The sequence below is a fragment of the Diabrotica virgifera genome, chromosome 10, assembly GCF_917563875.1.
Source record: "Diabrotica virgifera virgifera chromosome 10, PGI_DIABVI_V3a".
Classification (NCBI taxonomy): Eukaryota; Metazoa; Arthropoda; class Insecta; order Coleoptera; family Chrysomelidae; genus Diabrotica; species Diabrotica virgifera.
This window is the reverse complement of record NC_065452.1, coordinates 28,551,475-29,704,907: the sequence shown is the minus strand read 5'-3', so window position 1 is coordinate 29,704,907 and position 1,153,433 is coordinate 28,551,475. Positions and strand designations below refer to the sequence as shown.

At 33.7% G+C, this 1,153,433-nt stretch overlaps 6 protein-coding genes and 1 pseudogene across 8 annotated transcripts; 3 read left to right on the top strand and 4 right to left on the bottom strand.

The window, feature by feature from the left end:
- Positions 1 to 31,593: 31,593 nt before the first annotated feature.
- Positions 31,594 to 188,072, bottom strand: LOC126893170 (multiple epidermal growth factor-like domains protein 10). Its single transcript, XM_050663121.1, has 11 exons — positions 187,910 to 188,072; positions 170,843 to 170,968; positions 158,342 to 158,632; positions 129,451 to 129,630; positions 113,614 to 113,733; positions 94,315 to 94,590; positions 90,481 to 90,633; positions 82,455 to 82,568; positions 72,315 to 72,431; positions 50,868 to 51,011; positions 31,594 to 31,966 (listed from the first exon to the last, which is right to left on the bottom strand). Exons 1-11 carry the CDS (start codon positions 187,962 to 187,964, stop codon positions 31,773 to 31,775), a joined length of 1,770 nt encoding a protein of 589 aa, XP_050519078.1. The 5' UTR covers positions 187,965 to 188,072; the 3' UTR covers positions 31,594 to 31,772.
- LOC126893175 (uncharacterized) lies at positions 166,385 to 167,762 on the top strand. The gene is made up of 2 exons (XM_050663130.1): positions 166,385 to 167,213; positions 167,416 to 167,762. The coding sequence occupies exons 1-2, from the start codon at positions 166,449 to 166,451 to the stop codon at positions 167,434 to 167,436; spliced, it is 786 nt and encodes a 261-aa protein (XP_050519087.1). The 5' UTR covers positions 166,385 to 166,448; the 3' UTR covers positions 167,437 to 167,762.
- Positions 188,073 to 219,980: 31,908 nt separating the features above from the next.
- Positions 219,981 to 254,195, bottom strand: LOC126893169 (tax1-binding protein 3 homolog). Of its 2 annotated transcripts, XR_007701080.1 has the most exons (4): positions 254,019 to 254,195; positions 253,845 to 253,958; positions 222,254 to 225,571; positions 219,981 to 221,292 (listed from the first exon to the last, which is right to left on the bottom strand). XR_007701080.1 is itself a non-coding variant. In XM_050663120.1 (3 exons), exons 1-3 carry the CDS (start codon positions 254,073 to 254,075, stop codon positions 225,383 to 225,385), a joined length of 360 nt encoding a protein of 119 aa, XP_050519077.1. In that variant the 5' UTR covers positions 254,076 to 254,195; the 3' UTR covers positions 219,981 to 225,382. The 2 variants fall into 2 exon arrangements, 1 of the variants encoding a protein (XP_050519077.1); XM_050663120.1 differs by having other exon boundaries at positions 219,981 to 225,571.
- A 7,330-nt stretch (positions 254,196 to 261,525) lies between these two features.
- Positions 261,526 to 310,268, top strand: LOC126893167 (protein disulfide-isomerase A3). Its single transcript, XM_050663119.1, has 9 exons — positions 261,526 to 261,833; positions 268,269 to 268,480; positions 274,154 to 274,382; positions 274,594 to 274,710; positions 287,732 to 287,864; positions 288,531 to 288,691; positions 288,768 to 288,996; positions 298,326 to 298,460; positions 310,043 to 310,268. The coding sequence occupies exons 1-9, from the start codon at positions 261,685 to 261,687 to the stop codon at positions 310,151 to 310,153; spliced, it is 1,476 nt and encodes a 491-aa protein (XP_050519076.1). The 5' UTR covers positions 261,526 to 261,684; the 3' UTR covers positions 310,154 to 310,268.
- A 3,672-nt stretch (positions 310,269 to 313,940) lies between these two features.
- Positions 313,941 to 397,002, bottom strand: LOC126893007 (procathepsin L). Its single transcript, XM_050662944.1, has 6 exons — positions 396,991 to 397,002; positions 380,939 to 381,088; positions 364,449 to 364,696; positions 354,654 to 354,789; positions 333,651 to 333,811; positions 313,941 to 314,136 (listed from the first exon to the last, which is right to left on the bottom strand). Exons 1-6 carry the CDS (start codon positions 397,000 to 397,002, stop codon positions 313,941 to 313,943), a joined length of 903 nt encoding a protein of 300 aa, XP_050518901.1.
- A 16,102-nt stretch (positions 397,003 to 413,104) lies between these two features.
- On the top strand, positions 413,105 to 1,011,842 carry LOC114337466 (transcription factor EC). Of its 2 annotated transcripts, none has more exons than XM_050663117.1 (6): positions 413,105 to 413,559; positions 529,121 to 529,715; positions 944,791 to 944,971; positions 966,103 to 966,365; positions 985,416 to 985,577; positions 1,002,864 to 1,011,842. In XM_050663117.1, the coding sequence occupies exons 1-6, from the start codon at positions 413,402 to 413,404 to the stop codon at positions 1,003,143 to 1,003,145; spliced, it is 1,641 nt and encodes a 546-aa protein (XP_050519074.1). In that variant the 5' UTR covers positions 413,105 to 413,401; the 3' UTR covers positions 1,003,146 to 1,011,842. The 2 variants fall into 2 exon arrangements, with proteins under 2 accessions (XP_050519074.1, XP_050519075.1); XM_050663118.1 differs by lacking the exon at positions 413,105 to 413,559 and adding an exon at positions 415,352 to 415,495.
- On the bottom strand, positions 793,720 to 796,643 carry LOC126893166 (uncharacterized; annotated as a pseudogene).
- Positions 1,011,843 to 1,153,433: the final 141,591 nt, after the last annotated feature.

The following is a 1,153,433-nucleotide window of genomic DNA, read 5'->3' as shown; positions in this document are numbered from 1 at the left end:
AGGACAAGGACAGAGTATTTGCAATGTTCATTTAAAGATGGAGTTACTACAAATAACATGGTATCTTTGGATGGTGAACTGATTGTAAAAAGCAAAAGTTTTAAGTACCTGGGATCGGTATTACAGAGTAATGGAGAAATAGATGGAGATGCATGCAGTAGAATTAGGGCTGGATGGATGAAGTGGAAGGAAGCGAGTGGTGTGCTGTGTGACAGGAAAATTCCAATGAAGTTGAAGGGAAAATTCTATAAAACAGCCATAAGACCGGCTATGATGTACGGAACTGAATGTTGGGCAGTGAAAAAGAAAGAGGAACAACGAATGCATGTGGCTGAAATGAGAGTGCTTAGATGGATGAGTGGAGTGACAAAAAAGAATAAAATTAAAAATGAGTATATTAGGGGAAGTCTAGGTGTGGCACCAATTGATGCCAAAATGAGAGAGCATAGGTTGAGATGGTTTGGTCATGTTCAACGTCGAGACGCTAATCATCCAATACGAAGAATTGCCGAAGTGCAGATTCCTGGAATAAGTAGGAGAGGAAGACCAAAGAAGACGTGGGGGGAGACGATTAGGCAGGACATGTTGGTAAAGGGAATTAATATTGATATGACTCAAGATAGAATTGTATGGAGAAATGCAATTAGGGAAGCCGACCCCGCATAGGAATAAGGCAAAGAGAATGATGGAGATGAATGGAAGTATTCTGCACAGAGTTGAGTAACTTCAAGACAAACTTTGACGCAGACATGTATCTAAATGAAACTACCGTAGTCCAGTTTAGAGCGAATTAAAGCTCTATAGACATTGAGTAAGATACTTTTGTCTGCACCCCAAGTAATATGTGACAGTGCCTTGATTATATTAAGCCTCCTCATGGCATTTCCCTTTAGTTGGTTAATATACTGCTTCCAAGTTAGTCTACTATCAAAAGTTAAACCAAGTAGGAACTTACCTATAAAATTTTTATTAAAAAACTTTCAAAAATTCATCCAAATGGATTATATAAAAACATCAGAATGTTTTCAATCTAGTCAGATCATCTTCAGTGACATTCTGTGTAGTAATTGAAACTAGCCCACTAGTTGATACATACCTATTTGAACAGGGAGTACCTATACCTATATTGATTGAAGTCTCTTGTTTTTAGTTTAGTTATTTTGGGTATTTTCTGTTCTTTAAAATATAAGACAGTTTTCCGAATGATGCCCAGGCTAATCTTATTCTTCTCTTTATTTCTTCAGTCTGATTTTCTTTATTTAATCTAGTGATTTGTCCTAGATATACAGGGTGTTGTAACGTTACAAACGTCACATCTTTGATATTTTATTTTTAAATAATTATTTTACCTTATTTCCTTTAATATTTCATTAATCATTATCTTCTTCTATTTGGTTTACCCATTTCCCCTTTAAAAATCGGTTGGCGCCCGTTCTATAATAGGCAACCCTATTTACATTGTATCATCTCTTGTGTTCCATGTTCGTTATTTCAAATTTCGGTCCAAGGTTCGTTGTCATGTCATTTTAATGACAGTGACAACCCCCGTATCTCATTCTCCAAAATAGTGGTGGTAATGTTTTAAAAGGCAGAGCAGCTTCAAAAATAAATCATTTTGATCCATCAAATCATTCCTCTTGGGGTAAGAATAATATTATATTGTAATTATATTTCTCCGTCTAACAGTTTTTCTAATTTTTTTATATCTAACCTAACTTCCAATGTCAGACCATGTGTTCTGATATTTTAGTTTCAAATATAATTATCTTTTTAATTTACATGTATGCACGTTTAGTAATCAGAATTTTAACTATTCTCATCTAAATTCCATGTAATTTAACCTTGCCATTTACTATTTCTGAATACTATTTGGCAAAGGTACAATTTGGTTTTCTTCTTGATGATTGATATGTGTCTTTTATAGTTTTTGGGAATAAAGATCACAGTCCTCCCTCCGGGAGCTTCAAGCCATCCACACCGGTGATGGAACTAGGGCTATACCACAACAATGGGCCATGCAATCTAGGCTGCAACACTGAACATCTTTTGCTGCACTGACCTAGGGCCTTAACATCTGCCCAGGTCAAGAGAAGTCCACAGCAGTAGCATTCGACATCAAGAAGCTACCATCAGCTACCAAAAACCATAAGTATAATCCAGAATTGTTACGTTTTTGGCAAGAAATTAAATACATTTTTTAATGCAATTTACTAAGTCATATTTTTATTATATCTTTATGAACAATAAACATGATTGGTTAAAATTATGTTTTGTTTGCTTCCATTCCAATTTTCATAGTTCATATCTAAGGTTAGGACAAGACGAACACACACCTGAGTGACTGAGCTAAGCTAAGGGTGTGACGATGGCTATCTTGGTTGATTGAGGTAATATTTTCGAATATTATTTCAATTAGCTGGGGTAGTCCATCGCTTACTCGTTTCAGTGTAACAAAAATACAGGTCTTAAATTAAATTACATATTCTGGGACCAAAAATAGTTCGAATGAACCTAACTTACCTTAGTACAAATATGCACATAAAAAAGTTACAGCCCTTTGAAGTTACAAAATGAAAATCGATTTTCTCGAATATATCGAAAACTATTAGAGATTTTTTATTGAAAATAGGCATGTGGCATTCTTATGGCAGGAACATCTTAAAGAAAAATTATAGTGAAATTTGAGCACCCTCTAAAAATTTTATGGGGTTTTGTTCCCTTAAACCCCCCCCCCAAACGTTTGTGTACGTGCCAATTAATTTATTATTGTGGTACCATTAGTTAAATTCAATATTTTCAAAACATTTTTGCCTCTTAGTATTTTTTCGATAAGGCAGTTTTTATCGAGATGCGGCTTCTTTTTTAATACGTTTACATACAAAATTTATGGGGGTTTTGGGTTTTGTGCCTTTAAACCCCCCAAATGTTTGTGTACGTTCCAATTAAACTATTACTGCGGTACCATTAGTTAAACACAATCTTTTTAAAACTTTCTTGCCTCTTTGCATTTTTTAGATACGGCACCTTTTATCGAGATGCGGCGTCTTTTTTAATATGGTTCAAAATATACCTAAAAATGTAAATCATAAATAAATTTTCATATTATGTATTACCAAGTGTCCATAATCGTACTTCATAACCATATACAAATAAGTGGTGGATTTGACAAATATTCAAAATATCTCGTTAAAAACTGATTTTTTGAAAAAGTACTAAAAGGCAAAAAAGTTTTTAAAACATTATGTTTAACTAATGGTACTATAATAATAATTAAATTGGAACGTATACAAAAGTTTGGGGGGTTTAAAGGAACAAAACCCCCATAAAATTTTTGAGGGGTTTCCAAATTCCACTATAATTTTTTCTTAAGATACCACTGCCATAATAATGCCACATGTCCATTTTCAATAAAAAAGATCTAATAGTTTTCGATATATTCGAAAAATCGATTTTCATTTTGTAACTTCAAAGGGCTCCGGCTGTAACTTTTTTTATGTGCACATTTGTACTAAGGTAAGTTAGGTTCAATCGAACTATTTTTGGTCCCAGAATATGTGAATAAATTTATGACCTGTATTTTTGTTACACCCTATATATAGGTACTCTTTTACTTGTTCTAAGTAGATACTCTTGTTTGTGCCAGTGTAATTATTAGTTCTTCTTGTTGATTGGTCATGGTTTTTGTTTTACTGTAATTCATCTTCAGTCCTATCTTTGTCGATTCTCTATGTCTATCTAGTTCTTCCATGAATCTTTAAGATATTTGGTTATCTACTCATTTGGGATTTTATTTTTTTGTTCGATTTTTTTCGGTAATTAAGATATTTAATATAGAAGGCTTTTAATTACTTCATAAAAATGTATGACTGATTTGTCATAACATTAAACTGTTTTCATTTGTATAAAGGTATTTTTTTATATCCCCAAAACAAAATGGTATTTCATAATTGGCGACTTTCCTATATGTATATCCTTTAAGTATATATAGGTATCTATGTACTTATATTAAGTATGTAGGTATAGCATGTCATGTACATGTAGACATAATAAAAGAACTTGCTTCGGTCGAGGGATTGTCTTCGGTCTTGTATTTGATTTGCCTGCAGCTTATTGTGTAAGCTGGATTTTGGTTTCTGTTATTATTTCCCCTCAGGTTTTATAATGATATTAAGATAGTATTTCCTGGGTGGTTCTACTGACACACCTGTAATACGCTCATCCAATGAAAACGATGTACTTGGCGTGACTTGGCCAATTGAATGGCCAATAAAACCTGTCTTATCTTCCTACCTTGCTCGACCGGTTTGATATCGTGTTTCTAGTGGACGTGCCAACCGGCTATTTAGTCCAGGACGCATCTGTTTTGAGATGGACGTTGAGAGGTGACTTATATTTTTTTGCAGAAATTGCTTGAAAATAACCCAAATAATAATATTTGAGATATCCTCCCACTCAAAATGGTCCGGAACGTTGTTTAAATAATCAAAATGTCAAAAAATGAAGGAAAAATTCGATTTTTTTCTTCGTTTTTTGATTATAACTTTAAAAGTATTCACTTCAGAGAAAAGTTGCACTGACATGAAAGTTGCGCAATCAAATTTCCTACAATATATGATCGGTTAAAAATTTTAAAAATTGTCACCCTTGTTACAATATAGCAATAATTTCGAAAAAACCATAAAAAACAAATATTCGCATTTGACATGTTTCAATCATTTATGCTACACTTAGCACCTTCATATTTTTTCCAGAAAAACTTTATGATATAGTAAAACAATGCTGTAAATTTGATTAAGATCGGTTCAACAGATTTTGCAAAATAAATTTTGCAATACAGCTCCCGCAAAAAAAAATTATTTTTTAAAAATGTTGCAGGACTGAAAATAAAGCAGATAGCAAGTTGAATTTTTTTTACTTATAGAAGAATACTGTACCTTTCATTTGCAATTGGCAAAATTGAAATTGGTTAACTAACACGGCGTCAGGAATTTTTTTAAATAAACATTAATTTTTGGTGCTACGCGCAGGACAGCGGTGTTTGATTCACACAAGTTGATTTCCACCAAAATTTCTTCCAATATTTATCTAATAAGTATATTATTTTCTTAATCTATATTTTGTTGTATTTTAATATTTTAATTCCACAATAATCAAACTAATTTGATTATTGTTTGTGAAATATTGTTTAACAACTGCATATGTTTTTGCTAAAAAAGTTTAATTTCAGAGGACAGAGTATGTGTTTTCATTTTGCAATAAACAAATTTATTTATTTATATCGTAATGTAGGCTAAAAATTAAAATTTATTTATCATTATCAAAGGTCACTTGAATGCTCAATCAGAGCAAACGTATCCGCTGTCCTGCGCGTAGCACCAAAAACTAATGTTTATTTAAAAAAATTCCTGACGCCGTGGTAGTTAACCGATGTTAATTTTGCAAATTGCAAATGAAAGGTACAGTATTCTTCTATATGTTAAAAAAATTCCACTTGCTGTCTGCTTTATTTTCAGTCCTGCAACATTTTGAAAAAATGAATCTTTTTTGCGAAACCTGGATTGCAAAGTTTATTTTGCAAAATCTGAGCTTAATGAAATTTATAGTATCTATTGTTTTACAATATACCTATATTAAAATTTTTCTGGGTGAAATATGAAGGTCCTAAATGTAGCATAAATGGTTGAAAAACGTAAAATGCGAATACTTGTTTTTTTTATACTTTTTTCGCAATTATTGCTATTTTGCAACAAGGGTACAATTTTTAAAATTTTTAACTAATCCTATATTGTAGGAAATTTAGTTACGAACTTTTATGTCAGTGCAACTTTTCTCGGAAATGAATACTTTTAAAGTTATAATCAAAAAACGAAGAAAAAAATCGAATTTTTTCCTTCATTTTTTGACATTTTGATTATTTAAACAATGTTCCGGACCTTTTTGAGTGGGAGGATAACTCAAATATTATTATATGAGTTATTTTCAAGCAATTTCTGCAAAAAATATTAGTCACCTCTCAACATCCAAATGTACTAATATTTTTACAGATGCGCCCTGGTCTAATAATTGTAATACAAGTTTCAGGTAGCTCAGGTATGGATTCTCTTCCCTCACTCTTTTTACCTTTTACTTTTTAGAAACATACAGTGGCGTAGCTAGTCCCGCGCAGGGGCCCCGTATTAAACTTTGTCGCGGGGCCCTTTTCCACGACTGATATGGGATAGTGCTAAAAGATGTTAGACAAAAGAAACAATAACGCTTGTATTGAACAAAATGTTTATTAAATACAGTTATAGAGTATAAAAATAATCAAGCCAATCATATATTACTCAAATAATTTAAAAATGAACTTTTCTCGCCATTTATTGTTCGGTAAACTTATTTATACGAATACGCCTTTAAAATGCTAAAGTGGGAAAATAGAGGAATAAAAATAGATGGAGAAATGCTCAATCATCTGCGTTTTGCCGACGATATAGTACTTATTACCGAAGATCTGGGTGAAGCACAACAAATGCTACTAGAATTAGAAACCGTATCTTCAACAATAGGTCTAAAAATGAACATCAGCAAGACCAAATTTATAACAAATTTAGTTCCCAGCGAACACCTAACCATCCAAAATCAAGTGGTAGAATTGACAGAAAAGTAATAGATACATACTTATATCTCGGTCATGAAATCCAGAGGCGTGACAGAGGTTGCTTGCATTGGTTGCTTTTACTTGAGGGGTGAAAGTTTCTACAATCTCGAGGGTGAAAAACATACGTTTCAAATAAGTCCGGAAATGGATAAAAATTACTAAAAGGGCTTTTCATCGATTGCCATTTGTTTCGAGCTTCTGTCATATGTTGTAGGTATAATATTAATTAGGTATAATGTACCTATAATATTAATATACACGGATTATACGACATATGACAAAAGCTCGAAACAAATGACTGTGAATGAAAAGCCCTAATATAAGCAACTTTTGTTCGATAGAGTTTTATCTAAGTCAATACTGTTCAAGTTATTTGCGAGTGAAAATGTTGATTTTTCAACAAAAAAAAGACACCTTTTCAATCTATTTTTTGCAAATAACTCAAATAAATAAATATTTTATCGAATTAAATATTATCGAAAATATTTTTAGCAAAAATGTAGCATATTATAAAAAATTGTGTATTCATGAAGTTTATCCACACAGTAAAAGTAAAAGTTGTAGCTCATGAAAAATTGTTCTTATGCATCCAATTCCAAATTGAATATTTCAACGTGAAATGAAGCATTTTTCGGAGACAATTTTTTTTACCAAAAAATGAGTTTAACTGTATTTTGAGCGTAACTCGCTTAGTTTTGACGCTAAAAACTTTTATAAAAAACAAAAATAAAAATAAAGCTTTTTTAAACACTTTAAAAAAGTTTCAATGAGTTTTCCTCGAAAAGTGCTTCATTTTTTGGTTATTTCACGTTGAAATATTTGATCTGCAATTTGACGAATAAGAACACCATTTCATGAGCTATGACTTTGCTTTTACTGGGTCGATAGACCCATTTGTTCATTTTCTTATGAGCTACATTTTTGCTAACAATATTTTTTTTCATCAAATACTTACTTTTTGAGTTATTAGCGCAAAATCGCTTGAAAACGTGTTTTTTTTTTGTTGAACAATAAACATTGTCACTCGTAACTAACTCGAAAAGTAGGTATTGAGTTGACCACTTCGGTGGTGACACTGAAGATTACACGGTATCGCCGTATTTTACATTTATTTACTGGGCTATAACACATATAGGTTTTTGTTACACATGTCGCATTTAGTAATTTTTTAAAGGGGGCCCCATTTAAAATTCTGCGGGTGGGCCCCGACGGAGTTTGTTACGCCACTGATGAAATCAGAATAGGCAAGGACAATCAGACTTGCGAATTTCAACGACGAATAACACTTGCTTGGGCGGGGTATGGTTCACTAGGTTCACTAAGAGACATCTTTAAGAGCAACATCCCGACAGCTATGAAACGGAAGACATTTGACCAATGCGTTCTTCCATAGCCACCTTTACTTTACAAGCCATGAAGAGAAAAAGGCAACGTCGCAATTGATGACGTTGGTAGTCTGACTTTCGGACTACCGCTTTCGAAACTACGATTTTAAAGACAAGTACAAATTCTGGTAAAATTTATAGTATTTTTTGAGTTGAACAAGAAAATGTTATTAATTAGAAGTTTGTACGAAATAATATTAAAAGTAATTCCTTGTAAGTAACGTTTATTATACAAAAAAAACCAGTAACAAGAATATAAACGGGATTCATTTTTTTCGAATCCTAAGAAAACAAGTATTTTTCAAAAATTTAAACGCAGAGTGAAAGATTACGTTAGGACCGAGGGCTTAAAGTCCCTGAAAACTTCTATGTTTATTTCAATAAGTTACATGGGTAAAAAACTAAGAAAATTGAGTGTGATTTTTAGTTTCAAATATGTCATTAAAAAAACGTTTTATCATTCTAAGGGACTTTCGGCCCTCGGTAATAAAGTAATCTTTTATTCTGCGTTTAAATTTTTCAAAAATACTTATTAGTTTTCTCAGAATTCGAAAAAAATTATTACATTTAAAATACAGGCGTCAAAATTTTGCATTTTATTCTTTTCCCCTTAAAGTTTATCGCACTTATTTAAAAACACCCTGAATTGATAAAGAACAAATCTAGTTGTTAAACATAAGCGAATTAATCAAAAAAACGGAATGTTAAGAAAACCGGAGTCTATAGTTGGGTTTTAATTTCAGTATTTTATAAATGCCCTGTACACCATAAAAAATTAAACTGGTTAGCAACAATATTATTACAGCGGTATTGTTAAAGAATTAGGCTATAACATATTAAAAAAATCACTTAAATCTGCCAACAGGTTTAGGAAATATAAGACATTAAAAATGACAAAATTTTTAAGTGGACGGATTTCTACATGCACGCAAGTTTATATAAAAATATATTATATTGAACTAAAATCATCTTAATAACATACCTTTTAATGTTTTTTATAATTTGGAGCACGAAATATTGTAAAATATTTCAGTTTCTCTGTAAATACAGTGAAAATTATTTAAAAACAAATGAGAACTGTCAGAATTAATCGGTCTACTAATAGATGTTGCCAAGTTTCAACTTCATCATGGCTTGTTAAGTAAAGGTGGCTATGGTTCTTCCTATTATGACGTGCGGAGCAGAAACTCTCACGCTCACAAAAACAACAGCACTAAAAATGCGAGTGGCACAAAGGCGTATGGAAAGATCGATTCTCGGCGTGACAAAAAAACACAAAATAAGGAACCAAGACCTAAGGAAAAGAACAGGTATCACTGATGTCGTTGAACGTATAGCCAAGCTGAATTGAAATTGGGCAGGTCACATAGTGCGACTGAAAGACTCAAGATGGACCAGAAAACTAATTGACTGGCGCCCAAGAGAAGACAAACGCAGCATAGGACGACCACCAACACGCTGGATGGACGACATTAACCGAATATCCAAGAAATGGCAACAAGAAGCACAGAACCGTGAAGAGTGGCGAAGAATGGGGGAGACCTATGTCCAGCAGTGGACAGAAGAGGTTGCATGATGATGATGATGATGAAACTTATTTATTAAAGCATCCATAGCTGAAGAAGATTAAAATTTCTCCAGATATTCGGTTTCTATAGACAGCAACGATAAGTCTGACCGGAAGGGTTAAAAACAGAAAACATGCTATTCTGAAAACTGGAGTGGAAAAGGTTATTATATTTTACCATTATTAATTCTGTAAGTTCTTTAACAGATTGAATTTTCTGAATTGTAGTTTGTACCTAAGCAGATTTTTAAAGCAAGAAACTGTGCATAAAGGTCCAATGAAATGTTTATCGTATTTAGTAGTCAGTCTTTCTACTTGCTCTTTTATAATTTCATTTGGAAATGATATAAGTTCCTCGGCTTGTACCTAATATTCAAATGTATTACTCAAGTCACAGAGCCTTTGAAACCTTTGTTTAGTTTGAGAAAGCAACATATTCAAACAGATATAATAATATTGACCCTGAGGTACGAGGTACGATTCCGGGTCTGAAATAGGTACTCGCATCTTCTGATAACTCATCAAAAAATCGTTACTTTTCGTCTTTTATTTTTAAAAATAGTTGTTAACCCCCCACTTTTTTGCTAGGTTTTTAGAGTCATTTATCAAATCGTCAAATGAATTTTGATTTCTTTGATTTTTCAGTTTATCAAATTATGAAATGAATTTTGGTGTCTGTAAATCATTGTTTTCATTCTTTAGAACTTTAGAATAGAAACAGGGTTGATTATTTCAAAGAATGATGGAAAAAAAGACAAGTAGGTATGTACTATAAAATCGTAATTTTCCAAAACAGTACCTATAATTATATTTTTACATGCATCACCTTCGTCTCTTTTAGTGGAAATTAAATTTATTTCAAATAGGTACAAAGTTTTCATTATCAGTAGTAGTGTTGCCCAAATGCAAGACCAAGACGAGACTTCGAGAGTCTTGGTCTTGGTCTTGCGACAGTACACCTGGTCTTGGTATTGGTCTTGGTATTGCACTCCGGGTCTTGGTCTTGGTCTTGCAGCAAGAGTTTTGAAAGTCTCGCAGCTGCTCATTAGCCTATTACATATCTTAGAACAACGTAACAGAGTAGGTCAATTTTAAGCTTTAATATCACAACCATAGTAAAGACCAACCAAATTAATAAATATCTAAACAACTGACACCGGGTGGGGTTTGAACCTACGATCTAAGCGATCCGTGTCTATGTTCCAACTAACCAAAGTTTATTAGGAACTTACGTATTTTTTCGAGTATTTGCCATTGACAATGTGTGATTTAAAAAGCATTCAATTCGGTGACATGTGTACAATATGAAGGGTCAGAGGGAAAAAGGATGAATGTCAATTTTTGGTCATTTTGAGATTTTTGTGCAATCTGTTAGCTTAGAAAGAGTACTATCAACTTGTGAATGGACAAGGGGAAATAAATATGATAATCGTCTTAAAATCACGTCACAAGATTGGACGCAAGGGGTAAAAACAATGAATATGTAACTTTGTTTCTCATTTTACCGAAAATGCTTGCAGATAGACATTCATCGTTTTTTCCCCTGGCCCTTCATATGTTAATGCCAGTTCTCATTTTGGTACCGAATACCAAACCGAGAATTATACACTTCTCCAAGAAATTAAGGCACCTCTTTAAAAATGGTTCATTTTTGTTGTATCGAATTTCCTAAACATGTCTGATTTAAGTGATTTTTTAATACCGGGTGTCCACTTATATTTTCCCCCATTTTAACTGCCTATAACTTCTAAACGGCTCAAGATAGAAATATGCAGTTTTCGCTGAAATGTTTTATTTTAGTAAAAGTTTTGTCTATATGGATTGAATTTTTTATATCGCTTTCAAATAAGAAAATAAAAATGGCGGATTTTTGAAAAAAACGTTGTTGACTTTTTTTTAATGGAACACCCAGTATATTTTTTTGTAAATTGAAAGAAATGTCATTCACCTGTCCAGCGATATAAAGTTCTTCAAAATCGGTTGTCAAATGAATGAGTAATTAATTTTTAAAATGAGAGGTGCAACGTGGATATCACCTACCTAAATACCATAACGAAGCAAATTGATATTATGTTATGCGATTTCCACATTGCATCTTTAATTTTAAAAATTAATTACTCATTTTACAACTGATTTTAAAAATTATTATATCGCTGGATAGGTAAATGACCGTTTTTCAAGTTTTTAGGTAAATGGCCATTTTTTATATCGCTATAAATTGAAAAATGGCGGATTTAAAAAAACGTTGTTGACTTTTTTTTTATTAAAACACCCAGTATATTTCTTTGTAACTTGAAAAAGAAACGGTCATTTACCTATCCAGCGATATAAAATTTTTTAAAATCGGTTGTCAAATGACTGAGCAATTAATTTTTAAAATGAGAGATGCAATGTGGAAATCACATAACATAATATCAATTTGCTTCGTTATGGTATTTAAGTATTATATTATCCACGTGGATATCACAAATATGTGATATCCACGTTGCACCTCTCATTTTAAAAATTAATTACTCAGTGATTTGACAACCGATTTTGAAAAACTTTATATTGCTGGATAGGTGAATGACATTTCTTTCAATTTACAAAAAATATACTGGGTGTTCCATTAAAAAAAGTCAACAACGTTTTTTTCAAAAATCCGCCATTTTAATTTTCGTATTTAAAAGCGTTATAAAAAATTCAATCCATTCAGACAAAACTTTTACTAAAATAAAATATTTCAGCGAAAACCGCATATTTTTGTCTTGAGCCGTTTAGAAGTTATAGGCAGTTAAAATGAGGGAAAATACAAGTGGACACCCGGTATTATATAGCCTTATTCGATAGCAATATCGCTGTAATAATATTGTTGCTAGAACTAGAAATTAAATTGTCGTTGTATAGGTACCCGATAACTTATCGGTACTAATGAGTGTACCAATCAAACTGTGTTTTTTTCTCAAGTTAGTATCATCCTGTGTAATATTCTAGCATTTATAAAATACTGAAATTAAAACCCAACTACAGTCTGATATTTTTTTAACATTTTGTTTTTTTATTCGCGTATGTTGGATAACAGTAAAGTTAGGTATTTTAACAACTAGCCATGTTTTTCATCAATATAGAGTGTTTTTAAACAAGTATGGCAAATTTTAAGGGGTAATTCTAAACAAACGGGTCATGTTACCCGTATGCGCGCCAATGGTGAATATTAAATTCCTAATTGTATGTCAAAAATGCGTAATAACTACATCTTAAAACCCACCAAATTTCATTTGCACATCTCAACCGGTTTTAGAGCAATAACTAAATCGTCAGTTTGTAAGAAAAATTTTAACATCCCCCATTTCGGAAACGAAGCATTTGCGAACATACATTTATAAAGCAAACTGTCAAATTATTTTTCGTGCAGAATTACCCCTTAAAGTTTTCCATACTTATTTAAAAACACCCTGTATTGATGAAAAACATGGCTAGTTAAAAAAGTACCTAACTTTTTATTATCCAACATAAGCGAATGAATCATATAACAAAATGCTAAGAAAATATGAGGCTATAGTTGGGTTTTAATTTCAATATTTTATAAATGCTAGAATATTCCACAGGGTGATGCGAACTTTGAGAAAAAAGTACAGTTTGATTGGTACACCCGGTCTACAATGACAATTTACCTGTCTAGAAACAATATTATTACAGCGATATTTATACAGAATAAGGCTATAAGTATTATTATCAAACATTAAAATCAAATAAATAAAAAATCAAATTATCAACCACTTAAATCGAACAAGTTTAGGAAAATCGAGACACCAAAAATGACCCGTTTAAGTTGGTGCGTTAATTTCTTGGAGTAGTGTATATCAACCAAAGAGTAACAAAAGAACAGTAGATTGATAAAACAAATGACCAATTTAATTTAACTACCTACAGAAAAAACAGCTTATAAATGTCCTTTTGTTTTCCATGTATTTCACTATAAATATTTCTTTGTTGAATGCCTTGATATCCTTACTAAATATTTGGGTATTTGGTTACACGGTATAGCCGGCTCGGCATTATCTGTTATTAGTCTGTCTCGTTATCCTAGTCACTAGTCACAATCAGCAGAAAAAATATACATAGAGGAAAGTAACCAAACATGGAATAGTGCCCTAATATGGAATTCCTTGATTTCTCCGAAAATATAAATTGGAAGCGCACTACAAGACTATCCTCTATTTCAATCGTTCTCTTTATTATCATATTCACACCTCTGTGTCAGATGCGCGAACGATACGTGTCTGACAGGCGCGTTTTAATTTATCGTCTCGCAGAAAATTTCAAAGGAAAATATATTCAACGAGTATTATTGGTTATTATGCATGAATACAGACTTGTTATGCTATTGAGTATATCAATAGTACCTTTATTTTGATATTTTATGACCTTCTGTAATTAAAACATTACGACTTGAAAAAATGTTGATACTAGTTTGAACTAATGTACAAATCCAAATATGGACAGTCGTTGGTGCCTAATTATGGAATAGTGGATTAAGTGTAAGTGGGCTCATTATGATTGTGCTGGTCCAGAGTTTCATACATGGATTTGTGATGTCTGCAAGTGAATTAAGCTGCTTCTTTCATTTTTCACAATTTTCTTATTTAAATTTATTTGATCTCAGATGTTTATGTCTATTTCTGTTATTGATATATTGGTTTATGCCTATATTCCATATATGGGTACCTATTCCATATTTGGTTACTTATTTGGAATTTTGTTCTTTTGTTCGATTTTTTTTTTGTTAATTAAGATATTTAATAGAAGGCTTTTAATTACTACATAAAAATGTATGACTGATGTGTCATAACATTAAATTGTCTTCATTTCCATAAAGGTATTATTTTATATCCCCAAAACAAAATGCTATTCCATAATTGGCGACTTTCCTCTAATAGTCTTATTATTCTATATATCGATATGATTTTTGTGGCGTTTAAATTCCTAGAAAACTAATTAAGGAAAAAAATGAACCACTTATTAGGTAGGTATATTTTTTATCAGCATATGACATATTTTTAAAAAGTTTCGATACATTAATTTATGAATAGAGAATAGAGGGCGACTATTCTCAAAACCTGGACAATTAATTTCAGAGCGAAGAATGTATGTTTGTTTATGGTATTGTTCGTAAGGCGCATAAGTCCAATTTTACAAATTTTTTGCTTCTCATAGAGTACCTACGAATAGAGCACCTAAGAATATACCCAAACTAATATACTTCATAAAACGACCCTCAGTTCTATTGCAAGACGCAAGAGTCTTGTAGGCTTAGTCTTGTTCTTGCTCAAATCTTGCACGGTAAGCCTTAGTCTTGGTCTTGCTCAAATTAGGCGGCCTTGGTCTTGCAAAAACGCAAGAACAAGACCAAGACTGCAAGACCAAGACTGATTTTGGTCAACACTAATCAGTAGGTACCCTCTTCATTTAGATAAATCAATTCCATATTGTCACTCTATTCAAAATAAGAATTTTAAGTCCTTCTGCACTGCAATCTACTACTGCTACTGATATGAACCCCAAAAAGCAGTTGCGGATCTACGAGGAGGAAAAAAGGGGAAATTTCCCCCCTAACAAGGTTCAAAATTAAAGAAAAATATTGTTGAAACGTAAAAACATATTAGCTGACATGAAAGTTCAACCACCGACAGACTTTAATCTAATAAACACGATAGTTAGGAAAATTAGGGAAACTTAATGCATATATAAGCTATTATTTATGTCTTTTATGTAGTTTGAGTTTATCTTTTTTATATCTTTTGGTTGGTGTTTCATTGGAAGTTCTCCCTAAGGTAAATTTCCCCTTCCTAGGCAAATGTCTAGATCCGCCACGGCACAAAAGATTCACAGGTTTTGACATACTCATTGTTTTCAACTATTTATTGACACGTATCGAAAAACTACAGAAGGTTGGTCAGTTTTTGACAGGTCTTGAGTTGTATCCAAAATAATCGCCATAAATGAAGCTGTTTCATTTTTGAGACAATTGTTTGAATTGCGGGGTTAAATAATTTATCTCACTTTTCAGCTTTAAAATAAGTTCTTTTAAAATAGAATCATAATTTGATATTAAACAAAAGATAAATAGATATACCTACATAAATAGGTATAATTTATAGACAAAGAATAGATTACACGTTATTGCCGATGAAATTCAAAAGTAAAGCGATTACAAAAATTGCAATTTTGCATTAGATATACAGAGACTCACACACAGTCAAAGGTGAATGAACAAAGAAAATTAGTTTAAACAAAGAAACTCTGTTCTTATGGTATAGCCGGCGGCGGCTAAAAGATATAGGTACGTATTACATAAATACCTAAAATTTATATATAGGGTGAGGCAGATAAAGGACCTATTAGAAATATCTCGAGAACTAAAGGTAGGAGAATTATAAAAATTGGAATACAGGGGTTTTGGTGTGTGAACTATTTAATGAAAATATTTTGGTATCTTTGCTACTTCGGGTTATACCGGAAGTTGATTGTAACTTCGTTTTTTTAATGCGACACCCTGTATATTTTTACATTTTTGGATTCTCCTAGATGTTTTTTTTCTTAAAATATGAGGTTTTGTAGATAATATTATACAAGGAAGTTTAACAGAAAATTACGGTTTTTATAAATTTTGTAGCAAACTTCACGCCCTGTAGCCCTGTAGAATTGTACTGATTTGATATCAAAAACTCAATTTATGTTCAAGTGATTTTTAATATAGTCTACTATTACTAAGAATTATTAATAGGTATAGTGAAATGCTTAATTTTATTATATATCTCCAGGATTGGTCGATAGTCGGAATGGGTATTTTCCAGTGGCGGCTCGTGATTTTTACAATAGGGGAGGCTATACCTAACTGTAAAATATCTAGACAAATTTGCACTAGCAAAAAATACGCCAAAAAATGTAATTTAAGGCCTTATTTTTTGACCATTTTTTAATTACATTTCATAATATCACCATAATTCATAATTTCATGATATCATATCATTTTAAAAATAGTTAGTCTAATTGTAAAAGTTTAATACCAAAGTTTGTGTCGTTTATTTGTTACCAATTCCATCTCTGTAAATAGATACCTATGCATATCAAAATAAATACAGATTTGAAGTTTTGCCGTCCATACATAATGAAGCTTCACATTTTTTAAGATACTCAACTGAATTTTTTTAATTCTAAACGCGGCCTACTGCGAATTCAAAAACACGATAAATTACCGATATTTTGCTTTGAGTTACAGATGTCGGAAAAAGTTATTTGAACAAGTTGTTCCAAATATTATTCTAACCCCACATACCAAATTTCATAACAAAATTCGCACTTCTAGATTTTTCATTATTTTTAGTCAGGACCCTAAAATTCGTTGTCCCGAGACGCACGCAACCACGCAACGGAGCCGAGAAGCTACTTTGCCTCCCTTGGTATATCTCCGGGCAGCGTGTGATGGCACTGTAGATGCCACTGTTAGGAGACTGGGTCTCCTTAAATGCGCTGCGCGGTGCATCAACTTCTCGGCTCCGTTCATGCATCTTGGGATAACCCAGAGTCCTGCCTACAATAATAATAAAACTGATACGCGACCATGCGTTCTAATGCTAATGCTCCGTGCGTATTGATATTTAGTGATAATATGGAATTTACACGTTGTATAATAGTGAGAGTGCTTGTTATTTTCGATATTCATGATAAACAAAACAGTGTAGCGTGTGTAAAAAATTTATGGGGAGGCTAAGCCTCCCTTGCCTCCTCTGACGAGCCGCCACTGGTATTTTCTAAGTTTTCTTAAATAGAACCCCTTGTATTTTAGTATTGTAATGAAAAAATGAAATGTTATTTTATGGTACTTTCTTATTTCTTAAGCATTCCCTATACCTAACTGCTTTAATTTTTGAGTTATTCGTGACTCTTTAAGCCAAACATTAATTGCAACAAAAATTACGTGAAATTTTATTAGATTGGCTATGAAAATATTCAATCAAAAATAATTTTTTGAAAATAAATAGAAAGCTATTAATCTAGAATGATCCTTAATTTATTAATATTGGATGAGATACCAAAATGCCTATACGTTGTTAAGACTGTTTGTACATAAAATATTAATAAAAACATACCATATACCATATTCTACCTAGTTGGCGATGACTTTGACACTAAACTTGCTTAAACATTAGACATTATTCTATTTTTATAGTTTAAGTTGCTTTGTTACCATTACTAATATAAATTTTTCTAATGGGGAACTGATTAGTATGGTTTTTGTTCTAGGAGAGTATTGAGTATAATAAAAATGTGGGTACATACTACTAGCAATAAGAATTTATCATCTGCAATTCCCTGATATACAGGCCCGCCGAGAGGGGGTACAGCCGGTATATGTATTGTACCGGGGCCCGGCGATTTAAGGGGCCCGGCGTCCACCAGACCAAAGACGTAATTTTTCCCGTTTCTTTGCTCTTCACTTTATATGCATAATACGTTTAATTAGCAGGTACCTATAATACTCGGCTTCGGCTATACTTAATATGACCTTTAACTCTATTTTCAAATAGGGGAATACGGGGCGGAATGGACCGGCGGGGCAGAATGAGATTTGTATTTTTTGAAGTGTGTATTATGCTGCCATCTACGATATTTGGTAGTAAGCTACGCTCCGATGAGTAGTTCTGTATCTGGTAGTCGCCATTGTTCCCTGCGAAGCGAAGGTGGTATTTATAACGTATTTGTGAATTTCAGTTGTTTTGTTGCATATTTTGTCCATTTCAGACTTGAAGGTAGGTGGTTAAATTTTTCTTATTGCTTATTCAGCATTATGTACTATTCAAATAGACATTTTAGCTTGCTGTAAACCCCCATAGTTCTTTAAAATATTGCTAAATAACCTCATAAAACTTTGAAATTCAAAATAACGAACTTCGGGGCAGAACGGTACGGGGCAGAATGAGACATATCTCATTCCGCCCCGCTTTATCTTTTGTTACTTAAGAAAAAACTACCTTCAAGTTTTCTTGTTACAGATGGTGCGAAACTATGTTAGAAAAACAGAGAGACAAAGTTGGCCTGTAGATTCTATGGACCAGGCAATATCCGCAGCAATTGACGGTAATACAAGTTTAGACAAAGCCTCGTCTCAATATGGTGTACCAAAATCAACATTGGCTCGATATGTGAAGAAAAAGCGGGATAGTCCGGAATTTCACATTAGCAAACAGTCAGGAAAATTTACGTGTATTTTCAATAAACAGCAGGAGTTAGAACTTGCTAATTATGTTAAAAACATGGAAAAAAGATTGTTTGGATTATCCATGAAAGATTTACGCAGGCTAGCGTATCAGTTAGCACACCGCAATGGAATCGTTCATAATTTTAACCAAATTAATCAAACAGCAGGACAAGACTGGATTAATGGCTTTTTGAAGAGACATCCCGATTTAAGTATAAGAAAACCTGAGGCAACCTCTGGAGCTCGTGCGATGGGCTTTAATCGGGTAGCTGTAGCACAATTCCAATCTCTTCTAAAAGAATGCATTGATAAATATAAACTGAATTCTGATCGTATCTTTAATTGTGATGAGACCGGCATTAGCGTGAATCCAAAAGGACATTCGAAAATCATAGCAACGAAAGGGAGACGGCAGGTAGGCACGCTAACATCATCTGAGAGAGGTGAAACTGTGACTGTGGAGTTGTGTTTTTCTGCCAGTGGATCTTACATGGCCCCGATGTTAATTTTCACCAGGAGACGGAAGCAGCAAGATTTCGAGTTGGGTTTGCCACCTGGAGGTTGGGCAGAAGTCTCCGACTCGGGATGGATTACAACCGAAACGTTTGTCAGTTGGTTTAAAAAATTTATATATTTTTCTAAGGCCACAAAAGATGCTCCTGTTTTGCTTCTGTTCGACGGAAATTCGACACATACGAAGAACATTGAACTCATTGATCTTGCTCGATATAACGGAGTTATATTGCTCTGCTTTCCTCCCCACTGTTCGCACCGTCTTCAGCCTTTAGATGTTTCACTGATGAGGCCTATTAGTATTTATTATGAAGAGGAAGTGCGAAGATGGTTAAGATCAAACCCTGGAAAAGTAGTGACTTTATTTCAGATTGCATCGTTGTTTGGAACTGCATTTATTAATGCAGCTACAATGAAAACAGCACTGGACGGCTTCAAGAAAACAGCAATTTGGCCTCTAGATGTTAATGCATTTACTGAAGACGATTTCCTTCCATCTGCACCAACAGATATTCAAATAGAAATAGATGATAATTTGGAGCCCAGAAATGCCAGTGATTTGTCAACGGCAAATGAAGTAGCCGAGGAGGAACAAATTAGTCAAAATGATGCCACCACTGAACTATCGGAACAAACTCTAAAACACCAGCATCTAACGGTGAACACCTACCCGTTCTTCCTCAGTGTTCATGGATGCCAGATCCTGTTCAAATTCCTTCAGCTACAAGTAACCTAACGTCATTTCCGACTGCTTCTCCTCAACATGTTCTACCGATACCGAAAGTGGAACAGAATAAGAAAAGAACTTCTCGAAAAAAAGGAAAAACAGCAATTCTGACTTTATCGCCATATTTCGAAGAGTTGAAAAAGGCCAAGGAAGAAACAAAAACTAAGGCGGCTAAAAAAGTAGAGTGAGTAAAAAGAAAAGTCAGCTTCAGTAAAGGCGGAAGTAAAGCCACTAAAGAGAAAGTGGTTAAAAAGAAGAGGGTGTTGTTAAATAAAGGTCTGAAAGACAAGACAAGAGACTCTGATTCCAGTGACACTGAAGATGATGCCGAGTGTTTATACTGCCAAGACTTCTATTCAACTTCCAATGAAGGATGGGTAGCATGCTCATCGTGCTACAGTTGGGCACATAATTCTTGTGCAGGCGTAGATAGTGAGGATGATGAATCAATTTTCATCTGTGAATTATGTGTAAATTAAAAATTGTGTTAGGCGTAATATTAATAAAAGTAATTTCCCACTAATTATACTTTTTTCCATGCTTTTCTTATGACTATATTCATTAAAACCTATTAAAAAAAATTAAATCCCGTTCTGCCCCGCATACGGGGCGGAACGGGAAAAGTGAACTACTTTTCGTATCAAGTAAAATTGTCAACTATCTTTATTTTTTCTAAAGTTTTATTCTATTTATTATCTTTAAGAATAATTGATTAATTAATTTCTGCACTTTGTTTTCATTTTCAATAAAAACTTGTTGACTAGCCAAGGCATCTACATTAGACGTGCCATTCCGCCCCGTGTTCCCCTACTTATAGGGCCTAGTATTGAGGCAAATGGTAAGTTTGAGCCCGGCGCAATATTTCGCTGTGAAATATTTAATATTGTGATAGATTATATAATAAGCAACTTAATCAGAAGATTTAATGCGGCAATTGAAACTCATTCGCTATTAAACCTTTCATGGACATTTCGAGATGAAGACAACGACAATATTAAGAAAAAAATTGATAAATTGTGCGAGTTTTATAACGGAGACGAGAAAGCGATATAAGTACGAGGATAATATTTGGGAATCTCAACTTTCTCCAATAGAGTTACCTAAGTACCTACCTACTTAATAAAATTAAACGTCCCAAATTGAAATCATTATTTCCTAACGTCGTTATAGCGTCAAGAATATTTTGCATAATAGTCGCAAAAGGAAAAATATCCTTTAGTTTTCTTTCTCGCATAAAAAAGGCTATGCGATTTACAATGAAACAGGATCGGCGTTAACTGACCTAGCGACTTTGTGCATTGAGAAAGATTTGGTAAAACCATGCGATTTTTCAAAAATAATTATAGACATCTTTTTTCGCTCTTCACTTTTTACCCCCTTCCCGGGAGTCCGCTCTTCACTTCTTACCTGGGCCCGCTCATCCCTTTCGGCGGCCCTGCTGATAGACGACAACCAAGAAGAGAAACTTTTCAAAGTTTAAGCGTGTTTAAGAGAATATTTTGTTCAATTTTTTTAAATGAAATTTTTGTTTGGACAATTCCGCGTCAGGGCCTCGGCATGTCGGGGGCCCCGTATAATTGATACGGCGGTAACTAAGCCTCTGTAATTATATCTATTTTTATTGCGTGCGCACTATAAAGTGTCGTGAACAGCCAATCAACTAGAGTTAAGCTCTGAGGAGGAGCTTGGTTAAAAATAAACTCAGGGGCAAAACATTTAACTGTTGTTGCTTTTAAATATGTATTATTATTATTATTATTATTATTATTATACAATAATATCGAGCCAAAGCAGAGCTTATATGGCTCAAAGTACAAAAATAATTGTAGGTCTTAAACTAAATAATATAACATAAAACAAATTCTTACAAAATAAAAATTAAATTAAAGTAAATATTCAAAAGAATTGGTTTTCGTAAAAGTTGTTACAACAATAGCAAATTAAAAAAGATACAAAAATTAGAAAGTAAGTATACCTAAAAATTACAATTTTTTTTCTCATAAAAAAAACATAAAATATATCCTTATATTTTACAACAACTATTTTAACAAAAATTTGCTAACATTACACATACAATGTCCAGTTAGTTCTCATCAAACCTGTTTTGAAACTATTTAAGCTAATAGCCCCTACGATGTCATCACTTAAACTGTTCCATTTATCAAAAACACGATTTACCAAAAAGTTTTGCCTTACAGTAGTTTTAAAAGGTTCCTTTTTCAATTTATAGTGATGACCTCGTAGTCTAGCATCTTCGCTGATATTAAAAAAATTCGATGTTCCCCAAAATTCTCCCCTAAGAATTCTGTAAGTAGATATTAAATCACCTCTCTCTCTCTTCTATGAGTCAATGGAGACAACTTAAGCTTTCTTAATCGAGTTTCATAGCTTAATCTTGCATAATTAAAAGGTAGCTTAGTAGCTCTTCGTTGTACTCCTTCTAATAAATTAATATCTCTTTGTAAATGAGGTGACCAAACAGATACCGCAAATTCCAGGTGAAGTCTGACATAACTTTTATACAGTTTCAAAAACAAGTCTGGAGACATTCTAGGAAAAGCTTTTGATATGAGGTATAAAGCAGAGTTAGCTTTACCAACTACTTTTGCTGTTTGAGTAGACCAACTTAACGTTTGGTTGACCGTAACGCCCAAATCATTAACTTCCTGTACTGATTTCAGAGGAACTCCATCCAAAAAATATGTTATATGTGGATTATTATATCCACATTGAACAACACAACACTTACGCGAATTTAACGGAATAGCCCATTTCATGCTCCATTCTGATAGCTGATTAAGGTCACTCTGAAGAGTATTAACAATATCGGGACAGTAATATAACTTTAAATCGTCGGCATATGAAACTGATTTTGACTGCCATCATCCGCACGTTAAATCAGATACGTACAACAAAAACAGAATAGGCCCTAATATTGATCCCTGAGGGACACCACTGGCTACCGCACGTGGAACACTGCAGTCATTTTCCACTTTGACCGAAAAAGTTCTTTCAGAGAGGAAGTTTTCTAACCACAATAGCAACTCACCACGCACGCCGTAATGTTCTAGCTTCAGCATTAATTTTTGTATGGGTACCTTATCAAATGCACGGGAAAAATCTATATAAATAATGTCAATCGGTTCATATCGGTCCAAAGATGAAGTCCATTCATTAAGAGAGTGAAGAAGGTTGCTAGTTACAGAACGGTTCGGCAGAAATCCGTGTTGAGAGACTGGAATAACATTATGCTCTAACCAAAAGGATATTAATTTATTAGCTAATAATTTTTCCATTATTTTAACTGATGTTGGTGGAACTGTTACTGGGCGATAATTAGACGAAAGGAGTTTATTTCCACTTTTATATATCGGTGTTACTATACCAGATTTCCATGAAGCTGGTATTGAATTTGTTTGCAAAGATTTGGCCAATAAAGCTGCCATTGGAGCCGCTAAACTATCTGCACAATTATGATATAACAATGGTGAAATATTTTCCGATCCAGGAGACGCAGTAGTCTTTAAAGAACATAATACCTCTCTAACCAATTCAGTAGAGATGTCAGTTGTTGATAAACTCTCCATTATTCTATCAGTAGTGGGCAAACCTGAAAACGCAGCATCCGTGTCAACTGTAAAAGCAGTGGAAAAAGTCTCAGCAAATAACTCACAAACCTCTTCTTTTAAACATATTTCGCCATTAGATTTTTCTAATAACGGAATACCAGTTTTTGTACAGAATTTTGATCTAACGTATTTGTAAAAAGATTTGGGACCTCTGGAGCTAACTCTGTTTTCATAATCACTTCTCGATAATCTCAACTCCTTTGTCAATCTATTGGAAAATTGTCTTATGTATAAGTATGTTTTCTTCCGATGGATTTTTTCTTACCCTTTTCCATAAAATGTTTTTTCTTTAGTCATTGCGATCAGTCGGTTATCGATCCAAGGGCTTCTGGGATTAGTCCTAATAGTGTACTTTGAAGAACATTTATCAATACCTTTATATATAATTTCTTTATATTTATTCCAAGAATCATTACATGAACAATTATCTAAATCCGGCCAAATTACTTCTCTAAAATAGTAATTTAATTTAACATAATCTATTTTACTAAACTCTTTAACTATTTTTTCATTAATTGCTCCAGTAATGTCCAATTGAGCTTGTGTCTGAAGAACTACATGGTCCGAAATACCTATTGGTGAAAGATAATGAATTTCACTGATAAGTTCTTCCTCATTAGTGATTATCAAATCTAAAATCGAAGGTGTATTACCTTGACGATATCTAGTAGGTTCTTTTACCAATTGGTTTAGATTGGTTTGAAAAAATAAATTGTAAAATGGAACACTCGGATTATCTCCAATAAGCGGAGTTTGAACTGGCCATTTTAAATCCTTAAAATTGAAATCTCCACAAATGATTAAATTTTCTTTTTCTCTACTACATTTTTCAATAAATTCACACATTGATTTGGTAAGAGTAAAAGAAATGTTTGGTTTATAGATAACAAGGAGGTGCAAAACAACTTTATTAGGAAAGATAATTTTAAACATAAGAGATTCTATACCTTCCAGATTATGACTTACAGTACTTATCTTAGATTTTTTAAAGAAGGTCTCCTGAAAGTAGACACATACTCCGCCACCTACACGATCAATGCGATCTTTACGATAAATTGAATAGCCATTAAGTTTTACAAAAGAATTAGGTATTCTGGGACTTAACCAGGATTCTGTTACAGCAAAAATATGAATATCGGGATTAGAAGATGAAAATGACAAAACATCAGCGAACTTAGCATGTAAAGAAGCAATATTAGTATAAAAAATATTTATTGTTGTCAACTTTATTCGTTTTTTGCGGTGGGTTGTTGGTTAGTACTACCAATGGTTGGAATCTTATTAATATACCTTATCGTTAGATCCTTATCTAGTATTTTTCGTTTTTCCAGTTCCTCTCGCACTGTATGTAAATAGTTAATCTGATATTTAGTTAAATCATCCTTTAAAACAACTCTAGAAAATTGGGTACCTAGCAACCTCCTCTTATTTCGTAACATAAACAAAGGACTATCATTATCGAAAAATTTAACTTTTACTGGCCTAGGCTTATTATTGCTAACTTTTCCAATTCTAAAAACGGACGCAAATGAAGGATTTCGCGGTTTTATTGTATCTATAATCGTGGAAACTGTGGATACATCCTCCGCCTCCTTATCATCACCTTCTGGTTCTGGTAGATTATACAGAATTAGGTTAAACGATTTCTGATGACGAGCAATTGATTCCTGAACACAGTCCTCGAACTCCATTGGGCTAGTTCTCGAAGACTGTTCCAAAACCTCAAGACGCTCCTCAATCGATGCAAATCTGTCTGACAACTTAGAAATTAGATCAGTCAATTTATTGAACTTATCTTCGAATGTACAGCAACCGTTACAGACGATTCTTAGTGACTTTGATTTTGCCCTAGTTATTCTTATAACCTCTTCCTGTGCAATATCTAGACATTGAATATGAATCGGTAAATTGCACGACATACAATTAAGCGTATTCTTATTGTCAACAATCGACAACTTACAATTTGGACATTTGTTCATCTTTATTGGGATTCTGAAACTTGACTGGCCTAATATGTGCTTACTGGTAATGACTTCTAAAATTCCGGTTCTATAAGGTACAGGTACAAGTACGACTATAGCAGATAATTATTGTTTTTATAATAATATCACTTGATACTTATATGTACAGTCGTAAATAATTGAAGAAACCACAATAAATATACTTGGGATGAACTCACCCTTTTACTGTAATATGCGTTTCTTATCACTTATTACTTTTGATTACTCCAATATTAATTTTAATTGAAAAAACCACTCTTTTTACGAGAATTATACACAGCGATATAAATACGTTCAATCGCTTTAACGACCTTTTCAAAAAATGTATATAATGATGTATACAATATCGATCTACATGAGGGCGCGGTATGTTGTACTGCATGCGCAATGTACCGTACGAAGTACGCAATATGGCTACAAGCCGCCAATCCAATCATGCTAGGACATACTTTCAAGGCGGGCCAGTCAAGGCCACCGCAACAGGGCGTGCAACGAGTGCGACGCAGGCGGGCTCCACTCCAAAGGGGAGCCAAACTGAAGAGTTGGGCGCCATAAATAAGGAAAAATAAGAAATATTTATTTTAACGAAATATTTATTTTTTATACAATTTTAATTTTCAATTTTTCATGAACAAACTCATAATGACATAACAAAATAATAAAATACCGGAAAAATGGAGAACGAGCAAACTAACTCTACTATTAAAAAAGGAGATAAAAAGCAGCCATAAAACTACAGAGGTATCAAATTGTTAAATACTACCCTAAAACTTACAACTAAAATTTTACAAGATACTTATAATGAATCAGAGGATATGCTAGCAGATGAACAACAGAATTTTTGTACTGGAAGATCGTGTACAGATGCAATATTCGTCATAAAGGAAATAGTGCGAAATCACTAGAGCAGGGGTCACCAATTAGTTTTCCTGAGGGTCCGTTTCGAAAACCTATGACACTTCCAGGGTCCGGATTTATGCTGCCTGTGTCTGACTGTTCTGATTCCGTTTCTTTGTGGATTCTTGTTAAAAAATATCCCCCATAAACAAATCAGAAGGGTGCCGGACGAAATTTTTGGGCATAAATTGTTTAATATTTTTTTAACAAATTCAAAACATCACCTTTTTGCCCACGAAAATATGTTTTTAGCATTTTTGGGTCAACTTAGATAAAAAAGATCTGTCATTTTATTAAAACTTAAGAGTTTTCAAGCATCGCAAATGCATATTTTCGCATTTTTCAGATTTTAAATCGCTTATAACTAGAAAACTATCAACTTTTCAGAAAAGAAAATTACCCAAGAAACCTAAAAATACATTTTCCGAGGAAAAAAGTAATTTTGAATTTGCTTAAAAAATTGATTCACCCGGCATCCTTCTGATTTGTAAAGGGGACGCTTTTGAACAGGAATCCGCAAAGAAATCGAGTCAGAAACATTTTTCATATGAAAGTGACCTCACACATGGATTAATATGAAAAGGAAAACTAATAATATCTGATTGTTTTTTGGTTACTGTATATACTTTTCTGTAAGTTTTCCTGGTACAATAAATAAAATATAAATTCATTGTGTATTGTTTTGATGTTATTATCAGTATATTTTGAAGACAGCAGTGTTGTAAATTGTTACTGAATATTTTAAATATTAGGAATTTATATTTTGAATGCTAATGAAGTTTTTAGACATCTTCAATTTTGTAGAAAGGAAACTGAGGAAATTAAAATAAATAATAATAGTACAAAATGCTAATTAACATAACATGCTATCTTTTCTACATTAGTTTCAATGCAAGGTGTTTGTTGCAAACTTATTAAATCTGAAAATTATTTTAATTAAATGCACATCTGAAAAGTACTCCTCCTTAAAACATATAGTGAAGAGAAAATGAATATAAAAAATGCACATGACAATTTTATATTACAGCTTACTTAATTTCAAAATTAATGAATAGTAAGTATAACAATAAGGGGGAAAACTCTTTACAAAATTAAATTATCAGAGATAAAAATGACATTTTTTTATGTATAACCTGTCTGAAGTTTGGAGTGAGTTTAGTGCAACTGAGTCTCCTTAGGGAGTCGAGATATTCATCTGTTAAGTGGGATCTCTACCGATTTTTAATAAAGTTCATTCTTGATAAAGCGGCTTAGCACACATAAGTTGAGCCAAACATAGTACACAATTTCATGGCCAAACATTTTCAAAATTGAAAAAACATTGGGTATATTCTGAATTTATTGAGGGTCCGCACAAAACTAGCTCACGGTCCGGATGCGGACCGCGGTCCGCTAATTGGTGACCACTGCACTAGAGTATAATAAACCAACAAGTCTATGTATGATTGACTTGAAGAAAGCATTTGACAGAGTAAGACTTAAAGATGGAATCCATCTTCTGTAGGTATAATAGAGAAGCCCCCTAGATATCATAAAAACTATTGAAAACATCTACCAAAACAACAACATGGAAGTCAGAATAGATAGACAACTTACAGAACCTATAGATATAGGCAGCAAAATAAGACAGGGAGACTCATTCAGTCCTATGCTCTTCAATTTAATCATGGATGAAATCATCAAAAAATCATTCAAAAAATCGTCAGACCGTCTTTCAGATCTCCTGGCGAACACATTGTAGTATACAACCATGGAAACAAACAAAAAGCGAGTCTTTTCAGAATCATCTGACAATTGGACCAACAATCCGAGTAGGTACTTACGTCAAACAAATAGGCAAGCGGGAAAGACAACTTTTCAACACAGTGAAAGTTAGAAAAACATCAGACCTAGGCCACATACTGAGAAATAATGAGTACCAATATGCTCAACTTATAGTGAAAGGAAAGATCGAGGGTAAGAGGGGACTAGGAAGGAAAAGACTATCGTGGCTCAGAAACATCCGGCAATGGACAGGGCTAAATTTTGAATAGCTAATAAGAACAGCTGAAGACAGAGAAGAGTTTGCAATTGTAGTAGCCAACCTCCATTGAGGAGAGGGCACTTTAAGAAGAAGAAGATAAGCTTATTGCCCTTCAGGCAGATTGTGGAATGCATAATGGGTTATAAAAAAAAAGGATGTTTTTACGTACTATTTCAATCATATGACTGTAATCTCAATTTTCTATAAAGTATAGGTACCAAAATATCTGATTGTTGAAAAAAGGAGTAGCTACTCTTGGCTGTAAGTATGTACATGTTTATTACGTGACAGAAACTATAAACATCATCAACACCACCAACAACATCATCAACAACACTATCATTTAAATTTGTAGGAATTTGTATACATAAAAATTTTTGGTTTACCTGAAAAATATTCTATTAAGCGGTAGATACTATTTTACTAAAACGTATTCCTATAAAGGGATACATTTATTAAGGAGTAAATGGAAAAGTTTCTGGACTTCAAATTTCTATTCCTTAAACCGGGATATTCCTATTAGACCGGTCTAGTTAGACTCAAAAATAGGAGTGAGGCTACAATAATTACCATCAAGCTGAAAATTGGCAGGATTGTTCAAAATGCCATCATAAATGAAATCTAAAAAGTCCTCAGAAATCCGACCCGAGCTAAAAAATTTACGCGGGGTCAAAGGTCGCCAAATATGGTTTTTAGCTATGTTTAGCGAAACGGTAAGTTTTATCATAAAATTAGTTCTAACAAAAAATATAGATTAGATAATTATCTATAAAATATATCTTAATACTTTTTTTTTCTAAGAGGCACCGTTTTTGAGATACAATGATTCAAAGAGTTGAAAGACTTCTAATCGTCATAATATAATATTATGTATTAGTACACCAGGTATATTATACATCACTGAAGCTTTAATACAAGTAAACATAATATTCTATCGGTCAACTTAACTTATATTACACATAATAATATAAGATTATAAATATGATAATGTTTCCTATTTATTATTTAACAGCTTGCGGTCTACCGAGGGATACAATGTATAAGCTGTATTATATTACAGTGCCAACAAAAAAATCTTTACAAAGTGAATTTAACGCGAAAATAATAAGAATTATTTGAATTTTACGGCTAATCCCAACAAAAATAGTAAATTGATATGACAAAGTATTAACTTATAATAATTATTATTTTTATTTATGCGCCTTAATTCAATTTGTAAAGATGGGTTTTGTCGGAATAAACACGTTCGTCGGCTAATCTAATAATCCTACCTATTCTTTTCTCAGAAGGGTTTGAATATAATAATGAAAGACAACTTTCTAGGCAAAATGTTTATTGCTTAATACTAATCAATATTTCATTATACAATAAACTTTATGCAAGTTTAGTTTGTTTACTATTATACAAATTACACCTTTATCTTCCTGGGTGGCGAAATCCTTCAGGTAGATGACACCCTCGATCCCTCGAGGTATTAATTAGTCTTAATTACTACTCCTGAGTGAATATACGTGTTAAACCTAATTTTACTTAAACGTGCTGAAGTTTTTAAAAAAACTAATTCAACTCCAGAAGAAGTTATTTCCAACGGAATTAGCTTTCTTCTCTCTGTGTATAGAGCGCCTAAAAAAACTACGTGCTTAGGTAAGTTTCGATATGCATGTTTCTTTAAAAGTACTCGAAATAAAAAACAAGTGCAATTATCTTGTTTTCCTCCAACCTCAGCGGCTGCTCATCAACATCTTTTTCAAGTATATTACCAAGTTCAAGTGTAGCTTGGTTATCAGCTAGATCCAAAAGACTGGGGATGAAAATTAGTCGACAGTTCATTAGAACCAATTCAAACTTTACTTCCACATGCGCCTGAAAAACTCGTGAACACAATTTTTTGCAATTGTATAAAGGGATGTAGCGCTAAATGTGGTTGCAAAAAAGTTGGACTGTTTTGTTCGGTAGCACGCACTAATTGTCAAAACCGGTCGTGCTCCAATGTTGAATCAGCAACAATTGATGATTCATTTGATTCTATCGAGAAGCCATGCAATATGTCATTATTGGAGCAATTTACTTGCACCCAGGATGAACAAGAAGAAGAAGAAGAAGAAGAAGAAGAAGAAGAAGAAGAAGAACTAGAAGGTGAAGAAGAGGAAGAAGAACAAGGAGAAGAAGAACAAGGGAAGCAGAAGTATTAGAAAATTATGAACCAGTTTGATAAATTTCCCTTTTTTTTTAATTTATACCGCTTTTTATAGCTTTTATCATTTTTAATCCTTGCCAATATCAATTATTCAATAGCTTCAAATTAAACAGAATCATAAGAGATCCGTGGAATAGGCCTACTGGGGAAACGACGTTAAAAAACGCGCTAAGTACACTACCTCAAAGGTGGTGTGGAAACGTGTGCGCATATTATGACGATTACAACTTTTTGAATCGTTATATCTCAAAAACGGTGGCTCTCAGGAAAAAAGTAATAAGGCATTTTTTATAGATAATTATCTAATCTACATTTTTTGTTAGAACTAATTTTATGATAAAACTTACCGTTTCGCTGAAAATCGCTAAAAACTATATTTGGTGACCTTTGACCCCGCGTAAATTTTTTAGCTCGGGTAGGATTTATGAGGACTTTTTAGATTTCATTTATGATGGTATTTTGAACAATCCTGCCAAATTTCAGCTTGATGGTAATTTTTATAGCCTCGGATGTGTAAGTTGACCGGAGTATATAACCGGTACTCTAATAAGCGGGTTCGACTGTGTTTCCTGAATCTTTCAAGGTATGTTGTATCGGCGCACATGGATTCGCTCCCAACCCCTATAAAACCACTTTTATTGTACACGAGTTGGCTCCGAAACTCATACCCGAAAGTTAAGTTATGACCGAAGGGTTAGGTCTTCCTACCTGAACCCGGGAGCGAATCCATGTGCAGCCTGTTGTATACCTATACAAGGAGACGAATAAACATAATGAAGTTGTTCATCCTTTAACTTTATTTAACATTCCACAAAAGTATTTGAACAATACATTTGTACAAAATTAAAACACATAAATATGTAAGTATAGATATAAAAATTTAAAATCGTACAAAAATGTACAAAAAAGCTATTCAAATTACCTATGGTGTCCTTAATGTATCTATTCAATTTTTAAACTATAATTCCTATGAGATATAAACTTGATATTGTACATAAGGACAACATGGTGCTGGAGAAAGTGAGTACTGGAGAGCCACTGTCCACATCTTGTCCAATTGGAAAAAGACATTTGTTATTCCTACATTGATAAGAATCGTCTAGTACCACTGTACATTGCTCGCTCGTCATGCAGGGATCACCATGATCTAAAAAACAGATAAAATGCAAGATAAAATATACAGGGTATTTCATTACGAAAGTTCAATCTCTGAGTTGTATATTTTAGAACTTAAAATAAAATATTTAATTCATAAGATGCATTGAAAAATTGTACTGGTATCAAACGGCACTATTGAAAATAGACAATTATATTATATTATTTCGATATTATAAATTTATCAAAAGTGTATTCGAATAAGTATGTCAAATGTACCCATTATTGGACACCCCCAGTTTCTGGACATATTCAGTTTATATTGATAGAAAAAATTCAATTAAATATCGAAATAATATAAAAATAATATTTTACTAACATACAATTAATTAATATGTTCTTTTTATCATCCGTAACTCATATTGATCTCAAAAAGTATTGATTTATTTTAATAACATGATATAACAAATTTTACTTAAAATTTGTCCCTCTATCGATTTGTGGGGTTATTTTTAATAAAATTGTTTTCACCGGCGGGAAGGGGTGGTATTCACCACCAGGGTTGGGAAAGTGCAAGTTGGCACCAAATTATATATGCTCTAACTAGTAAGCAATTTTCATACAAATCGATGGAGGTTTAACAAAATAGGAGGTGAAAACCTTTAATGATTGCACTTTTCCTCTTTCATCCCTTATTGCTACTTCCTGTATCCACTGAGGTGTCAGCCTGAAAGGGGTCATAATTGTCAATATACAATGGACACATTTCACAGGAAAAACTCCATATTACTTATTACGATGATTGTTCGGCTCTAGCTCTCCGTCTAATAAGGCAATGAACAGGGGGCATCCATAAACTACGTCGTTGAAAAGGGGGAGGGGGGACTTTGCTTATTACGACGGTATACGACAGGGGGAGGGGGCCAGAAGTGCACATCCGACGTCGTTTGAAGTTTACGAATATAAAAAATATACCCTATTTTAGAGTGAAAAGGAATTTGTATATTACTTTTATCGCATACTTTTCATTTCGTTTTTATCACTCACAGCCTTAATAATATCGCTAGCAGTTTTATACAGAATAACAAACAATAAAACATTGTCCTATGTCTTTAAACAAACGCTTCTTTTCAGAACAACGTCTGGAAGCAATAAATATTAAACTGTTCACTTATTTACTGAATACTCTGTGTGAAAAAATTCTAAAAGAATGAATAGAAATAAAATATTCTATTCTATTTAGTTTAGTACAATGTTTCTATTTATACTTAATAAAAGAAATGGCATTGAAATCAAAACAAAATAAGTATCAAGATTTATATGAGTTTATATCCAGTTAAGAAAGCATAGGAACTCCGATAAAAGTGTTGTCTTTTGTCCCTATAAAGCTAATTATTAGTTGTACAGTGAATTGAGAGAGTGCGCGGATATTAATGAGCTACATATTAATACTGATTTGGATACATTCGTAAATAAACTTTGAGAGCTAACTTTTAAAAATCTAGGAATAACATGGAATTTAAAAAAATCACTAAAAAGGCTGGTCATGAGTTGCAATTGCGACGTCGATATGAGGGGGGGGGCAACTGCAAACGACGCTTTACGACGGAAGGGGGGAGGGTATTAAAAACTCCAAAATTTTTACGACGTAGTTTATGGATGTTCCCACAGGGATTAACGACATACAATCTCTGATGCACATTGCAAGAAACAAAAAGTTAATGGAAAATGTGATCGCTAACATCCATTAGTGGATTTGTATCTGAATCTGAAGAAGAAGAAGAAGTAACGAAAACATAACATTCGTTCTTAGAGGGATAATGTATTGCTCATTATCAACATACAAAAAAAATGAGACTTAAATATAACGAAATAAGGCGTTACTTGATTCATTCACAACAATAATATTCTTCTTAGGTACTATTTAAATAGTTCTGCTGCATCAAGCAGATTCATCGCTCGATTTTTATAGTAAAAGTATAACAACGTAAGACAAAACTATTCATAACTGTTCTGGAATATGCCTTTAAGATGCTCAACTGAGACAATAAAGGGATCACAATAGATGGAGAAAAGTTAAATCATCTTCGTTTTGCAGATGACATAGTCCTTATAACTGATGATGATGACCTAGGAGAAGTAAAGAAAATGCTAAATGAGTTAGACGCTATCTGCTGGAAAATAGGATGAAAATTAACTTTTCTAAAACTAAATTAATGACTAATCTGATTCCTAGCGGACAGCTGATTATACGTGAACAAGATGTAGTGGAAAAGTACTTTTACTTGGGTCATGAAATTAGAATTGGCAGAGATAACCAAACGTGCGAAATAAAAAGAAGATTAACTCTTGCTTGGGCAGCTTACGGAGCTCTGCCAAGTGTTTGATTAATGTGTGCTGCCGGTAATGACACACTGACTCTAACCAAGGCAACAGCGTCGAAAATGCGGGTTGCTCAAAGGCGTATGGAAACATCTATGCTGGGTGTAACCCTACGGGATAAAATAAGAAATGAAGATCTCAGACAAAGAATCGGTATCGCAGATAGATAGAACGTATCACCAGGCTCAAATGGAAGTGGGCAGGACTAGTGTTGGAAAATTCTCGAGAATAAAAAATCAGAGAATATTCTCAAGAATATTCTCGAGAATATTCTCGATACCGAGAATTTTCTGAGAATGAACCCTACGACGCACTTAGGGATATTGTTGAAGAGAAAATAGGGTATTAAAAATCATGAAAGCATATACAAAATTATGAGACTAAACAACAGTGTTCTTTATATGTATATAAACAAAATACAAAAACAAAAAAAACACAAAATTTATTTGATAAAAAAATGAAAGTTTCTTCTTAACAACAAATAATGCAAGTAATGGATGTGGCGATTTAATCAGAAAAACATGAGGTCTCAGGTTCAGAATATATTTCTATCATTAGCGCATCCTGGTCATATACATTCTGCATTTCAATGTACTGATGAGAAGTTGTGGGATTTTATTTTTCACGAGTCGTCAGGTCAGTCATGGATTGGTCTACGTCAAAAGGGGCATTTAGACGGGCTAGTTTTTGAAGCAATATGTTGCCAAAAATATAATATATTTGGTATGTTTCTGGCAACATTACAGCCATCTAATGAAAATATCGCCGTTTGGCTGAGCCAGGTGGCAGAAATTTTACTGGTATTTGAACACTATTGCCAGGCCCGGCCCCAGGGGTGGGCGAACTGGGCGGCTGCCCAGGGCAGCAAATTTTTGAAAAGCCAATTTTTGAAATTAAAGAAATAATAAATTATGTTTTTAATATTATAAAAAATCAACATTATAAACAAGAGCGGCAAAAATGCCTCTGTAAAAACAAGAATTAAAAAGTGAAACAATAATAATTCATTCGACCGGAAATCGACAACGCCGCCTTCTTCTTCATCGTATAAGAGTAGTGGGATCAAAACTACTCGCTAAGCCAGATCACGCTAAGTCTCCAGCTCATCTACAGTCACAGCGACAGTGGGTAGAACTAGCAATTTTATTAGACTATAATCGGGAAAATCCATAGACGAAGAAACACAAAAAGCTCTAAAATGTAATATGACGACTTGCATCAATAATAAAGTTTTTAGCACAACAGTGTCTTCCATTGAGGGGCGATTCTGATAAACTTTTTAATCACAACCATGGTAATTTTTAAAGCTTGTTGAGCTCTTTGGAAAATTTGATTCTGTTTTAAAAGAGCACATTAGGAGAACAACGAATGGTAGTAACAAGCAGCATCACTACTTGGGAAAACGTATCCAAAACGTAATTATTCAGCTTCTCCATGAACAAATCAAAAAAAAAATTAAACTTTTTGAACTCAGGAAAGTAATACACGATGGACAGATGATATCAGGTGGATTAGTAAAAACTGGCAACAATCAGCACAAAACCGTGAAGTGTGGAAACAATTGGGGGAGACCTATCTGGAAACAATTGGGTCCAACAGTGGACGTGAATTGGTTGGAGGATGATGATGATGATGAAAGTATTATAGCATAATTTTAGATTATACACCTAATATTGCTGGAGTGAAAAAGATAACTACTGTTATACATTTTGTAGATTTAGATTTATTCACAAAGTGTTAAAATTAAAGCACATTTTCTTGGATTTGTGCCTGTTCTGAAAACCACTGGCTTGGGACTTAGGGACTTACAGAAGTTATTTTGAAAAAGCTGAATTAACTGTGAATACCTTTGGAAGATATAAGAGGACAAGGGTATGTTGTATGATAATGGGGCATACATGAAAGGAAAGAACTTGGGAGTTCAAAACAGAATTTTGAAAATGCTATGTTCTAGCCATTCACTCAACTTAGTCATAAATGATGCTGCTAGAGCTTCACAGATTTCAGTTGCTCTCTTTTCTTTACTGACAAAAATTTACAACTTTTCATCAGCATCTATTCATCGTGGGGCTATACTGAAAAATCATATTTCTAACCTTTGTTCGAAACTAGATGGGAAAGTAGAATTGATGCAATTACTCCCATTAGATACAAAATTGGAGAAATCTACAATGCTCTTGTAGAAATCACTGTCAATAAAAAGAACGATAAAATGGTTGCTCATGAGGCAAGCTGTTTGGCAAATAAAATCCGTGATTTTACTCTTCTTTGCTCTGTGGTAATATGGCATGACATTTAACTTCACATCAACGTAGTCAGCATTGCACAATCACTGCAGAGTATTGATATGCGAGTGTATCAAGCTGTAAGTTTATTTAAAAAAGGAAAATCCATTTTAAGTCTCTCAGAAGTGATTTAAAATTCTAGGGCTATTTGACAGCCGCAAAACCGCAAAAAAGCCAGTATCAAAGTTATAAATTATTGAGAATATGAAAATCGGAGGCACAGCAATTGCAAGAAAGACGAAAGTGAAAAGACAATTTGGCTACAAGGCTGAAGATGAAAGTATAGACGTACATAGATATAGAGACACGATATAAAGTTTACTTCTATTTAAAAATTATAGACACAACCTTTAACGCATTAAGTGATAGATTTCAGAAAACGAAGAGCGATGGTGAAATTTTTGTTTTTGGCTCTACCAAGGGAAGTGGGGGCGGCAGTTGCTGATCTTGCCCAGGGCGGAAAAATTCCTAGGGCCGGGCCTGACTATTGCAGTGTCTGATGCGTTGCCGATAAAATCGAACTGCTGTGGAAAATTTTGCATGTTGCTCTGTATTTCCTCTTTATTTCCTGTACTCTGTTGAAATTTAATTTGGTTTTGTCAAAACGTACAAAGAAAAGATGAATATGTGGTCAAATGAAATCACAATAAGGTTTATTAATGCAGTACATTTACGTCCAGAGTTGTGGAACTTGGCATACTTCTGGAACTATGAGACAAATGGAAGAGTAATGCACCCTGAATAAATACATTAAACTAAAACTGTTAGTATATATAAATAACAATTGCTAATCTTGTTGATATTTGTATTGCATTTCTCATGTTTGATATTTCTTCTCTATTCTTGGCCCTATCATTATTTAGATATTAATACTTAGTTCGAAATCACTTTTTGACATTCTTGTAAAATTCTTAACCAAATAATAATTGTCTAGTATTATTTCCATAGTTAAATTACTCAGTGTTTCGCGTTTACTTAGAAAAGCCTTATCCACATTTTCCGTTTTTCATTTTTCTTTTTTATGTATCGTCTTAGCACGATTAAGGAAGCAGCAACTCTCAAGAGAATATTCTCGAGAACGAGAATATTCTCTTGAGAATATTCTCTCCTTACATAACTAGGCAGGACACGTCTCCAGGTTGAAAGATGTAAGATGGGACACGAAAGCTGATGGAATGGAGATTAAGAGAAGATAAACGCAGTAGAGGAAGGGCGGCTACACGATGGACAGATGATATCAGGCGGATTAGTAAAAACTGGCAACAATCAGCACAAAACCGTGAAGTGTGGAAACAATTGGGGGAGTCTTGCAATGTTTGGCCATGAAATCGTGTAGGTACTAGGTTTATCTCAATTTTATATGTGCGAAGCCGCTTTTTCAAGAATGAACGTTATTAAAAATCAGTACAGATCTCAGCTAACACATTAGTCTCAACTTCCTAATGAAAATCAGTTGCACTAAACTCATTCCAGACTTTAGACAGGTACATTTTTTTACATAGGAAACAATTTCTTTTTAAATAAATTCATAATTATATTTTTGCCCCGAAAAAGGTATATTTAGATTTTTGGGTGATTTTAAACAAAAAAGGTCTCTGGTCATTTTTCTCAAAAGTTGACTGTTTTCGAGTTATAAGCGATTTAAAACGTGAAAAATGCGAAAAATCACATATGCATTTTCGAAGCTTGAAAACTCAATGTAAATTATTAGGGTTCCGGTTGACGACAAGTGCCTAAATTGAAGCTTATACATTAAATTTCAAGGTTCTAACGAGTAATTGGGGCTTAGTTCAATATAGACCGTTTTTTTAATTGTTAATCGTCGGGCGTCGCACTTTATAATGCGTCTCTGTCGCATGTATACATTATTATACGTACTTATGCGAAAAATTCCTAACAAACAATTGACATTAAAATTTTAGAATTTTATAACAAAGTTTTTTTAACAAAGTTTATTCAAATACTTTATTTATTTAATAAATCAATTATTGCCAATGTGCTAATTAAATACGCCAATCATATAGTGCGATACGCATTAATGGTAGAGAGGACGCGCATAATTAACAATTAAAAATCATTATCTTTGCCTTATCCCTATGCGGGGTCGGCTTCCCTAATTGCATTTCTCCACCCAATTCTATCCTGGGCCATATCAATATTAATCCCCTTTACCAACATGTCCTGCCTAATCGTCTCCCCCCACGTCTTCTTTGGTCTTCCTCTCCTACTCCTTCCAGGAATCTGCACTTCAGCTACTCTTCGTATTGGATGACTAACGTCACGACGTTGAACATGACCAAACCATCTCAACCTATGCTCTCTCATTTTGGCATCAATTGGTGCTACACCTAGCCTAATATATTCATTTTTAATTTTATCCTTTCTTGTCACTCCACTCATCCATCTAAGCATTCTCATCTCCGCCACATGCATTCGTTGTTCCTCTTTCTTTTTCACTGCCCAACATTCAGTTCCGTACATCATAGCCGGTCTTATGGCTGTTTTATAGAATTTTCCTTTCAGCTTCATTGGAACTTTTCTGTCACACAACACACCACTCGCTTCCTTCCACTTCATCCATCCTGCCCTAATTCTGCATGCATCTCCATATATTTCTCCATTACTCTGTAATACCGATCCCAGGTACTTAAAACTATTGCTTTTTACAATCAGTTCACCATCCAAACATACCATTTTATTTGTAGTAACTCCATCTTTAAATGAACATTCCAAATACTCTGTTTTTGTCCTACTAAGTTTTAAACCTTTTTCCTCCAGAGCTCGTGTCCACTGTTCAAGTTTTTGTTCTTAGTCTCTTTCACTATTTCCTACTAACACGACATCATCAGCATACATTGAGCACCATGGAATGTTACCCTGTAGTTTCGCTGTTATCTGGTCCAAAACTAATGAGAATAAATACGGACTAAGCACCGAGCCTTGGTGCAATCCTACTTTCACATGAAATTTATCAGTCTCTCCCACACCTGTCCTAACACTAGTCGTTACTCCCTCATACATATCCCTCACAATCTTTACATATGCACCAGGGACTCCTTTCTTATTGAGTGCCCACCAGAGAATCTCTCGAGGAACTCTATCATATGCTTTCTCAAGATCAATGAATACCATATGAGCATTTGTTTCTTTACTCCTGTATTTTTCCATCAACTGCCTTATAATGAAAATTGCGTCTGTTGTTGATCTGCCCTGCATAAAGCCAAATTGATTCTCGGATATGTCGGTCTCTTCACGTATCCGTCTATATCAATTACTCTCTCCCATATTTTCATGGTGTGGCTAAGCAGTTTTATAGCCCTGTAGTTTGTACACTGCTGTATATCTCCCTTGTTTTTGTAGACAGGTACTAATATACTGCTTCTCCATTCGTCTGGCATTTGTCCAACTTCCATAATTCTATTAAATAAACCTGCTAGCCACCTTGTTCCTGTCTCTCCCAATGCTTTCCATACTTCTCCAGGAATATCATCTGGTCCTACCGCTTTTCCTTTCTTTATTTTTTGAAGCGCTTGAGCCACTTCCTCGTTTGTTATTTTGGTGACCATTGCTGCTACTGTCTCCGTTGACTCCACAGGCTGTCTGTCAAATTCTCGTTTAATAAGCTGTCAAAGTACTTTCTCCATCTCTTTTTTTGACATCCTTTTCGTGAACTAGTATTTTATTATTTTCATCTCGGATACATCTAATCTGATTAAAATCTTTTGCTTTCTTTGCTCTCTGTTTGGCTATTTTATATATCTTCGTTTCGCCTTCCCTGGTATCAAGTTGATCGTATAGGTTTGAATACGCTTCTGCTTTAGCTTTTGATACTGCTACTTTTGCTTCCTTTTTCGCGGCCATATAGTTTTGAAGATCTGTGTTGGATCTGGTTTCTTGCCACTTTTTATATAATTTTCCCTTCTCTTTTATTTTTCCTTGAACTTCGTTTGACCACCACCAAGTCTCTTTTTCCTCAAACTTTTTTCTTGGCGTTTTCCCCAGTATTTCAATAGCAGTCTCTCTAATACTACTGGCCATTTTCCTCCAAATTGTAGTAGGGCTTCCTTTCATGTTCCAACATATTTTCTCTACTATTCTTTCCCTGAATAGACCTTCTTTCTCATCTTTTAGCATCCACCACTTGATTTTTTGTGGTCCTCTCCGATATTTTGATTTAGTTTCACTTTTTATTTCGATATCCAGAACAAGCAGCTTATGTTGTTGGCTTACTGTCTCACTAACTATTACCTTGCAGTCTTTGCATTCACGTATGTCTTCTTTCCTTATCATGAAATAGTCTATTTGGGATTGATGTTGTCCACTTTTATACGTAATAAGTTGAGTTTCTCTCTTTTTAAAGAATGTGTTAACAATCGCCGTATCTAGTGCTGTTGCTAATTCAAGCATTCTCCATCTTCATTTGTAGTTCCAAAGCCTAATTCACCATGTATTGCTTCGTATCCTGCCTTGGTTTGGCCCACATGTGCATTGAAATCACCTCCTATTATAACTTTCTCCTCTGACGGAATATCACTCAGGACGTCTCCTAATTGGTCATAGAAAGCTCTTCTTTCATTCTCACCCAGACCTGTTTGAGGAGCATACACACACACAACATTCAATACCTCTTTATCAATTACAAATTTCACTGACATCATTCTATCACTCGTTCTTACAACTTACACTACGTTATCTTTCATTTCATTATCAGCAATTATACCAACTCCATTTCTAGTGTTACTACTCCCTGCATACCACAATTTGTATCCTTCACCTAGTTCTTTTGCCCTTTGTCCTTTCCACCTAGTTTCTTGAATGCAAGCAATTTGAACTCTCCTTCGTTTGAGCGCATCCACTAACTCCAGACTCTTACCTGTAAGACTACCAAGATTCCACTACCCTATCCTGATTTTTCTAACCTGCAATGGTGTTCCCCCTGAGATAGTCCTCACCCGGAAATCCGAACGGAGGCTCATTTTACTTCCGGCACATTTTACCTCAGGAGATGCCATCATTTCAGTATAAGTTTTTTTTTATATCAGCATAATTAACAATTAAAAATAACGTTCTAAATTGAAATATGCCATTATTACTCATCGAATCTTGAAATTGAAAATTGAATCTTTCTTGAATGTTTCTTGAAATACAATTTAGATACTTGACAACCTCATAAATAACAATTTACACATGAGTTTTCAAGTTATGAAAATGCTTATTTTCGAATTTTTCAGATTTTAAATTCGAAATTTATCAACTTTTGAGAAAAAAGATCTTTTTTGTTTAAGATGGCTCAGAAAATGCTAAAAACATATTTTGGGGGGCAAAAAACGCAACGTTTTGAATTTGTTAAAAAAAGTGTTAAACAATTTCTGCCTAAAAATTTCGCCCGGCACCCTTTTCATTTGTTATTATGATGGGGATCATATTTTTTAAACAAGGATCTGCAAAGAAACCGAATCAGAACAAGCGGACAATTAAGTCCGGACCCCGGATAGGTTTTCGAAACGGACCCTCAGGGAACATACTTAATTGGTGACCCCTGCCCTAGATATCATAAAAACTATTGAAAACATTTACCAAACAACAAAATGGAACTCAGAATAGATGGACAATTCATAGAACTATAGACATATGTAGCAGAATAAGACAGTCTCCCTGTCCCTTCAATTGCTCTTCAATTTAATCATTGATGAAATCATCAAAAGTGTCAACAAAGGAAGATGATGCAGAATAGGAGATAAAGAAGTAAAAATACTCTGTTACGCAGACCACGCAATATTGATAGCCCAAGGTGACTTAGAGAAAAAAGAAAACCTTGGATGAGAGCATAAATTCTCGAGTTTATGGAAAAACGAAGAAAACTTAAAGTAAGAGACCTGAGTAAATGCAAATAAATTCAGGGAAACATCAGAAGTAAAATTCGAGAGGCAAAAAATGTGGCTCTTCGACAGATGCAAGATCTGGATAAAAATTATTTTTAATTTACAAAAAAACAGTAGCCGTATCTCCGTAGTCCTATCCAAGTGTGGTAGGAAACAGTGGCGTAGCTAGGGTGGGGCGTACGCCCCGGGTGTCATCCGTTCGGGGGTGACACCAGAGAGACCCGATCACAAAATAATGAATCGTTAATTTGTAACTTTAATCAGTTTACAATCAAAATATAATTCAATATTATTTTGTGAACACACGAAACCGAGAAATGTTGAGGCATTTCTTGGATTTTTACGTTAAAAGCAAACAAGCAGTTGATCTAAGTAACGAAGTTGTCAAGAAGCTTGATATTGATGATTTAGATGTTATGAAGTACCGTTCACAGGGATACGATAATGCAGCTGTTATGTATATGGAGGAATACAAGCTATTATTAAAGCAAAAACAAAAAGATTATTATCGTTAGATGAACTCTAGAGGAAATTTTTAATTTTTCTTCTGCTTCCACTAGCTGCTGGAAAGTGTTTATTAAACATAGTAAAGCATCTGCTAAGCGACTATCCACAATGCATTGGAGTGCTCACTATGCTGCAGTTAAAGTATTGGCACAACTTGTTGATAGTGTTGTTGCTGCAATTGAGAAATTATGTCATCAACAAAAAAATTTAGACACCAGAGGTGTTGCACATAACCTTATGCCCCTTGAATGTAATTTCACATTATTTCTTTGTTTCCTTTTCTCTTGGAATGATGTATTAAGAGAAATCAATTTTTGGTATAACCATTGATCAATCACCTACCAAAATAGGAGCACTTTATCTTTATATTGAAAAAAACCGTAGTTATATTATAGAATATAGATGAAGTAATAGATTTTGCCACTAAAAGATATGAGGACTAAGACATTCCCACCGAAAAACGAATTCGACATCAAAAACGAATGGATGGTGAGTTAGGTACCGATACAGGGACTCACACTTCAAGCCGAACTTCAAAAGGATGTGTTGGAATGTTTTGATCTATCCAATGTTGAACTAGAAACCAGATCAAAGTCCATTCAAAATGTGGCTTCATAGTTCGAGGTTGTGCAGACACACACTTTGCTTTTCCTGAACAGTGAACAGTTGAAATTAATTGTTTAAACATTTGGCAATTTTTGCTATGAAGAAGTATTAGAAGCAGACCTCCTACTAGAAATACCAAAGTTCAGAAGACATTTACAAGCGGCCAGTATTACAGCCCCTAAATGGTTACCTGTAGACTTTTTAAAATTCATTGTGGAATGGGATTTCATGGAATCCCTCCCAAACTAATTGGTCGCATTAAAATTGTTTATGACCATTTGTGTATCGGTTGCTTCATGTGAGAGAAGTTTTAGTAAACTAAAATAAATCAAGGATTACTTGCGAGCAACAATAACGCAAACAAAGCTAAATATCCTCGGTGCAATTCATTAACTATAATTCTTATTTTTTTTTTCATTATTCAAAACATACGTTTATCGGATTTTCATTTGTTTTAACAACTTTTAATTTTAGTATTCCATCGATTACCGCCCCGGGCGTCACCTATGGTAGCTACGCCACTGGTAGGAAATAAATACTTTATACTGCGAGGCATAAGTTAGAGCTATAGAAAATTATGCTCAATTTCAAAGTTGATTTTTTCGTGAACATATCAACGGATTCCGCTAATTTTTTTTATTATTTTAGATTATTCTGTGGTGTTTACACAGTTGGGCAAAGGTTTACTCAAACTCAGTGGCGTGCGGTGACATTTTCGGAAGGGGAATGTATTCGGAAAGGGGAAGGGGATTCATTAAGAGTATAAAATTATTTTCTTACGGGGGTCGAGATCAAAATATATACTATGTGATACTACTTAATAGGTAAATAGTAGGTATATACCTAATATTATACTACTTGTTAACTTTAAAGCATTCATTTTCAAGATCTTTGAAATACGCATTTTACCTATTTTTAAAATTAGAATATAATAAAAACTTGCTGAGAAACGTTAATTTGTTTATAACTTTTTTTTTAACATTTAAAGATTATTCAAAAAAATTAAAAATTAATATTTTGTCGACAAAATATTAAATAGGCATCTCATCTTTATAAGATTTCAAAGTTTGATCACTGTATCATAATTATTTTGGTTATTATTGCTACCGTAAATTATTAATTAACAATTGAATTGTTGCTAAAATATTCGTTTAATTTTCACCGGCTTCTGGAACTATAATCTAAACCAAGAAAGCTTTTATGTCACCGAGTTATTTAATTATTGGTAGATAATTACTTATCTAAAACTTTATTTGAAATTTAAAGATTTTGTTGGGAAACACCAACATTTTCCGAGGAAAATTTTCGTCGGAGCAGATCAGGAAACACATTTCTTTATGCAGAATTTAGTTTCGGTGAATTTTTATTAGGGTGTTTTTGGTGTAAAGTTAAAATGTTCGGAGCTATGGAGCAAAAATTGAAAAAAACACGTTTTGTAGGCGCCATTTTGTTAATAAAAAAAGTAGCACACTATCTGCGGACTTTGCATACCTATATTATTAATATATATGTTATGGACAAAGTGATTATGTTAGCCATTATGTATAATGCCCGGTCATTATTAATAATGACTAACTTCAGCGGGCAATTTGATAACTTTTTACAATTTATCATATTGTCTGGTCATTATGAAAAATGCTATACTATGGCCGGGCAATGTGATAAATCGGCGTTCTTAGTAAATCATGCGATCTTCAGCAGCCAATCAACGCGCTGTATCCAAGGTTACAGTCACCGAAGCGCGTCGGCCATTATTTATAAATCATATTGCAGTTGAATGTTAGTAATGGTATATACGACAAGTGGTTTGTTTGTGACATTTCTTTGTTAATTTTTTGTTTATAAAGTATTGCATAGTGAACTATGGAAAAAGAAGAACCATTAAGTGATATGAAAAATCGATTTAACAATCGGTTAACTGAATTAGTTTCAGTAAAAAGTCAAAATTCACAAATTTTCACAAAAACAGCCTACATGGAAATGATACAGAAGGTAAAAAACTCTAAAAGTAAACAGACAAATAAAACGCCGAGTGATTATCAGCGCTTACGAAGATTCGACGTTATGACGATTAGAGAAGTAGAAAAATTGATTGTTTCTGTGAAAGAAGATAACGTAATTAAATACTACGTCCATACAGAAGAAATATTTGATACATTGCGCGATCTTCATATTACTATCGGGCATGGTGGTAGAAACCGAATGGAGAAGGAAGTACATTCTAAATTTAAAAATATTACAAGGGAGATGATTGTTATCTATTTAAATTTATGCATGACCTGTCAGAAAAAACATAATGTTCCAAAGAAAGGCTTGGTGGTGAAACCAATATTGAGCAAGTCCAACTTCGACCTCCTACAAGTAAAAGAGCAGAAGAAGTATCGCATGTACTTTTGGATATTTTCACAATATTTGGGGCGCCGAGTGTGCTTCATAGTGATAATGGCAGAGAATTCGCTAACCATATTATCAAAGAGCTGTGTAGCATGTGGTCCGAGTTAAAAATGGTACATGGCAAACCCAGGCATTCTCAGAGTCAAGGATCTATAGAAAGGGCCAATCAAGACGTAGAGAATATGCTTAGTTCGTGGTTAGAAGACAACAATACAAACAAATGGTCTGAAGGCTTACGTTTTGTTCAACTAATGAAAAATAGAGCTCATCACACTGGTATAGGTTGTAGTCCATATGAAGCCATGTTCGGCACAAAGTTGAAAGTTGGTTTAAAAAGCTCTCTACCCCAAGAAGTTCTGACTGATGTTAATTCGGAGGAAGACTTAGAGGTCCTGTTTAAAAATCAAGAGGCTGGGCTATCTACAGAACCGGATATAATACAAAATAATAATATAAATGTGGACTCTTCAATAATGTTGCCCGAATCAAGTTCATCTCATGTTCAAAATTCATCTCGTGAATCTAGTCAAGTTCCAGAATTTTTAACAAATGCGGTAGAAACGGCTATTGTAGTTAATTTAGAAAATAATGAAAATCTGGATTCCAATATAGATATTAGAATAAACGATGTAAGGAAGAAAAGAAAATTGGCTTTGACGAATCTAGAAAAACAAGCCGAGAAGATGTTAAAATTTTCCAATTCCAAATATCCATCGGCTAAACTAGGTAACACAGTTAGGATACGAGTGCCAGATGTGGACCGAGCTCGTAGTGATCAAAGAAATCTGCTAGCTATCGTGACAGAGATAACTGAAAAAAAGCTTTACAAACTAGGCACAAAATATGGCATACTAAATCAGTTATATTCAAGAAACCAGTTTACCGTTTGTAAAGAAAAGTTTATCTCCATAGAAGAGATTCCAGACACTGAGATATCTCTTAGAGAATGCGCAAGAAAATCTTCTAACTGTGGGGGACAAGGATACAGTAGGTGCGGTTGTAAAGGTGGGTGTAAATCTGATAAGTGTAAGTGTCGCAAAGAAAAAAAAATATGTAACTCCAAGTGTCACCATAGTGGAACATGTTTCAACAAATAGTTATGTATTGTAAATCATTCATACAAAATAAATTTCGATGATGATAAATTTCGATTGATTTAGAAGAAAAACGATTTAATTTCTCACTGGCCGCTTTGTGTGTTACCATCGATTTCGGTCATTAGAAAAAAATGCAAATAAAAACACAGAATTCTTTTTTTGGTTTCCTCAATTACCGTTAATACGTATTATATTTTTTATGTATACATACTTATTCATTAAATGTACTCATGTGCCATTTCACAGAAGACTGCAAGACTGTTTTCATTAGTATATAAGAAATATTTTAGTTTTTACTACATACTTGATTGTATCAAAATAAATATATTTCATATTTAATAAAAATAAAAGTAGTTTTAATCATCCTGTCTAGTAGATGCCAAGCATTATACATAATGCCCGGGCAATGTGATGAATTTAATAGTATTTATTATATTGACCGACAGTATTGGGCATTTTTTATATAGCCCGGGCATTATAAAAAATGACCAATTAATCATATGGTCCATAACATATACAATCATAAGCTTCGATTCCAGCAATAAAATTGCTGGTAAATAACTTTTCCCAAAAATGGCCTATTCTCCGATAATCAGCCCAGACTAAATGTGTTTTTTCGCTTGTATTAAAAAGAATACAGGGCCAACAAAATAATTTTGATACAATTTTGCAGCCAGTTAACCATTCATATTTTTCATAAAAACCTACATGGAAATGTCTGGTAAATTTCTTTGCCGATTTTTCCACTTTTGTCTCCAAATTTATGGGCTCCTTTGACCTACCAGACTTAATAATGTCCACTTTCTCTTGATAACTTCGACTTGAAAATCCTTTTTTTAATAAACTACACACAATACAAATACAAACACAGTTTTCTATATTGTTCATAAATCCACAGGACGGTCCACTCGCTCCTTCCATTGCAGAAAAAGATAAACGACAGCACAAAATTTACAATTTAAAAAAACGTCGCCTCGTAACCCTACGAATTTCGACTGACTTAAGTAAATGCTGGCCGTAGAGAAGGCGACCAGAGAATCGCTTCCAGGGTAAAAAAATTCGCGCGAACTCAAGATGACTTTGTGGGTGCGGTCATTAAACCCTGACTACCCTTGGCCAACATTTGGATGGATCAACTGCGCTGATTTTGAAAAGAGCTTCCATACATGCACGGACTCTAGGTATAGGATGCGTTAAATTGTGTGTATATTATTATTTGAGTTCGTTTATGCGATAAATTTTTAATATTTTCGATCCTATTGCCTACATAATAGATTACTTAGATTAGGGAAAATTTGTTGATAATTAAATATTAATTAATAATATATTTTCTTATATCGAAGTATAGGGAAGCGGTGCATCCCCCGCTTCCTTGGACCGCACGCCTCTGCTCAAACTTCTTTGTTGTTACTTATACCGGGTGGAAGAAAAGAAATGTTTTTCTTATGTTACGTTTGAGACACACTGTAGGGAGGACAAGGCACAAAAAAGTGAGTATACATCGGAATCGTATTGTAGTCTTATATTTTGTGAACATTTTTTTTTTGTCCCTGATATCTTTTGAAACAAAGAAAATATACGGTTTTATTCTTTAACATGTGATTTAACTGAAACAAAAGTTTAAGACCTCCTGTAGGGAGGAAAAGGTACAAAGGTACAAATACATCGAAATTATCTTTTAGTCTCATATTTTGTGAACATTTTTTTAAATTTCTCTAAAACTAAACGGTTTAACTGCTCTATTCTACCTATCGGAGTCGTATTGTAGTCTTATATTTGTGAACATTTTTTTTAATGTCCCTGATATCTTTTGAAACAAAGAAAATATACGGTTTTATTCTTTAACATGTAATTTAACTGAAACAAAAGTTTAAGACCTCCTGTAGGGAGGAAAAGGTACCGAGGTGGGTATACATCGAAATTATCTTTTAGTCTCATATTTTGTGAACATTTTTTTTAAATTTCTCTAAAACTAAACGGTTTTAATGTTCTACCTACCTATGTATGTGTTTTTACTGACGACATGCCATACGTGAGGATGCCATGCCTTATCATACCATTACGATTAAATTATTTCTTGTATAGGTATAGTGCCAAAGGGTGTGTTCAAAGAAAAAAATCTGTGTAATCCCTTGTTGCGCTGTGCATACTGCTTGCTGTGCTTTCTGTGTTTAATGTTTTGTTAACTGGTATTTTTAATTGTTAATTTAGTTTTGTTTCAGTTAAAACACATGTTAAAGGGTAAAACCACCTATTTTCTTTGTTTCTAAAGTTATCAGAAACATTCAAAAAGCAAACTGTTCAGAAAACATAAGACTACAATACGATTTCGATATATACTCACACTTATACCTTGTCCTCCCTACAGGGTGTCACAAACTTAACATAAGAGAAACATTTCTTTTCTTCCACCCGGAATACGTTCAAAGACAAAAGTTTCAGTAATCCTTTGTCCAACCGTGTAAATACCAAAGAAACATCTAAAATAATAAAAAAAATAGCGGAATCCGTTAATCTGTTCACGAAGAAATCAACTATGAAAATGAGTATAATTTTCTATATCCCTAACTTATGACTCGTAGTGTATATTTTATATATAAAAAAGAATGTGTGTGTACTTTGTACGCACGTAAGAAGTTATACTTCTAAATATGATTTCAATGAAATAAATATACTTTCGGACAGTTTATTCGTATTTTATTTAAAGATTAAATTAATTTTTACTTACTGCTTTCCAAACATTTTTATTAAAACAATACCAAAAATTAAAAAAAGATTAGAAAACACCAGGATTCGAACCGGTGTCCACTTGATCTCCAGTCCAACGCTCTATCACTGAGCTATACCCTTTTGATTATCCGGGCTACAAGATTTCTCAGACATAGTGACAAACACACGAAGTGATTTATAAAATACTTTAAATATTACTTATTATCTTATTCCCGAGGTAGACAAGTCCAAATACACAAAAATTATAATAATAGTTATTTATGATATAAATGTTAAAAGTACAATTTTAAGGCACGTACCTATGTGAAAGTTTCGTGTGAAAGATTCGCTTCGCTCATTCTGCAATTCACATGAGTGCCTTAAAAATGTACTTTTTAACACGTACCTATATCATACAATATTTTTTCTACAAACGTCTTATATATCAACAATTATAATTTATCCATTCTCAATTACAGGACAATACCTACAAAAACTTTTACTTGAACTTGACTGACATTCCATTTTTATATTTTTCTTGACATTACATCAAAACTGCCTATACTGTCAATACGTAAATCAGAATAACATCTACTTTTATTTTTGTATAGGTATTCTAACAAATTTTAATAGTTTTTTTCTACAAACGTGTTAAAAATGCAATACAGTTTAAATTAAATTTTAAAAAACCTTTTCAACCACCTTTTTCAAATTGCGCAAGTTGTATTATTAATATCTATTAATGTTAATAAATGAAATATAAATATTTTGACGTTTCACAATTTGACAATTCACTTTTAACTGCAGTGCCTTAAAATTTTTAAAGCACCGGTGCTTTAAAGTAGCATTTTTAACGCTCCTATGGAGTGCTATAAATTGCATTTTTAACACGTTTGTAGAAAAATATATTTAAAAACACTAATATATTCTTTCCACACCCTTTTTGGACTGATAAATACATAAATTAAAACATTTAGTAACGAACTCCATACTGCCTGTGTGGGCATGCGCGCAGATTAATAAAATTTTACCCTCAATGAAATCGCGCCTAAAGAAGTATAACTTCAAAAAGAACGGACATCTTTACTTACTTTTCTCCTCCCAGCATTTGTCATCCGATTTGAGCACGTACTTTTTCTTACATGCGCATTTCTGTCTTTTTGATGAGCACTCTGAGAACTTAAACTCTCTACACTGAGCTGTAACGGTACAATTGTCATCCCAATTGTTGGCAACTAAAAGAAAAATGATCATTGATACATTATATTTTATGTGAAAAGATTATTAAAACGCTAACCAGTGAAAGAACTCCACCGATGAACCCCAAGAGGCAGACCAGAACCTATTCGAAGACGATAGGAGTTACCTCCGGATATTACTAACTGCGACGGACCCCCTAATAACACGATCTGAGGTAATAAAAGCCATACAATCATGAAAAGCATGAAAAGCGACAGGTTCTGATGAAATTCCAACTGAAATATAAGTACAAGCTTAATAGCAATGTTTTAGAGACTATAACTTCGTTTTTCAACACCAGTTATGGTTGGTCCAATTGTTCATAGCTCTACCTAGGAAGACAATAGCGAAAACCTGTTCTGATTTTAGAACCAGTTTGTTAAGTCTATTGAAAATTTTTCTGAAGGTAATCGTATCTACAATAAATGCGAGGAATACCTAAGTGACACACAGTTTGGTTTCCGTAACGGGTTTGGAACCAGAGAGGCATTGTTTGGGATGAATTTACCTGCTCAAAGATATCGTGATATATCTGTAGACATGTACTGTTGTTTTGACTTCCAAATGGCATTTGATCGTGTTAAGCACTCAATATTAGTCGAAGTTATAAAAGAGATTTGCTTGAATGGCAGAGACGTTCGCATAATTGCAAATTTGTATTGGAATCAAACAACTTCAGTTTTAGTAGACGGTTTGGAATCACAGGCTCTTAATATTAAAAGAGAGCACGATGACAAGAGGCACTGATGCCTCCTGTGGCCCCTGCTTTTCAACGTTTACTCCGAAAGAATTTTCAGAAATGCACTTTCTAAATAACAAGAAGGAAAAATTGTGAACGGTGAAGTCATCAATAATTTGCGATATGCGGACGACACAGTACTCCGAGCTTCTACTCAAGATTCAAGAAGATCTGCAAACATTACTTGATACTGTCGTTGAGAGTTGTAAGGAAGCAGGTCTGGATCTGAACTAGTGTTGCCCAAAATCAGTCTTGGTCTTGCAGTCTTGGTCTTGTTCTTGCGTTTTTGCAAGACCAAGACCGCCTAATTTGAGCAAGACCAAGACCAAGACTTACCGTGCAAGATTTGGAAGAAAACTGAGGGTGGTTTTATGAAGTATATTAGTTTGGGTATATTCTTAGGTGCTCTATTCTGTACTCGTAGGTACTCTATGAGAAGCAAAAAAAATTGTAAAATTGGACTTATGCGCTTTACGAACAATACCATAAACAAACATACATTCTTCGCTCTGAAATTAATTGTCCAGGTTTTGAGAATAGCCGCCCTCTATTCTCTATTCATAAATTAATGTATCGAAACTTTTTAAAAATATGTCATATGCTGATAAAAAATATACCTACCTAATAAGTAGTTCATTTTTTTTCTTAATTAGTTTTCTAGGAATTTAAACACCACAAAAATCATATCGATATATAGAATAATAAGACTATTATGTATATTTTTTCTGCTGAGTGTGACTACGATAACGAGACAGACTAATAACAGATAATGCCGAGCCGGCTATACCGTGTAACCAACTAACCCAAATATTTAGTATAGTCGAGGCATTGAAGCACAAAAAAATGCCTTACTGTCGATTTTTGGCGCAGTAAGACGGATTTTAATGCAGTTTGGTGCGTTGGATTCGTGAGAATGTCAGGAAATTTTGTGAACTAATGTAATGAATAAGAAATCTCAAATTGCGTTTGTGCATAAGAAAAATGCATTTCAAAAATGCATTTCGCTAAATAGTGGGAAAAATTGACTCAATTTTCTTACTCGGGGGTTTTTGGGGTCGCTGAAAACGAATATGAGGTCGGCGAGAGTGTGCAAACTACCTGGTGCCTGCAGCGGGAGTAATAAACGTCTTCCTCTGGAGTATTGTGGTAATTTATCATATAATTGACTTAAACTCATTACTCGGGGGGTTTTTGGGGTCGCTGAAAATGAATATGAGGTCAGCGAGAGTGTGCAAACTACCTGGTGCCTGCCGCGGTTGTAATAAACGTCTTCCTCTGGAGTATTATGGTAATTTGTTAAATAATTGGCCCAAAATTGTAACTCGGGGGGTTTTTGGGGTCGCTGAAAATGAATATGAGGTCGGCGAGAGTGTGCAAACTAGCTGGTGCCAGTGGTGCCTGCGGCGGGTGTAATAAACGTCTTACTCTGGAGTATTGTGGTAATTTGTTAAATAATTGGCCCAAACTTGTTACTCGGAGGTCTTTGGGGTCACTGAAAATAAATATCGCAACGACTAAATTCTAATTTCATATCATTTAAAGCAGTTTGAATTAAGGCGCAAGTGGATGATGTGAGGGAAAATTACTAGATACAGAATGTACTTTATGGCTATTGCCAAAAATAAAAAGATTGTCATTGGAAAAATTCTTTCGTCTGTTGATGCATTTACCCAGCATTTAAAAAGGGTATATTTACAAACACAAATTTGGCTGCATGGAGAGGACAGAAACATGAACCCAACCGATTGGGGATGGGAATTACAAAATAATGTATTAATTCCAGTTAGAATGACTCAGCCACCTGGTCCTCCAAACATTTTAAATTTAATATTTTGTAGTTGTAAGTCAGACTGCGGCAACTCATGCGGGTGCAGGAAGCATGGGTTGGTTTGTAATTTAGCCTGCAAAAATTGTGCAGGCTCTGATTGCACAAATATTGCATTGGACTCGAGAGAGGAAGGCAATAATGACGAAGAAGATGATAATGATGAAGAAAATAAATGTTAAAGATAAATTACGATAAATTTTGTATAATGAACTTTTTTTAACCATAAATATATAATAATAAAAATTTATGTTTATTTATAATAAAAATACCACCCTTTTCGATCACTATATTTACATCGAAGAAAATAGATTACCCTAAAAGCCCCCGAGTAACGAGTTTAAACTAATTATATGATAAATTACCATGATACTCCAGAGGAAGACGTTTATAACGTTTATTACTGCAGGCACCAGGTACTTTGCGCACTCTCGCCGACCTCATATTCATTTTCAGCGACCCCAAAAACCCCCGAGTAGGAAAATTGAGTCAATTTTTCCCACTATTTACCGAAATGCATTTTTGAAATGCATTTTTCTTATGCACAAATGCAATTTGAGATTTCTTATTCATTACATTAGTTCACAAAATTTCCTGACATTCTCACGAATCCAACGTACCAATCCGCATTAAAATCCGTCTTACTGCAAAAAAAGAATGTGTGTGTACTTTGTACGCACGTAAGAAGTTATACTTCTATTATATGATTTAAACGAAATTAATATACTTTTTATTTATATTTTGTTTAAATATTAAACTAATTTATACTTACTACTTCTCAAACATTTTTATTAGAACAGTGCCAAAAATTAAAATAATAAAAGAATAAAACACACACAAACACATTAAACAAGCCACAAATGATGTCTGAACATTAATTGTCGAAAATTTTTTTAACTAAATACGTATTTTCTGAAAATACAATTATATAATAAATATACTTACAGTCATAAAATGTATTAAAAAAAAAACAAAAAAGAAAGTTTCTATTGGGACTCGAACCAGCGCTGATAAGAGCGGTTGGTATTGGAATTCATTCGCCTTCTCCGCTTAGCCACGGACACTATGTGTCATTATTTACGAAGATCGACTAACTAAACGGATTAAACTTGTGATATTTTGATATTTTGAAAATTGATCAAATTATTTTAATTTTGAATTGAAATGATTTAGAATTGAAAAAATACAACAAAACATAGAGTAAAAAAAACAATATATTAGGTGAATATTGATAGAAATTTTGATGGTAATCAAATTATATAAATAAAAGTATTACATACTATGTATTTTGGCAGATCAAATAGGTAGGTTTATACCCATGATACAATAACAATTATTACGTACCTGTTGCTTTTAAAAACTATTTAAAAGTCACTACAATATTATAAACTTTTTTGTTTCTGTCCTCACAACAATAAAACTAATATATTATACATTTGTTTACCTTTACCTTTACCTCCAAACCACAGCTGCCATATCGGATAATTTTTGACATGTCATTTGAACATCCAATCAGAACAAAGTTATAATGCGCATGCGCCGGGCTGATAGGTTTTAACATATAAAAAAATCACCCTCTATCGCCGGTAAAGAAGTATAACTTCAAAAATCGACACTTCAATCCTTCAATGCCTCGACTAGTAAGGATATCGAGGCATTCAACAAAGAAATATTTATAGTGAAATACATGGAAAACAAAAGGACATTTATAAGCTGTTTTTTGTTACTCTTTGGTTGATATACACTACTCCAAGAAATTAACGCACCACCTTAAACGGGTCATTTTTGGTGTCTCGAATTTCCTAAACTTGTTCGATTTAAGTGGTTGATATTTTGATTTTTTATTTATTTGATTTTAATGTTTGATAATAATATAGCCTTATTCTGTACAAATATCGCTGTAATAATATTGTTTCTAGACAGGTAAATTGTTATTGTAGACCGGGTGTACAAATCAAACTGTATTTTTTTTCTCAAAGTTCGCATCACCCTGTGGAATATTCTAGCATTTATAAAATATTGAAATTAAAACTCAACTATAGCCTCATATTTTCTTAACATTTTCTTTTTTGATTCATTCGCTTATGTTGGATAATAAAAAGTTAGGAACTTTTTTAACTGGCCATGTTTTTCATCAATGCAGGGTGTTTTTAAATAAGTATGGCAAACTTTAAGGGGTAATTCTGCACGAAAAATAATTTGACAGTTTGCTTTATAAATGTGTGTTCGCAAATGCTTCGTTTCCGAAATAGGGGGTGTTAAAATTATTCTTACAAACTGACGATTTAGTTATTGCTCTAAAACCGGTTGAGATATGCAAATGAAATTTGGTGGGTTTTAAGAGGTAGTTATTACGCATTTTTGACATACAATTAAGAATTTAATATTCACCATTGGCGAGCATACGGGTAACATGACCCGTTTGTTTAGAATTACCCCTTAAAATTTGCCATACTGTAGCAGATGGATTTCTACTACAATGTTTTATAAAAAATATCCATTGGTTTTAATCCTATCCCAAGAATAATATCTATTTTTCTAAAATATTTGGTGAGTTAATATATCATTAAAAATTCGGAAGCCGTGATTTTTTTAGCATTGTGGAGTGAGTGCAAAGACATACATAAGATTTTTTTTGTGTTTCCACCTTCCAATTGCCGTTCCCATTACCTAGACATTATCCGTTTATTTTAATTAAATTCCAAGTGGATTAATTTGGTAAAGGTTTTACATATTTTAATAATTTGTTTTCAACATGGATTCACGGAAATTTTTACGTAAAGTAAATATAAAACCCGTGTTGAGCTGGCCCCCCCCCACTTGCAAAAATTAAAAAACAAATAGCCCTGATTTATGAGCTATTTATGAGCTTTCATATTCCGCAAACTAAAAATTTTGAGCTCGTTCCACTGAGCAGGAATTTAATACTTTAGTGGGGGGGCTGAGTCAGCCCCCCCCCACTACTTAAAAATAGGAATATTGAATAGGTTTTTTCGGCAGAATTACGAGCTATTTATGAGCTCTTGAAATTACATAGTTTCGATTTTTGAGCTCATCCCCTTCACCCCCAAACAACCCTTTAATTGATTTAACCTAAGAGAAAATGCTGAGAAAACTTAAAATATATCGTATTGCGGATATAATTCCTATAGCGTATATACTCTAAGAATAAACTATTAAATCACGTGTATTTCGATTATTGAGCTACAACCCCTTCGCAAGAAAACCACCCTATCTTCCCGGCTTAAGAGAAAGTTGTACTTAAAATGCATTAAACTAATTATTTGGCGACTACATATCATTGAATAATTTATAAGCTTCCAAATTACGCGCATTTACATCAGTAAATTACAATTTATTTTGTTTAGTGCAGTCACTGAAGGTAAAAATCAACGATTACTTTCAATTTCGGTGAACCTTCATCGATTTTCACGAAAATTGCTCAGTGGTTAGAGGATACGTCAAGAAACAAAGGTGACATGGTACCACCTTGCGCCTTTACCCTGAGGGTGGATACCGCCCATTCTCGGGGGTGAAAATTATTTTATTAAAAATAACTACACAAATCAATAAAAGAACAAATTAAAAGCAAAATTTATTATATAAAGTTAATAAAATAAGTCAATACTTTGTAAGTTATTAAAGATCAAAGATTTTAATTATTCGTGAAAAAAGTGCATGTTATGAAGCGGTTTTTCGTAAATCACTGAAAAACTGTAAGTTTTTACAAAAAAGTTAATAGTAGTTTAATTCGTATAGCTTATATTCTAAGAATAAACTCTTAAATCACGCCCCTTTCGATTATTGAGCTACAACCCCTTCGCAAGAAAACCATCCCATATTTCCGGCTTAAGAAAGGGTTGTACTTAAAATAATTTAAATTAATTATTTGGCGACTAGATATCGTTTAATAATTTATGAGTTCGCAAAATATACGCATCTCAATTATTGAATTGCCATTTTTTTTCTATAGTGCAGTCACTGAAGGTAAAAATCAACTATGACCTTCGATTTCGGTAAATCTCCATTCATTTTCACGAAAATTGGTGAGCGGATTTTGATGCTATCAACTTTTTCTGGAGCTAATTTTTGATAGGTATTTCTAAGTACTTTGACAAGTATTTAGTACCTAAGTGTTATAAAATGAATCTCTTTCCCGTTATTTAAGCTTGAATCCATAGATTTGAACAGTCGCAGAAAAAAATATACCTACATTTAATTACCAATAACTTACATTAAATTAACATTAAAGGGTTTTTCAAGTAAGCAATTTATTATATTTTTTATTAGCTTTACTTTTAGTGATGATCACTTTTTTGTAAAAACTTACAGTTTTTGAGTTATTTATGAAAAATCGCTTTAAAGCATGCATTTTCTTTCAGAAAAATTAAAATATTTGATCTTTAATAACTCAAAAAGTATTGATTTATTTTAATCACATTATATAACAAATTTTGCTTACAATTTGTCCCTCTCTCGATTTGTGGGGTTATTTTTAATAAAGTAATTTTCACCCCCGAGAAGGGGTGACATATTCCCCAGGTTAAAAACCCAAGTTGTTATTGTTATTTCGTGAAAATTAATGGAGATTTAACGAAATCGAAGGTCATAGTTGATTTTTACCTTCATTGACTGCACTATAGAAAGAAAATGGCAATTCAATAATTGAGATGCGTATATTTTGCCAGCTCATAAATTATTAGACGATATGTAGTCGCCAAATAATTAATTTAAATTATTTTAAGTACAACTCTCTCTTAAGCCGGGAATATGGGATGGTTTTCTTGCGAAGGGGTTGTAGATCTATAATCGAAAGGCGCGTGATTTAAGAGTTTATTCTTAGAATATAAGCTATACGAATTAAACTACTATTAACTTTTTTGTAAAAACTTACAGTTTTTCAGTGATTTACGAAAAACCGCTTCATAAGATGCATTTTTTTCACGAATAATTAAAATCTTTGATCTTTAATAACTTAAAAAGTATTGACTTATTTTATTAACTTTATATAATAAATTTTGCTTTTATATTGTTCTTTTGTTGATTTGTGTAGTTATTTTTAATAAAATAATTTTCACCCCCGAGAAGGGGCGGTATCCACCCTCAGGGTAAAGGCGCAAGGTGGTACCATGTCACCTTTGTTTCTTGACGTATCCTCTAACCACTGACCAATTTTCGTGAAAATCGATGAAGGTTCACCGACATTGAAGGTAATCGTTGATTTTTACCTTCAGTGACTGCACTATACAAAATAAATTGTAATTTACTGATGTAAATGAGCGTAATTTGGAAGCTTATAAATTATTCAATGATATGTAGTCGCCAAATAATTAGTTTAATGCATTTTAAGTACAACTTTCTCTTAAGCCGGGAAGATAGGGTGGTTTTCTTGCGAAGGGGTTGTAGCTCAATAATCGAAATGCACGTGATTTAATAATTTATTCTTAGAGTATATAAGCTATAGGAATTATATCCGCAACACGATATATTTTAAGTTTTCTCAGCATTTTTCACTAAAAATCTTAAGTTAAATCAACTAAGGGTTGTTTGGGGGTGAAGGGGATGAGCTCAAAAATCGAAACTATATAATTTCAAGAGCTCATAAATAGCTCGTAATTCTGCCGCAAAAACCGATTCAATATTCCTATTTTTAAGTAGTGGGGGGGGGGGCTGACTCAGCCCCCCCACTAATGTATCAAATTCCTGCTCAGTGGAACGAGCTCAAAATTTTTAGTTTGCGGAATATGAGAGCTCATATATAGCTCATAAATCAGGGCTATTTGTTTTTTGGTTTTTGCAAGTGGGGGGGGGGCAGCTCAACACGGGTAAATATAAAATGGCAGTGACTTTTGACAGCCATGTCAAATTTTTGTTTTGGTACACTGCTAAAAATAAGGTTAAGAATTGTAAAACCATATATTTGTTTTTATTATTCATTTCTTGTTTGAGAATGTGTTTATTCTCAAAGTAATAATAATAAGGTATAAAGGTTTAAATAAACATTATAAAATGTACACATTTTTATTTTTGTAACCTCTTTCTTTAAAAAAAAATTATTAACCAGATAACTAATACAAGCAAATTAAGTTTTAGAATAGAAGAAAATGTAATGGCATAGAAGCCAATAAAGGTAAATGATATCCCAGTATAACCCCAACGAGGAATCTACGATGAATGTCCCCCCAGTTGGTTTCCAGTAAGTACTCGATATGAGAATTTGAGGATTTTTCAAACGGCGTCCCAATTTGTTTAAATAGTAGGAAAGTCCTCAAGTCTGTGTAAGTATCCTTTGCTTATTTGGTTATGTAGTTAGTCTTCTTTGAATCCTCCTACCCCTCCCAACGAATCTACGACCCGCCACCGCACAAAAAATGAGCTGTCGTTCGCATGAAGGTTTGCGTGTCTGTTCCTTCTACTAGCCCCATTTCGACCCCCCAGTATCTTAGTAGATAGTCTTTCCTTGATCTCATTAGAACAGACAGGTAAAACGCTTCAACTTATTTAAAAATACTCTGTATTGATGAAAAACATGGCTAGTTGTTAAAATACCTAACTTTACTGTTATCCAACATAAGCGAATAAAAAAACAAAATGTTAAAAAATATCAGACTGTAGTTGGGTTTTAATTTCAGTCTTTTATAAATGCTAGAATATTCCACAGGATGATACTAACTTTGAGAAAAAAACACAGTTTGATTGGTACACTCATTAGTACCGATAAGTTGTCGGGTACCTATACAACGACTATTTAATTTCTAGTTCTAGCAACAATATTATTACAGCGATATTGTTAACGAATAAGGCTATATTAATATTAAAAATCACTTAAATCAGACAACAAGTTTATAAAATTCGAGACATCAAAAATTACCCATTTTTAAGGAGGTGCCTTAATTTCTTGGAGAAGTGTATAATTCTCGGTTTGGTATTCGGTACCAAAATGAGAACTGGCATTAACATATGAAGGGCCAGGGGAAAAAACGATGAATGTCTATCTGCAAGCATTTTCGGTAAAATGAGAAACAAAGTTACATATTCATTGTTTTTACCACTTGCGTCCAATCTTGTGACGTGATTTTAAGACGATTATCATACTTATTTATTTCCCCTTGTCCATCCACAGGTTGATAGTACTCTTTCTAAGCTAACAGATTGCACAAAAATCTCAAAATGACCAAAAATTGACATTCATCCTTTTTCCCTCTGACCCTTCATATTGTACACATCTTTCACCGAATTGAATGCTTTTTAAATCACACATTGTCAATGGCAAATACTCGAAAAAATACGTAAGTTCCTAATAAGCTTTGGTTAGTTGGAACATAGACACGGATCGCTTAGATCGTAGGTTCAAACCCCACCCGGTGTCAGTTGTTTAGATATTTATTAATTTGGTTGGTCTTTACTATGGCTGTGATATTAAAGCTTAAAATTGACCTACTCTGTTACGTTGTTCTAAAATATGTAATAGGCTAATGAGCAACTGCGAGACTTACAAGACTCTTGCTGCAAGACCAAGACCAAGACCAAGACCTGGAGCGCAATACCAAGCAAGACCAATACCAAGACCAGGTGTACTGTCTCAAGACCAAGACCAATACTCTCTAAGTCTCGTCTTGGTCTTGCATTTGGGCAACACTAACATACGGAAAACTAAAATACTCGTAATAAGTAAATATATAACAGAAAGAAAACCGTCTATATAATATAAGTAAATAATTATACCAAACTTGAGCAAGTTGATCAAATTATTTACCTTGGATATAATTAAATTGTAATGCAGAGACTCACGGCAAAATTAGATCTAGGACAGAGCAGGCCAGAGCCGCTTTTAGAAGGATGTCCAAGGTATTATGTAACCGAGACCTAAAATTGACATTGAGGATCAGCCTACTTCGCTGCTACGTGTTCTCGGTCTTACTTTATGGTGTCGAGTCCTGGACTGTGAATAAAATTGATCTAAATCGCCTTGAGGCTTTATAAGAATTTTAAAAGTCTCTTGGATGGAGAAGATTCGAAACTCCACAATACTAGAACGTCTCAGCAAGACTATTGCGATTATAAAAAGCATCAAGAAGAGAAAGCTGAAGTATTTCGGACATTTAATCAGAGGTCCCAAATATAGGTTACTACACAATGTTATGCAAGGGAAAATAGCAGACAAACGCAGTCCAGGACGAAGAAGAACAGCATGGTTGAAGAACTTACGAGATTGGTATGGGTTTGATGGTATGCAGTGGCGCACCCAGAGGGAGGTTTGAAGGTAAAACCCCTCCCAGAGCATGTAAAAAATATACAAAGAATAGTAGGAAAATGTAATTTCCTGTAAATGTAACAGTAGGAAATAGCTATTTTTATAACAAGGGAGGAAAGTGCTACTTTTGCTCCCGAGAATGAAGTTTACTGCCCGACGCGTAGCGGAGGGCAGTAATCATTCAAGGGAGGAAAAGGCACTTTACTCCCATGTTATACATATGGTTTTTCCACCTTCCTCAAATTAATAACAAGTCATTTTTCATTTTTACTTAATTTATTTATGTAACTAACCAACAAAATTTATTAAAACTAAAACTAACAAGTAGGTACAATATAACTGTCAACTGTCAAATATTAGTCAAATTATTAATGTAAACATTGTTAAATCAAAATAACAATTTACTGTTTTTTACCATTCTGCAAAATACTGGGTGTTTTATAAATAAACGTTAAAATGTATAGATACTTACGTAATAGAAAATAGATATTGTACAGGGCGTCAACAAGTTATATTTATGAATTACGTCACTTTTACTTTTCCTCCCCAGGGAGGAAAAATATTTTCCTCCCTAGGGAGGAAAAGTACAACTTTGCTCCCTACAATCAGGTCCGGAAAAGTATACTTTCGGTAGAGGTAGGTGGAAAACAAAATTTCGGTGCCTAAGACAAACCCCCCCCCCCCACCAGAGATTATTTTGGGTGCGCCACTGATGGTATGGTATGACAAGCATGCTATTTAGGGTGGCAGTGAATAAAATTAAGATAGCTATGATGGTAACCAACGTTCTGAAAGGACATGTTACATGAAGAAGGAGCAGCCAGTAGTAAAGGAAGTTAGTGTAAAATTATACAGGGTGTTTCATTGGGAAACGGAAATACTTTAATGGTGAATAGAGGTCACCAAGCCGGTTCAAGATTTACTACAATTTTTGCCCTACCGACTTTTATAACCGAGTTACAGGGTGTTTTATCGAGTTTGCCCATTTTTTTCCTAAGCCATAACTTTGGAACCACCCTGTATATTTTTTTGATATTTGGTACACATATGCCTCATTCAAACCCCAAATGACCGACATACTAACCATAAGAAAAATCCAGGTCCGGATTAACAAAAAATTATAAAGTAATTGTGACCTTAAAACAACACCCTGTATATTTAAATTTTGAAAATCTGTTTGCATATTTGAAAAGAGCACAAAAAAAGTAAATTTAATGGTTGACTTAAATTTTTCGGCCAGGCAATTTTATGACTTTAATTTTGTAATTATATTGAATTTTTTAAGAACTTTGACATTAAAAAGCTGGTATTATTAACTTTTAGTTATAAATTATTAAAGTTAATGAATAAATACTAATTTTAAAAATAATCATTACTTATTTACCACATTGGAACGATCCAATTAATCGATAAAACACCCTGTAACTCGGTTATACAAGTCAGTAGGGCAAAAAAAATGTAGTACAACTAGAACCGCCTCGGTGACCTCTATTCACCATTAAAGTATTTCCGTTTGCCAATGAAACACCCGTATACTTTCAACAAAACATTTTACACATTTCTGGCTATTTGTCTATAACCACCCATTTGGTCATGGTCATGGTAGATCAGGGAAGATACTTGAATTTTTTGTGAGAGTAAATGGCATCTAAGATAACAACCAAAAAATATATACTCTCCTAGAAGAAGAGTTTAAATGGAACAGATGGCCACGTTTATTTGTCCCTTGAAAATAAAGTAGTCATTGTCAGGCCCAGTAGCGGATAAATAATTGGGGGGTCATGGATCTTGAGGATGATTTACTTACTTTCCTCTGATGCAAGGTCAATAGGATAAGTGGAGTTCAATTATTTTTTGGATGGGCCTAAATTTTTTTTAATTGATGGATTCGACCGTTACTTGATGGAAGTTCATTTTATCTCAAAATAAAACACTGAAAAACGTTTGTTTTTTATACTTCCACAAAATTTATTACAACTATGTTATTACTACAGCTGTTTCGGCAAAGTGCCTTTCTTAAGTGATATATTTTACAATGGGTTTGCCTTTTTAAGTCTTTAATTGAAGAGGTTGAGGAGTGGGGAGCTGTTTGTCTCGAGTTGGTCATTCAGAATTATATCTGTATTTTTCAATTTATTAATTTCCATTGATTCTAAAAGTGATAGCTTAAGGCCTTTATTTTGAATATGTAGAATTTGAAACTCTTCATTGAAAGAATGATTATGATCTAGAAGGTGAAGTGCGTATGTAGAGGTGTCTGTTTTTCTATTGTTGAAAGCCCTTTTGTGTTCTGCTATCCTTTTGTCAAAAGTTCTGCCAGTTTGATCGATGTAAGAAGCTATCACTTTTAGAATCAATGGAAATTAATAAATTGAAAAATACAGATATAATTCTGAATGACCAACTTGAGACAAACAGCTCCCCACTCCTCAACCTCTTCAATTAAAGACTTAAAAAGGCAAACCCATTGTAAAATATATCACTTGAGAAAGGCACTTTGCCGAAACAGCTGTAGTAATAACATAGTTGTAATAAATTTTGTGGAAGTATAAAAAACAAACGTTTTTCAGTGTTTTATTTTGAGATAAATTTTTTTTGTTTGACAGGTCTCGGTTTTTATTTTTTTTTAGGATTATTGAATTGATACATATTTATTTTCGTTTAATGGGGTCATGACCCCGTGACCCCCCTTTGGATCCGCCACTGGTCAGGCCACATGCACCAACTCAAAGGTGCACAAAATCCTGTGCTGAAACGTTGCAGGGCAGTACCCTTCTATAAGGTCTATATTCTTTGATACAATGATCCATACAAAAAGGCCTCAACGCAGAAACTATGTGGCTTCAAATAATCATTAAAACCAGAAGAATCCTCCAATAACATATGGATAAAAGTAAAATCGATATTACATAATGCCGCGAAAAACATTAAGAGTGATAGAGAAGAAAGAAGAAAACAACAGACCACACATGGACTAAAATACAAGGGAGGAAAGGCTTAAAACACAGGACTTCTCTCAAATAAAACATCTCCGCAAAAGAGATAAGAACATACCAGTGGTGTACCCGGATGATTTTGGGGGTAAAAACCCCTCCCAGAGCATATAAAAATATATATAAGGAATAGTAGAAAAATTTAGCTTGTTCTTCACAAACAATATAAAAAAATCTAGTAGGCTAGTAGAACTGATTTGGAAGCAGGTAAACTACCAGAAGACTGAAACGTAGGGTAGGTATGGTATAATATAATTGTGCCTATTGACAAGAAAGGAGACCAAACAGTTTGTGATAACTACAGAGGCATTACCCTGCTAAACGTGACCTACAAAATATTGGCCTACATCCTTTACGATCGATTCTCGGGATATTGTGAAAGCATAATAGGCAAATAACTGTGGGTTTCGCAAAGGAAAGGGTACTTACCCATCAAATATTCTTTCTAAGACAAACTTTGGAAAAAAAACATATGAGTATGGAATTAATACTCACCATTTGTTTGTGGATTTTATATGTGCATATGACAGTGTAGACAAAAACGCATTATACAAACCCATGGTAAAATTTAATATCCCAATACACTTAGTGAGGTTGGTGAAAGCAACCGTCTCAACAGTCGAGTGTAAGGTTGGAATGCAGAATGAAATATCCAGAATTTTCCAGACACAAACAGGACTTCGACAGGTAGATAGCCTATCGTGTCTTCTATTCAACATTCCCCTAGAGAAAGCTATTAGAGAATCTGGAATTACAACCAGAGGGACCATTATTAATAGAAGTGTACAAATACTAGCGTATGCAGATGACATTGATATCATAGCAAGAAGAAATGCGGAACTGGGCAATCGTTCACGGCAATAGAAGCAGCAGCAAAAATAATGGGGCTACATGTTAACACTAATAAAACTAAGTACATAAAGGTCACAAATAATAATCAAGTAGCAAAACCTAAATATCCAACGGTTTGAACATATTGTAACAAAAACGAGCGTTCGGGTATTTATTTACGACTTTATTATTTATTTATACAAGTTTACTTTACAAACTTTAGCTTAAGACTAAACTCTATTTACAAATATGCCGTATTTATATATGCTATAAAGTTATAATGGAACATTCCAGAAATATCCGCGCCCATCTCGATATCTCCCATCTCTATACCAGTCGATCCATTTGTCTGACAGCACGCCCACGTGATTTACCTTCCAGAATTCTCGGGATTCTCGCCGCGAAGATTAGATTACGTCATTCTCTTGTTGTTTACTATTACCCCGAAGGTGCACTTCAATAAATTTCATTGTTTAGCTGTCAGACAGATTCTGTGACCTTGCGCCATTTTATCGGTCCAAGTGGTCAGATCCGGCTTTGCTTAAATAGATGTTGCAGCACCGGTGTTGATTTTTCAAATAAGTGTATCAAATAAAATTTATTTACTTTAAACTTATTTAACATATAATTGTAATTAAAAAATATATCGTGACCTAATAGCGATCTAATAAGAGCTTCTTTGTATTCTATGTATTTTATCTCTATTTCTGTAATTTTTTGTACAAAAAATAGGAGTTCCAAGCTCTACAATAACAAAGTATGTATAAGTACGTTTTCAACAATATTTTATATACAGGGTGTCCAAAAACTCTACCGACAAACGAAGACAGGAGATTCCTCAGATAAATTTAAGACATTTTAACCTAATTCTTCTAGTCCGAAAATGCTTCCTAAGAGGGCTAGAGCTCTTTAAATATGGCGTCTTGTGATTAGTTTTTCTTAAATAACGCCAGAACGCTCTCATTTAGAAACATGAGAATTGGTACGCATATTTATCTTTCAGAGATAAATCGATTACATTTATTGTGGACTTTTAGTACCGGTCATAGGCGTCCGTTTTGGGTAGAGCAACGGTTATTTTATCGGATAACTTTTATGTCTTTAACTTGTAAGCATTTTTGACACTGGATTATTAAATTATGAGGTATCCTAGTACTAAAAGGTACTCTTCCTTTAAGTCGGTAGAACACACGGTTTTCTAAAAAAATCGATTTCAAAATTTTTCGTTTCTTGAATTTCCAAAAAAAAAAATTAAAAAAAAAACAGTTAGAAAAACGAAAATTGGTACGTTTATTTATATTCCAGAGATGAATCGATTTCATTAATTGCGAATTTGTAGTACCGGTCATATGCGTCCGTTTTGGGTAGGTCAAGAGTTATTTTATCGCATAACTTTTTTGCCTATAATTTTTAAGAATTTGTGACTTTAGATTATTAAATTATGAGCTATTCTAGTACTAAAAGTTGCTCTTGGTATAAGGTAGTAAAATACACTGTTTTTTTTTGAAAACTTTTTTGCAGTTTTTTTTTTATTTAAAAGACGAAAAATTTTCAAATCGATTTTTCTAGAAAACGGCGTGTCCTACGGTCTTAAATCAAGAGCACCTTTTAGTACTAGAATATCTCACAGTATAATAATCCAATATCAAAAATGCTTAAAAGTTAAAGATAAAAAAGTTATGCGATAAAATAACCGTTGCCCTACCCATAACGGACGCCTATGACCGGTACTAGAAATTCACGATGAATGAAATCGATGCATCTTTGGAAGATAAATGTGTGTACCAATTTTTGTTTTTCTAAATACAAGGGTTCTGGAGGTATCTAAGAAAAACTAATTACAAGACGCCATCTTCAAAGAGCTCTAGCTCCCTTAGGAAGCATTTTCAGACTAGATGAATTGGGTTTAAATGTCTTAAAATTATATGAGGAGCCTCCTGTCTTCGTTTGTCGGTAGAGTTTCTGGACATCCTGTATACATAATATAGGTAAAGTTTTGTTCTGAAGCTATTTCCTTGTGGCATTTTTATAATCAACTATTTTCAATGATTGAATACAAGAATTATTTTGTATTTTGACAATAACACCTGACTTGGGCGTCGAAACGTTAATAAAATCATTTTTTTTGGTAAAATTGTGGCTTATTTCCATTGAAAATAATTGATTAGGTAAAGTTTCATAGTTAACACCAAATTTTCAAGTACCTACCCATTTAAGTACATACACATTTATAAAAACATTGTGAATTTAAAAATGCTTACCTTGATTCGTCTTTTGGAAAACGGAAAAAAACTATAGCTGAAATTTGATACCGTGTTTTTACAGTTGATCGCTGCACAGATTAAATTCGTACTGCCTTTCTTTTTGTCCATATCCATAATTATTATTGCACAATGCACAAAAACAAAATCACCGAACAGAACAACACAAAATCAAAGTAACCCCGAAACAAGCGTGATCTGACAACAACAATCACAAATTGATCGTGTCAGCAGCGGACCTGTGGACCGAAAAAATGGCCGCCAGCCGTGCGCAAACCAGATGCGCGAACTTTTCCCGCCGAGTCGACTGTGCCTTCGGGTGCTATTACGGGCGCCGATCAAGAGTTTTCTTTCGTTACAATATACTTTCGAAGGAGTAAAAGAGTTCGTGTATCTAGGCTCACAAAATCAACCAAAGTAATACAGTTATAACGGTCCGAAATTCGTTGTATTTTTGCTCCATCCTGAATACCAAAGTTATTTGAGGTTTCGATCTAGTTTACATTTGTAGCACTTTCGCTACGCCCTGTACATTGAATTTATCTCTGTTCCAAAAAAATACGTGAGATTTTGTAGTTTATCCGTCTGGTTAAAAGAAAGACGTTATGTTATTTTGTAGACATATCTACATTCGGTTTTCAATGTTTATATTATCGCTCGAAAATAGAACTTAGAACAGTCAGTTTGCAATGTAGAAAAGAGTTACATATTATAATGGCCTTTGGCGCCGAGTTTTTGGAGTTTGGATACACAAAACGTGCTCATATCAATATCAAAGAGCGCAGGTGTAGGATCGCTAACTCAACAATATTTTTCCTTGGAACTGTGGAACTGGGAGAGGTTTGCTGACTTTGCAAACTGATATTTGATGGTTTCCTTCTGAGTAGGTTGGGTTTAAAACATGTTTTGTTTTTTTCTATTGGTCGATAAAAAGTGTAAGAAGCTGAGTTATTTTTTTTATTAGTCAATGATGAAAGAAGGAAGGATTAAACTTTTTCCTTATTGGTTCAGATTGAATTATGAGTGTTTTGAATTTGTAATTGGTCGATGGGATGGATCCTGTGATGATTTTAAGAGCGCGTTGATTTTGAGAGATGTTAGTTTAGAGAGTTCGATCGAGGAGTTCAGTGGTAGAAGTTATCGAGCGGTTGCCTCGGACCGCGAGATGTGGTTACCGGCAAATAGTTAGCACCTGAAAGGTGGAAGTTCCAGTTTAGTTTGAGTATTATTGTGCAATTTTATTGCAGAAGTCTTAGTATTGGAGTAAAGTGTTCGTTCCAGTATGGTCTAGCAAAGCGTAGACTACCGCGTTCTCGCTGTTTTCAAGCGAATCGCCGATATGATTTCATACCACCTTTGGTATTAAATATTTTTTTTATGCAGTCAGATCCGGAAGTAGGAGTTACAAGTTTCATTTTGCATTACTAAGTTTAACATTACAGTCAAATCATGAAGTATATTAATGTATTTCATTTTGATCCCGTTTAATATTCAAAAGGACTACTGAGTTCTAAAATATTTTTGTTCGAGTAGAAAGCTGAATTTTTCTATAAAAACTTTTTTTTATAGACTATGGATAAACCTTATGTACTGTTGCTGTACCTGTAAATATTGTGAAGTGATTTTCGCGTAGTGAAATAGCGTCTGGGACTTACAAACCAATCAACAACCAGAAGAAAATAGGACAGTGATACGTAAAGGTATTATATTTATGCTTGTAGAACTTTTTGTTTCATTTTTTTTTGATTTGATAATCTGGATCTCAATCTGTAACACCGAGAGATCAGAAATTCATTTTCTTTATTTTTTTTAATAAATAATGTTTGATTTGCAAAATACAAATCTTATTATTCCCTTTCCTTCTCTTGCATCGTAAGAACAATAAAGAAATTGGCTAAGCATAAAATATTGAGTATAGAGTATTGAGTATAAAATATTAAGTATAAAATATTGAGTATAGAGTAAATAAGGCAAGTTACATTATAATATATTGTATATTATGTATTTTTTTCTGTGAGACTATTTATTTCGATTTAGCTATCTTTCTTTCCTTTATTTCTATTTTTTTTGTATAAAATTTGGTTCCTTAAGGTAACCAGTGGCGCCCAATATTTTTTTAATTTCTATTTTACATCCTTATTTAGATTTTTTTATCTTTTTAATTTTTCTAAGCTAATAAGAGTATATCATAACACCTTTTAAGAATCCACCCCTTAAAAGCTCTGAGACAGTAGCGACCGTGGCAATGTTCTTCATTATGTAACATCCCCCTATATGACATATCAACATCTTGTCAAATTTCAATTCCCCATTTCATGTTATGCAAATAACACCCTCTTTTTGGGGCACGTTACACAGTAACTGCAGAAATTAACAGACGTATTGTTATGCTCTGTATTTTCTCTCTGTTATGAGATTGATCAGCATATTCTTATTTTGATTCATTAATTAATTATTTTAATTACTACTTATGGAAAACAAAACCAAAATTAAATTAAAACTTTCTAATAAAATTTATTCTCAGGGCTAATTTATTTTAATGCATTACCTTTGGTTTGTGGCTTCTAGTATCTCTAGTTGCTTACTTCATCCAGGACAAAACAGGTCAATTAAACACACTCAATGTCATATAAATTCTATAAATATTATTTATTTATCCAATATACCATAAATATAAGATTTAAATGTATGCTAAAACTCATTTTTGTTGCAACTATTTCTTATCTAATAAATTAAGCTTTAATTCTGCTATCTCCTTTTTAACAAAATTTTTATTTAAATAATTCGTTAGACTGTTCTTAAGTTTATTTACTATTATAAATAAAAAAATATGAAAAGAAAGTTTTTAAGAAACGCTTTTCTTTAGTTATGAGTGACTAAAATTTAAATTATTATAAAAAAATCAACCAAAAAGCAAAAAATAAAAAAATCAAACTCGAAGGATTATTCGAAAAAAACGTTCGTTAAAAAATGCAAAAATCTAACACATTCGTTAAAGAAAAGCGTTGGTTTTCTTTAACGAATGTGTTAGATTTTTTCATTTTTTAACGAACGTTTTTTTCGAATAATCCTTCGAGTTCGATTTTTTTATTTTTTGCTTTTTAGTTGATTTTTTCATAATATTTTAAATTTTAGTCACTCATAACTAAAGAACTTCTTAAAAACTTTTTTTTCATATTTTTTAATTTTTTAATTTTTAATCTTACACTTTTCAAAGATTAAAATATATCGTCATGTTTAAAAAAGGATGTAAGTATATGACAGATACATTGTTTGCATTTATTTCAACTTTTGATACATACATTGTACATTTTCTGTAATTTCTTCATACATTTCTTAAATCAAAATCATTATTTGCACCTATTACAGTTTTCGCAGTATTTCCATCTCTTCTAATACTTTTACTATTGCACGGTGTAGACCCTGTTAATTTCTCGCACTGCAGTTCTTCGATGCGCAAGCCGTCTAAAGGTACGTATCCATACAAGGGTAAACCTCGCTCGGTGTAGTAGCTCCACATAGTGGATACGTCGGTGATCGCCGCTTGGCGGTTACCCTCTTCGATTCACCCGGTTTGCAGTTTATATGTAGGGGAGCGCATGCCGTATCCATTTGGGCAGCTACACCGAGCTGGGTTCACCCTTCAATGGATACGTACCTCAATGATCGCACTCAGCTCAATGCAACGTCAGTTTTGCAGGGTCAATACAGGCTTTTAAGCCTGTCCTTACGCAAACACTTTCGGGCCCAAGTTCACGACAGCGTAGTCAACAGTCGAACCTTACGTTTTATGGACAGTCGAAGCCTACGACCATACTAAGCGCAGCATTCGTCTCTCTGCGATGCCATAACTTTTTTTCACTGAAAACTAGATAGAAATCGGACAGAAACTGGATAAATTTGAAACTTTATTGTTATTTATGAAGTATAACGTAAAAAATTAACGTAAAAAGTGAAAATATGGATAGTTCTTATAATTAGCTACAATCTGTAAAAGTTTTAAGTTTCTACATTGTAAAAACAAATGAATTTAAGCATTTTCCATTAAAATTGTTTTTTTATTTAAACAATTCATAAACACAAAAAAGAATTTTTGATCGACTATTCGTGTATTGTTCCCGCGAATGCATATGTCTGCAAAATTTCATTCATTTGCATTGAAGAAAAGGCAGTCAAATTAACGTCTAAAGATTTGACGCAAACGATTGAACTAAATAAAAGCGTTTAAAAAAAACAAAATTTACTTTTCTCCTTTTGAATTGATTACTTATGTCTCCTTTGAATTTTGGAATGACTAAATTATGCTATATAGAGCTCTGTTTAAATTCAAGAGACGAAGAAAAAGTCTAAAGGAAGAACGGTATGAGTGAATTATATAAATAAATGAAGTACTTACTTTTAAGACACGTACTCCCGTAACCTATATAGTCTGAAATACAATTACAAACACCTCCCATGCATTCCATAACATCTTCGAAGCAATTGTTGAATGTGTCGCATGATCCTTCAAGAGCTGAAACAAACATCAAGAATAAAGAATACGATTAGAGATTTTTTCCAAAAGTGTTTGAAAAAATGCTTAACCCTACTGGAAAGGCCTCATTTTAGCACACAAACGGAGACATGCCGTCTGACAGACTACCGTTTTTTTAAAGAGATTAAAACCGCGGCAGTGGCGTGCGGTGACTTTTTCGAAAGGGGAAGCGATTCAATAAGGATATAAAAATACTTTCTTAAGGGTCGAGGGTCGAGCCACTTCCCACCTGATAACACTCTGATGCGCTATAGGGGCTCTTTATCAGCAAAGTGCCTATGTGAGACGTCCTGGGTACAAGGACTCACACACTAAATCCGACCCCGATCAATGCGTGAGGCACTCTATTCCCGCTATTTCTAGTGACTATGTAGTGACCTATCATTGATCTGTATTGTCTTCTCGTGCTTTGAGTCCTCGCTCCGGGCTTTTGTTTCCTAAAGAAATTTTTTTTTATATTCCGAGGCATTTTCCACAACACAAAACTTTCAACAATATGACACTTATTTATACTTGAGGTCTATCCTCCTATCAACTTCTGATAATTAATAAAAAACTGCAGACCTATTATAGGGCTAACTTCAAAAGTCTGTCTTCGCTTGTTGAATTGCTTGTAAAACTTTTGCTGAATTTCAATACTAAAAAGCTTCGTTCAACCGTTAATTGAACAACGGTTCAACTGATGCACTTGTGGCTGGAATAGTTAGTACTAATTCACACAACTTGACTACTTCACACAGTGACTTGTTTAAACCAGTAGTTATAAAGAAATACCCAGATTTCTGGGTATTTCTTTATCACTAATGTCAGTTGTTTCATAAACGACACTTAGCTGAGAATGCAAAGTTGGATATCAAAAAAATTTCAAAAATGAATAACCATTTACAATTTCGTTGCAACACGAAACTACAGCCGCATCATTATTCCAGTTCAATCAGAGAGTGCAGCAAGCACCTCTACCGGTTTCGAAACTTATTAGTCTCTCATCAGGAGGCACATATGCTGCTCTCTCTGACCCAACTAGGACAAACCCCGGCGTGCAGTCACGGATTGCAACGAACGAAATGGCAGGGATGCCCTAGCGGCAACTGCTATAAAAAAAACTAAGTTTTCAATCTAATAGCACATAAAACAACATCCAAAAATGTTATTCTACATCCGACCAGACTGAAAACAATGGGAACCTTCTATGGCAGGGGTTCCCAAACTTTTTTGTACCACGCCCCCTTTTGTTGAAATGAAAGCTTCTCGCGCCCCCCCCCTTTACAATAAATTGTATGGGCCTAAATAGGAACAAAACAAAAACAAATAAGTATTAGCTTGAAAACAAAACACTTATTTATTCTGCCATAAGATACAACAATATCAAAAAGACCAAGTTTTCACTCTAATGGCATATAAAACAACATAATGCTATTCTACACCCCACCAGAGTAAAAACAATGGGAGCCTTCTCTGGTTACACCTCCAAGGCTTCTACAATTTGCAAGCAAGGGTTTTGTTTTGGTTGGATCAGGGAGAGCAGCATATGTGCCTCCTGATGAGAGACTAATAAGTTTCGAAACCGGTAGAGGTGCTTGCAGCACTCTCTGATTGGACTAGAATATGGTTCGGCTGTATTTTCGTTTTGCAACGAAATTGAAAATGGTTATTCATTTTTGATTTACATTTACTCTGTGTGAAGTATGAAGGGAACCATTCTCGTTGGAACTTTACCGCGCTGAGCAGATGGGACGTGAATTGTAAATTGTAAAATTCCCTCATCTTCCTTAGTCTCAGCATCCGTATGGCTTGCAAATTGTAGAAGCCTCGGAGGTGTAACCAGAGAAGGCTCCCATTGTTTTTATTCTGGTGGGGTGTAGAATAGCATTATGTTGTTTTATATGCCATTAGAGTGAAAACTTGGTCTTTTTGGTAGTAGTTGCCGCTAGGGCATCTATGCCATTTCGTTCGTTGCAATCCGGGACTGCACGCTGGGGTTTTGTTTTGGTTGGATCAGGGAGAGCAGCATATGTGCCTCCTGATGAGAGACTAATAAGTTTCGAAACCGGTAGAGGTGCTTGCAGCACTCTCTGATTGGACTAGAATATGGTTCGGCTGTATTTTCGTTTTGCAACGAAATTGAAAATGGTTATTCATTTTTGATTTACAACAATATCAGTTTCCATAAAATACAAAAATTATTAATAAAAGAAAAATATATTAGGTTGGTTAGTGAGAAGGATGTGCTTGCATTTTATTTACTATAGTATGCCTATTCGTGGCCGAGTTTTAGTAAGTGCACAGCATAAGTCATTAGCAACATCAAGTTCATTCCGATACTTTGTTTTTTTTTGCCACAAGTGTTGAAAATCGCACAAATAGTTACTTGAAAAAGGCAAATATAAATGAAGAGCTTCACGTGATACACTAAGATACACTTTGAAATATTTTAACCAAAATGAAGGTTTGTCCATTATAATTATTAATTATAACAAAGTATTTGGCAGACGAATCATGCAAAAAATCATTTGGATTTATTTGCAAAGCATCTTCTTGAAGTGATTCAGGCAGGGAGTCTATGTTGACATGGAATGGATCAGTTGACATTCTGTAAATAAAATTGTCACAAGTGTTTGGGAAGTATTTCTGGAACTCTTCAATTAAGCTCTCCAAATGGTTTGATATTTGGATTTTCAAACTTGATCCTTCACAAATGTCCTTGAAGCGTGTTTCTTCTGAGATTGGCTCTACTTTAGAGAAATTTGAATAATTTCAGAGGAGTTTGCTGATATTTTACGCCTCCAAAGTTGAGTAACTAAGCCTTCATCACAATGAGTAACTACTATATTTGAGTCTCCACCCTGCAGCTTTAGGTTGAGGCTGTTCAACGAGTCAAAGATATCTGACAAATAAGCCATTACCCAATTACTTGGGTACAATGTTTTTTGAAAGCCATGTTTAGCTCATATTGCTTTTGATGTTCCAAGGTAATTACTTCATCTCAAAGGTCAAATAATCTTGCCAACATGTTTACTTTTGAGAGCCATCGTACTTCTGTATGAAGTAGCAGTGTTTTGTGATCACTTTCTAAATCTTCACAAAGAGTTTTAAACAGTCGAGTATTCAACGCACTGTTTTTTATGTACTTCACTACTTTAATACACAACTTTAAGACAGCCATAAGTTCATTTGGAAGGGTTTTTGCTGCCAAAGCTTGTCGATGTATAAAACAATGTATCCCAATCACATCAGCATTTTTCTCTATTACTAATTGCAAATAGCCTGAACGAAAACCAAGCATTGAAGGTGCTCCATCTGTACATAAACTGATCAGTTTTTGCCAAGAGAGTTCATGTTTGTCAAAAAACTCTCAAACTGCTTTCATATCTAACATTAATAGCTTTTGTCGTGGTCTCCAGTCTCCAACTCTGAAGAAAAGAGTAGCTCGTCTTTCATTCTTTCGTTTTGAATATACCAAACATAAACAATTAACTGATAACGTTGTGCTATGTCAGTACTCTCGTCTAGCTGAATATCAAAAAATGGCGATTATTTTACTGCATAAACTACCTGGTTTTGTATGTCTTCGGTCATATCATCAATGCGGCGTTTCACAGTGTTGTCAAAAAGAGGTATTTGAGATAACTTTTGCTTACTCTGCGTTACCAGACACAATTTAACAAGAGGATAACTAAATTTAATTTAATGTTCAACTTGTCTCGCGCCCCCCTGATATGTCCTCACGCCCCCCAGGGGGGCGCGCCCCACAGTTTGGGAACCCCTGTTCTATGGTAACACCTCCGAGGCTTCTACAATTTGCAAGCCATAACGGATGCTGAGACTAAGGAAGATGAGGGAATTTTACAATTTATAATTCACGTCCCATCTGCTCAGCGCGGTAAAGTTCCAACGAGAATGGTTCCCTTCGTACTCCAGTAGGAGTAAACATGTAAATCAATAATGAATAACCATTTTCAATTTCGTTGCAACACGAATATTTTTTTTTTCAAAAAAATTTCATTATTTAATCGTAGTGAAATAAATTCCTTTGTGGGAAATTTTGATGAATAATTATAATTAGAAATATTAAGATTATGTATAATTCTACAAATTTTAATTCGTTAAAACTTTGAAAGCGAGAATTCATTTGTTGTAGAATATTATCAAAATATTTTTCTGTTGCCGACATTATCAATCTTCGTTATTTTTCTTTCATGTTCAAACCCCATATTTTCAGTTTTATCCCAAATATTTTAAACTGCTCTCGTTTTTTAATTATCGTATTAATAAAGTCATCAATTTGTCTTATACAAAATCCAATGTCATTTGACGTCACCTGTAGAATGTCAAATAAAAGATCAGTAAAAGGCAAAATCTCTGCAAAAAATTTAAATCGAAATATTCTTTAAGCGAATGTATATGTACCTAAGCACTCCTTAGCAACAGTCAGAGCATCCCACTTTCGGAAGGCGCAAGGACGATCGCTTCCAGGGTACCAAAATTCGCGCGACTATTGGGTGCCGTCATTGAACCCTGACCAATTTTTAAACGGGACAACAAGCGGCGATTTTGAGATGCGCTTCTGTCAGGAGTGGACCGAATAGTTGAATTGTGTGCATATTGAGTTCGTTCGTATGCGATTAATTTTTAATACTTTTCAATGCCTATTGCTTACGTAATAATATGTAGATTATGTACTTGGATTAGGAAAAAAATTTGATAATTAAATATTAATTAATTATATATTTTATCCACTAATCCACTCCTTCTCATATTATGTATAAGTTTTTAGTTTGTGAAAACTGTCATAGATAGCAGTGCGTGAAGGATTTAAAGTGTGCGTGAAGTAACAATGTATGTATTTTAAATTGGATTTAATTTTTCGCACTGTTTTTGACACACTTTCATATAATCAAATATCCTTAACTTTTGCGTTGTCATGGTGATGACAATATATTACAACAAAACTTTTGACAGTTTTGTGGTTTGAATAGAAGTTAGAATTTTTAAATGTCAAAGGTCTAAAAATTGTAGAATAGAAATGAATTCCAGTGACGAAAAGTTACAGTTTTTTTATTTGTTTATCGTAGATAAAATATTGTATGAAACTGTGCGTGAAGTACTTTTTGCGAACTTACGCGATGTATAGCACTCGCCCCGCTGTCGCTCGTGCTCTAAACACGCGTGCGTTCGCAAAAAGCATACTTCACGAACTGCTTTATTCATAAATAACTATTCATATATCGAAGTATAGGAAAGCGGTGCTTCCCCCGCCTCCATGGACCGCACGTCTCTAAACCGCGGTAATCAATTTTTTTATTTTTTTTTATGAATATACTACCGTATACCTACAATACCTTCATATTTTGATTATAAGCTACAGTAAATTAATTATATAGACAGAACTCATATAAGCACTTAAAATGCATAGCTTTTCATTTATTGTTACAGAAGAAAGGAACTACTTTAAGTATGTATTTTTTTAGGTGATAACGCTAGAAAATAGTGCAATATAAACAGAAATGAAGAAAACAACTTAAACTGATATTATAAAAAATGTACTGTACACGCACTTAACATAATCAACTTAGTGACACGAGCTGACAGAGACTTAGCCTGACAGACTAAGTAAAAAAAAACTGAATTTTTATGATAGCTTTGCAAGGAGTGAATATTTCTCTTTACATATTTAGTTTTATAGTTTTATTAAACAGTGCAATAAAACCGTTTTTATTATTTTTTTTTTGAGTTGTGACACTGTTTGAGCGAAGGTGCGATATACAGGGTGTCTGCGTAACTTGGAACCATATGGGAAACTTTTTAATATCAATTTTACGAAAAAAAGTCATTCTTTATAAAGTGCTCTGCATAGTCTAAAACCTAAGATGCAATCATCAGATATCAAATTTTGTCAACAGTATACGAGGTATGTCAAAAAATATGAATTTCGCTCAAGAGCAAACTACCTTTATATTTCAAAATATCAAAAAATTTTATTATGAAAAGTTATTTTTAATTAAAAACTATATTATTCAAATATACAATAACAGCCTTCTACTTGAAAAAACAATTTCTGAAATTTTCCTAAATTACCGGTTCCGAACATCATTTTTATTTATTAGACATGTAATAACTCTTTTATTAATAATTTTAGGAAAAAAAGTTATTCTCCAGAAAAATCTGTGCATGGTCTAAATCTCAAGATGCAACCATCAGTTATCCAAGTTTGTTAACTTTATACGAGGTGTGTCAAATAATATGAATTTAGAAAGAATTTAGAAAGAATTTAGAAAGAATTTAGAAAGAACCAGGGCACGGGCCCCACAGGGGCCCGCTCTAGCGCGCTATTTGCTTTTTTTCTAATTTTATAGGGACATTTTGCACTACACAAGTACACAATAGAAAATGTAACTTCTTAATAAATTTTTATTTTTGTGTAGTTATTTATAAATAAAAACGAATAATACCTATTTATCAAAAAATTTGAAAATAAAATTAATAATAGACACAAGGAAAACTAACTTTTGGAAGGTTTTGTACTTGTTTTACCTACTAAAAGAAAGTGACTAAAAAGCAAGTTCTGGTTTCAACACATGTAAAGAATTACCGCCTGTAGGTACCATTTTACTGAAAAACTTATATTTATATCTGCACGTTTCATGGATTAGTTGTAAACTAGAAAGTTGTAAAATTTTGCAAATTGACACAGTCATTGCAAGTTTTAAGTATACTTTTGGCAGGGTTATAAAAATGCCTAATCCCAAGACAATAAACTCGATGAAAGATGCTTCTTTCGTTTGTATTTATAGCATCATCATTCTTTAGCTTTTACTTTTAAGTAATAATTCTTGATAACTGAAATAAATATTAATAGTCTAGGGCGTATCTGTTTTGAGATGGACGTTGAGAAGTGACTCAAATTTTTTGCAGAAATTGCTTGAAAATAACTCAAATAATAATATTTGAGTTATCCTCCCACTTAAAAAGGTCCGGAACATTGTTTAAATAATCAAAATGTCAAAAAATTAAGGAAAAATTCGATTTTTTTCTTCGTTTGTTGATTATAACTTTAATAAAAGTATTCATTTCCGAAAAAAGTTGCACTAACATAAAAGTTGCGTAATTAAATTTCCTACAACATAGGATTGGTTAAAAATTTTAAAAATTGTCACTCTTGTTGCAAAATAGCAATAAATGGCGAAAAAACATAAAAAACAAGTATTCGCATTTTACGTTTTCAACCATTCATGCTACACTTAGGACCTTCATATTTTATCCAGAAAAACTGTATAATATAATAAAATTTCTCTTCTTCTTCTTCTTTTTATATAGACATTACTCTGTCTGTTTTTCAATGTGCCTCCAGTAAGTTGTCATTCCACCTTTTTCCTGGTCTTCCCACTGATCGTCTTCCTATTGTGGAACCGTCTCTCGCCGTCCTTACTACTCTATTTGCTGTCATTCAGCTTATGTGGTCGTTCCATTCTACTCTTCTGCTTTTCACCCAGTTATTAATGTTGTCCACCTTGCATCTCCTTCGTATATCTGCACTTCTAGCTCTATCCCACAGCGTCTTACCATCGATTTTTCGCAATGTTTTCATCTTATATAATAAAACAAGACTGTAAATTTCGTTAAGATCGATTCAATAGGTTTTGAAAAATAAATTTTTCAATCCAGCTTTCGAAAAAAAAAATCATTTTTTCAAAATGTCGCAGGACTAAAAATAAAGGAGATAACAAATTGAAATTTTTTTTGCGTATAGAAGAGTACTTTACCTTTCATTTGCAATTTGCAAAATTAAAATCGATTAACTACCACGGCGTCGGGAATTTCTTTAAATAAACATTAATTTTTGGTGCTACGCGCAGGACAGCGGTGTTCGATTCACACAAGTTGATTTCCACCAAAATTTCTTCCTTCTTATTTTTTCTTCCTCTATATTTTGTTTCTCTATAGTTTGTTGTATTTTAATATTTTAATTCCACAAAAATCAAACTAATTTGATTATTGTTTGTGAAATATTATCTAAACAATTGCATATGTTGAAAAATAATAAACTTTTATTCTCTAAGTTAAAATATATGATCAAAGAAAAAAAGCTAAAAAATTGCTTAAAAAAGTGTTATGTATTTCAAAAGACAGAGTATGTGTTTTTATTTTGCAATAAACAAATTTATTTATTTATATCGAAATGTACTAAAAATTAAAATGTATCAATAATTATCAAAGGTCATTGGAATGCCCAATCAGAGCAAACTATCCGCTATCCTGCGCGTAGCACCAAAAACTATTGTTTATTTAAAAAAATTTCTGACGCCGTGGTAGTTACCCGATTTTAATTTTGCAAATTGCAGATGAAAGGTAAAGTGTTGTTCTATAAGTAGTAAAAAATTAAACTTGCTGTTTGCTTTATTTTCGGTCCTGTAACATTTTGAAAAAATAAATTTTTTTTGCGAAAGCTGGATTGCAAAATTTATTTTGCAAAATCTATTGACCCGGTCTTACTGAAATTCACAGTATTAATTTATTATATCATGAAGTTTTTTACGTAAAATATGAAGGTCTTAAGTGTAGCATAATATGGTTGAAAAACGTGAAATGCAAATACAGTAGACTCGCGATTATCCGAGTCTCGGTCATCCGAGCCCCTCGGTTAACCGAGGCAAAAGTAATAACAGGTGAGTTACAATTTTCGACCTTGACGCAACATCGCCGATTCAAAATCAAAAAGAGGAATAAAGCTTATGCAAAATCAGACTTTTTTGACAAACAGTAATATTGATAAGGTAAATGTTTTTATCTTTTATAAACAGTACTGTATTAATTTTGTCATTAAAATATCCACAGTTATGATTATTTACGTGTTTCTCTATCAATATAACCAATCTCAGTGTTAACCGAGTTTTTCCGTATCCGAGGTAGTCACTTAGGAGTTACTAGGAGTACTCCGAGGTAGTTACCTCGGATAATCGCGAGTCTACTGTACTTGTTTTTTTTTTATGGTTTTTTCGCTATTATTGCTATTTTGCAACAAGGGTGACAAATTTTAAAATTTTTAACCAATCCTATATTGTAGTAAATTTAATTACGCAACTTTTAGGTCAGTACAACTTTTCTCGGAAATGAATATGTTTAAAGTTATAATCAAAAAATGAAGAAAAAATAGAATTTTTCCTTCATTTTTTGACATTTTGATTATTTAAACAATGTTCCGGACCTTTTTGAGTGGGAGGATAACTCAAATATTATTTGAGCTACTTTCAAGCAATTTCTGCAAAAAAATTTGAGTCACCTCTCACTTCCAAATGTACCTACTAATATTTTTACAGATGCGCCCTGGTCTAAAACAAAAGTAAGGACAACTGAACCACAGACCACAATATATAGAGGTTTCCTCTTTATACTGTGACTGAACTAACAGGTACGTATCAGAACGTCCGTTGGTATGAAAAACGATAGGATTAATATTAATTTACTGTTTTAAATTAGCTTTTTATAAAAAAACGAGTTTTTATAAAAAATATATGATGATTTATATTTAATGTTTATTAAAAACTTTTAATATACAATGTGTGTTTTTATTGGGCGAGGGGCTCGCATAATTGGGGGAGGGGCTCGCATAATTGGGGGAGGGGCGCATTATTGGGCGGGGGCCCGCATCATAACTGGAACCGGGGCCCGCGGATCTATCAGTACGCTACTGAGGCAGACCACCAACACGCTGGACAGACGACATAAAAAGAATAGATGGTAGATGGATGCAATTAGCACAAGATCGAACTTCCTGGAGACGTGCTGAGGAAGCTTACGTCCTGCAGTGGACAAGAGAAGAAGCTAAATCATGATGATGATGAATTTTCGTGTAATTAAAAGTTATTTTCTATTATTCTTTATGAACCTAGAAATATTTGCGAATCTAAAGATACTCGTGGACATCCCACATGTAACATGTAATACAGTTAAATAATACCTTGAACTTTGAACTAGTAGATAATTTGAAAAAATGATCTTACTTACCAGGAAAGCATTTCTTTTCATTTCCTTCTTTGGTCATAAAATGCTCCAGACAGGTACAGTTGTTGTCCACGCATCTTTGGTTAATAGCACAATCATAGTCTCTCAAGCACTCAACTAAAAATTGAGAAAATAATACAACTACCAAGAAATTTGATTCATTATCAGATATATTGTCCTATTAGTATTTTCATTTTGTGATTTTCACCACAAACATATATGCAACTGAAAATTGTATGCAACAATATAAATTGAACAAAAATAAAAGTGAAAGACAGTTTGTTTCCTTTCGTGTCAGAGACGGTTCAGCATCCCTGGGCTATTTCTGTCCCTGGACTTCTTCAGTGGGGCTACCTGAGACCTGAACACCTCTAAAGCGAAAAGAAACCAAACTGCATATACGCAGAATTATAAAAATAATACTTACAATCAACTTTTAGGACGCTCTAGCGACGTCTCTTAAAGAAAATATGAAAGATCCAGATGCAAAATTTATTAAAATAATATAATAATTTAAATCTGAACCTTTCGTGGAACTGCTTTCTGGTAACATCCTAAATCTCCGACTTTTACTATTTATAAGACAAGAGACGACGAATAAAGACAAAAAAGGACTTTACAATATGCAGTCACATTTCGCTTCATCCGTCTAGGAAACGATCCGAAAGTTAGTTCCTAGTACTCAAAAATCTGAGTAAAGATAAAAGTGAAAGACATTTATGTTTCAGAGGCGGCTCAGCATCCCAGAAGCTGTTTCTGTTCCTAGACTTCTTTAGTGGGGCTACCTGAACACCTCTGCAGCGAAAAGAAACCAAACTGTGTATATACGCAGAACAATAAAAATAATAGAAAATAATCGTTTTCGTTTTGATTCAATTCGAGTCTCTTGCCATCCTCTGACACCGTGTTTCGGGGTCTACCCTTTTTCAAAGAAACTTTGCAAGGAGACTGAATTGAACCATAACGAAACGAAGAAGAACTGCATATATTAAAATATTTGCAGCGGAGTGTGGTTAGACTGTCCTCTAACGGGGAATGACGAAATGAGTGAAAATAATTTCGATCACGAGTCAGTATTCTGTTAACCGAGATACAATAGTACCAAGGCCGCTAGGAGAACAATTCAATAATGCATCTCAAATTACTTTAATGAAACGTGGTCATTTTGTACTCTAAACCGAGTAAGGTATGAAAAGAAAATAATCGCTTTCGTTTTGATTCAATTCGAGTCTCTTGCCATCCTCTGACACCGTGTTTCGGTGATCTACCCTTTTTCAAAGCGGCTTTGCAAGGAGACTGATGAACCATAACGAAACGAAGAAGAACTGCATATATTAAAATTTGCAGCGGAGTGTGGTTAGACTGTCCTCTAACGGGGAATGACGAAATGAGTGAAAATAATTTCGACCACGAGTCAGTATTCTGTTAACTGAGATACAATAGTACCAAGGCCGCTAGGAGAACACTCCAATAATGCGTCTCAAATTACTTTAATGAAACGTGGTCATTTTGTACTCTAAACCGAGTAGAAAAACCGAAAAGAAAAAAATCGTTTTCGTTTTGATTCAATTCGAGTCTCTTGCCATCCTCTGACACCGTGTTTCGGGGTCTACCCTTTTTCAAAGAAACTTTGCAAGGAGACTGAATTGAACCATAACGAAACGAAGAAGAACTGCATATATTAAAATATTTGCAGCGGGGTGTGGTTAGACTGTCCTCTAACGGGGAATGACGAAATGAGTGAAAATAATTTCGATCACGAGTCAGTATTCTGTTAACCGAGATACAATAGTACCAAGCGGCGCCGCTAGGAGAACACTCCAAAAATGCGTCTCAGATTACTTATGAAACGTGGTCATTTTGTACTCTAAACCGAGTAAGGTATGAAAAAAAAAAGAAATTTTTTTTCACACCTTACTCGGTTTAGAGTACAAAATGACCACGTTTCATTAAAGTAATCTGAGATGCATTATTGGAGTGTTCTCCTAGCGGCGCCGCTTGGCACTATTGTATCTCGGTTAACAGAATACCACAGATTAACCCAACACAGATGCGAAACCCTGGCGATAACTCTGGTACCGAGTTTTGGTAAACTCCTCCCACTTTGAGTTACCAAAAGGGTAGTCGCTTAGTAGCTCGCTTAGTATGTAGGCTTAAGCTTATTGTCAGTTCCTGAATAACCTCGACAGTACATGCGCTTATTGTAGTGTTAAATTGACGGGCTGATTATTGGGAATTTTTTCTATTTATCAAGTGTGTTTAAATAGTTTTGTTATATTTTAAAAAATGCTTGGATATACGTGTATTTGTGAAGGGTGTTCATCTAAGACGGGTCAAGGAATATCATTTTTTAGATTGCCAAAGGATGAAGTAAGGTATGTAGTGTCAATAATAAATTGATTTACTTTCTAGATACTGATTAAGCGGCATATTACTTATATCATATTAATTATATTAATCACGAAACTTACATAAAATGGTTACTCAAGCTATGTGTGTTAGAAATAGTTCCAATAGTATTTTTCCAAGAAATATTTTGAAAAAAATCCTGTCTTGAAAACGTACTTTAGTTACTAGTAAGAATGAATAACGCCCTGTTATTGAAGATAGTCAAAATAATCTTAAAAAATAAAGGAGATATTAACAAGACATTAAATTTTTATTAAAAAACATCTTATGTTATAGGAGTGAGCTATGGTTAAAAGCTACTAAAAGACAAGATTTGTTAGAGGAGGATTTAACTAGATACAGAATTTGCGAAAAGCGTTTGGAAAATAAATTTTTATGCACATCTTCACGAGGACTTGTATGACAATGCTTTGCCGTCAATTTTTTCCGAATCTAAAGATATCTGCGCGAATACGTCTGAGGAGTCGCCGAAAATATCAATAATTTCAATAATAAAAAGATATGATTGTTCAGATAATAGAATAACGCCTGCGGCGGAAAATTTACAGGTAATATCCTTCTATCAGCCCCAGTAAGGAAAAAGATGAACACATTTCTACAAGAATTACAAAAGATGTTTCCCAGTTATCACCTTCAGTATCATTTACAAACACCAGCATCATTTATGTATAACTTGCCACGTGAATCTAAACTGAAATGTAAAATCAGGCTTTTAAAAAGAAAACTTTTAAATAGAAAAATATGTAAAAAACAAAACGGTACAAAACAAGAGTTAGAGCAGTTTAAAAAATTATGTGACAAATTTATTAATAAATTATTGGCCGAAATTGTAAAAACTCAGGCACTGTTGCAGAAAAAAGTCCTAAAGGCCAGAAGATATTCTCAGGAATACAAACAATTCGTTCTCACATTATACTTTTTTGGACCCAAAACTTATCACTTTTTGAAAAAAATCTTTATTTACCAACTAAACGTTGTTTGGAAGAAATGACTGGAAAAATTGTTTGTAAACCTGGATTGTCTCAGACCTCTATATTTAATGCGGTCCAGTTAAAAGTTAAGACTATGTCAGAATTGGATACAAATTGTATTATATGCATTGATGATGCTTAAGTCAAATCTTTATTTTCATTTGGGTCGTGATGAAATTGTTGGATTTCAAGATATAGGGAAAGAAAAAAATAAATCTTTAGTTGCAAAAAACGTTGCGGTTATTATGGCAAGAGGGCTGTTTCAGAATTGGAAACAGCCAATTGCTTATTTTTTTTTAAATACAACCTTTGATGCCAATGACTTAACTGAAGTTCTCACTGAATGTGTTAGCAAATTATCAGAATCTGGGTTACATGTTCAAGCTCTTCTAACTGATTTAGGGTCAAACTTTATAAAGCTTTCCAGAAACTTAACCCGGCACCTGCCACGTGGGGTGCTAGCAGCACCCCATAACACATTTTCATCAAATATTTGGTATTTCAAGTTTGTTAACCGTGCTGTGCGTCATAGTAGCTTTCTATAATATTATATAGATATAGCGTATATCTGTTTGCATTTTAATTGGTTATTTAGTGTCATTCTGAACTTGTAGCTCTAATGTTGAATCGGGGTGTCATCAACTGGCAGTTTAAGTTTTAATTATTTTTGTGTTTTTGATAAACAGGTCACATTTACATTTTTTATTGTAATAACTTATTTAAATTATTAATATAGTCTCTATACTCAATAAATCTTAATTTTTTATATTTTTTTATAACACCTATTTAATTTTATTTTTTAACTTTGATAATATATTAGTAGCTAATAAGTTAATAAAACACATTTTTTATAGACTTGTGTAACTCAATACATTATTTTGTTTACAAACAAGTAGATCACAGAAAATGTTTAAGGGGTGCTGTGAGCATTCCACGTGGCAATTGACGCCTTGCAAAGCCACGTAGCAGGTGCCGGGTTAAATATCACTGTCGAAAACCCTGAATTTGAGTTGGGAGGTCATAAGCTTATATATTTTTTCGATCCTCCACATTTACAAAAAGCAACTAGAAACAACTTAATTAACAATTTGTTCCATTTTGATAATAAAAAAACTTCTTGGGTGTTTGTGGAGCATTTTTATAGGGAAGATAAAAAACAGCCTTATAGATGTGCACCTAAACTTACCGACGCGTATATTCGACCAACAAACTTTTAAAAAATGAAAGTGAAGTTAGCGACTGAAGTTTTAAGTGGAACAGTTGCAAGCGGTATGCAGACTTACATGACATTAGGAGCCCTACCCCTTGATGCTGCAGGTACTATTGTTGGGTTAATCTGTGAGAATACTGACTCGTGGTCGAAATTATTTTCAATCATTTCGTCATTCCCCGTTAGAGGACAGTCTAACCACACTCCGCTGCAAATATTTTAATATATGCAGTTCTTCTTCGTTTCGTTATGGTTCAATTAGGTCTCCTTGCAAAGCCTCTTTGAAAAAGGGTAGACCCCGAAACACGGTGTCAGAGGATGGCAACAGACACGAATTGAATCAAAACGAAAACAATTATTTTCTTTTCTTTTCATACCTTACTCGGTTTAGAGTACAAAATGACCACGTTTCATTAAAGTAAGGGAGCGTTCAAGTATTACGTAACGCAGTTTGGGGGGAGGGGGGTCTTGTAAAACGTTACGGCGCGTTACATGGGGGGAGGGAGGTTCGAACAGCGCGTTACGTAACATTCTTTTTTAAAAAATTAGTTAATCCTTTATAAAATATAAAGTATTTACTATTTTTTGTATTACATGGTATACAGCCAACTACAGGAAAACTTTTTCTTTGTGGATTCTTTTTTAACTTAAATGAAAAAAAACTACGGAATTTCATTTATGATTTACATAGACCCCTGAATTGTATTATGTTGCACTCTCACGCTCCGCTCATGTTCCGACAACAGGACAATAAATAGTACCTAATCAAGTGAAAAAATCTTAAAATTTGTAGCACAGATGAAGCACAGTAACACGTGTTTCCAATAATTAGATGGACCTGTCTCCACAACAAAAGATTAAAAGATACAGATGTTATTTAAGAGGTTGCAGAAGGGAACTACATGTTCATAAATCATGTTTGTTTTCTGAAATCGTTTTCTGCAGTAGGTATTTATTAATGTTTTAAATACGCAAATTTTCAAATTATTTAAAAATGTCTTTAAATAAAATGCATTAAATACAAAACCCACTATATTGATACTTAGTTTAGAAAATTGAAAGATATTTAAAAAAAAAATAGTACCCTCATTTAAAGTGTGATTTCAAAATTTCAAAAATTTCAAGTGAATTTCAACATTTCACCTTGCGTTATTCATAATAGACCCTACATAATACACATTTTTGAGATGAGGTTGTTAAGCAGCTTCTAAAAACAAAATTATACAGGGTGTTTAATTAAAATTAAAGATAATGGACTATGCTAGACTTGAGTGAATCACCCTGTATAATGTATATTCAAATTTATGTTTAAATAGTCCATAGTTGAATTTAAAAGTTGACGTATCCTATAGAGTTTTTATAAGTTTCTAAAAGAATGACACACGACAAAAACAATTTTATTCCATAAGTGGTTTCCATACATTATAATTTTAAATGATCACCCTGTATTATTCATAAAGACCATAAATTCAGATTGTTAAGCAGCTTTTAAACATATAAAAATATACAGGGTGTTAAAAAATAAAGCTTATGGACTACGGTAGTCTTGCATGAATCACCCTGTACATATAAATTTATGTTTAAAAAGCACACATTTTTATATATGAAAATCTACGGGTCTCAGCGTTTTTTAAAATTGATTAAAACAAGGACAGAAATAATTTTATTCCATAAGTGCCTTCTTATATATACAGAGTGTTTCAGAAAAAGGTAACACGATCTCTAAGATAGGTGAAAAACTGAAAAATAATTGGGATTTGCTTAGTATAAAATTTTTGTAACGGCATGCGTTTTCACGATACAGGGCGTTGAAGAACAAAAAGTTTTACACATTTTTTTCACTATTTTTCCGAAACTACTGGCAACATCGTATATTATTTGTTATACAAAAATTTTTACTAAGCAAAATAAAATATTGAAATAAAAAATATGTTATTTTATTTTAAGTTTTTATTAAAAAATATCAAATAGAAGAATGCATGAGAATAACAATAAAGGATGAAGCCAAAAATATATGTAAGGATGGGGCCCAGGGAAAATGTAAATGTAAATGTAAAATTAGTAATAAAAGATTATTATTCTAAGTTCTGGACATATTTCATGTCATGGGACATGAAATTACGATTGGCAGGGATAACCAGACACATGAACTAAAAAGAAGAATAGTTCTTGGGTGGGCAGCATTTGGAAAACTGAGAGAAACTTTTAAGAGTGAGTTGCCCATATGCCTAAAGAGAAAGGTATTTGATCAGTGCGTCCTCCCAGTCTTGAATGGAGCGGTCAATGTTAGGAAGAACTCTGCGGGACAAAATCAGAAACGAAGAAATCAGGAGAAGAACAAAAGTGACTGACGTCATCAAAAGGATAGCTAACTTGAAGTGGAGATGGGCAGGACACATAGCGAGAATGACACATGGTCGATGGACAAAAAGGTTATTGGAATGGAGGCCAAGAGAAGACAAGAGAAGCGCCGGTTGACCGCCTACAAGATGGACAGACGGCGTCAGAAAGCTAAATAAAAACTGGATGAGAGCGGCGCAGGATAGACGTGGTTGGAAACGAGGGGAGGAGACCTATGTACAGCAGTGGACTTTTGAGGCTGGATGATAATTGTAAGTTTTTATTATTACCTCAAATGCGATTAAAATAATAACAAAGTTCTTTTACCGGGCTTCCGGTACTTTTCGCAACCTACTTTCCCATTTAGGTTCAAATGGTGACTTGGGTGTTACGTAACGTTTAGGTAGGGGGAGGGGGGGTACATAAAAACGTTACGGTGCGTTACATGGGGGGAGGGGGGGTCAAAAATCTTTAAAAATTGCGTTACGTAATACTTGAACGCTCCCTAATCTGAGACGCATTATTGGAGTGTTCTCCTAGCGGCGCCGCTTGGCACTATTGTATCTCGGTTAACAGAATACTGACTCGTGGTCGAAATTATTTTCACTCATTTAATAAAAATAATATTTACAATCAACTTTTAGGACGCTATAGCGACATCTCTTAAAAAAAGATGAAAGATCCAGATGCAAAATTTATTAAAATAATAAATAATAATTTAAATATTATATACACATTTTGGTTTCTTTTCGCTTCAGCGGTGTTCAGGTAGCCCCACTAAAGGAGTCTAGGAACAGAAACAGCTTCTGGGATGCTGAGCCGCCTCTGAAACGAAAGGAAACATAAATATCTTTCACTTTTATCTTTACTCAGATTTTTGAGTACTAGGAACTAACAACTAACTTTCGGATCTTTTCCTATACGGATGAATCGAAATGTGACTGCATATTGTAGAGTCCTTTTCGTCTTCTTTATTCGTCGTCTCTTGTCTTATAAGTAGTTGCACGAAAGGTTCAGCTTTAAATTATTATTTATTGTTTTAATAAATTTCGCATCTGGATCTTTCATCTTTCCTGAACAAAAATAGTAAGTACGTTACCATCAAAGGCTGGGGCATTGCAGTAAAAGTTCTCTTCGTCAAAATCTTGGGGATTACTACATTGGCACAAATTACTGGAGTTGCAGTACGAGTATGGACCCATTGCATTACACCAGTCGTTCGTTAAACAACTGTAGGTCTGCTGCAGCGTTGCTAAAACAAGGAATGCAAGTTTGTATGCAGCTATGTCAATACTATGTTAAGTAAAATCTTAATAACAAACAAATTAATTCATAATTATCAATGGAGAACAATAATCATCATACAATATATATATATATATATATATATATATATATATATATATATATATATATATATATATATATATATATATATATATATATATATATAAACTGTCGTAGTCCTGTTTGTGTTTGGAAAATTCTGCGCTCTAACCTTACACTCGACTGTTGAGAAGGTTGCTTTCACCTTTCACCAACCTCACTAAGTGTATTGCTGTATTGGCATATTAACACTGAAATGAAGTCAAGAATTTGAAAAGCCAGTGTAAGAGCAATAATGACATACGCATCAGAAACAAGACCCGATACAGCCACAACATAAAGACTACTGGAAACTGCAGAGATGAGAGTACCGAGAGGGATTACAGCAAATACGCTCAGAGATCGAAAGACGAGTGAAGGCATTAGAAGAAAATGTATAGTACAGTGTATAAACGAATCCATAGAGGAATTTCTCTAGTCTTTCTCTAATTTGTTTCCAGTTTTAATGTTTACCGTCATATTTTTGTAAAGCTATTGTACTGCTTGTATATATTTTTTGCTTATTCCTTGTTTTTTCCGTTGCTACCCAGAGCATATGGTGGACTTTATGGGTGGAAAGGTTGTAGGCTAATCTTTTATCAATAACCTGCTTTAGCGAAAATATGCTGTCCATACAGGATCTGTCTGCACGAAAGTCATTTTGTTCTTCTACATCTGTCATCTCTTTTTCGATTTTATTTTTTATTATTTTTTCATAGAGTCATGAGAGTGAGTTTATGCCACTAAGCCCCTTACAGTTTGAACAATTATCTCTATCTCCTTTTTTATATATGTTGTTAATATGCGCTTTTGTCCAATCCGATGGTAAGTCATGACCTTTATTGGATTTTATGTATCGAGAAATAGTCGACCATCGACTGGCAGATATACAAAGTGGGTTTAGACCATCACACAGCGTACAAGACCAATATATTCACACTACAAATCACTGAAAAACACTGTTAAAAAACAATACACTGTACCTGGCAGTTCTTAGATATGAAAAATACGTTTGACGTGGCCAATAGAGAAGGGATATGGCAAAGCCTGATAAACAAGGAAGTAGATGAAGAACTCGTAAGTGCAATAAAGAGTTTGTATGTCAACACAAAAAACCAGGTCAGGACAAGTAACTTAATCTCAGGCGAATTTTCTAATAATGACGAGGTTAGACAAGGTGGAGTGCTGAGCTCACTGTTATTTATTTCTGTTATGGATGAAGTGATTAAAAATTGTTGGAAAAAACTAAAAAATGCGCTATAGGGTATAGAAATCAGCAACAAATAAAAATTGAAACCTGTGCATTTGCTGATGACATTGTTTTAGTTGTAAGAACTGAAAAGGCTCTTGCAGATAATATAAAGGCGCATTTAAATCAAAGCGAACACGAACGAACGAACGAAGGAACGAATTCGTAGGTGTTCGCTTGGTCATTCGTTCGCTACAAAGTAGGGCCATTTACATTGAAGCGAACGTTCGCATTCGTTGATGATCGGGAGTGCATATTGCCCGCAGAGGTTTTTAAGATGGGCCAGTGGCAGTCACACATTGTGTTTAAGTTTATTTTCGTGTTTCTTGCTGGGTAAATTTTAATACAATAATAGCTTACAAAAATAGCAGGTAGCAGGTATTATACGCTGTTTGAGGGAGCTTAGAAAATAACATAATAAAAAACCAGCTTTCTTAAAATTCTTCCTCGAAAAAGTTACTTGCTCTTGATATTATGACTATATTATGTTTAAATAATAAATTGTAAAATTGGTGTATCAAAATAAATTTGCTTTTAATTAATTTTAGCAATTAATTTGATTTGGTTACCTCATTAGTGTTTCTGGGTTGAAATTTATCCAATAAAAACATTAGTCTTTTAAAAGCAAACCACTTCGAACCCTCTTTTTGTCTTTCTCGTCTAAATGATGCCAGAAGCTAATTCATTTTTTTAGTTCAGAGACATCACAACCCATTCCTATAGAAATGTTAAAACAAACATCAGTTTTTCTGTTTATTATTTTATATAGCTTCGATTTTGGGTTTCATAGGCATATTCCATATTGCAAAATTATGTATTCAGAACTACACAATAAACAACCCTCTCAAACTAATGTTTGTAAATAAAATAAATCAGTACTTCTAAACGAATTCGTTCGCTACCGTCTATCCACTGTCCACATTGAACAACGATTTCCTTTGATGATTCGCTCACTTACCGACATCAGTTGGAACATGTGCGAATGCGAACGAATTCGTTCGGTCGTGCTCGATTCGCTGTACAAATACAATAAAGTTAACGAACGAATTCGTTCGTTCGTTCGTGTTCGCTTTGATTTAAATGCGCCTTAAGAATCTGGGCAGAGGAACTAAAAAGCTACAACTTGGTAATTAATATGGTGAAAACGAAAGTAATGCCAACAGACACCAAAGAAGCAAATGTAAATATTGAAATCGGAGAGGAAACAATTGAGCAAGTAGACCTCTTTTGAAGTATTTGGGAACAATGTTAAACAACAAGGATACACAAGAAGAAGAAATTAAAAACAGAATAAAATTGGCAACGAGAACTTATTATTCACTGTATACAAATTTCCTAAACAAAAATGAAATATCGAGTAAAACCAAAATGACAGTCTATAAAACCGTATAAATGCCAATTACAATATATGTGGCAGAAAACTGGGTACTGAATGACAGACAAAGAAAAAGATTACAAGCTACAGAAACAAAATATTTAAGTAAAGTGGTGCAAGAAAATTAGACAAAAGAAGAAACGAAGATATAAGACATGAACTGCAGGTAAGATCGCTCAACGAAAAAGTTGAAGAAAAGAAGTTAAAATGGGCTGGACAGATGATAAGAATGAGTGGTGATAGACAAGTGAAAATGGTATAGGAGGCCAAAGCAGTGGGTAAAAGTACGAGGGGCAGACCAAGGAAAAGCTGGAACACTAGTGTAAACGAAATAATTAAGAAAAGAGGAACATCGTGGCAAGAAGCAAAAGCTTTAGCAGCAGATAGGAAGAAGTGGCATACATTTACAGAGAGTAGCATATAAAGGAAGAAACCTCGCCACCTATGGGTATAAGAGGCAATCGATTATGTATGTATGTATCAAGATAAATACTTGGCATATACATAAGTTCTAGTGCAACATTATTAAAATACCTATGATTTTTTTAAATAATAAAACTCAATGCATCCATGTAAAAGCTGTTGAATATTGCATTGTCATCGATTTCTGAGCTATTCTGAAAATCACTAGTTAATTGGGAAGTATGTTTAAAATCGACTACAAGATTTTTAGGACAAATTGACAAAGAGTCAGACAAAGAACAAGTGAAATATATAAAAACGTTTTAATAAAGAATATGTCTCGAGTAGCTCTTAAGTGGAAAAAGTTCCATGGAACTGACGGACAAAACGAGATCATAAGGAAAAGGACGAAACACAACATAATATCTTAATGTTGTTCTGAAGCTATTTTCTTGTGGCATTTTTATGTATTTTTATAATTAACTATTTAGATGGGAAATAAGCCACAATTCAATTGAAAAAATAATTGTGTAATAACTTACTTTTAATACAATTTCTATTGCTTCTATCTCCAAACCAATAGTCTTTGCAATAACAGGCACCATCGAATACTTTTCCTGGTCGAATTTTACAGTCAGTATCCTTCTGTAAATCAGGATCTGGTACGCCAAGTTCAGGAACACACTGTTTTTTGTAAAAGAAATATCCTGGCTTACAGATACAAACGCCTTGGGTTCCATTCAAACTTTTCCCAAAGCAATAGCTATTTTTTTGATCATTTGCACAGATATCGTTCTGCGTATCACAAGCGCTGAATCCTTAAAGCAAAAAAAATTAATAATATTTTAGATAAAAACAGATTAGATCTTTTAAAGATCTTTTAGATTATTATTAGTTTACTTTTAACACACATAAAAAAATTAAAAAAAAGCAGCACGAAATCAACCAATACATCTCCTCGACGTGGACAAAAAAAGCTTGTGATAGTGTACCACAATAAACACACTTGTTTTTTTTTAATTGTCCATCAAATGTCCACTCTTGTCCAGTAAAAATTTTTTTTTGGCCCACCTTTTGTTTACGAGATACTAAAAAACGTGAAATAGGGCCCAACACCCCGAAGTCATAAAAACGTCGTAAAAACTAATACGTTTGATTGTCCAACTGTTGTCCACACTTGTTCAGGCATTTTTTTTAATTGTCCACCTTTTATTTATTTAAATTAGCAATAATTATCGTTTGTTAGTAAAAATGCCAAAAAATGAGAATTTTTGGAAATTTTTTTTCACGTTTGATTGTCCATCGAATGTCCACCCTTGTCCAGCAAAAATTTTTTTTTGTACACCTTTTGTTTACGAGATACTAAAAAAACGTAAAATAAGGCCCAACACCCCGAAGTCAAAAAAACGTCGTAAAAACTGATACGTTTGATTGTCCAACTGTTGTCCACACTTGTCCAGGCATTTGTTTTAATTGTCCACCTTTTATTTATTTAAATTAGCAATAATTATCGTTTGTTAAGTAGTAAAAATGCCAAAAAATGAGAATTTTTGGAAATTTTTTTTCACGTTTGATTGTCCATCGAATGTCCACCCTTGTCCAGCAAAAAATTTTTTTTTGTCCACCTTTTGTTTACGTGATACTAAATAAACGTGAAATAAGGCCCAACACCCCGAAGTCAAAAAAACGTCGTAAAAACTGATACGTTTGATTGTCCAACTGTTATCCACACTTGTCCAGGCATTTTTTTTAATTGTCCAACTTTTGTTTATCTAAATTAGCAATAATTATTGTTTGTTAGTAAAAATGCCAAAAATTGAGAATTTTTGGAAATTTTTTTTCACGTTTGATTGTCCGTCGAATATCCACCCTTGTCCAACAAAAAGTTTTTTTGTCCACCTTTTTTGAAAAAAATAGTTGAAACAAATTTTTTGGACAGGGAAGGAGTACAAGTTTCCGAATTCGAGAAAAAGTTGTCAGGACTAACAGCTTTGGATTGTCCAAAAGTTGTCCATTCGTGTTCAGACATTTTCATTACTTGTGAAACATTGGTTTTTTCTCAGCAATATTTTTTAATTTGGTAGCAACAATGGATCATGAATGCGAATTCCAAAAAATGATATTTTTATTCAACGCCGTGTAGGAAAGGTTACTTTTCCACACGCTCGAGCGATGCAATATTTGCATTTTCACACATTGTTGAATAAAATATCGTTTTTAACTAGTGTGGAACAGTTTTTTTAACTCATTTGATTACAATGCTCGCCTTCGGCTCGCATTGCAACCCTCAGATTCGTTTAAAAAAACTTTTCCACACTGGTGAAGAAATATATTATTGTTTGTTTGATGTTTTTAACTTTTATTATTGCTTAGCAAGAAAATTTTCGTTGTCCATTTTTAGCCTAAGAGATAATTAGAAAATGATACATAATATATTTTATCCATAATAAGGCCAAGCACCTGGACTTTGAAAAAAGGTCATAAAAACTAATAGATTTTACTGTCCAACTGATGTTTAGACATATTTTGGCATTTTTTTTATTTGTACACTTTCTATTTTACTTTTTTTTTGTTGATCGCAACGCAATTATTTATAATTTGATAATAACATATTAGAAAATTCCTCGGAAGTATGATTCATTTGATGCGTTAAATGCTGACAATTTTCTGTAAATTTGAAGGCGAGGATGAAAATTTCTTGATGATCAACATTTTTGAGAATAGTATGTCATACTATTATGTATGACTGAATAGTATGAATAGTAACTTTTCACATGGGTTACTTACTATTTAAAAAGAACTCATTTTAATATGCAGTAGGTACTTGTCATATATTTTAATAGTTGATTGTGAATGAAAAGTAAGGCACAAGTTAAATTGTAAAATTCGAAGAAACTATGCTCAAGTTATGTTGATTGGATAACCGAAAAATAATATATGTTTACATTTTTGAAAAAAAAATGCATGATAGGTTTGAGAATCACGGAGAAATAGACAATTAGACGACTAACAATTAATAAGTGAGTTTATTGATATACTTCTGTAGGATTTTTGTAAACATTCAACATTTCATTTTTCTATAAGTTTATAGAAAATAGTAAAAGTGTCGGTGATAAATGTTTTAATAAACGAAAAATGTAAACTGCAAGTTTTAATCAAATTCCTGGTGCAAGCAATATTTCCCATCTTAAGGGGACACAGAGGCTGCTGCAGTGCGAGTGAGACGCATAGAACAGAAAGCGAATGAGTGGAAGGAGGAAACGGAGAAAACGGCCTCTGTCCCGCTTTAACTAATGACGAAATAATTTTTCCCGATCGATATTCTTTGACGCGGCATCTACCAATCACAGAAGACGAAATGAGAAATTCTCATTTTTTGGCATTTTTACTAACAAACAATAATTATTGCTAATTTAAATAAACAAAAGGTGGACAATTAAAAAAATACCTGGACAAGTGTGGACAACAGTTGGACAATCAAACGTATTAGTTTTTACGGCGTTTTTTTGACTTCGGGGTGTTGGGCCTTATTTCACGTTTTTTTAGTATCTCGTAAACAAAAGGTGGACAAAAAAAATTTTTGCTGGACAAGGGTGGACATTCGATGGACAATCAAACGTGAAAAAAAATTTCCAAAAATTCTCATTTTTTGGCATTTTTACTACTTAACAAACGATGATTATTGCTAATTTAAATAAATAAAAGGTGGACAATTAAAAAATGCCTGGACAAGTGTGGACAACAGTTGGACAATCAAACGTATCAGTTTTTATGACGTTTTTTTGACTTCGGGGTGTTGGGCCTTATTTCACGTTTTTTTAGTATCTCGTAAACAAAAGGTGGACAAAAAAAAATTTTTGCTGGACAAGGGTGGACATTCGATGGACAATCAAACGTAAAAAAAAATTTCCAAAAATTCTCATTTTTTGGCATTTTTCCTACTTAAAAAACGATAATTATTGCTAATTTAAATAAATAAAAGGTGGACAATTAAAAAAAATGCCTGGACAAGTGTGGACAACAGTTGGACAATCAAACGTATCAGTTTTTACGACGTTTTTTTTGACTTCGGGGTGTTGGGCCTTATTTCACGTTTTTTTAATATCTCGTAAACGAAAGGTGGACAAAAAAAATTTTTACTGGACAAGAGTGGACATTTGATGGACAATTAAAAAAAAGAAAAATTTTTGAAAAAATCGTATTTAGAGGTGCCAACTTCACAGGGCTTCTGAGTAGCTCTAGAGAAAACAAATATTTGTATAACCTTAATCAAGGCTGCTCAAGACCTCTACAAGGAAAACACAAGTAAAATAAAAAAAGGTCAGGGGGTATTAAAGGGTTTCACTATCAGCAGAGGACTGAAACCAGGATGCTACGTGTCTCCTACTTTGTTGAAGATCTACTCGGAGCAAGCGCTGAAGACGTGGAAAAGAAAATGCAGAAACATGGGAATCTTTCTAAACGACGCAATATTGTACACGGGTCGCCCTCAAAATCTATACACGCCTAACTTCAAGCGCTACTTTGATACGAAAATTATAAAAAAATATGAATTGAAATCGAGATTTCGTAATTTTTTGAGCATTATAAAGTGAGTAAAAAGACATACAAAATTTTTGTTTTGTAATTCCACCTTCAATTTACCCTGCACTTTCCGTAGACTATTATTGATAAGGTAGAGTTGTCATTATTTTGTGTCGCGCCCATTGTACACATTGAGTTCTGCAGACGACCAGATAGTGATGACCCAACACTATGAAGACCTCGAATAGATGGCCCGTAAACTTATCGAAGAAGGGGGTTAGAAGTAAATATCAAGAAAACTGAAAACTGAATACATGTGTATTGGGGGAATTCAATAAAATATAATCTTGGAAGAAATACAGCGAGAAATAAATCACTGTAAAAAATAAAAATATTTAGACATGCAAATAACCAACGATGGCAAATTAGACGAAGAAATTAAATATATAAAAATAATCAGGGAAGACAAGCCATTAGATTAAGATTAGACAATTAAAGAGTGTACTGTGGGACAAAACAATCTCCAAAGAAAACAAACACAAAATCTATAACAGCATTATAAAGAGCATCTTTACATATGGTATGGAAGTGAGGCATGGCCACTGAAAGGAAAAAACTTAAAAGCATTAGAAGCAACAGAAATGGACTGCCGGAGAAGAGCGGCTGGAAAATCAAGATTAGACAGAGTTAGAATTGTTAGAAACGAAAGAATACGAGAAATTATGGGTGTTATATAACAAAGGACTTCAGAATAAACCTACTAAGATGGTAAGGACACGTCCAAAAATGGATGAACAAAGAATATCAAAGAAAGTATTGAACTGGACACCTCATGGAAGAAGAAAGCAAGGTAGACCGAGATTAAGTTGGAGTTGAAGGAATCGATAAAGACGTAAGGGAGAGAGGAGTTGAAGAAAACCTTTGGAACGACCGAGATAAATGAAGACTGGAAATCAGAAGACGGCGTAGAACGTTATAAACTGATTGATATACAGGGTGAGTCACCACTAACGCGACGGAAGATTACATCGAAATGGTAAAAGATTTGAAAAAAATTTAAATTGAATAGTTTGTAAGTTGACAAAAGCTACATTTTAAAATTATTTTGAAATATACAGGGAGTCCCAATAAATGGCGGCGTATCAAAGTTATATTTTTTCTTATGGCACACCCTGTATTTTATTGAATTTTTTAATTGTCCGTAAAAAATAAGGTACAGTTTGATAAGGCTTCCCTATACCTATGTACAGAGCAGTGGCGCACCCAGGGGGGGATTTTGGGGGTTAAAACCCCTCCCAGGGCATATAAAAGATAGTAAGAAAATGTAACTTATCTTTAACAAACCATAGAAAAAAATTCTGCACCCAAGCCAACCCCCCAGAAGAAAATTCTAGGTGCGCCACTGGTACAGAGTGTTCTGAGTTATGTTGACTTTTCTTAAAATGTAAAGTTTTAAAAGAAGGCTTATTCTCAAGTTATTTACGAAATTATAAAAACATTACTTTTACATCTAAATAGTTGGATATTGGTTGAATGTGATTAATTATTACACATTTGTCTACAGGGTGTTCAAAATTTACAGTTTCATTAGTGGAGTATTCAATGTGTCATATGATGCTTATTTTAAATGTATAATAATAAATAATTATACTAAACAAATTTACCTCTTTCGAATGGTATATGGATGTCCTATACCTAGGTGTCATAATTTTTGCGTAATTTACAATTATTTAAATTCTTAATCTGTAAATCGATTTTAAAACAAAAGGTGTAGTTAATTAATGTCATTGTATGACATTGTCATTTTATGACAATACGGTCTGGTAACTATCTTATAATTAATGCATTCCATGCTTGATTATTACACATTTATTTACAGGGTGTTCAAAATTTACAGTTCCATTATTGGATTTTTCAATGTAGCATAATATGATGGTAATTTTATTAGAACACCATATATATTAATCAAGGATTATACTAAACACAGGTTGTTCCTCTTTCGAATGGTATATGGTATATGTTCTATAACTAGGAGTCATAGTTTTTGCGTAATTTACAATTTTCTTAAACGGTACATCGATATTAAAAATATTTATAGTCACTCTCGATTTTTAAACCCATCATCTTGGCATAGTTGTTATAGAGTGTAGTTGTAAATAAATATGTAGATATATTTTTATTTACTGATTTGTAAAATAAATTTTTTCGATATTAAGTAATAATATTAAGAAAATAACTCAATACAAAATGAACCACAACTTACTATAAGTAAAAAATTATCAGTTATGTAATACATGTTCAAAATGTTTATACAACAAGTGATTTTAAATGATTCGTTTACATTATTTAACATAGCTGGTGTTATAGACGCAAAAGCGTTCGAAATTCTTAATTTCATAAAAATGTCATCTGAAGTAGTAGGGTAGGAAGTGTAGCATTTACAATATTTTTAATATAACCCCATTTAAAAAAATTCATCTTGGTCAATCCTGGTGACCTAGGTGGCCAAATATATGGACCGAATCTATCTATCCATTTATTTCTAAATTTTATGTTGAGGTTGTTCTTAACATCACAGGAGCTCCGTCCAATTGGAGCCACATGTTTGTTCGCACGCTAAGTGGAAGGTTTTAAGAAGGATCCAAAAAACTTGTTTTAAGAAATTTAAAAAAGCTGCTCTATTCAGATTTTCGTCAAAAAAATATGGATCGATAACGTACTCGCTCAGAATACTGCCCCAAACATTAACACTTCATCGGTGTTGGTGATCAACAGTAAAATGTTTGTTTACTGTATCATGTATCATAATAAAATGAAAGCTATGTCTATTAACTAGACGATTATTATGAAAAGTAGGTAGATTCGTCTGTACACAATACATTCTTAAAAGAATCAGGATCTTCTCCAAATTCTTAAGTCTATAAACGAAAAGTTAAACGTTCCTGTTCTGTCTAATGCTGGTGTAGTTGAGTTTTATACTGATGATAGTGGTTTTTCTTATGTATTCTACATACACTCGTTTGACTGATTTCCAATTGACTCGAAATTTTTCACGTACTAGTATATGGGTTTTCCGTAACAGAAAGCAGGACATCAAGTTCGTTGACGTCATTAAAAATAAATTGTTTATTTTTACCTTTCGTACCTATGCAACATTACCAGTAGCACGGAATCTATCGAGAAATCTCTCAAAAACGTCCTTTTTTGGGTGTCTTCTATCAGGATCCCTTTAAGCGTAAACTTTAGAAGCTAAGAGACAATTTTAAAAATATTCCTCAATGAAAAGTAGCATGTCTACTCTATCATAGATATCGTGATTATTCATTTTTAGGAACAATTAAATTTGAATGTAATTTGCTCTGCCAAAGCCATTTTTAAGTAAAAAAAAATTTGAATATCATACACCGATGTTTATATTTTTGATAATTACCAGACCGTACTGTTATAAACTGACAATGTCATACAATGACATTAATTAACTACATCTTTTGTTTTAAAATCGATTTACAGATTAAGAATTTAAATAATTGTAAATTACGCAAAAACTATGACACCTAGGTATAGGACATCCATATACCATTCGAAAGAGGTAAATTTGTTTAGTATAATTATTTATTAATATACATGGTATTCTATTTAAAATAAGCATCATATGACACATTGAACACTCCACTAATAAAACTGTAAATTTTGAACACCCTGTAGACAAATGTGTAATAATTAATCATGGAATACATTCAACCAATATTCAACTATTTAGATGTAAAAGTAATGTTTTTATAATTTCGTAAATAACTTGAGAATAAGCCTTCTTTTAAAACTTTACATTTTAAGATAAGTCAACATAACTCAGAACACTCTGTACATAGGTATAGGGAAGCCTTATGAAACTATACCTTATTTTTTGCGGACAATTAAAAAATTCAATAAAATACAGGGTGTTCCATAAGAAAAAATATAACTTTGATACGTCGCCATTTATTGGGACACCCTGTATATTTCAAAATAATTTTAAAATGTAGCGTTTATCAACTTACAAATTATTCAATTTAAATTTTTTTAAAATCTTTTACTATTTCGCTCTAATCTTCCGTCGCGTTAGTGGTGACTCACCCTGTATATGGAAAAAAATTAAAGAATTAACTCACAACAACAGAGCGGGAATACTAAAGGAAACAAATGGGAAACTTCTGTTGAATACTAACGAAAAATTAAAGAGATGTAAAGAGATACAAAAATGAATTGTTCAGAGACAATAGAACAGAGCAGATGGCAGATGGAAGTAGAAGTAAAAGATGCAGTGCCGGTTTATCCACTGGGCGCTTGGGGCGGGCGCCCAGGGGCCCGGGCCCCGGAAGGGGCTCGAAGGGGGCCAGAAGGGACCCGTCGCTTTTATTAATAAAAAAAAGTTTGCTAAATAATCTAGGTACATATTTTCCGAAAAATAGAAAAAGACGACGAAATACTTGTGATTTCAAAATAGTCTGATTTTAACACTGCATGATGACTTTATAAGAACTGTGATAACTTTTAATCCAAAAATTAATTCCTTAGAAAATTGGAAAAAAATTGAAAAAAATCCATGAAGCTGGAGATAAAGCTTATTATAGAAGATGATATAGAACTAAATGAAAGCAACTTTTATAGAATAAAACCCAATGAAGGTAAAGAGAAGAGAGATTGGCCGATATACGACGCAAGTGTTAAAGCTGTTTATTGTTAACGATGCAAATTATTTTGTATTGAAAAAAAAATAGTTTAACTGATTTTGGATGTATCCACTGGCAACATTTAAATAGATTGCTCAAATCTCACGAAGAAAGTAAATTTCATCTGAACTCTATGGTTTTATTAATAACAATAAATATCATCATTAATTGGAGTTATAGACGCTGGCACAGTATAAAGAGGGAACCTCTATATACTGTGACGCTGGCTTGAAAGAGAAAATAGAACGCGAAGCTGACTATTGGGTAAAGGTCCTAAGAAGAGTTGTTGTCACCATTAAAATATTTGCTTTTCAAGGACAAGCTCCCATGAGGATTTAACGAGTCGTCATAAAGGAAATTACTTAAGTTTTCTTGTATACTTGGCCTTTGACATCTTCTTATCTTAGCATTTACAGCGGAATGCGATTAAAGGAAAAGATTCAGTTAGCTGTCTGACCAAATTTGCAATGAATTCCAGTTAAGCAATAATAAAGACAAAAAATTAGCACTTAAAATTGAAGCCAAGGCAGTGCAGAATAAAATGGATACTTTTGAGACAGTTCTATTGACACTGATTTGGGCAAGAATTTTAAAACGAGTGAATGCAACAAGTAATACGTTAAAAACTGTGGACTAGAACGTGTCAACTGGAGTAGAATTAATGGCATCTGTTTTGAGCTTTGTTGGAGACGTAGTAAGAAATAAGTTAAGTAAAATTGAAGTAGAAGCCAAAAATATTTTGGCGAGGATATCTCAAACATATCCTTTAGAATAATTAACCTTCAGAGAACAAAGAAAAGAGAAACATTTTTCGATGAAGCAGATGAAAGTGAAACAATTTTAAAGGGGCAAGTGAGATTCAGAATTGAAGTATTTAATGTTATATGCGACAATATTACTCAAGATCTTTTAAAGAGAAATGAATGATACAAAGGTGTTACATCAGCTGTTAGATGTTTTTTAAGCTAAATAAGTAAAGAAGAAGTCAATAAAGACGTCAATTGATTCTTTATGCGAGAAATATAAAAAAGATGTTGATAAAACCAAAGAGAACTTGCATAATGAAATTACTCATTTTATAACGTTATGCCAAAATTTAAATAAACATTTGAAACATTTGGTGTCATACAGGATGTAAACTCAATTTTTCCCTATATTTTAACTTTATTGCAAGTTTATTTTACAATACCAATTTCTAATGCATTAGGCGAGCAGTCTTTTTCGGCCCTAAAATGAATAAAAATATATTTAAGGTCAAATTTGGGTCAAGAAAACTTAGACGCATTATCAGTATGGTATTATAGAAGATGAAGAACTGGAGCAACTGAACGTTGCTATTTAGTAGTATATAGCAGTTGGATAATTATTCAGTCATGAAAACATTGACGGTAAAATTGACATTGACATGAAAACAGTATCATTGGATAAGTCATGAAAAAAAGTGATCTAATTTTTATCTTATGTATTTTTTAGAATATTATGTTTGTTTGTTTGTCATGTGCTGTTTTGTGGAACTTTCTGTTTTTATATATTTTTAAATGATTTTTTGCAATATTTTTTTGCTTTTATTTATGTTTGTTTTACAAAATTTATTGTATAGATTTTACAATAAACATTTATAGTTAATGCATGTGTTTTCTTGTTAAAAACTGATAACGAATAGCAATGAAGGGGGCCCCTAAATATCCAGCGCCCAGGGCCCGAAGTTAGGTTAAACCGGCACTGAAAAGATGATATGGTTTTGAAGATATTAAAGGAGGAAATTAACACGGTATTAAAACATCAAAAATTGTAAAGCAGTAGGTCTAGATCAAATCCCAGTAGAAAGCTTAAAATGCATAAATGATGAAACCTATAGCAGACTTGCTTAATACCTACAATATACAAAAAAGTACATATAGCGTAACAATGGTTACTTTCCACCTTTTGCGCTATCCGTATAAATACCAACGCCAGAGATTGCAGTGAATACAGAAAACTAGCATTAATAAGTTATGTAATTCTCAAATTATTTTTGAAAATAATACATGATCGTATAAGAAGGAATAGATGATAGTCGGTTTGGATTCAGAACTGGATTAGGAACCAGAGAGGCGTTATTTGCTTTTAATATGTGATAGCTCAAAAATGCATGGATATGAATGTGGATGTGCACGTTTGTTTTGTTACGTTGATTTTGAAAAGACATTTGAGAAACTAAGACATGAAAAATTAGTCCAAATTCTAAAGACAAAAAACATAGATAAAAGGGAATTAAGAATAATAACAAAGCTTTAGAAATGAAACACTGTGATGAATATAAGTACCTGGGCATGAAGATAACTCAAGATGGAACACTCGATGCTGCTATATAAGACAGAAACATACAGGTTAGAAAAACCATATCCATGATGAACGGCTTTCCTATTGTACCAAACAATATCTAAAACGAACAAACAGCTCATATACTTAAATATATATAGCCATACTTAAAAGTGTAATCTCATATGGCAGTGAAGTTTGGCCACCGAAACAAAGAACAGAGAATATGTTACTAGTAACAGAAATGGACTTCTGTTACTGTAGAAATACGAGAAATGATGAGAGCCACGAGCCACACATACAATATAATCGATGACATAAAAACACAACAACTAATATGGTACGGCCATGTACAGAGAATGCCGGATGATAGTACCCCTAAACAGATTTTGGCGTGGACACCACCAGGGGGAAGGAAAAGAGGAATGCCAAGAAGAAGCTGGAGCGAGGGAATTGGAGAAGAACTAAAGGAAAGAGAAATCCCTCCAGGTCTATGGTTAAACAGAGAAGAATGGCAGTTAGGAGTCGGAGAACGCTGTAAACCGATAGTAATAGTAGTAGTAGTAGTAGATAGTAGCTTTATTGGAATCAAAGAGCATAGAAATTGTAATAGATATCGAACCCAGTTCACAAATTGAAATCAGAAGAGGTGTTAGGCAGACATGTATTATGTCTCCATTACTACTTACTTACTTAAGCCGTCCTCTTGTACCTTACGGTGTCGAGGTAAGTGGAGAAATGAGACGTCTCCATGCCTTTCGGTCGGTAGCTAGTCTTTCTGCTTCTCTCCACCCAATATTTCTTTTTCCGCAAGCCTTTCCAATATTTGCATTCCACGTTCTTGCTGGCCTGCCTCTTCGTCGTTTGTTGTCAGATGCCGCTTTCCATACCCTCTTTACAGTTCTACCTTCACTCATTCTCGCCATATGTCCGAACCACGAGAACTGTTTCGTTTCAAGTCTGTCTAAGGTCCTTCCAACACCGCACCTTTCACGTATGTCTTCATTTCTTATACGATCACGTCTGGTCACCCCGGATACCGCACGTAAATATCGCATTTCGCATGCTTGAATTTTACTACGGATGTTGTCGTTCACTGTCCACGTTTCACTAGCGTAGAGTAGCACCGGCTCGTATACGGTTTGAAATACTTTCATTTTTGTTTTCAGGCTTACTTCTTTCTTCCTAATAAAACTTTTATTTAGTGCATAGTATAATTTTGTTGCACTCATTACCCTGCTGTTTATTTCTGGTTCTATATTTCCTTGTCCATTCATTGTTGATCCTAGATACTTAAAGTCCTCAACTTGTGTAATGGTCTCATTATTCAACTTAACATTTATATTTTCTTGTGTATTCGATATTACTAAAGCTTCTGTTTTTTCAATATTTATTTTCATCCCAAATTTCTTAAAGGCTTCATTCCAAACATTCACATTCACTTGCAAGTATTTTTCTGATTTTGCCACAATTACCAGGTCATCGGCATATATCAACTCTGACACGTAAACTTGTTGAAGTTTATACACCCCAACCCTAGTTCTTTTTACCTTTCCCCTGCATTCTTTTGCAATTTCGTCCATTAGAGTGATGAATAACAAAGGACTCAGAACACCACCTTGTCTTACACCTGTCCTTGTGTAGAATTCTAGAGATGAGCAATTGTTCGTTCTTACATTATTACGTGTACATTTATATATACTCTTTATTGCTTGGATTAACTTCGGTTTCACATTTCTACGGTTTAATATTTCCCAGATCTTGTTACGTGGTGCCCGATCAAATGCTTTTTCCAAGTCCACAAAACAGAGATACAACTTACTGTTATGCTCTAGGGCTTTTTCTGATAACTGTCTCACCGTGAATATGAGATCGGTTGTACCTCGCCCTGGCCTAAAGCCGCATTGGCTGTAATCCAGTGTGGCCTCGATATTTTCTCGCAGCTTTTTCTCTAGTATTATTTCGTAGATTTTACTAGCAACTACCAACAATGATGTTTCCATTACTATTTAATTTATTTTATAGTGAAGCCATTTTTGAGAAAGCATTTTTTTTGGCCCTTGGGAGCTATGCCCATTTAGCCAGCACCAAATCCTAAACTAAAAACTATCTAATCCTAACAAGCAGCGAGATTATGACGAAACCAAAACGAGCAAGGATGGAAAAAGGAAAAACACTTTTCACACCCAGGGATCGATCAGGGTGAGAAAGCATTACGATCCCAAATTGAAGGAATAATAATTAACGGAAGATATATTAACAACATAAGATATGCGAATGACACCGTGATTATGGCTAGCTCTGCTGAAAAACTCTAATTACTACTACTAAACAAAACAAACAGTGAAGAATATGGACTAAGACTAAAAGACCAAATACATGATAATAACTATGAAAACAAATGTACAAACAAGTATACATTTGGCAAATGTAACCAATAAAAAGGGTTGATAAATACAAATACCTAGTAACCTGGATTTCAGACAATAATTATAATGATGAACTTGTGGCTCGTATGAGCACATTGTGTAAATGTTAGGATATAACGAGTCTAATGCTCATAATCTTATTGAGGTTTTATTTACAACAGTTTGCGGGCGACCGGTTTCGGCGTTTACAATTTATATGCGTCATCAGGCCCTTCAGAAACTGAACAAAGTATCAGTACAAGAAATATACAGTGTACAATGTGGTGTTAGATTGACACAGGGCTCAATGTTACAATCTAACACCACATTGTACACTGTATATTTCTTGTACTGATATCTGGTTCAGTTTCTCAAGGGCCTGATGATGGCGTATAAATTGTAAACGTCGAAACCGGTCGCCCGCAAACTGTTGTAAATAAAACCTTCAATAAGATTATGAGCATTAGACTCTTTATATCCTAACATTTAAATAATTATTATAATTATCAAACAACAGAAAATAAGGGCCAGGATAGAAATAGCAAGAAATGTGTTTGTAAAAATGAAAACAATTCTCTGCAATAAAGACCTTAGAACATGGGCGCCCATATAAAAATTCTTAGGGGAGGGGCAGACGTAAAGATGTTGCACATTATATTTTGTATACTTTGGATGACAATGTATAGTTAAAACGACCGAAAAACCAGGGGGGCCACGCCCCACCCCTGCCCATAGATATGGGCGCGGGCGGATGTAATTTCGGCCGGAAAAAGGGCAGGTACTAAAAGCCGGTAGGTAAATTCGGCCGGAGGTTTTAAGTTGCTTCTTAATTACTTCTTATTCGTTTTGAACCGAAATTTTGCTAATTTTAAAAAATTAATATATTATATTATATATTACACAGTACAATTTTCAAAGGAGGAAGACCTAACGCTTCGTCAAAACCTAACTTTCGGGTATTAGAGTGTAGAGTACCCCAGGAGTGTAATTACCAATATTTTAATCTCATCGTAAACATCAACCCCTCGGCCGAAATTACCCCTGTCATAAATGGTACCCCTTGATTTATGCAGGTAGGCCAAGGGATTACCGGCCGAAATTACGCCCGCCGATGGGCGCCATGCCTTAGAATAGAACTGAGAGTAAGAACTTTGAGATGCTACGTGTTTTCGATACTGCAATATGGACTTGTGAAAGCTATAGACTCAATGTCTATGGCAAGAACACATAAATAATCTAGTCATTTGAAATGTGGTGTTAAAGAAGGATGCTTAGAATGGCATGGACACGGAAGAAAACGAACACGGAAATATTGCGATAAATGAGCAAAAAATACGAAATAATAAACACAATAAAAATAAGAAAGTTACAATAAGTATCTGGGACACGTAATGAGGAGACAGCGATATGAAATGATAAGACTGATAATAGAGAGAAAGATAACAGGAGGAAGAAGACAGGAGGAGAAAGAATAGTAGAAAAAATATGTTGGAACATGAAAGAAAGCCCTAACACAATTTGGAGAAAAATGGCCAACATTATTAGAGAGACTGCTATTGAAATACTGGGGAAAACGTCAGGAAAAAAGTTTGAGGATAAAGAGACTTGGTGGTGGTCAAACGAAGTACAAGAAAAATAAAAGAGAAGCGAACATTATATAAAAAGTGGAAAGAAACCAGATCCGACACAGATCTTCAAAACTATATGGTGGCGAAAAAGGAAGCGAAAGTAGCAGTAGCAAAAGCCAAGGCAGAAGCGTATTCAAGCCTATACGATCAACTTGATACCAGGGAAGGCGAAACGAAGATATATAAAATAGGCAAACAGAGAGCAAAGAAAGCAAAAGATTTTAATCAGATTAGATGTACCCGAGATGAAAATAATAAAATACTAGTTCACGAAAAGGATGTCAAAAAGAGATGGAGAAAGTACTTTGACAGCTTATTAAATGAAGAATTTGACAGACAGCCTGTAGAGTCAACGGAGACAGTAGCAGCAATGGTCACCAAAATAACAAACGAGGAAGTAGCTCAAGCGCTTCAAAAAATAAAGAAAGGAAAAGCGGTAGGACCAGATGATATTCCTGGGGAAGTATGGAGAGCATAGAGCATTGGGAGAGACAGGAACAAGGTGGCTTATTTAATAGAATTATGGAAGTTGGACAAATGCCAGACGAATGGAGAAGCAGTATACTAATACCTGTCTACAAAAACAAGGGAGATATATAACAATGTACAAACTACAGGGCTATAAAACTGCTTAGCCACACCATGAAAATATGGGAAAGAGTAATTGATAAACGGATACGTGAAGAGACCGAAATATCCGAGACTCAATTTGGCTTTATGCAGGGCAGATCAACATTTTCATTATAAGGCAGTTGATGGAAAAATACAGGAGTAAAGAAACAAACGCTCATATGGTATTCATTGATCTTGAGAAAGCATATGATAGAGTTCCTCGAGAGATTCTGTGGTGGGAACTCAATAAGAAAGGAGTCCCTGGTGAATATGTAAAGATTGTGAGGGATATGTATGAGGGAGTAACGACTAGTGTTAGGACAGGTGTGGGAGAGACTGACAAATTTCATGTGAAAGTAGGATTCCACCAGGGCTCGGTGCTTAGTCCCAGTGCCGGATTTAGGGTACTAGCGACCCTAGGCCAAATCACCCCGAGCGGCCCTCGAGAACTTCACGAGTATGTAATTAAAGCATAAAGCACATTTCGTATTAATACATAACGTTTATTTTAAGTTTACTTTTTAAAATTGGTTCAACATGCAAAGCATAACATAAATGAATATAAATTCCACTAATGTTCTATTTGAATACGGTAGGTACATAAAATGGTTATATTATTCACTAATTAAATAATCTTGGTTTACAAATTTGGCTAAAACCCCAAAACAGCTCAAACAACAATTTCTATATTTATAGAAATTTCTAAAAAGAAAATGTATAGAAATATTTCTATATTTATAGAAGCCTTTGAGATGTGGGTTTTTCGTAGGATGCTGAAGATCTCTTGGACATAGCATGTGACCAACAACGAGGTCGAGGTGCAGAGAAGAATGGGGACTGAGAGAGAACTCCTAAATATTGTAAAAAAACAGAAAATCGAGTTATCTAGGACATATTTACAGAGGGGAAAGATATAACCTTTTACGACTCATAATGGAAGGGAAAGTGGAAGGAAGAAGAGGTCCAGGAAGAAAAAAATGCTCCTGGCTGAAGAACGTAAGAGACTGGACAGGCATGGATACACATTCGATACTAAGAACCGTTCAAGATAGAGAGAAATTTGCTGTAGTTTTAGCCAACATTCAGTAATGGAGAATGCAACTTAAGACGAAGATAGAAAATATATGTATAATTCAAAATGTTAGCAAACAGCAGTTATTTGTATAATTATTAATATTGCTAAAATTATTATATTATACTTAAATTAGTATTGCAGTTAATTGTTAAAATTAAACACCATTTGTTTCATTCGGAGGGAAAAGTACAGATGACAACAAAAGACTAAAAAAAGCCGAGTTGAAAAGACATTATAAGTAAGAGAACAAGCAAAATAATATGAACTGTACTAATAATAGGCTACGGTACTGAAAAATAAAAATATTAAGAATACAACAAATGAACTTCTAGATCGTTCAATTCCCACATTATTCTCTTACACTGTCATGTTCTTAATTTGGATAAAGTTGGATTAGTGATTAACATTAACACTCACTCCACTCCATACTCATAATAAATCTCATATCTAAACTCAGACACTCACTTTTCTACCTTTTTTGGCTGCAAAATCTTTAATCAAATCGTTAAAGTCTAAAGGCTTGAAAAATCTCAGCATTTGAAACAAAACGAGCTGAACTAGACAATCTAGAATCTTCGTCAGAAGTCGAGTTCCTCAAGTAGTTTTTGATTCTTTTCAACATGCTGAATGATCTTTCTCCAGATGCATTAGATGTCATCATGCATGGTTTATCACGGCGCAAAGCCGTGTCCATATTCGGAAATAATGTTGTTACCTAACTGTTTTTCATGAATGAGTTTCAGATACTCCAAAAGTGTATTCCTCGGAGGCTTGGTCATCTTGTTATCATGAGGTTCCTTTTCTTCATCAAATATACCTTCAACAAAGCCTTTGAACTGTACACACTCTTCTCCAAAGACACCATATATGTCGATTCGATACTTTTTAGCCAAAATAGAAACTTTTCCCCTGATTTCTTCATTGTAAATTGACGATAAGTTGTTTAAAAATCCAAATTCTTTATTAAGACTGAAATAAACTTCGGAACCTTCATTCAATTCTGAATAAAGCCTGTCAATTACAACATTGAATATATTAATCTTGAATGGCAAAGTCTTCTTTGCCATTAAAGTGGGGTTCAGTGGGTTCATCTTCTTTGTCTTCGCCAGGGAGAGCTTTTCTTTTCGGGCGTCTTTTTATTTCAAGAATAAGTATAGGTTTCATTTTAAGACAACTCTTTTCTTCTTTTTTCATAGGAATCAAAGTTGTCTCTCAGACTCAATGCGTACTCCTTTAGAGATTTGTATGTTAAAAGTCACATTCAAGTCTGTAGCAGTTTTTTCAAATGTTTTGCTACTCTTGTCAAAACGTTGTAAAAAATATCATACCACGTGTTTAGTAGAATAGCATTCTCTAATTTGAAAAATTGTTTACTGATTTCAATTCAATTAGTAAAAATTCTTTTACCAAAAAGTTTTTTTTACAAAACGCTGCGGCCCCCTTTTGCTTGAGGCCCTAGGCCGAGGCCTAGTCGGCCTAGTGGTAAATCCGGTACTGCTTAGTCAGTATTTATTCTCATTAGTTTTGGACCAGATAACAGCGAAACTACAGGGTAACATTCCATGGTGCTTAATGTATGCTGATGATGTCGTGTTAGTAGGAAATAGTGAAAGAGACTTAGAACAAAAACTGGAACAGTGGAGACAAGCTCTGGAGGAAAAAGGTTTAAAGCTTAGTAGGACAAAGACAGAGTATTTGCTATGTTCATTTAAAGATGGAGTTACTAAAAATAACATGGTATCTTTGGATGGTGAACTGATTGTAAAAAGCAATAGTTTTAAGTACCTGGATTCGGTATTACAGAGTAATGGAGCAATAGATGGAGATGCATGAAGTAGAATTAGGGCAGGATGGATGAAGTGGAAGGAAGCGAGTGGTGTACTGTGTGACAGGAAAATTCCAATGAAGTTGAAGGGAAAATTCTATAAAACAGCCATAAGACCGGCTATGATGTACGGAACTGAATGTTGGGCAGTGAAAAAGAAAGAGGAACAACGAATGCATGTGGCGGAAATGAGAATGCTTAGATGGATGAGTGGAGTGACAAAAAAGGATAAAATTAAAAATAAGTACATTAGGGGAAGTCTAGGTGTGGCACCAATTGATGCCAAAATGAGAGAGCGTAGGTTGAGATGGTTTGGTCATGTTCAACGTCGAGACACTAATCACCCAATAAGTACGAAGAATTGCTGAAGTGCAGATTTCTGGAAGGAGTAGGAGAGAAAGACCAAAGAAGACGTGGGGGGAGACGATTAGGCAGGACATGTTGGTAAAGGGGATTAATATTGATATGACTCAAGATAGAATTGTATGGAGAAATGCAATTAGGGAAGCCGACCCCGCATAGGGATAAGGCAAAGAGAATGATGATGATGATAACAGGAGGAAGAAGGAGAGTGTCATGGTTGAAGAATTTAAGGGAATAGTTTAAGTGCAGTTCTATAGAAATCTTCAGAACAGCGGTGTATAGAGTAAAGATAGTGATGATAATATCCAACCTCCGATTGGGAGACGGCACTTGAAGAAGAGGAAGAAAATTTTTTAGATCCAAGGCTTAAAAGTAAAGTTTAATAATATACATTACCTGGTAAACAGTTGCCTTCAAAAGTAAAGTAATTCCCATTTTTGCAACGGCAGTTTTTTGTTGTACCATCACATATAGAATTTGCCATGTAACTGCAATCTAAATCCCTTTCACATTCATCTAAAAATCAGAACATTAAGTATGTTGTATTTTCACTATGTCTATTAATACAATAATAATTGTAAAATAATTATTTTATTTATATGTTCAGATTATTCATATAATAAGTAATCTAAGCCTAATTCCTATACCTAATTCCCTTTTCAAAGTCATGTGAGACTGACTAATGAGAGTACAGAGTACTGAGGACTGAGGTATTGGTATTACTGCGACTGCGATTGCGAATTGCGATATGTAGTGTAGTAGCGTAGTAGTGCGTAGAAAATAATACATTGCATACTGAGTGTGCCTAGTGTCTAGTGTGTGTCATAGCATGGTGTGAGTTTGTGAGTAAGAGTTGTCGGAGTTACTTAATCCGCACCGCGCCAAGGATTATAACCGAACCGACTGCGACTGTGCAAGCAAAAGCCGAGTACGCATGCATAAGCGGTACGAATGGATTATTATGAGTTTATGGATATGTACTTAAAACATATGATTTCACCTAAAATACGTAAAATGTTAATTCTATATAAAATAGGTAGGTAGATACATTAAAGCAAGGATCATATTATCATGCCCGCACCGTTCCGGCACGTAGCGTAATCTCCGAAAAACCTGATTTTACAAAGAGTTGTCTGATACTATACGCTCCGGAAAGTATGATTTGTTCATATTTAAATCCATTAAAATCAATATTTTTCGGAAACGAAACGCTACGTGCCGGAACGGATAATATGATTCTTGCTTAACTCCTTCAGTCATAATCGTCGCAGATCTTTATATAAATTTATTATGAAACTTCGTAAAAAGTCATGTTAATAGAATGGGATCTTTACCATTTATAAAAACAACTTATTATTTGCATGAAATATTGATTAATACTGACAGCTAACATTAAATTTGTAACTAACATTGTAACAAAAACTTTTAAATAGAAAGTTGCAGTAAATTAAAAAAGCCACAATTTGAGCTATAGTAAGTTTAATTTCGTTAATTTGTTGATGCAAAACAGCCCGCGAAAGTCTAAAATGGCCGTTTTTGCAATTTCATTATTTATTGTAAAAATAATGTGGCTGTTTTAATTTATTACAACTTTTTATTTAAAAGTTTTTCTCTAAAATGGATGAATGAATATTTTTATAAATGTTAGTTATCAGTATTAATCAATATTTCATGTAAATTAAAGCAACCCAAAGAACATATTCCACCGATAAGGAAACCTGATGGAAGTTGGCAAAAACAAATAAAGAGAAAGCAGAAATGTTCGCTACACATTTTGAAACAGTTTTCAAACCTCTCTTAACAAGAGAAGATACAGATGACGAAATTATAGCGTTTCTTGATGCACAAATACCACCAGATGAGCAAATACAAGATATTACACCAAATGAGGTACGGTGCATTATAAAAACAGATCTAGACCCTAAAAAAGCTCCAGGACATGACCTAATCACTGGAAAAATTATGAAAGAACTACCGCGAAAAGGAATACTTATGTTAACCTACCTTACTAACGCCGTCATAAGACTCAAATATTTTCCTGCGCAATGAAAAGTAGCGCAAATAATAGTAATCCCTAAACCTGGTAAACCTCAACACGAAACAACTTCATACCGACCAATAAGTATACTGCCTGTCATGTCGAAAATTATGGAAAAATTACTAGCTAAGAGACTAATGAAAATTATTGCAGAAAAAGAACTTCTACCGATACACCAATTTGGATTTAGAGTCAAACATTCAACAATTGGACAGATACATTGACTAGTAGAATTAATCCAAGACTCTTTTGAAAGTAAGCAATATTTTGACAAGGTGTGGCATCAGGGACTACTACATAAACTAAAAAGGGACCTACACCAGAACATGTATGACATACTATACTCATACCTAAAAGAAAGATATTTCCAGGTAAAATATGAAAACGAGATAACCGGTCTACATCTCTTAAAGGCAGGCGTTCCTCAAGATAGCGTTTTTGGGCCGATCCTGTATCTACTATTAACCTCCGATTTGCTTACGGACATTAAAGTACATACAGCCACATTTGCAGACGATACCGCAATAATGGCGGTACATTCAGATCCCGTTGTTGCAGCAGAACAACTCCAAGAAAACTTAAATAAAGTCCAGAAATGGACTAAGAAATGGAAGATAAAACTTAAGGAATCCAAATCAAGCCACATAGTATTCATTAGATGCCATGGCGATTCTCCTCAAATATCACTCAACAATGCTCCCCTTCCAACGGTAGATACTGTAAAGTACTTAGGCCTACATATGGACAAGAGACTCACTTGGAAAACTCATACATGGAAAAAAAGAAAACATCTTGACACCATATATAGAAAATACTATTGGTTGCTCGGAAGAAAATCACAGTTGTCGTTGAGAAATAAATTACTAGCGTACAATGCCATACTCAAGCCAATTTGGACGGAATACAGTTGTGGGGCACTGCTTCAAAATCCAATCTATCTAGCAATCATGGACCGATTTCAAAACAAGGTGTTACGAGCAATAACTGATGCGCCCTGGTTTGTAAGCAACAAAGACATCCTACAAGACCTTCATTCAGGTGCAAACTGTGAGTGAAGTGATAGTGTCACTTGGTGTCACACAGTGATAAATATTTACAGCGACTAGAAACCCACCCAAATGTGTTAGCGCTAAATTTATTGGACAATAGTCAACAAATTAGACGCCTTTATAGTCCAGGGTAATAAGGTTTTTTCCATGACACTTGAACAGCCAGGGTACTGAAGCGTTTTTTCGACAGGTAATACTTATAAGAGCATATTGTAACTATTTCCTGCGTAGGATCTGTCATTAATTAGCTGTCACAAAATGGCATTTTCCCTTTTTTTTTTTAAATCAACGGAAAACAGTTAAATTGTGGAATGGTTCTAACGTCATTTTTTTCTGACTTATGTTATTGCAAAAAAAAATGCTCTCTGGGATAAACAATTTCAATAAAATTTAAACAATTGAATGAATCGCTTTGAAATTTTTATCACATATTAAGCACCAAAGAACCCGCATTTGACAAAAACTTCAAAGCTGTACACTAATTTTTACAACAGTTATTGAGAAAATAATTTTTTTTGCAATTCCGAACTTTTTTCGCAATTATGTTAACAATAAATGAGTATATCAAACTTTGTAATACGTCATTTTAAAGCTTTTTCCATAATCTCGAAGATATTAAATTTTGTACTAAAAAAATCATAAATTTAACTGTTTTCCGTTGATTTGAAAAAAAAGGGAAAATGCCATTTTTTGACAGCTAATTGTTTATAAATAAAAATGGCCGCCAGATCCTACGCAGGAAATAAGTAGAACGTCGATAATGCGGACGTCAAAAATCCGGACCGTCAATAATCCGGATTTGTATCTAGCAAAAATAAAACATCATATATACCAAGTGCCCTTTCACTATGCTCTTTAGCGTCAGGCGGGCGATAGCCTGTGGCCACGGAACAGTCACTATAAGTGACATTAAATCAAAAAGAGTTCAACTGGAACAAATTGAAGCAAAACTCGATTCTGAAGGGGGTACGCTTCAAAGAAATACTGCACGTCCAGCAACCAACAAAGCGTTAGAAGATGCATATCTGGTTCACTCAAAGGAGAAACGTAGGAGAGCCAATTTCAGGCCCATTGATTTGTGGAAAAGCCTTACAATTTAATGAACATAGCTTAATGGATCGAAAGATTTTAAAGCTAGTTCAGGCTGGCTTGGGACTTTGGGACCATCTACTGTATAAGACAAAATATAAAATTTTAAAATGTTTGTTGTACTTATATGTGTATACTGGCCTTTTTTAAGGTAATTTCGATAATCCGGATATATTGATATCATCATTCTCTTTGCCTTATCCCTATGCGGGGTCGGCTTCCCTAATTGCATTTCTCCACACAATTCTATCTTGGGTCATATCAATGTTAATCCCCTTTACCAACATGTCCTGCCTTATGGTCTCCCCCAGGTCTTCTTTGGTCTTCCTCTCCTACTCCTTCCAGGAATCTGCACTTCAGCTATTCTTCGTATTGGGTGATTAACGTCTCGACGTTGAACATGACCAAACCATCTTAACCTATGCTCTCTCATTTTGGCATCAATTGGTGCCACACCTAGACTTCCCCTAATATATTCATTTCTAATTTTATCCTTCTTTGTCACTCCACTCATCCATCTAAGCATTCTCATTTCCGCCACATGCATTCGTTGTTCCTCTTTCTTTTTCACTGCCCAACATTCAGTTCCGTGCATCATAGCCGGTCTTATGGCTGTTTTATAGAATTTTCCCTTCAGCTTCATTGGAATTTTTCTGTCACACAACACACCACTCGCTTCTTTCCACTTCATCCATCCAGCCCTAATTCTACTGCATGCATCTCCATCTATTTCTCCATTACTCTGTAATACCGATCTTAGGTACTTAAAACTATTGCTTTTCACAATCATTTCACCATCCAAAGATACCATTTTATTTGTAGTAACTCCATCTTTAAATTAACATTCCAAATACTCTGTTTTTGTCCTACTAAGTTTTAAACCTTTTTCCTCCAGAGCTTGTCTCCACTGTTCCAGTTTTTGTTCTAAGTCTCTTTCACTATTTCCTATTAACACTACATCATCAGCATACATTAGGCACCATGGAATACTACCCTGTAGTTTCGCTGTTATCTGGTCCAAAACTAATGAGAATAAATAAGGACTAAGCACCGAGCCTTGGTGCAATCCTACTTTCACCTGAAATTTATCAGTCTCTCCCACACCTGTTCTAACACTAGTCGTTACTCCCTCATACATATCTCTCACAATCTTTACATATTCGCCAGGGACTCCTTTCTTATTGAGTGCCCACCACAGAATCTCTCGAGGAACTCTATCATATGCTTTCTCAAGATCAATGAATACCATATGAGCGTTGGTCTCTTTATTCCTGTATTTTTCCATCAGTTGCCTTACAATGAAAATTGCATCTGTTGTTGATCTGTCCTGCATAAAGCCAAACTGATTCTCGGATATTTCGGTCTCTTCACATATTCGTCTATCAATTACTCTTTCCCATATTTTCATGGTGTGGCTAAGCAGTTTTATAGCCCTGTAGTTTGTACATTGTTGTATATCTCCTTTGTTTTTGTAGACAGGTATTAGTATACTGCTTCTCCATTCGTCTGGCATTTGTCCAACTTCCATAATTCTATTAAATAGACCTGCTAGCCAACTTATTCCTGTCTCTCCCAATGCTCTCCATACTTCCCCAGGAATATCATCTGGTCCGACTGCTTTTCCTTTCTTTATTTTTTGAAGCGCTTGAACCACTTCCTCGTTTGTTATTCTGGTAACCATTGCTGTTACTGTCTCCGTTAACTCCACAGGCTGTCTGTCAAATTCTTCATTTAATAAACTGTCAAAATACTTTCCATCTCTTTTTGACATCCTTTTCGTGAATTAGTATTTTATTATTTTCATCTCGGATACATCTAATCTGATTAAAATCTCTTGCTTTCTTTGCTCTCTGTTTGGCTATTTTATATATCTTTGCTTCGCCTTCCCTGGTATCAAGTTGATCGTATAGGTTTGAATACGCTTCTGCTTTAGCTTTTGCTACTGCTACTTTCGCTTCCTTTTTGGCGACCATATAGTTTTGAAGATCTGTATCCGATCTGGTTTCCTGCCACTTTTTATATAATTTTCTCTTCTCTTTTATTTTTCCTTGTACTTCATTTGACCACCACCAAGTCTCTTTATCCTCAAACTTCTTTCCTGACGTTTTCCCAAGTATTTCAATAGCCGTCTCTCTAATAATATTGGCCATTTTTCTCCAAATTGTGTTAGAGCTTCCTTTCATGTTCCAACATATTTTTTCTACTATTCTTTCCCTGAATAGACATTCCTTCTCATCTTTTAGCTTCCACCACTTGATTTTTTGTGGTCCTCTCCGATATTTTTGTTTAGTTTCGCTTTTTACTTCGATGTCCAGAACAAGCAGCTTATATTGTTGGCTTACTGTCTCACTAACTATTACCTTGCAGTCCTTGCATTCACGTATGTCTTCTTTCCTTATCATGAAGTAGTCTATTTGGGATTGATGTTGTCCACTTTTGTAGGTAATAAGTTGAGTTTCTCTCTTTTTAAAGAATGTGTTAACAATCGCCATATCCAATGCTGTTGCTAATTCTAGCATGTCATCTCCAGCTTCATTTCTAGTTCCAAAGCCTAATCCCCCATGTATTGTTTCATATCCTGTCTTGGCTTGGCCCACATGTGCATTGAAATCACCTCCTATTATAACTTTCTCCTCTTCTGGAATATCACTCAGTACGTCTACTAATTGGTCATAGAAAGCTCTTCTTTCATTCTCACCCAGACCTATTTGAGGAGCATACACACACACACACAACATTCAATACCTCTTTATCAATTACAAATTTCACTGACATCATTCTATCACTCGTTCTTACAACTTCTACTACGTTATCTTTCATTTCACTATCAGCAATTATACCAACTCCATTTCTAGTGTTACTACTCCCTACATACCACAATTTATATCCATCACCTAGTTCTTTCGCCCTTTGTCCTCTCCACCTAGTTTCTTGAATACAAGCAATTTGAACTCTTCTTCGTTTGAGTGCATCCACTAACTCCAGACTCTTACCTGTAAGACTACCAAGATTCCAAGACCCTATCCTGATTTTTTTAACCTGCAATGGTGTTCCCCCTGAGATAGTCCTCACCCGGAGATCCGAATGGAGGCTCATTTTACTTCCGGAACATTTTACCTCAGGAGATGCCATCATTTCAGTATAAGTTTTTATTGCGTTTGGAGAAGGTCTTTTCATTATTATGGCCTGAAAAGATTTTTGGATATTTGATGCCTGAATGCCTTTTCTATCAGCACCATACCCTGCCCTGCACGTTTAGCCAATACACCACCAATACAACCAAAGTGCAGTATTACCCCACACCCGCCTGCATTTTTCTGTATAGGCCAGGATCCCTACTGTAAGGACTGCCCTATAAGCCAATGTACTGTTGCCCGTATCCCGCCACTAGGAGGCACATACTTCATTCGGGATACAATCCGGATATATTGATAATCCGGATATATTGATAATCCGGATGGGGTCCGGTCCCAATTAATCCGGATTATTGACGTTCTACTGTAGTTATAATTTGTTCCTATAGGTATTACCTGTCGAAAAAACGCTTCAGTACCCTGGCTGCTGAAGTGTCACGAACAGGGTATATTTGTCTTATTACCCTGGCCTATTAGCAAAAATTACCATTAGATTTGCTATTCTTAAGTTAAGAAACTCTAATTGTAATATTAATATTCATGTAGAGTAAATATTTATTGAAATATTTCTCTTCGCGTCATTGTAAATTTCAACAAATGTGTTTGATTGTATGGTCTGTTTTTTTGACTGATTGCACAGTAAACAAACAATAAAAAAATATTTCATGTAAATAATAAGTTGTTTTTATAAATGGTAAAGATTCCAATCTATTAACATGACTTTTTACGAAGTTTCTTATAATTAGATATGTAAAGATCTGCGACGATTGTGACTGAAGGAGTTACATACCTACATATATTATATAAAATTATTAAAATATTGATCTATTTTAGGTGAAATTATATGTTTTAAATAGGTACATATCCATAAACTTATAATAATCCATTCGTACCGCGTATACGTAGAAAGCTAGGATCTGCAATCAGCTCGTGCTTGTAGTCGATTCGGTTATAATCCTTGGCGCGGTGCGGACATGTAAGTATACTGCGTTCAGCATACTCATCAGTTTTTGTCCACTTTTGTCGATCTCAGTGATATAAGTTAAGATGTGCTGGAATAGTTCGCAAGATCGCCAGCGAAGTTTCGTAGATGGCGCTTAAGTAGCGAGCGTATACATAATAGTCCAGGGAAATATGGTTTTTCTCAGGACACTGAATTATCCAGGAATTGATGGACAATTAATTGGATAGAGATGCTCCACAAGATTTTAAATACAGAAGATTACCCTTTATTGAAAATCTCACGAACAAAATTACGGCTCTCTTTAAACCACATTCTAATATCAGAATTGGTAAGTACAGCTGTATTAATAACAAAAGTTTATTCTCTCGTGTAAAAGATCATACACCAACTATGTACACAACCAATACGATCTATAAACTACCGTGTTTAGGCTGCGACGGTTGCTATATTGGACAAACAAGCCAATGGCTGAAACAACGTATTACTCAACACAAAAGTGACTGCCAGAAATATAAAAATACATGCGCTGTAGTCGATCACTGCATCAACACAGGTCATCAGTTTGACTATACCAATGTTGAAATACTACAAACAGTACAACACTATAAAAACAGGCTATTTCTCGAAATGTGTTACATCACAAAAACAAAAAATGTAATTAATTATAAGGCTGACACCAACCAACTCAGCAATATATACTGCAATATTCTGCAATCTATTTAATTAGATTATTGATACAACATTTACCAATTATACTTATTTTATCTATACACATAAACTAGTCATTAGTGTACATTTTTTATCATTTTATCTATATTTAATTTGTTTCATTTCAAAAATGTTAGTCTAATTGTAAGAGTGTGTGACCAATGTTTGTTTTGTTCATTTGTCAACAATTCCACATTGTAAGTAGTGTTTTATGTAATTTTTCTTATGTTGCTTATACCTTTGTTTCTTGTAAATTTGTAGTGCACTTCTGATGAAGTCAACAATCAGTTGACGAAATATTAAGTGACAAAAAAATAGAATTGTTTTAATTCCTGACCGACAGAACCCGAAAAAATACCGAAATTTTGTTATATATATATATATATATATATATATATATATATATATATATATATATATATATATATATTTTTTAATTTGGGTTTCTTGGGCTTAGGTTCACAAAGAAAAAGAGATGGCTATGATGTTATGTCATATCATTTAATCGACGTTTCGACAGGAATATCCTTGCCTTTTTCAAGATCATTACGTGACTAAAAAACATTTCGTCAAAGATACAATACCAAAATTTAAGAAAACATTTTGACTTACCCTGCATGTAAAGTTGGCAGTGAACAATAACAATAATAGACGTCACAAAATAAAACAATGTTAAAAACATAGGGACAGACCCACTAGTAGATACGTTTAAAATTTAGGTACTGTGTCGAATTATTGTGATGTTATATCGATGTTTCAAATATCAATCAATTAAATACCTAGTTGCTTCCGCATCATAGGCGTGCTGAAATTTCTTTTGTATTATATTTTAAATTAGATTATAATATAATTTGTTCAGATGTTTGATGTCCCTTTTGTCATTAATAGCATGGTTGTTCTTTTTTATTTCTATAGACTCTAGGAGCTCCCTCTTTTTCTTGTTGTGTTCAGTTTTTAAGATTTTGGTGTTGTCAAAATCGAATTTATGTTTTTTCTCGTTTTCATGTTTTGTGAGGGCCGTTGAGTTTTTTTTATCATATTTGTGAGAACGTATTCTTGAGTTGAGTAGCTGGCTGGTTTGTCCAATGTATACCCCATCGCAATCTGAGCAAGGGATTTCATATACTACATGCGATTTTTTTGATTGAGGAGTTTTTGTTTTTAGTTGTGTGAAATTCCTTTTCAATAGATTGTACCCTTTATGAGCAACTGTGATGTTGTGTTTAGATAGGAGATTTGCAAGCTGTTCTGATAACCCTTTTATATACGGAAGAGACATATAATTCTTCTTTATCTTGTTAGTTTTATTGTTATTCTGGTTGTTGTAGAAAGTATGTAGTCGCGACTTAAAAGTGTTTTCAATGAGATGATGGGGGTAAGAATTAAGCGTCAATGCTGTTTTTGCCTTTTTTATGGCCTGAGGTCTGTTTGTGGGGTCGGACAATCTGATGGATCTATCAGCTAGGCCAATAACTACTGATTTCTTTTGGGACAGAGGATGATGTGAGTTGAAATTCAGATATCTCGATGACCAGGTTTTTTTAGTGTACCATGAAGTGGTTATGATACTATTTTCTCTATGTAAAGTCAGGTCCAGAAAGTTGATTTGACAATTTTTTTTCTATTTCTAATGTAAATTTGAGTTTTGGGTGGAAGTTATTAAATTCGTTTAATAAAATATCCAGTTTATCCTCTGGTGCTGCAGTCAAACAGTCATCTATATAACGATAGAAAAAAGGAATATCGAAATCTATTTTATTTAGGACAATTTCTTCTAGGTGCTCTAAAACTAGTTGAGCGATAGCACTAGATATGCTAGCACCCATAGCACATCCATCTGTTTGTTGGAAGAACTTGTTTTTATATATAAAGTATGTTGAGTTTAATGTTGTTTCAACTGCTAAAAGAAATTCTTCTAGTGGAATGTCCGTAAATATTTTGATTTCATTCCATTTTTGCTTAATAATATCTTTCGCCAAAGCTATTGGAATATTGGTTGAAACAACATTAAACTCAACATACTTTATATATAAAAACAAGTTCTTCCAACAAACAGATGGATGTGCTATGGGTGCTAGCATATCTAGTGCTATCGCTCAACTAGTTTTAGAGCACCTAGAAGAAATTGTCCTAAATAAAATAGATTTCGATATTCCTTTTTTCTATCGTTATATAGATGACTGTTTGACTGCAGCACCAGAGGATAAACTGGATATTTTATTAAACGAATTTAATAACTTCCACCCAAAACTCAAATTTACATTAGAAATAGAAAAAAATTGTCAAATCAACTTTCTGGACCTGACTTTACATAGAGAAAATAGTATCATAACCACTTCATGGTACACTAAAAAAACCTGGTCATCGAGATATCTGAATTTCAACTCACATCATCCTCTGTCCCAAAAGAAATCAGTAGTTATTGGCCTAGCTGATAGATCCATCAGATTGTCCGACCCCACAAACAGACCTCAGGCCATAAAAAAGGCAAAAACAGCATTGACGCTTAATTCTTACCCCCATCATCTCATTGAAAACACTTTTAAGTCGCGACTACATACTTTCTACAACAACCAGAATAACAATAAAACTAACAAGATAAAGAAGAATTATATGTCTCTTCCGTATATAAAAGGGTTATCAGAACAGCTTGCAAATCTCCTATCTAAACACAACATCACAGTTGCTCATAAAGGGTACAATCTATTGAAAAGGAATTTCACACAACTAAAAACAAAAACTCCTCAATCAAAAAAATCGCATGTAGTATATGAAATCCCTTGCTCAGATTGCGATGGGGTATACATTGGACAAACCAGCCAGCTACTCAACTCAAGAATACGTTCTCACAAATATGATAAAAAAAACTCAACGGCCCTCACAAAACATGAAAACGAGAAAAAACATAAATTCGATTTTGACAACACCAAAATCTTAAAAACTGAACACAACAAGAAAAAGAGGGAGCTCCTAGAGTCTATAGAAATAAAAAAGAACAACCATGCTATTAATGACAAAAGGGACATCAAACATCTGAACAAATTATATTATAATCTAATTTAAAATATAATACAAAAGAAATTTCAGCACGCCTATGATGCGGAAGCAACTAGGTATTTAATTGATTGATATTTGAAACATCGATATAACATCACAATAATTCGACACAGTACCTAAATTTTAAACGTATCTACTAGTGGGTCTGTCCCTATGTTTTTAACATTGTTTTATTTTGTGACGTCTATTATTGTTATTGTTCACTGCCAACTTTACATGCAGGGTAAGTCAAAATGTTTTCTTAAATTTTGGTATTGTATCTTTGACGAAATGTTTTTTAGTCACGTAATGATCTTGAAAAAGGCAAGGATATTCCTGTCGAAACGTCGATTAAATGATATGACATAACATCATAGCCATCTCTTTTTCTTTGTGAACCTAAGCCCAAGAAACCCAAATTAAAAAATATATTAAGGTTCAAGAATCATATTCAAACTATATATATATATATATATATATATATATATATATATATATATATATATATATATATATATATATATATATATATAGCTATATCATACTGATGACGACTAATAAGTCAGAAACACGTGTCTATGGTTGCATTCCATCTTGTGCATATTTTGTTTTTATATATATATATATATATATATATATATATATATATCAATTTACAAATTATTGGGTTAACAGCTGAAATGGAAGACTCAGTGTACTCTTTTCTACGATTCCAATATTTCGTTAACAGTCGTTAACATCATCAGGGACGCTGAAATAATATTAAAGGTATAATAGTGAAACTGGGTATTAAAAAATAACTCACCAGTTTGAGATTTTAGTCAACGATGTTATAAATGTGTAAAAAAGCGGCATTAACAAAAAGAATTGCAGTGAATGTTATTAAAAATTAAAAATATAACAATAAAAAAATATAAAAAATGGAACTATAATATAAATAACTATGCTAAAAACCACTAATTATTAAAATCTTTTAAACTCGTCGCACAGAAAGGTATTAGAGACAATTATGTCAATATACTGTCAATTATGACAGAAATAGGTAGTATATTATGAACTAGAATCTAAACTAAAATCTTTATTGACATTTAAGTTTTTATCAAGTTCAAGAAGGAATTTAAAAGATTTTAATAATTAGTGGTTTTTAGCATAGTTATTTATATTATAGTTCCATTTTTTATATTTTTTTATTGTTATATTTTTAATTTTTAATAACATTCACTGCAATTCTTTTTGTTAATGCCGCTTTTTTACACATTTATAACATCGTTGACTAAAATCTCAAACTGGTGAGTTATTTTTTAATACCCAGTTTCACTATTATACCTTTAATATTATTTCAGCGTCCCTGATGATGTTAACGACTGTTAACGAAATATTGGAATCGTAGAAAAGAGTACACTGAGTCTTCCATTTCAGCTGTTAACCCAATAATTTGTAAATTGATAATTACTAATCAGCTGTGATCATTTCTAGTTATATATATATATATATATATATATATATATATATATATATATATATATATATATATATATATATATATATATGCCAAAAAGTCCTAATTTAAAAACAAAAATCGACCTGTCTAAGGATTTCTCTTCAAATTTGCCCATTCTCGAGATATTGAATTTATGCAAACTCAAACGTCCTCACTTATACTACAGTGTCGCGCCCGCTTGATTAGCAATTAAAAAACAAAGGAGTTTTCGATATTGTATTGCAAAAAACTCTTCGCCGATCTTCGCAAAAAATGGCCCATTTCGCAATTTTTAAATTTTTAATCGAGTATATGTCAAAAACTATTAACCTAAGAGAAAAGTCACTAAAGACCTTTTCCGTTTGGAATGATTCAAAAAACCTAAAAAAATTTGTTCGATGCAAAAAAAAAATAATTTTAGGAAAAACCCCTAATCTTTCCCCTCGCCTGGCAAGGTCTTGTGCTGTTCATAATCGCCTGTCATTGTACACATTTCTTCTAAATGACCTACTCAAACACATACTTAAATTTAATCCTTATAGGAAAAAGTTTTTTTTTACCCCTAAACTATGCACTTTTCGATTCACCTGGTAGATACACGTGCAGGGCTGATGCCTGCCAGGAGTGCCAGGTCATGGTTTTTAGCCTTGGTGTGCTATGAATTATCACTATACAAATTTTCTAACCTTACAGGAAGATCTTTAGTCGGAGGGTTCACCAGCTCTTAGACTATATACGGATATAGCGTTCGCATACAGCTCGGCTCGCATATGTGTACCGAGTTTTAAACTTCGCACAAGTTGGTTCGTCGCTTTCCATGGATCGTAATGAGTTCGCTGTAAATATATTTTCAACGAACTGTACGCGAGCAGTTCGCAAACAGTTCGGCTCGCATATGTGTACACAGCATAAAGGTATAATCTGCTATCTTTAATGGGAATGTGAATTAATCAAAATTTCAGCTGAACTTACATAAGTACTTTGTACTTTGAAAATACAAAAATATTTTGTATTCTTAAAATGATAAAAGTAATTGATTAATAAAATTAAAATAAGGTTTCAGAACAATATAAAAGTAATTTAGCCAGTCAATATCTGGAACAATAATAGGTATACGAGTCTATACTAAAATTACAATTAAGATGCACTAGGAATAAACAAACCAAGACACGTCGAATGTTACGAGGAGCACACCCGAATCATACAATGTATAAACTTTGTAAATCATGAATTGGGATTTACAATGTATATATTATGTAGGGGAACAATGGGCTTGTTATAACAGGAATAAGTAGTAACACGGCTTTTTCATAGGTTATTTGACCGTTTTTAACTAATTTAGCTGACTCAATTTGATTCTCTTATCGCCCTGCAAATGACACCGTCTAGCCAGCCATCCTCCGATGGTTGCAAATAGTAGTTCTGTACACGTGCTTCATTTGAATGAGGTAGGTAATTTAAAATTTGACTCTCATAAAATTTTGGTTATTGCTATTGTTTTAAACGGAAATGAAACTTTCGGTGTTCATTTCTTTTTCTAAATTTAGTTATACTTTAATGCTGCTTAACGATTTTACGATTAGCAAGGTATTTTTACAGTTATTTTAATAAATATAAATATACAAAAGTGTGCTACGGGGTATGTTGTAACAAATCGTTGGGGCTTGTTGTAACATGTTACAAATTGCGCTGAATCTTACTATATTTATGATCTACAATATAAAAACGTATTATTTAGTTAAGTAATAGTCCAGAATGAGACAACATAAAAGAAAATCAGAAAGGGCAACTCAAAGCCAGTAAGTGAAGTCTATGAGTAGGTTCAGCGGAAATTTTAGATAATCAATAATCAATGTATGTAGCATAAAGCAAGCAAGTAAAACAGCACGGACTGTGTCATGTATCTTTATACCGATATAGAAAAAAAGAAAAACATTAAGAAGTGGGCTGTACTAAACCAGGGAATAGGTTTTACAGCCGAAGAAGAAAGTAAAATGGCTTCGTATATTCTGAAGTGCACCGAAATATATTTTGGACTAATTCCCATGAAGTTGCGAAAACTGCTTTACCAATGTGCTGTGAAACTCAGTGCTAAGCAACTTCCTTCTTCTTGGTATCAAAATTATATAGTTGGTCCAGATTGGGTCCAAAATTTTATGCGTAGAAATCTACATTTATATTTAAGAACACCGGAAGCCACGTTATTAAGTCGAGCAACATCTTTCAACAGGACCAACGTTGGTATCTTCTTCGAAATATTCCAAAAAATTCGAATTTTCGTAATGTTACGATCTGCCCCAATAGATGTTACAACTAGCCCCAAGCGCGGGGTGAGTTGTAACAATGCACTTTTTTGGTAAAATGCTAGTTGATTAAAAAATACCAGTCTTTTTAACTTTTCTTCAGTTCAATTTTATTCAGAAAGAGTTAAACTAACGTTTAGTGTTTAATTAGTGATAATTGGGAAAATAGCTGTCAAGATATATTTGATTTTATGAAAATTGTTACAACTAGCCCCCTGCTTCCCTACATTGTAAATTATTATTAGGGAGTGCTCCTCGTAACATTCAACGTGTCTTGGTTTGTTTATTTCTAGTGCATCTTTATTGTGATTGTAGTATAGATAGATATAGATGTTACATAAGAAGAATTTCAGAACATGTTTTGAAAAAGAAGATTGCGAAAAAGAAAATAGAAGTAGATAAGGATTACGTAGATTAATTTTAAAAACTTACCAGTTCTTTTATCATTGTTCTGGATCAACAATTGTTCGAGAGGTCCAAATTCGTCGTAACTTTCTTCGTCTGTCATCAGCATTGTATCGTCTCCTAATTTGTTTGGGTTCGTACAAATACCCAGATGACAAATTAGTCCATGTTGTTGAGTGGGATCGCAGTCTCTGTTTATTGCGCATGCTGTAAAAATTAATCATAAAATATAAAAATACGAAGATTCCATGGTTTACGGAAAGAGAATGGTGGACTTCTGCACATTAAGGGCCAATTTCTCATATAGAGTTCAACTCCAGTTTAACCTGAACTTCTAGTAAACGTCAGTTTAAAGTCAAAATTGTCTTTCTCAATTCACGTTCAACCGATAGCAGTTTAAACTTGAACGATGCTTGAAGGCTTGAACTGTGGAATTTGGCCGTTCAAAGATTTCAAAACTCAGTTCAGATGATTTCCCAGGCAACCAAGTGACGTCAATAACGTCGAGGAAACGTCAGTGTTTGGTTGAATATATACAGGTGTTTGAACATTACGTCATGTAAACATCTTTTGTAGGTGATTTTAAATACGTAAGATTAATGACGTTAAAATACCTTTAAAAACACGTTTTCACTTCAGACAGCCTAAGTCTGACGTCACGAAATTGGGAGGAGCTTACTTGTCAAAAGCGTCAAAAGTTACAAAACAAAGGTTATGTTGTTATGTTTGAGTTTGTATTTGCATTTTGTATTTTTGTATCATCGTTTCACTTTTGTTTGTCATTTGTGAACTTAATAAGCTTACCACAATGCAAAGTGATTATTTAATGAAATTATTATTGGAACCTCCAGATGTTGGAGAAAGTGAGAAAGGTAGGCGAAACAATTTTTATTTACTGTTCATTTTTCCCTAATATTTATCAATAATGATGAATTTTGCAAGCAATAACATTATTTCTTTTATTGTTTTAGATATTCATTGAAGCTGAAAATAATTGGACATTTAGATATTCCACCAATTACTATTATAATGCTATTATAGATATTTATACATATCTGGTGGACTCTCAGTTACACTACTTTAAACAGCAGATGAAAGCCTACAAAAGCCTTCAGGCACATAAGAGCCTTTACAACTGGATTTGTTTTGAAAGTTGGAGTAAAAATTGTTAATGATTTCTATATTATTTTTGGAAAGGTATGGCTTTATTTTATTTATTCACCATTAAGAAATATATGGATAACAGTATTAGTGTCTTTTGGATAAATTGGTTTTAAATATTAGATTTATTTACGTTTATATATCTGTATGAAACCAGACATAGAGTCTAAAAAATGAAAGAATAGGGCTTTTCATTCACAGTCATTTGTTTCGAGCTTCTGTCATGTGTCACATAATATTAATATATCTACGTCATACGTTATTGGTATTTTACATGATACAAACCAAAGACGTATGACGTAGATATATTAATATTATGTGACACATGACAGAAGCTCGAAACAAATGGCAATCGATGAAAAGCCCTATACCCATGAAACGTCACATCAATCACATATTTTGTATTTGCTGTTTTTTTCCATAAATAACAAACGAGAGAGGTAGATTATTAATAATCTGAATAATATGTGACTGATGTGATCGTTCATGGGTATTCTTTCATTTTTCCGACTGTATTGTCGTCCTAATTTGTAAACTCCATATTTCTGTGAAAATTAGTTATTACTGCCATTTATTTAAAAAAATCCCTACTCGTTTAAAAAAGGATGCACATGCAAATTTTTACCAGTAGAGTAAATAGTGACATCTTCGTATACACCGTATCTTCCTTGCGGCAAATTTAGTACGAAAAATATGTAACTCCTCAGTTTCTCATACCACACGACTGACCTCACTGTTTAGAAAGTGATATTTTCAAGAAAAAGTTGGTGGTAAATAATATTGAATAAAGTCGGAAAAATGAAAGAATACCCATGAACGAACATATAAAACACGCTGTATTTTCCTGTCACCGTATCACAAAGGAAATTGTCCAGTGCAAGTACATGTAACAATAATTATTACATGTACTTTCGCTGGCCAATTTTTTGTGTGACACGGTGACAGGAAAATACAGCGTGTTTTATATGTTTATTCATGGGTATTCTTTTATTTTTCCGACTGTACTCATTAAACAATATACAAATGTTAGTGATATGTGTATCTATAAAATATTCCATTTTAGCATCCTATTTTTTAAAATGGGAGATATGTAGTATTCACATTGGGCATATTTAGAGAAATAGTTTTTTGTGATTTTTGTAGTTTTTTGAAAATTGGGATAAATGGAGTTACGCAGTTTACAGATTAGGTCGACGACATGTAATTGCTATGATAGAAAAGAGAATAATAAACAGTCATGATTGTTTGTCCTAAAATTATATTATATTATATTGTATTATATTATTGTAAAGAACGCAAATACTCAAATAAAAATAAATTTTTATAGTTGAAGTATTCCCACAAAGATAAAATATTTTTTTAGGTGAAGCATTCACAAAAAGCTAACGCTAAACCACTAGATGCTTGGGTGATAGCCAGTTCCAATGGCATAACAAATGCACATTGTATGTGTATGGCCGGTAATAGTGAAGTTTGCAGCCATATTGCAGCAATCTTATTTGCAGCTGAGTATGCCCACAGCAAGACAAAAGACGAAGAACCCAATGCATGTACAGATGTTACAGTTATGTACATGGTTTGGAGATAGCAACATATGCATTCTCTGATGAAAAACTAATGAATTTTGAAACTGTTGGGTCAGAGTGCTTGTTGCACTCTCTAAACGAACTGAAATATAAGACGGCTTTGGCTTCATGTTGCAGAGATATGAAAATGGTTATTCATTTTTAATTATAATGTACTTCTTCATCATGAGTATTTATGTATTAGTCTTTTAAGTGTGTATTATCAGATATCACATGTAAATTGTCTCTATCATTTTAATTTGGTCACTGTAGATTTGGTGTCTGTAGATCTTTTTGTATGCAAAAATATGTAATAATTATTTGGAATCAATTTGAGGATTATAAGAGTATGAAAATTTATGTGAGAACACAGACTATTATAGTTTTGTCTTATTTTTTATCATTCAATCGTTTTCCTTAAAATTTATGAATATAAAGCAGATAGTTTTCATTGAATTTCAATATATTGGGTCTTATTTGTATGTATTCATTTCTGACTAAAGGTACGATTCTGACAACGACTGCAGACATCAACTGTAAACATCAGTTGAAGTTGTTAGCATTACGGACGTTACTACTTTGCACTATTTATTTGTACGAGACTGATTCCGACATCTGACTGCAACTGCTGTCCGGCAGAACGTCAGTTGCTAATAATTATGCAAATTAATAGTGCAAAATAATGACGTCTGTCATGGTGACAACTGTAACTGCCATCTGCAGTCGTTGTCGGAATCGTACCTTTAAAGTGTGTGGTATAAATATAATAATTATATATATTACATAACTTTTTTTATAATGCTTTGGCTTAGCCAATTAGCCAGACTATTTGTTTTTGTATGGTATTACAATAACAATTAATTTAATCATCTAAGCCGACTTATAATCTAAATTTACAGTGTGTTATAATATTCATGGATACATTTTACAATTTTGTGTGATATGTTTACAATTATTTTTAATTTTATTACCTAAGCCTATTTAAAATTTAAATTTACAGGACGTTACATATTTGTAAAGACATTTTAACGTCTGCTGATTATTTGAAAAAATAATTTCATTTAAATTAATAGGTAAAGGGCAATTTAGATCAACTAACTCTTCATACATTATTTTAATATTTTGTCTGTACTGTCCACACTCCAATATGAGGTGCTGTAGATCTCCAATTCCACCACAGGCGCAATATGGGTTATCACTGATACCTATGCTGTGTTTGTATGCTGGGTTATATATTATATTATTCGTATATAACTATTATATAACTTAAACGGTTTAAACTGAAGTTTGTTATTAAATTGTGACTTAATTGTTTAATTTGTTAATAAATGATTTATTAGTTTATACATGTTGTTTTGTTTCAGTTTTGACACAGTAAATATAATATAAAAAGTGAAAATTCTATGTACGTTATATATTATGTTGCATTGAGGATATTGTAATTCTATGCATTTTAACGAGCCTTCCATTTGGTTTTACTTAAATGGAAAAATTGAAATACTAACAATGCCCATACAAATAATTGAATGGATCTACCGAATAACGTTGTAAGCGCCACATGGTTTGTTTTTGAGAAGTCAAAGAAACAGTTTTAATATTGTGATAATGGTGAGTTTATACATTTTAAGGGTTAGTAATACAGTTTTTAAATACAAAATACATACTGTATTACTCACCTTTAAAATATATAAACTCACCATTATCACAATATTACAACTTTTTCTTGGACTTCTCAAAAACAAACCATGTGGCGCTTACAACGTTATTCGGCGGATCCATTCAATTATTGTGTATTTCTAAAACCATAAAATGAAAAATAAATCTAAAAAACGAAGCAAAATCGACGTAAAAACTACGTTTTTCATATCACGTATTTAAAACGTGGATTATGGTGGAACAAATCGACGTAAAAACTACGTTTTTCATATTACGTATTTAAAACGTGATAAAAATTACGTGAGTTATGGTGGGACATATTCACGTGATTTTCGACGTCGAAAAAACGTGATAAACTGACGTCGTTTGGTGATAATTATGACGTTTTTACAACGTTTTGTAAACGTTATTTGGTTGCCTGGGTTCATGGACTACGCATGCGTTGTATTAACACGAAACGCTGTCATAATATAAATATATCCTATTTTATTATATTAAGCCTAACGATAAACGATAACATTATTTTTGTTTTTATAATATTTATTTATAATTATTAAAATGACTATTTGACTATAAATACTTAAATTTAACTTTATTCAAAAACAGCATAAAAAAGGTACTTCAAAATGGCGACAGTTTTTTACCTTTTGCCATCTATTGGCATTTCTCGAAAGCTGTAGAACGAGCACTGACATGAACGTGCAGTGAGAAATGCATTCCAAACAAAACCGAAGATCACCGGTGAACCTGGTTCAAATGAACCATAGATTACCGCAGGTATGAGAAATCGACCCTAAACGAACAGAGGATAACCAACACATTTTTATTATTAAATTCAACACAAATACATGTTTAAAAATACAAGAGGACATATTATCAATGATAGATTATGTGGTCACAAACAGAAATATTCACCATAAACAGATAGTGAATGTGAGTAGTTTGACGTCACCCAATGTGGAAAGCGATCACTATTTGGTACTTGCTTAAATCGTTGATTGATGTATGTGGGTTATTAATATTTCATATTAATATTTCAATTAAAGGTTAAATTAAATTCAATGAAAGATGGAAAGAGAAGATTAAATAAACGAATTCAGAGGAAATAATAAAAATAAAAAATTTAAGACATGACTCCATAAAATCTTTATATCAAAAAAGGCTAGAACAGAAAATAAAAATGGAGAATATCGAAAACGAACGCAATGTAGAAACTAACTGGAGAAAACTTAAGAAAAATATTCTGGACGCTGCCCGAGAAGCCTTTGGAACGAAAATAATAAATAAAAACGAAAAGTGGTCAACGAAAACAACATGTATTACACTAGAAGTTAAACAAAAATGTTACCAAAAAAGAAAACTTTCCTTAAATGTAAGTCAGAAAAAACGAATGAATCATATTAAGAATATAAAAGAATAAGAACTGAAACTTAGCAATTGGTAAGAAAAACAAAAACAGATTACTGGGAAAGATTCAAAAAAGGACTAGAGATGGATTTGTACGGACAACAGAAACAAGGCTGGCGCTTCATAAGACAACAAAGAAGCGAAATGAAAGAACTAGTTGAAATAGAACACACAAAAGAGGATACATGGGTCATGGGTGGCCTTCCTGACAAAAATGTTTAAAAAAGGAAACGAAAAATTTTTACCAAAAACGCCAAATATAATAACTGATGATAAGACCGAAATCTCCCAAAAAGATGTGAAACAAGGAATAAACAAATTAAAAATAGAAAGTCACCAGGAGAAGATCAAATACCCAATGAACTCTTAAAATATGGAGGTAATTACCAACAACTGCAACTTCAGTGAAGCGACAGTGGCGGAACTAATAACTGCACTAGATGAAGGGTGGGAAGCGATTTTTCAGGAAACAATCAGAAACTTGATAAGGTCCTTAAGATCTAGCATAGAAAGTGTAATACAACGCAAAGAGGAAATATTTAATATTATTTTTGATTTTTTATGTTCATTTACTGTTATATTCATTACATACTTTCATTCATAACAAATTTTCCCACATACAATATTAAGTTATCTTTGTTATATTCTTTATGCTTTAGTTACGAATATGGGAAAAGTGAAAGTGATATCATCGTTTAAAGGTGGGGAAGCGCGGAGAGACGCATGAAGATCCAGTGGCATACATTCACTTTTATTTCAACGTTAATTGTAGGTATTATATTTTTTAAATATTATTTGTTAGAAATTGGTCATAATATATTTTTATTTACAGGTTTTTACTGGCGTTTCGATCTCTATATCCAAACACCGTTTTCAAAGATATAAATGATATCTAATAATAAAACACTGAAAACTTTTGTTTTCGTTACTTCCACAAAATTTATTTTTAAACTATGCGACTACAGCTGTTTCGGCAAAGTGCCTTTCTCAAGTGCTTTATTTTACGATGTTTTTGCATTTTAAAGTCTCTAACTGAATAGGTTGAGGAGTGGGGAGCTATTTGTCTCAAGTTGGCCATTCAGAATTATATCTGTATTTTTCATTTTATTAATTTCCGTAGATTCTAATATAGATAGCTTAAGGCCTTTATTTTGAATATGAAGAATTTGAAACTGTTCATTAAAAGGATGATTAAGATCTAGAAGGTGAAGTGCGTATGTAGAAGTATCTGTTTTTTCATTGTTGAAAGCCCTTTTATGTTTTGCTATTTGTTTGTCAAAGGTTCTGCCAGTTTGACTGATGTAAGTTTTTGGACAGTCACCACATGCCAGTTTGTAAACACCACTCTGTAATTGCTTTCTCTTTCTGCTTTTATTGCTCTTAATGTATTTGCCCAAGTTGTTGACGTTCTTGTTAGATCTGAAAGCTGGTGTTATTCCTTTCTTTTTTATGTATCTGGCTATTTTTGTGGATATCTGGCCTGTATATGTGATAGAGCAGAATGTACTGGGTTTTTTCTGTGATGGTGGATAGACTAATTTCATTATACAGGGTGAGTCATGAGGAACTGTACATACTCTTACCTCGTATAGAGGCCCCTATGGGGAATAACAAATGACCATTAAAAAGTGTCTGCTCCCATTGTTTAATAATATACAGGGCGAGATTCGCATTTTGACAGAAATTTGTATTCGTCTTAATTTTTGAACGGTCAGATCGATTTGTCTCTTATTTTGGTCAATCGTTACACTATTACCACTTAATCAACTGATTTATTCAAACTAGAAAAAAATCAGGTCCGGCTTTAAAAAATTAGTTTGTTTGGGTCTTAGAAAAAATTTCACCCTGTATACGCTTTTTAAAAACTCTAATATGAATTTTAGAAATTAGACAAATAGGCAATTAAAATGGCATATTTATTTTTCTCCCCACACGATTACTTAATTTTTTATAAAAAAATCAAATTTGACTATGAATTAAAAGTTTGGTAAAGTGAACTATATGTAGATTTAAAAAAATTAACTTTTATTACGAAAATTAATTTTTTTAAACAAATATTAAATTTATGTTACCACCCAATCAACTGATTTATTCAAACTAGAAAAAAATCAGGTCCGGCTTTAAATAATTAGTTCGTTTGGGTCTTAGAAAAAATTTCACTATACGCTTTTTGTAAACTCTAATATGAATTTTACAAATTAGACAAATAGGCAATTAAAATGGCATATTATTTATTTTTTTCCCCACACGATTACTTAATGTTTTATTAAAAAATCAAATGTGTCAAAATCGCAATTTTACCCTAAAAATAAAAAAAATTAAACAACGTTTTTTTTCAAATTAAAAGTTTCACAATTTTTGTTCTATAACACGTCTAGATCTAAAACTCCCCATAACACTTCTTTTTGGACTCTATAGTTTAACATAGACGTGATCAAATAGATAAATTTAAAATTTTTTTACTTAATTTTTGCGATTTATCTTTGGAATTCGCGAATCTTCACCTTTTATTTTTAAAAATTCATAACTTTTACGAGAAGAAGACTGAAAGTCTACAACAATTTTCATAGTCTTCATAATGGTAAGAGATATGTGCTGCAAAAATTTAAGAAAAAAAGTATTAAAATGGAACAGAGTTGTAGTGAGTTAAACCGTGATTTAATTTTTTTTTCATTTTTAGGTTAAAATTCCGATTTTGACAAATTTGATTCTTTAATGAAAAATTAGGTAATCGTGTGGGGAAAAAATAAATATGCCATTTTAATTGCCTATTTGTCTAATTTGTCAAATTCATATTAGAGTTTTTAAAAAGCGTATAAAGGGTGAAATTTTTTCTAAGACCTAAGAAACTAATTTTTTAAAGCCGGACCTGATTTTTTTCTAGTTTGAGTAAATCAGTTGATTTGGTGGTAACATAAATTAAATATTTGTTTAAAAAAATTTATTTTTGTAATAAAAGTTATTTTTTTTAATCTATAGTTCACTTTACCAAACTTTTAATTCATAGTCAAATTTGATTTTTTTATAAAAAATTAAGTAATCGTGTGGGGAAAAAAATAAATATGCTATTTTAATTGCCCATTCGTCCAATTTCTAAAATTCATATTAGAGTTTTCAAAAAGCATATACAGGGTGAAATTTTTTCTAAGACCCAAACGGACTAATTTTTTTGAAGCCGGACCTGCTTTTTTTCTAGTTTGAATAAATCAGTTTATTAGGTGGTAATATTGTAACGATTGACCAAAATAAGAGACACATCAATCTGACCGTTCAAAAATTATGACGAATACAAATTTCTGTCAAAATGCGAAACTCGCCCTGTATATTATTAAACAATGGGAGCAGACACTTTTTAATGGTCATTTGTTATTCCCCATAGGAGCCTCTATACGAGGCAGGAGTATGTACAGTTCCTCATGACTCACCCTGTATAAATGATAGTTATATTTATTTTATTTGTTTATTATATACAGGGTGTCCAGAAACTCTACCGACAAACGAAGACAGGAGATTCTTCAGATAATTTTAAGATAATTTAACCCAATTCACTTAGTCCGAAAATGCTTCCTAAGGGAGCTAGAGCTCTTTGAAGATGGCGTCTTGTAATTAGTTTTTCTTAAATACCTCCAGAACGCTTCAATTTAGAAAAACAAAAATTGGTACGCGTATTTATCTACAAGATGTAAATCTAATCCATTCATTGCATATTTCTAGTACCGATCATAGGCGTCCGGTTTGGGTAGGGCAACGGTTATTTTATCGCATAACTTTTTTATCTTTAACTTTAATGCATTTCTGACACTGGATTATGAAATTTTGAAGTATTCTAGTACTAAAAGATATTCTTGTTTTAAATCGGTAGGACACACCGTTTTCTAGAAAAATCGATTTAAAAAATTTTTCGCTTTTTAAATAAAAAAAAAATTTTTCAAAAAAAACTGTTTAGAAAGACGAAAACTGGTACATTTATTTATATTCCAGAGATAAATTGATTTCATTAATTGCGAATTTCTAGTACTGGTCATAGGCGTCCGTTTTGGGTAGGTCAACAGTTATTTTATAGCATAACTTTTTTGTCTTGAATTTTTGAGCATTCTTGACACTAGATTATTAAATTATGAGGTATTCGAGTACTAAAAGTTACTCTTACTTTATGTTGGTAAAATACTTCGTTTTTTGTAGAAAAGTTATTTCAATTTTTTTTCAAATTCCAAAAACGAAAAACTTTCAAATCGATTTTTCTAGAAAACGGTGTGTCCTACCGACTTAAAACAAGAGTATCTTTTAGTACTAGAATACCTCACAATTTAATAATCCGGTGTCAAAAATGCATAAAAGTTAAGGACAAAAAAGTTATGCGATAAAATACCCGTTGCTCTACCCAAAGGGGACGCCTATGACCGGTACTAGAAATTTGCAATAGATGGAATCGATTCATCTCTGAAAAGTAAATAAGCATACCAATTTTCGTTTTTCTAAATAGAAGCGTTCTGGAGGTATTTAAGAAAAACTAATTTCATGGCGCCATCTTCAAGGAGCTCTAGCTCCCTTAAGAAGCATTTTCGGACTAGGTGAATTGGGTTAAATTGTCTTAAAATTATCTGAGGAATCTCCTGTCTTCGTTTGTCGGTAGAGTTTCTGGACACCCTGTATTTATATAATCTTATTTATTTTCTATTTTTTTAACTTTGAAAGCTTTCTCTAGAGTAGATATCGAAACGTCAGTAAATGAAACATATGAATAAATATTGTGTGGCTTATTCCTTACATTCACCTAAAAATACAGAATGCCACAAGCAAAAAGCTATAGAAAAACAAGTAAATTTGCAGAAAGCTTATTGATGCTACCAAGCTAGTTACGGGTTACGGAAGTTACGCTAAAACGTATATTGACGTGACCCGTCCTTAAACAATTAATTTGTTTTAAACAGATTTTAAGACAATTTCCACACCACCCAAGAGCTATGTCTGTTGGTGCGTTCCTTTTTTTTAATGGGTGTTCGTCAAGAGCCAGATTGCCAGGGTGTTGTAAATAAAATGAACAAAAAACTTCAAAACAATATAAAACAAAATAAAACCCTATAAAAACAAAATGAAAATCATTTCTTATGTAACAAAACATTCTAGTATTCTAATTATTTAAACACAAACAATAAATTTATACGGAAATAAAAGGCAGATAACGAGCTCTGAGTTTTATTAAATCTTGCCCAAATATACTTTCGCTCTTAGAGTATCTTCAGAGGCATTTCGTCAGAAATGGAATGTATCCTCGGATGTCATTAACATTTGTCTGAATTATGGCGGGAACTTAACATATAACCATATAACATATACTTAACATCCACTAGACGTTTGTCTAGACATACACTAGATCTGTTTGTCATCCATCTAGTGCAGTGGTCGGCAAATTTTTTAGCCAAAGAGCCAAATATGAACATTACAACAATTTAAAAAAAATGGGAGCCAAATCTGCTTGGTAAGCAAACTTTTGTTACACTAAATAAAACTAAAGGGTCTAGCCGGTTAAGATAGTGAAAAATGCCCCCAGCGATATTCCAAAAATAAAAAACCGTATGTTCTACATCAAAAAGTATTAGACCAAAACAAATTTTAAACCCCTAGCCCCATCCGTACCCCTCAAAAAATTAAAACGTGTTTTTTCGTTTTTTGGCGATATCTTCGTTTCTAATCATCGTAGAAAATTCTATTTTCTTTCGTTTTGTAAGGTTTTTAAATACAAACACTGTATTTTTCACAAAACTTTTGGCACAAACTCTATTTTTTTTTAAATGTTGATACGTAGAACCGAAAAGGGAAAGAACACCCGTGTTGAGCTGCCCCCCCCCCCCCCCCACTTGCAAAAATCAAAAAACAAATAGCCCTGATTTATGAGCTATTTATGAGCTCTCATATTCCGCAAACTAAAAATTTTGAGCTCGTTCCACTGAGCAGGAATTTGATACTTTAGTGGGGGGGGGCTGAGTCAGCCCCCCCCACTACTTAAAAATAGGAATATTGAATCGGTTTTTACGGCAGAATTACGAGCTATTTATGAGCTCCTGAAATTATATAGTTTCGATTTTTGAGCTCATCCCCTTCACCTCCAAACAACCCTTTAATTGATTTAACGTAAGAGAAAAATGCTGAGAAAACTTAAAATATATCGTATTGCGGATATAATTCCTATAGCTTATATACTCTAAGAATAAACTATTAAATCACGTGCATTTCGATTATTGAGCTACAACCCCTTCGCAAGAAAACCACCCTATCTTCCCGGCTTAAGAGAAAGTTGTACTTAAAATGCATTAAACTAATTATTTGGCGACTACATATCATTGAATAATTTATAAGCTTCCAAATTACGCGCATTTAGATCAGTAAATTGCAATTTATTTTGTATAGTGCAGTCACTGAAGGTAAAAATCAACGATTACCTTCAATTTCGGTGAACCTTCATCGATTTTCACGAAAATTGGTCAGTGGTTAAAGGATACGTCAAGAAACAAAGGTGACATGGTACCACCTTGCGCCTTTACCCTGAGGGTGGATACCGCCCCTTCACGGGGATGAAAATTATTTTATTAAAAATAACTGCACAAATCAATAAAAGAACAAATTAAAAGCAAAATTTATTATATAAATTTAATAAAATATTGGGATTTTCCCATTGACTTTAATAAAATAAGTCAATACTTTTTAAGTTATTAAAGATCAAAGATTTTATTTATTCGTGAAAAAAATGCATGTTATGAAGCGGTTTTTCGTAAATCACTGAAAAACTGTAAGTTTTTACAAAAAAGTTAATAGTAGTTTAATTCGTATAGCTTATATTCTAAGAATAAACTCTTAAATCACGCGCCTTTCGACTATAGAGCTACAACCCCTTCGCAAGAAAACGACCCTATCTTCCCGGCTTAAGAGAGAGTTGTACTTAAAATAATTTAAATTAATTATTTGGCGACTACATATTGTTTAATAATTTATGAGCTCGCAAAATATATGCATTTCAATTATTGAATTGCCATTTTCTTTCTATAGTGCAGTCACTGAAGGTAAAAATCAACTATGACCTTCGATTTCGGTAAATCTCCATTCATTTTCACGAATTGACAATAACAACTTGTTTTAGCCTGGGGTATATGTCACCCCTTCTCGGGGGTGAAAATTACTTTATTAAAAATAACCCCACAAATCGAGAGAGGGACAAATTGTAAGCAAAATTTGTTATATAATGTTATTAATAAATCAATACTTTTTGAGTTATTAAAGATCAAATACTTTAATTTTTGTGAAAGAAAATGCATGCTTTAAAGCGATTTTTCATAAATAACTCAAAAACTGTAAGTTTTTACAAAAAAGTTTTCATCACTAAAATTGAAGCTAATAAAAAATATAATAAATTGCTTACTTGAAAAACCCTTTAATGGTAATTTAAAGTAAGTTATTGGTAATTAAATGTATATTTTTTCTGCGACTGTTCAAATCTAAGGATTCAAGCTTAAATAACGGGAAAGAGATGCATTTTATAACACTTAGGTACTAAATACTTGTCAAAGTACTTAGAAATACCTATAAAAATGAGCTCCAGAAAAAGTTGATAGCATCAAAATCCGCTCACCAATTTTCGTGAAAATGAATGGAGATTTACCGAAATCTAAGGTCATAGTTGATTTTTACCTTCAGTGACTGCACTATAGAAAGAAAATGACAATTCAATAATTGAGATGCGTATATTTTGCGAGCTCATAAATTATTAAACGATATCTAGTCGCCAAATAATTTATTTAAATTATTTAAGTACAACTTACAGTTTTTCAGTGATTTACGAAAAACCGCTTCAAAACATGCATTTTTTTCACGAATAATTAAAATTTTTGATCTTTAATAACTTAAAAAGTATTGACTTATTTTAATAACTTTATATAATAAATTTTGCTAATAATTTGTTCTTTTATAGATTTATGCAGTTATTTTTTATAAAATAATTTCCACCCCCGAGAAGGGGCGGTATCCACCCTCAGGGTAAAGGCGCAAGGTAGTACCATGTCACCTTTGTTTCTTGAGGTATCCTCTAACCACTGACCAATTTTCGTGAAAATCGATGAAGGTTCACCGAAATTGAAGGTAATCGTTGATTTTTACTTTCAGTGACTGCACTATACAAAATAAATTACAATTTACTAATTTAAATGCGCGTAATTTGGAACCTTATAAATTATTAAATGATATGTAGTCACCAAATAATTAATTTAATGCATTTAAAGTACAACTTTCTCTTAAGCCAGGAAGATAGGGTGGTTTTCTATCGAAGGGGTTGTAGCTCAATAATCGAAATGCACGTGATTTAATAGTTTATTCTTAGAGTATATACGCTATAGGAATTATATCCGCAATACGATATATTTTAAGTTTTCTCAGCATTTTCTCTTAAGTTAAATCAATTAAAGGGTTGTTTGGGGGTGAAGGGGATGAGCTCAAAAATTGAAACTATGTAATTTCAAGAACTCATAAATAGCTCGTAATTTTGCCGCAAAAACCGATTCAATATTCCTATTTTTAAGTAGTGGGGGGGCTGACTCAGCCCCCCCCCCCCCCACTAAAGTATTAAATTCCTGCTCAGTGGAACGAGCTCAAAATTTTTAGTTTGCGGAATATGAAAGCTCATAAATAGCTCATAAATCAGGCCTATTTGTTTTTTAATTTTTGCAAGTGGGGGGGGGGGGCAGCTCAACACGGGTGGAAAGAACAACAAACGTGAACTTTTTCAGCTCATCATAAGAATTAGGAATACTATTCCAAGCGTTGAAAATGATCATGTCTTCCTTCTCCAGTTGACTCAAAGCAGACTAATTGTGTTGTGAACATTTTTTCTTCTCCAATATTTCCAATTCAACACAAAGACGTTCGAATTTAGAGCGCCATACCTCCTTGTTCTTAAATGCAGAAATTGTATTACAAAGCTATTAATGCTAATTTCAAAAGGAGAAAATTTCAACTCGGTTATTGTAGCAAGAGGATTTTTGACAAATGCTAAAGTTTGTTTTGATAAAAGCTAATTTATCAGAATAAGATGTAGGTAATGTTTTTCCTACCAAGTTTTTTTAATGAAAATATTACGCTTTCCGTGGATATTTGTGCCAGAGATGCACCTAAGGAGCCAAAGAGCCACATGTAGCTCCGGAGCCGCACTTTGCCGACCACTGATCTAGTGTATGTTAAGTATGTATATGTTATAAGATGCCACCATAATTCAAACAAATGTTAATAACATTCGAGGATACCTTGCTTTTTTAAAGAAATGCCCCTGAAGATGCTCTAGGAGCGAAAGTATACTTGGGCAAGATTTAATAAAACTCAGTGCTCGATATCTACCTTTTATTTCCGTAAATTTAATATATTCGAGCATTCGACCACTTCCTATTTTACAAACACTAAACACTACAAACTTACTAAATATTAAAAAATATTAATCGCTGCCTAAATCTGAAGAGCCGAAGCAGTGCTGCTATCGCTGTCATTATCTATTCGATATGGTTCTATTAAATCTTCGATATGAGTGTCAACATGAGTGCCACATACGATGTTCTTCTTTTAGTATATGGCAAATAAATTTAGCCAATTTCTCTGGAGTTACATTGTATTTTAATAATCAGAGAATATAATTAAAAATTCATTATAAATAATTAGAAAATGAAACTCCCGGAGAACCGCCTATGAAAATGAACGTGTATTGAAAAAAAAGAATGTGTGTACTTTGTACGCACGTAAGAAGTTATACTTCTATTATATGATTTCAACGAAATCAATATACTTTAAACAGTTTCTCTACTACTTTCCAAAAATTTTTATTAAAACAATACCAAAAATTAAAAAAAAAGAATAAAACACACACAAACACATTGAAAAATGCCACAAATGATTTCTGAACAATAATTGTTGCCAAAAATTTTAATTAAATACGTATTTTCTGAAAAAAATTATATAATAATATACTTACAATCATAAAATCTATAAAGAAAACTAAACAAAAAAAAATAACAACTTGCTTGGGGCTTGAACCCACTTCACGTCTATCGCGCCGTTGCCGTACGAAAGTCGAAGCGATTTTCTACTGCACCACCTTCGCGTATACGTCGTGTGGGAATATACACAAACTAAACGTTTACATCATAAACTTTTTGACATTTTGTTTATTTATATGAATTTAATCAAATTATTAGTTTGATTTTTGTCGAATTAAAATAGAACAAAATATAGAGTAAGAAAACGATATATTAGAAGAAGATTTGTAGAAAGTTTGTTCGTAATCAGATTATGTAAATTAAAGCATTGCCTACTAATAGGTAACTTTATTTTTTTACATTTTCCAAATAGATAGATATGAAGATAATTTTTTATTGGAATACAACTGAAACATTTAGAATTACGTACCTGCGGCTTTTCAAAACTATTTAAACAGTCACTATAATTATATAAATTTGATTTTATTTCTGTCCTCACAACAATAAAAACTAATATATACAATATTTCTGTTTACCGATATCCTCCATATTGAACAATTATTGACAGATCATTTCAACACTCAATCAGAGCCCGCATAACGACTAATACCATACTGTCGGTGTGCGCATGCGCGCAGATTAATAAAATTTCGCCCTCAATGAAATTGGGCCTAAAGAAGTATAACTTAAAAAGAACATGTTTTTTGGTATTTTTATGACGGCAACAATCCCTTCGCCGAAAAATAGAAATAGAATAGAATAGAAATATGCTTTATTGTCACTGAAAATTTTTACAATTTTATGGACAAAGCTTACATACAGTCAAAAGAAAACATAATATCAATAACAAATAAAAACTACAATTTACTAAAATTAGATAAATCGTCAATATATGTACAGTAAAATATAAGATATAAAAGCCAAGACAAAAACAATTTATTGCAAAATTTATATAAATTGCAAATTGAACATATACTTACAACAAATAAAATAAAATACATAAGGAACTGACAATTTATGCTACTGCGTATGAAACCCAATTTTCTAACTCACTGGATGGAATCGGTAAATAAAATAAATGTCAAAGATTGAATTTCTGGTGGAGTAAAGATGATTGGGCCTTGCTGGAAAGACATGAAGGTGTTTACGAATTAAACCAACCGTTTCTAGAATATATACCTAAAGATGGAAGTGTTAAAATTCTGTGATCTCTGAAGTAACTTCTGTAATGTGTAGATCTTCTGAGGCCAAACAGATATCTTATTGCTCTTTTTTGCAATTTAAAAATAACATCAAATTGAGCAGCTGTACTAGAACCCCAAAAAGGAAGACCGTATCGAAGATGAGACCCGAACAACGAAAAATATGTTATTTTAAAAGATGCTAAATTGAGTTCCCTTGAGACAGATATTGCATAGCAAGCTGAAGCTAAGGCGAGTTTCTTACTTAAAGAATCGATATGAAGGGACCATTTGAGGTTGATGTCTAAAAAAATACCAAGAAATTTTACAGAATCAACGGTACTGATCTGGCTGTTATTAAGAGGCAAAGGTTGAAGAGCTCCTTTATAGGATAATGCTACTGTTTTATTTACGTTAAAAGAGAGTAAATTAGAATCAGACCAGGTCTTTATCATCAGTAGATCCGAAGTTATAGTTTCATGAAGAGATGCATTAGCGATGTGAAATTACGTGTAATTTCAGAAATTGTAAGTTACACGTGTAAAATTACCCAAAAATTACAAACCAGATGTAATTTATGTAACTTATGTAATTTATGTTCATTGTATTAAAAAATCAATTGTTTGCATTCATATTGAATATAATAAACACAAAGTAACTACATACTTATGAAATAAAGAAAAGTGGATAAGAAATACATACAAATAATAAAGAAATGAAAACATAGGTTCTTTAGTTTTGTTTTAAGCGGCTTTTATAAATCACAACTTCCTTTTTCGCAGACAACTGGAGACCTTCTTGTTATAAAACGTCGAAGTTTCAATTGTTTGCTCTTCCAATGAGCCTTGTGTAATTTTTTTTATCTCCGGCAAATCCAGAACTGCATCCTGAAATTAAATAGGAAAGTGTAAACATAGAGAGTAAAAATAATGGGTTTATAATATAATATATACAGATCTAACTACCTTGTTTTCGGCATCTGAAGTATCCTTCTCGACTTCCGTTTTTTTTTGGGGTTGTTCTGTGCCTTTACCCTGAAATTGATAATTTTGGAATATAAACAATAAATATGTATGTGTTTACACTAATTTACCGATTTCATTAAGACGTTTTCTAAAATGTTCACTTTGCTTTGTCTCAAAATGCGTGCTGGTCTCTGTTCCCTAGTTTCCATTCTTTGATCAATTTCATCATCGGTCATTGCAAAGTCAGCAAAATTAAAATCATCGTCGGAATTTCCATTTCCTGTTGTATTTGAATGCCATGATGATATTGTCTGAAAACATAAGATTTATAATTTTTTATTCGAAAACGGTGGAATGCATTGGAAAATCGGAAAAGAAGCAAACTGCATATATCACATGCACATATCACATATCTAAAAAATGCCTAAATTTAAAATTACCTCGTCTAATTCTTCCTCTTCGGAAATATGGTTTTCAATTACTTCTATCTCCTTCTGTAAGTTTCTACCTTCTATCGAAACGTTGTTCTGTACAGTCTCTTCTATAGGATATTGACTTTGTATGTGATGTTGTCGTGAACGTTTCAGCAATTTTGAATTATATTGTATATAATTTAAATTTGCTGCCCTTTGAGTTGTTAGGCGATTTCTTCTCTTCGTATGAATGCTGCTCTGGGAGCTAAAGCTTCTCTCTGTTGCCGCAGAAGTGCACGGCATTGTCAATATCCTGACTGCAACTTTGGAGAGGCATGAATGTCCACAAAATCCTTTCCACCATGTAACCAAAGAGACATTATCGAGTATGTTCCATAAAAATGTTTCGCCAAAAAAGTCTGTTTTAGCTAAATAGTTTCCTAAATCCTCAGTAATCTTTGACACTCCTTCATCACCAATCTCTATCGTGGTCGTGGTTGACATAGTAGTAATGTATTTCATCGCTTCAATCCTTTCGGCTGATGATAAATTTGCACCAACAGACCGAGGGTTTAGTAAGTCTGCGGCAAAATGGATCGGTTGAAGGGCGTATTCCTTCCTTGATATAAATTTATCCATCGCTTCTGTTTTTTCGCAATCCGTTAGTTTCACGCATTCTAAATGAGTAGATATGTTACTACCGATTTTCGCGAAAGTTTCACAAACCAAATGAATTGACGAAGAATCTCCTTCAAGACGTGTTATTGCTTCAGTAATTGGCTTAAGCAATTCAACAAGAGCGCTAGAATTTATCCAGAATCCTTCATCAAGTAAATTTGCTTTTGCGCTGCGTATTCTATCTTGAATTGTTTTATCTGGAGATATTGCTAGACGTTGTAGGACGGACTTGCATTTAGTCAGATCTTGAAGACATTTTACATGTGAACCCCATCTTGTTTTTACAGGTAGGCTAAGAGACACTCCACACTTCATCTCATTTCTTATTTCTGTGAATTGAGCTCTCAGTACTTGACACTGGTTAATAGTTTTAACGATATGTATAATATGTGACAAATGTGTCTCTATTGAAGATAATTTCAAAATATCGCTGCACAATAAATGTAATGTGTGCGCTAAACAGCCGTATGATACAAGATGGGGATACATCTCTTCACATTGTCTCACAGCCTTCCTCATATTCTTTGCGTTATCAGTCACAATAGCGAAAAATTTTTTAGGTCCATACTCCTCCAGAACTTCAACCATTAATTTTGTTATATATTCTGCGGTATGCTTCTCTGCTTTTGTTAGTACTGATTTGACAAATAACGGTTCGGGTGTTGTAACAATGAAATTAATTACACTTTCATTTCGCAAGTTGGACCAACCATCGCATTGCAATGATAAATTGTCAGCTTGCTTAATTTTATCATTAACTTGAACTTCAACTCGCTCGTACTCTTCGGTCAGGAGACGATTTGATAACATATATCTCGATGGTAAGGTGTATGAAGGTCTAATTTTTTTAAAAAACAATTTCCAATCTTCATTCTCGGTAATTGAATGTGGTGCTGAACTGGTGTAAATAGCTCTAGCAAGCAAAATATTCAATTCGTTATTTTGTTCGTGTGTCATTCGATCACAAAATGATTGTATTCTGTTGATTTTTGTGCAAACAGGTGTTTCCACATGAATGTTATCAGAAGCAGATGTTGATGCTGTGGAAACCGTTGATGATGTACAAGCAGCATCAGTGTTATCGTTATCCAATTTTGCCGATGTGATCTTTTTCATGGATGTTTCAAATGGAAATTTAGAGTGATTCCCCTTTGACTTTGGAGTTAAAATATTGAATTTAAGTTTTATCATATGCGGCACATAAGTGCATTGTTGAAGATGAGATTTCATTCTTGTAGCATTTTTTGCATGTACACTCTTGCAAAATTTACACCTCACATTTATGGTCTTTTGATTAGAAGAACCCGCAGGTAACACTTCAAAATAAAGCCAGATATCTGTCTTACGTTTCACCATGTTTTATGACCTAAAAAAAATATTCAGGTAGACTTAAACATTAAGAAGGGAAAAAACATTATTTTTCAAAGTATTTGATGGGCACGAGGGCATAAAAAATTGTTAGGCATCCTTAAATAGAAGAAAGATTAAAATTGAATCTGTGTAACAATTTAATGAAATTCGAATAAGCAGAATACTGGATCGGACAACTACATTATTTTGCCCTCAACGTTATCAAAATTTTTTATTTAGTAAGTTATGTCAGTGTAATTCAATTACACATGCTACATGCACAAGTACCCCGTTGCTCCTATCATTCTTATAGTTATTGTACAGTAAACTAATCTAAAAAATCGAATAAAACTTGGTAAACCGAATTCAGAATTAAGTACTGTAGCCACATATAAAATGACGCGCGTTAGATTTAACGTACAGTCGATATGCGATAGGCCCGCCCCTGTGTTTCCCAATCTAAGGTTGCTATGGACATCACCGGCACGTGTTTTGCTGTTTGTAGAAATAATATATTTCTTACCTTATAGTTTCTGTGCTTCCTTATAAATAAATGTAAAGTAACCAACGCTGCGTGAATGAATAGAGAAAGAACAGTCGAAAACTAACTTATACATACACATTACACATACAATAACAGAAATGTAAACATAACCTGCCTGACTCAGACTAAGGAACGACTAACGAGCGACGAGCGTAATAGCACCCACTGGTTCGCGCGCGCCGGCACCGGCGCACCGCACTTACGACAATTGCGCGCGCATAAGTTGCCATAATATATGTAATTTTACCAGTAATTACATAAATTACGGTAATTTATGTAAATTTATCATAAGTTACGTTAAATTTCATAAATTACGTAAATTCCAAAAATTACATAAATTACATTAAGTTACGGGTATCATGTAATATTACCGTAAGTTACGTGTAATTTATGTAACGTAAGTTATGTAATTTTACAACTCACATCACTAGATGCAATAGTTGAGTTGCTCCAAGTGATACTAGTATCATCAGCAAAAAGAAAAATTTTCCCATCGATTTTTAAATTAGTGATGTCATTTATAAAGATAAGGAACAGAAGAGGACCCAATACTGAACCTTATGGTACTCCCCATACAATGTTTTTGAGACTAGAGTCAGTATCATTTGCTTTAACTAGTTGTTTCCTATTATTCAAGTAGGATTGGAACCAATTTAAAGAAATACCTCGAATTCCATAGAAATTTAGTTTTGTAATCAATATGTCGTGATTTACACAAACAAAAGCTTTGGCATAGTCGCAGAAAACAGTGGCAGTATAAAGATTATTTTTTAGTGCTTGGTAAACCTCATGTAGTACAGAAAACATGGCATCAGTGGTACAATTATTTGTTAAAAAGCCGAACTGATTTTGTGATAAAATGTTGTTATCAACGATAAAGGACATAAGTCGAGTTTTAATGAGTCTCTCAATAATTTTGGACAGTACCGGTAGTAAGGTAATAGGTCTATAGTTGCAGGCATCAGATTTTTCACCACCCTTATGAAGAGAAATAATAATGGCTGTCTTTAGGCACTCTGGAAATTTAACTTTTTCGAAGGAATCATTAATTAGAGAGACGAGGATTTCCAACACATTTTCTGTGAGATTAGAGAAAATTTTTATAGATAGTCCATCAGTACTGCAAGATGATTTGCTTTTGATACTATTGATTGTTTGGATCAGTTCAAAGTTATCGACTGGTCTTAAAAAGAATGAATTCGAGACCTTTCTTGAGTTAGAGAGATAGGAAATGGGATCTTGTTGCGGCAAAATAGTTGATGTTATATTTTTACACACATTAACGAAGTAGTCGTTTAGACTTTCAGGATTTGGAAGGGAAAATGATTGAGCTGTGTGAGTTTTATTTCGAAGATCGTTTATTATAGACCAAGTTTCTTTTGCAACACTTTTAGAGCTTCCCAGACGATTTTGATAATAGACTTTTTTAGCTAATTTGATAAGTTTTAGATATGTTGTCCTGTACTTCGTGATATATTCAGTGACAGAAACATTGGTAGTCAATTTCTTGATGTAAAGTAGTGAACGCATATTCTTGGCTGATATGAGAATACCTTTCGTAACCCAAGGTTTCCGATGTTTTGGCTTAATAGGGATTAAAGGAAATGCCTTATTGAAGATGCGGAGAAGCTTATCTAGAAAAACACTGAAATTATAGTCCACGTCTATAGAAGGAAAGTGCCACTCAGAAGTTAAGCATAAATTAAATACAGTCGGAAAAATGAAAGAATACCCATGAACGAACATATAAAACACGCTGTATTTTCCTGTCACCGTGTCACAAAGAAAATTGTCCAGTGCAAGTACATGTAACAATAATTATTACATGTACTTGCGCTGGCCAATTTTTTGTGTGACACGGTGACAGGAAAATACAGCGTGTTTTATATGTTCGTTCATGGGTATTCTTTCATTTTTCCTACTGTACACGTTTTTTATGGCCATAGCAAACCGATTCTGCTATAGAGAAACACAAATAAATGTAGTAATTATACATTCCGTGATTTCTTATGAGAAAACGCAAATTAAGCAGGTAGTTTTCGTGGGCCGCAGGGGCCGCTGTGTACATTTAAATTTGAGGTGATTCCGCCTTTAAACGATGATATCAGATATCAGTCTTCTCATTTGAGGAATTATAGTTCATAGTTACTAACTTCATAAATATTGGTGTAATTGCAATAAAAATTACTTCTGTGAAAGGCAATTTATGTTTTATTTCGATTCAGAGGCAAGGCATAATCTGCAGACACTGCAGACAGCGCTATTCGTCGTCAGTACAGATGCTTGCTCGCCTCTGAATTAACACAAAACCAAATTGCCTAATTAAGGGAAATTTCAAAGATATATTGAAATCCCCTTTGAGGACGCTGCAGCGACATCTATTAAAGAAAATATAAAATAGGAAGATCTCAGATACAGAATACATTATTAAAAATAATAATATACACTAATTTAAATCTAGAAACGTCCTTATTAGACCCATTCTTTGTTAACATCCTGCATCGCTGCCTTCTACCATTTACAAGACAAAGAGACGATTAAATAGAAAACGGAAAGGATTCTATAATATTCAATCACATTTTCTTTCCTTGTACCTTTTCCTATATGAATGAAAACGGCACGTGATTGAATTTTGTAGAATCCTTTCAGTTTTCTATTTTGTCGTTAACAAAGAAAGGTTCTAATAAGGAAGGTTTCTAGATTTAAATTAGTGGATATTATAATTTTTAATAATGCAGGGCAGGGTATGGTGCTGATAGAAAAGGCATTCAGGCATCAAATATCCAAAAAAAATCTTTTCAGGCCATAAAAATGAAAAGACCTTCTCCAACGCAATAAAAACTTATACTGAAATGATGGCATCTCCTGAGGTAAAATATTCCGGAAGTAAAATGAGCCTCCGTTCGGATCTCCGGGTGAGGACTATCTCAGGGAGAACATCATTACAGGTTAGACAAATCAGGATAGGGTCTTGGAATCTTGGTAGTCTTACAGGTAAGAGTCTGGAGTTAGTGGATGCGCTCAAACGAAGAAGAGTTCAAATTGCTTGTATTCAAGAAACTAGGTGGAAAGGACAAAGGGCGAAAGAACTAGGTGAAGGATACAAATTGTGGTATGTAGGGAGTAGTAACACTAGAAATGGAGTTGGTATAATTGCTGAAAGAGAAATGAAAGATAACGTAGTAGAAGTTGTAAGAACAGCGATAGAATGATGTCAGTGAAATTTGTAATTGATAAAGAGGTATTGAATGTTGTGTGTGTGTGTATGCTCCTAAAACAGGTCTGGGTGAGAATGAAAGAAGAGCTTTCTATGACCAATTAGGAGACGTACTGAGTGATATTCCAGCAGAGGAGAAAATTATAATAGGAGGTGATTTCAATGCACATGTGGGCCAAGCCAAGACATGATATGAAACAATACATGGGGGATTAGGCTTTGGAACTAGAAATGAAGCTGGTGATGACATGCTTGAATTAGTAACAGCATTGGATATGGCGATTGTTAACACATTCTTTAAAAAGAGAGAAACTCACCTTATTACCTACAAAAGTGGACAACATCAATCCCAAATAGACTACTTCATGATAAGGAAAGAAAACATAGGTACGTGAATGCAAGAACTGCAAGGTAATAGTTAGTGAGACAGTCAGCCAACAACATAAGCTGCTTGTTCTGGACATCGCAGTAAAAAGCGAAACTAAACAAAAATATCGGAGAGGACCACAAAAAATCAAGTGGTGGATGCTAAAAGATGAGAAAGAAGGTCTATTCAGGGAAAGAATAGTAGACAAAATATGTTGGAACATGAAAGGAAGCCCTAACACAATTTGGAGAAAAATGGCCAACATTATTAGAGAGACTGCTATTGAAATACTTAAGAAAACGTCAGGAAAAAAGTTTGAGGATAAAGAGACTTGGTGGTGGTCAAACGAAGTTCAAGGAAAAATAAAACAGAAGCGAACATTATATAAAAAGTGGCAAGAAACCAGATCCGACACAGATCTTTAAAACTATATGGTGGCGAAAAAGGAAGCGAAAGTAGCAGTAGCAAAAGCCAAAGCAGAAACGTATTCAAGCCTATACGATCAACTAGATACCAGGGAAGGCGAAACTAAAATATAAAAAATAGCCAAACAGAGAGCAAAGAAAGCAAAAGATTTTAATCAGATTAGATGTATCCGAGATGAAAATAATAAAATACTAGTTCACGAAAAGGATGTCAAAAAGAGATGGAGAAAGTACTTTGACAGCTTATTAAATGAAGAATTTGACAGACAGCCTGTAGAGTCAACGGAGACAGTAGCAGCAATGGTCACCAAAATAACAAACGTGAAAGTGGCTCAAGCGCTTCAAAAAATAAAGAAAAGAAAAGCGGTAGGACCAGATGATATTCCTGGGGAAGTATGGAGAGCATTGGGAGAGACAGGAACAAGGTGGCTAGCAGGTTTATTTAATAGAATTATGGAAGTTAGACAAATGCCAGATGAATGGAGAAGCAGTATACTAGTACCTGTCTACAAAAACAAGGGAGATATACAACAATGTACAAGCTACAGGGCTATAAAACTGCTTAGCCACACCATGAAAATAAGGGAAAGAGTAATTGATAGACGGATACGTGAAGAGACCGAAATATCCGAGAATCAGTTTGGCTTTATGCAGGGTAGATCAACAACAGATGCAATTTTCATTATAAGGCAGTTGATAGAAAAATACAGGAGTAAAGAAACAAACGCTCATATGGTATTCATTGATCTTGAGAAAGCATATGATAGAGTCCTCGAAAGATTCTGTGGTGGGCACTCAATAAGAAAGGAGTCCCTGGTGAATATGTAAAGATTGTGAGGGATATGTATGAGGGAGTAACGACTAGTGTTAGGACAGGTATGGGAGAAATTTCATGTGAAAGTAGGATTGCACCAGGGCTCGGTGCTTAGTCCGTATTTATTCTCATTAGTTTTGGACCAGATAACAGCGAAACTACAGGGTAACATTCCATGGTGCTTAATGTATGCTGATGATGTGTTAGTAGGAAATAGTGAAAGAGACTTAGAACAAAAACTGGAACAGTTCAGACAAGCTCTAGAGGAAAAAGGTTTAAAGCTTAGTAGGACAAAGACATAGTATTTGCAATGTTCATTTAAAGATGGAGTTACTAAAAATAACATGGTATCTTTGGATGGTGAACTGATTGTACAAAGCAATAGTTTTAAGTACCTGGGATCGGTATTACAGAGTAATGGAGAAATAGTTGGAGATGCATGCAGTAGAATTAGGGCTGGATGGATGAAGTGGAAGGAAGCGAGTGGTGTGCTGTGTGACAGGAAAATTCCAATGAAGTTGAAGGGAAAATTCTATAAAACAGCCATAAGACCGGCTATGATGTACGGAACTGAATGTTGGGCAGTGAGAAAGAAAGAGGAACAACGAATGCATGTGTCGGAAATAAGAATGCTTAGATGGATGAGTGGAGTGACAAAAAAGGATAAAGTTAAAAATGAGTATATTAGGGGAAGTCTAGGTGTGGCACCAATTGATGCCAAAATGAAAGAGCATAGGTTGAGATGGTTTGGTCATGTTCAACATCGAGACGCTAATCACCCAATACGAAGAATTGCTGAAGTGCAGATTCCTGGTATGGAGTAGGAGAGGAAGACCAAAGAAGACGTGGGGGGAGACGATTAGGCAGGACATGTTGGTAAAGGGGATTAGGATTGATATGACTCAAGATAGAATTGTATGGAGAAATGCAATTAGGGAAGCCGACCCCGCATAGGGATAAGGCAAAGAGAATGATGATGATTATTTTTAATAATGTATTCTGCATCTGAAACCTTCCTATTTTCTATTTTCAAAATTACTTCTGTTCAGTGGCGGCTCGTGATTTTTACAATAGCTCGTAATATACCTAACTGTAAAATCTCTAGAAAAATTTGCATTACCAAAAAAATGCGCCAAAAAATGTAATTTGAGGCACCATTTTTTGACCATTTTTTATTTACATTTCATAATATCATCATAATTCATAATTTCATAATATCATAACAATTTATAAATAGTTAGTCTAATTGTAAAAGTTTAATACCAACGTTTGTGTCGTTTACCTATTTGTTAACAATTCCATCTTTGTAAGTATCTAGATATGCATATCAAAATAAATACAGATTTGAAGTTTTGCAGTCCATATAGGTTGAATGTTCTCATTTTTTAAGATAGTCAACTGAATTTTTTAATTCTAAACGCGGACTACTGCGAATCCAAAAACACGATAAATTACCGATATTTTGCTTTGTGTTACAGATATCGGAAAAAGTTATTTGAACAAGTTGTTCCAAATATTATTCTAACCCCACATACCAAATTTCATAACAAAATTCGCACTTTTAGTTTTTTCATTATTTTTAGTCAGGACCCTAAAATTCGTTGTCCCGAGATGCACGCAACGGAGCCGAGAAGCTAGTTAGCCTCCGTTGGTAAATCTCCAGGCAGCGTATGATGGCACCGTAGATGCCACTGTTAGGCAGGCCGCACATCAAAGAAACATGAAACGTAAATCACGTTTCATGGAAATAAAACACTGTTAAATAAATAAACGTCCGGCCATTTATGAAACTCTCCGAAAATAAAAATGTTTTATGAGCATGAATCACACTCGTTTCATTGGTAGGCGGACTTCAAGATTTGTTTAGCCGTGTTTTATTTTCATGAAACGTGTTTTACGTTTCATGTTTCATGTTTTACGTTTCATGTTTCGTTGGTGTGCGGCTTACCTGAGGAGACCGGGTCTCCTTCAACGCCTGCTGGGCTGCGCGGAGCATTAGCAAAGGAAGATGGTCGGCTTCTTGGCTCTGTTCATGCATCTCGGAATAACCCAGGGTCCTACCTACAATAATAATAAAAAACTGAGACGCAATCATGTGTTCTAATGCTAATGCTCCGTGCGTATGGACATTTAGTGATAATATGGAATTTAGACGTTGTATAATAGTGAGTGTGAGAGTGTGCTTGTTGTTTTTCGCGATTCAAGATAAACAAAATTAACGTTTAATTTAAAGTATTTGAACTAAGTTTCTATGCATATGGAAACTACCTCAAATACTTTGTAAGCGTTAAGATGCTTTATTTTTTTGTATAAAAACGGCGCCTCGTATGAAAAAAGGCAAGAAAGATTTTATTGTAAATTGAATAAGGAATTCAAAAACAATTTTTAGTTTGACATATCTCAGTGGCATACTATTTTTTTCTTAAAAAAATTCATACCATTACCCGTACGCGCGCCAATGATGAATATACAATTCTTCTGTTACCTGTAAAGGAGATCATTTAAACATTTTTTGCAGCTTTGCACCTAGTTGAAATCTTATTAGTAATATTTTCTGTGATTGTTCTAGTTTAGTATTATTATATTGGATAGTTCTTGATGATGTATTAAGAAATGAAAAATAGGCGCCAAGATGTTTTATTTTTTTACATAAAAACCGTGCATAATAGAAAAAAGGCAAGAAAAGTTTTTATCAAAAATTAAACGTGGAATTTAAAAATAATTTTTAATTTGAAATATCTCAGTGGAGTACTATTTTTTTCTTTAAAAAATTCAGACTATTACCCTTATGCGCGCCAATGATGAAGACAAAATTCTTAGTTGTATGTCACAAAATGCACAATGACTACCTCCTAAAACTCATCAAATTTTATTTTCATAGCTCAACTGGTCTTAGAGCAATAAATAAATTGGCAGTTTGAAATAAAAATTTCAACACCCCGTATCTCGCAAACGAAGCATTTGCGGCCATATGTTTATAGAGCAAACCGGCAATATTTTTTCATGTAGAATTAGCTTTTAAAATTTTTCATACATATTTACTAACACCCTGTATGTGGATAGGCACTTGCCAAACCGCTTAATCAACAAATATAACTTATTTTACTTTTGAGTTGATTTTTTTTGCTCGCAGTAAGAAAAACGCAATAAGACTGTTAGATCTCTTACCTTTGTGTTCATCTGATTTTATCCTACAGTCAGATCCTCGGTCATAATAATTATCACTGCAGACACATTTATTATTGTCGCACGTTAACGCCAAAGGATCCATTCCATCAAAACAGGCAGAGGATGAACCACATGCTTCACCTTTACCAACGAAGTGTTCACATTTTCCTCGATACCATCTATACCCTGGTTCGCAAGTACAGACATAACTCGTATTGAAGCAAACTGAATTATCTCCTAACCATTCGCATTGCTTTGTTTCTTGGCAGTATCCATTATATTCGGTTGCATCTATAAATATAAAAATACAAACATTTTAAATAATGACCAGATTTTTATTTTTTATGCATTATTAAAAGATCATGTCCGGACAGCTACAGAGGAATAACTCTCTTATAAATATACACACGGAATAATAAATACGACAATGAGGTTATTCACAGAATTCTTAAGGATAAATTGGAATCACAGATAAAGAACAGAGAAGAACAGCAAGGATTCAGAAAAAACAGGTCGACGACGGACGCAATATTTGTCATGAAACAAGTGAAAGAGAAGTCGATAGAATATAACAAACCTGCATATATTTGCTTCGTAGACCTAACGAAAGCATTTGATAGAGTCAGACTTAGCGGTATATTAAAGAAAATGAAACAAAAAAGGATACCGGCAAGCATTATCGAAGTCATGAAGCAAATGAGCAATAACAGCACGACAAAAATTAAAACAAACGACACCACTACGGCCAACATATCAACACCAGGGGAAATCAGGCAGGGAGACAGCCTCAGCCTATTTCTATTCAATATGCTACTGGATGAAATAATAGAAGATGTGGAATCGCTACAACTAGGATACAGACTCGGTCACAGTAGAATCAGTATAGTGTGCTATGCGGATGATGCAGCCCTGATTGCAGAGGATGAGGATGACCTACAAAGATAACTTTATCGATTCTATCAAGCATGTCGACGACTCAACATGAACATATCCACTATTCACGCAGAAAACAATATGCATTACCATTGTGAAAGATCCAATTAGATGCAAGCTCGTGGTAGAGGAGAACAGCTAAACCAGTATCTAGGTGTAGACTTATCAAGTTATCATGACCCAGCCAGAGACTTAAAAGTACAAATTAACAAGGCCGCAGTCATGTCCGGATGTTTGAGAGATGTGGTCTGGAATAACCCATATATGAGAATGGTCAGCAAAGTTTTTTTTTTTTGGCTTTAAGGTAAAACCCACACAGCCAGATACAAATTTTGTAAAAGAGAGGGCAAGGATTTGACACAAGGATTACACTCTTCTCGCCCAGGGGCCGATCAGGGCATTTTATAAACGATCAAAGGTAGGCCTCGGATAGATAAGGTATATATACATTAAGGAAAGACATAAGGTAGCAGCAAAAGGTATTATTAAATTTGTATTTTTGTTATTCTGACGAAATATAACAGACAATCGTAAATTTCTTTTCTGTTTAAAGCAAGAAGATGCATTATGTTATATGGGCTTTCAATGTTCAATTTTAGAAGTTTTCTGAACAGCTCATTGGATTGAGCCCTATATTTTTGGCAATCAAAAAATATGTGGTCCAGGTCACCGATTTTATTACAAAATTCACAAAGATCACTCTCAAGTATTTTGATTTTATGTAAGTGTGCTGGATAACACGCATGACCAAGCTTCATTCTACTAATAGTGGTTATGCTTTTGCGATTGTAATCGAACTTATTGTACCAAGGTTTTTTCCTCAATTTGGTTTCTATTCTGGTGTAACGTGTTGGATTTGTAAATGTGTATTCTTGCCACAAGTAGGACCATTTTCTCATCATTTTATGTTTTGATATGTTTATTTGTTCATCCGTAGTTAATTGGCAATTTATCTGTTCCCCCATTTCTATGCTTTCTTTGGCAATTTTGTCTGCAATTTCATTGTTTGTTATTCCTACGTGTGCTTTAACCCAGAAGAATTTTATAAATTTATTTTGATCTTGTAATTTTTTAATAATTGTTTGAATGTTAAAGATAATATCATTTGTTGTGTTTGAGTTGGATTTTAGAATTTTAAGAACTGAAAGTGAATCGGAGAAGATAAATGGCATTCTGTTCCTCTTCCTGTTGTACATATTCTAGTGCTTTTAGAATTGCTATTGCCTCGGCTGTGTAGATAGATGTATTTTTATGTAGCTTATAGTGTTTTTGTATACGTTTAGGTATTACGAAGGCACAACCTGTGCCGTCAGTGTTTTTTGATCCATCAGTGTATATTGTGACATAGTTTGGATGTTGGTCTAAAATTTGATTAATAACTATGTTATTAGATGATGCTAATTCAGAGTAATGGGGTATATTCACATCACATACAACAAAATGAACAAAGTAATCGACCTCTACCTTTGTTTGTGGTTGTAGGGTCACGTTTCTTAATGCTTCACAAATAGGAGGAGAGTTCTTATGTATCCAAAAAGGCTTAGTTAAGTCGTATTCGTTTAACTTGTATATGCTACTAATGAATGGTGAATTTTTCTTTAGTGATTTAATAATCATTTTTTCAGCTAAAAATGATCTTCTCAGTTCTAATGGAGGTTCGATTGCTTCAGCTCTTAATGGTTCAACTGGTGTAGATTTCAGTGCTCCCAGACATATTCTAAGTGCTTTGTTTTGTATTATGTCCAGCTTACGTAGATTGGTTTTATTGGCCGTTCCATAAAGTGTACAACCATAATCAATTATTGATCTTATGTAAGCTCTATAGAAAATTAGTGCTGTTTGAGGTTCTGCTCCCCACCAAGTTCGCATGATGGATTTTAGGAAGTTTAGTCCTTTGTTACATTTTATCTCTATTTGTTCAATGTGTGGTTTCCAGGTCAGTTTTCTGTCTAATATAACTCCTAAGTATTTAACATTGGTATCCACTGGAAATTCTATTTTATTTATTTTAATTTTCTGCATTGGTTTCACATTATGCCTGGTGAAGATAACGACTTTGGATTTTTCAGCGGAGATTTGTAGTCCTAAATCATTTATGGATCTTAAAAAGAGTTCTGTGCTGGAGTTTAAACGATTGATGCATTCATCGAGGTGTTTGCTACGTGTATAAACAACAAAATCATCGGCATATTGTATCATAGTTGCTGTAGATATGGAGGAGTGTAAATTAGTGGTATATATATTGAAGAGTAGTGGTGCAAGAACAGATCCTTGTGGCAACCCTAAATTTGCAGTTTGGTATTTCACTTGACAGCCATCACATCCTCTGAGTCCTACTTGCCTGTTTATATACAATTTGCATATGGTGTTAGCAACTTCTTGAGGTATTTGTAATTGTATCATTTTTTCCCGTAGAATGAACCAGTTGACATTGTCATATGCACCTTTAACATCTAGAAACATCGTGCTATTGTAATCATTTTCAGTTAAACATATTTGTATGTCTGTAACTAAGTGTGTCACCGCATCAATGGTGCCAAACCCTTTTTTAAAACCGTATTGTGTGGTTGGCAGAGAGCCAGTTGTATTTAACCACCATTCCAGTCGGTTTTTAATTATTCTTTCAAAAATTTTGAGTATACATGGCATAAGTGCAATAGGTCTATATGAATCGCATAAGTGGGGGTTTTTGTTTGGTTTGTGTATGGGTGTTACAATAGTCTTTTTCCATTCTTCTATACATTCCCCATTAATCCAGATGTCATTTAGGATTTTGATTAGAAACATCTTGGCATTGTTTGGTAGTTGGTATATCATAGGATATCTAATATCATCATAACCAGGTGATGTATTCTTTCTATTTTTTATGTTATAGTTTAATTCTGGCAGACTGATAGGTTCACAGAAGATTTTATGATTGGTATTATTTTGTTCTTGTTTTGTGAAAATGTGTGATGTATCATTCAAGGCATTAGCTGGCGAAATTTTAGAGCAAAGTTAGAATTTATAAAACTTGCATCAGACCTGTTATGATCTATGGCATTGAATCAAGAGAAAACACCAATAAAACCAAAAGCATGCTACGAACAGCCGAAATGAAGACACTAAGAGCAATAACAGGGAAGACAAGAAGGGATAGAATACGAAACAACATCATCAGCAGGCACGTAGCCAGGAAATGTTCTTGAGGGGGGTCCAAATACAAGTCAAATCTTTTGTTAGGTTAGACGGTAAGGTATTGAAAAAATATTCAGAATAAATTTTAGATCCATATGCAACATTTGAAAAAACTATTTTAATATTTTAAAAATTGCAATAACAAGTGTTTACTACTTTACTAAGATATAACATCTACATGACGACAATCTCATTCTAGTAAAGTAAGTTGTTTTTAATAGCTAATTTCACAATTGTATGTTTAATATCATTTTATCTTCCCTGATGTTAGTGACTACTAACGAAATATAGAATTCCGTAGAAAAGTGTACACCTGGTCTTCTATTCAGCTGTCTACTCAATAATTTTGGGTTATTTGATATATCATCATCATCCAGCCTTCTGCATTCAAAGTTGAACATAGGCCTCCCCTAATTTCTTTCAGTCCTGTCGATCTTGGGCTTCCAGCAACCCTTTTGATGTTGTCTGTTCATCGTGTAGGTGGTCTACCCCTACTTCTTCTGTCCGTTCGTGGTCTCCACACTGTATATTTTTGGGTCCACCACCATTCTCCATTCTGGCTACATGACCCGCCCAATTCCACCTCAGCTATGCTATTCGCTCTATGACATCTGTGATGATGATTTGATACCTATATTTCTGGCTTTCGACGTTCCAATGAACGGAACAAAGAGCCAATAAACTGAGTCTTTCGTTTCCCTCTTGTTTCTGAGTAAAGTTTTTACTCGCTTCATTGTTGAGAACGGAGGTTCTACAATGGCCGTTGTGACAGGTATAGTTGCCAAAATTGTAAGGAATTTGTCAATGTTTAGCGAACAAATCTTTATTACAATGTTTCATTACGTGGAGAACTTCGGTATTTTGTTGAAAAGATGATATTATATTACAGTTACACCATAACATATACATATTCAACTTTAATTGCTGCAAGAGAAGTGTTGCGGGAGTAATAGGCAGCCGAATTTTCTAGCAATTTTGCTTTTTCTGTAGAGGTAAATGCAGGTAAAAGAATTTGAAATGCTGATAGAATATTTTCGTTTTTACTAAATCTGATTTTTAAATTGGATGTAAGTTGATCCGTACACTGAATAAAAACAGAAATAATCCTAGTAAAAAATAATAATAATTACGTTCACTTTTTCAAAAATGTTAATAATAACTTGGGGATACCAAAGCAGAGGTAGTTTTGGGAGGGGTCCGGACCCCATGGACCACTCCCTTGGCTACGTGCCTGATCATCAGGGAACAATGTGGCGTGCAAAATGTAGTTAGATAAGGTAGGCAAAGACGAAGAGAATGGTTCAGTCAGTCATGTAAAAATAATGGAGGAGCACAGACTACCAAGAATTGCTCTAGAAGGAAAACCAGCAGGAAAGCGTCCATCGGGGAGACCACCAAAAAGATAGAAAGATAGCTGGCAGTCTACCTCTCAAAAAATACTTCAACGTCGGAATTAACAGATCGACAGATCTACAACAATTATAAGAAGAAGAAGAAATCTATTAAAATTGTAAATTTTAAATTTTAAATAATGACCTTAATTTCATTTTTTATACATTTTTTTATTACATTAATCTCGACCTGGATAGTGACTCAACTGATGAAGGTTATAATAAAAGGAGAAGAAATGACGATGGAAAAGAAAGAGAGCTTTTCGAAATTAGCAATAGAACACCAGTCAAATATAAAAAAGATGAAAGGATCATTAAACTATTGGAGTTGATAAATGAGATGAGAAAAGAAACGCGAGAGATGAGGAGTGCTACAAAAGAAATGCGAAGAAAGCAGAAAGAAATGAGACATAAAATTAGTCAAATAAGTCAAGAACACCAATTCATAAAAAAAGAATGTGAAAGAGTAAAGAAAGAGATGATGAAACAAGAAGTAAGCAGCTTGGTGCAAAATGTAAAGAGAATATAAAAAGAAAAGAAAAAAATAGTGTGGTGATAACCGGCCTCCAAATACAGACAGGTGATTCAAAAACATTAAAAAGTACTATGACCAATTTTATTGCAGAAAAATAACAAGTATTTACATAAAAGTTCAGGTAAAAGCAGCGAGAAAGATGGGAGACAGAGTATGCTGGAGTTTGATAATGCTCAAGACAAAGAAAAGGTAACGAACATGGCAATGGATAAGGATACAAGTAGGTACTTACAATAAATCATAATGGACAGGAAAGAGAAGTGCAAAAAGAAAATATGAAAGAAACAAGGAGAATAGAAAAGAAATATGGAAACTGGAATCTGGAATATTAGAAGTATACAAGGCAAAGAAAAAGTACTGGAGATAAACTTTGAAGAAACAGGACTAGATATACTTAAATAAAAGAGCATATAACTGTTTTTTGGAGATGGCTGTAGGTCTATTTTTTTATTTTGTGTATTTTATCAAACACTATATTTCTAATTTTTTTCAGATTTTTTCCGCACGGTTCGCATCTTCAAAAATCCGAAAAACTGTTTTTTAGGGACTTTTTGGGAGTTTATTGGAAATGTTCTCCCATTTTTGAATGTTCTAAAGGACCCACTTACTTCAATTTACATAAAACCTATAAACAACCTTGATTTGATCTATTTTAAAGTCTATAAAATAGGGAAAATCCCCAAAAACCCTAAAAACAGTTTTTTTTTTATTTTTCAACGTGACGAACTTTACGGAAAAATTCGAACGCTTTTTCCAAAAAAGAAAATAAAATTTTTTTTTGAGGTTATGTTCACTCAACCTACGGATCTGCAAAAAAAAATGACGTGTTTGGTAAAAGTCTCAACTATGCGTGTGAATTTTTTGAAATTTTAAAATTGATTGCATTCCACCTAAAAAAAAATAAAAACGAAGAATGACGTTTTTATTGGCGGTGTAGAGGGAGAGAGGGAGGGTTAAAATTGCACTGAGTTTTATTTTTTAATCGCATAGAGCAATAGAACAGCAAAAAGAAAAAAAAAATTGAATTATGGGAGTTAGGGAAGATACTCTTTAAGTGACTACAGCTGTTTCGGCAGAGTGCCTTTCTCAAGTAAACTCTGCCGAAACTTGAGAAAGGCACTCTGCCGAAACAGCTGTAGTCACATAGGTAGTTGTAATAAATTTTGTGAAAGTATAGAAAGCAAACGTTTTCAGTGTTTTATTGTTATACAACTTTATATTTTGTTTTTTCTTAAAATTTATCATTTGAATACTAGGTACTCTCCTTGTTGGTTCTTTCTTTACATTACTGTATACATCAATTGATGTTTACACTCAAAAGGAAGCCACCTAGGACTCGATAACACGGAAAAAGTCCCAACAGAGCTCAATCTTTTTGATACCGTTGGTATTTGGGATGAGTGAATTTTCCCCTTAGGGGGAGTGCGAGCTATATGGCTAAATCTGGATGTCTAGCTGTAAGGTTATAACATGATAAAAAAATCAATTAAACTTAAATGGGACAACAGAACAGGTTTAGGAAATTCGAGACATTAAAAATGACCAATTTTTAAAGTGGTGCGTTAATTTCTTGGAGAAGTGTATTATAGTTTCGGTACTTATTTTTTAGTATTTTCTTATACATTTAGCCAATACTTTTATGGTATACGTTTAACATTGATACGTCCATAAAATTCTAACTCTGCGTTTTGATTCCCCTTTTATGTATTAGAGATAGTTATCTATCTACCAATCTCAATTCTCACCTTTATTAAATCTTTATGCAATTTTTGGTTTCTCCTTAGTTTATTGTTGTGTATTTAATTGTGAGTTCTGAGTTGCTTGGCAACGTTGCGTTGGGCTGTCAACGACGACAGATAACAGGTAACCAGAAACTGGAGGGAAGCTCTTCTCATCTCTGTATTAGATAATATATTTGATAATAAAGTAATCAAAGTACAATTTAGTATCTGTATCACGGGCTCAAACGTAACATTTTGGCGACGGGATAAAAAAAAATAAAAGTGAAGTTCCTATTTACGATAGGGTTTATACAGAGAGGTGTTTTATATTAGTTATTGTAGTCAGCAACATGGCGTTGATAGGTAATATTGAAGCTTTTACCGGTGTTCCAGAAGAATTTGAATCCTACATAGAAAGATTAGAACATTTGTTTACTGTTAATAAGGTTGAAGAAAATATGAAGGTTTCAATGTTAATCACACTAGGAGGTACGAGTCTTTTTCAGGTGTTGAAAAACTTAGTGGCCCCAAAGAAACCAACCGAATTTACGTTCCAAGAAGTGAAAGGGAAATTGATTAAACATTTTTCTCCACCTGTGTCCGAAATCTACGAACGTTTTGTTTTCAATCGGTGTGAACAAAAAGCTGATCAATCTATCTCTGATTACAGTGTAGAGCTAAGGAAGTTGGCAAATTCTTGTAATTTTGGACAGTTTCTAGAAGAGGCTCTAAGGGATAGGTTTGTTTGTGGGATTAGAGACGAAGGAACACAAAAGAAGTTGTTGGGTGATGTAGATTTAACATTTCAAAGTGCTTGTCAGTTAGCTTTGGCCTCAGAAGTAGCACAGAAACAAGTTAAGTTATTATCTGAGGGAGGTAATATAAATGTATTAAACAGAGGCAAGCATAGAAATCCAAAGTTTAGATCAACTCTCAGTGCAGATCAAAGTTGTAAAAATTGTGGCAGAAGTCATCATAGAGGTAAATGCCCAGCTGAAAAATGGAGATGTTTTTTTTGTGCAAAGTTTGGTCATGTCAAGAATTTCTGTCCAGATATTCGACCACAACCTGTGAATGTAGTACAAGAGGAGGAATATAACATTGATAGTGACGAGGTAAATAATGACATATTTAATCTTCATACAGTGAGTGATGTGTCAAATTCTGCATATCATGTAACCCTAAAGATAAACAATAAAAATGTAACCTTTGAAGTAGATACTGGTGCATGTAGAACAGTAATGTCTGTATCCAAATTTAAAAATGTACTAAATCTAGCTTTAGCACCTGTAAATTACAAACTTACTGCTGTTTCAGGTCAACCTATTAAAGCTGTAGGTGAATGTACAGTGAATGTACATTATGGGAGTAAAACATGTGAGTTGCCATTGGCAGTTATAGAGTCAGGTAAGGAATTCACGCCACTGCTTGGAAGGAATTGGCTCAATATCTTGTTTCCTGACTGGAAAGCTATATTTTGTATGGATGGGCAAATAGGTCATATAAATGAACGAGATGATCTAATTGAGTCTATTAAAAATAAATATAAATTATTATTTGATGGCAATATGTGTAGTCCAATCAAACATTTTGAAGTAAAATTTAACATAAAAGATAATGTGATTCCTATTTTTAAAAAGGCATACTCAATGCCATATGCTATTAAGCCACTAGTTGAAAGAAAATTGGATCAGATGGTTCAAGTCGGTATTTTAAAACCTGTCAAACATAGTGAATGGGCTTCACCCATTGTAGTTGTAGCTAAGAAAAACACTGAGGATATTAGAATTTGCACTGATTTTCAAGTTACGGTAAATAAAGTTTTAAGTGTAGAGCAATACCCATTACCACTACCTGAGGATATTTTTGCAAGTTTAGCTGGAGGTAAAATATTTTGTTGTATAGATTTATCAGGTGCCTATCAACAGCTTAAAGTAAATGAGACCTTCCAAAAATATTTAACTATAAATACACATATTGGCTTATTTAGGTTTACTAGGTTAACATATGGTATAGCAAGTGCACCAGCAATTTTTCAATCGGTAATGGATTAGATCTTGGCAGGTATACCAAATGTTCATTGCTATTTAGATGATATCCTTATTTCGGGTACTTCAATAGAACATGTAAGTAGATTACTGGAAATAGTTTTTAACAGATTAAGTAGTTATAATATCAAGGTAAATGCTCAGAAATGTTCATTTTTTAAAGATCAGGTTGAATATCTTGGTCACCGTATAGACAAAGATGGTATTCATCCTACTAGTGATAAATTAAGAGCTATTAAAGAGGCACCTGAACCTAAAGATATAACACAACTCCGATCTTACTTAGGATTAATTAATTACTATAGTAAATTTATCCCTATGTTATCGGGCCGCTTAAAACCGTTATATAAATTATTGGAAAAGAATGTAAAATTTAATTTTAATGCAGAATGTAAAGCTGCTTTTTGCTTAAGTAAGGAGTTAATTGAGGCAAATCAAGTTCTGGCACATTATGATCCTAATAAGCAAATTGTGGTTGCATGTGATGCTAGTTCGTATGGAGTGGGAGGTGTTCTTAGTCATCGGTACTCTGATGGTAGAGAAAAGCCTATACATTTTGTATCTGGAACTCTTAGTAAGGCTGAGCAGAATTATTCCCAAATTGAACGTGAAGCGCTAGCCATTATATTTTGTATTAAAAAGTTTCATAAATATTTATATGGTAGACAGTTTATTTTAGTGTCAGATCATAAACCACTTAAAGTGATCTTTAATCCAGATCGTAATATTTCAGTTATGTCAGCATCTAGAATAATACGCTGGAATGTTATATTATCAGCCTATGATTATAAGGTAGAGTATCGAAAAGGGTCACAAATGTATGAAGCAGATATGTTATCAAGGTTACCACTAAGTGATCTCACGGAGGTTGATGGTTACATAAATTCGTTTAATTTAACAGAGGAACTACCCCTCACCTTTGAGGATGTGGCTAAAGTAACAAAGACAGATACGGTTTTAGTTAAGGTATTAGATTTTGTAAAGACAGGATGGCCTAGTAAAATCACTGATCCAGTTATGAAGCCATATTTTTTAAAACGACATGAGATGTCTGTAGAAGAAAACTGTCTACTTGTGGGTTCAAAAGTAATAGTCCCTACTGTTTTGAGAAACAAAATTCTAGAATTAATTCATGAGAACCACACTGGTATGGTAAGATCCAAAATGCTTGCTAGGTCAATAGTTTGGTGGCCAGGTCTACAACAGGATATTGAGCAAATGATCTCCAGTTGTGAAATATGTCAATTATCACAAAACAATAGTGAAAAATCTTTAATGCCCTGGCCTAGAACTGCTAATGTTTTTGAACGTGTTCATATTGATTTCTTTTTTTTTAATAATGTCTCTTATCTGTTATTAGTGGACAGTAAATCTAAGTGGATTGATGTACATGTCATGGTAAGAGGTACTAATGTAACAAATACTATAGAAAAATTGAAACTAACATTTTCTATAATGGGCCTACCAGACATCATTGTTAGTGACAATGGCCCACCATTTAATTCTAACTGTTTTTTGAAATTTTGTGAAATAAATGGTATCAAGGTAGTAAAGTCTCCTCCATATCACCCCCAGTCCAATGGTACTGCTGAGAGACACGTACAAACAGTAAAGGTTGCGTTCAAGAAATTTCTTTTAGAAAAGTCAACATTAACAGTAGAACAAAGGTTAGTCAACTTTCTTTTTACCTATAGAAATACTCCCTGTGCAAATACAGGTGTAAGTCCTAATGAGTATATTTTTAAAGTTAAACCAAAAGCAGTCATTGATTTGATTAAACCTAAAAAGGGTAATTATTGCAGTTACAATAAAGCATTAGATTTCAAACAAATTGAATGCTTTTTAGTAGGGGAGAAAGTATTAGTAGGAAGACTAGGTCCTTATATAACAGATAAGTGGCAGGAGGGTAGTATAATAAAACGGGTAAGTCCAGTGACATATTTGGTTCAAGTAAATGATAGAGTTTTGTACAAACATGTAAACAGTATTAGGAAATTTTCAGCTACTACAAACATAGAACAACCAAGTACTTCACTGACTACAAACCATGGGTTAAGACCTGCAGTAGTTCAAGAAAATTGTAATTCCGAAATTGTCGACCCTCTAAGTCACCAAATGACTTCTGTCAAAATTAAGGAAACTAGTCCTGATTCAGAAGGGGGTCTACAGTTTGGAAGTCCTGTTAAAACAACAGATCATTCAATACCTTTAGAAACTATTAATCCAACAGGTATTGAATTGAGACGTAGTAATCGTGTACGTCATCAACCACAGAGGTTGGACTTATAAACTTTTAATTATAGGTAAGGAGGGAAATGTTGTGTATTTAATTGTGAGTTCTGAGTTGCTTGGCAACGTTGCGTTGGGCTGTCAACGACGACAGATGACAGGTAACCAGAAACTGGAGGGAAGCTCTTCTCATCTCTGTATTAGATAATATATTTGATAATAAAGTAATCAAAGTACAATTTAGTATCTGTATCACGGGCTCAAACGTAACATTTATATTAGATAATATGTGTACAGTTCTAAAAGAATATAAGTTTAAAGTCTCAAGATTCGTTATACAAAATTTTACTCGTTTCCATGGGTTTGATATAATGAAATGAATTTTATAGAATACACATTTTTGATACTTTTAAAACGATGAAACTGCTGAAGACATTTTTTAATAAAAACAAAAAAGTATCACTTACATTGCAAGCAATTCTTTGGGTTATCTTCTTTGGAATAAGATAAAATATCACATTGACAAGTACCATTGACACAAATCTGAGTTTCCGCACAATTCAAATTTTCTGTACAATTGTCTGCATGGACTCCTGTAAATTAAAAATATTATTTTATGCATTTCGAACTTGCAAGAATGTAAAATAGTCCAGAGAAATAAGGTTTTTGTCCGGACACTTGAGCAGCCAGGTTGCAAATGAGTTTTTGGGTACTATATATCTACCTAATACATTAAAAATACAGAAATGCCCGTCACAGTTTGGACGAGAATTTTAGTTATTAAAGACGATTAGTTTGGACGAGAATTTTAAATAAGCGTCAACAATTGCAGTTCTTTCGTTTAAATTGCTACAGGTAAAAATAAGGTAACTAAATATCTTATTTAGAGTATTCATCTTTTAGTAGATGAGCAAAGGTTCAAAATGGTAGTTTTTGAATTTTGGTCCGATCATTTGTTGCTTCGCTAATTGTAAATAAGACTAAAATTTCGAAAATAAAAAATTTGCTATAACTTTTGCGAAAATTAACTTAAGACTTTGATATTGCATGAACAGTTGAGACAACCCGTATATATCATGCACAAAAAATTTCAAGACGATTCGTCAATTAGTTTAAATTTTGTTCAATTTGTTTATCCAAAAGAGCTTTTTTGCAATGTTATTGTCCAGAAAATAATAATGATGCAGCAAGTCTATTAAAAGCACATGAAAGAAGAACACTTATATTTTCTTAGCATTTACAAAAATCTATAAAAAGTCATTTTTATCATTCCGAAAACATTTTACTAAAGTAGAGTCATTTTTGGCTTAAAAACAATTTGAAAAGCTTTGTTAATATTGACTGTAGAGTGAATCTACTTTGGGATTTCAAAAGCTGGTATTTTTACACGAATTTTCAAAAAAAAACTTTTTGCCTAGGTTAATTGCGGTCTTATTTCGGCTGTGGTAGGCAGTCAGCGAGGGGAGGTGCACCAACAACACAGATGCAATCAAAATCAAAACGGTCTTTATCAAGGCCATTTTTGATGACGACCTCAATTAATATTGAAGGACTATCAGCAGATAAAGAAGACCTATTGTCTAATATGTGCAGAGAACATGGTGTCGATGTTCTACTGGTTCAAGAAACCCATAGAGGTACTGCAAGCCGCAGACCAAGGATTCGGGGTATGAAGCTCATACTGGAGAGACCACACGACCAATATGGTAGCGCAGTCTTCGTCAGACCAGATATCGACGTAGCATCCACATCTCTAACAGATCAAAATGACATCGAGATCCTCACAGTGGAGATAAACTCCTGTACAGTAACGTCAATGTACAAACCACCAAACGCTGACTTTGCTTTTGAGGAACCGAATAACTTTCAATCACAGCAAATCAAATTCGTACTGGGTGACTTCAACTGTCACAGTGTCGCGTGGGGTTACAACGAAACAGATTCCAATGGCGAAGAACTAGAAAAATGGGCTGAAAGCATGAACCTAAAACTTATTCACGATCCAAAGCAGCCTGCGTCGTTCAACAGCGGAAGATGGCGCAGAGGTTACAACCCAGACAATATATTTGTCAGCGACAGAATTGGAGACCAGGTGACAAAAATCGTTGGAAGCGCTCTCCCAAAGACACAGCACAGACCAATAATTTGTCTTTCCAACGCGGCAATCAGATACGAAATTGTTCCTTTCAAGAGAAGGTTCAACTTTACTAAAGCAAAATGGGAAAAATTCTCTGAAACATTGGATCAAGAAGTTTCCCAGCTAGAACCTTGCCCTGATTCATACGATAAATTTGTAGAAATCGTAAAGCAAGTATCACGGAAATTTATCCCTAGAGGTTGTCGAACTGAGTACATAGCGGGGCTCAATGAAGAATCTAAACCCCTACTTAAAAGATACGAACAGCTATATGAAGAAGACCCTTTCTCGGAAGCGACAATACAGGCTGGGGAGGAAATGTTACATGCGATATCCGCCAACAGAACGGAAAGGTGGTGCAAGCTGGTCACGAGTCTGGACATGAAACAAAACAGCAGACGTGCCTGGAAGCTGATTCGGAATCTTGGCAACGATCCCGCTGCTCCGGCAGTCAACATGACAGAAGTCACACCCGATCAGATAGCCCATCATCTTCTAATGAACGGTAAGACGACATCAAGAAAGAACAAGGTGAGAGCTCAACGGAATATCGACGAAGAAAGAGATGTTCTAGGTACCTCTTTTTGTCTAGAGGAGATGAGAGGCGCGATCCATCAAATGAAAGATAATAAAGCGGCTGGCCTGGACGACATACGAACAGAGCAAATAAAGAACTTTGGACTAAAAACCGTAGAGTGGCTCGTAAAAATGATGAATTGCTGCATCCGTACATTACAAATCCCCAAAATCTGGAGAAAAGCTAGAGTGGTAGCCCTCTTAAAACCAGGGAAGGATCCGGCGGATACAAAGAGTTTTAGACCTGTATCTCTCTTGTGCCACCTTTTCAAGGCCTTTGAAAGAATGATACTGAACCGGATCGCAGAATATGTGGAGACTAAAATTATTCCAGAACAAGCAGGATTCAGACCCGGAAAGTGCTGCTGCAGTCAAATTCTTAATCTCACCCAACATATTGAAGATGGTTTTGAACGGAAGGAAATAACAGGAGTAGCGTTCATAGACCTAACTGCCGCCTATGATACAGTTAACCATCAACGGCTACTCGCAAAACTCTACGAAACTACAAAGGACTTCCGACTAACAAGGTTAGTGAAATGTCTCCTCCAGAATAGACGCTTCTACGTAACGCTCCAGTCCAAGAACAGTCGGTGGAGGGACCAAAAAAATGGGCTACCACAGGGAAGTGTCCTCGCGCCGTTTCTATACAACATATACACCAACGACCAACCCATACACCAACAAACAAGGCAATTTATTTACGCTGATGATACAGCGGTGGCAGCTCAGGGAAGAACCTTCAATGAAGTCGAAGTGAAGCTGACAGATGCCCTGGGAGACTTAGCTCTATACTATGATAAAAACCATCTGAAACCCAATCCCACAAAAACCCAGGTATGTGCTTTCCACCTGAGAAACAAGCATGCCCGAAGGTCGCTGGAGGTGGAATGGCGTGGTCAGATGCTGGAACACAACAAGACGCCAAAATACCTTGGCGTCCGTCTGGATAGAACTCTGTCTTACCGATACCACTGTCAAGATGTTAAGAAGAAAGTAAGTGCCAGAAATAATATCATCCGCAAGCTAACTAATACAAAATGGGGAGCACAACCACACACTCTCCGCACTTCTGCCTTGGCATTATGTTTTTCGGCCGCGGAGTTTGGAGCACCAGTATGGGCAAACTCTGCTCACGCAAAGAACGTCGACGTGGCTCTAAATGAAACGGTCCGTATAATATCGGGTTGCCTGAAACCGACACCTATCGAAGAGGTATACCCCATTGCTGGAATTGCTCCACCACCAATCAGGAGAAAGGTCACGTCAGAGGTAGAACGGAAAAAGCAGGAGACGGACCGAAGACACCCCTTATATGACCACCAAACTCAGCCAAGCAGACTAAGATCTCGGAAAAGCTTCCTGAAAACATCAAGATCCATCCCCGAAGCGCCAGAGACGCGCCGAATACACCTATGGCAAGCGTCAACTACTGCGACACATTTTCCTCCCTCGGAGGAAATGGCTGCTGGACACAATTTACCGTATCCGACTTGGAAAGCGCTAAACAGACTAAGAACCGGCGTTTCACGTTGTGCTAGTAACCTGAAAAAATGGGGATACCAGGAGGACGATACCTGCGACTGTGGCGCGGTTCAGACCAGCCGGCATCTACTATCATGCACAGAGATGAGAGAGACCTGCACAGAACAAGACTTAATTATAGCAAATGACAGGGCCATCTATGTGGCCAACCATTGGAAATACAGAATTTAAAGTTGTTGGTGTTCCGGACACGGAAAGTAAGTAAGTAGCGAGGGGAGGACCTTTTACACCCAAACCACGCTGACTGCCTTTTTATTTTTATTTTTATTTTATTTTATTTTTTATTTTATTTTAATTTGAATTATTTTTATTTATTTTTATAATTTATCGCGTACTTATTTATTTAATTTTATGTATTAAATGTAGTGCACGCTTAGGACATAATCAGTAGGAGACCATGTGCTTTGTGTATTGTCTCCGTTATGTTATATTCGTGTTTATTTTGTAAATACTTTGTTCGCTACGTCCTGGTGTAGTTGGCGGGGGAGGACTTTTTACATCCAATCCTGCCAACTGCCCCTTTTTTTTCCTTTTTTTTCCTTTTTTTTCTTTCTTTTCTTTTTTAACTAAAACTAAGTGGATACGAGAGTGTGTATGAATTGATGAGAGTAGGAATGATTGGCGTTACTCGTAATTACCAACTGGTTCTGTTTTGCTAGTTCCATCGTGGGGGGGGGGCACCCCGGTCGTCTCGCCCGCGCATGGGTTGCGCCGGACGGTCGCTTCACCGACCGGTCTAGTGCAATGCTCGTGCGGGTGGGGAGGGCTGGGTGGCCGCCCAACCCGTGGAATGCACGCGGATAGTGCCGGAGGGGAGTTAAGAGTAAGGTCGGCGGGTCAGACATGCACGCTAAGTGCGGTTCCAGACTCGTCGGCTGGAGAAAGAGGGGATGAGTTTAGTCGGTAGGCGGCCTCGGCACGCGGTGAAGCGTGCCGGACTGAATCCGACACACCTGGGACACCTTCCCAGACGGTCTTTTAAAGATTCTCACCCCCCCCCAAAAAAAAGGTTAATTGCGGTCAAAGTTAGCCACTTTTATTATTTAATTCACAGTTACTTCCATATACATAAAATTCTCCTGTAACAGTGTTAGTTACCATACTCCTCCGAAACGGCTTGACCGATTTTTATAAAATTTTACACGTATATCCTATAGGATATAACATTTTTTTTGTTTTTTTTGGACAAAATTGTCTACCTTAATTTTGTATGGTATAGAATTAAAAAATACATACAACCCTTAATTTTCACTCTTGTATCAGTGTATCACCCACCCCTATTTTTTAATAGCCATCTATATATTTGCATCTATAAAATTCTCCTGTCACACTGTTAGTTGCCATACTTCCCTGAGACCGCTTGACCGGTTGTTATGAAATTATATATGTATATTCGGTAGGTCTTAGAATCGGTCGTAACCTATTTTTCATATTCCTGAGTGAGAAAAGGTGGGTTTCCCCTAACATTTTGTCATGTTATACATGTAGAGTACGTTATGTGTACATAACGTACTCTACAAGACTACAAGTGCATACAAATTACAAAAATTTAGATCAAAATCCATCAACAAGCTCCGGAGATATTAATTACAGCATATGTTTGAAGAATCAATTTATTTTTTTGAGTGCACGGATTTTAATAATTATTCCCCTCCACCGACCACGAATCGATTTCGTTAGGACGTAATTTTTAAAGCTTTATTAACCACTTTATTGAAGTTCAAAGTTTAGTCATACTTTACAAATAAACTATATACATTGAACTTCAAAATGGCGCTAGTTAGGTTGCTTAATTTTTATAAACAAAGTAGCTGTGAATTAAATAAAAAAAGTGGCTAACTTTGACCCTGATTAACCTAGGCGAGAAGGTTTTTCTTGAAAATTCGTTTAAAAATACCAGCTTTTCAAATCCCAAAGTAGTTTTAGTCTAGGTCTAGAGTCAATATTAAGAAAGTTATTCAAATTAATTATAAGCCAAAAATGACCCTACTTTAGAAAAATGTTTTCGGAATGATAAAAATGACTTTTTAATGATTTTCTTAAATGCGTTGAAAACATAACTATTCTTCTTTCACGTGGTTTTCACAGAATTGCAGTATCATTATTTTCTGAACAATAACATTACAAAAGAAAAGCTCTTTCTGGATAATATTTGGGGATAAACAATTTTGGGATAAACAAATTGAATAATATTTAAACTAATTGACGAATCGTCTTAAAAATTTTTGTGCATTATATGGACTGTTTGACTCAACTTTTCATGCAATATGAAAGTCTTAAAGTCATTTTCGCAAAAGTTATAGAAATTTTTTTATTTTCGAAATTTTAATTTTATGTTGAAATTTCCGAAGCAACAAAGGATCGGATTAAAATTCAAAAACTGCCATTTTAAACCTTTTCTCATCTACTAAAAGAAGGATACTATAATAAGATGTTTAGTTACCCTATTTTTACCTGTAGCGATTTAAACGAAAAAACTGCCATCGTTGACGCTTATTTGTTAATAACTAAAACTCTCGTCCGAACTGTGAAGGGAATTTTTGTATTTATAATGTATTAGGTATATAGTACCCAAAAAACCTATTTGCAACCTGGCTGCTCAAGTGTCCCGAACATGGTATATTTTTGTTTTTGTCTTATTTCCCTGGCGTAAAAAGCGTATAGTCGCGGTAACATAATTGTAGACGCTTTAAATATGGCGACATTTGATTTCCTCTCATGTTACAACCGAACGGATGCCTGTGCGTTTTAGTTAGGAAGCAGTTCTTTAGTATAGAGTGTAGAGTGTTGTTTGCTGAAATTTAATTATTTTGAGTAGTGATGTAGTAATTCGTTTGGCAATTTAAAATATGTTTAGATAGCGTTTAAAATGTTAATTGAAGATAGAAAACTTTTTATGTTTGACATATTGCACTGTAGACCTAAAATATCACTTAGTTTGTTGGGTATATTGTACAATATTCGCTTTGGCGTTAATACTGGACATTTCTCTAATATATGTTTGATTGTTAACTTTTCTTCACAGTTGTCGCATCTTGGTTCTTGTTTGTTGGAAAACACATCGCTAATTGTTAATCGCGTATGACCCAGTCGCCCTCGAGTTAATATTACCTTGTCTCTCCGACTTGTTGGTAATGTTGGCCAGCATTTGATCAATTTTTAACTTTCCCGTAGCTTGGCCGATGACACTTTCCACTTTTCTTCCCACCTATACCGCACTTTACATTTGACCGCCGCTTTCACGTACCACTGGCAAATGTTTCAGTACACTTCGCACTATCACTAGTTGCAGCGTTGTCTGCCTCTTCATTTCCTTGAATTTCAAGATGGGATGGTATCCAGAAGAATATAATATTTTTTTCACTCAGTTGAGCAGCATGAACCTCCTGTTTTATCTTGCTGACCAAATGATTAGTTGGGTAGACATTATTGGATTGACTGTGCGGAACTTAGAGAGTCTGTGAGTATAATATAATTGGTAGAGGAAAGTCGCCAATTATGGAATACCATTTTGTTTTGGGGATATAAAATAATACCTTTATAGAAATGAAAGCAATTCAATGTTATGACACATCAGTCATACATTTTTATGTAGTAATTAAAGGCCTTCTATTAAATATCTTAATTAACAAAAAAATCGAACAAAAAAACAAAATCCCAAATGAGTAACCAAGTATGGAATAGGTACCCATATATGGAATATAGGCATAAAACAACATATCAATAACAACAATAGACATAAACATCTGAGATCAAATAAATTTACATAAGAAAATTGTGAAAAATGAAAGAAGTAGCTTAATTCACTCGCAGACATCACAGATCCATGTATAAAACTCTGGACCAGCACAATCATATTGAGCTCACTTACACTTAATCCACTATTCCATAATTAGGCACCAACCACTGTCCATATTTGGATTTGTACATTAGTTCAAACTAGTATCAACATTTTTTCAGATCGTAATGTTTTAATTACAGGTCATAAAATATCAAAATAAAGGTACTAATGATATATGCAATAGCATAACAAGTCTGTATTCATGCATAATAACCAACAATACTCGTTGAATATATTTACCTTTGAAATTTTCTGCGAGACGATAAAACAAAACGCGCCTGTCAGACACATATCGTTCGCGTATCTGACACAGAGGTGTGAATACGATAATAAACAGAGCGACTGAAATAGAGGATGGTCTTAAGGCGGGTATACATATGCGCTCTGCTCGGTGTGCGAGCCGCTCGCGAGCAGCATATTTGTTAGATTAGTACGTGTTTTCAAGTGGCACACAAACGGCTCGCACACGGCACACCACGATCTAACTTCTGTCGGCTTTTCAACAAATGCTTTGATGGTTCGCAATACGTATTTGGACGGGTTTGCTAGTGGTTTGTTGGTTTTGGGGCGCCTGAGTTGAATATTTGTTAGTAATGGAGTGGTCGGAAGGAAATATTAAACTTATTAATGTTTACCGTGGAAAATCATTATTGTGGGATCCTCAACAAAGGACCATTTAAAAAAACAACTTAAAGCCGATATCTGAAGGGAAATAGAAGCTGAAATAGAAAATATATATGCGGACCAATGTAAAAAAAGGTCATTTCATTGTTGTCTTCTTATCGGCGTGAGAACTACAAAATTAGATTTACTATTTTATTTGGGCATAAGCCACAATTCGAGTTTGAAATCAAGCTTACGTGACGTTTCGACTTTCACTTTGGAAATCGTTATCAATATAAGAAAAACATTCATAAATTAAAAATTTAACTTTGTTTCTAGTGAAGCAACGCAGTTGGAACAAGCAGATATATTATAATATTATAATTGTGTCTCCGGAAAGCGAAAAAGGTAGTCCCTAAAATTTTCAGGACTGAAACAATCCCTTAAAATTCGAGAATTTTTACGATTTTGACAAGGTAAACATTTGGTCTTAGGCCGCACCTACATTGGATCCGTTATTCTCCGATCAGATCCGATCCGATCCGTTAGGCGGCACCTACATAGGGCTTTTCATTCACAGTCATTTTTTTCGAGCTTCTGTCATATGTCGTATAATCCGTGAATATTAATATTATACACAGATTATACAACATATATGACAGAAGCTCGAAACAAATGACAATCGATGAAAAGCCCTATTGGATCAGTATTTCTCCGATCAGATCAGATCCGATATAGACCGATTTTCCGGCGAGGGTGCCTACATTGGTTCCGTTAACTTCCGACCACCGACCACCGACAATGAGTTCCGATGAAGATGTGTTAAGGAGATGATGACATTGAATATATGTATTTAAACATGTTAGCTTGCAACCCCCAACTTGCAACCAACTTGCAACCAGCTTGTAACCAACTTACAACCAACTTTCAACTAACTTGCAACCAACTTGCAACTCAACTTGCAACCAATCGGAATGAAACCAAACACTTCTCGATGAGAATAGGAGAAGCTACTCCCGACGTCGGCCGATATCGGATTTGATCTGATCGGAGAAAAACGGATCCAATGTAGGCACCCACATTTAATACTAATTATCTACAATTACTAAATGTTCGTAAGTTTCCTCTGGATCGCGGAAGGTTCGTCAAAATGAAAAATTTTAACAAACATTAACCGCGCCACGAACGCGCGGCGCTTACACGGCGCGGAGTTCGCGGCGCGGATATGTATCTCCGCCTTTATAGTGCGCTACCAACTTATATTTTCGGAGAAATCAAGGAATTCCATATTAGGGCACTATCAGTGGTGTCATGGCAAAATTAGCAGTGCGGGAACGCAGTGCCGGAACGCACTGCTAATTTTTGTTTACACAACCTAAATTCTCTATTATTTTTTTTTCTTTTCTTAACCAGTGCGGGAACGGCGTTCCCACACGATGACGCCACTGGGCACTATTCCATATTTGGTTGCTTTCCTCTATTATTGGATGCGTTAACAGCAAGGGTGGCCTGGTATAGAGCGTATAGTTCAGCAGAGTAAATCGAGTACTCTGAAGGGAGTTTGTATTTATTTGTCGAAGTTGGGGTTATGACTGGCAGCACCTGTACCTTCATTTGATTTAGATGCATCTGTGTACAGGGTGTCCCGAAAAGATAGGTCATAAATTATACCACAGATTCTGGGGTCAAAAATAGGTTGATTGAACCTCACTTACCTATATACAATAGTGCACACAAAAAAAGTTACAGCTCTTTGAAGTTACAAAATGAAAATTGATTTTTTTTCATATATCGAAAACTCTCAGAGGTTTTTGATTGTAAATAGACATGGAGCATTTTTATGGCAGCAACATCTTAAAAAAATTTTAAGTAAAATTTGTGCCCCCCATAAAAATTTTATGGGGATTTTGTTCCCTTAAACCCCCCCAAACTTGTGTGTACGTTCCAATTAAATTATTATTGTGGCACCATTAGTTAAACACATTATTTCTAAAACTTTTTTGCCTCTTTTTACTTTTTCAATAAGCCAGTGTTTTTTATAAGAGATATTTTGAATATTTGTCAAATCCACCACATATTTGTATATGGTTAAGTACGATTTGTAGAGACCTGTTAATAATCTGAAATTTTATTTATAATTTACATTTTTAGGTATATTTTGAAAAAGAAGCTACATCTCGATAAAAGGTGACTTATGAAAAAAAGACTAGAGGCATAAGTTTTAAAAACACTGTGTTTAACTAATGGTACCACAATAATAGTTTAATTGGAACGTACACAAACATTGGGGGGGTTTAAAGGAACAAAACCCCCATAAAATGTTTACGTAAATATATTGAAAAAGAAGCCGCATCTCAATAAAAACTGGCTTATCGAAAAAATACTAAGAGGCAAAAAAGTTTTAAAAACGTTGTGTTTAACTAACGGTAGCACAAAAATGGATTACTTGGAACGTACACAAAAGTTTGGGGGGGTTTAAAAGAACAAAATCCCCATAAATTTTTTATGGGGAGGACAAATTTCACTATAATTTTGTTTTAAGATTTTCATGCCATAGGAATGACACATGCCCATTTTCAATAAAAAATCTCTAATAGTTTTCGATATATTGGAAAAAATCGATTTTCATTTTGTAACTTCAAAGGGCTGTAACTTTTTTTATGAGCACATTTGTACTAAGATAAGTTAGGTTCAATCGAACTATTTTTGACCCCAAAATGTGTGGTATAATTTATGACCAATCTTTTCGGGACACCCTGTATATACGTGTATACTCCTTGTAGTTGTGAAACATATCATTGAAGGCGGATTTGATTAACTGTGGGTTTGTTGAAGTGTGAAATGTGGTGTTACAGAAGAATATTGAAAATTCAGTGGGTTCAAAGGATTACCAATGTTGATCAATGCTTACAAAGACCTGCAGTTGCCTCTCAGATTGAGATTGGCTCAAAGATGCTACATATTTTCTATACTACTAGACGGAATGGAAGACTGGACATTGAAGAGACAACACATAAGAAAAATAGAAGCGTTCGAACTCTGGTGTTACAGAAGAATATTGAAAATTCAGTGGGTTCAAAGGATTACCAATGTTGAAGTGCTGCGATTTTTAAATAAGGAGTTAGACATTATGAACAGTATAAAAACAAAAAAACTGGAATATTTGAGTCACATTACCAGAGGAGAAAAATATGAGTTGCTGAGAATTATTATGCAAAGAAGGATCCAAGGAAAAAGAAGCATAGGAAGAAGACGCATCTTCTGGCTGAGGAACCTTAGAGAATGGTTTAACTGTAGTTCATTACAACTGTTCAGAGCAGCAGCTAACAAAGTGACCATAGCCATTATGATATCCAACCTCCGATAGGAGATGGAACTTTAAGAAAAAGAAGGGTTTGTTAAATGTTTGTCGAAAGAAATGAGGCGTGTTAGGCACTAAGGGTTCTTTAATTGTCATGGAGGAATTAAGGACGACTGAGAGGGATAGCATTCTGGGAGCGTGTAGTTTAATTGTTTTAAGTAGCTTCTAATCTTGAGTAGAAGGGTTTGACCATTCTTGGCTTATTTATGAAGATTTGGGAAATGTTCTGTAAAACAATTTTTGAATAGTAGGGTTTTTAGAGTTAGACCTGACTTTTGCGGCTACATTTGCGTATACTACACTTAAATAAAGTATTCTGTCTTCTAGGGACGGTTCACCATCTTCACAATAAAGACTTTCGATTGGTGTTGTGCGAAAAGCTCCAGATATTATACGTAAAGAGAAATTCTGAAGACTGTGAAGCTTTTTTAGCAGTGTCTTAGTGGCTGTAGAATACACAATTGATCCATAATCTAATTTTGATCTGATTAATGTTCTGTATGACATCAAAAGTGTTTGGCGATCCGCACCCCATTCTTTATTGGCCTGAGTTTTTTTAAAAGATTTAATCGCTTATGACAGGATGCGATCAAATTTGTTATATGGAGTTTCCAACTTAGAGTTTCTTCGAATGTCCTGCCCAAGAACTTTATTTTATATCTCAACTGGAAATTTGTGCAAAATTCTAACTGAAGAAAAATTTTAGACCCCTTAATTATCGAAATACCCTCGTAACACTGATTTCTGTAGTTCTCAGAGACAGCAACGGCGAAACATAGATGGAGCTGCAAGTAGCGATCATGTTTAAAATAATATGTGTGTATTCAACAGAGAAGATGAATAGACAACAAGGATATCAAATTAACCATTTTTTTTTCAGAATTTTTATTTTAACTTAACCAAGTAGTTAAATAACAACAACATTGATACTGTCAAATCTCAAAGCAAATTTAAATATGATTGCTACTTACAGCTCCCTCTATGATTCTTCAATGGTAATTTAAACATAAATATAGCAGTCGTAACCCCCAATTAGTTTTGATGACTTCAGTTAGGTCTCTCTCCCGTAGGTAGCAGCACTAAAGCGGTGGTAGTCATTGCTCCAAGTTTTTTTGTATTTAATAAAATATGAATGTTGCTGATAGATTTTGTTTTTCCGTTTTTCGTGTTTGGTGTATTGTATCGTGAAAATGAAATACATAATTGCTAGCTAAGTAGGTACGATCAGGTCTGACTGCAGCGCACAATAATTATTATACTTAGTCCTTGGGCCCACTATCACCATTTAAAAAAATTGTTGACTTGAGGCTTGAAAACTCATTATGTAAATTATTTTTGAGGTTACCAAGTGCTTAAATTGAAGTTTAAACATTTTGTTTAAAAATTCTGAAGAGTAATCGGGGTTTATTTCAATTTAGACCGTTGTTTTTAATTCTTATTTGGGGGCGTTCACTCGACTTTTCCCACTAGTCTCGAGTCCCACTATATGATGCGTCTCTGTCGCACTATATAGGATGTGTCTTTGTCGCACTATATGATTGGCGTATTTAATTAGCACAATGGCAATAATTAATTGAATAAATAAATTACTTAAAAAAATTATGTTATTAAAAATTTATAAAATTTTAAGAAATATCAAGTATTAGTTGGGAACTTTTCTTATACGTACGTATAATGCCTCCTCTACACATCGGCAGACGCGTCTACGGATGCATCTGCCGATGTATCATCACGAGCTGACCACACATCTGTAGGTACACATCTGTAAATCGTTCTCTCTCTCTCCTGTCGTTTCCCCATTACTGAGGATCGTGATTTCTTCCAATATTCCTAACAATGTTTCTCCATTGGTCTCTATCTTCAGCTGCTCTAAGAGCTTCGCAAAATGAGTTTCCAGCTGAATGCTTTATTTGGTCAGACCATCTAGTTGGTGATCGTCCTCTTGATCTTCTCCCCGAGACGTTTCCAGAAACAATTAATCTCTCCAAACTGTCGTCACCTCTGCGAACCACGTGACCAAAGAATTGCAGAATTCGTTGCAGACATATTGTGGACAGCCTTTTTTTAATATTGAGTTGGTTTAGAATGAAAATGTTTGTCCTGTGAACTGTCCAAGGTATGTGCAGCATTCTTCTCCAGCACTACATCTCAAAGGCATCAATTTTTTGGCGCTCGCATGCGCGAAGAATCCAATAAGTCTCTGCTCCGTATAGAAATATTGAGAATACAAGGGCATTCACCAGTCTCATCTTGATATTTTGAGAGATAGATCTATCTTTCCAAACTTTAGTTAGGCGACTCATCGCATTTCGTAATCGTTCAGGCGTAAATCGTTCAGTCTGTGTTAATTCTCGGGTGACGCAATGTTTACTTTAAATTCACTTCGAAAACTAATGCGTTGTAGAGGTTAGAGGTCAGATGTGTGGAGAGGCATAGGGCGTTCGCACCGAAACCCTTTGATCTGTGCTAGGAAAACCGACAACAATCGGATATTTCACAGACGCGTCCGCCGACGTGATATATAAACAAACGATCAAATTACTCCATCTACAAATCTGCGGATGCATACGCAGATGCCGACAGCGGACGCGTCTGCTGATGTGTAGAGGAGGCATAATAAGTGCGACGGAGACACATCATATAGTGCGACGCGCGACGGCTTAAAAGTCGGGGCTTAGAACCTTGAAACTAAATGTTTAAAGTTCTATTTAGACACTTGGCAACCTCAAAAATAATTTACGTATGAGTTTTCAAGCCTCGAAAACGCATATTTTTGCCTTTTTAGATTTTAAATCCCTTATAACTCGAAAATTGTCAACTTTTGAGAAAAATGATAAGAAACAACAAAACATAACAAAAAAATAACAGTAAAATGTGTACACCCCATGAAAATTTTATGGAATTTTGTTCCCTTAAACCCCCCCCCCCCCCAAACTTTTGTGTACGTTCCAATTAAATTATTATTGTGGTACCATTAGTTAAACACGATGTTTTTTATGATACACGATGCCTCTTAATATTTTTTCGATAAGCCCATTTTGATCGAAATGCGGCTTCTTTTTTAATATGTTAAGATACATAAAAAAATTATGGGGGTTTTGTTCATCCCTCTATTTCAGTCCTTCTCCATCCTTCTACTTTTTCTTAATGTCAATAAATGTAAAGTAGTAAGATATTCTATAGGAAGGAAAATAAGGTTGATTTTAATTATGTAATTCAGGGGTCAGAACTGGAAAAATGTAATAGCATTAAAGACTTAGGGGTTATATTTGATTCAAAATTAACCTTTAATGACCATATTGAGCAGAAAGTATCTGATGCTATGAAAATGTACGGTTTTATCATCAGAAACTGTAGAAATTTTAGCGATATAAGACCGATTAAACTGCTGTATGTATCGTTAGTGCGAACAAAACTAGAATATTGTAGCTTAATTTGGTATCCTATTTATAGATGTTATATGCAATAAATCGAAAAGGTACAACGGAAACTTTTAAAATATTTAGCATTTAAGGTTAATGGAGTATATCCTGCTCATTTATGATTACGATTTGTTATGTAATAGGTTTGATATTGTAAGTTTAGAGTTAAGAAGAGTTATATTTTCGGTTTCATTTTTATTTAAGTTATTACACAGCTGTATTGACTGCAGCGATATATTAGACCAAATTAGATTTAATGTGCCATGAATATCTTCCAGGTCAACTATCGTGTTTACTTGTCCACGCGCGAGAACAAACATGTTACTAAAGTCACCGATTTATGTTATGTGTGATAACTATAACAAAATATGCAACCATTGTGATATTTTTTCATGCTCAATTAATCATCTAGTTGATACCGCATTGGTTTATGGAGTACCTTAAATTGTTAATTTTTTTATTTATTTTTTTTATTTCTTATTTACATAGTTATTTGTTTAATTAAATTCTGATTGTATGCTAACTAAAAATTGTTCAAATTTTTACCCTAGAAATGGGAAACTGTTGGGTAATAAAGCTATTATTTATTTATTTATTTATTTATTTATTTATTTAAAAAGACCATCCTCTATTTTAGTCCTTCTCTTTGTTATCATATTCACACCTCTGTGTCAGATGCGCGAACGATACGTGTCTGACAGGCGCGTTTTGTTTTATCGTCTCGCAGAAAATTTCAAAGGTAAATATATTCAACGAGTATTATTGGTTATTATGCATGAATACAGACTTGTTATGCTATTGCTATTGCATATATCATTAGTACCTTTATTTTGATATTTTATGACCTGTAATTAAAACATTACGACCTGAAAAAATGTTGATACTAGTTTGAGAACTAATGTACAAATCCAAATATGGACAGTCGTTGGTGCCTAATTATGGAATAGTGGATTAAGTGTAAGTGGGCTCATTATGATTGTGCTGGTCCAGAGTTTCATACATGGATCTGTGATGTCTGCAAGTGAATTAAGCTACTTCTTTCATTTTTCACAATTTTCTTATTTAATTTTATTTGATCTCAGATGTTTATGTCTATTTTTCTTATTGATATGTTGGTTTATGCCTATATTCCATATATGGGTACCTATTCCATATTTGGTTACTCATTTGGGATTTTGTTTTTTTGTTCGATTTTTTTTGTTAATTAAGATAAATAGAAGGCTTTTAATTACTACATAAAAATGTATGACTGATGTGTCATAACATTAAATTGTTTTCATTTCTATAAAGGTATTATTTTATATCCCCAAAACAAAATGGTATTCCATAATTGGCGACTTTCCTCTAGTTAAACACGTGTTTTTAAAACTTTTTTGCCTGTTAGTATTTTTTCGATAAGGCACCTTTTTTCCAGATGTGGTTTCATTTTTAATATGGTTCAAAATAGACCTAAAAAATGAAAATTATAAATTTTCATATTATTACCAGGTCTCTACATATAATCGTACCTACTTAACCTTATACAAAACCCCAATACAATTTTTATGTGGTGCACAAATTTCACTATAATTTTTTTAAAGTGTTCCTGCCATGAGAATGCCACATGTGCATTTTCAATAAAAAATCTCTAATAGTTTTCGATATACATATTGGAAAAAATCGATTTTCATTTTGTAACTTCAAAGGGCTGTAACTTTTTTATGTGCACATTTTTTGTACTAAGGTAAGTTAGGTTCAATCGAACTATTTTTGGTCCCAGAATATGTGATTTAATTTATTACCCGTATTTTTGTTACACCCTGTATATTGATTGTTCGTTTCTTGATATGTCGTTTCTCGTGTTTCCATTCTCTTCAAAAATCCGGGTTGAGGATCTATTTGTCGAATGACAAATTTTTATTTATTTTAATTTTTCTGTATAGTGTTATTGTTTTTTAATGGTTTTGTTAGATACTATTCGTGGACTATATAGATTTTGTTTGAACCAACGGTAAAAATGACATGAAAACTAAAAAAATTAAGAAATAATATACAATCGGCATATCTTACCTATCGAGCATAGTAGAAAAAATAAAAATGTACACTTAAATATACACATCATCATTAAATCTCGATAACTTGGTAACTAATCAATACAAATTACAAATCATTCGATTGAGAATAGAGATTTTATCAAAATTAAGATAAAGTCATATCTTTGTTACTTTGTATGAAGAACAGGATATGATTCATTAGAATGTCTAGTAAAACTTCTAAAAAGTAGATATAGGTGCCTACACTAATTACAAAAAGTATCCCATAATTTTTGAAACAGAAAAAAAGTTTAAAAATAATTTTTAATTTTTAGCAGAATGTTATATTTATTTTGCTCAACAGGCCATGTAGGCCCTGGGCGTGAAAAACACAATTACATTTTTTTTTACTATACATATCTACAATATACAATATTAATTTGTCTATTTAAAAAATACATCATATAAATATATACACATAGATAGCTCTCATTTTACAATCCATGGCACATTCTTCTGTTACAATTTCTCTTGCGCTCTTCTTTCCACTCCTCTCCATTCTTTTGTGTCTAATACCTTGTTTCTCCAGTTATCTATTTTTAATTCTCGTAAATCTGCTTGGACGCTGTCAAACCATCTTTTACGGGGTCTTCCTTTCCTTTTTTCCCTACTGGTTTCCTGTTCAATATCATCCTGGTCATTCTATGGTTTTCCAATCTTTGCACATGTCCCAGCCATCTTATTCTATGCGCCTTTATTATTGCGGTGATTTTTGGTTCAGTATACAGCTCTTCCAACTCTTTATTTGTCCTTCTTCTCCATCCCATTTGTGTATTTATGCCGCCGTAAATTGATCGGAGAATTTTCCTCTCCCATCTTTCTAACTTTCTTCATCTGCCTTTCTTAAAACCAGCTTAAGCTTTCTTAAAATTCAGCTCCATATACAACCGTAGCTCTAATCACTGTCTTATAAATTCTTTCTTTTGTTTTTCTTGAAACAAACTTCGACTTCATTAAGGATCTCAGCATTCCGTATTTCTGGTTGCCTTTTGTAATTCTGGATTCTATTTCTTTAGCTTCATGTCCATTTTCCTTTACTTTCACACCAAGGTAAGTAAACTCTTCCACTCTGTCAAAACTGTATATGTAATCTTTCTCCCCTTGTATTTTTATAAACTCTTCATTGTCTTGCTGTGTATCACCCATTATCATGTATTTAGTTTTCTTTTCATTTATCTTGAGACCAAACCTATTTGCTTCTTTTTCTATCTTTTTCACAATTATTTTCAATTCTTTCATTGATTTTGCTAATATTGTTAGATCATCCGCAAAAGCAATACATTGATGTTCGTTTTTAAATATGGTTTCTTCCATTTTTATGCTGCAATTCCTCATTATTACTTCAAGAACAAGATTGAACAACGTGGTTGACATCGGGTCACCCTGCCTGAGTCCTTGTTTGATTTCGAAGTCCTCTGAGATTTCTTTCCACACTACTTCGCTTTTCGTTTTTGCCAACGTCATTTCAATCAAGCTAATCAATTTTTTGGGGATTTATAGTTGTTTCAGAGCACGGTACATTTCTTTTCTATTTATACGATCATATGCCTGTTTGAAATCTACGAACAGCGCATACAAGGTCATTTTGTACTCATAGCAATTTGCTTGTAATTCTTTTAGCGTGAAAATCTGGTCTGTTACCGAACAGTTGGATCGAAAGCCTGCCTGGTACTCTCCCACAGTATCCTCCATGTATTCGTTCAGTCTTCCACGTATGCATTGTGCTATTATCTTATACCCTGTCTCTAGGAGTGCTATTCCCCTATAATTTTCACATGTTTGTTTATCTCCTTTTTTATGTATGGGGCAGATTCTAGCCAGCATCCAGTCATTTGGCATTTTTTCCTCTTCCCATATCTTTTTCACCAGCCAATATAGTTGCTCATACAGTTGTTCTCCTCCTGCCTTTAACATTTCAGCTGTTATTTCTGTCGCTCCTGGGCTTTTGTTGTTTTTAAGTTGGCTGATTATATTCATTACCTCTTGTTTTGTTTGGCTTCCCCACTATCGTATCGTTTTCTTTCATGTTCTGTGTTATGTCCAACTTGTCCTCTTCAACATTATTTAATAGCTCTTCGAAATAATTTTTCCACCTTTCTAGCACCTGCGCTGTTTCACTTATTAGTAATCCTTCTTCATTCTTAATATAAATGCTTCGGCTCTGATATCCTTTGTCCATTCTTTTAACCTCTTGGTAAAATGACCTTATTTCTTTAGTTTGAAATTTTTCTTCAATTTCCTTTAGCTTATCTTCTTTGGATATTCTCTTCTTTCTCCTACATTGTCTTTTCATTTCCCTTCTTGCGTCCCTATACACATTTCTGTTATTCTCATTTTCTTTTAAAATCATTATTTGTCTAGCTCTCCTAACTGCTTTAGCTGCTTTTTCACATTCTTCATCATACCAGTCATTTACTTTTCCTTTTCTCACTGTACTGTTTAGAACTGCCTCATTTGCCTTCATTATTTATGTTTTTACTTTCTCCCATCTTTCTTCGATTTCCATTTCTTGTGCGCATGTTGCCAGTTCTATTTCTATTTTCTCTTTATATTTATCTTTTACTTCTTCACTTTTCAATAGGGTCGAATTGTATTTTCTCTTACCTTCCGTTCTTTTCCTTTTTCCCTTCCCGGTCGCACCCCAGTTTCTCATGCATGTCACTCTTACTAGGTAGTGGTCTGAATTGCATTCTGCTCCTCTCATGCTTTTTATTTTTGATATAAAATTCATGTCCATTTTTTCTATTACTACATGATCTATTTGGTTAACTGTTTTTCCGTCGGGCGACTTCCATGTCCCTTTGTGGATTTCCTTCCGGCGGAGTTGTGTACTTCTTATTACCATATTTCTCTCCATTGCAAAACATAGGTACTGCTCGGTGCCCGTTATTATTTGTTATATCATGTTTGCTATGTTCCCCTACTATGTTCTCATATATATTTTCTTTTCCAATCTTTGAGTTGAAATCGCCCATTATTATTTTCATATCGTATTTCGGTGTTTTTTCGTATTCCTCCTCTAGAATGTTATACATACCTAATACTCATACATCGTCTCTTTAAGTGTCTACAAAAACCATAACATTTCAAGTTGAAGCGTATTTTTGCCGAAAAAAAAAACGTTGTTAAAGGAGAATATTTATTGTGGACGTTTGTGTTTGAGAATTTGATCTGTGCACTATGTCTGCTGTCTGCTTGAGTTTTCAATGAGGAGGTACGTTCTTACAAAAAATGAGTAATATAACGCCAGAACAAGCAGCCCAAATTGTAGCTTTAATTGGAGATGGACGAGCGCAGCAATATCTTGCTGATGTTATGGGAATTCACCAATCCAGCGTTTTAAGTGCTTTAGAAGGTATAGAGAAAATGGAGGATACACAAGAAGACCATTTCCAGGACGTCCCAGGTGCACGAATGCTGCAGATGAACGTTATTTGCATCTGCAGACTTTTCGTACACATCATGTTACAGCTTGAGAACTTCGAAAGGACCTTTCCACAGTCCGTAATGTTCTAATAAGTGCCAATTCAGTTAGAAACAGATGAAAGAAATTTGGAACCAGAGCCAGAATGCCTGATACTGCCCCACTGTTAACGTGAGCACACCGTATGACACGTTTAAGTTTTGCACTAGAACAGGCCGATTGGGATATTAACGACCGGGCTAATATATTGACTCATCAGTAAACAGAATATTAGTCCAGTGGTTAATGTTAATATCCCAATCGACAGGTTCTGGTGCAAAACTTAAACGTAGGGGAGAGTCGGCTAATGGGGCGCGTCGGGTAATTCTGCGCATCAATGTTTCTAATCTCCTATTTAATAAAATTACAAAATCCTTTATTTATTTATCATTTTAAACACTGATATAGTTAGTTTTGCACGATTATTTTTTGTTTTTATCAAATTTTGTGTTATGTGGTAAAGTATAACGTCGTATATTGGTGCGCGTTGCGCACCATTAGCCGGCAAGGCATATAAAGGCATTTTTACGTTTTGTGACTGCGTCATAGACCGTAAACAAGCGTTAAACAACCGTCAAAGTAGAGAAAGGGGCAAAGAGAAAACCACGAAATTGAAAAAAGGTACAAAATTGAAAATTTTTGAACACAACAGCTCCGAAGTTATTTCAGAAAGTGAACTGTGCCATGATGATGAGTTGGACGATCTCGTGTCAGATCAAAATGACTTTTGTGGATTGTGGTGATAATAGCAAAAAAATCGAGGTATGGTGCAAGTGTTCGATATGTTGTCAATGGTCTCATGCCATGTATATACAGCAGGGGTGGTGGGTAAAAGCTGGCCCGCGGGACGGATGCGGCCCTTCTGCTTACTTTATCCTTCTTCTTCTTCTTCATGTGCCGTGCTCGATTATCGAACGTTGGCTATCAAATTGGCTATAGCAACTTTGTTAACGGCAGCTCGGAAAAGGGATGCAGAGGATCTGTTATACCATTCTCTCAGGTTTTTAAGCCACGACGTTCTTCTTCGACCTGGCCCTCTTCTTCCGTCTACCTTGCCTTGTATTATTAAATGGAGTATATTATATCTCTCTGGGTGTCGCATAACATGGCCAAAATATTCAAGTTTTCGATTTTTAACTGTTCTGACGACTTCTGTGACTTTTCCCATCCGGTGCAAAACAACTTCGTTACGAACTCTATCCACCCAACTTATTCGTAGGATTCTTCGGTATACCCAAATTTCAAAGGCTTCCAATTTCTTGAGAAGAGTATCTGTTAAAGTCCAACCTTCGACACCGTACAAAAGAGTAGAGAACACATAACATCTCACTAATCTAATTTTAAGATTCAAAGTAATGTTGTTTCCACATAGAAGTTTCTTTATCTTAAAGAATGCAGCTCTGGCCTTCTCTATACGTATTCTAATTTCTTTGCTCATGTCCCAGTTCTCATTTAGATTACAACCAAGGTAGGTGATACTGTTAGTTCTCTCTAATTGTTCACCATAAGCTGTTACTACTTCCGGTTGTATTGGCGTCTTACTGACAACCATCACCTTGGTCTTTGCGGTGTTTAGCTTGAGTCCATATTCATCACACGTTGTGGTAATCCTATTAATCAGATGTTGAAGTTCTTCATAATTGCTCGCAATTAACACCGTGTCATCCGCATATCTCAAATTATTAATATTGACGCCATTCATTTTGATACCACATTGAGCATTATCGCACTGCTTTATTGAAAACAAACTCAGAATAGATGTTAAATATTAGTGGGGACAAAATGCAGCCCTGCCTTACTCTTCTTCGTATCTGAAGTTCTTCAGACGTGTCCCAGCCAATCCTGATGTTTGCACGTTGATGCCAGTAAAGATTTTTGATAATGCGTAGGTCTTTATCATCAATACCCACTTTCTGAAGAATAGCAATCATTTCCGTATGTTTTACCCGATCAAAGGCCTTCTCAAAGTCAATGAAACACATATAAACCGGATGTCCGACATCTCTGCATCTCTGTACCATAACCTGAATACTAAACAGTGCTTCTCTGGTCCCAAGGTTATTGCGGAATCCAAACTGTGTATCACCAAGCTGTTCTTCTATTTTTTGGTACATCCTAGAGTGCAAAATTCGTAGAAATATCTTTAAAACATGACTCATCAAGCTAATGGTTCGGTAGAACCATTAGCTTGATGAGTCATGTTACCATGGTAGAACCATTGGTAAAATACTTTATCCGGCCCGTTTAAAAATCCCGCAAGCAATTTTTGTAATCTCTTTTATGCGGTTTTGTTAAAATCACCAGTGTGCGTAGTGTTCACATCAATAATGAGTATTACGCTCGACACACACTATAAGAATTTTGAACATACGATGGTTGAAATCTACATAGTGGCTCGAGTAATCATATGGAATCTTTCTCCTTTCACCCAACGTTTCAAGCGGTGAAGGGAGAAAGATTTCATATGCTTGCTCGAGCCACTATGTAGATTTCAACCATCGTATGTTCAAAATTCTTAGTGTGTGAAACAAGCGTTATAATATCGAACAGATAGGAGTATTTATTTAATAAAACCGGACAAAAGTCGAAATCGGCAACTTAAATAAAACCCTGGCTAAACCTCATTTTCCCTTACGTAAGTAACCGACCCATCTAATGGTAGGTATAAATCCAACCTCCTGGTGTGCACCTCTCAGCTAGGTTAGTTGGAACTTAGTTCTTGGCGAAATCGATTGCTTTTGATCTCGGCGTTTTTAGTTTCTGTGAATTTTAAATTTAATACTGTGTTTTTGTGTAGAGGAGTTTAGTAGAAAAACTTTGTGAATATGGAAGAAGAAGATATGTACTCTATTTTAAAATTACAATTAAATGAATAATTAATTCTTTTTCATATTTAATAGTCATATAATAAAAGTAATTATTTTGGTATATATTTTTACTTAAATTTAACAAACAGCAGTGTTTTTGTTAATGTGTCAGGTCTTGTCGGGCTACAATTTATGCATAGTAGTCAGTGGTGTCATGGCAAAATTAGCAGTGCCGGAACGCACTGCTAATTTTTGTTTGCAAAACCTAAATTCTCTATTTATTTTTTTTCTTTTCTTAACCAGTGTGGGAACGGCGTTCCCACGCGTTCCCACACCATGACACCACTGATAGTAGTATTAATAAACTTGTTGGCTAACAAACAACGTTGTTAAATCATCCGCCTACTTCCGCCATTTTGTTTACTCCAACTACATCTCATGAAGAGGATACCGACGATAATACAGATCAGGAAGAAAATGAAAGTGAAGAAGAAGACGATTAATATTAGCTAAAAATATTTAAAATGTAGTATAATGTATGCAAAGTCTAAATACACTTTAATTATGACTATTTGTTGTGTTACAGTCTTATTAGACTTATTTCAGTAACTCGCTCTTAGTAACACTTAATCCCTAGAATGCATTATGCTATCAACACTTAATCCGATTATTTGCATAAACAATTAAATAAGTTCCAAATTCAAAGCATATTAAACAGGTCATATATAAAGTATTTACCTGACCCAAACCCAGTAATTAGTCTAAATGTACGAAATGGCAGGTAGAATAAATTAAATATAAGTTATTATAGTTTTGTCCGGTTTTGTTACCCAAATACTCCTATGTGAGCCGTAACGATATCTTCTGCTTTTCGTAAAAGCGTTTGTGTGTTTTTAACCCGGTCCAGTCGCGAATGTTCTTCAGCCAGGTTATTTTTGTCATCTACCAGGACCCCTTTTCCCTTTGATTTTACCTTTCATAATCAGCTGCAACAACTCGTACCTACTTATCATTTCTAATGATGTGCCTCGTATGTGCCCAATATGTGCAACACCATTTCGTTCGTAATATGATCTGTCCATGGTATGTATTTTCAAAATTCTCCTAAAAAGCCACATCTCAAAAGCTTTCTCATTAAGTCAACATTAACAATCCAAGCTTCGACAGCATAAAGAAGAGTAGAGTGGATAAAGATTTTACTATCCGATATCGGATTTGCAGGTTGAGTCTTTGGTTACTCAGAAATTACTTATCTTCAAAACGGCTGCTCTCGATTGCTCTATTCTTAATCGGATTTAGATCTTCCGTAATCCAGAATCCTAAGTATTTTATCCACTTATCTTAATTTTTTTACTGGATCCGTGTTATGACTTAATATAATTGACCATATTTGTTTAAAAATTACTGGGCGTGACATATTTTACTGGGCGCAAATTGTTCCCATATACACCCAAGTATTAACAGTTAAATTTCTTTGTCGAAATGCTTTAAATTTTAAAATGATACTTATAGTATATTTCCCAAAAAAATTTCTTGTGTAGGGAAAAAAGTACACTAAAAACATTCGCGTGTGCACAGAGTAAGTACGCGGTATAGTAATCCGGCCCGGGAGACATTTTGAAAATTTCATTTTGGCCCACGCTTAAAAGTATTTGCCCACCCCTGGTATACAGTATACGACAGGATAGTCCAGAAGGATATATTTGTGACTTCTGCAATACTTAGATTTTTTTTTTAAATATTTGTAAGTTGGTTTCTTATCTTTTCCGTATATTTGTTTGTTCCTTTAATATTTATGTTCAATAATTTACATTTTCGAAGGTCATTTTTAAGTTCTATTATTGCGCACAGTTATCCGACATATGCGCACCATTAGCCGAATAGGTCGGGCAATTTTACGCATTACACTAATTGGAAATTTCGCCTCTCACTCTTCTACTGTTCAACCATTCATTAAATGCGGTTCCTACCAATATACCTAAGCCTTTGAAGTATATCTTCAAAAAATTTGGAAACTGAAATGTTTCAAGTTTGTGAAATATCCTGAATTTGCCCTAGGTGCGCACCAATAGCCGACTCTCCCCTACTATACAGTGTGCACTCGTTAACAGTGGAGCAGTAGCAGGCATTCTGGCTCTGATTCCAAATTCTGTTTATAACCGAATCGGTACTTTATGAACCGAACATTATGGGCCACGGGCTGTGGAAAGATCATTTCGCAGTTGTCTAGCTGTAACATGATGTGTTACGCAAAGTCTGCAGATGTAAATAACATTCATCTGCAGTGTTCGCGTACCTAGGAATTCCTGGCTTCTCTGGACTTCTTGCGTATTCTCCACTTTCTCTATACCTTCTGAAATCTTTGAAAACGCTGGATTGATGGATTCCCATAACATCAACAAGATATTGCTATGACCGTACAGCCCCAATTAAAGCTACAATTTGGCACTGGCGAAGCTTCCATGTAACCACTGTTACCATTGGTAACAGTTAAAAATTTTGCAAATAAATATTTTATGACGATGAATAATTCCATTTACCAATATTTTTACCAATAGAAATATATTATTATATTATGTGGTAATAGTACCTAACTCAGTAAATAGCCAACTGCTCGTAGACACACGAAAATATTGGCGAGTTTATGTGACTCAGTTGCACTTTATTATACTCTGTTACCAGTCTCATTTGTGGTTACAATGCTTATACCCGCGCTGCCGCTCGGGACCGGCTAGTGTCTGAAAATTTTGAAGAAGCGACAGCGTAACAGCGCTGTGTATATCAGTAGCCCTGTTACCAGATTTAAAATTGGTTACAGTACCTATAAAAAGTGTGCGTACAGTTAACCATGGATTATGGATGAGTGTCGCTGCGTAATCGGTCATCTACTTGAAAAGTAATTCTCCTTGTATAATTTTGAAGAAAAAATGAGATTATTGAAACTGTGTGTGTGTGTGTGTGTGTGTGTGTGTGTAGAGGAAAGGGATGGCCTTAGACGCAGTCTATTAGCCACAGAATTTATTTTTATTCATACGCATATTTATATTAGATGTATATAAGATTAAATATCGATATTAGCTTCTTTAACGAAATTTATTATAGCATCGAAGACGAGTTTATTATTGCTAGATAACAGGGAACCGATGTTGAGAGGGAGAGGTGTGTTGTGTTCTATTAAGGAATTATATAGTTTAAAAATAGCTGTGCTATTCTTTTGACACTCCAGGAACATGTGGTTAATGTCACCTATGGACATGTTGTCACAGTCACATAACGGGGAGTTAAGTATCCCTAATTTATGAAGGTGCGCCGGAAAACGGCCGTGATTCAATTTTAAGCGAGTTATAACTGAAGTATGTCTTTTGATATAATCAAAAGTCGTATGCGGTATTTTATTTGGAAGTTGTGGATAAAGCTGAAAATAAAGATTTTTCGATGTCTTGCTAAAATTATTGTAAGATTCTGTCCATCTGTCTTTAATAGATTTTTTTAATTTAGTACTTAAGTCGGTATGTGAAAATATTTTTACGAATTTATCTGATTTACAAGCTTCTTTCGCTTCATAATCAACCCTTTCGTTACCGATAATACCGCTGTGACCTTTTACCCATATGAGAATTATTTTTTTATTTTGCTGATTTAATTGGTACAATAAGTTTTTTATTTCACAAATTAATTCTTGATTATATATATTTATTGGAGGTCCTTCAATAGCTTGCAAAACGGACTTAGAATCTGACATAATACAAACAGTTTGAACTGGATTTAGCGTGCACCATAATAGGCTTTTTTAATCGCCAAGGACTCGGCGCTGTAAATAGAGAATATATCCGCTAGTTTAAATTTTTCGACATGATTGATGTGTGAAACAAAAAATGCTGCACCTATTCCAACCTCACTTTTGGACCCATCTGTAAATATTTTAGTTACATCCTTTCCAAAAGCATTCAATGTGGTGGTGAGTATTAGGTTATTTAAATTAGGGATTTCTGAATATTCAGGGTATATAATTGTTGGCCGAAATATGATACTTTGATAACTATATTGAAATATTGGATATTTGGGACTATTTAATATAAAAATTTCATAATGGTTGGTATTAACAAAGCCATCTGCCAAGGGAGGGGAATTTTTTATCCTCCAATAAGGTGTTGTAAGATTACAAGTGTTAATAAAAGCTATTTTTCGGATCATACTCGTATTAAATGTTCTGTATTTAATTATTTGTTTTTCAGCTAAGTACTGTCTACGTATATTTAATGGGGGTTCTTGTATTTCTGCAAGGACTGCTTGGTTAGGCGATGACATCATTAGACCCATACAAATTTTTAAAGCCTTATATTGTATACGATCAATAGTGATTAGATTCGTTTTGGATGACGCCCCGTATAATGTACAACCATAGTCCAATATGGAACGAATATATGCTTTGTAGAATGTATACGATACAGTAACATCTGCTCCCCATTTTTTTTTGGAAACCACTTTTAGTAGATTTATGCCGTGTTCGGATCTTTTTTTAATATATTTTATGTGGTTAGTCCAAAGCAGTTTTTTATCTAGTACTATACCTAGGTACTTATATTCGTCGACGAATGGAATCGTGAACTCGTCTAGACAAGCAGCTCTAGCAGTTCTAACTCGGTGACGAGTAAAACATACCAAGGCAGTCTTATCCTGAGAAACACTGAATCCCATGTCATTAAACCAACCTGTTATCAAATGCATACATTCATTTAAGTCATCTAAACATTTCTCATATGAACCATGGCTGAAGTAAAAACATAAATCATCCGCGTATTGTATCATGCTGAATTTATCACCTACTAACGTATGCAGATCTGCAGTGTATATATTAAATAAAATAGGGCTCAATACAGACCCCTGAGGTAAACCGTTACATACTGTGTGTGGACCATGTAATACGTTATTATGATCACGTAAAAATATTTTTCTATTATGAAAGATACTTAAGATATTGGTACATACAGTTTTATTAATTCCAATTTTTTCCATCTTTTTTGATAAAATATTTAGGTCAACTACATCATAGGCCCCTGTTAGATCTATGAATAAACATAATGTATATAGGTTTCTGGAAAAACTTATTTGTATATCTGAAACTAAGTGACTCACCGCATCTATTGTTCCCCGTCCTCTGCGAAAACCATATTGAATGCTTGGTAAAAGGGATCTATATTCCACAAAATGTTCTAATCTAAACTTAATTAATCTTTCGAATGTTTTGGTCACGCATGATATTAACGAGATTGGGCGGTATGATGATGGAATTTCTGGATCTTTATAAGGTTTAAGTAACAGACAAATTATAATATTTTTAAAGCAGTCATAATATTTTTGTTTCCTCCACCAGTCATTAAATAATTGCAAAAGAAAATTTTTAGCAGAATATGGTAAGTTATAAATTATTTTATAAGTAAAGCCATCTAACCCGGGAGCTGTGTTCCGACTATTTTTGATCGCTAAATCCAATTCGTCCATTGTGAAAGAAGTAGACAATTCATCTTCATGATTAAATGGGAATTTGTTAACTGATTTAACCACAAAATTAGAAGCAGAAGGAGGACCTATTTTGTTTAGTATTTCCTCTATTAATTTTTTTGAAAGAGGTTTTTTGGGACAATGAAAATTTTTATTATTTACAGCTTTAACGAACTTCCAAATTTCAGTTAGTGGTGTATTTTTATTAAGTTTATTTAGGAAGTTAATCCAGCTACAACGTTGTTTGTTTTTAAATAAACGTTTAGCTTGGGCAGCTACGTTTTTATAAACTAAATAATTATTATGATTGGACAGAATTCTATAATTTTTTAAGGCCGTTTTCCGTTTTTCTACCATCTTACTACATTCCTGATCTCACCAAATTGGTCTTGGGGAAATGGGAGTAAAAGATTTTTTAACAGGCATAGACCGAGTCGCTGCATTGGAAATCATTTCGAAAAATGTTGATGCATTACTTGTGTTATTTTCAGTAAGTAACTGAGTAACATCTTTTTCCAAGAGTGTTTGGAATAATTCCCAGTCTGCGCATGTGTCATTCCACTTAGTGGATGGGTTTATTGAAAAATTTGAAGGCTTAATTTGGATGTCGATAGCTATTGGGTAGTGGTCCGATCCCATAGTGTCATCTAAAACCGTCCAAGTTAATTTATCAACTAAAAAATGAGAGGTTAATGTTATGTCAACAGCTGAATGATTTCCACTAGAGTTAATTCTAGTGGGAGTACCATCGTTTAATACCACAAGGTCTAGATGATCTATTGCATCTACTAAAATTTTACCATGTCGATCATCAGGTATCGGTCCCCACCTATCATGGTGCGCATTAAAGTCTCCGCAAAAAAGAGTATGGGACTTGAACTGCTGAAATAATTGTAGCCAGTCGGTAAAATTGACAATCACGTCAGGTGGTCGGTAAATAGACACTATTGATAAGTTTATAGAAGGTAAAGTAATTGCGCACACTTCTAAATCTATGTTTAACGGCTGGATGATATTAACCTCTTTAAAACCGAGCCCTTGCGCTACAAAAATACCAACGCCACCATAACCATCAACTCTACATTTTTTAACTAAATTGAACCCTTTCAAAAAAAAGTTTTCGTCAGGCTTAAGCCATAGTTCTGATATAACAATGATGTCAATAGTTTTACTGTTAACAAAATTAATTAAACTTGCTTTATTTGATTTTAAAGATCTGCAGTTCCACTGCAAAATATATAGTTTGTCTTTTTTAATATTATGGTCAGGAATCGGGAAGGTTAATAATATTCGTATTCAGATCCACTAATATTAATGTCCATTCCATCTGTGTGATTGTCGGTATCAAACATATTATTAACAAATTCTCTTATATCTGATTCTGCAAAAGAAACTGGGCTAGACGGAAAACTTTTTTGAAGTTGTTTAACGAATGTAGATAGTATAAGTACTGACTTTTCTTTATAGTTCATATATTCGTCCCTATAAGGATTAGGAAGAACAGTATTAGCATTTGATTTTAATTGGGGGGTTTTTTTTATTGGTGACATTTCTGTAGTGGGAGATAGTGGGGAAGGTTTTCGTTTTTTGGAAGTAGGAATATTTGTTTTGATAAAGGGTTTCCTTAATACGGCTGAAGAACTCTGAGAAGATGTTTGCCTTACTTCAGGCAATGGTGGAAAGTTGTTAATATTATTTAACACCGAGAACCTGTTATTCGTAATAATTTTGGCATAGGAAGGATTTACATACATATTTTCAGCTTCTTTAAAGGAAATGTTTTCCTGAGCCATAATATGTTTAATTTGTTTTTGTTTTGTGAAAATAGGGCATTTACGGGAGATTGAAGTGTGTTCATTGTTTTTACAGTAAATACAAACATTTTCTGATTGACACTCATCTTCCAGATGATCCAAACCTGTGCATTTTTTGCATCTGCTTTCTTTAGATTTGCACTGTCTGGCCGAATGGCCATAACGCAAACATTTAAAGCATTGGACAACCGGTTGTACATAAGGTTCTACTTGAAAGTTACAAAGATTAATTTGTATGTTTTGTGGGATTTCATTGCCCAGAAATTGTACTATAATCATTTGTCTGTTAACTAAACTGGAATTTCCGTCTGAGTCTATAATTTTTCTTTTCATTCTTTGAACGCTTACAATTTGTTTATTGGAAATGATGGCTTTTAGTAGATACTCCTCGGAGAAAGTCGTATCAACCATTCTGACGATGCCTTTTTTATGGGTGTAAAATTTAGGGATATATGCTACTAAGTTATTTTGATTTATAACATAATGATTTACTAGCGAATTAGCGGATTCCATAGTTTTAAATATGACTTTTACGCGGTTTATTCCTACCGATTTTATATCCTCCACTTGTTTACTTAATTTCTCCTCCGGGAGTATATAGTGACCAATTTTAATTGGGAAAAGCCTTCCAATATGTTTTTCTTTACTTTCCACGAAAACAAAATAAGGACCTTTATCGCCTGGTCTATAACGATTTTCTAAATCAATAATATTATTATAACTAGAATCAATATTTTCTTTTTCAGTATTGTTCGGACAATTATTTAAATTTAAATCGGGCGGTTTCCCGCCCGTATTTTCCCCCATGGTTTATAAAATATTAGAAATGTTTTTAAATAATATTTGTAAATAAAATATATAAATCGTAAAATCAAAACCAAACTCTTAAATATAAATAGGAAACAATAGTTGAAATACTAGGTATTTCAATTAAAATATAATTAGCAGGTAATATACTTATCTCAGCAAAAAGTAAAAATACCAGCACACGAATTTATGTCCGCACTATTAGACTGATGAATTCGAACTGATTATTGAAACTGAAAGACCTATTTTAAACAGTTTAAAAAAGGAATCAAAAAAAAAAAAGTAGTTCGATATTTTAAATTTAGTTGGTACAGTGAAAATCTTTGGTTATGTGGTTGCACGAAAAATAGACTGTATTGTTGGCCATGTCTTCTGGTTTCTACAGAAAAATGGGTGGGCCAGGTTCACGATTTAAAGAGTGTTAGAGTTTTAAAAAAAAAGGAGACATGAAATTTCTCCGTTACCTACATGTAAGATATGTATACCCAATTTGATTCAGTTTGGGAAAACAAGAATCGAAAGTTCTCTTAACCAAGCTTTTAAAGCAAATATTGCTAAACATAATGAGTTTGTTAAAAAAAAATAGATAGGTACAGTGTGTCTGCGTAACTTGGAACCATATGGAAAACTTTTTTATTATAAATTTTACGAAATGAAGTTATTCTTCATAAAGTGCTCAGCATGGTATAAAACCTAAGATTTAATCATTAGATATCAAATTTTATTAACAGTATACGAGGTATGTCAAAAAATAAAATTTGGCTCAAGAGGAAAGTACCTTTATATTTCACAATATCGAAAATTTTTATTAAGAAAAGTTATTTGGAATTAAAAATTATGTTATAATATGCAATTATACTCTTCTAATTGAAAAAAAATTTAATGAAAAAATTTTTTTTTCAAATTACGGATACCCAACATTATTTTTATTGCGATAACTCAGTTATTAGTAGTTTTACGAAAAAAAGTTATTCTTTATAAAAAGGTCTACGTAGTGTAAAGACTAAGATGCAATTATAATATATCAAATTTTATCAATTTTATACGAGGTATGTCAAACAATATGAATTTCGCTCAGGAGTAAAGTACTTTTATTTTTCACAATATTGAAAATTGTTAATATAAAAAGTTGTTCGTAACTTAAAACTATGTTTTAATATGCAATTACGTCCATCTACTTGAAAAATAAAGGTTTTTACTCTTAGCGAAATTCATATCTTTTTACATACCTCGTATAAAATTGATACAATTTGATATCTTATAATTGCATCTTAGTTGTCAGACTATTTACACCTTTTTATAAAGAATATCTTTTTTCTGTAAAATTAATAATAACGGAGTTATCGTAATAAAAATGATGTTGGGTATCCGTAATTTGAAAAAAAAAATCAATTTTGTTTTTCAATTAGAAGAATGTAATTGCATATTATAACATAATTTTTAATTCCAAACAACTTTTCTAATACAAATTTTCGATTTTGCGAAAAAGGTACCTATACTTTCCTCTTGAGCGAAATTCATATTATTTGACACACCTCGTATACTGTTGATAAAATTTGATATCTTATGATTGAATCTTAGGTTTTAGACCATGCAGAGTACTTTATGTAGAATAACTTTTTTTCGTAAAATTGATAATAAAAAAGTTTCCCATATGGCTCCAAGTTACGCAGACACACTGTATATCCTTAGCACACTTATAATAGGTACCGTATGTTTTTTGGCCAAACAAGAACTAGCGTTTCGTGGTCATTTTGAGGGCGACGACTCTGACAATCGAGGCAATTACAGGGAATTGTTAACATTAATTGCCAAAAAAGATCAAAAATTTTGCCAACAATTAGAAACATCTGTTTTTTCGAGAGTTTCAAGTAAAATACAAAATGATATTATTGAAGCTATATATACATTTAGCCATATCTTCATTTTCTAAATAAGATTTTTTGCATCTGGTTTTGTTAACGCTTCAGAAAAAGTCACGCGTCGCCACTGCAATTTGGGCTGCTTGTTCTGACGTTATTTTACCTACTCATTTTTTGTAGGAACTCACCACCTCATTGAAAACTCAAGCAGAGCTAGTAGACCAGGGCGCATCTGTAAAAATAGTACATTTGGACGTTGAGAGGTGACTCAAATATTTTTGCAAAAATTGCTTGAAAATAGCTAAAATAATAATATTTGAGTTATCCTCCCTCTCAAAAAGGTCCGGAACATTGTTTAAATAATCAAAATGTCAAAAAATGAAGGAAAAATTCGATTTTTTTCTTCGTTTTTTTCATTATAGCTTTAAAAGTATTCATTTTCGAGAAAAGTTGTACTGACATAAAAGTTGCATAATTAAATTTCCTACAATATAGAATTGATTACAATTTTAAAAAAATAGTCACCCTTGTTGCAAAATAGCAATACTTGCGAAAAAAACATACAAAAACAAGTATTCACATTTTACGTTTTTCAACAATTTATGCTACACTTAGGACCTTCATATTTCACACAGAAAAACTTTATGATACAGTTAAACAATACTGTAAATCTCATTAAGATCGGTTTAATAGATTTTGCAAAATAAATTTTGCAATCCAGCTTTCGCAAAAAAATTCATTTTTTCAAAATGTTACAGGACAGAAAATAAAGGAGATAGCAAGTTGATTCTTTTTGCGTATAGAAGTGTACTGTACCTTTCATTTGAAATTTGCAAAATTAAAATCGATTAACTACCACGGCGTCAGGAATTTTTTGAAATAAACATTAATTATTGGTGCTACGCGCAGGACAGCGGATAGTTTGCTCTGATTGGGCATTACAATGACCTTTGATAATGATTGATATATTTTAATTTGTATTACATTTCGAAATAAATAAATAAATTTGTTTATTGCAAAATAAAAACACATACTCTATCCTTTGAAATAACACTTTTTTAGACAAAAATTTTCTTTGTTCAAATATATTAACTTAGAGAATAAAAGTTTATTATTTTTAAACATATGCAATTGTTTTAACAATATTTCACAAACAATAATAAAATTAGTTTGATTTTTGTGGAATTAAAATATTAAAATACAACAAAATATAGAGTAAGAAAATAATATATTAGATAAAGATTTGAAAAAATTTTGGTGGAAATCAACTTGTGTGAATCGAACACCGCTGTCCTGCGCATAGCACCAAAAATTCATGTTTATTTAAAAAATTTCCTGATGCCGTGGTAATTAATCAATTTTTATTTTGCAAATTGCAAATGAAAGATACAGTACACTTCTATAAGCAAAAAAAATCAACTTGCTTTCTGCTTTATTTTTGAGTCCTGCAACATTTAAAATAAATGATTTTTTTTGCGAAAGCTGGATTGCAAAATTTATCTTGCAAAACCTATTAAACCGATCTTAATGAAATTTACAGTGTTGTTTTACTATATCATAAAGTTTTTCTGGGTAAAATATGAAGGTCCTAAGTGTAGCATAAATGGTTGAAAAACGTAAAATGCGAATACTTGTTTTTGTATGTTTTTTTTTTCGCAATTATTGCTATTTTGCAACAAGGGTGACTATTTTTTAAATTTTTAACCAATTCTATAATGTAGGAAATTTAATTGCGCAACTTTTATGTCAGTACAACTCTTCTCAGAAATGAATAGTTTTAAAGTTATAATCAAAAAATCAATAAAAAAATCGAATTTTTCCTTCATATTTTGACATTTTGATTATTTAAACAATGTTCCGGACCATTTTGAGTGGGAGGATTACTCAAATTTTATTATTTGAGTTATTTTCAAGCAATTTCTGCAAAAAAATTTGAGTCACCTCTCAACGTCCATCTCAAAACAGATGCGTCCTGGACTATAGTGCACAGATCAAATTTTCGAATACCAATGTCCAAAATAAATATTCTGTTTTAACAAAGTTTTGTTTACCGTTTTTTTTTCTGCAAAAACACACTTCAACTTGAAATGTTATGGGTTTGTAGACACCTAAAGAAGACGGTAGACGAGTATCTATTATTCTGCTAAAAATTAAAAATTATTTTTTAATTTTTTTCTGTTTCAAAAATTATGCGATACTTTTTGTGATTAGTGTATTAATCACCTTTCTCAACTATTGGCAATAATTATTATCTTTTGTTTAACCACCTGTTTGATACACTGTCACAAAGTGGCAGATGATAACACGCATGTATTTTTGTTTTCCAAAGGAATAGTGAACTATAAACATGTGATTTTGAAATTCTCGGAACAAATAATCATTTGTTTACGTAAACACTTCAGTCTCCTGGGGGTATTGAAATTAAAATTTTATCTCTTATCAACAAAGATACTTTAGATATCTCGCAGTAAAAATAGCTAATTTAAATCATAAAAGTGATCAAACTTAAACCTCCTTCCCACGGTCTGCGATTATACGGATCATCACGCACAGCCGACGACCACTGACGGCAACGCACCGCAGACAGAGCTCTTCCCATGGTCCGTGACGTGATAGTATGTGTAGGTCCGTCTGTGTAGTGTTTGATTTAACCATTTAACTCCCTTTTTCTTTAAACTCTTTAATCCAAGCAGTACTATCCTTTAATTGATTCTTTATACGGTTCCATGCATCGTATATATCGTTCCTGTTCTTATGCTCTGGAGCTGTAGAATTCATGAAGTTCCATAAGGTTCATTTTGATACAGATTTAAAAAAATCAAATATAAGTTGGTTCGTCCATTCCATGCTTTTAGCCAAAAACTTCTAAACGTAACTGCAATAAACTTTAGCAACACCACGGACAACTACTCGTATCAGCGAATGAACAACTTCTGACTCTTAGTGGTGAACTGAGCATGGTTCCGCGGAACCAGGGCCAGGGCCCCGCAGGGGCCCTCTCAAACACGCTTTTTGTTTCTTTTTTTTTTCTAATTTGATGGGGATATTTTGAACTACACAAGTAAAAAAGAATGTGTGTGTAATTTGTACGCACGTAAGAAGTTGTACTTCTATCATATGATTTCAACGAAATAAATATACTTTCAACAGGTTATTTGTATTTTATTTAAAGATTGAACCAATTTTTACTTACTACTTTCCAAAAATTTTTATTAAAACAATAAGAAAAATAAAAAAAAAATAGAAAACACACGGATTCGAACCGGGGACCTCTCGATCTCCGGTCACACGCTCTACCACTGAACTATACTCCCTTTGCTTTAACAGGCTACAAGATTTCTCATACGTACTGACAAATTTAATAGACCAAGTGAAGTATACAAAAATACTTTAAATATACTTACTTACTATTATTATAAAATATTTTATTCCCGAGGAAGACAAATCCAAAGACACAAAAATTATAATAAATATATTTACTAAAAACACTAATAATATATTCTTTTCACTTTTCACGCACACCTTATTTGCGCTACATGCGCTACGTGCCCTATCAAGTCCCCTTGACGTTGGCAATTAACATGGCGAAACTATCTCTGTCTCGAGCTATTCTAAATAGGTGTTCTGCTTTCTTTATTCCTGTCCACTCCCGGATATTCTTCAACCAAGAGGCCTGCTTTCTACCAATTCCTCTGCGTCCTTCGATTTTACCCATCATAATAAGTTGAAGAATATTATACCGGTCTCCCCTTACTACGTGTCCAAAATAGGCCATCTTTCTATATTTGATGTTATCAAGCAGCTCGCGGGTAGCATTTGCTCTCTTAAGGACTGCCACATTTGTCAGCATAGCCGTCCATGGTATTTTCAGAATACGTCTGTGCAGCCACATTTCAAAGGCCTCCAAACGGTTAATGGTGGATATTTTTAATGTCCATGCTTCGACACCATACAAGAGGACTGACCAAATGTAGCATTTAATCATGCGCTTTCGAAGTTGAAGTTGCAAGGTATCATTACAGAAGAATGACCTCATTTTTAAAAATGTCGTGCGGGCTATCTTGATTCTACATTTTATCTCTTTATCTGGATCTAGTTGTTCAGTAATATGGCAACCAAGATATTTAAAACTGGGTACTCTTTGAATTATATGACCATCAACATATAAACGTGAATCTTGATGGGCCAAACGGCTAAATACCATGTATTTTGTTTTTGAACAGTTTATATTTAGGCCAAAGTCTCTTCCCACTGTGTCAATGGCATTTAAAAGGTGTTGTAATCCATTCATATCATCACTTAAAATAACTGTATCGTCTGCATATCTGATTGTATTTATCAGAATTCCATTAACCTTCACACCCCATTCCAAATTATGCAGCGCTTCCTTAAATATTCTATCTGAATACAAATTGAACAACAGTGGGGACAGTATACAACCCTGTCTGACACCTCTTTGTATTTTGCATATTTCTGTTGATTTTCCATTTATGCAAGCTGTCGCTGTTTGACGCCAGTATAATTTTTCTATGATTCGCACATCTTGACTATCAACTCCTTTCTACTATCAACTACATAAACATATAGCGACTAATACCATACTGTCGGTGTACGCATGCGCCACGGAATGTAAAAATTCACCCTCGTGCCTAAAGAAGTATAACTTCAAAAACTAGGAAATATAACTGCTTAATAATTTTTTATTTTTGTGTAGTTACTTATAAATAGAGCCTGGATTATATGTAAAATGCATGTCTGTGCGTAAACATGCAGCATGTGGGTTTCTTTATAAATGCATATGCTATTCATATTTATTTGATTAAGGACATATTGCAGCACGTTTTGATGTACTTATTAGAAAATATTGCATAAATAAAATAATTTCCTATATACAGGGTGTCTGCGTAACTTTGCACCATATGGGAAACTTTTTTAATATCAATTTTACGAAAAAAAAGTCATTCTTTATAAAGTGCTCTGCATAGTCTAAAACCTAAGGTGCAATCATCAGATATCAAATTTTGTCAACAGTATACGAGGTATGTCAAAAAATATTAATTTCGCTCAAGAGCAAACTACCTTTATATTTCAAAATATCAAAAAAATTTATTATGAAAAGTTATTTGTAATTAAAATCCATATTCAAATATGCAATAACAGCCATCTACGAAAAAAAAATTTCTGAGATTTTCCTAAATTACTGATTCCGAACATCATTTTTATTTATTAGACCTGTAATAACTCTTTTATTAATAATTTTAGGAAAAGAGATGTTCTTCATAAAAATCTGTGCATGGTCTAAACCTCAAGATGCAACCATCAGTTATCCAAGTTTGTTAATTTTATACGAGGTGTATCAAATAATATGAATTTACAAAGAATTCTTTCTATATTCTTTCTAAATTCATATTATTTGACACACCTCGTATAAAATTAACAAACTTGGAAAACTGATGGTTCTATCTTGAGGTTTAGACCATGCACAGATTTTTATGAAGAATAAGTTTTTTTCCTAAAATTATTAATAAAAGAGTTATTACATGTCTAATAAATAAAAATGATGTTCGGAATCGGTAATTTAGGAAAATCTCAGAATTTTTTTTTTCACGTAGAAAGCTGTTATTGCATATTTGAATATGGTTTTTAATTACAAATAACTTTTCATAATAAAATTTCTTGATATTTTGAAGTATAAAGGTAGTTTGCTCTTGAGCGAAATTAATATTTTTTGACATACCTCGTATACTGTTGACAAAATTTGATATCTGATGATTGCATCTTAGGTTTTAGACTATGCAGAGCACTTTATAAAGAATGACTTTTTTTCGTAAAATTGATATTAAAAAAGTTTCCCATATGGTGCAAAGTTACGCAGACACCCTGTATATTTAGATAATACTTTCTTGAAATTATTCATAGCAGGTATATTCTGGCAAGAATATGAATGTTAATGGCACGTTAATGGCAAGAAGCTACACCACCTCAGATTCGCTGACGACATTGTGACTATAGCGAGCTCATTCGAGGAACTGCAAATTATGATGGAGGAACTCGCAGGCAGCTTCCAATACGTCGGCCTGAAAATGAACATGAAGAAAACAAAAATAATCATAAACAAAGATGACCCCAGGCCCAGACGTATAACTATGAATGGCAGTGAGATAAAAAAAGTCCAGGAATATATCTACCTAGGCCTAGGCCAAATCCTGAAACTTGACAAAGAAAACCAAAGTGCGGAAATTATTAATAGAGCAAGACTAGCATGGGCAGGATTTGGAAAACTTGGTTGGATACTTAAGAACCGCAAAATACCTCAATATTTGAAGACCAAAGTGTTCAACCAGTGCATCCTTCTTATCATGACATATGGATGTCAAACCTGGACCCTAACCAAGGCAAATATGAATAAACTAGTCACAACAGAAAGAGTTATGGAAAGATAAAAAGAGAAACGACTGGGTAAGATCAAAAACAAAAGTCGAGGACATAACAACAAAAGTTGCCAAACTTAAATGTAGCTTCGCAGGCCACGCTGCTAGACAAAAAGACCAACGTTGGAATGCAACGATAAAACATTGGAGACCTTACCAAAGTAAACGACCGAGAGGAAGACCACAGATGAGGTGGGTTGATGATATTAAAAGAGTATCCGGAACAAATTGGAAATATGTTGCTCAGGATAGAGACCGATGGAAGGAGTTTGGGAGAGGCCTATGTCCAAATGTGGACGACAGAAGGCTAAGAAGAAGAAGAAGAAGAAGAAGACGGTATATTCTTGGGGTATCTACTAAATAACTTTATTACTTTATTCCAAGTATGTATCTACCAAATGTCTTTATTACAAGTTTTATTGTTTGAGAATATCCCATCTGGAACTATTTATCCGTAGAATAGGGCCAACAGGTAGCTAGGTAAGTATAGTAAATTCGTTTTAAATCCCGGCAAAATGTCCTTTAAATGTCAACAAATTTTTAGTGAGAATTCTGTTCAGAATGAACTGTCCTATATAAAATCGAATTTTGACATAATTGTAAATTCTATTACAAAACTAAAGAGTCAAAGATACAAAGATAGAAGGAGAACCTCAGAGATAGCATTTGCAAATAATAATATCAAAGACATCAAAGAAAGAATAATAAATCTTGCAGGGACAATTGGAAAAAAATTAAAGATAAATTTAGTGACGTTTTAAACAGAAGCTGTTTGATTAAATTTCACCATTATTAATAGGTAATACTAATAATTTTTTTAATTGGGCTCTGATTTTCAAAATGGATTTGGATGAAATGGAACATTGGATTTTTGCTAAGCATCCCTTCATAAACGACTATTTTTTTCAAAAATTTTACTTCTTTGTTTTCCTCAAAGGTGATTTTTACCGTGTCTTTCATAAAATGTGGTCCAAGATTTATAACTTCTGCAAATTGAAAGAAACACAAGGTGGGTGGTTAATTATTTTGTTGGTGAGTGAAATATTTCAACGACTTCTGCAATACAATATCTCATACTTTTATCCATAGCTGGTTAGTATCTTCTTCTACATTTCCTGTCATTATTTTATCTCATATTTGCTCTTTATATACATTTGCTGTTTTATCTATTAAGTAATATTGTATGACTAAATGTATAAAAAGAAACTTTCTAGTCTTTCAGATATTATTGAAATCACTATATATATATATATATATATATATATATATATATATATATATATATATATATATATATATATATATATATATATATAGGTGATTATGAATAGACAGAAGTTTTATATATTATTTTTACATTCTTCTTCTTTATGTGAATAGTCTTCTGAATAGTTTGACTGATGTGAGCCCGAACCACTTCCGCAGATTCTGGAGCCACGAATGTCTTCTCCTGCCTAGCCCTCGCTTACTGTCTATTTTCCCCTGGACAATCAATTGCAGTAGAGGGTACTTATCGTGGCCTAGATATTCAATTTTTTTTCTTTAATTGTGCCCACGATTTCCTTCTCTTTTCCGATTTTGTGGATTACCTCTATGTTGGTGACATGTTCGGTCCAGGGTAGGGTGGTTCAAGATCTTATGTGAAAAACTCAAGTCGAATGTAAAAGCCAAGGGACCCCCCCCCCCCAATTCTTTTCTAATTGATAAAAGAAGTAAGGAGTCAAAATATGAAAGCCATAAGGCACTGGGAAGGCAGTGCTCAATACTATTTAAATAATGAAAACGGGAATATTTTTATCGATTTTTGAAAACATTACAAGACATGTTAGGATACAAAAACTTAATTTAGGTAGGGGAGAGTTGGATTAAACGGGATAGTCGGATAAAACGGGATACCTAGCCTAGAGACCCAACTAGTGCTGCTATCAATCGGACAACGACGAAAACTTGTTCTCAGTCGTCATTTTAACATTCTCAGTTCGTTTTACCTCGATGCCATTATTTGATGAAAAGTTGTGTTTAGAATTGTTTGACTCTATTTTTTTGGTACTTTGTACTTTTAAGTGCGTTGTTTTCTACATTATATTGCCTACATATCTAAACATATAATTCCGGTGACTATTACATTTAATTAAGCATTCATTAACGAATATTCTCATGTGTAGTCTATCTAATTTTACTTTCACGTTTAGGCAGGAGCCATATTTGTTTTGAAAAATGTCTGAGTTGGACAAAACGGGACACTTATAAGTTGGATAAAATGGGATACAGTTTTTATCTCCCGTTTTATCCACCTATTTATTTGTTGGCCTATTAATTTTTTAAATAGCCATAAAGCGTGTTCTCATAGTACAGAAAAGAACAACATATTTTTATGTGACTTTTGTTCCGATATACGTACCTAGTCCTAAATAAAATGTCTTCTTTCCCATTTTGCAATAAAACATAAAAAAGGCCTATTTTTAAGTTTCTGACTACTGAAGATATTGTTTTTTCAAAGGTAAATTTTGCTTTGCAGTGTTATATCTACTAAAATTATACTTTTTAGATAATTTTATATGCAAAAAATAAAATATTGTGAACCTATCCCGTTTTATCCAACCGTGGTATGCTAAAACGGGATGTGCAAGACTTTAATAAATATTTTTTTACTATTTTCCAGTCTTTAAAAATAGCTAAAAATATGTTTTTTGTGTGCTTCAATAAATGTATAACGTTATACCTATAAAAAATAATATTATGATAATTTCTTTAACATTTTTTCCGTTAAAAAATAAACAAGAATGGTATCCCGTTTTGTCCAACTCTCCCCTATTTGTTTATTTTACATTGGAACCCATGTTTAAAATAAGTACATTTTATAGTGAAGATCATAATAAAAATGAACTCTTTAAATTTTGTCTTTGGAAGTGAATGGTTTCTGTAGGCTTTCTAGAACGGTCTTCTTTGTTGGCTCAGTCGGGACTTGTTTTTCGATTAGCCTCTACAATCTGCAGTAACAGCTGCTTTTCGTCCTCATCATTTGTTGAGTTTGTGAAAATCTTGAAATAGTTTTACACCTCTTTCTGCGATGTCATTGACCACTTTGATTTTATTTACTGTATTTTTTTGGCTCTTTAAACTCTGGGTCCTGTTCCCATTCACTTGGGTGCTTGTTTAAAAAGCTTTGCATAATTTTTAGCTTAGTAAACAACAACATTGTTGTACTATTAGCAAAATCTGCCAATTCACATTCATCACTTAGGAAATTGGTATTTCCTCTAATCATCATTGGCGGTGCCGGGACAGACATCTTATCTTATTCACTATTCTCACTTTGTTTTCAAGGCTCACTTTATTGGAAAAAAGTGATAACCTGACCATTTCGTCAGATAGGCACCACAAATGTGGCTGCAAGGCTTTTTTGATAGTTTTAGCTATACAGTAGAACGTCAATAATCCGGATTAATTGGGACCGGACCCCATCCGGATTATCAAATTATCCGGATTATCGAAATTACCTCAAAAAAGGCCAGTATACACATTAAAGTACAACAAACGTTTTAAAATTTTATGTTTTCTCTTGTACAGTAAAGTGTGTAGAGGGTGAAATTAATCAAAATATTTTTTTATATTTAAACACTGTATTGTAATTAATTTATAAAAGCACCATGTGTACAGTAAAAACATCAGACACTATTTGGGCTTTTAAAAAAAATGTGTAAAATATTTTTGAACTGCGGTAGAGGTTTGTTTTTCGCAGCGAAGTTCTTAATTTATTTTAAAAGAAAGATATTTTTGCTAGATACAAATCCGGATTATTGACGGTCCGGATTTTTGACGTCCGGATTATCGACGTTCTACTGTATCTTCATCAATGACGCTGTACTTCCCAGCCTCTTTCCAAAAAAATTAGGTCGTTGAAAGCTGCATTGGCGCTGATTGGAGCCTCAACCCAATTTTTCACATACAAGAGTGCACCGAAACGGATAAATCTGTTAAGTTTTCGTTCTCCTTGTTTGTGAGATGGTAAACTCCTTGACCTAGGAAAAGGTACAACTTATATGCATAAATAAGCTTAGCCATCCACCGAGCGTGGTTTATAGGCCCAGGTGCTCCCCAGTAAATTTTTTCTATTGGTTGTCCCAACAACAGCGTCATTTCAGTAAGTTCGAGGTAGTCATCTCGAGGCTGGTCTTTCTTACTAAGATGATGTAGCGCAAGGACTCGATGGCACTGTTTTTTAACTCAGCTTCTCCAGGGGGAAAAATTAATGGTGTGTAATCTGATCGATCACCTGCATTCCATGATTACTTCAACCTTTTAAATATGGTAATTTCAGGAGAGCTTGAAAGTCCCAAATACAATGCAAATACTTTACTCAAAATGATTTCCATTATGTGATGGCGACACGGCAACCATGGAAGTTCTTTATTCAGCTTATTTTCAAGGAAAATGCATGCACCACTCTTAAGACCAGTATTGACGGCTGTTGTGCCAAAGCCTATACCAATGACTTTATCATCGAGATCCCATGTTTTAAGAGTTTTAAGTACTGCATCTCCAGTGTTCAAACCTGTTCCACTAGCCAATTTTGGCACCCCCAGTAATTTTTCATTTCCACTAGCATAGGAAACTAGCACTGGTAGTCTATCTACCTTTTGTGAACCTAAAATGTCGGGCAGGATTTTGCTGTCCCAATGAACAACAATTGGTTCTTTGATGTCTAAGTTTGCTTTAATCTGTTGAAAAATTCTGTCTTCCTGCTTCTCGTTTCTTTTTTACAGAACTTCTTGAAAGCGGTAATTCCGCAGGATCATGTCCAAGTGCGGCAGCAATAGAAATGATAAGCCATACAGCTTCACGATCGGAAACTTTATTTCTGTCTAAAGCCGCTGCCACATTCATGCCAAAAAGGCTCTTCTTAGCCTTTAGTTCAGAAACGTCTTGGCTTTTGCCGTCTAAAACTTTGTCTAACTTTTTTTTGAACGAAGGTTGATATAATTCATCATCAGAACTGCTTTTGGCACTTGAACTATCATTTTAATACATCATCAGGTGGATTAATAGAGGAAGACGTGGATTTTTCACAAGAAACAGCTTTTTCTCTTCTCCCCTTTTCTTTTTCAAATCTTTCTAGTGCCCTTTCTTGCTTTTTAACATACTCTTTGTCTTGAGATGAAATGATCATGCTTCTCTCAGTTCTTTGGCCAATTAAAAATATTTGTCTTGTTTGATTGTCATGAGAATTAGAGCATCCGAATGGGCAATGTCGAAAAGCTTTTCGACATTGTCTACATATGATTGCCCGTTTGTTCTTTGTTTTTCCGTGTTTCTTCCTTTATTTTTCTTTAAAAGTAACCACTGTGAGTGCACATACTATGAGTACCCGAAAGTAACAAATACATATTTGATGTTTTATAACTCCTTCCACTTCAGTACTCTCATGTTGAAAATGTTTAATATATATATAATAAGCGAGTCTTCTACAGCTGTCGCCGCTTCTCGCATCCTAATTTCCAGCGATTTCTGTCGAAGCAATCTTCAGTTTTTAAGTCTCTGGCGGTCATTGCATCTTCGACATCTTCTCTCCAGGATCGTCTTGGTCTACCTCGTTTTCTTCTTGTGGGTGAAGTCCATTTTTCTATTTTTTTCGGCCATCTATTTTCAGGCATTCTCTGAAGGTGTCCATACCAGTTAAGTCTTTTGGCTTCGATTGTGTCTATTATATCTAGATCGATTTCCATTTGTCTCCTAATATCTTCGTTTCTCACCCTATCAAGTCTAGTGAGTCGGCAACATCGTCTCCAATAGTTCATTTCCATCGCCTTGATTTTTGACTTGTTTCTTTGGTTGATTTCCCAGAGTTCAGCGCCGTACAACCCAATACTTTCTATTATTGTTTTATACATTCTTCTTTTATTTTCTTTTGTTATTTTATTACTCCACAATAGTCCGTGTAGCTGTCTGGTGGCTGATCTTGCTTGGCCAATCCTGGAATGTATTTCGTCGTTACTCCCTGCTTTTGAAGATATTTGGACTCCTAAGTATTTGAAGACTTCTGTTGGATTTATAGTTCCCATTTCAATTTGTAGGCGTTCTGGTGTTTCTCCTACAACTAAGTACTCGGTTTTTTGTATATTAATTGTAAGGCCCCACTTAGTGTACTCCTCTTCCAGTTTTCTGAGCATATAGTATATATCACTCTCGTCTTCAGCTAGAATGGCTTGGTCGTCAGCGAAGTGTATTGTGTACAATCTATCGTCATCGATTGGGATGCCCATATTGCAGCACTTTCTTCTCCACAGTGAGAGTGCCTCATTTAAATATATTTTAAAGAGTGTAGGTGCTATGCAGCAGCCTTGCTTTAGGCCCTTACTAATAGGAATTTCTCTCGTTAATTTGTTTCCAGTTTTAATGTTTACCGTCATATTTTTGTAAAGCTGTTGTACTGCTTGTATATTTTTTTTGCTTATTCCTTGTTTTTCCATTGCTATCCAGAGCATTGAAAGTGGTACACTATCGTATGCCTTTGTCAGATCAATAAAAACTATATGGGTGGAAAGGTTGTGGGCTAATCTTTTCTCAATAACTTGCTTTATAGAAAATATGCTGTAAATGTTTAATTTAACTGTAATAAAGAGATCAACAGCTTTGTTAACTTCTGAAGCCTGAAAAACAAACAAACAAACATTTTCTAAACTTAAGTGTTTTACGGAAATGTATGAAAACTAAATGTTGTTGAGCACTGCCTTCCATATATGTTCTAGAGCGTTAAGATTTGGCATAGATTATTCTTTTATTAGATATATCAAAATGGGAGGGTCCCTCTAGGTCTCTAAAAAAAAAACTTAAGTTTTTTGGACCACCCTAGTCTAGGGTATACGAAGAATGTGTCGGTACACCCACATTTCGATGCTTCTAGTTTTTTCGTGTGCGTCTCTGTCAGCGTCCAGGCCTCCACACCATATAGTAAGATCGGAAAAATGTAGCATTTAGCTAGACGTAGTCTCAGTGGCGGCTCGTACCACTTTAAGAAGGTAGTGCCAGAACTCGGGCAGCCGCCAAAATTTTTAGTGACGGATTCACGATATTGTCAAAAAAGGTATGCTGACAACAAAAACTAAAAAAAAATATGCGCGGATACTTTTATCTTATGTATCTTAAGTTTATTGATCTGAGGTGCCAAGCAATTGTCCAACATTGATCAAAACAGTTTCGTAAATTAATTAATAATAAAAACCTCTTAACCTACCACCAGCACTTACTGCTGATAGTGCTTGAAAATTGTTATTACGATTTAGTCTCTATTTACCAATTTATAAAAATAATACTATTTCATTATTCACACACATGCACAAATTTTTGTAATGTCACTTTTAAAGTTTACGATATATAAAGTTCATTCTTCTATTTTTTGGTTGCAAAGTTTTCAATGACTTTATAATTAAAATTATCAATACAATTTACAAAATGCTTTTCTGCAGATAGCATACCTAAAGCACTATGTTTTAACATCGAAAAACAGCGCAGCGTTCTGCTTCAGATGTTGATATAGGAATGGTAACTAATAGGTCTGGATCCCGCGTATGAGAAAAAAGTTGATTAATAGCAAGCTGAAAATTTGTTAATAACTTAAGCGTGTCTAGTCGGATAAACTTTGATATATGGGAACACTGGAACAGGGGCAGTTTTAATTGTGGAACAGGTTAAAAAACTGGAACGGTCACAGCACGAAAACGGCACATTTATTTTGTCCGATAGAACAGACTTAAACTCTCCGAACAGAGATTAAACTCTCATGCAAAAATCAGACTGCTATTTATCACCTGTCATAATTCCTGTCATTTGACATATTCTACATGTTCCACTCATTAAAACGCCCATTTGGTGATAAATAGCAGTCTGCTTTTTGCATGAGAGTTTAATCTCTGTTCGAAGAGTTTAAGTCTGTTCTGTCGGACAAAATACATGTGCCGTTTTCGTGGTCTGACCGTTCCAAATTTTTAACCTGTTCCACAATTAAAACTGCCCCTGTTACAGTGTTCCCATATATCAAAGTTTATCCGACTAGACACCCTTAAGCTATTAACAAATTTTCAGCTTGCTATTAATCAACTTTTTTTTCATACGCGGGATCCAGACCTATAACATACTTAAAAGTTTAATAGTTTCTTCAAATGTGCTTTTTAAACCTTCCCTCTACAATAAAACCGATAGCGAAACAGCCCCAGAGGTAGTACTTAATTCGTCTCGCTAATACAGTACCTACTTCTAATTCAGTTTTAAACCGAGTTTTGTTTAAAAATTAAAATTGCCTCCATGTTTCATTAAGAAATGATTCGGAGAACTGATGCTTATAAGCAGAAAACTTCACCGACATAAATAAATTAGAAGCAACTAAATGTCCGGAGAAGGTAGACCTTTGAAAGATCTGGTACTTTGAATAATATGAACCTGTAAGTCGTTGTCTAATTCGGCGCTAACATTGACCAGCTCCTTAAATATGCCTCTATTTTCTGAATTTTCTTTTTCGTCGTGACCTCTTAAAGCTAACTCGAAAGCTCCACAACACCTTATAACATTTGTAGTTTTTTTTTTCTAGCGAAAAACCACCAAAAAGTTTTTTTAAGATACTAATCTTCATTGTCAATTAATCAATTAAACTTAAGAAATAATCAAAATATTATCAAAATACCCACGATCATGATGCACTAAAAGTTTAGTTATAAATACAAAAACTTTTTAACAGAAAATATACATAATAAAAGCGACAAACCAGCACGTAAAGAAATTCAAAATAAATAGACCTGGCATCATATCCTCGTGCCTGGCACAGAGATTCTAATTTTAAGGTATACTAATAGTCCAATATAGCTCTTTCTCTGTCACTTACATAGAATGCTCGTAAAATCTTTCTCTCTAGTCGTGCCCGTACTGACTTCAGCACGAAGGAGATTCTCCTGTCGAATACTCTCCGCTGTCGGCAGGGATTGTATTACGCCCATAGTTGCCATATTTTATATAATTTATGAAGATCAAAAGAAATACACACAAAAAAATTAACAGGAATTAAAAAGTTTTGAAGTTAAAAAATATGTTTCTGCATAGTTAGCAAGGTAGTGCCATGGCTCTATAGCACTACCTCACGGGCCGCCACTGCGTAGTCTTAGGGAAAGAGATAAACCTTTGCTTATGAGGAGCTTTTTCATATTGTTAAATGCTGTTCTAGCTCGTTCTATCCTCGCCTTAATTTTTGTGCCCTGTTCTCATTTTGCATTTAGTTGATGCCAAGATTTAGTTAAGATTCTACATGGTCAATTTTTACATTACAATATTGAATTAGAAACCTAAATTAAATCTAAAACGTAAGAATAAAAATCTAATAACCAAACTTCGTTTATTAATGAAGAAAACTTACAAATTTCACAATAAAAAATGGCTCTTAAGGTATAATAATAACTAGTAATAAACACAATAGAATATTGTCTATATAGAACAAAATATCTACAAAATGTCCACACACTTTCATTATGTAGTTCTTGGTAACTGATTACAACACCCGCACAAGCATTGGTACACATTTACCAATAGATACAACATTCTCAACAAAGCATATTCTCGTTCCACTCAACTTAGGCACACGAACACACACAGCCATAAAATAACTTTCCATCGCAATACTTCCACAATTCAGACTATAGCGCACACAATATGCTACAAACTTAATAGGCACTTAAGGTCGATTCTCACTATACATTCAGTTTACATTACATACCCGCAAAAGCAGCTTCAAGGCAGTTTTACATTATTGTATTTTCATGCTAGGCAAGAGCCATGCAAGACAGATCATGCCACTGCGCATGCCCACGCGCTATTTCCAAGCAATTCTGGTGCTAGACGAAAAATTAAAACATGTTCTATTTTTCATGCTATTTTCATGAAAGTTGTCAAATTTCATGTTGCCAATATAACAAAATTTACAGTTTAGAATAAAACTTAACCTTATTGTGTACATTTAAATGTTATTTATTGGAAATAATAATAATTTGTGATTTATACTTGAATATATTTAATGTTACACTGAAATTCCCAAATGAAATATCTAAAGTTAATGTTTTGGTATATTTCTTTTGTTGGCAACAATGAAAGTGGTATCAAAAATTGCACAGAAATAGCTCAGATGTAAAAAAGGTCAGGCTAGGCCAGAGATATGCCATGCAAGTCTCATGCTGTGCAAGTCCGTCTTGCATGGCATATCTCTTGCATAGCCTGACATTTTTACATCTGAGCTATTTCTGTGCAATTTTTGATACCACTTTCATTGCTGCCAACAAAAGAAATATACCAAAACATTAACTTTAGCTATTTCACTTGAAAATTTCAGTCCAACATTAAATATATTCAAGTATAAATCACAAATTATTATTACTTCCAATAAATAACATTTAAATTTACACAATAAGGTTAAGTTTTATTCTAAACTATAAATTTTGTTATGTTAGTAATATGAAATTTGACAACAACTTGCATCAAATAGCGTGAAAAATAGAAAACGTTTTAATTTTTCGTCTAGCACAGGAATTGCATGGAAATAGCGCGTGGGCATGCGCAGTTGCCTAATCTGTCTTGCATGGCTCTTGCCGTCTTGCCTAGCATGGAAACAGCATAATGTGAAACCTTCTTTACATACACCTCCCCAGTGGCGACGCGTGACTTTTTCTAAAGTGTTACCAAACCCAGATGTAAAAAATCTTATTTAAAAGAACCTCGCAAATATAAGTTTTTGTTTATTTTATCTGCAAAAATGTTAATAACAGAATCGTAGAAAGAGGGTTCTGTCATTAATCATTTTAAAAAGCGTTACTCAATGGAAATGAAAGAAAATGACGACATTCGATCTTGCAATTAGGTATTTCTTTGGCATGTTTTAATCCGTTTTATTGCTGAAAAACTTCTTTCAACGGATGCACTTGTAGCCGGCATTATTAAAAATAGGTTTGCCAATTTAAAAAGTTCCTGAAATCCATTATCAACTTCTGAAGACGTTAAATATTGATACAATTGTTGTACATTTTTTAAAAGATAATCTGGATCATTATAAAAACTTCTGTTTTTAACTTTACTGTGTCAAATTTTTGTCCATATAGCTGTACAAATTGATGAGAGGCCCTATCTGAAAATTTTTGGCTTTAAATTACAAAACCTATTTTTAAGTTGGATAGTCATAGTGTCAAAAATTTCAAAAATAAAGTCGTCCATGTTTAATTGAACGCACACTGTAATAGGTAAGTAACCATTGTAACCATTCCAAAAAGTGGTAACAAGCCTACTAATATCCACAGCGCTCCCACGCCTTTGGCTTTCAAAATTTTCAGACACGAGCCGTCTCCGACCATGCGATCGATAGCCGATGGACCATCATGGTGTATCCACATTTAAAAGTGGTAACAATGTAACCTGCAACCGAGTCGCATAAATTTGCCGATATTTTCGTGCGTCTAGTTGGCTTTTTAGTGAATTAGTATTAACTCATATTTCTATTAGAAAAAAAATAAAATGAAATTATTTTACAGTAGTCATAAAATATTTATTTGCAAGATTTTTAACTGTTACCAATGGTAACAGTGGTTACATGGACGTTTCGCCAGTGCACCTCCCGTTATGTTAACCACCATTCTCATTAGTACATGTTGCGTTTCCGTCTCCGTTTAATATTGTACATACATATTTTGTTCCAGTTTGGTGACATTTTATCCTAAGTTTTTGACAGGAATACGCGTGTTTTTTTTCTGGCTTGATAAAATGTGTAATGAAGAAAATTTAAAACAGCTATTATATTGAATAAAGAAAATAATTTAATTCCTTGGCAACAGCCGACCAAATATTGTCTTTAAATGTATTATTACTGTATTTTTTATTTTCAAAATCATATAAGTTATTACACCAGACAAGTTTATTTATTTATTGGATACTTGAAAGACTGATAAATTTTGTACACACTTGACTGAATAAAGGAAGCGAAAAAATTGTATATTGAAGTGTGTAAAATTATAATATTTCATTAGCTAAGCGCTTTCTTGTGCAACCCCGGAACAGGAAAAAAACATGAAAAACATCCACTTAAACGTTACAAACACATTAAAACTTTGTTTTTCACCCAACCATTACGGCTGACGAGGAATAGTTGACTCATATGGTACAACCATTTACAATGAAATAAAAAAAATAGTAAAAAGTAAAGATTATGTACAATAAACATCAAAACAACAACGAAAACGAGACAATTAAACAATTTAAAATTTGTAGGTACATTAAAACAATATATCAAATCACAAAATGTAAAAAGATATCACATATTTAGATCATTAAACTTCTAAGTTGCCTTTTGAAAACATTAATGTTTGGACAGAATGGATACAGTAACAGGTCATTGCAAAAGCTGAGCATTCTAGGCAAGGGAAAATGACGAGCCTAATCAGTCCTATGAAAAGTAATATAAAAAGTGCAGTGTGTTGAGAGTTCTACAGTGTGTCAATTTCAAAAGTTGCCACCCCCTATAATTTGGTCCCAATAGAAAATCTAAAAATATGCAAAAACACGTCAGATTTATTTGTGAGAGGGACATTTTGTAGACCAGTTTTCAACTAAATTACATCAACCCTATAGTGGGGGCGGACACAACCCCAAAATCTTTAATGGAAAGAGGGGTTGAGTGATACCTCATTTTGAAAGTCATTAAATTACCTTTTCAAAAATACCACATGCCTTATATTTCTTTTCTGTACTTTTGGAAAAATCTTGGACTTAATACTCTAAAAAATTTTGGAGTTCTGAACTCGATACTTAATATCTTTACGGTTTTACTTGATTTTTCCAAAAATACTTCAAAAAAACACTCTAAATACTTCAACACCCCGAAAAAAATTCAATTTGGAGTTCAATACTCCAAAAAAATTTTTGGAGTTCTGAACTCGATACAGTGGAACCTGCTTAATTCGAAATCTTCTTTAATTCGAATTTTTATTCTGGTCCTTATTTCCTATTTAAGTAATGGTAAAAAGTCGTGAATAATTCGAATTATATTTTGGATAATTCGAACTTTTCTGCTATCTTTTCTGGATATCTTAGAATCTTTTGTCATTACTGAGAAGCTAAATTCTAAAAATCAGCTAAAATTTTCGGATCTCTTTGGAAAAAAAATGAAGTCGGTCTTTTTTATAGCTTTCAAATGTTTTAATTGGTATTTTTGGCCGAATTTTTTAGCCCATTTTTTTAGGTTGACAAAATTCGTGCAAGAATAGGAACAAAAACATCTCCAAGCAATAAAAATGATCAACTGCTGTTTTTTTGCTGATCAACTACTGATATTTATCATTTGCAGATGTTTTTGTAGGCAATCCTTGTTTTTGTTGATTTATTTTTTAATTCGAATTTTTGGATAATTCGAATTTTTTTAACGGTCCCCTGAGATTCGAATTATCCAAGTTTCACTGTATTTAATATCTTTACAGTTTCACTTGATTTTTCCAAAATTATTGAAGAGAAATATAATGTATGTGGTATTTTTGAAAAGGTAATCGAACGACCTTTAAAATGAGGTATCACTCAACCCCCCTTTCCATTAAATATTTTGGGGGTTGTGTCCGCCCCCGCTAGAGGGTTAGTGTAATTTAGTTCTATAGGTCTACAAAATGTCCCCCTTATAAATAAATTTGACGTGTTTTTGTATATTTTTAGATTTTCTATAGGGACCAAATTATAGGGGGTGGCAACTTTTCAAGTGTCTAAGTACACATTTGTCTAATAACGAGGGACAATTAATAGAGTTGTTTAGAATTTTAAACAGAAATAATATATCAGTTCCCAACCTGATGAAATGGAGGCCAAACAACACAGCAGTATTCAAGACCTGAGTGTACCAGAGAGCCGTACAATAATTCTAATACTGTAGATGAGAGATCATGACTGTTACGATAAATAAAACCAAAATTACGACATCCTGTTTTCTTAATTTTAAGAAAATGGCTTCTAAATGTCAATGCACAATCCAATAATACACCAAAATCTCTAATCTCAGTAACTGAATCCAAGAGTACATCATTAAAAACATATCTATTAGATAAGATTAAAATATTTATAAGACCAAATGAAATACAAGAACATTTAGTTGGATTTCAGCTTAAACCATTATGTTTCGACCATAAACATATATTATTTACACCGTCTTGCAAGATATCTCTACAAAACAAGTTAAAAACACGGGACTACAATGAGACCCTTGTGGGACACCAGAACAACAATGGAATTATTTTGAAATATAATTGTTAAAACGAACTTGTGTACATCCCATCAAAAAACTTTTAATCCAATTAACAATGCCGGATGCAAGAAGTTTGTGAACCAACAGGTTATGATTAACCCTGTAAAAGGCATTTGACAAATCAGTATAAATGCTCTCGACCTGAATCTTATTCTCAAAGCTCTATCAATTTTTCATCGTTCATATTTTGTCTCAACAACTTCAACTAAACCGCGAGGGTTAAAAATATTCACACTATCTATAGCATACCTGTCACATCACGACTTGTTACCAAAGGCTTCGGGAATGGTAGAAAAGGAACGGAAAGTGGGCATATACTATGTGATTTGTATTTAATAATATTGTACGTAAACGGAAAGCCACGGATATGGAAAGTAAACGGAACGTATAGTGAGAATCGACCTTTATACACACATACATTCAACTATAATATAATACATACAAATTTAAATAACAATTGTTTTATGTTGATGTGACACCTTTTCTTGCCACAAGAAGGTTTAGAACGGGATGTTTCTTGATATAACTCACAGCTTTTTTATGAGTCACCATCGTGAAGTCATAACCATTGCATTGTAGTATTTTATCATGAATCCGAAGTCCTGCCTTAGACGCTGGACTATGATCATGTACTTCTGTTACATAAATGCCCTAAAAGTAACACAAATAATATTAATTTTGAGCTGTTTAGTTTATTAACTTGTCGGCAGCTATAATTCGCGAACTCAAGCGAGGGTGCTGCCGCTTATTTGGAACTAGAGGAATTGGGATGAAAATATAAACAAATCATCCGTTAACGTATGTATCAACGTCGTTTGAATGCTTGTCGGATTTGTTCATTTAATGAATGATTTATTTATATTAATTAATTACATCAATAAAGATATTAATTATATCAAAATACGTTATTCCAATAGACGGCCGGAGTGTGACGTCACGGCCAACTGCGGCTATATTCAGTGTTATTATTACTTTCCAAAAAAAGATTGTAAACACGTTGAAAAGATAGAGTTTACCGAATCTCAAGACTTTTTAATTAGTGTAAAGTTAAAATTTTGCTTCCTGTGCTATTTTTTATGTTTAATTATAGTGTTTTTTTTTAATTTCACTATCTTAATTCGGTCTCATAGCCTTACTTCACCCATACATACATTTTATTGCTATTTATATAAAACATCATGCTTTATTATTTACACAACCTTGTAAAATTGTTATAGTAACTATAACAATACATACTTACATATTGCAAAAAACGGAAATATTCTCTGTAAAAACTGAAAAAACAATAAAAAAAATACAAATTTGCCACACTAAACAACGTTTGTTTGGAAAGGTTTGGAAAAATATATGTCAATAAAAATTGACACTTCTACGTCATCACCCCGGCCGTCTATTACATCGGCCATTTTCATGCAACTGCACTGCCACCTACAGTCGATTGAGTTCGCGAATAGGCATAGATACGAGCTACTCCAATGCATTTTGTAAGGTAAAATTGAAGCAAAAAGGGCCCCAGTGCGCTTATTCTTGAATCGAGAGAAAATTTTATTCCCCACTAAGCTAACTCACTTTTCTACTACTTCATAATTTCTCTCGATTTTAAAAAGCTGTATTCTTGAACAGAGGGAGTAGAAAGGGATGAGAGAAACTGCGAACAGTGTTGCCGGATTGTTGTTGAAAATTTCAACCAATCACAAAAGTGAATTATTGGCAAATGACATGATACCGTCAACTGTCAACCTGATCATTTGTTTTTGTTTACAATTACATTTTACATTATTTTTCAACAAATAAAACAGACATAGTTTTTTTGTAGAGTATAGAGTCTCTGTGTATTTTCCTAAATAGATCTCTTGGCTAGTTGTTTTGATTGTGGCTTTCAATTTCTTTGCATATACATGTTGTGATAGTAGTATTGTTTATCAGCTTTGTACCTTTGTTTTATTTCTTTGCTGAGGTTTCTTAAACTCAACATTAAACCGAAGAATACTCCATCCAATGGATGGAATATTTCTTTGATTAAACTGTGCTTAAACTAGCCTTTATTTTCTCTTTCTGTATGTACACAACGTTGACAAAGAGTTCTCGTGTTCTCACTAATTTTACATGTTTTGTTTGTTATTTAGTGTCAAAAATACAATTATTTTTGTGAAATACAATTATTTTTATACTGACAGCTTTTGACATAGTTCCTCATCGTTCCATGAATATATTAAACCAAAATATTTTTCATACCGTCGAAAAGTTTTCATGAAGGTAATACCTTTGGAATGAGGTAGAATGGGACTCGTTAATGAGTGATACATTTTCTGCATGCCTTTAGACCTGGTGTATATCCTTTTTAGTTTGAATATTGATCTTAAATTTAGTTTTCTTTTACTTATAAAGCACCATTTATATTCTGTGGAAAGTCATATATCAGGTAGCTGTTATAATATTGTTTAATATAGATACATAAACGAAGTGTTGTAAGGAACACCCAAATACATAGAAAATATAGAGACAAGTGGACGTGTATTTTGTCAAACAGAAAATTTATAAACCATATTGGCCATTTTGTAATAGAATGTTTTAAAAATATTTTAGCGAACAACCACCTATTTTGTTAATACCCCTATGAGCTACCCTTCGTGCTATAAAAAGCATTACAATAGAGTCTCGGTTATCCGCCCTTCGCTTATCCGCCGTTCCGTTTGATCCGCCGCACCATTTAAGCAAAATTTTTTTTTTCAAATTTATATAACTTTGAAAATATTAAATAATGAGTACACATTTTTTAAGATGAGATAAAATACGCCGAGCAACAAGAAGCCAGAGCTGTTGATATTATGATGCTACAAGATGACGAGTATTGGCAGCAACAAAACGAGATACATCGACAAGGCAGATGAAAATCACTAGTTTTTTTTTTGTTCATCCTAAATCATTCTATCTACAATGTCCAATGTCAGTCAAAATTAAACTGATTCTCTTCTTCTTCTTGTGCCACTTCTATCGGAAACTGGAAATCATCAAGGCCTAAACTTGTGTTTCATTTAACGCTCCCTATTATCCGCCATTTTTGCTTATCCGCCCTTCCGTCGGCCCGTTTATGGCGGATAACCGAGACTCTACTGTATCTTTGTTTATTATGTATATCGTAAATTGTGTAATTTTAACAGGCAAGCCCTCTTTTATAAAAAAAATCACTTCTGTCTCCGTTTGGAACAACCTGAACTGCTGGTAAGTTAAAACAACATACTACAGTTGGCGAAGAAGACAGTTTTAAATCGTTTTCTTTTTCTAATTGACTTTGGTTCTTTTTATTAATGTGAGGATCAAAGATTTCCTGTTTTTCAGCTTCTCTTCATTGGATAGATTTTTAAAATATTCACAGAAAAAACATGCATCTTTTTTGGCTGAAAAAAATTTAAATATTGTACTCAGTATTGAAAGAAAATATTTCCATATAAATGCTTTTTAATAGACTGATAATTATTTTCTGTGCACTGCTTTAGACACAACTAATACATTTCAGATAAGTTCAAGTCCCCCTTTAAATATATTCTCTGTGTGCGAGTGTGTGAGCTCAGCAGTAATAAGATTCCATTACAGGAAAATAATCTAATATGCCTTCTTGCGAAAATATTTCTTTCATCATCCATCCTTGGACATCCAGTCTTTGAAAATTTGTTTAACGTTCAAAGCCAACTCTGAAGTGAAAAATTTAGAAATCTAACTGTTTACGACTGAGAAAATAAAACGCTTAAGAAAAAAGTCAGTTACAAAATGAAACGACTCGAATTGTTACACTTTGGAACTAAAATAATTACCATTTTATGACAAAATACATGTGTGACATCTTCACTGAACGTTATTATAGAGTTCTGCAGCTATTTCTTTGTGGCATTTTTGTAATTAACCATTCTAATTGGAAAATAAGCCACAATTTAATTGAAAAAATAATTTTGTTAACGTTTCAACTTCCAATTCGGATGTTGTCAAAATACAAAATATTAATATTTAACGAAACGTTAATAAAATTATTTTTTCAATTAAATTGTAGCTTATTTCCTAATTAGAATAGTTAATTATAGAATTGTTACCATTTGTAATTAGTAAATATTGGTTATTGAAGCACTTCCCAATATTTAGCACGAAACCCCTAAAATTCAAACTTTTTACTTATTGGAATATCTATATATAGATATGTAATATACATTATTCTATAGATATGTAGATATAGATTATCCATAAATCTGCATATAGAAGTTTGTGGATTGAAGGATAAGTTTCTGTGTAAAACAACAAGATCTAGCTATGACATTAGGAAACCTCTCAATAAAAAAACATCTCTAAATTGTAATTAAAACCAGAGGCTAAGAGTTAGATAAAATCTGATTAGCTAAAATATTTCAGACAGAAAAGATTATATTATGTGACAGAGACATACACAGAAGACTTAATATTGCAAAAACAGCTATGAATATGATGAAACTGGTATATAACAATTTGGAAAAATTTAACCATAACAATGCAAACAAAGTTAAAGCTGGTAAGAGCTCTAATTTTTCCATGGCCACATATGCATGGGAAACATGGATATTGAAGAAAGCAGATATAAATAAAATAGACGGTTTTGAGACCTCTCCGCTTTTTTAGGGGTATGTATTGTTATTTTCACTCCCATTTTCAATTTCTCTTACATACTATCAATAGAAAATGTTATTCCCTTGGGGAGTGACATTTCTCTCAAAAATTAAGAGAATTTGTTTCAAGAATACATCATTTTCGGTTTTAGTTAGACACGCCTACTTTTACGTCACTTTCTCTTACCATTTCTACTCCCCGAAATTCAAGAATAAGGGCCCAGGACGAAGAAGAATATCCTGGCTTGCTGACCTGGTATAGAAAGACCTGAACACAACTATTCCGTATAGCAACCAACAAAATCATCATAGCCAGAATGATCATCAACATTCGGAATGGACAGGCACCCTAACAAGAAGATAGTAGGCAGAAAAAAATGTACTGTCCAATTGCTATCTTCACAGATAGCCAGGCAGAGCTTAAGATATGTACTCAATTCAGTAGTTAGAAGTCAATTCTAAGCTAGTATGGGATTGCGTGGGTGGCCTAAATAAACTGTAGCAAGGTTACAGTAACATGGGTACCAGTGCACGAGGGCATAAGGGCAATAAAAAAGCACATGAAATGTGCAAACAAGGCTCATTAATGCTATTTATTGGATCAGAACCCTTTTGTGGCGTTACAATAAAGTGGGTAGTTAACAAATCTCTGGAATAGTGGAGAAATTGACTAGGACAAACACAGACAGAACAGTTCATTATAGAACATTCACCAAAATTGACTGTAAATCTAATATGCAAAGACAGGAAAACAGTCAAAGCCATAGTAGGTCTGCTAAAAGGGTACTGATATTCTAGGCGACTACCAATGAGAATTCAACAGAGATGTACACAAAATTTTCGTAGATTTCCAGCAAGCATACGATTCAATACAAAGAAGCAGACTATGGCTAGCAATACTAGAAATGGGAATACCCAGAAAATTAGTGGAGCGCACTCAAATGTAGCATGTTAATTTTCCCAAAAAATACAAAATGTATGGTTATAATAGCAAATCTACTAAGATGTAAATTGGAACTGGGGGGTCAGATAATAGAACAAGTGATGCAGTTTAAGTATCTAGACATGACACTATCTAGCTATGGAAAACTCGAAACAGAAGTGAAAGATCAATTGAATAAAGCACACAGAGTTGCAGGTGCCTGAATGAAACAATATAGGGAAATAAAAATATCGGAAAAGAAATGAAAGGCAGAATTAACAAAACAAACATCAGATATACACTACAGAATTACGACCTGATACAGAGAGGACAAAAAGAATACTAGAAACAGCAGAGATGAAGAACAATGTTAATAACTGGGTAAAAAACAGAAGACTAGAATGGAACAACCAACAAGAGAAGACAAAATACATGCTTGTAACCAAAAATCCAATAGCTACCAAGAGTTAGGCAGAACATAATTATTACCACGTTGTGTGCGGCTGTAATGAGTTAAGACTTACACTCCGAACTAAAATTAATTTTCATCTTAGAAGTTCATATATCCAATGGCATATCTACATGCGAGCTGTCTGCACATTAGTGGAGGCACTATGTGGCTCACATATATGCCATCCGCACATAAAGTGTTAATGACCACAACTTTGAAGTAGTAAAAGAGTTTAAATATCTGGGAGCAGTAATTACAGGTAACCACCACATAGAAAAAGAGGTCTCAGCAAGGATAGCTGCGGTGAATAGAGCATTATCTATTATTCAGCATTGATAAATAAATAAATTATAATTAACTAGTTTTGATGGGAAATAAGCCACAATAGTACTAAAAAATGATTTTGTTAACGTTTCGATGCCCAAATCGGGTGTCGTTGTCAAAATACAAAAAATATTATACTCCCTATCAGCATTATTAAGATTTAGGCTGCTAAAAAGAAAATATGAATTAAAACTGTACATGTCAATTATTCGCCCAGTTGTTATTATATGGAAGCGAAACATGCACTCTAAGTAGATAGATAACGTTACTTCTGGCGCATTCAATTCTTCTTCTGTCAACGTTCAATATTAACTGTCAATTCTTCTTCTTTTCCGTATAGTGCCTAACAGAACGTGACATTTGACGTATGACGTGACATTTATGTGTGACGTGGCAAAGCGCTGACATTCGACGCAGAACGTGACATTTGACGTAGATATGTGACATTGTTCAGTTTTCCGTCCGACATTTGACGCAGAACGTGGCATTTATGAGACATTGTGACACTGAACATGTTCAGTATTGATATGAATCCCACCGAGTACATACATAGGGTTATGGAATTTCAAACTAAACTTAATCAGTTAAATAAAGATATTAAATCATATGAGGATATAAAACAAATTAAAAGACATTTCGATAGTCTGCATATTGAGGACAAAACGTGGAAGCCTGAAGAGTTGAATTTACAGCAGCAGCAGCAAGGTCTTTACGCTTTTAGAAAACTACCACAAGCTACATATCCATTGAGACGTATTCAGCCTACACCATGGGTGCCAGCAACAACACCAGCGAGTATGTGAAAAGTGAAATAGACAATGTCTTTGCAATGTCTTGTGTAATATTAGCATCTATATTTATCTTAATTTTAAAAATTATGTTTGAAATTGTAAAGAGAAAATTTGAATCTTCATGTAATATAAGACTTGATCAGTAAATAAGGTGTTTAAATAAAAAAGCAAAAACCTCTCTCTAAAAATATTTATTTATACATAGAAAAATTACAATGGTAATATTGTATAAGAAAACCAGTGACGTAGACGATCCACATTTCTTTCTGTACACTAAAATAGTCCAACGGCGTGACAGGGGTTTGTAGCAGGACCAACGTTTCCAGTAGCAAGAGGCGTGCCATCAAACTTGCAAACATCAATAATAAGGGGAAAAACTCCAAAAATGTGACATTTCTTGCTTAAAAATTCTGCTTTTTGTTCTCCTCGAACGTATATGTAATCGGCTGCATACAACAACTTGGTTGCTAGTATTTCACTTATTTTGGACAATTCTACTGCTCCATCAGAATATCGAATGCCAAGCAGTTTTTTCTCCACGTATGATGCTGTCTTCTTATCATCATTACTTAGCGCATTGAATGGTTTCGGAGGTAAAAAGATGTAATGACTTCGTTTAAAACCTATTTCGATGGTAAGTTCTTTGGGAACAAACCACCCGTCCACAGCGAATCCCTGAATATCTACGAATGCTACTCTCATGATGACTGCTCTTGTACTACTGACACTTTATGCGTCTAATTTAGACTTTTTACAATTTCGGTAAGTGGGTAGTACTCCATTACGCAGTCGTGAATTATAATGCAGTAGGCCTTGGTATTTTCGGGAAAACCATTATGTGCTTCAATATCGAGTTTTACGTTGTTGTTTTGAACAGTCGATGACGAACAATGCACGATTCTTGAAAGCTGAGAAATCGAGTAGAGGTCGCTTTTGTTGGGAATGTATGTAGCTGGGATAAAATTCGGTATAGTTGAAATAGGCCTCGTTGTAGTCAGTTTTGCTGAAATCCAACTGCATTCTCTCGTTTGGCCAATATTCTCCATTTAAGGATAATCTAATACTTTGGATGCTAACATTGTCAAATAAGGTAGGATCAGCTGTAATCGTGTTACGTTTGCCTGTTTGAAAGAAAACAATGACATAACGTGGTCTTTCAACTGATGTGCTAGTTTTAACGGCCCAAACTTCACGCCTAGCACCTTTGGTAATGGTAGGCAATTCGTGCAATTCCCACTTTCTAAATGGAATAACTATAGGTTGATCTTGTTGAATGGACTTCATTAGTTCTAGTTTAATTTCGTCATTTGGAAATATGTGCTTCACTCTGAGTTCAATGTTGGTGATGTTAATCTTTGCTTTTGTAGTTTCATCAGTAATAATTAAACAATCGTTGTCGTTTCGAGCTCGAACTAGTCTTATTGTTTGACGACCACACGTAATCATTGGATAATCGTTGAAAATGTTAAAAATATGCTTAAGAGGTATCTGTATGTTGAATGAATTACCTGCATCGTGTAGAATGGGATCATTAGGGTAATTCCAACCCGCCATAACCATATAATGGGAATCTTCTTGATTGTAACACGTCATGGCACGTACAGCACTTACGATACCGGGATCCCGCACTGTTTCCATCTCCCGTGCGCTTTCGCTGTACGTACACGAATCGAAAAGAAAAGCACCCACATTGTTGGCTAGTTTGACTACGCCAGATCCTTCTTTATCGACGAGTGATCCTTTAATGCACAACAAGGTTTCGCTCATTGCAAAAAACGAGTCAACTTGATTAATGCTAAATTCTACAATATCATTGCAGTTGAATGATTTGATGAATGGTGCATATGTTCGGTATTCGGCCTTTCGAATCGACTCATCAAACATTGGCTTACGATAAATATCGAATATTGGAGGCATTACGATGTTGTCTGAACATTCTTGTTTTTCATACATTGTTGTCAAGTTTTAGTTTAAAACCAAGTGATTGTAAAAACAATTTTTTTGCGAACGTAAGAGGTTTCCGCTTCGACACAACTAATGGTGTTCTTTTAATACGATATTGTAGCTTGGACGGTTGCACAACTAATGGTGTTCTTTTAATATGATGTTGTCGCTTGGACGGCTGCACAACTAATGGTGTCCTTTGAGCAGTAGATGACCTTATTACTAGTCCCATTTCCCTCTTGATCTAAGTTCCAGCACCAATGTGCTCTCTTCTACTCTGAAGTTAACAGGTCATCCTTCTTGCTCGAGAGCCAAGACAGTGATATTGGTAAGTTCACGCTGCGACACAACGGGTAAATACAACAAATTGTGAGGAGTTTCGTCAATTGCGTACCCAGTATTTGATTGTATGCCAAATTCGTAGATCGTATGAGCAGGTCTGTTACCGTCGAAGGCTCCAGTACTAATGTTACATTCAAAGCGTATGCTAGATACTTTAATAATCCTAACAGGTAGATTCGAAGAATGTATCCGTCCAGGATTGAGTATTGCCGGAGAAAATCCCAATACTGTACCAAGGCTATCAGGTTGCTTAAACGAAATCCTATATTTGCTAAATATTTGACACTGCAACGTGTTGTGGTTAGGTTTTAGACTAAATATCGATTCTGGTTTAAGCTCATTGTCAGCACCCAGTTTCTTTTGTATGTATTCTTCAATATCGGCAATTTCATAACATCCATCGGGAAAAGCAAAGTTTTGCCATTTGTTTTTGTCATTGCAGTAATAAAACTTGTTATTTTCAATGTTTGGTATACTGTTGTAGGAATGGAAGGCACGAAGAGCTATTTCGTAATCTTTTTTCGGATCCAACACGATTGGTGTGGGTGGTTGAAATGAAAATGTATAAGTGGTACTAACTACTCTCAACAACTGCGACATGATGACTGATTCAAGTCGATAGATTAATAGGTTTATATATAGTTGAATAAACACCAATTTTTTCACATATTTTTTATTTGTTCTAAAGCAAGTTTACATAAATGACAAGATGCTTGAGAATCGGGTGGTCCATCCCAGTGAGTCCTCCAATCTGGTCTGTTGTAATGTACGAAGCACGGAAGTAGTATCTGCAAGTTAAATTCTCCTCGATATTCCCCAGGCAATTTATGCCATATACTTAACAATTCTGAAGGTCTAACAGTTCGTAGAATATACTCTAGCGGTATGTGTTTTAGTTCTTCTTCACTATATTCTGTAAAACATTTTTCGCGAAACATATGGGACATAAGTAATCTAACACTGTCCATTATATAAAAACTTTAAGCATAAATGCCCACAAATGATTTGATTGTAAGTTTGATACTGGTGATTATTGTAGAAAATTCTGGCACGAGCACCCAGATATTTCACCAGTTCTTTGGTCGGCTTCAAATTACCAAATGAATCGAAATATTCCACGTCGTTGTTTATCTTTCTATATGCTACCCAATGTGTTCCGTTATGCGCGGACACATCCAAGTTAACTATTGCACATTCTCGTTGTCGAGGACCGTCTCTAGGCAGAGCGTCATTCATGAAAACTCCTCGAAAATGTGGTATGTTAAGTATTTTCGCGTAATGTGCAATGTCCAAGTCGTACAGCGGACGATTGGGCAGCTTTATTGGAAGTTTTTTTTCAAATACAAGCCGAATCCGCCTCTGGGTTTCTTACGTAGGTACAGGCCTGAACCGATATGTTCCATTGCCTTATTATGACGTATATCCTCTTCCAATTTCTTTTGGGCATTTTTTGCGTCGACCACAGTTTTTGCCACCCCCGCAGCACCACCCGTTAAAGCCCCCAATGCCGAAAGACCAGCAAAGAGAGGTATGAGTGGTAGGAAACCTCCAGATTTTAGTGGTAATACGCGAGGAACATCAATTTCTTTTCGACCGCCAAGTCTTTTGATTATGGATTTTGCAATTCGTACAGCAGTCAAAGCAGTATTGTGTAACGATGCTCCTCTCTTCATGGACTTTGCAATTTTTGAGACAACATCGCGATTGAAAGAAAAACGCCCCTTTCTTCCACGACGTAACTGACATCCCATTCCCAATTTTCTTTTCGTCTTCATTCCACCGGTTACAAGTAAGGCAGCAGTTTTTTCACCAAAGCTAGCGTCTTTCGACTTGAATCGCTCCCAGGCTCAATTTTCCAATTCTTTATCAGCCTTGTGACGTTCTTCGAGAGATGAATGCTGCGAGTAAGCGATATCGTGTTGTTTACAAGCTGCGTCTAATGGATTAATACCTGGATCTCCACGTGCAAGACGTTTTTGTAGTTGTGTTCCAGCTATAAAGAACGTATTTTTTTTTTTACTTATAAAACACAACAAAATTGTCGCAAAGTTACTTACGTCCACAGAACTGATAACCGCCACGAATATGTAGCTCAAATGGCAGTTTATTAATTAAAGAGTTCACGAGACCTCCTCCTTCGACGACCAACATTGGACTGATGCCATGCAAGTGATGACATCTATAATATATTGCCGTACTTATGTACTACACTTGCCACACGATGAAGATCGTTCAACAAGAGCAGACGTTGTTGCCAATTGATAATCTGGACATTGTCCAGAAAGTGACAGTCAGTAAACATGGTAAATTGCTACCAAACTCATTTAGAGCCATTATTTGCGGTCCAAGTGGGTGCGGAAAAACGAATGTCATGCTATCACTTTTATTTAATCCGAATGGCGCCAAATTCAAAAATGTCTATGTTTATTCGAAATCCCTCTTTCAACCGAAATACCAACTACTGCAAGATGTAATAGCTCAAGTCAAAGGTGTTGGGTACTTTCCATTCAAAGACAATGAAGGAATTATCAGTCCAGATGAAGCACAACCAAACTCAATTTTTTTATTTGATGATGTTGCATGTGATGGCCAACAGAAGATTCGCGAGTATTATTCCATGTGCAGACATAAAGATGTTGATGCCGCTTATTTATGTCAAACATATTCAAAAATACCGAAGCAGCTAATAAGAGACAATTGTAAAATGATTGTATTATTCAAGCAGGACGAGATAAATTTGAAGCATATATTTGATGAACACGTATCGCCAGACATGTCGTTTGATGAATTTAAAAAACTCTGTTCAGAATGTTGGACGACAGACCGCTATGGTACTTTGGTCATTATGAAAGATTTTCCCCTTAACAATGGCCGATACCGCAAAGGATTTGATAAATATATAAAATTGTAAGTTGATGTATTGTTAGTCGTCAACAAGATGTCTTATGATGCGGTCGCCATTGCCATGCGCAAGAAGAAAATTGCCGAATTGGCTAGATCAATTCGCAAAAAATATTTGGCATTGAAATTAGGCAAGACAGAACAAGATGAGTCACTAAATAAACTTTTTAAACCAATCTCGAAACCTCTCAAGGATATTGCGCAATCATCAAAAACGTTGCATCATGCTATCGATAACAAGTTTAGACAAGTTAAAAAAGAAGATGTGAAAAAGGAAGAAGTAGGACTAAAAAAAGAGCCGAATATAGCAGAAAATCGTACACCAACACCACCAGTATCATTTATTAGTGATGGAGATGTGTTTGAAAACAACGATGAAGAAGATGAAGAATATGAAGATAGCATAGAAACACACCAATCGCAAGATAACGAAACCGAACAAGTAATATTTGATCCTGATAATATTTCTGAAGATGCTTTCAACGAATATATGGAGCAATATCCTCCGATGAGTCATGAGTATATAAAAGAATTTTGGATGAAGTCTGATAAAATCGATAAAAACTATGGACCTATTTACAATTATTTGTTGGGCTGGACGTGGGGTAAACGACGAATAAAGTTTAACAAAGACGGTGCCATAGAGGTTATGGATGACGCCAAAAATGGTCAAGGAGGATCGGTGCAGGAGACGCCTGGACTATATCACCTTATTTTCTATGATAATCCTGATCCTGAATACTACAATGAAGAAGATAAAAATTTATACAAAACGTTATTAGAGAAAACCGAAGTTCATCTGAATTCAATAGGCCGCCTTAAAGGTTCAAGTGGAGACAAATATCATTATATTATTAAGCCATTGTTTAGACCTGCATCTACATCAACGGTAGCAAAGAAACCGTCACAGTCTACATCAACGATAGTTCAGAATCTGTCACAGTCTACATTAACGGTATCACAGAATCCGTCACAGATAAATACTCGATCTACTACATCATCAGCACTAAAGCAACCACCACATAGTCGTTTACCAACTCGTTCAACATCATCTCAATCAGCGTCTCCACAGCTACCTTCGCCAGCTGCATCCTCCAAAGGATCAGGGCTTATCGATGACTCGTTTGATTTACAGTGAAACACCTAGGGAATATATTTACTGGGATGATCCAAATGAATTGGTGGAGCGTCTTCAACTCTTGGTGGCTTCGAAAGACGCCGGCAACACATCTCTCGACAACGAAATTGTAGCCATCATCAATGAACTAAAAGAAGCTAATATAATAGAGTAACTGGGAATGACAATATCATTTCCATTATGAGTGTCGACAAATTCGGTCATCATTCTCGTGGTGGTGGTGGTAGCGCTCAAAAGGTGACGCGAGTTACATTTCCACATACTTCTGACGGAAATATTAATGCTGAAAATGTGAAAATTTGCAATGTCAAGGATCCATCAGAAAATGGTGATGCTGCAACGAAAAAATACGTCGATGCACAAATAAATGAGTTGCGTAACATACAGTCACCATTAATTCAAACACATGGTGAGTTGTTGATGAAAAAAACTGGGGAGATAGAAGGTTTAGCCATCGGACTAAATGAAGTAAGAGAAGAGCTTCATAAAACTACAGTTCCACTTCTCGAGCAGAAGTTGCAGAAAATAATGAAAAATGATTTGAATACACTAAAAAAGGATACGGAGAATAATGTAAATAAGTTGCTGCAGCAAAAAACTAATGATATAAAGAAGTTAACCATGGAACTAAATGAAGTAAGAAAAGAGCTTCATAAAACCACAGTTCCACTTCTCGAGCAAAAGTTGCAAAAAATATTCAAAGATGATTTGAATACACTAAAAAAGGATACCGATAAGAATATACAATCTGCTGCAGAAACCATTGCACATCATGCGATATACGATATGAAGATGGAAAAGAAGATAAAAGAAATGAACGCGGCATTACAGGATGTAGTAGACAACCTTCATTCGATGAATATAGATACCCGCCTAACAGCAATTGAAAGTCGTTTATAAAAATGTCTAAAGAAAAGGAACAGGTGGTGTATGAGTTGCATAAACCAGCACGAAAAAACTATCCTCGTCGACGAACAATAATCAAAGGAATCGATGACTTGTGGCAGATGGATTTGGCTGAAATGCGTCCTTATGCGCACCAAAATAAAAATTACAAACTAATACTAGTTGTAATTGATTGTTTTTCAAAATTTGTTTGGACACGTCCTCTAAAGTCCAAAACAGGTGAGGAAATTACTCGGGCATTTTCGGATATTCTCGCCCATACTCAACGAGTTCCGAAAAACCTACAATCTGATCAGGGAACCGAATTTTACAACAGAAAATTTCAAAATTTAATGAAAAAACACGAAATTAATCATTACAGCACCTACACGGTTAAGAAGGCTGCCATTTGTGAAAGAGTTATTAGAACGTTGAAAGCAAAGTTGTACAAGTATTTCAGTTTACATGGATCATACAAATGGCTAGATGCACTACCTACAGTCACTGAGGAATACAACAATACAAAGCACAGTAAAACAGGATACAAGCCATCTCATGTCAACAAATCCAACGAAAAAGCCATTTTAAACAAAAGTTATAGTCATTTAAAGATTGCTGGTCCACGAAGATTTAAAGTTGGCGACATTGTACGTATATCAAAGGCAAAACATTTCTTTGAAAAGGCCTACACGCCCAATTGGACTAAAGAATTATTTAGAATTGTATAAGTTAAGATAACGAATCCTATAACGTATTTGCTCGAAGACATGCAAGGTACACTGATTAGCGGCGGGTTTTACGAAGAAGAATTACAGAAAACAAAAAATCCCGACATTTACTTGGTTGAAAAAGTACTTAGACGAAAAGGCAATAAGATGTATGTTAAATGGTTAGGATTGGATAGCAAACACAACAGCTGGATTACTAGTTCAGATGTAGTTTAAGGATCTATATTTCGATACGCCGCGTAGACATACATTTTTTAGAAAATGCTGACAATTACACGCAAAGAGTGGGGGATTGAAAAAGTATAAATTCTCTCAGCAACCATCCGTCACATTCAGTTTGAGTTTCTCCAACCGACTTGTGTATTCAGTTGCAACAGCAGTAATATGGCTTCTCCAGATAGCGGATACGAAAGTGAAGAGACAATTATCTACGACGCTGAATTAGATCGAGTACTGGAAAAATATGAAGAAGCTGCCAAAGATGAGCCATATTATCTATTGGAAACTACCTATCCAATAGGATGTTTTCACATAAAAATTGGTCTATCTCCAGCTCGACAGTTTTCTCCATCCATTATTCTGTACCAACATGGTAAATGTACAAGAATCAGTTTAAACACATTCGAGTGGACTACCCTAATTGAGATGTTTATACAAATTATGGAAGAATTTTTCATACCACCTTTGCCCACCTGTTCCGATGAGTATGATCCAATCGAATTTGAGTGTGGTGATTTCTGCAAACTAAGACAATTGGTAATGGAAAATGTAAAGTTCCTGACTATCGAGAAACATGGAATCGAATATTATTTATGTGAAGATGATGTAAGCCAGATCCTGAGAGCAAACATTGATTTAGTGTCTCAACGAGTGTCGTTATTGGACAAATTACAGTATTTACAGTTTTTTCGTATTATAGAAATGTTGTATACTTTATTCAGCAAAATTGTCATAAGAGTAACAGTTTATATAGTCGACTTCACGCTTTAACTGCGTTTTGTGGAATTTTTCCAGATACTTTGTTAAGTCAAGCTTTGAATGAATATGTATGGTATTATAGCAATAAAGTTGTAAATGATTTGGATAATTGTTAATAAATAATATTAATAAAATATGTTGTCTTTTATTTTTTGACTTTAGAGAGTGTAACAGAGGTTATCAGAGGTCAGCAGAGGGTAGCAGAGCGCAGCAGAGGGTAGCAGAGCGCAGCAGAGGGTAGCAGAGCGCAGCAGAGGGTAGCAGAGGATAGCAGAGGATAACAGAGGCTAGCAGAGGGTACCAGAGACGTACAGACGTCATCAGAGACAAGCTAACAGAAGGCACAGACGATCAGAGAGCGGTATAATGGGTCAGCAGAGTGTAGCAGAGCGGAGCAGAAGGTAATAGAGATTAGCAGACGGTAGCAGAGCGCAGCAGAGGATAGCAAGTCGAATGTCACGTCATTCACGTTCAAATGTCACGTTCTGCTTCGAATTTCACGTCATTCACGTCACGTCATTTACGTCCTACGTCACATGTCACGTCATTCACGTTCAAATGTCACGTTCTGCGTCGAATTTCACGTCATTCACGTCCTACGTCGAATGTCACATATCTACGTCAAATGTCACGTTCTGCGTCGAATTTCACGTCATTCACGTCATATTTCACGCCAAATGCCACGTTCTGCGTCAAATGTCGGACGGAAAACTGAACAATGTCATATAAATGTCACGTCATACGTCAAATGTCACGTTCTGTTAGGCACTATACGGAAAAGAAGAAGAATTGACAGTTAATATTGAACGTTGACAGAAGAAGAATTGACAGTTGGCTTCTGTGTCGTTACCGCTTTCATTTGACACCCCATACGTCAAAATCGGACCAATGACAACAAAGATGTCGAATGTCACGTTCTGTTAGGCACTATACGGAAAAGAAGAAGAATTGACAAACGAAAAGAAGAAGAAGACTTGACAGTTGGCTTCTGTGTTGCCACCGCTTTCATTTGACACCCCATACGTCAAAATCGGACCAATAGCAACAAAGATATGTTGTAATGCCGTTTTGGCACTGCCGCCATCTTTGTTTTTGTCTCAACTTATTCGTTACCCCCTCCCCGTTCCGACGAGCCCTCTTACGTCAAAATCGGACCAATAGAAATGAAGATATGACGTAATGCCCTTTTGGCATATTCCGATGCGCACGCCACATACTGCGTTCAACCCCCTTTTTCATCCCCTTTCCAACGATACGTCACACGTCATCCTACGTTAAGCCGTTTGGCATTTATTAATATTTAAGGGTTGCGATTTAGGGGATGCGCCAGAAGTAACGTTGTCTATCTACTACTCTACATCAGTGAGAAATAAATAACCTGCTGATATTTGAAAGGAAGGTTCTCACAACTCACAATTATGTTTAACCCTCAAAGAAATGAAGTAACAGGAGAGTGGAGAAGGAGCCGTAATCTTGTCTGCAAAGGTAAAATAGTATAATATGTGAAAAAAGTGAGTTTTGAGATAAATGACTTTTTGTTCTTTTATTGTGCCATTTTGTCATTTATAAAGATAGACAAGTGAAATTTGAAATATAAAAAAATATGTTATTATAATAATTATTACAACAGCAAATAGGTATAGTTTTTTCAAATGTGCTTCTAAAATGACATATACTGTTTTACCATTTGTCCAGTATATCCAAAGAGTATATAAAAGACTTTATACGTATATACCGTCGGGGGAGATAAAAATTCCCATTGGTCATACTATGGTAAAAGAGTATATGAAATGTTTATACTATTTTACCATTTGAATTGGAACACCGTTTTTATGAAATATGTTACCATATAACAGCATATACCACATATTATATCCTGTTTTACCAGTAGAGTTTCAAAAAATAGATATAACATAATACCAGGGATAAGCAGTGTATGACAATGTATAACTATTCTGCCTTTGTAGAGTTTGTCGAATATACTGTTTTACCATAGCAAAGACGCAAGTACACGTACTCATATACTGTTTTACCAGTGTCACATTTTGAAAACTAAATGAGATAGAAATAAACTAAAAATTGCATAAGAAAGAGTGGAAAAAATAACCCAGTTTCGACAACAAATTCAAAAATCGATTTTTTTCACATATACCTACTGTTTTACCTTTGCAGGCAAGTAATGCTGAATTGGCGACTCTGTATAGTACTGAAGACATTGTCAGACATATAAAAGCTAACGGGATAAGATGTGCAGGTCATGTGGTCAAGATCAGAGAAAGACAGAGTGTTAAAGACAGTATTTTTTGAGAGACCAGACAGTAGAAGATCAGTAGGCTGTTCCAGAAAAAGATGGAATGATGAGTTTTAAGGTGATTTATCTAGAATAATTGGAGTACAACAATGGTAAATGGAAGCGTAAGATCGTAGAAGATGGATTGCTATAGCGGATGCAGCGAAGATTCATCCCAAGTTGTAAAGCCAGTCGAGAAGAAGAATAAATCTGGAAAGGTTGCAGGGGAGTAGACCAAAAGCCACCTCATCGAATCTATCTGTCTATTTATATTACTTACTAAATTAGTAATAACATAAATATAATAAATGGATATCTAACAGTAAGTTATGGAAAATGAAGAATCTGAAAAATTACTTTCAAATTGTACAAAAAAAAAACTAAAATATAGCAAGTTGAGCTAAGATGTAAAATTATTAAATTAGCAAACACATATCTCCGCATATTGATTTCTTTATGAACAACTTAACTGCGTTTTCCACACAATTACATTTATATTTAAATTAATGTTTTAATTTCAGGACTAATTTGTCAATTACTGTTATTGTCTTAGATATTTAGATTTTATTACTTTGTGTTATAGGACTAGCTCTCAATTGTTAAATGAGAGCAAGTAATTTTATTATTGTTTATGTATTTACCAATTTTGTACTAGGTTATTTTGAATTGTTTTTTTAGTTTGTGTGACATTTTAATTGTTTTATGTACTAATGGACTTCGGTCCGTCAATAAATAATAAATAAAATATGCATATAGACGGGGGCATCTAGCACAAAAAATACCAGAATAAATCGATTTTTAAATACAGCACCTAGAGAGTTACAACTTTTTGCATTGTGTTGAGGATGACTTCAGGGAAAAAGTCTACAATGGAAAAGTGGGTGGAAATGTATTTTTGTATTTTAAAGTGCATAACATGCATTCAAAAGTGCATAAACATGTCAAAATTAGTATATTAAGGGCCCATTCAGGGGATTTTTTGGGTCATTAACACGAATATCTGGCACATCATTTCTGGGGAGTTTCGACACAAAATTGATACAAACCGATTACTCAGGGTTTTTGAGGTTGCTGAACACGAATATGACATCAGAATTGATCCTTAGAGCACCTAGTGTCCAGACTGACTGATATGCACGCTATCTTCTGGAAGTTCCGAGAGTGTTTTCAGAATTTGGTTCTGATGGCGTATTCGTGTTCAGCAACCTGAAGAACCCACCTAATAATCTATTTACATCAATTTAGTGTCAGAATGCCTCGAAATTCCAAAAGATGATGTGCATTTTAGTTACTCTTAGGTGCTCCAAAGGTCAGTGCGATGCAATATTTATGTTCAGCTAGCCCAAAGGCAACCAAGTAATCTGTTTGTATCAACTTAGTGCCAAAACCCCTCTAAACTCCAGAAGATTTATTTATTTATTCACGGGCAAGCCCTATTCAGATATAAATGTTACAGTGTTCTAAATTATCATAATATAACATAAATTATCATAATATAACATAACCAAGTGGTTTGAGAAAAAATAATCATATGAGTAGTACAGTTACAAAAAAGAAAAAAAAAATAAGATAACATATAGGTCAGTACAATTACAAACAAAAGATAACACATAAATCAATTCAGAAATGTTCCAAGGTATAACGGTTTTGAGTTATCTAATACATACAGGTCATGTAACACTAATCACAATACGAAAGCTCTGGTCGAAAGTATTAAAAAGTTAGGGAAGAAATATGATTTTTAAAGCGGGAAACTGATATATTAAAAATTTCGAGGTTATTTAATAAGTTAGCTAATCGAAGAGTTCTAGGAATAAATGTGTTGTAAGAATAATTGAATGTATGAAAAGAAACATAAAAGGTTTGCACCTGCCTAGTCGAAAGACTGGGGACAAATAGAGATATTTTGGAAAGAAGCTTGTTGCAGTTACACAGCCCGTTGATAATTTTAAATAAAATTATTAAGTCTCTGTTTTCTGCGCACCTCAAGAGGAGGTAAGTTCAGTATGCGCTCTAATGCAGAATATTCGTAGTATACATGCATCTTGGTGGCAGTATATCTCAGAAAATTGTGTTGGACAGCCTCAAGTTTCAGTTTATGAGTAAAGTAATAAGGGGACCAAATTGTGGAACAGTAATCAAAATGAGATCTAACCAGGGAGAAATAAAGGGATTTAATAGCTGCGGTGTTAGTAAAGTCTCTGGTGATTCTCTTTATAAAGCCAAGCATCTTCATAGACTTCTGTATTGTACTGGAAATGTGTGATTTATAGCTAAGGGCGGAGTCAAGGATCACACCTAGATCCTTAGTTTCAGAGGCAGAATGTAAGGTCAGATTATTTATACTATATTCGAAGATGATTGGATGATGAGTTCAATAAAAACGAAGAATATGGCATTTGGATGCATTCAAACACATACCATTTTGCATACACCAGTTAGATAGGCGATCACTATCACCTTGTAGACTAAGTGAATCAGCCTCACATGTATTATTTTAAAACATTTTAAATCATCAGCGAATAACAAAGTTTCACTTAGTTGGAAACAGGGTATTAGATCATTGATAAATATATTAAACAACAGAGGTCTCAAGTGTGATCCTTGTGGTACACCTGAGGTAACAGAGATGGTATGAGAATAGTAATGATTAACCCTGACAATTTGCGATCTTTGCGTAAGATAGCTCTTGAGCCACTTCAATATAAGGCCATCAACTCCGTATAAATAAAGTTTATGAATCGAGAGCTCATGATTAACTTTGTCGAAAGCTTTGTAAAAGTCAGTATACACAGAGTCAACTTGTAAACCCCTCTCAAGAGCATCTGTCAAAAAATCAACATATGTTATGAGACCCAATTCTGCTGATTTGGGCCCCTATAATTGGCGAGCAGTCATAACTTAAATAATCGGAAATAATGCTCTCAAAAACTTTAGGAATGGCACTAAGAATAGAAATGGAACGATAGTTATCTATATCCGATTTTCGACCTGATTTATATATTGGAGTGACATAAGAGTTTTTCCAGTAGTCTGGAAGAAGATGATGTGCCTCAGTAGTGACCCTGGGCACCAGGTGCTCTAAGGGTCAGTTTTGATTACTTATTTGTGTTCATCAATCCCAAAATCCTCTGACTAATTTGTTTGCATCAATTAAGTGCCAAAAGACCTCGAAACTCCAGATGACGTGCCTTAGCAGTAACTCTGGACACCAGTTGCTTCGGGGTTGATTCTGATTGCTTATTTGTGTTCAGTGACCCTAAAAACCCCTGAATAATAAAATCTGGTGCTTAACCTTCCGATGACCAACCTTTTTTTGTTACACGGATGACCAAGGGAGGGGGGAAAAATGACCCCAGGTCAAAAATGTCGAAAATGACAATTAACAAAAAAATTAAGTTTTTTTATTTATTTATTTATTTTTTTATGGCATGGACTTTATGTCATTCAGCCAGTCACAACATGAGTATTAGTGTCATGTGTAGTGTGTATGTTGAGTAAGTGTCTTGTTACTTTGAAAAGTCGACGTCATTAGAGTAAAACTACTTGGAATTACACATAATAGACAGTATTTTACTAAACATCAACTTCAGAATATATTTTTTATTCGTAAAATATAGGGATTTTTTTTTATTTCAAAATATGAGGATATCTAGAATGATATTAAAGTCAAATAAAAAAATAATGAGTTAAAAATTGAAAATACTTTTGAATTTATTAAAGAAAAACATACGCTGGGGTCACAATTTCCCCCGCTTGGTCATCGAAGGTTAATATATTGATTTTGACATGCCTATGCACTTTTGGATGCATGTTATGCACTTTATAATGCAATTACTCATTTCCACCCATTTTTCTATTGTAAACTTTTTTCTTGGTGTCATCCTGAACACAATTAAAAAAATTGCAAGTCTCTAGGTGCTGTATTTAACCCTTAAGTACTAACATCATAACTCAATGACGTAAACACTAACTAACCGCCTAACAGACGGGTTTAACATTTTAGTGGTAATTTTTGTTTTTGTTAAATATTTTAATGCAAAAAAATATCTCGATGACTTACTGAAAGTATTGATTATCTAAAAAACATAGTAATTAATCTAGTTTTTCTGTATTTATTAAAATAAAAAACATTATCTATCACTAGAATTGAAGGATTGTTTGTGTACCTTTTTACTCTTGAAAAAGTGTGATAAAAATTAAAAAAAAAAATTAAAGAATCTTAATAAAAATTTATAATCGAGTTAACCTTTCCGTGGCCGTGCGGGGCATCTTAGGTACCCCAGATGCGGTTTTGTCTTTATAACTTTTCAAAATATTTTTATTTTTTTTATCCCTCCAGGTAATCTTAGAAAATATATTACTAAATCGTTTTTTTATAAAAATTATCAAATATAATTTAAATTTTATACTAAAATTGAAATTAACTCCTCGGGGCACACAGTGCCAGAAACCCCTGCCAGAGACATTCAACAATTAGACCAGGGCGCATCTGTAAAAATATTAGTACATTTGGACGTTGAGAGGTGACTCAAATTTTTTTGCAGAAATTGCTTGAAAATAAATCAAATAATAATATTTGAGTTAACCTCCCTCTCAAAAAGGTCCGGAACATTGTTTAAATAATCAAAATGTCAAAAAATTAAGGAAAAATTCGATTTTTTTCATGGTTTTTTGATTATAACTTTAAAAGTATTCATTTCCGAGAAAAGTTGTATTGACATAAAAGTTGCGTAATTAAATTTCCTACAATGTAGAATTGGTTAAAAATTTAAAAAATAGTCACCCTTGTTGCAAAATAGCAATAATTGTGAAAAAAACATACAAAAACAAGTACAGTAAAACCTGCCATATCCGGATCAATGTGGCGACAGACCGATCCGGATATGAAAAAATCCGAATATCAAGACCACTACTTCTTTTATAGTCTCTGAAACGTTTTCTCCTTCATACATTCCAGTAATCAACGCCGTCAATAACTTTCGTCGATAGACACGTTTTATAGTTTCTATAATACATTATTTCGCCATCTTTTAGTTCTTCTTTTAGTGCGTTGTCCAACAACAGGACTGCCTTTCTCGGTAGATTTCGGTAGATCTGGAGGGCGCAGAACCGTCCGGATATGGGGAGGTCCGGATATGACAGGTCCGGATATGGCAGGTTGTACTGTATTCGCATTTTACGTTTTTCAACCATTTATGCTACACTTAGGACCTTCACATTTCATCCTGAAAAACTTTATGATACAGTAAAACAATACTGTAAAGTTCATTAAGATCGGTTTAATAGATTTTGCAAAATAAATTTTGCAATCCAGCTTTCGTAAAAAAAATTCATTTTTTTCAAAATGTTACAGGACTGAAAATACAGTAGATAGCAAGTTGAAAATTTTTTTGCTTATACCTTTCATTTGCAATTTTGCAAAATTGAAATCGATTAACACCACGGCGTCAGGAATTTTTTAAAATAAACATTAATTATTGGTGCTACGCGCAGGACAGCGGATAGTTTGCTCTGATTGGGCATTCCAATGACCTTTGATAATGATTGAAAAATTTAAATTTTTATTACATTTCGATATAAATAAATAAATTTGTTTATTGCAAAATAAAAACACATACTCTATCCTTTGAAATAACACTTTTATTAGCAAAAACTTTCTTTGTTCATATATTTTAACTTAAATAATAAAAGTTTATTATATATGCAATTGTTTAAACAATATTTCACAAACAATAATAAAATTAGTTTGATTTTTGTGGAATTAAAATATTAAAATACAACAAAATATAGAGTAAGAAAATAATATATTAGATAAAGATTGGAAGAAATTTTGGTGGAAATCAACTTGTGTGAATGGAACACCGCTGTCCTGCGCGTAGCACCAAAAATTATTGTTTATTTCAAAAAATTTTTGACGCCGTGGTAATTAATCGATTTTAATTTTGAAAATTGCAAATGAAAGGTACAGTACACTTCTATAAGCAAAAAAAATTTCAACTTGCTATCTGCTTTATTTTCAGTCCTGTAACATTTTGAAAAAATTATTTTTTTTGCGAAAGCTGGATTGCAAAATTTATTTTGCAAAATCTACTGAACCGATCTTAATGAAATTTACAGTATTGTTTTACTGTATCATAAAGTTTTTCTGGGTGAAATATGAAGGTCCTAAGTGTAGCATAAATGCTTGAAAAACTTAAAATGCGAATACTTGTTTTTGTATGGTTTTTTCGCAATTTTTGCTATTTTGCAACTAGGGTGACTATTTTTTAAATTATTAACCAATTCTATATCGTAGAAAATTTAATTACGCAACTTTTATGTCAGTACAACTTTTCTCGAAAATGAATAGTTTTAAAGTTATAATCAAAAAACGAAGAAAAAAATCGAATTTTTCCTTCCATTTTTGACATTTTGATTATTTAAACAATGTTCCGGACCTTTTTGAGAGGGAGGATAACTCAAATATTATTATCTGATTCATTTTCAAACAATTTCTGCAAAAAAATTTGAGTCACCTCTCAACGTCCATCTCAAAACAGATCCGCCCTGGACTAAATATACAAGTCGAAGATGCAGCTTTTGTGTCAGGGCACGTGACAGAAAGACTGAAATATCATGTGGTACATGCAGAAAACCCATTTGCACCATACGTCGAGAAGAAAGTAAAACATTTTTATACCTTGACTGTAAAAATGATGAATTAGATCAAATTGTAATTACAAGTAAAAATAAAAAAACGTAAATCTTTTTAATAATAAAAACAAATTATTTCAGTTACTAGTGCTTGATTATATAACTTTCCAAACAATAATGTAAAATTTAAATGAATTATTAAAGTATTTTAGTCGGGTACCATAGTTGCCTCACGCGGCCTGCAGCATAAGTTTTTATAGCACGGTTCCAGAAAGGTTAAACAAAGAGTAAGAAAAATGAAAATAAAAAGGTTTTTAAAAAATGTTAAAACAAAAAAAACTGACAGGTACTATAGTTAGTACAGTGTAGCAATGGTAGTCAGTGGCAATATTTTCATCACAAATTGATTCCACTTCGCTTATGTCGTCTTTTACCTCATCAAACCATTTCAAAAGAGTTTTTCAGGGTCTTTATTCCCTTATTTGATGTTTTTTGATGAACTGGGGCACATTATGTGTAATGACGAACTGGGCACAAACACTAACATCCCTCTATTAGACGGAAATCACACTTTGAGCCTAAATATCTTTCAAATAACAACCTGCCGCAAATTGCCGAATTCAATACTACTAAAGAATAGGGATGGCAACGATGTATCGATAAATTAAATTTATCGATATATTTTAAAATTTTATCGATATTTTTATATCGATATTCAACTTTCGATTTATCGGAAAATATATCGATATTTGAGATTCAATATATCGCCCACACAAGATTAATATGCCATATTGGCAAGATATAAAATTATAATAAAATCTTATAATCATATCCTTATTTTTTTGAGACGCTTAGTATATTATAGGTACTAAAGAAATATTCTACTACACTATAGAAATATCATAATCAAGATTTTCGACCAGTATTATTTTATTTGAATGTCATATACCCACCCTTGCCCTTAACTTGTTGTCCAAGTTGCAGGTAGTACCATATTTTTTTAACTTTTAACAATGTTTTTTAAGAGGACAGGCTATGTAAACCCTAAAAATGATCTCAAATTTACCATTTGTCGCGTTCACCTGTTCACCTTTAGTACGTTCTATAAAGTTTTAAAATAATTGTATTGTATTGACAAAAACCCTAAAACTCAAGATGTCAATATTATTGGTGTTGGAAGGAGCAACTGCTACCAAAACAAGGAACCGCTTAGCAGGCAAACGGTTGTCAAAATTAATATTTTTGAATTCACTGCCACAAGAATTAAATTTATTTTGAATAGGTATATATATTCATAAATACATACATAAGACATAATAGTTATTTATGATATAAGTGTTAAAAGTACACTTTTAAGGCACACATGTGAAAGTTTGCAGAATGAGCGATAATGAGTTCTGCAATTCACATGAGTGCCTTAAAAATGTACTTTTTAACACACATATCATACAATATTTCTTCTACAAACGTAATTACAGGACAATATCTACAAAAACTTTTACTTGAACTTGACTGACACTGACATTCCATTTTTATATTTTTTTGGCAGTACATCAACATTGCCTATACGGTCAATACGAACTGCAGTGCCTTAAAAATATTTTAAAACACTAGTGCCTTAACCCTTAAACGCCCAAGGGTGGGTAAAAAATGTCCACCTAATGCGTATTCCCTTGTAACATATTTGTTACGTGTTTAAAAATTTTTCAAAAATTATTTATTGTTAAAAATACAGCCCTTTATCGAATGTTAATTTGGTTTTACCGATATTTTTGAAAATAAAAGTAATATCTTGAGTTAAATATGGGTGGACATAAAAAGTACACCCTTGGTAAAACTTGTTACTAAAGGTTTCTCTATAATTTCTCGTTGGTAGGAACATAATCCATATAATTATCGACATATAATTACATTATCGACATAATTATCCGCCAATGAGGAGGCTGAAAGGAAAAATGTGGAGAAAATTGACAAATCTGAATTAATGGCTTTTACTGGTATGTTAATTTTGCTGTACATTGTAATTTTGTTGTAAGGTTTGTAAATTGTTTATATTAACATTTTAGAAGATGCTATGTTTATTAAGCATAAGATTCTTAAATTTAATCCATTTTCAACAACTCTCAATAAATATATTAGCTATTTTCGAGGTGGACATTTTTTACCCACCCTTGGGCATACATGGAACCTAAAAAAGGTTGGGCGTTTAAGGGTTAAATGCCCAAGGGTGGGTAAAAAATGTCCACCTAATGCGTATTCCCTTGTAACGTATTTATTACGTGTTTAAAAATTTTTCAAAAATTATTTATTGTTAAAAATGCAGCCCTTTATCGAATGTTAATTGGGTTTTACCGATATTTTTGAAAATAAAAGTAATATCCTGAGTTAAATATGGGTGGGCATAAAAAGTACACCCTTGGTAAAACTTGTTACTAAAGGTTTCTCTATAATTTCTCGTTGGTAGGAACATAATCCATATAATTATTAACATATAATTACATTATCGACATAATTATCCGCCAATGAGGAGGCTGATAGGAAGAATGTGGAGAAAATCGACAAATCTGAATTAATGGCTTTTACTGGTATGTTAATTTTGATGTAGATTGTAATTTTGTTGTAAGGTTTGTAAATTGTTTATACAGTAGAACGTCAATAATCCGGATTAATTGGGACCGGACCCCATCCGGATTATCAAATTATCCGGATTATCGAAATTACCTCAAAAAAAGGCCAGTATACACATTAAAGTACAACAAAGGTTTTAAAATTTTATGTTTTCTCTTGTACAGTAAAGTATCTAGAGGAGAAATTAATCAAAACATTTTTTTATGTTTAAACACTGTATTGTAATTAATTTATAATAGCACCATGTGTACAGTAAAAACATCAGACACTATTTGGGCTTTTAAAAAAATGTGTAAAATATTTTTGAACTGCAGTAGAGGTTCGTTTTTCACAGCGAAGTTCTTAATTTATTTTAAAAGAATCAGATATTTTTGCTAGATACAAATCCGGATTATTGACGGTCCGGATTTTTGACGTCCGGATTATCGACGTTCTACTGTATTAATATTTTAGAAGATGCTGTATTTATTAAGCATGAGATTCTTAAGTTTAATCCATTTCCAACAACTCTCAATAAATATATTAGCTATTTTCGAGGTGGACATTTTTTACCCACCCTTGGGCGTACATGGAACCTAAAAAAGGTTGGGCGTTTAAGGGTTAAAGTAGCATTTTTAATGCTCGTATGGAGTGCTAAAAATTGCATTTTTAACAGGTTGTAGAAAAATTTATATAAACATACATATAATTATAATTTAAGTAATTTTTAATATAATAGTTTTAAAAATTCTGTATTGATACTGTATGTATTTCTTTACTGATACTCTGTATGTATTAAAAATATTAAAGGATTTTATACGTAACTGCACCTTTACTTTTAAATTTTGAAGAAAACCTCATCCTTTTGTTTATTATTTTGTATAATTTACTTTTTTAGTAGTTTATTTTAGTAGTTCTTTTATTTTATTTAATTATATAAGAATATATCGATATATCGCACCTGTCGATATTTTTTCTCTGATATATATCGTATATGAATATCTTCATTCGATGTATTATATGATACAATATATCGATGTACAATTTGTTTTTGCCATCCCTACTAAAGAACAACCCAACTTGAAAAGTCATAAACGGGTGACCTTCAAAATTTTCTAGGAAGGGAAATATCCCACTTTCAACAAGCGATGCCTCTGAGAGACGAGACGGGTGTTAGTACTTAAGGTTTAAAATTTGATTTATTATTTCCCAAATGCCCTGGTCTACGAAGGGAAAGAGTGACTAAGAATGAGTCAGTCAACTGGTTTTATCACTAATTATAATTATATGGCTTGTCAATTTTCCTATATAATGTATAATCCCTAAAAACAGTAGGTTGATATCAAAAGCAAATCTTACATTATCTGTATATCCTTGAGGACTTTTATGGAAATCTTGGTCTATTCCTCCTCCGATTTTAAATCCACAACGGAGAGTATCGCCATCAACCTCTTTATGAAGAGTTATTGGAATCTGCAAAGTAAACAATTAGTTGTGATAACATGTTTATTATTAGTTTTAACCGGAACTTACACTTAAACACTCCATAGCCGTACCGGCTTGGTGTTGAAATGCCATTTTTGCACACATCTTGAATAATTCTAATATGAATATGTGATATTCTTAAAATACTGTTTTTTTTATTATATTTGTAATCGATAAATTCAGAATGGGGTGATACAGATGACTAAGTCTATGTTGACACAAGGTTGACAGTGACAGTAGCTTGTTTACAGTGTTGCCAACTTTCAGGCAAGCTTTTTTATAACTTCCCCAGAAATATTAAGCCCAATTCCAACGACGCGTTGAAGCCCGTGTTGAAGCGGTTTACTAATTTAAATGTCGGCAACGACAGATAAAAATATAAATTAGTGAAAAGGAAAGAGATCACCGTTTGCACTCCCACAGTAGTGTAAAATAATTAAATATTACTTTTATGATAAAATCAGACCATTATGTCCCCAAGAACATCAAGGCCGCGTCCCACCATCAAATAATTTGATCAAACTGGTTTGAGCAAACTGAAAGTGACAGTTAGTGACGTCACATCCTGAGTGTTCATTGTGGATAATAATGGAAAATTTTAATTAAAATAAAGTACAAACAAGTTAGACAACTCAATACAAAAAATTTGATGAAACTAGACTGATAGTGAGAGCACAGATTTTTAGAGTTTCAAAAAACTGCAATTGTGACGTCACTTTGACGTACTTCCGGAGTTTGCTCAAACTGTTTGATCAAATTATTTGATGGTGGGACGCGGTCTTCAAGGCGAGATGCCACTGTCGGCGGTAAAATTTTTATTGAATTGGTTAATAAAAATCTTAACACGACGAAGTTAGACCACTATAAAGTAAAATTACCGTGGTACTGATTGTATTAGCTTCCTAGCTCAGCCGAATGGGGGCGCTTTAGCGAACTGTGTTATTTTATCGACAATTCATACGAAAAAGTTCCACGGTCCTCAGCAGGGCCCCCGTAACCGGGCGTGCAACGCGTGCGGCGCACGCGAGCGTAACCCCCAAAGGGGCGCCAAACCGAAGGTTTGGTAATTAAGAAATATTTATTTTAAATGAGAATCATTTTTTATATAAAATTTTAATTATTGCATGAACAGCTAGAGAAATCTCAAAAATAAAATATTGTGTTTTTACTGAAAAAATAATTATTCCCGTCCTGAAATGCTAAACTTACTTCATCAAAAATATATTACATTTTGTTGTTCCTTCCTAATTTTTTTCTTTGAAGTAGATTGAATTACGCTTGGCATACCATCCAATCTATTTTATGTTGTATACTAAAGCGACACTCAAAATAGTCAAATAAACATCAAATCACACTCATTGACGAGTAGAAACATAAATTAACACCCATAACTCAACTTAGCAGTTTTACTCGTACAAAAACACTGCTGGACCTGGATCAACCAGTTTTACTCGTATAAAGTGAACCTTTTACTCGAATTTATGTAATTACCCTTAAGTAAACGAATACTCTATGAATTATGATTATGTATTTGACTTGAGTATCTTTTCCCTTCTCGTCTATGCGTTTATTAGGCACAAACATTATTATTTACTGTTACTGGTGAACGGGTAGTTTCCTGCAGTGAAAGGTTTAAAATTTTATTTTATATTGGTGTTAATAATTACCTACGACTATTATTGCAATATCCGTTGGGTTTGTTCTGCCCTGATTTTAAACTTTTGTTTTCGTGTAAAAAATATTGGACAATCTTTTTTATTTTTTGTGGATATTTTAAGTGGTGTGGAAATTAAATTAATTGTGAAAATGGTAAGTATCATAATCATTGCATAGAATAATAATAATTCATTTTAAATAGTTATAATCGGGTTTCCCTAATAAAATCCACAATTTACAGTTTATTTTGAAAAAAAAAAGGAGAATAATTAAGATATTGTGTCTGCCTAACTTGGAACCATATGGGAAACTTTTTTATTATTAATTTTACGGAAAAAATTCATTCTTCATAAAATGCTTTGCATAGTCGAAAAACTAAAATGCAAACAAATATAAAATTGTGTCAATCTTATGAGTATCAAAAATATGAATTTCGATCAAGTAATATTTCACAATATCGAAAATTATTACATATTATGAAAAGTTTTTTGGAATTAATTAAAAACTATGTTTTAATATGCAATTACATCCTTTTAATTGAAATTTTTTGTTCTCAAATTACAGATACCCAACGCCCTTTTCATTTATTACGAATAATGCGATAACTCTTTTATTGTTATTGATTAATTAATTAATTATGGCAGTGAAGTTTGGCCACTGAAAAAAAGAACGGAGAAAATGTTACTAGTAACAGAAATGGACTTCTGGAGAAGAGCAGCAGGCAAATCAAGAAGAGATCGGATACCAAATGAGAAAATACGAGAAATGATGGAAGTCAGACATACAATAATTGATGACATAAAAACAAAACAACTAGTATGGTACCGCCATGTACAGAAAATGCCAGATGACAGACTCCCTAAGCAGATTTTGGCATGGACACCACAAGGAAGAAGAAAAAGAGGAAGGCCGAAAAGAAGTTGGAGGGAGGGAATTAAAAAAGAACTAGAGGAAAGAGAAATCCCTCCAGGTCTATGGTTAAAGAGAGAAGAATGGCGGTTAGGAGTCGGAAGGCGTCGGAGAACGCTGTAAACCGATAGTAGTAGTAGCGTTATCACATTATATGTAATAACTGAAAAGGGCTAATTATTAATAATAAAAGACTTATCACATTATTTCTAATAAATGAAAAGGGCGTTGTTGAAAAGTGCAATTAATGTACGATAAAAAGTTCTTTCTAAAAAGCTTTGCATGGTCTAAAGTCTAAGATGCAACCATCAAATCCTATCAATTTTTTTCAATTTTATATGAGATATATGTAAAAAACTATGAGATTCGATCAAAAGTAGCCTTTTTAGATCACAATATATTTCAATTAGAAGGATGTAATTGCATATACGCTGTGAGCTCGTACGTAGAGGGGATATTTACAAATTCGTGAGCGCCAGTAGTGACAAGTCTGTAAACCGTTACCGGAAATTTGACATAAATGTCAAAGTTATTAATTTAAAATTAAAATTAAAACATTAATTATAAAAAATATTATTTGGTTAAAGATGTGGTATATATTTTTACGTTAAATATACTTACGTTTTAAATACTGAATTTAAGTTTTTTTAATGTTCTATTAATCTATTAATCTATTAACCTTAGCGACATCTACACGATAATTGTGAAAGTATCCCAAGTAAGAAATTCATATTTTGTCAATTGAACGTCAAAATGATTAGCAAAATCTTAAAAAAATCGATTACAATTTAATTACTTTTTTGCGTTGTAAATATTAAGCAATAACAATTAAATAATAAATTTAAAAATTACCGGTGAAAGTTGAATTAGTAGTCCGCTAGGAGCGACACCAGCGAAGCTCACAGCGTATAGAAACATAGTTTTTAATGCTGAACAACTTTTCATAATAACTTTTCAATATTGTGAAAACTAAACATACTTTGCTCTTGACCGAAATTCATATTTTTTGACATACCTCGTATATGAGTCATAAAATTTGATATTTGATGGTTGCATTCTGAGTTCTAGACAATGCAGAACTTTTTATGAAGAATATCTTTTTCTCGTAAAATTAATAATGAAACAGTTTCCCATATGGTTCCTAGTTATGTAGACACCCTGTATAAAATTTGTTTGAAAACTTTGAAATAACAAAATATTATTGTTTATTTACTTAAATGTATATTTTTAATTTAATATGCAGGGTGCTTCATTAATGTTGCAAAAAATTTAAGGGGAAAGGTGCAAAATGTCACACCTAATAAAATTAATAAAATTTTCAATGTGTTTTAAATGTATTAATTTTTTTCGAATCCTGAGAAAACTAATAAATATTTTAAAAAAATTTAAACGCAGAATGAAAGATAACGTTATTGCCGAGGGCCGACAGTCCCTTAAAATAAATAAAAAGTTTCTTTTCAATTAAATATTTGCAATTATTAAAAATCACACTAAATTTTCTCTTTTATTTTCACCCCTGTAACTTATTAAAATAAACATTATAGAAGTTTTCAGGGACTTTCGGCCTCAGTAATAATGTAGTCTTTCATTCTAGGTTTATTTTTTCAAAAATATTTATTAGTTTTATAGTAGATTTAAAGGGCGCTAAAATAAGTCCCGCACGCTGGCGCCAATCAGCCTTGCGGGGGCCCTGGTCCTCAGGACAATAAAAATAGGGTACAGAAGCAATAAATTAGGGTTTGGTATTAGCTTAAGGACCACAAATAACAAATTTTGAGAAAAATTCGCTACTTCACGTTGCATTGAATCTATTTAACGTTGCGTTGAATCCAGTCGTCAGTTTTTATCTTTTTCTGTTACATTTCTCTATTTCACTCGGCCTGCCGTGCCAACATTTCGTGGGATTTCTTTTTAAAAAATAATTCAGACGGCGCGTGTAGAAATGTAACAGAAAGAGATAAAAACTGAAGACGGGATTCAGCGAAACGTAAAATAAGAAAATTTCGCTCAAATTTTGTTATTATGATCCTTAAGCTAATACCCAACCCTAATTTATGGCCTCTGAAGAGCGTCGCGTTTTTTCCCTAGAGTTGTCGGTAAAATGACACGGTTCAAAGAAATTTAACATAAAGGTACTAGGGCGTCCACCCTAGGTGGGCTGATGCGATCAATGCCGTGGTAATTTTACTATGTAGTAGTCTAACCACGTTGTGTTAAGATTTGTATCATTGTATGAATTAACCAACTTGTACGTGTACCATGAATTTCTTGGGGAAATTGTGGTCAGACTGATTTTGTAAAAGTAAATATGTATTAATCTCACAGTACTTTGGGGCGCCAACTGTGCTCTCTTTCCTTTTCACTATTATATATTTTGTATATCCCTTTGCCGGTGTTTAAATTACTAGTAAACCCGTAAAGCAGCCTCCTAGTCGCGTATGGTTGGTCCTAACCTTAAGGATGTGTATATTTTCAGAACCATATTTATTAGTTGACATTTTTAATAATTTACGTGTTTACATACTTATTACATAATATCGTCGTTGCCAAGTCAAAAGCTGCTAAGTGGGACTTTTTCACAAAAGGAGATATCTGTACCATTTAACAGATTTTTACGTTGGTCACCGTCCTGTAAATACAGTTATATGGTAATTCATATAATTGCTGTAATATCCAAGTTTGAAAAATATGTTATGTCAGCGGGTATCGCAAAACATGCTATGTGGATTCCTCATCCACGTAGAAGAAAAATATTTACATAACGCGCGCCCGTCATACACTGCTATGTGGATTTCTTCATGCACATAGCAGAAATAATTAACGACCTTGAATTGAACGTTTAGGTTTTATCTGTCTCCTGTAAAATTCTATAAAACCCACATAGCAGCTTTTGACTTGGCAACAACGATATTTTATATTATTTCTGTAGCTACTACCTAGTAGCTAAGAACAAAAGTGTATTAAGTCACAAAATGTAAATTTTACAGAAGAGCGAAAATAAAAATTATTTTTACTGTTTTGTAAATGTGAATTCTTATAAATGTGAATAATGATCATTCTTCTTTTTATCACTAAAAGGAAAATTTCTTGAAAATTACTGTTTTTGGAAAAATTTCCTTAACACATTTTCGCTCTGAAGAATAAATCTTTGACTGTGACTTAATATTAATTTTGCTACCTATCCTATGGCAAAGACGCCATTACGAGCTTTATTACGAAAAATATCATACCTATTTTACAAAATTAAGGAAATGTGTGGATATAAAGAACTAAAAATATTATACGGACATATTTGTAACAAAACAATACGAGAACTAAAAAAACTACTTAAAAAGTCGAATTAAAAAAAAACAGAAATGGCTGTAACGCAACTGGATTTTTATCTAAAACAACTAAAAAAATTAACAATAACTTTTTAAAGTACATAAAAAATAATTAGAAACTTAACAAATGCAGGGTTACTGCCGCTATATCAGTAATTTGAATTGTGTCTTTATGCATTAGAGTCTGAAAAAAATTGTGAATCCTCGCTGGAACCCACTTTAGCGGAAGATCATTGAATTTTTAGTACTTATCGGATTTAAGGTATCTCTCAACAAAATAGAGAATCTTCTACATATTGATGATTTCTTCTACCAACTCTTCGGTTAAGTCTAAATGCACTATTAAATTCCAAATCGAAGATATTACTTTGAAATACATGGTGATTCCATATAAGTTTGGGTGTGTGTACATCTTATGTCAACTTAATGAAGCCACAGTTACCTCGCGAAGTATACAACTTGTCAAACTGTGGAAAATGTTGTTCTGCAATACTCAGCACAGGATTCCTATATTTTTGGTGATTACAATCTTCCCAATGCATCATGGGAGAATTATGAGTTTGGTGTGATGGTGCATTGTCCTGCAGGTGATCCAGCTGTGGATATTGCTCAAGCCTTTGGTTTTTTAAAATTGTATCAATGTAATAATATTCCCAATAATCATCGTGATTTAATCAATGTAGTTAAAACCGAAAAATAAACTTAAAACCATAAAAATTTCCAAAAATGTACCGCAAATTTAATGAGATTTGCGATGCAATGACATAAATATGAGAACTTGCACAATTATTATGGTTTCAAGTTTATTTTTCGGGTCTAACTACAATGATATTATGCATAAATTATGTTGCACTGCAGAATTAATATATGCGTTTATCTCGAAAACAGTTGAACTTAGCGAGATGAATGGAGTATACCCTTTTAGTAAGTAAAAATATTAAAAGAATAAAATTTTTGATTCAAAAAGTATACAGAGTGAAGGATAAAAAAATGAACGTATTAAATGAGCGCTGAAAGACGTACGTGGCGCCCTCTGGGAAATACATCATTTTTAAATAAATAAACAAAGTTCGATCAGTTTGATATTTCAACTGCTACTAGAGAGCATCTTTTCATCATTGCTTATATTGCAAATGAAATAATCTTTTGAACTTTTTTAATATGTCACAATTGTTAAAACTTCCCGCAAAAAGGGAAATTTTCCACCGACTGGCAACACTGTGAAATTTCAAGGTTTTAAGAGCTTAGAACATGAAATAAACATAAAATAAACATGTTCTAGGTTTTAAGAATGACAGAATGCCGATACCTAAAAAACAAGAATAAACAGCTACAAATGTACCAATGGAATATCCACTTCGATTTTTTTAAAAAATGCCAAGAATATTTTATACGAAAACAAATCCATTTTAAAATTAAAATCATGTAAATTTTCATATATAATGGTTACAAATTTCTATTATTACGTTAAAAAGAAATTATCAATAGGCGCATTTTTCTGTCTACGTTTAAAAAATAATTTCCAACAAGAATTTTAATTTTAGACGAAAATCTACTTGTCATAATTTGTTTTTTATCATATTTCTGTTTAAAATATGTCCTTCAACTCTACCAATAGGAATACCCAAATCCTTCATTTTAACCAATAAACAGTGGACAGCACGGTGTCTTGCGCATTTTCAAAGCCACGTATTACATGTATATTTAGGAACACCGGTTTGTTTGTGGCACATTTTGAGTGGTCAAGTGTAACACAACCACATCCCAACTCGGTTTCGTTTTGGAGTATAACTTTTTCGGGTTTAGGCTATCACAAAACTCCTGTAATGATGATTTTATTTAAAGTACTCACTATTTCCATGTTTTTCCTTCTTGGATCAGCCAAAGAAGAAGATGTTCTAGATCTGGGTGACAGTGATTTCGCATCAAGAATTGCCGAACATGAGACCGCTCTTGTTATGTTTTATGCCCCTTGGTAAGTTTTTTTTTCTAGTAAACTTATAGCTGTACTTGTATAGTAATCTTTTAGCGATACTTGAGGGTCTAGTTTGTGTAATTCACTTACAAAAGAAGTATTTACAAAAAACTGGATCCTTATGTTTTTAGTAAAATGTCTTGACTCAGTGAGTTAAGTACTTTGTTAGTATCATATACCAATACTTTTGTGACTTTTACAGTGCTTTAATGGCCTAAGAGTTCATACTATTTGGTCATTTCAGTCTAGACACATTTTTTATGAACAATGTAAACATGGTTAGCTCCAAATGTATAAGTAGATTTTCTACAATTCTTCTTAAAGTGCCCTCTCCTCGGTGGAGGATGGCTACTACAATTGCAAACTCTTGTCTGTTTAGCATTGTCCATTGTCGGATGTTTATGATGTGGCTATCCCTGTCGGATTGCCACATAGTCTGTTCCTTCATAGTCTGCTCTTTCCCTCGATTGTTCCTTTTACTATTAGTTGAGCATATTGGTACTTACTATTTCTCAGTATGTGACCTAGCTATGATGTTTTTCTAACTCTTACTGTGTTGAAAAGTTCTCGTTTTTTGCCTATTCTTTGTAATTTTGAGGATTCTCTTGTAGATCCACATTTCAAAGGCCTCGAAATTATCTACTGTTGATGTTTCAAAGGTCCACGTTTCAAGTTGAAGAGTCTACCAGATGTAGCATTTTGATAAACGCAGTTGAATTTTGAGTTTTATTTGAGAATGACATAGCAGTCTTTTAATTTTTTGAATGATTTTCTGACATTCTATTCTCCATCTTATTTCTAGATCAGGATTTAGGCTGCCATCATTCAAACACCCTAGGTACTTAAATTTATTGACCTGTTCTAAAATCTTCCATTTATTGTGCAAGGTTGAGATACATTCTGGTTTTTTCAGGTTGACATCACTTTGATTCTTGTAATGTTTATTTTCATGTGGAATTGTTCACATACTGAGTTGTTCCTGTCAATGAGTTATTGTGTGACCATATATTTTTTAGAGGATCTACCAACAACCAGGTCAAAAATCTACTAAAAACTACTACATGATACTGCGCATGCGCTATTGCAAAGAATGGTTGACGTGAGAACTCATATTAGCGTCTCCTATTAAAAATGCGCGGTTTAAATGTTAAATTGGTATTATAGATCATAGATGTCGTGAATGTTTATTAATTATTTTCCGTTTTTTTCATATTATTTTTACTAAGAAACCAGGAATTTTGACAAATTCCTTTGAAATCTAATCTGGAATTTACTCGTAGATGTCTCTGTCTCTAAAACTACTAGAATCTACTAAAGATTTTTTCCCTACTAAAAATTGTTAATTTACATCGAAAATCTACTAAAAAAGTAGTTTTCTACTAAATATGGTCACACTGAGTAGACTCGTCAAAATAAAAAAAAAAAAACAGAATCAGCAATCAATACTGTCAGTGTATCTGGTGCTGTTGATGTTTATGCCATTCACCTTGACTCCATCCTTCGAATCCCCCCAGTGCCCCATTAAATGTAACTCGGAATAAAGATCAAATAGCAGGGGTGACAAATCACATCCTTGTCTAACTCCCCTCCCAATTTCTACTTCTACTGATGTGGCACCTTCAATGAAATGTGATGTGGCAACAATGAAATCCTTGTGATATTGCCTTTGAGTAGATTTTCCATGTTTTTAGCTCCGTCCCTTTGAGTTGCCTATTTTAATTAGTATGGTTTTGTTTTACCCAGTGCTATTCAGTACTTTTTGTTCATTTGTAAGGACTCCTTGCCCGACATGTTCTATAAAGACTTATACTTTTGACTAAGTTTTCAATCTAATAGCACATAAAACAACACCAAAAAATGTTGTTCCACATCCTACCAGACTGAAAACAATGGGAACCTTCTCTGGTAACACCTCCGAGGCTTCTACAATTTGCAAGCTATAACGGAATTTTACAATTTATAATTCACGTCCCATCTGCTCAGCGTGGTAAAGATCCAACGAGAATGGTTCCTTTCGTACTCCAATCAGAGTAAACATGTAAATCAAAAATGAATAACCATTTTCAGTTTCGTTGCAACACGAAACCACAGCTGCATCATTATTCCAGATCAATCAGAGAGTGCAGCAAGCACCTCTACCAGTTTTGAAACTTATTAGTCTCTCATCAGGAGGCACACATGCTGATCTCTCTGACCCAACTAGGATAAAGCCCGGCGTGTAGTCATGGATTGCAATGAATGAAATGGCAGGGATGCCTTAGCGGCAACTGCTAGCAAAAGACTAAGTTTTCAATCTAATAGCACATAAAACAACACCAAAAAATGTTGTTCCACATCCTACCAGACTGAAAACAATGGGAACCTTCTCTGGTAACACCTCCGAGGCTTCTACAATTTGCAAGTTATAACGGATGCTGAGACTAAGCGAAATTGAAAATGGTTATTCATTTTTGATTTACATGTTTACTCTGATTGGACTACGAAAGGAACCATTCTCGTTGGAACTTTACGCGCCGAGCAGATGGGACGTGAATTATAAATAGTAAAATTCCCTCATCTTCCTTAGTCTCATCATCCGTTATAGCTTGCAAATTGTAGAAGCCTCGGAGGTGTTACCAGAGAAGGTTCCCATTGTTTTCAGTCTGGTAGGATGTGGAACAACATTTTTTGGTGTTGTTTTATGTGCTATTAGATTGAAAACTTAGTCTTTTGCTAGCAGTTGCTGCTAGGGTTTCCCTGCCATTTCGTTCGTTGCAATCCGTGACTGCACGCCAGGGTTTGTCCTAGTTGGGTCAGAGAGATCAGCATATGTGCCTCCTGATGAGAGACTAATAAGTTTCGAAACCGGTAGAGGTGCTTGCTGCACTCTCTGATTTAACTGGAATAATGATGCGGCTGTGGTTTTGTGTTGCAACGAAATTGAAAATGGTTATTCATTTTTTACTTATACTTTCTGTTTGTTATATCCCAAGTATTCTTTGTATACTTATCTATTGTTGTTTAGGTCTCTCATATCCATCTCTATTATTCTAGTTCTAGTATATACATCTCTATTGTTTGAAAACTGAGAAACAGTGTGCCTCTATTGTAGTTGTGTAATCTAAGGAGTTAAATTACAATAAGATTACAATTAAGAAAAAAAATGGGGAGCTTACAAAAGGAAACAATCAAAGGATGTGGATAAATATATTCTCTTCCTTATGATCTTTTCTTCTTTTGCTTTACTGTTATAGCCTTTTCAGGAACTTGTTCTCATAAGTTGTGATGATGTTGAATTCAACCAGGTCATTATACAGTAAGCGCCACACTACTAGATACTTGGTAGGTATGGTTTGTTCAACAGTAAATGGTTTGAGTTCAATTAGTGCGGTCATAAATATTATTAAATTTATCTGACCTGGCCCATTGTTAAGACCCACCCGGAGCGATAAGCCACCGAGGTAGACAGAGTTGGTATTTTGCAATTAACACTGACTAGACGGTACTCCCATAATAAAGCCTAAAATAAATTTTACCTGAAACCGGGCCTTTTATACTATTATCGGTTAATCCGGGCTGTTTATAGTGGTAACTAATTGAACTTAACCATTTACTGTTTAACATACCATACCTAATTTCTATGCTTATGGGCTACTCTGGTCCGTTCTCACATGTGACTTCATCCCTGTCATATTACTGTCAAAAACCTATTCAAAATAATTGTTTTTCCTTTCAAAAAATACATTGATTAATAGTATTGTTACTCTGCTTTAAAATAACTATTCAAATACCAAGAATATTACAATACTTTAAAACTTACAACTTTAACAAAATGACAACTTTAAACATCAAATACAGCTGATCTATTATTTAATTATTTGTCAACTTTCTATGTTAATATTCAGTTCTACACATTTTTTGACGTTCTAGACGTCACTAGACATACAAATAAACATTGCAACAAGTGAAAGGTCCAGGACTGTAATAGCTCAATGTTCCTATGTATCTAGTAGAACGGCAGTTACTGTATAGGGTGAGGCAGATAACTGGCCTATTAGAAATATCTCGGGAACTAAAGGCAACAGAATCATGAAAATTGGAATAAAGGGGTTTTGAGGGATGATCTATTAAATGAAAATATTTTCATCTCTTTGCAACTTCCGGTTATACCGGAAGTTGCTTATAACTTGGTTTTTTTTAAATGGGACACCCTGTATATTTTTACATTTTTGGATTCTCTTCGATGTATTCCTTCTTAAAATACGAGATTTTGTAATATTATACAGGGTATTTTAAAAGATATTTACGTTTTTTTATTAATTTCGTAGCAACATTCACACCCTGTAAAATTGTAATAGTTTAACATAAAAAATTCTGCTTACGTTCAAGTGATTTTTAATATAGTCTATTATCGTTAAGAATCATTAGTATAGCTAATTTTGAAATTTTAGTATACAGGGTTGGTCGAAACTCGGAATGAATATTTTCTGAGTTTTCTTAAATAGAACACCCTGTATTTTAGTATTGTAATGAAATGATATTTCATAGTACTTTATTCTTTTATAAGTATTCCCTATACCTAACTGATTTAATTTGTGAGTTATTGGTGATTCAAGCGAAACATTAATTGCAACAAAAAATACGTAAAATTTTATTAGGTTGGCTGTGAAAATATTCAATCACAAATAATTTTTCAGAAATAAATACATATTAATCCAGACTGATCCTTAAAATTACCAATAATGGTTTAGCTATCAAAATACCTACGTAGTTAAGATTGTTGGTGCGATTAACAATTAAGCACAAATTAAGGCAGTTAGGTATAGGGAATGCTTAAGAAATAAAAAAGTACCATAAAATATCATTTCATTACAATACTAAAATACAGGGTGTTCCATTTAAGGAAACTCAGAAAATACTCATTCCGAGTTTCGACCAACCCTGTATACTACAATTAAAAATTTAGCTATACTAATGGTTCTTAACAATAGTAGACTACATTAAAAATCATTTGAACGTAAGTAGAGTTTTAGTTGTCAAACTACCACAATTCTACAGGGTATGAATATTACTACGAGTAATTATCTTTTAAAATACCCTGTATAACATTACAAATTCTCATATTTTATGAAAGAAGACATCGAAGAGAATCCAAAAATGTAAAAATATACAGGGTGTCCCATTAAAAAAACGAAGTTATAATAAACTTCCGGTAAAACCGGAAGTTGCAAAGAGATGAAAATATTTTCATTTAATAGATCATCCTTCAAAACCGCTGTATTCCAATTTTCATGATCCTGTTGCCTTTAGTTCTCGAGATATTTGTAAAAGGCCAGTTATCTGCCTCACCCTGTATATTCATTATCCAGGAAAGTATTTCTTATGATCTTGTCTGCTTTTGCTTCCCTGCTCTACCCTTTTCAGGAACTTGTTCTCCTAGTGACTGATCCATTGGTACCAGCCATTTGCTTGATGTCATCAGTCCATGTGGTTTGAGGTCTGCCTCTACTTCTTTCATTTGCTTTTGGTCTCCATTTAACAATCCACTCCTTGTTCATCATTGATGATGGATCATCTTCTTCTTCTATGGCACTACAATCCAAATTGAGCCTTGGCCTCATCTATTTTTTGCCTCCACCCTTGCTTGTCTGTGGCTGTTCTTCTCCATATACGGACTCCTAAAAGGGCTTGTGCGTCGCTGTTTACTGTGTCTACCCAGTGCTTTCTTGGCTTTCCAACCAGTCTCTTTCCCTGCATTCTAGCATTCAGTGTTTTTTTTGGTAGCCTATCCTCTCCCATTCTTATCACATGCAATGCAATTTTTGCCCATTGCAATCTTTTGTATTCTAATGAAGACTGACAGGGGTGTTTCCTTATAAAGTTGATAAAGCTCGTTGTTGTATTGACTTCTGGAAAATTCCATTTTCCCTTACAGGTCCTAGTATTCTCCTCAGTACTTTCCTTTCGAATGTGTTGAGTTTGTTTTCGGATGTTTCTTTCAGGACCCATGCTTCACTGCCATAGCATGCTATTGGTCGAATTAAGTTGTATGCATGCTTTGTATTTTGGTGGACATTTTTAGACCGAAATATATGGGAGAGGACAAAATAAGCTCTGTTTGCCTGCGTTATTCTCTTTCGTATTTCTCCATCTTCTGATCTGTCGGCATATAGTTCTACTCCCAGGTATGTAAACTTTCCAACCCCTTCAATGTCATCTTGATGTATAATGTTTTGTGGGACTATTTCTTCTCGTCTGTATCATTATTTTTGTTTTTTCTGTGTTAACTTCCAGACCTAGCCTTTTTGTTTGCGTTTGTTAACTCTGCGTATGTTTCCTGTGCTCCTATTGATGTTCTACTCATAATATTAATGATGATGGATCATAGATTAATCAAAAATCAATAAATTCATCATAATAATATATCGATTGATGTCTAATTGACTTTTTTTTAAGGTGTGGACACTGCAAAAGATTGAAACCAGAGTATGCTAAAGCTGCTGAAGATTTACTAAGAAATGATCCTCCTATTGCTTTGGTGAAAGTAGACTGTACAGAGGCTGGTAAAGAAACTTGTGATAAAAACAGTGTAAGTGGTTACCCCACATTGAAAATCTTCAGAAATGGTGAGGTATCTCAAGACTACAATGGTCCTAGAGATGCATCAGGTAAGCCAACATATGTACATTGTATATATTGTTATGATCTGCTTTCTATTACTTTTATATTAATTAGTATTTATTTGATTAATTATTTAATTAACGCAAATCATACATAAAAAATTAAGAAAAAATCTCAGGGTGCCTTTTGTCATAAAAAATTTAATTAAATTCTCTTAGGTTATACTTATCCTTTCTCGTGGCTTCAGTATCTCTTAGTTGATCCTTATCGGGATAAAATAGGAAAAGGAAATAAATAGAAAAATCATAAATAAGCACATACAATTACCTTTATTATCAAAAGCAATGTTCTGTAAATTTATCAATTAAATTCTGTGGGCATAACTGTCCAAAAGAAACTTTTACCATATAAATTAATCTAATTCAAACAAATATTTATCGCTTTGTTCTTGATACCATTAATAAACCCAGCTAAACAAACAAATTTGGTATTCGCAAAATTACTTATACTTCCTATTAAATTTTTGAAATGTTGGAATCTTAAATTCATATGCTTTTACATAAAAAAATGTAACTTCTGATTATAAAGAAAATCTATCACATAGGTTATAGGTTATTGACTGACCTTTTTGATTCACACACAATGATGTCTCCTCTTGACCCAAACAGCTCCTCCTTGTTGATTATGTTAGGCTACCAATCAAAGCCCTCTCCGTTCTCAGCAAAAATCCAGCAGCAAACCAGCAACTATTTCTCCCAAAACACAAGCCAGGCTCCTTTTAACCAGTACTCGTTCAATAAACTCCAAATCTCTCTCCTCTCTTTCTCTCAACAATAATCTCCTTAGACCCAAGTATCTTTTTTACTTGGTGTCACAAATAATTTTAATAATGATAATTCTTGTAACTTACTCTCTTGGACTTTACAGAATCAAAGAGGTATTTCTTCTCGATTTGATTTGTACCACTTACCATTTCTCTCGTACCACTTTCTCGTACTCACGAAAACTTTTGACTGCTTCTTTCGGATGCCAGTAACACAATGAATTCCTCTTTCCAAAACTATCTCAACATTCAAACAAAACTTTCCCCATTCCAAATTTCCAAGCCAATCAGAAACATTTCTCTCTCCCCATTCTTTTTTTCATTCGAAAACCCACTCATACTTTCAAAATTATTTCTACCATCATACTAATTACTTTTGGGAAATTCTACAAAATTTACTTGGGGTTAAACACAAAGCTTAAAATTCCAAACTTTCTTTACCTTAATTTTCTAAGAACTAATTACCTATGGCTTCTCTTTCCCGTAATAAACAATCGGTTTAAAATACTAATCCTAAATAACTTTCACTTCACTTTTATTTACAAAAATGTTTTTAATACTCTTCATGGAAAAATTCATTAAGGAGAAACCACTTTGCGTTGAAAGCTAACTTCTAATGAATATTTACAAATCAATATACAGGGTGTATCAAATTTATGTGCCCGCGTTATATTAAAAAAAAAATTAAAATTTTTATTCTATCTTTGATAAATTGAAACACAATAATATGTATATATATTTTATAGGTATTATATAGAATCTATCAATAAAAATAAATTAGAAGTTTATACACATTCCTGAGCATACCAGTTAGGTTGCTTGTTTTCTAAAAAATACTTCTCTATGATTATTATTTTCACTAAGAGATTTTTACCCTTAAGTTTTTGTGCCTGATTACGATTCTTTGATTCATCAAGTTTCTGGATATATTCCATGCATTCTCTAGTCTTTAATAAAACAATAAATTTAGTACTTTCTTCCATTTCATCCTTCCTCCTCAAGAGAAAAGACATACTATGAGAAGAAGAACTGTGAACCTCAAAATAAAATAAATTCTTAAGACTTGCTCCAAGTCTTAATAACTATGACTAGGGTCGAAGACTCTAGAACTTTTCTTTTAGGATTTGCACTTTGAAAACAAAAAAGGATGGAGAATACGGAAAGAAGATTACCTATTCGTAAGGGGCTATCCTAGTGTAAAAGTACGAGATTCATATACTTTTGTGGGAATTTCTATAATAAAAAGTACTGCACCAATTGTTTTAAAAATTTGCATGAGCATTTACTATAAAAAGAAGTACATGTAAAACAATTTTCATAAAAAAATATTGAAAATTAAACGATTTATGCGCCATCTACTGGCACCGTGAAAATAAAATCATTGCTCCAGTGCTGCAGTGATTGGGACTAAAATAGATCGTGAAACATAAAATTTCAAAGTTATTATTGAAATATAAGTTATTTTCTATACCATCAACTAGGGGTTTTTTGATCGGATATAAAATGTCAATTTGGCGGTTTTTGAAACTGAAAATGTTTTAGCTGATTTTAAAAATTTGTTTCAACACTTCATTTATCCAAATTTTAATATTTTTCAAAAATCCTAGTTGATGGTATAGGAAATAACTTATATTTCAATATTAACTTTGGAATTTTATGTTTCAGTATCTCTATTAGTCCCAATCACTGCAGCACTGGAGCAATGATTTTATTTTCACGGTGCCAGTAGATGGCGCATAAATCGTTTAATTTTCAATATTTTTTTATGAAAATAGTTTCACATGTACTTCTTTTTATAATAAATGTTCATGCAAATTTTCAAAACAATTGGTATAGTACTTTTTATTTTAGAAATTCCCAAAAAAGTATATGAATTTCGTACTTTTACACTAGGATAGCCCCTTAAAATCGAATAGAGTTCTCCCCTATTATACCAATAGGAACCTATGTACCAAGTTGATGATTCTAAGCTTTTTCCTTAAAAAATATCTTAACAATTTGATAGAAGAATACAACTGGGCTCCAATTAATTTCCAACACACTAAGGGGAATATAGGTATATGGCCAAAGTTTCAGGCCCTAAAATTCGATGGATTCTATCAACTTAAAGCAAGACCTGTTAGCACTAGAATACCGCACAATTTAATAATCCAGTGCCAAAAATGCTTAAAAGGTTAAGTAAAAAAGTTCTACAATAAAATAACCTGTGCCCTACCCAAAACGGATGCCAATGACTGGTACTACAAATTTGCAAAGTTATGGAATCGATTTATCTCTGAAAGATAAATAGGCGTACCAGTTTTCGTTTTCTAAATAGAAGCGTTCTGGAGGTATTTAAAAAAGTAATTACAAGATGCCATCTTCAAAGAGCTCTAACTCCCTTAGGAAGGACTAGTGTGATTTGGGTTACACAGGGTTTTGAGCCCAGGAATCTACAATTACAATATTTCCAATTATTAATGTAATACCCTGTATATTGTTGATGTATGTTGAATACATGATTATTTGTTATCCACAGTTGTCTTTGTATATGATGAAGGGTAGTGATAATTAGTGATGTAAAATTTCCGGGAAGATTCGAACGCCGGAAAGTTTCCGGAAACTTTCCAGGAATATTGGAAACTTTCGGAAACTTATGGAAATATTGCATTTTTATTAAAATTATTATAATAAATTATACAAATCACTAGTTAGCTTTACTTATTGTTGTGGTATTACGACTACAGAAAAAATCTGTTAAAAATTAAATGTCCAAAAATACTTTTAAAATTTATTTAACTTAATTAAAAAAATACTCTGAATATTTGTTATTAGTCATTAAAAGTTATTTTATTTAAAAGAATATTAAAACATACAGTAAACAAACCAAAATTGATTATATAGGAACTTACTTCAGGTAATCTGTATCTATTCCTATAGACTATAGAGTATTAAAGCAGAAACTTTTTCTTAACTAATAATAACAAAAGAAACCACAAAATTCTTAGGAATTATAATTTTAAAATATATATAAATAAGTAAGAGTCTTTTCTTGTGAGACATTTTCTTCACACAAGCTGGACTCTGTATTATGAAGAGAATATAATGAAGAGTCTCTCTCCGTCTCGCTTAATCTTTCATTTTCTGATTTGGATTTAGAGTGTTTCTCGTTCCAACAGATGAGTTATAGAAAGACTCTCATCACATACCATTTTCCATGTTTATGATCTCTTACTGATACCTATCTATAGTCAGTCTATTTCTTCTTTTATTATGTATGAAAGAGTATGGTGCTATAACTACGCTCAGTTTCAGCGTAGTAATCTGGTATCCCCAGTATTGTAATTGCCAAAAAGAAGTTTTGGTACACATTCCTTGTCACCAGCTTATACAATCTACTGATCGTGTTGAAAGCCAAATAAAATCCATTGACCAAAGGTCTGCTTTTGCACAGAACTTTCTTAATTCTGTAAAAATGTTTTCTTTTTTATCAATAAACTTGGGACGATTGATTAATATCTTGTCTATACACTGCATAGCTAATATATGCTCTTCACCAGTGAGGCTTTGTCCTGTTAAAGAAGAATCAAGTAAGTTTGCAGCATAGTGCACAGGCTTCACTGCCATTTTTTTCTTTTTTCTGATTAGATAAGCATTCCTTTTCCTCAGTCTTACTGATTGGAAGTAATGGAATATTCTCGGTAAAAATATTTTTTGTATCCTTAAATGCCTCGACAACCTGGGATATTTTAAACATATTACCTTCCAATCAAGTACCTAATCCACACACAATTGGTGTTAGAACAACTGCTACTTTTTGCAATTTATCCAAAATATTGCATCATCCAGACAGTTCTGTTTAACATTCCGTGAACATTTTAAATTTTCTCCCTCTATGACCATAAGCATCGTTAAAGCACTTTTAGACTCAATAAGGTTATTTATACAATTAAGGATTGAACCCCACCTAGTTTTTACAGGAAGTTTTGTGTTATAACTTTATTGTAGTTTTGATTTTTTTCTTTTAATTTATTATTTCTTTTTGAAATATTCCTATGCATTATACCTATACTACAATCATAATAAAGATGCACTAGAAATAAACAAACCAAGACACATTGAATATTCGAGGAGCACTCCCAAATCATGATTTACAATGTTTACAGTAGGAAAAATGAAAGAATACCCATGAACGAACATGTAAAACACACTGTATTTTCCTGTCACCGTGTCATACAAAAAATTGGCCAGCGCAAGTACATTAATAATTATTATTACATGTACTGTACTTGCGCTGGGCAATTTTCTTTGTGACACGGTGACAGGAAAATACAGCGTGGTTTATAATATGTTCGTTCATGGGTATTCTTTCATTTTTCCGACTGTATACATTGTAAATCCAAAATCATGATTTGCAAAGTTTATACATTGTAATTCATGATTCGGGAGTACTCCTCGTAACATTCAACGTGTCTTGGTTTGTTTATTTATAGTACGTCTTTATTGTGATTTTAGTAAACTTTAAGCATTTTTAGTATAAAAATAATGAAGGTAATGTTAAAAACAATGTTCCTTTTGTATTTGGAGGTGGTATAGGTTCGCCGGCCGTGTGAATTAAATAGCGCTACTTCCATGTAAATTCAAATAACGTCAATGACTCATGTCCAAAAGGCTCTTGGATATATTCTCGAAAATTTTCCATTGAAAGTTTCCGGGAATATTCGCGGTCAGGAGAATATTTCCATTTTTTATATGCGAATATTATCGGAAATTTTCCAATGTTCGCGAATATTCGCTTGGAAATATTCTCGACTAACATCACTAGTGATAATACAATATATCATCTTAACAACTACAATTATTGTTACTAAGTTTCTAGTTTATTGTAACCAGTATTATCACTATATTATTGTTTAAGGTATTGTAAAATACATGCAATCCAAGGTTGGTCCCAGCTCAAGAGAACTGAAAACATCTGAATGCTTGAAAAACTTCCTAGAAACCCAAAAAGAATCAGTAGTCGTGGGTTTCTTCGAAAAAGAATCAGACCTTAAAGCTGCATTCCTTAAAACCGCTGATAAGCTTAGAGAAAAAGTTAAATTTGCCCACACTTCATTCAAGGAACTTTTAGATGCCCAGAAAGTGAAGTAAGTCTTACTAATTAATGTACATCAATTTATGTATTTATACAGAAATTTTAAGTACAGTCAAACCTGTTTATTTGAATTTCCTTGGTGCCAAGCAAAAGTATTCATATAACCGGGATATTCCTATAACCGGTATTCTAATAAGCAGGTTCAACTGCATATTTATTGGTGTTGCCGTTTGTACAAATTTGATTTTTGTGTATTTTAATAGAGATGGTTTGGTCTTGTTCCGTCCAGTTCATCTGCAAAACAAATTCGAAGATAGCAAAGTTCAATACAGTGGATCTGCTGATGCAGGAAGCATCCAAACATTTATCACCAAAAACTTGTGAGTATTTTTGAAATTTTTTATTTTATCAATATTTGATTGATTAAATGTATGTAACACTTTTACTTTACACATACTCTGCACATACTTTACACATAATACACGTTTACATCTTCTTCTTAACTCAGGCGAGACTCATTAGTCTCTTGACACTTGGTCATAAGACCTTTGTACTATACATTGTTTTTCTCCTTAAACTCTAATAAATTATGTGGCCTCAACGAAGGCCAACAGTTTTCTTATTGGTAGGTTTAGGATCTCTTCTGGTTCAAACCTCATTTGACCAGTGAAGTCCTGCCTTACATCACCTAGCACACTGCAATGGCATAGTATATGTGTATGGCAGTTTCTTCTTCCATTTCGCACTTTCTGCACCATGGTTCATTCACCTTACCTAGTTTGTATAGGCGATTTCTTAAACCGCAATGTCCAGTCACCATTTCAGTGACTGTTTTGATCTCTCGTTTATTGAGGTTCATGAAACGGTTCTAGAGTTTCTTATCAATATTCTTGATGATTCTTTATCAGCCATTTCTGAACCTCGTTTTTCGTAGCATCTGTAGTGATGCCACAGAAAGGTTCTGGGCCTTCAAAAGTTTCTCTCGAGCCTTGTTTCTCTAATAGCCCGGCTACACGCACCGCCTTGCCTGTGCAGTCCAAAACTGTGCAGGCATGACGGAACAAAATAACTGTACACCGTACGTTGTCCACACGTGCAGGCCACGTAAAAAATTGGACTGTGCAAACTTCAGTCTTTCAGAGAATTCTACACGATGAGCAGCACGGAAGAGGTTTTTCTAATGTAAGCGTTATTGTATTGTTTATTAATAAAAAAGCAACAAACAAACAAGCAACGACGCCGTAGAAGTAAAGGGAGTAAAAAGTGGCTCTTGCGGAGAAATATACATTCACATGTTAACTTAATCGAAGTTTTGAGAGATGATTTTACGCTATCCCTCTTCAGATGACAGACGTAACTTTATTTTTTTAAATAGGAAAGTACATCATGCGACACCTTATTTAAAAGCTTTTGAAATACTGATTACAAAAATGTATATTACTTTAATGCCTTTTGAGAGCGTATGCGCAAAATTTCGGTGGAATTATTTTAAAATGCATTCATTTTTTTTTTTCGAATCCTGAGAAAACTAACAAGTATTTTTGAAAAAGGACATCGCACACATCTTATGGAAAATATAATGTCACTCAAATTCAATAAAATTTATACGAATAGATTCGTTTTAAATTAACGGTCAAATCTTATCATTGCGCCAACTCTATATTTTCAAAAATAAGAGCAGAAATTGATATAAATAAATCTGAAATCAAATGGGTACGTACATTAGTTAGAGAGAGAAAAAATATTTTAAAATACCCAAATTGTCGGTACTCCATAAATCAGCGGATTAGTTTCACTAATCCGCTTAGGCCCAGCGGGGTTTAAGCTCTTTTGAATAGCACCCAGAGCAATAGTGATTGTAACTGACACTTTTACTGACTCCAAAAATGTGATTTCAATAAACTTTAATTGCAATTTGCGCCGTAATTAATCATAATTAAGAGTTGGCGCAATGATAAGATTTGACCGTTAATTTAAAACGAATCTATTCGTATAAATTTTATTGAATTTGAGTGACATTATATTTTCCATAAGATGTGTGCGATGTCCTTTAAACGCAGAATGAAATACTACAGTATTATGGATGGTAAAAAGTCCCTGAGAAATTCTATAATGTCGTATTTTAATAAGTTACAGGGGTGAAAAACTAAGAGAAAATTTAGTCTGATTTTTCATTTAAAATATATCATTCAAAAGATACTTTTTGTTTATTCTAAGGGACTTCATGAAATCTATCATTTTGCGTTTAAATTAAAAAAAAAATACTTATTAGTTTTCTCAGGATTCGAAAAAAAATAAATGCGTTTAGAAAGAATTCGACCGAAATTTTGCGCCTACGCTCTCAAAAAGGATTAAATTATTATACATTTTTATAATAAGTATTTCAAAATCTTTTAAATGAGGTGTCACATGATGTACTTTCCCATTAAAAAAAAGTTATGCCTGTCACCTGAGGAGGCATCGCGTAAAGTTCAACATTGATGCTATGATATACCTACTATGATTATTTTAAAAATCGACTTGTCCGAGCGTTTTTCTTATGTGCTAAAAATAAATAAGTTAATAGGGGGCTGTAACTAGCGTTACCAGGTGTCCCGATTTGCGCGGGACGTCCCGATTTTCAGGGGTCTGGGGACGCGTACCGATTTGTACCTGATCGGGACACTAAATGTCCCGATTTTCACCCACGAAAACCAATTTCAGGAGGACTTGCAGTGAATTTTATAACTATGTTATAAAAACAAGGCACTCCTAAAAGCGGCAAAATCGAATAAAAAATATAATTTTAATAAAAGATAAATATGTAATTTACTTAATCTACAATTTTTTTGTAAGTTCGTCTGATTATTATTATTTAGGATTAAATACAATACGCCGATACCGTGTATTTTCAGGATCATCCCCGGATTGCATGAAAATTTGGACGGCTTGTGCCGTTGGTTGCTTTTACTCGGGGGGTGACAGTCAACCCTAGTTCGGGGTGAAACACCTCGCGTTTAAAATAAGTCCGGAGATGGGTAAATTGGCTAATTCTAAACAATTTTAGTTCTATAAAATTTTAACTTAGTTAATACTTTTCGAGTTATTTACGATTGAAAATGTTTATTATTCGACAAAAAAAATCACGTTTTCAGACGATTTTCACAAATAACTCAAAAAGTAAGTATTTGATCGAAAAAATATGCTTAGCAAAAATGTAGCATAATATAAAAAAAAAAAAAAAGAAAAAAATTGTGAACTCGTAAAGTCTATAGACCCAGCAAAAGCAGTAGCTCATGAAAAATAAGTTCTTATTCGTCAAATTCCAAATCAAATATTTCAACGTGAAATAACCAAGAAATGAAGCACTTTTCGGGAAAAACCAATTAAAACTGTTTTAATAAAGCTTTATTTTTGTTTTAAAAATTTTTTAACGTAAAAACTAAGCGGGTTATGCTCAAAATCAAGTTGACTCCTTTCTTTTGGTAAAAAAATCGTGAAAACATCCCCCTACTTAGCACCCTAAATTAAATTAATCGTTAACGCTTTACAAACAATTTACTTTACTTATGTATTTTTTACATGATTTAAATGGAATGAACGAGTCACTAATCACGAGTATATGCAAAATATGAACATGAACAGTCCCGTATTTTAACCAATTTTTGTCTTACAGAAAAACAAAATGAATCTATCATATTTATAAAAGCAAAACCTACCTACTTTTTACTCCTTGAGATTTTTAGTATCCCTAATAATTTTTAAGTTATTTTGAAAAAAGGGCATTTTCCAATATTTTGGAATTTTTTTTTTACTATAAAACCAATTTTTTTTAAACTAAACACTTCCAACCGGTAAGCCTTACAAATCGTATAAATAATACACATGTAAAATAAATGGTCAAGCGGTAACGATTAATTTATTTTTACGGTGTTAATAGGGGGAGATTTTCACGATTTTTTTACCAAAAAAAAGGGTCCAACTTTATTTTGAGCGTAACTCGCTTAGTTTTAATGCTAGAGACTTTTATATAAAACAAAATTAAAGATTTTTTTAAACACTTAAAATTTTAATAGGTATTGCCCGAAAATTGCTTAATTTTTTGGTTATTTCTAATTGAAAAATTCGATTTGGAATTTGACGAATAAGAACGTATTTTTGATGAGCTAAAACTTTGCTTTTACTGGTTTTATAGATTTTCTGAACATACAATTTTTCTTGCTTTTTTAAAAGCTACATTTTTGCTAAGAATATTTTTTTCGATAAAATTACTCGAAAAGTATTGACTTAGTTTAAAAATTATATAGAACAAAAGTTGATACATTTTGAAACATACTTTAAACGCGCGTTTTTTACCCAAATACGGGTAACTAACTGTCACCCCCAAAGTAAAAGCAACCAACGGTACAAGTTCAACTTTGAAGTAGACAGTAAGTAGAACCTAAAACCAGATTTTCATGCAATTCTGAGTTGACTCTGAAAATTACACTCCAAAACGGTCATTTACTGGGCTATTGTTTATTTGTCCCGATCAGCAACCCTAAATCCCGATTTGTTTTTGCTTATGTACCGATTAAAAACAAATCGGACCTGGCAACACTAGCTGTAACAGTTATTCCAGAGCACTGTATAAACTGTTTTCAATAATAGTATACCAATATTGGAAAAAATAATAGTTAATCTTTATTAAATACCAAACGGTACAAATTATTTGATTTTAAAGTATGCCCTATTTTAGAACCAATTAAAAAATAAAAAAATAAAATCACTAAAAAAATAAAAAATATTACCTCTTTTATTTTTCTGCCATTAAAGCGTAGGCTTCGTTTTTCTTATTTCTGTCGGAATATTCTTTACACTTTACTTTCCATAACGCCGGCAAAGATTTGTATAACTCTATAAATTCAGTTAACTGTTTCGTAACACTTCTTATGTCGCTCATCTTGGTCTAGCCACCGCGAAAACTTCTGCGGGACTGAAGAACGGACTGAACTACCGTCCACACGTGCAAGTAAAACTGTAGAACCAAAAACTGCACAGGTAAAATCTTCAGCATGTTGAGGAGGATACAGTCCGCGCTTGGAGGCCTGTGCGCGATACAGTCTTGCCGTCCATACGCACGCTCTTACCTGCACAAACCAGACTGTGCAGGCATGCTCTCAGGCAAGGCGGTGCGTGTAGCCGGGCTGCGTATTTCCGTTTGCGTGTTCATTTCAAGACATTGCGGTTTTGAAACGGACACCGAAACGGTGATACATAATCTAGTTCCAAAAAGGTGTTGATTTGAAAGCGCCAACCCCCGAAATGTACACGGGTTTGTACCGAAACATGTGGCGTTGGAATTCTACAAACAAGTGCATAGAACTAATAGGTCTATTATTCGTTGCACGTGCTGTTTATCAACTTAGCTTTGAGGGTAGTGTTGTTGTGTATTTAAGTCAATTATTTAAGGTGCATTCGTAACTCGTTGGATCCATGGTATTTTCAAAATTCTTCTATTGCACCATACCTCAAATGCTTCCAACTTCTTTATGTTGTCTACTTTCAGTGTCCATCTTTCCATTCCATACAAAAAAGTCGAGAACAGGTAGCATGTTAAGGCTCTTATTCTCAGTTCCAGAGAAATGTCTCGATTAACACATTTTTGTCATTTTTTTAAATGCTTTTCTTGCAATTTCGATTCGTGTCCTGATTTCTCCACCTTGGTCGTTGTTTTCTGTTAACCAGATTCCCAGATATTTGTAGTTATTCACTCTTTCTACTTGTTTTCCCTCGATATCTAGCCTTCCTATTGTATGTTGCTTAGAATTAATCATGAACTTGGTTTTCTTAACGTTCATTCGTAGTCCATATTTTATACTGACTTGATGTAATCTATTTAGGTACTACTCGTTGCAGTGCTTCTAAACTGTCTGCAAAAATAGCGGTGTCGTCTGCGAATCTTATGTTTTTCAAGAATTTTCCGTCTATTGATATACCCTGTTCTTCCTCTGATATTGCTTCCTTAAAAATAGCTTTAAAAATAGCTAAAAATATGTTTGCTGAACAATAATTGTTTAGCTGAAACTAAAATATGTTTTTAATATATGTAACACTTTTAGTACTTATATATATTGTTGTGCATTACTACAAAATGTATACGTAGGTATCGTACTAGTTTATTTTAACAGGATATTTTGGCACTACTTTGAGTTTTTTGAAAAATTATAAAGAAAAAAAGAAGGTAACTTTGGTAACAAAATTGTTTTATTTCCACAGATCCAATGAATAATAATTTGTTATTCTGCAGATAGGAGCTATTTGTGATAAACAGTTCAAATAAAATAAAATAATGTTACAACTTAACACGTATTTGTGATAATTTTACGCGCGAAGTTGTTTTACAAACCAGTGCGCATTTCCAAATTAAACGTCTTGAAATGCACACGTGTTTGAAAGCAGATATGCTCCGCCGTTTACGTGCCGATTACAAAACTACCCGGTCTTGAAATGAACACTGAAACGTAAATACGCAGCCGGGCTATAACGTATATTATTTGCTCGTTCGTTCCCATGCACCCCTTTGTAACGCGGTCGTTGCGTTTGTTGCTCCAGGTAACAAAAATTCAGCCGAAGACAGAAGGTTCGCTTTTTAAGACATTTATTTAGAATCAAAATATACAAATGATAAGATAATTAGCCTTAATTACAACTCGTTAATTTCGTTAATAAAATATATTTATAACCTACGTATCGAACATTAGGTTCTGGCCGATGTGACGATATCTGGTACATGAATGAATACTACGACCATCGCGTGGATTAGAAATTACATTTATTAATATGAAACGGACATATAAGGAAAGGAAATCTCGCTCAGCTCGCCAGCGGAAAAGACATGTTGATTGGGAAATACGATCACCGCTCGTATAAGGATAGGTATAAGGAAAAACCGTCGAAATTCGTTCAACACACCAAAGACGACGGGGGAAAATATTCGGGCCAACTCACCTGTTATATCTCGTTGTTGTTTATTATTCTTCGATCAGCGCTCCAAGAATAATAATCAATTAGGCTTTTCGTTCTGACTTTTATATCGTACGAGACTGTACAAAAACACGTTTTACTTAATTCATTGGCGTACTCTAGACCAGCGGTTCTCAAACTTTTTGAATCATGTACCACCTACAGTTCTTTTTTATTATTCTTGGTACCACCTACATTTTTAGATTGTATTACCAAGACTAATAAATACTACTTTTTTTGATTTTTTGTTGTGTTTTGTGTACCACCGCAAATAATAATATGTACCACCAGTGGTACATGTACCACAGATTGAGAATCGCTGCTCTAGACGATAAAATTATATTATCGTCACACCTTCATGAACCGGCACCCATATTAAAGACACTTTATTGTCTTTTGCCAGGTTGTTGAGGAGATCTTTGCAGTTTCTCACCAGTTTTAATTTGGTGAGTGGGTTCATTACAGCCAGAATAGCTGATTGGCTATCTGTGTAAATGTTGATTCTACTAGCTTTAGAGTCTTCATAAATGATTTCATCAATGCAGGCCACCAAAGCAAAAACTTCAGCCTGGAACAGTTGTATGTTGACCTAGGCTGTAAGATTTATTATAGTTACATGTTTGCCCAAAGACTCCTGATCCAGTACCATGGACAGTTTTAGATCCATCAGTGAACCATATTAAGTCCCCATTAATATTTGAGACTTTTTATTCACTAGATGGTATAATTGTGTTAATATTTTCAGTGAAGATTAGTTCTGGTGTCATCATATCTTAGTTCATCATAAAGATGGATTCGTCATGTATGGTCTCAGTAGTGTTTGTGTGGCTATTCAATACATAATTCGGTCTCCAAGTATTGTTTGGTTTGAGTCTCAGGATGGTCATAAAGGCTACCACCGAAATATAAAATATAATTCCAGCGGAGGGAGACCTGTGATAGCCTGTAATGAAGCTGTTCCTGTACTATTCAAGGCTCCTGTTATATTTAGAAGTGCTTGTCTTTGTAAGGTAGTGAGAGAGATCACACAAGATTGCGAAGCCGTCTTTCTCCACCAGAGTACTGAACCATAAGTGACTGTCAGTCGTATCACTGATGTGTATAACCAACAGATTACCTTTGGTTTCAATCCTCACGTTTTACCTACAACTCGTCTCCAGTTCCAGAAGAGTCGCTTAGCCCTATTGGTTATATTGTTAATATGAGTATTCCAATTGAGTTTCGAATCCAGGGTTACCCCTAGATATTTAACCTCATTGGTTCTTTCCAGTACCTCTTCAAATAATTTCAGCTCACTCGGTACAGTAAGCTTCATCTTATAGTCTAAGAGCTAGTGAACCCTCCGACTAACGGTCGTCCTGTAAGGCTAGAAATTTTTCTAGTGATACATAGCACACCAAGGCTAAAAACCATGACCTGGCAGGCATCAGCGGTGCACGTGTATCTACCAAGTGAATCGAAAAGTGCAAATTTAGGGGTAAAATAAACTTTCTCCTGTAAGGTTTAAATTTAAGTACAGTGAAACTTCGATAACTCGGATTAATCGGGACCGCGGCCGATCCGGGTTATCGAAAATCCGGGTTAGCCGGAGAATATGGTAAAAACTAATAAAAGACGTTATACTTACAGATAAACTCCGTTATAATTGAAATACAGTCGGAAAAATGAAAGAATACCCATGAACGATCACATCAATCACTTATTTTGTGTTTGCTGTCTTTTTCTATAAATAACAAACGTTTGTTATAGAAAAAGACAGCAAATATAAAATAAGCGAATAACATGATCGTTCATGGGTATTCTTTCATTTTTCCGATTGTGTACATATGCACAGTATCTACATATCTAAATTATTAAAAACACGCAAACACAAACCTAAGCAAACGGAAGCAAACAATACAAGACTGTACTACACACAATACAGTCACAATCTGAACGATATTATGAACAGTGAAAATTAAGACCATTGTTTAAAAAATAATGTTTTAAATAGTCTTTTAGTCTTTTTTAAACAATGCTAAGACAGTTTGAAATAAATAAAGGAATAACAGGTGCCTGTTGTTTCCGATAAATCCGAGACAATGACCGTCGCTCTGCCGCCGCCGCAGTGTGCCATGAGTCATTTTTACTATCGTATACATAGTTCAAATTACACAAATACACATTATCTCTCAAATATTATATTACATACTATCCATTGCAAGATAATTCGGATGGAATTCCCCAGATTAAGAGACTGGGCCGATATCAAGTACAAAATAATCTGAGGAATTCCATCCGAATTATCTTGCAACGGATGGTACATTTTTATTGTTGAAATGTTTGTCTGATGAAAATCGGTCCGGGTTAGCCGGACTTCCGGGTTATCGGGGGCCGACTTATCGGGGTTTCACCGTATGTGTTTGAGTAAGTCATTTAGAAGAAATGTGTAAAATGACAGGCGATTCTGAAGAGCATAAGACCTTGCCAGGCGAGGGGAAAGATTAGGGGTTTTTCCTAAAATTATTCTTTTTGCATCGAACAATTTTTTTTAGGTTTTTTGAATCATTCCAAACAGAAAAGGTCTTTAGTGATTTTTCTCTTAAGTTAATAGTTTTTGTTATATAAGCGATTGAAAATTGCGAAATCGGCCATTTTTAACCCTAAATCGGGCATTTATCTAAAAATTTCAATATTGCCAAGGTACGTAGATATTCTTTAAACATTGATTGATGAAATCCCGAAGAGTTTTTTGCAATAAAATATCGAAAACCCCTTTGTTTTTTTAATTGCTAATCAAGCGGGCGCGACACTGTAGTATAAGTGAGGACGTTTGAGTTTGCATAAATTCATTATCTCGAGAATGGGCAAATCTCAAGAGAAATCCTCAGACAGGTCGATTTTTATTTTTGAATTAGGACTTTTTGGCATATAATACTAGTGACGTCATCCATCTGGGTGTGATGACGTAATCGATGATTTTTTTAATTAAGAGTAGGGGTTGTTTGATAGGTAGCTCATTTGAAAGGTTATTTAATTCTCTATTCACTAATATAAACAATAACATAATTATTTATACAGGGTGTATAAAAAAAGTTTTCTTCTATTTGTCAAATTTAATCAAAGTTAATTTAATAAAAAAAATTTTTTTGTACACCCTGTATAAATAATTATATTAGTGTTTATATTAGTGGATAGAGAATTAAATAACCTTTCAAATGAGCTATCACACAACCCCTACTCTCATTTAAAAAAATCATCGATTACGTCATCACGCTCAGATGGATGACGTCACTAGTATTATATACAGGGTGTTTCATTAATAATTGTCCATATAGTAAGTGGAGAAACCTTAGCACAAAATACGAAGATTTAACCTAAAACACTTAAATAAAATGTGGTTCCTTACTGAGTTACAGGGTGTTTTATCTAAAAATTTAAAAATTATTTTTGCTCAGCATTTTAAAACTAATCGACGTATCCTTTTCATACTGGGTAGAAAGTATAGATACTGTACAAACTACTAAATTATGTTAAACAAACGTTTCTGTCTATTTCCAGAGGCGTACGACAGGGGAAAGTGAATGGTTGACCCTTTCCAAATTCTACGCCACTGGCGGAATTGCTATTTTAGTTAAATTTTTGGATTCTCCAATATTTTCTATGAAAATAATATACTCTTCATTCGTAATGATAAAGTCATTAGTTTTCGAGATCTTTGAAGTTAAAAATTAAACGACACGATTATTTTGATTAATGTATTGTGTCGCTTCATTTTTAATTTAAAATATCTCAAAAACTAATCATTTTATCATTACGAATGAAGAGTATATTATTTACATGAAAAGTATTGAAAAATCAAAAAATTACACTAAAATAGCAATTTCGTCAGTGGCGTAGAATTTGGGAAGGGTCAACCAGCCACTATCCCCTGTCGTACGCCTGTGGTAGTAGCTAGAAACGTTTGTTTATCTTAATTTAGTAGGGTGTACAGTATTTACACTTTCTGCCAAGTATGATAAGGATACGCCAAATAGTTTTAAAGTACTGGGTACAAATAATTTTTAAATTTTTAATCATATGAATCATATTATAAATTAATCAAAATAACTGTGCCGATTCATCTTTAACTTCAAATATCTCGAAAACTAATGACTTTATCGTTACCAATGAGAAGTATATTATTTGCGTAGAAAGTGTTGGAGAATCTAAAAATGGCACTAAAATAGTAATTCCTCCAGTGGCGTAGAATTTGAGAAGGGTCAACCATTCACTATCCCCTGTCGTACGCCTCTGGTAGTAGCTAGAAACGTTTGTTTATCATAATTTAGTAGGGTATATAGTAGTCGCACTTTCTGCCAAGCATGAAAAGGATACGTCGAATAGTTTTAAAATGCTGAGCAAAAATAATTTTTAAATTTTTAGATAAAACACCCTGTAACTCAGTAAGGAACTACATTTTATTTAAGTGTTTTAGGTTGAATCTTCGTATTTTGTGCTAAGGTTTCTCCAGTTACTATATGGACAATTAATAATGAAACACCCTGTATATGCCAAAAAGTCCTAATTTAAAAATAAAAATCGACCTGTCTGAGGATTTCTCTGGAAATTTGCCCATTCTCGAGATAATGAATTTATCCTCACTTATACCGGGTGTCCACTTATATTTTCCCCCATTTTAACCGCCTATAACTTCTAAACGGCTCAAGATAAAAATATGCGGTTTTCACTGAAATGTTTTATTTTAGTAAAAGTTTTGTTTGAATGAATTGAATTTTTTATATCGCTTTCAAATACGAAATAAAATATGGCGGATTTTTGAAAAAAACGTTGTTGACTTTTTAATGGAACACCCAGTATATTCTTTTGTAAATTGAAAGAAAGGTCATTCACCTATCTAGCGATATAAAGTTTTTCAAAATCGCTGAGTAATTAATTATTAAAATGAGAGGTGCAACGTGGATATCACATACCTAAATAACATAACTAAGTTATGTGATTTCCACATTGCATCTCTCATTTTAAAAATTAATTGCTGTCATTTGACAACCGATTTAAAAAAATTTTATATCGCTGGATAGATAAATGACCGTTTTTCAAGTTTTTAGGTAAGTGACCATTTTTTATATCGCTTTTAAATAAAAACTGGCGGATTTTTGAAAAAAAAAACGTTGTTGACTTTTTTTATTAAAACACCCAGTATATTTTTTGTATCTTGAAAAAACGGTCATTTACCTATCCAGCGATATAAAATTTTTTAAAATCGGTTGCCAAATGACAGCAATTAATTTTTGAAATGAGAGAATGTGGAAGTCACATAACATAATATCATTTTGCTCAGTTATGTTATTTAGGTATGTGATATCCACGTTGCATCCCTCATTTTAAAAATTAATTACTCAGTGATTTGACAACCGATTTTGAAAAACTTTATATCGCTGGATAGGTGAATGACCTTTCTTTCAATTTACAAAAAGATATACTGGGTGTTCCATTAAAAAAAAGTCAACAACGTTTTTTTCAAAAAATTTTTTGCCGCCATTTTTTTTCTTATTTGAAAGCGATATAAAAAATTCAATCCGTTCAGACAAAACTTTTACGAAAATAAAACATTTCGGCGAAAACCGCATATTTCTATCTTGAGCCGTTTAGAAGTTATAGGCAGTTAAAATGGGGGAAAATATAAGTGGACACCCGGTACTACAGTGTCGCGCCCGCTTGATTAGCAATTAAAAAACAAAGGCGTTTCCGATATTGTATTGCAAAAAACTCTTTGGGATTTCATCAATCAATGTTTAAAGAATATCTACCTACCTTGGCAACTTTGAAATTTTTAGATAAATGTTCGATTTAGGGTTAAAAATGGCCGATTTCGCAATTTTCAAAATTTTCAATCGCTTATATAACAAAAACTATTAACTTAAGAGAAAAATCACTAAAGACCTTTTCTGTTTGGAATGATTCAAAAAACCTAAAAAAAATTGTTTGATGCAAAAAGAATAATTTTAGGAAAAACCCCTAATATTTCCCCTCGCCTGGCAAGGTCTTATGCTCTTCAGAATCGCCTGTCATTGTACACATTTCTTCTAAATGACTTACTCAAACACATACTTAAATTTAAACCTTACAGGAGAAAGTTTATTTTACCCCCTAAATTTGCACTTTTCGATTCACCTGGTAGATACACGTGCACCGCTGATGCCTGCCAGGTCATGGTTTTTAGCCTTGGTGTGCTATGAATTATCACTAGAAAAATTTCTAGCCTTACAGGACGACCGTTAGTCGGAGGGTTCACTAGCTCTTAGACTATTATTTGTAAAGGCTACCAGTTTAGTTTTAGAAGGGTTCACAGAGAGACACATTTACCTATTTTACACGTTTTTTAAAATATTTTTATCAATTTTTTCTATGCTAATTCCAAATTTATTATTCTGTTAGACATGGCCTAGTAGGACACCGCAAACCTGATAACAAACAAGAATTCGAAAACCCCTTGTTCGTTGCTTACTTCTCTGTTGATTACGCCAAAAATCCCAAAGGTACCAACTACTGGCGTAACAGAATATTGAAGGTAATTAACCCTATTAATATAAATTTAATATAAAAATAGAATATACAGGGTGTCTCCGAAAATAGTGCGTTCCTTAAAGGTATAGGTAGAAGGTACAGTGATGAGCAAAAAAGTTATAACATTTTTTTCTAAATTGATCCGTTTGAGCAAAAAACGAAAATACATTTTGATATGCAAATTGAAGTCTGGCAACAACGCGCAACTCAAAAATCTAAAGATTAAAAAAGTAAGTTTGTAGGCTAGTTGCATCTGGTAGGTAAAATAATGTAAATATCAACAAAACCCATATCCATTATTTTGCAGGTAGGTACCTACGATGTCAACACCCCAAAAATCACACCTCAAAGTAAATAAACAAGGGGTTATTAGGTTAAATTTCCACAGTCACAACAAGTTCTTTTAGGCTACGTTGCCATGTCATTCAAATTTATGAAAATAAAAATTCACTTATATGGAGAACAATGTAATTTTTTCTTGGAAACGGTTAACTTTAGAAAAAAATGTTATAGGACTTTTTTGTTCTAAATTGTGTATTATATCCATACCTTAAAGGAACACACTATTTTCGGGGGCACCCAGTATAGTATACTTCAGCGTCCCTTGCATGCATGAAATAGTATTGTACAAACGATAAAATTTATTGATTTAGTAATATGACATTTCCAGGTTGCCAAAGAATTCCAAGAAAGGGCTAACTTTGCTATCAGCTCAAACGATGAATTCCAACATGAATTAAATGAATTTGGATTGGACTATGTGAAAGGAGACAAACCAGTTGTTGGTGCTAGAGATGCTAAAAACCAAAAATTCGTCCTCAAAGAATTCTCGTAAGTATTGTTTTGTCTGTTAAGTGGTTATTTGGATTTCTGGTTGTGAAAACAAAGTTTTCTGTTTATTTTACAGCCTCGAAGCCTTCGAAGTGTTCGTAAGCGATGTTCTAGATGGTGCTCTCGAGCCATACCTTAAATCTGAGCCAATTCCAGAAGACGCAGACGCACCATTGAAAACTTTAGTTGCCAAGAACTTCGATCAAGTGATTGATAACTCAAAAGATGCTTTGATTGAATTCTATGCTCCTTGGTGTGGACACTGTAAAAAACTTGCACCCATTTATGAAGAGCTAGCCGAAAAGGTAAGACTTCCTACTTATTTCACATTAATCTCGCCTACATAAGAAAATGTATGATTTTTGTTGTTTTTCTCATTTATTTTTTTATAGTCTTGTCGTTGGTACATAAGGATGGATCATCACCCTGTAGTCCAGGGCGGATCTGTTTTGAGATGGACGTTGAGAGTTGACTCTATTTTTTTTTGCAGAAATTGCTTGGAATTAACCCATATAATAATAATTGAGTTATCCTCCCACTCAAAAAGGCCCGGAACATTGTTTAAAAAGTTTAAATAATCAAAATGTCAAAAAATGAAGGAAAAATTTGATTTTTTTCTTCGTTTTTTGATTATAACTTTAAAAGTATTAATTTCCGAGAAAAGTTGCACTAAAATAAAAGTTGCGTAATTAAATTTCCTACCATATAAGATTCGTTAAAATTTTTTAAAATTGTTACCCTTGTTGCAAAATAGCAATAATTGCGAAAAAAATATAAAAAACAAGTATTCGCATTTTACGTTTTTCAACCATTTCTGCTACACTGAGGACCTTCACATTTCACCCAGAAAAATTTTATGATATAAAACAATACTGTAAATTTAGTTAAGATCGGTTTAATAGATTTTGCAAAATAAATTTTGCAATCCAGCTTTCGCAAAAATAATTCATTTTTTCAAAATGTTGCAGGACTGAAAATAAATCAGATAGCAAGTTAAAATTTTTTTTACAAATAGAATACTGTGCCTCTCATTTGCAATTTGCAAAATTAAAATCGGTTAACTACCACGACGTCAGGAATTTTTTTTAAATAAACATTGATTTTTGGTGCTACGCACGATTCACACAAACTGATTTCCACCAAAATTTTTTCCAATCTTTATCTAATATATTATTTTCTTACTCTATATTTTGTTGTATGTTCATATTTTAATTCCACAAAAATCAAACTATTTTGATTATTGTTTGTGAGAAATTGTTTAAAACAATTGCATATGTTTAAAAATAATACATTTTTATTTTCTAAGTTAAATTATATGAACAAAGAAAGTTTTTGCTAAAAAAGTGTTATTTCAAAGACAGAGTATGTGTTTTTATTTTGCAATAAACAAATTTATCTATTTATTTCGTAATGCACTAAAAATTCAAATTTATCAATCATTATCAAAGGTCATTGTAATGTCCAATCAGAGCGAACGTATCCGCTGTCCTGCGCGTAGCACCAAAAATTAATGTTTATTTAAAAAAATTCCTGACGCCGTGGTAGTTAACTGATTTTAATTTTGCGAATTGCAAATAAAAGGTACAGCATTCTTTTATATGTAAAAAAAAATTAACTTGCTGTCTGCTTTATTTTCAGTGCTGCAACATTTTGAAAAAATGAATTTTTTTGCAAATGCTGGATTGCAAAATCTATTAAACCGATCTTAATGAAATTTACAGTATTGTTTTATCATATCATAAAGTTTTTCTGGGTGAAATATGAAGGTCCTAAGTGTAGCATAAATGGTTGAAAAACGTAAAATACGAATACTTGTTTTTTTATGGTTTTTTCGAAATGATTGCTATTTTGCAACAAGGGTGAAAATTTTTAAAATTTTTAACCAATGCTATATTGTAGGAAATTTAATTATGCAACTTTTATGTCGGTGCAACTTTTCTCGAAAATGAATACTTTTAAAGTTATAATCAAAAAACCAAGAAAAAAATCGAATTTTTCCTTCATTTTTTGACATTTTGATTATTTAAACAATGTTCCGGACCTTTTTGAGTGGGAGGATACCTCAAATATTATTATAGTGAGTTATTTTCAAGCAATTTCTGCAAAAAATTTGATTCACCTCTCAACATCCAAATGTATTAATATTTTTACAAATGCGCCCTGGTCTACTGTTCTAGTTATGAGATCACAGAAAAGAAGTTTTAGTATAAGTATAGGATTTCCATGTTTTGTCCCTAATCATTATTTCGACAAAACGCGTTCAGAATTGGTCGGCAGCTATAGGAGGTTTTAAGCTAGAATATATAGGTACTATTTATCGGCGTATAGATAGTCTCGAAGCTGTTCAATTCCTAGTTTTCATTCTATTTGGTTGTTCCAATCATCTTCTCTTAGGTCTTTTCTCTTCCAGCTCCCTTGAGAAATCCAATCCAAAGTTTCTCTTGTCAACCTGTCAGTGTCCATTTTTTTAAACTGCCCATACCGGCCATACCAGATTAGTTGATATCTTTTTATATCCTCAAAATGTTGGAACCTTCTATCCCCATTATTCTTTTTTAGTTCCTCTTCCAGACCTGGCTTTTTCTCTTCAGAAAAAATTGTTTTTTCTATTAAATCTTCTTAACGGAAGATTGTAATAGTGTAAAATTACATTTTTGATATTTTTGTTTAATAGGTAGTCATTTGACAGAATGTCCATTGTAATGGACATTTGGACTGTAATGACTATAATAAGAATTTAGCAAAATAGTCATATACAATATTTTTATTAAATATTTATATCAAGCAAATGTTAATTAAATTGAATGAACATTTTTAAAACAATTTTTGTTCTTTATAAAACATTAATGTACATTACATTTTTCACAAAAAACATGAGTTTTCCCTTTACACCCAACATTTTTGCATCTGAATGCTTCCTTTTTTGTTATCGTAATCTGGTAGATGATCTATTTTATTTATGCGTATTTCCTTCAATAGTCTAATTTCAACTCTGGGTCTTTTGTAGTGTGGGGATAATTCTCCGTTGATATTTTGGCTTTCCCACTTCAATTAGATTGATCTCTGAGTAATTTTCAATTTGAGACAGCACATTATCAGCTAATTGTTCTAATTCATCATCATCATATGAAAAGAACATTAAAATTGCTTGGTCTTTTGGATTATCCAGATTTTTTTTTATTAATGGCTTTGACAGAGCCAATTAGCCAGATTATCCAGATTAAAACCTGAAACAAAAATATCAATATAGATCTGTAGTCCATTGCAATGGACATCATATTTTAATGTCTGTTATCAACCAAAAACAACAATAAATTATCTACATCGAAAAAGTAGTATATAAACTGATATGTCTTCTATTGTATAAAATAATATTTGGTTACATATAATAAATTTACAATGTGAAGAAACATAATATTTACTTACGCTTTCTGAGATACATATCCTGAATTCTTCGTCATGCCATGTCAATATGATTCAAAACTGAATCATACTTCTAAACTGATAATTGTTATGTCTATTAGTAGTAACTGAGATATGCAAAATAAAAAATATTAGTTGTCAGCAATTTACAGGAGTTTAATTTTGTTGTATGGCTCATAGGTTAGCCATTGTCCATAGTCCATTGCAATGGACACCGGGTCTGAAAGGGTTACTTATTTTCAGGGCACAAAATATCCATGATATTTATATAAATATCAAAATATCGGATATATTATGATATATCCAAAATGTGATATTAAATTGACCAAAATAAGACTCTAAATGTAGAATGTAACAGTACAAAAGATATATTTTAACTTAAATGAAAAATACAAAAAAATTTTGTCAAAAATATAAACGTACGTATGGTAGTATGTTACACAAACATAAAACAAAATGATACGAGTATCCAAGTAACAACTAAATTAACTAAAAATATTGAAAACATTAACTTAAACATATAGGTATTTCTATTTTTCCAAAATAACTTAAAATTCTGAACATTTAAAAAACAAAATCAAAATTTAGAAAATTATTATTATTAGTTACAACCCCTAACTTTATTTTTTTTTAAATAGCACCCTGTAAGTTAGGGATGAATATTTAGGGGATAATTTTTTTCCTACACCATATTAAAGTGTATTACAAGTGTAATAGATCATTTCTTGTCCCATTCGAAAATCTCTATTCGTTTAAGAAATATAGCCTGGATAAATTAGTCTGGGACACATAATAATTAACAAAACTAAACTGATATTTTCTTGATTATTTACGAACCGATTTTATTTTCAAAAAATGTGTTGAATAGACGATAGAAGACCAGATCCAAAACTATAAAAAATATACAGGGTGCTATTAAAAATATTAAAGTTAGGGGTTGTAACTAAGGGATAAATATTTAGGAGATGATTTTTTTGTACTCCACATTAAAGTGTATTACAAGTAGAATATATCACTTTTTCTCCCATTCGAAAATCTCTATTCGTTTAAGAGATATAGCGTGGCTAAATTAGTCTGGGACACCCTGGATATCATATAAATATCATGATATACAGAGTCGGTATTTTCTTATCGATGGTATGCGCTTTTAATAAGAGCAACAAAGAGACATGCATTTATTATACATTTAAAACGGGTTAGAAGATATTGGGCGGCCGAAGTAGGAAGGGTCACCAAAACATTTCGCGTTGTAGGTATGGCTTTGTCAGACAGCGTTGCCGAATTTGGAAATTATCAAAAGAAAATATTAAAGTAGAAAAAATAATATAGTTAACTTTTTGTAAACAGATATAATAAACAAATTATTTAAAAATAACAAAATATTGTTTTCACCCATTTTAAAAAAATGTGAAAACGTTGAATTATAATTCAACGTTTATTTTTTTACTTATATTTTTCTTTTAAATAATTTGTTTAGTAGATGTACTTATTTGTTCACAAAAAATAATATAGGTACAGTAATGAGTGCGCTATTAAGAACCGGCAAAATAACGCAAAAGATGGAAAGCATAATACGTTGTGAAATAAAAAGAGATGAAACTAATAGAGATGTAAAATTATCGATAGGAACCTATAAATTTACATAACATTACATAGTTTCGCACCTTTAGACATATCTGAGGAGTATAACAAATCTAACCGTGACAGGAGAATTTTATAAAATTCTAAATGTTTTCTGTCACAGACGTCTAAAGTAGGGAAACTATGTACCTGATGTAATGCAAACTTATAGGTTCCTATCGATAATTTTACACATCTACTAGTTTAATCTCTTTTTATTTCACAACGTATTAAGTTTTCCATCTTTTGCGTTATTTTGCTGGTTATTAGCGCGCTCATCACTATATTATTTTTTTTTCTACTTTGATGGATAATTACGCATGTCTGTCTCTCTCAGAGACTTTGTCATTAGATAAGACAGGACAAATGAGCTGTCAAATGAAAGCTCATTACCCAACGATCTTATTAAGGTGAGAAATTTGACCTTGCACTTAAAGTTTTAGAGTTGAGACTTGAAGTAATATTTTAAAGTCGCCCAATAAATATTATAAACGACTTATTATTGGACGCGCTTTAGCAAGACGAAAACCATTATATTTTTCCGGCTTTGTGCAAGTCTGTCCGTCCGTCTGTCTATCGAATATAACTCCTACTTTATTAAAACACTCAACTCCGGTAGCGAGATAATATAGCAGGAGACCTGAAAGCTACGAGCATGGAGAACTGGACAGAGATTGTCTAAGACAGAGAAGAGTGAAGGCATGCTGTCGAGTGGGCTAAAACCCACGAATGGTTGTAACGCCACGTAGTAAGTATGAGGCGTCGAATTAAGGATGGTATTAAAGCTGAGAAATTGGACTTCACCCTTCCGGTTGCAGAGTTGAAACTGGAAGTAGTGTTTTAAAGCCTCCGAAATAGTACAAGCGACATATTCGATGCGCTTTAGCAATACGAAGACAAGGTATCAAATTAGATCTTATAACCCAAAGATGGTATCAGTTGCAACCGGAAGTACTGTTTTAAAATCACCGAAATAGTACAATACATTTGTTTTCGTCTTGCTAAAGCGTGTTAAATAATACATTGCTTGTATTAATTCGGCGTCATTAAAACCGTACTCCCGGTTGTAACTCTATAAACAGAAGTCCGAGGTCAAATTTCTTACTTCTAATGCCATCTTTGGGTTATAAGCTCTCATTCGACACATCATTTGTCATTCTATTTTTTTGTCGGACGGACCGACTTGAATAATACCGGAAACATCTTGCTACGGCGCGTCGAATAATATGTCGCTTGTACTATTTCGGCGACTTTAAAATAGTACTTCCAATTTTAACGCTCAAACCGGAAGTGCGATCAAGTTTCTCACTTTAACTTAAGAGGTTAAGAGCTTTCACTCTTACACCTCATTTGTTCTTCTGTCTGATCTTATGACGGAAAAGTTGTGTTTAAAAAGTCTCTGGGACAGAAAAACTTACATAATTAAAGTAGAAAACATATTATATTAATTTTTGTTAACAAATAGTGTAGGTACTAACCAAATTATTTAAAAGAAAAAACTAATAAAAAAATAAACGTTGAAATATTTATAATTCAACGTTTTCACATTTTTTAAAATTGGCGAAAACAATATTTTTTTACTTAAGTTTTTTTCTTTTAAATAATTTGTTTATTATATCTGTTTACAAAAAGTTAAATATATTATTTTTTCTATTTTAATATTTTCTTTTGATAATTTCCAACTTTGGCAACACTGTCTGACAAAGCCATTACCTACGACCCGAAATTTTTTGGTGACCCTTCCTAGTTCCGCCACGTTCGGCCGTCCCACATCTTCTAACCCGTTTTAAATGTATAATAAATACATGTCTCTTTGTTGCTCTTATTAAAGGCGCATGCCATCGATAAGAAAATACCGACTCTGTATATCCTCGCGCCCTGCTTATTTTGTTATTCTATTGCTTTGTGGTATATGTGCCGACGCGCAGGTCCATCTCGATTGTCATTGTCCAGTTTAAAATCCCTATAATATATTACTCTTCATCATCATCATCAGTGGCATCACAACTCGTTATGAGCTAAAACCTTCTTCAGATCAATTCTCTATTCATCTCTGTCTCTGGCAACTCTTCTCCATGCTCTAATTTCAATAGATTTTAAATCATCCTCTAAGTTGTCTTGATACCTAAGTTTCGGTCTTTCTCTTCAGTCAAAAATTTGCCAGGCTGTTGCACTTTTCTCTCACCTGATTACATGTCTTATCCATCTAGAACGTGCTACCTTAATGAATTTTACAACGTCAGGTTCACCCAAACTGTATGCAACTCGAAAGTTGCAACACCTGCGTTACAAACCCTGCTCTTTTATTCCTTGATAAATTCTTCTTAGGATTTTTCGCTTAAAACGTTTAAGAAGTTTTTGAAACTTCTGTGTAAGTGACCACGTTATTGCTCCAAATGTTAGCACTGGTCTTATTAGTGTTTTATAGAGGGTCACTTTAATTTTCCTGTGCAGTTTTGAGACCATCTGCCTTCTCAAGCCATAGCACTAGTAACACTTATTGCACTATTCTTTTAATTTCTTCGCTAACGTTATCTTTAGTTAACAGAGAGCCTAAGTATATGAAGGTATCCACAATCCACGTCTTCTATCTGAAAGCCGCACTGATATCCTCCTACTATTCGTTCGGCTAGGGAAGCATTCTTTTGTACACTACGTTGGACAGATTACTCTCATTGATTAGAAAATTTGTTTGTTCTCCCCTTTTCCAATTTTTATTCATTTTTCAATCATAACAATAAATTTTATTGAAATTTACACCTCAATATTTGTATTCTCCACATACGATGATTTCTTCTTGTTAATTTATTTGAATGTTTTTTGTTCTTCAGTGATTTAATAAATACGAAGAAACTATGATCTGTATTTATTATGGATCATAACACATATTTGATAACTCAAATTTGAACCCGTGATAGGAGTAGTAGCTACTTACTGTCACTTGCTGTTGCGTTTAGTAAATTTCAATTTCCGACTTATCATCGACTTACTTCGTATGCTTTAAATGATGACGCACAGGTAAAAAAACCTGGACTCAACTGTATGCCGTCATAAGACTCAAATATTTTCCTGCGCAATGGAAGGTAGCACAAATAATACTAATCTCTAAACCTGGTAAACCTCAACACGAAAAAACTTCATACCGACCAATAAGTCTACTGCCTGTCATGTCGAAAATTATGGGAAAATTACTAGCTAAGAGACTAATGAAAATCATTGCAGAAAAAGAACTTTTACCGATACATCAATTTGGATTTAGAGTCAAACATTCAACAATTGAACAGATCCATCGACTGCTAGAATTAATCCAAGACTCTTTTGGAAGTAAGCAATATTGCTCAACTGCATTCATCGATGTCAGTCAAGCTTTTGACAAGGTGTGGCATCAGGGACTACTATATAAACTAAATGACCTACACCAGAACATGTATGACATACGTTACTCATACCCAAAAGAAAGATATTTCCAGATAAAATATGAAGACGAGATAACCGGTCTACATCTCATAAAGGCAAGCTTTCCTCAAGGTAGCGTTCTTGGGTCGATCTTGTATCTACTATTTACCTCCGATTTGCCTACGGACAATAAAGTACATACAGCCACATTTGCAGACGATACCGCAATAATGGCGGTACATTCAGATCCCGTTGTTGCAGCAGAACAACTCCAAGAAAACTTAAATAAAGTCCAGAAATGGACTAAGAAATGGAAGATGAACCAATGATTAATGAATCCAAATCAAGCCACACAGTTTTCACTAAATGCCATGGCGATTCTCTTCAAATATCACTCAACAATGCTCCCTTTCCAACGGTAGATACTATAAAGTACTTAGGCCTACATATGGACAAGAGACCCACTTGGAGAACTCATATTACATGGAAAAAAGAAAACATGTTGACACCATATATAGAAAATACTATTGGTTGCTCGGAAGAAAATCCAAGTTGTCGTTGAGAAATAAATTACTAGCGTACAATGCCATACTCAAGCCAATTTGGACGTACGAAATACAGTTGTGGGGCATTGCTTCAAAATCCAATCTAGCAATCATGGACCGATTTCCAAACAAGGTGTTACGAGCAATAACTGATGCGCCGTGGTTTGTAAGCAACAAAGATATCCTACAAGACCTTCAAGTGCCAACTGTGAGTTGGCACTCAGTGATAGTGTCACACAGTGATAAATATTTACATTGACTAGAAAACCACCCAAATGTGTTAGCGCTAAATTTATTGGACAATAGTCGCTAAATTTATTGGACAATAGTCAACAAATTAGACGCCTTAAGCAAAAATTACCATTCTTAAGTTAAGAAACACTAATTGTTAACGTAATTGTAATATTCATGTAGAGTAAATATTTATTGAAATATTTTTCTTCTCGCCATTGTAAATTTCAACAAATGTGTTTATGGTCTGTTTTTTTGACTGACTGCACAGTAAACCAACAATAAAAAAACTGTATTTGCCGAAATCTCACTACCTATTTCTTCCTTTTCAGTTATTTGATTTTACTGTTTTATACTAGTGCTTTAAATTACATGTTTAAAATTAGTTATTTATTTAATGTTGCTTTGTTTTATTTTAGCTCAAAGACGAAGATGTAGTCATCGCTAAGATGGATGCTACAGCCAATGATGTTCCATCAAACTTCGAAGTACGAGGTTTCCCAACAATCTTCTGGGTTCCCAAAAATTCCAAAGACTCTCCTGTCACCTACGAGGTAAGTGCATTTCTTATGCAATTAATAAATAAAATAAGAAAATCTACGGTTTCGTTTTGATTTAAATCTGTCTCCCTCCATCCCCCGACAGTACTATTTCTAGGTCTACCTGTTGTCAAGGAGGCTCTGATGAAGACAAATTTACACCATCACGACCATAGTTTCTCGATATAAATTAAAACAGTTTATATCGCAGTATGGTTAGAACGTCCTCTAACGGGGAATAAGTGAAATGAATTTCGACTCGATTCAAGTTCTCTGTTTAACCCAGGTATGACAATATCAAAAGGCACCGTTAGGAAAACATTCCAATTTTCGGTTCAGAGAACCCGTATGAATCGAGTCTGTGTACTCTCAATACCTAATACAGAGTATGGCATTAGTAAAATATTACATAAATTAATACATAGTTAGTGAAAGACGCTTAAGATTCAATTCTGCTTCAGAGACCGCCACCATCTGTTTACGTACGTTACCTTCTCGTGGATTCGTCAGAACGTGCTCGTGGTGTGCTCTGAATCAAAACCAAATCCAACTGTCTAGTAAGCAAATTAATATGAAATAATTTGATAGTGGACGCCATAGCGACATCTATTAGAAAAAACTAGTAATCTAAAGAATAGAAGAACTAAAGACTTCTTAAGTTGGAAAACAAAATTCTGATAACAACCTGAATCCGAGCCTTTTACAATTTACAAGGCATATGAGACGATAAATGAATAGCTATGGGGAATAGAATGAAATACAATAAACAGAGAAATTACCACCTTAAAAATGGGACATTTTTGATGTCTCGTACTTCCTAAACCTGTTGTCCAATTTTAGTGATTTTTTTAGTATATTATAGCTTTATTCTTCAAGACTATCGATGTAATAATATTATTGCTAAACAAGTAAGTATCATTGTATACCGGGTGTAACAATGATAGTGTGTTTTTTCCTCAAAGTTTGGAACACCCTGTGGAATATTCTAGCGTATGTAAAATATTGAAATTAAAACTTAACTGTATTTTTAGGCTTTCTTAACATTTTCCTTTTTGATTCGTTCGCTTATGTGGGATAATAACAAAGTTAGGTACTTTAACAACTAACCATATTATTCATCAATATAGGGTATTTCTAAATAAACGCGACAAATTTTAAGGGGTAATTTGCATGAACAAATAATGGCCGTTTGCTTAATAAACATATGTCCACAAATGCTTCGTTTCCGAGATACGGGATGTTGATTTTTTTCTTACGAAGTGACGATTTATTTATTGCACTAAAAGTGGTTGAGATATGCAAATGAAATTTAGTAGGTTTAATGAGGTAGTTTATTGCGCATTTTTTGACATACAACGTAGAATTTTATATTCACCATTATCTAAAATGTTTATACCCGTATGCACGCCAATGGTGAATATAAAATTCTTAATTGTATGTCAAAAATTGAGCAATAACTACCTCTTAAAACCTACCAAATTTCATTTGCATATCTCAACCGCTTTTAGAGCAATAAATAAATCGTCAGTTTGTAAGAAAAAATTCAACATACCGTATCCCGGACACGAAGCATTTGTGGACATAATATGTGTATTAAGCGAAAGGTCATTATTTTGTAATTGCCCCTTAAGGAGGGGGTATGGTTTGAAATATTTAATTTTTTTTATTATTTCAAATAAAAGTGCATACTTCCAAGAATACTCTCTGAAAATTTCAAAATAATCTGAGTAAAATTACCAGAGATACAGGGTGTTGAATATCCCTACCTTCGACTCGCTTTGCCGCGACTTCGCGCCAGCACGCTTGAGCGTAGTGAGAAACGTTCAACAACTGTTCGCCTTCTCTTTTGTAGATTATTCCTCGATTCAAAAAACATATTCCAATGTGCATCACTTTACGATTTGGCAGACAAATAAGAAGATGAAGATGCAGTTGTCAAAACTTTAAACGCATTTTTCTCAAAACTGCTTTTTCAAATGCGGTGGACATTGTAACTGAAAAACTACTAGGCCGATCTACCTGATATTTTGCACAGATTTTCTTTAGCCATTTCATGAGGTAACAACGTCGAGATATTTTTCTTTTTTTGCTTATTTTTTGTTCAACAATAATAAATCTGTTGATTTTCACAAAATTTTTACCAAAAATTTAATTTTTTTGATTTCTTGATACCAAAAATTCAAAAATCATTAAAAATAAAAAAACTCGACGTTGTGACCTCGTGAAACTCATAAGCTAATAAAATCTTTCTGAATTTTTTGTTTCGTATGATCGAGTGTCGAGTTCTGATGTCCTCCGCAAAATCCATTTTTTTGTGAGCTGCCTGTCAAAATTTGTCACCAATGGATTATTTTTCAATATTTTGGATTGAATTTTTTTCTAACATATTCTTTGAATTGTACTTAATATGCTTATTTAATTTAAAAATAAAATAATTCTACCATAGCTTCGAAAAAAATTCACAAAAATTTGCTTGATATGTTGATTTCAAACCATACCCCCTCCTTAAACTTTGTCGCATTTATTTAGAAACACCCTGTATTGATAACATGGTTAGTTGTAAAAGTACCTAACTTTTTTATTATCCAACATAAGCAAATGAAACAAAAATCAAAATGTTAAGAAAGGCTAAGGCTACAGTTGAGTTTTAATTTCAATATTTTATATACGCTACAATATTCCACACGGTGGAGGAAAACACACTATCATTGTTACATCCGGTATACAATGACACTTACCTCTTTAGCAATAATATTATTACATTGATATTCTTGAAAAATATTGCTGTAATATACTAAAAAAATCACTCAAATCGGACAACAGTTTTAGGAAATACGAGACATCAATATTTCCCGTTTTTAAGGTGGTGCGTTAATTTTGATGCTTAGTGTATGATACTAGTGGAGTGTTCGTCGTTGTTTCGTTTGTGTATGTCGTTTTGTATAGAATGTTAAATTTATTTTTAATAATCTAAAACATCCCTAAGAAAAAGTTAATTTTTAGTTACAGTTCGTAAAAGTGAAGTACCGTAGTATTGTTTTTTGTAGTTATTGTAGAAAAATTATTGGAATTTATCTTTATTAATGGAAGAAAAATTTTCGAGCATGTTTGCTAATGTGTTATTTCTTATTATGTTTTTTGAAGAAAAATTATATATGTATTTGCAAATGTATGTAAGCGGCCTTGATATGGTTTAGAACCAGATTACATAACGGTCGCCAACAAATTATGCTGGCGAATCGCCTCCTAGCGAAGCCATTAAAAAAACAGAAGAAGAAGAAGATGATACTAGTGACGTCATCCATCTGCGCGTGATGATGTAATCTATGATTTTTTAAATAAAAATAGGGGTCGTGTAATAGCTCATTTGAAAGGTTATTCAATTCTCTATTGAGTAATATCAACAATAACGTAATTATTTATACAGTGTGTTAAAAAAAATATTTTAAATTAAATTAATTGACACAAAAGAAGAATGTATGTAATTTATTTAATTTAAAATACCTTTTACTGCTGTCAGAAAATACAATAAATGTTTGTTTGACAAATAAACATTGCTTTTCGCCTAAATTAAATGTTCAAATTGCCACCCACCTGTCTCTTGGCCGTTTGAACGTTTAATTTAAGCGAAAAGCAATGTATATTTGTCGTATAAATATTTTTTCTGTTTTCTGACAGCAGTAAAATGTATTTCGATTTAAATAAATTATATGCATTTTTCTTTTGTTTGAATTAACTTAATTCAAAAATATTTTTTTTGGTCACCCTGTATAAAAAATTATGGTAATTTTTATATTATTAAAAAAAAGAATTAAATTACCTTTTTAATGAACTATTACACAACCCCTATTCCCATTTGAAAATTCATCGATACGCCGAGGTGGATGACGTCACTAGCATGATATACAGTGTGTTTGGTAAAGAATGGGCCATAGCTTAACCTTAGATTCCTGAGGTTAAATTAGGTCGATTTAAGCGAACTTACCTTAGCACAAAAGTTGATAACAACCGAAATACAGGGTGTCAAAGTTAAACTTTTATTTTATTTATTCTTGAATATTTCCTGACAGCCATGGAATAACAATACGAAATTTGGTAATTGGTGCTGGTACTGTACACCCTACTAAATTATGTTAAACAAACGTTTCTGGCAACTACCAGAGGCGTACGACGGGGGAACGTGAATGGTTGACACTTCCCAAATTCTACGCCACTGGCGAAATTTCTATTTTAGTGCAATTTTTTGATTCTCCAATACTTTCTATGTAAATAACATACTCTTCATTCCTAACGATCAAGCCATTAGTTTTCGAGATATTTGAAGCTAAAAACGAAGGAGCATAATACATTAATCAAAATAAGTGTGCCTTTTCATTTTTAACTTCTAATATGTATCTCGAAAACTAATGACTTATCGTTGTGAATGAAGAGAATATTATTTGCATAGAAAGTATTGGAGAATCTAAAAATTATGCTAAAGTAGCAGTTTCATCAGTGGCGTAGAATTTGGGAAGGGTCAACCATTCACTTTCCCCTGTCGTCATCCTCTGGTAGTAGCCAGAAGCGATTATTTACCATAAGATAGTAGGGTGTACAGTGCCTACACTTTCTGCCAAGTATGACACGGATATGTAAATTATTTTAAAGTATTCTTTTTTTATTTAATTTTTTCTTTATTTAAATCTTTATGAACTATGTGTACCCGGTACTATAAAACTATTTGACATATCCTTATGATACTTGGCAGAAAGTGTAGGTACTGCACATCCTACTAAATTATGTTAAATAATCGTTTCTGGTTAATACCAGAGGCACACGACAGGGGAAAGTGAATGGTTTGACCCTTTCCAAATTCTACGCCACTGTTGAAACTGCTATTTTAGCATACTTTTTAGATTCTCCAATACTTTCTATGCAAATATTATACTCTTCATTCGTAACGATAAAGTCATTAGTTTTCGAGATATGTATAATCCTAGGGCTCAGTGGAGGCTGTTGTTCAGATAAGGGAAACACCAATAGCGACAAAAGAATTTATAAAACCGACACTAGGGTAATTACCCCGGGAGAACTTTGAATACTGACTTGTTACAGGTACACGTTTAGTTGAAGACTCTTTCTCTAGTTGAGACATCTTAGTTTTATAGAAGCTTAAATTGGGTCATCCTTGACACGATGCCCGCGTGATTTGTATATCTAATTAAGGTAAATAATTCTACTTTCGTCAGCACTTTCGTATCATTTCCAAATTATATTGTTGATAATTGACCAATTTGTATCTAAACTAATAATCCACATGTGTGAATATAACAACAAATAAATTCGTGCGATCTACTGGGTGATATAATTATACTGTTCAATATCGAATATAAATTCTGAATATTTGTTATTGGACAAGATATTTTAAGTTAAAAATGAAAAGGCACACTTACTTTGATTAATGTATTATGCTCATTCGTTTTTAGCTTCAAATATTTCGAAAACTAATGGCTTTATCGTTACGAATGAAGAGTATGTTATTTACATAGAAAGTACTGGAGAATCAAAAAATTGCACTAAAATAGCAATTCCGCCAGTGGCGTAGAATTTGGGAAGGGTCAACCATTCACGTTCCCCCGTCGTACGCCTCTGCTAGTTGCCAGAAACGTTTGTTTAACATAATTTAGTAGGGTGTACAGTACGAGCACTACTTACCAAATTTCGTGTTGTTGTCCCATGCCTGTCAGGAAATATTCAAAAATAAATAAAATAAAAGTTTAACTTTGACACCCTGTATTTCGGTTATTATCAACTTTTGTACTAAGGTAAGTTAGCTTAAATCGACCTATTTTAACCTCGGGAAGCTAAGGTTAAGCTATGGCCCGTTCTTTGCTAAACACCCTGTATATGTAAAAAATCATAATTTACAAACAAAAATCGATCTGGTTCGGGAATGCACTCCATCTCCCATTCTCGAAAAAATGAATTTATTCCATAATTTTGCCCCTCACTAGTATAAGTATTCCACACCCCGTCAATTTATTTAGGTAAAAATGTAACGAGTTTTGATTCCTAATACTTACAACGGGCTCCACACTCTCGGCGAAGTTACTTCGCCAAAGTTGACCGAAGTCCGAAGTGCCTCTCTACACACTCGTTCTACTTCGCGAGGAACACTTTCAAGCGGTGCGATACCGACAAAGATCCCTTTGACTCGGACGCGCCAGACCGACAGATTTCGGAAGTAGAACGAAGTTAGACAAAGTTACAGAAGGTGGCCGTCTACACTCTCGTACTTGTTGAACCTCGATCGACTTCGACGAGAGTGAAGTGCGGTCATAAAAGTTAGTTTTACTCACATTTTGAGTACTAGAATTCAAAATTCGTAGGATTTTTATCGAGATAAATTGCGGGTTTGGGAAGCTATTTCCAGCATAAGAAGTCTTTAGTTCTTCTCTTCTTTAGATTTCTCGTTATTTCTAATAGATGTCGCTAATGCAGTTGACTTTAAGGCAATAAGATGTAAATTGGAGCTGGAAGGTGATAATAAAACAAGTGATGGAGTTTAAATACCTAGGCATCACACTATCTAGCTACGGGAGGCTCGAAACAGAAGTGGAAGATCAAGTGAGTAGAGCAAACAGAGCCGCAGGTTGCCTGAATGACACAATATGGAGAAATAAAAATATCGGAAAAGAAATGAAACGCAGAATTTACAAAACAGCCATCAGACCAATAATGACATACGCGGCAGAAACACGACCCGACACAGAGAGGACAAAAAGATTGCTCGAAACCGCGGAGATGAAAACCCTTCGAAAAATCGATGGTAAGACTCTATGGGACAGAGCTAGAAGTACATATATACGACGGAGATGCAAGGTGAATAACATTAATAACTGGGTAAGAAACAGAAGAGTAGAACGGAATAGCCACATAAGCCGAATGACAACAAATAGAGTAGTAAGACCACGAAAACGATGGAACGACAACTTACTAGAGGCACATTGAAAAAACAGACAGTCATGTCTATAGAAAAAGAAGAAGCAGAGAAGACATTTTTCATCAAGATGGTTCTGAAACTATTTCTTTGTGACATACTGTTATCTACTATATCGAATAGGAATTAACCACACTTTCAGCTGAATATTCGTTTCTTTTGACGTTTCGATTTCCATTTCGGTCAAAATAAATATATTTTCAATTCAAATTAAGGTTAATTCCAATTAAATATAGTAAATGTTTCATTAACAAGCAATTCATCTTCCTTCTGACTTCTGCTGTACTTAAATTTGTTTAATTAATCCCTAGACCACAAAAATAAAGGTTGATTATCTTTCGTTTCTTTACTACACTTTTGTAGACAAAGCAACATACTCATCTCTTCTAACACTCTTGCCAAATTATCATTCTTATTGCAAGTAAATAAACTCATGCAATAATTTAAAGTTAAGTCGTTATGTCTTTATCTACTAAGTATTATTGGAGGAACGTGCGAACTGTCTATTTTGCTTTAAATACTATTGCAAAAGTTGTTAGCGGACGCGATTATGCAAACAAAATAATTATCTAATGCACTGGAATTGATAGTTCCATGTTTATTGATGTTAGGAACGTTTTTATTGCCAACATGATTAGCAGGAACTACCAGTTTGTTAATCAGATACATAAATACTTCTATTTCGTTTGTTATATTATTTGTCATTTTGTTAACTTAACATTTGCAGTCTAGTTTTAATGTTCTATATCAAGGTCATCCAGATTATCAGGTTTTTTTGTACACAATGGTTTTGAAATATCGTTTTAGAAAATAGTCTATTAATGATAAATTGGGAGCACTTACTGATCACTCATTTGGAACCCTGTTTCCTATATAGAGCTGCACAACTGTATTCAAATTGTCTAAGAGATTTTTATCAATATTCTTGATTATTTTCTTAGTCTGGATTTGCCCTTAGTGGTTCTCCATTTCTATTGATGATTCCTTATCAGCCATTTGTGAACTACGTATTTTGTAGTATCTTTAGTGATGTCACATAATGGTTCTGGGCCTACAAAGGTTTCTCTCGAGCCTTTTTTTGCCAACAAATCTGCTCGTTCATTCCAATGCACTCCTTCATGGCCCGGCACCCATATTAAAGACACTTTATTATCGTTTGCTTGGTTGTTGAGGAGATCTTTGCAGCTGCTCAACAGTTTTGATTTGGTGAGTTGATTCTTTACTGCCAGCAATAGCCGCTTGGCTATCTGTATAAACGTTGATTCTATTTGCTTTGGGGTCTCCATCAATAGTTTAGTGGCCTGCATCGATGCGGGCACCAAAGCAAAACTTGAGTCTGGAACACTAGACTGTAAGATTTATTATAATTACATGTTTGGCTAAAGACTCCTGATCCAGTATCATGGGCAGTTGTAGATAAATCAGTGAACTGTATTAGCCCCCAATAATATTTGGGGCTTTTTGTTCTCTAAATAGTATAATTGTGTTAATCTTCTCAGTGAAGATTAGTTCTGGTGTCATCATTTATCTGGATTCAGATAAAGATAGATTCCTCAAGTATAGTCACAGTAGTATTTGTGTGGCTATTAAATACATTATTCAGATTTCAAGTATTGTTTGTTTTAAATCTCAGGATGGTCATAAAGGCTACCGCCGAAGTATATAATTCCAGCGGAGTGAGATCTGTGATAGCCTCTAAAGATACCGTTCCTGTACTATTGAAGGCTCCTGTTATATTTAGAAGTCCTTGTCTTTGTAGGGTGGTGAGAGAGGTCGTACAAGATTACAAAGCCTTTTACTATAGTACTGAACCATAAGGACCTGTCAGTCATATCACAGACGTGTATGTGTATAATCAACAGATTACCTATGGTTTCAACTCCCAGGTTTTACCTACAACTCGTCTGCGATTCCAGAAGAGTGGCTTAGCCATGTTGGTTGTATTGTTTATATGAGTGCTCCAGTTGAGTTTGGAATTCAGAGTTACCCAAAGATATTTGACCTTATTGTTTCTTTCTAGTACCTACCTCTCCAAATAATTTCAGCTCACTCGGTCCAGTAAGCTTCCTCTTTAATTTAGTTTCTTAGAGTGGTTCTCTTTCAGACATCAAATCTCAATGTAATGAAGGGTATATCGCATCTGATCCGCAACAGTACTGGGAAATTTTTCCCTGGTAAATATTACAATGTCTGCCAAACCCTGGATCCAGAGTCAGAATCCATGAATCATGCCATCAACGACTATATTCCATAATGTTGGTGACAATACATCCCTTAGTTGCGCCCCAGGTTGATAGCACCTTCATACATGTGTGTGGTTATTATTCTGCTTTGAAGCATCTGAAAAATCTAATTGCATATTGTGTTGTTGATTTTTTTCATCACCAGTGCACTGTGTATTGACTCGATGCACCTTCTATGTCTAAAAATGTAACAAGGGTGACTTTTTTCAGGTGTAAACTCCTTTCGAGTTCTGACACCACATTGTGTTGGCTTCTTTTGATTTCTCTGCTTGATACGCCCATTGGTGCTGGTGCAGTTGTTGTTTTTATTGATGTTTTCATTCCATATTTTTTCATGATTTTCAACATGGTTCTACAAGTTTTGGAAATGTATCCCAGAACATGGGCTAGCTCTAAATATTGCAACCAGTGGATCCATAATTATTTCCAGCCTTCTTGGAGTATCCCTGGAAATATGTCATCCGGTCTGGCAGTTTTGTATGGTTCAAAAGTAGCTGGTGATGTCTGTTACACCACAGTAAACCAGGCAGTGTTAGCCCCAATAAATGTATATGGATTTTTCTCCCTATTTATTATGTATTGACAGTATACATCCTTGTCTGACATGTTACTACCTGTATTATATTGATGATTAACGCATAGTTTTGTTGTTTGGCACAAACAACCAAACAGGCCAGTATAAGTTCCCTAATACTTTTAGGTCTTTCGAATCGGTTACTATTTTTGTACCCATTCTAAGAGCTTGTGGTGTTTTAAGTTGTTAAAGTATCATCATTAAAAACTGATCGACATCTATATTGTCGGCAAAAACATTCAAATTTGATTTCTTAACAGATCTAAACAGTTTTGCTCCAAATTGCCCTAAGACTGCTAGTTTTCCCATATCAACAATTGGGGTTCAAGGTTCCCTTTAACATAAGATTGGTTATATCTATTTTCGTTAAGGTTTTAGAAAATTTACACGTTAAAATCATACTTTAGTGCAATTTTCCGAATGGATTCCCAAGAATGTTTTACAAATATTTGAATAACATTCAAGGATTTTTTATAATTATTAATTGCTGTGGCAACAGCTGATGTAAATATACACGTTATAGTCCAGGAAAATAAAGTTTTTCTCAGGACACTGAATTATCCAGGTAGCTGATAACTTTTTTAGTTATTGTAAACCTATAGGAAGAAAACCTATCTGCTTCCTGCTTAGAGTTCGGAGCCGTTTTTTAATTATTAACAATTTAGTGCAAAAAGTCGTGCAGAAAGTCTTCTACTTTCCCTTGGCATCCACATAATTGCCCTATCTTCATTATTTTCTGTCTTATGTTATTGCAAAAAATAGGTCTCTGGGATAAACAAATATAATAACTTTTAAACTAATTAATGGATCGGTCTCAAATTTTTAGTGTTAAGTACTCTAATACACAACTTTGGGTGAAACACCAAAGTTCTACGTTATTTTTAATTAACATTATTAACAAATAACAATTTTTACTTATTTTGCAATTTCCGAAGCAACAAATTGACTTTTTAACTTTCAAAAAGCGGAACTTTGAAGCTTTTTCAATGGTCTAAAAAATAAAATTTTGCAATTTTTTGTCAACTTTATGTCAACTTTTTGCAATTTTATGTCATCTATTTAGCTTTTTACTGGGGTGCAAAGAATCGAAAAAATCATGTTTTTTGCACTAAATATTGTACTAATAATGCTCCGAACTCTAGACAGGAAATCGGTAGGTTTTCTTCCTTTAGGTCTATAATAACTAAAAAAGTTATCAGCTAACTGGATAATTTAGTTTTCCCGAACATGGTCTATTTTTTGTTTATTTCCCTGGAGTATTCGCAATTTTTGATGAATCTAATATGAAAGGAAAAAGACAGTTTATGCTTCCTTTCCATTAAGAGGGATGCACAATCCCTAGACAACTGTTTCTGTCCTACCAGACTTCAGTAGAGCTAGCTTGCACACCTCTGAAGCAAAACGAAGCCAAACCATCTATTTATGTGGAATTTCAAAGATCGTTTAAAATCCACTTTAGGACGCCATCAGCGACATCTCTTAAATAAAACGAAAAGTCTCAGATACAAAATCCACCATTATAACAAAAATTAAAATGGCAAATAATTATTTAAATCTGAAAACTTTTCGTGTTGGAGACTCTTTCTGGTATATCCTTAATCTGTGACTTTTACAATTTGTAAGACAGCAGACGACGAATATAGAAAACGAAAAGGACTCTACGATATGCAGTCACATTCCGTTTTCATTCGTCTAGGAAAAGGTCAGAAAGAAACTTTCTAGTACTCAAATTTGAGTAAAAATAGAAAAGAAAAAGACAGTATGATCTTTATGATTTTCTAATATGATTTTTTACTTGCAGGGTGGTCGAGATGTAGACGACTTCGTTAAATATGTAGCCAAACACGCTACCAACGAACTTAAGGGTTACGATAGGAGTGGATCTCCTAAGGAAGGCAAGACTGAGTTGTAATGTGTTGTAATAAATTTAAAATATGTGATTTTTAAAAATAATTTTTGAGATGTTCTCATACTTTTTAAACGAATTCCATGTAGTGATTAATTTTCTAATAAAGTGGTTTTCTCTATTTTTTTTTATGTTAATACACAAAATAATCACTGTTAATACTCCATACAAATATGTATACACTGACCAAAAAATATATGTCATGTATTGTGCACCAGCTTTTTGTGTTGGTATGGCACGTGTGGTTTGTAAATAGTTTTATACATTTTTTTTTAGACTGAGCTTCGGACGATTAGTTAATCTACGGTATGCGGCAAAATAAACAGTACTAGAATGTAGTGATGTTGATTATAGTTACTTTCGAGTATTCGTTACAAATCGTTACTTTTGTATAAAGTAATCATTTACAGTATTCGTTACTTTGATTACTACGATTACTTTTGTATTTGAGTACCGGTAATCATATCGAGAATCGTATTTCTCAGTAGATAGGTCTGTATAGGTATTCCAATATAACAACGATCTTCACCAATCTCTTTAAGAGATAAAAATGATTTGATTACTATGATTACTTTTGTATTTGAGTACCGGTAATCATATCGAGAATCGTATTTCTCAGTAGGTAGGTATTTTGTATAGGTATTCCGATATAATAACGACCTTCACGAAGTACGAAGTAATCAGAATAATCAAAGTAACCAGAATAATCAAAGTAGATCCAATAGTCGTTACTCGCTCTGATACGATTGGTACGAAGTAACGAAGTAATAATCAAAGTAACGATTTGCCTCTCTGTATAGTATTCGTTACTTTCGGTATTCGTAAGTAACGAGTACTTTGTAACGAATAGTTACTTTTTCAACATCACTACTGGAATGCATGCGTCAAATTTGTATGTGTCATGCGCCGGAACGTACCGAGTGTTTTCCGAACGTCGTTATAACATTATGTCAATGTCGTGTTAATGTTAAATGCTTCATGATGGTTTTCAGTGCGACAAAAAAAAATTATAGTGGAGTACTATTTACGGTTATACGGAAAAGGTCGCGAAAACGATCCAAGCTTAAAATCAGCTGCCAACGCATTTAGGCTTAATAAGCACGCAAACATTGATATTGAAAGTGGAGTTACGCAAGGTGATGCCTTATCAACAACACTTTTTAATCTAACTTTGGAAGCTGTTGTTAGAAAATTAGATATGAACGGCTGTATTAATACAAGATCTATGCGCATATGCATGTGATGTCATAAAAAGAGCCGCAACAAGAGGATATTAAACAAAAAAGCTATAGAGCTGAAACGGGAAGCTGCTACGTTTGGTCTATATATAAATTAAAATAAAACAAAATATATGGAATGAAAAGTCGAATCAACATGAGAATTTGAAGGTAGACAACCATACCTACGAATATGCCTTCACTTTTCCCTATCTAGTCTCAATAATAAATGACAACAATGTACAGGATTTATGTTAGCATCAAAAGAAATAAGAGTAATCCATATCGATTTAATTTTTAAAGGTCTTACACAAACATTATCTACAAGTATTGTCTATAGTAAATAATTGCATGACATTGATTTCGTTTCAAGAACACCCAAGTCAGCGATTTTGATATTATGAGTATTTCACGGTCACAACGGTGTCGTCAATCATAACAAGAAAATTACGAGTTTATTTATAGATACGGAGAAAGTAAAGCAGATTATTCATCATTCATTATTTAGACATCAATGTAGTTAGAATATAGACTTTGTCCACCAACTCGTTACTAGCATATTTAGTGATTAAATAAACATAGTATGAGTAGTGTATTCCTGATATCCAACCCCTAGCAGAGGGACGTTCATCCTTTATAATAAGCCTATTTTATTATAACAACAACAACAGTCAAGAAATACAAGCACGGATTTTTAGCGGCAATAAGTGCTTTGTACGCTTATGCATACAAAGACTTAATGAAAAGTAAGTTACTGAATCGTGAGTCTAAGCTTAGCATCTACAAAATAGTAATTGGACCGGTGGTCACATATGGATGTGAAACGTGGACCCCCTCAACCACTGATGAAAATCAACTGAGAATATTTGAGTGCAAAATACTAAGGAAGATATTTGGCGGGCCAACCTATTGCAGCGATGGTTCGTGGAAAATTAAAATGAACTACGTTGTATGAACTAATGCAGAGCGCAGATATTGTTAGATTTGTAAAGTCACAAAGACTAAACTGGCTTGGTCACTTAGAAAGGACGTCAGATAATCGAGCTGTAAAAGTAATCCAGAGATAGAAGCCCCAAGGAAATAGAATAAGAGGAAGGGTCCCGTAAAAGATGGATAGACGACGTAGAGGAAGGTCTTAAAACCATGAACATCAAGCAGTGGCGAAGGAAAGTATTCGACAAGGCAGAATGGAAGAACATTGTTAAGCAGGCCAAGACAAAGGGTTGTAGGGCGATTCGAAGAAGAAGCACGCAAGCAATAATTAACAAAACGGTTTCTTGGATTCGAACGTCTTGACGTAATAGTCAAACACTCCTTTCACAGTGACCGTGTTACCATTTGGTGTGCTGTATCCGTACATGGGATATTGGGCCCGTATTTCACTGAATCAAACGATGGAACGCCGTTAACGATTAATCAGGAGTGCTACAGAGAACAGATTATCATTCCATTTCTACGTGATCTTCATCGATTTTGTCGTGCCAGGAACCAACCACTTAATCAACAATGGTTTCAGCAGGATGGGGAAACCTGTCAAACGACCAGGGAGTCTCTTCGAATGCTGCGCAATCATTTTGGGATCGTCTTATTTCTCGCGCCAGTGTATTCGTCATTATTTTTGTTTCATCTTAAGACCTACTTTTTCCGAAGCTTGAAATAGTTACTTCATCATGGTCTGTAATTCTTCGAAACTTGTAGCGAATATTACAATGTCGTCAGCATATCCCAAATGACTCAGTTTTCTTCCATTATCATGTATTCCTTTATCTCCCCAGTTAATGTCCCCAGTCCCAGTGTGAATAGCTTTGGTGGGATAACGAATTCCCCTAACGCTCTTCCTGCCAAATTCCTGTGTTGGTTGGTATAGCTTTGGTTTTTTCATCTATTTGTATATTCATTGTAGCTTTCTTGTACATATTATGTGTGAGCATTCTGTATCGGAAATCTATTCTGCAGTTGTTCATAGCTCTCGCTATTGCCCAAATTTTATAAAGTCGAATGCCTTTTCATAATCAATTAACGAAGCCAGTGGCTGAGTTCAAGTGATATTCATTGGCTTTCGCTATTAGCGGACTGGTACACCAAAGCAATATCGTACAGAATTACATATAACATACATTGCGGAAAGATATGCACTGAGTTTCACATCTGGTTTTTGGTGGACGATCCTTATCCCCGCTGAGTCGGTGAACGAAGTTCTAGGAATCCTAGGTAGTTTTAAGTGCGTTCAAGGGACACATTAACAGTGATATGAGATGCTGAGTGTTTCATGTTGCATTTGGATATTGCTTTGGTGTACGAGTTCGCTTAGCGTTCTTCTGACTGTGAAGATGATCCGCTGTACTGTAACTCTTTCGGAATCCTGCCTGTTCTACCGGTTGATAGCTATCAAGCTTCGACGTTAACCTATTATTACTCATATACTGTTTGTACATTTGAGACAGCAGGGAGATTGGTCTATGTTGGCCTATGGTTATTTATACTTTTTTTTAAAATTCAGTATTTTAGTTAAAAGAAAATATAGGAATTACACAAAGATTTAAATAAAACAAGTGATATTTTTTGTTAAACATTGTTCAAACCAAAGCATAAGCTGCATAATTTGATATACCACACCGATTTTTATGTCTCCGTAGTCGCATGTATCCATTTTCTCCCCAATGTTTGCCCCACCAATTCTTCAAAATCCACGCGTCTTTGGTGTAGCCTACTACCAGCATAGCATGGTTGACGTGATCTGAAGAACACGAGGAATCGTCATATATTCCATGGCTAAAAATGTTTTATTATATATTCAGTGACATTAGAAGTGTTACACCTAGAAGGAATAATTTCTTGAACTTAATTTTTGGGCAACATGGTAGATTTACATCAATAGTGAGGATGGTGCAAAGTGGACAGTTTCTTTCCCATCATATCTCACACATTCTCGAAAGGATTTAAATCAGGTGAACGGGGTGGCCACGACAAAACATTAACGCCAGCTTGTCTTGCTAAAAAAGGACGTGCCGACGGCCGTCTAGATAAGGCAGTAAAGTGGTTTGGAAGATGCCATTAACATAACGCGCGGCTGTCATACGTCCTCGAATAAACACAAGTGGTGATCGGCTATCACAAGCAATAGTCCCCCAGACTATTACTCCAACTGTCCTGAGTACATGCATCTCAAAAGCAAACTCGATATCTTGTCGCTCTCCACGGCGGCGTCTTACCAACCTACGACCATTATGCATTCCTAAACAAAATCGACAAAGGATTACATATCACATATCCATTCTATCTGTGTCGCTGTTTGGAATTCAGGAAAATGGCCATCTGATTAGTGTACCTCAATTTATATCCCTCTACACAAAAAAGGAACTACTACCAGATATGAAAACTACCGCACACTGTCAAGCCTTGGTTTCCTCGAAAGCGGCACCGACAAACTGCGATGAATGACGTCAGATTACGGTGAAAAATTCAAAGTTCTTCACTGCGGCAATGAAATGTGTAAACTCGGTAAGCGGTGGATTCCAACGCATGCTTGGAAACCACTGCTATTATTTTGCGTGGTACAGTTTTTATGACGTAATTCATCGAAGTGTTACTGTCGCAGTTTGTCGGTGCCGCTTTCGAGGAAACCCAGGCTTCACTAATAACACATGCTAGTAAAATCTTGTTACACATCATCAAAAACAGATTAAAAACCTATCTACATTACCAAATACCTCAGGAACAAGGGGGGTTTGTAAAGGATAAAGGTACAAGGGAACAAATCCTGAACCTGAGAAAACTCATTGAAAAGTCTAGAGAATTTCAAGTACCTATGATTATATGCTTCGTTGACTACCAAAAGGCATTTGATTGTGTAAGGTGGATAGATCTGTGGTCAATTTTAATAGAAATGGGCGCACCAATGCACCTGGTGACACTTATTAAAAATCTGTACCAGTCCAATATAGCGACGGTACGACTAGATCATAAGTTCTCAAATCAATTCAAGACCGAGAGAGGTGTTAGACAAAGATGCTTGTTGTGACCTGACTTATTTAACATTTATTATGGTGAACATGTCATGAGGATGGTTTTAGAAGGATGGGCCGGTGGAGTAACAGTAGCTGGTAGGAAAATCTCCAATTTAAGATTTGCTGATGACACTACACTTATAGCAGCAAATGAGCAAGAAATGTTTGATCTCCTGCGAAGAGTTGAGTACGAAAGCAATAAAGTTGGTCTAAAAATCAATAAAGCTAAGACAAAAATAATGGTGGTCGATAGATTCGACACTATTCAACTGACTAACATGTTACAAGAATACCAGATAGTAAAGACCTTTGTCTCTCTCGGGTCTAGTATAACTAACGATGGTAACAAGCAGAAGTTCGGAGACGTATTGGTATGGCAAAAAATGCGATGAGTCGCCTAACTAAAGTTTGGAAAGACAGATCTATCTCTCAAAATATCAAGATGAGACTGGTGAATGCCCTTGTATTCTCAATATTTCTATACGGAGCAGAGACTTGGACTCTTCGCGCATGCGAGCGCCAAAAAATTGATGCCTTTGAGATGTGGTGCTGGAGAAGAATGCTGCGCATACCTTGGACAGCTCATAATACAAACGTTTCCATTCTAAACGAACTCAAGATTAAAAAAAGGCTGTCCACAATATGTCTGCAACGAATACTGCAATTCTTTGCTCACGTGGTTCGCAGAGGTAACGACAGTTTGGAAAGATTAATTGTTTCTGGAAACGTTCCGAGGAGAAGATCAAGAGGACGATCACCAACTAGATGGCCCGACCAAATAAAGAATTCAGCTGGAAACTCATTCTGCGAAGCTCTTAGAGCAGCTGAAGATAGAGACCAATGGAGAAACATTGTTAGGAATATTGGAAGAAATCACGATCCTCAGTAATGGGGAAATGACAAGAAAGAGAGAGAGAAACAAAATCGGGATTCATCGCTGAATGCTACATTATGCCATTCTGCCACCCAATGCTGCCGTTCTCTGCAAACTTTGATGGCAGTGGTCTGCAGTCAAGCACTAGTCGTGGGCGGAATGAAACCAGTCCAAAGACTCGAATGCGTCGATATAGTGTACGCATAGTAACAGGTCTACCTTCTACTCCAAACCATTGGTCAGCAATTTGACACGTAGTAGCAAAACGATCTCGCAGAGTCAAGACCGCGTCTCACCATCAAATAATTTGAGCAAACTCCGGAAGTACGTCAAAGTGACGTCACAATTGCAGTTTTTTTGAAATTCTAAAAATCTGTGCTCTCACTATCAGTCTAGTTTGATCAAATTCTTTGTATTGAATTGTCTAACTTGTTTGTACTTTATTTAAAATTAAAATTTTTCATTATTACCCACAATGAACACTCAGGATATGACGTCACTAACTGTCACTTTGTGTCACTAACTGTCAAGTTTGATCAAATTATTTGATGGTGGGACGCGGCCTTCAGTAATCTAAAGCCCCATCTTGATGCTCTGTGGTACGCCTCGGTTGTAAAGATAAAATCCAGTTGACTCTCACCGTTCTCAATGGGAAGACACATAATTTTTACTTAACAACCCACGTGCTTAGTCATATAATGCCTTAGGGTAGATCCTTAGAGATTTTATCCATCCTTTGGACTTAATATTTAACATTCCAATGTGAGACATTTAGTCGATATTTAAACGGTTGTAACCAATGTATTTTTGGTGGCTTAGCATGTAAAGCCTGTAAGAACACTGATGATGCTCTTTTTAGAGAGCGAAACCGTTCTGTTGGATTTGTAGCCCTTTTTAGGGTTTTAAATAAATATACCTTTTATAAAGAAAGTTTTTCATCAATTTTTTTAAAGATAAAACTTTATTTTTACAAAAAGTGTAAAAGATCAAACATTGATATTGTTATCATAGCATGCTTTAAATGTAGTCATTCTCTTACCAAAAAATTCAGTTCAAGAAATTATTCCTTCTGGGTGTACCACTTCTAATGTCACTGAGTATATAAATTAAAAATGAATTAACAATTGAAAATGGTAGGAGTATACAGAATGGTTTAACATAACTCCATGTCTTATACCTAGTATTAAAAAAACGTAGATCGAAAGAAGCGACAGTTTTTTTCAACAATTTCTCAATAAGTGTGTTTTATTTTAAAATCCAGAACCAAATACCCAACAATTCCATTAACATCGACATTTTGTCGCATTACTTTCAAAATCTTTAAACTTTAAAATGTAATTTCAACAAATACTATTTTGTGATGCAACACTGTAAGCAACTACTATTAAGTTCACTGATGATTAAACCGTTTGGACTATTAGTCTAGTCGCAACATAGGGGGTCCCGTGGAAAATTCTAGCTCGCCGTGATTTGATGGTGGTATTATAGGTTTTTTGGGCCGCTGAAACCAATGAAAGTTGTCTGGAAGCCCAAATATGATGCGTTTAATTGTTATTAACAAATTATGGTAAAATTAGGTATTTTTCAGGTATTATTATATTCAGGTATAAGCCCTGTAAAGAAATTGATAGTGTTATGGTCTTCTCTGTTGTATTTTTGGTCACTGCATCAAATGCGACTAGTCGGTGTTAATAGTGTTTCACCCCTTTTCGGGGGTGAAAAAAAAACCTTTAAAATAAGTCCGATAAACTGATGAATTGTAAGCAACTTTTGTTTTATTCGCACCGTGCGTCTCCCCTCTATTTACAGTCACGTGACACACTGTCAAATTTTGTAAGGACGTTTTAACATGGATTCTTATGGGATGATTCTTATGGGATTATTTTGTTAAACTTGAATATTTTATTTTGTAGTGATAATAACCGAATACAATTATTGTTAGAATTCATTAGTTATTAATTTATAGTGTAATTTACAGTGCAACAAAAATATTTTCATTTTCGTTAATAAAGATTTATTGACATAAACTGCGATAGTGAGGTTATGTATAAATACATATTAAAACCATAGATATATAATACTCTAGATTGCGCCCTGCGATCTTAAAATGGGTGACGGTTGCGACAGAGATAAATGAGCCTATTTGGTCGGTAGTCTCTTTTTAATTTAAGGGGAATATCGACGACGTGACTATCCCACTTTATCGAGTAATATGTGTTGACAGTTGGACCGGGTGGTGACGAGAAATGGTCTTTGGTCTTCGGACATGGATAATCGTGGTTCGAATCCCATTCCAACTTTACCTTTTTTATTTTTATTTAATCAATATTGCGTTTATTAGATATTTTTACATCTGAAAAATGGACCTAAGTAAATCTAGCAGATAATAAATGTACCTATGTATAGTAAGTTAATATTGGAATACATAATTTGTGAACTGCATAGTAAAATAAAAGTCATTCGTTATTAATATAAATTCGTCCTTATTCGAATGATGTGAATAATATTTGTTTTGCTTCTACTTTTTTAAAAAATTGGAACAATAGTTTCATAAATAAAAATGTCTAATTACTTATAATTGAATCGGTCATTTCAAAAACAGCAAAGTCCACAATTTTGAGAAACTAACTTTTTGAGAGGAATAGACTCCTTTAAGATAAACGTTGTGTGCAAAAACGACACCAGTCCAGTAAAAACATTAGGAACAAAACTACAATATAACTCTGAATTTTGATGTCATCCATTTCATCCATCTTTCGACTATAGTTAAGTTTTCTTTGCTCTTCTGTAAAATTAGGAATATGTGACTCGTGTTGTTTTTGAAATGCCCGATTCAATTAATAAATCGATGGTACATTATGTTGATATTAATTATTGGTAATTTTTTACGAATATTTTTAATTGCTTTATACTATTCTACCATTAATTTATTAAAAAAAATAACATTGGCTTTTATATTTTTAAAAATCTATAGGTACCTACACAGTTTTTCTTATTTGTTATATATTTCTTTGCATAGATTTATTTTAGAGATGTAATAATATCTAATAAACGCAATATTGATTAAATAAAAAATAAAAAAAGTAAGATTGGTATGGGATTCGAACCAGGATTATCCACGTCCGAAGACAAACGACCAGTTCTCGTCGCCATGCGCTCGAACTGTCAAACCATCTAAAATACTCGACGACAGAGTAGGATAGTGACGTCGTCGATACTCCCCTTGAATTAGAAAGAGACTACCGACCAAATAGGCTCATTTATCTCTGTCGCAACCGTCACCCATTTTAAGATCGTAAGGCGCAATCTAGAGTATTATAAATCTATGATTAAAACTGATAATCAATAATGCAAAGTGAAGAATTTATATCAGATTAAGTTCGTTTTTATTTTCTGTTTATATTAATACATAATATCACTAGCGTGACACGGCATTTTTTGAAATATCCCATTTAAACATACACAAAGCGTCCTTACAAACTTTCAAAAAACCGCCATCATGAGCAGGTCGGTCGATTTTGCTTTGACACTATGTTAACGCTCGGAGCGAATACAGTTTTTTGACTAAGTCAATACTTTTCGAGTTATTTGCGAGTGAATATATTAATTTTTCAACAAAAAAAACCACGCTTTTGGTGGTTTTATAAGCACTTTCGAACTGATGAAACTTACAGATCATATAAATACAACATAAGTAAAGCAACTTGTGAAGCGATAATGATTCATTTCATTTGAGATGCTAATTAGGGGGTGATTTACCCGTTTTTTTTACCAAAAAAAAAGGGAACAACCTTATTTTAAGAGTAACTTGCTTATTTTTGATACTAGATACTTTTTCAAAAAATAAGAATAAAGTTTTTTTAAAGCTATAAAAAGTTTTCCTTAAAAAGTGCTTCATTTTTTTGTTATTTTATGTTGAAATATTCGATTTGGAATTTGACGAATATGTTGTTCATTAGCTACACTTCGCTTCTTCTGGGTCCGCTGCTGCTCACACATACACCATTTTTGTCACTTTTTTATAGTCTATATTTTTGCTAAGGAAATACTTTTTTGAAAAAATACTTAATTTTTCAGTTAGGTATTTGCGAAAAGCCGTCTAAAAACGTGGGTTTTTTGTTGAAAAATGAACATATTCACTCGCAAATAACTCGAAAAGTATTGACGTAGTGAAAAAACTGTATAGAACAAAAGTTGTTTAGAATTAATCAGTTTATCCACTTCCGGACTTGTTTTAAATGTTTCTTTTTCACCCCCAAAAAGGGGTGAAACTCACCCCCAGGGTAAAAGCACACATCGGCACAATATCACTTGTTTTGTTTGACAATATTAGCTACGTGTATGCCAAATTTCATATCAATCCAAGTGGTTTTTTAAAATTTAGAGCAATAAACCGGTATTATTGCAATAATTTATTAATAACAAAGTCGAAACGTGGTTTAAGCTATCACGACTAGTGGCAATCGATCTAGCGTATAAAAATACTATGAAAAAGACTACACACTTGCTGTAGATAGTGCATTATTTCGAGCTTTTCTGCGAATAAACAATTATTTTGTTATTAACAAAATAAGACCATATTTTGAGTAATCGCGACTAGTCGAATTCGATTCAGCGACCAAAAATACACCAGAGAAGACCTTAACACTATCAATTTATTTACAGAGCTTCTAATAATTCCTGAAAAACACCTAATTTTACCATAATTTGTTAATAACAATTAAACGCACCATATTTGGGCTTCCAGACCACTTTCATTGGATTTAGCGACTCAAAAAACCTATAATACCACCATCAAATCACGGTGAGCTAGAATTTCCCACGGGAGCCCCTATGTAGCGACTAGACTATATTGTAATCCGTTTGGATTTTTCTATTTTAATGTGTTTTTTAAACAAAGTACCAATTACGTTAGAAGTTTTTTACTTCATTGTAAAGTTTTTTATTGTTTCTTATTCTGTGGTGTATTGTGTGCCCAAAACTTGTCAAATAGGGTAGGTGGGGGCAAAGGTACGCACTTACATTTTTCAGTAACTTCTTATATGTTGGCTACAACATCTTGTGGCATATGTTTGTACTACTCAGTAGCATTGGATGAGAAACTTTGGCGTAATCAGGGCGAATACAACAAAAATGAGGTAAAAATTATTTTTGTACCTTTTGATCTAATTATTCTTAAAAATTGATTGATTCTAATTCTTAATCTTTCAAACTCAGATTATATTATTGGTTAGGCATGTTGAAAGTTTATTGTTAGAAGACTTCTTCTACATGACAGTTTGAAGTTCACATGTGCATAGTTTCATATTGAGGTTAGACATATTATTGGTTGCCGGATGGGGCAAAAGTACTCGCACAAATGGGGCAAAAGTACTCACACAAATGAGGCAAACGTTTGCAGTGCGTACCTTTGACCCCAGTGAGGGAGACTTGACAAATGCATGTTTCAAGTCAATCTTCAAAGTGAATATCAAGTTGAGCTTGATATTCTATCAGCTAATTTTGTCTCAATTGTAAAATGTCTCAAATCTGCAAAAGTACGCACAGGCGTACTTTTGCCCCATTGGGTGGGGCAAAGGTACGCATTTACAATTTTTTTTTTCAAAAAGTTATCAACACTACAAAAATAATCTTGAAGAATTTCCATTTACCTTATATGGTTACAAAATGTATCAATTTCACTTTCATTTATACTCTGTGCCAATTCAAGCATTAGGAGATTCACCAGAGATAAAAATTTAGAAAATGCGTACCTTTGCCTCCACCTACCCTATATATTATATTATATTAATATTTTTCCTGTTCTTGTTAAATCTGTCAGTACTCCTTGTTAGTTGTATGTGGCGTTCAATATCTTTTTTAAGATCCCTGAATGCACATTTCCAATGCTTAAGATCCATTCATTCCCGATAATTTTAGTATCCAAGCTTGTGTTCCATTTAATAACATAAACCTTACATAGATTTAATGGTAATTAAACAAATAAAGTGTTCGGGTTAATTTCAACAGTATGTATTAGTAGAGGATACGATATAAGGTCGAACTGCACCGATCTGTTTAATGGAAAAAAATTATTTTATATGTAAATTAGTATGTTAAACATTATAAAAAACAAGGGGTGCCTGATATAATCCTGTTATGACTATAATTAATTAATAATTAAAAAATGATTTTTTTTCATAAACTTGACTGACGTGTTTAACAAAAAAAATTAATACTATCTGTAAGTGCAAAGCCTATAGGATATGTAAACATAGGGGTGTCTATTTTTATCCTGTCAAAACGATTGGACTGCCAGGTTTAAACAGGTGTCTTTTCATAGGTATTTGCACCTAATTGTTTAATCTATCAACCAAACACAAAAATAAGCACTGTTTAATTGCAAATACGATGATATAGGGTTGCCCGTAAAAAGCATGTTCTAAATGAGGGTTGCCTAATTTTTAAAATTTTACAGCACCTACTTATGAATAATTGAACATAATATGTAAAACTTTGTTATCTTACTAATTTTACGAAAAAAAGTTATTCTTTATAAAAATTTCTGCATGATGTAAATTCTATGATTCAACCATCAGATGTCAAATTTTGTCAATTTTATATGAGTTATGTCAAAAAAATGTTAATTTCGGTCAAGAGGGACTTCGGCCTTTATTTTTCACAAATCGAAAATTGTTATTATGAAAAGGTATTAATAATCGAAAAATATGTTTTAGTGCGCAATTAAATCATTATAATTGGAAAAACAAATTGCAATTTTTTCTGAAATTAGATTCCAAACTTCATTTTTATTTCTTATAAGTATTATATCAATTGTTCATCAAGAGCTTTGAATTGTCTACAACCTAAGGTGCAGCCATCATCAATTTTATACATTTTATACGAGGTATGTAAAAAAATATGAATTTCGCTCCGGAGTAAAGTTATGCAGCAGTAAAAATATGTTGCAATATAGAATTATATCCTTATAATTGGAATATTCTGAAATATAAAGGTATAAAAAAACTCTTAAGTGAAATTCATTGGCAAAATTGGCAAAAAAAAGGAAAATCACTGGCAAAAACTTGCAATATTTGTATATATTGTAAGTATATTGCAACTATTACAAGTATAATAGGTACCATGAAATATCCAATAATTTGGAAATTTATTTATATTAGATTAATTTTAAAAAACTGTAAACATTAAATATTTAAATATATTATAATATATTATTCAATATAAATGCAGCATTTAAATGTCGTTATAAATTGCAACCAGAAAGCAACACATAGTTACTTGAAACTTTTATGTTTTTTCAAGAATGTAAATAAAAATGAACAAAGTGAGTCTTCGAAAATTTTGAAATAAAAAATAAAAAACCATTAGGTTAGGTATTTTTCCGAAAATCGGTCAGAAATTTAGACATTTTTGACAACTTTTTTTAAAGAAACGTTCGATATTTTTTCATACTTATCTGGAAACGAAATCTTGATGTTGTCTGGAAACGAAAAATATCTGGATGGAAATATTATTTCCTTACTATAAGGAATAGTATATTGTACAACAAGTGAGAAAAACATATTTCTCACGAGCGCAGAAATTTGTTGGCACAAGCCGAGGGCCGCAAATCAAGCGAGGGAGAAATATATCATTTCCTCATGTATTGTACACTGTACTTTTTCTATGGATGCGGCTTTGTCAAGAGTTCAAACTTCAAAATTAAATAATTTAGTTGCTTTTAGGTATATTATATGCATAAATTGAAATAAAATATACTGTAGCGTGATTAGTGTAATTACTTCTAATTACAATAAAACTAGCGGTTCGTAATTTATATACGACTTTATTTATATAAGTTACAGACGAATTTATCCTATACACTAAACTTATTCACAAAATATGCCCGTATTTATACCCAGTTGTTATTCTGGAACAATCGACTCCCATCTCGAGTTATCGGCTTGTTCCGCCTACGTGACGTACCTTCCAGAATTCTCCGGCGAGGCCTAGCACATCCGATTACGTCATTCTCGAGGTGTTTACTGTTATACGGGGATCGGCCAAGATTTCTCTTCCGCTACACTGCTCCCCTCTTAAGATCTGAGCGTCTCGATCAGCAACTCTAAATGAAGGCCCAGGATGGCGGAATCTACACGACTCTCCAGCTCTGCATACACCCTTCAAGAAGAAATAACAGTCTACTGTCTTTGAAGGGTACGACATCTTCGGGTTCATGCAACACACAGTGATTTGTACACCAGTTCCTCTGAAGACCACTTCAAGCATGCTTCTCACAATCTTCCAATCCAGATTTTCTACTGCATGGCCTATTTTTGGTAAAGCCAAATTTTTGATGTCATAATTACACACGATTTTCTTCAAATTAGTTAGAGCACGCCATATGTTCTCGTAGCTTGGCGTGTCCGTATAAGACTTTCTGGTCACCATATACAGCAAAGATCGAGGACCATCTTCCAATCGCAGTACTCTTCCAATTTTAGGCTGCTGATTTCTTAACTCGTCCAGGCGGCCGAACTTTCTATTGAATACGGACGATATTCCTTTAGTCATCTCGAGGTCTTGGGCAACACAGTGGGCCAGAGAGACGTTTTCTGGAACACCAAACAGATCTTGCTGAACTTCTGTGGTCACGCCGAATCTAGCACTCTTTCTCGCTGCGTAATTTGACATAAATTGATTAAAACTTGGCTGTGCGACATCTTTCATCTCCTGTTGGAGGACTCGTGCTTCTTCTGTTTCATTTGAGCCAGCATATGGTGCAAGACGATTTATGTGAATAACTTTTGGTTTACCGTTTGGCAACTTCTTAATTCTATATATTACGTCATTTATTTTCTTCTTAACTTCATATGGACCTTCCCATTGTCTTTGCAGTTTAGGACATAAGCCTCGACGACGTTGCGGATTATAAAGCCAGACAAGATCACCTACTTCGAAGCTTTCATTCTTGCATCGAGAATCATATTGATCTTTCATTCTGTCACTGGCTATCTGGATGTGTTGTCGGGCAAGTTCATGAATGTTGTTCATTCGTAATTTCAGGCGGTCAACGTAGTCTTCGCCTGCAACATGTTCCTCGGAAGGTCCGCAGCCAAACTCTAGGTCGCAGGGCAACCGAACTTCACGACCCAACATCAGGCAGGTTGGTGTTTGACCTGTAGTTTCATTTACGGCCGAGCGGTAGGCCATCAGGAATAAATGAATGTGTTGGTCCCAATCTCGCTGATGTTCAGATACAACTTTGGACAAGTGTTTACCCATCGTTCGGTTCATCCTCTCGACCATCCCATCTGATTGAGGATGCAGGGGTGTTGTTCTGGTCTTATTGGCACCAATCAATTTACAAACGTTTTGGAAAAGAGCTGACTCAAAGTTTCGCCCTTGGTCGGAGTGGATCTCCAAGGGAACACCAAATCGGCTAAAGAATTCTTTAACAAGTACCTCTGCAACGGTAGCAGCTTCTTGATTTGGTAATGCATAGGCCTCAGTCCATTTTGTAAAATAATCCATGGCTACCAGGATGTATTTATTTCCAGCATCGGTTTCTGGAAATGGACCTGCAATGTCGATAGCTACTCTTTCCATAGGACTTCCAACATTGTACTGTCTCATGGGTGCTCTCTTTTTACCAACCGGACCATTACCGGATGCACACAGTTCACATTTTCGGCACCATCTTCTTACATCATCTTTACAGTTCACCCAATAGAACCGTTCTCGAACCTTTTGCAGAGTCTTCGTAATACCAAAGTGTCCACCTGATGTACCGTCATGCAACTGACGCAATACTTCTGACACTTTACTTTTAGGTACAATCAACTGAAGCTTAGATTCTGTACCATCATCGTTCTCAAAGGTTCTGTACAGAAGATCATCTTTTAGTATCAGGCAATTCCATTGGCTCCAGTAGGCCTTGACTTCCGGACTACATGCACTAATGTTTTGCCAACTAGGTCTCTCACCTCGACGCATCCAATCCAATACTCTTTTTATACACGGATCGTCTTCTTGGGCTTCTTGTAACTGTTGTGGCTGCCATTGCTCATTAACGACGGTAGTTCGTCTCACAGGGCAAAGCTGTTCATCTACTTTAAGCCGGTGATTACAACTTTCACTGCATGGCCGTATCGAGGAAGCATCTGTATTTGAACCAACTCTTCCAGCCCTCTTCATGCGTCTCTTCGGCATCGTGTCACGAATCACCCTCCGTACCATTTCCACCAAACGTTCATCTTTTCTCTTATCGCCTTTTTCCACGGTTATTACTCGATTGTTTCGTGAAGCTTGGCTAGCTGCTTCGTGTTCTAAGGCAATAGCAAGTGCTTCATCTAAAACTTTCGGTCTTGCTAGTCGTAAAGCTTTCTGTAGTTCACTATCTTTCAGCCCATTGACAAAGGTATCTACCGCAATTTCTTCTAAAACGCTGTCTGGCACCTCCGGATAAGCCAACCGCACCACACGAGCCACATCTGCTTCAAATTCTTGCAGATTCTCACTTGCTCGTTGACTTCTATTTCTCAGTTGTGCTTTGTATACTTGTTGTAGATGGGCATCTCCATAGCGTTTTTCTAGACGAGTGAACAAGGTCTGGTAACATTTTTCTTGACCCTTAGGAATTGATCTTAATATATCTGCAGCATCACCTCGCAAAGCAGCAGTCAAGGAAACAGCCTTTTCCTGTTCGGTCCAATGATTGGCGGTCGCAATAGCTTCAAATTGTCTAAGATATATGGACCAAGAGGACTTTCCATCGAATGGTGGTAATTTGAATCTCATATTATGCGACGTTTCGTCTCTCGGTAGTTCATCTTTCACTACAGGATCTAAAGCTACTGCATTAACTGACGGTTGCACTTTTGTATCGGTTATCATGCTCTCTAATTCTTTGATCTTCTCTTCTACGGCCAAAAATACTGCATTAACTGAAGGTAGAACTTTCGTATTGGTTACCATAGTCTCTAGTTGTTTGATCTTCTCTTCTAACATTTCTTTATTGTCGTCTACACTTTTCTGTATCTTATCGAATGTTCTAGAAACTTCTTCAAATTTCTCATTGTTCTGTTTACAAACTTCTTCAAGTTTTTCGTTGTTTTGCCTACAGACCTCTTTAAAAGTTTCTTCAATCTTTTGAGAAGTCTCGTCGAATCTTTTAGCAATGTTTTCGAATTTCTCGTCGCTTTTTCTACTAACTTCTTCAAGTTTCTCGTTGTTCTGTCTACTAACTTCTTTAATTACTTGAGAAACACTTTCAAATTTCGATAAGATCGCTTGTTCTGCTGTCTGGAAGTGGAACGTCTTTGGGTCCTCTCCATTCTTCTTGAGGACCTCGTCGAGTCGTGCTTTCAGGACTTTCTTGGACCCACTGGCATCTTGCTCGTACTCTTCTAATTGTTCACGGAGCTGTTTTAGCGAGAGTTCTTCTAGCAACATCTTTAGTCGGCACACACGTACTTTTCACAATGTCTTTTAAGTCTTTCCGAATACCGAACAATCAACGCACTCCGGTTATTCCCGACGAATAAAGTTCAAAAGTCTTTTAAAGTCTCTCTGTAATTCACTTATTTATATCGCACTAAGTTTACCGAACACCGACACCAACTGTAGCGTGATTAGTGTAATTACTTCTAATTACAATAAAACTAGCGGTTCGTAATTTATATACGACTTTATTTATATAAGTTACAGACGAATTTATCTTATACACTAAACTTATTCACAAAATATGCCCGTATTTATACCCAGTTGTTATTCTGGAACAATCGACTCCCATCTCGAGTTATCGGCTTGTTCCGCCTACGTGACGTACCTTCCAGAATTCTCCGGCGAGGCCTAGCACATCCGATTACGTCATTCTCGAGGTGTTTACTGTTATACGGGGATCGGCCAAGATTTCTCTTCCGCTACAATACATACATGAGGTATTTAATATTGTTTAAAATTTCTATACGTTATTTATTTGAAATTCTAATTAAGTTATTTTTAAGCAGTTTTGAAAGGTGATTCCTGGTAAGTTTTGCTTCAACACATTTTGTTTGACAACATTAATTGTGTTTGTATTGTACATGTTACCATGGAAACGGCGATCATATGTGTGTAAACCGTAGGAGAACCCCTAAGAAAAAATATTTCTCACTGCAATGGCCGACTTTTCTCACTGTATGAGAAATTGTTCGTTTTGAACGTATGTAAGTAGTGAGAAGTTGCACATTGTATAGCATCCATACAAAAATACTTTTTCCTTACAGCAGATTCGAAATACTGTCAAAAATAAGCAAATGCGTCAAAGACGCATATTTTTGTTTCTATAGTTACAAAACCTGTATTTTGTGGCATCACGAATATTTGAGTCAAAATAATAATACTTATGTCTATTTAAAATGTTCGATTTTCGGAAAAATAGTATGTATACCTTGTATGAAAAGCCACATTCCCGGACTCTGTATTGCCTTGTTTCGGCTTGCGCCTCGACGGCAATATTTACATCGTCCGGGAATGTTAAGCTTTTCTACTAGGTATACAATGTACTATTATTCAGTACAAAGATTTTATTATTCTAAACTATAAGTATAAATATTACATTTGTAAAACATTGGTTCCAGTGATTTTTACTCTACATCAGATTCATTGGAACTAAAATTTTCAATATTGCCTTCGCTACATTCACCATTATAAAAATCCACAAGGAAGAATGTCCTGTAGCTGGCTGTATACCAATAATTACAAGTAAAATTTTTTATTAAATTTTACTTATTCACCATTATCTTCCGTCATTTCCAGAATATCCTGCACTTTCAAAGGCGTTTGGTCCCCCATAAATCCTGTTGGTTTTAAATAATCATCTAGATGCCAACCACAGTTTTCAGGCTAGAGTTTTGTATATTCCGACTCAGTTGCATTAAGCCACATTATGGAATTAACAAAAATCTTTCGTAACATTTTTTGTTCTAAAGATTTCCAGCATGGTGGTATAGTGTTGAAGTCAAAACTTTTAATTTTTTTCAAAAACTGTTTACTGTCTTCTTTAGCAGTATCAGTTTTCATAAAAATACGATTTCTTGCATCATTTACTTTGTTGCAGTTATTCACGGCATACATTTTAGCGGTAAACTCTAAAAAACCTAAAAAATGTGTTGCTTTCTGGTTGCAATTTATAACGACATTTAAATGCTGTATTTATATTGAATAATATATTATAATATATTTAAATATTTAATGTTTACAGTTTTTTAAAATTAATCTAATATAAATAAATTTCCAAATTATTGGATATTTCATAGTACCTATCAGTGGCGACGCGTGACTTTTTCTGAAGTGTTACCAAAACCAGATACAAAAAATATTATTTAAAAAAATGAAGATATGGCTAAATGTATATATACACTCACCGGCACAAAATTCCGCCACCCAAAATTTTTGATTAAGTTTGACAATCTATAACTTTATTATTTGCACTTCGATTTTCAAGATTCTTGCACGAGTTTGTAGGTACATGTATTGATTTAACTTTAAAACATTCTGTGGAAAAATTGGAGGGCTGATTTTGTTTTATACTCCTTTTGTATTATCCTGGAGGTATCACTAAGGTCATGTTTTTTGAATTATCTGAATTAGTGATGTAACGAATATTCGTATTCGCATTCGCATTCGCGAATATCCGCATCTTTTGGCATATTCGCATTCGCGTTCGCATTCGCAAAATGTGTGCGAATGTTTTGCGAATATGAATATCAGAGAAAAACTAATTTGAAAATAACGTTAGATTAATAAAATCAAAATCTATTCTCTTTCTCATCTTTTTTTATTAAAAAAAAGGTAACTTAACCTCGTATAATCAGATTATCAGGCTTCACGTTGTTTTATTATTTGGTATAATGTAATAAAGCTTAAGATTCAGATTGATTTACACTAAATATTAATTAACTTCTCATTAAAAATTTAGAAAACATTTCAAAAATAGAAACAAATTAAAAAAACTGAATATTCGCATTCGCATCCGCATTCGCGAATGTCGTTATTAGATATTCGCATTCGCATTCGTATTCGCGAATGTTCAAAAAACGACATTCGTTACATCACTAATCTGAATATCTCTGTTATTGTAAGAGCTGTAATTAAAAACACTGCTTTGAAGGTTTATTTAATTAAAAATGTCAAACGCACTAAAATTAACAAAACAAAACAAATTTAAGAACAAAACAAAACAATTCAATAGCGGTTATGTCCACCTCTTGCAGCAACGACTGCTCGCAATCTGTTTAGCATCTAATAAAGATGTGTTTTCCTTGCCTGGGGAATAGCCCGATATTCCTCTACCAGGGCCATAACTGTACCACATTTTCTGGAGGCCTAGGATGACGGCAAATAGCTTTTTTATTCATCCTATAAATGCTCAATATGATTGAGATCTGGGCTGCATGCGGGCCATTCTAATCTTATCAATCCAACCTCAATTGTATGAGTCAATCAGTGTTTTTATTTACAAAAAATGGTACAGCTCTTACAAGAAAAAATATATTCGGAGAATCCAAAAAACAAATGTTGGTGATGTCTCCGGGAAAATATGACAGGACTATGAAACAAAATCAGCTATTCCATTTTTCCACAGAATTTTTTAAAATTAGGAGAAAATACAACGCTTCCTTTCACCCCTGTACAATGACATGTAAGCAAAATTTTTTGTTACCGGAATAATACCAAACAATATGAATACATGTACCTACAAACTGGTGTAAGAATCTTGAAAATCGGAGCACAAATAATAAAGTTATAAATTGTCAAACTTAGTCAAAAATTTTGGGTGGCGGAATTTTGTGCCGGTGAGTGTAGCTTCAATAATAACATTTTGTATATCACTTGAAACTCTCGAAAAAACAGATGTTTCTAGATGTTGACAAAATATTTGGTCTTTTTTGGCAATTAATGTTAACAATTCCCTGTAATTGCCTCGATTGTCAGAGTCGTCGCCCTCAAAATGACCACGAAACGCTAATTCTTGTTTGACCAAAAAACATATAGTATGTATTTATAAGTGTGCTAAGGATATACCTATCTATTTTTTTTAACAAACTCATTATGTTTAGCAATATTTGCTTTAAAAGCTTGGTTAAGAGAACTTTTGATTTTTGTATTGCCAAACTGAATCAAATTGGGTATACATCTTACATGTAGGTAACGGAGAAATTTCATGTCTCCTTTTTAAAAATCTAACACTACTTATTTAAATCGTGAACCTGGTCCACCCATTTTTTGTAGAAACCAGAAGACATGGCCAACAATACAGTATATTTTTTTTGCAACCATAATATAAACAAGGATTTTCACTGTACCGACTAAGTTTAAAATATCGAACTACTTTTGTTGATTCCTTTTTTAAATTATTTAAAATAGGTCTTTCATTTCTAATCTCATTTTTTTCTTCAAAATTATACAAGGAGAATTACTTTTCAAGTAGTTGATCGATTAAGAAGCGACACTCATCCATGGTTAACTGCACGCATACTTTCTATAGGTACTGTCACCAATTTTAAATCTGGTAACAGCGCTACTGATACACAGCGCGCTTATGCCGTCGCTTCTTCAAAATTTTCAGTCACTAGCCGGCCCGAGCGCCAGCGTGGGTATATAAGCATTGTAACCAGAAATGAGTCTGGTAACAGAGTATAATAGAGTGCAACTGAGTCACATACACTCGCCAATATTTTCGTGTCTACGAGTAGTTGGCTATTTACTGAGTTAGGTACTATTACCACATAATATAATAATATATTTCTATTGGTAAAAATATTGGTAAATAGAATTATTCATCGTCATAAAATATTTATTTGCAAGATTTTTAACTGTTACCAATGGTATGATAACGGTGGTTACATGGACGCTTCGCCAGTGGTACCTATATTGGATTCGGTTGTAGATTTCAGCATTGGCTCTAATGCACAACGTAAATAAAAAAAATGGAAGAATACGCTGCGCTGTTGCGAGTTCGTCGTCTGACTTACCGTGGCAGAGCCGACTTCAGATGCGCGTAAAACGATACAGGAGTATCGGCAACCTTGCTTGTCATAAGAAGTGCACTGAAATTTACTCGTGAATCCGAGTATACAGTCGAACTCGCTTATTGGAATAGCCTTCGTGCCAAGCAAAAGTATTCCTATAACCAGGATATTCAAATAACCGGTCATAGGTGGCTAGTGGAAACGTTTCGGGACTTCAAAATTCTATTCCTTAAAGCGGGATATTCGCCCTATAACAGGGATTCTAATAAGCGGGTTTGACTGTATATACATATATTGCGAGTCTTTGCCAGTGATTTTCCTTTTTTGCCAATTTTGTCATTGAATTTCGCTCAAGAGTTTTTTATACCTTTATATTTCAGAATATTCCAATTACAAGGATATAATTCTATATTACAACATATTTTTAATGCTGAATAAATTTTCTCCGGAGCGAAATTCATATTTTCTGACATAACTCGTATAAAATTTATAAAATTGATGATGGCTGCACCTTAGGTTTTAGACAATTCAAAGCTCTTTATGAACAATTGTTTTTTTTCGCAAAATTAATAGGTAATAAAAGAGTTATCCTACTTGTAAGAAATAAAAATGAAGTTTGTAATCTAATTTCAGAAAAATTTTCAAATTTTTTTCCCAATTATAATGATGTAATTGCGCTCTAAAACATATTTTTTGATTATTAATACCTTTTCATAATAACAATTTTCTATTTGTGAAAAATAAAGGCCGAAGTCACTATTGACCGAAATTAACATTTTTTGACATAACTCGTATAAGATTGACAAAATTTGACATCTGATGGTTGAATCATAGGATTTACATCATGCAAAATTTTTATAAAGAATAAATTTTTTTCGTAAAATTAGTAATATCCAAGTTTTACATATGTTCAATTATCCATAAGTAGACGCTGTAAAATTTAAAAAATTAGGCAACCTTCATTTGGAACAGGCTTTTTACGGGCAACCCTATATCATCGTATTTGCAATTAAACAGTGTTTATTTTTGTGTTTGGTTGATAGATTAAACAAGTAGGTGCAAATGTCTATGAACAAGACACCTGTTTCAACCTGGCAAGCCAATCGTTTTGACAGGATAAAAATAGGCACCCCTATGTTTACATATCCTATAGGATTTGCACTTACCGATAGTGTTAATTTTTTTTTGTTAAACACGTCAGTCAAATTTATGAAAAAAAATCATTTTTTAATTATTAATGAATTATAGTCAGAACAGGATTATATCAGGCACCCCTTGTTTTTTATAACGTTTAACATACTAATTTACATATAAAATAATTTTTTTCCATTAAACAGATCAGTGCAGTTCGACCTTATATCGGATCTTAGACTATATAGTTAGAAGAAAAATACTATTCGTTGTACTTACTGATAAAGTTGAAATGTGCGAGGACTGGCGTTGATAGAAGCAGCCACTGGACCAACTTTAGCCAGAGCAACTTCCAAGGCTTGTTCATCACGTGCTGGTAACACAGCCCAAGAAGTAATGTTTACTAAGGCTTTGTTCTTATCGTACACGCATCTTTGTTTCTAAAATGTATAGTATCTATTTTAGTGTTGTTTTTATTACGAGCGAGTGATGTGTTGTGTTACAGAAAAATTATAATTAACTTAAAAAGGCTTCACATTGTTTCTTTGAGCAGTATTAGTTTTTACGATTGGTAGGTTGCTAACCTTGCCAATCACTCTCCACATTTTCTCCGGGCTTGGGACCGGCTTTATCGAAACCCAACCTGATACAAAAAGGACAAAAAGAATGCTAGAAACGGCAGAGATAAAAAAGCTTCGAAAAATCGATGGTAAGACACTATGCATGGGATAGAGCTAGAAGTGAACATATACGACGGAGATGCAAGGTGGACAACATTAATCACTGGGTAAAAAAACAAGAGTAGAATGGAACGACCACATAAGCCAAATGACAACAAATAAAGTAGTAAGGACGGCGAAAGATGGTTTCCCAATAGGAAGACGATCAGTGGGAAGACCAAGAAAACTATGGAATGACAACTTACTGGAGGCACATTGAAAAAGCAGACATAGTGATGTCTACACAAGAAGAAGAAGAAGAACTTGAAAAGAAAATAAAACTAAATGATGCATAGAACTGAATGTTGGGGAGGTAAAAAAAGAACAAAAATGCATATGGCACAAATGAGAATAATACGTAGAGCGATGAATTGAGTGATAATAAAGCATAAAAGTAGTAATAAATATATATGTATATTAAAAGTCTAATTAATGGTCTAACACGATGATCGGACCAAATAAAGGACATCACTGGTTACTCATTCTCCGAAGCAAACAACACGCAGAGGAGAGAGCTAATTCGACAGAAATAGTCAAACAAATCACATGATGCCACTATATCCTTACGAAGGTGAAAAGATAGAGGAGGAGAATATTGAGATAAGTCTAATAAGCACATAGTTATATGTATACTACAAAGGTGGAAAGAACACTTCGAAGAAATATACTCCAAACACGAGACAACACCAGGATATAGACGAAGAAAATGAAATACGCCAGTTAAACGTTAGCTCAGTACTTCTTTTTCTTCATGCGACTAGGAGTACAGTGGAACCTCGATAACTCGGATTAATCGGGACCGCGGCCGATCCGGGTTATCGAAAATCCGAGATAGCCGGAGAATATGGTAAAAATTAATAAAATACGGTATACTTACAGATAAACTCCGTTAGAATTGAATTAACATGAAATATATTTATAAATATGCACAGTACCTACTCATTAAAATTACTAAAAAAAACACCAAACACAAACGTAAGCAAACGGAAGCGAACAATACAAGACACACAATACAGTCACAACGATGTAATGTTATTTAAGAACAGTGAAAACTAAAGACCATTGTTTATAAAAGAATTTTTTAAATAGTCTTTCCTAAACAATGCTGACAGTTTGAAATAAAAAGGAATAAGTACTACAGACAGGTGGCTGCTGTTTCTGCGGCGTGTGCTATGAGTCATTTTTAATATCGTATAGTTCAAATTACACACATACCTACACATTATCTCTCAAATATTATATTACATACATTTTTATTATTGAAAGGTTTGTCTGATAATTAACTATTTTGATGGGAAATTACCACAATTAAATTGAAAAATACAAAATATTGAAAATCAAAATGTTTATCTGATGAAAATCGGTCAGGGTTATCGGGGGCCGACTTATCGGGGTTCCACTGTACTTCTGTTTGTCTGCCTCTTATTCTATTTCAGTTGTTGTTGACTGTACATTGTCTTTCTACCTCTTCGGCGGTCTTCCAACGGGTCTTCTGCTATACGGCTTGTTGTTTTTACAGATGTTTGCTAATCTATCTGGTTCCATTTTGTTTACATGTTCATTCCAGTTTTTTTCTTGTTTTTATCCACCTGTTAATATTTTGAATTTTGTATTGTTCACGTATACTTCTGTTGCTTTGTCTGTCTCTTAATGATATGCCCGCCATTGATCTTAATACTTTCATTTCGATATCGTTGATTTGTTTGTTTGTCTCCGCTGCACAGTGGCGTACTGAGCATGGTTCCGCGGGCCGCGGCTCGGTCCCCGCAGGGGCCTGCTTTCACGTGCTTTTTTGCTTCTTTTGTTTCTAATTTGTTTGAGACATTTTGAACTACACAAGTACACACTACGAAATGTAACTGCTTAATAAATTTTAACTTTTGTGTAGGTATTTATAAATAAAAACAAAAAATACCTATTCATCCAAAAATTTGAAAACCAAATTTATTAAGTAACATAGAGAAGGTTTTTTAGGTATTGTAAGGTTCCTTCATTTTACCTACTAAACAAAGCACTTGTCTCAACACTTGTTTAAAGAATAACCGCCGTTGCTTGCCTAAATACGTGTTAACACAAACACTTTTGTATTTTTTATTATTAGCACGAAGTTGCAAAACTGCAAAGTTGCAAATTAGGAAACATATATTCAATGCAAGTTTTATACCGTCATAAAAATAATCCCAAGACGCTCGATACTCCTTTTTTTGTATTATAGCACTCTCATAACACTGCATAAATATAGACAATTATAGTGGTATTTAAGTGGTAAGGATAATAAGAATAAAATATAGACACTAATTTATTTTTAAGAAGATCTCTTCGTTTGATTGATATCAACCTCACCGATCCAAGGTTTGTTTTTTAATATTTTGCTTGTTTAAGGGTTTTATCTCCCTAGAGATTTGTATGTAATTATTTAACTTATTAATAAATGTATCATAATATACAATTTGGAAATCTATTTGGTTGATATAAATTTCATTCCAATGTTCATTTTTTAAAAGCTGTAGTAGTTTTCCGATATTGGTTTTTAAATTATTATGACTGGAGATTTAGATGTAGAAAATTTTTGAATTTTAATATTTATAAAAACGGCTGGCGTAAAGTGATCAGTCATGTCAGTATGAAAAACGATAGGATTAATATTAATTTACTGCTTTAATAGTCCATTCACTCACGGTAAAATATTGCAAAACCTTCAACCAAAAAAATTTAAAGAACGGCTTGGATAGATATGAAATTTGGCATGCACATAGCTAATAATGTCAAAGAAAAAACGGGACATTGTGCCGATGTGTGCTTTTGTCCAGGGGATGACTTTCGCCCCTTCTCGGAGTGAAACAATATACGTTTAAAATAAGTCCTGAATCGGATGAACTAACTAATTCTAAGCAACATTTTTTCTATATTGTTTTTTCACTAAGTCAATAGTTTTCGAGTTAATTGCGAGTGCAAATGTTTATTTTTCTACAAAAAACCACATTTTCAGGCGCTTTTTTGCAAATAATTCAAGAAGTATTTTATTAAAAAAATACTATTAGCAAAAACGGCGGGTGTAATTTCCTCACCAAAATAACCTTTTGCCTGCGGTTGGAAAGGTATGTCATAATCCCACAGGTATTTTCCTCACCAAAATCGAAGTGGTTATTTCAGGTAGATTTTACTAAAAGGCATGCAAGGAAATTATTTATCATACTATAAAATTATAGTACAATTACAGTAGGTACCTATAATAATTAATTAATTAATTATAATATTTTATTTTTAGTCACAATTGGAATTTTGACAAAATGACATGTTTAATAGAAAGTAATCGCGATAAACCTTTACTGGTATTTGGAAATTTTATTTTGTGAAAGTGAAAGTTTTAAAAAGTGAAGTGTTCTCAAGGTGTAGTAAAACAACTTGTAGTGCGAAATTGTTTACTATTGGAGCAAATTTTACAATATCTAGAAGTAGCCTACAACATAATCATAAACAAGATCGTCAGAAGACAAATCGGGAAATTGTTTCTAACTCTTGTAAACGTAAAGCCGAAGAGAATATTACTGAAAAGCCAGCAAAAATTATAAGCCAAAAGCTTGCAGCTAATTTTCCTGAAACAATTCTACGATTGATGTCAGTTACATAAGAAAAAATATAATATAATTATCGACGAAAAATGATGTCTGGTCGACTTCCTTCCAATATTGATAATGTTCAAGAATTTGTGAAGAGGTGTGCTTAAAAAACAACCAAGGGGGAAAATTCTCTCTTTATAAACTGTGCCAAAAGTAAGATAATTGTGAAACAAAAAATATAAGACATTTAGCCGCCACATTGAGTTTTATACAGTGCATTCATAAAGTGTGGAAACGGTCTATTATCTCATACCTAAATTATTTTCAGAGTTAAAGCTCTGACAGGTCGATTTTTATTTTTAAATTATGATTGTTTGACGTATATATCATAATAGTGTCGTCATCGATTTGGGCGTGATGGGAATAGGGGTCGTGTGGTAGCTCATTTAAAAGTTATTTAAAATCTCTATTCAGTAGGTAATATCAACACTAACATCATTATTTATACAGGGTGGCCAAAAGAATAATTTCTGAATTAAATTAATTGCAGCAAAAAAGAATGTATGTAATTCATTTAACTCAAAATACATTTTACTGCTACCAGAAAAGAGAAAAAAATGTTTATTTCACAAATAAACATTGCTTTTTGCTTAAATTAAATGTTCAAACTGCTAAGAGGCAGGTGGGTGGCTGTTTGACATTTAATTTAAGCGAAAAGCAATGTTTATTTATGAAATAAACATTTTTTTATATTCTCTGGCACAAGTAAAATGTATTTTAAGTTAAATAAATTACATACATTCTTATTTTTGCGTCAATTAATTTAGTTCAAAATTGATTTATTGGCCACCCTGTATAAGTAATGATTTTAGTGTTTATATTACTAAATAGAGAATTAAATCACCTTTCAAATGAGCTGCCACACGACCCCTATTCTAATTTAAAAAAATCATCGATGACGTAATCACGCCCAAATCGATGACGTCACTATTATGGGATATACGTCAAAAAATCAAAATTTAAAGATAAAAACGACCTGTTAGAGCTTTAACTCTGAAAATAATTAAGTCATGAGATAATAAACCGTTTCCACACTTTATGAATGCACTGTATATTATATGGTACATTTTCTTACTGTACCAGATATTATTTGCATTTATTCACTATTCATGGGCTAATTAATGGGCATTATATTTCTTTATTATACTGTTTACTGCCAAACAAAAAAAAAACAGAAACTAGCAACAATCTTTTTTATTTGTTAAAATCAGAAATTCTTAAAGCTCTCAAAATTGAGTTTAATCCTACTAAAATTTTTGTAGATTTTGAAAAAGCTATACATAATGCAATCATTCAAATATGTCCGAACACTGAAATATAATATGGTTGTAGATTTCACCTACACCAAGCTTGTAGTATGTGGTATAGAAAAATTCAGTCTCTTGATTTAACATCAGAATGATTCTGAAGTAGGCAAGTGGCTCAAACATACTTTTGGCCTTACATATAAAACCAGAAGACGTATCAGATTGTCTTGTGTTTGATTTAAGTCATGCAAACCAGAAAATGAAATTTTAGATAGATATGTTGATTATTTAGTTGAAACTTATACAGACGAAAATGCCATATTTGTGGACAGAGGCAAGTTCTTCTGTTATTCGTACTACGAATGCTTGCGAATCTTTTCATTCACATTTCAATTCCTCGTTTTAAAATTTGCATATTGCAAAACCTATCAAAGATAAAAAACTAAAATTGAAATTGAAAAATGTAGAAAATTTAATAATACGATATCAATCTAATCAAATGACTAGAATGGATTTTGTAAAGTGTGTCTCTTATTATAAGTAGTAAATATTAAATAATAATTTATACGTTTTGCATATTATCTATATTATAAACTATTATTATAATGTAAGGAAATTAATGTCTTGTATTCGGATTTCGGATGCTTTCATAATAAACATTCTACTTATCTACATCTATATTTTTATTTTATTATACATATACCTCAGTGAGTTGGTGAGGAAAATACCTACTGGATTAATACAAACCCTTAAATTTGGTGAGGAAAATACCTGTCGGATTATATGGTTTTACTGGTCGGTGAGGAATTTACCTCCGCCCAGCAAAAATATAGCTGATAAAAGTGATAAAAATGGAGTATACCTATGTATATAAAGTCTGTAGACCCGTATAGCAGCAGTGCTATATAGCAGCAGTGCTATAGATAATAAAAGGTAAGTTATAAAATACTAATATAAAATACTAATAAATACTAATTTGGTAAATAAAACGTTGTTTAATTTTTTTTATTTTTATGGTAAAATTGCGATTTTGACAAATTTTATTTTTTGATAAAAAATTAAGTAATCGTGTGGGGAAAAAATGTCATTTTAATTTCCTATTTGTCTAATTTGTAAAATTCATATTAGAGTTTTCAAAAAGCGTATACAGGGTGAAATTTTTTCTAAGACCCAAACGAACTAATTTTTTAAAGCCGGACCTGATTTTTTTCTAGTTTGAATAAATCAGTTGATTGGGTGGTAACATAAATCAAATATCTGTTTAAAAAAATTAGTTTTTATAATAAAAGTTAATTTTTTTTAAATCTATGGTTCACTTACCAAATTTTTAATTTATAGTCAAATTTGATTTTTTTTATAAAAAATTAAGTAATCGTGTGGGGAAAAATAAATATGTCATTTTAATGGCCTATTTGTCTTATTTGTAAAATTAATATTAAAGTTTTTAAAAAGCGTATACAGGGTGAATTTTTTCTAAGACCCAAATGAACTAATTTTTTAAAGCCGGACCTGATTTTTTTCTAGTTTGAATAAATCAGTTGATTAGGTGGTAGTAGTGTAACGATTAACCAAAATAAGAGACACATCGATCTGACCGTTCAAAAATTATGACGAATATAAATTTCTGTCAAAATTCGAAACTCGCCCTGTATATTATTAAACAAGGGGAGCAGACACTTTTTAATGGTCATTTGTTAATGGTTATTTTAATGGTCATTAGTACTAAAGTTATAAAATACTAATTTACCAAAATAAGTTACCAAATAACCAAAAAATCAAGCAATTTTCGCGGGAAGACTGATTTGAATTTTTTTTAAATTATTTAAAAAAACTTTGTTTTTCTTTTTTAAAAAAGTTTCTAACATGAAAAATAAGTAAGTTACGATCAAAATAATGTTGGTCGAAAAATTAAAAAATGCGATATGAAATTAATCGTTACCGCTTCACAAATTACTTTACTTATGTATTTTTTATAAGATCTGTAAAATTCATTGATTCATAGTTCTTATTTTTGAAAAGGCTGTAGTTAAATGGGCTAAATGAGTCACTAATCACGAGTGCATACAAATTTTGAATAGTCATCTTAACCAATTTTTGTCTTCAGGAAAACAAAAAGTCCAAAATATTTACAATAGCATATTTTTTACTACTTGAGATTTTTGGTATCACCAATAATTTTTAAGTTATTTAAAAAAATTTCATAATAAAAAAACAATTTTCACTTAATCAATTTTTTTCAAAAATGAGAACTTTGAACCAATAAAACTTACAGGTTATATAAACAATACATAGTTAAGTCAAGTAAGTTGTGAAGCGGTAACGATTAGTTTCATTTAATATGCTAATTAGGTGGTGATTTTTACGATTTTTTTTTACCAAGAAAAGGGACCAACTTTGTTTTGAGCGTACCTACCTTGTTTACTTTTGATGCTAGAAACTTTTAAAGAAAAACAGAAATTCAGCTTAACACTTTAAAAAAGGTGTGATGAGTTAAAATATTCGATTTGGAATTTGACGAATAAGAACCTACATTTCATTACCTACGACTCTGCTCCTACTGGGTCTACAGAGGACTTTTTGAGATATTTCCGAAAAACTCTCTAGAAACGTACCTAGTTTTTTTTTGTTGAAAAATGAACATATTCACTCGCAAATAACTCAAAAAGTATTGACTTAGTTAAAACAACCTATGGAACTAAAGTTGCTTTGAATTAGTTTATCCATTTCCGGACTTATCTTGAACGTGTGTTTTTTCACCCCCGAGAAGGGAAGAAACTCACCTCTCGGACAAAATCACACATCGGCACAATATCACCTTTTTTATTTGACATGTTAGCTATGTTTTGTCAAATTTCATGTCAATCCAAACGGTTCTTTAAAATTTGGAGCAACAACCGTGAGTAAAATGAACTAGGTATGTATATAAATTAGCTTTTTAGTTTTTTTTTTTAAATGTATGATACAATTTATGATATATGATGATTTATATTCAATGTTTATTAAAAACTTTTGATATACAATGCGTGGTTTTATTGGGCAGGCAGGCCCGCATCCCAACTGGAACCAGGGCCCGCTGATCTGTCAGTACGCCACTGCCGCTGCATATGTTAGGATTGGTCTTACTGTTGTCTTGTATACTTTCATTTTGCTTTCCGTGGTCAGATATTTGTTTCTCCATATGGTTTCTCGGAGGCAACCGCTTACTCTCGCTGCTTTTACTGCTTGCCTTATGGTCTCTGTTCTTATATTCTTATCACTAATGATCTCTACCCCTAGCAGTGGCGTACCGATAGATCAGCGGGCCCTGGTTCCAGTTGGGATGAGGGCCCGCCCGCCTAATAAAAATACACATTGTATATCAAAAGTTTTTAATAAACATTAAATATAGATCATCATATATCGTAAAATATATCATATATTTTGTCAAAATCAAAATCTTGTTAGTAAAAATATCGCTTATAAAAAAGTGAAAAAATGTTGTATATATACGAAGTCTGTAGACCCAGGAGGAGCAGAGTTGTAGGTAATAAAAAGTAGGTTCTGATTCGTCAAATTCCAAATCGAATATTTCAACGTGAAATAATCAAAAAATGAAGCACTTTTGTTTTAAAAACAAATATTTTTGTTTTTCTTTGGTCTCTAGCATCAATATTAAGTATGCAACGCTCAAAATAAAGTTGGTCCCTTTTTTTGGTAAAAAAATCGTAAAAATCACCCCCTAATTAGCATCCCAAATGAAATTAATCGTTATCGCTTCACAAGTTACTTGACTTTTGTTTATATGATCTATTAGTTTTATCGGTTCAAAATGCTCATTTTTGAAAAAAATTTGGTTTTAAATTAAAAAGTTTTTTTTTTGATTTTGAAATTTTTTTTTTTCAAAATAACTTAAAAATTATTGGTGATACCAAAAATCTGAACTATTAAAAAAATATAGGTTTCACCATTGTGAATATTTTAGATTTTTTGTTTTTCTGAAGACAAAAATTGGTTATAGAAGATATGGCTGTTCAAAATTTGCATACACTCGTGATTAGTGACTCGTTTAAGCCCATTTAACTACAGCCTTTTCAAAAATAAGCACTTTGAACCAACGAATCTTACATATGTTATAAACAATACAAACCTAAATAAAGTAGGTAATTTGTGCATCGGTAACGATTAATTTCATTTCCGATGCTAATTAGATGGTGATTTTCACTATTTTTTACCAACCAAAAAAAGATACCAACATTATTTTGATGTTACAAACTTTACGCCACACAAAAATTAAAATTTATTAAGTAGTTACATTTCCTAGTGTATACTTGTATAGTTCAAAATGCCTTTATCAAATTAGAGACAAAAGAAGCAAAAAACGCGTCAGAGCGGGCCCCTGCGGTGCCCGCGCCCTGGTTCCGCGGAACCATGCTCAGTACGCCACAGACTCCTAGGTAATTAAATTTCATTACTCGTTCTACAATTTTGCCGTTTATTTCTAGTTTGCATCTACGCGGCTCTTTACTGATCACTATACATTTAGTTTTTTCTGCTGATATTCTCATATTAAGTTTGTTTGCTGTGATCTTGAGGGTATGGAGCTGCCTTTGTAGGTAATCCTCATTATCAGTAATTAGTACTGCATCGGCATAGCTATCGTGATTTTATGCGCTCCCATGTGGTATCCATGTCTTTTTCTTACTTCGTGAATTATTTTATTCATCACCATATTGAATAACAATGGGCTGAGTGAGTCTCGTAGGTGGATTCCTACTTTTAGTTCTATGTATTATGTTTCTCCTGTTGACATTATAATTCTGGTCTTGTTGTTCTTGTTAATTTCTGTTAATTTCTTTAGTTGTTCTTGTTAAGGCCAGTACGAAAGAAGAAATACAAAACATACAGAAACAACTAAAAAGTGGCACAGCCGTTGGAAGTGATGACGTACTGATAAACAAAGACGACCAAACTAATCGGTAGAAATGTTACACAAACTCTTAGACAAGATATAGTCCGACGAGGAGCTACCAAATCAATGAAACGAGGGTATAATCATTAAAATACCAAACAAGGGCGATCTAAATAGTTGCAAGGATTGAAACTAGATAATAAACTAAGAAACAACCAAGGAGGCTTTCACGCTAAACGTTCCAGTATCCACCATTGTACTCTAAGAATTATCTTGGAACAAGCTAGCGAACGGCAAAGTAATATAAATATAATATTTACTAATTTCGAAAAGGCCTTCGAGAGCAAGTGTGAAAGATTCTGAAACTATATGGACTACCGATGAAATACATCAACCTGATCAGATTATTCTACAAGGTATACAGAGCTAGAGTGGAACATGCGGAAGAAATATAGCCACACAAAACGGAGTTAAACAAGGATGCGTACTGTCTCCGACACTATTCCTAATAATAAAGAATTGGATCATGGAGAAAGTAAGCGATAAAAAACAGGTATTAGGTGGAACTTGCACAACTAGTTGCAGACTTATCAGTTCTCAGACGAAATTGAGATGGGTCTTAAGATAAATACAGACAAACCCAAACTCTTAAAAGAAGAACAGTAAAAAAACTAAAATTAAAATAGATGAGAGACAAATAAAGTAAGTATAAATAACTTTAAATATCTGGGATCAATCATGGAAAAAAGAATAGGAAAGGCACAACGTGCATTTAACTCCTTAAAAAAATCTCGAACGCACGCGATATATCAGAATTGGGTCTACCCCAAAATCCCGACAGCCAAAATCCCGTCAGCCACAATCCCGACGGCCAAAATCCCGACACGCCAGAATCCCGACAGGCCAAAATCCCGACAGGCCAGAATCCCGACAGGTTTGATAAGTTTCTTTTTAACATATAATTACATTTATTTCTTGTTTTTTGTTTATGGCCATCTGTTTTTATTTTGTGTTACTAAACAAAAGTAGTTACCATTTAATATGAACTAATTTTCTACATAAAATTTCTAACATGGGTATATGAATTTATTTTTTTTGCCAATATATAGTGCAATAATATATGTATGATCAAATCCTGAATTCAAGTTTACTTTCATATAATAGATATTATCATGTCACTTACAACCTTCCATTTCAGTAAGTATAGCTTTTATATTATAAAATGAAGTGTTTAAATAATTTTTTCTTTTAAAATACATAATAATTAGTACCCGTACTTATTAGTAAGTAATAATTTTTCAATTTCAATACTCTATAGTATGATTTGGTATTGCATTTGAAAAGAAAACAATAAATATTCAAAATGTAGTGGTCGGAATTTTTACTCATGCGAGGATTGTTGCATGTCGGGATTCTGGCGTGTCGGTGTTTTGGCCGTCGGGATTTTGGCTGTCGGGATTTTGGGCGCCACCGATCAGAATTAACCAAAATCAAGATATTTAACAGCAGTATTAAGATTATATTATTGCATGAAGCAACTTGGAGACAGGAAGAAACAACTACCAAACCTTTATAAATAAATGGTTGAGAAAAATCCTAAAAATATTCTGGCCTGATAAAAAATAAACGCAAAGCAATGGAGAAGAGAAAAAGAAGAGAAAATAACAGTCACAATTAAAAGGACGAAATGGAAATTGGTAGGACATACACTAAGAAAAGATCAAAATAATATAACCAGACAGGCACTCGAATACCAGCCAGACGGAAGAAGAAGAGGAATAACGGATAATATCTGTAAAAGAACTGTAACAAGATTTTATGGAAGAATTGGCCTGAGCTGGAAAGAGTCTAATATTTCTAGTCAAGAAACCTGAGAAGAGCTTGTTAAGGTACGTATCCATTACGTTGGTGCTCCGTGCTCCGTGTAGCAGCTCCAATGGATACGGCATTCGCTCCTCTACATATAAACCGAACGGACTGCCGAGCGTATCCACTATGTGGAGCTGCTACACGGAGCACCAACCTAATGGATACGTACTTTTACGTTTACCGTCATAGTTTAATGCGTTGTTGTCAGGAGACCCTATGATCATCTTGCTTTCAATATGTTAAGGCACGTATCCACTATGTTCTCGAACCTCTTGCGCTCCACGCTCCCTGCAACTGCTTCAATGGATACGGCATGCGCTCCTCTACATATAAACCGTCACCGATTGGAGCGCCGAGGCGGAGCGCGCACTGTTGCTCGGCTCGGAAGCGCCAACGTAGGAGCAGTTGCGTGAGCGAGGAGCGCGAACATAGTGGATACGTGCCTATAGACAATTCAGCGGTACCCAGGGTGCACCACCATGAGGAGGAATGTCAACTTTTACACTCCATGATCTTGAGAAAATGAATTACTGACAACGGATAGCACTGTAAAAACCAAATCCAAAACCAAATGTATGACAACATCTAAATACCCACTACGATGTAAAATCGAAATTTATGGGAAAATAATAAAGCAGGAAGCAAGGTGTAGATATCTGGGAATAGATACAGGGTGAGTCATGAGGAACTGTACATACTCCTACCTCGTATAGAGGCCCCTATGGGGAATAACAAATGACCATTAAAAGTGTCTGCTTCCATTGTTTAATAATACGAGTATACAGGCGAGTTTCGCATTTTGACAGAAATTTATATTCGTCATAATTTTTGAACTGTCAGATCGATGTGTCTCTTATTTTGGTCAATCGTTACACTGTTACCACCTAATCAACTGATTTATTCAAACTAGAAAAAAATCAGGTCCGGCTTTAAAAAATTAGTTCGTTTGGGTCTTAGAAAATATTTCACCCTGTATACGCTTTTTGAAAACTCTAATATTAATTTTACAAATAAGACAAATAGGCAATTAAAATTACATATTTATTTTTTTCCCCACACGATTACTTAATTTTTTATAAAAAAATCAAATTTGACTATGAATTAAAAATTTGGTAAAGTGAACTATAGATTTAAAAAAAATTAACTTTTATTACAAAAATTCATTTTTTTAAACAAATATTTAATTTATGTTACCATCCAATCAACTGATTTATTCAAACTAGAAAAAAATCAGGTCCGGCGTTAAAAAATTAGTTCGTTTGGGTCTTAGAAAAAATTTCACCCTGTATACGCTTTTTGAAAACTCTAATATGAATTTTACAAATTAGACAAATAGGCAATTAAAATAGCATATTTATTTTTTTCCCCACACGATTACTTAATTTTTTATTGTCAAAATCGCAATTTTACCACAAAAATAAAAAAAAATTAAACAACGTTTTTCTTACAATTAAAAGTTTCACCATTTTTTTCTATAACACGTCTAGATCTAAAACTCCCCATAACACTTCTCTTTGGACTCTATAGTTTAACATAGACGTGATCAAATAGATAAATTTTAGATTTTTTCACTTAATTTTTGCGATTTAACTTTGCAATTCACGAATCTGCACCTTTTATTTTTAAAAATTCATAACTTTTACGAGAAGAAGACTGAAAGTCTACAACAATTGTCATAGTCTTCACAATCGTAAGAGATATGTGCTGTAAAAATTTCAGAAAAAAAAATTAAATGAAACGTTGTAGCGAGTTAAACCGTGATTTCATCTTTTTTTTCATTTTTAGGTTAAAATTCCGATTTAGACAAATTTGTTTTTTTAAATAAAAAATTAAGTAATCGTGTGGGGAAAAAAATAAATACGCCATTTTAATTGCCTATTTGTCTAATTTGTAAAATTCATATTAGAGTTTTCAAAAAGCGTATACAGGGTGAAATTTTTTCCAAGACCAAAACGAAATAATTTTTTAAATCCGGGCCTGATTTTTTTCTAGTTTGAATAAATCAGTTGATTGGGTGGTAACATAAATTAAATATTTGTTCAAATAAAATTAATTTTTGTAATAAAAGTAAATTTATTTGAAATCTATGGTTCACTTTACCAAACTTTTAATTATCATTCATAGTCAACTTTCATTTTTTTTCATAAAAAATTAAGTAATCATGTGGGGAAAAAATAAATATGCCATTTTAATTGCCTCTTTGTCTAATTTGTAAAATTCATATTAGAGTTTTCAAAAAGCGTATACAGGGTGGAATTTTTTCCAAGACCCAAACGAACTAATTTTTTAAAGCCGGACCTGATTTATTTCTAGTTTGAATAAATAAGTTGATTAGGTGGTAATATAAATCAAATATTTGTTAAAAAAAAATTAATTTTTGTAATAAAAGTATATTTTTTTAAATCTATGGTTTACTTTACCAAACTTTTAATTCATAGTCAAATTTGATTTTTTTATAAAAAATTAAGTAATCGTGTGGGGAAAAAAATAAATACGCCATTTTAATTGCCTCTTTGTCTAATTTGTAAAATTTATATTAGAGTTTTCAAAAAGCGTATACAGAGTGAAATTTTTTCTAAGACCCAAACGAACTAATTTTTTAAAGCCGGACCTGACTTTTTCTAGTTTGAATAAATAAGTTGATTAGGTGGTAATAGTGTAACGACTGACCAAATAAGAGACACATCGATCTGACCGTTCAAAAATTATGACGAATAAAAATTTCTGTCAAAATGCGAAACTCGCCCTGTATAGTATTAAACAAGGGGAGCAGACACTTTTTAATGGTCATTTGTTATTCCCCATAGGAGCCTCTATACGAGGTAGGAGTATGTACAGTTCCTCATGACTCACCCTGTATAACCAGTTACGGAGATGTTGACATTCTCGATCCGGTCGTCGAAGAGTAAGGTCACTGCTAGCACACCCCACTCTTACCGACGAACAGCGAGAAGCCTGAGAGCACCAAGTGCTGAAGAAGCGGCGCACGGTTAGCCCTAAGCGATTAGTTTGGACTCAGTGTGAAAAACCAACGACGCTTGGCCGTGTAAACCAAAAAGGTAGACGGATTGCGGGGTTTCAGAGGAATACTCTGGCCCTGGGCTCGAGCGAGTTCGCTCGCCTCGAACTCTACCTAGTGTTCACATACGGCTCCAAGAACAAGTGCGAGTAAGGGGGCCAAACTAACCGCGAAAAAGGCTTACAACGAGGGACCCACCAGCAGCAGGGTAAACTGCACCCATCAGGTAGATATAGTCACTGTCTAACGCCGGAAAAGCACGGAGGGGTGGACAAGCCACCTTTATCCCTGGGGTTTACCCCCCAGAACACCTTGAGGCTGAGGTGCCCTCCGATCGCTAGACTTGCATCCTCCCAATTGTCATGCCTTCATCAGTAAGGTCCGTCAGTTCCACCCGGTCGCTTCGTCCTCGGACGACGACCTCGACAAACGTTGCCACCACTACTACCACCACTACAGCCACCAATACAGCCACCACTACAGCCAACCAGTTCGCTTCCTTGCAACAGGAAGGCACTGTACCACCACCCAGAGGCTACAACCGTGTCACGGCGGAGCTGGACCTCGAGACGCTTAGCGCGGAGATGCAAATCGTCCGCGATAAGTATCGCGAGGCCTACCTCCGCATCGAGCGGGACGACGCCTCCAACCCCCTTCTGCAGCGATACGCACACGATTTTCCGCCTTTAACACCAGCACAGGCTGGTCCTCAGCGTCAGAGCGCTCGGAAGAGGCAGGGTGCTATACCAAAAATTCCAACCCAACCGTCTAAACAAGCACCCCAACAATCTCAACAACAACCCACGCAACAGCAACCCTCTCAACAACAAGCATCCATCAGCGCTTCCAACAATCCTGAACCCAACGATTTCGTCTTCCAAAGAAGACAACTAAGACAAATGTCTTATGCCAATGCCGCAGCCAATCCACGCCCCAAAACTCAAGCCAGAAACCAAAATGTCATAAACGCCATAAACGATCCTACACTGTCCGAATATCTTATCAAAGATCTCCCAAAAGATCTGTGTAACAAACGCACCTTCTTTCGGCAAATAAATGCCACCACTCTCTTAGCCAACAAAATCCATTCTTGTAAAGTACTCTCTCATGGCATTGCACACCTTCGACTTTTCAATCCGATAAATGCAGGGGAGATAGAAAAAGCTATCCACACAGCAACTGGCCAAACCATGGTTACGGTTCACAGCCGTAGCAGAAATGCAAATACTTCCACTAAAGAGCCCACATACCTCCTCTGCATTACTGGTATCGATGTGGATTATTCTGAGCAGGAGGTCACCGACTTGCTCACCGAACAACAATTCCCAGTCGAAAGACTGTGGAGAGTCAAAGCCTACAAAACAGGCAAAGACTCTAAGGTGATCAAGGTGGTGACCAAATCCTTGGAGAAATTCACATCTGCTTTGAGCCGAGGCATAACACTCGACGGCGAAATCTACAATGCCGAACTTCCACATGGCTCCGACCCTACAATCCCCACCCCAAAATACTGCAGCAAATGCTGCATTAACGGACACTCTATCGACGAATGCCCTCAAAAAGCATTCGTCTGCCCCCACTGCGGCGGCAACCACAAATCCAGCGCCTGCACCAAACAGCAGGAACCCAAATGCCCGAATTGCGGCGGCGACCACCCCGCATACTCCAACAAGTGTCCACAAAGACACACTATCCCCTCCGCCCAACACGAAATACAGCCACTAACGATCGAAAGATCATTCCCTCCATTCGAACTCCCAACGGAAACGAAAAACATCCTGTCAATTCAGACTGCTCTGCTACTGAACCTGTTGCCCGAACTTCGCGAACATATCGCTGCAATCACGGCTAATCTAATTAGCCAAGTCTACGACCACTCGACAGTGGTCCACGGGTACGGGAGCAATGTCACGGTGACATTCCGCTCCAACCACTAAAACCCTCCCTTTATGGATTTCACCCTAGGCACAGTCAACTGTCAGGGTCTCTCCAAAAAGAGACCCCTCATCAAGAATATCCTGTCGAAGCACAACATCCAGATCCTCGCACTCACAGATACTCTGTCGAAAAGCGATCCACACTTCGCAGGATATTCGATCATCCATCGAAGCCGCTGTCAGGTTTCACGTGGGAATGGTATTCTCGTGAAACACGGAATACCGCACACCACACACACATTCCCACAAAATTTTCGTCCACCTGATGTGGACTTCCTGGCAATTGACGTGCATATCCCCAATAACGAAACCCTCACGATAGTCTCTTACTACAAACACCCGGGTCAGCCACTCAGCAGGCACTTGCTTGAGTATTTTTCAACGCTTAGCAAGGCCGTGCTGATGGGTGACCTAAATTGTAGACACACTCAGTTTGGTGATCACCGTTTAAACCCAGAAGGCATCCGCCTCACGGATTATCTACTAGACCTTCCCATTTCAAGAATCACCAACACTGAATTCACGTTTTTGAACGCCAATGGGGCCTCTATTGTCGACCACATCCTAGTTACTAGTAACATTCTGGATCGGTTCGGGGATAGATGCCACATAGGCGATTCAATAACGTCAGACCACTTACCTCTTCTTGTCGACACCGACATACTAATTCCAAAACAACCAAACCCTCCAAGATCTATAAGAGACTATCGTCACGCTAACTGGACTGAATTCCAAAACTTCATCACACAAAATCTCCCTATGTTAGGCGAACTCGACACTAACGATAGTATCGACACCAGTGCAACCGAAATCGAGAACCTCATCACTGAGGCGATCACGCACGCAATTCCACTCAAACAAATAACCTATACATCACCGGCACTTCCACAATACATCATTGCCAAAATCCAACAAAAACGACGTCTTCTACGTCAATACAAGGCCAACAGAAACCCACTAATCAAAACAGAGTACAACCGGATCTGTGCCAGGATAAAGAGGGAGATATCTGTCCTAACGGCTCGCCGGTGGGAAGATACTACCTCAAAACTGGACTACAGAGACGGAGGTAAATTCTGGCAAAAATTCAAAGTCCTAACAAAACAAAAACTATCTCAACCATCCCATCTGTTGGTCAACAATCACATAGTCAATTCCCCAGAAGGGAAAGCCGAAGCATTCAGAAATTCGCTTCAAAACAATTTTCAAACTCCAGATAACCCGAACTTTGATCGCATATTTAAATTCAACACAGAATACATTGTAAATGTTACTCTCAACCACTACATTCCAGTCTATGATCCTATCATGGACCCCCTCACAAACAGGGAAACGGAGAGCTTTTGCCAAATCGGCAAAAACAGCGCTCCCGGACCTGGTGGCATCAACCGAAGGTGCCTCAAAAAACTTCCAGAGAGTATCATTCCTCTTCTAACTAAAATATTCAATGCATGTCTCAAAAACAGCCACTTTCCTACTCCTTGGAAGGTGGCCAACACCATCATGCTTTTGAAAAAAGGCAAACCCCCAACCGACGTGGAATCCTATAGACCAATTTCATTAATCAATACTCTGGGTAAAGTTCTTGAGCTAATCCTAAAAGAGAGGCTCAATGACTTTCTCGAAAACCACAATATCATACCAAAATTCCAATACGGATTCCAGTCAGGTAAATCTACTAAACATGCATTAATAGATTTCACTACCAAAGTTACTCAAACCATCAACGATGGCTCATTCGCCATAGCCACATTTCTGGATGTGCAGAAGGCTTTCGACCAGGTCTGGCACGACGGGCTTGTTCGGAAACTTCTGGACATCGGGCTACCATTGCAATTTACCAAAATTGTACACTCCTACCTCCACAACCGTACTGTCAGAGTTAAAATAGGCGATCAAAAGTCCACCCCCTTCACTCCACAAGCTGGAGTTCCCCAGGGTTCAGTCCTAGCACCGCTGTTGTACATCATCTACAACAGCGACATCACTAACCAAAATATCCCAGGTACTCGGCTGTTTCTCTATGCAGACGACACGACTCTGCTCTCAACAACCTCTCGATACAACCCAAGACTCCTCTTCAGAAGAGCCCAGGCTCTGTTGGACGGCGTCGGCGAATGGTGTTGTAAGTGGAGAGTCACGCTGAACGCGAACAAAACAACAACAATTGTGTTTCGCGCCCCTTCTGTGTCAAATAGAATCATAGCCAATGAAGACGACCAATATCCACTGAGACTGTTGGGAGAAAGGCTTGTTGTTAGCCCGACTGCGAACTATTTGGGAGTACTGTTCACCAGGACTCTCAACTGGGACGCAGATCTAAAGGCAACTTTAGATAGGGTAAGGAACAGGGCCAGACTTCTCAACGTTCTCTCGGGAAAAATTGGCAAGACACACAAGAAGACTCTCATTCACACTTACAAGACCTTTATTCGACCCGTCATGGAGTACAAATCATGTATCTACTCTCTTTGTTCAAGACAAAAACAAGAGAGGTTGTTGAGGACAGAACGTAGAATCTTGCGTAGATGCAACTATGAGCACTGGCGATATCCCTCAAACGAAATCCATAACATCTCGAACACCCCCAAAATCACCGAGAGAATAAACTCTCTGAACAGGAACTTCACAATCAAAGTAATCAACGGCCCCCCTTCCGACACACAAGAATCTCTCAAATGTTTCTGTTCATCTTCCGGCCACGTACTCCACCGAAAGCCCAAACGCAAAAAGATTCATGTACCGTCCGCTCTAATGCAAACATGCATTGACGAACTCCCGGTGGAGTACGAAAACATCCTTGAGGCTACCCCGTTAGCCTACCGTACCCACCTCTAACATTTCCTCTTCCCTACCCCGAACAGGGAGAAGTTGGTTTTTTGCGGTTTCCCAACTTCATTGCACAATTATACCTGTTCGTCCCAAGAAAATAGCCGCAACTATTTTCTCCACTCGAACGCACACTGTCCACGCTGCGCTCAAAGCCACCTCCTGACCGCCGACGAGGGACGCAGGTTCGCCTGTCGTTGTACAATGGTTTCTAGGGAGACTGGTCGAGAGCAAAGCACGGACAGTACACGTAAATGTCTATGGAACCAACAACAATCCATCAAACTTTCTTCTCTGTTGACTTCTCAGCCTTCTGGACACCACCGTCCGGCATAACCCAGGATCCAAGAACACCAGGACACGGCGCTTGCCCCAGTGTGTTTTTCGGACTGTTTGCTTTTGCTGCCAACACTACACATTCACTACAAACCCTGAAGAGGACAAAATCCTAAACGGGGAAGCACATTGAACGCATTTCTTCTAAGCATTTTCTAGACAAGCAAATCAAACAATGTGATGATGAGATGTTGAAGAGGAAGTACGACAACAAAGCTTAAAAGCAAGTAAAGCGGCGGGATCTCTTAATGACACAATCTGGAAGAACAAACACCTAAGACAAGACACAAAAGCAAGAATCTATAAAACAGCAATTAAGCCTATATTGACATACACGGCGGAGACAAGACCTGACTTATCTAAAACGAGACGACTACTAGAAACAACAGAGATGAAAATACTTCGACGAATATCAGGGAAACATTTGTTGGATAGGGAGAGAAGCGAAAACATAAGAAGAGCATGCAATGTAGAAGACATAAATGGAAGTGTCACAAAACAGAAACAGGAGTGGAAAGAACACATTAGTAGAATGGCAGAGGATAGGATAGTACGAATAGCACGAGAAAAGTCACCAAATGGACGAAGAAGTATTGGCAGACCAAGAAAAAGATGATGCAATAACTTAAACAATTTAGGAGGCTAATATTAAAGAAGAAACAGGCTTAAAGCCTACATACCAGAAGGAAGAAGAAGAAGAAGGATAGCGCTGAACGGCGAAGAAGACTTCGGGATGATTATAGGATCAGTGATGTTCATGGTTATTTTTATACAAAAGTAACTTAAACTCTATGAAAAAGAACAGGTTCTATACTCACCCTTGACTTATACGGGTAGTCCTTATATGCCATGAGGCCTCCAACTTTTTCAAGATATCTTAACGTGTTTCTCAACGATCCACCAGCACATCCATAGTTACCGAAAGGTAAACTACAGTCCACGATTTGTTGTTCGCTGAAATATACATTGTTTGTTATATAGTTAACACAGACTAAATGCCAAAAATAAAATTGCTTCTTGAAATAAACCAAGATGGTCTAAAATAATCTTAAGCAATCATAAAGACCAATGGTAACACATCAAGGCTAATTGAAATACAACGAGGTATCAGACAGGGTTTCGTGTTATCACCGATACTGTTTAACGTCTACTCTGAGGTAATATTTGCGAACGCTTTATCGCACTCTTCAGAAGGAATCGGGATAAACGGTCAAAGAGTAAATAACATCCGCTATGCAGATGACACTGTTTTAATGACTGATTCGGACCATAGTCTCCAGATACTGTTAAATAGGGTTACTAAGAGTTGTGAAAAAATGGGGATGAAGATCAATACTACGAAAACCAAAGTTATGAAAATATCAAGGAACAAAAATTTACCTCTTCCAATATATATGAACCACTAACAGCTTGAATACGTAAACCAATACAAATATCTTGGCTGCTGGTTCAACAATCAGCTTGAGTATAAACATGAAGTAAGAGCAAGAGTAGAGGTAGCCCGACAAGGCTTTATCAAAATGAAAAGCTTATTTTGTAACAGTAGCATTAATATCAGCCTTAGATGCCTTTTTTTGCATTGCTATGTATGGTCAATACTTTTGTAACTTTTGTATGGAACGGAGGTCTGGACACTCAACATCCTCCTCCTCAGTCGTTTCCTCATTGCTGAGTGTCGTGATTCCCTATAATACGAGCAACTATCTCTTTCCATCGGCTTCTGTCCTGAGCTTCCCTCATGGATTCAGAGAATGTTTTTCCACTGGCTTTCTGTACTTGATCCGTCCATCGAGTAGGTGAGCGACCTCTACTTCTGCGCCCTTCAACGTTTTCCGAAATTATAAGTCTCTCAAGATTATCATCACTTCTTCTTGCAATATGGCCGAAAAATTTTAAGACAGTGGAGAGGCCAATAGAGGAAAGTCGAGTCTGAATATTAAGCTCTTGGAGGATTGAGTGATTGGTTCTGTGTTCCGTCCATGAGATCCGAAGCATTCTTCTCCAGCACCACATTTCAAAGGCGTCAATCCTTTTTCTGTCGTCCGATTTCATTGTCCATGTTTCGGATCCGTAATTAAATATGGGAAAAATTAAGACACGTACTAATCTTATTTTGGTGTTCTTCGACAAGAAGCGATCTTTCCAGATTTTCGATAATCGACTCATAGCGTTTTTGGCCATGCCTATTCTCCTACGTATTTCTGTTTCACAAGATCCTGTATTACTGATGTAGGATCCTAGACAATTGAACTCGTTAACCACTTCAAACTGGTCTAAGGTTCCTGTTGTCTGAAGTGAATTTGAATAATCTACTATCATAATTTTTGTTTTTTGTTTATTGATCTTGAGACCACATCTATTGCTTTTAGCTTCCACTAGCTGCAGCAGGCTGGACATTTCTTCTTCGGATGCAGTTATTAATGTTGTATCATCTGCATATCTGAGATTTGAGATCTTCTATCCTGCGATAGAAATACCGGACAATATGCTCTGCGGACAATAGGTACAGATAGGGAGCTGCTAAAGATTATCAAAGTTAGAAAAGTTAGCTGGGGCACATAATGAGAATTGAAAAGTACCACCTCCCGCAACTGATCATCCAGGGTAAGATTGAAGGAAAAGGAGGCCCCGGTAGGCACCAGATTTCATGGCTTAGAAACATCAGAGACTGGACCGGCCTTGATTCAACATTTTTGTTTAGAGCAGCATTGGACAGAAACAGCTTTGCCAGTGTTATCGCTAACCTCCACTAAAGGAGACAGCAGCACAAAAAGAGGAGGTCTTAAATAAAACTGAAATAAATCAATTAAAGAACAGAAAAGAAGAGTGGAATCAACACATAAGCTGGATGTCTGAATCAAGGATACCTAGTAAGAATAGCCAGGGACAAGTCACCGTTAGGCAGAAGAAGTATAGGACGCTCAAGGAAAAGATGGAATGACAATTTAGGGGCAGAATGAAAGGCACCGTTGAAGAAAAACAGGCAGTACTGCCTATATAAAAGAAGAAGAAGAAGAAGAAGAAGAAGAAGAAGAAGAAGAAGAATTTTGTTACTGAGCATTGAAATTATTTAATGCCAAGGCATGGCTTAGGAGAAACTTAAAATTTTGACTTCTATACAAGTGCAATAATATGCAAATTAGTGCCATCCCGAATGACGGGACCTCTAAACGGCTATAGAGCATTTCACGTTAAGAATAGAACATTGCGGAGATAGCCCCATGTATTTCTTACGGACGATAGAAGCGCGCCGATGCCACGCCGTACTGACTAGAATGAATCGTATATCGGCAGTCGAGTATCCAGCCGTGCGCGATAGATTTGGCAACACTGATCTCCGTAAGCGTAATGTTTTATTCTTGACGTGAAACAAAGTATAGGTATCGTTTATACATACAGAGTGAGTTTTATGTATGGAAACCCTCAATTATCTCGGAAACGCCTTGCACGATTTTTATATGTTTTGGTGTCTAAGGGTTTTCTAATGCGGCCGATCTTACAGTGGTAATTACATTGTTGTCAGATCTTCCGTTTTTCCTGAAATCTAACGAACTTTCTTATTTCAAATGGGACACCCTATATATTTTTTGGGTTTTAAAGTCCATAAGAAATACTGATTATTTTCTATGTTACATTCCCTATACCTAGATACCATATTTTCGGAGTTATTGCTACATTTATTTAAAAAGAAAGTTTTAAACAAATTATAAATATCAATTTTTTAGGCCCGGGTAGACATTATTTTAGGATCCTTGGATCATTGGGAACAAAAAAGGTCTTTGTAATTTTTCTCTAAAGTTATTCGTTTTCGAGTTATAAACAATTTAAAAATGAAAAAACCGAAAAATCACGATTTTGAATGTTCAAAAACACAAGTAAAAAAAAATACTTTTTGAAACTACGAAATATCTAAATTCAAGCTCGAACCTTCTTCTATCAGTTCGACGTAAGAATTTTTGGCACATTTTATTTTAAAATATTGTTTTTTAATTGAAGACCTTGGGACCAGTAGGGGACATGCCACAAAAGATTATTTTGGAGAAAACACCATTTTAAACTTCTTTTCAGATCCTGAAATCCAATTTTTCCATTGTTCTCGGAAGTAAGGTCCACAATCGTTTGGAAATATATTATTAAATACACAATTAAAGTAACACAAATTATTATTTAACGGTTTTTGAGTTTTTGAACATTTTTTGAAAAAATATGAGGCCTATCCCCTTTTGTATAAATAAAATTATATTCTAAAAAATGAACTGTAGTCTTTGTCATCTTCGCTTTTATTTAAAAATGGATTTTGGTCACTTTGTTTCAGAATCAAACTCATCAAAGTCTATTTTCCGTTTACATGCACCGGAATGTTCCGCCGCCATGTTGATTACTACTGTGGATTGTCTCCTTCTGTTACAATATAAAGTAATGGTGGCTCAACGGGACTTACTACAGCGGCGCCATCTATGAGAAAAAAGCTGAAATTTACTGTTTGGGACATTAATATGGTCTTAGAGTGTGAGATTTCTACTTTAACTCATTTTTGACGAAATTGTGGCTTGTCCCCTTCTGGCCCCAAGGTCTTCAATTGTTAATGAAGCGTATATGAGGGGACTGGCGATCGGGGTGCATTAACAACTAAAAAACAATATTTTAAAATGAAATAAGCCCATACAACTTATCGGTAGCTGATAAAATAAGGTTTGATCTTGAATTTAGGCACTTCGAAGTTTCAAAATTATTATCTTTTATTTGTGTTTTTGAACCTTGAAAATGGTCATATTTTTCAATTTTTTCAGTTTTAAATTGTTTAAACTCGGAAACGATTAACTTTAGAGAAAAAATACAAAAGACCTTTTTTGTTCTTAATGATCCAAAGAACCTAAAATAATGTCTACCCGGGCCGAAAAAATTGATTTTTATAATTTGTTGAAAATTTTTTTTGTAATAAATTTAGCAATAACTCCCAAAAACTCTATACTATAACTATACTATAATATGAAAAATAATCAGTATTTCTTAAGGACTTTAACACGCAAAAAATATACAGGGTGGTCCATTTGAAATAAGAAAGTTCATTAGATTTCCAGAAAAACGGAAGATCTGACAACAATGTAATTACCACTATAATATCGGCCGCATTATAAAACCCTTACCCACCAAAATTTATAAAATTTGTGCAAACTGTTTCCGAGATAATTGAGTATTTCCATATATAAAACTCGCTCTGTATACATAGTTGTTACTCTCTGCGGCTAACTAATAATTTTGACACTGTCTGATTTGACTGCTACATTGTGAATGAGATAATGAATGCTTCATCGTTAGTGAATGAATGAATACTCTTATCCTTATTAGCCCAATAAAATAAAATAAAATCAAAATGTAATTCCGTACAGGTTGGAATAAATTTTTTATCAAAGTTTAGGTCTAAACAAAAGATATTTTCAAGAAAGTATATGATTCATGTGAGGGGATCATTGTTTAAATAATTAAAAATGGGTAATTTTTGCACAAAATTTACATTTTTATCTGCTGCGGTAATTCATGTTTTTATAAAGGTTTTTAAAAAAATTTTCTGCAAAGCTGAAGAAAAAAATCTTTTATATAGGACTTACTAAATTAAATTTGACCCATAATTTATTTAAATATTTGTAAATCAAAATTGAAAAACAAATTTCCAAAAAAAAAATTATTTGCATTATAAATAAGCAATATGAAACATTTTGTTTTACAGAAAAAGTTGCACTATGGTACCAGTATAAATCCAAAAACAATTGGTTGACAAATATTAAGCAGTTTATGAGATATTTAATTTGTTTATAAAAAATTCCCATTTTTTTAATTGCAAAAACGCGGTTGTGGCCGATAGAGTATAAAAGTTTTTAAGATCTCATTTTTTTTGCCTTTATATATATTTTAGACAAATGTGTTGACAAATCAAAATTTCAATTAAACGCCCCTCCAAAATGGTGTTTGGAAATGGGTGTAATTTGTTTAAAACTTGTTTTTTTAATAACATCGCCGGGATTCAAAATTTTTAAATTATTTTTCGATATTCGTGTTCCTGGTAGTTTCTGATATACTTACAAAATAAAAAAAAATCTAGATCCATTTTTTGCCTAGATAGCCTTTCAAAGTTTAAAAATTCATAATTTGTCTATTTATCAATACTAACATTTTAAAATGCATAAGTACATCTATATATCAACCCTACTACTCAACAATGTCATTTATACATCATTTATACATATTGTAGAGTTAAAATTTTAGAATATCTTAAAAAAGAATGATTTTCGTAGCGACCTTAAACGAAAACTATCTGCATGAAGAGTGGTGCAGTGGTAATTTGCAATATCTTCGTTAATAATTGACCAATTTCACGGTTTTTCTTTTAGTTTAGGGTAGCATATATAAATAATACTAACATCTGAATGACACTTTTTACAATAAATATTCGTCAATTTGTTATAAACAATTTTTTTTCTCTAGATGTGATAAATAAAAATTGACACAAAAGATTTTTTATAAAAAAAATTGACCAAATAATACTGAATAACATTAAAAATTTCTTAAATACTTTTTTCTTTATACAATATTAAAATATATTATACAGTGCGTCCTTAAAGTAATACATAAATTCATTATTCCGTAAACTGACGACTTTAAGGAAAAATCCCGAAACAGGTCGATTTTTATTTTTAAATTACAAGTTTTTGCCATATATATCATAATAGTGACGTCATCCATCTGGGCTTGATGACGTAATCGATGTTTTTCTTTAATAAGAATAGTGGTCCTGTGATAGCTTATTTGACAGGGTATTCAATTTTCTATTTACTAATATAAAAATTAACATAATTTTTTATACAAATTGTTAAATTATTTGAGACAAACAGAAGAATGTATGGAATTTATTTAATTCAAAATACGTTGTACTGTTGTCAAAAAATGGAAAAAAACATGTTTATTTGACGAATAAATATCGCTTTTCGCTTAAATTCAATGTTTAAGCTGCCACCCAGTTGCCTCTTGACAATTTGAACATTTCGTTGAACTGAAAATCAATGTTTATTTTTTAAATAAAATATTTTTATGTTTTCTGACAGCAGTAAAATGTATTTAGAATTAAACAAATTACATACTTTCATCTTTTTGTGTCAATTAATTTAATTAAAAAAAAAGTTTTGTACACCCTGTATAAATAATTATGTTAATGTTTATTTTGGCGAAAAGAGAATTAAATACCCTTTCAAATGTCACCTATTCTCATTTAAAAAATCATCGATTACGTCATCACGCCAAGATGGATGATGTCACTAGTATGATATGTATGCCAAAAAAATCGTAATTGAAAAATAAAAATCGACCTGTTTACGAAATAATGAATTTATGCGTTACTTTATGGACGCACTGTATGTATGCTACATTTAATTTTATAATCTTTATAACGGGTAGTACACTAAAAATTGTGTATATATTTAATTTACATTGGTTAATTTAATTTGTTATTAACTTTTATACATATATTTATATAGAGGTTGTCTTCCATTTTTTTATATATTTTCTTTTGTATTCACATTAACTTTGCGAGATTTTACCAATTATTTCTACAAAGAAAAAAGTTTTTATGTTTCTTTAACAAAATTTTACTATTTTGTTAAAATTTTAAAATAAAAATTTGTTTTAATACTGTTTTGTGGTTGGTTATCTTAGGTGCCAACTTTTATTTATCACAATATAAGAGAAAAAAAAATTCGAAAAAAATATTGTTTAAGTATAACAAATTATTGAATATTTATTGCAAAAGGGGTCATGCAGATGTTATTACTTTTATATGCTACCCCAAATTAAAAATAACATTGAAACTGGTCCATTATTAACGGAGATATTACAAACTACTTCTCCGCCAATTTTCAGGCAATAAGTTTTGATTTAAGGTGCTATGAAAATCATTATTTTTCAAAATATTCTACAATTTTCATTATGTGTATAAACGGCATTGTTAAGTAGTAGGGTTAATGGATCTATTCACGCACTTTTAAATGTTAATATTGATAAATAAACAAATTATGAATTTTTAAACTTGGAAAAGCTATCTCGGCAAAAAATGGTTTTAAATTTTTTTTTCCTTTTGTGAATGTATCAAAAACTACCAGGAACGCGAATATCGAAAAATAATTTCAAAATTTTTAATCTCGGCGATGTTATTAAAAAAACAAATTTTAAACAAATTACACCAATTTTAAAACGCCATTTTGGAGGAGTTATTAAATGAAATTTTGATTGGTTATTACATTTGTCTAAAATATATATAAAAGCAAAAATAATGAGATCTTAAAGACTTGTATACTCTATCGGCAACAACCCCGTTTTTGCAGTTGAAAAAATGGTAATATTTTATAAACAAATTAAATATCTCATAAACTGCTTAATATTTGTCAACCAATTTTTTTTCTATTTATACTGGTACCATAGTGCAACTTTTTCTGCAAAAAAAATGTTTCATATTGCTTATTTATAATGCAAATAATATTTTTTTGGAAAATCGTTTTTCAATTTTGATTTACAATTATTTAAATGAATTAAGGGTCTAATTTAATTTAGTAAGTCTTATTTAAAAGCTTGTTTTTTCAGCTTTGCAGAAAAAAATTGTAAAAACCTTAATCAAAACAGGAATTACCGCAGCAGTGAAAAAAGTAAATTTTGACCAAAAATTACCAATGTTTAACTATTTAAACAATGATCCCCTCATATGAATCATATACTTTCTTGAAAATATCTTTTGCTTGGACCTAAACTTTGATAAAAAATTTATTCCAACCTGTACGGAATTACATTTGGATTTACATGTATTGTAATTTTATTTGATCGGTCTATATCGGCTAAATGGTTTTATAAAAAGAGTGTCTAGGTCACGTTCCACGTTCTAGCTAATTACAGATATAAAAGAACAAAGGATTGCCAAATTTTAACATCAGCAATCATCTCCAATAATTGAATCAATTGTAGGCCACACATGCCAGCGTACAATAATAATATTTCGTTAATATAATCATCTTCTTCAAGTGCCATCTCCGCGATGGAGTTCGGCAATCATCATAGCTATTCGGAGTTTCGAGACGGCTGTTGTGAAAAGTTCATTTGCTGGACATCCTTACCGTTCACTCAGGTTGCGCAGCCACGATATTCTGCGTCTCTCTATGCTTCTTTTCCTTGAATCTTTCCCTGCATAATCAATTGGAGCAAGCTGTATCTCTCTCCACGTGTAATATGTCCGAGATATTCCAATTTTCTTATTTTGATGGTATTTAAGATTTAGATTTCTTTATTCATCTTTCTCAGAACCTTTTTGTTTGTGACTTGTTCTGTTCCAAGGTCCAAGCTTCCATTCTATAAAATAGAATTGAGAAAACGTAGCACCTAGCCAACCTAACTCTTAGCTCCAACAAATCTCTTGTGCAGAGCACTTTTCTCATTTTGTTAAAATTTGCTCTAGTCTTTTCTATTCTGATTTTGATTTCCTAGAAGTAATCACCTGTGGAGTTAATTATTTCCAAGATATGCATATTGGTCTACTCGTTCGACATTGGTTCGTTTATGAAGAGATTCTCGTTATTTCTTTGAGTTTTCGATATCCTCATAAATTTTGTCTTCTTGATGTTCATTGCTAGACCGTATTCTTGTCCAAACTCCCCTATTCTGGTCACCAGCCTCTGAAGATCCTCAATATTTTCGGCTAAGATAATACTGTCATCCGCATATCTAATGTTGTTAATGGGAGCTCAATTTACCTTTATTACAGCTGTTTCACCCTCAAGAGCTTCTTTTAAGATCTTTTCCGAGTAGGCATTAAAAGAATTGACGACAACACGCATCCCTGTCTCACCCCACCTCTGATTTTAATTTCCTTCGACAGCTGTTCGTTAACACGTACTACTGTTGCTCGTTGCTTATAGTATAAATTCGATATAATCGTGAGGTCATTGTAGTCTATCTTCTTTGCTTTCTGGACATGCATTAATTTGTTCATGTCGCACTCTGTCGAATGCTTTATTATAGTCAATAAAACAGATATATATCTTGATTGACGTCCAGGCACCTTTATATTAGTATATTAAGTGAAAAAAGAGCTTCACGCGTTCCTAGGCCTTTGCGAAATCCGAACCTCATTAACGTCTAAGTCCAGTTTATGATATATATTCGGTTATGGATGACTTTCAGTAGCAACTTTAGCAAATAGGCGATCAAGCTAATAGTGCGGTAGTTACCGCATTCCCTTACGTTTTTCTTTTTAGGGAGACAAATAAATATCGACATTAACCATTCTTTGGGTAATACGCCTGAGCTATAAATTTTGTTCAAGAGTACCTATCACTAAAACATCAATATGCTGCTCATCTATAATTTTTAGTAGTTCGATATGAAGCATTTCAGATCCGGGGCTTTTTCCGGTCTTCACTGTTTTTAATGCGTATATTATTTCTTCGTTTGTAATGTATCATACCGGGCGAAAAATCTATTGTTTAATATTTGAATATGAAAACTGGAATATTTGAAATTAAACAGAAACCACTGAAACCCCTGGAACGAAGAAGAAGAGTAAAGCAACCAGTTCTTACCTTAATGGGACTAATTGATGAGTCTGCTTGAACACTTGCGCTTGAATTGCACCAGCAATACTAAATGCGTAACATGCACCACAGTCTTTTTGATTATAAGAGGGAGTTTTAAACCCTTTCTCTATCCAGTTAACTTCTGAGGGTAGATTCATGAATTTTTCAAACACATTTCTCTCTTTATCTGCGTCGACTTTACGATGTCTGCTTTTAGTAAGCTTTACCATGTTTTGTAGATATTGGCGATTGGACTAAAAAACAAAATTAAATATTATTAACAATTCAATTCAAAGTTTTATTTTAATAAAATTAAAACTAATATTAAAAATAAAACTTTTATTGAGACCAAGTTTCTGGTAACGCCTTCGTGGTTTCTATTATTTACAAACCAACCGAATCATGAAATCAAAGAAGGCCCGGGGAGATCTATAATTTGCATCCCACCTCCTGCCTGTTCAGTTAGGAGTAAGACTAAGGCCCGGCGCAAATTGAACCTCAGCGAGACACAACCTGCGCCGCACAGTGTTCAAAATTGAAGGAAACGTGATCGTGAGCACAAAAAATAAATAAATCTGAGAATGCCGAAATTAAGGGGTTTGTTTGTACTACTCATGATGCAACTTCTCAGCAAAAATTGATTTTTTATTTTGTTAGGGCCAGATGTATTAATGATCAAAAGTACAAAATTCAATATAATTTTATACATCAAATTTAAATCCTCAGAGGCTGCCTTTTACTTTGATTATTACTTCATTTATGTAGATAGCTAATATAAAAGTAATTATTTGAGATAAAATAACATACTTTAAAGATTAAAATAGCATAGTTAGCTTCACGGAATGGTGATTTTAATTTAGATATAATCGGCTGTCTAAAAACCTATACAATTTTTGATAAAATTAATGTTTGACAGCGTATTACGTTTATTGTGCCATCTTGTGCCACATTAAATCCTTCACTAAATGAAAGATTACAATGTAAGGAATAAAAAAATATATAAGAAAAACTGCGCAAAGTTGCGCAACTGAGTACATTGCGCATAAGTTTGCATCGAGCGCCGCGCGCATTTGGTCTGAATTAATAATTGCAATCGTACGTATTGTTTACATGTTTGTCAAACACATGTTATTTGTTAGGGTTACGAAAACAGATTTTAGTTTTGATGAAGTAGTGCTATTCCTCAATAGAGAATATACTCTCTATGTAAATAACATACTCCTCACTCCTAACGATAAAATCATTAGTTTTCGAGATATTTAAACTTAAACAAGTAGGTAACGGCACAGATATTTTGATTAATGTATTGCGCTGCTGAATTTTTAATTTCAAATATCTCGAAAACTTATGATTTTATCATTATGAATGAATAATATACTCTTCAGTCTTAACGATAAAATCATTGATTTTAGAGATATTTGAAGTTTAAAATTAAGCGGCACAATACATTAACCTTTAACTACACGCGCTGGCGTACTTTGTACGCCAGATATAAGAATTCTACTGGAAATATATTTAAAAATTTAATTTTTGACCTTGCTTATTTTTCTAACCTATCACTGGAATGTGCTTTACAATTTGGTTTTAGTTTCGTTATAATCGGCGTTCTGGAAAGATCGTAATTTACATTTTATTATTTGTTGTTTCCGGTGGTGGACAATATACCCCAGGATTATATTACTATAAGTCGTAATATAAGTACATATTTTAATTGTTTTTTAGTCATTATGGCAAAAAATATATTTTTTTTTTGTAAACAATACTTTTTCTCCTGTAAAAAATCACATTTAAAAAATTTTTATTAGTAATTTTATTTATCATGGAATCCAGTTATTCCATGATTCCAGTTATAAATCCCAATTGGCTTACTGAAAAGGAACTCCAAGTATTCACTGATGCCGAATAAGGTTTGTAACAAACAACTAAGTGTATTTTTTCAAAAAAAATTAAACAAATCCGCTGTTTTTAAGTGTATTTTCTTGTGGCGTACAAAGTACGCCACGCGTGTAGTTATGTTATAACTTGATGCGCGGGTAGTTAAAGGTTAATCAAATATCTGTGCCGTTACATGTTTAACTTCAAATATCTCGAAAACTAATGACTTTATCGTTGCGAATGAAGTGTACGTTATTTACATAGAGAGTATTGGAGAATAGAAAAATTGCGCTAAAATGGCATTTCCACCAGTGGCGTAGAATTTGGGAAGGGTCAACCATTCACTGTCCCCTGTAGTACGCCTCTGGTAATAGCCAGAAACGTTTGTTTGACATAATTTTATAGGGTGTATAGTACCTACACTTTGTGCGAAGTATGAAAAGGATACGTCGAAAAGTTTTGAACCACTGAGCAAAAATAGTTTTTAAATTTTTAAATAAAACACCCTGTAACTCTGTAAGGAGCCACATTTTATTTAAGTGATTTGGGTTAAATCATAATATTGTAATAAACGAGCGTTCGGGTATTTATATACGACTTTATTATTTATTTATACAAGTTTACTTTACAAACTTTAGCTTAAGACTAAACTTTATTTACAAATATGCCCGTATTTATACCCAGTTGTTATTCTGGAACAATCGACGCCCATCTCTAGCTATCAGCGTGTTCCGCCTACGGGTCGTACGTTCGAGAAGTTCCTCCTCCTTTCCGCCGAGGCCTAGATCATTCGATGACGTCATTCTCGAGGTGTTTACTGTTATACGGCGGTCGGCCAAGATTTCTCTTTTGTTACAATATTTTAAGGTCTAGAATCTACAACTCAAATATTGGACATTCTTAATGAAACACCCTGTATAACGATATTTTTTAAGTAATTCACCCCCTAATGAAGGGATGAAAACTAAAAAAACGACTCCTATTATATATACCTCGTCCAATTTACTTACCGTTGCACGTCATCCGCGCCATAGCCTGTGACACGATACCAACACGAAATATTTAGGCGGTGGGTGTGTTCTTTTTTAGAATCAAAATGATTCTAAAGGGGAACACACCTACCGCCTAGATATTTCGTGTTGGTATCGTGTCACAGGCTATGGCGCGGATGACGTGCAACAATAAGTAAATTGGACGAGGTATATATATGCTCGTTATACGGTATAATACCTCAAATATTATAAGTTTTCAGCGAGATAACTTTTACAGTTTAAACAAATTTAGTTTCGATCACGTTTTGACCAATTTTGAACATTGCGCGCCGGCGGGACGGGTGATCCGTGCAGTTATTTTTCTAGCGCACCACATATTAAACCCAACCCGACCCAACCGTTGGATGACGCTGTGACGAATAGAGACGGGCAAAATCAGTGCGGAGCTGTAACGGTTACTTTTGATACCGGTTCTTAGTGGTACTGAGTACAAATACTGCTTACAAAATACTGATGTATCTGATCCTTATACTGAATTGAGTAGGCAACTTTAAATCGGTATTTCCATACTTGTAACTCGTAACGTTTTAAAAATATCTTACAGGTCCCTAGTAGTCGTAGCGGTATGACTTTCGAAAACATCGAATTTGATCATAAGCGGTGCACAAAAAATATCTTATACTGAGTATTTTATTTCTGCACATAATACCTACATAATATTTAAAATAATGTCAGAGTTATTTAATAATCCCTCCGCTACTGATCGGTCATAAAAAATAACACTATCTGCATATTTCGTTTTTAATTTTTAAGCATAAACAAAAATGTAATATGCCGACAAGTTGAATTTGAGGGAAATACGATATTTTTATCGATCACGGTTTCGAGTAACATGAATCATTTTTCACCTTATTTTTCTAATAATGTGTTATTGTGAGGGCATAACTTTGATTATTAATTTCGTATCGCCGCTTATTTAGTCTACCAAAAGTTATCAGAATTTAATGACAAAGACAAAGCAGTTTTCACTCGGGGTTTTGACTATGATAATATTTTTATTTATCACAATAAATTGTACTTAGGTACCATCCGTATTCATTTCGGATACGTCCATCTCGCAAACAAAAACAAGTAAAAATAAACAACTGGCAGTGAGTCACGCGTCCCACGACCTAAGAAAACTGTACGCTGATGACAAACGTTCCCAAGCGAGACCTGCGAACGCATGCACTGATCGTAGGATGGGTTCAATTTGCGGTCTCCCGCTTATAAGCGTGCTTCACAAAACTGTCCACGCAGTTCGCCGGTGCAGGTTGTGTCTCACTTAGGATCAATTTGCGCCGGGGCTAAAGGCCGTTCGCACATGGGGCGACGCTCGAACTACTCGACTCGATTTCAGTTGCGTAGGTCTCTCCCCGCCAGTCAAGTTCCTTCGTTCTGGCATTGAGCTCCGTAAACGGAGCGTTTAGGATTGCAAATCTCCTCGTCTTGTACGACTTTCGTCGCTTGCGATTCGTAGCGCACGAGAAAGTTTGATTGAGACCTACGTTTCCAGTCATATATGTAGTTTATTTTATTGGTTTCCTTGGTTTTTTGTTGTTTTTTGCGCTTAATTAAATTTTAGTTTTATTTAAAGATCGGTGCATGTTATGTTCGTTGATTGTAGTACTACCTATAGTTTGTTCAACAGTAAATGGTTGAGTTCAATTAGTGTGGTCGTAAATATTATTAAATTTATCTGACCTGGCCCATTGTTAAGACCCACCCGGAGCGATAAGCAACCGAGGTAGACAGAGTTGGTCTTTTGACAATTAACACTGACTAAACGGTACTCCCATAATAAAGCAAAGAAATTTTACCAGAAAACATATTTAAATTTTACCTGAAACCGGGCCTTTTATACTATTATCGGTTAATCCAGGATGTTTATAGTGGTAACTAATTAAACTCAACCATTTACTGTTAAACATACCATACTAGCTTTGTGGAAATATATTGTTTGTAATATAAAATTCCGAAAACATTGAACTTCTGTTTCTAGGTGTTTAATATAAAATTCGTTGGGGAAGTAGAAAAATGCCCTCAGTATATTGCTCATTGTATTTAAATTATACTAAAAATGCAACAATACCGTACTTAACACAGATCAAAATAGTCGTTTTGGTTGATATATAAAAAATGCGTTCTTACTGGTTGGAAGATGTGAGCAAACTGAATCAACTAGTGTGCGGAGAACAATCGCTCGTGCCGCAAGGTTCGTACAAGACGAGCATGACGCGCGAACTTCGATCGACCCATGTGCGGACGGCCTAATAGAAAATAATAATTTCGCTGCAAAACGAAATCGTAAGATGTCTCTTGATATCGTTTTACAGCGAAATTATTATTTTCAAATATTATTAATTAATCTTCTGTACCCATTTGTATTTTTTACTGGAACATTGTTTCAGCTTGTAGAGTAGAGTGGTTCAAAATAAATCGATCGTACAGGCAGGGCCGCCGAGAGGGATGAGCGGGCCCCGGTAAAAAGTGAAGGGCGGGCCCCCGGCAAAAAGTGGAGAGCGAAAAAATTGTTTAATTTTTATAGAAATAAAATTATAAATAATAAATAATAAGAAACAATTCAAATACATATAAATTCTATTAAATTTTGATTATACAAAATTTTATTAAATTTATAAGAGTGAAAATATTTATGATACAAGTGCTTTTCGAGTTTTCTGATTTGGCAAAAATCGCATGGTTTTATCAAATCATTTTCAATTCACAAAGTTTAAAGGCAACTAACCGATCCTGTTTCATTCATTACCTCATAGAATTTTTTATGTGAAAAAGAAAACTAAAGGATCTTTCTGCTTTTGCGACTGTCACCGGTAATGTGCAAAATATTCTTAACCCAATATCGATTCAAATTTGAGATGTTTAATTTTAATAAGCAAATCTATTGGAGAAAGTTGAGATTCACCAATATTATCCTTGTATATCGCTCTCAAATGAAAAATTTCATTTCTCATTTCTTCACTGATGTCTTCTTTATAAAACTGTCGCAATACAATCAATTTTCTTCTTAATATTGTCGTCATCTTCATCTCGGAATATCCATAAAATGTTAAATAGCGAATTAATTTTATTTTCCGCATTAAATCTTCTGGTTAAATTGCTTATTATATAACAATATTAAATATTTTCCAGCGAAATATTGCGTCGGGCTCAAAATTATCAGTTGCATCACTACTAGGCCCAGGCAAATAATCAAAAAATCTCACAGGCTTTTGCGCCGTTTTCCTTTACTTGATGTAAATTCTGGATTTATTCCATAATTGCTGGTAACTAATTTAGATTCTTCAACATAGATTCTTCTGATTTTTTGTAAATTTTCTAGAAGCAACGATATATTTTTAATCTCCATAAATATCCATACCATAGTTTTATCTGACTGCACTGTATCATTTGACTCATGTGAATTATTGTTATTAAAATTTTAAACCAAATCAACCGAATTATGGACATAATAGAGCAATAAAAAACGGGAAAAATTACGTCTTTGGTCTGGTCGACGCCGGGCCCCTTACATCGCCGGGCCCCGGTAAAATGTACCGGCTGTACCGCCCTCTCGGCGGCCCTGCGTACAGGTTTAGTGATTGAGTATCATATATTTTTGAAGTCACTTGGATCTCCAAAAAGTGTTTGCTGCCTGTGATCTAATGCCTCGCAGTCATGCAAGATGTGGTTGCCAATTTCAGATACTTTGCTACAGAGTACACAGTTTAAGTATTCACGATACAGTACCATTGAATTATGGTGTACCTTTACTGGCACATATCCAGTAAGGAAATCTGTTATGCTTCTGAGCTAGTTACTGCTTGTTTTCTGTAGTACTTTATCCCTATTAACCTTTGTTCATGTTTTCCCTTCTTTCTTCAATACCAAGTACTCTGCCAAATGCAGGGCCGCGTTTAGGTCAATTGACGCTCTAGGCAATTCTCTAGTAGCCGCCCTTCAAACATGTACCATTTTTGCGAAAAAAAATTGCAGAAATTTTTATTTAAATAAGAATACACTAAAAATGGATTTAAACTACGATGTTTATATACCTACAATAGAAAAAATTGCCATTCCAGTTCGATCACATCAGAGACTTCTTTTCAAAAAAGGACTTTTCAAAAAAAAATTTTGTTCTTGACAAAATCGACAAATTGTCAACACGATATTGCGTCATACTTAATGGGAAATCATTTTTAATTCTTGACATTGTCGAAAATTACTTTTCAGCGGACACTTTGGCAACTGGGAAGCACGAATAAATAATGTGCAAAGCAATGTCAAAATTAGGGAATAGCTATTTGTATAACAAGGGAGGAAAGTGCTACTTTTCCTCCCGAGTAATCATTCAAGGGAGGAAAAGGCACTTTACTCCCATGTTATACATATGGTTTTTCCACCTTCCTCAAATAACAAGTCATTTTTTCATTTTTAAATAATTTATTTATGTAACTAACCAACAAAATTTATTAGAACTAAAACTAACAAGTAGGTACAATATAACTGTCAACTGTCAAATATAAGTCAAATTATTAATGTAAACATTGTTAAATCAGAATAACAATTTACTGTTTTTTACCATTCTGCAAAATACAGAGTGTTTTTAAATAAACGTTAAAATGTATAGATATGTACTTAATAGAAAATAGATATTGTACAGGGCGTCAATAAGTTATATTTCATGAATGAAATACCATGACGTCACTTTTACTTTTCCTCCCTAGGGAGGAAAAGTACAACTTTGCTCCCTACAATCAGGTCCGGAAAAGTATACTTTCGGTAGAGGTAGGTGGAAATAGCTATTTGTATAACAAGGGAGGAAAGTGCTACTTTTCCTCCCGAGAATGAAGTTTACTGCCCGACGCGTAGCGGAGGGCAGTAATCATTCAAGGGAGGAAAAGGCACTTTACTCCCATGTTATACATATGGTTTTTCCACCTTCCTCAAATAACAAGTCATTTTTTCATTTTTACTTAATTTATTTATGTAACTAACCAACAAAATTTATTAGAACTAAACCTAACGAGTAGGTACAATATAACTGTCAACTGTCAAGTATAGGTCAAATTATTAATGTAAACATTGTTAAAGCAGAATAACAATTTACTGTTTTTACCATTCTGCAAAATACAGAGTGTTTTTAAATAAACGTTAAAATGTATAGATATTTACGTAATAGAAAATAGATATTGTACAGGGCGTCAATAAGTTATATTTCATGAATGAAATACCATGACGTCACTTTTACTTTTCCTCCCTAGGGAGGAAAAATATTTTCCTCCCTAGGGAGGAAAAGTACAACTTTGCTCCCTACAATCAGGTCCGGAAAAGTATACTTTCGGTAGAGGTAGGTGGAAAAATATATTTCAATCCACTTAGTGCAGTCACTGAATGTTTTCACCTCCGATTTTGTTGAACCTCCATCGATTTTCATGAAAATTGGTGAGTAGTTAGAGGATACCTCAAGGAACAAAGGTGACATGATGCCAACTTGTGCTTTTACCGTGGTGGTGAAAACTACCACTTTACGTGGGGATGAAAAAAATAATACCATAAATCGATAGAGAGACAAAGTCTAAGCAAAATTTGTTATATAAAGTTATTAATATAAATAAATACTTTTTGAGTTATTAAAGATCAAAGATTTTATTTTTTTCGTAAAAAAATGCATGTTTTAAAGCTGTTTTTCACGTATAACTCGAAAACTGTAAGCTTTTACAAAAAAGTTATTATTACCAAAATTGAAGTTAATAAAAAGCTGAATACACTCCTTACTTAAAGAACTAAACTAATGTTAATTCAAAGTAAGTTATGGGTAATTGAATGTATATTTTTTCGACGAGTACTCAAATCTAAGTATTCAAGCTTAAAGAACGGGAAAACGATGCATTTTATAAAATATACCTGCTAAACACTTGTCAAAGTACTTCGGAGTACCTATCAAATGAGCTCCAGTAGAAGTTAATAGCATCACAATTAAGCAGGTTATGATGAAAATAAGAGAACCATTTAGAACTTTTTAGAAAAATTAACTATTTAGATGGGAAATAAGTCACAATTAAATTGAAAAAAATCATATTATTATTTATTTCAGTAGTATTTTGTATTTTGACAACGACACCCGATTTGGGCGTCGAAACGTTAATAAAATTATATTTTTCAATTTAATTGTGGCTTATTTCCCATCTAAATAGTTAATTATAAAAATGCCACAAGAAAATAGCTTCAGAACAACATTTTTAGAAAAAGTGAAAAATAAAACATACGCCATTTCCACAAATATCAAAATTTATAGTAATCCTTAGAAGAATTTTTTATATTAGCATAAGTAATGATTTAAACAATTTTGACCGGTTTAGAATGCATATTTAAAAAAAGGCGTAATTTAAAGAAATCAGAATTTTTAAAATTATCGTAATTTTCATTTTCTTTTGATAATAACTCCAAAAATACTCAATATACGTAAAAAGTGATATATGTATAACCAAATTTTAGTTTTTTCTGTATCAAATATTTTACCTTTTTACTATTTCTGTAGGATAAAAAATAACCGAGATAGAAACGTTTAAAGCTTAAATTTTGCTACGAGAACCATGTAACCGAGGCCATTTAACCTTTTATTTTTAAAAAAGTAAGGGGTTTAAGAGATTAAATTCAACGTGGTTTAATAGCCATTAAAATTAACTTTCAAATGGTTGGTAGGCAAACCTGATATCGTAAAAATTAATGGAGTTATAAAAAAAAAACAATAAATTATTTGGAAAAAATTTTAAAACATAAATTTTGAAAAATATTTGGTGCATAAATTTTAATGCTATCAACTTGTTCGGAGGCTCATTTGATAGATATTTCTTTATAAGTATTTTGACAAATGTTTAATAAGGTTATGTTATAAAATGCATGATTTTCCCGTTATTTAAGCTTGAATACTTAGATTTGGGTACTCGCCGAAAAAGATATACCATCACTTACCTATAGTTTATATACCAGTTTATTTCGTTTTCTATTAGCTTTAATTTTGGTAATAATAACTTTTTTGTAAAATCTTATAGTTTTTGAGTTATTTATGATAAACCGGTAAAAACATGCACTTCTCTCACGAAAAATTAAAATCTTTGATCATTAATAACTCAAAAAGTATTAATTTATTTTAATAACTTTATGTAACAAATTTTGCTTAGAATTTGTCCCTCTATCGAATTCTTGGGAAATTTCTAATAAAATAATTTTCAGCCTCGAAAAGGGGTGGCATTCACCCCCAGGGTAAAAGCGCAAGTTGACACCATGTCACCTTTGTTCCTAGAGATATCCTCTAACCACTCACCAATTTTCATGCAAATCGATGGAGGTTCAACGAAATCGGAGGTAATAGCTCATATCCACCTTCAGTGACTGCACTAACTCTTCTTTAAATATTAAGATATTATGTCAATTGGTGATTTTATTGTGGTATTCAAATGACCCTTTAAGTGAATGCATTCATAATTCATGTATGAATGATGTATCTTGGTCGTCCTTATTTTGTATCAGATTTTCAGCTTTTTTAATAATTTCTTCATTGCTTAATTTTGGAAAATCTGTTAATAACACGAAAACGTTGATAAATAAGTCGATAAGATTCTAAACGTCTATTCAGGTCTCTTATCAGAATGTCGATTATAACATAGAATATGTGGATTTTCATCTCATCACTAGCTGAAAAGTTAAGTTCATTATCGGCCCCCTCGTCAAATTGAATTTCTCTTTCGTACTTCTTTATATGTTTTATTTGGGCACAATTTTTTGGCTTCCTTGCGGTAAAGTAACTTGAAAGAGCTTCATACTCTTTAATGACAGAAGCTAGATCCATAATTTTTATATAAAAATATTTTTTGTACCTACAGTACTTTTGCCGTCCTCTCATAATGTGCCGCCCTAGGCAACTGCCTATATTGCCTAATGGATAAAGTGACCCTGGCCAAATGTTTATCATGATCTTCCCTTTATTTCTGTTGCTTTTACTTGTCATATTTTTTCACTGATTTTGTATTTTCCATTATTTCTGAGTGAGTCCACCGACATAATGTATGCTTAGAGATTATTGAATCTGTAGACCTTTATTACTTTTATTCTTACTCTATTATTATTTCTTACTTCAAAGACAAGGTCTTTGAACCATATATTATCTATTATTTAATGTATAACAGACTCCCACTAGATTCAAGGGAATTGTTGACGTAAAGTAATTGATATATGCAAGCCCTTCTCCACTGGGCACACTGGGCACGTGCCCAGGGCCCCGCGATCGATTGGGGCCCCCTAGTCTCGACTTAGTTACTAAATGATAACCGGATTGGTTATCTAAGCACCGAAAAAATGTATTATACTAACAGTAATTTGGAGCTCTATATTAGGAAGAATAGATAAAACAAGCAATTATCTTCAAAAAGAAACAAAAACGGTGGACGTTGCAGTTAATTTGTTTACTGCACCCGATGATTATATAATTAGCCTCAGGGCTATTTATAAATTTGATTACTTCGAATCGTCCGCCAAAGAAAAATAACCGGAATCTGATTATAAAGATCTATCTCAAAGAACCAGACGTAGAAGCTCACGCCAGATTCAGAGTCGGAACCTTTATCCACATAGATAATTGATATAACCTGGACGTTCATCTAAAACAGCAGAAACCAAGAGGATACTGAGGACATCAGAAATGAGAACGTTGAGGTCAATAACTGGGAAAACACTGAGAAACAGAATACCGAACGACAGAATAAGAGATCTCTGTAACATACCAGACACAGTACGGTGGAGAAGATAGAGAAGACGAAAGTGGAATCAGCATGTGAGAAAATGGACAGCGAGAGAATAGCCCGTATAGCCAGAGATTTGAAGCCAACAGACAAGAGACCATAGGAACGCCCTTTAAAAGGTAGCGAGATAGCTGGCAGTCAACATCACAGCTACGAATACAAGCTCAAAATCGGTTAAGAACAGGCCAAGAGGCCTAATGTCAGAAGAAGAAGAAGAAGAAGAAAAAGAAGAAGTTCATCTAAAACAGTGATAAGTTCGTATAAGAACATTAGTCAACGCTTTGGATTATTTTTTTCGCTTGAAAATTCTGAATTCCGAAGAGTTGAGACTAAGTTGCAAAGAATTTGCTGAAATCTATTATGAAGACGTAAACGAAAAAAGTTAGAAATAGAATGTCTGCATTTAACAGAATATGTACTTGAAAATTAATCAAAGTAGAAATGAAGGATCTAATAGTCAGAGGCGTAACAGAGGGCCCCGCAGCATGAAGCTTGCGGGGAGGCCCCAATCGCTTAAGGGCCCCATCTTGTCATCTGATATTATGTAAAAATCTGTTATTCTTATATTATTTTTACGTTGTCTGTTTAAATTTAAAAACGTAAAAATGTCTAACTATGTAGACGTATTTGCCAAGTGAATCATCTCATAATATCTAGAAACTTAATCCCTTCCGGCCTACCGAAATTTTATGGCAGCAACAATAAACTATATAATGCTTTGTACGTGACTATTGAAGGATATTAGAATTGCAATTTGCCAAATTTAAGAACAATATTTTTAAATCTAAAAATGGGTTTTCTTTCTCTCTGTTCTTTACCTACTTTTAGTATTTCGATACAATATTATCGCCAGTAATTTCATATTGGTTGTTTGCATTGAATGTTATTTATGTTTGTGTTGTTTTACGGTTATAGTTGCATCAGTTTGGTACGCAGTTATTTAACAATTATTGACGACTTTTCTTGTGTAATCATTGGACAATCTCAACAGATAAACGTTAAGATAAGGAAATTATAACACTTACGCTTTAGAGGAGTCAATGTAGAAAAACTTGCATAGTTTCGGTTTCGGAAAAAATCAAACAAGCTTATATTTTTCTAAAATATTTTTTGTTAGTTTATATATCTTATCTTAAAATGAAAAGTTCTACTCACAGATGCCTCTAATTGTTTATTAATTCTTTAAACAATAAAACTGTTTTATATTAAATAATTTTAAAAGATATCGGTGAACTCATCATTTTACTTTGTTCAAAAATGTTTCTATTAGCCTTTTGATTATGCTGAATTCGAGTATGTTATTAAATCAGGGCCATAAGTACGATGTTGGGGGCCCCGGGGCAAACGTGATCTGGTGGCCCCCTACCGGGGGGTCTGGGGTTAATCACCCAGCAGAATGAGTCCGGGAAAATTGATATTTAACCACTTGAAAACGTATTTTAATGTACTCCATGACTGAAGTTTCCTGTACCTACCTACATACTGCTATTTTAGTTGACCAACACAAAAAAAAAAATTGAAATCACATTATTTTAAGCTAAATATTTACCATCAATATAACATCTTTTCTGTTTTCATAAAAAATATACTACATATAATGTTACTTACATTTTTCGGCTATAATGTAGGTTTTTAATCGCGTTATATTGCCTATAGGCAGTATAACGCGATTAAAATAGAAGGGCCCCCGTCGCCGGGGGCCCCGAGGCACTGCCCCGGTTGCCCCAATGGTAGTTACGGCCCTGTCAGACATTACAATTTGAAAATTCAAAATAAATTTTTTTGAGCACTTATACAGTATGTCTGCGTGGCTTCGAACCATATGGGAAACATTTTTATTATCAATTTTACGAAAAAAGTTATTCTTCATGAAATGCCCTGAATGGTCTTAAATCTGAGATACAAAATAAGCCAGATAAACCATCAGATATCAAAGCTTATCAATTGTATACGAGGTAAGTCAAAAAATAGGAATTTAACTCAAGGATAAAGTACTTTTACATTTTACAATATACGATTTTAATTTTAATATGTAATTACATCCTTGTAAATAAAAAATTAATTTTTCCAAATATTTCTCAAATTACCGATAACCAACATATCATTTTATTACAATTATAATAACTAATAATAAAATAGTTTATAATAAAATACTATAAATAAAATAGTAATTAATAATAAAATAATTTTTTAATTTTACGAAAAAATTCTTTATAAAATTCTTATCAGGTTCTTTATAAAAAGCTCTGCATTATCTCAAAACGAAGATTCAATCGTAATATATCACATTTACCAACTTTATACGAGGTATGTCGAAAAATATGAATTTCTCTCTAAGAGTTAAGTACCTTTATAATTCACAATATTTCAACTGGAATGATATAATTGCATATTTAAACATAGTTTTTAATTGCGAACAACTTTTTATAATAAAATTTTTCAATATTGTAAAATATAAAGGTGTATAGGTACTATTGAGCAAAATTAATATTTTTTGATATACCTCGTATAAAATCAATAAAATTTAATATCTGATTATTGCAACTTAGGTTTTATACCATACAGAGCATTTTATGAAGAATAACTTTTTTTCGTAATATAGATATTGTAACGAAAGAGTTTCGAATCGGCGCAATAAACAGTCCCCGGCTTGGGAGAATTCCAACCGTCGGAATAACAGTAGCCGTGACGTCACAGAAGCGACGGCGCTGTGAGTGAAGATCTCCAGAATATTCAATAGGTCCTGTTCTCGAAATGTCTACATATCCCTCGGCCTAATGAATATTCTGGAGATCTTCACTCACAGCGCCGTCGCTTCTGTGACGTCACGGCTACTGTTATTCCGACGGTTGGAATTCTCCCAAGCCGGGGACTGTTTATTGCGCCGATTCGAAACTCTTTCGTTACAATATGTAATAAAAAATTTTCCCATAGGTTCCAAGCTACGCAAACACACTGTATAAGAAATCAAGAAAGAATTGTTTTAACATTTACTATTTTTAAAGCTGGTTATTAAATGTATTGTAGGTAAGTTGTACAGAAAACAACAAAAGAAGTTGTTTATTTGGAATGGGTCTGTATATGTATACCAATAAAGATGAGAAATGTAAGTTGTTATGAACAGTGAATGATAACGCTAACACAAAAAAGTTTTTGTTAAATAAGTCGTATTTAGTAATAGGTCTGGATCCCGCGTATGAAAAAAAAGTTGATTAATAGCAAGCTGAAAATTTGTTAATAGCTTAAGGGTGTCTAGTCAGACAAACTTTGATATATGGGAACATTGGAACAGGGGAAGTTTTAATTGTGGAACAGGTTAAAAATTTGGAACGGTCATACCACGAAAACGGCACATGTATTTTGTCCGACACAACAGACTTAAACTCTCCGAACAGAGATTAAACTCTCATGCAAAAATCAGACTGCTATTTATCACCAAATGGGCGTTTTAATGAGTGTAACATGTAGAATATGTCCAATGACAGGAATTATGACACGTGATAAATAGCACTCGGATATTTGCATGAGAGTTTAATCTCTGTTCGGAGAGTGTAAGTCTGTTCTGTCGGACAAAATAAATGTGCCGTTTTCGTGGTCTGACCGTTCCAAATTTTTAACCTGTTCCACAATTAAAACTGCCCCTGTTACAGTGTTCCCATATATCAAAGTTTATCCGACTAGACACCCTTAAGCTATTAACAAATTTTCAGCTTGCTATTAATCAACTTTTTTTCATACGCGGGATCCAGACCTATAATTGTTTAACGCGGGAGCAGTCGCGCTCACTTCTGTCACGTAAGCAGTCGCGCGTAGAACAAAATCTAACAATACGAATTTAAAACAAATTTCAATTTTATAATATTTTTGTTTGCTTGTTATGTTAAAAATATCTATTTCTAACAATTTTAAAACTAATTGGTTCCCACCAAAGCCATAAATTCTACAAAAAAAAAAATAAAAATGAAATTAAAAAATCTACGCATTACTACAATCTTCTTCGAGGCACTTACAAGTGGAAAGTTATGTTGCAAAATTTTTCATTAAGTTTTCACGGAAAATGATAAAAAGTTGGATTTTTTCTAACGGCGCGACTGCTCCCGGGTTAAAAGGGGCCCCATTTCAAATTCTGCGGGGGGCCCCGACGGAGTTTGTTACGCCACTGCTAATAGTGTTCTGAATATAATATATCATCTTTTAAAAGAGTACAAAATTGAAGACATCTTTAGACTGTACTCTACTGTAGAAATGGCACTGAGAATCTTAAGCATGATGGTAACAAACTGCAATGGGGAACGCTCTTTCTCCAAATTAAAAAAAGAATTAAAAACGAATTAAGAAGTACAATGCCTCAAGCGAGATTAAACAGTTTTCCGCTAATGTCGATATAATGTTATATGCTCAAAAACACAGATTTTGAAGATGTGATTAAGGATTTTGCTCAACTCAAATCTAGAAGGTTGCCTCTCAATCAGCATAGATAGGTAGGTACTTATAAGGACTAATCGTGGATGCTAATTACTTTGTGTGTATTACATTATTTTAATTATCTATTCATAATACAACATAATAGGTATCTAATGTAAAGGAATAAAAATAAAGCAAAAACTTTGTATATCTATCAATGTTCTTTTTCTATTCTAACAAAATAGTGCTTTATTACAGGCCAGGGGCCTGTAATACTAATGTGCCCAACGCCTCTAATAGTTGAAAGACGGCCCTGGATAAATGTAGTAACTTGTTACACAGTCTTCAAAGTATAACGTAGAGATTACTGTCAAAAAATACTTACCATGTCTGTCAAATGGTTTTCTTTAATAAAATAAGAATGCTTTCCTTGTACAGCTTCTTGATTATGTTTCTTGATGATTCCCAAGTTTTCCTCCCATGCCTTTCGCCTCGAAGAATCATGATAATTTGAGTAGCACTTATTGTACTTTTGCTAAAAATTTGTTTGATTTTAATAAACGCCACTGACTATACAGGGTGTTTCATTAATAATTGTCCATATAGTAACTGGAGAAACCTGAGCACAAAATACGAAGATTTAACCTAAAACACTTAAATAAAATGTGGTTCCTTACTGAGTTACAGGGTGTTTTATCTAAAAATTTACAAACTATTTTTGCTTAGGATTTTAAAACTATTCGACGTATCCTTTTCATACTTGGCAGGAAGTATAGGTACTGTATAAGCTACAAAATTATGTCAAACAAACTTTTTTGGCTATTACCAGAGACGTACGATGGGGGAAAGTGAATGGTTGACCCTCTCCAAATTCTACGCCACTGGCGGCATTGCTATTTTAGTTCAATTTTTGGATTATCCAATATTTTTTATAAAAATAATGTACTCTTCATTCGTAACGATAAAGTCATTAGTTTTCGAGATATTTGAAGTTAAAAATGAAACGACACGGTTATTTTGATTAATGTATTGTGTCGCTTCATTTTTAATTTCAAATATCTCGAAAACTAATCATTTTATCGTTACGAATGAAGAGAATATTATTTACATAAAAAGTATTGGTAAATCAAAAAATTACACTAAAATAGCAATTTCGTCAGTGGCGTAGAATTTGGGAAGGGTCAACCAGCCACTATCCCCTGTCGTACGCCTCTGGTAGTAGCTAGAAACGTTTGTTTGTCTTAATTTGGTAAGGTGTACAGTTCCTACACTTTCTGCCAAGTATGATAGGGATACGCCAAATAGTTTTAAAGTACTGGGTACAAATAATTTTTATATTTTAATCATATGAATCATATCATAAATTAATCAAAATAACTGTGCCGTTTGATATTTAACTTCAGATATCTCGAAAACTAATGACTTTGTCGTTACCAATGAAGGATATATCATTTACGTAGGAAGTATTGGAGAATCTAAAAATGGCACTAAAATAGTAATTCCTCCAGTGGCGTAGAATTTGAGAAGGATCAACCATTCACTATCCCCTGTCGTACGCCTCTGGTAGTAGCTAGAAACGTTTGTTTATCATAATTTAGTAGGGTGTATTTTAGTCGCACTTTCTGCTAAGTATGAAAAGGATACGTCGAACAGCTTTAAAATGCTAAGCAAAAATAATTTTTAAATTTTTAGATAAAACACCCTGTAACTTAGTAAGGAACCACATTTTATTTAAGTGTCTTAGGTTAAATCTTCGTATTTTGTGCTAAGGTTTCTCCAGTTACTATATGGACACTTATTAAAGAAACACCCTGTATACAGTATGTCCCTGTAAGTTGTATCCATATGGAAAACTTTTTTATTATTAATTTTACGAAAAAAAGTTATTCTTTATAAAAACTTCTGCATGGTCCAAAACCCAAGATTCAACCATCAGATATCAAATTTTATGAATGTTATACGAGGTATGTCAAAAAGTTTGAATTTCACTCAAGAGTAAAGTAGCTTTATTTTTCACAATATTGAAAATTGCTATTATGAAAAGTTGTTTGGAATTAAAAACTGTATTCTAATATGCAATTACATCCTTCTAATTGAAAAAAAAATTGTTTTTGAAAATTATGGATAACTAACATTATTTTCAGTTAGGTATTTCAATTCTGATAACTCTTTTATTATTAATTTTATGAAAAAAAGTGAAAATTATGGATAACTAATATTATTTTCAGTTAGGTATTTCAATTCTGATAACTGTTTTATTATTAATTTTATGAAAAAAGAGTGATTCTTAATAGAAAGTTCTGGGTGGTCTAAAACCTAAAATACAACCATCTTATATCAAATTTTATCAATTTTATACTTACGAGGTATGTCAAAAAAGATAAATTTAGATCAAAAGTAAAGTACCCTTATAGTTCAGAATATTTCATTTAGAAGGATGTAATTACATACTGAAACATAGTTTTTAATTCTAAATAACTTTTCATAATAACAATTTTCGATATTGTGAAAAATAAACGAATATTACTCTTGAGCGAAATTCATATTTTTTGACATACCTCGTATAAAATTGATAATATTTGACATAAGATGGTTGTATTTTAGGTTTTAGACCATGCAGAACTTTTTATTAAGAATCACTTTTTTCGTAAAATTAATAATAATAAAGTTATCTGAATTGAAATAACTGAAAATAATGTTAGTTATCCTAAATTTATCAAAAAAAAAATTTTCAATTAGAAGGATGTAATTGCATACTAGAATATAGTTTTTAATTCCAAACAACTTTTCATAATAGCAATTTTCAATATTGTGAAAAATAAAGCTACTTTACTCTTGAGTGAAATTCAAACTTTTTGACATACCTCGTATAATATTCAAAAAATTTGATATTTGATGGTTAAATCGTAGGTTCTGAACCATGCAGAGCTTTTTATGAAGAATAACTTTTTGTCGTAAAATTAATAATAAAAAAGTTTTCCATATGGATACAACTTACAGAGACATCCTGTACTAAGTTGATTATAAACAATACAGACTTTCATTTAAACATATTGTGTAAATGGAATGAACTAAAAACTCCTCTGATAATTGTGATTTTTAATCTTGTGTTAGAAATTTAGAAAAAGAAGGAAGAAAACAAAAGGAACATTAGTAAAAATATCAGTTTGTTGCTTTCTCTGAAAATTTGACAGTAGTAGCAAACGGTGTAAGTTACTTGGATCCTGGTATGTCAAAACCCTTCCTAAACCTGAACCTTTCCCTTTCTGGTGAAAGTTTCTTATCTGGCGCGCACTGTGGCATTATGAAGATATTTAGGGCGCCAAGCAGGAATTAATAAAGTAACTTTCTGTTATACAAAACCTGTGGAAATAAATAAAGGAGAAATTGAAGTAGGGGGGCAAAATACAATTATTAAGCACAATAGTCTAGTCGCAATATAAGGGGTCCCGTGGGAAATTCTAGCTCACCGTGATTTGATGGTGGTAATATGGATTTTTTGGGTCGCTGAATCCAACGGAAGTGGTCTGGCAGCCCAAATATTACCCGTTTAATTGTTATTAACAAATTTGGTAAAATTGGGTATTTTACAGGTATTATTAGAAGCCCTGTAAACAGGGCGTAACTACGATTTTAGGGGCCCCGGGGCAAAGGTGATCTGGGGGCCCCCGGCGGGAGGCGGGGTCCGGAAAAATGTCGGCTATTTAACCCATTCAAAACGCATTTTAATGGATTCTATGACTGAAGTTTCTTGAACCTACATATTGCTATTTTAGTTGACCAATACAAAAAATTTTGAAATCACCTTATTTTTTATTCGCTTTAAAAAATTTAAAAGAAAAACAACAAAATGAACAGATAGTAAAACAAAATGAGATAATATTAGTCCATATGGTGAGACCGCTCCCCTCCTACCGAAAATATCCCCTTTAAACAAATCTGAAGGGTGCCGGGCATAATTTTTGGGCAGAAATTGTTTAAACAATTTTTTTAAACAAATACAAAAGATTACGTTTTTTTGCTCTGCAACATATATTTTTAGGTTTTTTGGGTCATTTTAAACAAGAAAGGTATCCGGTAATTCTTCTTAAAAATTGATATTTTTCGAGTTATACGCGATTAAAAATCTGAGAAATGCGAAAATACGCATTTTCGAGGCCTAAAAACTCATATTTAAATTAGTATTTTTGAGGTTGACAGATACTTAAATTGAAGAATAAACATTCAGCTTCAAGATTCTGAAGAGTGGTTGCGTCTAACCTTAACTTATACCGTTGTATTTTTTTGCCGGTGCGGCGAGCCCTATTTCAAAAATCTCCTATTTTCCCCCGAAAAATATTTTTTCTAGATTCTCTGAAATATTCTAAATAAAATAAGTTTCTTGACATTTTCTCAAAAATTAATAGTTTTAAAGTTATAAGCGATTTAAAATCCGAAAAATGCCAAAAAACGCATTTTTGGATTTTAATCGCTTATAACTTTAAAACTGTTAACTTTTGAGAAAAATGTCAAGAAACTTATTTTATTTAGAATATTCCAAAGAAATGAGAACAAATATTTTTCGGAGGAAAATAGGAGATTTTTGAAATATAGCTCGCCGCACCGGCAAAAAAATCGGATAAACACGCATATTTAACAATTAAAAAACAACGGTATAAATTAAGGTTACACACAATCACTCTTCAGAATCTTGAAGCTGAATGTCTAAACTTCAATTTAAGTATCTGGTAACCTCAAAAAAACTAATTTAAATATGAGTTTTTAGGCCTCGAAAATGCGTATTTTCGCATTTTTCAGATTTTGAATCGCCTATAACTCGAAAACTATCAATTCTTGAGAAAATTTACAAGATACCTTTCTTGTTTAGAATTGCCCACAAAACTTAAAAATATATGTTCTGGAGCAAAAAAACGTGATATTTTGTATTTGTTTAAAAAAAAATTTTAAACAATTTCTGCCCAAAAATTCCGCCCGGCACCCTTCAGATTTGTTTAAAGAGGACATTTTTGAATAGGATTCCGCAAAGAAACCGAATCAGAAATTTTTCCAGACGGGAGCGGTCTCACCACATGGACTATATAATGAAAAAATAAAAAGAAAATTTCTTGAAACTTCAAAACCGAATGGAAAAATATGAAGATATGAAGGTTTATTTAGAGAAAATGCAGGAAGAGGTAAATCAGATTGCTTAGGAGATACAGCAAATTGAAAAGGTGGAAGAAAAATTCAAGAATGCGGTAAAATGCGATATGTAAAAAGTGGAAGAAAAATTGACGGAGATAGGAAAATGTCAAAAAGGAGGAGACCGTCGGGAAGTAATTGTATACAGAATCCTATTTGACGAGGATATTAGAAAACGATATCCGGTACCTTCAGCAGTGACACTTTCGAAGGCGAGTACCGTCACTGCTGTTTTATTATGCTGTGGTACTGGTAGGGCTGATTCCAATGTGCTCATTCCATCTTACCCTTACCTTTCTTTTCAATATGTGGTACCATGTGGTTCCATTCACGTACCAAGATGTGGTCTGGGTAGATTGGTTAAGACAAAGTAGCTGGGACCGGGGGCCGCTATTCCGGTTGCATTTTAGTTTTTATTTCACCAAAATAACTAATTTCCTCAGTAACAATTTATATCTTTACGAAAAGTCTCGGGGGCCCCAGCTTAGCCCGGGCCCCTCTTCCAATGGCATTTTAGGTTTTATTACGCCGAAATAACTAATTCCCTGAGTATTAATTTAAATTTTTATGTTAAGGTCTTGTGAGCCACAGCTCAGCTCAGGCCTCAGGGGCCCCTTCTCAGGGTTCTGTTCCAATTGCATTTTAGTCGAAAATACTAATTTCTCCAGTGAAAAATTAAAACTTTATGTTGGTATTAAAAATATTTCGTTGGGATCGGCTTTTAAAATACATATTTTTATTTTCCTCGTTAAACTCTATGCACGGTCAAAAAAGGGGCACCTGCGGGGCCCTCCTTGGCCGGGGGCCCCGGGGCACTGCCCCGGTTGCCCCAATGGTAGTTACGGCCCTGCCTGTAAAGAAATTGATAGTGTTAAGGTCTTTTCTGGTGTATTTTTGGTCGCTGAATCGAATGCGACTAGTCGCGATTACTCAAAATATATTCTTATTTTTTTAATAACAAAATAATTGTTTATTCGCAGAAAAGGTCGAAATAATGCGCTATCTACAGCAAGTTGGTAGTCTTTTTCGTAGTATTTTTATACGCTAAATCGATTGCCACTAGCCGTAGCTTAAACCACGTTCCAACTTCGTTATTAATAAATTATTGTAAAAATTACTTTTTATAGTACGTGTACTCACGGTTTTTGCTCTAAGTTTAAAAAGACCGCTTGGATTGACATGAAATTTGGAATACACATAGCTAACATGTCAAAGAAATAAGGTGATATTATGCTAAAGTGTACTTTTACCCTAGGGGCAGTTTCACCCACCCCTTCTCGAGGGTGAAAAAAGATATCTTTAAAATAAGTCCGGAAATGGATAAATTGACTAATTCTAAGCAACTTTTGTTCTATAGAGTTATTTCACCAAGTCAATACTTTTCGAGTTATTTGCGAATGAACATGTTCATTTTTCAACAAAAACACCTCCATTTTAAACGGTTTTTCGCAAATAACTCAAAAAGTAAGTAAAAAATTCATAACAAAAATATAGCAAATAAAAAAATGAAAAAAAAATGGTCTATGTATGAGGTCTTTAGACCCAGTACAAGCTGAGTTATAGCTAATAAAAAATAGGTTCATATTCGTCAAATTCCCAATCGAATATTTCAACGTGAAATAACCAAAAAATGAAACAATTTTTGGGGAAAACTCATTAGAACTGTTTTAAAAAAGCTTTATTTTTGTTTTATAAAAAAGTTTCTAGCATCAAAAGTAAGCAAGTTACGCTCAAAATAAAATTGGTCCCTTTTTGTGATAAAAAAATCAGGAAAATCACCCCCTAATAAGCATCTCAATTGAAATTAATCATTACCGCTTCACAGGTTACTTTATTCTTGTATGTATTGTTTATATTATCTGTAAGTTTCATCGGTTCAAAGTGCTTATTTTTGAAAGAGCCGTAGTTGAAACGTCTTGAACGAGTCACTATTCACGAGTGTATGCAAATTTAGAAACACCAAATCTTTATTAATTTTTGTCTAACAGAAAAACAAAAAATTCAGAGTATTCAGAAAAGCAAAGCCTACATTTTTTACTCTTTGAGTTTTTCGTTATCTCTAACAATTTTTAAGTTATTTGAAAAAAAGCATTTTTTTCAAAATTAAAAATTAAAATAATTTTACTTTAAAACCAAAGTTTTTCAAAAATAAGCACTTTGAACCGATGAAACTCACAGATCATATAAACACAACATAAGTAAAGCAACTTGTGAAGCTATGACCAACTTTAATTTGAGCGTAACTTGCTTATTTTTGATACTAGAGACTTTTTTAAAAATAAAAAAAGCTTTATTCAAAAGCTTTAAAAAAGTTGTAATAATATTTCCTCAAAACGTGCTTATTTTTTGGTTATTTTATGTTGAAATACTAGATTTGGAATTTGACGAATATGAACCTGTTGTTCATTAGCTACAACTCCGCTTCTAATGGGCCTAGAGAACTCACACATACAACATTTTTTTCACTTTTTTATAGTCTATCTTTTTGCTTAGAAATTTTTTTGAAAAATACTTACTTTTTGAATTATGTGCAAACAGCAGTTTAAAAAGGTGTTTTTTTAAATTAATATATTTACTCGCAAATAACTCGAAAAATATTGGATTAGTGAAGAAACTCTACAAAACAAAAGTTACTTAGAATTAATTAATAGTGTATGCACTTCCAGTTATTTGAAAGGTATCTTTTTCCACCCCCGAGAAGGGGTGAAAGATTAAACTCACCCTCAGGGTAAAAGCACACATCGGCACAATATCACTCTTTTTATTTGACATGTTAGCTATGTGTATGTAAAATTTCATGTCAATCCAAGTGTTTTTTTTTTAAATTTTGAGCAAAAACCGTGAGTACACGTACTATAAACAGTTATTTTTGCAATAATTTATTAATAACAAAGTCGGAACGTGGTTTAAGCTATCATGACTATTGGTAATCAATTTAGCCTATAAAAATACTACTAAAAAGACTACAAACTTGCTGTAGATAGCGCATTATTTCGATCTTTTCTGCGAATAAACAATTATTTTGTTATTAACAAAATACAAACATATTTTGAGTAATCGCGACTAGTCGCATTCGATTCAGCGACCAAAAATACACCAGAGAAGACCTTAACACTATCAATATCTTTACAGCGCTTCTAATAATACCTGGAAAATACCTAATTTTACCATAATTTGTTAATAACAATTAAACGGGTAATATTTGGGCTGCCAGACCACTTCCGTTGGATTCAGCGACCCAAAAAATCCATATTACCACCATCAAATCACGGCGAGCTAGAATTTCTCACGGGACCCCTTATGTTGCGACTATTATATTAGGCAAGCCGCACATCAAAGAAACATGAAACGTAAATTACGTTTCATGGAAGTAAAACACTGCTAAACAAACATACCTCCGGCCATTTATGAAACTCTCCGAAAATAAAAATGTGAACATGAATCACACTCGTTTCATTGGGAGGCGGACTTTGAGATTTGTTAAGCAGTGTTTTATTTTCCTGAAACATGTTTCACGTTTCACGTTTCATGTTTCATGTTTTTCGTTTCATGTTTCTTTGGTGTGCGGCTTGCCTTAGACTACAAGAAGAACCGTAGAAATTTGGTCGAATGAACAACAAAGCGAGGAAAAGGTTTAAATAGTTGTTAAAACAGATCCTCGATCCAGAAGAGGCTCTACTGTGTTCGTTGTTCTCTGGTAGAGCAAAAAACTTATCAATCAGCGCCGTAAACATAGATGTAGTTTACTGCCAGTAGGTACAGTTTACTTTTGGGAGAAATGGAGGCCGTAAAAGATGGTATAAAAGCACTAAAAATAATAGAATGGAAACAGAACATTAGCAAAACGAGTAGTGCAGTCATTGATAGGGATGGCGGTTTTTGACAAACACCGGTTTTCGGTTATACCGGTTTTATTGCTTACGGTTTAACCTGGCGGTTATAACCGGCCAAAAAACCGGTTTTTCCAAAAACCTGTTTTCGGTTTATTTAATCTTAATCCAATAGGTTACAATGTTACATTTACAATGCACCATAGTTTGCGATACTCCACTCGACTCGTATCAATATGATTAAAATTAGTAGGTACTATCGAAAGAACATCAATATCAATATAAATAAAACACAATTTTTAATAAAACCATTTTATTCTATTAATTATTATATTTATTTATAATTTTATTATTATTATATATTTATTGATTATTATTAAATATAATATAGCGTAAGATTAATAAATACATATTGCAATAATATAAAATTTAACCCAACCATTTCAACTTTCAACAAAATTTCCCAGACTCTTTCAAATGGGATTTTAAAAAAATAATATCAACATAAACATTTTACTTAAAAATAAATTGGATAATGCAATTTATCTTTTATTTTGATTATCATCAAAAAAAATTATCATGTATTTCTTTTAACACGTTTTTATATTTGTATAATAGGTACATTTTAACTAATTCCTGTATGGGTGTATCGTTTTGAAAACGTAGGGAAATCCTTGGAGATTCGTATTCGTAATCGGTAATTCGATATTCATATTCAGAACATTATTTTTGGTAATCAGAAAAAGTCATTCACCCACTTTCAATGTCAAGAGTCAAGTGTGAAAAATAGATGATGTTTGCGTCTACTTTAACGAGATCACTTCTTATGTAAATATTACGATTACAAATACCTTTTCAACGAAATATCATAAGCAAACTTAATTGTTTCTGGCTGATGTGAGCTTGTACTTTCAGTTTGCTTCTGTATTTATAAAACAAAATTTGAATTATGGTTTTGTTTGGAATAATTACTTGAGAATAATAATAATGATTGGGATCCAAATAATACCCAACCTAATCCTAATCACCGTAGAAACCTAATAACGGTTATAACCGGGACAAAAAACAACCGGTAAAACCGGTTATTGCGAAGTAAAAAAACCGGTTTTAGGTTAAAACCGGTAGGTTTTTCACATCCCTAGTCATTGAAGCTTTTTAGCTCAGAAATTTTTTACTATGAACCGATTTACATGAGATTTTGGAATTAGGCTTATCCAACCCTTAACTTCAAAAGTGATATTGACCCGAACTCCGTTTTCACCCTGGGAGTGGTTACCACCCCTTTTCGGCGGTGGAAATTTTTTTCAAAATAACCTCAGATATCGATAGAAGACCTAATTTAAGCAAAAAATGTTGTATAAAGTTTTTTCAAAAGCCCAATACTTTTCAAGTTATTGGCAATTGAAAATTCGGAATTTTCTCACGATTTTCAACAGTTTTTTGCAAATATCTCCAAAAATATGCATTTTAACGTTAATATTATACTGAACAAATTCGCGGGAACTTCCGGACAAATTCGGCGGAGATTCCCTATTGAATGCGATACACGAACTTATAGTGAACTTATGGAATAATAAACAACTGCCACAAGACTGGAATACCGGAGCAATCATTCCACTACATAAAAAGGGAGATCAGCTTCAATGTAACAACTACCGGGCAATACCGCTACTGACTGTGGCATATAAAATACTGTCAAATATTGTGTCTGAGCGATTGAGACCATATGCGGAACAAATAGTTGGGGGATATCAATGTGGTTTCTGCAGGCAGAAGTCCACAATAGATCAGATCTTCGTTTTGAGACAAATCTTGGAAAAGACTAGTGAATTTAATATAGAAACACATCATCTCTTCATTGACTTTGAGAGTGCCTATGATAGTATCCATCGAGAATTTCTGATCAACGCCCTGAAAGAGTTTAATATCCCAACTCATCTCATTGAAATAGTAAAAGAAACACTTAAAATACAAAGCAGGGTTCGAATTCAAAACGCACTAACAGATACAATCCATGTTAGAACGGGCCTACGACAGGGAGATGCCCTATCCTGTATTCTATTCAACATCACATTAGAGAAAATAATTAGAGAGTCAAAAGTCAACACCAGAGGAACAATAATAACAAAAAGTGTACAAACATTGGCATTTGCAGATGATGTTGATATCATAGCTAGAACCAAAAGAGAAATGATATAAGCATTTAATGCTGTAGAAAGAGCGGCACAAAACAGTGGCCTAAATTTTAATAAAATAAAAACCAAATACATGAAGGCCAGAAAATCGACAGGCAAAAGAAACCTGCAGAATCTGACAATAGGAGATTATAACATTGAAAGCGTAAAAATTTTTACATATCTAGGTTCACCAGTTACCGCAGATAACAATGTCAGCGAAGAAGTTAAGAGAAGAATACATATTGCTAATAAAACATATAATGAACTCATTAAACATCTAAGATCTAACAACATCACGAGAAAAACCAAATGCAAACTATACAATACCCTGATAAAACCGGTCCTTATATATGGATCAGAGACATGGACACTGACGAAAAGCGATGAGAACTTATTAGGTACGTTTGAACGAAAAATCCTTAGACACATATATAAGGGGGTGAAAGAAAATGACGTATGGCGCAGAAGATATAATTTTGAACTATACGCAGCATACAACGAACCCGACGTCATAACATCCATAAAGATCGGACGTCTGCGCTGGATGGGCCATGTTGAACGAATGTTGGAGACCGAAACACCAAAACACATCATGAAGCAAACACCAGTAGGGAGAAGGTCAAAGGGAAGACCCAAACTTAGATACATGGAACAAGTGGAACAAGATCTGAAACCACTTGAGATTACCCACTGGAAGAACAAAGCAAGGAACAGAACAGAATGGCGGAAAATCCTAGAACAAGCCAGGACCCAAAAAGGGTTGTCGAGCTACTGATGATGATGATGATGATGATGATGATGATGATTAAACTGATCAAAATTGTAGCAGGTAAAAAAATGAACAAATTGGTTTTTTTAAAGAGTGTTCTAAGTGCAATGTTAAGCGAGATATTGAAGATCAAAGCCGTTTTTTTATTTTGTGTGAAATTTAATCGATGTATTCAGTGCCATCTAGCGGAGAGCGAATAAATTTTATGCATGCTAATGAGAAAGGATTGTATAGTGCTTAAAATTAGCTTGAAAATGAGCACTGTTAAAAGTCTTTTGTACGTAAAATGATTGAGCTGTAATGAAAAAAAGAGGAACATCTAATGGTTTTTCTTTTAAATCAATGGATTTCATAAGTGCCATTTCCACCAAAATTAAAATTAATCGTATTCCGTCTAGAATCAACTTTAATATAAAGCAGTTTCGCTGCTTTGGAACACATATTTTTTGGAAAAAATCACGATTAAAAGAAAAACAATTTCTAATTAAAAAAAAACCACATTCTTTTCATAATATCCCAAAAATAATGAAAGATACGTAAAAAAGTGTAATAATAAAAAAAGGTTTTTTTTTGACAACAATTTTGGTTTGTTTGTTTTTCCTATCACACAAAAATTGGGGAAGATATGATTGATTAAAAAGCGCGCGGTAGCGCAACCACAGTCTCTCTCGAGCCCTTTGACCCTTCACCGTTTCAAAATAACAGGTTTTTCACTACATATTATAATAAAAACAGTTGTAGCTCTTTAAATTACCTTCAAAATGGTTTTTTATAAGTTGTGATAGCTTCAAAATTGAAGTAGTTAAGGATTTGTGTGGGATGCGGGCCCCATCAAGTGCCCGGGCCCTAGGCGGCCGCCTAGTCCTCCTAATGGTTAATCCGGCACTAAATGGATATAAAATACTACAATTGATCCTTAATGGCAAAATAGAAGGTTGTAGAAGGGTAGGAAGAAAAGAAATTTCTTGGTTAAAAACATTCGTGAATGGATCAGATATCAAATACAGGACAATTATTCCATATTGCAGAAGATCGAGAAGCTTTCGCAATGGTGATGGTCAACGTCGAATAATTCTGACATGACACGTGAAGAAGAAGAATTATTGATTATTATCTTGAGTGCGAAATATGAAAGTTGCAGTGTTTTTGTTCAGCAGTGTATCTAAATAAATATTAACTTTCCTACCTTAAACAAATCCCACTCTTTATCTAAATCACTGTCTAGTGAATCCGAATAATCAAAACTAAATTCGCCCGGCACACATCTAATTGTACAAATTAACAATATAAACTTGTGTAAATAGATCATGTCGATTTTTTTGTTGTTTAACTTAAATGATAATTTATTTAACGCTTTGATCAAATTATTTGATTTTGCTGATCGTAGTTTTTCGATTGTGCAATGTTGTGCTTACTAGTACATTTAAATAAAGGTCATAGTGACGTATAATAATTTTATAAGTTTCAAATAAACAATGGTGACAGTAGAGGAATGATTATTTATTCATATTTCTATCACTAAGAGAATTATTAGTCGAAGCAATAAAGTACTGAACGTCTGAAAAAAACACAAGACGGATCTTAATAATTCTTTTTGCATTCGATTCGTGAATGCGCCAGGAAACTTTGTGACTCATAGCCATGAGATAATATTAAAAATCTGAATTTGTGCATACAAAAAATGCATTCTTAAAGGGCATCTCAAACAGACAATAAAAAAATTCAGAACTCGTCAATTATCGGCGGAAATGAGTTCAATTTTGTTTTTTATTACTCGGGGGTTTTTGTGCTCGCTGAGAACGCATTTTAGATCGAAAACGATCTTTTTAGTCCAGGGCGCATCTGTTTTGAGATGGACGTTGAGAGGTGACTCAATTTTTTTTGCAGAAATTGCTTGAAAATAACTCAAATAATAATATTTGAGTTATCCTCCCACTCAAAATGGTCCGGAACATTGTTTAAATAATCAAAATGTCAAAATATGGAGGAAAAATCCGATTTTTTTAATGGTTTTTTGACTATAACTTTAAAACTGTTCATTTCTGAGAAAAGTTGTACTGACATAAAAGTTGCGTAATTAAATTTCCTATACTATAGAATTGGTTAAAAATTCAAAAAATAGTCACCCTTGTTGCAAAATAGCAATAATTGCGAAAAAAAACATACACAAATAAGTATTCGCATTTTACGTTTTTCAACCATTTATGATACACTTAGGACCTTCATATTTTACCCAGAAAAACTTTATGATATAGTAAAACAACGCTGTAAATTTCATTAAGATCGGTTTAACAGATTTTGCAAAATAAATTTTGCAATCCAGCTTTCGCAAAAAAAATTCATTTTTTTTTTTAAATGTTGCAGGACTGAAAATAAAGCAGATAGCAAGTTTTTTTTTGCTTATAGAAGTGTACTGTATCTTTCATTTGCAATTTGCCAAATTAAATTCGATTAATTACCACGGCGTCAGGAAATTTTTTAAATAAACATTAATTTTTGGTGCTACGCGCAGGACAGCGGTGTTCGATTCACACAAGTTGATTTCCACCAAAATTTCTTCCAATCTTTATCTAATATATTATTTTCTTACTCTATATTTTGTTGTATTGTAATATTTTAATTCCACAAAAATCAAACTAATTTTATTATTGTTTGTGAAATATTGTTTAAACAATTGCATATGTTTAAAAATAACAAACTTTTATTCTATAAGTTAAAATATATGAACAAAGAAAGTTTTTGCTAAAAAAGTGTTATTTCAAAGGATAGAGTATGTGTTTTTATTTTGCAATAAACAAATTTATTTATTTATATCGAAATGTAATAAAAATTAAAATGTATCAATCATTATCAAAGGTCATTGGAATGCCCAATCAGAGCAAACTATCCGCTGTCCTGCGCGTAGCACCAATAATTAATGTTTATTTAAAAAAATTCCTGACGCCGTGGTATTTAATCGATTTTAATTTTGCAAATTGCAAATGAAAGGTACAGTAGACTTCTACATGCAAAAAAAATTCAACTTGCTATCTGCTTTATTTTCAGTCCTATAACATTTTGAAAAAATGAATTTTTTTTGCGAAAGCTGGATTGCCAAATTTATTTTGCAAAATCTATTATACCGATCTTAATGGAATTTACAGTATTGTTTTATTGTATCAAAAAGTTTTTCTGGGTGAAATATGAAGGTCCTAAGTGTAGCGTAAATGATTGAAAAACGTAAAATGCGAATACTTGCTTTTGTATGATTTTTTCGCAATTATTGCGAATATAAGGGTGACTATTTTTTAAATTTTAAACATACATATATATTGTAGGAAATTTAGTTACGCAACTTTTATGTCAGTACAACTTTTCTCGGAAATGAATACTTTTAAAGTTATAATCAAAAAACGAAGGAAAAAATCGAATTTTTCCTTCATTTTTTGACATTTTGATTATTTAAACAATGTTCCGGACCGTTTTGAGACGGAGGATAACTGAAATATTATTATTCGAGTTATTTTCAAGCAATTTCTCCAAAAAAAATTTGAGTCACCTCTTAACGTCCAAATGTACTAATATTTTTACAGATGCGCCCTGGTCTATTTGAGCACACTATACGTCATAAAATTTCATTTGATATCTTTAAAAAATAACACATTTTTTTTAACTTGGCGCTTTAAATTCTGTTGGTAGCATTGATGAATCTTTATAAAATCGATGGTACCACTGCGTATGTGCGTATGAAAACAAGGAGAAAATAGAGAAAGTAAAAATACGATCTCTCGCTTAAAATATCACAAACGATGTCAATATTTTACTTTTTTGTATAGCTTTATTTAAAATTTAATATTGACAAAAAAAAAAACGCAAAAAATTGACATTGGCCATTTTAACACCAAGGCACAGTATGTGGCTTCACTATTATAACTTCATACCTTGAAGGCCATTAACATTCAGAAATTTACTTTCGGTGAATCCAATAACTTCCAAGTTTAGAGGTTTGACTGATTGTATAGCGAAAATTCCAGAAGTTGACGTAAATAGTAGGTATCCTAGGCACCAGCTACTCTGGAGATAATTTTCAATGTCATCTTCTTTTTCAGCGAGCCCAAAAACCCCATAAGTAATGTTTTTTGACTAATTTTTATTAACATAAGTGCGAGTACGAGTACTGTAAATGATTACATTACTTTAATTACATCCGGATCACAGCAGAGACTGTAACAGAAGAAACATGACATAGTCCTATTAAAAGAAGAAGATCTACATTCTACCCTCTTATACGACGTCTCCATATGGTACGAAGCCTTGAGAATGGCTGAATACAAAGAACTGCTTACAAAGGCACAAAGAAAACCCCTTCTAGAGGTAGCAAACACGTACCGGACTACTTCTACGACAGCCATGCAGGTAATAACGGATACGCTCCCCACTCACCTCCTGGCTAAAGCAAGACTCATAACAGAGAAAACAGTCATCTACTGGAACTACATACTCTGGATGCCATGTCCTAGTATATGTTCATTTCCGGATTAAATCTAGAGTACTAGGGACGTCTTCCCTAGTCGGTTTAGAACCTACCCACCTCAGTTAAAAATGCATATGGATATCTTCTTCTTCTTCAGCCTGTCTGAATTAACATGTTTGCTTTGATGTCGTCTAGTCATCGTTTTTTGTGGTCTTTCTCTTCTACGACTGTTCACGTGGTCTCCAATGTACAATGTCTGGTCCAACTTTCGATGTTTTGTCGTGCCACGTGTCCTACCCAGTTCCATTTCATTTGCGCAATTCTTCCAGTTACATCTTCCACCTTCGTCCTGCTTCGCACGACCTCATGTCGTATATGTTCCCTCAGAGATACTCCTAACATAGCTCGTTCGATCGCCCTCTGTGTCGTTCTCAATTTATTGGCTTATAGCGACACACTTCATTTATTATTTTTCAATTGCTAATTTTAAATATTAACTTTCTTTTCTAAACGAAAATAATATGGGTCATTTAAAATTCACATATGTTTCGCTCCTAATACAAAACCAGATTGTATAAAATTAATGGTTTTTTCTGGGAAACAAATTCCGCATTAAATAGTTACCTTATCAGACCTTAATAAATCACTTTTGAAATGCATTCGAAGAGGCTTCTAAGGGCCAGCCTCTTTATGTCAATAAATTAGTCTTTAACTTAAAACCACAGACATGTGTTTTCATTCAGTCGATCCACAACAACGAGTCGATACACAACCCTCGCTGGGCCAAATAATAATAACATAATAACAACCCTCTTACGAAAAAGCACGCCTTTTTATCCAAAAATAAATAAATATTACTGTTCGTTGTTTTTACACTTATTTTAATTTAAGTTAATTGATTCCGTTAACCAACAACGGAACAGGCTGATACCTCTGTAAGTGTCGTCGTCGCCATTCCATAGGTCATAACTGGTTGAATACAACCGTTGAATACCCTTTTCTTTAGATTTATTATCTTTTTGTTTTTCAACACATCACTGTCTTCCTACTGTTGCCCAAGTCATTCTGATTCTTCTAGTTAGTTCTGCCGTTTGATTCTGTTTACCTATTTAATCGTGTGAACTAGGTATAGGTATTATACTCTTCGACACTTTCGATCTCACTTCCATCTAAGTGGATTGTGATATCTAGATTTGTCATCACTTTTGTTTTTTTTTTAAGTTCATTTTTAAAGCCACTTTTTCAGATTCTTATTTAAGCTCCTTTAGCACGTAGACTAGTTCTTCTGTATTGTTGCTTATGAGTAAGGGAGGAAAGGATAAAGTGAAATGGTGGGGTAAAGCGAAATAGCACGTTTTCAAATTCTTCCGCGAACGGAGTCACCACTGTTTACAATTTAGTCAATGTTTAGAAGTAGTACCAAAGTAGTACGTGCTTATCGACCATTTTGTTGCAGTCGTCTGTCGGTGTTATTGAAAATATCACTGTTTATACATTTTTGGTCGACAATTTGTAATATCTGCAGGTGAGTGTAATTACTAATTCTTCTATATTGTTTAACTAAACATATTTTTGAAACTAACACACAAAAACAATTATAGTTAACTATCTATTATACAAAATATAGATTGTTAGGTTAGGGTTAAATATTTTTACTGGACTAGTGTTGCTTTTAAATCCACTTGGGGCAATGTGAAATATTAATATATGGGGCAAACTGAAATATCGTTTCACTTTGCCCCACATGTAATTATACTTGATTGCCACTATTAAAAAAAGAATATTTGTCTTTCCAGGTGTAAAATGCAAAATTATAAACGAAAAACGACCGAACAACAATGGTCTGTGGAGTCAATTAAAGCTGCAATCGGGTTCTGCCAGCAGAACCTACAATTGTGATGAAACTGGTATAACTTCTGTCCCAAATAAGCCAACAAAAATTATATCCGTAAAGGGTAAAAAGCAGGTGGGAAACTTGACATCTCGTGAGAGCGGCACTCTAATTACAGCCGAAATTTGTGTTAGTACTGCAGGTCATTACGTTCCACCTCTTCTTTTTATTCCTCGTCAGAGAAGAAATCCTATTTACGAGATAAACTTGCCTCCAGGAAGTATTGTGACTTTTCATAAATCTGGATGATGGATGCAGACAGAAATAATGAGCAATATCTGGTTCCCCCATTTTCTGAAACACACACATCCAACTGAAAATGATCCTGTACTCCTAATATTAGATGGGCACTCAACACACGTAAAAAATTTGGCTTTAATTGAAACAGCAAGACATTACCATGTTCACATTTTAGTAATTCCTCCACATACGTCACACCAGCTACAGCCACTTGACGTAAGTTTCATGTACCCTTTAAGCAATTATTATACTAAAAAGATTAGAAACTGACAGAGAAACAAATCGAATAAAGTTATTGAATTACAAGATGCAGGCCAAATATTTGGTAAAGCTTATGCAAGGGCAGCCACACTCTCAAATGCAGAAAATGGTTTTAAGTCAGCAGGTATTGTCCCATACGATAATACCAAATTTTCAGACATATATTTTGCACCGTCACAAATAACAGAACGAGAAAATATTTTTGAAAAAACCCCAGATCATTTGCCAGCAATAGTTTCTGTTCAACCTAAGCCAATGAGTTGTGAACCTTCGGCTTCTCGTGACTCAAACAATCAGGTAACTAAAGAAACAGTTGAACCTAATATTGAAACTTCAACAGGTAACAATAATGAAAACGACCAGACAACTCCGAGCAAGAGTGATTTAGCAATTTCTTGTCGTTCAATTTATAATGTAAAGAACACTTCCGACAGCTCACACACATCTCCTTTAAAAGAATTACGATCTCCAAGTGATATTCTTCCATTGCCAAAAGCAACACCAAAACTGTCAAAAAAGGGTGGAAAACGTAGGCATGGTAAAACTGCTATTATAACATCTTCCCCATATTTGTTACAGCTAAAGCAGAGTTTGGAAAAACCAAATACAAAAGCCGTAAAAAATGTTAAACGAAATTTAATCCAAGAAAATATTAAAAGTAAAGCTAAAAAAATGAAGTCTTGAAAAACATCGATGGAATCTGAAAGCTCTTCGGAAGAGTCTACAAATATATCAGAAGATCTTATTTCACTAGAGGATGAACTCGAAACAACAGAGTTACTTCGTCAAAAAGATAAGGAATTTACTTTAATACAGAAGAATATTGAAAAAGATGATTATGTCGTGGTAACTTTAACAGAGATAAGAAAGGGAACAGTCATGAAATTTGTTGGAAAAATTAAAGGGCAGTGTTTAGAAGACATTTACGAGGAAGAAGCATATGCCATAACTTACCTGAGAAACTACAGAAACCACCAGGACTCATTTGTGTTACCTGAGAAACTACAGAAACCACCAGGACTCATTTGTGTTTCCAGATATAACTGACGAGAGTGTTATTTTAAAAAGTGACATTGTAGGCGTTCTCATCATAATTATTCTTCACTTCGCCATGGAATAATTAAATTTTCATAAATGTTTTTATTATTTTTAAATTATTATTTGCAACTAATATTAGAATAGGTACTTCTGTGTTATTTTTCTTAATTACATTTTTATTTTAAAGGCTTTTTATATATGCTAGTTATATCTCACATTACCCCACCGACTATTTCACTTTACCCAACCGTGCGGGGCAAAGTGGAAAAAAGACAATGTCTGACAGACCCTCTCATAACAAAAAATTTACTTACCTAATTTAATTTATATTTCGAGATAATGATCTTAAACGTTGTGTAAATAAAATATATTTTTTACAAAATCTTATTTCGAAAAATGTAAAATTTACTTAATTTCAAAGTTTAGCTATTCCACTTTACCCTGCTCTCCCCTACTATGTCATCGGCAAATGACATAATACTCAGCGGTAGCGGGTAGATATCCCTCTATGATCCCGATAAAGAGTAGACTTACTTCAGGGAGGTAGCGTCTCTGCCCACGCGAGCTCCTGGTTTTCCTCTATTTTCATACTTAGAGGAAACCAGGTCCAAACCCCAGTATTATCCTACCTAAATCCCAAATTCCTTCCCTATATCCCCTCACACTCCCTAACCCGTCTTTCCAGCGTGGCGAGTTATGGCTAATTCACCCCAAATGAGTTTTAAAATGACAGGATGTGATCCCCAAATGGGTGCTCAATCCCACACCTCTAAAGAGGTCAGCCTCATGGAATCTGGGGGAAGCAAAAACTCGTTAAAATACCGAAAGCAACATATGAATATAGAATGGGCAATTGGTCTAAAATCAAGGATGAAGAAGAAAAATAATTTAGCAATAAAACACTGAAAACGCTGAAAGTTTTCTATACTTCCACAAAATTTATTAGAACTAAGTGACTACAGCTGTTTCGGCAGAGTGCCTTTCTCCCCACTCCTCAACCTCTTCAGTTAAAGACTTAAAAAGGCAAACACATTGTAAACTATATCACTTGAGAAAGGCACTCTGCCGAAACAGCTGTAGTCACTTAGTTGTAATAAATTTTGTGGAAGTATAGAGAACTAACGTTTTCAGTGTTTTATTGCTAGATAAAATGAACTTCCATCAAGTAACGGTCGAATCCATCAATTATTTTAAGAAAAATAATATTTATTATTTTCATACCAATGAATATAGGTACTTATTATAAATCATTTTCCATGCTCCCGATGCTTCCAGAGAGTTCTATTACTTCCAACTTTTATTAACGTATTGTACAATTTTTTAAAACATAATAGACTTATTTCTCCATAAAGATACCATTATTAGCTTATTAGCTTAGCTTAATGTGCGGATTATAAGGGCAATGTTTTATTTACTTATATTCACGCAAGTATTACAGTTTTATTGAAGATTGTAGTTGATAAAAGATAATAAATTTGTCGTCAAAGATTTTAAAATTCCTTACGTTAATTGATAATCACATTCCGTTATGCATATTACAAAGCAATTCAAACATTGCAAAGCTATGAATAATAATTGTGTAAATGTTCATTCAAATCTTCAAGTAATTGTTTTCACCCTTTTTGTGTATATTTTCAAAAACCCTGTTACCCCATAGTGGTGTAGGGCGATAATATATTATTATAATATAATACAAAAACAACTCAATTTTAATATCAAACTTGATCGATCTTAAACTTAACTATTACTCTGCTATTTACATTATTTACAAATTTGATCCATTCCTTCTTATTTTAATGATAGTCGTCAAATCTTGCTATTTTCTTATTACTTTTGTAACTTGACTAAGATTAATCACCCCTGATGCCCACTTGTCCGACATGCTATTAGGTTCACCATGGGCGTCCACAGGGAGGGGCAGGGGGTAGCTGCCCCCCCTAGAGAGGACGAGGCGAGTGTAAAATTGGTGAATAAGCAATATAGCAAAATACAAAGTTGTAACTTAATCTTGATTTTGAACGCAACCACTCTGTTTCTACATTCTAGCTGGGACGAAAAAACCACATAAACTTAACAAAACTTTAATAAAAATTTGAAATCTGCTATTATTTTATTTACCTAATATTTTTTAAATCTGAAAGCAACAGCAACCACTCCTGAATTCGTATTTTCTTTCTATTCGAATCTTTTTTTTTTTCATTGTGCGTTACACAGATTAAATTTGGTTGTGAACGATTTGAATTGTTCAAATGTAGTGCGAAATACTATTGCCACTATTAAAGATATAACCAATTTCTTCCGTGAATGAGTATTAAGAAAGAATATGATAGCAAATATCCCTAGCCTCTGCGAAACAGGTGGTCCGAGAAATACAAGGTAATTAGGGTTTTTCGAAAAAATTTCATTGAAATTGTACAGGCCTTGCAAACCCTATCCGTTGAAGGAAATTTGCTCACTAGAAAAACATCTTATCAGTTGCATTCTGCGGCATGCAAGTCAGGATTTATCGTCGCTGTCATTTTATTTATCGTGGATAAAATATTCTGAATACCTAATAGTAGAGGAGGAAAGTAGGCTAAATTTTGCAGTCACTCGAGCGCTATGGGGACCTATTGGGTTATGATTATTAGGTCCTAAAACCAAGTTCAGTACAATTTTCCATTTTAGTGGGGACTTTCCATTTTTTAATTTAATTTTCCATTTCCAACAATGGTTTTTTCCGATTACAGCGCCATCTATCCATAATTCGAAAAAATGTTTCGAATAAAAGTTGCTTATTTTTATGTAAAGAATCCAAATCTGCAATAAAAATTTGGGGCTCCTATTTAAGATTTTAAAGTAAACCCCCACTTCACATCCGTGGGGGATCGTGTTTGGTACCATTCGATAGATTTTTCAAAAATACTGAATAAGTGTATTTTGCAGTTTTTCTATCTGATGTTTATTTTGCGAAATATCGCGAGGTATAGATTGTTGAAAAATATTGAACACGTATTTTTTTAGTTTTTCGTTCTGACGTTCATTTCGCGAAATAATCGCTTTTTTTTGTGACACTTTTTGACTCACCCATTTCCTTACACCCCCCTCAAATCATCAGATTTTTGAAATATACACTCTTTTGCATATACTTAACTTACCTTATCTTAATATGAGAATTTCGAGTATTTTTAAAGATAGATTTTTTTTCGGCCCTCCCCCCTTAACGAACTCCCCTGTGTTAAGAGCCAATATATGGTAGAGGTACATATGCAGGGTACCAGGTTTCTCCCCATACGATAATCTGACGCGCTCGAGTAACTGCAAAAATCCCCGCTTGGGCTCCCTCCCCTACCATAGAGTCAACCGCGTACAATCTGCGCAAACTAATGTTTTAAAGGTAGCGGAACATATTCGTCAAATCATGGATATTTTTAAAAAACACAGACAGAACGCAGGGAACGTAACAAACACTTTATTGCATGAAGCCAATAAGATAGCCGAAGAATGCGGTTTTGAATTATCTACCCCTACAACTGTAAGCAAGCAACAGCATAGAAGCAATCAACCACCTGATACGCCTAGTGAATACTGGAGGCGATCCATGATTCTTTCATATCTTCTCTAGAGACACGGTTTTGCGAAGAAAATACGCCAACCTTCGCTCTGAGTCTTCTGCATCCCAAGCATTTTTCAAAAATTGATTTAAATTGCCTTAAATTAGAACAACTGAGACAATCCTTAAACCACTATGAAATACATAGGATAGATGCAGAGCTAGAAGTATGGGTAGAACATTGGAATAAAAAACGCCTTAATAATGAGTTAGACAACTTCAACACCCTTGAAATTTTTGAACTGGTTCGAGCGTCAACTACTTTTTATCGATTAACAAAAAAATTGCTGAAAATTCTCGTAACATTGCCTTGCACTACGTGTACAGTTGAGAGGTCGTTCAGCAGTCTTCAAAGAGTAAAAACATGGTTGTGGAGTACAATTTTCGAAGATCGCCTTAATGGGTTAGCTCTAATGAGCATTCATCGAAAACAAATATTACCAAAAAAGAAAGAGTTTGTAGAGAAAGTTTTACAAGCATTTACAATTGATCCGCATAAATTGTGTTTAAATAATAGTGTTTAGGAACAGACAATTTATCTTGCTTCACAAATCGAAGACTTATGCAAAACTTGTTAAATTTGCATCACGTTCTTGTAAAAAGCATTAAAAAAGTTTTGAAATATTTAAATTATATTTAGTTTGCTTCATTTTTGTGTGAAGTCTGAGTTATAATTTTGGCTCCAAAAATGTTATTTTCAAAACTTTCCTAAGGGAACCCCTTCCCCCTCTCCCCTCTCAGTGAAGACTCTCAATTTACGTCTACATTTATTATTGCTTATATAACCATTTTTTTATTTCTCAAATCTGCCCCCCTCTAGTTATGATCCTGCGGACGCCCATGAGGTTCACTTACATCCTATCGGTACACTCTGCCCGATTTTATATACCAACGATATTAATGGTCATTTTGACTATACACTGCATGGTATCACCGGTGATACACATGGTCCATAAATAAACCAAGAAGGTTGATCACCGGTGATACATATGATACCAAAACGCAGAATCATCACAGTATCATTGGTAGCCAAAGTGTTAAACAATCTCGTCTCTCGTTCACGTAAATCTCACTTGGTCGACAACTAAACTCTTAAGGTGTCGACCAGAATTGTTAACGTTATGTGCCTTTCTGTTTTTAGACCAGGGCATTTAGCACTAAAAACACCCGAATAAATAAATGTTTAAATACAGCACCTAGAGACTTGCAGTTTTTTGCATTATGTTCAGGATGACGTCAGGAAAAAAGTCTACTATTCAAAAATGGGTGGAAATGCATAATTGCACTGTAAAGTGCATAAAATGCATCCAAAATTGCATAAATATAAAAATAAAGTCAAAATCAGTATACTAAGGAACAAAATTTATTATTTGGGGAGTTTTTGGGGTCACTGAATACGATTACGCCATCAGAACTGACCACCGGATCACCTGGTGCCCAAGGTCACGGCAAGAGACGTCATCATCTGGAGTTTCAATGGTTTTCGGCATTAAATCGATGCAAACGGATTACTCAGGGGTTTTAGGGGTCGCTAAATACGAATATGCTATCAGAATTGACTTCCGGAGTAGCTGGTGCCTAGGGTCGCTACTAAGGTACGTCATCTTCTGGAGTTTCGAGGGCTTTCGTTATCAAATTGATGCAAACGGATTACTTACAGCTTTTTGGGGTCGCTAAACTCGAATATGCCTTCAGAATTGGCCTTCGGGATACCTGGTGCCAAGGGTCGCTACTAAGGCACGTCATCTTCTGGGGTTTCAAGGGATTTCGGCACTAAATTGATATAACTGGATTACTCAGGGGTTTTTGAGGTGGTTAAACACGAATATGCCATCAGGACAGACCTTATGATCACCTGGTGCCCAAGGCCACTGTAAGGGACGTCATCTTCTGGAGTTTCGAGGGCTTTCGTTATCAAATTGATGCAAACGAATTATTTACGGGTTTTTGAGGTCTGTAAATACGAATATGCCATCAAAACCGACTCCCTGTGCATCTGGAGCCCAAGCAAGGGACGTCCTCTTCTGGAGTTTGAGAGATTTCGGCATTAAATTGGTGAAAATGGATTACTCGGGGGGTTTTTGAGTCGTTAAATACGCATGTGCCATCAGAACAAACCACCGGATCACCTGGTGCTCAAGGTTACTGAAAGGGACGTCATCATCTGGAATTTCGAGGGCTTTCGGTATTAAATTGATGCAAACGGATTACTTGCGGGTTTTTGGGGTCGCTAATCACGAATATGTAATCAGAATTTAATTCCGGAACACCTGTTGCCCAGGATCGCTACTAAGGCACGTCATCTTCTGGAGTTTCGAGGGTTTTCGGCATAAAATGGATGCAAATGGATTACTAGAGGGGTTTTGAGGTCACCAAACACGAATAGGCCATTAGAACAGACCCACGGAGCACCTGGTGACCATGGTCACTGCAAGGGACGTCACTGTGCTATTCAATTTTCTTACTTATGTATATATAAAATTTATATAAATTTTAGTTATATCTAACATTGTTTTTCCTTTATTTATTTCCAGATCGATTTACTATATTCTATTATGACAATGTTAATACTGATCATTGTAATCACTAGGTACTTCAGAATTCTTCATCTAACTAAGTCATACTTGTGTTCAACAACCCCAAAAACCCAAAAGTAATTTGTTTGCATGAATTTGGTACCAAGAATTCACCCAACCTCCGAAGATAACGTGCCTTAGGCACCAGGTGCTAAAGTGTGTGTTCTAACGGCGTATTCGTAGTCAGCAACCCCAAAAAGCCATGAGTAATCCGTTTGAATCAATTTAGTACCGGAAACTTTCGAAACTCCAGAAGATGGCGTGCTCTAGGCACAAGCTGGTCCGGTGTCTGTTCTGATGGCATATTCGTGTTCAGCAACCCCAAAAACCTATTAGTAATCGGTTTGCGTCAATATAGTACCGAAAAACCTCGCTCAAAGGATGACGCCCCTTGCAGTAACCGCGGGCACCAGGTGCACAGGGTGTCGGTTCTGATGGCAAATTCGTGTTTAGCGACCTCAAAAATGCTCCAGTAATCCATTTGCATCAATTAAATGCCGAAAGCCCTCGAAACCCCAGAAGATACTACGTGTCCTAGTAGCGACCTTGGGTACCAGGTACTCCAGAGTTTAGTTCTGATGGCATATTCATGTTTACCGACCCCAAAAAACAGTGAGTAATCCGTGTACATCAATTTAATGCCGAAAACACTCGAAACTCCAGAAGATTACGTGCCATAGTAGCGATCCTGTGCACCAGGTATCCCGGAATTCAATTCTGATGGCATATTCGTATTTAGCGACCCCAAAAACTCGTAAGTAATCCGTTTGCATTAATTTAATACCGAAAGCACTCGAAACTCCAGAAGATGACGTGCCTTGCAGTGACCTTGGGCACCAGGTAATCCGGTGGTCTATTCTGATGGCATATTCGTGTTTGGCGACCTCAAAAACCCCCCGAGTAATCGATTTGCACCAATTTAATACCGAAAGCCCTCGAAAGTTCAGAAGATGACGTACCTTAGTAGCGACCTTGGGCACCAAGTACTCCGGAGGTCAATTCTGATGGCATATTAGTGATATGGTCACTTAGTGACCCCTAAAACCCGTGAGTAATCCGTTTGCATTGATTTAATGCCGAAAACCATCGAAACTCCAGAAGATGGCGTCTATTGCACTGACCTTGAACACCAGGTGATCCGGGGGTCAGTTCTGATGGCGTAATCGTATTCAGTGACCCCAAAAACCCCCGAAGTAATCAATTATGTTCCTCAGTATACTGACTTTGACTTTATTTTTATATTTATGCAATTTTGGATGCATTTTATGCACCTTACAGTGCAATTATACATTTCCACCCATTTTTGAATAGTAGACTTTTTTCCTGATGTCATCCTGAACATAATGCAAAAAGCTGCAAGTCTCTAGGTGCTGTATTTAAAAATTTATTTATTTTGTGCTAAATGCCCTCATCTCTTTTAATGTTTATTAACTGCTATTTTTTATTGTTAATTTAGTTTTGTTTCAGTTAAAACACGTCATTTTAAAGAAAAAAACAGCCTAATTTCTTTGTTTCTAAAGATATTAGGGATATTAAAAAAACAAAATTTTCATAAAACATAAGACTATAATACGATTTCGACGAATAGCCACATTTATACCTTGTCCTACCTACAGGATGTCTCAAACTTAAGAACCGAAAAATATATCTTTTCTTCCACCCGGTAGAAAAACCCACAAGTTCAAAAAATAAGTTTGAGTACAACTGTGAAAATACCAAAAAAAATCTAAAATAATAAAAAAATAGTGGAATCCGTTAATCTGTTCATGAAAATATCAACTATGAAAATGAGCATAATTTTAGGTGATGCATAACTTTTGAAACTATGTGTATATTACCTCCCTCATGAGACTTTTTTTATTCAGTTATTCAGTTGGACGGTAGTCTGCAGTAAGGATCCAAACCACACTTTGTTAAAACTGAGATATTATCCAAAAACTTTACGATAAAATTTAAAATTCTCTATTAAAAATAATCATGGTTTAACATTAAAATCGTCAATACATGCATTAGATTTGATTTAACACATATTGTTTGATTCAAGAAAACAGTTTTGTTTTAAAAAATTCCCCTTTTGTCACTTGGTTTCCTTCTGCAAAACAACTTAAGTGAATTCAAAGTTAACAAACTTTTATTTTCCATTATTGAGTTACATAATCAGGCATATAATATAAAAAAATGTTAATATGAAATTACTGGGATTTAATAATTTATTCGATTTCAAAATCCGGAAGCCCCGTGAATTCAAGAAAACACTTATTTTAAAAAAATCCACTTTTGTAGCTTGGTTCCCTTCTGCAAAATAACTTAAGTGAATTTGTATAAAGGAACTAACCCACATGGATCTTTTCTGCAGAACGCTGTCATGCTGCAACGATAATGTTGGTTGGTTTTTTCGCTCATAGAGGACGATATCTATCGTATGTGGCTTGGTTCTTTTCTGCACAAGTATCTACAGGGTATTTTATAACCTATGAGACTGTTAATAGGAAAAATACATATTTGTGGTTTGGTTCCTTTCTGCAGAATCCCGTCCAGTTATGAGTCGGACAACTCTCTTATTTCGGAAAATTTTCGGGAGGGGGCATTCCGTAAATATAGAGGTTTCTAAACTTTGATGAGTTGGACAACTGGAGTACCGTTAAAAGCTTGTCCGACAATATTACCAGTAAATTATAAGTATTTTTATTAAAAAATCCTGCAAAAAAATCATCATTTATGACTTCATAGTGTGCCCTTCATGCGGAGGGGGGAGGGCGTACGTGTCATAAATAGTCATAAAATTTATGCTCTCACAGCTGATTTTTGCAGGATTGTTTGATAAAATATTTTCAATTAACTGGTAGTACTGTCCGACAATTTTTTAAGGTTACTCCGGTTGTCCGACGCACCAAAGTTTAGAAACCTCTATATTTACGAAAAGCCCACCTCCGAAAAATTTTCCGAAATAGGAATTGATTAAATACAATAAGCATGGCTTTTATAATAAAAACATTGTCTTGTGTATTAAATAGACTGATTTTTAGAAGTAGTTTTTTAATAGTGCAGCAAATGATTTCTATATCTTAGTAAATAATTTTCAATTCACACTCCCTCAAAAAGTGGGATTAAAATCCTTTATAAAAAAATTTATTACCTCCCTCATGAGACTTTTTTTATTCAGTTATTCATTTTCCGAAAATTTTCCGAAATAGAAAAGTTGTCCGACTCGACATGAATAACTGCATAAAAAAGTCTCATCAGGGAGGACAAGGAGTAATATTTTTTTTAAGTGTGGGCCCATGACCTATGTTCTCTAATTTTCAGTGCGTCACAAATTATAGAAAAAAAGGCAAGTCCGTGATAATATACATTTATAACATTTACTCTAACATGACATTTTAGTTAAATCTGACAGTTGTCACATTTTATTTGCAATTTGGCATAAAAACAAATCAATTGTGTTTATTGCATTTATAAAATGGTATTTTCTTTTATTTGTATAGTCTTATAAATTGTACAGATTACAGGGTAGCGAGAAAGTATGGAAACACGGCAATTTCTCGAAAACCGCTTGAACGATTGTTATAAATTTTGGTGGGTAAGGGTATTCTAATACTGCCGATATTATAGTGGTAATTGCATTGTTGTCAAATCTTCCGTTTTTTGTAAATCTAATGAACTTTCTTATTTTAAATGGAACATCCTGTATATTTTTTGCGTTTTGAAGTCCATACGATATACTGATTATTTTTATGTTATGTTTCCTATACCTAAATGCCATAATTTCGAAGTTATTGCTACATTTATAAAAAAAAAATTTTTAGCAAATTATACAAATTTATTTTTTTGAACCGGGTAGATATTATTTTAGGTTCTTTGAGTTATTGGGAACAAAAAAGATCTTTTGTAATTTTCCTCAAAAGTTAATCCTTTCCGATTTGTAAACAATTTAAAACTGAAAAAAAAATCGAAAAATGACAATTTTCTGGGTTCAAAAACATAAGTAAAAAACATTATTTTTGAAACTATCAATTGCCTAAATTCAAGTTCAAACCTTATTTTATCAGATGCCGATAAGTGATTTGGTATTATTTAATTCTAAAACATTATTTTTTAGTTGTTAATGATGCGCGATAGCCCGTCCTCTCATATGAGCTTTATTAACAATTAAAGAAAAACAATGTTTTAGAATAAAATATGCCAAAAATTCTTATAGGGATCTGATAGAAAAAGGTTTGAGCTTGAATTTAGTTACTTCGTAATTTTAAAAATGATTTTTTTACTTGTGTTTTTGACCCCTGAAAATCGTCATTTTTCGATTTTTTTCAGTTTTAAATTGTTTATAACTCGGAAACGATTATTTTTTGAGGAAAATTACAAAACACCTTTTTTGTTCCCAATGATCCAAAGAACCTAAAATAATGCCTACTTGGGCCGAAAAAATTGATTTAAAAATTTTTTTTTTTAATAAATGTAGCAATAACTCCGAAATTATGGGATTTAGGTATAGGGAACATAACATGAAAAATAATCAGTATTTTTTAAGGACTTCAAAACGCAAAAAATATACAGGGTGTTTTATTTAAAATAAGAAAGTTCATTAGATTTCCAGAAAAACGGAAGATTTGACAACAATGTAATTACCACTATAATATCGGCCGCTTTAGGACACCCCTACCCACCAAAATTTATAAAAACTGACCTTGGCCACCAGGTGATCCGGGGGTCAGTTCTGATGGCGTAATCGTATTCAGTGACCCCAAAAACCCCGAAGTAATAAATTATGTTCCTTAGTATACTGATTTTGACTTTATTTTTATGTTTATGCAATTTTTGATGCATTTTATGCACCTTACAGTGCAATTATGCATTTCCACCCATTTTTGAATAGTAGACTTTTTTCCTGACGTCATCCTGAACATAATGCAAAAAACTGTTCGAGCGGTTTCCGAGAAATCACCGTGTTTCCATACTTTCTCGCTACCCTGTATATTAGTAGATATTATTATACCGGGTGTCCACTTATATTTTCCCCCATTTTAACTGCCTATAACTTCTAAACGGTTCAAGATAGAAATATGCGGTTTTCGCAGAAATGTTTTATTTTAGTAAAAGTTTTATCTGAATGGATTGAATTTTTTATATCGCTTTCAAATACGAGAATAAAAATGGCGGATTTTTGAAAAAAACGTTGTTGACTTTTTTTTAATGGGACACCCAGTATATTTTTTTGTAAATTAAAAAAAGGTCATTCACCTATCCAGCGATATAAAGTTTTTCAAAATCGGTTGTCAAATCACTGAGTTTAATTAATGTTTAAAATGAGGGGTGCAACGTGGATATCACATACCTAAATAACATAACTGAGCAAAATGATATTATGTTATGTGATTTCCACATTGCATCTCTCATTTTAAAAATTAATTGCTCAGTCATTTGCCAACCGATTTTAAAAAAAATTTATATCGCTGGATAGGTAAATGACCGTTTTTTCAGGATACAAAAATATACCGGGTGTTTTAACAAAAAAAGGCAACAACGTTTTTTTCAAAAATCCGGCATTTTTTATTTAAAGGCGATATAAAAAATGGTCACTTACCTAAAAACTTGAAAAAAACGGTCATTTATCTATCCAGCGATATAAAAATTTTTAAAATCGGTTGTCAAATGACTGAGCAATTAATTTTTAAAATGAGAGATGCAATGTGGAAATCACATAACTTGGTTAGTTATGTTATTTAGGTATGTGATATCCACGTTGCACCTCTAATTTTAAAAATTAATTACTCAGTGATTTGACAACCGATTTTGAAAAACTTTATATCGCTAGATAGGTGAATGACCTTTCTTTCACTTTACAAAAGAATATACTGGGTGTTCCATTAAAAAAAAGTCAACAACGTTTTTTTCAAAAATCCGCCATGTTTTATTTCGTATTTGAAAGCGATATAAAACATTCAATCCATTCAGACAAAACTTTTACTAAAATAAAACATTTCAGTGAAAACCGCATATTTTTATCTTGAGCCGTTTAGAAGTTATAGGCAGTTAAAATGGGGGAAAATATAAGTGGACACCCGGTATAATTAGTAAATAATTTTTTTCGATTATGGCGTCATCTATTGACAACTAGAATAAATGTTATAAATGTCATCGACGAAATGTAATCACCGACGTGCGTTTTTTGCTGTCACATACAATTTAATGCGTTAGAAAGAAATGGAAAAACTGTGACTCACTGAAAGATGCTCATGAGAAAAAGAATACCTGCTTGACGGTTTATTATATTTTGCTTGTTTGTTAAACAGACTGATTTTTTATGGGACATCCTGTAGATTTTAAAAAAATTCAATATACACTAATTTTCTTTAATTTTGAGTATGAACAACGAACATAAATATAGTTAATTAAATCGATTATTTAGTTTGTTTGTTTTGGACAAGGTGTTAAAGTGGAAATTTTCAAAGGAAATAATTGAAAATAATGCCAAGATTTTGAAGACATCGACGACGCGACGCGCAGTTGTGTTGCCGCCGTTTTCGGCGAATCGGTATCAGTGCGTTGTGATCCGAGATCTCCGCGGCGCGTTGATTTCGTTGTTTCGCTTCGCTATTTCGCATTTTCCACACGAACTGACTTCAGACTGACTGAGAGCTTCAAAGCCAAGCATTAGTGGCGCATTCACGGCTAGGCCCTGACATTGGGCTGCCTAGCATAAGCGTAAGCGTTATCACCAGAAAAACAGAATATTATTAGTGGCATTCGACTTGCCTACTGATGGTTGCGTGATGCTATATAATGCTAGGTGACACTTTTTTTATTTTAAGTAACAATCTGTGAACAAACTGTGATAAAAAAATGGCTGAATCGGGTATCGATATAGGATATGATCTCTCTGCTCTTCTTTCTGACGACTTTGATATTGAAAGTGCTATCGACTTTGACGACCTCTTGGGAACCCCGAAAAACCAGGAGTTTTACGAACTTACCTCAAAAACTATGCCAGTAGTGGAAAGGTGAGCCCAGGACCTCTTATAACAGCATTTTTGCTGCTCTCTTCCTATCTAACTCTTTATGCAAAACTACACATGTGAAACAAGGACAACATTTATTTATATTAACTGTTTACAAACATAACCTCTTTTAAGAACAACACATTTGGCTTACTACTTTTCTTTACATTAAAACTTAAAATTTTCAAGAAAATATCCATAAAACTAAAAATGTTTTCAGTAAAAAAGTACATTTTTAAGTAACCTTATACAAGTTTAGCCTGCTTTTACTTGTGTGTTCCTGATATTGCTGCTATCCATGTTTTTATTCTTATTTCTGTAATTACACAAAATGTTCACGATCTCATGTTTATTTTCTATCTCTATTTCGTTTTTACTCGACATTTTTTGAAGACCGTCACTTATCTTCTATTTCTTGTAAATATCCTAGGGTTTTTTCGATAAATTCGGAAGTTGATTTAAATTGCTGATATTCTCTTATACGTTATGTTTCTTATTTCGTACATTTTTGTTATCTCTCTCACCCTCCTGTTGCGTTCCCATTTATTTTTGTTTTCCAGTATTTCGTATGCGCTGTTTTCAGTTTTGTTTATCCGATAGGTAATATTCTTTTCTTTAATAGTAGGCGTGCTGCCTTTTCTCCCATGTGTTTACCGTTTCTTATTTTGGCTTTTTCTTGTTTTATCTTTTAACGATTCACATTGTCCATCCTATGTTATGTTTGTGTTTCTTATTTTGTTCCTTTCTGCTGTCTCTGTCACCCTTCGAAGTTGCCTTGATTCACAGGTAGAAGTGAAAACAGATCCTGAAATTGACATGATCATATTCACTTTTTTTCCAGTGATTAATTCAATATTTTCAGTTTTTGTTTGCATCCATTCAATATTTGTGTTGGTTTTTCTCTCATGTCTTTTATCTTTTATTTTTTGTCGCTTTATTTCATGTTTTTGTATCGAGCAAATTTCGAATGATTTTTCCATTGAGAACATATCAGGTTTTTGAAAGTTGTACTTGTCTGATCAATGTACACTTTTTTACATGTACCAAACGTGTGTCAGCTTTTTCTTTGTTGTTTTTATGTACTTACCTAATGAACTACTTTTAATATGTTCGTTTTTAACTGTGTTGATACTATTTTTATTAAGAAATTTGATATAGCTGCTCTTACTAATACACTATATTCATTATAAAATCACTCTAGATTTCTATTTTTAAAACTCCTAGTTCTCTATGAAGGATTTCCGAGTTTTTTGGTGTCTAAGTAATTATTCTTAAATGTCTTTACTTCATTACTTCTACATTCCACATATACAGGGTATTTCAAAAAGGTATGTCATAAATTAAATCACGCATTCCGGGGACAAAAATAAATTGATTGAATCCAACTTACGTTAGTACAAAAGTGTACACAAAAAAAGTTAGAGCCCTTTGAAGTTACCAACTGAAAATCGATTTTTTTCAATATATCGAAAACTATTGGATATTTTTTATTGAAAATGGACATGTATGATTCTTATGGCACGAACATCTTAAAACAAAATTATAGTGAAATTTGTCCACCCCATAAAAATTTTATGGGGGTTTTGTTCCCTCAACCCCCCCCCCCCAAACTTTTGTGTACGTTCCAATTAATTCATTACTGTGGTTTATGTTTGTGGAAAAACAGAATATTAGTGACATTCGATTTGCCTACTGATGGTTGCGTGATTCTATATATAGCTATGCTAGGTGACACTTTTTTTATTTTAAGTAACAATCTGTGAACAAACTGTGATAAAAAAATGGCTGAATCGGGTATCGATATAGGATATGATCTCTCTGCTCTTCTTTCTGACGACTTTGATATTGAAAGTGCTATTGACTTTGACGACCTCTTGGGAACCCCGAAAAACCAGGAGTTTTACGAACTTACCTCAAAAACTATGCCAGTAGTGGAAAGGTGAGCCCAGGACCTCTTATAACAGCATTTTTGCTGCTCTCTTCCTATCTAACTCTTTATGCAAAACTACACATGTGAAACAAGGACAACATTTATTTATATTAACTGTTTACAAACATAACCTCTTTTAAGAACACCACATTTGGCTTACTACTTTTATTTACATTAAAACTTTAAATTTTCAAGAAAATATCCGTAAAACTAAAAATGTTTTCAGTAAAAAAGTACATTTTTAAGTAACCTTATACAAGTTTAGCCTGCTTTTACTTGTGTGTTCCTGATATTGCTGCTATCCATGTTTTTATTCTTATTTCTGTAATTACACAAAATGTTCACGATCTCATGTTTATTTTCTATCTCTATTTCGTTTTTACTCGACATTTTTTGAAGACCGTCACTTATCTTCTATTTCTTGTAAATATCCTAGGGTTTTTTCGATAAATTCGGAAGTTGATTTAAATTGCTGATATTCTCTTATGTTTCTTATTTCGTACATTTTTGTTATCTCTCTCATCCTCCTGTTACGTTCCCATTTATTTTTGTTTCCCAGTATTTCGTATGCGCTGTTTTCAGTTTTGTTTATGCCGATAGGTAATGCATTATATTCTTTTCTTTAATAGTAGGGGTGCTGCCTTTTCCCCCATGTGTTTACCGTTTCTTATTTTGGCTTTTTCTTGTTTTTTCTTTTAACGATTAACATTGTCCATCCTACGTTATGTTTGTGTTTCTTATTTTGTACCTTTCTGCTGTCTCTGTCACCCTTCGAAGTTGTCTTGATTCACAGGTAGAAGTGAAAACAGATCCTGAAATGGACATGATCATATTCACTTTTTTTCCAGTGATCCATTCAATATTTTCAGTTTTGTTTGCATCCATTCAATATTTGTGTTGGTTTTTCTCTCATGTCTTTTATCTTTTCTTCTTTGTCGCTTTATTTCATGTTCTTGTATCGAGCAAATATCGAATGATTTCTCCATTGAGAAAATATCAGGTTTTTGAAAGTTGTAGGTACTTGTCTGATCTATGGACACTTTTTCACATGTATCAAACGTGTGTCAGCTTTTTCTTTGTTTTTATTAAGAAATTTGTTATAGATGCTCACACTAGTACACTATAAAATAACTCTATCATATTTCTATTTTTAAAACTCCTAGTTCTCTCTGAAGGATTTCCGAGTTTTTTTGGTGTCTAAGTCTAAGTAATTATTCTTAAATGTCTTTACTTCATTGCTTCTACATATACACTGACTGGCACGAAAAACGGGCACCACAAAAAATGGGTCATTATTTGTAGCCTTATTCTTTAACAATATCGCTGTAATAATATTGTTGCTAAACAGATAAATTTTCATCGTATACCGGGTGTACGAATCAAACAGTGCTTTTTTCTTAAAGTTCGCAACACCGTGTGGAATATTCTAGCATTTATAAAATACTGAAATTAAGACCCAACTATAGCCTCAGGTTTTCTTAACATTCTGTTTTTCGATTCACTCGCTTATGTTGGATAATACAAAAGTTAGGTACTTTAACAACTAGCCATGCTCTTCATCAGTACAGGGTGTTTCTAAATAAGGGCGACAAACAGCGTACAAATGTACATGAAAAATTTCAAAAATTTGAGATTTGGCTTGTTAGCCACTAACAAGTAGAATAAGGGGTAAACATTTAAAGTTGTAGACTTAAGGTGTATAGGAGTTACAGGCTTGAAAAAATAGTCAGAAATAATTAATTTCAGCGTTTGCAGGCAGAGTAATTAAAATTCAAATAAACTGTTTAATGAAATAAAAATTAATGTATTTTCACCAAATTTTACAATGAATACAAATTTGTACTATTTTATTAAATATTTACTCTTTTTATATTTAGCAGTCCCGAAAATTTCAGGAAATTTTCATCACATAAATTGAAAAAACTAATTAGTACTTAACGACCTTACCTATTAAAATTAGACCAACTTAAGCTTGGTAATTAATTTAAACCACTAAAATGTGATTGGCAATCATATATATTTGGTTAAATATATAATTGATTTGCCATGGGTGAAAGCTGCAATCTCTTCTCCACTGTATAGGAATCCTGTACTATATAGGATATCTTCTGTACTGTATAGGAATTTGCTGGAGCAGTTCATGTCTTTGCAGGTACATCATATTATGTCTCTGCAGGCAAAACTCTTCTGAGCTTGTAGTGACAAGCTCTGTTCAGTCTAACCTGTAGTGTTGTGCAGTGCACTGTATCATGTATTCTTACATCTTTTTTATTCATAATAGATAACCAGTCTATTTTATATTAAAGCTAAAATAAAGTCAAATGTTTTAATACATCCCAAGCAACTAAATATTAATAATTTTTTACAAGCGATATCTTCCTTTCCCTTAAGTGAAAATGATGTAATAGCCTGTGTATATGAGGAAAATTAGTGGTTATGGGTAATACAAACTGTCAGAATTGAACATATTGACTAGGGTGGGCCGAACAAAACTTTCTTTTTTATTTCATGTTGCTATACCGCGGAAAAGTTGCTGCTAGGATAGAGTTTTAAATTACAAAAATAATTTTTCAAATTGGTTGATATCTTCCGGTCGCGCATTGGTCGTAAAGTTTGAAAAATTGGTTGTTTTTGAAATTTTTTTAAAAACACAAAAATATTTTATCCCGTTTTGCTATACCGCTTACATCTTTCCTTGAGGGGTCAGGATTAAAATAAAGCAAAGAAAAAAATATATATTGACATATTCCGGTCGCGCATCGTCCATAAAATATTAAAAAACATCGTTTTTTGCTATTTTCTTCTTTGAAAATACAACGCTTTTAATAATATAAAACCAACTTAACGGTCCTACTTTTCAAGTGCCAGGCACAAGACTTAAATAAAAAAAACAACTGAATTGCAATAAAAATGCAATAAAAATTTCAAAAACAACCAATTTTTTTGAAATTCATGACCAATGCTCGACCGGAAGATATCAAACAATTTGAAAAATTCTTTTTTTAATTTAAAACTCTATCCTAGTAGCAGAGGTGTAACCAGGATGATCCTAAGGGGGGGTTACTTCTTCTTGGAGGTCTCTGGGGGGTATGGAATAATAATGGTGTTAATAAGCGTATAGAGCTCAAAGTACATCCAAAGGGGGGGTTATAACCCCCAAAACCACCCCCTGGTTACGCCTATGCCTAGTAGCAACTTTCCCGCGCTATAGCAACACGAAATAAAAAAAAAAAAATTCGGCTCACCCTAATATTGACTTCTATGTGCACTTTTTTGAACCTTCTGGACTCAGAACATCGTTTAAGTTAAGTGCTCATGATGAAACTTGGGTGCATTTTCATAAAATCTTGATGAAAATCACACCCTCATAACTAAAAACAGCAACTGGACAAAATCATAACATATCTCAAGATTTATGCGATAAAATATCCCAACTTCTGAACGGCCAAAATTCAAAATGTAGGTAAATATTTTCTATAACGTAGTATAAATTTGTATTCATTGTGAAATTTGGTGAAAATACATTAATTTTTATTTCTTATTTGAATTTCAATTACTCTGCCCGCAAACGCTCAAATTAATGATTTTTGGCCATTTTCCCAGGCCTGTAACTCCTATACGCTGTAAGTCTAAAACTCCAAATTTTTACCCCTTATTCTACTTGTTAGGGGCTAACATTCAGCCAGATTTCAAATTTTTACATGCGTGCCCATCAGAGATATAAATGGTCAAACTTTGAAATTTTTCAAAAATTTACATTTTTGAGATTTTTTTGAAAAAATCTACTTTAGTCTTCAGGTTCAAACTTTTTTCATTTAAGGTTGGTATGAAGGTCTTTTTCAGAAAAAAATTACAAACCGTTAACTGTTTGCCTTAAGTTGTTAAAGAATGCTGAAAATTGAATTTTATCATTTTACCTTCTCAAACTTTGAGGTTCAATTAAGGCCTTAATGGTAGTAATTAAATAATTCACTGGAACATTTCTTTAGATCATACTTTTCTAAAATGTTTGATTTTTGATTTATTGTTCTCGGACAAACCTAAGTGAAAATATTGGCTAAAAAGCGAAGCAATGTTTTCTGTGAAAATTATAGATATATCATCATCATCATCACGTAGCGCTACAACCCTGGGTTGGTCCTGGCTGACTGTACAACTTTCTTCCAATTTGTTCGGTCTTCCATCAACCTAGGGTCAAATGGGATGTTCATTTCCCGGAGATCTGCTTGGATGTTATCTCTCCATCGCATTCTGGGACGTCCGAGTGGTCTTTTACCTGTAGGAATCTCCTCCCATACCAATCTTACAAGTCTCTCGTTATGAAGTCTGTGCACGTGTTAGTCGCTATGATCTAATTTCTTGGACAATATCGGTGTCATTGTAGAGTTCTTTTAATTCGAAGTTGGTTCTGATCCTATACTGGTTTGCGTTAATGTCGTGGTGAGGTCCGAAAAGTATTTTTCGTTCAAAATGTCTGAGCTTTTCTTCGTTTGATTTGGTCATAGTCCACGTTTCGCAACCATATGTTAGTAAATACAGGTCTGACGATGGATTTTTCTTGGGAGTCTTATCCAGTGCGAATAGACAGCGATTTGGATACGCTGAAACATAAATGGGCGCCATCAACAAAATAAATTTTTTAAAAATAAATTGAATGCAATTTTGTATACTCTATAAACTGAAGTTTAATTGGTAGAAAAATAAAAAATAGTAAAAATAGTCAAGCAACCAATTTAATTTATATTGGACCACTTGGTATGGATTGACCCTAACGAGAAGTGGTTTTTGGGGGCAGCCCGGGGTAGGAATGGTAAATTTTTTTGCATATTTTTGTGTTTTTGGGTTTCTTAAATTGACATTCAAGTCAAAAATCAGCTTGTTTGTATGTTACCCCCTAAAAGTGGTTTTTTGGGGAAAGCCCGGGGGTATGAGTGGTAAAATTTTTTGCATCTTCTTAGGGTCCCAAAATTAACATTCAAATCAAAATTTAGCGTGTTCGTATGGCTGCGAGCCGCAGCCATGGCCCATGATATAATATTGGAAAACTGTATACAAAAAATGCATTCTTAAAGTGCATCTCAAACAGACAATAAAAAGAATTCGGAATTCGTCAATTATCGGCGGAAATGAGTTCAATTTTGTTAGTCGGGGGTTTTTGGGTCGCTGAAAACGAATATGACGTTAAAAGTGATCTCCGGAGTACCTGGTGCCCAGGGTACCTACTGTGTTCCTCGTCTTGTGGAGTTTTCGGCAAATTCATTAAAAATTAGTCAAAAATCATTACTCGGGGGTTTTTGGGGCCGCTAACGACGAATATGACGGAGATTGGGTAACCAACCCCAGTGGAAGGTGGGGTCAGGGCTGACGAAGAAGGGAGTCTTGGTCCTCCGATGAATAGGGGGTTGGGCTGAAGGTTAACTACCTCCTCCTAGAAAAACTACGAGTTATGAACGTGAAAGGAAGAAAAGCCGGACTGATCAAACGACGACGACTGTGCGAGAAAAAGGAATACGATTTGAGGGTTGCGTGGAATATTCGAACCTTGTATAGATTGGGAGCTCTCCAAAATCTCTTAAATGAACTAAATAGATACAAAATAGACATAACTGCCATACAAGGAATGAGGTGGATTGGAAACAATATAATGGAAAAAAGAAGTCATACGATTTTCTACAGCTGCGATCCTAAAGATCACGTCTTGGGCACTGGATTCATAGTAAACAAGAGAGTAAAACATACTGTAAGAGATTTCAGAGCCATTATCCCCAGAATGTGCATTTTAAGAGTTAAAGGAAGTTTCTTTAACTACAGTCTACTTAATGCGCATGCCCCGACAGAAGAAAAAGAAGATGAAATTAAAGAAGAGTTTTATGATGAATTAAGAGTCCGCATATCAGTCATACCCAAAAAATGATATAAAAATAATCTATGGGGATCTAAACGCCAAAGTTGGAAGAGAACAGCAATTCCAACCCACAATAGGTAGGCACAGTCTCCATGAGCAATGAAATGACAATGGCAATAGGTTAATAAACCTAGCAAGATCACTTAACATGGTGATTGCTAGCACATACTTCGCTCGCAAAGATATACACAAGGGTACCTGGAAGTCCCCAGATGGACTGACAGTAAATATGATAGATCATGTTATTGTAGACTCGAGACACCAATCGAATATAATAAACGTCCGCACCAGAAGAGGGACAAATGCGGATTCTGATCACTACCTGGTCGAAAGTAGAGTAAGGGCTAGAATTTCAAACATCAAAAAGGAAAGAGGCTCTAAACATGAACGATACAAGGTAGAAGGACTCAAAGAAATAAACAAAAATAAAGAGTATACAGAAAAGATAAGCATCAAACTAGAAAACAGACCAAAACATGAAAACCCAAATAAGGAGTGGGAAGAGTACAGAGAAATCATAAAAGAGACAGCTAAAGAAGTATTAGGCATAGAAGGCAAAGAAAGAAGATCAAGAACGAATGACTGCTTTGACGAAGAATGTCAGAATAACAGACAGAAAAAACAGAGCATATTTACTGATGCAACAGGGGCACAGAACCCGACAAGCAGAGGAAGAATATAAACAACTACGCAAAGAAGAAAAGAAAATTCACCGAAGAAGAAAGAGAGAATATATGAACAAAGATCTTCAGGAACTGCAAGAACTAAGTAGATCGACAGAGACAAGAAAATTTTATCAGAAACTGAACAAAAGCAGAAAAGACTTAAAACCGAGAACGACGATGTGTAGAGATAAGGAAGGTAATATCGTCGCCTTAATACTATAACTTGATAACTCGAAATTAGTAGTTTTGAGATAAACGAGTTTAAAGATTTTAAAGATATTTGTGCTGCTACCATGATGTTGGTAAATACGGAATTCACTCTGCGGCTCTAAAATACTGTTCCTTAACTTTTTGGCAACTGATCTATTTAGGAATATGGTGTAAATTTGTTTTCCAATATGGAAAAAAACATGAAAAATTAAAGTTATCAACTTTTAGCACTACCATAATGTTAACATTTGGTAATGTCGCATGTTGTGCTAAGTCGCATATAAGTGAACTTTTTAACACAACTAATATTTTAAACATTATTTTGTTGAAAATTAGCCCTCTGCCATGGGGGTTGCCAGATCTGCTAACAATTCTCGAATTCTTGCATTAAAATGAACCGAATAAACAAATAGCAATTATGTGGTAAGTTCAATGGTTTCAGAGAAACACATGCTAAAACTAGATAACTCGAGTTATCTAGTTATAGCATTCAGTGTATGTCGTATTCACGATTATTTCGATTAAATAATAGCTTGATAACTTATCTTGTCAAGTTTTAGCACTGAATATTAGTGGCATTTGAGTTTTATCAACTTTCGTCAATCATAAATAAATACTTAACCCGTTTGAAGTGAGCTATCAAGTTTTTACACAATATGGAGACAAATAAAATACATCTTGTGAACTAGTTATCTCAAAAACGTCAATTTTGGAGTTATCAAGTTATAGTACTAAGGCGACGAATATTGACAGAACAGCAAGAGATACTAAGAAGATGGACAGAACATTTTACGGAAAAGCTTGAAGGAGATGGGAGTGAGACGAACCCTGATATACCATTAGACCAAGCAGACAACAGAGAAAAGAGTCCACCAACAATAGCCGAGATTAGAACAGCCGTAGACAAATTAAAGAACAATAAATCACCGGGATCGGATCAAGTAGCATCGGAATTACTGAAGGAAGGAGGAGACGCACTACAGAAAACAATACATGAATTGATAACAAAGATATGGTCAAATAAACACAGCTACCAGCGGAGTGGAATAGTGGTATTATTGTACCATTACATAAAAAAGGGAATCAGTTAGAATGTGGAAACTACCGTGGAATCACGCTGCTGAATGCAGCATACAAAATAATGTCCAACGTCATTTATGAAAGACTTAGACCACACGCTGAAAAAATAGTTGGCAGGTACCAAAGTGGCTTCTGTAGACAGAAGTCAACAATAGACCAGATATTTGTTCTGCGACAGATCTTCGAAAAAACAAGTGAACATAACATCGACACACATCATCTCTTCATAGACTTCGAAAGCGCATATGACAATATAAACCGAGAATTCTTAATAAAAGCAATGAAAGAATTTAATATACCAACACAACTAATAGAACTGATAAAAGAATCTCTAAAAGAAAAAAGTAAAATCCGGATACAAATCGAACTAACGGAAACAATAAATGTGAAAAAGGGACTACGCCAGGTAGACGCTCTATCATGCATCTTGTTCAACATCGTACTCGAGAAAATAATGAGGGACACAACAGTCAATACCGAGGAACAATAATTAATAAAAGCGTGCAAATACTAGCATTTGCAGATGATGTTGACATAATCGCAAGATCAAGAAGAGAAATGATACAGGCATTCAATCAAATAGAACGAGCTGCACAAAATAGTGGCCTTAAAATCAACCAGAAATATTCAAACAGATGCCAGCAGGAAAAAGAACAAGAGGAAGACCGAAGCTGAGATATTTAGAACAAATAGAAAATGATATAAAAACCTTAAAAATAAAAAACTGGAGAAAAAAAGCACGAAACAGATCAGAGTGAAGGAGAATCCTGGAACAGGCCAAGACCCAGAAAGGGCTGTCGAGCCAATGATGATGATGAACGACGAATATGACATCGGAAGTAATTTCCGGAGTACCTGGTGCCCAGGGTACCTACTGTTTACCTCGTCTTGTGGAGTTTTCGGCAAAAAATTTATTAAAAAAAAATTAGTCAAAAATAATTACTCGGGGGTTTTTGGGGTCGCTAACGACGAATATGACATCGGAAGCGATCTCCGGAATACCCGGTGCCCAGGGTACCTACTTCTTATGGAGTTTTCGGCCAATTCATTAAAAAATTAGCCAAAAATCATTATTCGGGGTTTTTGGGTCGCTGACGACGAATATGACATCGGAAGTGCTCTACGGAGTACTTGGTACCCAGGGTACCTACTGTTTATCCTCGTTTTCTGGAGTTTTTGGCAAATTCATTAAAAAATTAGTCAAAATTCATTACTCAGGGGTTTTTGGAGTCTCTGACGACGAATATGACATCGGAAGTGATCTCCAGTGTTCCTGGTACCCAGGGTTTATCTCGTGACTAATGATTTTTGACTAATTTTTAATTGAATTTGCCAAAAATTCCAGAAAACGAATTAAACAGTAGGTACCCTTGGTACCAGGTACTCCGTAGATCACTTCCGATGTCACATTCGTCGTCAGCGACCCAAAAACTCCCCGAGTAGTGATTTTTGGCTAATTTTTTAATAAGTTTGCCGAAATCGAAGTAGGTACTCTGGGCGCGTATTTACGTTTCCGTGTTCATTTCAAGACCGGGTAGTTTTGAAATCGGCACGTAAACGGCGGAGCATATCTGCTTTCAAACACGTGTGCATTTCAAGACGTTTAATTTTGAAATGCGCACTGGTTTGTAAAAGAACTTCGCGCCTAAAATTATCACAAATACGTGTTAAGTTGTAACATTATTTTATTTTATTTGAACTGTTTATCACAAATAGCTCCTATTTGCAGAATAACAAATTATCATTCATTGGATCTGTGGAAATAAAACAATTTTGTTACCAAAGTTACCTTCTTTTTTTCTTTATAATTAAAAAAAAAACTCAAAGTAGTGCCAAAATTCCCTGTCAAAATAAACTATTACGATACGTATACATTTTGTAGTAATGCACAACAATATAGGTACTAAAAGTGTTATGTATTGATGTGATCTTGATTATTGATATGAGATAATATTCTTATATGTCATTTAATTTAATCAATGCATTAATCATAATCTAATTAATTTACCAGATCACATATCAATATGTTTTCAATCTCAGGGCGAATTATAAACTTAATTACTTGCTCTCGTGGCTTCTAAATATTTCTCAATGGTTCCTAATCGGGATAGGAAAGAAAAGAGTAAAATAATACACACATATGGGTTACAATTATAATCAAAATATTGTTTATTTTATTTAAATGGCAATCACTGCTTAATATTTGCTAGATCTCATTTTTCTTAAACATAACATTTACAAATGGGAATCTTATTTCCTTTTGGTTTCCAATTGAAAGTTTTTATTAACATTTAACTATTAGGATTTATTAGCAACAATTCTATTTAAGTTTGATGAAGCTTTTCTGATATTATTTATTATGTTCTTCAATTTATAATGTGGTATTTAATACGAAAAACCCATACATTCATGTCCAAACAAATGAGACTGACCTTTTTCTGGTGAACTGAGAATGTCTTCACACAAGACCCGTTTCCTGCTATCCTTGGCTGCGATCAAAACCTCGTCCTGGCTTTCAGTAATGTTCTCCTTTGAAAACTAGCTCGTATAGCTCTCGTTCCTGCTTCTGTCGTGATGCTGTATTCTACCTTTTTCGAAACTGCAATCAGCTACCGGGACACTCTTGGCTCAAGGAGGTTCTTTTACTCTCAACCTGGCCTACCTCTCGTTCCACGATAGATACTCCACACTCACGGAACTACACCGGCTTTCTCACTCTCCGTACACTACCGTCTACTACTGGACTTCACTTCTCGACAGCTCAAAACATTCTGATCTATCTTTTTCATTCATTCCCCTACTTTCTAAATATCCCTTCCAGATTCACAAATCAACCTTCCACCACCAACTCTCATTCGCAGTATTCCTCAAAACCAATTTTTAATCTTTCTAAATATGCTTAATGGATTTCAAAAAAGAAATAGTTAATTCCCATTCTAAAATTACTTTCTACTATTTACAAAATTTAATGACCTATTCTCTATTTCAACTGAGTCTTATTTAGCATCGGCTAATGATCGAACCTTCCGCGAACACGATAATGACCTATTATCGATTCCAACTGAGTCTTATTTAGCATAGGCTAATGATCGAACCTTCCGCGAACAACGATAATGGTACGCGCCATTCACTTTGTTTATTCTAAGCGCATTTTCCCGAGTTTCGTTTAATCACTTCTTAAAATTAAATATAACAATTTGTTGTATACAGGTTGTTCTAAATTTATATGCCCGTGGTTGAGAAAATTGAAAATATTTTATATTAAATTGAATCCTTTTTATAATTATCAAAATTTAATTTTCATATCAAATAGAAATATAACAGTATATTAAAAACATATTTTAGTTACAGCTAAACAATTATTGTTCGGCAAACATATTTTAGCTATTTTTAAAGCTATTTTTAAGGAAGCAATATCAGAGGAAGAACAGGGTATATCAATAAACGGAAAATTCTTGAAAAACATAAGATTCGCAGACTACACCGCTATTTTTGCAGACAGTTTAGAAGAACTGCAACGAGTAGTACCTAAATAGATTACATTAAGTCAGTATAAAATATGGACTACGAATGAACGTTCAGAAAACCAAGTTCATGATTAATTCTAAACAACATACAATAGGAAAGCTAGATATCGAGGGAAAACAAGTAGAAAGAGTGAATAACTACAAATATCTGGGAACCTGGGTAACAGAAAACAACGACCAAGGTAGAAAAATCAGGACACGAATCGAAATTGCAAGAAAAGCATTTATAAAAATAAAAAAAATGTTTGTTAATCGAGACCTTTCTCTGGAGCTGAGAATAAGAGCCTTAACATGCTACCTGTTCTCGACTTTTTTGTATGGAATGGAAAGATGGACACTGAAAGTAGACAACATAAAGAAGTTGGAAGCATTTGAGATATGGTGCAATAGGAGGATTTTGAAAATACCATGGATCCAACGAGTTACGAATGCACCTTAAATAATTTACTTAAACTTAAATACACAACACTACCCTCAAAGCTAAGTTGATAAACAGCACGTGCAACGAATAATAGACCTATTAGTTCTATGCACTTGTTTGTAGAATTCCAACGCCACATGTTTCGGTACAAACCCGTGTACATTTCGGGGGTTGGCGCTTTCAAATCAACACCTTTTTGGAACTATATGTATCACCGTTTCGGTGTCCGTTTCAAAACCGCAATGTCTTGAAATGAACACGCAAACGGAAATACGCACCCTAGGCACCAGGTATTCCGGAGATCGCTTCCGATGTCATATTCGTCGTTAGCGACAACAAAAACCCCCGAGTCATTATTTTTGACTAATTTTTTAATAAATTTTTTGCCGAAAACTCCACATGAGAGGTAAACAGTAGGTACCCTGGGCACCAGGTACTCCGAAAATCACTTCCGATGTCATATTCGTCGTTAGCGGCCCCAAAAACCCTCGGGTAATGATTTTTGACTAATTTTTAATGAATTTGCCGAAAACTTCACAAGACGAGGAACACAGTACCCTGGGCACCAGGTAGTCCGGAGATCACTTTTGACGTCATATTCGTTTTCAGCGACCCCAAAAATTCCCGAGTAATAAAATTGAACTCGTTTCCGCCGATAATTGACGAGTTCTGAATTTTTTTGTATTGTCTGTTTGAGATGCACTTTAAAAATGAATTTTGTGCATGCAGTTTTTCAATATTATATTATAGCTCGGGGTCACAAAGTTTTCTGGCGCATTCACGAATCGAATTCAAAAAGAATTATTAAGAGCCGTCTTGTCTTTTTATTTTATCGTACTACATACGCAGTATGAGTATAATAGATAAAGTTATAGGATCGTGCAAAAAAAATTTTTTCAGATTTCACTTTTTTTCGACGTTTTGAGTCCCCCTGAGTCTAAAAAGCAAATAAAAAAAAACATGTCGGAAGTATGTACGTATGCAGGTACGTACGTATGTACGTACGTATGTACGTACGTATGTCGCCACCGCCCAGCAAAAACTACTGGACCGATTTCGATGAAATTCGTTATGAGTAAGTTTAAGAGAATTTTGTCGAGAAACTAAGCTTTTGAAAAAAACCTCTCAAAGGGGGGCCGAAATAGGGAGGTTATTTGGGGCCCATTTTTGCAAATTTTGACCGAAACGAATGACATTTAACTTAAAGTTAGCTCATCGATAGTTAAATAGAAATACGGAATTTGACATTTCCAAATCCAAAATGGCGGCCAGCATGGCCGACCGCCCACCCGATACATTTTCCTACCAATCTAAAAACTTGTTTAAGATAAATTTAATTTGAAAAAACATTTGTATAGCCTAAAGATGGGGCTATAACAAGAATATTATCGTTTTTCAGAAAAAGTTATGGGTTGCCTATATTTAAGGGGTCAAAATTTGACATAAATTTGAACTAGATTTTCTCAAAAATGACTCCAAGGAATTTGTTTATTTTTTGATATATTTTTGATATCCTATCAGTAAATTGAATAACATTAATCAGATTTCTTAACTCCTCATAGGAGGGGAGTTATGAATTTTTTATAAAAAAATATTCGAGTGCCCGTAAATACCTCTGTAATAGAAACTAAAATTTGAAATTTGGCAGACATATATAGTACTTTGTTATCTATTAGCACAATAAATTTTACCCACAATATGGCTTCCGGTTTAACCGGAAATGAAAAAAAAATCTTAATTTTTTACATACGCCCTGTATATTTTTACATATTTTGAAATAATCTAAAATTATCTTTCCAATGACATAAAACTCGTTGCTGTAACTCAAAAACTCGAAAAGTTACAGAAAATTGAAATTTTGCTAGAATCTTGTGTGTGTCCCCTCTCACGCGATCATAGCAGAGCATTATTATAGGGCAGTCAATGAGGGTATTTGGCTCCGAATTCCATCCTACTACATCGATGTACTTGATATTTTCACAGTAAGTAGGGAATAGCTCAAGAAACAAAATCTACCCTATATACTATGGCGCTTTTATCTTGGGGCAATTCCCACCCCTTCAAGGGGGTGGAAAATTTATTGGTCAAAATAAGCATGGAAGTGGCTAGAGAACCTATTTTTAAGCAAAAACTGATCTATACTTTTTTTTGAGAACTCAATCCTTTTAGAGTTATGCGTAGTTGCAAATTTGCCATTTTCATTTAAAAATGACATGTTTTCGGACGGTTTTTTGTGAATACCTTAAAAACTATGCATCAAACTAAAAACACTATGTAAAATTTTTTTTTAATTATAAATAACAAGGAGATTCGTTCCTTCGTAAATTTTCTATTTATAATACAAAAAGAGATATGGTAGGTAAAAAGAGTTTGTTTTTTGGTGCATGCTCAAAGTGCTCATGCTTTTGTAGTGTTTGAAAAGGCCTCTAAAACGAGCACCGTTAAATGTCGGTTACATTCAAACTAAGCGAGATATGGTGCAAAAAATATATGACTAATGTACTTTAAGGAAAAATGAGAAGTACATACATTTAACCCCTCATTCACCAGAATTTAAATGCATTGTTTTTCTTTTGCAATACCTCTTAATATAGTGTTATTTCTACTTTCAAAAAGTTGGAGGGGTGAAAAAAATAAGACCAAATTATAGAGCGCATTTTTAAATTTTCTTAAAATTCTTCCTTTTGCTCCATGCAATTCGAAAATAAAAATGTTCTATCCCCGAGAAGTGGTGAGAACCGCCCCCATGATAAAAGCGCCATAGTATATAGGATAGACTTTGAATTAGGAGATTGGACTTTGGGCTACTCCCAAAATTTCATTACAATCCATGCAGTAAAATGCAAATATTGTAAACTACTAATTTCTCAGAAAAATGGACTACTTTGAAATGAAAGTATGACTAATATTCTACTGATTTATGCAGTGGATCATGTCAAACAACATTTAATGAAACTTCGCACAGTCGCTTCACCTGGTTTAGATGGTTTAACACCAAAAATGTTAAAAAGATGCGCAGACACGCTTGCAATACCTTTAACGTTAATTATGCAGACTTCTTTTATCCAGAATTCCTTACCCCCTAGTTGGAAATTAGCATCCGTCACCCCTATTTTTAAAAAAGGCAACAAACTCGATCCCAACAATTATCGTCCGATTAGCTTGCTGTCAGTAGTTGGTAAGGTCATGGAAGCCATTATTTCCGAGGAGATGACTAAATTCCTTCTCCAGGAACATGTCATTCCAACACAACAACATGGATTTGTGTCTGGCCGCTCTACTCTAACCAATCTCCTACATTGTGTTAACGACTGGACGCTATCCCTTAACAGTTCGCAGCCGGTCGACGTTGTTTATCTAGACTTCTCTAAAGCCTTTGACCGTGTCCCTAAGCGCAGACTTCTACATAAGCTAGAACATTTCGGAGTTCGCGGTACTTTACTTCGTTGGATAGATGATTTCCTGACAGATCGACATTACAAAGTTAGAGTTGGCGAATCTTTCTCACAGGACAGGTTAGTGGAAAGTGGAGTGCCTCAGGGTTCTGTCCTCGGACCTCTGCTTTTTACGGTTTATACCAGCGATGTTCCTTATTATGTTTCCAGTAAAATATCGTTCTATGCTGATGACACAAAAATATATGCCAATCCTATGACAAACCAGTTAACCCTCCAAAGGGACTTGGACTCTATCTTTACTTGGTGTTCCCAATGGTTACTACTCTTAAACGCGGAAAAATGTGTAGTGCTTAGAATTGGTAAAAATAACCCACTTCTGCCGTATTTTGTTAACGGGCGACCATTAGATTCAGTGTTCTCGTATAACGACCTTGGTGTTATCGTAAACAGCAGTCTAACGTGGTCCGACCACATTACTTCTATTTGTAAACGTGCGAACTCCAGACTATATCTTATTCGGAGGTGTTTTTCGAGAGTTTCAATGCAGTCATTCTGTAAACTTTACACTATTTACGTAAGACCGATTCTTGAATACGCTGGTCCAACGTGGCATCCTGATTTGGTTCGAGACAAAACATTGTTGGAAAACGTCCAAAGAAAAGCAACTCGAATTCCATTGGGACTGAGAAGACCGTCCTATGCAGAGAGACTTAGTATGGCCAATCTAACTTCCTTCGAACTTCGTCGACAACGTGGAGACTTAATAACCACTTTTAAAATATTAAAATTCAGTTTCGGAAATCTCGACGAAATGTTTACTATAAACCAAGATGAACGCCTCAGAGGTCACCAGTTCAAACTTAAAAAAGAGAACTTTTCTACGAGATCAAGGCAGAACTTCCTACCAAATAGAGTGTTCGAGAGTTGGAATAACCTTAGTGATAACATTGTCACGGCCCCCTCTACTAACACGTTTAAAAACAGACTTGACCGTTTCTTATTATAGCTGAACTATTTTATTTTTTTTTATGTAAACAAAAATTATATCTTTTTTCTTTTGTTTTATATTGTATCTACTAGTAGGTTAGTTATGTAATTTCTTTGTTTTTGGGCATAATAGGGACTTGTCCCTCTGCCCTTGCTTATGTATAATAATAATAATAATAATAAATAATCTATAGTGTGTCCCCGAACATTTTCTCAAATGCGGGAATTAATGATGCGTAAAACCATAAAATATTTTCAAGTATACAAGGTGTTTCTAAAATATCAAAATAACGAGTAACTTTGTTATTTTTATAGAATGCCAGTATCTAGTACGATAACGATAATAGATCGGTACGATAAAGTTCTCGGGCGGCCCTTCCGTCCAGCGTTTTTTTTTTCGGAGGTAAGGCCGATTTTAGTGCTTTATTGCTTCGTCTATCTTATCTTTTTGGAAGCATAATAAACTAGGCCTTAGTAAAAAATTAATAAAGTAGGTAATTAATTTTATTCTGTTTTCTGTCGGTCTTTTACTAGTTGATACAATTTAACATTACATTACATTCCATTCAAGTAACTCAAATTATATCACAGTCAACAATAAATTATAATCTCTGGTTTTTTATTATTTGAGTAATATTAAAAATCAAGGACCAGCACATCACAGTGTTGGAATTTCGTATTCACAGAGTAAATGTGCTAACATAAACTAATTAAAACGTCACTGTGGAGCATAAATTATTGTTAAGATAATAAATTAAGGAACCTTTTATTCATGCTCCTCTACGTTATAGTCCATTTACTCACGGTGTTTGCTCCAAAATTGAATCCTCTAACTGGCAAGATTCTAAAAATTATTTTTTTTAGAAGAGATATTTATTATTAGAGAAGAGAAATTATTTTGGTAATAATCTCTGAATCGAAATTAAATATAATGCCTTTTATCTACTCACGTATCGAGTACTTACTAGGAAGCAGATTTGTTGATCTTTACCTCGGTGAATTGATATGTTGTGGAGTGCAACTATGTAGACTCCCCATGTCTCTACATTCATCAATTCATCACCCTTTTCCTTGCAATTTTTAGAAGGATGGGGAATAGGTATAAGAGAGAATCTGCTTCCGAACCAAGAAATCCAAAGATTTTATCATTTTTAAACATTTATTTGTTTAAAGATGGAGTCTTTTGGGTTTCGACAGTTTGTTAAAAGAGGTCGCTATAGCGTCTAAGTGTTAATTATATTTTGTAATTGACATGAATGGCAAAGATATTTATTTTTCGATTCAGAGCATCATTGCATATGCTTTCCTGACGAGAACAAAAGAGTTCGAAATGGTCCATAGAAAGATGGTAATGATGTCTGAATCGAAATTAAATATAATGCCTTTTATCTACCCACGGTTTTACTCACGTATCGAGTACTAGGAAGCAGATTTGTTGATCTTTACCTCGGTGAATTGATATGTTGTGGAGTGCAACTATGTAGACTCCCTATGTCTCTACATTCATCACCCTTTTCCTTGCAATTTTTAGAAGGATGGGGAATAGGTATAATAGAGAATCTGCTTCCGAACCAAGAAATTCTTCTTCTTCTTGACTGGCTTTACAACTCGGGGTGAGTCTTCGCCGCATCCACTATGGCCCTCCATCGTCTGCGATCTTGCGCTTCGATTTGCCATTGTTGTACCCCAATCCTAGATAGATCGGTTTCAACATCATCCTTCCATCTTTTTCTGGGACGGCCCACTGATCTTCTACCGTCTGGTCTCTCGAAGAACACTGTCTTTAGCACTCTGTCTTCCTCTGATCTTACTACATGACCTGCCCATCTTATCCGATTAGCTTTTATATGTCTGACGATGTTTTCAGTACCATATAGAGTCACCAATTCAGCATTGCGGCGCCTTCTCCACTCTCCTGTCAACTCATCTCTTTGAAGACCAAATATCATTCTGAGGACTTTCCTTTCAAATATCAGCAATTTATTTATTTCTCGCTGATGTAGAGTCCATGTTTCACTCCCATATGTAACAACTGGGCGAATAATTGACATGTACAGTCTTAATTTAGATTGTCTTTTCAGAAGCTTAGATCTTAATAATGATGATAGGGAGTATAATGCTCTATTTCCCGCAGCTATTCTTGCTGAGACCTCTTTTTCTATGTGATTGTCCTCTGTGATTACTGCTCCCAGATATTTAAACTCTTTCACTACTTCAAAGTTGTGGTCATTAATAGTTACATTCTGCCTAACTCTTGGTCTTGGATTTTTGGTCACCAGCATATATTTCGTCTTCTCTTCATTTATTCAAAGGCCCAGGTTACCTGTTTCCTCCTCGAGCTGTGAAAACACCTCTCTTACGTCTCTTGTAGAATGAGCGACTGCATCTAGATCATCGGCAAAGGCCAACAATAGTTTTGATCCTCGATTTGCGAATCCCCCTGTTAGTTCAGACGATATTTTACTTATTGCGTATTCTAAAGCTAAATTGAATAGCAATGGTGATAAAGGGTCTCCTTGTCTAAGCCCTGATGTTATACTAAATGGCATCGATGTTCTGTTTCCTATCTTTACTTGTGCATATGAGTCTGCCACGCACATTTGAGTGAGCTGCACTAATTTTCTTGGTATTCCCATTTCTAGCATTGCTAGCTATAGTCTGCTTCTTTTTATCGAGTCATATGCTTGCTGGAAATCTACGAAGATTTGGTGTACATCTCGGTTGAATTCCCAGTTTTTTTCTACTATTTGTCGGATGGTAAATATTTGATCTATTGTTGACCTTCCACTTCGAAAGCCGCATTGGTAGTCGCCTAGAATATCTTCCGAATACGGAGTGAGTCTCTTTAGTAGGATAATTGATAGAATCTTATACGCTGTACTAATAAGCGATATGCCTCTGTAGTTTCGGAATTGCTCTTTATTTCCCTTCTTATGTATGGGTATTATAACGCTTCCATTCCAAAGAAATCCAAAGATTTTATTATTTTTAAACATTTATTTGTTTAAAGATGGAGTCTTTTGGGTTTCGACAGTTTGTAGAAATTATTTTATTTGATTTACAGAGAAGGCAATGTTTTCAATCTGGCAGGATGTAGAGTAACATCGTTTAGTGTTGTTTTATGTGCTACTAGATTGAAAACTTAGTTTTTACTAGCAGTTGCCGCTAGGGCATCCCTGCCATTCCGTGACTGCACGCCGGGGTTTGTCCTAGTTGCCAGTTGGGTCAGAGAGAGCAGCATATGTGCCCCCTGATGAGAGACTAATAAGTTTTGAAACCGGTAGAGGTGCTTGCTGCACTCTCTGATTGGCCTAGAATAATGAGGCGGCTGTAGTTTCGCGTTGCAACGAAATTGAAAATGGTTATTTATTTTTTATTTACATGTTTACTCTGATTGGTTTTTCAAAAAAATGTTTTTTTTCAAAATAACTTAAAAATTATTAGTGGTGCCAAAAATCTCAAAAAGTAAAAAATCTAGGCTTTGGTTTTCTATATTTTATAATTTTTTTATTTTTCGCTAAGAAAAAAATTGGTTAATATATGGCTGTTCAAAATTTCCATACACTCGTGATTAGCGACTCGTTCAAACCCTTTCAACTATAGCCCTTTAAAAAATAAACACTTTGGACCGATGCAACTTACAACATATTATATAAACAATACATACAAGAGTAAAAAGCAACTTGTAAAGCGGTAACTATTACATTTATTTGGGATGCTAATTAGGGAGTGATGTTCACGATTTTTTTTACAAAAAAAAGGATTCAACTTTATTTTGAGCGTAACTTGCTTACTTTTGATGCTAGAGACTTTTTTAAATAATAAAAACAAATCTTTTTTAAATAACCATACAGAAGTAAAAACTTCTTTTGTATATTGGTATAAAAAGTTTTATTAAAAAACATAAAAGTCCTCCAAAAGGATTTGCAAAACGTTTTCAATCTGAATCAGATCATCCTCAGTGCCTAGAACGAAGTATTTCCACGTTAAAATGAATGCAAAAGGTTAAAATTGTGACTAGGTTAAAGAAAAATGTGGCAATACTTACGTTCTGCTTGGTAAAAGAAACTAGCAACTTTTTGAAAAAGGTTACATCGATATTTATGGTTTACATAATAATTAAGTGGTATTTGTAGCGACTCCAAGTCGATATTACAAGATGAAATGTGTTAGGATTGCTCAAAGGGCAACATGGTTCCCTGCTCGTTAAGAACTCGTGGTTCTTGCCAGTTCAATGGACACAGACCAACAAAAGTGAAGGAGATGACAATCCAATTATCAGACCAAAGTGACATGACAAGATAGGTAGTCAATTTTTGGTTATGAATTTCAAATTATTATTGTTGTTTAAAAAATTTGGATTATATATTAGTAACTGTATAAAATTGAAATTTAAATTATAATAATTAGATTTTATTGTAAAAGTATATAAGGCAACTCTCTACTCTCTGTTACAGAAAGAACTGTTGTTAGTGTTAGGTAGATAAAATGCTAGTCAGTGACGTCATCGGTGATTAAATTTGAGAAAGAAGGCAAATATGTTTATTTAGTTTGAAAGAAAAGAAAATTAGTTATATGTGCACCACCTATATAGGTACCAAGATAAGGTGTATATTAATGTTGTAAAAATTGTGTTGGACTTTCCCATTGATTTTCTTTTTTAAATACTTTAAAAAAGTTGTATTGAGTTTTCTCCAAAATGTTCTTTATTTTTTGGTTATTTCACGTTGAAATATTCGATTTTGAATTTGACGAATATGAACCTACATTTCATTAGCTACAACTCTGATTGTACTGGGTCTAGGGACCTCACACATACACCACCATTTTTTCACTGTTTTATAAGCTACATTTTTGCTAAGAATATTTTTTTCGATAAAATACTTACTTTTTGAGTTATTTGCGAAAAACCGTCCAAAACGTGTTTTTTTTTGTTGAAAAATGAACATTTTCACTCGCAAATAACTCGAAAAGTATTACCTTAATGAAAAACAATATACAACAAAAGCTGCTTGAAATTAGTCAGTTTATCCATTTTCGGACTTATTTTGAACGTATATTTTTCACCCCCGAGAAGGGAGAAACTCACCCCCAGGGCAAAAGTACACATCGGCACAATACCGCTTTTTTTCTTTGACATGTTAGCTACGTTTATGCCAAATTTCATGTAAATCCAACTGGTTATTTAAAATTTGGAGATTTGCAATATTTTACCGTGAGTGAATGGACTATTAATCCTTAGTTAATTTTTACATTTTATGTAACAATTAAATGGTAACTCTGGAAAATGTATAAAATGATTGTTTTAGTTCCAAAAATATCTAATATCTTTAACATAATTTGTTTAGTCTTTATGAGGATGCTAATAATAAGGAACTTTGGTAAGGAAATTTGGGTGAAATTATCATAGCGTTGAACCGTTCTTTCATTTTTGGAAACAAACGATGACTAGGAGTCAAATCTGCTGAATAGTGTAAACGAATCTACTTCTTAACGTGCCCTATCAAGAAGTTGGCGATGAACATGACGAAGCTGTCTCCGAAAAACGAAAAACAAGAAGAAAACAAAAGTGGATGACAGAAGAAATACTGACACTTCACGGACCAAAACAGAGAAGTCAGAAATAAAGATAAAAATGAATAGAAGAGGATCCCAGAGGACACAAGAAGATAAGACTTGCGAAAACACAATTTGATTGTAGAGAATATAATGGAACTGAACACTATGAAAAGGAGCACGATACATTTCATTTGCATAAGAAATTAAAAGAGGTCACTGGAAATAAACGGAAACAACTATCCCAAAGTTTAGAATATAAAAACACAGGACACGGAATATTAGATATCAATGAACAGTTAAAAGATTGGAAAAACTACATTTCTGAATTGTTGAAAGATGAAAGAGTAGAACACTTTGCCACGGACACGCGCCAACTCGTAACTCTTAATGACAAACTTTTTCAAATCAAAATGTACACCGGCCAATTCGTAAATTTTCTACTACCTGACTCTCCCAACTCGCAACTTCATACAGGTGAATTCGAAACCATTGTTTAATTCTAATACCCCAGGTAAATAGGTTAAAAAGTAAGAAATAAATTTGAACAGTAACAGATTAAGCCAACACGGGGAATATCGCATATTATGTAAGCGAATGTTTTTTGGTTTGCTTAAAAACATGTTGTGTATATATGTACCTATAAAAAAATAACAAAAACTAAATTCTCTTAATAAAATAATTGAAACAATATGATATGTATAGACCAGGGCGGATCTGTAAAAAAACGTCTATTTGCGGATGTGCGAGGTGGCATTCGGATTTTTGCAGATAAACTTCAATAATAATAATTGAATTATGCTCCTTATCAAATATGCCCGGAACATTAATAAAAAAAGAATTAAAATATTTAAAAATTTCGAAAAACATTGATTTTTTTCTATTTTCTTTGCTTATAACTTTAAAACGATTAATTTTGGAGCAAAGTCGTAGGGAAATAAAATAAAGATAATTGAGTTTTGTATGATATACGACTAGTTAAAAATGTCTTAAATTATTACCCTTTCTGTAAAATAGCAATAAATACAAAATAAGGTGGCAAGATAAGCCTCTTTTTATTCAGTGTTTTTAAACAACTTTGGTTGCACTTAGAACCTTTGTAATTCGCATAGAAAATCCTTATAACGTACTTAAATCGTCCACCAAATTTCATTAAAATCGACCTGATTGATAGATTTTGCATAATAATTTTGCAATCTAAATTTTTTTAAAAAAGTTCAATTTTTTTAAATACTTTCTGAACAAAAAGTAGACCATTTAGAAGTTTGATAGTTTTTTCACATATAAAGAGGCTCTCTACCTATCTAATACACTTTACAGAATTAAAATCGGATTATCTAAGTGGCCTCAGCACTGTTTAAAAGTTATAAACACTTTTTTGGCTTATAAACAAATACAGTGAGAACGTTTGAGTTGGAATAAATTCATTTTCTGGAGAATGGGCGTCTCTGGAGATAAATCCCGAAATAGGTCGATTTTTATTTTTAAATTCTAATTTTTTGGTATACATATCATACTAGTGACGTCATACATCTGGGCGTGATGACGCAATCGAAGATTTTTTTAAATGAGAATAGGGGCCGTGTGATAGCTCATTCGAAAGGCTATTCAATTTTGTATTCACTGATATAAACATTAACATAATTATTTATACAGGGTGCCCAAAAAAATTTTTTTGAATTAATTTAATTAAGACAAAAAAAGAATGTAGGTAATCTATTTAATGCAAAATACATTTTACTGCAGTCAGAAAACAGAAAAAAATGTGAATTTGAAAAATAAACATTGCTTTTCGCTCAAATTAAATGTTAAAACTGCTAAGAGGCTGGTGGGTGGCAACTAATATTGAATTAAGTGAAAAACAATAGTTGTCTATCAAATAAAACATTTTTTTCTGTTTTAGGACAACAGTAAAATGTATTTCGAATTAAATAAATTATATACCTACATTATTCTTTTGTCTTAATTTAATTAAAAAAACTTATTTCGACTTTCTCATGTAACTCGTCATGTACGAGTAATATTACCGATCATATTACCCGTATGAACGCAAATAGTGAATATAGAATTCTTAATTTTATGTCAAACAAATGTGCAATAACTACGTCTTAAAACCCACCAAATTTCATTTGCTTATTTCAACCGGTTTTAAAGCAATAAATAAATCGTCAGTTTGTAAGAAAAAATTCAACATCCCATATCTCGGAAACGAAGCATTTGCGGACATACGATTATAAAGCAAACTGTCATTATATTTTAATGCAGAATTCCCCTTAAGGTTTTTCGCAGTTATTTAGAAGCACCCTGTACTGATGAAGAACATGGCTAGTTGTTAAAGTACCTAACTTTTTTATTATCCAACATAAGCGAATTAATCCAAAAACAGAATGTTAAGAAAACCTGAGGCTATAGTTGGGTTTTTTTTTGGCATGGGCTGTCGCCACTCAGCCAGTCACAACAAGTATATTTCAAAATCTACATACATTTCAAAGATATAAAACAAAACAAAAATAAGAAAGATAAGGAAACGTTACCGTAAAGGTGGTTGTTAATATTACAATTATTATATTCAGGAGTTAAGGTAGGAATAAGACAGGGTCACTTGCTTCTTCTCGTCTAGGGACCCTTCAAGACATTTCGTTTAGACATAACTAGACTAGGTCGCGGATAGGAGGTAAATACATATGGGATAAAACAAAGGTAAATAATCATTTGTGGATAATGCTTAAAGGTTGATTTTACTTTTACAAATAAATTCCATTAAACAGTCATATATTGTTTTCCTATTTAGAGAAAGTAGGTAACATAAATGATAAGGTGGAAATATATTATATTTTAATAAATTTTCAATTAGTTTATTAGTTTTTTGAGTATACTTTGAGCACTCAAAAAATATATGTTTTAAGTCTCCCTCTTTTTGACAGTCTAAACATAGATTTGAAGATAAAATGTTAATTTTCGCCAAATGAAAAGGATAACAGGCGTGCCCAAATTTTATTCTAATAATGGAAGTAATATATCTACGGGGAACGGAATAATTTTTAAACCAGTACTCAGTAGGCACTTTAGGTTGAATCATCGCGTATTGAGAGGAACTATGTTTGCTAGATTCGTTCCATGTACGTCTCCATTGTTGGTTAACTTCATTTTTAACAATTGCACATATATCTGGATTAGGAGGTTTATGTCCGGTTAACGATCCATGTGTGATGGCTATTTTTGCTAATAAATCAACATGTTCATTACAGGTGATACCTATGTGTGCTTTAACCCATAGGAAATGCACTTCTCTTCGTTTTTTATAGATTTCATAAAGTATTTTTTTAATTTGGAAGATATAGTTGTTTAAATTATGACTTGGAAATATTATTGTCTGAATAGCTGTCAGTACGGAAAGTGAGTCAGAAACAATTACTGTAGACTTATTTTCTGTATTCATAAAATATAATAAAGCTTCATAAATTGCAATTGCTTCAGCGCTGAATATTGAGAAAGCATTATTTATTTTATACATTTTTTCTGTATTGTTTGATGGGACATAAAAGGCACATCCAGTGCCAAACGTTGACTTCGACGCATCTGTGTAGATAATTATAGACTCCGAAAAAACGTCCAAGATACTTCTTAAGATGTTATGACTGATAGCTGCATTTTCATGATAACTTGGCTTAATTACTTTTACCAAATGTAATAATGAAGGAAAATCTTCAAAGTCTAAGATTTCGTCTGGATTTGAAGTAACATCAAAGTTTGACATACTGCGAAAAGCTTCACAAAGTGGAGGTGAATTCTTGTGTTTCCAATATTTATTCGTCAGATCAGCTTCATTCAATTTGCTTATTTTTAAATGAAGGGAAGGATCTTTATGTTGTAATTTCATAATTAATTTTTTACTTAGATATTCTCTTCTATATTTTAGTGGCATCTCTAAAGCTTCGACATGTAACGCATTAATTGGAGTTGATTTCATAGCACCTAAACAAATCCTCAGAACTGTATTTTGTGTTACGTCGATTCTGCTTAGGGCCCGATCAGATGCAGAGCCATAGAGTACACAACCATAATCTATGATTGATCGTATATAAGCTTTGTAGAAAAGTAATGATGTTTCAACATCTGCTCCCCACCACGTTTTTGAAATTGCTTTTAAAAAATTTATTCCTTGATTACATTTGTTTAGCATAAACTCAATATGTGATTTCCATGTTAGTTTTCGGTCAAGTATCATCCCCAAATATTTGATAGAAGTTTGGAAACTATACTCATGATTGCTTAATTGTAATTTATCAATATTTGGTAAGTTGTGTCGTGTGAAAATGCAAACACTAGATTTGTTTGTGGAAATTTCAAATCCATTTTGTTGGAACCAATTGTTTGACAAGTTGTGCATTTTATCTAATGTTTGTATACAATTATCATATTTTTTTGAAAACGAGTATACAAGAAAATCGTCAGCATATTGTATAATCTTCAAAGTGCAGTTTTCAATTTGGCTATTATGTAGATCAGCAGTGTACAAATTAAACAACAAAGGGCTCAATACTGATCCTTGGGGCAGCCCCAAGTTATTGTATCGTGGACCTATCAGACTACTGTTATGTGCTCTGAGATATATCTTTCTACATGAGTAAAAATTATATATTGTTCCTGCTAGTTGGGCTGGTATTTGGAAATTTTTGACTAATTTTTCAACTAAAATATCTAGACAGACTCTATCATATGCACCCTCTATGTCCATACATATTGCAGGTAAATAATTGTTGTCTGTAAATGTGTTTTGTATATCTACCACTAATGTTGAAAGGGCGTCTAAAGTACTTCTTCCTTTTCTGTACCCAAATTGAAGGTTGGGAAGTAATTTCTTTTTTTCTAACCACCATTCCAATCTCTGTTTTATCATTCGTTCGACTGTTTTAAGAAGGCATGACATAAGAGATATAGGTCTATATGATTGTGCCACGTTGAGATTTTTACCTGGTTTCAGTATTGGTATTATAATGACATCTTGAAATTGAGGAACTAAACTCCCATTTTTGACCATCTCACTAAATATTTCCAACAGCAAGAGTTTAGCTATTTTTGGAAGGTGTTGTATCATGGGATATTTAATATTATCCAAACCTGGACTTGTGTTATTCCGATTTTTAAGAGCATATTCTAATTCTGTAATGTTGAACGGTTCTAGCAAAAAATGGTTTTGTTCATTTGAAGCATAGCTGTAGCTTTTTAGTAATTGGACTGATGGAGGAGCAACTTGATCAAAAATTTCGTCGACTAATGTATCATTAAGACATGTTCGATTAGTAATTGGTTTTCTATTGATTTTTCTAGCTTGATTCCATAATGCTGAGGAAGGAGTGTTTTTGTTTAAGTTTGAGACAAAGTTTTTCCAACTTTCTTTAGCTATTTCCTTTAATTTTTTTTACTTTTAGCCATGCTCTCTTGGCATTTTAAGTAATTTTCAAAGTTACGGTTTTGCTTATAATTTAAAAGTGCTTCTTTTCTTTCCTTGATAATGTTATCACAATTTGTATTCCACCACGGCGGAGAATTTCTGATTTTGTTTTTATAAGCTTTATATTGTGGAATTGATAGTTGAGCTGCATAATTTATACAATCAATTAAAAAATTATATTTGTCCGACGTATTTTCCATTTGGTAATAGTTATTGAAAAATTGCTCTGCTGAAATTTCGTACATGGACCAATTAGCCTTTCTTGTATTCCATTTACTTTTAGGAATAATTTCTTCAGGTAAATGAATGTCGGTAATTTCCATATAGATCATAAAATGATTCGATCCCAAGGTGTCTGTATGTATAGACCAATTAATTTTATTGACTAGATCAGCTGTAACGAAAGTAACATCAATAGCTGATTTATTTTGATCTGGTTTAGTTAAAATGGTAGGTTCTCCATTATTAATTACTGTAAAATTTAAGTCATCTGCAGTTTTAATAAGTTGTATTCCAGTTGCATCATTATAATTAGATCCCCAAATCGTATTATGCGCATTGAAATCTCCACCTATAACTACTGAACCAGTGACCTGTGAAAATATATTTGCCCAATCACATACTGTACTTTTACATTTAGGAGGTTTGTATATAGATAATATATTGAGTTCAATATTTTTAAATTTTGTTTTGATGCCACAAACTTCAATATGAGAATTAAAGTTATAATTTAGTTTTAGTTCACTGAAGGTTACTGTGTTACGGATAAGAATCGCAACGCCACCAAACCGGTCTTCCTTCCTATCTCTTCTTATTAGGTTATAACCATTAAAACTGTAATGAGAATCTTTTTTAAACCATGTTTCGCTAATTAGTAAAATATCAATTTGTTTATTGTTTACGTATTGCATTAAACTGTTTTTGTTTGACATAATAGATCTAGCATTCCATTGACCAATTTTTAAAATATCTTGTACAGCCATTAGAAGCTATTATTGTTTACACTAGTTAAAACCTGTTCTAATTCATTAATTATAGTCTTATCGTCTAACGTTTTTATATCTTCAATTGAACGAATATGTTCCAAGAGGTTCATTATAAAATTTGTTATAGTTTTTGTCAACTGATTTTTATTTTCAACTTTTTTATAATTGGGTTTATGTGGATTAGCCGGTAAAGGCTGGGCAGGTCCAAATGTAAAGGGAAAGATAGGTTTATGAATAGGAGATTGTATGATAGGAGAGTTTGGTTTCCTTTTCTTTCCTACAGATGCATGCGAATTATAGTTCAATTGAGAAGATATTAGAGGGCGCGCTTTATTGGTCTGTGGGCCTAGCTGAGTGGAGACAGAATTTTTATTAATTTTTGGAAGCGAAGGAAATTCTTGTTCATTATTTTCAAGCAAAGAAAAGTAATTTTGACTCATAACACCAGAAAATGATTGTTCACACAAATGTTTTGCCTCTAAAAAAGTAGTCTTTTGTTCGATCATTATACTTTTAATCTTTTTTTGTTTTTCATAAAAGGGACACTTTTTTGATATTGTGACATGCTCATTACTTTTACAATGTATACAATACATAGCTTTATCGCAAGTATGATCAGTAGTCTTAGTTTGCCCACATTGAATACAACATTCCTGGGAACTTTTACATTGCTTTGACACATGACCAAATTTCAAACATCGATAGCATTGAACGACCCTACCAATAAATTGTTCTACCGGAAAATAAACTCTATTAAAACCTATATAGTTGGGTAGAATATTACCCTCAAAGGTGACAACTATAGTTTTTTTTATCTACGTATTCAATTGTTTCCTCTTTTTGGATTCTACGCTTTGTTCTATAAATATTTAAAACTTTGGAAGTAGATTCAATGTTTTCCATGAGATAATTAATGTCAAATTGGGTGTCTACATCTCTTATAAGCCCTTTAACTTCCAACAAGTGATTTGGAATGTAAGCTCTTAAATTTTGAGCGTCTAATAATTTATTTTTGAGAAGATTATTAGCTTCTAAACGTGATGACAGCAAAACTTTTATACGATTACGGCCAATTCTTTTTATCTCTTTAATATGTGTAAGTTTCAGGGTCTTAAATAGTAGGTGACCTATCGCCATAGGGTGCAATCTAGAAAGACCAGTTTCATTCCCAATTTTTTCAATATAAACCCAAATATTATCTAAATTGTACTTATCTGAGATCAAGTTAAAATATTTAATATCCTTTTGTTTTTCTATCGGAAAAGTAGCACTAGGTTCAAAACTATTATTTTCCATTAAACTATCTTCACTATTCACTATGTCTTTCGTCTGAGAGGACGTCCCTAATGAACTTTGTTCCCCCATAATGGGGGAACCAATTTAATTTGTTTATTTAAAAATTCACTGGACTATAAAATTATATCTTTATCGATTATTAAATTTTTAACGAGTTTTTAATAATTCAACAAAAATTGATGAATCCGGTTCTCTTTGTAAACGATAGCCTGCGATCGATTCGAAGGTACGAATAAGACTGATAGTTGGGTTTTAATTTCAGTATTTTATAAATTCCAGAATATTCTACAGGGTGTTGCGAACTTTGAGAGAAAAACACAGTTTTATTCGTACAGCCGGTATACACTGACAATTTACCTGTTTAACAATAATATTATTACAGAATATTGTTAACGAATAAGGCTATTACGTATTAAAAAAATTAATTAAATCGGACAAAATTTTAGGAGATACGAGACATCAAAAATATCCCCTTTTTGGGGTTCCCGTTTTCTCTGTCGCGTAGTGTATATCTTGAAAACGGATGGCGTTACAAAAATGTTTTACTAGGCAAACCCCAATTATTTTTCAATTTTTTAGCTCTCCTAGAGACGGTGTTACCTCTTCTGAAACACCCTGTATTTATTATTAAAGATGGATTAAAGCCATCAAAAGTATGTATAGAAATATATATCACAATTAAAATTCAACCGAACCAAACAATAAAACCTAAACTAATAAAAACAAACTAACTGTAAATACGAAAATAATTTTATAATGTGAAATATAAAATTTCCTATAATTTTTGTAAATAACTATTCGACATTTTGCATAATAGAAAATATACAGGGTGTCCAGAAACTCTACCGACAAACGAAGACAGGAGATTCTTCAGATAATTTTAAGACAATTTAGCTCAATTCACCTAGTCCGAAAATGCTTCCTAAAGGAGCTAGAGTTCTTTGAAAACGGCGCCTTGTAATTAGTATTTCTTAAATACCTTCAGAACGCTTCAATTTAGAAAAACGAAAATCGGTACGTATATTTATCTTCCAGAGATAAATCGATTTCATCCATTGCGAATTTCTAGTACCAATCATATGCGTCCGTTTTGGGTAGGGCAACGGTTATTTTATCACATACCTTTTTTGTCTTTAACTTCTAAGCATTTTTGACACTGGATTATTAAATTGTGAGGTATTCTAGTACTAAATGGTACTATTGCTTTAAGTCGGTAGGACACACTGCTTTCTAGAAAATTCAATTTGAAAAAAAATTGAAAAAAATTTTCAAAAAAAAAACGGTGTATTTTACCAACTTAAAGCAAGAGTAACTTTTAGTACCAGAATACCTCATAACTTAATAATCTAGAGTTCTAGAGTCAAAAATGCTTAAAAATTAAAGACAAAAATGTTTTGCGATAATATAACCGTTGACCTACCCAAAACGGACGCATATGAATATGACCCGTACTAGAAATTCACAATTAATGAAATCGATTCATCTCTGAACATAAATAAACATACCAGTAAAAATTTTCAAATCGATTTTTCTAGAAAACGGTGTATCCTATCGACTTAAAGCAAGAGTACCTTTTAGTTGTAGAATACCTCACAATTTTATAAACCAGAGTCAAAAATGCTCAAAAATTAAAGATAAAAAAGGTAACGCGATAAAATAACTGTTGCCCTACCCAAAACGGACGCCTATGACCGGTACTAGAAATTCGCAATGCATGGAATCGATTTATCTCTGGAAGATAAATATGTGTACCAATTTTAGTTTTTCTCAATAGAAGCGTTCTGGAGGTATTTAAGAAAAACTAATTACAAGACGCCACCTTTAAAGAGCTCTAGCTCCCTCAGGAAACATTTTCGGACTAGGTGAACTGGGTTAAAATATCTTAAAATTATCTGAGGAATCTCCTGTCTTCGTTTGTCGGTAGAGTTTCTGGACACCCTGTATTTCTGTACTCCACAATTCGTTCTGCAGCTTATAAAGATTTTTATAACCCTCGTATTACTTTCGAATGTAATGAGTTGGTTTTATAGAGTACTAGGAACTATAATATTTATAGTTCTCTAAAAATATAACATTTTTTATTACCTATCGAAAAGTTTTCTTGCATAAATCACCAGAAACTTTTGTAATATAAATATAAATAATTGCCTCCTTTTTCCACTATCAGACGTAGGCGAATTGAAGTAAATACTGCTAAGGTATTCACGATATTTTTTATTTTAATACCTACGCCTATTTTTAGATGCAACTTTATATTTAATAAACTTTGATATATTGCCAAAAGAGACGTGTCGGTGATTTAACTCTTTTTATATTGCAGTCAGATTCTGTTTATATTTTATAAGAAAGCTAACACATAAATGATAGTTTGAAAGACACAAAAACATAAAATAGTAGGAATACGAATACGACATAATTATTGTACAATTAATTAAAGCTAGAAAAAAAAAAGGACTACCAGTCATAGATGACAACAAGGGTATGATGTAAATTGGAAGAAATAAACTGCGAGGCATAATAGACCAGGGCGCATCTGTAAAAATATTAGTACATTTGGACGTTGAGAGGTGACTCAAATTTTTTTGCAGAAATTGCTTGAAAATAACTCAAATAATAATATTTGAGTTATCCTCCCTCTCACAAAGGTCCGGAACATTGTTTAAATAATTAAAATGTCAAAAAATGAAGGAAAAATTCGATTTTTTTCTTGGTTTTTTGATTATAACTTTAAAAGTATTCATTTCCTAAAAAAATAGAACTGACATAAAAGTTGCGTAATTAAATTTCCTACAACATAGAGTTGGTTAAAAATTTTAAAATATAGTCACCCTTGTTGCAAAATAGCAATAATTGCGAAAAAACCATACAAAAACAAGTATTCGCATTTTACGTTTTTCAACCATTTATGCTACACTTAGGACCTTTATATTTCACCCAGAAAAACTTTATGATACACTAAAACAGTACTGTAAATTTCATTAAGATCGGTTCAATAAATTTTGCAAAATAAATTTGGCAATCCAGCTTTCGCAAAAAAATTTATTTTTTCAAAATGTTGCAGGACTGGAAATAAAGCAGATAGCAAGTTGAAATTTTTTTTTCGTATAGAAGTGTACTGTACCTTTCATTTCCAGTTTGCCAAATTAAAATCGGTTAACTACCACGGCGTCAGGAATTTTTTTAAATAAACATGAATTATTGGTGCTACGCACAGGACAGCGGATAGTTTGGTCTGATTGGGCATTCCAGTGACCTTTGATAATGATTGATACATTTTAATTTTTATTACATTTCGATATAAATAAATAAATCTGTTTATTGCAAAATAAAAACACATACTCTATCTTTTGAAATGACACTTTTTTTAGCAAAAACTTTCTTTGTTCATATATTTTAACTTAGTGAATAAAAGTTTATTATTTTTAAACATACGCAATTGTTTAAATAATATTTCACAAACAATAATAAAATTAATTTGATTTTTGTGGAATTAAAATATTAAAATGCAACAAAATATAGAGTAAAAAAATAATATATTAGATAAAGATTGGAAGAAATTTTGGTGGAAATCAACTTGTGTGAATCGAACACCGCTGTCCTGCGCGTAGCACCAAAAATTAATGTTTATTTAAAAAATTTCCTGACGCCGTGGTAATTAATCGATTTTAATTTTGCAAATTGCAAATAAAAGGTACAGTACACTTCTATAAGCAAAAAAAAAATTCAACTTGCTATCTGCTTCATGTTCAGTCCTGCAACATTTTAAAAAAATGAATTTTTTTTGCGAAAGCTGGATTGCAAAATTTATTTTGCAAAATCTGTTAAACCGATCTTAATGAAATTTACAGTATTGTTTTACTATATTATAAAGTTTTTCTTGGTAAAATATGAAGGTCCTAAGTATAGCATAAATGGTTGAAAAACGTAAAATGCGAATACTTGTTTTTGTATGGTTTTTTCGCAAGTATTGCTATTTTGCAACAAGGGTGACTATTTTTTAAATTTTTAACCAATTCTATATTGTAGAAAATGTAATTACGCAACTTTTATGTCAGTACAACTTTTCTCGGAAGTGAATACTTTTAAAGTTATAATCAAAAAACGAAGAAAAAAATCGAATTTTTCCTTCATTTTTTGACATTTTAATTATTTAAACAATGTTCCGGACCTTTTTGAGAGGGAGGATGACTTAAATATTATTGTTTGAGTTATTTTTAAGCAATTTCTGCAAAAAAATTTGAGTCACCTCTCAACGTCCATCTCAAAACAGATGCGCCCTGGACTATAATAATTAGGGATATAGAAAATTATGCTCATTTTTATAGTTGATTTTTTCATTAACGGATCAATGGATTCAGCCAAGTTTTTTTTATTATTTTAGACTTTTCTTTAGTATTTACACAGTTGTGTAAAGGTTTACTTAAACTTCAATATCTGATAAATCAATCTATCTACATAATTACACACTCAGACTCGTAGCCCATTACACTTCAGTCCAGTGTAACCATATTCAAACATCAACACACAGTTACCATCCTACCGCTCACTGCTCACATGTGTTTTAACCAAGGGCGGATTCAGGACCGATTTTCGGGAGGGCCCATGAACTTTTTTCGAGAGGAGTACCGGAGGGTCTGGGGATAATTTTTAAAAATTTGGGTTACAACGGTATGTTTTAAGGCACTTTTCACACACTTTTCAATGCCATAAAGACATTCAAAACTTATCGTTATTAAGGCATTATTAAAGTCAGTAAAGATTCTTATACATTTCTTCAGATCCAAGTGCAGTTATTTCAACAAGTTTAATACTATTTTTTCCAACGCTTCTCCTGTCAGGCCTTGTTCTTCCCCTCTTTTTGATTTTCACTAATTATTTTATGTTCTCATAAGCGTCAATGAACTTGACAAAGTCTTCACGAATGTTGTTATTGTGTATGTATCTCAAATTTAGAGAAAGCTCTTCCACGTGGGGTACGTCAGTCATTTCGTCAAATATGACAGAGTAAACATTGGCACTTTCAACCTTATTCATTATTTGTTCAATTATTTCTTCACCACAACATGTTATTAATTGATTTTGATTGGTGCTACTAATGTATGTTGCTCGAGAAGATGCTGTGGATAGGTGTTGTTTAAGAGTCTTATTTTCTGATGCGATTTTAAACCTTAACAATTCCCTTCATTATTAGGTCCAGCATCTTCGTCCAGAAGCAGAAGGCTATGATCACGATGGTCTCTTGGAGGAATATTTTTTCGACTTAAGAACACTATAGACACTACTATTAGTTGTAGTCTTTTTCTATTTTCTAGTACCTATTTAGACCTCTGAGAGTCTATCTGGTTAATGATTGACATTTGAGGGTTGCGATAACTTTGTTGATAACTCTGTTTGTCGATGACACTGTATTACTAGCAACCAGCCTAAAGGATCTACAGCCCTTATTAGACCGTGTGAGAACTGTGAGCGTAACATACGGACTGAACCTTAATATTCAGAAAACTAAATTCATGGTTGTCAGCCGTGTAAATTTAGATCCCGTGGCACTAATGGCAGATTGCGAAGAGATCCAGAGAGTCGACAGATTCACTTACCTCGGAACTACCCTCAACTCACAATGGGACCACGCTCAAGAGATTAGATCCAGAATTGAAATGGCATGGCCTACATTTATCAAGCTGAGATCCTTGCTGTGCTGCAGTGATCTCAGTTTGGGAACCAAGATGCGCATAGTGAGGTGCTACGTTCTTCCAGTGCTACTGTATGGAGTTGAAGCCTGGACACTGACGCAAGCCACTGAAAAGCAGATTGAAGCCTTCGAGATGTGGATACTAAAAATATCTTATGTGGACCATGTCACCAACATTGAGGTCCTGCAGCGCATGGCAAAAGAAAAAGAAGTACTTAATTTAGTAAAACAACGTAAGCTTGAGTACATTGGCCACGTGATACGGAACGAAGAAAAATATCGAGTTCTTCAACTCGTCATGCAGGGCAAAGTATTTGGCAGGAGAGGACCGGGACGCCGTCGTATCTCGTGGTTGAAAAACCTCCGACAATGGTTTGGCATAACATCCACGGAGCTGTTTCGCAGAGCAGTCAACAAAACAATGATATCCTTGATGATCGCCAACATCCGGACTGGATAAGGAACTGAAGAAGAAGAAGATAACTTTGTAGAAAATCCAGCCCAACCTGAACGCACTCCTTGTGGTATGATGTTTTTTCGTGGGTTTGTATGGCTCCGTCCTTGAGCATGAGTTTGGTGAAAGATGTTAAAGGTTTCATGACAAGACTTTGAGCTATCATCCCTTTATTGTGACCATATTTTTCGTTAGAAAAATAAAACGCAATACTTGATAAACAATCCCTTTTGACTGTGCGAAAGTACCAACCAACTCCTTTGTTCTAAGTGCTAGTGACCTAAATAATGCTTTATTTCTTTTCTATTCTTTGTGTGTACAGAATATGGAAATTGATACGATTTTGATGGCTGCCAAGGTCGTTCTAAAAATTGGCACTTTGTAAAATTATCAACATTTTAATTTGCAAAACATCCTATGTCATTCTTGAAGCTACCGTTACTGCTTTTTTTTCAATTCTAGTCCAGACAATAATATATTTATCTCCTGTTTTGTACATATACATGTGTTTGAAACTAAAAACATTTAAGCTGCAAATATTTAAATTTATATTTTTTTTAATTCTCGGAGGGATTCTGGATTCGCCCTTGGTTTTAACTGAAACAAAACTAAATTAACAATAAAAAGTACCAGTTAACAAAACTTTATAAACAGAAAACACATGTTCTGATCGAGTGAACTGTTCTGATCGACATCAGTTATTTGTCGATCAGGTAATCGGTATGAGCAACGCAACATAGGAGAAACAAGATTGTTTAATTGAGGCTCTGTGATGTTTTGGGGTGGAATTTCCTTGAGAATAAGTACGGATTTGGTGTCTACGTGGAGGCTCTTTAAATAGCGAGAGGTACATTACACAGATTTTTTTCTTTGAACACTCTGTTCCTTTCGCACTATATGGGAAATAATTTCATCTTAGTGATATGATGAGACAAATAATTTTATATTATTTGTTATTTCAATATTTCGAATACTTTCTCTCTCATACACCAACTATAATACTGCGCATAGACGCCACCCCCCACCAGCACCTTTAGAATCGGTGCACTGTACATTATTGAATGGGAACTTCACAAAATACAGGGTGTACAGAAACTCTACCGACAAACGAAGACAGGAGATTCCTCAGATAATTTTATGACAATTTAACTCAATTCACCTAGTCCGAAAATGCTTCCTAAGGGAGCTAGAGCTCTTTAAAGATGGCGTCATGTACAGTAATACCCCGAAGTTACTCGATAGGTGGGACCGAGCGATAATCGCGTAAGTCGAATTCGCGTAAGTCGGGGTATAATTTCGTATATGTATCTATGTATATAAATTATTTTAATTGGGACCGGAAGTTAAAAAAATGCACTCTTTCAAGTCTTCTTACATAATCCCTTTATAAAAGTAACAAACACCCACTCCATTAGACAAAACTGCACATAAGAAATACCTAATACAAAATAAAATCACTGATTCCATGTGAAAAGTCCAAACATGTATAATACATTGGATGAGAAATAGTGTGTGGGTTGTAATTCTATCTAGTCGATAACTAAACGATTGTGTGGCGCTCAAATAATGAATCAACAAGATTTTAAAATCGCATATCAAATAACAAATCGACAAGATTTGAAAATCGCGTAACTCTGGGTTCGTGTAAGTCGGGGTAGCGTAAGTCGAGGTATTACTGTACTTAGTTTTTCTTAAATACCTCCAGATTTAGAAAAACAAAAATTGGTATGCATATTTACTTTCCAGAAATGAATCGATTCCATTCATTGCGAATTTCTAGTACCGGTCATAGGCATCCGTTTTGGGTAGGTCAACGGTTATTTTATCGCATAACTTTTTTCTATTTAACTTTTAAGCATTTTTGATACTGGATTGTATTCTAGTACTAAATTGTGAGGTGTTCTAGTACTAAAAGGTACTCTTGCTTTAAGTCGGTAGAACGCACCGTTTTCTAGAAAAATCGATTTGAAAGTTTTTCGTTCTTAGAATTTGAAAAAAAAAATTGAAAAATTTTTTCAAAAAAAAAAAGATTTGTTTTACCAACTTAAAGCAAGAGTAACTTTTACTATTTGAATACTTCATAATTTAATAATCTAGTGTCAAAAATGCTTAAAATTAAAGACAAAAAGTTATGCTATAAAATAACTGTTGACCTACCCAAAACGGACGCCTATGACTGGTACTAGAAATTCGCAATTAATGAAATCGATTCATCTCTGGAATATAAATAAATGTACAAATTTTCGTCTTTCTAAATAGTTTTTGTTTTTTAATTTTTTTTTTGAAATTCAAGAAACAAAAAATTTTCAAATCGATTTTACTAGAAAACGGTGTATCCTATCGACTTAAAACAGAGTACCTTCTGGTACTAGAATTCGTCACAATATAATTCAGAATCAAAAATGCTTAAAAATTAAAGACAAAAAAGTTAGGCCATAAAATTACCGTTTCCCTACCCAAAACGGACGCCTATGATCGGCACTAGAAAATCGCAATGGATGGAATAGAGTTATCTTTGGAAGATAAATACTAGGGTGGTGCGAAAAAAGTCAAGTTGATAATTCCGTATCGCTATAGTGCGGAAAAGTTGCGATTGGTAACTACAAGAAAAACAAAAAAACAATTATTCAAATCGGCCTTTATCTTCCGATCCCGCAACGGGCCTAAAGATTATGAAAAAAATATCGCTATAGTAAAATTTATTTACAATTTTCATGGTTGGGTAATAAAGAAAATAATTTTACGCACTTAGCGAATATGTTCCGATCCCGCAAGGTCAATCAAAATCTATAAAAAAATGAAATTTTTTATGATTTTGATAAATTAAAAAACATTTAATTATCTCATTTTTCTGTTACAATGTGAAGTTCTTCGCTTGTTTAGATATTGTATGACAATATATAAACTACCCAGAACTCACAACGAGGTGGTGTTTGCACTTGTAGGTCCACTGACACCTTTCTCTCCCACAAAGCAATAAGTGTGTGTTTTTTGCATTATTTACATATGTACATTTTTTTTATTTGTTTGTGTCCAGCTTTTAAACGCCAACTTTGTATTGTGATTTGGTGGTAAAATCTGGCAGCATTTACTTTGATCGAAGTATTGCCCTGATGAATCTATTTCTTGATTGGGGCCAACATACATTAGACAGACGATGCTTCCGTGACCAACTCTACGCACCGCTCGTCAGCTTGCGTGTAGCAGGGATAGTTTTGTACATTCCAGTCTGGCATGTCGCCCGATGTAATGCAATAGCTTATATCTTTATTTGAAACCCTTCGAAGAAGTGATGGAGAAGATAGTTTTGCAACATGTCAGTCTATTAGTTTAGTTTAGTCATGTGCTTCAAAATTTCAAGTAGGAGGGAGAAAGGAAACACATTAGAGAGCTAGAGCTAAGGAGAGCGTTAAACGCCGGACAGACTAAAACCAAGGGCTAAAGTATTAGAAAATTCATTCTTCCTACTTTCAATTTTGAAGCACAGGACTACACTGAAATAATAGACAGGAATCGAGCGAAACTATCTTATCCACCAATTCCTCGCAGAGTTTCAAATGAAGATATAAGTTCCTGCATTAGATCATGCCAGACTGGAATGTACAAAACTATCCATGCCACCTGCGGCAAGCTGTCGAGCGGTCCGGAAAGTTGGTCACGTTGGTTGCATCGTCTAATCTAATGTATGTGAGTCGTGGATCCCAATCAAGAGATGGATTCATCAGGGCAACACTTAGATCAAGGTAAATGCTGCCAGATTTACCACCAAATCACAATACAAAGTGGGCGTTTAAAAGCTGGACACAAACAGATCAAAAAGAAATGTACATTTGTAAATAATGTAAAAAACACACACTCATTGGTTGGTTGGAGAGAAGGTTGGGAGTAGACCTAGAAGTGCAACCACCACCTCGTTGTGAGTTCTGAGTTGTTTAAATATTATCATACAATATCTAAACAAGCGAAGAGCTTCACAATGTAATAGAAAAATAAGATAACTAAATATTTTTTAATTTATCAAAATCATCAAAAATTTAAAATTTTTATAGATTTTGATTGACCTTGCGGAATCGGAAGATATTTCTTAAATGCGTAAAACTATTTTTTTATTACTCAACTATACAAACTGTAGATAAATTTTACTATAGCGATAAATAAAACCTACATGGAGCATAAATAAAATTTTTTGAAAAAAAGGTAACATTTCAATTTTTTCATAATCATTAGGCCCGTTGCGGGATCGGAAGATAAAGTCCGATTTGAATAATTCTTTTTTTGTTTTCCTTATAATTACCAATCGCAACTTTTTCGCACTATAGCGATACGGAATTATCAACTTGACTTTTTTCGTACCACCCTAATAAATACGCGTACCTATTTATGTTTTTCTAAATAGAAGCGGTCTGGAGGTATTTAAGAAAAACTAATTACAAGACGCCATCTTCAAAGAGCTCTAGCTCCCTTAGGAAACATTTTCGGACAAAGTGAATTGGGTTAAAATGTCTTAAAATTATCTAAAATAATCTTCTGTCTTCATTTGTCGGTAGAGTTTCTGGACACCCTGGGCACCCTGTATATTATAATATGCTACTTAAAACTATTATTTAAACTGAGTTTCACATCGAAATGGAATAAAGGACAAATTTTAATATGCCAGTGACTAATACATTGCTAATTTTCTGTTACTTCCTAATACTTTTATTACGAAATAATAAAAAAGAATAGAGAATCGACTGAAAAAATATTAATAGAATTGTAGAAACCTCTACAAACATAATTACAGCGATTTCAGGTGAATATTGCTCTACTTCTTCTTCTTTTAGTGCCTATTCGTTTCGAATATTGGCGATCATTCTGGCTATAATTATTTTATTAACTGATGCTTTAAATAAATTTGTTGTTGTTGTGGAGAACCATTTCCTCAGGTTCTTTAACCATGATATTCTTCTTCTCGCAATTCCTCGCTTTTCGAATACTTTACCTTGAAGGATTCTTCTTCTTCTTCACGTGCCATATCAGAATTAGCCGACGTTGGCGATCGCCATTGCGAAGACTTCTCGATCTTCTGCAATATGGAATAATTGTCCTGCATTTGATATCTGAGTCCATTCACGAATGTTTTTTAACCAAGAAACTTGTTGTCTTCCTACACCTCTACGGCCCTCTATTTTGCCTTTAAGGATCAGTTGTAATATTTTATATCGACTTCCCCTCACTATATGTAACAGATAAGACATTTTTCGATGTTTATAACAGTCTTTAGCAGTTCTTTATCTTTGTTCACCTTCCTTAGTACTTCTTCATTAGTTTTTCTTGCTGTCCAGGGTATCTTCAGCATCCGTCTATGAATCCACATTTCGAAAGCTTCAATTCTGTTCATGATCGATACTTTTAGCGTCCACACTTCTGCACTATACAAAAGTACGGACCAAACATGGCACTTGACCATTCTTTATTTTAGTTCTAAACTGAGATGGCTATTGCAAAGAAATGACTTCATTTTCATAAAAGTAATTTTAGTCATTGCTATTCTTCGTTTTATTTCTATGTCTGGATCTAATTGGTCCATTATCACAGTTCCCAAATATGTCATTTTGTGAACTTTCTCAACTTGGACTCCGTTTAATTGAAGCTTTGCATCGGGATGTGGGTCACGACTAAACACTAAAAATTTGGTTTTATTTGAGTTTATTTTAATGCCCATTTCGTCTCCTACCTTGTGAATATGATCAAGCAGAATTTGGAGACCTTCAATATTATCTGACAGAATTATTGTATCGTCTGCATATCTAATCACATTAAGTAGTTCTCCGTTGATTTTTGTTCCTTATGGCTGTCTCTCAAGTGCCATTTTAAATAACTGGTCCGAGTAAACATTGAACAATGTTGGTGACAAAATGCTTGAAGGATTACCTTCAGTAATCTGTATTTAGTGCCGTTTCTCATTATGTGTCCGAGATATTCTAACGTTCTCCTTTTAATGGTATACATCACCTCTCTTTTTTTGCCCACTCTTCGTAATACGGTCTCGTTGGTTATCTTGTCCGTCCATCATAGGCGTAACCAGGATGATCCTAAGGGGGGGGGTTACAACTACCTAAAAGGGGGGGGGTTACAACTACTGGAAGGTCTCTGAGGGCTATGGTGTTAAGCGTATAAAGCTCAAAGTACATCCCAATGGGGGGGGTTACAACCCCCAAACCCCCCCTGGTTACGCCTATGCCGTCCATGATATCCTTAGGATTCGCCTCTATAGCCACATCTCAAAGGCTTTAAGTTTTTTCTCCATTGCTTCAGTGAGTGTCCAGGATTCAAGTCCGTAATACAATATTGAGAAGATATAACATCGTAGGAGCCCTATTTTTATCTCCAGATTAAGGTTGTGGCTTTTAAAGAGTTTGGCCATGTTATTGAATGCACTCCTAGCCTTCTCTATTCTACATTTTATTTCTTGTGAGTGATCCCATTGTTCGTTTACTATTGTTCCAAGATAGTTATACTGTTTTACTCGGTCCACTGGTATATTCAGCCCCGCATTTAGGTCAATTGACGCCCTAGGCAATTCTCTAATAGTAGCCGCCCTTTTAAAATGTAGGTATGTGTACCATTTTTGCGAAAAAATTGCAAGCAGAATTTTTTGTTTAAGTAAGAATACACCAAAAATGGATTTAAACTACGATGTTTAAATACATAATAACAGAAAAATTGTCATTCCAGTTTGATCCCATCAAAGATTTCTTTCTTGATTTTTCTTTGGCAAAATCATCTATCATGTCGTCATAATTTATCGCTCTTGTTACGTCACTTTCTATGAACAAAATCGACAAATTGTTAAGACGTTCTTGCGCTATATTTGATCGAAAATTATTTTTAATTTTTAAGGACCTTATTGTCCTTTCAGCGGACACATTAGCAACTGGGATGCACAATGTCAAAATTAAAGAAAATATCTTTCAATCCACTCTTCTTTAAATATTTAGATATGTCAATTGATGATTTTATTGTGGTATCTAAATGACCCTTTAAGTAAATGCATTCATGTGCAATGACGTATCTAGGTCGTTTTTATAAATTTGTCAGATTTTCAGCATCTTTAATAATTTCTTCATTGTTTAATTTTGGCAAATCTGTTATAACACGAAAACGTTGATAAATAAGTCGATAACATTCCAGAAGTCTATTCAGGGCTCTTATCAGTGTCGATTATAATATAGAATGTGTGGATTTTCATCTCATCACTAGCTGAAAAGTTTAGTTCATCATCGGCCCCCTCGTCAAATTGATTTTTTTCTGTTTCTTATTTCTTTATATATTCTATTTGGGCACATTTTTTTGACTTCCTCTTTATAAATGGCCAAATTATTTTTGATTAAGGTAAAGTAATTTGAAAGAGTTAATATTCTTTAACGACAGAACCCAGATCCATTGCAAGACTCTGGACATACTTATTGGATAGGTTCACTCTTTCTAAAATATATTGCCAAATGACAGCTAATAAAGCCATTTCAAAAGCGTCCATTTTTTTAAATATAGAATATTTCACAGCTGCAGTTTAACATTCACACATATTGTTTCACTAAGATATTTCACAACGGGCGATTTTAAGTTGTCAGTCAAAATTTTTCATCTATATGTGGAAACCGAAAAAAAATGTATATAATGTTTGTAAAAAAATGAAAAATGAAGTGGCGTTCAGACAGGATTCTGCTGCTAAAGATCCTACCAAATTAAGAGAATGTCCAGAGCAAGGTACGTAGGTACTCAGCCAGTTTATTTTGATTTTTTATTCCGGCCTACGACAAGGAATATAAAATACACTCCTTTTCGATGTAGAATAAAGTAGCCAATTCCTCTGAACTTCATTTCACCGTTCAACATTTTTCTGAAAAAATTATTCCTTGTTAGGAATCTGTTTATTCCAGTCGAATGCTCTCTATTGGCGGAACAATGGTACTTCCACATTTCAGTATAAATCAAACTAAACCGAGTCTTTAGTTTCTGTCTATTAGGCAAAGTACATTTACATTGCAGTGTTCAATGGCCCATCGCCTTTGCGGTGCTGCCTGTGGCCCAATCCCTAAATTCACGACTTTGCATTTTTTGAATGCAATTTGTTTTCTAGAAGTGAATGTCCACTTCTATTTCATTGATGAATGTACTTAAATGTTATTCGATTTTAATTTTTATATACAAATATTTTTTGTACAGTATTTTTGCCGCCCTCTCATAATTTGCCGCCCTAGACAACTGCCTATATTGCCTAATGGATAAAGTGGCCCTGGGTGTATTATTGATAAGTAGTTGGGATAGATATTGTATTATAGATAACTACTATGTCTCTAATTTTATTTTTGCTGATGATCATAAATTTAGTTTTTGATATATTTACTTGAAGTCCATACAGTTTATTAGTTTATTATTTGTTATTGCTCTACACTGATATGAAAACAACTATAATGCTCAGTGTACACGACAACGATTTATCGTAGCGATGTGACTGTGCAGTTTATCGAACGTCCATTGAATGTCCACACCTATCCAAAATTTGCATCGATTATCAGTTCCCTGCCGAAGCTACAAACTGTAAACATGTCATCTGTGATAGAAGACGACAACGTGCTTGCGATAGTCTGGTTTATTTTGGGCAAAAACAGAAGAAAATCAAGAAGTCTGTGGTATTTTTTCCCCTTATTGGCTTTGGATTACTTGATCCATTCAGCAACGATAGATAATAAATTACTGTTTACTACAATATTATAAGGATTAGCTTCTCAAAAGAAAGGCATACTCTCACCTAAAGGCTTTATCAGGAAAAGATGGTCAAAACTGAAGATTGAATAGAGAAAAATAGCTTTTTTCGACTTTATTTTTTGTGAGCGCAATTTTACTTCAAAAAATGTGAAAAAATTCAAGGAGATGTATCTTTTGAATATAAAACAGCCTGATTTTTTCAGATTTTGAAACTGAAGATTGGGCCTAGGAAAAATCATTGAAACTTTCAATATTTTTTTAGGTTATGTTAAGAATTTTTGGCCAACTTGTAAATAGTAATTTCTTGTGTATTTTTTTATCTTTCTCTTGAATGATAGGCAGAATTTTTAATTTATGGGTGAAAAGGAAAAAAAAGTTGAAAAAAAACGTCTTTTACCAAGCTAAACATATTTTCCCAAAAAAGTAAACTAAAATAACTAGTAAACATATTTATAAAAACATATCTGCTGAAACATTGCGTTTACTGCTCAGAAGCATAAATCATTTTCTGTTAATCTGCGTTCTTGTTTGAAATGTTTTTTAAGTTAACTTTTATATTAATTTTTTATATAGGTACCTACTATGTATTTTTGACTTGCTACGAACAATATTTACATTTGTAAAGTAGTTGAATAAATCAATCAATCAAAATCAAAAGACTTGAGAACAAACAGAACGATTAACCTAATTTTTATCTACACACTACGATAAAACTGTGCAGCCCCGATCGACAACAATGTATCGAATAAATTGTGTTGCTGCCTGCAGATCGTTTCCACCAACCAAAAATCTGCGTCGATTTTCGTCCACACGTTCGATAAAAGCGCACCAACGACCTGCAGAGTCACATCAGCATCGCTACGATAAATCGTTGTCGTGTATACCGAGTCTAACACTAGCAGTTTGAAGAAATTTCACAACCATATAAAGAAACATCTTATGTTAGTAAATTATACAGTACCTAAATAATTCCGATAATGTACAACCTATATTTTCGTTACAGACATTTTTCAGTAAAAAGACAGTGATTTAGAAATAAATATCTTTAGATAGAAATCAAAATAATTCCCGTCAAACAAACTCTATTTTAATAGTAACAACAATATGGCGATAGACACACGTTTGAATTTCTTGGCCCTGAATCTAAACCTGAAAAGTAAACTAAAATAATGAAAATAACTAAACATATTTATAAAAAAGCAGAAATTTTCGCTACACATCTTGAAAGAGTTTTCAAACCTCTCTCAACAAGAGAAGATACAGATGACGAAATTATAGCATTTCTGGATGCACAAATACCATCAGATGAGCAAATACAACATATTACACCAAATGAGGTACGGTGCATTATAAAAACAGAGCTAGACCCTAAAAGAGCTCCAGGACACGACCTAATCACTGGAAAATATTTGAAAGAACTACCGCGAAAAGGAATACTTATGTTAACCTACCTTACTAACGCCGTCGTAAGATTCAAATATTTTCCTGCGCAATGGAAGGTCGCGCAAATAATACTAATCCCTAAACCTGGTAAACCTCAACACGAAACAACTTCATACCGACCAATAAGTCTACTGCCTGTCATGTCGAAAATTATGGAAAAATTACTAGCTAAGAGACTAATGAAAATTATTGCAGAAAAAGAACTTCTACTGATAAACCAATTTGGATTTAGAGTCCAACATTCAACAATTGAACAGATCCATCGACTGGTAGAATTAACCCAAGACTCTTTTGAAAGTAAGCAATATTGCTCAACTGCATTAATCGATGTGAGTCAAGCTCTTGACAAGGTGTAGCATCAGGGACTACTATATAAACTAAAAAGGGACCTACACCAGAACATGTATGACATACTAAGTATACTCATACCTAAAAGAAAGATATTTCCAGGTAAAATATGAAGACGAGATAACCGGTCTACATCACATAAAGGCAGGCGTTCCTAAAAGTAGCGCTCTTGGGCCGATCCTGTATCTACTATTTACCTCCGATTTGCCTACGGACAATAAAGTACGTACAGCCACATTTGCAGACGATACCGCAATAATGGCGGTACATTGATCCCGTTGTTGCAGCAGAACAACTCCAAGAAAACTTTAATAAAGTCCAGAAATGGACTAAGAAATGGAAGGTAAAACTTAATGAATCCAAATCAAGCCACATAGTATTCAATAAATGCCATGGCGATTCTCCTCAAAAATCACTCAACAATGCTCTCCTTCCAACGGTAGATACTTTAAAGTACTTAGGCCTACATATGGACAAGAGACTCACTTTGAAAACTCATATATGAAAAAAAAAAAGAAAACATCTTGATACCATATATAGAAAATACTATTGGTTGCTCGGAAGAAAATCCCAGTTGTGGTTGAGAAATAACTTACTAGCACACAATGCCATACTCAAGCCAATTTGGAAGTACTAAATACAGTTGTTGTGGGGCACTGCTACAAAATCTAATCTAGCAATCATAAACCGATTTCAAAACAAGGTGTTACGAGCAATAACTGATGCGCCGTGGTTTGTAAGCAACAAAGACATTCTACAAGACCTTCAAGTGCCAACTGTGTGTGAAGTGATAGTGTCACACAGTGATAAATAATATTTACAGCGACTAGAAAACCACCCAAATGTGTTAGCGCTAAATTTATTGGACAATAATCAACAAATTAGATGCCTTAAGCAAAAATTACCATTAGATTTACCATTCTTAAGTTAAGAAACAGATTGCACAGTAAACAACCAATAAAAAATATTTATCAAAACATAATATGTTTTTTAGCAAATATTATCTGCTGAAACATTGCGATTACTGCTCAGAAGCATAAATTATTTTCTGTTACTCTGCGTTCTTGTTTGAAATGTTTTTAAGTTACGTTTTATAATTATTTTTTATATAGGTACCTACTATGTATTTTTGACTTGCTACGAACAATATTTACATTTGTAAAGTAGTTGAACAAATCAAACAATTAATCAAAATCAAAAGACTTGAGAACGAACAGAACGATTAACCCAATTTTCATCTACACCAGCGCACCAACGCAGAAGTGTACCAACGAATTGCAGAGTTACATCGGCATCGCTACGATAAATCGTTGTCGTGTATACCTAGCTTAACACTAGCAGTTTGAAGAAATTTCACAACCGTGCCGTGTAAAGAAACACCTTATGTTAGTAAATTATACAGTAAATAATTCCAATAATATACAACATATATTTTCGTTACAGACATTTTTCAGTAAAAGACAGTGATTTAGAAATAAATATCTTTAGATAGAGATCAAAATAATTCCCGTCAAACAAACTCTATTTTAATAGTCACAACAATATGGCGATAGACACACGTTTGAATTTCTTGGCCCTGAATCTATCAATCATTTGCCAAACGGAAAAAATAGGAACCGTTGAATGAAAATAATTGCAAACTTTATTTTGAATTTGTGAAGTGTATACAGCAGATTAATTGATGACGAGTAGTTTTTGATCAGTTCTTCTAAAAACCGTTTTTCCGTGGATTGCAAGAATTCACAACTATTAACTTAATTTGGATTCATATATATATATATATATATATATATATATATATATATATATATATATATATATATATATATATATAGAGTGAGAGAGAGAGAGAGAGAGAGAGACCCATTACAAAGTTAAATAGTTGGCATAATTACAAAACTTGATTTTTTAGAACATTGAAAGAGCTTCAAAATGGCGATTTTTGAAAGTTAAAAAGTCAATGTGGTGCTTTACAAACTGCAAAATTAGGCAAAATCGTTTTTTGTTCATAAGTATTATCAAAATTAACCTAGAACTTTGGTTTTTCACCCAAAGTTGTATATTGGAGTAGTTAACGAACCCTCAAAATTCGACTCTAAATTCACAATCAAGATGCAGTAGAAATAAACAAACCAAGACACGTTAAATGTTACTAAGAGAACTCTCAAATCATAATTTATAATGTAGTTACATTGTTAATCCCAAATTATGATTTACAAAGTTTATACATTGTAAATTATGATTCGGCAGTGCTCCTTGTAACATTTAACGTGTCCTGGTTTGTTTATTTCTACTACATCTTGATTGTGAATTTAGAGGAGACCGATCCATCAATTATTATAAAAGTTATTCTATTTGTTTATTTCAGAGCTCTTTTTTTGCAATAACATAAGACAGAAAATAATGAAGATAATGGCAATTCTTCTGGTGCCAAATTATAGTAAAAGACTCGCACTATCAATATATTAAAACATTATTTATTATAGTCGAAAGTCTTAATGCAAAATTATTGACATGTTTATGTTTAGTTCAGTTTAAAAACATTTAGAATAACTTTAAAAACAATGTCCCAAATTTTTTTTTAAATATTCGAAAACTTGATCATTTTGCCACAAATTTGAAAGAATTAAATAGTTATTCTTGGACGATGAGACAAAAAAATACGTAATTTTTTTTTAATTCCTACTAACTTGTTTACATTAATTAAAAAAAGTAATTAGTTTCATTTTAAAGATAAAGACCTAAAGGTTTATCATACAGTAGACGATTAATTAAAATTGAATCAAAAATTAAAATGTTTTGTGAAATATATATTTTTCTATGACCGTTTAATAATATGCTCATTATTCACTATCTTTGAATAGTTAATATTACTTTACTCGTGAGTAATAGTTCATTACTCACAGGTTGAAGTTACTCACGGGTCATTACTCACGGGATGAAGTTAGATTCAAGTGGCGCATGCCACCAGTGCCTGATTAACTATAAGGCAAAGAGCCAGTTGCCTAGGGGCCTCGGCCCCAAAGAGAGCCTCGCAGAGCCCAAAACGAAAAAATAATATTTAGTATGAAATAAAAATTATAAATGTTGAAAAATTCAAATACTGCGCAATACCATAAAAGTGATGGTGGTCGCAGGGCCCCCGCTACCATATGTGCAAAGTGTGCAATGCACACGGGCGCCATCCTTTAGGGGCGCCAAAACCCGGGGTCAAAAATTGCAAAAAAGCAAAGACACAAAAAAAACAAAAATTAATTTTAAAATAAAAGTTGAGAAATTAGATAGGATTCAGTTTAAACACACGAAATTTTATTAGTATATCATCCAGTTACTGCCGATTCCCATTTGCGAGAACATGTCTGAAGTCAGGCATTTTAATTTATTTTGTTATGCTTTTATTCTGTTTGTTTCATTTTGATATTTTTAGCCTCCTAATAATAGTCCATTTACTCACGGTTTTTGTTGAAAATTTTAAAGAACCGCTTATATTGACATAAATTTTGCCATACACATAGCTAACGAGACATGAAGTGATACCGATGTGTGCTTTTGCTCTGGGGGTAAAAGGGGTATTCTCAGGGGAATACGCCCGAGAATACCTGTAGGTATTCTCGGGGGTGGGGTATTCTCGGGGTGAGAAAACATTCGTTCAAAATAAGTCCTGAATTGGATAAACTGACTAATTCTAAGCAACTTTTGTTGTATAGATATTTTCACAAGTCAATTCTTTTTGAGTTATTTGCGAGTATGTTTATTTTTCAACAAAAAACCCCGTTTTTAGACGGTTTTTCGCAATTAAAAACTAATTATTTTATCGAAAAAATACTCTTAGCAAAAATATAGCTTACAAGAAAGTGAAAAAAATAATTTATATAATAATATGAAGTCTGCAAAACCCAGTAGAAAGCAGAGTTGTAGCTAATGAAAAGTAGGTTCTTATTTGTCAAATTCCAAATCGAATGTTTCAACGTGAAACAACCAAAAAATTAAGCACTTTTCGGGGAAAACTCATTACAACTTCTTTAAATTGTTTGAGAAAAGCTTTATTTATACGATCTGTAAGTTTCATTGGTTTAAAGTGCTCATTTTTGAAAAAATTTGGTTATAAAGTAATTTTCTTTCAATCTTAAAAAAATTTCTTTTTCCAAATAACTTTAAAATTAATTAGTGATACCAAAAATCTCAAGCAGTAAAAAAATGTAGATTTTGCGTTTCTGAATATTTTGGATGTTTTGTTTTCCTGTAAGATAAAAATTGGAAGATATGGCTGTTCAAATTTTGCATACACTCATGATTTGTGACTCGCTCAGTCCTTTCGCCCTTTTAACTACAGCCTTTTCAAAAATAAGCACTTTGAACCGATAAAACTTCAGATCATATAAACAATACATAAGTAAAGTAACTTGTGGTGAAGCGGTAACGATTAATTTCATTTGGGATGCTAATTAGGGGGTGGTTTTCATGATTTTTTTACCAAAAAAAGGGACCAACATTATTTTTAACTTACTTACTTACTTTTGATGTTAAAAAATATAACTTCTTTTAAACACTTTAAAAAAGTTGTAATGAGTTTTCCCTTATAAGTGCTTGATTTTTTGGTTATTTAGGAGAGCTACAACTCTCCTTCTATTGGGTCTGCAAACTTCATACATAGGTACTTACACCATTTTTTTTTTCACTTTTAAGCTATATTTTTTAGATAAAATACTTACTTTTTGAGTTATTTGCGAAAATCCGTCTAAAAACTTGTTTTTTTTTGTTGAAAAATGAACATAAATTTACTCGAAAATAACTTTTGAAAACTATTGAAAAGTATTGACAGAAAAATCTTTATAGAAGAAAAGTTATTTAAAATTAGTAATTTTATCCAATTCCGGACTTTTTTGAACGTATATTTTTTCACCCCCGAGAAGGGGCGAAATTCACATTCTACAGTTTTCTGGTTTATTTCAAGCACCTACCTACCTTCAAAAAATAAATAAAAACATGATGCAAAATGCCTTAAGGGGCGCCAAAATCCTTTTTTGCCCACAGGCGCCAGTACCCCTTACGGGGGCCCTGGGAGGTCGTATAAAACGCATACTTTTGTTCACATAGAAAGTATAATATGTTGTGAGAATAAATCTCTAATGAATGCCCTTTGGTAGAAGGAACAGTCCTACAGATAGAAATAAGAAAAAAAGATTCGAGAGTGGAGCAGAAAGACGCAAGAAAAAACAGGAGAAAGAAAAGATCCTTAAGCAAAATCTAAAACAGAACCAAAACTTATTTAAACTCAGTTTTACACGGAAATCCATAGCTAGTGAGGTAGCTTCCGCAACTGAAGAATATGAAAAAACATGTAACGACAGTCCTGTTCCACCTAAAAGAGATTTTTTTTATGTAATTATGTTTATTTACAATCTACATTATTAAAAGAGTATTAAGTAAATTTGTTCCATGTTTTTGGGCATGAAGACGAGACTTCCAATGATGTTTCATCTTATTCTATTTATGTTTAAGTTTCAAAATAGGTCCTGAGGCCAGGATCTATCTAGTTTCCTTGTGGCAGGGCCATTATGGAATAATTCCCTTACTAACTCATTTTCATGGTGAATGGTACGCTCATTTTGTGACTCCGTGGCTTGATGGATTTCTTCTCTGATGAAAGGTATATTTAAGTCTTCGTGAAGTGTTTGATTACTTACTCTGATGTATTACGAAAACTTCATCATCGTGAGTAATAGCCATCATTACATGCTCGTTGAATAATATACTATTTCTTTATACCTACATAATAGAATATACATAATAAAAAATAATAGAATAAATTTTAAACTAATTGAAGGATTGTAAACTAATTGAAGGATTGTTCTGAAATTTTGAGGATATGTTGAGTACAGTGGAACCCCGATAAGTCGGGCTCCGATAACCCGGAAGTCCGGCTAACCCGGACCGATTTTCATCAGACAAAACAAACATTTTTTCACTTTGACTGAGTTTTTTTACCAAGAAATAAAGAATACTGTATACAACTGTACGTAATTTAGATGTAATGTGCATATGTATTTCATGTTTTTGCAATTATTATAATGGAGTTTATCTGTAAGTATACCGTGTTTTATTAATTTTTACCATATTCTCCGGCTAACCCGGATCTTCGATAACCCGGATCGGCCGCGGTCCCGATTAATTTGATTTATTGAGGTTCCACTGTACTCCAATACCCACCTTTGGGCGAAATACCAAAGTTCTAGGTTAATTTTAATAATAGTTATTAAAAAATAAAAATTTTGTAGTTTGCCAAGCAACAAATTGACTTTTTATCTTTCAAAAATGTTAAAAATAAAATTTTGTAATTTTATGTCAACTATTTAGCTTCTTAACCTTTGTCGAGCGGTATAATTTTACACCGGTAACAGACGGCATAGGTACAATTGTACCTGTTATTTATTTTCTTAAAAATTCCTTAATCTAATGGGAAATTTTTGTTAGTTTTAAGATAATGTTATTTATTACTAGCATAATTGGTTAAAAATTGTTTAATATTGCAATAAATAAATAATAATATACGGTAGTTTTTTCTTGTACGGATTTACAAACAAAAATTAGAAGCCGCTTTTAAGTGACCCCTGTTACCGTAAATTATCGTAAATTATTGAAATTACTGCAACAATAAACTTAGAAATAGTAGTCGTAAACAAATTCTAGGAAGAGTAGCATTGTACTGTATTTAAATTAGAGACATAATAGATTTCAACCACATTTAGTTATAATTTGGTGTTTGTCAATACGTGTATACCTAAAAATTATCACGAGTAATAATGATTCTAAATTTAGTTTACCGAAATGCCGACAAAAGAGGTATACATAGAATCAACAAAGAAATCTTGTGAGAGATGTGGAATATGGAGCCTCTGCCACTAATACGTGCAGCAATGTCTAGTGATCGTTTCAAGACCATGCTAAGATTTATAAGATTTGACAACGAAAATACCCGCCAATTACGCAAAAAAGCCGATAAGGCTGCACTCATACGAGACACCTGGAAAATGCTGAATTAAAATGTGCACTAAGGCTACAAGCCATCCCAATGAGTAACCATAGATGAACAACTGTTTCCGTTTAGGAAACACACAATTTACACAATATATATCTTCCAAACCCACTAAACATGGTATTTTGGGTTTGTAATGCATCAAATACTATACAAATTCACTTTTATATTTGAAAAACAGCATATTATGGTTCCCGATAAGTTAATGTTGGCCAACATTAACTTATTAAGTTTTGGATCTGGCCACGTCTTATAAAGGTTCTGGGCGAAATGTTACCACAGATAACTTTTTACCCGTTATGAACTAACTAAAGTCTAGAATTCATGTCACATGAGGTTAGTAGGCTCAATTAAAAAAAAATAAGAGATTTCTTCTCATCAATATACAAGCAAGCAAGAAAATAGCTATTTTTTCCAGAAATCTTGCATACAATCATGAATGCTATTAATTGCTAAAGAAAAACCAAGCAGTAGTGTTACTCTCGTCCATGAATATAACAGGACAAGTGACCGGAAATAATTGAGTATTAGAGTAAAACTAAATGGGTGTTGATACCATGGATAAAATGCTGGGTGAGTATACGGTCAAACGTCTAACATTGCTTTGGCTCTTAGCCTTTTTTTATAATATGATTGACGTCACTGGCTTAGCATCGTACATTATATCGAGATCAAAAGCATAATCCATTACAAAAAACAAAGGACCAACGCAAGCAGCTGTTGAAGGATCTTTCTAAAGATCTTTGTCTTGCTATAGATACTCCTCAAGTATCTCGCAGCATTCGTGGATCTACTCCAGTAATTGGAAGTTGCCATGTTTGTCAAAACGAACGGAAAAAACAACCTAAAACGATAAAAAGTTGTGTAGTATGTTTTCTACCTATCTGTAACAAACATTATTCTTTGTCTAAGACGACATGCATGTTTTGCAAAAATTCACACTAACATTCACTTTTGTATTTTAGTTCAAATAAACTATCATTTAAATACAAAATGTGTTGATATTTTATAACATTCATTTAAAAAATATACAAGGTACAAATGTACCTATGCCGTCGTTTATGGGGCCCCCAGTTGGGAATTTAAGCCCCCTGCTGGGAACTGAATAAAAATTTCTTTATTATATTTGGCTCACATAATCTACTGAATAAATGTAGTGATGTCACAAAATTTGAAGTCTCTATCTCTTTAACAAAAAAAAGTTATCACAATTTGAAAACTCAAAATTTACAATTGTACCTATGCCGCCCGATGAAGGTTAAGCCGGATCCACACCAATAAAAATTTATGTTGTACGTTGTATTTTACACAAATTTGCTCATGTGCATTGAAATTTTTGTTGCTGTGGACTGTGCACCGCATGGATTTATGCAAAAATATTTTTGCGACGAACAACGTACGCTATACGTCACACTGTCGGTTTTTCAGTCGACTTCAAAGAAATTTTTGCCGCACAGCAGTGTTAATGTGAACTTGATTATCTACTTGGTGCTAAGTGGATTCGGCACGTCGTAAAAATACTTGACCAGATTTAAATTTATGCCGCAAATATTTTTTCTGTATTTAATCCTTAAAATACAACACACAGACAAATTTTTATTGATGTGGATCCGCCTTTAAAAGGGTGCAAAAAGGGGCGAAAAAATCGTATTTTTTGCACTAAATTGTTAATAATTAAGAAATGATTCCGAACTCTTAGCGGGAAACAGGTAGGTTTTCTTCCGTCTTCTTCTTCAAGTGCCTCATCCTTTAAGGACCTTGGCGATCATCATGGCCCATTTTAATCTGTCTCAGTTTCGAAGAGTTCTATTGTTGTTGTTTTCTTCCTATAGTTTTACAATAACTAAAAAAGTTGTCAGCTACCTGCATTATTCAAAATCTGATCACATCTTTATTTCTCTTTAATGATGTTCTTCGGCGTGATCAAATTATTTACCTACGAACAATTTTATTTGCACTATAGGCTTTATTTTTTACTTCCACTGACCGATAGCTTACGGCATTAACACATATTTTATCCTTTCTAAAAATATATAACAAATCACAAATCAGCTTGAAGTTCAGCCAAGTTGTTTTACTGTGATTCATCAGCACAGATGGTAAATACTACAAAAGTTATGGACAAGTTTGACTCGATATTAAAAGTCCTATTTCTTTACACAGTTATTAAATTGCCTTGTTTAATTAGCATATTATTTAATATGTCTCAGGTGAGTTATTGGGTGTTAGTTGGCTTAATGTCATGTGTGTACAGAGAGACTATAAGCAAATATACTGCGAGGCATAGGGAGGGATATAGAGAATTGTGATCATTTTCATAGTTGGTTTTTTTGTGAACCTGTGGGATTCCGCTATTTTTTTGTTATTTTAGACTTTTCTTTAGTATTTACACAGTTAAGCAAAAGTTTACATAAACTCCTTTTTTGTACATATACTGGGTGGAAGAAAATAAATGTTTTCTTATGTTAACAAAGCCTATTTTACTTCAAATCAGTCCCGAGGCACTACACAATTTTTGGGCCCCTAAATATAATTTGGGATAGTTGAGCAATTAGTATCACAAATAGGTAAAAAATTATTTACTTTAAAATTTTCATGTCCTTTTAAAAAAATTGATAAGAACGGTTTATGGTTTATGAATATAACTATTATTGTTATCATTAATCATTTTTTCCTGTTCATAAAATGAAAGAATTCGGAAAATTTATTTTTTTACTGCAATAACTATTTTTTTGGTGATCTTTCAGGGCCCCATTAAAATTCGGGCCCGAGGCAAGTGCCTCACGGGCCTAGTGGTAAAATAGGCCCTGTATGTTAAGTGTGATACACCCTGTATAGAGGACGAGGTGCAAATGTGAGTATACATCGGAATCGTATTATGTTTTGTTAAAATCTTTGTTTTGAATGTGCCTGATATCTTTAGAAACAAATAAAATAGACGGTTTTGTAGTTTAACATGTGTTTTAACCGAAACAAAAGTTTAAAACACCCTGTAGGGAGGAAAAGTAGCCTAGACTAGATAGCATGTTAAAAGAAAGTGATAGACAGAGTAAAGGAGCATTGAACAAGGCAATATCCAAAAATACAGAAGTACGATTGGACATAATCAATAACCTAACACTACATATAACGCTTATTGCACTGGTAAGCAAGAACGAAGGAATCCTTAACGAGCCTACTATTTGTAGCAATAGTCCAGGCCGCATCTGTTTTGAGATGGACGTTGAGAGGTGACTCAAATTTTTTTGCAGAAATTGTTTGAAAATAAATCAAATAATAATATTTGGGTTATCCTCCCTCTCAAAAAGGTCCGGAACATTGTTTAAATAATCCAAATGTCAAAATATGAAGGAAAAACTCGATTTTTTTTATTGGCTTTTTGATTATAACTTTAGAGATTAACAGAGATTCATCTCTGAGAAAAGTTGTACTGACATAAAAGTTGCGTAATTAAATTTCCTACAATATAAAATTGGTTAAAAATTTAAAAAATAGTCACTTTTGTTGCAAAATAGCAATAATAGCGAAAAAAAAAACATACAAAAATAAGTATTCTCATTTTACATTTTTCAACCATTTATGCTACACTTAGGACCTTCATATTTTACCCAGAAAATTTTTATAATATAGTTAAACAAGACTGTAAATTTTATTAAGATTGGCTTAATAGATTTTGCAAAATGAATTTTGCAATCCAGGTTTCGCAAAAATATTCATTATTTTAAAATGTTGCAGGACTGAAAATAAAGCAGATAGCAAGTTGAATTTCTTTTGCTTATGGAAGTGTACTGTACCTTTCATTTTCAATTTGCAAAATTAAAATCGATTAATTGCCACGGCGTCAGGAAATTTTTTAAATAAACATTAATTTTTGGTGCTACGCGCAGGACAGCGGTGTTCGATTCACACAAGTTGATTTCCACCAAAATTTCTTTCAATCTTTATCTAATATATTATTTTCTTACTCTATATTTTGTGTATTTTAATATTTTAATTTCACAAAAAACAAACTAATTTTATTATTCTTTGTGAAATATTGTTTAATCAATTGCATATGTTTAAAAATAATAACCTTTAATTCTCTAAGTTAAAATATATGAACAAAGAAAGTTTTTGCTAAAAAAGTGTTATTTTAAAGAATAGAGTATCTGTTTTTATTTTGCAATACACAAATTTATTTATTTATAACGAAATGTAATAAAAATTAAAATGTATCAATCATTATCAAAGGTCATTGGAATGCCCAATCAGAGCAAACTATCCGCTGTCCTTCGCGTAGAACCAATAATTTAATGTTTATTTAAAAAAAATTCCTCACAGCGTGGTAGTTAATCGATTTTAACATTGTAACTTGCAAATGAAAGATACAGTACACTTCTATATGCAAAAAAAATTCAACTTGCTATCTGCTTTATTTTCAGTCCTGTAACATTTTGAAAAAATGAATTATTCTTGCGAAAGCTGGATTGCAAAATTTATTTTGCAAAATCTATTGAACCTATCTTAATGAAATTTACAGTAATATTTAATTGTATCATAAAGTTTTTCTGGGTGAAATATGAAGGTCCTAAGTGTAGCATAAATGGTTGAAAAACGTAAAATGCGAATACTTGTTTTTGTATGTTTTTTTTTGCAATTATTGCTATTTTGCAACAAGGCTGACTATTTTTTAAATTTTTAACCAATTCTATATTGTAGGAAATTGAATTAAGCAACTTTTATGTCAGTACAACTTTTCTCGGAAATGAATACTTTTAAAGTTATAATCAAAAAACGAAGAAAAAAATCGAATTTTTCCTTCATGTTTTGACAGTTTGATTATTTAAACAATGTTCCGGACCTTTTTGAGAGGGAGGATAACTCAAATATGAATGTCTGAGTTATTTTCAAGCAATTTCTGCAAAAAAAATTGAGTCACCTCTCAACGTCCAAATGTACTAATATTTTTACAGATGCGCCCTGGTCTACAATTATTTCTGCAAAATCAGGGATAAGGTTATCAGATCTTTCCAAGCTCTAGACTCAAGGATAATAGTTCCCAAGACGATTACACAACGTATAAAATAATACGATAGTAGCACAGTGCGACAACTAAACTGAAGAAAACACTTCCTGAAGAAAACACACAAGGCCTTAAGTATGAATGACTTTCTAACTACAGTGAGTAGGGTATTGCCCAGAGAATTCGATGGAGAAATCGTGAAGCTGCAAGCATTCGTGGTTGCATTAGAATTTGTAAAATCGATACAAGAAGGGCACGAAAATACAGCAATATCACTGGTAAAATCAAGGCTTATTGGAAAAGCAGGAAGTCTGATAACGACAAAGGATTCCATCGAGAAAATTATCGACACATTAAAAAAAGGTATAAAAGGAGATATCCCTAAATTAGTAATAGCCAAGCTGAATAGAAAGAAACAAGGCCATAGGGACGCGACAACACACGCTACAAAAATAGAGGATTTGGTAGAACAACTGAAAACAGCTTATAATATTTTGTAGAATCAGAATCTGCAATAAAAAAATGTATGTTCTTATTAAACATTTTAAAGTTGCCCCCCAGCCACCTCCAAGGGGTAGGGTGGAGGGTCATGTATGGTGTCATTCGATAGATTTTTCAAAAATATTGAACATGTGTTTTTCATTTAAAAATGTTTCCATAAAATAGGTATAAGCATAAATCGTTTTTTCTATTATAGCGTCATCTATCAATAATTCGAAAAGATGGCTGCAATAAAAGTTTCTTATTTTTGCATAAGGAATCTAAATCTGCAATAAAACATGAGGGTTCCTATTTAAAATTTTAAAGTTGCCCAACCACTCCACCGCATCTCCAGTGGGTGGAGTGAAGAGTCGTGTTTGGTGACATTCAATAGATTTTTGAAAAATATTGAATACTTTTTTTTAGTTTTTCGATCCGAAGATTGTTTCGCGAAACATTCGACCGTCTCACTACTTTTGGCACACCCTATACATAAAATTTAAATAGGACGTAATAAAAATTAGGCTTTTGGTTCCATTTTACCTGTATCTTCTCTATGCAGAATATGAAGGATTTCTAAGCTCATAAACTAAGAATAAGAGGTCACTAATAGGAATTCTAATAGATAACGACAACATGTTAAATCATTTATAAAAAACTCTTTAATTCCACAAACTGCAGATAATCAATTTACTAATTAATATACAACGACCTCTATTTTTATTGCAGAATTCAATGCATTTACATTACCGATACATTAAGAAAATACTCACTGATCTAATAAATATAACAAATATTTAAAAAATGTATCAACTATTATACACTCACCGGCACAAAATTCCGTCACCCAAAATTTTTGATTAAGTTTGACAATATGAGACAACCCTAAAGGAAAATCTAACAGAAGCAAATAACACAGAGGACATATGGAAAAATATAAAAGAATCCATTTTGAATTCAGCTGAAGAGGTGCTAGGACAGAGGGAAATAAAAAGAAGGAAAGAGTGGTTTGATGCAGAATGCGAAATCAAAATCAAACAGAAAAACCAAGCAAGAGATAAATGGATATCAACTAAAGAAGTGCATCATCGAAACGAATATAAAGAAAAAAGAAAGCAGCTGATAATTGTTGTAAGAACAAAAGAAAAACTGTGGATGGAAGAGCTGTTAAAGTAACTAGAAAAGAATAGTAAAGATAGCGCCAAACTATTTGGATACCTAAAAGCTCAACAAAGAAAAGGCAGACCAGTAGTTAAAATTGACAATTTATCATGGGAAACACACTTCACAGAACTATATAGATGCAAAGAAAGCCCTGAAGAGGAGGTAGGCGCAATGGAAGATATTAGAGATAATGAAATAGGGATTCCAACATATGATGAATATTTAGACATCATTCAAAAAATGAAACAGAAAAGAACACCAGGCCCAGATGAAATTCCCAATGAGCTAATTAAAAACGGAGGGGAAAAGTTATTAACAAGCATCTATAACCTAATAGTTAGAATATGGGAAGCAGAAGAAATGCACGAGGATTGGAAAGAAGGCAGAATTATACCAATATTTAAGAAAGGAGAAGTAACAAACTGTAACAACTATAGAGCAATATCTCTACTGAGTACAACATATAAAATTCTAACAGCCCTCATCAAACAAAAATTCAATCAATTCACAGAGAAAAAAATTAGGGACTACCAGCAAGGATTCAGAGAAGGCAGATCCACTACAGATGCGATCCACATAGTTACACAAACAATCGAAAAATGCCACGAACACAACATAGAAGTCCACATCCTCTTCGTAGATTTCAGACAAGCCTTTGACTGTATTGGAAGAAATAAATTATTTATTGAAATGAAAAATCAAGATATACCAGCAAAATTAATCAAATTAACAAAAATGACCATGGATAGAACTCGAGCTAAAGTAACAACAGAAGAAGGTAGCACAAAATCAATTGCAATAGAAACAAGAGTGCGACAAGGCGATTCCCTGTCAACCACATTATTCAACATAGCACTAGAAGGAAAAGTCAAGGCCGGCAAAATTAAAGGAACTATAGCCCACTCCTCAACACAAATAGTTGCATATGCAGATGATTTAGTTCTTATGGGAAGAGACAAGGAAAGATTAAAAGAAGCAGTAACAATCCTGGCAAAAGAAGTACGGAAAAGAGGCCTAGAAATTAACGATGGAAAAACAAAATATCTACTCTGCTCCAGAAGAGAAGATAACAGGATGAGAGAAATCAAAATAGAAAACTACACTTTTGAAAGAGTCCAACAATTTAAATATTTGGGAGTAATAGTGAATGGCCAAAACAATAGAAGTGAAGAAGTAACGGAACGAATACTAGCAGAAAACAAAACATACTGGAGATATCATAGGCTTATGAAGGACAAGAACTTATCCAGAAATACAAAACTGAAAATATACAGAGTTGCAATCAGACCAGTAGTTACGTACGCAGCTGAGACAATGTGCCTCACGGAAAAAGATGAAGAAAAATTGAGAATATTCGAAAGGAAAATCCTCAGACGCATTATGGGCCCGATAAGAATGGACAACGGAGAAATGAGAAGAAGAATGAACCATGAACTAAGAGACATAATGAAGGGAGAAGATATAATTAGATTTATTAAAGCACAGAGGCTGAGATGGCTGGGACATATAGAGAGAAGGAAAAACGACCTACTGATTAAGAAGATCACCAGATGGAAACCAGCAACTGAAAGACCAAGGAGAAGACCCAGAGAGAGATGGGAGGACCAGGTCATGAGATATATAAAAATTCTGGAAGTGAGAAACTGGAGGGAACTATGCACATATCGAAATGAGTGGAAGAAAATTGTAACGAAAGCCAAGTCATACAACAAACTTTGACAACATACAAGTGTAATGCAGAGTGATTCACCGCAATAAGCGAATCTGAGAGCTCTAAGTAAGAGCGGCAAACATTCCACCCGGAATGAAAAGCCCTGATGATGATGATTCAAAAAATTTATCAACTATTCTACACTCACCGGCACAAAATTCCGCCACCCAAAATGTTTGATTAAGTTTGACAATCTATAACTTTATTAGTTGTACTCCGATATTCAAGAGTCTTGCATCAGTTTGTAGGTATGTACCCTCGGATATCCGTGGAAAAAATTTACACCCAAAATAACAAAATTCAGTTTGGCAACATTGTGTGAAAGTTGATAGTAACATATCCTTTTTAAGATAAACACAACTGTAATTTAGTCCAAACAAATTAATATATTTTTTTTTACCAACAAAAATGAGATTTTTCAACGAAATAATGTTTCAAATAAGATGTGCAAAATAATTTTTAATTGGGTTCTGCTAATGGGCTTACTTTTTTTGTCATTAAAGTAAAAAAACTTTAAATTTTACTCATTAAATCATCATTGTCCGGTTATAGTCTTAATTATTTTAACTGTACTAATATCAGTCGAGTCATTATGAATGATTAATAGGTTGTTAAAACATTTTATCTGTAGCGGCTTCTCGGATATCTTAAAAATATCGAATTTCATTGATAAAATGCACATATCCCACCGATCTTCGCTTCGACCATACATGTATTGATGTTGTTTGTTATTATTCCGGCGACAAAAAATTTTTGCGCAGATGGCATTATAAGGGGGTGAATGGAAGCGTTGTATTTTCTCCTAACTTTAAAAAATTCTGTGGAAAAATTGGAGTGCTGATTTTGTTTCATAATTCTTTTTTATTATCCTGGAGGTATCAGTAAGGTTTTGTTTTTTGAATTATCCGAATATCCCTTGTCTTCTAAGAGCTGTAAATAAAAACACTGCTTTGAAAGTTAATTTAATTAAAAATATCAAACGCACTAAAATTAACAAAACAAAACAAAATTATCAACAAAACAAAACAATTCAATAGCGGATATATTCACCTCTTGCAGCTACGACTGCTCGCGATCTGTTTGGCATCGAATAAATATGTGTTATCCTTGCCTGGGGAATAGCCCGATATTCCTCTACCAGGGCCATAAGTGTACCAAATTTTCTGGAGGCCTAGAATGACGAATAGCTTTTTTTAATTCACCCCATAAATGCTCAATAGGATTGAGATCTAGGCTGCATGCGGGCCATTCTAATCTTATCAATCCAACCTCTATTTTATGAGTCAGTCAGTGTTTTTATTTACAAAAAATGGTACAGCTCGTACCAGAAAAGAGATATTCGGATAATTCCAGAAAAAAATTTTAGTGATGCCTCCGGGATAATATGACATGACTATGAAATAAAACCTGCTCTTCCATTTTTCCACAGAATTGTTTAAAGTTAGGAGACAATACAACACTTCCATTCACCCCTGTATATTGCCATGCAAGCAAAATTTTTGTGTTACCGGAATAATACCGAACGATAACAATACATGCACCTACAAACTGGTGCAAGAATGTTGAAAATCAGAGCATAAATAATAAAGTTATAAATTGTCAAACTTAATCAAAAATTTTGGGTGGAGGAATTTTGTGCTGGTGAGTGTATATAAAAAAATGCTTAACTCCTTAATTATCTAGACAAATGGATAATCACGTATTGAAATTTCTAAAAAGATAGTTAAAATATTTATCAAAGTAGTCTAAAATGCACTACAAAAAATATTTTATTTTATTTATGAAACTGGTTGTTATCCTCAACAGTGGTTATACTCTACCTTTATACCCTTACCCAAAAAAGTCAATGCAAAACGATGTGAGGATGACAGACTTATTAGCCTGATGAGTCACACGTTAATATTCTTAAAAATACTACTTACATCAAAGATTATACAAAAAATATTAACGGGACATCAGTGATTCTCAGTTCGGGTTTAGGCAAAGTTTAGGAACAAGAGAAGCAATAGTAGCAACGAAGCTAGGTCAAATAATCCCCGGACAAATAATCCCGGACAAAAAATCCCCACAAATTATCCCTGGACATAAAATCCCCGGACACAAAATCCCCAGACAAATAATCCCCGGACAAAAAATCCCCACAAAAAATCCCATACATATAATCCCCACAAATTTTTTTGGACAAAATATCCCCACAAAAAATCCGGGACAAAACATCCTTAAGAAATATTTGCTGCCATATAACTCTAAAAGAAGTCGTTCAGGAACAAGTGATAGATATTAACAACCTATCTGGTTCCGAGATCACAAATGAAGAAATTACTAGAGCAATAAATACCTCGAAAGACGGGAAAGCAGTTGGACCTGATAAAATTCCTGTTGAGTTACTCAGATTGTTAGATGAAGAGGGAATTACGATACTCCAAAGATTTTTCAACCAAATCTATAAAAAAGGAAAATTCCCTGTCCAATGGCTTTGTATCTACCTTTATCCCTTTGCCAAAAAAGAACAACGCAACAAAGTGTCAAGAGCACCGACTGATAAGTCTGATGAGCCATTCTTTAAAAATAGTCCTCAAAGTTCTTCACTACAGAATCTCCACAAAATGCGATAAGGTTATTGGTTGCTCACAATTTGGATTTCGAAAAGGCCTGGGTACCAGCAAAGCACTAGTTGCAACCCAAGTGCTAGCTCAGAACTGCTACGATCAAAGGAAAGATGTAATGATGTGCTTTATAGATTATAAAAAAGCCTTCGATCGAGTACATCATAAACTCGTACATATACTAAAACAACTCGACATAGATCAAAAAGACATTAGTTGCATAGAGGCTCTTTACTGGAATCAAACAGCTGTCGTCAAGGTGGATAATGAAACAACGCAAGCTCAAAAAATTCTCAGAGGTGTAAGAGAGGGATGCATTCTCTCCCCACTACTGTTCAATCTATATTCGGAAAGTATCTTCCAGGAAGCTCTTGAGGAATGCGAAAGCGGCATCAAAGTGAATGGTACCTGGGTCAATAATATACGATATGCGGATGATTCGGTCTTAATAGCAGACAATATAGAAGACCTCCAAAACCTTCTTAATAAAATTGGAGAGCATAGCGAGAACATGGGACTTAGCATCAACATAAAAAAGACGAAGTTCCTTATAATCAGCCGTCAATTATGTAAACATCAAAATGCAAGACTAGCATATAACAACCAAGATGTAGAGCGCGTAAGAAAGTTTAAGTACCTGGGAACCTGGCTATGTGAAGACTGGATGTCGGATATGGAAATTAAATGTCGGATAGAAAGAGCCAGAAGTGCATTCATGAAATTCAGAAACGTCTTTACGAACTCTGACTTTGACCTAAACCTAAGATTAAGATTCACAAAATGCTATATATGGTCGGTGCTCCTATATGGCATGGAAGGATGGACGTTAAAAATAAACACAATGAATAAGCTAGAGGCATTTGAGATGTGAATCTATCGACGAATCCTTAAAGTTCCCTGGACCGCAAGAATAACAAATGAAGAAATCCTGAGAAGAATTGGTACAGAACGACAACTGATGTGCACAATTAAACAGAAAAAAAAAACGGCATACCTGGGACACATAATTAGAAATGAAAGATATCAGTTTCTGCAAACCTTAATTGAAGGAAAGATCGAAGGAAGAAGGGGAGTGGGCAGGAAGAAAATGTCATGGCTCCGTAATGTCAAACAATGGACAGGACTAAAAAACATAGGAGACCTAATACATACTGCAAGGGATAGAGAAAAAGATCAAACATGATCGCGAACATCCATTAGTGGATTGCATAAGAAGAAGAAGAAGAACTCTAAAAGTTTTCCCGTGAATGCAATCGACGCAAATGTTTTTCAGCCTCGGTACATGAGAGTTAGTACCCTTTCAGACCAAGACACCGGTGTCCGCCAGTGGCGTAACAAACTCCGTCGGGGCACCCCTTCAGGATTGGAAATGGGACCCCCTTTAAAAAATTACTAAATGCAACATGTGTAACAAATACCTATTATATGTGTTACAGTCCAGTAAATGAACGTAAAATATGGCGATACCGTGTAATTTTCAGAGTCACCACCGAAGTAGTCAACTCAAGACTTTTCGAGTTATTTATGAGTAAAAATGTTTATTGTTCAGCAAAAAACCAAGTTGTTAGGCGATTTTTCACAAATAGTTCAAAGAGTAAGTATTTGATCTAACAGAATATTGTTAGCAAAAATGTATCTAGCTTATACAAAAATGAAACAAAAATAAAGTCTATCGACCCAGTAAAAGAAAAGTTGTAGCTCATGAAAAGTTTTTCTTATTCGTCAAATTCCAAATCGAATATTTCAACGTAAAATAACCAAAAAATTAAATACTTTTCGGGGAAACTCATTAGAACTTTTTTAAAGTGTTTAAAAGAAGCTTTATTTTTTACAAAAATTTCTAGCATGAAAACTAAGCCAGTTACGCTTAAAATACAGTTAGTTCCATTTTTTGGTAAAAAAATTGTGAAAATCTCCCCCTATTTAGCACCCCAAACGAAACTAATCATGATCGCCTTACAAATTACTTAACTTTTTTATATGACCTGTAAGTTTAACCTGTTCAAAGTGCTTATTTTTAAACGGGTTTTAGTTGAAAGGACTTGAACGAGTCACTAATCACGAGTATATGCAAATTTTAAACAGAAATATCTTAACCAATTTTTGTCTTACAGAAAACAAAATAAAACCAAAATATTTATAAAAGCAAGACCTACATTTCTTTACTCTTTGAGATTTTTCGTATCACTAATACTTACTTTTTAAGTTATTTTTAAAAAAAGGCATTTTTCCAAAATAAAAAAAACTTTTTTTATTATGAAACCAAATTTTTTCAAGAATAAGAACTTCGAACTGGTCAAACTTACAGATCATATAAACAATAAATAATTTAAAGTATTAAAGCAGTAAAAGGGCTTCATTGTTTGGTTATTCCAGGTTGAAATATTCGATTTGGAATTGGACGAATAAGAATAATTTTTCATAAACGTCAACTGTGCTTTTACTGTGTCGACAGTCTTCATGAATAAGTACACCATTTTTTTTTGTATCTTATAACTACATTTTTGCTACAAATAGTTTTTCGATATCTAATATTTAATTCGGTAAATATTTATTTTTCAGTTATTTGCGAAAAACCCGTCTGAAAACGTTGTTTTTTTTAAATAAACATTTTCAATGTTTTCAAGTCAATAAATAAATGACTTGAAAACTATTAGCATAGATAAAGAAATTCTATAGAACAAAATTTGCTTTACTAGTCAATTTATGCATTTCCGGACTAAACGTACCTATGTTTTCACCCCAAGGAGGGGTCTCACCCCCTACTGGGGTCAAACTTTGAAGTGGAGTGTACTAGAACCTAAATCCAAATTGTCAAGCAAATACGTCCGTTGTGACGTTGATAATTTCACTCCAAAACTGTAATTTATTGAAACTTGTTTTTCAATACTGCACTGCTTAAAAAACGTATGTATGCAAATAATATAACAACACAGTTTTACATAAATTAGACGGCAAGATGGGACCCTTGACATATTGGGGCCCCCATAAGCTTAGTAAGCTTAGGGCGTTGGGGCCTCTGTTACGCCTCTGGATAATTGTATCGAAATACTAAACGTAGGTAAAGATTAAAGAGAAAACCGAAAACCTTCAAATTGCAATTCTCAAAACTTTCAATAGTCACGTACAAAACATAGTTTATTGTCGTCACCATAAAAGTTCGTGAGACCGGAAAGGAGTAAGTATCTAGATATGCGATGATTCACTTGCCGAATACGCCTATTTAGAAATTTACGTCTTTAAATTCAAACACACAAAGTAAAATCATATACCTATAACAGATTTTTACATAATATCAGACGACAAGATGTGGCCCCTGATCGATTGGGGCCCCCCGCAAGCTTCACGCTGCGGGGGCCTCTGTTACGCCTTTGGTGTCCGCCACCGGTGTTCAATTGCAGCAAAGCAAAACATGAGCTACTAAAATCAGCCAGACATTCAAAAGTGGCTCGTCTGTAGTCCTTTATTTAAAACAATGCTTTGCTGCACGGTGGCGGACACCGGTGTCAGTGTCAGACACCAGTGTCTTAGTCGGAAAGTTACTTATAGATAGCAATCACCATAAAACAACTTTTCGGTACGAAAATATAGAATAGCAATTAAGATTAAACATGAAAACTTCAAATCTTACATGACAAAAGAGTGTGAGTTTTTTCAAAAATCGTGGAAGATATGGGGAATGAGCTAAGGCTGTGCATGTAGCAATCATGTTGTAATTACATATTTGCTTAAATCTTTTGCTTACTCTGCTTTGAATAACTATGTTCAAAATACTGCGTATTATCGTGATAACTGCTGGTCTTGAAAACGATAATCTTGATTGTAATGCAAAAAAACTTATTTCTTTTTGTAAATTTAACGTCAAAAATATTTAGTCATCATCATCTTCAATGTCGTTATAACTCTTCTAGAGGCTTCGCCGCGTTTACTATTGCCTTCCATGATTATCGGTCCTTTGCCACTATTTTCCATTGTCTCACTCCCATTTTCTCCAGATCTTCTCTGACTGCATCTTTCCACCTTTTTCTAGGCCGTCTTACAGCTATGAAAGATTTTTGTCATGTAAAATTTGAAGTTTTCGGCATGGAATTGGAATTCGAAATTTGGTGAAATTTCGGGAAAACTTTTAGAGAGCTATTCGGCAGCAAATATTTATTGGGGATTTTTTGTTCGGAATTTTTTGTGGGGATATTGTGTCCAAAATAAATTGTGAGGATTATTTGTCCGGGATTTTTTGTGAGGATTTTTTGTCCAGGGATTATTTGTACGGGAATTTTTTGTCCGGGGATTATTTGTACGGGAATTTTTGTCCGGAGGAAGGACGTGTTCCTATGCTTTTTAGATTACGAAAAGCGTTTGATGGTGTCCAACACCACAAGTTAATGCAGTTTCTCAAGAAACTTGAGATATACCAAAAAGACATAAGATGAATTGAAAACTTGTACTGGTATCAAAGGCACAATTAAAAATAGATAATTCTATATCCAAACCCATACATATAAGAATGGGTGTTCGACAGGGATGTGTGCTTTCCCCTCTTTGATTTAACATTTATTCGAAAGCCATATTTCACGAGTCTTTGGAAGATGTAGAGATGGGAATCAAAGTGAATAGAGTATTGATCAACAACATACGATGTGCTGATGATGGTGTCTTAATTTGAGACAACATAGTCGATCTTTATTGACTTGTCAATATAATCGTAGAATACAGTAAGCAAATGAGATTAGAGATTAATAAAAAAAAGACCAAATTCATGATCACCTCCAGACACTTGGATGCACTTGAGAACCCCACCATAACACTGAATACCAAGTCCATTTAAAGAGTGAGCAAATTTAAATACCTGGAAACATGGCTTTTTGAAGACTGGGCATCGAACAGGGAAGTAAAATGTCGTATTAAGCAAGCTCGACAAGCTTTCGTAAAATTCAGGAGGGTACTGACCTGTTCAGAGTTCGATCTTCAACTGAGACTAAGGTTTACTAAGTGCTACGTATGGTCGGTGCTGCTATATGGCGTAGAGGGCTGGACACTGAAAACAAGTGATATAAACAAATTAGAAGCTTTCAAAATGTGGTTTTATCGCCGTATCCTAAAGATACTATGGACGACGAAAGTCACAAATGTAGATGGCCTTAAAAGAATTAACCAAGAGCGCCAACTTTTCGAAACCATCAAGAAAAGGAAAACGGCATATCTAGGTCACATCATGCGAAACGAAAAATACCAGTTCCTCCAACTTATAATAGAGGGTAAAATTGAAGGCAAGAGAGGAATGGGATGCAAGAAAATGCCCTGGCTCCGAAACATAAGGCAATGGACAGGGATTAACGACATACAATCTCTGATATACAGGGTGTCCAGAAACTCTCCCGGCAAATGAAGACCGGAGATTCTTCAGATAATTTTAAGACAATTTAACAAAATTCATCTAGTCCGCTAATGCTTCCTAAGGGAGATATAGCTCTTTAAAGATGGCCTCTTGAAATGAGTTTTTCTTAAATATCTCCAGAACGCTTCTATTTAGAAAAACGAAAACTGGTACGCCTATTTAAATTCCAGAGATAAATCAATTACATTAATTACAAATTTATAGTACCGGTCATAGGCGCCCGTTTTGGGTAGGGCAACGGTTATTTTATCGCATAAGTTTTTTGTCTTTAATTTTTAAGCATTTTTTATACTGGATATTGTAAGGCATTCTAGTACTAAAAGGTACTCGTGCATTAAGTCGGTAGGATGCACCGTTTTCTAGAAAAATCGATTGGAAAATTTTTCGTTTGTTGAATTTGAAAAAAAAAAATTCGAAAAAAAACTATTTAGAAAAACGAAATCTGGTACGTTTATTTATCTCCCAGAGATAAATCGATTTTCTTAGTTGCGAAATTCTAGTACCGGTCATATGCGTCCGTTTTTGGTAGGTCAGTGGTTATTTTATTGCATAACTTTTTTGTTTTTAATTTTTTAAGCCGTTTTGACACTTGATGACTAAATTATGGGGTATTCTAGTACTAAGAGTTACTCTTGCTTTAAGTCAGTAAAAGACACCGTCTTTTTTGAAATAAGTCTTGGTGGCTTTCTGACTTTCATAATAATAATTTTTAACCGAGTTATTAAGCCTTAAAAATGGTCATTTTCGCATTTTTCAAATTTTAAATCGCATATAACTCAAAAACAATAAATATTATAGAAAAATCACTTTTTTTGCTCCGAATGATCCAAATGATCAAAAAAATTTGTCCGAAGTGAAAAAATTGTTGTTGTGAATTTGTTTAAAAAAACAATTTTTCGACTGCGGTACCTCTTGACACCCTGTGGATTTATTATAAGGACCTCTTTTTGAGTAAGCTTGTGCAAAAAAATCGAATCTGAATAATTTACCTCACAGTGGCGACGATACAGCCTGGACTATATGGCTAAAAATATAAAAACTGAATATACAGGATATCCAGAAACTCTGCTGACAAACGAAGACTGGATATTCCTCAAATAATTTTAAGACAATTTAACTCAATTCACCTATAACGAAAACGCTTCGAGAACTAGAGCCCTTTGAAGATGACGTCCTGTAACTAGTTTTTTTAAAGACCTCCAGAACGCTTGTATTTAAAAAAATTAAAACTGGTACGCCTATTTAACTTCCAGAGATAAATCGATTCCATCAATTGCGAATTTCTAGTACTGGTCATAGGCGTCCGTTTTGGGTAGAGCAACGCTTATTTTATCGCATATTTTTTGTCCTTAACTTTTAAACATTTTTTAATGAATACTCTAGCGCAGGGGTGGGCAAATACTTTTAAGCGCAGGCCAAAATTAAATTTTCAAAATGTCTCCCGGGCCGTAGGACTATGCCCAATATGTATGCTGCGCACAAGCGAATGTTTTTGGTGGAGTTTTTTTCTGCCCACATATTTTTTTTGACAAAAATCCTACAAGTACCATTTTAAAGAATTTTGGCAAAGAAATTTGACTGTTAATAATAAATAACAGTAATAATAAATTGTCTTATTTCCTCTAATAAATAACTAATAAATAACTTTTGGTGTTTTACTTGGTGTACCTGCGAACAATTTGTGCTCAGTAAAATATGTTTCGAAATTTTTAAAGAAATGTGGTCCATATTAAGTCATAGCAAGGATCCAGATAAAAATAACATTGAGAAATTCGATCAAGAATAGAGCAATCAAGAACAGCCTTTTTGAGCACGAGGAAATTTCTGAGTAACCAAAGATTCAATCTGAAAATCCGATATCGGATAGTAAAATCATTGTTTAAAATGTTACGTCCTCTCTATTCTCCTTTATTGGATTATCAATGCTGACTTAATGAGAAAGCTGGAAGTTTTTGACATGTGGCTTTTTAGGAGAATTTTGAAAATACCATGGACCGATCATATTACGAACGAAATGGTGTTTTACAGAATGGGAAGGAACAGATAACTTTTAACCATCATTAAAAGGAGAAAGACAGCATATTTGGGACACATACTTAGAATTGATAAGAACGAGTTGCTGCAGATGATCATGAAGGGTAAAATCGAAGGAAAGGGGGCCTGATAGACGAAAATACCCTAGCGAACCCGTGTTGAGCTGCCCCCCCCCACTTGCGAAAATTAAAAAACAAATAGCCCTGATTTATGAGCTATTTATGAGCTTTCATATTTCGCAAACTAAAAATTTTGAGCTCGTTCCACTGAGCAGGAATTTAATACTTTATTGGGGGGGCTGAGTCAGCCCCCCCCACTAGTTAAAAATAGGAATATTGAATCAGTTTTTGCGGCAGAATTACGAGCTATTTATGAGCTCTTGAAATTATATAGTTTCGATTTTTGAGCTCATCCCCTTCACCCCCAAACAACCCTTCAATTGATTTAACTTAAGAGAACAATGCTAAGAAAACTTAAAATATATCGTATTGCGGATATAATTCCTATAGCTTATATACTCTAAGAATAGACTATTAAATCACGTGCATTTTGATTATTGAGCTACAACCCCTTCGCAAGAAAATCACCCTATCTTCCCGGATTAAGAGAAAGTTGTACTTAAAATGCATTAAATTAATTATTTGACGACTACATACCATTTAATAATTTATAAGCTCCCAAATTACGCGCATTTAGATCAGTAACTTGCAATTTATTTTGTATAGTGCAGTCACTGAAGGTAAAAATCAACGATTTCCTTCAATTTCGGTGAACCTTCATCGATTTTTACGAAAATTGGTCAGTGGTTAGAGGATACCTCAAGAAACAAAGGTGACATGGTACCACCTTGCGCCTTTACCCTGAGGGTGGATACCGCCCCTTCTCGGGGGTGAAAATTATTATATAAAAAATAACTGCACAAATCTACAAAAGAACAAATTATAAGCAAAATTTATTATATAAAGTTATTAAAATAAGTCAATACTTTTTAAGTTATTAAACATCAAAATTTTTAATTATTCGTGAAAAAAATGCATGTTTTAAAGCGGTTTTTCGTAAATCACTGAAAAACTGTAAGTATTTACAAAAAAGTTAATAGTAGTTTAATTCGTATATCTTATATTCTAAGCATAAACTCTTAAATCACGCGCCTTTCGATTATTGAGCTACAACCCCTTCGCAAGAAAACCATCCCATATTCCCGGCTTAAGAGAGAGAGAGAGTTGTACTTAAATTAATAGGTTTGTTCTAGCATCAGTTTCAAACGGTTTGAAACCATCAGCGAATAGTCGACCAGCGCGAGTAGAGGGGATAGCACTGGTGACTGTATTATGTTCTCTCACTGACCAACTGTTTGCTGACGGTTTCTGACTAGTTTGACTGTTTGCTAGAACAAACCCAATGTAAATTAATTATTTGGTGACTAGATATCGTTTAATAATTTATGAGCTCGCAAAATATACGCATCTTAATTATTGAATTGCCATTTTCTTTCTATAGTGCAGTAACTGAAGGTAAAAATCAACTATAACTTTCGATTTCGGTAAATCTCCATTCATTTTCACGAAAATTGGTGAGCGGATAGAGGATACGTCAAAAAAGAAAATTAACAATAACAACTTAGCCGGGGGTATATGTCACCCCTTCTCGGGGGTGAAAAGTACTTTATTAAAAATAACCCCACAAATCAAGAGAGGGACAAATTCTAAGCAAAATTTGTTATATAATGTTATTAAAATAAATCAAACTTTTTCTGGAGCTCATTTGATAGGTATTTCTAAGTACTTTGACAAGTATTTAGCAAGTGTTATAAAATGCATCTCTTTCCCGTTATTTAAGCTTGAGTCATTAGATTTGAACAGTCGCAGAAAAAATATACATTTAATTACCAATAACTTACTTTAAATTAACATTAAAGGGTCTTTCAAGTAATCAATTTATTATATTTTTTATTAGGTTTAATTTTAGCGATGAAAACTTTTCTGTAAAAACTTACAGTTTTTGAGTTATTTATGAAAAATCGCTTTAAAGCATGCATTTTCTTTCACAAAAATTAAAATATTTGATCTTTAATAACTCAAAAATTATTGATTTATTTTAATAACATTTTATAACAAATTTTGCTTAGAATTTGTCCCTCTCTCGATTTGTGGGGTTATTTTTAATAACGTAATTTTCACCCCCGAGAAGGGGTGACATATACCCCAGGCTAAAACCGCAAGTTGTTATTGTCAATTCGTGAAAATGAATGGAGATTTACCGAAATCGAAGGTCATAGTTGATTTTTACCTTCAGTGACTGCACTATAGAAAGAAAATGGCAATTCAATAATTGAGATGCGTATATTTTGCGAGCTCATTAATTATTAAACAATATGTAGTCGCCAAATAGTTAATTTAAATTATTTTAAGTACAACTCTCTCTTAAGCCGGGAATATGGGATGGTTTTCTTGCGAAGGGGTTGTAGCTCTATAATCGAAAGGTGCGTGATTTAAGAGTTTATTCTTAGAATATAAGCTATACGAATTAAACTTCTTCTTCTTCTACGGCACTACAGCCCAAATTGAGCCTTGGCCTCCTTTATTTTTTGCCTCCACCCTTGCCTGTCTGTGGCTGATCTTCTCCATACACGATCTCCTAAAAGGGCTTGTGCGTCGCTGTTTACTGTGTCTTCCCAGCGCTTTCGTGGCTTCCCAACCGGTCTCTTTCCTTGCATTCTAGCATTCAGTGCTCGTTTTGGTAGCCTATCCTCTCCCATTCTTATCACATGTCCGGCCCATTGCAATCTTTGTAATATAATGAAGTCTGACAGGGGCGTTTCCTGATAAAGTTGATAAAGCTCGTTGTTGTATCGACTTCTGAAGATTCCGTTTTCCCTCACAGGTCCTAGTATTCTCCTAAGTACTTTCCTTTCGAATGTGTCGAGTTTGTTTTTGGATGTTTCTTTCAGCACCCAGGCTTCACTGCCATAGCATGTTATTGGTCGAATTAAGGTTTTATAGATTCTCATCTTTGTATTTCGGTGGACACTTTTAGACCGAAATATATGGGAGAGGGCAAAATAAGCTCTGTTTGCGTGCGTTATTCTCTTCCGTATTTCTCCATCTTCTGATCCGTCGGCATATATTTCTACTCCCAGGTATGTAAACTTTTCAACCGTTTCAATGTCATCTTCATGTATAATGTTTTCTGGGACTATATTTCTTCTCGTCTGAGTCATTATTTTTGTTTTTTTCTGTGTTAATTTCCAGACCTAGCATTTTTGTCTGTGTTTTTAACTCTGCATATGTTTCCTGTGCTCCTGTTGATGTTCTACTCATAATATTAATATCATCAGCATAAGCGGCCAGTTGAACCGTTCGGTTGGTCAGTAGATTTCCTCGTCCAGTTTGCATTTGCCTAACCGCATACTCCAGTGCCAGGTTAAATACGAATTAAACTACTATTAACTTTTTTGTAAAAACTTACAGTTTTTCAGTGATTTACGAAAACCGCTTCAAAACATGCATTTTTTTCACGAATAATTAAAATCTTTGATCTTTAATAACTTAAAAAGTATTGACTTATTTTAATAACTTTATATAATAAGTTTTGCTTTTAATTTGTTCTTTTATTGATTTGTGCAGTTATTTTTTATAAAATAATGTTCACCCCCGAGAAGGGGCGGTATCCACCCTCAGGGTAAAGGCGCAAGGTGGTACCATGTCACCTTTGTTTCTTGACGTATCCTCTAACCACTGACCAATTTTTGTGAAAATCGATGAAGGTTCACCGAAAGTGAAGGTAATCGTTAATTTTTACCTTCAGTGACTGCACTATACAAAATAAATTGCAATTTACTGATCTAAATGCGCGTAATTTGGAAGCTTATAAATTATTAAATGATATGTAGTCGCCAAATAATTAATTTAATGCATTTTAAGTACAACTTTCTCTTAAGCCGGGAAGATAGGGTGGTTTTCTTGCGAAGAGGTTGTAGCTCAATAATCGAAATGCACGTGATTTAATAGTTTATTCTTAGAGTAAAGAAGCTATAGGAATTATATCCGCAATACGATATATTTTAAGTTTTCTCAGCATTTTTCTCTTAAGTTAAATCAATTAAAGGGTTGTTTGGGGGTGAAGGGGATGAGCTCAAAAATCGAAATTATATAATTTCAAGAGCTCATAAATAGCTCGTAATTCTACCGCAAAAACCGATTCAATATTCCTATTTTTAAGTAGTGGGGGGGCTGACTCAGCCCCCCCCACTAAAGTATTAAATTCCTGCTCAGTGGAACGAGCTCAAAATTTTTTTTTGCGGAATATGAAAGCTCATAAATAGCTCATAAATCAGGGCTATTTGTCTTTTGATTTTTGCAAGTGGGGGGGGGGGGGGGCAGCTCAACACGGGTCCCTAGCGAGTGGTTGGCAAAGTGCGGCTCCGGAGCCGCATGTGGCTCTTTGGCTCCTTAGGTGCGGCTCTGGCACAAATATCCACAAAAGCGCAATAATATTTTCATTAAAAAAACTTGGTAGGAAAAACTTATTCTGATAAATTAGCTTTTATCAAACTTACAAACTTTAGCATTTGTCAAAAATCCTCTTGATGCTACGATAGCCGAGTTGAAATTTTCTGTTTTTGAAATTGACATTAATAGCTTCTAAATAAAATTTCTGGATAAGGACAAGGAGGTATGGCGCTCTAAATTCGAAGGTCTTTGTGTTGAATTGGAAATATTGGAGAAGAAAAAAATGTTCACAGCATAAGTGATCTGCTTTGAATGACCTGGAGAAGGAAGACATGATCATTTTCAACGCTTGGAATAGTATTCCAGATTCTTATGATCAGCTGAAAAAGCTCACGTTTGCAATGAATTTTGCACTGAAAATTTTGTAAAAAATATAGTGTTGTAGGAAATAAAACTTTACAAAACGAAAGAAAATAGAAGTTTCGGACATCTTGGATTTTAAAGCACCCTATGTAACGCACAGCCGGCACAGCTGAATGTGGCTGAATTTTTATGTTTGTGCATCACAGTCTTGCCATGCTGTTTTCTATATATTTCTTTCATAATTTCAATCAATGTTAAATGTACCTACAAGAATAATAGAATAATAACATTTACTTCTCAGTCATTATACTAGGTATAATGACAAATGAGGTGTCAAATGAAAGCTTATAATCCAAGGATAGTAGTAAAGGTGAGAAATTAGACCTAGGTTGTCTGTCCGTCTGTCTGTCTGTCCGCGAATATAACTCCTCCGTCACTATACCAGGTCGGACGGACAGGCGGACAGACAGCCTATGTCAAACTTCTCATCTTTAGTACGATTCTTGGATTATAAGCTTTCATTTGACACCTCATTTATCATTCTACCTGGTACAGTGACGAAGGAATCATATACGCGGTCGGACAGACAGACGGACAGACAGCCTAGGTTAAATCTCTCACCTTTAGTACCATCCTTGGATAAGCTTTCATTTGACACCTCATTTGTCATTCTACCTGGTATAATGACGGAGGAGTTGAGTTTGCAAACAGACAGACAAGACGGACGGACGGACAGACGGACGTGAACAATTCAATGTTTTCACATTTTTTCAAAATTGGTAAAAACAACAACATAATAACCTTTACTTAATTGGTGTTTCAAAACTACTTACTTTTAACACATTAGGTACACAATATTACAAGGTTTCTAGCAAGTTAAACGTCACAATGATTTAAAATAATCAAGTAAAAACCTATATATATATACATAACATATTAGAACATACCTAAAATACACAAAAATGATACATTTCACGCACAAATATAATATCACAAAAAATTGTAACGTGATAGTATGAAAAAATAGAGGATACGGCAACGGTGTTGCATGTGACGGTCGGACCGAGTCGGATTCAATGCCAATATCTACACAGACATACTAGGGTGCTTTAATATCCAAGATGTCCGAAGTTTCTACGATGATTAGAAACGAAGATATCGCCAAAAAAAAAACGAAAAAAAGAATGTGTGTGTACTTTGTACGCACGTAAGAAGTTATACTTCTATTATTATGATTTCAACGAAATTAATATACTTAACAGGTTATTTGTATTTTATTTAAATATTAAACCAACTTTCTTACCTAACACTTGAAAAATTTTTATTAAAACGATACCAAAAATAATAAAAAAAAGAATATAAATCGTCCGGGATTTGAACCCGGGACCTCTCGATCTCCGATCACACGCTCTACCACTGAGCTATATTCCCTTTGCTTTGACAGGTTACAAGATTTCTCATACATACTGAAAAATTTAATAGACCAAGTGAAGTATACAAAAATACTTTTAATATACTTACTATTATTATAAAATATCTTATTCCCGAGGAAGACAAATCCAAAGACACAAAAATTATAATAAATAATACATTTACTAAAAACACTAATATATCCTTTTAATGACTTATTTGCGCTGACAGCGCTGATACATACATATCTTGAAAGATTAGCAACGAACTACATACTGTCTGTGTGCGCATGCGCCCGGCATTATAAAATTTCACTCTCGATCGTAAAGAAGTATAACTTCAAAAACACGTTTAATATTTTGGGGGGTTACGGATTTAAAAAATTTTTTGGTCGAATAGTTTTTGATGTAGAACATGTCGTGGTCTTTTTATTTTTGGAATATCGCTGGAAGCATTTTTCACTATCTTAACCGACTAGAACCTTTAGTTTTATTTAGTGTAATAAACGTTTGCTGAACAAGCACATTTGGCATCCAATTTTTTTTAAATTGATGTAATGTTCATATTTGACTCTTTGGCTAAAAAGTTTGCCAATCACTGCCTAGCCGAAAAATAATCGTGCCTGGACCGGGTTAAACACAGACGCTTTTAAGAAAAGCAGAAGATAGAGATTCATTATTTATATGAACACTACGAACACTAATACTATCGATTTCAGCAAAATCACATAAAAGAGATAAAGAGCGTAGGCGCAAAATTTCGGGCCGATGCTTTTTAAATGCGTTCATTTTTTTCGAATTCTGATAAAACTAATATTTTTGAAAAATTGAAACGCAGAATGAAAAATTACATTATTAGTGAGTTCCGAAAGTTCCTTAGAATATATAAACAAAAAGTTTTTTTAATGAGATTTTTACACTAAATTTTTTCTTTTTTTCACCCCTGTAACTTAATAAAATAAACATTATAGAAGTTTTCAGGGACTTTAGGCCCTCGGTAATCTTTCATTCTGCTTTAAAATTTTACAATAATACGTATTAGTTTTCTCAGGATTTGAGAAAATGAATGCATTTAAAAAGCATTTCGTACGAAAAGAATTACCTGCGGGATTACCTTCGGGCAAAACACGAAAATCAATAAATACTATTGACATAATAATAGAGAGTGAAAGATAACTTCAAAAAATCAAAACATTGTAGAAAACACACATTTGGTTCCGTAAACCAAATTAAGAATTTTCACTCGAGAAATAAAAATACACAAAATAGCTGACTGTAACATTGTGACATTACCAAATTGTTCATCACACTTGCTGTCATGTTGCCAAGTCGGCGATGCTTAAACCGCAATAAAACTGATATTATCTTTCAACCTTTTGCTTTTGAGTACGTTCTCACTGGTTCTGTACATCAGCCATTGGATATATTGACTGAATAGGTTCAGTAGTAAGCAGTGGTGTCATGGCAAAATTAGCAGTGCGGGAACGCAGTGCCGGAACGCACTGCTAATTTTTGTTTACAAAACCTAAATTCTCTATTATTTTTTTTTCTTTTCTTAACCAGTGCGGGAACGGCGTTCCCACGCGTTCCCACACCATGACACCACTGGTAGTAAGAAAAATTGTAGGCCAAGGTAGGCAATGGTTTTCTTCTCAGAATAATTGAAAGTAAATAAATTGAGATCTATAATCGAGTCTGCTAACACTCCTTAACATAGGCGGAGTTTGTTCATTAGGACTTATTTTTAAAAACTTCTTGATACCAGTTAAACTGAATTTTTTATACATACATGTAAGTAATAATTCTGAAATATTACGTAGTCGACGTATATTAATATGAATCACTTACTGTTGCAAATGAGCACACATTAATAAGGAATATGTTTTGACTAATTAAAAACTTCGAAGTTTCAGGAGAATGTAAGGGGACTCGATGTATCTAGATCTAAAGTATATAAACAAATACCTCTTCTTCTTTAGGTGCCGTGTCTGTATTCAGACGTTGGCCGTCATCATGTTTGCAATTTCCTGAAACCTCTCTCTGTCGGCTGCTGTGAGAAATAATTCTTCTACTGTGCAGCCACACCATGGTCTAATATTACGCAGCCATAAAAGTTTCTTTCGACCAATCCATCTCTTTTCCTCCAGTTTTCGTTGTATTATAAGGCGAAGCAGATGGTATTTAGGCCCTCGAATTATATGGCCAAAGTATTCTATTTTTCTCCTCTGTATGACGCTTATGAATAGACGTTCTGAATTCATCATTTGAAGAACATCTTCATTGGAATTGTGCGAAACCCACGATATCTTTAGGATTCGTCGATAGTACCACAAATCTAATGCTTCGATGTATTCGAATGCATCACAATTTGTTTAGCATTGTGGTTTTTAACGTCCATGTCTCACAACCATACAATAGGATAGACCACACATAACATTTCAGAAACTGCTTTCTAACATTCATTGACAGCTTTCTGTTACATAAGGCTGATTTCCAGGTCATAAAAGCCTTCCGTGATATTTCGATCCTATAGTTATTATCTCTTCATCAGAGTCAAAATTTACATTTAACCAGCTGCCAAGGTACTTGAAATGATTTACCCGTTCTATCTCCTCTCCATCAAGAGAAAGCAGACCTTAATCTATATTAATCTTTCCAACTGCCATCCACTTTGTCTTTAAAATGTTGATTTTAAGGCCTCTCCAATAACGTGCTTCACTGACTAGATTTAGTAGTATCTGAAGATCTTGTAAATTTTTTACAAGAATGGCTGTATCGTCAGCATATCTAATATTGTTGATTACTTCTCCGCCTAGCCTTACTCCCTCTTGTCTGTCACCCAAAGCCTCCCTAAAGATTTCTTCAGAGTATAGACTAAAAAATGTGCGTGATCAAACACAACTTTGTCGTACTCCACGTTTTATGGGTAGTTTTCCAGCACGACTGTCTCCAATTTGGATAGAGGCTACTTGATCGTAATATAAGTATTTCAGTAGTCTTATACCTTAGTCGCAAGTTCTGCTGCCTACAGGCAATCAAAAAGTGTATCATGTTGTACTCAGTCGAGTGCCTTCTATAAGTCGATGAAACAAACAAACGTTTTTTCGGAACTCACAACTTTTTTGTAAGAGAACACGCCTACAGAATAGTACCTCTCTAGTTCCTAGACCATTTCTAAATCCAAATTGCTTATTACCCATTCTACTTTCGCACAGAAGGAATCGAGAACTAATACCTGCACACCAGTTTGGATTCAGATCCCAACACGCAACCATAGAACAGGTTCATCGGATATTTTCTTCTTTAAGTGCCATCTCCGCGGCGGAGGTCGGCAATCATCATAGCTATTCGTATTTTAGAGATTGCTGCTCTGAAAAGTTCATTTGATGTACATCCATACCACTTTCTCAGGTTGCGCAGCCACGATATTCTGCGTCTCCCTATGCTTCTCTTTCCTTGAATCTTTCCCTGCATAATCAATTGGAGCAAGCTGTATCTCTCTCCACGTGTAATATGTCCGAGATATTCCAATTTTCTTGTTTTGATGGTATTTAGGATTTCCATTTCTTTATTCATCCTTCTCAGAACCTCTTTGTTTGTAACGTGTTCTGTCCACGATATTTTCAGAATTCTTCTGTACACGCACAGCTCGAATGATTCTAGTTTTTTCATTGATGCAGCATTCAAGGTCCAAGCTTCCATTCCATAAAACAGAGTCGAGAAAGCCTAGCATCTAGCCAACCTAACTCTTAGCTCCAACTTCAAATCTCTTGTGCAGAGCACTTTCCTCATTTTGTTAAAATTTGCTCTAGCCTTTTCTATCCTGATTTTGATTTCCTGTAAGTAATCTCCTGTGGAGTTGATCATTGTTCCAAGGTATGCATATTGATCGACTCGTTCGATATTGGATCCGTTTATGACGAGATTTTCGTTATTTCTTTGAGTTTTCGATATTCTCATAAACTTTGTCTTCTTGACATTCATTGTTAGCCCGTATTCTTCTCCAAACTCTGATATTCTGGTCACCAGCCTCTGAAGATCCCCAATATTTTCAGCTAAGATGACAGTGTCATTCGCATATCTAATGTTGTTAATGGGAACTCCATTTACCTTTTCCAGCTGTTTCACCCTCAAGAGCTTTTTTCAAGATCTCTTCCGAGTAGGCATTAAAAAGAACCGGCGACAACACGCATCCCTGTCTCACTCCACGTCTGATTTCAATTTCCTCTGACAGCTGATCGTTAACACGTACTTTTGCTCGTTGCTTATAGTATAAATTCGATATAATCCTGAGGTCATTGTAGTCCAGCTTCTTTGATTCCAGGACATGCATTAATTGCTCATGTCGTACTTTGTCGAATGCTTTATTATAGTCAATAAAACAAGCATATATATCTTGATTGACGTCCAGGCACCATCATCGGATATGCAGAACTGTTAATCAAGCATTGGAAGACAAAATGTACTGCACTGCCGCCTTTCTAGACATCTCGTAAGCATTCGATAAAATCTGGCACACAGGCCTTCTATACAAATTAAAAAAAAATGCTTCCTCTTACTCACTTCCTAATTTTAAAATCCTACCTCCATAACCGTTACTTTTTTGTACAACATAGAGATGAGTGCACGTCTCTATTTCCAGTTGAATTCGGAGTTCCACAGGGCAGTGTTCTCGGACCAGTGTTATACCTATTGTACACAGCGGACTCACCAACAAACTTTCAAACCACGACAGCTACATATGCAAATGACACAGCAAAAAATTGTTTAAACCATTTTTCGACAACGGTACTGCCTGGCACCCTGTGGATTTGCTATAAGGACCTCTTTTTGAGTAAGTTTGTGCAAAAAATCGAATCGGAATAATTTACCTAACGGGGGCGACGATACAGCTTGGACTAATTGAGCATATTATTTCTTTGTCCGTACTTCTTAAAATTATTGTTTTTATAATTTACCACTTAGTATGTCTAAGGCCTAAGGCATGTTTGAATTATTTGTTTTTTGGCATTAATGAGATTCTTGTTCAGTTCTTCTATCATACGTTGTTTTATGTTTTGATCAACTTTTCTTGTTCGATTAATTTTAGTTTGTTGGGTTTAATTGCCGAAAAATACATGTATCACAAAATTTTCATTTCGTCTCTCGTACGATGTTTTATGTTTGGATCTTTTAAATTTTCTTGTTTGGTTTGGTTAATTTTAGACTGTTAGGTTTAATTGTCGATAAAATATATCTATCTCAACATGTTGCTTGTTTTAAATGTTGAAAATGATTATTTTATTCAATCTAAACCCGACAAGCTACAAGCAAAACTGACAAATTTGAATAATTCACAATGTTCTAAATAATTTTTCAAAACATATCCAGATACACAACTACTATAGTAACCGTGAACTTGTTTTCGTAATCAAAAATGACCAATTAGACGTGGAGTTCAAACCTTCAATTTAAAAATAGCAGGAGTATTTTTAAACTCCGTTTCTTTGAATGTAGCAGCAAAAAATATCTTCATTATTCCGACTTTTCAATATAAGTAAGTAATAAATAAATAAATGCATGGGTTTTGGCCTTGGAGACCTTCCAACTTTTCACTAAAGGAAACTAAACGTCGAAATATGTGGAAATGGGCGAGAAAACATCTTGTATACCAATTAAAACATTTACTCTACTGATCACTGTTTTGACTCTTTTTTTTTGTATTCAACGAAATATTTTAAGTATGATGTCTTATCGATTATTTTAAGACAAATTTTGGAAAAAACATACGAATGTGTATATGAGTATGGTATTGATACTTGATACTCACCGTTTATTTATGGATTTTAGATATGCCTATCAACATATTGTGCAGACTGTCATACCTAGTGCAGATAGAAACGCACTATACAAAGCCATGCAGAAGAAAGCAACCCTCTCAACAGTCGAGTGTAAGATTAGAGTACAAAACGGAGTATTAAATTCAAATTCAAAATTCAAATTCTTTATTTTCTTTCTGACAAACATAGTTTGTATAGAATTAGTCTTAAATATACATTGCTAAAAACTAAACACTAAACTAGACTAAACAAGACATGAAATGAATTTATAAGCTAAGTGAAATACAGCTAATATCTAAGATCTAAAAAAATCTTCGACTGCATAAAACACTTTTTCACCCAAAAATTGCCTAATATTCCTCAAAACATTTATTGAACTGGTGTACTTTAAGACTTTAAGACTGGTGCACTATTAAGAACTTTCCAGACACGAATAGGACTTCGACAGGGAGATAGCCTATCGTGCATTCTATTCAATATTGTCCTAGAGAAAGTTATTAGAGAACCTAGAATAACAACAAGAACAGAGCCGTGCGGTGGTTCTTTTCAATATGATGCAAGTCTTCGAAATCCCGCCCCTTAAGGAGGTAGGCTGCAAAATTTCGGCTCCAATATTTTTCGAATCCTGTGGAAACTAATAAGTATTTTTGAAAAATTTAAACACAGGATGAAAGATTACGTTATTACCGAGGGCCGGAAAGTCCCTGAAAACTTCTATAATGTTTATTTTAATAAGTTACAAGGGTGAAAAAAAAAAGAGAAAATTTAATGTGATTTTTAATTTCAAATATCTCATTCAAAATAAACTTTTTGTTTATTTTAAGGGAGGAAAAAGGGATGGATCTGAAACAGCAATTTTATAGCAAATTAGATGAAGTATATGATAATAAAACACTGAAAACTTTTGTTTTCTTTCAACTTCCATCAAGTAACGGTCGAATCCATCAATTATTTGAAGTATGTGAGGCTATACCTAGGTATGGTATGAAGATCATTCTAGGAGACGCTAATGCCAAAATAGTCAGAGAAGAAATATTAATGCCCACTATAGGCAAGCACAGTTTACATCCAGAGACTAACGAAAATGGATATTTCCTGGTAGATTTTGCCAAAGAAGAGGGACTTATAATAAAAAGTACGTACCACCAACGAAAGGACATTTATAAGGGAACATGGAAATCTCCAGACGGCCGTACAGTCAACCAGATCGACCATATTTTAATTGAGAAAAACGAAGAACACTGCATAACAAAGGTGAGAACATATAGAGGACCTGATATGGACTCAGACCACTATTTGGTCGGAATATGGATGAAACAATTAGTACCAACTCTTTGAAACAAAAAGAGATTAAAATACGAAAGAAACGAACCAATCAGATTACAGACATAATGTGAGCAAACGTTGTATGGACAAATTATTAACAACAAATTAGAGAGCATAGTGGATGAAACGAATGTAGAATGCATGTGGGGAACATTAAAAGATGTAATTAAAGAAGCAGCAAATATTTCCAGCACCAATGACAATACAAAGAAAAAACAAAAAGAATGGTTTGATGAAGAATGTGAACAATCATTGGAAGAACGGGCCAAGCTACGATTAAAAATGATAACTCAAGGAACAAGAGAAGCGCAGAAAAATTACACTAAGCAAAGAAATAGAACCAAAAAAATACTACCAGAAAAAAAAGCAAAACATTAGGAAGCTGAACTGAAAAATATAGAGGAAAGCTACAAAAATAATCAAATTAGGAACCTGTACCAAGGGATAAAAAATGAGAAACGAGGGCACCAACCGAAAACTGTACATTATAAAGACATAAATGGAGAAATGATTATGGGTGAACCAGAGATATTAGAACGCTGGAAGCAGTACTTTGATGAGCTTCTAAATGGACCTGAAAAGACAGACGATAATAACGAGGAAACAGAGGATCTAGTAAATGAAATACAAAATCAACAGGGTGAAGAGCAGGCTCCGACTATAAGCGCAATTCAGAATATCATCGATAAATTAAAAATGAACAAAAGCCCAGGAAGCGACGGCATAACGGCTGAAATGGTTAAATTTGGAGGAAATCAGTTAGTAGAGAAAATCCATAAACTAATTAATACTATATGGGAACAAGAAATACTACCTGAGGAATGGACAGAAGCAATACTGTGTCCTATTCACAAAAAAGGAAATATGGCTGATTGTCAGAATTATCGAGGCATAGCGCTGCTAAACATAACGTATAAAATATTGGCTATGCATATTAAAAACAGATTAACAACAAATGTTGATAAAAGCATAGGAGAATATCAAAGTGGGTTCAGAAAAGGCAGAAGTACTGTGGATCAGGTCTTCACATTACGAGAAATACAGGCTGAAAGTTACGAATATAATAAAGACACCATGGTTCTTTTCATTGACTTTAAACAGGCTTTCGATCGAGTGAAAAGAAGCGAGTTATTCACAGCATTGCAAGACATTGACGTTTCTCCAAAGCTTATTAGAATTATAAAATTAACTCTCCAAAGAACAATGAATAAAGTCAAGATAAACAATACTATAACAGAAAGCTTTGAGGTCAAACAAGGAGTGCGGCAGGGTGATCCATTATCGTCTATAATGTTTAGCATATTACTAGAAAAGGTTATACAGGAAGCAAACATTAATAGAACAGGTCTGATCTACCACAAAAAACATCAGCGCTTGGCATTCGCAGACGATTTGGTAATCTTGGCTAGGAGCAAAATAGAACTTATAGAAACAGTCATGAAACTCGAGGAGAGGGCAGCAACCAAAGGATTGTATATAAATGAAGCAAAAACAAAGTATATGGAATGGACAAATAAGCAATTCGTTCGGGGGCAATACATAACAATGACAACAGCGAAGGGAACACAGTATAAATTCGAAGAAGTTGAGAGATTTGAGTACTTAGGAACTGTCTTCACAAGAGATCCTAACTGTGAAGAAGAAATACAAAAGATAATTATGTCGGGCAACCGCGCTATATTTGCTCTTAATGGGTTGTTAAGAAGTAAAAATATATCACGAAGAGCAAAACTAAGAACTTACAAGACCGTAATAAGGCCGATAGTAACGTATGCTTCTGAAACATGGGTCACAACAAAAAACCATCAAGAGTTGTTATTAGTTTGGGAGAGGAAAATACTGCGCAAAATCTTCGGTGGGAAAAACTTAAATGGACAATGGGTAAGAAGAACAAATAAGGAACTAACTGAGCTCTATTAAGATCCTAACATACTAGCAGTAATTAAGGCGCAAATACTTAGATGGTTGGGCCATGTGCAGAGGATGATTCCATCTAGAATTTCCAGAATGGTACTATCTAGTGCATTAGCAGGGAAAAGACGAAGAGGAAGACCGAGGTCACGATGGAGTAATGGAGTTAGAGAAGATATGAGAAGAATTAACGTAAGGAACTGGGAAAGAAAAGCGACTGACAGAAGGGAATGGAAAAAAATAGTACATCAGGCCATGGGCCTACTAGGCTCGTAGTGCTTACATATTATTATTATTATTATTTTAAGGGACTTTCGGCCCTCGCTCGGTTATAATGTAATCTTTCATTCTACGTTTAATTTTTTCAAAAATATTTATTACTTTTCTCAGGTTTCGAAAAAAAAAATGCATTTAAAAAGAATTGGAGCCGAAATGTTGCGCCTGCGCCCTTAAATATTATTGAAACTTAACTTTTATTTTTACTAAATGAAACTACACAAAATGAACGAAAAATTTTATTTTAAAAACAAAACATACTAATAATACCTATTTATATGTAAAATGTAAATATTAACATTAAATAACATTTACTTGGACAGAATAAGAAATGAAGATATTAGACAAAGACTGAAACAGGAATCGATAATAACCAAGATCTAAAAAAGAAAATTAAAATGGTATGGACACATTAACAGAATGGATCAAGGAAGACTACCAAAGCAGGTGATGGAATCAAAAAGATATGGTAAAAGAAGGAAAGGGAGGCCAAAGAAGAGATGGATCGATCAGATTATAAGATTATAGAAATTGGACAGGAAAAAGGAAAAACACTTCAACAAATGAAAGAGTTAGTAAAGGACCGCAAGAAATGGAAGATATGGATAGAAGATGAATAAAACCTCCGACTCCCCTGAGGGGCATAAGGAGTTTCGAGAAAGAAGAAGAAGAAATAACATTTACAAAAATTACAATTTTACCCTTCTGACTGTAATTTTAGCAAACTCGTCAATCAGATGGGTGTAGTCTAAAGTAGCAGCTAGGACTCTACTGAAATGAGTGCTAAATTTTTGAAATTTGTTTGTCTTATGGAGCTTCGTAAATAGTTTTTAATAAATTTTGAAAAACTTCTTTCCCCACTAACTACCGAGACAGGAAGTGTCAATAAAATTCTTAGTGAAACAAGTACGTTTAGGTATAAAGAAATTAGGTTATTTTGTCATAAATAGTTCAGAACCTCTGAAGATTTCATGGGGTATAGTATCGTTTGGGATATATCACGAAATTCTTCTAGAAGATCATTCTTTTGATCTTTTTTCAGAAGATCTGATTCTTTTTCTTTTCTTCTCTCTTTCTATTGAAAGCATTGAATGAAGATTCATACAATATTTTTCTAGTGCTTTATCGTCTATTTCCCTCAATTTAATATCATATAAAATTTTTAAATTTTTAGTGTTTCTAGAAGCGAAAATCAATCAATCAAAGTAGTAATGACATTGTCTAAAATATAGATGAAAAAAATTATTTTAAATTTATCTTCCACTGTTAGCTCATCCACTGACTTTTCGTAATCAACCTATCAAGATATCAACTTATATCAGGATTTTCTGGAATTTTATTTGTCTGTAACTTTTCATTTTTTCGCGTAGACAAAACATTGCTTTAAAACCATAAAAATCCATAAATCGTATAAGTATATACCTCAATGTCGGAATAACAAAGAACTTATAGAAAAAGATAAACGTTGTATGCGTATAATATTTATATACTTTCAGCTGACACTTGGTCCTATATATATTTTTAAGTATTGATTGGTTCAATTTGTATTTCCACACAGCAAGGCGGAACTGGTCAATCGTTCACAGCAATAGAAGCAGCAGCAAAAAGAATGGAGCTACACCTTAATATTACACTTCTCCAAGAAGAAATTAACGCACCACCTTAAAAATGGGTCATTTTTGATGTCTCGAATTTCATAAACCTGTTGTCCGATTACACTGATTTTTTTTTAATATGTTACAACCTTATTCTTTAACAATATCGCTGTAATACTATTGTTGCTAGACAGATAAATTGTCATTGTATACCGGCTGTACTAATCAAACTGTGATTTTTTCTCAGAGTTCGAGTGACCCTGTAAAATATTCTAGCATTTATAAATTACTAAAATTAAAACGCAACTATAGCCTCATCTTTTCTTAACATTCTGGTTTTTGATTCATTCGCTTATGTTGGATACTAAAAAAGTTAGGAACTTTAAAAACTAGCCTTGTTTTATAACAATACAGGGTGTTTTTAAAATGGCAAACTTTAAGGGGTAATTCTGCATGAAAAAATAACAGTTTGCTTTATAAACGTATGTCCGGAAATGCTTCGTTCGCGAGACTGGGTTTTTGAAATGTTTCTAACAAACTGACGATATATTTATTGCTCTAAAACTGGTTAAGATATGCAAATGAAATTTGGTGGATGTTAAGAGGCATTTATTGCGCATTTTTTATTTAGAATTTGGAATTACCCATTGGCGCGCATACGGGTAATATGACCCTTATGTGCGCCAATGGTGAACATAAAATTCTTAATGGTATGTCAAAAAATGCACAATAACTACCTCTTAAAACCCACCAAATTTCATTTGCATATATCAACCGGTTTTAGAGCAATAAATAAATAGTCAGTTTGTAAGAAAAATTTCAACATCCCGTATCTCGAAAACGAAGCATTTCCGGAGAAATGTTTATAAAGCAAGCTGTCATTGTTGTTTAATGCAGAATTACCCCTTAAAGTTTGCCATACTTTTACACACTTTAACACCCTGTATTAATGAAAAACAAGTTGTTCAAGTACCTAATTTTTTTATTATCCAACATAAGCGAATGAATCAAAAAACAAAATATTAAGAAAACATGAGGCTACAGTTGGGTTTTAATTTCAGTAATTTATAAACGCTAGAATATTCCACAGGGTGTTGCGAAATTTGACAAGAAATCACAGTTTAATTGGTACACCCGGTATACAATGACAATTTACCTGTCTAGCAACAATATTCTTACAGCGATATTGTAAAGAATAAGGCTATAACATATAAAAAAAACCACTTAAATCGGATAACGGGTTTAGAAAATTAATAGAGACATTAAAAATGACCAATTTTTAGGGTGTTGCGTTAATTTCTTGGAGAAGTGTTTGTAGTAAAACAAAAAATTATATGACGGTGACAAACAATAATCAAGTAGCAAAACACGAAGATCTAATGGTTCGAACATTTACATTCGAAGGAGTAAGAGAGTTCTATTCACAAATCAACGAAAGTAACACAATAACTGCAGAAATCAAGAGACGTATAAATACAGGGTGTTTCATTAATAATTGTCCATATAGTAACTGGAGAAACCTTAGCACAAAATATGAAGATTTAACCTAAAACACTTAAATAAAATGTTGTTCCTCACTGAGTTACTCCGGGTGTTTTATCCAAAAATTTAAAACATATTTTTGCTAAGCATTTTAAAACTATTCGACGTATCCTATTCATACTTGGAAGAAAGTGTGACTGCTATACACTCTACTAAATTATGATAAACAAACGTTTCTAGCTACTACCAGAGGCGTACGACAGAGGATAGTGAATGGTTGAACCTTCTCAAATTCTACGCCACTGGAGAAATTACTATTTTAGTGCCATTTTTAGATTCTCCAATACTTTCTACGTAAATAATACACTTTGCATTGGTAACGATAAAGTCATTAGTTTTCGAGATATTTGAAGTTAAATATGAAACGTCACAGTTATTTTGATTAATTTACGGTATGATTCATATGATTAAAATGTAAAAATTATTTGTACCCAGTACTTTAAAACTATTTGTCGCATCCTTATCATACTTGGCAGAAAGTGTAGGTACTGTACACTGTACTAAATTAAGATAAATAAACGTTTCTAGCTACTACCAGAGGCGTACGGCAGGGAATAGTGGCTGGTTGACCCTTCCCAAATTCTACGCAAATGACGAAATTGCAATTTTAGTTAAATTTTTTGATTTTCCAATACTTTTTATGTAAATAATATACTCTTCATTCGTAACGATAAAATGATTAGTTTTCGAGATATTTGAAATTAAAAATGAAGCGACACAATATATTAATCAAAATAACCTTGTCGTTTGATTTTTAACTTCAAATATCTCGAAAAATAATGACTATATCGTTACCAATGAAGAGTATATTATTTACGTAGAAAGTACTGGAGAATCTAAAAATTGAACTAAAATAGCAATTCCGCCAGTGGCGTAGAATTTGGAAAGGGTCAACCTTCACTTTCCCCCATCGTACGCCTCTGGTAATAGCCAGAAACGTTTGTTTAACATAATTTAGTGGCTTGTACAGTACCTATACTTCCTGCCAAGTATGAAAAGGATACGTCGAATAGTTTTAAAATGCTGAGCAAAAATAGTTTTTAAATTTTTAGATAAAACACCCTGTAACTCAGTAAGGAACCACATTTTATTTAGGTGTTTTGGGTTAAATCTTCGTATTTTGTGCTAAGGTTTCTCTAGTTACTATATGGACAATTATTAATGAAACACCCTGTATATTTAGCAAATAGAGTATAGAGTCTATGAATTAAACAAACTTTTAACATCAAACATAGTCACAAACAGAACGAAAATATTAATAATAAAGAAGTTATACAGAAGAAGTATACAGAACTTTCAAGTTCCACAATTAGTGTTTTGTTTTTTCAAAACTTATGTTCTATCTGACGTTATAAATATTTTAGTTGCTTTTAGATCATAGAAAATATTAAAATATTTTTGAAAACAAAGGTATTCTTTTTGGTCGAAAAAAAAACGAAGGATTATTTTTGGACGAAGGTTGTATTGTATTTTTATTTTTTATTTTATTAATAGTCAAATCTTTGGCGAATTAAAATACAAGATTTTTTCCAGTGGTGCATTGGCGACTCGTGAGATAAAAACAGATGCACAAAAATAGAAATATCCACTCAGCCCAAAGTACAGGGTATACAGAAACCTACCATTGAACAAAAAAATCACGATACAAAATACTTTCTTCTAAATTACATTTGCTAAAACATATTTTGAACCACAATCGTTTTAAATTTATCGTACGTCACAATTTTTATTGCTTTAACCAGTGGCACAATCAGTGGCAACAAAACATGTGATATTCATGAATATGACCTTAATAAAGTGAAATCGTTTGTCTGCGTTATATACGGGGCAACTTTCAGATCAAATGGAATTTTTTGCTTGTACAGGGGCTATAAAATGTACAGGCCTAGCTAATATGTTCGATATTTTGTTGAAAAAGATAAAATTCTCATAAATTACTTAGATTAAAATGTTAAAGTATTACGCACACAAATAAATACTGTGTTTATATTACGTCAGAATCTCACAATGTTTTACAAGTCTTGTATAGTCTTTTTATAATAAATTATTTCAGGTAAATACGCAAGAAATATACTATGTTCGGGACACTAAAATATCCAGGTAGCTGACAAATTTTTTAGTTATTAAAGACCTTTAACGCCGGACTCCACTTGCGATTTTCTAGTCGCGCGATTGTTTTGTCGCGAAGATTGAATACATTGTTTCAAATACAAGTCAATCCACGATTATTTAGTCGCAAGTGAATTGCCTTGTATTTGAAACAATGTGTTCAATCTTCGCGACAAAACAATTGCGCGACTACAAATCACAAGTGGAGTCCGGCGCTTAGAGGCTATTTATTGGAATCAGACAGCAATCAAAGACCAATGGTAACACAGTAACACGTCAAGACCAATTAAAATACAACGAGAAAACGAGGTGTCAGACAGGGTTGTGTGCTATTACCTATACTGTTTAACTTCTACTCTGAGGTAATATTTGCGAACGCTTTATCGCACTCTTCAGAAGGAATCAGGATAAACGGTCAAAGAGTAAATAACGATGAAGCCATAAAACACATTAAAAGAAATAAATCAGCTGGTTGCGATGACATCACGGCAGAACTTTTACAGAACATGGGTGAACATGGTCTCCAATTAATGTGGAGACTGTGCAATCATGTATGGAGAATCGGCAAATGGCCCAGTGATTGGTGTACCGCACTATTTACTCCCATTCATAAGAAAGGCGTGACCACAAAATGTAGTAACTACCGAACCATTTCACTAATTTCACACATAAGTAAAATTCTGTTGAGAATCATCAAGTGTCGCATGCAGACATACCTGGATAGACAAATACCACAAGAACAGGCAGGCTTCGTGAAGGGTAAAGGCACAAGGGAGCAAATTCTTAATTTGCGACAACTCATTGAGAAAGCACGAGAATTCAAAATTCCGATGATCATCTGCTTTCTGGATTATCAGAAGGCATTTGACTGTGTAAACTGGACAGTTTTGTGGAAAGTTCTACATGAGATGGGGGTTCCTGATCATCTGTCAGCTCTGGTGAAAAGCCTATATGAGAACAGTGAAACCAGAATAAGAATTAAAACCATAAGTCCGATCCTTTTAAAATAGGTAGAGGAGTCCGACAAGGATGTATTCTATCTCCAAGTCTTTTTAATTTCTGTGGGGAATATATAATGAGAAAAGTACTCGACAAATGGAATGGCAGTATTTCTATCGCAGGAAAGAAGATCTCAAATCCCAGATATGCAGATGATAAAACATTAATAACTGCATCCGAAGAAAAAATGTCCAGCCTGCTGCAGCTAGTGGAAGCCGAAAGCAATAGATGTGGTCTCAAGATCAATAAACAAAAAACAAAAATTATGATAGATTATTCAAATTCACTTCAGACAACAGGAGCCTTGGACCAGTTTGAAGTGGTTAACGAGTTCAATTATCTAGGATCCTACATCAGTAATACAGGATCTTGTGAAACAGAAATATCTAGGAGAATAGGCATGGCCAAAAACGCTATGAGTCGATTATCGAAAATCTGGAAAGATCGCTCCTTGTCGAAGAACACCAAAATAAGTTTAGTACGTGCCTTAATTTTTCTCATATTAATTACGGATCCGAAACATGGACAATGAAATAGGACGACAGAAAAAGGATTTACGCCTTTGAAATGTGGTGCTAGAGAAGAATGCTTCGGATCTCATAGAAGGAACACAGAACAAATCACTCAATCCTCCAAGAGCTTAATATTCAGACTCGACTTTCCTCTATTTGCCTCTCCACCGTCTTAAAATTTTTCTGCCATATTGCAAGAAGAAATGATGATAATCTTGAGAGATTTATAATTTCTGGAAACGTTGAAGGGCGCAGAAGTAGAGGTCGCTCACCTACTCGATAGACGGATCAAGTACAGAAAGCCAGTGGAAAAACATTCTCTGAATCCATGAGGGAAGCTCAGAACAGAAGCCGATGGAAAGAGATAGTTGCTCGTATTATAGGGAATTACAACACTCAGCAATGAGGAAACGACTGAGGAGGAGGAGGATGCAGATGACACGGTATTAATGATTGATTCGGATCATAGTCTGCAGATACTGTTAAAGAGAGTTACTGAGAGTTGTGAAAACATGGGGATGAAGATCAATACTGAGAAAATCAAAGTTATGAAAATATCAAGGAACAAAAAATTACCCCTTCCAATATATGTGAACTACCAACAGCTTGAATATGTAAACCAATACAAATATCTTGGTTGCTGGTACAACAGTCAACTTGATTATAAACAAGAAGTAACAGCGAGAATAAAGGTAGCCCAACAAGCGTTTATCAAAATGAAAAGCTTATTTTGTAACAGTAGCATTAATATCAGCCTTAGATGTCGTTTTCTGCAATGCTGTGTGTGGTCAATACTTTTGTAAGGAACGGTGGCATGGAAACTCAACATAACATTAATGAACAAGTTAGAAGCCTTTGAACTCTGGCTTTAGGGAAGAATCTTAAGAATACCTTGGACAACTCACACCACCAACGAAAATGTTCTGAAGAGAATAGGTACAGACAGGGAACTGTTAAAAATCATTAAAGTCAGAAAAGTTAGCTACCTGGGACACATGAGAAACGAAAAGTACCGCCTCGCGTAACTGATCATCTAGGGCAGGGTTCACTAATTATGTTCCCTGAGGGTCCGTTTCGCAAACCTATGACACTTGCGGGGTCCGGATTGAATGCTACCTGTGTCTGGTGGTTCTGATTCGGTTTATTTGCGGATTATTGTTAAAAAATATCCCCTTTAAACAAATCAGAAAGGTGCCGTGCAAAAATTTTGGGAAGTTGTTTAACATTTTTTTTAACAAATCCAAAACATTACCTTTTTGCCCCCGAAAATATGTTTTTGGCATTTTTGGGTTAAACAAAAAAGTTTTTCTGTCATTTTTCTCAAACGTTGATAGATTTCGAGTTTTAAGCGATTTAAAATCTGAAAAATGCGAAAATAAGCTTTTTCGAAGCTTGAAAACTCATGTGTAAATTATTATTTTTGTGATCAAGTACCTAAATTGAAGTTTAAATATTCAATTTTAAGATTCTGATGAGTAATCGGGGCTTATTTTTTTTTAGACTGTTGACTTTTTTTAGACCGTTGTTTTTAATTGTTAATTATGCCCGTCCACTCGACCCTTAAGCCGCCGCGGCGGTGCGCCACACTATATGATTGGCGCATTTAATTAGCACATTGGCGCACAGTGCGTAACGCACTATATGATTGGCGCATTTAATTAGCACATTGGCAATAATTAACTGAATAAATAAATAAATTATTGAAAAAAAAACTATGTTGATAATATATTATAAAATTTTAATAAATTTTCCCATAAGTACGTTTATAATAATATAATTTCGCATAAATACGTATATGTATACGTGTGACAGAGACGCACGTATACACGTAAAGTGTGACGAACGGCGATTAACAATTAAAAAACAACGTTCTATATTGAAATAAGCCGCGATTACTCGTCAGAATCTTGAAGTTGAATGTAGAAGCTTTAATTTGGGCACTTGTCAACCTGAACAGTAATAATTTACACTTAAGGGGAACGGCGCAAAATGCAAAATTTTGACGCCTGTCAAAATTTTCAATGTGTTTTAAATGTATTGATTTTTTTCGAATCCTGAGAAAACTAATAAGTATTTTTGAAAAATTTAAACGCAGAATGAAGGATTACTTTATTACCGAGGGCCGAAAGTCCCTTAGAATAAGTAAAAAGTTTCTTTTCAATGAAATATTTGCAATTAAAAATCACACTAAATTTCCTCTTTTATTTTCACCCCTGTCACTTATTAAAATAAACATTATAGAAGTTTTCAGTGGACTTTCGGCCCTCGGTAGTAATGTAATCTTTCATTCTGCGTTTAAATTTTTCAAAAACATTTATTAGTTTTCTCAGGATTCGAAAAAAAAAATAAATGCATTTAAAAAGAATTGGAGCCGAAATGTTGCGCCTGCGCCCTTAAATATTATTGAAACTTAACTTTTATTTTTACTAAATGAAACTACACAAAATGAACGAAAAATTTTATTTTAAAAACAAAACATACTAATAATACCTATTTATATGTAAAATGTAAATATTAACATTAATTAATATTGTAATATTAACAAATTTTAACTATTTAGAATGGGAAATAAGCCACAATATTATTAAAAAATGATTTTTATTAACGTTTCGACGCCCAAATCGGGTGCCGTTGTCAAAATATTAACAAAATTTTGCACTTTGCTCCTTTCCCCTTGATGGGTTTTCAATCCTCGAAAATGCCTATGCGTCTTTTTGCATTTTTCAGATTTTAAATCCGTTATAACTCGAAAACTATCAACATTTGAGAAAAATCACAAGAGACCTTTTTAAAATCACCCAAAAAACCTAGAAATACATTTTTCAGAGTAAAAACGTAATTTTGAACTGGTTTAAAGAAATGTACAGCCTGTCTGAAGTTTGGAATGAGTTTATTGCAACGGATTCTCAATAGGGAGTTGAGATATTCATCTGTTAGCTGAGATGTGCACCGATTTTTAATAAAGTTTATTATTGAAAAAGCTGCTTCGCACACATAAGTTTAGCCAAACATAGTACACAATTTCATGACCAAACATTTTCAAAATTGCAAAAGACTATATTCTGAATTTAATCGCGGTCCGCACAAAACCAGCCTACGGTACGGATGCGGACAGCGGTCAGTGGCGTAGCTGAAGATTGCGGGGCCCCCCCGCGACAATTTTTGTGGGCCTCCGTATTATAAACATAACGACAACTAATAACATTTTAATTCTAAAATATGTGTAAATTACAATATTTGACCTTTTTTAATAGTCTTCATCAGTTAGTGTTAATAGATTTTTTGGGAATAGACATGAACACCTTTTAAGTATACCTTCATGTTTCTTAATCCGACAAAACTATTATTAAGTTGTTTCAATACTTTATACAATATGCAATACAATAAATTTCCATTGAAAACATTAACTTAAAAACTTTTTTTGCTACAAGTTATTTTTTCGTTGCAGCTGAGCTCTTCGTAAATTTTTTTATACGTTTTATCCGTTTATTTTTAAATTCCGGTGTAATCCTCACTATTCTGCTATTCCTGCTCCTTCTGATAAAATTTCGGAAAACGAATTTCTCATTTGTCGAAGATTATCACGAGTTTCTTCAAAAAGTTTAAGGACCGTTAACTCTGCCGTTTCAGATTGCAGAAGTTTTGATGTTAGATGAATAAAGTTACGTATTTCAGATTGAATAGTAATGTTAACGGCAAATTCAAAATTATTCATATGCTCTAATAAGCAGCTCTTAGCTTCTAATTTTTCATAGTTTTTTGATAACAGTGAAATTTTCGTTACAGATTTCATTACTTGTCGAAAAGCTCGACGCAAAGCTATAACAGCATCATGTCTGGATGATCGTCGGGTTTCACATAACCTTAAATGTTGTCAAACGCGATGAATCCAAAGTCATAATAGTACATAGTACATTCCATATTTTAATACTTGCACAAAAAAGACATATTTTATAATCTCTTCATTATATTGTAAAAAAAAAACAACTCGTGTACACCAGCAACGGCATCATTCAATATTAGGTTGAATGAACATAGGCAACTGTTCTTTTTTTCAATGTCAGTTATGCGCCTTTGTACGCCTGAATATACACCACAGTGGCGGCTCGTGACCTCAGTATGCGGGTAGGCGACACATATAATAATAGTCGCCCGTTTTATACCGCTGACGCTGACGCTACCAGCTCAGCATGCGAGGCAAGCATACTACCGCCTGCGCTACGCCAGCCCTAGGCGACACATATACCTTTACATATACTCTATACTCTACATATTATATACTCGTATACCTATATACACATTGTGTCGCATTTAAGATGAAGACACCCCTATGTTGCGGCTATCAAAATAAATACAGATTTAAATTTTTGCAGTCGAGCAATGGTGATGGTTCACATTTTTTAAGATAGTCATAGTCAACTCAAATTTAAATTTTAAACGCTATCTACTGCGAATCTACAAACCGGGCGAATTTTCGATATTTTGCTTCGCGTTAGAGATATCGGAAAAAGTTATTTGAAAAAGTTGTTCCAAATATTATTCTAACCTTATGTACCAAATTGCATGACAAAATTCGCACTTTTAGTTTTTTCATTATTTGTAGTCAGGATCCTAAAACATACAATTGGCTATCCCGAGATGCAGCTCAGGACAACCATTGTCGAAGGCGCAAAAAATGTAGCCTAACCTAGCCCCAAAAAGTTCCCGGAAATTCTCGTCCACTATGGCTAGACAAGCCACAGTTACAGCGCTGTGCTTAGCGTAAAGAATGAGAGACGCATATCATTATGTTCTGTTCTTCAGGCGGATTTGAAAAGTGTCTGACTATAGGGTAGTGCCATAATAGAAGTGAGTAGCACTACTACGAGGAGCGTACAGTAATTACAACTTCGAAGAGAAATTAAAAAGCAGCTTTTTTATTTTAGATACTTATGTATTGTGTCAAAATTTATAAGTTACAATTTTGAAATAAGTAATTTATATTAATAAATACCTAATTTATTATTGTATTGTACATTTGAAGAGGTTAGGCGGCGCCTACCTTGCCTACCCCGACGGGCCACCCCTGATACACCACTCATGACGCTTGCCCCATCATACCTTTACTCTTTACCATTTACCCTTTACTCTGCAGTTGTGTACGGAAAGGTGCTTTGATTACATAAATTTTAAAATTTCATTTACAGGACCTTCTGCACTTTGGTCTAATATACGAATAAATCCCAAAAACAACTTCTGCTTGGAGTGTAAATTATTTTCGTCGCAAGTTATTTTTACATACCGGAAAATAAAACTAAGCTGATCGTCTTTGGAAATATCTTGAGGGCATCAAGAATTATTAAATAAAAACAACTTTTTCTAATTAAATTATTCACTTTGTTTTCAGTTTCTTAAGCCAGAAAATTTATAACTTCGTTTTGTATTTGGGGACTCAAGTAATGTTTAAGTTATTGTTATTGTTTTTATCGATTAATTTAGCTAAAACAGGATCAAATTTAGCAGAGTAAAAGAACCACCGACAAAAAATTACCTTTTTGGGATTCACTTTTATCTAAACTACATACCATCATGTCCACGAAACGCTAAATTGCACCCAGAAAGAGAAAGAGTTACGTCAATTACCCGCTTCATTACTTCCTTCCAAATTCCCTATTTTGATGCTTATTAGTAAAATATGTTTTGGTCCCCAATTTAAATAAAAGTAGAAGTATTAAGCTTGAAGGCTTTAAGGGGCCCCTCCTAACGTCGGGACCCCCCGCCTTGCGGGCACTGCGGGCCTGTCAGCTACGCCACTGACCGCGGTCCGCCAATTGGTGACCCCTGATCTAGGGTATGATTGAAGGAAAGCGGAGTCCCGATAGGCGCCAGATTTCATGGCTTAGAAATATCAGAGACTGGACCGGCCTTGATTCAACATCTTTTTTAAGAGGCGCTTTGGATAGCGACCATATTTGCCAGTGTAGTCCCTAACCTCCACTAAAGGAGAAAGCACCACAAGAAGAAGACCTATAAGGTGAAAACCTACCTCTTTCCTGTCTAGAGTTCGGGGCCGTTTTTAATTATTAACGGTTTAGTACAAAAATCGCGACCTTTTCGATTATTTGCACTTTATTAAAAAGCTAAATATTTGACATAAAATTACAAAATTGAATTTTTTAGAACATTGAAAATCCTTCAAAATGCCGATTTTTGAAAATTAAAAAGTCAATTTGTTGCTTCGCAAACTACGAAAGAAGTGAAAATCGGTATTTGTTAATAACTTTTACTAAAACTAACTTAGAACTTAAAAAAATAGAAAAAAAGATAAAAAAATTATTTACTATAGTCAAAAATCCCAACACCAAATTTTTAAAATTTTGTAGTTTATAAATATTTAGAATAAGTTTAAAAATATTGTCCGTAGAAAAAATCTGTTTGCATAATTTGTAAAGCTGGTATGTATTTTCCACGAATTTTTAATAATGTATTTTAAATGGTGACTAATCGTGGTAAGAGGAGCTGGGAGCCGACAAATGCACGAGTTCAAAAACTCAAGGGATTTCGATCTTTCTTGTTTCAATTTGTATGAACTTTTTGTGTAGGTACATTACAAATATGCAATTTGTCTAGACATTTATTAATTAATAAAAAGTCTTACTTTCTACCTTTAGGTGTAAGACTGGTATGGAGTTGAGTTTGGCACTGTAGTCTTCATACTTTCCGATCTTGTGTTAGGTTTCTTGCACTTTTAAATGTCAATCTTTTTTTCTTGACTTCTTTCCTGATTTTATCCACCCACATAATTCTTGGTCTTCTTTTTTGTTTCCCCCCTGTACTCTCGTTTCGAACACTCGTTTTGTTGGTCTCTTGTTCCACATTCTACACACGTACCCGATCCATCTAAGTTATCCCTCTACTATTTTTCATTGATTGGTTCTAGTTTTAGGTTTTTTTCTTATTGTTTCGTTTCGTATTTTGTCTCTCCTCTTTCTGTTTGCTATTTTCCTCAGGAAACTAATTTCCATAGCATCGACTCTGGATTTTTGTCTTCCCGTCAATGTTCACGTCTCGTTGCTATACATGATTGTTGGTCTAACGACCGATCTAACGACTGCTGTTTTTACTTTCTCAGGTATCTCTTTTTTCCCCAAAAATGTTGTTTTCATAGTGTTAAATAAGCTTTCTGTTCGTCCTGTTCTTTCGTTTATTTCCATGTCTTGCTTAGCATTTTTGCTTGCGTTTACACTTGCTCTAGTTGTTTCCCGTCTAATTCTATTGCGTGTGTCTTCCTTGTATTTGAAATTATCATTGATTTTGTTATCTCTGTATTAATTTTCATATTTATGTTTGATACTTCTTCTTCAAGGGTGAATTAAAAAAAACACATGGCTAACTTTGGCCCGAATTGACCTAGGCCAAATTTTTTTATTTGAAAATTCGTGTTAAACTACTAGCATTTCGAATGTATGAAAAGATTTTTTCTGCGGACAATATTTTTAAAGTTATTCTAAATAAATGTTTCTAAACTACAAAATTTCAAAAATTTGGCATTAGTATTTTTGACTACAACAAATCATTTTTTTATCTTTTTTTAATACATATTCATAGTATTTATAAGTTTTTTATCCATTAGTCAATATTTATTATTATTATTTTTTATATTTTTATCCATTAGTCAATATAGGCAGTTGCCTAGGGCTGCAAATTATGAGAGGGCGGCAAAAATACTGTACAAAAAATATTTGTATATAAAAATTGAAATCGAATAACATTGAAGTACAGTACATCCATCAATGGAATATAAGTGATGAAAGAATGAAAGAAAAATAACATTGTTATATAAAAGAAAACCTACATTTTTGTAAGGTATTTTTTACGTATATCTTATCACTTTCGAATTACATGGAGAAAAAGGAATATTTTTAAGGAAATTTAATAATGTGCTCTATAATTTGATCTTATTCTTTTCAAAAACCATTCATGTTAAACCCGTCCAACTTTTTAAATATAGAAATATTACTATAGTAGAAGATATTGTAGAAGGAAAACGATACATTTAAATTCTGGTGAATGAGGGGTTAAACATACTTGTTTTTCTATATTTATATATACTATTTCTTATTTTATACTCATTTTTCCTTAAAATACATTAGTCATAAATTTTTTGCACCATATCTCGCTTAGTTTGAATGTAACCCACATTTAACAGTTCTCGTTTTAAAGGTGTTTTCAAGACAAAAGGTATTCGTAGCATTATACCCCTAAAATCGACCATTTCTCTGTTATTTTAAGTTGAATACACCGATTTGAGCATGCACCAAAAAAAATATTTTTTACCTACAATCTCTTTTTTTAATAAAACTAGAAGATTTATGAAAAATGAATCTCTCTGATTTTTCATACACTACAAAAATGTTTTATATAGTTTTTTTCGTTAGATCCACAATTTTTATGGTATTCCCAAAAAAACAGTCTCCGAAAAGTGTAATTTTTCAATGAAAATGGCAAATTTTTAACCACGAATAACTCAAAAAGTATTGAGTTTTCAAAAAAATTTATAAAACAGGTTTTGCTTAGAATTAGGTTCTCTGGTCACTTCCGGTGTTAGTTTGATAAAAAAAATGTCCACCCCGAGAACGGGTGGGAACCACCCCTAAGTTAAAACCACCGTAGGATATAGGGTAGACATTGTTTCTTGAGCTGTTCCCTACTCAAGTAAATTGATGCAGTACGATGGAATTCGGAGCCAAATACCCTCACTGGCTGCACTAATAGATACCTTCATCATTCATACATGAATGAATTCACTTATAGGGTCATTTGGAAATCACAATAAAATCACCAATCACCAATAATTGACATATCTAAATATTTAAAGAAGAGTGGATTGAAAGAGATTTTCCCTAAATTTGATATTGCTTTGCGCATTTATTTGTGCCTGCCAGTTGCCAACCGTGTCCGCTGAAAGGTCATTTTCGGAAATGTCAAGAATTGAAAATAGTCATGAAAATAATTTCCGATCAAGTATGACGCAAGAACTTCTTAACAATTTGTCAATTTTGTCCATAGAAAGTGACGTAACAAAGGCGATAAATTATGACGACATTATAGATGATTTTTCCAAAGAAAAATCAAGAAAGAAATCTGATGTGATCGAACTGGAATGACAATTTTTATGTATTCTTATTTAAATAAAAAAATCTGCTTGCAATTTTTTTTCGCAAAAATTGTACATGCTTGAAGGGCGGCTACTAGAGAATTGCCTAGGGCGTCAATTGACCTAAACGCGGCCCTGTTTATAAGTCTTTTACTTTCATTTGGCATCGTCGAATTACCCTATCTTTATTATTTTCTGTCTTATGTTATTGCAAAAGAAGGTCTCTGGGATAAACAAATAGAATACCTTTTAAACTAATTAATGGATCGGTCTTAAAGTTTGAGGGATTTTTAAGTACCCCAATACCCAACTTTAGGCGAAACACTAAAGTTCTAAGTTAGTTTTAGTAAAAGTTATTAACAAATATCGATTTTCAATTATTTTGCAATTTGCGAGGCAACAAATTGACTTTTTAACTTTAAAAAATCAGAATTTCGAAGATTTTTCAATGTTACAAATGATCAAATTTTGTAATTTTATGTAAACTATACTTTAGCTTTTTAAAGGGGTGCAAAAAACCGAAATAATTGCGTTTTTTGCAGTAAGTTATTATTAAGTAAAAAATTGGTCCAAACTTTAGGCAGGAAACAGGTAGGTTTTCTTCCTATGGGTCTACAATAACTAAAAAGTGGCCAGCTATCTATTTTTTCAGTGTCCTGAGAAAATCCTTACTTCACTGGACTATAAGCTTGAATTTACAGGTCATCTAAACCGTGTTGAGCTGCCCCCCCCCCCACTTGCAAAAATTAAAAAACAAATAGGTCTGATTTATGAGCTATTTATGAGCTCTCATATTCCGCAAATTAAAAATTTTGAGCTCGTTCCACTGAGCAGGAATTTAATATTTTATTTGGGGGGGGGGGGGCTGAGTTACTTAAAAATAGGAATATTGAATCGATTTTTGCGGCAGAATTACGAGCTATTTATGAGCTCTTGAAATGATATAGTTTCGATTTTTGAGCTCATCCCCTTCACCCCCAAACGACCCTTTAATTGATTTAATTTAAGAGAAAAATGCTGAGAAAACTTAAAATATATCGTATTGCGGATATAATTCCTATAGCTTTTATACTCTAAGAATAAACTATTAAATCACGTGCATTTCGATTATTGAGCTACAACCCATTCGCAAGAAAACTACCCTATCTTCCCGGCTTAAGAGAGAGTTGTACTTAAAATGCATTAAATTAATTATTTGGCGACTACATATCATTTAATAATTTATATGCTCCCAAATTACGCGCATTTAGATCAGTAAATTGCAATTTATTTTGTATAGTGCAATCACTGAAGGTAAAAATCAACGATTACCTTCAATTTCGGTGAACCTTCATCGATTTTCACGAAAATTGGTCAGTGGTTAGAGGATACCTCAAGAAACAAAGGTGACATGGTGCCTGCCACCTTACGCCTTTACCCTGAGGGTGGATACCGCCCCTTCTCGGGGGTGAAAATTATTTAAAAAAAAATAACTGCACAAATCATTAAAAGGACAAATTATAAGCAACATTTGTAATATAAAGTTATTAAAATAAGTCAATACTTTTTAAGTTATTAAAGATCAAAGATTTTAATTATTCGTAAAAAAATGCATGTTTTGAAGCGGTTTTCCGTAAATCACTGAAAAACTGTAAGTTTTTACAAAAAAGTTAATAGTAGTTTAATTCGTATATCTTATATTCTAAGAATAAACTCTTAAATCACGCGCATTTCGACTATTGAGCTACAACCCCTTCGCAAGAAAACCATCCGATATTCCCGGTTTAAGAGAGAGTTGTACTTAAAATAAAGTAAAGTATTGTTGGAGTTATTATTTTAAATATGATTTAAAAAATCAAAATTTTTCAAATTTTCGTAAATTATTTGCGTTTAATAATAACTCCAGCAATACTCGATACACGTAAAAAATGATAGATAAATTTTACTACGAGAACAATGTAACGGGAGCCCTTTACTATTATCCTAAAAAAATAAAGTATTTGAAAGATTAAATGTAATACAGTTTTAGAGCTCTTGAAATTACCTGTCAAATAGTTGGATGTGCCTGATATCATAAAAATTAACAGAGTTATTAAAAAAAAATTCATTTTTTTAGAAAAATTAGTATAAATTTTGATGCTCAACTTTTTTTGGAGCTCATTTGATAGGTATTTCTAAGAACTTTGACAAGTATTTAGTAAGTGTTACATAAAATGCATCTCTTTCCCGTTATTTAAGATTGAATCCTTAGATTTGAATAGTCGCAGAAAAAATATAGATTTAATTACCTATAACTTATTTTAAATTAACATTATTTTTAAGTCAGCAATTTATTATATTTTTTATTAGCTTTAATTTTAGTGATGAAAACTTTTTTGTAAAAACTTACAGTTTTTAAGCTTTTTACGAAAAATCGCTTTAAAGCATGCATTTTCTTTCACAAAAATTAAAATATTTGATATAATTCAAAAAGTACTGATTTATTTTAATAACATTATATAACAAATTTTGCTTAGTGGGGTACAAATTTTGTCCGTCTCTCAATTTGTGGGGTTATTTTTAATAAAGTAATTTTAACCCCCGAGAAGGAGTGACATATACCCCAGGCTAAAACCGCAAGTTGTTATTGTTAATTTTGTTTCTTGAGGTATCCTATATCCGCTCACAAATTTTCGTGAAAATGAATGTAGATTTACCGAAATCGAAGGTCATAGTTGATTTTTATCTTCAGTGACTGCACTATAGAAAGAAAATTGCAATTAAATAATTGAGATGCGTATAGTTTGCTAGCTCATAAATTATTAAACGATATGTAGTCGCCAAATAATTAATTTAAATTATTTTAAGTACAACTCCCTCTTAAGCCGGGAATATGGGATGGTTTTCTTGCAAAGGCGTTGCTGCTTAATAGTCGAAATGCGCGTGATTTAAGAGTTTATTCTTAGAATATAAGCTATACGAATTAAACTACTATTACCTTTTTTGTAAAAACTTCCAGTTTTTCAGTGATTTCCGAAAAACCGCTTCAAAACATGCATTTTTTTCACGAAGAATTAAAATCTTTGATCTTTAATAACTTAAAAAGTATTGACATATTAATTTTCACCCCCTAGAAGGGGCGGTATCCACCCTCAGGGTAAAGGCGCAAGTTGGCACCATGTCACCTTTGTTTCTTGAGGTATCCTCTAACCACTGACCAATTTTCGTGAAAATCGATGAAGGTTCACCGAAATTGAAGGCAATCGTTGATCTTTACCTTCAGTGACTGCACTATACAAAATAAATTGCAATTTACTGATCTAAATGCGCGTAATTTGGGAGCTCATAAATTATTAAATGATATATAGTCGCCAAATAATTAATTCAATGCATTTTAAGTACAACTCTCTTAAGCCGGGAAGATGGGGTAGTTTCCTTGCGAAGGGGTTGTAGCTCAATAATCGAAATGCACGTGATTTAATAGTTTATTCTTAGAGTACATAAGCTATAGGAATTATATCCGCAATACGATATATTTTAAGTTTTCTCAGCATTTTTCTCTTAAATTAAATCAATTAAAGGATTGTTTGGGGGTGAAGGGGATGAGCTCAAAAATAGAAACTATATCATTTCAAGAGCTCATAAATAGCTCGTAATTCTGCCGCAAAAATCGATTCAATATTCCTATTTTTAAGTAGTGGGGGGTAGACTCAGCCCCCCCCCCATTAAAATATTAAATTCCTGCTCAGTGGAACGAGCTCAAAGTTTTTAATTTGCGGAATATGAGCTATGAGAGCTCATAAATCAGGGCTATTTGTTTTTTAATTTTTGCAAGTGGGGAGGGGGGGGGGTCAGCTCAACACGGGTTGTCATCTAACTCGTAATCGAAGAGACGTCTCATGACTTCTCGTTGCTTCTTATAGAGGTCGCTACTAGCGTTCTTGTGCCTGATAAGTTACTGTAACGGTCAAATGGTTGAGAGCTCTTCAATATTTTAGAGATAGTGCAAATACTCGTGACCACGGCGCAGTAGACGAAATTTGTGAATATTTGTGAATAGTAACGAGACGAAATTTGTGAAGAGTAACGTGAAAATATCCGCCTTCGCGCAGCTCCATGTTCCATGGTCAGGAGTGTTTGTCCTATCTCCAATAAATATAAATAATAATACTCTCCCTTTTATACCGCTAACCGCCTTTTATAACGCGGATTTGGGATAAATATAAATAGAGAAATATCAAAACCCTATTTAACGGCGTCCTTTAATAAAAGATCCTTTATTTTGACATAAATATGCATGCTTATATATGTCAAAAGTGTCAAAATAAAGGATATTTTCATTATAAAACGACGGTTTCAATATCTCTCTAATAACTTTTAATAATAATAACATCGCAATTTTTATTCTTCTAAAAACCATTACATTAAACTCCGTCTGCAGTTTTGTTGGGTGGATCGAGTAGCTTTACAGAAGTGTTACCGGTCCTAAGCCCGGATAAAGGAGAAAGGGGTCTCGGTCTACAGCCAGGTTAGCACCCTACTGATAGACTTCAAAGGTAACACCAGACTCAGACAGGGAGACCCGCTGTCCCCATTACTATGTAATGTAGCATTGTAATATGCAATGCGAAAAATCTATACCAGAGTCAAACCAGACACAACTGCCAGAGGAACAATGATTGTTGTCTCATTTGCAGATGACGTAGCAAGGACAACACTGGAAGTTAAGGATATAGTTTCGAACTTTGAAGAAGTATCACTAAATGTCGGCCTGAAAGTAAACGAAAAAAAAAACTAAATACATGGTCGTGTCAAGAAAGGAACAGCAGCGAATAAGACAAAACATTACCATCATAATTTTGAGGTGGCCAAAGAAATCAAATACCTAGGAACAACAATTACCAGTGACAACACAGAAGAACGGGAGATTGAAATGCGAATACTGGCGGTGAATAAATCTTTCTTTGCCGTTCAACATCTAATGAGGTCAAAGCTTCTCTCAAGAAGTGCCAAAATCCAAATATACAAAACCATAATACGACCAGCAGTGACATCCGGAAGTGAAACATGGACATTGAGAAAGATAATCAATAAACTATTAGTGTAGGAACACAAAATCATGCGAGTTATATTATATGGTCCTTGCAGGGACACTGTGACAAATGAATGGAGGAGCAGATACAACAATGAATTAGAGACCCTCTTCGGGCAGGGAAACATCGTGAGATACATAAAAGTCAATAAACTAAGATGGGCAGGCCACGTGGTACGGAGTGATGACGACAGATTGAGCAATGTGTTTTGGGAAAGACCAGACTGTAGAAGATCGGTAGGATGGACTAGAAAAGGTAGAAAGATGCAGGCAGAGATGACCTGGAGAAGATGGAGGTGAGACCATGGTAAATGGTTAAATGGTAGCACAGGATCGGAATTAATGGAAGACAATAGTAAACGCGGCAAAAACTCACGAAGAGTTGTAAAAGCCAAGGATGATAATGATCATCATCAATGGCGTTACAACTCTTCGTGAGTCTTTGCCGCATTTATTATTGCCTTCCATGTTTGTCGGTCCTGTGTCACTAATTCCCATTGTTACACTCCCATTTTTCCAAGACCTTCTTTGACTGCATCTTTCCACCTTTTTCTAGGCCGTCCTATAAACCTTCTTCTATATGGCCTTTCCCAGAACACATTGTTTATGTATATAAGGCGATTGATTACTGCGTATCACATGCCCTGATGCCCTGCCCATGATGATGATGATATGATGATGATAGACTTTAAAACCATACAGGTGATAGAAACAGGATTATGGCTCGAAACGACCAACGTAAAAAAGAACACACCGAATTTGTGGAAAATGAGAAATATACTTCACATCGGTACTTGGAACATGAAGTGAAGCCTCTAAACACAAGAGAGCAGGAAATCACAAAAGAGCTTTTAAAAGAATATATACACATATGCGCACTACAAAATACGAAGAAAAAAGGAAAGGGTTAAATTATGCTACCTGGTCTTCACTCAGTTTGTCCTTACTGTTTTTTCTATATTTTCTTTGAGTGTTTTTTTATAGTCTTCCCAATGATCATATTATGTTTATTCTTGGAGAGTTTTAAAGTCTAATTTTAACATGCAATTTTACAAGTGAACATACTTTAAAGATGTTTTTTTAACCCGTTTACATGATTTTTAAATATCTCCGTTATTTTAATAGCTTTCAGAAAACAAATACACTGGAATACACTTGAAAAACAACATAAGTCAGTGGCGTAGCTAGGGTGGGTGACACCCGGGGCGGTAATCGATGGTGTCACCCCAAATCCTAAAAATCCGATAACCGTATGTTTTGAATAATGAAAAAATTAAGAATTATAGTTAACGAAACTGCAGTAAATAGTATATCATCGTCGTCGTCTAACCGCTATCGTCCACTGCTGAACATAGGCCTCTTAAGTTTCTGCATGTCTCCCTATCTCGAGCTACCACTCTCTAGTTCCCGGCAGTTATATATAATAGTTTATTTACTTTTTTGTTTTACACTATGTGAATGAATTAAAATATTTTTTAGCTTTACTAGCGAAAAGTTCTGAAATCACATTTTCTATATTTATGTTTTGTGTTGCTTCATGTTCGATAGTTAATCATCATCATCCAGCCTCAATAGTCCACTGCTGAACATAGGCCTCCTCCCCTCGTTTCCATCTCCATCTATCCTGCGCCGCTCTGATCCAGTTTTTTTAGCTTTCTTAAGTCGTCAGTCCATCTTGTAGGCGGTCGACCGACGCTTCTCTTGTCTTCTCCTGACCTCCATTCCAGTAACCTCTTCGTCCATCGCCCATCTGTCGTTCTGGCTATGTGTCCTGCCCATCTCCACTTCAACCTGGCTATCCTTTCGATGACGTTAGTCACCTTTGTTCTTCTGCTAATTTCTTCGTTTTTGATTTTGTCTCGCATTGTTATTCCTAATATTGACCGCTCCATTCTCCTAACATTAATTGCTCCGTTCGATAGTTAATAAACCGAGGTTATTAAGCCTTGTTGACGTCATTGTTTCTCGCAAGTAATTCTTGATTGATTTTAGCTTCCCAAAACTTCTCTCACATGAACCAACCGATGCAAAAATGGTCATAAACAAGTTTAAGGCGACCAAGTTTGAGAGAGATTCCATAAAATCGCATTCCACCATGAATTTTAAAAAGTCTACAGCTAACCATTTAGATACTGTAATATTGGCCGCTTGTAAAAGTCTTCTAAGCCTTGGTATTTCTAGCAGGAGGTCTTCTTCTGATACCTCTTCATGGTAAAAGTCACAAAATGTTGAAACAGCTAATTTCAACTGTTTACTGTTCGTGGAAAAGTAAAGTGTGTGTCTGCACAGCCTCGAACAAAAAAGCCATATGGATGGACTGATCTGGTTTCGAGTTCAACATTGAATGTCAAAACATTTCAACATAATATTATCTTTTTGAAGTTCGGCTCGAAGTGTAGAGTTTTTAGGTAGAAATGTCGTCGTCTTCATATTTTGTCGTTGCAAAATATATGTATTACTTTATTTTATAATATGATTATGTTTTTCTTCAATATAAAGACGAAGTACCCCTATTTTGGTCGCTGATTGATCAATGCCTTTAATTATACAAAGCGGGCATAAGGTTATGTGTGGCACCTCTGGTGTATAAATTTTCTTGTTGATGAGAGACTTTGTAAATTGAAGGAACAACACTATAAAAATGTTCTGCCAATACTTTAACTGCAGCCAGCATACTGCGCAGTGACTGAGAACTCCAACGCGTTGTGGAAAGTCGCTTAACAGATGTTTTGCTGTGTTTAATAAGCACTTCCTAGCAGCTAATGGAAACACATAAAAAACTTAAAAATTGCTTCTTCAGTTCTGGAAAATGTTATACAAGATGTGTTTTGTGCAAAAGAGTGCTGGCCACATAAATTAATTAAATGATCAATAGATCCGAGGAAAATGGCCTTTTTGATTTTTGCTTTAATAATAGCTTGTATTCCTCCATGTACGCCGCTCATAACAGATGCATTATCGTATCCCTGTGAACGGTATTTCATAATATTTCTACACCATCAATTTCAAGCTTCTTGAGAATTTCGTTACTTAGATTAACTGCTTTTTTCCATTTAACGGAAAAAAATCCAAGAAATGCTTCTTACACCTCGACTTCTCTCGGTTTCGTCACAGTATAAAGAGGAACAGTATAAAGAGGAACAGTAAAATTTCTTCTATGTAGGCACTTTGATCTCAAGAAGTACTACCGGAAGTTAACCGGTACGTAGCAATGCGAGAGTGGTACTCTAGCGGTCTAGCGACTGGGAACCTTGCGCGGTCGCCATGCGCCTTTTTTACTTCTTACTTCTTTACTTCTTTTTACGATTTTACTTCCAATTTTTCTCAGAGCAGTTCTAGTGTCCCTATTTATACTGTGGTTTCGTGTGTTCACAAAATAATATCGAACTTTAGATTGATACGTGAGTAAAGTCACAAATTAATGATTTATTCTTTTGTGATCGGGTCTCTCGGGTGTCACCCCTGAAGGGGTGACACCCGGGGCGGACCGCCCCCCCCCGCCCCACCCTAGCTACGCCACTGAACATAAGACAGAAGTATAACATAGAATCAATGTTACAACCAATAAAATTTTGAATCTTATCTGAACATAATACATATATGTAGGTATATATGAATAATTTGAATCTGAGCACCCGCTGATCAACTGAGAAGATGATGTAGGGGCTGGGTTGCAGCTATGTTACCAGCTGTACACTGCTGTACACATACCTTGCTTAAACGGAAAATCGTCAGACAGTACCACAACTTACTCATCATATGTTTGAGATTTTTGTTTGCGCTACTGCCCCATCCAATTCGAGAGTGTAACAAAATCGTGCCCAGAGAATACATGACACAGGGTGTAAATGAGTGTCTAAGCGATATCCTAGAAAGCTGACTAACTTTAAAGGATTAGTATAATATGGACTCCTTGTATATACGAATAAATAAAATAAAATATATACGAAACAAAAAGAGATGACCCAGAAGGGGAGTCAAAAGGGGTAGGAAGAGAGGCGACCATAATAGCGGACTCTGTTTCTGATGCAAACAGCTTCAGCATAAGGAAGCAGAACTTAGTGTTGCTTTGGAAGGTGTAGATATCGCCTTGATCCTCCTCTATCTCTTCTCCTTCGTAAGAATGTAGTGGCGTCATGTAATTTGTTTGACTACTTCTGTCAAATTATCTCCCTTCTCTGCGTGTTGTTTTGCTTCGGAGAATAAGTAACCAGTCATGTTCTTTATTTGATCCGACTGTCGTACTGGAGATCTTCCTCTGGACCTATTGCCCTCTTCATTGCCTTCAACTATCATTCGTTCCAAGCTATCTCTTGTTCTAGTTATATGTAAAAAATATCTCAGTATATTTTGGTTGCTAGTTCTGGTGAGTTTAGTTTTTATGTTAAGTTCTGCCAGTACTGAATTATTTGTGCGATGTGCACTTTTAAAATGCCATTATACTCTTCTAGTCGGCTTTCTTGATGGTCCAAGTCTCTGAAGCGTAGGTGGCGATAGGAAATATTAATGCTCGAACAAAGCGTAACTTTGTGTTTTTTTTAATGTCAGTGTTTTTCTATATTTTTGTGAGTTAAGCTGTTGCCGATCTGTCCATTGTAATGACGTTGACAGATCTCGTCTTTGCATCCTCCACTGTTAGTAATAACGGAGCCTAAGTAATATTGTCTGATCACTTCGTAACCGGTCAATTTTCTTATTTCTGTCTGGTTGTACCTAATTCTATTGATAATCATTACTTTGGTTTTCTATATGTTTATTTTCAAACCATATTTCGTACTCACCGTGCCTAGCCTATTCATAATTTCTTCCAGTTCTTCTGGTGAAGACGCCAATATAACAGTGTCATCAGCATAACGTAGGTTTTTGATTTTTCTTCCTCCTATAGGTGCTCCACCTTGCCATTCCTCAAAAACTTGACGCATAATGTGTTCACTATATAATATTGGTTAGAATGGGGGATATTGTACATCCCTGTCGAACTCCAGAATTTAGTTTTAATTTTTTCGAACCCACATTATTAACACTGACATCGCAGCATTATGTACATACAGTTCTTGTAACAAATAGATTAGATGTCCTGGCGTACCCATTTCTCTAACTATATGTAACATTTTATCCTATTTTACGTTACCAAAGGCCTTGGGGTAGACACCAAAAGCACAACTATGTTTCTATATTAAACTCTCGAGATTTTTCGATAATTTGGCGAATATTAAGAATGTGTTTTCTTACTCCTCTGCCTGGGACGAATCGCCTTGATACATACATAGTAAATAATATCTCTATTGCGTATTGGCAGATAACTTTTATAAAGCAGGTCCACAGAGGACTTTTATAACAGTTAATAGAAGACACGAAATGTAGCCAATTAAATGAAGTACCATCGGTGTAGTCTCTAGATCTAGATAAAATCTCGCAACATGATCGGTGTAAGCCAATATGTGATAGTTCTTTATCTTTAAATTCCTTGCTCTGTTTTATTTACTTCCTATATAATTTATTTTTTGGTTAATGCTAAGAATTGTTTCCAATTTCAGCACACCAAATTTGAAAACTATAAATCCAGCATCGAGGACGCAACTAAAGCTTCAACTAATGCGGGATCACGCCCTCCTGGAGCAACAACGACAAAAACAAGAGAATACACAAAAACCTCCTCCTCACCCTCAACACCCGATTCACTCCAACCACCACCACAACCATCACAACCACGCTAACCACAACTCGAGTCCTATTAGTCCTATTAATAATCACATTCAGAACATAAATATTCCTAATAATCAGCCATTAAAAGTGCCATTAAATAGTATAGCAGAAGTTCCTCCACAAGTTTTACAAGTCCAAACGAAGCTAGCGAATCCTACGAAGTATCATGTGATGCAAAAGCAGAAGAACCAAGTGAAACAGTATTTGAGTGAGTCGTTTCAAACGTCGAGTGTTGTGCCCCCAAATCATAGATTAACTCAGACTCACAGTGCTCCGACTTGTGGTACTGGTACGAATGGATACAGCAATTCAACGAACTTTACCAATTCACGGGGATTCTACCCACAGGGAAAAGTCTCACCGAATTACGATGTTCCTGCGCTTTCACCAGCTCTAAGTTCTGGAGCTACCAGTTGTACATCTGAGGTAAGGAAGAAGTTTGATTCATTTTTCTAACAATAATCTTAGTTGTTTTTTTGTACTAACCGCGAAAATCTTACGTGACAGTTTAGGGTTAGGAAAGATGATTAGGGTAAAGAAGAGGTGGCAGACAGGGTTGTATACTGTCCTCTCTGTTGTCCAATTTATATTCAGATAGAATATTTAAAGAAGCGCTGCATAATTTTAAATGGGGCGTGAAAGTTAATGAAATTCTGATAAATACAATCAGATATGCAGAAAATACAGTTATTTTAAGCGATGACATGAATGGATAACAATGCCTTTAAATGCCATTGACACAGGGGGAAGAGAGTTTGACCTAAAGTAGTGTTGCCCAAAGACCAAGACGAGACTTAGACAGTCTTGGTCTTGGTCTTGGTATTGCGCTCTCGGTCTTGTAGCAAAAGTCTTGCAAGTCTCGCAGTTACACATTAGCCTATTGCTTTTCTTTAAGCGTTACTTTAGATCTTAGGACAACGTAGGTACAGTGCACAGATTCTAAAGGTGCCGGTGGGGGACGCCGTCTATTCGCAGTATTATAGTCGGTCTATGAGAGAGAAAGTATTCAAAATCATGAAATAACATATTTTATATTATTTGTTATTTCATTATTTCGAATACGTTCTCTCGTTACATCGACTATAATACTGCGCATAGACGCCATCCCCCACCGGCACCTTTAGAATATGTAAACTGTAAGAGAGTAGGTACATTTTAATCTTGAATTATCATAGCCATGGTAATGACCAACAAAATTAATAAATGTCTAAACCGACATTAGGTAAGGTATGAACTCACGATCTAAGCGATCCGTGCCTATACTCTAACCTCTAACTAACAACTATATACCATGGCCCACGGGAGACAGTCTGTTTCTTAATAAACGTTTGCATTTAATAAGCTTACATGTGCTAAAACATGGTTAAAATAAAAAAAACAAATTAATGACAATGACTGTGTTTCAAAGAACATTATCTGTCTAGAAAAGGATTGATCGACCCTCACCTTATATGAAATGGAATATAAGAGTTATACAATTTGCCATTTATTTAAATAAAAAGTAAAATACAATACAAATTCAATTACAGAACAGTACGCAATTGCTTTGACTTTACTTTATCTTTATAATAATTTTTTTGACCAAGAATTAATACAAAGATTCTTTTATACTCGTTACTATCCAATACCCTAAGTAGGATATTGTTGTGTGTGTCGAATGATGAGTTTAAATTTCTTTATCAAAGATATACATATCGAAAAGGTAACATAATCTGTTTCGTGATTAACAACGCGACATATGTGTCGGTGTCATAAACAATTACAACAATGTCAAAGAAACTTATTGTTCATTATGTTCAATATAATAGAAATATACTGTTTATTTATTTACTTAGCGTATGGCTTAAGTACATCACAGAATATATTTAGATTTATGCATTATACAATGCATCGCAAACATATGTCCAATTTTTTTTTATATTCGATTGACCCTTCGGTTGCCATTACAAAGTCTATAGGGTCGCCTGTGTATGCTTTGCGTGGGCAGTCCTGAACAATGTGACTGATCGTCTGTCTTGCAGCGCCGCAGTCACAAGAAGGCGAGGGGAGTTTACCCCATCTGTAGAGGGAGTCGGCGCATCTTCCACAGTTTGTTCGAATTCGATTAAGGGATGCCCAAATCTTACGGGGACGTTCAAATTCGCCAGGTTTCCCTATGATGTCCGGTAGACTATGGTAATGCGGATCTTTCCTACTTTCCCAATCTTCTCTCCATCGGGTATTTGAGTCAAAGTTGGATTGCTGCAGCGCTTGAGCAGATTGTAAAGGGGGTACCCTGGATCGGAGACGGTTTCCAAGAATATCGGGGATGTCGTTGTGGACTAGAAGCTGGCGACTGTCCATTATTTTGTTATATTCTTTAACCGATGCATGTTCGCGGCGTAGGTTGGGTGGTGCTATATTACTAAGGGTAGGTAGCCACATTGTAGGGGTGGGCTTAATTGTGCCTGTTATCATACGCATAGCACGGTTTTGTTGGGTGTCGACCAGGTGGGTATGCCTGCTATTTAGCCACACTGGAGCACAGTATTCTGCCACCGTATATATCAGGCCAAGAGCAGAGGATCTTAATGTTGATGCTGTGGATCCCCATGTAGTGCCGCAGAGTTTCTGTATTATATTGTTGCGTGTTTTCAATTTTGCTGCTGTTTTCGTCAGGTGTTCTCTGAATGTGAGCGTTCTGTCTAGAGTAACCCCAAGGTATTTCGGGTATTTATTGTGTTTTAACAGCTTGTTATTAAAATACACTCGCAATTCTCTATTTGCCAGCTTGTTGTTGAGATGAAAAGCTGATACTTCAGTTTTTGTAATACTTGGCTGTAGTCTCCATTTCTTAAGGTATTCGCTGAGTATGGATAAGTCATTCGTGAGAGTGATTTCTGTAGTTTCTAAAGATTGGTGGCTTGTTGCAAGGGTCCAGTCGTCAGCATATCCAAACTTCCGAGATTCGGTTTTAAACATGTCAGCAATATAGAGGCTGAAAAGTAAAGGGGCAAGGACAAAACCCTGTGGAAGACCATTGTTAAGTTTCATCTGTCTACTCGTCTCCTTTCCCATAATAACCTGGAAGGCTCTGTTTGTGAGCATGTTGTCAATGAGGTTAATTATCTTTCTGCAGGGGATAATACGGGCCAGTTTATATATTAAATACTAATCCCTGTCTCCAAACAGTATCATATGCTGCTGTTAGATCTATAAATACTGTTGCTGTGTTTTGTTTCTTTTGAAAATTAGCTTCTATAAAAGTTGTTAATGACAGCACTTGGTCCGTACAGCTTCGATGAGGGCGGAAGCCCGCTTGTTCAATGGGGACATTTTCTAGTATCCTGTGACTAATTCAGTTGAGGAGAAGCATTTCTAATAGTTTATATACCATGCTGAGTAGAACTATAGGGCAGTAGTTTTCTAGCTTATCGTTTGATTTGCCCGGTTTCGGAATTGCAATTATCTTTGTTCGCTTAAGTGAGAAAGAAATGTTACCTGACTGAAGTATATCATTAAAGAACATTGCAAGCCACTGTTTCGTGTATGCACCACTGTGTATCAAGAACTCTGGATGGATACCATCAAACCCAGGTACTTTACCTGATTTCATTTCTTTCAGCGCATGTGTGATTTCAGATATAAGTATTCTTGCTGAATATTCGATGTTCGTTCTGTTCATTTGTTTTAATGCCCGTAAGTCTCTTTTCACGTTGGTAGTATGTGTTCGATCTCGTGGAGCTCTGGATAGAGAAACTATATGGGAGGCAACCTTGTTAGGAGACATTTTAGACTCTCTGGATTCCAGCTGGTTAGCTCCTCCAATTTTCCGCAACAGGGACCATGCCTGCCGGCTTGATTTTTTGAAGTCAAGGTTTTCGACAGTCTTTATACATTTTTGGCGTCTAGCTGTATCGATGTTGTGTAAAAGCTCATCGGCAATTTCTCGGTCACTCGGTCACGAGAAACTTCGTGTATAAGTCTTCACATGTTTCAGTCCATCTGGGCACATATTCTTTGCGATACTCCCTAGGGATGGTTTCCTTGGCAGCGCTTATTACTGCACCCACAAACCTCTCATAATGTTTGCTGGTTGGAGGGACCCAGCTCAAGGTCCGGTCTAGTTGTTCAGAGAACTTCTTCCAGTTTTCTTTTCTAAGATTCCACCTGGGTCGAGGATATGATCTAATTATTGGAATTGATAGACTGTCTGAAATATACTGTTATTTGATAGTTAGCCGCGCTTTTTCAGCAAATTTTGGTTTGTTTAACCGATATCGCACACTCAGCACAAACGATGTTTAGTCTTAATAATTTGGGCCGACAAGATTTATTATATTATTATATTTTTTATCAGCTAAGCTAAGATGACATATATTTCTAAACGATTGGACGGCGGCTATTGTGGCGCCTATTATCAAAATCTGGACAATTAATTTCAGAGCGAAAAAATCGTCTGCTGGCTGGAAAAGACTGTTTCAAATGTTTTATTTTTACATTGTAGTTTTATGACCTCTGAGTACGTATCAAATGTGCCAAGTTTTCTTTTAATGGATATTTTGATTGGCTACATATGCTTATGGTATTGTTCATAATGCGCGTAAGTCCAATTTTCCAAATTTTTCTTACGTATTTTTTTGCGTCTCATAGAACCTCTATGCATCTAAGCATAGGTATACCCGAACTACTATACTCCCTAAAACGACATTCGGTCCTAACTGCAAGACGCAAGAGTCTCGCAGGGTTAGGCTTGTTCTTGCTCAAATTTTGAACGGTCAGTCTTGGTCTTGGTCTTGTTAAAGTTAGGCGGCCTTGGTCTTACTCTTGGTCTTGCGAAAATGCAAGAACAAGACCAAGACTGCAAGACCAAGACCGATTTTGGGCAACACTAGCCTAAATATTAACTGTTCAAAAACAAAATACATAGTGTTTAGCCGTTTGCCACATCAAGATTCACGGTTATATGTTGATGGTCATATAATTCAAAGAGTAGATACTCAGTTTTAAATATCTTGGTTGCCATATTACTGAACAACTAGATCCAGATAAAGAGATAAAATGTAGAATCGAGATAGCCCGCACGACATTTTTAAAAATGAGGTGATTCTTCTGTAATGATAACTTGCAACTTCAACTTCGAAAGCGCATGATTAAATGTTACATTTGGTGAGTCCATTTATACGGTGTCAAAGCATGGGCATTAAAAATATTCACCATTAATCGTTTGGAGGCTTTTGAAATTTTGCTGCACAGATGTAGAATAAAAATACCATGGACGGCTATGCTGACCAATGTATCCTTAAGAGAGCAACTGCTGCTCGCGAGCTGCTTGATAACATCAACATTATGTAGAAAGATGGCCTATTTTGGACACGTAGTAAGGGGAGACAGATATAATAATCTTCAACTTATTATGATGGGTAAAATCCACGGACGCAGAGGAATTGGAAGAAAACGGGCCTCTTGGTTGAAGAATATCAGAGAGTGGACGGTAATAAAGAAAGTAGAGCAACTACTTAGAACAGCTCAAGACTCAAAACAGAGACAGTTTTGCCATGTTAATCGCCAACGTCAAGGGGACCTGATAGGGCACGTTAAAAAGAAGAAAGATGAAGTGTTACACAGGAGATTAAGAGTTTTCGTTGTTGAACAATATTTTAAAAATAATGAAAGTTTGGTGAACACTGTTCAAAAATTGCGTACAAAATAAGGGAGACTGGATCAATTGGAGATACTAAACACTATGGTCATTCAAAAATAAGTCGCTCAGATGTTAATATCGACACAGTGCGTGAAAGTGTTTGTGAAAGTCTAGGAACATCAATTTGGCGTCAACGTCGTGGATAAGAATTAAAAATTTCAAGAAGCTCTGTTCAGCTTATACTTACTGAAATTTTGTATCTCCATGCTTACAGAGTTCAATTGAATTACTGCATGAGACATCTCTCGGTAAGGTCTCGTTTAGCTGATCGGAATTGGCCCCCTAGATCATGTGATCTAGGGGATGGATGACACAGAGAGGACAAAAATATTGCTCGAAACAGCGGAGATGAAAACCCTTCGAAAAATCGATGGTTAGATGGGACAGAGCAAGAAGTACAGATATACGACGGAGATGCAAGGTGGATAACATTAATAACTGGGTAAGAAACAGAAGATTAGAATGGAATGACCACATAAGACGAATGCCAACAAATATAGTAGTAAGGACAGCGAGAGACGGTTCCCCAGTGAAGACGATCAGTGGGAAAACCACGAAAACGATAGAACGACAACTTACTCTAGGCACATTGACAAAATAGACAAATGCATGTCTATACAACAACAACAACAACATTAAGAAACTGTTTGCTTAATTCGTAAACACCTACATGTCTTTCCAGCAAGAATTAATCATGACTATCCTACCAGAAATCCTACCTTTGATGTCTGTTGACCGCTCCCGTCCACTGCTCACAATTCACAACTCCATAATACATCTCCAATAATAAAACATCTCCATTTACAACCTAAATCTGCAACTTCTTTCCCCAAGATCCGTAAAATGACAAAGTATATCTATCTAAAAACTATATTATTCAGTAGAAGAGTTTCTTATTGAATAACTAAGAAATTACAGTATCTACCTCAATGTACAAGTAACTAAAGTATTTTATCTATCTATATTTGGGTATTATACCTATGCAGCAGCTTTAACTTATTAGTTCCTAACGTTGTATCTTATTTGTCGTATGTTCAATTTGCAATTTATGTAAATTTTGCAATATATTGTTTTTATTTTATTTTCATTATCGTTTATTTTGTAATATTGACGATGACGATTTGTGTAATTTCAGTAAATTGTATTTGTTATTATTATTTACTGACTTTGTAAGCTTTATCCATAAAATTGTAAAATTTTCAGTGACAATAAAGCATATTTCTCTCCACGTACGTTCAAAATAATTTTCGGTAATATTTCACCATTTTGTGATATTCCCGATTCCCGAGTGATGTCGTAGTGTGGATTCAGGGACCACCAGTTGTGCGAACTGAGGTAAGCGGCATTTAAAAATAGGTAATTAGATAATGGTAATGTATAAGGAAAGTCATTTAAAATAGATCACATACTCAACGTTGTTTTCGTACGTCACTGATCGCGCTTTTCTCGTGAAATGCAATGATTAACTAGGATACGTTCGACAGAAAAGTAATAACGGGCGATCCACAACTATTTTCATCAAAGCTATCCGGACAAAAAATTACTTATGTCACTTTTAATTTGAATTTGTATCATTGGTTTATAAATTAATTTTGATTACCATTGTAAAACATAAAAAAAATCAGCTAAAACCTTTAACACAGAACTTTAACCGAAAATAAAAAAAAAAGTAACAAAATTATTATTTTTTTATTGTTGTAATATTTACAAGCTGTCCTTAACTAAGAAAAATAGGTAAATTCGTTGACAAAAATTGAAACTTTGACCTGTAGAGGGAGATCCAGTGATCACCCTCTTTACATAAATTAAATTAAAACAAGTTAATAGTTTAGTTATCACAGATTATTCGACACGCAACACGGAATGGTTATATGTAAGTACCGTCACGCGTACATAATAGAGAGAAAGAAACCACCTAACTACATCACCAAGTTCAACATAGAATCCCTACAAGACGAAAGTACTAAGGATCTCTACCAAAAAAGACTTGAGGAAAAGATCAATCTTAGCCCTATTGAAATCACAGACAATATAAACGAAGCATGGGAAAAAATAAAAAATCATATAACTAGTAGTGCAAAAGAAGCCATTGGAGAAAGAACAATTGACTTAAACGGCGGCAGAAACCAAAAACCATGGTTCACACAGGAAGTCAAAGATTTAGCAAAAGAGAAGAAAGATGCATACGTAAGATATATTAACAATAGGACCCCAGAAGAGTATCAAATATATAAATCAGAAAGAAATAGAACAACTAACAGAATCAAAGATCTAAAACAAATATATTGGGAAAAATTCTCAAATGACATGGAACATGATTTACGAGGAGGTCAAAGGAAGGTATGGAACATGTTGAGGAACAGGAAGAAGCCGGTTACCGAAGAATTGCAAATTAACGCAATAAAACCAGAAGAATGGGTAACTCATTTCGAGAATCTATACAAAGACGATAACGACGATAATAATGAAGTACAAAGAAATGACCTACAAAACATTCACCAAGAAGAAACAGAGAATGACAACATCACCCAAGAAGAAGTAAACGAAGCAATCAAAAGATCAAAAAATAGAAAATCACCAGGTCCGGATAATATACCAAATGAATTAATTAAATACGGAGGTACAAAAATAATAGAAGAGATAACAACATTATTTCAAAAAATTGTAAACAACATGACAGTACCAGAGGAATGGAGAGAGAGTATAACAATACCAATCTACAAGAAAGGCATAAAGACAGATCCTACGAACTACCGAGGAATTACACTACTCAATTCTACATCAAAACTATTGACAAAAATTCTATCCCAAAAAATATATAAGAAAGCCGGTGTATCGGAAGAACAACAGGGTTTTCGCCCAAACAGATCTACAATAGACGCTATTTTCATAATGCGACAATTAGTTGAGAAATCAATAGAATTCGACAAGCCCATGTTCACATGCTTTGTAGATCTGAAACAAGCATTCGACAGAGTACGATTAAAGGACGTGCTCAGTATCCTTGAAAAGAAAAACATAGGTCAGAGGTATAGAAACATAATCAAAGAGCTCAATAGATCCAACAAAACACGAATTAAAACCACACACGGGCTCACGGAAGAAATCAAAATCAATGCAGGCATTAGACAAGGGGACAGCCTCAGTCCATGCCTATTTAATTTAATAATGGATGAAGTTATAGGTAGTGTTAACATAATGAATCAGGGATACAAAATGGGTAACCGAACCATGAGAATACTTTGCTACGCAGATGATGCAATCTTAATAGCCGAGAACGAAGATGACTTACAACGCGTACTACAAAAATTCAAAATAACCGCCGAAAAGTATAACCTGACACTATCCAAAGAGAAAACCCAATCGATGGTAATATCCAGGAACCCAATTAGATGTAAGTTAGTAGTGGACGACCATATAATCGAACAGGTAATGGATTGCAGATACTTAGGTGTGGAAATATCTAGCGACAGGCATCTGTGGCAAGAATCAAAACAGCAGGCAATGAAAGCAGCGAGAATATCTGGTTTCCTGAGTATAAATATATGAGCACCGAAAGCAAAGTCCGCATTTATAAGACATGTGTTAGACCCGTACTGACATACGCAGCTGAGACAAGGGCCGAGACAACAAAGACCAAACAGATAATGAGAACAACAGAGATGAAAATCCTAAGATCCATAAGAGGTATCACACTCAGAGATAGAGTACGAAACGAAGACACATTGAGAGAGCTAGGCGTTCAGGACCTAGTGAGATGGACAAGAGCGCGACGACGCATGTGGAGGGACCACGTAGATCGGATGGACCCTGAACGTATGGTGCATTGGGCGAAAACACAGAAGCCCAACACCAAGCGACCCATAGGAAGACCCAAAAAACGATGGTACGAGAGTTGGAGCTCCGGATCGCAGCAAAGACTGTAACAGAAGAAACAGGACATAGTCCTATTACAAGAAGAAGAAGATTATTCGAATCTTCTTGCTAGGTCCACTACTTTGAATCTCTTCAGGCGTCGTACATCATTGTGGTCATCAGTGAGGTTGCTGGCTAACTCGTTTGGATGAGATTCTAGTCTCTTGGAATATTTTTTGTAATATTCTGTTATTACTGTTTTTATGGATGGCACATTGAGGTCTTGCTCTATCACATAGTTTGGCACGTACCAAGGGGCATTCAGCATTGTTCTAAGGACTTTGTTCTGGAATCTCTGCAGTATTTCTAGGTTAGTTTGACTGGCTGTCCCCCAAAGTTGGATACCATAGGTCCACACTGGTTTTAATATAGATTTATATATCAGCAGTTTGTTTTCAAGAGATAGTTGAGATTTACGACCGATGATCCAGTACATTTCTCGGAATTTTATTCCTAGTTGTTTTCTTTTTGCAAAAATGTGCTTTTGCCAAGTTAATCTCCTATCAAGATGGATTCCTAGGTACTTAACAGTATCGGTTTGTGGGAGTTGCGTTTCATTTAGTGTTACAGATGGACATGTTTGTCTTTTCATGGTGAAGGTTACATGGATGGATTTACTCTCATTTGCCTTTATCTTCCATTTTTTAAGCCATCTTTGTATATTATTAAGGTCTTTCTGAAGGATTCGGGATGCTGTATTTGGATCATGGTGAGAGGCTAGTACAGCAGTGTCATCAGCAAAAGTTGCACACGTTGTTCTGTTACTTGTGGGTAGGTCAGCAGTGTAGAGCAAGCACAATATCGGTCCCAAGACACTTCCTTGTGGTACTCTGGCTTTTATTTGTTTTAGGCTTGTGTATTCATTATCCTGCTTGACTAGGAAATGTCGGTTGGAAATATAGCTTTTTAGGATTTGATAAAAAGGATGTGGAAGGTTTTTCTTTAGTTTAAAGAGCATACCAGCATGCCATACCTTGTCGAAGGCCTGACCAATGTCCAGGAATGCAGCAGAACAATACCTTTTATTTTATAAATCACTTCTGATGTGTTTTACCAGTCTATGTACCTGTTCTATCGTTCCGTGTTGTATTCTGAACCCAAATTGGTGTTGGGGAATTAGTTTCCTTCCTTCTATAACTGGGGATAAGTGTTTAAGGAGAAGTTTTTCCAAGATTTTTGATAGAACAGGTAGCAGGCTTATTGGTCTGTATGAAGTCACCTGAGTTTTATTTTTCCCTGGTTTAGGTATGAGAATAATTTGAGCAACTTTCCATTGTTCTGGGTAGTATCCTAGCCTAAATATTGCTGTTCTGAAGCTATTTTCTTGTGGCATTTTTATAATTAAGTATATTCAAAGGGGAAATAAGCCACAATTTTACCTAAAAATGATTTTATTAACGTTTATTTATTAATTATTGCATTAAATACTTGCGTTATCATTTTCAGACCTTTGCATGTCAATTGCTGCAGTACTTTCCCGTTGATCAGGTCATACCCTGGAGCTTTTTTTGGACTGAACAAACTATTTTCATCAAAGCTATCCGGGCAAAAAATTACTTATGTCAGTTTTAATTTGAATTTGTATCATTGGTTTATAAATTAATTTTAATTACCATTGTAAAACATACGAAAATAAAAAAAAGTAACAAAATTATAAGTAACAATAATGAATAAAATCAAAGAAGATACTGTACCGGGTGTCCACTTATATTTCCCCCATTTTAACTGCCTATAACTTTTAAACGGCTCGAGATAGAAATATGCGGTTTTCGCTGAAATGTTTTATTTTAGTAAAAGTTTTGTCTGAATGGATTGATTTTTTATATCGCTTTCAAATACGAAAAAAAAATGGCGGATTTTTGAAAAAAACGTCGTTGACTTTTTTTAATGGAACACCCAGTATATTTTTTTGTAAACTGAAAGAAAGGTCATTCACATATCCAACGATATAAAGTTTTTCAAAATCGGTTGTCAAATCACTGAGTAATTAATTTTTAAAATGAGAGGTGCAACGTGGATATCACATATGTACCTAAATAACATAACTAAGAAAATTGATATTATGTTATGTGATTTCCACATTGCATCTCTCATTTTAAAAATTAATTGCTCAGTCATTTGACAACCGATTTTTAAAAATTTTATATCGCTGGATAGTTAATTGACCATTTTTTCAAGTTACAAAAAATATACTGGGTGTTTTAATAAAAAAAGTCAACAACGTTTTTGTTTTAAAAATCCTCCATTTTTTATTTAAAAACGATATAAAAAATGGTCATTTACCTAAAAACTTGAAAAAACGGCCATTTACCTATCCAGCGATATAAATTTTTTTAAAATCGGTTGTCAAAAGACTGAGCAATTAATTTTTAAAATGAGAGATGCAATGTGGAGACCGCATAACATAATATCAATTTGCTTAGTTATGTTATTTAGGTATGTGATATCCATGTTGCACCTCTCATTTTAAAAATTAATTAAGCAGTGATCTGACAACCGATTTTGAAAAACGTTATATCGCTGGATAGGTAAATGACCTTTCTTTCAATTTACAAAAAAACATACTGGGTGTTCCATTAAAAAAAAAGTCAACAAGCGATATGCAAAATTCAATCCATTCAAACAAAACTTTTAGTAAAATAAAACATTTCAGCGAAAACCGCATATTTCTATCTTAACCCATTTAGAAGTTATAGGCAGTTAAAATGGGGGAAAATATAAGTGTACACCCACTATATTATGTCCACCACCAACGTATATTATGTCCAGCATCTCTAACGTAACTCTTCTTCTCATTGATGAGTCATAACATTGTTTAGGACCCACGAAGTATTCTTTAATTCTTCAATATTATTCTCTATTCTTTGTCTAAGATCTTCCAAATCCGCTACAGGAGTTTTAAAAATCGATTTTTTTAAATGTGGCCAACGAGAAATCGCAGGGAATCAAATCACACGATCGAGAGAGGAATATCATATTATATAAAAAGTCCATAAAAAATTCAAATTTTGCAGCGTTGTATGAATTCGATTTCCGTCCTACTGAAAATATCTTCTTCTTCTTCCTGCTTCCTTAATAGGCTCTCGCCTGTTCCATCTTCGGATGTCTCCTCATCAGATATCCAGGTTGTCACTCCATCTCTTCCTTGGCGTTCCCTTCCTATTTCTTCGACCGTTTGGTGATCTCTCTCGTGCTATCTTCACCATCTGCTGAAAATATCCTTCTATTAATTCATCAACCACCAATTGATTCATAAATGGAGTTCAAATTTCTTGACGATATTTAGATTAAATTATTAAATATTAAAATAAATATCATTTAGAATCCCTTCGAAAAATATGGGTCCTGCTTATAGCAGCCCAAACTCCAAGTTTCTATGGATATAAAAGCGTTTCTATAAAATAATGCGGGTTATCTTCACTCCACATCCTCATATTCTAAGAATTTATGTGTCCAAAAACATGAAACCAACATTCGCTAGTAAAAAAGGTTTTGCCTAATACATCATCATTATCATTGAAATTGCAAATAATTGAAAATGTAAATCTTGCTTGAGAATACGCTGGTAAGTTCCATGTGAATGATGTAAATGCTTAATTGATGTATGTGGTTGATCTACAAAAACTGTTCTGACCAGTTAGATGTTTTCTTCAGTCCGCACTTTAGGCCTGCCTGCCCCTGGCTTGTGAGTTACGCTTCCCGTTTCTCTATAAACATCTGCAACGCGACGAATGAACCGCACCATTGGGAAATTCTTCAACAAATTCTTCAAAAGTACTTATCTCGTTTATTCTTTGGCCTTCTTTAACATACATTTCGAACGTAGATGGCTTTTGTTCATCCGTGAAAACTATTTTTAACAACAATTTTGTTTACTAAAACTTGAGAAGTCAAAGTTGACGTAAACTGACGAGTATATCTGAATTAATGATAGACATGCGCTGTATATCTCTGTCCTTCAGAGCCGACTATGACGACAATAATTATTTCGGATCAGTGTATATGTTATAGTCAAAACCCGAATTTCAGGCACTCCTAGGTTTGACTAGGCAATCCTCAGGTCTGACTGACGGTCTTAGCCAAAGCCCAAAATAAATTACAGTTTCGGCCTTTGACTAGTCAAACCTAGGAGAGACTAAGTTGGTCAGGAAAAGGTCAAAATTTAATTTTATGAAATCGGGGTTTGACTAGTTACACCCCGATCAGCTATTAAAATGATGATAATTAGATTAGGTTTAATAAAACGTTATTTTTTAATTTAAATGTTTATTATTTTTATATTGTAATTAAAATAAAACAATTAGTGTTTATTCTCACACGTTGAGGCACTATGGCATTTAGAGTTGCACAATACGTTAGACCTTTTACACTTACATAATTTTGAAAAACATTTCTTATTGCAGTAGCATTTTATAAAGCCTTGTCCTCCAAATTTAGAATGTCTTGTACAAATTTCTCTTAGAGCCAGCTTAACGCCTGGAACATCTTCGAAATTAAGAAAAAAATTCGCGTTGCATTCTCTTAATTGATTTCTTGAAAAAATTGTGTTTATTGTTCCGTATTTCGTAGCAACTCTATATATAAACTGTCAATTGTTTTATCTTGTATGATACCCAAAATATTTCGAGCATCTCCTTTGGCTGTATCAAAGCTGGGGATAGGTTTTGTTTAAAGTTTTTCCGATCGAAATTGGGGGAAATTTTTTTTCACTTACTTAATTGTTTTATAGCATTAGCCTGAGCATGAAGACCTTCAATCACCTTTCCTTTATTTCTTTTAATCGTTTCTGTCTGTGCACAACGCATGCATGTAACTTTTCTTTCAAAATGTTCATAGTATGCACCAAGAAGTGTGCTGTCAGCATATACAACATAATACCAACTGATTACAAATTATGTACGTATGAGCTCTCTTTGTGGCAAGTACAACAAACCACAAACCTCCCATTTCGATCGGAAAAACTGTAACAATACCTATCCCCAGCTTTGATAGAGCCAAAGGAGATGCTCGAAATATTTTGGGTATTATACAAGATAAAACAATTGACGGTTTATATAGAGTTGGCATGAAATACGGAACAATAAATACACTTTTTTCAAGAAATCAAATATGCAAAGAGAATTTTCTTAACTTTGAAGATGTTCCAGACGTTAAGCTGTCTCTAAGAGTAATTAGTACGAAATATTATAAATTTGGAGTACAAGGCTTTATAAATTGCTACTTAAATAAGAAACGTTCTTCAAAATTATGAAAGTGTAAAAGGGGTGTCTAACGTATTGGGCAACTCTAAGTGCGATAATGCCTCAACATGTGAGAATAAACACTAATTGTTTTATTTTAATTACGACAATATACAAATAATAAACATTTAAATTAAAAAATGACGTTTTATTAAACCTAATCTAACAAATTACGACATTTTATTAGCTGATCGGGGTTTGACTAGTCAAACCCCGATTTCATAAAATTAAATTTCGACCTTTGCCTGACCAACGTAGTCTCTCCTAGGTTTGACTAGCCAAAGGCCGAAACTGTAATTTATTTCGGGCTTTGACTAAGACCGTCAGTCAGATCTGAGGATTGACTAGTCAAACCTAGGAGTGCCTGAAATTCGGGATTTGCATAGATTTAAGAAGCCCGAGATGTAACATGAACCTATTTAGATAGCTGCGCGAATGTTGCCTTGTTTCTAAACAGAATTGCAGGGGTGGGGAGCTTCTACATAAATGAAACAGAGTTGGATTCAGAATAATTAATAATATTTATTGAATTAGTTCCGAATATAACACAAATTAATATACACTTATTTAACTAATTACACTAATCGTATTGACTAATCACAAAAAACAACATAAAGTTTTACAATAAAAATAATCAATGATCAAAAACTAAAAAATATTTTCATTGTCGAATTCGGACGTTAATGTAGGTGAAAATTATTAATTTTAATAAATTGGAATAATTTGACTCTAAAATGGAATAATGTTTGAAATGGTTGTTTAAGTTCTTAAATAATAATTGTTCTGGTAATTCTTTTAATATTTGGACATTAACAATATTAACATTAATACTTTTATTAATGTGTATGTGGCACTGTAGCACTTTTTCGGCAGTAGAGCAAATAATAACAACATCGTTGGATGGATAAGTTAAATTTAATGTATCTCTTTGGTTGATGAATGATGTCAACAAGTCTGCTCGGTCTCCTATAAACGCGTTTACACAGTCTTCACATTTCAAAATTTTCGATATTTTATAAACGACATATCCTGAAATGTATATAATAACTTCTCTCTTGTAATGTGTAAATGATAAGTTCCTTAATTGAAGTGATATAAAATTCGTATTGAATATGTCATCGTTTTCATCAACACATTCGTCTTCAACAATTCGTTCTCTGCCACAAGACTTATTAATTATTTTTTCAGGAGCCATAACTGTAATCAGTTCTAAAGGAATACAATTTCCTTTAAAACTATCCCTTAGTTCTAAATGTTTTAACATTTTTTTATAAGCTGCCTTAAACTGTTTAGCAGTTGGATTATTGTTATAACCCCCCATTGATCTAATTAACCCAAAAAAAGTTCTTATCTTGACTTAATTTATAGGTTGGAATATACACTAATAAATTTGTTTCCACTAATTGTTTGTACAAATGTTGAAGACTATTAATACAAAATAGAAATCCCAAAACTCCCATTTTTCTCTTGCTTTCGCAAAGCTTTACCCCGTTAACTAAAGTTAATGATTTTAAATATTCAGCAGTTTCGGTTAAAAAGTCATTATTTTGATATAATTCTCTGTATTTAAAGGCTTTTTATAATCTTTTTGTGACATATTTCTAGAATTAAAAACATCAAACAAATTATTTAAGATACGAATAAAATTGACCGTAGCAGCAGAGTTACTAAATTGTTGTAACTGTAAAACTTGTGTTGAATATTCAATAGCATGTGCCACAGAGTTACTAAATAATTGTGTTGCCAACCTTACTTTCATTTTTTGTTTTTTATAATTAATATGAGATTTTTTAAGTTTATTTCGTAAATGAACCCCCTCTTCCGCTTGGAGTTTATTTAATTCCTTAATATATTTCCACTCTACAGTTTCACCATTATCATCAACTAAAATTAGTTTATCTCCTAGTGTGTTTCTTAATAATTTTATCATATGACACGGGCCGAACAGAACTGCAATTTCTTTATTTGAATTTTGTAAAGTAAATGTAGATTTTAATGAATTTAATTGAAAACTACACCCTAACTCCTTTACCATTGTCACATTATTTTATGCACCATCAAAAGTTACTGATATCAGTGATATCACTTCTACACCAGATTGATTTACCAAATTTAAGCATTGTAATATTAAATTTTGTTTTTGTTTGCCAGTTAATAAATCAATTAAGAAATACCCTACGGGAAGTTTCCAAGAGCTATTAATACATACTAACATAAATACTATTGCTTCCTTGGCAATTGAATGACAATCCGTTTGTAAGTCAACTCCATAATCTACATATCCATAATATCACACACTCTTGATTATACACCATCAAATTAAAGTAATGTATCAAAAGTAACTGTATTAATCAGTAATAATGACTAACTTATGTTTACATGCTTTATTTACTTTATCACCCTGTATAATGATTATGTGAGAAGTTTGATGAAATAGGGTGTCTAAATTTTTGTAATATTTTTTTAAGTTATATTACATTGCATTAATATATATTTAGAATAAACAACTAACAGACTACGACATCTTGAGCATATACATATATAAAAAAATAAACAAAGCAATATAATGCTAAAATAAGTAACTCGGTACTTTTTACAATTACAAACAATCGGGCCTAATACCACCCTGGCCCTGGTGTCGAATGTAAACAAACCGGCGCGGCATTTGAATTTAAATACTGTTCAATACTTACGTAAACAAATTAATACTTCTTTTATCACGTCGGCATACTTTAGATTTGTTGTATACACATTGTTTTACAATACATCGACTCATTTTGACACTAAAATCACAAAAAAAAACAGAAACTATTTTGATATTCACAATTTAATTGCTTGCGTTAACCTTCAACGGCACGAAACAAAATATGAGCTTCGAACATTATCGGCGGTTCTCGTCACGGTACGATGCTAATGTCCACTCCAATTGGTGGAATGGCGTAGGTAGGGATAAAGAAGAATTTGGCACGCTGCGCAATGAACCATGTTACATCTCGGTGTTTTCATTAATCTAAGGGGATTTGACTATAACATATATATAGGTACAGCGTGTTTCACGACGAGATTACACTATCTGTATATCGGAAAATACTTACACGATATTTATGAAGATTGTTAAATGGCGACTACAAGTTATGACGACCTTAAATAAAATATTTTGACAGACATACCACTTCCGGTTATACCAAGTAACTCTCGTTATTTTAAGTATAACACCCTGTATATTATTGCATTTTTAGATTATGCCTAAGATTCTAGAAAAAAGACCCCGCAGAAACCTTATGGAAAATGGCTCTCTGTCAAATGCTCTGAAACTTTGGGTTCTGGTAGTCCTTGATGTGTAGAACAAAATACTCAATGGGCGCGTAGCTCCAAAAAATCATGGTTTTAAGATATAAGCCTCTGAAGTTATAGGTACAGTGAGGACGTTTGAGTTGGAATAAATTCATTTCCTCGAGAATGAGCCACTCTGGAGATAAATTACAAATCAGGTCGATTTTTATTTATAATTTATAATTTTTTGGCATGTATATCATACTAGTGACGTCATCCATCTGGGCGTGATGACGCAATGGATGATGTTTTTAAATAAGAATAGGGGCCGTGTGATAGCTCATTTGAAAGGTTATTAAATTCTCTATTCAATAATATAAACATTAACAATATTATTTATACAGGGTCCCCAAAAATTTTTTTAACTAAACTAATTGAGACAAAAAGAAGAATGTATATAATTTATTTAATTCGAAATTTACTGTTGTCCGAAACCAGGAAAAAGTTTATTTGATAAATAAATATTTTTTTCGCCTAAATTCAATATTAAAGCTGCCACCCACCTGCCTCTTAGCAGTTTGAAGATTTAATTTAAGCGAAAGGGGTCGTGTGATAGCTTATTTGAAAGGTTATTTAATTCTCTATTCACTAATATAAACATTAATATAATGTTTATATTAGTGAATATAATATAATTATTTATACAGAATGCCCAAAATTTTTTTGAATTAAATTAATTAAGACAAAAAGAAGAATGTATATAATTTATTTAATTTAAAATACATTTTACTGCTGTCAGAAAACAGAAAAACTGTTAATTTGAAAAATAAACATTGCTTTTCGCTTAAATTAAATCTTCAAACTGCTAAGAGGCAGGTGGGTGGCAGCTTTAATATTTAATTTAAGCGAAAAACAATATTTATTTATCAAATAAACATTTTTTCCTATTTTCGGACAACAGTAAAATGTATTTCGAATGAAATAAATTATATACATTCTTCTTTTTGTCTCAATTAATTTAATTCAAAAAATTTTTTGAGCAACCAGTATAAATAATATTGTTAATAGACGAAGTAGTTTTCAATCCTAATAGTAAATTATTAATATTGAAAATATTAAAAATATTACTAAAAGATTTTTAAATTGAAAACTTATTGGTACACTTTCCTGGTGACACCTCCAATACTTCTACAATTTGCAAGTCAAATGGATGCTGCAGTGAAGACGAGAGGGAAGGAATTCTACACTATGCAATTCACATCCCCCGTCTGCAGCTGGTAAAGTTCCAACGGAAAAATGCACCTAGTTACTCTACGGAGTAATACGACTATAAAATAAAAATGTATACCATTTTTATTCAGTTGCAATGCGAAGGCAAAACAATCTTACTTTTCAATTAGAATACGGAGTGCAGTCCAGTCCCTTGAATCGCGATTTTCGGCTCTTATTGGAGTCTCATCGGAAAGAACGTAGGCACTGTTCTTCATATTTTAACTGATTCGCATCGAGAGCCTTTCCAACCCATTGCAACCGAAGTGATGATAGTAGGTGGCTAGCGCCATCTGGCATTGGAATACCAATAAGTTTTAAATTTAAAAATCTTTTAGTAATATTTTTAATATTTTCAATATTAATAATTTACTATTAGGATTGAAAACTACTTCGTCTTTCAATGCCAGATGGCGCTAGCCACCTACTATCACTTCGGTTGCAATGGGTGGGAAAGGCTCTCGATGCGAATCAGTTAAAATGTGAAGTCAGTTAAAATGTGAAGAACAGTGCCTACGTTCTTTCCGATGAGGCTCCAATAAGAGCCGAAAATCGCGATTCAAGGGACTGGACTGCACTCCGTATTCTAATTGAAAAGTAAGATTGTTTTGCCTTCGCATTGCAACTGAATAAAAATGGTATACATTTTTATTTTATAGTCGTATTACTCCGTAGAGTAACTAGGTGCATTTTTCCGTTGGAACTTTACCAGCTGCAGACGGGGGATGTGAATTGCATAGTGTAGAATTCCTTCCCTCCCGTCTTCACTGCAGCATCCATTTGACTTGCAAATTGTAGAAGTCTTGGAGGTGTCACCAGGAAAGTGTACCAATAAGTTTTAAATTTAAAAATCTTTTAGTAATATTTTTAATATTTTCAATATTAATAATTTACTATTAGGATTGAAAACTACTTCGTCTTTCAATGCCAGATGGCGCTAGCCACCTACTATCATCACTTCGGTTGCAATGGGTGGGAAAGGCTCTCGATGCAAATCAGTTAAAATATGAAGAACAGTGCCTACGTTCTTTCCGATGAGGCTCCAATAAGAGCCGAAAATCGCGATTCAAGGGACTGGACTGCACTCCGTATTCTAATTGAAAAGTAAGATTGCTTTGCCTTCGCATTGCAACTGAATAAAAATGGTATACATTTTTATTTTTTAATATTGTTAATGTTTATATTATTGGATAGAGAATTTAATAACCTTTCAAATGAGCTATCACACGACCCCTATTTTTATTTTAAAAAAATTATCGATTGCGTCATCACGCCCAGATGGATGACGTCACTAGTATGATATACATGCCAAAAAATTATAATTTAAATATAAAAATTAACCTGATTTGTAATTTATCTCCAGAGTCGCCCATTCTCGAGGAAAGAATTTATTCCAACTCAAACGTCCTCACTGTACCTATAACTTCAGAGGCTTATATCTTAAAACCATGGTTTTTTGGAGCTATGCGCCCATTGAGTGTTTTGTTCTACACATCAAGAACTACCAGAACCCAAAGTTTCAGAGCATTTGACAGAGAGCCATTTCCCATAAGGTTTCTGCGGGGTCCTTTGTATATACTCATTCATTTACTTTCATTCATGTACAAACATAATATTGTCTTGGAAACTTTTCAAGACTACACTGGCAAATCAATCTTTGTCCAATGCAGCTCTAAACAAGGATGTTGAGTTGAATCAAGGCCGGTCTAGTCTCTGATATTTTTAAGCCATGAAATCTGGCACCTACTGTCACCCCTTTTTCCATCATCTTCAAGAGGGTTGTTTTGCACTTTAAGGGGTTGGAAAAACGCTGCGAGGGTGTGGACAAATGGGTAGTTGAGATTCTGCTCACGCATAAACATTCATTCTAATGTCTGAAGTACTTTTTCGGCGGTACTGTCCTATTATCCGTAAGCAATATATTATATATAAAAAAAATTATTTTAAAAATATCAGTGGGTGGACAAAAAAAAATTATGTGGTGGACAAACATGGACAAACGATGGACAAACAATATAGCAAGAGTTTTTTTAAACTTTCGAGAATTTGTGGATTTGTGAAGTTAGTCCGAAAAAAAAATTTTTGTTTATAAAAAAAATTGATGGGTGGACTAACGAAATAGCATGGTGGACAAACATGGACAATCAATGGACAATCGAATGGCATCGATCACATTTTTTTCCCGACTTTTTCGGGCCAAGTTCACGGACCTGTCCACATCTCGAATGCTTCAAGTCGATCGCTTATATCTTTCTTTAAGGTCCAGGCCTCCACCCCATACAGCAGCACCGAAAACACATAATATGAACGTAATATTCTTACTTTGAGTTGCAAACTAAGGTCTCTACTGCATAATACTTTTCTGGTTTATACTTTCCTTTTATACTTAATTAATATACACTAATCAAAACGAAAAAAGAGCCACTTTTAAGATGTTCGTAGTTTTGAACTAATTATTTTTATGATTATATTATTTTGGCACAGTTTTTGTTACTGAACTTTAAATTTTGTTGCTAAAAAAATTAATAAAAACTGATGAATGTGAAAAATTCGATTAATTTTTTTACCAACAGTGATGCTAAAAATAACCAGGCCGTGATACTGTAATAAATCGTCTCCATGAAGCCAGTCTCCACAATCTCAGCAGTACCTCGACATCATTCTACAACCTATCGTTCATCCGTTTGCTGATGAGGTTGGTCAAAACTTCCACCACATGCATGATAATGCTGGTTCACATGTCGCATGCCCAGTGACATACATTCTTACCAAAGAAAGGTATTGATGAGTTGCCTTAGCCAGCACAATTCCCCGACCTGAATCCCATCGAGCATGTATGGGACATGCTTTAACGAAGAATTACTCCACATATGGGTAACATATACACGCCGTTTCGTTCCCTCGTACGTCCGATCGAAGAATGGGCAAACGTACCTCACAAGGGCAGTGGCGGATCCAGAAATTTTGTTTGGGGGGGGTCATGGGTCTTGAGGATGATTTAATTACCTTTCTCTGATGCAAGGTCACTTAGTCTTACCAACCCTAGGACACGTGGGTTTACAATTATGGGGGGGGGTCATGACCCCCGTGACACCCCCCCCTGGATCCGCCAGTGCACAAGGGTATCGACAATTTCATTTTTTATGAACAACAGATGTGATGTAGACCCTTAATAAACCAGAGTGGACGACCAAATGTGTATTAATTTTCTTTTTTTATTACGACCATGTTGTGTGATAACCTATTTTCTTTTAAATTGTACTACTCGATATTTTGGACATTTTACCAAATTTTGTTGTATATTAACTACTACTAAACACTGCAAATCTATTATTATTTATTCAAAACACTTAAAGAAGAAATTACGTGTCTCTTTAAAAAAAAATCCCTAGCCTTTTCTGATGTGTGTATTTGGTAGGCTTCTAACATCTACCTATAGTACCTATGGTTTTATAATCTTCATAATATGAACAAAATTTATAATCATCGTATTTACTGTAATGATTATTCAAAAATATTAACAGAATCTTGCCCAAAACTACAAACACTTCTAGAAATACGAAATCAAAGTCTTTCGTGTTCCTGTTGTGCAGGAACCCAGGAATAATAAAATATCTATTGCAATAAAAGCTAACTGTAATGTGTGTTGCCTAAATTATGGTATAGTGTACATCGACATACTAATAGGTATTCAATCTCCGAGTTCAAAACTGGTTTAGGCATAATACCAATACTATTGATAAAATATAAAACTGTCTTTTTATAGTTACTGTATATTTATATTAGGTACCACAACCACTACGTAGGGTATATGCAAAACTTTCCTAAAGATTTTCCACCACCTTCTTAAAAGACGCAATCACTTAGATTTAGACGAATAATTAAAATACTTATATCCAGAGATGAAAATGTTTTATTAAATACATACACCATTTATTAATATTTAATTCTGCTTTGTGGTGTAATATTTATTATTAATTATTAAGTGATTTTTTATAAAAAAATATAATTTTTTATAAAAAATTGCCTGAACAAGTTGTTGATCTTCTATCATTTTCCTGTCGCATGTTTGATCTTATGTTTGTTCTAACTACTATATTTATTTCCTTATCTTCTAAATTTATTACGTTGTTTATTTATAAGAGCATTGCTTGATTTTTTCTTATTATTTGCTCGTATATTATCATCAGCTTGTTTGAAGTCCACTGTATGACATATGTCTCCCCTGTTTGTATCCAGAGTCCACGGTCTTGTGCAGCATGGATCCAATTTTTCATCAACTTTTGCAGATCATCTTACCATCATGTAGGTGGTCTTTCTCTGTTAGTTTATCTGTTCTTGCTCTCGATTCGGTTAACTTGCGTGTCCACCTTCCATCCTTCATCCCTACCCACGTGAGAGATGCATTTGTGATGTGCAGATGGCATAGTTTTAATAGCAGATAACATTCTAGAGCTAAATGAAATGTTACAACAATTCAATGAGCGATAGGATTAAAAATGAACTACAGTAAAACAAGAGCAATGAGTCAGGACCAGACAAGTATAACAAACAATACAAAACAATGCCATAGAAAATATTTAACATTATGTATACCTAAGCCATGTCATCAAACTAAGAAAACCACACGAAGATGGTGAAATTAAAAGAAGCATGGGCAGAACACAATTGGCATGGGCCGCTTTCGGTAAAGTAGCATATATCTTGAAAAACACCTCAATTCCTATAAATTTAAAGAAAAAGGTGTGTAACACATGCGTACTACCAGTTTGTAACTACGAGTGTTGGAGATCGTAGCCCTTACCAGGAATCTGCTAAAAAGCTATAACCAATGCAAAGAGCAATAGAACGAAACATGCTTGGAACATCACTGAGAGAACAGGGAAGTTCAGGGATATCGTGAAAGAAATAACAAAAATGATATAGCACTGGGCTTGTCAGATAGCCAGATATGATAATAACAGGTGGACACAGAGAATCCTAGAACGCAGACCAAGGTTGACAACAAAAAGAATGGGAAAAACTCAAAAGAGATGGGTAGATAAGATAAGAGCAATGGCAGGCAAACAGTGGATTAGATTGGCACAAAATAGAGAAAGATACAAGCACTTGGGAGATACCTACATTCAGGAGTGGATGGAAAATGGCTGACGAAGAAGAAGAATACATCCCATAACTGGAATACTGGTAGGCCGTCGTAGGGCTTCTTATGGTCGATTCATAATATGGTATATCCATTGTATAATATTCTTATTCATTCAATGATATATCCTAGTGTTCTCCAGGATGTCAATGTTTTTAGACGAAGGCCACTTAAATGCTTGTTTATCTCTTTCCAGAGATAAACAAGCTGCAAACTTGGACTGGTATCAAGATTATCCAGATTGGGGAGAAACTTCTCCTTTAAGTGCTGTCTCCCAAGTGAAGGTTGTATATCATCATCACTATCTTTACTCTATGTACCGCTGCTCTGAAAAATTCTATGGAACTGCATTCAAACCAGTCCCTTAAAATTTTCAACCATGACAACTCCTTCTTATACTCCTTCCTCCTCTTAGCTTTCCCTGTATTATCAATATTATCAATCTTAGCATTTCGTATCGCTGTCCCCTCATTACGAGTCCCACATATTGTAACTTTCCTACCCAGATTTAGCCATACGGCACACACTCCCTCTAAGGGGAAAATTGACTCATCCCACATACCTACGGTATCAAAAGGATTGAGCTCTGGTGGGACGTTTTCCATGTTATCGGGCCCTAGGTGACTTGGTATGCAGGTGTATCTCCCAAAAATTTTCGTTCAATTCTGGTCGTCGCGCGTCGGTCGCGAGTAGTACAGCTTTCTGCATGGTGTTATAAAGATGTTCATTCAGACCCAGCTTTTTGATGCTTTCGAGGAGGGTCTCCGAAATGACTCCAGTAGTAGACATAATAATCGGTATTGTCTGGGTACTTTGCATTCTCCATTGTCTCCGTATTGGAATTTCCAGATCTCTGTACTTTGCGATCTTTTCAGTAAATTTACTACGTAGATTATTGTTGTTAGGTATCGCCACATCAATTAGTGTTGTTTGTCTTGTTAATTTATTAACTAGTACAATATCTGGTCTTATATGTACCACTGTTTGGTCTGTGAGCACAGTGCGGTCCCAGTATAGCTTGTAGTTGCCATTCTTAAGCATACTCTAAGGGAAATATTGATAATATGGGAGATGGTCTGTTTGGAGAAGTCCAAGTTTGATAGCTATCCCTTGATGAATGATCTTTCCAACTGAGTCATGCCGTTCCTTGTATTCAGTTGCAGCAAATGCCTGGCAGCCCCCTGCAATATGTTGGATAGTTCCTTGGGCTTGACATCCATATCGGCATCTATCGTTTTGAACCTGAGGGTTTTTGACGATATATTTCACGTAATTTCTGGTTGGTATGACCTGATCCTGAATGGCCAGTAATGAACCCTCCGTTTCAGGGAACATCTTTCCTGATGTCAACCAATAGTTCTACGCTGTATTGTCGACATAGTCTTGGCAAACCTCATTGGGATGTCGCCCGTGCAGTAGTTTACCCATCCAGGTGAGCATTTTTTCCTCTTTAATGAAGTGGTTTATGCGCATTTCTGGTTCCCTCAGTTTGATCGGTGCTGTGTCATCTACTGCCCAAATAGCGCGATGTAGAGTAGATGTCTCAGCTTGCATCAGAAAATAAGTTCTTAAGTTAGCAATTTGTTTGTCTAATTGCTCACCTATATCCATAAGTCCTCTTCCCCCTAAATTCCTTGGTAATGTCGTTCTTTCTACTGCACTTTTGGGGTGGTGTTTTTGTGCCTTTGTGAGGTGCCTTCTTACTTTTCGCTGAAGATTTTCTATGTCCGTTTTTGTCCACTTAACAATGCCAAATGAATAGCTAAGCGCGGAACAAGCGTAGGTGTTTAGTGCCTTAAACAAATATTTACTGTTAAGCTGTGAACGAAGCAGCTGTTTTACCCTTCGTATAAACTCAGTAGTTATCTCTGTTTTTATTTGTTTATGGTCAATTTTCCGCGCTTGCTTTACTCCAAGATATTTATACATATCGTTTTCACCCATGGCCTCGATGTTCTGGCCATTTTGCATATCGAATCCTCAGGGGCTGTACTTTTCCTCTGACTATATTTAAAATACGGCACTTGTCTAGTCCGAAGTGCATACTAATATCATTAGAAAAATTTTCTACAGTTTTTAGCATCTCATCGAGTTGGTTTCGAGTGGAAGCCATTAATTTCAAATCATCCATGTACAATAAATGATTAAGCTTTGCCACCACATTGTTGTTATTTTTGATGATAAAACCTGCGTCTGTGAAGTTTAATAGCTTATCCAGATTTAGCCATACGGCTCACACTCCCTCTAAGGAGAAAATTGACTCATCCCAGATACTTACGGTATCAAAAGGATTGAGCTCTGGTGGGACTCTTTCCGTGTTATTGAGCCCTAGGTGACTTGGAATGTACGTGTATCTCCCAAAAATTTTCGTTCACTTCTGGTCGTCGGTCGCGAGTAGTACAGCTTTCTGCATGGTCTTATAAAGATGTTCATTCAGACCCAGCTTTTTGATGCTTTCGAGGAGGGTCTTCGGAATGACTCCAGTAGTAGACATAATAATCGGTATCGTCTGGGTACTTTGCATTCTCCATTGCCTTCGTATTTGGATGTCCAGATCTCTGTACTTGGCGATTTTTTCAGTAAATTTACTACGTAGTTTATTGTTGTTAGGTACCTAGCCACATCAGCTAGTGTTGTTTGTCTTGTTAATTTATTAACTAGTACGAGATCTGGTCTATTATGTGCCACTGTTTGGTCTGTGAGCACAGTGCGGTCCCAGTATAGATAGCTTGTAGTTGCCATCCTCATGCATACTCTCAGGGGCGTATTGATAATAGGGGAGATGGTGCGTTTGGAGAAGTCCCAGCTTGATAGCTATCTGTTGATGAAGGAGTTTTCCCACTGCGTCATGCCGTTCCTTGTCTTCAGTTGCAAGCAAATGCCTGGCAGCCCCCTGTTAAATGTTGGATGGTTTCTTCGGCTTGACATCCATATCGGCATCTGTCGTTTTGAACCTGAGGGTCTTTGACGATATATTTCACGTAATTTCTGGTTGGTATAACCTGATCCTGAATGGCCAGTAATGAACCCTCCGTTTCAGGGAACATCTTTCCTGATGTCAACCAATAGTTCGACGCTATATTGTCGACATAGTCTTGGCTGAGCTCATTGGGATATCGCCCGTGCAGAGGTTTACCCATCCAGGTGCGCATTTTTTCGTCTTTAGTGAGGTGGTTTATGCGCATTTCTGGTTCCCTCAGTTTGATCGGTGTTGTGTCATCTACTGCGCAAATAGCGCAATGTAGAGTAGATGTCTCAGCTTGTATCTGAAAATAAGTTCTTAAATTAGCAATTTGTTTATCTAATTGCACACCTATATCCATAAGTCCTTTTCCTCCTAGATTCCGTGGTAATGTCGTTCTTTTTACTGCACTTTTAGCATGGTGTTTTTGTGCCTTTGTGAGGTGTGTTCTTACTTTTCAGTGAAGATTTTCTATATCTGTTTTTGTGCACTTAACAATACCAATTGAATAGCTAAGCGCGGAACAAGCGTAGGTGTTTAGTGCTTTAAACAAATTTTTACTGTTAAGCTGTGAACGAAGCAGCTGTTTTATCCATCGTATAAACTCAGTAGTTATCTCAGTTTTCATTTGCTTATGGTCAATTTTCCGCGCCTGCTTTACTCCAAGTTGTATATATCGTTTTCACCCACGGCCTCGATGTTCTGGACATTTTGCATATTGAATCCACCGGGCTGTATCTTTCCTCTGACTATATTTAAAACGCGGCACTTGTCTAGTCTAAAGTGCATATTAATATCATTAGAGAATGTTTCTACTGTTTTTAGCATCTGTTCTAGATTGTCTCGAGTAGAAGCCATTAATTTCAAATCATCCATATACGACAGATGATTAGGCTTCGCTACTACAGTATTGTTGTTTTTAATGCTAAAACCTGAGCCAGTGAAGTTTAATAGCTGTGATAGGGGTTCATAGCCAAACTGAACCACAATGGACTCAGCGAGTATCCTTGAAACAGGCTCCGGTTGATTGCGATATGTTCCGTTTCGATATTGTTTTCACCAGGTATTTGGAGGTGAATTTTAGTCTTCCAACTTGTCATTATATGCCTTAAAAAAGTCACTATGTTATCATCGACTTTGTATATTCTTAATATATCTAGAAGTCATTCATGCGGCACTGAGTCAAAGGCCTTTATGTAGTCAATAAAGGCAGTAAAGAGGTTCTTTTTTTGGTGAATGCCTGGTTAGAAATGACTGAGTCGATGATAAGTTGTTCTTTGCAACCCATAGAACCCTTAGCGCATCATTTCTGTTGAGGCCCTATGATATTGCTTAGAGCACAGTGTTGGTAGATACGCCGGGTTATACAGGATGTGACCAATTTATACAAAGTTGGAAGACAAGTAATTGGGCTTACTGGGCTGGACAAGCAATTAGCTTACTATTATTGTGTTTATTATTTCGTATTTTTTGACCATTTCTCGCAATACTTCCGTGTTCGTTTTCTTCTGTGTCCACGCTATTCTAAGCATCATTCTGTAACACCACATTTCAAATGACTGTAGTTTATTTATGTGTTCTTGCTTCAATATCCAGCTTTCAACCAATAAGTAATGTCTCCATATTGCAGTATCGAAAACACGCAGCATCTGAGAGTACTTACTCTCAGTTCTAATATAAAAGGAGAAACTGACTGAGCATACTTTTATTTACCGCTGAATCCTGATTTGTAGTTCATCTGGATTCGCGTCGAATAAGAATATAGAGATAATCGGAAAATTCAGAACGTTTGAGATATCTCCAAAAATCTACACATACAGGGATGACACAATAATGGGTCGGAATAATTATTGTCAGCAGAACCGACCTAGCAGAACCGACCTCGCTTCTCCAAATCGGTTCCTGACAATTACCAGTATCTCTATACCATTCTTCATCCTAGTGTTCGTCCATTAGCAGATGCTGTTGGCGAAATCTTTCACCTTGTATTATGATAATCCTCGTCCACATATTGCACTTATTGTGTCAAATTGTTTGACCAACAAAGGTGTTGATGTACTACCATGGCCAGCACAATCTACAGACCTAAATCGTATTGGCCATGAAATAGGTATATATACTGTTATGTTCTACCTTTTCTATTTATTTAGATTAATTAGCAAATTCTTAATTTGATTGATTATCCAATTATTTTATTTATTGCCCATGTAAAGACATAACTAAATTCCAATTAAATTTTCCAATCAATTTTATTATCAGGGCTAATTTTGTATTTGATACAATACCTGTAATCTGTGGCTTCTAGTATTTCTAGGTGCTTACTTCTTCCGGGGTAGAAACAGGGAAATTGACAACACTCAAATTCATATAAATGTAATCTATTGTTTTTATTCAATTCCGTGTACATATGATTCAAAAATATTAAAATTTAACTTTGTTGCAACAATTCCTAACTTAATAAATTAAAACTCTAACTCTGATATCTCCTTGTTTTGACAAAATTATTTATTTAATTAATTTCTTATTTCCTCATACTAAATTGAATGAATTTTACTTTTCTTCTTTTGAATTGATTTCTCAAATTTGAAATGACTAACTGCGTTACAAAAAAATTGTTCAATAAACAAGTAAACAAATATGGTAACTTTTCTCCATTCAGACAAATGATTTGACTAACCTTTTATTCTTCACTCCCTCGTTTTCTGGATTGCGCTGTCCTTGACTCTCTCAACACGTACTCTCTGGTTGTTGCGAAAAGTCCCCCTCGTCAAAACTGCTTCCAAGAAAAACACACAGGACTTGCTCGAATATCTCGTGCACAAACGGATAATAATCAGCTACTCGTTCTAGACAAAACAAAGGACTCTCCCTCGGACCAGGAAAATTAACTCTTCAACCGGTCGACGATTTGGTTTCAACTTGACTCTGCTCGCAAAGGCTGATCACACCACTCTGACTGATTATACACTTTAAAACTCGACTGCTTTCTTCCGATGTCAATTACACAGTTTCCGTATTTTTCTCTCAAAACCATACTCTCACATCCATTATCCCTTCTCCCCATATTTTTCGTCCACTCAACAACAACCTCTCTCAAACCATTTATTTCTTAAGAAACCCAATATTCTTCCACATAACTTTTCCAATTTGTCAAATTCAAGGAAAATCATAATTAGTTATTTTCTACTTTCTACTCTTACAACTAAAATAATACCGTTTGTATACCACATTAAAATACCTTCCCGGAAGGATCTTAAAAACGTTATTGTCCCGTCAACGCTCTCTCCACTTTCTAATCACCGAAATGTTTTGTTAATGCCCCGTCAATTTCGTCGAATAATTATCACTAATCGTTTTAATTTTTCCGAAACACTTGTTTACTAGTAACATTAAATTCTAAACAAATTTGGCCATATACAGGGTGATGAAAAACTATCATTTCATGGTCGTTGATATAAATTTAATTTTTTTGAATTTCCTTAAAAAAAAACAATTCCACAAAAATACGTTATTATAGTTATAAATGTCTAACGTATTTTAAAGTATTAAAAATTTAAAAAATAAGTGAGTTGAATTGTATGTGTTATCTATCAGTACAGTTTTCTTTTATTCACGATGCAAACATCAAATACTTCGGTGATTTTTGATTATTATCATCGAATTTGAATATTTACTTCCAGAAGTAAAAAACTTTTTACTTTATTTAATATTTAGATAATTGAATTTAGATTATTTTCACATTAACGTAGTATAAGTACGCAATCATTGATAGCTTTGTAATAATATTGAGATTAATATCAGACATAATCTTGAAAACAGTTGTAATTATTATTGAAAATAATTTCGTCATTTTGATTGGTCTAAAACTCTTTGTGGAACTCAGTTTTTTGGAATATTTTTTGATTTCTTCTTCTTAAAGTGTCCTCTCCTCAATGGAGGTTGGCCACTATAATTGCAAACTCTTCTCTGTCTTCAGCTGTTCTTATTAGCTGTTCAAAATTTAGTCCTGTCCATTGTTGGATGTTTCTGAGCCACGATAGTATTTTCCTTCCTGGTCCTGTCTTTCCCTTGAACTTTCCTTTCACTGTAAGTTGAGCATATTGGTAGGTACATACTTATAATTTCACAGTGTGTTGCCTATGTATGATGTTTTTCTAACTTTCACTGTATTGAAAAGTTCTCTTTCCTTGCCTATTCTATGCAGAACTTTTTCGTTTGAGGTATGCGATGTACATGATATTTGGAAGATTCTCCGGTAGATCCATATTTCAAAAGCCTCCGATTTATTTACGGCTGATATTTTAAGAGACCATATCTCAACTTCGTAGAGAAGAGTCGACCAGACGTCGATTTTGATAAACGTAGTCGAATGTCGAGTTTTATTCGAGAATCACACAGCAGTTTTTTGATTTTTTCGAAAGATTTTCTGGCTTGTTCTATTCTCGATCTTATTTATAGATCAAGATTTAACTATTTTAGTCCAGGGCGCATTTGTTTTGAGATGGACGATGAGAGGTGACTCATATTTTTTTGCAGAAATTGCTTGGAATTAACTCATATAATAATAATTGGGTCATCCTCCCACTCAAAAAGGTCCGGAACGTTGTTTAAATAATCAAAATGTCAAAAAATCAAGGAAAAATTATTTTTTATTCGTTTTTTGATTCTTCATATCGCACATAACGTCCGATGTACGTCCATATAACGTACATTTAAAGTCCAAACGTCCATGGACCAAAACTGGACGTACTATGTACGTACATTACGGGACGTCCATTGGACGTTTGATTTCAACGTACATTGGACATCCATTTGTGGTCCATGGATATTTTACACAAAACGCGACTATTATATTAAGTCCCAATACAAACTAAGTGAGAATCTTCTTGACAACGTTGTCGCTCTTCGCGCTATCGGTCGTGAAAGGTAGTATTATTAGGCAGGTACTTTTAGGGGATTATCGCTGTTAATTGTTGTAGAATACTGAAGGATGGTTTATTTATGATAATTCACAGAATGGCAAACGCGCTTGTAATATACAACAACGGTACTGACTCTAAAAATAGTTTGGAACAGAAACAGAACAGAGATTAAACCTCTTTTAATGTGCATGCTTCCTAGGGCGTCATTTTCTGAATCTCGTCTTTATGAAAATACATCCTGTGATATATTTGTGTTTTCTGTTTATCGTGCAAGTGCAGTCGTGCATTAATGAAGTTCCTAGTTCCTATAATAAAGTATATATTATAATGAAGTTATAGTAAAGAGAAATAAAAAGGTCTTTTGTGTAATATTTTTAAGTATAAGTTTAGTATTATAAGGAACTATTTCCTATAAAGGCTTTTTGCTATGTATTCACAAAATTATGGATACTAGATTTCTTTCTGAAAAGTGCCCTACAAATGTCCATAAGACGTACACTGAATGTACATAAGGTGTACACTGAAAGCTTCAATACAACGTACAATGTACGTTTGTAGCGGACGTTCTATGGACGTCCAATTTTGTGAACTCTGGACATTCGTTGGACGTCCATCGGATGTCCATTGTACCTTAGCGGGACGTCCATTGGACGTTCCAATGTACACAGATGTACGTCCATTGGATGTCCATAAAACGTACTTGTGCTATCTGGGATTTAAATTTGTTCACTTCAGAAAAAAGTTGTTTTGACATAAAAGTTGCGTAATTAATTTTCCTACAATATAGGATTGGTCAAAAATTTTAAAAATTGTCACCCTTATGGCAAAATAGCAATAATTGCAAAAAAAAACAAAAAAAACAATTATTCGCATTTTACGTTTTTCAACCGTTTATGTATACTTAGGAACTTCATATTTTACCCAGAAAAACTTTATGATATAATAAAACAAAAAAGTAAATTTCATTAATATCGGTTTATGAGATTTTGCAAAATAAATTTTGCAATCCAACTTTCGCAAAAAAAAATTATTTTTTCAAAATGTTGCAGGACTGAAAATAAAGTAGATAGCAAGTTAAAAAATCTTTTTGTATATTATAGAAGAATATTTATTTTCAACTTGCAAAATTAAAATCGGTTAATTACCACGGCGTCAGGAATTTTTTAAATAAACATTAATTTTTGGTGCTACGCGCAGGACAGCGGTGTTCGATTCACATAAGTTGATTTCCACCAAAATTTCTTCCAATCTTTATCTAATATATTATTTGCTTACTCTATATTTTGTTGTATTTTAATATTTTAATTCCACAAAAACCAAAATAAATTTGATTGTTGTTTGTGAAATATTGTTTAAACAATTGAATATGTTTAAAAATAATAAACTTTTATTGTCTAAGTTAAAATATACGAACAAAGAAAGTTTTTGCTTAAAAAAGTGTTATTTCAAAGGACGGAGTATGTGTTATTATTTTGTAATAAATAAATTTATTTAATTATATCGAAACGTATTAAAAATTAAAATTTATCAATCATTATCAGAAGTCATTGGAGTGCCCAATCAGACCAAACGTATCCGCTGTCCTGCGCGTAGCACCAAAAATTATTGTTAATTTAAAAAAATTCCTGACGCCGTGGTAGTTAACCCATTTTAAATTTGCAAATTGCAAATGAAAGGTACAGTATTCTTCTATATGTAAAAAAAAATCAACTTGCTGTCTGCTGTATTTTCAGTCCTGCAACATTTTGAAAAAATGAATTTTTTTGCGAAAGCTGGATTGCAAAATTTATTTTGCAAAATCTATTAATCCGACCCTAATAAAATTTATAGTTTTGTTTTACTATATCATAAAGTTTTTCTGGGTGAAATATGAAGGTCCTAAGTGTAGCATAAATGGTTGAAAAACGTAAAATGCGAATACTTGTTTTGTAAGCAATTATTGCTATTTTGCAACAAGGGTGACAATTTTTAAAATTTATTACCAATTCTATATTGTAGGAAATTTAATTACGCAACTTTTATGTCAGTGCAACTTTTCTCGGAAATGAATACTTTAAAAGTTATAATCAAAAAACGAAGAAAAAAATCGAATTTTTTCTTCATTTTTTGACATTTTGATTATTTAAACAATGTTCCGGGCCTATTTGAGTGGGAGGATAACGCAAATATTATTATATGAGTTATTTTTAAGCAATATCTGCAAAAAAATATGAGTCACCTCTCAACGTCCAAATGTACTAATATGTTTACAGATGCGCCCTGGTCTATTTCTATTTTTAAAATTTTCGAAGAATGTTTGGTATTTTTCGTTAATGTTTAAAAAAGTGACCAATATTTTAAAACAAAAGTGTTATATCATTAGACAAGGCGAAAACGGCGGGTTCGTTGGAAAAAATATTCCCATAAGTTTTTTTTTTGCATAATCACATTCGTGAGACACCCCAGAATAAGGTTCAAGAAGTCGCCCTCGCGAAAAGTGGTCCAATTTTTTTTAACAATTTTTTTTAATCAAATTGCAAAAATCAATATTTTCGTCCCGGAGATTTTTTTTTAGATTTTTCGGCCCATTTCGGACAGAAAAGGTCTCTCATAATTTTTCTCTAAAGTTGATCGTGTTTGAGTTATAAGCAATTTAAAATTTGAAAAACGCGAAAATGGCCATTTTTAAAATTGAATAACTCAGTTAAAAATGATTATTATGAAAGTCAGAAAGTGACTAAATCAAATTTAAAGCCCCCCCTTCATGATCCTGAAGAAATTTTTGTCATTAATTTATTACTAAGCTGTTATTTTTAATTATTAATAATGAGCGGTAAGATCGTATTGACGCGGCTGTACATGTGAGTGCGAGTGAGATTCGCCATTGGACTGCCTGAATGGCATCTCTTTCGCACTCATCACGGACGGCCGCCTAATACGTGCATGGCGCTCATTATTTTTACTTAAAAATAACAGCTTATAGTAGTAATCATATAATGACAAAAATTTCTTCAGCATCTTGTACGCTTTAAACTTTGATCTAGTTACTTTCTGACTTTCCTAGTAATAACTTTTAACCGAGTTATTAAGCCTTGAAAATCGCCATTTTTCGTTTTTTTCAATTTTAAAATGCTTTTACCTCGAAAACGATTAACTTTAGAGAAAATTATAAGAGACTTTTTTATCCAGAATGGTCCAAAAAAAACCTAAAAAAAATTGTTCCGGCCAAAAATATTGATTTTTGCAATTTGATTAAAAAAATTGTTAAAAAAAATTGGACCACTTTTCGTGTGGGCGACTTCTTGAATATTATTCTGGAATGTCTCACGAATTTTATTATGCAACATCATCTCATGGGAATATTTTCTCCAAAGAACCCGCCGTTTTCACCTTGTCTATATAGTTATTTTGGTTTTGCTTCTTACACAATTACAAACATTCACATATCAATGATTTTCGTTTTTAATTTATAAATTTTAGCTCTTACCGTTTAAAATCTACAGTTAAATTAAGACATAAAAAATTCATTTTTGTCTCTCCTGAAAAAAGTTATTTTTTGAGTTATAACACTTTCTTCCGCATGAGTGATATGATAAATAATTGAGCCTGCGGTGGTTGTTGACACATTTTTAAATTTATATTTAAATCCTGGCCTAATAAATAAAATTAATTAGTGTATTCGATGTTTCCTTATTGCCGTTTCAACTACACAGATGGCGTTCTAACACGTTCCAAACACAGTATTACATGTTTACGCTAAGTACACCAGAAAATAATTCGTTCGCTGTCCATTAGTCATTTTGCCCATTGGTCACATTGCCTTTATCTCCAATAACAGCTATATCCAACCTGTTACTCTGAACGGGACGTCAATATAAGCCGTACATTATTGTATTGACTTACTGTATGAAACCGCCCAAGATTGTTCCGTACTGTAGGATTATTACGTGTCGTTATATCTCGAAGTAAGGATGCGTTTACGTACTAGGGACAGTGTTCCGATTTCACCCGTGTTGAGCTGCCCCCCCCCACTTGCAAAAATTAAAAAACAAATAGCCCTGATTTATGAGCTATTTATGAGCTTTCATATTCCGCAAACTAAAAATTTTGAGCTCGTTCCACTGAGCAGGAATTTAATACATTAGTGGGGGGGCTGAGTCAGCCCCCCGCCCACTACTTAAAAATAGGAATATTAAATCGGTTTTTGCGGCAGAATTACGAGCTATTTATGAGCTCTTGAAATTATATAGTTTCGATTTTTGAGCTCATCCCCTTCACCCCCAAACAACCCTTTAATTGATTTAACTTAAGAGAAAAATGCTGAGAAAACTTAAAATATATCGTATTGCGGATATAATTCCTATAGCTTATATACTCTAAGAATAAACTATTAAATCACGTGCATTTCGATTATTGAGCTACAACCCCTTCGCAAGAAAACCACCCTATCTTCCCGGCTTAAGAGAAAGTTGTACTTAACATGCATTAAATTAATTATTTGGCAACTACATATCATTTAATAATTTGTAAGCTTCCAAATTACGCGCATTTAGATCAGTAAACTGCAATTTATTTTGTATAGTGCAGTCACTGAAAGTAAAAATTAACGATTACCTTCAATTTCGGTGAACCTTAATCGATTTTCACGAAAATAGGTCAGTGGTTAGAGGATACCTCAAGAAACAAAGTTGACATGGTACCACCTTGCGCCTTTACTCACCTTCTTGGGGGTGAAAATTATTTTATAAAAAATAACTGCACAAATCTATAAAAGAACAAATTATAAGCAAAATTTATTATACAGTGCGTCCATAAAGTAACGCATAAATTCGTTATTTCGTAAACCGGTGACTTTAAGGAAAAATCCCGAAACAGGTCGATTTATATTTTTAAATTACGATTTTTTGCCATATATATCATACTAGTGACGTCATCCATCTGGGCGTGATGACGTAATAGATGATTTTTTTTAATGGGAACAGGGGTCATGTGATAGCTCATTTAAAAGGGTATTCAATTCTCTATCCAATAATATAAACATTAACATAATTATTTATACAGGGTGTTCAAAAAACATTTTTTTAATTAAAATAATTGAGACAAAAAGAAGAATATATGTAATTTATTTTAATTCAAAATGCATTTTACTACCGTCAGTAAATGGAAAAAAAATTTATTTGACAAATAAACATTGATTTTCGTTTAAACGAAATGTTCAAACTGCCAAGAGACAGGTGGGTGGCAGCTTTAATATTGAATTTAAGCGAAAAACAATATTTATTTATCAAATAAACATTTTTTTCCTGTTTTTTGACAACATTAAAACGTATTTTGAATTAAATAAATTACATATATTCTTCTTTTTGTCTCAATTATTTTAATTAAAAAAATGTTTTTTTGAACACCTAGTATAAATAAATATGTTAATGTTTATATTAGTGAATAGAGAATTGAATACCCTTTCAAATGAGCTATCACATGATCCCTATTCTCATTTAAAAAAACATCGATTACGTCATCATGCCCACATGGATGACGTCACTAGTATGATATATATGCTAAAAAATCGGAATTTAAAAATAAAAATCGACCTGTTTCGGGATTTTTCCTTAATATCACCGGTTTACGAGATAATGAATTTATGCGTTACTTTATGGACGCACTGTATAAAGTTATTAAAATAAGTCAATACTTTTTAAATTATTAAAGATCAAAAATTTTAAATATTCGTGAAAAAATGCATGTTTTGAAGCGGTTTTTCGTAAATCACTGAAAAACTGTAAGTATTTACAAAAAAGTTAATAGTAGTTAAATTCGTATAGCTTATATTCTAAGAATAAACTCTTAAATCACGCGCCTTTCGATTATTGTGCTACAGCCCCTTAGTAAGAAATCCATCCCATATTCCCGGCTTAAGAGAGAGTTGTACTTAAAATAATTTAAATTAATTATTTGGCGACTAGATATCGTTTAATAATTTATGAGCTCGCAAAATATACGCATCTCAATTATTGAATTGCCATTTTCTTTCTACAGTGCAGTCACTGAAGGTAAAAATCAACTATGAGATTCGATTTCGGTTAATCTCCATTAATTTTCAAGAAAATTGTTGAGCGGATTTTGATGCTATCAACTTTTTCTGGAGCTCATTTTTGATAGGTATTTCTAAGTACTTTAACAAGTATTTAGTACCTAAGTGTTATAAAATGCATCTCTTTCCCGTTATTTAAACTTGAATCCTTAGATTTGAACAGTCGCAGAAAAAAATATAAATTTAATTACCAATAACTTACTTTAAATTAAACTTAAAGGGTTTTTCAAGTAAGCAATTTATTATATTTTTTATTAGCATCAATTTTAGTGATAAAAACTTTTTTGTAAAAACTTACAGTGTTTGAGTTATTTATGAAAAATCGCTTTAAAGCATGCATTTTCTTTCACAAAAATTAAAATATTTGACCTTTAATAACTCAAAAAGTATTGATTTATTTTAATCACATTATATAACAAATTTTGCTTACAATTTGTCCCTCTCTCGATTTGTGGGGTTATTTTTAATAAAGTAATTTTCAACTCCGAGAAGGAGTGACATATACCCCAGGCTAAAACCCCAAGTTGTTATTGTCAATTCGTGAAAATGAATGGAGATTTACCGAATTCGAAGGTCATAGTTGATTTTTACCTTCAGTGACTGAACTATAGAAAGAAAATGGCAATTCAATAATTGAGATGCGTATATTTTGCAAGCTCATAAATGATTAAACGATATGTAGTCGACAAATAATTAATTTAAATTATTTTTAGTACAACTCTCTCTTAAGCCGGGAATATGGGATGGTTTTCTTGCGAAGGATAGCTCTATAATCAAAAGGCGCGTGATTTAAGAGTATATTCTTAGAATATAAGCTATACGAATTAAACTACTATTAACTTTTTTTGTAAAAACTTACAATTTTTCCGTGATTTACGAAAAACCGCTTCAAAACATGCATTTTTTTCACGAATACCTAATTAAAATTTTTGATCTTAAATAACTTAAAAAGTATTGACTTATTTTATTAACTTTGTATAATAAATTTTGCTTTTATTTTGTTCTTTTATTGAGTTATGCAGTTATTTTGTATAAAATAATTTTCACCCCCGAGAAGGGGCGGTATCCACCCTCAGGGTAAAGGCGCAAGGTGGTACCATGTCACCTTTGTTTCTTGACGTATCCTCTAACCACTGACCAATTTTCGTGAAAATCGATGAAGGTTCACCGAAATTGAAGGTAATCGTTGATTTTTACTTTCAGTGACTGCACTATACAAAATAAATTGCAATTTACTGATCTAAATGCGCGTAATTTGGAAGCTTATAAATTATTAAATGATATGTAGTCACCAAATAATTAGTTTAATGCATTTTAAGTACATCTTTCTCTTAAGCCGGGAAGATAGGGTGGTTTTCTTGCGAAGGGGTTGTAGCTCAATAATCGAAATGCACGTGATTTAATAGTTTATTCTTAGAGTATATAAGCTATAGGAATTTTATCCGCAATACGATATATTTTAAGTTTTCTCAGCATTTTTCTCTTAAGTTAAATCAATTAAAGGGTTGTTTGGGGGTGAAGGGGATGAGCTCAAAAATCGAAACTATATAATTTCAAGAGCTCATAAATAGCTCGTAATTCTGCCGCAAAAACAGATTCAATATTCCTACTTTTAAGTACTGGGGGGCTGACTCAGCCCCCCCCCCACTAAAGTATTAAATTCCTGCTCAGTGGAACGAGCTCAAAATTTTTAGTTTGCGGAATATGAGAGCTCATAAATCTATTTGTTTTTTGATTTTTGCAAGTGGGGGGGGGGGGGGCACCTCAACACGGGTTCCGATATCTTGGGTAGTAGGGAAAGAGGCAATTCAAATTTACTACCGAACCGGTATGTTTATGCGTTAGTTCCAGGTTTTGACAGGCATAGCATACCGAGAGTCACTGGTTGATTATGGCTGGAGTACAGACTTTGTGGTCAATGCACAACGCAGTCAAAACATAATTACGTTATTTTCTTTGTTGCCCGATTCCAGGAGCGTCATTTGAAATTTTGTTTGAGGGGGGGCAAGCACTATATATACAATACACTATATATGATGTTATGATAAATATTGATGTATTTTTTGTAAATTTCAGTCATTTTCAGGGCCAGGGGGGGGCAAATGCCCCCACTGGACGCTCAAATGACGCCCCTGCCCGATTCCCGATAATGAAAAAAAAAACGACTATAAAGAAAGAAAAATAACGACTATACTGCAGAAATAAGAGTGAGAATTGAAAAATCACATGTTAACTTCGTGAAAATGAAAAAGATTTTTGCAGCAAATATTTGACATTGGCCCTCAGAATAAGAATAATTAAATGTTATGTGCACAGTGTGCTTCACTAGGGAGCTGAATCATGGACAATTAAATCAAAATGCAATAAATCGACTTAACGCGTTTGCATGAAATGTGGACATTTAGAACAGTGTGGATAGAGATTTCATGGGTAGATAGAGTCACGAATCTCTCTCTCTCTCTCTCTCTCTCTCTCTCTCTCTCTCTCTCTCTCTCTCTCTCGTCGTTTCCCCATTACTGAGGATCGTGATTTGTTCCAATATTCCTAACAATGTTTCTCCATTGGTCTCTATCTTCAGCTGCTCTAAGGGCTTCGCAGAATGAGTTTCCAGCTGAATGCTTTATTTCGTCAGACCATCTAGTTGGTGATCGTCCTCTTGATCTTCTCCCCGGAACGTTTCTAGAAACAATTAATATCTCCAAACTTTCATCACCTCTGCGAACCACGTGACCAAAGAATTGCAGAATTCGTTGCAGACATATTGTAGACAGCCTTTTTTTTTAATATTGAGTTGGTTTAGAATGGAAACGTTTGTCCTATGAGCTGTCCAATGTATGCGCAGCATACTTCTCCAGCACCACATCTCAAAGGCATCAATTTTTTGGCGCTCGCATGCGCGAAGAGTCCAAGTCTCTGCTCCGTATAGAAATATTGAGAACACAAGGGCATTCACCAGTCTCATCTTGATATTTTGAGAGATAGATCTGTCTTTCCAAACTTTAGTTAGGCGACTCATCGCATTTTTTGCCATACCAATAAGTCTCCGAACTTCTCCGTCACAGTTACCGTCGTTAGTTATACTAGATTCGAGATAGACAAAGGTGTTTACTATCTGGTATTCCTGTAACATGTTAGTCAGTTGAATAGTGTCGAATCTGTCGACCACCATTATTTTTGTTTTAGTTTTATTGATTTTCAGACCAACTTTATTGCTTTCGTACTCAACTCTTCGCAGAAGATCAAAAATTTCTTGCTCATTTGCTGCTATAAGTGTAGTGTCATCAGCAAATCTTAAATTGGAGATTTTCCTACCAGCTACTCTAACTCCACCAGCCGATCCTTCTAAAACCATCCTCATGACATGTTCACCATAAATGATAAATAAGTCAGGTGACAACTCTCGGTCTTGAATTGGTTTGAGAACTTCTGATCTAGTCGTACTGTCGCTGTATTAGACTGGTACAGATTTTTAATAAATGTTACCAGGTGCATTTGTGCGCCAATTTCTTTTAATATTGACCACAGATTTATCCAGCTTACACAATCAAATGCCTTTTGGTAGTCAACGAAGCATATAATCATAGGTACAGTGGAACCCCGATAAGTCGGCCCCCGATAACCCGGAATTCCGGCTAACCCGGACCGATTTTTATCAGACAAACATTAAAACAATAAAAATGTATGTCCTTTATGCTGGATTTTCCAATTTCTTTTCAACATCTTAAAATATTTTCTTTTATCTTTCCTTATAAACATATTGTTCCAATACTATAATATCTTATATTTTTCAGGCTAATTTTATTTATCATAATAAACTTTCTTCGTAAAAATTTGTCGCTTTAGCGAATTCCTATGTAGTTCATTCGTTTCAATTTTCAATGTCAAACACATTATACAATGAGAGATAATGCGTATTTGTGTAATTTGATACATAATATACCTTAGTAAAAATGTGTTATCGAAACCAACAGGCATCTGTAGTATCCTTTATTTACTTGAAACTGTCTTAGCATTGTTTAGAAAAAACTATTAAAAAATTATTTTTCAAACAATGGTCTTAGTCTTCACTCTTATTAAATAACATAAGTTCGTTCTCGTTGCGAGACGGTATTGTGTGTAGTAAAGTCGCATTGTTCGTTCCGTTCTGTAATCGTTCGTAAATATATTCAGATTTTGTGTTTCCGTGATTTTTTGTCTACGTAATGGCAATAAAACTTAAAATGTTGTTTTTGTTTCAAAATGATAACAAAAGACAGTTTGGACAATCGGTGCAAAGATAAGAAAGCTAAAAATGAGACTCTCGACGACGCTTTGTATGTGTGGAACGCGAACGTGGTTTACAAGTGTCTGTGTGCCAATTATAACGGAGTTTATCTGTAAGCATACCATATTTTAATAATTTTTACCATTTTCTCCGGCTAACCCGAATTTTCGATAACCCGGATCGGCCGCGGTCCCGATTAATCCGAGTTAACGGGTTCCACTGTACTTGAAATTCTCTAGACTTCTCAATGAGTTGTCTCAGGTTCAGGATTTGTTCCATTGTACCTTTACCCTTTACAAACCCCGCTTGTTCCTGAGGTATTTGGTAATGTAGATAGGTTTTTGATCTGTTTTTGATGATACGCAACAAGAATTTACTAGCATGTGTTATTAGTGACAATGTGCGGTAGTTTTCACATCTGGTCACTGGCGGATCCAGGGGGGTGTCACAGGGGCCATGACCCCCCCCATAATTGTAAACCCACGTATCCTAGGGTCGGTAAGACTAAGTGACCTTGCATCAAAGATAGGTAATTAAATCACCCTCAAAACCCATGACCCCCCCAAACAAAATTTCTGGATCCGCCACTGCATCTGGTAGTAGTTCCTTTTTTTGTGTAGTGGGATATAAATTGAGGTACACCAATCAGATGGCCATTTTTCTGAATTCCAAACAGCGACACAGATAGAATGGATGATATGTAATCCTTTGTCACCTAGTAACTGTAGTATTTCACATGGTATTGAGTCAATGCCTGGGGATTTATTTCTCTTTAGTGATTTAATTGCATCTTTGACTTCAGCGAGTAAGACAGTATAGGTTCTCTAGGGTAGTCAGAAGGCCACTGATTTTCTGCTGATACCTCGTTATTTTTATATAGCTCGCCACAGTAGTTTCGCCATGTTTCCAATATTTCATCAGTATCGGTCTTTAAATTACCGTCCTTATCTATTATAGACCACGTTTGAGGTTTAAATTCTCTGATAAGGAGTTTGATCTTCTGGAATAAGTCCCTCGGTTCATTTCGACAGCCATGTTCCTCTATCTCTCTGCATATTTGAGTGATGTAATCAGCTTTATCTTTACGGCACTGTTTTCTGATTTCTCTCGATAACGCTCTGTATTCATTGTTTGTTCCGTATCTAGTTTTATGTTCTTTTCTGCGTTGATTTACAGTCCACGTATTATCGGATATCCATGGCTTACGACCAGTGGAAACCGCTGCCTCACAGTCTTTTGCAGTCACTATCTACTTGGTCTAAAGAAAGAGCTTCTTCTAGGTTTTGTTGGAAGTCATTGATTTTTGATGGATTTAGAGACATGACTTTTCTCTGGTGTCTTCTTTTGAGGACTTTAAAACGAAGTCGAACGTTCAATACCAGGAGTTGATGATCGCTTCCACAGTCTGCGCCAAGATATGTTTTACAGTTGATGGACGACGACTTCCATCTTGATCTTATTAGGATGTAGTCTATTTGATTCCTTGTTCGTCCATCTGGGCTGCGCCATGTGTATAATCTCCGTGGATGATGTTGATATAACGTGTTTGTAATTGTAACATGTTGTTCTACACAGAACTCCACTAGACGGTCGCCATTCTCATTTCTCTGTCCCAGTCCATTTTTGCCCAGCACTCCTTCAATATTTTCATTAGATGACCCCACTTTGGCGTTAAAATCTCCTAAAATTATGACGAGTTCACGATTCGGAATAGCGCGAACAGTTTCTTCTAGACGACCGTAGAACCTGTTGATGTCTTCTTGTGCAGCTGTTGTAAAAGCGTATACCTGGACAAGGTGTAGGGTATTGGTGGATATTCTTATTTTAAGGAATGTTATCCTGTCATCAATAGTATTATATCCAATTACGCAGTCGTTAAGTTTAGACGATACAATTATTGCGACTCCATTTGTAATTTTGTTATCTGGGCCTGAAAAATAGACGACGTTGCCAGCAGTTGTTTTAAAATGCCCTTTTCCTCTCCAGTGAGTTTCTGAGAGTCCCAGTACCGAAAGATTGTGGTCTGCCATTTCTTTTTCAAGTATGTGTAACTTTCTAGGGTTTTGGATCAGTCCCTGGACGTTCCATGTACCAATTCGCTGACATTTTCTTAAATTAAATGAAAATTTGGATTCAGACGCACAATTTCTGCCAGATGCATGGTTCCTCACACCTTGGCAGCCGGCAGCAAATTTCACACCATCCGACCCGGAACCGAGATGGCGCCGAGGTTGAGTCGGGACACATGCCATCTTCACTTACTGAAATTGTCATCGTTATGGGAAGAAATTCTCTTGGGAAAATAGCAACGGCGGATCCAGCAACCTTGCAAGGTGGGGGCAATGAAATAAAAAATTTCTCGTCACTGGCGTACGCAGAATTCTTCTTCGGGATGGTCTCTTATTTTCTTCTTCTTCATGTTTGTACCATATTCTTTCAGAGAGGTGGTTACCGTCATAGCTATCTTAATTTTATTCACTGCCGCCCTAATCAACCATGAAGTTCTTCTTCGTCCTGGACTGCGTTTGCCTGCTATTTTTGTAGCCACCTATATTTGGGACCTCTCATTACATGTCCGAAATACTCCAGCTTTCTCTTCTTGATGTTTTTTATAATCGCAGTAGTCTTGCTGAGACGTTCTAGTATTGTGGAGTTTTGAATCTTCTCGTCCCAGGAAACTTAAAATTCTTCTATAGCACCACATCTCGAGAGCCTCAAGGCGATTTAGATCGACTTTATTCACAGTCCTAGACTCGACACCATACAGTAAGACAGAGAAACGTAGGTCCTTAATGCCAATTTTAAGTCTCTGTTACATGACACTTTAAACATCCTTCTAAAAGTGGCTCTTATTCAGGCTCTTTGTTTTAGAATTACAATTTTAGAAAATAAGATAGTTTTTGTGCTTCAAGGTTTATTAAAATTAACGAAAATGAATAATTTTCCTACGATGTGATGCTGTACGCAGCCTACAGCGTCTATTGGTGACCACCGGCTTACTTTATTGCAGTCGACAATACAAACCTTTCTAGAAAACAAATTACCATAACAATGCAGCGGCAATTACTATTTTTATCTGCACTCTGGCATTGAATTGAATAGATGGTAATAAACAGATTTATTATGGGAATTTTTCATTTTGTTATGTTCCAAAGACTTTTAATAATTTTCGATTCTAAGGAATTCTGCCATATTTAGGTATGTTTCAGTTATTCAGTTATCAACAGCACACAAAACTCACTATTTTTTTTTAACCGTAATCTCTTTCTAAAAGTGTCAGTACACACCACGAGGCGAGGTCTCAAGGAGGGGGCAATTGACTCCATTGACCCCCCCTTGGATCCGCGCCTGGAAAATAGTGCAGTGGTTTTTCTTTGCCTTCTGCACCGCTGTATATGTGCCGTTTCTGTGGCTATCATTCTCGCCGCATGGTCAGTTTTGCCAGCCACTGTTTTGAACAGCCAGCTGCCACTGTCCAACCTATCACCATGTCTGGCTACCCTCACTTAGTTTAGCCTGCAGACCAATGAAGTTGCCCGGGATGTGGCACGTGGAGCCGTAAGTAGTCGTTCCAATAAAAGGTGTACCTCTATAACACACTCTTACCCCCCGTCACGATTATAGAAGTATTAGGGAGAATAGGCAGAGAGAGGGAATTTGAAAACACAATAAAAGAAAAGAAATTGCAATATCTCGGACATGTGATGAGATACGAAAGATATAAAACCTTGAGGCTCATAATTCAAGGAAAAATAGAAGGTAGGAGAAGCGTAGGAAGGAGACGCGTTTCCTGGTTGAGGAACCTAAGAGAATGTTTTGGCTGCAGCTCAAGGCAACTGTTCAGAGCAGCTGTATCGAAGGTCAAAATAGCCATGATGATTGCCAACATTCAAGATCAGAGGCCTAGCTCTGAATCAATTTTAAATTTAATATGTTGTTTGTCAACAATTGCTCTTCAATGAGGTGTTACTTACTTACTTTTCGTGTCCGGAACACCAACAACTTTAAATTCTGTATTTCCAATGGTTAGCCACATAGATGGCCCTGTCATTTGCTATAATTAAGTCTTCTTCTGTGCAGGTCTCTCTCATCTCTGTGCATGATAGTAGATGCCGGCTGGTCTGAACCGCTCCACAATCGCAGGTATCGTCCTCCTGGTATCCCCATTTTTTCAGGTTACTAGCACAACATGAAACGCCGGTTCTAAGTCTGTTTAGCGCTTTCCAAGTCGGATACGATAAACTGTGTCCAGCAGCCATTTCCTCTGAGGGAGGAAAATGTGTCGCGGTAGCTGACGCTTGCCATAGGTGTATTCGGCGCGTCTCTGGCGCTTGGGGGATGGATCTTGATGTTTTCAGGAAGCTTTTCCGAGATCTTAGTCTGCTTGGCTGAGTTTGGTGGTCATATAAGGGGTGTCTTCGGTCCGTCTCCTGCTATTTTCGTTCTACCTCTGACGTGACCTTCCTCCTGATAGGTGGTGGAGCAATCCCAGCTATGGGGTATACCTCTTCGATAGGTGTCGGTTTGAGGCAACCCGATGTTATCCAAACCGTTCCATTTAGAGCCACGTCGACGTTCTTTGCGTGAGCAGAGTTTGCCCATACTGGTGCTCCAAACTCCGCGGCCGAAAAACATAATGCTAAGGCAGAAGTGCGGAGAGTGTGTGGTTGTGCTCCCCGTTTTGTATTAGTAAGCTTGCGGATGATATTGTTTCTGGCACTTACTTTATTCTTGACATCTTGACAGTGGTATTGGTAAGACAGAGTTCTATCCAGATGGACGCCAAGGTAATTTGGCGTCTCGTTGTGTTCCAGCATCTGATCACGCCATTCCACCTCCAGCGGCCTTCGGATATGATTGTTTCTAAGGTGGAAAGCACATACCTGGGTTTTTGTGGGATTGGGTTTCAGATGGTTTTTATCGTAGTATAGAGCTAAGTCTCCCAGGGCATCTGTCAGTTTCACTTCGACTTCATTGAAGGTTCTTCCCTGAGCTGTATCATCAGCGTAAATAAATTGCCTTGTTTGTTGGTTTATGGGTTGGTTGTTGGTGTATATGTTGTATAGAATCGGCGAGAGGACACTTCCCTGCGATAGCCCATTTTTTTGGTCCCTCCCCCGACTGTTCTTGGACTGGAGCGTTACGTAGAAGCGTCTATTCTGGAGGAGACATTTCACTAACCTTGTTAGTCGGAAATCCTCTGTAGTTTCGTAGAGTTTTGCGAGTAGCCGTTGATGGTTAACTGTGTCATAGGCGGCAGTTAGGTCTATGAACGCTACTCCTGTTATTTCTTTCCGTTCAAAAACTTCTTAAATAGGTTGGGTGAGATTAAGAATTTGACTTCAGCAGCACTTTCCGGGTCTGATTCCTGCTTGTTCTGGAATAATTTTAGTCTCCACATATTCAGCGATCCGTTTCAGTATTATTCTTTTAAATACTTTGAAAAGGTGGCACAAAAGAGAGACAGGTCTAAAACTGTTTGTATCTGCCGGATCCCTCCCTGGTTTTAAGAGGGCTACCACTCTAGCTTTCCTCCAGATTTTGGGGATTTGTAATGTACGAATGCAGCAATTCATCATTTTTACTAGCCACTCTACGGTTTTTAGTCCAAAGTTCTTTATTTGTTCTGTTCGTATGTCGTCCAGGCCAGCCGCTTTATTATCTTTCATTTGGTGGATCGCGCCTCTCATCTCCTCTAGACAAAAAGAGGTACCTAGAACATCTCTTTCTTCGTCGATATTCCTTTGAGCTCTCACCATTTTCTTTCTTGATATCGTCTTACCGTTCATTAGAAGACGTTGGGCTATCTGATCGGGTGTGACTTCTGTCATGTTGACTGCCGGAGCAGCGGGATCATTGCCAAGATTCCGAATCAGCTTCCAGGCACGTCTGCTGTTTTGTTTCATGTCCAGACTCGTGACCAGCTTGCACCACCTTTCCGTTCTGTTGGCGGATATCGCATGTAACATTTCCTCCCCAGCCTATATTGTTGCTTCCGAGAAAGGGTCTTCTTCATATAGCTGTTCATATCTTTTAAGTAGGGATTTAGATTCTTCATTGAGCCCCGCTATGTTCTCAGTTCGACAACCTCTAGGGATAAATTTCCGTGATACTTGCTTTACGATTTCTACAAATTGGTCGTATGAATCAGGGCAAGGTTCTAGCTGGGAAACTTCTTGATCCAATGCTTCAGAGAATTTTTCCCATTTTGCTTAAGTAAAGTTTAACCTTCTCTTGAAAGGAACAATTTCGTATCTGATTGCCGCGCTGGAAAGACAAATTATTGGTCTGTGCTGTGTCTTTGGGAGGGCGCTTCCAACGATTTTTGTCACCTGGTCCCCAATTCTGTCGCTGACAAATATATTGTCTGGGTTGTAACCTCTGCGCCATCTTCCGCTGTTGAACGACGCAGGCTGCTTTGGATCGTGAATAAATTTTAGGTTCATGCTTTCAGGCCATTTTTCTAGTTCTTCGCCATTGGAATCTGTTTCGTTATAACCCCACGCGACACTGTGACAGTTGAAGTCACCCAGTACGAATTTGATTTGCTGTGATTGAAAGTTACTAGGTTCCTCAAAAGCAAAGTCAGCGTTTGGTGGTTTGTAGATTGACGTTACTGTACAGGAGTTTATCTCAGTTTATCTCCACTGTGAGGATCTCGATGTCATTTTGATCTGTTAGAGATGTGGAAGCTACGTCGATATCTGGTCTGACGAAGACTGCGCTACCATATTGGTCGTGTGGTCTCTCCAGTATAAGCTTCATACCCCGAATCCTTGGTCTGCGGCTTGCACTACCTCTATGGGTTTCTTGAACCAGTAGAATATCGACACCATGTTCTCTGCACATATTAGACAATAGGTCTTCTTTATCTGCTGATAATCCTTCAATATTAATTGAGATCGTCATCAACAATGGCCTTGATAAGGACCGTTTTGATTCTGATTGCATCTGTGTTGTTGGTACACCGGTGTTGAAAGGATTAGCCGACATTACTCGTTTCCAGGGGACGCCCGATTGTATTCACAATCTACGTGGAGGCTCCTTTCATGTCCCCCAATGAGGTGTTTATATACCTATAAGACGTAAGTTTTTTTGATGTGTTTATGTACCTATAAGATGTAAGTTTTTTCTATCTTTGTATTTTTTATGAATAAGTCTCTTAACTTAATGTTTTTATAGGAAGGTAGTTGATGGCATTTTGCTATGCTGACAGTACTTAGCTGATTTTTAATGTGTTTTACACACTATCAGTTTTTGAAAACATACACCTGTTGCCGTTTTGACTTATATAGAAGTGTGTAGGTACATGTCATACAGTCCTTTTCTAAGTATATAAATCTGACAGTTTAGCTTAAAAAACAAATCTAAATCAAAAACATAATTTTATACATATAATAAAATGTTGTTTAAAAAAAAATGCATACAAAAAAATAATTTTTTATTAGAAAACAGATAAATGCAAGTTTGCTCACATCGTATATCATTTGTAACGATTACGCATAATGGCTCCTTAATTGAAACAAATGCCTCGTTAATTCTAAACTACTTATACACATCTCATTCATAAATCGCTCACTGGCGAAATGAAAAATTAACGTATGCTGTTTTAGACTGCATTTAAAATTCTGCATTGACGACGATCAATACATATTAATGTAGAAAGAGAAACAATGCTTCAGTTTTTGATTTCAAATATTTATATTCATTCGTCTTCTTCTTTACGTGCCATCTCTGTTGCTCTGAACAGTTGCCTTGAGCTGCAACCAAACCATTCTCTCAGGTTCTGCAACCAGGAAACGCGTCTTCTTCTTACGCTTCTCCTAACCTCTATTTTTCCTTGAATTATGAGTCTCAAGATGTTATATCTTTCGCCTCTCATCACATGTCCGAGATATTGCAATTTCCTTTCTTTTATTGTGTAATTTCCCTCTCTCTGCCACTTCTATATTCGTGAAATATCTACCCATGAAATCTACCATGAACACTCTTCGAAATTTCCACATTTCAAACGCGTTAACTCGATTTATTGTATTTAGATTTAATGTCCATGATTGAACTCCATAATAAAGCGCACGGTACACCGGGTGTCCCAATAAGAATGGCTCTCGGCCATATCTCAGAAACCGTTTATAGTACAGCTTTGAGAAAAAGATACATATAACAAAAGTTGCCTCGGGAAAAGCCTGGAGGCTATTTTCATAATTGTAGGTCTACCGCTAGAGGGCGTAATTGAATATCAAAAATTAAAAAAATCAAAATTTTACAAAATTTACCTAATGAAAGGGCACTGGAAATCCAATCATCGTATTCTTCATAAAATTCTCCGCATATTTGATATCACAAGATTAAGTCTACCTTTGCAAATAAGAGGTGGGGGGTGAGTGGGAACCTTCTTATGATAAAATGGCTGTAACCCACATAACAATGATGTTCGCATCATGTTCTAAGCATATCCTACCAACATTCGTCGAAGTATATCCTTTTTAGTATATGCGTAGTACAAGCATAGCATGTATAAAAAAATACCATAAAAAACATTCTAAATTTCATGTGCTTCAAAGAATATTCTTGCACCGAATATACTGAGCACATTCGTGTACGTAGTATCTCGGAATGTTCGTAAAAGTTTATTCTTAGAATATACCTTAATCGAATATTCTTAGTATATGCGTAAGTATATGCAAAAGCATATGCTTAACACATACTTGTATATACTTTTAAAATATCTTAAAAAGAATATACTGTAGGTACCTATAGGAAGAAGAATAATGTTAGCCTATAGATTATCAACTTCGCGTTAAGAATAATTAATAAAATTTAGGTATTTTGGTAGGTACTACTGAACTATCTAATTCATTTTTTTAAACCGTTTTAATTGTATGGTAAAAAAGTTTAAAACTTAATTCTATTGAAGAAAAATGAGAAATTCTCGTTTCGTTTTAAATTGAAATGAATATACCATTTTGATTTGAGTTTATACCATAAGTATTTTTACCTATAATTTTCGGGAATCCGGAAACGGCCATTCATTGTCATTCTGACCCTTGCATTGCATATTTTATACCTGCACAAGGGAAGGGGGTAGGTAACAAAAGGGCAAAATATGAAAATAGTTTCCAGTCAGTACAGTTACAGTTAGGCATTTATGTCTACCCTGTTAGGACGAAGCGAAGACGGCGAAGACGAAGTATTTCTAGCTACAAGGACTAAAACATTTTTAAGAACATAAAAAGCAGCTTGAAAATAATAAATTCATATTGGTACTTCAATATTTCCTAAATACCTAGTAAGTAAAAGTATGCATAATGTATATAGATACCTATAAATTTTAGTAATTTACATACATATAATATATATTTGGCTATTTATATAAGCAGCATTTTTATTTTGATGTGCACATAACTAAATATATTAATTATATTTTATACAGTGTGTTTCATTAATAATTGTCCATATAGTAACTACAGAAACCTTAGCACAAAATACGAAGATTTCACCTAAAACTCTTAAATAAAATGTGGTTCCTTACTGAGTTACAGGGTGTTTTATCTAAAAATTTAAAAATTATTTTTGCCCAGCATTTTAAAACTATTCGACGTATCCTTTTCATACTTGGCAGGAAGTATAGGTACTGTAAAAACTACTAAATTATGTTAAACAAACGTTTCTGGCTCTTACCAGAGGCGTACGACGGGGGAAAGTGAATGGTTGACCCTTTCCAAATTCTACGCCACTGGCGGAATTGCTATCTCAGTTCAATTATTGGATTCTCCAATACTTTCTATGAAAATAATATACTCTTCATTCGTAACGATAAAGTCATTAGTTTTCGAGATATTTGAAGTAAAAAATGAAACGACACGGTTATTTTGATTATTGTATTGTGTCGCTTCATTTTTAATTTCAAATATCTCGAAAACTAATCATTTTATCGTTCCGAATGAAGAATATATTATTTACATAAAAAGTACTGGAAAATCAAAAAATTACACTGAAATAGCAATTTCGTCAGTGGCGTAGAATTTGGGAAGGGTCAACCAGCCACTGTCCCCTATCGTACGCCTCTGGTAGTAGCTAGAAACGTTTATTTATCTTAATTTAGTAGGGTGTACAGTACCTACACTTTCTGCCAACTATGATAAGGATACGCCAAATAGTTTTAAAGTACTAGGTACAAATAATTTTTAAATTTTAATCATATGAATCGTATCGTAAATTAATCAAAATAACTGTGCCGTTTCATATTTAACTTCATATATCTCGAAAACTAATAACTTAATCGTTACCAACGAAGAGTATATTATTTACGTAGAAAGTATTGGAGAATCTAAAAAGGGCAGTAAAATAGTAATTCCTCCAGTGGCGTAGAATTTGAGAAGGGTCAACCATTCACTATCCCCTGTCGTACGCCACTGGTAGTAGCTATAAACGTTTGTTTATCATAATTTAGTAGGGTGTCTAGTAGTCGCACTTTCTGCAAAGTATGAAAAGGATACGTCGAATAGTTTTAAAATGCGGGGCAAAAATAGTTTCTAAATTTTTAGATAAAACACCCTGTAACTCAGTAAGGGACCACATTTTATTTAAGTGTTTTAGGTTAAATATTCGTATTTTGTGTTAAGGTTTCTCCAGTTACTATATGGACAATTATTAATGAAACACCCTGTATATAGGCTACTTACCCATATAATATTTATTATACATAGGTACCTATATAACTAACTAAAGTTTATATATTTTATACTTACTTTTTACGTAATATTGTAGAATGTAATAACTACATTCTCATATGCAATTAGAATATGTAAATATAATATATTAGTAGAACCTAGGATGAGATTAGGTGATGTTGAAAACATACTTCTGAGAAATACAGCACATCCTTGGAATATTCTTCCCATATACTAAAAATATGTGCGATAGTACATCCTAAGTATATAAATAGAAGGTTTACAGCACCTCCTTAGAATCTTCTAAAAAGTATGTTCTTGGTATATACTGAAAAGAAGTGCGGTAGTACATTCTAAGTATATACATAGAACGTTTAAGTACTGTAATGTAGTATATACTCAGTATATGCTCTGCACATTCGCAATGGTAATTACGCATATTCTAAGTAGGTATATACTTTTTCTGAAAAGTATGTTCTATGAATCTACTAAGAACATGAAATTGTTATGTGGGAAGTCCGGTTCTGCTAAATCGAATTTGGCACACTTGGTCTTGTTGAAAACAGCTCGTTTTCGTCAATGTAAGTGTCTTATTTTCGAAATAGAATAATAAGTAATATGCAAGCTAGGAGGCGTTATTTAATTATTTTCAGAAATCTAGTTTTCTTTGGAAAATATTAAACACAAGTATGCATTTTTAATCCTGTATTACAAAATTAGACCAAATTAGCAACATAATACCGAAAACCGCATGTCGATACCTTTTTTTTATCTCGAGATATCTTAAGAAATGTTTAAATTTTAAACATAACTGTTACTGTCACCGGTAAACGAGGTTAAGGAAAAGTAGTGTGCTATGGAAAAAACAAAAAAACATTTTCCAGATGTAAACGTATTAATTAAAACAACAATAAGACAAACAACACTATAAAATATAACAAAGAAATAAAAGCAACTACTTACTCAGTCTTAGTGACTGCCTAAATGTTCAAATTGTTGCCCATCATTTTCGATGCAAGAATTTACTCTTTCATGAGTACATTGAATATCAACAGATTTAAGTTTTATTTATGGGGACGGATGAAAGACCTTGTTTTTGCCGCTAGACCCACTACTCGAGAAAACATGATCTAGAATCTAGAGAATACGAAACGCCATTCAAAGCATTGCGAAAGCAGAAATTGAGTCTGCTGTTCAATTTACTCTTGAAAGATTAAATGCTTGCATCGAAAATGATGGGCAACGATTTGAACATTTAGGTCGTCACTAAGTCAGTAGTTGCTGTTATTTCTTTGTTATATTTTATAGTGTTGTTTGTCTTATTGTTCTTTTAATTAATTATATACGTTTACATCTGGAAAATGTTTATTTGGTTTTTCCACAGCGCACTACTTTTTCTTAACTTCGTCTACCGGTGACATTAACAGTTGTTTAAAATTTACACGTTTCTTAAGATATCTCGAGATAGAAAAAGGTATCGACATGCGGTTTTTGGTATTATGTTTCTCATTTGGTCTAATTTTGTAATACAGGATTAAAAATGCATACTTGTATTTAATATTCTCCAAAGAAAACTAGATTTCCGGATATAATTAAATAACGCCTACTAGCTGTCATATTACTTATTAGGTTATTTCGAAAATAAGACTCTTACATTGACGAAAAAGAGCTGTTTTCAACAAGACCAAGTGTGCAAAATTCGATTTAGCAGAACCGGACTTTTTTCATAAGATGCCATTTTGGACAGCCATTTTTTCATAAGAACGTTTCCACTCAGCCCCACCTCTTATTTGCAAAGGTAGACTTAAACTTGTGAAATCAAATATGCCCAGAATTTTATGATAAATATGATGATTGGATTTTCAGTGCCCTTTCATTAGTTAAATTTTGTAAAATTTTGATTTTTTAATTTTTGATATTCAGTTACGCCCTCTAGCGGTAGACCTACAATTATGAAAATAATTTCCAGGATTTTCCGGAGGCAACTTTTGTTATAAATATTTTTTTTTCAAAGCTGTACTATAAACGGTTCCTGAGATATGGCCGAGAGCCATTCTTATTGGGACACCCGGTACATAACATTTAGTTAATCTTAACCTGAAGGCCAATGTCAAATTTTTGCTGCATAAAATCTTTTTCATTTTCACGAAGTTGGCACGTGCTTTTTCACGTGCTATATGAAACGTTCTATGTTCGTTGTGCTGGGGCCACAGTAACGTCTAATGCCGTTAATTAATGCATTACATATTTGCCATCTCTGTAATGCAAATAATGCGTTAATTACCGGCATTAGGCGTTACTGTGGCCCTAGCATTAGAAAGAAAGAAATCTGAAACCGAGGCATCACTTTGGTTTCAAAAATAAACATTCCACCATAGATCAAGTACACAGAATAAAGAATATAATAGAAGAAATATTAGAAAAAAGAAAGTCTGTTCTACACTCGTCTTGGACGTAGCACAGGCGTTTAATAAAGTCTGGCATGAGGGTTTAAACTATAAACTAAAAACGCCCAATAAGCCTATAAGCAGTATCCGGAAAGCATAGAATCATACATTATTTTTCTTTATTTAGCCCATTTCTATCCAAACTTGGACATACGCCTTCCCCAAATCTTTCCATTTCTCTTTGTCCTTGGCTGCGCTTTTCCAGTTAGTTCCTGCAGCTTTTACAATATCGTCCTTCCATCGCATCTGAGGTCTTCCTCTTCCTCTTCTTCCTGCCCACGGTCTCCAGTTTTGTATTTCAGCATTCCATCTTTTATCTTCCTGTCTCGCATTGTGGCCCGCAAATCTCCATTTTAACCCTGTTATATGAGCCCCTTAAAGCACAAGTGGTGTAACTCCATTTTCCATTAAATTTTAGTTAAGGTCTAAATCGTGTTCCGCAACAAGTATTTTATATTAGCACAAATGGTTTAAGTTAAGTCATATAGTAACCTTGTAGATAGGCAACACATTTTGTGTTGTCAGTGGAGTCACCTATCTGTTGACAGCCAAAGTGAAGTACAAGGGATATACACCACTGTTCCTGCAACTGTTTTTGTTTTCACACGTGTTTGTGGGTGTTAGTTTTTTATACATTAAGTTTCATTTGCATATTTATTTTTATATTATAGTAAGTTTCATGTCCCACTGATTGGTACAGTATTATTGCCAAGTCAAGGAAGAAAAATCCTTTCCAGATTACCGTTATGATGAATAATGATTTTTTGTCTGTGAACACTGTTGAAGTCAATCACTAAAAGAAAGACTGACACGGAAAACACGCAGTAGCATGGTTAAAAATGCAGTGGATTCGATACCAAAAGAGTACTCCATTCACATTACTCTTTAAGGAAACCCTTTGGGATGAAATGCCATTCTTTGAGCTAGACCTAAAGCCGGGATCTAAAACAGGACGACCAGGATCTTTGCCTAATATAGATCAACCAAAACTATACAGTGGACCTCGACCTGTGACCAAAGAGAAGAAAAAGGATATGAAAGACCTTTTCCCTTTTATTCGACCCATTCATCATCCCTATTTTGAGAATCTGTTTACTTCAGAAGATGCTCAAGACATAGGGCCACTGCAGGTAGATGTCAATATTGAAGATGAGTAAAAAACTATATAAGTTAAGTGTTGGTAACTGCAATATTAAATGTATGTTAAATAAAATGTTTACTTTTTTAACAAACCTTTCTTAATACATTTACGAAAAAAAAAATTGTATTCCTGAACTTTTATAACAATATTAAATGTACGTTCAATAAAATGGTCATATTTTTATCAGTAATAATTAAAACAAACACTTTTTAATACATTTTCGAAAGAAAAAACTTAAACATTATATTCTTGAATTTTTTATAACAATTGCAGTAAAACATTACATAACTCAAAACAAGGTTAATGTGAGTTACACCACTTGTGCTTTAAGGGGCTCATATGTTCAGTTACATTTTTTACTTTTGTCTTCTCTCTTATCCATTTGTTTGATTTTCTGTCTTGTAGTTTTATTCCCAACATGGATCTTATGGAGTTATTTCTATTTTATTTATGGTGGTCTTTGTTAATGTCAATGTTTCTGACCCATACGTCAGAACAGGAAGGATGCACTGCACTGGTCAAATACACGGGTTTTTATGTAGTGTTGTATCTTTGTGCTTTTTAGTGTCCATCTTTCCAAATGCTGCCCACGCTAATCGGATTCTTCTCTGTACTTCAATTGTTTGACTCTCTTTATTTGTGTTGATTATTTGACCCAGGTATATATATTCGTCAACAACCTCAATATTCACATTATTTATATTTATATTTATTCTGTCGTTTGTATTTGTCATGATTTTGGTTTTACTCATGTTCATTTTTAATCCTATCTTCTCTGATGCGTGTGCTAGTTGAGTCAGCAGTGTGGCTAGTTCTTCTTGATTGGTTGTAATAAATACAACATCATCGCAATATCTGAGGTGATTGAGATTCTTCCCGTTTATGTTGATACCCATGTCTTTCCATTCCAGTTCTTTAAAGACGTCTTCCAGAGCTAAGGTGAAGAGTTTTGGGGATATTACAAGAGATATTATAAGAGAGAATCATACATTTCGAATAGATATTTCAAAGTAAAACAAGGTTTCTTTCGATAATGCATGTAAAAGTTGGAGATGACTTCACCGATGAAATCTTCATACAACGGGAGTCAGACAAGGTTGCATTTTGTCGCCAACATTGTTTAATATTTACTCGGACCAGTTATTTAAGAAGCCACTTGAGAGACCGCCATATGTAATATAAATCAACAGGGAACTACTTAATTTGATTAGATACGCAGATGATACAGTAATTCGGTCAGATAATAGAGAGATTTTGCACCTCTTATTTTGCAATTCCGTTATGGTTATCGTTATACTGCGCAGTAGCGAATATATGATCCGTTATCGTTATTAAACATAAGGGATTCCGTAATTTACGGAGGTTTAAAGTAGTGCTTATCGTTATCGTTATAGTAATGGTTAAATTGCTTTGTTGCCAGAATATAAAAAAATCAGTAAAATTACATTTACATAGATTCTAATTTTGATGACGTATAAATTAAAATATCAAAAACTGTTCAAGTAGATGCTTAAAATTACAATAACGTTGTGAAGTGAGGTTATGTTTAAATAACGATAACGATGACACGAAAAGCCTACTTGACAGGCTGCAAAAACTCTGCTTTTTAACGTTGCCGTAATCGTTATACTTAATAAAGTTAACCATAGCGGAGACAAAATCAGCGGTTATTTTAAGAGGTGCAAAATCTCTCTAATATTGAAGGTCTCCAAATTCTGCTTGATCGTATTCACGAGGTAGATGAGGAAATGGGCATTAAAATCAAATAAACTCAAACAAACCAAATTTTTAGTTTTTAGTCGTGACCCACATCCAGATGCAGAGCTTCAACTATATGGAGTCCGAGTAGAGCAGGTTCACAAAATGACATATTTTGGAACTTTGATAACGGAGTAGCTAGATCCAGACATAGAAATAAAACGTAGAATAGCAATGACTAAAACTAATTTTATGAAAATGAAGTCAGTTCTTTGCAATAATCATCTCAGTTTAGAACTAAGACAAAGAATGGTTAAGTGCTATGTTTGGTCCGTACTTTTGTATTTGTATGGTGCAGTAGTGTGGACGCTAAAAGTATCGATCATGAACAGAATTAAAGAATTGGAAACGTGGATTGATAGATGGATGCTGAAAATGCCTTGGGCAGCAAGAAAAACTAATGAATAAGTACTAAGGAGGGTCAACAAAGATAGGGAACTGCTAAAGACTGTTAAACACCGAAAAATGTCTTATCTGGGACTTGGGACATATAGTGAGGGGAAATCGATTTAATATATTACAATTGATCCTTAAAGGCAAAATAGAGGGCCGTAGAGGTGTAGGAAGAAAACAAGTTTCTTGGTTAAAAACATTCATGAATAGACTCAGCTATCAAATTCAGGACAATTATTCCATATTGCGGAAGAACGAGAAGCCTGCGCAGTGGTGATCGCCAACGTCGGATAATTCTGATATGGTATGTGAAGAAGAAGAAGAAGAAGAAGAAGAAGAAGAAGAAGAAGAAAGCAAGAAGAAGTGTATACTGAAGCAAAGTGCAAGAAGAAGCGACTGATAAGCTGCAACTATCAGTAAATACAATACATACATGGACCAAAAAATGGCGAATAAAATAATTAAATGAGACTAAATCTACACACATTAACTGTACAAATAAAAAAATTGAAAATTTTTTTAGTGAGCATAAATTATACCCAAGTTCCTTATGCAACATCAGCAAAATACTTGGACGTCACTCTAGATGTAAGGCTGCGTTAGAAAGTCTATGTCAAAAATAATAGGGGAGAATTTGATATTAACTATAAGAAGATGTATTGGCTGATTGGAAGAAATTCAACATTATCCATTCATAATAACGTATCCATTTACAAGCCACTACTGAGGCCAGTATGTATATATGGGTACCAAACCTGAGGCTGTACCAAAACTAGTAATTTACACGTTATCCAGAGATTTCAAAACAGTACTGAGGAAACAACAACTATTGATGCTCCTTGGTACATCCGTAACAACAACCTCCATCAGGACCTGGATATGCAAACTGTGACCAAAGTAATCAAGAGAACAGCAGCAAGTCATGAACAGAGGCTGCATAGGTCTAACAAATACAACAGCATTCAAAAAAACCAATACACTCAGATATATCCTGTCTAAAACCAAACCCAACAACTTGAGCTTATCAAGGACAGGCAATGAGATTATCAAGGAAACTTATAGTAATCCTCATAAAACAAACTGGGAAGCATATCAAGCAGACCAAGAATATAGCTTAGGCAAGATTAACGGGAAGATAAGGCATACATTGGACCTAGACATTGCTGCCGAACAATTTCAAGAGATTGTCATGTCAGCGTTCGAAGACAACTGTCCGGAGATAGTGAGGAATTCAAACAGGAAAGCTCCCTGGTGGAATCATAATCTTGTAAATCAAAGGACAGAGGTTAGACGAAAATTAATTTCGCCAAAAGGTCAGGTGAGTGGGGCGATTATTGCAAAACTCTGACTGACTACAATAAGGAACTGAGAAAGCAAAAAGAGAATCGTGGAGAAGGCATTGTGAAGAGATAGAAGGGACTTCAGAAATGTCAAGGCTCCATAAAATTCTCTCAAAGGACCCTCAGATAAGTATTCTCTCGCTCCAAAAAGAGTCAGGTGAATACACTCAGAATGGCGAAGACACCCTGAAAGAGCTTTTCAGGGTGCACTTTCCTGAGCCTGAAACAAAACTGATACCACTAGACACATGGCAAACCGGACTGGATATCATAACTTATGGTTCTAGGGAAAACTGGCATGTGGCAAAAGAAGTTATAAATCACGACAAAATCAAATGGGCAATAAACTCATTCGAGCCATATAAATCATCGGGTTCGGACGGGATTTATCCACTACTTCTACAGAAGGGAAACGATGTCATAAATATGTGTGTTGTTACAGCCTTCTGGTCCCAATTAATTAAAACTCTTATTTCTATTCAAATACATATATTTTTGGTTTACCATATCGATGACTAAATCATAATAACTTGTTTATAATCACGACCTATCTTAAACGTGGTTACTGCTAACTATTACAATAATCATAACAATAATAATAATGGTATCATATCATCGGGCGTTTACTTATATATTAGAATGAACTTTGCAACCTGACGCGTCGGCCTTGGTCAAGGGCGGACAATTTACTTTCAATAAAACATCTTTTGTACAGGGTGATATTATAATACCACACCTCCCCGTTTTGTTAAAATTACATATTTTTAAAATGAGATTGATTGTCCATCATCGCCTTTTAGGAGATAGACCTTATATTACTTAATAGTTAAGGTCCTATATCGGCCGCTATAAGACACTTAACGAAAATCCTATTATACACAAAAGTTCATATTGTCCCTATACTAAACTGGTATTTTATAAAAACTACAAATAATTGTTTATAAGTAATTGTCACTAAATCACGTACTATTCCTCCGTGTCTTTTAGTATTTTTTTTTCGTTTACTAATTCACTTTCTTAAAACAATGAATAAAACTTATCCTAATTTTTAATCTAGTCTTTAGTCTTTTTAGTGTACTACACTAATTTACGTCATATAAGCAGTGAATAATTATATAATATTTTAAATCTACCTAATAATATTTCCAAATTTAACTACATTTAATATTACCTAACCTTCTTAGTAAAAATTTAAAGTTACTTTATTAATTCCTATTTCAGTCTTTTGATTAATTACTATTCGTCCCTTCTTAATAATAAAAAGAAATTAATGTCTCTTGCTAGAATAAATATTAGTAAATGTCTCTCATCATATCAAGTTTAAAGAAAATTTCTTTTAGGGTTCTCTTTTTTTTTCTAATACTAACACTAAGGTAACTAACACTGTAAGATATTGTCTATCCTTATTTCAAGCACTTCCATTATTTTCCGCGAAAATTTAACCTGAATTCATTATACACATTTAAAAATAAGTTATTTATAATTTACGTTACTTTCAGGGGCGTAGCTACCGCCGTATCAGCCGTATCAATTATACGGGGCCCCCGACATTCAAGGGCCCCATCGCGGCATGTCGAAACAAAATTCCATTTACAAAGATTGAACTAAATATTCTACAATTATTTCACTATTAAAACGCTTTGAAACAGTGTATGCTGTTTGGATTGGATATCAACATTTTGGTGTAGTGGATTCTTTATTTATATATACCTATATAAATCATAATTACCTATTATCTATTCTCTGCCCCATAAGAACAGAGCTTTATTGTTTTCAAGGTATCTCTTATTGTCAATTCCGTTGGATGTGTGTGAGTTATTGTATAATGTATATTGAAGAATGCCGAATTGCAATTTTTGTAATCGCTTTATCTTTGAATATTTGAAACAGTATGTATTGTTCGGGTATATTATGTATGTTCGTATAATCTGTTCTTTATCTATAATTTTATTTATGTATATCTACATTTCTCCAAGAAATTAACGTACTACCTTAAAAATTGGTCATTTTTTATGTCTCATATTTCCTAAACCTGTTTTCCGATTTAAGTGATTTTTTTAAATGTTATAGTCGTTTTGAACATTATCGTTGTAATAATATTGTTGCTAGACAGGTAAATTGTTATTGTATACCGGGTGTACCAATCAAACAGTAATTTTTTCTCAGTCACCACACCCTGTGGAATATTCTTGCATTTATAAAATACTGAAATTAAAACCCAACTATAGCCTCATGTGCAAATTTTATTTGCATATTTTAACCGGTTTTAGGACAATAAATAAATCGTCAGATTGTAAGAAAAATTTTAATAACCCTATCTCGGAGAAGAAGCATTTGCACACTAGCAGGTTTATAAAGCAAACGCAAACTGTCATTATTTTTTCATGCAGAATTACCCCTTAGAGTTTGCCATACTTATTTAAAAACACTCTGTATTGACGAAAAACAAGGCTAGTTGTTAAAATACCTAACCTTTTTATTATCCAACATAAGAATGAATGAACCAAAAGCGAATGAATAAAACAACAGAATGTTGGCTATAATAGCCAAATAAAATAAAAAAAATGTAGTGTAATTCCGTACTAAATACAGGTTGGAACTAAAATTTTTTATCAAAGTTTCTCTCTCTCTCTATCTTGTCGTCTCCCCATTACTGAGGGATCGTGATTTCCCCCAATATTCCTAACAATGTTTCTGCATTGGTCTCTATCTTCAGCCGTTCTAAGAGCTTCGTAGAATGAGTTTCCAGCTGAATTCTTTATTTGGTCGGACCATCTAGTTGGTGATCGTCCTCTTGATCTTCTCCCGGAACGTTTCCAGAAACAATTAATTTCTCCAAACTGTCGTCACCTCTGCGAACCACGTGACCAAAGAATTGCAGAATTCGTTGCAAACATATTGTGGACAGCATTTTATCAAAGTTTAGGTGAATACAAAAGATATTTTCAAGAGGATCACTGTTTAAATAATTAAAAGGGGTAATTTTTGCACAATATTTACTTTTTTCACTTCTTTGCAGTAATTCACGCTTTTATAAAGGTCTATGCGATTTTTTTTCTACAAAGTTGAAGAATAAAGCTTTCACTTAAGATTTACTTAAGTTAAATTTGACCCCTATTTATTTAAATAACTATATTCAAAACTTAACACAAATAAAATATGCACCATAAAATATTTTGTTTTATACAAGAAGTTCATGTTACCAGTATAAAGCAGAAAAAAAATTGGTCGAAAAATATTTAACAATTTATGAGATATTGAATTTTTTATCCTCAACGACGTTATTTAAAAAAGAAGTAATAAACAAATTAGAACAATTTTTAAATGCCATTTTAGAGGGGAGTTTAATTAAAATTTGAATGTATCAATACATTTATTGAAAATATACATAAAAATAAAAAAATATAAAAAAAACATTTTTAAGAAACGCTTTTCTTTAGTTACGAGTGACTAAAATTAAAAATATTATAAAAAAATCAACCAAAAAGCAAAAAATAAAAAAAAAATTGAAAAAATCCAACACATCCGTCAAATAAAAGCGTGGCGCGTCTTCATCGAATAAACGGTTTTCGCCCCACGCTTTTCTTTAACGAATGTGTTAGATTTTTTCAATTTTTTTTTATTTTTTGCTTTTTGGTTGATTTTTTTATAATATTTTTAATTTTAGTCACTTTTAACTAAAGAAAAGCGTTTCTTAAAAATGTTTTTTTTTTTTTTTTTATTTTTTACTTTTTAGTCTTACACTTTTCAAACATTAAAATATATTGTCATGTTTATTAAAATATGTATAAAACATATTTATGATATACTAACATAAAAAGTAGTCGGAATCGGCAAAAATTTTGAAACTTTATTGTTTATTAATGAAGCATAACGTAAACAATTAACGTAAAAAGTGAAATTATGTATTGTTCATATCATTAGCTAAACAATACGTAAAAATTTCAAGTTTTTACATTGTAAAAAACAAGAGAATTTAAGCGTTTTCCATTAAAATCGTTTTTTTTTTATTTAAACAATTAATAAACATGAAAAAAAAATTTTATTGACTATTCGTGTATTGTTCCCGCGAATGCATATGTCTGCAAATTTTCATTCATTTGCATTGAAGAAAAGGCAGTCAAATTAACGTCTAACGATTTGACGCAAACTATTGAACTAAATAAAAGCGTTTAATAAAAATAATGAGATCTTTTGCAGGTTTAAAATCTTTTGGCTACAACCGCGTTTTTGCAATTGAAAATATAGTGACATTTAATAAACAAATTCAATATTTCATAAATTATTAAATATTTTTCGACCAATTTTTTTGCTTAATACTGGAAAATAGCGCAACTTTTCCTATAAAACAAAATATTTTATAGTGCTTATTTAAATCGCAAATACTATTTTTTGCAAATTTGTTTTTAAAGTTTAATATACAATTCTTTAAATAAATACTTAATACATATTTAATATACAATTCTGTCAAATTGGATTTAGTAAGTCTTAGGTGAAAGACTTACCCTTCAGCTTTGCAGAAAAATATTCTAAACACCTTCATTAAAACGTGAATTACCTCAGCAGTTAAAAAAGTAAATAATATGGTGCAAAAATGACCCCTTTTTAATTATTTAAACAATGATCCCCTTATATGATTTGGATACTTTTTTTGAAAATATCTTTTGTACTCACCTAAACTTTGATAAAAAATTTGTTCCAACCTGTACGATTTACATGTAGTGTAATTTTATTTTACTACTAGACTATAATTATGTAGTCGGGTTTTAATTTCAGCATTTTACAAATGCTAAAATATTCCACAGGGTAACGCGAATTTTGAGAGAAAAAATCACAGTTTGATTGGCACACCCTGTATATAATGACAATTTATCTGTCTAGCAACAATATTATTACAATGACATTATTAAAGGATAAGGCTATAACACATTACAAAAACACTTAAATCATACAACAGGTTCAGGAAATTCGAGACATCAAAAATGACCAATTTTTAGGTGGTACATACGTTAATTTCTTGGAGAAGTGTATTTGCCTGTTGCTCGCCGTTATACCATAACAACAGAGCTTCTTTGTTTAAGCTCATTTGCAAAGCCCATTCATCCTTGGATTGAAAAAGCTGAATCAGTTTTCAAACAATGAGTCTCGACAATTCAAATATATTTTTCGACTTTGGTTAATTAAAATTTATTAGGTTTATTATTATTATCTATATTTGGGTGTTTTGTGTGTTTTGTTTTATTTCATTATCTTTTATTTTGTACTAATATTGACGATTTATGTAATTTCGGTAAACTGTATTTGTTTTTGTTTTTTTTTTCGACTTTTTGTAAGCTTTGTCCATAAAATTGTAAACTTTTCAGTGACAATAAAGCATATTTCTATTCGGTTCTATACAAGCGTTTTTGCTTCTTTTGTCTCGGGGAAAAGGGCCCCGCGACAAACTTTGATATGGGACCCCCGTGGGGCTAGCTACGCCACTGGTTACTTTAGAGAAAAAATTTACAACTTTAATTCTTAGACATAATTCAATGATTGGATTAGCTACTTATTTGCTTAGTATCTTCTTAATTTTGCTTCTTTTCTTGCAATTTTGATGTGTCTTCTTTCATTTTTCCCACATATTTTACTAAAAATTCTCTATTTTTTCTATTCTTCTTCTTGTCTGGTACTACAACTATATATTTCTTCATTTTTCTCCACATAATAACACTTCTACAGTGTACATAATTCATCTTCGTATACATATTTCATATAACAATCATATATCATTTATCTCATATATCATTTCATATAACATCATAATCATCACTTCATATACTAGCTCCGATACCTTCGTTTTACCTTAATAAAAGAGGTTTCACTCGGATGTCGCACCATTGAGGTGGTATAGTTAACTCAAAACACGAAATAGGTATTTTATGCGTTTTAAATTCTTCTAAAAATATCACAACCTCAATCCCTTGCTTGGAGGCCGTTGTTTATTCACGAATAATCATGAATAAAATAGATACCCTTCAAAACACAGAGTGGGTCTCTAATGAGCTTTCAAGCTTCTATAAATCACTTAGTACCTTCCTAATTTGACAAAAGCAGTGGGTTTCTTATTGTCTCTAGTTGCCTCCTAATATTTAACTTATAATATTGTTAGTTCTTCTTCTTATCTATATAGTTCTTCTTCAAATTCCTTATCTCGACTCATCAGGTCGGTTCGTTAAAAGTATATTTCTTGCTTACAGCAATGTTTATCTTAAGCTCTTATATCAACGTATGTCATCACTAATCATTATTCATTAACAAAATAATTTATATATCATTTATCGCACAAAAATTATTAATTCAGGTTCATATCATAAAAAATTTAACACAAAATCGATGAAAATGTATCTATATAATCAATAAATATCAATAATAAAAACAACTGGCTAATAAAAATTCAATAATAGTATACATATTCGACAAAAATTCAATAAAGATTCAAAAATAGCATATGCAAAAGTTAGATAAACATATTCAAAATAAGTTTAAATCTCAAAATTCGATAGAATTTTTTGGAAAAAATTCGATATTCCATAAAATATTTAAAAATAACCGTACTAAAAATCGAAATCGGATAGAGATTTTTCAAATAAATTCAATAAAAATTCAAAATTCAATAAAAATTCAATAATAGCATATATAATAAACTTTGATAAAATATTCAATTCAAAAATCACTTCATGTTTCAAAATTCATAGATATTCTTAAAAAAAATCGATACTTCATAAATTATTCAAAAATCAGAAAAGATAAATATTCAATGTTCAATAATAATATGTATATATAAAAAACGAGGGAAGCATTTTCAATAAAGATAGACTAAATTTCTTACTTACATTTTAGCACTTGTATCTTTTTTCACTGGGTTCGGTTCTTGGGTCCTGGTCTGGTCCATTTTCCGCCGTCGGTGTTTCCAATCTTTAGTTCCCATCTTCAGAAGATTCTCCAACTAGTTTACAGGAACGCCATGTCATAAATAAGTGGGCCTTCCGGTCCCAATTAATTAAAACTCTTATTTCTATTCAAATACATATATTTTTGGTTTACCATATCGATGACTAAATCATAATAACTTGTTTATAATCACGACCTATCTTAAACGTGGTTACTGCTAACTATTACAATAATCATAACAATAATAATAATGGTATCATATCATCGGGCGTTTACTTATATATTAGAATGAACTTTGCAACCTCACGCGTCGGCCTTGGTCAAGGGCGGACAATTTACTTTCAATAAAACATCTTTTGTACAGGGTGATATTATAATACCACAACGACCTTCTTTTCAAAAAATTGTGTAAGATACTGCAGGCTAGTTTAGGGCTGGGGTACATACCAAAAGCATGGAGGCTGATAAGGGTGGCTTTTATACCCAAACCTGGCAAAATCGGACAGGAAAAGCCCAAGTCTCTACGGTCAATAAGTCTGGATGTCATTCGTACTGAAGACCTTAGAAAAACTGCTCGATAGGCATATCAGGGATGGTGTATTGGTTGAAAGCCCGATACATTAGGGACAATATGCGTACCGAGCGGGAGTCTCTAAAGAAACGGCACTGCACCATCTCGTACAGAGGGTGGAGTACGTTCTAGAAAACCAAGAGGTGATGTTGTGTGCATTTCTCGATATTGAGGGAGCATTTGACAACACCTCCTACGAAGCGATCACAAGGGCGATCCTTCTAAAAGGAATAGATGAAACAAGCTGCAGCTGCATGCTGAGGAGCCGTGTGATACATGCTACGTTGCTAGGGGATACAGTGTCAGCTCAAGTAGCCAGAGGTTGCCCACAGGGGGAAGTCTTATCCCCTCTATTGTGGAATCTGGTCATGGATGGCCTGATAGCTAGACTCGACAACGTAGGCATCATATCCTGGGCTATACGGATGACCTAGTCATCTTAGCCCACGGAAAATTTAATGGTACAGTCAGAGATCGAATGCAACAGGCTCTGATCGTAGTTACAGAATGGACTTCAAATGTAGGGCTTAACATCAATCCTCCAAAGTCAAAAATCATAAAATTTACTAAAAGGAGGAATTCAGAGGAATTGGGCCCTCTAAGTCTAAATGGTGTACATTTAAATCTGGTGAGTGAAGTAAAGTATCTCGGGATAATATTAGACTCAAGACTTACTTGGAATCAGCAGATAGGAAGAATAACAAAGAGAGCGGTAACTACGTTAATGGTAGCCAGACGTACTCATGGAAAAATGTGGGGTTTGAGACCAGACATGGTATATTGGATTTATAACATGATGGTAAAACCCACAATTACATATGCATCAGTGATATAGTGGCCAAAAGTGCAGCAAAAAAGTGCCATCATCAGATTGCTTAATTTGATGATGGCACTTTTTTATCCCCTCATAGCCCCCGTGATCCCAAGACAAGCAAGGTGCAAAGACTTGCTTGTCTTGGGATCACGGGGGCTATGAGGGGCACATCTACGGCAGTTATGAAGGCACTACTGGATCTCCCTCCTTTACATATAACAATAAGAGGTGAGGCGAAAATGGGATATTATAGACTGCGAGAAAACCTGAGCAACGTACCAGTTAAATCAGGACATAGTAGAATAACGAATGAAACTAATGATGCCGAATAGATGATGATTTCTGACCATATGACATCAAGATACAAGCCTGAAATACCTTTTCAAGTGGACATTTGCCCACGAGACGAATAGGCAGAGGAAAATCTCGACTCAGACTGCAGGGTTACACCTGGTATAAGGGCGGGTCTAAAACTGCAGACGGTCCGGGCGCAGGAATATTCTGTAGTGGTGGAAATTTCAACAGTTCCATTCCACTGGGAGAATATACCTCCGTATTTCCGGCAGAGATTTTTGCAATCGTGCAGTGTGCAAGAGAAAACAACCTGAGGGCATTCGAACTGCAGCGGGTTAACATATGCACAGATAGCCAACCAGCCATTGGGGCTCTTATAAGCCCTAAGGTGAACTCTAGGCTGGTGTGGGAATGTCGACAAGAACTTGACAGACTGCCACAACATAACAGTGTTATACTGGTATGGGTTCCAGGTCATCGGGACATATACGACAATGAAAGAGCTGATGCACTTGCCAAGAGAGCATCAGCTACAAAATACCTGGGTCCAGAGCCGGCCGTGGGAGTGCCAAAAAGCACCATCCGCGAACGAAAAAAAGCCTGGATCCGAAGCCAACACAACTCACACTGGTAGAGTATACCCGGACAAACACAATATGGCAAGATGCATATCGGACGGATATGTGCTAGTAGGGTTGAGTTACTGCTGAAAGCAAGCAGGAATCAGCTCGGAGTCATAACAGGTTTCCTCACTGGACATGCGCCAGTTAAGGGTGACCTGCATACAATGAGACTGTTTCATGGAGACTTTAGCTGCAGACTGTGCAACAGAGAACCTGAAATAGTCAACCATATTTTACATGACTGTGAGGCATTGGATCGGAGGCGGCAAATACTTTTCAGAGACATCGAAGTGACTCAAAATATATATGGCACTCACCCACTACCCACTAGACCTGTACAAGCTGGTACAGGGTTCCAGAATTCTGGAATGGGTTTCATAAACGAATGGAAGATGTACAATAAGCCAAGTGGCTGCAGTACAACCGGTTCACAACAGACGGCTTCCAGAAAAAAAACCAACAACACACAAGAGAGGTTAAAGCACTGCATCTACAAAATACCCTGTTCATGCAACACTTTCTATGTGGGAGAAACTGCCAGACAACTAACACTCAGGATAAACCAGCATGAAAACTATATGAAATCTTTCGTGAATTTTGGGACACGTTTTAGATAGGTAGATAGATAGATTAGATATCAAACTGGAGACCAACTTTGAACTTTTTCTTAAAATTGTCCTACAAGACATTGAATAAATATTCAATAGCAGCATTACGTCAATTGTATTAAATATACCCACATCCACATTAAGTACATTAATTTTGTAGTAAACGATTGTCTAAAGGCAGCATGTTCAAGATAACTTTGTAGTAGCGTCAATATCAATAAGCTTAATAGATTAAAATTGATATTTACATATCGAGACGGTCGTAAACGTAAAATCTGATTTGCGTGTGGAAGTGGCAATTAAACGAATAAAGATAAAAGCTCTTTAATAATAAATCATTTACATAATTTCGTCATTTCATTTAAAAAATGATAAGATAGTGGACTACAATGAGTAAAAACATAGTTCATCTTAAGACATACACGTCTTTGAAGAAATTTGTAAATCAAGAGTTTAATCCCTATTTGAATAGGCTGCCAAATTTTTAAATAAATAAATCTTAGTTCCTTTTTCGTTAAACGTACTTAATTGTTTGAAGATCTTATTTTGTTTATCTAAAAACTATGTGGTAATCTTTACAAGTATCTTTTGAATTACATAACAATATACATATCAAACAAAAGACGATTTTTTATCTAATTTTAAGGATTGCGGATATTATCCAGCATTTTATAAACCAATATGGGTCCAGCCGAAATCTGTCGAAAAGCAGACGATAATAATTGACATTTCGCATAGGAGTCTATTTTTTGCTGGAATCACTTCAAGATGTACCTTTTATCAATAATTACGATTAGCCCGATCAGGGAACAAAAAATTTTACGAAAATCTCCAAAAAATAAAGGAAGGATGAAAATTTGGCAATAGGTAGTTGAAATTGTCTATTATTATATAAGAAAATACACTCGCGATCATAAAAAGAGGGTCACTCGATGAGTTATTCAAGTTAGATTTCTCGAATTTTCTAAACCTGTTGTCCGATTTGAGTGATTTTTTTAGTATGTTATAGCCTTATTCTTTAGTAATATCGCCATAATAATATTGTTGCTAGAAAGGTAAACTGTCATTGTATACCGGGTGTAACAATCATAAGTTCGAAACACCCCGTGGAATGTTTTAGCATATACAAAATATTGAAATTAAAACTCGATTGTAGCCTTAGGCTTTCTTAACATTTTCTTTTTTGATTTATTTGTTTATGTTGGATAATAAAAAATTGGGCACCTTAACAACTAACCATGTTCTTCATCAATACAGGGTGTTTCTAAATAAGTGCGACAAACTTTAAGAGGCAATTCTGCATGAAAAAATAATGACCGTTTGCTTTATAAACGTATGACCGCAAATTCTTCGGTTTCGAGATACGGGATGTTGAATTTGTTCTTACAAACTGACGATTTATTTATTGCTCTAAAACCGGTTGAGATATACAAATGAAATTTGGTAGATGTTAATAAGAGGTAGTTATGGCGCATTTTTTTACATACAATTAGGAATTTTATATTCACCATTGGCGTGCATACTAAAACTGGCGTATCTAAAATGTTTATACCCGTATGCACGCCAATGGTGAATATTAGAATTAATAATTGTATGTCAGAAATCCACATTAACTGCCTCTTAAAACCTACCAAATTTCGTTTGCATATCTCTATTGGTTTTGGAGCAATAAATAAATCGTCAGTTTGTAAGATAAATTTCAACAACCTGTATCTCGGAACGAAGCATTTGCGGACATATGTTTATAAAGCAAACTGTCATTATTTTTTCATACAAAATTACCCCTTAAAGTTTGTCGCAATTATTTAGAAACACTCTGTATTGATGAAGAACATAGCTAGTTATTAACGTGCTTAACTTTTTTATTATCCAACATAAACAAATAAATCAAAAAAGAAAATGTTAAGAGAGGCTAAGGCTACAATTTAGTTTTAATTTCAATATTTTATCTATGCTAAAACATTCCACAGGGTGTTCCGAACTTTTAGGAATAAACACAGTATGGTTTTTACACCCGGTATACAATGACAATTTACCTGTCTAGCAACAATATTATTATAGCGATATTGCTAAAGAATAAGGCTATAACATACTAAAAAGTCACTCAAATCGGACAACAGGGGTAGAAAATTCGAAACATCTAACTTGAATAACTCATCGAGTGACCCGCTTTTTATGATCGCGAGTGTAGTTACAATTCTAAAACCCTGCCATTTTACAAAAATTGGGAAATACGGTGTGAAAAATATTTTCTCAGGAGTGAAAAAATATACGTTCAAAATAAGTCCGAAATTGTATAAAATTACTAATTCTAAGTAACTTTTGTTCTATAGAGCTTTTTCACTAAGTTTTTAGACGATTTTTGAACGGTTTTTCGCAGATAACTCAAAAAGTAAGTATTTTAGAGAAAAAAAATATTCTTAGCGAAAATATAGCTTATAAAAAACATGGTGTATGCACGAGGTCTGTAGACCCAGTAGAAGCAGAGTTGTAGCTAATGAAAAGTAGGTTCTTCTTCGTCAAATTCCAAATCAAATATTTCAATTTGAAATAACCCAAAAACGGAGCTCTTTTCGGGGATAATTCATTACAACTTTTTTAAAGTGTTTAAAACAAGGTTTATTTTTTGTTAAAAAAAAACTTCTAATATTAAATACGCTCAAAATATTGCAGGTCTTTTTTATTTTTTGCTAAAAAAATGGCGAAAATCCCCCCCTAATTAGCCTTCCAAATAAAATTAATCGTTACCGCTTCACAAGTTACAACTTTTTTAAAGTGTTTAAAATATTGCTGGTCTTTTTTATTTTTTGCTAAAAAAATGGCGAAAATCCCCCCCTAATTAGCCTTCCAAATAAAATTAATCGTTACCGCTTTACAAGTTACTTTACTTATGTATTGTTTATATTATCTATAAGTTTCATTGGTCCAAAGTGCTCATTTTTGAAAAAAATTGGGTTTAAAATAAATTTTTTTTTTAATTTTGAAAAAAAAATGGAATTTTATGGAATTAACTTAAAAATTATTAGTAATACCAAAAATCTCAAAGAGTAATAAAATGTTCGTTTTTCTTTTCTGAATATTTTTTGTTTCCTTGTTAGACAAAAATTGGTTATGCTATGGCTGTTCAAAATTTGCCCAAACTCATGATTAGTTACTTGTTCAAGCCATTTTAACTACAGCTTTTTTCAAAAATAAGCACTTTGAACCGATGAAACTTACAGATCAGATAAATAATACATAAGCAACATAACTTGTCAAGTGGTAATGATAAAATTTATTTGTGATGCTAATTAGGGGGCGATTTTCGCGATATTTTTTACCAAAAAATAAAAGGGACCAACAATATTTTGAGCGTAACTCACTTTTAATATTAGAAGTTTTTTTTTAAATAAAAAATAATCCTTTTTAAACACTTTAAAAAAGTTGAAATGAATTTTCCCCGAAAAGTGCTCCGTCTTCGGGTTATTTCACATTAAAATATTCGATTTGGAATTTGACGAAGAAGAACCTACTTTTCATTAGCTAAAACTCGGCTTCTACTGGGTCTACAGATTACAGACCTCATGCATACACCGTTTTTTCAAATTTTTATAAGCTTTATTTTTGCTAAGAATGTTTTTTTCAATAAAATACTTACTTTTTAAGTTATCTCCGAAAAACCGTACAAAAACATGTTTTTTTTTTGTTAAAAATTAACATATATTCACTCGCAAATAACTCGAAAAGTATTGACTTACCCAAAGTACTATATAGAACAAAAGTTGTTTAGAATTAGTCATTTTATCCAATTCAGGTCTTATTTTGAATGTATATGTTTCACTTTCCAGAGAGGATGTAGAATTGTAAACTTTTTCTTATATATTAATAGACAATTTCAACTATGTACCTATTCCCAAATTTTCATCACTCCTTTATTTTTTTGGGTCAGATTGTTCTTTGATCGGGCTAGATATGCATCAGTCGCAAACCTTGTGCTTAATTTTTTATTTATACAAAATCTGAAAAAAAATCGAAATTTTTGCGTTTACATTTTCGCCTGTAACTCGAAAGTTTTGTTTTTAAAAGATGTTAAGTAATATTTGTCTAGTTAACATTAAAAGTTTAATGATTAGTGTTAAAAAAAAATAATAATTCGGAAAAAGTGCAAAAAATAGAGTTTTTTCTTTAAATTTTTTCGATCCCTTAAACATAACTTAGAGTCTTTATATTCTGCTCAAAAAACTATAAATATAACACGAATGAAATGTGTTTTAAATTTCATTTAGATCGGTTTAATAGTTTTTGCATAATAATTTTGCAGTACAGGGTCCTCAAAAATAATTATTGTAAAATTATGCTGGCTCAAAATAAGCACTTTAAATAGTCGATTTTTTTTACATATAAAGAGAGGCTCAAACGCACTTTGAAAAATTGAATGGTCAATCAGGAGAGCCTGCGGAATTTTTTAAAGTTTTCACGTACTTTCAGACGTATTCAGATTCTAACAAAGAGAACCAAAGTGCGGAAATTACTAAAAGAGCAAGACTAGCATGAGCAGAATTTGGAAAACTTAGTTGGATACTTAAGAACCACAAAAATACCCGAATACTTGAGGAGCAAAGCATTCAACCAAAGCATCCTTCCTATTATGACATGGATGTCAAACCTGGACTATAATCAAGGCAAATATGAATAAACTAGCCACAGCAGAAAGGTCAATGAGAAGAGCAATCTTAGGTATACGACTGTCACATAAAAACAGGAATGACTGGATAAGATCACAACCAAAAGTCGAGGACATAACAACAAAAGTTGCGAAGCTCCAATGGAGATTCACAGGTCACACTGCTAGAACATTGGAACGCTATAATACAACATTCGAGACCTAATGTGTAAAGGTAAGCGACCAAGAAGAAGATCGTAGATGAGATGGATAGATGATATAAAAAAATAGCCGGAACAAATTGAAGGTATGTTGCTCAGGATAGAGAAAGATGGAAGGAGTTTGAATAAAGACATGTCCAAACATAGGCAATAGAAGGCTAAGAAGATGTCATGTATCGGTTATCCGTGGGTGTTTATTTGAATTTATTATTCACACCTTTACTATTGTCCTATTACCGTTCCCTATAACCATTTGGGATAGGCCGTGTCGGGAGTGAGAACTTCCCCACCCGGTCTATCCGAATCTTACGCCTTATCGAACTCCTTCCAAAACACTTACAGGGCCTTTTGGATCTTAATCTTTCGTATCTTTTAGACTGCCCTCTGATGTCCAATCTTTGCAAGTGCTCTTACCAACCTAACTGTCATTTTGTATGAACGTTGAGATCACTTTTAGTTTTAGATCTGTTTTAGATCTGCCTTCTTTGCTTGTTTCTTATGGGATATTTGTATTTGAGTGTTAATGTCATTAATGTATTCAGGGACTTCACTTCTGTCGCTTATATGTTACTTTTCGTTCTCTTTGAGAGTACCCATGATTCACACCCATAAATAAAGGTTGGTCTGTATATTACTCCAGGGTAATAAGCTAGAAATGTACCATGTTCGGGACCAGGCACGTAGCCAGGAAATGTTCTTGAGGAGAGTCCAAATAAAACTCAAATTTTTTGTTAGGTTAGACGGTAAGATATTGAAAAAAAAAATAAAAATAGACTAAGTTTTCACTCTAATGGCATATAAAACAACATAATGCTATTCTACACCCCACCAGAATGAAAACAATGGGAACCTTCTCTGGTTACACCTCCGAGGCTTCTACAATTTGCAAGCCATACGGATGCTGAGACTAAGGAAGATGAGGGCATTTTACAATTTATAATTCACGTCCCATCTGCTCAGCGCGGTAAAGTTCCCACGAGAATGGTTCCCTTCGTACTCCAACCGGAGTAAACATGTAAATCAAAAATGAATAACCATTTTCAATTTCGTTGCAACACGAAACTACAGCCGCATCATTATTCCAGTTCAATCTGAGAGTGCAGCAAGCACCTCTACCGGTTTCGAAACTTATTAGTCTTTCATCAGGCTACGGCTCCACGGGCTGGAAATTGACGCTAGCAGTAGCCGCAAAACGAACTTAAGGTTCCGCAGAACGGAATAGGAATAGCCGAACTGTACCGACTACACGACTTGTGCGTAGTCGGTTCAGTTCGGCTATTCCTATTCCGTTCCGTGGAACCTTAAGTTCGTTTTGCGGCTACTGCTAGCGTCAATTTCCAGCCCGTGGAGCCGTAGCCTCAGGAGGCACATATGCTGCTCTCTCTGATCCAACCAAAACAAACCCCCAGCGTGCAGTCCCGGATTGCAACTAACGAAATGGCATAGATGCCCTAGCGGCAACTGCTAGCAAAAAGACTAAGTTTTCACTCTAATGGCATATAAGAATAGCGTAGAATAGCATTATGTTGTTTTATATGCCATTAGAGTGAAAACTTGGTCTTTTTGCTAGCAGTTGCCACTAGGGCATCTATGCCATTTCGTTAGTTGCAATCCGGGACTGCACGCTGGGTTTTTTTTTGTTGGATCAGAGAGAGCAGCATATGTACCTCCTGATGAGAGACTAATAAGTTTCGAAACCGGTAGAGGTGCATGCTGCACTCTATGATTGGACTAGAATATGGTTCGGCTGTATTTTCGTTTTGCAACGAAATTGAAAATGGTTATTCATTTTTGATGTACGTTTACTCTGATTGGAGTATGAAGGGAACCATTCTCGTTGGAACCTTACCGCGCTGAGCAGATGGGACGTGAATTGTAAATTGTAGAATTCCCTCATCTTCCTTAGTCTCAGCATCCGTATGGCTTGCAAATTGTAGAAGCCTCGGAGGTGTAACCAGAGAAGGTTCCCATTGTTTTCATTCTGGTGGGGTGTAGAATAGCATTATGTTGTTTTATATGCCATTAGAGTGAAAACTTAGTCTTTTTGCTAGCAGTTGCCGCTAGGACATCTATGCCATTTCGTTAGTTGCAATCGGGGACTGCACGCTGGGGGTTTGTTTTGGTTGGATCAGAGAGAGCATCATATGTGCCTCCTGATGAGAGACTAATAAGTTTCGAAACCGGTAGAGGTGCTTGCTGCACTCTCTGATTGGACTAGAATATGGTTCGGCTGTATTTTCGTTTTGCAACGAAATTGAAAATGGTTATTCATTTTTGAAAAAAAAAATATTCAGAATAAATTTTAGATCCACATGCAAAATTTGAAAAAACTATTTCAATATTTTAAAAATTGCAATAACAAGTTTTTACTATGTACTTTACTAAGATATAACATCTATATGACAACAATCTCACCGTAGTAAAGTAAGTTGTTTTTAATAGCTAATTTCACCATTGTATCTTTAATATCATTTTAGCTTCCCTGATGATGTTAGTGACTGCTAACGAAATATAGAATTCCGTGGAAAAGAGTACACCTGGTCATCTATTCAGCTGTCGACTCAATAATTTTGGGTTATTTGATATATCATCATCATTCAGCCTTCTGCATTCAAAGTTGAACATAGGCCTCCCCTAATTTCTTCCAGTTCTGTCGATCTTGGCCATCCAGCAACAAATTCCCAGGAACCCTTTTGACGTTGTCTGTCCATCGTGTAGAGTGTAGGTGGTCTACCTCTACTTTTTCTGTCCGTTCGTGGTCTCCACGCTGTAATTTTTTGGGTCCACCACCATTCTTCATTCTGGCTACATGACCCGCCCAATTCCACCTCAGCTATGCTATTCGCTCTATGACATCTGTGATCATGATTTGATATCTATATATCTAGCTTTCGACGTTCCAATGGACGGAACAAAGAGCCAATCAACTGAGTCTTTCGTTTTCCATCTTGTTTCTGGGTAAAGTTTTTACTCGCTTCATTTTTGAGAACGAAGGTTCTACACTGGCCGTTGTGACAAGTATAGTTGCAAAAATTGTAAGGAATTTGTAAATGTTTAGGAAACAAATCTTTATTAGAATGTTTCATTACGTGGAGAACTTCGTTATTTGGTTCCAAAGATGATATTGTATTACAGTTACACCATAACATATACATATTCAGCTTTTACTGCTGCAAGGGAAGTGTCGGGGGAGTAATAGGCACCCAAATTTTCTAGCAATTTTACTTTTTCTCTAGAGGCAAATGCAGGTAAAAGAATTTGAAATGCTGATAGAATATTTTTGTTTTTGCCAAATCTGATTTTTAAACTAGATGTAAGTTGATCCGTACACTGAATAAAAACAGAAATAATTCTGGTAAAAAATAATAATAATTACATTCACTTTTTCAAAAATGTTAATAATATCTTATGGATAAACTTGCTGCTTTGGTACAAAAGCCGAGGTAGTTTTGGGAGGGGTCCGGACCCCATGGACCCCTCCCTTGGCTACGTGCCTGACCTAGAGATTGGGAAATAAGTGTAATTTTGCCCATACATAAAAAGGGGACCAAGAAGAAGATAATGTTTACCAAGGAATAACACTGTACATATAGGTTATACACGTGGCATGATAGCAAAATAAATTTAAACAACATTTTGCCCGCGATTCATCCAAAATTTACCGTTGTGCTCAATTTGATATACAATTTGGTTAATTTAGATTATTTTTTGATAACCAATTTTACGACAGTTACTTTATTTTACAATACATAATAAATTTTTCAACTTGTATGTAGCTGTTTGCTTTTGGATGTACAAACAAAATGACATCAATTACGTAACGGTTTATCGTTAAAATCAGTCAAACGTATATATTGTTTCAAACCAATGTTACATGACAAACCGCAACTAATGTATAATAGTGTTGGTAGTAAATACAGGATGAGTGATATTTGTTTGGGTAAATATCTGAGAGATAATATCTCAGGGCAAATAAATAAACCAGTCGATCTGTAAAAAAATCATCCATTTCACGTAAAAAGTTTTCCTCTTCTTCCTCTTTATAAGCAATTCTGCTTGTTTATTGGCGAATTGATACCTCCATGGAAGGTTGTCACTCCATCTTTTGCGCGGTCGGCCGATACTTCTTCTACCGATTGGTGATTTATCTCTTGCTATTTTGACTAGGGATGGGAAAAACCTACCGGTTTAAACCTCAAACCGGTTTTTTTACTTCACAATAACCGGTTTTACCGGTTGTTTTTTAGTCCCGGTTATAACCGGTTTTTTCTTTTTAAAGTAAAAACCGGTTATTAGGTTTTTACGGTGATTAGGATTAGGTTAGGTATTATTTTGGATCCCAATCATAATTATTATTCTCAAGTAATTATTCCAAACAAAACCATAATTCAAATTTTATTTTATTTTATAAATACAGAAGCAAACTGAAAGTGCAATCTCACATCAGCCAGAAACATTTATTAAGTTTTATTATAATATTTCCTTGAAAAGGTATTTGTAATCATAATATTTACATAAGAGGTGATCTGGTTGAATTAGACGCAAACATCATCTATTTTTCACACTTAACTCTTGACATTGAAAGTGGGTGAATAACTTTTTCTGATTACCAAAAATAATGCTCTGACTATGAATATCGAATTACTGATTACGAATACGAATCTCCAAGAATTTCCCTACGTTTTCAAAACGATACACCCATACAGGAAGTATTAAATGATTTAAAATATACCTATTCTACAAATATACAAACGTGTTAAAAGTAATACATGATAAATTTTTGTTGATGGTAGTAAAAATAAAAGATAAATTGCATTATCCAATTTATTTTTAAGTAAAATATTTATGTTGATATTATTTTTTTTAAATTTTATTTCTTGTAACCTATTGGATTAAAAAAACCAAAAACCGGTTTTTCCAAAAACCGGTTTTTTATGGCCGGTTATAACCGCCAGATTAAACCGTAAGCAAAAAAACCGGTATAACCGAAAACCGGTGTTTTGTCGAAAACCGCCATCCCTAATTTTGACCATACGTGTCTCCCCCATTCTGGTTATGTGGTTGTTCCATTCTTTTTTTTTTTCTATTTAGTGTCCATTCGTTTATAAACTGTACTTTACATTGTCTTCTGATATCTTTACTCCTCTTTCGATCTCTCAGTGTATTTCCTGTAATTCTTCTCAGTACTCTCATCTCTGCCGTTTCCAGTAGTCTTTGTGTTGTGGCTGTATTGGGTCTGGTTTCTGATGCATATGTCATTATTGGTCTTACACTGGCTTTATAAATTATTGACTTCATGTCAGTGTTAATATGTCGGTTTCGCCATATAGTGTTATTTAGGCATCCTGCCAGTCTATTTGCTTTTTGTACTTGATTTCTCACTGCTTTGTCCAGGTCTCCGTAACTTGACAATATAATTCCAAGGTATTTTACTTCCATTACTTGTTCAATACTGATACCATCAATTTAAATTTTACATCTGATTGGTTCTTTACTGATTACTATTGTTTTGGTTTTCTGAGATGAACTTGTTGTAACAAAAATTTACCACTTTGCAGTAGTATTTGTTGAACTAAAATGATAAGATGAAATGAATTAAGGAAGGGTGATGAACTGATAATGGAAGTATGGAGAGACAGAGGCAAACTGAATAGAGTTGGCTAGCAAGAGCTGCAAGAGAACAACTTGACACTCAAGGATGGATACGGCTCGTTTGCATGCCTGTCAAAGAACAGTAGCTCAACCTAAAGAGAGATGATGACTAGAAAAGGGAAATCTTAAGATAAAAATATATGTTCAGAAAATAAATTAAATAAATATAATAATATAATAAAAATAGAAGAATATAGAAGATAAATAAAATAGACTGAATTGTGGGCGCCAGAAGTTGGAATGGACCAAACTTCCAGGTATCTTACACTGCTGTAAAATATTCAATATATTAAATTATTAAATTCAAAACTGGGAAAAAAAAATAATTGGTATACAAAACAAATAAATATTTATTATATATAACTATCTAGATTATTGACAACCTCTAAGTTATGACAAGTGTAACTATGTAACTCTAAAATGACAATGAGAAATAATTACCTATTGTGATATAAATATAACTACCTATTAAATTATTATTGGAGTAGCTTTCCTAGGAAGCATACCCTCAACTTACATCTAGGTTAAATGACAACCCTTCCCCAAATAATAGTACGAATAAAATACGTACAGCCTAATTGAATACTACCTGATAATATAATAATAAAAATACCTAATATAAATAATATTTTTATATAACTCTCAATGAGTTGACGGGTAACAAGTCCCTAAATGAACCAACGTAGTACTGGATACAAAAACCCTTTTATGACTAGTGGTTCTTAATAATAATAACAAGTAAAACTAGTACCGTCCTGAGGGGCTAGGTACTAGGTCCTGAGGGGCTAGGTACTAGGGATTGATTCAAAGTTAATATAAAAAGGAAATGATTGATACGTTAACGTTAAATAATATTTGCAAAAAACTAATAAAAATTGATAAAGTATGAAAGCAAGTTAAATGATTTTAAAGTTAGAGAATTAAGACAATTATATATTTAATTTACATGGGAACAAGTCTAAAATTAATACAAACCAAGGGTAAAGAACATATATGTGGGAAGAATATTCGAGCTCGAAACTTCTACCAAGGAATTATGTAAATTTGGGGAACACTATCAACTTTAGGTATGGCTCTGATAAATTACAGTATACTTATGTTTTTGGAGGAAAGAAAAAATATATGTAATTAAATTATGAAAGTATAAGTATGCTAAATGTCCTGAAAAATTAAAAAAAACAGTATGTCTTTAACCGTTACAAATAAATGTCCCCAAAACAAACCCCTTTTCACAGGTTCCAATGTTCCTTGATGTCTAATACCCAAGTCCGTGGTACGAAGCTAACACCAATGTGGTGTAACGGTCCAACCGTTACTGAAACTGCCCCTCTGAGGGTTGCAGGAAGAACAACCAAAATAAACAAGATCAAATGGGAGGCTGTATATCCTCCAGACCTGTCCCTTGTCGATTGAACCCTGGAAGTGCCTACCCGTGGTGTTGTTGGGTATTTATAAGTTCATACGTCGTTTGAGATTTCTCCCGAAGGGCTAAAACCAAAAACATTCCCAGTTTATTTCCAATAAAACCTGTTATAAAAAGAAGTAAAAGAGAGAAGTTGACGAGGAAAGGTTTTTAGAAGAGAAGACTACAAAAACTCGACTTTTCATTGACCCCAAAAAAACCTATCTACCTTGACATTTTAACCATAGGTTGTGATAAGAGTTTTAACACATATGGCCTTGATTAGAATAGACAAGAAAACTTACAATTTAAATGTTGGATGTGATATTTTTATTTTAACAAATAATATGTTTTTTTTTTCAAAAGTAGTTGTATATGTATTGTATAAAGAAATAGGTACTGTGGAAATATATGAACATACTAGATATGGGAAAAGAATTATGAAGTCTACAAAGTAAGATTTAATAAGTTTCAGGAAGTCATGACATAATTTTCAATAGGTTTTCAGAACTGGAAAATTTTGATGAACATAACCACATATTAAGTATATTCTTAGAGATATTTTCTGGATACATTATAGACACTGCAATATTCTACATCAAAGCCAATCGATGACTTGATTTAAATTCAATCCATAATGAAAATAATATTACAATGGCCAAAACTAGGACGCCATAATGAAAAACTAGTACACATAAAACATACCGGTGCAAAATCCTTCTTCTTACAGTTTCATTATATTTCGTCACTTTGATTCAAACACAAACTTAATAAAATAACTGGCAATACAGTAATAATTGAACCATGCGGCTAAAATATAATTTTCTCAATCACTTATTGTAAGAGATTACACCGCCCTTCTTGGCACTTCGCAGAGAACAATCCCCCTCCTTGCTCCGTTCGACTTGATGACAGCTGGCGACCGGCGTCAATGCCAACTTCAAAAATCTATCAGTGATGCCACAGTACCTAGGTATGACGTCATCCAGAGGATTTTGTGCGAACGGCTTGTTTTAATTACGAGAAAAATAATTTTAACCATAATTAAATAAGGTGTTCCCATTAATAATTACTTAGATAAGTGATGGAACGTCACATTCCTCTCCTACTGGGAGAAAAAAAAATTTATTAAATTTTTTTTTTTTTATTTATACTCTAAATATTAAACTTAAGTAGTAGTAGTGTATTATTTCGCGTTGATTCGCCAGATTACAAAGTAACCACAAACCAAGGAATAGAGGAAAGCAGGAGAGTCCCTGCAACAGATATCATGACTTACAACAGATGACTCGAAGTCATATTAAAATATCCTCGGCATTGTCTAAAGCCAAAGATAAACTAAATAATTTACTAAAGTTCATAATAACAAATAAATGTCGAATGGGCCCGAAATCCAAAATTGAACTATCCAGGGACATCAGATTTATAAAATGTATATCCAAGGACGAACAACCAGGCAAAGGTGTGAGCCTGTTCGTACAATAACGCAAATAAATATACTGAAGTAAGACCAAAGAAATCAATAACTACAATAAGTGAAGAATCGAACACTTAATCCAAATTTGAACTAACAATGGACACCAGATTCGTAATAGCATATCCAGAGAAGAACAATCAGGAAGATTTATGGAACAATTCTCACCAGTGCCAAATAATACAAATAGTAAACATATCAAAGTCATCCAAAAACTCATTAATCAAAATAGATGTGGAATCGGACACTTAATCCAAAGTCGGACTATCAATGGACACCAGATTCATAAAGCATATCCACAGAAGGACGAACAGGAAGATTTATGGACCAATTCACACCAATATTAAATCACATAAATAAATTAGGTATACGTACACCCACATCCGGTAGTACGAGCCTATACAACCAAATAAACAAAATAAGTGAGGAATCGGACACTTAATTCAAAATCGGACTATCAATGGATACCAGATTTATAAGAGCATATCCAAAGAAGAACGATCAGGAAGATTTATGGACCAATTCTCACTAATACTAAACTAAACAAACTAATGTCTAAGGAAAGAAGTGGGAATCTACTAAAAATAAACAATTGATTTGTTCAAACACCTCAAATACTAAACTAAGGAACCTACTATGTATATGGGTAGTCAACAACAACCATACTATGAAGTACGAGACATAATAAACTAAGTACTTCCCTAACAAATGGTAAACATGTAACTGGAATAATTGGACTAATTACACAAGGATGGTTAGGAAATGCTGCAGACATTTCCCGACCAGAAATAATTTGATGGATAAACATCAGCGTACTCTGCTATGAAAACATAGGTGACGAAATCGGATAGCAGTGATCAGTTGATGGTAAAAAGGTAATAAACATTTTAAGATGATTTTTATTTTGGACAAATCAGATAAAGGAGTGTCTAAACGGCTACACATGCCTAAAATAGTGTTAATGAACATAGTGACAGACTCCCCTGGTTTCTGCTTATGGTTTTTGATTTCATCCAAGAGATCATCCTGGTATGAATAAGGAAGAAAATCTGACTTCAACTTGCGAACCAGATCAGACCAACAAGATAAATTACCTCTATTATTCATGAACCAGGTAAAAGCAGGACCAGTAAACAATTCAGCTGAAGCAGCAAACAAATTTTCTTCAGAGACACCTCTAGATACACGAAGACATTCGACCTTTTCTAAAAATGTAATCACATCATTGTGCTGTTTTTCACCGGAAAATGAAACACCCCATTTGTGTACTTGCACGGGTTTGGAGTATGTGAAACTAGGAACGACACTGACTGGAGCATTAGGAGTAGATGTGGCTATGGGGTTAACCTTAGAATCAAGCTCACCCTCCAATGTAAGGATTTTAAGAGAAACAGACTTTTTAAAAGGTTCCTGCTCTTCTGTAGTACACTGTAACAAGTGTACCCGGCCAGAAATATGAGCTAGACGAGATATTAATCTAACATATTCATTGTCCTGTACAGTTCCCCTAAACTTCTCTATTTTCTTCGACAAGCTATCCAACGTTTCGGATATTCCTTTCCGTTGGTCCTCAAAAGGGATATGTACAGCCGAAAGTTGGGTGAAACTCCTATTGCCTGCTTCTTGCTTCAAAGCACCCCGCAGAAGATTGCGTTTTCTATCGACGGTTGCTGACTCCTCTGGTACTACGTCCCTAATTTTCAACTCATAGTCCAATTCGTCCACCAGAAGATGTTCAACTTTAAAAGCACACATGATGAAAGCAAAAATTATTGACAAGCAATCCAAAAGTCAGAAATACGAAATATACTTAAGTTTGTATGCAAAATATATAGGTACGGAGAAAATATTAGCAACACACCAACAAAATCAAAAATGGCCAGCAAAATATATATCAAATAAATACAGTAAATAAGGTATAATCAAGTGAATATAGTACCTAAATATTGGAAAAAAAAAATTTTAGCTATTATACTTGTACCCAAAAAAAAATATGTAAGTATTAACGATCAACTGTACATACAAATACACCACTGGCTGAAGGAGTAAAATTTGCAATAATAATATTATATAATATATATGTTAGTTACTTATACTTCGTTTCAAATTCAACCTAGAATGTAAGCTGTATGACAACCTATAAAAGAGGTTTCAAAATCTCAACTAATTAATAGATCCAGCAGTGACAGTATACCTGTTAAGTATTAATAAGTAATTAAAAACAAAATAAATCAGAACAGAATGTATAAAAAGATATCAGAAGGGAATAATATAAATAAAAGAAAAAAAAATGAACTAAAAGAACTACTGTCTTAGAACCTATAAAAGGTTGGCCCCACGTTGGGCGCCAATTGTAACAAAAATTTACCACTTTGCAGTAGTATTTGTTGAACTAAAATGATAAGATGAAATGAATTAAGGAAGGGTGATGAACTGATAATGGAAGTATGGAGAGACAGAGGCAAACTGAATAGAGTTGGCTAGCAAGAGCTGCAAGAGAACAACTTGACACTCAAGGATGGATACGGCTCGTTTGCATGCCTGTCAAAGAACAGTAGCTCAACCTAAAGAGAGATGATGACTAGAAAAGGGAAATCTTAAGATAAAAATATATGTTCAGAAAATAAATTAAATAAATATAATAATATAATAAAAATAGAAGAATATAGAAGATAAATAAAATAGACTGAATTGTGGGCGCCAGAAGTTGGAATGGACCAAACTTCCAGGTATCTTACACTGCTGTAAAATATTCAATATATTAAATTATTAAATTCAAAACTGGGAAAAAAAAATAATTGGTATACAAAACAAATAAATATTTATTATATATAACTATCTAGATTATTGACAACCTCTAAGTTATGACAAGTGTAACTATGTAACTCTAAAATGACAATGAGAAATAATTACCTATTGTGATATAAATATAACTACCTATTAAATTATTATTGGAGTAGCTTTCCTAGGAAGCATACCCTCAACTTACATCTAGGTTAAATGACAACCCTTCCCCAAATAATAGTACGAATAAAATACGTACAGCCTAATTGAATACTACCTGATAATATAATAATAAAAATACCTAATATAAATAATATTTTTATATAACTCTCAATGAGTTGACGGGTAACAAGTCCCTAAATGAACCAACGTAGTACTGGATACAAAAACCCTTTTATGACTAGTGGTTCTTAATAATAATAACAAGTAAAACTAGTACCGTCCTGAGGGGCTAGGTACTAGGTCCTGAGGGGCTAGGTACTAGGGATTGATTCAAAGTTAATATAAAAAGGAAATGATTGATACGTTAACGTTAAATAATATTTGCAAAAAACTAATAAAAATTGATAAAGTATGAAAGCAAGTTAAATGATTTTAAAGTTAGAGAATTAAGACAATTATATATTTAATTTACATGGGAACAAGTCTAAAATTAATACAAACCAAGGGTAAAGAACATATATGTGGGAAGAATATTCGAGCTCGAAACTTCTACCAAGGAATTATGTAAATTTGGGGAACACTATCAACTTTAGGTATGGCTCTGATAAATTACAGTATACTTATGTTTTTGGAGGAAAGAAAAAATATATGTAATTAAATTATGAAAGTATAAGTATGCTAAATGTCCTGAAAAATTAAAAAAAACAGTATGTCTTTAACCGTTACAAATAAATGTCCCCAAAACAAACCCCTTTTCACAGGTTCCAATGTTCCTTGATGTCTAATACCCAAGTCCGTGGTACGAAGCTAACACCAATGTGGTGTAACGGTCCAACCGTTACTGAAACTGCCCCTCTGAGGGTTGCAGGAAGAACAACCAAAATAAACAAGATCAAATGGGAGGCTGTATATCCTCCAGACCTGTCCCTTGTCGATTGAACCCTGGAAGTGCCTACCCGTGGTGTTGTTGGGTCTTTATAAGTTCATACGTCGTTTGAGATTTCTCCCGAAGGGCTAAAACCAAAAACATTCCCAGTTTATTTCCAATAAAACCTGTTATAAAAAGAAGTAAAAGAGAGAAGTTGACGAGGAAAGGTTTTTAGAAGAGAAGACTACAAAAACTCGACTTTTCATTGACCCCAAAAAAACCTATCTACCTTGACATTTTAACCATAGGTTGTGATAAGAGTTTTAACACATATGGCCTTGATTAGAATAGACAAGAAAACTTACAATTTAAATGTTGGATGTGATATTTTTATTTTAACAAATAATATGTTTTTTTTTTCAAAAGTAGTTGTATATGTATTGTATAAAGAAATAGGTACTGTGGAAATATATGAACATACTAGATATGGGAAAAGAATTATGAAGTCTACAAAGTAAGATTTAATAAGTTTCAGGAAGTCATGACATAATTTTCAATAGGTTTTCAGAACTGGAAAATTTTGATGAACATAACCACATATTAAGTATATTCTTAGAGATATTTTCTGGATACATTATAGACACTGCAATATTCTACATCAAAGCCAATCGATGACTTGATTTAAATTCAATCCATAATGAAAATAATATTACAATGGCCAAAACTAGGACGCCATAATGAAAAACTAGTACACATAAAACATACCGGTGCAAAATCCTTCTTCTTACAGTTTCATTATATTTCGTCACTTTGATTCAAACACAAACTTAATAAAATAACTGGCAATACAGTAATAATTGAACCATGCGGCTAAAATATAATTTTCTCAATCACTTATTGTAAGAGATTACACCGCCCTTCTTGGCACTTCGCAGAGAACAATCCCCCTCCTTGCTCCGTTCGACTTGATGACAGCTGGCGACCGGCGTCAATGCCAACTTCAAAAATCTATCAGTGATGCCACAGTACCTAGGTATGACGTCATCCAGAGGATTTTGTGCGAACGGCTTGTTTTAATTACGAGAAAAATAATTTTAACCATAATTAAATAAGGTGTTCCCATTAATAATTACTTAGATAAGTGATGGAACGTCACATTGTCATATTGAATTCTTTTGCTCTTACATTAAATATGTGGACTAATCTTTGCAGACTATCTTTATCTTGGGCTATCAATATTGCATAATAAATGCATATCACCTCATACAATGTTAGAACTCTTATATCGGACCAGAAGATGATGGAACTGGAGGAAGAGCTGAAAACAATAAAATGGGACATCATCGGCTTTAGCGAAATCAGACGAAGAGGAGAACCCCAAATTACTCTTAAATCGAGATACTTATTTCATTTTAGAGGAGAAGAAGACACTTCAAATGGTGGAGTAGGATTCATTATACATAGAAAGCACGCCCAAAATATAACTAAAATTAATAGCATAAGTGCCAGAATTGTGTACCTCATCTTCAAACTAAATGCAAGATATATATAACAATAACCTTAAGATAATCCAGACATATGCTCCAACGACTAGCCACTCGGATGAAGAAATTGAAACATTTTATGATGACCTACAAACAGCACTACATACTACACAAGCATATTACACAATTATGGGCGACTTTAATGCGAAAATGGGCTTTAAACAAGATGATGCAGAAGTAGCAATGGGCAAGTATGGGTACGGCGAAAGAAATGAACGAGGGCAAAGACTGCTCAACTTCTTACACCAGGAAAATTTATTCATGATAAACTCTTTTTTCGATAAAAAGCCTCGCCGTAAATGGACATGGATAAGCCCAGATGGCAGTGTCAAAAATGAGATAGATTTTATCATAACGAATAGAAAAGAAATAATTATAGATGTTGAAGTACTTAACAAATTTTCGATAGGAAGCGACCACAGATTAATTCGAGCAAGGATACAATTAAATGTCAACTTGAAAAGAACTAAGATGATCTTCAAAACACGAAAGAAGAAATGGATTCCCCCAGAAAACAACGACCTCTATGAAGATATACTAACCAGACGTATATACAAGACTTAGAAAACGAAATAGAAGACATCGAACTAGCAAATAATCTCATAACGAAGGCACCAAAAGAAACTGAAAGGAAGTGCTGCCCGACGGTCGTGACCCATAAAGAAAAATTAAGCCAAAATACCAAAGAGTTAATAAGTAAAAGAAGACAACTGACGGAAAAATACGACTCCAACTACATAACACTGAAGAAATTAAATAAAGATATCCACCGATCAATCCGAAAAGACATAAGAGAAAACAATACAAGAGAAATAACTCAAATAATTCAAGAAAACAAAAGTTTAAAAATTTTGCGGCGAAATAGGAATAACATTGGCAACAAAAATATGTACAGAATAAGAAACCAAGACAACATGAACAACATTGCTACGGATAGAGCCGAAATCCTTAAGACCGCTTTACAGCTTGCAAGAAAACTTGCTGCAATTTCTTGCATGCAAGACTTTCATACAAGTCTATTGCATGGTCTTTTACAGCTTGCAACCCGGCTTGCATGCAATTTGAAAGTTTTACCCTTAACCTAACTTATAAACTTTTGTTTTTTTTAATTACTTTATTGCTGTTTATTTAACTTGGTAAATTTCGAAATGCCAAGACTATCAGAAATAACCAAATATAAAAGGAAAAAGGCGGTAGCAGCAACTTTAAGTATTATTATTGCTGCAGCCAGCCTTTTAGTCACTAATTTAGAACGCCGAGATCGGAGATGGTGAGTAAGATCTTAGTTGAACAAGAAGAGGGGTAATAATGTATCTCCAACAGAAGAATTTATCCAAGTAGATGATGAAAATGACTCTAATTTTCTAGGAATGAATGTACATTTTAATAAACCCTTGGGAAAAATTGAACAATTACAAAGAAATCTATATTTCGAAATACTATTTCTGCGGAACACAAATTAATTATTATTCTAAGGTACTTAGCTAGAGGAGAGAGAGCTTCCGTAGCTTAATATACAATTTAAAATAATTATAGAATCTCAGAAAGTGCCATTTCATTATTCATTCATTTCCATCCTTGATATATTTCACAAACAGAAAACAGCTGATCGGCATGTATTCGTGAATCCGTGTCGTCAATGACATTTGATATTGTGGAAAAATCAAATTCCCCTAGACTTGCATGAAAACTTGCAGAAAAAATGGCACCAAACCGATTATCGCGCAGTTGCAAGAAGTTGCATGCAATAATCAACTGACGACATACTGCGCATGCCTTTAGGCAACTTTCTTGCGTCTTGCAGGTAGAATTGCAAGCTGTAAAGCGCCCTTTAAGGTTGTCGAATCGTTTTATCGCGAAATGTATGAGGGCACCAACTCAAGGCAAGAACAGCCCCTGACCAAAATCACAAACCAGGGATCCGAATTAATGCCAGAAGTAACACCATACGAAGTTAAAAAGACACTTTCAGAAATGAAAAATAATAAATCCCCTGGCGATGACGGAGTAGTGATCGAGGCAATCAAACAAGGTGGAAATAAAATTATCCAGGTTTTGGCCAAATTTTTCACCGAATGCATTTATCAAGGAAAAGGTACTTTATACCGAAAGTATACTTTTCCGGACCTGATTGCAGGGAGCAAAGTTGTACTTTTCCTCCCTAGGGAGGAAAAGTAAAAGTGACGTCATGGTATTTCATTCATAAAATCTAACTTATTGACGCCCTGTACAATATCTATTTTCTATTACGTAAGTATCTATACATTTTAACGTTTATTTATAAAACACCCTGTATTTTGCAGAATGGTAAAAAACAGTAAATTGTTATTTTGATTAACAATGTTAACATTAATAATTTGACTTATATTTGACAGTTGACATCTGAGCTGTGGATTTGACTTGTTTACATGTTGAAAGAATGACGGCACACTTGCCGTCAGATGTTACCTCATCTGTTGCCTCAGATGTTACCTAGGGCAGATTAGCTAAATATTTTAAACATCCATATTTAATGTAGCTTTTTAAACCAATGTTTCCTTGACGGGCTTCTTTTACTGGGCTTTGACCCACATATTTTTGTTAAATACTATCTTGGTGGTTAGCATGTACATTGCACGTAAGTACTGATGATGACTGGTAAACCAGTCGAAAACTAGTTATGTGATTTTGATGTTGCCCTTTTGAGGGTTTTTAAATATACCTTTTATACAGGATTTTACCGTTTTTTTTTTAATATATTTTGATTACTTTTTTTTCCAAAAAGTACATGATTTAAAATTTTCATAATATTCCTACAAATACATAGTACTGTTGTTAATAAAATATAAAAATTTTATTATGGGATGGTGATGGGTTCAACATAAAAAAAACTAATTTCACATATACAGTATGGTGCAAATGAAAGGAATAAATTCGTAATTTCACAAGCTGCCGACTTTAAAGAAAAATCCCGAAACAGGGCAATTTTTATTTTTAAATTGTAATTTTTTGACATATATATCATACTATTGACGTCATCCATCTGGACGTGATGACGTAATCGATAATTTTTTTAATGAGACTTGGGGTCGTGTACTAGCTTATTTGAAAGGTTATTCAATTATCTATTCAGTAATACAGGGTGTCCAGAAACTCTACCGACAAACGAAGACAGGAGATTCCTCAGATAATTTTAAGACAATTTAACGAACTTCACCTAGTCCGAAAATGCTTCCTAAGGGAGCTAGAGCTCTTTGAAGATGACGTCTTGTAATTAGTTTTTCTTAAATACCTCCAGAACGCTTCTAGTTAGAAAAACAAAAATCGGTACACATATTTATCTTCCAAAGATAAATCGATTCCATTAATTGTGAATTTTTAGTACCAGTCATAGGCGTCCGTTTTGTGTGGGGGAACGGTTATTTTATCGCATAAGTTTTTTGTCTTTAACTTTTAAGCATTTTTAATACTGGATTCTTAAATTGTGAGGTATTCTAGTACTAAAAGGTACAACATTTTAACCGATTTATGTACCGTATTCAAATAGAACATTAGTGTCATTTCTATTCATTTAGGTTATGCTTCATATATTGTACCAATTTTAAAAAGTAAAATTAAAATAAACCATATGTATTAATATGAAATGTGCTTTATGTTTAATTACTTAATAGTGAAGTTATCGGGGGCCGCTTTGGGTATTTGACCTAGGTCGCCTAGGGCCGCAAGTATACTAAATTCGGCACTGTCCTTTTTACACCTGTAAACAGAATGTATCCACATAGGGCTAAAGTTAATTGTATAATTATTGATACAGTTGACAAAATGTATACATACAGCCATTGTATAGAAAGTGTTCTATTTATCGATATAAACAGAAAATTTGAAGGTCAACAATTTTTGGCTCGTATGAAAACAATTTACACCACTCATTGCTGGGCGCGTTTTTGCATACAAGTCAATGAACACAAGTAAAATTATGCAGTCATTCCTAGAGGTGAGTCAGATCGTTTTATGAGAGTCGATTTATTGGAATCATACCACAACACGTTACGAATTGGATTCAAATATCTGCATATTATGTATATAAAGTGAGAGGCAAAATTATGGAATAAATTAATGTTTTCGAGAATGGGCGAATTTGGAGACAAATCCCGAAACTAGTCGATTTTTATTTTTAAATTATGATTTTTGGCATATAAACTTACGTGCATAGAAATCTGCCCACTTAAAAATTTGGTCACTTTGATGTCTCATATTTCCTAAACCTGTTGTCTGATTTAATTGATGTTTTGAACATGTTATAGCCTGATTCTTTAGCAATATCACTATAATAATATTGTTGCTAAACATGTAAATTTTCATTGTATACCGGCTGTACAAATCAAACTGTGTTTTTTTCTCAAAGTTTGCATCACCCTGTGGAATAGTTCAGCATTTATAAAATACTGAAATTAAAACCCAACTATAGCCTCAGGTTCTCTTAACATTCTGTCTTTTGATTCATTCGTTTATGTTGGATAATAAAAAAGTTACGTACTTTAACAACTAGACACGTTCTTCATCAATACACGGTGTTTCTAAATAAGTGCGACAAAATTTAAGGGGTAATTCTGCATGAAAAAATACTGACAGTTAAAAATTTTATTACAAACTGACGATTTATTTATTGCTTTAAAACCAGTTGACATATGCAAATGAAATTTGGTAGGTTTTAAGAGATAGTTATTGCGGATTTTTGACATAAAATTTAGAATTTAATATTCACCTTTAGCGCGCATACGTGTAATATGACCGATCATATTACCTGTATGCACGTTAATGGTGAATGTAAAATTCTTAATTTTATGTCAAAAAATCCGCCATAACTATCTCTAAAACCTACGAAATTTCATTTGCATGTCTCAACTGATTCATTTGCATATGTCAACTGGTTTTAAAGCAATAAATAAATCGTCAGTTTGTAATAAAATTTTTAACTGTCATTATTTTTTCATGCAGAATTACCCCTTAAATTTTGTTGCACTTATTTAGAAACATCGTGTATTGATGAAGAACGTGTCTAGTTGTTAAAGTACGTAACTTTTTTATTATCCAACATAAACGAATGAATAAAAAAACAGAATGTTAAGAAAACCTGAGGCTATAGTCGGCTTTTAATTTCAGTATTTTCTAAATGCCAGAATATTCCACAGAGTGATGCAAACTTTGAGAAAAATACACAGTTTGATTGGTACACTCGGTATACAATGAAAATTTACCTCTTTAGCAACAGTGTTATTACAGTGGTATTGCTAAAGAATCAGGCTATAACATGTTTAAAAATCACCTAAATAGGCTAACAGGTTTAGGAAATATGACACATCAAAAGTGACCAAATTTTTAAGTTGGCCGATTTCTATGCACGTAAGTTATCATTTATAATATCATACTAGCGACGTTATCCATTTGGGCGTGATGACGTAATCGAATATTTTTTTAAATGAGAATAGGGGTTGTGTGCTAGCTCATTGGAAAGGTTATTTAATATCTATCATATAAATATTCTTCTTCTGATGGTGCTCTCTCCTTTGGTGGAGGTAAGCGACTACACTGGCAAATCTGTCTCTGTCCAATGCGGCTCTAAACAAAGATGTTGAATCAAGGCCGGTCTAGTCTCTGATATTTTTAAGCCATGAAATCTGGCGCCTACCGGGACCCCGCTTTCCATCGAACTGTCGTAGCCATATTGTCTTAAAGCACATTAGATGTGATATTTAATATTTGTAAGGGTTTTCACCCTAAATCATAGACCTATCCCTGTATCAATTTAATTTTAATATATTGTCAACAATTACTCTTCTATGAGGTGTTTATACCTATAAGACGTAAGTTTTTTCGATCTTTGTATTTTTATAAAAAATCCCTTAACTTAATGTTCTTTATAGGAAGCTCTGATGATGGTATGTGCTATGCCGAAAGTACTTAGCTGATTTTAATAAATATTTTTTACACACTATCAGCTTTTGAGAGCATACATCTGTTTGCCGGTTTAACTTATATAGAAGTGTGTACTAGTCATACAGTCTTTTTCTATTAATTGCTACTTTATCTTCACCTATACAACATTCCAGATATTTGAGTTTTTTGGTTTTATTTGTCAATTCCATCACAATGGGTTGTTCATTCTTTAACTTCTTCCTGATTAGTTATATGGCCTTCCAAGAGAATTTTAAGTTCGTTCGTTACGCTGACTAGAGATGCATCAAGTCAAACTAGTTTGATTTTATTCAGCAAACTTGACTTGACTTGAAAACCAAACTTTTTTGGTAAAAAAGTTTGACTTGGCTTGATTTCGATATCTTTAGGTTCGACTTGAAATCAAACTTCTTCAAACAGTTTGAAGTTTGAATATCATATTAGGCAACGTGTTTATTTCCAATTATCTCTGCTACTCCGCCAATGGCGGAAAAAATTTGAAAATTTGCCCGGGGGGGGGGGGGGGGGTAAAAATAATACATTAATATTTATCGTCGAACCGTTTTCTTCTTCTTTTTTTTTTCTCAAACTATCATTTTAACCGATTTTACAGTGATTTGGTGTTTATTTAAACAAATTTGCATTTTTTTATCGTAATATCAATGGAAAAAACAACGTTTTAATAGAAGGGACTCAAAAATGTGAATATTAGGCACTATAACAAGTTTTTTTATTTAAAACAATTTTTTGATCAAATTTTAGTGTAGAAAACATTAAAATACTGTTTTTTACATGTTCCTCCTTTCCCAAAATATAAGTTCTTCGATTTGGCTGAAAATTTGCCCACACATAGCCAAAACACAGGACTTTAAGTGGGTCGAAGAATTTATATAGTTTTAAAATACAACAAAAGTTACATGCAATAATATCTGAGTCAATATTATACAGGGTGTCTGCGTAACTTGGAACCATATGGGAAACTTTTTTAATATCAATTTTACGAAAAAAAGTCATTCTTTATAAAGTACTCTGCATAGTCTAAAACCTAAGATGCAATCATCAGATATCAAATTTTGTCAACAGTATACGAGGTATGTCAAAAAATATGAATTTCGCTCAAGAGCAAACTACCTTTATATTTCAAAATATCAAAAAATTAATTATGAAAAGTTATTTGTAATTAAAAACCATATTGAAATATGCAATAACAGCTTTCTACTTGAAAAAAAAATTCTCTGAAATTTTAGTAAATTACCGATTCCGAACATAATTTTTATTTATTAGACATGTAATAACTCTTTTATTAATAATTTTAGGAAAAAAAGTTATTCTTCATAAAAATCTGTGCATGGTCTCAACCTCAAAATGCAACCATCAGTTATACAAGTTTGTTAATTTTATACGAGGTGTGTTAAATAATATGAATTTAGAAAGAATTTAGAAAGAATATCTTGTTTTTAATTAAAATAACTTGTTATAATGCATGATAATGAATTTTTGAGTCGCTACTAGTAAAAACTTATTTTTCTACTGATATTTTACGATAAAAAATACAAATTTGTTTAGATAAATACCAAGTCATTGTAAAACCGCTTAAAATGGTATTTGAGAGAAAATAGGAAGAATTAAGCAGAAGCTATACACTATACACTGAGTTTCAGACAAATCTGAGATCCTAAAATTTTTGTCTGAGTTATTTGACCTGGAATGTACCTTGTTTATAATCTAATATATTATATTTAATAAAAAGTTTCACTTAAAAAAACTAACCAATAACCAGATTAGTACATTCAAGAATATAAAGAACTTAGGAATTACTAAACGGGAGTTTTACAACTTGTTATATGAAGAAATGAATCTATACGGATAGTTTGACTTTCGAACCGGAATAAAGCACTTTGTTACTCCGAGTTCTCGTTAAGGGGAAAGGTGCAAAATGTCGCCTGTCAAAATTTTCAATGTGTTTTAAATGTAGATATTCATTTTTTTTTCGAATCCTGTATTTTTAAAAAATTTAAACGCAGAATGGAAGATTACATTATTACCTAGGGCCGAAAGTCCCTTAGAATAAATAATATCTAAGTTTCTTTTGAATGAAATATTTCAATTAATAATCACACTAAATGTTCCCTTTATTTTTACTCTGTAACTTATTAAAATAAACATTATAGAAGTTTTCAGGGATTTTCGGCCCTCAGAAATAATGTAATCTTTCACGCTGCGTTTAAATTGTTCAAAAATATTTATTTGTTTTCTCAGGATTCGAAAAAAATAAATACATTTAAAACACATTGAATATTTTGACAGAGGAGATGTTACGCCTATGCCCTTAATGGTTGCCAAAAAATACTATTTGGTTTATCAATGGACAATTCAAAATAAATATCATTTTGAGTTTTTATGACTTTCTTTCATTAACAGAGGCATTTATCTCATCGAAATAAACATCTGGCATCAACCTGCAGTTTCCTAGAAAACACGACAATAGAAAAGTATTTCTAAAATTCAAAACTGACCATAGGGTTATTGGTTTTACAGGCTACAAAATAATGTTATGTTTGGGTTTAAATTTTAAATAAATCAATATAGATGCATTAAGTTTTCTTAATTATCCTAAATAGCGGGTTTATTGGATTTAATTTGTCTGTCTGTGGTTTAAATATCTTCTTCTTCTTTCTCGAAACTCCAATATGCCCCTCAGGGGCGTCGGAGGTTTTATTCATCCTCTATCCATATCTTCCATTTCTTGTGGTCCTTTGCTAACTCTTTCATTTGTTGATGTGTTTTTCCTTTTTCCTGTCCAATTTCTATAATCTGATCGATCCATCTCTTACTTGGCCTCCCTTTCCTTCTTTTACCATATCTTTTTGATTCCATCACCTGCTTTGGTAGTCTTCCTTGGTCCATTCTGTTAATGTGTCCATACCATTTTAATTTTCTTTTTTTTTATATCTTGGTTATTATCGATTCCTGTTTCAGTTTTTGTCTAATATCTTCCTTTCTTATTCAGTCCAATTTCGTTTTTCCTGCTATTTTTCTAATCTGCTTCATCTCCGCTGCGTTTATTGTAGTGTCTATTTTTGCATTGTTTACCCATGTCTCACTTGCATATATTTATTAAAGTTTGTACAGAGATTGCGTTGTATACCTTCAGTTTTATTTCTTTATCTATTTCTTCCTTTCCAAATATTGTTTTATTTATGTATATATGTATGAGATTTCTTGATACGTATATCTTTCCATCTTCAGATATTATTACTCCAAGTTATTCATTCAAACGTCGAGACTGTTTCTATTATTTCGTTATTGCACCTAAATATCATTTGGTTTATTTCTTCCTCTTTCTTTTGGGTTACGTTTTCTTTACATTTACCTTTATTTTAAAATTTTCTATTTCCTCCACCCAGATATCGAATAGTTCTTGCATTTTCTCTTTATTGTCTGCTATTATTACTAAGTCATCTGCATAATATAGTAATCCCTCCATTCTCACTGGTACTAAATTCCTGTACCCTATTGTTGACTGTAATTGCCTTGACCTTCTTTTAGCGCTCTTCATTACTCTATTCATTACTAATATAAACAAAACTGGGCTGAGACTGTCCTCTTATTTTATTCCTCTCCTTAGGTTTATTATTGGCGATCTGTTTCCGTTTATTTGTACTTTAGCAAGTACGTTTCTGTAATATGTACTTTTTACCACGCTTACTATCTTTTGCGGGATTGGCAGATCTTCCATTACTGACCGTATTACTTCTCTATTTATAGAATCAAAAGCAGCTTTAGCTTTAATATCTATAAACGTAATATATAAGTCTTCTCCTATTTCATTTTTCCTTTCAATTATATTTCTCAGTATGTATATATTATCTATTGTTCCTCTTTCCTTACTAAAAGCCGCTTGTTCTTCTTCTAGTTTTCCTTCCAGTTATTTTCTGAACTTCCTTTCTATTATCCCGGTGTAGACTTTATATGCCACTGATGATAAGCGTATAGCCCTATAGTTATCACATTCCGCTTCATCTCCTTTCTTGTGTATTGGCATCAATACATTTTCTTCCCAGTTTTTCGGTATCTTTTCTGTTCTCCATGCTTCCCTCATTATTTCCAGTAGCCAAAGCTTGACACGTTTTCCCACGTACTTCATCATCTCCGAATCTATGTCATCGGCACCTCCCGCTTTTCCAATCTTTATTCTTGCCAATCCTTCTTCAATATCTTTGATATGAATTTCGTCTACTCGATTGTCCCTATCCTCTTCTCTTGCCTGCTGTCCTCTCTCCTCATTTTGTTGGTTGCTTGCCTCGAATTTTTCGTTATAGTGCTTATTCCATATGGTCAGTATGTCTTGTATGTTTGTTTTCAATTCATTTCGCTAATTTCTAATTCCTCTTATTTGTTTCCATTTTGTTCCTTTCATGCTTCTTATTTTATTCCAAAACTGTTTATTGTTATTCCCAAAATCGTCGTTCAATTCTTCACCGAATTCCTTCCAGCTTTTCTTCTTCGCATCTTTTACTAGTTCTTTCACTATATTTCTCTGTCTTCTGTATTCGTCTCGGTTTTGCTCTTCATTTGTGTTTATGTATTGCTTCCACATTTCTTTCTTCTTTTTTACTGCTTGCTTTATTTCCTTATTCCACCATCCAGTTCTTTTATTATTCTTGCCATTCTTTCTTATTTCACATACTTGTTTTGCAGTGTTCCATAACGTGTCTCTCAATTTTTTCCATCTCGCTTCCATATTCCATATTGCCTCATTGTTTTCATGCTGTTCCAGTATTTTATCTGTCTCTCTTTGGTATGTATAACTTCCTCATTTCCATATTTTTCATCTTATGTATTGCTATTCTTGTATATTGAGGACTCTCTATTATTTCCATTAGTTTCATGTTTATCTCTGCTGTTACTAGTCTGTGTTGGGTACCGAGTTCGGCTTCGTTCTCTGTTTTTATATTTTGTTTCGTTAGTTCTGCGTCTCGAGGATATACTATGTAGTCAATTATGCTTCTTGCATTTCTTTCTTCTGCTGCGTATGTGTATTTTTCGTTTCTCGGTTGATACCAGAAAGAGTTCATATTTAGACATCTATGATTGGCTTGTTTATTACGTTCGTTTTGAAGTGTGTGCTTTGTGAGATACTATCTGAACCTGGATATTTTTCGGCTCAGAATAAGTACCAGAACAAATTGAGTCTGATTTTGAAGGTATTCCCACTGCACAAATTAAGAGAAACAATATGTAGTCGAAGGAGTATTAATAATTAAGAACAATAAATATACTGCTGTATTTGACGTAAGGCAGGTAATTTCAAAACAATGAAAATTGCAAAGTGTATAATATGTAAAAATAAAGAACAGTGTTATAAAATGACACATAGTGAACTAATACTTTAAAACGAAATTGAAAAGTTGCAAAAAAATGCGTTAAACCTACTCTATTAAAAATATTATATTTTGTTGTTCCTTCATAAATTTTTGTTAAAGTAGACTAAATTACACTTGGTATGATAAAAAAACCATTCAAAGAATTCTTTGTTTTAATCTAGTAATAACACAAAAATATAAAGAAGTTATCGATAAAAGGAGACTTGCAAGCAATTCTAAGCATACAACAATCACTTTTAAGAAATTTATTACTCTGTTTTGACTATAATCGCTTCCTATATCAAGTTACTTTTATATGGAACTCATTGTATTATTAAATTTCTTATCTTAATTGGCAACTAACATATCTATCTCAACAAAAAAGTGTATCTACAAAATAAATTATTTTTCAAACTTTTTCAAACTAGTTTGACAAACAGTTTGAATTTTCAAACCTGTACGATTGACCAGTTTGACTTGACTTGAATTATTTGTCGGAAGGATTGACTTGAGTTTGACTTGAAATTAAGTCAAACTCAAGTCAAGTTCAAACATTCAAGTCAAACTTGTGCAACTCTAACGCTGACATCTAAAGATATACATCTTTCTTCTGCTTATTCTACCCCTCTTTAAGAAATTCTGCTTGTTCATTTGCCAATTGTTACCTTTCTGTCAATTACATATTTTTTACATTTCTCTTTTCAGAATACATACAACATACGTACAACAACAACTTTCTTCGTACATATAGTTTAAATCAAGGTTCTGAACAATACTCGTAGAATGAAGTCCGATCGAGGTGGCGTGATTTTAACAAATTACCTTTTTCATTATCTTTCTTAGGATCCTCACGCTTTTCAATAATAATTGGTCATTTTAATCATTTTTCCTAATTGCCACTTCTTTAATTTTCTTTTACATATCTGCATCAAGTCTCTCCACAACGCGATGTTCGTAACGTGTGATCCAAAATTATTGTCACCATAGGTGGCTCTGAACGGCAGAGATAGTTATACACTGCATGTCTATTCTTAGTTCAGATATACTTTCCAGTTTACGTCAACTTTGCAGTGTACGCCAACTTAACAAGAAAAGTTAGGTTATGTAGAGATTTTATTAAACTTAAAGATAAAACCCATAACTAAATTAAAATTCATGGTGACGTTTCAATTATTACTTTAATCATCGTCAGAATAATAAGTTTCTTGAGCGAATGCTTTAAAGTAATTTTAAAGGAGCAAACAATAATTAATGAAAACGTAAAAATGACATTGACAATCATTGGGTTAAGTCAATAATTTCAAACACGCCATGTCTTGTTGCGTGTTTAAGGGTGGCTTCAAAAGAAATATGGATAATGCCTCCTTGATGCTGAGTTCCGTTGGAGAACTTGCATAACCAATGATTCAGAAGTCCTTACGACTAATAGGGTGGTCAGAATCAGTCATATGTTGGAATACCGCTGAATTTGGAATTGTTCTTGATCGTCTTCCTAAGTGAGGGGTGACATCTAAATGTTCGCAACATCTGACATTAAAGTGACGTCGAGTCTTCCCGACGTACGTAGCTGCACAGCTACTACATTTGAATTGGTATATAATGTTAGATGCGAGATCACTAGGAATCATGTCTTTCACATGGAAACGAGATCCTCTTCTTTCCAAAGTCGTGAAAGCAAATCTTAATTCTATAGAGGGAAATGCTTTTTTAATTGTTCTACGGATGTTGCGTCGGATTTGTAAGCTGTGGTAACCAGTATATGGAAGTTTGGAAATTTTATGCCCTTCTTAGGAATTAACATCTTCAGATCACCTTCAGGTTTTTCCACTTCAATATATAGAATACCAACCTTCACCGGCCTGTATATAAACGCAGATAGCTTCATTCCCAACAAATACAAAACAAGTTTAATCAATATACTTGTTCACCGCGCTTTCACTATCTGTTCAACCTGGCAATTCTTACATGAAGAGTTAGAAAACATAAAGGTGATCTTAGGTAAAAATGGTTTTTCGTTGAACTTCTTAGAAAGATACATCACACGTTTTTTCAATAACAAATTCCAACCAAACAGCAAAGTAGAAGAAATCAAAGAAAAGATCTACATCAAACTTCCATATACTGGTTACCACGGCTTACAAATCCGACGCAACATCCGTAGAACAATTAAAAAATCATTTCCCTCTATAGAATTAAGATTTGCTTTCACGACTTTGGAAAGAATAGGATCTCGTTTCCATGTGAAAGACATGATTCCTAGTGATCTCGCATCTAACATTATATACCAATTCAAATGTAGTAGCTGTGCAGCTACGTACGTCGGGAAGACTCGACGTCACTTTAATGTCAGATGTTGCGAACACTTAGGTGTCACTCCTCACTTAGGAAGACGATCAAGAACAATTCCAAATTCAGCGGTATTCCAACATATGACCGATTCTGACCACCCTATTAGTCGTAAGGACTTCTCAATCATTGGTTATGCAAGTTCTCCAACAGAACTCAGCATCAAGGAGGCATTATCCATATTTCTTTTGAAGCCACCCTTAAACACGCAACAAGACATGGCGTGTTTGAAATTATTGACTTAACCCAATGATTGTCAATGTCATTTTTACGTTTTCATTAATTACACTGGTAAACACATGGTTTGTCCCATGTATCAATTCCACCAATTCTTATGTATTTTGATGGGTATAATTCAAATTTGTAATCAAAAATATTCCATCACGCAAGGTTTTCTTGGAAAATACCCATTTGTCTTTATGATTTTCATGTCTTTTTTGAAATTTGATTATATTAGAAATAAACCCCTTCCCAAAAATTTAATTTAAACATTTAATGTTATGGTTTGAGAGTGAGTGGGTGGGGGGTGGTTGGGAGTAATTTCCTGTCTAGGTTGTGTTGAAGGTCAGAGACATGTCGCGACATGATTGCACTTGTTGACTTATGCAGCTGTCGAGCTCAGTCTGCCGCTCAGTACTGTTTGGTCCCTTGAACAGTGAATTCTATTTGTGTGACAGTGCTTTCACGTTGTGTAGTGTGCATTTTCAGTTCAGCATGCCTCGCAAATGTTTAAACTATCCGGACACGTTTTGTTATGTATGTGGTGAGTTGACTTTCAAATCACAAAGAAGGAATCTTACTCCTTTAATGAAAAAGTGCTATGAACTTTATTTTGGCTGTAAAGTGGGTGATCAGGACAAAAACTGGGCCCCACACATATGCTGTGTAACATGCGGTAGACTACTAACTGGCTGGGCCAATGGTTCTCGTCACATGCCGTTTGCAGTTCCAATGGTCTGGCGGGAGCCAACGGATCACACTTCCGACTGTTTTTTTTGTTTGACAAAGACAGCAGGGATTACAAATAAGTCAAAACATACTTTAAAATATCCGAACTTGCCCTCGGCGATCCGACCTGTACCGCATAGTGAAGAACTTCCCATACCACCTCCTCCAACGTCCATAGAAATTGATGAAGCTACAATTCCTGAACCAGATGAAGAAGAAAATGATGATTTACAAGATCCTAGTTTTGATGAATCCACTGAGCCTCATTTATTAACTCAAGGAGACCTTAATGATTTGGTTCGTGATTTGAATCTCTCAAAAAACCAATCAGAACTGTTGGGGTCACGCCTTAAGGGTTGGAACTTACTTGGCAAAGGCACTAAAGTATGTTATTTCAGAAATAGGCAACAGGATTTTGAGGGGTTTTTCTCCCAAGAAGGAGATTTAGTATTCTGTAATGATATTTCAGCAGTGATGAACACCTTAGGGCATGAGTATAAACCCGAAGAGTGGCGTTTATTTATAGACTCATCCAAAGTTAGCCTCAAGGCTGTTTTATTGCATAATGGAAACGCATTTCCTTCTGTTCCTTTGGCTCATGCGGCAAAAATGAAAGAAACATGAAAATATGAGACTGATTCTTGAAAAAATTCAATATGACCAATGCAGATGGAACTTATGCGGAGATCTCAAAGTCATTGCTATGTTACTTGGCTTACAAGCTGGGTATACAAAGTTTTGTTGCTTTCTTTGTGAATGGGACAGCCGAGATCGCATCAGTCATTACAAGAAAAAATCATGGCCGAAGCGGAAATCCCTCGAGCCTGGTAAGAAAAATGTTGCAAACTTACCCTTGGTTGATCCTAAGAAAGTTTACCTGCCACCACTTCATATCAAGTTAGGCTTGATGAAAAACTTTGTCAAAGCTATGGACAAGAACGGACAAGGTTTTTTATACTTGAAAGAAAAGTTTCCTAGACTAAGTGAAGCTAAAATCAAAGAGGGCATCTTCGTAGGTCCACAAATAAGAGATCTGATTAAGGACAACAATTTCGAATGTAAACTCAATGACTTGGAGAAAAGAGTATGGACCTGTTTCAAAAATGTTGTTAAAAATTTCTTGGGAAACTACAAAGCTGACAACTACAAGGATTATGTCAACAGTCTACTGAAAGCCTACTGTGATTTGGGATGCAACATGTTCCTTAAAATACATTTCCTTGATTTCCACTTGGACTTTTTTCCACAAAATCTTGGTGATGTTATTGATGAACATGGAGAACGCTTCCATCAAGATATTTCGAGTATGGAAAACCGATATCAAGGAAAATGGAGTCCAAGAATGCTGGCTGACTACTGTTGGACACTGAAAAGAGATGTACCAGAAGCGAAATACTCAAGAAAATCGCTTACAGCCACATTTTAACGTAAGTACACCCATATCCTTATAGCTAAGAATAGGTGAATAACGTATTATATGTATTTGAGTTTCACAAGAAAACCTTACGTGATAGAAAAAAACGGGTTTCATTTTTGAATTCAGGATAAAAAGTACTATAAGAATCAGGCAACAGAACTCTTGGGACAAAAACTTTTTATTTTTTTTTTGTCCAGTGATTGTTTGTTCCTTTAAAATTATTTTAAAGCATCCGCTCAAGAAACTTATTATTCTGACGATGATTAAAGTAATAATTGAAACGTCACCATGAATTTTATGTAGAGATGTTGGTGGTGGCATCTTGTTTGATTTTATTTATTATTGTTACTTATACTTTTGTTAATTCTTTTTATTTTTGATTAAAGTTCTGTGTTAAAGGTTTTGACTGATTTTTTATGTTTTATAATATTAATCAAAATTAATTGATAAACCAATGATGTAAATTCAGATTAAAACAAGACATACGTAATTTTTTGCACGGCTAGCTTTGATCCCGATAATTGTGGATTGCTCGTTAGTAACAGACGTTGATCGTGGGTCTCGATATGTCGAATCTTTCAACAAAGCTCGTAGTACAGACATTGATCTAGGATCTCGAATCAAATAAAAGATATCCTCCTCTTCTTCTTCTTCTTCTTCTTCTTCTTCTTCTTCTTCTTCTTCTTCTTCTTCTTCTCCTTCTTCTTAACTCAGGCGAGACTCGTTAGTCTCTGGCACTTGGTCATAAGATCTTTGTACCAAACCCTGTTTTTCTCCTTAAACTTTAATAAGTCGGGTGGCCTCAACGAAGGCCAACAAGTTTCTTATTGGTAGTTTTAGGATTCTTCTGGTTCATTTGACCAGTGAAGTCCTGCCTTACATCACCTAGCACACTGCAATGGCATAGTATGTGTATGGCAGTTTCTTCTTCCATTTCGCACTTTTTTGCACCATGGTTCATTCACCTTACCTAGTTTGTATAGGTCATTTCTTAAACGGCAATGTCCAGTTACCATTTCAGTGACCGTTTTGATCTCTCGTTTATTGAGGTTCATCAAACTGTTCGAGAGTTTTTTATCAATATTCTTGATTATTTTTTTAGTCTGGATTTGCCCTTGAGTGGTTCTCCATTTATTTTGATGATTCTTTATCAGCCATTTCTGAACATCGTTTTTCATCGCATCTTTAGTGATGCCACAGAAAGGTTCTGGGCCTTCAAAAGTTTCTCTCGAGCCTTATTTCGCTAACATATCTGCTCGTTCGTTCCCATGCACCCCTTCATGACCCGGCACCCATATTAAAGACACTTTATTGTCTTTTGCCAGGTTATTGAGGAGATATTTGCAGTTTCTCACCAGTTTTGATTTGGTGAGAGGGTTAACTCCAGTTAACTAGTCTAATCTAGGGTTTCTCTTAGCGTCCTCTGTTATTTTTCTCCATATATCCCGGTCCTGTATTTTCTGTCTCAATCTTGGCACTTCTAATCTTTTTGTCTTCCAATAGCTGGTCTTCCCACCTACTTTTTGGTCTTCCTTTCGCCCTTGTTATATTTGGGTTCCACATTGAAACTTTCCTTACATATTTTTCTTCTCCCATTCTTCTTAAGTGTCCATACCAACGTAGTCGCTGGGTTTTTATAGCTTTCACTATATCCTCGCCTCCTAGTATGTCTTATTTCTAAATTCAAGAGCCTTTCATAATCTCCGTGCACTGTTTTCTTTGGACCATAACTTCTTCTTACCATTATTCTTTCCAATATTTTTAACATTTCTTCTTCCCCTCTTTGTTAGGCTCATGGTTTCTGCCCCATATAATATCACCACTGTTCGAATTGCTGTTCTGTATACTCGGATTTTCGTAACTCTGCTGATTTTTTTGTTTTTTAAAATACTTTCGTATTTATAATATACTCTATGACCCGCTTGTATTCTGTTGGTAATTTCTATATTTCTTTCATTTTTGTTGTTAATATTGTGACTCCTAGGTATTAAAAACTACTGACTATTTCAAAATTGTAATTCCCGATTTTTATATTTCCTTCCTCTGTATCTTTGTTTTTCCTCTCTATTTTCATGTATTTAGTTTTCTCTTCATTTATTCTTAAGTCTCTTTTCACCGCTTCCTTTTTAATTTGTCTGGTTATATCATCTAAGAGATGATACATTCAAATACAAAACATAAAAACGCTGATAAAAGCGAAAACATTATGTAGTCGCTACAGAACCATTAAAATGAATTTTAAACAAATTCGTCGGATCGATTAACAGGCACAGAATCAATACCAAGGAACCGAGTTACTAAAAGGAACGATTTTTCCCAACTCTGAATACGACACCTTTCGAGCTGGAGAAAATTTTGGGAGTGGCTGCATAAGTGATTTAGATCAAGCAATGCAAATATATTGAAATGAGAACTCACATATTATGGAACTGGTTGTAGTTGAATAATTTTTTTAATATACATAACTCATCTAATTGGAACTTTCAATTAAAGAGCACCGTAAAGAAGAATAATAAAGCAAGTACGAGTTACAGCAAATTAGTCCACTGAAATATTCCTCAACTTCTCACAATTGGCAGAGAAGGCGAAAACTTTTTGCATCCATGTTTTCAACCCTCAGGAATCCGAATCTGAAATTTAGTTTTGCGAGAAAATGCCGAGAAATCCGAAAAAATCGAAAAATAGAGATTTTCCGAAATTTTCTCGAAAACTACAATAGCTAGCGAAAAAGCAATTAAACCATCGTGTTTATTGGACGATTTTATATAAAAATAGATGTTTAAATATTAAAAAATACATTATTATAATAATAATTATATAGGGTGTTTCAAAAATAGTGGGACGGTGGAATATCCCACAAAATATGCATCGGATCAAAAAACTGAAAAATACGTAATATTTTTTAAAAATCTATCGAATGACACCAAACACGACACCTCCCTCCATACCCTGGAGTTGGGGTGGGGGTAGCTTTAAAATCTTAAATAGGAACCCACATTTTTTATTTCAGATTGCTTACGTAAAAATAAGTAACCTTTATTCGAGACATTTTTTAGAATTGTGGATATATGGTGCTATAATAGGAAAAACTATCTATCCTGATACCCTAGATAAATTATAGAAACGGTCTAACTAAATCTCTAAATCTACACTTCCACGTGAAAAACCAAAAAACACGTGTTTAATATTTTTCAGAAACCTATTGAATAACACTAAACACGACCCCCCACTATATTCCATGGAGGTGGAGGGGGGGTCACTTTAAATTATTAAATAGGAACCCCCATTTTTATTGTAGATTTGAATACCTCATAAAACAGTAAGTAACATTTATTCGAGACATTTTTTAAATTTGTTGATAGATCGCGATAATAAATCATATTTTTCCAATTACAGCGCCATCTATCAACAATTCTAAAAAATGTCTCGAATAAATATTCATTATTTTTTCATGAAGAATCCAAATCTGCAACAAAAAAGGGGTTCCTCTTTAAGATTTTAAAGTAACCCCCACCTCACCTCCATGGGATGGAGTGAAGGTCATGTTTAGTGTTATTCGATAGGTTTATGAAAAATATTAAACGTGCTTTTTGGTTTTTCACTTGGAAGTGTAGTTCTCGAGATATGACCATTTCTATATTTTATCTAGAGTGTCAGGATAAATAATTTTTTTCCTATTATAGCGCCATCTATCCACAATTCGAAAAAATGTCTCAATTGAAAAAAAGGATCAATAAGTCAATTTCCATTTCCTAATGCTACTCCAAAGTCCATATCAATCTGCAAAAGTGGAAATAGAAGTACAACTTTTTTTTATAGAAATCCAACAAAATAATTTATAAATAGTTAAAAATATATATGTAAATACAAAATACATACCTTAGAAAAATCAACCAAATCACTAGTACCAAACACCGCTCCTCAGAGTCTGCAGGGTGACTGTCTGCTAGGAGGCTGCAACTGTTGTCACGTGATTTTTTACACCAATAAAAACCCTTATAGAGTTTTAAGAAATGTATCGGTTTATATACAAGATTATTGCTACAATGTATTGATCATTGATTCAGGTATACTACATTAATACAATGATTGCGTTACATCAAAACAATGTATCGAGTTATTAATCAAAGTCGAAAATATTGATTCAATAAACGAGTTAGTAATTTAAAGAACACTGTACATTAGTGCAAGGTTTTATATTCATTAATTTAACCGCATAATCCTGAAGTATAGTTTCATATATGTATGTATACACCGTTCTTAGGCGTCAACGCCCTTCGGTAGGGATCTATGGAGGAGTATCACCAAGCCGGAAGCCCTTATCCCTTCCCGTACCGCTCCTCCATAGGCCGATCAGACGCCAGTTTATTCCAGACCAAGCCGTAGACTCTATTGAGTTTTATACTACGGCGTTGGCCTTTTATAAATTTCATGACCTAGCTGAGGCTCGAACCAGCGACCGCAAATCGCAAATCCACTAACCTTGTCGATCGACTGAGCCCCAGCTAACTGGACCGTCAAGACCGACTAGTTTCATATATACAATTAACAAATTATTAGTATTATGAAAAAAGTCATTGGATAGATAAAACAATTCATTGGATTAATGATTTTATTCATTATTTTTTAATGAATAGAATTACATTGTAATAATGAATATGGTCATTACTGAATGACTACGTGTTTATAGTATTAACGAAATTTTCATTGAATCAATGTAAAAAAAGACAATGAATGGCGTTCATTGGTACTATGTACAATATTTTTTTTAGTGTATTTAAACAGAGAAGAATGGCGGTTAGGAGCCAGAAGGCGTCGGAGAACGCTGGTAAACCGATAGTAGTAGTATAAATGTTAATTAATTTTATTAAGTACTATCTATACATTAGTTGGTAATTTAGAAAGGAAAATTTTCATGGGAATTCTTACCTCTATGTCCTATTTTAAGAAAGTCATAACTTTAACCAATTGTCCCTAACAGTACTGTTACCTACATAAAATGAAGTAATAAAAAAAATTATTCTTTTTGGTATGTGGTACGCACTCATTTTGTTCTAGTAGCCGTAATAAATGAGAAGGTACTATCTGGTCTTATTTTTTTTTGTTCTGTATGTCATTTTTCAAAATATTCGTTCGTGCCAAAATATTTTGAAACTTCTTATACTGTTATCCAAGTCTCTTAGATATCTTAAAAATTTACAGGTATCCGTGGTTCTTCTTAATCTGTTTTTTTTTTTGCTTTTTTATACTTCTCTAAGATTTTCATGATATCATTTTCAATAGTTTTTCTTTCTTATGTTTCATATTCTCTAGCTTCTCTGCCCACAAAATATTTTTACCTCTTTGTGTAGATATTTTTGTCCAGGACTTATTTTGCCCTAAAGGATTTAATTTTTTAAGTGCTCATAAATTCTTCCACAAACTTACTACATACCTAATTTTTGTAAAGGCGATTTTTGATAATTATAATTTTATACTTCCGTCCTCTGAACTTACCAAATAAGAGTATTTCTTGGAGTCAACCCTATATTGATTTGTTTTGCATGTTTTTAAAATACCTTGGGGGGGAAATTAGACCACACTGTAAATTTATTACAATCCATATCTACTTTTTTATTAGTTTAATAAGAAATTGAATAAAGTACATAGATTCTGTGAGATATAAATATGATGCAATAAAAAAATCTACTGGCGATATTCAATCTTTTTGTTTGATCTTTTCAAGTGCTTTTGCATTTCTAAATCATCAGGTATCTCACAATAAGCGGAGAACTGATTTTGTAGTTTATAATAAATATAAAGGTTCTAATGAAATCTAAAGGTAATATCTTAATCGAAAAAAAAATCAATCGTAGACAAGTAGTGAATACATTGTAAATTATTTAGTATACATTTATTATTCATTTAATTATTGTTATGAAATAATATATAAACACTAATAATATAGGAGGATTAAGATTTATAGATATAAAATAAAAGAAGTGCATGCAATATCAACAACAGTCACAGACTTCAAATCTCTGAGATATATGAGTTGAAAATACTACAAGCCGCCCCAAAATGTACATATATAAAAATGAAAAAATAATTAAAACCATCGAAACATCTACCAGAACAACACAATAAAAGTAAAAGTGGAAGATGAACTAACTGACCCAATTGAAGTTGGCAATGGGATGAGACAGGGAGATTCCTTGAGTCATTTATTGTTCAACCTGATCATGGACGAAATAATAAAAAAAGTAAGAACTAAAAAAGGATACTTGCTATGCGGACGATGCAATACTAATCTCTAAAAGTGAAGATGATTTACAACGTATGCTGCACCAATTTAACATAATCGCCAGAAAATTTAACATGTTAATTTCCTCAAAAAAGACAAAATGCATGGTTATAACAGTAGATCCAATAAGATGTAAATTGGAGCTGGAAGGTCAGATAATATAACAAGTGATGGAGTTTAAATACCTAGGCATCACACTATGTAGCTACGGAAGGCTCGAAACAGAAGTGGAAGATCAAGTGAATAGAGCAAACAGAGCAGCAGGTTGCCTGAATGACACAATATGGTATGAAATGGTGTGAAATGAAAGGCAGAATTTACAAAACAGTCATCAGAGCAATAATGACATACGCGACAGAAACAAGACCCGACACAGAGAGGACAAAAAGATTGCTCGAAACAGCGGAGATGAAAACCCTTCGAACAATCGATGGTAAGACTCTATGGGACAGAGCTAGAAGTACAGATATACGACGGAGATGCAAGGTGAGTAATATTAATAACTGGGTAAGAAACAAAAGAATAGAATGGAATGACCACATGACAACAAATAGGGTAGCCAGGACAGCGAGAGACGGTTCCCCAAATAGGAAGACGATCAGTGGGAAGACCACGAAAACGATGGAACGACAACTTACTAGACACACATTGAAAAAACAGACAGAGTTATGTCTATACAAAAAGAAGAAGAAGAAGAGAAGAAGAAAAATGAAAAAATAGAACCATACAAAATTCTTCTTCTTCTTAGCCTTCTATCGTCGGTTTTTGGGAATAGGTCTCTCCCAACTCCCAACAGTGTTGTATTGTGGCATTCCAACGTTGGTCTTTTTGTCTAGGAGTTTGGCCTGGGAAGTTGCATTTGTTGTAATATCTTGACTGTTGTTTTTGATCTTACCTAGTTTTTCCTCTTTATATTTGACAGTCGTATACATAACATTGCCCTTTCTATGGCCCCTTCTATTGTGGCTCGTTTGTTCATATTTGCCCTGGTTAGAGTCTAGTTTCCAAGTTTTCCAAATCCTGCCCATTCAAGTCTTACCCTTCTAGTGATTTTCGCAGTTTGGTTCCCTTTGTCAAAATTCAGAATTTGATACCTCTCATTCATGGACCTTATTCACATTTATAATTATACGTCTTAGTGGAGGAAACAAAGGTTGAACCTTGCAAAATGGACACAAGTCCGGTTTAATTTTTTTTTCTGGTATATCAAGGGGTACTTATTATAAGACTAACTTTTTCTGAAAAAATTTCGCCCCGGAACCCCCCTTTTCACCACTTTAAAGGGGGTAATTTGTGGTTTTTGCGGAAAGTAGCCCTTCCTGTACCTTTTACAAAAAATTTCTTTTATAAAAATATGAAGAGGACTATATTTTCCACGATTTATTTCCCGACAGCATCTGTCTATCATCCACAGTTTAGCGGGGGTGGCGCCCCAAAGTTGACAAGTTTTTAAAAAAGATGTTTTAAAAACAAATATATTTTTCCCTAACTGTAACGGAAATTAAGAAGAAATCCTGCGGCAATTATTCACAAATAATTGATTGCTTTTTTGGTATAGGTTTCACTTAAGGGTAATTGCCCTTTTTTTAATTACAGGGTGTTACATTTTAAAAAACCCCTTTTTATACCATCTGGACCGTCTATGCTAGAGTAAAAAGACTTTCAGCGATTACCCATGTACTGGTGCTATTTACAAATTTGTATAATGCACTCCCATTTTTTCCCCGGAACCACCCCAAAAAAAGAAGAATTAATAAATAAAGTGATTTTCTTGGAATCCTTCACACACAATGCCCTTTATTAATATGCTTCATATATCATTTTGTGCACGTTATTATTACCCATGTATGGACACCAAAAGCGATTTCCTAGTGTAACCCCTGTAGCCAAAAAAATAAATAAAATGGGGGGTTAAAAGTTTTTTTTTGTTTTTTGCTTTTTGACCCATATGGGCATATGCTTCATCAATAGTGCTTTTCAAAAATATATATAGTTATTGCAATATCCCTGCGGAAACCACCCCTATCCTTGAAAATATACTGCAGAAACTACCCCTATCCCTTGGCGAGGATGTTTTTACGATTTTCTCATTACCTATGCAATCTTTTTAAACAAAACTTATACAAGGTTAAAGAGCACTATTTACTCTAAAAATTAGGTCCTATTCATTTTTTTCGTATAAACAACCGTTACGGCACAACGGCGCCGTAAACCTCATATATGCTTTGGCGGGCTCCAGTTTTTGTTTTTTTTTCGTCATCTGTTAGCTTTATTGATAAAGTACTTATGTAAAATAAAACAACACAAAACAACATTTTACAATCTTTGCGACCCAAAGCGACAGTGGTGGCCCAAAATCAATTTTTGCATATTTTCGCCACCTACAGGCATTTTATTGCATTAATGCTACCTTAATAGCACAATATTTACCCTTAGGTGGTCGCTAGGCAGTGGCGGATCCAGGGAGGGGTGAGGGGGTGATCACCTCCCCCCTCTCAAACCAGGTGATATTATATTCAAAGATTATAAAAATATTCTTTTATTTTTATAGAAATTTAGTCAATTGGCACCCCCTCTTAACGATGCTGGGTCCTCCACTGTCGCTAAAGCATAAAAAGTACGCCATTCTTATAAAAATAATAATATAATATAAGTATTTCTATAAAAATAAATGAATATTTTTATAATCTTTGAATATAATATCACTTGGTTTGAGAGGGGGGAGGTGATCACCCCCATCACCCCCATCACCCCCCCCTGGATCCGCCACTGCTTAGCGACCACTTAAGGGTAAATATTGTGCTATTAAGGTAGCATTATGCAATAAAATGCGTGTAGGTGGCGAAAATATTTTTTTTTTTTTTTATTAACTCCCAGTATATTTACAATCTGTCACATATATAATATTGAAGGACAATAAGTAAATGGTCGGATATTTACATTGGACATGTAGGAAATATTTCCAGTGAATTATTTCCTTTACATAATTAACCTATTTATTTAAAACCGTTATTTGTTTGTTATTCTGAGTACACTTAGTTAAACCTGCTTATCAGGTCCGTTGGTTTAAATTTTTTTAAGCGGCGCACCTCACCTACTGTGTTAAATAGATCACTCGCGAGGGGGTTCACATGCGTATTTGCTCTATCCCGATATTTTTCACTATGTCGTTTTATTTCACTTTTGATGGTGGGGATTTCCAAGTCTCTTTCTATTGCTGTATTTGGCACGTACCAAGGGGCATTGACTATTATTCTTAAAACCTTATTTTGGAACCTTTGAAGTATTTCTAAGTTTGAATTTGACGCTGTGCCCCATAGCTGGATTCCATATGTCCAGATTGGTTTTAGAATTGATTTATATACAAGTATTTTGTTTTGAATGGTCAGTTTTGATTTCCTGCCGATAATCCAGTATAGTTGCTGCAGTCTAAGTCCTAGTTGTTTTCGCTTGTTGAATATATGTGTTCGCCATGTGAGGCGTTTGTCTAGGTGCATGCCTAAGTATTTCACACTATCAGCTTGTGCTAATTGGCTGTTATTTAGTTTCACTGGTGGACACTGATCTCTTTTCATCGTGAAAGTAACGTGAATTGATTTGGATCCATTCGCTTTTATTTTCCACTTTTTTAGCCATACTCCTATTTTGTTCAAGTTTGTTTGTAGGTTTCTTGTAGCTCCTGCAGGATTGTGATGGGAGGCTAGTATTGCTGTATCATCAGCAAATGTTGATACTGTTGTTTGTTCTGTAGTGGGAATGTCTGCCGTGTACAATAAATATAATATTGGGCCCAAGGTACTACCCTGTGGTACTCCAGATTCTATGTGGTAGATGTTAGTATATTCAGACTGCTGTTTTACTAAGAAAAATCTGTTAGTTAGGTATGATTTTAATAATGGATAGAAGTTGTGAGGTAAACCTTTTTTTATTTTATACAATAGTCCAGGATGCCACACCTTATCAAAAGCTTGGCTAATATCTATGAATGCGGCTGAACAATACCTTTTCTTTTCTAAGTCATTGCTAATTTGTTTAACGACTCTGTGGACTTGTTCTATTGTGCCATGTTTTGCTCTAAAGCCGAACTGATGATCTGGTATGAGCTTTTTTTCCGTTAATATTGGCTGCATTCGCTTGAGTAGAAGTTTCTCAAATATTTTTGATAAGATTGGCAAGAGACTGATGGGTCTGTACGAGCATATTTCGTTAGGGTTTTTACCTGGTTTGGGAAGCATTATTATTTCTGCTACTTTCCACTGATTTGGAAAGTAGCTCAGCCTTAGCATTGCGTTAAAAATTTGTAGTAATGCTGTGATTCCTTTTCTAGTGAGTTTTTGCACTATAATGCCGGTTATTAGGTCATAGCCCGGTGCTTTTTTTGGTTTAATTTGGTGTACAATTACATCTCTTATTTCCTTGTATTTAAAGTTGCTTATGGGCTGTTCCATTTGGAGAGGTGACTCCAGGTAGTTTTGTATGTCGTCCATGTCTTCTTGTGTACTCTCTACTTCATTTGGTTTAAACACATTTGATAGGTGAAGTGCAAATGCATTGGCCTTTTCTTTGTCGTTTCTGGCCCATTTCCCCTGTTGATCTTTTATAGGGGGAATATGTTGTTGTGGCCTGTTCAATTTTCTTGTTGCTCTCCAGATTGAGTAGTCTGTTGCTTCCGTTGGCGTTAGGTTTTCAAGATATGCCTGAACCGAGTCATTTTTCATCGTTAACAGAAGTTTTTTTAGGTCCTTACTTGCTTTATTGAGGTTTTTCTTATTTGCTGCTGTCCTTGTTTGCTGCCATTTCTTGCGTAGTCTTCTCTTTTCAGCAATTTGGTCTTTTATTATGATTGGGTTTTCGTCGATTTTATCACTGTCTTTTTGTATCGGGGTTGCAACCCAACCCGCAGTTTGAATGGAAGTTGTTAGTTTTTTTAATGCTACTTCTATATCCTCGGTTGTTTTAAGAGGAATTTTAAGATCTATACATGCATCCACCCGTTCCTGAAAGGTGTCCCAATTTGTTTTATGATTGCATACTATAGGTTTTTGGTCTTTTTTATTTTATACTATAGGTTTTTGGTCTTTAGGTTTTTGGTTTTATAATCTTTGAATATAATATCACTTGGTTTGAGAGGGGGGAGGTGATCACCCCCATCACCCCCATCACCCCCCCCTGGATCCGCCACTGCTTAGCGACCACTTAAGGGTAAATATTGTGCTATTAAGGTAGCATTATGCAATAAAATGCGTGTAGGTGGCGAAAATATGCAAAAATTAATTTTGGACCACCACTGTGGCTTTGGGGCGCAAAGATTGTAAAATGTGCATAGGTCATAATTTGTAGGTTATACTGTGTTGTTTTATTTTACAAAGTACTTTATCAATAAAACGAACAGATGACGAAAAAAAATAACAAAAACTGGAGCCCGCCAAGCATATATGAGGTTTACGGCGCCACTGTGCCGTAACGGTTGCTTATACGAAAAAAATGAATAGGATCTAATTTTTAGAGTAAATAGTAGTCTTTAACCTTGTATAAGTTTTGTTTAAAAAGATTGCATAGGTAATGAGAAAATCGTAAAAACATCCTCGCCAAGGGATAGGGGTAGTTTCTGCAGTATATTTTCAAGGATAGGGGTGGTTTCCGCAGGGATGTTGCAATAACCATATATATTTTTGAAAAGCACTATTGATGAAGCATATGCCCATATGGATCAAAAAGCAAATAACAAAAAAAATTTCAACCCCCCATTTGTTTATTTTTTTTGGCTCTCGGGGTTGCACTAGGAAATCGGTTTTGGTGTCCTTACATGAGTAAAAATAACGTACACAAAATGATATATGAAGCATATTAATGAAGGGCATTGTGTGTGAAGGATTCCAAGAAAATCACTTTATTTATTAATTCTTCTTTTTTTGGGGTGGTTCCGGTGAAAAAATGGGGGTGCATTATACAAATTTGTAAATAGCACCAGTACATGGGTAATCGCTGAAAGTCTTTTTACTCTAGCATAAACGGTTCAGAGGGTATAAAAAGGGGTTTTTTAAAATGTAACACCCTGTAATTAAAAATAGGGCAATTACCCTTAAGTGAAACCTATACCAAAAAATTAGTCACTTATTTGTGAATAATTTACGCAGGATTTCTTCTTCATTTCCATTACAGTTTGGGAAAAATATATATTTTTTAAAAACATCTTTTTTAAAACTTGTCAACTTTGGGGCGCCACCCCCGCTAAACGGTGGATGATAGACATATGCTGTCGGGAAATAAATCGTAGAAAATATAGTCCTTTTCATATTTCTATAAAAAAAAATTTTTGTAGAAGGTACAGGAAGGGCTACGTTCCACGTTCCGCAAAAACCACAAATTACCCAATTGAAAGGGGTGAAAAGAGGGGTTCCGGGGCGAAATTTTTTCAGAAAAAGTTAGTCTTATAATAAGTACCCCTTGATATAACAGAAAGAAAAAATAAAACTGGACTTGTGTCCATTTTGCAAGGTTCAACCTCTGTTTCCTACACTATCTGTGTTTGCCATTGTTTTTGTTTTTCTCTTATTCATTTCTAGGTCGACGTATTGGGAGCATCGTAGTTTGTAGTTCCTCGAATGTGCTCGCTATAATCCCAATGACTTCAGCGAATCTGCGGTGGTTTAACTTGGTGCCATAATGTTGATGCCATCTTCTTTCTTGATGTGCCTATCCGTGACGAATGTTGGCGATCATCATGTCAATCTTCACCTTATCTGCAAAAACGCGGAAAAGCTGCACAGATGTTGTGTTGAACCAGGTTCTGAGGTTCTTTAACCAGGATGTTCTTCTTCTTTCTGGACCTCGCTTTCCAAATATTTTTCCTTGCAGGATGGCTTGTAGGAGGGCATATCTGGATTCATTTCGCATAATGTGTCCAAAGTATTTCAACTTTCGAGATTTGATGGTGGTCAGTACCTCTCGGTTCTTCCCCATTCTTTTAAGGACCTCCTCATTAGTGACCCGATCAGTCCATGGGATTTTAAGAATTCTCCGATATAGCCACATCTCAAATGCTTCCAACTTTCGGCACATATCCTCATTCAAGGTCCATGATTCAACACCATAAAAATGGACAGAGAAGACGTAATATCTCAACATTCTTACTTTTGTACCAAGAGAAAGGTTGTAGCTCTTAAAAAACGCGCCCATACGGTGAAGATTGATCTAACTTTTCCGATGCGCGCTCTTATCTCTTGGTTGTTGGTCCATTCTTCATTTATTATGGTGCCGAGGTAGTTGTAGTGCCTCACTCTTTCTACAGGGGTTTGGTTGATATATAGTTGACCTTCTGTTATCTTTTTCTTGCTGACGATCACTAGCTTTGTTTTCTTTACGTTTATATTGAGTCCATGTTGTTGATTATAATACGTGATTTTGTTCATGAGGACTTATAGGTCTTCTAGGTTGTCCGCAAATACTATGGTGTCATCTGCATACCTGATGTTATTTAGCCGGTAGCAGTTTAGTAGAATACTTTTTCAGTTTCGTGCAAAGCTTCGATAAATATTCTTTCAGAGTAAAGATTGAAAATTAGGCGGGACAAAATGCAGCCCTGCCTCACTCCACGCACGATTTTCACATATTCGGTGTGTACACCGTCAACTCTGAGGTTTGCATTCTGATTCCAGTAAAGGTCTCTAATTATTTTCTGATCTTGGTTGTTAATTCCTGCTTCTTTTGTATTTGTATTTCATGTATTTGCATCATCTTGGCGTATTGTACTCGATCAAGCGCATTCTCGTATTAAACCAGACATGCGTATACGTCACAATTGACGTCTCTGCATCTCTGGAATAAGACTTGTATTGCAAACAAAGCCTATCTCGTACCAACAGCATTTATGAACCCGAACTGGTTGGGCGAAATTTGACTTTCACATAGCTTGTAAATTCTCGTATGGATTACCTTTAGGAACAATTTTAGGAGATGACTCATCAGGCTTATCGTACGGTATTCTTCGCATTTTTTGGCTCCTGCTTTTTTTTGGAAGTGCAATAAACTCAGACTTCAGCCATTCTGTTGGCACTTCTCTAGAGTTGTATATGTTGTTGAATATCTTTGTGATTATTTCTACTGATTCGTTGTCCATCAGTTTAACCCATTAACGCCTACGGGTACCATATGGAGCCAACAAATCTCGTACGCATCGGAGTCTATTTACCATATTTTTAGGTAAAATTTAGCAGAGAGATTCGGTCTATTTGTAGTTCAAGGTTACCTCTTCTTGAATGAACAACCCAAATTTAGTTTTATACCTATTTTCCAGTACAATAAAATTTTGAATTTACGGTTGGTTTTGTTTGAGCCAAAATATGGACATTCGTTTCGTGTAAGTGTTTTATTTATTATTTTCTGTAGTATTATCGCTGTTTTTGTTTTAAAAAGATGTTCTACAAACTTTAATAAATAACTTGTACAGGTTTTTATAATACTTCATATTTTGGTTTTTTCGTAAATAGGCCAAAAATATGGGTGTTCCCAAATGGAATCGCTAGGCTGTTTGCTGGATATGTTGTCTTCACTATTCTTTTTTTACTTTTCTTATTTTTAGAGGAATTTCTTTGAAAAAAGATCTCGATATGGCTTTTGACGAAAACGAAAATAATAATGATGTTTCGCCGTTTACATAGAATCTCCAGATACTAATATTTTAACAAACGAAGATTCGGCAGATGAAAATGACACGGGTTTTATTGATAATCGAAATCGGAACCAGCTGTCTTCAGGCGCGGAAATTGGATTTTCGGATGATACTAGAATCGAAGGCACTGCTGAAGACACGATCGTAGAAGAATCCACTTAAATCCACCCCGTACTAGCAGAGCAATTCCATCTGCGGCAACTGATGGAGGTATAAATATGTTCACGCTGCAGCAAAATGCAGATTTTTGCAAAGAAAGGGAGTTGGTTTCTACAGTGTATGATTTTCTAGAGTCTGATTACTCAAAGTATGCTGGCTCATGCCCTTCAGAACTTTTTAGATTACAGCAACTAGGCATGTTAAAAGGTTTTCAAGACAAGAGAAAAAAAAAACATTGTTGTTCCGAGGCCAAAAATATTGTTTTGAAAATACAATAATAATATAGGTGGTACTGATTTGATGGATAGCGATGTATCTTGTTATCGAATTGGAATCTGTTCCACAAAAATGGTATTGGCCTATTTTTACATAGCTAGTGGACGCGAACATTAAAAATGCATGCACGTTGTATAGAAAATCTGGTCGTAACATTAGCCAATCAGAATTTACACGGGATATTATGTAAATGTATCCAATAATATATAAAATCCCACCGAGAGCACCAGGAAGAGTGTCCGCACCTGCAAGAAGTGACTCTTGAATTGGAGATATTCGGTACGAGGGATTAAATCATTTTGTGGTTTCTGTACCAGAAAACAAAAGATGAAGATGCGCACGCATTGAATTTTTAAGCCGAGGGAGAACAATGCTCTGCAAATATGATGTGGCCCTTTGTATTGACTGTTTCGCAATTTTCGTACCAAGTAACCCTTAACGATCATCTACCGGGTTCACGCCTAGTGGTCCCATATGGGAACAGTTTTTTTCTCAATAATTGTTTCATTTACAAAAAAAATTCTTGTTACGTTTTGTACAGAATATTGTTACATTTAACGATCTTTAATAAATTTTGTTGAAAACCAAATTTTTGTTTCTCGGCGTTAATGGGTTAAGTAGTTCTTCTTGTATATTATCGGGATCTGCTGCTTTGCCATCCTTTAGCTGTGTTATGGTAGCATAAACTTCCTTCTGTCATATTCTTGGTCCATCATTTACCTCTTCTTCTAACTCAAAGGTGTTATCTCTTTGGTCTTCAAATAGTTTTTCTAGATATTCTTTCCTCGTTCTAATTTTACTCTGTTTGTCTAAGATGATGTTTCCGTCATAATCAGTTAGATTTCTCTCTGTCTCCGTCTTAGTTCACCTGTGAGTTCTTTAACTTTCCTATGTACATTGTGACTATCGTACTTTGACTGTAGAGTCTCAATTTCTTCTCTAATTTTCCTTCTTGTTGATATATTGATTGTTTTATATGTGTCGAGGTCATTTTTTGGCATTTCTTCTTTCGTCCATTAGTTTCAGGATCTCATCTGTCATCCATGATGACAGGTTGATGCCATGTGTTAACCAATTTGTAGTTTTGAAGACATCTTCTAGGGCTTGATTAAACAGCTTTGGCGATATTACGTCGCCTGGTCTAATGCCTCTCTTGGGATGGGTTTTGTATTTTCGTCTAGTTGTACTATTATAGTTGCGTCTCCATAATATATAATATTATATATTAGTTGTCTATATCTCGAATCTATTCTACAATTCATAATAGCTTGTTCTATTGCCCACATCTCGATACTGTCAAATGCCTTTGTATAGTCTACGAAGGCAAGAATTTATTTGCGTTGTTTACCAGTGTTCTCATTGACAACAGATGGTCTAAAAGCCTGCTGTAGTTACTATCCATCTTTACTTCTTCCTCTTTATTTGATTTTTGTTTGGTTGATCTAAAGGCCAACAATTTTTGATGTTTATTATATTGAATTAAACATTTTTGTACCTTTTGCTTTTGATTTAAAATTAATATATCTTCTTCGAAACCAATAATGCTTGTCCGTATATACAGGGTGTAACAAAAATACAGGTCATAAATTTAATCACATATTCTGGGACCAAAAATAGTTCCATTGAACCTAACTTACCTTAGTACAAATGTGCACATAAAAAAAGTTACAGCCCTTTGAAGTTACAAAATGAAAATAGATTTTTCCAATATATCGAAAACTATTAGAGATATTTGATTGAAAATGGACATGTCGCATTATTATGGTAGTAGTTTCTTAAGAAAAAAATTATAGAGAAATTTAGACACCTCATAAAAATTTTATGGGGGTTTTGTTCCTTTAAATCCCCCCAAACTTTTGTGTACGTTCCAATTTAATTATTATTGTAGTACCATTAGTTAAACACAATGTGACTTGGTAATAATATGAAAATTTATTTATAATTTACATTTTTTTATGTATATTTTGAACCATATTAAAAAAGAAGCCACGTATCTATGAAAGGTGCCTTTTCGAAAAAATACAAAGAGGCAAAAAAGTTTTAAAAACACTGTGTTTAACTAATGGTATTGCAGTAATAGTTAAATTGAAACGTACACAAACATTTGTGGGGTTTAAAGTAACAAAACCCCCATAAAATTTTTATGGGGTACACAAATTTCACTATAATTTTTCTTTAAGATGTTCCTGCCATAAGAATGCCACATGTCTATTTTCAATAAAAAATCTCTAATGGTTTTCGATATATTCGAAAAAATCGATTTTCATTTTGTAACTTCAAAGGGCTAACTTTTTTATGTGCATATTTGTACTAAGGTAGGTTTTTCGAACTATTTTTGGTCGCAGAATATGTGATTTAATTTATGACCTATAGTTTTGTTACACCCTGCATATTGTATATGTTTGCATATTTGACTTGTTTCTAAAAAGTTTAGAAGAAGAAAGAATGCTATGGACGTCACAGGTTAGGAATATCATACATATGTATTTTTTGAATTAATCTTGACTATAAAAGTATTAATTTTTCTGTTTACTAAATAATTTTGTTGTCATTGGATCATTGTTTACAGTAAAAAAAATATAATCCTTTTTCCTCATTGTCGACAGCCTCTGTATATTCAGTTTCTTCACATTCAAATTAAAATAATTTGAGCAGTGGCGTCATACAGGAAAGCGTTATTGAATTTTTAATGTTACAGAATTATTTATTTTTCTGAATTTTAAATTAGAATAAATAAAATTTGTGGATATTTTCATTAGCACATACTATAAACTCTTAACATCGCAAAATAAACACGTTGAAAAAGTTTCAATAAATAAATACCTATTTCAATGGTAGATGATTTCGTACTGATGGTATTCAAATTACGGGAAGATGTAAGCATAGGTGTGTATATTATTAAATGAAATACTTTAAGAAACATAAAAACTTTCGAAAAAATATTACTATACATTATTTCGTTTGAATTTTATTGCATGGCATCCAATTTGAAGTTTTAACATACACAGTTGCCAAATTTTTAAGATTGTAGAGAATGTAGCGAATTATGAAATGGAACAAAAAAAACGCATGATGGTCGCTGTCACTAAAGTGCATCATCATGATCATCATTGTGTTACAGAGGGACAATTCTCGATTCCGGAGCCCGGGCTATAAATATGATCTGCCCACTGCAGACGGTTTCGCTTGAATAGAGTGGTAATATATTTTCCTTCTTCTTAACGTGCCCTATCAAGTTTCCTTGACGTTGGCGATTAACATAGCGAAACTTTCTCTGTCTCGAGCTATTTTAAATAGGTGTTCTGCTTTCTTTATTCCCGTCCACTCCCGGATATTCTTCAACCAAGAGGCCTGCTTTCTATCAATTCCTCTGCTTCCTTCGATTTTACCCATCATAATAAGTTGAAGAATATTATACCGGTCTCCCCTTACTATGTGTCAAAAATAGGCCATCTTTCTATATTTGATGTTATCAAGCAACTCGCGGGCAGCATTTGCTCTCTTAAGGACTGCCACAAATGTCAGCATAACCGTCCATGGTATTTTCAGTATACGTCTGTGCAGCCACATTTCAAAAGCCTCCAAACGATTAATGGTGGATATTTTTAATGTCCATGCTTCGACACCATATAAGAGGACTGACCAAATGTAACATTTAATCATGCGCTTTCGAAGTTGAAGTTGCAAGTTATCATTACAGAAGAATGACCTCATTTTTAAACATGTCGTGCGGGCTATCTCGATTCTACATTTTATCTTTTTATCTGGATCTAGTTGTTCAGTAATATGGCAACCAAGATATTTAAAACTGGGTACTTTTTGAATTATATGACCATCATAACCGTGAATCATGGGCCAAACGGCTAAACACCATGTATTTTATTTTTGAACAGTTTCTGTTTAGGCCAAACTCTCTTCCCACTGTGTCAATGGCATTTAAAAGGTGTTTTAATCCATCCATATCATCACTTAAAATAACTGTATCGTCTGCATTTCTGATTGTATTTATCAGAATTCCATTAACTTTCACACCCCATTCCAAATTATGCAGCGCTTCCTTAAATATTCTATCAGAATATAAATTGAATAACAGTGGAGACAGTATACAACCCTGTCTAACACCTCTTTGTATTTTGCATATTTCTGTTGATTTTATATATTTTCCACCAAACTTATAATCGTACTTAGAAACGTAGAAATTTTATCTACGCTTCCATATTCCAATCTCACAAACAACTTCGAATATCGTGCGTAGTACCTTTCTTTTAATAATCGATAGAGAGGATTCATATGTTTTGGTTAGGGTCCATGCCTCTGATCCATATGTGACAACAGTGACTATCAGTATTCTATGCAGTCTTCTATACGAGCTTTTTGAGACAGACGTTTGTTAAGTAGTACTTTGATAGACCATGATAACACCTGTCTACAATTTATGGTTCGCCTTTTTATTTCCTCTGAATGTTATTACTGATGGTGTTAAGCGATGTCCCTTAGTTTTGGTCATTGACAAACATAGATCTACGTCAACATTTTCAACTCTTGTAATTGTGTTAGTCCACATGAATTTGGATTTATTTTGGAGTACATATATGTTATAATCATCAGTATCTGCCAGTGTATATTCAACAGGGCCGGCGATAACGGGCCTGCAAGGGATGCATTGCAGGCGGGCGCCCCTGTCTGGGGGGCGCCAAAGTGAGCTTCTTTTTCTGCTGGTTTTATGTAAAATATTAAAATAGAAAAAATAATATTTTAAATGTGGTTTAAATTCATCATAATACCCTAATCTTTGTTTGTTAGTTTTGCATATCACATAATATACAAAGATATTATGCAATGCGGCATAGAATTCTTACCATGTAGTAATGTAATATACTGGTCAAAGATATCATATTTCAACCAAACAACTTTGATCTTAATGAGAATGCTTTGTTTATGTTCTTCAAATTTCTTGCAAGTTGTTAGTTTTGTATCAGCAGTTATGAGAGGAAATGAAGGATTTCTAGTAAAATAAACAAGATTGTAATACTGTTTTCTTGCCGCCTGCGCCTGTCTAATTATTTAAGTATTATGTACCTATTAATAGGTATCAAGTTAAGTATTAATCCCATAAAAACATAATATTTAAAATAAACATATATAAGTTGTACTCTGCAGTTAAAAAATCTAGCATTCAATTAATATAAAATTATATTTAAGTAGGTACTACTCAGTACTATTATTAATTTACGGTTAAGTTATTATTTTTATTTAGTTAAATAGAAAGCTCTTCTAGCTACACCTAAAATCAGGTGGTTTAACCACATAAAGTAATACAGAGGATGTGTGCGGTGCATCCAAGGTAACGTTTAGTACAAAGCCTCCTAAGGGTAAAAACATGCCGAAGATACATGGATGAGCGCGGTGTAGGTCGCGATCGCGGTCGCTACATTGATATCAAAACAAACCTTCATTTTCTTATGAGATCGCACATACCAAGGATGTGTCACCCGTTCACCCTCGCGACCTTTTATCGCGGTTTACAGCGATGTCGATGCCAAAACAGGATACGGAAAGTATCTTCGGTAAGGGTAAAAACATGCTGAAGATACATGGATGAGCGCGGTGTAGGTTGCGATCGCGGTCGAGGTTTACATCGATGACTGGCAGAACATACCGAAGATACTTTCCGTATCCTGTTTTGGCATCGACATCGCTGTAAACCGCGATGCAAGGTCGCGAAGGTGAACGAGTGACACATCCTTGGTATGTGCGATCTCATAAGAAAATGAAGGTTTGTTTTGATATCGATGTAGCGACCGCGATCGCGTCCTACACCGCGCTCATCCATGTATCTTCGGCATGTTTTTACCCTTATTTGTTATGTACTGCGATGGGGAGGGGTGGTGGTACAGCTTGGGAGTCAGATAGATACGGGGTCAGGTTACGCAGTGACCGGTTTGATCTTCAGACATGTGGGTCTCACTGTTCCATTTGAACACACATAATGTTCCCGAGGCTGGGGTTGTACGACTATCTGTGTGTATGTGTGTGGGGTGGGGGGGGGGGCGCCTGTGCTAGTTTTGCAGGCGGGCACCTTATAACCTAGCGCCGGCACTGATATTCAAGAATACTATCTAAATTGCCGCTAACCTGGCAGTGTATTTTCAGAGATACTACTTTTCAAAGTGAACCTATCTGTTTGTTTATAAACAAATTCCGAATATTATTTTATACGATTGTTTGTTGCAGGCCTAATTATCTAGAATTATAGTTTACCATTTCATATAATAACTTAAAACATTAAAAAAATGAATTTACTTTCCGAATGACACAAACTAACACCTTCTTTGGAAGCCATTTTTAGCACGCTTACATAAAACGCTCTCTCATTGGTGGAAATCTCTGTGTATGACATTCAAATTAATTTATTGGTTAGGCGAATGCTTTATGGAGAGGGTACATTTAAAATCTCGCGGCAACTTTACGTATATATAGAGAAATTAATTTTAATAAATAACGTATCCTGGAGTACACACCGCCAAGTTAAGGGTTTTAAAAAGAGTTCGACCGAAATTTTGCGCCTACGCTCTCAAAAAGGATTAAAGTATTATACATTTTTGTAATCAGTATTTCAAAAGATGTTAAATGAGGTATCACATGATGTACTTTACCGTTTGAAAAAATCAAAGTTATGCCTGTCATCTGAAGAGGGATCGCGTAAAGTTCGAAACGTTGATGTTATCATATACTATGATTATTTTAAAAATCGACATGTCCGAGCGTTTTGCTTATATTCTTAAAATAAACACGTTTAACACTTATTCCACCGCACTATATATATACAGAGTGGGTCAAACAAAAGAGTCCACCTCGATATTTGGCAGTATTTATTAGATTTTAAGGAAATAAAAAAACAGGTCAATTGTTAATCTAAGGAGGACACATTTTTACGGTACATACATCTGTTATTTGTCAACCCTCTCCCTTCCACTTCCCCACCCCTTATTTTTAAATAGGAATAGGGGTCGTGTGCTAGCTCATTTGAAAGGTTATCAATTCTCTATTCAGTAATATCAACATTAACATAATTATTTGTGTAGGGTGTCCAAGAAAAAATATTTTAATTAAATTAATTAACACAAAAAGAGGAATATATGTAATTTATTTAATTCAAAATACATTCTACTGCTGTCACAAAACAAAAAAAAAATGTTTTTTGATAAATGGACATTGCTTTTCGCTTAATTTCAATGTTCAAGCTGCCACCCATCTGCCTCGCCTCTTGGTAGGTTGAATATTGAATTTAAGCAACAAACAATGTTTATTTATCAAATAAACATTTTTTTCTGTTTTCTGTCCGCAGTAGAATCTATTTTGAGTTAAATAAATTACATACATTCTTTTTTGTGTCAATTAATTTAATTCAAAATAATTTTTCTTGGACACCCTGTGTAAATGATTATGACAATGTTAATATTACTGAATAGAGAATTGAATAACCTTTCAAATGAGCTAGTACACGACCCCTATTCCCTATTTTAAAATAAGGGGTGGGGGAAATGGAAGGGAGGGCGTTGATAAATGACAGATATATGTACCATAAAAATGTGTCCCCCAGTGGCGGCTGGTGGGGTAAAATTTTGGGTAGGCCACGACAGCAAATTACAAATAGCTATGCATAATACATAATATGCAAATATTTATATTTAATTATATTTTTAAAAGTAAATAAAATTATGAACTAAAATATACAAATTGTTTACATATTTTATTATTTATAGAGCAGGTTTATTCTTCTCTCTTTGCTTTGTGCAAATTTGTCAGTTACAATTCGATAATTATGTTACAAGTGGCAACGAGGCTTGGCGAAGGCCCGTTTCAATCGGGCCTATACACCAAGCATAACACCGGCAATATAAAAATCATTCTCCGGCAAGCTGCTTAACTGAAACGCTTTTTGTACGGAGATCTTATGTGAGCCTGGTCGGCCAGCTCCGAGCGGGCCTATTAATGATATTTAAAATGCCTGAATACAATTTGATGATTTCTGTGATAATATATAACAAAGTTGTCTTAACAGACGCTGATGTATTTAGTGATTTAGTACATTTAAAAGTTATTTACATGCTTTAAAATAATTTTTAAATATTTATATCTTTTTCAATTTTAAAGCTCTTAAAATTATTGGGTAGGCCCGGCCTATCCTGCCTACCCCCAAAAGCCGCCACTGGTGTCCCCCTTAGATCAAAAATTGACCTGTTTTTTTATTTCCTTAAAATCTAATAAATACTGCCAAATATCGAGGTGGACTCTTTTGTTTGGCCCACTCTGTATATGTATATCATTAAACATTTTACTATTGTTATTATTGCCAGCGTGACCTCAAACTACCCAAATCCCATTTTGAATGTAATTAAATTTCATAGCGAGTCTGCTGTTGACGAATATTGCAACTAACAGGTTTTTAATTCTTGAAATCGCTGCACTCAGTCGTGTATTACTTGCGATATTGTACAATGTAATTTGGGATTCCCTACAGTTACGTACGTTTACAAGAACTCGAATAGCTGTCATAATGTAACTCCTGTTTTGGGTTTACCGCATTTGTTATTATTAAAATGTGAAAGTTCTTAAAATATTTATGTACTCATTTTTTTTAAATTCGCTAGGAGGGGAGGAAAATCACTCACGGTGTAATGTTACTCCACTATAACTGTTTAAATTGTGGTACATTGTGGTGGTACAATTTGTCGTAGCAATGTGACTATGCAGTTCGTTGGTGCAGTTTATCGAACGTCCATTGAGTGTCCACATACATCGATTTATTATCAGTTCCCTGACGAAACTCAGACTATAACCATGTAATTCGTGATAGAAGACGACGACTTGCTTGCGATAGCCCGGCTTATTTTGGGCAAAAAGAGAAGAAAATCAAGGAGTCTGTGCTGTGGTGTAGGGATTGGCTTCTCAAAAGAAAGGCATACTCTCGCCTTAAAGGCTATAGCGGGATAAGAGATGATCAAAACTTGGCGGGATAAGATTGTCAAAAGCTGGCGGGCTGACCCCGCAACGGTCAGCCCCGCCACTTGTGCAGGGCTGCTTTATCCATTAGGCAATAAAGGCAGTTGCCTAGGGCAGCACATTATAAGAGGGCGGCAAAAATATTGTACAAAAAAGATTTGTATATAAATATGAAAATCGAATACCATTTAAGTACATCCGTCAATGGAATATAAGTGGGCATTAATTTCTAGAAAACATCCCTAACAACAAATGTACAAAATTTACGAATAAACAGATCCCTAACAAGGAATAATTTTTCCAGAAAAATGTTGAACGGTGAAATGAAGTTCAGGAATTGGCTACTTTATTCTACATCTAAAAAGAGTGTATTTTGTATTCCTTGCCGTCTATAGGGCTTTTCATTCACAGTCATTTGTTTCGAGCCTTTGTTATCAGTATTTTTTTTTAAATAAACATTAATTTTTGGTGCTACGTGCAGGACAGCGGTGTTCGATTCACATAAGTTGATTTCCACCAAAATTTCTTCCAATCTTTATTTGATATATTATTTTCTTACTCTATATTTTGTTGTATTTTAATATGTTAATTCCACAAAAATCAAACCAATTTGATTATTGTTTGTGAAATATTGTTTAAACAATTGAATATGTTTAAAAATAATAAACTTTTATTTTCTAAGTTAAAATATATGAACAAAGAAAGATTTTGCTAAAAAAAGTGTAATTTCAAAGGACAGAGAGTATGTGTTTTTATTTTGCAATAAACAAATTTATTTATTTATCAGAGCAAACGTATCGGCTGTCCTGCGCGTAGCACTAAAAATTAATGTTTATTTAAAAAAATTGCTGACGCCGTGGTAGTTAACCGATTTTAATTTTGCAAATTGCAAATGAAAGGAACAGTATTCTTCTATATGTAAAAAAATTCAACTTGCTTTATTTTTAGTTATGCAACATTTTCAAAAAATTATTTTTTTGCGAAAGCTGGATTGCAAAATTTATTTTGCAAAATCTATTAAACCGATCTTAATAAAATTTACAGCATTGTTTTACTATATCATAAAGTTTTTCTGGGTGAAATATAAAGGTCCTACGTGTAGCATAAATGGTTGAAAAACGTATAATGCAAATACTTCTTTCTTTTATAGTTTTTTCGCAATTATTGCTATTTTGCAACAAGGGTGACAATTTTTTAAACTTTTAGCTAATCCTATATTGTATAAAATTTAATTACGCAACTGTTATGTCAATGCAACTTTTCTCGGAAATAAATACTTTCAAAGTTATATTCAAAAAACGAAGAAAAAAATCGAATTTTTCCTTCATTTTTTAGCATTTTGATTATTTAAACAATGTTCCGGACATTTTTGAGTGGGAGGATAACTCAAATATTATTATATGAGTTACTTTGAAGCAATTTCTGCAAAAAAATATGAGTTACCTCTCAACATCCAAATGTACTAATAATATTTTTACAGATGCGCCCTGGTCTACTTAGAAGTTGTGCTCATTAATAGTTATGTTGTGCCTAACTCTTGGTCTTGGATTTCTAGCTTGGTCTTGGTTACGAACATGTATTTCGTTTTCTCTTCATTTATTTGAAGACCCAGACTACCTGTTTCCTTGTCGAGTTGTGAAAACACCTCTATCACGTCTCTTGTAGAATGAGCGACTCTCTTGTAGAACAAAGACCAACAATAGTTTTGATCCTCCTCATCCTGTCACCTCAGATGATATTTTACTTACTGCACATTGTAAGGCCAAATTGAATAGCAACGGTGATAAGGGATCTCCTTATCTAGGTCCTGATGTTATACTAAATGGAATCGATGCTTTGTTTCCTATATTTACCTGTACATATGAGTATGTCACGCACATTGGAGTTAGCTACATACATACAAAAGCGCCAGACAATGTTGCGAACACCGTACCATCAGTCTAATAGCGCCTCTGCATTGGTAAATTTTTCGTGCGTATTGAACTAATGGTTTGTCTAGTCTAAAGAATTTGAGTAGCAAAATTTTTTCGAGCACGCAAATATTTGCGACGTACAGCTGGTACGCACGAAAAATTTACCAATGCGGACGCCATAATGCGCCCCATACTAAAAGTATTTCTAAAGATTATTCATCGTAGAATATATTAAATGTTAGAATAAGAATAAGACATTGGACAAACTCAGTTCGACTTTAGAAATGCTCAAGGAACCCGAGCCTGAGAAGCATTATATGCAGTAAATGTGCTAATACAGAGATGTTTAGATGTAAACCAGGATCTATGTCTGCTTCCTAGATTATAACAAGGCATTCGATACAATGAAACATAATCCGTTAATAAAACTACTGAGAACAAAGAACATCGACACACGGGATATAAGAATTATAAATAATATGTATTATGACCAAGAAGCTGTTCATAAGAATAAATCATTTAAAAATTAAAAAAATAAAAATCAAAAGAGGTGTTAGACAGGCCTGTGTCTTGTCGCCATCACTGTTTAATGCATACTCGTATGTATGTGAAATTAGATATGCTGATGATACAGTACTAATAGCAGAAAATATTACAGATCTTCAAAGAATTTTAGTTAAGGTTGTTGAAACGAGTGAAGAATTTGGTCTGTCACTAAACATAAAGAAAACAACATGCATGATTATCTCAAAGAAAAATATTAGAAACATACACGTAAATAATAAGACGATAGAACAAGTTCAGAATTATAACTATTTAGGAGCAAATATTAATGAAACAAACGATTATATCAAAGAAACCAGAGTTAGTAATGAAGAAGCACTAATAAGAATTGAGAACAGCAGAGAGATACTGGATTCCATCAAAATAAGAAAACTACAATATTTGTGTCTTAACACATGGTGACAGATTACTCCGGTCAACTTACACATCCGAGGTTACAAAAATTACCATCAAGCTGAAAGTTGGCAGGATTGTTTAAAATACCAACATAAATGAAATCTAAAAGTCCTCATAAATCTGACCCGAGCTAAATAATTTACGCGGGGTCAAAGGTCACCAAATAGGTATAGTGTTTAGCGATTTTCAGCGAAACGGTAAGTTCTATCATAAAATTAGTTCTAACAAAAAATGTAGGTTAGATAATTATCTATAAAAAATGTCTTATTACTTTTTTTATTAAGGGCCACCGTTTTTGAGATACAACGATTCAAATAGTTGTAATCGTCATAATATGCGCACACGTTTCCACACCACCTTTGAGGTAGTGTACTTAGCGCGTTTTTTAACGTGGTCTCCCCAGTAGGCCTATTCCATGGATCTGTTATGATTCTGTTTAATTTTAAGCTGTTGAATAATAATTGATATTGGCAAAGGTTAAAAATGATAAAAGTTATAAAAAGCGGTATAAATTAAAAAAAAAGGGAAATTTATCCAGCTGGTTCCTAATTTTCTAATATTTCTGTTTCCTCTTTTCCTTGTTCTTCTTCTTCTTCTTCACCTTCTACTTTTTCTTCTTGTTCGTCTTCTTCTTGTTTGTCCTGGGTGCAAGTAAATTGCCCCAATAATGACACATCGCATGGCTCCTCGATATAATCAAATGAATCCTCAATTGTTGGTGATTCAACATTGGAGCACGACCGGTTTTGACAATTAGTGCATGCTACCGAACAAAACAGTCCAACTTTTTTGCAACCAGATTTAGCGCTACAACCCTTTTTACAGTTGCAAAAAATTGTGTTCAGGAGTTTTTCCGGCGCAGGTGGGAGTAAAGTTTGAATTGGTTCTAATGAACTGTGGACTAATTTCCATCCCCAGTCTTTTGGATCTAGCTGATAACTAAGCCACACTTGAACTTGGTAATATACCCGAAAAAGATGTTGATGAGCAGCCGCTGAGGTTGGAGGAAGACAATTGCACTTGTTTTTTATTTAGAGTATTTTTAAAGAACCATGCATATCGAAACTTATCTAAGCACGTAGTTTTTTTAGGCGCTCCATACATAGAGAGAAGAAAGCTAATTCCGTTGGAAATAACTTCTTGCGGAGTTGAATTAGTTTTTTTTTAAATTTAAGCACATTCCAATAATATAATTTTAACACATATTTTCACTCCGGAGTAGTACTCAAGACTAATTAATACCTCGAGGATGTCATCTACATGAAGGATTTCGCCACCCAGGAAGATAAAGGTGTAATTTGCATAATAGCAATCAAACTAAATTTGCATAAATTTTATTGTATATTTAAATGTTTATTAGTACTTAGCAACAAACATTTTGCCTAGAAAGTTGGCTTTCATTATTATGTTTAAACCCTCCTGAGAAAAGAATAGATAGGGTGATTAGATTAGCCGACGTACCGATAGAACGTAAAATTAGCCGTAAAATTAAAAAAAATAATTCTTATTATTTTCTCGTTACATTCACTTTGTAAAGATTGTTTTGTTGGCACTGCAATATAATACAGCTTATACCTTGCATCCCTCGGTAGACCGCAAGCTGTATAGTAGAAACCTTATCATATTTATAATATCTTATATTATCATTGTAATATAAGTCAAGTTGACGATAGAATATTATGTTTACTTGTATTACAGCTTCAGTGACGTATATACGTGGTGTACTAATACATATCATGACGATTAGAATTCTTTCAACTCTTTGAATCGTTGTATCTCAAAAACGGGGGCTTTTACGAAAAAAAGTATTGAAATATTATTTATAGATAATTATCTAATCTACATTTTTTGTTAGAACTAATTTTATGATAAAACTTAAAGTTTCGCTGAAAATCGCTAAATACCATATTTGGTGACCTTTGACCCCACGTAAATTTTTTAGCTCGGGTCGGATTTGTGAGGACTTTTTAGAGTTCATTTATGATGGTATTTTGAACAATCCTGTCAATTTTCAGCTTGATGGTAATTATTGTAACCTCACTCCTATTTTTGAGTCTAACTAGACCGGTCTAGATATGAATTCCTAAAATTAATAATACAGGGAAAGATTCAAGGAAGGCGCAGCATAGGTAGAAGAAAAATGTCCTGGCTGAGAAACCTCAGAAAATGGTTTGGATGCAGCTCAACTGAACTCTTTCGGGCTGTAGTGTCAAACTACGTGGCAAACTATGTAATGGCACGTAAAGAAGAATAGATACATAAAGGAACATACTTTGCGTTACATAATTAGCATCTACCTTTGCTTTTGCAAATTTTTTAACGAAGAAGGTATTTACATAATATTTTACAATAAAAGCAGGATGGCGTTGATTTTCTTATCTTGTTCTAATACAGACTGAGTTGTAGAACATATGGAGACATTTTGCAAGATAATGATAAGATAAACTTATTTAATCATTAAATGTATAATGTTTGTATCTATGTAATTTATGTCAAGTGTGAAATGACGTTCTTTTCGTAAACTACAATAAAAACATTGTAAATCCTCTAACTGACAGTGCAAACAGACGATTTAGTAACTCCATGCTATATTTTAAGAAAGTTACGTTAATCGGGTAACCATATAGGAAATATTATAGTTAAAACAAAATAAGTAAATAAGATATTTTTCAAATTATACTGCTGGATAAAAACATCATAATTATTTGCTCTTTTAAAACCGAAAATAACTTTAAAATTCTTATTTATTAATCAAAAATGAATAACGATTTTCAATTTCGTTGCAACACGAAACTACAGCCGCATCATTATTCTAGTTCAATCAGAGAGTGCAGCAAGCACCTCTACCGGTTTCGAAACTTATTAGTCTCTCATCAGGAGGCACATATGCTGGTCTCTCTGACGCAACTAGGATAAACCCCGGCGTGCAGTCACGGATTGCAACGAACGAAATGGCAGGGATGCCCTAGCGGCAACTGCTAGCAAAAGACTAAGTTTTCAATCTACACATAAAACAACAGGTTTGTTCTAACACGACGAGAACCGTCAATAGAGAGGGAAGGTCAACAATAGATGCAGTTCACATAATCACACAGTCAATTGAAAAATGTTACGAACATGATATCGACTTACACATCCTTCTCATATATTTTAAGCAAGCCTTTGACAGCTCAACAAGACCCGACCTAACAGAAGACATGAAAGATCTAGATATACCAATGAAACTTATAAAACTTACGAAAATGACAATGGAAGGATCGACTGCAGCAATAATTACAGATAACGGTATCACCAAAAATATAGAAATAGCAAGTGGATTACGACACGGTGACTCTCTATCAACGTCATTATTTAATATCGCAATAGAAGGAAAAATAAGAGCTAAAGAAATAAAAGGTACAATTATAACATCGACGTCGCAACTTGTGGCATATGCTGACGACATAGAATTAATTAGCAGAAACCTGAACAGTTTAAAGGAAGAATTTACGAAGTTATGCAAGGAAGCATCCAAAAGGGGTTTAGAAATAAATCAAACCAAAATACCTAATATGCTCAAGAAAAAATCCAGTTAATGTGACAAGTTTAAATATTGATGAATATGAGTTTGAAAAGGTAGAACACTTTAACCCTCCGTTAGTCGCTAGGATAAACGGAGCATCAAGAGTCGCTACGGTGTCAGAGACCGACAATTAAAAAAAAATAATTATTGCTATAAAATTCGTACAAATATTTTATATTGTGTATAGGAATGACTGAAAAATATTTTTGAAAATGTCTTATTGAAAAACAACAGATATAAAATGAAAAACCGCTTTCATTTTCACTTCCCTCATCGTCAAAATAATTTTCATCGTCGCTAGGAACCATTTCCCATAATTCCATTCCAACGTTTTTGTTCGGCTTCAAAGGACATCTATAAATAAGACTTGACCAAAACTTACCGATAAAATGCAATAATAAGATGCTAAATCTTTACCTGAACTGCAAGTTATGCCAATAAAGTAATAACCACACCGTTAGTCGCTATGGAGTCTTGCACCGAAAATAGCTATAAAACTCGCACAACTGTACCCAAGTAGGTAAGAATGTACACTAACACGAGGTTAGTTGATAGGAAGAGGTACAGAAAGTGGCGATAGAAAAAAATAGTTATTTTGTAAATCCCGAATGAATAATTCTGTCGTCGGTGTGTGACACCGATAGCGACTAACGGAGGGTTAAATATCTTGGAGTCTCAGTTAATGGAACTAATGATAGAAGCATCGTAATCAGTAAAAGAATCCAGGCAGGAAACAGAGCCTACTGGAGATACAATAACTTCCTCAAAGATAAGAAGCTTACTCAGAATACTAAACTGAATATTTACAAAGCAGCAATTACAGCATACAGACATAGAAGGAGCGTTCAATAACATATCCTTAGAAACAATCTCAGGAGCATCGAGGAGAAAAGGGATCGATGAAATTTGTTGCAAGTGGATAGACCACATGCTACAACAGAGACTCGTATATACGTCCATTCTAGGGGAGAGCATTATCGCCCAGGTCCGACGAGGGTGTCCGCAGGGAGGTGTTCTGTCCCCGCTAATATGGAACCTTGTCATGGACGATTTGCTTGAGTCCCTGGAATTGAACGGCCATGAAACCCTGGGCTATGCAGACGACTTGGTAGTCCTTTCCCAGGGAAAATTCCAAAACATAGTAAAGGAACGCATGCAGCAGGCCCTTAATACTGTCACCAAATGGACTGAGGAAGAAGGGCTGAGAGTCAGTCCTTCCAAAACAGTCACAATTGCGTTCACCAGAAGAAGGAAGCTGGAGGACTTAGGGCCTCTGATCCTTAATGGTGAACAATTGGAGCTGTCTAAAGAGGTAAAGTATCTAGGGGTTATACTGGACCCAGAACTTACCTGGAACCGACAGCTTGAAAGAGTAATTAAAAGAGCGGAGGCGACATTAATGCTGACCAGATGCACACATGGAAAAACATGGGGACTCTGTCCGAAAATGGCGTACTGGACATATACAACGATAGCGAGACCCATGATAACATATGCATCCTTGGTATGGTGGACAAAGATGCAGCAAAGAACCGCTATAAACAAGATAAGCAGGATACAAAGGCTTGCATGCTTGGGAATAACGGGAGCAATAAAAACAAGACCGACAGCGGCACTGGAAACCCTGTTAGACCTACCCCCTCTTGATATATTTATCAAAGGGGAAGCGAGGATGGGAGCATACAGGCTGCAAGGAAAACCAAGGGATAAATACGAGAACCTTGGGCATAATCAGATTTGGAACCAAGGTGGGGTAAGTATATCTGATACATACACTGACCACATGGTACCAAAATACACATTTAATAGGAACTTCGGAATAGAAATCAATGACCGAAGGGAGTGGGACAGTATCAGTAGCAAAATCAGGGGAACGATCTGGTATACGGACGGATCAAAGACCGATGAAGGCACTGGAGCCGGTATTTTTAGTGAAACAGAGAATGTTGGACTCAGTTGAACACAGAAACTGTGTTTCAAGCGGAAATGTACGCAATTCTGCAGTGTGTCATAATGAACAACTTGAGGGCCTATGAAAATAGACGGATCAATATACTCACAGACAGCCAATCATCACTGAAGGCACTAATGAGCCCGAAAGTGACGTCAAGGCTGGTATGGGAATGCCGGCAAGAACTGGAAGAACTGGCCGAAAGAAATAGTGTAACTCTATTCTGGGTGCCAGGACACACCGGGATAGACGGTAATGAGAAAGCAGATGAGCTGGCAAGGAACGGTTCATCAACTTCATATTTTGGCCAAGAGCCTGCTCTAGGAGTACCTAAAACAATAATTAGGGGACAAGTCAGGGAATGGGTCAAAAACAAACACAAAGAATACTGGGGGAACGTACCTGGTCAGCGACACGGGAGGCCCTTAATAAGGGAACCCTCAAAACGGAGAGCTGAGGAACTAATAAAATTACATAGGAGTCATCTCCGCATAATTACAGGTCTTCTCACGGGTCACTGTGTCCTGAAAGGACACCTGAATAGAATTGGGCTGTACGAAGGGAACCTTAACTGCAGACTGTGCAATAGGGGAACTGAAACAGCATATCATGTACTGTACGAGTGTGAGGCTTTGAATCACAAAAGGCAGGCTATTTATGGACAACCAAAATTAAGTCCAGCAGAATATGCCACCCAACCCATGCTAGGGATGTACAATTTGGTACGTGGAACCAAGCTTGTGGATTGGGTGACATAAAAGGTAGGATTGTTGGCACAATAAGCCCATGAGGCTGCAGTGTCATCGGAGACATATGTCAGACGACCTCAAAAAAAAAAGCAGCAATTAGACCAGTAATCACATATGGTGCTGAAGTAATGTGTCTGACCCAGAAAGTGGAAGAAAGATTGAGGATCCTAGAGAGGAAAATAATTCGGAGGATAGCAGGCCCCCTAAACTTAGGTAATAATGAATTTAGAAAACTCATGAACCACGAAGTAAGACGACTTCTGAGAGGAGAAGACATCGTCAGATTTATCAAGGCACAGAGACTCAGATGGATGGGACATATAGAAAGGAGAAATCCAGAAGCCGTCATCAAGAAAATTTCCAAATGGAGACCTGTATCAGGCAGACCACTAGGAAGGCCCAAAACTAGATGGGAGAACCAGATAGTCGAGGACCTTAAGTATCCTTAAGAAGATGGGAGTCAGAGAATGGGTAACCATAAGCAAAAATAGGAACGAATGGAGAAAAATTGTAGAAAATGCCAAGTCACACAACCAATTGTAAAACCAAAATGTTAATGCGGATTGATTCACCGCGACAAACGAATCGGAAGAGCCCAAAGATGGCGGCAATGACTACGCTAGGAGTGTGGATGCCATGATGATAATGATGAAGGGTTTTTTACCCGTGACCAGAGGCTTAGCCCTGAGTCAGTTTTAAATATTGTAATGTGTTGGTCAACAACTACTCTTCTATTGAGTTATTTATACCTTAAGACAAAAGCTCTGATGATGACATTTTGATATGCTGAAAGTACTTAGCTGATTTTTAATAAAGTTTTTACACAGTGTCAGTTTTTTTGAAAACATACACCTGTTGCTGTTTTGATTTATATAGAAATGTGTACAAGTCATACAGTCTTTTTCTATACAAAAAGAATTGTTCCAAAAGATCTGTTTAGTTCGTGGTACAAGGAAGCTTCTACTGTAGTTATTGCGTTTTGCTAAATTTTCTCGATTTATGTTTATACTCAAATCTTACTTTTTTGTCAGTCTATATTGTATATTCTAAAATTGCTGGGTGATGTAACTCATAACGCCATTTTAGTGTACAATAATACATTGATATATGTTATTGTATTTGTTATCAAATTAGCTTAAAGAATATGTAATTCTGATTGTTAATAAATGCTTACAAAAAAAAATATTCTAAAATTTTTGTACGAATCAATTACTTCACTAATTATAAAGTTATTGAAATCGTATAAGCAGTTAGAAAGTAATTAAGAAGTAATAATCATTTAATGAATTAAAAACTACTTATTGGATTTTTGTAATAAAATGTGGATTAAATAATCGAATTATATTGTTGCTCTCTCCCATTATTTTATCAATTAATTTTTAGAATCAATATTGCTTCTTCTAAAGTATTAGTACTCGTGAAGAAAATTTCGACTGATAAGATATTGATATTAATATAAGCGGACTCCAGACTCTCGGCGAAGTTACTTCGCCAAAGTTGACCGAAGTTCGAAGTGCCTCTTTACACACTCGTTCTACTTCGCGAGGAACACATTCAAGCGGTGCGATACCGACAAAGATCCCTTTGACTCGAACGCGCCATACCGACAGAAAATGAAAGTAGAACGAAGTGAGGCAAAGTTACACAAGGTGGCCGTCTACACTCTCGTACTTGTTGAACCTCGATCGACTTCGGCGAGAGTGTGGAGCACGTATAATATGAGATTTGCATATGATACATTTGTTTTCGTGAATGCTGATACAAAAGTGATAACTGAAAAGTAAGCAATGACACTTTCTATCACTAAGTATGTAACTGGTTTTGTTCAGATTTAATTGTCTTTGACTCATACTTTGCGATTGTGGAGAAATTAGTTTCTGTTCCTATTTTTACATAGTAGGATTACAAATTTTTTCCAGTTTTCTCATTCATGCCACATTTCGCCCTTCTGTTTCGATTTCTTTCTGACCGCATTACCCCAAGTATACACCTATATTTCAGTTTTCCTCTTTTCTCCTTTTTGACGATGTTCATTCCACTAACAGATATTTTGCTTTTATTCTGTCTCCAGGCCGCATTTAGGGTAATTGACGCCCTAGGCAATTCTCTAGTAGCCGCCCTTCAAGCATGTACCATTTTTGCGAAAAAAAATTGCAAGCAGATTTTTTTATTTAAATAAGAATACATAAAAATTGTCATTCCAGTTCTATCACATCAAATTTCTTTCTTGATTTTTCTTTGGAAAAATCATCTATAAATTATTTTCATGACTATTTTAAATTCTTGACATTTTCGAAAATGACCTTTCAGCGAACACGTTGCGTTGGTTTCCTATGACGCTTTTAACTTAGGGGTGGTTCCCACCCGTCCTCGGGGGTGGAATTTTTTTATCAAGCAACACCGGAAGTGGCCAGAGAACCTAATTCTAAGCAATAACTGTTTTATAAATTTTTTTGAAAACTCAATACTTTTTGAGTTATTCGTGGTTAAAAATTTGCCATTTTCATTGAAAAATGACACTTTTCGGAGACTGTTTTTGGGAATACCATAAAAATTGTGCATCTAACGAAAAAAAACTATATAAAACATTTTCATAGTTTATGAAAAATCAGAGAGATTAATTTTTTTATAAATCTTCTAGTTTTAATAAAAAAAGAGATGGTAGGTGAAAAAGATTTAATGTTGTTCTGAAGCTATTTCCTTGTGGCATTTCGTTTTTAATCAACTATTTTAATTTACTATGGAATCTCTAACGCGAGAATTTTACCGTCATCGTTGCATTTGGTTGTCTTTTTAAAGACAGATCACATGCTATGATTTTTTTGTGACGGATATTCTTGAGTTGGGATTGATTTCATGTAATCGAATTAACTATCTTTTAGTAAAGTCGTCCCAGGAACGCAACTCATAAATATTGGCGATATCATTTTAAAGTCTTCTACTTTAAAATGTATAATATACGTCTGAATTGCCAATATAAATGAGTCAGATTAAACAAATTATTAGAAGATTTTTTTTACTTAGCAACAACATTTTAGTTTATTCTAGTAGTATTTTGTATTTTGACAACGAAACCCGATTTGGGCTTCGAAACGTTAATAAAATCATTTTTTTTGGTAAAATTGTGGCTTATTCCCATTAGAAATAGTTGATTGAAAAAGATTTTTTTTTGTGCATGCTCAAATCGGTGTATTCAACTTAAAATAACAGAGAAATTGTCGATTTTAGGGGTATAATGCTACGAATACCTTTTGTAGTGGTTGAAAAGACCTTTAAAACGACAACTGTTAAATGTCGGTTACATTCAAACTAAGCGAGATATGGTCCGAAAAACTTATGATTAATGTATTTTAAGGAAAAATAAGAAGTATATTTAACCCCTCATCCGCCAGAATTTAAATGCATCGTTTTTCTTCTCGTCCAAATAATTGGACGGGTTTAAAATGAATGGTTTTTGAAAAGAATGAGATCAAATTATAGAGCGCATTTTTAAATTTTCTTAAAAATCTTCCTTTTTCTCCATGTAATTCGAAAGTGATACCTTACAAAAATGTAGGTTTCCTTTTAGATAACAATTTTATTTTTCTTTCATTACTGTATCTCATTATCATTTTCGAGTTACATGGAGAAAAAGGAAGATTAAAAAAAAATTTAAAAATGCTCTCTATAATTTGATTCTATTTTTTTCAAAAACCATACATTTTAAACCCGTCCAACATGTTGAACATAGAAATAACACTATAGTAAAAGGTATTGTAGAAGCAAAACGATGCATTTAAATCTGGTGGATGAGGGGTTAAAATATAGTTTGAATGCAATCGAAATTTAACAGTGCAGTCGTTTTAAAGGTCTTTTCAGGCGTTCAGCTTAAAAAAAATATAGAACAGTACGCCCGCCGCCTTTGCGGTGCTGCCGACGGCCCAGCAATCCCTAAATTTACGACTTCTGTCCTTTTTGAATGAATAGTGTTAAGAAAGTGCAATTTGTTTTCTAGAAATGAATGCCCACTTATATTCCATTAATGGACGTACTATGTATGTACTTAAATGTTATTCGTTTTTATTTTTTATATACAAATATTTTTTGTACAGTATTTTTGCCGCCCTCTCATAATTTGCCGCCCTAGGCAACTTCCTATATTGCCTAATAAATAAAGCAGCCCTGTCTGTCCCTAAGGTACTTATTTAATTTCTCTTCTTCTTCATGTGCCATGCCATCTCCTCTAAGAATCTCGGCAACCATCATGGCAATTCGCACTTTCGATACCGCTGCTCTAAAGAGATCAATAGAAGTGCAGTTAAACGAAGCTGTCAAATTGTTTAACCAGGAGATGCGTCTTCTTCCACAACTTCTTCTACCCTGTATTCTTCCTTGTACTATTAACTGCAACAAGTTATAACGCTCACCCCCCATGACATGTCCCAGATATTGCAGTTTTCTAACTTAAATTGTATTTAAAGCCTCTCTTTCTTTTCGCATTCTTCTCAATACCTCGACATTCGTGACTATATCCACCCAACTTATTCTTAATATTCTTCTGTAGACTTATAACTCAGAGGCTTCTAATCTGTCCGAAACATCTTTCTTTAATGTCCAAGCCTCCAACCCATAGAATAATACGGAGAACACGTAGCATCTCAGAAGTCTTATTTTTAAAGAAATTGTACAGAAGATCTCTGCTACAGAGTACTTTTTTCAGTTTGTTGAAATTTCTCTACACTTTGTGTATACGTGAAACATTTCATCTGTTTTTATCCTATTTCTTCCTGTTGTTTAGCACTCATGTTTCAGAGCGATATGTAAGTATTAGTGTGTATATTTCCTTGAAAACGAGCATTTTTGTCTTTGGAGATATGTATTTGAAACAGCAAGGAACCTAGATGTCATCTTTGTATCACTCCTTCTTTGGGCAATCTAATTACAAATTCAAAAAATATACCGCGCCCGTTACATATTAAAGTACACCGACGGTTTCAAATTCACAACTGACTGCTAATTTCAAAATCCCTCTTATTTATACAATGCTTAATCATCTCGAATGCAAAAGAATTATCCAGAAAAAACGAGTATTTACAAAATAACTTAAAGCACGTAAAATCGAATTTACTAGTACAATAACAAAAGCACAATTATTAGAAAAAGGTATGTAAACAACTCGATCGAGATCTTTCTTTAGGGTCCCTCATAAATCAATCAACCACAGGTGCATAAATCATTATATAAATAAAGGTTACTTGGTAAAAACCTTTGGCATCTGTTAGGCCGGGAGCTGAAAACAGTCGGGTGACATAATTATGTCACATTATTTTGATAGATCTACCAATACTAGGCTCATTATAAAGGTGGTAAACCTCAGAAGTATAGCATATAAGCCATAATCCGTTTTCCTCCACGCCTTTATAGATATTTTGGAGGATTTTACGTTCAAAACAGCCTAACCGTTCTTTATCACTTTTTGTTATTGTCCACGTTTCTGACGCGTAAGTGAGGACGAGCTTGATCTGAGTTCTGTATATCAATATTTTTGTTCCTTTTGTGACTATGTTTGACGTTAAAAGTTTCTTTAATCCATAGTACGCTCTATTTGCTAGATATATACGTCTGTTAATTTCTGCAGTTACTGTATTGCTTTGGTTGATTTGTGAGCCTAGATATACGAACTCTTTTACTTCTTCAAAAGTATATGTTCCAACCGTTAGATCTTCAGATTCTGCTACTTGATTATTATTTGAGACCTGCATATACTTAGTTTTATTAATATTAACTTGTAGCCCCATTCTTTTGCTGCTGCTTCCAATGCCGTGAACGATTGAACCAATTGCCTTTCTCCTTACTGGTATATCGACGTCATCTGCATACGCTAGTATTTGTACGCTCCTACTAATAATGGTCCCTCTTGTTGTTATTTCAGATTCACTAATAGCTTTCTCTAGGGCAATGTTGAAAAGAAGGCACGACAGGCTATCTCCCTGTCAAAGTCCTGTTTGTGTCTGGAAAGTGCTTGATAGTCCATTCTGCACTCTAACCTTACACTCGACTGTTGAGAGGGGTGATTTCACCAATCTCACTAAGTGTATTGGGACATTAAATTCTATCATGGCTTTGTATAATGCGTTTCTGTCTACACTGTCATAGGCACATCTAAAATCCACAAACAAATGGTGAGTATCAATTCCATACTCATATGTTATTTTCAAAGCTTGTCTTAGTAGGAATATTCGCCATATTCACCATAAATATTGAATAAGTCAGGTGACAAAACGCATCCTTGTCTAACCCCTCTCTCTGCTCTGAATTGGTTATATAGATTAGGTAGTAGTTGGTTATCCGACAATGGCAGGGTTAAATTTTGAACAGCTAATAAGAACAGCTGAAGACAGAGAAGAGTTGCAATTGTAGTGGCCAACCTCCATTGAGGAGAGGACACTTTATGAAGAAGAAGAAGTAGTTGTTTAAGAAAATATGTAATAAAAACAAACTACGCAATAAAAAATAACTATTCATTCAATCATCATCATCATGGCTTATTCACTCCTGGCGTGTTTGCCGCTTTTTTGGGCTCTCTGATTCATTTGTTGCGGAGAATCAGTCCGCTGTTGTCTTTTATTATTATAGCAGCGTGTGTGACTTGGCTTTGTCTACAACTTTCCTCCATTCTTTCCGGTCCTTACAACGCTCCTTCCAATTGTAGATTCTCAGCTTCTTTATGTCTCCTAAGACTTGATCTCTCCATCTTGTTTTGGGTCTTCCCTTTGGTCTGTTTGTTGTTGGTCTCCAGCCAGTTATTCGCTTTAGCGTAGAGTCTGGGTTAGCTCTTTCTGTGCGTCCCAGCCACCTGAGCCTCTGCGCCTTCACGAACTTGATTATGTCTTCACCCTGGATGACTTCTTTAATTTCTTCATTTGTTAATCTTCTAAATTCGCCTACACTTATCCTCACCGGTCCCATTATTCGTCGAATTATCTTTCTCTCTAAGATTTCTAATCTCATTTCATCTTTTTGTGTTAGGCACATCGTCTCTGCACCATAGGTGATCACTGGCCTGATTGCAGTCTTGGAAATTTTTAATTTGGTTGTCTTACTAATGTGTTTTTCTTTCAAGAATTTTTGGTAGTTCCAATAGGTTTTATTACCCAGTAGGATTCGTTCATTTATTTCATCCGTTCTATCATTTCTGCCATTCACCATCACTCCCAAATATTTGAAACGGTGTACTCTTTCAAATGTATATGCTCCAAACTTAATTTCTTTCTCGATGTTTGTATTCTCTCTGGAGCACTTGAGGTATTTCGTTTTGCTTTGGTTTATTACTAGCCCTCTCTTCTTTGCTTCTGTATCTAGTATTAATATTATATTCTGCATGGTTTTTAAATCTCTAGTAACCAGTGCAATATCGTCTGCATACGCTATCAGTTGGGCTGAAGATTCGATAATTGTTCCCCTAATTTTGGCTGCTCTTACTGCACCCTCTATGGCAATGTTAAATAATGTTGTTGATAGGGAGTCTCCCTGTCTGACACCTACCTCAATTTGTACTTCATCTGACGGGCCTTCCCTTGTTAAGATTCGTGCTTTGGATTCCTTCATCGTCATTTTCGTGAGACTTACTAGTTTTTCTTGAATGCCTAGTTGCTTCATATCATTAATTAGCTCCTCCCCTATAACACTGTCAAAGGCTTGCTTGTAGTCAATAAACAGTATATGTAGATCTATTCAATGCTCGTAACTTTTTTCGACGATTTGCGTTACAATGTGTATTGCATCTATTGTTGACTTACCTTCTCTGAATCCATGTTGGTATTCACCTATTTTTGTTCTCGTTTATTTTTCTATTCTTTGTCTGATCAAATTAGTTAATATTTTGTACATCGTATTTAATAGCGTGATTCCCCTGTAGTTAGTGCATTTCGTCTTGTCACCTTTTTTAGGGATTGGTGTTATCAGACCGCAATTCCAGTCGTTCGGCATGCGTTCTTCTTCCCATATTCGTTCTATCAGCTTGTGGATTCTGTGGGCTAGTTCCTCTCCCCCTTTCTTGAAGAACTCATTTATAATGTCGTCTGGTCCTGCTGCTTTCCTTGTCTTTAATCTGTTTATGGTCGTATTCATTCAATATAAACCTATAATATACAGGGTGTCCAGAAACTCTACCGACAAACGAAGACAGGAAATTCTTCAGATAATTTTAAGACAATTTAGCTCAATTCACCTAGTCGAAAATGATTCCTAAGAGAGCTAGAGCTCTTTAAAGATGGCGTCTTGTAATTAGTTTCTCTTAAATACCTCCAGAACACTTCAATTTAAAAAAACGAAAATCGGTGCGTATATTTATCTTCCAGAGATTAATCGATTCCATCGTTTTGGGTAGGGCAACGGTTATTTTATCACATAACTTTTTTGTCTTTAACTTTTAAGCATTTTTGACACTGGATGATTAAATTGTGAGGTATTTTAGTACTACAAGGTACTCTTGCTTTAAGTCGGTAGGACCCACGGTTTCCTAGAAAAATCGATTTTTGAATTTGAAAAAAAAATAAAAAATTAAAAAAAAGGTGTGTTTTACCAACTTAGAGCAAGAGTAAATTTTAGTACTAGAATACCTCATAACTTAATCTAGAGTAAAAAATGCTTAAAAATTTAAGACAAATATGTTATGCGATAAAATAGCCGTTGACCACCCAAAACGGACGCATATGACCCGTACTAGAAATTCGCAATTAATGAAATCGATTCATATCTGAAATATAAATAAACGTACCAGTTTTCGGATTTCTAAATAGTTTTTTTTTAATTTTTTTTGGAAATTCAAAAAAAGAAATATTTTCAAATTGATTTTTCTAGAGTACGATGTATCCTATCGACTTAAAACAAGAGTACCTTTTAGTTGTAGAATACCTCACAATTTAATAATCCAGAGTCAAAAATGCTGATAAATTAAAGATAAAAAAGTTATGCGATAAAATAACTGTTGCCCTACCTAAAACGGATGCCTATGACCAGTACTAGAAATTCGCAATGCATGGAATCGATTTATCTCTGAAAGATAAATATGTGTACCAATTTTTGTTTTTGTAAATAGAAGCGTTCTTGAGGTATTTAAGAAAATCTAATTACAAGACGCCATCTTCAAAGAGCTCTAGCTCCCTTAGGAAGCATTTTCGGACTAGACGAATTGGGTTAAAATGTCTTAAAATTATATGAGAAATCTCCTGTCTTCGTTTGTCGGTAGAGTTTCTGTATATGTATTCTGTTACCCTGTATATGTATCCGATACTACAGATTGTGTAAATACAAATCATACAGTTCAATTTTTATTTTCTATACCTGTTAACATAAAAAATAGTAATATCAGTGGCATAAGGCAAATACTATAATTAAAATGAGTAGATTACATGTGTGTATTTTCTTTTTAGCATATTCGTGATAGTTTTCCTTGAGTTTCACCAATAAAAACTTTAGTTGCCATTTTTTCCTAGCGCATAAGAGATAAACGATTTGCAGTGGAAGTAGGTTACCAAATAACGCATATATATTCAGATCACTCATATGTCGAAATAATTACTTATGATTGAAGTACTTACAATGAATATCAATAAATCTGTTGTGAAATTTAATGTAACCATCAGAATATTGTTAACCAATTTGCAAAATTTAAACTGCCGAACCCAGACTAAGAATTTGCAAACGAAAAGGTAAACAAAGATACCGAATATTTTGAAATAGAGAGAGTCAATGAATTCTTAAATTGTTATTGATAAAAAAAGATTGCCCATATATGTTATGCTTCTTTTTCAGCTTCTGAAAGTTTTTTATTTAATATCCTACTCGACTTGTATTGCAGTATCAGTATGTATGTTAAAAGTAGAGAAATTTAGAGATCAAGCAAGAAAGTTAGATATCAAGTATCTTAATACCTCTCTTCAAAAAGGGAGACAAATCTGATTGGGAGAATTACAGAGAATTAGTTTATTATTTGCTAAAGATGGAATAAAACATATGTGGCAGAACGAGAGTAAAAAATTCATAAAACACACTGATACTGAGGAAAAGAGAGAAATTATTATTAAAGAGCTATAGCTTCCTTAGGAAGCATTTTCGGACTAAGTGAATTGGGTTAAATTGTCTTAAACATTATCTGAGGAATCTATGGTCTTTGTTTGTTAGGAGAGTTTCTGGACACCCTGTATATATGTATACAGGGTGTTTAGTAAAGAATGGGCCATAGCTTAACCTTAGATTTCTGAGGTTAAAATAGGGCGATTTAAGCTAACTTACCTTTGTACAAAAGTTGATAATAACCGAAATACAGGGTGTTAAAGTTAAAGTTTTATTTTATTTATTTTTGAATATTTCCTGACAGGCATGGGACAACAACACGAAATTTGGTAAGTGGTGCTGGTACTGTACACCATACTAAATTATCTTAAACAAACGGTTCTGGCTACTACCAGAGACGTACGACGGGGGAACGTGAATGGTTGACCCTTCCCAAATTCTACGTCACTGGCGGAATTGCTATTTTAGTGCAATTTTTTGATTCTCCCCAACGTCTATAGACGTTGTGTCACATTACATCAATCGAAATTAGACGTCTATAGACGTTCTCTATGTCAACGTGTTAAAAAGCGTGTTGGTACATTTTTTTGGTACAGCTTTTACATAATTAATTATTAATAATTAAGAAGTTGATCATTCTTTACAGTTACAGTAACAATGAAGTTGTGTAATTATTCAAAAGGGTCCCCATCTGCGAACTGAATCACGTGGCGCGCGCGCATGTACGCTTAATACACGTTTTAGCTGTGCAGTAACTACGAACAGTACGCGACGACAGATGATACAGGGTTCCGTTACCGAAAGTATCTAGACGTATCGCGTATCGTGTATCTCTTCAGTATTTATTTATTATCTCTGTAATTCGGGTTTTACGCGAATCCGCGCTATTGACTGTATTTTCACTGTAAGTGTCGTATTTAAGTGCTTATTTAGGAATATGATTTTAAGTGCGTCATAGATTCTTCGATGCTAGATTGACCAAAGCCGTTATAATTTGTTATCGAATGACAGGGAAAACTAGACAACGAAAAATGCCGATTTACAATATCATCACTAGGAGATGTAAGGTACAGTGCCAATGTTTTCTTTCATTATATTACCATTTAAGTGCAAACAGAACTTTGATCCATGGAAATACCATAATTTGTTCCGTCTAGATTTAAATAATAGACACATTCAGCTTTTATTATTTATTTATCTAAATTAAGCAACAGGTTCTGGTTTTGTAGATGCTGAATATGATAATTACTCTTATTAATCTGCGGTTTTTATTTTATGATTTTAAATCGTATTTTTTCCCTTTAACAGTTTTAAATCAGTCTCTCAAATAAAACACATTGAGATAACAGATATCTGGCATAACTCCGCGAGCGTTACATCAATTACGTCGAAAATTGTTGCTATTTCCTAATTAATTAGAAATTTTTTTCTCGTTATATGTAGATAAGTAGGAACAAAATTATTGTAAATTCTCAGTTAATCTATTAGTAGATAACTCATCGTTTGGCGGGCTTTTTGGGTTGTTAAGGAAAATACACAGAAATCGTAAAAATGGATTGCTATACTTGTTTTTGGCTATAAAAAAATAAAGCTAATTTGGATTTTATCAAAATTCCCATTGCCACTTATAACATTAAAAGAAAAGTATGTTAGAGGACGTTACATTAATCTGACTAACTTAACTATAAACAATTTCTGATCAAAATTTTCTATTTTTTGCTAAAACTTTTGCTTTTGTTTGTTTTTTCTCCCTTTTTGTAATCTTGTCACGTCTGTCTCAGATTTCTTTCCTGTTTTTATTCTTTTGTATTGCATTTACTTGATACTTTCTCTCAAATTTTAGACTTTATTTATATTTTCATCATGTTTGTTTCCGTTGGTACATAATGTTATAGGGTAATATATTAAAAAAACTTTGTTAGAGCACTGAACTTCTGCTTAATATTTCCTGTTTTTGCTAAGGATTTTGTTTTTGTTCATGTTTTTCTTTTCATGTTCGTGTCAAGGATTTTGCTAAGGATCCAAGGAAGAAGAAGCATAGGAAGAAGACGCGTCTCCTGGTTGAGGAACCTTAGAGAATGGTTTAAACTGTAGTTCATTACAACTATTCAGAACAGCAGCCAACAAAATGACCATAGCCATTATGATATCCAACTTCCGATATGAGATGGAACTTTAAGAAAATGTTTTTCTTGTCCCTTTTTGTAATCTTGTCACGTCTGTCCTAGGGTTTTCGGTTTCTTTCCCTATTTTTTTCTTGTCTTTGAGACACATTTCTTTCACTATTCTTCTACTAATTAGTAGTTTTCCTCCTCTTAATTTTGTAACTCTTCTGACCATTCTAAGGTGCTTTATTTAGACTGTCGTAATTTTTCTATTCTTCTACTCTCTTGGTATTTGCATTAGGTACCTGTTTTTAATTTTTTTGTATTGCCATTACTCAATACTTTTACTTTCTCAAGTTTTATGCTTTATATATTTTTATCCTGTTTGTTTGCGTTGATACATAATATTTTCAGCGACTGTAAATGATCTTAATGATGAAATGGATTACTACACCTACTTGTTTTTGATTATAAAATAATTAAAGCTTATTTGAACTTTTCACAATTTTCTAGGGTAAAATATTAAAAGAAAACTTTGTTAGAGCTCGTTAATTAAATAAAACAACGTCTGCTCACTATTTTCTTCTCCATTTTTGTAGTTATTTCGCGTCTGTCCTAGGTTTCTCGGTTTCTTTCCCTATTTTTTTCTTGTCTTTTATTGACAAATTTTTTTCACTAATCTTCTGTTAATTTGTAGTTTTTCTGTTTTCTTCCTTTTAGTTTTCTTATTCTTTGACCCCCTGTTGATTATATTACCTGTTTTTCAAGATTTATACTTTATTTATATTTTCATCATATTTGTTTCCGTTGATACATAATGTTATATTATAGGGTAATATAAAAAAATCTTAAGCTGTTAGAGCACGTTATATTATATATTAACTATAAACAACTTATGCTCAATTTTTCCTATTTTTTGCTAAGGATTTTACTTTTGTTTATGTTTTCTTTTGCCTTTTTGTAATCTTGTCATGTCTGTCCTACGTTTCTCCGTCTCATTCCCTATTTTTTTCTTATCTGTGATTTTCACACTTCTTTCAGTAGTCATCTATTATTTTCTAACTTTTCTGTTTTCTTCCTCCTAATTTTGTAACTGATCTGAACATTCTAAGGTACTCTATTTTGACTGTCGTAAGAATTTCCTATTTTTCTACTCTCTTGTTAATTTTTATTAGGTAGGTATCTGCTTTTTAATCTTTTGTATTACCATTACTTGATTTTTTCTTAAGTTTTATGCTTTATATTATTTTCATCATGTTTGTTTCCATTGATACATAATATATTTACAGTGGATGTCAATCATTCTAATGATGAAATGGACTGCTATATCTGTTTTTGGCTATAAATAAATAAATAAAGCTGATTTGAACTTTTCACAATTTTCTAGCAGTGCCGGATTAACCATTAGACAAAGTAGGCAGTTGCCTAGGGGCCTCGGCCCCAAAGGGGGTCTCGTAGGCCCCAAACCGAAAAAATAATAATTAGAATTAAATCAAAACTATAAATCATAGATATATTTGTTGAAAAATTCAAATATCGCGCAATACCATAAACTCGGTTTCACACAGTAATCAACAGCTAGTGAAGCTGCAACCAATGAAAATACACGTGATGAAATAGAAATAACTGAAGGAAACACAGCTTCCGTAAATGAAGAAGATGAAAAAACATACAATGACAGTTATATTCCAGTTCAAGAAAAGAATCAGAAACCGAAATTACGTTAGAAATTGAAGTTAAAGGTAAATTGGGCTCAGAATTCGGAAACAACATAGGATTATGGAATACCATAACTGAAGAAATATGGTAATTTTTGATTGGGAAAGGTTCATCAGAATGTAAAAATCTTGGTGGAAGTTTTTCAGCATGAAAAAGAAATTTTGAATGCATTACAAGATTTTTCACACAATCTATGTTTTTTTGAAAATATATCAGTGTAACAAAAGTTAAAAGCTGCGACAGGCAGCGCCTTCATGATCGAATTGACAGTTCTTTAGAGATTTAATTTATTCAAGAATGAGATTACTGGATTTAAGTTCTGAAAAAATAGTCTCTGTGGTTGTTTCTATCTTCTCTCGCATTAGCGTTTAGAAGTGATATAGAGATCCTTCGTTCACAAAATAATGGGAACTACTTAGGCATTTTAGAGCTACTTGCAGGGTACGATCTTTTTTAGGCTCTCATTTAGCTAAGTATGACAATAAGGGCACTGGAAAGCCTTCTCACTTATCTTTAAAGATCTGGGAATAAATAATAGAAGTAGTGAGAAAACACGTTTTGAAACGTAAAGAAATTAATGAAGCCAAATACTACTGTATTGATTCAATACCGGATTTGTATCATATTGACCAGTTGACTAATTATTAAGATATGTAAATCCAGCTGATGGTAAAGTATATGAGGGTTTTCTCATATTCATACCCATAAGTAGCCATACTGAAGAAAATCTTTCTTTTGCTGTTTTAATCGTTTTAAACGACTGTGGCATTGATGTAAACGACATGAGGGGACAATCATTCAGCAAACAAGTCAGGAAAATACAATCGTATTCAGGTTTATTTATCTAAGATTAAGCAACTTGCAATTTAAATTTATTTTGCCGCACACTCGCTTAATTTACTTGGAGTGAGAGCTGCTGAAAGTTGTATTGGAGAAATATCGTATGTTGGGTTTGTTCAGTCCGTGTACAACTTTTTTTAGGCCCACCGTTGAAAAGTTATGATCAAATGCTTAACTGAAACTTCACAAAGCGATCCCATTCGCCACGATTTAGTCATTAAAATAGCAAGCAGCATTAGATGGAGTGCAAGGGCTGACGCAACAAGAGATTTGTCTAAAGGTTACAACGTATTTAAATCTGCTGTGGATTCTCTTGCTGAAAACACTAATCAAAGGGACGAAACAGTTTAAGGGACTAAGTGATTGTTGAAAGAAAAGTCAAAAAAGAAACATTCGTAATGAATGAGTTTTGGGTAACAATTTTAGAACGCATCAACGCTGTTAGTAAATCATTACAGAGAGAAGAGATTGAACTTAAAACTGCAGATGGAGGATGGAGATGGAGGGGTTAACCTAGATACTAGATGGTTTTGGAGGGAGAATTCGGAGGCCTTAATGGGCCTCATAGCTTGGATTGCCTAGGGGCCCCAAGATTCCTAATCCGGGACTGTTTTTTTAGGGTAAAATATTAAAACAAAACTTTGTTAGAGTACGTTAATTAACTAAAACAACTTCTGCTCAATCTTTCCTCTTTTTTGCTAAGGAATTTGCTTTTGTTTTTGTTTTTCTTCTCCTTTTTTGTAGTCATGTCACATCTGTCCTGTCCTAGCTTTCTGGGTTTCTTTCCCTAATTTTTTGTTGTGTTTGATTGACATATTTCTTTTAGCAGTCTTCTTTTAATTTGTAGTTTTTCTATTTTCTTCCTCAATTTTGCAACTCGTCTGACCATTCTAAGGCACTTTATTTTGACTGTCGTAAATCTTTACTACTATTTTTCTACAATCTTGTTGATTTTTCTTACCTGTTTTTCATTCTTTCGTATTGCCATTACTTGGTACTTCCTCAAGTCTTTTACTTTATATATTTTCAGCGACTGTAAATGATTCTAACGATAAGATGGATTGCTATTATACTTGTTTTTGGCTGTAAATTAAACAAAGCCTATTTGAACTTTTCACAATTTGCATAATACCAAAAATGCCCGTTGCCACTTATGTAATGTTATAGGGCAATATATTAAAGAAACCTTGTTAGATCACGTTACATGTTACATTAATGGTTCTGTAATTGCTCCATACAGTTAGTGATCCTTTTTTATGACTAGAGATAAAGGTTGATCCGCAGCACTCATCAAGTCATTCACTTGTTATCCATATCATGTTGCACATATGCACATATCCAGTATTGCATCTACACCAATTTCGCCCATTGCTTTTGAGTCTTCACTGGTATGCCATCTATCCCTGTTTTTTTGTTTCTTAGTTGATTGAGAGCCTTCTCTATTTCTGCTCGTATAATGATTGGTTCTGCTTTTTTGTTTGTATGTTTCTTGTCTTTTTAAACTGATGCATCTTTTGAAGTGTCTTTGTATAATTCTGAGCAGCAAAGTACCCCGCACAAACCTTATGGAAATTAGGTCCCAGTGGATTTCGTTCATACATTGGGAAAATACTCTTTGAAGCATCCTGATAAAAAGTTCTGATGGGCACAACTCAATATTATGAAGGATTTTCAAGATATAGAGGCACAAACTCGGAAAATTATAAGATTTACTGGGCATTCCAATTCCCTGAGTTACTGGTTATCTGGCAACATGTAGAAGTTTGGATCAAGGAAATGTACTGGTAGCCTAAGATTTTTTTCTGGCTATCCAATGGTGACCTTTACTTTGACCTTGGCCTTCAACGGACGTCATCTACTCGAGTTTCGAGGGTTTTCGGCATTAAATTGATATAAACAGATTACTCATGGGTTTTTGGGATCGCTAAGTGACGAATATGCCATCAGAATTGACCTCCGGAGGACGTGGTGGTCAGAGCCACTGCAAGGGATGTCATCTTCTAGAGTTTCGATGGTTTTCGGCAGTTAATTGATGCAAATGAATTACTGGAGGGTTTTTTGAGGTCGCTAAACACGAATATGCCACCAAAACCGACTCTCGGAGCACCTGGTTTCCAAGGTCAATGAGAGGCGCTCCTGGAATCTTTTGGAGTTAAAAACCTAAGAGTAATCCATTTGATTCCTCCGAAACTCCAGAAGATAACCTGGCTTAGGCACTAGGTGCCCGTGGGTCTGTGCTGATCACGTATTCGTGTTCAGCAACCCTAAAAACCTATAACTAATCCTTCTTCTTCTTCTTCTTCTTCCTTCTTGTATGTAGGCTTTAAAGCCTGTTTCTTCTTCAATATTAGCCTCCTAAATTATTTAGATAAGTTATCGCACCATCTTTTTCCTGGTCTGCCAATACTTTTTCGTCCATTTGGTGACTTATCTCGTGCTATTCGTACTATCCTATCCTCTGCCATTCTACTAATGTGTTCGTTCCACTCCTGTTTCCGTTTTGTCACTCATCCATTTATGTCTTCTACATTGCCTGATCTTCTTATGTTTTCGCTTCTCTCCCTATCCAACAGACTTTTCCCTGATATTCGTCGGAGTATTTTCATCTCTGTTGCTTCTAGTAGTCGTCTCGTTTTAGATGTGTCAGGTCTTGTCTCCGCGGTGTATGTCAATATAGGTCTAATTGCTGCTTTATAGATTCTTGCTTTTGTGTCTTGTCTTAGGTGTTTGTTCTTCCAGATTGTGTCATTAAGGGATCCCGCCGCTTTACTTGCTTTTAAGCTTTGTTTTCGTACTTCCTCTTCAACATCTCCGTAACTGGTTATATCTATTTTCAGATATCTAAAACTTGCTTCTTGCTTTATTATTTTCCCATTAATTTCGATTTTACATCGTAGTGGGTATTTAGATGTTGTCATACATTTGGTTGTTTCTGCTGATATTATCATATTGTAGTTTTTGGCTGTTGTATTGAAGATGTGTGTTAATCTTTGGAGATCGTCTTCTTTCTCGGCGATTATTGCGGCGTCGTCTGCAATATAGCGTCGTCTATAACTAATCCGTTTGGATTAGTGTAGTACCAAAGACCCTCGAAACTCCAGGAGCCCCTTTCATTGACCTTGGATACCAGGTGCTCCGGAAGTCAGTTCTGGTGGCATATCCGTGTTTAGCGACCTCAAAAAACCCTCCAGTAATTCATTTGCATCAATTAAATACCGAAACCCTTCGAAACTCTAGAAGATAACGCCCGTTGAAGGTCAAGGTCAAAGTAAAAGTCGCCATTGGATAGCCAGGAAAAAATCCTAGACTACTAGTACTTTTCCTTTATCCAAACTTCTACATGTTGCCAGATGACCAGTAACTCAGGGAATTGGAATACCCAGTAAATCTTATAATTTTCCGAGTTTGTGCCTCTATATCTTGAAAATCCTTCATACGATTGAGTTGTGCCCTTGAGAACTTTTTATCAGGATGCTTTAAAAATATTTTCCCAAAGTATGAACGAAATCCACTGGGACCTAATTTCCATAAGGTTTGTGCGGGGTACTTTTCCAGGTTTTTGCAATGCTCTATATGTCGGTTTTTACCTCTCCATTATGATCATTTACGTATTTCACCACAATCACATCTATCATCCAATCATCCTCGCTGAATACTCACGATGTTCCTTCCTGTTGTGTCATTAAGTGCATAAGATACCTCTAACGTGCAAGTACGCCGTTTTTCTAAAAAAAACATCGAGATACCTGTAAATGAAAATGCTAAAGGTGGCGTTTTAATAAAAAAATATGTAGAACAATGTTAAACGACGATAGTTTCAATAATAACGCACCACGCTAAAGGACAGTTATTTTTAGAAACATATTAATTAAGTAATTCACCAAAAGCTGATTGTTTCATTTAAAGTTATACACAATTGTTTTGAGTTCTCGTGAGATTATTGTTTATTGTTACTAATGGGAGGAAAAATAGCTGCGAAACGTTTTTAGGATATCACTTAAATTTTTCTGCTAGTTTATCGATCCAATCGCTAGTTGATAAACAAATACATAATAGAAAAAGACATACATACATACTCAGAACGATCAGCAACCGTTGCCAACCATCAGACGCATGCGCGTTCGTAGTTTACGAACTCAAATTGTTAACTGCGCAGCGCCAACTGTTAACTGCGCATGCGTCTGATGGTTGGCAACGGTTGCTGATCGTTTGGATCGTACGATCCAAACCATCAGACGCATGCGCAGTTAACAGTTGGCGCTGCGCAGTTAACAGTTTGAGTTCGTAAACTACGAACGCGCATGCGTCTGATGGTTGGCAACGGTTGCTGATCGTTCTACGAACAAACCTACTACCATCATTCTGAAAATATTTTCTGAAGTGTATCGGTTTCATATTTTCAATCAATCATTAGCTCTCTTACATACGACGTCGTAAACTATCTTACGTCTTTGTTAAAGCTATCTATTTGCTGTTTGGAGACGATTATCTTCATCATCTCTTTCGTTGCTGTGTCTTTGTCGATAGCATGGCACCCATACATGGTCCGGCTGGGTCTTCCTGTTAGAGCAGTAATTAATTGTGCGGATAACACAGGAGCCAAAAACTTATAATATGGTCTTGCCGTACAAGATGTTGGTGAACAACTTAACCGTCTCCCACGTTCAGGATCTCGGGACATGACTGTCTTCTTTTTCTTATGCCACTCCTATCAGAGATTGGAAATCATCAAGGCTACCCTGACCTTGTTTACAGCTGACCTAAAAAGTTCATTAGTGGTGCAGCCAAACCACTCTCTCAAATTCCGCAACCATGACATTCTTCTACGGCCTGGATTCCGTTTTCCTTCTATTTTTCCTTGCATTATATTTTGAAGTAATGCGTATTTATGGCCTCTCATCAGGTGACCCAAATACTCGAGTTTTCTTCGTTTTATGGTTAACAAAATTTCTGGGTCTCTTGACATGATTGTGGTCACAGCCAAAAGGTTAAACCAGAACTCCGCAAAAAGTCAAGCCTACGTAGTCATCAGGTAGAGGAAACCATTCAGAAGAAAATATGGTGTAAGCATTTACTTTAAAGATAATGCTGAGGTCATTTTCAACAATAAAAGTGAAATGAAAGGCTCAGCAACCACTGGTCCAGTTGGAAAAGAATGTGCAGATGTATGGCCAAAAATTGCATTAAATATAAGCAGTAAAAGAGTCAGTTTGAAGTTACGTCGCGTGTACTTATTTTGAGATCTACCAATAAATTATTTACTCGGATTTATATTCGAATTATACATTGGACAGTCTGTCTGTTGGAACTTGAGGAAAAAGGTTTAAAACTTAGTAGGATAAAAAGAAGGTAGCCGGTGAATGTTGCGCATACCATGGACCCGACATCGCACAAATAATTCAATATTAGCCGAACTTAACCTAAAAGCTAGACTCAGCACAACTGTCAACCAAAATATACTGAGATATTTTGGACATATAGGAAGATCTCCATTACGATGGTCGGACCAAATAAAGGACATGACTGGTTGCTCATTATCCGAAGCAAAACAACACAAATAGTGGAAATACATCCTTACGAAGGAGAAAATATAGAGGAGGAAGAAAATAAAAAAGATTGGAATGCTCATTTAAAGATGGAGTTCGTACAAATAAAATAATGTTTTTGGTGGAGAAATGATTATGAAAAGTAATAGCTTTAAGTACCTACCTAAGATTAAAGCGTTCGAAATATGAATCAACAGAAGAATTCTATGCATAAATAAAACAATTCAAAAAGATATTGATAAGTAAATCTATCAATAGGGCGAATCATTCGTTCGCTTTATAAGTTTTCACGGCTTCTTCTTCTTCTACGGCACTACAGCCCAAATTGAGCCTGGGTCTCCTTTATTCTTTGCCTCCACCCTTGTTTGTCTGTGGCTGCTCTTCTCCATACATGGACTCCTGAAGTTGCTTGTGCGTCGCTGCTTACTGTGTCTTTCCAACGTTTTCTTGCTTTTCCAACCGTTTTCTTTCCCTGCATTCTAGTGTTCAGTACTCTTTTTGGTAGCCTATTCTCTCCGCTCTCCCATTCTTATCACATGTCCGGCCCATTGCAATCTTTGTATTCCAGCTTTCAAGTTTTCAAGCCGGATAATGCAAAAAGTTGAAGTATTGTTGACACTTCTGTGTTGACACAAGTATTGAAGAGACATTTCCATAGGGTAATTCTTTTTTACTCGCAATTAGTAACGTAATAAGTTGTTTTCCGTGCGGTATTTTGATAATCGTGTACAAATACGAAACAAATGATAACCTTCAAACAATAAGGAAAAAATATTAACTGATCAGACAGATAACATTAATTCATAAGACAAACACAAAAGTATAACAAAAAAGTTGTACATGATTTGATATGTAACGCTGGCAATGACAAGTAGTATTATCGGGTGCTCGCGTTAATTGATAAATTTTACTTGAAAGATAAAGCCAGCCTAAAAATCGAGAAATTAAAGATGGTCTTCAGATTTATCACAATTTAGATAAATATTCAAGAACCGTATTGAAATGAGTAGCAGTTAGGAATGAATCTTAATATCAATAGAATGTAAACAATGATAAATAACCAAACATCCATTTATAAATTAGCAGTTATTAGAATATTCTAGTACAAAATTAAATGGCACTCACAACGATCTAATACTGCAATACTTTTATAAGTCCAATACTTTTTCTAATTACCTACAATAAGTATTGTAAATTAAATAAAGCTACCGGTATTTACTATTTACTAGCCAACCTACAAATATACCTAAACAAGAGAACAAAGGGACTCATTAATGCTTTTTCAATTTTTGAAATTATATCAACAAGAGATCATTTCCTAATACAAGTAGATCCCTTGTTTATGGATTTTCACGCCTTGTACAATAGTAGTACCCCGCTCAGCTGAATATTAATAAGTCTCTTAGTTCTCTGTTTTCACTTATACCTCTTTAGGGGGCTGATAGAACAATCCTACTTACTCTGTGCAGATCATTATTATGAAGTAAACTAGGCTACGGCTGTTTATCCTACAATACTGCTAATAGGACATCTTAAAAAAAACTTTATATTCAAGATACTTGCTTGAGCAGAGCCGTGCGGTACATCTTTTCAATATGATGCAAGTCTTAGAAATGCCGCCCCTTAAGTATCATTGAAACCTAACGTTTATTTTTATTAAATGAAACGACACAAATTTTTTACGAATTTACGATTTCGACTGATCGAAATGAAACATGTATTAACATTAAATAAAATTTACAAAAATTACAATTTTGCCCTTCTGACTTTAATTTTGTCAAACTGTCAAGCAGATTGGTTAGTCTAAAGTAGCAGCTAGTGAGGACTCTTTTGAAATGAGTGCTAAATTTTTTAGTTTTGTTTGTCTTATGGACGTTCGTAAATAGTTTTTAATAATTTTTCATTTTGAAAAACTTCTTTCCCCATTAGCTACCAAGACAGGCAGTGTTAATAAAATTCTTAGTGATACAACTGGGTATAAAGAAATTAGGGTATTTTAGCGGCACAGTTTTGGTAACAGTTTAAAATCTCAAAACCTTAAAAAAAGGTTTCATGGAGTATGGTATCATTTGAGATATATCACGCAATATCATTTGAATCTATATCCAATTATTATTCTTTTTTATTGAAAGTATTGAATGAATGAAGATTCATACAATATTTTTCTAGTGTTTTATAGAAGCCAAAAACGGCCAATCAAAGAATTAATGGTAATGTCTAAAATTTAGATGAAAATATTTATTTTAAATTTATCTTCCTCTGTTAAGAACTCATCCACAGATTTTTCGTAATCAAATTGGCGCTTTTTTCTCCTGGCTCGAATTTCATTTTCAGCTGGAAATTCGGAACTTACATCAAGATTTTCTGCAATTTCATTAGCACTAATTTTCATTTGGCCATAGCTAGATTGTCTGTAACTTTTCATTTTTTCGATAGTTGCTGACTACATTTTTACACAATCTGACAAACTTATACATAGTTACATGTTGCAACATCTGTATACTACACCGCTTTTCCATAACTTTTCAAAATTTGTCAAAATAAGTTCTGTTAAACCTTCACCGGTTGAATCACTAGCTTCAAAAAAACCAATAAAAATGTTTTGATAATTTATTCTGGCTAGAATTAAAAGCGACAACTCTTATTGTCAATGAGAGCTGTTCAATATGACTTACGTCTTGGGTACAATCGGCGATTATCGAAAAATATTTAGAGACTTTTGCTATTTCGAATTTTTTTTTAAAATAACATTACCCATTAAACTTATCAATTCATCTTGCCTACTGTTCCTTAAATAAGTCACAAACCACTTATCAGACTCTCGTTACACTCTCCCGATATGTTCTTCCATTACTGGATCAAACTCAAATAGCATATTGTACCTACTAACTTTAAAATTTTTCCATTATTATTAGGTTGAAATAAATGATCAGTTGTTCCACGAAAAGCTAAACATTGTGAGGCCAAAAGTCTAATTCTTTCAGAACTTCTCTCCAATCTTGAATTATCCATTATTACATTAGATTTTTAGAGAAGAACGGGAAATAAATAGAAGGCTTGTGCTGGCAAATAAAGCCTGTTTCGCGATGGGCCACAAATTCAAATCGCGAGACGTACACCGGAAAACAAAACTCCGGGTCTATAAAACAATAATCAGGCCCATAGTAAGTTGTTATGGCTGTGAAACATGGGTGGTGACACAGAAATCTGCCAATGCATTTGATGTGTTTGAAAAAAAAAAAATGTTACGTAGGATACTATGCCCAACAAGTGAAAATAACAAATGACGAATTAGGTATAATAGAGAAATATACGAGCAATATAGCGAACCAACTCTAGCACAATACACTTAACTGCAGAGATTACGGTTGGCAGGGCACGTGGTCCGCATGCATGAGAATAGAATCCCAGAAAATTGCTAAATGCAAGAATGCAGGCAAAAAGACCTGTTGGAAGACCTAAAAAGAGATGGGAAGACGAAGTCGATGAGGATTCCAGGAACTTCCTGGGAACGCGTTCATGGAAAAGAACAGAGGTAAACCGAAATGATTGGAGAAGCTTGTTGAAGGAGGCCAAGGCTCAATTTGGGCTGTAGTGCCATTGGATGGATGGAGATTAGATTTTACTGATTATGCCGCCCCCTTGTGATGCCGCCTGATGCGACTGCCTCACCGCATCATAGCACGGCACGGCCCCGTGCTTGAGATTAGTTTTCGATGCCACAAGAACCAGTCTATTAACTAGCTTACCAGTTCTGGCTAATGAACTCCCTTTAAACCAACGAAGGGACCTCCTGTCACTTAATTTGCCAGAATTTCAGCAATGTTTTGCAGGACTAATGTATGTGCTGATCGTTACAGAAACATTGAAAGAAAGATGTTACCGTTTCCAGATCGAATAGTGTTCTTCCATATCATTCCAGGAAGTGCTTTCGTGACTTGTTTGCCCCGTATTATTTTCATTGCTTTCATACAAGTGCCATCTCGGTTTATCATTTACCCTAAATACTTAAAAGCCTTACAACTCTTAATAGTGTCTTCTAAACTTACGTTTAAATTAGCAACCAATCTGTAATTAATTACTTTCGACTAGACTAAATTAGTTTAGACTAGGCTAAACTAGTTTATCCTGATATAAAAACATACACTTCAGGATAAACTAGTTTGGCCTGACGTGTGCGTCTTTATATCAGGATAAACTAGTTTGGACGTCTTTATATCAGGATAAACGCGCGATAGGACAAACTAGTTTAGCCTAGGCCAAACTAGTTTGTCCTGAAATCGTGTTTAACTGGTAACATATACATTGTAAATTATGATTCGGGAGTGCTCCTGAATTTAACGTGTCTTGGTTTGTTTATTTCTGCTGCATCTTGATTGTAAATTTTTTGTAGGTGGTGTATTTAAAAATCTATTTATTCCGGTGTTTTTAGTGCTAAGACCTGGTCTATTATTTATTGTGTAGATCTTTAATATTGCTATGAATTTCATGTGATTGATCGGTTCCGTTCATATCTGTTCATTTGCTTAATGCTAAATTTTGGATATTTCTAATTAAAAATTATAATCTTTTAAATATCTCATGGGTATATTACCTACTTCATGTCATAAAAACTAATGCATAACTTTTTTATTCTACTTTCGATCCATTTCAACTTTGTAATTATTAAAGTTGTATTGTACGGTTTAAAGACTGTATTTCCGTTATCTGTAGCAACAACATGGTATCAACAAATTAACTAACACATGTCGCGTATATCTCCAATGACCTTTAAAAACCAATTCATTATTTATATTTTTAAGATCTCCATGATTATTTGTTATTTTGGCTCTGCTCCTTTATAGCCCGATCATAGAACACAAAACTTCACGAAATCCCAAAAAAAAATAAAATAGACTGAAAATTTGCGGATACGTAATTGAAAGTATCTATTATTATCTAAGAAAAAGTTTACACTTCTACATCCCCTCCATTTTACAAAAATTGGGAAATACCCTCTTCTCGAGGGTAAAAAAATATACATTCAAAATAAGTCCGGAATTGCATAAAATGACTAATTCTAAGTAACTTTTGTTCCATAGAGGTTTTTCACTAAGTCAATAATTTTCGAGTTATTTGCGAGTGAATATATTCATTTTTAACAAAAAAAAAACATGCTTTTAGACGGTTTTCCGCAAATAACTCGAAAAGTAAGTATTTTATTGAAAAAATATTATTATCAAAAATATAGCTTAGAAAAATGTGAAAAAACTGATGAATCCATCAAGTCTCTAGACCCAGTAGAAGCAGAGTTGTAACTAATGAAATGTAGGTTCTTATTCGTCAAATTCCAAATCGAACATTTCAACTTGAAATAACCAAAAAACGGGGCACTTTTCAAGGAAAACTCATGAAAACTTTTTTAAAGTGTTTTAAAAGAGGTTTATTTCTGTTTTTTAAAAAAACTTTTAACATTAAAAGTAAGTGAGTTACGCACAAAATATTGTTGATCCCTTTTATTTTTTGGTAAAAAGAATCGCAAAAATCACCCCCTAATTAGCATCCCAAATAAAGTTAATCGTTACCGCTTTACGTTACTTTACTTATGTAATGTTTATATTATCTATAAGTTTCATTGGTTCAAAGTGCTCATTTTTGAAAAAAATTGGGCTTAAAATATTTTTTTTAATTTCGAAAAAAATTCCTTTTTTTTCAAAATACATAACTTCATAATTATTAGTAATACCAAAAATCTCAAAGAGTAATAAAATGTGCGTTTTGCTTTTCTGAATATTTTGGACTTTTTGATTCCCCGTTAGACAAAAGTTAGTTATGCCGTGGCTGTTCAAAATTGGCATACACTCGTGATTAGTGACTCGTTCAAGCCATTTTAACTACAGCCTTTTCAAAAATAAGCACTTTGAACCGATTAAACTTACAGATCATATAAAGAATACATAAGCAAAATAACTTGTGAAGCGGTAACGATTAATTTTATTCGGGATGCTAATTAGGGGATGATTTTCGCGATTCTTTTTATCAAAAAATAAAAGGGACCAACAATATTTCGAGCGTCACTTACTTTTAAGGTTAGAAGTTTTTTTTTAAAACCAAAATAAACCTTTTTTAAACAGTTTACAAAAGTTGTAATGAGATTTCCCCGAAAAGTGCTCTATTTTTTGGTTATTTCACGTTGAAATATTCGATTTGGAATTTGACCAAAAATACCCTACTTTTCATTAGCTACAACTCTACTTCTACTGGGTCTACAGAATTCATACATTCGTCATTTTTTTCATTTTTTTATAAGCTATATTTTGCTAAGAATACTTTTTCGATGAACTATTTGCGAAAAACCGTCAAACACATGTTTTTTTTTTTAAATGAACATGTTCACTCGCAAGTAACTCGAAAAGTATTGAATTAGTGAAATAAATCTATAGAATAAAAGCTGTTTAGAATTAGTCATTTTATCCAATTCCGGACTTATTTTGAATGTATATGTTTTCACCCCGAGAAGGGGATATCTTCTAATTTTTGTAAAATGGTGGGGATGTAGAATTGTAAACTTTTTCTTATATATTAATAGACAATTTTAAATACCTATTCCCAAATTTTCATCCTTCTTTTATTTTTTTTTGGCCAGATTGTTCTTTGATCGGACTATTATCGAAATTAAATAATTAATTTTGATAAACTCTGTAACGTTTAGTTACTTAAACAAATTTAACTATAATTAACTATAATATTGTTTTAATGAAACACCAAAAACGTTATAAATTCCAGAAATTATTTATCTACCTAATGAAAATATAAGAATATTTTCTTCTTTTTTCACTAATAGAATATAACAAAAACAATAATAAATTATCTTACGCTAGCTATACACAGATTTTGCCTACATTTTCTTATTTATTTCTATACTTAATTAAAAGAATATGAAGAAATTATTAAAAGCTTGATGGCTGATCAGATGGTCGATCAGCCAGTTTTCCTCTCTATACATCTTCTGTCTTTCTAGTGAGGATGGTCCTTGTTCTTAAGGAGCTTTCTTGTGGCTTGTCCTGTTCTGAGCCAACTCCCTCAGTTGTGTATACTGAACAGGAGCGTCATTTGACAGGGTCAGGGGGGCATTTGCCTCCGCTGACCCTGAAAATGACTGAAATTTACAAAAAATACATCAATTTTATTACTTTAATATTGTATAATGTATTGTATATATAATGCTTGCCCCCCCTCCCAATCAAAATTTCAAATGACGCCCCTGATACTGGAGCCTTTCTCTGATGGTTGCACTTGCTACTCTGTTCTCCCATGTCAAGGTCGTAGTAAGGCATTATGCCTCTCTGGGTTCCTTTTGAAATCATTACGCTTAGTAAACTTTATCTTCACTAAATTAGTACTCAGAGTAAATGAGATCTTCGTCTTCATTTTCGAACCTCCCCCATCCAAAAGGCAACCAGACAACCCAACTTCATCCATAACATGCACTCTAACCAAACCAATCTCTCCTTTCCAAAACAACCAGATAACTCTTTCCTTCAGTCAAAATCTCCAGAATACAACCCACAACAATCATACCAAACCTTTTTGACACAACCCATAAGCATTTGGCAGCAGCGAATATTTCTTCAAATACTATCAGCCAATGAACTTCTTCCAAACAAAATGGAATCTCTAAAAGTATTCTTAAAATACCTAGTGTTCGAATATACCAACTTAACGACATTCACAACTGCCAGGCAAAATTACGCCTAACTGTCTCTATCACATAGCTATCTTTATAGTTTACAGACTATCCCATAATGTGACAAACAACTCAAATTCCGCTTATAGGCATTTTCAAACCAGTTTCCACTTAGTTGTTGTCGGTGTAGACAATAACTAAGATATCGAGGATAGCCTATCCGAAACGTAATTGTCATGTACCAAAGTTGTTCCAATAATACTATCTTTTGTAAAAGTCTTCTCGGACTTTAAAACCAAGTTCACTGAAGCAGTCTCGATGGATATCATGATCAACAGGGAAATATTGTATTGCCCGATCCCCAATATGATTCCTGTTCATCTAAAGTACTGCGGACATCTCAACACCGATTGCGCCCAAAAGAACATCATCTGCCCCACTTATGGACAACAACAAAAATCGCTTGATTGCCTCGCAAAACATGCTCCAACGTCCCCAAACTGTCAAGATACTTACCTTGCTTTTTCTTGCCCATTCTGAGGAGAAATCATACATTGAAGAGGCATAGAACCTAAATGAGAATTGATAACTACACTGACCGGCACGAAAAACGGGCACCCCACAAAATGGGTCATTTTTAATGTCTCGAATTTCCTAAACCTGTTGTCCTATTTAAGTGATTTTTTTAATATGTTATAGCCTTACTATTTAAGAATATCAATGTAATATTATTGTTGCTAGACAGGTAAATTGTCATTGTATACCGGGTGTACAAATCAAACTGTGTTTTTTTCTTAAAGTTCAAAACACCCTGTGGAATAATCTAGCATCTATAAAATACTAAAATTAAAACCCGACTATAGCGTCAGGCTTTCTTAACATTCTGTTTTTTGATTCATTCGCTTATGTTGAATAATAAAAAAGTTAGGTACTTTAACAACTAGCCATGTTCTTCATCAATACAGGGTGTTTCTAAATAAGTGCGACAAACTTTAAGGGGTAATTCTGCATAAAAAATAATGACCGTTTGCTTAATAAACATATGTCCGTATATGCTTCGTTTCCAAGATACGGGATGTAGAATTTTTTCTTACAAACTGACGATTCATTTATTGCTCTAAAACCGGTTGAGATATGCAAATGAAATCTAGTAGGTTTTAAGAGGTAGTTATTGAGCATTTTTTGACATACAATTAAGAATTTTATATCCACCATTGGCGTGCATACGGGTCATATGACGGGTAATATTATATTCTCTAGTATCCAACCAGAATTTCTTCCAACTCAACTCATTGATATAGTAAAAGAAACACTTAACGTACAAAGCAAAATTCGAATTCAAAACGCACAGATACAATCCATGTTAGAACGGGCCTACGACAGGGAGATGCCCTATCCTGTATTCTATTCAACATCACATTAGAGAAAATAATTAGAGAGTCAAAAGGCAACACCAGAGGAACAATAATAACAAAGAGTGTACAAATATTGGCATTTGCAGATGATGTTGATATCATAGCTAGAAGCGAAAGAGAAATGATAGAAGCATCTAATGTGATAGAAAGAGCGGCAAAAAACAGTGGCCTAAATATTAATGAAATAAAAACCAAATACATGAAGGCCAGCAAATCGACAGGCCAAAGAAATCTACAGAATCTGACAATAGGAGCTATAACATCGAAAGCGTGAAACATTTTACATATCTAGGTTCACTAGTTACCGCAGATAACAATTTCAGCGAAGAAGTTAAGAGAAGAATACATATTGCTAATAAAACATATAATGGACCAATTAAACATCACGAGAAAACCCAAATGCAAAATATACAAAACTCTGATAAAACCGGTCCTTATATATGGATCAGAGACATGGACACTGTCGAAAAGCGATGAGAACTTGTTAGGTACGTTTGAACAAAAAATCTTTAGAAACATATATAAGGTGGTGATAGAAAATGACGTATGGCGCAGAAGATATAATTTTGAACTATACGCAGCTTACAACGAACCCGACGTCATAACATCCATAAATATCGGGCGTCTGCGCTGGATGGGCCATGTTGAACGGATGTTGGAGACTGAAATACCTAAACAAATAATGAGGTAGACACCAGTAGGGAGAAGGTCAAAGAGAAGACCCAAACTTAGATACATGGAACAAGTGGAACAAGATCTGAAAACACTTGAGATTACCCACTGGAAGAACAAAGCAAGGAACAGAACAGAATGGCGGAAAATCCTAGAACAAGCTAGGACCAAAAAAGGGTTGTCGAGCTACTGGTGATGATGATGATATACCAGGCACACTCTGAATTTTTTTAGTGTACTAAAATTATAATGGTGTGGTAGTATTATCGTACTTATACGCAAGAAAGGAAAAAAGGAATCATGCATGAATTACAGAGGAATCTCACTAATCAACACTACATGTAAAATATTGGCTTCGATATTATTAAAAAGATTAGTACCATACGCTGAAGAAATAGTTGATGACTACCAGTGTGGTTTCAGGCATGGCAGATCGACTTTTGATCAAATATTTACAATAAGACAAATGCTTGAAAAGTATTGGGAATATAATCAGGACGTACATCAGATCTTTATAGACTTCAAACAGGCTTATGATTCAATTAATCGTGCAATATTATGGAAGGCAATGATCGAGCTCGGCGTACCCAAGAAACTAGCTGCGGTAACACAAATGTGTGTAAGTAACTCCTTTGCACAAGTTAGAATAGGGGGAAAAATATCAAACGCTTTCTGCGTAAATACTGGACTGAGACAGGGAGATCCGTTGTCCCCATTGTTGTTTAACCTGGCCTTAGAATATGCCATGCGGAAAATATATCCACAAAATCAAACCAGGCATAACTGCTCGGTGAGCAAAAATCATACTCGCCTTTGCCGATGACGTAGACGCAGTAGCACAATCAACATTAGAAATTAAGGATATTTTCTCGAGCTTTGAAGAATCTGCATTAAACATCGGTCTCAAAATAAATGAAGACAAAACAAAATACATGGTCGTCTCAAAACAAGAACGACTGCAAATAAGGCAAAACATTACTATAAACGATCACAACTTCGAAGTGGTTAAAGAATTTAAATATCTACGAGCAACAATCACAAATGACAACAAATTAGAGCGAGAAGGTGAAACGAGAATAATGTCAGGAAACAGATCTTTCTTTGCAATGCAACATCTACTGAAATCAAAACTTCTTTCACGAGGTGCAAAAATCCAGATATATAAGATCATACATAATACGACCAGCAGTCGCGTATGGAAACGAAACATGGACGCTAACAAAAAGGGAAGTTAATAAATTGCTGGTGTGGGAACGTAAAATCCTTCGAATGATATATGGCCCTTGCAGAGACAGCGAGCGTGACAAACGAATGGAGGCGCAGATACAATAACGAGTTAGAGCAGTGATACTCAACCTGCGGCCCGCGGGACGCATGCGGCCCCCTAGCGTTTTTTATGCGGCCCGAAGGCTAACTGAAGGGCCAGTGATCAAATTATTTGTCAAATTTCACGTGTTTTCTCTAATTATTTGATAGTGTGCCAATGTGTTTGAGGCGTGTTTGGGAGTGAGGCAGACAATTGAATGACTTTAATTTTAAATTATATTGAAATTTTTAAGAACTCTGATTAAAAAGCAAGGCATTATTAACTTTTAATAATAAATTAATAAAATGAATGAACAAATACTCATTTTAAAAATAATCAATACTTATCTACTACATTGCAATGACTCATTTAGTAATCACAAGAAAAATTCAGGTCCGGATTAACAAAATTTTTTTTTAAATAATTGTGACCTTGAAACAACACCCTCTATATTAAAATTTTCAAAATTCGTCTGCGCATTTAGAAATAGCATAAAAACTAAATTTAATTGCTCGCTTCAATTTTTTGCGCAGACAATTTAATGACATCAATTTTAAAATAATTATATCGAAATTTTTGTTTTGAAAGTATGAGTTCTTAAAAATTTCGACATAATTTCAAAATTAAAGTCATTGAATTGTCTGCGCAAAAAATGAAAACTCCATTAACACATTCACGGATAAGACTGCATATGAAGTCATTTACTCCATAAGAAGACGTGTCTACATATGAAGCGTGACCGTGAATGTGTTAAAGCTCTTTTCAAATGTGCAAACGGGTTTTGAAAATTTCCTGGACCTGGATTTTTCTTGTGATTAGTAGTTGGGTGGTTTGTATTCTAAATGCGACATATGTGTACCAAATATCAAAAAAAATATACAAGGTAATTCTTAAGTTATGGGTCCAGAAAGAAATGGGCAAAATAAATCGATAAAACACCCTGTAACTCGGTTATAAAGTCGGTGGAGCAATTAATTTAGTATGTCTAGAATCGCCTCATTTACCTTTATTCACCATTCAAGTACAGTCGACTCGCGTTAATTCAAACCTGCGATAATTCGAATCTCTCTATAATTCAAAGTTATAACGAGTTCCCTACAAAATCTCTTTATATTTCGAACTAAATCAATACATTTTTATACACTTGGTAATTCGAACGAAAAATATTATTGCTACAAACAAAACGACGCGTTAATTCGAACTCATCAGCGTCCAACACTCGACAATTCAAAGTTACAGAGATTGTGACAAGCAGCTAACTGCAAATATCACGGTTCTGACAGCTATTTTACTGATTGACAAAGCATGGAGAGGTGTTAACACTCATAACTATTCTCAACTGCTTCAAAAAATCCGGGTTTTTAAAAGAAGATCAAGAAGATCTTCCATTACTTATGGATGATGAAGAACCAGCAATAGAACCATTAGTTGACATCAGCGGTGTGAGTTTTTCTGACTTTGTTCAAGTGGATGAAGATGTTGCTGTCTCAGTTTCACTAACCGATGGCGAAATTTTATCTGCGACAGATACGAATGGAAAAAGTAACGATGAAGATGAGTACGATACATCAGAACCTTTGGCAGAGGTGTCAGTTAAGAAAGCAAGATCCTCATTTGATACCTTACAAACCTTCTGCCTACAAAACGAAAGTGATGAGAAAGCATTTCAGGCACTTTTTCTCTTAAAAAAAATTATTGACAGGCTGAGCAGCAGCAATGTGCTTTGAAGCAAACCAATATAATACAGTTCTTTCCAAAGATTGATTAATTCACATTAGGAATACATACATGTATGTATGTACACGAATGTACCTCTAAACTTTTGTCATCGTTATAGAAGATCTGGCAGTTAATAAATAATCAACACTTAATAATTCGAAGTTTTATTTATTTTCTCTCACAAATTTCGAACCATTTGATATTTCAAACACTCAATAATTCGTAATGTTTTAAGAGCCCCTGGAGTTTCGAATTAACGAGAGTCGACTGTATTTCCGTTTCAAAATGAAACACCCTGTATACTACTTCATCTTGATTGCGGCCCGCAAGCTGTGGCAATAGCTACTATGTGGCCCAGGAAAGAAAAAGGTTGAGTATCGCTGAGCTAGAGTCTCTATTCGGAAAAGAAAATCTAGTCAGATATATAAAGGCAGGGCATGTGATATGCAGTAACGACAATCGCCTTATAAACAATGTGTTCTGGGAAAGGCCAGATGGAAGAAGGTCTGTAGGGGGGCCTAGAAAAAGGTCGAAAGATGCTGTCAAAGATCTAAAGAAAATGGAAGTGCGACAATGGGAATTAGTGGCACAGGACCGACAAACATGGAAGGCAATAGTAAACGCGGCAAAGACTCACGAGGAGTTGTAGCGCCATTGATGATGATGATATAAATTATAATATATGCTGATGTGAAAATTATAGTAGAAAAATAGTTTTATTCGACGTTGCAAAGTTTCACGCGAATATTACCTCCTTTGACAATGACCTGTAGAACAAAATACAGTGATTTTATATTTTTATACACGAATCGCTTACTATATCTAAAAGTTGGATATGATCATATTTTTATTTTTGTTTCACAACGACAAAATGCGGGAAATGCCATTCTTATCGGTTAATTAGTTGAATGAGTCATCAGTTAAAGTATATTTAAAAACATAACAAAATATAAACTTTGTGCAGATTGGATTATTACGGTTTGATATCGTATTCCACCCAGTTTGAATTTTGATCCGATTTCTTCGCTCCATATTTTCAAGGGGCGTCATATACTTCTCCCTTTCATAATATACTATATTTTTAGTTTAGGATTGTTTAATATATTGTTTTTTCCATTTCCACAAAAACAAGGGAGATATACAACAATTTACAAACTACATGGCTATAAAACTGCTTGAACACCATGAAAATATGGGAAAGAGTAATTGATAGACGGATACGTGAAGAGACCGAAATATCCGAGAATCAATTTGGCTTTATGCAGGGCAGATCAACAACAGATGCAATTTTCATTATAAGGCAGTTGATGGAAAAATACAGGAGTAAAGAAACAAACGCTCATATGGTATTCATTGACCTTGAGAAAGCATATGATAGAGTTCCTCGAGAGATTCTGTGGTGGGCACTCAATAAGAAAGGAGTCGCTGGTGAATATGTAAAGATTGTGAGGGATATGTATGAGGGAGTAACGTCTAGTGTTAGGACAGGTGTGGGAGAGACTGATAAATTTCATGTGAAAGTAGGATTGCACCAAGGCTCTGTGCTTAGTCCGTATTTATTCTCATTAGTTTTGGACCAGATAACAGCGAAATTACAGGGTAACATTCCATGGTGCTTAATGTATTATGTATGCTGATGATGTCGTGTTAGTAGGAAATAGTGAAAGAGACTTAGAACAAAAACTGGAACAGTGGAGGAAAACTCTGGATGAAAAAGGTTTAAAACTTAGTGGGACAAAAAGAGAGTATTTGGAATGTCCATTTAAAGATGGAGTTACTACAAATAAAATGGTATCTTTGGATGGTGAACTGATTGTAAAAATTGAGTGACAAAATTTGAAATTTAGCTTTTTAATCAAGTTTATGTTAAAACATAGAGTACAAAGAACAAAATGTTCTATAGAAAAAAATGGTGCAACTTTTAATTTGAAGAAAAACGTGATTTAATTTTTTTTATTTTTAGGGTAAAATTGCGATTTTGACAATGTTCCCCCACATTACTTTCAAAATAAACCTCATTTTCATTTTCAGCACCATCAAAATCATAAAGTATGACCAAAATTAGCCTTTCACCACACCGTGGTCAGTACCACGAGAAATAAACGTTTTTGAGGGTCCCACCCGTCTATAAAGTCATATAACTTTTTTCCTATTACATATTTTGACTTGAAATTTTCCAGAAAACTTCTTTGTGAGTTATGTTTAATGCTTTGTTGGTTAAAATTACAAACTAAAAAGTTTGTCACTCAACTTTTTTAAGTAAACATAAAACTAACGAAATCTGACAACAAAATGTTTAAAAATTAATAACTTCTCTTTTAATTTTTTTACACATTTCGGATAAATTTCATTGTTATCTAAATACTTCAAAGATGATACAGTAAAATTTTTAAAAGGAAATGTTTACAGCGACCAAAGATGCAGCCAGTTAAATTTGAAAAATCGTCAAAATTTATTTTTCGCATTTTTGCATAAAAAATTATTTTTGAACATGTTCCACCAATTTTAGATAGAAATAATCTTCATATTCGGATTCAGCGACCTCGAAAACATGAAGAATGACCAAAATTGGTCATTCGCCTAAAATTTGATTTTCTTGATCGGTATATCGTCATTTTAGAGATTGCTGCCGCTCGCCTATAGTGTCCTATGCTTTGTTCTGTGTATATTGTTAGTCTGTCTCGAATTATACTCTAGTCCTAGTCATTACTTTATATTACATTCAGTAAATTAATTGCTCGGTAGTTTTTACATATTCTGTCTACTACACCGGTATACTACAATAAAATTTCACTTTCCTTTTATGTGCTCTCAGTTAACGTTGAGATATACATAAGACATAATAATATAAGCCGTAAACAGATAATAAATAAATAAATTAATAAAAAATTATTCATTATATTATAATGAGTTGGTTCATTATCTTCCGAAATATGAACAAAATTTCAAGGTCTTTAATGTATTTGTAACAGTTTTATTCAACGTATTAAGGACATTCAAGCTATTTACCGTATTTAAGTTATAAATTGAATAATTATTTGTTTTAAGAAGGCAAAGAAAAGATATGATTTTGAATGCTTGACTTAGTTAGTATATGATCTTCCTGGTTTAATATCACTTTGATCCTTAATAAGGTTTTCTAAATATTCTAAGTTTAAATGTACCGACCGATAGTTTTTGACATAGACATAGACATTAAACAAGACATGTGCACATGCTTTATTGATTTTGAAAAAGCATTTGACAAGGTCCAGCACGATAAGCTAATGAATACCTTAAAACTGAAAAGCATCGACAACCGCGACATCAGAGTAATTTCAAACGTCTACTGAAACCAAAGCAATAAAAGCATTGAAAATCAAATGTCAGAAGAAATAGAAATTCTTCGGAATATAAGACAGGGCTATATCTACATTGTCACCACCGCTGTTTAATATATAATAGCGAAGCCATCTTCCATGAAGCTTTAGGACAGTGTAAGGATGGTATGATTATAAATGGTGAAATCCTTAATAATATAAAATATGCCGACACTGCCATATTGGAACGGCTGAACGAAAAGTGGTATACAATATTATATGGTATTAAAATTAACTTCCAAAAGACAACGAGACGAACGAGACACTACGTATTAACCCGGCATCCGACAGGTGGGGTGTGATACACCCCAACAATGCTAAAGCGCCTAAAACATAAGGTAATTTTGCACGTAGTGGCCACAGCGGCTACATAGCTTTCTATTGAATATTCATCTATGCGATGACACATAGTTTTTAGTTGTCTGTTTAGTTTTGGCAAGTACATTTGGATTGAATGTGGTCACGCCCCAAGTTTCTGATTTTGTACTTTCTGCAGAATTGTCTTTATTTTGTTTTACTCCTATAAATAAGTAAGTATAGGTAAGTGAAAGTCTTATTACAGATTTTGACATATTTTTTATTAGTCTAAGCTAAAATGAATCTAAGCTAGAATTAATGAAGCAGACAGAGGCGAATGTATTGACAAGAGTAATTCGGAAGTAAGTGAAGAAATAAACAATATTAGTATAAATAGTGACTATCCTGACCAGCTTTAAGATGTTGACGTTCCAGACATCACAGACAACTGAACGTAAAGAGATTGTTTGAGAATCTTTAACTCTTTCAATTGCTGGGGTTTGTCACACCCCACCTGCCTGTTAGTGGCAAAAAAGTTCACCTGCCGGATGCCGGGTTAATAATATCCAGATAGGAAGGGTAGATAAATACAAATACCTAAGAACATTGGTTAGTCAAAACGTAGAAACAAACAAGACATTAAAAGCCGTCTAGCAATAGCCAGGGCAAACTTCGTGAAAATGAAACAGCTATTATGTAGTAGAGACTTAAGAATGACAGTTGACTTTTACCTTTCTCGATGTGAAGACATAGGATTTTACTCAAAAACCCACGTGCTTCCTGGAAGGTCATATAATGCCTTAAGGTAGATTATTAGGGATTTCATTCATCCTTTGGATTTAACATTTAACGTTCTGATGTAAGACATTTAGTCGACATTTAACCGATGTATTTTTGATGGCTTAGCATGTAAAGCTTGCAAGAACACTGATATTTGATGGTGAAATATTAGGTTTTGGACCATGCAGAGCTTTTTATAAAGAATAACTTTTTTTCGTAAAATTAATAATAAAATAGTTTTCCATATGGATACAACTTACAGGGACATACTGTATGAGCTATTGACTTTAAAAAAATTTTCTATCTGTCAAAATTTTTGGAAGAAGGTGGTGAATATAATGATACTTTATACAATTTTTTTCTAGAATCTTTCGCAAAATCCATTTAAAATAACAAAGTTGCTGTTCACTTCCGTTATAACCGGAAGTGGCAAGTCTGCAAAATATTTTCTTTAAGTTTGTCATGACTTGTAATCCTCCATAAACCAATTATGATAAAAATAATGTAAGTAGTTTCCGAGATATAGATAATGTAAACTTGTTGTGAAACACCTTGTAAATGGAAATAAAATGGCACGTGTCGAGATGAATGGCGAGCAGCGATGGTGCACTATAAACGTGCGCTTACGCTTACAACTATGTATTTGTAACTTGTTCTCATGTCTTGATATTTGTACATGTTTATTTATTACATTCTATTTTATTTTATTTTATTTTATTTTATTTTATTCTATTTTATTTTATTTTATTTTATTTTATTTTATTTTATTTTATTTTATTTTATTTTATTTTATTTTATTTTATTTTATTTTATTTTATTTTATTTTATTTTATTTTATTTTATTTTATTTTATTTATTTTATTTTATTTTATTTTATTTTATTTTATTTTATTTTATTTTATTTTATTTTATTTTATTTTATTTTATTTTATTTTATTTTATTTTATTTTATTTTATTTTATTTTATTTTATTTTAATTTATTTTATTTTATTTTTGTTTCAGGTAAGTGTCAATATCAGTAGAAAAATTGCTTAAGTATGGTTGAGCATCTATGTCAGGTTCAGTATAAACTTATTATGATCCATTTAACAATCGTATTTGTTGTGTATTGTATTACAATGATCATTATGTATTACAATTTTTCTAAATACACAGTTTCAAAATTTATGTATGCATCACCTAAAATTTTGCTCATTTTTTTTTTATTTAAAGAGACAAAGTCGCATCTACCCAAAGGTTATTAGCGACATTCCTGTAACATTTGTAATAATATTAAATTTAACATTTTTGTAACAATCAATCATTGTAACAATTAATTAGAATTTGTGAACAATTGAACTTTTGTAACAATTAATTAAGTTAAATTTTGTGTAACATATTTATACATTTTAAGTAACCTAATAAATTGTCCGGAACTAAATTTTTGTTGAGGAGTGCTTTCAGGTTATTTGGCAAATTGTAAAACTGTCTTTGATTTACATATTTAGGACAGTCTATCAAGAAGTGCTTTATACTGTCTACTGCATTGCTTGTTTCGCATTTTGGAGGTTCACTATTTGAGAAGAGATAGGCGTGAGTATACCTACAGTGTCCAAGTCGTAGACGTGTAATAATAGTTTGGCATCTTCTGCTTCTGACAGTGGACTTCCATAAAAAAATGTCACTTTTGATGGTTCTGAGTTTAGAACTAGAGTCATTCCACTCCCGATTCCACGCACTTAACACCTTATTTTTGAAATAAACTTTTAGATCGCCTGCGACACTCCGACACTCTGTTTCTGATGCGTCACTGTTGATAGCGTTACGCGCACTAGTATCTGCTTCTTCATTCCCTTCTATACCTATATGAGATGGTATCCACAGGAAGTGGATTCTTCTAAAATTGTCTTGAGCTTTCATTAATTCGGCCTTGATCATTTTCTCAATGGGGTGTTTAGGGTATACATTTTGCAGAGCTTTGACTGCGCTGAGAGAGTCAGAAAGGACTAGACAACCAGGGATGTTTTTAATATTTACTTGCTTGATTGCTTTGAACAAACCAAATAGTTCTGCAGTATAAATGCTGGAATTTAGAGGAAGTTTAAATTGAAAAGTGTCATTTGGGGTTACCACTGCTGCTCCAACGCCAAGTTCCCCTTTGGATGCATCTGTATAAATTTTAATCCACTCATTGTATTGTTGATCTAGGATTGAATTTAGTTTGACTTTAAAAATAATAGGACTAGTTTCATGTTTATTATATATACTTAACGCTGTATTGACTTTGGGCTGTTCGATAGTCCAACGTAGGTAGTTATTGGTATTCGTTTGAAATACTGTTGGGAATTGAATGTTTAGTCTGGAACTATATAATCGGATTCTCTCGTAGTAAAGTTTGGGGGCACGGGGCTTATTATTGTAATAGTTGATATATTTGTTATTAAAAGTATTACAGAAGAGAGGTTTTTTTATATCTGAGGCTATAGATGTAGCATGTGCTAGAGCTAAGTACATTCTTCGGTAGTTTAGAGGTGGTTCGCCGGCTTCGCTCAGTATGCTTTCGGAGGGAGTTGTCCGGAAGGCTCCAAGTGCAATTCTAATACCAGCGTTGTGTATGCTGTCAAGTTTTTTAAGTAATGTTTTTGAAGCAGATGCATATGCAATTGATCCATAATCTAATTTAGATCTAATTAGTGTTTTATATATTCTCAACAGAGTTTCCTGCTCTGATCCCCAATTTCGGTTTGCCAAGGTTTTCATTAGATTCAGTCTTTTATGACATGTTAAAATTGTCTGTTTTATATGTTCCTGCCAAGTAAGTTGTTGATCAAACCACATACCTAAGCACTTTATCGTTGTTTTAAATGGGAGCATAGTATTATATAATTTTAAGGTAGAGGGCGTTGATGAAACCTTTTTGGAGAAGAGTATTACTTATGTTTTTGTTACTGAAAATTTGAATCCGGCCGTTAGAGACCATTGTTCTAATTGGTTTAGAAAATGCTGCAAAGCGTTTGTCATTGATGCGGTGTTATTTCCTTTGATATGCACAACAAGGTCATCTGCAAAAAGTCGAGCCTTTAGAGGTTTAGTAAGGTTGTTAATAATATTATTTATTGCCACTAAGAATAATGTAGGGCTTAGGACTGATCCTTGGGGTGTTCCATTTTCTTCATTTTTCTCCTGTGAGTAAGTATTATGTACACTCACGCAAAACGATCGGTTCTGTAAAAAGTTTTTAATAAATTTCCACGAATATTCCATGAATGTAGTTCTTTCAGAATATTGAATTTCCAACAAGTATTAAATGCCCTTTTCAAGTCGAAAAATATTGCAATACAGTTTTGTTTGGTTGCTAGCGCTTCATGAATGTCAGATTCTAGATCAAGAATATTGTCAATGCCCGAGCGATTTTGTCTGAAACCGTTTTGTTCCGGAACTAAACGATTTGATAATTCTAATGTCCACGTTAATCTAAGATTTACCATTTTTTCCATCAATTTGCTCATAGAGCATGTTAAGCTGATTGGTCTGTATGAGTCAAGTTCTAGGATTGATTTTTGAGGTTTTAAAAAAGGTAATATAATAGCTTTAGACCAAATTGATGGAAATTTATTATTTTGCCAAATTAAGTTAAAAAGTTGAAGAATAAATAATTTTGCTGAGTAAGGAAGATGTTTTAAAAATATTGCCGGGATATCGTCTGGGCCCGGGCTAGTGTTTTTAATTTCGGATAAAGCATTTTCCAGTTCTTCAAAAGTGAAAGGTAGATCTAACGGATCATTTAAATTGTCATTTTCAAAAAGATCAGTATTTTCTGTTATTATTTTTCTTTCAATGAATGTATCATTGTAGTTACTGTTTGAAGACATTTCTCTAAAAGATTCAGCTAAAGTGTTAGCTATCTCTTGAGGAGAAGTTGAAATCCTATTGTCAATTTTTAATTTTGAAACCATTGGCGTGTATTTCAAACCGGAAATTTTTCTTATTCTTTTCCATAATTTTGCTCATTGTTATAGTTAATTTTTTGTGAACAGATTAACGGATTCCGCTAATTTTTTTATTATTTTAGATTTTTCTTTGCTATTTATAGAGTTGAGCAAAGGTTTACTCAAATTTCTTTTTTGAACTTATACCGGGTGTAAGAAATGTTTTCTTATGTTAAATTTGAGACACCCTGTAGGGACGACAAGGTACAAGTATGAATATACATCGAAATCATATAGTAGCCTTATGTTTTATGAACATTTTCTTTTTTGGATGTCCTTGATTTCTTTAGAAACAAAGAAAATAGGCGGTTTTACTCTTTAATATGTGTTTTAACTGAAACAAAACTAAATTAACAAAACTTTAAAAACAGAAAGGCACATAACGTGAACAGTTCTTATCTACACCTATTATAAGAGTTATTTGTCGACCAGGTAAGCGGTATGCACAGGGCAACATAAGAGAGACGATATTGTTTAATGGAGGCTCTGATGTATTGGGTGGAATTTCCTTGATAGTAAGTACGGATTTGGCATCTACGTGGAGGCTCTTTAAATAGCGAGGGGTATATTACCCAAATTTTTTTTCATTGAACACTCTTTTCCTTTCGCATTATGTAGGAATTATTTCATCTTAGTGGTGCGATAAGACATATCCTCTTCACGTATCGCATGTCGTCAGTTAAAACACATATTAAAGAGTAAAATCGTCTAGTTTGTTGGTATAAAAGATTTGTTCTCAAAATATGTGACTACTAGTGTGGCCCAAATGCAAGACCAAGACGAGACTTAAAGAGTCTTGGTCTTGGTCTTGCACCAATACACCTGGTCTTGTTCTTGGTCTTGGTATTGCACTCCCGGTCTTGGTCTTGGTCTTGGTCTTGCAGCAATAGTCTTGCAAGTCTCGCAGTTACCCACTAGCATATTGCTATTATTTATTAAACGTTACTTTAGATCTTAGAACAACGTAACAGTATAGGTACATTTTCAGCTTGACTTAACATACAGGGTGAGGCAGATAACCTTCCTATTAGAAATATCTCGAGAACTAAAGACAACAGAATCATGAAAATTGAAATAAAGGGGTTTTGAAGAGTGATCTATTTAATGAAATAATTTTTATATATTTCCTACTTTAAGTTATACCGGAAGTTGCTTATAATGATTATGATTAGTATGTATATCTCAATGTTGCATTTGATATACAGGGTTGGTCGAAACTCGGAATGGGTATTTTCTGAGTATTCTTTAATGGAACACCCTGTATTTTAGTATTGTAATGAAATGATATTTTATGGTACTTTTTTATTTCTTAAGCATTCCCTATACCTAACTGCTTTAATTTGTGCTTAATTGTTAATCGCGTCAACAATGTTAACTACGTAGGTATTTTGATAGCTCAACCATTATTGGTAATTTTTAGGATCAGTCTAGATTAATATGTATCTATTTCCGAAAAATTATTTGCGATTGAATATGTTTACGACCAACCTAATAAAATTTCACTTATTTTTTGTTTCAATTAATATTTGGCTTGAATCACCAATAACTCACAAACTAAAGCAGTTAGGTATAGGGAATGCTTAAGAAATAAAAAGTACCATAACATATAATTTCATTACAATTCTAAAATACAGGGTGTTGTATTTAAGAAAACTCAGAAAATACTCATTCCGAGTTTCGACCAACCCTTTATTCTAAAATTAAAAATTTAGCTATACTAACAATTCTTAAAATAGTAGACTATATTAAAAATCATATGAACGTAACTAGAGTTTCTGATGTCAAACTACTACAATTCTACAGGGTGTGAATATTGCTACGAAATTAAGAAAAAAAATGTAATTATCTTTTAAACTACCCTATATAACATTACAAAACCTTATATTTTAACAACGAAGACATCGAGGAGAATTTAAAAATGTAAAAATATACAGGGTGTCCCATTCAAAAAAACGAAGTTATAAGCAACATCCGTTATAATCGGAAGTAGGAAATAGATGAAAATACTTTCATTAAATAGATCACTCTTTAAAACCCTTTCGTCCCCATTTTCATGATTCTGTTGCCTTCAGTTTTCGAGATATTTCTAATAGGACATTTATCTGCCTCAGGCTGTAGACATAGTAAAAACCAACCAAATTAATAAATGTCTAAACTTAAACAACTCACATCGGGTGGTGTTTGAACCCACGATCTAAACTATCCCTGCCCATACTCTCACTAACTGAGCTATCTACCATATCCCGCGGGAGTCAGTCTGTTTCTTTAAACATTTTCATTTAATAACCTTATATTTCATATGTGCTAAAACATGGTTAAAACACAAAAAACCAAATAAATGATATAAACTTGACTGTATTAAAGAACATTCTCTGTCTAATAGAAAGGAATTTTGTTTGACCCATTGATATAAAATTGCACACTCTGCAGAAAGTTTACAAGTGCGATGTTTAATCTTTATACGATGTGGTATTTAGAATCCTACTAACTGATAAGGAAAAACAATTGAGTGTGTGTCGTATTATATGTTTTATCAACTTAGGCGACATATCTTTAAAAGTTTCAATAGGATATTACTGTCGGCGTCACAACACAGATTATTTTATGAAAGGACAGCTATTTTGAAAATCTAGACAATTAGCATACAATTAATTTCAGAGTGAAGGCGTCCGTCGCCGTCGTCTGCCAGGAGAAATGTATTACAAAATATTTTATTTTTATATTGTAATAATTTATGACCCCTGAGTACGTGTCAAATAAATATGTCAAGTGTTCTTTTAATGAATATTTTGATTCGCTATGTATGTTTATTGTATTGTTCATAATCCGCACAAGTCCAATTTTCCAAATTACCTACATATCTTTCTGCGTCTCATAGTTTCTAAGCATATACCCGAACTACTATATTCCCTAAAATGACACTCAATCCTAACTGCAAGACGCAAGAGTCTCGCAGGCTTAGTCTTGTTCTTGCTCAGTTCTTGCACGGTCAGTCTTGGTCTTGGTCTTGCTAAAATAAAGTGGTATTGGTCTTGGTCTTGGTCTTGTGAAAACGCAAGAACAAGACCAAGACCGATTTTGGGCAACACTAGTGACTACAACATAATATGGATGTATTTGTACATTTTCCTGTCTAAAGGGTATCTCAAACTCTTGTTTCGGTTAAAACATATTAAACTACAAAACCGTCTATTTTGTTTCTAAAGATATCAGGGACATTCAAAAATCAAAATGTTCATAAAACACAAGACTACAACAAGATTCTGATTACTTTGATACTCACATTTGTACCTCGTCCTCCCTGCAGGGTGTCTCAAACTTAACATAAGAAAAACGTTTGCACAACTGTGTAAATACGAAAGAAAAATCTAAAATAATAACAATAATTAGCGGAAATCGTTAATCTGTTCACGAAAAAATCACGAAAATAAGTATAATTTTGTATATTCCTAACTTATGCCCCGCAGTTTATAATTCGATTAATTTATTTTTCTTCCGATTTTATGTTTTTCGTCTAAATTGATAGGTTTTCTATGCTAGCTTAGGAATGGTTCACAATAGTCATCGTGGTATATTTTTAATAGGTTTAATAGATTTATCAGATGACGACTGGCTGTTTTAGCTCCTGCATTATAACCTTGTAATGTTAAATATTCAGTAGTCAAAATATTTAAAAAATTACGACATTTTTTGAGGTCAGTAAACGAGAAACTACAAAACATTTCACCGTCTCCTGGAAGCGAGATAATTTACTTCTGTCAATAGTGAGTCATAATTTCAACAGATAAAATCAATTCATATATTTATTATATTATTAAAAAACTGCAACACCGTATGGTTGGCACTATAAAAAACTTGGGTATATAGTCCAAGCTGTATGCTCGCCCCGTTAGGTAAATTATTCTGATTCTTTTTTTTGCACAAACTTACTCAAAAAGAGGTCCTTATAAAAAATCCACATGGTGACAGGAGGTACCGCGGTCGGAAAATTGTTTAAACAATTTTTTAAACAAATTAAAAAACAATTTTTTCACTTCAGAATTTTTTTTTAGATTCTTTGGGTCATTCTGAGTAAAAAAGCTTTCTTGACATTTTTCTCTAAAATTGATTGTTGTCGAGTTATAAAAACGCGAAAATAGCCATTTTCAAGGCTTAATAACTCGGTTAAAAATTATTTTTATGAAAGGCAGAAAGTGTCCAAATCAAAGTTTAAAGCCCTCCTTATAGTCCATTCTTTAACGGTAAAATATTGCAAAACCTCTAAATTTTAAAGTACCGCTTGGATTGACATGAAATTTGGCATACACATAGCTAACAAGTCACAAGAAAAAAAGTGATATTGTGCCGATATGTGCTTTTGCCCTGGGAGTGGTTTTCACCCCTTCTCGGAGTGAAAAATATACGTTCAAAATAAATCCGGAAATGTATATTTATTCTCATTCAACTCATTCTAAACAACTTTAGCATTTTTTAAGCATTCTATCAGGGGCGTGCGGTGAAATTTGAAACAAGGGAAGCAATTTATAAAAAAATTGTAAAAACACCTATTTATAATGTAATTCAATTCTTCTACCTGACCGAAAATATTCGTCCAAAGAAAGTCAGGAAATGGATAAACTAGCTAATTTTAAGTAACTTTTGTTCTATAGAGTTTTTCACTAAGTCAATACTTTTCGAGTTATTTGGCAGTGAATATGTTCATTTTTTCAACAAAATAACCACGCTTTTAGACGGTTTTTCGCGAATAACTCAAATAGTAAGTATTTTGTCGAAAAAACATTCTGAGCAAAAATATAGCCTGTAAAAAATTTTAAAAATAATGTATATATCACGTCTCTACACCTAGTAGAAGCAGAGTTATAGCTAATGAAATATAGGTTCATATTCGTCAAATTCCAAATGGAATACTTTAACGTGAAATAACCAAAAATGAAGCACGTTTCGGGGAAAACTCCTTACAACTTATTTAAAGTGTGTAAAAAAAGCTTCATTTTTGTTTTATAAAAAAAAATTCTAGCATCAAAATTAAACAAGTTACGCTCAAAATAAAGTTAGTCCCTTTTGGTTTTGGTAAAAAAATCGAGAAAATCACCCCCTAATTAGTATCTTAAATAAACTTAATCGTTACGACTTCACAAGTTTCTTGACTCGTGTATAAATATATTGTTTATATGATCTGTAAGTGTCATCGGTTCAAAGTCCTTATTATTGAAAGGGCTGTAGTTAAAAGGGGTTGAACGAGTCACTGATCACTAATGTATGCAAATTTAGAAACACCAAATCTTAATCAATTTTTGTCTAACAGAAAAACAAAAAAATACATGATATTCAGAAAAGCAAATCTGACTATTTTTGTTTTTCGAGATATTTGGTATCTCTAACAATTTTTAAGTTATTTTGAAAAAAATGCATATTTTTCAAAATTTAAATTTTTAAAAATTTTACTTTGAAACCAATTTTTTTCAAAAATAAGCACTTGGAATCGATGATACTTACAGATCATATAAACACAACATAAGTAAAATAATTTGTGGAGCGGTAACGATTAATTTCATTTAAGTTGCTTATTAGGGGGTGGTCTTCCCGATTTTTTTTTTGCAAAAACAAAAGGGACCAACTTTATTTTGAGCGTAACTTGCTTAAATTTAATGTTAGAAACTTTTCATAAAAACAAAAATAAAACTTTTTTTGAATACTTTAAAAAAGTTATAATGGGTTTTCCCAAAAAAGTGCTTAATTTTCTGGATATTTCTCGTCGAAATATTCTATTTGAAATTTGGTGAATATGAATCTATTTTTCATTGGCTATAACTCTGGTTATACGAGATCCAGAGACCTAAAGCGTACACCATTTTTTTTTTACTTTTTTATAGGCTATATTTTTGCAAAGAACATTTTTTTCGACAAAATACTTACTTTTTGAGTTATTTGCGAAAAACCGTCTAAAAATGTGGTTATTTTGTTGAAAAATGAACATTATTCACTCGCAAATAACTCGAAAAGTGTTGACTTGGCGAAAAAGCTCAATAGAACAAAAGTTACTTAAAATTAGTCAGTTTACACATTTCCGGACTTATTTTGGACATATATTTTTTCACCCCAAAGAGGGGGTGAAAGTCACCCTCAGGGCAAAAGCACACATCGGCACAATATCACTTTTTTTTTTGACATATAAGCTATACGTACGCCAAATTTCATGTCAATCCAAGCGGTTCTTTAAAATTTAGAGCAAAAACCGTGAAAGAATGGACTACTACAAGATACTGAAAAAATTTTTGTCATTATTTTATTACTAAGCTGTTATTTTTCATGATTAATAATGAGCGCTAACCGCATATTGAGGCGGTCGTTAATGTGATTGCGAGTGGGATGCACCATTGGACGACCGGAATGGTGCATCTCTTTCGCACTCACCATTGACGGCCGCCTAATACGCTCTTGGCGCTCATTATTAATAATTAAAAATAACAGCTTAATAATAAAATAATGACAAGCATTTCTTCAGGATCTTATAGGGGGGGTTTTAAACTTTGATTTGGCCACTTTCTGACTTTCATAATAATAATTTTTAACCGATTTATTAAGCACTGAATATGGCCATTTTCTCATAATGACCAAAGAATCTAAAAAAAATTATCCGAAATGAAGAAATTGATTTTTTTTAATTTGATTAAAAAAATTGTTTAAGCAATTTTCCAACCTCCTGGTACCCTGTGGATTTGTTATAAGGACCTCTTTTTGAGTAAGTTTGTGCAAAAAAACGAATCGGAATAGTTTACCTAACGAAAGCGAGCATACAGCCTGAACTACTATAAAAACTTGGGTATACGACCGGGGAAAGTTCTTTAAATAAAAATTAACAAGAACACAATACATATTTATGTTTATGCTATAATTCCCACCAATATTTTATTTTTAAAATATGGCTTATGGTTTATGAAGTTTATAAAAATTGTTCAATCAAACAAATATTTTAACATCATTATGAGGTTTTGATGACTGCGCACTATTGAATTATGTAAATTTTGGTTCTTACTGGTTATTTATACTATATACAAAACTAAAATAATAATGAGTTGATGATTTAGTATACCTACGTGTGCTTTAAAAAATACCTTTGGTATTTTACCCGTGCGTAAAGCGAATGTAGATCAAATTTTAACATTTGTATACCTACCTCTATTAATAATAACATAGCCCGACAAAATTTTACCAATATTTGGACCCAGAGATAAAAAAGTATAGATTCCAGAATGTTTTTATGTGCTGAACCCGAATCTGACATCCAAATTGCCCAATATTGACTCTGTTTTCTGAGATATCCTAACGGAAAAGCAGGGCCGTCTTTCACCTATTAGAGGCCTTGGGCTCCTTAGTAAAATGGGGCCCCTGGCCTATAACAAAGCACTATGTTGTTGGAATAGAAAAAGAACATAGATATGCAAAGTTTTAGCTTTATTTTTATTCCTGTACAGTAACATTAGATATTATGTATTATGAATAGATAATTAAAATAATGTGATACACAAATAGGCCAGGGTAATAAGACAAAAGTATACCCTGTTTATGACAATTCAACAGCCAGGGTACCGAAGCGTTTTTTCGACAGGTAATACCTATAAGAACAAATTGTAACTATTTCCTGCGTAGGATCTGGCGGCCATTTTTATTTATAAACAATTTAGTGTCAAAAACGGCCTTTTTTTCCTTTTTTTTTCAAATTAATGGAAACTAGTGAAACTTATGGTTTTTTTAGTACAAAAATCTTCGACAGCATGGAAAAAGCTTTAAAATGGCGTATTACAAAGGTTGATATACTCATTTATTGTTAATATAATTGCAAAAAAATTTCGAAATTGCACAAAAATTAATTTAGCAATAACTATTATAAAAATTAGTGTACAGCTTTGAAATTTTTGTAAAATGAGGGTTCTTTGGTGCTTAATATGTGACAAAAATTTCAAAGCCATTCATTCAATTATTTAAATTTTATTCAAATTATTTATCCCATAGAGCTATTTTTTTTGCAAAAACATAAGTCAGAAAAAAAATATGTTATAACCGTTCTATATGTGCCAAATGAAAGAGCATGAGCTAAACTTTCAAAATGGTTTGAAAAGGGTGAATAAAACATGCATTAATTAATAATAAATAATTACGCAAAAGTATCGTGATTTTTTCCTTATGAACTTTTTGAATAATTTTTTTCAAAAGAATCTATTTTTTACCTTGTTTTAGGTACATAACTACTATGTTATGTATATAATAATTGATAAAAAATTGTAATAAATAGATATAATTTATTATACAAGGTTGAATATTTCGCGAACTAAACATCGGATCGAAAAACTGAAAAATACGTGTTCAATCATTTTCAAAAATCTATCCAATGACACCAAACACCAACCTCTACTACACCCCCTGGAGGTGGGGTGGGGGGTAACTTTGAAATCTCAAATGGAAACTCCTAGATTTTCTTGCAGATTTGGATTCGTTACGTAAAAGTAACCAGCTTTTATTCAAGACATTTTTTCGAACTGTGGATAGATGGCGCTATAATTGGGAAAAACGATTTATCCTGACACCATGGGTAAATTATAGAACCGGTCTAATATCTCGAGAAATACACTTCCAAATGAGAAACCAAAAAACAGGTTTTTAATATTTTTCGAAAACCTATCGATAAACACCAAACATGACCCTCCAACCCAACCCCTGGAGGTGGGGTGGGGGTAACTTTAAAATCTTAAATAGCATCCCCCACTTTTTATTGCAGATTCGAATTCGTCATGAAAAATTAAGCAACATTTATTCGAAACATTTTTAAAAAATGCTGATAGATGGCGCTTTAATTGGAAAAATACGATTTATTGGCGCCATCTATCAGCATTTTTAAAAAATGTTTCGAATAAATGTTGCTTAATTTTTCATAGCGAATTCGAATCTGCAATAAAAAGTGGGGGATGCTATTTAAGATTTTAAAGTTACCCCCCCCCCACCCCACCTTCAGAGGGTGGGTTGGAGGGTCATGTTTGGTGTTTATCGATAGGTTTTCGAAAAATATTAAAAACCTTTTTGGTTTCTCGTTTGGAAGTGTATTTCTCGAGATATTAGACCGTTTCTATAATTTACCTATGGTATCAGGATAAATCGTTTTTCCCAATTATAGCGCCATCTATCGACAGTTCGAAAAAATGTCTTGAATAAAAGTTGCTTACTTTTACGTAACGAATCCAAATCTGCAAGAAAAACTAGGGGTTTCCATTTAGGATTTTAAAGTTACCCCCACCCCATGTTCAGGGGGTGTAGTAGGGGTTGGTGTTTGGTGTCATTGGATAGATTTTTGAAAATGGTTGAATACGTATTTTTCAGTTTTTCGATCCGATGTTTAGTTCGCGAAATATTCGACCGTTCCACTACTTTTGGGACACCCTATACCGGGTGTCCACTTATATTTTCCCCCATTTTAACTGCCTATAACTTCTAAACGGCTCAAGATAGAAATATGCGGTTTTCGCTGAAATATTTTATTTTAGTAATAGTTTGGTCTGAATGGATTTAATTTTTTATATCGCTTTCAAATACGAAAAGAAAAATGGAGGATTTTTGAAAAAAATGTAGTTGACTTTTTTTTAATGGAACACCCAGTATATTTTTTTGTAAATTGAAAGAAAGGTCATTCACCTATCCAGCGATATAAAGTTTTTCAAAATCGATTGTCAAATCACTGAGTAATTAATTTTTAAAATGAGAGGTGCAACTCTCTAACTAAGCAAATTGATATTATGTTATGTGATTTCCACATTGCATCTCTCATTTTAAAAATTAATTGCTCAGTCATTTGACAACCGATTTTGAAAATTTTTATATCGTTAGATAGGTAAATGATCGTTTTTTCAAGTTTTTAGGTAAATGGGCATTTTTAAATAAAAAATGGCGGATTTTTGAAAAAAACGTTGTTGACTTTTTTTATTAAAACACCCAGTATATTTTTTTTAACTTGAAAAAATGGTCATTTACCTATCCAGCGATATAATATTTTTTAAAATCGGTTTTCAAATAACTGAGCAATTAATTTTTAAAATGAGAGATGCAATGTGGAAACACATCACATAATATCAATTTGCTTAGCTATGTTATTTAGGTACGTGATATCCACGTTGCACCTCTCATTTTAAAAATTAATTACTCAGTGATTTGAAAACCGATTTTAAAAAACTTTATATCGCTGGATAGGTGAATGATCGTTATTTCAATTTACATAAAAATATACTGGGTGTTCCATTAAAAAAAAGTCAACAAAGTTTTTTTCAAAAATCCGCCATTTTTATTTTCGTAATTGACAGCGATCTAAAAAAACTCAATCGATTCATACAAAACTTTTACTAAAATAAAATATTTCAGCGAAAACCTCATGTTTCTATCTTGAGCCGTTTAGAAGTTATACGTAGTTAAAATGGGGGAAAATATAAGTGGACACCCGGTATAAAAAAATACAAAGTTTATAAGGAAAAATTGACGATACTTTTGCATAATTATTTATTACTAATAAATGCATTTTATATTCTCTTTTTTTAAACCAGTTTGAAGATTTAGCTCTTGCTCTTTCATTTGACACCTGTAAAAGGGTTCTAACATAATTTTTTTCTGACTTATGTTTCTGCAAAAAAAGCTCTCTAAGATTAACAATTTGAATAAAATTTAAACAATTGAATTAGTCGCTTTGAAATTTTTGTCACATATTAAGCACCAAAGAACCCTCATTTTACAAAAATTTCAAAGCTGTATACTAATTTTACAATAGTTATTGCGAAATTAATTTTTTTCGCAATTATATTAACAATAAATGAGTATATCAAACTTTGTAATACGCCATTTTAAAGTTTTTTATATGCTCTCGAAGACGTTTGTACTAAAAAACCATAAGTCTCACTGTTTTCCATTGATTTGAAAAAAAAAGGAAAAAATGCCATTTTTTGACACTAAATTGATTTTAAATAAAAATGGCCGCCAGATCCTACGCAGGACATAGTTACAATTTGTTCTTACAGGTATTATCTGTCGAAAAACGCTTTAGTACCCTGGCTGTTGAAGTGTCATGGAAAAAACCTTATTACCCCGGACTACAAAGTAATTACAATTCACGATTAGTCCTTATACACACCTATGTATGCTGATCTGATTGAATAGGCACCCTTCTAGATTTGAGTTGAGGAAAATCGTTAATAACATCTCACATCTTCAAAATCTATGTTTTCGAGCATATCACATTCTATCGAAAAATTGTTTAATCTCTCTTGAAGCATTGTACCTACTTCTTAATTTATTTTTTATTCGTTTTAATTTGTAGAAGGAGCGTTTCCCACTGCAGTTTGTTACTATAAAGGCGGGTTGACATTACTAGTGAATATCGAATTAACGAACGTGGTTCACACTAAAAAACAAGCGTTATCTACGCTTCTGTGCAATACGTTTCGTAAGAAACGATATTGTGTTTACACTGGGTAGTTTTATATAGTTTTATATTTTAGTAGTGAACATGACGTCATCACTGCGAAATAATAGCCACTGAAATAGGTCAAAATCATATTTTTAATGAGAAAGCGGAACATCCGGACTTGGTGCTATTCTTATCTTCTTCAGTTCTTGCAAATACGAACAAGTTTTTAAATTTCTCTAGTACATGTTTTGCTGTAAAATTTTCAATATCTAGCTAAGCAACAATTCTTTCTAAGGCTGCGTTTCGTGCGTCTTTTTTATACTTTGCGTCAGTTACATTCCAGAGTACAGACTTTAAATTTTAAACCATTTGTATGTCTTGTCTGTGTAGTTGTGATAAATCCTATGTGTTTTGTGTCTTGTATTATGTTTATTTATTTATTTATTTTAAACTTCTCAATGTAGGAGGCTACACCCTCTAATTATTAATTCATTATTTTGTGAATATACACTATCATACAATAGCTTAAACAAACCACAACCCCTTTCTCAGAGCACCTCCAGTAATCTCCAGTTTAACCAATAATTATTTAACTTGACCTATCTGTATCAAATTAATTAATTTCCCATATTTCTCTACATTAAATAGAATTTTTAGTGTTGACCTACATTGATACAAACGAACTGACATCCCTCAGTCCTTCGACTGAGAACAGCACAATCTTACAACTGATTCCTATTTGTCTTTTTCCTTACTTCGACCTTTTCCCATAGCTCAAAAACATCTAAGAGCAAAGACCGTTACAATCGTACAAGTGCATACACAGAGTCAATCAGCACTTTAGCTGCATTTACGAACTTTCCATCCAAACGTTGTCTTTCTCATAGCTAATACATCCATCTTTGTTTCACATAACACATCTGCCTTCAGGATCCATTCGAATTCACTGTGTTTTGACCTACGAAGCATGCTCGCCTACCCAGTCCTTCACCTAGCTACCCTACTAGCATAATCTTGACGTTTAAATATGTTATTGATGAACTTAAAACTCATCCCTTGTAACGGCATGTAAGTAGATCAAAATTCAATTAAAAAATTTTAAAAAATTTTTAAATTTTTTTTAAGCTTTAATATAATTTAACAAATAGCCATAAACCGCAGGCATCTGTGTGTGTGCGTGCGTGCTTATGAGTACCTGTTTGCTCATGTGTATGCATACGTATGTATTTGTTTGTTGTTCTGATATGTCAACATTTACATACCTTTCAAAGTTTTGGCTTTCTATCAACATTTCGATACAACCAGACAATGTTCTAACTCTGGCTTTCTTTAATTATTGTAGCATTTAATCACTTGTAACGCCGACCTGAAGATGACCTGTATATTGTAGAGATCGAAACCGGTCGTCGAAGTAAATTAAATGATTGTGAGCACGTCTCTGTTTCTTTACTTCATTTTATTTTATTAGGTTTAAAATTATTTATTCTTATTACAGCTTCTTGTTCATAATACATATTATTTATTATTCTTATATCCCGTGTGTCGATGTTCGTTGTTATCAGTAGTTTTACTAACGGATTATGTTTCATCATATCGAATGCCTTGTTATAATCTAGGAAGCAGACATATATGTAGATGTCCTGGTTTACACCTAAACATCTCTGTATTAGCCCATTTACTGAGCATTTCTAAATCCGCCTATACTACGTCCATTCCCAAATTAAGCTCGAGTTCATACTCTTCGGTGGGCGTGTCTTATCGTCGCAGCTTGTCATTGGTTAAATATTAATTTGTAGTAGAAATGCATCAGTTAAGAAAGGAACCTATCACTCATTTTTATATCTCCTAAAATATTTTTAAAATATTTTGTTAGATTAGGATCATCGGATTGTACAAAAATTCCAACCTATTATAGTAAGAAAAAAATCTGTTCAGTAAACGTCACATCAAGTAACGGTCGAATCCATCACTCCTTTTATATCCCTTAAAATTATTTTACACTAGGATTAGGATTATTGGATTATACAAAAATTCCAACTTAGTAAAGAGACAAATCTAAATTTAATAAACTTTTCATTTTTATACATACAGCGAATCAATTTTATCAACAAAAATTTAAGTGAAAATATGTATACTTACCCACTCATGTAGAGATTAATATGTATACAATAATATATTATCAATTGTTTATAATTATAACGGATTGATTAAAAAGTTCAACATTTCACATGTATGGAGGGACATAATCAGATAATTATCTATTATCAGACATTTCTATGGCTCAATCTTTCCGTTTTATCTGTTTAAATCCAGATTTAGCCATACGGCTCACACTCCTCCTAAGGGGAAAATTGACTCATTCCAGATACCTACGGTATCAAAAGGATTAAGCTCTGGTGGGACTCTTGCTGTGTTATTGAGTCTTAGGTGACTTGGTATGCTGGAGTATCTCGCAAAAATTTTCGTACATATCTGGTCGTCGAGAGTAGTACAGCTTTCTGCATGGTTTTGTAAAGATGTTCATTTAGACCCAGCTTTTTTATGCTTTCGAGGAGGTTCTTCGGAATGACTCCAGTAGTAGACATAATAATAGGTATTGTCTGGGTATTGGGAACAATATTTTAAGGAATTATTGGTAGAAAAACGACCACAATACATAACAAGAATACAAGAAAAAGAGAATGATATACAGAGTGAACACGAAAAAGAACTAGATAAAACCAAAGTGGAAGAAGCTATTAAAACTATGAAATCCCGGAAAGCACCCGGAGCTGGAGGAATTAATCCTGAATTAATAAAATATGGACCACCCAAACTATGGGATATGCTTAAAAATCTTTTCGAAAGATGCCTTAATGGAGAAAAAGTACCAGATGAATGGCTAACATCACATATTACTCCCATACATAAGAAGGGACCTAAAAATAACCCCAAAAACTATAGAGGAATCGCAGTCATCAGCACCATTGGAAGATTATACTCCAGGCTATTAAGAAATGAAATAGAACAAGAAATTCAAGGAAAGCAAGCTGAAGAACAAGCTGGTTTTCGTGCGGGACGTTCAACGGTAGACAATCTCTTCACTTTAAAAATAGCACTAGAAAAAAGAATACAAAGAAATCAGGAAACCCACATCGCTCTTATCGACCTAGAAAAAGCCTATGATAGTGTCCCCATAATAGAACTATGGAATTCAATGAAAGACATCGGTATCGATGGAAAACTCATACAAGCAACTAGAATGTTGTATGAGACCACTAACACCAGAATCAAAAACGGTTGTTTTCACTAGGAATTTGGAGGTAAATTTTAGTCTTCCAATTTGTTATTATATGCCAGTCATGCGGCATTGAGTCAAAGGCTTTTTATAGTCAATAAAAGCAGTAAAGAGGTTCCATTTTTTGGTGATGCCTGGTTAGAAATGACTGAGTCGATGATGAACTTTTCGTTTTTATACATAAAACGAATACATTTTATCAACAAAAATTAAAGTGAAAAAATGTATACCCACTCATGTAGAGATTAATATGTATACAATAATATATTATCAATTATTGTTTATAACGGATTGATTGGAAAGTTCAACATTACACATGTATGGAGGAATATAATCAGATAATATCTTTATTATCAAAGATTGCTATGGCTCCATCTTTCTGTTTTATCTATTTACATTATGAATATCATAATTATTACAATACACTCATACAGTGATATGCCAGCGATTCGATAATTATACAATAAAATAAAAAATATTATGTGCTGTAAAATTTTAACAACCCATTTGACGAAATTGTATCAAACACTCTACGAAAAGGATGTAACCAGATATACTTTGGTATCTGATTAAACGCAGATCATGTCATGAAAACGATAAAAAAGATACAGTAGCAGACGTGGTGAACTACTACATTCGTATTTCTTTGACATGACGTATATCTTTCTTTTATGACTTTGTCTACTATTCCATCGTGCGAAATATTGATACCTAGATATTTACTGTGGTCACAGCATTACTTTATCGTAGTGTTGTCGTTTAATATGAGATCTCTTTGTTCTTCTCCAATGTACCGGGTATCCTAATAAGAATGGCTCTCGGCCATATCTCAGGAACCGTTTACAGTACAGCTTTGAGAACAAAATATTTATAACCAAAGTTGCCTTTTATCTTGCTGTTCAATCTACTCTTGAAAGAGTAAATTTAATGCTTGCATCGAAAATGATTGGCAACAATTTGAACATTTAGGTCGTCATTAAGTAAGTGGTTGCTTTTATTTCTTTGTTATATTTTATAGTATTGTTTGTCTTATTGTTGTTATAATTAATTATATACGTTTACATCTGGAAAATGTTTATTTGTTTTTTCCATAGCACACTACTTTTCCTTAACTTCGTTTACCGGTGACATTAACAGTTGTTTAAAATTTACACGTTTCTTAAGATATCTCGAGGTATAAAAAAGGTATCGACATGCGGTTTTCGGTATTATGTTGCTAATTTGGTCTAATTTTGTAATGCAGGTTTAAAGATGCATGTTTGTATTTAATATTCTCCGAAGAAAACTAGATTTCTGAAAATAATTAAATAACGCCTACTAGCTGGCATATTACTCATTAGGCTATTTCTAAAATAAGACTCTTACATTGACGAAAAAGACCTGTTTTCAACAATACCAAGTATGCAAAATTCGATTTAGCAGAACCGGACTTACAGCCATTTTTCATAAAAAGGTTCCCACTCACTCCCACCTCTTATTTGCAAAGGTAGACTTAAACTTGTGAAATCAAATATGCGCAGAATTTTATGAAGAATACGATGATTAGATTTACAGTGCACTTTCATTAGGTAAATTTTGTAAAATTTTGATTTTTTAATTTTTTATATTCAATTACGCCCTTTAGCGGTGGACCTACAATTATGAAAATAATTTCCAGGCTCTTCCCGAGGCAACTTTGGTTATAAATATTTTTTTCTCAAAGCTGTACTATAAACGGTTCCTGAGATATGGCCGAGAGCCGTTCTTATTGTTACACCCGGTACAAGTATTCGGTTTTCTTTTTATTTACTTCTAGACCCCATATTATATCGTACTTTTCAATTAATGTCCATGTTATATAGTTTAATTTAAATCGTCATAATCTTGAGCTAGTATTACTTGATCGTCTGCAAATTTGAGCGTATATACCATAGTGTTGGTGAGCGGTATCCCCATTGTTCTACATTTTTGTTTCCACCTTTTTAAAGCATTTTCGAGGTATATTTTATGTACGTAGTAAGAATCTCCGTTTTTCTGTTATGGTGGTTAACAGTCTATAATAAAATGTGTTCTTATTGCTTTTTCCTTTTTTTTTTCTTCTGAACGTTCTTTTTTCTTCGTAGTCTCTTAGCTACTAAGGCAGACAAAAGTAATCAAACTAGAGAAATAAACATAAGAAAGATATGGAGATGAAGATGTAATAAAGACATTAAACAGAAGGTACCATACACTGCAAGAAGATCAAGAAGTTCAGCAGAAGTGAGAGTAGTAACGATATTAAGCAAACTACTTGTCCAGCTACTATTTTATATTTTCAATACCTATGTATACTTACAGAAACGAAAAACCCCAATAATACCAAACGATATTCCATATGGCAAATATTTCACAATTGGATTATGTTGGTTTTTCCTTTTTTATTTTCTGTCAAGAGTAAAACTGATTTTCTGAGAAATTTATTATCTGCATCAACTATAATAAACCACTGGTTATAAACTTCGTTAAAGGTATTGTTTTCACCTTCCTTGAAACAATGTTTATAATTATTGATCGCAATATACTGACATTTTACGATGTAAAACACAGTAACTGAACTACATAAAAAATTATGAATCGAGATTTTTTAGATTGATATCTGTATAAGGTGATTAGTAAGTAAAAAACATGGAAATTAAAGGATGTCTGCTAAATTGTGTGATAAAATTTTTGTAGTTCTTTATATCTTTTTCTTCTTTTTCTTTTATAAATTCGAGAATTTTTGCTTTCATTTAGGGTTTTACTGAAGCAAGGACTAAGCATTTTAAATTTGGTTTTATACAGTGTAAAAGGCACTCAAGTAATAAAATTATTTCTGCTCTTGTTTCAAAAAATTATAAAAACGCTGAGACCCGTCGATTTTTATGTGCACTTTTTAAACACAAGTTTAAATGTACAGGGTGATTTGTATTAAGCATAGTACCTAAGCTTTATTTTTAATGGAACACCCTGTATATTTTTATATTTTTAAAAGCTGCTTAACAACCTGATTTCAACGAACCATATCATGTAGGGTGTATTATGAATAATACAGGGTGAAATTGTGAAATCGTAAAGTATGGAAACCATTCATGGAATAAAATTGTTTGTGTCCGTATTTTAGAAGATTTTAAAGAATACTGGGTCACGTCAACTTTTAATTAAATTCAAATGGGCGCTTTATAAACATAAAGTTAAATATACAGGGCGATTCATGCAAGTAGAGCATGATCTTTAGTTTTAATGAATCGCCCTGTATATTTTTATGTTTTTAGAAGCTACTTAACAATCTCAACTTAAAAAAGTGTATTATGTAGGATCTATTATGAATAATTCAAGGTGAAATTTTGAAATTATGCAGGTATAAATTTCGTCAATACATTAAATACAATACCCAATATATTTAATATTCATACTTAGTTTATAAAATGTATGTCTTCATTTAGCTAATTTAAAAAATAATTCCATTATTCAAAGTATGATAACTATTAATTTCAAAATTTTATGTATAACATCTTCTCGAAAATTATACATAATTTTAAAATTTCACCTTATATTATTCATAATACACTTTTTTGAGATGAGGTTGTTTAGCAGCATAAAAAATAAAAGTATACAGGGTGTTTTATTAAAATTAAAAATCATGGACTAGGCTAAACTTGAATGAATCACCCTGTATATTAATTTATGTTTAAACAGTGCTTATTTGAATTTAAAAGTTTACGTGTCCTAGCGTTTCATATAATTTTCTAAAATAAGGGCACAAACAATTTGGTTCCATAAGTGGTTTCCATACATTATAATTTCAAAATTTCACCCTTTATTATTCATAATACACCATACATGATATAGCTCGTTGAAATCAGGTTCTTAGGCAGCTTTTAAAAACATAAAAATATATAGGATGTTCAAATAAAGCTTATGGACTCTAAACTTACGTGAATCACCCTGTACATTTAAATTTATGTTTAAAAAGCGCACATCTATGTATAAAAATCGACGGGCTTAGCGTTCTTTAAAATTTTTTAAAACAAAGAGAGAAATAATTTTATTCCATAAGTGCCTTTCGTACTTTCATCCTATATGTATATTTATGATCATTATTGACGAATAAGTCATTGTTAAATATACTACAATCACAATAAAGATGCACTAGAAATAAACAAACCACAACACTTTGAATGTTACGGTGAGCGCTCCCAAATCATAATTTACAATGTATGTATATGTATGTAGAATTGTAAATATTTTATCTTAAATTTTAATTCTCCTGTATATAATTTGTCTTAATTATAATTAAGAGAACGAAATAAGAGTCTCACGCATACGAACACATGTGCAGATCGGCTTGGGGGATTTGGAATCGGAGTTATCTAAGACCCAAGATAAACAAGTAGCCGCCTTGACTAATTTTAATAGTTTTCAAAAATGAATAACCATTTTCAATTTCGTTGCAAAACGAAAACACAGCCGAACCATATTCTAGTCCAATCAGACAGTGCCGCAAGCACCCCTACCGGTTTCGAAACTTATTAGTCTCTCATCAGGAGGCACATATGCTGCTCTCCCTGATCCAACCAAAACAAACCCCAGCGTGCAGTCCCGGATTGCAACAAACGAAATGGCATAGATGCCCTAGCGGCAACTGCTAGCAAAAAGACTAAGTTTTCACTCTAATGGCATATAAAACAACATAATGCTATTCTACACCCCACCAGAATGAAATCAATGGAACCTTCTCTGGTTACACCTCCGAGGCTTCTACAATTTGCAAGCCATACGGATGCTGAGACTTAGCATCCGTATCCGTATGTAAGTCTCAGCATCCGTATGGCTTGCAAATTGTAGAAGCCTCGGAGGTGTAACCAGAGAAGGTTCCCATTGTTTTCATTCCGGTGGGGTGTAGAATAGCATTATGTTGTTTTATATGCCATTAGAGTGAAAACTTAGTCTTTTTAATAGTTTTCGTGTATTGAAAAGGTCGGTACATACTTTGAACCAATTTTAAGGGGTTGGTTCTCAGGGGAAAACGGAAAAGGAAGATTAGATGTAAGAGATTTTTATTTGGCGTAGGGGTGCGAGAGTCAGTCGATTTTAACATCAGAACCACGACAGACGTGTTATTGGGGATAAGACATAAAAAGACGCTTTAAGACGGGTATTATGACAAGCCGGTTATAATATTGATTAGACCCAATTATCTCCAAATTCATTTCTTTTGTAAGAACAAGAACATGTAAATTTTGGTCGCAATTACACCAACACTTTTACATTTCGTCAATTTAATAGTATCTATAATTTAGTTGTCTATTTTAATAATTAAAACTGTTAAATGTCACACGGACTTTTATTACGACTGTCTTTAACGAATCCTACATGTATATACATTGTTAATCCCAAATCATGATTTACAAAAGTTATACATTGTAATTCATGATTCGGGAGTGCTCCTCGTAACATTTAACATGTCTTGGTTTGTTTATTTCTAGTGCATCTTTATTGTGACTTTAGCATGATAATAAAGTCTGGAATACACGGAGTTAAAGTTAAGAATAAGGAGTTTCTTCTACCTTATCTTCCTCTTTGTGAAATCTACTGGAGAGATATGATGATCATTTGATTTTGCAACAGGACAATGCCCCTCTGTATTATGATTTACTTGTTCGTCAATATTTACACCAAAATTTATCACAACATTGGAATGGGAGGAGAGACAACATCGAATGACCTCTTCGGTCAACAGATTTGTCTCTCCTGGATTTTTGTGGGGGCATCTAAAAAGTAAAATCTATAGCACACCACCCGTATCTTTAGAAGATTTATGTCAACGAATTGTCAATGAATATCTACGAATCACTCTGTAAATGCTTGGGAATGTGGAAGAACGTTTAGAACAAATCTTTATGGTATTATTATATGATCCCCATTGTCATTAAAGAATGTTGAGGTGATTCTTACCCTGGCTTAGGGGTGAAAGTAAAATAATCGAAAATACCCAAAATAATGTGTCCTCCTTTAACAATCTGTCGCTGGGTTTTAAAAAAACGTTTTAAACGTAGTTTTTGATAATGCATCGGTTTCGTTTTCATCCGGTCACCCTGTATATATTAATAACACAGCCTTCTCGTAGCTACCCCAGACTCAACCCTTTATAGGTCAGTGGTATATTATGAGTATTATAGCTATGAGCTAGTAATTGTCATAAACATTTACCGTAGTGCAAACTTAGTGTTTGTAAATAAACTTTACCCAAAAGGAACACCACAGAACAAAACCCGGCAACGTGGCAGCTATGTGGTCGATTTTCTAACCACAACTCGTCATATACATACTTTGAAATTTTTTAAGTTTCCAAAAATAGTTTTGCCCTATAAAGGGCTCAATTACTCTTTCATTGTGTTCAATACTTTCCCTGCAGTTATAACTTTATCAAATTCACGTACTTATTATAACAATAAGAACAGTCTTTTTTCCAAATAATATTTAAAAATGCTGATCGTACATATTTGCTGAACTGTTATGTTAATTGTTTATAATACAATGATACAACTTTGAAATTGAATAAGTAGGTTAAAACATTTATCTAAGTTTTTATCAAGATTCTGTTTCACTCAATTTTTGGAAAAGATTCCTTAATATGTAGGTAGGTATTTGTTTTGTGGCAACGTCAAACTAGGGATGTAACAAGTGGTTTTGAGATAGCTGCGTGTTATAATTAAAAAATAAATAAGTAGTTCGTTGTATGTTTATTTCAGTTTAATTTATACCGAACACATTAGGTCATTTCATTATTAATTTCCTTTAAATTAAAGAGAGGTTAAAAACCTTTATTTATAAATATAAAATTAACTTCAGAACTTCGAAAAACTGTCAAAATGATTTTTATTGTCGGTCAAAAAATAACTATGATGTTAAATATGCATTTTTGCTTCTTAAAGTGAGAAAAACATTGTTTTCTTCTCCTTCTTCTCGTTGTCCTTATACCCAATAAGAGCGTCGGACTTTGCTATCACCTATCCATCTTTTATCCATTTCTTCCACGCCTTCCGGTCTTTTGCCATTTCCTTCATCTGTTGCACTGTTCTCCCTCTCTTGGTTCCCATTTCCTGGATTTGTTGCATCCACCCCTTTCTAGGTCTACTTTTTCTTCTTTTCCCCTGTCTTTTGGTATCTGTCACTTTCTTTACTATAGTCTGTTCTCGTTCATTCTAGTTATATGTCCAAACCAATTAAAAAAATGTTTTCTTTTTTTCAATTTTTTTCTCTATTGGTTCCTGTCTTAACACGTTTCTGATGTTTTCGTTCCTTTCCCTGTCCAGCTTCGTCTTTCCAGCTATTTTTCTCAGCTGCTTTATTTCTGCTGCATTTATGGCACTTTCATGTCTTTTATTTGTAACCCATGTCTCGCTTGCATATAGAAGAGTTAGTACTGTGATTGTTGTATTATACAGAGTTGGGATAAAGTATGGAACCAAGCAAATATCTTTGAAACGAAAAGAACAATATTTATGAAACTTAGCAGGCAAGCACAGTGACGCAATAGACATCTGATGCCATATTTTTTGTCACTACTCCACTTCCGGTTTCAGGGGTTAAATACCCTTAACTTATTTACTTTAAATGGGACACCCTGTATATTTTTGCAGATTTTAAAAGAACTTGTTATTTTTAATTCATACATACCAAGTTTGGAAGAAAAAACTATTAAAACAAGGAATAAATCTCTTCACAGTTAAAAAACACGTTAATTTATTTACGTTATACCAATGATAATAAAAATTAAAAAAAATATTTTCAAATGTTGAAAATGCCCGCCGTTCACCTCCTGACAACGTGCAAGCCTATAAATAAATTCGTGAGTCACTCTTTGCAAGATTTCTCCACGTATTATTTAACTATCATCAATCATTCTTTGTCTCAAATCCTGCAAACATGTTGGTCGCCTAACGTAAACACGTGATTTTACATAACCCCAAAGAAAAAAATCTAACATGTTCAGGTCCGGAGAATGAGCGGGACACTCTAGGAATCATCTACGTCCAATCCATCGATTTGGAAAATTCACCTCCAAAAAATGAAATTTCACCATAACCGATTATCATTAATAGTTCAATACGATCTTTTTCACTTAAATGGACCATTTTTAATACAACTTATTTCTGTCAATTAGTTCAGTAACAGTTAGTACTTAAATTCAAATAAGTCATGCAGTGCATGTAAACAACAATTTTAGTTTACAGTATAGAATCTATAATCTATACTATAGATAGATGGTACTCGTTACGTTGTATTAATACAAAAAATTATCTAGAGCCAATTTTAACAAATTTTTTCTTCCAAATTTGGTAGGTATGAATTAAAAATAACAAGCTCTTTTAAAATCTGCGAAAATATACAGGGTATCCCATTTAAAGAAAGAAGTTGAGGGTATTTCCGGTGAAACCGGAAGTGGAGTAGTAACAAAAAATATGGCATCAGATGGCTTTTTACGTCACTGTATTTGCATGCAAAGTTTCATAAATATTGTTCTTTTCGTTTCAAAGATATTTGCTTGGTTCCATACTTCATCCCAATCCAGTATACATGTATTTTTGTTTTCTGCTTGATTTCCCTTTTTGCCAGTATCGTATTATTAATCGCATAATATATTCTCGTAGCTTTCTTTGTCCTATTTGCAATTTCTAAGTCTAGATTTCCGTTGTTAGATATTATCGTGTCCAGGTACCTACTCGTAGACCGTCACCATCTCTAATTCTTCTCCTTTACAGACCACTCGTGTTTCGCCTCCAATCTCCTGCACCTGCTGACCTATTTTCATCGTCTTGCATTTGCTGATGTTTATTTCTAATTTAATTTTCTTTATATCCTCAGTCCATACATCGACTAGTGGTTGCATCTTTCTCGGGTTGTCTTCTATGAGAACCACATCATTATTATTTCTATTATATTTCGAAGTATGCTTGTCAACTATTTGCCTTTTGGCCCTGAATGCTGTTTGTCTTCTACCTGTGTTCTTAATCTTCTTTCTATTATTCTCGTATATAGCTTGAACACTAGTGATGAGAGGCATATATCTCTATAGTTTCCACACGTGGATTCTTCGGAGTTCTTGTGAATTGGGCAGGGCCTATTTTACCACTAGGCCAGTGAGGCACCTGACTCGGGCCCGCATTTTAATGGGGCCCGGAAAGATCATCAAAAAAATTTTATTGCAATAAAACAAGATAAATTTTCAAATTTGTCAACTGTGGTCTTATGGTCTTAGAACCACATGAGCCACACCTTGAAAATCTTTCTACGTATCATCCACAGTAAAATCAGAGATACATGTGAAGAAGACCAGGATGAAACACAATTAGGCTTCAGAAATTTACTGGGAACCCGGGTCGCACTCCTTGCACTAAAATTATTATTGCAGAAATGCCGAGATCGAAGGAAAGACGTATTTGCTGTATTTATTGACTATCAGAAAGTCCTTGATCGTGTACAACATCACAAATTAATTAAAATATTTAAGAATTAAGGAGTTGTCAAGATGTACGAATCATAGAAAAATTATACTGGCGTCAAACAGCGACAGCTTGCATAGAAAGAAAATCAACAGAAACATGTAAAATACAAAGAGGTGTCAGACAGGGTTGTATACTGTCCCCATTGTTATTCAATTTATATTCAGATAGAATATTTAAGGAAGCGCTCGATATTTTGGAATGGAGTGTGAAAGTTAATGGAATTCCGATAAATACAATCATATGTATATGAAGACGATACAGTTATTTTAAGTAATGATATGAATAGATTACAACACCTTTTAAATGACATTGACACAGTGGGAAGAGAGTTTGGCCTAAACATAAACTGTTCAAAAACAAAATACATGGTATTTAACCGTTTGGCCCATAAAGATTCACAGTTATATGTATGTTGATGGTCATATAATTCAAAGAGTACCCAGTTTTAAATATCTTTGTTGCCATACTACTGAACAACTAGATCCAGATAAAGAGATAAAATGTAGAATCGAGATAGCCCGCACGACATTTTTAAAAATGAGGTGATTCTTCTGTAATGATAACTTGCAACTTCAACTTCGATAGCGCATGATTAAATGTTACATTTGGTCAGTCCTCTTGTACGTTGTCGAAGCATGGACATTAAAATATCGACCATTATTCGTTTGGAGGCCTTTGAAATGTGGCTGCACAGACGTACACTGAAAATACCATGGACGGCTACTCTGACAAGTGTAGCAATCCTTAAGAGAGCAAATGCTGCCCGCAAGCTGCTTGATAATATCAAATATAGAAAGATGGCCTATTTGGGACACGTAGTAAGGGGAGACCGGTATAATATTCTTCAACTTATTATGATGGGTAAAATCGAAGGACGCAGAGGAATTGGTAGAAAGCAGGCCTCTTGGTTGAAGAATATTAGGGAGTGGACAGGAATAAAGAAAGCAGAACAACTATTTGGAATAGCTCGAGACAGACAGTTTCGCCATGTTAATCGCCAACGTCAAGAAGACTTGATAGGGCACGTTAAGAAGAAGAAGATATTAGAACAATTAAAAAATTTGATATCAATATTAACTAATTAATTTAATTAATATTATTATTAAATTATATTTAGGGGCCCGAAAATTATGTAGTGCCTCGGGCCTGATTTGAAGTAAAATAGGTTCTGGAATTGGGTTCAGTAAATTTTCTTCCCATTCTCTCGACAAAACATTTTTTTAAACTACTAAAACGTTTTCTAAAACGGCTTTTGATCTCGAATTTCCATAACAAAGAATTAATTTTACAAGTTACAAGTCGTTCTCAATCAAAAACCTTTCTATAATGGTGCAAGGTTTAATTTACTTCTTAACAAATTTCTTCCATTCTTCGAGGTTTCGTGTCAACATCCTTTTATCTGTCTATGTCACTCCTGTTCTCTCCAGTACCTTTCCGATTACTTCATCCCATGTCTTTCTAGGTATTCCTCTTTTTGAATTTGTCAATATTTTTGCTTCCCACTCTCTTCTCACTCGTGTGGTATCTTTCATCCGGTGCAAATGACCTCACCAGCTCAGCTATCCCTGATCTGTAAACTCCAATGATTGTAAATGAATAACCATTTTCAATTTCGTTGCAAAACGAAAATACAGCCGAACCATATTCCAGTCCAATCAGAGAGTGCTGCAAGCACCTCTACCGGTTTCGAAACTTATTAGTCTCTCATCAGGAGGCACATATGCTGCCCTCCCTGATCCAACCAAAACAAACCCCAGCGTGCAGTCCCGGATTGCAACGAACGAAATGGCATAGATGCCCTAGATCACGACTAGTGCAAATCGATTTAGCGTATAGAAATACTATGAAAAAGACTACAAACTTGCTGTATATAGCGCATTATTTCGAGCTTTTCGGCTAATAAACAATTATTTTGTTATTAACAAAATAAGAACATATTTTGAGTAATCGCGGCTAGTCGCATTCGATTCAGCGACCAAAAATACACCAGAAAAGATCTTAACACTATCAATTTATATACAGGGCTTCTAATAATTCCTGAAAATACCTAATTTTACCATAATTTGTTAATAACAATTAAACGCACCATATCTGGGCTTCCAGACCACTTCCATTGGATTCAGCGACCCAAAAAACCTATAATACCACCATTAAATCACGGCGAGCTAGAATTTACCACGGGACCCTCTATGTTGCGACTAGACTATTAGTAGGTACCCACTAGTGTTGCCCAAATGCAAGACCAAGACGAGACTTGGACAGTCTTGGTCTTGGTCTTGCACCAGTACACCTGGTCTTGGTATTGCACTCCCAGTCTTGGTTTGGTCTTGGTCTTGCAGCAAGAGTCTTGCAAGTCTCGCAGTTAGCCACTAGCATATTGCTATTTATTAATAAACAACTCACATTAGGTGGGTTTGAACCCACGATCTAAACTATCCCTGCCTATACTCTAACTAACTGGGCTATCTACCATGTCCCACGGGAGTCAGTCTGTTTCTTAATAAACGTGTGCATATTTAATAACCTGACATGTGCTAAAACATGGTGAAAACACAAAAAATCAAACAAATGACATAAACTTATCTAGACTGTATTTTAAAGAACATTATCTGTCTAGAAAGGGATTGATGGACTCTCACATTAGGTATATGAAATGAAATGGAATAAAAGAGTTCTACAATGTGCCATTTATTCAAATAAAAAATAAAAAAAATACAAATTAAATTACAGCACAGTACGCAATAGCTTTGACAATATTATTAGTTGAAAATTTTTGTTTGCTATTAGTTGAAAATTTTAAGATTGACTTTTTTTAACAAGAATTAATACAAAGTAATACACGCAGTTTAATTATATAACATTTATACAGAGTGAGTTTTATGTATGGAACGCCTCAAATATCTCGGAAACGACTTGAACGATTTTTATAGAATTTGGTGAGTAAAGGTCTTCTAATGCAGCCGATATTATAGTGGTAATTACAGATTGTTACCAGATCTTGCGTTTTTTTGAAAATATAATGAACTTTAGTATTTCGAATAGAACACCCAGTATATTTTTGCATTTTGAACCATAATAACTACTAATTAATGTTCATGTAATATTTCCTATACCGAAATGCCGTAATTTCTGAGTTATTTCTATATTTATTAAAAAAAAAATTAAACAAATTATAAAAATCAATTGTTTCAGCCCTGGCAGACTTATTTTAGGTTCTTTGAATCATATGGAACAAAAAAGGTCTTTTGTAGTTTTTGTCTAAAGTTATTAGTTTCCGAGTTATAAACAATTTAAAACTGAAAAAAATCGAAAAATGACGATGTTCAAGGTTCAAAAACACAAGTAATAGCTATTTGTATAACAAGGGAGGAAAGTGCTACTTTTCCTCCCGAGACTGAAGATTACTGCCCGACGCGTAGCGGAGGGCAGTAATCATCCAAGGGAGCAAAAGGCACTTTACTCCCATGTTATACATATGGTTTTTCCACCTTCCTCAAATAACAAGTCATTTTTTCATTTTTACTTATTTATTTTATGTAACTAACCAACAAAATTTATTACAACTAAATCGAACAAGTAGGTACAATATAACTGTCAACTGTCAAATATAAGTCAAATTATTAATGCAAACATTGTTAAATCAAAATAACCATTTACTGTTTTTTACCATTCTGCAAAATAAAGAGTGTTTTATAAATAAATGTTAAAATGTATAGATACTTACGTAATAGAAAATAGATATTATACAGGGCGTCAATAAGTTATATTTCATGAATGACATATGACGTTACTTTTACTTTTCCTCCCTAGGGAGGGAAAGTACAACTTTGCTCCCTACAATCAGGTCCGGAAAAGTATACTTTCGGTAGAGGTAGGTGGAAAAAAATATTATTTTCGATATCTCGAAGTGCCTAAACTGAAGTTTAAACTTTATTTATCAGTTGTCGATAAGTAATTCGTTTATTTCATTTTAAAAAACATTGTTTTTTAGTTTTTAATGCAGCCCGATCACCCATCCTCTCATAAGTTCTTCATTAACAATAAAAAAAAACAATGGCCAAATCACACATCGGCCAATATCTCTTTTTATATGTATAATAATAAATATCTCTTTTTTTGAAATTTGAAGGTTTTTTAACATTTTACCGTGCGCGAATGAGCTATACATGGTAGCCAGGCATTATCTTATCTGGTGCTTTTTCAGCAAAAAATTTTGTTTGGCCGATTGATCTAATATCTAATTTCACACCCTGCAAAAAGTAGGACGTTTAGTCTTTACGATATGGATAAGGAAAAACAATTGAGCGGTTGTCCGTAACAGTGAATATGGTATTCGTATTATATTTTTATCACCTTATAGGCGACATAATTCTTTAAAAGTTTCAATGCGATATTGTTATACACATAACACAAGAAGATTATTTTATGAAAGGTTGCTATTCTCAAAATCTAGACAATTGCTCAATTGTAATTAATTTCGGAGCGAAGGCGTCGTCTGATATTAGGAAAGAATGAAATATTTTATTTTTACATTGTATAATAATTTATTATGACCTCTGAGTACGTATCCAATAAATAAGTGTTCATATTTTTAATTCGGTATGTATGTTCATCGTATTGTTCATAATGCGGATAAATCCATTTTTCCAAATTTTTGTTACATATTTTTTTGTATCTCATAGTCTCTAAGCATATACCCGAACTAATATACAGGGTGTAACAAAAATACAGGTCATAAATTAAATCACCTATTCTAGGACCAAAAATAGTTCTAATGAACCTAACTTACCTTAGTACAAATATGTATATAAAAAAAGTTACAGCCCTTTGAAGTTACAAAATGAAAATAGATTTTTCCAATATATCGAAAACTATTAGAGATTTTTATTGAAAATGGACATGTGGCATTTTTATGGCAGAAATATCTTAAAGAAAAATTATAGTGAAATTTGTGCACCCCATAAAAATGTTATGAGGGTTTTATTCCCTTAAACCCACCCAAACTTTTGTGTACGTTCCAATTAAATTATTATTGTGATACTATTAGTTAAATTCAATATTTTTAAAACTTTTTTGGTTCTTAGTATTTTTTCGACAAGGCAGTTTTTATCGAGTTGCGGCTTCTTTTCTAATATGTATGTTTACGTAGAGATTTTATGGAAGTTTTGTTACTTTAAACCTCCCAAATGGTTGTGTACGTTCCAAGTAAACTATTACTGCGATACCATTAGTTAAACACAGTGTTTTTAAAACTTTTTTGCTTCTGTGTATTTTTTCGATAAGGCACATTTTATCGAGATGTGACTTCTTTTTTAATATGGTTTAAAATATACCTAAATATGTAAATCATAAATAAATTTTCCTATTATTATCAAGTCTCCATAATCGTACTTAGCCATATCACAGATGTACATAACATATATGTGGCCATATACAAATATGTGGTGGATTTGACAAATAATATGCAAAATATTTCGACAAATACTGACTTTTCGAAAAAGTACCAAGAGGCAAAGAAGTTTTTGAAGCATTGTGTTTAACTAATGGTACTACAATTATAATCAAATTGAAACGTACACAAAAGTTTGGGGGGGATTAAAGGAACCAAAACCCCATAAAATTTTTATGGGGTGTCTAAATTTCACTATAATTTTTTCTTAAGATACTACTGCCTTAAGAATGCCACATGTTCATTTTCAATAAAAAATCTCCAATAGTTTTCGATATATTGGAAAAAATCGATTTTCATTTTGTAACTTAAAAGGGCTGTAACTTTTTTTATGTGCACATTTGTACTAAGGTAAGTTAGATTCAATCGAACTATTTTTGATCCCAAAATATGTGATTAAATTTATGACCTGTATTTTTGTTACACCCTGTATTATTCCATAAAACTACACTCAAACTGCAAGACGCAAGAGTCTCGCAGGCTTGGTCTTGTTCTTGCTCAGGTCTTGCACGGTCAGTATTGGTCTTGGTCTTGCTAAAATAAGGCGGTCTTGGTCTTGGTCTTGGTTTTGCTAAAACGCAAGAACAAGACCTGTGGGCGTACTATTTCAACGGTGTTTGGATATCAATCAGGATGTATACGCCTGCTTTATAGACTTTGAGAAGGTCTTCGATAGAGTCCGACACGACCGACTGAGACAACTTCTAGTCGAAAAGAACATTGATGAAAAAGATATTAGAATAATAACTAATTTGTATTGGAATCAAACAGCACGAGTCAAGGTAGATGATGAAATGACTGAGGAGATCAAAATATGTAGAGGAGTAAAACAGGGGTGTATTCTGTCTCCTCTTTTGTTTAATTTTTATAGCGAAGTCATATTTAAAGAAGCTCTGTCGGACGTTAGTTGTGGTGTAGTGATCAACGGAAATACAATCAATAATTTGAGATACGCTGACGACACAGTGATATTAGCAGACAATCTTACAGATCTGCAACGACTGATGGAACGCACTAACCACTACTGCAACAGCTACGGACTTACATTAAACCTCAGAAAAACTAAATGGATGGTAATAACAAAAGATCCACACGCCAGGAATGATTTGGTTGTCAATAACACGGTTATAGAAAGGGTATCCTCCTATAAATACCTTGGAGCTTGCCTGGATCATACAGGCGATCAAACAAAAGAAATAAGAGCAAGAATAGAAATAGCTAGATCAGCATTTAACAAGATGAAAATATTTCTCTGTAGTCGTGACATAAATCTTGATCTGAGAGTGCGTATGCTGCGGTGTTATATCTTCTCCACTTTATTATACGGAGTTGAGTCATGGACCATCAAGATGGGCAGCATTAAAAACATTGAAGCTTTTGAGATGTGGTGTTACCGTAGAATGCTACGTGTATCTTGGGTGGACCACGTGACGAATGCTACGTGTATCTTGGGTGGACCACGTGACGAATGCCGAAATTTTACGTCGGATCGGAAAAGGATGTGAAGTTGTACTTACTGTTAAAAGAAGAAAGCTTGAATACTTTGGCCATGTTATGAGAGGTGACAAATACTCGCTGCTGAGACTGATCATTCAGGGTAAAATCAGGGGTAAGAGAAGTATCGGTAGGCGCAGAATATCTTGGTTAAGAAATCTGAGGGAATGGTTCGGCTGCAGTTCCATCGACCTATTTAGGGCAGCCGCCAGTAAAATAAGAATAGCTGTGATGATTTCCAACCTCCGATAGGAGACGGACTTGAATAAGAAGAAGAACAAGACCAAGACTGCAAGACCAAGACCGATTTTGGGCAACACTAGTACCCACAGAACAGGTCTATAAAGTGCTTTGAGGGCTTTCATTTTTGTATTCCGTGATATTCCTTTCTTGCATATAAATTTTTGTGTTCATTGTGTGATACATATTATGTAGCGTTTTCTCTACTCTACTATTGATTTCTGCTTCTAAAGATCCTGTTTCTTCTATTATTATTCCTAAGTACGTAAAAGCTTTAACTTCTTCTATTTTTGTTCCTTCAAATTCTATATAAAAAGTTCTTCTCTTGTTTGTCATATCTACAGAACTTTTTTGTCGTTGCTATTTATCTTCATTCCGTTTTCGTTAAGTACTACTTTTCGTATTTCCAAATTATTCTGAAGTTCTCGTTTATTTTTTACAATTAGCATCTGCTCTCCATTTAAATCTCCATTTATTGTAAATGTATCTGATGTTGAATTACACTGGTAAACACACAGTTTGCTGCCGGAAATTTTTTTACTGTTTCTAGGTAATTTGGGTCTGCTGAATCCAAAAATGCCACCAGATTTGTTCCATCAGATCGTTTTCAGAAAATACGACAACAGATCACATTTCTAACATATAGGGTACTTTAACGCAGCACTATCTACATATATGTAGTGCTGCTACCCATAAAATAAACCAAATACGAATAAAAAGTAAGATATTTATTGTACAATAATGTACTTACAAAAATCATCACACATATCTGCAAAAAAACTTAACTTTTCATCTAATCTAACCGGCAGCGTCTCAACAAAAATGTGTTATTCGGCGTCACCTAAAAACTTCCTTTTATATGATTTTCTTGCAAAGGCTTTAAAAGGACGGTCCCTTTGAAGACTCCAGCAGTAATCCGCCATCATGTGATAGCCCCATCACCCTGATACCCCTCTTCCATCGTTTTGATATCTTGGTGAAGATTTTCTGGAAAACGGTCTAAGTGGCTGTGGAGGTAATTAATTTTAATACTCATATGACAACCGTGTTTGTTAAAATTGTTGAGCATTTATTCGACTCTAATGCCCAATTGATATACTTCCATATTTGTTGCCATTATGTAGAAGGATACACTTTAAACTTCGTTTAGAACTGTCCTTCTGGTGTATACTCCGATACACCCATTTTTTCTAACAGTCCTTTAAAAAACCATATCATCTTGCTGAGAAAAAAAGGCAAAAGATATTTTATCTCTATTACGGTAGTATGTAATTTTGGTGTCTGGGTGAAGAACATTATTTTCTTTTAGTCTGGAAGTAAGCAATTTGGAAGAATCCTTTGGAAGGATCAAATTTCTGATAAGATCGCTTAGCTCTTCCTGAGTAAAGCGCTCAGGACGTGTTGAATCCCCTTCAAAATCACTGTCGTCTTCCTCAAATCTATTAGTATGCACATGCAGTTCGTCAAATAACGTTTCATCATTATCCTCTGGTAACATAGGTAGACTGCTAAATATTGGAATGGGTATCTGCTCAAGCTGATGTGGAATTGGTCTTATTGCTGAATCCAGGTTAGGATATGTTCACGTATATCAATTGTTACGATTAATGCCCTTTATATTCACAAGGCAGAAATAGCAATAGTCAAAATGATTTTCTGGTTCCCTCCATACCATTGTAAAACCAAATTTAAACATTTTCGTTGTCCCTTCGTCAACTGTCGCAAGTTTTCAATACAAGTTTTGCATACTACATGTGGAGCTCAGGATTTATTTTGATCTCCTAAATGAACACCAAAATAGGCCCTTTTGTTCATTTGTTCATTTGTCTTAGGATTTGTTAATTTTGTTTATAAGCATATTGCAATTATAGTGGTGGAATATACAGAAATGTAAGAATATTTAAGTATTTGATAAGTATGTTATATCTCGAAAACTAGAGCTGATACAATGAAAAGGTTTGCATTTTTGGAATCAGCACAGATGAATTAACTAAAATCAGTTGATTTTTTTTCGGCAGCAAGACAAAAATTTTTTTTGTTGGGCTGTGTTATTAAATGAGTTGCACGTGTGAGTCCATAAATGCAATGATTAGGAAAAGTATTGACCTTTTTCTTTACCTAACCATTGTACTAATTATTTGCAGTTCTCAAGAGTTATTAAAAAAGAAAGAACTGACGTCACAATTGCAGAACCATAACGGACTATCTTGTTATATTTACATTTTCTTTATGATAAAACACCCAAAAGTTTTTGTAAGTTTTTCTGATTAACACTCAAGATCGAGTACGATTGACTTACTAAACATTTTCACTTTTGCAAAGGTTTAATAAATTCATCAAACAAATTTTAAGATGAAATACGAAGATTGCAATACAAACACATGTTTAAACACGTTAAATTTTTAAACAAATACCACTTTATGTAGGACGTGGTAGGGTAACAATTTTTTGTAATTACCTAATAATAATTTTCCGAAAAATAAAATAATTTGTATAAAAATGATGATGATGAGTCACACTTTAAATACATATATTCTAAAAAGTGCTAGTACTCGGAGAATACACTAAGCGAATGGGATTAGAGATTAATATCAAAAAGACCAAATTCATGATCATCTCCAGAAACTTGGATGCACTTGAAAACTCCATAACACTGAATACCAAATCCATTGAAAGAGTGAGCAAATTTAAATACCTGGGAACTTGGCTTTTTGAAGACTGGGCATCTGACAGGGAAGTAAAATGTTGCATTGAGCAAGCTCAACAAGCTTTCGTAAAATTCAGGAAGTTACTGACTTGTTCAGAGTTCGATCTTCAACTGAGACTAAGGTTTACCAAGTGCTATGTATGGTCGGTGCTGGTATATGGCGTAGAGGGCTGGACACTCAAAACGAGGGATATAAACAGAATAGAAACTTTCGAAATGTGGCTTTATCGCCGTATCCTAAAGATACCATGGACGGCGAAAGTCACAAATGTAGAGGTCAGAACATGTAGAGGAATAGTACAAAAAAAATCTATCTTTATATAGCAAGTGTCTTATATTCTTTGAGAAGCTATTTTTACTCCAGCCAAATAAGCAAAAAATAGACCATGTTCGGAACACTGAAATATTAAGTTAGCTGACAACTTTTCTAGTCATTGTAGACATATAGGATGAAAACCTACTTGTTTCCTGCCTAGCGTTCGGAGCCGTTAGATAATTATTAACAATTTAATGCAAAAACGCGATTTTTTCGATTTTTTTTTATTTAAAATTAATGTGCTCGGCTACTAAGGCCACTTGCACAAGAACGGTTACAAAAATATTGCAATAAATAATATGTTACACAATACAAAAAAGATATGTAGACCGGTCTAGTTAGACTCAAAAATAGGAGTGACGTTACAATAATTACCATCAAGCTGAAAATTGGCAGGATTGTTCAGAATACTATCATAAATGAAATCTAAAAAGTACTTATTACTCCGACCCGAGCTAAAAAATTTACGCGGGGTCAAAGGTCACCAAATATGGTTTTTATCGATTTTCAGCCAAACGGTAAGTTTTATCATAAAATTAGTTCTAACAAAAAATTAGATTAGTAGATTAGATAATTATCTGTAAAAAATATCGTAACACTTTTTTTCGTAAGAGCCACCGTTTTTGAGATACAACGATTCAAAGAGTTAAAGAGTTCTAATCGTCATAATATGTATTAATACACCACGTATATACATCACTGAAGCTGTAATACCAGTTAGCATAATATTCTATCGGTCAACTTAACTTATTTACACATAATAATATAAGATATTATAAATATGATAATGCTTCTACTATACAGCTTGCGGTATACCGAGGGATGCAATGTATAAGCTGTATTATATTACAGTACCAACAAAAAAAATCTTTACAAAGTGAATGTAACGCGAAAATAATAAGAATTTTTATTTCAGTTTTACGGCTTATTCCCAACAAAAATAGTAAATTGATATGACAAAGTATTAACTTCTACTAATTCTTCTTACTTATGCGTCTTATTCAATGTGTAAAGATGGATTTTGTCGGAATAAACACGTTCTATCGGTACGTCGGCTAATCTAATCACCCTACCTATTCTTTTCTCAGAAGGGTTTGAACATAATAATGAAAGCCAACTTTCTAGGCAAAATGTTTATTGCTAAGTACTAATAAACATTTCAATATACAATAAACACTATGCAAATTTAGTTTATTTACTATTATGCAAATTACACTGTTATCTTCCTGGGTGGCGAAATCCTTCAAATTAAACAGAATCATAACAGATGTGTGGAATAGGCCTACTGGGGAAACCACGTTATAAAAACGCGCTAAGTACACTACCTCAAAGGTGGTATGGAAACGTGTACGCATATTATGACGATTACAACTTTTTGAATCGTTGTATCTCAAAAACGGTGGCTCTTAGGAAAAAAAGTATTAAGATATTTTTTATAGATAATTATCTTATCTACATTTTTAGAACTAATTTTATGATAAAACTTATGATTTTCGCTGAAAATCGCTAAAAACTATATTTGGCGACCTTTGACCCCGCGTAAATCTTTTAGCTCGGGTCGGATTTATGAGGACTTTTTAGATTTCATTTATGATGGTATTTTGAACAATCCTGCTAATTTTCAGCTTGATGGTAGTTTTTGTAATTGTAACCTCGGATATGTAAGTTGACCGGAGTAATGGTACAATGCAAATTATATTTTATAATACAACTGAATGTCTTTTAGAAATTTTATGGCGCAGTTTATTTGATCCGCATTAATTAGTATATCTCGTTGGCTTAATTAGGAATACGAAACATAAAATTACAAAATTAAATTTTTTATAAAATTGAAAAAGCTTCAAAATGCCGATTTTTGAAAGTTAAACAGTCAATTTGTTGCTTCGCAAATTGCAAAATAAATGAAAACCGTTATTTGTTAATAACTTTTTTTAACGCGTAGAACTTTGGTATTTCACCCAAAGTGGGTATGGGGGTACTTAACAAACCAATTAAAAGAAGCTGTGATTAAAAAAACATGGCTAACTTTGGCCCAAATTGACTTTGAATTTGGCCAAATTTGTTTATTTCAAAATTCGTGTTAACATCCTAGCTTTTTGAATGTATATAAAAATTTTTTCTACGGACAATATTTTTAAAGTTATTCTAAATGTTTATAAACTACAAAATTTCAAAAATTGGCATTAATATTTTTGACTATAATAAATCATTTTTTATCTTTTTTAATACGTATTGATAGTATTTATAAATCTTTTACTTTCATTGGGCACCCGTAGAATTACTCTATCTGTATTACTTTTTTGTCTTATATTATTGCAGAAAAGGTCTCTGGGATAAACAAATAGAATAGCTTTTAAAACTAATTAATGGATCGGTCTCAAATTTTGAGGTTAAGTCCCCAATACCCAACTTCGGGTGAAACCATAGATATATAATACTCGGTGAAACAGTAAAGTTAGTTTTAGTAAAAGTTATTAAAAATATCGATTTTCACTTATATTGCAGTTTGTGAAGCAATAAATTGACCATTTAACTTTCAAAAATCGGCATTTTGAAGCTTTTTTAATGTTCTAAATATCAAATTTTGTAATTTTTATTCAACTATTTAGTTTTTCAGTGTGGTCCAAAAAATCGAAAAATTCGCGTTTTTGTATTAAATTGCGTAAATAATTAAAAAACGACTCCGTACTCTAGGCAGGAAACAGGTAGGTTTCTTCCTATAGGTCTACAATAACTAAAAAAGTTAACAGCTACCTGGATTTTTCAGTGTCCTGAGAAAAATCCTTATTTTCCTGGTCTATTTATATTGTTAGATAAAATAAACTTGTATTAAATATGAATGAGAATGCCTTTCAAGGTCTTCTCATTCATCGATTTTATAGTCATATACAGTAAAATGCAGCAAAATTCGGTAAATTAGATTTCTGCTTCATAATCTTAAGTTAAGGTGAGTTGAACTGTAAACTGATATTTACATCAAAAATTAAGCAGGAGGGCATTCATGACTTAATTCCATTCTTCGTTACTTCACTAGAAATATCATTCATATAAAAAAAATTGTTTAGCATGCATACCACTAAAACCTCGAAATGCTGATAGTCCAAGAGACAGCGCTGAAAAATCTCTTTGAATTTACTAAAGCTAGATTTTTCAGAGTTGATTACTGTGATTGTGTAGAAAAACATACTGCCGTCGGTCAAGTGAAACGTAGAACAGTGGTTACTGAGAGGGTATCAAAGTTGCTTTCCTACGAAGGTAATTAAATCCATTTACTAAGGCTGAAAATCAGTACATACATTCTCAATTAAATATAAATAAGAGTTATTATAGTCGGTCAGCTGTATGACGGGACAGAGCCGGTCGGTCGGCCCCAGTGAATGTACAGGGTTATTCACTATATTTTGACCCCCTTGTAAACTGCTTTATTTACAGAATTAGAAAAAAATGTAAAATACAAAAGTTATTCGATTTTTAAATTATGATTTTTGACATATATATCGTACTAGTGACGTCATCTATTTGGGCGTGATGACGTATTCGACTATTTTTTTAAATGGGAATAGTGGTCGAGTGCCAGCTCATTTGAAAGGTTATTATCCAATTCCCTATTCAGTAATACAATCATTAACATGATTAATTGTACAGAGTGTCCAAAAAAATTTTTAAAATTAAATTAATTGTTTAATTAATAATTCAAATTTTTTTTGGACACCCTGTATAAATAATGATCTTAATGTTTACAGTACTGTATAGAGAATTGAATAACCTTTCAAATGAGCTAGAACATAACCCCTGTTCTCATTTAAAATAATAGTCGATTACGTCATCACGCCCAAATGGATGACGTCACTAGTACGATATATATATGTCAAAAAATCATAAATAAAAATCGAATAACTTTTGTATTTTACATTTTTTTTTTCTAATTCTGTAAATAAATCAGTTTACAAGGGGGTCAGAATATAGTGAATAACCCTGTACATTCATTGGGGCTGACCGACCCGCTCTGTCCCGTCATACAGCTGACCGACTATAATAACTTTTATTTATATTTAATTTAGTATGTGTGTACTGATTTTCAGCCTTAGTAAATGGATTTAATTACCTTCGTAGGAAAGCAACTTTGATACCCTCTCAGTAACCCCTGTTCTACGTTTCGCTTGACCGAGCACAGTATGTTTCTCTACACAATCACAGTAATCAACTTTGAAAAATCTAGCTTTAGTAAACTCAAAGAGATTTTTCAGCGCTGCCTCTCCGTCTATGATAGCCAATGACTCCTCATCTTTTATGTTACATGTTTATGTCACAGATATACAGAGTCGGTATTTTCTTATCGATGGTATGCGCATTTAATAAGAGCAACAAAGAGACATGCATTTATTATACATTTAAAACGGGTTAGAAGATATTGGGCGGCCGAAGTAGGAAGAGTCACCAAAAAATTTCGCGTTGTAGGTATGGCTTTGTCAGACAGCGTTGCCGAATTTGGAAATTATCAAAAGACAATATTAAAGTAGAAAAAATAATATAGTTAACTTTTTGTAAACAGATATAATAAACAAATTATTTAAAAATAACAAAATATTGTTTTCACCCATTTTAAAAAAATGTGAAAACGTTGAATTATAATTCAACGTTTATTTTTTTACTTATATTTCTCTTTTAAATAATTTGTTTAGTAGATGTAGGTACTTATTTGTTCACAAAAAATAATAGGTACAGTAATGAGTGCGCTATTAAGAACCGGCAAAATAACGCAAAAGATGGAAAGCATAATACGTTGTGAAATATAAAAAGAGATGAAACTAATGGAGATGTAAAATTATCGATAGGAACCTATAAATTTACATAACATTAAATAGTTTCGCAATTTTAGACATATCTGAGGAGTATAACAAATCTAACCGTGTCAGGAGAATTTTATAAAATTCTAAATGTTTTCTGTCACAGACGTCTAAAGGAGGGAAACTAGGTACCTGATGTAATGTAAACTTATAGGTTCCTATCGATAATTTTACACATCTACTAGTTTCATCTCTTTTTATTTCACAACGTATTAAGTTTTCCATCTTTTGCGTTATTTTGCCGGTTATTAGCGCGCTCATCACTGTATTATTTTTTTTCTACTTTGTTGGATAATTACGCATGTCTGTCTCTCTCAGAGACTTTGTAAACACAACTTTTCCGTCATTAGATAAGACAGGACAAATGAGCTGTCGAATGAAAGCTCATTACGCAACGATCTTATTAAGGTGAGAAATTTGACCTTGCACTTCCAGTTTTAGAGTTGAAACTTGAAGTACTATTTTAAAGTCGCCCAATAAATATTATAAACGACTTATTATTGGACGCGCTTTAGCAAGACGAAAACCGTTATATTTTTCCGGCTTTGTGCAAGTCTGTCTGTCCGTCTGTCTATCGAATATAACTACTACGTTATTAAAACACTCAACTCCGGTAGCGAGATAATATAGCAGGAAACCTGAAAGCTACGGGCTTGGAGAACTGGACAGAGATTGTCTAAGACAGAGAAGAATGAAGGCATGCTGTCGAGTGGGCTAAAACCCACGAAGGGTTGTAACGCCACGTAGTAAGTATGAGGTGTCGAATTAAGGATGGTATTAAAGCTGAGAAATTGGACTTCACACTTCCGGTTGCAGAGTTGAAACTGGAAGTAGTGTTTTAAAGCCGCCGAAATAGTGCAAGCGACATATTATTCGCTGCGCTTTAGCAATACGAAGACAAGGTATCAAATAATATCTTATAACCCAAAGATGGTATCAGTTGCAACCGGAAGTACTGTTTTAAAATCACCGAAATAGTACAATACATTTATTTTCGTCTTGCTAAAGCGTGTTAAATAATACATTGCTTGTATTAATTCGGCGTCATTAAAACCGTACTCCCTGTTGTAACTCTATAAACGGAAGTCCGAGGTCAAATTTCTTACTTCTAATGCCATCTTTGGGTTATAAGCTCTCATTCGACACATCATTTGTCATTCTATTTTTTTGTCGGACGGACCGACTTGAATAATACCGGAAGCATCTTGCTACGGCGCGTCGAATAATATGTCGCTTGTACTATTTCGGCGACTTTAAAATAGTAATTCCAATTTTACCGCTCAAACCGGAAGTGCGGTTAAGTTTCTCACTTTAATAACATCCTTGGGTTAAGAGCTTTCACTCTTACACCTCATTTGTCCTTCTGTCTGATCTTATGACGGAAAAGTTGTGTTTACAAAGTCTCTGGGACAGAAAAACTTGCATAATAAAAGTAGAAAACATATTATATTAATTTTTGTTAACAAATAGTGTAGGTACTAACAAAATTATTTAAAAGAAAAAAACTAATAAAAAAATAAACGTTGAAATATAATTCAACGTTTTCACATTTTTTAAAATTGGCGAAAACAATATTTTTTTTCAAAGTTTTTTTCTTTTAAATGATTTGTTTATTATATCTGTTTACAAAAAGTTAAATATATTATTTTTTCTATTTTAATATTTTCTTTTGATAATTTCCAACTTTGGCAACACTGTCTGACAAAGCCATTACCTACGACCCGAAATTTTTTGGTAACCATTCCTAGTTCCGCCACGTTCGGCCGTCCCACATCTTCTAACCCGTTTTAAATGTATAATAAATACATGTCTCTTTGTTGCTCTTATTAAAGGCGCATACCATCGATAAGAATATACCGACTCTGTATATTGTCGCATCCAGGAGACGAAAAAGTGAGCGAGCAGTTCCCGATGGAGCGGTAACAGTTGTGCTTCGTCTTGTGAACGCTCCGCTCCCTAAATTTGTGACAGCGGACAGCCCATCACTTTCTGTTATATGTGAAGTTATATACTTGAATCTGCACAATAAATTGTTTTTTATTTCATAATTATAGCCAAAGAGCACGGGGGCATTCATGATTTAATTCCATTCTTCATAACTTCACTAGAAATATCATTCATATAAAAAAAATGTTTAGCACGCATACACCAACGACACTTCATCCTTCATGTTACATGTTTATGTCAGTGTTCCCAGATGACTTTTTTGATGATCAGTAGGTGTCGCTTCAAAAGATCAGTAGATTTCAGTGGTATGAAGTCGCCTCAAAAATCGGTAGAATTCGGTAGATTCTGCTGGTGGAGTAATTTAGTTTATACATAGACAACTAGATGTCGCCCCGAAAAATCAGTAGGATTCAGTAGAATTAGGGGGGAAGTCAACCAGATGCCTCAAAATATCGGTGAATTCAATCGATTTTTCGTTAAATTTACCGAATCCCTCTATTAAAATACGATGATTTTGAGTATTTTAGTAATTTTTAGTATTTCAGTAGGTTTAAGGATGCCATCAGTAGATCAGTAGACGAGGATCGAGATCAGTAGGTCTACTGATTTTTCAGTAGGTCTGGGAAGGTCACAGATATCAATTGTCGCATTCGGGAAAAAAGTGAGGGAGCAGTTCCGGATGGAGCGGTAACAGTTGTGTTTCGTCTTGTGAACGCTCCGCTCTCTAAATTCGTGACAGCCCATCACTTTCTGTTATTATGTGAGGCATAGATTTAAGAAGCCCGAGATGTAACATGAACCTATTTAGATAGCTGTGCGAATGTTGCCTTGTTTCTAAACAGAATCGCTGGGGTGGGGAGCTTCTACATAAATGAAACAGAGTTGGATTCAGAATAATTAATAATGTTTATTGAATTAGTTTCGAATATAACACAAATTAATATACACTTATTTAACTAATTGCACTAATAATGCATAACTGTAATCAGTTCTAAAGGAATACAATTTCCTCTAAAACTATCCCTTAGTTCTAAACGTTTTAACATTTTTTTTATAAGCTGCCTTAAACTGTTTAGCAGTTGATTATATTGTTATATCCCACCGTTGATCTAATTAACCCCAAAAAAAAGTTTTTTGTATTTATTTTGTATATATTTTTTTAAGTTATATTACATTGCATTAACATAAAACATATTTAGAATCAACAACTAACAGACTGCGACACCTTGAGCATATATTTAAAAAAATAAACAAAACAATACAATGCTAAAATCAGTAATTCGGTACTTTTTACAATTACAAACAATCTGGCATAATACCACCCTGGTGTCGAATGTAAACAAAGCGGCATTGGAATTTGGAGCTTCCAACATTATCGGCGGTTCTCGTCACGATACGAAGCTAATGTCGACGCCAATTGGTGGAATCGCTTAGGTAGGGATAAAGAAGAATTTGGCACGCTGCGCAATGAACGATGTTACATCTCGGGGTTTTCATTAATCTAAGATGTGAGGTTATATACTTGCCTCTGCACAATAAATTGTTTTTTATTTCATAATTATAGTCAAAGACCATGGATTGTTTGCCGTCTGCACTATTTTCCAATTGATAATTCACAAAAGTAACATACGTTGGACGGAGGAAGCGGACTTAAAATGAGCTCACTGGCATGGCGACCGTTCCGTAACATGTTCCGCAAGTAGGGCCACATTCAGAGAACGAATTCTCAACAGTTGCGGAACCGCTCCGTTACTTTTTCGTCTCCTAAATGCGACAAATATCAACATCATTACTGTGCTGTTACAGTACTGTCTATTTTGGGTTTACTCATGGTACTATAAATAACAAGATAGTATATTGCACATACGGAAGTCGTGACGTAAGTGGAGACCCGCAAGTTCGTAATGGTTCGTAATCATTCGTAATGTCCGATTAGTTTGAATTGTTCGCGATTGTAAGCTAAGTGTATTTTATATTTTATCTTTGACAGTTATTTTGACAGGAATCTCGACACTGAATTTTCTTCGAATACATTGAAGTTTAATGTTATTTTGCTAATTGAATAATTTCATCACAGAATGCATACAAATCCCATTTAACTTTAACAAGAATTCAAATTCAACTTCCGGTCTCCAGTTACGTCATCATGCGCGAACTCTGACGTATTTGCGCTACGGGAAGATACTATCTCGTTATTTATAGTATCATGGGTTTACTATATTAGTGAAACAACAAACTTGGTGGTGCGAAATTAGATCCCCTAGACCGCTACCAGTTTATCTAAAATTCATGTGACGTCTTTAAACAATAAATTATTTTTTTTTCATCTTAGTAGCTCCTTGATACGAAACTGAATTTTTCAGATACTTCACTTGTACCGGGTGTCCCAATAAGAATGGCTCTCGGCATATCTCAGGAACCATTTATAGTACAGCTTTGAGAAAAAATATTTATAACAAAAATTGCCTCGGAAAAAGCCTGGAAATTATTTTCATAATTGTAGGTCCACCGCTAGAGGGCGTAATTGAATTAAAAAATTTAAATTTTACAAAATTTATCTAATGAAATGGCACTGGAAATCCAATCATCGTATTCTTCATGAAATTCTGCGCATATTTGATTTCACAAGTTTAAGTCTACCTTTGCCAATAAGAGGTGGGGGTGAGTGGGAACCTTCTTATGAAAAAAATGGCTGTAAGTCCGGTTCTGCTAAAGCGAATTTTGCATACTTGCTCTTGTTGAAAACAGCTATTTTTCATCAATATAAGAGTCTTTTTTTTTAAATAGCCTGATAAGTAATATGCCAGCTAGTAGGCGTTATTTAATTATTTTCGGAAATCTAGTTTTCTTTGGAGAATATTAAATACAAGTATGTATTTTTAATCCTGTATTACAAAATTAGACCAAATTAGCAACATAATACCGAAAACCGCATGTCGATACCTTTTTTCTATCTCGAGATATCTTAAGAAACGTGTAAATCTTAAACATAACTGTTACTGTCACCGCTATACGAGGTTAAAGAAAAGTAGTGTGCTATGGAAAAAACAAATAAACATTTCCAGATGTAAACGTATATGATTAATTAAAACAACAATAAGACAAACAACACTATAAAATATAATAAATAAATAAAAGCAACTACTTACTTAGTCTTAGTGACTGCCTAAATGTTCAAATTGTTGCCCATCATTTTCGATGCAAGCATTTACTCTTTCAAGAGTAGGTTGAATGGCAACAGATTTAACTGTTTTAGACTTTTATTTATGGGGACGGATTAAAGACCTTGTTTTTGCCGCTAGGAACACTAGGCGAGAAAACATTATCTAGAATCTAGAGAATACGAAACGCCATTCAAAGCATTGCAAAAGCAGAAATTGAGACTGCTGTTCAATATACTCTTGAAAGAGTGAATGCTGCATCGAAAATGATGCATTGCAATTAGGTGATGCAATTAGTATTATATGCAAGTAAGTAGTTGCTTTTATTTCCTTGTTATATTTTATAGTATTGTTTGTCTTATTGTTGTTTTAATTAATTATATACGTTTACATCTGGAAAATGTTTCTTTGTTTTTTCCATAGCACACTACTTTTTCTTAACTTCGTTTACCGGTGACATTAACAGTTGTTTAAAATTTACACGTTTGTTAAGATTTCTCGAGATAGAAAAAAGTTATCGACATGCGGTTTTCGGTATTATGTTGCTAATTTGGTCTAATGTTATAATACAGAATTAACAATGCATACTTGTATTTAATATTCTACAAAGAAAACTAGATTTCCGAAAATAATTAAATAACGCCTCTTAGCTGGCGTATTACTTATTAGACTATTTCTAAAATAAGACTATTACATTGACGAAAAAGAGCTGTTTTCAACAAGACCAAGTATGCAAAATTCGATTTAGCAGAACCGGACTTACAGCCATTTTTTCATAAGAAGGTTCCCACTCACCCCCACCTCTTATTTTCAAAGGTAGACTTAAACTTGTGAAATCAAATATGCGCAGAATTTTATGAAGGATACAATGATTGGATTTTCAGTGCCCTTTCATTAAGTAAGTTTTGTAAAATTTTGATTTTTAATTTTTGATATTTAATTACGCTCTCTAGCGGTGGACCTACAATTATGAATATAATTTCCAGGCTTTTCCCGAGGCAACTGTTGTTATAAATATTTTTTTCTCAAAGCTGTACTATAAACGGTTCCTGAGATATGGCCTAGAGCCATTCTTATTGGGACACCCGGTACATAAAAGGTAGGTAGAAAAAGGTCCAATAGGCCAATGTGGATTCATAGATAGATGCTGAAGATACCTTGGACAGCAAGAAAAACTAATGAGGAAGTACTAAGGAGGGTCAACAAATATAGAGAACTGCTAAAGACTGTTAAACACCGGAAAATGACTTATTTGGGAAATATAGCGAGGAGAAATCGATATAAAATACTACAACTGATTTTTAAAGGCAAAATATAGGTCCGTAGAAGTGTAGGAAACACGTTTCTTGGTTAAAAAACATTCGTGAATGGATCAGATATCAACTGCAGGACAATTATTTCAGGTTGCAGAAGATTGAGAAGCCTTCGCAATGGTGATCACCAATATTCGATAATTCTGATATGTTGTTCTGATCATTTGAGTGTCCAAGATTCAACTCCGTAGTATAATAGGCTTTCCGTTGTATTATCGATTTCTTTTAATTTTTTATTTAATGTTTTGCTGACTATTTCTTTTACTTCGCTACATTTCAGTTTACTTATGTCATGTTTTTTACAGTTTTAATAAAAAAAAATTAAATGTGGTATTTCGTTAAAATTTTGTAAAATTAGAAAAATACCTTAAAATGTATGAAATGAATGCGGATGCTGTAGAAGATTATTCTATCTACTATCTACTAAAACATAAAAAACGTGTTGTTGAATGATGCATTTAAAATATCATTCCCAGGTTAATACTTGAAAACCCCAAGATGATTACGAATAATATGTGGAATATTATCTGTGGTTTACAACATGCAAAATAAATGGAATTTCTATATCAATAATCGGATTTTAATAGTACTGTGCTTAGCGAAAGTGGCGTAAATGTCAAAATTATTAGGTACTACGAAACTGAAAAAAACTAAATGAAAAATTTATTAGTGGGTTCATAATGTTTATGTTGTTGTCATTTACCAAGACTAACGGATCAATTAAAAACGTTAGAAAATACAAATGTTATTGAACTCTTTTCGTTAGTTCAATCGTTTGGGTCAAACCTTAGACGTTAATTTGACTGCCTCCTCTTCAATGCAAATGAATGAAAATTTGCGGACATATGCATTCGCAGGAACAATACAGGAATAGTCAATAATTTTTTTTGTGTTTATTAATTGTTTAAATAAAAAAAAACGATTTTAATGGAAAATGCTTAAATTCTCTTGTTTTAACAATGTAGAAACTTGAAACTTTTACAGATTATAATAGCTAATTATATGAACTATACATAAGTTCACTTTTTACGTTAATTGTTTACGTTATGCTTCATAAATAAACAATAAAGTTTAAAATTTTTTGCTGATTCCGACTACTTTTCATATTTGTACATCATGTTTATAAACATCCTAAGCGGCGACGATTTTGAACGCTCATATCTTTGTTCATATAAACATCGGAGCTTATTCGTGTCAAATTTCAATACGATACGAAACAAAGCTTCAACAAAAATTCGAATTCAAAAAATTCGTGTTTTTAACGTAGTCTTAGAAAAACCACCGGTAGAGATGTTTCGTGTTACAATTACATAACATTACAATTCATTTTGGCGTATTAATTCAAAGTTTGTTATGAACCCTTAAACATATTTAACGGCCATTTATAAATAAGTGTGCTTCTGTTACTTATGTGTTATGAATGTTACAGAATGGAGAAATTACAGAAAATGCACAATGTATGCATCAAATGTTGAAATAAATGCAAAAAATGTGTCATATCATATACATCATTCTTTTAAACATAACGATATATTTTAATGTTTGAAAAGTGTAAGACTAAAAAGTAAAAATAAAAAAATATGAAAAAAAAATTTAAGAAACGCTTTTCTTTAGTTACCAGTAAATAAAATTAAAAATATTATAAATAAATCAACTAAAGAGAAACAATTTAAAAAAATTCAAACTCGAAGGATTATTCGAAAAAAGCTGTTAAACAGATTCAATATACAAAAATCTCACACATTCGTTAAAAAATTTAAAAATCTACCACATTCGTTAAAGAAAAGCGTGGGGGGCGTCTTCATCGAATAAACGGTTTGAGGATATAGATACTTTTTTATTTTTCGCGACCCATGCTTTTCTTTAACGAATGTGTTAGATTTTTTCAATTTTTTAACGAATGTGTGAGATTTTTGTATATTTCATCTGTCTAACAGCTTTTTTCGAATAATCCTTCAAAGGACCAGGCAACACTCCTTATGGAAAAGTGGTCCCGGTCAAATTTGATGAAAGTTTGGTCAATGATACTTCTTGATGTGTTGATTAAAAAAGTCCATGGCACCTGGGTCTGAATAACTACTATTCTCGAGTTACAGCCTTCTGAAGTTATTGGCTTCGGATGCTCGGTTTACGTTAAGTGCACTAATTTACGGTCAAGTGAACGAAAATATTTATTATTAGAAGAAGAGAAACTCATGTTCTTCATACATACTTGCGTGTTGTATATGAATTTGTGGTCAAAAATAGTTGGATCGTATTTTAGTCTTCAGAAAACCTCCTAAAAGTCTTCAGAAAACTAAAGAAGTGCGGTATAAAATGTGCTGCTAGATCGATATAAGCACTATCATGATTTCATGAATGCTTCTCAGTTATGCAATACCAGCAAAACTGCAGTTCGGCTTTATCTTTAGAAAACTACTGAACAGTGGCGGATCTAGGAGGGATAGGGGTAATTCCACCGGTAACATGTTCCGGAATTAATGAAATAACTTTATTTAACGAAAATGAACGAGATGGAGCCATCAAAACACATTTATAACCAAAGAGCGGATAGTGTGACGAAAAGACGTAAGCCCAGAGCACGGGCGCCGATATAAAAATTTTTAGGGGGGTGGAAAACGTGAAGATGTTGCACATTATATTTTGTATACTTTGAATAACCAATATAATTCAAAGCACCCGAAAAGCCAGGGGGGTCACGGCCTCCCTGCCCATGGGCATGGGCGCCCATGGCCCAGAGTACGATTTAAGGACCAGAGAAGATGAGTTACGGGTGTTAAGAGTACGAAATTGGAAAACCAAGGCGGAGGATAGAATGGAATGTAAGCTGATTCTCGAACAGACCGAGGTCCACCAGGGGTTCTACAGCCAATGATGAGCTTTTTAATACAAAATATTATGGAGAATAATTTTGTAGGGTTATTTTTATAACAACTATAATATTCATACTTAGGTATAATCATATAGAAGAAATGGTCAATGGAGAAGGCTTCATAATCATGATTTTGCTAACGTTCCAGTTTTCGACTTAGACTACCTAAAAGACCTTACGATTGGGATATATCAAATTAAACTGGCACCATCTTACATACAAGATAAAATAATAAGAGAAAATGACGAAGAGTTTCAAATTAATGAGAATATGGATAAACCGGGATTCATAAGAGTTCGAATATTTTCTAGGTTTCGGCAAGCTACAAAACACCAAGTATTCATTTCCTATATGGTTGATGAAGATAATGATGAAGATGAGCCTGTAGAAGAACCGATTAACGGGTACTACTGTACCTGTCAATCTCGTGCGAGAACTGTAGGTACTTGGGCTCATATCACCAGTGTCTTATATGGTTTTTAGGCTTTGCAAGACATCAACCCAATGTTAAGTATCCTGATAGGTCGTTAGTTAACACGATGTATGATGCATCTAACCGAAATCAGCAAAATGTTAACATACGAATAGTCGAAGATGATTTAAACCCGTTTTTTCCATAGACAATTGTAATTAATATTTAGCATTTACAAACTACCATTTACTTTGTTTTTTTTGTATTGAAATCAAGTCCATGTTCTCTACCTGTCTTATATCTGATATGCGGGACAAGTTTCATGTCAACTAATGTATTTTTTATGTTTCAACCATTTTTTCTTTAATTATTCTGGAACATGTTACGAGTGGAATTACCTCCATCCCCCCTAGATTCGCCACTGTTCAGTAGTTTTCTAAAGATAAGGCGGAACTGTAGTTTTGCTGGTATTCCATAACTGAGAAGCATTCATGAAAACATGATAATGCTTATATCGATCTAGCAGCACCTTTTATACCGCACTTCTTTAGTTTTCTGAAGACTTTTCGGAGGTTTTTTGAAGACTAAAATACGATCCAACTATTTTTGACCACGAATTCATATACAACACGCAAGTATGTATGAAGAACATCAGTTTCTCTTCTTCTAATAATAAATATTTTCGTTCACTTGACCGTAAATTAGTGCACTTAACGTAAACCCAGCACCCGAATCCAATAACTTCAGAAGGCTGTAACTCGAGAATAGTAGTTATTCAGACCCAGGTGCCATGGACTTTTTTAATCTACACATCAAGAAGTATCATTGACCAAACTTTCATCAAATTTGACCGGGACCACTTTTTCATAAGGAGTGTTGCCTGGTCCTTTGATTTTTTTTTATTTTTTTCTTTTTAGAATTTTTTATAATATTTTTAATTTTATTCACTCATAACGAAAAAAAAGCGTTTCTTAAAAAAAATTTTTTCATATTTTTTTTAATAGCTAAAATAGTTTTGTAGGTAATTATGTACCAGTTTTTTGGTTTTAGCATTTTTTTGTATCATTTGTAGTTCACATTCTTAATTTATTTCTTAACACTTTCTTTACTTTATCGTGTCCGGGCATGTCATTCATAGACTTTTAGCCCACTACTGGGCTACGTCGGTTCCATTTTTGTTGTCGAGCCACAAATCTTCAAGGGCACACCGATGAGGAGAGTTTCTGCATGTAAGAAGATGTTCCATATTCTGTATTTCTCCACAGTCACAGTTCACATCATCTTGGTCGACTTTTCCCCATTTTACCAAGTTTGATTTTACTGAAGCGACCCCCGTTATTATCCTCTTCTTAGTTTTCTACGTTTTAAAGTCCATAGATTGGTTGGTCCATTGAATCTAAAATGGTTTAACTTAACCACTACCGGACTTTTCAGGGCAGCAGTCAACAAAGTCAGAATAGCCATGTTAGTGTCCAACATCCGTAACGGATAGGCACCATAAGAAGAAGATTTTTTGTGTCCAGCACCGTATGTCTGTTTATTCCTTTTTTTTGGGACGTTGTTCATGTTCGTGAGAATCTGTAAATTTCATCTATAGTCATCATCAGCTATTAGTTGCCTCTCTTTATTCCAATTATATTCTATTGCTTATAAATGTTGCTTGTTTAGTTATGTCATATATCATACTTGTGGTTCACAATACATTTTTCCATTATTGCACTTTTGTAATAATAAAAAGTGTTTTTATATTTATGATCCATAATCTATAAATTTTGTTGAATCAGCGTCGTATATTAAATTGAAAACAGTTTGTGGGTTTGTTTATATAATTGTTTTTAACGCCAGTATCATAAAAATATTATAATTATTTGTAAGATACAATTAGTAATGATCTAAAAACACCTGCCACGAGAAACAAGACCATGCAACGAAAGATCCAAAACGTGGTCTCCTGTCAGTAATAATTCATAGCAAACCTCATAGTCCAGGGCGCATCTGTTTTGAGATGGACGTTGAGAGGTGACTCCAATTTTTTTGCAGAAATTGCTTCAAAATAACTCAAATAATAATATTTGAGTTATCCTCCCACTAAAAATGGTCCGGAACATTGTTTAAATAATCAAAATGTCAAAAAATGAAGGAAAAATTCGATTTTTTTCTTCGTTTTTTGATTATAGCTTTAAAAGTGTTCATTTCCGAGAAAAGTTCAACTAAGATAAAAGTTGCCTAATTAAATTTCCTACAATATAGATTTGGTTAAAAATTTAAAAAATTGTCAACCTTGTTGCAAAATAGCAATAATTGCGAAAAAATCCATACAAAAACAAGTATTCGCATTTTACGTTTTTCGACCATTTATGCTACACTTAGGACCTTCTTATTTTACTTAAAAAAACTTTATGACATTATAAAATAATACTGTAAATTTAATTAAGATCGGTTTAATAGATTTTGCAAAATAAATTTTGCAATCCAGCTTTCGCAAAAAAATATAATTTTTTAAAAATGTTGCAGGACTGAAAATAAAGCAGATAGCAAGTTGAATTTTTTTTTTGCTAATAGAAGTGTACTGTACCTTTCATTTGAAATTTGAAAAATTAAAATCGATTAATTATTACGGCGTCAGGAAATTTTTTAAATAAACATTAATTCTTGGTGCTACGCGCAGGACAGCGGTGTTCGATTCATATAAGTTGATTTGCACCAAAATTTCTTCCAATCTTTATCTAATATATTATTTTCTTACTCTATATTTTGTTGTATTTTAATATTTTAATTCCACAAAAATCAAATTAATTTTATTATTGTTTGTGAAATATTGTTTAAACATCTGCATATGTTCAAAAATAATAAACTTTTATTCTCTAAGTTAAAATATATGAACAAAGAAATTTTTTGCTAAAAAAAGTGTTATTTCAAAGGATAGAGTATGTGTTTTTATTTTGCAATAAACAAATTTATTTATTTATATCGAAATGCAATAAAAATTAAAATGTATCAATCATTTCAAAGGTCATTGGAATGCCCAATCAGAGCAAACTATCCGCTCTCCTGCGCGTAGCACCAATAATTAATGTTTATTTAAAAAAATTTCTGACACCGTGGTAGTTAATCGATTTTAATATTGTAAATGAAAGGTGCAGTACACTTCTATACACAAATAAAATTTCAACTTGCTATCTGCTTTATTTTCAGTCCTGTAACATTTTGAAAAAATTAATTTTTTTTGCGAAAGCTGGATTGCAAAATTTATTTTGCAAAATCTGTTAAATCGATCTTAATGAAATTTACAGTATTATTTTAAAATATCATAAAGTTTTTCTGTGTGAAATATGAAGGTCCTAAGTGTAGCACAAATGGTTGAAAAACGTAAAATGCGAATACTTGATTTGGGATGTTTTTTTCGCAATTATTGCTATTTTGCAACAAGGGTGACTATTTTTTAAATTTTTAACCAATTCTATATTATAGGAAATTTAATTACGCAACTTTTATGTCAGTACAACTTTTCTCGGAAATGAACACTTTTAAAGTTATAATCAAAAAACGAAGAAAAAAATCGAATTTTTCCTTCATTTTTTTACATTTTGATTATTTAAACAATGTTCCGGACCTTTTTGAGAGGGAGGATAACTCAAATATTATTATTTGAGTTATTTTTAAGCAATTTCTGCAAAAAAATTTGAGTCACCTCTCAACGTCCAAATGTACTAATATTTTTACAGATGCGCCCTGGTCTATCAAGAGAAATGTAGCTTAAAACAGAACATCCGTCTACAAAATAATACAGAAGTAAATAAATTGAGCTTTATTACGACCTTAAACTACGTAAGAAGAACATCAAATAAAGTATATTATCTATATCTTCTATATCTTCTACTTCTTGCGCTTCCATTTCCCATTATTGTACCCCAATCCTAGGTAAATCGGCTTCAACATCATGATTCCATCTTTTTCTGGGACGACCTACTGATCTTCTACCCTCTGGTCTCTCAAAAACACTGTCTTTAGCACTTATGTCACAGTATAAAGAGAGACAGTCTCCGAAAAATTGGAAGTAAAATCTTAAGTCGCGCATGGCGACCGCGCAATGTTGGCAGTCGCTTTTGACCCACTCTCGCATTGCTAGTCGCATAGAAGCGTACTGGTTTTAACAGGGAAAACCCGCATCCACCACGGGTGAATTACCAATTGCGTACTGCCGGTATTACTTCTTGAGATCAAAGTGCCGACATGCAAATGGTTTTACTGTCCCTCTTTATACTCTGCTTATTTCTTTCTCTGATCTTACCACATGACCTGCCCATTTTATCCTGTTAGCTTTCATATGTCTGACGATGTTTTCAGCACCTACCATACAGAGTCGCCAATTCAGCATTGCGGTGCCTTCTCCACTCTCCTGCCACTGCATCTCTTTGATGGCCAAACATCATGCTGAGAACCTCCCTTTCAAATTCCAACGGCTTATTTACTTCCCGCTGATATTCCCATGTTTCACTTCCATATGTAACGACTGAGCGAATAATTGACATGTACAGTCCTATACTAAATTTAAAATCAAAATGCAGTAGAAATAAACAAACCAAGACACGTTAAATGCTACTAATAGGCATAGGCGTAACCAGGATGATCCTAAGGGGGGGGGGTTACAACTACTGGAAGGTCTCTGAGGGGTATGGTGTTAAGCGTATAGAGCTCAAAGTACATCCCAATGGGGGGGGGGTTATAACCCCCAAAACCTCCCTCGTTACGCCTATGCTAATAGGAGCACTCCCAAATCATAATTTGCAATGTACATACATTGTAAATCCCAAAACATGATTTCCAAAAAACAGTAAAATCCTTTATAAAAGGTATATATTTAAAATCCCTAAAAAGGGCTACATCACAATCACATAACTAGTTTTCGACTGGTTTACCAGTCATCATCAGTGCTTACGTGAAGTTTACATGCTAACCACCAAGATATAATTTAACAAAAATATGAGGGTCAAAGACCTGTATATAAGTAATCCGTCAAGGAAACATCGGTTGAAAATGCTAACTTAAGCATGAATGTTTAAAGTATTTTTCATTAATATGCCCCAGGTAACATCTGAGCTGTGATTTGACTTGTTCACATGGTGGAAGTGTGGCAGCAAGTGATAATGAAAATGTGAATCATTTTCCGTTAAACACTCCATTATGATATTGTTGATATTTGTATTGTCTCTAAGAAGCTCAGATATGTCCCTGGGAAGGTAGAGTTTACGTCTCGTTTGCTGGTATATTTGACAATCGGTTAAGATATGTTTTATTGATATAGAATAATATTTGCCAACATAATTTGATATTGGTTTTAACACTTACTTGCAATTTACAATTTAAGAACTTTTCAAATTTTAATTTTGGACGTCAAAATAATTTGGACGACAGTGATGACCGATAACTTGCAAGATGGCCGCTTTCGACTTTTAATCGATAGTTATCAATATTGAATAATTACTAAATCGGTAAAGTTTTAGTTTATTTTATATGAATATAATTACAAAATACTACAGAATTTCACTTTTTGACATAAATTTAATTGATAATAATATAGCAAATTGCTTACAATATTTTTAATAATTAAAGTAAATAAATTTTAAGTCCACTCAAATACTCGCCATTCGATTACTGCCATCGACCACTTACACTCAATCTCGGTTAATTTTATTAATCGCGGCAGGTAAAGTCAAATTCTTCTTTCAGTACAATATAGTGCTACTTTACTGCCGCAAATGAGGTCAAATGAGTACAATAATGAATGACTTTAGTGACGGTTGGCGATAAACTATTTTACTACCAGTTGTAGCCATTAATAGTTATGTTCTGTCTAACTTTTGGTTACTAAATAGCATGTATTTCGTTTTCTCTTCATTTATTCGAAGGCCCAGACTACCTGTTTCTTCCTCGAGTTGTGAAAACACCTCTCTCACGTTCCTTATACACTCACCGGCAGAGAAAACGGGCACCCCAAAAAATGGGTCATTTTTAATGTCTTGTATTTCCTAAACCTGATGTCCGATTTAAGTAATTTTTTTAATATGTTATAGCCTTATTCTTTATCAATATCGCTGTAATAATATTGTTGCTAGACAGGTACATTGTCATTGTATACAGGGTGTACGAATCAAACTGTGTTTTTTTCTCAAACTTTGGAACACCCTGTGGAATGTTCTAGCTTTTATAAAATACTAAAATTAAAACGCAACTATAGCCACAGATTTTCTTAACATTCTGTTTTTTTATTCATTCGCTTATGTTGGATAATAAAACAGTTAGGCACTTTAACAACTACCCCTGTTTTTCGTCAATAATAAGTACGGCAAGCTTTAAGGGGTAATTTTTAATAAGTACGGCAAGCTTTAAGGGGTAATTCTGCATGATAAAATAATGACAGTTTGCTTTATAAACTTATGCCCGCAAATACTTCGTTTCTGAGATAGGGGGTGTTGAAATTGTTCTTACAAACTGCCGATTTATTTATTGCTCTAAAACGGTTTGTGATACGCAAATGAAATTTGGTAGATTTTAAGAGCTAGATATTGCGCATTTTTTGGCATACAATTGAGAATTTTATATTCACCATTGGCGTGCATACGGGATATATCTAAAATATTTATACCCGTATGCACGCCAATGGTGAATATAAAATTCTTAATTGTATGCCAAAAAATGCGCAACAACTACCTCTTAAAATCTACCAAATTTCATTTGCATATCACAAACCGTTTTAGAGAAATAAATAAATCGCCAGTTTGTAAGAACAATTTCAACACCCCCTATCTCGGAAACGAAGCATTTGCGGGCATACGTTTATAAAGCAAACTGTCATTATTTTATCATGCAGAATTACCCCTTAAAGTTTGCCGTACCTATTTAAAAACACCCTGTATTAACGAAAAACAGGGGTAGTTGTTAAAGTGCTTAACTTTTTTATTATCCAACATAAGCGAATGAATCAAAAAACAGAATGTTAAGAAAACCTGAGGCTATAGTCTGGTTATAATTTCAGTATTTTATAAAAGCTAGAACATTCCACAGGGTGTTCCAAAGTTTGAGAAAAAAACACAGTTTGATTCGTACACCCTGTATACAATGACAATGTATCTGTCTAGCAACAATATTATTACAGCGATATTGATAAAGAATAAGCTATAACATATTAAAAAATTACTTAAATCGGACATCAGGTTTAGGAAATACAAGACATTAAAAATGACCCATTTTTTGGGGTGCCCGTTTTCTCTGCCGGTGAGTGTATATTATTATTATTTATACTACAATCACCATAAAGATGCACTAGAAATAAACAAACCAAGACACGTTGAATGTTACAAGGGGCACTCCCAAATTATAATTTACAATGTATATACATTGTAAATCCCAAATCATGATTTACAATGTTTATACATTGTAAATCATGATTCGGGAGTGCTCCTCGTAACACTCAACGTGTCTTGGTTTGTTTATTTCTCGTGCATCTTTATTGTGATTTTAGTATAGTGCCTTCAATAATTATTAATAATTGTAATTTACTATTCTACTTGGTAAATAAGCCACAATTTAACTTGAAAAATGATTTTATTGACGTTTCGACTTCCACTTCGGAGGCCGTTATCGAAATACAAGATATTAATAAATTAAACAAATTTTGTTGCATATTAAAAAACTTTCTAATAATCTAATTTAAACTGACTCATTCATATCGGCAATTCAGATAAATATTATACATTTTAAAGTAGAAGACTTTAAAGATATTGCAATATTTATGAGTTGCGTTCCTGGGACGACTTTATTGAAAGATAGTTCATTCGATTATATGAAATCAAGTTTAGAGTTTAAAGGCAAGATCATGTTACCATTTTTTTACCATGAAAGGCCTTTGCTCAGCCCTTGCAAACCTGCATAATAAAACTTTGAATAAGCTCCATCAAGCAATAAGATGAAAACGTCCAGGGAAGCTCTCACGTGGTGTCGTTCTTCTGCACGACAATTCTTCCCCTCATGTTGCCAAAGTGTTGAAAGAAAATCTACAACGAAAGAAATGGAGGATCTTTGAGTATCCATCCTACAGTCCCAATTTGTCGCCTTTCGATTGTCACATCTTCAGGCCACTGTAAAAGGGTTAAAACGTAATCGTTTTCGTTCGGACGAAAAAATACAAAATGCTGTAAAAGAATTCTTTGAGTAACAATCACTAGAATTCTTTAAGCAGTTGGTGAAGTAATGAGATATGTGCCTCCCTTTAGGGTACGAACAGAACAACTAGGTCGCGGTGGAGGTGGAGGTCGCGGTCGATGTCGCCATCCATGTAAAACAAACACATTGTAGTGAATGGAAGAGAACAGAGCAGGTAATAAGGGTACGAACATGCCGAAGATACATGGATGAGTGCGGTGTAGGTAGCGATCGCGGTCGAGGAATTTACCACGCGATCAGCAGCTCGATGGAGATGTAAAACAAACTATTTTGTTTTGGCATCGACATCGCTGTAAACCTGCCATCTACAATGACACCGATATTGTCCTAGAAATTAAATCACAGCGACTAAGATGGGCAGGCCACGTGCACAGACTTGGAAGACCGAACAAATTGGAAAAAAGTTGTACAGTCAGCTAGGATCCACCCAGGGTTGTAGCGCTACGTGATGATGATGATCGCTGTAAATCGAGATGATAGGTCGCGAGGTTGAACGGGTGACACATCCTTGGTATGTGCGATCTCATAAGAAAATGAAGGTTTGTTTTGACATCGATGTAGCGACCGCGATCGCGACCTATACTGCGCTCGTCCATGTATTTTCGGCATGTTCGTGCCCTAAGGGTACGCGATCGCGGTCGAGGTTTACATCGACGACGGGCAGAACATACCGAAGATACCTTCCTTTCAGTGTTCTTTGCGGTTTCCATATAGCCAAAACTTGTCGCAACCTGATTACAACAACAAATGAACAAATATACCAGCCGTATCTCTGGCGAATGTCACGTCTTTAAAAACCACCAATAAACTTTAATTTACCACGCGATCAGCATTCGATCGCGATGTAAAACAAACTATTTTGTTTTGGCATCGACATCATTGAAACCGCGATGATAAGTCGCGAGGGTGAACGAGTGACACATCTTTGGTATGTGCGATCTCATAAGAATATGAAGGTTTGTTTTGAAATCGATGTAGCAACCGCGATCGCCACCTACACCGCGCACTTCCATGTATCTTCGGCATGTTCGTACCCTAAAGCGGCGTTTAGACACAGCGATAAATCAAGCAATTTATCGATATCAATCGAGTTGTTGCAATTTATCGTTGTGTGTAAACGGTGCATCGCAGCGATTTATCGAAGTTGGAGTTGGATTGAAGTTGGTATCGGATTGCATCAATTTATTGTAACGATCGAGTTGTTTCAAATTTATCGTTGTGTCTAAACGGTACAGCAATTTATCGAAATTGGAGGTGGATTGCATGGATTGCATCAATTTCGGAGAATCATACCGAATTAGAATTTATTTACCTATCAAATTAAACGGCTACCAATAAGAGAATGGGTACGAACTTTCGGCTTCAATGTTATTTAAATGGGATACATTTTTTTAGCCCTCGGTAATAAAGTAATCATTCATTCTGCGTTTAAACTTTTCGTTTTTCTCAGAATTCTCAGGTTTTCTCAGGATTCCAAAAAAATAATTAGGGTAAGGAAAGGTATATTGGTGATAAAAATGAAAAATACTAATACAGTCGAACCCGCTTATTAGAATACCTCTTAAAGGAATATCCCGGTTTAAGGAATAGAAATTTGAGGTTCCGAAACGATTTTACTAGCCACCAATGATCGGTTATTAGAATATCCCGGTTATAGGAATACTTTTGCTTGGCACGAGGGCTATTCCAATAAGCAGGTTCGACTGTAATATAGAAATTTGACAACTAAGCAAGAAATAAGTTTTGCTTTATTATGTTACTTATTTATTATTTTAAATGTTTAGAAGAGTTAATTTAACAAAAAATGAATAATAATGACACTAAAATTGACAAATTGTCAAATTGACATAAATACTTATGTTAGGTAAGTTGGTGACACGGTAAGGTACAGCCGGTTCCTAAAAAAACTGATACGACTCTTAGTAAGATTTGATCATGTTGAGCAGTGTATTTGATTGATCTGACATTATATTTATTATGACAGATAAATAATAAAATAAACAAACAACAAACAACAAACAACTGATTACATATTATGTTAATTCATAAATTGTACTAATTATTAAGGTCTAAATGTTTATATTATTTTGAATTCCTATATTTTATAAAGAACATATAAATGATAGTTTTTACATCAAATAGATCACATAATTATTGTAAACGTGGATTATACAACAAAACAAATTAATATTCAATTCAGCCCTGTAACTTATTAAAATAAATATTATAGAAGTTTTCAGGGACTTTCAGCCCTCGATAATAATGTAGTCTTTCATTTTGAGTTTAAATTTTTCAAAAATATTTATTAGTTTTCTCAGGATTCGAAAAAAAATGAATACAATTAAAATACATTGAGAATTTTGACAGGCGTCACAATTTTGCATTAACTCAATGTAAAATTCTAAACTGTTGAATTCCAGCTTCCCTAATTATTTGACATCAAATGACATTAGAAACTATTTGTAGAGGATTGAAATCTGTATTGAAAACAACTGTTAAAATTGGTCTACGTAATTAAACATATTCCAAAATTTTGTAAAAATGTAATACATTTCAGTTTTCAGCCCAAACTTAGGCCACACACAATGCAATATGTTCACATTTTTGAACTGTCAATATTTTTATTTTATCATCTATTGTTTAAAAACAATACAGTTGATAAGATACCCTCAGTTGCGAAGAAATTATTAATAATAAAGATTAATAATAAAGTCTAATAACCGTGGAACAGAATAATATATCTGACAAATTTTAAGATTTGGCAGTGACATTGACAGTATGTAAATATTAAGTATTTATCGTTCAAAATACACTGCTCAATTTTCTACAAAATACGCTTCAAGAGTCGTATCAGTTTTTTTTGGAACCAGGTGTACATTGGTGATAGTGATTAGAAAATTCGGTGAAACAACCACAATTTAAGGAATTTCACTTACCTTGGCTAAATCACGAATTCAATGCAGCTTTTTTTATTGATAATTAGTTTATTGAATGGTTTTATAAAGTTTTATGAAAAAAAGAGCAATTATTCCAATACATATGTAACCGTCTCTCACATTCAATATGAAATTGCTCCACTGTCGACTGTCGCACAACGCAACGGTCAAAACAGTCTGTTTACTAAAAACGGCTGCACGCATTGCGAAATCGTAATATAATATGTTTGTCCTGCTTACTCTCGTAACAAGTTACTAGCGCTGTGTCATGAATGTGCTTGCATAGGGAACTGTATGGTAATCTGATTAAAATTATTACCAAATTACTTGTATCACCAATATACCTGTCCTTACCCTACACTTAAAATACATTGAAAATTTTGACAGGCGTCAAAATTTTGCATTTTGTTCCTTTCCCCTTAAGCTTATAATTTGATACTTGTGATTTTGCCAATTAATCAACAATAATACTTTTATCAACTATAATAATTATACACTTTCGAGCAAAAAAATTAGGTCACTCGATGAATTATACACGTTTGATGTCTCGGATTTCCTAAACCTGTTGTCCGATTAAGTGATTTTTTCAGTTGGTTATAGTCTTATTCTTTAATAATATCAATCTAATAATAATGTTGCTAGACAGGTAAATGTCATTTTATACCAGGTTTTTACACAAAAATTAAACTTTGTGGCATATTGGATTTTTGTCCAATTCATATGAGTCTGGACTGGTATTTATCTAATTATCTATTTAAAAAGGAATCATTTCGGTATATAATTAACTTGACTTAAGTAAACCTGATACCTTTAATAAAAAAGAGCTAAATAATTGGAATATTTAAAAAATGACCTACTGTATATACATTATTTCCTGAAGATGTTCCAGCTAATAAATATTTTTAAAAAATTTAAACGCAGAATGAAAGATTACATTATTACCGAGGGCCAAAAGTCCCTGAAAACTTTTATAATGTTTATTTTAATAAGTTACAGGGGTGAAAATAGAAGAGAAAATTTAGGGTCATTTTTAATTGCAAATATTTCATTCAAAATAAACCTTTTATTTATTCTAGGGGACTTTCGGCCCTCGGTAATAAAGTAGTCTTTCATTCTGCGTTTAAATTTTTCAAAAATACTTACTAGTTTTCTCAGGATTCGAAAAAAAAATGAATACATTTAAAACACATTGAAAATTTTGACATGCGCCAAAATTTTGCATTTTGCTCCGTTCCCCTTATACCCCAGGCTGTGTGTGAAAAAAGGTGTTATAATTCAGGAATTTTTGAAGCCTATCAGATGTTGTAAAGGTCCATGGCAGGAATAATTTCTACTAAAATGTAACCAAAAATTTTAGAAGCTTTTTTATTTATCACGTTTTTCTTTTATTAAATTTGCAATCTGTAAAGATTTTTAATTTTGCTGCTAGGATATTAATTTTAGAGAAAAAATTTGAAATAGAAAGTTGTAGTAAATTAAAAAAATAAAAATTGAGCTATGGTAAGATTAATCTCGTTAATTAGTTATTGCAAAACGTCCAAAATGGTCGTTTTTGCAATTCCATTATTTATTGTAAAAATAACTTGTATTTAAAAAGAAAACCGTAGAGTGTTAATCCAAGATCCACTCTCTTTCTAAAGACTTATATTTTCATATTCTGACTTGTGGCTCCACTTCGATCTGGGTTTTCGCGATTTTTCCCTTTTCTTTATTACTAAACATCCGACTAATACTGACATACTTCCTCCATGGCTACGGCTTTAATGCGATCAATAGTTGTCAACAACGTTTAGGATGAAAACTCGTTATAATTTATTGAAGGGTGTTCATAAAGTGTAAACAATACTCCCCTCTTCAATTTGTCGTGGTCAATCACATCGCGATAAATCGCAGCAACCTATCGCAGCGTCTAAACAGCGCTGCAGCGTTTCAATCATTAATAAATCGCAGCAATTTATCATCACAATAAGTTGCTGCGATTTTAGGTTGCAGGAGGTTTACATCGTTGCTTTTGAAAATCAAATGAGTTTGTTTTTACATAAAAATGCCGACTGCGATGCCTCCCTGTGATTGGTGCATTTAAGGCCAATTTAATACTAACTCGAGTTGCTACCTATAATCTATTTTGTGTATTTAGTTCATTTTTAAATTTCAATGGCTAAATATGAAGGGAGGAACTGATAGCAATTGTGCAGCTTACTTCCGTATTGTGGGTTGTGGAGCAAGACCCACAGACAATATCGTAACCGGCATATTTTTGAAAAGGAGACGTAAACTAATTTAATAATAAAAGATTCTTAAATATAAACCGTCAAAATAACATAGCTGGGGTTCAAAGGGGCTTCGGCACCATGGACCCCCTATTTTTATCTTTATTATTTATACGTCTTTTATTGTTTTTCATCTCATTCTATGAGGAGTCTCGAATGTACAGGGTGCTGCCATACCATTTAACTACCGGCTTTTTGTGTTTACGGTTAAAATCTCATCTATTTATTCCAAGGCGAGGCTATCAAGGTCTCTAGTACTATTAAATAGTGTACTCGTAAAACACTATAAGGATTATTGTAGACTTACGAAGATTGATTGCCAAATAGAGAAATTAGACAAATAAAAATAAATCTCGTAGATGGATTAAACGTTAAATCTGTAGTCGAGAGATTACATAACTCTGGCGTTAATTTTTTTCTGCAATGATGTATCATTAGCACCGTCTGACAGATCATTATTATGCGATATCAACAGCAGACGTTTTAAAATTCCATTATAATGTAAAAGAAGTGATAACTGTTATATTTGTAGTACGATTGTTTTCGAGGCCTTCGCTGATCTTCTATGCGACATAAAAAATAGGTTTATATAATGAAGCTAATCGATTTTCGTCCTCTTGTTAATGAACGTATTTAACACGTTTGAAGGATATGGGGACACACGTTTTTTGTTTGCATTTCACACTAGATTTATAATAATAAATACAAAATGATTTTACTTTTAAAAAGTATTCTAATAATCACGTATTATGTAAGTGAGGCGCTTTTTGTTAATTACTGTTGGCTTCTGAATTTGCTACCGTGATTATATCTCAAAGATATATATATATATATATATATATATATATATATATATATATATATATATATATATATATATATATATATTGGGTGAGGCAGATAAACGGCCTATTAAAAATATCTCGAGAACTAAAGGTAACATAATCAGGAAAATTGGAATGAAGGGGTTTTGAAGAGTGATCTATTTAATGAAAATATTTTCATCTATTTGCTAGTTTTGGTTATACCGGTAGTTGCTTATAACTTCGTTTTTTACATGGGACACTCTGTATATTTTTACATTTTTGGATTCTCCTCAATGTCGTCTTTCTTAAAATATGAAGTTTTGTAATGTTATACAGGGTAGTTTAAAATATCTGTATAAGGTAGGTGGCGGCCGCCTAGCAAGTCATATCCACGCGCCAGTAGCGTACCGATAGCTCCGCGGGCCGTGGTTCCAGTTGGGATGCGGGCCTGCCGCCCAATAAAAACACACATTGTATATCAAAAGTTTTTAATTAACATTAAATATAAATCATCATATTATATTTATTAAAACTCAAACTTATTTAAAACAGTAAATTAATATTAGTCCTATCGTTTTTCATACTGACATGACTGATCACTTTACTCCAGCTGTTTTTATAAAAAATAATGAAACTCAAAAAGTTTCTACATCTAAATCTTCAGTCATAATTAAAAACCTTAATATATCGTAAAACTAAAACAGCTTTTAAGAAATGAACCAAATAGATTCTTAAATTGCAATATTATGTATGATAGATTTATAAATAAGTTAGATAATTACATACAAACCCCTAGGGAGATAAAAAGATTAAATAAAAAAATAGCAAAAATAAAACCTTGGATAACGGTGGGGCTGATATATTTAATCAAACGCCGATATTTTCTTAAAAAGAGATTAATAAAGGAATTTTCGTCAACGTTTAAGGGAATAGGCGGAAATTTCGGCTCCAATGCATTTTAAATGCATTAATTTTTTTCGAATCCTGATAATAAGTATTTTTATAAGATTTAAACGCAGAATGAAAGATTAGGTTATTGCCGAGGGCCGAAGGTCCCTGAAAACTTCTGTAATGTTTATTTAATCAGTTACAAAGGTGAAAAAAAAAAAATAGAAATTTTAGTGTGATTTGTAATTTCAAATGTCTCATTCAAAATAATTTTTTTATTTATTCTAAGGGACTTTCGGCCCTCTAGTCGTTTATTCTGCGTTAAAATTTTTCAAAAATATTAACTAGTTTTTTCAAGATTTCGAAAAAAAGCGACACACATTCACATTTGTGCGTCAAAGGGGCACACAAGAACATTTCTCCAATGTTCCTTTTCTTATAAATATTTTTTTTTTTCATTAATGCTACAATTTGTCCTGCTGTACTACTTCTCTTGACTAACGTACGAATTGAGGAAATATGCTCAGCAGATTGCTCATGTTAAATAACCGTCCTATTGATATTTTTCCAGTCATTATACCCATCGGAAGTTAGAAGAACAATTTTCGTATAAAACAGTTTACAAACGTAACAATAAACACGGCTGCATTTAGGACTGTACACTAACCACTCGCGAAGAATTTTTCCCCATTAGCTTTCGTTTTATAAAACATCGCAATTTGCAAATGTCTGGTTTTATTATTATCTAATTGTGTAACACACTCACCAATTTTATCAATATTTTGACTCGGTTGATTATTTATAAAATATTGTTGAAATTCCAGATTTAAATGTTTTGACCAATTCCCTATATCGCTAGCAAAAGAATTATGACGGAAATATACTTGTACCAGGTGAAGTCGCTTGAAAATCAACAGTGGAGTCATCATTGTCTTTGATTGCAACTCGCCCTTCATCACATAATTTATTTTTACTATCACTTTTACTAGTCACCATAAATTGATCAGCAACAGGATGGGAGGACGAACTTCCTTTTTGCGCACTGGTGTGGGATGTAAAATATGATAATATTGCATCTTTTGGTGCATGCCGTTCTTGTTCTCTTAATTTTTGCTGTTTTCGTTTTTCACTGCCACTTAAATGTTTGTAACTCATGATAATAACGAAACGACTACTTAGTAAAGAAAAATAAGTTTTTTAAGAAATTCAATAAAACGACTAAATGATTAATGGATAGATTAATAATTGAACTAACTTAAAAATCACATGACTGAAAAATAACACGAGCAAGCAATACTTTATCTTTGCAGAAAACTGCATCAAAATCTAACTAACTATTAAATTTAAAAGTTCATTTTGAATCAAACAAAACGTGACAATACCTATTATTTCATCTTACCTCTTGTTAATCCTTCGGAGTGGTGTCTAACAAATTTACTTATTGATATTGATGCCGACATTGCCGACAAGGCAATCTACCTACCCTTATTGCAGTTTTATGATAAGAACGTTTTTATGGTTTATGAATAAAACGCTTATTGTTCATTTCACGTAAGTATATCATTTCCTGTTCGTAAAATGAAATAATTTTAAAAATTTATTTTGTTTTTGCAATAAAAATTTTCTTTTGATGATCTTTTCAGGCCCCATTAAAATGCTGGCCTGAGGAAGGGGCCTCAAGGGCCTAGTGGTAAAATAGGCCCTGATTCTTCGATCTTGTTTATAAGTATGGTACCTGCACAAAAATAAAAATGTATTAAGCAGTTACATTTTCTAGTATATATTTGTGTAGTTCAAAATATCCCCATCAAATTAGAAATAAAGGAGCTTAAATCGGGTTAGAGCGGGCCATTGCGGGGCCCGGGCCCTGGTTTCGCGGAACCAGAAACCAGTACGCCACTGCCACGCGCTCATCAAAAACAAATGGTAATAAGAGAAAAATACCCGACGACTAGAAGAAAAATATAGTATATTTGATTTATAACAAATAGACCAAGAGGCAGCGCTGAAAAATCTATTTCAATTGACTAAAGCTAGATTTTTCACAGTTGATTACTGTGAGTGTGTAGAGAAACATACTGCGGTCGGTCAAGCGAAACGTAGAACAGGGGTTACTGAAAGGGTATCAAAGTTGCATTCCTACGAAGGTAATTATTTCCATTTACTAAGGCTGAAAATCAGTACACACATTCTAAATTAAATATAAATAAAAGTTATTATAGTCGGTCAGCTGTATGGAGGGACAGAGCCGGTCGGTCGGCCCCAATAGTCGATTGAGGAAATGAAGCAGTTTGGCTCGCAATTTTTTCGACCAACATGGATTTACTTGAAATTTTCACAGAAGGTAGCGAATAGTCCAAGGATCATTTTATATATCATGCCGCTATCATACACTAAAACCTTGGGGGTGGTTGCCACCCCATCTCGGGGTGGGAATTTTTTATTACATTTTAACCATGTAATTCTATGGAAAAAGTGATTCTAAGAAAAAAATGTATTTTACATTTTCTTCGTAAAACTAATATTTTTCGAGTTATTCGCGCTTGAAAATAACAGTTTTTCGACGAAAAAATCGACTCGAATAACGATTATTTCTAGAATACCTCGAAAAATATTCTATATATTTTTGGCGATAAAAAGTTTCTTCTCTTCAAAAATGATTTTGTAGGATTTTTAAAAAGCTATAAGATTGTGTAAATTAAATTCCGTAAGATCGCTTAGTTTTTAATTGGGGCGGGTTTAAAGGGCTGAAATAAGGGGGTGTTTGCTGGTAAATAGAGGTTTTAAACAGCTATATCTGGCTAACTGTTCACTGTAATGAAAATCTATGTACAGGGTAATTTTAGTCATTAAAAAAGCTACAATTTAGTAGTTTATAATTTTTTTCGTATCTTCAGTATTTTCGGAGATACTATGAAGTAAAAGGTGAAAAATACCAAATTGCAAAAAATCAATTTTTCTTTAAAACTCCAATTTTTCCAAAATTAGGCCATTTAAATAGATCAAACTCCTTGAGTCTATTGATAATATAAATATAAAAGGAACTACAGAAAGATAAAAACCGATTTTGAATTAGGAAGGTAGTTAGGGGGTTGTTCTCACTGATTTTTTCGTAGAGAAAAGCAGGTAACGACATTTTTTTGATTATAAGTCGCTTAATTTTCATGCTAGAATCTTTTTATTATTATATTTTGAAAGGTCTAATTGTTTACTTGAAAAAAGATTATTTTTCCTCGAAAAATGCAAATTTTTCCCATTATTTGCTTTAAATGTTTCAAATTCTTCATTTGACGAAAAAAGCTAATCTTTAACATGCCGTATCTCGGTTTGTATTGGTCTTAAATATATTACTGGAAAATAATATGGTTTGTGTTACTAAAAGGTACAATTTTGATATCTACAGTTTTTTTAATAAATGCATATGCTTCGAGGTATTCTCAAAAAACTCTCTAAAAAAGTCGATTTTTTCGTCGAAAAACTGTTATTTTCAAGCGCGAATAACTCGAAAAATATTAGTTTTACGAAGAAAATGTAAAAAACATTTTTTTCTTAGGATCACTTTTTCCATCGAATTACATGGTTAAAATGTAATAAAAAATTCCCACCCCCGAGATGGGGTGGTAACCACCCCCAAGGTTTTAGCGTATGATAGGGACATGATATAGAAAATGATCCTTGTCCTATTCCCTACCTTCTGTGAAAATTTCAAGTAAATCCATGCTGGACGAAGAAATTGCGAGCCAAAATGCTTCATTTCTTCAATCGACTATTGGGGCCGACCGACCGGCTCTGTCCCGTCATACAGCTGACCGACTATAATAACTTTTATTTATATTTAATTTAGAATGTGTGTACTGATTTTCAGCCTTAGTAAATGGAAATAATTACCTTCGTAGGAATGCAAATTTGATACCCTCTCAGTAACCCCTGTTCTACGTTTCGCTTGACCGACCGCAGTGTTTCTCTACACACTCACAGTAATCAACTGTGAAAAATCTAGCTTTAGTAAATTGAAATAGATTTTTCAGCGCTGCCTCTCCGTCTAAAAGGGAACAAACTCCAGTGCAAAAACAACCATGAAATTTCTCCACTATGTACAGCGTATAAAGTCCTCACGTATATTATAAACCAGAGCGGCTCCAACAACTTGCAGAAAATATTATGGGAGAGTATCAGACGCGCTTCAGACGGAGAAGATCGACAATGGATCAAATATTTACAGTCAAGCAGGTCTTGAGCAAATCAAGGTAACACGACATTGATGTTCACAACGTGTTTGTAGACTTCAAACAGGCATACGACTCAGTCAAAAGAAACAGACCATACTATACAGTGATGAACGCGCTAATAACCGGCAAAATAGATCAAAAGAGAAAGAGATGAAACTAGTGGAGCTGGAAACGTCACTGTGACAGTAGAATTTTATAAAATACTCCTGTCACAGACGTTTAAAGGTGAGAAACTATGTAATGTAATGTTAATTTATACGTTTATAACGATCATTTTCACCTCCACTAGTTTCATCTCTTTTTGTTTCGCAATGTATTATGTTTTCCATCTTTTGCGCTATTTTGCCGGTTATTAGCGCGCTCATCACTCTATATTGGCTGAATTGGCAATAACACTCAAGCTAATTAGACTCATTACAGCCATAATGGATGAAACTCAGGCATGCGTACGAATACAAAACCACGGTACAGACTTTTTCAAAATCTCGTAGGTACTGAAGCAGGCCCCAACATTGTTTAACCTGGCACTGGAGTATGCGGTTAAGCAAATGCAAACGGGACGAGGAAATCTACTGACCAATAGAACGGTGCAACTGACGGCTTATGCCGATGATATTAATATTATGAGTAGTACCTACATCAACAGGAGCACAGGAAACATACGCAAAGTTAAAAACGCAAACGAAAAGGCTAGGTTTGGAAATTAACAGAAAAAACAAAAATAATGATACAGACGAGAAGAAATATAGTCCCACAAAACATTATAAAAGGAGATGACATTGAAACTTTTAGAAAGTTAACATACCTGGGAGTAGAAATATATGCCGACAGATCAGAAGATGGAGAAGTACGGAAGAGAATAACGCAGGCAAACAGAGCTTATTTTACCCTCTCCCATATATTTCGGTCTAAAAGTGTTCACCGAAATACATAGATGAGTACCTTAAAAACCTTCATTCGAGCAATAGCTTGGCTATGGCAGTGAAGCATGGGTCCTGAAAGAAACATCCAAAAACAAACTCTTCATCTTCAACATTGGATACAACAACGAGCTTTATCAACTTTATAAGAAAACACCCCTGTCAGACTTCATTAGAATACAAAGATTGCAATGGGCTGAACATGTGATAAGAATGGGTGAGGATAGGCTACCAAAAAGAGCACTGAACGCTAGGATGCAAGGGAAAGAGACCGGTTGGAAAGCCAAGAAAGCGCTGGGAAGACACAGTAAACAGCGACGCACAAGCCCTTTTAGGAGTCCGTGTATGGAGAAAAGCAGCCACAGACAAACAAGGGTGGAGGCCAAAAATAAAGGAGGCCAAGGCTCAATTTGGGCTGTAGTGCCGTTGAAGAAGAAGAATATTTTATATCTTATTAAATAGTTCCCATATTACATTCGGGTTGTTCTTGTTACTTTTAAAAATTTGATTGGTATTGCATCGCGTCCTCTTGCTTTTCCATCTTTCGTTTGATCTATAGCTCTCTACCATCTCAGTTTTCCATATCTTTGGTCCATCCATTGTCCATTCAGGTCAAGAGTGTCCGTTCCATGTATTGAATCAAATATAGAGCTGCAGGGCCCCCGCTACCATATATGTGCAAAGTGTGCAAAGTGTGCAATGCGCACAGGCGCCATCTATTAGGGGCGCAAAGCCGGGGTCACAAATTGCAAAAAAAGACAAACAAACAAAAAAACAAAAATTAATTTTAAAATAAAAGTTGAGAAATTAAATAGGATTAAGTATAAATAGTTAGTTACTGCCGATTCCCCTTTGCAAGAACACATCAGAAGTCAGGCATTTTAATTTATTTTGTTACGATTTTATTCTGCTTGTTTCATTTTGATATTTTAGTCTACAAATAATAGTCTACTTACTCACGGTTTTTGCTGTGAATTTTAAAGGACCGCTTATATTGACACGAATTTTGTCGTACACATAGCTAACAAGAAAATAAGTGATATTGTGCCGATGTGTGCTTTTGTACCTGGGGGTATTCTCGGGGGTGAAAAACATACGTTCAAAATAAGTCCGGAATTGGATAAACTGACTAATTATAAGCAACTTTTGTTCCATAGAGGTTTTCACTAAGTCAATGCTTTTCGAGTTATTAATCTTGGTCTTAATCTTAATCTTGAATAAATTCCTTTTTTCCAAATAACTTAAAAATTCTTATTGATACCAAAAATCTCAGTAAAAAATTTCAAGCAGTAAAAAGGAAGGTTTTGCTTTTCTGAATATTTTGGATTTTTTGTTTTTCTGTAAGAGAAAAATTGGTTATGGCTGTTCAAAATTTGCATACACTCATGATTAGTGACTCGTTCAAACCCTTTAACTACAGCCTTTTCAAAAATAAGCACTTTGAATCGATGAAACTTCAGATCATATAAACAATACATAAGTAAAGTAACTTGTGGTGAAGCGGTAACGATTAATTCCATTTGGGATGCTAATTAGGGGGTAATTTTCATGATTTGTTTACCAAAAAAAAAGGAAATAACATTATTTTGAGCGTATCTTAATCTTACTTTTGATATTTAAAAAAACACCTAAAAAATAAAAATATAGCTTCTTTTAAACACTTTTTTTACGTTGAAATATTCGATTTGTAATTTGACGAATAAGAACCTCCTTTTCATTAGCTACAACTCTGCTTCTACTGGGTGTGCAGACTTCATAAATTACACCATTTTTTTTCACTTTTCTATAAGCTATATTTTTTTAGATAAAATACTTACTTTTTGAGTTATTTGCGAAAATCCGTCTAAACACGTGTTTTTTTTTGTTGGAAAATAAACATATTTACTCGCAAATAACTAGAAAAGTATTTACTTCGTGAAAAAACTTTCCAAGTAGAAAAAAGTTGTTCAAAATTAGTAATTTTATCCAATTCTGGACTTTTTTGAACGTACGTTTTTTCGCCTCCGAAAAGGGCTGAATAAAATAAAAAATAATCACTTTATTCCTTGACACGTTAGCTAAGCTATGTGTATGCCAAATGTCATGTCAATGCAAGCGGTTCTTATAAAAATTCATAGGTTTTACAATATTTTACCTTGAGTGAATGGACTATAGATATGATTTTTAAAGTTCAGCTTTTTGGTTTATTTCAAGCACCTACCTACCTTCAAAAAATAAATAAAAACAGGATCCAAAATGTCTTAAGGGGCGCCAAAATCCTTTTTTGCACACAGGCGCCAGTAACCCTTACGGGGGCCCTGGAGAGCTGTATTGACGATCTATTAGAGTCTAAATAACTTATGTAATTTTTGCACAATTATTAAGAAAAATATGCATAAAGAAGCTGTTTGCAGATATAAATAATTACACATAATAAACATCAAAAATTGATAAACAGTGGTTCACACAAGTGTTATTTTGACGTCTGTCGCAAGTTCAGAAAAATTCCATTTCCTCGGTATTAAATCAACGTCCTCGGTCACCTAATTAAGCAGTTGACAATTATGAGGAACTAAATATATACTTGTGGTACCATTTTAATTGTTCTTCGCTTTAAATACCTCAATTAATCGTGGGAGACGGGTGAAATGGAAAAGTTGGCACAAACAGTTAAGCGATATCGTCGGCATCTTTTATCGGTCGTGTAAGCTATTTCATTCAACTTTGTTAAATAAGAATTTGGGACACATTATTATTAATATGCACGCAATGTTGTGACGATTACACTGGGTGGTCTAAATAATATTAAGGAACTGTTACTGATCGATAAGGAGCCAATTACATAACAGGATACTCACAATCGATCAAATATCATCAAGGAGGTGATATTTGGCGTAGTGTGTGGAGGCCAGCGCTTATTATAAAAACAAATAAAATGTTTGTTCTCCTGTTTATGCACATGCTTATATTATAGAAAACAGGAAGTCGTTTAGTCGATGTGGACAATTGTTTTATGTTTTTGAATACATATGTTTGTCGACAAGTGGTAGCAGGGCCCCCGTAACCGGGCGTGCAACGCGTGCGGCGCACGCGGGCGTAACCCCAAAGGGGCGCCAAACCGAAGGTTTGGTAAATAAGAACTATTTATTTTAATTGAGATAATCATTTTTTATATACAAATTAAATTATTTCATGAACAGCTAGAGAAATCTCAAAAATCAAATATTGTGTTATTACTGAAAAAACAATTATTCCCGTCCTGAAATGTTGAACTTACTCCGTCAAAATATATTACATTTTGTTGTTCCTTCCTAATTTTTTTCTTTGAGGTAGATTGAATTATGCTTGGCATACCATCCAATCGATTTTATGTTTTTAACTAAAGCGACACTCAAAATAGTCAAATAAACATAAAATCACACTCCTTGATGAGTAGAAACATAAATTAACACCCATAAAACGCAACTTAGCAGTTTTACTCCAACAAAAAAACAACTTGCTGGATCAAGCAGTTTTACTCGTATTAAGCGAATCTTTTACTCAAATGTATGATAATTACCCTTAAGTAAACAAAAATACTCTATAAATTATGATTATGTATTTGACTTGAGTATCTTTTCCCTTCTCGTCTATGCGTTTATTAGGCACAAACAGTATTTACTGTTACTGGTGAACGGGTGGTTTCCTGCAGTGAAAGGTTTAAAATTTTATTTTATATTGCTGTTAATAATTACCTACGACTATTATTGCAATATCCGTTGGGTTTGTTCTGCCCTGATTTTAAACTTTTGTTTTCGTGTAAAAAATATTGGACAATCTTTTTTATTTGTTGTTATTTTAAGAAATTTTAAGAAATGTGTGGAAATTAAATTAATTGTGAAAATGGTAAATATCATAATCATTGCATAGAATAATAGTAATTCATTTTAAATAGTTATAATCGGGTTTCCTCTAATAAAATCCACAATTTACAATTTATTTTGAAAAAAAAAAGAAAATAATTAAGACATTGTGTCTGCGTAACTTGGAACCATATGGGAAACTTTTCCATTATTAATTTTACGGAAAAAATTTATTCTTTATAAAATGCTTTGAGTAGTCTAAAAACTAAAATGCAACCAAACATAAAATTGTGTCAATCTTATGAGTATCAACAATATGAATTTCGATCAAGAGTACCTTATATTTCACAATATCGAAAATTATTATTATGAAAAGTTGTTTGGAATTGATTAAAAACTATATTTTAATATATGCAATTACATTCTTAAATTGAATTTTTTTTCTCAAATTACAGATACCCAACGCCTTTTTCAGTTATTACGAATAATGCGATCTCTTTTATTGTTATTGATTAATTAATTAATAATAATAAAAGAGTTATCACATTATTTGTAATAACTGAAAAGGGCTAATTATTATAATAAAAGACATCACATTATTTCTAATAAATGAAAAGGGCGTTGTTGAATAGTACAATTAATGTACGATAAAAAGTTCTTTCTAAAATGCTTTGCATGGTCTAAAATCTAAGATGCAATCATCAAATCCTATCAAATTTTATCAGTTTTATATGAGATATATGACATGTAAAAAAATATGAGTTTCGATCAAAAGTAAAGTGCCTTTCTAGATCACGATATATTTCAAGTAGACGGATGTAATTGCATATAGATACATAGTTTTTAATGCTAAACAACTTTTCATAATAACTTTTCAATATTGTGAAAACTAAACGTACTTTTCTCTTGACCGAAATTCATATTTTTTGACATACCTCGTATAAGATTCATAAAATTTGATATTTTATGGTTGCATTCGGAGTTCTAGACAATGCAGAACTTTTAATAAAGAATAACTTTTTCTCGTAAAATTAATAATATAACAGTTTCCCATATGGTTCCTAGTTATGTAGACACTCTGTATAAAATTTTTTTGAAAACTTTGAAATGACAAAATATTATTGTTTATTTACTTAAATGTATATTTTTAATTTAATATGCAGGGTGCTTCATTAATGTTGCAAAAAATTTAAGGGGAAATGCGCAAAATATCGCCTGTCAAAATTTTCAATGTGTTTTAAATGTATTCATTTTTTTCGAATACTGAGAAAACTAATAAGTATTTTTAAAAAATTTAAACGCAGAATGATAGATAGCGTTATTGCCGAGGGTCGACAGTCCCTTAAAATAAATAAAAAGTTTCTTTTGAATTAAACATTTGCAATTATTAAAAATCACACTAAATTTTATCTTGTATTTTCATCCCCCCTGTAACTTATTAAAATAAACATTATAGAAGTTTTCAGAGACTTTCGGCCTCAGTAATAATGTAGTCTTTCATTCTGGGTTTAAATTTTTCAAAAATATTTATTAGTTTTATACAGAGTGAGTGGGGAGGAACGCACCAAACTTTAAGATTGTACTTCACCAAATTTCATTTGCACACCTCAACCGGTTTTAGAGCAATAAATAAATCGTCAGTTTGTAAGAAAAATTTTCGTATCTCGGAAACAAATGAAAAGCGAATAACAACATATGAGTTATTTTTGATTATTTTACGTATATTATACAGTCTTAAAGTTTGGTGCGTTCCTCCCCACTCACCCTGTATAGTAGATTTAAAGGGCGCTAAAATATGTCCCGCACGCGGGCGCCAATCAGCCTTGCGGGGGCCCTGAGTGGTAGTGAATTCAGCAGGGCAGAAGTGGAAAGGGGAAGTCTACCTATCTAATTAGCCTTCTTTGGTTCATCTTTGGACATATATCCACTCCTGCTACTCCGTGAAGGAGCGTAGGGCATCCACGAATCTTCTCCAGTCTCCTCTATTTCTGGCCATGGTTGCTATTTCTTCCCAGGTTTTCTTAATACTTTTGTGGTCTTCTTCAATGGTACTCCTCCATGTTTTGGTCGGGCGTCCTCTGCTTCTTCGTCCTACTGCATTCCATTTGAGTGCTTGTTTTGTTATGTCTGCATTTTCTTTCCTCAGGGCGTGTCCCAGCCTGTTCCATCTTTTCCTCTTTATTGTTGTTCTGATGGATTCTTCTTTGGTATTTTTCCATAGTGCTACATTTGTTATGGTATTGGGCCAATATACCTTTAGAATTTTACGTAGACATCTATTTACAAAAACTTGGATTTTATTTACATTTCCGTCAGTTATTGCCCATGTTTCACTCCCATACAGTAGCACAGTTTTCACGTTACTACTAAATAGCCTTATTTTACTATTTTGGCTGATCTGTGTTGATTTCCATATATTTGCGAGGGTTCCAAAAGCTTGTTGTGCTTTTCGTATTCTCTGCTTAATATCTGCTTGAGCTCCACCTTTTGCACTGATTATACTGCCTAGGTAGCAAAATTCTTGAACCTGTTTTATTTCTTGTTGGTTGATGTATAGGTTGTCAGTTAGTTACTCATATTCTTATCTCTACTGTCTTTTTCGTGTTGATTTTAAGGCCCACTTCTGCCGCTTTTACCTCTAGCTTCCTTAACATGCTCTTCATAATATATCATGTATTGTGTTTGCTACGAAACAGATATCATCTGCGTATTCCATATCTGCTAGTTTCTTGTTCTGAAGGTAGTTCCAAGGGATCCCATTTTTTCTTTCAATTGTTTTTTTTTTCAGTATATGATTAGGACATATATTGAAGAGCAAAGATGACAGTATGCAACCTTGTTTTAAACCTACTTCAATTGGTATTTTATGTGTCATTTGCCCTTTATTCAATACGTGACATGTTGTTTGCTGATACATCATTTTGATTATTCCAATGATCTTAGGAGGTAATTTATTTAACCTTAAGATTTTTCACACGGCTGTATGTTTTATGCTGTCGAAGGCTTTAGCAAAGTCTTTCTTCTTTTTGATCAGTTCCCATGTGTTATCACTTTGTCACTCTGATTTCTTTTCTTCGTTGTAACCCAACACTTCTTGTTCGGTTTGGTGTACAGCCTCTTTGATCATCTTCCGTTTGTTTGCTATATTTGTCTGTGTGTTGTTTACAGTTTCTGTATTTAGCTTTATTTTGTTTTGTCTTTCAGTCGTTGTATATTGTATCTTCTTCGTTTGTTATATTGTTTACTCCCGCGTTTTGCCTTAATTTTTACTTTTATTTCTGCTATTAGTAGGTGGTGATCACTTTCTACATCTGCTGATCTTTTATTTCGTACATCTAGAAGGCTCCTTCTCCATTTTTTATTAATCAAAATGTGGTCTATTTGACTTTGCGTTTGATTATCTGGTGATATCCAGGTTATTTTGTGGCAGTCTTTGTGTGGGAAAATCGTTCCTCCAATGACAAGATTGTTTTCTAGGCTAAGTTCTATGAGTTTCTCTCCATTGTTGTTTCTATTCACTAGTCCATGTGTTCCCATGCATGTTTCCACTCCCTTGTTGTCTTTGCCAACTTTCAGATCTCCCATGACTACTAGTATATCTCCTTTGTTCACCTTTCCGATAGTATCTGTTAATTGTTGGTAGAAATTTTCTTTCTCATCTTCTGCGCTTACCTCTGTCAGTGCGTAACATTGAATAATGGTTATCTTTCTTATTTGAGAATTGAATTGTGCTACTATTAGTCTGTCTGATATAGGGTGCCATTTTATTAGCCCTCTTTTTGCCTCTTTACTTGTAAGGATAACAACTCTATTCCTCCTGTCTTCTAGTCTTCTTTTATATCGTTTCCTGAGTGTAACAGCACTCCTCCGTTTGATATTGTTGTCTCTCCTTGTCCAGGCCATCTTATTTCAGATAGCCCCATAATGTGTATCCGTAATTCTTCCATTTCTTTTACTACTTGCGCTAGTCTTGACGCTTCATACATGGTCCTGACGTTCCAAGCTCCGATTCTGTAACGTTTTTTTAGATAAAAGGTATTATTGGGTTTGTTTTGCTTCGCTTCAGTTTCATTGATTTTAGAGTTTAAGGTGAGTGAGTAATCAGCTCTCTGCACCCCATCTTTGGACATAGGCCTCCCCAATCCTTTTCCATTCTTCTCTGTCTGTCGCTTCAGTCATCTACCTAGAGTCCCCGTGCTTTTTGATATCATCTGCCCATCTTATTTGGGGACTTCTTCTGCTTCGTTTACATTCCCACGGTCTCCAGCTTATATGAATTTTGTTCCATCGTTCTTCTTTTTGTCTTAATTGTGTCCGGCAAATCTCCATTTTAATTTTGCAACTTCTTGTCTAACATCCCTAGCTTATATTTTCTTTCTTATACACTCATTTCTCTTTTTATCTTTTAGTCTTATGTGCAACATTTGTCATTTCATTGCTTTTTGCGTTCTTATGATATTGTCCATGTTTGCTTTTGTAAACGTGCACATTTCTTCCTTATGTACCATGTCCTTTCAGAACGTTGGTTACCATCACAGCTATCTAAATTTTATTCACTGCTACCCTAAATAGCATGCTTGTATCAACACCATACCAATCTCGCAAGTTCTTCAACCATGAGGTTCTTCTTCGTCCTGGACTGCGTTTGCCTACTATTTTTCCATGCATGATATTTTGTACCAACCTATATTTGGTACCTCTCATTACATGTTCGAAATACTCCAGCTTTCTCTACTTGATGCTTTTTATGATCTCAGTACTCTTGCTGAGACGTTCTAGTATTGTGGAGTTTCGAATCTTCTCCACACAGGAAACTTTTAAAATTCTTCTATAGCACCACATTTAGAAAGCCTCAAGGTGATTTAGATCGATTTTATTCACAGTCCAGGACTCGACACCATAAAGTAAGACCGAGAACACGTAGCAGCGAAGTAGGCGGATCCTCAATGCCAATTTTAGGCCTCTGTTACATAACACCTTGGACATCCTTCTAAAAGCCGCTTTAGCCTGCTCTATCCTAGAGCTAATTTCTCCGTGACTTTCTGCGTTACAATTTAATTGCTGTCCAAGGTAAACGATTTTATCAACTTGCTCAAGTTTGGTATTATTTACATATATAGACGGTTTTATATGCTGCTGTTTACTTATTACGAGTATTTTGGTTTTCCGTATGTTCAGATCCAGACCTGCCTCCCTACAACTCTCAACGACACTATCAAGTAGTGTTTGCAGATCTTCTTGACTAGAAGCTAGGAGTCATGATACAATAATACAGAGATAAGATTCCACGCATGTGTGGGCGTGAATATTATGTCTACGTCAGCTTGTGATAGATCTCGCCATATTGTATTTCTGTGTTTATGTATATTTACGGTTTGTAGCCAATATTTTTAGGAAAATAATAGTTTTTAAGAGTGTTAAAGGCTTTAAATTTTTCGAAATATGAGGTGTGCAGTATATGGTTGTGCTGTCGACAATATAGCATCAGACAATTAAATAAAGATTTGTATAATTCTACTGTGCCTAGAAAAAGAAAAATGACAACAATTGTACATTAAAGATGTGTAAGAAGTAAATTTTCTTCGTTGTGTTTGCATTGTCTTTTCTCTGAACATGTCCCAGCCATGACTCTCTTTCTTCTTCTTCTTGTAGTTCCTTCTCCTATCGGAGGTTGGCTATCATCACAGCTATTTGTACCCTATTGGCGGCTGCTCTGAAAAGATCTACTAAGCTGCAACTATACCATTCTCTTAAGTTTCTCAGCCAGGAAATTCTTCTTTTACTGACTGTCTTTGACTTTTCACAAATTACCAATAATAACTTTTGAACCCTGCAACGTCATTTTTATGAGGATGATATTTCTTAGGTATACATAAGAAAGGTCTTCCAGCATTTTGATTCTTTTCGCACTATTAAAAGCTTGTTTAAAGTCTATATATATTATTAGTTATATGTCGTATTCATAATACATTGTATGAATATCTGTAGTGGCTATTTGTTCTAAATCCATTTTGATAATCACCAATTATGTTTTCGGAGTATTCTAATAATCTATTTCGTATACCAGAAAGATTGTTGTATATTACATTAATTGGCCTATATTTCTGGCATTCCCTCTTATCTCCTTTTTTATATAGAGTGTCCCAAAAGTAGTGGAACGGTCGAATATTTCGCGAACTAAACATCGGATTGAAAAACTGAAAAATACGTGTTCAATCATTTTCAAAAATTTATCCAATGACATCAAACACCAATCCCCACTACACCCCCTGGAGGTGGGGTGGGGGTAACTTTAAAACCTTAAATGGAAACCCCCAGTTTTTCTTGCAAATTTGGATTCGTTACGTAAAAGTAGGCAACTTTTATTCAAGACGTTTTTTCGAACTGTGGATAGATGGCGCTATAATTGGGAAAAACGATTTAACCTGATACCATAGGTAAATTATAGAAACGGTCTAATATCTCACGAAATACATTTCCAAATGAGAAACCAAAAAACAGGTTTTTAATCTTTTTTGAAAACCTATCGAATAACACCGAACATGACCCTCCAACCCACCCCCTGGATGTGGGGTGGGGGTAACTTTAAAATCTTAAATAGCAACCCCCACTTTTTATTGCAGATTCGGATTCGTCATAAAAAATTAAGCAACATTTATTCGAAACATTTTTTAAAATTTCTGATAGATGGCGCTAATAAATCGAATTTTTCCAATTAAGGCGCCATCTATTAACAATTCTAAAAAATGTTTCGAATAAATGTTACTTAATTTTTCATGACGGATCCGAATCTGTAATCAAAAGTGGAAGTTGCTATTTAAGATTTAAAAGTTACCCCCCACCCCACATTCAGGGGGTGGGTTGGAGGGTCATGTTTGGTGTTATTCGATAGGTTTTCGAAAAAGATTAAAAATATGTTTTTTAGTTTCTCATTTGGAAGTGTATTTCGTGAGATATTAGACCGTTTCTATAATTTACCAATGGTATCAGGATAAATCGTTTTTCCCAATTATAGCGCCATCTATCCACAGTTCGAAAAAATGTCTTGAATAAAAGTTGCTTACTTTTATGTAACACATTAAAATCTGCAAGAAAAACTAGGTGTTTCCATTTGAGATTTTAAAGTTACCCCCCACCCCACCTCCAGGGGGTGTAGTGGGGGTTGGTGTTTGATATCATTGGATAGATTTTTGAAAATGATTGAACAAGTATTTTTCAGTTTTTCGATCCGATGTTTAGTTCGCGAAATATTCGACCGTTCCACTACTTTTGGGACACCCTGTATATTGGCTGTATAAGGCCAACTGTCCATCCTCCGGCATTTGCTCCTTGTTCCATATTAATGTTATTAGGTAATGATTTTTTCCCCACAGTCCGGATCCTCCATGCTGGCGCTTTATTGTTTTTTAGTTTCTTTATTATTTGACCTACTTCTTTCTTTATTATTTGTACCATTTCCTCATAACTCAGATTTGAATGTATAACATATTGTCTTGTTTTGATCACTCATTGTCTGTCTTTAGTTTTTCTACAAAATATTCTTTTCATCTCATTATCATTTTTTGATTTTCAGGTACTAGTTCTCTGTGCTTTCTTTTATGCTTTTGTAGAATTTTCTGAATATTTAATATATGTGTTATATTACAATGGTTGCACAATATATTATTTCATATACTTAAGCTTAAATTAACCTAGTAAATAAAACATCTACTAAATTATATTTGAATTTCTGCAGTTCGTTTCATCCCCAAGCACGAGACATTTTGAAATTTTAGCACAAGGTGACGTCATGCGCGAGATGTACGAGTTTAGTGCGCGTTGATGTCATATCTTATGCTTCCTTATATCATGGCTAGGAGTAGTGTATCGTCTGCATATCGCAAATTATTGATGACTTCACCGTTCACAAGTATTCCTTCTTGTTTTTCAGAAAGTGCTTTTCTGAAAGTTCTTTCGGAGTAAACGTTGAAAAGCAGGGGTGAAAAGAGGCATCCCTGCCGTACTCCTCTTTTAATATTAAGAGCCTGTGATTTCACACCATCTACTAAAACTGATGTTGTTTGATTCCAATATAAATTTGAAATTATTCGAACATCTCTGCCGTCCAAGCCAATGTCTTTTAGAACTTCGATCAATATAGAGTGCTTAACACAATCAAATGCCTTTTGGAAGTCAATAAAACAACAGTATATGTCTACAGATATATCTCGACATCTTTGAGCAAGTACGTTCATTCCAAACAGTGCACGTTTAGGAACCATAAGTAAGAACAGGGATCAGGGAACATACGCATTGATTGTATACTATGTCTTAGGATGTTTTGGATATTTTTTGTTTCTAAGGATGTAGCCTAGTTTGTCAAATGCTGCCCATGCCAGTCTAACTTCTCTTTTGATCTCTGCTGTTTGGTTTTCCTTGTTAAGTGTTATAATTTGACCCAGATATATAAAATCGTGAACTTATAATTTAAGTTGAGTCTTAAAAATCTTTGAAAAGATTGGGACACCCAAAAAACATGTTTGGAACAATATAGGTACCTAACATTTATTGTGACGACTTTTTTAAATACACTTCAAGGAAAAAGTATGTATTAAATTCATATTTTTCCCGCATGTATTATAAAATATAAACAATGATTCAACAAGTTGCTCATTTACCATTTCTAATACATCTCAACTTAGTGATAATAAGGTTGAGTTGGTCTCAAGGTCAAAGGAAGAAGAGGCATTTACGATTTTATATAATAACGTGTTTTCCGTGTATATACTTCCAATTATGTTGGTGTGTCATTAACATAGGCGTAATTTCTATATATTCGGTATTGATTATATTGTAATCATTAATAAATCTCTTCATAAGCTAATAAGAATATTAGGCGCACAAAAAGCCTCGAGAGGCTGCCTTAATTTATATTGTGAATGGACCCCTATGCACAATACGAGGGGCTTTGCGCTAGATTTTGTTTCGACGGACTTCACTTATTGTTGCTATCAAGATGCATTATACAGGGTATCCCAAAAAAATCTAACATAACCATATATGTATACTATGATATTATGCTTATGTTTCGCCATATACATATTCTCTGCTATTGTATGGGGCTTCATTCTTATACTTTTTATCTATCTTTGTCACTTATTGTGACCATGAACAAATCGCCAAAGTAATTGCCAACGATAAGGGGACCTAATATTTCACCTAAAGAAAAATATCACTGATATATTCTTTGTTTATATCCCAGTGTGGGGTCCATCTCCCTAATGAGATTCCTACGAAGTTTCTATTTTGGGTCAAAGCAATATCAGACCCCTTCACATAGATGTTCTTGGAAATAGAGGGGGATTTCGACAACACTTCGATAATATCCATAACCAATGCCCTAGTACGTTAAGAAGTCGAAGATATTTGTTTTAATTCAATATAAAACAATAAAGTTGTAAATACCTTCATCCTTGGAGAGACCATGTTAGCCCGGATCTATAGAGGATATCCTCAGGGGGAGTTTTATCCCCTCCGCAGAGGCCCTAACTGCAAACTTAACTACAGAGAGGAAGAATGAAGACCTTGACTGCAGATTGCGAGGCGCTGGGCCCCAAAAGACTGATGTGGAATCTAGAAGACCCACTGCTGTGTAATATGGTGATGGACTAATAGATATTTTAAATGCAAATGAGAAACAAGGAGTACCAAAACCATTAGGGTAAGATCTGGTATACAGATGGATCCAAGACTAGATAGGGTGTGAGAGCAGGACCATACTCAAATAATCCCAGAATTAGTCCATTAGTATTTAATTCAGTTCCATTAGCAGTTCCATTAGTATTTAATGTATGTAGTGCAGTCATTTTTTAAGAATCATTACTATCTCAAAGTAAACGAATAATAACTAACGGAAGATCTGTTAACAACATAAGATATGCAGATGACACCGTGATTATGGGAAGCTTTGCTGAACAACTCCAATTACTACTAAACAAAACAAACCGTTTCTGTGAGGAATATAAACTGAAAATGAATATAAAAAAGACCAAATACATGATATATAATGACTAAGAAAACAAACATACAAACAAGCATGCATTTGGAAAGGCATAAGGGCCAGGATAGAAATAGCAAGCAATGCGTTTGTAAAAACAAACACAATTCTTGAGAACGAAACTTGAGAAAGGCACTCTGCCGAAACAGCTGTAGTCATATAGTTATAATAAATGTTGTGGAAGTATAGAAAACAAACGTTTTCAGTGTTTTATTGCTAGAAAAAGTAATTCTCTGCAACAAATACCTTAGATTAGAACTGAGAGTAAGAGCTTTGAAGTACTACGTGTTCCCAATACTGCAATATGGACTTGCAAGCTGGACATTGAAGCAAGAACACATAAATAAGCTACAGTCATTTGAAATGTAGTGTTACAGGAGGATGTTTAGAATAGCATGGACACAAAAGAAAAAGAACACGGAAGTATTGCGAGAAATGGGCAAAGAATAAGAAATAATAAACACAATAAAAATAAGAAAGTTACAAAATCTGGGACACGTATTGAGGGGACAGCGATATGAAATGCTAAGACTGATAATACAGAGAAAGATAAGAGGCGGATATATATTATAGGAAGAAGGAGAGTGTCTTAGTTAAAGAATTTAAGCGACTGCACAGTGGGCCAGAAAATGCAAAAAGCGGTCAAAAATCTGAAAATGGGCTGAAGGGCTTTAAAATTGTAGTCTTTTAAAGGAAAAAATAATAAAAAAAATTAAACTACCCAGGCGTAACCTTTAGGGGGGCCATAAGGTTAATAATTACATTGAGTAGACTTTTCGATCTTTATGCAATTAATTGTTTATATGGTTAAAAAATATTAACAAAATAAAATGAATTACCGTAAAATACGTTACTTGTTACTAAGTATAGTAAGATTATAAATTATTTAGGTACAAATTCGAAAAAACTTAGAGAAATTTATCAAAATATGTTTGGTAATAGGTATAAAAATAAAAATTCCGCTCTGTAACAAGTTTATTAGCTTCTAAATAAATAAACAAGGGCGGATCCAGAAAAGTCTCAAGGGGGGGCATAGCGATAGAAAAATTTAGCAAGGGAGGGGGTAAAAATGGCATGAAATAAAGTCTATTTAAAATCTAATATATTAGTGCTTAAAAGATTATACTTATAACTTACTTTGATATACTTAAATACTAAAATTTAATTTTTAACTTTATAATCAGTTCAAAATGTGAATCCCAAGGGGGGTATGGGCCCCTGGACCCCCTTAGATCCGTCCTTGTAAATACAATAGTATGCTTACCACTAAAAATCTACGTCGCTCGCGCTGTCGTCTTCCTCGTCGGATGAAGAAACTTGGCGGCTTTCCATATTAAGTTGTAGAGCTCTAAGAGAATCTGCTTCCATTGATTCTAACGAGGGCGCCTTCAACAAGGATACAACTTCAGAAGATATGTTTGAACTTTTTCGGAGTGGGTACTGCCGCAAAGATGAAATTACTGGATCTGAAGTTATAAGGAGCCTGTTTAACAAATCTTGATTTCCTGATATTCTCGAAATTTTTCGTGTATGTTTCTCCCTAAAACTTTTGAGATCCTTATTTCTTGATTCTTGGGCTTCTTCTGACAATTGACCGATAGGCAGAATAGCCTCCTTGATTACTATGGCTCCATGGAGTAATATTTTATGCACGCTAGAAGGCATATAATACCATGAATATTTAGCGACATACAGTTTTGCGGTTTCCAAACAATACTCTTCAAAAGCTCGCACATCGATTGCATAGCCACAAGATAAGGTGCGTAATATAATACCAAATCGCATAATGACATCTTTATCTATGCCAGTAATTTCACTAGACAGTGAGGGGTCAGCAAAAAATCGTCGAGCTGTGTTGCCGTCATTAGTAGTTCCACTACCTCCACTCTTAGTCCACAAGCAAACCTGTTCTGTCTCTGAAAATTTGTTGTATGGTACGTTTCTTGTTTTCAAAAACTGCTCTGTTGTTACTTCCTCGAATTTGCCAAACTTTAACTTCTAATCTATAGGAAATGTGCAGCAAACATTCGAAAAACCTGATCCAGGCATGTAGAGTTGACAATCCAAATTTCAAATTTTCTTGGACAACTTCCCTCTTTAATAGTTTTTCGATGTCATTCATTTGTTTGGGGGTTGCTTTACATATATAACATGTTTGTGAAGAAGCTGTTTCCGTTATTGCATTACACACTTTGCCGTCTATCATCGTCATCACACAAACATGAGAAACTGCAATTTCTTCACTATCCAGCATACCAATAGTGGGTTGAAGTTCTGAAATTTGATTTTCTATATATGATGTCTCCTGTACCGTCAGCTCTTTCGTTTCTTTCTTAAACTGAAAGCGTATAGGTCTACAAAATCGAGTTGACGATGGACGGGGATTTTGCCACACAATAATTTTATCTTGTCCAGGTTGCTCCGCATATAACTGTAATGGCACTATGGATGTAAGAAATAAATCGCCATCACCAAAACTATTATCGGAGAAAAGTTGCTTGTATTGTGAATGACCGGTGCTTCCATCGCATCCCCATTTCAGCAACAGTTTCAAATTCTTTAGAAGTTCAGTTGATAATGAACGAAGAACTGGTTTTTGCAATTCTACTATCCGTTTAACTGTATGATCTAAGAGGTCCTGTAATAATATTTCTGCACATGACTCACTTACAGTTTGTCCTTCTTTTCGGGGATAGCAGCGTAATTTTGCTTCTCGAAGCTTGTGATAAGACGAATATATATCAGCAAAATGTTCTTTTGCTATTCGTCTGTGAACAAGATATGAATGTTTGGTATCTTTTGATTCAATCATTACTGATAGCGCTTCATCTGGGGTGAGTGGAATTATTTTTTTTGACTTCTGAGTTTTCTGCCAAGCTGTCCTAATTTTACCGGCTCGAGTCGGAGTCAAAAGTGCTTCAGAGACAAGTTTTGCGGCATCGTCTTTTCCTTCAGTCTTTAGTTTTCTCCTTGCAGCTAAAGTAAGCTCCTCGGTTTCGAACGTCGATGACAGCTTTGAAGTCTTTCGACGTTTTGATCTTACACTACTCGCAGAAAATTCTTTGCTTGGACGACCACGCCTACCTCCAGATGAAGTTCCTGGTTGTGGCTCAGCATTCGGATCAATTTCTAATCCAGTTTCTTCAAATACACATACACTTAACCACGCTGTATTATTTTTCACAAATCTATCCGTTTTTCTCCCACATTGATCAAGCTTTGCATAAACGACGTTGCAAAACTTTGAAGTGAAAATCCTCATTTTTAACATGGCGTCTGCATCATTTTCAATTTTGTAGTGTCTCACCAAATACTTGAACAGATATTCTGTGCGACTGGAACGTTGTAACTTATCCTTTTCATACAAAACGTCAAACAGTTGCCTTCTGGTGACCATTTTCACTGTGAAAAATATAGAAAAACATTACATAAAAAAAATTTTTTGAAGACGCAAATGAAATAAGACTTACAACCACCATTACGAACAAACTTAACTATATTCTCTATCAAGGTAAATAAAGTAACGCAACAAGAAAATAGAAATTACTAGGTGTTACATTTTAAATAACAAAATAAAATGTGCTGTTATGGTTACAGAATACATTCGTTGGATATGGTTCATGCATATCGATAAGCAAAACCAAAATATCTCAAAAAGGCGCTTGAAGGCGCCTATCAAATTTTAGTATGTTATTAGGGAATGATCAAGCTATTTTTTTAATATTTTTTCAAAGCCGGATCGGATCGGAAAATATGTTATATCTCAACATAATTTTAAAGTATAATATAAAATTTTCAATAAAATCGACTACATAGTAATTATATCTATATGTATACTAATTTAACTTTGATTCATAAGTATTTATATAACATGAAAATACATACCTTGAGAAAGTTTTCTGTACAATTAACCACTTGAGTCAGACACTTTATAACACACATTCACTAGTTGACATTTAGTAGTACACTAAATGAATGTTCGCAAAGAAATGATCCTAACACAAAAGTCTGGTTTTGAGAACCGATGGCTGCCGCAATATGCCTTCTACCTGCTTCAAATTCTAGGAAAACATTATTTATCTATTTCTCGGAGTACCTACAAATTCTGAAAGCCAGACTAATACTTTCATCGAAATCGATTTATGGCCGCTTTTTGAATTTTTCGGCCCACTGTGGACTGGTTTAAATGCAGTTCTACAGAACTCTTTAGAGCAGCGGTAGATAGAGTAAATATAGTGATGATGATATCCAACCTCCGATTTATCCGGAGACGGCACTTAAAGAAGAAGAAGCAACAGAAGCGATGACGTGTTTTTCTTCGTAACCATTGTGTTAAAGAAAGTTTAAATTAAAGCGATAAATACTTGAACAAATAAGACACATCATTTAACAAAAATCGACTTGCATTATATTGCTTTACTAATTGACTTAAACCTTGTTGCACGAACGACCCATAAATCCAAGTAGAAGCTTGCTGCACTTTCTAAAGGTACGTACTGACTTGATCGTAACAAATTGATCTAGTCTGTACATGTTAGCGAGCAAAATTCTACCACACCGAACGAGCCGATCATTTTCGGAGGAGTGTCGGTAACCGTTGAAAGATCAAAAGTGAGCATTTGTTCGTTGATGCTGAGTGGGCACAGTCGTATCTACTCCAGATCCCCTGCTACCGTGGCCGGACGAACACTGAAATAAAATGAGCAGAACATGGAAACGCGGCGAATAGAACGCTCACTTCGAATAATCTGAGCAATTTCTCTCTCTCCCTCTCTTGTCGTTTCCCCATTACTGAGGATCGTGATTTCTTCCAATGTTCCTAACAATTTTCTCCATTGGTCTCTATCTTCAGCTGCTCTAAGAGCTTCGCAGAATGAGTTTCCAGCTGAATGCTTTATTTGGTCAGACCATCTAGTTGGTGATCGTCCTCTTGATCTTCTCCCCGGAACGTTTCCAGAAACAATTAATCTCTCCAAACTGTCGTTACCTCTGCGAACCACCACGTGACCAAAGAATTGCAGAATTTGTTGCAGACATATTGTGGACAGCCTTTTTTTAATATTGAGTTGGTTTAGAATGGAAACGTTTGTCCTATGAGCTGTCCAAGGTATGCGCAGCATTCTTCTCCAGATTTCTTCTCCCTAATCTGAGCAATTACTTGTCCGTAATTTGTGTGTTTTGCGAAAGAGTTTTCGGGAAGACGAGACGGTAGAAGACCGGTAAGACGGCCTAGAAAAGGTGGAAGGATCTAGTAAAAGATCAGAGAAGACCTGGAGAAGATGGAAATAAGACCATGGGAAATAGTAGCACAGGATCAGAACCAATGGAAGACAATAGCAAACGCAGCAAAGACTTACGAAGAGTTGTAAAAGCCAAAGATGATGATGATGATAAATTACTTGTTCGTGCTCGCTTGGCTCGCTCGGTTCGTTTGATTCGTTCGGAAGAAAATGCTCTAACCTTAACGCAGGAAGCAGAGAAGACAGGTTTGATGATTACTGCAAGAGGTATTCTTCTATACATATAAAATATAATGGTTCCAACACATTTAATTTAGGCATAACTTTTTTTCTTTACAGTATTCTTCGTTTTATATATTTTCCTCCTAGAAAATCTAATCTCATAGTAGAAATTTTGGACACCCCGTAAAAACCACATCCCAGATAAAACGTCTTGCGGAACCAACTACTTAAGTCGAATAATACACGTCATGGAAGCGCCACAGTCTTAACTACTTCTTGATCGTTTCCATTCAGGGCCGGACTTACCTTATCAAGCAAATTATTTTCAAAATCGGTAGACCCAAATTATATTAAGGCATTTAAATATATCTAACTCAAAAGGTACCCTCAGTTAAGATTGGCAAAATGCCCTTACTCCTAGAATTCAATTTTTTTTATTTTTTTACGATCTATGTGATTAAATAATAAGACTGCGCTCAATTTTCACGCTCCACCCACCTCCCTCTCCCCTTACCACCCAAAAACGTCATTTTTTGTTTTTATTTTTTTTTAGTTAGGATGTATTACTAGGTTAGATGTATATAACCAGCACCTTTAGCAGTTTATATGGGAAAACTCTAAAAACTCTAATAGAAAATGAATATGCACCTTTAGAGATCGAACAACAAGCAGGATTCCGAGCAGGAAGATCCTGTATCGACCACATCTTCACGATCAACCAACTCAACGAAAAAAAAGTAGCCAGAGACAGAGAACTACATCTACTTACTATTCGTCGATCTAACAAGGCATAAGATACCGTACCACTTTGTAAATTATGGCAAGTCCTGGAAAAATCCCCTATTAATATAAGTTTAATAAAAGCAGTGCAACAATTCTATAACAATATCCAAGCAAACATAAAAATCAACAGCAGATTATCCAACACCTTCATGGTGAATAAGGGGCTACGACAGGGATGCAGCTTATCGCCAACACTGTTTAAAATCTATATAAATGAGGTCTTGAATAAGTGGCGGAAATCGTGTTCTGGAATGGGGATACAGCTAAACGACGATTCAACACTATACACACTGCATTTTGCTGACGATTATGTGGTGATTGCCCAGGATAAAGATGATCTAATATTTATGACAAACCGGCTGTTTCGAGAATACAAAAAATGGGGCCTGTACGTTAATGGGGCCTATAAAGAAAACCAAATATATGTGTATAGGAGGATAGAAAAGTGATTGTAACTCACTAGAGGATGATATGGTTATCGAGCCAAGCTCTTATTATGTATACCTTGGAACGAGAATCCAACAAAGTGGAAGGACAGAATTCGAAATAGAGGAAAGAATTATGAAAGGAAAGAAGGTAATAGGAGCTTTGAACTCACTACTTTGGTCAAAAACCATATAAAAAAAAAGAAAACATAGCTTTATAATAGCATCTTTAAAAGCGTGGTACTGTATGGATGTGAAACCTGGCAACTGAATAAGCGAACAGAACAGAAGTTGCTCGCACTGGAAATGGACTTCTGGTGAAGATCGGCCTGCATCTCCAGACTCTCACATATAACGAATGAACGGGTACGAGATATTATGAATAGAAAAACAAACATAATTGAAGAAGTCCAACAAAAACAACTTTGTTGGTATGGCCATGTACAAAGAATGGAGGAACTTCGAATCCCAAAGCTAATAATGGAATGGCAACCCCGGAAAGAAAAAAAAGGGGCAGACTGAAAACAACCTGGATAAGTGGAATCCAGAAAGCCATGTCTGAGAGAGATCTCCGACCAGGAGATCGGACAGATCGACGCGGCTGGAGAATAGGAACCGGAAGGAGCAGGACGCTATAAACCGGTGTTATATATAGTATGCAATCAATTTAAAAATTTCAAAAAAAATTCACACGCATAGTTGAGGCTTTTAAAAAACATGTATATTTTATAGGTTAAGTGTAAATAACCTTCAAATGCATTTTTATCTTTTTTTTTAAATGTATCACTTTTTTTGAGATGGCTGCAAGTCTTAATTTTTTTATTTTGTGTATTTTATCAAAAATTATACTTCTTAAGTTTTTTCAGATTTTTCCGTAAGGTGCGCCACCTTCAAAAATCCGAAAAACTGGTTTTTAGGATGTTTTTGAAGATTTTCCCCATTTTATAAACTTCAAAATAGATCAATAAATCAAGGTTATTTTCATAGGTTATATTTATAATTTGAGGTAACTTAATCCTTTGGGGTATTCAAGAATGAAAGAAACACGTTCAAACCCTCCAAGGGAGCGGGAAGTTTTTTGAGGTCTTTTTGGGGGTTTGAACTGCTTCCTCCATTTTTAAATGCACTAAAGAAGTAAGTTACTTCAAATTATATATAACCTACAAAAAACTCAACTTGATCTATTTTGAAGTCTATAAAATGGGGAAAACCCCAAAAACCCACTAAAAAGCCAGTTTTGCGGATTTTTCCAGAGGGCGCACCCTACGGAAAAGTCTGAAAATGAGAAATATATTTTTTGATAAAATATACACCAGGTAAAAAAAATAGACCTGCAGCCATCTACAAAAAAGTTATACTCTTTTTTCAAAAAAATAGTAATAATAAAAATGCATTTTGTGGTTAGGTACACTCAACCTACGGTTCTATAAAAAAATGGACATGTTAAAGCCTCAACTACTATGCCTGCAAGTTTTTTGTAATTTTTAAATTGATTGCATCCCAACTACAAAAAATAAAAATGAATAATAATTGTTGCGCATATCAGATATAAGTATGTATATGGACTTGATCTCAATACGAAAAAAACAAACAACATAGGTACATGGTAGTCAGTAAGCGCGAAATATTAAATACATAGCTTTTGGTTAAGACCATCAGAGGAGGCAGCAGTATTCCAAGAAAAGCCTGGGGCACTTCCCTCCCCTCCTGTGTGTGGGACAGTCCGATTGCCAGGTCTAGACGCCCGCCTTCCCTATAGGACATACTCACTAAAACTCCCTCATATCCAGCGGCTGGCACTCAGTACGTGTTCTTAGCAAACGTTACGTCGGGTACCACGCTGCTGACCCTCTCTGTACTTCATGTCGCTGACATGGAAGTATATAGTACATAACCTAGGCTACTAGAAAAGCTAATCGTCGAGAGTAAAATTAATAGCAAACGACTACGAAGAAGGTCCCTCTAATGCTGGGTGGATCAAGTCAGTGAAATTATTGGCCATGGTCTACACCTACACGAAGCTTGCTTAGCAAAGCAAAACGGAGAAGGATAGAGAATCAAAATCTGAGATATCGAGATATGATGTCACTATAGTCTTCGGAGAGTCACAGACTACAAAAGAAAGTTTTCACAGACAAAATATTAATAATTTAGTAAGTGTAATGAAGAGTTTAAAGAGAAAACACTGACTTGGTCTTGGAAAATCTACTTATGAATATTCTCTATAGCTATGCCTGATGGACTAAGCTAACATAAAACTAGTGAACAACTAAGTGTGCTGTCATATTAGAATAAAGGCACTCATCATCTTATACTACTCTACACCATAGCCTTAGCTCGTGACTCATCTCCTTAACTTCATCCTGCCTTCTGCATCCAAAGTTGAACATAGGCCTCCCCTAATTTCTTCCAGTTGTGTCGGTTTGGGCTTCTTGCAACCAATTTCCAGCAACCCTTTTGACGACGTCTGTCCATCGTGTAGGTGGCCTACCTCTACTTCTTCTGTCTTCTCGTGGTCTCCACACTGTAATTTTTTGGGTCCACCTCCCGTCTTTCATTCTGGTTACATGGCCCGCCCAATTCCACTTCAGGCATGCTATTCGCTCTATGGCATCTGTGACGCCTGTCGTTCTTCTGATTTCCTCGTTTCTAACCTTGTGTCTGAGAGTCAGTCCAAGTAATGACCGTTCCATTCTTCTTTGGGCCACTCTAAGGTTGTTGTTGCCTGGGTTAACGATAGTGTTTCGGTGCCGTAAGTCATGACTGGAAGCACACATTAGTCGAACGTGTTCTTTTTCAGATAATTTGGCATGTTGCTCTTGAAGATGTCTGATAAAGTTCCATAAGCGTCCCATGCTAAGGTGATTCTTCTGTGTAGTCCGACAGTTTGACTGTTCTAGGATTTCATGCCCTAAATATTTATATTTATTATCCAATGCTAGTTCGTTGAAGTCGACTTTTGGATTTTCGCTTGGTACTAATAACGTAGGTTCTACTAAGTTCAATAAGATTCCATTTAATGTGGGTTAAAAAATCTTTCCATATTGAAGTTCCTGACAGTTCTTAAACGATCCTTGTACCGGGTGTCCCAATAAGAATGGCTCTCGGCCATATCTCAGGAACCGCTCTAGTATAGCTTTGAGAAAAAAATTTTATAACAAAAGTTGTCTCGGTAAAAGCCTAGAAATTATTTTCATAATTGTGGATCCACCGCTAGAGGGCGTAATTGAATATAAAAAATTAAAAAAATCTAAATTTTACAAAATTTTCCTAATGAAGAGGCACTGGAAATTCGATCATCGTATTCTTCATAAAATTCTGCGCATATTTGATTTCACAAGTTTAAGTCTACCTTTGCAAATAAGAGGTGGGGGTGAGTGGGAACCTTGTTATGAGAAAATAGCTGTAAGTCCGGTTCTGTTAAATCCAATTTATCAAACTTTGTCTTGTTGAATACAGAATTTGAATCTTTTTCGTCAATGTAAGAGTTATAATTTCGAACCAGCTTAATAAGTAATATGCCAGCTAGGAGGCGTTATTTAACTTTTTCAGAAATCTAGTTTTCTTTGGAAAATATTAAATACAAGTACGCATTTTTAATCCTGTATTATAAAATTAGATTAAATTAGCTATAGAATAGCGAAAACCGCATTCAGAAACGTGTAAAGTTAAAAACATAACTGTTAATGTTACCGGTAAACGAAGTTAAGGAAAAGTAGTGTGCTATGGAAAAAACAAAGAAACATTTTGCAGATGTCAACGTTTATAAAAGGGCTTTTAAACGCTTCTCATTTGTTTCGAGCCTCCGTCATATGTCGTATAATATTATACACGTATTATACGACACATGACAAAGGCTCGAAACAAATCGTTGAAAAGCCGTATTAATTAAAACAAAAATAAGACAAACAGCACTATAAAATATAAAAAAGAAATAAAAACAACTTTTAGTGACGACCTATATGTTCAAATTATTGCCTATCATTTTCGATGCAAGTGATTGTACTCTTTCAAGAGTAGATTGAACAGCAGTCTCAATTTCTGCTCTCGGACTGCTTTGAATGGCGTTTCGTATTCTCTGGATCATGTTTTCTCGAGTAGTGTAGTAGTAGTGTAGTAAATAATTGCATCGAAAATGATGGGCAACAATTTGAACATTTAGGTCGTCACTAAATAGTTGTTTTTATTTCTTTGTTATATTTTATAGTGTTGTTTGTCTTACTGTTGTTTAAATAATTATATTTATTTATTTATATACGTTGACACCTGGAAAATGTTTTTGTTTTTTTTCCATAGCACACTACTTTTCCTTTAGTTTCGTTTACCGGTGACAGTAACAGTTATATTTAAAATTTACACGTTTCTGAAGATATCTCGAGATAGGAAAAAGGTATCGACATGCGGTTTTCGCTATTCTATTGCTAATTTAACATAATTTTATAATACAAGAATAAAAGTGCATACTTGTATTTAACATTTTCAAAAGAAAACTAGATTTCTGAAAAAAATTAAATAACGCCTCCTAGCTGGCATATTACTTATTAGGCTGGTTCGAAATTATAACTCTTACATTGATGAAAAAATCTGTTTTCAACAAGGCCAAGATTGCAAAATTTAATTTAACAGAACCGGACTTACAGCCATTTTTTCATAACAAGGTTCCCACTCACCCACACCTTTTATTTACAATGGTAGACTTAAACTTTGTGAAGTCAAATATGCGCAGCATTTTATGAAGAATACGATGATCGAATTTCCAGTGCCACTTCATTAGGACAATTTTGTAAAATTTAGATTTTTTAATTTTTGATATTCAATTACCCCCTCTAACGCTGGACCCACAATTATGAAAATAATTTCCAGGCTTTTCCCGAGGCAACCGAGCTCTTATTGGGACACCCAGTACATTTTATATCCATCTTGTGTGGTTTTGAAATTGTTCAAAGGTAGTTGGAAATGCCCAAAACTTCGCACGAGTAAAAGAAAGAGAACGAATCGAATAATAATCATTAACTAGCATAATAAAAATTTACGATCCATAGTTGGTATAAATAGTATACACTTGAAATGCATAAGTTACTATTACATTGGCATATACATGATAGTTACGTGTATTTGCATTGACATAACTAATTATCATTTCAGTTTATTTTCACGTATTGAGATTGCTATTATTTTATAGGATACTTATACTTAATAATACTAATTATGTTGTTTTCAATGAATTTTGGTATGGTATCAATTTAGTGTGTGTAATGTGTCAATTTAATGCTTAGGAAACTTTCAGAAGGGCTAATACTTTTCCCTTTTTTCTGGTAAATTTGATCTATTCATGTACCGCTTTACAACAACTTTATTCAACCTATAATAATACGTTGGAATATCGGAGAGGACCACAAAAAATCAAGTGGTAGATGCTAAAAGATGAGAAAGAAGGTCTATTCAGGGAAAGAATAGTAGAAAAAATATTTTGGAACATGAAAGGAAGCCCTAACACAATTTGGAGAAAAATGGCCAATATTATTAGAGAGACGGCTATTGAAATTCTTGGGAAAACGTCAGGAAAGAAGTTTGAGGATAAAGAGACTTGGTGGTGGTCAAATGAAGTACAAGGAAAAATAAAAGAGAAGGAAAAGTTATATAAAAAGTGGCAAGAAACCAGATCGGACATAGATCTTCAAAAGTATATGGTCGCCAAAAAGGAAGCGAAAGTAGTAGTAGCAAAAGCTAAAGCAGAAGCGTATTCAAACCTATACGATTGACTTGATACTAGGGAAGGCGAAGCAAAGATATATAAAATAGCCAAACAGAGAGCAAAGAAAGCAAGAGATTTTAATCAGATTAGATGTATGCGAGATGAAAATAATAAAATACTAATTCACGAAAAGGATGTCAAAAAGAGATGGAGAAAGTATTTTGACAGTTTATTAAACGAAGAATTTGACAGACAGCCTGTGGAGTTAACGGAGGCAGTAACAGCAATGGTTACCAGAATAACAAACGAGGAAGTAGCTCAAGCGCTTAAAAAAATAAAGAAAGGAAAAACAGTCGGACCAGATGATATTCCTGGGGAAGTGTGGAGAGCATTGGGAGAGACAGGAGTAAGTTGGCTAGCAGGTCTATTTAATAGAATTATGGAAGTTGGGACAAATGGTGCTGTGAAGGTACAATGTTTGTGCAAATTTTTTAAGAAAAAATACAATCCCATTCTTTAAAATGGCGTTAATGAGATTCCTTAATTATTATAAACAAATTAGCTGTAAATTAAAAAAAAAACATATGGCTAACTTTGTCCCAAATGAACCCAAGCTAAATTTTTTTATTTGAAAATTCGTGTTAAAATACTATCTTTTCGAATATATAAAAAGATTGTTTCTACGGACAACATTTTTAAAGTTATTCTAAATGTTTATAAACTACAAACCTTCAAAAATTTGGCATTAGAATTTTTTACTATATTAATTATTTTTTTATCTTTTTTTTAATACATTTTGATACTATCACTCTTTTACTTTCATTTGGCATACTCAGAATTGCCCTATCTTCATTATTTTCTGTCTTATCTTATTGCAGAATAAAGGTCTCTGGGATAAACAAATATAATAACTCTTAAACTAATTAATGGACCGGTCTCAAATTTTGAAGGTTTGTTAAGTACGCCAATACCCAACTTTGGGCGAAACACTAAAGTTCTAAGGTAGTTTTAGTAAAAGTTATTAACAAATAACCATTTTCACTTATTTTGCAGTTTGCGTAGCAAAAAATTAACTTTTTGACTTTCAAAAATCGTCATTTTGAAGGTTTTTCAATGTTCTAAAAAACTGAATTTTGTAATTTTATGTCAACTATTTAGCTTTTGAATGGAGTGCAAAAAATCGAAAAAATCGCGATTTTTGCACTAAATTGTTAATAACTAAAAAACGGACAAGGACAAAGATCCGAATATTCCAGTCAAATGTTATGTCTGTTCTACTCTATGGATGTGAAACCTGGAAAGTGACAAAATACCTTACAGACAAATTGCAGGTCTTTGTTAACAAATGTCTACGAAGAATTGTTCGTATTTTCTGGCCAAACACCATCAGAAACGAAGATCTGCTACACCTGACCCAACAAAAGAGGGTAGAAAATGAAATCAAATACAGAAAGTGGGGGTGGATAGGTCACACACTCCGAAAAGATAGTTCCAGTATTGCAAAAAATGCCCTAGAGTGGAATCCCCAAGGAAAGAGAAAAAGAGGTCGCCCAGCACAAACTTGGAGAAGATCCATCATGGACGAGATAAGAAGTCAAGGAAAGTCTTGGAATGAGGTGAAGGTCCTAGCGCAAAATAGAACCCGATGGCGCGTTTTCACTGAACCTCTATGCTCCACTTAGGAGTTCAAGAACATTATATATATATATATATATATATATATATATATATATATAAAAAAAAAACGGACGCGAACTCTAGGCAGGAAACAGGTAGGTTTTCTTCCTATAGATTTACAATAACTAAAAAAGTAGTCAGCTACCTGGATCTTTGAGTGTCCCGAGAAAATCCTTATTACTCTGGACTATATTAGCGTCGTCTATTGTCAAATTCTGCAAGTTTAGTTGTTTCCTTGTTTGTATTACAGCTTTCGTTTTGTCAACAATCATGCACGTGTGTCTTGCTTACAATATTTAAATTATCATTACGTTGTATAATTTCTCGAGTAAGTTATAGTTCAACAATCCTCTCTGCTACATACTTGACAAAATATCCTTTTTCCTTTTTTAATCTCATTCTTATATATGTCAATTAATTTACATAAGTTAATAAAATATTGCGGAATCTTGCGCATACAGATAACAGCAAAAATAGAGTTTTATCAGTTATCGAGTCATTCAAAATGTTTTCTAATAACAATGCTTGATAACAAATTAAATAATCTAACATTCAGCTTGTAATTTCGTAAATAAAACAAATGAGGAATTTTTCTTCAAGTATCTAAAGTAAGGATGGCGGTTGTTGACAGAACACCGGTTTTCGGTTATACCGGTTTTTTTACCAACGGTTTAACCTGGCAATTATAACCGGTCAAAAAAACCGGTTATTCCAAAAACCGGTGTTCGGTTTTTTTAGTCATAGTCAATACCCAATAGGTTACATTTACATTGCGCTTTACTTTGCGATGCTCCATTAGAATCGATATCAGTTCATATCAGTATAGAAATCAGTCATCAGTGTTGCGAAATCGTTTTCAGTCAACTTAAAATTTCTCATTTACGCGCGGGGTGTGAAATATTTTCCCATTTTTTCTCTGAATTCGGTATATTTTCCACTTATCCGGTTTTTCACCGGTTATTACTTTAAGAGGAAAAAAACAGTTATAACCGGCACAAAAAAACAACCGGAAAAACCGATTATTGCAGAGGAAAAAAACCGGTTTTAGGTTAAAACCGGTAGGTTTTTCCCATCCCTAATCTAAAGACTATGATAGCTGTAGTACGAGGGGTGTCGGATAATTAAAGTGTTCGGATCTAGGCTGTTTCCAGTAGCGGAAAGTACAGTGGAACCTCGATAAGTCGGCCCCCGATAACCCGGAAGTCCGGCTAACCCGGACCGATTTTCATCAGACAAACATTTCAATAATTAAAATGTATGTATTAGGTTAAAACATTTTATCTGTAGCCTCTTCTGGAATGTCTTAAAAATATCGAGTTTCATTGATAAAACTTCGGAATATAATATTTGACACATAATGGGTGTTTGTGTAATTTGAACTATACGATAGTAAAAATGACTCATGGCACACGGCTGCGGCGGCAGAGCGACGTTTATTATCTCGGGCTGTCGCAAACAACAGGCACCTGTTATTCTTTTATTTATTTCCAACTGTCTTTTAAAAAATTCTTACAATGGTCTTTTAAACAATGAAAGAGCCACTGCTCTTAAATAACACAACATTTTTCCGATTGGCACAACCGAAACTGACTGAGTTTTTTTACCTAGAAATGAACAGTACTCTATATGTACTATCTATACTATACTCTATACAACTATAGGTAAGTTAGATGTGTACTGTGCATATATATTTCATGTTATTTTAATTATAACGGACTTTATCTATAAGTATACCGAATTTTATTAATTTTTACCATGCTCTCTGGCTAACCCAGATTTTCGATAACCCGGATCGGCCGCGGTCCCGATTAATCCGAGTTATCGAGGTTCCACTGTACCTACTTTTTTGTTTAGTAGTACAAACGGAATTCAGTCAGAATGCGCAGATGTTATTAAAAATACGTCCATATTTGTATCGCTCATCCAAAAACTGGCGGTATCAATGTTTGCTTTGGATTTTTAAGAAATCCGAGTCTTTAGAAATAAGCACTTGCCCATAATTTAACATCGCATTAATCATTGTAAATTATTATTAAGTATAACTTACAGAAAACACTTACATATTAGTAGGTACAGTTAAAATTATTATACGATAAATATTCAGCAAAAGAAATTAAACTTTTTTCTACCTTTTAAGGTAGACAAAAAAAAAAGAACTTTAATCAAAAATCAAAAAAATTAACAAAATTATATAAGTAACAAAAATAAATATAATCAAAGAGGATGTCCACCACCAATATCTCTACATGACGTAACTCTTCTAGTCATTGAGTCTATAACATTGTTTAGGACCCACGGAGTAGTATTTAATTCTTCAACATGATTCTCTATTTTTTGTATCTTCTTCTTTGAGTGCCTCTCCTATCGGAGACTGGATATCATTAGGGCGATTCTAATTTTATTTACTGCTGTTTTGAACAATTCGTTAGTGGTACAGCCAAACCACTCTCTCAAATTTCTCATCCAGGACATTCTTCTACGGCCTGGATTTCTTCGTCCTTGGATTTTTCCTTGCATTATGTTTTGTAGGAATGTGTACTTTTGTCCCCTCATCAGGTGGCCTAAGTATTCAAGTTTTCTCTTTTTTATATTCAGTAGAACTTCTGGCTTGTTATTTATTCTGCGTATTACTTCTTCATTTGTAATTTTATCCACCCAACTTATTCTTAGTATACGGCGGTAGCACCACATCTCAAAGCTTTCAAGATTTTTAATATTCCTCTGTTTAAGAGTCCATGACTCAACACCGTAGAGCAAAGTATTGAATACATAGCATTTTAACATTCTAGTTCGTAGATGAATACTAATATCACGATTACAAAATAATTTTTTCATTTTTATAAAAGTAGACCTGGCAATTTCAATACGTCTTTTTATCTCGTGATTTTGGTCACCTGTTTCATTGATAAGGGTTCCCAAGTATTTGTATTCGTTTACTTTTTCAAGTTGGGTACCGTTTATTGTGATACTAGTGTCATTTATTGGATTCTTACTGAAGGTCATATATTTGGTTTTTTTGACGTTCATCCTTATGCCGTAGTTATTACATATCTCATTCATATTTTCAACTAGATGTTGTAGATCTTCCGCTGTTCTTGCCATTATCACAGTATCGTCAGCATATCGAATGTTATTGATAACTTCTCCATTGACTATTATCCCTTCGTTTGCATATGAGAGAGCTTCTTGGCATATTTGTTCGCTGTAGATATTAAACAAGAGCGGTGACAATATACAACCCTGTCGTACCCCTCTACGTATTTCTATTTCGTCCGATGTTTGGTCTTCTATTTTTATATTAGCTCGCTGATTCCAGTACAGATGTAATATTATTTGTATGTCTCTGGTGTCAGTGTTCTTACTCTCCAGGATTTCTTTGAGTTTACTGTGGCGTACTTTGTCAAAGGCCTTTTCAAAGTCTATAAAGCCGGCGTGTACCTCTTGGTTAACATCTAGGCATCTCTGTGTTAGAACGTTCAGGGCAAAGAGAGCATTCCTTGTACCTAATCCTTTTCTGAATCCCATCTGTGTATCGTTAATATCGATGTCTAGTTTTTGATAGATTCGGTTGTGAAAGAAATATTTTAAGCAGGTGACTCATCAAGGAGATTGTATAATATCTTCCAAATGCGCTACAGAAGTTTCAAAAGTCGAATTTGGCCACAGAAAGAAATCGCAGGGAGTCAAATCACAGGATAGTGTTGGGGGAATATAATAGGCTTATTTAAACGTATGACCCTATTGAAAAAATCCATAATAAAATTCAAATTTTGCAGTGTTGTATAAATTTGAGCCCCTTCTTGCTAAAAATATCCTTCTTTTAATAATTCATCATCCATCAATTGATTTATAAATGGAGTTAAAATTTCTTGACGGTATCTTTCAGCATTTACAATCCCTTCGATAAAATATGGGTCCTACAATACGTCGTTTGCTTATAGCAGCCCGAACTCCAAGTTTCTGTGGATATAAAGGCGTTTCAATAAAATAATGCATTATCTGCATGGGTTATCTCCATTCCACATCATATTTTGAGAATTTGTCTACCCACAAAGATGAAACCAACATTCGCCAGTAAAAAAGTTTTTGCCTAACACATCATCATTGTTATTGGGATCGTTCAAAATCCAATTACAGAAGACTAGCCTTTGGAGATAGTCGTTTAGGGTGATTTAAAAAGGCTTGTAAACGATACGGATGAAAATGCTTAAGAATACGCTGGCAAGTTCCATATGACAGATCTACCTTTTGATGTAAAGTGTAAATGCCGAATTGAAGTATATGTGGTTGATCTACAATAACCGTTTTGACCAATTCGTTGTTTTCTTCGCACTGTACACTTTAGGCCTGCCTGCCTCTGGCTCTGCATTCCACATCATATTCTGAGAATTTGTGTACCCACAAAGATGAAACCAACATTCGTCAGTAAAAAAGGTTTTGCCTAACACATCATAATTATTATTGAGGTCGTTCAGAAACCAATTACAGAAGGCTCTTTGAAGATAGTCGGTTAGGGTAATTTAAAAAGGCTTGTAAACGATACGGATGAAAATGAATATCTTGCTTAAGAATACGCTGGCAAGTTCCATATGACATATCTACCTTTTGATGTAAAATGTAAATGCCGAATTGATGTATATTATGTGGTTGATCTACAATAACCGTTTTGACCAATTCGATGTTTTCTTCGCACTTTACACTTTAGGCCTGCCTGCCTCTGGCTTGTGAAGTACGCTTCCCGCTTTTCTATAAACATCTACAACGCGACGAATAGTTCTGCAAAATACGTCATAATGAACCGCAGCATTGGGAAATTCTTCAACAAAATCTTCAAAAGCATCTCGGTTGGAGTAAACCCATTCTCCGTTAATTCTTTGGCCATTTCTAAAATACGTTTCGAGTATAGATCTCTTTTGTTCATCCGTGAAAACCAATTTTAATAATAATTTTGTTTACTAAAACTTGAGTCAAGCTTGACGTAAACTGACAAGTATATCTGAACATAGTCAGAGTTGACGTAAACTGACAAGTATAACTGAATTAATGATAGACATGTGCTGTATAGCTATCTCTGTCCTTCAGAGCCCACTAGTGCTAGTATGACAATAATTTTGGATCAGTACATATTAGGTATTCATATTATATACAGGGGCGGCTCGTGATAGTACAAGATGGTGAGGCACACTACACTAAGTGTAGTGTGCCTCGAGGAATATTATTATTATTATAATTAGCTTCTCTTGAATGATCCGAAGGTCGATTTTGTGACGTCATAACGTGAGGCCGTCTACAGAATATTGCCGTATTTATTTTAACGCTTGCAAATAATATTAAATAACTATTTTATTGGCAAAAGAATAGCAACGAAAGCCGGATACCATTTTACGTGCCAGGCTGGTATGTAGAGAGAGACACATTGTTTCCTGGTTAAGTTTGTGATAGGTTCATACTCATAGTAGGTAGCTGTTTTTTAGCTAAAAATAATTACTAATACCACATATCAAAACAGTATGCATCAGATGTTTCGTCCTTCCTGGGTCTCATCAGCGTTGTACAGCCATATTAAGCGAAATTTACATTAGAAATTACATGAGAACAACGGACAACAACTGATTTTGTTTAATCAGTTGCCAAAATGAAATTATTGTACGCAAAAAATATACACCTACAAACACGTGATAATTTCATTTTAGAACCAATCTTATATTGTAAATATATCTATTGCATATAGGGCAATACAAACAAGCAAGAAACAAATTACTGTTATATTATAAGATTGATTTTTATGTTAAATAAACTAAGCGCTACATTTTTTTGGGTGTTTATTTTGTGTTTTTTATAAAAAGTGTGCTTAAAAGAAAATTAATTATTATAAAATTATAATAATTAAATGAAAATTAATAAAATAAAGTTATTTTTTACGAAATAAAAGGCAGATATCGAGCACTGAGTTTTATTTAATCTTCGAAAGTATACTTTCGCTCCTAGAGCATCTTCAGGAGCATTTCGTCAAAAAAAAGGAAGGTAAGTTAACATATATCTAACAAATACTTAACGTACACTACACGAAGGACAAACAGATAAATTTGAGTGCCGGTAATTTTGGCACTTCTACATTTTGAAGATGGAGGTACAAGCAGATAAATTTATCTATTTGTACGTTACAGTGTAGTGTACGTTCAGTATTTGTTAGATAGGTATATGTTAATTTAAGTTGCCACCACTTCAGATAATTAATGACATTCGAGGATACCTTCCTTTTTTTGACGAAATGCCCCTGAAAATGCTCTAGAAGCGAAAGTATACTTGGGCAAGGCAAGATTAAGTAAAACTCAATGCTCGATACCTGCCTTTTATTTCGTAAAATTCAAATATTCGAGCATTCAACCAGTTCCTATTTTAAAGTTATTTTAGTCAAAAACTTCATAAAATATAAATTCTAAATAGAAAACTGAGTTCTTAAATTTTTGTATAAATTAAAGAAACTTTGCGAGACTTCTGTTCTGCAAAATGATCTGTTACCTCGTCTATAAAAGAGTTTTCATCCTGTGATTTTATAAATGATTTTTCAATTGATATTTTTGCCATATTACTCAATCGAGTCTGTGCAGTTGTATTTCTGATATAATTTTTAATAACACAAATGCATAATAATTTAAAAACTTGTTTATAAAGTTTTAAATCATTATCGTGAAAAAGTTTCTCTCTATCGTGAAACAACGCTATAGAAGAGGATCCGATATAAGGTCGAACTGCACCAATCTGCTTAATGGATAAAAATTATTGGATATGTAATTTAGTATGTTAATATTTATAAAAAACAAGTGGTGCCCTATCTAATTTTGTTCTGACATAAGTAATTAATAATTATTAAAAAAGGCTTAAAATGAAATAAATTTAAAAAAAATATATTATTTTAGATTTTTTGGATAATTCGAAACAAAAAAGGACTTTCGTAATTGAAGACCTATTTACAAAAACAACATAGGTAACTGTATTTTTAAAATTTCTGTAAATTGTTTGTGTAAAAACCTAATTTCTATAAAATAATTTGGAAATACATATTAATGATATTATTTATAAATATTATAGATACCAATATCTATAAATAATATCATTAATATTTCCAATTCTTTCATAGAAATTGTATTTTTACACTAAAAAATTGCAGAAATCCTAAAAATACACGTATGTTGTTTTTGTAAATAGCTCTTCATTTTTTCTCTAAGCTAATCGTTTTCAAGTTATAAACAATTTAAAACTGAATAAAGAACGAAAGATGGCGATTTTCAAGGCTTAAAATAAAGAGTAAAAAATATTATTTTTGTAATCATCAAGTACCTAAATTCAAGTTCAAACCTTCTTCTATCAGGTCCCGGTAAAAAAATTTCCATGTTCTACTCTAAAATGTCTTTTTTAAATTGTTAATGAGGAAGGTTCCTTATGGGAAGACGACGGCCGCATTAACAACTAAAAAAACAATATTTTAAAATGAAATAACTCAAAAATACTTATCAAAAACTGATAGAATAATGTTTGAACTTGAATTTACGTACTTTGTATTTTCAAAATAATATTTTTTTCTTGTTTTTGAGTCTTGAATATCGACATTTTTCGTTGTTTTTTCGGTTTTAAATTGTTTATAACTTGAAAACGATCAACTTAAGAGAACAATTACAAAATACGACCTTTTTGTTTATAATGATCCAAAAGATCTAAAATAATATCTAAAAAAATCTCTAAAAAAAGTAATTTTTTAATTATTAATTATAGTCAGAACAAAATTAAATTGGGCACCTCTTCCTTTTTATAATTATTAACATACTAAATTACATATATCCAATAATTTTTATCCAGTAAACAGATCGGTGCAGTTCGACCCTATACGCTTATATTGTATCTTAAACTACTAAGAGGCCCGCCTCATAGGATATTTGAATCAGCGTCCGAAATTGTTGACAGGTTGAGGTTCCGAGCTCGTAAAAGGGACTTTTACGAAACCGTTATATGCTAGGCAAGGGATCTATGAGAGGCTGGCTTCACCTAACAATTTGAGACATACACTCGCACGTGGACGACAGAGATCAGGGCCGTACCTATTTTTATTTTTTTCTCATAAAAGTTATTTGGCAAATTTCAAAAAGTTAAATTGTATTTAAAGAATTGATAATGGTATAGAAAAATAAGGTAAATCGTCGATTGATATACTGGTGAGGCACTGCCTCACCTGCCTCATAGAACCAGCCGCCACTGATTATATAAATTTCCAAAATGCGTTTGACAGAGTTCAACATGGTAAACTCATACAGACATTGAAACACACACACCTAGATCCCAAGGATATTAATTTAATCAAAAATCTAGACTAAAATCAAACAGCGGTACCGGTGGAAGATAGTGAGACAAACCAAGTGGAAATTCAAAGAGAAGTCAGACAGGGATGCGTTCTGTCGCCACAATTATTTAATATGTACTCCCAACTAATATTTCAACTAATATGGGAAAGAACTGAAGGTGTAAGGATTGAAGGGAGCATCATTAATAAGATTTGCAGACCATACCGCAATTATGGCAGAGAATATAGACGATTTACAAATTCTCTTAGAAATCATTAACAGAGAAATCAAAATGATAGAACTAACAATGAATACCTATAAATAAAACCAAATACATGGTGATCTCAAAAACGCTGTTGACAACGTGCATACATCTGACATTGGAGGGTAAACCGCTAGAGAGAGTCGCCAAGTATAAATACCTCGAAGCAATTATAAACTCACAGTTAGATCAAGTTGAGGAGATAAAGGTCAGAATAGAAATAACTCGAAAAGGATTTATAAAATACAAATCAATGTTTACAAATAAGAAATTGAGTATGGCCATCAGATTGAGGTTCGTCGAATGTTTGGTCGCAACTACTATATGGGGTAGAAGCTTGGACTCTAAAAACCCAATCCGCAAAAATTGGAATCATTCGAAATGTGGCTATAGGCGTATTCTGAAAATTCCTTGGACTGCAAAAGTTAGTCTCAAACGAAGAAGTGTTAAGACCAATTGGACATGGCAGAAAGCTTATGAACACAATTCAAATAAGAAAAACATCGTTCCTGGGCCACATATTTCGAAAAGATAAATACTCTCTGCTACACGCCATCATACAAGGAAGAGTAGAGGGGAAAAAGGCTTGGGAAGAAAGAAAAAATCTTGGCTGAGGATGAGGAATATCAGAGATTGGACTAACCTCAGTGTTGAACAGATATTTCACGTTGCAAAAGATAGAGAAGCGTTTAAAGAAAGAAGTGATCGACCACCTTCGTTAGAAGACGGCACAAGAAGAAGAAGGATATTACTAGATTCGGACAGCTTGTATATTAGTGCACCCTAAATATTTTGGCATTCGATCCGAGTTTGACATGCAACACCGTTGCCATATCCTTTATTTTTTCATACTATCACATTACATAAAGTTACATCATAAAATATAGTAGAGCAGAGATACCACAAGATTGGCACACCAGTATCACAATACAAAAGGACAAAGATCATACCCGGACAACTACAGAGGAATAACTCTCTTAAATACGACAATGAAGTTATTCACAGGCATACTGAAGGATAAATTAGAATCACAGATAAAGAACAGAGAAGAACAGCAAGGATTCAGAAAAGACAGGTCGACGACGGACGCAGTATTTGTCATGAAACAAGTGAAAGAGAAGTCGATAGAATATAAAAAACCTGCATACATTTCCTTCGTAGACCTAACGGAAGCATTTGAAAGAGTCAGACTTAGCGATATAATAAAGAAAATTAAGCAAAAAAAGGATACCGGCAAACATTGTTGAAGTCATAAAACAAATAAAAAATAACAACACGACAAAAATTAAAACAAACGACACCACTACGGCCAACATACCAACACCAGGAGGAATCAGGCAGGGAGACAGCCTCAGTCCATTTCTATTCAATATGCTAATGGATGAAATAATAGAAGATGTGGAATCGCTACAACTAGGATACAGACTCGGCCACAGTAGAATCAGTATAGTGTGCTATGCGGATGATGCAGCCCTGATTGCAGAGGACGAGGATGACCTACAAAGACAACTTTATCGATTCTATCAAGCATATCGACGACTCAACATGAACATATCCACGCAGAAAACAAAATGCATTACCATTGCGAAAGACCCAATTAGATGCAAGCTCGTGGTAGGGGGGAAACCCATAGAACAGCTAAACCAGTTCAAATATCTAGGTGTAGAGATGTCAAGTTATCATGACCCAGTGAGAGACCTAAGAGGACAAATTAACAAGGCCGCTGTCTTGTCCGGATATTTGAGAGATGTGGTCTGGAATAGCCACATATATGAGAATGGACAGCAAAGTTAGAATTTATAAAACTTGCATCAGACCTGTTATGACCTATGGCATTGAATCAAGAGAAGACACCAATTAAACCAAAAGTTTGCTACCAACAGCCGAAATGAAGACACTAAGAGCAATAGCAGGGAAGAAAAGAAGAGATAGAATATGAAACAACATCATCAGGGAACAATGTGCCGCAAGATGTAGTCAGATGGGGCAGGCAAAGACGAAGACAATGGTTCAGTCATGTAAAAAGAATGTCGGAGCACAGACTACCAAGAATTGCTCTAGAAGGAAAACCAGCAGGCAAGCGTCCACCGGGAGACCACCAAAAAGATGGAGAGATAGCTGGCAGTCTACCTCTCAAGAAATACTTCAACGTCGGAATTAACAGATCGACAGATCTACAACAAGTATAAGAAGAAGAAGAAGACATTATAAAATAGTTTTGAAACACCAGTTAAGTAAAGTTTTTTATTAGAAAAAGCTCAAAAGAGGCATTTAAAATCAAAGTTGTAACAAGAATTATACTTGGCAACCCTGCCGACCGAGTGACAGAGGTTCTCCCGACGGCTGACAGCTGAGATGGCGGAGACTGCTTCAAGGGTGCCTGATTGTACTCCAAGCCATTGAACTATTAGTTTTAATAATGTAGTTTGTTTCTATTTCTTTCGGTAATTATACCGCTCACAGTAAAGTTTGTGCTTATTATTATTCAACCCCGATGTGCAAGGTGCTTCCCATTATTTACAGCTGAAGTTCGAGTACGAGCAAAACCCCTATAATATATCCTAACTCTCACACCCTAAACCCTCATCCCCTTATATTGGCGTCCCAACTTTGTGGCTAGGAATTATAGACATTGTTTCGTAAGTGTTAAAGTGCTTTTTAATACCAGAATTTCGCTGTAAGTAGTATTTTAAAATCAATAACCCTACTTTTTCATATCGTGGCGTGGCATGTATTTTGCGCCGATTTTCATGTTTCACCGGTATATATCGATTTTGCATGCACGATCTGAGTACGGGGAATCGATTTCGTATTTCGATTATTCGAATTGATGTTCGCTTACTTGTCGTTCTGCGCGGTGTTGCCTATGTCTAACACTGTTTCGTAGCTCTTCAAATTTTTTCAACATTTTGTTGCCAAATTTAAAATTTTACCGAATTTGCTCGGATTTTAAATTAAAATATAATTATATAACTTTTTTCAATAAAATAACTTTATTGCATATAATTATATACTTTTTTCAATAAAATAACTTTATTGCATATAATTGTATAACTTTTCAATAAAATAACTTTATTGCATATAATTATATAACTTTTCAATAAAATAACTTTATTGCATATAATTATATACTTTTTCAATAAAATAACTTTATTGCATGTAATTATATTACGATTTCTCAATAAAATAACTTTTATTGCATATACATATAACTATCTAATTTTTACAATAAAATCACTTTTATTGCCTGTGTCTGTTACACATTTAGTAATATTTGGTTATCTGCTATACTTTGTACAATGTCAAAAGGTAATTCAAAAAATCCTACAGCAGGAGAATGTTCTGCTCCCGCTATGGTAACAATGTCACAAGATCAATTTGATTCATTACTTTCGGTACTTGCTAATTCTAACAAACAAGTATCTGAAGATATTCTGGTACAAATCAGAGACCTTAATAGAACTCCTACACATACGTTAGGAGGAAACTTCGTTAAATGTACTGCTCGCTTTGATGGTACTGTTAACGCTGACGTTGAAGCTTTTCTCGACAATGTGATCACTTTTAAGGACTGTTCCCAAATAAGTGATGAAAATGCTCTTCGTGGTTTATCCATGCTTCTTAATGATAGTGCTGCTACATGGTGGCAAGGTGTCAAAAATACCATTCTCACATGGGAAGACGCTGTACAAGCCTTGAGAGATGCCTATTCGAGAAAACTTCCTCCTCATTTAATATTTCGAGAATTATTCTCGCGTGAACAAAATTCTAAGGAACCTACCGAACTGTTTGTTTCTCGTATTCGAGCTTTGCTCGCACAATTACCTTATACCCTAACCGAAGAGGTTCAGTTGGATATGGTTTACGGCTTAATGGCGCGTAAAATACGAAAAAGGTTACCAAGGAATAAATTTCGAGACTTTAAGGAACTTTTAAGGGAATCTCGAGAAATCGAAGCATCCTTAAAGGAAGGTTTAGTTGCTACCGACTCTGATCGTCGACAAAAACCTCAATCGAATGAAGACAAGGATTCTGTTAAACCAAAATCCAGACCGAAGTGTACATTTTGTAAAAATTTTGGCCATACTCAGCCGGAATGCAGAAAATTTAAGCAATCTAATTCTAATGATTCAGTTAGTACCTCTGTATCTCCTAGTCGTCCAAATACGAATCCTAGCACTTCAAATGTACCTTCTCAACGTTCTTCCAGTGTAGTTTGTTACGGTTGCAATACTCCTGGTTATGTTCGCACAAATTGTCCTAACTGTAAAATTTCTGTAAATCCTATTACCACAGAAGCAGCTTCTTCTGTAGAGCTTCTTTTAGCAGAAACTGACAATTTGAATAATCGTCCCCTCTTACCAATAAGTGTCTTAGGTTTGAGTGGTTGCGCATATGTTGATACTGGAGCTAAATGTACTATAGCTGGAATTAGACTTTACAATCATTTTTTAAACAAAGGTCTACACTATATTTCCAAGGAAATGAGTTTAGTGCTCGCTGACGGTATAAGCCGCACGGTAACAGCTCATATTTTTGAGTGTTTGGTTCTCCTATTAGATAGATCCATACCTACAACTTTTGTGGCATTTCCTGAACACACATCAGCTAAAACTCTTCTTGGCATAGACTTCTTAAAAAATGCTGATATTATTATTAATATCTCTCAAATGAAATTCTCATTTGCTGATTCTCCTGATATTCAACATAAACTATTACGGGAACCTAACTCCTGCAATGCTTCAATTAATCTTCTTGAACTTACTCTACGACAGGACGAAGCTTCACAGTTAAATACTTCTGAGCGTAGTACTTTACAGTGCTTGATAAATCAGTACGGTGACGTTTTTATGGAACATAATGAACCTACACCATTTGCTGAGCATTGTATTAATTTAACCAGTGATATTCCAATCGCTGTGCCCCCTTATAGGACAACACCTCAGAAAGCAGAGATACTCAAAAATGAAATCCATCATTTATTGGAAATGGAAATCATTGATGAAAGCGACTCAGCTTATGCTGCACCAACTGTGCTCGTTCCTAAAAAAGACGGTACCTTTCGCATGTGCGTTGATTACAGACGCCTCAACGAAATAACTGTACCAGATAGATATCCTCTACCGAGGATGGACGATCTGTTGCATGCCACCACACAGACACTATTTATGACAACACTAGATCTGAAAAGTGGCTACCATCAAATAAGTGTTCGTCCATCAGATCGAGATAAAACTTCTTTTATTACCCCTTTTGGTATTTTTAGATTTAATCGTATGCCTTTTGGTCTACGAAACGTGCCTGCTACTTTTCAAAGGCTTATTGACCGTTTTCGTAGCGGATTACCAAGTATTACTATTTTGGCATATTTAGATGATATTATTTTATCTAGCTCATTTGAAAATCATATCAATGATCTAGCTAGTGTGTTTCAAAGATTGCAAGTATTCAAACTGTGTGTAAATAGAGCAAAATGTACTTTTGTGCGCTCTTCAGTGAAGTATTTAGGGCACCTTCTTACGCCCAATGGGATCGCTCCTGATCCAGGGAAGATATCAGCAATTGCTGAAATGCCTATTCCACGCAATGCTAAACATGCTTTGTCATTTTTGAAAACTTGTAATGCACTTGGCGCATGTCTCCTCCAGGGGGAGGGAAAAAATGAAAAGACAATCCAAAGAATTGCTCTTCGTTTCTACTGGCCTACCATTAGGCGAGATGTTGTAAAGCATATAAAGAAATGCATCGACTGCCAAAGGTATAAACCTTTGAATCTAAAACCAGCAGGTCTAATTCAAACTCCTGTGTTGGCACAACGCTTTGAATGCGTTGCAATTGATTTAGTGGGTCCACTACCTGTGACTGAAAAGGGAAACAGATGGATTTTTGCAGTGGAAGATACTTCCACGAAATGGATAGAAATATTCCCGTTAAAACAAGCTACTGCGGAGGAGTGCACAAAGGTACTAATAAGTGAAATATGTTTACGATACGGCACCCCTCGTAGAATAATAAGTGACAACGGACCCCAATTCGTTAGTAAAATAATGCAGCAGTTTACATACTGCCTAGGTATTCAGCAATCACTCATTCCTGTTTATCACCCTGCCTCAAATCCGGAGGAACGTAAAAATCGAGATCTTAAGATTCAGATTTCCATTTTAGTTCAAAGAGACCATACTAAATGGGATGAAGTGCTACCCAGTATACGTTTTTCTATGAATACCGTACCAAGTTTAGCTACCGGTTATTCCCCGGCCTATTTGAACGTTGCGCGTGAGCCACGTACGCCCACAGATGTGCATAAAGACTTACGAGCTATTATCGCGAGTGAAACGGTTATTCCCGAGATAACACCTTACTTGCGCAGGCATACTGACATTTTATTAAGTGCGCGAGAAAATAATGAGTTACGCCAAGACTCTTCGAAATTGTATGCAGATAAACATTTTCGCGAAACCGTTGTGTTTAACAAGGGACAGAAAGTTCTAGTAAAGACTCACATCCTTAGTAAAAGTGATGCAGGACTGTCTTCTAAATTTGCGCCGCGTCGCGATGGCCCATACCTTATCCTTAACCAACTTTCTCCCACCTCGTACGAGTTAGCAACTCTAACGCACCCAGATGTATCGATCGGAAAATACCACGTGTCTGCTCTCCATCCTTTTGTGGAAGATGATTCCGATTCGCCTGTAACTCCTCTACATGAGTTACGTAGTAGAGGTCGACCTTCAACCACGTTGCAGAAAGATGTCGCAGCCAAAAGCAGAGGGGCTATCCCTAAACGACATCCTAAGACAACGCAGCAATCTACAGGTTCTGGTCTACCTGTAATCACAACCAGCGACTCCAGTAGTACCTCGTTGCCTACGCAGATTGATTGTTCCATACAGAGACCCAGACGTTCCAAGCGCCCTCCTAAGCGCTATCAAGATGCTCATGTATGATGCCCGAGGCCTGTTCCAAGCCCTCGCTAACAACCAGTTATTCCGTTTTGTATCAGCCATACTCTACGTCTGATCCAAAGGGGGAGGATGTAACAAGAATTATACTTGGCAACCCTGCCGACCGAGTGACAGAGGTTCTCCCGACGGCTGACAGCTGAGATGGCGGAGACTGCTTCAAGGGTGCCTGATTGTACTCCAAGCCATTGAACTATTAGTTTTAATAATGTAGTTTGTTTCTATTTCTTTCGGTAATTATACCGCTCACAGTAAAGTTTGTGCTTATTATTATTCAACCCCGATGTGCAAGGTGCTTCCCATTATTTACAGCTGAAGTTCGAGTACGAGCAAAACCCCTATAATATATCCTAACTCTCACACCCTAAACCCTCATCCCCTTATAAAGTTAATTAAAATTGTTATAAAAAAAAAGATCAACTGATAAGTAAATAAAAAAGATCAATGAAGATAAACTGTATAAATGTTTTTAAATCAAAAATAATTTAAATTGTTATAAAAAAGTAGATAAATAGATAAATCAAACAGATGAATGATTATAATAAATTTTTCTTATAATAATAAATCTTAAAACATTCTTATAAAATTATTTTATTGTTCTTGTAGGTACATTTAACATTGATTGAAATTATGAAAGAAATAAACAAAAAAAGTATGGCAACACTGTGACGCACAAACGTATGATTCAGATGTAGGGTACGTAGGGTGCACTAATATACAACCTATCCCTAGATTCAAACCCCCTAACACAATTAGCCAAGCCCGTCCCTCATTGCTCTATCACACATCTCTTGGAGTTTAATAATACTGATATTGCGTTCGCAGAAGTAGAAAATACTGAAAGAAGAATAATTGAAGACTGAAGCTGTCTAGTAGCAAGATAAACATGTTTTATATTATTCCTTTCCTATTTTTAGTAAATAATTTTAAGTGTTAATTACAAAAAAAAACATGATGCAAATTTACATCAGCACTTCATTTCTACCATCTCACAAATCCTGTGTTAGTGTCTTAAATGTGTTGTTTGTCAATGTAAAGGTTTTAATAGAACAACAATATTACTGGCAATAAAATAACTCACTCTTAAAATGATTATTATCCATTCGTCTCATTAATGAAACAATAATAATTAATAAATAAAACAATAAGTAAACAATGGCTTTGCATACGTAGTATTCTTATTAAAAATCTTAACTCTACAACACGTACGAATATTTCGCTATGCATTTGCTTCACTATATACAGAGAGGATCAAAATTATGGAATAAATTTATTTTTTCGTCAATGGAAGATTTTGGAAATAAATCCCGAAACAGGTCAATTTTCATTTTTAAATTTTGGTTTTTGGCACATATCATACGAGTGGCGTCATCCATCTGGACGTGATGGCGTAATCGGTGATTTTTTTAAATGAGAATAGGAGTCGTGTGCTAGCTCATTTGAAAGTCTTTTCAATTGTTTATTCAGTAATGTAAACATTAACATAATTATTTATACAAGGTGACCGAATTTTTTTTTAATTAAATTAATTGACAGAAAAAGTAGATGTATGGAATTTATTTTATTCAAAATACATTTTACTGCTCTCAGAACACAGAAAAATGTTTATTTGACAAATAAACATTGCTTTTCGCTTAAAATAAATATTCAAACTGAAAAGATACAGGTGGGTGGCAGATTGAACATTGAATTTAAGCTAAAAGTAATGTTTATTTGTCAAATGTATTTTGAATTAAATAAATTACAAACATTCTTCTTTTTGTGTCAATTAATTTAAAAAAAAAATGTTTTTTGAACACCCCGTATAAATATTTATGTTAATAAGGAAAGAAAACTTTAGATTTAATTCGATTCAGGGTCCATCACCATCGGTCAACATGTTTCTTCTTTTTAGAGTCTTCAGGAGCGCCTGTGGTGTACCCTGAATCGAACTAAATCTGGCTGTCTCGTGTCCATCCCATCATATCCAGTTTCTCTTAATGTATTCTCATTTCTTATTCTACCTCTTAGAGAAATTGCTTTTATGGCTCTTGAAACTTTCATTTCTCTAGTTCTGATCAACCTGTTTTAAGCGATGTTTCAGCTCTTGTTTCAGCTATGTATGTTAGTACTGGTTCTACACATGCTCTATATTCTATATATAGGATTTTTGCTCTCTACGCTCATACAGGGTGGGGCATTAGTGTGACAAAGTCCAATTACTCGTTTGTCGTAAGAGATACAAAAAAAAGTTATTTAGATAAAAGTTGAAGCACAGATACGACCATAATTTAAAAATATTTTTAGATATACAGGGTCACCCGTATTGACAGGGTGACACAAACTTATTTTTTAAAATGGAACACCCTGTATATTTTTATATTTTTGGATTCTCCTCGATGTCTTCTTTCACAAAATATAGGGTTTTGTAATATTATACGAGGTAGATTAAAAGATAATTACGTTTTATTGTTAATTTCGTAACAACATTCATACCCTGTAGAATTGTAGTGATTTGACATCAAAGTTTCTATTTATGGTCAAACGATTTTCAATATAGTCTACTATTGTTAAACATTAATAATATAGCGAAAAGTTTAATATTAATATACAGGGCTGGTCAAAACTCGGAATGAGTATTTTCTGAGTTTTCTTAAATGGAACACCCTGTATTTTAGTATTCTAATGCAATTATATTTTAAGGTACTTTTTTATTTCTTAAGCATTCCCTATATCTAAGTGCTTTAATTTTTGAGTTATTCATGATTCTTTAATCCAAACATTAATTGCAACAAAAATTATGTTAAATTTTATTAGGTGGCTGTGCAAATATTCAATCAAAAATAATTTTTCAAAAAAAAAGTAGATATTAATCTAGACTGATCCGTAATTTATTAATATTCGATGATATATCCAAATACCTACGCAGTTAAGATTGTTGGTGCGTAAAATAGGAATAAAAACACAAGATTCTACCTAGTTGGCTATGACAATTTTGCTAAAACATTTGACATTATACTATTTTTATAGTTCCAGTTGCTTTGTTACCATTACTAATATTAATTTTTTTAATACGTAACTGATGAGTAATTGATTAAAATGGTTTTTGTGCAGGAGTATAACAAAACTGTGCTACTACCAATAAGAATTTTTCATTAGCAATTTCCTGATAAACGAAAACCAAGAAGAGAAACTTTTGAAACTATGCTAAAACGGTTTCAACGGACTGGATTCTTAAATTACGAGAAACCTGATCGAATAAAAACTATTTTAAATGAATAAAATGAATTAAATGTAATCGTTAGTGTAACTGAGGATCTGCATATTAGGAAGAACGTTCTTATAATCTTTCTATCTAGACCTAGACTGTTGAAATCGTTTTAGTGTACTTTCAAAAGTTTCTCTTCCTGGTTTTCGTCTATCAGGAATTACTGATAAAAAATTCTTATTGCTAGTAGCACATTTTTGTTATCCTCTCCTAGCACAACAACCATTTTAATCAGTTACTCATCGGTTACTTATTAAACAAATTAATATTAGTAATGGTAACAAAGCAACTGGAACTATAAAAATAGTATATTATCAAATGTTTTAGCAAATTTATTGTCATAGCCAACTAGGTAGAATCTTGTATGTTTTTATTTCTATTTTACGTACCAACAATCTTAACTGCGTAGGTATTTGGATATCTCATTCAATATTAATAAATTAAGAATCAGTCTAGATTAGTATCTACTTTTTTTTTCGAAAAATTTAACGTAATTTTTGTTGCAATTAATGTTTGGATTGAAGAATCACCAATAACTCAAAAACTAAAGCACTTAGGTATAGGGAATGCTTAAGAAATAAAATAGTATCATAAAATATCATTTCATTAGGATATTAAAATACAGGGTGTTCCATTTAAAAAAAACTCAGAAAATACTCATTCCGAGTTTTGACCAACCCTGTATATTAGTATTAAACTTTTCGCTATATTATTAATGTTTAACAATAGTATACTATATTAAAAATCGTTTGACCGTAAATAGAAACTTTGTTGTCAAATCACTACAATTCTACAGGGTGTGAATGTTGCTACGAAATTAACAATAAAACGTAATTATCTTTTAAACTACCTCGTATGATATTACAAAACCCTATATTTTGAGAAATAAGACCTCGAGGAAAATCCAATAATGTAAAAATATACAGGGTGTTCCATTTAAAAAAACATAAGTTTGTGTCACCCTGTCAATACGGGTGACCCTGTATATCTGAAAATATTTCTAAATTATGGTCCTATCCGTGCCCCAACTTTTATGTAAATAACTTTTTTTCGTATCTCTTACGACAAACGAGTAATTGGACTTTGTCACACTAATGCCCCACCCTGTATACACACAACCAAACTTATAATGGAATCATCTTAGTCTAAGAGCTAGTGAACCCTCCGACTAACGGTTTTCCTATAAGGCTAGAAATTTGTATAGTGATAATTCATAGCACACCAAGGCTAAAAACCATGACCTGGCAATCATCAGCCCTGCACGTGTATCTACCAGGTGAATCGAAAAGTGCATAGTTAAGGGAAAAAAACTTCCTCCTGTAAAGTTTAAATTTAAGTATGTGTTTGAGTAAGTCATTTAAAAGAAATGTGTACAATGACAGGCGATTCTGAACAGCATAAGACCTTGCCAGGCGAGGGGAAAGATGATGGTTTTTTCCTAAAATTATTTTTTTTGCATCGAACAAAGTTTTTTAGTTTTTTTTAATCATTCCAAACAGAAAAGATCTTAAGTGACTTTTCTCTTAGATTAATAGTTTTTGACATATAAGCGATTAAAAATTTAAAAATTGCGAAATCGGCCATTTTTAACCTTGAATCGGACATTTAACTGCAAATGTCAATGTTCCAAAGGTAGGTAGATATTCCTTAAACATCGATTGATGAAATCCGGAAGAATTTTTTGCAATACAATATCGAAAACACCTTTGTTTTTTAATTGCTAATCAAGCGCGCGCGACACTGTAGTATAAGTGAGGACGTTTGAGTTTGCATAAATTCATTATCTCGAGAATAGGCAAATTTGAAGAGAAATCCTCAGACTGGTCGATTTTTATTTTTAAATTAGGACTTTTTGGCATATATATAATACTAGTGACGTCATCCATCTGGGCGTGATGACGTAATCGATGATTTTTTTGAATGGGAGTAAAGGTCGTGTGATAGCTCATTTGAAAGCTTATTTAATTCTCTATCTAGTAATAATATAATTATTAACATAGTTATTTATACAGCGTGTGCAAAAATTTTTCTTCTTTTTGTGTAAATTAATTTAATAAAAAAATTTTTTTGTACACCCTGTATAAATAATTATGTTAATGTTTATATTACTGAATAGAGAATTAAATAACCTTTCAAATGGGTTATCATACAACCCCTACTCTCATTTAAAAAAATCATCGATTACGTGCAAATAGCACACTTTGCCAATTTACAATGTTCCAGATTTGATGTTGAAGACACCAATTTACGTGATCAATATTGTGCTTCCTGGATGCTACTCGGCATCCCTTAACTGTCTCCTGCTATATAGTCCTTGGACACACGAACTCTTCTTCTTATCGTTTCAACTGAAATACTTACACCTATAGCTGAAGGTTTCAAAAACATGGTGGTTCCATATAAGTTCCATCCTCCAGATGATATCGACCAAGTATTCCGATATTCTGCCTGTCTTGTTGACTTGTTTTTTCGCTTCCGCTGCAGTACATGTATCATACGGTACATATATTCTGAGGTAGTTGAAACTCATGACTTGTTCTATCATGTGTAAGTTAATCATTAGGTTACTCCGTATGTTTAACTTGTGACTTGCAAAGTCACAATCTGCCTTTGCAATCTGCCTATCATCTGCCTAGCAGGGAATACTCAAAAGCTCGGTTTTCCATTTTGTAGCCAATGTTTGTTTCATTCACGCTTTCTATTATCTTGTCCATGATTATGTCAAAGAGATTCGGACTGAGGCTCTGCCCCTGCCTGATTCCGGCTGACAAATTTATTTCTTAGATTAGTCCATGTTCCGTATATTGCACAATAAAGATTATACAAATATATTCCTGGAATAGAAAAGTATTTTCATTATTTAAATAACATCGGTTATTGAAATTTCAAAAATCTCTTTACCATACTCACCATTATTTTAGTATGTTGCACCCACTGTTGACCAGTTGCCTAGCTCAGAAGTAGCCTGTCGTAGTTATCTTTTCCTTTTTGAGTTTGAATTGTTTGGGTCTAGTTTTTTCACTCTTGTTTAGATCATCTGCCCGTCATGTAGGCAGCCTTCTTCTACTTCTGCTGTTAGTTCTTGGTTGCCATTCCAAGATCTTCTTCGTTTATCGCTCATCAATCGTTCTAACTACATGACTAGTCCAATTCCACTTTAGTTTGGCAATTCGTTGTATGATATCGTATGTTTGGATTCGTTGTCTTCGTTTTTAGTTCTATACCTTAAAGAGACTCTGAGTATTGATCTTTCCATTCTTCTCTGGGTAGCTCTCAATTTGTACGCCGATGTGTTGGTAACGGTAAGAATTTGGATTCTATTGGTGTAACAGCTAACATACACCTTTACTGACCCTACTTTTTGCATTGTTGTTTAAAATTCTTTCAGTATGTCTTATCTTCCACCCAGTTTTGTGAGCTGTTTTTGTAAATCTTGTAAATCAGTTGGAACTACTAGAGTCTGCAGTTATTTAGCACCTTAAGGATCGTATCAAAACTTCACAGTGTCAAATCACTTCCAAAATTCTACAAAAAATAGTTTCAAAGACCTATTTGCCAAGACAGACACCATGCTCAAGAGGTAAACTAGACTGTTGCACCACAACTTGCCCAACATTACTGGTTACTGGACCCTTTCCAGGGGATGAATGATCTCGGAGAAAAATATTCTTCTTAAGTAATATGTAAGTAATACAACTTTGGACATAGGTTTTTCCCAATTCATTCCAGTGTTTTCTATTTTACGTCACTTGCTTCCATTGTGTCCTCAAATCTTCTTAATGTCATCAGCCCATCTCATTTGTGCCCTTACTCTGCTTCTTCTTCCTAACGATGGTTCCATCTTTTATCCTTCAGTCGGGTATTGTGTTCTGTTCGGGGCATTTGGTTTTGCTTCTAATCCGTTTGTTTGTTTTTTGTCTATAAGTTTCACCCCGAGCATTGATCTTTCCATCGCTCTTTGTGACTTTACACTATTTTATCCATATTGGCCTTGGTGAGTATCCACATCTGCGAACCATAGGTGAGTATAGAGAGGATACGCTGATCGTAAACTCTAGTTTTCAAATATTGTTCTGTATTAGTGTTTTTTTAGGGGAAAAGTATTATTAGATACTGTCGAACTCTGGGAAATTATAGCCTTGGAACTGCCGGGCATGAAAGCATTTTATCCCAACTGGTAGAAAAACAATTAACCCGAGGGCAAAAAGAGATGACTCAGAAAAGTACTCAGAAATTACTGACTATTTTGAGTCTCTAAGTAAACATATAAAGAGATCGAGCAAGGAATAGAGCTCTGTCTCGGTGTCATATAGCAGATCTAGTGATGTCTCGAGGACTTGTATAATAGGCTAATTGACGGCAGCATTAAACCGATATAGAAGAGACGTCTTCGAAAGAAAAAAATATGAATCTGTATCCTATGTGAATTGTTCTCACCTCATATAACATATTTAAACATACTTACAAACAAATCTACCCAATTAGCAGCATACGCAGATGATATAAACATAATTAGCAGAACAAAGAATGCAGCGGAAGAAACCTACGTTGAGTTGAAACAGAGTGCAGAAGCAGTAAGGCTAGCAATAAAATTTATTGGTAGCCTTACTGCTTCTGCACTCTGTTTCAACTCAACGTAGGTTTCTTCCGTATTTAATACAAATAAAACAAAACTACTCATACAAACCAGATCAAATAGACCGACGCAACAACACTTTATTGACGATATAGAACATGTAAATAGATTCACGTACCTAGGAATGGATCTGGTCGCAAGCAATGAAGAAGAACCGGAAATAAATAGAAGGCTTGTGCTGGCAAATAAAGCCTATTTCGCGATGGGCCACATATTCAAATCGCGAGACGTACACCGGAAAACAAAATTCCGGGTCTATAAAACAATAATCAGGCCCATAGTAAGTTATGGCTGTGAAACATGGGTGGTGACACAGAAATCTGCCAATGCATTACATGTGTTTGAAAGAAAAATAGTAGGTAGGATACTGGGCCCAATAAGTGAAAATAACAACTGGCGAATTAGGTATAATAGAGAAATATACGAGCAGTATAGCGAACCAACTCTAGCACAATACACTAAACTGCAGAGATTACGGTGGGCAGGGCACGTGGTCCGCATGCATGGGAATAGAATCCCCAGAAAATTGTTAAATGCAAGAATGTAGGGAAAAAGACCCGTTGGAAGACCTAAAAAGAGATAGGAAGACGAAGTCGATGAGGATGCCAGGAACTTCCTGGGAACGCGTTCATGGAAAAGAACAGCGGTAAATCGAAATGCTTGGAGAAGCTTGTTGAAGGAGGCCAAGGCTCGATTTGGGCTGTAGTGCCATTGGATGGATGGATGGATTAAACCGATATAGAAGAGACGTCTTCGAAAGAAAAAAATATGAATCTGTATCCTATGTGAATTATTGTTCTCACCTCCCAAAGAGTACATAAGTATAGAGTACATTAGAGTTAGAAGTACAAACTGTCATCCCAATTTAATAGCTTTAGTGACAAAAATTGTAACCTCCTCTGCTCTATTATTTTTTATTTTATTAAGAGCGTCTTTAGGGATTTTTAATATTCTGGTTCATGGTTTGTGATCCTCTCTATATAATATTCTGTATTTAATGGGAATGAAGCACAATTTTAATTGAAAATATGTTATATTTTGAATATAACCAGTTTTTAATTAAAATTGTGTTATTCCCATTAAATACTGCAGATAACATAGAAATTCCATAAGAAAATAGTTTTTAAACCCTTTATATACGCTATTATGTGGTGTTAATTTCAAGGAAGAGTGAATTATGTATAACTTGTGGACTTACAGTAGATTAATTCAGTATTAAACCGAATTGTGACGCCACAACATTTCTAAACCATCAATTTTACTAGATTTCTAAGAAAAAGATAATTAAAATGACGCAATTGATATAATTTTCTTGGTTTAGAGACAAGATGGACCTAAATCACAAAAGTTTTAATTGTTGACGCCCATGGAATGGCAACGTAAATTGGGCCTGGATCCCGCGTACCAAAAAAAGTTTATTAACAGCAAGCTGAAAATTTGTGAATAACTGTGAATAACTGAAAATTTGTGAATAACGGTGTCTAGTCGGACAAACTTTGATGTATTGGAACACTGGAACAGGGAAATTTTAATTTTGGTACGTGGTTTTAATTGTGGAACGTGTCATCCTGACAAGTTTATGATTGTGAAAACTAGCAGGTTGTTTTTAAGTTTACTCAATAGCAAACTTTATATAATTTATGAAACAAAGTTTGTCCAACAGATTTGTTGGACATTTTAATAAGTCCGATACGTAAAACATATTCAATGATAAGAATTATTTTGGTGGTAAATAGCAGTCTTATTTTTGCATGAGAGTTTAATGAAAGGGTAACAAATCAATTGGAAGTTCTGTCCGACAAAATACATGGGACGTTTTCGTAGCCTGAGATCTGAAACCTGTAACCTGTTCCACAATTTTTTTTATTTAATGTTTATTAGGCAATCTGTTATAACATACGACAATAGGCACATTTTATCTGTGAAATAATGACATGAAGAGATTGTGATCAGCGCCACACATCTCTATACAATTAATATTAAATTACTGTATATACACATATTAACTTAGCTATTGTAACAATATTAATGTCTGTGCGGTAAATTTAATTGTGTCTGTCTCTTTAACCGTTTTGCTTCCTGACTGTTGTCTAACAAATTAATTTCAAGCACATTTAAGACGTACGACGTATTTTGCACATAACTCCACTATCACTTCACTGGCGGTTTTCGTTTCCAGATCATTGTAAATATCCCTGTTACAAACCACGGAGCATCGATTATTAAACGTAACACCTTGGAATGGAATCTCTCAATTATGGATACATTCGACTGGGATACCGTTCCCCAGAGCTGCAAACCATATAACCAGATGTCGATCTAGACGGTCCAGTTAGCTGAGGCGCAGTCGATCGACAAGTTTAGTGGATTTGCGATTTGCGATCGCTGGTTCGAGCCTCAGCTAGGTCATGGAATTAATAAAAGGCCAACGCCGTAGTATAAAACTCAATAGAGTCTACAGCTTGGTCTGGAATATAGTGGCGTCTGATCGGCTTATGGAGGAGCGGTACGGCAAGGGATAATTGCTTGCGGCTTGTTGATGCTCCTCCATAGATCCCTATAGAAGGGCGTTGACGCCTAAGAACAGTGTATATATATAGTAACAAACCACGGAGCATCGATTATTGAACGTAACACCTTGAAATGGAATCTCTCAATTATGGATACATTCGACTTTGATACTGTTCCCCAGAGCTACAAAGCATATACCCAGACCGATTTGAATATTGTGTTGTAGCCTAGCAGTTTATTTCTTGTTGTGAGCTTAGACTTACGCCCTAGAAGCCAATAATGCTTACTAAATTTTATGCCTAATTATCTCCGTTTGTTCCATTATGGGTTCTCCAGGTTAATCCCCTGTCCAAGTGCATGCCCAGATATTTTACAGAGGTAACTGAGGGAATTACCTTATTATTGATTGTTACTGTACGTGATTCACTGTGACATTTTGTAAAAGCAATATGGTTTGATTTTTGTTCATTTAATTTAATTCTCCAATTTTGTGCCCATGTACATATTTATTTGATTTATTACTCTCTGGAGTTTTGCAGCAGCATCGACAGGATTTTTGTGAACTGCTAGGATTGCAGTATCGTCTGAAAAGGTGGTGTTCGTTGTATCACGATTTGTGGGTAAGTCGGATGTGTAAACCAGATACAATTGTGGTCCCAGAACGCTTCTTTGCGGTACCCCTGATCTGATGGGATATAGTTTTGTATAGGTTGACTCAAACTTCACTCGAAAGTATCTTTCTGATAATACGATTTCAGGAGTGTATATAGTTTCTTTGATAAGTCCTTTTTCAGTTTATAGAACAGTCCTTGATGCCAAACTTTATTAAAAGCCTGACTATCATTGAGGAATGCTGCTGAACAGTAACTTTTTTCTTCAAATGTTTTATTTATAACGTTGACAACTCTGTGAACTTGTTCGACGGTACCATGCTCTTTTCTAAAGCTAAATTGGTGGTCGGGTATCATATTTCTGTCTGTTATTATTTTTAGAAGTCTTTTTTCTATTATTTTTTCCATGATCTTAGACATTACTGTCATTAAACTAATTGGTCGATATAAAGTGGGCTCATTTGGAGGTTTTTCTGATTTTTGTATAAGGATAATTTCCGCAATTTTCCATTGGATTGGGAAGTGTTGTAGCCTTAATACCGCATTACACACTTGAGTTAGCATTTTAGTTGCTTTGGGAGGTAGAGTTTTAATTACCTCACCTGTGATTAAGTCGTAGCCAGGTGCCTCATTTTTTGTTAGATTATTGTTGATTATGTTTTGAACTTCTTTGGGTGATACGTGTAGTGTGTTTTCTCCTGTCGGGGTTTGGTTCTGTAGAAAATTGTAGATTTTTTGATAGTTATTCGTTGCAGCAGCTGGTATAGATTTGAAAACTTCTTCTTCCACAATTAAAACTTCCCCTGTTCCAGTGTTCCCATACATCAAAGTTTGCCCGACGTGACACCGTTAAGCTATTAACAAATTTTCAGCTTGCTATTAATAAACTTTTTTTGGTACGCGGGATCCAGGCCTAATACCACTTAATACGTAATAACCTAATTTACTCTAACGATATCGAAAAAATAATATGGTATACGGCCTGAAAACTAGATGCTGTGCTACAAAACATGACAATTAATATATTGGTTTTGTCACTTCATCTATAGCAATTATTTTGTTTCGTTGCGTAATAATATATGAACTTGATTACCGTGAGAGAATAAAATACCTAATTTGAATCATTCGTGTCGTATTTTAATTAAATCTGAAAAATCTCACTTGCAGCGTAAAAAATATATATACGACTAATAACTTGGATATTCAAAATTGATAGATATATACAGGGTTGCCGAATGAATAAAGATTACCCCCCCCCTTTTGATCAAAGGGGGGCGGGGGTATACATTTCCGGTATTTTTAATTATTTTACTTTCATCCATAAGCCAGAGTAAGAATCACCCCATCATTTTTCAATTGCAATTTGGGTCAAATAAGATATCGTTTGACAGCCCTTGCAATCCCATTACATTTTTTTTTCAAGACTTTTAAATTTTAAATTGTATTTACCTGCTTAACAAGTTCAGGGTCAACTTGGTTAGGGTTAATAGATGTATAAAATATGTCACCTTCGACTTAGTTTTGACGTGTTTGGATGATATCTGTCAAATTGACAGCTTTAGATAACTGTCCAGTTAACTGGACGTCGGTATTTTTGTCAATATTCATTTCAGTCACCAGCGTCCAGTTAACTGAACACAAAGAAAAACTGATTTTTTCATTAGTATTGCTGTTGTACCTGTGCTGGAAAGAAAGCTATTCGATGTTCATAATAATAATTATTTGTATCCAGCTTAGTAGCTAAATTTTACTGACGACCAAATGTGATTGCACAATACGAAGATGACCTCAGTTTTATGATGAGAAAACTCATAGGCGTCATTTCACGAATTTCATTGGGTGGCAAAACCTACCGAGGGGTTTGGGGGGTAAATTAGGTTTTGCCTGGGTTTTAGGGGGAAAATTTTGATGCAAAATAGAAGGGTTTAACGCAATTTATACACAATTTTTTATAACTATACACACTGGCTGTACACATCCTGATTTTCGATTTTTTACAATATCTGCCCCAACCTTTTGTATCAACCTAGGATTCTACTGGATACAGGTCTAAATCTTATAAATTCAATACAATAATTCAAATCTTTAATAGGCTTTTAATTACAATAGTATTTTAGTAAGATAAGAGAAACAATGTGTGTTTCAGAGGTGATGGATTCAAATCTAACTTTAATGAAGTCTCCTTTTTCGGATATTAAATACACTAATGACACTTACAATATCGACTGGGATTTTCCTTTCAATGGCTAAAAGCTCCAATGCAGACATTCTTTCCTTGCCGCTAGCGTTTCTGGTGTAGGTTTTTAATCTTCTCAGGCATGAAAAGGTCCTTTCACAGCCAGCTGAGTTTAGTGGTATCGTGAAAAATAGCCTGAATATTTCAAACGTCATGGGCAGGACATTTTTAGAGTCTTTTCCACAAAAACTGACGATTTTTCTTCAACTGTTTTGTTTTTCATTTCTTTCATGTTATGAAAAATTTTCATTTCACAGAAAAGTAACTCCTCATCCAAAGAGTAGTATTTTGAAACAAACTTGATGCTTTCCTTCACTACTTCATGTCTTCCCAACAATTGGCTCAGGTGGTTAAGTACATTCAAATTGTTTTCCTCCAGCCTATTATTTCCTGTTCAAAAGTGTCAATTAGTAAAAAAAACGGTAGCTTTTAGGTGCTCTTTAACCGTTTCAAATGGAGTTTTAGAGCCTCTGCCAAGTTTAGCTGGGATTTTAACTCTCCTTGGGAGCTCCGCTGGACGAAACCCACATTTTTCAGTAATTTTAGAGCAGTAATCAAACAGCCTGTCGAAGTATTGGTCTGTCTTAAAACTTTGTAGTATCTCAATTGTGCTGTTATTGACTGATTTCACAACGTCAAAGGTCAGGCTGACTGATTGTAGTGTTTTTGACAGTATGTCACATTGTGATAAGACCTGCTTCAAAAGAAGAAGATTGAAGACGAAGTTGAAGTCTTCCATGCTTTTTAGCAAAGCGCTGGCTTGACCACCAGTGTTTGGGTCAGTGTTTTCGATTTTTTGTAGAGTCGAAATTGTAGCTTCGAAGTTGTCCAGCAATGAACGTACAGCTTCGACTCGGCAGGCCCATCTCGTGTCACTTAACGACTTTAAAGTCATTGTCCCTCCAGCAAAACCTTTTGAGCTTCAATCTTTGGGCTGGCAAAATAGGAGGGTACAAAACTTTGGGGTGGCAGCTGCCACCCTGCCACCCCCCGAATTACGCCTATGAGAAAACTGGAACAGGAATATACAAAGAATGGAATGGAAATAAACCTAAAGAAAACGGAATATTTAACAAAGGAGAATACAGAAACAAAACAGCTGGAAATAGAGGAAGGTAAACAAATTAAAGGAACAGACAAGACAAGTATTTAGGTTTCATAATATCAAAGAAAGGAACAACTAAAAAACATTATAAAGAATAGACTAAGACAAATAAGAGACTGCATATATAAAGAATATACTAAGACAAACAAGAGACTGCATACGAAAATTGAACCCAGGATACTGTGGGATAAGAACATCAGTATAAAAACAAAATATATATATATATATATATATATATAACGCCATGACAAGAAATAACCTGTGTGTGAGACAGTGGCGGCTCGTGGCTTTAGGGACAGGGTCGGCAAGGTTTTGTCTCCTCAGATAGGTATGTCATCTAATTAAAAAGCTTCAATTTCATAGAAGATTTATGGTTTTTGTTTTTTTTATTTATTTTTAATTTTTTTTGTGTTTTTTTGGTTTTTTTTCAATAAATTTAGAACCTAAAGCTGTTGATAAATTAACTCGAATTTATGTTGTTTCGAAGTAGCAAAATGGGTTATAACGTCATTGTAAAATTTATTATTGTTTTTGAGAGGTTTTAAAAGTTTTTTTCTATTGACATTCGAGACAAGTTTGACATTCTCTCTTGATTCATGGTGTTTCGACCATATATTTTGACTCTTTTGAGACAAGAGAAATCCCGTTCATTTGAGGCAGAATTTGCCCACATTTGAGCACAATAATTTATTAATTTCGGGAACAGTTTGTTATACCTAATGAATTGCATGCAGTATATAAAATTAAACATATTTTGTAACTTATCCTACCTTCCGAAAATATTTAGATCAGCATATAAAACTGTTAATCCATTTTCTTATTTTATTTGATTAACGAATGATGGATAATTTTTAATGAACTTGTCTAATAGATATTTTGAAAATTCTTTGGAAATAATAATTGAGTTATCCTTCCACTCAAAAAGGTCCGGAACATTGTTTAAATAATCAAAATGTCAAAAAATGAAGAAAAAATTCGATTTTTTTCTTCGTTTTTTGCTTTTAACTTTTAAAGTATTCACTTCTGAGAAAAGTTACTTTGACATAAAAGTTGAATAATTAAATTTTCTACAATATAGGATTGGTTAAAAATTTTAAAAAGTGTGATCCTTGTTGCAATACAGCAATAATTGCGAAAAAAACATAAAAAAGAAGTAGTTGCATTTTACGTTTTTCAACCATTTACATATGCTACACTTACGACCATCATATTTTAACCAGAAAACCTTTATGATATAATAAAACAGTACTGTAAATTTCATTAAGATTAATAGACTTTGCAAAATAAATTTTGCAATCCAGCTTTTGCAAAAAAAATTAATTTTTTCAAAATGTTGCAGTACTGACAATAAAGCAGGAATTTTTTTTACATATATAAGAAAGGTACATTATTCTTCTATATGTAAAAATAAATTCAACTTGCTGTCTGCTTTATTTTCAGTTCTGCAACATTTTGAGAAAAATGAATTTTTTGCTAAAGCTGGATTGCAAATTTTTTTTGCAAAATCTATTAAACCAATCTTAATGAAATTCACAGTATTGTTGTATTGTATCATATAGTTTTTCTATGTAAAATTATGAAGGTCCTATGTGTAGCATAATTGGTTAAAAACCTTAAATTGCGAATACTTGTTTTTTTATGATTTTTTCGCAATTATTGCTATTTTGCAACAAGGGTGACAATTTTTAAAATTTTTAACTAATCCTATATTGTAGGAAATTTAATTATGCAACTTTTATGGCAGTGCAACTTTTTTCGAAAATGAATATTTTTAAATTTATAATCAAAAAATGAAGAAAAAAATCGAATTTTTCCTTCATTTTTTGACATTTTGATTATTTAAACAATGTTCCGGACCTTTTTGAGTGGTAGGATAACTCAAATATTATTATATGAGTTATTTTCAAGCTATTTCTGCAAAAAAATATGAGTCACCTCTTAACGTCTAAATTAATGTACTAATATTTTTACAGATGCGCCCTGGTCTATAGGTACGTGTCTTGTTGCCGTTTGCAGATCACCGCTCGGCAGATTGTTTATCTGCCGTACTTGCCATTCAAATATTCCATAGCTTCTTATTACAAGCAAATGGTCAATCTGGAGACGGCTTGCCGAAGCGGGCCTTATAAGAATTCACACAATCGCAATCGGGTGCATGGCTAGGATCATTAATTTGAAAAGTCTCTTACGCACAGCGCATAGGGATCACTAAACGTATCGGATCGATCGAATTCTTTTAAAAACAATGAATAAAATTTAGTCTGTATTATTTCACAGATATTTCACATTTATTTCACAGAAACGAGTATCATCAACTCTGATTAACTTAAATATTTTAAAAAATCTATAATGTGTCCATAAATGTGTGGGTCGGCACTGCCGACCCTGCCGACCCTGCCGACCCTGACCAGCCACTGGTATGAGAACTGGACAATAAATAAGAAAACCGAAAACAAAATAATAGCAACAGAGACGGAATTCCTAAGGAGAAGCTGCAGAGTAACAAGACAAGATAAAATAAATAACATAGAGATTAAGAAAAGAATGGGAATGAACTCAGATATAATAGACTACATCGAACAGAAGAGATTACTCTGGTACGGACATGTGTGAAGGGCAGATCATTGAATAAATAAAATAACAGAGTGGAGCCCGATAGGAAGAAGGAAGAGAGGCAGGTCCCGAAGATCTTTCAGAGATGAAGTGGACGAAGCAATAGAAAGAAGAAATATGCAGGAAGGGGACTGGCAAAACAGAAAGAACTTGAGAGAACGGTTGAGTGAAGGAATGCAGTGAAAACTGTGGAAATACTTAGTATATATTTATGTATCCAGCTAAGTTTATGTTTTACCTTCAATACATGTTGGACCAGGAAAGTGAACATTTAAAAGTAAAATCATGACATCTTCTTTGGTTTTCGTATACTTCGTATCCAGAACGACTTGTTCATGGTCGTATTTAATTACAGCTCCTCAACACAGAAAATAACATGCAGTGAATATATCTTGGGTGCTGGATTACCTGATTCATAGATTCTGCGCTTGAATGAGTTTTAGAACAATTAACCAGAATAATTAAAAAATAAATCGTTAAAAGTCATAATTATCCTTGCACTAAAACATTCATACTATTTATTTATGTATGTAACAAATCGTAAAAGTTTATTAGTTTCATAATAGACCGTTCTTATCTCATTTCAGTTTCGCTAAAACACAACTAAAACTTTTAAATATCTTTAGTAATATTCACATTTAGCAAAAACTAATCTTATAATATTTACCTAATTACTTAATTTAATCAAAGCAGTACTAGATAAGGTTACTGACGTTACTGTGTGGCATGGTTTTAAAATAAATTATAAATCTAAGTAAATTCAAAGATTAAAATAGATAATTTTTTAGAGATATTACTCTTTGACATATGGGGCACATACATACATACATATTGAAAGAGCCACAGAACTTCAACAGAAATAAAAATTAATAGACAAGGAGCAAAACCAAAGCAATATACTTCTTTGAATATAATCTACAACTAGAACTGGACAAACTGAAAGAAGAGATATGAAGATAAAGGTGGAATTAAGAAATTGGTCGCTGGACATAACATATTACATGTAGATCACGAGATCCAAGAGGTCCAGCACGGAAGATGCAGACAGAAGACAGGGATAAATCGAGACACATGGATCAAGTTTTATATAATATAAATAGGTGGATGACAAGCGGAATTAAAATAGATGGACAGTACCTAAACAACTTACGTTTCGCCGATGACACAGACATAATAGCTGACGATCTAGCTATGGCAAGAGGGATGGTACAGGAACTCGTTGTGGCTATAGAAAATGTAGGTTTAATTATAAACATCTCGGATAGAAACTTCATGGATTTTTTAGATAGACCTACGCGGTTATTTTGTCATCGTAGTATTTGTTTAACCATTTGCTATTATTTGTTGCTTTGGTCTTCTGTGTTTCCATCTATGGACAACATCATACCCTATTTTTTCTCGCAGCATCTAGTTTGGGTCATTTTCAAGCTCAGCGAATTTTCCCTGGCTTTTTCATCCATTATCTCCAGTACTCTTACTTGCTTCAGGTCTCGGAATAGAAAGCGTTCATCTACGTATATGGATACTTTCGCTATTTCTCTTAAGCATTTGTTGTGGGCTGCTTGTGTTTTTTTTTGTTTGTTTGTTTTGCACGTATGTCCCCAAGCGAGCGATCTATATGTAGGTATTATATCCATATTATAGGTAGTATTATTCCATCTTACCATCATTTCATCTTAATAATCTTCCAGATTATTAGTCTATTCTTTGGTTTTAATGTTAATTTGCTTTTTCTTTCTGTAAGTCTTCTGATGGCCACTCTTGGTGATTCAGTCTTTTGAATATAATATAACTCAATGTAACTCCTGGGTATTTGGCTTTGTTTTTCCATTCGATTGGTCTGTCTCGTACTAATAGTTGTTCTTCTGGGTGTCTCTTCTATTTTTGAAGATAACTATTTGGATAGATCAGTCTTCTACTGTATCCATTCCCGTTTGTAGGTTTCTTACGGCTTCATCCCGATTTCTGTGTTTCCGGATGTTCTTGGAATGTCAGCTGTGAATACACTGTACATTAGGGATGACAATACTACCTGCTATGATACTCCGGTCTCTGAGGGTCCGTGTTAGCACAGTTCTGGTCCTATTCGGGCCCTGAAACTCTGGTTGCCATGGTACGAGGTGACTAGTCTTATTGTCTACTCTAGACTAGTCTAGTTGACAGGCCCCGCTGTATCCATATTCTTTCATTATACGTACTAGTCATTGATGCAATCTCTGTCAAAGGCTTTGCTTGCATCCAGGAAGGCAGTTTCTGTATACTGTTTATCATTGAATCCAACTGCAGTGTATTCGGTTAGTCCGAGTACCGATGTTCGCTGGAGTGGTGTGCTCGGAAGCCAAATTGTGCTTCAGGAAGTTCTCAAGCTAGTCTGTTTCTGTTTGGAGTCTGGTTTGTACGACTCTTTTTACTACTTTGCTGACTGCTGGAAGTAAGCTAATCCGTCTGTAATTTTTCGGGAAAATGCTGTTATTCTCTGGTTGGGAATTAGGATCACATGGGCTTCTTTTCGTGGATCCGTATCTCAATATTGCATTTTTAATATTTGTTAAGTAAACTATGAATTTGATTGGGACCAACTTTAGAGCCTTGTTTGTTATTTCGTCCAGTCCAGGTGTTTTTCTCCATTCCGTTTTCATTGTAGAGTGGTGAAATTGATTTTCCATCATTCGTCTATATTCTTTTTAGCCTCCATATTCCTTTCATAGTCTGTCCTCATTCTTTCATTTCTTTTACGTGGTCGTGCCATTCTATCTTCTGTATTTTAATCAGGCAACAAACTTATCTTCGAAACGGACATTAGACTTTCTTGGAAGTCTACATTTATTAGGACTGACTATAGATGTATGAACATCTCAACGCAATTAAATTTGTTTAGCATGAATATATCCACGATCCACGCAGAAAACAAAATGCATTACCATTTCGAAAGACCCAATTAGATGCAAGCTCGTGCTAGAGAGGAAACCCATAGAACAGCTAAACCAGTTCAAATATCTAGGTGTAGAGTTATCAAGTTATCATGACCCAGCTAGAGACCTAAGAGGACAAATTAACAAGGCCGCTGTCTTGTCTGGATGTTTGAGAGATTTGGTCTGGAATAACCCATATATGAGAATGGACAGCAAAGTTAGAATTTATAAAACTTGCATCAGACCTGTTATGACCTATGGCATTGAATCAAGAGAAGACACCAATAAAACCAAAAGCATGCTACGAACAGCCGAAATGAAGACGCTAAGAGCAATAGCAGGGAAGACAAGAAGAGATAGAATACGAAACAACATCATCAGGGAACAATGTGGCGTGCAAGATGTAGTCAGATGGGGCAGGCAAAGACGAAGAGAATAGTTCAGTCATATAAAAAGAATGGAGGAGCACAGACTACCAAGAATTGCGCTAGAAAGAAAACCAGCAGGAAAGCGTCCATCAGGGAGACCACCAAAAAGATGGGGAGATAGCTAGCAGTCTACCTCTTAAGAAATACTTCAACGTCGGAATTAACAGATCGACAGATTTACAACAAGTATAAGAAGAAGAAGACTATAGATGTAGGGTATATAGAGAATACATTTAAGATTCATCTTCTTCTTTCTCTTTATAAGCAATTCTGTTTGTTCATTGGCGGATTGATACCTCTATGGAAGGTTGTCACTCCATTTTTTGCTCGGTTGTCCGATACTTTACTTCTTCTACCGACTGGTGATTTATCTCTTGCTATTTTGACCACAGGTATCTCCTCCATTCTGCTTATGTGGTTATTCCATTCTTTTTTCTGTTAAGAGTCCATTCGTTTATACACTGCACGTTACATTTTCTTTTAACGTCTTCATTCCTCTTTCGATCTCTCAGCGTGTTTCATGTAATTCTTCTCAGTACTCGCATCCTTGCTGTTTCTAGGAGTCTTTGTGTTGTGGCTCTATTGGGTCTTGTTTCTGACTCATATGTCATTATTGGTCATATACTGTCTTTATAAATTCTTGACTTCATCTCACTGTTAATATGTCTCTTTCACCATGTAGTGTTATTAAGGCATCCTACCAATCTATTTACTTTTTGTACTTGATTTCTCACTTCTTTGTCCAGGTCTCCATAGCTGGGCAGTGTAATTCCAAGGTATTTTATTAAACGCTTTTATTTAGTTGAATAGTTTGCGTCAAATGTTTAGACGTTAATTTAACTGCCTTTTCTCCAATGCAAATTAATGAAAATTTGCAGACATATGCATTCGAGGGAACAATTCAACGAATAGTCAATATAATTTTTTTTATATCTATTATTTGTTTAAATAAAAAAACGATTTTAATGGAAAATGGTTAAATTCTCTCGTTTTTTACAATGTAAAAACTTGAAACTTTTACGGATTATAGCTAATGATATGAACTATACATAATTTCACTTTTTACGTTAATTGTTTACGCTATGCTTCATAAATAAACAATAAAGTTTCAATTTTTTTGCCGATTCCAACTACTTTTCATGTTAGTACACCATATGTTTTATACATATTTTAATAAACATGACGATATATTTTAATGTTTGAAAAGTGTAAGACTAACAAGTAAAAAATTAAAAAATATGAACAAATTTCTTTAAGAAACGCTTTTCTTTAGTTACTAAAATTAAAAATAGTATAAAGAAAATCAGCCAAAAAGCAAAAAATAAAAAAAAATTGAAAAAATCTAACACATTCGTTAAAGAAAAGCGTGAGGCGAAAACCGTTTATTTGATGAAGACGCGCCACGCTTTTCTTTGACGAATGTGTTAGATTTTTTCAATTTTTTTTATTTTTTGCTTTTTGGTTGATTTTTTTTATACTATTTTTAATTTTAGTCACTCGTAAATAAAGAAAAGCGTTTCATAAATTTTTTTTTTTATTTTTTTTTTATTTCCATCACTTGTTCTCTTGTTCAATACTGATGCCGTCAATTTCTATTTTACATCTAATTAGTTCTTTACTAATTACTATTGTTTTAGTTTTCTGAGATGAGATTGCCATATTGAATTGTTTTGCTTTTATGTTAAATCTGTGGATAATCTTTGCAGACTATCTTCATCTTGGACTATCAGTATCGTCTGCGCGTATTTTTATTTGTTGGTTTCCCATTCTCTATCTTTTTCCTTTTTAATTTTGTAATATATAAATATATATGAGTCTAAAGAACCATTATAATCTTGACTCTACAACCTACAACGAATTGTGTGAAAGCAACAACTATAATATAGAGTCGTAAATGCTTCTAACAATTATTATTTTGCTTGTTATATATGTTAATTAGACATGAACTAAAATATAATAGTTGCAATAGGTAAACACCTTCTAAAATTACTTAAAATTAATCGGCGATTAAACGTTAGACAGCAATCAAAACAGTTTTTCAGTTGCCAAGGTCACACGGGATTTCTTAACAAAATAACACAAAACCACAAATTATTTTCATGCCATACTTGGTCTACTGCATTGTAACACTCAATTTATTACCAAATAATATTAATTTGACATTGACTTCTTAATACTTAGTTGATTAATAAATACGGTTTCAATAGTTCTGTTCATTGGTTTCACTTTTCAGTTAAGCGTTTTGTGCGTTTACTTCGTATTATTTCAAAACATTACTCACAATATTAAAAAAAATGTTAACAATATGCAATCGAAAGAAATGTTTAGAAAAATGTAAATAGCTACTAAAAAAGTCTCACTAAAAACGTTATAAATATTCATTCATTTCATTCTTTAAGCATTAGAATCCCTAGGGATTATAGCTAACGCCATGGCCTTCATAATAGTATTCTTGGTAGTGATGTTGAAAAAGTAACTGTTCGTTACAAAGTACTCGTTACTTACGAATACCGAAAGTAACGATTACTACACAGAGAGGCAAATCGTTACTTTGATTACTTTGATTACTCTGATTACTTCGTACCAATCGTATCAGACCGAGTAACGACTATTGTATCTACTTTGATTACTCTGATTATTTCGTTACTTCATACCAATCGTATTAGAGCGAGTAACGACTATTGTATCTACTTTGATTACTTTGATTACTCTGATTACTTCGTACCAATCGTATCAGAGCGAGTAACGACTATTATATCTACTTTGATTACTCTGATTACTTGATTACTTCATACCAATCGTAACAGAGCGAGTAACGACTATTGTATCTACTTTGATTACTTTGATTACTCTGATTACTTCGTACTTCGTGAAGGTCGTTATTATATCGGAATACCTATACAAAATACCTACCTATTGAAAAATACGATTCTCGATATGATTACCGGTACTCAAATGCAAAAGTAACAAAAGTAATCATAGTAATCAAATCATTTTTATCCCTTAAACAGATTGGTAAAGGTCGTTGTTATATCGGAATACCTACAATAATAATAATAATAATAATATCGTATGGCATTTTTGCCGGGGAGATCCTTTCGGATAGTTCCGGCGCCATTTACATATTTAACTCTGTTTTAAGTAACTAGTGCCGATGTACACTAGCCCAGGGGGACCGACGGCTTTACGTGCTCTCCGAGGCACGGTGAGACGGCTCGTGTCATTATTGGAAAATGAAAATGGTTTGTCTTTGGCGGGCTCGAGCCCACGTCTACTGGCGTATGAGGCCAGCGTTTATGCCGTTACTCCACGGCCGCTCGGAATACCTACACAAACCTACCTAATGAGAAATACGATTCTCGATATGATTACCGGTACTCAAATACAAATACAAAAGTAACAAAAGTAATAATAGTAGTTAAAGTAACGAATACTGTAAATGATTACTTTATACAAAATACCTATCTACTGAGAAATACGATTCTCGATATGATTACCGGTACTCAATTACAAAAGTAACAAAAGTAATCATAGTAATCAAAGTAACGAATACTGTAAATGATTACTTTATACAAAAGTAACGATTTGTAACGGATACTCGAAGGTAACTATAATCAACATCGCTAATTCTTGGGTGAGACTGCTCTGTCATTTATGGCTTGCTGTGTGTCTTTGCTGCTGTTGTGACTCATTTAAATTTCTTTCTGTCCTTGCACTGAACTTTCCAGTCTTTCACATACATTACTCTTATGTGTTCTCCTACATCATCCAGTCATCTTCTTCTAGGTCTTCCACTACACCTGGGCCATAGTGGTGTCCAGTTAGTTATCCTTCTCAACATATCTCATTGTGGGCGTGTCTGTATATGTCCTACCTATTCTAAGCAAAGGGATTTTATGTATCTGACTATATTTTCTCTCTTTAATTATTCTTCAATTTCGGACTTATTTCATTCTTATTTTTCCCTCTTTTGTTACAATGTGGCCCAGTATTTTTCTCATTATTTTTCTTTCTAATTTCTGAAGGCTATCTTCCTCTTTCTTGTTAATCGTCGTTGTTTCCATCCCATTTGTAATAACAGGTCTTATTAAGGTCGTATATTATAGTTTCATCTTTGTTCTCTTACTTAGAGTCTTGCTTCTCAGCAGATTTCTATTCACTCCATATGTTTTTTGCCTCTCAGAATTCTTTCCTCTACTCTCTTTTCCGGTTTTCCCTATTGTTACTCCCAAGTAGCTAAAAGTGGATACAGTTTCAATTTTATGGTCCTGTGTTATTTGATATTTCTGAGTTCTTGTGTCATCCTTCCCTATCGCCATGTATTTTGTTTTGTGATGGTGTAATGCCTAGGTCTAGCTCTATTATCTTCTTTTATCTCTAGTCCTATTCTAGCTCTATTAAATATACTTAGAAAATAAATTTCGATGGTATATATGTGAGAGCCATATTTAAGCTGCACAAGAAAACGAAAAGTTGTGTTAAGATTGAGAAGAATATCTTAGTCGATATAGACATTAAGAGTGTTGGGACTTATGGAGACAGTGTACAAAATTTTTGTACAGGCGGTAGTAACGTAGACAGTTTCAAAAAATGAACAGCAAACTTTCAGGGAACTACTGATGTATTCTAGTATTCGCAGATATCAAGTAGTAGTTATTTCTGAAGAAGACACATAATAGGCTGATGGCTTTTGTAGGAAAAGATCTATTTCTTAAGAATATCACCGTGTCACATTCTTAACTTAATGACTAGGAACACTTTTCTTATACACAGAATCTCTCGAGGAACTCTGTTTTATGCTTTCTCAAGATCAATAAATTCCATATGCTCAACCAAATAATACCATGAGAATAATTTCTGGAATAATCAAATCCACACCAATATCGACATTCCACCATTACACCTTCTCCGACTCAATCTGCTGACCAAAGAATGTAAAAAGAGCCTTAACAACACGTCGCTGTCGATACATAACTATAGAGAAGATGCAACCAAAACTAGACTGCGCTCCAGAAAATCTCCCATAGAAACCACAGAAATGGCCGTAGCCATCGGGTTTAACATGACCACCAATGGACCCATGAATTCCCAAAAGCTCAATCAAAAACAATTGTACATTACATCACAAAGAGACCTCCTGGATTTGACCTACTACGCAAAACCTTGTGTATAGTTAACCGCATCAGAACTCAACATTCGAGGTTCGTATATGTTGCACAGGTGGGGTAAGCTACCATTCCAGTCATGCAGCAGAGACGAGGTCCAATCCAGCAATGTCACTGCTAAGACATATTATCTTCTGGAGCTTGGACGGTTTTTGGTCACCAGGTGCACCGGGGGGTCGGTTCTGATGGCGTATTCTTGTTCAGTGACCCCAAAAACCCCCGAGTAATTTGTTTGCATCAATTCAGTACCGTAAAGCCTCGAAACTTCAGACGTGTCTTAGCAATGATCCTGTGCACAGATGCTCCGGTGGTCGGTTTTGATGGAGTATTCGTCTTTGAAGAACAGCGACACCAAAAACCTCCGAGTAGCAAAATATAGCCCTTAATACACTTATTTTGACATGTTTATGCATTTTAGATGCAATTTATGCACTTTGAAATGCAACTATGCATTTCCACCAATTATTTTATAGTAGACTTTTTTCCTGACATCATCCTGAACACAATGCAAAAGGTTACAAATCTCTAGGTGCGGTATTTAAAAATCGATTTATTTTGTGCTAAATTCCCCTGGTCTAGCCACAAGCCAGAGCAAATAGAACACGTATACACTTGGCCAAATCTAGAAGAAGAGGTAGATCAAAATTAAGATAGAGGGATAGTTTGCAGTAAAACTCACCTATGCAGATATCAGCTCAACTAAGCCCAGAAGCAACAATGATGATATTGAAGCAATTAATACATTAATAGTCCAGGGCGCATCGGTTTTGAGATGGACGTTGAGACGTCATATGTATTTCCTTGCAGAAATTGCTTGGAATTAACTCATATAATAATAATTGAGTTATCCTCCCACTCAAAAAGGTCCGGAACATTGTTTAAATACTCAAAATGTCAAAAAATTAAGTAAAAATTCGATTTTTTCTTCATTTTTTGATTATAATTTTAAAAGTATTCACTTCCGAGTAAAGTTACACTGAAAAAATTTTAAAAATTGTCACCCTTGTTGCAAAATAGCAATAATTGCGAAAAACCATAAAAAAACAAGTACAATACCTCGACTTACGCTACCCCGACTTAGCGAACCCAGAGTTACGCGATTTTCAAATCTTGTCGATTTGTTATTTGATATGTGATTTTAAAATCTTGTCGATTCATTATTTAACCGCCACACAATCGTTTAGTTATCGACGAGATAGAATTACCATCCACACATTATTACTCATCCAATGTTTGGACTTTCACACGGAATCAGCGATTTTATTTTGTATTACATAGGTATTTCTTATCTACAGTTTTGTCTAATGGAGTGGGTGTTTGTTACTTTTATAAAGGGATTTTTTGTTTTATATCTAAGAAGACTTGAAAGAGTAATAATGCCATCCAAACATACATATATGTATACGAAATTATACCCCGACTTACGCGATTATCGATCGGTCCCACCTATCGCGTAAGTTCGGGGTATTACTGTATTCGCATTTTACGTTATTCAACGATTTATTCTACATGTAGGACCTTCATATTTTACCCAGAAAAACATTATGATATAATAAAACAATACTATAAATTTCATTAAGGTCGGTTCAATAGATTTTGCAAAATAAATTATGCAATTCAGCGTTCGCAAGAAATATTCATTTTTTCAAAATGTTGCAACACTGAAAATAAAGCAGATAGCAAGTTGAAATTTCTTTTACATAGAAGAATACTGTACCTTTCAGTTGCAATTTGCAAAATTAAAATCAGTTTAACTACTACGGCGTCAGGATTTTTTTAAATAAACTTTAATTTTTGGTGCTACGCGCAGGACAGCGGTGGTCGATTCACACAAGTTGATTTCCACCAAAAATTTCTTCCAATCTTTACCTAATATAGTATTTTCTTACTCTATATTTTAATATTTTAATTCCACAAAAATCAAACTAATTTGATTATTGTTTGTGAAATATTGTATAAATAATTGCATATGTTTAAAAATAATAAACTTTTATTCTCTAAGTTAAAATATATGAACAAAAAAGTTTATGCTAAAAAAAGTGTTATTTCAAAAAACAGAGTATGTGTTCTTATTTTTCAATAAACAAATTTATTTAGTTATATCAAAATGTACTAAAAATTAAAATGTATTAATCATTATTAAAGGTCATTGGAATGCCCAATCAGAGCAAACATATCCGCTGTCCTGCGCGTAGCACGAAAAATTAATGTTTATTTAAAAAATTCCTGACGCCGTGGTAGTTAACCGATTTTAATTTTGAAAATTGCAAATGAAAGGTACAGTATTCTTCTATATGTAAAAAAAATCAACTTGCTGTCTGCTTTATTGTCAGTTCTGCAACATTTTGAAAAAATGATTTTTTTTTTCGAAAGCTGGATTGCAAAATTTATTTTGCAAAATGTATTAACCAATCTTAATGAAATTTGCAGTATTGTTTTATTATATCATAAAGTTTTTTTTATTATATCATATATAATTATTATATCATAAATTTTTTTTTGGGTGAAATATGAAGGTCCTAAGTGTAGCATAAATGGTTGAAAAACGTAAAACGCGAATACTTGTTTTTTGTGGTTTTTTCGCAATTATTGCTATTTTGCAACAAGGCTGACAATTTTTAAAATTTTTAACTAATCCTATATTGTAGGAAATTTAATTACATAACTTTTATGTCAGTGAACTTTTCTCAGAAATTAATACTTTTAAAGTTATAATCAAAAAACGAAGAAAAAAATCGAATTTTTCCTTCATTTTTTGACATTTTGATTATTTAAACAATGCTCCGGACCTTTTTGAGTGGGAGGATAACTCAGATATTATTATGAGTTATTTTGAAGCAATTTCTACAAAAAAATTTGAGTCACCTTTCAACATCCAAATTATGTACATACTAATATTTTTACAGATGCGCCCTCGTCTATAATTATTTTCCTATTAACATTTAGTAATTTGATTTTAATCAAAAATAAACTAATCTTTATTCCTGAGAAACGTTCTTGAGCTCTTTCTGCTAAAAAGTTTTAAAAGCAAATAGGTACAAAATATTTTTTGTCACAATTCACTTATTCGATACTTTTTGTGACGATTATATAAAATATGTATTTTTATGGATTAACAATAAAACATTTCACGATTTATTGTATTCAGTAATAAAAGTATATATAGGTATGTTTACCGCAAAATACTATTATGCAACTTCATCGATAATCAACACAGTACGAGATGTAGAAGTATGTATTCATTTTATCTTATTGCGCTTTGAGTAAAAAACAAACTATTATACAAATCGAGTAGGTATTATATTTTAGTGTTCAGGGCGGTACCAGTAGCACTAAACTAAATTCACAATCAAGATGCAGTAGAAATAAACAAACCAGGACACGTTAAATGTTACAAGGAGCACTACCGAATTATAATTTAAACTCTAACAATAAAACACTGAAAACGTTAGTTTTCTATACTTCCACAGAATTTATTACAACTAAGTGCCTACAGCTGTTTTGGCAGAGTGCCTTTCTCAAGTGATATAGTTTACAATGTGTTTGCCTTTTTAAGTCTTTAACTGAAGAGGTTGAGGAGTGGGGAGCTGTTTGTCTCGAGTTGGTTATTCAGAATTATATCCGTATTTTTCAATTTATTAATTTCCATAGATTCTAAAAAAGATAGCTTAAGGCCTTTATTTTGAATATGTAGAATTTGAAACTCTTCATTGAAAGAATGATTATGATCTAGAAGGTGAAGTGCGTATGTAGAAGTGTCTGTTTTTCTATTTCTATTGTTGAAAGCCCTTTTGTGTTCTGCTATCCATTTGTCAAAGGTTCTGCCAGTTTGACCGATGTAAGTTTTCGGAAACTCACCACACGTTAGTTTGTACACACCACTCTGTAGTTGCTTTCTCTTTCGGCTTTTATTGTTCTTAATATATTTGCTTAAGTTGTTGTTAGTTCTGAAAGCTGGTGTTATTCCTTTCTTTTTTATGTCTCTGGCTATTTTTGTTGTTATCTTGCCAGTATATGTGAGAGAGCAGAAGGTACTGGGTTCTTTCTGTGGTGGTGGATACACTAATTTCAGGGCTTTCTTATTCAGTTTTTGCTTTAAAATTTGATTAACTGTTTGTTCGTTATAGCCACTGTTTACTGCTATTTGTTTAATGATGTTTAGTTCTATCTCGAAGTTATTTTTTGTCATGGGAATTTCTGTCAGTCTATGTATCATGCAATGGTAGGCTGCTAATTTGTGTTGTGTAGGATGGGATGATGAATTGTGTATAGTTGTGTCAGTATGGGTAGGTTTATGATATACGGAGAACTCATGTTTGTTGTGTAGTCTGGTAATCGTTACATCTAGAAAGTTTATGGAATTATTCTGTTCTGTTTCTATTGTAAACTCAATATTACAATGAAGTGAATTAATGTATGATAGAAATTGGTCAAGTTGTCTGTTAGTTCCTGTAAAGCATACTAGTATATCATCCACGTATCTCACCCAATATAAGAACTGTTTAAATACGGGATGTTTAGAAATTTTTGTTTCAAGTTGGTTCTTAAATATATCTGATAGCAATGGGCTTAGAGGATTACCCATAATAAGTCCTGCACTGTTGTTTGTGTATATTTGATTATTGAATTCAAAATAGTCTTGATTTATGCAAATTTCAAGAAGGTGTAAAATTTCAGATGCAATGATCGGATTTGTACTCTTATGGTATAAAAGATTTTTAACTAAGACAAAAGTTTCTGTAGGAGGAACACTAGGAAATAGCTATTTGTATAACAAGGGAGGAAAGGGCTACTTTTCCTCCCGAGAATGAAGTTTACTGCCCGACGCGTAGCGGAGGGCAGTAATCATTCAAGGGAGGAAAAGGCACTTTACTCCCATGTTATACATATGGTTTTTCCACCTTCCTCAAGTAACAAGTCATGTTTTCATTTTTACTTAATTTATTTATGTAACTAACCAACAAAATTTATTAGAACTAAAACTAACAAGTACGTACAATATAACTGTCAACTGTCAAATATAAGTCAAATTAATAATGTAAACATTGTTAAATCAAAATAACAATTTACTGTTTTTTACCATTCTGCAACATACAGAGTGTTTTATAAATAAACGTTAAAATGTATAGAAACTTACGTAATAGAAAATAGATATTGTACAGGGCGTCAATAAGTTACATTTCATGAATGGAATACCATGACGTCACTTTTACTTTTCCTCCCTAGGGAGGAAAAATATTTTCCTCCCTAGGGAGGAAAAGTACAACTTTGCTCCCTACAATCAGGTCCGGAAAAGTATACTTTCGGTAGAGGTAGGTGGAAAAAGATTTTTTACGTCAAATGAAATTAGTCTGGAGTTGTTGGGCAATTGAAAATGTTGTATTTTATTAACTAGTTCTAGTGTATTTTTTACGGTGAATTTAGGTGAAAATTTAGTGTATTCTGTAATAATATCTGACAGTTTTTTTGAAAGTTTATATACCGGAGCTGTATAAAAAGAAACTACAGGCCTTATTGGGTGGTCAGGTTTGTGTAGTTTAATAAAAGAGTATAATTTAGGAGGTTGTGGGTTCATAATATTAAGGTATTTCTGTTCTGTTGGATTTAGTATTGATTTTGAATATTTTCAATTGCTAGTTTAATTTGTTTTCGGTATTTATCTGAGGGGTCTTTGTTTAGTATTATACTATTTTGGTTATTTAAAAATTCTATTGTTTTGTTATGATAGTCTCTTTTATCGATAGTAATAGTAGTGTTACCTTTGTCTGCTTTTGTAAATATTATGTCATGTTTTATTGATTTATTTTTAATTGAAACGGCTATTTGGTTTTCTTTGTAACAGGGATTATTAGTTTCACTACATACATCGGTAATAGATTTTGCAATGATGCTTTTTTCTATGTTCTTGGCAGTTTTGTTTAACGCTACTTCACATTCTACACCTAAATACTCTAAATTTTTTTGATTACTCTGCCGAAAAGGTTGGGTAATTTTTTTGATTACTCTGCCGTTGAGGCACTCTGCCGAAACAGCTGTAGTCACTTAGTTGTAATAAATTCTGTGGAAGTATAGAAAACTAACGTTTTCAGTGTTTTATTGTTAGATAAAATGGACTTCCATCAAGTAACGGTCGAATCCATCAATTATAATTTACAGTGTATAAACTTTATATATCATAATTTGGGATTAACAATGCACATATATTGTGGTAAATTATGATTTGGGAGTGTTCCTAGTAACATTTAATGTGTCTTGGTTTGTTTATTTCTACTGCATGTTGATTGTGAATTTAGAGTATGTAAATACTATTTTTTAAATTATGTAGTTGTCAAATTCGTACAAAAAATTCGTGGAAAAATTAATTTGAGGAATCACTTTTTGCTTAATGCCTCTACTATTATTAATGATTCTTACAATTTTCATACATAAAATATACACTCACCGGCAGAGAAAACGGGCACCCCAAAAAATGGGTCATTTTTAATGTCTTGTATTTCCTAAACCTGATGTCCGATTTAAGTAATTTTTTTAATATGTTATAGCCTTATTCTTTATCAATATCGCTGTAATAATATTGTTGCTAGACAGGTACATTGTCATTGTTTACAGGGTGTACGAATCAAACTGTGTTTTTTTCTCAAACTTTGGAACACCCTGTGGAATGTTCTAGCTTTTATAAAATACTAAAACTAAAACCCAACTATAGCCACAGATTTTCTTAACATTTTGTTTTTTATTCATTCGCTTATGTTGGATAATAAAAAAGTTAGGCACTTTAACAACTACCCCTGTTTTTCGTCAATACAGGGTGTCTTTCAATAAGTACGGCAAGCTTTAAGGGGTTCTGCATGATAAAATAATGACAGTTTGCTTTATAAATTTATGCCCGCAAATACTTCGTTTCTGAGATAGGGGGTGTTGAAATTTTTCTTACAAACTGACGATTTATTTATTGCTCTAAAACGGTTTGCGATATGCAAATGAAATGTGGTAGATTTTAAGAGCTAGTTATTGCGCATTTTTGGCATACAATTGAGAATTTTATATTCACCATTGGCGTGCATACGGGATATATCTAAAATATTTATACTCGTATGCACGTCAATGGTGAATATAAAATTCTTAATTGTATGCCAAAAAATGCGCAATAACTACCTCTTAAAATCTACCAAATTTCATTTGCATATCACAAACCGTTTTAGAGAAATAAATAAATCGTCAGTTTGTAACAACAATTTCAACACCCCCTATCTCGGAAACGAAGCATTTGCGGGCATACGTTTATAAAGCAAACTGTCATTATTTTATCATGCAGAATTACCCCTTAAAGTTTGCCGTACTTATTTAAAAACACCCTGTATTAACGAAAAACAGGGGTAGTTGTTAAAGTGCTTAACTTTTTTATTATCCAACATAAGCGAATGAATCAAAAAACAGAATGTTAAGAAAACCTGAGGCTATAGTTTGGTTATAATTTCAGTATTTTATAAAAGCTAGAACATTCCACAGGGTGTTCCAAAGTTTGAGAAAAAAACACAGTTTGATTCGTACACCCTGTATACAATGACAATGTACCTGTGTAGCAACAATACTATTACAGCGATATTGATAAAGAATAAGGCTATAACATATTAACAAGATTGCTTAAATCGGACATCAGGTTTAGGAAATACAAGACATTAAAAATGACCCATTTTTTGGGGTGCCCGTTTTCTCTGCCGGTAAGTGTAGTAAGTATGTAACAAAAGGTGTCACAATGTTATGTCTGTACCGATCTTTATTGACAATAACTGGCTGCTCATTGTCGTCTTCAACATAAAGCAAGAAACCCATTATGAACGGCCGGCACGGCACAGCCCGGCCCGGCACAGGACAGTCCAAATTCATTTGTATAGTTTTAAATGCAACGTAACCCATTATGAGCGGCCGGCTCGGCCCGGCACAGGCCAGCACGCAAACGGAACGGCCAAAATTCTCCGAGGAGAATAAAATCCGTTGAAGTCGAACGGCCTGAACGGCCAGTCGGCGCCAGTGCGTCATAATTGTTGGTAATAAGCAGATATATTGTTGATTTTTTAATTGAAAGCGCGTTGTTTGTTTTGAAATAAAATAATATGGAAGAACTTTTCATTGAGAGTGTCAGAAAATACCCTATTTTGTATGATGCATCGGACTCAAGTTATCATGATAGTAAGAAAAAGGACAATACATGGGTACAAATATCCGAAAATTTTGATCAATGGACAGGTACGTACATTATCTTTTAACCATGAATTCGTTTTTTTAACATGATGCATATTCATTAAAATTGTGTAGTTTATGTCTTTTAAAAACTTTTATTTTACGATAGTTTTTAAAATATATGATCATTTTTCCGGTGCCGTGCCGTGCCGGCCGTTACAAATGGGTTTTTGGACGTGCCGGCCTGTGCTGTGCCGTGCCGGGCGGTGCCGTGCCGGGCGTTCATAATGGGTTTCTTGCTTTAAAGGACCAATTATCCCATGACCAGACACAGCAACCCAAATAGTTACTCGGCCACTGTGGAAAGGCTTTTCTGCAACAACATCAGGACGTTCAAACCCAAGGAATCGATATGTTTGTCGGTTGATGTACCCGTTGAGGTGAATGTGACTTTCGTCAGAAAACCTTAAAAAATCGGGATCTTCATACACTAAGCTCCGCATGCGTCCATAGTAAATTTTTCTTTCGTTTTTCCGCAACATTTAGTCCTTGTCTCATTTGAATTCGGTATGGAAAGCCTCCAATATATTTGAACATTCGACGTGTAGATATTTCACTTATACAGTAGAGCGTCGATAATCCGAACTAATTGAATTGTTCGGATTATCGAACATATGTTCAAAATACATACAAAGCTCATAAACATAGTACGTACATACGTTTTAGTTACAAGGAATAAAACACCTGCATAATAAACAAATATATTGTATGTATTTCTGCATAAACAAAACAAAAATCCGCAGTCATATTTTGCCCATATTGTCATATATTTTAATTTTTTTTGCGTTCGGATTAGCGTTCGTTCGGATTACCAGGGTTCGGATTATCGACGCTCTTCTGTATTCACTTTACATGCTGTTCGTACAATGTACTGTTATGATCTGCTTCTTATTAATTTTATATTAATTATTATTTATTTGATTAATTATTTAATTGTCGCAAATCATACATACAAAATGAATAAAAAATCTCAGGGTGCCTTTTTATAATATCAAGAAAATGTCTAAATTATCTTACGTTATACTTATCTTCTCTCGTGGTTTCAGTATCTCTTAGTTGATCCTAATCGGGATAAAATAAGAAAAAGAAATAAAGCAAAATATAAAATAAACATACAGAATTGTCTTTTATTTATCAAAATCAATACCCTAAAAATCTATCAAACCTAAAACCTGTGGACACAGATGTCCGAATGAAATTTTTACCACTTAAATTTATTATAGTAAAAAAAAACAATTTATCGGTTTGTTCCCGATGACTTTGGTAAAACAAACTAAACAAAACAAATTTATGTATTCGCAAGATTAGCTATACTTCCTATTTACTTTTAGAAATATTGGAATTTTAATTCATATGCATTTTACTCAAAATTTTAGTTTCCGAACATAAAAATATCTTTCACATAAGTTGACTGACCTTTTTCTTCACTCACTCTGATGTCTTCTCGTGACCCAAAAACAGCTCTCCCTCGTTGACTATGTTAAAGGCTACTCATCAAAGCCCTCTCCGTTCTCCAGCTTCAAAACTATCAGCATACCAGCACCAATTCTCCAACGAGCCAAAGCCTCTTTTGACCAGTACTCGATTCACACAAACTCCAAAAATTCTCTGCTCTCCTTCTCACAATAATACATAACCAAAGAGGTATTTCGTCTCAATTTGATCTGTCTCTCGTTCCACTTTTCAGCACTATTCTCCACTATCAAACAACCACTGGTACTTGCTAACTACTTATCCACGAAAACGTAGAACTGCTCCTCAGCGATGCCAAAAACATAATAACTTCTTTTTCAAACTCACTCAACATTCAAACCACTTTTCCCCTTCCAACTTGACAACAATCATAAACATTTCTCTTTTCCATTCGACAAACAAACAGTCATTTTCAAAATTATTCCGACCATCCTAATTACTTTCGGGGAACCCTACAATATTTACTCGGGTTTGAAACAAAGATATTAAAATTCCAAACTTTCTTTTAAACCATTTTTCTAGAAAATGATAATTACCTCTACCTGTGGATTCTATAGTTCCCGTAATAAACAATCTTTTTCCATTTTAAATCTAAATACATCGTCCTTTTCACTTTAATTATTCACAAAAGTCTTTAATGGTTCATCGGAAAGCTCATTAAAAAAGAAATCCACTTACATCCAAACTAAATTCTAATAAATATTTACAGATCAATATACAGGGTGTATTAAATTTATGTGCCCTCGTTATTTAAAAAAATTTTAATTTAATTTTCATTTTGCCTTTGATTGATAAATTGAAAACACAATAGTATATTAGGGTGGTGCGAAAAAAGTCAAGTTGATAATCGCGTATCGCTATAGTGCGGAAAAGTTGCGATTGGTATTTTACAAGAAAAACAAAACAAAAATTATTAAAATCGGACTTTATCTTCCGATCCCGCAACGGGCCTAAAGGTTATGAAAAAAAATGAAATTTTACCTTTTCTTCGGAAATTTTTATTTATCCTCCATGTACGTTTTATTTATCGCTATAGTAAAATTTATTTACAGTTTGCATGGTTAAGTAATAAAAACAACAGTTTTACGCATCTAACGAATATCTTCCGATATCCCGCAAGGTCAATCAAAATCTATAAATATTTGAAATTTTCGATGATTTTGATAAATTAAAAAACATTTAGTTATCTCATTTTTCTCCTACATTGTGAAGTTTTTCGCTTGTTTATATATTGTATGACAATACTTAAACAACCCAGAACTCACAACGAGGAGGTGGTTGCACTTCTAGCTCCATACACACCCTTCTCTCCAACCAACCAATGAGTGTGATTTTTACATTTTTCATGCTTGTATGCAGCTTTTAAACGTCAACTTTGTATTGTGATTTGGTGGTAGAATCTGGCAGCATGGACCCTGATTTAAGTGTTGCCCTTATGAATCCATCTCTTGATTGAGGGCACACATACATTAGACCAGGGGTGACCAACATAATCGGACTCGAGATCTACTGTCTGCCTTTCTAATTCTCTGGGATATACTGACTAGGAATTTTTGTAATATTTAGGACGGGAATAGATAGGTAGGTAGATAATTTTTTCTTGCCATCGATCGACTGACCTAGGGGTCGCGATCGACGGGTTGGCCTCCCCTGCATTAGACGATGCTTCCGTGACCAACTTTAGGCAGCTCTCATCAGCTTGCGTATGTCAGGGATAGTTTTGTACATTCTAGTCTGGTATGTCGCCCGATGTAATGCAAGAACTTATATCTTCATTTGACACTTCGAAGAAGTGGTGGAGAAGATAGTTTTGCAACAGTCTGCAATAGTTTTGCTACATTATATTCCAGTCTATTATTTCAGTTTAGTCCCGTGCTTCAAAATTTCAAGTAGTAGGGAGAAAGGAAACACATTAGAGAGCTAAGGCTAAGGAGAGTGTTAAAAGCCGGATAGACTAAAGCCAAGAGCAAACGTATTAAATATATCATCCCTCCTACTTTAAATTTAGAAGCACAGGACTACACTGAAATATTAGATTGGAATGTTGCAAAACTATCTTCTCCACCAGTTCTTCAAAGCGTTTCAAATGAAGATATAAGTTCCTACATTATATCAGGCAACACGCCAGACTGGAATGTACAAAACCATCCCTGTCATACGCAAGCTGTCTAGCAGTACGTAGAGTTGGTCACGGAAGTATCGTCTAATGCTAATGTATGTGGGACCCAATCAAGAGATGGATTCATCAAGGCAACACTTAAATCAAGGTCCATGCTGCCAGATTTTACCACCAAATCAAAATTCAAAGTTGACGTTTAAAAGCTGGATACAAACAAATGAAAAAGAAATGTACTATGTAAATAATGTAAAAACCACACACTCATTGGTTGTATGGAGAGAAGGGGGTGGGTGGAGTAAAAAGTGCAACCACCTTCTTGTTGTGAGTTCTGGGTCGTTTAAATATTATTATACAATATATAAACAAGCGAAGAGCTTCACAATGTAACAGAAAAATGAGATAAATAAATGTTTTTTAAATTATCAAAATCATCAACAATTTCAAATTTTTATAGAATTTGATTGACCTTGCGGGATCGGAAGATATTCGTAGTGCGTAAAACTATTGTTTTTATTACTCAACCATGCAAACTGTAAATAAATTTTACTATAGCGATAAATAAAATGTACATGGAGAATAAATAAAAATTTCCGAAAAAAAGGTAAAATTTCATTTTTTCATAATGTTTAGGCCCGTTGCGGGATCGGAAGATAAATTCCGATTTGAATAATTATTGTTTTGTTTTTCTTGTAATTACCAATCGCAACTTTTCCGCACTATAGCGATACTGGATTATCAACTTGACTTTTTTCGCACCACCCTAATGTACATTGCGGAGAGTGGATGATTTGGTTAAACACGCGCCCTTCATTAGCATTTTTACAAACTGTTCTTCGACGACCTGAAGAGTCTTTACGTTGACATAAATACTACCAATGCGACGAAATTTCTCAAAAACCGCTAGCATTACAGGGTCATTCCAAATTACCTCAACACACCTAATTTCCACCCCTCTTCGTATTTGGTTAGAATTTGGAATGCGAATGCTCATAGTGGCTAATAAGGGAAACAAAAATACAAAATTTTAAATTTTTATCTCAAGCTGTTTCCGAAATATGGTTATGTAAAATTTTCCAAAAAAATCCAAAACACCGCAACCATACTTTATTGGAAGGGTTGTAGAAGCTGTCCTAATTGAGCTAGAATGCTGGGAGAGGTGTCATTTTGCAGCAGTTTTAAAGCTCTTTACAGTGATATATACAGCATGATGTTATGATAAACAAGTTTTTTTCAGACAAAAAAAATATATTTTGATTAGGTTTTTTTCCAAAAAGTACATAATTTAAAATTTTCATAATATTCCTATAAATAGATAATACTGTTGTTAATAACATATAAAACTTTTATCATGGGACGGTGATGGGTTCAACATAAAAAAAAAATTACACCTATAGTATGGTGCAAATGAAAGGAATAAATTCGTAATATCGCAAGCTGGCGACTTTAAGGAAAAATCCCAAAACAAGTCGATTTTTATTTATTTTTTGGCATATATATATCATACTAGTGACGTCATCCATCTGGGCGTGATGACGTAATCGATGATTTTTTAAATGAGAGTATAGGTCGTGTGTTAGCTCATTTGAAAGGTTATTTAATTATCTGTTCAGTAATATAAACAATAACATAAATATTTATACAGGGTGGCAAAAAAGTTTTTTTAATTAAATTAATTGACAAAAAAGAAGAATGTATGTAATTTATCTGTTTCTGGCCACAGTAATATCTATTTTAAATTAAATAAATTACATACCTTCTTTTTTTTGTCAATTAGTTTAATTTAAAAAAAAACTTCATTTTGCCACCCTGTATAAATAATTATATTATTGTTTATTAATTACTGAATAGATAATTGAATAACCTTTCAAATGAGCTAGCACACGACACCTAGTCTCATTTAAAAAAATCATCGATTACGTCATCACGCCTAGATGGATGACGTCACTAGTATGATATTATAGGCCAAAAAATTACAATTTAAAAATAAAAATCGACCTGTTTCGGGATTTTTTTTTTATCACCATCCCATGATAAAATTTTTATATGTTATTAACAACGTATTTGTAGGAATATTATGAAAATTTTAAATTATGTACTTTTTGGAAAAAAACCTAATCAAAATATATTTTTTTTTGTTTGAGAAAAATTTGTTTGTCGTAACATCATGCTGTATATTATCACTGCAAAGAGCTTTAAAACTGCTGCAAAATGACACCTCTCCCAGCATTCTAGCTCAATTAGGACAGCTTCTACAACCATTCCAACAAAGTATGATCGCGATGTTTTGGATTTTTTTGGACAACTTTACATAACCATATTTCGGAAACGGCTTGAGATAAAAATTTAAAATTTTGTATTTTTCTTCATCTAATCATCCACTATATGTGTTGATTTGACCTGGAATAGCTCTACAGATTTACTAGGGAACGCTTTGTTAAAATGTTGATCATATATTTCTGACACTTGTTTTGAGCGATTTTGTAACTCCGTATGAGCGAAAATAATGTTCTGCTAAAAAAATTTTTCTTCGGTAGAAAGAACCATATTTTTATTGAAAAAGATTTTAACCGTAACGTAATGTCAAGTTGACAACTAATGATAAGTATACCAAAAGAAGATAAATGCAACTTGCGTGCGCAATTTCACAGCGCTCTTAATTTCGGTACTGTTTATTTTGGCGGATACCGTATTTCCATTGTAGTATCTTTAATAACACTGGCTATCTTCCTGCAAATTCTATTATGACTTCTTCTCATATTCCAGCTCATTTTTTAATTATTTTTGCCCTGAATAAACCTTCTTTATTATCTTTTATTATCCCCCATTTGGCTTTTTGTGGTCCTTTTCAATATTTTGGTTTCGTTCCGCTTACTTCAATGTTCACTTCTTCTTTTCTTGTGATGAGATATTTAGTTTGAGAATAAATTGACTATTTTTACTTCCTTTATTGTTATCTGCCTGTTTAGAATTCAATATATATTTTTTTAAATAAAACAAAAATCCTCTGAAAAATTATAAACTTTTTATAATAAAAAAATACGAAATTTTTTTTGTCAAAATTCTGTTTCCTCGAATAAACACGTTTCTACTTCTTTCGACTGTTACCGTTTTATAGATCGATGATCTGATAAAAAGATATACATAGTGAATTACATTTTTATTATTCTTCACTTGAATAAATTATAATAAAATATTTAAAGGTTACACATAATTAAACATCGAAAGGAAATACCTGTTTTAATAATAATTAAGCAAAAATGCAGTTTTTTCAGGTACGTTTGATTTTTTCTCAGAATAACACAGGATTTTACAAATAAAGAAAACATTTATTTGGAAACAGCTCCAAATTGAATGGGATTTTTCCGATATATTAAAGAATCGGGTACTATAATATATAATTATAGTTTAATTTAATTTAAATTTAATCATATTACGCGTGTAAATTTCTTGTGACAATAAATTATTAATACAATATAATATACAATATTACTAATAATAGATACCTTTTTTAACCAGAATAATATTTTATTTATAGTTTAATCTAATTATCTAACAATAAAACACTGAAAACGTTTGTTTTCTATACTTCCACAAAATTTATTACAACTAAGTGACTACAGCTGTTTCGGCAGAGTGCCTTTCTCAAGTGATTTAGTTTACAATGGTTTGCCTATTTAAAGTCTTTAACTGAAGAGGTTGAGGAGTGGGGAGCTGTTTGTCTCGAGTTGGTCATTCAGAATTATATCTGTATTTTTCAATTTATTAATTTCCATAGATTCTAATAAAGATAGCTTAAGGCCTTTATTTTGAATGTGCAGAGTTTGAAACTGTTCATTAAAAGAATGACTATGATCTAGAAGGTGAAGTGCGTATGTAGAAGTGTCTGTTTTTCTATTGTTGAAAGCCCTTTTGTGTTCTGCTATCCGTTTGTCAAAGGTTCTGCCAGTTTGACCGATGTAAGTTTTCGGACAGTCACCACAAGTTAGTTTGTACACACCACTCTGTAGTTGCTTTCTCTTTCGGCTTTTATTGTTATTAATATATTTACTTAAGTTGTTGTTAGTTCTGAAAGCTGGTGTTATTCCTTTCTTTTTTATGTATCTGGCTATTTTTGTTGTTATCTTGCCAGTATATGTTAGAGAGCAGAAGGTACTGGGTTCTTTCTGTGGTGGTGGATACACTAATTTCAGGGCTTTCTTATGGAGTTTTTGGTTTAAAATTTTGTTAACTGTTTGTTCGTTATAGCCATTGTTTACTGCTATTTGTTTAATGATGTTTAGTTCTATCTCGAAGTTATTTTTTGTCTTAGAAGGCCTGCCGCCTTCCTAGCTAGCTGGTCAACAATGCGGTTGCCTTTATTTCGGTTGTGTCCTTTATCCCACCTCTGGGTGATGTTGTTACCATCCGAAGCTTGGGCTAGTGATTCATGACACTCCATTACTAGCCCTGATATGACACGTGGTCTGTTCAGGGTTAGTAGCGCTTGTCTGCTGTCTGTGCAGATTATTATAGTTTTGCCGGCTATACCTTTTCAGATTATCTCTTTTGCGGCTATGGAGATACCATCCAGTTCAGTCTGAACTACTGGCATTTTTGCCCATACCCCATTTTATACCAAGCTTCAGTGATCTATAGTATATTGCGCATCCTGAGCCTTCTTCCGTTTTGGAGCCATCGGTGTAGATGCAATATGCATTTGCCACGTTTGACTCCCTATGTTGTCTTGTTTCGATTTTGTAGGGTTTGTCGAAGACAAACGTAGGTTTAATTAAGTTGCATCTATGGTCCGCATGTAGCTGGGGCAGTGCCTCCAGCTCACCTCGCCAGAAACGACATCTCAATTGTCCCATTCCTACATCAAGGTTTGCACCCGCTGAGCGTAATCTTATCATCGTCATCAGCGCCACCTCTTTTGACATATATGTCTAAAGGGGTAATGCCACTAAGCAACTCCATTGCAGCAGTTGGTGTTGTTTTCATGGCACCTGTTATATTTAGGCAAGCCATCCGTTGAATATGGTTTAGTTTGTTGATCGCTGTTGCCTGTAGCACTTTTAGACTAAGATTATTATTTTGGAGCAAGTACTAGTTACTGGGGGGAGGAAGTGATAGGAGAAACCAGTAACAAGGAAACCAACACGCGGAATCAGACTGAAGAATCCGCGTGGCATAGGCTGCCGTTGGCAAACCTAGTTTAGCCCTCAAGAACTATAATATTCCCTAAATATCATGGCAAAAGTCTTCAATTCTTGAATCTATCCAGTGATACCATATGGCATCAGGCAAAGCAGTAGGTTTAAGAATAAATCTAGGCAAAACAAAGACGATGACAAACACAGAAAAAGATACTGCGCACAATTCGAGGAAGTGAAATAGAACTAGTACGAAAATATATAAATTTGGGACAAGTAATAAAAGCGAGCAGAGAAAACGGCATTTGGAAAATTAAGCTACGTCCTGTAGAATAAGAAATTTGCGCAAAATCTTAAGTCTAAAGTCTTCAACCAGTGTGTGTTATCAGTAATCGCGTATGGAGCGCAAACTTGGACACTAACCAAAAATAAGATGGATAAACTTATAAAAACACAGACAGCAATGGAAAGACAGATTTTGCAAATACACTTGAAGGACAAAAAACGAAACGCGTGAATTCCGAAATATTACAAAGTTGAAAGATCAGTATCTTAGATCGGAATCTAAATGGAAATTTGCGGGGCAGAATATCAGACACAGAGACGATAGGTGGAACAAAGTACTACACTGGAGACCATACGAATACAAAAGTAGTAGAGAAAGACTACAGATGAGATGGATTGATGACTTGAAGAGGCACGCCGGTCCCAGATGGGTGAACTTAGCTCAGGACTGACACAATTGGAAACCTACATCCTAAACTGGATAACATGGGCTACATAGATAGATAGATGAATAGATAAATAGATAGTTTGTTTTTACAACGGTGTTATACATTCTGGTTAAAGACAATGATGAGATTTCTCTGAAGACTTCAAAGCGTTGCACGACTTGATAGACAGAGAAATGAAAACCTTTTGATAGAATTCCTCTCAAGGATGTTATCGTATTCTTGCGGAGCAGGGCTAATAAAATATATTTCAAGGCAAATCACCCATAGAGCAAAGAAGCTTTGGACGATCTAAAAAACACTATTTTTAGATCTCCCAATGCCTATTAAGAAGAATGGAGAAAAAGAAGAAGAACGATGCCGTACTACTTACAATTTTTGGCTTATACCGGGTGTCCACTTATATTTTCCCCCATTTTAACTGCCTATAACTTCTAAACGGCTCAAGATAGAAATATGCGGTTATGCATATTTCTATGCAGTTAATAACCTCAAAAAAATTTTAATAACTTTTATCTGCCAACTTTTATCTATAACTTTTTTTTGGGGATAGCTGCAGATCTAATTTTTTCTTAGTCTTGTGTATTTTATCAAACACTATATTTCTAATTTTTTTCAGATTTTTCTGTAACGCTGGTCACCTTCAAAAATCCAAAAAAACTGTTTTTTAAGGGGGTTTTGGGGGTTTGAACGTGTTTTTCTGATTTTTAAATATTCTAAAGGACTCAGTTACTTTAAGTTACATATAACCTATAAAAACAAAATTGATTTGATATATTATGAAGTCTATAAAATAGGGAAAATCCCCCAAACCCCCCAAAAAACAGTTTTTCGGATTTTTGAAGGTGGGGAGCCTTGCGGAAAAATTTGAAAAAAATTAAAAATATAGTGTTTGATAAAACACACAAGATTAAGAAAAAATTAGACCTCCAGCTATTCCTCAAAAAAAGATATACGCTTTTTTGAAAAAAAAATTTCTTTTAATTTTTTGAGGTTATGTACACTGTACACTCTACCTATGGGTCTATAAAAAATAGGCATGTTTTATAAAAGCCTTAGCTATGCGTGTGAATTTTTTGAAATTTTAAAATTGATTGCATCTCACCAAAAAAAAAAACAAAAACGAAAAATGAAGTTTTTGATGGTGGGGGCAGGGGGAAGAGGGTGGTGGGTTAAAATCACGCTGAATCCTATGTGTTAATCACATAGAACTTAAAAAAAAAATTTTAATTCTGTTAGTAAGGGAGGGTAACTTTTAATTTATTTATCCCGTCCATAAGTGGAAAGTTTGATGCGCCACTGTCGACGCATGTGCCACTGAAAAGTGACGGCACAGTGTTCAAACGTTTTCTTTTAGATTCTACTATTTAAGTTATAGGGTCCCGTCGTGCCTAAAATGATTAAGAAATTTCACCTATAGCGGCTTTAGTCTATTAGTTATGTTATTTAGGTATGTGATATCCACGTTGCACTTCTCATTTTAAAAATTAATTACTCAGTGATTTGACAACCGATTTTGAAAAACTTTATATCGCTGGATAGGTGAATGACCTTTCTTTCAATTTACAAAAAAATATACTGGGTATTCCATTAAAAAAAAGTCAACAACGTTTTTTTCGAAAATTCGCCATTTTTTTTTTTCGTATTTGAAAGCGATATAAAAAATTCAATCCATTCAGACAAAACTTTTACTAAAATAAAACATTTCAGCGAAAACTGCATATTGCTATCTTGAGCCCTTTAGAAGTTATAGGCAGTTAAAATAGGGAAAAATATAAGTGGACACCCGCTATATTGTAGTGTCGAGTATATGTAGTAGCGTCAATCCTCATCAATTAATAATATTATACTAAGGATTTCCAGTTTTTACTGTATTTCTTTACTCAACCGTTCTCTCCACCTATTGATGTTTTGCCAGTCCCCTTCCTGTAAATTTCTTCTCTCCATTGCTTCGTCCACTTCATCTCTGAAGGCTCTTCGGGGTCTGCATGTCTTCCTTCTTCGTATCGGGCTCCACTCTGTTATTCTGCTGGCATGTCCGTTTCAGGTTAATCTCTTTTGTTCGATGTAGTCGATTATATCTGAGCTCACTCCAATTCTTCTCTTAATCCATATGTTATTTATTGTCTCTTGTTACTCTGCAGCTTCTCCTTAGGAATTCCACCTCTGTTGATCTTATTTTGTCTTTGGTTTTCTTATTTATGGTCCAATTTTTACACCCATAAGAAGTGAGGATACTTATTGTCATGGTATTACATTTCTTTTTGTTTTTATGCTGATGTTCTTATCCCACAGTACCGGGTACAGTGCAATCTAATTTTCGTATGCAGTATCTTGTTCGTCCTAGTCTATTTTTTATGTCTTCTTCAGTTGTTCCCTTGTTTAATATTCTGAAACCTAAATACGTATCTTGTCTGTTCCTTTAATTTGTTTACCTTCGTCTATTTCCAGATGTTTTATTTCTGTATTCTCCGTTGTTAGGTATTCAGTTTCCTTTAGGTTTATTTCCATCTCATTCTTTAAATATTCCTGTTTCAGTTTTCTTATCCTAATACTGAGGTCATCTTTGTGTTGTACGATCACTATTTGGTCGTCAGCAAAACTTAAAGTATATAGATATTCGTTCCTTACTGGTAAACCCATTCCTTCGCACTTTCTTTTCCATGGTTTCAGCGTTTTTCCAGGAGGTAGGGGATGTGGAACAGTCCTGTAGTAGTCCCTTTGTCGTCTTAAATGGACTGCATATTTTATTGCCCGTTTTGATAGCTACTTTGTTATTCTTGTAGAGTGCTTTCATTGCTTTTATTAATATTCCTGGAATTTCGATGTCTTTCATTGTTTCCCATAGCTTGGTTATAGGTATCGGGTCATATGCCTTTTTACAAAAGCTAGATGGATGGATCTATTTTTTGGCTAATACTAATATTAATGATTTCGATATTATTTATTTTCACTGATAATCGTTTAGAAAACAACGTTTCCTGTTGATATTTAACCTTTTCTTTGGCCAAACAAGACTTCGTTGAATCAATTAATTACTTTTTCCAAACGACGGAAGGAAAAATGATTTTTCGAATGACTGCTTTACATATACTTGATATTATGTAACATAACTAGTAACAATAACAACATCCTGTGAATGGAAACAAATTCTCATGAAAATTATATTTCAATGAATGTGTAATTAGTGAATGATTTTTACACTAAAGCATCCTTGACTTACAAATCGAGTTGTTTAAAAAAATCATCGTTCACTTTTGAGAAGATAATGCAAATGTTATTAACCTACATTGCGAATCGTTGATCATGGAAACCTGTTTGATTTAATCCGAAGTTGCATTGCATGTCAGGATAAGCTCATTCCGTGTTCACTTCAGTATTTACTGGATTTTATGTATACGCTTACGTAAATACAATTCACTGGAATTCTTTTATCTGTCGAGTAATCCGTCTTTTATTGGTAGCCGACCAAGATCTTAACATCTATAGTCTATATAGTCTATGTCTATAGTATTACCATCTTTCTAATCGGCCCATTTATTCAGTTTAGTGGGGGCCAGCGCCGCCGCCAGAAAAAAATTTAGGGAGGGTCAAAATCTTTAAGTCGCTGTTCTATTCTAGAAATGAATAAAAGAAAAAGAAAAATTTATATTTTAATAATCATATATGTATAATACAAAAAAAAAGATTAATCGGTAAATAAAAACTGTAATCTCATTCAATCTTGACCAAATTTGTTGAGACGGATTTTTTTTATCTTAAGCTGTAAGTATCCATGGGGGTCAGCGGACCCTCCCTGACCCCCCTGCCGGCGGGCCTACGACCTTCATCGCGACCCTACGACCGTCATCGCTTCGGCGAAATAAATTTTTGAAGTGAAAAGATCTTTAAGGACGTTGTGCACTTTTTAGATGGGAAAAAAGTATTAAATTAGCGACCGTTATTGGTTCGACGAAATAAATTTTTGAAGTGAAAACTTTTTTAGGGACGTTGTGCACTTTTTAGATGGGGAAAAAGTGTTGAATTATACGAAATACATTTTTGAAGTGGAAACTTCTTTAGGGACGTTTTACACTTTTTCGATGGGAAAAGTATTAAATTAGCGACCATCATTGCTTCGACGAAATAAATGTTTGAAGTGAAAACTTCTTTAGGGACGCTGTGCCCTTTTTAGATGGAGAAAAGTATTGAATTATCGACCGTCATGCGTCATCGCGACCATCATTGCTTCGACGAAATAAATTTTTGAAGCGAAAACTTTTTTAGGGGCGTTATACACTTTTTAGATGGGGAAAAAGTGTTGAATTAGCGACCGTCATCGCTTCGGCGAACTAAATTTTTGAAATGACAACTTCCTTAGGGATATTGTGCACTTTTTGGATGAGGAAGAAGTATTGAATTTGCGACCGTTATTCCTTTGACGAAATAAATTTTTGAAGTGAAAACTTCTTTAGGGACGTTGTGCACTTTATAGATGGGGAAAAAGTATTAAATTCGCTACCGTAATTGTTTGACGAAATACATTTTTAAAGTGAAAACTTCTTTAAGGACGTTATGCACTTTTTAGGTAGGAAAAAAGTATTGAGTTTGCGACCATCATCACTTTGCCGAACTAAATTTCGTACGTATATATATTATGTGTATGTATACATCAATAGCATAGAACGTACGCAACGCGTATAACAGGGCCGGCGATAACGGGCCTGCAAAGGATGCACTGCAGGTGGGCGTCTCTGTTTGGGTGGCGCCAGAATGAGCTTTTTTATCTGCTTGTGTTATGCAAAATACTTACATAGAAAAATTCATTTTTTAAATGTGGTGTAAATTCGTCATAATACCCTAATCTGTGTTCGTTTATTTTTGCATATCACACATGTAAAATATACAAAAATATGCAATGCCGCATAGAATTCTTACTATTAGGTAAATCAAAGATATCATATTTCAACCAAACAACTTTGCTCTTAATGAGAATGCTTTGTTTATTTTCTTCAAATTCCTTGCAAGTTATTAGTTTTGTATCAGCAGCTATGAGAGGAAATGAATGATTTCTAGTAAAATAAACAAGATTGTGATACTGTTTTCTTGCCGCCTGCGCCTGTCTAATTTTAAGTTTAAGTATTATGTACCTATTAGGGTCGATTTCTCATACCTGCGTTAATCTATGGTTCAGTTGAACCGGGTTCACGGGTGATCTCCGGTTCTGTTTGGAATGCATTTCTCATTGCGCGTTCATGTCAGTGCTCGTTCTACAGCTTTCGAGAAATGCCAATAGATGGCAAAAGGTAAAAAACTGTCGTCATTTTGAACTACCTTTTTTATGCTGTTTTTGAATAAAGTTAAATTTAAGTATTTATAGTCAAATAGTCATTTTAATAATTATAAATAAATATTATAAAAGCACAAATAATGTTATCGTTTATCGTTAGGCTTAATATAATAAAATAGGATATATTTATATTATGACAGCGTTTCGTGTTAATACAACGCATGCGTAGTCTATGAAATCATCTGAACTGAGTTCTGAAATCTTTGAACGGCCGAATTCCACCGTTCAAGCATCGTTCAAGTTTAAACTGCCATCGGTTGAACGGGAATTGAGAAAGACGATTTTGACTTTAAACTGACGTTTACTAGAAGTTCAGGTTAAACTGGAGTTGAACTCGATATGAGAAATTGGCCCTTAATAGGTACCAAGTTAAGTATTAATCCCATATAAAAACATAATATTTAAAATTTTACCTATAATATCTAAAATTTTAAAACATAATATTTAGTATTTAACATTTTACAAAAAATCTAGTTTAGAGCTCTTTAGATTTGGTATTATTTCATGTGATTATAATGCAGAATAGTTTGTCAGTTAGTTGTACTCTGCAAGTTAAAGAATCTAGTGTTGTATTCAATTAATATAAAATTATATTTGTTAAGTACTCAGAACTATTATTAAATTACGGTTTCACATTCCTGCAGAAGCATAATCTTGAGGTTTTAAATAAAACTGTAACCGAACTTTATTTTCCGTGGATATTGGCGGACAGCGGGACACCGACTTTAGTCATTTTTAGAACACACATTTTTAGAACCCAAGTCCAAAATCAAGCCATTAATGGGGAGAAAAGCTCTTCTAGCTACCCCTAAAATCATGTGGTATAACCACATAAAGTAATACACAGGATGTCCCATTACCCAGAACATCCAAGGTAACGTTCAGTACAAAGCCTCCTCATTTGTTATGTACTGCGATGGGGAGGGGTGATGGTATAGCTAGCTTGGGGGGTCATACCACTCCAGGTTACGCAGTGTGACCGGTTTGATCTTCGGACATGTGGGTCTCACCTCACTGTTCCATTAGAACACATTGTACGAGTATCTGTGTGTATGTGTGTGTGTGTGGGGGGGGGGGGGGCAGCGCTAGTTTTGCAGGCGGGCACCTTATACCCTAGCGCCGGCACTGCGTATATAATATAGGTATAGCACTTATTTTTGGATAGGGTAAAGCATTGAGCTCGTAATTTATATACTATAAGAAGTTTTCACTTCTGTCGGCACTCCCATGAGTGCTTTAAATTTTTTTGTTCTTTTTGTGATTATGTTGAGAGTTTTTTTGATGTGCCTTTTATAATGTTTAAAGTTTATTTAATTTTCTCTATTTGCTAGATATATAGGTACGTCTGTTAATTTCCGCAGTTACTGTATTACTTTGGTTGATTTGTGAGCCTATATACACGAATTTTCTTTCTCCTTTGAAAGTACATGTTCCAACCGTTAGATCTTCAGGCTCTGCTACTTGATTATTATTTGAGACCTTCATATACTTAGTTTCATTAATATTAACTTGTAGCCCCATTCTTTTTGCTGCTGCTTCCAATGCCGTGAATGATTGAACCAGGTCCACTTTTCTTCTTGCTATGATATCGATGTCATCTGCCTACGCTAGTATTTGCACACTCTTATTAATAATGGTCGCTCTTGTTGTTATTCCAGATTGTGTAATAGGGCATATCATGTCAATTTCATTAGGGCATTGTTGAATAGAAGGCACAATAGACTATCTCCCTCTCGAAGTCCTGTTTGTACCTGGAAAGTTCTTGATAGTCCATTCTGCACTCTAACCTTACAACCCTCTCGACTGTTGAGAGGGTTGCTTTCACCAATCTTACTAAGTGTAGTGGGATATTAAATCCTATCATGGCTTTATATAATGCGTTTCTGTCTACACTATCATAGACACATCTAAAATCCACAAACAAATGGTATCAATTCCACAGGGCCTCCGCTAAAGTCTTGGTCGCCCGTGTGCAACTTAATATTTGCCGCCCCTCTTCCAACACTTTAGTCGTTTCAACATTTAAAGAAATGTGCACTAGACCGTAACGCGTATATGAATAATAATTGCTACGATCTCGACGTTACTTTTAAACCTGGATCCCGCGTACCAAAAAAAGTCATTATTATTATGTCAATAATAATATAATATAAGCAATCTTGCACTAATACCTACATGTGTTAGCCACTTTGAATTAAACAGCATTCCCTGAACTTCTTTATGACTACAGCTGCAAAAGGGCAGTTCATATAATAAATAGCATTTTCTGGCATTTTTGTTTAATTTGTTGGGAATATTAGAGTTTATAGAAATATCTGAATCATTACTATTTAATTTTTTGAATTTATTTTCGTTTTAAAAAAGTATTATTATCAGTGTCCTGCTTTTGGCCACCCCTATAATCGGCCGCCCGTGTGCGATGCACACTTTGCACATAGCGGCGGCCCTGCAATTCCATACTCATATTTTTTTCCAAAGCTTGTCTTAGAAGCAATATTTGATAGATAGTAGACTTTTCTTTGTGAAACCCACACTGTTTATGCTTTCACATTATGCTTTCACAATATCCCGACAGTCGATCGTAAAGAATGTAGGTCAATCTTTTGGGTCTACCCCAACATCCCGACAGGTTTGATAAGTTCCTTTTTAACATATAATTACATTTATTTCTGGTTTTTTGTTTATGGCGATCTGTTTTTTTTTATTTTTTGTTACTAAACAAAAGTATTTACCATTTAATATGAACTAATTTTCTAAATAAAATTTCTAACATGGGTATATGAATTAAACTATTTTTTTGCCAAATAGTCCAATAATATATGTATACTTCAAGTTTACTTTCATATAATAGATATTATCATGTCATTTACAACTTTCCATTTCAGTAAGTACAGCTTTTATATTATAAAATAAAGTGTTTACTATTTTTTGTTTTAAAATACATAATAATAATTATTAGTACCCGTACTTATTAGTAAGAAGTAGTAAGTAATTAATTTTTCAATTTCAATACTCTATAATATGATTTGGTTTTGCCTTTGAAAAGGAAACAATAAATATTCAAAATGTAGTGGTCGGGATTTTGGCTGTCGGGATTTTGGGCGCCACCGCAATATTTTGTAGGTCACGTTTAGCAGGGTAATACCTCTGTAGTTATCACAAACTGTTTGGTCTCCTTTATTGTGAATGGGTACGATTATACCTACGTTTCAGTCTTATGGTAGTTTCACCTGCTTCCAAATCAGTTCTACTAGCCTACTTAGGTATCAGTTAATTTTTTGCGTCATGTTTTAAAATCAGTTCAAATTTTTTGCGTCATGTTTTAAAAATGCAGAAGGTATGCCATCTGATCCAGGAGCTGTGCTGTGTTTTCTTTCAATTTTTGTATAGCTTTGATGACTTTCAGCTCTGTTGAAATGATGGGAGGATGATATAAATGCTAGAATATTCTACAACGTGACGTGAACTTTGAGAAAAAATCACAGTTTTATTGGTACACCCTGTATACAATGACAATTTAGCCGTCTAGCAAAAATATTACAGCACAGTCATTGGTTTCGAGCTTCTGTCATATGTCGTATAATCCGTGCATATTAATATTATACACAGATTATACAACATATTATAACAGAAGCTCGAAACAAATGACAATCGATGAAAAGCCCTATTGTTAAAGAATAAGGCTATAAATAATGTTAAAAAATCACTTAAATCGGACAACAGGTTTAGGAAATTCAAGACATCAAAAATGACCAATGTTTAAGGTGGTGTGTTAATTTCTTGGAGAACTGTACATTGTAAATCCCAAATTATGATTTACAAAGAATATACATTATAAATCATGATTCGGGAATGCTCCTCGTAACATTCAACGTGCCATGGTTTGTTTATGTCTACATAGTGCATCTTTATTATGATTTTAGTATAATAATTTATTTATAGAGGTTTATATAAAAAAAAACTAGTTAAAAACGCACTCTTTCTATTTTAACACACTCGAGACAAGAGATTGTTAAAAAGTTGACACTATTTGCTCATTGTTTGTCAAGGTCATTTTCATACAACTTGCAGAGTTGTATAAACGATGTGAATTTGTTTTTTACCTAGTTTGGCATTTTTAGTAATAGTTGGCGTTTATTTAAATTGCTTAACAAAATTATTTCTGTATACATTATTATGTTGTTTACAAATTGAACAGTTTTTGGTTATCAGTGAAACCGAATTATTATATTTAAACGTAAATATTTGATAAAATTTTTTAGATAATGTTTCTGGCAATTTTCGACAGTAAATTGTCGTCTCATTATACGGAGTAGAATCTTGGACTTTGATTGAAACGATCTTTGGGCGCTAGAAATATTTGTGAATGTCTACAGTGAAAATGTGAATTGTCCTTTTCTTCCATAACCAGATTTTTATTAGGTACATCTTTACATCGCTTCTTTCTTCTATATATTTTCTTTTTCCATTATTTCGTCAATTTTGAGATGTATTGTTGCTAAACTTTCTATTTTCCTAAAAATTCTGCTGCATTCTGCTAATGAGTTTGCTATTTTTCTTCATTCTGTAAGATGAAGGCTGTTTCCTTCATGATTTTTGATGCATGATTCCACTGTCATCATCATCAGCCAATCACGTCCACTGCTGGACATAGGCCTTCCTCAATTCTTTCTGATGTTCGCTACACTGGGCCGCTTGTGAAACTCTCAAGCGCGTGATACACACGCAATCTTTAAGTACGCGGGTTTAAAGATCGCTGACTTACTCGGCTCGCCGTCGGTGATATACGGCAGACTTATAGTACGCGGTTTTAAAGATCACGGTCGCCGTCGGTAGCAAAAAATTTAGAAACTGTCCTCGTGGTTAAATTTTTTATTTTCTGTGTACCTAATTTTGCTGAAATCTTATGTTTTTTAGTAGAGTTTGATTATTTTTTTGATCAGGTTTTGTTAAATAGAAAAACAATTTGATTTTTTATAAGTGTGGTAAGCTGTCAAAACCATGATGTGAAGTATAGCACTTGTTTTTGATCTATTTTATTTTAATACAAGGTAGGCATAAACAAACAAAATCATAGATAAGATGGTAATATTTTCATCAGGAGGATAAAACAGCCTATAAATAATAATTAGGTTTACTCAAAAACAAATAATCAAAAATAATTCAGTATGTATAGCTTAAAATATAGTTTTACGGTTTTCTCAAAACTTATAAAATGTAACTTGTCTCCTTTCAACAATAAACGATTGAATTATTTCTAGGCAATTTGCTTAATTAGTGAAAATATAAGTGTAACTTTAAACGCAATAACATGATGGCTCGAGGCTTGCGGCTCGTGGCAGTGATACACGTACGGGTTACGGTACGGGTGCGGTACGGGTTACGAGTAAAGCGCGTGATACACACGCAATCTTTAAGTACGCGGGTTTAAAGATCGCGGACTTACTCGGCTCGCCGTCGGTGATACACGGCAGACTTAAAGTACGCGGTTTTAAAGATCGCGGTCGCCGTCGGTAGCAAAAAATTTAGAAACTGTCCTCGTGGTTAAATTTTTTATTTTCTGTGTACCTAATTTTGCTGAAATCTTATGTTTTTTAGTAGAGTTTGATTATTTTTTTGATCAGGTTTTGTTAAATAGAAGAATAATTTGATTTTTTATAAGTGTAGTAAGCAGTCAAAATCATGATATGAAGTATAGCACTTGTTTTTGATCTATTTTAATTTAATACAAGGTAGGCATAAACAAACAAAATATCATAGATAAGATGGTAATATTTTCATCAGGAGGATAAAACAGCCTATAAATAATTAGGTTTACTCAAAAACAAATAATCAAAATAATTTAGTATAGTTTAAAATAGTGTTTTACGGTTTTCTCAAAACTTATAAAATGTAACTTGTCTCCTTTCAACAATAACCGATTGAATTATTTCTAGGCAATTTGCTTAATTAGTGAAAATATAAAAGTAACTTTAAACGCAATAACATGATGGCTCGAGGCTCGTGGCTCGTGGCAGTTATACACGTACGGGTTACGAGTAAGATTTCAAACTTGTTGGATCGACGGCGTACTTACTCGGCGGACTTAAAGTACGCGTACTTGCGGTGATACACGCGCGAAAAAGGTCGCGAGCCATAAGTTCGCGTACTTACTCGCGTGTGTATCACCCCTTTTAAAGTACGCGGTTTTAAAGATCGCGGTCGCCGTCGGTAGCAAAAAATTTAGAAACTGTCCTCGTGGTTAAATTTTTTATTTTCTGTGTACCTAATTTTGCTGAAATCTTATGTTTTTTAGTAGAGTTTGATTATTTTCTTGATCAGATTTTGTTAAATAGAAGAATAATTTGATTTTTTATAAGTGTGGTAAGCTGTCAAAATCATGATGTGAAGTATAGCACTTGTTTTTTATCTATTTTAATTTAATACAAGGTAGGCATAAACAAACAAAATATCATAGATAAGATGGTAATATTTTCATCAGGAGGATAAAACAGCCTATAAATAATTAGGTTTACTCAAAAACAAATAATCAAAATAATTTAGTATAGTTTAAAATAGTGTTTTACGGTTTTCTCAAAACTTATAAAATGTAACTTGTCTCCTTTCAACAATAACCGATTGAATTATTTCTAGGCAATTTGCTTAATTAGTGAAAATATAAAAGTAACTTTAAACGCAATAACATGATGGCTCGAGGCTCGTGGCTCGTGGCAGTGATACACGTACGGGTTACGAGTAAGATTTCAAACTTGTTGGATCGACGGCGTACTTACTCGGCGGACTTAAAGTACGCGTACTTGCGGTGATACACGCGCGAAAAAGGTCGCGAGCCATAAGTTCGCGTACTTACTCGCGTATGTATCACCCCTTTTAAAGTACGCGGTTTTAAAGATCGCGGTCGCCGTCGGTAGCAAAAAATTTAGAAACTGTCCTCGTGGTTAAATTTTTTATTTTCTGTGTACCTAATTTTGCTGAAATCTTATGTTTTTTAGTAGAGTTTGATTATTTTCTTGATCAGATTTTGTTAAATAGACGAATAATTTGATTTTTTATAAGTGTAGTAAGCAGTCAAAATCATGATATGAAGTATAGCACTTGTTTTTGATCTATTTTAATTTAATACAAGGTAGGCATAAACAAACAAAATATCATAGATAAGATGGTAATATTTTCATAAGGAGGATAAAACAACCTATAAATAATTAGGTTTATTCAAAAACAAATAATCAAAATAATTTAGTATAGCTTAAAATATTGTTTTACGGTTTTCTCAAAACTTATAAAATGTAACTTGTCTCATTTCAACAATAACCGATTGAATTATTTCTAGGCAATTTGCTTAATTAGTGAAAATATAAGTGTAACTTTAAACGCAATAACATGATGGCTCGAGGCTCGTGGCTCGTGGCAGTGATACACGTACGGGTTACGAGTAAGATTTCAAACTTGTTGGATCGACGGCGTACTTACTCGGCGGACTTAAAGTACGCGTACTTGCGGTGATACACGCGCGAAAAAGGTCGCGAGCCATAAGTTCGCGTACTTACTCGCCTGTGTATCACCCCTTTAAGATTTCAAACTTGTTAGATCGACGGCGTACTTACTCAGCGGACTTAAAGTACGCGTACTTCGGGTGATACACGCGCGAAAAAGGTCGCGAGCCATAAGTTCGCGTACTTACTCGCGTGTGTATCACCCCTTTCAGTTTTTTCGCGGATTTTTGCGTCAATGATAAAGTCTCTGCTCCATAAGTTTGTACAGGTAAAACACATTGGTTATAAACCTTTCGTTTGAGACACATGTGAATTGAACTTTTTAGAATATGGCTTAGTTTGACAAATGATGTCCTTGTCAAGTATATTTATTTGACTCTGTATTTTATGTGTTTGATTGTCTCTGCTTATTTTGATCTCGTGTCCCAGGTATTTGTAAGTGTTTGTTTGTTGTATGGTATTATTGTCAATAGTTATATTTCCACTCATTACGAGATTTGTCATAAGTTTAGTTTTTTCAAAGTTTATTTTTGAATCCTGCTCTCTCAGATAGAATTTTAAGCGAATGTATCATAGAAACTGTATCTTGTAAGTTGTCTGCGATTTAATATTTAATACAATATCATCTGCAAACCTTAGATAATTTAATCTTTCTCCATCTATGTTGATGCTCATTTCTTGCCATTGAGTGTTAAATATTATCTACTGTCATCTACGAAAACATCAAAGATAAATACAGGCAAAGATAAATGGAAAACTAACACAGTTTATGCCAGTACAAAGCGGAGTCAGACTTGACAAAGGCTTTCGATCGCATCCAAGTCGAAGACGTCTTTCACCTACTGTATAGAAGAAACATACCAATCAATATTATACAAAAGCATCGAAAACATCTACTTCCATAATCGAATACAGGCAACGATAAATGGAAAACTAACACAGTTTATACCAGTACAAAGCGGAGTCAGACAAGGTGCCTCGTTAAGCCCACTGCTCTTTAATATAATAATGGACGAAATAATAGAAGCAGTACGTAAAGGTCATAGTTACAGAATGGGGAACAAAGAAATCCAAATATTATGTTATGCAGACGACGCCGCATTAATCGCCGAAACAGAAGACGATCTCCAAAGATTAACACACACCTTCAATACAAGAGCCAAGAAATACAATATGATAATATCAGCAGAAAAAATCAAATGTATGACAACATCTAAATACTCACTACGATGTAAAATCGAAATTGATGGGAAAATAATAAAGCAGGAAGCAAGGTTTAGATATCTGGGAAGAGATATAACCAGTTACGGAGATGTTGAAGAGGAAGTACGGCAACAAAGTTTAAAAGCAAGTAAAGCGGCGGAATCTCTTATTGACACAATTTGGAAGAAAAAACACCTAAGACAAGACACAAAAGCAAGAATCTATAAAGCAGCAATTAGACCTATATTGACATACACGGTGGAGACAAGACCTGACACATCTAAAACGAGACGACTACTAGAAACAATAGAGATGAAAATACTCCGACGAATATCAGGGAAAAGTCTGTTGGATAGGGAGAGAAGCGAAAACATAAGATCATGCAATGTAGAAGACATAAATGGATAGGTGACAAAACGGAAACAGGAGTGGAACGAACACATTAGTAGAATGGCAGAGGATAGGATAGTACGAATAGCACGAGATAAGTCACCAAATGAACCAAAAAGTATTGGCAGACCAAGAAAAAGATGGTACGATAACTTAAACAACAATTTAGGAGGCTAATATTGAAGAAGAAACAGGCTTTAAAGCCTACATAAAAGAAGTAAGAAGAAGAACAAGAAGAAGAAGAAGAGGTTAAATATTGACTCTAGAGCTACTGTGGACAGTTTTGGTAAAATATTGTCTCCTTGTCTTATTTCTCGACCCAAGCTGAATTTTTCTGTGTCTTCTTGTAGATGTGTAATCGTATAGTTCAGGAGTGGCCAAGCTCCTTGATAGTCCGAGCCATTTTTCAAAATTTAAAATTTTTCACGAGCCGCAATTAAACAATTATCTAAAAAGTGTATAAAAGGTATTAAATTTTTCTCTTACTGTTTGGAGTTCACGAATTTTAAAGTGAAATAAAATGGTTCACATCGTTGTTTAAAATATGCAAATAATTCTACAAACAGCCTTTACTAATTCAGGATACTTCGATTCTTCATCATCCTTCCATCTTTTTCTGGGATGGCCTATTGATCTATCGCCTCTCAAAAAACACCGTCTCTAACACTCTGTCTTCCTCTGATCTACCACATGGCCTGCCCATCTTATCTTAGCTTTTGTATGTCTGACGATGTTTTCAGTATCACTCTCCTGTCAATTCATCTCTTTGAGGACCAAATATCATTCTGAGGACTTTGCTTTCAAATACCAGCAGTATTTTATTTCCCAGTAGCTTATTTATTTAATTTGTGAAAACATAGCCGATTTTTAACAACTTGTCACTATAATCGGAGAATACAGTAAGAGAATGGGATTAGATATTAATACCCAAAAGTCCAAATTCATGATCATCTCCAGAAACATGGAGGCACTTTAAAACTCCACCATAACACTGAATACCAAGTCCATTGAAAAAGTGAGCAAATTTAAATACCTGGGAACGTGGCTTTTTGAAGACTGGGCATCGGACAGGGAAGTAAAAGGTCGCATCAGAAAGGTACTGACCTGTTCAAATTTCGATCTTCAACAGACTAAGGTTTACTAAGTGCTACGTATGGTCGGTGCTGCTATATGGCGTAGAGGGCTGGACACTCAAAACGATATAAACAGATTAAAAGCTTTTGAAATGTGGCTTTATTGCCATATCCTAAAGATACCATGGACAGCGAAAGTCACAAATGTAGATGTCCTTAAAAGAATCAACCAATAACGCCAACGTTTCGAAACCATCAAGGAAAGGAAAACTGTGTATCAAGGTCGCACAATGCGAAATGAAAAATGCCAGTTAATCCAACTTATAATCGAGGGTAAAATTTAAGGCAAGAGAGGAATGGGACGCAAGAAAATGACCTGGCTCCGAAACATAAGGCAATGGACAGGGATTAACGACAATCAATCTCTGATACATTTTGCAAGAAACAGAGAGTTAATTAAAAATGCGATCGCTAACATCCATTAGTGGATTTGCATCTGAAAAAAATTTGATTTCCCACTGATGTAGAGCCCAAGTGTCACTTCCATATTTAACAATTGGGCGAATAATTGGCTGTATAGTCTTAATTTATATTGTTTTGTTAGCCGCTTAGAACTTAGTAATGATGATAGGGAGTATAATGATCTATTCCACGCAGCTATCCTTGCTAAGACCTCTTTTTATAATATGATTGTCATCTGTGATTACCGTTCCTAGATATTTAAACTCTTTTACTACTTCGAAGTTGTGGTCATTAATAGTTATGTTCTGCCTACCTCGTGATCTTAGATTTTTGGTTACTAGGATGTATTTCATGTTCTCTTCATTTATTCGAAGGCCCAGACTACCTGTTTCTTCCTCGAGTTGTGAAAACACCTCTCTCACGTCTCTTGTAGAATGATCGACTGCACCTATATCACCAGCAGTGGCCTCAATAATAATAATAATAATAAACTCTTTATTACAGAGACAAAATAAAGAAGTACAAGTACCAAATATAACAATATAGGAAAAAAAATCTCTGTAAAAGGGACAAGAGAACAACATAGCACAACACCAATGATGTGCCTGCTGATCAAAGCTCTAGTCCTTTTTGAACAATTTAAGAACATTTTCTGCTGGCATATATAAATCAAATATATAACAGTTATATTACAGTTAATTAAATTTAAATAATAGAAATAAAATAAAAAAGAAACAATAAAAAAGAAACAATACAGGTGATAGGACATGAAAAGTAATGTTTATAGGGTATTATGTGTTGACTCAAGAAGATGTAATTTCATTTTTCCTTTGAATGAATTAATAAGTAGTTTTTTCATTGATTCGCAATAGCCTCGATTCGCAAATCTCCTGTCAGCTCAGATGATATTTTACTTATTAGGTATTCTAAGGCCAAACTGAATAGCATTAAAAGTAATTCAGGGACATTTCTTGAGAGCCACAAATAATCCTTCAAAGAGCCACATGTGGCTCGCGGGCCACAGTTTGGCCACCCCTGGTATAGTTGATGTAGCGTTCTCATAATAAATGTTTTTGATTAGTAATGTGTACCTGTAATCTGTTCGGCTTTGCATATAGTCTAAGATTCGAATAGCAGGTCGAAATGTAGCCATCTGCTTGCCGGATGAAACATTTTTTTATTAAATTTTTATTAAATATTGAAAAATAAGCCAACGGTGGCAAATTTTTAAAGACACCTCGAAAAATAAATGGATTCTGCGGTGGACATCCGAACTTATCATTGGATCATGGTAAACAAAAAATTCAAAAATATTTTATTAGCTTATTTGTTTATCGAGATAACTCTATCGAGTTTTTTTAATTATAACGATTTTTAACTTTTTGGTATCACTCAGAAATCAAAACAACGAATTTTTTTTGCTCAAAAAAGGGCGAAAATTAACATATTTAGTATTGTTAAATAAAAAATAAGCATAAAACAAAAAATATATCAACAGCGTTACCTCAAGTAATGTCTAAAGAAAATATATACAAAATTCCAGATGGGTCGGTCAAGTAGTTTTTGAGTTACAATGTCTACAGCCTTGGAAAAAAGCAGTTTTGAGAAAAAATGATGCACACTGGAATATCTTTTTAAATCGCGGAGTAATTTACAAAAGAAAATGGGAACAGCTGTTGACCGTTGTTCATTACGTTCAGGCGTGCTGACCCAAGCCTGCTGCAAAGCGAGTCGAAGATAGGGATATTCAACACTATCTCCCGACCTCCCTACCTTCGACTCGCTTTGCAGCAAGTTCGCACCAGGGCGCTTGAGCGTAGTGAGAAACGGTCAACAGTTGTTCTCATTTTCTTTTGTAAATTACCCCGCGATTCAAAAACATATTCCGGTGTGCATCACTTTACGATTTGACAGACAAAAATGAAATTAAAAATAAAAGTTGACAATACTTTAAAAGCGTTTTTCTCAAAACTGCTTTTTTCAAAGCCTGTAGACATTATAACTCAAAAACTACTTGAGCAACTCACCTGAAATTTTGTACATATTTTCTTCAGACATTCCTTGAGGTAACACTATCGATATATATTTTTTTTTGTGCTTATATTTTGTTTAACAATAATAAATAATGTTGATTTTCACCTGAGTGATACTAAAAAGTCAAAGATTATTAAAACTAAAAGAAACTTGACAGCGTTACCTCGAGAAACTCAAAAGCTAATAAACTCTTTTTGAATTTTTTGTCTACCATGATCCAATGGTAAATTCTAATGTCCACCGCAAAATTCCTTGTTTTTTGAGGTGTCTTTAAAAATTTGCCACCTTTGGCTTATTTTTTAATATTTATTCTTGAATATTTTTTAATATTCTTTGAATTATGCTTAATATGCTTATTTAATTTAAAAATAAAATTATTGTCTCATACTTTAAAAAAAATCACAAAAATGTGCTTAAATTGTTTATTTCAACCCCTACGCCCCCACCCTTAGAGGTAACACAGACGGGGCGGCGTACGTCGACTGAACCCCCGCTGAGATGTCGATAGCGACGCATCCCTTACTATAGGTACTTTGATGCAGTAACACACACCAGACGCTCTTACCAGACGCTCTTAGACAGTTTTCGATGCAGCGGCTTTCTGGCGACATATCCTGGAACCCATCCACCGCCAATCGGTTTTATGACTTCGACGGCATATCATAAATGCGTGTATCGTGGTGCAACACAGATGCAAATTCAGATGAGACCAGCTATTTGGGATATGCGCATTGATGAATATTCAAACAAAATAATAAAAAAACCTTATTTATTATTATTTATTATTTTATTTATTTATTTATTATTTTATTTATTATGCTCTACAGGCCTTGTATTTACAATTTTAGATAATACAGTTTATGCTAATAATTTATATATAATTTTATTTGATGTCTATGTAAAAATTGCTGAACTATGGTTCTCCACTATATTTATCCTATTTTTCAGCTCCTATTTCCAGTGTGTAATTTCCATCGATACTACACCTTCCTGAAACTTTCTTGCCGTCTTTTTCTTCGTCTACCTCATCTCCTAGTCCCAACTGGTCTTCTGTGCAGTACCATCTTTGGTATTCTTCCCTTATCCATCCCCTCGACATGACCTGCCCACCTGATTCTTTATGACTTTGTGTATCTTGTTACACTTGGTTCCTTGTAAAGCATCCTTAATTCTTGATTGGTGCTTCTATGCCAGCCGTCTTCTGTATCTGTATTCTTTCCCCTGAAAATAGCACGTTCCGTTCTCAACTCTATATCTTTTTTTCTTCTGTTTTATTTAGCACCCATGTCTCACATCCGTAGGTGGCTGTTGCTCTTATTACGGTTTTGTATATTCTGGTTTTCGTCTTTGTCGATACGTACTTTGGCTTTAATTTGAATAATTTTTTTAATCAATTTAACACCTGTATTTGCTCAGTGGCGTACCATAGAATGGAATGCCTCTTAGCGTTATAAATAGTTTTTCTTAGGTGATATGCTTTCCCTCATAACGGTGTTATTTCTTGAACACGGCTTTTTAATACTCACTAATAACTCCTGAAAAGATTATTTAGACATTCTTGTAAAATTAAAAAACATCTCTGGGCCTTTATTATATTAATTTCGTTAATATAATGTGTAAAAAATCCCTTATAATTTCGTTCCTTTATGATCGGATGTATCCAATATCTGCGTTTCTTTTTTTCTTTAATCTAAGATAAAATAAACTTGTATTTATTACAAAAGACAAATCGTCATAACTTTCAGACATCTTATCGTACAGCAGCCAACACGCGACTAAATTTGGCAACAACGAAATACAAATACTTTAAATCGTAGCATAGCTGCCGCTGTTATACCGCGCCATGTGGTTTGCGCTGCCTCGACGTCGATTCGACGCGCGCCGCCTGGTGTGTCCTTGCTCTTAAGGATAGCTATGAAACGATTTTGATAGGCAACCCATGCTGGTCGTGTTTGTCTATGTATGAAATTTAATAGAAAAAATGTTTCATCCGGCAAGCAGGTGGGTACATTTCGACCTCCTATTCGGATCCCGTACTAATAATGCTTCCACTGTATTCTGTGTTTACGAGTACATATGTCTGTATTCTGTGTTTACCACTGTCCCAGGCATGTTTACATATCTGTGATTTATTGAAGTCCCTGTTTTTGACGTATGTTTCATGCTCGTTTGTCCTGACACTTAGGTAGTGGTCTTGTAGTTTCTCCCACATAGAAATTGTTGCATTCACAGGGTATTTTGTAGATGCATGATGCATCTACAGCAGTTTTATATCCTTACCATTGAGTCCTGATGTTCTTTTAGGGTATTCCCATGTGGTGCTTTGTCAAATGCCTTCTCGTAATCAATGAAATATGCATACACATCGGAGTTGACATCCTTGGATCTCTGTATTAGAACTTGTAAACTAAGAAGTGCTTCCCTTGTTCCGGGTCCTGCTCTGAATCCAAATTCAACTTCTTTTGGATGTTTTAATTTTTTATAGGCGCGAGTGAATGATAGTAAGGAGTACATGACTCATCATACTAATTAATTCGTGTACTTCACATTTCCTAGCTTCCTGGGTTTTTTAGTAAGTTCAATGAATATTGATAGTAGCCAGTATTTTGCTGTAAATGACCAGTCTTATATGTTGTTGAATAGCTTTATTAGGTCCTGGTCATTTCCCATCTTTAGTTTGCTTAATGACCATAGTTACTTCTTCGTTTGTTACCTCTGGACCGTAGGGATTCTCTATTTTAGTTGGCCTTCTTGCTGTATCTTCGAATAAATCTTGTATACATTTTTCCATCTTTTTAATTTATACACGTTTGTAGTCAAAATATCACCTTAAACGTTTACAATCTACAACTATGTCTAGACTACATTGTTTTTGATGTTCTTTACCTCTTTAAGTGCCGGCGCAAATTGATCCTAAGCCAGACACAACCTGGCACCGGCGAGTTGCGTAGAGAGTTCTGCGCATCCTATATCAGTGAATACAGTGCCAGGTCTACACATGCGAACGTTTGTCATCGAAACACAGTTTTCTGGTGTCGTGGGACGCGTGACTCAATTCTCAGATGTGGTTTTGGTTTCGAGATGGACGTAGAGAAGCTAATAGAACTCGTTCGGAATTATCCCTTTGTATATGATACCAGATAAAAAGATTTTAAAGTTATTTTATAACATATTTTACTATCAGTAGCGGAGAGATTATTTAATAATTCTGATATTATTTTAAATATGTATTGTGTGCAAAAATAAAATATTCAGTATAAGATATCTTTTTATGGGCCCTATTATGATCAAATTCGATGTTTTCGAAAGTCATGCCGCTACGAGTACTAGGGAGATGTTAGGTATTTAAAACGTTACAAGTACGTAAATACGGATTTAAAGTTGCCTACTCAATTCAGTACAAGGATCAGATACATCTTCTTCTTCTTCAAGTGCCATCTTCGTTCCGAAGGTTGGCAATCATCAGGGCTATACGTATTTTCGGAACTGCTGACCGAAACAATTCGTTGTTGCTACAGCTATACCATTTCCGTAGATTCCTTAGCCAGGAGTTTCGTCTTCTTCCTATGGACCTTTTTCCTGCTATTTTCCCTTGCATAATTATTAGAAGCAGTTCATATCTTTCGCCTCTTGTACTGTGTCCCAAGTATTGCAGTTTTCGGTTTTTTGATCGTAAATATGACTTCCTTTTCTTTATTCATTCTTCTCAAGACCTCGACGTTTGTGACTCTCTCCGTCCATGATATTCTCAAGATTCTGCGATACATCCACAGTTCAAATGCCTCTAATTTTTTGGTATCAATCTTTTTCAGCGTCCATGACTCCATTCCGTAGAACAGCATAGAAAGTACGTAACATATCATCAGGCGAAGTTTCATTTCAAGGCTCAAATCTCTTCCACAGAACACTCTCTTCATTTTAGTGAATATGGATCTGGCTTTTTCTATTATTATTTTGATTTCTGCTGAGCTATCGTTGTCTTCATTTATAAAAGTGCCTTAATATTTGTATTTGCTAACTCGATCGATAATTTCATTGTGTAAATATAAATATAAATACAAAAAATAATAGAACAAAACAGAATACCACAAGAATGGATAGATCAAGCATCCTAATACCTCTCGTCAAAAAAGGAGACAAATCAGACCCGGAGAATTACAGAGGGATTAACTTATTAAACACAACATTAAAATTAACAACAAAAGTGATAACAAACAAATTGAATGAAATTATAACATTAGCAGAAGAACAACAAGGTTTTAGGTCGGGAAGGTCATGCACTGACGCTATATTTATAATGAGGCAAGTTCAAGAGAAATCGTTGGAATACAACAAACCTGCATATTTATGTTTCGTGGACCTTAAGAAAGCATTTGACAGGGTCACATTAAAGGACGTTATCCACTTGTTATACTCGAGAGAGGTACCTCTGGGAATAATTAAAACGATAGAAAACATCTACCAGAACAACACAATAAAAGTAAAAGTGGAAGATGAACTAACTGACCCAATTGAAGCCGGAAATGGGATAAGACAGGGCGATTCCTTGAGTCCTTTATTGTTCAACCTGATCATGGACGAAATAATAAAAAAAGTAAGAAAAAAAAGGATACCAAATGGGAGAAAAACAACTTAAAATAATCTACTATGCGGACGATGCAATACTAATCTCTCAAAGTGAAGATGATTTACAACGTATGCTGCACTAATTCAACATAATCGCCAGAAAATTTAACATGTTAATTTCCTCAAAAAAGACAAAATGCATGGTTATAACAGCAGATCCAATAAGATGTAAATTGGAGCTGGAAGGTCAGATAATAGAACAAGTGATGGAGTTTAAATACCTAGGCATCACACTATCTAGCTACGGAAGACTTGAAACAGAAGTGGAAGATCAAGTGAATAGAGCAAACAGAGCCGCAGGTTGCCTGAATGACACAATATGGAGAAATAAAAATATCGGAAAAGAAATGAAAGGCAGAATTTACAAAACAGTCATCAGACCAATAATCACATACGCGGCAGAAACACGACCCGACACAGAGAGGACAAAAAGATTGCTCGAAACAGCGGAGATGAAAACCCTTCGAAAAATCGATGGTAAGAGTCTATGGGACAGAGATAGAAGTACATATATACGACGAAGATGCAAGGTGGATAACATTAACTGGGTAGGAAACAGAAGAATAGAATGGAATGACCATATAAGCCGAATGACAACAAATAGGGTAGTCAGGACAGCGAGAGACGGTTCCCCAATAGGAATACTAACAGTGGGAAGACCACGAAAACGATGGAACGACAGCTTACTAGAGGCACATTGAAAAAACAGACAGTCATGTCTATACAAAAAGAAGAAGAAGAAGAAATCGTCATGTTTGTGTTGTAGTATTTTAATTTAGTAATTCGTGTAAAAACAAAATAATGAATATAATGTCTTAAGAAGTAAAATCGAAAATCGATCAAAATTTACTGAAAGGCCTTATGTCTGTCTACCTTTTTAATAATTCAATAAATTCCGACAGGATATGAATATCAACAAACTTTGTAAACATAGTCTTAAAATTTGTTTACTTTATTAATATCAGTTTTTTTTATCTATACCACTTGAAATATCGAAAATGCTATCGCTATAAATGTGTCATAGAAACATAGCCGACCCGAAAAAAAAATGTTAGTTTAGTATTCACAGACGCATGCTCTTTAGGTTTAAATCTTAACTAGTGCTCTTCATTTTTTTCAGTCCATAGTTTGTCCTCTCTAATTTTGAGCACCAGTGTCTTTAAGATCATTCTTCGCTTCAACTAACTAAGTACCTTTTTCTTGATTGATCCATTTTTCTTGTCTCGTCCATTTCTATTTTCATTAAAACTGTTTAATTTAAAACTACCTTCTGTCTTCCTTCATTGGCTAGTTTGGTTATTGTAAGCCCGTTATAGAAGCCTGATATTGATTCTTCTATAACATCTTCTTCATTTTTTTCTACTTTTAGGTATTTTTCTACTGCACCTCGAAGTTTAGTAACTTCTCGATTGGGTGATTCACATAGAGGTGTTGTATTGGAAGAAGCAGAGGTGTAACCAGGATGACCTTAAGGGGGGGGGGGTTACAACTACTTGATGGTCTCTGAATGGTATGAAATAGTAATGGTGTTTAGCGTATATGTCCTCAAATGCTTAGTTTCCGAGATCCGGAGTTTTAAAATTTTTCTTACTGTTGATTTATTTATTCCTCTAAAACCGTCTGAGATACGCAAATGAAATTTGGTGGGTTTTAAGAGGTAGTTATTGCGCATTTTTTGACATGCAATTAAGAATTTTACATTTACTATTGGCGCGCACACGGGTAATGACCTGATTTTTTTAAGAAATAATAATACGCCACTGATATTTCAAATTAAAAATCATTTTTAAATTTCTCGTTTAATTTGTGACAAAAATTTTATCTTTCCTTTTTTCATACGAAGCGCCGTTTTTATGCAAAACATAAAACATGTCAACACCTACAAAGTATTCGAGATATTACTGCTATTAATACTATTATTATTAAGCGTTAAGATGTTTTATTTTTTGCATAAAACAGTGCGTCATATGAAAAAAAGGGAAAATAGATTTTTTGTCCAAAATTAAACGAGAAATTCAAAAATGATTTTTAATTTGAAATATCTCTGTGGCGTATTATAGTTTTCTTCAAAAAATTGTCATTACCCCTATGAGCGCCAATGGTGAACATACGCACCTTGAGAGGAAGACTGTTCCAATTCAAAATTCCAATTTTACAGGACAGGCATTTTAATGTTTGAAGCAAAATGTAAAATCCAATAGCAGAGTAAAGATATTTGTTTTAACTGATATAAATAGAAAACAACATCCTAAATGAAAGAAAGTTAGTCAACTACAGTAAGTAGTAAGTTAGAAAACTATCGGTTAGTCATCTTAACTCAAAATTTCCATTGTTTGAGTTGGCACACTCTTCTTCCCAGGATTCTTAATTGTATGCAAAAAATGCACAATAACTACCTCCTAAAACCCACCAAATTTCATTCGCGTATCTCAGCCGGTTTTAGAGCAATAAATAAATGCTTGTAGGAAAAATTTCAACACGAAGCATTTCGGAAACGAAGCATTTGTGGACATATGTTTATAAAACAACCTATCATTAATTTTTTATGTAGAATTGCCTCCATAAAGTTTGTCATGCTTATTCAAAAACACCCTGTATATGTACAAAACTGTGGACTATTTTTGTTCTGTGCATGAAATATAGTATTCTATGCCTAATACCTATGATTCGGTAATCTTAGTGACTCATGAATCGTCCACAGATTGTTTCAATATCAAACTCAAATATAACAAATACGGATAAAGTGTGTTGACCTCATTTGTGGCAGATTTATCGGAAATTCCCAACTTAGTTAAAATGCATAAATAATATTGATATCAAACAGTTAAGATAGATACTACACAGGAACTACTGTATAGATGCTTTAAAAACAACAAAACATCAAAAAAAATCCACAGTTTACTCAATTTTAATCGAATAATAGATGAAAACTATTCGAGCAACAAAGAGCGACGAGGGAGGAATACGAATAGAGAGAGAAGAGAGAGAATACATCTAAACATCACAAGAAGCATTAGCAAACTCAACTAACAAAACAAAAAAAAATTAAAACCACTCATGGGAGTGCCGACAGAAGTGAAAACTTCTTATAGTGTCTAAATTACGAGCTCAATGCTTTTTCCTCATCCAAAAAGAAGTGCTATACCTATATTATATATGCGTTTCGTACGTTATATGCTATTTATGTATACATGTACATAATATATATACGTACGAAATTTAGTTCGGCAAAGTGATGACGGTCGCAAACACAATACTTTTTCCCTATCTAAAAAGTGCAAAACGTCCCTAAAAAAGTTTTCACTTCACAAATTTATTTCGTCGAAGCAATGACGGTCGCTAGTTTAATAATTTTTCCCCATCTAAAAAGTGCACAACGTCCCTAAAGAAGTTTTCATTTCAAAACATTATTTCGTCGAAGTAATGACGGTCGCGATAACGGTCGCTAATTCAATACTTTTTCCCCATCTAAAAAGTGCACAACCTCCCTAAAGAAGTTTTCACTTCAATAATATTACTATTATAATACGTAGATGATAATAATATACTTACAAAATTTATTTCATCGAAGCGATGACGGTCGCGATGACATGACGGTCGCGAAATCAATCCTTTTTCCCCATCCCAAAATAGAGTGTACATTTATTTTAAATTTAAATACTTCTACAAAATTTATACACACATACATTATAATATACGTATACATACGTGCAATATTTATTTCGCCGAATCGATGACGGTCGCTGACGGTCGCCAAACCAATAATTTTTCCCCATACTTCTACACAATTTATATATATTATACATACATATTTATAATATTTATTTCGCCGAAGCGATGACGGTCGCGATGACGGTCGCAATGACGGTCGCGAATTCAATGTTTTTACTCCATCCAAAAACTGCACAACGTCCCTAAAGATGTTTTCACTTCAAAAAACAGCTAAACGATAGAACGACAGCTTTGACGAATAAATTTAAAAGGATGAAAGGACATCCATCCAAAAATACTTGAAAATATACCAGACTTAGAATGCTATCATTTTGAAGAACTTTTATAAATAACTAAAAGTAAAGATGAATCAGATTTGATTACAGAATACGGCTTCTACTATGTGCTTATACGTATTTCTAATTCAACTCATTCTCATTAGAGCACCTGTGCAGAAACACTGAACTGGAATCAAATGTTTTCATCTTTTCGGTGTAATTATTAAAATAATTAAAAAGATGCAACTAGCACCATCCATAAATCGTATAGTGCAGTCATTGAAGCGTAAAATAAGTTTTTACCTCCGAAATTTTTTACTATGAACCAATTTACATGAGATTTTGGAATTAGGCTTACCTTACCCTTAACTTCAACAGTGATATTGACCCAAACTCCATTTTTTCTTTTTAAGGGGTGAAAACAACCCCTTAATGGAAAAATTGCCATTGAGCCATTTTATCGTCAGAAAACGTGTTTCATAATAAAGAATGACATTGTGAAGTGTTTGCTAACACAATAACCTCATGTTAAACTTATTTTCATCCCCTTTAAAACCGTACAACCCTTGCAAGCAACCCCTAAATCGAAAAAATTTACAAAAAATTAATTTAGTATGACATAATAAGATTTAAATATAGAGTAAATGATATTTTACGTTCTCTATCTTAATTATCATATTGTTAACCCCCCTTTAACCATTAAAAACAACCCCTAAATAGAACAAATTTACAAAAAATTAATTTGGTTTAACAAGAAGACTTAAATAATAATATAGAGTAAATAATATTTTACGTTCTCTATCTTAATTATTAACCCCTTTCAACCCTTAAAATCAACCCCTCGATTAAAAATTGTATAAAAAAAATTCTTTTGATAAACTAAAAAGGATTTAAATATCGTTCCACGTTCTCGAAAACAGCTATGCTGGAAAATCATATGCCCATTAACCCTTAAAACTACCCCTAAATTAAAACATTAAATATGTATGATACATATAAAAATACGATTAGTTTTTGGGCCATAATTACTTCAATTTTGAAGCTATCACAACTTAAAAAAACCATTTTGAAGGTAATTAAAAGAGCTACAACTGTTTTTATTATAATATGTAGTGAAAAACCTGTTATTTTGAAACGGTGAAGGGTCAAAGGGCTCGAGAGAGACTGTGGTTGCGCTACCGCGCGCTTTTTAATCAATCGTATCTTCCTCAATTTTTGTGTGATAGGAAAAACAAACAAATCAAAATTTTGTCAAAAAACCTACTTTTTTATTATTACACTTTTTTATCTTTCATTTTTTTGAGATATTATGAAAACAAGGTGGTTTTTTTTAAATTAGAAATTTTTTTTAAATCGTGATTTTTTCAAAAATTATGTGTTCCAAAGTAGCGAAACTGCTAGAATCCATCAAACTCTTTATATTAAAGTTGATTCTAGACCAGCGATACTCAACCTTTTTCTTTCCTGGGCCACATAGTAGCTATTACCACAGCTTGTGGGCTGCCATCAAGATAAAGTAGTTTACAGGGTGTTTAATTGGGAAACGGAAATACTTGAATGGTGAATAGGCGAATGAGGCGGTTCTAGAAAGACTAAATTTATTGCTCCGCCGACTGTAACCGAGTTACAGGGTGTTTTATCGATTTTGCTCATTTCTTTCTGGACCCATAACTTTAGAACCACCTTGTATATTTTTTTGAAATTGGGTACACATATGTCCCATTTAGAACTAAACCACCCAACTACTAATCACAAGAAAAATTCAGGTCCGGATTAAACAATATTATAAATCCATTTTGACCTTGAAACAACATCCTGTATATTGAAATTTTCAAAACCCGTTTGCACATTTGAAAAGAGCTTTAATGGAGCTTCTATTTTTTACGCAGACAATTTAATGACTTTAATTTTGAAATTCAGTCGAAATTTTTAAGAACTCGAACTTTCAAAACAAAAATTTCGATATAATTTCAAAGTTAATGTCATTAAATTGTCTGCGCAAAAAATTGAAGCGAGCAATTAAATTTAGTTTTTGTGCTCTTTTCAAATGTGCAGACGAATTTTAAAAATTTTAATATACTTAATAATTTTATATGGTGTTGTTTCAAGGTCACAATTATTTTAATTTTTTTTGTTAATCCGGACCTGAATTTTTCTTGTGATTACTAAATGGGTCGTTGCAATGTAGTAAATAAGTATTGATTATTTTTAAAATGAGTATTTGTTCATTAACTTTAATAATTTATTATTATTAAAAGTTAATAAAACCTAACTTTTTAATCAGAGTTTTAAAAAATTTCAATATAATTTAAAATTAAAGTCATTAAATTGTCTGCCTCACCCCAGACACATCGGCACACTATCAAATAATTTGAAAAAACAAGTGAAATTTGACAAATAGTTTGATCACAGGGCCTTTTAGTTAGCCTTTGGGCCGCATAAAAAACGCTAGAGGGCCGCATGCGGCCCGCGTGCCGCAGGTTGAGTATCGCTGTTCTAGACTTAGACGGAATACGATTAATTTTATTTTTGGTGGAAATGGCACTTATGAAATCCATTGATTTAAAAAAAAACCATTAGATGTTTCTCTTTTTTTCATTACAGCATTTTACTTACAAAAGACTTTTAACAGTGCTCATTTTAAAGTTTATTTTAAGCACTATAAAATTCTTTCTCATTAGCATGCATAAAATTTATTCGCTCTCCGCTAGATGGCATTGAATACATCGATTAAATTTCATACAAAATAAAAAACGGCTTTGATCTTCAGTATCTCGCTTAATATTGCACTCTTTAAAAAACAAATTTGTTCATTTTTTTACCTGCTACAATTTTGTTCATTATAATATTATATTAAAATGCATATTTTTGGAGTTATTTGCAAAAAACTGTTGAAATTTGTGAGAAAATTCCGAGTTTTCAATTGCCAATAACTTGAAAAATATTGGGTTTTTGAAAAAACTTTATACAACATTTTTTGCTTCAAATTAGGTCTTCTATCGATATCTGAGGTTATTGTGAAAAAAAAATTTCCACCACCGAAAAGGGGTGGCAACCACCCCTAGGGTGAAAACGGAGTTCGGGTCAATATCACTTTTGAAGTTAAGGGTAGGATAAGCCTAATTCCAAAATTTCATGTAAATCGGTTCATATTAAAAAATTTCTGAGCTAAAAAGCAGCAATGGCTGCACTAGTAAGCCAAAATGAGGCAGGAACTAAATTGGAATTATTTATCCTCTGCGCCTGTTAAGAAGAAATAAAGCAGAACAGAGTGGTGTAATATTCGACAAGGAAATCTCTAATTGCATTCACGACCTGTCGTTCACCGTGATAATAATATTTAGCGAACTAAGTAGTTCCTTTTATACCCACAAAAGTGAATAAAAATGTAAACTAAATAAAGAAAATTCATATTAAATTACAGATTAGGGCGTCTACTATGTGCTTATATGTATTTCGAATTCAACTTATTCTCATTAGAGCACCTGTGTAGAACCACTGAACTGGCATGTGAAGAAGACGGCGTTATCTAACTGCCCCATGAACTACCTGGGCCCATTAATTCCAAGTACCTGCTGCCCCATCGCCGAGAAAGTTGGGGATTAAGTCTTAATGACCGGAAATTCCAAATTTGATTATAGTTGAAAGTAAGAATATAAATATTTTCAGTTATTCACTTTAGTTGCAGATATTACGGTATAGTCTCTGGTTTTGTCCGTTAGTGTTTAACTTTTAAATGGCGAATCCAACGACTATGTTTAGTCAAAGGGGAGAACTTTTATTAATAATTAATGAATATAAATATTCAAAGGCCCATGTCTCCAAAGATGGAAAAGTTAGATGGCGATACATCAAAAAAGGGTTTCAACAAAAAGTGTACACAAAGGAAGGTGGTGAAAATTACGTTATTCTTGAAAAAGCATCGGTGGAGCATAATCATGCTCCAGATATCCACGTTGACCGGAAAATTTTTAGTAATTCTACAAAGAGGAAAGCTGTAGAAGATATATGTGAAAGACCTTTAAAGATTGTCCACAAGGAATTTAGGAAGGAAGATTTCAGCAATTTACCGCTGACGACGAAAGACATTTCTTGCGTTCGAAGAAATATCTATGCTGCAAGACGAGAGTCCACACCATCATTGCCCAAGTCACAGGAAGAAGTTCTACAAGTGTTAGTGAACTTAAATTTAAAAACAAATACAGATGAAAACTTTTTAATTATCTACGAAAAATAATTCCGCAATTTTTAGTTGTTTCACAAATCTTTACTTTTTGTGTAATGTAGATTCTTTGTATGTAGATGGAACTTTTCAATACTGTTCTAAATATTTTTGTCAGTTGTTTACTATACATGTCTACAAAAATGGTTTTTATGTTCCTCTAGTATTTTGTTTGTTACCAAATAAATCACAGCAATCGTATAAAAGTACTTTTGATACATTAATAACAATATGTACAGATTTGAATTTAAATTTCAAACCGAAGCGAATAATTTCTGATTTTGAAATAGCAATTCAAAATGCAGCCAAGTTAGTGTGGCCCGACATTATTATTTTCTGTTAATATTTCATTTAACATAAAATTGGTACCGAAAATTAAAAATTTAGGTTTGTCCTCGGAATATAAAAATCAAACTCTTATTGGAAAATATTTAAAATTGTTTTGCGGCATTCCTTATTTAGATGCAAATGATGTTGGTGACTTTTTCCTGATGAACTTTTTAATATTATGCCAGAAGATGACAGAGTTTTGCAATTTTGTGATTACCTAGTTGATAATTATTTAACAGAAGATTCAACATTTCCACCTTACATGTGGGCTTCAAATTCATCATTTCTTATATTTACTACAAACGCATGTGAATCATTTCACTCGAAATTTAACGAATGTTTTTATAAATCACATCCTGACATATTTAAATTTATAGACATTTTGTTAAATTTTCAAGCAGAAGTATATGTGAAAATTAGAACTGCACATAGATTCGAAAAAAAACTTGATAAATCGGCAAAAAGAAAAGTTGATTTTATTGAAAATAGGCTAAATGAATATTACGTTAATCAAAACATTACTAAATTAGACTTCATTAAGTCAGTTTGCAATTATTATGCAGCTAACTTTTAAAATCTAAAATATAGTGTTCACTCTTACTTATTTTAATCACTAATCAGACATTAGAATTAAGCATTGTTATTGTTTAACTGTAGTTTTTGTTATTGTATATAAGTATATAAGTGAATGTAGATTTATAAATAAACTTTATTCGATTATACTGTTATAGTTTCATTATTTAATCATTTAAAATTTTCGCTCATGCTTTGGGAATTGGGTTCCTTTTTGAATACAATAAAGTAAAATAAAAACTATATTATGTTCACAAAAATATTATCTAAGTATGGTTTGTTCAACAGTAAATGGTTGAGTTCAATTAGTGCGGTCGTAAATATTATTAAATTTATCTGACCTGGCCCATTGTTAAGACCGACCCGGAGCGATAAGCCACCGAGGTAGACAGAGTTGGTCTTTTGCAATTAACACTGACAAAACGGTACTCCCATAATAAAGCCTGACATAAATTTTACCTGAAACCGGGCCTTTTATACTATTATCGGTTAATCTAGGATGTTTATAGTGGTAACTAATTGAACTCAACCATTTACTGTTAAACATACCATACCTAAGTAGCGTGGGGCAGTTCGTAGTCGCTTTTAATCCTACTATAAAACTGAACCCATTAAAATCTAGGTAGCGTGGGGGAGTTCGTAGTCGCCCGAAGAAGAAGAAGGGCTCTTACCATACTTAATAAGAGTTAAGAATAACCGGTTTGTGACCGTAACAATGGTGACAATTATCTAAGTATCTGTCTATTTAATTTAATTATTATTAAATAGTCAATTTAACATAATTTTTAATTATAAACGACCACGGAATAATTGTGATTCATTAAGTGAGGTATCTAATTATACGTGTTTTCACTGATTGCTGTAACAGGATTGTAATATAGTAGTGTATAGCGCAGCCAAAGAATATTTTATTACACTATTCTTAGACAAAACAAAAAGAAAGCGATTAAAAATTATTTGATATGTAATTTAGTATGTTAAAAATTATAAAAAACAAGATGTGCCCGATATAATTTTATCCTGACTATAATTAATAATTAAAAAATAACGTGTTTTTATAATAAAAAAAAAATATTTTCGGCCCGGGCAGATATTATTTTAGATTTTTTGGATTAGAAACAAAAAGGTTTTTCGTAATTTTTCTCTTCAGTTGATCGTTTTCGAGTTATGTATAAACAATTTAAAACTAAAAAAAAAACGGAAAAATGACGATTTTCAAGGCTCAAGAACACAAGTAAAAAATATTTTTGTAATCATCAAGTATCTTAATTCAAATTCAAACCTTTTTCTATCAGGTCCCGATAAGATTTTTTGCCATGTTTTATTCTAAAATATATTTTTTTAATTGATAATGAGGAAGGTTCCTTATGGGATCGAACTACATTAACAACTAAAAAACAATGTTTTAAAATAAAATAAGTCCAAAATACTTATCAAGAACTGATAAAATTAAGTTTAAACTAGAATTTAGCAACTTCGTGATTTCAAAAATTATAATTTTTACTTAGTTTTTGATCCTTGAAAATCGTCATCTTTCGTTCTTTTCTCAGTTTTAAATTGTTTATAACTCAAAAACGATAAGAGAAAAATTACATTAGACCATTTTTGTTACGAATGGTCCAAAAAATCTAAAATAATATCTGTCAAGTCGAATTTTTTTTATTTTTTTTTTTAATTTATTTTTTTTTAATTAATAGTCAGGACAAAATTATTTATGTTGTTCTGAAGCTATTTTCTTGTGGCATTTTTATGATTAATTATTTATATGGGAAATAAGCCACAATTCGGGTGCCGTTGTCAAAATACAAAATATTACTAAAATAAACAAAAGTGTTGTTGCTAAGCAAAAAAACTCTTCTAATAATTTATTTAATCTCACTCATTTATATTGGCAATTCAGACATATATTACACATTTTAAAGTAGAAGACTTTAAAATGATATTGTCTATATTTATGAGTTGCGTTCCTGGGACGACTTACTGAAAGATAGTTCATTCGATTACATGAAATCAACCCCAACTCAAGAATATCCGTCATAAAAAATTATAGCATGTGATCTGTCTTTAAAAAGACAACCAAATGCAACGACAGTAAAACTCTCGCGTTAGAGACTTCATAGTAAATCACAAGGGAAAACCAGGAGAAAACCCTGTGATACTATCCCGACATCGTAAGTATTTGGTCTTACATTAATTTACTCTCAAAAAATTATACCAAATTCTGACTTGTAACATGTTTAAATTATAAATAATATTAATAATACTAGATATATAAGTAATACTAAAATATAAAATATGTACTAGCTCGATATTATTGACTTACTAATCTTGGTATTTTCTTTCTATTGACTTCCTCTTTCAGTATGGGTAACTTTCAGTAATTATTTATAATAATATTAATTTTGATACAATGCTCCCATAAAGTAACGCATTTCGTAAAACGGCGACTTTGAGGAAAAATCCCGAAACAGGTGGATTTTTATTTTTAAATTACGATTTTTTGGCATATATATCATACTAATGACGTCATTAATCTGGGCGTGATGACGTAATTGATAAATTTTTTAAATGAGAATAGAGGTCATATAATAGCTTATTTGAAAGGGTATTCAATTCTCTTTTCACTAATATAAACATTAATATAATTATTTATACAGGGTGTCCAAAAAATTTTTTAATTAAATTAATTGACACAAAAAGATGAATGTCTGCAATTTATTTAATTCTAAATACATTTTACTGCTGTCAGAAAACAGAAAAAAAATTATTTGAAAAATACACATTGATTTTCGCTACGAAATGTTCAAACTGCCAAGAGGCAGGTGGGTGGGAGCTTTAACATTGAATTTAAGCGAAAAACAATATTTATTTGTCAAATAAACATTTTTTTTCCTGTTTTTTGACAACAGTAAAACGTATTTTGAATTAAATAAATTACATACATTCTTCTTCTTGTCTCAATTATTTTAATAAATTTTTTTTTTGAACACCCTTTATAAATAATTATGTTAATGTTTATATTATTGAATAGAGATATTATTGAATACCCTTTCAAATAAGTTATCACATTACACCTATTCTCATTTAAAAAAATCATCGAGTACGTCATCATGTCCAGGTGAATGACGTCACTAGTTCGATATATATGCCAGAAAATCGAAATTAAAAAATAAAAATCGACCTATTTCGGGATTTTTCCTTAAAATAGTCGGTTTACGAAATAATTAATTTATGCGTTACTTTATGGGCGCACTGTATATTAATAATAAATTTTAACATATTAAATTACAGATCAAATAATTTTTATCCTTTAAACATATTGGTTCAGCTCGACCTTATATCGTTTCTTAAGAGCTTTGTGTCTATTTTGTTCTAGGACATAAATATCCAAAAGCAATTAATCATTATTTAGTTTTTAATACACGAAAAATATCGCTCTATTTTTTAAATTGACTATGGGACAGCTACAATCTAATTCTTTTTAATTTACTGCCTTCAAGTAGGTCACTAATGTTACACGTTCATCAATTGCACTGATTTTTTTAACGCAATCACAACAAAAACAAGGCGACAATGCCAAGTTGCATGTATGTTAACTGAACTTGTTTTAAATATCTCTTTAGCGATATGGCGAAAAACCAGTTTCCAGACCAAGTCATTTACACGTCGTTATTATTGTCTGATAAATCTCAATTTTGAAGAATATTTGGTAAAAAAGTAGAAATTTAGTAGTTATAGGTCTTGGGCCCACACTTAAAAATGTCGAGTCGGACAACCTTTCTTACTTACTTAGTCATAAGCCTAATTTCTTTTAAGACCGGTTTACAGCTTGCAAGAAAACTTGCTGCAATTTCTTGCATGCAAGACTTTCATGCAAGTCTATTGCATGGTCTATATTATGTGCAATTTTACAGCTTGCAACTCGGCTTGCTGCAATTAATGTTGAAAATTTTACCCTTAACGGCCTTAACCTAACTTATAAACTTTTGTTTTTTTTTAATTACTTTATTGCTGTTTATTTAACTTGGTAAATTTCGAAATGCCAAGACTATCAAAAATAGCGAAATATAAAAGGAAAAAGGCGGTAGCAGCAAGCTTAGTATTATTATTGCTGCAGCCAGCCTTTTAGTTACTAATATAGAACGCCGAGATCGGAGATGGTGGGTAAGACCTTGGGTCTATTGAATAAAAAGAAGTATTTGCTTTTACTTAAAAGTATTTAAGTATTTACTTAATAGTAATTAAATAAAGCATTAAAGAAATTACTTTATTCAACTATCTACTATTAAGTAAATACTTAAATATTTGTAAGTAAAAGCAAATACTTATTTTTATTCAATAGACTTAGACCCATTAGTTGAAAAAGAAGAGGGGTAATATATCTCTAACAGAAGAATTTATCCAAGTAGATGATGAAAATGACTCTAATTTTCTACAAATGAATTAAGGTACATACATAATAAACTCTTGGGAAAAATTGAACGCATAATCACAAAGAAATCTATACTTCGAGATATTATTTCTGCGAAACACAAATTAATTATTCCTAAGGTACTTAGCTAGAGGAGAGAGCTTCCGTACCTTAATATACAATTATAGAATCTCAAAAAGTGCCATTTCATTATTCCTTCCCATCGTTGATATATTTCACAAGCAAAAAACAGCTTTCCATGGGTTTCCATGGGTTTTCCATGGGTTTCCATTCCATGGGTACACGTGAAGCACTTTTCACCTTACAAGTTCTACTTCAGAGATGCCGCGATGTTAGTTGTGATGTCTATGCTTGTTTTATTGACTACGCCAAGGCATTTGACCGTTGCCAGCACCAGAAGATGATCACCGCCCTACAAAGAGTAGGATTAGATGAGAAGGACATTCGGATCATCATGAATTTATACTGGAACCAGCGTGCTCAAGTCAAGGTCGAAGACCAGTTGACCGACCAAGTGAAGATCATGCGAGGAGTAAGGCAGGGCTGTGTGCTCCCGCCGACTCTTTTCAATATATACTCTGAGGAAATTTTTACTGAAGCCCTCAACAACCTAGAGATGGGAATCCGAGTGAACGGTGAATACATCAATAATATCCGCTACGCCGATGACACTGTATTACTAGCAACCAGCCTAAATGATCTACAGGCCTTACTAGACCGTGTGAGAACTGTGAGCGTAACATACGGACTGAACCTTAATATTAAGAAAACTAAATGCATGGTTGTCAGCCGTGTACATTTAGATCCCGTGGAACTAATGGCAGATAGCGAAGAGATCCAGAGAGTCGACAGATTCACTTACCTCGGAACTACCCTCAACTCACAATGAGACCACGCTCAAGAGATTAGATCCAGAATTGAAATGGCACGGTCTACATTTATCAAGCTGAGATCCTTGCTGTGCTGCGGTGATCTCAGTTTGGGAACCAAGATGCGGATAGTGAGGTGCTACGTTCTTCCAGTGCTACTGTATGGAGTTGAAGTCTGGACACTGACGCAAGCCACTGAAAAGCGGATTGAAGCCTTTGAGATGTGGATTTACAGGAGGATACTAAAAATATCTTATGTGGACCATATCACCAACATTGAGGTCCTACAGCGCATGACAAAAGAAAAAGAAGTGCTTAATTTAGTAAAACAACGTAAGCTTGAGTACCTTAGCCACGTGATGCGGAACGAAGAAAAATATCGAGTTCTTCAACTCGTCATGCAGGGCAAAATATTTGGCAGGAGAGGACCGGGACGCCGTCGTATCTCGTGGTTGAAAAACCTCCGACGATGGTTTGGGATAACCTCCGCGGAGCTGTTTCGCAGAGCAGTCAACAAAACAATGATAGCCTTGATGATCGCCAACATCCGGACCAGATAAGGCACTGAAGAAGAAGAAGAAGAAAACAGCTAACAGCTGATCGGCATGTATTCGTGAATCCGTGTCAATCAGTGATTAGGACATTTGATATTGTGGAAAAATCAAACTTCCTACAAATTCCCCTAGACTTGCATGAAAACTTGAAGAGAAAATGGCACCAAACCGATTATCGCGCAATTCCAAGAAGTTGCATGCAATAATCAACTGATGACATACTGCGCATGCCTTTAGACAACTTTCTTGCGCCTTGCAGGTAGAATTGCAAGCTGTAAAGCGGCCTTTAGAATTACTCTCTTTTAACTAAACATAGTTTCAAAAGTTATGCATCACCTAAAATTATGCTCATTTTCATAGTTGATTTTTTCTTGAACAGATTAACGGATTCCGCTAATATGTTTTTCTGATGTCACCCTGAGACACCCTGTAGCGAGGACAAGGTCATCATCATCATCATTGGCTCGACAGCCCTTTCTGGGTCTTGGCCTGTTCCAGGATTCTTCTCCACTCTGATCTGTTTCGTACTTTTTTTCTCCAGTTTTTTATTTTTAAGGTTTTTATATCATTTTCTATTTGTTCTAAATATCTCAGCTTCGGTCTTCCTCTTGTTCTTTTTCCTACTGGCATCTGTTTGAATATTTTGTTTGGTATTTCGCCTTCTTCCATTCTTTCTACATGTCCCATCCAACGCAGCCGTCCTATTTTAATGAATGTTATGATATCTGGATCCTGGTATATTTCGTATAGTTCAAAGTTGTACCTTCTTCGTCAAATTCCATTTTCTTTTGTGCCCTTATATATGTGTCGCAAGATTTTTCTTTCAAAGGTGGCTAACAATGTTTCCTCTCTTTTAGTGAGTGTCCAGGTTTCTGAGCCGTATGTGAGTACCGGTCTTATTAGGGTTTTGTATATTTGGCATTTTGTTTTCCTTGCGACGTTGTCTGATCTTAGTTGCCGAATTAAGCCATGATAACTTTTATTGGCAATAAATATTCGCCTCTTCACTTCCTCTGCTACGTTATTATCAGATGTGACTAGGGATCCCAAGTATGTAAAGTTTTTTACCCCCTCAATGTTGTATTCTCCTATTGTTATATTTTGTGGCTGCCTTATTTCTGTGTTTTTACTTACCTGCATATATTTTGTTTTGTTCTGGTTGATTTTCAGGCCACTATTTTGTGCAGCTCGTTCTATTTGATTGAATGCCTCTATCATTTCTCTTCTTGATCTTGCGATTATGTCAACATCATCTGCAAATGCTAGTATTTGCACGCTTTTATTAATTATTGTTCCTCGAGTATTGACTGTTGTGTCCCTCATTATTTTCTCGAGTACAATGTTGAACAAGGTACATGCGTGGATATACACCGAAATGGTATTGCAGCCTTATATTTTGTGGCCATTTTGTTTTTGAATGTCCCTGATATCTTTAGAAACAAAGAAAATAGACGGTTTTATATCGGAACAAGTGTTTTAACTGACACAAAAGTTTGAGACACCCTGTAGGGAGGAAAAGGTAGAACGGTGGGTATACATTGAAATTATGTTATAGTCTCATATTTTGTGAACATTTTATTTTTTTAGTTTCTCTGATCTTCTTCTTGATGTGTCTATCCGTGACGAATGTTGGCGATCACCATGGCAATCTTCACTTTATCTGCAGCAACGCGGAAAAGCTGCACAGATGTTGTGTTGAACCAGGTTCTGAGGTTCTTTAACCAGGATGTTCTTCTTCTTCCTGGACCTCGCTTTCCAAATATTTTTCCTTGCAGGATGGCTTGTAGGAGGGCATATCTGGATTCATTTCGCATAATGTGTCCAAAGTATTCAAACTTTCGAGATTTGATGGTGCTTAGTACTTCTCGGTTCTTCCCCATTCTTCTAAGAACCTCCTCATTTGTGAGCAGATCAGTCCATGGGATTTTAAGAATTCTCCGATATAGCCACATCTCATATGCTTCCAATTTTCGGCACATATCCTTGTCCAAGGTCCATGATTCAACACCATAAAAAAGGACAGAGAAGACGTAACATCTCAGCATTCTTACTTTTATGCCAAGAGAAAGGTTGTGGCTCTTGAAAAACGCCCCCATACGGTTGAAGATTGATCTAGCTTTTCCGATGCGCGCTCTTATTTCTTGGTTATAGGTCCATTCTTCATTTATTATGGTGCCGAGGTAGTTGTAGTGCCTCACTCTTTCTACAGGGGTTTGGTTTATATAGAGTTGACCTTCTGTTATCTTGTTCTTGCTGACGATCATAAGCTTTGTTATCTTTACGTTTATATTGAGTCCATATTGTTGACTGTAATACGTGATTTTGTCCATGAGGATATAGGTAGGTATAGGATATAGTAGGTCTTCTAGGTTGTCCGCAAATACTATGGTGTCATCTGCATACCTGATATTATTTAGCCGGTACCCGTTTAGTAGAATACCTTTTTCAGTTTCTTTGATATATTTAATAATAAAGAAAGATGAAATTATTTTCTATATATACTGCGAAAGGAAGAAAGTGTCCACAGAAAGTTCTCTGTGCAATGTTCCTCTCGCTCTTTAACCCTTAACTACAGACATCCCAATATTACCACATAACTACAGATCCCCGGTATTTTTACCGGTCATTATAAAATAGTCAAAATATAAAGTTAATAATAAAAAACAAAAAGATATGCATTATGTGTTTTCCTGGAGTCTCTAGATATGGGAAAAATGGTAAAATGAGTGATTTTAATAATATGTATAATACAAGATTTTTAAAGAATAATCTGTTAAACGAGAATTTTGGTGACATTTTTGGTCTATAGAAACAAACGGCCATAAATAAACGTAACATAGAATGACAAAGGAAACATAAAAAAGCATTTACGAAAATTTTTACATCCATGAGAAAAAATCTGCAAGGGGTAAAATTATCACAGAATTAAATGGCAATTCCATTTTTGCAAAGTGGCCTCAAAATTTTTATCGTCAAATTTAACCTTCATTGAAGGTCCAGGATGACTTCCACAGTTCATTTCTTTACTTTTTTCCTAAAAACACAAAAAAATAATATAAACATTTCAGATTTACAAATATAGTACTCATATAAAAATACTCTGTAGTTAAGGGTTAAAGAGCCTCCACATAGACACCAAATTCGTACTTACTCTCAAGGAAATTCCACCCCAAAGCATTATAGAGCCTCCCTTAAACAATTTCATCTCTCTTATGTTGCGCTGTGCATACCGCTCATTTCGTCGACAGCTAAACTCTTAAGGTGTCGAGCAGAATTGTTAACGTTATGTGCCTTTCTGTTTTAAAGGTTTATTAACTGTTATTTTTTTTATTTTTTATTTAGTTTTGTTTCAGTGAAAGCACGTCATGTTAAAGATTAAAACCGTATAATTTCTTTGTTTCTAAAGATATAAGTCGCATTCAAAAAACAAAATGTTGATAAAACATAAGGCTATAACACGATCTCGATGTATACCCACACATATACCTCGTCCTCCCTACAGGGTGTCTCAAACATAACATCAGAAAAACATATCTTTTATTCCACCTGGTATAAATTCAAAAGAGAGGTTTGAGTAAACATTTGCCCAACTGTGTATACCAAAGAAAAATCTAAAATAATAAAAAAATAGCGGAATCCGTTAATTTGTTCACGAAAAAATCAACTATGAAAATGAGTTTAATTTTAAGTGATGCATAGCTTTTGAAACTATGTGTATTTTAGGTTGTAAGATAGTTTTTGTCCTTCAAAGCTTATTAAAAGTAACGAAAATGAACAATTTTACTACGTCGTGACTATGTACGCAGCCTACAGCGTCTATTGGAGACCACCGGCTTAAAAACCAAAGTCTTTCCCATACACTGGCGAAGCGTCCATGTAATCACTGTTACCATTGGTAACAGTTAAAAATCTTGCTAATAAATATTTTATGATGATTGATAATTCCATTTACCTATATTTTTACCAATAGAAATATATTATTATATTATGTGTTAATAGTACCTAATTCAGTAAATAGCCAACTACTCGTACACGCGAAAATATTAACGAGTTTATGTGACTCAGTTACACTTTATTATACTCTGTTACCAGTCTCATTTGTGGTTACAATGGTTATCTCGCTGTCGCTCGGGACCGGCTAGTGTCTGAAAATTTTGAAGGAGCGACGGGCGTAAGCGCGCTGTGTATATCAGTAGCCCTGTTACCAGATTTAAATTTGGTTACAGTACCTATACTATAAAAAGTGTGCGTGAAGTTAACCATGAATAAGTGTCGCTGCGTAATCCATCAACTACTTGAAAAGTAATTCTCCTTGTATAATTTTGAAGAAAAAATGAGCTTATTGAAAATGAAAGACCTATTTTAAACAATTTAAAAACGATTCAAAAAAGTAGTTCAATATTTTAAATTTAGTTGGTACAGTGAAAATCCTTGGTTATGTGGATGCAAGAAAAATAGACTGTATTTTTGGCCATGTCTTCTGGTTTCTACAGAAAAATGGGTGGACCAGGTTCACGATTTAAATAGTTTTAGAGTTTTAAAAAGGAGACATGAAATTTTTCCGTTACCTTACCTACATGTAAGATGGATACCTACCCAATTTGATTCAGTTTGGCAAAACAAGAATCGAAAGTTCTCTTAACCAAGCTTTTAAAGCAAATATTGCTAAACATAATGAGTTTTTTAAAAAATAGATAGGTATATCCTTAGCACACTTATAATAGATACCGTATGTTTTTTGACCAAACAAGAAGTAGCGTTTCGTGGTCATTTTGAGGGCGACGGCTCTGACAATCGAGGCAATAACAGGGAATTGTTAACATTAATTGCCAAAAAAATTCAAAAATTTTGCCAACATCTAGAAACGTCAACTGTTTTTTCGAGAGTTTCAAGTGATATACAAAATGATATTATTGAAGCTATATTTATACATTTAGCCATATCTTCATTTTTTTAAATAAGATTTGCATCTGGTTTTGCTATGACCTAGTAATCGTTTAGTTCCTAAATGTAGTTTTCGGAAACTACAATTACTAGGATGGACCAAATAATTACTTTCAATCGTTCTCGCGAGTTTGGAAACACAAAGAAAATAAGAATACACCAAACGGTAACGGCATACCATTCTATTTACACTCTACATCTCTCTATATCTTGTTTTGTTGTAGAAGTTCATTAAAAATTTATTGATTGGTTCAGAGAATTGGGTTAGGTATTTTGTTTGCTGGCCTTGTAGCAACTTGTATTGAAAAAATGTTTTTTATATATTTTAAAATATTTTAAACGTGCATCCTAGAAAACGAAGAAATCTTACAAATGCATAATGTATTGCATAACGCTGTACGTCTATAAAGGGTGAGCCATGAGGAACTGTACATACTCCTACCTCGTATAGAGGCTCTTATGGGGAGTAACAAATGACCATTAAAAAGTGTCGCTTCCATTGTTTAATAATATACAGGGCGAGTTTCGCACTTTGACAGAAATTTGTATTCGTCATAATTTTTGAACGGTCCGATCGATGTGTCTCTTATTTTGGTCAATTGTTACATTATTACCACCTAATCAACTGATTTATTCAAACTAGAAAAAAATCAGGTCCGGCTTTAAAAAATTAGTTCGTTTGGGTCTTGGAAAAAATTTCACCCTGTATACGCTTTTTGAAAACTCTAATATGAATTTTATAAATTAAACAAATCGGCAATTAAAATGGCATATTTATTTTTCCCCACACGATTACTTAATTTTTTATAAAAAAAATCAAATTTGACTATGAATAATTAAAATTTTGGTATAAAGTGAACCATAGATTTAAAAAAATTAACTTTTATTACAAAAATTAAATTTTTTTGAACAAATATTTAATTTATGTTACCACCCAATCAACTGATTTATTCAAACTAGAAAAAAATCAGGCCCGGATTTAAAAAATTAGTTCGTTTTGGTCTTAGAAAAAATTTCACCCTGTATACACTTTTTGAAAACTCTAATATGAATTTTACAAATTAGACAAATAGGCAATTAAAATGGCATATTTATTTTTTTCCCACACGATTACTTAATTTTTTATTAAAAAATCAAATTTGTCAAAATCGGAATTTTAACCTAAAAATGAAATCACGGTTTAACTCGCTACAACTCTGTTCCATTTTAATTTTTACTATTTGTTTTTCTGAAATTTTTACAGCACATATCTCTTACCGTTGTGAAGACTATGAAAATATGTTATAGACTTTCAGTCTTCTTCTCGTAAAAGTTATGAATTTTTAAAAATAAAAGGTGCAGAATCGTGAATTGCAAAGTTAAATCGCAAAAATTAAGTGAAAAAATTTAAAATTTTTCTATTTGATTACGTCTATGTTAAACTATAGAGTCCAAAGAGAAGTGTTATTAGATTATTAGAGTATTAGATCTAGACGTGTTATAAAAAAAAATGGTGAAACTTTTAATTTTAAGAAAAACGTTGTTTAATATTTTTTTATTTTTATGGTAAAATTTCGATTTTGACAAATTTGATTTTTTAATAAAAAATTAAGTCATCGTGTGGGGAAAAAATAAATATGCCATTTTAATTGCCTATTTGTCTAATTTATAAAATTCATATTAGAGTTTTCAAAAAGCGTATACAGGATGAAATTTTTTCTAAGACTTAAACGAACTAATTTTTTAAGGCCGGACCTGATTTTTTTCTAGTTTGAATAAATAAGTTTATTAGGTGGTAATAGTGTAACGATTGACCAAAAAAAGAGACACATCGATCTGACCGTTCAAGAATTATGACGAATACAAATTTCTGTCAAAATGCGAAACTCGCCCTGTATAATATTAAACAACGGGAGCAGACACTTTTTAATGGTCATTTGTTATTCCCCATAGGAGCCTCTATACGAGTTAGGAGTATGTACAGTTCCTCATGACTCACCCTGTATTATGTATATATAGAAAGGGTCAAAATTATGGAATAAATTAATTTTTTTGCGAATAGGCCACTTTGGAGAAAAATCCCGAGACCTGTCGATTTTTATTTGTAAATTATATTTTTTTATACAGTAAACCTCTGTTAACCGAAATAATTGGGGTGGGGGAGACCGTTTCGGATAACAAGAATTTTGGTTAAAAATAACATTGTTTTTTGTATTTTTCTTGTATCAAATTACATGCTATCGGAGATATATAGCTGCAAAACATCGTTGTCAAAGGAAAATACAACGGAAAATCGAAGATTTCTTTTAAAAAACACCCTAAACATGTTGAGTTACCTTAATTTTATTGCTTTTTTGAAATTTATATTTTATTGACAAAATTATGGAAACTGTCAGCCATTTCGGTTAAACGATGTTTCGGTTAAAAAGGTTTCGGTTAACGGAGGTTTTACTGTATATTATATGCCATAATAGTGACGTCATTCATTTGGGCGTAATTACTTAATCGATGATTTTTAAAATAGGAATAGGGGTCGTGTGGCAGCTCATTTGAAAAGTTACTCAATTCTCTATTCTGTAATATAAACATTAACATAATTTTTTATACAGGGTGGCAAAAAAATAATTGGAATTAAATTAATTGAAACCAAAAGAAGAATATATATGTAATTTATTAACTCAAAATACATTTTACTCTAGGTCTCCCTAATGACTTCTTGTTCACCCATGAATAATGCGAAGTAAAACTTTCAATGTGTGGTTCATCAAACTATTAACCTGAGTATGTACTGCCCTACAAAATTCGAGGCAACAGAGAAGTTTTCTAGAAGATTTATTTTACATACACACAAACACAAAAGTGTATACATTATATATACATATATATATATATATATATATATATATATATATATATATATATATATATATATATATATATATATATATATATACATTTTGCAACATATTATAAATTACCGTGTTTACAGGATTATCACTAAATACATATATGTGCTTTATAATTTACAGCGGCCCGGGAAAACATTTTATAGTAAATAAAATTCATTTGACCCTATTTTAATGATGTAACATATATATCAAGCTGCTATCATTAATAGATAAAAAGTAGAGTATACTTAAACATTTAACTTCCATTTTCATATAAATATTATAATGTAAACATAAAAATTATATATTTTCGGTAACAATAATGAGGCAGAATTAAAATAGGACAAATTAATGTAAAGTTATGGATAGGAAAAAATTAATTTAAATTAGATGTTGAACTAAACTATTTCGTTCTTTACCATCATATTCTCTTCTGGGTAAAAGGTCCAAGTATTTTTTCTATTTACTCAGAATTTTTTTATATCTCACAAAATTCTTTCCAGTTTTATCTTTGAAATAGACTCCTATTATTGTCTTTTCAAGTTCATTATATTGTCTTAACTCTATTGTTATATTCTTTTGCTTCGTTTTCTTGTATGTATCTCCATTTATTGATAATACTCATTCCAGAATTTTGAAATCTTGTGTAAGCTCCCTTCTTCTTTTTTTTAGTTTCATGACCGTTATCAATCGTTGGATATCATGTTGGCTACCATATTCGCTATCGTGACTTTATGACAGCAGCTCTGCATAATTATGTAGCTGATTTTCCGTACCACTATCTTAGATTTTTCAGCCACGATCTTCTTTTTCTACCAGGACTACGTTTACCTTAAATCTTTTCCTGAATGATCAGATGTAAAAGATCATATTTTTCAGAGTGTTTAATGTGACAGAAGTATTCCAGCTGGCGTCTTTTTATTATATTGAACGGTTGCGTTGTTTGGTTCAGCCATCTAAAGACCTCCTTATTTCCAACTCTGTGAACCATCTTATTCTTATAGTGCAGTTATTGAAGCTTTTTAGCTCAGAAATTTTTTTCTATGAACCGATTTACATGGAATTTTTGAATTAGGCTTATCCTACCCTTAACTTCAAAAATGATATTGACTCGAACTCCGTTTACACCCTGGGGTTGGTTGCCACCACTTTTCGTTGGTGGAATTTTTTTTAAATAGCCTCAGATATCGATAGAAGACCTAATTTTAAGCAAAAAATGTTGTATAAAGTTTTTTCAGAAACCCAATACTTTTCAAGTTATTGGAAATTGAAAATTTGGAATTTTCTCACGATTTTCAAAAGTTTTTTGCAAATATCTCCAAAAATATGCACTGTAACGATAACATTATACTGAACAAATTGTAGCAGGTAAAGAAATGAACAAATTGGTTCTTTAAAGAGTGTTCTAAGTGCAATATTAAGCGAGATATTGAAGATCAAAGCCGTTTTTTATTTTGTGTGAAATTTAATCGATGTATTCAATGCCATCTAGCGGAGAGCGAATAAATTTTATGCATGCTAATGAGAAAGGATTTTATAGTGCTTAAAATATGCTTTAAAATGAGCACTGTTAAAAGTCTTTTGTACGTGAAATGAGTGAGCTGTAATGAAAAAAAGGGGAACATCTAATGTTTTTTTTTTAAATCAATGGATTTCATAAGTGCCATTTTCACGAAAATTAAAATTAATCGTATTCCGTCTAGAATCAACTTTAATATAAAGAGTTTGACGGATTCTAGCAGTTTCGCTGCTTTGGAGCATATATTTTTTAAAAAAATCACGATTTTAAGAATAAAAATTTTTCGAATTTAAAAAAAAACACCTTCTTTTCATAATATCTCAAAAATAATAAAATATACGTAAAAAAGTGTACTAATAAAAAAATAGGTTTTTTTTTGGCAAAAATTTTGGTTTGTTTGTTTTTCCTATCACACAAAAATTGACGAAGATATGATTGATTAAAAAGCGCGCTCTAGCGCAACCACAGTCTCTCTCGAGCATTTTGACCCTTCACCGTTTCAAAATAAAAGGTTTTTCACTACATATTATAATGAAAAAAGTTGTAGCTCTTTTAAGTACCTTCAAAATGGTTTTTTAATACGTTGTAATAGCTTCAAAATTGAAGTAGTTATGGCTCAAAAACTAAATCATACATATTCAATGTTTTAATTCAGGGGTAGTTTTAAGGATTAAAGAACATATGATTTTCCAGCATAGCTTTTTCGAGAACATGGAACGATATTTAAATCCTTTTTTAGTTTATCAAAAGAAATTTTTTATACAATTTTTAATTGAGGGGTTGATTTTAAGAGTAAATATTATTTACTCTGTATTTTTAAGTCTTCTTGTCAAACCAAATTAATTTTTTGTAATTTTTATCTATTTAGGGGTTGTTTTTAAGGGATGAAAGGGGGTTAACAATTTGATAATTAAGATAGAGAACGTAAAATATCATTTACTCTATATTTAAATCTTTTTATGTCATACTAAATTAATTTTTTGTAAATTTTTTCGATTTAGGGGTTATTTGCAAGTGTTGTACGGTTTTCAGGGGGATGAAAATTAGTTTAACATGAGGTTATTGTGTTAAAAAACACTTCACAATGTTACTCTTTATTATTAAACACGTTTTCTGGCGATAAAATGGCTCAATGTCAATTTTTCCATTAAGGGGATGTTTTCACCCCTTAAAAACAAAAAACGGTGTTCGGGTGAATATCACTTTTGAAGTTAAGGGTATGATAAGCCTAATTCCAAAATTTCATGTAAATCGGTTCATACTAAAAAATTCGGAGGTAAAATCCTATTTTACGCTTCAAAAAAGTAAAGTTCGTGTAACCTTCTGGCTAAGGTCTAGTGTTGGTTTTTCAGGTCGCACAAGCGCCCCTAACATGACTTAACGACTACTTACGCAGCCGGGACCGACGGCTTTACGTGCCTTCCGAAGCACGGTGGCGGCTCAGTTAAATTAGAAATTGAAAATTTTGTCAGTGCCAGGATTCGAACCCGGGTCCTCCAGCTTGTTAAGCCAGAAACATAGCCACTGCGCTGCGGCCGCCACAATGACTGCACTATTAGTAATCGTCTGTGTATATCCACATCTCAAAAGTTCCAAGCGTTTAAGTATAGTGTCACTTAGAGTCCACGCTTCCACTCTATGCAGTATTAGATCGGAACGATATAGCAATATATCGTTTGAACGCGAAGGTCAATACTAAGATTGTGGCTGCAGAGTACGTTTCTCATATTTACAAAGGTACCTAGGACTTTTTCTATTCGGCTTTTAATTTCTGCGGTTGGATTCTAGCTCTCATTGATATTACTGCAGAAATACACAAATTTCTCTACTTTGTCCAGTGTGTCATCTCTGACTTTGTTACCATCATATTGTTTTTGTTTGCTAACTATCATATGTTTAGTTTCCTTAATATTGAGTTTTAGTTCATACTGATCACTACGGTATTGTGGGCATATTTAATATTGTTGATATTTAAATATTTAAAATGTTGACGGTTACTCTATCCACAATAATACTTTCTGTTGTCTCCATTAAGGCTTCCTTAAATATATCCTCTGAATCAGTTAAAGAGTAAAGCCGCAGGCATTCTAAGCTCATAACCTACTGACAATAAGCTGAAAAGCGATATTTAAACGACTTGAAATGTGGTGCATGTGATGAAGAATGAGAAATACCTAATTCACCTAATTTTGCATGGCAATATAGAAGAACGACAACATAGCTATCAACACATTCATGTAGGTAGATCATCTTTCGATAACAGACATCAACAAAAGTATAATAATTTATTTCCCTTCCCGCGTATACTTACGATTGATAATAAGCGTATCGGTAGTACTAAGCAAAATATTGATAGTAAACGTAAACAACAAACCAAAATAGCTCCTAAAATTGTAGGTTATTAACTAAATTTTCAGAAATTGGGACAAATGTTTGTCTATTGACCCTGTAGCGTATTTCATAATAATAACGGACACTTCCTGTAAAATTTAAGTTCATTTCTGTCATTGTCTGTGTCAATAACGAGCGAGTAAGCGTGATAACCTCGGTGGTAGAAAATATTACACGGTTCTATAGGCTAAGAGCCGAGATAGGAAAAATTTGCTAATCAGTTTGGGCACCGTAAGGTAAGAGTCCATAACTTAAATAGTAGAAACAAAAAAACGTATAAACACGATGCCATCAATTTTCAGTGACACATGGGCTGATGCACCGTGGTTCCAAATGCCAAAAACATGGTCATAAACCTTTAAAAGCGTATATTGTTCATACACTTTGAAATTAATTTCGTACTGAAGGGTTTTTGGCATCGCTGATTACGAATCTGATATTATTTTTTTGAAAAATAAAATGGCGGATCCAACATGGCGGAAATTAATTGAAAATATCAATCAAAACGCCAATTTTTTTGTCAAATTTGGTAGCTTAAGGTCGCTGACAAATCTAACATTTTTTTTAACAAAATGGTCGGTTCATTATGGCTGAAAGAAATTCGAAAATTTTATTTTAAACGCATACTTTTTTGGAATTATATATTATAAGGGAGTTTTGAAATTGCTGATTACCAATAGGCTTTAATTTTCAGCTTTCATAGGTTGTAGGTACTTATGTACCTACAACCGCCCATTCATACTCAACAATCGCCAGAATTATGTAATATGCGTCATTTCACACTTTTTTATTCAAACACCTGCTAGCACTGCAAAGGCAGTTAAAGGTAGCTAAACAAATGTGATTATGTATCTTCTTGCTGTACATTTTGCGATTAATAAACATTAATCGCAGAATTATCTATTTTTTGAATGTATTTTTACGAAGTTTTAATTATTTCAAGTTTATTTATATTGTTTATTCATTAACAAATTTTATGCATTTATGGTTATCAAATCTTTAGTTATGTTTTATCTTGCATTTATACATACTTGAAAAACAAGAATCTGCTTTACAGCGATAAAATTGATAAACTACAAAACGTTTTACAGCGTTTTCAATATACGCGTTCTTTTTCACTTTAAGGTGCCAACCAAAATATCGTCGTACATGGCTCACTTGTCCCTGAGCTATGTATAAGAATAGATTTGGTCTGATCCTTATACCTGCGTATTACGATTCTACGATAGTATGAGAAAACACCTGTAAACATGAAAATCCCTAAAGAGACAATTAATTTTACCTCATGACCACGTTTGCAGCATTTGGAACCACTGTGCCACGGTAAAGAATCAAAGTTTCCACTTACGGACCGGATAAATCAATTAAAGGGTACCCCTCGTTAAGTTGGGCAAAATTCCCTAACTCCCAGAATTTATTTTTTTAATTCAATCACATTCTATGTAATTCAAAAATTTCACACACGCAATTTTAACCCACCACCTCCCTTCCTCCCTTCGAGTCAAAAACGTTATTTTTCGTTTTTATTTTTTTTTTAGGTGGGATGCAATCAATTTTAAAATTTCAAAAAATCACATTTATAGTTGAGGCTTTTACAAACCATTTCTGTTTTTATGATTTAGTGTACATGACCTCCAAAAATTTGTATATATTTTTTATTTTCGAAAAAATCATATAACTTTCTTTTGAAGATGGCTGCAGCCCTAATGTTTTTTTATTTTGTGTACTTTATCAAACACTATATTTCTAATTTTTTTTTTCAGATTTTTTTTTGTACGGTTTGCTACTTTCAAAACTCCGAAAAACTGTTTTTAGGGGGTTTTTGGGATTTGTCCCTATTTTATAGACTTCAAAATAGATCAAATCAAGGTTTTTTTTATAGGGTATATATAAATTGAAGTAACGGAGTCCTTTAGAACATTCAAAAATGGGAGAAACGGGTTTTTGAAGGTGTCGAACCTTACGGAAAAATCTGAAAAAAGGAGAGTGAGAAATAGAGTGTTTGATAAAGTACAGCAAATAAAAGAAAAATTAGACGTGCAGCTATACGCTTTTTTCACAAAAATTTGTTTGGATGTTATGGACACTCAAGCTACGAGTCTATAAAAATATACACGTTTTGTAAAAGCCTCAACTACGCGTGTGATTTTTTTGAAATTTTAAAATTGATTGCATCCCACCAAAAAAAAACGAAAAATGACGTTTTTGATGGTGGGGGAGAGGGAAGGGGGTTATGGGTTAAAATTATGTGGGTCTTAATCACATAGAATGTAAAAAAATTGAATTCTATGAGTGAGGGCATTTTGTCTATCTTAACGGGGTGCCCTTTATCCCGTCATAAGTGGAAAGTTTGATGCGCCACCAGTCCCAAACTATGAGGCCCCTTAAAAAGGTTTTTCCGTTTTTAATAATTTTCATTTTTGAAAATATCCGTTTGCCTGTTGCGAAATAACCCAAAATGACTGTGAAGCAGATATAAATTGTTTTCCCTGTAAGTCTTGAAGCTGGGCTATAAAATATTTGAACTGCTCTAGTTCATCTTCAAGTTCAGATTCAATATCATCAGGATAGTTTTCATGTAGTTTTGAAGCAAACTCCTTTATTTGAGTATCATTAAATTTTGGAAAAACACCCAAAATACCAAATACTGAGTACGCTGACCCGTACACTACACTGTCAACCGACGACTCAGTAATTAACTTATCGAACATTTTTAGATACGTTTCAACCTTTAACTATTGACACCCTGTTTAAAAACTTCATTGGAATTAGCATCATCAAAATGTAGTTTTTTGCTCGCTTTCGTTTACTCGCGTCGGAATATTCAGAGTATTGTAGATCGCAGTTCTTCTGCTCGTAGTAAGCAAAATTATTTCTTTGGGATTTTAAGAACTTCAAAAGTGAATTTAGAAGTGAACTGCAGTTTGAAGTTCAACCTCTTCTCTCTATAATGATTTACTTACAGCATTGATGCGTTCTAAAATTGTTGCCCAAAACTCATCCATTATGAATGTTTCTTTTTTTGACATTGACATTTCTTTCAACAAACACTTAACCTCATGAACTGTTTTAGCTTTCTGATTAGTGTCTTCAGCAAGGGTATAAAGAGCAGATTTGAAAGCATTGTAACCTTTAGACAAAGGTCCTGTTGCATGTCCCCTTGCAGTCCATCTTTTGCTGCTTGTTCTTTTAAGGACTAGCTCGTGGCGAATAAGATCGCTAGTGGAGTTTCATTTAAGCATTTGGTCATAACTTCCCAAAGGTGGGCAGAGGCTGAAAAAAAGTTGTACACGGACTGAATAAACCCAAAATACGATATTCCATTTAAGGGAGAATACAAGAATACGTTACCCAATCTCTTTTAATTTTTGTTCCACTGATATCTATGCTTTCGAAAAAAGATAGATTGTGTAGAAATCTTGTAATGCCTTCTAAATTTCTTTTTTATGCTGAAAAACTTCCATCAAGGGTTTTACAGTCTCAATACCTTTCCCAATTCAAAAAGTTCCGTACTTCTTCAGTTATTGTATTTCGTAATCCGATGTCGTTTTCCGAATTTAGGACACGATTTATCTTTAACTTCAATTTCTAACTTATTTTCGGTTTCTGCTTATTTAACTCCTTGAACTGGAATAGAACTGTCGTTACATGTTTTTTCATCTGCTTCAATTACGGAAGCTATGTTTCCCTCAGTTATTTCTATTTCATCAGTGCATTTTCATTGGTTGCATCTTCACTAGCTATGGATTTCCGTGTGAAACCGAGTTTAAATAAGTTTTGGTTCTATTTTGGATCTTGCGTAAGGATCTTTTTGTTTCTCCTGATTTTTCTTGCGTTTTTCTGTTCCACTTTCGAATTTTATTTTCTTATTTCTAGTTTTTATTTAATTTTAATTTTTTTTTTTCGCTTTGGGCCCTGCGAGGCCCCCTTTGGAGCCGAGGCCTTTAGGCAACTACCTACTTTGCCTAATGGTTAATCCGGCACTGTGCGCCACTGTTGACGTATGTGCCACTGAAAATTGACAGCATAGTGCTCATACGTGCCTAAAATGATTAGCAAATTTTACTTTCCCCGGCTCTCAGTCTATAACCTCGGTGGTAGAAAATATTACACGGTTCTAGGTTCTAGTAACTCCGTAGCATACTTATTCGATCAACAATAAATTTTCAATACTGGTGATATTACACAACGATCAAGAGCAATATTCAGCTGAATCGTTATTCGTTGGTTAAATATGTAATTGAAAAAATTGAGCTTGATGACGGATATGCATTACATTATTATTTGATTAGAAGCTCTAAGGTCATATTTGGATTTTCGAGGTCAAAGTTGTCTGATTAATTATTAGTCATTATTTCCATAACTTTTAATTCAGACCAATAATACGCATATTACACATATTCTTCGCTTCAGCCACTCTTGTTTCCCATCAAACTTTTCATTCAAAACAAAAATGACTCCATTCACTCAAACTGCTCCATTCTTCATACCATGAAGCGAATACGAACTTCTGAAGCGGTGGGATTATACCAGGACACATCCAAAAATACAAAATGTGTATCAATGTTATTTTATTTCATCAAAATACAAAATTGGAGTTAGACAATCAAATTATACAACAAGTAATGACTTTCAAATACATGGGAATTAATCTACCAGAAGATAACAATATCGAAGAAGAGGTAAAAGACCAAATAATTAAAGACAGTAGGACGGCCGGATGCCTAAACGACACAATTTGGAAAAACAAACACCTAAGAGTGGAAACAAAGGCAGGAATATATGTCAGTTATTAGGTCAGTTATGACTTACACGGCCGAAACAAGACCAGATACAAGCAAAACACAAAGCCATCTGGAGACCAACGAAATGAAGTTCTTAAGAAGGAATTATGGAAAAGGACTACTGGGCAGGGCAAGAAGTGAGGAAATCAGACGCACATGCGGGGTAGACAATATAAATACTAGGGTAAAGAACAGAAAAGAAGAGTGAAATCAACACATAAGCAGGATGTCTGAATCAAGGATAGTAAGAATAGCCAGGGACAAGTCACCATTAGGCAGAAGAAGTATAGGACGCCCAAGGAAAAGATGGAATGACAATTGGACCCCGTTATGCAACAAGGAACCAACTGAAATTAACTTAGTTTTGAGAATATCAAGAAAAACGTTTTATTTGTTCGAGGAAATTATTTGGATATAAAAATAAGAAGAAACGACACAAAAGTAAACACGTTTATTATAACTTATGGGCATTAATGCTATAATCAAATTAACAACTAAAAAATTAACTCCTAAGGTAGAAAAAAAATCACGTGGTTCTTTGTTGTTAAATATAACATTAACAATCTGCATCTGGTTTGAAATCTGGATTTCCGCTAAATCCGTCTATATCCTCGACTATAGTACTATCTGCTATAAGATTTGTATAAAAATCGTGGCAACTTAACGGTATTAAATGAAAATAACTTTGTATATCTTTAAGTTTTGCTTCCGAAACTAGCTTTCCTTTAGGACACAATGGTTTTAAATATGTGGCAAACTGTGACCCAGTTGAAGGTTCTCTTCCTGTTCCCTTTTTTATGTTTATTTCTGTATAATGTCACTGTCTTGATACGTCGTTTTAAAAAATATGCTACAAGGCTTATCTTTAAATAAGTTAATTTCTTTGGTTTGTAACCAACTTATTGGTTGGTTGGTTTTACTTTTTTTCTGTTGGTGATTTTCTTTTCTAATGTTGCGGTACTCAAAAAATCTTCCTGTGTTATGATATTTACATCAATGGGTCGTTTTTGCCTACAACTATACTGCAATATTCGCCAGGTGAAAATAAATTTTGTTGCTTTTTAAGAGAACATTCAACATCTCCAAAAACACTATCATTTGGAAGAAACGTGTGACCTGGAACTAAAAATCTCAGCCTAATAGTCTTTAAATGCTGTGATTCCTCTAGAAGACATTTTAAGAGAAGTACGATTTTAATATTCCTGTTTTGACCCCCGCAAGAGTCGATCCACAGAATAATGTGCTCAACTCTATCGCTAACATTACTGATAAAATAGTTATTTTCTTAGACAAGACTCCACTTTTTGAGAAAGGCGCCGTTGAAGAAAAACAGGCAGTACTGCCTATATAAAAGAAAAAGAAGAAGAAGAAAATACAAAAGTGTTTTATATTAATTTTAATTTTCTGTGGAAGATATTTGTTCCACACAGGTCGTATTACAGCCAATATGATTATTGTACCTACTTGTTCTAAGTAAGTCCTAGAGCTTTTGGCTCTTGTATCAAGGCGACATCGGTTGATTGTAGTCATTAAGACCTACCTATTTGAAACTAAGACATAGTCGACAACCAGGTCACCTCTCTGCACGTTTCCCCCACCTTTAATTTGTGGAATTTTTACAACGTTTAGTTTTTTACAACGTCTGTGTATTTTTGGAAGCCATCTGTTATAAACTGGTCGTACTTCAATTGCCTATTTTCCATTTACTCATGGTACACGTTTCAAAACTCTGTACCAGCTTATACATGTCCAGTGAAACGGTACCAAATGTTTTTGGAGTCACTTGGTAGTATCCAAAAAGTGTTTGCGGCCTATGAATTGATTCCTACTTAGTTTCTGTAGTACCTTGGCTCTATTAGCATATATTCGTCAAATATACATTTTTCCATGTGCTTAACCAGGTATACATTCACAGTGAGATGTTGTGTTCGGATCCAGCCTTTTTTCCAGTACTCTTTTAGTACGTTCATTAACTATTTCTTTGTCATGAATTCTCCGATGATCTGGCATACATACCAGTGTGACACTGTTGTGATTCGCCTCTCTATCGAGTTCTTCTAGCTATTTCCACACTAAATCCATTAGAGGTCCTAAAAGCCTCCATAGCAACTTGGTTTTTGTGTGGTTGTTGTTTTGCTTGTTTAGACTGATTTCATGGCTTATTTAGTGGCTTTATCTGTCTTCCTTTGAGTTATTTTCTTCGTCTTCCTATAAACTTTTTCTACATAGTTCCAGTCGTTACCTTCCCTTATGTTATGTCAGCATCATAATAATTTTTTCTTCGATATAGCCAAGGATGTCTTTTTTATGTTGATGTCCCATGTTCTTGCTATGTTCTCCAATTTTATTAAGAATATTTTGGAAGTCTTCCGCTATTAAGACTGAGTCATCCACATATCGTATACTATTGACCCAGGTACCATATACTTTGATGCCGCTTTCGCATTCCTCAAGAGCTTCCTGGAAGATACTTTCTGAATATAAATTGAACAGTAGTGGGGACAGAAGGCATCCCTGTCTTACACTTCTGAGAATTTTTGAGCTTGCGTTGTTTCGTATCCACCTTGACGACAGCTGTTTAATTCCAGTAAAGAGCTTATATGCAACGAATGTCTTTTTGATCTATGCCGAGTTGTATTAGTATGTGTACGAGTTTATGGTGTTGTTCTCTATCGAACGCTTTTTCATAATCTACAAAGCACATCATTACGTCTTTCCTTTGATCGTAGCAGTTCTGGGCTAGCACCTGGGTTGCAACTAGTGCTTCCCTCGTACCCAGGACTTTTCTAAATCCAACTTGTGTGCAACCAATAAGCTTATCGTATTTTGTGGAGATTCTGTATAAGGAATGATTTTAAGGAATGGCTCATCAGACTTATCTGTCGGTGATCAATTTGCTAGGGAAGTTAAATTCATCCGAGGAAATGAAAACGTGAAAATTGTAATTAAATTTCTTGGATTTTTTTATTGCACTTGCATTGTTTTTGTTTAAAACGCAATTTTATGAAGATACTAGTGATGCTGACTTGTAAATTATTTTTTTATTGCTGTTTATTATGCTCTGCCCCCATATCATTGTTTGTTTAATTTGTTTCTTGATGTATTTTTATTTGATAAAAACTGTATTCAACAAAATATACGTAATTGGAAAAATACCCCAAAGCTGGTTAAAGTCGATCTTCCTAACTATACCACAAAATAAATGCCAAAATATGCGAAGCCTACAGAACAATTATTAGCCTAATGAGCCACTTAAAAACGTTTTTAAAAGTAATACACGGTAGAATACAGTAATGAGCGCGCTAATAACCGGCAAAATAACGCAAAAGATGGAAAAAATATTAAGTTGTGAGATAAAAAGAAATGAAACTAGTAGTGAGAAATTTAGCGAAAAATACGTATAAATTTACATTATATTTATTGTTTCTCACCTTTAGACTTAATAGAGGAGTATGTCAACTAAAACTGTCACTGTAACAGTGGCAGATGCCAAACTCGTCCGATACGTCGAAAGGTGGGAAACAATACATATAATGTAAATTTATACGTTTTTATCCCTAAATTTCTCACCTCTACTAGTTTCGTTTCTTTTTATCTCACAACTTAATATGTTTTCCATCTTTTGAGTTATTTTGCCGGTTATTAGCGCGCTCATCACTGTATATTAAAAAAAAAGCGAAGAACAAGTATCATGGACACAGTTTGGATTACGCGATGTCTTAGGCACCCGAGACGCTCTATTCGCTGTCCAAGTGCTTATGCAAATATGCAAGAATATTAACTGTGATTTGTATATTTGTTTTATCGACTACAAAAAAGCATTTGATAGAGTAAAACATGATAAACTCATAAACATCTTGAAAGAAGCTAAATTAGATGATAGAGACTTAAGAATCATATATAATTTATATTACAACCAAACTGCTAATATTAAAGCGGATGACCACTTGACAGAGCCAGTCTGCATAGATATAGGAGTGGTGCAAGGATGCATTCGGTCCCCGGTGTTGTTTAATATACTCTTAATATATCTTCAAGCAAGAGCTGGGAGAACTACAGGAAGGCGTATTAGTCAACGGAGTGTGTCTAAACAACATTAGATATGCCGACGACGCAGTAGTTTTTGCAGATAGTCTAAATGGTTTGCAAAGAATAATGTCGCGCATATCAGATATAAGTAGAGAACACAGACTTGATCTCAATACGAAAAAAACAAAGTACATAGTCAGTAAGCACGAAATATTAAATGCAGAGCTTTTTATTAACCAACAACCAATTGATAGGGTGGACAGCTACACATACCTTGGTACCAACATAAACAGCCAATGGAACCACTCAAGTGAAATAAAACAACGCATAGGAAAAGCGAGATCAGCGTTCATAACGATGAAGTCGCTTTTCAGAAGTCACGATTTACCACTCGCTACCAGAATCTTTATCATCAGATGCTATGTATTTTCTACGTTATTATACGGAGTAGAGGCCTGGACACTTTTCGAAGCTTCTTTAAGAAAACTCGAGCCATTCGAGATGTGGTGTTACAGACGCATGTTAAGAATTTCGTGGGTGAATCGTGTGACTAATATTGAGGTCCTACGTAGAATAGGCAAGGAATGCGAGATAATTAACCCGCCGTTACACGCGTCTTCTATTGTGACGTGGTTGCACGCGTATGAGCGTCGCCCTCACCTACATCAATTCGACTTATTTCGAGGAAGAATGAATGTCAACATGTATAACTGTAAAATCGGTTGTACTCACATATTATAGAAGGTCTCGTAAACCATTTTTTTTTTATTAATTTAACAAAACAAAAGTAAAAATAATATAGATCAAAATCAAGTTTTCCTTATTTGCAATTTCAGGAAGCCACTGAAGTAATTGACGTTCTTTACGCGAATTAATTTTACTAAAAATACAAATTAAAATTAACAACTGTTCTGAAGCTATTTCTTTGTGGCATTTATGTGATTAACTATTAATATTTTGTATTTTGATAACGACGTCCGAGGTGGATTTCTAAACGTCAATAAAATCAATTTTTAAAGTTAAATTGTGGCTTATTTCTCAATTAGAATAGGTAAATTTAAAAATGGGTTCTTAACCAGTGGGGCCCCCCACTGGTTATTATTATTATTTGTGAAAGACAAGTTACATTTTCCTACTTTCTTTTATATATATTTCTATATGCTCTGGGAGGGATTTTAACCCCCCAAACCCACCCCCTCGGTGCGGCACTGTTCCTAACCTAACCTAAACAATAATATTTTAATTAAACCTACCCAAATATTAAACAAAAACCTAAAAGTTTCTTTGAGATAACAGAAACGTGATTTCACCGTGATTGCACACGCAGTGAGGAATTCTCTCACTTGAAGAGGGATGTCACTTCTTTCAAGTATCACAGAGCACACTGACCGCATGAAATATTCTATAACTTTTTCATACCCTCTCATGAACGATGCTAAAGGCATTCCTGGGTGCTCAAGGGTATCGTATTAGTTAAGACGATTTTATTGGTTATAAACAAATATGGTGAGGTATTCCCTCATAGCGCGTGCAATGGCGGGTTAACACCATCAAAGAAAACACACTAGAATATCTTGGTCATGTTATGAGGAATGAACAGGAACAAGGCAGCTTTATCCATTAGGCAATATAGACAGTTGCCTAGGACGGCACATTATGAGAGGGCGGCAAGAATAATGTACAAAAAATATTTGTATATAAAAATTATGGATCTGGGTTCTGTCATTAAAGGGTATGAAGCTCTTTCAAATTACTTTACTGCAAGAAAACCAAAAAATTGTGTCCAAATAAAACATATAAAGAAATAAGAAAGAGAAAAAGAAAAATTCAATTTGACGAGGAGGCCGATGATGAACTAAACTTTTCAGCTAGTGATGAGATGAAAATCCACACATTCTATATTATAATCGACACTCTGATGAGACACCTGAATAGACGTCTGGAATCTTATCGACTTATTTATCAACGTTTTCGTCTTATTAACAGATTTGCCAAAATTAAGCAATGAAGAAATTATTAAAGAAGCTAAAAATATGATACAAAATAAAGACGACCAAGATACATCATTCATACATGAATGCATTCACTTAAAGGGTCATTTGAATATCACAATAAAATCACCTATTGACATAAGAAGAGTTAGTGCAGTCACTGAATGTGGATATGAGCTATTACCTCCGATTTCGTTGAACCTCCATCGATTTGCATAAAAATTGGTGAGTGGTTAGAGGCTATCTCATGGAACAAAGGTGACATGGTGTCAACTTGTGCTTTTACCGTGGGGTTGGATGCCACCCCTTCTCGGGGGTGAAAATTATTTTATTAAAAATATCCCCAAAATTAGATAGAGGGACAAATTCTAAGCAAAATTTGTTACATAAAGTTATTAAAATAAACTAAAACTTTTTGAGTTATTGAAGATCAAATATTTTAATTTTTCGTGAAAAAAATGCATGTTTTTAACCGATTTTTCATAAATAACTCAAAAACTATAAGATTTTACCAAAAAGTTATTATTACAAAATTGAAGCTAATAAAAAATTAAATAAACTCCTTAGTACTGGAAAAACCTTTTAATGTTAACTAAAAGTGAGTTATAATAGATAATTGAATGTATATTTTTTCGGCGAGTACCCAAATCTAAGTACATATTCAAGCTTAAATAACGGGAAAATGATGCATTTTATAACATAACCTTATTACAACATTTGTCAAAGTACTTAGAAATATCTATAAAATGAGCCTCCGAACAAGTTGATAGCATTAAAATTTATGCACCAAATATTTTTCAAAATCTATCTTTTAAAAATTTTTCCAAAAAAGTAAGTTTTTTTAATAACTCCGTTAATTTTTACGATATCAGGTTGGCCTAAAAACCATTTGAAAGTTAATTTTAATGGCTATTAAACCACGTTGAATTTAATTTTTTAAACCCCTTACTTTTTTAAAAATAAAAGGTTGAATGGCCCCGGTTACATGGTTCTCGCAGCAAAATTTAAGCTTGAAATGTTTCTATCTCGGATATTTTTTTACCCGACAGAAATAGTAAAAAGGTAAAATATTTGATACAGAAAAAACTAAAATTTGGTTATACATATATCACTTTTTACGTATATTGACTATTTTTTGCAGTTATTATCAAAAGAAAATGAAAATTCTGTTTTTTTTAAATTATGTCTTCTTTTCAAAAATATGAATTCTAAAGCGGTCAAAATTGTTGAAATCATTATATTTTACAGGTATATTTTATAAAATGCATCGTTTTCCCGTTATTTAAGCTTGAGTATGTATGTACTTAGATTTGCGTACTCATCGAAAAAAATATACATTTAATTACCCATAACTCACTTTGAATTAACATTAGTTTAGTTCTGTAAGTAAGGAGTGTATTCAGATTTTATTATCTTTAATGTTGACAATAAAAACTTTTTTGTACAAGCTTATAGTTTTTGAGTTATACGTGAAAAACAGCTTTAAAACATCCATTTTTTTACGAAAAAATAAAATCTTTGATCTTTAATAACTCAAAAAGTATTGATTTATATTAATAACTTTATATAACAAATTTTGCTTAGAATTTGTCTCTCTATATCGTTTTATATTATTATTTAAAAAATAATAATGTTCACCCCTGAGAAGGCGTGGCATCCACCACCACGGTAAAAGCGCAGGCATCATGTCACCTTTGTTCCTTTAGCTATCCTCTAACCAATTTTCATGAAAATCGATGGAGGTTCAACGAAATCGGAGGTGAAAACCTGCAGTGACTGTACTGAAGTGGATTGAAAGATATTTTCCCTAATTTTGACATTGCTTTGCACATTTATTTGTGCATCCCGGTTGCCAACGTGTCCGCTGAAAGGTCATTTTCGAAAATGTCAAGAATTAAAAATAATTTCCTATCAAGTATGACGCAAGAACGTGTTAACAATTTGTCGATTTTTTTAAGAAAAAATTTTTTTTTGAAAAGAATTATCTGATGTGATCGAACTGGAGTGACGATTTTTTCTGTTATAGGTATATACACACCGTAGTTTAAATCCATTTTTAGTGTATTCTTATTTAAATAAAAATTTCTGCAATTTTTTTTCGCAAAAATGGTAGGTACATGTTTGAAGGGCGACTACTAGAGAATTGCCTAGGGCGTCAATTGACCCAAACGCGGCCCTGAACATTGATATGGCTTGTTGCAACTCATTCTTCACGACAAAATATTGGGAAAGAGAGGACCAGGGAGAAGAAGAATATCTTTGCTTCAAAACCTGAGAAAGTGGTTAAATACATCGACAACCGGACTATTCAGAATAGGAGCAAGCAAAGTTAGGATAGCCATGCTGATCGCCAACATCCGAAACAGATATGCACCGTAAGAAGAAGATATATTTTTCATGGTGTAGTTTTTTTTTTTAATATTATGAATGAACAGTATTTAATTTTTTGGTTGCTTCTATCTCTCGAGCATTTTGTTTTATTAATATCGCATTTTAAGTTTTAAGTCTATTTTTAGCTTAGTATAGCTTAAATCTTCTCCCTCATATGCTGGCTTTTATCGAAATTTCGTTAGATTTACCATAAATGACATACCTATTAAACCAAGGCTGTCTCGTAGTCTCAAATACTAATAAATCTTAGTTTATGATATTGTTATTCTAAAAATTACATTTTTATTACACAATTATTATCTATATATTTGACGCAAAAGGTGTAATAAATAGTTCAAATTATTGGTTGAAATATCTAAGACATATCTTCATAAAATATTTGGTTTAGAATGACAGGAATTTATAATCCACTTATACCTACTGTAGTACTAAATAGGTTATCTAATAATGTGCGAACTAAGACATGATATCGTCAAACTTTTTTATCAATACTTAAGCGAAATTACTTTGTCTCGTCTAACTACACCCCGCAGTGTGAATTTTCCATATCACTATCATAGGCAAGTCTGCATTTTTGAAGTGATAAAGAAAAATAAAAGAGAAAAATTGGCGTACCTTGGAAGTAATCTTGATGAAACTTGGGACCACTTACTAGAGACAAGAACACGTCTGAGTGTTTTACAAAATGCAAAAAGTTCTATGCAACCGCCAGCTGGATATCTCATTGAAACTAGAATACTTAAGCAGGGCCGCCGAGAGGGATGAGCATGAGCAGGCCCCGGTAAAAAGTGAAAGGCGGGCTCCCGGCAAAAAGTGAAGAGCGAAAAAAATTGTTTAATTTTTATACAAATAAAATTATTAATAATACAAAATAAGAAACATTTTAAATATAAATTTTATTAAATTTTGATTATAGGTATTTATAATAGTCAAAATATTTATAATACAAGTGTTTTTCGAGTTTTCTGATCGGCAAAAATGTCTCTAATTTTCGAAAAATCGCATGATTTTGCCAAATCATTCTCAATTTACAAAGTTGATAGGCAGCTAACCGATACCATTCCGATACTGTTTCATTGTAGCTATCATTACATCATAGCATTTTTATGCGAAAAAGAATAATAAATAATTTTAAATAATAAATGTACCACAGATGCCATGTTTTCTGTACTACATGAGGTTTATCAAGCATTAAACAATAATCTGCACACTGCCACTGTTTTTTGTGATTATGCCAAAGCTTTTGATTGTGTGAATCACGACATTTTGATAAAAAAACTAGATTTCTACGGAATTCGAGGTATTTCTTCGAACTGGTTTCAATCTTACTTGGATAATAGGAAACAACTGGTTAGAGCAAATGATACAGACTCTAGTCTCAAAAATGTTGTATGTGGGGTACCACAAGGTTCAGTATTGGGTCCTCTACTTTTCCTTATCTTTATTAATGACATCACTAGCTTAAAAATCGATGGCAAAGTTTTTCTTTTTGCTGATGATACCAGTATCACTTGGAGCAACTCAAATATCGCAACTCTTCATGCTACTATAACTTCTGATCTACTTACAATAAAATGTTGGTCCGATTCAAATTTACTCTCTTTTAATGTAGATAAAACAGTAGCATTGTCCTATAAAGGAGCTCTTCAACCCTTACCTCTTCATAACAGCCAGATCAGTATCGTTGATTCTGTAAAGTTTCTTGGTATTTTTTTAGATAGCAATCTGAAATGGTCCCTTCATATTGATGTGTTAAGCAAGAAACTATCCTCAGCTTGCTTTGCAATAAGATCTGTTTCAAAGGAAATGAATTTAGCCTCTTCCAAAATAACATATTTTTCTTTGTTCGAGTCACATCTTCGATATGGTCTCCCTTTTTGGGGTTCTGGTACGGCTGCCCAATCTGATGTTATTTTTAAATTACAAAAAAGAGCAATAAGATATCTGTTTGGCCTCAGAAGAACAACACATTGCAGAAGCTACTTCAAAGATCACAGGATTCTAACACTACCTTCTTTATATATTTTAGAAACTGTTTGCTTAATTCGTAAACATCTACATGTCTTTCCAGCAAGACCTAGACATGACTATTCCACCAGAAATTCTACCTTTGACATCTATTTACCGATCCCGTCCAGTGAGTTAGTAAAGAAATCTATATTATATTCTGCGAAAAAACTTTACAACCATCTCCCTCTACAACTTAAATCTGCAACATCTTTCTCCAAGTTCCGTAAAATGACTAAAGCCTATTTATCTGAAAGACCATATTATTCAACAGCAGAGTTTCTTAACCAATAACTAAGAAAGTACAGTATTCTTATTTATAAGTATAATCTTAATCTATATTTGAGTGTCATATGCAGCAGCTTAACTTAACTTATTAAATTTCTTAAGGTAGATTATGCAATTTGCAAATTTTTTTTTTAAATTTTGCAATAGGCTGTTACTGTTTTTTTTTGTTTATCTTCATTATTTTTATTTATGTAGACGATTTATATCATTTTAGTAAATTGTATTTGTTATTTGTTATTGTTCTTATTTTTATGATTCTTGTAAGCTTTGTCTATAAAATTGTTAAATTTTTCATGACAATAAAGCATATTTCTATTCTATTCTATTCTAGAAACCTAAAGGATTTTTCTGCTTCTGCGACTGTCACCGGTAATGTGCAAAATATTTTTAACGCAATAACAATTCAAATTTGAGATGTTTAATATTATTAACCAAATCTATTGGAAAAAGTTGAGATTCACCAATATTATCCGTGTATATCGCTCTCAAATAAAAAATTTAATCTATCAATTCTTCACTGATGTCTTCTTTATAAAACTCGCGCAATACATATATCAATTTTTTTTAATATTGTCTCCATCTTCATCTCGGAATATCCATTAAATTTTAAATAGCGAATGAATTTTATTTTCCGCATTAAATCTTCTGGTTAAATTGCTTAATGACAATATTAAATATTTCCCAGCGAAATATTGCGTAGGGCTCGAAATTATCACTAGTAATTGCACAAGAGCTCTGAAATTATTGAATTTTTCCCGAGTGACACTTTGACAGTTTTAATTTCACGAGCCGAAGGCGAGTGAAATTATGTCAAAGTGTCACGAGAGCAAAAATTCTATATTAATTTCAGAGGTCGAGTGCAATTTGTTGCGATTATTTCATGAATAAAACTGTTCAAAACCAAAATTTTATTGTAATTTATTTATGTAAGTACCATTAAACACACAGTTTTTATAAATATTTGACGATTGAAAGTCATCACTTTTATAATTTTTAAAACATTAATTGTCATTAATGTCACTGAATGTATTTTTTCGTAGCAACGAAGGGCATCTGACGTAATATACTTACCGACGGGAGATTATCAAAAATTATCGATTTAATTCAGATTTCTGTAGCTTTCTATTGGTCAGAATCTCCTATGAATGAAATAATCAATCTAATCACTACTAGACTCGGCAAATCATCAAAAATCTCACAGGAGTTTTGCGCCGTTTTTCTTTATTTGATGTAAATACTGGATTTATTCCATAAATGCTGGTAACTAATGGACCGTGATAGTGTGACGTCAAAACGTCAAATATTTTTCCAAACAAATCAAAAATCAATAACTGTTTGACATCTGTCAATGGATTATACACGTGATTTGTGTAATCATTTTTAATTTTATTTTGTTTTAACAAGCATCTGCACATTCTTTCTAAAGACACAATCCACATTAAATAAAGACACAATTGTTAGTCATATCAATCATATTGCTTTTAATTGTATAAATGTCCCTACACAAAATCAAGGATTAACACACTACAATAGTACTTACTGTGTTTTTTCAGGTTCTTTGCCAGTTCTATTTGGAAATATGGTGGAAAATATACTACGAGCATTGATTACAATCACGGTTACCCAACACACTACCATTTTGTATTAAATTAAACATCCTACAAGCAATATATTCCAATTATAAAAACGAAAACAAACACCACGTGTGAATCTTTGTTTTGTTTGGCAAATATTCCAGAGTAGCCAACATTGATTTGACGTCACGACTATCACGGTCCATTTAGATTTTTCAACATAGATTCTTCTGATTTTTTGTAAATCTTCTAGAAGCCCTGATATGGTTTTAATCTCCATATACATACCATAGTTTTATCTGACTGCACTGTAGTTGTGATTTATTGCTCTTAAAATTTTAAACCAAATCGATTAAAGGTCATGATATTATATAGCCGAGTATTAATTAAACACATTATGGACATAAAGTGAACAGCAAAAAAACGGGAAAAATTACGTCTTTGGTCTGGTCGACGCCGGGCCCCTTACATCGCCGGGCCCCGGTAAAATGTACCGGCTGTACCGCCCTCTCGGCGCGGCGGCCCTGTACTTAAGTGCTATATTTTCTCCACCTTGCTCTATGGTATTGAAGCCTAGACAATGACAGAAGCAACACAAAAAAGAATCCAAGCATTCGAACTTTGGTGTTATCTTAAAATGCTCATAATATCCTACATGAGCCATACGACAAATGCGGAAGTCCTGCGGAGGATGAACAAGGAAAGAGAAATTATGCTTATAATAAAAGAGCAGAAAACACAATGTTTTGGCCACATCGTAAAAAATCAAAAGTATTCTCGAAGGCAAAATCAATAGCAAAAAGGGACCAAGAAAAAACGCAACTTTTGGCTTAAAAACCTTCTACAATGGACGAATATGACCATGGAACCATTCAGGGCGGCTCCAAATAATATTAAATGGGCAAATGGCCTTAAGGATAAGCCACGGTAAGAAGAAGGTGCAGCATTTGGCTCAACTTGGTGATAATCATAGACATAATAAGACTGTTAAAAGAGCTTCTGGCTTTTTCAGTACGAGTTTTTATTTCGTAGCTATGATCCCAGATATCCTTAATATTGCAGCCCAAACAGCATTAGAAATATTGACGAATAACGTAAAAAACTCCTAATTTACCGTCCTCGCCCCACCTCCCCCCTAAACCCGACGCTCAAAATGTGTAACTTTTTACTGAACAATATGTGGACCATATTAGAACAATTTGGTATTGAAGGATAACTTTCACTTTGGATATCTGGGTTTAGGTCTAGTTATACCACAGTGTTATACCATAGAGGAAAGTAACCAAATATGGAATAGTGCCCTAATATGGAATTCCTTGATTTCTCCGAAAATATAAGTTGGAAGCGCACTAAAAGACCATCCTCTATTTCAGTCGCTCTCTTTATTATCGTATTCACACCTCTGTGTCAGATGCGCGAACGATACGTGTCTGACAGGCGCGTTTTGTTTTATCGTCTCGCAGAAAATTTCAAAGGTAAATATATTCAACGAGTATTATTGGTTATTATGCATGAATACAAACTTGTTATGCTATTGCGTATATCAATAGTACCTTTATTTTGATATTTTATGACCTTCTGTAATTAAAACATCACGACTTGAAAAAATTATGATACTAGTTTGAACTAATGTACAAATCCAAATATGGACAATCGTTGGTGCCTAATTATGGAATAGTGGATTAAGTGTAAGTGGGCTCATTATGATTGTGCTGGTCCAGAGTTTCGTACATGGATCTGTGATGTCTGCAACTGAATTAAGCTACTTCTTTCATTTTTCACAATTTTCTTATTTAAATTTATTTGATCTCAGATGTTTATGTCTATTTTTGTTATTGATATGTTGGTTTATGCCTATATTCCATATATGGGTACCTATTCCATATTTGGTTACTCATTTGGGATTTTGTTTTTTTGTTAGATTTTTTTTTTGTTAATTAAGATATTTAATTGAAGGCTTTTAATTACTACATAAAAATGTAAAAATGTAAAAAGAACGATCAAAACACTAAAGAACAAAAAAGCAAAAGGCCCCGGCAGAATACCAAATGAATTGATAAAGAACGGATCGGAAAAGCTATTCCGCATGATACACAAAATGTTTGAGAGAGCACTGAACGGAGAAGACTTACCGACAGAATGCACTCAAGCATATATGACATCAATACAGGGTGTAACAAAAATATAGGTCATAAATTAAATCACATATTCTGCGACCAAAAATAGTTCGAATGAACCTAACTTACCTTAGTACAAATATGCACATGAAAAAAGTTATAGCCCTTTGAAATTACAAAATGAAAATCGATTTTTTCGAATATGTCGAAAACTATTAGAGATTTTTTATTGAAAATGGATTTGTGGCATTCTTATGGCAGGAGCATCTTAAAGAAAAATTATAGTGACATTTGTGCTCCCCATAAAAATTTTGTGGGGGTTTTGTTCCCTTAAACCCCCCCCCCCCCAAACTTTTCTGTGCGTTCCAATTAAATTATTATTGTGGTGCCATTAGTTAAATTCAATATTTTTAAAACTTTTTCGGCTCTTAGTATTTTTTCGATAAGGCAGTTTTTATCGAGTTGCGGCTTCTTTTTTAATACGTTTACATAACAATTTTATGGGGGTTTTGTTCCTTTAAACCCCCCAAATGTTTGTGTACGCTCCAATTAAACTATTACTGCGATACCACTAGTTAAACAAAATGTTTTTAAAACTTTTTTGCCTCTTTGTATTTTTTCGAGAAGGCAACTTTTATCGAGATATGGCTTCCTTTTTAATACGGTTCAAAATATACCTAAAAATGTAAATCATACATAAATTTTCATATTATTACAAAGTTTCCATAATCGTACTTAACCATATACAAATATGTGGTGGATTGGACAAATATTCAAAATATCTCGATAAAAACTGACTTTTCGAAAAAGTACTAAGCGCCAAAAAAGTTTTAAAAATATTTTGTTTAAGTAATGGTACTACAATCATAATTTAATTGGAACGTACACAAAAGTTTGGGGGGGTTTAAAGGAACTAAACCCCCATAAAATTTTTATAGGGTGTCCAAATTTCACTATAATTTTTTCTTAAGATGCTACTGTCATAAGAATGCCATGTGTCCATTTTCAATAAAAAATATTTAATAGTTTTCGATATATTGGAAAAAATCGATTTTCATTTTGTAACTTCAAATGGTTGTAACTTTTTTATATGCACATTTGTACTAAGGTAAGTTAGGCTCAATCAAACTATTTTTGGTACCAGAATATGTGATTAAATTTATGACCTGTATTTTCGTTACACCCTGTATATAAGAAAGGAAATAGAAAAAACTGCGAAAACTATCGAGGAATCAGCATAATATCATCTATAGGTATGGAAAGACCATAAAGGAAAAATTAAAAATATATATACAGGATAAAATCGGAGAAGACCAGGCAGGATTCACAGCGGGGAAAGCATGATTGGATCACATCTATACGGTCAAACAACTAATAGAAAAACAAATGACCAAAAATAGATCCGTCCATCTGGCATTTGTAGACCTTAAGAAGGCGTATGACTCGATACCTAGAACCAAGCTATGGGAAGCAATGAAAGACATCGAAATCCCACGAAGATTAATAAAAGCAGTAAAGGCACTCTACAAAAATAACACAGTAGCTATCAAAATGGGCAATCGAATATGCAGTCCATTTAAGACGACAAAGGGACTACTACAGGGCTGCTCCACATCCCCTACCCTATTCAAAATATTCCTGGAAAAGACCCTGAAACCATGGAAAAGAAAGTGCGAAGGAATGGGTATACCAGTAAGGAATGAGTATCTATATACCAATATACCCTAAGTTTTGCTGACGACCAAATAGTGATCGCACAAGACGAAGATGACCTCAGTTTTATGATGAGGAAACTGGAACAGGAATATACAAAGAATGGGATGGAAATAAACCTAAAGAAAACTGAATACCTAACAACGGAGAATACAGAAATAAAACAACTGGAAATAGACGAAGGTAAACAAATCAGAGGAACAGATAATTATTACAAGTATTTAGGTTTTATAATATCAAACAAAGGAACAACTGAGGAAGATATAAAAAATAGACTAGGACAAACAAGAGACTGCATACGAAAATTGAACCCGATACTTTGGGATAAGAACATCAGCATAAAAACAAAAAGAAGAATATATAATACCATGACAAGAAGTATCCTCACTTATGGGTGTGAAAATTGGACAATAAATAAGAAAACCAAAAATAAAATAAGAGCGACAGAGATGGAATTCCTAAGGAGAAGCGGCAGAGTAACAAGGAGAGATAGAATAAATAACATGGAGATTAAGAGAAGAATGGGAGTGAACTCAGACATAATAGACTACATCGAACAGAAGAGATTAACCTGGTACGGACATGTCAGAAGAGCAGACCAAAATCGGTGGATAAACCGAATAACAGAGTGGAGCCCGATAGGAAAAAGGAAGAGAGGCAGACCCCGAAGTTCCTTCAGAGATGAAGTAGACGAAGCAATGTAGAGAAGGAATACAGTGAAAATTGTGGAAATCCTTAGTATATATATATATATATATATATATATATATATATATATATATATATATATATATATATATATATATATATATATATGTATGACTGATGTGTCACAACATTTAATTGTTTTCATTTGTATAAAGGTATTATTTAATATCCCCAAAACAAAATGGTATTCCATAATTGGCGACTTTCCTCTACTATTTCCGACATTGCCTTCTGAATGACAATATCAGATCAGTTGTCTCCTTTGAATTTCGTCTAGAATGGTTGACTTGACTCCCATTATATTTCTGATTTGCTCATTTTGTATTCTTTCAAGTCTTAATTTTCTAGCCGATCTTCTCCAGAAGTCTATTTCCAATGCAAGTAGGCGTCGTTCCAGGGATTTAGTAAGTTTCCATGCTTCGCATCCATAGAGCACTATACTTTTAAAGATGAGATGTTTTCTTTGATTAGATAGTTCTTTTGACCATAGCATCTGTTTAGGTATCCAATAACCCTTTTTCATTTCACGATCCTTTCCTCTATCTCTTTTTCGGTGCGCCCACTCTTGTTGATTGTTGTTCGTTGTTCCCAAATATACATATTCCTCACAGTTCTTGATTGTTTCATGTTCGTTAACTATTAGATCTTCTACTTTATTCCCGATGCATAAGTATTGCGTTTTGTTTCTATTTACAGAAAGGCCCACTCTTCATATGTTTGAAATAACCGTCTCGTTATGAATTCTAAATCATCCTTATCCGCTGCTACTACGACTTGGCCATCCGCGAAATGTAGAGTATACAATGTTATATCAGAGAACAATAACCACAGAGAAATGACACGACCGTACTCAAAATGTGTACCGTTTTTGAAGACGCATGCGCGAACCTGGTTGCTTTAAGTGTTCCCAACACATTCTAATTCCAGCTAATTCTGCCACTCTGGTTGTTTTACGATAGTCCGTAGGCGTGTATGGTCAATATTTGACTTAACAAGTTTGAGCATTTATATAATAATTATAATAGTTAAAATGTCTGGTTACTCGTGTGTGGTTCACGGATGTTCCTCTGCGACAGGAAGAGAAATAAGTTTATTTAGATTTCCTAAGAATAATAATAGGTAATTGTTATTGCTTTGTAATTTTTACATATTAGTTATTAGGTATCTAATAGTCTTAATTTGACTTGATTAAATATTATTGATAATAAATCATGAAGAAAGTGATTCATTTCCTTGTATACATTACCCCTACGTAATGCATAAAAAAACTAAACTTCGCTCTTGCAACCAAAGGATACCTATTTCAAAATAAAAATAATAAATTTGGTGTCAGTGCATGTATTTTTCATAACAGACGCAAGTCTCCGAAGGGCCAACCAGGTCAAAACAGATGTTGTCCGGGTGTCATCGCATTCCAAGATATCCAATTTTTACGAAATAAAAATATATAAAGAGTTCTATACACGACAATTTCTGATTTACACGACGCAAACAAAATCAAAATACTATTCAAACTAAAAATTGTTTGGAGACATAATTGGGGCGATAATTGGGAAAATCTTGCCAATGATTCTTAAAACCTCGATCAATATAAAATATTTACTACGATCAAATGCCTTTTAGAAGTCAATAAAAATAAAAAAACAGTAGATGGGGGTATAACAGTATGCCAACGAAAATATGTAATCCACTATTCTGTTGGCAGCTATTTTGGATTTTCTATAATGAACTCTTTTCTACTAATCAAGCCCCTTCATTTGATATCCATATTGAGGTAGTTGTGAAATTAAATATCTAACCCACCATTTTTTGGCGGCCATTTTGGATTTTCTATAATGAACTCTTTATTAGTAGTCAAGCCCTTTCATTTGATACCCATATTGAAGTAGTTGTGAAATTAAATAATATGTAACCCACCATTTTTTGGCGGCCATTTTGGATTTTCTATAATGAACTCTTTATTAATAGTCAAACCCTTTCATTTGATACCCATGTTGAAGTAGTTGTGAAAAAATATGTAATCCGCCATTTTATACCGGTGGACATCCTGGATTTACAATGATACTGAATGTATAGTGTATGTAATGTTACAAATCGGTGTAATTGTAACGATTCATATAATACTTTTTTGATTATTTTTTAGATTGTTACATATTTATATTTATAGAAATATACTCTTACAGTACTTCTTGGGTATTTATTCGTTTGCTCCGATATTCGACTTTAAAGGAAAACTCTACTTTTGATAGGTTTCCAAGACAAGAACAATATTGACATTCGATTTCAACATAAAGTTTCTTGTTATCGATAACGAACATTTGTCACCCAAAGAGAATTGGAACTTTCAGAGTTTGTGACATTTCTTTAGCCGTTACAATGGCTGTGTTATCTTTCGATAACCTATATTAAAAAATATAATTTATTAGGAAATACCTCGACGAACAAATTATATCTTGTATCAGCCCAAGCCAAAAACAATCAGTGAAAGCCACACCTACCGTAATAAATAGGTATATTTTATTATTGGTCTTTCAATGCCAACATCAGGATAAACAAAAAGGTATTTTTATTTATGGTTCCAATCAATATGATTTTCATCATTACTTTGCATTGTGCGATATATTTGCAACCTTTTGTAAATCAAAAATAATTCCATTATTATAAAGAATGCCAACAAAAGCCGGCCCTGTACGCAACTTTTTTCTCGGTGCAATATTCTATATTAATTTATTGAAAGTCAACATAAGTGCTTAATTTTATTTACGAATTTATATTGTGTGATATGCCCACTGACTATTACTTCGATGGTCGGTCTGGTTGCTTTAAGTGTCGTTGGCGGCTTAGCCACCAAAGATCAAAGGCGTGTCGTTTCTCTGTGGTTATTGTTCTCTGGTTATATATCGTCGTCAAGTTAAATTCCCATCCCTGAACCAGATCGTCTCTAGTGTTTTAGTGCTTCATTTAAATAGATCTTAAATAGATCTTAAATAGTATTGGAGGGAGGCAGCATCCTTGTCGTAATCCTTTTCTTACCGGAAATTCTTCTGATAAGGTGTCTTTTAGTTTGATTTTTGATGTTGCTTTATTGTATAATTGTTTGACTGCGGCGATGATCGTGCCGTTTAACGAAGATCGTTCAAGAGACTGCTACAGCGTTCTCACACAAATGGTGTCATATGATTTTGTGAGATCCACAAATAAAAGATGTATTTCCTGGCTTCTTGCAACTTGCAACTTGCAAAACTTGTAGATTTGAAGATTCAATGAAACTAAATAATTTTCTCGACATAATATGGGTTTTCCAGGACTGTCTATAAAAATTTTTTATCAAAATTAATTTTATTGTGATTTTTATGACACCCCATTTCAATTTAATCAAATATTATAATGACAATAGTCTCAAGAAAAATTCATTGCGCATTGTTTTGTGTAATTTACTTGTTTAAAATTATTACATCCTGTTCAATTCCATGTTTTTTTATAATAACCACTCAAATAACAATCGGATAAACAGTATAAAAATGATGAGACAATGTATGTGAATAAAGTTATTCTAAAATAGATTTATATTTTTAATACGAGTATAGTATAATATAAAAAAAACCCAACAATGGATCATGGATCCAAAGAAAGGTCTTATCTGAATGAATCTGAAAAATCGTCATTTGACGACCTTCGGAAATTACAGGTCCGGCGTTAGTATAATAATTGATAAAGAAATGTATTCACAATAATTATTCCAGACCAAGAAATGTTAAATTCAATTCCTCACTTACTTAGTCCTAATAGTACAGTCATTGAAGCTTTTTAGCTCAGAAATTTTTTACTATGAACCGATTTACATGAAATTTTGGAATTAGGCTTATCCTACCCGTAACTTGAAAAATGATATTGACCCAAACTCCGTTTTCATCCTGGGGGTGGTTGCCACCCCTTTTCGTTGGTGGAATTTTTTTTTCAAAATAACCTCAGATATCCATATAAGACCTAATTTTAAGCAAAAAATGTTGTATAAAGTTTTTTCAAAAACCCAATACTTTTCAGGTTATTGGCAATTTTCTGACGATTTTCCACAGTTTTTTGCCAATATCTCCAAAAATATGCATTCTAACGATAATATTATACTGAACAAAATTGTAGCATGTAAAAAAATGAACAAATTGGTTTGAGTGTTCTAAGTGCAATATTAAGCGAGATATTGAAGATCAAAGCCGTTTTTTATTTTGTGTGAAATTTAATCGATGTATTCAATGACATCTAGCGGAGAGCAAATAAATTTTATGCATGCTAATGAGAAAGGATTTTATAGTGCTTAAAATAAGCTTTAAAATGAGCACTGTTAAAAAAAAAAGTCTTTAGTACGTAAAATGAGTGAGCTGTAATGAAAAAAGAGGAACATCTAATGGTTTTTTTAATCAATGGATTTCATAAGTGCCATTTTCACCAAAATTAAAATTAATCGTATTCCGTCTAGAATCAACTTTAATATAAAGAGTTTCATGAATTCCATCAGTTTCGCTGCTTTGGAACACATATTTATTGAAAAAATCACGATTTCAAGAAAAAAAAATCAAAAATGAATAACCATTTTCAATTTCGTTGCAAAACGAAAATACAGCCGAACCATATTCCAGTCCAATCAGAGAGTGCTGCAAGCACCTCTACCGGTTTCGAAACTTATTAGTCTCTCATCAGGAGGCACATATGCTGCTCTCCCTGATCCAACCAAAACAAACCCCAGCGTGCAGTCCCGAATTGCAACGAACGAAATGGCATAGATGCCCTAGCGGCAACTGCTAGCAAAAGACTAAGTTTTCACTCTAATGGCATATAGCATATCCCACCAGAATGAAAACAATGGGAACCTTCTCTGGTTACACCTCCGAGGCTTCTACAATTTGCAAGCCATACGGATGCTGAGACTAAGGAAGATGAGGGAATTCTACAATTTACAATTCACGTCCGATCTGCTCAGCGCGGTAAAGTTCCAACGAGACTGGTTCCCTTCATACTCCACACAGAGTAAATGTAAATCAAAAATGAATAACCATTTTCAATTTCGTTGCAAAACGAAAATACAGCCGAACCATATTCCAGTCCAATCAGAGAGTGCTGCAAGCACCTCTACCGGTTTCGAAACTTATTAGTCTCTCATCAGGAGGCACATATGCTGCTCTTCCTGATCCAACCAAAACAAACCCCAGCGTGCAGTCCCGAATTGCAACGAACGAAATGGCATAGATGCCCTAGCGGCAACTGCTAGCAAAAGACTAAGTTTTCACTCTAATGGCATATAGCATATCCCACCAGAATGAAAACAATGGGAACCTTCTCTGGTTACACCTCCGAGGCTTCTACAATTTGCAAGCCATACGGATGCTGAGACTAAGGAAGATGAGGGAATTCTACAATTTACAATTCACGTCCCATCTGCTCAGCGCGGTAAAGTTACAACGAGAATGGTTCCCTTCGTACTCCAATCAGAGTAAATGTAAATCAAAAATGAATAACCATTTTCAATTTCGTTGCAAAACGAAAATACAGCCGAACCATATTCCAGTCCAATCAGAGAGTGCTGCAAGCACCTCTACCGGTTTCGAAACTTATTAGTCTCTCATCAGGAGGCACATATGCTGCTCTCCCTGATCCAACCAAGAGAAGGTTCCCATTGTTTTCATTCTGGTGGGATATGCTATATGCCATTAGAGTGAAAACTTAGTCTTTTAAAAAAAAAATGTTGGATTTTTAAAAAAACCACCTTCTTTTCATAATATCTCAAAAATAATGAAAGATACGTAAAAAAGTATAATAATAAAAAAATAGGTTTTATTTGACAAAAATTTTGGTTTCTTTGTTTTTTTTTTATCACACAAAAATTGACGAAGATATGATTGATTAAAGAGCGCGCGGTAGCGCAACCACAGTCTCTCTCGGGCCCTTTGACCCTTCACCGTTTCAAAATAAAAGGTTTTTCACTACATATGTTAATGAAAAAAGTTGTAGCTCCTTTAATTACCTTCAAAATGGTTGTTTATAAGTTGTGATAGCTTCAAAATTGAAGTAGTTGTGTCCCAAAAACTAGTACTAATTTAATCTAGTACACTTCCACGTAACTTGTAAGTTTATATTTTATTCAATAAATGGTGATTTCTTACTCTATAATTAAATTATTTTTAAATGTATAATCATACATATTCAATGTTTTAATTTAGGGGTAGTTTTAAGGGTTAAAGAACTTGAGCATATGATTTTCCAGCATAGCTTTTTCGAGAACGTGGAACGTTATTTAAATCCGTTTTAGTTTATCAAAAGAAATTGTTTATACAATTTTTAATCGAGGGGTTGATTTTAAGGGTTGAAAGGGGTTAACAATTAAATAATTAAGATAGAGAACGTAAAATATTATTTACTCTATATTTAAGTCTTCTTGTCAAACAAAATTAATTTTTTGTAAATTTTTTCTATTTAGAAGTTGTTTTTAAGGGTTGAAAGGGGTTAACAGGATAATTAAGATAAAGAACGTAAAATATCATTTACTCTATATTTAAATCTTTTTATGCCATACTAAATGATTTTTTGCAAGTTTTTTCGATTTAGGGGTTGTTTGCAAGGGTTATACGGTTTTCAAGGGAATGAAAATGAGTTTAACATGAGGTTATTGTGTTAGAAAACACTTCACAATGTCACTCTTTATTATTAAACACGTTTTCTGGCGATAAAATGGCTCAATGTCAATTTTTCCATTAAGGGGTTGTTTTCACCCCTTAAAAACAAAAAACGGAGTTCGGGTCAATATCACTTTTGAAGTTAAGGGTAAGATAAGCCGAATTCCAAAATCTCATGTAAATCGGTTAATAGTAAAAAATTTCGGAGGTAAAAACCTATTTTACGCTCCAATGACTGCTCTATAAGCCTTTCTACCTTTAGGTGTAAGGCTGATGGAGTTGAGTTTGGCATTGTAGTCTCCATGCTTTCCGATCTTATGTTAGGTTTCTTGCAATGTCAATCCTTTCTTCTCGACTTCGTTTCTGATTTCATCCATAACTCTTGGTCTTCCTCTTTCGTTTTCCCCTGCACTCTAGTTTCGAACACTCGTTTTGTTAGTATCTCGTTCGACAATCTACACACGTGCCCGAACCATTTAAGTTGTCCCTATTTTTTCATTGATTGGTTCTAGTTTTAGGTTTTGTCTGATGGTTTCGTTTCGTATTTTTTCTGTCCTCTTTCTGTTTGCTATTTTCCCCAGGAACCTTATTTCCATAGCATTGATTCTGGATTTTTGTCTCCCCGTCAATGTCCATGTCTCGCTGCTATACAGAATTGTTGTTGTAAAATCAATCAAATAATTCAAAATAATGCAAAGACCGCTGAAAAACCAATCTTGGTTAACACACGAATCAGATGAATCACGAACAGCAGAGTAAAAGTGCATAAAATGAAGTTCATGAAAATGAATTCACCTCACCAACCTAACTCTTTTGCAGAACACTATTCTCATTTTGTAAAATTTGCTGTAGCCTTTTTGATTCTGATTTTGATTTCCTGAAAGTAATCATTTGTGGAGTTAATCATTGTTCCAAGGTATGCATATTTGTTCACTCGTACGACATTGGTTCCGTTTATCAGAAGATTCTCGTTATTTATTTCTTCTTCTTCTTTTTCTTTTATATAGGCAGTACTGTCTGTTTTTCTTCAACGGTGCCTTTCATTCTGTCCCTAAATTGTCATTCCATCTTTTCCTTGGGCGTCCTATACTTCTTCTGCCTAACGGTGACTTGTCCCTGGCTATTCTTACTTTGCTTAATTCAGACATCCTGCTTATGTGTTGATTCCACTCTTCTTTTCTGTTTTCTGATTTTTTCACTTCTTATCCTGTCCCGTAGTCGTTTTCCAGCAATTCTTTTTAAGATCTTCATTTCGTTGGTCTCCAGATTTCTCTGAATTTTCAATATTCTCATATATTACTAACAGAATATTCTTCTTCTTCATTCTTGTATGTAGGCTTTAAAGCCTGTTTCTTCTTCAATAGTAGCCTCCTAAATTGTTTAAATTATCGCACCATCTTTTTCTTGGTCTGCCAATACTTCTTCCTCCATTTGGTGACTTATCTCGTGCTATTGGTACTATCCTATCCTCTGCTATTCTACTAATGTGCTCGTTCCACTCCTGTTTCCGTTTTGTCACCCATCCATTTATATCTTCTACATTGCATGATCTTCTTATGTTTTCGCTTCTCTCCCTATCCAACAGACTCTTCCCTGATATTCGTCGAAGTATTTTTATTATTAACAGAATATTACTAACACAAAATAACAACAAATGATAGAATTAAAAAAGAACATACTAACTTTCTGAAAATGAAAAAGGTCTTTTGTGACAGTTATTTGACATTAGCTGTAAAAACTATATTAGCTCAATGTTACGTATATAGTGTCCTAAATTATGGACATAATCTTAGTCAAAATAAACAGGAGTGTAGAAGAAAATGACTCTCCTTGGTGAGAAATCTAAGAGGACGGTAAGGTTGCAGCTCAAAAAACTCTTTAGAATAACTGCTTCGGAGTGAGCTTTTAGCTAAAAATATACTTAGAGTTTAGACAACCAACTCCTATATTCTTTACTTGACAACTAATTTATCTTTCTTTTTTGCAGGCTGAGGATCTAATAGATGATTTGTTATCGCTGGAGTCAAGCTCGCTTGCGTCTGATGGTTTCAAAACAGATAACTTTACAGGAAGTGATCTCAATGTCAAAAATGAACCATATCCTCTAAGTGATGCTGAACTGCATGCTCTTGCCAAAGATCGCCAGAAGAAGGATAATCATAATAGGAGTAAGTAAATATACTTTACTTTAAGGCTTGTCTCTGCTTTTATCAATACATTTGGTACCTGTTCCTCATTCATGTTCAAACATCTTGATCTAGCTTGTGGTGTTGCTTACGTAATTGAACACTTTTACGTAATCTAGCTGAATGTCAAGGTTATTTTTTTCTGATTTAGTTTTTAACATTCTATACATCTGTCTTAATATATTTGCAGATGTAGAATAGGGATTTTAGTCCTTGTTTAATCCCAAAGCTGTCATAGCTGCCTTTACCGTTGTACTTGGTCTTCATGCTTAAGTTATTCAAGCTAACCATAAACTACCCATCCACGATGGCCAATGTGATATTGAAATGATAGACTGAACTTCAGATATCCTCCATTGATAAACGCCACCTCCTAAAATCAGAAACATTTGAGCCTCACCAATACCCGAAGAAGACTATGAGAGAGCTACTCACCTCAGGAAGTGCACCAAATGGCCTGTATCAATCATAACCTCCAGGCTTTGCTTTGCTTTGAAAAGCCATTACTCCTGAGTGTGACTGTTGTGCGCAATGACAGACTGTTCAGCATAATGTTGAAGAATGTGTCCGAAGGCGATCAAAGGAGTTTTTGATGATTTACTGAATAAGATTTGGAGAAGACAGAACACTTATAAAGGATCCCGGCACTTTTCTCGTGTAAAAGTCATCATCATCATCATTCAACCTCTTTAGTCCACTGCTGGATATAGGTCTCTCCCATTTTTCGCCACTCTCCACGGTTCTGTGCGTCTTCTTGCCATTTCTTGGACATTCGTTTAATGTCGTCCATCCAGCGTGTTGGTGGTCGTCCTCTGCTGCATTTGTCTTCTCTTGGACGTCAGTCAAGTAGTTTTCTGGTCCATCTTGAGTCTTTTAGTCTCGCTACGTGAGCTGCCCAATTCCATTTCTGCTTGGCTATACGTTCGACGACATCAGTGATACCTGTTCTTTTCCTTAGGTAAAAGGTTCCTTAGGTTCTTTCGTATAAAAGTAGTGTCAGTTAAATTGGCTTGAACTTTGCAGAGAGGGAGATTTGGTCATGCTGATCAAAAGTTCTCATTGCCCAAAACTCAGAAATCAATTGTTTCTGAATTATAGAGCTTAAGTGTCACACTGTCCCTAACAAAAAAATTACTGTGTAATTTCAAAACTAAGAATAGCACAAAGAAGAATGGAGCGTTCAATGATAGGATTAACAATAAAAACAAAATCACAAATGAAGACCTACGAAGCAGAATCATGGTTACAGATATAGTGGGGAGAGCTTGCATATTGAAATGGAGATGGGCTGGCCATATGGCAACGATGAGGAATGGTAGGTGGACACGCAATTTAACCGAATGGAGACCAAGAACAGATAAACGACACAAAGGAGGACCATATACATGATGGCAAGATGATTTACAGAAGGTGACGAAAAATGGACAAATAAGGACGGCTTATGTCCTGCACTGTACATATATAGATGTAGCTTTTTTACAGGCCTTTGTGGCCCACAGCTTTGTTGTTCTTTTCCATAGCTTTCTGTTATTTGTCAACTTCTTCCAGTCTGTTATTCCCTGTTCTTTTAGGTCTTCTACTACCGCCTCTCTATATCGCTTTCGTGGTCTTCCTCTCTTTATTTTATAATCTGGTACTCTCCATGCTATTTTCTTGACCACTCCCGTCTTGAGAGTATTTTCCTTTCCCGTCTTCTTACTGTTTCTTTTGTTGTTTGGATGAGTATCCATATCTCACATCCGTATATCGCTGTTGGTCGTATTTATTTATTTTGCTCAACAGGCCATGTAGGCCCTGGGCGTGAAAAACACAATTACATTTTTTTTACTATACATATCTACAATATACAATATTAATTTTTGTCTATTAAAAAATACATCATATAAATATATACGTATATACCTATAGCTCTCATTTTAAAATTCATGGCACATTGTTCTGTTACAATTTCTCTTGCGCTCTTCTTACCACTCCTCTCCATTCTCTGCTAATACCTTGTTTCTCCAGTTATCTATTTTTAATTCTCGTAAATCTGCTTGGACGCTGTCAAACCATGTTTTACGGGGTCTTCCTTTCATTTTTTTTCCCTACTGGTTTCCTGTTCAATATTATCCTGGTCATTCTATGGTTTTCCAATCTTTGCACATGTCCCAGGCATCTTATTTTATGCGCCTTTATTATCGCGGTGATTTTTGGTTCCGTATACAGCTCTTCCAACTCTTTATTTGTTCTTCTTCTCCATCCCATTTGTGTATTTATGCCTCCGTAAATTGATCGGAGAATTTTCCTCTCCCATCTTTCTAATCTTTCTTCATCTGCCTTTCTTAAAACCCATAATTCAGCTCCATATAAAACCGTAGCTCTAATCACTGTCTTGTAAATTATTTCTTTTGTTTTTCTTGAAACAAACTTAGACTTCATTAAGGTTCTCAGCACTCCGTATTTCTGGTTGCCTTTTGTAATTCTGGATTCTATTTCTTTATCCTCATGTCCATTTTCCATTACTGTCACACCAAGGTAAGTAAACTCTTCCACTCTGTCAAAACTGTATATGTAATCTTTCTCCCCTTGTATTTTTATAAACTCTTCATTGTCTTGCTGCGTATCACCCATTATCATGTATTTAGTTTTCTTTTCATTTATCTTTAGACCAAACCTATTTGCTTCTTTTTCTATCTTTTTCACAATTCTTCTCAATTCTTTCTTTGATTTTGCTAATATTAAGCAATACATTGATGTTCATTTTTAAATATGGTTTCTTTCATTTTTATGCGGCAATTTCTCATTATTACTTCAAGAACAAGATTGAACAATGTAGTTTACATCGAGTCACACTGCCTGAGTCCTTGTTTGATTTCGAAGTCTTCTGAGATGTCTTTCCACAATACTTCGCTTTTCGTTTTTGCCAACGTCATTTCAATCAAGCTAATCAATTTTTTGGCCATTTGTAATTGTTTCAGAGCACGGTACATTTCTTTTCTATTTATACGATCATATGCCTGCTTGAAATCTACGAACAGCGCATACAGGATCGTTTTGTACTCACAGCAATTTGCTTGTAATTCTTTTAGCGTGAAAATCTGGTCTGTTACCGAACGGTTGGATCGAAAGCCTGCCTGGTACTCTCCCACAGTGTCCTCCATGTATTCGTTCAGTCTTCCACGTATGCATTGTGCTATTATCTTATACCCTGTCTCTAGGAGTGCTATTCCCCTATAATTTTCACATATTTGTTTATCTCCTTTTTTATGTATGGGGCAGATTCTAGCCAGCATCCAGTCATTTGGCATTTTTTCCTCTTCCCATATCTTTTTCACCAACCAATATAGTTGCTCGTACAGTTGTTCTCCTCCTGCCTTTAACATTTCAGCTGTTATTTCTGTCGCTCCTGGACTTTTGTTGTTTTTAAGTTGGCTGATTATATTAATTACCTCTTGTTTTGTTGGCGTCCCCACTATCGTATCGTTTTCTTCCATGTTATGTATTATGTCCATCTCGTCCTCTTCAACATTATTTAATAGCTCTTCGAAATAATTTTTCTATCTTTCTAGCACCTGCGCTGTTTCACTTATTAGTAATCCTTCTTCATTCTTAATATAGATGCTTCGGCTGTGATATCCTTTGTCCATTCTTTTAACCTCTTGGTAAAATGACCTTATTTCTTTAGTTTGAAATTTTTCTTCAATTTCCTTTAGCTTATCTTCTTTGGATATTCTCTTCTTTCTCCTACATTGTCTTTTCATTTCCCTTCTTGCGTCCCTATACACATTTTAATAGCATTATTTGTCTAGCTTTCCTAACTGCTTCAGCTGCTTTTTTACATTCTTCATCATACCAGTCATTTATTTTTTCTTTTCTCATTGTACTGTTTAGAACTGCCTCATTTGCCTTCATTACTGATGTTTTTACTTTCTCCCAGCTTTCTTCGATTTCCATTTCTTGTGCGCATGTTGCCAGTTCTATTTATATTTTCTCTTTATATTTATCTTTTAGTTCTTCACTTTTCAATAGGGTCGAATTGTATTTTCTCTTACCTTCCGTTTTTCCTTTTTACCTTCTCGGTCACACCCCAGTTTCTCATGCATGTCACTCTTACTAGGTAGTGGTCTGCATTGCATTCTGCTCCTCTCATGCTTTTTATTTTTGATATAAAATTCATGTCCATTTTTTCTATTACTACATGATCTATTTGGTTAATTGTTTTTCCGTCGGGCGACTTCCATGTCCCTTTGTGGATTTCCTTCCGTCCCGTTGGTCGTATTATGGTCTTGTGAATCCTGAATTTCGTATTCCATGACAGCTGCTTTGATCTTAGTAAATAATTCATGGCTCCCACAGATCGATTGGCTTTACTTAATCTGGCATAAATTTCTTTAATTTCTTCACACTTGTTTGTTATCCGTGCTCCTAGATATACAAATTTGTTTATTTCCTCAAACTTAAACTCTCCTAATTGTGTGCTTACCTTGAACTTTGTCCCATCCCCCTTTCTCTTCCTACTTTCATAACCTTGCTTTTCTTTTGATTTATTTGTAGACTCAGCTTATACGCTTCATTTACTAATCTTTCTGTTATCTCTTTCAGTTTCTTAGCTACAATTGCCACATCATTTGCATATCCCACTAATTGATGACTCTTGTACAATATGTGCCCATTTCTATTAAAGTTGCTATTCCTAATGATTTTTTCTAGTATCATGTTAAATACTAGCGTTGATAGCGGGTCTCCTTGCCTAGGTCCTAATCTGACTGCAAAATCTTCTGAGGTTCCTTTTTTTACTCTTACGTTGCAGGTCGTATGCTTCAATGTCATCGTCACTAGTTTCTTTAGCTTCGTAGGTATTTCAAATTCTTCCATAACTTCCGCAATTTTTTCTCTCTTGACAGAGTCGTACGCCTTTTTAAAATCTATGAATAATAATATTAATATTTAATATAATAATATTAATAATAATATTTCCGGAATTTTGTATTCATAGTAACTGGTCAGTACCTCTTTCATTATGAATACCTGATCGATTGTTCCTCTGCCTTTCCTAAACCCTGCTTGATATTCTCCTATCTGCGGTTCAACTACTAACTCCAGCTTGATTTTAATGATTGTCGCTATTATTTTATAGGCCACATCTAGCAGTGATATTCCCCGATAGTTTTTACACTTTGCCTCATCGCCGTCCTTTAAAATCGGTATTAGTGTTGCTTTGTCCCAAGCATCCGTCATCTGCTCCTCTCTCCATATGTCCACAATTAGTTCATAAAATTTACGTTTTATCTCTCTGCCGGCATATTTAATATTTTCTATTGCTATTCCATTCTGTCCGGCGCTCTTATTGTTTTTCATTTTGCTTAAGATTTTTTCTACTCCTTCTTCTGTTGGTTCCTGTACTTCAATATCGTCTTCTCCTATTGTCCGCCATTCTTTTTCCAGTGGGTTTTCGTCTAGAAATTCATAGAAATATTCTCTCCATCTCCCTTTCATTTTTCTTCATCGCCTAATAAGTTTCCTTCCTTGTCCTTTATATACACATTGGTATTATATCTTTTTCCCTTTCTTAGTTTCTCTGTAAAAGTTTCTAATTTCTTTTTTTATAGTTGCCCTCTATTTTTTTACTCTTTGTTCATTACCTCCTCTTTTCTTATGTCTGTTTATCTTTTTTACTTTTGCTCTTCTCCTTATATGCTGCTTTTGCATCAGGTTGATGTGTTTGTAATTCTCACATTCTTAGTTTATTTCTTTTTTCTGTCTCTGCCCGGTATTCTTCATCCCACCATATTTCGTTTTTCTGGGCTTTTTATATGGTAATGTTTGCTTGGTAGCTTTCTTTATTATATCATCTAGTCGTTTCCATTGGTCGTTTATACCCTCTACCTTATCTATGTTCACTTTCTTGGCATATTCGTTGCAATTCTTTCTAAAAACTTTGTTGCACTTTTGATTCCATCAGCTTTCCTACATCAAATCCTTTAATTCTAGTGTCTTTATTTTTATTTTTTCCTTTTCTCTTTCTTCTATCTTGACATCTATCCTAACTATAAAGTGATATCGGCCCCTCTACATGATCTTACATTATTTATTGCTGTATGATGTGTTTTATCTATAACTATATGATCGATTTGATTTGTGTATTTCCCATTTGGTGCCATCCATGTTTCTTTATAGATATCCTTGGGCTTGAAATGTGGGTCATCACTTTTATGTTCCGTTCTTCCACGAACTCATTTACTCTCCTTCCATTATTATTTGTTATTTCATGTTTGCTTTCCCCTCCTACTATTTTTCTGCAGCATATTTCTCCTCCTAATTTGGCATTCATATCCTCCTTAGATCATCCTGGTGTTTTGTTTGTTCAGTTTATTGTACTCTCTTTCTAAGATTTTAATATTCGACTAAAATTCGTTTTTTGTATCTTCCGTTTTCTCCTCTGTTGGCGTGCACTGTAAATAATTATAAATACACGATATAATTTTTAAACAGGATTTGTAAAATAAAAACCTTGGTTGGACTGGAGTGAAAATCAATGCTCAAAAATGGTGAGATAGTATCTGGGACATTCAAAAATAATTATTGGATTGTGTAAACATAACAAAACGCTTAATACAGATTGCAAGAACTATGGAGACCAGTATATCAAGAACAGAAAGGAGAAGTAATGAGAAAGTAAGAATTCGAATGAAACCAGAAGAAACAATGGTGATGGCGAATATAAAAACGATCCTTGAACATTTTTACACATTTATTAACGTCAGGCCTTACGCGGAAAGGGGTAGGTCGGAAACCACGTAGATCATGGCAACTTCAGAAGAAAACTACAAGAACAGGATGTCTTTCAGTTTCCTCCAGTTTCATATTGCCACGTCAAAATTGTTGCCAATATGTTATTTTTTGGCCAGTTCGTTTTCTCAATGACATTTTGGTCGTCTTTGTTAAACATCGATATGTTTTACCAAACTTTACTGTTGTTGTCTAACTCTGACGATAAATAATCATCTTGTTCCTCTCTTCACTATGTTGCAACAGTGCCGGATTTAACCATTAGGCAAAGTAGGCAGTTGCCTAGGGGCCTCGGCCCCAAAGGGGGCCTCGTAGGGCCCAAAACGAAAAAATAATAATTAGAATTAAATAAAAACTATAAATCATACAGTATGTCCCTGTAAGTTGTATCCATATGGAAAACTTTTTTATTATTAATATTACGAAAAAAGTTATTCTTTATAAAAAGCTCTGCATGGTCCAAAACCTAAGATTTAACCATCAAATATTAAATTTTTTGAATATTATACGAGGTATGTCAAAAAGTTTGAATTTCACTCAAGAGTAAAGTAGCTTTATTTTCCGTAATATTGGAAATTGCTATTATCAAAAGTTATTTGGAATTAAAAAATATATTATAATATGCAATTACGTCCTTCTAATTGAAAAAATTTTTTTTGAGAAATTATGGATAACTATCATTATTTTTTCAGTTATTTCAATTCTGATAACTCTTTTATTATTAATTTTACGAAAAAAAGTGATCCTTAATAATAATTTCTGGATGGTCTAAAACTTAAAATACAACCATCTTATATCAAATTTTATCAATTTTATACGAGGTATGTCAAAAAAGATAAATTTAGATCAAAAGTAAAGTACCTTTATAGTTCAGAATATTTCAATTAGAAGGGTGTAATTACATACTGAAACATAGTTTTTAATTCTAAATAACTTTTCATAATAACAATTTTCGATATTGTGAAAAAAAAAGTAATTTAACTCTTGAGCGAAATTCATATTTTTTGACATACCTCGTATAAAATTGACATAAGTTGACAAAATATGGTTGTAATTTAGATTTTAGACCATGCAGAACTTTTTATTAAGTATAACTTTTTTCGTAAAATTAATAATAAAAGAGTTATCTGAATTAAAATAACTGAAAATAATGTTAGTTATCCATAATTTTTCAAAAAAAAAATTTTCAATTACAAGGATGTAATTGCATACTAGAATACAGTTTTTAATTCCAAAAAACTTTTCATAATAGCAATTTTCAATATTGTGAAAAATAAAGCTACTTTACTCTTGAGTGAAATTCAAACTTTTTGACATACCTCGTATAATATTCAAAAAATTTGATATTTGATGGTTAAATCTTAGGTTTTGGACCATGCAGAGCATTTTATAGAGAATAACTTTTTTTCGTAAAATTAATAATAAAAAAGTTTTCCATATGGATACAACTTACAGGGACATACTGTATATGTTAAACAATTAAAATACTGCGCAACGCCATAAAAGTGATAGTGGGCGTATGCATTACAATGCATACTTTTGTTCACATAGAAAGCCTATGTTGTGAGAATAAGTCGCTAACGAATGCCCTTTGGTTGAAGCAACAGTAAGTACTGCCTGTTAGTCTGAAGGCTTTCTTAGAAGAGTAGTAAGAGCAAGAGGAAAAATGAGGTAGCGCCTCCACCTTACACTCTCTTCCACTACCCATACCCATGCCTTTCGCTCTAGATTCCTGCGGAAGTTATCATTTAGCCTCTTATTTCTTCGTGTTTGGATTTGTTCTTTGGTTCACAAAATAATGGGACAAAATAATGGTTCACAAAATAATGTTAACTTTTTTAAGCTCTCATTTAGCTAAGTGTGGCAATAAGGGTACTGGAACACCTTCTTACTTATCTTCAAAGATCTGTGAAGAAGTAATAGGTAAACACGTTTTGAATACAATTGTTAAAGAAATTAAAGAATCCAAATATTACTCTTTATTCGCTACGATTTAGTCCTTAAAAAAACAAGCAGCCCTAGATGGAGTGGGCAGATGCAACAAAAGCTTTGTCTAAGGATTACAACGCCTTCAAATCTGCTCTTCATACTCTTGCTCAAGACACTAATCGGAAAGTTGAAACAGTTCATGAGGTTCATGTGTTTGTTGAAAGAAATGTCAAAATAGGAAATATTCATAGTGAATTAGATCAACGTTGGCAGTAAATAATTACAGAGAGAAGATATTGAACTTCAAACTGCAGTTCAGCTTCTAAATTCATTTTTGGTGTGCTTAAAATCGCAGAGATAATTTTGCTTACTACAAGCAGAAGGTCTGAGATCTACAATACTGCCCTGTTAAGGTAAAACGCAGTAAGTGGCATTTTTTTCAAAAATGAGATATTAATGTATCCTACCTAAGTAGTAACTGCTCTTACTTTTACAAAGAGTTTGGTGCACATTTATAGTCAACTTATTCCAGAACTAGCAATGGCAAAAAGCAGTTACTAACAAAGTAGCTCTCAATGTGATGGTAACAGGCAGTATCCAACGTAATTAATAACTAATTACTGCTGTTTACCTACACAGAGATCTGGAACATAATTTTTAATGTGAATTTAAATGGCAGTATCTACTTATTAAAGTAGATACTGCTATTTTCCTTCACATTTGTGTTCAAAGTTTGTATTATATCATGACATAAATCTGATTTGTGTAAACATCACCTGATTTACCATCCGTTAAAATAAACACATGACAGAAAATAAACTAGAAATTCCTAGTAAATTACGCGATAATTGTAGAGGTGTCCCTACGCAAAAGAAACAAGGTATAACTTCGCAACTGTGCCCTCTCATACCTGAAAACAGACGGCATTTTTGGCTTTCATTAAAAGAAGATGACGTAGAAGAACTAATAAATTTCGAATAGTTTTTTCAATATTATGTAATTAATTAAGACTTTTTTCTTTTTCTAATGTGAATTATATTTGATTACACTACCGCTTTATTCTGCATTTTTGTTTTATTTTTAAAACCGATATTTACATAAAGCTGACAATTCTACATTTCTGCTTAAGAAAACAACTTCATTATTAGGGCAAACAGCAGTAACTGCTGAATTTTCAGCCAAAAAACAAGTAACACAATTGTTTGATTTGTCAAAAATTAATACATGTTTATTAATGTTTTTTAAAGTTTTTCTGTTTAAAATTAAAGAAATAATAAATTGTGTGAAAGAAAAAATCTTAAATTACAAATAACTCAAAACCATTGTTTTGGCACTTACTGCTTTTTACCTTATCACGGCAGAATAGGTAGGTACTCGGATATTCCGAAAGTTGACGAAAGCGAGCAAGAAAACTACATTTTGATGATGCTAATTCCAATGAAGTTTTTCTACAGGGTGGAGAAGAGTTAAAGTTTGAAACGTATTTACCAATTTTGGATAAGCTAACTACTGACCGTCGGCGTCGGTTGGCAGCATACGAGTCAGTGAACTTAGTATTTGGTGTTTTGTGTGTTTTTCCAAAAATTTAGTGATACTCAAATACAGGAATGTGGAGGAGGTTTCTTAAGGGGCCTCATAGCTTGGTTTGCCTAGAGGCATAAAGATTCTTAATCCGGGACTGTCAGTCCCGGATTAAGAATCTTGAGGCCCCTAGGCAACCCAAGCTAGGAGGCCCCTTAAGGCCGGCCGTTGTATGAAAGAGAGGTCCCCTACTTTCGGTGCAACAGAGAGAAAAGATTCTTTCCCGAGAGATGCTGCCTCTATCGGAGAAATAACGCAATAGATATCTAAGTGAGGCAGCATAGCCGGCCGATATATAGTTTAGTTTGGTTCTTAATCAGTACAGAGAGGTATGCAGGTGCGGCCTCGCTAAGACGACTCGAAATCGTTTTATATATCAGGTGCGAACTTTTAGTTTTCTAGGTGGTCTCGCTGAAAATTTTACTCGGATAAATACTGTGCTCGTATCTCGTGGTAAAATCTAAACCAAAAGTATTGGAGAAATCTATTTCGCATATTGGTTCATCATAGTTTGTTACCTACTTCTCATGTCCCAATATTATAAAATTATACCAGGGAAGAACAATTATATCACTCAAATATGTCTAATTGTCTATTTTAGAATGAAAATGTCTATGTATTTTAATGAAGGCTTATAACCAAGGATGGTACTAAAGATGAGAAATTTGACCAAGGCTGTCTGTCCATCTGTCCGCCCAACCGCGAATGTAACTACTCCGTCATTATGCCAGGTAGAATGACAAATGAGGTGTCGAATGAATGGTTATAATCCAACGATGGTACTAAAGATAAGCAATTTGGTCCGTCGGTCTGCCTGACCGCGAATATAACTCCTCCGTCACTGTACCAGGTAGAATGGCAAATAAGGTGTCGAATGCAAGTTTATAACCGAGGATGGTACTAAAGATGAAAAATTTGACCAAGGCTGTCTGTCCATCTGTCCGCCCGACCGCGAATGTAACTACTCCGTCATTATGCCAGGGAAAATGACAAATGAGGTTTCGAATGAACGATTATAATCCAACAATGGTACTAAAGATCAGCAATTTGGTCCGTCGGTCTGCCTGACCGCGAATATAACTCCTCCGTCACTGTACCAGGTAGAATGACCAATGAGGTGTCGAATGAAAGCTTATAACCAAGGATGGTAGTAAAGATGAGAAATTTGACCAAGGCTGTCTGTCCATCTGTTCGTCCGACCGCGAATGTAACTACTCCGTCATTATGCCAGGTAAAATGACAAATGAGGTGTGGAATGAACGGTTATAATCCAACGATGGTACTAAAGATGAGCAATATTATGTCAAAATAATTTTATTTTATCGAATTATCGAGCTAATTTCATTAAAACATGAGCACAATAAGCTAATTTGAAATAAATTAGTAAATAATATCTAAATATTAGTTTATTGCATGTATTATAATATTTTATAATGCCATATGACAAGGTATTTTACTTTCCCGCACGCCGTGCGTGAAAGTGCCACTTTCGGGAACGAAATGCGTGCGTGAATCTTTAGTACCATCATTGGATTATAACCGTTCACTGTACACTCGTCACCTCATCTGTCATTCTGCCTGGCATAATGACGGAGTAGTTACATTCGCGGTCGGACGGACCGATGGACAGACAGCCTTGGTCTAATTTCTCATCGTTAGTACCATCCTTGGATTATAAGCTTTCATTCGACACTTCATTTGTCATTCTACCTGGTACAGTGACGGAGGAGTTATATTCGCGGTCAGGCAGACCGAAGGACCAAATTGCTCATCTTTAGTACCATCGTTGGATTATTACCGTTCATTCGACACCTCATTTGCATTCTACCTGGCATATTAACGGGGTAGTTACATTCGCGGTCGGACGGACAGATAGATAGGCAGCCTTGGTTAAATTTCTCATCTTTAGTACCATCCCGAGTTATAAGCTTTCATTCGACACCTTATTTCTCATTCTACCTGGTACAGTGACGGAGGAGTTATATTCGAGGTCAAGCAGACCGACGTACCAAATTGCTCATCTTTAGGTACCATCGTTGGATTATAACCGATCATTCGACACCCCATTTGTCATTCTACCTTGCATAATGACGGAGTAGTTACATTCGCGGTCGGACGGACCGATGGACAGACAGCCTTCGTCTAATTTCTCATCTTTAGTACCATCCTTCGATTATAAGCTTTCATTCGACACCTCATTTGTCATTCTACCTGGTACAGTGACGGAGGAGTTATATTCGCGGTCAGGCAGACCGACGGACCAAATTGCTCATCTTTAGTACCATCGTTGGATTATAACCGTTCATTCGACACCTCATTTGTCATTCTACCTGGCATAATGACGGAGTGGTTACATTCGCGGTCGGACGGACAGATGAACAGACAGCATTGGTCAAATTTCTCATCTTTAGTACCATCCTTGGTTATAAGCTTTCATTCGACACCTTATTGGTTATTCTACCTGGTACAGTGACGGAGGAGTTATATTCGCGGTCAAGCAGACCGACGTACCAAATTGCTTATCTTTAGTACCATCCTTGGATTACAAGCTTTCATTCGACACCTCATTTGTCATTCTATCTGGTACAGTGACGGAGGAGTTATATTCGCGGTCAGGCAGACCGACGGACCAAATTGCTTATCTTTAGTACCATCGTTGGATTATAACCGTTCATTCGACACCTCATTTGTCATTCTACCTGGCATAATGACGAGTAGTTATATGCGCGGTCGGACGTACCGACGGCCAGACAGTATAAATTTCTCATCTTTAGTAGCATTCTTGGATTATAAGCATTCATTTGACAACTTTATTCGGCAAAAATATTTCTTGGGGATTTTTTGTCCGGGATTCTTTGCGGGGATATTTTGCCAAAAAAAATTGTGGGGATTATGTGTCCGGGATTTTTTGTGGGGATTATTTGTCCGGAGATTATTTGTGGGGATTTTTCGTGGGGATTTTTTGTCCGGTATAATTTGTGGGGATTTTTTGTCCGGGATTATATTTGTCCGGACCCCTAGTAAACTCATATTCGTCAAATACCGAAATTTCCAAAGGAAAGTTTCAAACGGGCCAATACGCTCCTGAATTTTTTAGGTTTTTATAATTTTTTTCGTAGCGCCATCTTATACATAATGGCTACATTAACAGAGCTTAGATTCTTACAGATTCCTATACTCTTTTCGTATTATATGTCCAAGATTTACGTTTCACATGCCAATTTCTATTAATTGAAGAAATTTATTTTAAAAGTACGCCACGCAAAAAGTACTTTATTACTTCACATTTTTTTAACGTTACTTCCTTCCATTTCATATATATTAGTGCTAGACGAAATTTTATCATGAAATTCATTTAAATACTTGAGTAATTTAGATATAAACGCTCTTATATTTATTGAGAAAAAAGCAAAACTTTCACATTTTTTTATAAACAGTACACAACAGGTAGGATAGCAAAAATATGGCTGTAATTAGCGAGATATATTGTTAGTAGGTTAAGCATTTTTCGGTATACATATATGCTCTAGATTATGAGTGGTGTACTTTATAAAGGTGATGGGATCGCCTATACTTATAACATTACCAATGGCCGGCCTTAAGAAACTTTTGTCTTTTCTTCTCAAAACCTCGGATAACCCCTCCATCGGTAGGTATTCCTTTGATATATTGGTGGACACTTTGTAGATTTAAACTTAAATTTTTGTTCCATTTTTTAAAACGTGTTGCTTGAAGAAATGAAACAAAGAAATAGTCAAGAAACTATTTATATAATTTTGCAATAAAAAATTATTTTAGTTTTTTTTTTGTTATAGTTATCAATAAACGAACATTTTAAAGTATAATATATATAATATACTATAATAATTTTTCTAATAAAGAAAAAAAAAATATGGTCGTAGAAAGAGTATAGTATTCTACTGACATGTAATGGCTATTACTCACTTTGATGAATAACGACACTCGCCTTCGGCTCGTGTCGCAAACTTCATCCCTAATAACACAAAACATTCCATGAATGTTCCTAGAATGTACACACAGGACATTGAAAACATTCCTGGAATGTCCCCAAATGCACACGAATGTCCCTGGAAAGTCCCAGGAAAGTGCTGTGTCAGCATTTTAAATATTCTTAGAATGTTCTGTTGGAACATTCCATGAATGTCTACGAATGTTCTTTGGACATTCACAGTCTATTTTTTAGACTGAATGTCTTGTTGGAACATTCCATGAATGTTCTTTGGACATTCACAGTATATTTTTAGACTGAATGTCTTGTTAGAACATTCCATGAATGTCTACGAACGTTCTTTGAACATTCACAGTATATTTTTTAGACATTCACTGAAATATATCGTCAGTAATGTGACAATACCTCCTAAATGTTTTTTCATGAGGTTTGCAGGAGACGAAAAACATTTTTTAAGGTCACTTTCTGTTTTCGTACGTATTCTGACTTTTTTTGTAGTAAATAGATAGTTGAATTTACTGCAAAACAATTCAAAAAATATATGAAAACAGGAGGTGGCCGAAACAAGTTTTTAGTCTATCTTACAAATCTCTTGAAAAAAACAGATAGGAGGTATTGTCACATCACTGACGATATGTAGCCATACCAAATAATACATCCTTGATAAATATAAACATTTTTATTGCAAAAAATCTTTACATACATTTTTTAATGTAATTTACTGACATTCCTAAATATTATATAAAAAAATGTGTCACATTTGCTTTGTAAACCTTTCTTTTGCTTTTCGTAGCCACATATTCCGTTTCCTTTCTGGTTTTTTGTAGACCACTTCTCTCAGCTGATTCTAAAAGAAAATAAATTAAAAGGTAATTTTTCTATCCTTTACAATTAACAATCAGAAGAAATATTATTTACAGGTAATAATACGCATAAATAATAATAATAAAAAAATAAATATTAAATAATATTTAAATAAATAATAAATAATATTTAATAAATAAAATAATAATAATGAACATTTTGTATTTTGACAACGACATCCGATGTGGAAGTAGAAACCTTAATAAAATTATTTTTTCAAGTAAATTGTGGCTTATTTCCCCATTAGAATAGTTAATTACAAAAAAGCCACAAAGAAATAGATTTTTCACAAACAAATAAGTATTTAGTATTCATTATATTTATTGTTTTTATTATTTACTTTAATGTCCTACTGGTACATTATTTGACAAATAATGACATTTCGAAGTCTGTTAAGTACGATATAACGCCCTTGGGCATTAAATTTAAATAACGACTTAGATACTGTCAAGTTGACAAATATCAACCTAAGTAAAACTATGGTTACCACAATTACGTTACTACTGTTACTGGTAAATGTACTTATTTAAAAACTAATTAATTCAAAATTCATTCAAATTTTTCGCATATAAAGAATAATTTAGTCGGACATTAAACGTTGAAGGCACCACAGGTATTATAATAATAACGCTTTCGGTCAACGTATATCCCTCAGGACGAAGGCCCTTGTTAAAAACACCATTGACCTCAAGCGTTATTATCCTTATAATACCCTTGGTACCTTAATAACTGTAACATAAGATTATACCTTAATTCTTGTTTTCTATTTCTGATGTTTTTATTTATTTACATTGAATATTAATATGTTTTGTTGTATAATCTACTTCACAATAATTATGTGATATATTTGACTTAAAATGAATTCAAAAATTTTTTGTAGTTGGGCAACAATGTCAACTTAGATCTCCGATGTAGATAATGAATTACAACAGTATCTATATTGTACGGACTATATTATTAATTAGGTTATGCATATACCTGTGTGACATAAGCTATTGGAACAGCACAGTCTCTCAAACGAACAGATGAAAGTGAAGTTCTGTCAATATCTTTTTCTAAAAAGTGTTTTGAACATACTCCTCTATTAACAAATCTGATCTATACTTCATGTCTTCTTCGCAGAATCTTCTGGAAAGCTAAAAATACAAAATATATGCATTACTAAGCATTATTAACAAATTTTAGTTTTAAATAAAAAATATGATTAATGAACTCACAAAATATTATAAAACAGCTTAGAAATTGTTTATTAGTATAGTCGGTTCCCCAAACTCAGACACAACTGGCTAGTGATTTTAGTAGGTAATTTTTTTTGTTTTTGGCCAATTTTGGCAAAATTACAGTAATTATTAACTATTTAGTTATTATTTTTTTTATTTACTAAATTATTTACTAAAATCACTAGCCAGTTGTGTCTGAGACTCGGTAGTACTGAGACTGAGTTTAGCAGATCGACTATAATATTCTGTGTATTCATTAGTTGGTACTGCATATTATAGTGTGTGGTCTACCATCCTATTTATAAACGCATACATTAGCAAAAACGCAAAAAGAATTATTTTAGTTTTACAAATCCTTTTGTTATTATCTCTATTTACTATTTTAGTTAGGAATAAGCGAAGTTTGTGGCTTATTCACACATATTATTAAAATAATAAATGGATATGACCAATTATTAACTTATAAAATAAAAATTCTTCTGATTTATGCCTTTTATTCACTTTGTTATATCTACGTTACTTAAAAGATTTTTTATGAATAGTATTATTAGGGTATTAATAGTATTAATTTATTTTCTGAAATACAGGGCATGCCTTCGTTTACATATTTGCATACTAACCTTTTAATAGGGCTTTTCATTCACACTAATTCACAGTCATTTGTTTCGAGCTTCTGTCATAATTGAAACGTTATTCCTGCAGATTTTTTTATCTACATTTGTTTCTGCTACTCCAACTGCGTCAAAAACAGGACACCATTTTATGCACTATGTTAATAATACTATTAAAGCTATTATAAAAGTATCCGAATTAAAAAAATATTCTTAAAAAGCACAAATAATACAAACTATCCACGGCAAGGCAATGCCGGGCAAGGTGGCCAAGATGAAATGAAAATGAAGATGCCAAGATGGCCGAAGCGAGGTCGTTGGTTGGTCGTTTTTAGTCACGTGATGCCCTCTCAAGCGCCATGCACAAAAATATATGCACGGCGAATTTGAAAATGAACGCAAAAGAAATAAATATAAATAATGCCTCTCTTGGGTTTTGCATAAGTTATAAGTATTTTTTTATTAACAAAATCGCATTCCAAATTGAATATTCGCGAACAATAATTTTTATTACATTTGTATGTTTATAATATTGTATTAATTGAACTTGGGAAACTCTTTAAATTTGACACTGTAGGCCTAAAATGTCACTTAGTTTGTCTGGTATGTTATAAGTAATGTTGTATCTGAATCTGTTACACGTATGTATTATTTCGCAACTTAAAATATAGGAACATTGGTAGTATGTTCACAGAATGTCTTATGGTAACATTCCAGGAATAATTTAAACAGATGTTCACCGAATGTTCCCTAAATGTCCAGGACATTCAAATATTGATAGAACTTTGGTAGTACATTCCTGGAATGTTGTGTGTTATTAGGGATCATCGTGAGTAATACCCATCATTACATGCTCGTTGTTATTACATAATTATGTAATAATAAATAATTATGGATTAAATTTAGTTTGATATTTCAAAGCCTAATAAATTAATTTAATTATTATAAAGTAACTTTTCTGAGTTTCATAGAAACAAAACTACTAAAATATCTTCAACTTCCAAATTTTCGAGCACATCATTCTCAATAGCCATAATCGAGGGAAATGCGCCAATTCGAGTCTATTTTGTGCCACTGTCGAACGGTGACAGTTTTTAATAATTTCCATTTTTGAAAATGACCGTTCGCCTGATGCATTTGTAATCATTAGCGTAAGATAAATCTTACAAGCTACTGACAAATTTCGAAATTTTGATTTGAATTTGTTCTCGTAAATAACCCAAAAAGACTATGAAGCAGGAATAAATTGTTTGTGCTACAAGTCCTGGAGATGGACTATAAAATATTTTAACTGCAGTAGTTCATCTTAAATTTCAGGTCCAACCTCATCAGTATAGTTTTCATGTAGTTTTGAAGAACACTCCTTTATTTGAGTATCACTCAGTTTTGAAAAACGCACAAAACACCAAATGCTGAGTTACTGACTCATACGCTGTCAACAACTGACGACTCAGCTCAATAATTAGCTTATTCAAAATAATTGTTAGATTCGTTTCAACCTTCAACTTTTCTCCACCCTGTAAAAAAACTTCATTGAAATAAGCATCATCAAAATGTAGTTTTCTTGCTTGGTGTTTGTTTACTCTCGTCGGTTAATTGAGAGTATTGTTGATCGCAGACCTTCTGCTCGTAGTAAGCAAAATTATCTCTTTGGGATTTTAAAAACTCCAAAATTCATTTTAGAAGCTGAACTCCAGTTTCAAGTTCAATCTCTTCTCTCTGTAATGATTTACTGGCAGCGTTGATTTGATGAGTTCTAAAATTGTTGACCAAAACTCATTCATAATATCTAAGTGTTTCTGTTTTGATATTTCTTTCAACAAACACTTAGCCTCATTAACTGTTTCAGCTTTCTAATTAGGGTCTTCAGCAAGAGTATGCAGAGCAGATTTGCAGGCATTGTAACCTTTAGACAAAGCTCTTGTTGCATCAGCCTTTGTAGTCCATCTAGTGCTGCTTGTTCTTTTAAGGACAAGGTTTAGATCGTGGCAAATGGGATCGCCTAGTTAGGTTTCATTTACGCATTTAATCGTAGCTTCCTAATGGTGGATAGAGGCTGAAAAAAATTTGTACACGGACTGAACAAATCCAAATACGATATTGCTACAACGAGTCGAACGCAACTGTTAACACCATTTACTCCAACCAAAGCGAGTGTGCATCACAAAAAAAATGTAAATTTCAAGTTTGTTAATCTTAGAAAATGAGCCTGGAGACCATTGTATTTGCCTGACATGTAGCGAAAGGCATGAGTAATGAAGGAGAGGGTAACGAGGGGGCGCTGACTCATTTGTTACTCTTGCTCTTACTACTTTTCTAAGAAACCGTGCAGACTGATAGGCAGTACTGTTCCTTGTAATGTAGTTTTATACATCCACCATTACTTTTATGGTATTGCGCGATATATGAATTTTTCAATATAATATGATTTACAATTTTTATTTAAATTTTATTATTATTTTTTCATTTTGGACCCTGCGAGGCCCCCTTTGGGGCCGAGGCCTCTATAGTCCAGAAAGCCACTGCGCATCCGCTAGGAAAAATATTCTAATTCGGATTTTTTGCACAATCTTACTCAAAAAGGACTCCTTTTAACAAATTTGCATGTTGCCAGGACCAAAAGGTGGTCAAAAATTTTTTAAACGTTTTTTTTTTGTTTTTTTCCTTAAATTATTTTTTTTTGCATGGAAAAAAGTTTTTTAAGGTTTTTTGGATCATTCCAAACAGAAAAGGTCTTTAGTGACTTTTCTCTAAAAATGATAGTTTTTGACATATAAGCGATTAAAAATTGAAAAATTGCGAAATCTGCCATTTTTAACCCTCAAAAACTATGTGAAAAACTGAAAATTTGAATGTTGCCAAGGTAGGTAGATATTCTTTTAACATCGATTGATGAAATCCCGAAGAGTTTTTTGCAACACAATATTCAAAACTCCTTTGTTTTTTAATTGCTAATCAAGCGTGCGCGACACTATTTTCCACCGACAGTATGGTGCAAATGAGAGGAATAAATTCGTTATTTCGTAAACCGGCGACTTTAAGGAAAAGTCCCGAAACAGGTCGATTTTTATTTTAATGTTATGATATTGTGGCATATATGGTATACTAGTGACGTCATCCGTCTGGGCGTGATGACGTAATCGATGATTTTTTTATATGAGAATAGGGGTCGTGTGGTAGCTCATTTGAAAGGTTCTTCAATGCTCTATTCAGTAATGTAAACATTTACATAATTATTTATACAGGGTGTCCTTCTACTTCTTTTTTTGTCAAATAATTTAATTTAATAAAAATTTTTGGACACCCTGTATAAATAATTATGTAAATGTTTATATTACTGAATAGAGAATTGAAGAACCTTTCAAATGAGCTAGCACACGACCCCTATTCTCATTTAAAAAATCATCGATTACGTCATCACGCCCAGATGGATGACGTCACTAGTATACCATACATGCCACAATATCATAACTTAAAAATAAAAATCGACCTGTTTCGTGATTTTTCCTTAAAGTCGCCGGTTTACGACATAACGAATTTATTCCTTTCATTTGCACCATACTGTCGGTGGAAAATAGTGTCGCGCACGCTTGATTAGCAATTAAAATACAGAGGAGTTTTGAATATTGTGTTGCAAAAAACTCTTCGGGATTTCATCAATCGATGTTTAAAGAATATCTACCTACCTTGGCAACATTCAAATTTTCAGTTTTTCACATAGTTTTTGAGGGTTAAAAATGGCCGATTTCACAATTTTTCAATTTTCAATGGCTTATATGTCAAAAACTATCATTTTTAGAGAAAAGTCACTAAAGACCTTTTCTGTTTGGAATGATCCAAAAAACCTAAAAAAACTTTTTTCCATGCAAAAAAAATAATTTTCGGAAAAAAACAAAAAAAAAACGTTTAAAAAATTTTTGCCCACCTTTTGGTCCTAGCAACATGCAAATTTGTTAAAAGGAGTCCTTTTTGAGTAAGATTGTGCAAAAAATCCGAATTAGAATATTTTTCCTAGCGGATGCGCAGTGGCTTTCTGGACTACTAGGCAACTGGCTACTTTGCCTATTGGTTAATCCGGCACTGGCGGACTGTCTTGCAATTGTTTGTTTTGTACGTATGTACCTTTTTAGTATAAACCTATAACAATGCCCTTTATGTTTATTTCAGTTGAACGTAGGAGAAGGTTTAATATTAACGATAGAATTCAAGAATTAGGATTGTTGCTGCCCAAAAATACCGACCAATTTTACGAAATTGTTAGAGATGTCCGCCCAAACAAAGGCACAATTTTAAAATCTTCCGTGGAATATATCAAATGTTTAAAAAACGAAAACCTAAGGCTGAATGAAAGATTGAACCATGTATTGCAACTAGAAGATCAACTTAAAAAAGTGGAATCTACGAAGAGGAAACTACAGCTGCGAGTGCAGGTATGTACGAATATTTCTTCATATCGCCTAGTGAGAACAATAGTGGCGAAACTCGAAAATTAACTTTTTTGAGTTAAGTCCATCAATCGACATCTAAATATGCCCTCTTTTATGTGCAATATCGGCTAACAATAATTATTTAATTTCCTTATTACTACAGGGCGCCTAGAAGTCTTTATGGTATTGTGAATTTGTCAAATATTTTGATGCATTAACAACGAAAGCACACCAAACTTTATATCAATACTGGCGAATCTGTAATTACGCCGTGCCTACATGTATTTGAAATATTTGGTATTTTATTAAAGATAGTAGTACAATGTGCAATAGTGGCGAATGAGCACTTTTGTCTGTGTGGTCGTTTTTGCTTTTGTGTTCTTTTTAAAAAACTTCTTACAGAGAAACTCAGTTTCAATCGTTCTTAGGTACTTAGAAATAGCAAATCAAGAAAGCGTCTATCCACTTTGGATCAGTATTGATTAATCTCAAACTATCGAGAACCAATATTCATTTCTAAAAAGAAATCTTACAAAATAAATCAATTCCTTCTACCCACAATCATTTCTTTAGTAGTTTGAAATACGAAACATACGTGAGTGAAATGATGAATTTAATTTTACTATTCATAGTTCTTTTGCTTACTTTTTATCTTTTATCATGTTTATCGTTTTCATAATTATTACTTAAGATCTTATTTTGTTATTTTTCTATTGTACTTTAGTTTCATTTTGCGCATAACTGGTGTGTACAATAAAATATTTTATTTGATGCGTTTAATTTATTTTTAAAAGTAAATTTTTTAATTATTTAAAACAGAAACTAAACTGTTTAGTATAGTAGTATTAAAGTATAGTGGCGAAACATCAAATTAAACACCTTCGATAATGCAATAATGGCGTAACGCAGAAAAAAAAATCAAAAATAAATACAATATCCATTTTTTCTTCAAATAAAATTACTTCTACTAATTGGTTTACATATCTAGAAAGCACATTATTAGAAAAATTTTGCAAAATGGTTACCTATAAGTCAGTTATACTGTTTAGCAGTTTCATCAAAACTTCAAATACGATTATCTCTAAATGTTCATTTTGAAGTTTCGTCACTATTGTTCTCACAAGGCGAATATAGAGAAGGCGAGAACGGCGGCTTAGTTGGAAAAAATATTCCGATGAGATTGTTTTGCAGAATCACATTTGTGAGACACCCCAGAATAAGGTTCAAGAAGTCGCCCACGCGAAAAGTGGTCCCAATTTATTTAAAGTTTATTTTAAACAAATTGCAAAGATCGATATTTTCTGCCAGGACAATTTTTTTTTGGTTTTTTGGATCATTCTGAACAAAAAAGGTATTTTGTAATTTTTCTCTAAGGATTATCGTTTTCGAGTTATAAGCCATTCAAAATTTAAAAAAACAAAAATGGCGATTTTCAAGGCCCAAAAGCACCAGTAAAAAATATTATTTTTGAGGTTACCAAGTGCTTACATTAATGTTCAAACCATTTAGTCCAGAAAGCCACTGCGTATCCGCTAGGAAAAATATTCTAATTCGGATTTTTTGCACAATCTTACTCAAAAAGGACCCCTTTTAACAAATTTGCATGTTGCCAGGACCAAAAGTTGGTCAAACATTTTTTAAACGTTTTTTTTTTGTTTTTTCCTAAAATTATTTTTTTTGCATGGAACAAAATTTTTTTAGGTTTTTTGGATCATTCCAAACAGAAAAGGTCTTTAGTGACTTTTCTCTAAAGTTGATACTTTTTGACATATAAGCGATTAAAAATTGAAAAATTGTGAAATCGGCCATTTTTAACCCTGAAAAACTATGTGAAAAACTGACCGTTTGAATGCTGCCAAGGTAGGTAGATATTCTCTAAACATCGATTGATGAAATCCCGAAGAGTTTTTTGCAATACAATATTCAAAACTCCTTTGTTTTTTAATTGCTAATCAAGCGTGCGCGACACTATTTTCCACCGTTGCATGTGTATTATTGTGTATGCAGTATGGTGCAAATGAAAGGAATAAATTCGTTATTTCGTAAACCGACGACTTTAAGGAAAAATCCCGAAACGGGTCGATTTTTATTTTTAAGTTATGATATTGTAACATATATGGTATACTAGTGACGGCATCCATCTGGGCGTGATACCTAATCGATGATTTTTTTAAATGAGAATAGGGGTCGTGTGCTAGCTCATTTGAAAGGTTCTTCAATTCTCTATTCAGTAATATAAACATTTACATAATTATTTATACAGGGTGTCCAATAATTTAATTTTTTTGTCAATTTGCCAAATGATTTAATTTAATAAAAAGTTTTTGGACACCCTGCATAAATAACTATGTACATGTTTATATTACTGAATAGAGAATTGAAGAACCTTTCAAATGAGCCAGCACACGACCCGTATTCTCATTTATAAAAATCATCGATTACGTCATCACGCCCAGGTGGATGACGTCACTAGTATACTATATATGCCACAATATCATAACTTAAAAATAAAAACCGACCTGTTTTGGGATTTTTCCTTAAAGATATTCCTTTCATTTGCACCATACTGTCCGTGGAAAATAGTGTCGCGCACGCTTGATTAGCACTTAAAAAACAAAGGAGTTTTGAATATTGTATTGCAAAGAACTCTTCGGGATTTCATCAATCGATGTTTAGAGAATATCTACCTACCTTGGCAACATTCAAATTTTCAGTTTTTCACATAGTTTTTGAGGGTTAAACATGGCCGATTTCGCAATTTTTCAATTTTTAATCGCTTATATGTCAAAAACTATCAACTTTAGAGAAAAGTCACTAAAGACCTTTTCTGTTTGGAATGATCCAAAAAACCTAAAAAAAATTTGTTCCATGCAAAAAAAATAATTTTAGGAAAAAAAAAACGTTTAAAAAATTTTTGACCACGTTTTGGTCCTGGCAACATGCAAATTTGTTAAAAGGAGTCCTTTTTGAGTAAGATTGTGTAAAAAATCCGAATTAGAATATTTTTCCTAGCGGATGCGCAGTGGCTTTCTGGACTAATTCTTTTATCTGTTTCCGATGAGTATTTTGGGCTTATTTTATTTTAAACTATTGTTTTTTAATTGTTAATGCAGCGCTTATGACAGGGCGGGCGCTCGGGCTGTCGCGCGTCTGGACTATATTATATTATGTAGCTCGGGCGTTCTTGGCGCTTTTTTATACTTCGCCTCTTTGCTTCAATAAGGTGTTAAGTTAAAAAGTACAATTTTACAGGAGCCTCCTTTTTAACTTACAAAAAATTATTGTCTCCAAAGCAATGCATTTTTATAGTCCATCTAATATTAACTATAAATGTTAACTACTTACGTCTCTGAAAATTTTCGATAGGCCTGATGATGTAATAAATTTAGCGAAAAATTTGCATATTTACAAAAAAGGTGATAATATGTCACACTTTTCCTGCAAAAATGTAATAAGATGAATGTTACAAACTGATTTGTCACGTTGTTGATGATATTATTTTTGTTATGTTACTGGGTTATACAATAAACAAACGTTGTCGAAGTAAAAGATTTTAGATTTGAGAATTATGTTCTTTATTGAAAAAGTGTAACTATAACAAACAATATTAGAATTACAAGGCGAAATTAAACTGCAATAATTCTTAAATTAAAACTATTTCTTTAAGTTATTTAATAATGCGTAAACGCTTAAATTCTAAAGGAACTAATATTATTAAATTACCAAAATGTAACACTTAAAATATTGTCTTTGTCAAAACAAGCAAAAACACATGACTTTTAAAACTACAACGATTCATAAAATGGCCTGTGATATCTTGGAATTAGGATTTTTTTAACCAAATCCATGAGATCCTCTTTTTTCTTATCGGGCATACCTGGTTTTGCGCTGTATGCATCTCTCAATTCCAAATTGTTGCTCTTTTTCTTTTTACTAATAACTATAGCTTTCTTAAATTGTTTGTCAGCGTATGAATTTTTAAAAAATATAGCATCGGTTCGCTTTTTTAAGTTGAATCACCTTTAAAGCTGCTAGTTTTACTATCTCATTATTTTCATCTTTCAGTAAAGAAAAGTTGATTAGGGCCGTTACATAGGGCCGCATCTTAATTGACGTTTAATTTCTCTCTCAATTTGAGAATGAGCAGGATCTCTCTCGTTTTGGGTGTGCCCTTTTATCAAATATTTATGCGTTACTGAGTTAAGATTTTCAATTGTTTTTACTGTGTATAGATACATACAGATCATAAATTTATTTTTTTTGCTGGCCTGCACAATTATCAGAATAGAACACAACGTCCAAATTGTTGATTGTTTCTGAAACTTTCTTAAGGTACTTGTAAACACATGTACCGATTTCATTCACAACTCTATGGGCGTTTTACTCATCCCAAACATAGCTTTCAACACAGTTATTCTGAATGTTGTATATGGTTAAATTAAAAATATTCAATGTCGATTTATAGTAGCAGACCGAGATCTCCCTTTTGGGGCATTGAAACACTGCTGCAAGTCACACACTGCGACCAGAATTGTATTGTCTTTTTTACCATTTTCTTTCTCTATATGTGAGAGAACTTCATGACATCCGCAATTATCTTTCATTGCTGAAATGTTGCTGTCTCTATTTTTCTTCTTTAAGGCCGTCTCAATAGGCCGGCTATTAACTGCTAAAGTATTTTTTAAAAATAGTTTACACACTCTAGTCTTTATACCAGCAACAGTGAAAAAGAAAGCGTTGTTATTGTCACGAGAAGGTGCAACGTTCCCATTGGCATCCATTTTAACGTAACGATATTTTGGGACGACTGCTTCAACACTGTTTGCGATAAATGACCACTGATTTCGATGTTTCCTAAATCCCAGTATTCTTTAAATAATTGCAAACGTCGCTCCTCTGTGATATTTGACCGACATTTGAAAGCACAACTTTCTCTGCAAGGTGGTTTCAATGTACATTCTGGAATGGATTTCTTTGCCTTTAGTATTTTATAAGATTTTCCACAATTTCTCAGTTTTTGCCAATTATCTTCTTGTCTTCGTCTTTTCTTTCCTATTTTATTTATATTGTCTTGATTTCTTGTGCTAATAGGTAAATCTTATTCGTCAGAACATGAAGCATTTCTTCGATTACGATGTCTTAGTTCTACATCTTCATAGCCTGGGTCTTTTACGGAGTCGTCGCTATCTGTAAAGAAAATTAAGGTTAGAATATTACCAGAATTAGGTAAAAAAGTGAAATGTTTTGATTACATTGAATAGAGTATTACTAAAATTAGGTAAAAAATGAAATGCTTTTGATTACATTGAAATGAACATTAATTGAATACATAATATTACCTTCACTGAAAGAGCTTGATGAGCTGGTTGACTAGACGAACTACTGCTAGTCGAATCACAAGACTACGATTCGGAACTGTTAAGTCAACTTTTCCTTCTGTTAACAATGAGTCCTCTATGTTTGAAGTTCTATTCTGTATGTTTAATGTTGTGCCATTATATAAAAAATGGTACGTCAAATTTAATAATATTATATAATAGAAGATAAGAATAAAACAGAAAATAATAGTAATAACAGCCATGTACGTAAACCTGTTAGGCATACCCCCACAGATATTTAAATTTTACTTAAGTTATCGGTCAATCGTAGCCAAAATCGGCGATGAATGACAACAAAACCTATCGTCTAATGGGTGCCTAAATACTTCGTAGATAACTAAAACTTACATAAAAAGTTTTACTGTCCTAGTCATTAGAACGGGAATATTCGATTTCTCGGTTACCATTGCAAGTTCAAGGATCCTCGTAGATCGCGATTCCATCTGAAAAAATAAGTACATACTAGTTATTTATTTTAGGATGAACAATATAATATTCAAAAATATTCCCCATAAAAATATTGTTTTTTTCTGGAAGAAAATTTATATATGTATTTTCAGCAACAGTGTGACACGAAGGTATATACCAATTCACACTCCACAGACATTTTTCAACAACACTGTTTTAAAATAAACATATCACACTATAGAATAAAAAAATATTATTGAATGAATACGTACCTTTGCAATCACAATGTAATATCGTCGTGATATCACGTTTTTGTCGAAAAACTAGTGCACCACCTTCCTCTTCGCTTGCGGAGTGACAGCTGTCTTGTCTCGTTTTAGAAGCAAATCACTCTAAGAAAGAGATAACGTGACATCGCAATGTAGCACCGTTCCGCTGTTTCTTTTCCTCATACATTTGCTATTACTCACTGAATAGATACCGCGTTTTTGGAAAAAATAAAGTTTGACACGGCGGTTTTAATTATCAAATAAAAAAAATATTGAGTTTTTGGACTTGTCACGTTATTGAAGCAAAGAGGCGACTTGTTAAATTAGTGTACATGTACATATATTTTTGGTAACCATGTTTTTTAGTCAATATGATAGTCAATAATCAATATGATTTTTTGATGTTTATTATAATTTTTGAAGGTATAAATAACAATTAAAAAATTAATAAAGCGTTCGAAATTTTACAAATGTGTAGCAAAATTATTTTTTTTTTTTTAGTTTTTATCATTAAGATCTAAAAATGTTTAAGGTTAAAATTAAATTCAGTAATTTTTAAAATTGAAATTTTAAAGTTTAATTTGAATGCAAAATCGCCGATATCAAAAATAGAGTACCTACTTAATTATTTAGTTGTAGTTTACGAATATATCGCTGACCTACATTAAACCTGTACGATGCAACCCTTATATTTTGCGGTGTATACTGTATATGAATCAACTCGATTTATTAATGAGTCCAGTGTTGCCCATAATATGCAAAAGTATTTAACAACTTCTAAAATAGTACACATTTCTAATTGCACTTCCATATTGGAAGATGAGTATTATGGATTATGGTATTTTGTAAATGACACGATAATTAAATTCAACGTTTTACCCTTTTCAATGATCTTATTTTAATTTTTATCTAGGTCTAGAATCTTATTACAGGTAACAAATAAAATTTTATAGGTTATTTTTATATTTATTAATTTTTTAATTGTTGTTTATACCTTCAAAAATTATAATAAACATCAAAAAATCATATTGATTTATAAAAACTAAAAAATATGGTTACAAAAACGTATGTATTTTTAACAAAAGTATAAAAAAGTGTCGACAACGCCCGAACTACATAATATAATATCTATAGTCCAGACGCGCGACAGCCCGAGCGCCCACCCTGTCATAAGCTCTGCATTAACAATTAAAAACAATAGTTTAAAATATAATAAGCCCAAAATGCTCATGGGGAACGGATACAAGAAGGTTTGTACTTTAATTTAGGCACTTGGTAACCCAAAAAATAATATTTTTACAGGTGCTTTTGGGCCTTGAAAATAGCCATTTTTCGTTTTTTTTTTTCAATTTTAAATTGCTTATAGCTCGAAAACGATCAACTTTTAGACCGGGCAGTATCGTCGCACCCGCTAGCGAAATTATTCCGATTCGATTTTTTTTGCACAAACTTACTCAAAAAGAGGGTCTTATAACATATCCACAGGGTGCCGGGCGGTGCCGTGGTCGAAAAATAGTTTAAACAATTTTTTTTAAACAAATTCACATAAATAATTTTTTCATTTTGGACAAAATTTTTTTAGATAAATTGGCTTATTCTGAGCAAGGAAGGTCTCTTGTCATTTTTTTCTAAAATTGATTGTTGTCGAGTTATATGCGATTAAAAATTTGAAAAATGCGAAAATGGCCATTTTCAAAGTTTAATAACTCGATTAAACATTATTATTGTGAAATTCAAAAAGTCACCAAATCAAGTTTCAAATCCCTTCTTCAAGGTCCTGAAGAGATTTTTGTCATTATTTTATTAGAAACCTGTTATTTTTAATTATTAACAATTAGCGCTATAGTCCAGGATGTATCGTCGCCCCCGTTAGTGAAATTATTCCGATTCCATTTTTTTGCAGAAATTTACTCAAAACGAGGTCCTTATAACATATCCACAGGGTGCCGGGCGGTGACGTGGTCGAAAAATTGTTTAAACAATGTTTTTAAACAAATTCACAAAAATAATTTTTTCACTTCGAACAAATTTTTTTTAGATAATTTGGGACATTCTGAGCAAAAGATGTCTCTTGTGATTTTTTTCTAAAATTGATTGTTGTCGAATTATACGCGATTTATAATTTGAAAAATGCGAAAATGGCCATATAACTCGACAACAATCAATTTTAGAGAAAAATCACAAGAGACCTTTTTTGCTCAGAATAACCCAAATTATCTAAAAAAAATCGTTCGCAATAAAAAAAATATTTTTGTGAATTTGTTTTAAAAAAATTATTTAAACAATTTTTTGACCACGGCACCGCCCGGTACCCTGTGGATATGTTATAAGGACCTCGTTTTGAGTAAGTTTCTGCAAAAAAATGGAATCGGAATAATTTCACTAACGGGGGGACGGATACATCCTGGACTATAGCGCTAATTGTTAATAATTAAAAATAACAGCTTTCTAATAAAATAATGACAAAGATCTCTTCAGGACCTTGAAGAAGGGGTTTGAAACTTGATTTCGTCACTTTTTGAATTTCACAATAATAATGTTTAATCGAGTTATTAAACTTTGAAAATGGCCATTTTCGCATTTTTCAAATTTTTAATCGCATATAACTCGACAACAATCAATTTTAGAAAAAAATGACAAGAGCCCTTCCTTGCTCAGAATAAGCCAATTTATCTAAAAAAATTTTGTCCGAAATGAAAAAATTATTTATGTGAATTTGTTTAAAAAAAATTGTTTAAACTATTTTTCGACCACGGTACATGTTATAAGGACCTCTTTTTCAGTAAGTTTGTGCAAAAAAATCGAATCGGAATAATTTCGCTAGCGGGGGCGACGATACTGCCCGGTCTATTTAGAGAAAAATTAGAAGAGACCTTTTTTGTCCAGAATGGTCCAAAAAACCTAAAAACCGGACCGAAAAAAATTTGTCCTGGCCGAAAATATTGATTTTTGCAATTTGTTTAAAAAAAATTGTTTAAACAAATTGGGACCACTTTTCACGTGGGCGACTTCTTGAACCTTATTCTGGGGTGTCTCACGAATGTGATTATTCAAAAAAATCTCATAGGAATATTTTTTCCAACGAAGGGACCATTTTCGTCTTGTCTAATAGTCCAGGGAAATAAGCATGAGAAAGACCATTGAATAACCGGAACACTCAAATATCCAGGTATCTGACAACTTTTTTAATTATTGTAGACATATAGAATGAAAACATATCTGTTTCCTGCCTAGAGTTCGCGTCCGTTTTTTAATTATTAACAATTTAGTGCAAAAAACGCGATGTTTTCGATTTTTGCACTCCATTAAAAAACTAAATAGTTGACAGAAAATTACAAAATTAAAGTTTTTAGAACATTGAAAAACCTTCAAAATGACGATTTTTGAAACTTAAAAAGTTAAATTGTTGCTTCGCAAACTGCAAAATAAGTGAAAATCGTTATTTGTTAATAACTTTTACTAAAACTTAGAACTAACTTAGAACTTTAGTGTGTCACCGAAAGTTGGGTATTGGGGTACTTAACAAACCCTCAAAATTTGAGGCCGATCCATTAATTAGTTTTAAATTTATTCTATTTGTTTATCCCATAAAATAAAGCCTCGGATTGCCTTTCTCCTCGTTTGTCGGATAGTCCTTTTATAGATGGTATTGATATCTTCCTCGTATTATTTCTTCTTCTTCTTTTTGTATATTTCTATTCTTCTGTTTCTTACCCAGTTATTTTTTATCTCCGCTGTTTCGAGCAATCTTTTTATCCTCTCTGTGTCGGGTCGTGTTTCTGCCGCATATGTGATTATTGGTCTGATGACTGTTTTGTAAATTCTGCCTTTCATTTCTTTTCCGATATTTTTATTTCTCCATATTGTGTCATTCAGGCAACCTGCGCATCTGTTTGCTCTATTCACTTGACTTTCCACTTCTGTTTCGAGCCCTCCGTAGCTAGATAGTGTGATGCCTAGATATTTGAACTCCATCACTTGTTCTATTACACAGCCCAACAAAAAAAAATTTTGGTCTTGCTGCCGAAAAAAAATCAACTGATTTTAGTTAACTCATCTGTGCTGATTCCAAAAATACAAACCTTTTCATTGTATCAGCTCTAGTTTTCGAGATATAACAGACTTATCAAATACTTAAATATTCTTACATTTCTGTATATTCCACCACAAAAATTGCAATATGTTTATAAACAAACTTAACAAATTCCAAGACAAATGGCCAAATGAACAAAAGGGCCTATTTTGGTGTTCATTTAGGAGATCAAGATACATCCTGAGCTCCACATGTAGTGTGCAAAACTTGTATTGAAAACTTGCGACAGTGAGTGGACGAAAGGACAACGAAAATGTTTAAATTTGGTTTTCCAATGGTATGGAGGAACCAAAAATCATTTTGACGATTGGTATTTCTGTCTTGTGAATATAAAGGGCATTAATCGTCACAATTGATATACGTGAACATATCCTAACCTGGATTCAGCAATAAGACCAATTCCACATCAGCTTGAGCAGATACCCATTCCAATATTTAGCAGTCTACCTATGTTACCAGAGGATAATGCCGAAACGTTATTTGACGAACTGCAGACTAATAGATTTGAGGAAGACGACAGTGATTTGGAAGGGGATTCAACACGTCCTGAGCGCTTTACTCAGGAAGAGCTAAGCGATCTTATCAGAAATTTGAACCTTCCAAAGGATTCTTCCGAGTTGCTTACCTTCAGACTAAAAGAAAATAATGTTCTTCGCCCAGACACCAAAATTACATACTACCTTAATAGAGATAAAAGATCTTTTGCCTTTTTTTCTCAGCAAGATGATATGGTGTTTTATAACAATATTAAAGGACTGTTAGAAAAAATGGGTGTATCGGAGTATACACCAGATCATTGGCGTCTTTTTATCGACAAGTTTAAAGTGTGTCCTTCTATATAATGGCAACAAAGGAAGTATACCAATTGGGCATTAGAGTGGAATAAATGCTCAACAATTTTAACAAATACGGTTGTCATATGAGTATTAAAATTCATTACCTCCACAGCCACTTAGACCGTTTCCCAGAAAATCTTCACCAAGGTATCAAAACGATGAAAGAGGGGTATCTGGGAGATGGGGCTATCACATGATGGCGGATTACTGCTGGAGTCTTCAAAGGGACCGTCCTTTTAAAGCCTTTGCAAGAAAATCATATAAAAGGAAGTTTTTAGGTGACGCCGAATAACACATTTTTGAGGCGAAGCTGTCGGTTAGGTTAGATGAAAATTTAAGTTTTTTTGGCAGATATGTGTGGTTATTTTTGTAAGTACATTATTGTACAATAAATATCTTACTTTTTATTCGTATTTGGTTTATTTCATGGGTAGCAGCACTACATATGTACGTAGTGCTGCGTTAAATTACCCTATATGTTAGAAATGTAATCTGTTGTCGTATTTTTTGAAAACGATCTGATTGAGCCAATCTGGTAGCATTTTTGGATTCAGCAGACCAAAATTACCTAGAAACAGTAAAAAGAATTCCGGCAGCAAACTGTGTGTTTACCAGTGTTATCCGACCTTCCAGCTCCAATTTACACCTTATTGGATCTGCTGTTGTAATCATACATTTTGTCTTTTTTGGGGAAATTAACATGATAAATTTTCTGGCGGTTATGTTAAACTGGTGCAGCATACGTTGTAAATCATCTTCACTTTGAGAGATTAGTATTCCATCGTATGCATAGCAGATAATTTTAAGTTGTTTTTCTCCCATTTGGTATCCTTTTTAGTTCTTGTATTATCTCGTATTATTTCTTGTGCATGTTATAGGATCCCGTTCTAAGATGTTCTGCATTTTGAGAGTAAACTGAATGTAAGATCAAATACTTACAATGTCGGGATAGTATCATGAGGTTTTTTCCTAGTTTTTTCTCGTGATTTACTATGGAATCACTAACACAAGAATTTACTGTCACCATTGCATGTGGTTGTCTTTTTAAAGACAGATGACATGCTATAATTTTTTTCGTGACAGATATTCTTAAGTTAAAGTTGATTTCATGTAATCGAATGAACTATCTTTCAATGAAGTCGTCCCAGGAACGCAACTCATAAATTGGGAATATCATTTTAAAGTTTTGTACTTTAAAATATATAATATATGTCTGAATTGCCGATATGAATGAATCAGATTAAATTAAATTATTAGAAGAATTATTTTACTGAGCAACAACATTTTTGTTTAATTTATTCCTATTTTGTATTTTGATAACGACGTACAAAGTGGAAGTTGAAACGTCAATAAAATTATTTTTCAAGTTAAATTGTAGCTTATATTTCCCAATTAGAATAGTAAATTACATAAATGCTACAAAGAAATAGTTTCAGAACAATATTAATGAAAAAATATTGCGCCTACGACTAATAGCTTAAAAGTTATTCTAATCGTTCAGACGTTAAAAATAACTTGTAAAAAGGTCTTTGACTCTGGGATAAACAAATAAACAAATACTTTTAAACTAATTGATACATGGATCTGAAATTTTGAGAGTTTTGAAGGACCACAATACCCAACTTTTGGCGCAATAACAGATGTCTGGGTTGATTTTTACAATAGTTATAAACAAATAAACTGTTTTAGCTTACTTTGCAAGTTTCGAAGCAACAAAATTAATTTTACAGCTTTTAAAAATCGTCATTTAAAGCTTTTTTATGTGTTCAAAAATACAGTTTGGTAATTTTACCTCAAATATTGCAGTAATGCAAGTAATGCAATTTACTATTTTACTTGAGATTAAGCCACAATTTTACTTTGAAATTATTGTTTATTTGACGTTTCGATTTCCACGAAAATTTAAATTGTCTGATTCATTCTTATTGACAATGCAGACGTATATTATTTATTTTAAATTATTAATATTTAAATACGGTTACCCAAGAGGAACCATGGAAAGAAAATACCACTATTAGTAAGTCAACAACATATTGAAGATACATCATTAAAAAATTATGTATCTTTGATATTTATCTTCGATATCTTCTATATTTTGTATTTTAAAATAACATAGCTAGAAAATCCATAGTTTAGTATTAATTTTGAGAGTAGATTAAATGTAAGACCAAATACTTACCATGTCGAGATATAATCATGAGGTTTCTTTCCTGGTAATTTCCTCGTGATTTACTATGGGATCACTAACACGAGAATTTGACTGTCATCATTACATGTGGCTGTCTTTTTAAAGACCAATCACATGCTATGATTTTTTCTGACGGATATTCTTAAGTTAAAGTTGGTTTCATGTAATGGAATGAACTATCTTCCAGTAAAGTCGTCCCAGGAACGCAACTCTTAAACATTGGCAACACCATTTTAAAGTCGTCTACTTTAAAATGTATAATATTACGACTTATGACTCATTCATATTTACAATTTAGACATAATATTATTATGCCTGAATTGTCAATATGTATGAGTCAGAGTCAGATTAAATTAAATTATTTGAAGAATTCTTTTACAAGAGCTCTAAGTTCTAAGTAACAAAAGCAAAATTTGTTTAATGTATTTTGATAACGATTTCCGAAGTGAAAATCTAAACGTCAAATAAACTTACATAATTTCAAAATACTAAAATAATTGAGGATAATCCTAACTAAAATTTACTTCAAATATTAAGCTTTTTAATGGTAAGCAAAAAATCGGAAAAATTACATTTTTTACACCAAACTGTTAATAATTAAAAAACACGCCAAAATATTTGCAGAAAACATATAGGTTTTCTTCTATATGGGCCTAAAATAACTAAAATCGTTTTCAGATAACTGGATTTATCATAGTCTGGAAGAGGGTAATTTTGTGCTTATTTCCCTGTAGGTACTGTGTTATCCTTGTCAGTTTATTTAGTTTTGTAGGCCTTTACTAATATCCTAAAGATATGTTTCATATCATTGACATAATATTTCATCATACTGCAACGTAGAAAGTACAATTTTTTTTAATCCATTCATCAGATTTTTGTCACCTCGAAGTAAAAAAATTTTGTTCCACATCCTACCAGACTGAAAACAATGGGAGCCTTCTCTGGTAACACCTCCGAGGCTTCTACAATTTGCAAGCCATAACGGATGCTGAGACTAAGGAAGATGAGGGCATTTTACAATTTATAATTCACGTCCCATCTGCTCAGCGCGGTAAAGTTCCAACGAGAATGGTTCCCTTCGTACTCCAACCGGAGTAAACATGTAAATCAAAAATGAATAACCATTTTCAATTTCGTTGCAACACGAAACTACAGCCGCATCATTATTCCAGATCAATCCGAGAGGGCAGCAAGCACCTCTACCGGTTTCGAAACTTATTAGTCTCTCATCAGGAGGTACATATGTTGCTCTCTCTGACCCAACTAGGACAAACCCCGGCGTGCAGTCACGGATTGCAACGAACGAAATGGCAGGGATGCCCTAGCGGCAACTGTTAGCAAAAGATTAAGTTTTCAATCTAATAGCACATAAAACAACACCAAAAAATGTTGTTCCACATCCTACCAGACTGAAAACAATGGGAACCTTCTCTGGTAACACCTCCGAGACTTCTACAATTTACATTCTTAGCTGTTACCAGAGAAGGTTTCCATTGTTTTGAGTCTGGTAGGATGTCGAACAACATTTTTTGGTGTTGTTTTATGTGCTATTATATTGAAAACTTAGTCTTTTGCTAGCAGTTGCCGCTAGGGCATCCCTGCCATTTCGTTCGTTGTAATCCGTGACTGCATGCCGGGGTTTGTCCTAGTTGGGTCAGAGAGAGCAGCATATGTGCCTCCTGATGAGAGACTAATAAATTTCGAAACCGGTAGAGGTGCTTGCTGCACTCTCTGATTGAACTGGAATAATGATGGGGCTGTAGTTTCGTGTTGCAACGAAATTGAAAATGGTTATTTATTTTTGATAAAAAAATTTTAATCAAAATCCGTTTTAAAAGGTATATTTAATTTAAAAAAAATTTTATGGTTACATCACAGAACGTGTTTGAACTAAGAGTTCATCATCAGTGCTGCTGACACTGGGCAAGTGAATTGTGTTGCTATTTAGAAACCGTGAAACACGTCTTGGGAGTCCTACAATGCTTGATGTAAAATCTAGGAATATTTTAAACATCACACATAATATTATACACTCCTCGCTACAAATTCCGCCACTAAATATTTTTAATTAAGTTTGACAATCTATAACTTTTTTATTTGTATTCCGATTTTCAAGATTCTTCATCAGTTTGTAAGTACAGTATTTGGTATAGTTTGATGTTATTCTGGTAATAAACAATTTTTGCTTAGATGGAATTATACGGAGGTGAATAGAAGTATTGTATTTTTTTCTAACTTTAAAAAATTCTGTGGAAAAATTGAAGAGCTGATTTTGTTTCATAGTCCTTTCGCATTATCCCGGAGGCATCCCTAAAATTTTTTTTAATTATCCGAATATCTTTTTTCTTGTAAGAGCTGCACAATTTTTTGTAAATAAAAACAGTGATTGACTCTTAAACATGAATGCCTTAAATATAGGTTGGATTGATAAGATTGGAATGGCCCGAATGCAGCCCAGATCTAAATCATATCGAGCATTTATGGGATGAATTGAAAATAGTTATTTGCCGTCATCCTAGGCCTCCAGAAAATTTGATACAGTTAATGATTGGCGATAGAGGAATATCGGGCTATTCCCCATACAAGGAAACACATCTTATCCATTCGATGCCAAACAGATTCCGCTATTGAATTGTTTTGTTTTGTTGTTAATTTTGTTTTATGTTGTTAATTATAGTGCGTTTGATATTTTTAATCAAATAAACCTTCAAAGCTGTGTTTTTATTTGCAGCTTTTACAAGAAAAGAGATATTCGGATAATTCAAAAAACAAAATCTTAAGAAAGTCGGTATAATACGAAAGGACTATGAAACAAAATCCGAGTTTTTCAAATTAGGAGAAAATACAACGCTTCCATTCGCCCCCGTATAATGCTATCTAAGCAAACATGTTTTCTTACCAAAATAATAACAATCGATGTCAATACATGTAGGTACCTACAAACTGATGCAAGAATCTTGAAAATCGAAATACAAATGATAAAGTTATAAATTGCCAAACTCGATTAAAAATTCTGTGATAATACCGAGAAGGATTTTTTTAAATTAAATATACCTTTTATAAAGGACTTTAACTAATTGTTTTTTTTTTATTAATGGTAAACAGCCGACTACAGGAAAGTATTTTGCCATGTGGATTTTTCAAGAAGTATAAAACCATTTTAAAATTTTTGTATAAAAACCATCTTTATAAAACCATTTTAGCATCTTTTATAACCAGACACTGTTCTAACTCTGGTTTTTATTTGTAGCATTTAGTAACTTGTAACCGTTGACCTGAAGATGCTCTGCATACTTTAGAGAGCGAAACCGGTCGTCGGAAGTTACAATAAATGATTGAGAGTACGTCTGTCTTTTACTTCATTCAAAATGAACTCTCATATGCAACCCATTCAACATATAAAACCATTCTTTACGCTTTTTGTCTTTAATTTCACTGTTATGTCTTTTACGATTTATCCGTCTTCATTTTCCTTGTGTTTTTTAAGGACGAGTTCATTGTTAGGAGATCTTTTTATTTCTAATGGTTCGATAATGTGACACCTTCATTTGTTACTACATATTATTTACTTTCCTATCTCGATCCTCTCATTATTTAGCTATTATTCCGCATTAGCCCGATCAGGGAACACAAAATTTTACGAAAACCTCCAAAAAAATAAAGGAAGGATGAAAATTTGGGAATAGGTAGTTGAAATTGTCTATTATTATATAAGAAAAAGTTTACAATTCTACATCCCCTCCATTTTACAAAAATTGGGAAATACGGGATGAAAAATATTTTCTCGGGGGTGAAAAAATATACGTTCAAAATAAGTTCAAAATTGGATAAAGTGAGTAATTCTAAGTAACTTTTGTTCTATAGAGCTTTTCACTAAGTTAATACTTTTCGAGTTATTTGCGAGTGAATACGTTCATTTAAAAAAAAAACATGTTTTTGGAGGGTTTTTCGCAGATAACTCAAAAAGTAAGTATTTTAGCGAAAAAAATATTTAAATCAAAAATTAATAACAATTTTCAATTTCGTTGCAAAACGAAAATAAATCCGCATCATATTCTAAGTCCAATCAGAGAGTGCAGCAAGCACCTCTACCGGTTTCGAAACTTATTAGTCGCTCATCAGGAGGTTTATATGCTGCTCTCTCTGATCCAACCAAAACAAACCCCGGTGTGCAGTCACGGATTGCAACGAACGAAATGGCATAGATGCCCTAGCGGCAACTGCTAGCTAAAGACTTAGTTTTCAATCTAATGGCATATAAAACAATATAATGTTACTCTACATCCCACATGACTGAAAACGGAAAAAAATATTCTTAGCAAAAATATAACTTATAAAAAATTGAAAAAAATGGTTTATACATGAGGTCTGTAGACCCAGTAGAAGCAGAGTTGTAGCTATTGAACAGTAGGTTCTTCTTCGTCAAATTCCAAATCGAATATTTCAATTTGAAATAACCCAAAAACGGAACACTTTACGGGGAAAATTCATTACAACTTTTTTAAAGTGTTTAAAAAAAGGTTTATTTTTTTTAAAACCTCTAACATTAAAAGTGAGTTACGCTCAAAATATTGTTGGTCCTTTTTATTTTTTGGTAAAAAATCGCTAAAATCAACCTTTAATTAGCTTCCCAAATAAAATTAATCGTTATCGCTTCACAAGTTACTTTATTTATGTATTCTTTATATTATCTATAAGTTTCATTGGTTCAACGTGCTCATTTTTGAAAAAAATTGGGTTTACAATAAAAAGTTTTTTTTTAATTTTGAAAAAAATGGAATTTTTTATGAAATTAACTTAAAAATCATTAGTAATACCAAAAATCTCAAAGAGTAATAAAATGTACGTTTTGCTTTTCAAAATGGCTGTTCAAAATTTGCCTAAACTCGTGATTAGTTACTCGTTCAAGCCATTGTAACTACAGCTTTTTCAAAAATAAGCACTTTGAACCGATGAAACTTACAGATCATATAAATAATACATAAGCAAAGTAACTTGTCAAGTGGTAATAATAAAATTTATTTTTGATGCTAATTAGGGGGTGATTTTCGCGATTTTTTAACCAAAAAATAAAAGGGACCAATAATATTTTGAGCCTAACTCACCTACTTTTAATGTTAGAAGTTTTTTTTATAAAACAAAAGTAAACCTTTTTTTAAACACTTAAAAAATCTGACATGAATTTTCCCCGAAAAGTGCTCCGTTTTTGAGTTATTTCACATTGAAATATTCGATTTGGAATTTGACGAAGAAGAACCTACTTTTCTTTAGCTACAACTCTGCTTCTACTGGGTCTACAGACCTCATGCATAACCATTTTTTTCAATTTTTTATAAGCTATATTTTTGCTAAGAATATTTTCGATAAAATACTTACTTTTTGGGTTATCTCCGAAAAACCGTCCAAAAACATGTTTTTTTTTTTTGTTAAAAATGAACAGATTCACTCGCAAATAACTCGAAAAATATTGACAAAAAAGTGAAAAAACTCTATAGATCAAAAGTTGTTTAGAATTAATCATTTTATCTAATTCCGGTCTTATTTTGAATGTATATTTTCCACCTTCGAGAGGGGGGTATTCCCCTCCATTTTTGTAAAATGGATGTAGAATTGTAAACTTGTTCTTATATAATAATAGACAATTTCAACTACCTATTCCCAAATTTTCATCCTTCCTTTATTTTTTTTGTGGTCAGATTGTTCTTTGATCCGGCTAAATATTATTATTATATAGTATATTATTCCGTTTCTCCGTATCAATCACCATAATCAGTTGTAGGTTGTAGGATCATACATTTGAATTACATGTAGGACCAATCTCTTGAATTCTTAAATCTACTCCTTAATTTTCGTTTCCTTCATTTCCGTTGTTCTTTTTTAGGAATTAGAGAACCAAGTGAAAGCTCAAAGTTTGCCAGCAGCTGATTTTAACTGGCAGAATATTTCTGTTGCCAACCCGTCTCCCTTCAGTTCATATAACCAACAGAATACACCTTCTGTGTCATTATTACCGACGATGGTATTAACGGATCCTTGTCGAAAAGTAAGTACATACATAATAAAGATATTTACTAAATACCTACACTGGCAGGCAAAAAATTTAGGCCACATTTCAATTTTGTGTTTTGAGGTAGTAATTTGTTTACGGTTTTATAGATTTCTTAGTAGGAGCTGATATATGTGATTGCTTTCCGAGAAATGATGTATCATTATTTGTTGATGTTATTTGCTAGTTCAAGCAGTAGAAGAAATAGTCAAGGCCAGCAAAATTAAAGGAACTATAGCCCACCCCTCAACACAAATAGTTGCATATGCAGATGATACAGTTCTTGTGGAAAGAGACAAGGAAAGGGAGCGTTCAAGTATTACGTAACGCGATTTTTTAAGATTTTTGACCCCCCCCCCCCTACCTAACGCACTCTATTGGGCGTTTAACTATTGCGTAACGCAATTATTGAAGATTTTTGACCCCCCCCCCCCCCCGCCACCTGCGTTACGTAATACTAGAACGGTCCCAAAGATTAAAAGAAGCAGTAACAATTCTAGCAAAGGAAGCACGGAAAAGAGGTCTAGAAATTTAATTAATGAAGGAAAAACAAAATATCTACTCTGCTCAATAAGGGAAGATAACAGGACAAGAGAAATCGAAATAGAAAAGTACACTTTTGAAAGAGTCCAACAATTTAAATATTTGGGAGTAGTAGTGAATGGCCAAAATAAGAGAAGTGAAGAAGTAACAGAGCGAATACTAGCAGGCAACAATATATACTGGAAATGTCATCGGCTAATGAAGGACAAGAACTTATTAAGAAATATCAAACTGAAAATATACATAGTTGCAATCAGACCAGTAGTTACGTACGCAGCTGAGACAATGTGCCTCACGGAAAAGATGAAGAAAAATTGAGAATATTCGAAAGGAAAATCCTCAGACGGATTATGGGCCTGATAAGAATGGACAACGGAGAAATGAGAAGAAGAATGAACCATGAACTAAGAGACATATTTAAGGGAGAAGATATAGTTAGATTTATTAAAGCGCAGAGACTGAGGTGGCTGGGACACATAGAGAGAAGAAAAAACGACCTACTGATTAAGAAGATCACCAGATGGAATCCAGAATTTGAAAGACCAAGGGGAAGGCCCAGAGAGAGGTGGGAGGACCAGGTCATGAGAGATATCAAAATTCTGGAGGTAAGAAACTGGAGGGAACCATGCACTTATCGAAATGAGTGGAAGAAAATTGTAACGAAAGCCAAGTCATACAACAAACTTTGACAACACACAAGTGGAATGCGGAGTAATCCACCACAAGTGGAATGCGGAGTAATCCACCACAACAAGCGAATCAGGAAGCTCTAAGTAAGAGCGGCAAACATTCCGTCCGGAATGAAAAGCCTTGATGATGATGATGATTTGCTAGTTCAGTCACGTACTGTAACATATTTACGACATTTCGACTTTTTTATGAGATATCTGCATTGACTCTAGGGAACCACTACGGTTAATTGCCAATTGTTCAATTAAGTTTTATGTTTTTTGTGTTAAACCTATCGGTGGTTCAGTGTATTCTTGATGGTGTATATTTAATGTATCATAATGTCTTTGGAACATTCTGTGGCAAGAATTGTAGCATAGATACAAAATGGCTGCGAACAACGTGAAAGTGCAAGAACTGGTAGAAGGAGTGCAGTTCAAAATGTGTACCAGCGCTATGAGGATGCTGGATTATGCAGAATATTGCAGAAAGACGGCTAAAGGCCCACCATTACAACACCGGCATCGGATAGCAAGATTAAATTTTACCCAGAACCACATTAATTGGAATAATGTATGTAGTATATGTAATGTTTTCAGATGAGTTTCTTTTTTGTCTCAATAGTCTCCGAGTAATCTTGAAATACTCTTCGAGTATGGAGAATTGATGGTGGTTAGTACTTCTCGGTTCTTCCCCATTCTTCTAAGAACCTCCTCATTTGTGACCCGATCAGTCCATGGGATTTTAAGAATTCTCCGATATAGCCACATCTCAAATGCTTCCAATTTTCGGCACATATCCTCGTTCAAGGTCCATGATTCAACATCATAAAAAAGGACAGAGAAGACGTAACATCTCAGCATTCTTACTTTTATACCAAGAGAAAGGTTGTGGCTCTTGAAAAACGCCCTCATACAGTTGAAGATTAATCTAGCTTTTCCGATGCGCGATCTTATTTCTTGGTTGTTGGTCCCTTCTTCATATATTATGGTGCCGAGGTAGTTGTAGTGCCTCACTCTTTCTACAGGGGTTTGGTTGATATAGAGTTGACCTTCTGTTATCTTTTTCTTGCTGACAATCATAAGATTTTTTTTCTTTCATCTCACTAACGAACCTAATCTATTTTTCTTTTATTAATAGTTTTTGTATTTTATGGAAACTGACATTGTTGTATCTTATGGCAGAATGAATAAATGTTTTGTTTTCAAGTTAATACTTATTTGTTTTTGTTTTGTTCCTATTTAGGCGCATACAATTTATTGTAAAGGGGGGCCGCGAGAAGCTTTCATTTCAACGAAAGGGGGCGTGGTACAAAAAAGTTTGGGAACTCCTGCTTTAGTTAATGAAAAATAAATATACAGTGTTTTGGCAGATTTTTTAGGGGCCGTTGCATTTAAGATGCCAGAGAGGGGTGAGGGGGAATATGGGTGTAAAGCAGGAAGTGGCAGACTGATATGGTAGTGTACGCGTGAATATTGCAAAGGAATAACGTATTTTATGTGTCGCGAGGCCTAAAAACAGGGGCGTAGCAGAGGCCCCCGCAGCGTGAAGCTTGTGGAGGGCCCCAATCGCTTAGGAGCCCCATCTTGTCATCTGATATTATGTAAAAATCTGTTATTGTTATATTAGTTTACGTTGTGTGTTTAAAATTAAAAACGTAAATTTCTAAATAGACGTATTTGCCAAGTGAATCATCTCATAATATTATCTACAAACTTAATTCCTTCCAGGCTACCGAAATTTGATAGTAACGACAATAAACTATAATGCTCTGTACGTGACTATTGAAAGATTTGAGAATTGCAATTTGCCGAATTTTAGAACAATATTTCTAAATCTAGAAATGGGTTTTCTCTTTAATCGTTATCTATGTTTAGTATTTCGATACAATTATCCAGAGGCGTAGCAGAGACCCCGCAGCATGAAGCTTACGGGGGCCCCAATATGCAAGGGCCCCATTTTGTTGTCTAATATATGTAAAAATGTGTTGTTATATTATTTGCATACATACGTTTTTTAAGCTGTGCAGTATTGAAAATGAAGTTGTCCATCCGAATTAATAATGTAGATATATTCGCTGGTAGTAGATAGTGCACGAAGAAAGCTGTTCATCTCATAGAATAATACTAATGTAATCATTTAGTAATTTTTGTTCTACTTTATTCTATACCAATAAACATGAAAAATGTAAGTCGTCATAAACAATGCATGAATACACCAATAGCTCAGTAAATGACAGTTTTGGAGTGAAATTATCAGCGTCACGACGGACGTATTTGCTTGACAATTTGGATTTAGGTTCTAGTTACACTCCACTTCAAAGTTGGATTTATGCCGTTGGTTGCTTTTACTTCGGGGGGTGACACCCCTCCTTGGGGTGAAAACATATGTTTAAAATAAGTCCGGAAATGTATAAATTGACTAATTATAATTTTTTGTTCTTCTATAGAGTTTCTTTATCTATGATAATACTTTTCAAGTCGTTGACGAGTGAAAATGTTTATTAAAAAAAACAACATTTTCAGACGGGTTTTTCGCAAATAACTCAAAAATAAGTATTTATCGAATTAAATATTAGATATCGAAAAAATATTTGTAGCGAAAATGTAGCTTATAAGATAACTACAGAAAATGGTGTCCTAATTCATGAAGTCTATCGACACAGTAAAAGCACAGTTGAAGCTCATGACAATTATTCTTATTTGTTCAATTCCAAATCGAATATTTCAACCTGAAATAACCAAAAAATTAAACAATTTTCGGGAAAAACTCTTAAACTTTTTTTAAATGTTTCAAAAAAAAGCTTATTTTATTTTTTATAAAAGTTTCTAGCACCAAAACTATACGAGTTACGCTCAAAATAAAGCCCCTATTTCGCACTCCAAATAAAATTTATCATTAGCGCTTTACCATTTACTTTAAATATTTATTGTTTATATGATATGTAAGTTTGACCGGTTCAAAGTTCTTATTTTTGAAAAAATTTAAAAGTTTTTTTATTTTGGAAAAATGCCTTTTTTTCAAAATAACTTAAAAAGTATTGTTCTGAAGCTATTTCCTTGTGGCATTTTTATAATTAAGTATTTTCTATGGGAAATAAGATAATATTTTGTATTTTGACAACGAAACCCGATTTGGGCTTCGAAACATTAATAAATTAATTTTTTAGTAAAATTGTGGCTTATTTCCCATAGAAAATACTTAATTAAAAACTATTAATGATACGAAAAATCTCAAAGAGTAAAGAAATGTAGGTAGGTCTTGCTTTTATAAATATTTTGGCTTTATTTTGTTTTTCTGTACCTAAGCCAAAAATTTCTTAAGACATGGCTGTTTAAAATTCGCATATACTGTGATTAATGACTCGTTCAAGCCCTTCAACTAGAACCCTTTTAAAAATAAGCACTTTGAACCGGTGAAACTTACAGGTCGTATAAAAAAGTTAGGTAATTTGTAAGGCGATAATGATTAGTTTCATTTGGGGTGCTAAATAGGGGGAGATTTTCATAATATTTTACCAAAAAATGGGATTAACTGTAGTTTGAGCGTAACTGGCTTAGTTTTGATGCTAGAAGCTTTTGTAAAAAATAAAGTTTTTTTAAACACTTTAAAAAAGTTCTAATAAGTTTCCCCGAACAGTATTTCATTTTTTGGTTATTTTACGTTGAAATGTTCGATTTGGAATTTGACGAATAAGAAAAACTTTTCATGAGCTACAAGTCTTCTTTTACTGAGTCGTTAGACTTCCGATCGAATATTTACTCTTTGAACTATTTGAGAAAAATCGCCTAAAAACGTGGTTTTTTTTGTTGAATAATAAACATTTTTATTCATAAATAACTCGAAAAGTCTTAAGTTGACCACTTCGGTGGTGACACTGAAAATTACACGGTATCGCCATATTTTACGTTGATTTACTGGGCTGTAGCTGTAACACATATAGGTATTTGTTACACATGTCGCATTTAGTAATTTTTTAAAGGGGGCCCCATTTCCAATACTGCGGGGGGGGGGCGACGGAGTTTGTTACGCCACTGCCTAAAAATTTCTTCCAAAATGTGTAAAAATTACGTGGACTTTTTTTGCTGTATTTGTGGCGAATCCATTAAAGTGGAGGCCGAACAATTTTGTTTGACAGCTCTACAAAAAGCTTAAAACAGTTCTTCTTCAAAATGGAAATATATTTCCATCTCTTTCTCTGGCTCATTCTGTAAGCCTCACAGAAAATTTACGAGAGCGTTAAAATGATGCTTCAAGTTTTAAAATATGAAGAGTACATCTGATCAGTGATGGGGATTTCAAAATGGTTGGTTTTATGGTGCGAATGCAAGGCGGATATACTAAATATCCATGTACCTTTGCTTAGGGCACAGTATATAGGGTGAGGCAGATAACTGGCCTATTAGAAATATCTCGAGAACTAAAGGCAACATAATCATGAAAATTGGAATAAAGGGGTTTTGAAGGATGATCTATTAAATGAAAATATTTTCATCTCTTTGCAACTTCCGGTTATACCGGAAGTTGCTGATAACTTCGTTTTTTTAAATGGGACACCCTGTATATTTTTACATTTTTGGATTCTCTTCGATGTCTTCTTTCTTAAAATATGAGGTTTTGTAATATTATACAGGGTATTTTAAAAGATAATTACGTTGTTTTATTAATTTCGTAGCAATATTCACACCCTGTAGAATTGTAGTAGTTTGACATCTAAAAATCTACTTACGTTCAAATGATTTTTAATATAGTCTACTATTGTTAAGAATCGTTAGTATAGCTAAATTTTAAATTTTAGTATACAGGGTTTGTCGAAACTCGGAATGAGTATTTTCTGAGGTTTCTTAAATGGAACAACCTGTATTTTTGTATTGTAATGAAATGATATTTTATGGAACTTTTTTATTTCTTAAGCATTCCCTATACCTAACTGCTTTAATTTGTGAGTTATTGGTGATTCAAGCTAAACATTAATTGCAACAAAAAATACGTAAAATTTTATTAGGTTGGCCGTGAAAATACTCAATCCCAAATAATTTTTCAGAAATAAATACATATTAATCCAGACTGATCCTTAAAATTACCAATAATGGTTTAGCTATCAAAATACCTACGTAGTTAAGATTGTTCGTGCGATTAACAATTAAGCACAAATTAAAGCAGTTAGGTATAGGGAATGCTTAAGAAATAAAAAAGTACCATAAAATATCATTTCATTACAATACTAAAATACAGGGTGTTCCATTTAAGAAAACTCGGAAAATACTCATTCCGAGTTTCGACCAACCCTGTATACTAAAATTAAAAATTTAGCTATACTAATGATTCTTAACAATAGTAGAGTATAATAAAAATCATTTGAACGTAAGTAGAGTTATATAATATGTCAAACTACTACAATTCTACAGGGTGTGAATGTTGCTACGAAATTAATAAAAAAAAACGTAATTATCTTTTAAAATACCCTGTATAATATTACAAAACCTCATATTTTAAGAAACAAGACATCGAAAAGAATCCAAAAAGGTAAAAATATACAGAGTGTCCCATTTAAAAAAACGAAGTTATAAGCAACTTCCGGTTATACCGGAAGTTCCAAAGAGATGAAAATATTTTCATTTAATAGATCATCCTTCAAGACCCCTTTATTCCAATTTTCATGATTCTGTTGCCTTTAGTTCTCGAGATATTTCTAATAGGCCAGTTATCTGCTTCACCCTGTATAGAGGTTCCACAGTAAAACCACTCCTCTGTCGGCGCTTTGATCTCAAGAAGTAATACCGGCAGTACGCAATTGGCAATTCACCAGTGGTGGATGCGGGTTTTGCCTGTTAAAATCCGTACGTTTCTATGCGACTAGCAATGCGAGAGTGGAGCAAAAGCGACTAAGAACATTGCGCGGTCGCCATACGCGACTACAGATTTTACTTCCAATTTTTCGGAGAGTGGTTCTACTGTCCCTCTTTATACTGTGCTTAGGGTAAGAACAGAACAAGTGGGTCGCGGTGGAGGTGGAGGTGGAAGTCGCGGTCGATGTCTACATCCATGTAAAACAAACACATTGTAGTGAATGGAAGAGAACATAGCAAGTAAGTCGCGGTGGAGGTTAGGCGCGATGCCATCCAAGAGGTTTACATCGATGCTTTTGAAAATAAAATGAGTTTGTTTTACATGGATGTCTACTGTGCGGCCTACAAGGATGCTTCCCTGTGATTGGTCTGTTCGAAGCCAAGTTGTCATTATCTGCGCTATCTGAGTTTATACTTTTTATATAATCCTTTTTTTGTACTCAGTTTATTTTTTTAAGAAATAAAATAGAGATGAAAGTCAATGGAATAATAACAGAACCCATAGAAACAAACACAGGAATCCGGCAAGGAGATTCACTAAGCCCTCTACTGTTTAACATAATATTGGATGCAATAATAAAACAGGTGAAGAAAAAAAGAGGGTACAAAATGGGCAATAGAGAGATAAAAATACTCTGTTACGCTGATGACACCGTGTTAGTAGCAGAGTGCGAAGACGACCTACAAAGATTATTGCACGAGTTCAACATTAACGCAAAAGAAATGAATATGAAAATATCAGTCCAAAAAACAAAAAGCTTAGTAATTGCCAAAGAACCAATAAGATGCAAATTGGAGTTAGACAATCAAATTATACAACAAGTAATGACCTTCAAATATCTGGGAATTAATCTATCAGCCGACAACAATATCGAAGAAGAGGTAAAAGACCAAATAATTAAAGCCAGTAGAACGGCCGGGTGCCTAAACGACACAATTTGGAAAAACAAACACCTAAGATTGGAAACAAAGGCCCGAATATATAAGTCAGTTATTAGGCCAGTTATGACTTACACGGCCGAAACAAGACCAGATACAAGCAAAACACGAAGACATCTGGAAACCAACGAAATGAAGATCTTAAGAAGGATTGCTGGAAAAGGACTACAGGATAGGGTAAGAAGTGAGGAAATCAGACGCATATGTGGAGTAGACAATATAAATACCTGGGTAAAGAACAGAAAAGAAGAGTGGAATGAGCACATAAGCAGGATGTCTGAATCAAGGATAGTAAGAATAGCCAGGGACAAGTCACCGATAGGCAGGAGAAGTATAGGACGCCCAAGGAAAAGATGGAATGACAACTTAGGGGCAGAATGAAAGGCACCGTTGAAGAAAAACAGGCAGTACTGCCTATATAAAAGAAGAAGAAGAAGAAGAAGTTTATTTTTGAATTTCTAAAGTAATTAAATTCAGTAAATTTTTGAAATATGAAGGAGGATCTGATTATTTACAGCTGATATTTCATCACTATCATCACTTGACTGACACAACATCGCAAAAGCACAGTATTTTTGTCATTCAAATTTCATTAAACTACATCACTTGATAGTGGTTCTAGCTCGACTGACAGCGCAGGTGACCTCCTTGCTATGTGCTGTCGATATCGACCACTACTTAACTACTAGCATCCAATGCGACCTACACCTCTACCTCGACCCACTTGTTCTGTTCTTATCCTTTGGGGATAGTAGAGCTGATGTACTTCACTATCATCAGCACTCATGTTCTCATCGGAGCGAGTTTCAAATGTGGAGCCCCATTATGCTTTCATGCCTTCATTGCAGATAAAATTAAGTCTCGTGAAGCAGTTCGTAAAGGCTCTTCGTCAAGATTCTGAGGACTTTCAATTTTTAAAACAATTTTTCCGAAACTGTCAGAGGCTGACAATTACAGCGGCTTGACAGCTTCAAAATCATGGGATGCCGGATGTCTCTTAAAGTACAAATGCTACATGCTCACTTAGATAAATTTAAAGACACCTAAGTGCATATTCACAAGAGCAAGGGGAACGCTTTCGCCAAGATGTAATAAACTTCAGATACCGGTATCAATGAGAATATAATGAGAACATGATGGGTAACTACGTTTGGGGGCTCCTGCTCCTACGACACACTCCTTGTTTACACAAAAGAAATACCAAACTGTTCATTTTTAAAGTTTTTTTTGTATTTATGGGTTTTATATATACCGTATTTTGTAATTATTAAAGTTAATAAAAATAATATATAATTTAATTTTTTTTTACTTTTAAAAATAATTTAAATTAAAAAAATATAATAAATAACTTTTCATATAATTTGAAATTTCGTTGTGGTAAGTACAAAAGCAAAATTTATCAGGTAAAAATATGTTTTCTTTCTTTAGTTAGGCATAAGTAATAAAAATCAGAGGTACAGAACTCAGACTCAAAATTCATATTAACCTTTGTTCTTATTATTATTATTCGATTCTATTATATTACATAATATTAACAAGTGTTAATAAAATATTCTTTATAAAATATATTTTATTTAATTTATTTCAAAATTCAGTCACAACAGTCGACGAAAATACAATGGAACTTATAAATTAAAAAAAAACCTGAATTACCAACCCCTATTTAAAAAATTGCTCTTTTTACATTGGTGTGGATGTCAGTTCCATTGAAAACATCAAACAAACAAAAGAAAAAGTGATGATGATATCCTTGATATTATTATAAATGTTTTTTAATGGCTTTATTGGGAGAATTATACAGGGAGATGCTTCATAAAATTGTATATTGATGTAGCTGGAGATGGATTTATTGCTTGCCAGTTTTGATAAATTTTTAAGTTTTGTTTGATGCCTTCTCAATTTTTTTGTTACCAAAATAAATTAAAATGAAGTTTAATATTTTTAAAAATAAAAATAAAAAAAGTATTTTTGAAGTGAAAACTTCTTTAGGGACGTTGTGCGATTTTTGGATGGGAGAAAAAGCATTGAATTCGCGACCGTCATCGCGACCTTCATCTTTAGGGACGTTGTGAGATTTTTGGATAGGGGAAAAGCATTGAATTGGCGACCGTCATTGCGACCGTCATCGCGACCGTCATCGCGACCGTCATCGCGACCGTCATCGCGACCGTCATTGCGACCGTCATCGCTTATGCTATATATTATGTGTATGTATATATAAATTGTGTAGAGGCATTGAAATTTAAAATAAATGTAAAACCTATTTTAGGATACGGAAAAAGGATTTATTTCGCGACCGTCATCGCGTCGGCGAAATAAATTTTGTACATATATAGGTATATTATGTGTATGTATATATATAAATTGTATAGAAGTATTTAAATTTAAAATAAATGTAAAACCTATTTTAGGATGAAGAAAAATGATTTATTTCGCGACCGTCATCGCGACCGTCATCTCTTCGGAGAAATAAATTTTGTACGTATCTATATTATGAGTATGTATACATAAATTGTATAAAAGTATTTAAATTTAAAATAAATGTAAAATCTTTTGGGATGCGGAAGAAAGATTGATTTCACGACCGTCATCGCGACCGTCATCGCTTCGACAAAATAGATTTTGTACGTGTATTATTATAATGTACGTATAATAATACTAATATTATTGAAGTAAAAACTTCTTTAGGGACGTTGTGCACTTTTAAGATGGGGAAAGTATTGAATTAGCGACCGTCATCGCCTTGGCGAAATAAATTTTTGAAGTGAAAACTTTTTTAGGGACGTTGTGCACTTTTTAGATGTGGAAAAATGTTGAATTAGCGACCGCCATTGCTTTTGCGAAATAAATTTTTGAAGTGAAAACTTCTTTAGCGACGTTGTGCACTTTTTAGATAGGCAAAAATATTGAATTACCGACCGTCATCGCGACCGTCATTGCTTCGACGAAATAATGTTGTGAAGTGAAAACTTCTTTAGGGACATTTTGGTCTTTTTAGATGGGGAAAAAGTATTGAATTAGCGACCGTCATCGCGACCGTTATTGCTTCGACGAAATACATTTTTGAAGTGAACACTTCTTTAACGACGTTGTGAACTTTTTAGATGGGGAAAAAGTATTGATTTAGCGACCGTCATCACTTCAGTGAAATAAATTTTTGAAGTGAAAAGTTCTTTAGGGCCGTTGTGCAGTTTTTAGATGGGGAAAACGTATTAAATTAGCGACCGGTATTTGTTCGACGAAATAAATTTTTGAAGTGAAAACTTTTTTAGGGATGTTGTGCACTTTTAAGATGGGGAAAAAGTGTTGAATTACCGACCGCCATCGCTTCGGCGAAATAAATTTTTAAATTTTTTTTTTATATTTATGATTATAATTTTTTATACATTGTTAAGAAAGTTTTAAAGTACATGTACAAAAAAAAATTTGCCACGTTTAAGGCCGGGACACATATCCGTACCGCTCCCGCACCGAGCAGAGACCTCAGCCTTGCTGTCTCTGCTCGGTTCGGACGCGGTGCTGGCTTGGTGCGGATATGTGTGTCCGGGCCTTTAGTTGTTTTTCACCACTGTAGAGGGTGTCTTCCAAAAGAAGCATTTTAATTTGGGAGACATTTTTCTGCCTCTCTGTAATATATTTTGTTAATTCCAACGGAATCCAATTCTTGGGATTTAAAACAAATAAATAAACCTTTAAAAAGTTAATTTTTTGTATTCTTATGGTCTTTTTACGCGATTTTATGTAAAGTTTGAAAGAACGCCTGTTTTGGGGAGTGAATTTACCCTGGTGGGGTGCTTTTTTTTTAGAATGTGTGTTTATTTTTTTTACTTCAAATCGGCGTTTTTTGGTGCATATTGGGAGCCGTCATTGTCCAGTAAAAGCCTTAAATGGTAGGTCAAAGCTTTTTTTTTTTCATCATTCTGCCCTCTTTTGATGTCTTGCTGCTCCTTCTATTGGCGTGAGCAATACGAGCTTCTTCGATATTTTCCGACCAACTTGTTGCTATTCCTCCAATATTTATTATTCCCTAAGATCCATTACTGTGAGGTTGATTTTAGCTCCTTTGTTAAAGGCACATGCTGCTATCCAGGAGGCTATGTGTATCTTTGCGACAACAATTATTTTTTAGAGCAAGTTGCCAAAGTAAATACGTCAACTGCGTTCTAAATAATTTCCCGATCCAGGCATTTTTTCCGATCTTCAAAACAATTTTCGATAAATTTCAATAACATAAAACACGTACTTTCACCTCTTGTGAAAATAACTGTCGAGTTGCAGGTTCAAAGGTTAGGTGTTGCGCGCCCCGTGTTGTACACGAACGAGTTTTAGCTCGGGTAGTACTCCGGTCAACTTTCACATCCGAGGTTACAAAAATTACCATCAAGCTGAAAATTGGCAGGATTGTTCAAAATACCATAAATGAAATCTAAAATGTCCTCATAAATCTGACCCGAGCTAAATAATTTACGCGGGGTCAAAGGTCACCAAATATAGTTTTTAGCGATTTTCAGCGAAACGGTAAGTTTTGTCATAAAATTAGTTCTAACAAAAAATGTATATTAGATAATTAGCTATAAAAAAAGCCTTATTACTTTTTTTCCTAAGAGGCACCGTTTATGAGATACAACGATTCAGAAAGTTGTAATCGTCATAATATGCACACACGTTTCCACACCACCTTTGAGATAGTGTACTTAGCCCGTTTTTTAACGTGGTTTCCCCAATAGGTCTATTCCACGGATCTGTTATGATTCTGTTTAATTTGAAGCTATTGAATAATTATTGATATTGGCAAGGGTTAAAAATGATAAAAGTTATAAAAAGCGGTATAAATTAAATAAAAGGGAAATCTATCCAACTGGTTCGTAATTTTTTAATACTTCTGCTTCCTCTTCTCCTTGTTCTTCTTCTTCTTCTTCCTCTTTACCTTCTAGTTCTTCATCTTCTTCTTCTTGTTCTTGTTGTTGTTCTTCTTCTTGTTCATCCTGGGTGCAAGTAAATTGCCCCAATAATGACACATCGCAAGGCTCCACGATAGAATCAAATGAATTTTCAATTGTTGGTGATTCAACATTGGAGCACGACCGGTTTTGACAATTAGTGCATGCTACCAAACAAAATAGTCCAACTTTTTTGCAACCACATTTAGCACTACATACCTTTTTACAGTTGCAAAAAATTGTGTTCAGGAGTTTTTCTGGCGCAGGTGGGAGTAAAGTTTGAATTGGTTCTAATGAACTGTCGACTAATTTCCATCCCTAGTCTTTTGGATCTAGCTGATAACCAAGCCGCACTTGAGTTTGTTAATATACCCGAAAAAGATGTTGATGAGCAGCCGCTGAGGTTGGAGGAAGACAAGATAATTGCACTTGTTTTTTATTTCGAGTATTTTTAAAGAAACATGCATATCGAAACTTATCTAAGCACGCAGTTTTTTTAGGTGCTCCATACATAGAGAGAAGACAGCTAATTCCGTTGGAAATAACTTCTTCTGGAGTTGAATTTGTTTTTTCAGCACATTTAAGTAAAATTAGGTTTAACTCGTATTTTCACTCCGGAGTACTCAAGACTAATTAATAGGTACCTTGAGGGTGTCATCTACCTGAAGGATTTCGCCACCCAGGAAGATAACGATGTAATTTGCATAATAGTAAAGAAACCAAATTTGTATAAAGTTTATTGTATATTCAAATGTTTATTAGTACTTAGCAATAAACATTTTGCCTAGAAATTTGACTTTCATTATTATGTTCAAACCCTTCTGAAAAAAGAATAGATAGGGTGATTAGATTAGCCGACCGCGACGTACTGATAGAACGTGTTTATTCCGTCAAAACCCATCTTTATAAATTGAATAAGACGCATAAGTAAGAAGAATTATTAAAAGTTAATACTTTGTCATATCAGTTTACTTTTTCTTGGGAATAAGCCGTAAAATTGAAATAGTAATTCTTATTATTTTCGCGCTAGATTAACTTTGTAAAGATTTTTTTGTTGGCACTGTAATATAATATCTACCGCAAGCTGGATAGTAGAAACATTATCATATTTATAATGTCTTATATTATTATGTGTAATATAAGTTAATTGACCGATAGAATATTATGTTTACTTGTATTACTGCTTCAGTGATGTATATACGTGGTGTACTAATGCATATGACGATTAGAACTCTTTTAACTCTTTGAATCGTTGTATCTCAAAAACGGTGGCTCTTACGAAAAAAGTACTAAGATATTTTTTATAGATAATTATCTAATCTACATTTTTTGTAAGAACTAATTTTATGATAAAACTTACCATTTCGCTGAAAATTGCTAAAAACCATATTTGGTGACCTTCGACCCCGCGTAAATTTTTTAGCTCGGGTTGGATTTAATGGGACTTTTTAGATTTAATTTATGATGGTATTTTGAACAATCCTGCCAATTTTCAGCTTGATGGTAATTATTGTAACCTCACTCCTATTTTTGAGTCTAACTAGACCGGTCTATAGGTACCGTTATAAATACTTCGTTTCGCAATAACTTTAATTCAAGAAGGTTACTCAAGGCGCTGTACAGCAGAAATGTTAAGTCGTGGTGGGATAAATAGAGCCTGGACCAGACATGAAATGTATGGAGTTATTTAAAGACAATAGAGACAGGATAGTTCAGAATTATTTGACTACCCACAATATTCAGGTTATTGAGTAGTGAGTAGCCAGCGAGAAGTGCAGATTTAAATCCCATTGAACACATTTGGGATACACTAGTGAAGCCCTTGAAAGATCATCAGCCACTAAGAAACCTACAACATGCCTAGGAGGTTCTCGTGAAAGAATGGGAACAACTAGATCAAGAAAGTATTCGAAATGTGACAGAAAGCATGCCTAAACATTGTGAAGAAGTTAAGCAAGTTAGTGGAACCCAAACACAACAAGTTGTTAGTGTTGTTTTAAAATAATCTTTAGCAACGCTGTTATTAAAAAAATTAATCGAATTTTTCACATTTATCACATTTTATTTATTTATTTTCTTTCACTAGAGAATTTACAGTTCAGTAACAAAAACTTTGCTATGTTCATAGCGCAAAGGCTTAGATGCAGTTAAATAAAAATAATTTAATCATAAAAAGAATTAGTGTTCAAAACTACGAATACCTTTATAAGTTGCTCCTTTATCGTTTTGGTCAGTGTATAATGACTATTATCTATATGGATCATGGATCACCCTGTATGTACAAGCATTTGCTTTGCGTAATATCCTAAGTATTACTTGAAATAAAATTAGTTTCAAATTTGTACACCGTTTATAAAATAATTAGAAAAAAATTGGCTTTTTATACAAATATTTGTGAAGCAATTTACACATTAAACTCTCATCACGTGTTTTTGAGGTGCTGGCCACCAAAAAATTATTATAAGTGATAATTGTGAATAAAAATATGTCACCAGGAAATAAATTCATAATCTACTAACTTACACTACCATTGTTGACATTAAATTTGGTAATGAACCTGAGAGTATTCTAATAAGATCTATCATTAGCGGAGTATGTTTAATTTATTGATCGAAGGTTAGGGACTGACCTACACTGATTTTAAAATCAATGATAATGTTACGAGGTTTTGTGGATAGCTTTATAAGTTTCTTGTTATTTTTCGTCGTTATGCATATTGGCAGTGTAATATAAATACTACGAGATTCCGTGTGGGGATTGTGGAAAGTGGTACATTGGACATACCAACCGAAGAATCCATGTAAGACGAGAAGAACACCGAAATGCCATCGAAAGGGGAGAAACCACGTCATCCCTTGCACAACATGTCGCAAATACAGGACATACAATAAACCTGAACCAAACAACGATGTTAGCTAACATAGAAATAAAAAGAAAACGTGAAATCAGAGAATCGGTAGAAATCGAAAGATATCCCAACGGTCTAAACCAAAGAGATGGTGCTCAACGGTTTCCTACAGCATGGAAAACGGTACTGAAGAAAAAGACCAAAATAAATCAAGCAGCGACATCTACGCGTGTCACCCTTCCAGACCCCCCAATATATACTGGACCAATCACAAGATCCAAGAGACGCGCAGGTCAAGCAAATACATCAGGATCAATGTTACACTTGAAGTTTCCGCGGGAGCTATATGTGCTTTCTGTTATTTTCCGGGTTTGACTCCGCGTTGAATAATTTTGGTTTTAAGGAAAACCATTATTTTGAGGACGTCTCAGCAAGATCTCACTTGCCATTGTCAAGTCAGGTAGTTCCGCTTCTCGCTGCTGCTTGAAGGAAACAGTTTACTTACTTACTTTTCGACCAGTATTATTTAATTTGAATCTCGTATACCTACCCTTAAAATTTCAGGTATATTACCATGCATTTTTTTATCTTTTAACAACGTTTTTCAAGAGGGCACGCTATGTAAACCGTAATAAAACGATTTCAAATTTGTCGCGTTCACGTAGTACGTTCTATAAAGTTTTATAATAATTGAGCCCATCAGAATCAAAACCTGCTAAATCCTAAATTTTTCGTTCTGCTAAATCCAAATTGAAGTACAAATTTCTGAAGATTTAAGAGGCATGCAGAAAAATGACAAATTGGTGTGCCATTTTATGATATTTATTGATGCACCTTTGATTAAAAAATGCCGGATACTTTTTGGAAAATTTACGTTTTTAATGTTTTTTTTTAGCCTCTAGACAAAATTTCAAAACCTGGATCTAGCAATTGGTGGAGCTTTTTAATCAAATTAAACCAAGGAAAAGAGCGAAAAGAAGGATATATCGATATATTGCATATATCGATATCTTCATTCGATATATCATATGATACGATATGTCGATGTGTAATTTGTTTTTGTCATCCCTACCTGTGCCTAGGGACTAATTCACCCCTTTCTCAAAAACGCACCCCTCTAAATAGTAGCACTCCGCGGTTTTTTCAAATTTAGAGGTCCATTGACCATATGAGACAATAAAATCCCGTTAACGTTGTAGTTCCTTTTAGCTCTCTTATTTTGAACATAATCAATGGCCTATAACATGCTACAAGAAAAATGCTTCAGAACAATATATTCTTGGATATTTCATATAATGAGACACCGTTCTTAATCTGAGAATCTCTTGATCAAATGAGACCATGTCGTAGGTGCTGCAGGTTGCAGCCATATCATTAACTGTACATTTTTTATTGAACATAACGTAAATTCACACATAAGGTATATTCTAGAACCGTTTTATTATCGACTAAATCTAGTAATGAACAAAATTGAAAATGTAATTTTTATTTGTAGATACCGGATGTACTATCGGACACACTGTCCGAAGCCTCACTCAACTTAACCACGATGGAAGAGGGAATCGACGATGACGAATTAGTATACGGGGTAAATGGAGATCCAATGCTTTCATCACCACACGCCCTCCAGACTGACGCTCTGTTGGTCTCCCCGGGTCCTGCATCCAGGGATCCAATGGTCGGCGGTCAACGTCTGCCCACTCCCACGCCCACCAGTCACATAGAAGAAGACGTGGATACGTTAGATATGGAAATGATCGCCTGTGAACAAAGTTAATATGGTTGAAAATACTCTGCCGGACAAAAAAGCTCAGACACAACTTTAAACCTAAAATGTTTATTCCTGCACTCTGTTTTTGACTTCAGTATCTTTTTTCTATTTCCGCATATTCTAAAGTTTTGCTTTTAACGAGCTCGGCTCGGTTTGTTTCTTGCGAGCCGAGCTTCGAGCCGAATCAAATTTTTTTCGAATCGAGCCGAGCTGAATTCGAAACGAGCTGAGCTTTCCTAACGAGCTTGTCAATATTTTAGCTAATAATCTAGCCAGTATTTCTGCTACGACTGATACTTGTGTTTGAGAATAAGTAATTCAGACTACAAATATGTATTTTCAATATGCAGTGTGTCCGTAAATTACTACGAATATTACATTTTAAATGCATTATTATGGTTTCGAGCTCGACTCGGCTGGGCTCGAACTATTCGAACCGAGCCGACACGAGTCACGAGCTCAAACCACTCAAACTACAGCTCGAAGTTCAAGCTGTTCAAAAGCTCGGCTCGGCTCGAGAACATCCCTAGCTGGCTTCCAATCCCGAAATAAAAGAAATAATTCAATACAGACGCTATAGCGACAAATACTTAAAACAGTTTGAAGCTTTACATAGATCCGAAGAACTAAAGACTTCTACTGGGACCAAGTTCTGGTAAAACAACTTGAACTCGTGCGTTCTAAAAGTTGCAAATAGTATTGCCCACAATCGGTCTTGGTCTTGCAGTCTTGGTCTTGTTCTTGCGTTTTTGCAAGACCAAGACCAAGACCGCCTAATTTCAGCAAGACCAAGACCAAGACTTGCCGTGCAAGATTTGAGCAAGAACAAGACTAAGCCTGCAAGACTCTTGCGTCTTGCAGTTAGAACTGAGGATCGTTTTAGAGAGTATATTAGTTCGGGTATATTCTTAGATACTCTATGAGAGGCAAAAAAATGTTTAACAAAAATTTGGAAAATTTGACTTATGCGCATTACGAACATACATAGCGAATCAAAATATCTATAACACTTGACACATTTGACACGTACTCAGAGATCATTATTACAATGCAAAAATAAAATATTTTTACATACTCTCCCAGCAGACGACATCTTCGCTCTGAAATTAATTGTCCAGGTTTTGAGAATAGCCGGCCTTTATTCATAAATTAATATTCTTGCGTTGCGACCTTGCGATGCCGACAATAATGTTAAAAATATGTAGCTGATAACAAATATACCTATTACATCTTATCGGTATAAAGAATAGTAAGACTATTATTTATAATTATGACCTCATTCAGTTAGACAAAATTTGGTAAAATAATGCCGGCTATACATACCGTGTAAACAAAATAACGAAATATTTAATAACGATATACTGTCTACCGAGGCATTGAACAAAGAAATATTACAGTGAAATGTATACAAGACAAAAGCACATTTATAGCAGTTTTTTCTGTAGTTAAATTAAATTGGTCATTTGTTATATCAATCGACTACTCTTTTGTTACTCTTTATGTTTGGTGATATACACTATTCCAAGAAATTAACGCACCACCTTAAAAATGGGTCATTTTTGATGTCTTGAATTTCCTAAACCTGTTGTCCGGGTGTACCAATCAAACTGTGTTTTTTTTTTCTAAAAGTTCGTATCACCCTATGGAATATTCTAGCTTATAAAATATTAAAATTAAAACCCAACTATAGCCTCATATTTTCTTAACATTTTGTTTTTTGATTCATTCGCTTATATGTTGGAGAATAAAAAGTTAAGTACTTTTTTAGCTAGCCATGTTTTTCATCAATACAGGGTGTTTTTAAAAAATAAGTATGGCAAACTTTAAGGGGTAATTACTCTGCACGAAAAAGTAATGACAGTTTGCTTTTAAACGTATGTTCGCAAATGCTTCGTTTCCGAAATAGGGGATGTTAAAATTGTTCTTACAAACTGACGATTTATTTATTGCTCTAAAACTGGTTGAGATATGCGAATGAAATTTGGTAGGTTTTAAGAGGTAGTTATTACGCATTTTTGACATACAATTAAGATTTTAATATTCACCATGGCGCGCATATCTACGTGTAACCGGTTTGTTTAGAATTACCCCTTAAGATTTGCCATACTTATTTCAAAACAGCATGTATTGATGAGAAACATGGCTAGTTATTAAAATACCTAACTTTGTTGTTATCCAAGCGAATGAATAAAAAAACAGAATGTTAAGAAAATATCAGACTGTAGTAGGGTTTTAATTTCAGGCTTTATAGCCAGACTAGGCTATAGCCAGGCTTTATAGCCAGACTAGGCTTTATAGCTAGACTTTATAAAGGCTAGAATATTCCACAGGATGATGCGAACTTTGATAAAAAAACACAGTTTGATTAGTACACTCATTGGTACCGGTACGGTATCCGGTACCTACAGGTACAACGACAATTTACCTTCTAGCAACAATATTATTACAGCAATATTGTTAACGAATAAATAATTCAAGCTGCAAATTATTTACCTACTCTGTTACGTTGTTCTAAGATATGTAATAGGCTAATTGGCAACTGCGAGACTTGCAAGACTCTTGCTGCAAGACCAAGACCAAGACCTGGAGCGCAATACCAAGACCAAGTGTACTGTTGCAAGACCAAGACCAAGACTGTCGAAGTCTCGTCGTGGTCTTGCATTTGGGCAACACTAATTGCAAAGCAAACGAACGATGAATTAGAAGACTAAGGAAAATCTAAAATTGCATTTCACTACCCGTCTATTCATCTAGGTAAAAATTGCGACGAAGCTTAAGGTTTGGACAATTCGATGTAAATATCAGGATCGACTTGTTTTGTAATGCCCCTTTGTCCGCTTCTTCTCGATCGACGATGGTAAATAAATGTTTGAGTGTGGAGTAAAATATGGTTTTATTGACAGCTACTGAGTATTACACTATAGATGTTGTTCAGGTAAATTTCTACGATAGACAGTGCCGGATTTAAGGGGGGGGGCAGGATGGGCAGCTGCCCGGGACCCACACATTTCGGGGGCCCCCACAAAGCCTCCAACGTAAGAGGTTCATTTAAAGGGATATTGGCAGGAGATACAGGAACTCGACATCGACAATGTATGTCGAGTATTAAATGAAGGAGCGTAGGAGTGATAATATAATACATTATTCATTTTCACCTTCCACCGGGTGAATGTATTGCTTCTTTTGTAAATTCTTATCTAGTGTTCGTACACATTTTAGCCACAGAGGATTTTGTGATTGGAAACATGCAGATAGTAGGCTTATGGATCACGAAATGTCTAAAGCACACGAAAGAATTGGGCGTATTGATACTGAAATAGCAAAACAGGCCGAAGCAATAAAGAATTAAAAAAACCATACAGAAGTAAAAACTTCCTTTGTATAATGGTATAAAAAAGTTTTATTAAAAAACATTAAAAGTCCTCCAAAAGGATTTGCAAAACGTTTTCAATCTGGATCAGATCATCCTCAGTGCCTAGAACGAAGTATTACAATAAAGAATTATTGGAAAATAATCAAAAGACTAATTTTAGTGTTACAAAGTTTATTTGTGAACGAGATTTAGTATTTCGCAGCGAAAATGAGTTGTCAAGTTCAACATAAAATGAAAATTATTTGGAAATACTCCAGCCATTAGCTGAATATGATCAATTTTTGAAGCACCATATTAATAAATATTCAAATCCTGGAAGCGGACATGTCAACTATCTTTCATTAACCATATGTGAGGAAATTGTAGGTACATCCAATGGGTCAAAACGTATTCAATGAAATAGTTTTAAGGATTAAGAAGTCAACATTTTATTCAATTCATACCAATCAATGAACTGTGATATTTCGTGACATAAAAAGTTTCACTCCTGTTGAGAGGTTTACCATATTTTTGTCAAATCGCGGTCATAAAGCAGAAGATATATTTAATTCTCTAATGACATTTTGAAAGAACATGATATCGATTTGAAAAACTGCAGGAGATCGTTCTACGTTAATGCGTCAGTTATCAGTGGAAAATGCAATAGTGTTCAGGCTGAAATTATAGAACAAAAAGGTACGTATCCATACGTGGGTGCTCCGTGCTCGTTGTAGCTGCTCAAATGGATACGGCATGCGCTCCCCTACATATAAACCGCAAACCGGTTGAATCAAAGAGGGTGAGTGCCGTATTGCGAGCACCAACCTGTCCACTATGTGGAGCTGCTACACCGAGTACGGAGCACCCACGTATGGATGCGTACCTTAATACCTTGGAGTTGTGGATTCCTTGTGTCGCCCACTCTCTAAATTTAGTTTCAAAAGCTGCAACTGAGTTTTATTATTTATCATGTATTAGCATAGCACAGCATTCTTTAATTTCTTAGAAGAACTAACTCTATGTATTTTTCACTTCCTCTACATATACAATACAATTTTTTAACAGAATGTTTAAAAGCTGCGTGTTTAAGCGACAGCAACGCAGACCGTGGCAAAAATATTATTGTTCCTAAAAGAGCAAATACTACTTGATGGTCATGGAGGTGATGCCGCAAAAGAACTAGTTAAAGGTTATAATCCGATTAAAAGAGCATTATCCAAAATTTCGGAAGACTATGAGCAATAATTTAAAATTCGTAGCATTGCAAATGGTTTGTACCTATAATAGAATGTGTTTACTGGAAACAGAGAGGACATTAGGGAAGACAAACAGCACAAGTCGTATTCTTCAAGATCCAAATATTGACCTTAATTCAGGAGTGGCAGTACTTAGATCACTTAAATAAATTATACAGTCAAGACGTGACAATTTCGAAAGATATGAGAACATCAGAGAAGTTTAGAACTCAAAATTTCATCGCTATAATAGATCACTTCATTACCTCTTTAACTCAGAGACTGTCTACATATGAATCCATTCATTCCAATTTTGGATTTTACATAATTTTGGAAAATTGGAAAATTGAACTCTCAATGAAATTGAAGATCACTCACTCAATCTTGCCAACATTTATAGCAATCATTTAGATGAAAACTTATGTGTCCATCTGGTACAGTTTGTAAGATTTTTCAATGCATTTAAAGAAGAAATCAGCTCATCAAATATAAGCAAAGAACTTCAAATGTACGAACTGCTAAAAGAAAAGAATATGAATGATGCTATTCCAAATGTTGAGGTGACACTTCCTGTTTATATTTAGTTCTGATGCTAACTAACTGTAGTGGATAGTCTCACAATTTAAGTTAATTAAAAATCGACTTTGGTCTATGATGGGCCAAGAGTGTTTGAATCATCTCTCTATAATGAGCATTGGCCACGATGTCTTAATGCAACTAGATATGTCCCACATAATCAAGAATTACATCTTATTATTATTTTTAATATTTTACTGTAACAAGCTATAGCTCTTGTACTTTTAATTATTTAAAAATATATTTATAAAAGTAGATCAACATTTTTTTAATGGTAGGAGGTAGGGCCCCACACCAATTCTGCCCAGGGCCCCCCACTGCCTTAAATCCGGCTCTGATGATAGACTGCGACTGACAGTCCCTTTGGCTAATTTATAATCTTGTCAAAATATACAATTCATCAATAAGTTGCATGACAAGAGCAACGAACTTTGTAATCTTTCGAAAGCTTACAACTACAGTTTTTTGAGGAAACTATTGCAACATGTACTAGGAAGTACAATTGGAAATACCACGATTTGGCAGTTAAGTTAGGTTGCAAAAGGTGCACTGGACTCTAATAATTAAAATATTACTCGATATATTTTCCCAATGTTTCAATTATACACGGTGAAACTATAAAAGTTGAAGAAGTTAAGAATAATGTGAGATTACAAATTAAGGGATTAATTTGAGAATGAACAGCTTTTTTTACTTAGATGAGTACACAGGTAGTGAAATGTAATTTTAGAGTTCCCCTAGTCCTCTTCTAAATCATCGTTCGTTTGCTTTCCAAGTTTTAGAAAGTACGAATTCAGGTCGTTTTACCAGAACTTGGTCCCAGTAGTAGTTCTTCAGATCTTAAGCTTCGAACTGTTTTTGATTTTAATATTTTTTTTAATACGACCTTTAATTTGAGTCGATCAGTAAAGAAATAAGTGTCGGTGTTTTTGTCGGGCAGTGTATTTACTGCGATGTGTATTGTAACTGTTGTTCGATTTTTATTTACGCCTGCATGTTCCAGGCCCACGATATTAAATCATCAACGTATCTACAGGGTTACGTACAAAGTTTTCGGTCTATGAGTAAAAGTATTAGTTTTAATTTAAAAAATATTTATGCTTTTAATGTAAACGCCCCTTTTACGGCAAAAATTATCGATATATCACAATTATCTTTCTTCATTTAACACAAAGCGTTTACCAATATTAATTTCTGATGATTTGTTAATTTCCTATCAGCATCCCTTTAAAATATTAGTTTTCTTTCCATTTTCTATTTGCCAAAATCCAGTTGTTTCCCCCTAATATATTCTCTAGGTAAGCTATGCTTTTTGTCATATAAAGCTGGGACCCCATGGCACGTGGCATGGCACGCCAAGAGAACCCTCTATTTTTTGCCCGCTCGGATCGGCGCGAGGTCCATCGTTTATCAGCAAATGAACATGGTTAAAAGAAAGTCAGAAGCTGATAAAGGGTGATATCCCATCAACCCTTCCGACTCGGCTAGGGGCTGGTACAGTCGGTGTCGTGGCGTCGTGGTAATTTTACTATGGAGTGGTCTAACGACGTTATGTTGGAATTTTTATCATGTGTACAACGAGCATTTCGTTTACACTACCATTTGCCGCCCCGTTCACAAGACCAAGTTACAAGACTTGAGTTAGGAACTTTGAAAGTACTGGTTCAACATCACAAAAAAGAGGTGGCAGTATCAGAACTGCTCGCACATCACAGAATATTAAAACAGTGCCAAATTCATTACACGCGAGTGCTCGAAGATCCCTGCGATGACTCGCATGTAATGAATTTGGCACAGCTTCAATATTCTGTGGTGTGCGAGCAGTTCTGACACTGCCACCTCTTTTCTGTGATATTGAACCACTACGTTCAAAGTTCCTAACCCAAGTCTTAATAGCCATGTTAGAAGAAACTGCAGCGCGGAAATGCGTGTAAACGAAATGCTGGTTGTACACGCACAAAACTTTCACCATTTTTGTAACAAGCTTTCACAGCAAATGCGCGTTGTTCACAAAACCACGCTTCCATGATAACTAAACTTTCCCACTCTCCAGATTCACAACGTTTACGTCGCAAGCCCGCGGCTCCTCCATTTTATCACCAGCAGCGTTGTCAAATCTTACCGTTTCACTGAATCGCCTTGTATTTCACAGTAACGTGAGGCACCAATTGTTAATTTTTTTCATTATTATCTATTTTCTATTTCTCTTTGCCGACGTGAACTGGCGAAGAGTGCTAAGCTACATTCCATGGACTCCCGTCTTTATACAGGGTGTCCAGAAACTCTACCGACAAACGAAGACAGGAGATTCCTCAGATAATTTTAAAACCATTAAACCAAATTCACCTAGTCCGAAAATGCTTCCTAAGAGAGCTAGAGCTCTTTGAAGATGGCGTCTTTTAACTAGTTTTTCTTAAATACCTCCAGAACGCTTCTAGTTAAAAAAACAAAAATTGGTACACAGATTTATCTTCAAGAGATAAATCGATTCCATCTATTGTCAATTTCTAGTATCAGTCATAGGCGTCCGTTGTTGGTGGGGCAACGGTTATTTTATCGCATAACTTTTCTGTCTCTAACTTTTAAGCATTTTTGATAATGGATTATTAAATTGTGAGGTATTCTAGTAATAAAAGGTACTCTAGCTTTAAGTCGGTAGGACACACCGTTTTCTAGAAAAATCGATTTGAAAATTTTTCGTTTCCTGAATTTGAAAAAAAAAATTGAAAATAATTTTCAAAAAAACGTGTATTTTACCATTTAAAGCAAGAGTAACTTTTAGTGGTAGAATACCTTATAATTTAATAATCTAGTGTCAAAAATCCTTAAAAATTAAAGACAAAAAAGTTCTGCGATAAAATAACCGTTGACCTACCCAAAACGGACGCATATGGCCGGTACTAGAAATTCGCAGTTAATGAAATCGATTCATCTTTGAAATATAAATAAACGTTTGAAATTATTTTTGATATTCAAAAAACGAAAAAATTTCAAATCGATTTTTCTAGAAAACGGTGTATCCTATCGACTTAAAGTAAGAGTACCTATTAGTACTATAATACCTTACGTTTTAATAATCCAGACTCAAAAATGATTAAAAATTAAAAACAAAAAAGTTATGCAATAATATAATTGTTGCCCTACCCAAACGGACGCCTATGACCGGTACTAGAAATTTGCAATGGATGGAATCGATTTATCTTTGGAAGATAAATAAGTGTACCAATTTTCCTTTTTCCAAATAGAAGCGTTCTAGAGGTATTCAAAAAGAAGGAAAAACTAATTACCAGACGCCATCTTCAAATAGCTCTAGCTCCCTTAGGAAGCATTTTCGGACTAGGTCAGGTTTCGTCTTGAGTCGGAAGAGTCAAAAATTACAATTTACAAAAGTTCAAAGTTTTTAAAGAGCCACAAATTTTTTTTGTCAACAATAAATAGTACTCGCATAAATAAAGTTCTTTGATGAAAAAAACAAATACGTATATAAGGTTTTTCACATATACAGTGTGTTCCAACGTAAATTTGCTCCCCCCCCCCCCCCCCAATTAAGAAACACGTCAATTTATATTGGAAAGGGGACGAATTTTCATGCAAAATTCATACCCTCAAATGTAACCCCCTACTGCCCAGCATCAACCCCCACTTTTTTTTAAATCGCAAGTATAGTCATGTGGCACAATATTTGAAAGGTAATTTTTTTCTCTACACGACACTCAATTTTTTTAATGTTCGGAATACGTTTGAAAATAATTTTGGACTTAACAAATTTATTATAAATTAGTTAAATCCAAAATTGTCTTTAAAGTTATTCCGCAAATTAAAAAAAGGATAGAGTGTCGTGTAGATAAAAAAAATATCTTTCAAATGATGTGCCACTCGAAAAACACTGGGAGTTGATTCAGGGCAGTAAGGGGTTAATTTGAGGGCATGAATTTTGCATGAAAATTCGCTCCCCTTCCAATACAAATTGACGTGATGTTTTAATTTGTAAAAACTTAAAACAACTAAATATTTACTTACGACACTAACTTATAATTGAGCAAATATTCTCAATGAGAGCGTTGGCTTTGTATGGTTTTAGAATGTTTGGATAAATCTGGCTCATAACTTGTTGTTTAAAGTTTCAAACACGACTCTAAATTCTCATTTGTTAGTTGGCTTCTTAGTTTACTTTTAATTACATTGCCTTAAGTATATCATGCCTTTTTCATATAGGAATGTGTTTATTTCATTCAAACACATAGCAACACGATTCAACACCTTACCTTTGGAAAGCCATCGCACTTTATTGTGAAGAAGGAGGTCGGAATACTGAGCCTCCATTTCGTTTAAGAATAATTGTTTAAACTGACGATGGTAGAGTGCTTTTAACAAGATGCTATTAACAATCTTGATCACCAAATTCATGACCTCAACTATTTAGGCTGGAAATGTTTGGGCACAAAGCGTTTCTTGCAGTGAAACGTAAGAATTTCGTGATTTATTTTACTTTGAAGAATCGTTGTTGCCCCTTTATTCTTTCCTGTTATACTTCTAGCTCCATAAGTTGCTATTAAAACGATTTTATTTAAATCAATCTCATTGTCTGGCATTTTTACACGGCATTCGCTATATCTTCCCCTCTAGTTTGTCCCGAGAGAGGTAGCAATCCCAGAAGTTCTTCTTTGGGACCTTGCAAAGACATATACCTGACAAAAAGGGCAACTTGTGCCGTGTCATTTACTCGCAAGACGCATCTATAGCAAGTGATAGGGCGGAAGAAAGTTGAATATCTTCCACCTTCAAATATGTTACATTTGAAGACATTTTAGCTATTCTATTTTGTATTGTTTTAGCGGATAGTGGCAAATCTTTGATTTTTTTTTTCAACATGTCTGGTTTGTTTTTGAAATCACGAAACAGTTCTTCAGGTGCTCTTATAAAGCAGTCCTTGATATACTCACCATCTGTGAATGGTTCGCCTTTTTTGCAATTTCTAGTGAGACCGCGAAGCTTGCCAGATTGATATTACTTGGAGATTATTGGGACTGAGAGGATCGGTGTCTCCTCGGTGTATAATATTTGCGTGTGGAACCGTCGGTAACATGCGGCTCGCGAGCCGCAGGTTGCCGACCCCTGGACTATGTGAATTGGGTTAATAATAATAATAATAATAGTTCCCGTACAAGGAACGGCATGACGCAGTGGGAAAAATCCTTCATCAGGAGATAGCTATCAAGCTGGGACTTCTCCAAACCGACCATCTCCCATATTATCAATACGTCCCTGAAAGTATGCTTGAGGATGGCAACTACAAGCTATACTGGGACCGCACTGTGCTCACAGACCAAACAGTGGCGCATAATAGACCAGATCTCGTACTAGTTAATAAATTAACAAGACAAACAACACTAATTGATGTGGCGATTCCTAACAACAATAATCTACGTAGTAAATTTACTGAAAAGATCGCCAAGTACAGAGATCTGGAAATTCAAATACGAAGGCAATGGAGAATGCTAAGTACCCAGACGATACTATTATTATTTCTACTACTGGAGTCATTCCGAAGACCCTCCTCGAAAGCATAAAAAAGCTGGGTCTGAATGAACATCTTTATAAGACCATGCAGAAAGCTGTACTACTCGCAACGGCCAGATGCGTACGAAAATTTCTGGGAGATACACCTGCATTCCAAGTCACCTAGGGCTCGATAACACGGAAAGAGTCCCACCAGAGCTCAATCCTTTTGATACCGTAGGTATCTGGGATGAGTCAATTTTCCCCTTTAGAGGGAGTGTGAGCCGTATGGCTAAATCTGGAGTCTCCCGTTTTATACCGCTCACGTGGCTTTGGGAGTATAGCAGGGTAGTCTGCTATATCTAGGGCCTACGGTATACAAGGATGGTAACAGGGCCAGTGCTACGCTTCAACCGCCTATTATTACCCGTGGTTTTACCCAAGGTACTCATTTTATTCAGGCTGAGTCGACCTGGGGCCTATAAATATTTTTAAAAATGTCTAGTTGTTCTTGCAGGCGCACAGTGGTTCCAAATGCTGAAAACGTGGTCATGAGGCGAAAAAAGGAGTCCCTATTTAGGGATTTTCATGTTTACAGTTGTTTTCTCATACTATCGTAGAGTCCTAATACGCAGGTATGAGGATCAGACTGGATGTATTCTGGTTCACAACTCAGGAACAAGTGGACATGTCCGGAGTTATTTTGGTCAGCAGAGAAAGTGAAAAAGAACGCGTATATTGAAAACGCTGTAAAATGTTTTGTAGTTTATCAATTTTATCGCTGTAACAGGTTCTTCTTTTTTAAGTATGTAGTAATGTAAGATGTAACTTAAATCAACATTTATTAACAATAAATGCCTTAAATTTGTTAATGCTTAATTAGTGAAAATATATTTGAAATAATTAAAATAGTATAAAGATGCATTTAAAAGTACAAAATTCTGCATAATTCTGCGACTACTGTTTATTAATCTTAAAATATATAGTAATGAGATACAGAATCACTTTGGTTTAGCTGCCTATAAATGCCTATGCATTGCTGGCAGTTGTTTGAATACAAAAGTGGGAAATGACGCATATTAAGTACATGATTCTGGCGATTGTTGAGTATGTCTGGGCAGTTGTACATCAGTAATAGGTTCTGAATATTGTACTTCATAAAGAAAATGTATTGGTAATCAGCAGTTTCAAAAGTCCCTTATAATATAAAATTTTAAATAAAAATGCGACTAAAATAAAATTTTCGAATTTTTTTCGTCCATATTGGATCCGCTATTTTGTTTAAAAAAAAAGTATTGTTAGATTTGTAATCAGCGACATTAACCTACCAAATTTGACAAAAAATTTTTTTTTTGATTGATATTTTCAATTTCTTTCCGCCATGTTGGATCCGCCATTTGGTTTTTCAGAAAAAATAATGCCAGATTCGTAATCAGCGATGCCAAAAACCCGTAATAACGAAAGTAATTCCAAAATGTATAAACAATATAAGCTTTAAAAGGTTCATGACCACGTTTTCGGCATTTGGAACCACTGTGCGGCGCCGGCGGTAGGATTTGAACTCCGGACCACCGGCACGCTAGCCAAGCACACTACCACTTAGCTACGCCGGCCCATTGCCGATGAATTGGGTTAAATTGTCTTAAAATTATCCGACGAATCTCCTGTCTTCGTTTGTTGGTACAGTTTCTGGACACCCTGTATATTTAATATTTACTCAGGTAACTGTTCCCAATTATTGAGCCTTCAGCTGGGATTCGAATAATTACTAAATTGCGGGATCGTCTTTGATAATGTCTGACCCAGTTGCAGATATAACTATTTATTTAATTAACTTCTTATGTGATATTAATTTTAGCAACCCGTGTACCAACACTTAAAACAACTTAATTTATACCAAATCCTCGATACTCAAGGCCGAGAATTTTTTGAGTTTCCCTCGTACATACAAAATAACTATATATTGTTGGACTATAAAATCTGGAGGCTAATATAAGAGAATGTGGATTGCGAAGTATCCCCTATGGTGTTCTCTTTTTCATTTATCCAACACTTTTAGTCCTGTTTTAGTAGTATTTTTTAGATTATTATTTAAGTATTCTGTGTGTCGAACAGGAATCACAAGTTTGATTCTTATATTTCAAATTGAAACAAGTATTTACTGTGTCCCGATTTTACAAATTGTGTAAAATAAATATACAGAATGGCTCATCGAAGTGGTATGGGAAAGATAGTGACTTTGATGAGTCGCACTGTATATTATTCTTTGGATCACAGTTATATGCGGCCATTTTTTGCTTAAATTAATGAATATGCGTGTAATATTTTTATGAGATAGTTTATAAATATAGCAAAATTATGGGTTTTATTCTTACTTTTTTATGTAAAATTTTACATTATTTGTTGAATCAGGGACACCCTGTACAATTAAGAACACTATTTGCATCACTCCTTACTTTGTAATGCAATAATGTAGTGGTTTCTTAAGTGTGGATTGAAATTATTAATAAAATATTGTTGTTTTTCCGTGAAGTTTGAAATTTTCGACGACACCAAATACTGTATTACAATAAGTGTGATTTTTTTATATTTATATGTTATAACTCTTAGGAATTAATATTTAAATTCATTCGTTTCAATATTTTGTAATAAAAATTCCATATCTTTCGTCTTTGGCGCTCTAAACTGAATATATTTTGCAAAACATTCTTGAATGGTAGTAAGCTCTGAGAGTGTGTTCAACATCACTTATATCATTCATTCACATCTTTTATAGTAAAAAAATAATGATGAAAGGGTTGCCAATGTGAGTCCATTATACTATTGGATATAGAAATGGAGTCAATACTCGCAATCTTAAAGTTTGTATATTTATTAATAGTTGTTACGCAATCATGGGGCAACCGGTTTCGAGGCTTACACTTTATGCCTCCTCTTCAGGCCCAGTACATAAAGTCTTCACAAATACAAACTACAAGCTAAAAATCACAAAAAGACAAAAATGTACATATATAAAAACAACTACATAATATGTCTTGATTTAAATTAAAATACATACAATAAAGCAATACAACTGCGGAATACTGAACTTAGTAGTCTTTTGGCTCCGTGCGTCTTCCCTCTATTTACAGAAATTTACAGTCACGTGACACGTTGTCAGTTTTGTAAGGACGTTTTAGTATTGACTCTTATGGGATTATTTTGTTAACCTTGAATATTTTATTTTCTAGTGACAATAAACGAATACAAATTGTTAGAATTCAGTAGTTATTCTTTTATAATGTCATTTATAGTTCAACAAAAATATTTTTTGTCGTTAATAAAGATTTATTGATATAATTTGAGATAGTGAAGTTATATAGGACATACCGTATCCGTACTTTTTGGAGTCAATTCGGATTTATCAGAGCTAAAAAGTGTATGTAATAGTATGTACAAAACTTGTAAAAACGTAAATAATATTATTATAGCATGTATCTATTGCCACATCCTTTGTACATATAGAAAAAGTTAACCTCACTTCATCCTTATAACAGCGTTAATTAATTTTATTCTTTGATCTAATTTTTTTTTGGGAACGAGGAAAATAAATGTATTTCACATCACTAGTTTTCCATGTATTTTTACAGTGAATAACACAACAAATAATGTGGTATGGCTTTTTTTAAATGTCCCATTTAAACATACAATAAAGCGTCCTTACAAAGATTTAAGCAACCGCCACCATGAGCAGGTCGGTCGATTTTGCTTTGACACTTTGTTAACGCTCGGAGCGAATAGGGCTTTTTATTCACAGTCATTTGTTTCGAGCCGTGTATATTAATATTATACACAGATTATACAACATATGACAGAAACTCGAAACAAATGACAATCGATGAAAAGCCCTATAGAGTGTATACTGAGACATTTTGCCATTGGTAGTGACCAATCTGATTATAATTGCTTGGTATATAATATAATATATACTGCCATCAATCCTGAAGCAGTTAAGGGCTGATGGAGTCTTGACAGGATGGTATATGATCAAAATACACATAAAGTTTTTAGTAATAGGTATATCAGTGACGGAAACTGTTCTACAGCTAAAGATATTCATGGAAGTCACCAGCCCCATCAAAACAACGGACTAGTGCAGTAGTTCTTAATATCTAGATTATTTGTTATATTGCGAAATCTAGATTTGTTTTTTATTCGTGTATTCTCAGATGATGTTTGTTTTTTACAGTTAACAGTTGTTTTTTGTCCCGGTTTATTTGCAGTTGTTTTTATTTTTAATGTTTATAATAGTGTCAAAAACATTTAAAAATGGGACATCACTTACAAAATTTCACGTGCACAAATTTTAAAAAGGGTTTTTTGGTTGCCAGTAAGACCTTATATATATATATATATATATATATATATATATATATATATATATATATATATATATATATATATATATATATATATATATATATTACATTACATACTAAGCAATTATCATCACCAATCAGATGGCCATTATCCTGAATTCCAAACAGTGACACAGATAGAATGGATGATATGTAATCCTTGGTCACTTAGTAACTGTAGTATTTCACATGGTATTGAATCAATGCCTGGGGATTTATTTCTCTTTAGTGATTTAATTGCATCTTTGACTTCTGCGAGTATACATACTACATACTTTTAATAATATTTTGTGATGTTGCAAATATTCCTGGATACTACCCAGGGCAACACAGGACTCTTCCCACGTGGTTGGACTGTAAGGAGGATTGAAACCTCACATCTTGGAGTTGAAAGGCAACTCCAATATTGCCACTACCAGTTGCCTTTTAACTCCAATATGTGAGGTTTCAATCCTCCTTACAGTCCAACCACGTGGGAAGAGTCCCCTGTGTTGCACTGGATAATATCCAGGAATATTTGCAACATCACAAAATATTATTAAAAATATGTAGGTAGTACACAATAATACTTTTCAACATTTAAAAGGTTTTTACCCAAAACATTTTGGTGGCTCAGGCATGCACATACACACTCATGGCTTTTTTAACACGGATGATGGATTTTCTAATCCGAAAACATTATGTGATGTAACCCTTATTTAGGGATTTTAAATATACCTTTTACAAAGGATCAAGTATTTTTTTACTATTGGATATAGAAATTGAGTCAATACTCGCAATCTTAAAGTTTGTATATTGTTTAATAGTTGTTGCGCAATCATGGGGTAACCGGTTTCGAGGCTTACACTTTATGCTTCATCTTCAGGCCCAGTACATAAAGTCTTCACAAATACAAACTACAAGCTAAAAATCACAAAAAGACAAAAATGTACATAAAAAACAACGATGTCTTGATTTAAATTAAAATACATAAAATAAAGCAAAACAACTGCAGAGTACTGAACTTAGTAGTCTATAGAGTGTATACTGAGACATTTTGCCATTGGGAGTGACCAATCTGATGATAATTGCTTAGTATGTAATGTAATATATATATATATATATATATATATATATATATATATATATATATATATACATTACATACTAAGCAATTATCATCAGATTGGTCACTCCCAATGGCAAAATGTCTCAGTATACACTCTATAGACTACTAAGTTCAGTACTCTGCAGTTGTTTTGCTTTATTTTATGTATTTTAATTTAAATCAAGACATCGTTGTTTTTTATGTACATTTTTGTCTTTTTGTGATTTTTAGCTTGTAGTTTGTATTTGTGAAGACTTTATGTACTGGGCCTGAAGATGAAGCATAAAGTGTAAGCCTCGAAACCGGTTACCCCATGATTGCGCAACAACTATTAAACAATATACAAACTTTAAGATTGCGAGTATTGACTCAATTTCTATATCCAATAGTAAAAAAATACTTGATCCTTTGTAAAAGGTATATTTAAAATCCCTAAATAAGGGTTACATCACATAATGTTTTCGGATTAGAAAATCCATCATCCGTGTTAAAAAAGCCATGAGTGTGTATGTGCATGCCTGAGCCACCAAAATGTTTTGGGTAAAAACCTTTTAAATGTTGAAAAGTATTATTGTGTACTACCTACATATTTTTAATAATATTTTGTGATGTTGCAAATATTCCTGGATATTATCCAGTGCAACACAGGACTCTTCCCACGTGGTTGGACTGTAAGGAGGATTGAAACCTCACATATTGGAGTTAAAAGGCAACTGGTAGTGGCAATATTGGAGTTGCCTTTCAACTCCAAGATGTGAGGTTTCAATCCTCCTTACAGTCCAACCACGTGGGAAGAGTCCTGTGTTGCCCTGGGTAGTATCCAGGAATATTTGCAACATCACAAAATATTATTAAAAGTATGTAGTATGTATACTCGCAGAAGTCAAAGATGCAATTAAATCACTAAAGAGAAATAAATCCCCAGGCATTGATTCAATACCATGTGAAATACTACAGTTACTAAGTGACCAAGGATTACATATCATCCATTCTATCTGTGTCACTGTTTGGAATTCAGGATAATGGCCATCTGATTGGTGTACCTCAATTTATATCCCACTACACAAAAAAGGAACTACTACCAGATGTGAAAACTACCTCACACTGTCACTAATAACACATGCTAGTAAAATATTCTTGAATATCATCAAAAACAGATTAAAAACCTATCTACATTAGCAAATACCTCAGGAACAAGCGGGGTTTGTAAAGGGTAAAGGTACAAGGGAACAAATCCTGAACCTGAGACACTCATTGAAAAGTCTAGAGAATTTCAAGTACCTATGATTATATGCTTTGTTGACTACCAAAAGGCATTTGATTGTGTAAGCTGGATAAATCTGTGGTCAATTTTAATAGAAATGGGCGCACTAATGCACCTGGTGACACTTATTAAAAATCTGTACCAGTCTAATATAGCGACAGTACGACTAGATCAGAAGTTCTCAAACCAATTCAAGACCGAGAGAGGTGTTAGACAAGGATTCGTGTTGTCACCTGACTTATTTAACATTTATGGCGAACATGTCATGAGGATGGTTTTAGAAGGATGGGCCGGTGGAGTAACAGCAGCTGGTAGGAAAATCTCCAATTTAAGATTTGCTGATGACACTACATTTATAGCAGCAAATCAGCAAGAAATGTTTGATCTTCTGCGAAGAGTTGAGTACGAAAGCAATAAAGTTGGTCTGAAAATCAATAAAGCTAAGACAAAAATAATGGTGGTCGACAGATTCGACACAATTCAACTGACTAACACGTTACAGGAACACCAGATAGTAAACACCTTTGTCTATCTCGGATCTAGTATAACTAACGATGGTAACTGTGAAGCAGAAGTTCGGAAACGTATTGGTATGGCAAAAAATGCGATGAGTCGCCTAACTAAAGTTTGGAAAGACAGATCTATCTCTCAAAATATCAAGATGAGACTGGTGAATGCTCTTGTATTCTTAATATTTCTATACGGAGCTGAGACTTGGACTTTTCGCGCATGCGATTGCCAAAAAATTGATGCGTTTGAAATGTGATGCTGGAGAAGAATGCTGCGCATACCTTGGACAGCTCATAGGACAAATGTTTCCATTCTAAACGAACTCAATATTAAAAAAAGGCTGTCCACAATATGTCTGCAAGAATTCTGCAATTCTTTGGTCACGTGGTTCGCAGAGGTGACGACAGTTTGGAGAGAATTATTGTTTCTGGAAACGTTCCGGGGAGAAGATCAAGAGGACGATCAAGAACTATATGGTCTCACCAAATAAAGCATTCAGCTGGAAACTCATTCTGCGAAGCTCTTAGAGCAGCTGAAGATAGATACCAATGGAGAAACATTGTTAGGAATATTGGAAGAAATCACGATCCTCAGTAATGGGGAAACGACAAGACAGAGAGAGAGAGTATGTATTAATACTTTTCAACATTTAAAGGGTCTTTACCCAAAACATTTTGGTGGCTCAGGCATGCACACTATTGGCTTTTTTAACAGTGATGATGGATTTTTTAATCCAAAAATGTTCTGTGATGTAATGTAACCCTTATTTAGGAACTTCTAAATATACGTTTTACAATAAATCTAGTATTTTTGTAATTTTCCTCTCGGATTTTCTAACGTAACGTTCCTTTCGTAACTAGCTTCTGCAGTTAGCTTACTACTACAGTTACTTACTGGTACTAATAAGTAGAAGTTAGGAAGAGTATATAGATATATATATATATATATATATATATATATATATATATATATATATATATAAGCCTATACGCCCGGAAATCAATGTATCACTACAAAAGATCAGCAATGAAAGTATCACTATTCAGAGTTTATTACAAAACACTGTAAACTTCCGTCACCATTGTATTAACACCATTTTCGTTACCATGATATTACCTAAGCAAAAATTAGCGTCTACAGTGTAGAATGTTTCTTTATATAAACTGCTGGGTTAGGTTTAATATTGTTAGCAACTGTAAATTACCTGTACCAGTACAATTCTCTTGTAGAAAATTTAAGATAGAGCTCTTTGACTGGGTATTTAAATTCCGTGGATTATTTAACTAATGTTTTATTATACAACTGCGCCTTTAAGTAGGTTATGTATAAAAATCTGTTGTCTAAGAAAACGAGATGTAAAAGAAATGCTTTTGTGCCCAAAACATTTAAGAACTATTTTTTGGTTTAAATATTTTTATTAGGATGAAAACTTTGACTTTTATTTAGCAGATGCCGCTACGCGACGGTCTGAAAATCAATAATGCTAAGACAAAAATAATGGTGGTCGACAGATTCGACACTATTCAACTGACTAACATGTTACAGGAATACCAGATAGTAAACACCTTTGTCTATCTCGGATCTAGTATAACTAAAGATGGTAACTGTGAAGCAGAAGTTCGGAGACGTATTGGTATGGCAAAAAATGCGATAAGTCGCCTAACTAAAGTTTGGAAAGACAGATCTATCTCTTAAAATAACAAGAAGAGACTGGTGAATGCCCTTGTATTCTCAATATTTCTATACGGAGCAGAGACTTGGACTCTTCGCGCATGCGCGCCAAAAAATTGATGCCTTTGAGATGCGAAGGAGAAGAACGCTGCGCATACCTTGGACAGTTCATAGGACAAACGTTTCTATTCTAAACCAACTCAAGATTAAAAAAAGGCTGTCCACAATATGTCTGCAACGAATACTGCAATTCTTGGGTCAAGTGGTTTGCAGAGGTGACGACAGTTTGGAGAGATTAATTGTTTCTGGAAACGTTCCGGGGAGAAGATCAAGAGGACGATCACTAACTAGATGGTCCGACCAAATAAAGAATTCAGCTGGAAACTTATTCTGCGAAGCTCTTGGAGCAGCTGAAGATAGAGACCAATGGAGAAACATTGTTAGGAACATTGGAAGAAATCACGATCCTCAGTAATGGGAAAACGACAAAAGAGCAACTACTACCATCCCGTCGGTTGCAATGCGGGGACTAATTGAGTCGAAAATTTCAACTTAGGGCAGAGATAGCAACCTATTCATTCTCTGAAGAACCACTAAAAAGTGGTAAAATCGTCGATAAGAGTGCTGGTTGCGCTCTCCGAACTAAGTAAAAATTAAAACAGTTTTGGCTCCGCATTGCAACTGAATAGAAAATGTATACATTTTTATTTTATATTAGTATTACTCCTTTGAGTAACATAGGTCCATGTTCCTTTGGAATTTACCACGCTGAACAGACGGGGTCGTGACTTGCAAGTTGTAGAATTCCCTCTTGTCTTCTTCGCTTCAGCATTCATCTGGCTTGCAATTTTTAGAAGCCATGGAGGTGTTACCAGGAAAATGGTCCAATAAATTTTTAATGAAATACCTTTTAAAAATATTTTTAAATATTTTTATTAGGATGAAAACTTTGATATTTAGCCTAATTTTTTCTTCAGTGGATGGTCCAAATTGTACAAAAACAGGGATACACCCATTTTGCAATGAAGATTTGAAATTTGATGTTATTGACGTTGTCAAATTTATCATTTTTCACACCCTATATATTGTACCTTTATTCACTTCAATACCAGTTCAACTGTATAAAGTACATACTATTTTATGTAGTCAGGAACTTCTTAAGTTGTGTTTTCACGATGTTTCTCTAGAAATTAATATAGATTCACAGATAATTCTTTGCCTTAGCTCTGTAATACTTGCTGGTTTAGTATTATAAATTCTACTTTTCAAATAACTTACGAGGAAGTCATTCAATACTATTTACCAATTCATCGTTAAGGCTCCAAACTTGCTTTTCAGGGCAGGTATAATTTCAACATACTTCCTACTTCAGGGCTTCCTACAACATGGAGGACGGTACTGAAGAAAAAGAATAAAATAAGTCAGGCAACGACATTGACGCGTATCACCCCTCCTGTCTCTCCAACCTATACAGGACCAATAACAAGAGCCAGGAACGGCGCGTGCGGAGGAAGCGCATCACGATCGACTATATAGGTGACCGTATCGCGAATGAAAATTCAGTTTACTTCAAGCAGCAGCGAGAAGCGGAACTACCTGACTTAACAATGGCTACTCTATTTGGCGCTGAGAAGTTTTATTAGATCTTCTTATTTTAATTTTTGAGGCAGTAGCTCTAAATAGTTGTTTTGAGCTGCATCCAAACCATTCTCTCAGGTTCTTCAGCCATGAAATTCGTCTTCTTCCGATGCTTCTTCTGCCATCTATCTTTCCTTGCATTATGAGTCGCAGGATGCCATAGTTCTCGCCCCGCATCACATGTTCGAGATAGTGTAGTTTTCTTTCTTTAATTGTAAGTTCAACTTCGTTCTCGTTACCTATTCTTCTCAGTACTTCGTTGTTCGTAACTCTATCTACCCAGGAGACCCTCATAATTCTTCTATAGGTCCACATTTCAAAGGCGTGATCTACCATTAGCGATCTACTAATGCCGTGAGGCATTATAGATCTACGTGAATACATAAAATGCTAAGTATTATAATATATTGTCGAGCTCGTGTTGAAGTGAGGATTGCTTTAGTAATACAATATACAGAGTATTGTGTTTAAAAAACCAAAGTGACTAATGATATCAGAAAAATGGTAAATCTGGCAACGTGTGTGTGTATGTGTGAGTGTGTATGTCTGTGTATTAAGAATGTAAATACATAAATAAGGCGTCCTCCTAGCCATTATTTGGGAACAAAAAATTATAATACAATCGGATTAAATCTGGTCAAAATTGTGGCTGTATGATCACTTCGTATGACATATTGATGGAATTGTGTCTGTATAATCGACGGTTTGGGATCGGATATGTTGTCTTGATGGAAGAGAATATCTTCCGGTCACGCTCAGATCGGTCACGAAACGGTCCGATAGAACTGTGTATATATATGTATCCTTTCAAGTAATCCTACCAACTGATTAGCCTCGTCCACGTGTTTATTTTGGTTGACAGTGAAGAAATTTGTCATTGATTGGACTTTTGTTGGTTATATTCTTGAGACAACCGATAATTATACAAATCTAAGTCCAAATACCCAGTCCTGTTAAGTGTGTACTTGAATCTTAAGATGTAATCTAGATTTCCAATAAGAATAGATTTAATCTACCTGTGAATTTTGTAAAATAAAACCAATTAGGCTGCTATTATGTATTTTTATGGTTATAATAATGTCGAGGTGACTTAAACAAGTGCCTTTTATGTCAATACTATTAGATAAAAACCAAATATTTTATTATATAAAAAACTTCAATGTGATGTGATTGGGTATGGATATTATTACCAACGTTATGTAGAATTTTAGACTGTTAAAAATATTGTTCGAGATTATGTTGTTCAAAATAAATAAATGAAAGTAGTGTTTTTGTTTTACTATAATTCCTGAAAAAAACGGGAAAACATTGAGAAATAAATTAAACAACGGTGAAAGAAGTAACGGAAAAATTTCTACTGAAGACAAATAATAAGGACCTGAAACTGTGTTTTGTGGCATGTCAGTTAAATATTGTATTTATATTGAGAAAGGAAACAAAATTTCATTTCTTTTTCTGGATGCGCTAATAACAAAAGCGGAATAAGCCACAATTTAACTTAAAAAAAAGATTTTATTTGCGTTTTGGACGTTATCAAAATACAAAATATTAATAAATTAAACAAAAATGCTCTTGCTTAGTAAAACAAAATTCTTCTAATAATTTAATTTAATCTGACTCAGTAATATTGGCAATTCAGACATATATTATACATTTTAAAGTAAAAGACTTTAGAATGATATTACCAATATTTATGAGTTGCGTTCCTGGGACGACTTTATTAAAAGAGTTCATTTTTTCAAGTTAAATTGTGGCTTATTTCCTAATTAGGATAATTAATTACATAAATACCACAAATAAATTTTCGTCTGCGGCTGGTAATAAAATGTTTATGACACGCGATAGAGGCGGACCACTTCGGTACATTTTGGAGGATAGTGAAAAAAGATTAATGATTTCTTTTGTTGGGTGTTGAATTTTAATAGACGATAGAAACAGATTCGAGCATTTATTTCAACGTTTTTGTTGTTTTTCGGGGAGTGCGCTGCGACTAACGGTCGAGAAAAGACGATTGGAATTTTTGTTTCTTGGCGTGTGTGTGAGCGAACGAAGAGTATTTTTTTTAGTTACGGGTTAATTCTTTGAGGAAAGGGTGAGATCGGGTGCGAATTTTTCAATACCTAGTGATCCGCGGAGAAAAATACGAATTCGCTTAATACCCTACTAACAATGTCCGAAGTTGTCGTCTAGAGTGTAGACTTACAACCAGGGGCGTCATTTGATAGGGTCAGGGGAGCATTTGCCCCCCTGACCCTGAAAATGACTGAAATTTACAAAAAATAGATCAATTTTGTATTATGTTTGCATATATAATGTATTTATTGTATATATAATGTTTGCCCCTCCTAGTAAAATTTAAAATGACGCTCCTGCTTACAACAATAAATGACGGACTAGCTGGGACCCGGGTGCAGTGACACAGTGGCGGATAATAGAGGTGGTGTCTCATCGCTAGAGAGCGGAATATATGCAACACATTACCAAAATATGCGCATATATATGCATTACTTTTACTACAAATATGCAGGTATTTTTCCTAAATTTGTCTAAATATGCAAATGCATATTAAAAATACTCAAAAATAAAACAATATATTAAGTCGTAAGATCTTCAGAAAAGTTGCCTTCAAAAATACGTACAACTTTCCTCAAACAATCGAAGCCCTCATTTTTTTCTAAAACATTTTTTAATTTATTTCTAATTGTAATCCCTGTATTTCCGGGAATTTTTTGACAATGAGCAGAAAAAGTGTTAACAAGATTAACCGAATCACTTAATTGTAAATTCCTTTGTTCTAATGACTTTATTAGATCTGGTAAAAAACTAAAATTAACTTTTATGAACATAAGTTCTTTAGCAATTTGTACGTTACTTAAAGAACAAAGTACGTTACTTAAGCTGAAGAACAAAAGCGGAATTGTCTACAATTTTATGGATTTTTGTATTTTGATGCTTCTCTATATGTCCGTCTTTATAGAAGTAAAAGCGAATTTGTCGAATAAAAACACTCTTTCCAGAAAAATTTCTTTTGTGGGACATGATCCTTTTGTTTGTCAGTTCCTCATTTAAAAAATGAAATGTGAAAATGAATGTAACTTACGATTTTGGAACATGCCTTGCAAAATACTTTGTCTCCACTTAGCTTTAACTCGGGAAAACACTTTATCCAAGCACTTTTTTGAATGGTAGACATATTTAAATTTAATATATACCAATCACTTCAAAAACACTAAATACGATACAACGTTTACTTTAAACAAATGTTGGCCGGAAACTGACAAAATAATTATTAGACCCTTAAAAGCAGGTAGGTACCTACGACTTGCTACGCTAATAAAATAATATTTTTCTGGGAACACCCATAATTGTTAAATTCAGGTAGTAATGGGAAAGTCCAGATGAGCGATAGATAGATAAATAACGAGCTCCTTCATATCGAAGTTATAAAATTCCAACTAAGAGAGGAAAATTTTAAACTTTTATATAATTTATTTTTAAAATATGCAAAATAAATCGTGTTTAGCTTAAATATGCAATGTTGTGTTTGTTGTGTGAAAATATGCAATATATGCATCTATACCTATGCATTTTGCATATATTCCGCTCTCTACTCATCGCCATCGCAGGGGACGTCAACCGGTTCGTGTGTTTGCTGAGACTTCGGAAGCCGTAGCTTTAAGGTAATTGACTTTTCTTATTTCTTAGTAGGACATTAGAACACTATAGCCGGTTCAATACAAACATATTAAAAAATCACTAAAATCGGACAACAGGTTTACGAAATACTAGACATAAAAAATGTCGGTGGTGCGTTAATTTTGGTGCTTAGTGTATATTCTTCCATAATATTATAATATTATTTATTTCCCTTAATACGAATGCGAGTAGGTGTGTACATGAACAGGGTCGTATACGATTTGGTGCGTATGCGTTTTGGGTGTCTAGGAGTTGGGATTCGATAAGTTGGATTTTGATGAGTTGGGTACTATCCTTGGATCGTTTATGCAGAGTTCTGTGACCGTGTTTTAGTGTATAGGTAAAGGACCTACAGGTGGCGCGTCCAGACACATAAATATGTCGGTTTTGTTCTGCAATTTATAATAATTTAGAGTATACGAGTTTTTCTGATCGCAATCGAAGCTTGTTTATCTCTAAACTGCAAAAATGTGGGTTAAAGCAGAACTACCTTTAATTGAATATATTTAGAACTATAAAAAATATGTTTTCACATTTTTAAATTAAATAGTAGAAATCTATAAAAAAAATAGAAGGTTTATGCAGTCGCCATCTATATGAGGATTTTAATGACGTATACTAACCGTTTAGAGATTTGAAAAATATTCATTCTCATTCTCAGTTGTTCTCAATCTATTGTTCTATTCTCGTTATTCCTTCTTGTTGACCTTGTTGTTACTTGTTTTTTGTATAGTGTATAGTATAAAGTATAATATGAAAATATAATAATGGTATATTTGTATTGTGAATGTGGCGTGACAAAAATGGCTTTTATATTCTTATTCCTGTATAACTCCAATTTTTACTTAAAATGAGATTTTACTGCCATCCATTAGCCAATCGCCTATTCTAGCCATCCGACAAATAATATCTCATTTAAATCTAGATTTCTAATGGTTAAGTCACAGTATAGGAGGAATCAGTAAGCTCACTCCCCGAAAAATACATCGTTTTCGATACATTCTTTTCACCGTGCGCATTCGATGAAAGCGGAAGTGATCTAGAATGGGTCGCCTCAGAGACCTCTATTCACCATTCATGTATTTTCGTTTCCCAACGAAACGGGCGACGACGTCCAAAACTTTGACTTGTCAAACGTCACGCGCATGTCCTATACGCTCCAACTCGTATACAGCCACTTCATCGAGAGCCCCAACTCATTTACTTGACATTTCATACACTCACGTGAAAATTTTCGTTTTATTATAGCTTAGCTTCCTTCATTTCAAGCTTAATTCCTTTTAATCGAACTAGACCACTTATAAATTTGCAGAATTTGCTATTATTGACAGATAACAGCCTAGCGTGGAAAACAAATAAACAAATACATTTTTATTTTTAGTGTTTATTTACATTCATTTTACAATATATTATAGAATGTCTACACGTTTATACTAAAGAAAGATGTAAAAAAAGACTCTGATTTACTTTAATGGTCATTAGAGGCAAATATTAGCTCATATGAAGAATAAAAGCTGTGATAGGTCATGATCGACTTCCCATGCAGTGCGACTGAAGAAATAATAAGCTTTATGCATCAATTGCTTTAGGAATTTATTTATTGTATTTATTTCTAATTTTATAAATATTTTGTATATTTTTTAATGCTGAATTCTTATATAATTTTGACAGTGGTTTTGTCTAATTTGTTAGTAATAAATAAATATCAATTAATTACTGTATTAATGTAATATGGAATAAAAGTTCCTTTAAAAATTTATTGTTTATTCCCAAAATACATTCTTAATAGAATTAAGTCCACTAGACAATATTGCTTGGATGTCCAATGAAGGTCCAATTATATTGTGGACATCCTCTCAGGAAGCTCAGGAGCACTGGCGAAGCGTCCATGTAACCACTGTTACCATTGGTAACACTTAAGAATCTTGCAAATAAAAATATTTTATGACTACTGTGAAATAATTCCATTTTATTTTCTTTTCAATAAAATATGAGTGTTAATTATTAGTAATTCACTAAAAAGATAACTAGACGCACGAAAATATTGACGAGTTTATGCGACTCGGTTGCAGATTATTTTGTTACCACTTTTGTTTTTGGTAACGAAATCGGTCGCACAGGCGGGAACGGCTCGTGTCTGAAAATTTTGAAAGGCGAAGGTGTGGCTGCGCTATGGTGCTGTGGACTGTGGATAATAGAACTCTTGTTACCACTTTTTGGAACGGTTACAATGGTTACTTACTTATTACAGTGTGGTATTTTTTGAAATTGTTGACACTATGATTATTCAACTTAAAAATACGTTTTCTAATGTATGTAAAGCATCTCGAGTGTTTGGTGATATATTATGATTTTGACATTTTTAAAAATAACACAAAAAAAAATTCCCAGATGCCTTTCATCAATTTGTAAAGCTATATGGACAAGAATTTGACAGAGTAAAGTTAATAACAGAATTGGCAGTTCTTTTTAATAATCCAGATTATATCGATAAAATGATAATGCATTTCAGGAAGATCTTAAATTGGCAAACCTATTTTTAACAGTTTTGGCTACAAGTGCATCCGTTGACAGCAGTTTTTCAGCAATGAAGCGGATTAAATCCTGCCAAAGAAATACCCAATTTCAAGATTAAATGTTGTAAATTGAGAAACGCTTTTTAAATGGATTAATGACAAAATCCTCTTAATACAATTCTGTTATTAACATTTTTGCAAATAAACAAAAACTTGTATTTGGGAGGTTCAAAATATTTTTTTAAATAAGATTTTTTACATCTGGTTTTGGTAACACTTTAGAAAAAGTCACGCGTCGCCACTGCTCAGGAGATGTTTATTAGCGCGACATTTTGGATCAAACTAGGCCAAATGACATAAAGTGACCGTCCCCTCAGGACGTTAGGTGTATGTTTGGCATAATATTTTGTAGCAACCTATATTTGAAACTTCTCACATGTCCAAAATACTACACTTTTCTCTTCTTGATGCCTTCTATAATCTCAGTAGTCTTGCTGAGACGTTCTAGTATTGTTGAGTTTCGAACCTTCTTCACCCAAGATACTTTTAAAATTCTTCTATAGAACCACATTTCAAAAGCCTCAAGGCGATTTAGGTAAGTAGATCGATTTTATTCACAGTCCAAGACTCGACACCATACAGTAAGACAGAGAACACGTACTTTGGAGAAGGAATTCTGTTTATTTATGTTTCATTCCGTTATTCAGTTGTCAACAGGACACAAAACTCACTATTTATTTTCAATCGTAATTATCTCTTTCTTAAAAAAGGCGACACCAGGCGAAGTCTCAAGGAGGGGGCAATTGACCTCATTGACCCCCCTTGGACCCGCGCCTGCTAAGGAGGGTCAACAAAGATAGAGAACTGCTAAAGACTGTTAAACATCAAAAATTGTCTTATCTGTTACATATAGTGAGGGGAAGTCGATATAAAATATTACACCTGATCCTTAAAAGCAAAATAGAGGGCCGTAGAGGTGTAGGAAGAAAACAAGTGTCTTGGTTAAATAACATTCGTGAATGGACTCCGAGGAGGTTGTTGAGGAATTGTCGATCAAATGCAGGACCATTATTATTCCATATTGCAGAACATCGAGAAGCCTTCGCAATAGTGATCGCCAACGTCGGATAATTCTGATATGGCACGTGAAGAAGAAGAAGGAAGAAAATCCACCAGACTGCCTACTGTAAATCCCGCCATGAGTTCAGAGCCGTTTTTAATTATTAACAATTTGGTGAAAAAAGCGCAATTTTTTTGATTTTTTGCACCCCAATAAAAAGCTACAGGGTGATTGATTAGTAGGGTAAAGCTCAATAGCTCCGTTATAGTAATGGATAGCAATAAAAGTTAATAACAAAAATTTTAGCCACCTTTGAGCTTCATATTACAAAATTAGTTAGAATGTTACAGGGTGTTCGATAACACAGTGGCAGACCAAACTTATGTTTTTTTAAATGGAACACCCTATATTTTATTTTAAATTAGAAATCCTGTTAACTTCTCCATCACAAAAATATAAAATCCACAAGGAAAAGAAAAAGTTTTCCTGTAGTTGGCTGTATACCATCAATCACAAAATTGGAAAGAAATCCTTTGTAAAAGGTATAATTTTTTTTTATTAAAAATCCCTTAAAAGGGCTACATCACAACAACACGTTTTCGATTTTTATAAAAATCATCATCAGTGTTCGATAAACTGGATGCTAGCTGAGCCACAAAAGAAAAATATCTGGGTAAAAACCCTTTACATAAAATATAGATGCCTTAAAAGTGCATACTTCAATAAAAAGGCCTGTGATGGTCACATGGCAAACAGGATAATGCCCTAAGGTAAAGTATACACTATTTGCCATTAAGTCATTGAAATGTGATCAACTCAATTTGGATCCCACGTGTTGGGAAACCTGTATACTTTACTTTAGGGCATTATCCTCTTTGCCATGTGACCATCACAGGCCTTTTTATTGAAGTATGCACTTTTAAGGCATCTATATTTTATGTAAAGGGTTTTTACCCAGATATTTTTCTTTTGTGGCTCAGCTAGCATCCAGTTTATCGAACACTGATGATGATTTTTATAAAAATCGAAAACGTTTTGTTGTGATATAGCCCTTTTAAGGGATTTTTAATAAAAAAATTTTATACCTTTTACAAAGGATTTCTTTCCAAAAATATAAAGGTTTGTTATGTTATACAGAGTATTTACAAAGTTATAACCAATTTTATATGCAAATTGTAACAAGTTCAACTCCCTGTATAAATAAAAATAAGCAAAACAACAATGGTTTATTAATGCCATATTTTCTAACGTATTGTCAAAATTTTCAAGAATGGTCGATATTGCTAATTTTTTTTATATCAAATACAGGGTGAGTCAAAACGCAAGTACATTATTTTCTCAGTAGTTTTAAATAGAACACCCTGTATTTTATATCACTATTGAAAAGTACCATTACCGTACTGTAATTTTTAGATAACATTCCCGATGTCTAAATTTATTAGCTTTCGAGATATTTTCATTTTTCAATGGACCAGTAGCGTGGCCAACCAAATCACCAGAATTTAATAAACTATAAACTGGACTGATTTTTTTGGGGTTACGTTAATAATGAAGTTTATAAAATACCTCCAACAACAAGGGATGAGATGAAAAATAGTAAAAAAGTGTATTTCGATGTGTTAATTTACAAATGTTCCGTAGAGTAAGTAGCTCATTCAATGATCGTTTTTAGGCGTACATAAATGTGTTGGAGATAATTTTGAACACCTTATGTAATTAAATATTAAAAATATTTTATTAAAAGTAGCTTCTAAATTTTTCAAGCATGTTTTTTGCAAAACGTATTACTGATAAATTATGTTTCGTTCTTTATTTGTTACATTGTTACATTTACATACAAAAGTAGGTAGTGTTTAATTGTCTTCACAAAATATTGTATTTTGTGTTTGTGTGTTTTTTTGTAAAATTTATTACTAATTTTCTTTGTTTATTTGTTGCATTTACATAAAAAGATAGTTTTTAATTGTTTCAAAAATGTTGCATGTAGTGGTTGTGTTTTTGTTTATAAAATGTATTACTAATAAATTATTTTTATTTCTTTATTTGCTACAGTGTTACATTGATTACCGGATTGATAATCGGTAATCTTCAATTGTCAATTCAGTCATGGCTTACTTAAAATTTAGATAAATTTAAACACCTAAAATAATTTGCTCTGAAAAATGAAAATATCTCGAAAACTAATAAATTTGGGCATAGGGAATGTTATATAAAAATTAAAGTACGTTAATGTTACTTTTCAATAATGATATAAAATACAGGTTGTTCCATTTAACATTACTGAGAAAATAATGTACTTGCGTTTTGACTCATCCTGAATTTGATATAAAGAAAATTAGCAATATCAATAATTTTTAAAAATTTTGACAATAAATAAAAAAATATGGCATTAATAAACCGTTGCTGTTGTGCTTATTTTTATTTATACATGGAGTTGAACTTGTTACGATTTTCATACAAAATTGGTTATAACTTTGTAAATAGCCTGTATAACATTACAAACCTTTATATTTTTGTGATGGAAAACTTAACAGGATTTTGAATATAAAATAAAATATAGGGTGTTCCATTTAAAAAAACAAAAGTTAGGTCTGCCACTGTGTTATCGAATACCCTGTAACATTCTAACTAATTTTGTAATATGAAGCTCAAAGGTGGCTAAAATTTTTGTTATTAACTTTTATTGCTCTCTATTACTATAGCGGAGCTATTGAGCTTTACCCTACTAATCAATCACCCTGTAGTTGACATAATTATTTATAAGTCGATCGATCGAAGTATTTGTTAAGTATCCCAATACCATACCCAACTTTAGGTAAAATTGCAATTGAAAAGTTCTAGGTTAATGGTCTGTTCAGACATCGCCATTCTGAAGCTTTTTCAATGTTCAAAAAAGTCAAATTTTGTAATTTTATGTCAACTATTTAACATTTTAATGAGATGCAAAAAATCGAAAAAATCGCGTCTTTTGCACTTAACTGTAAATAATTAAAAAAAGGCTCCGAACTCTTGGCAGCAAACAGGTAGATTTTTTTCCTATACAATAATAATTAAAGATACCTGGATTATTCCTGAGTGAGATACCTGATAAAGTCTGAGAAAAATCTTATTTCCCTGGATCATACTATTATCAGTATCACATGATAATTGGATCTACATCCATCAAAAATAATTGACGTAAGATACCTCAACTCAGCAGATGTAGGTAGTGACCACAGCCTAGTATTATGTAAAATTAGAATCACCATGAAATGCTTCAAACCTAAGAGAGTGGCACCAACACAAACAAAAATCAAAGTCGAAGGACTAAGTACGGAATCCACGGAGTACTTATATAGAAAAAGAATATTAGAGAAGATTACTGATAATGAAATACTAGAAAACGATAACATCGAGGAAAGCTGGGAAAAACTTAAAAGTAACATAATTAACGCAGCAACAGAATCACTTGGAGAGAGGAAAGTAACGAATACCAATACAGTCGACTCTCGTTAATTCGAAACTCTAGGAACTCTTAAAATATTACGAATTATTGAGTGTTTGAAATATCAAATGGTTCGAAATTTGTGAGAGAAAATAAATAAAACTTCGAATTATTAAGTGTTGATAATTTATTAACTGCTACATATTCTATAACGATGACAAAAGTTTAGAGGTATTACACATTCGTGTACATACATACATGTATGTATTCCTAATGTGAATTAATCAATCTTTGGAAAGAACTGTATTATATTGGTTTGCTTCAAAGCACATTGCTGCTGCTCAGACTGCTCAATAATTTTTTTAAGAGAAAAACTGCCTGAAATTCTTTTTTATCACTTTCGTTTTGTAGATAAAAGGTTTGTAAGGTATCGAATGAAGATCTTGCTTCCTTAACTGACACCTCTGCCAAAGGTTCTGATGTATTGTACTCATCTTCATCGTTACTTTTTTCATTCGTATCTGTCGCCGATAAAATTTCGCCATGCATCGGTTAGTGAACCTGAGACAGCAACATCTTCATACATTTGAACAAAGTCAAAAAAACTCACACCGCTGATGTCAACTAATGGTTCTATTGCTGGTTCTTCATCATCCATAAGTAGTTGTTCTGAAGCTATTTCCTTGTGGCATTTTTATAATTAAGTATTTTCTGTGGGAAATAAGCCGCAATTTTACTAAAAAATTAATTCATTAACGTTTCGAAGCCCAAATCGGGTTTCGTTGTCAAAATACAAAATACTATTAAAATAAACAAAAATGTTGTTGCTAAGTAAAAAAATTCTTCTAATAATTTATTTAATCTGACTCATTTATATTGGCAATTCAGACGTATATTATACATTTTAAAGTAGAAGAATTTAAAATGATATCGCCAATATTTATGAGTTGCGTTCCTGGGACGACTTTACTAAAAGATGGTTCATTCGATTACATGAAATCAATCCCAACTCAAGAATATCCGTCGCAAAAAAATCATAGCCTGTGATCTGTCTTTAAAAAGACAACCAAATGCAACGATGACAGTAAAATTCTCGCGTTAAAGATTCCATAGTAAATCACGAAGGAAAACCAGGAAAAACCTCGTGATACTATCCCGACATCGTAAGTATTTGGTCTTACATTTAATTTACCTTCAAAAAACTAATACCAAATTCTGACTTTAATATGTTTAAATTATAAATAATATTAATAATACATAGATATACAATAAGTAATACTAAAATATAAAATTTGTACTAACTCGATATGTTATTGACTTACTAATCGTGGTATTTTCTTTCTATTGACTTCCTCTTTCAGTATGGGTAACCACATCGTACTGCATTCTACCGAGGAATTTGCGACACAATTGGTTTCATTTAGCATAATTAGAGTTATCCATAAGTAGTGGAAGATCTTCCTGATCTTCTTTTAAGAAACCAGATTTTTTAAAGCAGTTGAGAATAGTTATGAGTGTTACACCTCTCCATGCTTTGTCAATCAGTAAAATAGCTGTCAGAACCGTGATATTTGCAGTTAGCTGCTTGTCACAATCTCTGCAACTTTGAATTGTCGAGTGTTGGACGCCGATGAGTTCGAATTAACGCGTCGTTTTGTTATATAGCAATGATATTTTTCGTTCGAATTGCCAAGTGTATAAAAATGTATTGATTTAGTTCGGAATATAAAGAGATTTTGTAGGGAACTCGTGATAACTTTGAATAATAGAGAGATTCGAATTATCGCAGGTTTGAATTAACGCGAGTCGACTGTATATCAAAAAAGAAAACCCCATGGTTTCGAGAGGAAGTGAAGATAAAATGCGAAGAAAAGAAGAAAGCCTTTTTACAATACAGAACACAACAAACACAACAGGCATACAACCACTATAAAAGAATTAGAAACGAAACAAACACTTTAGTCAGACAAATAAAAAGAGAACACTGGGAGAGTTTCTCAAAACAGATGGAACACGACTTCTACGGAACACAAAAGGAAATATGGAGAGTGATCAGAGGACAAAGAAAAGAAATGAAAGAACTAATAAAAACGAAACACATTCAGAAGGAAACTTGGGCAGACTATTTTAGATCTCTGTTTGCTAAAGATAACGATAACGAACCACCAACACCTGAAGTGACAACAAACGAAGAAATAAATATTGAAGAAGCAGAAGTAACGGAAGCATTAAGGAAATTAAAAAATAGAAAATCACCAGGAGAGGACAGAATATCGAATGAACTTCTAAAGTATGGAGGACAAGACCTGGGCCCTGATTCTAATTCATTTCGACAGTCGCAATTTCATTTCGACACCGCCATGACAGCCGCAGAGTATGGCGATTCTTATTCATTTCGATATTAGTTACAACTGGGAATATTAACCTTATCATGTTGAGACTGCTCAGAATTTGGGTTGGCGCTTCGGTTTCTTGGAATTTGTTGATAGTCTGGGAAAATTATCGAAAAAAATGCCATTTTTGGGAAAAATTATTTATAGTATTTTTACTACAAAAGCGAAAGCGATATTACGTAGGTCAAAATTTTTGACGTAAGAGAACTGTCAAAACATTAGAATGTGACTTTGAAAAGTCACATTCTAATGTTTTGACAATTCTCTTACGTCAAATATTTTGACCAACGTAATATCGCTTTTGTAGTAAAAATACTATACCAGCTATTTTATTGCTATAGTATTTTTACTACAAAAGCGATATTACGTAGGTCAAAATTTTTGACGTAAGAGAACTGTCAAAACATTAGAATGTGACTTTGAAAAGTCACATTCTAATGTTTTGACAGTTCTCTTACGTCAAATATTTTGACCTACGTAATATCGCTTTTGTAGTAAAAATACTATACCAGCTATTTTATTGCTATAGTATTTTTACTACAAAAGCGATATTACGTAGGTCAAAATTTTTGACGTAAGAGAACTGTCAAAACATTAGAATGTGACTTTTCATTATTGCCATGTTTATTATAAATATGGCAATAATGAAAAGTCACATTCTAATGTTTTGACAGTTCTCTTACGTCAAAAATTTTGACCTACGTAATATCGCTTTTGTAGTAAAAATACTATAAAATCGAATCTTAAGATTGCATATATTAGTAATATTAGGTATGACAAGTCCGCAGAAAGTGTGTTATTTTATTTATAAACAAATTAGCACTCCTAAATCTTCTTTTTTTCAATTAGTGGTCTGTAACTCCTAAAATTTTTCCTTTGAGCCAAAAACACTCAAATAAAAATTCACCGTAATTTAGTTCTGCACAAAGTTATTTTTTTCCGATTTCCTTCAACAAAAATTTTACTCAGAAAATCCGAGTTTTCCGAAAAAATCTGCAATTTTCAATTAAAATTCTAGGGAAGTACCTAATTATTTATCAATAATTAAATAATTGATGACATGAAAGACTTATTATAGTAGGTTATACAGAGGGGCTAAATTATGGAATAAATTCATTTCTTTAAAACGAACGATTTTGGAGCAAAATCCCGAAAGAGGTCGATTTTTATTTTTAAATTACAATTTTTTGGCATATATATTTCATACTAGTGACGTCATCTATCTGAGCGTGATGACGTAATCGATAATTGTGTTAATGGGAATAGGGGTCGTGTGGTAGGTCATTTGAAAGGGCGTTCAATTCTCTATTCAGTAATATAAACATTAATATCATTAGGTATTTATACAGGGCTGCCAAAAAAAATTTTTGAATTAAATTAATTGGCGCAAAAAGAAGAATGTATGTAATTTATTTAACTCAAAATATTTACTTTATTTCACAAATAAACATTTCTTTTCGCTTAAATTAAATCACAAACAGCCTCCCTCCTACCTATTGGCAGTTTGAACATTTAATTTAAGCTAAAAGCAATTTTTATTTGCAAAATAAACATTTTTTTCTATTTTCTGACAGCAATAGAATGTATTTTGAGTTAAATAAATTACATCCATTCTTCTTTCTTGCGTCAATTAATTTAATTCAAAAAATTTTTTGGCCTCCCTGTATAAATAATGATATTAATGTTTATAATACTGAATAGATAATTGAACGCCTTTGTAAATGAGCTACAACAAGAACCCCTATTCCTATTTAAAAAAATAATCGATTACGTCATCACGCTCGGATGGATGACGTCACTAGTTTGAAATTTATGCCAAAAAATTTAATTTAAAAATAAAAATCGACCTGTTTCGGGATTTTTCTCTAAAATCGTCCATTTTAGAGAAAATGAATTTATTCCATAATTTAGCCCGTCTCTGTATTCTAGGAGACCGGCGACAATCTAACCAATAGTTTAGCAATAATTAAACAATTTCGGTCGAAATAATAACTAGAAAGATTATGATACACCAGAATAACTATGATTTTCGTATAAAAAAGCACTATACCTATTCAACGTACCTTTCAGGATTGAAATTGGACTATTTGAGCGGTCTCAGGAATGTTATAAAGAAACAATTTTTTGGCTTATAAACAAATAGAACCCCTCAGAAAATATTAGATTAAATTAAATTAAGTTAACGCTGTTGAAAAAGGCACGGCTTCTGTGTCCTTTTCGAAGAAAAAAAATTGAATTGCGAGGAGTGATTCCAGGTATAACCGGTCAAATTTGAACGGCATTTGCGACAGAGTTATAAACAACAGGATTTTAATCTTTGAACCATTAGATATACCTTTTAATTCCGGTCCTCTTTGTACATACAAATTTTCATATCTTCAAGACACTCATAACAAAAAAGATTTATGTCACTGTCACCAAATTATTTAATTATTGATAAATAATTACTTCCCTCAAATTTTAGTTGAAAATTAAAGATTTTGTTTGGAAAACCCGAATTTTCCGAGGAAAATTTCCGTCGAAGGAAATTGGAATAAATTATCAATGTGCAGAATTAAATTACTGTCAATTTTTATGTGAGTGTTTTGGTTTAAAGTTAAAATTTTCGGAGTTATAGAGCAATAATAAAAAAAAAAGATTTCGGAGCGCTAATTTGTTTATAAACAAAATAGCACACTTTCTGTGGACCTTTCACAGCTATATTACTAATATAGGAAATCTTAAGATTTGATTTCAGCATGTCCGGCAATAAAATAGCTGGTAATTAATTTTCCTTGTTTTTTACTAATTTTCCCAGATTATTACCTTACATCTTTCATTGAGTTGATGATTCATGTTGTGGACATTCTCAATTATTATATTTCTAATTTAATACTATTCTATCTAATTCCTCAAAACAAGCAAATTTCAATTAAACCCAGCTATATTATAATACCTTTTGCTTTAGTTTTCCTTGCAAGAAATAAACAAAACACATCTAAACTAAACCTAACCGTCCTAACCTCGCTTTTGGCCATTCATTCATCTCCGTGTCAAATAATTTCGACAGTCGAAATTATAATATCAACACCCTTTTTAAAGTCGCTATTAATTTCGATAGTCGCTATTTCATGACGTCACTTCGTTAGTTCAACTAGTCTAAAATCCACAAGGCTCGCACAATCGCATTTCAACCGTCGCCATATTGAAAGCGACTTGTTTAGTGTCGAAATTTGATTTAGAATCAGGGCCCTGACCAAACAATTATTAAAACTAATCCAAAAAATAATAGAACAAAACAGAATACCACAAGAATGGAGATCAAGCATCCTAATACCTCTCTTCAAAAAGGGAGAAAAATCGGACCCGGAGAATTACAGAGGAATTAATTTATTAAACACAACACTAAAATTAACGTTCTTGCGTTTTCGCAAGACCAAGACCAAGACCGCCTAATTTTAGCAAGACCAAGACCAAGACTTACCGTGCAAGACTTGAGCAAGAACAAGACTAAGCCTGCGAGACTCTTGCGTCTTGCAGTTAGAACTGAGGGTCGTTTTAGGGAGTATATAAGTTCGGCTATATTCTTAGATACTCTATGAGAAACAAAAAAAATGTGTAACAAAAATTTTGAAAATTGGACTTATGCGCATTACGAACAATACCATAAACATACATAGCGAATCAAAATATCAATTAAAAGAACACTCGACACATTTGACATGTACTGAGAGGTCATTATTATAATGTAAAAATAAAATTTTTTAGTTATACATTCTTTCTCAGCAGCAGTGGCGTAGCTAGCCCCACAGGGGCCCCGTATCAAAGATTTTCGCGGTGCCCTTTCCAAGAACTGATATAAGGTAGTGCTAGAAAATGTTCAATGGAACACCGTACTTATGTGAATGTGTACTCTTTTGTATGGTGTCGAAGGTTAGACTTTAACGGATACCCTTCTCAAAAAGCTGGAAGCCTTTGAAACCTTGGTGTATCGGAGGATCCTACGAATAAGTTGGGTGGATAGAGTTCGTAACGAAGTTGTTATACATCGGAGGGGAAAAATTACGGGAAGTCATCAGAGCAGTAAAAACTCGCAAACTTGAATATTTTTTTGGCCATGTTATGAGGTGCTATGTGCTATCCGTATTATACTACGGGATGAAAGCGTGGACACTGAAGAAAATTGACGTGAGAAGACCGGAGGCATTCGAGATATGAATGTACCGAAGAGTGCTGAAGATCTCATGGGTAAATAGAATAACCAACGTAGAGGTAATCAGACAGACGTATGCATAAGGAAAGAGAAGTAATTCTAACAATTAAGAGAAGAAAACTGAGATATATGGGACATATGATGAGAGGAGATAAATATCTAATACTTCAGTTCATTATGTAAGGATTCAGGAAAAAGATTTATAGGAAGCTGATAGCTGATTTAACTCATGACTGAAGAATCTTAGGGCATGGTTTGGATGTAGTAACAACGAATTATTTAGAGCCGCACTCTCAAAAGTAAAAATCGCTTTGATGATTGCCAACCTTCGAAGCGGAGACAGCACCTAGAGAAGAATGCGCCACCCAGAGAGTTATAATATACTCCATTTAATAATAAAAGGCAAAGGAGACGGAAGAAAAGGGCCAGGTCGAAGAAAAACGTCATGGCTTAGAAACCTAAGAGAGTGGTTTGAGAAACTCCAGCTTCCATTTTCCGAGCTGCCGCCAACAAAATTACTATAGCCAATTTTGATAGCCAACACTCGATAATCGAGCACGGCACATGAAGAAGAAGACATGTGGGAATAATTTTATTCCACTTTAAAATTCCTGAAATTCAAATACTCATCAGTACGAACTAACCAGCATCTGAAAGAATTACTAAGAAGTGCTGTCACCATTTATTCATTGAGATTTAAAGATTTATCAAAAGAAGTTAAAAAGCTCTGTAAAAATTTTTTAACACCTCTTTTTTGCATAACTTTTTAATACGCATTTAATGACGGCTTCTAAAAAAATTCAAATTTCTATCAAAGAATATCAAGGTCCTTGGCCACCCCTGTTACAGACGACAATTAGATAAGAATTATTGTTTCATTAGTAGATAGAGATCTAGTACCTACTTACCATTGCAATCTAAATCACTTTGAGAATCTGGTTGATAGAAAAATGAAGAAATTTTGGGTATCTTCTTCAGAACTTCTTCCTTTTTTTGTTTCATTTTTCTTTTCATCGCTCCACTCAGCTACTCTCTTTTTATTTCACTCATTTTTTTCACTTCACAATATTTTCAGAATTTAAAATTTAAACTTTCTGAATCGACTGCACAAATTGAACCTAATAAACCTAATAAACTCTAATAAACCAAACTCAAAAAATAGATTTGAAAACAGATTCAGTTTTTTCAACAACACTTGTTCTTGTTATATTATATAAGCCAAGGGTGACTGGACAATGAAAAAATGGGCTAAACAATAAATAGATTAAGTACACGAAAATATACCCAAAACAATATACACACTTTTCCAAATCGTCAAAGATTAAGCGATAACAAAAATTGCAATTTGGCCATTTTACAGTGTGTCACCGCCAACAGTGAATGAACAATGAAAAGTAACTTGAAACCAAAAACAAAGCTACTTTGTTGTTATGGAATACGGCGGCAAATATTATAGATAAAGAATCCATTACACGAAAAGGTCGACATCTAAACAATACACTGTTTCAAAGCGTTTTATTAGGGAAATTGTAGAATATTTTGTTCAATTTTTTAAATGGAAGTTTTGTTTCGACATGCAGCGCCGGGGCCCCGTATAATTGATACGGCGCGGCGGTAGCTACGCCTTTGCTCAGCAGCCGACATTTTTGCTCCGAAATTATTAATTGTCCTGGTTTTGAAAATAGTCGTCTTCTAATCATATTCATATAACACAACATTCCTGCGTTGCGACGCCTACAGTAATATCGAATATCGTATCCAAACTTTTTAAAAATATGTCACCTTAGCACTTATATTTCCCCAAGAAATTAACGCACCACCCATCTTTATGTATACGTCCATGGCACCATACCACCTTAAAAACGGGGCATTTTTAATGTTTCAAATTTCCTAAACCTGTTGTTATTTAAATTTAAGTGATTTTTTTTAATATTTGGTCTTATTCTATTCTTTATAAATATCGCAGTAATAATATATTATATGGTTGGTAGACAGGTCAATTATTGTCAGTGTACACCGGGTGTACCAATCAAACTGTGTTTTTTCTTACTTTATAAATGCTTTGTTTGCCAAATAGGGAGGGGTTGAAATTTTTCTTACAAACTGACGATTTATTTATGGCTCTAAAATCGGTTGAGATATGCAAATGAAATTTTGTGGGTTTTAAGAGATAGTTTTAACTTTAGTTAGTTAGAACATAGACAGCGATCGTGGGTTCAAACCCCACCCGGTGTCAGTTGTTTAGATATTTATTAATTTGGCTAGTCTTTACTATGGCTATGATATTTTGGCTAGTCTTTACTATGGCTATGATATTCAAGCTTAAAATGTACCTCTCTGTTACGTTGTTCTAAGATATGCAATAGGCTAATGGGCAACTGCGAGACTTGCAAGACTCTTGCTGCAAGACCAAGACCAAGACCGGGAGCGCAATACCAAGACCAAGACCAGGTGTACTGGCGCAAGACCAAGACCAAGACTGTCTAAGTCTCGTCTTGGTCTTGCATTTGGGCAACACTAATCATAATTATCAATATGCACTGGACGCATTTCACAGGACAAACTCCATATTACTTATGACGATGATTTTTCGGCTCTAGCTCTTAGTCTAATACTAACTGGACTACTAATAATAGAATATGCATCTTGCAGATAAAGCTACTGCGTGGTAAAATTTCCACAAACTTATTATGATAAATTTTAGTTTGAGTTCATATTCACTGTATTGCAGCCACTTTGATCTTGGTCTTCCTCTTTTCTTTCTTCCTCCTGAATTCCATTCTATCATCTCATATGTCACTGCTTCATCTCCTGCCCGCCAGATGTGACCTAACCATTTAACTCTGCATTGTTTTATTTTGGTCACCAGTATAGGATCTAGGAACCGCGAGACACCGCAGTGCGCTGGGGTCCAGCAGCCTGGGGCCCGGAGGGGCCCCGACGCTACTCAAGAAACAAATGGAGAACATAAAGCTATCTTCATTTGAAATGCTGATAAGAAATTTGATAGAAATTGAGATTTTCTTTTATGGTTTACATTGATATTAATCATTCATTATTTCCAACGTTAATTCGTACAAACCTTAAAGTAGGTTTACCTATTATTATGTTACATTTACGTTTAAAAAACATCTTCATGTTCAAAACAAAATAAAACTTAAATTTCCAGATGTTATGAAAGCGGTAGGAAGGATTTTGCTTGAAAGCAAAAAACCGGACGAAGTTGCAGAAGCAAACAGACTTGTAAAAGTAATGGACAATTTTAAATTTATTATTATGACTGTTAGTCTACCTAAGATATTCATTCAGTTGAATACTTATTCGAAAATAATTCAAGGTAAAGAAACATATCTGGAAAAAGCAGTGCAGACTCTAAAAATGAGTAAAGACCGTTTACAGAACATTAAAAAAACTACCCAGTTAGAAGAAAAAAAGCAACTATAATAATGTTGCTTCCAAATGGCAGGTAGGTCCAGTGTTTGCTAGTACCCGATAGAGCAAAATAAAAAGGCATTTTGATAAATTAGCAGAGGACCACAGATTTTATGATGAAGGGACCTCTTGCAAGGTCAAGGTGTTATTGGTAAATGGTCATGATTGCATAACGGTTCAATTCTCTGCACTACGTAGTTGAAACATTTTCATGCATATTTCCTACTTTGCTTGTAAAATTGACAGGGGATGAAATTATGCAAAGAGCAGAAAAGCTTCAAAAGAAGTATGAAAATGACATTAGCCCTTCTCTGCCATTGGAACTAATTTCTCTTCGGGAAGGGTTGAAAACTGAAATAACAACCCTAAAAACAGTATTTGAAATGGCGTGCCTACTGATAAGTTCGATACACTATCCTCAAGTTACCCTGAAATACTGACTGTCCTACTGATATTTTTGACTTTGCCTCTTTAGGTAATAGTAAAGGTCATTTTCAGTGTTAAAGCGAAATAAAAGTTATCTAGGGAGTGATATGGGTCAGGAGAGATTAGGTGGCCTTGGATTAATAGCAATCAACTCAGAGGAAGCTGCCCAACTTGACAGGAGGAAAATACTAATACAGACTCCTGGGGTATTCCACCCTGTGGGCAATACCCCAGATCCTCCGGTAGGCACCGAAAATGCCTAGAACCGCTCATGGGGGGTCCTTCGTGTGGTTTGCAGGGGGCCCAAAATTTGTGGATTATTGGACCTGTTGGTCCCATTGGGCCGGTTGGTCACGATATCTTCTTTCAGTACTTTCCCAATCTCTGCATTCGTTCGGCTTCTATATTCATTTTGCTTTGTTCTGATTGGTCCCAGTATAGTTTTCATAATCTTTCTCTCCACTATTTTTTAAGTTTTCTTCATCTTTTTTGGTCATCATCATTGTTTCTACTACGTATAATAATATTGGTCTAATTATGGTGTTATACATTCTCATCTTGGTTTTGCCAATATTTTGCTTTTAAGTAATGTTTTATTTGCAAAATAAACTTTATTCGCTGTCAATATTTTTTCTTTTATTTCTGGCATTCTTTCATCCGTTTTGCTTTTTGTCACTCCCAGGTATTTGAAACGTTCTATATCTTCAAACTCTGAATTCCCTGTTTTGGTTTTCTTTATTGGTGTTTTCCCTAGTCTTATGTTTTTGTCTTTCCTTGGTTTAATCTGAGTCCCATTGCATCCCCCTTTTCTTTTATTTATTCTAGCATTTCTTTCATGATGTTTCTATTCTTTGCAATAATAACAATATCGTCTGCTTATGCTATTATTTGTCCACCTCTTGTTCTTAGGTTCCCTTTGTTTATATTTCGTAGTACATATTCTGAGACTAGATTACACAGTGTTGTGGATAAGGCATCTCCTTGAGATGAATCTCAATTCTTTATTTATTTATATATACTCCTTTATTTTTAAAGGTGATTCCAATTCAAATCACTCAATTTTGGATAAAAAAAAAACTTTTGAACCTCCGATTTGTCTGAAAATTGGTATATAGCTTCTGCGGGACTTAAAAATAAGACATTTAATGTTGTTTTTTTTTTCAAAATGTTATTTTATGCGATTTTACAGTGATTTAGTGTTTATTTAAACAAATTTGCATTTTCTATCGTAAAGTATTTATGGAAAACATAATATATTTTAATAGAAGGGACTCAAAAATGTCATTATATGGTATTATAACAAGCTATTTTGATTCAAAACAAGTTTTTGATCAAATTTTATAGTGTATTTAATGTTAAAATACCGTCGTTTTTTACATTTTCCTCCATTCCCAAAATACATCATAATCGATATGGCTAAAAATTTGCCCACAGATAGCCAAAACATAGAACTTCAAGTGGTTAGAAGGATTTGAATTACTTATAATACAATACCAAAAAAGTTACATGTAATATCATAGTCAAAAATAAAGGCGTCTACTGTAAGTACAATTAACTCGGAAAATATCGACCTCACGACAAAAATTGTTAAAAATAAATTTTAATAATTGTAAATACGACTTATTGGGAACAATTTCAGTTCCTACCATTTTTGTTGAAAAGTTAAAAATGGCGGAGATATTGAGCAAAAACGTTTCTCCTTTAAAATCAAGATGACGGCTAACGTAACGGAGAAATTCATTCGCGATTTTAAATTTAGGCTACTATTGACCCCCCTAAAGATTATAAAAATAAAATTTTGGGCAGTTCGGCATACAAGGTCAAATGCTATCCCGATTGAACTAATATTCTTTTGAGTCTGATATTATTGCATGTAACTTTTTTTGTATTGTTATATAATTCAAATCCTTCTAACCACTTAAAGTCCTATATTTTGGCTATGTGTGGGCAAATTTTCAGCCAAATTGATTATGGTGTATTTTGGGAATGGAGGAAAATGTAAAATATTTTAACGTTTTTTACACGATAAAATTTGATCAAAAACTTGTTTTGAATCAAAATAACTTGTTATAATACCATATAATGACATTTGTGAGTCCCTTCTATTAAAATATTATGTTATCCATTGATACTTTACGATAGAACATGCAAATTTGTGTAAATAAACACCAAATCACTGTAAAATCGCATAAAATAACATTTTGAGAAAAAAAAAAGAAATAGAAGGTTTTTGATCTTAAATATCTTATTTTTACGTCCCGCAGAAGCTATACACCAAGTTTCAGAAAAATCGGAGATCCAAAAGTTTTTGCCTGAGTGATTTGACATGGAATGTACCATAACGATGGCTTAGTGTGAAAACCTCGTATCTCATTTTTTTTCAAAAATGACATTTTGGTGGTTTTAGTTTGAAAACCTTGTATCTCACGATTTACAACTGTTAGAAAAAATCCAAATACACTAGACTATTTTCTACAGCCGAAAAAAGAAACCACGTATATCAATTGCTCTCTTGATTTAGTGTGAATACCACGTATATTTATAACCAAGATTTTGGTACTTAATTTGGAGTATTTGTTTGAGAGATTCGATTTGGAGAAATGTTTTTTGTGGACAGTAAAAGGTAGTCCTGCGTACAGAAACATTTTATGAACCTTAATTCAAAGTATTTTTACTGTATCAACCTAGTATTTGGAGGTGTGCAATATGCTCTTAAAAATGAAAACCTCGTAAATAATAATGAACACAATCTCATTTAAGATGAAAAACACGTATATCAAGATATACGAGGTTATCATAGTTACTTGGGCAAGGGCTCTATATACTGCAAGGATATTTACGTGTTTTTCATAGTTAATATTTGTATTTACAATATAGCAACATTTAACACTTTTAGCTCTAGGCCAATACCAGATATTAGTCTCAATGTGCTCGAATTAAAAATATGTAGCGGTAATTTTTGTTTTTAGGTTATATTATGCAGAAAATCAGTTTTTTGCCTCTCCTGTAAAATTGTAGTTGAATGAGATACGAGGTTTTCACATTAAGCCATCGATAATGAATTATTCATCTCTCTCCCCTCTTTGCCTATTTATACCAATTTTGATAGTTCTCATTGTCATATTTAATTAGTTTTCTGAGGATATGTGGGATTTTTAATTTTTCCAGGGCTATCATTAATTCTTTTCTCTTAGTCGAATCAAATGCCTGTTTGAAGTCGATGAATGAATTTCTAGTTCTAGTTTGTATTCATTTGCGATTTCTATTATTTTTTTTTATTGTGATAAACATTATTACTAATGTTTTTTATAAAACATGTGTAATAATTATCGTAACCTTTAAAAAATTACTGTTATGATAATTAAGGTTAAATACCCGCTAGCTATATGAATAAAGTATTATCTTTGTGGAATCAAATGACAGGTAAAAATGCTTCCCTTTGTATTGTGTAAAAACCAGATCTTAGATTTTCAAAACGGAACTTTGTCAGTTAGGAATTGGCCTGAAACTTCCTTAACAGAAATAGGAATCCAAGTGGCATATTAAAAATTTTAAAAATCCCCCTAAAGTATAATGTTTTTCCTTTGATGGCATCCTAGTTCTCACGAAAAATACAAGCATGTGTCACTTGTAAAACTGGAATGTCCAGTCTTGGTCAGTTCGTTAGGGGTGAAACTCCGGGTCACGGGTCAACGTCGCTCATGTAAGGGTCATTTTAATACGCAGAAGGGTTGTATTCCCACGAATAGCCGCTTTGTCCACTAAAGATAAATGGGGTGGGAATAGAAATGGTCAAGTGAATATCCATAAGGATTGAAGATGAGCTCTTTTAATGGTGTCTTTCACTAATATAGAAACCGGTTCCGCGGACACCGGCTTTTTCAATTCACATTCACGTCATTCTATACTGTCGGTATTTTTACGTTAACGTTTTATATTATGAGGGATTATTTTGGGTCTCTAATGTTTGGATATCAATTTTTTCCATTTCTCGTCGGCCGTTTCATAGCACTAACGGCCCGTTTCAACAATTACTATAATAAGGGCATTTCTTTTGGTCGTTGCATGTGAAACAGAAAAATATTTGCCAAAAAAGTTTTACTAAGGGTGTAACCCATTGTTAAATAAAGATAGTTCCCATACAGTGAATGCATTCATTAATTCATAAACATCTTAAATTTTTAAAAATAATCAGTTCTTACATGGAATTAAATCCTATAGTTTCTAAATAAAATTTCGTATTAATAAATGGATAATATTCTTTTTCTCATAGACACCTTTCAGTGCGTCACAGTTTTTCGATTTCTTTCTAACGCATTAAATTGTAGCATCATCATCATTGGCTCGACAGCCCTTTCTAAGTCTTGGCCTGTTCCAGGATTCTTCTCCACTCTGATCTGTTTCGTGCTTTTTTTTGTTTTTAACCAGTTTTTTATTTTTAAGGTTTTTATATCAATTTCTATTTGTTCTATAAATATCTCTTCGGTCTTCCTCTTGTTCTTTTTCCTACTGGCATCTGTTTGAATATTTTGTTTGGTATTTCGCCTTCTTCCATTCTTTCTACATGTCCCATCCAACACAGCCGTCCTATTTTAATGAATGTTATGATATCCGGATCCTGGTATATTTCGTATAGTTCAAAGTTGTACCTTGTTCGCCAAATTCCATTTTCTTTTGTGCCCTTATATATGTGTCGCAAGATTTTTCTTTCAAAGGTGGCTAGCAATGCTTCCTCTCTTTTAGTGAGTGTCCAGGTTTCTGAGCCGTATGTGAGTACCGGTCTTATTAAGGTTTTGTATATTTGGCATTTTGTTTTCCTTGCGACGTTATCTGATCTTAGTTGCCGAATTAAGCCATGGTAACTTTTATTGGCAATAAATATTCGCCTCTTCACTTCCTCTGCTACGTTATTATCAGATGTGACTAGGGATCCCAAGTATGTAAAGTTTTTTACCCCCTCAATGTTGTATTCTCCTATTGTTATATTTTGTGGCTGCCTTATTTCATTAAATTGTATATGACAGAAAAAAGCACGTCTGTGATTACAGACATTTATAACATTTATTCTAGTTGTCGATAGATGGCGCTATAATCGAAAAAAATTATTTACGAATTATATAACATATCTACGAATATAATCTGTACAATTTATAAGACTATACAAATCAAAGAAAATACCATTTTATAAATGCAATAAACACCATTGATTTGTTTTTATGCCAAATTTCAAATAAAATGTGACAACTGTCAGATTTAACTAAAATGTCATGTTAGAATAAATGTTATAAATGTATATTATCACGGACTTACCTTTTTTTTCTCTCATTTGTGATGCACTGAAAAATGCTCATGAAAAGGACTCTACCTACAGATACATAATTTACAAAAATCTTATTATTGTATTATTTGAATAGCATTATTTTTATCTATCTGTTTCCTATCATGAATCCTCTTGATTTCTCCCTTTCATATTATCCGTCAATACAGTTGCTTCATAGGGCCTCCTCTAAATTCTATTTATATATTTTATTAAATTCGGATCCTATCAAATGCTAACTTTGAAGGGTAGGAGGTATACCCTGTTAAAAAGCATTTGAGGCCAAGTGCCCTCACTCCTAGAATTCAATTTTTTGACTAAAAATAAGACTCATCGCAACCCCCCCCCTAGGTGTGATGCGGTCAATTTAAAATTTTTAAAAAATTCACAAGCATAGTTGAGGCTTTTACAAAATATGTCTATTATTTGTAGACCCGTAGGTTAAGTGTCCATAAACTTAAAATGCATTTTTTTCTAAAAAAAAACGTATAAGTAACTTTTGTTTGGGATGGCTGCAGGTCTATTTTTTTTATTTTGTGTATTTGATCCAAAAATATATTTCTAATTTTTCAGTAAGTCCAAAAACTAGAAAGAACTAAGTTTTTGGGGATTTTCAGTATTTTATAGATTTCATAATAAATAAAATGAAGATTTTTTAAAGGTTATATATAATTTGAAGTAACTGAGTTCTTTAAGATATTCCAAATTTGGGCGAAACACGTTCAAACCCCCCAAAAACCATGTTTTCAAGGTTTTAAGGGATTTTGTGAGTTTTTGCGGGATATTTTTTGAGATCGATACAACATGAATAAATTTTTTCATATTTGTAAGTGTTTATTGATTAAAAAATGAAGCGAAAGCCTGGGTTTTTAGGGTGGATCTGAATGTGTCTCGCTCAATTTTTACATGTACTGAAAGGATTCAGTTAATTCAAATTAGAAGCCTGATTTGATCTATTTTGAACTCTGTAAAATGGGAAAATCCTCAAAAACCCCTAAAAACCGGTTTTTCCGATTTTTGAATGTGGCGCACCTTACGGAAAAATCTGGAAAAAATAAAAATTTGATAAAATGCATAAAAGAAAAGATATTTTATAAAAGGCTAAACTATGTCTGTGAATTTTTTGAAATTTTTAAATTGATTGCATCTCAGCTAAAAAAAATTAAAACAAAAAAATGACGTTTTTTGGAGAAGGGGGAGGGGGTGGCGGGATAAAATTGCGCTTTTCCTTATTTTTTAGTCACATAGAACGTAAAAAATGAAAAGAATTTTGTGAGTGAGGGCATTTTGCATATCTTACGGGTGTCGCCCTATATACAGGGTGTTTGGTAAAGAATGGGTAATAGCTTAACCTTAGATTCCTGAGCATAAAATAGGTCGATTTAAGCAAACTTACCTTAGTAAGAAAGTTGATAATAACCGAAATACAGGGTGTCAAAGTTAAACTTTTATTTTATTTATTCTTGAATATTTCCTGAGAGGCATGGATAACAACACGAAATTTGCTAAGTGGGGTTTTTTGGGATGAGAAATCTAAATTAACCACCAAAAATGATGTTTTACCAAGAGGGCGCCACATACGTCTTTCAGCGCTCATTTAATAAGTTACATTTTTTTATCTCTTACTCTATTCTATAAAACTTTTATTCTGTTAATATTTTGACTTAAAAAAAGTACACTACATTCATCTCGCTAAACTCAACTGTTTTCGAGATAAACGCATTTTAAATCTGCGATACAACATAATTTTTTGCATATCATTGTAGTTATACCCGAAAAATCAACTTAAAACCATAATAATTGTGCCAGTTCTCATATTTATGTGCCAGTTCTATATTATTTATTTTATTTCCATTTGAAGAAATTTGCGATACATTTTTGGAGATTTTGATGGTTTTAAGTTATTTTTCGGGTGTAACTACAATGATATGCAAAAAATGATGTTGCCTCGCAGACTTAAAATGCGTTTATCTCGAAAACGTTTGAGTTTAGCGAGATGAATGTAGTATACATTTTTTAAGTAAAAATATCAAGAGAATAAAAGTTTTGATTAAAAAATATGTAGAGTGGATAATAAAAAAAATTGAACCTATTAAATGAGCGCTGAAAGACGTATGTGGCGCGTGGCGCCCTCTGAATAATACATCATTTTTGGTGACGAATTTAGATTTCTTGTTCCAAAAAAGCCCCGCTTGCCAAATTTCGTGTTATTATCCCATGCCTGTTAGGAAATATTCAAGAATAAATAAAATAAAAGTTTAACTTTGACACCTTATATTTCGGTTATTATCAACTTTCGTACTTAAAGTAAGTTAGCTTAAATCGACCTGTTTTAAGCTCAGGAATCTAAGGTTAAGCTATGGCCCATCCTTTACCAAACACCCTGTATGTTGGCGTGGCATTTCTTATAATTTTTTGCTTTTCTTTTATTTGTCTTTGGTCTACAAGGTCTTTGTGCAAAATTCCTTCAGCTTGTTTACAAAATTTTGTAATTGCCTTCATTATTATAATTTCCTTTTATTGTTGTTCTATACACGTGTCAATTTCTATTCTTTTCTGATCCCATCTTACTACATAATGGACGTGTGTAGATGAACCTGTACTGAACGTATCTTCTTTATCACAGAGTAATCCAGTTTTTAAGTTATATAAAGATACTTTTGAAACAAGTTTAGAAAGTTATTTAACTTGTTCCACGTTCTAGTGTCAAAAGTAACGGTGCAACCCTTCAAAGCAACTCTGATAATGTATTTCAGCAAGTGCATATTTCATATTTTAATTTTTAACTTGTTGCCTAAAACAGGTATTACAAAAATTTAATACTGGTTTAAGTACATTTCCTGATTCACAAGAAGAACATGTTTTGTGCATTTATTTACATTTCAACTTGTTGCATACAAAGGTAATAAATATACTTAATAAGAACGAATGATACTCGCTCTATATGGATTTTTATGGTGTCTATTTTACAAGGTTAGATTTTTGGCAAATACTTCTATGGTCTTTGATTTAACGTTAAAGTTTGTGTAATATTGTAATTCAACCACGTAATTAAAAATATTTGTTCAACGCTTCAACGTTTCAAACTTAACGTAGAAAAACAATGAGAAAACAATGAGAAAGTCTAAAGCCGGGTCCAGCTTAAGTAACAAAACATGTTAATAACAAAGTTGTACAGCAAATTTGTTCTACAACTTTGTTCTGTAACTTGTTATAATTTATAATATAGCATAAGCATCCATACTCTATAACAAATAACAAAACAACAAAATGCGCATAACTTTTGCCGCATTTTAGCTGTATAACTGGTAGGTTAGGCAGTATATAAAATGTAGCCATACGTAGAAGATGCCATCATAGCAGCAGCAGCTTGTGTAGGGGAGCAGGGGGCTAGTTGTAACAATTTTCATAAAATCAAATATATCTTGAGAGCTATTTTCCCAATTATCACTAATTAAACACTAAACGTTAGTTTAACTCTTTCTGAATAAAATTGAACTGAAGAAAAGTTAAAAAGACTGGTATTTTTTAATCAACTTGCATTTTACCAAAAAAGTGCATTGTTACAACTTACCCCGCGCTTGGGGCTAGTTGTAACATCTATTGGGGCAGGTTGTAACATTACGAAAATTCGAATTTTTTGGAATATTTCGAAGAAAATACTAACGTTGGTCCTGTTGAAAGATGTTGCTCGACTTAATAACGTGGCTTCCGGTGTTCTTAAATATAAATGTAGATTTCTACGCATGAAATTTTGGACCCAATCTAGACCAACCGTATAATTTTGATACCAAGAAGAAAAAAGTTGCTTAGCATTGAGTTTCACAGCACATTGGTAAGGCAGTTTTCGCATCTTCATGGGAATTAGTCCAAAATATATTTCGGTGCACTTCAGAATATACGAAGCCATTTTGCTTTCTTCTTCGGCTGTAAAAACTATCCCTGGTTTAGTACAGCCCACTTGTAGACTCTTAATGTTTTTCTTTTTATCTATATCGGTATAAAGATACATAACACAGTCCGTGCTGTTTTACTTGCTTGCTTTATACTACATTGATTATCTAAAATTTCCGCTGAACCTAACTGGTAGACTTCACCTTCTGTCTTTGAGTTGCCATTGGTTATGGTATATCGGGGAAGGACCTACTTGTGAGCTCTTCAGACACTTAGACCTCCTAAGTTGCCTTGAGTTGCTCTTTCTGAATTTCTTTTATGTTGTCTCAGTCTGGACTATTACTTAACTAAATAATACGTTTTTATACTGTAGATCATAAATTTAGTAAGATTCAGCGCAATTTGTAATATGTTACAACAAGCCCCAACGTTTTGTTACAACATGCCCCATAGCACACTTTTGTATATTTATTAAAATAACTGTAAAAATATCTTGCTAATCGTAAAATCATTAAGCAATATCAAAGTATAACTAAATTTAGAAAAGAAATGAACACCGAAAGTTCCATTTCCGTTTAAAACAACAGCGATAACCAAAATTTCATAAGAGCCAAATTTTAAATTACCTCATCCAAATGAAGCACGTGCACAAAACTACTATTTGGAACTATCGGAGGATGGCTGGTTAGACGGTGTCATTTGAAGGGCGATAAGTGAATAAGATTGAGTCATCTAAATTATTTAAAAACGATAAAATAACCTATGAAAAAGCCGTGTTACTACTTACCCCTGTTACAACAAGCCCCTTGTTCCCCTAATTTTGTACAAGCGACACCAGCGTGTTAAGCGAAGATTTTGGGTGCAGCCTTCATTAGTAGCTCGAACAAAATATGGTGGTACAGCTCTTTTAGCTTATCTGGAAAGGGATGACATATACCCATCGACAAGAGACATTAAATGTGATGGCAGTTTTAAAAACTTCTTAAGAATGAAAATTTCTGATTTTGAATTTCTCATAAATGAAATCGACGATAAAGTAGGCAGGAAAGACACATTTCGAGATGCAATTCCAGTAAGAGAAAGATTATAGCAATTCTGATAAGATTCTTTGCAAGTGGAGATTCCTACCAAAGTTTAAGTTATTTTTCACTCTAATGGCATATAACATATCCCACCAGAATGAAAACAATGGGAACCTTCTCTGGTTACACCTCCGAGGCTTCTACAATTTTCAAGCCATACGGATGCTGAGACTAAGGAAGATGAGGGAATTCTACAATTTACAATTCACGTCACATCTGCTCAATTCGGGACTGCACGCTGGGGTTTGTTTTGGTTGGATCAGGGAGCGCAGCATATGTGCCTCCTGATGAGAGACTAATAAGTTTCGAAACCGGTAGAGGTGCTTGCAGCACTCTCTGATTGGACTGGAATATGGTTCGGCTGTATTTTCGTTTTGCAACGAAATTGAAAATGGTTATTCATTTTTGATTTACATTTACTCTGTGTGGAGTATGAAGGGAACCAGTCTCGTTGGAACTTTACCGCGCTGAGCAGATGTGACGTGAATTGTAAATTGTAGAATTCCCTCATCTTCCTTAGTCTCAGCATCCGTATGGCTTGCAAATTGTAGAAGCCTCGGAGGTGTAACCAGAGAAGGTTCCCATTGTTTTCATTCTGGTGGGATATGTTATATGCCATTAGAGTGAAAACTTAGTCTTTGCTAGCAGGTGCCGCTAGGGCATCTATGCCATTTCGTTCGTTGCAATTCGGGACTGCACGCTGGGGTTTGTTTTGGTTGGATCAGGGAGAGCAGCATATGTGCCTCCTGATGAGAGACTAATAAGTTTCGAAACCGGTAGAGGTGCTTGCAGCACTCTCTGATTGGACTGGAATATGGTTCGGCTGTATTTTCGTTTTGCAACGAAATTGAAAATGGTTATTCGTTTTTGATTTTTTAAGTTATTTATTTAAATTTTCTAAGCAAAGTATTTCGAATATTGTGCCAGAAGTTTGTGACGCTCTCATTGGGGTGTATTCTGTAGCATTTCCGTTAAATTTAAGAGGCCTCTAAAATTTAACTTTTAACGGTCCTCTAAACCTTTTAGGTTAGATTGACATTCTGTAAACACATATTATAGAGGACCGCTAAAATAATTTGTTTTAGAGGAATCCTCTAAAAGGCTTTGAAATAAATACGGCAACGTCGCACGTTTTGCGTTTTTGAACTACTTTTAACCTAGAAATTGACCGAAAACTGACTGTCAGAGGCCAAAATTCTTAAGAAAGAAGAAGAAATTGACAGTTTGCTTGAAAATATATTTATTTTATTTAATTAATTTTTAGTAAAACTCATATTTTCCAATTAAACACTTTTATTTATAAAGTTATAGATTAAAATATTGCTGAAAAAATGCATATTTTATTTCTTCTCCTCTTCTACACTAATTTCGGTCAAATGGTCTATTTTCAATTACATTAAGGTCATCTACCTTATTTGCATCTGGTTCTAAACCTTTTGGAACTTCATCTTTATAAACATTTGATACGTTTTGTACTGTTCCACAATAATTTTAAATAATTTTACCTGCATTGATAGAATTTAATTGCTTTGACAAACATCTTGATTTCAACACTTTTTCAATCACATTTCTAGGTAGGCAGGTAGGTACCTACTTTCTTTGAAATGGTAAATTGTAGTTACTTTCAGGTCAATTACTTTTTGTTTTTGTTGTAATCGGAGTTCAGCTCTACAAAAAGAAACAAAAAATTGAATTTTGTTATATGTAGGTGTAGAGTGTCGATTGTAAAGTAAACTGAGACTAACCTTTCACTATTATTTATTATTTCATCACCAAATAGGTAGATTCGAAAAAGCCATTTGCCATTTTTAAATGTTTACCTCCATTATAAAACATAAATAAGAAACAACTATTCATATAAACATAACCAAACAAAAATAATCAAATGATCAAACCACATTTCGCACCTTGAAAACCATATGGCAATATCTGCAATTTTTTCATGAAATGACCTTTGAATGCAGTCTAATAGGAAAAAAACTCTATTTTTTAATGCTATATAGCAGCGTCTGCAAAAAATTTTAAGTTCGGCACGAGAAAGATACATCCCTATGGCTTTTGTCAAAAATCGATTCTTCTTTTTATACCATCAGGCATTATCTGCAGTAGTTGATGCTCTACGGTTCTAAAATTGGAACAAAACCTCAGATCTATATGGCAATATGTGCAAAATGTGACCCACGCTCGTAAAATGAAAGCAAGATCTACTAAGGAAACATCCTTTGAATGCAACAAAACATAGAGTGCTGCATAGAGATTCTATTGCAACACTGGAAATAAGAGACAAGACTATAACAAATTGATATACAACGTCGTACTACAGATGGGTTTATCCCAAAAGAAAAGCGAAGAACTCATAAAAATGGAAAAAGAATCAACAAGGTCATGAAACAATACATAATGATTTACATCGAGTCCATTCCTAGAGTAGAATCTCACTACCTAAGGAAACAAACTACCAGATAATTCGTCAGCGATGACAAAACTCTTGCTGATATTCATCGCGATTATATAAAATTTTGTAAAAAAAAAGTTCGGTGTTCGGAAATTACGCTACGATGATGACCATATTTCACACGGAATTTAATATAGACTTCTTTAAGCCCAAAAATACTTTTGCTTGCTGGAGAAAGTTACAGAAATTAACTAGATAAATCGACATTAGAAACAGCCTATAATACTCACCGTTAAGAAGTGGAACTCAATAGGAAAGAGCAATAAATGACTTAAAATCTGCAAAATCCAACACTTGCATCACTGCTTGTTTTGATTTACAATCATTACTACCGACGCCTTCAGGCGAAGTCTCTTTATTTTATTACAAAAGGAGATTATCAACATTTAATTCCACAATTTTTTACTTGACCGCACATGCAGGACACTTCTGTCTTTGGTTCGAGCGGATAGCTAATTGTGATTCAAATGAAATGGCGTTGTTGGGCAAAATAAGAACAAGTATATTGTCTATATCAATCTGCAGTACAGAAATTGAGCATACCTAAAATTACCCACAAATTTTTGATAACGTGTCACTCCCAAAATACGGTAGATAACGCGCATTCTTTGATTGAGAAACAAAAAAAGGCTTTAAAATATGACCAATTTACGTGCCTGCGCAATGGTTCACAGTAGTTCAAACAGCAAAAAAAAAACAGGTGAACTTTATAAAATTAATGAAATGGATGATGGATGAATGAATTAATGGAAATGATATATTGGATTTTAAAAAACGATGTAAGGAAATGGGAAACAATTATAACATTGACGAAGAAGGAAATCAGGTCGTCTGGAATGACATAAGATGAGCTAGGTGGAGAAGACATTTAAAAATAAGTTTCAGGTTAAGGCAATCTTCAAGGATACAGAGTTCAGAACCATTATTATAAGGCAAAGACAACGAGGGATGGTGGCTAATATGGAACTAAGTAAAGCATATTCATATCCACCAGGAATATGCAATTTTAAAAAAACAAGATGTAGACTCTCACTATGTAGGTAAGGCTAATGTTATTCAAGAGCACTATTGCACTATCATAGGTTTTATGCAGATTTACACGTGACCAATGCAACAATAGAAACCGAACAGACAGATTATAATATGCAAGACTTTGATTAAGTGTTAACACTAAAAATTTGTAATAAATAAGTACAATCAATAAAAAAACTGTTATTTTATATGAATTTTTATTGTATCATGTGCGAAAATTGATATATTTTTTAAAACCATATGGCCGTATGTGCTCAAATACCTATTTCCTGGGGGAAATTTTACGTACTTCTTAATTCATATAAAAATATGCAAAATTAAAGACAATTGTGCCAAATACCAGGTTTGCAGCTTAATTTTTGGAATTAAAGTAAATAAAATTAACTTTACAAAAACTTAAAATGCTCATAACTCAATATCATGATTTTTGCAGTTACTGCCCTATGGTTTTCAAGGTGCGAACATGCATTTAACGGACTGCTAAAAATTTAGCGGGTACGTTTTGACATCCTCTAATAGCTATTTGTATAACAAGGGAGGAAAGTGCTACTTTTCCTCCCGAGAATGAAGTTTACTGTAATCATTCAAGGGAGGAAAAGGCACTTTACTTCCATGTTATACATATGGTTTTTCCACCTTCCTCAAATTAATAGCAAGTCATTTTTCATTTTTACTTAATTTATTTATGTAACTAACCAACAAAATTTATTAGAACTAAAACTAACAAGTAGGTACAATATAACTGTCAACTGTCAAATATAAGTCAAATTATTAATGTAAACATTGTTAAATCAGAATAACAATTTACTGTTTTTTACCATTCTGCAAAATACAGGGCGTTTTTAAATAAACGTTAAAATATATAGATACTTACGTAATAGAAAATAGATATTGTACAGGGCGTCAATAAGTTATATTTCATGAATGAAATACCATGACGTCACTTTTACTTTTCCTCCCTAGGGAGGAAAAGTACAACTTTGCTCCCTACAATCAGGTCCGGAAAAGTATACTTTCGGTAGAGGTAGGTGGAAATAGCTATTTGTATAACAAGGGAGGAAAGTGCTACTTTTCCTCCCGAGAATGAAGTTTACTACCCGAAGCGTAGCGGAGGGCAGTAATCATTCAAGGGAGGAAAAGACACTTTACTCCCATGTTATACATATGGTTTTTCCACCTTCCTCAAATTAATAACAAGTCATTTTTCATTTTTACTTAATTTATTTATGTAACTAACCAACAAAATTTATTAAAACTAAAACTAACAAGTAGGTACCATATAACTGTCAACTGTCAAATATAAGTCAAATTATTAATGTAAACATTCTTAAATCAAAATAACAATTTACTGTTTTTTACCATTCTGCAAAATACAGGGTGTTTTATAAATAAACGTTAAAATGTGTAGATACTTACGTAATAGAAAATAGATATTGTACAGGGCGTCAATAAGTTATATTTCATGAATGACGTCACTTTTACTTTTCCTCCCTAGGGAGGAAAAATATTTTCCTCCCTAGGGAGGAAAAATATTTTCCTCCCTAGGGAGGAAAAGTACAACTTTGCTCCCTACAATCAGGTCCGGAAAAGTATACTTTCGGTAGAGGTAGGTGGAAAAATATTTTTATTTAGCGGGAGTTTTAACGGTTTAGGTTATGTTTTAACGGATCCATAATTTACAGAATACCAAAATATTTTAAGCGGGCGCTAAAATTTTAGAGGCCTCTAAAATTTAACGGAAGTGTTACATACACCCCATTGACTGTTTAAGAGACAGAATCAATTGAAGTATATTTTTTAAACGTTTTATTCATTGTTTCAAAGAGACACTAACATTTCTGTAAAATTTAATTCTTCAGTAGATATTACTTTCTACACCTGTGCATGATTGAGTGTCAGTGTCTGTTTGAATTGGTGTGGCTGGAGAAGTAGCGGATGTAGGTGTAGTGGACGGAATGAAGAACGGCCCAGATTTATTGTATGATTGAGTGCCTGTTGGAGTAGCTGATGAAGCAGAAGCAGTGTGCATCTGTGTAGCGAACGAAGTAGTGAATGTTCCAGGCTGTATGTCTGAACAGTCTACCGCTCTGTAGAGCATATTACTTATCACAAATTTGGCGCTGATTTGCACCGATTTGCTTCTAAGGTTCCGCAAGGTGTTTGCTACATATTCACCGTATACTCAAGAACGAACAAGGTGATATGACTTCGATGGTTGCTACTTGTGTACTGTGCCAGAGAAATGTTTCAGTAACATGTTTTTAAGTGTAGATCAGTCGCAGCGAGTTTTATAACAATGTTTTACAACTTTCTTTGATGTTTACCGACATCTGTTGGATAACATAAAACATACTATATAACCAGAAAAATGTTATACAACACTGTGCTTTAAAACTTTTTTATTTAAAATTCTGTAACAAGTTACAAAAATTTGTTATTTAACATGTTTTGTTATATAGTCTGGACCCGACTTTAGATCCAAAAATCTAAAACTTCTACCTTAAAAGGATGGTAGTTACATCTGAAACGGAATGAAATTAACTTTCTTTGAAGTTCTACTCTTATCTGTGGCAGTACCTATCTCGGCCCAAGAAACAGGTATGTCTTTTAAAAATGTCCCAAGTCGGCGCAAAGATTAAATCGGCTCGATATAAAATATAGGTCTGGATCCCGCGTATGAAAAAAAAGTTGATTAATAGCAAGCTGAAAATTTGTTAATAGCTTAAGGGTGTCTAGTCGGATAAACTTTGATATATGGGAACACTGTAACAGGGGCAGTTTTAATTGTGGAACAGGTTAAAAATTTGGAACGGTCAGACCACGAAAACGGCACATTTATTTTGTCCGACAGAACAGACTTAAACTCTCCGAACAGAGATTAAACTCTCATGCAAAAATCAGACTGCTATTTATCACCTGTCATAATTCCTGTCATTTGACATATTCTACATGTTCCACTCATTAAAACGCCCATTTGGTGATAAATAGCAGTCTGATTTTTGCTATTCGGAGAGTTTAAGTCTGTTCTGTCGGACAAAATACATGTGCCGTTTTCGTGGTCTGACCGTTCCAAATTTTTAACCTGTTCCACAATTAAAACTTCCCCTGTTCCAGTTTTCCCATATATCAAAGTTTCTCCGACTAGACACCCTTAAGCGACTAACAAATTTTCAGCTTGCTATTAATCAACTATTTTTTCATACGCGGGATCCAGACTTACCAGCTCGGCTCATGGGATATTAATTGTTACTATCAAATAATTTTATATATCAATGGAAGAAGATACATCTATAGAATAACTTTATTAAATAGATATAATTATACATAGCACAATAAAAATAACAACTAATATCAAAAAATTTTACATCTCAATGGGATATGATTATTGTTTATAGGTACTAGTTGTAATTCGACCCTTATTGTCTTCAATTTTGATAAAAGCCTTGCAATTATTCTTTACACATCTCCACTTTGTTTCACCAGAAGCTAATTTTCGTTTTTGTTCTTTAAATTTATAACGTTCACACACTAATAGCAATTTTCCTCTTTGACTAAACATTTTAATTATGCTGGGCTTTAAAGATGTCATTATACTTTATTTTGTCTGGATACTAGCAGTTACTTGAAAGATAAATTCATTCCACTACGAGGTGTCTAGCGAGTAACATCATTCTGTACTTTGTCGTGCTTTGTAAAACATAGTACAAAAACAGTGACATTAGTGTACCTTCAACTAGAAATAATTATTTTTGATTACATGAGCAGTGGTGAAGCAGATCCTCAAACAGTCAACAGGTCTCAAACATCTAAACCAAGCTTTAACCTATGTATCAGTAGCGAAATCGATTGCACGGCCAACATTTCCAACCAAGAGAAACTGTTTCTTAAATTCGCAAAGAACCAAAAATTTCTGTAAAATATTGAAGATAGGGGTATTGGGGGTTAAATTTTTTTCTATCTAATTAGAAATTGTCCCTAATCTATAATTCCCAGAGAAAATTATTATTAGGTATACCTATTAATGGGGTAGCATACCTACCTGTTAATCGTTGAGCAGACTTGGGGCGTTTTTAAAATGTATCTGGGGTATCATAAAGAACTAAAGGATTATAGTGAGCCGAGATGGGAATACCCCCTTATCTTAGTACAAGGAATCAAGATTGGATGGAATTTGACCTACAAATAGACGAATTGACGGGTTTGTGGAATGCAATCTAAAATTGTCCCTAGTCTGCTTTATTCATCGTTAGTTGGTCTTGCAAATTTTAGAAGGCAAGAATTGAGATTGTTACCAGAATCTTGGTTCCAACGATAGGTTTGATTTGCGGATCTAAGACTTCTCATTGTTTTAAATAGATGTCGCCACAGCGTCTAATAGCAAATTATTTCATATAACTTTGCTTAGTAAAAAGACGGTTCGTTTTCGTTGAGTAAGATCCCAAAAAGGTGAAACGTACGTAAGAGGATGGTGGTTGCCTGTGAAACGAAATGAAATATTAATTGTCTTTCATTTTCAATGTAGAGAGTTTTAGAAGAATAAAATTTGATTTCCGATAATACAGGCAATCCCAAGAAATCAAAAGCAATATAAATCTTAATAATATACTTACTTTTGCTCTAATAATTAGAGCACTAATATTAAAACACTTGCCTACTCATATTAAGAATATCAACAGGATATAAGAAGTTGATTGTAAACCAAACGGGAAGAAATGGATATGGGTTGAAGAAAAACTGCGACTAATAAAAAATACCGGAGTAAAATTGCCAAAAAAATAGTAGAACAAAAGCAACTGAGCAGGTATGATACCGAAACGTAAAGCAAAAGGCATACGACTATGGAAAATGGAAAAATAAGCACAAAAAGCAACAATTTAAGGATATTATAAAAAATGGGACATCATAAAAGAGGAAAGAGAACCCTATTAGACAGTATCAAGAAATATTTTGGATTCGGATTCATGGTGTCCGAGAAATTAAACTAAGAGTTTCACGTTCCAGTGTCAAAAGTACCGGTGCAACCCTTCAAAGCAACTCTGATAATGTATTTCAGCAAGTGCATATTTCATATTTTAATTTTTAACTTGTTGCCTGAAACAGGTATTACAAAAATTTAATACTGGTTTGAGTACATTTCCTGATACACAAGAAGAACATGTTTTGTGCATTTATTTACATTTCAACTTGTTGCATACAAAGGTCATAAATACAATAAGAACGAATATCGAACAAATTAAAAAAGGAAAAGAGATGGAAGAACAAGAGAATTATAACTCTGAAGAAGAAAAGAAGATAGATAAAATAATGGAAATGTTACTAGTATTGACTCAGTAGATAAAAATGATAAGAGAGGGGCAAAAAGAATATATTAAAGTAATACAAAAGACGAAAGACGAGAATGGGACAATAAAGAAAGAAAATGTGCATTTAAAAGAAGAAATAAAAATATAAAAGAAAAAAAAGTATAAAAGAAGAAAGTAAAGACAATAATAGCAACTTATGGACCAGATAAAAATGAAAAAACGGAGGCGAAAGATAAATACTGGAATGAACTGCAAGAGACTATAGAAGAATGTAGAGGAATATATATATATATATATATATATATATATATATATATATATATATATATATATCGAGAAAAGGAGTACGACCGTTAATCCAATATAAATTAAGGATCACTCGAAGAGTGGAGGGTTTTTTCGGTCAATAGGTGGAGAAATAAGACAAAGAAGGTGGCTACTTCATCTATTTATTCGAAGACGTTTCGCTCTCTGATCAAAGAGCATCATCAGTTCATCTAAAAAGAACAATATGAAAAAAACCAAACATCCATAGAGAAGTTAATATAACAGTGTTACCTCAAAAAGACATGTAGCAGTCAAAGGTATAAAAAGTAACAAAAGCTTGAAACAATGAACCATTGAATCGTTAGGTGTAGAAACAATCAATAATACTAAGTACAGTTTACAATTTAACAAAGACTTAGAACAGCAAAAGAAGTATGTGGTTATCATACATGTATAAAAAAAATTTTATGTAAAAAACTTGTATTCGCCGAGAACTAGTAAGATCACCAAGATCAACCTTCCAACAAAAGCATATTAATTTAGTTTGATTTTGACTTTGGGTAACATTATTAAAATGATTGTAAAAGTTTAAAGTTGTATATATATATATATATATATATATATATATATATATATATATATATTTATTTATTGCCGGAGACTTCAATGGACGAGTTGAAACAAAGGATGATATAATATTATTATATGGAGCAGTAATCGGAAAATACGGTGAAATTACAAGAAATAATAATGGGAAAAGACTACTGGGATTTTGTATTAACAATAGTAACTCGTTAAGGTTTACCTGTTTAACTCAAACAAAGAAAACTAATCCCATAGAAATACGTAGAGGCGTAAGACAGGGAGATGTAATATCCCCAAAACTCTTCACCTTAGCTCTGGAAGACGTCTTTAAAGAACTGGAATGGGAAGACATGGGACATGGGTATCAACATAAACGGGAAGAATCTCAATCACCTCAGATATTGCGATGATGTTGTCCTTATTACAACCAACCAAGAAGAACTAGCCACAATGCTGACTCAACTAGCACACGCATCAGAGAAGATAGGATTAAAGATGAACACGAGTAAAACAAAAATCATGACAAATACAAATGACAGAATAAATATAAATATAAATAATGTCAATATTGAAGTTGTTGACGAATATATATACCTAGGTCAAATATTCAAAAGCTACTTCCTTGTGGCATTTTTATGATTAACTATTTAGTGGGAAATAAGCCACAATTAAATTGAAAAAATAATTTTATTAACGTTTCGAAGCCCAAATCGGGTTTCGTTGTCAAAATACAAAATACCATTAAAATAAACAAAAATGTTGTTGCTAAGTAAAAAAATTCTTATAAATATCCGTCACAAAAAAATCATAGCATGTGATCTGTCTTTAAAAAGACAAACAAATGCAACGATGACAGTAAATTCTCGCGTTAGGGATTCCATAGTAAATCACGAGGGAAACCAGCAAAAAACCTCGTGATACTATCCCGACATCGTAAGTATTTGGTCTTACATTTAATTTACTTTCAAAAAACTAATACCAAATTCTGACTTTAATATGTTTAAATTAAAAATAATATTAATAATACATAGATTTTATATAAATAAAACTAAAATATAAAATATGTACTAACTCGATATGTTATTGACTTACTAATCGTGGTATTTTCTTTCTATTGACTTCCTTTTTCAGTATGGGTAACCACATCCTACTGCATTCTACCGAGGAATTTGCGACACAATTGGTTTCATTTAGCATAATTAGAGCCGCTTCTTTGATTTTTCTCTTTTTACTATCTGATTCTTTCAAGACTATACTTGAATCTCTCCACTGAACTCTATGTTCATTTTCCCATGCATGATGACATATTCGAGATCTATCAAATTCTCTATTTTTAATATAAGACTGATGTTCACTTATTCTAACGTTTAATGGTCTTGATGTTTCACCTAAATAAAATTGTTCGCATTCACAAGGTATTTTATAAATGCAATTCTTTGTTCTTTCTTGTTCATTGTTAGGTTTAGTTTTAGATAGAATGGATCTCAATGTGTTTGTTGTTTTGAATGTTGTTGAAATGTTGAATTTATTTCCTATTGTTTTGAGTTCCTCGGATAGTCCTTTTATATATGGTATTGATATTTTCCTCGTATTATTTCTTGTGAATGTTGTAGGATCCCGTTCTAAGTTGTTCTGTTCCATTCGATCCAATCTTGACAAGTCCTTATTTATAAACGATAAAGGATAATCGTTTTTTAATAAAACAGATGTTAACAATGGTTTTTCTTCTAAAAATGAATTTTCGTTAGAACAAGTAATTTTGGCTCTATCATATAAGGATTTAATGATTCCCTTTTTAACGTTGATGTTGTGATTTGATTTGTAATTGAGATATCTGTTGGTGTGTGTTGGTTTTCTATACACTTGAGTCTCATATCCAGTATCCTTCTTTGAGACTAAAACATCGAGAAAAGGCAAAGTGTTATTGTATTCCTTTTCCATTGTAAATTTTATTGTCTCTTCTTGATCGTTTATAATAATGGCACATTTGTAAATAAACTGTTTATGTCAAAACTTATTAAAATATTATTTGGATTAAATTCAATACTTGATAATTTGTTTAAAAAATGTTTTGCATTTTTTATAAATGTGTCATCATTATTAGCAAATGGTTTTATAATGTTTAATAAAAATTTTGATAGTTCACTACAAGGAGAATTGATGGTACTACAAATGGGTCTAAGTGGTATGTTCGCTTTATGAATTTTCGGCACTCCATAAAAATGTGGTGTCTTACTGTAGTGAGGTGTCATTAATTTTCTTTGATAGTATGTTAGATCATTTTTAAATTTGAATAAAGTTCTATATATTTTGTTTTCCAGTGTCTTCGTTGGATCCTTCGTTAATTTGGTATAAGGTCCATTTGTAATTAGATCTCTAATTTTGTCTTCATATTGTATTTTATTCATTATTACAGTTGCATTGCCTTTATCCGCTGGTAGGATTGTTATGAAGTCATCATTTCTTAAAGTTTTTAAAGCTTTCATTTCCTCTTTGCTGATGTTCTGTTCAATTTGATTAGACTTTTCCAATTCAAGTTTACATAGTACCTTATATTGTTCTTTTTCATGAGTTGGTAGACACTGGGATATTTTCTCCACTGAGCTAATTATGTCTAATTTTGGAATAGATGGATGAGTAACAGCATAGTTTAAACCTTTTGACAATACCAAATTTTCCGTTGCGTTTAAATGTCTATTTGATAGATTGACGACTGTCGCTAATATGTCATTATTTCTATTTAAGTTATCAAAAGTATTTAGACTATTTTGTTCTAAAAGAATATTAAATTTATTTAAATGTATAGTTCTTTGTTTCTGACAGGAATTTTCATAAATTATGTGTAAACTAAAAATAATTCGATCAAAATCAGAACCTGATATCATTCCGAAAAGTAAATCTTCAATACTTACGATGTCTTGTTCGATAAAAAATAAATTTGACCTGTGAAATTGTAACCTTTCCCGGATCATCGATAAACTGGCTCTATGTAATATATTTTGGAGTCTTCTGCTTGAGTATGCAGGCCGTAACCTCAAGCCTTTCGGTATTATGTTGTTATTTCTACATTGTCTTAAAAAACGTTAATAAAATTATTTTTATTGTTAAGATAAATACTAAAAAGCCCAAAGATACAACAGTACCCGTGTATTTGACCAGTGCATCCTTCCCGTTCTGACGTATGGCTCAGAAACGTGGACATTAACGAAGGCCAACATAAACAAAATAGAAATAATTCAGAAAAAAATGGAAAGATCCATGTTGGGAATAAAACTACAAGACAGAAAATCAAACAAATGGATAAGAGAGAGAACAAAAGTAAAAAATGTAACTGAACATATAATAGGCTTAAAATGGAGATTTGCGGGCCACAATGCGAGACAGGAAGATAAAAGATGGCATGCTGAAATACAAAACTGGAGACCGTGGACAGGAAGAAGAGGAAGAGGAAGACCTCAGATGCGATGGAAGGACGATATTGTTAAAGCTGCAGGAACTAACTGGAAAAACGCAGCCAAGGACAGACGGAAATAGAAAGATTTTAGGAAGTCCTATGTCCAAAGTTGGATAGAAATGGGCTAAAGAAGAAGAATAGTAACTCCTTGTTTTTTATAATATTGCTAACATAGGTAATAAATTACATATCCAATAATTTTTATATCCAATAATTTACAGATTGGTGTAGATCGACCTTATATCCAATCCTCTACTACTTCACAAAATGGTTGTTTTTATTTTTAATTTTCTTGTTCCAATGCAAATACAATGTATACAGGGTGTAACGAAAATACAGGTCATAAATTAAATCACATATTCTGAGACCAAAAATAGTTCGAATGAACCTAATTTACCTTAGTACAAATATACACATAAAAAAAGTTACAGCCCTTTGAACTTACAAAATGAAAATCGATTTTTTCGAATATATCGAAAACTATTAGATATTTTTTATTGAAAATGGACATGTGGCATTCTTATGGCAGGAAAATCTTAGAAAAGTATTATAGTGAAATTTGTGCACCCCATAAAAATTTAACGGGGGTTTTGTTCCCTTAAACCCCCCAAAGTTTTGTGTACGTTCCAATTAAATTATTATTGTGGTACCGTTAGTTAAATTCAATATTTCTAAAACTTTTTTGCCTCTTATTATTTTTTCGATAAGGCAGTTTTTATCGAGTTGCGGCTTCTTTTTTAATATGTTTACACAAAAATTTTATGGGGGCTTTGTTCCTTTAAACCCCCCAAATGTTTGTGTGTGTTCCAATTAAACTTTTATTGCGGTACCATTAGTTAACCACAGTGTTTTTAAAACTTTTTTGCCTCTTTGTATTTTTTCGACAAGGCACTTTTTATCGAGATATTACTTCTTTTTTAATATGGTTCAAAATATCCCTAAAAATGTAAATCATAAATAAATTTTCATATTATTACCAAGTCTCCATAATCGTACTTAGCCATATACAAAAATATGTGGTGGATTTGACAAATATTCAAAATATCTCGATAAAAACTGACTTTTCGAAAAAGTACTAGGAGGCACAAAAGTTTTTAAAATATTGTGTTTAACTAATGGTACTACAATAAGTTGGAACGTAAACAAAAGTTTGGGGGGGTTTAAAGGAACAAAACCCCAATAAAATTTTTATGGGGTGTCCAAATTTCACTATAATTTTTTATTAAGATACTACTACCATAAGAATGTCACATGTCTCTTTTCAATAAAAGATCTCTAATAGTTTTCGATATATTGAAAAAAATCGATTTTCATTTTGTAACTTCGAAGGACTGTAACTTTTTTTTATGTGCACATTTGTACTAAGGTAAGTTAGGTTCAATCGAACTATTTTTGGTCCCAGAATATGTGATTAAATTTATGACCTGTATTTTTGTTACACCCTGTATAAAGTAAGCAAAATAAAAAAAACATTAGCTAATAATTATTATATTTTTAGTATCTAGTTTTATGATTCTACCTATTATAAAAATACCCTAAATTTTTCGATGTGTGTATAATTGTCTAAAATTGCTATAGGGATGTTAGAATGGTGCATAAAAGTCCAAGTAATCTTAATATCGATATCGAATTTCATGATTTAATCAACCTACTTGTGCAGCCACACTTGCCTCAGGGGTCTATTATAATCGCACATTGTTTCATTGCACAAAGGTCTTGTAGTGGTTCCTTTTGGTGTCCACATTCAACCTCACAGGTACACCGGCAGATGAAATATATTTCAAATGTGTTTTCAATAGATCATTGAAACCCTAATAAAATAAATGTAAATGCAGTGTTGAGATTTTTTTTTGTTTGAATACATTTTTGTTGCATTAAAGTTTTTATATCTAATTGTTGGGATAGTATTCTTATCATAAGGCAAATTTTAGCAGCAGTTAAAAATAAAAAAATATTGTAAAATAACGACTGTGACAGTTGCGTCGACAGAGGATAGGTTTGGGGTATGTTAGATGGACGGTGTTATGCAATCCTAACCCACACCTCGTACAAAATTGAGATTTTTAGCGAAACAGGTTCCTTATGAGGTGTACTGCAGTAAGCAAAAATGTTTTAAGCTGATTGGCGCTCTCATAGACATCTAGGAGAAAACATAGTAACCCGCAAATGCTATATGTGGCGAATGTATAAATAAGCAAAAGTGTTCTAACCCACCAGTGGGGGTAGAGATCATTCCTTTTTACCCAATGATTCCCATTTCGGAGACGTTGAATGTGCATTCAAAACCAACGAAAGAATATACACAGATCAAGACTATATCAACGTTATGAAAGGCTGTAGAAACAGAAATAAATTTATTGTTATTAGAATGACAAAAGAGGATATGGTATCAGTGGTAAACTTAATAAACGCAGTTACAAACAGAAAGGTTGATATCAATAAACAAAATATTAGTTGGTTAAAAACACATGAAATTCTACTAAAAAAGATCAACCAAAGACTTTGTTCATGAAATATAATATTAAAGCGGAAGAGTATAGAGCAGAGTTTCCCAAACTATGTTTTCTCGTAGACCACTTTAAAAAAGATACTGGTTGCGGTGGACCCCCTGCTGCTACATTTTTACCATACTTCCAATGAAAAAAACATGGGGAGGGGGTAAAAATAAGATATTGAAGGTCTCTACTTTTCTCAAAATATCATTTTAAGCGATTTTTCAGTGATTTGGAATCTATTTAAACAAATTTGCATTTTTTATCGTAAATTATCAATTGAAAAAATAATGTTTTAATAGAAGGGAGTCCAAAATGTGATTATTAGGCATTATAACAAGTTTTTTGTTTTAAAAACAAGTTGTTGATCAAACTTTAGCGTAGAAAACGTTAAAATACTGTTTTTTCCATTTTTCTCCATTCCCAAAATACATGTTCTATTTGGCTGAAAATTTGCCCACAGATAGCCAAAGCACAGGACTTGGATAGTTTTACAATACAAGAAAAGTTACATGCAATAAAGAGTCAACATTATATAGTACAGTCGGGTTAGCATTTGATCTTGCATGTCCCAGCTACCCAAGCAAGCTTCTATTTTTCTAATCTTAAGGGGGTCAATAGTAGTGTAAATTTAAAATCGCGAATAAAGGAGAACCGTTTTTGCTCAATATCTCCGCCATATTTAACTTTTCGACAACAAGTGTACGGACTGAAGTTGTGAAAAATATAATTTCCTATAATTTATTCTATTATAAATTTTTTTGTGCCGTCGATATTTTCCGAGTTATGGGGGAAAGAGTGACAGTTACAGCATAATTATTGAATTATCTCGTTTATTATTAGTTTTATAACAAAAATGTACCCATACAAAACTGGAGAGAATTAAATTTTATACAATTTTGATCTCTTTCATGTTTTTGCTAAAGTCAATAGTTCAGGTAGTACGTTTGCTGTAAAGGCGCAAGCATAAGCCCTGATGAATTTGATAGCAGTGGTTTTTGTTCAATATCTCCAAAAATGGTAGGAACTGAAATTGATCCAAGTAAATTGTGTTTACAATCATTATTATAATTTTCTTAACCATTTTTTTCGTATGGTCGATATTTTCCGAATTATTTGTACTTATTACAGTAGACGCCTATATTTTTGACTCGTATTATTTCACGTATTTTTTTTGTATTGTAAAACGATACAAATTCTTTTAATCACTTAAAGTCCTGTGTTTTGGCTATCTTTGGGCAAATTTTCAGTCAAATCGAAAGACATGTGTTTTGGGAATGGAGGAAAATGTAAAAAACGATATTTTAATGTTTTCCATCCTAAAATTGGATCAAAAACTTGTTTTTAATCAAAATAACTTGTTATGAATCATTAAAATAACATTTTTGAGTCACTACTATTAAAATATTATTTTTTTCATTGATATTTTACAATAAAAAAATGCAAATTTTTTTAAATAAATACCAAATCGCTATAAAATTTTCGTGGACCCCCACTTGCAACTTGTGAACCCGCATTTTTATTTCACGCCAACGTGGACCCCCGTTGAGTCCCTCGTGGACCCCTGGGGGTCCACCTGGACCACTTTGGGAACCACTGGTATAGAGTAAGGTGGGGCAAAAGTACATGGCGGGAAAAAGTACGCATCAGCCATTTCTAACTAATACGAAGACGTAGAGTGACCTTTGTCGAGACGTGGGTAGCTTGACACACATAAACAATTGCATAGTGCTTGTGCCAAAAATACGTTTAAAAATGAGGTAAGTTATTCCAACCATGTTATTGATATTGTTTTCATTCAACATATTTTTAAGTGTAATTTGTTTTAAATCTTAATTATCGAAGAATCAGTACCTACATCATAAATAACAATGTTTAACCTTCAAATTGTCGTTGAAAGTAGATCGCCGTGGTTAAGTATTTCTATTCAATGTATGGCGTTAAATTCAAATGCCGTTTGGGGCAAAAGTACTCATCTAGTTCCGGGGCAAGAGTACGCTGCGAACTTTTGCCCCACACAATATCTAATGTTGTTCTGAAGCTATTTCCTTGTGGCATTTTTGTAATCAACTATTCTAAATGGGAAATAAGCCACGATTTAACTAAAAAACTTATTTTATTATCGTTTCGACGTCCAAATAGAACGTCGTTGTCCAAATAAAAATAAAATCATTTTTTTAATTAAATTGTGGCTTATTTCCCATTTAGAAAAGTTGATTACACAATCTAGATTTTTTTTTTTTTGTTTAATGTTTATTTTGCAATCTGTTACATCATACAATAACAATAAGCATACAATGTCGTGAGAGAGAGTTTGTCCAATGATCCACTCTCTGTATGCACTTTTACATTCTTACATTTATGTTAAAAACAATAAAAATTTGTAACTTTACATTATTACATTGATATTAAAAAATAAAATAAAACTATCACAATTTAAAATTAATTTCATATGTACAATTATTGCTGTTGGAATGGTAGATCCAAGGGTGTTCTTATTTTCAGCCTTCGGGTTTCTTCGCTGTTGTCAAGCAGATTAATTGCCAGTGTGTTTGGATGTTGCTCTAAGCGTCTTAGGTAGTTTGTGCTAAGCTGTTTAGTCACTGCAGTAACTGTTGGCATCTCTAGATCATTATAAATGTCTCGGTTTGTTACGAACCAAGGAGCATCTACTATACTGCGCAGGGCTTTTGACTGGAATCTCTCGATGATAGCAATGTTCGATTTAGATGCTGTTCCCCATAACTGGATTCCATAGGTCCATACTGGTTTGAGAACGGTATTGTACGCTAGTAATTTGTTCCGCAATGATAATTGTGATTTTCTGCCAAGGAGCCAGTACAGCTTTTTCCATTTAGTATCCAGCTGCTTTCTTTTTTTCCATATGTGGGTACGCCAGGTTAGATGTTTGTCCAGGTGTATCCCCAAATATTTTACGCTGTCTGTTTTAGGTATTCGTTCATTGTTGAATGTAATGCTTGGCGTTTCACCATGGCATTTTGTGAATGTTATGTGTGCAGATTTACTTTCATTTATTGTAATTCGCCATTTCCTTGCCCACATTGCTATATTGTTGAGACTGGTTTGTAGCGTTGTCGCTGCTACTTCAGGATTTCTGTTTACTGCTAATATAGCTGTGTCATCAGCAAACGTAGAGGTGACTGTGTCATCAGTACATGGCAGATCAGCTGTGAAGAGTAGGTATAAGACTGGGCCTAAGACACTCCCTTGTGGGACTCCTGATTTGATGATGCGTAGTTTAGTTACTTCATTTTCGTATCTGACTCTGAAGTATCGTTCTTCTAAGTAGGATTTTAGAATCAAATATATTGTTGTTGGTAGCTGCTTTTTTAATTTGTAAAGGAGTCCCTCATGCCACACCTTGTCAAAGGCTTTGCTCACATCCAAAAAAGCTGATTCACAGTAACTTTTATCTTCGAATGCTTTGATGATTGTGTTAACAACACGATGCACTTGTTCTACTGTCGAGTGTTTCTGACGAAACCCAAATTGGTAGTCTGGGATTAAGCTTTTTGCTGCGACAGTTTCCATCAGTCTCTTCATCAGTAACTTTTCCATTATTTTTGACAAGACTGGTAGTAAACTGATTGGTCGATAGGAGCTAGGTTCATTTGGCTGTTTTCCCTGTTTATGAATTAATATGATTTCTGCTACCTTCCATTGTGCAGGGAAGTACTTCAGTCTTAGAACTGCGTTGAAGAGTTGCGTCAACATAACGACTGCTTTTCTAGGAAGTTCTTTTAATATTTGGCCGGTAAGCAGGTCATAGCCAGGTGCCTTCTTGGGGTCTAGGTGATTTTTTATAACGTCGTAAGTTTCTTGTATTGTGAAGTTTTTAATAGGCTCCATTTGTTGCTCGTTTTCATCAAGGAATGCATATATTTCGTCGTCATTAATTCCGTTTGCAGGTGGTAACGGTTGAAATACTTCCTCCAAATATCTACCGAAAACTTCTACCTTTTCTCCATCTGTTTTGGCCCAGGTACCATCAGATTTTCTAATTGGTGGGATTTGATCTCGTGGCTGTTTTAGGTGTTTTGTGGCTTTCCAGAGACTATAGTTAGTATCGGCTGAGGGTGATAAGTTCTGTAGATATTCTGTAAATGATTTATTTTTGAGTCTTCTAAGTGTTTCTTTTAGTTGCCTTGCAGCTCGATTGTATCTTCGTCTATCATCTGGGTGCCTTGTTCTTTGCCAGATGTTTCTTAGTCTTCTCTTTTCGTTAATCATCTCTCTGACATTTAAGGGGCAGTTTAGTTGTTTTTGCTTTGGTGTTGTGGTAGGGGTTGATTCCCATGCAGCCCCTTGGACCAGTGTTGTGAAGTACTCCACCGCATCTTCGAGTTCTTTTGCATTCTTTAAGGATATAGCTAGGTTTAGCTTTTCTTCAATTTTATCCCGGAATAGATCCCAATCAGTTTTGTTATTGCATAAGGTTATCGGTTTTTCTTTTAATACTACCGAAGAGTTAATTGTAGCAATTACTGGTGTATGATCAGAGGCAATATCAAAATTTGACTGTATGTCTAGGTATCCTTGTGCAAAACCTTTTGTAATGAAGAAGTCTAGGCAGTCAGGTATTTTTCGATGATCTGTTGGCCAGTAGGTTGGTCGATATGTAGATAGATGGTCTAGTTTTAATTCCTGTTTTACTTGATGGAGTATTCTGCCTCTACCGGGTGCTGTAAGCCGAGATCCCCAGCTGGTATGTTTAGCATTGTAGTCACCCCCTGCTAGGAATCTATTGCCAAGACTTTTGAAGAGGTTGGTGAATGCTTCTTTGTTAGGTGGATAATTAGGAGGACAGTAGACAGCTGAAACCGCTATTGGCCCTATCCAATCCTCTATGACTAAGCTGACTGCTTGGAGGTATGTTTCTTCTACTTTGTCAGCCAAATGGTGTTTAATGCCATCCTTTATTAGGACCATGGCTCCTGCTCTTGCTAGTCTAACGGCATCAGGGTGAGCTGCATTATAACTGGTATATCCATATATCTTGAAATTAGTGTTAGAAGTTAGGTGGGATTCTGAGATTAGCATTATATCTATTTTATGAGACTCTAAAAATATCTGCAATTCATTTTTATGGTTCAATACACCATTAGCATTCCAAAGAGCAATTTTGAATAACTGTGCCATCTATACTCTAGTTTCCCTGTCTTGTTTTACCTCCAATCTTAGTTTTTTAACCTCTAGTATTAAGTCGTTGATTGAAGCTTGTTGTTTTTCAATTGTTAGCTGCAGTTGTCTGTTTTGTTGCTGGAGGTAATTGTTTTGGTGTTGTAGAAATGCTATTACTTGAAAATCATTTGCTGAGGCATTTGGTTGCGCGTTTGTATTTGTTGGTAACACTACATGTTCTGCCGCAGCTTCTGCATACGTCATAGCTATTGACCTTTCTTCATTTGTGTCACTATGTTTTGTTATTTTGGCTGGTTGGGGTGTGTTTATTTTGCCAGGCGCACTTCTGTTTTGAGGAAATCTACGATTTATGATATCAAGATATACCTGGCACCCTTTGTAGTTTGATGGATGCGCTCCTCCGCAAAGAGAACATTTGGGTGGCTTACCATCCTCTTTTTTCTTTGTGCACTGTCTATAATCGTGTAGTCCTGCACATTTAACACATCGAAATTGCTGTGTACATTGATTTCTAGTGTGTCCATAATTCTGACATCTCTTGCACTGGACTATTTCTTGCTTTTTATATGGCATTTCGAATCTAACCACTGCATGCAGTAATATTTTGATGTCATAGATTTCTTTATTTTTTTCGTTTCGTTGGAGGTCTATAAAGAATAAGTTTTTTGGCTCCTTGGTTCGTTTGTCTCTAACATTCAATATTTGATGAACCATGTGACCTTTTTCTTTTAGCGCTGTTATTATTTCATTGGTGTCTGTACTGTGGTGGAGGTTTCTCAAAACTACTCGAAAAAGTTTTTCTTCTGGTAATTTGTATGTATGTCTTACAATCTTATTTTCATCCAGTAGTGTTTTAATTTTTTTATAATTTTCAACACTATTGGCTTGTATTTTCATTTTGTTATCGTAAAGTAAGCGATATGTAAAATCAGTTGTTACTGTTTCAATTAGCTTTAGCAGGTTTGGGGCATTTTTATTCACCCCGTATAGTATAAATGGTGGAATGCTTACTTTCTTTGTGGTACTTTTGTTGTCGTTTGTGGTTTCGTTTTGATCTCCCTCAGTATCTTGTAGTATATCAAAACGATTGCTCAGTTCAACTTTGTTACTTATGGTCATAGTTTTTGCTGATTTCGAGTTATTCTGTGGGCTGTCTCTGCTTCGTTTGCGTTTGCTCCGTGATTTTATTGTTTGGAATTGGTTTGGTTCGTAGAGCTCTTCTACTTCTGGTTCATTTTCTTTTGGTTCCTCAGAGAGTTTGATTTCATCATTTCGCTTAGAGACATGGCATGCTTTATTGATGGGAGTGTTTTGCGTTGGCAAATCCGGATATCTCGATGTTGATGGAAAAGACATCTGTTGTGGGACGTAGTTACCTGTAGTAGGTTGTTGGTATGCTAACTGTGTGGGTGGTTGTGTGTAATTTGCAGCAGTTGCCATTTGATCAACCAACATATTTGTTGTCTGTGCTTGAGATTGACCATATGCAATTTGTGGGTAATGTTGTTGAAAAAATAAAGCTTGTGGTTGGTGTGATTGTAGCTGGCTTTGGCCCTGCCATTGATTTTGGAGCGGAATGTTGTATGGATATTGTGGTATAAAATAATTTACATTATTGTTACCTTGAAAATTATGTGGATCCCCTGCAGACGGGCCGTCACTGGTTCCTTGCATCTCGTGAAAGTTGTTCAATTAAACATATACCATTTTTCTATTTAAAATTCCACACAATTAAATGATAAAAATTGTATATTTATCAGTTGTTTTATTTTTAACTGATAACGATAATGGCAATCAACAAAAACTGGATCTAATTTTCGAAGCAATCGCCGCTAACGATGTTGATACTACGAAAGCCAAAGCTGAACTCCGCAATCTAGATTGAACTCCAATATTTTAACTAACTAATTTAGATGTTTCTTGTTGTTACAGGAACTATAAACGGAAATCTGAACGAACTCCCATTACTCCCGAAATTTTCACCAGTTCTAAGCAGTTACTTCAAACCGGGTTATCTAAACGTCAGGTTGCTAGCCAGCTGGGATTTTCAGAGGGTGCGCTTAGAAAACGCTTGAAGTTAGACTGTGGCGTTAATCAGCTAGGTCGATTTAAGCCTGTATTTAATCCCGATCAAGAAAACGAGTTAGCTGAACATGCAAAAAATTTGGAAAAAGTGTTTTATGGCCTTACACTAAAAAGCTTGAGAAAATTGGCTTTTCAATACGCTGACCAGAATGGGATCGCTCACGTGTTTTCAAAAGAAAAGAAAATGACAGGGAAAGATTGGGCATACAGTTTCCTAAAACGACATAGGCTTTCATTAAGAACACCATCGAAAACGAGTGTAGCCAGAGCAATGGGCTTTAACAAAGTGCAAATCGACTTATATTTTGATAACCTAAAATTACTAATTCAAAAATATAAGTTTTCAAGTTCAAGGATATTCAATATGGATGAGAGCGGTCTCTCCACAGTTCCAAATAAAACGCCCAAAGTTGTATCCATCAAAGGACAGAAACTAGTTGGAAAGATAGTCTGAGCCGACAGAGGCCAAACTGTAACCGTAGTTTGTTGTATGTCTGCTTCAGGGTCTTACATACCACCAGCAGTTATTTTTCCGAGGAAAAGACGAAAACAAGAACTCATCGATGGTGCACCTCCTGACTCTATTCTTTTAACATCAGATTCGGGATACATTAACAGTGATTTGTTTCTGGAATGATTTAGTCATTTTCAAACACATGTTAAAGCCACAGTAGCTGACCCGGCGTTGTTGATTTTGGATAACCATTCGTCGCATACTTCTCTCGACGCAGTTTTATTCGCTCGCGAGAATAATATCCATATGCTGTCTTTACCTCCGCATAGTAGTCAAAAAACTCAACCATTCGATCGCTGCTTTTTTAAACCTTTAAAAGACTTTTATTCTCAGGCTTGCGAGCAATGGTTATTGAATAATCCTGGAAGAACTATAACTCAATACCAAGTTGCCCCATTATTTTCCGAAGCATATAATAAAACTTTTCCGAAAATTGGTATATAGCTTTTGCGGGACGTAAAAATAAGATATTTAAGGTCAAAAAATCTTCTTCTTCTTTTTTTCTCAAAATGTTATTTTATGCGATTTTACCGTGATTTGGTGTTTATTTAAACAACTTTGCATTTTCTGTCGTAAAGTATCAATGAAAAACGTAATATTTTAATAGAAAGGACTCAAAAATGTCATTATATGGCATTATAACAAGTTATTTTGAATCAAAACAAGTTTTTGATCAAATTTTATAGTGTAAAAAACGTTAAAATACCGTTTTTTACATTTTCCTCCATTCCCAAAATACATCATCATCGATTTGGCTGAAAATTTGCCCACAGATAGCCAAAAGATAGGACTTTAAGTGTTTAGAAGGATTTGAATTATATTACAATACCAAAAAAGTTACATGCAGTAATATCAGACTCAAAAGTATATATTAGTCCAGTCGGGATAGCATTTGACCTTGAATGCCGAGCTGCCCAAAATTTTATTTTTCTGATCTTTAGGGGAGTCAATAGCAGCCTAAATTTAAAATCACGAATAAATTCCTCCGTTACGTTAGCCGCCATCTTGATTTTAAAGGAGAACCTGTTTTGCTCAATATCTCCGCCATTTTTAACTTTTCGACAAAAATGGTAGGAACTGAAATTGTTCCAAATAGATCGTATTTACAATTATTACAATTTCTTTTTAACAATTTTTGTCGTGAGGTCGATATTTTCGAGTTAATTGTACTTACAGTAGACGCCTATATTTTTGACTATAATATTACATGTAACTTTTTTGGTATTGTAATATAATTCAAATCCTTCTCACCACTTAAAGTCCTATGTTTTGTCTATCTGTGGGCAAATTTTCAGTCAAATCTATTATGAAGTATTTTAGGAATGGAGAAAAATGTAAAAAACGGTATTTTAACGTTTTCTACACTATAAAATTTTATCAAAAGCTTGTTTTGAATCAAAGTAACTTGTTATAATGCCATATAATGACATTTTTGAGTCCCTTCTATTAAAACATTATGTTTTCCATTGATACATTACGATAGAAAATGCAAATTTGTATAAATAAACAAAAAATCCCTGTAAAATCGCATAAAATAACATTTTGAGAAAAAAAAGAAGAAGAAGATTTTTTGACCTAAAATATCTTATTTTTACGTCCCGCAAAAGCTATATACCAATTTTCAGACAAATTGGAGGTCCAAAATTTTTTTTGCTCCAAAATTGAGTGATTTGAAATGGAATGACCCATAATCTTAGAATGTAGTATTTTTTCGTTGTCTATCTTATAATTTAAAAAATAAATAAAATTATAAATACCAATAGTCTATTTCTTATTTGAGTTTAAGTTTTAAATCAATTTATCTCCGAAACAACTTTTTGTGGGTTAGTACATTATTGCATAACACCAACCAGATTAGAAACAGATAAATAACATTAACCCTTGCAGAACCAACCTTTTATTAGAAACAGCTAGGACCGAGGAGGTCAATAAATGTCCACACATAAATTAATCAAAAACGTGCTTCTTTATTTAAACTAATTTAAAAATAACACTTTTACAAATAAAAAATTATTCCTAGACGTTAATGGAACAGTTAAAAGATGAGTTTATAATACCTGGAATCTTTGGCTTCAGTGGAATTGGCATCATCGTAGGATACAAAAACATTTAACATTTGACTTCTTGCTGTGCCTACCGCATACATACTTTTGGTATTTTGAATAAACTATGGTTGTATTTGACAACTTATTGGCCTTTTTTATTTTAGATTTTTCTAATTTGCAACATAATGGTATCGTTCCTTTCCATTTTGGGATGGTGTTGAAGGTATTCAAGGGAAATTATTTTTCTACCTACCTCTACCGAAAGTATACTTTTCCGGACCTGATTGTAGGGAGCAAAGTTGTACTTTTCCTCCCTATGGAGGAAAATATTTTTCCTCCCTAGGGAGGAAAACTAAAAGTGACGTCATGGTATTTCATTCATGAAATATAACTTATTGACGCCCTGTACAATACCTATTTTCTATGACGTAAGTATCTATACATTTTAACGTTTATTTAAAAACACTCTGTATTTTGCAGAATGGTAAAAAAACAGTAAATTGTTATTCTGATTTAACAATGTTTACATTAATAATTTGACTTATATTTTGACAGTTGACAGTTATATTGTACCTACTTGTTTGTTTTAGTTCTAATAAATTTTGTTGGTTAGTTACATAAATAAATTAAGTAAAATTGAAAAAATGGCTTGTTATTTGAGGAAGGTGGAAAACCCATATGTATAACATGGGAGTAAAGTGCCTTTTCCTCCCTTGAATGACGGGAGGAAAAGTAGCACTTTCCTCCCTTGTTATACAAATAGCTATTTTATAGTCCACTGTTAAGATTTTATAAAAGTACGAGGAAATTAATTAAATTATACAGATAAACAGGGAGAAGTGTACTTTTGAAGTGTGTAATAGTTATGTATGTACCAAGTCAGTAAAGTGACTCATTATAGAACGAGTCTGATATTATGAGCCGAGCGAGCGTAGCGAGCAAGGCGAATAACAGACGAGTTCGATAAAGAGTCTTTACTGACGTGGTGCATATAAAATTTTATCGCCACTCATAAAAAACATTAAAACTTACTTAACACTTACTTAATTACATCATTTTAATGAAAAAAGAGTGTGTGCTTTGTACGCACGAAAGAAGTTATATTTTTATTATCATGATTTCAACGAAATAAATATATTTTAAACAGTTGTATCGTATTTATATTTAAATAATATACTAATTTTAATACTTAAAGTAAAATACCAAAAATTAAAAATATCGTTAATAGTTACGTCATTGTTTATGAAAAGTAGCTTCCCGCAGCGAAATTGTTTTTCCCGTGATGAATAGTAGAAAATCTAAATAAATATATTTGCTAACAAATTATCAGTACCTACATATTTATCACCGTCCTATAATCGAATTAACAAAACACCATTTCATACTATATATATTTGCATTAATACGAAACTTAAAAGATTTAAGAATTCTTTTACTTTTACACGAAATAAACATTTCGTATGACAGTGACAGTAATGACAGATGGCTCTTGCATGATGGCTGATTTCGACGTTTAATCGATAGTTGTTAGTTATCAATAGGGATCGGATTTTATGCTAAATGCATATTGCATGCATATTTCGCATATTTGAGAACTTTACTAAACTTTGCATATTTTTAAAGAAACATGCATATTTTGTGCCTATTTAAAAACATTTAAGTAAAAACAAAATTTAAATTTTTTAATTCGACACAAAATATTTCCCTGCACAGGCTGTTCTATTAATTCGAGAACTACCTGAATAGAGACGGCTTATTCACTGCCTTTTTATTTTTTCTTAGAAAATACCCGATCTTTACACAAAGTACTTATAGTGCTTATAGTACGCCATTATAAAATGATTGTAGGATGTTAAAATGATGAAGGATGGTTTACCGGGAAATCCGAATTTTATTTACTTTTATTATATTTAGTACAATTTGTATCCCAATTTAGTAGGTACCTATAATTCTGGTGATTCTTTTAAATCCCCTATTGTTAAAAGAATTTACACCTTTAACTTAACCATAGTTTTACAATTTTCTAACGGAAATTGAAATATTCATGCTTTAGATCAGGTCCCGTCTTTAAACGGCTTTAAAACATTGGAGGACATTATGAGAAATTTTTAATGGAAATTTTGAAATTGATTTTGGTGCAGAATTTTCGGCTTTAACCTTCGGATGACCAAGCAAGGGAAATTGTGACCCCAGCGTATGTTTTTCTTTAATAAATTCAAAAGTATTTTCAATTCATTATTTTTTTATTTGACTTTAAGATCATTCTAGATATTCTCATATTTTGAAATAAAGAAAATTCCCTATATTTTACGAATAAAAAATATATTCTGAAGTTGATGTTTAGTAAAATACCGTGTATTATGTGTAATTTCAAGTAGTTTTACGCTAATGACGTCGACTTTGCAAAGTAACACGACACTTACTCAACATACACACTACACATGACATAATACTCATGTTGTGACTGGCTGAATGACATAAAGTCAATGTCATAAAAAAAACTTAATTTTTCTGTTAAATTGTGATTTTTGACATTTTTGACCTGGGGTCATTTTTCCCCCTTTTGGTCATCCGTGTAACAAAAAAAGGTTGGTCTTCGGAAGGTTAACAAGTTATTTTAAATACGCCCCAATTACTTCTGTTGATGTTGAAAGGAGTTTTTCAAGTTATAAAAATATTTTATCTGATCAAAGACAATGTTTCCTCGTAAAAAATTTGGAAAAACACATTGTAGTGAATTATAATTGAAGATATATATAGTGATATTGTTGTTTCATTTTAAATAGGTAACTATTGGTATCAGTTTTTGTAAAAAATATGAATAAATTGCATATATAAAAAATAATGATTTTATCTGAAAGATAATAAATAAGATTGCCGCCCCCCTTATAAAATAATCCCCTAGAATAGAATAGAACAGAAAATTTATAGTTTATCGAAATCCGCATTTTTTGAATTTTTGTGCATATCTTGCGCATATTTCGTAATTTTTTACTGCATATATATGCGCATATTTCATCAAAATTGATCGCATAAAAATCCGCTCCCTAGTTATCAATATTGAATACCTAATTACTAAATCTGTAAAGTTTTGATTTATGTTTTATAAATATAATTGCAAAATACTACAGACTTTCATTTTCTGACATAAATTTAAGTAATAATAACGTAAATTTTGTACAATATTTTTAATAATTAAAGTAAATAAATTTTAAGGTCACTCAAATAAATAATCGATTACTGCCATCGACCACTTACATTCAATCTCAGTTGATTTGATTAATCGCGGCACGTAAAGTAAAATTCTTCTTTCAGTACAATAAAGTGTTACTTTACTGCCGCAAATGGCGGCAAATGAGTACAATAATGAATGACTTTAGTGACGGTTGGCGATAAAATATATAATTCCTAGCTGAGCGCTTTCGGCTTATAAAGCCATCTTCAGAGCTATGGTCAAAAAGTTCAAAATACCACTATGAAGAGAGATGGATCCCATGTATGATACAAAAAGACTTCTATTTCTTATGCAGTTTTTAATCATAGAAAAAACCTTGTCTGTCTGTTGAAAACAATTGTTCAATGTTGCTGTTGGTTTGTAGCCGGAAAAGTTAAAAACATCAAATATGAGCACAAAGGACTTTCACACAAAAAATTACATTACAGATAACGAATATTTGATCATGGTAACGTCTAAAAAACCCTACCATCTGAAGTGTACGGTGTCAGCATAAAATTCCTGTTGTAATTGGTATATTTTAATTAAAATTAAAATTTAAAAATCCAAATGGATTAGGTACATTGAGGTTTAGAACGATTTCGGAATTATCAGTCCATCGTCAGTGAACTTTGAGGTACGTTCTAAATAGCGCCAGAACCAAACAGTGGTTGGATGTAAAGTATTAGTTTTACAATGTAACTAATAGAATAAAGAATAAAATGAAGAATTACAATGAAGATTACAGTTTAGTGATATACTTACTTACTTTATTCCTCTTGGTTCCATTTGGAATATAGGGCCTCTACAGTCCCCCTCCATTCATCTCTGTTTCTGGCCAGGGCCTTCACCTCTTTCCATGTTAACCCGTTGTCTTTTAGCTCTGCGATATCAGAAAAATGGTAAACCTTGTAACGTTGCAAACATCGAGTTTCAAATCTTCATATTGCAAAATAAACTGCGAGGCATAAGTTAGGGATATAGAAAATTATGCTAGTTTTAATAGTTGATTTATTAGTGAAGAGGGTAACGGATTGCGGTAATTTTTTTTTGCTTTAGATTTTTCTTTAGTATTTATACGGTTTACTCAAACTTCTTTTTGTACTTATCCCGGATGGAAGAAAAGAAATGTTTTTCTTATGTTAAGTTTGAGACACCTTGTAGGCAGGACGAGGTGTAAATATGAGTAGACAACGAAATTGTATTGTAGTCTTACGTTTTGTGAACATTTTATTTTTTGAATGTCCCTGATATCTTTAGAAACAAAGAAAAGAGGTGGTTTTACTCTGTAACATGAGTTTTAACTGCAACAAAACTAAATTAACAATCAAAAATAACAGTTAACAAAACTTTAAAAACAGAAAGGCACATAACGTAAACAGTTCCTATTGACACCTATAAGAGTTATTTGTCGACCAGGTAAGCGGTATGCTCAGCGCACCATAAGAGAGACGAGATTATTTAATGGAGGCACTGTGATGCTTTGGGTGGAATTTCCTTGAGAGTAAGTACGGATTTAGTGCCTCTGTGGAGGCTCTTTAAATAGCGAGAGGTACATTGCACAGGTCTTTTTTTCTTTGAACACTCTGTTCCTTTCGCATCATATATAGAAAGTAATTTCATCTTAGTGCTCTGATAAGATGGCCTCCTCACGTATCGCATGTCGTCAGTTAAAACACTTGTTAAAGAGTAAAACCGTCTAGTTTCTTTGTTATTAAAGATATCAAAAAAATTTAAAAAATAAAATGTTCACAAAATATGAGACTATAATATAATATTGATGTATAGCCTTTTTCTCCCTACAAGGTATCCCAAACTTTTGTTTCGGTTAAAACACGACCTACAAAACAGTCTATTTTCTGTGTTTCTAAAGATATCAGGGACATTCAAAAATCAAAATGTTCACAAAACATAAGACTACAATACGATTCCGATGTTATACTCATTGTACCTCGTCCTCCCTACAGGGTGTCTCAAACTTAACATAAGAAAAACAATAATTCTTTTCTTCCACCCGGTATAAGTACAAAAAAGAAGTTTGAGTAAACCTTTGCACAACTGTGTAAATACTAATAAAACTCTAAAGTAATAAAAAAATGAGCGGAATTCGTTAATAGGTTTACGAAAAAATCAAATATGAAAATGAGAGTAATTTTCTATATCCCTAACTTATGCCTCGCAGTATAGATATATTCTTGTTTTTATATACTTATGTAATTAGGACCATCCATTTAAGAGATAATTAGCTTTTTTGGTCCCCTCTTTATATATATATTATATTAAAGAAATTAGTTTTCAATCCCATTGTTAAATTAACTAAATATAAAACGCGAATTTTTAATAGTTGTACGTTTTAAGTACTTATCTGATAAATACCAAAAGCAATAATTATTGTTTTACATGACCACCTGTTCACTTGAAAAGGTTGCCAGTAAAGACAGTAGACTTATAGCTACAATGGAACCTTGATAAGTCGGATTAATCGGGACCGCTGTCGATCCGAGTTATCGAAAATCCGGGTTAGCCGGAGAATATGGTAAAAATTAATAAAATACGTATAAATAATAAATAAATACACATTAAAATTGCAAAATCATAAAATATATATGCACAGTTCATCTAAATTACGTAAAGTTGTATACAGTATTGTTTATTTCCTGGTAAAAAAAACCTAGTCTAAGTGAAAAAAAAAAAAAAAAAAAAAAAAAAAAAAAAATCAAAATAGCTCCAGAAAAAATTAATTTTTTAGTAGTTTAACTTAAATTAATTTTATAGTGGTTTTAATTATCATTGATAAGAAGTTTCAGTCCTATGGGTTAAACAGCCTAGGCTTCTTTTCACGGTGTTTAACTTTTGTGTGAACAGTTTAAAATTTGGCCATGGTTAAACGTACCTAAATATTGACTTTCAGCTCGCAGTTTTTGTGACAATTAAAACATTTAAATTTCATCGTGGGTAAAAACATTTACATATTTGTAGAATAGTGATACAAAAGTGAAAATATTCTCCCCAGATGGGGGAGAATATAAAAAAGACGCCAGTGTGCGAACTAAATACTGCTGAAGTTATTAGTGATAGTAATCAAGACATGGATACAGGAACTATCACCACAAATTCTTCTGCTACAAGGGAGGTAAAACTTTTTAATATTAATTGTAATAGTTACGACTTTCAAAATTGTTGTGTTTATGTTGAGAAGACCAATGATCAGAATATTTCCCGTTTGCATCCAATGGTTGTTGCAGATATTTTACATCAAAAATTAAAGATTAATAATATTAAGCAAATTAAAAGTATAGGAAGAAACAGTGTTAAAGTAATCCTCAAATCTATTTTGGATGCAAACAATTTAGTCAATAATAGTCACTTAAAGGACGATAATTTAAAAGCGTACATTCCAAATCACCTCTTGGAAATCAAAGGACTGATACGCGATGTTGATACCAAATATAATATTGACTATTTGAAAAAATATATGAGCTCTAGTTCACCAATTATTGATATTAAAAGAATGCACAGGAAAGTAGAAAAGGATGGAAATACAGAATACGTCCCTAGACGTAATGTTATAATTACTTTTGAAGGCAATTGTTTGCCAAACTATGTTGTGATAAATTATGTATTTTTCCAAGTGGAAAAATTGTTGGGTAAAGTGACGCAATGTTATAAATGCCTCAAATATGGACATATTTCTAGACAGTGTAAAGGTACACAGGAATACTGTATACAATGTGGACAAATTAAAAATGACATACATACATGTGATGAAACAAAAAAGTATTGCATACACTGTAAAACTGATAAGCATATATCGATCTCTAAAAACTGTCCTTTTTTCGAACATCAAAAAAAAATAAAAAATATCATGATTGAACATAAAATCTCATATTTGGAGGCAAAAAATTTGAGTGACTCATCATTTTCTGGTCTTATTTCTAATAACAGATTTGAAATATTGTCAAATTCAGACAAAGAATTTCCAAAATTAACTAACTCCTCTGAAGTTAGTACATCTCCTTATTTCAAGCCATTGAGACCTCATCTACAGAAACCCAAAAGTTTTAGCCAACCAAGCTGTAGTACATCAAGCACTGAGTATAGTGCAAATAAAAAAAGAAAAGTATCATCTCCAACTTCCGAAGATCCTACACCATATCTCATCCCTTTCAGATTTGGACCGTCTCAACCTTTACCTCCCTTAAATAAGGAAAGTTTTCCTAATACAGACAATGATAAAAATAAGTTAGTAGATTCCTTAGTACTTCTTTTTTCAAGTTTTATTCAAAATATTAATTGTTTAGAAGAGGCAAAATCACTTGACATGAATTTGTTAGCCAAAGGTATTAATAATGTTCTAGATAATATTTTAAAAAATAACTCATCTAATGACGAACAAATCTAAACTCAAAATAATACAATGGAATGCTCGATCAGCTGTTGCTAACAAAAACAGCCTTATTAACTTTTTAATAACCGAAGATATTGACATAGCTTTAATAAGTGAAACTTGGTTTAAACGGGATGTTGTATATATTTATAGAGGTTATAATGTGATACGCGAAGATCGCGATGACGGCTATTCTGGAGTTGCTATTTTAATTAAAACTGATATTCCTTTTGAGCGCATAACAATTAAAAAAAATTATATTCAAGACTTGCTTGCTTGTGGTATTAAAATCAACTATAAACAAAGTTATTTAAGTTTACTCTCTGTATATAGGTGCCCAAAAACTAAAACCAAAACCGAAGATTGGGATAAGTTATTTTCTCAACTAAAACACCCTTGTATCATTGGAGGAGATATGAATGCACATAATTCTTTGTGGGGCTTATATAAAAATGATAATATAGGCCATCAAATTGTGGAGACAATTCAGAATTTAGATTATGTAGTAATGAATAATGGACAACCAACTTGCCAAACGAGTCCAGGAAACTCAGATTCCATGATTGATGTCACGTTTTGCTCACCATCCCTTTTTGATAAAACTTCGTGGTCTGTAGATCTTGATACCTTGGGATCAAATCATTTCGTTATAAAGGTTGTGATCGATGTCTTGGGAACTAATGCTAATACCATTTATCCCAGTACTAAGTGGAACATTAAAAAAGCAAATTGGTCATTATACTCTCAGCTTGTTGATACCTTATTAAACGAAAAACCTCACACATCCTTAAATACCCAAGAAAAATATAATTTCCTTATTGACTGTATTAATGAAGCTTCTAAACAATCTATTTCTGAATATAAACCATTTAAATGCAAACGGACTCCCCCTCCGTGGTGGGATTCGGAATGTGATCAATCCGTTGCAGAAAGAAAGAAGGCATTAATAAACTATAAAAACAATTCTTCTCCTGAAAATTTTTGTAAATGCAAAGAAGTAAATGCTCGTGTCAAAAAATTCCTGAAATTAAAGGCCAAACAAAGTTGGGTTGCATGGTGTTCAAAATTAAATAAACAAACTCCATCTAGTCTTATTTGGAATCAAGCAAGAAAAATGAATAGGAAAAAAGTTAATTTTTCATTACCTCTAAGTAATTCATGGGTAGACGATTTTTTCGATAAAATAACTCCACCTTACGTAAATAACCAGTTAGATGTTATTAATTCTAAAACGCTTCCATCTGATCAGAATCATTTTCTCCTTACACCTTTTTCGAGAACTGAATTAGAATTTGCCCTTGATAATCGCGTTAGTACCTCACCAGGATACGATGCAATCAAATATCCTATGATACAACATTTACCAGATAACGCAAAACAATTACTTTTAAATATATTTGACCAGATAATTATTGAAGGCAACAGCATAATAGATTTTAAGCGTATTATAGTCGTTCCTATTCCCAAACCGGGGAAAGACCCTAAATTAGCTGAAGCTTACCGACCGATATCATTATTATCATGTATATTGAAGACTCTCGAACGGATGGTTAAGATTAGGTTGGATTGGTGGCTAAGGGATCAAAATCCTTTACCCGCTAACCAACATGGTTTTAAAAAAGGTTATGGAACTTTAGATTCCTTAACAACTCTTGTTGTAGACATTCAGAACAGTTTTTCCAGGAACAGTTATGTGCCCGCTTTATTTTTAGACATCGAAGGTGCTTATGACTCTGTCTCTCTTTCAATTCTCCAAGAAAAAATGATTACATTTTTTAATATTCCATCACAGTTTGCTTCTAACATTGTAAACCTGTATAAAAATAGAATAATTTATTTAAAAAATAATCATACTCTTATAGGCCCTAGACTTAATAATAAAGGATTACCTCAGGGCTCCGTTTTGAGCCCTATTTTATTTAACATTTACACAGCAGATCTACACAACATCACTATTAACAATATTGCATTTAATGTTGTACAATATGCTGACGATTTCTGTTTGTACACAGAACACAAGAAATATCAGCAATCCATTGAAAACTTGAATAGTGTCTATGGTCTCCATAAAAAATGGTTTATTGAAAATGGCTTTGAATTATCATGCAGTAAATCACAAGTTTGTTTATTTACCAGACATAACTTTCCTAATATTAGCACAATCACCTTAGGTGGGCATAAATTTTCTTTTAAAAATAAAATTAAATATCTTGGAATGATACTCGACCAAAAATTGACCTGGAAGTTACATATTGACGACATGTTGAACAGGTGTAATAAGGGAATAAACTTTCTTAAATCAATTAATAGAACTTGGTGGGGATCGGATGTTGAAGTAAGTTTATTATTTTATAAAGCTTACATACGATCTATTTTCGATTACGGCAGTGTTTTGTATGGATCAGCAAGTAATGCACTACTAAACAAAATCAACGTTTTACAGAATTCAGCCTTACGAATATGTCTAGGAGCTATGAGATCCACTCCAGTACAAGCTTTATATTTGGAAGCCTTGGAACCTCCTTTAAATCTAAGACGAAGTTTTTTGTCCAAAAAATATTTAATGAAAGTATACTTAATTAACCCTCTTCTATACCAAAAAATAGTGACTTTAAGTTGCCATGATCTAACCAATAAATATTGGCAAAAAAAGAAATCTCCCTCACTGTGTGAAGCTTATAATCAAAATATAGTACTCTTAAAAAATATAGATAAAACGAACGACTTATTCAAAAACTACGCGTACTCTTCTTTCTTTTCTCCTACAGATATTATTGTACCAAATTATAGTGAAAACATATATTTAAATAAAAATATTCTTTTATCCATAACGAATAGTTACAATGAGTCAATAGCTCTATATACAGATGCGTCTAAATCTGCAGATGGAAGTGGATGCGCCTTTTTTATACCATCGGGACATATAGAAAAGAAATTCAAACTGAAACCGGAGACTTCGATTTATACAGCAGAGGCTATTGCAATATATGAAGCTTTACTATATGTAGCTGAATTTGATTTCGCCCATATTATAATTTTGTCTGACTCCTTAGCAGTATTGAAATCTCTTGGTAAATATGGACCCCCAAACATCCAAGACTGCCCATACATTTATAAAATTAAACATATTAAACAAAATCTTTTAACCAAAGGAATCAATGTACATTTTATCTGGATTAAAGCACACGCAGGATTTGAACATAATGAGTATGTCGACTTATTAGCCAAAGAAAGCGTTTCATCCGATACCAGTATTCTACATAAAATAACACTGACTGATAGTATAATCTCTTTCAAGTCAACACTGCATCGGGAGTGGAGCCACCAGTGGAAGGAATACTCTTTTGTGAATCAAAATAGATACTCGTTAATTCAGCCCGATATTCCCAAATTTCCTTGGTACAAGTCTTGTAGTGCTTCTAGAAAGTACATAACTTCTATTATTAGAGTACGATTCGGGCACGCATGTTATCCAAAGCATTTATTTAAAATACAGGTTTTGGATAATGATAAATGTGAGCATTGTGAAGAGGAAAGTGATTTAGATCATATATTTTTTGGTTGTTCTAAAAATACAATTTACTCATCTAAATTAATAGATGATTTATTAAAATGTAAAGTAGCAACTCCTTGGAATATACTATATTTATTATCACTTGGTTCTGTAGATGTATACAACTCTTTAATTAACTTTTTAAAAGACAGCAAATTATCATTATAATTCCCTTAAACATTTTTAATTAATACCTTTGGTAGTTAGTAGTTTTAGCTGTTAAGCTTAGTGTTACTTAATACCTTTTAGTTGTTATCTTTGTTTTAAACCTGTTTTGTATAACTTGATAACTTGTATTCCTTATGTGTCTGGCAGTATGACGGTAAGTCTAAGCCAAAATAAAAAAAAAAAAAAAAAAAAAAAAAAAAAAGTGAAAAAATGTTTGTTTTGTCTGATGAAAATCGGTCCGGGTTAGCCGGACTTCCGGATTATCGGAGGCCGACTTATCGGGGTTTCACTGTATTTACAAACACTTATATGGGCGACTCAAAGCCAAAAGGCTTTTTCAATTCCAGTAGTTATAGCCAACTCAGTTGATGATATTGCATGAAAAAGAAAAAAAATCTCATTTAATATTTGAAGAAAAGAGAACAATTGGTTATTGTGTCGTTTTAAAGGGGATTTAAAATATTAAAATATTGATATAAATAGGATAAAATTATACCAACGTGATAATATATACAAGGTAGGTCGAAATTGCGACCTACCGCAAAAGATTTATTTACTTAGGAAAACGAATAACATCAAATTTAATTAAAGTGAATGAGATTGTCTCGAGTGAACAAGCACACACAGAAGACTCGTAAACGGGAGCATATTCAATATTATGCACTCTATAAAAAATGAAAGCCATTGTGACATCAACAAGGGTTACTTCTCCCGGCCGAGTCGATTATCATCACACCTTTCCAAACTGAGATTTTTTTCACAAATGATTTATAGAGATACTACCTTACAAGACGTACACGCAACCCAAGGGGTGAATATTAACTAGCTTCTCGGTTAGTTACTGATATTTTTTGTGGCATACTCAATTGCCTTTTTTAAGATTCCGTATGCCCATTTTCGGCTGCATTCAAACCGAACTTTTTAGTTTTTTATTCGCCTGCGATAGATTGCTGATATTTATCATTGTGCTAGGATTGATATGTGAATATAACAAGAAAAACATACAAATGTTAAGGACTTTGGAAGGTTTCTGCATGTTGTATTTGAAAAATGAACATCCCTGCAATTAATCTTCGGCACTCGGGAAGTAGTTTACTTTAACATTAATTCCTTTCCTGTAAAAAACATTCAAATTTAGATTTTGCCATGTCCATAAAATACAAAACTAATCGTAATAATTACATAATATGTTGAAAATAAATATCTCAAAGAAATATAATTAGTAGAAATGGAATATGAGGAATTGATGCAGTTGTAATAAAGAAAATGAGTATTGAAGTAAAAATAACTGAAGCAAGAAATATGGGAGATAAAATATGCTTAGTACGCCAGGGATATAAGGCAAAAATATACCATGTTCGGGACACTTGAGCAGCCAGGTTGCAAATGGGTATTTTGGGTACTATATACCCAATACATTATAAATACAAAAATGCCCGTCACAGTTCGGACGAGAATTTTAGTTATTAACAAATAAGGGTCAAAAATGGCAGTTTTTTCATTTAAATCGCGGCAGGTAAAAATAGGACAATTAAATATCTTATTTATAGTATTTCTCATTTAGCAAGTGAGCAAAGCTTTAAAATGGCAATTTTTAAATTTTGGTCCGATCATTTGTTGCTTCGGAAATTGCAAAATACAACTAAAATTTCGAAAATAAAAAATTTGCTATAACTTTTGCGAAAATGACCTTAAGACTTTTATATTGCACGAAAGGCTGAGTCAAATAGTCCATATAATTCACAAAAAATTTTGAGACGATTGGTCAATTAGTTTAAATTTTGTTCAATTTGTTTATCCCACAGAGCTTTTTTTTGCAATGTCATTGTTCAGAAAATAATAACGATATAGCAATTCCATGGAAACTGCATGAAAGAAGAATAGTTATATTTTCAAAGTAGTTAAAATAAATCATCAAAAAGTCATTTTTATCATTCCGAAAACATTTTACTAAAGTAGAGTCATTCTTAGCTCATAAAAAATTTGAATAACTTTGTTAATATTGACTGTAGACTAAACCTACTTTGGGATTTGAAAAGCTGGTATTTTTACACGAATTTTCAAGAGAAAACTTTTCGCCTTGGTTAAAATTACGGTCAAGGTTAGCCATTTTTTTATTTAATTCGCAGCTACTTTGTTTATAACAATTAAGCAACCTAACTTGCGCCATTTTGAAGTTCAAGGTATATTGTTTATGTGTAAGTTTTGAGTAAACTTAAAGGTTTGAGTAAACTTTAACAGAGTGGTTCATAAAGCTTAAAAATTTACGTCCTACGAAATAGATTCGTGGTCGGTGGAGGGGAAATATTAAAATCCGTGCACTCAAAAAATGAAAATGATTCTTCAAACATATGCTGCGATTAATATCTTCGGAGGTTGTTGATGGATTTTGATCATAATTTTTTTAATTTGCATGTATTCGTAGTCTGGTAGAGTACGTTATGTATACATATCCCCACTAAACATTACAAAATGTTAGGGGGAACCCCCTTATCACTCAGGGATATGAAAAATAGATTACGACCGATTCTAAGACCTACCGAATATGTATATATAATTTCATAAAAATCGGTCAAGCAGTCTCGGAGGAGTATGGGAACTAACACTGTGACAGGAGAATTTTATAGATGTAAATATATAGATGGCTATTAAAAATACTGGTTGGAGATAGTAGAATGAAAATGAAGTGTTGTATGTATTTTTTATTGCTACATGATATAAAATTAAGATAGACAATTTTGTCCAAAAAAATTTAAAATAATGTCAGGGGGGCAACTCTCCTTACAACTTATGGGTATGAAAAATAGGTTAAAACCTATTATGACCAATTCCGTATGAGCGGAAATCATGTTCTACTAAAAAAAAATTTCTTAGGTAGAAAGAACCATAATGACAAAGGTTTTAACCGTAACGTAATGTCAAGTTTACAACTAACGACAAGCATCGCAAATATGATAAATGCAACTTGCGTGCGCAATTTCACAGCCTTCTTAATTTCAGTACTGTTTATTTTGGCGGATACCGTATTAGTTAAAAAAATGTGTTGTTTTTTTAACATGAATAATTCTAATAGTTAGGTACCTACTCAAGATATCTTGAGAGAGACCAATAAACGTGAAAAATGGGTAATATTATATTTTTATCCCCACATTAAACTTGTTAACGTGGTTTATGATTTTTGTCTGAACATATGTAAAATAAAATTTAAAACTCAGTTTTCTGGTTTGTTTTCTTACAAAAATTTATAGATTAAAAATAATAAAAAAATCTTTAAAAAACTCAAAAAAAAATTTTTCGCGGTGCTTGGGACAAGGGCTAGGGTTAAAATTGTGGGCTGAAATTTGAAATTGAGGGTTTATAGGCTACCCATCACCAGAAAACAGCAGGGGAGATCAAACATTTTTAAAATTTGATTTTTTCGGAATACCCTAATATTCTTATGCGACTTTTTGTGTTCACTGATATTTATACCTTTTAATTTTCTCCGCTCTTCGATCTACAGTATTGTATCAGTCATTTTTTTTCTTTTTTTTTTCACTGTTTTTCTGTGCCGCTAGTAGTGTCTTCAACTATATTTTCGCAAAATTCAACTATTCTCGCAAAATAAATAGTTTTACAAATACAAAATACTCCACTTCATAAAGTTGTTCAAAGAATTGGTACGATCCATCTTTTCAATTTTTTTTCAACAGTCGGTTACCTCCACCACCTACTGAAACTCTTTACACAATAATATAGACACACTCCATACCAAAATTTATTACGTTTGTTGAGCCAGCATACTGTTTTAATTTATAACAATTTAGCAATAAATGGCGATATTGCTGGATGAGTTTAATAAGCGATCAATTCTTGAAATACCAAGAACATGAAATATGTTGGCTCTGAATACATAACGTATTACTCAAAAGGCACTAACAATTAATTAGGCCCTGTCAATTCGTCCCAATGTACGCAATGTAATAAAATAAAATGAAATGCTTAACGTTGCAATTAATAACCTATAGAAGTGTATACAGGGTGAAGACCGGAAATTTTATATTACATATAAGAATGTCTATTTACCAACATCATATATATATATATATATATATATATATATATATATATATATATATATATATATATATATACATTAGCACTTCGAGCCAAGCAGGCTCATGGCTTGGTTTACAATCTTCCTCCATTCTTACTTGTTCTTCGCTTTTTCTTTCCAATTGGTTGCATTGAGATACCTCAGGTCATCATTAACTTCATGGCTCCATCTGGTCCTAGGTCTTTCTTCTCTCTTTTTACCACCTATTGTAGCGCTTAACATGATTTTAGGCATTCTAACTTGGGCCATTCTTTGGACATGTCCTAACCATTTAAGTCTTTGTGATCTTACAACTGCAATTATATTAGGCTCCTTTTACAATCCTTCTAACTCCTTGTTTGTTCTTCGTGTCCACTAATTGTTGATTATTTTCCCCCCAAATATCCTTCTAAGTATTTTTCTTTCCCATACTTGTAACATTGATTGCTCGGTTTTTGTCATAGTCCAGGTTTCTGAGGCATACGTAACTATTGGTCGTATCACAGTTTTATACGTTCTTAATTTAGCTGATTTGGATATATTTTTGCTTCTGAGTATTCTATTGAGTGCATACATGCAACGATTCCCTGACGTTAGTCTTTTGTGTATTTCTTCCCGGATATTTGGTCTACTAGAAAATAAGGTCCCTAAATATTCAAATCTATCTACCTTTTCAAATTTATACATTTTTCCTTTATTCGTTGTTATCATTAAATATTGCCCTTCTTCAAATTTTTTGTCGGTCCATTCCATGTACTTAGTTTTTGTTTCATTTATATAAAGTCCTTTTTCTCGAGCTGCCTTTTCTAGTCGTTCTACTACCTCTTTTAATTGTTCCTTGCTTCTGGAAAGAATCACTACATCATCCGCGAATGTCAAACATTGCTGTTTTTTATGATATATGTGTCCTGATCTGTTAATATTAGCCTCTTTTATTATCATTTCCAATACTACATTAAATAGCAGTGATGACAACGGATCCCCTGTCGTACTCCTTCTTTTACTTCAAAATTTTCTGTTAGTATGTTATTTACTTTTACTCTATTTTCTGTTTTCGTAAGTGTAAGCTTTATCATTCTTATTATTTTTGGTGAAACTTCTAGATTTTTAACGCTTTATATATTTCTTTTCCTTTTAGTCTATCGAAAGCTTGCTTAAAATCTATGAAGAGTGCCATTGTTGGTTTATTATATTCATAGCTCTCAGCTTGTATTTCTCTTAAAGTAAAGATGTTATCTATAGTACTTCTCCCTTTTCTAAAGCCACACTGGTATTCACCTATGCTATTGTTAAGAATTCTTGTTAGCTTGTTTTTGATGTGGACTGCTAATATCTTATATATTACATTTAATAGTGCCACACCGCTATAATTTTGACATTCTGCTTTGTCCCCTTTTTTATAAAGAGGACATATCACTGCTTGCTTCCACTCCATTGGTAGTTCTTCCTTTTCCCATATGTTTTTTAGTAATTTGTGTATTTTGTCTGTCAGCTGCGCTCCTTCATATTTTAACATTTCCGCTGTTATATAATCACTTCCAGGACATTTATAGTTTTTTAGATTCTTAATAATAATTTCGACTTCATTTAGGATGGTGCTAGATCTTCCGTACTGTCTCTTTGCATATTCATTATTTCGTCTGTGTATCCTTCATTATCGTGATTTATGTGTTCTTCATTTCCATCATCTGTGTCTTCTTCATTGTGATTATTTGTGTACTCTCCTTTTGACAATTCATCAAAATATTGTTTCCACCGTTTTAATATTTCTTGGTCATCAAATATCATTTTTCCTTCTTTATCTTTGTAATAAATGGGCTGTGGTTTATATTCTCTTTTTTGATTTTTAATGCCTTGATATAAATTTCTAATAAGATTATTTTTGTAGTTCTCTTCAATGTCTTTCAACTTATCTTCATAAAATTTTCTCTTTTTATTTTGTAAAATTGCGCTGGTTTTTCTTCTTTGGTCTATGTAAAGTGTTTCCGCTGTTTTTGATTTCAGTCTTAGACTTTCTAATCGTAGCTTGTTCCGTTTCTCTATTTCTAGTTTGCATTCATCGTCGAACCATGCCTTTTGTTGTTTCCTGATTGGCTTGTTAGTATCATCTGCTACGGCTTTTAAAGTATTTTTAATTAAGTCCCATGTTTGTTCTACATTGTCATTTTCTGTAATAAGTTCCAGTTTCTTGTTAAGTGTCAACTGGTATACCTTTTTTTCTTCTTCTGTTTGTAACCTGACTAGCTTGATCATCATACGTTTTTCTCTGTTTCTGTTTCTATTTATAGGTATTATTTGTTTCATTTTTATTCCCACTAAAAAGTGGTCTGAGTCTATATCTGGCCCTCTATATGAACGTATATGCATTATGCTTTTTTCTACATCCTTCTATATTAAAACATGGTCTATTTGGTTTACCGTTTGACCGTCCGGCGATCTCCAAGTGCCCTTGTGTATCTCCTTTCTCTGGAAGTAGGTACTTTTTATTAAAAGGTTTTTTTCCCTTGCAAAGTCGATGAGCATGTGTCCATTTTAATTCGTTGTTGGATGCAAGCTGTATTTTCCTATAGTAGGCATAAATATGTCCTCTCTACCTATTTTGGCATTGGTATCTCCAAGAACTATTTTGAGATCATATTTGGGGATGCTTTCATATACTTGGTCCAGTAGGTTATAAAACTCTTCCTTTACTTCTATTTATTTTTCTTCCGAAGGTGCATGAATATTTACAAATGAAATTTTTTGGAATTTTCCCTTCACTCTAAGAACGTTAAATAAGTCTAATCTATCGGATATTGCTCTGAATTCGACAATTGATGCTCTAAAGTTTTTATGTATTAAAAAGCCTGTACCTAGCATTATATTTTTTGCCCTCCACTATTAAAGAATAAGTAATCTTCTATTTCCTGACTGTATTGCCCTAATTGTTTTATTTCTTATAATGCGACGATCTGAAAACTATATCTTTTAAGTTCAAGTACCATTTGTTTTAATTTTCCTTCTTTGAGACTTCCTCTTATATTCCATGTCGCCATTCGTATTACTTCATTTGATTTTATTGTCTTCTTTTTTGTTTCGTCTTTTCCCTCTTGTCTCCTTTTTCTTTGCCGTGTCGTCTTTATAGTATTGTTCTGTCCGTTATACCTTATTAGTTTTTTGAGCGGTTATAATTTACTTTTTCCAGCTTTTCTCTTTCGCTGTTCCATTTCCATACTTCATTATCCAAAATTAACTTTTGATATCCCACCTTTGCAATTTTCCCTTTGGTGTTCTCTTCTTTAGCAGTTGCTCTAATTTTGGATTGTATTTCTCTTTCAAGTTTTGTTAGATCATCATTTATGTATATGCGGTTCGGCAGTTCCTTGAGTTATAGATAAATAAAAAAATATGAAAAGAAATTTTTTAAGAAACGCTTTTCTTTAGTTACGAGTGACTAAAATTAAAAATATTATAAAAAAAGTCAACTAAAAAGCAAAAAATAAAAAAATTGAAAAAATCTAACACATTCGTCAAAGAAAAGCGTGGCGCGTCTTCATCGAATAAACGGTTTTCGCCCCACGCTTTTCTTTGACGAATGTGTTAGATTTTTTCAATTATTTTTATTTTTTGCTTTTTGTTTGATTTTTTTATATTTTTAATTTTAGTCACTCGTAACTAAAGAAAAGCGTTTCCTAAAACATTTTTTTCATATTTTTTTATTTTTTACTTTTTAGTCTTACACTTTTCAAACATTCAAATATATCGTCATGTTTATTAAAGTATGTATCAAACATATGATGTACAAACATGAAAAGTCGCCAGAATCGGCAAAAAATTTGAAACTTTATTGTTTATTTATGAAGCATAATGTAAACAATTAACGTAAAAGTAAAATTATCTACAGTAATTAGCTACAATCTGTAAAAGTTTCAAGTTTCTTCATTGTAAAAATCAAGAGAATTTAAGCATTTTCCGTTAAAATCGTTTTTTATTTAAACAATTAATAAACATAAATTTTTTTATTGAGTATTCGTGTATTGTTCCCGCGAATGCATATGTCTGCAAATTTTTAGTCATTTGCTTTGAAGAAAAGGCAGTCAAATTAACGTCCAAATATGTGACCCAAACTATTGAACTAAAGAAAAGCGTTTAATTAATAATTAATACGCCAAAATGAATTCTAATGTTAATTGTAGCACAAAACGTTTCTACCGGTGGTTTTTCTAAGACTACGATAAAAACACGAATTTTTTGAATTCGAATTTGGTTGAAGTTTTGTGTCGTATCGTATTGAAATTTGACACGAATAAGGGCCGATTTTTATATAAACGAATATATGAGCTATCTAAATTTGAAACTTTATTGTTTATTTATGAAGCATAACGTAAACAATTAACGTAAAAAGTAAAATTATGTATAGTTCATATCATTAGCAACAAACCGTAAAAGTTTCAAGTCTCTACATTGTAAAAAACAAGAGAATTTAAGCATTTTCCATTAAAATCGTTTTTTTTTTTATTTAAACAGTTAATAAACATAAAAAAAAATTATTGACTATTCGTGTATTGTTCCCGCGAATGCATATATCTGCAAATTTTCATTCATTTGCATTGAAGAAAAGCCAGTCAAATTTACGTCTAAAGATTTGATGCAAACTATTGAACTAAATCAAAGGGTTTAAAAATAATTTCATTTGCATCGTACTGTATAAACAAATATATGAGTGTTCAAAATTTAAAACTTTATTGTTTATTTATGACGCATAACGTAAACAATTAACGTAAAAAGTAAAATTATGTATAGGTTATAACATTAGCTATAATCCGTAAAAGTTTTAAGTTTCTACATTGTAAAAAACAAGAGAATTTAGGCCTTTTTCCATTAAAGTCGTTTTTTTTTTATTTAAACAATTAATAAACATAAACAAAAATTTTTTGTTGTCTATTCGTGTATTGTTCCCGCGAATTCATATGTCTGCAAATTTTCATTCATTTGCATGGAAGAAAAGGTAGTCAAATTAACATCCAAAGATTTGACGCAATCTATTGAACTAAATAAAAGCGTTTAAAAAGTTCATTTTTAATTAAAAATATTTTTAACAGATTTGGGTAGGTTGTTCTGACGCCGTGAATATTTATTGGCTCACGGCATCATTTAATATTGCAATATTTGCATCTGGATTTTTGTTTATATTATAAGCGTACCTAATACCCTCTAATACCCCATGTACTAGTACTAGGTAGGTACCTATTCGACTATTCCATTTTGATTGCGCGTCCACCAAAGGGCGCCAGGGCATCGACTGCACACGGGCGCTACATGGGCTAGAGCCGCCTCTGCAGTGCTACGTTTGGTCTATATTATATAAATGACAGTAAAACAAAATATATGGAGTGCACAAAGTCGAAACAACATGAGAATCTGAAGGTAGATAACCATACCTACGAATATGCCTCCAATTTTCCCTACCTATGCTCAATAATAAATGACAACAACACCAGTTAAGAAGTACAAGCACGGATTATTAGCGGTAATAAGTGTTTTTATGCATACAAAGACTTAATGAAAAGAAGTAAGTTACTCAATCGTGAGTCTAAGCTTAGAATTTACAAAACAGTAATAATCAGACCAGTGGTCACATATGGATGTGAAAAGTGGACACCCTCTCAACCACTGATGAAAATCAACTGATAATATTGAAGTGCAAAATACTAAGGAAGATATTTGGACCAACACATTGCAGCGATGGTTCGTGGAGAATTAAAATGAACCAAGAGCTCAAAGACTAAACTGGCTTGGTCACATAAATAGAATGCGAGATAATCGAACTGCGAAAGTAATCGAGAGATGGAAGCCCCAAGGAAATAGAACAAGAAGAAGGCCCCGTAAAATATGGATAGACGACGTATAGGCGATCTTAAAACCAAACATCAGGCAGTGGTGAAGGAAAGTATCCTACAGGGCAGAATGGAAGAAAATTGTGAAGAAGGCCAAGACTCACAATGGGTTGTAGCGCCATTAGAAGAAGAAGAATAAGACTGTCTATTTACCACATTTATCAATTTAGGTGAAATCTTTGTCCCAAATTGTATTTGTCAACAAAACCTCGACAAACATATTTGTAACGTTTTCAATAATAAGATATGACTGTAATAGCTACAAATAGAAAATAAAATCATCATCCAGCCTCAAAAGTCCACTGCTGAACAGAGGCTTCTAAAAAAATACATATTCACAATTGGTTTTATTTGTAACTTCCTTAGCCACTTAAATTATGCCAATATTAAGTCTATTGTATACTTAAGTAAACTCAAAATAAACTTCTACCATATTAGGGCTTCCAATCCCGGAATACCGAGATCTCGGTATTGCGGGATCATTTTCCAATCCTGCGTGATGCGGGATTACAGCCGCGGGATCCGCGGGATTTCCACCGAAAAGTTTATTTCGAACAGAAATTAATGATTTTGTAACGAGAATGAGCTTCAACCTTTTAATTTCATCTGAGAAAGAGCCTGATCAAATAAGAAACGTCAGCGTAGACGTTCTATCATCGGGTTCCGATCTTGCATTGCAACAGGAGTTAGATTTAACTAGATATATCGTCAGAATGAATTTTACTTTGCCCGTCACCATCTCGAGCTAATACAATTGAGTACATGATAAAAAAAAAGAAATGACTATTAATCTTAGTGGTCAATGGGAAAATATCTTACATTTAAAATTAAAGCCTTAGGAATACCGCCGACAAGTGAGAAAGCCGAAAGGGCCCTTATTTTCTGCTGCTGGCTATATTGCCTCTAAAATACGCAGTGCTTTGGCAAACGACCGACAATTTAGACATTATGTTGTGTTTCCTTCGCAAACATTTTCAATTTAAATCTTTAGCTAAATATGAAGTAGGTAGTAACCTATAAGAAATATAGTAAATAAATAATTAAAGTAAACTATATTAATTTTCAGTTAAAAATGTTTTTTTGGTGGTCGATATTCTGTTGGGGTATCTCATTCCAGCCTACTGCAACTTCATGAGTAAGATCTGTTAAGGGTCCCTAAGGGCATCTCTAAAAAGGGCTACCTTTGACCGTAATTAACCTAGGCGAAAATTTTTTTTTTCAAAAATTCTTGTAAAGATACCAGCTTTTCAAAACCCAAAGTAGACTTATTAGTCTATAGTCTATGTCTATAGTCAATATTAACAAAGTTATTCAAATTATTTATAAGCCATAAATGACTCTACTTTAGTCAAATGTTTTCGGAATGGTAAAAATGAATTTTTTCTTGATTTTTTTTAAACGTTGAAAACATAAGTATTCTTCTTTCATGTGGTTTCCACAGAATTGCTGTATCGTTATTATTTAATGAGCAATAATAAATATTGCAAAAAAGCTCTGTGGGATAAAAAAATTGAATAAAATTTAAACCACATAATTGACCAATAGTCTTGAAATTTTTTTGTGTATTATATGGACTGTTTGACTCTACTGACTGTTTGATTATACTTTTCATGCAATATCAATGTCTTAAGTTCATTCTCACATAGCAAAGTTTTAATTTTATAAATTTTAGTTTTATTTTACAATTTCTGAAGCAACAAACGATCGCACCAAAATTTAAAAAATGCCGTTTTAAACCTTTGCTTATCTACTAAAAGATGAATACTCCAAATAATATATTTAATTACCCTATTTTTACCTGTAGTGATTTAAATGAAAACTGTCATTTTTGACCCTTATTTGTAAATAACTAAAATTCTCGTCCGAACTGTGACGTGTATTTTTGTATTTATAATGTATTAGGTATATAGGGTGAGGCAGATAATTGGCCTATTAGAAATATCTCGAGAACTAAAGGCAACAGAATCATCAAAAGTGGAATTAAGGGGTTTTGGAGGATGATCTATTAAATAAAAATATTTTCAGCTCTTTGCAACTTCCGGTTATACCGGAAGTTGCGTATAACTTCGTTTTTTTTAATGGGACCCCCTGTATATTTTTACATTTTTGGATTCTCCTCAATATCTACTTTCTTAAAATATGAAGTTTTGTAATATTATACAGGGTATTTTAAAAGATATTTGCGTTTTTTTATTAATTTCCTAGCTTTTAATTTTAACTATTTAGAATGGGAAATAAGCCACAATATTATTAAAAAATGATTTTTATTAACGTTTCGACGCCCAAATCGGGTGCCGTTGTCAAAATACAAAATACTATTGTATTTTGTATTTTGACAACGGATATATATATATATATATATATATATATATATATATATATATATATATATATATATATATATATATATATCAAACAAATGAAATAGAGAATGTGGAAAAATCCCCTTACGAATAACTCACACATCCACTATTTCTGGCTGGGAAAAATTTTTCGAATAGAATCAAAGATCCAAACACCAGTTCTTAGAAATGTGTTTCGCCCTCTTCAACCTCCGTGGGCTCGTCGGTAAAGATGAGAGGTTGAATATCTTTAGACACATTCCATCAAAAAACAACATCCGAGACATAGACATAACAGGAGCGTAAATCTATGTCTCGGATGTTGTTTTTTGATGGAATGTGTCTAAAGATATTCAACCTCTCATCTTTACCGACGAGCCCACGGAGGTTGAAGAGGGCGAAACACATTTCTAAGAACTGGTGTTTGGATCTTTGATTCTATTCGAAAAATTTTTCCCAGCCAGAAATAGTGGATGTGTGAGTTATTCGTAAGGGGATTTTTCCACATTCTCTATTTCATTTGTTTGATTTCGTACGAGTGGTCGTTAAACCAGTACCTGTGGATCTTTTGATCACTGAGTGTGTTTCAAAGATCTACATCTTTTGTTTTTTCATATATATATATATATATATATATATATATATATATATATATATACAATAGTATTTTGTATTTTGACAACGGCACCCGATTTGGGCGTCGAAACGTTAATAAAAATCATTTTTTAATAATATTGTGGCTTATTTCCCATTCTAAATAGTTAAAATTGTAAAAATGCCACAAGAAAATAGCTTCAGAACAACATTAATTTCCTAGCAATATTCACAAACTGTAGAATTGTAATAAATTGTAGTTTGACATTAAAAACTCTGCTTACGTTCAAGTGATTATTAATATAGTCTACTATTGCTAGGAATCATTAGTATAGCTAAGTTTGAAATTTTAGTATACAGGGTTGGTCGAAACTCGGAATGAATATTTTCTGTGTTTTCTTAAATGAAAAACCCTGTATTTTAGTATTGTAATGAAATGATATTTCATGGTACTTTTTTATTTTATAAGTATTTCCTATACCTAATTGCTTTAATTTGTGAGTTATTGGTGATTCAAGCTAAACATTAATTGCAAAAAAAATACGTAAAATTTTATTAGGTTGGCAGTGAAAAATTCAATCACAAATAATTTTTCAGAAATAAATACATATTAATCCAGACTGATCCTTAATATTACCAATAATGGCTTAGCTATCAAAATAGCTACGTAGTTAAGATTGTTGGTGCGATTAACAATTAAGCACAAATTAAAGCAGTTAGGTATAGGAAATGCTTAAGAAATAAAAAAGTACCATAAAATATCATTTCATTACAATACTAAAATACAGGGTATTCCGTTTAAGAAAACTCAGAAAATACTCATTCCGAGTTTCGACCAACCCTGGATACTAAAATTAAAAATTTGGCTATACTAATGATTATACTTAACAATAGTAGACTATATTACAAATCATTTGAACGTAAGTAGAGTTTTAGATGTCAAACTACTACAATTCTACAGGGTGTGAATATTGCTACGAAATTAATAAAAGAAACGTAATTATCTTTTAAAATACCCTGTATAACATTACAAAACCTCATATTTTAAGAAAGAACACATCGAATAGAATCCAAAAATGTAAAAATATACAGGGTGTCCTATTTAAAAAAACGAAGTTACAAGCAACTTCCGGTATAACCGGAAGTAGCAAATAGATGAAAATATTTTCATTAAATAGATGATTCTTCAAAATCCCTTAATTCAAATTTTCATGATTCTGTTGCCTTTAGTTCTCGAGATATTTCTAATAGGCCCTTTATTTGCCTCACCCTGTATAGTACCCAAAAAACCCATTTGCAACCTGGCTGGTCAAGTGTCCCGACAAAAACCTTATTTCCCTGGACTAAAAATCGCCGGTCGCTTCAAGCGTTAATTCTGAGAGAACGGTTCATTCTACATAAAAATTACTAATAAACAGTTTTGTTCAAAATGATATCAGCAACATTTTTTGTTTGAAGCATTTTTTTTTCTATAGCGTACAGATTCTTGGTAAATCGATGTTCCCCCTTCCCTACGAGGGGGATTTAGGGGGAAGCCAAGGAGTAAGAGCAGCAAATTTTTGGCATTTGTACTTTTTGTGGGGTCCCAAAATTGACATTCTCAGCTAAATTCAGTTTATTGGTATAATTTTTAGAGGTTTAGTGGCATTTTCGTCTCTGATGACCTAACTTCTTTATGCCCTTTAATTCGTCAAATTTTGAACATAGGTCCCCAGTTTCCTTCAGTCGCTTTCTGTTTTGTGCTTTCTGTTTCCGGTATGTTCCTTCTACCTTTCTAATGTCATCTTCCCATCTCATCTGGGGTCGTCCTCTTGCTCTCTTTCCTGTCCATGGTCTCCATTGTTGTATCGTGGTATTCCACCTAATGTCCGTTTGTCCTGCGTTATGACTTGCGAAAATCCATTTTAGCCTGGCTACATATTATATTGTCCTGCTTCGTTGACTTTTGTTTTATTTCTTATCCAGTTGTTTTGCTTTTTTCTTTTAATTTTAGTCGTAACATTGCTCTCTCCATGACTCTTTGTGTCTTCATTATTTTATCCATATTTGCTTTGGTCAAGGTTCATCTTTGGCATGCGTATGTGAGAATTGGGAGTATCCCTGGTCTGGTCAAACACTCTTGTTTTTAAGTATGTATTGTTGTATTTTTTTATTCTGTAAGTCCCATTTTAATTTCCCAAATCCTGACCAGGCTAATCTGGCCCTTCTTTTCTTCTTTTTACCTCGGCTGTTTGGTTTTCCTTATTTATTTTTATTATCTGCCCCAAATATATACAGAGTGAGTCTGTAATTTGGAATAAATTCAATATCTAAAATACTAATTGTTTTTTGGAAAATGTTCAGACCCGTCGATTAGTATTTCAAATGGTCCTTTTTGACATACAATAATAATGTATACAGGGTGTCCCAATTTAGAGATATGACGTCATCGTTGATTTTCCTAAATGGCAACACTGTCATTTTGATAGCTATTTTGATAGGCTGTGTAAAGTTATACATAACTGCAGAATATCAAATTTTTATTCCCTACCATTTACAAAATAATAAAAAATAACAAAGTTATGTCTGTAATTTGGAATAAATTCAACAATTCAAATACTAATTGTTTTTTTCAAAAATGTTCAGACCTGTCGATTAGTATTTCAAATTGAAATTTTTGACATACAATAATAATATATACACGATTTCCCAATTTAGAGATATGACGTCATCGTTGATTTTCTTAAATAGCAACACTGTCATTTTGATAGCTAATTTAATAGGGTGTGTAAAGTTATACATAACTGCAAAATTTCAAATTTTTATTCGCTACCATTTACAAGATAACAAAACATTACAAAGGTATGAAAAACAAGTCATCAAATAATAATAATTGAATTTAATTATTTCAATTAAACAAATGCTCTTAATGTTGCTCATTGACTATTTGACACTAATTGAGCGCAACAATATGAGCATTTGCTTAATTGAAATAATTAAAATCAATTATTATTTGATTATTTGTTTTTCATAACTTTGTTATTTTTTATTATCTTGTAAATGGTAGGGAATAAAAATTTAAGATTTTGCAGTTATGTATAACTTTACACACCCTATCAAAAAAGCTATCAAAATGACAGTGTTGCCATTTAAGAAAATCAACGATGACGTTATATGGGCCATTCCACGAACATACGCCTGTTTTGGATTACTTCGACAACGAATATTTTACTGTGCAACATAAGAAGTACGAAAGTAATAGGCGCTAATAATTATTCCAATAAACAACAATGTAATTTGCAATTTACTTTCGTTCTTCTTATTTTGCACAATAAAATATTCGTTGTCGAAGTAATCCAAAACAGGCGTATGTTCGTGGAATAGGGCATATCTCTAAATTGGGACACCCTGGATACATTATTATTGTATGTCAAAAATGACAATTTGAAATACTAATCGACGGGTCTTAGCATTTTTCAAAAAAACAATTAGTAAGTATTTGAATTATTGAATTAATTCCAAATTACAGACATAATTTTGTTATTTTTTATTATCTTGTAAATGGTAGAGAATAAAAATTTGATATTTTGCAGTTATGTTTAACTTTACACACCCTATGAAAATAGCTATCAAAATGACAGTATTGCCATATAAGAAAATTAACGATGACGTCGTATCTCCAAATTGGGACACACTGTTTACATTATTATTGATGTCAAAAAGGACAATTTGAAATACTAATAGACGGGTCTGAGCATTTTTCAAAAAAAAACAATTAGTATTTGAGATATTGAATTTATTCCAAATTACAGACTCACTCTGTATAATCATTAACCGCGTCTATTGTGGTTTCATTTAGTATTACGTTTCTATTATCTTATGTGTTTGTCATTGATTTTGTTTTGGTAAAATTCATTTTTAGACATTTGTTCGTGATTCCTTTGCTAGTTCGGTTAGGATGTAGTTCTTCAAAACTTGATGCTATTATTACTACATCGCCTGCAACTAAGTATAATGATAAAATAATAGTTTGTTTCGTTTTCAACGGTACACAAGTTAGGAAGAAGAGTTACAATTTAAAAATTACAGTATTAGCAAATAAGTAGTTCCAGTTTAAAGGTGTAGTTTTTAATAATAAAAAATATTGTTCAATTTGGGATTTATTCTCAAAACATAAATAAAACAATTATTGATTATTATGTGTTTTCTGTCTTTATATAAATTTTCATCCAAGTACTATAAAAAATTTTCTTGCCATCCGGTATGAAGCTTACTCGGCATAAAAGAAATAATGAGAGTAAAAATAAATTATGGAGATGACAGTTTCGTTAAACAGATCAGTTCATGAGATGTAACAATTATTGTACAAGTTCTCGACTGATTGGCTGATGATGTAAGTTGATGGCTTGTGGGTAAGGCGTTATCGTTTAGAACGCCCATCCGCGACATATTTATTTTTAGATAGTAAGTGAAAAGCATTGAATTTATTAAGAGCAATGCAGTTGTCTATTTTTGCTTGCAACGGTCAGATTGTGCGTGGAAGAAGAATTGAAAGTTGGAGACCATTCATATCCCCAGTGCCGGATTTACCATTAGGCAAAGAAGGTAATTGCCAAGGGGCCTCGCAGGGCCCAAAATGAAAAAATAATAATTAGATTTAAATACAAATTATAAATTATATTATGTAGGTATGTTGAAACATTCAAATATCGCGCAATACCATAAAAGAGTTAGGCGGAAAACACACCGAAGCGATAACGTTCACGATGGCGATCGCGATCCAACTCGTCTGAAGCAAACAAGAAGACGATTTGAATCGCGATCGCCATCGTGAACGCCATCGCGTCGAGAGCGCGTTGGTATGTTTACCGCTTTAGTTATAGTTAGTTATAAAATAGCCAAACAGAGAGCAAAGGAAGCAAAAGATTTCAATCAGATTAGATGTATCCGAGATGAAAATAATAAAATACTAAATCAATGGGAAAATACCCAGTAGCGGCTGTATACCATAATTAAAAAATCATACAGAAGTAAAAAACTTCATTTGTACAATGGTATAAAAAGTTTATTAAAAACTATTAAAAGTCATCCAAAAGGATCTGCAAAACGTTTTCGATCTAGATCAAATCGTCTTCAGTGCCTAGAACGAAGTATTTCCACGTTAGAATGAATGCAAAAGGTTAAAATTGTGACTAGTTGAAGAGAAAATGTGGTATACTCACGTTCTGCCTAGTACATGGAACCAGCAACCTTATGAAAATGGTAACATCGAGAAATATGGTTTACATGTTAATTCTATAATATTTATAGCGACTCCAAGTCGATGTTAAAGGATTAATTTATGTGTTAGGAGTGCTCAAAGGGCAACATGGTTCCCTGCTCGATAAAAAATCGTGGTTCTTGCCAGTTCAATGGACACAGACCAACAAAGGTGAAGGAGATGACAATCCAATTATTAGACAGAAGTGACATGTGACATGACAAGACAGGAAGTCAATTTTTGGTTATGAATATAAAATAGTGTTTTTAGAATTTAGATTATTAGTTAAACTGAATGTAGATTAATTAACTGTATTAACCCATTAATGGCCAAAGTATCGAAAACGAAACATTTCTTTAATTATTTTTTTTTCTACTATTTTCATATGATGATTATTATATTTTATGTATCAGTCTTTTATATAGATAGTTTATTGACGTGTTTGTTATCTTAATGGTCTAAATTAGCTGCTGCACAATTTTTGAAATAATAAATAAAACACTCCAAATTTACTAGTATCTGTCGGTGCCGTTTGAGCTCGCATAATAAATCACAAGATATTTAAAATTCGACCAATCCAGCATTCCTTGTTCAATTAGAGATTGTAGAATAATATTATCCAAACGTAATTTGAAATATGACTACTCATAAAATTTTGTAACGCCTTAAAGGTAATGTTTCGTTTATGAAACTTTGGCAGGATCAGTGAAGTTATGATCCATATCGGATAGTCTACTAATAGTCCAAGAGATGGAAGCGGATTTTGCTCGTAATAAGTAATATGGACAAACTATACGGGGATATGTTGAATAAGTTGTGTACATCACTTTTTTACACGGGCGGAAACCAGAGCGGGGGCGAGGGTAGTTTTAAGGGGTCAAAGTCACCGTTTTTATTATTTTTTTTGTGACGCTCATAATCGGGATAGTGCACCAAACTTTGGGAATAAGTAAGTCATGAAGTAAATAAGTAAAATCTCCAGGGGCGGAACGCTGCGTGGAGGACAAAGGGGTGGGGGCAGGGGTAAATATAAAAATTATAAGGGTTTTTTGTGACATTCATGATAAAGATAGTACACCAAAATTTGGGAATAAGCAGACCATAACATAACTAAGTAAAATCTCCAGGGACTGAAACCAGAGCGGGGAAAGAGGGTAGTTATAAGGGGTCAAAATCGCGATGTTTATTTTTTTTTTGACGCTTTTGATCGAGATAGTGCACCAAAATTTAGGAATAAGTAGGTCATGACGTAACTAAGAAAAATCTCCAAGGGCGGAACGCTGCGTGGCGGACAAAGGCTTGGGGGCAGGGGTGAATATATAAATTATAAGTGGTTTTTGTGACGTTCGTGATCGATATAGGGCACCAAACTTTGGGAATAGGTAGATCGTGACAAATTTAAGTAAACTCTTCATGGGCGGAACGCTGCGTGGGGGACGAAGGTAGCTATAAGGGGTCAAAGTCTTCTAGATAATTTGGTATTAAATTACAGGATCCGAGTAAGAAGTAAAAAGTGGTGGTGGCCCTTGTTTATGAACCTTGTAGATTGCACAGTTGTAAATTCATGGAGAATTTACAACATTGCGAATAACCCTCGAGTCTCCCAATTGCAATTCCGTTCTTCGTTGGTTTTGTCACTGATATTGAACGAAAAAAGATTTACAGTAAAAACAGCTGCTAAAGAAGGTGACTCTGAATCAGACCCAGAGCCAACGCCATCCACATCCGCACGGGGTCGTCCTTCTAAAGGAAGTTTGCTTTCTGATATTCAATATACCAGATTGGTCATAATATCGTTCGCGAAGAGGAGGGACGTAGACGGCGGTGCAGACTGTGCAAAACTAACTCTGTTTATATGTGCGGAAAATGCAAGGTTCACTTGAACGCTGACTGTCTTAGTGCTTTCCATAAAAAATGAGATACCATAATGACGCTACTGCCATACTACCATACTGCCAAGTAATCATTTTATTTTATATAATTAACTATTGTAGCAATATCTTTAGTTTTCAATTGATAAAACTAAGAAATTTTATTTACACACTATAAAACGTATAACTTTCAATTTACTACCTACCTACAGGGTGGGGCATTAGTGTGACAAAGTCCAATTATTCGTTTGTCGTAAGAGATACGAAAAAAAGTTATTTAGATAAAAGTTGGGGCACTGATAGGATCATAATTTAAAAATATTTTCAAATGTACAGGGGCGTGCGTATTGACAGGGTGACACAAACTTATGTTTTTTTAAATGGAACACCCTGTATATTTTTACATTTTTGGATTATCCTCAATGTTTCTTTTCTTTAAATATATAGTTTTGTAATATTATACGAGGTAGTTTAAAAGATAAATACGTTTTTTTGTTAATTTCGTAGCAACATTTACACCCTGTAAAATTGTAGTGATTTGACATAAAATTTTTATTTTATGTTCAAACGATTTTGAATATAGTCTACTATTGTTAAACATTAACAGTATAGCGAAATGTTAAATTTTAGTATACAGGGTTGGTCGAAACTCGGAATGAGTATTTTCTGCGTTTTCTTAAATGAAACACCCTGTATTTTAGTATTGTAATGAAATGATATATTATGGTACTTTCTTATTTCTTAAGCTTTCCCTATACCTAAGTGCTTTAATTTGTAAGTTATTCGTGATTCTTTAAGTCGAACATTAATTGCAACAAAAATTACGTGAAATTTTATTAGGTGGCCGTGAAAATATCCAATCAAAAATAATTTTTGGAAAAAAAGATACATAATAATCTAGCCTGATCCTTAATTTATTAATATTGGATGAGATATCTAAATACATTCGTAGTTAAGGTTGTTGGTGCTTAAAATATTAATCAAGCATACAAAATTCTCCCTAGTTGGCTATGACACAAAATTTGCTTAAACATTTGACATTATACTATTTATATAATTCCAGTTCATTTGTTAACATTACTAATATTAATTTTTCTAGTAAGGAACTGATTAAAATGGCTTTGTGCTAGGAGAGTATAAAAAATGAGCTACTTGCAATAAAAATGTATCACGAGCAATTCCCTGATAGACGAAAACCAAAAAGAGAAACTTTTGAAAGTATACTTAAACGGTTTCAATAGACTTGATACTTAAATTGTAAGAACGGTTGTACTAATATGCAGATCCTTAGTGACACTAAGGATTACATTTAATTCCTGTTTTCTTCACTTACAATTGTTTTTGTTCAATCAGATTTATCATCATCTAAGTGTCCAGTCCGTTGAAACCGTTCTAGTATATGTTCAAACGTTTCTCTTCTTAGTTGTCATCTATCAGTGAATTTCTGATGAAAAATTCTTATTCCTAGTAGCACATTTTTGTTATACTCCACTAGCACAAAAATCTTATTAATCGGTTCCTCATTAGAAAAATTCATATTAGTAATGGTAACAAAGCAACTGGAACTATATAAAAATAAATCTTGAATGGGTTGCATGTGAGAGTTCATTTTAAATGAAGTAAAAGTCAGACTTACTCTCAAATAAAGATTGAGAGTAAGTCTGACTTTTACTTCATATATAAAAATAGTATAATATCAAATTTTTAAGGAAATTTAATGTCAGCCGACTAGGTAGAATATTGTACGTTTTTATTAATATTTTGCGCACCAACAATCTTAACTACGAATTTATTTGGATATCTCATCCAATATTAATAAATTAAGGATCACGCTAGATTATTATGTATTTTTTTTTGAAAAATTATTTTTTTATTGGATATTTTCACGGCCACCTAATAAAATTTCACGTTATTTTTGTTGCAATTAATGTTTGGCTTAAAGAATCACGAATAACTTACAAATTAAACCACTTAGCTATAGGGAATGCTTAAGAAATATAAAAGTACCATAAAATATCATTTCATTACAATACTAAAATACAGGGTGTTCCATTTAAGAAAACGCAGAAAATACTCATTCCGAGTTTCGACCAACCCTGTATACTAAAATTTAACATTTCGCTATACTGTTAATGTTTAACAATAGTAGACTATATTAAAAATCGTTTGAACATAAAATAAAAATTTGATGTCAAATCACTACAATTCTACAGGGTGTAAATATTACTACGAAATTAACAAAAAAACGTAATTATCTTTTAAACTACCTGGTATAATATTACAAAACCATCTATTTTAAGGAAGGAAACATTGAAGAGAATCCAAAAATGTAAAAATATACAGGGTGTTCTATTTAAAAAAACATAAGTTTGTGTCACCCTGCCAATACGCACGCCCCTGTATATTTAAAAATATTTTTAAATTATGGTCCTATTAGTGCCCCAACTTTTACCTAAATAACTTTTTTTCGTATCTCTTACGACAAACGAGTAATTGGACTTTGTCACACTAATGCCCCACCCTGTATATTATGCCAAAGTTTCGTGAACGAAACATTATTTTTTGTATATTGCAATTATTATTGTTTATAATTTTAAGTAAAATATTGTTCTTATACCTTTATTTATAAAGTATATAAACTTGAATTGCGAAAAATCTAATTATTTCAATGCTTGGCCATTAATGGGTTAAGTGAAATTTAAATTATAATAAATTAGGAATATAATGAAAAATCGAAAAGGCTACTCTCTGTTACAAAAAGAAATGTTGTTACTGTTAAATTGATAAAAATGTTACTCATAAAAGAGTCAGTGACGTCACTGGTGACAGTTGTGAGAGAAGACGAATATTTAATTTAATTTGAAATAAAAAGTGAAAGAAAATTAATTCAATGTGAACAACTTCAAGACTTATAAAGGTAAGGTACATAGTAATGTTGTAAAAATAAAAGAATAATGATGTAAAAATAGAAAGAGTATTGTTGGTTGCCTATTATTGTAGTTGTGATCGTTGTTGCAAATTGAAAAATATTCTAATTTAAATTTATTGTCTGAATTAGTGAACTGATAATTTGAAATTTATAGAAGGTAATGGAATAAACAGATTGAAATGTATGAAATATAAAATACTATAAAAGATTTACGGATTTAAAAGTGTACATTTGAATGAAAGTTATGTAATCCAGGTTGAATGTTGGGATTATTTTCGATATGAAGTAAAAAATTCTAGATGAACTGATTCACTAAATTGATAAACTGAAAATTTGAAATTGTATAGTTAGTAACGGAGTAACAGATTGAAATATTGTCAAAGGAAGTTAATGAATAGTGTTGAAAAAAAAAAAAGAAAAGAATAACTAGAGCAAGAAGTGCAAGGGGAACCGAAAAGACAGAGACACGAGGCATGGCAATATAACTTTGTGGTTGGTAAAAAATTTTAATTAAAATTTTACTTAATTTCACTTAATACAGTTATTAATCTACATTCAGTTATTAATCTACATTCTAATAATCTAAATTCTAAAAACACTATTTTATATTCATAACCAAAAATTGACTTCCTGTCTTGTCATGTCACTTCTGTCTAATAATTGGATTGTCATCTCCTTCACCTTTGTTGGCCTGTGTCCATTGAACTGGCAAGGACCACGATTTTTTATCGAGCAGGGAACCATGTCGCCCTTTGAGCACTCCTAACACATAAATTAATCCTTTAACATCGACTTGGAGTCGCTATAAATATTAGAGAATTAACATGTAAACCATATTTCTCGATGGTTACCATTTTCATAAGGTTGCTAGTTACATGTACTAAGCAAAACGTGAGTATTACCACATTTTCTGTTCAACTAGTCACAATTTTAACCTTTTGCATTCATTCTAACGTGGAAATACTTCGTTCTAGGCACTGAAGATGTTCTGATCTAGATTGAAAACGTTTTGCAGATCCTTTTGGATGACTTTTAATAGTTTTTAATAAACTTTTTATACCATTGTACAAATGAAGTTTTTTACTTCTGTATGATTTAATAAAATACTAATTCATGAAAAGGATGTCAAAAAGAGATGGGGAAAGTATTTTGACCGTTAATTAAATAAAGAATTTGAAAGACAGCCTGTAGAGTCAACGGAGACAGTAACAGCAATGGTCAACAAAATAACAAACGAGGAAGAAAGGAAAAGCGGTCGGACCAGATGATATTCCTGAGGAAGTATGAAGAGCATTAGGAGAGAAAGGAACAAGGTAGCTAGCACGTCTATTTAATAGAATTATGGAAGTTGGACAAATGCCAGACGAATGAAGAAGCAGTATACTGGTACCTGTTTACAAAAACAAGGGAGATATAGGTACAACAATGTACAAACTACAGGGCTACAAAACTGCTTAGTCACACCATGAAAATATGGGAAAGAGTAATTGATAGACGGATACGTGAAAAGACCGAAATATCCGAGAATCAATTTGGATTTATGCAGATCAACAACAGATGCAATTTTCATTATATCAGTTGTTGGAAAAATACAGGAGTAAAGAAACCAACTCTCATATGGTATTCATTGATCTTGAGAAAGCATATGATAGAGTTCCTCGAGAGATTCTGTGGTGGGCACTCAATAAGAAAGGAGTCCCTGGTTAATATGTAAAGATTGTGAGATATATGTATGAGGGAGTAACGACTAGTGTTAGGACAGGTGTGGACTGATAAATTTCATGTGAAAGTAGGATTGAAACAAGGCTCGGTGCTCAGTCCTTATTTATTCCATTCCATGGTGCTTAATGTATGCTCATGATGTCGTGTTAGTAGGAAATAGCGAAAGAGACTTAGAACAAAAACTGGAACAGTGGAGACAAGCTCTGGAGGAAAGAGGTTTAAAACTTATTAGGACAAAAACGGAGTATTTGGAATGCTCTTTTAAAGATGGATTTACTACAAATAAAATGGTATCGTTGGATGGTGAACTGATTGTGAAAAGCAATAGTTTTAAGTATCTGGAATCGGTGTTACAGAGTAATGGAGAAATAGATGGAGATGCATGCAGTAGAATTAGGGCTGGATGGATGAAGTGGAAGGAAGCGAGTGGTGTATTGTGTGACAGAAAAATTCCAATGAAGTTGAAGGGAAAATTCTATAAAACAGCCATAAGACCGGCTATGATGTACGGAACTGAATGTTGGGCAGTGAAAAAGAAAGAATAACAACGAATGCATGTGGCGGAAATGAGAATGCTTAGATGGAAGAGATGAGTGGAGAATGGATGAGTGGAGTGACAAAAAAGGATAAAACTAAAAATGAGTATAGTAGGGGAAGTCTAGGTGTGGTACGAATTGATGTCAAAATGAGAGAGCATAGGTTGAGATGGTTTGGTCATGTTCAACGTCGAGACGTTAATCACCCAATACGAAGAATTGCTAAAATGCAGATTCCTGGAAGGAGTAGGAGAGGAAGACCAATGAAGACGTAGGGGAGGCGATTAGGCAGAACATGTTGGTAAAGGGAATTAATATTGATATGACCCAAGAGAATTATGTGGAGAAATGCAATTAGGGAAGCCGACCCCACATAAAGATAAGGCAAAGAGAATGATGATGACCATAAAAGAGTTAGTGAAGATAATAAAACTACATTACAATGCATACTTTTGTTCACATATAAAGCATATATGTTGTGAGACTAAGTCGCTAATGAACGCCGTTGGGTAGAAGGAACAGTACCTGACAGGCAGAAGGGACTGCCTGTCAGTCTGTACGATTTCTTAGAAAAAGAGTAAGAGCAAGAGCAACAAATGAGTCAGCGCCCCCTCGCTACAAGCTTTGTATCTATGCAATGCATAGATACAAATGTACTGCTCGAGTTTGAAAATAGATAATAAAATATCTAACAATAGCACGGGCAAGAGTTATTTGTCGACCAAGTGAGCGATATGCAACGCGCAACATAAGAGAGACGAGATTGTTTAGTAGAGGCTCTTTAAATAGCGAGAGGTCCAATGCACTGATTTTCTTTCTTTGGACACTCTGTGCCTTTCGCACTAGATATAGGAAATAATTTCATCTTAGTGATATGATAAGACATGGCCTCCTCACACTCAACGAAAAAGGTACGTAATATCAATAAAAATGGTAATTCAGACAACAAACGCAATACTTAAAATTTGTCCAATTCTTGGTTTTATTGGAACAACAAAGCGATGTTCATCAATTCATTATTTTCATTAGTTGAGCCAATGTATTACGTTTATTGAATGGATGAAAATTCATTATGTATACCATAATATCACTTTATTGATATTACGAACTCTGTTCATTGAGTCAACGAACACTATTCATTGAAACAACAACGTCGTTAATTGACCGACGACGACTATTCGTTGTGTCAATAACAGTGTAATTTCTCCTAACGTATTTCGTTTATTTCTACAATTATTTCCGTTTATTCTTACAATTAATTCCGTTCATTCCCACAATAAATATTGTTATTCTTACAAGCAATTCTATTCATTCTTACAATCAGTTTCGTTCATTCATACTATATGAACGTATTTTATATTAATAATTACTGAATGCATTAGCCCAATGTACGATATTGATTAATAATAATTTTTTAAATCCTCCTTTTTTGTCCTAAACCTAATGGACTTTACACTGTGTGATTTCTCATAATATGAGAAATCATATCATGATTTCACTTCTTATACAGTGCGCTGGAATAAGTGTTACACTCCCCCCCCCCTTATTAACTTATTTATTTTTAGCACATAAGCAAAGCTTGGACAGGTCGATTTTTAAAATAATCAAAGTATATTATAACATCAATGTTTCGAACTTTACACGATCCTTCTTCAGGTGACAGGCATACCTTTGATTTTTTTTTTAAATGGGAAAGTACATCATGTGACAGCTCATTTAAAAGCGATTGAAATAGTGATTCCAAAAATGTATAACACTTTAATCCTTTTTGAGAGCGCAGGTGCAAAATTTCGATCGAATTATTTTTAAACGCATTCATTTTTTTAATGGAATCCTGAGAAAACTAAAGGGTATTTTTGAAAAATTTAAACGCAGAATAAAATATTACATTATTACCGAGGGCTGAAAGTCCCTTAAAATAAACAAAAAGTTCTTTTGAATGGTATATTTGAAATTAAAATTCATACTAAATTTTCTCTTTTTCACCCCTGTGACTTATTAAAATAATCATTATAGAAGTTCTCAGGGACTTTAGACCCTCGATAATACTGTAATATTTTATTCTGCGTTTAAATTTTCAAAAACACTAATTAGTTTTCTCAGGATTCGAAAAAAATTTAAAAAGAATTCGAACGAAATTTCACGATATTAGACACACGAAAACTTCCTTCTACTACGGACTACATTTGGAAAGGAAATGAAATTATTATTCGGCACTTCGGCAGAGGTAACAGCATTGTTTAACAAAGAATTCTTTTAAACAATGGTAACACAGAGAAGCTATGGGTATCACGGTAAGGAAAAGCCGTTACATTTCAAATGGTCAAGCAAAACATTTATTGTCTCAACAACTACGTTTATTGTCACCATGAACGCATTGATTGTGGTTATTAAACCCAGTAATTGATTGATTAATGCATTCGTTGTCACAACAATCAGTTTACATCTATACAATAATCATATATTACTCTATATTAACAACATTTGTAAATTGTTTTAATGAAATCTGTACGTTGTCACGATAAACTAAGGTAATTGCTTGTCATCTACGAAATCAAGAAAGTGAGTTGCTGACAGAATTAACATTATTTATTAAATATACGAAACTAAGTTATTGGCTGAATAAATTGAGTGTTATTGATTAAAGTACTCTAGTTATTTTCACAATTATTATTCAATCATTGTGACAATAACTAAAAACATTCGTCAATGTCTAAAAGTTCGTTGAAACAAAAAATTAAATTGTTGTCCCAACGAAATACTATTCAATAATCACTGTTAATCAATATTACGAACTAATTTTTTTTGAATGCACGTATCGTATGTCGTCAGTTAAAATACATATTAAAGAGTAAAACCGTCTAGTTTCTTTGTTATTAGAGATATAAGAAAAACTAAAAAAGTGAAATATTCACAAAATATGAGACTACAACGTAATCTCCAAATATACCGAAGTTTGTACCTTTTACTCCCTACAGTGCTTCTCAAACTTTTGTTTCAGTCTCAACGTTTTTAAGAAACGCTTTTCTTTAGTTACGAGTGACTAAAATTAAAAGTATTATAAAAAAATCAACCAAAAAGCAAAAAATAAAAAAAATTGAAAGAATCTAACACATTCGTCAAAGAAAAGCGTGGCGCGTCTTCATCGAATAATCCGTTCTCGCCCCACGCTTTTCTTTAACGAATGTGTTAGATTTTTTCATTTTTTTTTTTATTTTTTGCCTTTTGGTTGATTTTTTTAAAATACTTTTAATTTTAGTCACTCGTAACTAAAGAAAAGCGTTTCTTAAAAACCTTTTTTTCATATTTTTTTATTTTTTACTTTTTAGTCTTACACTTTTCAAACATTAAAATATATCGTCATGTTTATTAAAATATGTATAAAACATATAATGTACTAGCATGAAAAGTAGTTGGAATCGGCAAAAAAATTTGAAACTTTATTGTTTATCTATGAAGCATAACGTAAACAATTAACGTAAAAAGTGAAATTATGTATAGTTCATATTATTAGCTACAATCCGTAAAAGTTTCAAGTTTTTACATTGTAAAAAACAAGAGAATTTAAGCATTTTCCATTAAAATCGTTTTTTTTTATTTAAACAACTAATAAACATAAAAAAAATTTTTAATTGACGATTCGTGTATTGTTCCCGCGAATGCATATGTCTGTAAATTTTCATTCATTTGCATTGAAGAAAAGTCAGTCAAATTACCGTCTAAAGATTTGACGCAAACTATTGAACTAAATAAAAGCGTTTAAAAAAAATTCAATAAATGAATATCATAATATCGTAAGGAAGCAAGTAGATATCATAAAAAAGTAACGTTAATTTTTAAAAAGTTAACGTTTTGCATTGTATTGATCTTTTTAGTATAAACTACAGTTTAAGTCGGTTTTTGACATTTTAATACTACTTCACCTTTATTGCTTTGTAATAAATACTTGCTGCCTTGACAGCAGACAAAATTATTACCCATAAATATTTGTTAATCGTTTTTCTTTCAATACTCCTTGTTTAAGAAATATTTTTATTTCATAAATTATGTAAAATAGTAATAGGTCGTAACGATATGTTTACCTATTATAAAATTTTAGCACTAAAATTTTCCATAAAATAGTTAAATCACCCTAAATTTAATTCTAAGGCCATGGATAAAGAAGTGAAAGTCAAAATTATAATTCAATTTTGATACTTCCAATGTATATTAAAATTATTGCAAATATTTTTAAAAAATCATAGAGACAAAAGATTAGAAGGAACGAAATAGAATTTGTACCCTCCTATCAGGAGCGTCATTTGAAATTTTGCTAGGGGGGGGGGCAAACATTATAGGTCTGGATCCCGCGTATGAAAAAAAAGTTGATTAATAGCAAGCTGAAACTTTGTTAATAGCTTAAGGGTGTCTAGTCGGACAAACTTTGATATATGGGAACACTGGAACAGGGGAAGTTTTAATTGTGGAACAGGTTAAAAATTTGGAACGGTCAGACCACGAAAACGGCACATGTATTTTGTCCGACAGAACAAACTTAAACTCTCCGAACAGAGATTAAACTCTCATGCAAAAATCAGACTGCTATTTATCACCAAATGGGCGTTTTAATGAGTGGAACATGTAGAATATGTCAAATGACAGGAATTATGACAGGTGATAAATAGCAGTCTGATTTTTGCATGAGAGTTTAATCTCTGTTCGGAGAGTTTAAGTCTGTTCTGTCGGACAAAATAAATGTGCCGTTTTCGTGGTCTGACCGTTCCAAATTTTTAACCTGTTCCACAATTAAAACTGCCCCTGTTCCAGTGTTCCCATATATCAAAGTTTGTCCGACTAGACACCCTTAAGCTACTAACAAAGTTTCAGCTTGCTATTAATCAACTTTTTTTTCATACGCGGGATCCAGACCTATTATATATACAATACATTATACAGGGTGAGTCACCTCTAACGGGACGGAAGATTACAGCGAAATGGTAAAAGATTTGAAAAATTTTTAAATTAGTAGTATGTAAGTTGATAAAATCTACATTTTAAAATTATTTTGAAATATACAGGGTGTCCCAATAAATGACGGCGTATCAAAGTTATATTTTTTCTTATGGAACACCCTATATTTTATTGCATTTTTAATTGTCCGCAAAAAATAAGGTATAGTTTCATAAGGCTTCCCTATACCTATGTACAGAGTGTTCTGAGTTATGGTGACTTTTTTTAAAATGTAAAGTTTTAAAAGAAGGCTTATTCTCAAGTTATTTAAAATGTAAAGTTTTAAAAGAAGGCTTATTCTCAAGTTATTTAAGAAATTATGAAAAAAATACTTTTACATATAAATAGTTGGATATTGGTTGAATGTATTCCATAATTAATTATTATACAATTATCTACAGGGTGTTCAAAATTTACAGTTTCATTATTGGATTACTCAATGTGTCATATGATACTTATTTTAAATGAAACACCATTAGACCAAACAGGATTATGATAAATATTTAACTTATCAAAAAAAAAAAAAAAAATCAATGGGAAAATCCCAATAGTTGGCTGTATACCATAGTTTAAAAAAACAATACAGAAGTAAAAACTTCGAGATGTATTCTGGTATAAAATCGTTTATTTAAAAACTATAAAATGTCATCGATTGCAGAACGTTTTCGTTCTAAACAGAACATCTTCAGTGCATCCTGCCGAGTATTTTGAAACTAGCACACCGTAAATAGTGTTAACATCATCATATATGGTTTCCATAATGTAATATGTTAAAATGTTATGACTACAAGTCGATGTTAATGGATAAAGTGGAACACATGCTAAAAGGGTGCCATGGTTCCCTGCTCGAAGATACTAGGTACTTGCCAATTCAATGGGCACAGACCAACTGAGGAATCCTCAGTTCGTCTGTGCCCATTGAATTGGCAAGTACCTAGTATCTTCGAGCAGGGAACCATGGCACCCTTTTAGCATGTGTTCCACTTTATCCATTAACATCGACTTGTAGTCATAACATTTTAACATATTACATTATGTAAACCATATATGATGATGTTAACACTATTTACGGTGTGCTAGTTTCAAAATACTCGGCAGGATGCACTGAAGATGTTCTGTTTAGAACGAAAACGTTCTGCAATCGATGACATTTTATAGTTTTTAAATAAACGATTTTATACCAGAATACATCTCGAAGTTTTTACTTCTGTATTGGTTATTTAACTTATCGTTTATGGACTTTAGACTTTATAGAAGATCCTGATTTTTTTAATGTATTGTATACAGACCAATATACCTACTTTTCATAATAATGGTCTAGTAAATAGACATAATTTTCAATTCATTATGATACAGTAAACAAACATTTATTTCGTACTGTTTAAAAATCGAGAGTGACTATAAATATTATTTTTAAAATCAATTTACCGTTTAAGAAAATTGTAAATTATGCAAAAACTATGACTCCTAGTTATAGAACATCCCTATATCATTCGAAAGAGGAACCTGTGCTTAGTACAATAATTTATTAATATACATGGTGTTTTATTTAAAATAAGCATCATGACACATTAAATAATCCAATAATGAAACTGTAAATTTTGAACACCCTGTAAATAAATGTGTAATAATCAATCACGGAATACATTAATTATAAAATAAAAACCAGACCATACTGTCATAAGGTGACAATGTCATACAATGCCAGCCATTAATTAACTACTTTTTTTGTTTTAAAATCGATTTACAGATTAAGAATTTAAATGATTGTAAATTACGCAAAAACTATGAGACCTAGGTATAGGACATCCATATACCATTCGAAAGAGGTAAAATTGTTTAGTATATTTATTTATTAATATACATGGTGTTCCATTTAAAATAAGAATCATATGACACATTGAATAATCTAATAATGAAACTGTAAATTTTGAACACCCTGTAAATAAATGTGTAATAATTAATCATGAAATACATTCAACCAATATCCAAATACTTAAATATTAAAGTATTTTTTTTTTATAATTTCTTAAATAACTTGAGAATAAGCCTTCTGTTAAAACTTTACATTTTAAGAAAAGTCAACATAACTCAGAACACTCCGTACATAGGTATACGGAAGCCTTATGAAACTATACCTTATTTTTTGCGGACAAATAAAAAATGTAATAAAATATAGGGTGTTCCATAAGAAAAAATATAACTTTGATACGCCGCCATTTATTGGGACACCCTGTGTATTTCAACTTAATTTTAAAATGTAGATTTTATCAAATTACAAAACACTAATTTAAAATTTTTTTCAAATCTTTTACCATTTCGCTGTAATCTTCCGTCCCGTTAGTGGTGACTCACCCTATATGCAAACATAATACAAAATTGATGTATTTTTTGTAAATTTCAGTCATTTTCAGGGTCAAGGGGGGCATATGCCCCCCTGACCCTATCAAATGACGCCCCTGACTCCTATTAATAATGGTCCCACTTGTTATTATTCCAGATTCTCTAATAGCTTTCTCTAGGGCAATGTTGAATAGAAGGCACGATGGGCTGTACTGTTTGTGTCTGTAAAATTCTTGATACTCCATTTTACACTTTTTAACCTTACAGTCGACTGTTCTGAGGGTTTCTTACGCCAATTTCACTAAGTGTATTGGATATAATATGGCTTTGTATAGTGCGTTTCTGTCTACAATGTCATAGGCACACATAAAATTCACAAACAAATGGAAAGTATCCATTCCATGCCCATATGTTTTTTCCAAAGCTTGTCTTAAAAGAAATATTTGAAGGATAGTTTATTTTTCTTTGAGAAATCCACACTGGTATTTGCCTATTATGTTTTCACAATATCCCGAAGGTCGATCGAAAGGAATTTAGGCCAATATTTTGTAAAAATTGTTTGATCTCATTTCTTGCGAATAGTTAGCTACAATTATATCTAAGTTCCACTCTTCAGATAGTTTTACTTGATTTCAATTCAGTTCTACTAGCCTACATATTATAAAACAGGTCAGATTTTTTGCGCCATGTCTTAAAATTTAAAAGATCAAAAAATTACCATCTTCTCCAGGAGGTTGGTTTTCTTTAAATTATTGTATTGCTTTGACGACTTCTTCCTCTCTTGGGATGTTTGTTATCTTTCTCTCTTTCGTCTTCCATGCTTTCGAGCTGGCTTTCTGCTTCTTGAAACCTCTTCTCACTTCTCATAGTTAGTCTCTACTCAAAATTGTCTGCCCAACTTTGCTCTTGAAATATAAATATGATCAGACCCGTGCGGTGCATCTGTTCAATATGATGCAAGTCTTCGAAATCCCGCCCCTTAAGGGGGTAGGCGCAAAATTTCGGCTCAAATGTTTTTTAAATGCATTCATATTTTTCGAATCATGTGAAAACTAATAAGTATTTTAAAGTCCCTGAAAACTTCTATAATATTTATTTTAATAAGTTACAGGGATGAAAAAAAGAGAAAATTTAATGTAATTTTTAATTTCAAATATCTCATTCAACAGAAACTTTTTGTTTATTTTAAGGGACTTTCGGCCCTCGCTCGGTAATAATGTAATCTTTCATTCTACATTTAATTTATTCAAAAATATTTATTAGTTTTCTCAGGATTAGAAAAAAAGAATGGATTTAAAAAGAATTGGAGCCAAATGTTGCGCCTGCGCCCTTAAATATTATTTAAACTTAACTTTTATTTTTGCTAAATGAAACTACACGAAATGAACGAAAAATTTTATTTTAAAAACAAAACATACTTTAAATTAAATGAAATATGTAAAATGTAAATACTAACATTAAATAACATTTACAAAAATTACAATTTTACCCTTCTGACTTTAATTTTAGCAAACTCGTCAATCAAATCGGTGTAGTCTAAAGTAGCAGCTAGGACTCTATTGAAATGACTGCTAAATTTTTTAAATTTGTTTGTCTTATGGAGCTTCGTAAATAGTTTTTGATAAATTTTCAAAAATTTCTTTCCCCACTAGCTACCGAGTGTCAATAAAATTCTTAGTGAAACAACTACATTTAGGTATAAAGAAATTCGGTTATTCTGTCACAAATAGTTCAGAACTTCTAAAGATTTCATGGAGTATTGTATCATTTGGGTTATATCACGAAGTTCTTCTAGAATATCATTGGCCTCTATATCTGATTATTTTTCTTTTCTTCTCTTTTTCTATTGAAAGTATTGAAAGAAGATTCATACAATATTTTTCTAGTGTTTTATCATCTATTTCCCTCAATTTAATATCATACAAATTTTTAAATTTTTAGTGTTATAGAAGCAAAAATCGATCAATAAAAGCAGTAATGACAATGTCTAAAATATAGATGAAAAAATTTATTTTAAATTTATCTTCCACTGTTATAAGAGCTCATCCACTGACTTTTCGTAATCAATATATCAAGATATCAACTTATATCAGGATTTTCTGCAATTTCCTTTGTCTGTAACTTTTCATTTTTTCGCTTAGGCAAAACATTGCTTTAAAATAATTAAAAATCCATAAATCGTATAAGTACCTCAATGTCGGAATAACAAAGAACTTATAGAAAAAGATAAACGTTGTATGTGTATAATATTTATATACTTTCAGCTAACACTTGGTCCTATATATATTTTTAAGTATTGAATGGTTCAATTTATATATTGATTTTACTGATTATGCCGCCCTCCTTGTGATGCCGCCTGATGCGACTGCCTCACCGCATCATAGCACGGCACGGCCCTGAATATGATAATGTCTACTGTCTTGACAGTAGACAAAATCGAAGCTGTACGGACCAAGTGCTGTCATTAACAACTTTTATAGAAGCTAGTTTTCAAAAGAAACAAAAGACAGCAACAGTATTTATAGATCTAACAGCAGCATATGATACTGTTTGGAGACAGGGATTAATATATAAACTGGCCCGCATTATCCCCTGCAGAAAGATAATTAACCTCATTGACAACATGCTGACCAACAGAGCCTTCCAGGTTATAATGGGAAAGGAGACGAGTAGACAGATGAAACTTAACAATGGTCTTCCACAGGGTTCTGTCCTTGCCCCTTTACTTTTCAGCCTCTATATTGCTGACATGCCTGAAACCGAATCTCGGAAGTTTGGATATGCTGACGACTGGACCCTTGCAACAAGCCACCAATCTTTAGAAACTACAGAAATCACTCTCACGAATGACTTATCCATCCTCAGCGAATACCTTAAGAAATGGAGACTACAGCCAAGTACTACAAAAACTGAAGTATCAGCTTTTCATCTAAACAACAAGTTGGCAAACAGAGAATTGCGAGTGTATTTTAATAACAAGCTGTTAAAACACAATAAATACCCGAAATACCTTGGGGTTACTCTAGACAGAACGCTCACATTCAGAGAACACCTGACGAAAACAGCAGCAAAATTGAAAACACGCAACAATATAATACAGAAACTCTGCGGCACTACATGGGGGTCCACAGCATCAACATTAAGATCCTCTGCTCTTGGCCTGATATATCCGGTGGCAGAATACTGTGCTCCAGTGTGGCTAAATAGCAGGCATACCCACCTGGTCGACACCCAACTAAACCGTACTATGCGTATGATAACAGGCACAATTAAGCCCACCCCTACAATGTGGCTACCTACCCTTAGTAATATAGCACCACCCAACCTACGCCTCGAACATGCATTGGTTAAAGAATATAACAAAATAATGGACAGTCGCCAGCTTCTAGTCCACAACGACATCCCCGATATTCTTGGAAACCGTCTCCGATCCAGGTTACCCCCTCTACAATCTGCTCAAGCGCTGCAGCAATCCAACTTTGACTTAAATACCCGATGGAGAGAAGATTGGGAAAGTAGGACAGATCCGCATTACCATAGTCTACCGGACATCATAGGGAAACCTGGCGAATTTGAACGTCCCCGTAAGATTTGGGCAGCCCTTAATCGAATTCGAACAAACTGTGGAAGATGCGCCGACTCCCTCCACAGATGGGGTAAACTCCCCTCGCCTTCTTGTGACTGCGGCGCTGCAAGACAGACGATCAGTCACATTGTTCAGGACTGCCCACGCAGAGCATACACAGGCGACCCTATAGACTTTGTAATGGCAACCGAAGGGTCAATCGAATATATAAAACAATTGGACATCTGTTTGTGATGCATTGTATAATGCATAAATCTAAATATATTCTGTGATATACTTAAGCCATACGCTAAATAAAAAATAAAATAAGTAGACAAAATTATAGTCCATAAATATTTGTTAATCGTTTTTCTTTCAATACTCCTTTTCAAAACGGGACAAAATCAATTTCCCCAAATTTTAATAAAACAGATCAATAAAGGGTAGTGCAGATAATAGTTATTTCTTCTTCCTATGATAAAAAACTTTTTCTGAAGTTGTTAAAAAACTGCAGAAAAACTGATATAATACGAAACCTTTACTAAAAGACCTTATTATTCAATAAAAGCCTGTTTATAGTCTTTATAAAAGACTCTAACATCGAAGTAAAAAACTCATAAGTAGTAGCTATAATTTAATTAAAGACTTTATAATAGACTTTCACTATTTTGAAGAACTATTATCTTAGAAAATAACTTAATAAATTCCAAACTACAAATTTGACTTTAAAACCATGGTACCATCGAGCTAATACATAGAGTAATCAGCTACCTTCCTAAACATCTTGCAGGCATTTGACAAGGTCTGGCATGATCTTCTAACTTTCAAAATCAAGTCAAGGCTAACCTATTCTATAGCCAAAATTTTACAGACATATTAGGCCAGGGTAATAAGACAAAAATGTACCCTGTTCGTGACACTTCAGCAGCCAGGGTACTGAAGCGTTTTTTCGACAAGTAATACCTATAGGAACAACTTGTAACTATTTCCTGCGTAGGATCTGGCGGCCATTTTTATTTATAAACAATTAACTGTCAAAAAATGGCATTTTTCCCTTTTTTTTCAAATCAATGGAAAACAATGAAACTTGGAAGAGCATGAGCTATATTTTCAACTTGGTTTAGAGAAAGCGAAGAAAAAATGCATTTATTAGTAATAAATAATTATGCAAAAGTATGTAAATCTTTCCTTATAAACTTTTTGAATAACTTTTTCCAAAAAAATTAACTTTTTTTACCCTGTTTTAAGTGCACAACTACCAAGTAATGTTATTTATATAATAATTGATTAAAAATTGTAATAAATATATATAATTTCTTATATAACAAAATAAAAAGTTTATAAGGAAAGAATTACGATACTTTTGCATAATTATTTATTACTAATAAATGCCTTTTTATTTCGCTTTTTTTTAAACCAAGTTGAAAATATAGCTCATGTTCTTTCATTTGACACCTGTGAAATGGTTCTAACGTCATTTTTTTCTGACTTATGTTATTGCAAAAAAAATGCTCTCTGGGATAAACAATTTAAATAAAATTTAAACAATTGAATGAATCGCTTCGAAATTTTTATCACATATCAAGCACTAAAGAACCCTTATATGACAAAAATTTCAAAGCTGTACACTAATTTTTACAATAGATATTGCGAAATTAATTTTTTTTGCAATTCCGACTTTTTTCCCAATTATATTAACAATAAATGAGTATATCAAACTTTGTAATACGTCATTTTAAAGCTCTTTCCATAATCTCAAAGATATTTGTACTAAAAAAACCATAAGTTTCACTGTTTTGTATTGATTTGAAAAGAAATGGAAAAATGCCATTTTTTGACACTTAATTGTTTATAAATAAAAATGGCCGCCAGATCCTACGCAGGAAATAGTTACAATTTGCTCTTATAGGTATTACCTGTCGAAAAAACGCTTCAATACCCTGGCTGCTCGAGTGTCATGGAAAAATCCTTATTACCCTGGACTATATATACTAGATAGATCCTCCTTAATTAATCATGGCAAAGCTTGCACTTCCCTACATCCGATCCCGGCAGGAGTCTCTTAAGGTAGTGTACTCGTTCCAACCCTATAGTTACTATCCACAGCTGACATCCCTACCACAACTAACACTACGATTGCTACGTATGCAGATGATACTGTCATAATGGCCACTCATGTGAATCCACGATTATCATCCAGAAACTTGCAAAACCATTTAAGCCAATTAGAAAATTAGTATGGCGTGTCGAGGTAAATAATACTAAATTAACTCCCATCACGTTTAAGTTAAAAAGACAGGAAAGGAAATATGTCAAATATCTGGGTATCTACATAGATAATCACCTAAATTGGAGAAAACATTGATGGTCCAAACAACTACAACTGGGCATGCTTTATAAGAAAATGAATCGGAAGTCAGGTTTAAGTATCCAGAACAAATTTATTTTCTATACGACCGGAATGAATGTACGGGATTCAAATCCTTCGTGATGTGTCCAATGTGCCATGGTATGTACCAAACTATGTTATTCACCATGACCTGAATGTTGAAATTGTTAAAGAAGCAACCGTCACCCAGTGTAGAAACTACTTCAAGAGACTATCATCTCATCCAAATCCACTCGCCAACGATCTCCTGGCCCCACCACTGCTTAGAAGAATATAAAGGTTGGATCCACTAAATCTCTCCACCGCTAGGAACTACATAGAAGTTACTCATATGTATAAAAAGTAGAAATTTTGTAATGCAAACTAAATAAAGGTCTAGACTACACTAGACTTGATAGGGTGAGAAACTAAGATATTAGGAGAGAAATGGAAATCGATCTAGATATACAGGATGTCTGCGTAACTTGGAACCATATGGGAAACTTTTTTAATATCAATTTCACCAAAAAAAGTCATTCTTTATAAAGTGTTCTGCATAGTCTAAAACAGTGATACTCAGCTTGCGGCCCGCGGGCCGCATGCGGCCCTCTAGCGTTTTTTATGCGGCCCGAATGCTAACTAAAGGGCCCGTGATCAAATTATTTGTCAAATTTCACGTGCTTTTTCTAATTATTTGATCGTGTGCCGATGTGTTTGAGGCGTGTTTGGGAGGGAGGCAGATAATTTAATGGATAATTGGATAATGGATAATGGATAATTTAATGACTTTATTTTTAAATATTATATTGAAATTTTTAAGAACTCTGATTAAAAACCAAGGTATTATTAACTTTTAATAATAAATTATTAAGGTTAATGAACAAATACTCATTTTACAAATAATCAATACTTATTTACTACATTGCAACGACCCATTTAGTAATCACAAGAAAAATTCAGGTCCGGAATAACAAAAAAAAATTTAAAATAATTGTGACCTTGAAACAACACATTGTATATAAAAAATTTTCAAAATACGTCTGCACATTTAAAAAGAGCATAAAAACTAAATTTAATTGCTCGCTTCAATTTTTTGCGCAGACAATTTAATGACATTAATTTTGAAATAATTATATCGAAATTTTTGTTTTGAAAGTACGAGTTCCTAAAAATTTCGACATAGTTTCAAAATTAAAGTCATTGAATTGTCTGCGCAAAAAATGGAAGCTCCATTAAAGCTCTTTTCAAATGTGCAAACGGGTTTTGAAAATTCAATATACAGGATGTTGTTTCAAGGTCACAATGGATTTATAATTTTGTTTAATCCGGACCTGAATTTTTCTTGTGATTAGTAGTTGAGTGGTTTGGGTTCTAAATGTGACATCTGTACCAAGTATCAAAAAATATACAAGGTGGTTCTATAGTTATGGGTCCAGAAAGAAATGGGCAGAATCGATAAAACACCCTGTAACTCGGTTATAAAGTCGGTGGGGCAATAAATTTAGTATGTCTAGAACCGCCTCATTTACCTCTATTCACCATTCAAGTATTTCCATTTCCTAATGAAACACCCTGTATACAACTTCATCTTGATTGCGGCCCGCAAACTGTGGCAATAGCTACTATGTGGCCCAGAAAAGAAAAAGGTTGAGTATCGCTGGTCTAAAACCTAAGATGCAATCATCAGATATCAAATTTTGTCAACAGTATACGAGGTATGTCAAAAAATATGAATTTCGCTCAAGAGCAAACTACCTTTATATTTCAAAATATCAAAAAATTTTATTATGAAAAGTTATTTTTAATTAAAAACCATATTCAAATATGCAATAACAGCCTTCTACTTGAAAAAAAAAATTCCGAAATTTTCTTAAATTACCGATTCCGTATCATTTTTATTTATTAGACATGTAATAACTCTTTTATTAATAATTTTAGGAAAAAAAGTTATTCTTCATAAAAATCTGTGCATGGTCTAAACCTCAAGATGCAACCATCAGTTATCCAAGTTTGTTAATTTTATACGAGGTGTGTCAAATAATATGAATTTAGAAAGAATTTAGAAATTCATATTATTTGACACACCTCGTATAAAATTAACAAACTTGGATAACTGGTGGTTGCATCTTGAGGTTTAGACGATGCACAGATTTTTATGAAGAATAACTTTTTTTCCTAAAATTATTAATAAAAGAGTTATTAAGTACATATCTAATAAATAAAAATGATGTTCGGAATCGGTAATTTAGGAAAATTTCAGAATTTTTTTTTTCAAGTAGAAGGCTGTTATTGCATATTTGAATATGGTTTTTAATTACAAATAACTTTTCATAATAAAATTTTTTGATATTTTGAAATATAAAGGTAGTTTGCTCCTGAGCGAAATTCATATTTTTTGACATACCTCGTATACTGTTGACAAAATTTGATATCTGATGACTGCATCTTAGGTTTTAGACTATGCAGAACACTTTATAAAGAATGACTTTTTTGGTAAAATTGATATTAAAAAAGTTTCCCATATGGTTCCAAGTTACGCAGACACCCTGTATAATAGACACAATCGAAGCCACAAGACTCAACTGGTATGGACACCTTCAGAGAATGCCTGAAAGTAGATGGCCAAAAAAACAGAAAAAATGGACTCCACCCACAAGAAGAAAAAGAGGTAGACCAAGACGAACTTGGACAGAAGATGTCGAAGATGCAATGATGGTCAGAGATCTAAAAACTGAAGATTGCTTCGACAGAAAACGCTGGAAATTAGGATGCGAGAAGCGGCGTCAGCTCTAGAAGACTCGTTTATTATATTATACTAAATAAAGGTAAAGGGTGCTCACCACTGGATGTAGCTCCCTCTGTGTCTTCTTTCTATCTCTTTCAAACACACTGTTGTAATATTCATAACAGACTGCAAAAAAATTTTGAACGTTAAATGAATGATACCTATCAATCATAAAGAAAATGAGTTGATACCAAATCGTCATTCGGAATTTTGAATAAACGATTAAACTATTGATCAGATCCACACAATCATCGACATATTGGAAAATGTAATAGAAAATGATTAAGTTTGTTCCACATTAGTTCTTCCACAGTTGGACAAGGCAAAGCCTACTCAGATAAAATAACTAAAAGCGTCGTATTTTCAATAAGTTATATCGATCGGATTTAATATCGAATTTTATTGTTGCTTTCGCCAATCTATGATCACTTTTTTGGTGTAGAATGTTTTTTAGCAGTGGCGGCGCCCATAGCCCTCCCTCATCAGCCACCACTGCATGAAAGTCTTCTATATCCCTTCCTTACACGTAATACGTAAAGCTTGTAATAAACTTTATAGTAAAGAACCAAGTTCCCAACAATATTTTTATTTGCTAAAAGACGTTTCCCATCTCAGAAAGAGTAATGTTACTACAATTAGAGACATCTCACGCCACGTTGAACCTGATACAAGTATATGCTCCTACGACGAATGCCAATGAAGAAGAACTAGAATTATTTTACCAGCATATCGAAGAAGCACTGAAAAAAACAAAAAGTAGAGAAATCACGATAGTCCTAGGTGATTTCAATGCAAAAATTGGAAAGGGGCAAAGCGGAAAGTGTGTAGGAAAATATGGTCTGGGAAATCGTAATGAGAGAGGTAATCGTCTACTACAATTTTGCCAAGAGCAGAACTTCATTATTACAAACACAGTTTTCAAACTACCCAACAGACGACTGTATACATGGCGATCGCCCGCAGATTCATCGGAGAAAGTAGTTAGGAACCAGATAGACTACATTATGATAAACGAAAGATACCGTAATGCTGTTAAAGCCGTAAAAGCATATCCCGGAGCAGACGTGGCCTCAGATCACAACCCACTTATCGCCAAAATTACACTCACCCTTAAAAATATTAAAAGAAATCAGAGAACAGCTACAATAGACATAAGCAAGCTTAAAGAACCCAACGTAAAAGAATGTCTTCAACACGAACTGCATAAGAACTGTAGAGATCTGAACATAGACACCAATGACATTGACGAGCACTGGGAGCAACTAAAACATTGCATACTAGAACCTTGTAAAGATATACTAAAGACTTCCACAAGGAGAAAAGAGGAATGGATGAATAACGAGATACTGAATATGATGGAACAACGGAGACAATGTAAGAACAAAAATGACAATAAATACAGGGAGATTAACCAGGAGATAAGGAAGATGATAAAGCAGGCAAAAGAAAAACACTTTGACGAGAAATGCAAAGAGATCGAGGATCTCCAAAAAAGGTACGATCTATTTAACCTACATAAGAAAGTCAAAGAAATGGCTGGACTAAGAAAGCAAAATCTAACTGGTGCACTTCTGGATAGACACGGGGTCGCTATAACAGAGACCGATGAGAAAGTACAACGTTGGGCAGAATACATCGCTGAACTGTTCGATGATGAAAGAGGGTACCTGGAACGCATAGAACTTACTTCAGGAGAAATAGGTCCACATATTACAACGGAAGAAATAATACATGCGTTAAAAACAATGAAGAACAGAAAAAGCCCAGGACCTGACATGCTTCCTATCGACCTTTTAAAAATTATAGATGAGCAGCATATTGATGTTTTAGTGGTACTCTTGAACAAAATTTATAGCTCAGGCACATTACCCAAAGAATGGTTGACGTCGATCTTTATTTGCCTCCCTAAAAAGAAAAACGCAAGAGAATGCGGCGACTACCGCACCATTAGTTTGATGTCCCATGTGCTAAAGTTGCCACTGAAAGTCATCCATAACCGAATATATCATAAACTGGACATAGACATTAATGATACGCAATTTGGGTTTCGCAAAGGCCTGGGAACTCGTGAAGCTCTTTGTTCACTTAACATACTTATACAAAGGTGCTTGGACGTCAATCAAGATATATATGCGTGTTTTATTGACTATAATAAAGCATTCGACAAAGTACGACATGAATAATTAATGCATGTCCTGGAATCAAAGAAGCTGGACTACAATAACCTCAGGATTATATCGAATTTATACTATAAGCAACGAGCAAAAGTACGTGTTAACGATCAGCTGTCAGAGGAAATTGAAATCAGACGTGGAGTGAGACAGGGATGCGTGTTGTCGCCGGTTCTTTTTAATGCCTACTCGGAAGAGATCTTGAAAAAAGCTCTTGAGGGTGAAATAGGAACATGGAATAAAGGTAAATGGAGTTCCCATTAACAACATTAGATATGCGGATGACACTGTCATCTTAGCTGAAAATATTGGGGATCTTCAGAGACTGGTGACCAGAATAGCAGAGTATGGACAAGAATACGGGCTAACAATGAATGTCAAGAAGACAAAGTTTATAAGAATATCGAAAACTCAACGAAATAAGGAAAATCTCATCATAAACGGATCCAATATCGAACGAGTCGATCAATATGCATACCTTGGAACAATCATCAACTCCACAGGAGATTACTTACAGGAAATAAAAATCAGAATAGAAAAGGCTATAGCAAATTTTAACAAAATGAGGAAAGTGCTCTGCACAAGAGATTTGAAGTTGGAGCTAAGAGTTAGGTTGGCTAGGTGCTACGTTTTCTTGACTCTGTTTTATGGAATGGAAGCTTGGACCTTGAATGCTGCATCAATGAAAAAACTAGAATCATTCGAGCTGTGGGTGTACAGAAGAATTCTGAAAATATCGTGGACAGAACACGTTACAAACAAAGAGGTTCTGAGAAAGATGAATAAAGAAATGGAAATCCTAAATACTATCAAAACAAGAAAATTGGAATATCTCGGACATATTACACGTGGAGAGAGATACAGCTTGCTCCAATTGATTATGCAGGGAAAGATTCAAGGAAAGAGAAGCATAGGGAGACGCAGAATATCGTGGCTGCGCAACCTGAGAGAGTGGTACGGATGTACATCAAATGAACTTTTCAGAGCAGCCATCTCTAAAATACGAATAGCTATGATGATTGCCGACCTCCGCCGAGGAGATGGCACTTAAAGAAGAAGAAAAGACGTTTAAATTCTTAATGTTTGTATTTTCAGGTATGTTTATTTTATCAGTTAAATTTTGTATGAATGTTAGGTTTTAATTATTTTTTAAGTTCATTGCCTAAAAAAATTTAAAACCCAAAAATTATAAAGTGGAACTTTTGCGTAGTCATGACAGAAACTCCACGTTACTGTGCATTTACGGCTATAAGCAGAAGTAGATATAGGTGGTTCAAAATCAACAGCAACAAAATTAAAATCATCCGTTGGGACGAGGAAAAAACGCCATAGGTAATGTTTTCTCAGAGAATTACCAACTGATCTGAATGCATCCAGAGGATCTCTGTAATATAGATGGTACAAAAGTTAATCAAGGGTAGCGGTCAATATCGTGATGTAAATGAAAAATTCTTATAAACAGAAGTATTTAGGGTACAAACAGAACAAGTGGGTCGCTATGGAGGTGGAAGTCGCGGTGAATGCTACTAGTTTATTCGCGGTCGATGTCGACAGCACATAGCAAGGTTTATTTTATCCACATTTAATCCTGCGCTGCTCAGTCGAGCTAGGATTACTGTCAAGTGAAGTAATATGATGAACTTTGAATGATAAAAGGATTGTGTTTTTACGATGTTGTGTCAGTCAAGTGATGATAGTAATGAAATGTCACCTGTCACCAAGTGGTGACTGATAGGTGATATCCCCAACAGTGCATCCATATCTTGTCCCACAATATGGAAGTGAGCTGCACAATTGCTATCAGATCCTCCCTCATATTTAGCACTTGAAATTCAAAAATGAACTGAATACGCAAAAGAGATTATAGGTAGCAAGTCGAGTACCATAGCGCCCGAAATGGCAGGGGACAGGGGAATGACAACTTGAACTTGAACGTACCAATTACAGGGAAGCATCGTAGTAGGTATCCATGTAAAAGCAAACTCATTTAATTTTCAAAAGAATCGATATAAACCTCCTGGATGGCATCGCACTAAATCTCCACCGCGACTTACCTGCTCTGTTCTCTCCCATTCACTACAATGTGTTTGTTTTACATGGATGTCGACATCGACCACGACTGCGACCTCCACCTCCACCGCGACCATCTTGATCTGTTCTTAGGGTAGGAACATGCCGAAGATACATGGATGAGCGCGGTGTAGGTCGCGATCGCGGTCGAGGTTTACATCGATGACGGGCAGAACATACTGAAAATACCTTCCTTTCAGTATTCTTTGCAGTTTCAATATAACCAAAACTTGTCGCAACCTGATAACAACAAGAAATGAATAAATACACCAGCCGTATCTCCAGCGAATGCCGCGTGGTTTAAAGACCACCAATAAACTTTAATCTACCACGGGACCAGCAGCCCGATCTCGATGTAAAACAAACTATTTTGTTTTGGCATCGACATCGCTGTAAACCGCGAAGATAGGTCGCGAGGGTGAACGGGTGACACATCCTTGGTATGTGCGATCTCATAAGAAAATGAAGGTTTGTTTTGACATTGATGTAGCGACCGCGATCGCGACCTACACCGCGCACATCCATGTAACTTCGGCATGTTCGTACCCTTACCCTGGGTACTAATATGCCGAAGATATGTACCTACACGGACGTGCGCGGTGTAGGACGCGATCGCGGTCGCTACATCGATGTCAAAACAAACCTTCTCGGTTTACAGCGATGTCGATGCCAAAACAAAAGAGTTTGTTTTGTATCGCGATCTAGCTGCTGATCGCGTGGTAAATTAAAGTTTATTGGTGGTTTTTAAACCACGCGACATTCGCCGGAGCTACGGCTTGTGTATTTTATTCATTTCTTGTTGCGACAAGTTTTGGCTATATTGAAACCGCAAAGAACACTGAAAGAAAGGTATCTTCGCAATCATCCATGTATCTTCGTCATGTTCGTACCCTGGCCTGGTACTCTTGTAGGATTAAAAATCCACAAGGAAGAGTTTCCTGTATAGTATTTTTACTACAAAAGCGATATTACGTAGGTCAAAATTTTTGACGTAAGAGAACTGTCAAAACATTAGAATGTGACTTTTCATTATTGCCATGTTTATTATAAACAAGGCAATAATGAAAAGTCACATTCTAATGTTTTGACAGTTCTCTTACGTCAAAAATTTTGACCTAAGTAATATCGCTTTTGTAGTAAAAATACTATAGCTGGCTGTATACCATTAATTACAAGTAAAATTTAAAACATTATTGTCTTGGTAAAAGGTATATTAGTTTAAAAAGCCCCTATAGGGCTACAAACATATAAACAAAACCTTTTCGCTCTGTAACAAGAGCATCATCAGTGTTACCTAAAATAAGTATAACCCTATTAGGTAATTAAAGCAAAATGTTAAAGATAAAATGATGACAAAGGTAAAAGCAAATTTTGGTTATACTTACAAGAACATGGTGAGCCAACCAAAAAATACAAAGGTCAAAGCCTTTCAAAAACAGACAAAAGTCTCATATTAATGTAAAAATAGCAAAATCCAAATGATGGATTTAATTCCTAAGGATACGGCCCTAGGGCAACATATGACTCCCACACGTGGTAAGTAGGTCAAAAGGTAACAATTAGGTCATTATGTTACAAGAGATGACAGTCAACTAAGAGCTTAGACTTCAAAAGCGAATCTGTCTGATGTCAGGAAGACAATTGACAATGTTAAGAAAAACATTTAGTTGTTTCTATTAATGATAACATTTTAAGTGGTTACAATGTTTAATTATTAATTAACAGTTATTTAGTTACTAGTTTATTTATACTAATGTTATGATTATGATGTGTAAATATACCTGCCTTAAGTTAATATTACGTTAATTCATTTTGTACAATAAATAATAAGTTATATTCCTTTATTGCCTATATTTTGCCTAAATGTTAATATTCCTGCCTTTTTTAATAAAAATCTTTGCCTATATAGGCGCCTTTTTCTTCAATTTTTGTTGCCTATAAATCCGAGCTCTAATTATATGTATTGCTTATTGTTTGTAATGAGACAGATTGCAATAAACATTGGATGTTAAAAAAAAGTACATAGTATTAATTTCTCTTTGTGGATACTTCCTGTTTCAATGATCACTATTCTCGCTTCAATAAAAAAATAATTTTTGTTGTTTGGACTCTGGTTGGTCATCTATCTATCAATATGTTTATAAATATTATAATATATAATATATCCCGTTTGGACGTCTCTGTGTTCGAAATAAAACTATGCAGCATCTCGGGACAATGCTGGCTGTCATTGAGACGCATTATGTAAACAGCAGCATCGTACATGTATAGAATACAATTTCTCGAGCATTATAAGAAATTGGCAATTCAATTGACTCTTTGGTGGATGGTCGGTGTTTACAGTGTTCTTTTGCCGAGTAAGAGAAAAGGATTACACAGTACCAATCATTCCTTATCTCAAAATGCGCACAGAAAAATGATTCCTTTGTATTCAGATATTTTTTACTTTTTATGCCGCGTTATATACATTTATGTAAGCAATTATTTTAAGAAAGCTTTTTGTGGTAACTTATTATATGCTACTTTTTGTTATAACCATTTTTATAATAATAAATAAAGAAAAGTACATATAGGTACTGTAATATGTCATACTCTATAAGGCATAAAATACGTAGAATATTAAAAGATGATGAAAATTTTACACGACAAATGTATAACGGAATCATTCAGAAAAAGCTAAAAATTTTCCTTTTATGTAGTAGTATGGTATAACTAGATCCAAACCCAGACATCCAAAGTGAAAGTTATCCTCCAACACCAAATTGTTCTATATGGTCCACATAATGTTCAGAAAAAAGTCACACCATTTTGAGCGTCGGGTTTGGGGGGAATCGGTAAATTCGTAGTTTTTTAAGTTTTTCGTCAATATTTCTAAAACTATGTGGTTTAGCATGAACAACCTTCTATACAAAAATGTTCTACATTAAATTTGAAACAAAAAAGGTTGTATGCATAATCCTTTTAAAATGAACGGTTCCAAAGTTACGGAGGTAGTATAGTATAATTGGTCCAAAAAAGGCCTAACCCAGACATTAAAAGTAAAAGTTTTCCTCCAACACCAAATTGTTCTATATGGTCCAGATATTGTTCAGTTAAAAGTTACACCATTTTGAGCTTCCGGTTTGGGGGGGAGATGGGGGAGAAATCGGTAAATTAGTAATTTTTTATGTTTTTCGTCAATATTTCTAAAAATATGCTTTAGCGTAAACAATGTTCTATACAAGAATGTTCTACATCAAATTTAAAACAAAAAAGGTCCGATACATAATTGTTATAAAATCAACGATTCCAGAGTTACGGAGGGTGAAAATTGGAGGTTTTCGATACTTTTTATATTCCTTGGGCAATTTATAACATTTTTACTGATTAAAAGAAATTTTCTTTAACAGGATTTGCTATTTTAGTGGCCGATGGTATGTTAGTGATAAGCCCTTGAAGAAACGTCAACCTTACCACCCAAAATCATCATCAATTGCCCAAAAAATATAAAAAGTATCGAAAACCTTCACATTTCACCCTCCGTAACTTTGAAACCGTTGATTTTATAACAATTATGGATAGGACCATTTTTGTTTTAAATTTCATGTAGAACGTTTTTGTATAGAACATTGTTTACGCTTAAACATAGCTTTAGGAATTTTGACGAAAAACGTAAAGAAACTACTAATTTACCGACTTCTCCCCCATCTCCCCCCCAAACCGGACGCTCAAAATGGTGTTACTTTTGACTGAACAATATGTGGACCATATAGAACAATTTAGTGTTGGAGGAAAACTTTTACTTTGGATGTCTGGGTTAGGCCTTTTTTTGGACCAATTATTATAGATAGAATAGAATAGAATAGAATAGAATAGAATAGAACAGAATAGAATAGAATAGAATAGAATAGAATAGAATAGAATAGAATAGAATAGAATAGAATAGAATAGAATAGAATAGAATAGAATAGAATAGAATAGAATAGAATAGAATAGAATAGAATAGAATAGAATAGAATATCTTTATTTATCCAATTCGATCACAATGTGGTATAGGAAACGTCATGTAGGTACATAAAACATATATAAGTAACAAGTCATATAGGACAATTACATAAAATACAATCAACAAAATACAATTTAATAAAAAAACATATTATGCAATATAAAGCGTTTCTGAACCCCGTCGGTCCTCATTCCCTGTAGTCTTTTATTAAGTCAAAGTAATCATTTAAGTTGTAAACGCATAATTGGATCAAGCATGATTTTAAATTATTTTTGAATATTATTTTCATTTCTCATAACTAGAGAGCGAAATATATGCAACACAACATTACCAAAATATGGGCATATATATGCATTACTTTTACTACAAATACATATGCAGGTATTTTTTCTAAATTTGTCTAAATATGCAAATGCATATTAAAAATACTCAAAAATAAAACAATATATTAAGTCGTAAGATCTTCAGAAAAGTTGCCTTCAAAAATACGTACAACTTTCCTCAAACAATCATTTTTTTCTAAAACATTTTTTAATTTATTTCTAATTGTAATTCCTGTATTTCCGGGAATTTTTTGACAATGAGCAGAAAAAGTGTTAACAAGATTAACCGAATCACTTAATTGTAAATTCCTTTGTTCTAATGACTTTATATTAGATCTGGTAAAAAACTAAAATTAACTTTTATGAACATAAGTTCTTTAGCAATTTGTACGTTACTTAAAGAACAAAGTACGTTACTTAAGCTGAAGAACAAAAGCGGAATTGTCTACAATTTGATGGATTTTTGTATTTTGATGCTTCTCTCTATGTCCGTCTTTATAGAAGTAAAAGCGAATTTGTCGAATAAAAACACTCTTTCCAGAAAAATTTCTTGTGTGGGACATAATGCTTTTGTTTGTCAGTTCCTCATTTAAAAAATGAAATGTGAAAATGAATGTAACTTACGATTTTGGAACAGGCCTTGCAAAATACTTTGTCTCCACTTAGCTTTAACTCGGGAAAACACTTTATCCAAGCACTTTTTTGAATGGTAGACATATTTAAATTTAATATATACCAATCACTTCAAAAACACTAAATACGATACAACGTTTACTTTAAAGAAATATTAGCCGGAAACTGACAAAATAATTATTAGACCCTTAAAAGCAGGTAGGTACCTACGACTTGTTACGCTAATAAAATAATATTTTTCTGGGAACACCCATAATTGTTAAATTATGGCTAGTAATGGGAAAGTCCAGATGAACGATATATAGATAAATAACGAGCTCGTTCATATCGAAGTTATAAAATTCCAACTAAGAGAGGAACATTTTAAACTTTTATATAATTTATTTTTAAAATATGCAAAATAAATCGTGTTTAGCTTAAATATGCAATGTTGTGTTTGTTGTCTAAAAATATGCAATATATGCATCTATATGCACTTTGCATATATTCCGCTCTCTACTCATAACAAGTGGCAAACAGTTGTAAAACTTAGATCCTGCTAAATCAGGGCTAGTTTCAAAAAGAGTTGTGGAATGTTTACACACGCTTATCAACCTCCCGTGCCTTGTCGGGTAACTATGATAATTAGAGTTGAGGGTAAAATTTTGAAATTTAGTTTTAACATGAATAATACACTTATAAATATATAAAGCATGGAAAGTCAACAGTCTGTGTTCAATAAATATTTACGACATGATTGTCTATTATCAATATTCAATATCAGTCTAAGAATTCTCTTTTGAGTTATAAAAACTCTGGAAGAGTTACTAGAGTTTCCCCACAAGACAATATTATAGGCCATATATGAGTAAACCAATGCATAGTACACACTTATCAATTGATTGGTATTAAACAGAGTTTTCAACTGGAGGATCGCACAGTAACCCTTATTCATATTTTTGCAGACTTTAGTAACATTCTCATCCCATGTCATATTACTTTCTAGAATGCTACCAAGAAATAATGTTTTATCACTAAAAGGTATTTCCTCAGAACTAACTGTAATCTTATAATCATGGGATGGCTTACTGCGCGAGTAAAACTGCATACATACAGTTTTCTTTGCATTTACCATTAAAGAGTTCCTTTTACACCAGGTTGTAAATTCCTGTGCTACCAAGTTCATTTTGGATATGAGTTCAACTTCAGTTGAAGCGTCAACTAAAACTGTTGAATCATCTGCATAGAGAACTGTATGATCTGCAGTTAAAAAATTTATCAAGTCATTGACATATAATAGAAATATTAAGGGTCCCAATACGGAGCCCTGCGGTACACCTTGATCAATATTAAAAACAGATGACTTCTTATTATCGATTTTTACTAGGAATTTACGATGTTGTAAGTATGACCTTAACCAGTTCAAGAAATGACCCCGAAAACCAAGCGCTTCTAATTTATGCAGTATAATTTCAATGTCAATAGAGTCAAAAGCCTTAGTTAAGTCAAAAAAGAGTGCACCCACATACCTTTTTCGATCCACAGCAGCGTGGATGTAATTAAATAATGAAATAGAAGCACTCTCCGTAGACTTACCAGGCAGAAACCCATGCTGACAGTTATTTAAGATATCATATTTGTTCAGAAAATTTAACATTTTATTGTAAATACATTTTTCGATAATCTTAGAGAGTACACTTGTTACAGTGATTGGCCTGTAATTATCAACCAAACATGGATCTCCCTTTTTGAAAATTGGACTAACTACTCCCGTTTTAGCCCCAGCGCAAATTGATCCTAAGCCAGACACAACCTGCGTCGGCGGACTGCGTAGACCGTTCTGCGCATCCTACTATCAGTTCATGCGTTCGCAGATCTCGCCTGGGAAGGTTTGTCGTCAGCGTACAGTTTTCTTGTGCTTGAGACGGGTGACTCACCGCCAGATGTTAATTTTTACGTGTTTTTGTTTGCGAGATGGAAGTATCTTAAATGAATACGGATGGTATTTACAAGTATTTTCCAGCTAAGAGACCGCTTTGCAATTAAATGCTGATAACTTTATTACCAGCGGACCAGATAAGCGGCGATATATTTTACACTATCTTTATGAATAACATTTTATTGCTCTGTTGTATCAATCAGCACTACCCAACAAGTTTTCGTTTATTCGTTTTAATATTTTATTGAAATAGTAGGGAATATAATATATATGATTAAAACAGTGAATTTATTACATGCTAATTATTTTTAATTTCTTGTGACGTATCTAATGTATGTTTAGCCAATAAATCAAAGTTATGCGTTTAAAAGAGCATATTATTTGAAAAATAAGGAGTACCATAATGGGTCTTAATTATAATTTCCTTTATACAGGTAAAAACATTGTTTAGTATGTATTTCTTAAATCCACACAATCATTGGAAAATGATTCATGGTATTTAAAAATATTTGTTAATGACACTGTTATCGACAAAGTCGATCAATTTCAAACTTGTCATCATATTAGACTTTTGTTTATCGTTAAAAATTAAATGATTGTTGTGAATTGTATTTTTTGTGTTATTTAATATTTTAGCAAAATACATAATCAGCAAAAATCCCATTTAAAACATGCGAACCGTTTTTGCAATCACAATCAATGCATTGTTTAACCTATGCTTGTTATTATAAAGGTATGTAGAAATAAAATACTCAGTGTAAGATATTTTTTTATGCACCTGCTTATGATCAAATTCGATGTTTTCGAAAGTCATACCGCTACGACTACTAAGGACGTGTAAGATATTTTTAAAACGTTACTAGTTACAAGTACAGATCTATCGATTTTAAGTTGCCTACTCAATTCAGTAAATACAAGGATCAGATACATCAGTATTTTGTAATCAGTACCACTTAGAACCGGTATCAAAAGTAACCGTTACATGTCCGCACTGATTTTGCAAACATGCGAAAAGTTTTTGCCATCACAATCAATGCAGTGTTTAACTTATGCTTGTTATAATAAAGGTATGTAGAAATAAAATACTCAGTGTAAAGCGCTGGTTTCCTCGAAAGCGGCACCGACAAACTGCGACCGTAGCACTGCAAGGTTCTTCACTGCGACAATGGAATGTGCAAACTCAGCAAGCGGTGGCTTCCAACGCATCCTTGGAAACCACTGCTATTATTTTGCATGGTACAGTTTTTTATGACGTCATTCATCGCAGTGTTATGGTCGTAGTTTGTCGGCACCGCTTTCGAGGAAACCAGCGCTTAAGATATCTTTTTATGCACCCGCTTATGATCAAATTCGATGTTTTCGAAAGTCATACCGCTACGACTACTAGGGACGTGTAAGATATTTTTAAAACGTTACTAGTTACAAGTACGGAACTACCGTTTTTTAGTTACCTACTCAATTCAGTACAAGGATCAGATACATCAGTATTTTGTAATCAGTATTTGTACTCAGTACCACTGAGAACCGGTATCAAAAGTAACGGTCACACGTCCGCACTGATTTTGCCCGTCTCTATTCGTTACGGCGACAGCCGACGGTCGGGTTGGCTTGTGTTCAATATGCGGTGCGCTAGAAAAATAACTACACAGGTCACCCGTCCCGCCGGCGCAGGTTGTGACTCGCTTAGGTTCAATTTGCGCCGGGGCTTAAGGTCACTTGGAAACTTGCCATCCTTGACAGATAGGTTGATGATGTGAGACAGAACTGGAGATATATATGAAGAAATGTATTTTATTATTTTAGTAGGGATTTGGTCGATACCTACTGAGCTGGTATTGTTTAAGGAAGATATAACATTCTCAATATCAAATGGTGAGACTTCAGAAAAAAAGAATGTGTTATTAATTGTCATAGTTGTGAAATCTTTAAAGGTAAAGTTATTGAAATGTTTTAAGTAATAATGTGTCTTTAACTGATGTACAAAAATACTCATCAAATTTGTTTGCTATCTGTTCTGGATGTATCAATAATTTATTATTATCAGTAATACTCCACTCAATATTGTTTTTATTTTTACCAGTTTGACGATTCACAGTTTTCCAAATCTCCTTTCTTCTTTTATTATTATTTTGATTATGTAAATAACTTTGATAGGAGGCTTTTTTTGTATCCTTTACCTAACGGATAAAGTTGGCCTTCTGTATTTTATAGTTAAACATTAAATCTGGATTACCAGTAACATTCGCTAGCCAAAATAAATCTTTTAGCTTTGTACTAAGGGGCCGTCCATTAATCACGTGATGTTTTTTTGTCATTTTTTAACCCTTCCTCCCCATTGGTGATACATGGTGAGGTTTAAGACTCCCCCCCCCTACCCCCTACATCACGTGTATTTTTTAGGATATACAAAAAATTTATTTTTTTAATTTTACACCCTGTATAAATAATTATGTTAATGTTTATATTACTGAATAGAGAATTAAATAACCTTTCAAATGAGCTATCACACAAACCCTACTCTTATTTAAAAAAATCATCGATTACGTCATCACGCTCAGATGGATGACGTCACTAGTATTATATATATGCCAAAAAGTCCTAATTTAAAAATAAAAATCGACCTGTCTGAGCATTTCTCTTGAAATTTGCCCATTCTCGAGATGATGAATTTATGCCAACTCAAACGTTCTCACTTATACTACAGTGTCGCGCCCGCTTGATTAGCAATTAAAAAAACAAAGGGGTTTTCGATATTTTATTGCAAAACACTCTTCGGGATTTCATCAATCAATGTTTAAAGAATATGTACGTACCTTGGCAACATTGAAATTTTTAGATAAATGTCCGATTTAGGGTTAAAAATTGCCGATTTCGCAATTTTCAAAATTTTAAATCGCTTATATAACAAAAACTGTTAACTTAAGAGAAAAATAACTAAAGAACTTTTCTGTTTGGAATGATTCAAAAAACAAAAAAAAAATTGTTCGATGCAAAAAAAATAATTTTAGGAAAAACCCCTAATCTTTCCCCTCACCTGGCAAGGTCTTATGCTCTTCAGAATCGCCTGTCATTGCACACATTTCTTCTAAATGACTTACTCAAACACATACTTAAATTTAAACCTTACAGGAGAAAGTTTATTTAAACCCCTAAATTTGCACTTTTCGATTCACCTGGTAGATACACGTGCACCGCTGATGCCTGCCAGGTCATGGATTTTAGCCTTGGTGTGCTATGAATTATCCCTAGAAAAATTTCTAGCCTTACAGGACGACCGTTAGTCGGAGGGTTCACTAGCTCTTAGACTATATTATGTTATGTGATTTCCACATTGCATCTCTCATTTAAAAAATTAATTTCTCAGTCATTTGACAACCGATTTTAAAAAATTTTATATAGTTGGATAGGTAAATGACCGTTTTTTCAAGTTTTTAGGTAAATTACCATTTTCTATATCGATTTTAAATAAAAAATGGCGGATTTTTGAAAAAAATACGTTGTTGACTTTTTTTATTCAAACACCCAGTATATTTTTTGTACCTTGAAAAAACGGTCATTTACCTATCCAGCGATATAAAAATTTTGAACATCGGTTGTCAAATGACGGAGCAAATAATTTTTAAAATGAGAGATGCAATGTGGAAATCACATAACATAATATCATTTTGCTTAGTTATGTTATTTAGGTATGTGATATCCACGTTGCACCGCTCATTTTAAAAATTAATTACTCAGTGATTTGAAACCGATTTTGAAAAACTTTATATCGCTGGATAGGTGAATGACCTTTCTTTCAATTTACAAAAAAAATATACTGTTGGTTCCATTAAAAAAAAAAGTCAACAAAGTTTTTTTCAAAAATCTGCCATTTTTTTCGTAATTGAATGCGATATAAAAAAACTCTATCCATTCAGACAAAACTTTTACTAAAATAAAACATTTCAGCGAAAACCGCATATTTCTATCTTGAGCCGTTTAGAAGTTATAGGCAGTTAAAATGGGGGAAAATATAAGTGGACACCCGGTACAATGACTTATACGTAGAGGGGGTGTAATGAAATTCCTTTATTATATTATTACAATTTCTATATTATAATAGGGAACTTGCATAAAATTTTAAATTCGAAAAAAATGTTTTAAATCACAACAAACAGAACAAAATTTAAAACATGTATCAAAAATTAAAAAAGTTGTTTTTGTGTTCCGTTTGGCCTCTAAAGACGATTCTAAATTCAAATTAAAGCAGCTAGCCTAAAACGCGTCGTGACGTCATATGGTTAATGTTTACATTCTGCACCAACAAGGTAAAGAAAATTGTATATACCTAATTTTAAATTAGACATTATAACGTCAGTAGAAAATACAATTACGTGACGTCACAAGTGTTTTTGATCGTTTGAACTATTCATAGAAAACTTGTACTTTTACAAAATGGTTTTACTTTCCATAGTAAACCTTCTTTCCTTTCCTTCAAAAACTGTATCAAACTACAATCTCAACAAACTGGTAATATATTATTACAATGACATACGATAAATGCCATTAGAATATAAATATTTTTCCCTTATTCCGCGACGACGAGCTGGCCAAATACCCAAATAGGTAAAGGTCAATAAACTAAAGAAGGAGAAGGAGAATAGACCTAAATATAACCATAAACATAACCATCTAGTAAAACTATGTGACGTCACGTGTCGTTTGAACTATTTTAAATCACAGAAGATTTTAAATTTGTTTTTCTAAGTTATTATGAGTTTAGAAGCGTGAAATTTTGGAAATATCATTTTTAAACAAAACTGAACATTATTATGTAATAAAAAATGTGCAAGTTCCCTATTACATATATGAAAACAACAATAGACCTACTTACTTTTTTTTTAATGAACTTTTGACTCACTGATTAAAAATGAGACTAAATTGTCACTAATACTAATTAAAATGGGGCTAACTATTCCGCGTAAGAAATCTGCATTTTTATATAAATATGAAGGATAATGGGTTACTTCTTGTGGATTTATAGTTTTAAAGCACAAGTAAAACGTTTTTATTTTAGTCGTAATATAAAAGTCTTTTAGCGGATATAAGAAATAAAAATATAATAACTTGAATTGAAATCCAAATTATATTAACTACGAATTTACGAACCTATGAATTTAGGTCAATAGGTTTGTTTAAATAGTTTTTATGAAAAATTGATTTACTTACTCTGCCAAAGGAAATTATTACAGGAAATATAAATAATGTTCCCATTTTAGACGTACGTAGCACGATAATATGCAATAGAAAATTATGTTGTAACAATTATTAAAACATTAACTAAATCGGGTCGTTTCATTACACCCGTATAAACACAAAATGCAAGATACGATTTAATTCCGATCCAAACGAAGTACCATAATAATAATTAATAACTATGCCAAGTGAAACGATAAAAAATAATTCATAACGTTCAAGTAATGATTGACAATCTATCAAAATACATGGATATAATATTTTATAGATAAATTTGAAACCTTCTTAAATAAGAAGTACATTTATCTACTCTATCTCTATATTATGCAAAAGTTTTTAGTTTGTGAAAACTGTCATTATAGGTAGCAGTGCGTGAAGGATTTAAAGTGTGCGTGAAGTAACAGTGTATTTTAAATGGGGTTTACTTTTTCGCACTGTTTTTTTGGTATACTTTCATAAAGAGCGATCCACAATTATTGGGATCAAAGCTAGCCGTGCAAAAAATTACGTATGTCTTGTTTTAATCTGAACTTATATCATTGGTTTATCAATTCATTTTGATTAACATTATAAAACATACAAAATGAGTCAAAACCTTTAACACAGATCTTTAATCAAAAATAAAAAGAATTCACAAAATTATAAGTAACAATAATAAATAAAATCAAACAATATGCTGTATATTTATGTCCACCATCAACATCTCTACATAACCTAACTTTTCTTGTTAAGTTGACATACACTGCAAAGGTGAGGTAAACTGGAAAGTATATCTGAATTAAGAATATACATGCACTGTATAGCTATCTCTGTCGTTATAATCAAATATCATTAACTGGCGTTGTCATGGTGATGTCATTTGAGCAATCAATTACAACAAAACTTTTGACAGTTTTGTGGTTTAAAAGAAGATAGAATTTTGAAATGTCAAAGTTCTATAAATTGTAGAATATTGTTGAGACAAATTGTAGAGTTGTAGAAATGAATTCCAGTGACGAAGAGTTACTTTTTTTATTTGTTTATCGTAGATAAAATATTGTATGAAACTGTGCGTTAAGTACTTTTTGCGAACTCGCTCCGCTGTCGCTCGTGCTCTAAACATCGCGTGCGTTCGCAAAAAGCAAACTTCACGAACTGTTTCATAAATAACTATTATTATTAATTTGATTACAAACTCTATAATTATTAATTGATAGTCAATTTTCTTGCAATTCAAGCGGGTAAAACACAAAACTAATAATTGAATAAATACCTTTTTACCGAAATTAAGTTTTACTTATTTAGAACATCCTACTTTATCCTCCCGAGCCTCTTATAACATTAAGTTTAATCACCGGATGTATATGTTACATGGTGCAGAGTATACAGTGTTATTTACACTGTACTAACATGAACATTAAAGAGATCTGCTAAATAAATTATCAGTGTATATTTAATATACTACCTTATTTGCAAATTTAACCCTGCAGAGAACCAACTGCGCCCAACAATTTTATTAGGGATTATATTACACAGCTTTTTTTATGTAAAGGGTGTCCCAAAATTCACACAAGATTTTAATATTCCATTTTTTGCAATCTAATATATTTTATTCGGTAAGGAATAAAGATACGAGGGCTAGCAATTCAGGATTCTTTAAAACAGAAAATAAAAAAAACAGGTCTTCACAGGTCTACAGGCCTTTATGAATAGAATATATAAGAAGAAACCAGGGAAAAATGTAACAGTAAATACAGGGTGTCCCCGAAAATAGTGCGGTCTTTTAAGGTATGGATACAATACACAATGTAGAACAAAAAAGTCCTATAACATTTTTTTCTAAAGTTAACCGTTTCAAAAAAAATACATTGTTCGCCATATAAGCGAACTTTTATTTTCATAAAATTAACTAATTTGGCATCACTGTACAAGAACTGTTTGTGATTTAGTTTATTGACACCACAAATGTAAGTCAGACAGGTACACCTGCAAAATAATTGTACCACTCCATGTTTGAAAATCCAACAAAACAAGAATTTGTTTGTTTGTTTAGGATGAAGATAGGGTTTAATGTAAATACTTATGGCTAACATGCTGCAACTATTTTTGAATTGTGATTGTCTATGTTTAGATTTTTGTATACATAGTTGTCAGATTTCAATTTGCATACCAAAATGTATTTTGGTTTTTTAGCCAAACGGTTGCATTTAGAAAAAAATGTTATAAGACTTTTTGTTCTACATGGTGCCTTCTACCTACATCTTTAAGGAACGCACTATTTTCGGGGACACCCTGTATATCATAATAAAAACTATAGAAATAAAACTTAGTATAATAGTGTGGTAAAATAATAGTATGGAGATACTAGAAGATTTCAATATACTTGTTTTCCAAAAGTTTTTTTTTGTTGCGAAGAAATAATTTTTCGAGTGTGGTGTTCAGAACACATTGAGTGGTATGAATAAAAACGGAGTATAAACTCCGAGTATGTTCTCATGAGTATGAGCATAAAGTATAAGTTTATACTCCATTTCATATGAATAAAAATATATGTTTTTTGAAATCATCGTATAATTAAATTATTTTATTTAAATTTAAATTAAATATACATATTCAATATAATTCAAAAAATATTAAAAAAAAATTTTAAGGTAAAATATTAAAAATGGATTTTTTTTGAGTTTTTGGCATCTCTTTGAACTCAAAATATAGCTGGTTCGCTAAACTCAGACACAACTGGCTAGTGATTTTAGTGGATAATTTTTTTGTTTTTGGCCAATTTTGCCAAAATTGGCAAAATTATTAACTATTTAGTAATTATTTTTTTGACAATTTTACCAAATTGGCAAAATTATTTACTAAAATCACTAGCCAGTTGTGTCTGAGTTTAGCGAACGGACTATAACAGTGTTTTGTAGAAAAGGGTGAAAATCAACATATTTATTATTTTTAAACAAAAAATAACCATAAAACAAAAAATTTCTCGACAGTGTTACCTCACGAAATGTCTAAAGAAAACCTGTGCACAATTTCTGGTGGATCGGTGTAGTAGTTTTTGAGTTACAATATCCACCGCCTTTGAGAAAAGCAATTTTAAGAAAAAACTTATATTTTCAATTTCTATTTTGTCTGTCAAATCTTACAGTGATGTACATCGGAATATGCTTTTGAATCGCGGAGAAATTTATAAAAGAAAAGGAGAACAGCTGTTGAAGCGCGTTGGCGCGAAGCTGCTGGAAAGCGAGTCGAAGGTAAGGATATTCAACATGCTATATTTCCGGTAATATTGATCCGACTAATCTGAAATTTTGAACAATCTGACTGTTCTTGAAGTTATGTACTAAAACAATCAAAAATTTTAAACCATGAAG

Coding starts and splice junctions, on each gene's coding strand:
- LOC126893175 (XM_050663130.1), top strand. CDS start 166,449: ATGGCGTTGATAGGTAATATTGAAGCTTTTACCGGTGTTCCAGAAGAA. Junction 167,214..167,415: donor ATAACATTGATAGTGACGAG/GTAAATAATGAC, acceptor CTGCTGTTTCAG/GTCAACCTATTAAAGCTGTA.
- LOC126893170 (XM_050663121.1), bottom strand. CDS start 187,964: ATGATGATGTGTATATTTAAGTGTACATTTTTATTTTTTCTACTATGC. Junction 129,631..158,341: donor AAAATCAGATGAACACAAAG/GTAAGAGATCTA, acceptor TAATTTTTACAG/CATGCGCAATAAACAGAGAC. Junction 82,569..90,480: donor CAATGCCCCAGCCTTTGATG/GTAACGTACTTA, acceptor CTCAATTTTTAG/TTGAGTGCTTGAGAGACTAT.
- LOC126893169 (XM_050663120.1), bottom strand. CDS start 254,075: ATGTGTGCAAAAATGGCATTTCAACACCAAGCCGGTACGGCTATGGAG. Junction 253,959..254,018: donor CGGCTATGGAGTGTTTAAGT/GTAAGTTCCGGT, acceptor TTTACTTTGCAG/ATTCCAATAACTCTTCATAA. Junction 225,572..253,844: donor CTCAAGGATATACAGATAAT/GTAAGATTTGCT, acceptor TGTTACTTTTAG/GGCATTTATGTAACAGAAGT.
- LOC126893167 (XM_050663119.1), top strand. CDS start 261,685: ATGATGATTTTATTTAAAGTACTCACTATTTCCATGTTTTTCCTTCTT. Junction 274,383..274,593: donor TTAGATGCCCAGAAAGTGAA/GTAAGTCTTACT, acceptor GTATTTTAATAG/AGATGGTTTGGTCTTGTTCC. Junction 288,692..288,767: donor TTCGTCCTCAAAGAATTCTC/GTAAGTATTGTT, acceptor TTTATTTTACAG/CCTCGAAGCCTTCGAAGTGT.
- LOC126893007 (XM_050662944.1), bottom strand. Junction 354,790..364,448: donor CATCAATTAGTCCCATTAAG/GTAAGAACTGGT, acceptor TGTATATTTCAG/CGAACAACAAATCGTGGACT. Junction 314,137..333,650: donor CGCACATTTCAACTTTATCA/GTAAGTACAACG, acceptor AAACATTTTTAG/CCATGGAATATATGACGATT.
- LOC114337466 (XM_050663117.1), top strand. CDS start 413,402: ATGGCTGAATCGGGTATCGATATAGGATATGATCTCTCTGCTCTTCTT. Junction 966,366..985,415: donor AACTACAGCTGCGAGTGCAG/GTATGTACGAAT, acceptor GTTCTTTTTTAG/GAATTAGAGAACCAAGTGAA. Junction 985,578..1,002,863: donor TAACGGATCCTTGTCGAAAA/GTAAGTACATAC, acceptor TTTTATTTGTAG/ATACCGGATGTACTATCGGA.